Source organism: Acinonyx jubatus, chromosome B1 (genome assembly GCF_027475565.1).
Source record: "Acinonyx jubatus isolate Ajub_Pintada_27869175 chromosome B1, VMU_Ajub_asm_v1.0, whole genome shotgun sequence".
Taxonomy (NCBI): Eukaryota; Metazoa; Chordata; class Mammalia; order Carnivora; family Felidae; genus Acinonyx; species Acinonyx jubatus.
This window is the reverse complement of record NC_069382.1, coordinates 122,995,703-124,149,135: the sequence shown is the minus strand read 5'-3', so window position 1 is coordinate 124,149,135 and position 1,153,433 is coordinate 122,995,703. Positions and strand designations below refer to the sequence as shown.

General features: G+C 37.5%; 3 protein-coding genes and 1 long non-coding RNA gene across 27 annotated transcripts; 3 read left to right on the top strand and 1 right to left on the bottom strand.

Moving 5' to 3' along the window:
- The first annotated feature begins 23,610 nt into the window (after nucleotides 1-23,610).
- Nucleotides 23,611-245,114, top strand: PDLIM5 (PDZ and LIM domain 5). Of its 17 annotated transcripts, none has more exons than XM_053217127.1 (18): nucleotides 23,611-23,767; nucleotides 26,942-27,079; nucleotides 91,022-91,173; nucleotides 144,657-144,699; nucleotides 149,635-149,651; nucleotides 153,095-153,109; nucleotides 155,500-155,517; nucleotides 155,772-155,944; nucleotides 156,302-156,338; nucleotides 181,422-181,538; nucleotides 183,510-183,650; nucleotides 184,615-184,746; nucleotides 190,508-190,695; nucleotides 220,237-220,411; nucleotides 234,354-234,534; nucleotides 237,016-237,136; nucleotides 240,305-240,420; nucleotides 241,851-245,114. In XM_053217127.1, exons 2-18 carry the CDS (start codon nucleotides 26,984-26,986, stop codon nucleotides 241,938-241,940), a joined length of 1,812 nt encoding a protein of 603 aa, XP_053073102.1. In that variant the 5' UTR covers nucleotides 23,611-23,767; nucleotides 26,942-26,983; the 3' UTR covers nucleotides 241,941-245,114. The 17 variants fall into 17 exon arrangements, with proteins under 17 accessions (XP_053073102.1, XP_053073099.1, XP_053073095.1 ...); XM_053217124.1 differs by lacking the exon at nucleotides 149,635-149,651 and adding an exon at nucleotides 146,602-146,693; XM_053217120.1 differs by lacking the exon at nucleotides 149,635-149,651 and adding an exon at nucleotides 146,275-146,693 and having other exon boundaries at nucleotides 183,513-183,650.
- LOC128314508 (uncharacterized) lies at nucleotides 201,223-212,212 on the top strand. The gene is made up of 2 exons (XR_008296237.1): nucleotides 201,223-210,093; nucleotides 210,339-212,212. It is a non-coding gene; the product is annotated as an uncharacterized LOC128314508 (long non-coding RNA).
- An 82,316-nt stretch (nucleotides 245,115-327,430) lies between the features above and the next one.
- On the top strand, nucleotides 327,431-735,957 carry BMPR1B (bone morphogenetic protein receptor type 1B). 7 transcript variants are annotated; one of them, XM_027061045.2, is made up of 13 exons: nucleotides 327,431-327,963; nucleotides 558,650-558,806; nucleotides 577,571-577,665; nucleotides 688,090-688,249; nucleotides 697,501-697,603; nucleotides 698,382-698,484; nucleotides 708,126-708,222; nucleotides 709,317-709,455; nucleotides 713,787-713,979; nucleotides 714,800-715,097; nucleotides 726,496-726,671; nucleotides 730,102-730,232; nucleotides 732,047-735,957. In XM_027061045.2, the coding sequence occupies exons 4-13, from the start codon at nucleotides 688,107-688,109 to the stop codon at nucleotides 732,170-732,172; spliced, it is 1,509 nt and encodes a 502-aa protein (XP_026916846.1). In that variant the 5' UTR covers nucleotides 327,431-327,963; nucleotides 558,650-558,806; nucleotides 577,571-577,665; nucleotides 688,090-688,106; the 3' UTR covers nucleotides 732,173-735,957. The 7 variants fall into 7 exon arrangements, with proteins under 7 accessions (XP_026916846.1, XP_026916835.1, XP_053073091.1 ...); XM_027061034.2 differs by lacking the exon at nucleotides 558,650-558,806; XM_053217116.1 differs by lacking the exons at nucleotides 327,431-327,963; nucleotides 558,650-558,806 and adding an exon at nucleotides 328,060-328,082.
- Nucleotides 735,958-739,462: 3,505 nt separating this feature from the next.
- Nucleotides 739,463-1,096,225, bottom strand: UNC5C (unc-5 netrin receptor C). Of its 2 annotated transcripts, XM_027061127.2 has the most exons (17): nucleotides 1,095,252-1,096,225; nucleotides 894,761-894,982; nucleotides 865,212-865,355; nucleotides 842,362-842,465; nucleotides 815,419-815,599; nucleotides 811,656-811,823; nucleotides 808,696-808,860; nucleotides 790,788-790,844; nucleotides 788,579-788,770; nucleotides 787,503-787,847; nucleotides 784,530-784,617; nucleotides 774,275-774,443; nucleotides 770,343-770,576; nucleotides 755,655-755,804; nucleotides 753,259-753,423; nucleotides 746,885-747,063; nucleotides 739,463-746,112 (listed from the first exon to the last, which is right to left on the bottom strand). In XM_027061127.2, the coding sequence occupies exons 1-17, from the start codon at nucleotides 1,095,373-1,095,375 to the stop codon at nucleotides 745,947-745,949; spliced, it is 2,853 nt and encodes a 950-aa protein (XP_026916928.1). In that variant the 5' UTR covers nucleotides 1,095,376-1,096,225; the 3' UTR covers nucleotides 739,463-745,946. The 2 variants fall into 2 exon arrangements, with proteins under 2 accessions (XP_026916928.1, XP_026916935.1); XM_027061134.2 differs by lacking the exon at nucleotides 790,788-790,844 and having other exon boundaries at nucleotides 1,095,252-1,096,224.
- Nucleotides 1,096,226-1,153,433: the final 57,208 nt, after the last annotated feature.

The window sequence follows — 1,153,433 nt, the reverse complement described above, 5'->3', positions numbered from 1 at the left end:
CTACAATTTTACCCTGCACAGCCTTACCATATTCAATGTTCTCAACATCAGTCTTAGAAAGAGAAAATCAATAACAGAAAAAACTCAAACCTTTGTGCTTTTTGAAATATATCTCATTTGTTTGTGAGTGGCTGGAAAAGAATGAGATGTTGTGGAACAGAAAAACAATTCATTAAGCAAGCACTGGCCTAAGTAACAGACACATGCCCCTAAATCAGTGGCTTTAACCTAAGTGTTTTTGTTTTTATTTATTTATTTTTATTTTTGTAAGTTTATGTATTTTGAGAGAGAGAGAGAGAGCATGGGAGGGGCAGGGAGAGAGGACAAGAGACAATCCCAAGCAGTCTTTGTGCTGTCAGCGTGGAGCCCAAAGTGGGGCTCGATCCCACAGACTGTGAGATCACGACCCAAGTCAAAATCAAGAGTCAGACGTTCAGCCAGCTGAGCCATTCAGGTGGCCCTGTTTTTGTCTTCTTGTTCACATGAACTCAAAACAGGGATTCCTGGTAAACAGACATTTTTCCTACAAGTGATAATTTAGTTCCTTCTTTCTCATGGCTTTGCCATTTTTGCCATCCCTTTTCAGGGATGACTTTTCAGCATAGTGGGCTGTAAACTAGAGGTTTGTATAGTCCAGGTTTGGTAGTAGCATTTATCTCTTCTGCTCATTTTCCACAAGCAAAAATTCAGTCACATTGGTACACATAACTCCAAGGCAGGCTGAGAAATGGACTAGGCATGTGATCAGAAAAGAAAGAGGCCACATTTGGTTCTAAGGCTTGGTGTTGGGGACTTAAGCACTACAGAAGGATGAGCAGCAGTTTGGCAGTGGTAAAGAACAAGTATTGGCCACGTGTACAGTTAAGCCACCATTACCTTTAATTCCCTTGTTTCCACTTGTTCTTGTTAATGCATCCCTTTTAGGTTTGAGACGGAGCCCCGAACAGCAACTTGAAAATAACAGAAACCAACCTGCCAAACTGGGATTGATACTCAGTGAAAATCTCTCTTAAAAATGAAGGTGAGGGGCATCTGAGTGGCTCAGTCTATTGAGTGTCCGACTTCTGCTCAGGTCATGATCTCATGGCCTATGAGTTCAAACCCCTCATCCAGCTCTGTGCTGACAGCTCAGAGCCTGGAGCCTGCTTCAGATTCTGTGTCTCCCTTTCTCTTTGCCCCTCTCCCACTCCCACTCTGCCTCTCTCCCTCTCAAAAATAAATAAACATTTTTAAAAAATGAAGGTGAAATGGGGCGCTTGAGTGACTCATTCGGTTAAGCGTCTGACTTTGGCTCAGGTAATGATCTCATGGTTCGTGAGTTTGAGCCCCACATTAGGCTTTATGTGCACAGCTCAGAGCCTGGAGCCTACTTTGAATTCCATGTCTCCCTCTCTCTCTGCCCTTCCCCACTCATGCTCTGTTTCTCTCTCTCTCTCTCAAAAATAAACAAACATTAAAAAATTAAAAAAAAAATGAAGATGAAATAAATACACGTTCAGGCAAGTAAAAACTGAAAAGTCATTATCAGCAGACCAATACTATAAAAAACATTATAGGCAAAACAATAGGAAATTGATAACCAGATGGAAATTTGGATCCACACAAAAGGCAAGGATCCTCAGAAATGGTTAAAAGATGGGGGAAATTATAAGTCATTTTTCTCCTATTTTAAATTCTTTTAAAAGGTTTTGACAAGTTAAAGGAAAAAGAATAATAGTGCACTACAGAGTGTATAACGTATGTAAAAGTAAGGTATACAACAAAAATAGCACAAAAGGGGAGGAGAAATGGAAGAATACTCTTGTAAGTTTCTTGCGTGTAAACTGGTGTACTATTATGTGAATCAACACTGTGATAAGTTTAAACACATGTATGTTATAGATCTCGTGAGAAACCATGAACAAGTAAAAGAGTTAAAGCTAATAAACCAATAGTGGAGACAAAATGGCAAGCTAAAAATAATTAATCCAAACAAATGCAGCAAAAGAGTGGGGAAAAAAAGAGCACGAAACAAAAGGAACCAATAGAAAACACATAGTAAGGTGGTAGATTTAAAGCCAACTCGGCAAACTTTTTCATATTTACTCAAATGAAATAAAACATATGTCCACACAAAAACTGGTAAGCAAGTTTGCAAATTTTGTAATAAGTTTACATAAGTTATAAATGTCTCAAATATCCATCAACTGGGAAATCGATGAATAAAATGCAGTATATTCATAAAATAAAATAGTTTATAGCATTAAAGAACAAACTACTTGTACATGCACAGACATGGATGAATCTCATAAATAATATGCTAAGAGGAAGAAGCCATCCACAAAAAAGTACATGCTGTGTGATTCCATTTATATGAAGTTCTAGAAAAAGCAAAAGAACAGCAACAGAAACCAGGTCAGTGGTTGTCAGAAGCTGGAGGGGCAGGAAGAGGATTGATTACAAAGAAGTAATAAAGGAGCTTTTTGGGGGTGATGGAAAGATTCTCTATTTTGAGTTACAAAACTGGGTACGTTTGTCAAGACTCATTGAATTGTACATTTAAAATTGCCCCTCATAAAGCTGACATTAAAATGAATTAATAATTGGATGGGGCACCTGGGTGGCTCAGTTGGTTAAGCATCCGACTAAAGATCTGGGCTCAGGTCATGATCTCGTGGTTTATGGGATCAAGCCCACATTGGGCTCTGTGCTGACAGTGCGGAGCCTGCTTGGGATTCTCTATCTCCCTCTCTCTCTGGCCCTCCCCGGCTCATTCTCTCTCTCTCTCTCTCTCTCTCTCTCTCTCTCTCCCTCTCTCCCTCTCTTTCTCTCTCAAAATAAAAATAAATAAACATTATAGAATAATAAAAAATAAAATAGAATGAATGAACAATTTGATAATCATATCTTTAAAAATAGCAAGTTGACATAAGTGTGCTATCGAACACCCGTGAAATAAGACCCCAGTGTGGGGAGAAGGGTAATTCATTGGAAGAATGTGAGGGGAGAAGATCAGTAGAATAACCCATGTTCCAGGAATCCTGGGACTGAGCACATTAATAGAGACCCTAACTCCTTCTCTATAGGAGTCTGTTAAAATGTCCCTAAGAGTTTTGGCTACTCTCTTACCTAAACAGAAAAAGTGACTTCATGACAGCTAGTGCACCAACTGATTTCATGTTGAAGGCATCAGGTAATATGGCAAGTTGGAATACGCTTGTGTTTGCTACCTAGCTCCAAAGAGCAAACAAACAGGCCTCATTTAGCTAATTGAGGCCAACTGGTTTTGGTCTTAAGCAGTCCTGGATTAGAACAGATGACAAATGCTTTTGAGATAGATGTGTATAAACCATTTTAGAGCCTGAGGCAGAGCATATCATACTACAAGTGGAGCAGCATAAGACATAGCCGGGGAAAGAAAGCAAACTTTAAACTAAGGGACAAGTTGATGTTAATGCCAAATGTAAAGTTAGAAGAGGGGGCTGAAGATGCACCTGTCCTCTTCTAAGACTCATTAAAGGGTGTAGAAGCTGGATAGTTTTACATCCTCTCTAAGCAGGTAAATGCAGTTGATTTTTCATTTTGTCTGCTTACTGTATAATCTCACATTTAATGGCTTGACTTTTATTAATGTATTATTGGCGTATTGAAATTTTTAAAAAATAACTGATATATGAACAAGATTTATAAGAAGACTGAACAAGCACAGAAATGTATAAAAAAGAAAATTTAAAAAATCTCTTCCCAATGCCGATGCCAATTGCCTTCTAGAAACATAATTAATGGTAAAGTGTCTTGATTTTTGTATAAATGTGATCTTTATGTTGTAGCACCTAAGATTTTGAGATTTATTTCTAATCCTCATACATATTTATATTATCCAGCATCACTCCCATTATTTTCTTTAAAATCTTTGCTCTCCCATTTGCCTTGACCACTCTCCATATCTCAGTAAGTCGTACTCCATTCATTTGTATGCTCAAGGCAAAATGTTGGGACCGTTCTTGATTCTTTCTTTCTTTCTTTCTTTCTTTCTTTCTTTCTTTCTTTCTTTTTTTTTCAAATTACACTCCACAAGCCATCGGCAAATATCTTCAGATCCATTTCCAAAATATTTGCTGCTTCTTATCACATCTACTACAATCACACCTGGAGTGAAGCTATCATCTCTTTCCTAACTGATCTCCTTGATTCCACTTCTACCTTTTAAAATCTGTGTTCGTGGAATTATGTCCTACCCCTGCTAAAATCCCTCCAATGACTTTCTGGACCCTGGAATGAAATCCAGACTTCTTCACGCCCTACAAAGCCCGACACTTTGCCTTTTGGCTGCTTCTCTGACCTCTCCCTCTAGTTCATTTTACTTCAACAAAACGTGCCTCCTTGCTATTCTGAAAATAAATTCAATATATTTCTTTCTGAAGATCTTTTTTGTTTGTTTTTTGCTTCTTTATTCTATCTAAAATGCTATTTCTCAGATATTTGTGTGGCTCACTCTTTTATATCACCCGGCTGTCTGCTTAAATCTCATTTCCTCCTGCTCTAAAATATCACCCCATCCCATCATAACATGAATCCCTTTATCCTACTCATTGGTCTTTCTAGCATTTACCACCACTTGAAAATCATGTGCATCCCTATTTTTTGCCTATCAGACACACAAACATTAACTCCCTGAGGGCACAGACTTAGTTTATTAGTTATAATACTTCCATTCCTAGAAGAGTGCCTGCCATAGAATAATCATTAAATAAATGTTTTTTGGATGAATGAATGAATTTTTCAGCTTCTCTAGCTATTTAGGTAGTTTAGTTTAGTGCTTTCTACTTCACTGAACTGTTATCACTACTGTTATCACCAAGTACAGATCAACTGGCGATACCTGCTGTTTTTCTCTTTGAGAATTGTGAAGAGCTAACCAAAAATAAGTGAACAAAGTCCAGTACTGGTTTTTGATATATGATCAATAACATAACACACTAGACTGAGTGATTATATGTTAGGATCTTTACCTCAAAGTAGATAAAGAAAAAAAATAAGGAAAACAGTCTTGGTGTTAGTGTATTTCAGAGACTATTTATTCTATTCTTTTTAGATATACAATTTCCTTTCTCAGGAAATCTTGACAAATATCTCGCTGCGGAAGGTTAGGTCCATCAGTGTTAGTCACACGTTAATTTGCTCCAGACACTATACTGGCTTTCACAACTCTTTAGGGCTGCAGTGTTCTATATTAAGCTGGATCACCCTGAGCCAGCTGATTTTGGAACACTGCCAAAGCTATGGACATCTTCAAAGGCCTTTATACAGGGTGGAGCTGTGTTTTGAGATTTTGTTTCTCTTCTTCATGATATAGATGATGATCTTTCTAAACTTTGGACAATTAATAGGCAGTTTCAATCTATTTGTATCAACAAGAATACATGATATAACTAAGAAAGTAAATTTTTAATCATTTTTTACATTTCCCAATGTAAACAAATGAGATACAATTCAAAAGCATCCCCAAGATATCCTTCCTCTCTCTCAGGCTATGTAAGAGTTTAATCCATTTCTCTGGTCCAGTCATTAACTTGGCAAGATGATATCTAGTAATCAAGGAAAACAGCCAATTAACGGAAAAGTTTTACTCCGTTCATGGTTGCTAGTGAAATAGAGGCGATTTTAAAGTGAATTTAGGACTTCAGTCCAAAATATCTCCAAGGCTGCAATTAATGGAAACATGTCTGCATTGGATGTTGCTTGCAGGTTTCACACACTCAAGTGGTCCTCACAATATAAATCTCAAATATGCTAGTAATTTAATCTAGTAATTAGATATTGACATATAATATTTTGACACCCTTGGATATGAAGGGACTAGGACCGGAAGAATGGACTTATTAAAAGCTGGGTTATAAACTTTTGTCTTGCATGTGCAGTGTAATGAAATCTGTCCAAAGTGGTCATGGTGATGGTACAGGTGGAAAGCAAGGGTGATGCAGTAGAGAATCTATTGGGGATTGCTCATCATAGGCTCAAAAGCCCATTTTTTTTTTTTGAAAAAAGAATTATTTTCTGGATATAGTTGTATTTGTGGAATTGTCAACTGAGTCACATAAAAATCATGTAATACTGTCTTCCTAAAGCTAAATTTGATTCTACTTATTCACTCCTCTCATTTGGTGTGAGGTCAGCTCAGATGTCTTCTCAAACCCATCTTTCTCATAGTATGGCCTATGTAGACAGCTCTTCACATTGGGATGTGTTCTGAAGTGTTGATAAAACTGTGTAGGAAAACTAGGGACCCGCCCCTGTGTGCCCCTTTTGGACACACAGTAGGCACTCAATCAATCCCATTTTCCTTCATCTTATTTACCCTGTTGTCTAATTTCTGAAATGAGGCTTGTATTCAAGTTTGGATTCTATATCATATTGCCTCATAGTTGCTAGAAAGAGTCATGAAATAAACAGGACATGCAGAAAAACTTTTATTCTTGAGCATCTCTGTTACTACATGTATAGTTTTTATTAAGAACTTTTTTGTGGAGGGCCTGAGAGCCTGACTGGCTCCAACAGTAGAGCATGTGACTCTTGATCTCAGGGTCATGAGTATGAGCTCCACATTGGGTGTAGAGCTTACTTTAAAAAAGAACTTGTTTGTAACTTTCAAAGGAAATTAAAAAAAAAAAATACTGGGGCACCTGGGTGGCTTAGTCAGTTAAGTGTCCAACTTCGGCTCAGGTCATGATCTTGTGGTTCATGAGTTTGAGCCCCATGTTAGGCTCTGTGCTGACAGCTCAGAGCCTGGCCTGCTTCGGATTCAGTGTTTCCCTCTCTCTCTGCCCCTTGCCCACTCGCACTCCCTCTCTCTCAAAAATAAATAAACATTAAAAAAAATTTTTTTTAATTACTCAGTGAGTAGTGGAATGGTAGAATTACAATGAAAACATTCTTAGCAATGTTATTTTGAAGAATGGAAATAGTTCCATACTAAAATCCCCTCAAATTTGGCCAAATAGCTACTTTCCACCATATAGCATATTACCTCTCTTTCAACAATATTCTATTGTTCTTCTCATCTCACAGTTCATAGGGATCAAGTACTCAAGTACACTTGAAATTCTAAGGTAGGCCTCAAAAGAAAGAATTAGCCTGAAAGAAAAAGAAAAGTTTGGGTTAGGTGATCCATAATTGTTTTTTGTTTTGTTTTGTTTTGTTTTGTTTTTTGTTTTTTTGCTGTTTATTTAAGGACATATGGGAAATATGAAAATGACTTCTCTATGTGAGTAAATGTAATTACACTATATATTAATTTTATAAACCAATCACCATTGAGCTTTGAAAACAATTCATCACTTTAAATTGTGATTCAATATAGAAATTTTCATTTTTTTTTAAATTTTTTTTAACGTTTATTTATTTTTGAGACAGAGAGAGACAGAGCATGAACAAGGGAGGGGCAGAGAGAGAGGGAGACACAGAATCCGAAACAGGCTCCAGGCTCTGAGCTGTCAGCACAGAGCCCGATGCGGGGCTCGAACTCACAGATCGTGAGATCATGACCTGAGCCGAAGTCAGACGCTTAACCGACTGAGCCACCCAGGCGCCCCAATATAGAGATTTTTAAATTTGAGCACCTACTATGTGGCAATATCCTTCCAGGCAAGAACAACAAAAAAAAAGATCTTGTCCTTGTAGAGATTACATTCTCACGGGAAGAAGATTTATTTGGAGCCCAACTCAACAGGGTTTAATTACTCAGTTATCTAAATAATTTCTATAAGAATGTGATGGGGCACCTCGGTGGCTCAGTCGGTTAAACCTCCGACTTTGCTCAGTACATGCTCTCATGGTCCGCGAGTTCGAGCCCCACGTGGGGCTCTGGGCTGACAGCTCAGAACCTGGAGCCTGCTTCAGATTCTGTGTCTCCCTCTCTCTCCACCCCTCCCCATTTGCACTCTGTCTCTGTCTCTCTCTCTCTCTCTCTCAAAAATAAATAAACACTTTAAAAAAAAGAAGAATCTGAGGTGCTGGGATGGCTCAGCCGATTAAGCAGCTGACTCTTGATCTTGGCTCAGGTTGCAGTCTCAAGATCAAGCCCCACATCTGGCTCTGTGCTAACAGTGCAGAGCCGGCTTGGGATTCTCTCAGTATCTCCCTGTCTTTTGCCCCTCCCCCCACCTCAAAATAAGTAAACATGAAAAAAAATTTTAAATAATCTCTAAAAGAATCTCATCAACGAAACTTGCTTTCTGGTAGAGAGTCTGAAAAATGTGAGATTTCTATACAAGGTACAGATGTAGCAAATAACTAAATTGAGTCAATGATATGATACCTTGTTTAATAGTATTAACCCCTTAAAACAGATTCCAGGAGCAAAAATGCTGAATGGATATGGAAGCACAGATCTTATCACAGACTGTGATAATAAAAGATCAAGGATATGAGACACCCCTCTCTGCAAATGGATTATTCATAAGAGTAACTTCATAAAAACAAAGTTTAGCCTCTCAGCCTATAAAATCCTTATGGAAGATCCCTAGGCTCTTAATCAAACTGATTTCAAATTGAACAGAAAAATATTTTCAAAACTGTTTATAAAAATGATGATACAGGAATCATCTTCCTGGGGGAAATGTTGATGTTCCAAATAAAAGCGGAAATGATAGATCTTGGTACATTTTCGTATATTACTGTTTAAAAGTACACAACACTTTCCTTGGTGCCTAACGCCTTCTTGACTCTTTGACTTCATTCCCTGTTATTACTTCCTTCCCTGTTTTTCTTTGCTCTCAGAAAAAACAAACAACAGCAAAAATATAATTTATTTATCTCTTTGAACCTGTAGAAATTCAGATACATGGACATAGGAAAGAAAAATTTGAAATCTTTTCATTTAACCCACACACATAAAAGCCAAAATGCTACAATCAGGATCTGTTAACAGGAAATCAAAGTTGCAGAATCGACACTGAAAGATTATTAGGAAAGGTGGGGGTTTCCCTTTCCCTCCTCTTCTCAGTGTTGGCATAACGTTAATTAATGAAGAAACAGATTGGGAGATTACTCTTTGAAAACAAAAGGTATGATATTTCCCTTGCATTTTCTATTTCCTAAATTCCTAGCTCAGCCAAACTTGAACCACTAGCTGGGTAACCTTGAACAATTTACTTAATCTTTCTAAACACCAGTGTCTTCTTCTGTAAGTGTGATTAAACACTGTAGCTACCAGGGCACCTGAGTGGCTCAGTTGGTTAAGTGTCCCACTCTTGAGTTCAGCTCAGGTCATGATCTCAAGGTCATGAGATGGAGCCTAGTATCAGGCTGCCCACTGGGACGTGGGGCCTACTTAAGATTCTCTCCCTCTTTCCCTCTCTCTTCTCCTATCCCTTTGTCCCTCCGTCACGGCACACCCTCTCTCTTTCAAAAAACAAACAAACAAACAAAAAAAAACTGTAGTTATTTCATAGGATTATTATGAGAATATGCCTCTGAAACACCTAACGTAGTGCATTGCACACAGCATGTACACAATAAAGGGGGCTATTATTATTAGCAATTCTTCTTAAATGCCTTAAAACAGATTCCAGAAACAAAAAGGGACGAATGGCAGGAAAGCCTTATGTCTTATTGCAGACTGTGATAACAAAAGATCCCTTTAAGCCAGATATGCAAAAACTTATCCACTATGTGTTATCCACTAAGAAACACATTCACTCTCTTTTTAAATATTTAATGAACACTTACAATGTGCTAATCACTGTATAGGTGCTGGGGATATATTAGTGAAAAAGACAAACAAATTCTGCCCTGGTGCTTATGGTCTGGAAGGCAACAGTGATGTTAAACAATAATCACTCACTTGCTCTATAATTAGTATCATAACAAGAGCTATGAAGGAAAAGTGCAGGTGCTATAAAAGTATAAATACAGGGTGGGGAAGGATAACTTAGTCTGAACAGTCAGAGAAGGCAGCCCCAGGGAAAAGATATTTAACCTGAGATCTAGAGTCAACAAGACAGATTCGTAGAGGTGGCATTGATAGAACATAGTAAAGTAATTCAAATGTATCAATAAAACCACAAAAAAGATCTCATTTCAGCCATAGACGTATTTATTTTAAAATAATAGAATACTTTCTAAGGGTCTTTATAATTGGAAACTATTACTATAGGGTATTATTAGATTATTAATCTCAATACAAAAATAAAGAATATTTTATTTAACAAAATACACTTAAATGGATCCATTTGTTACAAATTCAGGTGCTGTATGTATAAAAAGGCAGAATTACAAAATCAATCTTCATAAACTCCAGGCTTCCAAGATATAAGGTAAGCAGAAATGGATAAGGTTTTATTTGCTTTGGGACGTTTTTTTATTTGTTTGTATTTTTAGGCATCGTTAAGTGGAAAGAACATTGAATCTGACGTCAGAAGGTCTGAGTTCCATTTCTATTCACTCACAGGGGAGCCATAGGCAAGGCCTTTAAACTTATGCAGCTTCCTTTTTCTGAAAGGGGGTGTTGCTTACAAAAGCCCTGCATTACAGAAGCTTAGCAGAGGGGCTCTGTTAGCTCAGGAGATGGCCTGATGGTATGGATTGGGGTCAGAGGTGTCTCATTACCTTGAGACTGAAAGAGAAAGAGAGAAAAGAAAAGATCAGCAGCTTTCGGTAACAGTAATGGAACAGATAACTGATAGGAGCAAAAGTTAACTAAGAATAAAGAGGGCAGTATGGGAATCAAATATTTATCACCCCACTTACGTGATAAAGTACTTATCTTCTGGGTGGTGCTTGGGGTTCTGTTGCTAGAAATAATGACACTACTGTGAGCACCAAATTCTCTCAGAATTTCTCCTTCTGCATCTTGCTCTTCTTCCTAAGCAACTTTCTGCCTTCTCCCAGTCCATTCTCCTTTTTTTTTTTTTTTATTTCGGCTTCTTTGTCTCTTCTCCTCTGCTTTCCCTGCCTTTTCTCCTGCTACTCTTTTTCTCTGCTCCTTTCAGTTTCCCTTCCTTTTGCTCCATCCCTCAAGGACACAATCATTAATTAAAACCTTTAATATCAGCATGGAGCCAGCTACAAATACTCTGCCCCCTCCCCCTCAAAAATAAATAAAAACATAAAAAAAAACCTTAATAACTAAAGCAAAAATATATCTTAAGGGGGCACCGGGCTGTCTCAGTTGATGGAACATGTGACTCCTGATCTCAGGGTTGTAAGATCAAGCCCACATTGGGTGTACAGATTCGTTAAACATCTTCAAACAATGTATTTTAATAAAAGCCGTAAAAATTATAATCAGTTGTTATAACTACATACAATACAAAGAAAATTTGTCAACAAATAATATGCAAAGGTCACTGCTCATGTCACCCAGTACCAACTGCAAGATTTCCATTTGTATGGATTAGTATCGTACCACTCCCACGGTGATACTTACAAGTTTTTTAAGGAAAAAAATGTGAAGAATGGGAAGCATTGTATTTACGCTCAGTGTGTATGCCACTGAACTAAATATATCATGCTCTGATATTGTCAGATAATTTTATTGTCATTTGCAGGTGGGCTCTTCAAAGATATTACTTGTCAATCCCTAGTAGTTATACATATATAGACAAGAAAATAAACACAGGTAAATAAATCGGGGGGGGGGGGACAAAAGTTTGCCTTAGATTTTGTGTAACTAACCAAGGAATTTTTTAACTTGAAAACTAAAAAGCAAATTGTTTTTGGTGAAATTATTTATACCCTACTTTATCTTATATTTGTATAGAAGATAACCAAATGTCATCATTTCTGAGATGACTGATACCTAAATGCTATGGCAAGGAAATTCCCCAGCATCACCACTATTTTGTCTTTACACAGTCTACTAGCCAATCATCTTGGAACAGACCAGCAGAGGAGGAAACTGCTCTTAGCAAACACCAGAATCAGAATGTGTTAGCACTTCATGAAGGTACAGTGAAATGCTCTCCAATTTTATTCTTTTGGTTGGAATTGATTTTTACGAATTCATGTCACTAGCAGGCTGGTTGATCAAGTGAAGTTATCATGGACTTGGTTGGGTTAGAGAGGAAGTCACTTAGGGGTGCTTGGTGACTCAGTTAAGGGGCCGACTCTTGATTTCGGCTCAGGTCATGATCTTATGGTTTGTGGGCTGGCGCCCTGCGTCTCTCTCTCCCTCTCTCTGCCCCTTCTCCTCTTGTACTCTCTCTCAAAATAAATAAATCAACTTGGAAAAAAAAAAAAGAAAGGAAGTCACTTAGAACAATGAAATCATGTAACTTCTGTCCCTGTTGACTAATGCTTATTACTCTTTTGTTACTTCATACAGGAGAGAGCTAATGAAAAGAAATTCTAATCATATAATCTGAGAACTCTTGAAATTGTTTCACTTCTTAATTCCTTAAAAAAGAAAAGATAATACAGCAATCCATTGGTAGCCTGTGCACACACAAAGGAGAATGAATTCATTTTGTTAAGTTTATAAAAAATAATAGAATCAACAAGCTGGGAAAAAAGGAAGAAAAATTTCTTTTCTGGTGTTCAAGTTGGAAATCTAAGTAAGAACTTTGATTCTTTGGGAAGGTATGCTGTAGAGTTTGGTTAACAGGCTAGTCTTTCTTTTAACAATCCCAGAAAAAAACAAGAGTCCTTTCTCTGAAATCTGGAAAAACAGGAAAAATTTGTATTCTCTGTTTTGCCAGGATTCCAATCTAAAGGACCTGAGGGATGGTAGATACCATACCCAGGAGCCCATGGTTTCCAGCAGATTACTTCCTAAACATCAGGGAAGGGCCTGGGAGTTTCCCTCAAAACAGAAGACATTATTTTAAACGTTACTTAGGGGGGCGCCTGGGTGGCTCAGTCGGTTAAGCGTCTGACTTGGGCACAGGTCATGATCTCACGGTTCGTGGGTTCAAGCCCCGCGTGGGGCTCTGTGCTGACAGCTCAGAGCCTGGAGCCTGCTTCCAATTCTGTGTCTCTCTCTCTCTCTGCCCCTCCCCCTACTCACGCTCTGTCCCTGTCTCAAAAATAAATAAACATAAAAAAAATTCTTTAAAATAAAAAAAAAAAAAAAAAAAAACATTACTTAGGGAGGTAAACCACAATCTTAGAAACTGGATATCTTCATAGTGAAGGGTTTTAATAATGGGGGAAAAAAGGAAATTTGGAACTTTAACAAGGAAGAGTTTGAAACTAAGCTCTTGCTAGTGTCCTCCAACCGTGGCCTGGAAACGGTGCGTTATGAGCATCCTACATTAATTACTGAAGTGGCTACGCAACAATGATCCGGTTATCTGGACTGGATGAGGTTCTCCTTCATTTCTTCCACCTCTTTTTACTCAGATTCTACTCTGGATAAGCAAACTTCTAACCTAAATTTTATTTATTATTTGTTTATGTATTCATTCATTCATTCATTCATTTGTAACTAGGCTCCATGCTGGCTGTGGAGCCTAATGCAGGGCTTAAACTCAGACCTCTGAGTTCAAGACCTAAACTGAGATCAAGAGTTGGTCACTCAACTGACTGTGCCACTCAGGAGCCCCTAAATTTTATTTTTCATTTGGATTTCCCTGAGAGTAAAGTGACCTGAATATTCTAGATTGTTTCATAAGTAATCTTTTTAAAATTTGCAATAAACTTCTAGGTTTCTCATTAACTCCTAGTGAACGTTATTTTTAGCATGAATGAGTCCCTCAGAGTCTGTCTATTCTGTAGTTGTACCAATAAAAATGAATTTCTGAATATGCCTGGTTTTAACTGATAGAGACTTCATAAAGATTTGCCTTGAGAATTTCAAACTGGAAAAGACCTGCGTAGCGTTCTCTTTTTAACCAACTCTTCAAGTGCAACTAAAAACCACAGTCCTTCATTTAAACTGAGCAACCGTTTGTGAAATCTTGTCATGTATAAATTTTATCTTTGTTTAAAACTATGCATGGGGCGCCTGGGTGGCTCAGTCGGTTAAGCGGCCAACTTCGGCTCAGGTCATGATGTCGCGGTCTGTGAGTTCGAGCCCCGCGTCGGGCTCTGTGCTGACAGCTCAGAACCTGGAGCCTGCTTCAGATTTTGTGTCTCCCTCTCTCTGATCCTCCCCCATTCATGCTCTGTCTCTCTCTGTCTCAAAAATAAATAAGCGTTAAAACAAATTAAAAAAAAAAACTATGCATAAAACTTTAAGATCATATATCGATGATGGTGATTGTTGAGGCTTGACAATGGATCCCTTGAAAGTTCATCACATTATTCTTTCTGTCATAAAAAGTATGTGTTAGAAATTTCTTCATAAAATGTAACGTGAAAAAAGTATCAGGAGATTTCAAATCCATCTTCAAAGAATGTTCTAAAATTAAGGTAATGTGATTTGTTCTCTGCCTGGATTTTCAGTGTTGTCTCCACAACAAGCAAACCTTCAGCTCAAGTTACCCAGGCAATGCTATCAGGTGTCCACCAGCTCTGCCTCTTGCTGAGCACTGTTTCTTTGCCAGGAGGCACTATATTTGGATCCATGTGTAACAGTTGATACTTTGGCTCAAGTTGTAAGAACCAACGCATTTCTTTTCTAGGAGGGGTTGATACTTGTTTGTCCCTGCGGAAAGAGATAGGATTTTGATTTTTGAAGGGTATTTCTGCTCTCTTGATAAAAAAACCTAACAGTTCTCCTGCTCCTAGACCTCTGTCCCCTCTGCACAATAGGCTCTCTTGCTCAAAATTTTTATATGCTCTTGTCTTTGGGTCAGAAACACTTTTTTTTTTCATTAAAAAATTTGTTTAATGCTTATTTATTTTTGAGAGAGAAAAAGAGTGTGACTAGGGAGGGGCAGAGAGAGAGGCAGACCCAGAATCTGAGCAGGCTTCAGGCTCTGAGCTGTCAGCACAGAGCCCGACGCACGGCTCAAACTTATGAACTGTGAGATCATAACCTGAGCTGAAGTTGGAGATTTATCTGACTGAGCCACCCAAGCGCCCCGGGGTCAGAACCTCGTTAGTGTTACAGAGGCAAAGTTCTGAAATGACAACACATTGATTTAACTGTTATATAAACATAAGTATATATTTAATAATGTAAAATTCATAATATTATAGATTTTAAAACAATATTAATTTACATGTTATATAAAATGTTATTAAATATAAAATAAAATAAAATAATTTTGTCCAGATAGATATAAAGAAAACTAGAAATGTCTTCATATTTTTTTCTCCTAAGGATTGAATCCTAGATAGAAAGATTTATCAAAATTATCTTTTGACATTTAATATAGCTCTGATTAAGACCACTCTATTAAGATTGATTAAGGTGTATCTATATCAAGTACCTGGGTTAAATAAAAAAATAAGATAAAATCTAGGACAACTTTGAATACTGTAATTTTCAGATTTAATTTAAATGTTTGACTTTGTATTGATGGAATAACCATATATATGTTCTCGAATTTTCCTTCTTAGAAGAAATTCGTAGAAAAACCAACTATTCCATGGAGATCATAATATGGTTTTTTCACATACTGAAAAATACGTTACTATTATCAACAAGTTTTGTTCTGTATGCAAGGCTATATATCTTAATAGGAATAATGGTTTTAGCTTAAGATATTTGAAGAAAATATTCTTTACTTTCAGGTTTGGAGATTTATCTCTTAATCCTGAAATGACTTTTATTATGATCAATCTTTTTTACTCTATTGTACTTATTCTCCTAATATTCCCTGTCAGTTATGCAAAAACATAAAAATTGTCAAGGAAGTTTGCATCTTGATTAGAACCACATTGGGCTGAATCAGACTTGCATGAAAAGAAAATTTCAGAGATATAAAGTTCCATAATATATTCTGCAAAAGCAGCCACATTTCAGTTATGTACATGGACACTACAGTCAGATTGGTAGGGTTCAAAACCTAGTTCTACCTATACTAACCAGCTGTACAAATATAAGTTACATGAACTCTGTTCTTTCATTTCCTTATCTGAAAATAATAGTACCTAGCTCCTATGGTTACTGTGAGGATGAAATAAGTCAACACATATAAAGGATTCAGAAGAATATCTAGCTAGTGATGGTTATTGTTCAAAATTTCAGTTTGTTCCAAAGATCTTTGTTATGTGCCTATGGAAGTTTATATAACAATATATGTGTGAATGACAGTGTTACTTGCATTAGCATGTGCTAAAAATGATACTCCTAAATTTCACTTCATTATAAAACTAAAATGTTTTCACAGAAAATTTGGAAAATACAAAAAGCAAATAGAAGCATAATAGAATTATCCCACGCTTCACCATCCAGAGGCAACCATTGATAATGTTTAAATCTAGACTTTTTCCATGCATTTTTAAATGTAAGCTTTAGTGTCTAAAGTAATAATATTTAAGTAGAAATGGGTGGATTTATTACTTATAGATAGCATACTGCAGTTACTTTGTTAAAGCTTTTAAATTTTGAGAAGAAGCAGGCATCAAACTTTTGGCTAAAGTATGGTTTAAAAATAGTTTGTCATGTGAAATAATCAGATTATGAAAATATTGAAAGATTCCAGTTTCATATCTCATAGATTTAAGAAAATGTCTCACTTACTTTCTTCATCAGTTAACCTTTACACAGCTGGCAGAAAGTAGCCTTGAGGCATTTCCCAAAATTAATTTTATTCTGAAAGTAAACCAATAGCTATGTGCATATTACACAGATTGGCAAAATTTGATAAGATGTGTAAACTGGATATTGTTGGAATTCAGTGTAGTTCTGGTATATGTTATTGATCCATATTCATTCCTTCATATTATTCCTTATCTTAAAACAATTCCATGCTTTAATTAGATTTTTGATGAGTTGATTCATCATTGTTAGTACCACATCCTTTTACGTTGTGGCTAGGAATAGCATGCTTTACTGCATTCCACTGCAACTACACATGTGGATATCCTCCAATGAAAATACAAGTTTCCTTGCTTTTCCCAGAGTATGTAAACGGATTTTAAAAACACTTTGTAGAGGTACTGTCTTTTGGGTGGAGAGATTTTACTGTAAATAAAGCATGTTAAGATTAGATTTCCCCAAGGGTCTTTCCAATCCAAAATACCACTTCTTTAAATGCCCTTATTTGTACACCAGCGTTGTTAATAATTATGTCTTCATAGCTCCACCATTGCTGGAGAGATACACGGAAAAGCATGAGACATTCTAAATGCAGACAATGTGAAATACTACTTAAAGGATCAGAAGAGATGATATCAGTAGTTTAGGGCAAAATCATAACTTAAAGAAATTGAGATTTAAAAACCAATTAATTTAACATTAATTTTGGGCTATTAAAACTTTATATTATCATGATGAAGTTAGTCAATTCATGTAGTGTTTAAAAACAAAGTCTGTGTTGTTTCATTCTCATTACAGGTATAATAAATATTTTTTTTACAGTTTGAAATATTGAAAATTATAAGGTAAAAAATTAACAGTTTCACAATCCCACCTTCCAAAGATAACTCTGGTTAATTGTTTACCCTGTATACACAGACAAGATCCAGATTTAAGAAGTACTTTTTTGGGGGCGCCTGGGTGGCTTAGTCAGTTAAGTATCCGACTTCAGCTCAGGTCATGATCTTGTAGACTGAGTTCAACAGCTCAGAGCCCAGAACCTACTTCAGATTCTATGTCTCCCTCTCTCTCTGCCCCTTCCCTACTCACTCTCTCTCTCTCTCTCTCTCTCTCTCTCTCAAAAATAAATAAACATTATTTTTTTTAAAAGAAGTACTATTAAAAAAATTTTGTTTAAAGTTTATTTATTTATTTTGAGAGAGAGAGAGAGGAAGAGAGAGAGAGAGTACACGCAGAGGAGGGCCAGAGAGAAAAGGAGAAAGAGAAACTCTCAAGCAGGTTCCCTACTGTCAGCACAGAGCCTATGGGCTCCAACTCACCAACCATGAGATCATAACCTGAGCCCAAATCAAGAGTCAGAGGCTTGACTGACTGAGCCACCCAGGCACCCCTAGAAGTATTTTATTTGTGGGGTGCTTGGGATTTTCTCTCTCTCACTCACTTTCTCTGCCATTCTCCCAGTCATGCTGTCTCTGTCTCTCTCAAAATAAATAAATAAATAAACAAACGTTTAAAAAAAAAAAAAGAAGTATCTCGTGATTCAGAATAATCACCTTTGCTACTAGCTCCTTTAAAAATTGGTTAAAAGTTGACAATGTGGAAAGAAAGCACTTATTTCCAGATTCTAAGTGTTGGTTAGTCACATCACACTGTATTATAATGGAAATGCTTCATCCTAAAATGACTAGTTTATTCATATATTTTTAAATGTTTATTTATTTTTGAGAGAGAGAGACAGAGGCAGAGTGTGAGTGGGGGAGGGGAAGAGAGAGAGGGAGACACAGAATCCAAAGCAGGCTCCAGGCTGTCAGCACAGAGCACTCATGAACCATGAGATCATGACCTGAGCCGAAGTCAGACGCTTAACTGACTGAGCCACCCAGGCATCCCCTAAAATGACTAATTTAAGAAGTCATTAACTTTAAAAGATCTCAAAAGCAAAAATAGTAATATTTTTACAAAAAGTGAATTTGCTTTTAAAATCACATGTCAACAGATTTTAGGGCATGATGGATGATCAATAAGTGTGTATAACATCTTAATGTTTTATGCGAAGGTATTGATGATCAAAAGAATCACCAATAATGTATCAGTCAGGGCTCTGAGAGGAAACAGATGTTACAGCCAAAGGAGTGTAATTGAAAATAATTTTTTATTGAGGTATAATTGACATACAATAGCCTATGAGTATCGGGTATACATCAGAGAGACCAACACTGACAATGTTTTAATAAAGGAACACTGCACAGAGGTGTGGGCAGATCTTTCTAATGAGCTCTCATGGTATACATCTAGATCTGCTCTCTGCACATTTTCCTTATTTTATTTAGTTCAAATGTGCAAGACATCCTGATCGTCCTGGTTGAAAGCTTGCGGCTTTTGTCATTTGTCTGTTCTTGGTTTCCTAACCCACGGCTTCTCAACTCTTTACAGCAAGGCAAACTTAGAACTTGAGGAAAATGGGTAAGCCTTCTTCCCAGCCAGGATAGCCTCCCGGGCTGAGAAGATTAATTCCTTGGCACAACCAAGTAATTGGGAATTTGTGCCCCAGGCCCATTTCTCACTTTCTGGACTTTCTTCAAGTAACATTTTTCTTCATACACAAAGCTTTTCTCGTTACTGACCTACATGTTTTGTTTCTATCTCCTTTCCAGAATCACATATTCTCTATTCTTTCGACCACCACCAACCAGATGCCTCAAGGAAATGACTTTATCTGAGTAAAACATCAGTTGGCTAACCCTTGATCTTATCATGAGGAAAATTCCTCCCCTTTTGAAATCTCAAACTTGGAGCTCCTGGTACTTTTTTCAATGCCCTTACTATCTACCTTTTTAATAATACCTCTCACTTGCTAAATGGGGGGGGGGGGGGGGGAGGAGGTTGTTTTGTTTTGTTTTTTGCTTACTGGAAGCTGCCAGCGAAATGCACTGTCCCTCCAAAAACTGCTCCTCTTTCTTCAATACTAGTTATTAATACCACTCCCAAAACCCAGACTTGAAATCTTGAAGCTAGTTTTTTTTTTTTAATATTTATTTATTTTTGAGAGAAAGCATGAGTGGGGGAGGGGCAGAGAGAAGGGGAGGCAGAAGACCCAAAGCAGGCTCCGTGCTGATAGCAGAGAACCCCATGCGGGGCTTGAACCCACAAACCGTGAGACTATGACCGGAGCCAAAGTCAGACACCCAACTGACTAAGCCACTGAGGTGCTCCTTGAAGCTAGTTTTAAAAAGTTTAAACTTCTTAACTTTTTCCTCACACATTTCCTCAATTATGTAGGCTTCATGGATCTGCCCCGAGAGCCTTTCTCATCCATTTACTTCTTTCCTCTCTCTCTGTGCTTCTTTAGTGCATGCCTCTCTTCCCAGCATCCTCTGCATTTTAGATTTTAAACACTAAACACTCATACCTGTGAGTAGTCTGTTTGCCTTTCAGGATTAGGTCTTAGAAGATAAATTGACTTAGAGTAATGTAGGAACTTTTTAAAGACTGGCACTTTATAGTTTATTGGGTGCAACTGTAAAAACTTGTCACAGCAATGCCATCTTGTAATTAAAAGTTTCTGTTATTTTTGAAACACCGCAAGAGGATTCTGAGTCATACACTGGATAATAAAATGTGAGAGCAAACATTTATTCACTTGGGTAAATACTGTGTTTAGATGGAAAATTCTTAAAAACTCTTCCTGCTAAATTAGTTAATCTTTTGATCCAGTTTTTTTTCCCCCTTTAGCACTGGCGATGACAAAGTGAAGCTTTTAATATGGTTTCCTTTGTGGTGAGTTCCTCATTGCTTAGCCTGTAGAGTTTACAAGGCTAAGGACACTGGTCTGCTTTCCCAATGGATCAGTTGTCATCCTGCTGCTAGTCTGTAGTCACAGACTGTCCTTCAAATCATGGCCAACCATTTCATAAATGTTAGTCATGAACAAGACAGAGAAGGGGAGTAAGAATGGTTTGGTGGCAATTCGTTCAAAAACGAGTTAAGGCACAGGCTCTACCAGAAATGGCTTAGGAGTTTCGTCCTTTTTCATACACAAGTAACATATATACTCATAGTAACATGCAAGTATTTGATTTCCATAATTTGTTGCAAGTTGCATCTCTATGGCCCTCAACAGTGTTAGCTGCTATCCTTTTGCATCTTCTTTCTCTGGTCTTCAGGCTAGATGGCTTATTGAATTTACCAAGAAGTAGTGGGTTGAGATGAAAAGGACATGGTTTTTAGAGTCAGATCCTGTGATCTACTTCTGTCACTCATTAGTTATGTGTCCTTGGTTAAGTTTCTTAATCTCCATGTTTCTGTTTCTTCTTCTGAAAAAATACCTACTTTGCTTGGTTGTAAGAGTTTAAAAAGATAATGTACATAAGTCACCGAGAACACTGTACATACTGAATGCTCAAGTTCTCTACTTGTCTTTTGGGGTATGTAAATAAATCTAATCAATTGTTTGGAAAGTTTCATAGGGCTACCGTTTATTTAACATCTACTTGGTGTCAAGCATGCTGCCAGGTGCTTTATATATATTATCTCTACTCACAAAAACCTCAAAAGGTTATTTATAATTATTTCCTTAAGGATGAGGGAACCAAGATGTCACTGCTGTCTGGGATGAATGGTTCTCACCTAAGCACATTATACAGTAAATTGGGGGTATAGGAATATTTCTAGGGAGGAGGTTTGTAAGCACTGTAGCTTAATAATTACCTGGATTGGGGGAGGGAGTGGTTTTTCAAAAGGCAGTTTACTGGGGTCTACCTGCAAGGATCCTGGGTCTGGGTGGGGCCCAGGAAAACGCAATTTTTAAAAGTTGTCTCTGTTATTTTGACGCAGCTGGTTCTTTGGAGGACACTTGGATAAATGTTTCTGCATCATACCTTGTTTTTTTGTTTTTGTTTTTGTTTTTTTTTACTTTCTTACAGCAGGCTTTAAACTGTGAGAGGAGGAAGCAGGCTAGCACCTGTAGGCTGAAATTTAAATTTGCCTAAGTAAGCAACACTCCTCTTATTGCTAACTTTTTCTCATCACTTCAAGGTACTTACCCCCTGGTGAAATCTCTACATACTACTTACAGTTCTTGATATCTTTATCAACCTTGTTGATCTAGGTTCAATTGAACTGTATCTATCAGCAGCAAACATGAAGAGGAGTAGAGATGCATCCCTTACAGGGTAACTCTAGCCATTGCCCTGTGGCACTGTCACAAACTTATGTCTTGCAATCTCAATTTTCTTAACTGGAAGTGGGGATGGCATTCGTTTTGTAAAGTTTTGGTAAGGATTGCCATACTGTCTGGCACATGGTATGTATTTGTAAAAGGCACTATTATTATTTATTTATTTTTGAGGTGAGGTATCAAACATGATAACATATATTAAAGTACTCCATAAACCAGCTTTCACACTAGGAAACTTTTCCTCCCAACATAACCTTTTGGAGAATGTGATGAATGCTTTGGAGCAGCACCACCCAATGAAATATAGTGCTAATCACACAGGTAATTAAAAAAAATTTTTTTTTTACGTTTATTTATTTTTGAGACAGGGAGAGACAGAGCATGAACGGGGGAGGGTCAGAGAGAGGGAGACACAGAGTCTGAAACAGGCTCCGGGCTCTGAGCTGTCAGCCCAGAGCCCGACGCGGGGCTTGAATTCACGGACCGTGAGATCATGACCTGAGCCGAAGTCGGCCGCTTAACCGACTGAGCCACCCAGGCGCCCCTAAAATATCTTAGTTTCCACTCAAAAAGAAAAAAAAAAAAACAGGTAAAATTTTAATAATATATTTTATTCAATCAAGTATAAAAACCTTATTATTCCAACATGTTATCAACATAAAATTATTAATGAGGTATTTTGCATTAAAATTTTCATACTAAGACTGAAATCCAGTATGCTTTTTTTTTTTTTACTTCTATCATATCTCAATTTGGGTGCTAAATTTTCTTTTTTTTTTAAGTTTATTTATTTTGAGAGAGAGAGAGAGAGTGGGAGGGAGATAGAGAATCCTAAGCAGAGGCCAGAGCCAGATGGGGGTTCTGTCCCACCAAACATGAGATCATGACCTGAGCCAAAATCAAGAGCTGGATGCTTAACCCACTGAGCCAACCAGACGCCCCCCACTGGGTACTACATTTTCAATGGTGAAGTGAAATGTATTCCCACCCAAACAATAAAGTTGTGTTTCACAGAAATGCTACCCTGCTTCAGTTTTTAAATGTCAATTAAAATTATGTAACACAAGAAATTCAGTGCCCTAGTCCCAGTAGCCATTTTTCGAATGTTCAATAGCCCACATGGTTAAGTGTCTACGGTTTTGATCAGAAGAGCATTCGCCCTTCTCCTCTAGAAGGCTGTGTACTTCTAGGGGATTCATGGACCTTATGAAGTTCATTCTTGCTTTACATCTCCCTTGGTTAAAAATTGTCCTTTTCATTTCTTATAACCCATTCACAGTTTTAAACAGTCAACATGTTACTTTCCATATGTTCACTGAACATTATTTACGTTTGCTTATTAATAAATTCCGTGGTGGTCTAAATCCAGCAACTTTACTGAAACTGCCAAGTGGGCTATTGATTTGGACACAGGAAATAATGAGGATAGAGTGGTTGAAACGCTTTTGGCCGTTTCTTTCTATCAATGTCTCTTCTGGTACGATCACGGAATTTAACTTCTACATATCAGGATTACCAATTTTTACCTTCCTGACATGCAAACTTCAGGGGCTGCACTTCTTAGGGCACATAAAGCTCTCTCAAAAAATCAGGCAGTAGCCGCTGAACTTGCATAGCTAGGGATTTATCCAAAGCTCCCTTCTATTTTTAGCCAGAACAACTGCTTGCCAATTCAAAGTTTCTGGAGAGAGCAATACATCCCATTACAAAACAGACACGCGGAGCATACCTTTGCCAGGTACTGCTCGAAATCCCCTGACTACTCCCACCGAAACTCGGTAACTCAATTGTCTCCCTGCGCTGGCTTCAGCTCGCCTCTGCAAGCCCGCACGCCTGACTCTTTCGCACACCACTCCGCCCGCGCTGGGCTGCCCGGCCCGTCGGGGGCGTGTCCCAGCCTGGGGGCGGGGCCGGGAGCGCGAGGAGGCGGAAGTTCCCGCGGGCGGTGGGGACGGCGCACGCACCCGGAGTCACTTGTCAGCGCTCGTCTGAAGCGGAGGCAGCGCCACGCCGGACTCGAGGTGAGCGGCTGCTGGGCGGGGATGTGCGGCTGTGATATCCCGCGGTGCGGGCTGGGAGAGGCGCTGGTTCTGCGCCCTGTGCGTGGAGGGAAGCTCAGCTGAGGAGGAGGGGGCGCGCCCTGCCCGATTCTGCTCCTCAGGTGCTTTCTGGGGCGGCGGAGTTGAGAGAGCCGCGTGGGAAGAGGAGCGCTGGGGAAAGGGCGGCGCGGGAGTGGGCGCGACGCCAGAGGACGAGCCCTGCAAGTTCCCGGAGCCGGGGCCGGCCGGGGCGAGCGCGGCTGAGGCGGGGACGTAGGGCTCCCGGGCACCCCTGCAGCGACCCGCCGGCCAGGCAGCTTGCCGGGAGTCACCGGACACCTACCTCGGCGTGTGGATACAGCCCTGCGTGCACCTCTTTGGGGTGTAGGGAGCTGCACTACGCGGGAAAAGCGTGTTATTTTTGGTTTGCTTTCGCGCTACTGAGAAGTGTTTATTTCCCCCCGCCGATATTTACAGTTGTGTAACCTGTTGGGGAAACATCCGCGCGACCAGAAATAAAGCTGTTTTTTTTTTTTAAATCTATCATAATCGCCAGATTTATCATACTTGTGGGGCTTTCGTAAGACTGTGACTTCAGTGCATTTGACAATAAGTGGAAAAAGGAAGGGCGTTTGGACAGGGCAGAGCCAGGAGAATATTCGTGGCTGCGTCGGGCAGGGCAGGTCTAGGGTGTGATCGCCAGATCCTATCCCGAGTCCGCCTTCCTGACCGTGAGGACGTCGGACCTGCCTACCACGGAAACAGCCCGCTCGGGAGCCTTATTTGGCAAACAGGACTAGGCGTGAACCTCTGCTGGAAAACTGTCTTGTCTGCTTTCGGCCAGTGCCTGTGGCTTTAGTTCGCAGGCTCTACCCCCCTTACGTCTCGATTTGGGGAAAAAGAGAATCTCAGGATATACTGTTCTTTAATTTCAGACCTTTCTTGTTGTCATTCTGAATTCTCCTTTCCTCCTTCCCACTTACCGGAGAAGCCGGGATAGAAGTGTGGGAAATACGAAGCTTCCTTCCCAAGTACTAGGGCGAGGGTATTGTTTAGACTTTCCCTAAAAGAAAATCCCAAACTATACAGAAGTTCCAACATTTTCATCGTGTTTGAAAGCAGAATAGACTGCTCATTATTTGTTGCCTGCTAAGTATTTTAGTAAGAGTTTGGGCACTAGTAACCAGATGCAGGAGACCTTGGAAAAGGCCAATAATAATACTACCATTGCTTAGGGATCGGAACGGTTAAGGCAAATGAAGCTAACAGAGGGAGAATACCAGAAATCAAATGACACTAGTTGTATAGTGGGGCCAGTGCTAGAAATTTTAATAAATGGGAGAAGTCAGGAAGGGAACTGCCAAGTAAAGGGAAGTTGCGTGCACATAGTTTGATATATAACATACATACGTTGTATGTACATACATTTTCTTGTAGGGAACAATGGGGCCAGAGGAAATTGTACCTAACTTTCCCATTCTTCTCTTGATACAAGTTAAAGATTAAAAAAGGAGGGGGCAGGCTGCCTTTGAAATACCAGTTGGCTTCTCATACTTCTGATTTGTATCATATACCAGTGTCAAAACGGTCTTTCTCTACGAGTTCTATGAAAATCTTTTATAATAGCCGGAAAGCGATTAAACTATGCGTGACGCTTTATTATCTTTCTATTTGTTGTTCATGTGTATCTAACAGTTTGACTTCTGGCATGACTGTTGGGTCTTTTTAGTGCTCTGTGTTTATTGCATCAGTGTTGAATGTGTACTACCATGCTAGTGGAAAAGGTCATTTCATTTATGAGGTAGATACAGTGCAGATTTTCAGTGGTTTGATTTTTTTTTTTTTTAAGAACCGGGCTTAACTTGAAAGTTTTCCCTCATTTTCCCATTATAAGAAGATGTAATCTGTTTGCTTTTAATATACCCAATGGTTTAAATACCTACATCTGCCAATATTAATATTAATCACAGTGTTGAATGGGTTAAAAAAATGGAAAATTATTTAGACAGGTAATATAAAGTGGTGATTAAATCAAACAGCACAGATTTTTCCAAGGAAGTGTGTCTTAAACAGCTTTTTTTAAAATGTGGTTTTAAAATTTTAAATTCTACATTTGTTACATTTTTAATATTTTTAAAGAGGGAAGTAATAGGTTTCCTAGATTACATTTTAGAAAATGTCCATTCCTCCCAGTTTCTCCCACCCACATATGACCATCATAACAACCAATACCAAACTCGAGGTCACACTTTTTTTTATCATATAAAAGTACAACCATTCGAGTCCTTATAAGCACACTTACAGCAAAACAAGACTGCACGAAGTGCTGCTTCTTTTCTGAAGCTCTACTTCCCTTTCATGCATTAAGATTAACCTATATTCCCCCTCATTTAGTCAGTCTTATTCACTGTGTGCTTAATGCTCACTCTCTCCTTTGCCTAATACGGTGTGTATGAAACAAAAAACATTTCTCACCGAAATATCATTGTGCTGGAGTATTACCTATCATTGCCTGTCTAAAAGAAAAGTAAATATTACTCTAAGCGTGAGAAACACTATGTGCCTGTAAGAGGCAATGCAAGTTGTAGTTTATGATTGGAGAGAAGAGTTTTGTGCATTAAAAAACAACTTATTTTAAAGAATGTTGTGTGTGGAAGGCATGAATGAGAGTCTACAGATTTCCAGTACTTTTCATATGTGAAAGTAGCTTAGAATTTAAGGACTTTTGCCAACTGCAGGCAAAAGAATGTATGAGGTAGAGGGAAGCGGAAAATCATTTTGAATTAAACCTGAAATAAATTCTTGTTCTTTCTCCTATATATAATGATGTGTTGTAAAATACTTTCAGTTAAAGTTTGTATGCGAGAAGCCACAAATTGTACTATAGCAGTTTGTAGAACTGATCACGTCTAGAGGTGTATCCTGATACGGAATTTTTAGACTATGGAAATTGGCATCAGTTTGGAAATTGTATGTTAGCTCATAGATTCCTTTCCTTAGGAAAGGAACTTAATATAGACTTATGCTTCACAGCTTCTCATCCCCCCCAAGACAAAATACTGAACATAATTTAGTTGAGTTTATATTAAGTACACTTAAATATGTAATAGGGCTTCAAATAATCTTTTTTGTTAACCACCTAATTTTCTTTCACAGTTTCTTTCATTTTCTGGGATTGAACTTTGAGCTGTTAGAGCCATGAGCAACTACAGTGTGTCCTTGGTTGGCCCAGCTCCTTGGGGTTTCCGGCTGCAAGGTGGCAAGGATTTCAACATGCCTCTGACAATCTCTAATGTAAGCAAACTTCACAGATTTTATTACAGATGTTCATTCGGTGCTTAGTCCTGGAAACCTCAGGGCTGAGTTGTTGAGTTCTCTGGATAACCTGTACTCATCACAATTGCTTACGGGATTTGATCTTCTCAAACTTAGTTATGTATAATCAAGGATGCGGTGGGGAGGGAATTTAGCAAGGATAATTGATTTCACTTAAGCTTATTTTCAGTTTCACTTAAGCTTATTTTCAGTTTCCTCCATCTATTAATAAGGATAATGGAAAGCATTTAACTAGGGGGCAGACTTCAAATCTTTGAACTGTCACTAATTTGGAGAATTCTCTGGACCTTCGTTTCCTCATATGTAATATTAGAAGGTTGCACTATGGGATTTTCATGGTCTCTTTTAGTTCCAAAAGCTAATTAAAAACTGTTGATCAGTACCGAATAAAATGACTGTTTTTGGTGTTATTTCCTCAGCTCACTTTCTGGTGAAGATGATAGCCAACAGTAAAAGTGCCAAAAGCTACTTACCTTTGAAGAGGAATTGAAGGGCTTGGATCTCCTATTTAGATAGTCACCTTGTACATAATTGAGATTTGGTTGCTTCATTATGAATTTAGTTTGAATATATTCTGTGTATCCAATTTGAGGATATATTTTGATGATGATGATGATGATGATGATGTTTTTTGAGGCCTGACTGTGTGTCAGGCACTGTTTGACTTTTATCACCAGTGGATAATTATTGGTATTAATTACTTCTACAGCATTCCAGAGGGCTTTTTTTTCATAGTCAAATAAATATGAATATCCACTCCCCGTTTACTTATATGATAGTATAGTATACATGCTGTTACGTGTCTTTTTTCTAATTTACCATGGAGAATTTTCCCTAGTTTTTTTTTTTTTAAACATCTATATAGAATTCTCTTGTAGAGAAGTAGCATTTATATGACCAGTCCTTATTGAAAGGCATTTATATGATTTCCAGTATTGCTGTTATATACAGTGCTATAGTGGATACCATATATACATAATTTTTTATGTATATGCATATACACACAGTTGACCCTTGAACAACACAGATTTGAACCGTGTGGGTCCACTTACATGGGAATTTTGAAAAAATAAATATATATACCATCTAGTAAATATATTTTGTCTTCCCTATGATTTTTGTAATATTTTCTTCTTTAGTTTACTGTGTTGTAAGAATACAGTATACATAACATACAACATGTTAATTGACTTCATGTTATTGGTAAGGCTTTCAGTGAACAGTTGGCTATTAGTATAGTGAAGTTTTGGGGGAGTCACAAGTTTTACATGGATTTTCGACTGCATGGGGAAAATCAGTGCCCCAGTCCCCATGTTATTCAAGGGTTAACTATATATATACATATATGTGTGTGTGTATATACACACGTATATAATTTTGATTGTTGTGCCAATTTACAATTTTGTGCAATGCATGAAAATACTTACTCCCCCGAACCACTGCCCCCCCCCCCCCCCAGCAGCCTTGCTAGCAAACCTGGATTTTTGCCAGGTGCTTTACGTGCATCATCTCATTTAATTCTCATGTAAACCTGCAAGGTAGTGGTATTATTACCGTTGTACAAAACTGTGCTATGAACTTACATGGATGGTGTGGAAGAGCTGGCTTTCAAGCAGTTATGCTATGCGACTTCCCTAGTAATAAATTTTATCTATAGATTGTTCTTTCTTTCTTTCTTTCTTTCTTTCTTTCTTTCTTTCTTTCTTTCTTTCTTTCTTTCTTTCTTTCTTTCTTTCTTTCATGTTTATTTTTGAGAGAGAGAGACAGAGCACAAGTGGGGAGGGACAGAGAGCAAGGAAGACACAGAATCCGAAGCAGGCCCCAGGCTGTGAGCTGTCAGCACAGTACCTGACATGGAGCTGGAACTCATGAGCCATGAGATCATGACCTGAGCCAAAGTTGGATGCTTAACCAACTGAGCCATCCAGGCATCCCTTCTTTTTTTTTTTAAGTTTATTTATTTACTTTGAGAGAGAGAGAGAGCTGAGGAGGGGCAGAGAGACAGAGGGAGAGAAAGAATGCCAAGCAACATACACCAAGTGTGGAGCCCGACACAGGGCCGGAACTCACGAACCTTGAGATCATGACCTGAACTGAAATCTAGAGTCAGGCACTTAACCGACTGAGCCACCCCTAATTAGGCGCCCCTAATAGATGGTTTCTTTAATCAGATTGTTTCTCTAACATTTAGGAATTTATTGTTTTAATTATAGATGTATATATGTATAAATATATATATATACACACACATATTGCTTCCAACAATATATATATGTACAAGTTGATGTTGAAAAGTTAACAATAAGTTTGCAACACTTAAAAACCTCTCTAGAGTATACAGATTACTAATGGAGTTTTCCTTGTTTCTTGGCTGTGAATTTTTTTAAACAGTTAACTTTCTTTTTTTTTAAACAGTTTAATTTACCACCAATTTCTGTCTTGATTCCAGTTAATCAGAGTTTACAAGGAAATACATATATGTAATCCAGTCTCTAAGTTTTAAGATTTTATGGTTGGATGAAATTTTAAATGGAAAGCATCCATATGAAAATGTGTCTTGTTATTTATTCCTGTTTGAGCAAAGCAAGTTTTTTTTCTCTTATTGAAGATCTCCTTTGAGGAGAGGAATGATATTTGAATATTGTCTTGTTTTTATGTTCTGTTAACATTATTTATATTAAATTTGAATATCCTGCTTTATAGATATCAGACTAATGAAAGTTACTGTTTAGTTTCAAATGCATGTGTTTTTGTTGGGAAAAGAGTCCAGAAACAAATTGACACCTAATGAAACAGACTAAATCATCATTTTGTTGTTTGGTAATAGAAATGCAAATGGAATGTGTATATTTTATAGTATCATGCCTTTAAAAGAATTTTCTGTGCTTCGGTTCCCTGGCAGACAATTTGAGGCCTAGCTCCATGTTGTGATGCTGATACAACAGAACACTGTGTACATACATATGTGCCCTCCTCTGGCACAGAAGAAATGCTTTCCTTGTGTAGACAGAGTGCTAATTAAAGGATTTTGAACATACTGATTAAAAGAGACCACGGTAACAAAGCTGCTGAGTTATTTCTGTTCTCTTACAAAAGTCTCTGCCATCTCCTGTGACCTTTTTGGGCCTTGTGCAGTGGGGCATGCAATTCATTCTGGACTGGAGAGGATGGGAAGGGGAGGGGAGGAGGGAAGGGAATTTTGGCTCAACTGTGCTGCTAGGCTGTTGGCCTTCATTGTAGTTATTTTTAACCCCTTGTGTGGTTCAGTTTAAACTTGCCTAGTAGTACTGCCTAATAAAGATGTGTGCCTAATAACTAATTTATATTGTAGTGAGATTAGTAATGTTATACCTCATCTTACTTAGTTCTCTGGTTGTATTCTGTTTTAATTATGTCAAATTATTGGGATATATTTCTGTGGTCACTGGGTTGTTTAATGAATAGTATCAAGAAGTAATTAAAACTTGAAAGCATGCCTTGAAACATATAATTTAATGATTCTCTTATTTTAATAGTATATATGAAATTCTTAGCAAGGTCTGGCACGTAGTACTCTTTCAGTTGTTACTTTCTACAATAATATCATAAAATTAAAAGAAAAAATTGTTAGAGTCTTGAAATATCAAATCCCCCATAATTGTGGGTAATGTAGGAGTTATGTATATATGTTTTACTTAGAGTTTATTAGAATTTGAAAAGAAAAAAAAATCACAAGTGTGTGCTTAGCTAGGAACCTGCATGTTTATGTTTAGAGTTCAAAAGTAGACAGTTTTCCTCTGGTTAGGTGTTGGCTATGTTGAACTCCACAAGGCTGTTTATGGTCCCCTATAACATTGGGGCTCTGTGACAGCAGATGTATTTGTGACAAATAGGCCATTGGCTGGGACTTCAACATTCTGTTTTGAGATTTTGTTGTTACTAGCATATGAATATGCTGAATATGACTTTGTGTATTAAAGTGTGCACATTATATAATTTTAACATTTCACACAAATTTGCCCATTATCCATATTGTATGATTTTTGCATTCTTTTTTAGTAGGTGGTTTTCTAAGACAAGATTGGTAATTCCTGCAGACTTTTAAAAAGATCTTCAGATTGCTGTAACTGTATAATCATATGTCATTGTCTTCAGTTTCCTATTTTTAAAATGGAGTGCTGGCTACAGGACTTTTTATGACCCTGTATTTATGAAATTGCCTTCAAGCCACGGAATGTGGGGACGGGTTTCATTGTAGCGGTGTGGGTTATTGGTCTTTGCCAGTATATTTTATAAGAAGAAATAGGAGACTTCTTGCACAATTCAAGGCCGTATCTTGGCAAATTGATGTTCGTCATGATGGAATTACAGGAAGGATGATATATTTTAAGTATGGCATCCTGAAGTTGCAGTACTCTGCTGTGTGTTGCTTTCTGATTTATGATGGTAGAGTTTTTTCCTTAAGTGTCAGTATTTGGATTTCCTGAAGATGATCTCCCAGTTCTCCATAAACACATCTACATTGTTTCATTAGCAGGTAAGAACGAGGTCAGATAATTTAATACAGATAATAATAATGATTTTGATTCTCAAGAGTTAGGGGAAGATTAGTTGTTACCAGCTCAGATACGATTTTAGTTGGATTTGAAAAGCAGAGGAAATTTACTATTTTCTGGAGTGTGGACCTCTGCTTGGGAGTATAAGACAGAACAGAAAAAAAAGCTGTGAAATATTTTGCTAAGAATTCATCCATTCAGCAGTTCCTGGAAGCCTTTTAAGAAGATGCAAAGTGTTGGGCATTACAGTGGTTGGGGAGAAAAGAAATAAGTACAGTACTAGACATGGTCATAAGACCTTCACAAAAGGATAATTGATAGTTACGAAGATACAGATAAGTGTTTCTCAGTTTCAGTAGGTGTGGATCTTTTGTATTTGTGGGGTCACCTTCCTACAGGAGAAATTAATTGAAATGATCCTTGAAGGATGAAATTTGAACATCTCAAAGTCAACATTTCTCTGTGTTGGTTTTCAGTGCAAAGTGAAGACGAAGACTTTTCTTGGCCATTGCTTGACCCTGAGCAAAGCTGTGAATATAGTTGAGTGATTCTCCAGACAGACCAGCTGCAGAGTTTCCCTCCTAGAGGGGGACAGAAAGAGACTTTCAGTCCTCTCAGGCTGAAATGGGAGAACCATCCTACCTTGAATAAATGGGCCCATTGTTAATTTTAAGCTGTTGGGTATTTTCTTTTACATTCCCTTCCAACTACCCTGTCGTTATGCCAAGTTGGAAAGTTAATGATTTAGTATGTATAACTGCATAATGTATATTTCACATGTATGGTCACCTTCTGCTTTAAAAGTATTAATTACCTTATGTGTGAGGCACAGAGACCTATTTTTTCTGTGTGGTAATTTTCTGTCATTGTCGTGACAAGGGTAAAGAATCTCCAGATAATTCTGAAGATGTTTTTCTGGGTTATTATTTGTAAAGAAATGAAAAATCTTATCACTATCTTTTGTTGTAAATAAGTAGTTTTAGAAAAGTGGAGCTTGATTTTTTTAGTTTTAATGAATGTTAGGCATTTTGGAAGGTTCTTTGTTAAAGTAAGAGAAATTTTACTGGTCTGTAGGCTATCTGTGTCTGATGGAGGAAACAATATTGTAGAGAGTAGACGAAGTAAGAACGCTAAACCTAAGTAAAGGAGATTTGTAGATAACTTGTTCACCTACTCATCGATCAGATATAATATCTACTTAAACTGAGAATATTGAAGACTGTGGACTTATTTTCAGTTATTTTTGAGAACTTTCAAGGCAAACAATGTTTCTTTATGATAGTTGTTGGTCAGGTTGCAGTGTGAATTCATAGTTAACTGGTTGTCTTCATCCAAAATATCCTTTCTGCAGTAGTTCTTACCCAGATTCTCATATACCATGAGACTCGTGGCCCCCAGTTACAACTGCATGGAGGAAAAACTCTGGTATCAGTTAGGTAATCTAGAAGCAGACATCGCTCTGGACAAAAAAGGGGTTGTTTCTTTGGTGTCTTGTAAGGGATAATTACGTTCAGTTTTAGTAGGTGAGACTCTAAGCCTTTATTTAAATTTCTGAGATATAGAAGTATTGGCTGTATAATACTATATAATATAAAACATGACAGAACGAGATCCTAGCATGTGAAATATCAATTTTTGTATGCATTTGTAAATAAATGACATAAGGAAATGAAAAGAGAAAAAATTGAAACAGTTAATGTAGTGACCTTGGTGACTCTTAACTTAGGTATTCTATGTGCACAGCCACTCAGTAGCCCTGTTGGGAATGCAGGTTTGGTTGTTAAATTACAAAAGTGGGAAAGTAACTTTTCTAGCACAGGTACTCTGTTTTAATGAAGATTTTTCTTTTTTTTTTTGGTAATAAACTATTTATGAATATACAAAGCGGACAGTATTGAATGAGTGTTTAAAGTTCGGTTTGGAGGGCTCCTGGGTGACTCAGTTAAGCATCTGAATTCAGCTCATATCATGTCTCACAGTTCTTTGAGTTTGAGAGCCCTGCATTGGTTTCTCTGCTCTCAGCTGGGAGCCAGCTTCGGATCCTCTGTTTGTGTCTCTCTTTGCCCCTCCCCCCAACTCACTGTCTCCCTCTCTCAAAAATAAATAAACATTAAAGGAAAAGTTAGTTTTGGAAGAATTTTTATAATATTAATGAAACCATATATTCACTTCACTATCTTTCCCCACCTCATTTTTTTCTTGTTTTACATGAGTGGTGTTATCTACCCTTGTGTAAGTAAGCATTTCTTTGACAGCTGTTGATGTTGCCCATTTTATGTGATGATTAATGGAACAAAGTCTATCAACCTCTTTGGCGTTTAGTACTCCCAGCAGAACTAGATAGTTACAGCCCATGTCCATGATAGGCCTACATGAAAGAGCAAAATGGACTGGGAAAGTTAACAGGAGGAAATGGAAAAGAGCCACATAAGGTGGAGAAAAGAGACAATTTAAAAAAGGCCACAGTGGAGCACTTATTTACTGGGTAACATTTGGTACTCAGGCAATCTTCTTAACCCTTCACCCCTTCCTGCCTTTAAAATTTGGTTAATTTATGCTTCTTTTTAGGTAATATATTCATAGGGTTTGAAGTTCCAAAGATACAATAGCATGTAAAGGGGAGTCTCATTTTTCCCGCCATTCATTTCCTCTTCTGGAAGCAACCAGTGCTAACATTTTCTTGTGTATACTTTCAGAAATGATCTATATAGATGCATGTATATACATATATATCCTTTCCACCCTCCTTTTCAACACAAATTGTATCCTTAAAAACTATATATTTTTTGGCATTTTTTTCCACTCAACCCCAAATTAATAAATATATCTTTATTCTTTTTATATAAAGCTGCATTGTTTGGATTGGTCATGATTTATTTAACTGTTTCCTATTGACAAGTTGTTTCTTGTGTTTTACTGACACTGCAGTGTAATTTTTGCATTTATATACTTTGCATATATGTGAACGTATCTATCAGATAAATTCCTAGAAATGGAATTGCTGAGTCAAAGGGCTATGTATATTAATGATTTTGATTGATAGTGCCAAATATCTCTATGGAGGCACTCCTGCCCACAATATGAGAATGCTGGTTTCCTCATACTTTCGCTAGCCCATGTTTCAACAGCCTTTGATCTTTTCTAATCAGATGGGCCTATTTCCACTTTTCTCTTTTTTATAGGACTTAATCACAAGTATTCTACTGAGGATTTTGTTTTTAAGTGGTTCATTATTTCCCATTTTGCATGAACATATGAAATAAAAAATGTGCTGCTCTTCTGTAAATGATACCATTAATTTCTAGGGGTGATAGTCTGAGTTTTGTCATGCAGTTTTGATTAATAGTTACCTTTATCATTTATTTCCTGTTTTTTAAAAAATTTATTTCCTATTTCCAAATGGATTTCCTCTCGTTAACATATTACTTCCAATTACATGGTGAAATATTTTGCTTGTTTTTTCTTGAACGGTTTTTGGCATATTGCCCTGCCGTAGACTTTCTGGAAAGTTTAAGCAGATCACATTTAATAGATTCAAGGTTGTTACTTCTAGAGTTTCTCCTGGAGCCTGATATATTGTGGGATTTCAAATCCTGCTCTTCTCTAGCTCCCTTTAAATGATGTAACAAGGAGACTGGCCATTATGAGCTGTTCAGTATGGCCCTCAGACACAGTAAAATTCACCCCTAGCAGACTCACTGTGTTTTCATTATCAACCTTTATTGGCCAGTAGAGCTTAACTGAAGTGTTAAGTGTTCCATAGCATAGTGAGTCAGGCATTGTGAAGGCATACTAACAATAGATTTCTTCATTTTACCTTGGTTTAAACAGCAGACTGTGTGTGTTGGTAACCTTGGTGACAAAAAAGAGTAAGGATGCCAGGGATGTTTGTATTTTATGTGGTTAAAGGAGGGATGTGGAATTTCCCTTTAGTGTGTTGCTATACATTTTTAAATATGATGAGAAGAGGGCCACCTGGCTGGCTCAGTCGGTGGAGCGTGCAACTCTTCATCTCAGGGTCGTAGGTTCAAGTCCCACGTTGGGCACAGAGAGTACTTAAAAATAAAATCTTTGAAAAATATATGATGAGAAGAATTTGGAACTAGATAAGAATTTGTACCATTGGTTATTTGAATTCTATGACTTGTTAAACATTTTTTTCCAGAATCCAAAAATTGATTTAACAGTGGCCATTGTTCTTCTTGATGATTGTCTTGGGTAAATTTTGATTTACTAAAATTTTATTTTAATGACATTAACAACTGAATGCCATTTACCATTAGTTCTGTCAGGGACTTAAGTGTTGTGATTTGGTTCTGTTGAGGATCCCAGTTATTAGCTCAGGATTTCACAAATGATTTCTGAGATTTTAATTTTTATAGGTGGCAAAATTAAAAAAAATTTAGTAAGATTGTATAATGTTGGCTGGAGGTGGTTGTGGGTATGTTCTGAAGGTATTTTTCTTCTTGGGAAAAGGTAGTGGAGGACAAATGTCCTTTAGAAAACAAATGCTTTATCCCTTAAATTGGAACCCTTAGAGATGTTCTAGAGAAAGAAGTTTATACAAAGATAAAAGCATTATTATGCATGTCATTGTCATGATTTTGAACATTCTCTTGAAGTATCTCTATGCTACTTAACTTATAAATATTCTACAAATAATTCTTCTGGTCTTTTTATAGTAGGCATTTCTTTTTGTATGTAACTGTCCATTCTGGAAGATTCTAGTTATTGGTATCCAATTCTCAGAGTGATATTCAATATTTTAGTAGACACATGTTTCCAAACTTCATCAGTGGTTTATGCTCTTGTAGTTTGGTTCTTCATATTCAGACTGGCAAGTTGCCCAACCAGGAATTCTGAAATCCTGCATTCAATGCATTATTGTCCTATTTAAAAACTGTTAACAGGGGCACCTGGGTGGCTCAGTCGGTTGAGCATCTGACTTCGGCTCAGGTTATTATCTTATGGTTCGTGAGTTCGAGCCCTGCGTCGGGCTCTGTGCTGATAGCTCAGGGCTTGGGGCCTGCTTTGGATTCTGTGTTCCCTCTCTCTCTGCTTCTCCCCTGTTCACACTCTGTGTCTCTTTCAAAAAAAATAAATAAAGATTTAAAAAAAATAAATAAAAATAAAAACTGTTAAGAGCTTCCTGTTATCTGTTGAGTTATTGCTATATTCCTCTGCCTGGCATTCAGGCTGCATATAAATGGGCCCACTTAATACAGCTGAGTTTATGGTCCAAAATGCCCATTTTTAACCTTAATTTTTTTGGTCTCTTAATGTTTTGTGCTTACTACCTTTGTTTTCTTCTTACCTCTAAAGTTCTACCTATCTTTCAAGGCACATTCATATACCAGGTGCTCTTCCAAATTTTTGACTACTCCAACTTGCTTGGGTCTCCTTTCTTTTCTATATTAAATAGTAATAACAATAGCAATGTAAATATGCTGACATTTATTGAGCCCGTGTTATTGTCTAGGCCCTGCTGTAAGTGTTTTCCTCATGTTCCAGTATTTAATCCTCATAATGACCCACTGAGGAAGTATGATTTTAAATCTCTGATTTATAGATGAAGAAACTGAGGGAGGAAGAAGTTAAATAACATGCCCAGGGTTACACAGATGGTAATTGATTAGGCTTAGGATTTGAAATCAAACGGAGTAGTAATAATGCTTTTTTTAACCAGGTTCTCTCTTTTCTGGGAATAGATGACAGTTTTAACTACTGACGGCCAAGTTCGTGAATGTGTTGTTTCTTCTTCTTCTTCTTCTTCTTCTTCTTCTTCTTCTTCTTCTTCTTCTCCTTCTCCTCCTCCTCCGCCTCCGCCTCCGCCTCCTCCTCCTCCTTCTTCTCCTTCTCTCTCCCATGTGTGTATTTCTTAAAGAGACAATACATGCTGGAGAATCAAAGATTTGTATAAATGGGAATAACTGAGATTATTAAAAAAAAAATGACTGCTTTCCAAACTGATTATCAAAGCCAATCTAAGAAATTTTACAAATGTAGATTTCAGGCCCTAGACTTTGAATTCAGGATGTTTAAGGATTCTTACATGCTGTCTGGATATTTCTCATCTACCTTTTGCGTTCCATTTTGTACACTAATATTTGGGAACCATGTATGGTATTGCTTTTTTAGAAAACATTTTTACTGTAGACCTTTTGTTAGGTCATTTCAGCAAAAAGGCTGAGGCTAAGTTACATTGGAACTGTCCTTGACTAAACAACGTGGTAGATCGACTTTTCTTCAACCATCAGTCTTTTCTCAGTTTTCAGAGTTCAATCACCATAGGTCAAATTATTTTTGTAAATAAATGACAATCAGAGTTTAGTTCTGTTTACAATGTTTTATTAGTTTTTTTTTTTGAAGCTTTTCTATTTATTTTGAGAGAGAGAGAGAGCACAATGCCCTGAGCAGGGGAGGGGCAAAGAGAGAGGGAGAGAGAGAATCCCACGTGGGGTCCACGTGGAGCCAGACGCATGGGGCTTGATCTCATGAACTGTGAGATCATGACCTGAGCGGAAATCAAGAGTTGAATACTCAACCGAATGAGCTACCCAGGCACCCCTGTTTACAATGTTTAAGTATCTTTGTGACAAAGAGTTAGAGGATTTAAGTTGACATACTAATTATAATATTTTAATACTGTCAAAGTTAATAATGTTAAATTTACCAAAGACTTTTTTAGCAATTTTTGACTATACTTGGTTTTATTTTATACCTCATTGCTAAATCAAAGTGGTAACATGTCAAAAAGAACTAGTTACAGTTTTTTTAATCCCATGAACCAGAGAATACTACAGACTTTTGGTCTTCATATTAGGTTTCACAGCAGTATAGTGTAAGTACATATAAATAGGTCATATACTTTGTTAAATTGTAAACTCTCTTACCAGGAAAAAAACCCCTTACACTGTGAGTCTTATTTACTCAAGATCATGCTGGAATTCCCAATTTGTGTTCATTAGCTGTTGACTGATGATCATAATGATAATAGAGGACAGATGGGAAGCCGGGTTGCAATCTCAATCAAGTTTCCTATATATTTGTCTGTTAATGTACATAATTGATAGAATTAACTGATGAAGCATTTTGGTGTTCCTTGTTTTTTTGTTTGTTTGTTTTTTTAACGTTTTTTATTTATTTTTGAGACAGAGAGACAGAGCATGAACGGGGGAGGGGCAGAGAGAGGGAGACACAGAATCGGAAGCAGGCTCCAGGCTCTGAGCCATCAGCCCAGAGCCCGACGCGGGGCTCGAACTCACGGACCGCGAGATCATGACCTGAGCCGAAGTCGGACGCTTACCCGACTGAGCCACCCAGGCGCCCCTGGTGTTCCTTGTTTTTAGTTCTAGTTAGGCTTTGACTTTCTAGGAAATGTCCCAGAGGTTACATCATGTGATAACCCCCTGCCTCCCAAGGTACAGTCTTTCTCTGTGCCAGTCAGAATTTGTTTTCTGTAACTTTGACCCGATGATTCTGCTTCTCTCCTTTAGTGCTATGCACAACAAAGGATAACAGCCTTTCAAATAGTGACCGAGTTGTATTTCCCTTGGAGTCTTGTGGATATTCTGTAGGAAGCCATTTCTTCAAATGTTTCTCTCATGGCACTTTGCCTCTGTCTTCACACCCTTGGGCACATGCTTTTAGAAGTTTTTAAATGTCTCCTTATGTGTGACTCTCAGAACTGATCTATTAAGACCAATGCAAAAGTATCATTATTAAGTCAGGAAGCTTATTTTTGTATGACTGGATAGTGTGGGGTTTAGAAGCTGCTCTGAGCAGTGGGCTTAATGGAACCATCAGTGTTTTCTCTGTATGCTTTTGTACTGTTTGAAAATTTTAAACAAAAGAGAAAGAGAAAGAAAACTAAAACTGGCTTATGCTTTGTACGTGTGTAAATTGAGGCTTGTCTGGACATACGTGGAGGTTAGCAGAGCCGAAGAGGGCAGGGGTGTGTGTATGGGTGTGTGCTGCTTGTGTGAAAGATCAAGGAACCTCATGGCAAGGAATTTAGGAAACAGATAATTGAGTGTATTCAAGCATAGTCTCTGGAGATTTTTGTTATTTTTGTTATCTTTTATGAGAGATGGGTAAATTCATGGTATAGCAGGGTATATCCTCTTGGTATCATCTTCTAGCACTGCCTCTCTCCTGAGTGATTTGTGCCAGAGTCCAGAGATGGCAAGGAGTGATTCATCACCTATTTATTGATTCTTACTGTGTACTAGGCTTTGGGTACAGAGGGTGGTTCTCTATTTTCTAACATAAAGGCACACAGAACGTGATATGAAATATGTGAAGGAGCTTAGGCATAGGAGAGGACTTACATGTAATCAGATCAGGAAGAGAACACAATAATGTGTGTTGACCATGTAACCCGTGTTAGGATAGCAGGGAACTTCTAGAGGAGGATCTGTAGAATCCATGGAGGAGACACAAGAAGAGGCAGTGGCAGGCAGAATTTGCCATACCAACATCTGGACTTGGAGTTGTTTTTTCGTTATCATTATTGAGCATCTGCCCTGTGCTCAACTGGCCTAGATACTGAAAATACAGTGATAAGCAAAACGAAGTCCTTTGTGTTGTGGACCTCATATTCTAGTAAATGGGACTGGTAATTCAAAATATATAAATAAGCAATGTAAATTAATAAGGTGATATGCTAGGGAATAATTGGGGAAAAAGGTTGAGTGTCTGGGGTGGTAAGGGTTTTACTTTATTTTTAAATGTTTATTTTGAGAGTGGGGGTGGGCAGAGAGACAGGGGGACAGAGGATTCAAAGTGGGCTCTGTGCTGACCGCAGCGAGTCTGATGGAGGGCTAGAATTCACCAACCATGAGATCATGACCTGAGCTGAAGTCAGACACTTAACTGACTGAGCCACCCAGGTGCCCCAAGGGTTTTACTTTAAATTGGGGGTCAAGAAAGGTCCTTCTGACTGAGGAGGTGACATTGACTTAAGAATGAGAAGCCAGTCACGGGAAGAGCCAGGAGGACAGTATTGCGGACAGAGAATGGGAAGTGCAAAAACCTTGAGACAGGAAAGAGCTTGGTGTGTTCAGGGGATAAAAAAGAGGCTAGTGTGGCCACAGTGCAGTGAGCAAGAAGGAAAGTGGAGTGAGATGAGGTGCATCTAGTGTCAGAATGAGAGACGAGGAGGTTCAGGGTGCTTGAGGAGGATAACATTGGAAGCAATCATAGGACCACTCTTGGGGATTTTAGAGGATCCTGATTCCTTTGGATTAGAGCTGAGCTAGAGAGAGTGGGTTACTAACTATTGTGACCTTACCATATCTACAAAGTGATATGTTTTATTCATTTATTTAAAAATATTTTTATTTATTTTTGAGAGAGCGAGAGAGCGAGCACACGTGCGTGTGAGTGTGGGGACAGAGAGAGAGAGTGAGACACAGAATCCAAAGCAGGCTCCAGGCTCTGAGCTGTCAGCACAGAGCCCAATGTGCTTAACTGACAGAGCCACCCAGGCACCCCAAATTGGTGTGTTTTATAAATTGGTTTTGGTAAAAAAAAAAAAAAAAAAAAAAAAAAGGAATAACTGTACACCCTGCCAAAGTGACTCTTCTGAAGTAAAATACTCAATATGTTTGTTTTGAAAAGTTATTTATTGTTACAGCATATACATTATTATTTTTTCATTGTTATTTACTCACTGATTACATTTTTTCTCTTTTGTGTTCTTTTAATTTTTTTATCACTGTAAGAAGCAGCTTGTTGCCCAGATGGCTTCTGTTTTCATTTCCTTGTGATGTTATGACCTCTTCTATTTTAATAAAGAAATGTTGCATACACACTGAAGAGTTGTTTACAAATTATGTTGATTAACACTTTTGTTAGAGTATGCCTCAGAGATAAAGTGAGTGTTAGGATGTTTATTCTAGGTCCCATATGTTGAGCTGAAAAAGGTTTTAAAATGTATCTATTTTTAAAAAGAATGCTTTAGCTGTTGGTTGGTTGAAGCACCCAAGGTCAAAAGTTACATTTTGTGACCTTTAATTATCTTAAGTCGAGGGAGTTTATAAGATTTAATGTTTTTCATTTCTGAATCTTTCAGAGAGGTTACTTGGGTAGGGTTAACATCTAATAAGAGCAGTTGCCCGTTGATAATTTAGTAGACACATTGGTAATGGATAAACTGAGAGTGTCATCGCTATCATATAAATGTAAGTCTGCAGTAATAAATGACAGTGCCTTCGTAAATGATGTAACTTCATACTTCATACTTAGATTAGTTTTTTATAAATTCAAGACAAGAATGAGCTTTCCTGTGAGTTTTGGGTTATATTTACAAAATCATGCTTTACAACCAACTTATGAATTATCCGTAGTACATTAAATATGATAAAAGAATGCACTAGTATAAAATTTTACATACAGTTTTCTTGATGATATTATCTTAACATTTAAGTAACCTGGGGCGCCTGGGTGACTCAGTCGTCTGGGCATCCAACTTCTGCTCGGGTCATGATCTCGCAGTTCACAAGTTCGAGTCCAACATCAGGCTCTGTGCTGACAGCTCAGAGCCTGGAGCCTGCTTCAGATTCTCTGTCTCCCTCTTTCTCTGCCCCTCCCCCACTCATGCTCTGTCTTTGTCTATCTCTCCAAAATAAATAAACATTAAAAAAATTAAATAAAGTAACCTAATAATAATTAATTTTTAGCCTTAAAGAACACTTTAGGCAATTACGATCATATAGTAATGAATGGTCAAACATCTATGAATATTTTATTACCAAAGCTAATATACTAGCATTGTATTTTTTATTGACTGTTTTTTACAGTGATTTTTTTTTGTAGGGTTCATATTTTCTCCTAACATAACATTTTAAGATTATAATTTTAGTGAACAGTGTTTAACATGCTGTTTAGTGTAGTTACTAAGTGCAAGCTCTTAGTGTGTGCATGTGAATCCTAGCTCTGAAATTAACAGATATATATATTTGTTCAAATATAGATATATTTGAATAACAGATATATATATTTGTTCAAATATATATATTTGAAATTAACAGATATATATTGTACCCAGGTTCTTCAACTGTCAAATGGATGTAAAATATTTACATCATAGCGCTGTTGAATTAAATAAAGTAATACATGTAATGTACCTGGCTCATAGTAAGAACTTTGTGAAAGTTCTCTAATAATAATAAAAGTTACCTTATCATGGGGTACCTGGCTGGCTCAGTTGGTGGAGCATGTGACTCTTGTTCTTGGGATTGTAAATTCAAGCCCCATGTCAGGTGTAGCGATTACTTAAAAATAGTAAAATCTTTAAAGAGAGGGAGGCAAACCATAAAAGAGACTCCTTTTTTTTTTTTAAGTTTATTTATTTATTTTGAGAGAGACAGAGACCTCGCAAGTTGGGGAGGGGCAGAAAGAGAGGGAGAGATAGAGAATCCCAAGCAGCCTCCCTGCTGTTAGCACAGAGCCTGATGTAGGGCTCAAACTCAGAACCATGAGAACTGTGAGAACTGACCTGAGCTGAAGCAAGAGTCAGGCGCTTAATGTACTGAGCCACCCAGGCTCCCGGAGACTCTTAACTATAGAGAAAAAACTGAAGGTTGCTGGAGGGGAGGTGGGTAGGGGGATGGGCTAAATGAGTGATGGGTATTAAGAAGGGCACTTGATGTGATGAGCATTGGGTGTTATACGTAAGTGATGAATCACTAAATTTTGCTTCTGAAACGAATGTTATGCTATATGTTAACTAACAAGAATTTAAATAAAAAACTAGAAACAAAGAATAAAAATAAATGAAATGGAAAAAACAAAACAACAAAAAACGAAATCTTAAAAAAGTTACCTGATGGTAATAAATACTTACTGTTAATATCTAGTTGAAGCAGTTTTGACTCTATTTTTGAAATAATTCTAGATCAATCACTTCTTTGATAACATCATCTTCAAAATTCAGTTGTGCCTTTCTTTTGTGAAGAAGTTTTATATTTTGGGGTTTTTATATAGGATTTTTTAGAAGCACCATCCTACACAACACACACAAACACATCCCCTGTGGTTTGAATTATTTCTTGAAGTTATCTTATAGAACGTGGATAATAAATATTTGTTGAATGAGTGGGCCATTTCCTTCTTCCATCTGTCAGATCTCGCATAAACTCTCAAAGAGTTTTAAAAAGAGAATGGATACTAGTGATACCTCCAATTAGATATTCATTCTAGAGTGATTACTATTCACTAGAGATTTTCTTTTTCTTTTTTTAAAAATTCTTTTAAAGTGACATGATAAGCTATATTGCTGGTGAAGGCAGTTGCTATAGGGGAGAATTTCTTTTTTTTTTTTTCTCTCCAGTGAAGGATAAGTATGATTATAAGAGAATATGCACGTGAAATGTAGACTACACAAGCTAAGAAATGTGTGTGCCATTTGTACTGTCTCTTTTCAGGAGTTTTTGCAGTTCAGCAGCCTTTGTGTGTAGAGCTCTGTCCTCACTGTGCCATCTTAGTTTTCTGGTTGTAGAGAACTGGACATGGCATGGGTGCCTGATCTAAATGTAGCCGTCTGTAGACAAAGTTAGGAGATCTGTATGCTGTCATACTATTTTTTTTATTTACAAGCTCTATGCATTTTATGAAATGTAAGATCTAACCACTCTGAACTTCAGCTGTACAAATGAATATAAATCCTTGTTGCTCATTCATTAGTTTATTTACTTACTCCATAAATACTTATCAAACATCACTTACATGCCGGGCACTGTCCTAGGCCCTGAGAATACAGCCGTGTGAGTAAAATAAAGTCTGCTCTCTCAGACCTGTATTTTAGGGGAGTGAAAAAGAGACAATAGGCAAATAAAAAATAGTTGGTGTTAAATAATTCAGGGGCAAAACACAGGAGTGTAGGGAAAGGGAGTGGCGGTTGATTGGGAATTACTAATTTATAGGAAGTGAACAAATAAGGCTTCTTGAGCAGATACTTGGATGACGTTGGGGAAGAGCATTTTGGGCAAAGAGTAAAGACCCCCAGAGGAGTGTTTACTTAGTATGTTTGAGGAACTTACAGGTAAGCTTTCAGTGGCTGGAGTGGACTGAAAGGATAGTGGTAGAAGATGATTTTAGAGAATTGAGGGTAGTTATTTCCCAACATAGATTGTATTAAAATCTACAGCAGTTTAGTTGATAGGAAAGAAGCATTTTGCCTTTAGATTAAAATAAGACCATGTCAGTATAGCGAGAGTTTTTGGTTTTTTTGTAGCATAGTACACACTACTCTGGTACACAGCAGATGTTTTCTCTGAAGTCTGAAGAGTCTGCTGATTGCAGTGTTATTTTATTCAGGACTGATGTTAAGTTTCAATAGTATTTGAGGTTTAAAAGGTTGCAAACGTTGGTATTTGTATATGCTTAGTATTTTTGTTTATATGTAGCAGGTAACTGATTATAACTGAGTTATAACTGATCATAACTGAGTAACATTATAAATGAGAAGTGAGGTCAGATTACATACATGTATATAGTTCAGTGATAATAACTTTTATGGAGTGATGACTATTGCCGTCACCCTTACAATTAATATTCACCTTGAAAGGTAAGGTGAAACAAAAAAAGTTATTTTTGTCTTTACTCCAAGATTTTGTCTTTATCCTTGTTTTTCAGCTTCGTAATGGAGATAGAGGAATTTTAGTATCTTTGGGTAATCATTAAAGTAACATGCAGATTATTAGAGGCATATGAATATGGAAAATGATTTAGTCTGTTTTGGGAATTTTCAAAAAAATATTTGAAATTGGCTTTTTAAGTTTTATTTTCAGAAACATTTCCTGGTCTTGTTACAGTAGATGATCATGAGGGGCGCCTGGCAGGTGTGTGACTCTTGATCTCAGGGATGTGAGTTCAAGGTCCACATTGGGTATGGAGCCTACTTAAAAAGAAACAAACAGAAAAAAGAGTGGATGATCATGAAAATGTTTCAGTTATATCTGGCAGGAGTAACCTTTTAAAGTCCTCTAACTTATCAGTTGAACTGGTAACCATAGACCAATTGTCTTGGCTTTTGTTCTAGTCATTAGATTGGAATTTTAAATAAAAATAGCTTATTGAATAGTTTCTTCAGGAAGGGCAGTTTTCCCAAAGAGTTTTCAGTTTATTATCATCATTAAACCTTCATTCTTTTTAAGATTTAAGTTTTTATCATCACTAGACAGTTTCCCAATTAAACGTTTCATAATCAACTGTATGACATTTTGCATCAGTGAAACCCCACCGTTTTTATTTGTCTGAAGAAGGGGCAAGAAACATTAGAAACAAATTTTCTCATCAGAGGAGACTTGTTTTTTTTTAAATGTGTATTTTTGAGAGCAAGAGAGACAGAGTGTGTGAGTGAGAGAGGGGCAGAGAGAGAGGGAGACAACAAAATCTGAAGCAGGCTCCATGCTTTGAGCTGTCAGCACAGGGCCTGATGTGGGGCTCATATTCACGAACTGTGAGATCATGACCTGAGCCATCCAGGCGCCCCAAAGGAGACTGTTATGTAAAGGAAAGATTTATTCTAATGGAGAACTACTTTATTAATTCAATCTAATTAATGGTAAAGCTCCAAATATAACACAGATGAGTTACTCCTCTAGGTTGATAACAATTTTAAACTTATTTTTCAAAGATTTTGTGAAGTAAGTATTTTCTTCAACAAAATTTGGAAGTTGATTTATTAGGCTGTTTAAATAAGGTCTTGTGCTTGTTTCATTTTTGATGATGTAGGTTTTTGTAGATGGCATTATACTTGAGTTTCATGGTCAATTTTGGTTTCCACCGGAAATGATGATTATTATTTGCTTTGGGTTTGATTTTTTTTTTTTTTTAATCTTATAAAGTCATGGTCTTTAAAAAGGAAGATTTTTAAAAAATAAAAACCAGTGGTGACCAGGGTTGGGAAGAAAGGGAAATGGGGAATTGTTTAACAGGTTATAACATTTCAGTTTTGCAATTTGAAAGAATTCTGGAGCTCTGTTGCACAATAATGTGAATGTATTTACCACTATGGAACTATTCACTTAAAAATGGTTAAGATGGTTTAAGAAAAAAGAAAAAATAACAGTATATTGAACTGCTGGACTTTTTAAAAAATTCATCTCATAAATAGCACATACAGGACGGTAGAAGTTGTTGTGACTTTTATTTGATCAACAGAAAATGATTGTTTATAAGACCTTATTTCTTATAAATATTACAGATACGCATTTTTTAAAAAGATTTTTTTTCCTTGAAGTTCTCAGAGAAAAATAAATTTTTTAAAAATTTATTGTCAAGTTAGCTATCATACAGTGTATACAGTGTGCTCTTGGTTTTGGGGACCAGAGGAATTTTAATAGCATTTGGACAGGAATGAGTAGACAGCAGATTATTACAGACTTTTACTTGACATTATGAAAACTAAAATTTAACTTTAGGGATTGAGGTGGTTATGGTAATGTGATTTCTTAACTAAACTGGAAGATTTACCAGGGAATAGCTTCTGTATTTAAAGATAGTGGAAAGTTTGTCAGAATTGGCAAACTACCTCCTAGTTCAGTAATTCTAAGGCATTCTAATCTGCCTTCTCTTTAAACACACATACATCCCACAAAAACTTGATATATGTTGCTCCTAGGTCTTTTAAGCTGTTAGGTAATTCATAAAGTTGTATTTAATATATAAACTAAAACCAAAATGTCATAAATATGCCTACATATTTCTTGGTAGGAAGTATGGATGCACTTGCCAGTGTCATATGAAATGGTTAACACTCTGAAGCCTGATTTTTCACATATTGGTGGTCAAAGTGCCTACATAGCATACATCTGCATGAGGAAGCCAGTGCTGTGTTTTACTTCTGACTATCTGGAATTAGCTACCTTGTTTCCTTACAGTTTTCTAACACATTATTTCTGATTGGATGTTATTTGCAATCCCAATATTTAAATGTTTTACCTTGGATGGGTAAGAGTGTCACTGTTGTAGATAGCCCAAACCTCTGTTCCCACTTTTTCTTACTACAAGTAAAGTGAATTTTGGCCTGTAGTCTAGCCTGGAGATGCGCTCTGTAACCTTACTGAACATTTTCTTGATTTCTTTGTTTAAGCATCTTAAAGCATTAAAAGTGGCCTGTGTTATTTGAGACACACTTCCTTTTTTGTAATTGGCCTTTTTGACTTTTTCATGTTTATAGGTTTTGTTTTGTTTTGTTTTGTTTTGTTTTTTTAAGTTGAAATTTGAGGGAAGAGAGTGAAACTATGACTTTTAGTTTTTCATTTTAAAGTGGTTTGTATAAGTGACCTAGAGGGGCGCTTGGCTCAGTGGGTTAAGAATCTGACTTCGGCTCAGGTCATCATTTCACAGTTTATGGGTTCGAGCCCTGTGTTGGGCTCTGTACTGACAGCTCAGAGCCTGGAGCCTACTTTGATTTCTGTCTCTCTCTCTCTCTCTGCCCTTCTCCTGCTCACACTGTCTCTCAAAAAATCAACATTAAAAAAAGGTGACCTGGAATAGATAAAATGTAGTGAAACAAAAAATTTAAGAAAATTTGGCTTATGGTTACATATGTTTGCAAAATTTTACTTTAGTATAGGTTTTTATGAACCTCCTTAAAATCAATGAAAAGTTACTAATCAAATGAATCTATCTTGTTATGGCTTCATTTTTGTGGTTAAGTATACAGCACTTCACTTTTGATAGTAGGTTAGGCAAAAAAGAAATTAAAGAAGGTTACTGTACCCAGTAGAATATGGTTTAATGTAGTATTACACCTATACCAGGTCTTAGTGAACTCAGTCTGGCTGGAAGTGTTAGGCTATGAGCAGAAACTTGAGGCAAGTGGTTGAAATTTATAATATCAGTGATTTCTAGAAACAGTGGTGTCTTTGATTTTGCAAAACACACACAAACTACTATTCCAGTATACTTTTTTTTTTTTTTACATTTTTCTTAGTCCATTTCTTTCCCATTATTGGTTAGTCAGAATGACCCTTTAAGGAAGTTTGATGGGAGATGGTGGAGGATCTTTGTATATTGGGTTGTTTTCAAGGCAATTCATAATGAGATGCTATACCATTCTTAAATTATTCCACCTTATATTAAGATATGGGTAACTTATAGATAAATTATTCTATCCTATCGTGATGTTTTTCTCATGTAACCTTTTTATCTGTTCTCATTCACATTGTCATCATTTTATGATATTTGTCTTTGCTTTGATTCAGAGTTTTTAACCTTGGCAGAAACATTCTGGCAAAACTTGTAAGAAGCTAATTTTTAAGCTTCTGAATAAAACTTTCCATTGCCTTTCAGCAGCTTTTGAATTTTTCTTGTTTCTGGAGAAAATGCTAGTAGGAGGAGGGAGAAGAAGGGAAAAAGTTAGGAGTTTCCCAGGAAGCTAGACCTTAAACCTCATTTAATAGTGGATTACTAAGTCAGCAGCCATGGTTTTTATTAAGTTCTTTAAAAACTTTTTATTTACTGATATATTTATGTATTTATTTACTTATACATACTTTTTAAGGTACTACTTTTTTTCTTTTTTTACTTACCATGATGACTTTTTAGATAAATGTGGTCCCTAGAGAATATACATTAGTGTTAAGTGATTCCACATCATGGGTAATTCACGTATCTTAATTTTTTGTGTTTTGTTCCCCTCTTCTGCCCCCACCCAGGTTCAATAAACATTGCTTTGAATTACTAACTTCTGTGAAATCTCTCATTAACTCCTTGCTTTGAGGAACTAAATGAATCAGGGCCCAGGTAGGAAAATGAAAACACATTAGGTGTTTTAAATAGGAAATATTAATACAAGGAATTCGTAAACACATTTTAGTTGAGAAAAGAAACTCAGCAGGGTATGGCAAGGTAGTCTACAAATGAGCAGCAGTAGGAAACCGTTGCCATCTTTAGGACCAAGAGAGACAATGGGAAGATGTGATGTTACCAGAGGTGGGGCATGGGGGCTGTGTGGCTAAAACCACAGAGAGGGACCAGAGTGGGACCATGAAGCCAGGGGCTGACTAACTAGAGGTAGAACCACAGAAAAGATGTAGAAAGGGGAGAAATATCAGGGCTTCTCTCCTATCCCCCAGGGCTCAGCTATTGCCTCTCTTATTGGTGGGACCTATCCAAAAGCCAGAGCAAGGGAGCCTGGGGAATGTAGTTCCTTGACATAGAAAGAGAGAAGCAAAGAAGGGCAGGGTATTGATCTGAGAGCAAAGAGACAAATGTGACCATTATAGATAATACAAAAATAATGGTTTTTTTCCCCTTGGAAACTGGTAATATTCATGCTTTCATATTCTAAGACACTCCTCCCATGGCTCAGGAAACTTGTAGAAGATGGAAATAATTACGATGTATATGGTTTCAGTTTTCAGGAACCCTTTATTATTAGTACTATTTAACTGTTACTACATTTGCTGCATATATTTCTGCCAGTTCATTTTTATTGTTTATATATTTTTGACAACAAGAGTTTATCATTTTCATTTAGTATTTTTTTGTTCATTTATTTATTTTTAATGTCTTCAAAGATTAGAAAGTCAGTTCCCTTGAGATACTTAATAAATATTCTGTCCTGTCATTTGCTTTTTCTAAGTTGTCAACATTTTTAAACTCTGTAATCCACCTAGAATTATTTTTGGTATGGGGTGATGCATTATTTTAATGCCAATTAAGATAGTTTACGTCTTTTTAAATAAAGAATATCTATGCTTTGAGAATCTTGATCTTTTCTTTTTAAATTGCCCTATGTCGGATTTCTTTAAATTTGGTAGATATTGACCTATAGTTACATTACAAATTTTATTTGAAGTGCCATCCTTGCTAATTCCTTAATTTATTGGCTAAAATGTGCTTCTGTTTGTTTCTTTAAGTTTATTTATTTATTTTGAGAGAGAGACAGAGATAGTGCAGTTGGGGGAGGGGCAGAGAGATAGGGAGAGAGAGAGAATCCCAAGCAGGCTCTGCACTGCCAGTGCTGAGCCCAGTTTGAGGTCAAACCCACGAAGCTGTGAGATCATGACCCAAGCCAAAACTGAGTCGGATGCTTACCCGACTGAGCCACCCAGGCGCCCCCGTACTTCTATTTTTAAAAACGTGTGAAGTGGTTACCCGACGACATTTCACCTCCATTTATTTGCTTATTTATTTATTTTCGATTTTATGTTTAAATAATCTCTGTATCCAGTGTGGGGTTCGAACTTTGAACCCTGAGATTAAAGTTCATTTGCTCTACTGACTGAGCCAGCAGGTGCCCCTTACCTACTTTTTTTTTTTTTTTTTTTAATTAAAAAGTCTCAGATGTCATATTGTGATTTAGGTTAATTTTAAGACCGTTTTATACTAACAAACAAATAGCTATAAGTTCAATATTGATGCATAGCATCTCTGTTAATTACTTTTTATGTGCGCGTTCACAAACAACTGTTGTGATTTTTATTTTTTATTAATTGTTGGAGAATAGAGTGCCTGTGTTGAGTAATCAGTGTCTAATGTGTTTTGAACGTGGCCTTTTAAAATCAATTGCTGTAATTATATTAATCTGCTAATTGTGGTGTGGAACATTGTCTAAATTTAGTAGGGAAGTAAAAGGCAGAATGTCAGAAGAAAGGAAAGGTTGTTTACTTAATAATTAACTCCTTAGCTTTTCTCATGATGCTTATTGACTTGAAAGTGTTGAAACTCTGAAAATAAGTAGAGAGGGCATCACTTTTTATTTTATTTGCTTATGAAATGTATATTATTAAGACATTTGTAGAGTAACAATAGTTAAGTCAGCATTTTTTTAAAAAAGTGGATTGTAAGGGAAGGTGGGAGAGATGAATTTAAAGTGCATTATTTATCAGAAAAGATTCTGAAAAACTAGCCCTTCATTTTTAGTTCAAGTATGAGATTTGTTTTCACTTCCTCTCTAGTCACAATTTTAAATTTTGGTGTAACTGGTAATAACTTAAAGCATTAATACAAATTTAAACTTTTTGACATAGAAATTTCAACATTATAGAAGTAGAATAATATAATGAGCCCAGTGTATCCATCACTGAGGTTCAACTCAGTATGTAAATTAATTTCATTTTATCTATATTTTCATTGACTTCTACCCTCACTTCTGGCGTTCTTTTGAAGCAAATTCTAGCTATCATATTATTTCATCCAAATATTCCAGTATGTGGCTCAAAGAGTAAGCATTCTTGTTGTTGTTGTTTTTTAAGAGTTTTACTTTATTTTTTTAGAGTAATAGCTGCACCCAACATGGGGCTTGAATCCATGACCCCGAGATCAAGAGTTGCATGCTTAGCTGACTGAGCCAGCCAGGCACCCCAGTAAAAATTCTTTTTAAAAACATAATTGTAGTGCCTTTATCACCCCTGAAAAGTTGACAACAGTTTTCCAATATCAGCTCTTCAAAGTTCTCATTTTCCTGATTGTCAGCCATAAGCATATACAGTAAAACTTTGCAAGTAACTTGGTCTGCAATTGTTCTATAAGATGAGCAAACATTTCTAATAAATTTTAACTGATAAACTAGCGATGTCTTGCAATACAAGTAGTACAAGGCACTGAATGTCACATGATCACAACTGAGCCAATGGTTCTTGAAATTCGCTTTGACATGCAAGTGCTTTGGGTTACAAGCATGTTTCTGGAATGAATTATGCTCACAAACCAAGGTTTTACTATATTTGTGTTATAAGAGTAATTATTTTTTTAACAATCTGTTTGAATCAAGATCTGGATAAGGTCCATCTTTTAGGATTAGGATTCGTTTATAAATTTCTTTAATCCATTTTAATCTATAACTTCTTTGATAGTTTGTTTTTTCTTACAATTTTTTGCTAAAGTAAGTGGGCCATTTGTATTATATAAAACATTTTTTTGAGGGATAACTTTATTATTGTAGAAATATAGTGCTGGGTCAGTATGAGTGCTTTTCAGATTTGTCTTTTGTTTACTGTGTTCATGATTTTTGTCATATTCTCAATTTATTATTTGCTTACTATTTTCATGACTCTTGCCCTGTTTTAACAAAATTCATTCTTCTCATTCTAGTCATTCACATTTATGGGATAATAGTTTTGATGTCTTATTATATTTTAAAATACCTGTTAAGATGAATATATATTAGGATAAAACTCTTCATCCGTGTATCATCTAAAATCATCTTGAGCGGGCACCTGGGTGGTTCAGTCAGTTAAGCATCTGACTTCAGCTCGGGTCATGGATCTACCAGTTTGTGAGTTTGAGCCCCTCCCCCGGTCGGGCTCTGTGCTGACAACTCGGAGCCGGGAGCCTGCTTCAGATTCTGTGTCTCCCTTTCTCTCTGCCCCTCCCCTGTTTACGCTCTTTTTCTCTGTCTCTCTCAAAAATAAATAAACATTAAAAACAAATTAAATTCATCTCGAGTACCACACATTAGGAAACACTGCTTTAATATTAATTCCTCTTTGCCTTATTCCCTCTACTCACCTCCTGTGTTGAAATCTAATCAGTGACCCCATGAGGGACCGATTTGGAACCTTAGATATATTATCTGCATGTCTCCCAAAACAAGGTACATTCTGTGCGAAGTACAGTTTTACTAGCACACTGCTAGTGAGGTGTGTTACCAATCTGAGATTATGGTCTAGCCATCTCAGCATTTCTATCTTTCAGGCTCAAATTCCATTACGTGTGACCTGTAATTTTACAGAGGAAGGAAAAACATTAAGAAGCCGCTTCTGGGTTGTCCTGAAATCCTTCATTTTTTGTTGATAAATGGAGTTAAGGGATGACTGAAAACATTTTTCTTTTTGTTGAATAAGATTTAACTTTTAGGGAAAGTTAAATTTTAAGAGTATAAATTAAGAAGAAAGCACAGTGATAGGGTGGCCAGCTAAGAGATTGGCCTTTGTAGAGTTATTGCAGTGCAGTCTAAGGATGGTTGCTAGGTTGTATTTCTGTTTCCCTGAGTCAGGTGCCTCTATTCCCTATTGATTTACTTCTTCTCCTTGTCAGGAAACTGAACAAAATGCTTGGACTTTCTACCATTTGTGACTATTAAAAAGTAGGTGAAATTTACGTATGTGGGTGGCTGAGGAGAAAGAACGAAAGAACCTGGGGCAGTGATGTTGTTGTGGAACTGCCTTGGACTGCCCACCTTAACCCTTCTCTTTACATGAAGAAAATAATTTATTTTTTATTAAAAGCACCCTAGAAAGATTTTCTGGTATGTGCAGCTGATTATAATCCTAACTTCACTGCATAAGAAACATTTTATCTCACACCAGAGCCTTTGTTACTAAAAGCTGTTAGTATCTCCCAGATGGACATTTTGTCCTTGAACTCAAGTCATTGTAGAACTTGACCAGCTGGGATGGAGAGGTTATGAGAAAACAGCGTATTTTCAGTATAATTTGAATATAATTTGAATATAATACATCATCAAGAATCATTTGGTTCCCTTCCTGAACAGTAAGTTGAAGAAAACTTTGGATCCAGATAACTTCTTGCAGTTTGGTTTCTGCACGTTTTTCGCAGCTTTCTTAACCTCTTGCAGCCTGGCCATTCGTTTCTTAAGATGCAGCCACTAAGAAATATGGCACATGGCACATATCCAGAAAGTCTGTTTCTGCTTGCTGATTTTAGCCTGCCTGTGCTCCCTTAAAATATTCATTAGGAATGGAGACTCCTTTATGTTTATTAGACCCATGCTGCAAATGTTCAGGAATTGCTTTATTGACTATGCCTAACATGGGAGTCATTCCTACCATGGGGTGGGAGTATTCAGGCTTTCCTTTGGTTACTTCGCAAATGGACTGTGTGTGCTTTGCTAAGAAACTTCATGTGGTGTAGGGGAGTCCCTGGAACAGTATTTATTGGCCTACATGTGTCAGAATTAACTGGAGCTCTTAATAAAAATACACATTCCTGTGCCTCACTCAAGACTTACTGAGTTAGAATCCCTGCAGTAGAAACTGGGAATCTGTGTTTTTAACAAGCAACATAAGTGATTCAAGGACACAGATACTTGAAATACAATTTTTGAGCCTTCCTAGGCTTCCTGGCCTTCCAGCCTTCTACACAAGTCCATCCAGTTGCTGAATTAACCTGTTCCTTTTGGTGAGTGCATCCTTCATTATAGGCATTTGTTGTTGATGCGGGTACATTGTAGCTTACTGAATGGTGGTTCTGTGTGTGAAATCAACTTTTGATGTTTGATTGTTTGGTTAAAGTACAGTACTTTGTCTTGGAGTAATTGACATTGTTTGATGTTTGATTAAAGTACAGTACTTTGTCTTGGAGTAATTGACATTATTCTTGAAACATTTTTTTTTTTTTTTTAACCTGCAAATAGGGAGCTGTTTTTCCTTTAATGGTGCTTATCTGACTTGCGAGATTTATATTCATTCAGGTTTTTCAGAAATTCATATTACCTTCATTTTATTGGGGAAAACTTTTTTCCTTTCATAGATGTTGATTTTTTAGGCATCCTTTCCCAAAGTCCTTTAGAAATAGAAATAATCCCCCCCCCCCCCCCACTTAGAGGAAGAGATGTTATTTTGTCCTTTAAGGACTGGAAATACAATTTTTAAAATAGAAAAAAAATCAGTGCTATCCTTAAAATAATTTGCTTTTACCTTTGAATAGTTTTTAAAACTGTGGTGTCACTTCTAAGTCCTATCTTTGCCATTAACTGCCTATTATCAGCAGCCTTAAAAGAAACATCTCATTATTTATTTGGTACAAAAATTTCACTTCTAAGTGAAATACACAAGCAAACCTTTTTATAACCCTGAATCCATACATCTTTAAAATAGAACACTTACACATTTTAAGTGTTCTTACTTTTTGAGTCAGTTTTTCAGCAATGTCAATTTCAGTTTAGTTAGGAGATGTCTTTGAGGCCTTCTGGTTGGGCATGTGTTTTGCATTCCCCTCACCACTTCCTTTATTGGGCTGTTTTAGGTGTCATAAAATGCTTTGCCCTTTACTATTGCCTTAAGGGCATTATCTCTCCATGAGTTAAGGTGGAGTAAGAGTACTAAGGAAGTGAAGTAAACAGTGAGTACAGCTCATCTCCTTTTATGGAAGAGTAATTTTGCAGGAAGAATTACTTTGTATACCACCCATTGAGAGAGCATTACAGAAGACGTCCCTTTTGGAATGTTGTAAAGGTGTGTTTTCTTCTGTTGATGAAATACACGTAGCCCTAACAAATTTGGCAGTCCTTCAGGCTCCGTATGTGGGCTGTTTTTAGTCATGAGGGAATAGAATGGATTGAGACAAGTAGATATCCTAGTAACAGTGAACCAGGCACAAGTCAGTCTGGGACACTCTGTCCCTGGTTCTAGAACTTTACAGTCTGATTGGGAATATTTGATCATCCTAAATTATACAACATGCACTTCCTATGAATGCATATGCATATATGTTTTACATATTTCACATAGACACTTGTATATGAATGATAAAATATCATGTAAATGAGGAACTCAGTCTACGAGTTTGACTATCAGTTAAAATTTATTTTATGATTTTGGTTATAATATCCTTATTAATGAGATGTAGAATATCAAGAATATTGACTAGCATCTGATAACACCTTTTAAACCAAATACATATTTTATCTAAAAATTAAAGTTTAATACCTATAAAATATTCAAATAATATAGAAGTCTATACAATTTAAAGTAAAATTTCCTTAGCCTTGTCTAGGCTCCTTCTGAGGTATAATCTTTCCAGCATTTTACTCATCATTTCTGTGCTCTGATACATACCAGTGTCCCCCACAAATATGTTGTTCTCAACTTTCCTTTTCTTCTTTAGATAAATACATCATGGTTATCTTTTGAGGTCAGTATATATAGGCATTTATCATCAATATATGTAATTTATGACTTTGTAAGTTATTGACTTTGTAATTATTCTTTACATCCAGAGGGTTTGAAAAAAATTAATGCTTATTTATTTTTTTGACCAATGTTTATGTGGCTGTTAATAACAGAAAAAATCAGATGTAAAGTGTGGGTAATCTTATTAATGACTGTTATGATGACTTACTTGCAAATTTATTTAAAACTAATAAACAATTTGAAAATTACCTAAACATCTGTTAACAGTGACTAAAATATTATACTCTTTATGAATATGTTTCTACATACTTGATTCTGTGTAAAATAATATTCAGATGATTTTAGATTGTATTTTAAATCTTTGAAACCTTGACATCTGCAAAAATACTTTCCACTCAGTTTTTCTCAAAATTAAAAATATTTAATACAATCTTATGTCAATTAACCTCAATAAAAATGTTTATTTGAAGATTTATAGGTAAAATAGCTACAATTATAATCCCATATACTACATTTATTTATTCATAGTACTTGTAATTCTTGATCACATCCTGCCATACAACTATGGATGAAGAACTGGTGAGATAACTCAAAGGAGTAGAAGGTCAAATTTATTTGGAGTATTGCATGTATTTCTAAAATTTCTCTTTAGTTTGATATTTATATTTTATGCAGGATGATATTAAAATAATCTGATGATTCTAATAATTGCGCAAATAATTGTGCCAGGAGAGAAACTAATTTAGGATTTAAGAAATGTGGCTAGTCAGCTAATCAGGATTCAATAAAGTAAATGATTCTTTAGACTACTGTTTTAATAAATAGCAATGTTGCAGTGTTAAGTAATTCAATAAATTAATTTGGGGTCTACCCAGAAGAAGGTAGGAGTAGAGTCTTAATATGCCTTTCAGTTCCGTGACTGATTCTTTTTGTACTATATGTGAATATGAATTTTTTGCTCTAATATTAAATGACTGTATGCCATTGCTTTTTATATAACTTTGTCAAAAGTTTATTCTTCATCTCTGTTACAAAGCATCATTGATCTGTTCCCAGTGGGAATTTTTATGTGCCATTATGAACCTTGTTTGTGTTCACCAACACTGTGTTCACTAAATCATATATTGATTTAAGGGTGTGGCCACTTTCTCATTGTGGAAAAAATGCAATGATCATCACCTTATTCAGAACAAAAGCCAGAAATTGATTCTGGCTGCTGACAGGATTGATTTAACCAGCCTCTAGCATTTGTACTTGAGACTAGAAACTTTACCCTCTTCCAAGGTCTTGAGCTGGTGTTTGATTAAATAATTTTCCTTGCATAATTCTGAACTCCTGACTGATTACTTTTATCTGGTATTTTATTTTATTTATTTATTTAAATTTTTAAATGTTTATTTTTTTGAGAGAGAGAGAGAGAGCGTGTGTGCACAAGCAGGGGAGGGACAGAGAGAAAGGGAAACACAGAATCTGAAACAGGCTCCGGGCTCTGAGCTGTCAGCACAGAGCCCGATGCGGGGCTTGAACCTATGAACTGTGAGATCATGACCTGAGATGAAGTCGGACGCTTAATTGATTGAGCCACCTAGGCGCCCCAACTGGTATTTTAGAGTTAATATTATCATATTATGGAAACTTTTACTATTGCTAGCTCACATTTAAATCTTGGAACAATTTCCCTTTTTTTTTGGACTGAGAACAAATTGGATATTGAATAATCCCGTTGGAATGTATCTTCAGTGTCTGGCTAACTTGCAGAATACATCACTTGCATATTATATTGCTTGTTCTTTATGTCTTCGGAAGTTTTCGGTGACAACTAAGGTTCATGACCCTTACAACTGCGATGTGGAAACTGTGCCTTATTTTTCATAGCATCAGTAAGATGAATTGTCCGTTTCATCATCTCCATCTCATTTAAGTTAGAGTTTTCTTGTGCTGGAATCAGATAAAGGAAGGAATGTTGTTTTTATAATAAGATAGAGATCTTCAATTTATTTTTAAAAATGGTCCTTTTGAAATAATTACATAATTGTCAATATTGATATTCTTTTTTTCAGCTAAGATTCTGAACTAATTCCAGAAGAACCTCTTAGATTTAAGAATTACTTTTTCTCATTTTACATTAAGAGACAATAGAGACAAATCAAATTTATGAAGCAAAATCTTGTATATATATTTTCTAGCTTGAAAGAAGACTATAGATTTCTATTATAATATAGTGTGTTGGAATTAAGTGATTTTCTTGTGTGAATTTGGTTTCTTACCTAGCAGAAGTTTAATTCATTTTTGATGAATTACAAACAGTATTCAAATACATTTTTCAGTTTCCGTGATGAAAATCAAACGAAAAAAATCTTATAATCCTAGTAGGAATTATTAAATACTACGAAAAAGTATATTTTCTGTATGTACAAATGTTTATTTTTAAAATACAGAAATGGAATCATTTATATATTTTATAGCCCAAATATTTAGCTTCTCTGATGTATAACTGGCATACAGTACACTCCTCATATTTGAAATGTACACTTTGATAACTTTGGGTATATCTGTATACCCACGAAATTATCACCACAATCAAGAGAGCAGACATATATCCATCACCCCCCACAATTTCCTGGGAGCTCTTTGTAACCCCTTCCTACTACTTTTCTTCCTTTCTTCATCCCAGGCAACCATTGATCTGTTTTCTGACACTATAGATTAGTTTTCATGTTTTAGAATATTATATAAATGGAACCATAACAACATGTACTCAGTTTTTTGTGGGTTTTTTGGTCTGAATTTTTTTCACTCAACATAATTGTTTCAGGATTCATACATGTTGTAGCTAACAATAGTCCCTTCTCCCTTTTTTTTTTTTTAATGTTTATTTTTGAGAGAGAGAGAGTGCACACATGTGCACATAAGCAGAGGAGCGGCTGAGAGAGATGGACAGAGGATCCAAAGCAGGCTCTGTGCTGACAGCATGAGTGCCCGATGCGGGACTCGAACTCACAAACCTGCTCCATCATGACCTGAGTGGCAGTAGGACACCTAACTGATTGAGCCATCCTGGTGCCCCAGTCCATTCCCTTTTATTACTGAGTAGTATTCCTTTGTATAGATACAGCACATTTATTTATTCATTTGTTAATGGACATTTGAGTTGTTTCCCATTTTTGGCTGTTAACAAAGAAAGCTTCAGTGAGTTCATACATAAGTCTTTGTAGGGACATGGGCTTTCATTTCTCTGGGTTAAAAACCTAGGAGTGAAATTGTTGAGTTACACAGAAGGTATACGTTTAACCTTTTAAGACATTGCCAGTTTTCCAAAGTAGTTGTAAAACTTTACATTTCCATTAGCACTGTATAAGAGTGCCAGTTCCTAGACACCTTCATCAACACTTGGTGTGGTCAGTATTTTTAATTTTAGTCATTCTATATAGGTATGCAGGGTACCTTTTAATAAAATCAAGATCCTTAGGGTTTTCAGCATGGTGGATACACTGATCAGTTTTTTTTTTTTAATTCAAAATTGTGTGAAATTCACACAACAAAATTAACCATTTTAAAGTCAACAATTCAGTGGCATTTTAGTACACTCACAGCGTTGTATAACCAGCATCTCTTTTCAGAACATTTCATGACACCCAGAGGAAACCCCATTAAGCAGTTAGTCCCCATTGCCCTTTGCCTCCAGCCCTTGGCAACTAACAGTCTGCTTTCTGTCTCTTGCATTTACCTGTTCTGAATATTTCATATGAATGAAATCATACAATGTGTCACCTTTTTTGTCTGGTTTCTTGAACTTACAGTGTTTTTGAGGTTCGTCCATGTTGTGACAGATATCAGTACTTCATTCCATTTTATTGCAGAACAATATTCTGTTATGGATATATCACATGTTATTTATCCATTCATTAGCTGATGGACATTTAGGTTGTTTCTATAATTTGGCTTATTGTGAATCTTGTTGCTATGAACTTTCATGTACAGATTTTTGTATGCAAGTATGTTTTCATTGCTTTGGGTAAATACCTATGAGTAGAATAATTACTGGGTCATATGGTAATTTTTCGTTAAACATTTGAGGAACTATGAGACTGTTTTTCAGAGTGACTGTACCATTTTAATTCCCATCAGCAGTGTTATGAGGTTCCCACTCTTCTCCACATTTTTGCCAACACTTGTTATTGTTTGTGGTTATCTTAGTGGATATGGAGTGGTATCATTCTTGTTTTGCTTTGCATTTTCCTGATGACTACTGATATTGAGCATCATTTTATGTGCTTATTGGATATTTGTGTGTCTTTAGAGAAATGTCTATTTAGATACTTTACTCATTTAAAAAGTGGGATATTTGTCTTTTTATTGCTAATGAGATTTTTTTTTTTTAAACATGTATTCCAGAGACAAGTCCCTTATCACATACATGATTTGCAAATATTTTCTCCCATTCGGTGGGTGAAATTTTTTTTCACTTATTCTTTGAACCACAAAAGTTTTTAATTTTGATGAAGTTCAGTTCTGTTTTGTTTTTTTTTTTCCTTTTTTGCTTGTGCTTTAGGTGTCATATCTAAAAAGGTTTTGCCAAACTCAAAGTCTTGAAGACTTACTCCTACATTTTCTTGTAAGAGCTTTATAGTTGTAGCTAATATATTTAAATTAATTCATTGATTCATTGATAAATTGATTCATTTAAATTAATTTTCATGCATGGTGTAAGGAAGAGGTCCATTTTCATTCTTTTGCATGTCGATATCCAGTTGTAGAAAACCACCTTTTGCTTTTAATTTCCCTAATGCCCAATGATGTTGAGCATCTCTTTTTCTTTTTTAGTTAAACATTTTTTTCCAGCTTTACTGAGAAATAATTGACATATAACATTGAATAAGATACGCAATATATATTAGGTATACATGTATATATTGTGAAAGGGTCACTAACTAAAGTTAGTTAACATCACTCACGTAATATTTGTGTGTGTGTGGTGAAAACATTTAAGATCTACTTTCTTAGCATCTTTCAAGTATATAATATCATATTGTTAACTATAGTCATTATGGTATGTTTGGATCCCTATAACCTATTCATCTTATAACTGGATTGAGCATATTTCACTTGCCTTTTTGCCACCTGTGTATTTTCTTTACTGATGTGTCTTCTCCTACTTTTTCACTTAATATTCCATGGACTCAAATTTGACTGTATAGATCATATATTTATTGACATAGAAAGAGATCTCATTTCATGGTCCTTTCATCACTGAATAGTATTTAATTTCATGATGTATTATAATTTTTACACTCCATACCATAAAGATAATCATTTCCTGCTAAACACACTGCTGTTCTAAACATCCTGTACTCTTATTTGGTTAAGAGTGAGGACTTAGAGGTCTATTAACTGGAACCAAGAGTTTATGTAATTTTAAGGTTTTGATAATTACAGCCAAATTGTCCTCAAGAAAGATTATTCTCCAATAGTGGGAGCATTTGAAAGGGTCAGAAAAACCTTTAGAAGTATGCATTGTTCGTAGAATATTGTAATCTGCCTTCTCATTCTACACAGGATCTTGACTGGGTCACATTATTTTTTGACTAACTTTCATGTCTCCAGGTCTTTGTAGCTTTTTTCTCCCTCTGATACATGTTTCTTATGTATTGTTAAGGCTTTTATAGCAACATTTCCTTGTGCTTTTCTGCTCTGTATACCTGGAAATTCCCATACATCTTCTAAGACTGAATCCAGTGTGATTTTCTTCATGTGAAATCTTTCTCAGTTTCAGCCGTGGCATATGAGTTCATCCTAAGGATGTACTATAATTTATATATTTGTTTTTGAATTCTAGGACCTACCACTATGCCTGGCACTGTGCCTGATTTTCCTCAATACTGACTAGTTAAATTATGCTTGGATCAAATCAGGTTTCTTGTCTGTATTATAGTCTATAGTATATCTTTAATGTTAATTCTGTATTCAACTTGAAAAGCTTATTGATATGACATATCCCTAACTGTTAGCATTACTCTAAAGATACTGTTTTTTTTAATGTTTATTTATTTTTTTGAGAGAGAGAGACAGAGTTTGAGTGGGGTAGGGGCAGAGAGAGACACACACCCAGAATCCGAAGCTCTGAGCTGTCAGCACAGAGCCTAACGTGGGGCTTGAACTCACGAACTGTGAGATCATGACCTGAGCCGAAGTCAGACGCTTAAATGACTAAGTCACCCAGGCGCCTGATACTACTTATTTTTGAAATGTCGATAAATAACATCAACACATATATTAACATAATTTTTTCTTTATTTCAGCATTTTGTTATCTCAAATGACATAATTGTACAAGCATGGTCTTGTTTTACTGTATAGGTTTACAGAGTAAAATAGTGAAACTTTAGCTGAAGATTTTTCTTAAGATTTTCTATTAAGTCATAGTAACCTATAAATATGATTTAATTAAGATTGTCTTATAAATCGACCTCAACAAGATATTCTATTAGGGAGCATGGCAAAAATTAAAATGGAGCCTAATTATTTTTTTTTTTAAAGTCTTAGCATTATACGTATTTGTCCATCTTTTTCTGGACTTACAAATTTGTCCATCAGGCAGTGAAAACAATTTCCATGTAACCAACTGTCTAGGAAATTTAAAAAACTTAGAAACTTTTGAATATTAAATTTAACTACTAAGTAAATGTGTTATGTGCCTCGTAGGTAAAAACGGGAATGACAGTTCTATTGCCAGTAATTGAATTCTTATGGAAGTGTTATTGAATTGATGAATATGTAAGAGGACATTTTTATGGAGATCAGTACAAGCTGTTTTCCAAATAAAGTCTGGGGAAATGTTTTATTTTTGCAACTTGAACAGCATTAATGCAGCAAGTTGAATTATTTCGGGCCTGCTTTGCCAGCACACTGATAACCAGAACATGTCTGGACTGATAGTTTGCCAGATGCACATTTGACCTAATGAAGAAGAGACCAACCTGCCACTCATTGCCAATTTCAGGTTCCATTTGACTTAATCCTAAAAACTAGAGCAAAAATAGATATCAGCCTAAAAATTCAGTTAATTCTAGAAAAATCAGATTTATCTAAAATTATATGTCTCATTTTAATGTAGTTCCTCAGTATATTTCCATTATGGTAGTAAATAAAAAGGCATTAAGTTCGCGTCTTTCTGATTTCAGAAGACTTATGTCCAGCAGGTGTGTCACCTTCAAGCTCACAACAAGTGAGTGAATTGTGACTTAAGAATTGTTTAAGACTATACTCTGGTGTAGGTTTTTTTTTTTTTAAGACTTTTATTTACGATCATTGTCATATGTAATATTTCTCTCAAAAGAAGTCACTGTTGATGGATTAAATGAATTAACACTTTTCTGGGTGTTTTTGTATTCCTAGTGATCCTGCTGAGGATTATGAGGGCATGTCTTAACAATAATATATTTACTGTCAATAAAATCTTTCTGCTTAGTATTTTAAAATTGAGAAGATAGGGGCGCCTGGGTGGCTCAGTCGGTTAAGTGGCCGACTTCGGCTCAGGTCATGATCTCGCGGTCCGTGAGTTCGAGCCCCGCATGGGGTTCTGTGCTGACAGCTCAGAGCCTGGAGCCTGTTTCAGATTCTGTGTCTCCCTCTCTCTGCCCCTCCCCCGTTCATGCTCTGTCTCTCTCTGTCTCAAAAATAAATAAACGTTAAAAAAAAAATTTGAGAAGATAATTGATTTTTTTAATCCTATTAGTAATCCTACTAGTAATGACTACTTTTTATTTAAAGAAGTGAAAATAATAATGCAGACACATAATATCAGTATTGTTATAGAGGTAAAAAAAGGAAAAAAACAGGAACAACTTACACCTAGTGGACCCTATACACCATGATATGTTGATGATAGAAATGTGGTTACCGGTTGTATGAAGCAAAATTCATATTGGAAAGATAAAATTGACTGTGATCATCTCTCATGTTCCTATCTGAAAGATAAAGTGGGAATTATTAGTGAATTGTCTTAGTGAATAATTCTGGAGTTCAGACTTAAAGCTTGTTTGTAGTGCAGCTCGTGTGTGCATATCATCACAAAGATTTATGTAGAGATCATGAAAGAGCTTAATTTAATAAGATGGGAATCTGTTTTGTGTTAACTGCTGCAACGCAGAAGAATGTGTATCCAGTGTGCCACTCTCCAGTTTGAAATCAGAAGGTTTTGGGCCACTGTTAGCCACCAGAGCTTTTACTCTGGGAGACTGCCAGACTGCAGTGTAGCTTCATGCTCTGAGGGAGATACAATCCTAAAGGAAAAACTACATTGTTATATCTGTTATTAGAGAATCCTTCTTGGAAAACTAAAAGAATTGTTTAGCTACTGCTTAGCTAAATAAACATGGGATGTTCAGCCAGTAATTCAAATGAAGAGTGATCAGGGCTTTGAGGTCAGGGCTGAGCCTTGAGAAACCAAATGTGTGTGCTTTAAAAAGAGGATTCATTTGGACTGTACCTGCAGAAAGATTTTGGTGTTAACATTTCTTACTCAAAATCAGTGGCTAAATTTAAAATTTGGGCACCCCCAGGAGTCTTTTGCTCATGTTGAAAAATGAAAATTAAATACATATAACAGTTACTTTTGTGTTTTCATACATATGCATTTTTCGCTATTGTAATGATGTATCTCCAGCTTAGCATCTTCACACGTACTGATTTTTTTGCCATTTTTTTCTACTTGGCTAATGCTTGGACTTTCTGAGTCTCCCAGTTGACCTATAGACTGGATTAGATACTCATATTTTTTTCACATTATACCTTGCATTAAAGAAAGGTAGTACAGGGGCGCCTGGGTGGCTTGGTTGGTTAAGTGTCCGACTTCGGCTCAGGTCATGATCTCACGGTTCGTGAGTTCGAGCCCCGCGTCGGGCTCTGTGCTGACCGCTCAGGGCTTGGAGCCTGTTTCAGATTCTGTGTCTCCCTCTCTCTCTGCCCCTCCCCTGTTCATGCTCTGTCTCTCTCTGTCTCAAAAATAAATAAATGTTAAAAAAATTAAAAAAAAAAGGTAGTACATTTATGAGAATTGTATCTGAGTGCTGTAATTTTGCTAATGATTTAGTCCGTCAGATTCCTATACTAATTTCACAAAAGCAGAGCCTCCATTTTTCTTGTTCACCGTGTATTGCCTGTTTCTCGGTGCCTTCTTGGTGAGTAATAAATAGATAGGTACAGAATGAATGAGTGTATGGATGTGTAAGAAAAGGAATGGGAAGGAAACTGAGGTAGGAGGAAGGATATCTGAATAATATGAGAAATTTTGAAGGTTTTTTTCCTCTTTGGCCATGTTTGGAAATAGATTTTTCAATCGGTAATGTGTGACTCTTCACAAAGTAATTATGTTTTTGATTAAAGCTGTCTTCGCTTTATTATGTGACTTTGTAATTTAAGTGTCTGATATTTTGTTCTTCTTTAGCAGACAGCTCAAATGATAGGTGTAAGCTGTTAATGGTATAAATACAGGGAGAAGAAGCTTTCCCCATAGGTTTAAAAAAAAAAAAAAGAATATATTTAAACTTAAAAAAAAAAAAAAAGAAAACAGCTTACCCATTTCTCCAGGCCCCCCACCCCCACCTCTGGCAATCACCAAACAATTCTCTGTGTCTATGAGCTTGTTTGTTTTTTGTGTTTTTTTGTTTTTGGATTCCACACATAAGAAAGATCTCATATGGTATTTCTTTTTCTCTTTCTGACTTATTTTTATTTCACTTAACATAATGCCTTGAGGTCCATCTTGCTGTTGCAAATGGCGAGATTTCATTCTTTATTATAGCTCAGTAATATTACATTATATAATTGACCCTTGAACAAGGTAGCTTTGAAGTACATAGATCCATTTATTATGCATAGATTTTTTGCAGTACTGTAAATGTATTTTCCTTATGATTTTCTTAATCGTGTTTTATTTTCTCTAGCTTACTTTATTGTAAGAATACAGTATGTAACATATGAAATATGTGTTAATGGACTGAGCGCCTGTGCGTTCAAGCAGGGGAGGAGCAGAGGGAGAGAATCTTAAGCAGGCTCCACACACGGTACAGAGTGGGGCTCATTCTCACGACTGTGAGATCATGACCTGAGCGGAAATCAAGAGTTAGATGCTTAACCTACTGAGCCACCCAAACACCCCACTAACAGATAAGGTTTTGAGGAGTCAAAAGTTAGATGCAGATTTGCAACTGTGCGAGGGGTCAACGTCCCTAACCCTGGTATTACTTAAGGGTCAACTGTAAATATATTTGTATACATGTACATATAAAATTTCTTGTTCATTCACTCATTGATTAACACTTAGGTTGTTTCTGTATCTTGGCTTTTGCAAATAATGCAGTGAACATGGGGGTGCATACATCTTTTTGAGTTAGTGTTTTTGTTTGTTTGGGATAAATACTCAGAAGTGGAATTTCTGCATCATGTGGTAGTTCTATTTTTAATTTTTTGAAGAACCTCCATACTGTTTTCCACAGTGGCTACACCAGTTTACATTCCCATTAACAGTGCATGAAGTTTCCTTTTTCTTCACATCCTTGCCAACACTAAACTTCTTGTCTTTTTGATAATAGGTATTCTAACACATGTGAGATGATCTCTCATTGTAGTTTTGATTTGTATTTCCCTATGATTCATCATGTTGAACATCTTTTCCTGTAACTGCTTGCCATCTGTATGTATTCTTTGGTAAAATGTCTATTCAGATCATCTGCCATGATTTTAATTGCTTTTTTTTTTTGCTATTCAGTTATATGAGGGTTTTTTTTTATTTATTAGCACCTTATCATATACATGATTTGCAAATATTTTCTCCCATTTAGTAGGCTATTTTTTCATTTTGTTGATGGTCTACTTTGTTGTGCAGAAGCTCTTTGGTGTGATGCAGTCCCAGTTGTTTACCTTTGCTTCTGTTGATTTTGCTTTTGGTGTTAGGTTTTTGTTTTTGTCTTTGTTTAATGCAAGCGGGGGAGGGGCAGAGAGAGGGAGACACAGAATCCAAAGGAGGCTCCGCGCTGTCAGCACAGAGTCCAACTTGGGGCCCGAACTCAAGGAACTACAAGATTGTGACCTGAGCCGAAGTCAGATGCTTAACTATTGAGTCACCCAGGTACTCTTAGTGTTATATTTTAAAACAAAGTTATCACCAAGGCTTATATCAAGGAGCTTAGTGCCTATGTTTTTGTATAGGAGTTTTGTGGTTTCAAGTCTTATATTCAAGTCTTTAATTAATTTTGAGTTAATTTTTGTGTATGCTATAAGATAGTGGTCAAGTTTTATTATTTTGTATATGGCTGTCCAGTTTTCTCAATACTGTTTATTGAAGAGACTGTCTTGTCCCCATTGTATATTCTTGGCTCCTTTGTCATAAATTAATTGACCATATATGTGTGGGTTTATTTCTGGACTCTCTGTTCTCTTGATTTGTGTGTCTGTTCTTAATGCTGGTAACCATACTGTTTAAATTACTGTAGCTGTGTAATATAGTTTGAAATCAGAGCATGTGATGCCTCCAGTTTGTTCTTCTGTCTCAAGATTGCTTTGGCTATTTGGGTTTTTTTGTGGTTCCATACAAATTTTAGGATTAGCTGGGGCGCCTGGGTGGCGGAGTCGGTTAAGCGTCCGACTTCAGCCAGGTCACGATCTCGCGGTCCGTGTGTTCGAGCCCCGCGTCGGGCTCTGGGCTGATGGCTCAGAGCCTGGAGCCTGTTTCCGATTCTGTGTCTCCCTCTCTCTCTGCCCCTTGCCCGTTCATGCTCTGTCTCTCTCTGTCCCAAAAATAAATAAACGTTGAAAAAAAAAATTTCAAATTTTAGGATTAGTTGTTTTAGGATTATTTCTTTAAAAACTGTCCTTAAAATTTTGATAGGGACTGCATTAAATTATTACCTGTATTTATTTGTTTTTCAATTTATTTGTTTTTCAATTTCTTTAATCAGTGTCTTGTCATTTTCAATATACAGGTCTTTACCAATACTTGGTTAAATTTATTCCTAGGTATTTTATTCTTTGTGAGTAATTGTAAAGGATTGTTTTCTTCTCTCTGTGGTTCACTATTTGTGTATAGAAATACATCAGATGTTTTGCATTGATTTTGTATCCTGCAACTTTACAGAATTCTTTTACTAGTTATAAGACTTTTTTGATGATACCTTTCGTGTTTTCTATATATAAATCATGTGATCTGCCAGTAGTGACAGGTTTTTAAAATATTTATTTAACTTTGAGATAGATAGAATATGAGTATGTGCATGCATGTGAGTGGGGCAGGGGCACAGAGAGAAGGAAAGAGAAAACCCCCAGCAGGCTCCACACTGTCAGCACAGAGCCCACTGTGAACTCATGACCTGAGCTAAAATCAGGAGTCTGATGTTCAACTGGCTGAGCCACCCAGGCATCCCTGAATAGTGATAGTTTTATTTTTTTATTCCCAATTTGGATACCTTTTATTTATTTATTTTTTCTTGCCTAATTGCTTTGGTTAGGACTTCCAATACTCTTTTGAATAAAAGTGGTGAGAATGGGCATCCTTACATTGTTTCTCATTTTAGAGGAAAAGTTTTCAGCTTTTTACTTTTGAGTACACCGTTAGCTGTAGGCTGGTCGTAGATGGCTTTTATTATGTTGAGGTATGTTCCCTCTATACTCACTTTGTTGAGAGTCACCATAAATGGATGTTCGTTTTTGTCAAATGCCTGTTCTGCATCTATTGTGATGATCATATGATTTTTATTATTCATTTTGTTAATGTAGTATATCACATTGATTTATATATGTTGAACCATCCTTGCATCCCTGGAATAAATTCTTACTTGATCATGGTGTATGATCCTTTTAATGTATTGATTTTGATTTACTAATATTTTGTTGAGGATTTTTACACACTGTGTGTTTTCTTGTGGCATCCTTGTCTGGTTTGGGTATCCAGGTAATGCTGGTCTCATGAAATAAGTTTGGGAGCATTCCCTCCTCTTCTGTTTTTTGGAGTAGTTTGAGAAAAATTGGTATCAATTTTTTCTTGAATGTTTGGTAGATTTTTACCAGTGAAGCTGTCTGGTTTTGGAAATTTGTTAGTTGGGTGTTTTTGATTATTGATTCAGTCTCCTTACTAGTAATTGGTCTGTTCAGATTTTGTTTCATCATGATTCACTCTTGGTAGGTTGTATGCTTTTTAGGAATTTATCCATTTCTTCTTGTTTGTTAAACTTGTTGGCATGTAATTGTTCGTAGTAGTCTCTTATGATCCTTTGTTATTTCTGTGGTATCAGTTGTAATGCCTCCTTTTTCATTTCTGATTTTATTTGAGCCCATAGGTTTTCATTGCAAATTATTTTATGGAATTCTTTTTTTGAAAAATTTTTAAATGTTTATTTAATTTTGACGGGGGGGGGGGGGGGGGAGGGAAGGAGGGAGGGAGCAGGGAAAGAACAGAGAGAGGGAGACACAGAATCCAAAGCAGGCTCCAGGCTCTGAGTTGTCAGCACAGAGCCCAATGTGGGGCTTAAACTCATGAACTATGAGATCATGACCTGAGTCAAAGTTGGACACTTAATTGACTGAGCCACCCAGGCGCCCCTATTTTATGGAATTCTTTAGGGCTGGGCATTGTTTCCTACTTTTAGTAGATAAAAGGAGTTCTCTGCTCATATGAATGAAAGCTCGAACACTTTAAAAATAATTTGAAATATGATTGACTAAGTCAAATTTTGCCAAGATATCCCTCATGTTAATAGATATTTCTGGAAGAAGTGAGTCCTTCTCTGTAGAAGACATTATGGTCAGGAGGCATGTAAATAATTCTCTTTTTTTCCTGGTATGACCACAGCTCTTTATTCAGTTACAGGAGTTGAAATATAAGATGGAAGAAAAAAAGTGTATTTTCTCTTTCCCTTTCTTGAGAGTAAACTTAAACTTTAATTCATTTATTTTATTTATCTAGTGAATAAGTCATACATTTCAAGTCCTAAGGTTCAGGTAAGAAACTGTAACAAACATGTAGAGTAAGTAATCTCTATGTTACTTGGTATGCTGTGTGTTCAGTTTCAAATGAGTAACCTTTTACCTGTTTCTTCTATGTGCCCAGCCTCTGTATCAGTGACCATGGTTAATAATTATTTGAGTATCCTTTTTATGCATGTAGAGAGACAGCTGTGAATTTGTGTTTATTTTTCCCCTTTTCCTATACAAATCGCAGCATTTTGTGCCTACTCTTCTCTGCCTTGCTTGTTTTTGGTAACTTAATCTGTGCTTATCTATAGATCTTGCCTTGTCATTACTTAGAAGCTTGTTTATTGTTTTCAGCTTTATTGAGGTATAATTGACAGATAATTCCTGGGTTTTTGTTTGTTTGTTTGTTTTATAATTACAGAGAATTTCACTGTTTAGATCTCTCATAACTTACTTTTACCAACAGTGCTACATACAGTCAGTTCTGTTATTATGTTTGTTCTGAATACGTGAATTTGTTCCAACACTGTTAATAATGTCAGGGAACAATTTGAACATAATGTGAATTCTGCATTTGCTTATGTGTGATTTAGTCTGGGAGAAAAACCAGGAGAACATAGAAAACAGGACCCAGCTGAAGTGAGCTGCTTAGGAATATGCAAAACACACATACTGTAAACATTTTCTTAATTCATTGAATGTGTTATGAGCTACCTCCATCCACATCTGGTGTTATAACTTAATTTTCGATTTCAGATAACCCTTTCTCTCATGTCTCAATAACCAACTCATAGGGCTATAGCCCATTTCTAGCAAACTTCTGATCTCTTTCAAGGTAAAATCCTAGAGTGCTGTGCCCTTAATCCTGTTTCTCCCTTAATCCATATTTTCTCCATAAACCATATTTTTTTTTTCATGAGGTTCTTATGGCATGATTTTGCATAGCACAGAGTTTTTTTGGAGCACATGTTATACTGTACCAGAACCGCTTGTACATGATTTTACTCATGTGTGAAGATACTTGTAGGACAATTTCCAGAGGTGGACTTGCTGCATCAAAAAGCATATATACATTTGTAATTTTTTAAAAAATATAATTTATTGTCAGATTGGTTTCCATACAACACCCAGTGCTCATCCCAACAGGTGCCTTCCTCAATGCCCATCACCCACTTTCCCCTCCCCCACCCCCATCAACCCTCAGTTTGTTCTCAGTATTTAAGAGTCTCTTATGATTTGCCTCCTTCCCTCTTTTTTTTTTTTTCCCCTTCCTCTCCCCCATGGTCTTCTGTTAAGTTTCTCAAGATCCACATATGAGTGAAAACATATGGTATCTGTCTTTCTCTGCCTGACTTAATTTCACTCGGCATAATACCCTCCAGTTCATCCACTGCTGCAAATGGCAGGATTTCATTCATTCTCATTGCCGAGTAGTAGTCCATAGAATACAGTGAGACACATTTGTAATTTTAATATACATTGCCAGATTGCCCGCCAGTAATGTATGAAAGCGCCTATCTCCCGACATTCTTGCAGCAAAAGTTATCACATTTATAGTTTAGTTCTTTGATAGGTGAAAAATAATGTTTATATGCTTTTCATAACTGTATGTATTTTCTTTGTGGGGCAAACTCTTTTAATATAAAAGCTTTGTACGTGGCAGGGGATTTTTAAAAAATGATTATTACTTTGACAGTGGTGACTGTTCATACCTAAATAACTCAAAGTTAAATTTTTTTTCTGAAAAAGTCACTATGCCTATCAGCAAAAGCAGCTTCTTTCAGAGCATCTAAACCTTCTAATAGTATTAGAAAAGTTGTGAATTTTATTAACATCCTTGAATTCTGACATCAATTTTTAGCCAAAGGGACATGTGTAAACACAGTAAGCATTTTGATATATACCCATAATATCCATCTTCAGGAAATTTTACATTAGTTGTGCATACATTTTTTATTTTTTACACTGGGGAATTGAAAGCTGTGTAAAGAAAGGAAGGAGAATATAAGAAAGTGTAAAAAAAAGGCAGAAAAGATGTTTTTGAGTATTCATGCATTTATATATCATAAGTTACAGCAATTGAAATGATAAATATTTTTTAAATTCATCCTACTAATTAAAAAAAATTAACACTTATTCACTTTTTGAGAGACAGAGAGTGTGAGCAGGGCAGGGGCAGAGAGAGAGGGAGACACAGAATCTGAAGCAAGCTCCAGGCTCTGAGCTGTCAGCACAGAGCCCGATTCAGGGCTTGAACTCACGAACCGTGAGATCATGATCTGAGCCAAAGTCGGACACTTACCTGACTGGGCCACGCAGGTGCCCCCCATTCTACTAATTTTTAAAATACAGAGTATAAGAAGGAAATTTTAAAAGTCGTCCGTAATCACTTTGTCCTATCCCTTCTGGTAATCCCTGTTGACACTTAGAAAAAAAAATATTTTTTCTAAGTTTCTAAAAGCTTTTGTAGCTCTTTCAAGTATATTTAGGACACAGAAAGTGGTGTTTGATGTTCTAATAACAGCGTTTTTCAAAGTGTTGTCCATAGAGCCGTCAGTTTGTGATAGTGTAAGTTAGAAATGGAAAGTGTTTAGAGGTTCTTAACATCAGTTCGACCCAGTAATTTCCAGTCTGTTGAATGTAATAATAAAAATTGTTGGCTTGGGGTGCCTGGGTAGCTCAGTAGGTTGATCGTCCGACTTAGGCCCAGGTCATGATCTCACTGTTTGTGAGTTGAAGCCCTGTATCAGGCTCTGCGCTGCAGCATGGAGCCTGCTTCGGATCTTCTGTCCCCCTGTCTCTCTGCCTCTCCCCTTCTTTCTCTCTCTCTCTCTCTCTCTCATAAATAAATATTAAAAAAAAATTGTTGCTGGGGCACCTGGGTGGCGCAGTCGGTTAAGTGTCCGACTTCAGCTCAGGTCACGATCTCGCGGTCCATGAGTTCGAGCCCCGCGTCAGGCTCTGGGCTGATGGCTCAGAGCCTGGAGCCTGTTTCCGATTCTGTGTCTTCCTCTCTCTCTGCCCCTCCCCCGTTCATGCTCTGTCTCTCTCTGTCCCAAAAATAAATAAACGTTAAAAAAAAATTAAAAAAAATTGTTGCTTATATTTTATATAGTTTTAGAATTAATTTTCTGATAATTTTTTTGATGTATTTTTGTTAAAAGTGTTACCCTGAAACAGATTGGAGATTTAAAGAGCAGGTCTTCACAGGTCTTTGAGCAGCTGTGCTCTTGGTTATTTCATTGATCAGTCCTATTTGAACTGGTCTTTTTCTTCTCTCAGTAGTCTCCCCAGAGAGGGGCTTCCATACCTCATTCATCAGGGATGTGCCAGGGAAGATCCTCCCACCAAAGTAAAAATGTTGGGAGGAAAGAGGGTAAAATATCTGATCTTGGAAGGTAGAAACTGTGGAGGGTGACCTCTTTTCTCCCCAGAGGAGCCTAGGAGTTGGATTTTGGATAAAACTAATTCAGTAGGAGAACTGTAGGGATTTTAAAATGAAGAAAGGAGATGTGAGGGGGTTCTGTCTTGTGCCACTTTCCCTTCCTTCCTTCAATTCCTTTTCCCTTTTTCTCTTTCCTCCTCCCTCTTCTCCCTCTGCTTTCTCTCTCTTTTTCTTTTTCGTCTGGATGGTTAGAAAGTTTGAGGATTTTTTTTTTTTTTTTAATTAATGTGATACTTGGATATGTGTGTTTCTCCTGGAAGGTGGATGAGGCTTAGTGAGAGTTAATTAGGGCGACGATTTAGAGTTAAGTTTTCAAGGCGAGTGATTTCCTTCCTGCTTTAGCCAGCCTTGTTTATCTAAGTAGGAGGAAAGATAGATGAAATTTAGGGAGTAAACTGTTCAAGAATAAAACATGTGCATTTGGCTGGAGAGTGAAATGTATTATCTCTGGAGGGAGAGTGGCAGAGACGTGCGGTGGGAGGGCAGCTCAGCTGGTGGTCACAAGATGGACTTTGGAATCACACTAACTGTGTTCCAGTCTCAGTGCTGTGACCTCCTAGGTTTTTGACCTTAGACTAGTAGCTGAAGCGGCCTGTGCCTTACTTTCCTCACTGATAAATTAGCAATGCTAGTACTTACCCTGCAGCATTTCGTGAGGTTAAATGAGTTAATACATGTAAAACATCTAACTCTCCAATGTTATTTGTCCTTTCTTCCTCTTTACTATTAGCAGCAAGCCTGCACCGGGTAGTGGGCTGAAATAGATATTTATGGATGTTGCCACTGGTGTAGGTACTAACCAGATATTTCATAGGATGGGCACATGATGAGGTTTCTTCCTTTCTAGTTTGCCATTTTGAAAGTGTTGTTGTTGTTTTTTAAATCAGCAAACAAGTTTGTAATAATGACTGATTGGAAATGGTAGATGTTACGTGTTTCTTAAATGATTTCCCATATCTCCATGGAACCATTAGTCACAAAAGGGGCATGGAAAGATTAATGCTATAGTGGCAAGACACCTTGGATTATATAGTCCAAACTGCTTCCCCACCCCGCCACTTTTTTCCCTTAAACAGCTTGTAGGAGCTCAGGACAGATGAGTTCAGTGATGGATGTAATTAGTTTTGCAAATAACTTTCTTCCGTGTTAATTCTGTATTTAAATTATTACTACAAAAATTCCTTATTGCAAAAGATTCCTTAACCTCTCTTAAGCCAGTGGAAGTTTAAATTGAGTAATATGGGTATTTTTCGCCCACCTCTCCCAAAATAATAGTTTTATAATAGCTTATCATCACTTAGGAGGAAGCTGTTTTTTGATGCTGCACCTTCACGTTGGTACAAGAATAGCTCTAACATTGTCCAGGTCATATGTGAATTTATTTTAGAGTTATGCCGGCTTTTTCCTCCTAGCTGTTTGTATCTGTCACTTGGCCACCAGAAGGAATTCTTTGGCTACCAGTTAAACCACCAATGTTCGATGTAGTCCTGTTTCAAAAGGCCCAAACATCTGATTATGTGTACCACCTTTGATACCTGAGACTGGCTTTTTATCTTTCAAACACTCAAGAGAAGTCATTTGAGCATCTAACTCCGGATCACTTGGAATTCTACACTTTTATATTCTCACTCTATTTTGCTTGTTTCTGTTACTATTAAACAGCAGGTTGTGATAACTTGATAAAACATTAAATTATTTAACCTGGAAGTTTTATATAGTAAATGCAGAATGATAGGGAAATTGACTGTGTTTAGTTAGCTCACACAGTATTTTTTTATTCCTGTTTGGAGTGATTACTGTTACATTTTTATGGGAAAATTTAAATATCCCTATGTGGAGGTGATTTACAGTACCCTGAATAAGAATTCTATCTGGCCTAAGAGTCCTCCTTCTGTCTTATTTCTTCCATTTACCAGTATCATCACAGTTTAACAGAAAGTTTAGTGTGTTTATTATTTATTAATGATAAAATAATAAAAATCTAGGTTCTCTGAACTCTAGCTAGATTGAAACTCGTATTTCATTTTATGGCATTTACCTAAGTAAAGCAAAAATATTTGTAGTCTGATTGAACTAACTATGATATGTAATGAAAATCAGAACTTCATGGTATTATTTTCATGGAGAAAGACCATTTACTATGTGTAACTAAAATTGTGTAATGAATGATACTCTTGTGTCTGATTGTTTACTCACCAATAATTTATTGAATACTCTTTTTCATTTTCAGATTCATATATCCTATATAGTGCCCATGGCACATGGCTGCCTGCCTTCTGCTTAGACATACCCAGAAATAGGAATCTCATTACTTTGCAAGGAAAACATTTTGTTTCTGGAATGTTCTGAATGTTTTCAAGTTCTTAACTGTTCTGAGAAAAGAAATCTTTCTTTCTTGAACTTGTACCCAAGGGCCCTAGTTCCTGCTCAGAGGATTATTAGATTCCTGTGGGTCCTCACTAAGCTTTCTAAATCAGAATCTCTTGTAATGAGTCTCCATAGTCTGTACTTACATAAAAAGTTCCCCGCAAGATTTTGATCAGCCAAGTGTGGGAATCACTGCTTTGTAAAACACAGTAATTATATACTGTCTTTTCAACACCATCTATTTTTAATTAGTAATTCCTTGTATGATGTACCTTTTGGGTCTTTCACTGTTCTAATTGTGGTTGTTTTTCTGGTACTGAATTACACCTAATATTCCTGATATGACCTAAACATATAGAATACAGCGGAACTAACACTTTTCCTAATGTGAATAGTGCTTTTTTTGTTTGTTTTGTTTTGTTTTAAGTGCAGCCTAAGACTGTAGTGCTACTTAAAAATAATTTAAGGGGGTGCCTGGGTGGCTCAGTCGGTTGAGCATTTGAATTTGGCTCAGGACATGATCTAACTGTTGTGAGTTCAAGCACTGCATTGGGCTCACTGGCGTAGAGCCCACTTCAGATTCTCTGTCCCCCCTCTCTCAGACTCTTCCCCCCTCATGCTTTCTCTCCCCAAAATGAATAAACATTTATTAAAAAAAGATAATTAAAAAACCCAACAGACTCTCACACTATTGACTTATAAGGATGACATGGCCTTCTAAAATCTCCTTGGTTTTATTTTTTTAATTTAATTAGTTTTAAAATGTTTTTATTTATTTTTGAGAGAGAGAGAGAGAGAGACAGAGTGTGAGCAGGGGAGGGGCAGAGAGAGAGTGAGACACAGAATCTGAAGCAGGCTCCAGGCTCTGAGCTGTCAGCACAGAGCCCAACATGGGACTCGAACTCATGAACTGCAAGATCATGACCTGAGCCAAAGTCAGACACTTAACTGATTGAGCCACCTAGGCGCCCCAGTTTAATTTTTTAATTTAGTTTTTAAGTTTTGTTTATTTAAGTAATCTCTACACCCAACGTAGAGCTTGAGCTCATGAGCCTGACATCCAAAGTTGCATGTTCCTCTGACTGAGCCAGCTAGGCGCACTACTCTGATTTTGTTTTTGTGGGCTCCTTGTCAAGCCGAAAGATTTTATTCAATTTGAATTTCTCTTTGTTTGTTTGTTTGTTTTGCTTCTGAATCTGAATACTGGGTTGTAGATTTATCAGAGTATATTTTATGTATCTTCAAGTTAATAAAGAGCTTTTAAATCCTTTTTCCACAGCCCAGCATAGTCCTCTCTTTTATACCCTGTTTTTTCGCATTTAAAAATTGATATACATACCTCATAAGTCTGTAAAAAGGTGCCAGATGAACATATAGGAAGGGGGGTGGGGAAGGGGAAAGAGGAGAGAAGGAAACAAACCACCAGAGACTCTTAATGCTAGAGGACAGACTGAGGGTTGATGGAGGTAGGGGGATCGAAGATGGGCTAGATGGGTGATGGGTTACCAAGGAGGGAGCTTGCTGTGATGAGCACTGGGTGTTGTATGTAAGTGATGAATCACTGAAGTCTACTCCTGAAACCAATACTGCACAGTATGTTAACTAAAATTTAAATTACAAAAAAATGTTGCTTGAAACAGATATTGAATCAACTTCAAAAAATAGAGCTTGTGTTAATGGTTTTTTATGATTGTGTAGTAATTATCAAGTGAAAATTAAGAAAGGAGATTTCATGAAATATGGTTTTACTTATTTACTTAAAAATTGTTTTAATGTTTATTTTTTGAGAGAGAGGCAGAAACAGAGCATGAGCCGGGGGGGGGGGGGGGGGGAAGGCGGCAGAGAGAAAGGGAGACACAAAATCCAAAGCAGGCTCCAGGCTCTGAGTTGTCAGCACAGAGCCCGATGCGGGCTTGAACTCATGAATCGTGAGATCATGACCTGAGCTCAAGTAGGACGCTCAACCGACGGAGCCACCCAGGCACCCCTCATGAAATATAGTTCTAGATTTGGGAGTGAAGAGAATAAATATACTAAAAAATCCATTTTAATTAAAGGTGGGTAATATCTGCCAGTTTTTTGTTTTTTATTTTTTGCATTGCTTCAAGGAGTTTTTGGTTTGCATATCACTTAGGGAGAGCAAAATGCCTACTGTCCCTTCTTCCTCTATCCAAACAAAATAAAATGCAACAAAACAAAAATAACATTTATTTGAAAAAAATCTTTAGACCTGAAACTTGCTATAACTCTTCAGAGAATTCTCAGTAAAAATGTATGTTTCTATTCCATTGGTTTTGTGCCAGAACAATGTTTAGTCCATGGAGTGTGCCTGTGATTAAAGAATCTGTTGCAAGGAATATGTTTCTTACCTCAGTGTTTCTGACCTGTAGATATTACATCTGAGCATGTTGGTCTCTAGGTTATGTTTGTGTTGAACAGAGTAGCTGGAGAACTCATGGACTAGTTAGAGGCTTTTGTTCCTGGAATAAAAGTTTTCTAACTGAAATGATATTCTAATATTGCTTGGAAGTTGAAGAAATGGCTTATAATGATTGCGAGCACAGAATAATAACTAAGCTAGCCAGGTGGTTGATAGATTTTCCTGGAAATGTATTCTTAATGTTTAACCTTTGAATAGACGTTGTGTGTATGGAAGTGATGGTAAAAGGCAAAATGTTAACCTGTGAGAAGAGCAAATACAACATTTGTTGTTATCTGATCTTTTGTCATTTTACATATAGAAATGGAAGATTTTGTAAAGAGACGGTAGTTAGTGTTGTAAATGTTATCTGTTAATTTAACACACTTTTAACAATTAAAAAGTATAACTGTGTGTTCCCTCCCTTTTCCTACCCTACCACACACACACACACACACACACACACACACACACACACACACACACACACGTACAGCGTTCCTAATGCACTGGTGTATTTTATGTACTCATTAACGGTTTGCTGAAGGAATGGAACCCATGTCAACTACTCTAACATAACCAAAGACTTTTAAGTACATTAATCTCTCATTCAATAATGACCAACATTTGGTAGTGATGTATACAAAAAAAGCATTGCATAGATCCTACTAGATTTACGTGTAACTTCTGTTAATAAATTTTTGTTTTCTTTAACAACATGGCTTTAATGTGATCCCTGGGCCCTTACTCTGAGGAAAGAGGTGGTTTGTTTTATTAAAGTGGGAAACAGGGTGAAGATGAAACAGCAGACAGTATGCTTCAGGCATATTCTATCAGGCAAACCAAAATCTTACCCCCTCCATTCCCTCACTCCCACCCCCGAGTAGACTTTACACAACTGTGAGCAGTGACATTGCTTAATGAACTTTCCTTAACTGCTATCAGCAGCCTGTCCCTTGCCAAATCCAGTGTCACCCAAAGCTCAGAAACATATGGTGCACCAACTGCACCGGAACAAGAGTCATTCAGTGTTGCTCCAGTCTGTTTTACTCTTAGTTTAAAAAAGGAAAAAAAAATAGTGGCATTGACCTAAGAACATTTCCTTTCCATTTCTAGCTGTACTTTATGGTTGTGTGTTTGCTTTCTGTGGAGGAGGTGAAACATTTAAAGTAAATCGATGTTTTGTGACTAGAGACCAGAGTGCTAGAAGTGATCTACCAACATTTGGTGCTATCTTGATAAAAGCCAACTGTGCAGGCAAGTTTATTGGGTTAGAAAAATAAACATGGAACGGCAAGAGAAGGCACAGGAGACCTACTAGGGGGTACTGGTGGTAGTTCTGACCTATACAAAAAGAACTGGAAGGAAAAATATCCTTAGGATTTTTTTTCTCAACAAATTGTAAGCAGAATGAATAAAATAGTCCCATAAAAGGAAACGTTAACTCCTTTCATCTAAGTGTTGACGGGTCTTGGTTCTGGAGGGCTACAGATATACAAAGGAAGCTGAGACCACACTTCCTGAGACAGGAATGGAATGAAGACGTGCCCATCTTCACAGGATGAGGGACAAGTGCACAATCAAGAAGCACTGAAAGGAACAAGGAGTTGACAAGCGTGGATTTCTTAGAAACAGTATGGCATCTGGGAGTGATAGTTGCATACGTATGCAGTCCTTTCTGAGCAGTGGCATTTTTAAGGAGACCACACTAGTTGATGTGGAAGCAGCTTGTAAATTTAGATTCTTGGTGCCTGGGTAGTGGAGTTGGTAGAGCATCTGACTCTTGATTTCTGCTCAGGTCATGGTCTCACAGTCTTGGAATCGAGCCCCATGTCAGGCTCTGTGCCTCTCTGTTTCTCTTAAGATTCTCTCTGTTTCTCTCCCTCTGCCCCATCCTCCCAACCCCCCACTCTGTCTTTCTCTCTCAAAAACAAAACAACAACAAAAAAAAAAACACCAAAAAAACAAACAAAAAAAAACCCTGCAAGAGGTAAATTCACATTCTTCATAAGTTATTTACTGTCGTATACTGTGCCCATTATTGTATGGCTTTTGGCAGCCTAGCCAGCCTGGGCTCTTAGTTTCCGTGTCACTTTCTCCCTAGAATGTAGACACCCTTAACTACTTGCCATACCTTGGAAATGGTAGTACTTTTGATATCATCATGTGTTTCACATGCTTTTTATTTTTGCCCAGAACACATAACACCGCTCCCATTTTATTTCTGCAAATTCCAACTTCTATTTTAACATTCAGGACAATTGTCAATATCCCTGACAAACCTTCTTCATGTCATTTAGGTATATTAGTCATTCCAGTATTTATGTTGATAACTTTTATACATGTATTACTCTCTAGTGTCCCAGAGTATCCTTTACTTTTACTTGTCTTGCTGCCTAGAGTGCATTCCCTCTAGATCTATTCATGGCGCTTTCTCTTCATTCTGGTTTCTGTTCAGATGTCACCACCCCAGGAAGTCTCCTCTGACTACTTTACCATAAAAGAGCGTCTCCTGATGCTTTTTGTCCTCTTTCTCTTCTTTATTTTTCTTCTTTAATACTTACTTTTGATATTTTATTTATCTTCATGTTTATTTGTTGATTGTCTCTTTCCCCCTGGCTGAATGTAAGCTCCATGAAGGCAAGGACCTCATTCTGTTCGTTGTTGTATCACTATCCCTAGAACAACTGGGCACATAATAGACACTTGACAAGTATTTCTTAAATGATGGAATAAATGAATATTTGCTTTCCCCATTAGCCTAATAATTCATTCTTGTAGTCATTAGCATCTGGTCCATATGTAATCATTTAGTGAATGTATATGAACAAATGAATGCATAATTCAGCATTACATGCCAGAAAGCTCAGCTACTACCAGTAGGAAGATTCTTGTCCCTTAGAATTAAATATATAATGGAATTAATATTCATCCTAGAAGAAAAAAATCATTTGGGATCTGAAAATGAAGATAAGCTAGATTCTCTTCTCTCCTAGTTAGCTCTGAAACTTAGCCTTTTGGATTTCTAATGTTGATACAGTTTTAAGTTTTTGAAAAGTAGTCAGGTTTGTCATTTTAATGTTTTATAATAGAGAAATAAAAATAATATATATAAAGTTATTAGTGAAGAGTACAAAAGTTATTTTAATGCCAGAGTGAGTAATGGATACTAATTATAATGACTTTTTAGACTAATGAGAGATGGTAGTCTGTATAAATATTTATTATGGTTTAGAGTTAAAAGGGACCCTAGAACATTTGGTCCAGCTCTCTTATAGAGCTGGGCAGAATGAGGCCAGACATGTGAATGATTTGCCCAAGGTCATAGGATTTGTTAGTGTTAGAGTTAGAATTACCGTCAAGTTTCTTTTGTAATACTGAGTTGCAAGAGTGTGGGATAACACTTTTCATGCATGGTTTGTAGAATTATAAATGGCTGCAAATATTCTTGCTGGCATTCTAGTATCATAGATCAAAAAATTAAATGTGCATATCTTTTTAAAAACAGTTCCTGAAGAAAATATCAGTTGAGTATGCCATAATAAATGTATAATACTTTCATCACTTTATGTTAAACATAAGAACAAAGGAAATTGGAAATCAGTTAACTTACTAAACAATAGCCTGTTTTGGTAATTCATTAAATGTTTATTGTGTGTTTTTTTTTTAATTAATTTTGAGAGAGAGAGAGCACACACACATGCACATGCACGCATGCCCTGCGAGAGGGGGAGGGACAGAGAGAGAGAGGAGAGAGAGAATCCCAAGTGGGTTCCATGCTGACAGTATGGGGCTTGAACCCATGTACAGTGAGATCATGACCTGAGCTGAAACCAAGAGTCGTACGCTTAACTAACTGAGCGACCCAGTTGCCCCTAGTCTGTCTTAATTTTAAGTCCATGTACGATAGACCTCTAGAGACATAAAAGGCATAGTCATTGCTTAGAAGAAACATCCTTCTGGTCTGCAGCCCAGCAAACTGTTGGTTAGAGTTTGAGATGAAATAAGGACAGAAATGAATCGGTATCTAGAAACTTTTGTAGTTTGACAGAGTAATTCTATGTCTGTTGAATCTGATGATAAGAAATTTGGTCTTATATTTTATATATTTTTTAAATTTTGTTTTCCAGTAATTTGTCTTTATTAAAGATTACAGAAGAATTGGTATAAGGCAGATGGGGGAGAAACTTTCTTCACAGTGTCTTTCACCGCAGATAGTTTGAGGAGCATTGCTTTATGGAGAGTTACATACACATGTGAAAGTTAAATAGTAGATAAGGGAGAGGACGATATCAGTTCTTTATATCGTTTTTCTGAATTCAGTATCAAATGTAGTGTCTTACTGGAATAGGCCCTTATTAAATGTTAGTGATTTTAACAGTTACCTTCCATTAGCATGTGAAATCATGATTTTGTACCACATTAAATAAATATTAACGCTGCTTTGAGTTCTTAAATTTTCTTGATGCTAACGGATTTCTTGTTTTGAAACATTTTTGGGGCGCCTGGGTGGCTCAGTCGGTTAAGCGTCTGACTCTGATTTCGACTCAGGTTATGATCTCACGGTTTATGAGAGTTGACAACACGGAGCCTGCTTGGGATTCTCTCTCTCCCTCTCTCTGTGCCTGTGTCCTGCTCTCATGCGCACTCTCTCTCTTTCTCTCTCTTTCTCTCTCTCTCTGTCTCAAAATAAATAAACTTTTTTTTTTTAAAAAGAACTTTAGATTGTGATTTTCAAAGGACTAGTGAATTTTTTCCTTGTGTCATAAAAGTATGCTGCTACTGGTAGTTTAGGAACCACACTTTGAGAAACACTGTTCTAAGGTTTCATTAAATCATTCATTCTTAACATTTTTTTGGTCATAGATGGCTTTGAGAATTTGGGGAAAGCTATGGACTGACTCAATGGAAAATGCATGCATACTTGCACATAATTTGCACACAGTTGCAGGGGATTCATCTCATCTTTGACCAGAACCTGATAAGGAGGGAGGGTTGAAACTGTGTGTATTACAGTGTTAATCTGTTCTTAGGTAAACTAGAGTTGACCAATTCATTTTTAAATTTTATAGTTATCTGCAACATTTATTATCATTTTCCTTATCATTATAAAGTGGACTACATAAAAACACAAATATCTGTAATTAACAAATTTGTTTGATTTAGAGATGTTTGTATATGCATTCTTTTTTTATAAACCGCCATGCTTTTCACATTCTGGTAGAATTATATTCACACATTAAGTACAGAGTACCTTAAGTCTTTGGATGTAAACCTCTATGGATTAACTATAAAATGAAAGTGTTATGTGGTGTGTTAATAGTGATTTACAGTATACGAAGGCATGTTTCGGGGCGTTTGGGTGGCTCATTTGGTTGAGCATCTGACTTCGGCTCAGGTCATCGTTTTGCAGTTCGTGAGTTTGAGCCCCGTGTCGGGCTCTGTGCTGACAGCTCAGAACCTGGAGCCTGCTTTGGATTCTGTGTCTCCCTCTCTTTCTCTCACCCTCCCCTGCTCATTTTCTGTCTCTCTCTGTCTCTCAAAAATAAGTAAATGTTAAAAAATAAAAAAATAAAAAAACAGAGAAGGCATGTTTCTATTTTATTAGGATGCTGGTCAAGAAGAATAAAGATGTTACTTTAATAAAGAAGGATTCATTATGGAAAAGAGATTTAGACTACTAGAACAAACAGTCTTAACAGAAGCCCTGTGTTTGAACTAGGTAGCTCAGTGACTACATAAAGAAAGAGCTCAGTGACTACATAATCACTCTCTGATTTCCCTTTGGTTTTGTGAGGCACAATGACACACACTTTAAGGTATTTGCTTTATTGCTACCATATAAGGTGTATTCTCAGACTTTTGGGTAAAACTGGTGACAGTTTGACTTATAAGCCAGAAAATAAGGCCCATAGTTAGAGTAACCACCACTCACATGGGTCAGGCAGGAGTTCACAAATTTACTCAGAGAGAGACCTCAGTGATTGTTTTATCTCATCATTCTAACATACAAAAAGCGAAATCATTTTATTTCACAGAAGAGAGTATTAAAATGAATCCAGAGTAGCCTCAAATAGTGAAGGGGCATGTTCACATTCGACATCCAGGTCAGAGATTATCTTTTTCTCTGTAGTTGAGTAACATATACAGGCTGGTTGAGGTGCCACCACTATAGAAGCAATAGATAGATCATGCAAGACAGCACAGCTTTCAGCGCTGAGCATAGTATTGTAAGGTGGATTAGTTAAGTACTAGAGTGACAGGAAATACGTTGGGATTTAAAAAGTGGCTTGAAGGATATGTTTGAAAAGCAGATTCAGCACTTCTCAAATATTCTTTACTTCTCACTTTAATGGCTAAAAACTCCCACCATTTCTGTTTATTTGTGATATTTGGTGACGATTGGGTGGCACTCATTGTTCAGCAGGAAAACAAGTTCTGTGAGTTCTCTGTGTTTTGGTGTAATGCTCATACATTCTTATGTGTTTCTTGGGGGGGAGGGGTGGGAGGAGGGTGGCAGTGCAGAAAGTCACATCCATGGTATTCTGGGAAATATGTGGGAGATAAACACCTACAGACTTTGAACCAGAGGCTTATATGTCTGGATTCAAATTTTTTATCTTACGGTAGGTACTAGAAAATACACTTTAATTGCCCATTACCTAAGTGTTTTTTCAAAATAAGGCTTTCCTCTGTGCTTTCCTCTGCCTCAAGAAAATCCTGTTGGTTAGATTGATATAATTTTATTTGTATATTCAAATTTTGGTAACAGCACTGTTAGAAAAATAACATCTTTTATTTTCCCATGGTTTAGTTCCCATGGTTTTTGGACATGGGAAATTTCTGGTAGTGTTTCTTTCTATAACTGTCATATTTATGTATTCCTTTTTTACATTTAATAAATCTGAGGGCATTCTTGTCATACCCATGGTGTTAGGGTCATATATTTCCAAGCATTCCATATTTGTTGAAAGTAGGCAGAGGTTGAAAACTTGCATGTTGGTTGTGGCTCATCATATAGGTACCTGTCTCCTGCTTGTTACCCATAGAATATAATAGGATAATTACCAAAGTAATTTTCTGAACCAGCATAAATTGTTCTTAGTAAACATCTGACTATTAAATGGTGTTATCTATATTATAAAATGATTTCTGTAATATAGTTAGGCATATATATTTCAGTAAGTTATTTCTATTGCTGACATCTGTTTTCTGAGGTTTTTAACTGCTGGCTTATTTCCAAGGGAAAGCATGCAGAGGTTTTGTGTGCATCAATTCCCTATGATTTGGAAGGAGTTTCTCTCAATAGAGAATTTTAAGACAGTGTTGAAGTTATTGCTATGGCTAAACATTTTGCTCTTTATGAAGAAGCTTAGGGCAATATAGCAGCTCTATTAAATACTCATTTTAAAGAGAAATCTTAGACAGTTAAGTTTATTGAAATGATACCTACCATATTGGATTTTAACTTTTGAAAATGAGAGGTCTATAATGTTTACATTGATTTTGTTTTTTGCTACAAATTTTCTATGATTGTTTTATTTCTGTGATGTGCTTGCTCTCAAGAGATAAGAACTACAGTGAAGGGTTAGTCTAACTGGTGTATCTCTAACTCCTTATGAATCCCAAATAGCATACTTCTTTTTGGATAAATGTTCTACTTGGTGCAGTTTTGAGATTTTTGTTTGAGTGGCATGTTCTCTTGAGATACTAGTTTATTTTTAATGCAATTTTATAAAGATGCAGTACTACTTTTCTCTTTTGTTAAAACGTTTTAAGAAGAAATGCTGCTGGAACCACAGATTTGCATGGAGGCTAAGAATTTGGGGAGGTTTAGTCATAAATTTTATTTGAGTACAGTAAAGTTAACGACACGTTTAATGACACATTAGTATTACTGTGAGTTAATTGGCTCCAAATCATACTTATTACTAACAGTCATTTAGGTTTTTTTAGTTATTCAAATCAAAGTGTAAAATCTTCTATGATTAGTTATTATTTTGATGTTATGTTCAATTTAAATATTATTTTACACATGTGCACTTGGGTGTACAGCACACCCAGAGGCAAGGCCTGGATCTAGTTGATCAAACCTAGGATACCTCGTGACCTTTCTTCTTTCATAGTCTTGGTTCCCTGTTCTACCCTCTGTACCGGCACCTTCCTTTGTTCCTCTTGCAGTGTGTTCTCTTGTCTTCTTTCCTTCCTGTCCTTTCTTGACCCCCATTTCAAGGCTTATTCACCACTGTTATCTTCTTAATTCTTATTCTTTGGCCTCTTGGTATGGTGGCAACCCCTAACTGACCTGGGAAATAGAGATATGAGGTCATCATCCTATGAGAATGGAGTTTGGAAAAGTCAGAATTGGATAGTGGTAAGCAGAGAAAGGACATGGTGAGCTGGTTCTGATCCTATGGCATATCGTGTTCTGTTGCTGAATAAAGGAAAACTTTAGGCTTAGAGAAGCAGAAAGAAGAGAGTGGGTGAAGAAGCGATATTTGGTCTTTATTGATGGAGGGATGGGGAAGCCAGAAGGTCTGACTGGTCAGTTTGCAAAGCTGTCTTCTCTACACTGTAGGTCCTTGAACCAGGTGTCCAGCCTATGTGAATTGGTGGCATAGTATAATAATAATAATAATAATAATAATAATAATAATAATGTAAATTGTTGGCATAGTATAATAATAATAATAATAATATAATATAATATAATATAATAATAATAGTAGTAGTAGTAAGCATTTATTTTGCATTGTGAGGTATGTGCTATGCTGGGGTTTTATTTAATCTGCTCAAGAGCTCTGTGAGGCAGGTGAAATTGTAGTCCCCATTTCAAGGAGAGATAGATGAAGCTTAGAGAGGCCTAGTAAATTCATGTTACACAATCAAGAAATGGCAGAGCATGAATATGACCTCATGTTTGCCTCACTTCAAAGCCTCTGTACTGTTTTCTTACTTATTGTATGGACACAGGCAAGTAATTTAATCCCTTTGAAGCTCTCATTTTCCATCTATAATATAGACTAAACTACCTGCTAATGGCAAAAAAGGTACAGGGTCTCTTAAAGTTGCTTACTTATTGTTGGTGCTCAGTAAATAGTCCTAATTACTTTTTCTGGATCATTTCTTTCTCAGGACAGAAAAACACTATGTGAGAAGAGCTACTCTTTTTTTTTTTTTAATGTTTTATTTGTTTTCTGAGAGAGAGAGAGAGCAGGGGAAGGGCAGAGAGAGAGAGGGGGAGGGAGACACAGAATCCAGAGCAGGCTCCACGGCCTGGAGCCTGATGTGGGGCTCAAACTCAGGAACCATGAGATCATGACCTGATCTATGTAGTCAGACATTAACTGACTGAGCCACCCAGGAGCCCCGAAGAGCTACTCTTCTAAAATGACTGAAGAAAATTTATCTCTGGGTATTTCCTGGTGCCTTTTTCCCTTACACACACACACACACACACACACACACACACACACACACACACTCTCTCTCTCTCTCTCTCTCTCTCTCTCTCTCTCTCTCCCCATTTGTTTACTAAAGACTGGACTTCCTTCTCAAGAGAAAACGTCATCCTAATTGCAGATAAAGATTAAAATGCATCCCTAGGGGTTTTAGACCAAGTGTAGGTGATCAATATTAGAGCCTTTCTTATCTAGGTTAATGGGGAGGCTCAATAATGATACCATTCTCTTGAAGAGCTTATAGTTGTCCTAGTTTACCTTCATTTCTGTGTCAGTAAACAGAAGCCCAGAGGTAGTTCCAACATGTGCAGCCATGTATGCTTGCAATTTAAGTGAGGCCACAAAGCACTGTTTTTAAAGAAGCATACAGCCTCAATTAAGTTTATGGAAAATTATGCAACAGTAATGAAAAATGCATCTCAGGATCAAAGGAGAAGCATTTGCTTATGATTAGTTTGATTTATGCTGAGCTTGACCCAGGAGCCTCCCACTACTGCTTCCTTCCTACACATTATACATTTATGAAATACACATATACTTATGGCTGTCATATAATATGTACAAGATTTACTGATGACAGAATGTTATTACTGTTTCAAACAAATGCAAGCTATTCAGCCTTGCAAAAACAAAAAATGAACTATACAAATAATGAATGACCTTGTAGTTTTTCCTTAGCTGCTAACAATTCATTATAGTACTATATTCTACTCAATTAAGAAAGAAAAAAAAGATTTATCTTTCTAATGAATGGATGGTCTGAGGAAGTGGTTTTGGGGATAAATGGAGCTCATAGGAGTATTCAGTCAGGTGTTGTCTTTAATAAGACTTAAATTTGTTTCTATGTGCTGGGCCTTTCCCACTAAATACAGCATTAGTTCAGGCTCTTCATGATCTTTAGTTTAAATTGTGTGATGAGAAGACCTGAGCAATGAATAATAAACATGGTTAGAGATTTAGAAAAGATGCTTATGTCAAAAATCCAAGATGACTAATATTACTGGCCCCCCAAAACTGTAGACAAAAAGGAATTTATTTGACAATTTAAATAATATGTGAGTTTGATAGGAGTTAAATTTTGATCTGTTTTGTTACTCTGGAAATTTTATTTCTTTAGTGTTAAACATAGTATAAATTTTTCTTACCCTTAAATATCTCAGCAGCTGTGAAAGGATTACTTTTGTTAGTGTAAAGAGGAAAACAAAATCATGATATACTGGGTATGTGATAGAGAACATTCCCTTTGAAGGGTTTAAAATCTTTTTTTTACTTTGTGAGATTTCATATATCTTTGCTCAAATAGGTATTTTTTCTTAATAATTTCAAGAACTATTTTGGTCACTTGATAGTTGTATTTTAAAATGAAATAAATTTCTAATTATGTAAAATTTTAGTTTTTCCTAATTTCACAGTGTAAACAAACCATCGCCAGTGTTAAGTAATAAATCTGTGGCATCCATTCATTCAGTATGTATTTTGTGAAGGCCTGTAGTGTGCCAGGCACCTGAGGAAACACAGACATGGGCCCTTCCTTAATGGATCTAACCTTCACTACTGTTTTCTTGATTTTAGATCCAGACATTTGTTCTCATGCACTAAGATTGGTCTGCCTTGATCATTATTTTTAAGGAAAGAGTTTGACAACTGATAGTAATCAAAACCTAGCCTAACTGAACATACAAATATCCATTGTATTTATTTCTTTGTTTCCAAATTGTGAATTGTAGCACTCAATTCATGTTTTGTTTGTTGAGGTATATAGTTTTTAAAAAGAAGTAATTTTAGCAAAATGTTCTCTAAAATATTTAGTTGTGTTTTTTTTTTAGTTTTTTAAAACTTGTGGTAATCATAACAGTAAACCATTTTTAAGTGTACAATTTATTTCATTAAGTGCAGTTACACTGTTGTACAACCATCACCACTATCCATTTCCAGAATTTGTTCATTATTCCAAATAGAAACTGTATAAAATCTTTTAGTTTTAAGTATCTAGAGAATATTTCTTTATTTGTGCCAAGTCTCACCTGTCTTCCAACAACCCAGTATTCATTATGATCTACTTGTACTTAATGAATTCTGAGCTTGCCATTTGAATTAAAATGGTTACTTTTGATTTGTATTTGTTCCATGTTTCTAGGTAGTTATTAAAATTGCATCATCTTTCATTTTACTGTAATTTTATATTTGTTTGGTTTTTTGGAACAATGAAATATATATGAACTTGGAAGGAGATCAAACTGAGTAATGTGAACATGGAAAATTTAATAGAGAAGGGAAGAAAAACTGGGGATTAAAGACTGTGGTACACAAAAAAGTCTGATAGTCTCAGACACAACTGGTTTCCTTCCCCTCCTACTAAATGCCTGGAGCAGGAAGCATATCTAGTGTAAAAGATATTTGGGTCTGATCTAAAAGAATTCAGTACCCCAGACACTGGATATGAATTGGACTCAACAAGAAGGATTGTTCGGTTAAATCTGCTGTCTGTGTTACTCTTTGTGCTCAAAAATACAGCTGTTTAAAGAGTTCTAAACATTATTTTTGAAAGAATTTAAATACCCTATTCACATTACAGATGCTAAAATGTCATTTGCTTGGCTACTTCTCTTCCTCATTCGTAACAATCACATGGTACTGTTACACAATAAAGAAATGGAGAAATTATCAGGGAACCTTTTTCAGAAAATTTAGCAAGTAAGAATTTAAGAAAATAGGAAAGTTATTTGTTGCCTGTTAATCAAGATAACTTTTTATTAATTTGTCTACAAGTATATAAATCTACTTTTCTTTTGATATAAGCAAAAGTATAATTTTCATCTGCATTTATTCTCTGTTTTTTAAGGAGTGACACTCCTAATGAAATCTATTCATTACAGCTAAAAGATGGAGGCAAAGCATCCCAGGCAAATGTAAGAATAGGCGATGTGGTTCTCACCATTGATGGAATAAGTGCACATGGAATGACTCATCTTGAAGCCCAGAACAAGATTAAGGGTTGTACAGGCTCTTTGAATATGACTCTGCAAAGGTAATTTGCATTTTTTTTTTTTTAACCTCAGAGAGAGAACAATACTGAGGAATGTGTTTTTTGTGTATCTGATTCATGGTATTAACTCAAGTTTCTACTACCACTGTTTCAAGTAGATAAATTAAAAAATGTAAAGGCTTTTAAATGGAATAATTGAACAGTATGAAAAATTGGTGAAAGCTTTGGATTATTTCCCCATAAAAAGACATGTATTCATGTATTCATAAAAATTGTATATTCAGTTTTAGAAAATCTAAGATTTCCTAAAATTTCTCAGTAAAGTACAGGCTAAAAATTCTTATTATAGGGTAAAACTCTTGGCCTTAATATTCTGGGCAGTATATTAGAGGGTATTATTTCAAGATCTAGTTTGGCTTTTTCTTACTATGTCTTTTGCCCTTTTTTTCCTGGGTAGAAAAATAATTTTTTTATATACTCATTTGAAATGCAAATTTTCTGAACTTACTGTTTTGTTTTTTAAAGTTACTCTGGCTTTAGTTATAGCATAGCTAATCATCTCATTGATTATAATATATCAGGCATTTTGAGCATTTCAACATTTGACCTGCTGCCTTGAAATCATGTGGATTGCTTGCTAAAATTACAAAATCAGAACATCAGAAAGGACCAAGAATTATATTTTAATAAGCTGCCTATGATTATTATGAATTATAACATTAGGCTGAGGGGAAGGAAGGTGAAGGGGAGTGGGGAGAAGGTGACTAGACTGACTGACTGATGGCTCTGAACCTTTAGGCTTATGGGGAAGGTGGGTATGGAGGGTTTTAAATAAGTCTCGTGTTTGATGATTACAGACATATTCTCTATTTCTGTAAAATTTGGAAGGCACCATTTTCTTCCTTGAAACATCTCAGGCTTCCATAAATTATTGTGTATATTATAAATTTTTAAGAGGGGAATAACATGTGGTACCAAACATATTTGGCTATGGAACCGTTTTTCCTTGGAGTCTCTCCTGGGACTATTTAAAGGCTAGACACAGGCTAAATTTTATGTACTTGTCTGGAAGAGTATCAGTTTGGTCTTAAAACTGAATAGGAGAAATTTTTGTGAACTTAGACTTACAGATTTACTTTGATGTAACCATTCCTCCCCTCGCCCCTCCCCCCCTTTTTTTTGGTGGGAGAAATTCATTTCAGTGGGACTATTTGGTCAAAGGTTATTCGTATTTAAATATCAATAGCTATTAGGTATATATTTTAATGCATATAAAGGAGTCAATGAGAAAAAATAACCTTGCTAAAAAGTTCTATTTCTGTAGTGTCCTTTCTGTTCTAGGTACTGAGACATATAACACAAAACTATTGTTACTAATTATATGAAAAGTAGCCATTTTTGTTTATAGTCATTTTTACTAAGTATGAATTTTGAAAGGATACCATGAAGCCAAGAAGATTAAATTGTCTGAGATATTAACTAAATAAAATAAATAGAGATGGTGATGGGTGTTTCTCAAATTCTAAAGTTGAAAGTTTAGTAGAGTGTAAGTTCTTTTCCTGGGCTGTGTATCCCTTCTTTCATATCAGCCTAATTATTTTCACATTACACTCCTTCTTATTTAATGACCCAGGACCCAGTGTCTTATTTTCTGTTGAAAATACTTCTGGGTCCCCTAAGAATAGATGAAAACCAGATGTTACCTTGTTTGGATGCATTTCCAATGTAAGTAATCTGTTACTGACCTTTAATAAAGATTCTCTTAAGCTACTTCACTATGAATTTAACGAGTTGTTATAAACATTTGGAGATGTGGCATAATCTTTATATTTGTGAGTATGGATATTCAGGGACCCAAAACATGAGAGAGAATTTTAGAGTTCTATTGTTATTTGTTGTAATTCTCAAGTTTTTGAATACTTCTTGTGTTAGGCAGTGTCAACCTGAAAAGAGATTTACATTTAAGAGAATTTATGGTTTAACATTGACATACTACTGAAGAAATATTTTTTTGCCTTTCAAGGAAAAAATAAAACTTTGAAGAGTTAGTTTCAATTCTTCCCTATACATACACCAGTCCCTTCTTAAGTTCTTGCTTCTCTCAAAGCAAATAGTTTTCCTTCCACTTATTTCTGAATCTGACAACAACATCCTTTTTATTATTTATTTATTTTTGAGAGACAGAGCACAGGCAGGGGCAGAGAGAGAGGGAGACACAGAATCCAAAGCAGGCTCCAGGCTCCGAGCTGTCAGCACAGAGCCTGATGCTGGGCTTGAACCCACTAACTGTGAGATCATGACCTGAACCGAAGTTAGATGCTTAACCTACTGAGCCACCTAAAAAAGTTTTTTTATTTATTTTGAGACAGAGAGAGAGAGAGCACGCACACAAGTGAGGGAGGGGCAGAGAGAGGGAAAGAGAATCCCAAGTAGGCCCTGTGCTGTCGGTGCAGAGCCCGATGCGGGGCTTGATCTCACGCAAGAGAGAGATCTTGGTGAGATCTTGACCTGAGCTGAAATTCAGAGTCAGATGCTTAACCAACTGAGCCATTTAGGCACACTGACATGAGCATCCTTAATTGGCCTCCAGTCACCTTACTTTCTTTATTCTATCACCAACCAGACTGCTTTGTATTCTCCTTCCAAACTGAATGACCTACAACAGTATTTGTCCTGTGTAACTCTTTTCTTCATAAACATGGACTTTGCTTTGTGAGTATGTAGTACTTCCCTTTATAGACTTTTCTTAATCCAGTTTTCCTTGAAGCAGAACCTGAGGTGGAATTCCTGTACAAGTAATATATCAAGAAAGGTTTTTGAAATGTTACAACAGAGTGAGTAAAGCAGAATTGGGAAGAAGAGGAAACTGAGATGAGCAAATAATGTGGTTTCAGGGGTTATCTAGCCTTAGCTTGATCCGGGAGGGAGCTGGGGGACAAAATCGTACTATAGAGGATGTCTTGCCCTGAGGCAAGGGAATTGGGCTTTTGTCTCCCTTCCCTTGCATTTGTTAGACATTGGCCACCAGTTGTTGAGGAAATGTGTATGTGTGTGGATGTGTGTGCAAAGTGCATGCAGGGGAGGGGTAGGAAGTAGTTTCTCTTGTTTGCACAGAAAGTGGCTGGTGTGAACCATTAGCATTTCCTTAGTTGCTGTACCAAGTTGGTAGAAGAGTCCCAGAGGACCCAGTCTGGATACAGCACTTGCTATGAGATTCCTTCTAGACTTGAGTCCTCTTGCTCAGAGGATTAGGCTCTCTATGATCTAGACTCAGATTGTCCTCCCCAGATCATCACAACTCATCAGTGAATGCCATCATTTTATTTAGTTCCTTACTGTCCTTCACCTCCCTGGCTGCCCTCTCATGAAATTCACTTTATCAGGGATGCCTACCGACCTACATGCCAGCTCATGTCTCTGCATCCACAAAGCCCACATCAGACTTCATCTACCCATAGTCTTTTCTTTGCAACTCATTCATTTTTTTTTTCCTGTCTGAATGCCGATGACCAGTTTCTACCATTTGATTCAGCATTTAATTATATACTAGGTATAACCAGGATTAACAAGGCACATTCCATGAGTCATACAAATAAATCTAATTAGTTAATAGTTGTACCTAATACTGTCTATATAATTAACTAATTACTCCATGTATATATTAGTTCTGCTTCTCCAGCTAGACTCCTTGAAAGCAAAGACCATGGTTTTTGCACTATTTGTGTTTAACAGAATCTTGAATAGTTTTGTGTTCTTAATCTCTAATTAATATTTGATGGATACCAGCATTAACTCCCAAACTGGGAATCGTTTGCTTATTCCACAAATAGTTTTGAGCTTTTACTATGTGCCAAGCATTGTTATAGATGCCGGGGACATGCAGTGAACGAAACAGACAAAAATCTCTGCTCTTACAGTGCTGACCTTTGAGTGAGCAGATAGACAATAAACAAGTAAGTAAAAGCATGTATTATATTACATGGTGATAAGTGTTATGGGGACAAACAGAGCACGTAAGGGAGATAGGGAATGCAGGGGTAAGGAATTGCAAGTTAAAATAGAGTGGTTAGGAAAGCTTCGGTGAGGTTATTGGATATTTGGGTCATGAGTGTCCCAGGCAGAGGAAAGAGGTGGTGCAATGGCCCTGCCTGGGAGGCCAGATTGCCTGGAGCACAGTGAGTGAAGAAGGTAGACTGGTAAGAGGTAACATCAGAGAGGCAGCAGGAAGTGGCTTGAGATGGGACAGAACTCGTAGAGCCTTGTGGGTCACTGTAAGGTTTGTAATCAAATTTAAGTTTTCCTGGACCTAAAAAAAAATTGTGAGAAAGCCCTGTAGAGTTTTGGTGCTTGGCCAGACCTACCAGCAAGGTTTGGGAAATGACTTCATTATTGGAAGCAGGGGCTAGACAGAGGAGAGAGCAAGCTTCTCCCCAAGTCCCCTCAGTGGCTGTGCTGCCTTTTCCTTCTAGCGCTGGAAACACTGGATGGTTGCCACTTCTGTGGAGTTCTGCTCACCTCCACCCAAGAATCCCCAGGGGGAGAATATAAGAGAAAAGCCATTTTTGTTTTTGAAATTAAAGTTACCAGGAATCTTGTTTTGTGAAATTTTTTTGCATGAAGTACTAATATGTATCTATTTATTAAATAAATATATAGTATATATATTTGATTTATCTTTTCTTTATGCCCAACCTCAGTATCCTAAAATAGGATTTAGATAAGAAAAAGTAAGATAAAGATACTTGTTTATGATTAAGGTTATTTTGTAACTGTTTTCTCTATCTAGTCTAATTTTGGAATATTTAATAAGGCAAATATATTATCTTTTTGATATCCTAAAAAAATAAGTCTTGATTCACTGTGTTCTGTGTATCTAATGCATATAGAGGTGTGGAAGATTTCATTTTAATTTGTCTTTTATCTTTGGAATAGGAGTAGAAGTTTCTTTTTCTTTTTGTTCCCCCTGCAGCTGGAACTAATTCTAAGAGTACTACAACCGGACAGTGAAAAATTCTATTTGAAATTATTTTTCCTCTTGGGGAAATTAGGCAAATAGTAGTGTCCTTATATCAATTGCATTTGGCCTATACTTTTATCCAAGTCCAAGTGGATTACTTTTAAAATACATTTCTGCTAACAAAAGAAGAAAATTACTTTCTAAAGCTTTGATGTCCGATAACTATTAAGTAACTAAATTAGAGTTGGATTCTATGAATAATGTTTTTAACTGTTTCATTTTATTTCAATAATTCTTTGCATAACTTAGATAAACTTGCTACTAACTTACTGTATGAATTAGGGGAAGTCACTAAACTTCTGATACTTAATTTTCTTGACTATAAAATGAGGTCATGGGTGATTTCTAAGTTCCTTTAAATTCTGGTTCTTGTTCTGATTTTTCAGCTGTAAATGGATAAGTTCCCTAGAGCTTGCTATTAGATCAAACTAACTTAAGTTTGCTTATTTTGGCTGAGTGAATCAGGAAATTGGACTTTCTTTATTGGAGTTATCTTAAACTGTGCCAGGTTAGCAAAGTGACTTGTACTATTCTGCTGACTTTAAGGTGAAAGGTAGGTCAGATGGATATTCAAACAGCATTTAATCATAAAAAAATATTTTCTATATTTGTTCTTATTTTATGTTTTTAAATTAATCCTCTCAGAATCACAGAGAACATATATTATTTTTTAAGTCTTCCTTGTTTCTCACAATACTGGTAGTGACAGGTCTGTGGTTTTTTTTTGTTGCTTAGACTTTATTTTGTGTATAACTTATTATGATTGGAAGTGAAAGATCTAGAAGGATTAAATTTTGAAAAATATTGATGTACTCTCTTTTCTCCTCCCCTTTTCCTCATCCTTCAAACAACAACAAAAAATTGTCAGAGGTCCAGTAACTACTACTAATGAATGACAGATTGGAATAATTTAATAGGCTCACTGAGTTACAAGAAAAAAGAAAAAAGTAGCTGTTGTACCAGACTGAAACTGTTAGCCTTCTTTTGTTTCATTTTAATGGATTGCCTAACGTTTTATTACTGTTAGCTTTATGGGTTCCACTTTGCTCTTTCAATAATAGCATAGAGGCAAGAGTTTAGCAAGTATTTTTTTTAAATCAAGGTTTTCAGTTCTCTATTTGGGATATTTGAATTCGTGTGAATTAGAAAATATTTAGTTGGATTATCTTTTCATTGGAATTGCACGTTGATATTTCACATGCTTTTCTAATTTATATTCTGCAGTTTAGGTTTTACTGTTTTTTTGTTTGCTTGTGTTGGTTTTAGTTTTGTTTTTTAAATCTCAAGTGGGAGGATGACTCTTTCTCAGAAGGGCTAAGTCTGATCACGTCACCCCCAGCCCCATCACTAAAATTAGCAGTGCACCTTAGAAAAAGGGAAGAAGACAAGCATGCATTGACGTCTCTTTTGTGCAGTACTTTTAAAAAAATATAATTTAATCCTCATATGAATCCATCAAGGAAGGAATTAACTTTCCATTTTTCAGATGAGTACATTATGGCTTCAAGAGTTTATGTGATTTACGTATCAAACACAGGTCAGTTCAAAATCTATGCCCTTCCCACTTTCTTTGTTGTAGCAATGGACTTAATGACTCCACTATCCTAATACAATTTGATAAGACAGATTAGTAACACAGGAGGGTAGCTTTTTGACTCTCACTGGTAAGCAATAGCAGTTGTATCCAAAACGGTACTTTTCATTTTCACTCTCACCTGTGGATCGGTATTCTAAAAGTGATATATATATATATATATATATATATACATATATATATATGTGTATATATGTGTATATGAACTGAAATCAGACAATTAACTGAGCCATCCAGGCACCCCATCTGTAAGTAATATTTTACTTATTTTCTAGGTGTTTCATAGACCCTATATATTAGAATGAAAGGAAAATTTTAAAAAGGAGGCTAAATAGTTTAGTGGGCCACTAGACAGGAGTATTCATTTGGATGCTGACTTGTGTGTATGGTTGCCTATCCTAAATCAGAATGTGATCTTTTAATTTTCCCTCCTAAGTTTATAGCTCTGTTGACTATATTTGCTAATTTATTTCTGTCTTAAAGTTTGAAGTCTTGGTTCTTCAGCAGGCTTCTATCTGTTTATTCCATGGGTAACTAAGGATTCAGGAATTTTGAAAAATGTATTTTAGGCTTTCTGCTCTTTGGAAAAGAAATGATAACTGTCAATTATCAAGTAAGTCAGAAGGCAGAGAAGAGAGGTATTTATCTTGTATCCCCTTTCCTTCATTTCAGTAGGGATAAAGATTGTTGAAAATGAACTTGAAGGCTCAAGTTAATTTTTTTTGAGAGTCTGTGGCAATTTGACAACAAATTTGTTAGCTATTGTTTGATCAGAGTATATTTTGCATTTTGAAATTCTTCCCCTTGAGCTTTATATCGTGAAAGTGTCTGGTTCTTTTTTTTTTTTTTTTTTTTTTTTGAGAGAGAGAGAGGGAGTGAGCAGGGGAGGGGGAGAGAGAGAGAGAGAGAGAGAGAGAGAGAGAGAGAGAGAGAGGGAGAATCTTAAGGCTGCACACTCAGCGTCAAGCCCAACATGGGGTTCCATCTCACAACCCTAGGATCATGACCTGAGCCAAAATCAAGAGTCGGATGCTCAACTGACTGAGCCACCCAGGTGCCCCGGAAGTGTGTGGTTAGTTCTTAACAATAAAACTCTTATTTATTCCTGTGAAGGAAAAATTATTTCAACCTGTAATCCTTTGGGAAAACAGTCCTAGGAAATAATACATCTAAAGACCTGTTATTTTATCAAAAAGCTTTATTGAAAAATTTTAATATGTAGAATTGTTTGCGCAGAATTTTTTTAAAAGGCCATGAAACAGAGCTAGAAAGAAGGGGAATAGTAATAATGCTGGCTTTGAAATTAGGCAAACTTGGGGCAAACCTTGGTTCCACCACTTTCTAGCTGTGTAATCTTAGGCAAGTTATGTAACTGAGTTTCAGTTAGCCATTTGTTATTGGGCATAGTAATAATTGCCTTCTAGGGCTCTTATAAAGTTTAAATGAATTAGCATGTGTAAAGAACCAAGGGCATAATAGAGATAAGTTTTTTCTCCTTTGTCCCTCCTCCTTTCCTCATGGTCAGTATTATCATAGTATCTATTGTAATGATGGTTCTTGGAGATCATCGTTATTTTGTTTCTTAGCAACCAAATGGGTGTGACTGAAGGGAAACCGAGAAAATGCGAGGGCAGTCTGGTAGGTAGTTATGTGAGAAAGTCAGAAAGATAATCGTACAAGAGTTAGAAAAACATTGTTTAGTCCAAGGAGTGATTTTTTAAAAGTATTCGCTTATTTTTGAGAGAGAGAGAGAGAGAGAGAGAGAGAGAATCCTAAGCAGGTTCTGCACTGTCCGCGCTGAGCCTGACCCTGGGCTTGAACTCATGAACCCTGAGGTCATGACCTGAGCCAAAGTCAGATAGATGCTCAACGGACCGAGCCACCCAGGCGCCCCTGCTGAGTGATTTTTTGATTGTGCACTTGCATTAAAGCTTTGTACAGCAGTGCAGTGGATACAAACAGGCTTCCCGCCAGCTAACTAGTGCTTTGGTTCACAGTGATCGGCTGAACCAATAATTTATGGCAGCGGAGAGAAACCAGTACACACCTAGTCATGTTTATTCTGCTAATTCCTCTTGTTCTGCTTGGTGTAGGGATCGTTATTCTCTTCAGAGTGGGTTAAGTCAGACAAACAAAAAAATGAGATTTGTTTTCTCTCTCCCCCATCCAAATTCATGTGTACTTCCTTTAATGTCCTGAGTAACATATTAAAGTAAAGTTAAATTACTCACTTTTGGACTGTGTTTTTATGATACTCTTAGAAGTCATTTTTTATAAACTTTTGTCCGCACAAACATTAATTACTTAAGTTTGGTTGAAAATCTCGTAATGTTCCAAGTTTTTAAAAACTGGACTTTTCCTCCAGGTTTACATTCTGACTGGCAGCCATAAGGGGTAGATATAAAGAGAGTGGTTTATGATTTCTGGTGTTAAGGAATTTTTATCCATCCATTGGGAGAAGAAGAGACAGGAAGTGCTACTGCAGGGATCCCATTCAGATGGAAGGCTTTCCTGGGGTGCTGAAACTTGGGCCAGGCTTTCAGGATGAGGAGGGTGTCTCAGATGGAGGAACAAATGCCCTCTGAGGTGGTGCAGAGGTGGCCAGTCCCCAGGCATGTGTTGGGATGAACATGTTGACCAATTGGAAACAGAGCTGGGGATAAAAGGAAAGGTAGATTAGAATAGTGCTTTGCAGGGCTTTAGACACTGAGGTATTTATTAATTATCTGAGAAGCGACTATAGTGAAACTACTTGGAAGAAGGTGGAGAGACACACAGAGGCAGGGAGACCGGTCAGGCAAGTATTTCAGTAACTTTACTACCTGAGGGCTTGAAATGAAAACAGGACAAATGAGAGAAAATAGAACTTGAAGAGTAATTCTAAAAGTCACTGTAGTGGTGTGAAATGGGGAAAGAGGAAAGAGACAGCTATGGTCCTGATTGTTAGCCTGCTGGACCACACTCCATTCTCCTTTCACCGCCCTCCCCCCGCCCCCACCTTGCTGTTCTGCTTACTGTGGCCTCGCTTCGGCTTCCGTCCGTGTCACTGAAACTGCTTCACCTGTGGAGGTCCCACAGATTTCCTCAGCCTTTTTAACTTGTTCAAAACTGAGCTCTATACCTTGTCTCACCGTTTGCATCCCCTGCTGCACTGATCTTGGTGAATGGCTCACCTCTACCCCATCACCCAGATTCAAAAGACTCATTCCTTGCCAGAACCTTTCTTCTCTAAGTACCTGTTAAGTTGCATTTGTGTATATCTTGAGACCTTGAATAGATTGGAATAAATTAGCATGGCCCCGGGGTATGATGGTGGGAGAGACACAGCTCCCAGTCATAATGCCTAGGTCTTAAAGGGAAATGTTTAAGATCCATTTGTTTAGCATATACTAATGGAAAACTTCCTGTGCTGATCACTGAAGATAAAAAGCAAGTCCTCACATCTGCCTTCCAGGAGCTCACTGTATGGAGCACTGGTTTCTAAACTTAAATAAGGACCTTCCCCCCCACCCCCCTTTTAATTGTCAAATATTTTATGGGTAACCCTTCCCCCATCACATTAAGATAATAATTGTATTTTTAGTAACCACAGATTTCATAAATATTGTATTAAGGTAGTAATTGTATTTTTAGTAATTGCAGATTTTATATTGTATTGCAATTTTAAGTGAAGAGGAAGATTTTTACATTTATGTACAAGAATCTACATTTAAAATTGAAATATATGCATGATTTAAGCAGATTTTCAGCTTAGTGCTTAGGACACAGATGAATTTATGACTCACTTGTGAAAACTTAAAACTGTGTGCCAGTTACCTCCAGCTGTTTCCAATTGTGATTCAAAGATTGGGAACTACTGGCCAAAAAAATTTCAAGCCATCTGAAAGTAGAGAGACCAAGTCATAAGCAGAGCATCCGGGGAAGGCAAGTCTGATGAGAGAGAGCATGAGAGTGGGGAGAGAAAGAGACAGACAAACATAGTAGGACAGTTGAAGGAGCAGAGAAGCTTGCGAAGATTTTCCTGGTCACATCTGCTTATTAGCAGATAGGGTGGACCACAATTCTTCCACATTGTATTCTACCAAATTGAGCTTCATTATCATTTTAAGAAAGAAATAAGCTTAATTTCAGAGTTTTAAATGTTTTTACTTTTTAAAAAATATTTTTAAATTTATTTTTGAGAGAGAGAGAGAGCGCGCGCGCGCGCGTGCACAAGTAGGGGAGGGGCAGAGAGAGGGGGAGACACAGAATCCGTGGCAGGCTCCAGGCTCTGAGCTGTCAGCCGAGAGCACTATGCAGGGCTTGAACTCACGAACGGTGAGATCATGACCTGAGCCGAAGTCAGATGCTTAACTGACTGAACCATCCAGAGCGGCTTGGACTTAGAAGATACTTCAAAAAATATTGATTGCCTTTCGTTGTAGAGAATGCTGCCTTTAAGTTATAGTAATTTGTGCTACTTTTGCCAGATAAATGTAGAAACAATTCGTAAGTTAATAGTGAGATAGAGTGACAATCTGGTCATTCTTGTGTATTTAATGGCAGCAGTCTCCTTGGGGTTCCAAATAAACATTTTTGTCCATAGCATCAAGAACTTTTGAAACAGTTGAAATTCAAGTCATTTCCAACTGTTTCCAGTGGCTGTTGTTGCTATTAATGGTCTCAAAGATTGAAATAGCTTAGGCTTTATGTGGGGTGAAAAGTAAACTGGACTGATTGTGCAAAACACATATGTGGCAGATTACTTATACTGTCCAACTTTGTGGCTTACTTTTTCTTTAATGTATTTTAAAGCCTGCATTTTCACAGTAAACCAGCTTTATACACAGGTTTCTAAATGTTACTAGTCCTAATTTTTTTTTTTTTTTTTACCAACCGTGTTCCCTTATTAACAGTTTAAATGCATAACAATAGTCCTTCATTCATCTATTTTTGGGTATGGATTTTAATTTTTTGAATAATACAGCAAGAGTTTATTTCTGAATTATGGTAAAAACTCCATAGATGATAATTCTGAATTCAGTGACCTCTCAAGTTTATAGCACTGTTTTCCTGTGTAATTCATCCTGTTACAATGAATATGAGGGACTTTCCATGTTCTTTTGTTTTACTGGAATTATGTTATATAGACTCTGCTTTGAAATAGTGGATTATTTATTATTTTAGAATATTTTTGTTATCCTGAGAATATGTTTGGTTACCAAATTATTCTTAAAACTAAGAAAAGTATTTTTGTATTTGAAATATAAACTTGTTAATTGCCTCTTTCAAAATAGGATTTTAATCTCTTTGACACACTGAAATGTACAATATCTCTTTCCCATATTTCATAGATTCTGTAATGTTCATGTAGATTTAATTTTCTGGTAAGAAGCCTATTTGCTATTAGTGAGCCAAAGAATTATCTCCAAAGGATCAATGCAAATTGCTCCTTTATTGCAACTTAGCTGTGCTGTTTTTTATTATTTGCATGTAGTTTCTGTTGCTATATAATATTTACAGTTGAAATTATTTTGGTATTATGCAGAAAATAGTTTATTTTTTATCTATTCCTTTAAAGAGGCTTAATAGGTTATAACAATATTCATGTTTCTAAGAACTTTAGTTAATAGTTTTTCTTCTGAGATGTCTGATATACAAACTGTTAAAGTTGCTAGGGAAGTTGAAAGATTCAGTCTTGTTTCTTAGCACACAGTAGGGATTGGGTAAGTGAAGGATATTAAAAAAAAAAAGCTAACATTTTATTTTTTTATTTTTATTTTTTCCCCCAAATTGTCATTTAAAATTCTGGTTAACATATAGTGTAATACTGGTTTCAGGAGTAGAATTTAGTGATTCATCACTGACATATAACATCCAGTACTCATCCCAACAAGTACCCTCCTTAATGCCCATCACCCATCTAGCCCATCTCCCCACCCACCTCCCTCCACCAACCTCAGTTTGTTCTCTATCATTAAGCGTCTCTTAATGGTGAGGCGCCTGGGTGGCTCAGTCGGTTAAGTGTCCAACTTTTGTTCAGGTTGTGATCTCATGATTTGTGAGTTTGAGCACCGCGTCGGGCTCTGTGCTGACAGCTCAGAGCCTGGAGCCTACTTCATATTCTGTCTCCTTCTCTCTCTGCTCCTCCCCTACTTGTGCTCTGTCTCTCTCTCAAAAATAAATAAATGTAAAAAAATTTTTTTTAAATTCTCTTAATGGTTTGCTTCCCTTTCTCTTGTTTTCTTTCTTCCCATATGTTCATCTGTTTTGTTTGCGAAATTCCAATTATGAGTTAAATCATACATTATTTGACTTTCTCTGACTGACTTATTTCACTTAGCATAATACACTGTAACTCCATCCATGTTGCAAATGGCAAGATTACATTCTTTTTTATGGCTGAGTAATATACCATTGTGTATGTATGTGTGTGTGTGTGTATATATATTTATATATATATATTTATATATATATATTTATATTATATATATATATTTATATATATATACACACACACACATACACACACACATATATATATGTAAATAACCTCTTCTTCATCAATTCATCAGTCAGTGGACATTTGGGCTGTTTCCACAGTTTGGCTCTTGTTGGTAATGCTGCTATAAACATCAGGTACACATAGCCCTTCAAATCTGTATTTTGTAAATGCTTTGGGTAAATGCTGAGTAGTGGAATTGTTGCATTGTAGGGTAGTTCTATTTTTAACTTTTTGAGGAACGTCCATACTGTTTTCTAGAGTTGTTGCACCAGTTTGCATTCCCACCAACAATGTAAGAGAATTCTCCTTTCTCTGCATCTTTACCAACATCTGTTGTTTCCTGAGTTGTTAATTTTAGCCATTCTGACTGGTGTAAGATGGTATCTCATTGTAGTTTTGATTTGTATTTCCCTGATGATTAGTAATGTTGAGCATCTTTTCATGTATCTGTTAGCCATCTGGATATCTTCTTTGGAAAAGTGTCTATTCGTGACTTCTGCCCATTTCTTAACTGGATTATTGCATATTAGATTTTGTAAGTTCTTTATAGATTCTGGATACTAACCCTTTATCAGTATGTCATTTGCAGATATCTTCTCCCATTCAGTAGGCTACCTTTCATTTTCTTGATTATTTCCTTAGCTGTGCAGAAGTTTTTTATCTTGATGAAGTCCCAATAGTTCATGCTTGCTTTTGTTTCCCTTGCTCCCGGTGACTTGTGTAGTAAGAAGTTGCTGCGCCTGAGGTCAAAGAGGTTGCTGCCTATGTTCTCCTATAGGATTTTGATGATTTCCTGTCTCACATTTAGGTCTTTCATCCATTTTGAATTTATTTTTGTGTGTAGTGTAGGAAAGTGGTCCAGTTTCATTCTTCTGCATGTTGTTGTCCAGTTTTCCCATCACTCTTTGCAGAAGAGACTGTCTTTTTTCCGTTGGATGTTCTTTCCTGCTTCTCAAAGATGAGTTGACCATTTAGTTGTGGGTCCATTTCTGACTTTTCTATTCTGTTCCATTGATCTATGTGTCTGTGTTTGTGCTAGCCTCCAGATTTGCTTTTCGTTTTCAGGGTTGCTTTGTCTATTTGGGGTCTTAAGTGGTTTCATACAAATTTTAGGATTGTTCTAGCTCTGTGAAAAATGCTGGTGTATTTTGATAGGGATTGCATTAAATGTGTAGACTGCTTTGGGCAGTATAGACATTTTAACAATGTTTGTTCTTCTAGTCCATGAGCATGGAATGTTTTTCCATTTCTTTGTGTCCTCTAGTTTCTTTCGTAAGTGTTCTATAATTTTCAGAGTACAGATCTTTTACCTCTTTGGTTAGGTTTATTCCTAGGTACCTTATGGTTTTTGATACAATTATCAGTGGGATCAATTCCTTGTTTTCTTTTTCTGCTACTTTGTTATTGGCGTATAGAAATGCAACAGACTTCTGTACATTGATTTTATATCCTTTGACTTTGCTGACTTCATGTATTAGTTCTGGCTATTTTTTTTCGAAACTAGCATTTTAAATTCTTAATCTTAACAAGTTATTGGGCTTGGAACTTCATACACTTTAGTCATTTAGTCTTCATAGCAATTATTGTGACAGATATTATCACCCCACTTTACAAAGAGGGTGAATAAATACTGTACTTCAAACTCACACAGCTTGTATGTAAATAAGCCAGAATTCAAGCTCAGGTCTGTTTACCTCTAATATAATGATCATTCTACAACATCACACTGTCTTTTTAAATAAAGGAATTAAGAAAATATTCTTACTGTGTAGTCATCATAATGCCTGTTGTCTAAATGTTCATTTTACTATTCCAAATATACCACAATAAGAGTTTTTGGCATAAAATTTGTTCCATAGGAGGCAGAGAAAGAGGTACTTACGGAGACATTTGTTTGATATTCCAGTAATTCCAAATTCCATGGAAAATATTAGTAAGAAGTCAGTGTTCTTTGAAAAATCTGTGTTTTCAGGAGCTGTCACTGTATTCTGGCAGTAATATTACCTCGTTCATTCCTTTAGCAGCTCCAACATATGCATTCTCCGGATTTATTAAAGCAGCTTTAATAATATCTTCATCTGCGAAACAGTTTTTCAGTTGAATTACAATGCATGGCTGAGTTCAAGGACAGAGAATTCATAGCATTTTAGAGGAAGCAGCTCTAGCTGTCAGCCAGTAGTACTCTTAGTCTCCTTTCACCATTTGCCTCTATTTATGCTTCAGAGTTTCTTTTTTATCTGTTTTAAAAAATACTTACCAAAAAAAAAAAAAGCCTACAGTGACAACTCTGTGACAGGGGTGCCACTGGGATTGGAGTTGTGCAGCATAGGAGAAAAGGAAGAGCAGGCAAGCGTTAGCCCATGAATTCAGCTTGCTCAGCCAGTGTGCCTCCTCACTGTGCTGTACTCTGTTCTTCATTTGGTGCTCTGACTACAGTGTTCTTTTAGGTATCTTATCTGTATCTTATACTGAGGGGAGGAAATATGCTGGATTTAGTGGCAAGTTGGTTTTTACCAAATATCATTACTCCGAAAGTAGCCAACATGTTTTCCGTTTTCTCTAACCTTTTCTCCTACTTTAAGTTCATCTTCCTGCATTTCTTTCTTTCTTTAAAGCCTTAAAATCCCTCCACTTGTCTCTAAGGTGTCAAACTGTCCTGTGCTAATTACACATGTCTGAAGCTTGAATAAACCATATGCACTTGAACTACAGAAATAGGAAAAAAGTGTATGTTAGTTTCAGTGGACATAGAGACCTTAAAAATACTGAGGTATAGATTTCACTGCCCCTGCCACCCGCGCCCCCCCCCCCCCAATGAATGAATGATAATGGTAGGAAAAAACAGCATTTTTCAGTCACCTGAAGTTTGAAGTTCTGAAAAGGAAGCATTTTTTAGACTAAGGGCACTAAGAAAGTTTTCCATGATCTTAGAAAAGAGATCTTTGTTGAGAGTGATTCCATGACTATAATATAGAGCAATTTATGATTTAGTGCCAAAAGTACTCAGTTTTCCCAGGAATTGGATGAGATGAGCTGGGGTGGAGGTTGGGATCAAGCTTGAATTAAGAAGCTTGAAAGGATTGTAAAAACCTTAGCAAAATGCGAATGAGTGGTGAGATGAACTAAGTTTTCTGTGACTCAAACTTAATGCACATGTGTCTGTATATAATTCATACCTCCTACTTCCTTTGTAGTGTAGAGCTGTGTATGTGCTGCCGACTGAATTTGTTGGCTAAAGAAAAGGACTTACGAACAATGGAGAAATGTAGGGGAAGATTGGGGCTGCTGAGGCCATGATGTACCAAAGAGAAGGCACCCTTTTTTCCTCCCTCTCTTCTGCAAGCATGTATTTAATTACAGTGGTGTGCCAGTGACTGTGCTAGGGTCAGGGAATAGGTGGAGAAATTAATGTATGTCTTAGTTCAGGAAAGCCCTAATGGGGTGAAACAGACATTTTTATAATTCAGGTTGATGGTTGTCAGAATGTGGATATATACAAGAAGCATCTGGAACATGGAGAAAGAGTCTGAAAGAGGCAGAGAAAATGTCCTAACAGTGCATGAGCTGAAGCTAGAGTATAGAATAGGGGCTTACCCGTGGTCAGTAATGGGAGAAAAGAAGGCATTCTAGGCAGAGAGGACAGCTTGAGCAAAGCCGCTCCTTTCTGAGAACTTGTCAGCAGTTCACTATGGCTGAAATGTAGTTTTTGAGAGAACAGGAAGAATAGGAGATAATTAGAAGGTGAAAGGGTTCAGATTATAAAAGATCACAGCTGCCATAAGTAAACTTTTGAATTTTGATTCTTAGTTAATGGGAAACTATTGAAGAGTGGTTTTGAAATACAATAATAAATGTAATAATAATAGTGTTTATTGAGCAGGTGCTTTAAATTAGGCATTCTTTTAAATGCTTTACATATAACTCATTTAATCCTTTCATGAACTTTGTGAGGTGTCTGATCCTTCATGAGTTTGAGCCCTGCATTGGGCTCTGCGCTGACAACAGAGAGCCTGCTTGGGATTCTCTGTCTCCCTTTCTCTCTGTCCCTCCCTGGCTGGCTGGCTGGCTGGCTCTCTGTCTGTCTGTCTGTCTCTCTCTCTCTCTCTCAAATAAATAAACTTTAAGAACTTTGTGAGGTATGGATGCTATTATTATTCTCCTATTAAGATAAGGAAATGGAGGAAAACAATGCCTAAGGTCATTCTCCAGGATCACAAGCCCAGCTATTCTGGCTGTGTGTAAATGTGTAGGGCAAGGAAGGAAGGAGACCAGTTGGGTGGGAAGGAATAGAGGCCTGAGTGAGGAGAGAGTTGTGGGGAGGAAGCCCTGATGGTGAGAGCTGGAAGTTCCAAACTGGTTGAGGAACTTTCTGAGGAGCAGCTGTCTTGATCCATGCCTCACTGTCTCTTTTCTGTTATTTATCTCCCATTTTAAACTCGGTTCTGTTTCTTTTGCTTAGTTTTTCTCTCTGCTTCTTTCCACTTAGTAACACTGATTTACTCATTCCCTTAATGACTATTTGTCAGGTTTTTAGTTGGGATTAAAATTCATTAATTCCCGTACAGTTACAAAAAAACAAAACAAAACAACAACAACAACAACAAAAAAACACAAAAAACCCTCATCCCTGCCATAAAAGGACTGTTTGATGTAGTGTGAATACTACAGCTAAATACAGTACTTGTAATTCAAGTTAGTGTGAGCAGAATGATAAAGACTTCTGAGAGAGCCATGTTCATTTGACCGTGTACTTCATTTTCCATTTGTGTTTCTAAAGCCATTGAGATACATTTATTTGAGCTGGTAAGGTCTGCAGCTTCCTGGTTTCCTTAAATATAAGAGCTGGGCCCCTCATAGAGCCATGGCATATTCTAGATTTAGGGGTATAGAAAACTTAGTGTCCCCTAACACATACACACATTCACCTCTTCCAGATTTCCCAATATTTGGTTTTAAGAGGCAAAAAAAAATCTCATTAGTGAATGTAAAACCTCATTCACATCTGCTACTGGATTGTAAGTTCCTAAGGGCAAAGGCCATGCCTGTCTTGTTTACAGTAGTATGTACTGACCTTTCCCACAGACTTGCTCATGGTTTGTGCTGAAGTGTTTGTTGAACTGAATACAGCATATGAGGGTGAACATTTCCTAAAAATACTTTTATTAAGAATTAAGAAATGAAAGCAAACAATGTACAGAAGCAATGAGTGAGACTAATGTGCACAAGTTTGTGATGCTAAATAAAACTATACTAAATTGTAGCACAGAATGGCAAGAACAGTTTTGTGTGGCAGCTCCACATGGTCTATCCCTCCCTCGGGAGCTATAACTTTAATGTCTGCATTTTTAGATCTTGATTATAAACCCATCCCCTTCTTTTGTCCAACCAACTATCACCAGCTAGGGAGTGAGGTAATTCATTCTCCTTTCTACTGCCTCTGCCCATGGTGAGAACAGAACTTCCATAGGCATCTTTTCTGCCTAACTGGAAGGGGCTCACGAAGGACACACCTTCTGTCCCTCCAGCTCAGCTTCTCTCCTGGGAGTTAGAGTCAGTGTCTCGTTGCTTCTAACTTGATACTCATTGGGCCACTTTACCATTGAGTGGCATACACTGTGCCATAACAGGGTCATAGTCTCCAAGTTCTACTTCTTCACCTTTTGTTCTCATGTGTGGCAGGTGCCCTGGTTAGGGGAGAGGACTGCAGTTCTCTCTTACTTCTTGTTCCCTTTTGATCTACTGGTTTTTTGTTGAATGTTGCAAAGACCACAAAGGACCAGAGACATCACTACAAACATGAAACCTACAGATAACACAATGATCCTAAATCCATATCTTTCAATAATAACAATGGATGTAAATGGACTAAATGCCCCAATCAAAAGACGGTGGAATGAATAAAATCAGAATGGATAAAAAAACAAGACCCATCTATTTGCTGTCTATAAGAGACTCATTTGAAAAGAAATTTTTTTAATGTTTATTTATTCTTGAGAGAGAGACAGACAGAGACAGAGTGTGAGTGGGGGAAGGTCAAAGAGAGAGGGAGACACAGAATCTGAAGCAGGCTCCAGGCTCTGAGCTGTCATCACAGAGCCTGATGTGGGGCTTGCACTCACAAACTGTGAGATCATGACCTGAGCTGAAGTCAGACGCTTAACCGACTGAGCCACCCAGGTGCCCCTACAAGAGACTCATTTTAGACCTGAGGACACCTTCAGTTTGAAAGTGAGGGGATGGAGAACCAACTGCCATGCTACTGGCAGTCAGAAGAAAGCTGGAGTAGCCATACTTACATCAGACAAACTAGATTTTAAACTAAAGGCTGTAACAAGGGCATATATCATATAATCCATAATCATATGGATAGAAGGGTCTATCCATCAAGAAGAGCTAACAATTATAAATGTTTATGCACCCAATTCGGAAGCACCCAGATACCTAAAACAATTAATCACAAACATAAGCAATCTTATTGATAAAAATGTGATAATTGCAAGGGACTGTAATACTCCACTTACAACAGTGCACAGATCATCAAGGCAGAAAATCAATAAAGAAACAATGACCCTGAATGATACACTGGACCAGATGGACGTCACAGATATATTCAGAACTTTTCATCCAAAAGCAGCAGAATATACATTTGTCTCGAGTGCACATGGAACATTCTCCAAGATAGAGCACATACTGGGGCACAAAACAACCCTCAATAAATATAAAAAGAATTGAGATCATACCATGCACATTTTCAGATCACAATGCTATGAAACTTGAAATCAACCACAGGAAAAAGTTTGGAAAATCTCCAAATGCATGGAAGTTAAAGAACATCCTACTAAAGAATGAATGGGTGTCAACCAGGCAATTAAAGAAGAAATCAAAAAATATATGGAAACAAATGAAAATGAAAACACAACAATCACAACCCTTTGGGATTCAGCAAAGGCAGTCCTAAGAGGATAATCTACTGTTTTGCTTTTTTTTTTTTTAATGTTTATTTATTTATTAGAGAGAGAGCACGTGTGTGCAAGCCAGGGAGGAGCAGAGAGAGAGAGAATCCCAGGTCACTAAGACAGTGAAGCTCAATCCCACTAACCGTGAAATCACCAGGACCTGAGCTGAAATCAGGAGTCGGATGCTCAACAGACTGAGCCAACCAGGGGCCCCTTATCTACTGTTTTGATAACTGAATGGAGTCAGAGATGGAATTTAAAATGAGAGTGTTCTCTTTGCCTGAACACAAATCAGAAATCCTGCATTTTGGACCTTAAAGTTGATTTGTATTTAGAAAGGGTTTACATTTACTTCTCATTTGCCTACCAGTTTTTGGTAGGCAGTAGCTCTGCAGAGAACCAGGAAGGAGGTTTCAGTGATCTTACCTTCTGAGTAAGAGAAGGTTTTGAGGGCCACCTGCTCAGTACACTTCATGGTCTCCTTAAGTGTCTAATTCTTTGAGTTAGAAGAAGAAATCATTGTGCTTCATAACTATACCCTCACTGAAGTAATATTTGGTCAATGGATCTTTTTCCTTTTTTTGTTAAACCATTTACCCTGTTTTTATAATTCAGACTATTTCCAATGATCTCAAATATCTTTTATTTAATCTATATAAATAAGTTAGGAGTGGATGGTCCTTTTTCCAAGGCTTCTGATAAAGTTAGCTTTAGTCTAAAAGAATGAAATAAATGAGAAAATCATTTGCCTTTTCTAGAAACAAAGCTTAACGTTTACAACTGCTAATTTTTAAGATATTTTTAGTAGGGTACCAAATACATTTTAGTAATTCATTTTATAGTAAGGAAAGAAATGTGTATATTTTATACTCTGGAAAAATGCAAAAGCAGATGTTGCATGTAGAATGACTGCCCCTCATATATTAATTCATTAATAGTAATTGTTAATATTTATTGTGTACTTATAGATCAAGGGTGCTTTGAATACACTGTCTTATCAAAGTTTTTCAACACTTTTTTGGTACTGTATTAGTATCCTGCAGCTGATGGAACAGATTACCACAATTGGGGTGCTTAAAACAACAGCTATTTACTCTTTCCTAGTTTTAGAGGCCAGAAGTCAGAAATCAAGATGGTGGAAGGGTTGTACTCCTTTTGGAAGCTCTACAAAGACTCTTTCCTTGTCTCTTTTCAGCTTCAGGTGGTTGTTGGCATTCCTGATGGCTACCTTACTCCAGTCTCTGCCTTCGTGATCACTTTACCTCCTTCTCTTTGTGTGTGTCTTCTCCAGTTCTGTCTCTTATGAGGCCATTTGTCATTGGATTTAGGGTCTGTTCGGTAATCTAAGATGATCTCTCAAGATCTTTAACTTAATTATTTCTGCAAGACTGCTTTTCCAAATAGGTAACATTCACATGGACATACCATTCACCCAATTACAGATACAGACTTTTAGCATCGCCATTTCTCAGGAAGATTATTTGACCAAGTAGTGAATTTATGACTATGAGCTGTCCTCTCCACCATCACACTGTGACTCCATGCTGCTGTATTCTGCTTGATTTGTAGATGATCTGTTTTGAGGCATTGCCTGTATGATATCTAGTCTTTTATTAATTAGTTGTGACTTTACACCTGGCTAAGTTTTGTTGTTGTTGTTGTTGCTTAGTGTCTGTTTTTGTAAGTAGGGTGTATAAGACTCATTGAGGAATTTTCTGAATGCAAAAACTGGAGTTACTTGCCATGGTTAACGCCATCAGGAGAAAAGGCATCTCATTACTTTGACAGCAGCATAGACTTGTTTTTCTTGTTTAGTGAGACCAATCAGAAACATCAGAGTTCTAATCCTGACTTCATCACTTACTAGCTCTAAGGCTATGAGCAAATTACATTAATTCTTAGAACTTCAAAAAAAAAAAAAAAAAAAGAAAAAGAACTTCAGTTTATTTACCCATAAATAAGAATCTAATGATTAGATTAGTTGAAAAAGTCAAACCTGAGCATTTAATAAGTAGTTTGCCTAAATTAAGCAAAGAAATATTTTAGAAAATATAATTCCAATGTCTATGAATGTCTTCTGAATTATTTAGGTCTCTTTAACTAGTAATAAAAGTTATACTTTTTAAACAGTTGTTTATATCATAAGTGATGAGGCTGCTCCTTCAAAAAAATACGTAAGCATCTTTTATTATCCATGTACATATATGGTATCTTTTTAAAAACTCAAATAATATTTACTTTGCCTGTTTGTGGTATTTTCCTCAGCACGCTTTGGTTTTGTTGTTTGTATAATTTTTTTAAAGGATCATTCCTCTTACCCAGTGTCTGACACACATACCAAAAAGGGAAAAATTGTAAGAAAGAATGTTGCTCAGATCACATCATCCGATTATTGTACTTTCAGCATTTTGTAAGTGATAGCTCTTTCCTAAGCAGACATTCTTGTTAAGCTTGGAGGTCATTGTTTCTTTTTAAGAGCACTGTGTTCCAATTCTGAATATTTTTTAGATAGGAAGCATGGCCATCTTTCATTTTAAGTACTTTTTAGTAGATGTTTGTTGAGAATACTGGTTACTGGATAAGACAGACTGCCTCAGTCGTGCTTACTTATTCTTGTTTGTTTTTCCGCAGTGGCATAAGCCTGTTTGATAAGGTCATGGTGGTTGAATATATTTTTCATCTATTTTCTGATGAAAGGACTGATTTTGTTTTCAATATTCTCTTTTCCACCTGCATTCCTGACGAGTCAGACATTTTCAGAAATGTATGTTTCAAGAAGAGTGTTTAATCATAGAACTGAATGTAGTGATGGATTTTTAAAAATATTTTGACCCAAATGATACTGTGTTACCAATGCTGCCCCTGCTATCAATTTCCTCCTAACGTAGAAAATGGTTTGTTTCTATCATAACCATCTTAACACCCACCTCCATACACATCCATGTGCACATACCATTTCTATTCAAAGCAGACTTATTTCAAATTGGAAGTAACCGTGTAGATAAAGAAGATAGACTTCACCTAGAGAAGTATATGTAAGTAGTAGTTTTCATCCTTGCATTTACTTTTTAAATTGATAATCATACAAAAGCTATTTGGAAATGTTTGGGGTTTACTCTGAAGAGATTCTAGACATGTTCAAGTTTGCTGATTCTCTTACTTTTTAGGGAAACACATTAAGGTGTTTAATTATTCTGATTTTAAATATAAATGAAATTTTCTGTTATCAATAGAAGATGTTTTGAAACATATGTAGGTATTGCTGATTTTTATAGTATCCCATCTATAATTTGAAGTAGCTTTTAAAATATAAAGCTACATTTAATCTTTAAGAGGCATTGAAGACAAGGTAATGCTTTAGTATATATTGTAATTTTTACTTAATATATTCAGTGCTAGCATTACTTTTGGCAACTGGCCATTCCTTTTTCAAATCTAAATATTTAATGGGTTTAAGGTATTAGAAATTGCATCTGGTTTATGTTGTGGTTATTATCTAAATTAGCATCATAACGTCTAGATTTACAGTTAACTGATAGTGATTTTAGGCTTAAAGGAAAAAAAAAACATTTATCTGAAGTTAGTGGTAAAATTTCAGTTATCCCCAAAACCTCAGGGCCTGTCTAATTTTGAATAACTTGATTTTCTAGATAAATTGACATTAAATATCTCAATTCTTTAAAATGTTTCAACATTTTCATAGAAGTCTTTCAAAATGTATTTCTTTGTGTAATAGTTTCCTATTGCTATGTAACAAATTACCACAAACTTAGTGGCAGAAGTCCCCACAGATTTATTGTTTTACAGTTCTAGAGATCAGAAGTCCAAAGAGGCTCTCACTGAGCTAAAATTAAGGTGTTGGCAGACTTTCGTTCTGGAAGCTCAAGGGCAGAATCTGTTCTTTCGCCTTTTCCAGCTTCTAGAGGCTGCCTGCTTTCTTTGGCTCCCATTCTTTCCATCTTCAGAGGTGGCAAAGGCTATGGAGTCTCTCACGTGATGGACTCTTTGGCTTCCCTCTTCTTCCATGTTTAAAGACCCTTGTCATTACATTGGGCCTACTGGATCTAAGATCATCTTCCTATTTTAAAGTCATATGATTAGCAGGTTTTTGTTTTTTTTTTTTAATTTTTAAAATGTTTTTGAGAAAGAGAGAGAGAGAGAGAATGAGAATGAATAGGGGAAGGGCAGAGAGAATCTGAAGAAGGCTCCAGACTCTGAGCTGTCAGCACAGACCCTAATATGGGGCTCGAACTTATGAACTACGAGATCATGACCTGAGCTGACAGGTCATGACACTTAACCAACTGAGCCACCCAGGCGCCCCTGATTAGCAGTTTAAATTCCAATTTAAGGAAACTTTAATTCTCCCCTCCCCATGTTATTTAAAAGTATTTATAAGTTCTTGAGATTAAGACAGAGAGACGTTGTTGGGAGGCCATTATTCTGCCTACCATTTTGCCTTCTTAGAGTGTTGAATTATGTGTACTGAATTGACTGTGAGGATTGCATGAGATAGGAAGTCTGAATGATTTATTTTATCATCCTTTATTGCTCAGAAGTGAAATTAAAATCTCTTCCAGGCTTCACTCCAGCTTGGTGGGAGGGTCTTCCTTGTGGCTCACTAGTACTTACTGTAGGTGACTACACTTGTACAAACAGAAAAAATTTCTGTATCAGAGTCATTAAGGACCACTGTTGGAAGGATATAAATCGGTATTTGACATTCCTTCTCACTCCTGGGCAGTACAGTGCTATTCAATAACCTTTTAGTTGTCTATTCTCTTTATTATCAAAAAAGGGCCTGTACCCATCTTTATCATTATGTCTCTCACCATTATCACATTTGGTGTGTCTTAACTTCTGGCCACTTAGACTGCCAGTTTTTTGACATGTCTGATCTTTGTCAGATTCTAGTTGTGCCCTGGTCTTTTTTGTTATCTGCTGTACCATTTGTTTTTTTGCATTTTGTGTGTGTGTGTGTGTGTGTGTGTGTGTGTGTGTGTGTGTATACACGAGTTCCTTCTTCCTTTCTTTTTCTTTCTTTTTCTTTCTTTCTAAGATGAAGAAATGGAAGTTGAGTAACTTGCACAAGCGTGAGCCATCAGTGGCTGATTGAGCATTCAAACCCAGGTTATGTGTTCCAGGAGAGCCCGTGTTACCACTTGACTGAGTGGCTATCCAGCATTTATCCCAAGTCCTGAACCTTTTCTTTTGAAATCCATTTGTCATGAAATTTTACTGAAAGAGATCTTGGCAACTAGAAGGGAGAACTTTACATTGAATATCAATTTATTTACTACCAGGAAGGTAAGAGTAAGGCTGAGGGATACTTCCACTCTGCCTTACCCTTTGGAGATAAAAACAGGGAATCTGAGGGATAATGCCTATGTTTTAGTAGATTCAGTAGGAAGGATCCATATACACCCAATTTTCAACTTAGGAGGAGTAAGGAATTGGGCTGTTTTTGTGACATTCTTTTAAGGGAAGATAAGAAAGGAAAGGAAGGGGTGAACAGAAAGACATCAGATATAAAGTGCCTGTTTACTCTTTGTGAGTCACTCACATTATTCTGCTTTAAAAACATGTTAGGAATTCATCTAATCTTCCTCAGGCACACCCACTTCCCTCTAAGCCTAGTATAGTTCACAGATAAATTGGTCTTTCTCAGCTCACTGCTTTTGCTATGCAGTCTACCTTGCCAGGGGTGAATTGATGTCCTGTGGCGGGCCAGACTCTTCCTATTCTGTCTCACTTTCTTCCTTATGTAAAGGAGTACCTGACTAACCGATATTTTACCTACTTCTGAACTTTTCCTTGCCTTGGCATTGTTTCTTGGGTTGAAAAAGACGTGTAAGTCACTAAGTACATAACAATGGTCACGTGGTTCTTTAATTCATGTTCTGCTTTAATTGTCTACTCTGCTTAGTGCTTCCCTACATTCTTGGTTTCCACAAATGATTATTTGTACAAAAGATCCATTTTATATATAGTTGCTCTCTGACCTAAAATTTAGGACTTGGATACAAATATATGCCATTGACCTTCACTTGCATGGTAGTACTTTGGGACAGTGTAATGCCTGCAAGCTTTATATTCTTTAGTATACTGAGGAGATCTTACACAGAACAAATGATTAGTAGCTAAATGGCTTTTGTATTCTTTTATCTCCATTTTAATATACGCATTCTCATTCTCCGGAGATTGAGACTGTCTGTAAGCATTTCCAGAAAAGGCCATGGATACACATCAGTCTTGACAATAGGAACTGACATCTTAATGTAATTTACATTTCTTTACTTTCAAATTTTTCTTTTTGTGGAGAAGAATGCATAAAAATATTCTCTAAACTAGAAAGTACTAGAAATCAGGATTCATAATTGGAGACTGTTCTAGACACAAGGATTCACACTCTTTATCTCTCTTGTCAACATTTTCATTAAAGATCTAGAAATCTTTTCTGCCTCATTGATTAAGCCTTAGAAGTGACTGAAGTTATGGAAAGAGATTTAGCATGTCTAAATAGTATAAAATATTTAAGTGAAGGCACAGTGTTTTGAAAATATATGTATATATGTTATAATTTGGAGCTGGGGAAATACAGTTAAAACCTGAGAAAATTCTTGGCTATAGCGAATGATTACTGTCGAATCTCCTGGATAAATGAATTATTCTCTTTATTTATTTTTATTTATTTATTTATTTTTTTAAATTTTTTTTTCAACATTTATTTAGTTTTGCGACAGAGAGAGACAGAGCATGAACGGGGGAGGGGCAGAGAGAGAGGGAGACACAGAATCGGAAACAGGCTCCAGGCTCTGAGCCATCAGCCCAGAGCCTGACGCGGGGTTCAAACTCCCGGACCGCGAGATCGTGACCTGGCTGAAGTCGGACGCTTAACCGACTGCGCCACCCAGGCGCCCCTGAATTATTCTCTTTAGCTAAAGGAGACTACCTGGTATGATGGAAAGAACATGGGCTTCAGTGTCACACAGAGCTGACTTTATATCCTGGTAATATTTACCTTATTTCTGTATTAGAATGTGCATGATGTAACATTTCTGACAGTTCAGAATCTCTTTTTTTTTTTTGTAAGTAACATTTATTATAAGGTGTCAAAGATGCACTTGTAGGTGGCAGCATATAATGAAATTTTTTTGAAAAAGTTTTTGAAAATTAAAAACTTTTTGATTTGGATGTTAGGCCAATATTTAGGTGTCTGTTCTACTCATTAGCCATTTACTAGCCATAGGAATGTTAGGAAATTTTTCTTTTTTTTAAATAATTTTTTAAATGTTTATTATTTTTGAGAAAGAGGGAGGGAGAGAGAGAGAGTGCGAGTGTGCGCACGCGAGCGGGGGAGGGGCAGAGAGAGAGGGAGACACAGATCAGAGTCAGGCTCCAGGCTCTGAGCTGTCAGCATAGAGCCCGACGTGGGGCTTGAACCCACGAACTGTGAGATCATGACCTGAGCCAAAGTCGGACACTTAACCGACTGAGCCACCCAGGTGCCCCTCTTTTTTTTTTTTAATAAAATTTTGTTAATTGATTTTTTTCAATGAGTAATATATTAATATTGCTCAAAATCTAAAGCTTTTGCAATGAAAATTCTTTCTCCTCCCTCCTCTCAGTCACCCAAACTCTCTTCCATATATTGAAACATTTTGCATATATATATATGTGTGTATATATATATATATATACACACATATTTTTTTTTATAGTTTTTATTCATTTACTTTGAGAGAGAGAGAGTGAGCACAAGTGGCAGAGGGGCAGAGGGAGGAGAGAAAGACTCTCATTAGCACAGAGTCCAGTGTGGGGCTCAGTTTCACGAATTGTGAGATCCATGACCTGAGCTGAAATCCAGAGTCGGATGCTTAACGGACTAAGCTACTCAGGCGCCCCTGCACCTGTATTTTTCACAGAGGTATTTTATGCATGGAAGAGCAAGACATATGTACATTTCATCTCTTTTCCTACAAATGGTAGATACTGTGCATATTGTCAGCTTTAGATTATCATGGGGATCCTTCTGTATCAATAATAAGAACTTGGCTCATATTAAAAATAGGTACATAATGTTCCATTTTATGAATATACAAAATATGTTTAACCTATTCCCTATGGATGGTCATTTAGTGTACTCTTAACAATGCTATAGTGGTTTACTTCAAATATGCTTCATTCTATACATATGTGAGTATATCTGTGGGTAAATTTCTAGAATTGGAATTGGTAGGTCAGAGGGTGTATCCATTTTTCATCGTTACAAGGGAGAAGACCCTACAGATGTCAGAGGGCTGTTCGAATGAAGTGTTGTGTATACTCAATTAATGTTGCTTCTCTTTTGTCCCTCCTGTAGGACATATGAATATTTAAGGGCATGGGTCAGCTGAATGCAACTAGAGTCCAACTTTTGAGATGTCATGAATGTCAGCATTGTTGTTTTTAATTTGCCTGGGCCCATAAAGATAGGATGAGCTCTGTGGTAATTGTTACTTGGCTACCCTTCCCCAGAAGTAGTTTGTGTTTTAGAAATAGAAGCAAACATGTCTAAGATATCTTTCTTTTACTTCAAACATCTACTTCCTAAGTTACTTTATATCTTTGATGTGTCATCATGTCATGCCACGATTGAAACCGGTATCTTTGGTATTTTGTTTTTTTTTTTTAAATGACTAGCAGAGTGGAAAGCAGACACTTTCTTGTCACTCTACTCTTCTTTCTCACAAGTGTGAGTTTTCATGGAGTGTGAGAGATAGTCCTTTATGAGCACAAGAATTTAAGCTGACATTTATTTTCCTTGGGCTTCAGTCATCTTATGTTTTTTACATATGACCATGTCATCAATATCTTGGGAGTTTTTACATTTAGAATTTTTTTTTTTAATGTTTACTCAATTTTGAGAGGGAGACCAAGTGTGAGCGGGGGAGGGACAGAGAGAGAGGGAGACACAGAATCCGAAGCAGACTCCAGGCTCTGAGCTACCTGCACAGAGCCCAATGTGGGGCTCAACTCACAAATCTTGAGATCATGACCTGAGCCGAAGTCGGACGCTTAACTGACTGAGCCACCCAGGCACCCCTACTTTTAGAATTTTTTTAGTTTGAACTGAATTTTGGGCATTAGGCACACTGACATTCTTAATAGTCTTGAGAGTTTTTTATTTTACATGTGTGAGACATCCGTCTTGAATAAACATTTTTTTTTAAGTTTATTTTATTTTGAAAGGGGTAGGAAGGGCAGAGAGAGAGGGAGAATCTGAAGCAGGCTCTGTGCTGTCAACACAGAGCCCAATGTGGGGCTTGAACTCACAAAACCATGAGATCATGACCTGAGCCGAAATCAAGAGTCAGAGGTTTAACTGACTGAGCCACCCAGTCGCCCTTTGAGTAAACTTTTCTAATAACCTCTATTGTCTAAGGTAAACTTTGCCACTGGGTCCATGGGAAGATGATGAAAATGAGGACAAGAGCCATGTACTAGAGCACCTGTCGCATAATTAATAGCTAAATCATTGTTCTGATTTAGATGTATTAACTCCTATAATGCTTATAGCATCTTCCCTGTGAAGTAACTGATACTGTTGTTAGTCACCACTTACAGAGCAAAGTAAAACATAGAAAGATTAGGTAACTTGTCTGAGGTCACCCTTTTAGTAAATTGTAAAATGTGCTCTGAACCTGGCCTGACTCTAGAGTCCATACTCTCTTTCTATAGTACAGTATCCTTAGTTTTACACATGTCTCTTTAGTATGATCTTTTGATGTCCTTGGGAATACTGAAATCTAGATGACTGTCATCTTTGCTCCCTTCTACTGCCTATGTCTTCCTGACCCTTTCCTTACACCATGCAAATATACACACATACCCTGCATAAATGCCCTATGGTCAAACTGCTGTTGTAGTAGTAAGTTCAGACTGTATTTTGACTCAGTTTTCTATTTTCTGGTTCTTTTCTCTGAAGTCAGTGCCTGGTTTTTTTTTTTCCTTTGGGTTTTTTTTTTTTTTTTTTGTCACCTTGCCCTCTTTTGTCACTGCCCAGTTGGGCTTATTACCCGCCAGTATCGTTCGACCTCATTTTGAAATCTTTTTCATCCTTGTCACCTGTTACTTATCCATGTTGCAAAGAGGCTGTAAACCTCTCAGAGCACCCGTATTCTTTGACACAGTGAAGTGAGTAGTTACTTTTCTCAGCTATGTTTATTTGCTCTGGTTGTTAGAGGTGCCTTGTTTATTATTGGAGAAGGGCTTTTCTTTTGCCAGATACTTTACTCATTTATTTGTAAATGTCTATTAAGCATCCCTGAGCCAAGTTCTATACAACTCCTAGGAAAACTGACATTGGTATATTGTAGGATGATCAGAAGGCTTGGAGTCTGCAGAGGTCTTATACATAGCTTGATTCTAAAACTTTTCAGTAAATCTTCAGGAACAGACATCTTCAGTGAAATGATAATTTGTACAAGGGTTTGCAAATATAAAGCTCCTATTTATATGCTTCCTTGCTGAAGTTGGTGGTAAAATATCCAACATACATACAATGCACACATATTAATTATGTGAAAATTATATAATGTAATATTATATAATTGTATAATGATTCAATAGAATTGTTACCTGAATACAGTTCCTTAGTTTGCTTATTTTAGAAGGTTTGATTCAAGACATCTCTGTCATCTTAAATTCCATTCTTGTCCTAAGCTATGATTGCATATGAATTATTTTTCTATATAAGATACATTTTATTTTCATGTTTTAGATTCAAAGTTAAGATATTTCAGGAAGATTTATGCATTATCTATTAGAAACCTTTCATTTATTTTCTAATATGTAACAACTTCGAATCACAGAAGATGAGGAATTTAAAAGACGTTAGCAAGACTTTAACATGTGCTATTGTCCTTGCAAATTTATTTTAAGCTCTATCTGCTGTCACACACTGAAAGATGCAAGGAAACAATGTGGCTTTGGCTGGAGGTTATCACTTCTCAGAATAACTTCGGTGTATTATCTTTAGTGGCATTTTAGCTTAGTTGGCCCACTTCAAAATACCCATCACAGAGATAACCACAGACTGACTTAAACTCCGATGACTTGTTCCATAATTGTCTGATTTTGGAACTCTAAAAGTTTGGCATCCAAAAACTCTAATTTCGAAATTCTACAGTGTCCAGTAGCAGTTCTCTATACTGGAGGGGCAAAAGGGAATAATTCTGATATTGGTAATTAGTAATGTCTTTTATTTCTCTTACTGAAAATTGTTCATCATAATAGGTAGGCATCTTATTTGCACAAACATTACCAGAAAGAAATCTATGAAAATATGTGTAGCCTTTCCTGGAAATAAACTCGACCTGTGCTATGAGGTGGAAGCCCTTGTCAGAATAAAATTAAATGGGTACAAAAAGAACTAAGAGAATGCGAAATGCCAAAAAACAAATAAGAATAATAAAAGGTTGAACTTATCATGCCAATTTAAAAATTCAAATGAGGGGCACCTGGGTGGCTCAGTTGGTTAAGCCTCCGACTTCAGTTCATGTCATAATCTTGTGGTTTGTGAGTTCAAGCCCCGCGTCGGGCCTTGTGCTGACAGCTCAGAGCCTGGAGCCTGCTTCAGATTCTGTGTCTCCCTCTCTCTCTGCCCCTCTCTACTTCTTACTCTCTGTCTCTCAAAAAAATAAACATTAAAGTTCAAATGAACGAGTAAACGCTCAAGAAAAGGTAGAAAATTTTGAAGACTAAAGCAAGTGTATTACCCTGCTATGTATCACAATGTAAAGCTAAAGGCAGTGTGGAATGGGTGGTTGGAAGTTGCAAAAACATTTTAATGCTTCTGCTGGAAAAAGTCATTCTCATCTCAAAGTGTTCTAGCTGGTCTGTCTCCAGCTCAGTTTAATCCAGTTTTTTTTTTTTTTTTTCCAGTGAAGCTATTTAATGTATTAATTAACATTTATTTAGTAAGCTTATTGTGTGTCTGTTTTATACCAATTATTCTGCCAAATGCTAGGGACAGAAAGTTTAGTAATCTGAATGAAGACTGATGAATTTACTGTTTGCACAGAGCCTCGTAAACAACTTGTGCCTGTGGTGGACCCTAATCAATTTATGAGTGTGCAGTAAATCAAAGGGTGGCATCCCTTAGATTTTCAGAAATCAAGGCCCAGACACTTTACTGAACTTAACAAGCTTGAAGCAGATTTCAGGTTCCATCCCCAGAGATTTTGACTTTAAAGTCAAGTCTTTCTCATTTCCATAGCCCATGTTTAACCACTAGCCCTTAGTTTCTGTTTACTTCATCTCCCCAGATAAATGTTAAGAAATCTGATTCAGCCACGTGCTGTCTCCTACAATACTCAGGGAAGAGTCTTACCACACAAGTGATGCTAAAATATGTCTAAACATGAGGAGTCAAATCCAGGCAACATTAACGGTTATCAAACTCGCCATGATGTCTAGTACATGACCCATAAAGGAACAAGTGATAACAACTGATGTCAGCTCAGAAAGAAAAGTTCCTGTGTTGTTTAGTATAAATTGCTCTCTAAGAGGAAATTGGAGGAGTAGAAGTTTCCTTTCTTTTTGCTTTAGGAAATATGTCATTCATTTTCTAAAGAAGGACTGATTGCCTTTTTTCCATTATATGCACTGATTATTTCTTACATGTCAAATAGGCAAAGGTATTACATAATAAAATTTGCTTAGTTAGGGTGAGATTTTGACTCTGCCTAATGATTGTAAAGCTAGCTTATTCACCGTTCTTAATCATATACCTAATACCCAATAAGAATGTGCTTCTCTAGTTGAGGTGACCTGTGGATATGGACATGTTTTATTAAAATGATAAAACAGACACTTCGATGATTATTGTTTATGTATCATTACGGTTAACTGTTTTCAGAATCTGAGGAGCCTAATCTCCTTTAGAAGTCGTATATTTCATTTAGTGACAACGGTTTCTTGACAGTGTAATACATACTCTCGTGTGCATTTTAAAATGTCCACAAGTTGTCAGGTTGAGTGGCTGAGAGATTTGTTTAAAGAAATGTGGGCAGCATTCTTGTGGTTGGACCAAAAAGGGAGAAAATGAAAGTATTGTATAAAAGATGTCTTAAAAGCTTATGTTATGAAATGGATTATATCTGAGACTTAGAGTCTGTTTTTAAAATAAAAATAAGAACAGACTAAGTTCTATATCTTTAAATATTGTCTAAGTAGGAGTGCCTTGAAGAGACAGTATTAAAATTAACTTACGGTTATTAAGCTTTCTGTGACTTTAGTAGAGCATTTGTAGACTAATTGAATGAAAATAGATATAAAAATCTCTTAACTATAGGAAAGTTTACTCCAGGTAAAATCTCATTTTAATGTACAATATTATATAAATATGTCAGAATACAAAAACCGAGCAGTTCCTCTTTTGCCCTTCCCTTCCCTGGTCTCTTTCATCAGAAGCAACAAATATTTCTCATGGTATTTACTTTCATATTTCTAAATAATAATCATCTGCTAACTCTTGAATATTTAGTCTTAATTATATTCACTGACTTCTTATGATGGTATGTGAGAATTTGCCCTTGCAGCTCCACTGCTTTTTCCATCTTGTCAGTATTGGAAAGATTTAATTTAACAATAAATTAAAAAAAATTTTTTTAACGTTTATTTATTATTGAAAGACAGAGAAAGTCAGAGCGTGAGCAGGGGAGGGGCAGAGGGAGAGGGAGACACAGAATCTGAAGCAGGCTCCAGGCTCTGAGCTGTCAGCACAGAGCCTGACACGGGGCTCAAATTCACAAACCGCGAGATCCTGACCTGAACCACCCAACTAAGCTTAACCGACTGAGCCACCCAGGCACCCCTTAACAATAAATTTTTTAAATCCATTTTCATTTTCCATTTTTGAAAGGTATAGTTTAGCAATTTTTTTAAATCCAGTCTTTTTATTCTTGTAGCAATATAAATATTCTGTGCTGAGCCACAGTTTGGGAGAATTCTGTGTATTGGAATTCAGGAAGAGAGTCAACAGTGCCCCACAGAGAGCACTTGCAGGAAGAGTGGGCTCACAGAGACTGTGTGAGCCACTGCCCCTCTCTCTGCATGGATTCGCTTAGTACTCTGCACCAGAGACCCTGGAGCCCCTCTCCTCGCCACGCTGCACAGCTCTCCATGTGTTGTGTTTGTATCTGCATGTTTGAAATCTGGTTCTTTTATATAAAAGGAAGTTCACCATTTCCAAGAGTATATGTAGACATAGCATTGGAAGGTGAATAGCCTGAGGAGGTTTGTGGGAAATGTGAAAATATTTTCTGAAAATACATTTTGTAAAACAAAACAAAACAAATCTCTTCTTTCACATTCTTCATATATTTATTTACATTGCTCTACAGCACAGTGTTATCTGCACAGATAGTGTTTTGTAATCACTTGGTCATTAAAGTCATCTTCCCTTTTGTTATTGCCCTTATTATCTATCATCTTTATAACAATTTTTGTTTTAGTATTTAAAACCAATTAATTGTTTTTCTTTGTGTTCCTTTTCATGAGTACATGCTGTAATTTCTTTCAGAGGCCATCTTCCTTGGAGAGATTACAAACTCCTTTGAATTTAAGTGGCTTTCAAGTTAATGCTGTTGTTTTCCTCTATCTCTGTTATCTTTTGTTCCAGGCATTTTTCTTCCTAAGAAAATATTCAGTGGCTACTGTCTGTTTGTAAAACAATTACACATATATTGAAGAACATTTGGAAGATACAGAAAGTAAGAAACTCATGCCATCTAGAGAAAACAAACATTCTAGTATATGCTCTTCTGGTCTGACTGTATATATACAGATTATGTATTCTTTCAACATATAGTTCAGGACACAGAGTTGAATCAGGTAGCCGTATGGTACCTGCTGTCATGAAATGCTGTGCTAGTAATAAAGGAGACAGTTGACATAATAACATAATTATTTAATTATAATTTTGACAAGTGTGTATGGTATAAGAACATAGTTTTCTTTAAAAAAATTTTTTTTTAAACGTCCATTTATTTTTTTGAGACAGAGAGCATGAACGGGGGAGGGTCAGAGAGAGAGGGAGACATAGAATCTGGAACAGGCTCCAGGCTCCGAGCTGTCGGCACAGAGCCCAACGCGGGGCTCAAACTCGCAGACCACGAGATCATGTCCTGACCCAAAGTCGGACGCTTAACCGACTGAGCCACCCAGGCGCCCCTAAGAACATAGTTTTAAGGAAGGGAGTAGCATTATCAAATTTGTGAGCAGGATTCATCAGTTTAAAGAAAACATATTGACATAATATATAATAAAATGCCTCTGTAATATGCTATGTGTGTATAAAAACTTGGCCTCCAATGTGTATAAGTTTGCCAGATGTTATTTCTCTTTCTATGATATTATAGAATTGTGGCCTAGTAGAATTAAATACTAATGGGAAGAGTCATTCTGCTTTTAACTTTATCATTAGTACGTCAACTTTTTCATTTGAATCTTTTACTTCAGTTGCTACTGAAGTACCAGATAAGTGAAGTAAACTGCTCATAATGAATTTGCCCATGACAGTACCATATGATGATTACAGTGTTAAGTACATTCATTTTATAAATATATGGAAATGCTGTACAGATTTGAGGCTATTTTATTTATCGACACAAGTCTTAGGTACAGTGCTGGATAATTTATATATATTACATCATTTAATCCACAGAATAACCCAGTGAGAGAGGTGGTAAGCTCTTTTACAGATGAAGAAGTTAATTCAGAGAAGTTATTTAACTTGTACTGACTTATGTTGTGAAGATAGTATTGAGATATGAGTCTTGCTTGGTTCCAAATAAATTCATGCAATTTTAATTTTCTTGATATTATGCACTCTCCTTGTAATGGAGGTAGGTGAGTAGGAAATATACCCATTTCTCAAATGAGAAAACTGAGGCATAGGAAAGGCCAAGATTTCAAGTACAATAGAAAGGACAATGAACTAGTAGTCAACCTTTTCCTTCTTTCCTGTTTGTATATAAAGAAGATTCATCTATATCAGATTCTATACCGAAGTGTCCTATGGTGGTGATACCAGGAGGCTAGTGGAGTGCATTCTGAGTTTTCTGCCTATCTTGTACTTAAGCCAGAAAAGCTGTACTTTTATTTGGTTATATATATTGGGCTTTGGAATACATTCAAGTGTAACCAAGGGTTATAATAACTAACCTACTTTGGTAACAAAAATTTGGGCTTTCAGGGTTGGTTTGCTGCTTTACTTTTATTCTAGGTGAGATCATAAATCACTGCTCTATTATATTTTTCTATAAAATGAAGTGTCAGCGTCTCTTTTTTTTTTTTTTGGTAGTAAAAATGTAATGAGAATTAAGTTATGGCAGTGTATACTGATCTTGAAGAGTGTTTTTAATAAAACCATGTGTTCGGTTTCTGCAAGTAGTTATGATGAAATTTTTTGTCTAAAGCATTTCAGCTGTAGTAATAGTTGAGTCCATGTGTAGATATTTATGCTCTGTATTTTAAAAAGTTTAGTTATTTTTGAGAGAATGTGCATGGTCGTGCACAACATGCGAGAAGCAGGGCAGGAGCAGAGAGAGAGAGAGAGAGGGAGAGACTGAGAATCCAAAGCAGACTTGAGTTGTCATTGCAGAGCCCAATGCGGGGCTCGAACTCACAAACAGTGAGAACCTGAGCTGAAGTCAGATACTTAACCAACTGAGCTATCCAGGTGCCCCTATGCTCCGTATTTTTGATAAACTAAAGAAAATAAATTTAAATGATAGAATGAGGGATTTTGTTAGACTAGTAGGAAATTGTGATAGTTTGACATAGACCAAGTTATTATTTGTCTAACAAGAAAACTTAAAAATAAAAAAGATTTTACTAATGATTTAAAAAATGTTGATGTTACATAAAGTCTGTCTAGATGACCTGTAAGATCTGTGTAATTCTTTGATTTCTCAAGACTTTCATATCCAGTTTTATCATACATATACTACAGCACATATTCAGATTGCAGCAAATATTTTTGGTGGCTTGAAATGGAAAATTGTAATTATCTGAGGTGGATCTTTTATCTAGGGCTATTTTTACAAGGCTGCACCACCTCTACAGATGTTCCTTCCAAATAACTGGTTCCTTACAGCCGTACTCCTCGATATTCTAGCACATTTTAACTGCTGGTCTTTTTCTTCAGTACTCACAGAAGACACATAATTCAACAAGAAAAGCAGCGAGTCATGCCACATCTTGTTTTTGTAAGAACACCAAAACATAAGCATATGTCAGTGTTTGCTTTGGGGTAGGTTTCCCTAGAAAACAGGAGATCAGTGAGATGCTGAATTGCAATTTTATGTGACAAGACAGCTGAAAATAAGGCCGTGTGTGAAAGAAGCCAAACTCTTAGATGTTACGCTTGTCAAAATGGGAGCAAAAATTATAATGCAAGTTTAATTTCCTTAAATATGGATCTCAACATGAATTGAGGTATGTAGCTCACCCACAGCCTTGGGTGTGGCCTATGAACATAGCTGTTAACTCTGATCTATAATTTTTATATTTTATTGCCATGTGTGACTGGGTTTTTGGATTGCAACATTGATGCAAATGAGAGAGAAGGAAACATGTCAGATATACCTTAGCATACATGTTTTTGGCTTTGGCTATTTGCATCATCATAACTTTTTTTTGTTGTTTATAGAACTTCAGTAAGTTGGCTACACTGCTAGAGAAAGTTTTAATATGCTAGATTTCTTCATGGGGATTGGGAACTGAGCATGTTCTCTGGCCAGTCTGTGATAGTTTCTTATCTGTGTTGATTGTGATGGTTTCAGAGGCATCCGAGGCCCACACTATCCCCCAATGTTACCTCTGAGGGCAAAGACACATAATTGCATGCCGTGGTGAGCCTAGGTGTTGTTCTTGTACCTTGGATTCAGTAAAGTCGGTGAGTGGAATTTAGAAAAGGAGAGTCATTGACTTCACCTTGGTAATTCAATACTTTCTCCTTCATCTGACTTCTCAGAAACACACGTAGGCATCACCAGGCATAGGATTGTTGCTAGCTGAAAGAACTGTTTATAGGACAAGTAGGCTTTAGTTCCACTCTGGGGATAGAGGAGTGATTCTGAATATTGTGACTGATTTAGAATGGGATTATCTCTTTCATTTCCCATTATCCCCAAACTCCCCCATTCTTATGGTAGCCAAGAACTGACATTTTCTGTAATTAGACTAGGTGGCTTTCACAAACTATCGTATTTAATGTCAGATTCTTCTCTCATAAAGCTCTGGAGCCTGGAAGATGATTATAGTTGTCATTTATGTCCAGTTTTCATGTCAAGAAGGATGATAAATATCATAGTTGACACTATCATTCTATTTATGCTTACTATTGTAAGCCCCTTACAGACATTTTTTTTCATTTAGTTTTCACAATAACCGTATAAGATAGATAAGTATTATTACTATTCTTACTTGACAAGTGAAGAGATAGTAAATGGAGGGGCTAGGTTAGAATCTGGACAATCAGCTCTTAACTCTGTGAGGTACTGGACATTCTAGATGTTTGCGTTTCCCTAAGCTTGAAGGGACCTTCTGGGCCAGTTGGTCTATAGCCATCTTCTAGGAAAGAACTCTGAAACAGTGATACAGCTCCTGTGTGCACATTACCACCAGGCAGCCCATTCCAGTTAGACAACTCTAATTTAAAGTTATAGTCCTTTCAATTAAAAATTTCACTGTTGGTATTTATTCAGCAAGAACATTTTATAAAAGCAGCCAAATGAGTTGAGTATCAGAATAGTTATGAAAAAAAAAATCATTGTTATCTTGAAAAGAATCAGGAATTTTGATGCCGAAGCTACATAAATACTTTTGTGTTTATTGTAAATTGTTTTGTTTTGTATTTTTTTAAAGATCACAGTGTGGAGCACATTGTATGTTTTTCTATGGACTGGTGCCGATTCTTTGTGAAGTTTCAGGTCCTTCTGTGAATCTCATAAAGCGAGGTAGATATGACAGGAATCACCTGTTCCTGTTCTTTAGCGATCTTTTAGAGGATACTTAGCATCAGTATAAGGGAGACATCAGATTAGAGGATGTGTTTTTTCTCGCACTAAAGAATCTAATATATTTCAGGTTATTTGTCTTCAGAGTTAGGTAGGTATTAGTGTTTGGCTTTTCTAAATTTTTACAAATTATCAAATAGGGAGAATCTCTACCATCTCGTTCAAATTATAGGCCTTGCTAAAGGATGTCATGGTTGGAAGAATACATATAGTAACCTATGGTCAGCACCTCTGTTCTTCTCAGTGACTGTAATTCTGCCAGAAACAAATTTAGTGAGGTTGAACTTTATAGACATGCCCTAGTCAAAACACTGTGTTAACTATTGTTGTTGTTAGGTCTGTTTATTTTGTTCTTTTGAGGATATTATTAATGCGGTATTTTTCAAAAATTAAAACTAGTTTGGGGTTCCTGGGTGGCTCAGTTGGTTAAGCGTCCGACTTCACCTCAGGTCAAGGTCTTGCGGGGCACTAGTTCCAGCCCTGCGTTGAGCTCTCTGCTGACAGCTCAGAGCCTGGAGCCTGCTTTGGATTCTGTGTCTCCCTCTCTTTCTGCTCCTCTCCCACTTGCACTCTGTTTCCCTCTCTCTCTCTCTCAAAAAAAAAAAAAAAAAAAAAAGAAATAATAAACAAACATTGAAAAAATTAAAAATTAAAACTAGTTTAATAGTGTTTAATGAATGGGCTGGTTCAGTTCAGGGAGCTCCTATTTGTGTGACTACTGTTATCTAGCCATCATGTTCATTATATGACCTGTCAAGTTTCCAGAACCTTCTGTGTATTCTGCCTTTGAGTCAAGATTAATGTTTATCAAAATGAGGCTTGTTATGCATTTAGTTCCTTGAGTCGGGACCAGCATCCCCCTTGCCTCCCTTTTCTGTTTTGTAAATGAAACAGACTAGAACAGACTATGTTTTAATGAATTGCACATGAGAATATGTTTTGTTGATGCATATTTGTACTAGGTAGGTCATGATATAAAATATATTTCTGACTGTATATTATGATTAAAAAGTTTGACAACAGTGGTCTACACCACTGCTACTCACTTGGCAGTCCTTGGACACTGGTGCCAGTGTTCACTCTTCGTTCCCGGTCTGCAGCAAGAGAGGTATTGAAATTGAGAATAAGCCTTTAGAAATTTTTGAAGCAGTTTGACATTTGATCAGTGGGTTTGTCCCATGGAAAGGTGTAGACCAGCTTCGGGGTTACTGAACCTGTATAATAGTCAGCATACACTGTGAGTTGTGTACTGTTATGAAGCAATATTCGAGGGTCATTTTCTAATGTATTAGATTCAAACAGTGGAGGAGGGAATTCCCTCAGGATAAGAAGCTTACTTTTTGGTAAAATAGGTAGAATGTGTTGCTACTTTCCTATAGTTCCAGATTTTCTTCCTTTGATCAAGCCCCACATTGTTGACAGTGTGGAGCCTGCTTGGGATTCTCTCTCTCCCTGTTTCTCTGCCCCTCTCCCTCTCACCTCTCAAAAATGAATAAGTAAACTTAAAAAAAATAATAATACTTTGTTAACAGTGGGAAGCTTTGGAATTCTAATTTAGCCTGTTTTTACAACAAAATCCATTAAATTAATCAGAAATTTAAGCAATACTATTTTATTTTACAAACAAAATTCAGTGTCTATAAACAAAATAGTTTCTCAATAAATAAAGATTGAATACATTTCAGTCCTTTCAATATGATAGTATAAATGTGAAGTTAATCACAAATACTATAAGAACTTTAAAGAAATGAACAAATATTTTAATGTTTGCTGGCTTTAAATTTTCCTTTTTTAGATTTAGATATTATTATTATATTGAATACTTTGAACTAATTTAATGAGATTCAGTGATGAGGATGTTGGACAAGATTCTACTACTGAACTGATAAATGTGAAATTAGGGTATCATTTTAAAGTAAACAAGGGTAGACCTGATTTATCTATGGCTAAAATAGCCACAGTTGATCATTAATTTTTAAATTCCTGGACTCTGAGTAACTACGTCCAGATTTTTGAAAGACCTAAACACACCCCAAATTATTTTTTGAGAGTTAAACAAATGGAAAAACCTAAGTTGAGACACTAAAGAATGAAAAGTTTTCATTCCTGTGCTTTCCACAAGACAGCCGACTGACTTTGTTTTCCTAATAAGGCTATGCTAAATACTGGAATGCTTGTCCTCTTGAATTTTATTGAAATACCTAAAAATACCCACTTTACAAAAAAGGTTGCAATCTAGTGTGTTTAGCCTAGACAAAAATAGAAAAAGAGATGTATCTGGAAAAAGTTAGTGGCAAAATTGTGCCTCCAATATTCATTCGTATAGGACAGAGCGCATACAAATGTGAACTTCAAAGAGCATTCATTATGTCACACTTTGGGTGTATGAAGAACAAATTAGCTATTTTGCTGTTTTCCATTTGTACTTGGTTTGTCTTGGTAGATTTAAGATTTGGGGCAAGATTTAGTCCCCCTCTCTTCCCTTCTTCTGTAGTTAGTAAGTAGGCTTATACAGGCTAATTTTTTGCTTAACACTGTATTTAGATTTAATCTTTAATTTCAGATTTGGATTAGACTTTCTTACAAAATAAAGTGCTATGTTTAGGAATCCTTTTCCATCTCACTTAGAGGAGTAGAAGACTAGGTCCTTATATTGGCATAAAGTAGCCTATGTGCTCTGGTTCCCAGTTCTCTCTCTCTCTGGCTGTGCCTCTACTGCCCTCCCTGCTGTTCTAGCCCCATTCTAGCCTCACTGGCACATTCCTGCTTATGAGACATTATGCTTGCTATTTGCTTGGTCTGGAGTTCTCTACTTCAGGTCTCTGCTCAGATTTCATCTTATTGTAGAGTCCTTCTCTGCCGTCTCTATATAAAATGACATATCCCTGTCTCTGTCTTGCTTTACTAGACTCCATTGCACTCATAACTGTGTGACATACTTGTTTCATTTTATTCTGCCTCTCCCAAGTAGAAAGTAAGCTCCCTTGCAGTAGATAGTTTGTTTTATTCGTTACTGTTTCCCCACCTCCCACAATAGTCGCCTGTGTTACAAGCTCAATGAATATTTGTGGAATTAATTAATAAGTTAATGAAATAAATTAAGGAAATTATAACACAGGTACTGCCCTTGAACTTGAAGTGACATTGAGTATAAGACATATTGGTCAGGAATAAGAAGGTGCTTAAAATAATTTATGATGGGGCGCCTGGGTGGCTCAGTCGGTTAAGCGTCCAACTTCAGCTCAGGTCATGATCTCATACTTCGTGAGTTCGAGCCCCGCGTCGGGCTCTGTGCTGGCAGCTCAGAGCCTGGAGCCTGCTTCAGATTCTGTGTCTCCCTCTCTCTCTGCCCCTCCCCTGCTTGTGCTCTGTCTCTCTCTGTCTCAAAAAAAAATAAAAAATAAAATAAAATAAATAATAATTTATGGTAATATAGAAGCCCATACTAAAAACTAATGTGGTTGTTAATGGGAAATAGATTCTGACCATAACATAAAGGGGTGTGTGTGTGTGTGTGTGTGTGTGTGTGTGTTTATTAAAAAATAGCAGCTGATTCAAACAGAATTGAACACTATCAAAAATGTATTATTCAGTGACTAGTTATATTTGTAGGTATATTTATGTATGTAGATATATATTCAGTAACTAGGTATATATGATATATAGCCAAAACCTAATTGAACCATCATGGTTATTTTTGTAATCTTACATGCTCACTATAACCACTGTATATCAAAGGCATACATCAGATCTGTAGTCTGATTCATTATTGGTAGCATATCACCATTGATAGTTGTAATGGGGACCATGATGCCTGTTCCTTTATTTTCTTAAGATGGGTGAAGAAGAGCAGATAGAAACACGCGGTTCTTGACATACCCACAGGAAGATCTTGTGATGTGGTATCTCGGGATCTACATGGCCACTAACTTCAGAAGCTGGTTGCAATTTTGAGCAGAACACCCAGTTTAGCACCATAGATAATGTTCATTAATGAGCCTCCAGCTCCATCCTGCTGGAAAATGAGGTTATTAGAAAATTTATTTTGCTATGGGGAAAAATACTTCTCTTCTCTGGAAAAATATGGAAGAATTGTTTGAAGGCTCCATAATATTCTTAAAAGGCAGAGGATTGGAGTTGCTTTTAAAGCATATGGAGAACTTGGGTTCAAATCTTGGTTCTGCCATTTTGAAATTTAAATTGTGGCCAAATTATTTAACTCCTTTGAGCTTCTGTTTCCTATATTTAAAGTGAGAACAATATTAGTCTCTCAGGAAGAGTAGGTGAGATAATTCAATAGGCCAAATGAAATTGTTGGCATTTGTTGGTACTCAACAAGTGGTACTTTTTCATGCATCTAGTTTGTTGTTGTTTTCTCTTGAAACTTATCCTGGTAGATAATTCGGTTTGAGTATAACAGTATGTAATAAGAAACAATAATTTCCAAAGCTGTAGGATCAAATCTTCTATATAAGGAGTAGAAAAGTACTACGTGTCACTGCTGAGTTTGTGTGAATCACAGAGGTGTGTTATAGTCATGACCTCATTTTATCCTCAAAACAGTTCCTCAGCAGAAGGAACAAAGAAACTGTAGAGTAGCTAATTTATTTTTTGGTAGACTTGCAACCTTCATTTAGCTATTTCTCTGTTTCTAAAAGAATTCCTCTATCAATGAAGAGCTTGATGAGAGAAAGACTGAATGTGAAAAGCAGGCTCTCTCTGTCTTTTTAGGGCTCTAAGCTTTTCTAAATGGAAGAAGAAAGTAAGTAAACACATTAGGTTTATGAATTGTGCCTGCTTTTATACTACTTTTATTCTATTCTCTAGTATCTGATACTTATCAGGGTTTTCGTGAAGCAGTTAGTTTTCTATGTATTTTGAGAAGTCTTTGAAAATCCAGTTATGCATATATTTTGTTACTGATGCCTATTTTCCTAATATAAATGTTAACTGCATTTGTTATTCAAAGATATTTTAATAGTGTCATTGAAAGAGCCAGAAAAATGTGGGTGTATAAATGGAACTCCTAAATTTTCAAAGGCAGATTATTTACTTTGCAAATCCTATTATTTTTATATTAGCAGTAAAATACTGTGTTGATAAAAATACATTTTTTCCTCCTGATTGGAGCTGGATGAGAAGATATTTTAAATACAAGTGATTAACATTATGCCGAAAGAAAGATATAACATTGTAGGTTTTCAGAGAATGCAACTCTGTTATCAATTGGTTGTTTACATCAGTCTGGAAAGTATTACCATCCATGCCTGATATCAGAAAGAAAGTATAGAGTTTTGTGGACAAGAGTGAGAAAGAAAGAAATTGACTTTTCAGCTTCTCTTACAGAATGCATGGTGTATCCTTTTTCCTTGCTGTTTTAGAATTTTTTAAAAATTGTATTACTAATAGTTTCATTTAGTAGAATATGTAGAAGAAGATGAGAGAGGTTTTTTTTTAATTTTTTTATTAAAAATTTTTTTTAATGTTTATTTTTGAGAGAGAGAAGAGAGAGAAGACAACAGTGCAAGCAGGGGAGGGGAAGACAGAGAGGGAGATGTAGAATCTGAAGCAGGCTCCAGGCTCAGTTGTCAGCACAGAGCCCAGTGCGGGCTTGAACTCACCAACGGTGAGATCATGACCTGAAAACCAAGGTAAGATGCTTAACTGACTGAGCCACTTGGGCGCCCTTGTTTTGTTTTTTAAAGTAGGCTCCATGTTGGGGCGCCTGTTCGGCTCAGTTAGAGCCCCGCGTCGTGCTGTGTGCTGACAGCTCAGAGCCTGGAGCCTGCTTCACATTCTGTGTCTCCCTCTCTCTGCCCCTTCCCCGCTCATGCTCATGCTCTGTCTCTCAAAAATGAATAAACGTTGAAAAAAAAAATTAAAGTAGGCTCTATGCCCAATGTGGGGCTTGAACTCACAACACTGAAATCAAGAGTTGCATGTTGTACTGACTGAGTCAGACAGGTATCCTGAGATAGGTTTTTAGTAGCCTTTATCATGTATTCGCAAATGAATTGAGGGTGCTGAGTAGTGGAGTTGAAAATAGTGCTTAAAATGTCATCTTTAATCAAACAGCATTAACCCTGTCCCTTCACCAAGCTTCAGTATCAGTGCCAGCCATGTGGTGTGAATTGTATTTGAACCGGGTGATTTGGAAGTTGAGATGGGTCATTCGATTACAAGTATTACGAAAGTTTGAGGTAGAGGGGTTACAAGGAATTGACAAGTAGCAACCACAGAAAGACTAATGAGAAGCTAAACTCATTTCTTATACCTGTCAGTGTCTGAACAAATTGTGATTAGGATTATTTTTTTTTAAGGCAGCATGATTGTGACGCTCAGAGTCCAAAAGAGCTGTGGTCATGTAGGATTATTTCCTAGAAAGTTTGTTATAATCAAAACCATCGAAGTGATCTAAACCGGAGGTTGGCCAAATTTAGCCCCTTGCCCATGCCTGTTTATATGAATAAAATTTTATTGGCACACAGGCACGTTCATTCAATTATATTTGCATCATCCTTCTTGCTCTGATAACAGAGCTATGTAGTTAAATTTAGTATCAACCATCTAGCACTTTACAGTAAAGTTCGCCATTTCTTAATGGGCAATATAAAATAGATTCTTTTTTTAAATTTTTTTTTTAAAGTTTGTTTATTTTTGAGACAGAGAGAGACAGAGCATGAACGGGGGAGGGGAAGAGAGAGAGGGAGACACAGAATCGGAAGCAGGCTCCAGGCTCTGAGCCATCAGCCCAGAGCCCGACGCGGGGCTCGAACTCACAGACCGCGAGATCGTGACCTGAGCTGAAGTTGGACGCTTAACCGACTGAGCCACCCAGGCGCCCCTAAAATAGATTCTTTATTTAAAACTTCTGTTGAAATAGGGGTGCCTGGGTGGCTCAGTCGGTTGAGCGTCTGACTTTGGCTCAGGTCAGGATCTCACAGTTTGTGAGTTCAAGCCCTGCGTCGGGCTCTGTGCTGACAGCTCAGAGCCTGGAGCCTGCCTCAGATTCTGTTTCTCCCTCTCTCTCTGCCCCATCCCCACTCATGCTCTCTCTCTGTCTGTCTTAAAAAAAATAAATAAAAACATTAAAAAAAATGTTTAAACTTCTGTTGAAATAGTATTTACACTATAAAAGAATTTTACCTATAATAAGAACATACTATCCCGAACTTTGAAAATTCCTTTTATTTAAACTCGAATGTGTGTCAGGGCACCTGGGTAGCTCAGACGGTTAAGCATCCGACTTCTGCCCAGGACATGATCTCATAGTTTGTGAGTTTGAGCTCCATGTCAGGCTCTGTGCTGATAGTTCAGAGCCTGGAGACTGCTTCAGATTCTGTGTCTCTGTGTCTGTCTCTCTCCCTCTCTCTCCCCTTCCCCTGCTTGCACTCTTTCTCTCTCTCAAAAAACAAACATTAAAATAAAAATCTCTCATTAAAAAATAAATACATAAACTCAAAACACATCTAAAATGTTACACAGTCTTTAACAGTCTTTTTGGTAGAAGTTATTTTATAAATACTAGTTAGAAAAATGCAGTTTTTAAAAAATGATTCTGAGGTTATTTTGAGTGTGGAAATGAGGTACAATGGACAGACAAAACTTTCCCTGTTAAAAATGTTCTTGTGGAAATAAATGTTGAGTAAAAAAATAAATTTCTTCCATCTAGAATCAAGTAGAATAATGTGAAATTTTGCATTTGTCACTATATGAAACTATCTTGCTATCTGCGTCCTTCATTAGAATGTAGATTCCAGGCAGGGACCTTCTTTGACTTGTTTATCACTATATTCCCAACAACTGGAACAGTGCCTATAGCTTCATAAATATTGATGACTGGACAGATGAACGTATGGTCTCAAGTGCAAGATGTCAATCAAGTAACATACAAAACTGTCACCAAAACTAGTTATTCAAATTGATCAGTATTCAGTTTGCATTTATGAAGATCTTAATAACATTGAATTTGTGAACTTCAACCATAAAAAATAAAGCAGCATACTGTGAGAAGAAGAAATATTTGTTAATTCGTTGGCTCCTTCTGGGTGAGATGGATATAATAGAGGAAGGAAAATGTGGACATTGGCATTAATCTTGGCATTAGCAGTCTAAATTATTTAACACTTCTGGACTTTATTTCTGAAACTTAATGTACTATATGTAAGGCCTTTAATTCAGTATTGAGCTCCTAGTAAGGTCCCAGTAAATGTTAACGTAATGTAATGCTTGCTGATGCTGTCATTATTTGTATAGTGGGAAATACTTTATCATTTTAAGTTTAGCCTAGTGCTCTCTCCTTTACTGTGTCTTCCAGACTGCAGCCCCGCCCTGCTCCCAAATAGTGTAACCATGTGGGTCCTTTACTACCTCGCTCCCTCACTCTGTCTTTCTCTGGCTTGGTTTAGAATTGGTTGATGAAAATTTCTTCTCAAACCCCATCTATGACCATCTCAGAAGGATTTTACAACAAAAACCTCATCCTTCCATATGGAAGTAATTATCAAGTGGCAATTGCTTGTTCTGGATTTATCAGAGCCATACCCAGTTTCAAGCCAAACCCGAGCAGAGGGGCTCTAAAGCAATTCCCTTACTTCTGTCTTCCTACCTTCTGCCTCTCACTGTTTAGAATCCGTCCAGCTTTGGGTTCTTTCTTCCTTGCTAGGGGAAGACATGTACTCTGTTAGTTCCCATGGTAAGATAGAGAAGATGCAGGGTGAGAGAGAAATTGGAAGTGAGACTGTGTATATGAGTGCATGTGAGCACAATCTTTTATATAAGCTAAAAGATATTATGGTATACTGATACCTAACTTTTTTGTACTTTTATTTATAGAAAATTTAATCTCTATGTATTCCCACATCCTTTAGAGAAAAGCACTGATACATTGCCATAAGTGATTTAAATGTTTAAGGTTTGAGTATGCAATAGAATAGACTGGAAGTACACAATAAAATATGGGGAAATTGTTTAAGGAGTCATCTCTCTGCACACTTGAGTGCTCACTTTTTTCCCTCTGGAGTTGCTTTGTTATTGCAAATTGACAACTTTGCAATTAAAGTGATTAATGATGTACCCTAGTGTTTATGGGTCTTGAGGTCAGTGAGCCCAAAGATGGCCATGCTGTGGGAAACTTAGATAGAGCTCATCTCACAGAAGAGGAACTAAAAATCCTCCTGTTTTCGGTATGATTGTTTATGAGTTAAGTATATTAGATATGGTTGAAGGAGTCACCAAGACATAATGAGTAATGTGAATAATCTTTTATCAGTTTAGTTCTGTTGCTTAATTCCTCATTCTTAAATAGCAGTGTGAACATTCATTGGCGACTTCATTAACTCAAAGCACATTATTTTGTAAAGCAATATCAGAACAATGCATTAAATCATTAAAAATTAATTAAATATAACACTATTCATTGGGTGTACATAAGATGCAGTTTTATTTGATGGAAGTAATTATCAAGTGGCAGTTGTTTGTTTCGGATTTATCAGAGCCGCACCCAGTTTCCACACCTTTGAATCTAATCCTTGATAGAGCTATTGCTTCTTTATGGCTTTATTTTTCCTATACATTATTGTAACCAGGGCATCACACAATTCTAGTTTCTAACACAATTCATTATGTCATAGAATTCCTTTCAACTGTTTGGCCAGAAGTTCTGAAACTGTTTGCAGTGCATCAGAGATTTTTTATTTTGGATACTGCTCTTAAAAAATCAGTCAACTTTCAAAATAGATTGTTATAGCCACACTGATGGCTTTGTTCTCTGAATTCCTTGAGCTGAGGGATAGTACTGGGCCAAGGCACTAGTCTCTCACCATCATGGCTTACTCCTGTACAGTGGCTTTGCACTAACAGAAGAGAGAACAATAAGCCTATTGTTGAGCCCATGGCACTGAGCCATTGCCAGAATCTCTGCTGGATTGAAGCACACACTCCACCGAAGGCACTTGTGATGATCACTGTGGTTGAAAGGGAGATATATCATCTCACTGCATATTTCCTAGGGCTTGAAGAGAAAAAAATGTAGGAATGCTTTTTAATAATTATACCTCAGTTTTAAAAACTGCTTATGTATTTTATTTAAAAGTCTGTTTAAAATGATTGACTTTTTAAGTAATGTGTGACATTTCTAAAGTAAAACAGATGCTCAGTCTAACGTGTATTTTATTTTTAAGATAGATAACTAAAAATCTTAGTTTTGAGATATAGTTTTACTTATCATATATGAGGAGTTTCTCAGGGAATATAGGAAATACATATTTCAGCTTGGTGAAGGAGATGGGATTTTCCTCCCTTAAACACTGATTTAAATTATGCTCATAATCTCTGGGTGTCTTATTAATAAAGTTGAAGATAAAGAAGATACTCTGTATCACAAGAGATTTTGGGGATTGTATGGATTATAATGTTTCTTTTTCTTCATTGGCTGCTTCTAGGAGACTTAAATAAACATTTCAGACTTACAGAGATTTACTTTCTTTACTGTTTCTTTAAAACAGCATTTCCTAGAGGGTTTTTCCACTAACTCCAGTCTTGAGAAAGTTTTCCTAAATAAATGAGTATTCTAAATAGATTAGTATGCCATGGTTCAAAGGGATAGATGAACAACAATCTGCAATGTTTTCTTTTTTAGGTATTTAAATGCTCTGAAGGGGCGCCTTGGTGGCTCAGTCGGTTAAGCGTCTGACTTCAGCTCAGGTCGTGAATCTCACGGTCTGTGAGTTTGAGCCCCGCATCAGGCTCTGTGCTGACAGATCAGAGCCTGGAGCCTGCTTCAGATTCTCTCTCTCTCTCTGTCTCTGTCTCTCTCTCTCTGTCTCTGTCTCTCTCTCTCTCTCTCTCTCTGTCTCTCTCTCTGTCTCTCTCTTTCTCTGCCTGTCCCCAACTCATACCCTCTCTCTCAAATTTTTTTAAAGGCTCTGAGAAGTTCTGTGGCTAACACAATTATGTAACTTTAAGTTTTCCAGATATCTTTAGTAACAGAAACTCTTCCTTGTTCTGTGTTTTGAAAAGTACCTTTCTGTGAAACATACTTTGAGAAATAGTCTTACTTGTCATAGAATGTATGACACGTACAAAACACTATACAAAACACACACGAGAGAAAAAAACAAATAGAGCCGCTACTAAAATGTTAAGTCTGTTTCCATCTACTTTTTTTCCATGCACTGACCATTCTAGATATGTTCTTTTATATCTTCCTTTTATCACTTAACATCATGAAATTAGCATGTTATCATGCAATTCAGGATTCTTTCAAAGAATGATTTTAATCATTGCATGTTTCATCATATGGTTATATTGCAGTTAACTATTTCCTCGTTGTTTATTTAATCAGTTGTTTCCAATTTTTCATTATTATAAGTTATCCTGTAGGGAATTAATATCTTTATACATAAAATCTTTTACATACTTCAAATTATTTCCTTATGATAGATTCCCAGAAATTGACTATTATTGTTTCAAAGGGCATGAGTGGTCTTCAAGGCTTTTTATAAATAAACACCAAATTATTTTTCAAGAGAGCTTTAATAGTGTATAGTTCTCCCAGCAACATGTATTCTCACAAACATTATGTATTAACATTTAAAAAAAAAATCTCAGCACGTCTGAGAGCAAAAGATGGTATATGTTTATTTTTTTATTTTGTAATAATTTGTAAAGTTTGATTTTTTAAAGTAGTACTAATGCTGTTCATTAATTTTGCAGATTTCATTTGTCGTGTATTCTAATTTCTCACACCACAATAGTTTTAGTGTCACGAATATGTAATTACACTTAAATACATTAAAAATACATTTATATATAAATTAAAAATATATAAAATTGTATAAAATTTGTCATGTGATTGAGTAACTTTAAGGAAATATACAGTTTCAATGATTTTATGACTCATTTGAGGTTATTTATATATATAAAAACCCATGAAGCTAATTTCTATTGGATCTAGTATCAACTATTTGACATTTCATTATGAGGAAGTCTGTTTTTTATTTACAAAATTATATTTGTGCTTTTAATGTGTAATGGACTCAATTTCAGAATTTTGAGGGTGTGTTGTTCATTTTTTTTCTGACTGCTTGTCTTAGTTTGGGTCATTGCACTTGTGAGACTTTATCAGAAAGCAAGCAGGGCAAACATTCAAGTTTCAGATTTTAAGCTCTATTGTGAATACAAGATTTCAAGCAGTATTTATTTATTTATCTATCTATCTATTTATTTATTTATTTAAAAAAAATTTTTTTTTAACGTTTATTTATTTTTGAGACAGAGAGAGACAGAGCATGAACGGGGGAGGGTAAGAGAGAGAGGGAGACACAGAATCTGAAATAGGCTCCAGGCTCTGAGCAGTCAGCACAGAGCCCGACGCGGGCTTGAACTCACATACCGCGAGATCGTGACCTGAGCCGAAGTCGGACGCTTAACCGACTGAGCCACCCAGGTGCCCCTCAAGCAGTATTTTTTTAGAACCTTCAGTCCACTAAGTATTTTAGGACTCATTATTATTCTGTGCTTTCTCAACAAAAAAGAGGTTGGACTCCAAAATTAATGAAAACTAGCCATTCTGAGATTCTTGTTGTTATTGCTAACATTGGTTAAGAAGTAACACCTAGAAAAGACTGAGAGGTTTGTTTTCATAGACACAGGATATATGCATTTTATTCTGTTTGGAAACTTGGTGACTGTTAAACATCATGTTCTTTTCTATAAATTGTTATTAGATTGCTAATAGTTTCATGCACCTTTAAGTGTCCAGATGAAAAAGGAAACCATCCAATTAATGGCAAGCTTCCAATAATATCTTGGGTGGTTTTAATAAGTAGATCCTTTGTGATTACATCTTATTGTGAAATTTCAATGAAAGGAAGATTCCACTGTTCTGTACTTGAACTTGTTTCCTTTGCTTATTATAACAGCCCTATAAGCTAAAAGAAATTTGAGAGTCTATTTGAGAGTACACATGGAAAGTTATGCAACTTCACAGAGTATAATTCTATATTGTAGTAATTGAGTGTTAGCATCCATTGTAGCCTCATTAGGTTAGCCAATTTTTCAGTCAGTGCTTGCCCTAACTAATCAAATTAGTTGTTGTTGGAAAATTCAGTTGCTGCTAAAAAATGCTGGTTGGAGTTCATTATTAGGTTATAGTCATAGAGATCAAATATCCTATGCTAGCTTCTTTTATCAGTTATCTGTTATCTCTGTAAGTAAAACAGCCTCATGGTTTGTAGCTTAAAATTGTTGTCACTTATTTACTTACTATGGTTACATTTCTTGAATTTTGTATTTGATATCTTATCTATAGTCTTGTATTATAAGAAGAGTCACATTGCTTCTGGCATTATTAAACATAATATGTACTTTAAGACTGGGTAAATAGCCTTTAAGTTATTAGCTTTCCTGATCATTTAGTTATCCTTGACTACAACTTGTATATTGCAATATATAATAAGTATATATAAGTTCTACCCTATATAATTTACTTACTGTAAACTTTGAAGTACCTCATCTGAAAAATGGGGATGATGATAGTTGCTACTTTGGTTAATTTGTCATGATTATATGAGATAATTGTTCTAAGTCAATTATTGTTACTGTTAGTCCATGCTAATCAAAATGACAATAATAATACAAAAAAGCATATATCGAAAATAGTTAATTTGAATTTTGAAATAGGTTCTATGCATGAATTTTTGTCCTTCTTTCCTTGTTCTCTCCTTTTCACACTCATTACTGATAACCTGTTACATGCCAGGCACAGTGCTGATATAGACACACAAATGGGACATGGTCATTTCTTCACTGAAATTATAGCCTAATGGAAGAACTTACAGTTTAGTTTTAGTGTATCAAATATTAACTTGCATAAACACATAAGAATATAAATGCAAAATAAATACTCGTTTAGTGACCGAGTTCAACCAGAATTTATTCAGTATCTTCGTAGAGACCCGATATCCTGTGGACGTATTCATGGATGTTAGGTAGGAGAAAAGGCAGGTACTATTGGAGACACAGGTTCAGATAAGGTATTTTCAACTTCCCAGGGATGAGAAAGTCATGTTTAGTATACTTTTCCCTTTTGGGTGGGGAATAACCTTACTTGAAAGCTTAAACACGGGTGCATTAGGAAACATGATTGGTGTTTGTCTTCCCTCATTTGAGTAAGTAGAGAACTAATGAATACTTAGTGTTTAAGGATGTTAGTACTTGCAGCATTTTGAGTTACATGAGTTAATTAATTAGTAGATTACGAATAGTCAAGATTATGAATTATGAAGCTATAAATTCTGATGATATATTAAGGTATATACTAATAAAAATTCCATTAACTAGATGTTTGCAAAAATTTATGTGTTTTTTTTTTTTCCCCTTTTTCTTTCTTTTTTTTTCTCTTCAGGGCCTCTGCTACACCCAAGCCTGAGCCAGTCCCCGTTCAAAAGGTATGTTTCTCATCTAGTATCGCTAGGTACCACTTGATAGTCCTTCCTGGATCACTGTTCTTTCCATTTCCTGTCTTAGGCCATAGTGACAATTTATAGTTTCAGTATAATTTTCCTCACAGTTCTTTTCCTTTAAAGATTTGGGGGCGGAGGGATGGAAATCAATACATAATTAGAATCTGTAATTGTACCTATATTATTAGAGCATGATTTCCAGGGCCATATATTATCAATAACTTATGTCCATATTTCTTACATCCACGTTCACTTTTAATTTGCCTATCTTAAGTCACATAATTTAAAGAAAGTAAAATGTATACTGAAAATGAGTATCACAACTCTTTAATAACATTTTGTTAGTAATATTAATAGATTTTTAATTGCATTTTTAGAGTATTTTGGATTAGGTTATTGACAGGTACCTTTTTTCTCTCATATATATCCTCAAAATGTCCCAAACCATTATTCGCATACAGCTGGTATATACTTTTGGGGGGTTTTCCCCTTTATTTCACTTGTCCTTTTTATTGAATTCTTTATGTTGATGTGCTGAGACATTAAGTTACTTTCCCCCCTCAATTAGCTTTATTATTTCTATAAGATTAATTTAGATTATTACTTATTTTTTTTAAATATAATAGAGCCACATTGTAAGTTTTTTAAAAAATTGATTGTTTTTCTTTTGGGATGGTAGGATGAGTAGGTATTTATTTATGAATGTCATAGGAACTTGTTTTTTTTTTTTTTTTTTAACTTTACACTTTCTTTGGAATAGGGATTTGCAAATACAAATTAACATTTTGGGCAGAATTGACCTTTCTTAGTAGTTAATTTTTCTTTGAGAAACGGCAATGAAGAAACATCTAAGATCATTTTTTTCCTCATGTAACTATTAACTATTTATTTTGGAAAAGGGAAAGAATTTTATTCTATCTCCAAATAATATCTCAAAACATTCCAGAGAGAGAAACAGGTGGATTGTTGACATTTTTCTTTTAAGTAATATATTCATTCACAATGATTCATCAGAATGTGCACATTTCTGAGTTAGATGAAAATGGTCTTTGTTCTTCCATTTTAGCATACTAAAAAAATTGAACACTTAAAAATGTGCTGCTGCTTCCTCATGAGTCAAAATTCTATACTCTGGAGAGTAAACATTTTTAAAAGATGAAATTATAATTAAGACTCTGGATATTTTAAATGTTTCCATTGGCAATATTTTGTTTATTGTGGGGTATTTAAATTTTTTCCTTTTGGAAAATTTAAAGTGTATATTGACACGTATGATGACGTGTTTAGTCTTTTTGATAGTGTCCTGCTCTGAGTTCCTAAATATTTTGAAACTTATTTCATTTTTATAAAAAATATACTCATTGTGTGCATCGTGTTATGCATGTTGGGACCAGTTGGCATGCATGTTATGCTCATTGTTTTATCTAGAAACATGTAAAGTTTGGGCTGCTAACACGATTGTGTTTGTCTTTTTAAAAACCAGCTGTGTGTTCTTTTCAGTGAATCTATCTTGCATGTATATGGTGTGTTTTTGTGTGTGTTTATTTTTATTTCACATAGGGAGAACCTAAAGAAGTAGTTAAACCTGTGCCCATTCCATCTCCTGCTGTGTCCAAAGTCACTTCCACAACCAACACGGCCTACAATAAGGCACCACGACCCTTTGGTTCTGTGTCTTCACCAAAAGTCACATCCATCCCGTCACCATCGTCCGCCTTCACCCCACCCCATGCGACCACTTCATCACACGCTTCCCCTCCACCCGTGGCTGCTGTCACTCCTCCCTCATTCGCTGCATCTGGACTGCATGCTAATGCCAATCTTAGTGCTGACCAGCATTCGTCTGCACTGAGCGCTGGTAAACCTGCAGTTAATGTCCCACGGCAGCCCACAGTCACCAGCGTGTGTTCCGAGACTGCTCAGGAGCTAGCAGAGGGGCAGAGAAGAGGATCCCAGGGTGACAGTAAACAGCAAAATGGGTAGGTGGCCAAGGGTGCTTTCTGCTCTTATCCAAACTCTTCTTTCAGGCAGTTTCCAGGAAATAATCTATATCCCCCCGCCCCCAATCAGCTGTTCTTTGAAGGAACGGAGATGAAGTTTCATTTGCTTCATTAACATGTAGCTTTATATATGTACAGCACTTTCTGCAAGGCAATTATAGGTTAACCAAAACCTAAATATGCATTTTGATATGTTATGAACCATGTAACATGCTCTGTAACTCTTTCTCCAAGTCCTGGCATAACAAGGAGCAGCTGGCACTTATAATGCAAGGCAGAGCTTGAATCTTTCTTTCTCAATTTTTCCATCCTTTTATTAGTCACCAAAAGTTTAAACAGACTGGTTAAAGTTGTGTCAGCTTATGTATCTCACCCTAAGGAGAGAGGAAGTGAGGAGTTTGAAAAGCTTTTTTTTCTTGGGAAGTAGTCTTAAGACAGAAAACAAATTTAGTTTTGACTCATGTCTATGTATGATGCATTAGCTTAGGTCGGATAGCCAGCAACATTCTTTTCAGATAAGCTTAGGCTAGAATTTAGTCTGTAAAAGCAAACAGTAATGGTAGAACAATAACATCAAAGGATGCATCACAAACATCAGAAGCAAAGTAGGGAATATTTTCATTGTAAAGGTTTTTCTAAAATGAATGGATTTACAGAAACGGGTACTAAATACATAATGTCAGTGGAAGTTTTAAAAATTCCATTCCTTGTGATTTTTCCCTTTTTGAGGTATTTTTTTAAAAGATTGAAGTCCATTTTCAGCAGCCTCCATTCCTAGATGGTCATTTTAGTCTTTTTGGAATTCAGTGACCATACTTGAAGCCAAAGTCATTTGTGTAAAATCATTTTGATCAGATTTATTGTGACAAAAACGTGCTTTAAAAGGGAAATCATCTGCATGCATGATGGTTTTTAACCAATGCCAGTTCCCAGGGAAGTATAATTAAAATAATTGCGTGGATAGGTCCTTTCTGAGGTAATCCCTTCCGAATGTTAATTCGTGTAATGAAGGGGCTGTGCTGTCTGTAGCACTGCTGCCATGGCAACCTTGGGGCTTTGAAATGGAAGGTGGCAGATCTCCAAGGCTGCTGCTGAGAGAAAGAGCAGGAGGTCTGGAAGAACAGCTACTGGTCCCAACATACGGTTTTGTGGTTGTGGGTGGCTTTTTAAAGTTTTGACATACATATGAGTAAAACTAGGGTCCTTCAAAGCAAGTTATTTCTTCTTTTATTTGAGGAAAAGAAATAGTACGTAGTGTTGGGTTGTATTTTTTTTTTTTTTTGTATGTTTCTTTTCAGACAGCAGATTTTAATCAGAGTAGATATTCTGGAAAGAAAGATGCAGCCTGTCAAATTGTTGGCCCCATAGAAAACTCAGGGCAGAAGTTTGCTATGTTGATGAAATTCCAGTTTCAGTATATAAAAGTCCCCTGGAAGAAGTGTCTGAACAAACATATTTTCTCCTTACTAACATATCTTGAAATTTTATAAGATAGTCTTCTGAATGGAAACTTGTAGAGGTAAAAGTAAATTGAGGTTATGGAAGTGGCTACTTCATTTAAAACGTGGAACTATGAATATGAAGCTTAAAGTTTTGTTTTATAACTACAGCTTGAATGATTAAACTTAAAATGATTTACAGCTTATTATTTTCAAAATGAAACTGTAGGCAGTGGTGTAGTCGTAGGGCCTCGGGGATGGCTTTTTAATCAATGGACATGTGATTGCCGAGCCTGTGCCTGTGTCTAGGTCTGTGCAAGATTCAGGAGAAAAGGGGTTATCGCATATTTGGCATCATTAGCAAGCAAGTTACAGCTTTGCGTTTGCAAACTGGGTATATTTTAAAACAGCTCGATTTCAAATGTCCAGATGTTGGACAGTGAAAACTGGATCACCTGAAAACAGAGTGCCTGTGGTGTCTGTGAAATTCTACGACACATTTGCCGTGCCATTTCTCTCACTACATTTAGATTAGAGAAATCAAAAAAAATAGATCAGACACTTTACTAGTCAGTGATGAGTCATTTTGAAGAGGTGCGTTGACGAGTGTGTTTCCTTCATCAGGAATCAAACTGTTTTTCTGAAATCATTGTCAGACTATTTAGTAATTATGTGATTAGTAATTTTTTCATGTTTTTATAATATTACAAAAGGTATGCAAAAAACCCCTTTCAAAGTTGAGAGTTGTTACTTTTTTATTAATTACTTTTTATTTTAAAAATAATACATTACAGGAACCAACAATTTAAAGAGTTCAGAAGGGTATAAAGCTAAATTTGTAAGTTGTCTTTTTCCTCAAAGCAGAAAGATTATTAGTCCTTAAGTGATTTAAAGTAACTGGCTCATATGCCAATTTGATAGGCATCTCACCCAAATTTATATAGGATTAGTAAACATAAGACACAAAAAGAGTATGTCTTCATTATGCATTATTACTGAGAAATAGTTATTCATTGTAAAGTATGAGGTCTATAATTATGCTGATAGTTTTAGAATATTTCTTAACAATACTATGTAAGTGTTCTTGTTCCTTCTTATAGATAATAATGAACAGGGCCCTTTAGGAAATTTTTAATCTTTCTTCTATGTAAACAAATTACTGGTCTTGCTATTTTCCTAACTCCTTTCCCCACTTACTCTACTTAGAGCAAAATGGGACTTTATATTCCAAAGCAGAAGGAAAGCTATTTTGCATCAAGTAGTTTAAGTAATTTACCTTTTCGCTTTCCATGTGCCCTTGCATTATAATGTGCCACTGCTTTAAAGAGGTAAGTCTTTCATGTATCCTTTATTAATTTCAATTTTGTTGGACTGCAATTTCTTCTAACAGTTCCAATGTGTTATTTTGAAGAACTTGGCCTTGGAAGATGCAAAATATAATGGTACGGTAGTAATATTTTTAAATGCTTTTCTCTTTACAGAAAACACAAGTGACAAAGTTAGTATCCACATTACTGGAGAGGAAATATGGTGATTTATATATGAGTAAATAGCATGAATGTGTCCGATTTTTGCAAAATTGAGTTGCATTTTGCAAAATAGCTGTCATTTAGAAGAACCATATTTAGTGTTTTCAATAAGTTTGGTTTGCATCGCTATGTTGTAGTGAATTGCTTTATGGCAAAAAATAGTCGTGTTTAACTTTTGTCATAAAATATATGTGGGGTTTGCTGTGTAGTGGTTTACAAGAGATAATGCTTGGGGAATGTAATTTGTGTGGGTTGAGACTATTAGAAGATAAAGAGAAAGATACAAGAGAAATCATAAACAGATGTACCACCAGTGAATAGCATATATAAAACTGAGTTGGTTTCCAAATTCATATAACAAACCAGTGTTTCCCAGGTAAAGTCTCTAAGAACCGTTTTTATTTTTTAAACAACGTGCTGACAGTTTTAGACATTTCTGTGTACTGTTGTGTGTCACTGCATAATAGAAAGTTTATGCATACCTTTGAAATTGGGTAAGAGAGATAGTTACTGACTTATTAAATGTCACAGGTAGTTGACATAGACATTGGGCATCACAGTGGTATACTTTAAAACCATGCTTTTGTGTCTGTTGGTATTGATGGTAAACTGGCTGGGGATTAATAGCCTTAAAATAGATAAAAATCACATTAGATAAGGACTTAAATTAATTTCGTGTTACGATTATTCTGAGCATGTGCTGAAATTTATCTACATTGTAGATTAGAATGGGAAATACGGAATATTTAACCATCTTAGACACATTCAAGAGAATTAACAAATTACTAGAACCTTTGTTCCAGTGTGGCTGTGGTCCCACTAATTGAATAATTAGTTCCGTGTTATATACACATAGGAATATAGTGTATCAGCATACTAGTGAAACATCTCAAACCCTAATTTATTATTTAAATTCTTACACACAAAGATTTTGACTAGTTACTAAATTCCAGTGTAACAAACAATTTGATTTGTAAAGGGCAAAAACTGGGCCTTGGAGAAATAAATTTAAGTATTTAGGTTAAATATGTAAATTCGTTAATTTATTAGGGATTGCTGTGCACTGTTCTAGGTGTTTCTCAATTCACTACGTGATTTAGTTCAATTTAATTGAATACTGACAGGTTACTTAATTTTCTCATGTCATGTGGCTTGTAAGTAATTTAAGATTCAAGCCTAGGGTTTTTGAAGCCAGTTTGCTGTGCCTTCCTGTGCATCATCTGACTGTGACCCTGGCTTATTTGTTACTTTGAACTGGTGTTTGTTTTTAAATGGGTTGGGACAGTATGGATGAATAATATGCCTAAACTACAGTACTTTTTTTTTAAACAAGCAATTAGGGGGTCTACCCCGACAACAAATCTGTTTGTATGGTTTGCAGAGTGCCTTCAAATATGTTAAACATATGCCTATAGAAGAAGTCTGAAAGAATGGGAAATTGTAGTCCATTCCACTGTGGAGGAAAGAGGCTTCTGTAGATTGCACATTGTTCAGGGCACAGGGGAGGTGGGCAGCTTAGCCAGGGTGAGAAGCCTGGTCTTCTCATGGTCACATTGGCACAAAAGCTGTTGCAGTATATGATGGGCCGTTCCTCTTGGGCACATTATCTGAAATATGTGAAAATATTTATTCGACATATACAAATTGGCATCTTTAGGTTGAAACAGTCAAGTCTATACCTGCCGCAACTCACTACACCATAGAATGTTTCTCTCCCAACTTCATGTTAATATAAAACTTTTCCCCTAAACTTTAAAAGGTTTAAATATATGTCTAAAATTCAGTTCAGGGGAGGTTATTTTGAAAAACTACTTACCTGCTATTTAAAATAGTAACGCAGAGGAAAGAATGCTTTGCGTTGTGGCTAGAGAAGAGTAAGTATCTGTAAATATTGAGATCAGCTTACCTCTGGCATCCCACCCCTATTCAGTGAAACTCAGCCCTCTGTTGAGTTTATGAAGCTGACTTTGATATATCTGTAGCAAATACAGCTAACTGCCAGTGTTGGTATTAAAACTGGTAGGCAGTTTTTGTCACTATGTTCAAAATGAATTACTAGTTACTCTGACTAAACTTCATGGCAGAAGGATTGATTCAACAGTGTTTTCGAAAACTATGTAGAGTTTATACTTCAGTCTTCATAATAGAATAGAAATATACTTGTTTTTAATGATTGTATGGTTAATAGGCTGTGTGAATGAATTATGTTTTGAGGTTTTTCTTCTTCAGATGTTATTAATGTAGTGCCTTTACTATATCATATCAGACATGCCTTTCTGAGCAATAGGTAGGTAACTGATAATACAAAAGTATGGGTTCCTACAAATCTGTTCTGAACTTACTGGGATTTGCTTGTCAGTAAGAGTGGTGGTAATGACAGAGGAGATTATGAAAATTGGGTGATCCAGTATGCTGCCTATATTTTCTATTATAATCACATTTTTATTAAAAAAATTTTTTTAATGTTTATATATTTGAGAGAGAGAGAGGGAGAGAGAGAGCATGGGCAAGGAAGGGGCAGAGAGAGAGGGAGACAGAGAATCTGAAGGAGGCTCCAGGCTCTGAGCTGTCAGCATAGAGCCTGATGCGGGGCTCAATTTCACGAACAGGGAGACCATGACCTAAGCTGAAGTCAGATGATTAACTGACTGAGCTACCCAGGTGCCCCTATAATCACATTTTTAAAAAATAAGAGAAAACATCAAATAGGCTAGCATATTATTTCTTTATAATACACGATTCAGGATAACTCTTTGGCTTTTAGGTTTTTATTTTAATTCCAGTTAGTTAACATACAGTGTTATGTTAGTTTCAGGTATAAAATATAGTGATTCTTTTCCTTTTCTTTCTTTCTTTTTTTTTGGCTTTTTGAGTTTTTATTTTAATGATTTGGGATAATTTTCGTTAGAAGGTTGTATTTGCTATTAATATATACTTCATATATTATGTGAGTGAAAGACTTTCTCTTATTCTGCTCTGATTTTAAGTGATTCTAAAATGTTCTGTTTCTACATATGACATCTAATAATTATTTTATTCTCTGCCTTTTAGGAACATAATAGGAACATAATAGGAATTCGGATTCCTGCTAAAAAGAATTTATATAAACCTAGAGATATTTTTAAACAGTGGATCTTTCTCTGTTAACAGTATAACAGAATTTTGACTAACATGTGTTCATTTTTGTCTGTGTTTACATGTTTATTTTGAAGCATGATGTTTGTGTAATATCTTCATGTAAATTAATTGTTTTAAATTTCATTATTTCCTTTTTGTTTTCTTCTCATTTATTTTCTTTTCTCTTTCTTTTTTTTTTCTTTGCTTCATCTGTGTCTATTTTCCTATATCCTGGGAACATCAATGTCTTATCTACTCTGTCACATCTTTTTTGTATGTATTACTCCTCCTTCAGTAACCCTGGCACCGTGTAAGTACCTAATCAGTGGTTCCTTTTTGTAATTTTCATCATTGTCTCTCTGTAACTTTCCATCCTGCTTTAGTTTAATACTACCAGCAAACTTTATTAGTGTCTTTTTGCAAGAATTTTCACATATGTTATAAGGAGCATAGGAAACATGTTTCTCCTGCTAGAGAACTTCATATAAATCAGTGGGTGTGTTTTCCACTTCTTCAGTGGAAAAAACTTAGTAAGCCAAACCTTCAGGGAAATAAGTATTGTAGACCGTGTATGCTGGAGTTAGTGACCTCGTTTGGGCTTTCCTCATTAATTTATTTATTTATTTTTAATTTGAATGTAAACTTGCTAATTGTGAATATCTACATTTTGAAATAAATTATTTGCTCTTGATAGTTAAATTTATGTTCTATCCCAACTATATTTTAAAAAATAAAATCGAGATTACTCTCTCCTTTAATCATAGTCATCAGAGTGTAGAGTTTAGAAACTTCGTATCACTTAACACAAGGCCTTAAGCCATGGTGAATATCAGAGTCTAAGGTGTACCATGCTTCCTGCAAGTATGTCATGGCTAAGAAGTGTTCTTAAGTGGTGTCATTTTATTACTCTTAGTGTACTTATTCTTAGCTTGACACTATTGTTTTGTATTTTTATAGACCAGATCTTTTGTAGAAAATAAAAGAGTTTTATACTGGAAACTGACACCACTTAAGAGTAAACTACATTCACTAACTAATTATAGAGAAGTTTAAACTGTAAGTTTCATAGCTAAACAAAATTTTTCATGTAATTGCATGAGATAAATTGTTGTCTGTTTAGGAAATTATATCTTCCAAATACAGTGTGTTTATGAAGTGCTCTTTGCCTATTCTAATTTTTTAAAATTCTGTTTTAAAAAGGATTAGGTTTTGTTTAAAACAAAGTAAACGTAAATTAGTAATTAGTAAAATATTAGATATTTCACTTACAGAATCTTAGAATTCCACCATAAACTATAAATGTTACTGATTTTATGTGTAAATATTATTGATTCTGTTTTTTTATGTAAGCGGATGACCCATAATCTTAGAATATGCATTGCAAATGATGTTTTTACTAATCATGAAAGAAAACACATTATGTGATCGTTCCTATGCATTAGGTACTTTGGAAAGCACTTGACATACACTGTCTACTTATTCATTCCTCAAAACAACTCTATAAGGATACAATCCCCCTTTCTCAGATGAGTAAAATTGAGATTTAGAGAAGTTAAATGACTTGCACAAAACACACACTAAGTGAAGAATGTAGTGCTTGAAACTATTATCTGTTTCTAAAGCCATTGTTCATATTAATCTTATCATGTTCTTCACCGGGCAGAAATTCTTTCAGTGTACTGAGACAGTTTTGATAGTGTGACTATTCAAATAACAACAGTCAAGTGTCATTCTGACAGTACTGTGATTTTCGAGCAGTGACTTACACCCAGCAGATGTTGCCACCCACATCTGACACTCTGAGCCCTTTCTCTTCTCAAATCTTAGTCTGCTAGTCGAGACTTGGGCTCCTTTTTCTCTCCTGAAATGATACTCATAGACTCCAAAGGTTTGCATTTGTCATATTTGGGGGCGGGGGGTGGGTAGAGGAAGAGAACATAGTGTTCATTACCTTCAGTAGATCTTAGGTTAGGATGTTAATATATATTATAAATTCCTTAATATTTATGCTTTGTTCATAGAAAAATGAATGTTCTTAACAAACTCAAAGTTCTTGAGCTCTGTAGTGTACAAAATCCCTTTCACATTTATTATTTCATTTAATGCTCAGAACAGTGCTACTCTGTATGTGATATTCTTATCTGATAAAGGAAAAAAAATAAGCTCAGTGAGATTCACTTGTCCAGAATCACATATCTAAAAAAGTCACAGAGCCAAGATTTACATCTTGGTGTATTGATAAATATTTCATTGGTTTCTGATATACTACACTTCTTATTCTCTGCGCTGACCCCACACACAACTTTATTCAGGATGAGGGTTATCTATACACAGGAATGAGAAAACTGTAGAAAGTAACCGTTCTGACCCTTTTCAAAATTGGAAATTTTGGAATTGCTGTCTTAGCCTGTACTAAACCATTCTTAGTTCCTGGGCCTGGTGAAGATTTTTCATTTAATTTTGTAAAAACCAATACATTTTGGCAACCTATTGATATTTAACGGTGGTTGTGAATGAATACAGTCCATATCTGTGTTTTGTTAGGCATAAGATAGATATAAGAACAATACAAGTAATTTCAAAAAAATTTTTAACTACTGTGGACTATTCAGTTCTCATTATTTTCCTTATTTTCTTATTCTTTTCCTTTTCTTTATGCATGGAATCTCTCTTCTGCTGCCTTCTTCTGTCAATTAAAAGGAAAACTCCACCTAAACGGTAACCCTTCTCTTGAATATTATGTTAACATGTGAATACCTTTTTTTTTTTACTAGTTAAAGATAAAGCAGGTCTACTCTAGTTTAGAAGGATGCTTTTTTAAGAAAATTGAGGCTGAGTGCCTTTGGAAAAGCATAAGATATAAAAAAGAACATTGATATTGAATGTATTAATTACAAATTATTTGGCAGAGGATATTTTATCCTTAACATAATTTAAAAGTGTTTAATTCTTTCTTTCCTTCTTAACCTTAGTCCACCAAGAAAACACATCGTGGAGCGCAATACGGAGTTTTATCACATACCGACTCACAGTGATGCCAGCAAGAAGAGACTGATGGAGGACACTGAAGACTGGCGTCCGAGGACTGGAACAACTCAGTCTCGCTCTTTCCGAATCCTCGCCCAAATCACTGGGACTGAACATCGTAAGTGAATACCTAGGGATTCTGATAGGTGAATGGTCTCTGCCATAGAGAATAGCATTTAGACAGATGGGCAATTATTGGAAAACAGTAATTTTCCTGAGGCAGTTTACACTTAAACTATGCCATGCATAATATGGGAGATGTAAATAAGAAGCCAGCCCAGGAAGGTCACGGTGAAAAGTGTTGCAGTAGTAGCAGCAATGACTATAGTATAGCCGGTGACAGCATGATTGCGAATGTTTTTTAGTGGCTCTGTGCAACTTGACCATTTGGTATTGATGGGTACAGGTAATTGCTTAAATGATTTTTCAAGTTAAAAAAGTAAATTAATATTGGATGTTGCTTGTTATATTTCAGTGAAAGAATCGGAAACTGAAAATACAAAGAAGGCAAAGTAAGTTGTCCCGTTTTTTTGGTAAATTGAATGCTTTCCTTTCCTGAATGGTCTCAATTTGTTTTTTCATAGTTTCAAGTGTAATGGTATGGCGTTTTGTGTTTGCAGCTAGAAGCTAAGCATTTAACTTGGGTGTCTTGTATGGGACTTAAATGTGGGACTTAGAAAACTTACGGATTTTTAAATTAGTAGATATTTCTGGATTTCATGTGTAAGGATAATTTCCTTTAGTATAGAAATAAGTGGGCAGAGGAGTATATTTGGGGATGCTTTGCTAACACTACAGATCTCTGTGAATGAGTTTTATGTGTTGTCTTGTAGTAATTTCATTTTGGGCATAAAAATGGATGTTTCCAGGAGGGCTCTATAGATTAATGTCTGCATTTATAAAAATGTTCTACTCTTAAAATCTTTGCTATTAAATAAAACAGCTATATGAAATTAAGCTTTTATAAAGCATGTTTTCTGCATGATGATCTAAGTGCAGAAACTTTTTCTTTCTCTTTCTTATGACTGTTCTATCACTTCTCTTCTTTTCTTTTCTTCTTTTATTTCCACAGGGAAAAGATACCCCTTCACGTCTTTAGTCCCAAATACACAAAATTACGTGACTGGCACCATGAAGTTTCAGCACGTGCTCTTAACGTACAGTGATTTATGAGTCTTGCCCCCTGCCCCAAGCAGCCAGCACATACCTTTTCATTCAGTTTTTCTTTTTTTCCAACCTCATAGCAAAATCTGTATTAAATTTGCCTTACAAAAAAAAAAAAATAGAAACCTTTTCTATACTTTTCTAACCATTTCTTGCTGTTGTGAAAAAGAGGAAGATGAATTTGTTTTGTGCTAATCAGTAGCTCACAAATGTTAAACCAAGAGAGCAAATTAAGGGACGGGATCTGTTTGGTGGATTTCCATGGGTGTCCATTGTTACTAGGGTAGTGACCTTGGAAAAGGAATTCTTTCTGTAAGTTGAATTTGGTTGGTTGTGTGAAGCAGAGACAGATGAGCAAATAATGTCCTTGTCTAATTTGGAAAATACTTCCTTTATGTTACTACATTTCCTAAGATTACTTTTAAATTCATTATTACATAATGTTCAATGTGGGTTGTAAATTACTCCTAAGCAAATGTGAGGAGGTAAGAGAAAACAGAGAAGACTGTATTAGAATAGTTTGTTGTAGATTTGGGTATTTTTTTTTAAAGCAGGTACTCAGGATGGCTCCGAAGAGGAGGAGGCCCAAATTTGGCTCCTATTACAGGAAAGCAGAGAATTCTGCCCCTACTTGCAATGGGGAAATAGAGTGTTCTTTTGGTTTGGTTAGTTTCAAAAATCCTCCTTGTTACCAAAGGAAATATTTCTAAACTGGTGGATGTTTTTAGGGTATAAACAACTTCCAGGCATTAACTAGTAAGAAATAGAAAAGATAATTTTGCTTTGTTTTTAAATGAACATAAAATAAGTTATAAATGATTCTTTATGTGACATCAGAGAAGTATTTTACTGAGTGATAAATAAACAATTGTGTGTTCCTGCTGTTCCTAGGAAACTATGTTTTGGGCAATACATGCAAGCTAACATCTGACCAGAAATGCTTTCTGTTTTGTAATATAATGTATTATATATTAGTTATACATTCAATAATAAATGCATTTTGAAGTTTGGAAAAGTACTGTAATAAAGTTGCCTTTAACTTAGCTTTGTAATTGTTTTCTGTTTCCCTGAAGCTAGTAATCGTGTCATCTAAGACTTGTTACACTACCACTTACATAAAATAAATAATTCTCTTGACATTTCATTAGGAAGACATTTTTAATTTTGCGAGGCTGCTAAAATGAGTGTGGAATATGGTAAAGCCCTGTATTTTTTTTTTTTTTTATCTGAATTGTCATGTTACTTAACATAATGTCTTACGTGAGTAACAAGAAGATTAGTTATAAGTAAGCTCTATACCCAATGCGGGACTTGAACTCAACAACCCTGAGATCAAGAGTTGCATGCTGTATACCCATGGAGCCAGGCAGGCACCCCCATTCAGGGCGTTTTTGTTTTTCCAGGTTTTTGTTTTTTTGTTTTGCTTTGATATCATCATAGACTAGGTCAACTGCCTGATAATTTGGAGAAATCAACATTAATTTCAGTTAGTGATTACTGTTTAAAATTTAGCACACCAAGTGTACTTAAAAATAATTCTAAGATTTGCCTGTGCTCATTTCCACTGTACTTCATAATATGCTAAGGTGGCTTTCTTTTACTCTAGCAGTTCTTCTTCAGATACTGCTTGTGATTTTACGGTCCTGACATCAATCCATTGTTACTATGTCTCTGGCCTCTGTACGGAAATAGACCTTCTTAGACCAGGCTTTCTTATACCTAATACTTCTCATTCATCTCAAAAGATGATATTTGAAAGTAGGTGGAATCAAATTCTCATGAAAATAAATGGTGGAATAAACAAGGTATTTCCCACCAGGAGCCAAATTTCCAACTACAGAGTTGAGAGAGAGTGCAACTAGATGAGAGTTTTAAGTAAATAAAAGAATTTCTTCCTAATAAAGGCAGGAGAGCATGTATAGAACTTTATACCTTGAAATAAGTACAGGTGGAAATAAGAATTTAATACCTTCCTAATTAAAAAAAAAGTATTTAATGTCTCATTGAAAGCATACACTTAGATAAGTGAAGGATCTGTATTTGAGTGTGAGTGTGAATGTTCAGTCAGGATCACAGAAGACATTCCATTTGACCCCATCAGAGGTTGAAATCCTGTGTTCAGTTAATCTTCTGGGACATCTTATATTCCTAGCTTAAAAGCTAGCCAAATATTGTAAAAGCTCCTTGCAAAAATATTATTGTAAGTCTGGTGACCTAATTTATAGCTTGTTTTTGTTTGTCTCTCTGATACAGAGTTTCTTTATCATAGGCTTGTTTTTAATGTACAATTTGAAAGTTAAGAATTTTCAACGTTTTTACAAGGTTTTACCAATTACAAGATGGAATGTTACCCACAGAGTGAATATTTTTGTTCCCTTGAAAAATATATTGTTTGTGGAAACGGAAATATACTCATTTTGCACATCATTATGCCCTTTTGGAAGACTGAGATAAAAATATTGTAGAGAGCTTATTTAATAAAAATTATGATATTAAGATAGAGAGTAGCCATCCCATCTTTTATTCAGATTTATTCAGAAATTTGGGTGAATTGATTTCCCCAAATGAAAAAGTTCATAATTGTCGCACTTCCGATGTGTATTTAAAATCATATAAATCACAAATATTCATTTATTGCCTGAGTTATTCTTTCACACAAATAATTACTGAATACTTAAATGCCAGGCACTGATATGAACTAGGGATTAAATAATGAGTAACAGATAAATATATAAATAAAGTGATCTGAGATAATTGTGTTACTAAGATAAATTAGTGTAAAGGAAATTTGGCTTAGGGAGGGATTCCTTGGGTTGTGTGGATCTCTGAGGAGATGACGTTAATGCCATCACCTGAGAGAGGAAAAAGAGTCAGCCATGTGATGACTTGGGGTCACCGTTCAAGGCAGACGAAACGAGTGTGGAAACCCTGAGGCGAGCAGGAGTGTGGCAATTACACAGAACGGAAAGGACAGTGTAGCCAAAATGTGGTATGTGACCGGAAGCATGATATAAAAATGTCATACATATGCGTATAATTTACATTCTCCATACTGTCCACAGCATATGGAATGGGAGGTTGTCTTCTGTCTAACTACTTTCAAGACAGATTTAAAAATAAAGAACCAAGGTGGTATGTCAAAGGTTTGTCAAAGCTAAATAAAGTACATTCACTTATTCGTGCTGCTCTCAGCATAGGTATCAATTTAATGCTTTTCCCATTAGACCCACTGAAAACTTACGAAAAGGAGGCATTATTATAGTATATGTTGGTAACATATTTGTAGGGAACAGCTATAAAACATACATAAAGGCACTAAAAAACAAAACTTCCAAGATACAGAAATTAGACATATATCGGGGCACCTGGGTGGCTCAGTCAGTTAAGTGTCCAACTCTTGGTTTCAGCTCAAGTCATGATCTTGGAGTTTGTGAGATTGAGCTCCGCATCAGGCTCTGTGCTGTTAGCACAGATTGGGATTTTCTCTCTGTCTGTCTGCCCCTCCCCTGCTTGCTTGTGCGCACGCTCTCTCTCTCTCAAAAATAACCTTTAAAAAAAAAAAAAAAGAAATTAGACATGTAATACTTTATTCATAGTTTAGTGACAGATTTGACAGTTTAGTTCTGTCTATAAAACTTACCAAGAATTGTTTGAACTCATTCCTTTTTGTTTACCCATTCAAGAAAATTACTTAAACCAAGTAATTCCTTGCTCATTCTTTCCAAAATAGACGTCAGTACTCCAGGATAGTAGGAAGCAAGGAATGATAAATTCTGAATCTGAGACTCCCGATTTGTAACTCACTAGTTTCTACCCCTGAGTTTCCACTTCAAAATAGGAAGTTCGAGTCAGTGGTGGACTCTATGAAGCCCTTCCAGATACTGCTTCAGTAGAGGACTTGATAACCGCTGCTGCTGCTGCTGCTGCTGCTGCTGCTGCTGCTGCTGCTGCTGCTGTGTGTGTGTCCGTGTGTGTGTGTGTAGGGGGCAGATAGCCTTCATTCATCAGCCCCTTCACATGTCACCTCAGCTGCAGATGCCCCTTCGTCCAAAGCCACAGCTTCATGAGCTGCATACATGCAGTGAGTTGCCTGGAAGGAATGGGGGGAGTGAAAAGCCTGGTCGTTTCAGCCCAGGTAGGGACAACCTGGAAGGGTCATTCTAGATTGTAAATCCCAATTTGGACCCAACTTGCATGGGTTCTTCTCACTTCTTATTCCCATCTTCCCTTCATTCTTTCTGTCTTTGTTGCTTCTAATCCCTTGAATTTTCAACCCGGATCACAAACAGCATTTAGGGAAATCATTAAAGTGAAAGATCAGGTTAGGGCAGCCTGCAAGGTGTATGGAAATCAAAAAGAGATACATTGGGGCGACTGGGTGGCTCAGTCGGTTAAGTGTCTGACTCGATTTCAGCTCAAGTCATGATCTCAGGGTTCATGGAATCGAGGCCCACATCGGGCTCTCTGCACTGACAACACGAAGCCTGCTTGGGACTCTCTCTCTCTCTCTGCCTCTCCCCCAGCTTGTGCATGCTCTCTCTCAAAATAAATAAACAACAACAAAAAAAACCAGGGTAAAGTTCTTTGCCTTGAGTGAAGGATGTTTATTTGGTGATTACATCAGAAGCATTCTGGAAATAATGAATAGGTGAGGCTGTTTAGAAGTCAAATATAGTCAAGGCTATATGAATCAATGAAAAGCTTCAAAGTAGAAAGTTAGGATGAACTCTGAGTAAATGTAATAAACTCTTGTAACTGGCAAGCAACACTTAATAAAATAACAATTTTGTATGTTATAATTTTCCATGTGTAACATTTTAGAATAAAATATATTAGCCATTTAATAATCAGTTACTTAATACGTTTTATTTGAATACCTCTGCTCTTTTCTTCACACCCTTAAAAGTTTACCTTCTGTTTTCTCCTGAGGGAGATATTCCTGCTGAGTTGCCTTTGGGAACGTGTAGGGGGATAGTACAGATCTTCCAAGACCAGGAGGATGCTAGTGGGGGACTGTGTAATGCTCTGAATAATTTCACTGAATGAAGTGTGGTCCTTCCCCAAATGCCTGTGGTGTGCCAGTGAGAATGACCGGGCTGAGGGCAATTCCTCTCTCTCCCAAGATTTTCTTATTCCTTCCTATAATTCCAGCCACACAAACTCACCCACAGTGTACCACCTCCACTCTCCGTAGTGACAGTAATCTTCTTTCTGAAGTAATATACTCTTTAATTTCTACCACTCCGTTCCTAATTTGTATTACGGGTATTTGTCTGTGTGTCATAAATCTTCAGCTAGACTACGAGCTCTTTGAAGACAAGAGTCTTAGTATAATAATAAAAATTGGAAGGAAAAGTCATTCCGGTAGGCATGGTATATCTTTCTGGATGTAACGGTGACTGTGTAAGTAAGATCTATACATTCAATATATAAATAGATATTTAACATAAATGTATATATAAATATAAATATATAAGTATACAAATACAGAAAATATGCATATGCAATTTGAAAGTAGGTGTTAGGATTGTAAGATTCCTGTCTGGCAAATTAATTCTTAAGTTAGAAATATACTGGATTAGCTCAGGCTGCCACTACAAGGTAGCACAGAGTAGGTAACTTAAATGACAGAAATTTATTTTCTAACAATTTTAGAAATTAGAAGTCCAAGACGAAGGTGCCACCAGGGTAGATTTCTGGTGAGGCTCTTCTATCTGGCTTGCAGGTGACCACCTTCTCACTGTGTCCTCACATGGCCTTTTTTCTGTGGACACACAGACAGCGAGCTCTGGTGTCTCCTCTTCTATAACGATACTAGTCTTCTCGGATTAGGACCCCACTGTGAAGACCTCCTTTAACCTTAAGTACCTTCTTAAAGGCCCTGTATCAAACTACTGTCACAATGGAGGGTTAGGGCTTCAACATACGAATTTGGGAGGGGGGGAACAATTCAGTCCATAATACATACCAGCTGCATTTCTATACTAATACTGATTTGACAGATTAGCATCTTAAAAAAAAAGGTTATTCTTAAGTAGGGTCACTGACTTGGATGTGGTTTGAAGGATTGTTGTTATCTCTGTTGTAGTGTCTCTTTTTCTGTTTTGGGTAACAGCTGTTTGTCTCCATGCCCTGTATACCTAACTGGAATATAAGCTCTTTGAACGCAAGAGTTATAGTGTCCCCACCATATTTGGCACAAGTTAGCACTAACGAATGGTTCCTAACATAAATGCATATTCTCCAATTTCCTAATTCTTGAATTTTAGGGAAATCATTAAGAGCGTGGTGTACATAACTTTTAACTGAATATAAATCAGATTTTTATTAAAAAATCAAGACATTAATATCTGTATTGTAGGTAAAGTGGAATCAAAACTAAATTGCTTGAAAGAATTCTACCTTGGGCAGTCTGATTGGCAAGAGTTGATGCTTTCCCCTGGCGTTATCTGTTTGATAAATGTTGTGGAAGGTACTTTTTAAAATTAAATGAACATTTGTTTCTTAATCCCTCTTCCTTTGTGTTTTTGATCTGTTTCAGCATGAACAGTTCAGTGACTCCTGTGATAAGACAATACATGACTCATTTTAGAAACGCATATATGAAATGCTTAGTCATATGACTGGAAAAACCAATAGACAGAATTTTATCATTCCTAAGGAAATGAAGAAGTTTGAAGTTGAGAGTCTAGTCTACAACATCAACTGAAAAGAAGCAGCAGCTCTATTATTAGCAACATATTAATAAATGGAAAACTCTTAATAATATGTGGCTTACCATAGTAGAGAATTATGGGAGGCCATAGAAAATTTCATTGGAAGATAACTTTAAAAAAACATATATACCTAAAATACATCATTGTGTCAGGCACCATACAGTTTATCTTAAGTTAAAGGGTGATTTTCTTGATCTCCCCATTTTTTTGGTTTCTACTATATAGTAAAATATTTATCTAATAAGTAGTTTTAAGATGTTCATGCTTATATAGGTCTATAAAAAGAAATAAAAAATAGCATTTTAGTTAGCAGAAAGATGTATAAAATTATCATGATCAACACATACTTGTACCATTCTTTTATCTCCCTTGCTTAAGTGATGGTAGGTTCTGATTTTTCATATATTATGGTTAAGAATAATGTGTGATATAGATACCTAATTTTCAGAGACTCAGAAGGAGGGAGGAGTAACTGCCTCTCTCTTTGGAAGGAAAATAGTCCAAACTCCAGTCACTGGTTACATTTCACAAAGCTGAAACAGTACTAAGGGGGAGAATCCTGTTATGTATAAGCTGTCCCATAGCACTAAGTCATATCCATATGCTTTCTAGCTAAAGGTCATCAGAACAGATATTAAGTTACTTCTTGGATAGAAACCTATCTTTGTACATTCATTGAAAATATAGCAAAAAAATTCATAATTATTTCCAAACATACTCTTTTTATAGCAGGTTTTTAAAAAATTTTAATTTGTGCACAGATGTTCCTATAACCCACATAAACTAGATTAGTAAAGAAACACAGTTTGCTGACCTGAGCCTTGTCTTCCTTCAGTTGCTCTTTCACAAATATACTGGACTCCTGTAACATATCCTCCCCCCCGCCCCCAAGGTTTATTCATTTTTGAGAGAGAGAGAGTGCGAGCAGAGGAGGGGCAGAGTGAGAGGGAGAGAGAGAGAATCCCAGGCATGTTCCTCACTGTCATCATAGAGGCTCATGCAGGGCTCCAACCCACAAACCCTGACATCATGACCTGAGCTGAAAGAAACCAAGGGTCAGATGCTTAACTGACTGAACCACCCAGGCACCTCTGTTACATATCCTTTTTAAGACACATGTCATTTCAGTAAATTATCTAATACTATTATTCTTCATAACCTATGCAAAGAAATCAGGAATCATTCCCTAGTTCTCATATTCCCACATATTTTTATGAAGTGTAAGAATTAACAGATTTGCTCAAAAATACACAACGCAAAGGCTTCCACAACAGAGTCTAATTTTAGAAAATAAAAATAATAACAGCCAGATAAAATCTTTTAGCTGAGACCATCATATACATTACTGCAAAGTATGTTCATCAACCTAGAAAATAGTCCATAGGTTTAAAAAAATGAGTATATAACCAAACACTAATTTTTGTCTATTGCAAAATATGGAACATTTGTAATTTCTCTCTTCATTTTCTACTGGTGGATTATACTGTCCTATGCAAATGCTGGTTTGGTGACTGCTGTATAATGTAAAGGTCGCCACCTGTTGAATATAAGTAATTACTACACTTCAGTTCCTTGTGAGACTGGTACTTTAAGATCACTGAAGCAAGAAACAATAGTTTCTGTCTACTCTATGTATTTTCACACACAAATTGTTCATTTCTCTGTTTAATTATGGAAATACTTATGTACGTTTTCCAAAAATAATTTGGGAAGACTACCACTTATAAAGTTTTTAAAGAAATAAAAATCAGTATTTGTAATACACAAAAATTCTTTCATAGTCCATATGTTCGTTGTTGAAAGATATAAACGAGCAAACAAAAATCATCCAAATCCAGAGGTAAATACTGAAAAAGTTGTGGTTTATTTACATTCTGGATAGAATTGAATGCATTAAGTTCCTTAGAAGTTTTACCAGCCCACCAGTACTTCTCTAACAATGCTATTTGGATAAATCTTTCTGCTTCACTTTTAGAGAGGGAGATTATACAACAAAATTATTTTATTGAATTAAACTCGAAAGTAAAAGGAACGTAACTTCTTGACTAAAAGTCAGTACTATTGAAGGCTCCTCCTGCAGTTTACTTTTTAATTTCAAAAAATGTCACAACTTAAATTAATTTGATACTTTGATAATAGGCTATCTTCATCCATGATGGAAGGCTTAATTGTCTTTCCTTGGTCGTTATTCAGTTTTACATATTTTAGTCATGTTGAAAGATCCACAAGACCACATTTTTCTATCCTTATGTGAAGTTGTATTTTTTATGATAGTATGATTTTATAAAAGAAAATTGAAATAATGTATAACATAATGTATAAAACGTAGGTATGGATATTTAGACGTCTTAATTTTCCATTTCTTAGTCAAATTAAAGAACTCTGATTTCAAATTAAATCTTAAAAGCAGTCTTAACTATGTCTCTCCTTTCATTTTTCTCTATGACCACGAACAGGTGTATGTTGAATCCTGCTGCTTGGCCAACTTTGTGATAGGTATTCATCTTCCAGTCACACCTAATTAATTACTCATGAAGAGTCTGCATTTATTTCTTTGAATAGAGTGTGTTAAAACTAGGATGAAATCTGTGCAATTTTTTGAGTTGGAAGTACATATTTATTTTGTCTTTTCATGTACTTTATTCTTTTTTCCCAATATCCTAGTAATTCATAAGAAAAAACTGTTGACGGGGGTGCTTGGATGGTTCAGTCAGTTAAGCGTCTGACTTCGGCTCAGGTCATGATCTTGTGGTTCACGAGTTCGAGCTCCTCATTGGGCTCTGTGCTGACAGCTCAGAACCTGGAGCCTGTGTTCATATTCTGTATCTCCCTCTCTCACTGCCCTTCCCCCACTCACGTTCTGTCTCTGTCTCTCTCAAAAATAAATGAACATTAAAAAATTTTTTAAAACATTAAAAACATTTAGAACATTAAACAATTTTTTGAGAATGAGTTTCTGAAATATTAATGAGAAGTAAAGCTTTTATTTTTTTATTAAATGTTTTTATTTATTTACTTTGAGATAGATAGAAAATAAGTGGGGCAGAGGCAGAGAGAGAGAGAGAGAGGGAATCCCAAGCATGCCTGTGGTGTCAGCTGGCACAGAACCTGACGAGGGGCTCAATTTCATGAACCATGAAACCAAGACTTGAGCCTCAAGAGCCAGACACTCAACTGACTGAACTACCCAGGTGCCCTGAGAAGTAACGCTTTTAAACAGACTTGCCAAGAAGTTATCCTTTGTTTACCGCAATGGAATCTAAGGTTTCTTATGAAAATCGGTAAATCTATTAGCAGAGATAGTGAAACAGTACCTCATGCATGTTAAGAAAATGTACATTCACACACACAAATAACATTTAAATATAAATACAGTATAAATAGAAGTAGAAATAAATTATTTAAATATAAATTTAAAACAGCCAGACATTAATTCAAGAGATAAAAAAGTGATGTTTTCTAGGGTTTCTGTAAATTAACAAATGCCCATTGTCAAAAGATACAAACAAGCAAACAAAAATCAAAGATAAATACTGAAAAAAAGTTTAGGTTTATTTACATTCTGGAGGGAATTAAAGTTTCAGGTAGGAAGGGATTCTAGAGGCATATGGGTAGTTCAGTTGGTTGAGCGTCCAACTCTTGATTTCTGCTCAGGTCGTGATCTTACAGTTCGTGAGTTCGAGCCCCATGTTGGGCTCTGCACTGACAGCACGGAGCCTGCTTGGAATTCACTCTCTCTTGTCTCTCCCCCTCCCCTACTCTCTCTTTCTGTCTCTCAAAATAAATAACTTTAAAAAAAAAAGAAAGGGATTCTAGGTGAGCTCTTGGTAGTCTTGTTTTTCTCAATGATTTATCACTCAAGTATTGAGACAACTTACAGATGAGATTTGCTGAGTAATGCTATATGCATAAAAATAAGTCCTGGAGAGTAGGAAAGAAAATAGAAGACTTGAACAGGTAAATGTAGTACTGATTTTCAAAAAAGAAAAAAACTTCGGAACTATAAACTAGTTTGAACTTGAGGTCACGTGGAAAAAAATCTGGGAGGCTTTTTTTTTTTAGATTCTCAAGATTCCTCACTTACGTACAATACCCAGTGCTTATCCCAACAAGTACCCTTCTCAATGCCCATCATCCCTATTCCCCACCCCCATCAACCTCTGTTCTTGTTTTTAAGAGTCTCTTATGGTTTGTCTCCCTCTCTGTTGGTACCTTATTTTTCCTTCCCTTCCCCTGTGGTCATTTGTTAAAATGACCCAAATCCCATATGCGTGAAATCATAGGGTATCTGTCTTTCCCTGACTGACTTACTTCACTTAGCATAATAACCACGTTGTTGCAAATGGCAAGATTTCATTCTTTTTCATTGCTGAGTAGCTTTCCATTGTGTATATATACCACCTCATCTTTATCCATTAATCAGTGGATAGATATTTGGACCTTTGCATAATTTGGCTATTGTTGATAGCGCTGCTGTAAACATTGAGGTGCATGTGCCACTTTGGATCAGTAGAACTCCAGTGTCCTTTGGATAAATTCCTAGTAGTGCAATTGCCTGGTCATAGGGTAAATTCTATTTTTAATTTTTTGAGGAAACTCCATACTGTTTTTCCAGAGTGGCTGCACCAGTTTGCATTTCCACCAACAGTGCAAGAGGGTTCCTCTTTCTTCACATCCTTACCAACATCTGTTGTTTCCTGAGTTGTTAATTTTAGGCACTATGACCACTGTGAGGTGGTATCTCAATGTGGTTTTGATTTGTATTTCCCTGATGATGAAGATGTTGAGCATCTTTTCATGTGTCTGTCTGGCAGCTGGATGTTGTCTTTGGAAAAGTGTCTATTCACGTCCTCTGCCCATTTCTTCACTGGATTATTTGTTTTTTGTGTGTTGAGTTTGTTCTTTATAGATTTTTAATACTAACCCTTTATCCGATATATCGTTTGCAAATATCTTCTCCCATTCTGTCGGTTCCCTTTTAGTTTTGTTAATTGTTTCCTTTGCTGTGCAGAAGTTTTTTATTTCAATGAGGTCCCAATAGTTCTTTTTTTTTTTTTTTTAATGTTAATTTATTTTTGAGAGAGACAGAGAGAGTGAGTGGGGGAGGGACAGAGAGAGAGGGAGACACAGAATCTTAAGCAGGCTCCAGGCTCTGAGCTGTCAGCACAGAGCCCAACACAGGGCTTGAACCCATGAACTGTGAGATCATGACCTGAGCTGAAGTCAGACACTCAACCAACTGAGCCACCCAGATGTTCCCCAGTAGTTCATTTTTGCTTTTGTTTCCCTTGCCTTCAGATTTGTGTTGAGTTACAAGCTGCTGCAGCCGAGGTCAGAGAGGTTGCTGCCTTTTTCTCCTGTAGGATTTTGATGGTTTCCTGTCTCACAGTTAGTCTTTCATCCATTTTGAATTTATTTTTGTGTATGCTGTAAGAAAAGTGGTCAGTTTCATTCTTCTGCCTGTTGCTGTCCAGTTCTCCCAGGACCATTTGCAAAAGAGACTTTTTTCCCATCGGATGTTCTTTTCTGCTTTGTCAGAGATTAGTTTGCCATATATTTTTGGGTCCATTTCTGGGTTCTCTGTCCTATTCCATTGGTCTATGTGTCTGTTTTTGTGCCAGTACCATACTGCCTTGATGATTGTAGCTTTGTGATACAGGCTAAAGTCCGGGATTGTGATGCCTCCAGCTTTGATTTTCTTTTTCAACATACTTTGGCCATTCAGGGTCTTTTCTTCTAGCTCTGGGAAGAATGCTGGTGCTATTTTGATTAGGATTGCATTGAATGTGTAGATTGCTTTGGGTAGTATCAACATTTTAACATTATTTGTTCCTCTGATCCATGAGCATGGAATGTTTTTCCATTTCTTTGTGTCTTCTTCAATTTCTTTCATAAGCTTTCTATAGTTTTCAGCGTTTAGATCTTTTACCTCTTTGGTTAGGTTTATTCCTAGGTATTTTATGGTTCTTGATGCAATTGTAAATGGGATTGATTCCTTGATACCTCTTTCTGCTGCTTCATTATTTGGTGTATAGAAATGCAACCAATTTCTGTGCATTGATTTTTTTTGTCCTGCGACTTTGCTAAATTCATGTATCCACTCAGGCAGTTTTTTGGTGGAGTCTTTCAGGTTTTCCATGTACAGTATCATGTCCTCTGTGAAGACTGAAAGTTTGACTTCTTCTTTGCTAATTTGGATGCCTTTTATTTTGTTTTGTTGTCTAATTGCTGAGGCTAGGACTTCCAATAGTATGTTAAACAGCAGTGGTGAGAGTGGAGATCCCTGTAGTGTTCCTGATCTGAGGGAGAAAGCTCTCAGTTTTTCCCCATTGAGGGTGATTATTAGTTGTGTTCTTTCATATATGGCTTTTATGACGTTAACATATGTTCCTTCTATCCCGACTTTCTTTAGAGTTTTTATTAAGAAAGGATGCTGTATTTTGTCAAATGCTTTTTCTGCATCTATTGACAGGATCATATGGTTCTTATCCTTTCTTCTATTAGTGTGATGTATCACCTTGATTGATTTGCAAATAATGAGCCAGCCCTATAGCTCAGCAATGAATTCCACTTGATCATGGTGAATAATTCTTTTAATATACTGTTGAATTCAATTTGCTAGTATCTTCTTGAGAATTTTACATCCGTGTTCACCAGGAATAATGGCCTGTAATTCTCCTTTTTAGTGGGGTCTTTGTCTGGTTTGGGAATCAAGGTAATGCTGGCTTTATAGAATGAGTCTGGAAGCTTTCCTTCTGTTTCTGTTTTTGGAACCGGAGAAGAATAGGTATTAACTATTAAATGTCTGGTAGAATTCCCCTGGGAAGGCATCTGGCCCAGGACTCTTATTTGCCAGGAGATATTTGATAACCAATTCAATTTCTTCACTGGTTATATGTCTGTTCAAATTTTCTATTTCTTCCTGTTAGAGTTTTGGTAGTGTGTCTAGGAATTTGTCCATTTCTTCCAGATTGTCCAGTTTGTTGACATATAATTTTTCATAGTATTCTCAAATAATTGTATTTCTGTAGTGTTTGTTGTGATCTCTCCTCTTTCATTCTTGATACCTATTTGGGTTCTCTCTCTTTTCTTTTTGAGCAGTCTGGCTAGGGGGTTATGAATTTTGTTTATTCTTTAAAAAAACCAGCTCTTAGATTCATTAATGTGTTCTTTTTTTTTTTTTATTCTATATTATTTATTTCTGCTCTAGTCTGTATTCTCTTTTTCTGCTGGATTTGGGCTTTCTTTGCTGCTGCCTTTATAGCTCCTTTAGGTGCAAGATTAGGATGTGTATTTGGGACCTTTCTTGCTTCTTGAGATAGAGCTGAATTGCAATGTGTTTTCCTCTTAGGACTTCCTTTGCTGCATCCCAAATGGTTTGGACTGTCGTGTATTCATTTTCATTTGCTTCTATATATTTTTTAATTTCTTCTTTAATTTTCTCGTTGACCCGTTCATTCTTTAGTAGGATGTTCTTTTACCTCCATGTATTTGGGGGCTTTCCAAATTTTTTCTTGTGGTTGATTTCAAGTTCCGTAGCATTGTGATCTGAAAATATGCATGGTATGATCTCGATCTCTTGTACTTGTTGAAGGCTGATTTGTGACCCAGTATGTGATCTATTTTGGAGAATGTTCCATGTGTACTCGAGAAGAATGTGTATTCTGCTGCTTTTGGATGAAAAGTTCTGGATGTATCTGTTAAGTCCATCTGGTCCAATAGGTCTTTCAGAGCCATTGTTTCCTTCCTGATTTTCTACCTAGAGGATCTGTCCATTGCTATAAGTAGAATATTAAAGTCCCCTACAATCATGGTACAATTATCTGTACATTCGTTTATGTTTGTTATTAACTGATTTATATATTTGGGTGTTACATGTTGTGGGTGTAAACATTTACAATTGTTAGCGCTTCTTTTTTTTTTAATGTTTTATTTATTTCTGAGAGCAAGAACGACAGAGTATGAGTGGGGGAGGGGCAGAGAGAGAGGGAGACACAGAATCCAAAACAGGCTCCAGGCTCTGAGCTGTCAGTGCAGAGCCTGACATGGGACTCAAACTCACAGACTGTGGGATCATGACCTGAGCCGAAGTCAGATGCTTAACCAAATGAGCTAGCCAGGTGCCCCAATTGTTAGCTCTTCTTGATGCATAGATCTCTCAATCATGATATAATGCCTTTCTTCATCTTTTGTTACAGTCTTTGTTTTAAAATCTAATTTGTCTGATACAAGTATGGCTACTGTGGCTTTCTTTTGCCATCCGGTAGCATGATAGATGGTTCCCCATCCCCTCACTTTCAATCTGCAGGTGTCCTCAGGTATAAAATGAGTCTCTTGTAGGCAGCATATAGATGGATCTTGTTTTTTTATCCATTCTGATACCCTATGTCTGTTGAGTGGAGCATTTAGTCCATTTACATTCAGAGTGATTATTCGAAGATATGGATTTAGTGTCATTGTGTTGTCTGTAGGTTTTGTTCTTGTGTTAGTCTCTGGTCCTTTGTAGTCTTTGAAGCATTCCACACACAGAGACCCCCTTAGGATATCTTGCAGGGCTGGTTTAGTGGTCATGAACTGTGTTAGTTTTTGTTGGCCTGAGAAAGTCTTTATCTCTCCTTATATTCTGAACGACAGCCTTGCTGCATATTTTTCCTGTTCAGCACATTGAATATTTCCTGCCATTCCCTTCTGGCCTGCCAAGTTTCAGGAAAAGTGTCTGCTACTACCTTTATATGTCTACCCTTGTAGGTTAAGGGCTGTTTGTCCCAACTGCTTTCAGAATTCTCTGTCTATCTTTGTAGTGTGCCAGTTTCACTATGATATGTTGTGGTGTTGACCTGTTTTTGTTGATTTTGAAGGGAATTCTCTGTGCCTCTTGGACTTGGACACCTGGTTCCTTCCCCAGATTAGGGAAGTTCTCAGCTATAATTTTTTCAAATAAACCTTCTGCCCCTTTCTCTCTCTTCTTCTTCTAGAACTCCTATGATATGGATATTGTTTTGTTTTATTGTATCACTTAGGTCCATAATGCTCCCCTTGTGATCCAGTAATTTCCTTTCGCTCTTTTTTTCAGCTTCATCATTTCCCATAATCTTATCTTCTGTTTCACCTATTTCGCTTCTCTGGTTCTTTCATCCTTGCTGTCACTGCATCTAGTTTATTTTGCATCTCATTTATAGCATTTCTTAATTCGTCGTGACTATTTCTTAGGTCTTTATCTCTGCAGCAACAGATCCTCTGTTGTCTTCTGTGCTTTTTTCAAGCCCAGCTATTAGTTTTATGACTGTTATTCCGAAGTCTTGTTCAGATATATTGTGTGTCTCTTTTGAGCAATTCTCTGGCTGTCATTTTTTTCCTGGAATTTCTTTTGAGGAGAATTCTTCCATTTCATCATTTTGGCTGGGTTTCTGTCTTTTACATGTTTTAATAGCTTGTTATGTGTCCTGCACCTAAGAACACTCCTATATTAAAGAGGGCCTGGGACTTCAGGAAGCGTTTTTGGAGTATGTTGTGTGCACTCTGTTGTTGTGTATATGACTGCTCTATCCCACTGGTCATTCTTGTACAGAGCTTCTCCTTACTCGTAGTGGTGGATTGTTTATGCCTTCCACACCAGGTGTGCTTTGATTTGTTTGTTGAAGTAACCCAGGAAAAAAGGAAAAGGCAGGGGACCTGATCCCCTGCAAAGAGAGAAATGAAAGGGACAAAAACAAAAACAAAAAGACTAAACAGAGGATCAAAGGAACTATGTGTCTTAATCCAGAGAGAGAGAAAGGAAAATAAAGAAGAAAGAGATATAGAAAAGGTGTAAAAATAATAGAGTGAAAACGCCGGGTTAAACAAAGAAACAAAGCAGAGATAGAATGAACATAAATACTCACATATAATTAGAATTGACCAAAACTCAAATCAGAAACTATGAGCCTGATTCCAAAGGAAAAAATGAAGAGGGTAGAAAGAAAAAGAGGAGAAAAGAGAAGGAAAGAAAGGAAAACAAAAGAACAGCAGACTAACATACAAAACTGCAGGACAGCTGTCTGTTGGTGCCTGGAACTGTGCTGGTCTGGAAGAGAGGCCTTTGGGTCACTCAGTGTCAATCCCGCTCCAGTAGATAAGCAGTTACGGGGCACGGAGGGGTGGGGTTGGTGTAATCAGGTCCCGCCTCCACTGGGGGCTGCTGTCCTGTTCCTTGAAGTGCCTCCATGTTGGTGATGGGGGGAAAAATGGCAACACTCCCGTCTCTCCTCCCCAGACCAGGTGTCTCAAACCACACTCTTCCGGCAGCCCTCACAGAGCAGCACAGGCAGCTGGCTTGCCCTGCTTCACAGTCTCCCCCGCATCTTCTAGGCACTCGGCTGGGATTCAAACAACAATGTCTTAAAGAATCGCATACCACCGGGACCCAGTTCTGGAGTAGCACCATTCCACCCTGCTGATATCACTGGTGCCTGCAGGGTCTTCTGCCCTTGGTGTGGGCAATAAACCCTCTTCCCACAGTACTTGAGGGAGGGGACTGTTCTCTCCCAGTGCTCCCCTGAGATCACTACAGCACCCCAGGGGCTGGCTTCCAGGTGCTGGCTCCCCTCCCCCACAGGCACACGCACATGGCAGTCAGGCGCTTTTGAAAACTCCCCTTCTTTGGCTCCTAAGGCTGTTTGCAAAGTAGAGACTGCAACTCTCTGTATTTCTCATTCCCCATTCCATGGTCTGGAGAAGTTCTTCCCTTGGCCTAACTCAATACCATGACCCACAGCTTCTCTTTCCCTCCCTTTTGTCTCTCCACAGAAGAGGATCCCTCCCCTCTGTGCCTGTGCCGTTTTATCTCCCCAATTCGCATACATGCACCTCTGTGCCACCAAGCCATCTCCCTCCACAGATAGATTTCCTGGGGTTCCAAGCTGACCTCAATACAGCCAGGTTTGAGGGACTAGGGAAATCCCATTCCCCATACCTCTTCACCATCTTAACTCCTCCTGTCCTAGGAGACATTTGTAAAGCCTTGCTAGTGAGCACTCAGAAAAGGACAGAATTGCCAACACCCAGAATTAAGTCCTCAAGAAACAAATCACAGCCAACTTAACACATTTTCAATAAATTGCGGGAAATGTTAATTTTAACAAGTCATGAAAGCAAGGCTTTTAAGGTACCACTGAATTTAATGAGGTTAATGATTATCAAATTTTTAGATTCATCATAGTTGAATTGAATCAAAGGATATTGTTTTAAAGCACGAGGACTTGAATGAGGACTTCTATAGCTTGCTACCTAAATTTGTGGGTATCATGAGGTCAAGAGGTATGGCTCACTTATACCTTAACCAGAAAATGGACCAAACGTAGTAGAAAAAAGAACAAGAAACTTAATATGGTTATGTGCAGTTTAGACGAAATAATTTTGCTCTCCTGGTAGAGAATTTGTGATAGGGGATGGATAAGGTTAGCAAAAACAAATATAAAAATATTAGGGATTTTAGAAGAAAATAAACCCTATAAAAGTTAGTCATGTCATATGGTTCTTAAAATTATAAAGCAAGCCGTAGTTTGATTCTACACTTGTAAAATCTCACCATCTCACCTGTCATATCATATTTAATCCTTGGGATTAATGTCTGACAATTATGTAGGTAATCCCAAGAAAGTCAGTTGAAAAATCCTGGGACAATTAAGCTGTCCAGATATGAGGCAGATATGAGTGATTGATTTCACCTGATAATATGGACTTTTCCTTAACTTAAATCTACAGCTGTGTCTTCTTCTTTCCCAAACATTCTCACTTAGTCTCAGGCTTTAGTGATCCCAGCTAATTGTTTATTACATACACATATAATAAATAAATCCAGCAAGTGTTTGTAAAGCACTTATTGTGTGCCACTCCCTATTATAGATGCTTGGTTTATAACAGAGGCAAGGGTCTGTCATGGACTTACAGTCTAATGGAGCAGACATGCAATAAAAAAGCAAATAAACAATAAAGTTTTATGTTATGATGTTATTCTATAAAGAAATAATATAGGACAATATGACGAGTATAATGAGGGAAAGAGAGGAGTGAAGTCATTACACACTAGTTAGGGAAAAAGAAGGCGTTTGAGTTGAAACATGAATGACCTGAAGGCGTTAGCCATGCAAATATGGAGAAGATAGGCTCTGTAGGCAGAGGGAATAGCAAGTGCAAAGGCCCTGAGACAGGATTCAGCATGGTATGTTTAAGGAACTGAAAGAGACCCACTGTGACTAGGGCATTTTGTTTGTTTTGTTTTAATGTTAATTTTGAGAGAGACACACACAGAGCACAAGTGGGGGAGGGACAGAGAGAGAGAGATACAGAATCTGAAGCAGGCTCCAGTCTCTGAGTTGTCAGCACAGAGCCCAACACGGGCTCGAACTCACAAACAGTGAGATCGTGACCTGAGCCAAAGTTGGAAGCCCAACCAACTGAGCCACCCAGGCGCCCCGGGGCATTGTTAATAAAGGAGAGAGAGATGAGAGATTGAGTGAAGTAGTCAGAAACTAGATCATTTTTTGCCTTGTAAGTTGTGTTAAGGGATTTAGATTCTTATCCCAGTTAATCAGAAAGCCCAATATAGGATTTTAATCATAAAGAGATCACTCTGAATACTATGTAAAATTGATTGTGAGGGAGAAATAATGAACATAGCAGACTAGTTATGTGAATTCCCTTAGTTCAGGCAAGAGATGATAGGAGCTTAGGCCAAGGAGGTATTAATGGAGAGTGAGAGAGTTGGATGGGTGTATATTTTAGAGGAAGTGCTGACAAGAGTGTAGAAATACACTCTTGTGTTTTGGGGTTGATGGATAGAGAAATGCTGCTAAGATTGTGTGAATTTGGTAAAGATTAATTTAGTTGGTAAGAGTCCGTGGTAAATGTCAGTTCAGTATAGTAAAGAAGCTAATAGACTCAAGATGTAGAGGAGTAAGTTACAAAACAAAGAGGTGCTTAAAATCCAGATTTTAGGTGTATTATTCTTTTTGATGAAAAATAGAGGCTATGAATTCTGGAGTGCATGGCTGAGATATTCCAGGCCTAAGATTTAGCCTTAGAAGAATTATCAATGAAGTGAAGAAGCCAAAGAATTTAGCCGTCAGGTTATTCAGTGATTCAACGTGACAGCACTAAAGTCAAGAAAGATTGTTGGGATGAGGTAAGAGGAAGAGTGAGTCGGGCTTCTAGGAATAGCCAGCAAAATAGTACTAAAGACAGGCAAGTGTGTACGATTGAGGTACAGAAGACAGGAGAAGAGAAGGAGTGGTCAGCTGGGTTTCATACCAAGACTAAGTAAAATGAGGAATGTACTCAAAAAGACAAAACTGTACGATTCTACCTATATGAGGTATTAAAGACGATTCACAGAACAGAAAGTAGAGTGGTGGTCGCCAGGGGGCTGGGGGGGGGGGGAGGAGTTGTTCAATGGCTATAGTTTAAGATTTGCAAGATAAAAATGTTCTAAAGGTCTATTTCACAATGAATATACTTACGACTAATGAACTGCATGTACGCTTAAAAATGGTTAAGAAGGTAGTTTTATGTTGTGTTTTTTACCACAATAAAAAGAAAACGAGGAACACAAACTGTCAACTGAATTTAGCCACAGAGAGATCATTAGTTACCTTGACAAAAATACGGTTTTATAAAGCTCTCAGGATGAGGCCCACTTGAGGTGGTTAAAGAGTGACAGGCAGGTGAGGAAATGGAGACAGAGTTGCTGGAGTGAAACTATCATTCAGCTTGACTTTTAATAGGAATAGGAAAATGGAAGGGAAAGGTAGTTTTGTTGTTCAGGTGTTTTATTATTATTTTTTTAGGAGAAATTATTTTATAATTGGGCTTTTGGTGTTTTGTTTCCTTTGCAAAAAGGCGATTTTATTAAAGTACAGGGACAGGATCCATGGGCAGAAAGAGTTGCACTGGGATTTATACTACAGTGTTTTGTTTTTGTTACTGTGTTTAATTAATGTTTATTTGTTTTTGAGAGAGAGAGACACACACACACACACACACAGAGCATAAGCAGGTAAGGGGCAGAGAGAGAGGGAGACACAGAATCTGAAACAGGCTCCAGCCCAGAGCCTGACACGGGGCTCAAACTCACGAACCAGGAGATCATGACCTAAGCTGAAGTCAGACTCTTACTGAGCCACCCAGGCGCCCCTGTACTATCGTGGTTTTGAATGGGGACTCAAAGCATGCAGTGGAGAGGGAGATGGAAAATGCAAAGGAAATATATCAATTGAAGCCCCTGAGAAAAAGGGAGGAGGTGGAATACACAGCATAGGATCTTGCGTTTGGGTAGTTGTCAGAACTGGGGCAAAGAAAGAGAGGTCCATTCCCTGGTCCTGCAGAATGGTAAATTAGTAAGATGAGCAGCCTCACACCTGGACAAATTGTTAGCATGGGTCCCCATTAGAAAGCATGGAAAGAGACAATGTCGAAACTATGCAAAGAAAGACAATTGATGAGAAAGATAATGCACAAATGGCTCTTTGTTCAGTTTTCCTAAGAAAAGCAGACTAAAAGGCTGCAAGCCCAACTCTTCAGACATACCTGGGAATGATTTAAGTCTTCATACCTCTCTCTGGTAAGAAATGAAAACTCAAGTAACAGACAAAGCAGGAAGTTTGGCTGCTGCAGAGGTGACATGAATTAGAACTTCCTCCCAATCCTAAAAGGAATAAATATTAGGGGATGGCAGAATTAAAGTAGATACTGATGTCTGTTCCATATTAAATGAGGTAGTTCAAGATTTTCTTAAGTCTAGTAGTTTTAGAGGTTGGCTAAGCAAAGAAATAGGTGTGCATAACTCATGGGAAACCTGCCAAGTGCATTTGTTTGGCAACTTGGAAATCTGGCTTTAGAAGATATTTCATGAATTATGTGAAGTTTATTCTCAATTGGCACTCATTTTTCCGATCAGCACATTTCATGGAGGTATTGGAAGACCGAACTCCACCTTATCCCTTTTCTTACCTGTCCTCATTAATATAGTCATATGTAGACATTGATAATTCTTTATGTTTTCTCTTTTTCTTCTAGACTGCTGATAGTTCTTTATGTTGTAAAGGGCGTTTTTAAAGATACTTTTAGAGGTCTAGTAATTTCTTGTAAAGGGCATTTTTAAAGATACTTTTAGAGGTCTAGTAATTTCTTAGATGATGTGACCCTTCCTGCTTAGGCAGTATTATAGTACCTGTTTAACCTGATTGCTATATAGTCTTTAGAAGGTACAAGTATTTTCTAAGAAATATATGTATATTGTAAGTGACTTCTGTATTTGAAAACAGTAAGTTTCATTCATGCATTTATTCAACAAATATTTATTGTTTACATTGTGGTAAGCACTTCACTTATACCAGTAAACATAATGGTCCCTAACCTCAGGGAGCTTCTAATTTAATGAGGGAATCCAGATTTAAACAAATAACCCCACAGACTATATGATTTCATTAGTAACAAGTTCTGTGAAGAAAAAGTACAAGGTATTTTGAAAGCATAGGACCTGGGCAACCTAAGGTGATTTGGGGAATTATTGAGACCTCCCTGAGAAGGTGACATTTAAACTGAGGCCAGAAGCACGCTTAGGAATTAGCCCAGTGAAGGTATGGTAGAGAGGTAGGTATAGAAAGTGAGTGGTAGCAGACTGTGCAGAGTCCTAGAGGTGGGGAGAAACTTGGCCTTTCTCAGGAAGAAAGGAAAAAGCAGTTGGATTGGAGCAGGGCAGAAAGGAAGAGCTCTTACTGGAGAATAGGGAGCCCAAAACCACAAGTGTCTTTAGAGCAGTGCTGCTCAGCGACAGACAGGGTCAGATTTGTGTTGTTAAAAGTTTACTCTGGTAGCTGTGTAGAGATGTTATCTCTAGGACAGGGGTCAGCAAACTGTTTTTGTAAAGATCCAGATAGATAGTAAATATGTTAGGTTTTGTGAGCCACCTGGCCTGTCACAGCTGCTAACCTGTGTGTGTAGTGTAAAAGCCCTAGACATATGTAAATGAGAGAACCTGGCTGCTTTCCATAAAGCTTTATTTAAAGTTCATTAAAACTGTCTGAGAGCTGAAGTTTGAATTTCATGTAATTTTCATGTATCATGGAATGTTATTATTCTTTTCAGTTTTTTGAAATGTTCTTAATGTTCATGATTTTGAGAGAGACAGAGTGCTAGTGGGGAGGGGCAGAGAGAGAGGGAGACACAGAATCTGAAGCAGGCTCCAGGCTCTGGGCTGTCAGCACAGAGACCCACGTGGGGCTCAAACACGTGAACTGTGAGATCATGCATGACCTGAGCCGAAGTTGGATGCTTAACTGACTGAGCCACCCAGGCGCTCCTTTTTTTCATTAAAATAAGAAAAACCATTTAGGGGCTCCTGGGTGGCTCAGGTAGTTGAGCATTTTGATTTTGGCTCAGGTCATGATCTCACAGTTCAGGAGTTTAGCCCCACATCAGGGTCTGTGCTGACAGTGCGGAGCCTGCTTGGGATTTTTTTCTCTCTGCCTCTCCCCGACTTGTGTGCTCTCTCTCTTTCTCAAAATAAATAATAAATTTTTAAAAAATTATAAAAAGCATTTTAAAATATGAAAACCACTCTTAATTTATTTGGTCCGATAGTCATGGTTTGCTGACGCCTGATATAGGATTTACAGTTCTTATTGTTTAACATTTCTACTCTGTCTCTTAAATGATACCTAAATTCTACCATGACATTTTTCTTTAGTTATCTACCTTGTTTTTCAACACTCTGGTAAAGGTATGACCAATGCTAAATAAAAAGTGGGAATATAACTTCTCTCCCTTTCTATTTCTGTCTTAGTGTTCCATTTTCTATTCTGAAAATCCATGTAACACGACTGACCTATTTTTTTATTCACAGGCTCTTTTTTTTTTTTTAAACAATGGGAAATTTTGTATTTCTCCTATTTATTTTTTCTTCCCAAAGTGTTACACATTGTGTTTTCTTCTTTCAAGCCTCACACTGAATTTTTCATTTTTTTTTAACCTGGTGATAGTTCTTCTAAAATTTAATTCTGGCATTCAGAAGAAAAAATGGTATGGACAGGAGAAAAACAAAGTAAAAAATAAAGCAACACAATTGCATGCAAGCATTTGTTGTGTGACTGGATAAAATACTTTGTTTCCATGGAGATAAACATCTGTGTAATTCCAGATCTGCAAGCACAGCATTCTGACTTGATAGGATGTTTTTAGTTGCTTTCTTGCAGTGCCCTACTCAGACAGCCACCCCACAAGATGCTGGAAAGAATTATGTAGTGGAAATAGTACAGACAGACCTGGTTCAAATTCCACCTGACCCTTACTAGGTATATGATATTGGGCAACTGAATTAATTTTGTGGAGCCTAACTTCCCTGAAGCATGCAAAGTACATCGTCTTTTGTACTTTGTATTGGATACCTACATAGTACATAATACACAGTGTTGGGACTAGGTGTGTGGGAATTCCCATCCACCTTTCTCCCACACAGAGGTAGCCATGTTAAAAAAAAATGGGGGATGGGGACAGCCTCTGTTTGGTGATGGTGAGGGTGTTGGTTTTGGTTTTAACTTTTTGCAGATATGAAGTTAAAGAACAAAAGCTGGAGTTTTTCCCAAATGGAACCAGTGTACTTAAAAGGTGGATAGATGATAAGTGTCTGTACTTTTCCTTAATATTTCCTTTGCCTTGCTTATTTTGCTTCTGAAAACTTAGGTTTGACAGTTCTTGGGAAGACCTACGTAGGAGTGGACCTCCCCGACCTGCAGCACCTCAGGTTTTACATATTGGTAGCCAAGTAGCCACACTCTCCAAAGTGACTACATATTCTAGGTAGTTTTTTTTTCCTTTTTGGTATGTCTAAATTTTAATGCTGATGGTGCAATTAAATACTAAAATGGACTAAAAGGGAACAAGTGATCGTAGATTACAGAACTGACATCATTAATATATAGACAAGAAAGCTTGGCGTTCAGCTGTGGAACACCGCTTTACATTGATTTTATGTTTCTCTCTCTTTTTCTCTCTCTCTTTTGTTCAGATTCAAACATAAATATAGAGTTAGGGTCTATGCCTTCTATTTATTCGTTGTGATTTGGAAAGTCAGCTCCCTTGAGTTTGTTATAAGTCTACTGAATTAGAGCATCACTAGAGCATCACTAGAGCATCTCTAGAGCACTAGAGATCTTATGTTCTGGGTGCCCACACGTATTCTAAAGATATTGAGGTTACTTGTAAGATTGTACAGGACTGCACTCATGCTAAGTCCTTTTATATGAATATTTATGATACAATGCCATGAAAGAAATTCATTACAGTTTCCTTTTCTTTTTTAAATAGACTTAAGTTTCTTATTATTCTCCATTACTTCCCCCCAATAGTACCCATTGCCTGAAAGATGCAGAGTAATCGAGAAATTCACAATTGAGGCATTTGGTAACTTGATTCATCCACATTGCATGACACTCATGTTACCCTACTCTGACACTAATAGCATCTTTCTTTTCTCTTTTCTCGCCCCATTCTTTCTTTCCTAGCCATTCATGACAGTTGCTAAAACATAGCGCTACAGTTCAGTTAAATTATAGGCTTGGGAAAACATTATACTCAAACAACTCTGTATAATTTTTAAAAATGGCTTGCCACTGCTCTTTAATTTGCTTTCTAACGGTTTGTAAAGTTATAGCCAGTGGAACTAGGAATAATGGATTATCAAATCCTTCCGACAAGGAGAAAAGACCGTTTCAGACACCTGAGCTCTCATTTAAATTAACCTGAGTTGAGTTTGGCACATACTTGCTTTGTGTTGGAGGTGGCCACTGTCACCATTTGTGAAAAAAGTGGTCATAGAATGGTGAGAATGTTTATTAATAACTTGCACGCATAAAGGAGGAGGAGAGACCATAGGTTTCATGCTGTGCATTTTAGATTTTCTTTTTACTTAATAAAAAAGAAATTCTCAATTTCAAGTTGATAACCAACTTGAAAAATATCACAGCCCTAATGATGGAATGTTAATTCCTGTCCAGGTGTTTGACCTTTTCTAAAAGACCAAAGGAAAATATTATTATTTTAATCATAAGAGTTCTGGAAATAAAATTTTGTACCAGCATTTTTGAGTCTTGACAGAGCTAACTGAAAATAGGAGTATAGAACATTAGGGAGAGTGGTGTTTTAGTCATATTCACTTAAACTGTGCTGTTTATTTTACAGGGGTGCTTTTCTTCCCCAAAGAGGTTCATTCTCAATATTTTAAAGTTATTTCTTATTCCTTTTAATATGTATTGCTGCTTCTGAATAGGCAGCTGGTTGTACCTGCTTCTCTTGAAAGCACAGTCTCATTAAAATGTCAGGCTCTGGGTGTATATCATCTCTAAGGTAAAGCTCTTTACGTAGAGGCTTTTTAGAGAAATTGACATAACCTTCCTTTCTCTGCTTACAGAAATTCAAAACATCATGTTTAGATTTATTTTCTACTTAGATGCTGACAAATCAATCCTCACATGTGTGATGTATGATATTGATTTAACTTTAAATAGGATTAGAGTCAGAAGTTAAATACATTCAAAAGCATTTGTATCTCAAAAATCAGTTTTATGGAGGATTATATATCAAATTTTAATTTCCATGAGAAATCATAACAGTAAATAAATGACCTGACCTTCTGTTACACTTCTGTATTGTACCTTTATAATGTCTATTAATGTAGAATGTTTACTATCTGACCTTTATTATGCTACCTCTTCTCACTTTCCCTTTTTGTTCCTCTCCTCTTTTTTTCCCTTCCCTACCTATCAATTTAAGCAGCAACATAAGCAGTGTGGCAACAAGTTCTTTGGAAGGTTTTCGAAACTTTTCTACCTTCTCTTCTCCTGCTAGATACAGTGCTGCGGCTCTGAGCAGCGCAGCTGCTACTGTGTCTGCTGTTCTTGCTGCAAAAACCAGGTAGAGCTTTATGTGCAGGGTGTGTCTTGTGTGATTTCCAACACTTTTCACAGCCTTACAGGTCCCCTCAAAGAAGACATAGCCATTTGAAACAGTCACAGCTCTGTGTGAGACCTTGATTGTGTTGTGAACGTTTTACCCGGGTCATAGACCTCTCCCACAGTGTTTCTTACTGGTTTTTCTTTTTTTAAGTTTATTTTTTTTATTTTGAGAGAGACAGAGACAGCACAAGTGGGGGGAGGGGCAGAGAAAGAGGGAGAGAGAATCCTAGGCAGGCTCTGCACTGTCAGCACGGAGCCCAAGGCAGGGCTTGAACCCATGATACCGTGAGATCATGACCTGAGCCGAAACCAAGAGTCGGACGCTTAACTGACTGAGCCACACAGGCACCCCTGTTTTTTCTTTAAATCTGGTTTTTCTTTAAATCACCTGTTCATCTCTTTCCATTACTGCCATTTGTCTAGGATACTTCTCAGTTGCATGTTGTGGGGTTTGTATAATTTTTAGTTTTTCATAATCTGAAACAGAATGAACTATCAGTAGATATTTTAAGTTTCTATTGGTATTCTCTTCTCCCACAAACTGATTGTATTTGAGGGTGATCTAGTCAAACTATTCTAACACCCCTCCTCCCCCAAAAAGAATAGTAACTTTTTATTTTTGTGAGATTCTGTTTTTACATAATGTCTAGTAGTCTTTATAGCTTTACATGCTTTCTAAAAGATTGTCTCAATCTAAACTTTGGTGAAAATCTAGTCATTTCCATATGAATGAGTCAAATAATAGAATACTCTTTGCCCTTCTTTTTATCCTCTTTCTACTGCTTTGTTTTTTCTGCCTGTCTGTAAAATGCTTCTGTCTGTAGCTCTTTCTGAAAATGTTTCCAATCATAGACTGTAAAAACTACTTTTTGCTATTGGTCCTGTGATGTTTTGTCTTAAACCTCTTTCTGAATGCTCACCAGGCTCTCCAGTCCTGATAAATATCACACACTCTTGGATGCACTTAGCATCAGCCCTGTTTCCAAGCCTTTAGCTTTTTCGTACCTCCAGGCCTCCAGGAAGTCAACTGGCTCTATCCATGTTAAGGAAGCAAGGTACTGTGGCAGCGCATATCACAGTGGTGGTTTGCTGTGAAATATACTGCTTTCTCTCTAACACTTAACCACTATATTAATAAGCCAGATGAGAAAGTCCTAGAGCGGATTTGTGTTCAGTTTTAAATTAACTGTAAATTCAGTGCAATGCTTATTGCATAAGCATGTTATTTTGTATGGTCATTAACTTTCCTTTTAACCCCTTGTGACATTTTTTAATAGCACATTTGATGTTGGTATGAAATTATTAGTAGTTTTGCAAGTATTTAAATTATAGTGGAACCCTTTTATTGCGTGCATGTAGCTCTACTAGAATAATCAAATGTTTAGTAAGATATACCTTTATACCTTTTGCAGAAATGAAAAAGAATAATAAAACAATTCATTTTGATTGGCTACTACTTATAGTACTTAATACGAAGTTTTTACTGGGGCAAACAACAATTTCACCATATCTGGGAAATTCTGAAACACAAAATTAATTTTTTTACTAAACTTAACCATGATGCCAAAAATTATTAGGCATAATATAAAAAATAAAAATATCCCAAGTGTTCACTAAAGGTGTAATCTTAATGAAATAACTGTATAAAATCATTTCTGATGGAACATAAAATTAATGATGGGGTATACAACAAGACTATAATTAGTAAAAACCTGATATGATTTGGGCCATCCACTGATTATGTGTTTAGAGCCTATCCACTGCTATGGAGGTTTTCAATATACTTAATTATGACTTTTTAGGAGGATGTTTAAATAGAGGGAGAGAGATCATTGTCCATTTTTCTCTAAGGAAAAAAAACCTCCCCAAATAATTTTATATTTGTGGAATTGTGAGTGTTAATTGAGCAGAAATCTTTCATCATCAGAGCTAACTCTGTACAGAGACAGGCTACTGACCACACTGAGAATAAAAAGTCCCTTAGAGAACTTAATGGAATGTTCTAGATATTCTCTCCAGAAAAGTACCTATTGCATTTTTAAAAAACTAAGTGACCAATGATATGTTTTGATTGATATCAAGTGGAGATGGGATGGGGAAAACGGAAATAAGATGGAGAAAAATACTAGTTATGAGACAATATTCCCTTCATTAGTGCCATGCTCAGTCAGCCCTTATCTTCATATTCCAGTAAGTTATTTTGCACTCACTATTTAATATAAAAGAATAACATTAAAATTCTTGCAACCCTTGCTTGATGAGAGAATTTTAATGTTTGTTTTCATTTACCATTGCAAAAACAAGGACAGTTTTGACATTTTCATACATAGCTTTTACATGCAGTCTGTCTTTAAGTAGAGATAGATTATTCTGAAATAAGTGAATCCTAGATAGTTTTCCCTTCAAGTAAAACATTTTGTTGTTTAAATAAACTTCTTGTTTAAAAAACAAAAAAGATGTGCATGCAGTAATGGGCTGACTGACACTATCCATGCAATAGGCACAAACTAAACATATTTCGGTATTTGGGAAGGGAAATGATTTTCAACAAGATAAGTGAGTTGGCATTCTACAACAGCAGGAACATTTGGTTCTCTGAGGAGACCTTAGTGAACTTAAGTGAGAAAAAAAAGCAGTTGGGACAGTCACATGTCTTATCTCTTATTTTTCCTTTTCTAAGAGAATAATCTCTAAAATTATAATAAAGTATAGTATACCACCAAACTTGTTTCTTTCTATTGTAGTATATTCAGCATTTTGAATTTTGATACAAAAAAGTCTTAAGGTAAAAAATTTTGCTTAGGAAAAAATTTCTTGCAAACACAGTTCAGGAAGGAAGGAGGCTCATGGCTTCTCTCTTTGTCTAGGTCGTTTTTTAGAGTTTTGACAGAAGAATGCTTATAATGATGATGATCCTTCCAGAAATATTCCTTTCCTACTACTTCAGAGTCTACTAGTATATTAATTTTTTGGTAACACTTTAGCCAAAAACTGTTTAGTTTAAACATTGATAATTAAACCTGTGATGTATGGTTGGGTTTTTTTAAAAAATTAAATATATAATTAGAATAAAATTTACCTCAGGAGTATTTTTTGAACAGTTTTTCCGTTGAAAATAAACAAAATTTCCAACTGTTGTCAATCTGCAGCCGAAATTTATTTGTTGTAATAGTTAAACAAATGTGGGAAAGGAATGTAAACTCAAAATAAATCAGGTTCCAGACACTGAAAGTTCACTTTTCTTCCTTTTTCTTTTTTCTCAACAGGTCAGTTTTGTAAAGAAACCTTTGCTCTGTTAGTGTGTTTTTCTGTGTTGAGTTTTTGTAATATGAAACAAACACTTTGGTATTCTTGAGATGGAAGTCATTTCCATTTAATATTTCAGTGCTTATTTATTTGACAGACTAGTAAAAATGACTATATTTGATCCTTAGCTTTTGTGGAATTAGCTAAAGGTATTTATGGATTTATTCTGGTTTGCTTATTAGAATCCTTTAGAAGGCATTTTAATTTTGTTTAGAATATAGGTATATCTTCAACAACTTAAATTTAGAAAAAATATATATGAGTCATAATTCCAGAAATAAGATACTAATCTAAGTAATCATGCCACTGTATTAATAAATTAGTCATTAATTAAAAATATTTTTCTGTTAGTGATTATTATAACATTTTATTCCCAAATATAAAATAATATAGCCAGTGGCTTTATTAACTCTTTAATCTTCAGTACAGCGATACCTATTGTTTATGTATTTTCTCTAAGTAGTAGCTAATACTAAAAATTAGGAAAAAAGAAGTTAGCTTTTTTACGGACCTAAGCATTATTTATTCAGATATATGATTGTCTCAATAAAACCTAATATTCTTTCATTACTACATTAAATTTTTTAAGTAGAGATCTATTTCCCCTGGGAATGTTGAGCTCTGCTGACAGTCCTGAATTTAAACGTAAATGGAACAGCTTTCTTTCTTATAATTTAGAACTTTTTAAAAAGTTTATTTATTTATTTTTGAGAGAGAGTGAGAGTGAGCAGGGGAGGGACAGAGAGAGGGAGAGAGAGAGAATCTCAAGCAGCCTCTGAACTGTCAGCACAGAGCCTGGAACTCATGAACCATCAGATCATGACCTAAGCCAAAATCATGAGTTGGATGCTTAACTGACTGAGCCACCCAGGTGCCCCTAGAATTTTATAAGGTCTGTCTTTATAATTTCCTGCTCACACTTTGTATCTAAAGAGTATTGTTTAAGATTTAAACATCTTAGGGGCACGTGGGTGGCTCAGTCGGTTGAGCCTCCAACTTCGGCTCAGGTCATTATTTCAACGGTTCGTGATTTTGAGCACCGCGTTGGACTCTGTGCTGACAGCGCGTAGCCTGGAACCTGCCTCAGATTCTGTGTTTCCCTCTCTCTGCCCCTCCCCCACTCAATTCTGTCTCTCTCTCAAAAATAAACATTAAAAATTTTTTTAAAAAATAAAGAAGGTGATGGCTCTGTTACACTTGAATTTGAGAGAACAATAATAGGGAATGATATTTCAAGAAAGTTAAACTAGCTCTAGTATGATTTTTCAAAACTGTTTAGTGTCAGAGGCACCCCAGGACCACCCCCAGGTTTGATGATTCACTAGAGGACTTACAGAACTGGGTATATAGTTGTACTTATGACTAAGATTTATTATGGTACAAGAACACAAAGCAAAATCAGCAAGGGGAAAGGGTACATGGGATCAAGTCCAGAAGAAAAGACACTCAAGTTTCCAAAAGTCCTTTCTCAGTGAGGTCACACAGGATGTGTTCCTTCCTATAGCAGTGAGCTGTGACAAAACGTGCACAATGTTGTTTACTGGAAAAGCTCATTAGCAACTGAGTACGTAAGACAAACTTTTTTTTTTTAACTTTTTTTTTGATGTTTATTTTTGAGAGAGGAAGACAGGGAGAGACAGAATGTGGGCAAGCAGGGCAGGGGCAGAGAGAGAGAGACACAGAATCTGAAGCAGGCTTCAGGCTCTGAGCCATCAGCACAGACCCCAACTTAGGTCTGGAACCCATGAACCATGAGATCATGACCTGAAGTCAGACGCGAGCTGAAGTCAGACGCTCAACTGACTGAGCCACCCAGGCGCCCAAGACAAACTTTTATTGGGGCTCCTTATTTTGTCACCCTGTGCCTAGTTTATACCGTGAGTCCAGACTCTCAGAAGGAAAGCAGGTGTTCAGCATAAACCATGTTGTTTATACAGTTTAGGCACAGTGAGCTACTCTTATCTTTTAGAAAAAAAGTTTTATATGATTGTAGGAAACTGTTTACCGGCCAAGTTCTCAAATGCCAGTTAGAGGCCAACCTTACAAGTGGCCTTCCTAAGACTAGGCAGTTTCAGGTCTGCTTTGTTAGTTTTCATCCCAGATTCAAGAGCGTTGGAAAAATTAGGTATTCTTTTTTTTTTTTTTCCTAAGTTTACTCATTTTTTTTGAGAGAAAAGGAGAGAGAGAGAGAGAGAGAGATTGAGGAAGAGAGAGAGAGAGAGAAAGGGGCAGAGAGAAAGAGGGAGAGAGGATCCTAAGCAGGCTATAGGGCTCAATCTCATGAACCTTGTGATCTTGACCTGAGCTGAAATGAAGAGTTGGATGCTCAATCGACTGAAGTCACCCACACCACCCCAGGTGCCCAGGAGCCCCTAGAATGGTAGTAGAGTGGTCATGATTGAATTTGAAATTTCTTTTCATTGAAATAATCTCAACCGAAGCAGTATAATTAAGGGCACTTATTTCACTGGTCATTAATTAGTATCCTATCTTTATTGATCTATTCCTCCAGCTGTTTGTTTCAATTATGGAAGGACTTGAGTTTCTGTGCATGGAATTATTTAAGCAACCAGTACCTTGATTTTTGTTCAGAAGTTAGTATAATGTATTCTTATTGTTGTTACAATAATTATTATTGTGATACTTCACTTGAGAGGAACTGCTATAGTATTATATCATTCCAAAGTACATATTTTATAATTTGAGCTACTTAAAATGAATTTTTTTGAAATGACAATATGTAATTATAAATAACAAATGACAGGGTAATAAAAAGCCATATGGTCTTCTAAGTCAAACTGGAACCAGCACAGATGAGGCCTCCTGTTATGCAAGTAAATAACTTTGAGTGAGGACAGTGGCGGTTTTGTCTTGTTTATCTGTGTTATGAACATACAACATTGTATGTTCTATTAAGCAGGGGATGTTATCTCTTGTTTACCACTCTGTGGCCAGTGCTGAGCACAATGTCTGGCATGTAATAGGTGCTTAAATGTTTATTCAATGAATGAATAAGTGAGTAAGTATGTGAGTGAAAAGAGTGACTGTTAAGATGTCAGGAAAACTTAGTTCATAAAACTCCAGAAGAATGTGAGAAGGAGGGGGAAGAGATATCTATGCCATTTCATAGAGATTATCAGGGATTCTTTACTAATTGTTTTAATCCAGGTGACTCTTCTGAAATGTTGAAATAAGAATAGGAAGAGAGAAATAGCTTCTTTTTTGAAGGGATTGGGTGTAACAATGTTTTAATAGCCTAATTTCTCCTGGTAGACCTTTTAAAGAGAATTTGCAAAGTAGTGAACAAATGTAATCTGATTCCTTTCCTCCTTTCCTGTTTTGTTTTGTTTGTTTCAAAGAAAGATAGTCCCTCAGTCACGGTTTTCTTTTTTAAAATATCCATTAATATTTTTATTTTCCTTAGAGATTTAATAGATTGAGAAAAGAAAGGCTTATTGCTAAGTCAGACTGCTATCACTTCACCAAAGCGTTTCCTTGTTTCCTTTCTAGCAACACCCAGGAGACTCCTCAGCAATTGGTCCCATCAGTAGCTTCAGCTCGGAGCATGCCTGAGAGACAGGAGAGCCCAGCGGCCACTAGACCAGGGGTGGCTGGTCTCACAACTGCTGCTGCCTTCAAACCTCCAGGATCCACCAACGTTATCAAATCTCCAAGCTGGCAACAGCCAAACCAAGCAGGTGGGCCAAAGAAATCCCTTGCTTTTTGTTTTTCTTAAGTGTAATTATGAAAATATCTTCTAGGACGTATGATAGAATTCACTGGCGAAACCCATTCTTGACCATCTCAGCTTTAAAAAGGACTGCATAGACTAGCTATAGCTAGTTTCCTCTGAGGTGTCTCATAAACGTTCTGTGTGTGTGTTCGATAGAGTTGCCATTTGCTACTCATAATTATAGCAATTTCTTTGTTTCCCAGATTACTCAAGAAACATGTGTGAATTGTAAACTTGGGGTCTTACTAACGAACTGTATTGATGGAAGTTTAGCCTTGGAAATACAGCATTTTAGTTTTGATGATATATACAAAATAACAACAACAGAAGCATTTATTGTCATCAACCACTGAAGAAGGAATCTTTGCCTTCTTGTCATCTGAAGATTTATGAGGCAGAATTGCAAGAAGGTTACAGTACCAAAAAGAGCACATATTTTATTTTATTTTAATTCTATTTAATTTTAATTTATTTAAGTACAGTTGACATATAACGTTATGTATTTTCAGCTGTACCACATAGTGTTTTGACAGTTCTATACATTATGCTGTACTCACCACAATAAATGTAGTTACTGTTTGTCACCATATAACATATTATTGACCATAGATACCCTATGCTGTACTTTTTATCCCTGTGACTTATTTTATAACTGGAAATTTGTACTTGTTAGTCCCTTTCACCTATTTCACCCAGCCCCTCAGTGCCCTTACCCTCTGGCAACCACCATTTAGTTCTCTGTATTATGATTCTGTGTTTATTTATCTGTTTATTCATTTTTTTTTTTAATTCCACACATAAGTGAAATCCTATGGTATTTGTCTTTCTCTGACTTATTTACCCTCCAGGTCCATCCATGGTGTTACCAAAAGGCAGGATCTCATTCTTTTTTATGGCTGAGTTCTATTATATATATATATATATACACACCACGTCTTTTTTATCCGTTCATCTGTTGATGGACACCTGGGCTGCTTTCACATGTTGGTTATTATAAATAATGCTACAGTAAACAAAGGGATTGCATATATTTTTTTGAAATAATATTTCTGTTTTCTTTGGGTAAATACCCAGTAGTGGAATTACTAGATCATATGATATTTCTATTTTTAGGTTTTTGAGGAATGTCCATACTCTTTTCCACCGTGGTTGAACCAAATTGCATTCCCACCAGTAGTGCACAAGAGTTCCCTATTCTCCATATCCTTGCCAACACTTGTTATGTCTTGTCTTTTTGATTTTAGCCATTCTGACAGGTGGAAGGTGAGATGTCATTGTGGTTTTGATTTGCATTTGCCTGGTGATTAGTGATGTTGAGCATCTTTTCATGTGTCTCTTGGCATCCGTATGTCTTCTTGGAAAAATTTTTATTGAAGTCCTCTGCCCATTTTTTATCGGATTATTTGTTTTTTGGTGTTGACTTGTTTAAATTCTTTATATATCTTAGATATTAACACCTTATTAGATAGATCATTTGCAAATATCCTCTCCCATTCAGTAGGTTGCCTTTTCATTTTATTAATGATTTCCTTCCTTGATTTTGGTGTAGTCCCAATAGTTTATTTTGGCTTTTGTTTTCCTTGCCAGAGAAGATGTAACTAGAAAAATGTTGTGAAGCCTGATGTCAAAGAGATTACTGCCTGTGTTTTTTAAGGAGTTTTAGGGTTTCAGGTCTCACAGATCTTTTTCTTTTTTTTTTCTTTTTTTTAACATTTTTTTTATTTTTTGAGAGACAGAGCATGAGCAGGGGGAGGGGCAGAGAGAGAGAGGGAAACAGAATCTGAAGCAGACTCCAGGCTCTAAGCTGTCAGCACAGAGTCTGACATGGAGCTCAAATCCATGAACCTGAAATCATGACCTGAGCTGAGCTGAAGTCACCCAGGTGCCCCACAGGTCTCACAGATCTTTAATCTGTTTTGAGTTACTTTTCTGTATGGTATAAGAAAGTGGTCCCCTTTCATTCTTTTGCATTTAATTGTCCAGTTTTCCCAGGAATATTTATTGAAGAGATTAAACTATCTTTCCCCCTATTGTGTGTTCTTGACTCCTTTGTTGTAGATTAATTGATCGTATAAGCATGGGTTTCATTCTGGGATCTGTATCTATTATTCCATTGATCTGTGTGTCTGTGTTTTTGCCAGCCAGTACCATACTGTTTTGACTACTATAGCTTTGTGGTATACTTTAAAATCTGGGGCTATGGGGCACGTGGATGGCTCAATCAGTTCAGCCATTGACTCTTGATTTCAGCTCAGGTCATGATCTCATGGTTCATGGGATCGAGCCCCACATTGGTCTCTGCACTGACAGTTCAGAGCCTGCTTGGGATTCTCTCTTTCCCTCTCTCTTTGCCCCTCCCCTGCTCTGAAAAATAAATAAATAAACTTAAAAAAAATTGGGACTGTGATACCTACAGCTTTGCTCCTTTTTCTCAACATTGCTTTGTCTATTCAGGGTCTTCTCTTTTTCTATACAAATTTTAGAATTGTTTGGTCTAGTTTTGTGAAAAATACTATTTGGATTTTGATAGGGATTGTATTGAATCTGTAGATTGTTTGAGTAGTATGGATATTTTTAACAATAGTAACTCTCCCAGTTCATGAATATAGAATACCTTCCCATTTGTTTGTATAATCTTCAGTTTCTTTCATCAGCGTTTATAGTTTTCAGAGTTCACAGTTCTTTTACCTTCTTGGTTAAGTTTATTTCTAGGTATTTTATTATTTTTGGTGCAGTTGCAAATGGGATTATTTTCTTTATTTCTCTTTCTGGTAGTTCATTAGTGTATAGAAATGCAACAGATTTTTGTGCATTAATTTTGTATCCTGCAACTTTACTAAATTTTTTTATTAGTTCTGAGAGTTATTTGGTGGAGTTTTTAGGCTTTTCTATACATACTATCATGTCATCTGCAAATAGTGACAGTTTTACTTCCTCCTTCCCAGTTTGGATGCCTTTTATCTCTTGTCTGATTGCTGTGACGAGGACTATGATATGTACTATGTAGAATCAAAATGGGGAGAGTGGACATTCTTGTCTTGTTCTTGATCTTTGAAGAAAAGCTGTTAGCTTTTCACCATTGAATATGATGTTAGCATTGGGTTTGTCATAAACAGCCTTTATTATGTGAAGGTATATTCCCTATAATTCTACTTTGTGGAGAGTTTTTATCATGAACAGATGTTGAACTTTGTCAAATACTTTTTTCTGCATCTAATGAGATGATCATGTGGTTTTTATCCCTCATTTTATTATAGAGAGAGAGCATTCGAATAATAAGAGGGAACAACCTGGGCTTTATCTGGAAACCTGAATTTTCAATCACTTCTACCAATAGCTTTAAGTAAAGTCACTTAACTTCTTTGACCCTCTGTTTTCTGATCTGTAAAATCAAGGCAGACTAAATAATCCCGTTTCTCCTAAAATGAATAAAAGTGATAGTTACAGGACTAAAGGACTCCTCTTAACAAGAATATGGGATCATATACTTAAGTGCCTCTAGTTCCAAACCCTCAGCCTTCATCTCTTCTCACTCTTTACACTCCCTGGATGATCTGTCATCCAGATTCCTTTTACAACCTAGCCACTGATAATTTAGGGTCCTCTCAGTCCTGAACTCCATATCCTCAAATTTGTTGACCTACTTGCTGTTTCCATGTGGCACCTTAAATGCAGCATGTCCAGAAATATTATTACCTAACCCTGGGAATGGTACATCCACTAGTCACCAAAGCTCCAGTGTAATCTTGAGACCTCCCACCTCTTACACCCACGTTTTCACAGTAACTAACACCTAATGATTTTACGTCTTAGTATTTCTCAAGTTTCTTCTCTCCTCTCTGTGGTGAGAGCCATTGCCTTGGTCCGAGCTTTTGTCATTGCAAACAGCTTGTAAGTAGTTTCCCTGTCTTCTTCTCACCCCATCAGTCTGTCCTCCATACTGCAGCAGATACCTTTGTAGAACTCTGATTTGCCCATGTTCCTCTCCTGTTGCAGATGCTTTACTGTGTTTCTCCATCCCTTAACTTACCACGGAAGTCCACTTTCACTTTGGCTCCTGCTAACTTCTCAGTGTCGTCTCCCACTGCTTCCAATTTGTAATCTGTGCCGTAGCCTTACTAAAGCATCTCAAGTTACTGACCCATGCCATGCTACCTTGCCTTAGAATGCTCTAGTCCTTCTTTAGAGAATGTGCTTTTTACTTAGACTGCTACTGAATTCTAGCCTTTCCTCATCAGTGTTGGGAAAAGTATTGATTGAATATATAGAAGGGTCTGCTTTTAAATATATATATGTATATTTTAAGAATTGCTTTAATGATTGATCATTTATTATTATTTAAGACTCATTTTACAGTTGTAAGAGTGATTTTTTAGTTAATTTAGGAATTCTATCTTTTGATTTGTAATTTTCCAGTGTTTAAACATATCAGACACTAACTTTGTTTATTATTAATAAATTATCTTTAGACAAATACTAATTATTTATATTAAAATTTATTTCATAGTGTCATTTTGAATGGTTTTGAATTATTATGTGTTACTAATTTTGCAAGGATAAGCTAAAATTTTTTGTCAGAGGGGAAACAACAAATAGGCCATTGCTTATGGTCTGGACTATTTTAAAGAAATGACTGTCGTCTTACTTTCAAAAACTTAAAATATTCAGGGGCACCTGGGTGGCTCAGTCGGTTAAGCGTCCGACTTCAGCTCAGGTCACGATCTCGCGGTCCGTGAGTTCAAGCCTGCGTCGGGCTGTGGGCTGATGGCTCAGAGCCTGGAGCCTGCTTCTGGTTCTGTGTCTCCCTCTCTCTCTGCCCCTCCCCCATTCATGCTCTGTCTCTCTCTCTGTCTCAAAAATAAATAAACGTTAAAAAAAAAAACATTTAAAAAAAAAACAAAAATAAAAAACTTAAAATATTCAGTCTGATATCATTAGCTTCTGAAATTTCTAGAACTGTTAATTGATTTAGCAAAACCTGTTCTCTTGGGGGAAAATGCCGACATCTCAACCCCATAGTTTGTTGTTGTTGTTTTTTAATTTTTTAATGTCTTTTTTGTTTTTTAATTTTTGAAAGAGCACAAGTGGGGGTGGAGGTGGGCAGAGAGAGAGGGAAAGAGGATTCGAAGCGGGCTCTGCACTGACAGGCTGACAGCAGCCAGCCCGATGTGGGGCTTGAACTCCAGAACCGCGAGATCATGACCTGAGCCAAAGTCAGATGCTCAACCGACTGAGCCACCGAGGCGCCTCCAGCCCATACATTTTTAATTATTTACCACTTACTTGAAGTTTATCTATGACTGGATATTTGCTGCAATTATTTTGTATGTGCATTAGAATATAGAGAGTAATTTTAAGAAAAATCTCTTTGGTGTAGTAATTGGAAGGGAACAGGAGAATGTTTCTTAAAAGTGAGGGAAAAACTATATGAGTTAGAAACTAACATTAACTTTGTGCACTGCAGAGGGCAGAAAATATATGTACTGCTTTTGGAAATTCAGAAACTGTGGTTAAAATAACCACTCTTTTAAAGTGAAAAGAAAAAATCCCAATTGAGGTGGAACTCCTGGAGAATACACTACAGCAAAATTACCACAAGAGGGCAACAGAATCCTGTCTTCTCTGAGTGTAATTTGCAGTTAATCAAAGCAGTCAAATAACACAACTATAATCATGATTCATATGGTTAGTATTTAAAATACTGTACTTCTTACAGAAAATACAAGTGAATTTAATTTGAGCAAAACTATAGCAGTATAAAATACTACACATTATATAATGTTAGAAAGCATTAATATTACAAAAAGAAAACACGTTTTGCCATTGTGAATCATAGTTGAATTATGTCGTGATGCTTAGCTCAAATTAGAAAATATTTGCAGAACTCTTGCTGTTTATCTTGCTCTAGGTGCTGCAAACTGGCATTTAATGTGTACTATGCAATGTAAAAGTTACTTATTTTACACTATTTTGTAAAAATTGTAAAACAAATGTAAAATGCCCAGCCATGCAAATTGTTGTATTCCACTCTACCTAATAGTATACCATGAAAAACAAAACAAAAAGACCTCAGCATCTATTCTTACTCTTTGATAAGTTTAAGAGCATTCTAATGCAAATGAAAAGGTTATTTGATTTACAAGGGGAGAGCTGTCTCATTGGGGGTTCTCATGTTCTTCATGGTTCACCTGTGAAAACTACATTGTGAAAACTACACATTGTGTAGTTTCACATTGTGAAAACTACAATGAAGGGGAGGCAAAAGCTGGAGAGGCCAGTTGCTGGCGGGTGGACTCAGAATAAAACATTGGTTTCTCTCACACAGAATTTCAGGCTTCTTTCTCTTGATAGTTTATAGCTGTGCTCTAATGTGGGGGATAAAGATCCCCCCCAAATCATTCAAATAGTGACTCTTATCAATGATGTCGTTTTAGCATAATTCCTAAAGTTGTGTGAGAAGGATGAGATAAAAATTACTAAATTGCAGTCTATAACTGGCTTGGTTGATCATGAAATCAGTTTAATGGATTATAGCCAGTATTTTCATTAAAAAATAAAATAAAATAGGGGTGCCTGGGTGGCTTAGTCAGTTGAGCATCCAAACTCTTGATTTTGGCTCGGGTGATGATCCCAGGGTCGTGGGATCGAGCCCCGCTTTCCAGCTCTGCGCTGAGTGTGGTCTGCCTGAGATTCTCTCTCCCTCTACCCTTCTCCCTGGCTTGTGTGCATGTGCACACACACTCACTCTCTCTCTCTCTCTCAAAAATAATTTAAAATAAATGAAATAAAATAGAAGATATAAGAATATTTTAATGTATTAAGTATTTTACGTAGTAAGGGTAGGTATCATGTTAGGAAAATGTGGTTTTAGTTTATACATGCATGGAAGTAAGTATACAAACATGTATTTTGGGTCACAGTGTTTCTTACTATGTTTTAGTAGTTAAAACACTTGGAAGCCATTTATTTAAATAAGTATTAGACATACTTTTGTATATCAGATGAGTAATGTAGTTTGGAAATGATAGCCCTCCCCAAACTGCATTGAAAGGGCTGATTGAATTTTTAACACCTACTAGTGTGTTCTGAATCTGTCATAGGATTCCATTACTTCCCCTGAAGTTCTGACTTTGAATCTTAGATCCTTTCATTTGTGATGTTATATAGCTTGTGTTACCCAAGAACTTAGTAATGCTATACCAGTTGATAAAGAGTAACTAGGTGTATTTGTAACAGCATTATAGTTTGATCGGATCATCTTCTTTTTCTCAGGCATGTATTTTAACATACACCACCACACATATACAGACTTGTCCGTGACTGGCAAAGACCTGACTATTTTAGGATGCAGGGCGTTCAGGAGTTCATAGTCTGCATGAAAGTGTTAAGACACAAAAGAAGTAAGAATCCAAGCTTGAGTTTTATGTAAGCTGGCAAATACTGCTTCCTACTTGCCCTGTGCCTTTAATACTTTCATAATTCAGATATAGTAGTCCCTTTGGAAATATTAACTTGATCTAGGAAGATACATAAAAGGTGACATTCTTCTTGTTGGTTTTCAGAATTGGGGATTTATACTTTTTTAAACTTACATTTTAATTCACTATATTTGTATGTCTAATAGATTTTGTAATGCTTGAAATCTTCACATTGAATATAATTAATAAGTGGTTAGATAGGTATTTTCAAGCCTTCATAAGTTTTATGGTTTAACTTACAAATATGTTCCCGTGTTTATGTAGGTGATCTAATTTGCTGTGTAATGTTTTCCCTAGACTCTCTGTAGGTTATGGATTCCATATTGGGTAAGTTTAGTTCATTTGATGCAAATATAAAATACTACTGTCTTACCAAATATAGTCAGATATTCTTCACAAATCCAGTCTTAAAGTCATGAGGAGCCATTAGATTTTGGAAGCACATCAGTTTTCTAACTTTAGTTTAATTATACAGAAAATGAGAATGTCTAATTCATTAAGATTAGGGCTGTTGTTCCTCGAACCCACTTTGCTGACAGGGAGTGGCTCTGAAAAATAGGAGTGCCTCCCCTGTGGGGCATGAAATTCAGAAGGCCAGGGGTGTTCCCTAAATGGAGCATTTGAGCCTTCAGTTTCTTTATCTGTTACAATAAGAGGCTAAAAGAGTCCCCCATAACATTGTTGTTATGTACGTATACATATATACACAAACGATATAACACATATTGAAGTTTGTGGTACATAGACGGGTACTCAAGAAAGATTAAGTTTTTACCCCTCTCTTCCTGGTAGTGACAGCATTAATAACTTACACTGTTACCATCTAGCAGAACAGTTCTGCTCCTGTGACTTCTCTGCTTGAAAATGTTTTGGGCTCTCTGCTTCCCACACATTAAATGTTTGGCTTCTTAACAGAGCTTATGGTCCCTTTATTGCCTTGTGCCAACCTTCTTCTCCAGCCTATTTTGTAATACAGTTCTTCACGTTCTCTGCAGTCGTGTCACACAGTTCAAGAGTTCATACCATTCCTTGGGCACACACCTCTGTCCTTGGTAAAGCTGCTCCTTTTATTTAAATGCTTTTCCACTCTTCTACCCCTGAAAAATTTCTCTTCACTCTTTGAGACCAGATGTTATCTCCTTTGTGAACCTTTCCTGAGCCCTCTGAATAATTGGCTATTCTTTCTCTCTGTCCCTACAAAATGTTGATGATGGCTTTATTATAGCATCCATCATATTCATTGTAATTGTTTACATATGTGTCTTTTACCACTGTTTTTAGATCCCCTTAAGGACAGGGACCAAGTCTTACTACTCTTTGTTGTACAGTACCTAAACAATACCCAGCACAGTTCCTAGGCCTTTGGTAAATGTCAGTGGCTGAGTAGGTAAGTGGGTGGATAGGTCGGTTTGTCTTATTTTGAACATCTTCTTCGTATATTTTGAGGAATTCACAGGACGTTGTTCTTTCCTCCTACCAGACTTGAAATTCCCACTAGTCATTGAGCAAAGGTGGACGTGCTGTCTGCCAAAGGCTGCCATTAAAAACTACACATATGCCCAGGGAGCAGAGGACTCCACTCTCTTTGAAGCATTAAACTGCCATTAAGACTTTAGAGTTGTGTGTGTACAGTACTATAACTAGTACTGTATTATTTATTTCCAGTAACTAAAAAATTAGTAATAGATCTGAAGCCCTGTTTTCTTTTTTTTTTTTAATTTTTTTTTTTTTAACGTTTATTTATTTTTGAGACAGAGAGAGACAGAGCATGAACAGGGGAGGGGCAGAGAGAGAGGGAGAGACAGAATCTGAAACAGGATCCAGGCTCTGAGCGGTCAGCACAGAGCCCGACGCGGGGCTCGAACTCACAGACCGTGAGATCATGACCTGAGCCGAAGTCGGACGCTTAACCGACCAAGCCACCCAGGCGCCCCTGAAGCCCTGTTTTCTTAAAAAATATGGGAATATATGGCCTATAAGGAACCAAGCAGTGGAATGCAGAGGAAATATTAGGCATAGTTGTTCATTTTATCAAGGTGGACAAATTAACTTGGATGCAAAGCACCAGTAAATAATAGAAATTAGCAAAAAAAGGAGCAAAGAGTTGTCAGATTACAAGTTCCAGATCAGACAAGGAGGTCTTAATGGAGACTGAAGAAAGATACCAGTAAAGTTCCAATGATACAATCTTGATATACAATATTTGTTTATATTAGTTTATAGTGGAGTCATATTTTATGCAAGAATAAGGTGTTCATGTTTATGCCTAAAGCAAAATCGTATCACATAGCAGTGCCCCTTGAATATTTTTAGGAAGAGGCCAAGTTGGAGAGGGAGCAACGTATGCAGAAGCTCTCGGAGAACTTGGCTCAAGTCATTCAGTCTAGATAGTGGCCAGAAAGAAAGTTGGATGGGCTAGTGGGGGTCTGGTCAGAAAAGGGCTTTGAAAGTAAGACTGGGGATTGATGCCGAAAGGAAGCCCTTAAAAGATTTGTAAACTTGAAAGTGACCATCAGATTTGCAATCATTAAAAGATCATTAATAGTGTTAATGGGTTTAAAAGCTCATTATGACCTCAGTGTAGAGATTAAGATTGGAGTCCTGGTGACTAAAGAGGTTGTTGAGATAATCCAGGGTAGAGATGCTGATAATGAATATTACCCTGGGCAGTGGGAATGGGAATGGAGAGAATTCCAAGGGCAAGAGAATGCAGTTTAACACTTTAACCTGATGGGAGGCAAGTTCTAACCATTGCTCTTCAGGGAGCTTTATTCCCTTTAGAGCATTTATCCTGTATTAAAACACTGGTAGGAAGGTGCCTGTGTGGCTCAATCAGTTAAGCATCCGACTCTTGATTTCGACTCAGGTCATCGTCTGACAGCTTGTGTGGGGCTCCATGCTGACGGCACAGAGACTGCTTAGAATTCTGTCTGTCTGTCTCTGCCCTACCCTCCCTCCCTCCCTCCCTCTCTCTCTCTCTCTCTCAAAAATAAATAAATAAATATTTGAAAAAACTTTGAAACACTGGTAGGGATTGTATTTGGCTTAGAGAAACTATACTTGGCTTTGAGTAAGTCAGATTATGGCACAGAAAATTGATTGAATATGTCTCTAGTTTTTGGGTTTTTTTTTTTAATGTGTCTAGTTACAAAATATAAATCTGGGTTGTATCTTGTACTTGAGAAATAAGTTAAACATAACTAGTCTATTTTTGCAGCATTTCCTTAGGCAAGTACATTGATTTCCCCATCATTTTCTAAATGTTGACTCTCTTTCAATTCTTTATAGTTGCAATCATGAGGTTGGTAGCTTTGGCATTGCACTGCTTGCCTTTCTGGAAGGACTTGTGCTATGTGTGTTGTCATGGAAATAAACATTATGAGATGGAAAAGGTTTTCTTACAAGACAAAAGAAGAAGAATCCTATAGAGCCCTACCAGTCAAAAATTAAGTACTCATGTTGTTATTTGTATGTACTTCAGAAAGCTTTAAGTCCATAGATATGCTTAAATTTTTTTCCCACTTATTACAGGGTTTTTTCTTCTTTTCCACTTCCAAAACATATAACTTTTTTTTTTTAAAAAAATGTTTATTTTTGAGAAAGAGAGAGTGAGAATGAGCTGGGGAGGGGCAGAGAGAGGGAAGGATAGAGGGTCTGAAGCAAGCTCTGCACTTACAGCAGCGAGCCAGATGCGGGACTCGAACTCACGAACCGTGAAATCATGACCTGAGCCGAAGTCAGACGCTCAACTGACTGAGCCACCCAGGCGCCCCAAAATATGTAGCTTTTAAGAGCGTTTGTGATGGTACTTCAATGTATTAACACTATTGTAAGTATTTAATAAATAACATAATTTCTTATTCAGAAAATCATTTAGCTATACAATATTGGCTAATACTATAATCACTGTTTTCTGTAGGAAACTGTGGCCTTATTTCATAAAGCCAATGAAAATAAAAAGCTTTGTTGTGTTTTCTTTTACAGTAGTTAGTATCGTCTAGATGTGCTGAAATTTTTCCTTTTGCTGTTTTCATTAGTGCTTGAAGCTTGCTGGAATACCATCTCAGTGCTGTCTTTTTGTATGTACACACAACTCCCTGTTTATTCTTATGTTCCCTGATGTTGGCAAGAAATTACTGGATTTCTTTTTTTACTTTTATTGTTAAATGTGTCCATGGAGGCAGACATTCTATAGAACTGAGGAAAGGAAAGGCATTTAGTTGATGGTGACATACTCCATACACTAGTAGTATTCTATCATTTAATATTAGACATTTGGAATCTCTGATTCTCCTTATTGAACAAATGTTATCAGATTATATGTATCTAAGCCTTTTACTAGTGGATTGCTTTTTTTCTTTTTGAAACAGTTTTAATATATGTGGCAAAAAGCAAGGGCTTTTAACTTACGATGAAATTTATCAAAATTGGTGATTTCTTTTTGAAAACATGAATTATGTTTTGAAGAAGCATAGTGCAAGTAAGCTGTAAATAGAAAAGTTAGGATCATTTGAAGGTCTTTTAGGGACACAGTCAATTTCTTTTGGTCAAATGCAAAAGGGAAAAAGACACAAACGTACTTTTCAAAATGAATATTTAGTTAATTTTAGCTTCTGTTACATCCTTTCATGGGAATACTCACCATCTCCATTCGGGCAATTGGAACTCAGGAATATAATAGTCATGAAGGGAGCAAAAAAAACCTTGCTTAACAGAAAAATTGTGCATATCATTGATTAGTAGCAATAATTATTTTCTATAATACTTTCAGTTAAGTATCTTTTCACTCAGAGTGTGCAATAAGATAATGTCATTAAAATTTTAAATGGGCATCATTTTACCAATGAGGTAAGAGAGTCTGAAAGAAGTCAAAGGAATTGTTCAGAGTCCCATAGTGATTTGGACCTAGTTATTTTGACTAAATAGTGTATTTTCTTGTTATCACAAGATAGTATCAATGACTATATTTAAGGAAGACTAATTCTCTATGGGATAGTGCAGAAAGGAGTATTGTTTGCATTGGGAGGATAAACCAGGTGATTAGCAACTTCTAAGGACTGTTTCAAGTAGCATTTTCTTTGTTTCTAAACTTCATTTTCAAAATTTATCTAAGATTCTAGTTAAATGACCCTTTATCATACCCTCCCTCTGTTGTGTGCTACATTTTAGCAATAAAGAAAAGCTTATTTATTCATTATGGACAGAGCTTTGGAGAGAGCTGATGTATTCTTTTTTTTTTTTTTCAAGGAAGACTCAGATATATTTATGAGATCTGATTAGATCACAGATTGAATGATGTGCATCTCAGTTATAAGTGGATATAAATTCTATCTTTTATTTGAAGTCTAAAGAAGATAGGGGTGAGAAAGGAAATTACTGTTTCTACAACCATCCCAAATTTCATTGTAGGCTTTACGTTACAGTAATAAATCGAGATAACTAGATTTGCTTAGCTAAGATGGATAGATTTATTGGTTCCATTTTAAAATTTTTATATGAATAAGTAAACTGCTACCAGTTGCATATGTTTCATCTCTTCTAATAATGTTTTACTGCCATCTGCTCCCCTGCATTTCGACATCATTAAGCTAAACAGTCCACTTGCCATAAAGGCCTGACTGGAGCTGTCCATTGTCAAAGCTGCTGTGTGAAGCATGTAAAATATGCTTTGTCTTTTTATATAACGTGTAGATTTTGGTTTAGAATCGCGATTCTCAGGAAAAAATAAAAGTAACAACCATTAACTGCCTTTTTCCCCCCATAAACTGGAATTTATTTCTGTGTTGGAAGCTTTCCTGTGCTGACGCAAGAGCACAGTTGTGAAAGCTCTTCTTTCTACCCATTTTTCCTTCATCCTGAGATTAAAATATTAAATCTTTTCTAAGGGAAGACACCTGGACTTATTCATATATGATTTTCATTAAGAATTATTCCTCGGTTAAGCGTAGGACTTCGGCTCGGGTCATGATCTCACAGTTTGTGGGTTCGAGCCCCGCGTCGGGCTCTGTGCTAACAGCTCGGAGCCTGGAGCCTTCTTTGGATTCTGTGTCTCCCTCGTTCTCTGCCCCTCCCCCACTCATGCTGTCTGTCTGTCTCTCTCTCTTTCAAAAATAAATAAACATTAAAAAAAATTTTTAAGAAGAATTATTATTCCTCATTAATTGATGCATGCAGTTTAAACCAGAGGTTGGCAAACTATGACCTTGGTCACCTCTGGCCTACCACCTGTTTTTATAATAAAGTTTTATTGGAGCACTGCCAGGCTCATTTGTTTACATTTGTTACATGATGTCTGTGGCTCCTTCCCTGCTGCAATGGCATAATTGAGTAGCTGCCAAATAAACCTTACATCCCACAAAACCTAAAATATTTACTCTCTGGCCAGTTACAGAAAAAAATTGCCAAACCTAGGGTTAAACCATAGGAATAAGAAAAATTATGCTTGATGATTCTGTACAATAGATGCAAACTTTTCTCAGAGTCGTGAGCACCCTTGACAACTCTAATCCGAAGGCACTCTGTTGCCTGTTTGTGAACATCACCTGAGAGAAGATAAAACTCTTTGGGGCAAGCATCTTATTCTTGGGTGTATCTTCCATACCCAAAGAGTTCCTAGATCTAAAACATTGTGTGTGGTCTCTTAGTAGTTTTTGAATGAGTTGATACCTTATTTTTTAAAACAGGTTAAGATCTGGGGCGCCTGGGTGGCTCAGTCGGTTGGGCGTCCGACTTCAGCTCAGGTCACGATCTCGCGATCTCGCGGTCCATGAGTTCGAGCCCCGCGTTGGGCTCTGGGCTGATGGCTCAGAGCCTGGAGCCTGCTTCCGATTCTGTGTCTCCCTCTCTCTGCTCCTCCCCCGTTCATGCTCTGTCTCTCTGTCTCAAAAATAAATAAATGTTAAAAAAAAAAAATTAAAAAAAACAGGTAAGATCTTATGTCAGAGTGTAATTGATATTTGTGAAGCATTTCTTACACATTCAAGAAAATTAAGTAAACATTTTACTTACACCATCACATTCAAGCCTGTCACATTTTGAGGTAGTTGCTGTTTTACAGGTGAGGAAACTTAACACATTTCTGTGTTTATGGAGCTAGAAATTAGCAGAACAAGGAGCCCGAGTATATCTTAACATTATGCCAGATGTATGGCTTCCTCCAGCATAAAATAGCTTTTAAAAGCTTTTAAAAGATGTGAAATTCAAACATAACTTTGGATAATGATAATACAGTTTCACTTATTTCAGAGATTTAATGGCTTTAATTGAGAGAGCTGTCTTAGAGAATTAGTAGTAGTAAAAGAAATGTAAGAAGTATCCCAAGTTTTCAATTTTCCAGTAACTTGTATTCATCATGAGAGACATTGTTGATATTTGACATGAGGAATGCTCGTTAACTTTTAGTCCCCTTTCTGCTTCAGGTTTTGTTTTTGTTGTTGTTGTTGTTGTTGTTTGTTTTTTTGTGGGGTTTTTTGCCTACATTAGAAGAATTCTATTTATATGAGCAACTCAAACCTGAGCTACCTTTCTCCTTTATTTCTGACTGAGACTAGGCTACTTTCTCACTTGTATAAATAGGTGACAGTTGGTGGGAAAATGGTAAAAGCCAAGCCTGTTTGGGTTTCATGTTACTTTGGAAATAAGATATGTCAAAACTCTGGGTATAATATAAGTAATTTTTAAATATATGTCCTTTATAGTTTTCTCATTCAAATATAAGCAAAATTTTAAAAATTTAATATTTGAAATAAATTCTTAGCTTAGATTCTGTATGAGTTCACCTCATGCAGAGGTGATCCTCTTGAGTATTTCTGAGGTTGTGAATGATACCTCAGATTTGTTTTTTGTTTTTGTTTTTGTCTTTAATAATTTATCTGAGTTTTTCTTTTCTGTTTCTTTTTATTCTCCTCCCCCTCCCTCCCACTCCCCTGCCTCTTTTTTACTGTGAAACACATTGACCACCCACAGTTAGAGCAGATTTAGCTTCCCATTGTAAAATTAAAAATTTTAACAGTGATACTGAAATTATTTAGAAAATTCTCTGTATGACCGATAAATGAAATGTTGATTTTTAATTGAATGGTGGCAAACCAGATATTTTAAGATCTCATATCTTTATCTGTGAGGTACACACTGGGTTTCTTTTACTTGTCACTCTGAACAAATGGAAGTTTTCTGTGTAAGGTCAGCTAGTTGGGAGAAAAAGGCAAGTTGAATATATCCCAAATTTTAATGATGTGTGATGCAACAAATTAAGAAAGAAGAGAACTGAACCTAATCCAGTCCCCACACTCACTTTAATTAAGACACTCTAGATCCAGTTTAATCTGGGTTCTTAGAGTTGAAAGGCCTGTTGCTAATGGAAGAAACTAACCTCCTGAAGTTGCGGAAATATTTGATACTTGGCCTTGGGCGCACCTGTTCCAATTCTTTATGGCAGCATAAAGAATACATACCAGCATTCTCCACTGCTTAGAGAAACGATAATAGTTTAATCTGTCAACTTTGCTTTTAATCATTGAATAAAAAAACCCTTGATTCCGTTTAATAAAATTTGCACAGGCCTCTCTAAAATGTACTTTGCTCTGATCCTAGATCTTGGCTTAATTTTAAACCTTTTCTATTTCTACTGGATATGATTTCATGCCTGGGTAATGAAGAGTAGTAGTAGACTGTTGCTTATACTTCCAACATAAGGAGCTTGACAGATGAAATGCACGGATTCTCTGCTTCTCTTGGCCGCCATCTGTTTGAGATGGATGGGGGAGGGGCAGAGAAGAAAGCACTTGCTGTGCACGGTCATATGCAAGCGTGTTGCCATCATTGCTACCCGATTTAGTATGTGTAAAATTTCTACCATACCTTTGTGAACAAATTCTCGGAGATGTTGAATTACAATACTTTATCTCCCCAGGAGTGTCAGAATGTCACTTTGATGTGGCCCAGTTATTTATATGAGTACAGCATTAGCCTCAGTGTTTATAACTGGAATACCCTTTGCATTCGAGCCAGTTGTTTTTCACACCATAAAACCTCACATATGACTTCTGTGTCTTTGGGGCTGTAAACATTTGTCTTTTTTCTTTGGGGAGGGAACATTAGTATTCTTGATAGCAGCCTTATTTCAAACTCAATAACAATGAAATATTACAAGATTTAAAAAATATTTTTTTCTGGTTATTCCTAGATTTATTGCCATGACATTCTCTGCTGCTTTATCTTAATTCAAATGTAGTAGGTGAAATATTCACACCAATTTAGAGTTCGTACAACAAAAAATGAATTTAACATTCAGTTGCTTCAAGCCTGTTTCTCTTTAGCAAATGTACTAGATCTATAATTTTATTTTTCCTTTCTGAAGCAGTTAAATAAATCTTCTTCAATGTTTCTCAGAACATGAAGAATCTAGCCTTTTATTTCAAGATTTTCTAGGTTTTATTTCAAGAACTTTGCGGCCACTAATTACAATGGCTGAAAAGCATGGGCAGCTAGGTTTAGGGAAAATAAGTTAGATCTCTGTTGGAAACTCATTTTTTATAGAATACATGAATAGCTTAAAAGTGGTAATCTAAGCTGTTAGGCATACTGGGGCAAATAAAAAACAATGCTTTCGTACATTATTCCTAAATTTATTCTGGCAGGCTCATTAAGGAAATTAAAGTAGCAGAAGTTAATCATCTCAGTTATCACTATCCCCTCCTTCTAAAGTGCTCCAGAAATGAGAACGTCCAGGTTTAGACCACATTTGAGGAGATCTGCCTTCATATTTTTCATAGGTCAAGGCAGTAACTGGCAAAGAATTTGACACTGTAGGCACATAATAAATATTTGATGAATGAATCTATAGGGTACATAGGTTTTGGAGTCAGACAAAAATGGTTTTAGATCCCAAATGGTCCACTTTCCTCATTTGGCTTGTGTGATGCAGTCTCCTGGTTTTTCGCCTACCTTCCGCTGTGTTCCCAGAGTACATATGTTATTTGCCTTACCCTTAGGAGCTCTTCTGTTTTCACGCTCACTTTCCCTGAACAATCTCATTAACTCCCACAGCCTCAAATATCATCAATATGCTAATGACTCTTGAATCAATTCTTCTAGCTCAGATCTTTTTCCTGAGTTCATATATTCAATAGACTGTCAGTACTGAGATGAAACACAGGCACCTCCAGCTAAAAAAAAAAAAAAAAAGAAAGAAAGAAAAAAGAAAAAGCTATGAGCTCCTTGAGGCCTAGGATTATTCATGTTTTGTCCCCTCCTGTGTACCCATGCATAACACAGTGCCTGCCACGTTCTCAGTATACACTTGACTAAATGAAGATCTATAATTACATTCATTATCTTTCCATCATTCTAGCACTTATCCCACTATAACAATTGACTGTTTACTGGTCTGTAACCTTCTTTAAACTTCATGAGGGCAGAAATTATGTCTGTCTCACTCATGTTGGTAAAGCCTAGCAAATTACTTGGTACGTAGTAGTTGTTAAAAAAACATTTCCCTCCTTTTATTGCCCTATATGTCCTTAGGTAAGCCACTTATCCTTTCTGACCTTTATATTCTTGGCCTGTTAAAAAGTAATACCAAGGGGCGCCTGGGTGGCTCAGTCGGTTAAGTGTCCAATTTTGGCTCAGGTCATGATCTCAGGGTTCATGAGTTCGAGCCCCACATCAGGCTCTGTGCTGACAGCTCGGATCCTGGAGCCTGCTTTGGATTCTGTGTCTCCCTCTCTCTCTGTCTTCCCCTGCTTGCACTCTGTCTCTGTCTCTCAAAAATGAATAAACGTTAAAAAATGTTTTTTAATGTAATAATAATACCTCATAATGTAAAAATGAAATCATTCAGTTTAGTATGTGTAAAATCTTTAAGTTTTTACTATAGAAAGAAAAGTTCAGTACACACACACACACACACACATATATATATGTATATATATGTATATAACTAGAGATGTGGTTTCTTCTACATGTATATTGAAAGGGATGAGACAATGAAAGGGATTATAGATTAAAAGCAATTTAAAAGACAAACCAAATAAGCAGACCTTATTTGGATCCTGGTTAATACTGTGTTGGGGTGTGCGTTGTAGGCAAAATAATGCTCCCCACCTCCCACCCCCAAATGTCGAAAGATGACCATGTCCTTAATACCCAGAACCTATGAATCTGTTATATTGCGTATCATAGGTGAACTAGGGATGCAGAAGGGCTTACAGTCACTATCAGCTGACCTTCAAATAGGGCTACTATCCTGCATTATCCTGGGGAGCCCAGTGCAATCACAAGGGTCTTTAAAACTGGAAGAGGAAAGCAGAAGAGAGGGGGATAAACTAATGCAAGGCTTGTTGCTGGCTTTGAGGTGGCAGAAGAGGGCCATGAAGCCCTGGATTTGGGCAGCCTCTAGACGCTTGAAAAGGCAAAAAAATGAATTTTCTCTAGAACCTCCAGAAGGAAACATCCCTGACAACACTTTTTTTTTTTTAATGTTTATTTATTTTTGAGAGACAGAGACAGAGAGTGGATGTGTGGGGGCAGAGAGAGAAGGAGACACAGAATCTGAAGGAGGCTCCAGGTTCTGAGCTGTCAGCACAGAGCCTGACGCAGGGCTTAAACTCACAGACCGCAGGATCGTGACCTGAGCCGAAGTCAGGTGCTCAACCGACTGAGCCACCCAGGCGCCCCTGGAAACAGCCCTAACAACACTTTGATTTGCTCAGTAACATCCATGTGGGAAAACTATAAAGCAATATACTTGTGTTGTTTTTTAGCCAACAAGCTGTTATATATAATAAGCAAGAGACAACTAATACAGGGATTAACAGGAGAAATTAAAAATTGGTTATTTGATGATAAAATTTTTATTTTAGGTGTGATAATTGAATTATGGTTAGGTTTTTATTTTTTTTTTAATTTTTTTTTTAACGTTTATTTATTTTTGAGGCAGAGAGAGACAGAGCATGAACGGGGGAGGGCCACGGAGAGAGGGAGACACAGAATCCGAAACAGGCTCCAGGCTCTGAGCTCTCAGCACAGAGCCCGATGCGGGGCTCAAACCCTCAGACCGTGAGATCATGACCTGAGCCGAAGTCGGACGCTTAACCGACCAAGCCACCCAGGCGCCCCTAATTATGGTTAGGTTTTTAAAAAGAGTGTTCTTTTAGGGATGATATTGAAATATTATCAATGACGTGATAGATGTTGCATTTGCTTCAGAATGGTTCAGAAATGGCAGGGGAATGAATGGCATATAAATGAAATGTATCAGTTACAGACTGATAAATTGTTAACGTTTGGTTCTTTTTCTTTATTAAATTTTACTGTTTTTTAAAGTAATTGTTTCCTTAGCATCCTCTAAAGATGATTAATGCTATTTTTTTTCTAATTTCAGAAATCATTGTGAGCTCATGGGGTTAAACATATTTGAAGTATTGTAGTCCATGGTTATTATCTTTATTAAGGCTCAAACTGTCTCATCTACTTCTTTGAAGTCCCTTTGATACCACTCTGGTAGTCTTTGATAGCTTCCTTCCTTGCTAATATGAGAAGATATTCTAGACTTCCCTTGTTTATTTTCTGCCCCAATTCTGTAATTAGCAGTTTTTTTTTTTAAGGAGTCTGGTTCCTTTTAGCGGGAAGATGATAATTTTGGTTACTGGAGTCATTGATTCTCTAAACAAAGATATATTAAGCAATATGCCAGGGACTGTTCTAGATGCTAGAGGTGTTTCAATGAATAAAATAGTGTCCCTGGCCTTAAGGTCTGAAGAGACAGAAAATAAGAAAACAATAAAAAGAATATAAAATATGTTAAATGGGGATAAACACTATGGAGAAAGATAAACCAGTTAGTGAGTATAGGGAATGCTGGATTGTGGGTAGCAGGTTGCCCCTTCATATAGGATAGTGAGAGAGAGCCACATTGATAAAATGGCCTTTGAGTAGAAAACCGGCAGGAAGTGAGGAGCAAGTCATGCAAACAGCTGGAAAATATTTCCAGAAGGAGAGAAGAGAAAGTACAAAGGCCCTGAATCAGAGAAGAATGCTGGCCATTTAGAGAAACCATAAGGAAGCCAGCGTGCCTTGTACGTAATGGGCAAAGGGAGAGTGGCAATTCAGAGAGGGAGCAGGAATCTGATTCTGTATGACCATTGATTAGAAGGGAGCTCAAATTGGAGAGTTTTGAGCAAAGGAGTAGCATGGTCTGGCTTAGTTTTTTTCTGGCCTCTGTATTGTTATCAAGAGTCGAAGCTACGTCTCCATAACCAGTGACTACAGTTAAGCCAAGCAAGAGATGTTGGTGGCTTGGACCAAGGATATACTATGGAGGTGGTAAGAAATCATCAGGTTATGTTTTTCTCATACTTTGATGAGCAGTTCATCTCCTAACACCAAACTTGCTCTTCTAATGAATGATATTTTCAGCAATTCAAATCACAACATCTAGTAAGAGTAACCTACCTTAGAAGACATTAAATACCTCTGTTGTTTATTTTTTGAGATTTTTTGAGTTTTATTTATTTTTTTTTTGAGATATCATCCCCCTAGCCCCCACTGACTTATGTTAAGTTTCCAAGTAAGGTTTGACATAATACAGTATTTTTTCACCTATCGCATGTCAGTAATAAGAATATTTTACTATTAGTTGAATAATTTGACTTGAACCAAAAGAGTCAACTGATGAGTTTCATTCCTATTTGAGTACAGTCTGGCCAGGTGTTTAATGTATACATTATAATCTTCACTACTATTTTTTAAAAATGGATTGGTGTAGGGACCCCTGGGTGGCTCAGCTCAGTTGAGCGTCGGACTTCGGCTCAGGTCATGATCTCGCAGTCCATGGGTTAGAGCTCCACATAGGGCTCGATGTTGTCAGTGCAGAGCCTGCTTCAGATCCTGTGTCCCCTTCTTGTCTCTGTACCTCCCCCACTTGTGCCCTCTGTCTCAAACGTAAAAAAATAAAACATTAAAAAATGTATTGGTTTAGAGTTAACAGCCTTTTTTGAGCAGGAGTAGAAAGCAAAAATATCAAATACCCTACTTTTTTATACAGTTAGGTAACATCTGATTTCAGAGAATTCATACATTGTACTACCATGGGTTCTTTTGCTCTTAATCTCTGCTTTTTCTCCAAAAGCTATTTATATAAACAGGTGTCTTTTAGTGAGGTCAGCTACTTTTGAAGCACACAGTAAATAATTATAGTATAGTACAATACTATATACTATAGTATACTATAATATAGTATTTTATATTATATATTTATATAATTATTTTAATATTACATATAACCAACATTATGTATATTCTATTATAATTATATAAGATTGCTTAAAACTTACGTTAACTAATTTGCTAAATAATACAAACCTGAATCACCTGCTTGGGAAATAATGTGATTAAGGTCTTTCTAGAGTGGAGAATTAAAAAAAAAAATTTTAACATTTAATTTTGAGAGAGAAAGAGCACGATTGGGGGAGGGGCAGAGAGAGAGGGAGACACAGAATCCAAAGCAGGCTCCAGGCTCTGAGCTGTCAGCACAGAGCCAGACACGGGGCTCAAACTCACAAACCGTGAGATCATGACCTGAAACCGAAGTCAGACACTTAACTGACTGAGCCACCCAGGCGCCCCTCGAGTGGAGAATTTTTACTTTATGTTTTCAAATGGTATATCACATGGGGCACCTGGGTGGCTCAGTCGGTTGAGCATCCGACTTCAGCTCAGGTCACGATCTCACAGTCTGTGAGTTCGAGCCCCGCGTTGGTCTCTGTGCTCACAGCTCAGAGCCTGGAGCCTGCTTCAGATTCTGTGTCTCCCTCTCTCTCTGCCCCTCCCCTGCTCATGCTCTGTCTCTCTCTCTCTGTCAAAAATAAATAAACATTTAAAAAAAAATTCAAATGGTATATCACAAAGATTTCCCTAACAACAGGAGGTAAGTGTCCTACCTAAATTAATGAATATTGTGTGGTTCCATTTTTTAAAATTCTTTATCTGCAGTTTATAGTCTGCAGTCCAAAAGAGATGACTTTAAATTTCATGTTTAGTAAGTCAGGGATCTGTTTGCTTTTTAAAAATGTATTGCCTCTTAGAATACTTCAATATATGACAAATATGACAAATATTTGAAACACTAGCAATTCAGCAAATAAGTATGAAGGTATGTTGTTCTAAACCTTCAGATGACTCATCAATAATCATTCTAAAGTTAATAAGATACACTGTTCGTTTGGAGAGTAGCTAGTGGCTTTAAATTTCTACATGAGTTTTGTGGTGCTGAAATGTACTTTATATAAAAGAATAAAAATTAATTTTCCAACATGTCCCCAATAGGGTAGAGATTAGCCACAAAGAAGCCAAATTTTATGGAAGTTGCTCAAGATTAAAGTTAAAAAGGAAAACTTGAGTCAAGAACTAACTTCTTTCTAATGTTCTCAGGATGACACTTTATTGACTCATTCATTATTCAGTTTAAGTCACATTTTTTGTGACTTAGATTCATAGATTATGAAATGGGGCTAATCTAATGGTCCTATTTAATAGCTCTATTAAAACTTAAAAGAAATAGTTGTTTTTATTACAAATCAGTAGATTGTCATCTTTAAACTACTATCTCTAAAGAGATGTATATTTTTTTCTACATAAACATGATTTTCACGACAGGTTCAATAAATGTGAAGTGTTTTTGTCTCTGTACCACCCATGGAAGATCGTTTTTCCCTGCATAGTAGTGCAGTTCTCTGCAGAATTATTAAGGAAACAAGGCTCATTTCATGGTGCCTTCCCTGTTGGAAGACCTCACCTTCTTACACCTCCCTCTCCCCATTAAGCCAAGTGAGCAGAGGCCAGGGGCTTGGCACTTGATGGCACGAAAGTTGCCCATTACTGTGCTAAAGTAGTGAGAAATTCAGTCTGAAGAAGTGAAACATCACTTTATTCATACGGGAAATAACTATGCCTTGGAAGTGTTCGCGGCTTGGTAATTAACAGGGCTTGTGTAGCTTTGTGTGCGGGCCAGTGTGCTAGCAACACAGCAACAAAACGGAGGTGTGAGAATTTCTGTCTTATCCAAAGTGGTTAAAATGGGGCAGTAACAGAAAACAAGGCTTTTCTTCCCAAGCAAGGAAGAAGTGAGCTTAGGGCTTATTACATGTGTTGAAGACACAGTCACATGTTTCATGTTTAAGAATGGCTTCTCATGTTAAATAAGCTAGTTTCCCATGTACCTTCTCCTTGAGGCATGGGCCAGGTGGATTATGTCCCATTTTACAATGACTGATGGACGGAGAATTACTACACTCTTTTATTGCTAAAAATGTCCCAGTGACTCAGTACTGTAGGGCTTATGCATAGATAATGTGATAAAATAAAGGCATATGGTAGATGAAAGGGTTTCACTCTCTTTGAGGTCTGATTTTCAGATTTTTCAATTGGTAACTTTCCCACTGTTTGAAATCCTGACCCTGATCCGCATTTTAAAAATATCCGTCTCAATATTGCTCTTTAAAAAGGCAAAATGAAAGTGATTTGGAACCTTCCCTTTTTTCTTTTGCATGATTAAATGTTAATTTTTTTTTTTTTTTTTTTGCCTTCTCTTTGTGAGGCTGTTTTCTGATAGCGGGTAGACAGAATTACATAGTTTGTCCTCTTTGTTTAAAAGTTTATCACTATAGGGGGGGCCCCCTGGGTGGCTCAGTCGGTTGAGCCTTGACTTTGTCTCAGGTCATGATCTCGCAGTTCGTGGGTTTGAGCCCATGTGGAGCTCTGTGCTGACAGCTCGGAGCCTGGAGCCTGCTTCAGATTCTGTGTCTCCGTGTCTTTTTGTCCCTCCCCTGCTCGCACTCTGTCTCACTCTCTCTGTCTCTCTCCCAAAAATAAATAAACATTAAAAAAAAGTTTATCATTGCCTTAGGAAGGTTGTAAGGATATAAGATGTTGATAAACAAATTATGCAGGCAGGGGTCTTGTGAATGTTAAGAGGAGCAAGAAGGGTGCCTGGGTGGCTCAGTTGGTTAAGTGTCTGACTCTTGATTTTGGCTCAGGTCATGGTCTTATGGTTGTAGGTTCAAGCTCTGCATCAGGTTCTGCGTTCAGGATGGAGCCTGCTTGGGATTCTTTCTCGCTGTCTCTCTCTCTGCCCCTCTTCTGCTCATACTCTCTCTGTCTCTCTCTCAAAAAAAAAAAAAAAAAAAAAAACAAGGACACTGCTAGCTGGGATCTTCAGGGCAGATGGGGTGGTGGCAGGGAGCTCAGGGAATGGAACTTCCATGAGCCTTGTAGAAGGAGAAAAGTATGAGTGGTACTGGAGAAAGGGACATTTCATTGGCTAATGGTCATAGAGGCAGGGCCTAACCTGACATGTTCAAGGGACAGTGAGTAAACTATAGCATAGTGGTTAAGAACACAGACTCTGGAGCCAAACCGCCTAGGTTCAGGATTGCCTTTTATTTGCTGTGTGGCCTTGGACCAGTCTCTTACCATTCTTTGCCTCAGAATAAAAAAAAGTGGTGCTAATCTTGCCTGAATCACAGAGCTGTTATAAGGATTTGACAAGAGTGCCTTCAAATAGTGATGGCACAAGTTAAATATTAAGTAACTATAATAGAGTAGGGTGATGGCAGGGATGTGAGTGAGCATAAAAGACAAGGTCATAAAGAAGACCGGAGGGAGCTCCTTGAGGGACTGGGCTGTCAAGACTGAATAAGCAAGAAACCATGATGAGAGTAGTGTATTTGGGAAAATAATCCAGCAGAAAAGGTTGGAAAGAAATTGGCAGCAGAGAGAATGGTTAGGAGACTTGCAGTTGTCCAGACTTTAGAGATTCAAGACCAGGACTCAAATGACAGATCATGGGTTGGATTAAAAAGAAGGGACAGACCTTGGAAACATTTACAGCAGAACAGTTGTTAGGGTCTGCGGACTATCAGGCACATAGGAGACGGAGCGCCGTGCCTCACTAAGTGGCAGAATTCAGACATACAGGAAGGAGTTCTGAGGTAATGTGTGCAAAAAGATGAAATCCATTTTTCATATCTTGAATTTAAAGACAAGAACAGGAATTGGCATTGAAAATGCTTATCTGTTGCTCTAAGAGAAATCAGGTCTGGATACAGAAATGGAAGACGCACAGAGGAGCATGTTGTACTGTGCAAGTAAATGCGGTAACAAGGAAGAAGAATGTACACAGTAATATTCTTTCCCATTTCTATACGAGGAAGCGTGAATCTAAGGGAGTGAAAACATTTTCCTAGCCCAGTTGAGTCACTTGAAACAAGGGCAATGGTAAAGCTCACTGGTCTGTAAAATGCCATTTCACGGCTCAAGTGCCAGGCAGAGAGCCCTGTAGATGTGCTATGTGTTTATAAAAGCTGGGTTTCTGAATCTGTAATTGCCCATCATTGCAAACAGGCTTTATTCTGGTAAGGGAGAGTTATTCTTTCAATTAGCCCAATTAATCTTACCAATTAAAACCACAGCTGTAAAATGAATCCTGTCAATACACACACATGCAGTAAATTTATATTATTATTTGTTTATTATAAGTAAGAGTTAGTCCTTTTAAATGTTTTTTGAATATATGTCTTTTCCACTACTACATCGTAATTGCCTGTGGGTAAGGAGCAGCCCTCCTGTTGGTTTCAGGTTGTCACAGTTTTTACATTCGTTTATGTTTTTTAAATGTTTATTTATTTTGAGAGAGAGAGCATGTGTGCACGAGTCAGGGAGGGACAGAGAGAGGGAGACAGAGGATCCAAAGCAGGCTCTGCGTTAACAGCAGAAAGCCCAATGTGGGGCTTAAACTCATGAACCGTGAGATCATGACCTGAGCCAAAGTTGGATGCTCAACTGACCGAGCCACCCAGGCACCCCATTCAGTTATGTATTGATTCCAGTTCATTCATCGATTCATTTGTTCATTCATTCCAGACACCGTATTAGCTCCTAGGCTGAGAAATAAGGCATAGTTCCTGCCCTCAGGGAGCTTGCTTTTTAGTTGGGGAGGAAGAGGCACAGATATATGAAGTAGAAACAGTAATAAAGTTATTCACGGAAAATTATGGGAATGTGAAAGAGAAACATTTAATTTGGATTATGTGGCATGGGCAGTGGGGAGAGGTACTTCAGGGAAGATTTTTAGAGCAGTTGACTTCTGGGTTGAATCTTAAATGCTATGTAGTGGTTACTAGGTAAATAGAGAGAAGGGGAGAGAAAGGACAGTGAAGACAGCCTGTGCATAGATGGACTTACAAGAAAACTTGAGGCATTGGGCGTTGCTGCAGCATGAAGACTGAGGCAGAGGTTGGTGAGCAGTGAGACTGTGGGGCAGGCAGAGAGCACTTGGAGGGCCCTGAATGCAGTGCTTAGAAGCATGGACTACATTCAGTGGTCAGAGAAGAAGGAGATTCTTGAAGTGGTGTATCAGAGTTGTGACCTGATAAGATTTCTTTCGGTCCTTGGTGGCAGTTGGGAGGATGCATTTAAGGATAAGACATTTTGGCGACCAGCAAGGTGGGAGAGATTTAGGACCTAAACCAGGACAGTATTGTCGGAATGGGTGATGACGGGCAAAATCAAGAAGTACTTGTGATGTAAAATCAGCAGGACCCATTATTACCACAGATGAAAGAGAGGAAGGTCCTAGAATGGTTCTTAATATGACTGGATGACCGATTTTACAGTCTACTTAGAGAATCCAGGAAGAGAGGTAATACATTGAGTTCATTTTTATTTTTATTATCTTGTAACACATTGAGATATTTAACGTGCCTCTGATGTACTTGGAGTTAAATCTATCTGATGATTAGCAGAGATGTCTAGATGAGTAGAAGTATCTTGCTGTCAATGCTCAGCTTAACTGCATCTCCTCTTGGAAGCAGAGGCAACTCTGCTTTTCTTATAACACATTATATATATTTATTTTTATATTTATATTTGTATGTATTTATATATATAGGTATAATGCACGCGCGCACACACACACACACACACACACACACACACACACACATTTCTTAGAATCCCTTGTAATGAAAAGTAACTCCAGACTTAATAAAGCTAAATATACCAATTTTCTAGGTTATTCATTCCTGTCAAAACTAAGAAAAAAAAAAAAAAAACCAAACATTTAATGTGGCCTTTCAGACAGTAATAAAATTTTAAGACTCTTTCACTGTGTTGTAATCCTTGATTTTCTTTTCTGTTTATTTCTGTAGTCACAGTCCAGTGTTTGATACATAGTGTCTCCATAAATGTGAGTGAGTGAATAAGCAAATGAATAGGTTTTTTTTATATAATTCTGCGTTTGCTTTAATATTTAATACAGTATTACAGATGTGATTGAAGCCCCTTTGCAATCTTACTCACTTCCTTTGTGTCTTTCCCAAAGCTAACCCGTTATCTTGAAATGTGTGTGTCTTCCTGCCTGAAAATAATTATTATTTTAAAAGTTTTTATCAAGTATAGTTGACATACAATGTTATATTAGTTGTATAACATAGTGGTGTATAACATAGTGGTTTTTGACCATTCTATACATTATACCATGCTTACCATAGTAAATGTAGTTACCGTCTGTTACCATACAAATGTTATTACAGTACTTTTAACTATATTCCCTATGCTGTATTTCTCATCCCCGTGACTTATTTATTTTATAACTGGAATTTTATATCTCTTAATCCCCTCCACCCATTTCTCCCATCCCCCCCAACCTCCTGCCTTATTTGACTTAGCATAATACACTTTAGGTCCATCTGTGTTGTTGCAAATGGCAAGATTTAATTCCTTTTTAATAATAATAGTAATAGTATATAATAGCTGAGTAATAGTAATAATAGCTGAGTAATAGTCCATTATATATCTTTACCACATCTTCCTTATCTGTTGATGGATACATTATGTTGCTTCCATATTTTGACTGTTGTATATAATGCAACAGAAAACGTAGGGTTGCATATATATTTTCGAATTACTGTTTTTGTTTTCTTTGGGTTAATACCCCATAGTGGAATTACTGGATCATATGGTATTTCTGTTTTTAAAATAGCTTTTTTAACATTTATTTATTTTCAAGAGACAGAGAAAGACAGAGTGCGAGTGGGGGAGGGGCAGAGAGAGAGGGAGATACAGAACCAGAGCAGACTCCAGGCTCTGAGCTGTCAGCGCAGAGCCCGACATGGGGCTTGAACCTACCAACAATGAGATCATGACCTGAGCTAAAGTTGGACGCTTAACTGACTGAGCCACCCAGGCACCCCTGGTATTTCTATTTTTAATTTTTTGAGGTTATGTTGGCCTCATAGAATGAGTTGGAAAATTTTCCTTCCATTTCTATTTTTTGGGACAGTTTGAGAAAAATAGGAATTAACTTCTCTTTAAAGGTTTGGTTGATTTTCCCTGGGAAACCATCTGGCCCTGGACTTGTTTCTTGGGAGATTTTTTACTGCGAATTCAATTTCTTTGCTGGTTATCAGTCTGTTCAAATGTCCTATTTCTTCCTATTTCAGTTTTGATAGTTTATGTTTCTAGGAATTTATCTATTTCTTCCAGGTTGCCCAGTTTGTTGGCATATAATTTTTCATAATATTCTCTTATAATTGTTTGCATTTCTGTGGTGTTGATTATGATCTCTCCTCTCTCATTCATGATTTTTATTATTTGGGTCCTTTCTCTTTTTTTTGATAAGCGTGGCTAGGGGGTTATCAGTTTTATGAATTCCTTCAAAGAACCAGCTCTGAGTTTTATTGATCTATTCTACTAGGTTTTTGTTTTGTTTTGTTTCTGTATCATTTATTTCTGCTCTAATCTTTATTATTTCCTTTCTTCTGCTGGCTTTAGGCTTCCTTTGCTGTTCTTTTTCTAGCTCCTTTAGGTGTAAGGTTATGTTGTGTATTTGAGATTTTTCTTGCTTCTTGAGGTAGGCCCGTGTTGCTATATATGAATAGATGATTTTACAAAGTAATATTATTATTTGAATATTAGAAAAACTTTATATTTGGCTTATTCTCATTCTGATTCTTCTGTGTCTTAATTCCTAGCACTTTCCAGTGGAAGAATCTCAAACAGTGCGGCCTCATCAGGAGCAGTAGCACCAGCCAACTCAGCCAGGGGACAGCCCCAGTCACATGACCAAGGCACTTTAGTGCAAAGAGCTGAGCACATTCCTGCAGGGAAACGAACTCCAATGTGTGCCCACTGTAACCAGGTCATCAGGTGGGTTATTCGTTTTTGGAATTTTCTTGAAAGTACTTAATACCAATGTTAATTTCTTTTTTATTATTATTTTGAATGATTTCAGATTTTATTAGTGAAAATATTCTTGCTATATTTTTATGTAGTCACTGAAGTGATAAATAAAAATATATATATTTCTTAGAATCTCTTGTAATGAAAAGTAATTCTGGACTCTGTAAATAAAGCTAAAAATACCACTTTTCTCAGTTATTAATTCCTGTCAAAACTAAGAAAAAATAATGATTAATATGGCCTTTCAGAGAGTAATAAAATTTTAAGACTCAAAGGGACCCTGAAGATTATTTCTCTGAACTTCATTCTTTTACAGATTGTAAAAGTGAGGACTTTTCATTTAGATGAAAAATAACTAGTGACAAAAGTAAAGAACTTTGAGCCCTAGAGAAAAAAAGATTGGATTTTTGAATACCTAAGTACTGAAAGATATAATTACCTTTGGATCTATTCATAAATGCTTTCAATTTTAGATTAGGTCATAACCTGCTTCTTTAAAATACTTTCGTATCCAAATCTGTTTTATTGTCTCTTAAATTCCATAAGGGAAAAAAGGCCCAGAGATCTTATGTGAGTGCACTATATTGCCACTTAGTAAACCTCTGAGCATTTCTTAAGTGATTTCTAAAATGTTAGAAGGTGTAGATATGAATGTTGATGGCAGGGATCCCACCAGCAGGACCTTGTTGCTTCTGTGAGTCGCCTTGTTGGCAGTAATAAATAATAGGTTGAAATGACTCTTCAAGCTCACTCCTCATTTTTAATTTATCCTGTTTTGAAATAGTTGAAACAGTGGCTTGTCTAAAGCTGAATAACGTTAAGGCTTGCTTGCATTTTCCCCTACTCTATTATATAATTATTGCTATTTAAGAACCAAATATAAATATTCTTTTCATTGACCCACTATTAAATAATAAATATGTCAAGGACACAGTACACAGTACATGATTAAAAATAAAGTCGATTTTGGGGCGCCTGGGTGGCTCAGTCGGTTGGGCGTCCGTCCGACTTAGGCTCCGGTCATGATCTCACAGTCCGTGAGTTTGAGCCCCGCATCGGGCTCTGTGCTGACAGCTCGGAGCCTGGAGCCTGCTTCGGATTCTGTGTCTCCCTCTCTCTCTCTGACCCTCCCTGACTCATGCTCTGTCTCTCTCTGTCTCAAAAATAAATAAATTTTTTAAAAAATATTAAAAAAAAATAAAGTAGGTTTTTCATCTTAAATGTTCATTGTACGTTTCAAAAATAATAAAACAGAAAGCAAAAATAAAAGTTCATACGTAATTCTACCTTCCAAGATAACCACTACTAGTATTTGAACTCTCATTTTTAAAACACACATCTGTAAGGACACTTGTGATTTTACAGAAATAGAATTATAATACAATATTTTGTAAGCTGTTTTTTTTTTTTTCCACTTAAATGTGTTTTCCATCTTGAGTTCCTGCTTAATAAGAATGAGCCAGTAGCAGTGGGAGTAGTTATAATAGTTATGGGGAAAAGGAGGAAAAAAATCAAAGTCTAGACAATAACCAACACACAGAAAGCATTTGTGGATATTTTACCCGAACAGATCATGCGTGACTCTAGACCCACTTGTTCAAGCCATAATATCAATTTGGGTAGAGTCAGTTTCCCAAAAGTAGTACTATAGGGACTGCCTTAAAGAAATATCTAAATTAATAGACTCTAGCATGGTACTGCTTTGTTCCAATAAATAAAACTATATTTTTAATTACCAACTGTATTTAGTTGTTACATTTTTAGGATTAATATTAATCAAATAAAAAACAAGGTCTGACTTGTAACATTTGTTTTTAGAAGTTATGGTACTTTGGTTACCTAGAGTGGTGGTTAGGGATACTATATTCTGAATAAAAATACCCTTTATGGAGATTGGAGTCACTGCTATTTGTATGCTGTTGTAAGCAAGTAATTACTAGATGGGTTAACAAACTGTCAAACCCTATCAGTTGTTGATTCATATTGTCTGATTATCAAATTCTGTGACATCCTATAATCATCAGTACCAACACGTGAAAAACTTACTGTGGAGAAAATATGAACATCTAAATAGGAATTACATTCCCACCCCTCCCTACCTATCTTGGTTTCAGTTTTAACGCTAGGCCAGGATGTAATTTTAATACACAGTCTTTCTGCCATGTGAAATAAATATGTATTATATTAATAAGATGAATGGCCATTACTTATTGCTCCCTCATCTGTTAAATTTGTATTGCTCTGGATTATCCCAGCACTTTGTTATCAGTTAAGCATTAAAGCTTCATTTACTAGGGAAGTTAATAGGAACAGGGATTAATTCATGTCAAGATCACATGACGGTAATTAACATAAGCATATTTGCTTGGTGTTCAAATGCTAAAGTAGCTTGAATAGACTGTGGTCAGTTCAGAGACCTAGTCAAAGCATAATTCTTATTCTTGGCCTCAGTGTCAGTATCACTTACCAAAGCAAGGACACGTTAGATCAAGTGACATTCTCTTGGACACGTGTTTTAAAAACAAGCTGCGGTTGCAGGCTTGAGACTTCAGTAGGGAATATTGTAACCTGCAAACTCTGGGAAGTTTAGGATTATTTTATAATTTATATCTCTTATTTTCCACAGAGTAATTTACATTATTTGTTTATAATTTGTATTGTTTTATTATGTATTTTCTTTTTTTTTTTTAACGTTTATTTATTTTTGAGACAGAGAGAGACAGAGCATGGATGGGGGAGAGTCAGAGAGAGGGAGACACAGAATCTGAAACAGGCTCCAGGCTCTGAGCTGTCAGCACAGAGCCCGACGTGGGGCTTGAACTCATGGACCGCGAGATCAATACCTGAGCCGAAGTCGGCCGCTTAACCAACTGAGCTACCCAGGCACCCCTATTATGTATTTTCTAATTCCCGCATTTTCAAAAAGTATTTAAATAAAAGCAAACTAAGGCAAATTTTGTTTTATTTTAATTTCTTTAGCAAAGTTGATGGCCTCAGAAAACTTAATTATTGAATGTTAGCATTGAGCCTGTTATCTCTTATAGAACATATTTATCCAAAATCTCCATAAAATATTTTATTTGGATGTAATTTAATGCCTGACATTTTTTTGGTTTGTTTGAACCTTGAAAAGAGTTATGAATGTTGCACCTAAATAGACATTACTTTGATTAGTTAGTGGCCTTTTATAGATGGATAAGAAATTCTTTTGATGCTTTGATTAAGTTTGTTATGGAACGTGGGCACCTGGGTGGCTGTCAGTTGAGCGTCCGACTTCAGCTCAGGTCATGATCTTGCGGTTTGTGAGTTTGAGCTCCACATCGAGCTCTGTGCTGACATCTCAGAGCCTGGAACCTGCTTCGGATTCTGTGTCTCCCTCTCTCTCTGCCCCTCCCCGCTTGTGCTCGCTCTCTCTCTCTCTCTCTCTCTCTCTCTGTCTCTCTCAAAAATAAATAAACATTAAATTAAAAAAGAGAAGTTTGCTATGGAACATTTCCAATCCATTTATGATAGAAGTACCATTTCTTTGATTCTTACACTTATGACTTGATTGACAGTTGAGTGCTGGTATAATAGGGAAGCAGAAAATCAGGTTAACCACATTTTATTTTTCCTAATAGGATAGGTTTATGAAAAGTCTAGCTTATTTCTTTACTGATCTACCCAGTGGCATTAAAATCTGTTCACTGCTTGTATTACATACAGGGAGTTAACTAAACCATTCACTTTAAGCTTAGTATCTTTGTGAAAGAATACAGGATTTATAGGGCTTGAATTTCTTCCTAGCTGTGGAATGCTTAAAAGAAATAGCCACAGTGCTATTGTTCTGTGTTTGCCTGCGGCACAGCACCAGAACAATCACATTCTGGCAACCCATTGTTTATTCCAGTGAGAGAGAGGACTTTAACATTTGTTTCTTGCTCAGTGATTTTCAAACTTTCCTCATGCTGAGCCATCTCAGCTACCCCAGGGAGAGGTTTTTGCTTGTTTCACCAAGCATTTCAGTTTCTCAGCATTCCCTTATTAATAGATTTTATTTATTCTTCCTTTCTGTTAAAACTTCACTTGAAAATAAAAAAGTTTGGTGTAATATGTTAGCTCTTGAGTTTAAGGGAACAACCAAAGACATTAGGCCAAGATTTATGAGCAAGACATATAGACCAAGATTTCAGATTTATTGTAGTGGAAAGTTTGAAAAAACACAAATGTTCAGCATCTAATATTATGGTGCCATTAAGATCCCCTTTTTGGATAATAATAATAATTGTTTAATGTGTTCTTGGCATATGTCAAATGTTGTGCTAAGAATTTTACCTGAATTCTCCTTCTTTATAAACTTGCGAGACAATTAGTAAAATTGCCTCAGTTCATAGATGAGAAAACCTAGACACAGAGAAGATACATACTTGCCTGAAGTCACACAGATAGTAAGTAAATGGTAGAATCTGAATTTGAGCCCAGATCTAACTTTAAATTTTATTCATGTTTTAACTACTACTTAGGAATATGTTTAGGTGCACCTGGGTGGCTCAGTTGGTTAGGTATCCAGTTCTTGATTTTGGCTCAGGTCATGATCTCATGGTTGTGGGATCGAAGCCCTGCATGGGGCTTCGTGTTGTGTGGAGCCTGCTTATGATTCTCTCTCTCCCTGTCTCCTTGTCCCTGTCCTGCTCGTGCATGCACATGTGTTCTCTCAAAATAAATACATAAACATTAAAAAAATGCGTTAAAGAAAGGAAAATGTTTATAGTATCATATTAAGATTAAAACATAAATCTATTTTTGATTTTAAGTATGATGCTAATTTTGTGTAAAGAAAATATACATCAAGATATATCAAGATATATATACATAGTCATCTTTGTTACTGTATGTAATCAGGAGAAAAACATCTTAAGCAGACCTGCAATAACTTGAGTGCTTTTCTTCATAATGTGTGAGTATATAAGTGAGAAAGAAGGGAGTAAATAATAGATTGAATAATTAGAAGTTCCTACCTCCCCACCAAAATGACTTTGTACTATATACATGCATTCTTAGACTCCTATAGATGACCCAGGGTTCACTTTTCTGGTTTCTCATCTAATGTAGAAATGTAGTCATTCTATAAGCAACACTCATTAAATATTTTGTGTGCTACCCCATTTAGGCACCAGTGATACAGAAATCAAAGACATATTCCCTTCCCTTAAGGAAGTGACTATTACATACTGAATTGTGCCCCCTAAATTCATATGTTGAAGCCCTAACCTCCAGTACCTCAGAATGTGACTATATTTGAAGATAGGGTCTTTAAAGAGGTAAAATGAGGTCATTAGGGTGGGCCCTAATCCATTATGATTGGGGTTCTTGTAAGAAGATTTGGACATACATGGAAGGAAGACCATGTGAAGACACATGGAGAAGATGGCCATCCATAAGCCAAAGAGAGAGGCCTTAGAAGAGAGTAACCCAGCCAACATCTTGATTGTGTATCTAACATTAGTTAGATCTGGACTCAAATTTAGGTTTTACCATTTATTATCTATGTGACTTCCAACCTCCCAAATTGTGAAAAAATAAATTCCTGCTGTTTAAGTCACCCAATCTGTGGTACTGTGTTAAGGCAGCCCTAGCAAAATAATCCAGTTATACTTTAGTAAAAAATACAAACCAGCAAATCAACAACCATATCAGTTGTTGGTAAGTTTAATAGAGATACATCCAGAATCCTACTTGTGCAAAAGAAGTGAGAATTCTCTAGTTTCAACAAACCAATTTCTTTTATTTGAAAGGAATGGCAAACAGTAAGGCTCAATAGCCTACTTATAAAATCAGTAGTTTTATACAACAAATATCCACTGAAAACTTTCAAAGTGTTGGCTGTTGTTAGAGTGGTAATCATATTACAATGTATAAACATGCCAAACCAAAACACTGTACATCATAAACTTACACATTGTATGCAATTATATCTTAATTTTAAAAAATAAATAAGTTAAAAAGAAAACGTGCGCTAGTTGCCATACTGGCACTATAGTATATAAAGGTTAAGAGACACTTCCTGTTTTGATACATTTTATCATCTGATAGAGAAGCCAAAACCCTGGCACAGATAACCATAATGTAATAATGTAAGCATTAGGAGAGGTACATCGTACCCTTATAGTAATACAAGAAATATATATGTACTGCCCTAATATCCATAGCAAGGAGTTCTGAATCATAGTACTTAGGAAAATCGTGAGATATCCAAAAGGTTCTAAATTGTCACAGTTGTAAAATTGAAAATTAATCTTGCCTCATGAAAATATATTAATAATGGAAATCCATGTTGGTGATTTCATTATCTGTATGATCCTTCTAATATTGAGGTCTGTCAATTCTCTGACATCTTCTACTTCAGTGATTCCTCTAGTTAACTTCAGCCACCAGTTTTCAGTCATATCCTCTACCATTAACTACATTTCCTCCATAATCTCATTTCTAAGCACCTCATTCAAGAACAGCAGCCTATATTTCCACTCTCCCCCCATTACCTCAATTCTAGCAATCCTTTGACCACTCCCTGCCTCCCAGCAACTTCTGATCCATTGTTTCAAATACCTTCTCACTGTTCCCTTGGGTCCCAATATCCTCACTGCCCTTCTTATCCAGTCTGAATTCTGTAGGCACTCATTAGTCAGTATCCCTTGCATACATCCTCAGTTCCTTTGCCCATCTCTCACTTCATCATATTCAATTAACTGAAACCACTAGGCTGGAAAAACCAAGCCTTGGTTTACTCTGTGCCCACACTTGAAGGTGGATGTGGCTGGAAGGAAACCCATTCTAACCATACTAACCAGTGACACTTTAAATTCATGGCTATTAATTTCAGGTGTGGGTTTTTTTTTTTTTTAATTTTATTTTAGAGAGAGAGCATGGGGGGGGGGGAGAGGGAGAGAGAGAAAGAGAGAGAGAGAGACAGAGAGAGAGAAAATCTCAAGCAGGCTCCATGCTCAGAGTAGAGCTCCATGAGGGGCTTGATCCTGCCACCCTGGGATCATGACCTGAGCCAAAATCAAGAGTCGGATGCTCAACTGACTCAGCCATCTAGGTGTCACTCAGATATGTTCTTAATAGTTACAAAAATCTGCTGTATTTCTCTAGTATGTTTACTTTTCCATCTCCCAGAAAGCCAGTTTTATGTTTTCTTTTTTCTCCTTAGACCTGTAATAACTTATTTCCCATTCTCACTGTCAGCTGATGAGCTTAATTCCTCTTTCCCTCTTTTATATAGGAAAGGCAACAGAGATGTAGGACTACCTAGGAAAAAAAAAAAAAACAAAATGGTGCTCGTATTCCTAACTGACCAGAAATTACACATTAAATGTAAATAGACTAAGCACTCTAATTAAAAGAATTATAGAATAGATAAAATCATGGTCTGGTTACATGCTGCCTATAGCAGACACGCTTTGCACTAAAAGATACCAAGAGATTGAAAATAAAAGTGTACAAGTGTACAAAAAGATACATCATGCAAACTTTATAACCAAAAGACGGCTGGAGTGACATTATATACTAATATTAAATAAAACAGCCATTAAGAAAAAAGGTGTTGAAAGAGAAAAGAAGGACATTTTATAATGATAAAAAATTAAATCCATCAAGAAGATACAACAATTATAAATATATATTCACCTAATAACAGAGCCCAAAAATACACGAAACAAAAACTGGCAGAATAGATGGGAGCAATATAGACAATTCAACAATAATAATTGGAAACTTCAGTACCCTAGTTTCAATAATGGGCATAACACTGCACAGAAAGTTGACAAGAAGCCTTGGACAACACTATGACTAAACTTAACAGACATCTATAGAACATCCTGTCTAATAACAGGAGAGTACAAATTCTGAAGCACACATGGAACGTTTTCCAGGATAGACCACATGTGTTAAACTATAAAACACGTTTCAATACATGTAAAAGGACTGATGGTCATACAAAGTATGTTGTCTGAGCAGAATGGAGTGAAATGAGAAATACCTAACCAACAATTTTGGGAAATTCACAAATATGTGGAAATTAACACACTCCTAAACAATCTCTGATGAACTCCATGTCAACTCATTAGGGAACTCACATGACACCTGCATAATCCTTTTCGCCAGGTAAAATAAACTGGTCACAGGAGTGATGTTCCATCATATTCGCAGGTTCCACCCACACTCTAGACTAGAGGATCATACAGGCCATGTACACCAGAAGACTGGTGTCTTGGGGGCCATATTGGAATACTGCCTACCATGCTCTCTCTCCCAGTTTTGCTCTTCTTAGTGGTAGCTCTGTTTGCTCAGTTGCCCAGATCTCACGTGATCTATCAGCACATCCTTTTAACTCTTAACTTTTAAATAGACCCAGAATCTGAACCTTTCTCACTGTTTGTACTACTACTAATACCCTGATCCAAGCCATGGTTATTTCTCACCTGGGTTAATGAAGTTGTTTTCCAACTAGTATCTTTCTGCTTTTGCCCTTGCCCTTTACCTGTCTGTTCTCAACACAGTAGCTAGAGTAATCCTGATAAAATGTAGATCAGATCATGTCACTTTTTTGCTGGAAACCCCATAATGGTTGGTAGAAGCCAGAATCCTTACAGTGGCCTAAAGGCCCTACACAGTCACTCCCATCCCACCGCCACCTCATTATCTCTCTGTCCTTATTACCTGGCAATTTCCCCCTTGTTTCCTCTACTGCAGGCACATTGGCCTTCTTGCTGTTTCTCAGACTCCCCAGGCCTCTTCATCAGGCCCGTGCACTTGGCGTTACCTTTGCCTGGATTCTCTTTCCCTGGATATTTGCATGGCTCACTTTTGCCTCCGTCAGATCTTTACTAAAACAGGTGTCCCTGGCCACCTGTTTAATCCCCCCCCCCCAATATACCAATTTTTACAGTCTCCCTATCTTCCCTCCCTGCTTCATTGTCCTCCTCTTGTTAAAATCTAACTTTTTTTTTTTAACAGTATTTGGTTTTTTTGTCCCCATGCTAGTAAGTAAGTTCCGTGTGAGCAGGGCGTTTCCTGGCTTTGTTTCCTGCCATATTTTCTGCTGTTCAGTTAATGACTGAACTTTTAAAAAGTATTTGGAGGAATGTATGATAACAGTTTCTCCAAGTTGAATTTATACCTCACTTGTCTTAATATATAGAATCACATTTTCCTGCTTCGTGGATTTTATAATAACCAATATAAATAATTGAGTATAATTGTCTCCAATAGACTTAAAGAATTATCAGTTAATATTACCTTTTTTAGAACTTGTCCTTTTTATTCACTGTTATGTTCAGGCTCATTTTACCTGTGCATATATTTTTGGGCAGTGAGTCATTTATGCCTTTAAAATAAAAAGCTACAGTTGGCCTCATAACCTTTTAAAAGCAGTATTTTAATGGGCTTACAAATTAAAGATGATACTCAGTAAAAATAGAAATATATTATTTAATGCTCCAAATTGGAAAGTTTGGGCACAGTTTACTGGAAATGCCGCACGTCTAATTTTAGGAAGGATTGTTACTGTTGCTAATTGTGAGTATTGTAAGTATTGAAAGGGAGTGTGTTTCACTGTCATGTTCAAGTGTATTTCATTCTCTTTTACTCTCCCTCCATATGTCTTTGTATTTGTGAATGTATGTGTGTGGTTTTTTCCAGTGATCTTTTCTGTTTCAGAAAACTCTTCCTGTGGTTCCATTGTTCTTGGACACCTTGCTCATGCCAAGCCCTTTCCAAAATTTGATCGTATTAATAATATAAAATTGGTGAATACATTTTTATTATATCTAATTAAATAGAATATCAGATGCCATTTTTGTCTTTGAGCACAAGTTGTTTTTTCATGTAGCTTTGTTTTTACCTTTTGTTGATTAACTTCTTTTGATTTTCTTAGCTTTTTAAAATTTTTAACTTCTATTGATGCAGTAACTTTGGGTCAGATATAATTTCTAATCTCCAGTAGCTAGGCCTTAGAATGCCAGCTTTACAGTTATCATCCACATGATCTTAGGAATGTTAGGTAGCTTCTGATATTTTCTTCATCTATTTATAGAGCTAATTTCTATCACTGAGAGTTATTGTTCAAGTTAAATTACAAAGGGAGGCAAGAAGGGAGCATTTGATTTTGAAGCTGAATCCCTGTTAGGTTATGCCTGTTGAAATTTGCAACCCCTTTCACCCTCTCACCATGTAAGCTTTTCTTTTTCTGTTACTTTTGACATCTTTCCCCACCTTTCCTTTCTCTCTCTCTCTCTCTCTCTCTCTCTCTCTCTCTCTCTCTCTCTCTGTCTGTCTCTCTTTTCTTTTTGGTATAAGTCTCACAGAAGATCAAGAGGGTAAAAAGTTTCATGAGCTAGGTTAACTCTTTGTCAGCCAGTCAGTGTTTTAACTCTTTCCTGTCTCTTCCTTTGTCAGTCAAGGAGTACTTGGGAAAGACAGTGGCGTGGAGGACTGGAAGAGAGGTAGCTGCATACTTAATTCCACTTTGCTGTTACCCAAGCCTGTCTGTCCAGGTCACAGATGGAAACCCAATCTACTTGGAACAAGAAGAACTTCTTCAGTGTTAATCCTGTGTTAATGAATTTGTTAAATTAGTCTCTGCCAACACAGAAAAGAGTACTTTGTTATATATAAGAGATTTTATTGTTTCATCTATACATAACTTCAAGAACATGATGGGAAAGGTGCTCTTTCAGCTGGGCCAGGGAATACCCAGTTGGGGCAGTAGTACACTGAGCATGTTTAAGAAAGGAGCTCTGGCAGGAACAAAAGTTATATTCAGCTCAGTTTTTAAGGGTGCAGAGGGTGTTTCTTTACTGTTGTTAAGACATTTCACTATTTAGATTTGATAAGAAAGTAAGGAGGTATCTTAACATTATTCTTTCAATGATAGGTTTTTTTTTTAATTTTTTTTAATGTTTATTTTTGAGAAGAGAGAGAGAGAACAGGGAAGGGGCAGAGAGAGAGGGAGACACAGAATCCAAAGCAGGCACAGAGCCCGACGCAGGGCTTCAACTCACAAGCCATGAAATCATGACCTGAGCCAAAGTCGGACGTTCAGCTGACTGAGCCACCCAGGTGTCCCTCAACTGATGATAGTTTTAATCAATTTAATTAATTTATTTGTACTAGGCACTATTCTATAAACCTTTTAAAAACAGTTTTAAGAATACATGAAATATAAGAAAATCTTCTAAATTATAAAAGGAAGCAAAAGAATAATGAAAATCATGAATGGGACCATTAAAAATGAAGACTGGTCAAAAATGTGCTCATTGAGACTTGACAAAACCTATAATAATGACCTTACATACTTGCCTAGGGTTTGACTAAATTTGGCTTTAAGCCTTCTAGTGGTCAACAAAGAAAGTTAATTTTTAAATTTACTGTACGATGAGTAAAAACCCTATTGCTCAGAAGAAGCAAAACTGTTCTTACTACAAAAACCTGAAGGACTTTCTCCAGAGAGTCCACATGGAAATGACACTGTATGATCTCTAACAGATAACACTCTCGATAGCAACTTAGAGGAGGAGCAAGGGTGACTGTCACAGGGCTGTTTCCTAGGACATGTGTCAGTGTAGACTGATGGTGTCAGGCTGAGCACCAGTCATTAAAGGAATCATTCTGTGGAATGAATCAGGTCCAATATGCCATGAATCGCAGAACGTCCTTCTCTGCTGGTCTGACTTGGTTTCAACACATATTTTAGGAAATCTAAAAATGGAGTGTGTACTCCTCAATCAGTTGTTCTTTTCTCAGATGAATTTTGTTAAATATTTGCTGGCACTGACAGCCATGTTTGTGGAGAAAGCTCTCAAGTGCATCCATACGGAATGTGGAGTTTGATTAGATTGACTTTTGCAAACTGGAAAGCTGAATACAGATACAGGCCTTCAGGGGCCATCCAGCCTATGGAGGAGCTGGAAGATGTGCCCTCATAAAAAAAAATTCAGTCTAACAAATTCTTTGAAATCTGCCTTTAGTGTCCAAGCAAATGTTAGCACAGTTCTACCAGACTCTATGTTAAGGTCACAGTAAATTGAACCTGGCAGCCTTTTCAAGCTTGTATAACCAGATACCCACTTGGTGGAAAAGCTCAGTGGACTCATGAAACTTTGTCTAGCTTTGAGCATTGTGACTCCTTGGTTTATCTTTGAATATATACTGAGAAAATGAGAAGAAGGAGCTTGTTGAGTAGAACTGTTATTTATTATCCAATTAAAAATTGAGGGACAACCTACCCAAAGTAACATATTTGGTTACAGAATAAGTGATCTATAGCCCTTTCTTTCTCTGGCAGGAATTAGTTAACAAAGGCACTCCTTGTTAGTGATAACAAAACTATGGTGCCCTAAAGCTTAAAAACATAATAATAAAGTATTTGTCTCAAATGCTCAGGAGAACTGTATGCACCAGCTGATAAAAGTGGCATCATGTTATTAATAAAAACCAAGTTAACAAAAAATGAGGCTAGAAAATACCCTCTTATACCTCAAAGAACACATTTTTATCATTCATCAAGAACTTTTTTACTTTTTTGACTCTTGGAGGATTAGGTGCTGGTTCTGAGTAAACATCACTGTATTTGCAAAGAATTTCCCAGTGGGAAATAGTTACTGAATACTAAGGTTTATGTTATCATTAAAGGCTAAAAAATGCTTCGATTTTGTGATGCTCATTACTATGACTTTTCCTATAATCTGCCTAGAAGTCAGGTATCCGTGCTCACTGACAATTAACTGTGTGGTCACTCAGTGATGATAATTGATGGTAATGAGATGAAAAGCAGAACATTCAGTTGACTACACCAGTTTGCTACAAATCAGGAAATTCAGCTTCTGGCCTTCACTCAGTCAGTGATTTTATGATATTTGTCAATCTTTTGAACATTCTGTATCTCAGCTTCTCCATCTGTTAAACTGAGTTTGTAATAACTGCCCTGGTCTATCTCACAGGAATGTTGTATGGACAAATTGGATAAGTGTAAAAGTGCCTTGGAGGTAAAGCCACTCTGTGAATAAAAATTAGTGGGATGGAGCTACTGAAAAGTACGTTGCAGAGGCTAGAATGGTTCATCTCTGCAGGCTTCATGACTAGATAAGGGTTCATAATGGATTCCTGTCAAGGAAACCAAACCCGTCTTATCAGTTCATGACTATATAGTATTTAATGGAAAAAAATCTCTTTACAAACATTTGTTACCTTGAAACAAATGTGCATTAAAAATCAGTCATGTTTTAATTAAATAAAACCTTTCTAAGTAGCTTCAAAACAGTCTCTAATATCCAGTTGACAGTTTCCATAGTCTATTTGGAGGGGTCATAAACATTTGATATGTTTAATAGAGTTGAGAAATAAGTATATGAAACAATGTGTGGGGAAGAGAAATTGACTGCAGTGTTTTCTCAGGTAATAATTATTACTGTTTTTAAGACTCCTGACATTACCAAATTGAGATTTCTCTTTTGTCTATTTTATAGAAATGTCAACTTCTCATCTCTGTCTAAACCATGTATTTTTTTTCCTGGTTATTTCATTTTATGTCAGAGTTAACATCCTCATTCTCATTCATAATCATGATGCAGACAGACCCACTCATTGCAACTCAAAAAATATAACCACCAAATCTGTTGAAGATGAAAAAAAGTGGGGGAAATGGCCTTTCTGGAAGGAATCCCTTAAGTGCTTTTTACTCCTCCCCTTTATTCTCTTCACATAAATGCTCAGAGAGTTCCTATGTAAATTTACTGCGCCTATGTTTTCAGCCCTTGAGAAGGATAATTGAGCAAGTATTTAATTGTTTGGCCATTGCATAAAAGAGGTTCTGTCCAACCTAACTTTAGAAACTTTTATTCCCAAGCCAACTCGATCTCTTTTCTTCTGGCAGGGGACCATTCCTAGTGGCACTGGGGAAATCTTGGCACCCAGAAGAGTTTAACTGTGCTCACTGCAAAAATACAATGGCCTACATTGGATTTGTAGAGGAAAAGGGATCCCTGTATTGTGAGCTGTGCTATGAGAAATTCTTCGCTCCTGAATGTGGTCGATGCCAAAGGAAGATCCTTGGAGTAAGTATCAGAAACCTGTTTATTCTGAATGAGCTTTAAAGCACAATAATTTTTTTGTTTTGAAACCCTTACATCAGTTTTCCTTTTTATTTTCTTCTTGCTTGATCCCCTCTCTGTTTTCATCACTGTTTATTATTGTAAAGCAAAACTAAATAGACCTCTCTAGAAGTATATCGGACTCGTGGGGTTAAGTTGTCTTTGGGTTTGTCTTACTGAGTGCTCGCTTGTCTGGGGAAAGTCTAGCCACTGTGGGGAAAAAAATAATTTACTGTGGGTGTGCTACCTCAACAGGACCCTGTTTGCTCAGGAATGAAGAGGTCGCACAGGACCACACACATCAGAGTTCTCAGAACTGACACCTTCACTGTTTTAAATTAAATTCCATAGCTTTTATAAGACCAGCATTTCCCCATTTGTCAGGGTTCAAGCACAGGGCACAGATCTCATGAAATATATAAGACATGAAGCTTATAAATGATATATTTTTCTTAAATGCATATAATGTTTAAAAATATAACCTATTTTATGAGAGTAGACATGTAATAGAAAAGTAATCTAACCACCGTTTTTTTTTTTTTTCCCTTTTCGAAAAGGAAGTAATGTAGGAGTCAGATACATAATGAATAATGATGAATGAATGAATTTCCTGCTCTGGAATACTCAGTTTGCAATTTGCAAAGAAAGGGTCAGTCATTTCCTGTGGGTGACCGGGAGTTGGAATTTTATTTTGGAAGTGGCCAAGGTGCCTGGTCCCATACGAAACTCCTAAAGCTAATACAGAAGATGGAGGTGGCATTGCTGAATTCTGCCATTCTCTCTATAAAAATGTAATAATGAAAGTTTAATTTGTGTCAGTTGAGAGAAAAGTTAGTATAAATGATTGAGTAGTGTTAATTTCATGTTACATCTTTAAGTGGGTCTAAAACTTTGAGGACACTTAAATTATAAATATTCTTCATGAAATATTTCTGTATTATTAATTTGTACAATATGTTGGGAACAAAAAAGTAGCAACATATGGGCTATACCTTCCCAAGTGACAAATAATAAGTTGAATATATGTTAATACTGTATATAAATACAGTCTATGGAATTCTAGAATCATTAATAACACAAAGTCAGGTTAACAGTCTTAGAACCAAATGAGGTTGTAGGAAATGGAAATTTTATCCTCATTGCCTTAGAGATGGGCCAGAACTTCACTACAGGGACAGATCCTCTGGGTTGTGTTTCAGTTGTTCAATTGCCTGTTCTAAGGGATAGGAATCAGTCTCAAGGATAGAAAGGGAAGTAAATGCTAAGAGCCATGAGAAATGATTTGGTTCAGTGTGTATTTGTTGTACATTTTCATGGTGATCTTTTTGGATCTAAATAACTGCCACGTCTTCCCATTATCCATCACTAGGCAACTGTTGCATTTTCTATGGCTAATAACTTACTCTGTATCATTGTATTTTGACAGTTTTTTATTATAAAAATATTTCACTCTAAATAATTAGAAAATACCAAAAAGATGTAAAGAAGAATATTAAAATGGCCTATATATTTACAGTCCCAGATAATTCTTGTTAAGCTTAGGATGTATTTTCTTCCAATTTGCTCTTTGTAATTCATTTACAAAATTGTAACCATACTTTATGTGTAGCATCCTCTTTTTTTGTGATAAAAGAGTAAATCCCATGTTATTAACTCATCTTCAAAAAATAATGTTTAATGGCTCCATCTCTGTCAATCCAAAGAAATGATTCCTTGCAAAACCAGCTTCTTAATAAGACTTCTTTTACTAATTAAACTCTGGCCCAAGTCTTTGATACTTGCTGTTTTGTTTTGTTTTGTTTTGTTTTGTTTTGTTTTGTTTTGATACTTGGTATTTTTAACCATTGGGTCATTGTTGACTAGAATCCATACTTTGTGGTTCAAATTTTAGATGCTCATTTGAGTGTGTGCTTAGTGTAGTCACAGCTGATTTCCAGAACTGTAAACATGTGTTAAGCTGATTGGATTACACTGATTATGTTATTACTCCCATAATACACCAAAGCATAGGTTTGTTTTAATTTTTGAACATTTTGCCCTTCCTCCATGACATTTCCTTTTCTTTTTTTTTCCCTCCATGACATTTTCAAGATAATACTATGAAACCTATGTAATATTCCCTGACACCCTTTTGAGAGAAAGCAGAATGTATTACAGCAAGTACTTATGAAATGCTTACTTCATTCTCTCCATATATAATGTTTAAGTAACACAACAGTCGTTATTTAAATAAGTTTACTGATGGGTATTTGTGGAAAACACACGTATTATATAGGGTATCAGTTTAGACCATTTGTGAGTGTGTCTTTAGAGGAAAAGCTGATGGTAACGACAAAGCGTGTGCCTGCGTTGGGTCAGTTTAAAAGGGCTGTGTTGGTACAACTAATAGAGTAAGCATCTGTGTATGATCATCTTTCTTTATATCCAATTGCCTTTCTGTAACAGGAGGTCATCAATGCTTTGAAACAAACTTGGCACGTTTCCTGTTTTGTGTGTGTGGCCTGTGGAAAACCCATTCGTAATAATGTTTTTCATTTGGAGGATGGTGAACCATACTGTGAGACTGGTAAGATCCTGAAGCCATTAGTTTCTTAAATTTTGAATAAACTTAACCCTTAATGTTACTACCAAGTTGAAAGGCAGTAGGGGACAAAGTGGATTTCCAAATTGTTTTGGGGGCATTTAATGTCACTCTAAATATATAGCAAAAAACTATGTAAAACTTTTATGTGTTTTCGTCAAAACAGATATTCCCAGTTTCCTGAAGAGAAATGAGCATGTATGTATGCATTATCTAGTAGGAAAATATTTTACTTGAATCCCTAATAGTTTATGGATATGAATTCCACCACATTGTGTAGCTGAAAGCTACCTTTAACGGTGAATTTTGAGTGGTTACAAACATGAGAAGTATTCAGCTATTGAACATGATATTGATTTGCTGTTTAAGGCAACCTCCTTGAAAATAAATTGGAAGTCCTTTGTTACTCTTACTGAATGGAAGGGTAACCTTGGCTTGGATTGCTCCCTTAGTAAAATTATTTTTAATAAATTGGACTCTAAGGACCAATCTACTACATTTGTCTTACTACGTGAGCTCTGAATACTTCCTTTTCTTTCCCAAAGGCTGTAAGTGAACTTTTATAACACTTATTTGTTATTATTCCTCTTAGATATTAGTACCACACATATGTTTCAAAAAATAAAATATTTTCCTTCATCATGCCTGCATTCATTACCGCTGCATTTCTACTTTAGAGTTGTTGATCTACCTTGAAATGCAAAGTGTGGTGCTGGAGGAAAGGAAATGTTGTACACTATTGAGTTAAGGAAGCAGTCAGCTTCTAATTTGAGGCTGGTAGCATCACGTGACATTTTATTGCTCACTCATTCCTTCCAGCTGAGTTAGGAGCAGCGTGGATCTATGCCAGACTATCCGCCAGGAAGCTCTATGGAGACGCCAGTGAACTATCTCGTCGGGGGGCTGTTTGGGGACAGGATGGCTACAAGCTGCTACCCTGACCTAATCAGAATATTTCACATTTTGTGATTTCACTTAATTCTTCTGAAGAAAGAGGTGTTTGTTTGTTTGTTTTAAAATTAAGTTTTGCAAGACATTTTGACTAACTGGCAGATAGTCCCTGTCCAGCTACATACCTATACAGCTATCTAGCCTTAATATCATATTCATGTAGTCTAAGAAGGAAAATTTTTAAAACCCCAAAATGGCTTACAGAAAAGGAAACATATTTTTGAAGATTTATTTAAATGTCACTTCTAGGGGCGCCTGGGTGGCTCAGTCGGTTAAGCGTCCGACTTCAGCTCAGGTCATGATCTCACGGTCTGTGAGTTCCAGCCCCACGTCGGCCTCTGTGCTGACAGCTCAGAACCTGGAGCCTGGTTCAGATTCTGTGTCTCCCTCCCTCTTCTCTGACCCTCCCCCGTTCATGCTGTGTCTCTCTCTGTCTCAAAAATAAATAAACATTACAAAAAATTTTTTTAAAAACAAAAAATAAATGTCACTTCTAATCAACATGATCTACTCTTGTATTTTTTTAACCTCCAACACTTGTTATTAGCTCAGCCTTTCCCATTTCAATAAATGCCCCACTGTCCACTATCCCAAAATCTAAGATTCTATTCTTTCCCTTACTCTCCTCATATCCAGTATAATTAGTAAATTCTAGCAGTACCCTCAGTGTATATAAATTCATTCTTTTCTCTTCACCTCAGTGGTCACAACTAAATCCAACTCACCCTTTGCCTGGATGCTCTGATCACCAACTAAGATGGTCTGTCTTCTTTCCCCAACCTTTAAATAGAAGTTATTCAATGTGAATGTTTCAATGTGAATTAGATTATGCTTGATACCTTTGTTGGCTTCCACTTGAGTAAACATACATTCCTTACTAGACATGTTTTGCCACCCTTTTCTTCGACTACCTTACCCTCTGTCAGGCATATATCATCACCCCTTTGCTTTTCTGAACATGCTGAGATTCTTCCTGCCTCAGGGTCTTTGTATTTGCAGTTTCTTCTAACCGATATGTTCTTCCACAGCTTTTCTGTGGTGAGTTCTCCTTTTTTTTGTTAAGCCTCAGCCCAACTGTTACCTCTTTAGAGAAGCCTTTCATAACCCACCTATTAATGGAGTGTTACACACTTCCCTTAACTATTCTGTATCACAGGATTCTTTTCTTCATGGTCCTTTTCACAATGTGAAATTATTTATTATCATTTGTTTGAAAAATACAATAAACAACAACATCCTGCTCCCAATGAGGATATAATCACCGTAAAGAGAGCAGCCACATCTGTCTTTTTCACCACTGTGCCACCCTTTAGTGCCTAGAACAGTGCCTGGCACATAGTAGGACTCAGTGGATAGGTGTTGAGCAAATGGTGCTAAGGAATACTGAAGATTGTTAAGGAAGGTAAATCAAGTTGGAAATGATAGTCTACTTTCCGCTCCAGCCCAGGTTGGAGTAAACACAAGTAGTGAGAATGGCTGCATAAAAGAAAATTGCCAGTAAGTTCTAATTTAGTAATAATAAAGAAACATCTCATCAAAACTGCTTTCTTTAGAAGGAAATCCTATTGGTATTTTATAACTACTCTGTGTCAAGTTAATGGTGTTCTCTGGCTAAGGATTTTCAGCACAAAGTCTTACAATTGAAAGGAAATTGCAGCAAAAGAATTAGTGGCTGATACTGTTAGGATACAGTCCAGCTAGAACCTCCGTCAAGGCACTTATTCATGGAAGTTTCTTGTGACTTTTTTTTCTTTCCTACCAAGTTAGATACTCTATGAAATGTTCTGGGTTATCAGATATTTCTTCTTGATTTATGTTCTTTAGTCTTACTGTTGCTAGTTTTGGGAAGTTCTGTTGTCTTTTGTTAAAAGTCATGTCTGTTGATAGCTTATCAGAGAACAGAGTCGTTCTTCATACGTTGTTGGACATTTAAGTAGCTGGAGATAAGTGAGAAGTATTACACAGAAAAACAGAATAAAGGACGTTAAGTTATGTAAATAAATAGCATTTACCCCACAGGTAACCTGAACCACACTACACATGTATCTCAAGCCAAAACATACCCTCTGAAAATTTTCCAGTTACTAGTAACTTCATCTTCTCATTTAATTCCAATTTTGTTGCTGCTTTCTAGGAATTATTATTCTAAAGCTTTGTCATGTTTAAATTATGTCTCCCTACCCCCACCCCACCCCAATACAGATTATTATGCCCTTTTTGGTACCATATGCCGTGGATGTGAATTTCCCATAGAGGCTGGCGACATGTTCCTGGAGGCCCTGGGCTTTACCTGGCATGACACCTGCTTTGTATGCTCAGTAAGTAAACTCTTATTTCCAAGTGAGAGGAGCAAGTATGGCCAGTTTTCACCTAAGCACTAAATAGAAATAGCAGATTTTGTATCTTTCAGACCTTCACACCTAGAAGTATTTTTACAGTGATCTTCAAAGTTGTTCATTAAATTTTTTGTCATTATGTTGAATTACTTGGCACAGAATAAGATGCTTACCCCTTTAGAAAAGGTCCTATTTTTAATTTATGTTTATAAGGAGAAGCTATATATTTCTTAAAACAGTAAGAGACCTTGACATTTTTTTAAAACTCTGTTTTATTAGAGTGTTCTTAGTAATTTTTGGAAACATGAGTACTTGAAATAGAAACACAATTCTAAAAAAATCTATTGTTGAATTAAGCATGGAAGCAAACTATATGTTTATTTGCCTCCTTCCTTAGCAATAGTCCATGAATAATTTTTTTTCTTTTTGAGACTATAATAAACCTATAGTTTACCTATTGTATTTGATATTTTCACATTTTTGGTTTTATTTTTAATGGCAGAGATAGATTGAGAGATTTACATTACCCTTAGACTTTTATTTTTAATTTAGAAAGTAAATATCCAATAGAGATATTCTGTTCAGATATTTGCTTTTTTTTAATTGGGTTTAATATATCTTATAATTCTCAATACCCGTTGTATGAAGGGAAAAAGTTATGTTAATAGGAATCAAAGGATTTCCCCAAACATGACCATTGACCTTGTTCACCTCCTCCATCTCTTAGACTTCAGGGTATCTATAAAATGTAACAACTGGTAGCAGATTTGTTTGCTCCTGTTCTCTGGTAGAGATGCTCATGACCATTACACTTACCAAAGGCAATAGGAAAGACAAGAGGACATAAATGCAGATAGACAACAGATAGATACCAAAGGCAATAGGAAAGACAAGAGGACATAAATGCAGACTGTATCATCATCCAGTAGCCAGATGTTGACCAGGGTTTTTACTATAAGGAACAAAGAAATGAATTAAAAAGAATTCTCAGGCAGTCTACGTCTGTGTGTCTGGGGCCTTCGGAATATCTGGCAAAGCAGTTGTATTTGTTTTTGTTTTGAATGCTCTGGTTCCCTACAACAGGAGGCATTGATTAGAATTTGGGAAGAGAACTTATATTTAATGTGACCTCTTTATGTCTTAATTTTTTCATCAGAGCCAAGTGCTTCACTTATCATAAAGAAAAATAGTGATCACTGATTTAAATAAATCAGAATGCATTCCAGAAAAAAGTCATTCTTCATTGCTTTTGAAAGATTGCATGAGATATCATAGTAATGGTTAAATATCAGAATGTCCAATACAACCAACTGACGTACTTTGTCTTATCCAGTGGGTGAAAAAATCATTTCCCCTTCTTAGGCATATTTGATAAAATAATGATATTCTTTTAAATAATGCTTCTTTTTCAGGTATGTTGTGAAAGTTTGGAAGGTCAGACCTTTTTCTCCAAGAAGGACAAGCCACTTTGCAAGAAACATGCTCATTCTGTGAATTTTTGAAAGTCAACAGCTCAGGGGAGGAGAAGAAATTTGAAGAGAAAGAGAAGAATTAGAATTACCGATTAGTTTTTAGATTTAATATTTGTAGGAGTTTTGAAAAATAATAGTGACCCTGAAGGGATAAATTCCAGCTTTAAAAACCCAAGTCTATGAGGAAATATTTGGCTTCGTAAAGTAGAGAGACAGTTTGGCATTTATGATTACTTTTTCCTCTATTTTCTGCCCATAAAATAACTTTTATAAAAGCCAATTTCCTGGTTGACTATTAAATTCATCATAGAATAAATTAGTGAAGAATTAAACTTTAGAATAAAAACCTCTAACATTTAGGCTGAGGTGATTATACTTTCTTTCCTTGTTAAGTAGTTCTGAGTAAATCTGTAAAAGGCAATGAAAATTGCCTTGCATCGTCAGTAGGTAAAATGTATTTTTTCAAAAATAGTGCTTATCTTTAAAACAGGAAATAGTTTAAACAGAATTTTATCAGTAGTAGGTATCAGTTTTTTAAAAAACCGTATGTACTTTTTTGTCTTCTAGCTGATCATTCCAGTGGGGAAGACCATTGAGATTTTTTATCAAAATGTGTCCTGCCAATAGGAGGTGTGATATTTCTCTCATCTACCCCCCTCCAAAAAGCCACCATGTAGTTTCTAAATGTCAAATTTTTTGCCTTTTATTAAAATATGGCCATTTCTATTTATGTATTCATTGTTTTATCACCTATATTAGTCAAACTCCATTTTTCCCCCTTCCCTCATGCTGAGGTTAAGAGAGTAAGTAGAAAAGAGTGTGGTTAAGAATTATGGTAAATCAGAGGATTGTATCCAAAATTTTTAAAAATCTCCCCCTTTTGGACAATAAGTCCATTAGATAAGTTTCAGATCTGTACTACTGACTGATAAAGGTTCGAGAACTCTCTTTGCAGAATAATTTTTTCTTTGATTCTGCATTAGAAAAGTAAAAGATTGGCTTGGGGATGTGATAAAATCTAGGATTTTTGTTTGTTTGTTTTCTTTCAGTAGCTCTCTCAATAATAAATGAACCACTTCCAAATGTGATCATGAAGTTTGGAAAACGTTTACTCCCAGAGGTTGGTAGTATAGGAGGGAAACATGATCAGTCGCCCAGACTGGCTCGTTATTTGTTTTCTGTATTTGGGCGGGCGGGGGGGGGGGGGGAATTATGTAGATAACACATGAAGACAGAGCAACCATTGTGGTGAAATTGTGAATTGTATTGATATTTGCCCAGTGAGAAAACAGATTATGACATTGAATAGTTTTTCCCTTTGTTTCTAGAATGGATGCAAGCCCATGATCCCACTAAGGTATAATATCAATTTGTCTGGGGCAAGGTGCTTTTAAAGTTGAGACAGAACCCCAAGCCCTCCCTGCCCCATAACTCACTAACGACTTCACTTCCATTGTGTGTGTGTGTGTGTGTTTGTTATAGAGGGAGGTTTTAGGCTCTAATATTTGTTTAACCTCCCTAAGAACTTTGCAAGGCATCTGTCCTGAAAGCTGTTAATTTATGGCCTAGCAGATTTATATTATATACAGATAATAATTAACTGGGAATAAAAGAATGAACAGGGTGACATGAAGTGGCTTCACCAGTAGCAACCCCCAACTACCTCCTCGCCCTGCATCTGTAGGGAGGCAGGAAGTTTTATTTTCGAAACAGAGTGCTGGGACTGAATTGTGCGTTATTTCTCATTGCTGCTGAAACCACCTGTAGAGTTCGTGCTGGCTAATGTGCGTGGTCACATATCTTAATGTCAGTCTCTTTCTTTACGTGATATAAATTGGTGGTTTTGTTTTGATGTAGTAGAGATTTTTTTTTTTTTTTGGTTGTTTAGTTTTGCCTTTATAGATTCTGTGCCAAGATAGTATTTGAAAAGTCAGTGGCATTTAGGTATTTCCTTTAAAGAATTTTATTTGACCTGGATTTCTTATTAAGTTACCTTACACTAAGGATCTCATTTTTATTCGATTTTTCTTCATACACACTATTCATGGAGCGTAATTTTGCATTCCTCTAAATTTTGTCCCTAAAAGGATAACATTACTTCTTCCTAATTTATCATTTTGTCTTTGTGCTTTGTCCTCTTTTGTGGCAAAGCTTTATATCTGTTCCTAAAACAGTTAATCCTGTGAAATAAATATTGATTATAACCCAGAAGAATCTCTGTATTTTCCAGTGGGGAATGCCATATTTAATATACCAGCATTAATCTTTTAATAACTGGCAGAGCACTTTATTCTTCTGGCGAGCTCCCTGAATATTTATTTTTCTGATTATAAATATTCCAGATCAGTAGCATTTTTTTTTTAATTATTACCTCTTTACTGTAGAGCATTTACTTGTAGTCTTTCTTGATGTATATTTTGGAATGCTGTACTTAGTATAATACAGATTAAAATTACAGTATATGACTCTAAAGCATCCCCCACTTGTATTTCCCAAATTCGAAAATGCTAGTGACAGGTTCCAATTTATAACATTTTGTAGACTTCCAAGGGCTGAATGTTGCCCACTGGAGTGGCGGCCGAGAGAGGATCCCCACTGTTTATGTTCATAGCAGCATACTATTTCTTACGGATTCGGGCTCCATTTACAGCCGAACACTACAGTCTCGTCATTTGGTCACAGTGTTAAGACCGATAAGAGTTGCAGTCTTCCAACTGTCAGTTGAAACCTTATGGTTAAAAGTCATCTACAACAAAAATGTTTTCATGGTGCCATTTTCACAGGGTAGTGTACTAGGACCACTTTCATAGAAAATAATTCCTTCCTCTCCCTTGTTCAAGTAGGAATCTAGTGTTGTATTAACATTTTTGTAACGTTTAGAGTTTTTTAATCATCCCTGTTGAAAGGCGAGGCCTTTCAGACATAAGAGAGGGGGAAACACTGAATAATTTTACACGGATCTAATGTGGCATCACTGTCATCCCTAATCCTCCGCATGTTTTAAGATACTGGCTTTGGATTTTCAAAATATCATTTGCCTTTCTGTTAATCTGTATTTTCTGTTGCTTTACATTTTTCGGTTTGTATATGTCTGTACTGTTTTGCTTTTGGCTATATTTTCGAATAAACACCACATGAGAAATATAATCAGCATAGTTACACCTTAATGTGCACATAATAAATAAATGGCCGCAGTGATGTAAACAGGCTCTCCTGGTTTTTCTTTTTGTGGGTGGCACGTGGGTCCCATCAAAGTGATCGTGGGGATAACAGGGTTTGCAGGATCGGAAGAGAAATGACAATTCCCAGGAGAATCCCTCTTTTATGACATTTGCCTATCAAAATGTCCCAGAAACAAAACATTTGAAAAGTGTCACATTTATTCTGCTTTGATCCATGTTTATGCTGTGCATGTAGCAAGTACACAATGCATGGTTGTAAATTAACAAATAAGTTCCATTGTTTTAAAAAAATACTCATTGCTGAAACCATTTATTGGAATAACCTGTCCTATCAAGCACTATTTGTATCACATATCCTATTTAAACAACGTAAGTGGTCGTCTACATTTTCACACTTTAATCAAACGGTACGTTCAGGGTTAACTCATCCCAATCTCATTAGTTAACTTTTCTATAACTAGATAGGCTCATCTATTCCTCATTTGTTTATTGATTTGAGTCAGATTTTTTTTTCCAAGTGTATAAAGTTAAGAGGAATGTTTCTGTTGCAGGCTGTATATTGGAAATAAAAGGCAAATTCAAGTCTATTTGCTCACAGTATATTAAACTCCAGAAGCCAAACTTATAAGGGCATCAAGTCTGCATTTGACATTTTAATAGCTGCTGTTTGGTTTCTATCAATCACGTCATTGCACATTAAAATGCACCAACAAAATAAGAGATCTGTCATTCCTTCGTTAAGAAACAGTAATCCAGTACAAGATTTATAGGCTTAAGACTCAACAGTGTGTGTTCACAATAAATCCCCATTCAGTGCTCAAACCAGAAACAAGCCTCCCTGTCGTTCGGTGTTTTCTGTTCAAAATGTCCCCAATATAAGATTATCAAAGGTTTTCTTCCAGAACTACGTATAAAATCCTTTTTGCCAGCAAAAGCTTAATTTAGGTTGGCGGCTTCCCTTTTTGAGTATTCTCAGACAAGATCTTGGTTATATCAGAAACACATAGGTACTGATGTATTATTAGCGGGCCTGGTGTTAATTAGGGAGAATTACCAGAAATAGTTTGCTTCGTGGGAATTTATTACAGAATCACACTTGACTGATGGTAGAATAGGAGTTGCTGAGAGAGAGCAGCTCCCACTCGTAACCACTAATTAATAGGGTGCCAAAATTCCGCAGAGGGGGTCTCATCCCAAGGGTGGGAGCCTCCCGGGGAAAACGGTTCCTTTGCAGTATTTAAAATTTAAAAGAGGAAAGGGGCTAGGACACATGGCTACCCAACAGAAATCTCAGACTGATACAGTTTTGTGTCGTACTTATGAATGAGAGCATTTAACTCAGGAAGCGCCAAGCCCAAAAGTTTGTCAAAGACTCCTTTCCCCTCCAAAAGTCAGAAGTAGCCTGTGTTTCTTCTCCTAAGGAGATATGCAAAGGTATTTTTAGTGTGGCAAGCATCTGATTACTCAACTGTTTGCTTTATGAGGAAAATCTGGAACAAACCATTTGTCTACGGTATTATATTACCGAACATTTACTCTTTATTCCATGATTTAGAGGCTGAGTAGGTGGCAAGATTACATCAATGATTAATAAGAAAGGCGTGGCTTCCACACCTTGAACCCAGAGTTGAGGAGAAACAAGGTGTGTTTAGTGATCGGCACTAAGGGCAGAGCACTGGGGGAGCCCTGGTAAATGAAAGTTGGCCAAGAAGGCAATTCTGTTCCCTGTGCTTGTAACTGCGTGTAATCACATACAATAAAGCTTGGAGCCATTGCTTGGTGTAGAAGAATAAAGCATTTCCATGTCAGAAAACCTGATCACTGACCTCAGGGAGAAAAATAAACAATTTGTAATTCACAGAGTATAGTTTTCAATTTCTCTTCAGGCAGTATAGTTCCCAGGGAAAATGACTTCTGTGCCGGGTCCATGGATTGATTGACATGGTCTCTAATGCATCTGTGTTTCAGAGGAAAAAGTTTCTGGTTAATAATTGGGTTTCAAATTAGTTTTTCATGTTCTAATTGTCACATTCGCTTTCTAGTTCAAATATACTTAGGTTTATTTTTTCTCCCCCCACCCTCTGTTTTTTCTCTGCTTGTACAGCACACACAGCTGGTTCCATTCTAAGCACTTACTAAAAAATACCATTGTTTGTTTAAAGAATTTTAGTAGACTATAATATCTTCAGAGGTGTCTTTTGATTACCCCCCCCACCCCCACCCCGGTGTATCACTGATAAGCCAAACTTCCCTTGGTAAATAGGAAAGTAAGTAACTTGAACTCTGGTGACCCATCATACCAATATTAGTTTTTGTGTAAATAGAAGTCTTTGCTTGGATGACCATTATTGATGTCATCTGATCCCGGAAGTTGTCTCTTATTCCTGTCTGCTTGAGAATCCTTACAATCTCAAGCCTCCTTAGTTGAATGAAGTGGAGAGCAGACAAACCCATGGAGCTTTCCAAGTATGAACTTTGAAATATAAGTTAAAGTAATTCTAGCTTTATCAACTGAAACCTATCATTTATCCTGCCCTGTTAAGTTATTACACTCCTGCTTAATAGTTCTCTGGTACCATAATAAATGCTTTAGATAAAAATGAGCTCCACAAGCAAGTTGAGAGGCACCAAAGTAAACCCAGGACTTCTGCCCCAAGGAAAGATATAAATCAATGATGTGACTCTATGAGTTTGCTTGTGCTTCAATATCCAAGGAGGTTCTGGATGATCTTTAACAATATCAACAAAGTATACATTGTGGAGAGTATAAGTTCATGCTTGAGGGGAAAGTGTGTTGATTACACCTGGTGGATCAGACTGGGTCCAATCAGAAGACTGAAATCACACCTAACTTAGCAGGAGAGAGAACTCCAAGGGTATCCCAACATAGAGAGGACCCGAGGAAGAACAGATTTCCAATGAGCACCCTTCCCCATGGCTGGACATCGGATTTTTGTTGAAGAAAGTGTGGTCGCAGCCCACTGAATGGCAGATAACTTCTCTGGTTGCTGAAGCCAACCAATGCTGTTCCTAGGTTGCCAGGAGCAAGAAAAAATCCTCCAGAATGCAGGAAAGCCAAGGTGAGCTTTCCACGGTTTAGTGCGTGGGTGTGCGCAGAGAGCTGAGGGCTGCGATGGCCTAGAATACACAGTACCCAAATCAAGAGGGTGGCAGCAAGGCGGTCGCTGGGCCCGGGCCAGGGATGTGAAGTCACCGAAAGACTGTGCATTCTGGAGGCACAGCCGGGGCAGAGCTCCAGCAGATGTCCCCACACACACGCACCGTGGATGAAGCTTGCAGCTGGAGCAAGGAAAAGCAACACCCAGCACTTGGAACCAGAGAGACAAGCCCCTGGCTTCTGCAATATTCCTGTAGTTTCCTTGGCTGACAGTTGACAAAGCTTAACACTGTTCACCGTGAAGGAACAATGCTTAAAGAGTCCAGTTCACTGTCAGAACGGGATCTGAAAGCTGAATTTGGAACTGAAAACAAATTGATAATAGGCACATCTGGGTACAAAATTAAAACTTTATGTTCTTCACTAAACCCAAACCTCCATTATCCAGAACCTGAATTGTATATTCTTGCTGAACTGGAAACCTAAACAACAAACTCTTCATCCCTGATTGTCAAAAATCTTATAAGAATTAAATATGCAAAGTAAATATAATGTAGCATTGATTGTGTTTTTCAAAGCCAACCCCTAAACATCCAATGTAATGGACGCTCTGAATATTTAAGAGATTTGTTGGATGTATACTAAGATATAACCAAGGGATTTTTTTTGTTTCCTACAGTTAAAAGTGACTAAAACATTCTTTTTAAAAAATGTTTATTTTATTGTTAACAGAGACTGAAAGAGCTGAGTGGGAGAGAGAGAGAGAGAGAGAGAGAGAGAGAGAGAGAATCCAAAGCAGGCTCCATGCTGTCAGCACAGAACCTGGTGCATGGCTTGATCTCACAAACAGTAAGATCAGGACCTGAGCTGAAACCAAGAGTCAGATGCTTAACCAACCGAACCATATAATTTTTGTACTTTGTACCTGTTATACTGGGTTACACTAATTCACTCCAAGATTCTAATAACTGGAGAAACTGAGAGTCAAGTCGTTTTAACCCAAGTACTGGAGAAGGGAAAATGAACACTCAGAGAAATAATTCTCTAAAAATAAGCAGTTACTAAGTGGCAAATCTCACACTTAGACTTTCGACTAGGTTAGAGAGAACATTTACTATTTCATCCACATTGTCTTAGAGTCCCTCTTATCAATAAGGGGCAATTCTCATATATACAGTTGGTAAAAGGTGGGTTTAAGGGTTATTTAACTTAGATAGAATATGTAAAACTTAAAAGCCACATCTGTCTGACTTGTACACTTGCCTGCCACACAGATGCCAATATTTGGGAGGTTTCCGATTGGACCATCTGCTTTTCAAAGGTATTTGGGCTATGGCAGCCCTCTCTGCAATGGGCCTTTTGCTGTTCTTTGTGCTTTGGCTACGTTTCCAAGAAGCACAAGAATAATGAAAGTGGGTCTGAGGTGTAGGTAACACCCAACGTGGTACCAAACAAATGAGAAGGCTGTCGGGAATGCAGTTCAGATGGCTTCGACACACAAAGGTCGACAATACCTATTTATAAGATGTTGGAAAGCGAGTCAGGATGGCTGGCACCCAGTTCTCTGTGTGACAAAGTTAGTTCCAGGCTGTGAGTGTGGAGCGTGAAGAGTGGAAAAGGTGAGACCTCGGTGAGCAACTGTACATATGTCCAATTATGCTGACAAGGTTGCCTAAGATTCTTTTTTTTTTTGGCTCAATTGAAATAAAATCTCTCTGCTCTTTGGTAATGGCAGGCACCACTGCTAAGTCCACTAAAGCATAGCTGAAAAATCCAACTGCCCTCACATCTGTTTTGCATGACCTTTCAATCATCAGCAAATACTTGTGCCACTAGGAGTGGAAGTCTGGGTAGGATATGGCTCTGTGACTTTCTAGGCTATCACTATGGAAAACATATTGAAACAAAATTCACGCATGCCATGCGCCGTGCCCAGAAATTATAGACTTGTCTGGGTGGTGTTAAGGTTTTGACCTATCAAGAGTGCTCACACCTGCTTCTTACATTCAAGTTGTTAATCCTTTGTTCAGAAAATGAGACATATTATGAAATATGTGAATGGACTTTTATGGTTTAAGACTTAAGCGTTTAGGCTCTTAAACTGGTTCAAACTAAAATAACGTTGATGAAATAGCGTCTTTTAGACTTGTAATGATTACATTTATTACACAGCAGAAACCTGTGTGACTTAACTTTCAGATTCTTTGGGAAGTATAACTTGGTTACAGGGCTCACTTGAGTTCCAGGTTGCAACAAAGTGTTGTGAAAGCAAACAAGAGTGGGGGAAGTTACTAAAGCATCTTGAAAGGATTGTAATAAAATTCACTCTCACACAAATTACGATGGGAAGCCAATGGGAACTGTGTGAGTTCAGTTCATCTCAAGACCAACGTGAGCAAAGTATACGTGTCAAGTGCTTAAAGACAGAAGACTGCTTAGGTGGTGCACAGGCACTGGCATTGACAGACCTATGTGAGTGTCAATATCAATACCCTCAGGTTGAACTTGCAATAGGTTTATATAGGCAGGCTAGTCATTTGGGTCACCTCCAAATCAGTGGTGTTGCATTTTTTTTAGTTTATTTATTTATTTTGAGAGACAGAGGGGCGAGGGGAAAGAGAGAGACAGAGAGCAGGGAAGGGGCAGAGAAAGAGGGGGAGAGAGAATCCCAAGCAAGCTCCTGGCTGGCTGTCAGCACAGAACCCGATGCAGGGCTCAAACTCAGGAACCATGAGATCATGACCTGAGCCAATATCCAGAGTTGGATACTTGACCAACTGAGATACCCAGGCTTCCCATTTTTTGTTATTTTTATTCAACATTTAATGCAGAGGGAAGGCTGAGCATTTTGGCAGGAAAGGAAGAGGTGTAGAATCCTTGGAAGCAGACCCATTTAAATGCTCTGACCCATTTAGCTCTCGCTCATACTCATCCATCCCACTCAGCAAAGAAGTCCTGAGCCTGGAGTCAGCTGGTGTTACTCCAGAATCTCCCTTAGAAGTCTCCATCCCTGACTCTAAGCTGGGTAGCAAAGTATCCCATCAATCCCCATGAAGTCCTGTCCTCAAGAATTGCCCTAGTAAATTATCACTTTCTCTCATAATGTTTCCTACAATGTTTTAGAGCTTCTCGTGGATTGGCAGCACCCAGGGCAATTGACCAGTAGACCAACTTCTTTGACTGGTGTTCCCTCACTTAAGAACCTTCTAATCTTAGAGAAGCGACAGAACTCGTTGGAGCCTGTGTTGTTTTTTCATCAGTGTGCCCTTTCACCCTCTAGGATAGTTCTCCAATGTCTTAGAGAATTGTCACAATGCTTAAATGAGATTGTGTATGCGAACATCCAGCCCTACGAACAGCCTATCCAGCCTCTTCTCTAGGAGACAGTAAGAAATATTACTCAAAAAACGGATTCAAATTGTTAATCCTTGGTTCAGAAAATGAGACCTATTATCAACATGTGAATGAGTGATTAGCTTAAATTTTCAGCCGTCCAAAATAAATTTGAGGATCTCTATGAACTGTCTCAGAAATTTGCGATGCACATTTAAGCTGAGTAGTCTTGCCATGAAAAACAAAAACAATTAAGTTTTAACTATGTACTTCCTAAATATGTCTGACCCTTTTATTTAAAGAAAAATCTATTCTTTAAACCTTATTCTACAGAATACAATTGGGGAAATACTGGTTTACCCTTTGTCTCTTTTTTTTTTAGAGTAAATGTCCTGAGTTGTGCGTGTCTTCGCATTTTAGCCCGTTGGCTTTCAAACTTTACTGAGCATCAGAATCTTCTGGAGGGCTGTTGAAACTAGATTGTTGAGCCCAGACCCACAGTTTCCGATTTAGTTGGTCTGGAGCAGGGGCAAAAAATCTGCATTTCGACCAAGTTCCTAGGTGAAGCTGATCCTGCTGGTCTGGAGACCACCTTGGGGGAAGCACCTTTTCTGGTTCTAGATCAGTGCTTCTGACCTTAATCTGCAAGTGACCTGAGGATCTTGAGATTATGATTTGGTAGGACTGAAATGGAGCCAATGAACGTGCAGTTTTGATAAGCTTCCGGTGGATGCCACTGACGCCGTTGGTCCCCAGACCAACATACTTCGGAGGAGGGGTGGTGAGGCTTCAGAGACTACTGGTAGAAACCAACATTTTTCTCACTTCTTCTTGGGTCTGAAATCAGAGACTCATGCTTCAGTTTCTGAAAATTAGATGCATGAAAATATATCTACGTGGGGAGTTTTGCTGATTTCTTTCATCCTTCTTCCTCCCCAGGATTGGTCTGGCGCTCGTGGAAAGCTGAGCAGACACAGTGTCCCACACAGATGTGGCTGGTGCCTGAGCTGGAGCACCGAATGCCGGCACTGGCTGGGCACGTTTACAAACGGAGTGAGTAAATCTCAAATGGTAAGTTCATGTTTTTTTCCCCATCATTCCAGATTAGGAGTGTTAATTTTCCTGAACTTTCAAAATAAACTCCAATGTGGGGTGGCGGGTGTGTGGCGGGAGTAAGTTGGAGATTTGCTGCCCTGAGTCAGGAGTAAGGGATTTGGGTGTTTAGCCAGGTTGATTACTAATTATTTCTCTGACCCTGGAAATGGCACTTAACCAATCCTAACCAGACCTTCCTTCTCTATAAAAATTAACTGGATCAGTGTTTGTACACTTTATTTGTTTTGGTAACTCTCTTTTGAAACATCTTCAGAACCTCACACATAAAACAGGCAAGAGGCGAGCACTGGGCACTTGAACTTAATTTTTTAGCAGAAATACTTCTAATTTGCAAAACCATCCGAGAGACTCTGGATTCCTCGGGTTTTCAAGAGCGAGATTTGTAAATCATTTAACTGGAAGGCCGCCTAAATTTCTTCCAGTCTGACATGAAACCACCTGTGGGGATTGTAGGTCTGTGCTGATGGATATACATCCATTCACACCCCCTGCAATGACTTCGGCCTCTCCTAAACAATAGTCTGGTTTTTGTTTTTGTGTTTAATCATAATTCATTCCTTCAATGCTTTCCACTCTGAAAGTAAGGAGCAAGTTTGTTTGTTCCCCACCCCCACCCACCGTTTCAAACTATTGAAAACTACTTCAGTCTGGGAGGGGGAAGGTAAGGGGAAAGGTTGTCTGCAGCCACACAGGGAGGTCTGGGAGTTGCTTTGTTTTCTTAGCTGCGCTGTGCAAATGAACTGAAGGTTTAACACTTAGGTGTTGTTTGAAGATATAATACAACAGAGCCCAGAGTAGGGAGTCCAGGAACCCATGGCCCGGCCTTGCCCAAGGCCCCTCGGTACAGCTGTTCTGAGAGCTGCAAAGCTAAAATTTGTTGCCATGGCTTAGACCCAAACAAACCCATGCCTGTTCTGGTATGTAGATTACGTTCTCCGAGGACAGCCCTGCTCGCTCATTTTGTGTCCATCGGTGGGCCGTACAGGTTTCCACATTTCTCTGCCGGCTGCCATACTAACTCTGCAGTTTGGTATATGATATGGTGCCTTTTCACATAACAGACACCTTGGTGTTGGAATCGGCCTGTTCCTATAGCTTTTCCCTGGCTATACTGGAACCTCTATCCTCAGGGACTTTGCTGTGGGACCACCTTGCAGGCGTTAATACTTTTCCCACTAAACCTGCTTGGATAGAGGCCAACGTGAATGCTGCTCTCAACAGACTAATGGAGATTCCAGGATACCTTTGGGTTGGTTTGGAGGCAGGGTGGCACAGTATTCCCCCTCTCCTATCAGGGTCGTCCTTCACCTTCAGCTTCCCATCTCCCCTTGCCCCATTCCCCCAGTGTTCTGGGAGACGACTCTCCTTTTGGTTTATTCTAGTACAATGGTATTTGAACTCTTTTAGAGTTCCGTCCATTTCAGAGGACTCAGAAACAATTTTAAGGACCAGGAGGTCTCCCAGGAGACAGTAAAATAACATCACTTCTAACTCCATGCAACATAATAAGGAGTTAGAAAATACATACACACGCTTGTGTCAGTAGAAAATAGAATTAGCAAGTGAAAATGGGAAAGTTTACTTTTGTAAACAGATTATTTTATTTTATGTTTAACTTTTTAAAAACATTTATTTATTTGAGAGAGCCAGAGCATGAGGGTGGGGGGGGGGGAAAAAGGGAGACACAGAATCTGAAGCAGGCTCCAGGCTCTGAGCTGTCAGCACACAGCCCGACGCGGGGCTCGAACTCACAAACCATGATATCATGACCTGAGCCGAAGCTGGACACTCAACCGACTGAGCCACCCAGGCACCCCTACTGATGACACTTTAAAAAAAAAAATTTTATGTTTATTTACTTTTTGAGAGAGTGGGGGGTGGGGGGGGCGGACAGACAGAGAGGGAGGCACAGAATCTGAAGCAGGCTCCAGGCTCTGAGCTGTCAGCACAGAGCCCAATGCGGGGCTCGAGCTCATGGACCGTGAAAGCAAATCATTTTAATTAGAACAGCCTCCTGCGCGTGTGCACGCACGTACACACACAGTCTTCCTATGTAACAACAATGATATCAAGTTATTTTCCTGGAAGCTAAGGGAAAGGGACTGTGGGGTCTGCATGTAAGTTTTAAAAGATGCAAATAAGTGTCACTGTGGAAGAGCCTCCTGGCCCTGGATTCTTGAAGGAATTTATTGTGTTGATGCTTGTGTGAAAGACCTTGGGTAACAAAATGGCCCATGTTTTTAAACTCTGAACAGGTGGGGAAGACTGTCATTTGTATAAAGTCATGTTTTATATAAGTTCTTCCTAAAACATCAAATCTCAGGACTCCTGGGTGGCTCAGTTGGTTAAGCATCTGACTCTTGTTTTCAACTCAGGTCATGATCCCACAGTTTGTGAGATAGAGCCCTGAGCCAGCTGTCAGCACTGAGCCTGCTTGAGGTTCTCTCTCTCTTTCCCTCTCTCTCTGAATTTTGCCCACTTATGCTCTCTCTCTCTCAAAATAAAAAAACTTCAAAAATAAAATAGAATTAAGATAAAATAAAATAAAATAAATAAAATAAAATAAAATAAAATATCAAACCTCATCACAGAAGACATTTCTGCACGGGTGTTGAATGAACATGGTCCACATATGTTGGGGTCCCATCCACTCTTTCATACCTTTATTTACTAAGCAAATATGTACTGGAGTGCCTAGAATTTACCATGCACCATTTTAGTCACCGGAGATTTAGCGCAAGTCTCTACCCTCGGAAAGCTTACATTGTAGTCAGGAGAGACACAATGAATAAGGTAGGAATTGAATATAGAGACTACCAGATGGAAAGTGGAGTGCAATACAGAGGGTGAGGAAAAGGGAATGTAGGTGTGGGTGAAATCCAGACAGGAAGGGCTGGGGCGAAGGAGCCAGGTGGATATTCAGGAGAAGGCTGTTCCAGGGAAAGGAAAAAAGCCTGGCACGTTCAAAGAATAGCCAAGAGTGTGGCTGGAGTAAGTGAGAGAGAGAAAGTAGGGAGCACGAAAGGAGGGGATAGGCCAGGCCCCAGAGGTCCTGGTAGGTCTTTTGAAGGACTTTGGCTTTTACTTTAATGACAAATATTAACAAGTTCTTCAGGTTGGTGTATATAATTCTCTCCCCCCACCCGCCTCTCTCTCAATCCCCACTCCAGAGGCAGGTCTCCGAAAACTGGTGGACTACATTGCCATGTGTGAATGAAGGAAGGAAGGCTTGAGTGTGTCAGTAGCGTTACTAACCACCTTTGGCTTTTACTGTGATTTGCCCACAGGGCAGGGCTTCCTTAACACTCTATTTTCAGCTTATAAGGGAAATTATATAGTTCTCATCTTGATGAAATTTCACCACTGGACTCCTCTAATTTCCGTAAGACAAAATTGAGTAGTCTCCAATTTTCCTTTCCTTGTTTCTTTCTTATAGTTTCTGGGCCCAGAGGAAGCTCATTCTCACAGGACCAGCCATACTATGAGATAAGCCCTTCACAACCCTATCCCCAAATCAGCTATGAGGCACTGGGAGAGGCTTCTCTCAAGAAGAATTCTCAAGGGCCAGAATGAATGGGCAGTAGGTGAAATGACCAGACGTTCGGTTGCTGAAGGCACAGGTTAAGTAGAGGTGTCTACAGCCACAGGTGACTGGAATAACCCCTGCCTCCTTCCTATAAGCCCCTGAAAAAAAAAGTGTGGCATTTCACTTGAAACTTTAAATCTGAGACTCTTGTATTTTATTTGTTTCACTGATCGACTTAAAGTGATTCTGACCACTATTCTAGAGACCTGCAAAACTTTGGGGAAATCATATTTTAAAGCCCACCCCAAACCTTTTTGTCCTGGAAAAATAACTACAAGGAGCAGTTTAGAAGTAACAGGGAGTCTCTAAAACCTATGGTGGAATGTGTGTTGTCAAATGTGCGTGGCTCAGACAGTTAAGTGTCTGATTGTTGGTTTCAGCTCAGGTCATGATCTCACGGTTTGTGAGTTTCAGTCCTACATCGGGTTCCACACTAAATCTTCGTGGGATTCTCTCTCTCTCTCTCTCTCTCTGCCCTTTTCCACTGGTGCTCTCCTTCTTTCAAAATAAATGAATAAACTTTTTAAAGTTTTTAAAAGTTAAGAAAAAAAGGGTGTAGGGATTCAAAGACTTTGTCCTGGTGTTGGGGAGTTCGTTGCTGGTAGTGGGGGGTGTGAACTGACAGTGTGGCGAGAGCCCTCAGACCTAGTCTAGTAGCGTCAATAAAATGACTTCCTTGGCTGCCCTCCTCCATCCAGCCCTTTGCTTGTCTTCTTAAGTTACAGTCCAGCAGGACAACATTCACTTTGCTCTTCAAACTTTTTTTCTGGCCGCATAACCAAGTTTTCAAAGTTTTACAGACAGTTCCCTCTAAGCACACACAAGAACGTTTTATTCTCATGACAGTATTTGTTCCTTCTGGACTCAGGGCACATCATGTGCGTGTATGGCCGGTTCTGATGGCTGCAGAAGCCATATGAATAATTAACAGCCGATCATTTATCCCAAATAAGAAAGGCTCACTGCTTTTGTGTCCTCTATTCCCACTGGCCCTGACCAATTAGTCATCGAAATAATCCCCCAAACACTTCTCTGTTTCCAGATCACTGCCTCTATGTGACATCATGGGAGCTTAGCGCAAATAAATCTCCAGAGAAACCTGTACTGGACAGATATTGAAATGGATTGTTGCAGGAGGGCATTACTTATCTCCTTAGAGGGCAAGCTTTATCACTGAAGCAAGGCTTTGACAAAAAACACTCCTGGGGCTTCCTCGTACCTTGGTGTATCTACTGCATTTCACCATCAAGTTTGGACACAGCCCAGAGCAAAATTAGAGCAAGATCTTATTAGCAATTCAGAACTAGGGCCATGTTTTGGGGTACAAGAGGAAGCAGCCGTGACAATACATTCTAGCTATTATTATTGATGTTATTGTTGTTATTTAACCATCAGGGTAGAAGAAAACGAGGTTCCTGGTTGTGGCTATTAAAATCGTTCCATGTTGGTATTAAAAAAGCCATCATTGAAAACATACCTGTCTTCCTTTTTTTTTTCAAGGTAGGCTTCACACCCAGAGCAGGGCCCAACATGGGGCTTGAACTCACAACCCTAAGATCAAGACCTGAACTGAGATCAAGAGTCAGATGATTAACCAACTGAGCCACCCAGGTGCTCCCAAAATACACCTTTTTTCCAAGATTGACTTCTCCTGTGTGTAACTTTTGTATCCTGCAGGGGGACTCTATAGCTCCATCCATGCCATGATGCTTAAAACGGATCAAAATTTGAACCCTGTATAATTTCTGAGCATGGTCTCTTTTCAAAAAAATTTCACTCTTTCTAGTTGAGGTTAGAATTGGAAAATGGGAGTTGATCATTTTTAATACCTTCTCTGAAATCCAGAATGAGATAAGGAACAAGAGAGAAAGAGAGAGGGAGAGAGAGAGAGAAAGAAAGAGAAGAAAGAAAAAGAAGATAAAGAAAGAAAGCAAGAAAGCAAGAAAAAGAAAGATGAAAGAAAGAAAGAAAGAAAGAAAGAAAGAAAGAAAGAAAGAAAGAAAGAAAGGAAGGAAGGAAGGAAAGAGAAAAGAAAAAAGATTCCTGTTGAAAGCAAAAACAAATCCTTACAGAGGGTAAGGCAGAGAGGTCCCTTCACACTGAACTGGTCTGGAAGGGGGGCATCAGAGAGTTAGAAGTCAGACCTTGAAGTTTCTGCAGAATCCAGGAGAGTGGCCTGCAGAGAAAGAGACACTGGTGGAACACAAAGATGTGCCCAAAGATACCCTCCACCTGGAAGGAATAGGGGAAAGGAGGGGAATCAACCCTTTAACAACTGGAAGGTAGGAACTAGTGACTTTATTTTAAAGCTAGGGGAACTGAGGTACAAAATAGTTAAGTAACTTTTACAAGGTAGCAAGTGACGGGATCAGAACTTGCATCAAGATCTGTCTTTCTTCAAAGCCTGTGTTCTTATGCCCTCATCTTGAAATCAAGAGTGTTGGACTCAGCTGCTGATTCCAAGAACATGACGAAAAGAAAAATGTGTTTGGGGACCCTGAAATAAGTCAGAGCTATGTGACAGAATCTTGACTATCAGAACTTTTATCCAGCGGCCTGCCTGTCAGCTGGAATAGTTGTATGGTCATCAAGTTGTCAAAATTTCAAGTGTTGCCAACTATAAAAATTCTAGGGGCGCCTGAGCACGTGACTTAAGCTCAGGTCATGATCTCATGGTTTGTGAGTTCGAGTCCCACATCAGGTTCACGGCTGTCAGCACACAGCCTGCTTCAGCTCCTCTGTCTCCCTCTCTCTCTTCCTTCTCCCACTCTCTCTTTCTCTCTCTCTCAAAAATAAACATAAAAATTTATTTGAAACATTCTAGAGATTATACACTCAAAAAGTCAGAATTCTGTCTTGTCTCAAAGATTTCCCAGTGTGGCCCTTCTGGTTAGCTCTAAGGTACCGGAGCTGAGTGGCCCCATCCTCTTTTCACGGGCACAGACTTACTCTTGAGCACAGCAGGCCTGTCCCTCCTCTTCATCAACTGCTGGCCCAGCAAACGCTCTGGTGACACGTCCCTGATTGAATAATGAAGAGCGACAGTGGGTTCTTAGTAGGAGAATAGGATTAAATAAGAATGTTAAGAAGCAAGAAAAAGGACACAGTGATACATGAACGTAGATCTTTAAACTGGCCACATACGGCACTTTTTGCAATTGTTAATAACCCTTGCTGTTCCCTCACCTCCATTCAAACCTTCCCATCAAGCAAGCTATTCCAGGGAGTGGAGTAGTATTTGACAGCTGAAGTAGCGAGTGAGTGTGTAATATTACTGTTGGGAGGGACTTTAGCAATTGAGTCCAAACCTTGTCTTACAGTTGAGGACAGAAAGGCCCTTCTAGGAAAAGCAATTTTATCCAGGGTTGTGAGGCATAGAGCTGTTCCCTGTTGAATACATGTGAGAAAGTTCGTTTGTTGGTAATGGTACAAAATAATGTAAAAGTGTCAGGTTTTGAGCGAAGGTCCTAATGGAACTATATACTGCATAGGTGAGCTTGATTTTTTAAAAATTCTTTTTCCTCCTTCTAAAATTTTTTTTGAATTTATTTTTTAATGTTTATTTTTGAGAGAGAGAGACAGAGCGCAAGCAGGGGAGGGACAGAGAGAGAGGGAGACACAGAATCTGAAACAGGCTCCAGGCTCTGAGCTGTCAGCACAGAACCCAATGTGGGGCTCAAACCCACGAACAGTGAGATCATGACCTGAGCCGAAGTTGAACGCTTAGCCGACTGAGCCACCCAGGCACCCCTAAATTATTTTCCCTCTTTATTTTCCATTCAAGAAACATGAAAATCTCATAATCCCTCCTCAGTGGATTTCTACATGGTGGGCTCTCCACGCAAACCTGTTTGCCTTGAGGTTGTGTCTGAGAGTTTGTAGAAGGTTTCAGCACCACCCTCCCACCCCTACCCCTGCCATTCTTTGACGGAGGGTAAGTTAGCTTAGTCTATATGAGAGCAAACCAGTGGTCTAGAAAATAGAAAATACAGTCAGTCTTTTGGTTCTGAGGCTTTTGGATTTTCTGTAGCATTAACATTTCCAAAAAAAGCAAAATTTAGAGGCTGCCAATTTTTAAACTTTCCACAGATTGACAACTATCATTTGCTATGGAAATCATTACATAAAGAAAGAACACTTTAACATCAAAGAAGTTGAAAGGACACAATCTCAAAATAACTGACAATTTTTCCTGAGTAAAGATGGTTGCCAATGTAGCTCTGACATAAATATATGCATTTGTTTTTATATATATAAATGTTACATATATACATTTGTCTGATCCCGCTCCGAACAAATGAACATTTTAACGTTGTCTGGTATCTGGGAACATTTGTTCTAAACGGCACCCAACTACAAACTGAAATACTTTTATCGCCACTGTGACTGAATTTTGATTATTGCTTTGTTTTCACGTTAAACCATCTGCCAAGGTTTTTCATCTGAAAGAGGCCACGAAAGCCATTCTCACAGCATATTTCTTTGCTTGTAGAAATCAACTTACAGATATTTATAGTCTGAGCTTTGCCCCTTTTGAATACATTCCCAAAACCTTAGAGTCAAGTTGCTGTCTGCCCTGGGTTCTCGAATTCACAGTTCTGTCTGTGGCTGTAGTTTGATTCCTTTTAATATAAGCTGTGCAGTGGAGGTGAATTCTGCTGGCTGGTGGTCACGGGTAAGGCAATTACGAAGTCTGACATTATTCTTGGAATGATTTTAAGCAAAATATCATAGTTCGTCAAAACCTGTCTGCAAAACGCCAACAAGTTAATAGTCATTTATGTACAGAAGGAAAAAATTATGGCTGCCAGACCACCTTCATGTGGGAGATTTGGCCATAAATTTTAAATATCCATTGTGAGAATTATATTATGTGTAAGGAAATCAGCATCCTGCAGTTTTACAAGTGAGCCTAGAAGGGAATAATACACAAAGAGAGATTTAACAAGAAATGTAAGCAGAATAGGCAAATTAGAAGGCATCTCTGGAGCTTCTGGAACCTCCTACCCGGTTTGAGGAAAGGGCACATTTCCTGAAGAGATTTTTTGTTGTTGTTTTTTAAGACAAAATGGTGGCAGAAGATCCTGAATGTTTCAAACACTTAACACTGCTACCAGTTTTGAACACTTTCTCTGTGCTTAAGTGTCTTATGCGGATTATCTGACACAGGCTTCCGAGGAGCCCCATGAGGTGTAGATACTGATAAAGCTGATGTTTATTGAGAGATTGGTAACGTGCCCAAGATCTCAGCCTGGCAAGGTAGCCTGTATCTGGCCCTTGTATCAAATCCAGAAAAGGCACTAAGGGTAGACAAATTACAGAAATGGGCCCCACTGGGCAAAGGAGTTATAAAAAGATACGTGCCCCTCTGTGTCCATATAGCCCCCAGGGGAGCTCGGCCACCAGGGCCTCTTAGAGTATAGATTTCATCTTTGTCAAGAAAGTGGTGCCTCTTCTTCAGAGCAGGAAGAGCCCTATGCCAAGCATAAGGTTTGATGAGCAGTGGGACGAGTTTTAAGTCCAGTTCTAGCTTAGCTGCCCCCCCCTCCCCACCCCGTGGCCTTGATGCATGACAAGAGCTGCCCTGGGTTGGTCATGTGGCACAAAGAGCCTGGGAGTCAAACCCGGGCACGGTGACTCTAGAAGCACAGGTCTGGTGTGATTCTCACTCATCTTTCATACCCAGGGCAGCCCAATGGGCAGGTATCTCTAGCATCTGTGCCAAGGAGCACAGCCTTGCTTCCTCCTCCTTCCCACCACCATTCTGTCTAGCTGAGCCACATATGCATTTATATCCCCATGTATGCATACATACCCTGAACCCTGCCTTCCTAGAAGTCACGTTCTGAAGACATCACACGTTCGCAAGCAATTACATAAGCAGTTGATGCCCACAGTAAGTGCTCGTAGAGGGAACATAAAAGAAACCACAAGCACACAGGGCAGGGCACTGGACCCAGACTCAGTATCTGAGAAGACTTCAAGGGCGGCCATGGCTAAACTGGTAACTGGAAGAAGAAGGAGCTAACAGAGAGAAGGGTGTGAGTGGGAGGGTATGATGGAGATGGCAGAGGGGGCCATGGGGGGAAGCAGGGTGCAGATCTAGATGGTGAAGGACGCTGTGGGTTCCATCAAAAACAATTGGACATTATCTTAGGGCTAAGAGAGACCACTGAATGAATGTTTTGGTTGTTGTTTTGTTTTAATTTTAGAAAGAGACAGAGAATAAGTGGGGGATTGAGGCAGAGGGAGAGAGGGAGATTCTTAAGTAGGCTTCATGCTCACCATGGAGCCTGACATGGGGCTTGATCCCATGACCCTGGGATCATGACCTGAGCTGAAATCAAGAGTCAGACACTCAACCGACTGAGCCACCCAGGCTCCCCATTGAATGGTTTTGAGCGAAAACATGGTTCTCTCTCAGGTTTGCCTTTTGGAAAACTTATCCTCTAAAACAACAATCCTGTATGTTCATGTAGTCATGTTTTCATGATTTTAGAACTTTGCCTTTGCTTTGCAGTCATATTGTATAAGATCTTACCTGGCTTTTAATAATTTCAAGTCATTTTCAAAAACAAGTTCTAACCTTCCACTAACACTTAAGCGACTTACTCTGGGTGTCCAGACTCAATTTGACCCACCACTCTTCTTCTTCACAGTGTTTTGCACAATTCCATTTGTGACATATTTATTTCTGTGATGTTTTATTTTCTGGCTCCACACTCTGAATGTAAGCTCTGTATAGACAGGGCATTGCCTTGTTCACTCACATAGTAAATATTTAATAAATATTTGTTGAATGAATGAATGTCTCTGGCTAATGGCCATGCTACTCCCTGATATCTAGCAGCTTCCCAGCAGATAGTCCTTGAAAGCTTGAAACGAAGGCATGAACTGTGAAATCCATGCCACCGAATGAGAGTTCACACCAGGCTTTCCGGATGTACAGTTAAAACGATTTAATGTAGCCTTCCCAGAGACTGTTATTGTAGTTCCTTTTACAGAGTCTCTATCCATTCACAGCCTCACTATGAACAAAGTAGACATTATTAGAGATACTCATCAACCACTGAAAACTAGGGCTTTGGCAGAGGGGTGCCCCACATCCTAAGTTTGGGTGGACCCTGGAACTGGGGCTCTCACAACCCAGAATATCTTAGCATCGCTTTACATCTTCTGTTTTAGGTTTCATACCAGATTACACATTGGACCTTGTCGATTCAACAAACACTTGCTCAGAACATGTATTTCCAGACATTGAATCAGGTTCTGAATTAATCAGGAGCAGATAGTCAATCTCTAAAAGTTTATCTTTATTTTATCTAAAATTATTTTATCTAATTTTATCTAAAATTTTCTTTAAAGATTTTTCTTTAAGATTTTTGTTAGCCTGAAATTTTATAATTTTCATAAAAGGAAATTATAAACTGCTTAATAAAAGTAAATTTATAAATAGTATCTGAGAGCACACACATTTCCAAACATATCTTTTAATTCCAACAGAATTTAATTTAACTTAGGGACTGGGTGTGTCCTTGGAAATACTTAAAAAGTACATTGCTCCAATTTCAGTGAGTTCGAGGATCCCATCAGCCTCGGGTGCTTGTGGTTTTTATCCGAATCTACTTTCTTCTCCCTTTGAGCCTTGGCAGAAATTGCTTTGGGACTCTTACTAGTAATCATCATGATATATTTAGGGCTCGCATTGTAAATGAGACTGCACACACCCTATTCTCCCCTCTACAACTAAATTCCCATAGAATAAGACTCATTTCCTGCTGCTTCTTTCCCAACTGACTTTTGAATAATCAATTTCCCATAAATTCAAAATGAGATGCCAATTTGCCATAAAAATTTTTAAAAGATCCTTCACAGCTGCCTGAACTTGCCTTAAGGCTAGGTTCTATTACAGCCTTTCATTTCCTTTCTTCTCCTTATTGGAGAAGTCTGCCTCCTGCAGTAAGAGCTCTGTTGCTGACAACCAGCACTGAGTGTCTCAACACAAAACACTTAGGTCTATGTGCATATTTTGAAAAACTTGAATAGGAAAAAAATTTGAGAATGATAAATGCAACTTAACCTAACCCTCATCCTCACCCCTTAGCACACCTGTTCACACACTCTCTGTGTCTGTTTCTGTCTCTGTCTCTCTCTCTCTCTCTCTCTCTCTCTCTCTCACACACACACACACACACACACACACACACACACATACACACAAATATATGAAGAATTCCTTGAAGCTCAGTGCAGAAGTGAAATGCCAGGACACAAGGATTAATGCCTTTGGGGGCATTCATTCCTAGAAGCTCTGAGCTTTGGATAAGCTCTCACACCTTTGCCACAAGAACTACAAACATAAAGTACACTTGAGTAATGAAGTTGTTGTGAACAAACATGCCAGAAATTCTACATCCAATGATGGTCGATCATCCATTCATTCACTGCACGTATAGGTATTGAGTTCAATAGATATTGTTACATGACCAAAGTTTTCACCCATGGGAAGTAAATGTTAAACACTATAACCACACAGTAACGTAGCTTACTGATTTTACAGAATAAATGGTTCCTGAAATAAGACATGAGTTAGATTTTTTTACAGTTAAGTTGTTAATGCCCTACAGGATTTAATCATTTAATTCTCCTTGCAGTAAATCTTTTTGTATAACCAGGATGTTCTAAAATGGAAGTATTGACACAAGGATACACAACAGATCAATGGAAACAAACAGAAGGTCCAGATTCAAGTCCAAGAACACATGAAAATTTGATCTATATCAAAGTGGCTTTGCTGATCAGCTGGAGAAAATCATCTTTTCAGTACATGGCACTGCTATTATTGGTTGCCTATATAGGGGGGAAATTAGATTTGTATTTCATACACAAAAATTTATTTCAAGTGTATAAAGATGTAAATGTGAAAAGTACACCTTCAAAAACACTAGTATAAAATATAGGAAGAGTTTTTTTTATTACTCTAAGGTAAACCATGAGTGGTTTAAAACATCACACAAAAAATATTGATATATGTTTTTATTAAAATTAAATAAAAACTAGGTTTATCAGAGAACATTTTTAAAAGTAAAAAGATAAGCCATAATCTAGGAGAAAATGCTTGCAAAGCATAAGTCAACAAATCAACTAGAAAAAATATTATATTTTATACATAGTAGGTATGTAATGGGAAAGAAACATGCATATTATACTATAAAAATACAATTTTAGGGGCTAAATATTTTTCAAAGAGGTTATAGGTATTAAAGTTCTTTTTAAATTGACTTATATATGAATTAAATGAGATATAAATCTTGTTGATCCATTACACATGAAATAATATTTTCGGGGTGCCTGGGTGGCTCAGTAGGTTGAGCGATTGACTTCGGCTCAGGTAATGATCTCACACTTGTGGGTTCGAGCCCCGCCTTGGGCTCTGCGCTGATAACTAAGAGCCTGGAGTCTGCTTCAGATTCTGTCTCCTGCCCCACTTGCACTCTGTCTCTCTCTTTCTCTCTCTCCCAAAATAAAGAAACATAATATTTAAAAAAAAAAAGAATATTTTCTATTGTGGTTGTGAGAAGCAATTTATAATAAAGATTTAATTTAAATTTACTAGATAGAAAAATCAAAAATTCATTCTAATAGTTGCTACTACCTCTCACTGTTTTGTCCATGTAAGCTTAAATTATTTCTACTGCTGACACAGGGCTTCCTCTTTTCCTTCCTACAGATTTCTGAGTGCTAGATTGAACAAAGCTGATTCAGGATTCTCAAAACCCCAATTTTACCATAAAGAGCTATAAAAACTATTTTTAATCACTTTCTATGTGCTTAGCACTGTGCTAAGCATTTCGTATGGATTATCCCTTTTATTTCTTGCAAACCTAGGAGATTGTCACTATTTTTAACAACCCCACTTTACTGATGGAAAAACTGAAACTCAGAAACTAAATAATTTGCTTGCAATTAGATGTCTAGTAAGTTTTATTTTTTAAACAAGTTTAGTCTTGGAGAGTATAAACTCCCATCATTGCATTCTCTGATAGCTTAAAGTGAAGGAAGCAAGAACAGCAGCTAACTGTTGCCTCCTCAGATACATTCGTTTGCTCGATTTGATTTAGTGTCTTTGCAAAACTGCTGATCGGCCATGAGACACATTGAATTTCTGGTTTACAACTTTGTTTTACTTAATTTTTTAAAAAGTAATGCTTTCTAATTTCAAATTACTAATAATGAACCGATGAGCTCCTACAGAAATTTCGTGTCGACTACAAAAAAGGGCAAAGGATAATGGCTTGTTCTGCTCTTCCCTGACTTCCTCAGGTGGGCAATCAAATTGACCTCTTTTAACACTGGGAAGTTCACAAAGGAAAAGAGGCTCATTTAATGAGGCGTACTAGATGCAGAAGAATGAGGTGCCATGTGCTTCCCATTTTCCATGTGTTCTCTCCTGAAGTGAGGCTTAGCTCATATACTACTCCGAGTGGTGGCACCTGTTCCTAAGTTACTGAGACTAGTTCATACTGGTTGGGAAATAATCACTGCCCTAAGGCCCGTTGCCCCTTCAGCCCAGTGCCCTCTGTTACCCAGAAGCCTAACCCCACCTGTGTGGGCCCCCTGAACCTTTCTACTAAAAGCAGCCTAAAGGTTGAGGACTGGCACAGCAAGGTATGTATACTGAATCCTTGATCCTGAGATACCATCAGCATCTATTCCCATCACTTGGTGCCCATGAATTGTTAAATATATATGTTGATCAGCCCCCCTGCCTCTCCCATTCTTGATCTTAAATCCCCTACATTTGGTGATTGATTCAAAGGAGCTAACTGCAGGTTTGAAGTAGAAATTAATGACTATATAAAGAAATAAATGTGGCGTTCTCATACATTGCTACCGCACAGTCACCAAGACTTCCTTCATAGTTAAGATTCCTGTTTCCCACTCGTGCATCTCCATTGACTAAGGCAATTCAGAAGTGGGGCTCCTTTCATTGCCCTATTTCTTCCTATGACCCATTCAGAAGCAGGATCTTTATTGTTAGCTCAACTGATTTATCTTACTTGGAAAGACACGATTTGCTAGTATACAAAGTTATACCTCTGTGCTGTACCCAGACAATAATTCTTTTATTTATTTATTTATTTATTTATTTATTTAATTTATTAATATAATTTATTGTCAAATTGGTTTCCATACAACACCCAGTGCTCATCCCAACAGGTGCCTTCCTCAATGCCCATCACCTACTTTCCCCTCTCCCCCACCCCCCACCAACCCTCAGTTTGTTCTCAGTATTTAAGAGTCTCTTATGGTTTGCCTCCCTTCCTGTCTGTAACTTTTTTTCCCCCTTTCCCTCCCCCATGGTCTTCTGTTAAGTTTCTCAAGATCCATAGATGAGTGAAAACATATGGTACCTATCTGTCTCTAACTGACTTATTTCACTTAGCATAACACTCTCCAGTTCCATCCACGTTGCTGCAAAAGGCAGGATTTCATTCTTCCTCATTGCCAAGTAGTATTCCATTGTATGTATAAACCACATCTTCTTTATTCATTCATCAGCTGATGGGCATTTAGGTTCTTTCCATAATTTGGCTATTTTTGAAAGTGCTGCCATAAACATTGGGATACAAGTGCCCCTATGCATCAGCACTCCTGTATCCCTTGGGGAGATTCCTAGCAGTGCTAGTGCTGGGTCATAGGGTAGGTCTATTTTTAATTTTTTGAGGAATCTCCGCACTGTTTTCCAGAGAGGCTGCACCAGTTTGCATTCCCACCAACAATGCAAGAGGGTTCCCGTTTCTCCACATCCTCTCCAGCATCTATAGTCTCCTGATTTGTTCATTTTAGCCACTCTGTGAAGTGGTATCTCGATGTGGTTTTGATTTGTATTTTCCTGATGATGAGTGATGTTGAGCATCGTTTCATGTGCCGAGACAATAATTCTCTCACTACTTTTGTAAGATGATCATAGACCGTGTTGTTATGGAAATTCCTCAGTTTCCTGTCTTCACCTCTTATGGTGTAATCATCTTTTTTTTTTTAAGTAAGGCATCTCTGCAATAAAACAGAAATGAATCAGCTCTAACAGAAGAAGGAGTGGTATTCTAGGATGACAGGGGCCACCTATTGCAGACAAAACTACTGAATGAAAGTTCTAATAGGTTCTAATGGTCCCCAGTCTCACAAGTGAATGAAAACACTCATTTACTGTGTTATGTAATTTTATGTGGCAATTTGGCTAGGCCCCAAATAACAGTCCAGATATTGTTGTGAAGGTATGTTTTAGATGTGATTAACAGTTAAATCAGCAGACTTTGAGTGTGTCACCTCCATGTTGTGGAAATACCTCACCCAATCAGTTGAAGGCCTTAAAAGAAAAGTCTGGGTCCCCTGCAGAGGAAGGAATTCTGCATCTAGTTTGCCTTCTGACTCAAGGCTGCATCAACTGTAGCCAGAATTTCCAGCCTATTAACCTGCCTTGCAGATTGGAGATTGGACCCCACCCCCCCACAATTGAGTGAGCCAGTTCCTTAAAATAGATTTCTCTCTCTCTCTCCAATATATCCTATTGGTTCTATTTTTCTGGAGAACACTGACTACTAAGATCCACAGAAAATTTTTTTATTCAAGAAAGAGGATTACCTTTTAAAAAGTAGTGTCAATTTTTTTAAAGTGTGAAGAATATAATTTCAAGAATATCCAGCAGATTTTAGGTTTTTTTTTAAGTTTTATTTTGAGAGAGAGAGAGAGAGAACAAATGGGAGAAAGGCAGAGAGAGAAAGAGAGCGAGAATCCCAAGCAGGATCTGTGCTGCCAGCACAGAGCCAAACTTGGGGCTCCATCCCAATAACCATGAGATCACGACCTGAGCTGAAATCAAGAGTCAGATGCTCAACCCACTGAGCCACCCAGGCGTCCCAGATTTTAGTTCTTATTATGATGTCAGATGACTTTCCCTACCTCAAGTGGCCAGGACTAAACTTATTTAACAGTGCAATAAAGCTTAAGTTTTCTGGACAGCCTACCAGCACTGGATTCCATGAACTCTCTTTAAGCAGCAAGAGAGTTGTTCCTGTATATGTTCCTGGTAGCAATTGTGTGGATTCAGTCCCTCCCTCCTGCACTGGTTCCCAGATACAAATCACCTCAGAATATCAAAGCCTCTCTAGACTCCCAGTTTTCAGTTCCCAAATACTCCTGGGGCTATTGGTAAGATATTCTGCTTGAGCTCCAAGGATTAAGTTTCTCTCCTGGACTTAATGGGTCTGAGAGTGGTATATGGAGGCCAACGACTTACACTGCTGTGTATTTCTCATCACTTACCATCTCAGGTTCATATTACTGTGCTTCATCAGTACGCAAGTCAATACAAACCAATCTATGATCATAGTATACTTCTCCAATTATTTAGGCCTCTTTAAAAGTCTTTTAGTAGTTTTATAGATTTCCACATAAAATCCCTATATAGCTTGTGTTATATACACATTTACAGACCTTAATATGTTTACCATTATTTTATAGGATGTCTTTAAAATTACATTTTCTTACTATTTTGGGGCTTTTGTTTTGTTTTGTTTTTACTAGTGAAAAAGGATAAAATGATTAGAGTGTTATTCTTTTTCTGTTGGAATATAGGGTGATTTCTTTATTAAATGTTTGGTAGGTGTTTCTGGTTAAGCTAGCTGGACCTAGGGGTTTTCCTTTTTTTTCTTATCTTTGGGAAAGAATTTTTGATAATTCGATTTCTTAGCATTATAGAATATGTCAGGTAACTTTTTTTCTCCTGAGTAAATTTTGGTGGGCTACATTTTTCCATAAATGCATTCATTTCATATGTAGTTTTAGGTTCTTGTCATAAAGGGTTTGTTTGTTTTTGTTTTTGTTTTTTTGCTTTTTTTTAGAGAGAGAGTGAGAGACAATTCAATCAGAAGATAGGGGCAGAGGGAGAGAGAGAGAGAGAGTCTTAAGGAGGGTCCATATTCAGTACAGAGCCCAACATGGAGCTCAATCCCATAACCGTAGGATCATGGCCTGAGCCAAAATCAAGAGTTGGACGCTCAACCAACTGGACCACCCAGGCACCCCATAAAGTTGTTTTTAATATTCTTTCATTTGTTTTTGTTTGCAGATTAGGTGGTAATATCCCATTTTGATTCCTCATAGTCTGTAAGTTGTGTCTTCTCTCACTTTCGTTGATCAATATCTCACCAGTTGTATCACTACCATGGTTTTTAAAGAACAAGCTTTTGTCTTTGTTGAATCTATTATATACTTTTCTATTTAATTGGTTTTTGCTTTTGCTTTTCTCTCTGTGACTTCTTTTGGATTTATTTAGCTACTTGTTTTCTAACTTCCGGAGATGCATATTTATCTTATTAATTTTTAGTTCGTATTTTTTTCTAATATATATATATGTGTGTGTATATATATATATATACACACACATATATATATATTTGAAGTCCCATATTTCCTTGTTTTATCTATCTATATCTGTCTTCAAAATCTGAGTGTCTTAATGATTTTCCCATTCAAAATACCTTTTTTTCCCTGTAAATGTGGTTTTTTGTTTTGTTTTTGTTTTTTAGATTCCACATATAAGTGACATCATATACTCAAAGAGTATTTGTCTTTTTCTGACTTATTTCACTTAGTGTAATACCCTCAAGTTCTGTTCATGTTGTCACAAATGGCAGGATTTCCTTGATGGCTAAATATTTTATTATATATACATTTATAATATATTACACATTATATAAAATATATTTTTATTATATATAATTTTATTAAATATATTATATGTTACATGTATATATATATACATACTATTTATTATCCATTCATTCATAGTGGGCCCTTAGCTTGTTTCCATGCCTTTGCTACTGTGTAAATAATACTGTCATAAGCATGGGATGCAGATATCTTTTCAAGTTAGTGTTTTTGTACCCATATTCGTACACAGAAGTAGAGTTGCTAGCTCATAGTTCTATTTTTAATTTTTTGGAGGAATCTCCAAAGTTTTCCATAGAGGTGGCCACCATCAATCCACAAGTGTTCCCTTTTCTCCACATCCTTGTTATTATTTTGCCTTTTTGATGATAACTCATACTAACAGGGTGAGGTAATATCCCATTGTGATTTTTGATTTGCATTTACTTGATTAGTGATGTTGAGCACTTTTTCATCTATCCATCAGTCATCTATATTTCTTCTTTGGAAAAGTCTCTATTCTGTTCCTCTGCTCATATTTATTGATTTATTTATGTTTATTTATTTATTTTGAGAGAGAGAGAGAGAGAAAGCATGAGTAGGGAAGGGCAGAGAGAGAGAGGGAGAGAGTGAGAATCCTAAGCAGGCTCCAAACTGTGAGCCTGCTGCAGGGCTCAAACCCACAAACTGTAAGATCATGACCTGAGCCCAGGTCAGATGCTTAACTGACTAAGCCACCCAGGTGCCCTATCTTCTGCCCATTATTAAATTGGATTTTTGTTGTTGTTGTTGTTATTGAATTATGGGTTCTCTATATATTTTGGATCTTCACTCCTTATCAGATATGATTTGTAAATATTTTCTTCCATTTGGTGAGTTGCGTGTTCATTATGCTGATGGTTTCTTTGCTGTGCAGCAGATTTTTTTAGTGTCATGTGGCTCCACTTGCTTGCTTTGCTTTTCTTGCCTTTGCTTTTCGTGTTAATCCAAAAACTCATTGCCACGACGGATGTTGAAGAGTTTATTGTATATGCTTTCTTCTAAGAGTTTTGTGGTTTCAAGTCTTATGTTCAGGTTTTTAATTCATTTTGAGTTGATTTTTGTGTATCATGTAAGACAGTGGGTCCAAGTCCAGTTTCATTCTTTTCAAGTAGCTATGCAGTTTTCCCAATACCACTTATTGCAGAGCCTGTTCTTTTTCCACTGTAGGTTTTTGACTCCTTTATTGTAAATTGATTGGCCATATATGCACAGGTTTACTTCTGGGCTCTCTATTCTGTTCCATTGATCTATGTGTCTGTTTTCTGCCAGTGCCATATTGTTTGGATTACTTTGGATAGTTTTGTGATATAATTTGAAATCAGGAAGTGTGATGCTCCCAGCTTTGTTGTTATTTTTCAAGATAGCTTTTGCTATTTGGGGTCTATTGTGGTCCTGTACAAATTTTAGGATTGTTCTATTTATGTAAAAAATTTCACCAGAATTTTGATAGGGATTGCACTGAATCTGTAGATTGCTTTGGGTTGTATGAACCTTTTAACAACACTTTCCAATCCACAAGCACGGAATCTTTCCATTTGTGTCATCTTCAGTTTATTTTATCAATGTCTTATAGTTTTCACAGATCTGTCATGTCTTTGGTTAAATTTATTCCTACTTACTCTTTTTATTATTATTCTTTTTATTATTATTATTGTTAGAGAGAGAGAGAGTGAGTGGGTGAGAGGGGCAGAGGGAGAGAGAGAGAATCTTAAGCAGGCTCCCCTCCAAATGGGGCTTGATCCCATGACCCTGGGATCATGACCTGAGCCAAAATCAAGAGTTGGGTGCTCAACTGAGGGAGCCACCCAGATGCTCCTTTTCCTAGTTATTCTTAATGCTATTGCAAATGCAATTAATTTCTTTTTCTGCTAGTTTATTGTTAGTATATAGAAATGCAATTGATCTTTGCTTATTGATTTTTGTATCCTGCAACTTTACTGAATTTACTTACTCTAACAGGTTCTTGGTGGAGTCTTTAGGGTTTTCGGTATATAGTATCATGTCAGTTTTACTTCTTCCTTTCTGATTTGGAAGTTTTTATTTTTTTGCCTAATTGCTCTGATTAGGACTTCAAATACTTTGTGGAATAAGTGTGGTAAGAGTAGGCATCCTTGTCTTAACCCTGATCTTACAGGGAAGAGCTTTCAGCTTTTCAGTGTTGAGTATGATAGTAGCTGTGGGCATTCAAGATACTCCCTAGTTTGATTTATTCTTTGACTCTTCAAGAAATTTGCTTCTAAATGATCTATTTTCAAACACTGTAGAATTCAAATTATCTTTGTGCTATTTATTTCTAGCTTAATTGCTAGAATTTATGGTTTGAGAACCTATTCTGTATGATTTCAATTCATTGAAATTTGTTGAGACTTGTCTTATGGCCAAGATATACTTAACATTTGTAAATGTGCCATGTATCATTGAAAAAGATATATTTTCTACAACTTCTTACAGTGTGTGTGTGTATACATATATATGTATATGTATATGATGTGTGATATGATATACATATGATATGTGATCTCTACTAGGTCAAATTTGTTAATTGGGTTGTATAATCTCTTAATCTTCAGTTTTTATTCATTTATTCTGTCAAATTACTCATAAAACTGTCATTTTTACTTTATTTCCCCTTTTAATTCTGTCATTTTGCTTTATGTATATTGAGGCTATATTATGTGGTACCTATAAATGAAAACTTAATTTTCCAGGGGAATTAAATATTTTATCTTTATGAAATGATTATCTTTACTTCTAGTACTTCTTTCTTTCTTTCTTTCTTTCTTTGTTTCTTTCTTTCTTTTTCTTTCTTTCTTTCTTTCCTTCTTTCTTTCTTTCCCTTCCCCTTCCCTTTCTCCTTTCCTTTCCCCTTCCCCTCCCCCCCTTCTTCCGCCTCCTCCCCTTCCTCCGTAGTACAGTTACACCATCCTGGGTACACTGCAAATACAGAGCCACCTTAATTTCCCTATATAACCTAGGTGGTGTGAATTTGGACTGCAAATCCATACAAGTGTTGGTTTACCTGTTGTTCAATTTATCCTGAAGATGTTGCCCATTTGCTCCCCAGCTTGTTGTGGGGAGGATTTCCTATGAATGATTCTTTACCCTGTGTGGACCCAGCTCTCTGATTTGTTCCCTTTGTCTGGCAAGGCCACTAAAGAAACATTGGCAGACATGAAACTCTTAAAGGAAGAGGCATTAGCCATATTCCCAAAACTATACAGATGTTGAAGTGCTTTTTAGTATTCTATGCTATTTAAGTAAGTTGAGACATTCATTTGAAAGTAGTTGGAAGAGTAACTGACACAACAATGGAGTAGCTGACCAAACCAATGAGTATAAGTGCTAGGTTTCCTAATTACAGCTACACAATATTTTAATAAAAATATTTTATATCACTAGCATGTGGTGAGCTCCGGATTCAAATTCAGAGAGCCTGACTCTAGAGCTTAGGTAAGTTGGATGGATACAAAGGAAAGTTAATCAAAGTAAGACGTCCCCCTCCTGATGGTAGAACATGGTTCTATTTCTAAATAGCATGTGCCCCTCTGAGAACACCGGTTAGAAAGCCAAGATTCTACATCCATCCTAACAAGAAAGCCCTCCTTAGTTGAATTCTCTTTTTTGAAATTCAAGCCTGATTAAAACAACTCACAAATATTAGAGAAATATTTCATATTGTCAGTAAATATTTGAACAAATGAGGCGTTCTCTTTAACATTACATAAATATGTCACAAATTAACATTATTTGATTCACCAAGTATATTCATATTCTATGCAACATGCTGTATTTGAAAGTGATTTCATTTTCTCTGCCTCATTAAGGGCACAATATGTGTTCCCTTTCTAACTTTGTTCAAAGCAAATAAACTGTGCATCATAATTTTAGGCTTCTGTATTCTTAGGTTTCTGCTAAGGAATATGAAGGTTTTTTTTTTCCCAATTGTTAATTTCATCCTGAATTAAAACATCCTATCTTCAACCCTCATCTTCTCGCAACATTTATTTTGCTTATAACGCACACCAGTGCAGATAGGTATCATGTTTGGAATTTAAATACGTTTATTTTCTGATCCATAACTGAGCCATTTTTATAATTTTTCAATAAGTCTGTCCTTTAGAATTTTCTTGTTTTAATTTTGGGAACTTTGGTACTATTGACTCCTGATCTAATGCTTACAAGGGAATATTTAATGGGTTGGTGGCAGTTTTATTGCCCCTTAAACATTTAATAGGTTTGCCGCATAATTTCTCAATTTCTTATTTGTTTACTTTTTTATATTTTTGGTATAAAATTGAAAACTTATGCTATTGAATTTTATGACATTGGCACAATTTTCCTCCACAGTTGCAGTATATAGTTCTACTATACTCTTATGTCTAGGGGCTAAAATATGAACTTAACAGGACAACATGGCCTTGATCCATAAAGTTTATATTTAGATCACGATTACAAATTAAACTTTTTTTTTTATTAAACTAATAAGATTGTAGGTTCCTTTTACTTGTCAAATATATTGTCAAATATATATTACAAATGCACTGGCAAAATCTGAAACTGCATTTTATTGTAAGATTTTAAAGTCCAACACCGGTTTGATCAACTTTGTTTTACTTGCCTAAGTATGTCCTAATGGAAATGGCACCAGGGAGGAAGTCAGGAAATTCAGGTTCTAGTCATAACACTGCCTTTCGTTTAGATGCTCTGTGATCGTAAGCCTCAGTTTAGACGAGGTCAGAGATTTCCAAATTTCTTAAGGCGAACACTCTGTTTACACAAAATCTTACAATATGAAAATCAGAACACACCATCTGGAAAAGGGTGGAATACATGATTTTTATTTAGTTAATTTACAATTTTAGGATACACAGTGTTCTTGATGAAGCAAGTAAATCCTCATGAAACTGGAGAGAGACTTTTCAATTGTTTGAGATAACTAGTTTGCATTTCATGACTATTTAATTTACAAGCACAGAAATCACGAGCTTAGGAAGTAACTTTAATTCCGCAGATAGATTTGTGAAAGCTTTCAATGGGTCTGGGTAACCATTGTCATTTCTATTGATATTTATGTTAATAGTTTAGTGAACGTTCTGAAACGGGCAGTGTTCAAAAGTTCATACTTTAAATGAGAATAATCCTGAGTGGTGATACTGTAAAAGGGCTTTTAATCTGGCATTTAGACTTTGTGAGCAAACACGAATATTTTTCTTAAATTCTGTACATGAGAAAGTTCATTTCCATTTCTTCTTTTGGTCCTTTGGGAAACGCTTGGGAGGAACCTGACTGCATATCACAGTTGACTTCAGACAAGCCGTTTCATGCATAATTCAGAACCTACTTTTAAGAGACAGAATGACATTCTGTTATGTTACAGAAAAGCAGAGTGTGAATGTCCACTTTATCTTTTTGTTCTCACTCTCTGCAGTGCAGTTGTGACCAGCACTCACTTATGTCACTGGGTACTTCCTTTTTGGCAACCTAGCCCCAGCCTCCACCTGCCTGAAGCCACTCCCAGCAGGAGGCCCTGGGGCTGCCCTCTCTCAGGGAACAGCTCCCTCAACCAAGTGCAGGTTGCCTGGGAGATCTATTCAGGATTTCACTCACAAACCTCTGTACTCCCCTCTCCAGTTCTCTATTTTGAGCACAATTTTTAAGTTTTTGGTACCTACTCTTTTGCGCTGGACATTTCAGGCCTACTCTTGTTCCTTGCTTTGTTTTGAGTGATGCTCCACAGGCCCCAGCTTTGGCCCAGCCTAGACTTGCTCAGGCCTCCTGACCATTGTATTGCCCTTGACCTGACCCTGGGAGAAACAGCTCCATGCCCCTGCCAGCATCCTATACAGGAAAGGAGTCCCTATGGAAGTCCAGCGTCCCACTGAATCAGCACCACTATAATTATGACATTTTTTTTTCAAGTTCAATGAATTATAAATGAGAAATCAGTTTGTATTTTAAAGTCATTTTATATTGGTTTAGGCAAGAATCCTTTTCGTCTAAAGAAGAACAGAAGAAACCCCCTTAAGATTATTTTCTTTTTTTCCCTGCTGGTCTCCAAATCCACTAAAATACTATAAAAGCTTGCTTTTCCATGATCATTTGGATGAATCTGACCAAGCTTAGGTAACAGTTTTGGAACTTGTTTTGTGTATATACTGAATTCATTAGTACTTAAAATTTTTATTCTTGATGCCTTAATTCGTACAATTGTAAGATGAAAGGATTCATGTAGGTGGGCAAACATCTGAACATATTGGAATAACTATGCCTTAATCTGTTCTTTCATTGTTTGATGAAACATATAAGGCATTTATGCTCGATAGAATTCCATAAGGGGAAAGTTTGTAATCTAATGAATAGCTCAAAATAATATAGGTTCATACAAATATGTATTTTTCCCCCTTTATGCAGTTATTATATATGCTTATATTTGTATTCTTGCAGTAAGGACAAAATTCCTTTTAAATATGTTGTTTTCACTAAATTGTGAAAAGTGTTTTATGGTGTAATTCCACATAAAAGCTTCAGTTCTTACACTGTAAAATATGGTATTATACCTTAAATCCTAAACATTCTTGCTTGTGAGCTGAAAATTAAGAATCAGGATCCAGTCAAGTCCTTTCAATTGCTTTTGGAACAGGTGCTGGGGCAAAGCTGTGAAAACAGAAAGTTGAGCGCCAAGAATTCCCATGGCCTTCAAGAATGGAACAGACAAAACCAAAGGGTGGTCCAACATTCATTGCCAAATGACATAGCTCACTCTAATCACTGTATATTTTGAAAGCAAATGCACTGCAATAACGAAACTTTTTTCCTTTATTTTTATATTTTGAAAAATAGGAACTAAGACAGTTGTGGAAATTCTCTGTGTTGGAAAGAGAAATTTGGGGGAGGGCTCTGAAGCTGCGCCTTTTCATTAGGAAAGCAAAAGAAAGACACAGGTCCCTGTTCCTCATGGTCCTGAGGCTCCCAGGCCTCTGTAGCCCGAGGGTCCTAGCAGCCAGGTAGAATTCTGGGAGAACATGGAGAGGCATCTTGCTGGGCTCCTACACAGCATTCCCCATGTGTGCATTACACTGGGGACTCTGGCCCCTCAAGTGCCCCCATCTTCTAGGAACTGACCTCCTCCTTCCATGCTACTGGAACCCTTGGAGTCTGAAAACTGCAGGGCTCAGTGGTCAGGAGCCTCCAACCTTTATTTGCTCCTTTGACCAGTCAGTTGGGGTCTTTGGGACTCAATTTCTTTATCTGAACACAGAGCAAATCACAGGGCATGATCAAAGAATGTATACAAATGTACTTTTAAAAGCAAAAATTTTCTGGGCATCTGGGTGGCTCGGTTGGTTAAGCAACCGACTTTGGCTTAGGTCATGATCTCAGGTTGGGTGGGTTCGAGCCCCTTGTGGGGCTCTGTGCTGACAGCTCAGAGTCTGGAGCCTGCTTCAGATTCTGTGTCTCCCTCTTTCTCTGTCCCTCCCCTGCTCATGCTCTCTCTCTCTCTCTCTCTCTCTCAAAAATAAACATTAAAAAAAAATTTTAAATACACCTCTGACAATCTTGAAAAATAATTTATTGGAAAGATATTGAACAACTCACAAAGATTTAAGAAAAAACAAGGATCATACTTGGGTTGCAGGAATGACTGAAGAGTCTCTTCAGGGCACCCATTGAGGTGGTTGAAGTGCAGGGAATGGGCCCAGTGCAAGCTTTTATTTTTTCCTGCCTGGAATAAATGGAAAAGAAGAAGAGATCTTCTTGTTGGAATGTCATTGTTTCTTTTAACTTTATTTTGAAATAATTTAGACTGACAGAAAAGTTGCTCAGTTAGTACAGAGGGTATCCATGTAGCCTTCACTCAGCCTCCCCTCGTATAACCATCTTCTATAGCTCAAGTGCAATTTTCAAAAGCAAGAATCTGACACTAGTGCAATGCTGTCAACCAAACTTCAGACCTTCTTTGGGTTTCACTAGTTTTCTCACTAATGTGTTTTTTCCTCGTCTACAATACACACATGGTCATGTCTCCTCAGTCTCTGTCAATCTGCCATGTTTCCTCAGTTCATCCTTGTCTTTTGTGACCTTGACACTTTTAAAGAATAATGGTCAATGATTTTGTGGAATGTTTCCCAATTTGGGCTTGTCTGACACTTTTTGGGATTAGCTTGAGGTTATGCTTTTTTGGCAAAGACACCACGGAAGTGATGTACTTTCTAGGTGCATGGTGTCCATTTACATAACGTCAGTTTATCTTCTTACTAGTGATGCTAATTTTGCTCATTTGATTAATGTGGATTCTCCACTATAAAGTTACTGTTTTTCTCCTTGTTATTAAAAATCTATCTTGTGAAGATATACTTTCAGACAATGCAAATATGTTGTTTCTCATTGTGCATTTGCTCACTAAATTGGATATCCGTTGATGGTTCTTGCCTTAGGACAATGTTTGCCTGGTGGTGATTTTCTATTTGTCTTATTCCGTCTCCATTTATTAAGAAGTCCGTAATTTCTCAATCAATACTTGACCTAGGAGTGATAATGATACCATGTTCAGGAAAATATTTTTACTAAAAACAAGAATTTGGTTATGGAAATTCAGGCTGAATTACTGAGGCTTCCTACAGTTAATTGCCCCCCAATTAGTGTCTAATGTACTAATTTACTGAATGCATCCAACTGTTTTAGCCTTATGAAATTTCATTTAAAAATCATACAGAAGCTGGAAAAATTGGAAAACTGTTTTATGACAGTTAAAAGACTTGCATGGCTAGTGTAATTGGGTATGATGAGATAAAAACTACAGAATTAGAAAACTGTTATAAGTGAGAGAATCTTGACTGAATCAGATGATGCTTGTTTAAGTCAGTTAATTGTTCAGGTTGGTTGACATGGTGTTGGAAAAAAGAATTAAATGCATGTAAAAAAATAGGGTCCCTTTAAGAAACCAGAGTGCCAAATGTAGGAATTGTTCCAGAAGAAGTGGCTTTCAGTGGGCATGGGGGGAGCCTTATGAAATGATTTGCCACCATTTTGATAAAAGCGGAAAGTGCACAGAGGCTCTGAGCTCTAGCCTCTAAGTAAGGAACAGCCCTGGGGGAGAAAAATTAAGAGCCTAGAGTAACCAGAAGGTGTTAAGGAGGCAATAAAACCTTTTCCTCTACATGGCAGCCAGCAACTGGCTGAAGGAGAAGGTGCCAGGGGCCATGAAAAGGTCCAATAACTTGAACCTATGGCATTATTTCAGATCACAAAGTTTAGTTGGTATGACTGATAAACACTGTACATAAAATGAAGAAAATATTCCTAATTTATAGGGTCATGGGGAAAATGAAATAAAATAAAACCCACTTAGTGATGGCTGGTATCCAGTAAACAGTGAATAAATAGTATTCATTTTCACAACAAACATCCATTGAGTCTTCATGTAGTTTTACACTTAACCATTTTGGGCCTCAGTTTTTTATACTCATAAAAGCAATTATACTAATGACTTCTGAAGTGCCTTTTAACTGAAATGCTGTGACTACATTGCCACAGGCGGGGAATTTAAAAAAAAAAAAAAAAACCCTGCACATTGGATTTTTATAAAGGCTGACCCAGCTGCCTTCATTTATTTATTAAACACTGGCTATGTAGCAGGCTAGAAACTATGCTAGAGGCTAAAAAAAAAATTTAAGATTTTATTTATTTATTTATTATTTATTTATTTTTGAGAGAGAGAGAGAGAGAAAAAGCATGAGTGGGGGAGGGGCAGAGGGAGAGAAAGAGAGCGAGAATCCTAAGTAGGCTCACACTGTCAGCTCGAAGCCCAATGCAAGACTTGAACCCATGAACCATGAGGTCATGACCTGAGCCAAAGTCAAATGCTTAGCTGACTGAGCCACCCAAGTTCCCCTAATGATTTTATTCTTAAGTAACCTCTACACCCAATGTGATGCTTGAACTCACAACCCTGAGATCAAGAGTAACACACTCCACCCCAACTGAGCCAGCCAGGCACCCTAAGGCTAGAATTTTTTTTTTTCCCTAAGTAGGCTTCATGACCAGCATGAACCCAATGCAAGGCTTGAACTCACAAGCCTGAGGTCAAGACCTGAGTCAAGACCAAGAATTAGATGCTTAACCAACTGAGCCACCCAGGGGCCCCAAAGGCTAGGTATTTTTAAACTAAATATCCAGCACTCACCACTGACGTACGTCAGCCTTATATTCTGTTTTGACAGATGACCATGTAAACAAACTATGAATATGTGATAAGGTAGGATAGTTCAAGAGAGGGGTAGTTTTCTCTGCGTGAGTAAAGGCTGGCCTCAGAGAACTGAAGATATGAGACCTGGTCCAAGAAGAGTGAGAAGAAACTTACTGAGCAGGGAATAGTACACTGCAGGTAGAAGAGTTGGTTTGAACAAAGGCATGAAGGTATAGAAGTGTGTGGTGGTTTCGGGGTGAGCATTATGCTTTGGTGTGTGAAGAGCAAAGTGGTTGAATACAAGTCAAGTTGGAACAAGACTAGAGTTTAACCTCTGTGGGCAACAGGGAGCCATTGAACATTTTTAAGTAAAACAGTCACATGATGGGCCAAAGTTTTACAAAGTATTTGTTAGCTAAGTAGAAAATGAAATGAATGGGGAATGATTGGTGGCTGAGAAAACAGTATAAAAGACACTTAAGTGATGCAGGGGAGAAGCAGTGATTTCAACTAGGGCAGGGTCCATAGGAATGGAGAGAAATGAAGGGATTCTATACATAGTCTGGAACTATGGTAGCCTCTAGGAGTTCCACATCCATACGATGGCTATCATAGTATTTATACTAACCTTCTCACTGGAAAGAACTACAAAATGTTGTGCATGTGTCTGTGTTTCTTTAAGAATCAAAATATTGAAAAAAATGGTAAGGAAATATCAGGCCAAAATCTACCTAGAAGGCAGTAACCAGGAAGGTAAGCAGAGTTGTTATGCTGAACCTAGCTAATTTATCAAGACTTTGTGCAGGGTGAAGGGCAGAAGACAGAGCCTTTCTAATATAAAGCCAGGCACTCTAACAAGTAAATTCCCAATATACTTGGGCTCTCAAAGGATCATGCCAAATGTATAAGGATGTATGAGGCAACTAATAGCAAGCTCACTCTGCTCCTTCCATTTCCCCAACCTCAGGAGATTGTAAGAATTGCATAGAAAGTCATTGAGCAAAGCAGGATATGGGGAAAAATAATAAGGCAATCCCTGAGATGTTGCGACCACAGCCTTGTTCTAAAAGAATTTATAGGCAAAATTCACATCTTATGGGAGGCCCCCAAGAGTTCAAGCCTTGATTTTAACCTGAAGTGTTCCAGGACCGGCAGCACCCTATATACCTGGCAGAAGTAGATGCAGGTTCCCTATGAGCAACCCCCCTACATCCTAGGCTTCACAGATTTCCCACATAGAATCTTTCAAGGGGGGAAAAAAGAGGTAGTTCACAGTCAAAGATAATCAGGTTCACAGGAAACAAGTTACCATGGGCAGAAATGCGAAACAACAGGCAGCAAAAACACCCTTCAAATGTTGATATGAGATGCATATTTTAGTGTAAATATGAGTACAAATTTATGTTTAAAACAAATCCAATTTGAGGAAAGAAAAGACAAACTTGAAAATGCCTGCAGGGAACAAAACTATGTTTTAAATGTCTTAGCAGATTTTACAATGAACCAAACAGAACTAGACAAATTATAGTTGGAACTACAAGCTCAATAGAGAGCTTTAACTGCATCCACAGTTGATGACAGGATTAGTGAAGTTAGGGGTCAAGGAGGGCCTTAGTAAGAGCCAGAGTTTGCAAAGATCTAGGACAAGGGTATTTCAGGCAGAGGGAATAGAATAGAAGAGCAAGGAACCAAGAAGGGAATATGCTTTCGTGTTAGAGGACAGAAAGAAGACCAGGGGTTTGGAGCATAGTGAAGGGGAGAGAGAAAGTGGGAGAAGCCAAAGCCAGAGAAGGAGGTAGAGCCCAGAATACATAAGACTTTGGGTGTCCAGACAAAATCCTGCTCTATGGAGATGGATATTATAAACAACGTGATGGGAACCACTGGAGAAGAGACTTATGACAGAATCTGAATTACATTTTAAGAATAGCTTTCTACTATACTGTGTGTAGATTGGATTATAAGGGGACGATAGTGGAAACAGGAAGACCATTTACGATTCTATTGCAATAGAGTCAGTGAGAGAGGAGGGTAGTAGTGATCAGTGTAGAAGATAAATACTTGAATATGTGATTTATGGTCGGGTATTGGAACACACTTCTCTACAGGTGTCTCGTATTTCTGCATGTCTTGTAAGAAGGGTCACTGATAGTTTTTGTTTTGGACTATCTTTTCTAGACTATTACCCCTCTGAATAGGGAACAATCTTGGAAAACAGAGGTAGTGTCTTCCTCTGGAGCAAAGGGCAGGCATGCTGATTGGCCATTATAGAAGATTTGAGTTCTCCAAGTTCAAGTTTCTTTCCTGGAAAGGAACCCACTATGTATGCAAGTGTTACCTGGCCTTCACTGTATTGCTCTATAGGAATTATAGCTTGACGTGTTGGTATAAGATAGTGCTAATATTCTAGCTATAGTTATTGAGCAATAAACTCCTTGGTCTCCAACTCAAAGTTCTCTTGTCTTCTACTAGCATCCACAAAATGGAGGCAGGCTAACTTGGTAGCTTGCAACTAGGGCAAAACATCAGACCTTTCACAGTTCTTGACAAGAGGTCTATACTTACTGATGAACTGTGCAGTGAGTAGAGATCTAATAAGAAATGAAATATTGTAAGAGGTGAATTCCTGGTAACACTGACTCAAGATAAGGGATTCTTGGAAGTTTATATAAGAAAGGGCCAACCATACGAAGGAGAAATCAGACCCTGGTCAGGGCTATAAGGACAGAATTTTGTATTTGGGAAGATGATTGATAAGATCAAGATAGGACCTCAGTACTAGGAATGTACTGAAATACTACATAGGGTGTCAGAAATTAATTACAGAGAGACCATGAGAAAACCCCAGTTACATAGACTAAGGCATGCAGAGGAAGGAAAAATCACACAAGGGAGAAAAATAAATGAGGCTGAACAATGTGGTAAAATACTAGACAAAGGAGTTAATTTTTTCTTTTTTGTAACTTGATTTGGCAAAGAGTAAACGTGGAGAGTCAAAGGAACACAATGATCACACTGAGGGAAGAATGTGGCACAGAGCTCTGACCCAGGGACACTGGCCCTGCTTCAGGTGAAAAAAGGGAAAGCACCTCAATATTAAGCTTCATCAAAGGGGGAGGCAGAAGCTGGCTAAGGCTGTTTAAGTACTTGCTGTCTGCTTCAAATCTGGATTGATCTTCGAATTAAGGGTGTGAACTGGGCAGATTATTTGGGGAAGGTGGCTAAGAAAGCCACGGGTATTGGAGGTCACACAAGAATCAGAAAAGTCCTGCTTTGGTGATCCCATTCTCTTATATAAATGCCTTCATGTTTCTTAGCATTGCATTCCACAGATCTTCCAAATTTGCTTCTCATTCCTACCTTTCACATGCTATAAACACTTGATAGATACAAAGACTATGTCCTAAGCCCTTTTTGACTGTTTCCAAGACCTCTTTCCCTTATAAAAATTATTAATTGGTTTTGTTAGGAATCTTGCAACAGGAAGTAACAGAGTACCCAGCTAGCTATGGCTTAAGCAGTAAAGACATTTGATTATTTCACACAACAGGAAAAGTGACAGTGGGAAGTTGCAATTTCTATGATAATGTGGCTATATCATCAAAGACCCTGGTTCTTCCTCCCTTTCTGTTCTACCGTCTTCTATCCTGGCAACAATTTGGCTGTCACTGTTCCTCATTCAGCTGGTTCAAAGCAGGATAAGACGGTGGCTATAGAAGGCCTTTGTTTCATGAGGCTCAGTCTTTTCACCTGAGAAGAAAACCTGCTTTCCAGAAGCAATGAGCTACCTCTAACATCCCTTTGGCTAGAACTGGGTCCATTTACATTAGCCAAAGCTGGGCCACATGCCTATGCCAGACTACTCTCTAGGAAAAGGAAAGGGGTTACCATTACCATGACTGACCCAGACCAACATGTCTCCAATTTCACCACACCTTGAAATTACCCTGGGAGACTTAAATACTGATGCCTGAGTCTCCCCTCCAGAGATGCTGATGAATTGTTCTGGGGTATGGCCCAGTCATCAAATTTAAGTTTCCCAGGTGATTCTAATGCACAGCCAAGGTTGACAACTATTACCTAAAACAATAATCATGATCCCTTAAGAAAGAGCCTAACTTCACAAGTTCAAGGGGTCCTAGCTGCCAACTGAATGAAACTGAGGTAGATAGATGGTGGCTGGTGGCCTCAGATTCATAATTCTTTTCTTTTCTTTTCTTTTCTTTTCTTTTCTTTTCTTTTCTTTTCTTTTCTTTTCTTTTCTCTTTTCTTTTCTTTTTTTAGAGAGAGAGAGAGCAGGGGAGAGGGGCAGAAGGAGAGAGAGAGAGAGAGAGAGAGAATCTCGAGCAACCTCCAGGCTCAGTGAGGAACCCATCGTGGGGCTCCATCTCACGAACCTGGGATCATGACTTGAGCTGAAATCAAGAGTTGGACGCCCAACTGACTGAGCCACCCAGGTGCCCCTCATAATTATTTTCAACCTAGCCAACCCAATGGAAAAAAGTTCTCTTTGCCAATATTTCCAGTAAAAGCCCCATGGACCTGTCTTTGGGTCTGTGACATCCTTGAGCCAATCATGATGGCCAAAGGGATAGAAAATACTAACAGACCAATCTTGGGTAATGTGCCAGGAAAGGAAATATGCCAATGGAACCAAGTAGACAAGAGGAAAGAGATTGTTCCCTAAAGGAACATATAGCTGCTGTTATTAGAAAAGGCAGAGAGGAAAAAAAGAAAAAAAAAAACTAGAGATGTACTAGTCCTCAATATATATTTATTGAACGAATGAAAGAATATTTACTACTCTTTTCCACTCAGTGAGAAGAGGGAAAAATTTGCATATGTCGCTCATTCAATAGGAGTCCGTTCTTCACAGGGCCTCTTTTGATTCTCAGGACATGTATCTTTGAAATATAATATAGTTTCTCTTCATTTGTTAGATAATTATTTCTAGTCTCAGGCAGTGAACTAACTTCCACTAACTGGATAATGAGGACAGTTGTAGATAGAAGGTAAGAACATTTAGTAGCAAATAAAATGGAGTGTTTTGTCCAAGTTCAACCTTCTAATCATGACTGTTTTTAACAGTGCATCTGCAATTGTTAAATATTTAGCGTCAGAGAATAGCATACTGCCCGATAATCAATTTTTAGTAAGCGAAAGTATTCTCACTGAAAAGTATTTTCGACCAAACCAAAGTATGACTTTGTTACTGACATGTTTAAAAAAAAAACAAGCAGGTCTTGTTGTGGTTCATTATTCTGCCTTTGTAGTCCCACTGAGCACAGTGTAGCATGGAGTTACAGCCTCTGCAAGTGCTATAGGAATATCACAGGACACATGATGAATAGTCTGAAAGAAAAAAATGTTAGGAGACCGGAAGTGGTTCACTCAATCTATATCTTGACTCTGTGACTCTCCACTTAAGGATGAACTGTTAGCTTTAGGGTAATTGCCCTGCCTGCTGAGTTGTCTCGAGAGTTTCCCAACAGATATTAAAATAACTGTGTTGATAGCAGCACCTTACATGAGGGGGCAATGATATGCATCTTACAAATCTCCAGGAAGGGAGAATGGAGGAAAAAAATCTGGTCTCAAACACCACTTGTGACTTTCAACCCCAGCCAGACTGGGGAAAGAGAAATGTTGATGAGCTCGGTGTTTTTGTTACTTTTTTGATTTATTTATGTGTCTGATTTTTTTTTTCCTTTTTTCAATTTTATTTTTTTTATTTACATCCAAATTAGTTAGCATACAGTGCAACAATGATTTCGGGAGTATATTCCTTAATGTCCCTTACCCATTTAGCCCATATGTGTCTGATTTTAGTGTAATAGAATATATTCTTGCCGTTTGCATTGGTCAATTGACTCAGAGACAACAGCAAAGGAATCGAGGGTTTCAAGGTTTTGTTTCATTCCAAGTACCTTGAAAGGAAGGATTCTGTAGGGTCAAAGTTTTAGTACTTTCTAGGGGTATTTGTGGAGGGCATGGAGCCATGATGGGTGGTAGGAGAAGAGGCAGTTGTGTGGGGATGATTGAATAACAATATGTAAAAGCATCGGGATTGAATTAGGTCTTCAGTCCCTGACATTCTAAAATTGAATCAGTTAATTCCAACCAAGTAAGTATTACACATAATCCTTTGATTTTATGTGTAGGTGAGAGAACCTCAGTTTTACTTATGGTTCTGCTTCCCTCTTTTACTTTTTATTGGTAATTTAAGAAAGATAAAAGCACACAAGAATATATCGTTTCACATTTCTTTATCCAGGATTAACAAATCCTCACATATTTTCTTCTTTCTTTCATCCCAGTTTTTCTTTCTTTATCTTCATTATTCCTGTTTCATAAAACTGATTTACAATTCATTATAAGGAACTCAAACGGCATGAAAAAGTACACAAGTGAAAGTAAAAAAATCCAACCCCACACACCCAGAAACATCCATTATTAACGTTAGTTGAACATTAGTTGCCATATATCCCTATGCATGTGGGTATGTAGAAATCCTTTTATAAAACTGGAATCATCCCAAAGATGCTGTTAGTAACATAAAAGCAGTTAATTTTACTTGAATGTAAAATAAGAAAGAAAAGCTGAAATGGAAGGGAATGAACCATTCAATGCACGCACACACAGTATACACACACACACACACACACCTCAGGAGATCTTATTTTGTAAACTATGCTAAGTCTAAAAAATAATTTGCAAATAACTTTCTAAAAGTTGACATGGTCATGATTTTTTAAAAATCTTTTTTAGGAGTACCTGGGTGGCTCAGTTGTTTGAGTGTCTGACTTCAGCTCAGGTCATGATCTCACGGTTTGTGGGTTCAAGTCCCACATCAGGCTCTCTGCTGTCAGCACAGAGTCCGCTTCAGATTCTCTGTTCCCCTCTCTGTCTCTATCCCTCCCCTGTTCACATTCTCTCTCCCTGTCAAAAATAAATAAACATTAAAAAAATTCGAAAAGAATGATTTAAAAAAAATCCTTTTTAAATAGTAGGAACTGATCCTTGGTTACAAAAGATGGAACATGAGCGCCCCCACAGGACCTCTTTTTCCCTCTTCACATCCTGATTTTTATTATTTATTTTATTATTTTTACATTGCCTGGGTTTCTGATGTCAACATTCTGTGCTGTAGAACACATGCCTATTATTTTTGTTTTTAACACATGCCTATTCTTACCTATTCTGGATTTACATTTACTTAGTGCTATCTTATCACAACTTTCTTATCTCTATATTCTGTATTTTGAGTTAACTCTTAAAAGGCTAATTTCATTGTCAAGTAATCTTTTTCAGAAGGGCACATATGGCTGTATTCTTAAGTTGAAGGTCTTGACTGCCTGTAATAATTATGTCATGCCTTCCTTTTCCTCAGAACTTGGCAAACATTGCTTCGTTGACTTGTAACATTGAATTTTGCTGTAAATTAGACGGAATCTAGCTGGATTTTCTGAAATTTGTGTGTTTTTTGGGGAGAGAGGTGGTCTGTAACCTGAGGCTCTATAATGTAACTGGGGTGTGGATCAGGCTTAAGATTTCTGTGTCGGGGCGCCTGGGTGGCTTGGTTGGTTAAGCGTCTGACTTCGGCTCAGGTCATGATCTCATGATCCGTGAGTTCGAGCCCCGCGTCGGCCTCTGTGCTGACGGCTCAGAGCCTGGAGCCTGTTTCAGATTCTGTGTCTCCCTCTCTCTCTGCCCCTCCCCTGTTCATGCCCTGTCTCTCTCTGTCTCAAAAATAAATAAACGTTAAAAAAAAAATTAAAAAAAAAAAGATTTCTGTGTCAAACTTTCCCGAAATTCAGTCTGTATCCTGCAAATATCATTTTTCCTTTATTTTAGAGAAATTTTCTTGTATTATATTACATTGAGGAGATCTTCTATTCTTTTTGTGGGTACCGTTTCAGAGACCTCAATCATCCTTATTCTGAAATTGGCTTCATTTTCCCAAGATATTAATTTTGTCTCATTTGTAGCTGCCATGTTTCTTTTATCTCACTTTGTTGTACAATCACATCCTTGAGCTCTTTTTAATTGTTAGTTTGATATTCTTATTAAGGTAGACAATATAAAGCACTTAGGAGGATTTTTTTTTGGTGTGTTTTTGAATTTTGTATTTTGAAAAATTGTTTTTCTGGCTGAGTGTTTTTTTGTTTGTTTCGTGTGTGGGTGTGTGTGTGTGGGTGTGTGTGTGTGTGTGTTTTAATTTGGGAGAGAGCATGAGCGGGGGAGGGGGCAGAGAGAGAATCCTAAGCAGGATCCAGGTGCAATGTGGAGCCCAGCCCAAGGCGGGGCTGGATCCCACGGCCCTAGGATCATGGCCTGAGCTGAAATCAAGAGTCTGCCGCTCAACAGACTGAACCACCCCTCATTTTGTTTTTCTCTTTTGGGTGGTTTGTTCCTTTCCTTTTCCTTCATTTTGTTGATGTTTGGCTTTCTTCCATTTTAATGTCTGTATGTTGCAGAGTTACTGTGCTGTTTCTTTTTGTATTGTTCATGCTTCAGTGATGCTCTCCACTCTATTTGCTCTGATAATATATGAGGGATTTCTTACCTGTTTTGTTTTTTTTTTTCCACATCCCACCTACAGGTTGAGGTTCTCTATGTTCTCACCCTTTTCTTCTGTAACCTAAAGGGATGGTGGGAAATGGGAGACATGTGCGGGCTGGATTAGATGACCTGAGGTCCTAAGATTTTTCTTACATATCCTGTACAGAAGAGTTCACTCCAACTAATCAGGACTCAGTACCATTTGCATTGGGGAGTACTCCTGGGCTTTGATTTGTTTTCTGTTTCACCCTTTCCTCCTTTTCAGGCCCTTTTCTACTCTTCCTGGGTCAGAAGAGGAATCAGATAATAAAACCAACTCGATTTCCTTTCTTCCATATTTGGAAGTTTTTGTGGGAATTCTCAGATGTTTGTGAACCTACCATCATGGTCTCTGGAAAGCTGACGGCTGGATTCTGAGCCAAACTATGTCTTTTCTCATCGCCTCATTCCAAAATCAGCTGTTTCTTATTGCAAAAGATTATACCTCTTTCCTTATTTGGTGGCTTGATGAGTTTTTCTTTCTGTTGACTGTTTCCATTTGTCTTAAAGTATGAAGGCAAGCTTGAGTCAAATGGATAAAGGCATGAACTCCTGAGCTACAGTGCCTGGCTTCAAGTGCCTGCCACTTGCTTGCTCTGAGACTTGGGGTCAGATGTTTGCTTCAGTGGTGTTGGCTTCCCAATGTGTCAAGTGCCTTTCTAAAAGGGTTGTTATTCACTTTAATCAGTTAATGCATGTAAAGCTTGTAGAACAGTCTCTGGCATGTGCTGAACACATAATGAATGTCAGGTAATCTGTTTATTTCTTTATGGCTAACTGTATTGAGTACTCAGCAGTGGAAAATTCTTTTCAATCTCCATCTTCGACCAGCAGTTTTTGATCCTATACTTTAGGTCATCATTTCCTAATCTTTTTAAGTCTCTGACACACCTATAGCCTGACCGAATCGCTCAGTGGGGTGACTCGGAGATCCTATCAACTGGCCTACAGTTTTTAGGTACCAACTCAAATCATATGCCCATTTTTTATTTTGTCTTGTCCTTTTCTCAAAAATTTTGTCAAGTGTTAAGAGTGAAGAAATCTCTGTCTTTTAGGAGTTTATGAAGCACTTAACAGTAACTGGGTTATAGCGGGAACCAATCCGTGTTTAATGAATAAAGGTATCTAAGAATTACCTCACACTGGGCTGTTTTATGCTCCTCTAAGTGTCATTCGAGGCTCCTTGCTATTTTTTTTATGTATTGTGCATGCTGAAAGAACCAGTTTAACTAGTCATCTAGACATCGTCTTTTATTGTGGCATAAGTTAACACAATATATTTTAAAATAGTTATTTTGGCTCTATATTTCAAAATACCTCCCCTCTGCCAATGATTCCTAAATAGTAGACCCTGCCAGTGTGCCACAACCGGTTTCCACAGAGGCGGTGATATGGATGCCTCCTAGCGGCAGGGCCAGGTCCAGAAAGCTAAAACGGCCTGCTCTCTGGCCTTCTCTGCTTCGCCCTGCAACAATTACCATTTTTTGTGTTCGCCATGGTATCGAGTAAGTTGGAGAGGGTGAATCTATGCAGTCAGAGGGGGTAAATTATGGTGAAAAGTAGGAAACGCTAGATGGACCCATGCACCGTCAGCCCAGAAGACAAATGATGGGTTTTAAAAGGCCCACCAAACCTCAGAAATTGTGTGCAGAGTTGGTGAGTGTGTATTTGAGGCTAGGCTCTGTAACTTTTACAAAAGTCTCAAAAACAATGTTTTCTAAAGTGTAATTTGAGATTCAGAATCACCTGACAAGAGTATTATTAGAAGTGTAGATTCCCTGGACCCCTCTTACTGAATATTAATTCCTTTAAAATAACTAATGTAAAATTCTTTCCTTGTGTACAAAATATTTGAAATTGTTTTCTGGACACATGTCAGTTATTTTTAAGGTGAGCTTAAGGGAAGTGCTTGTGGAAAAATTGAAAAAACGTCATGGTTTGTGTTTGACAGTAAGCTCTGACTGCAATGATAATGTAGAGTTGACCAGAAGTTAATAAGGTCTCATGCTTCTCTAAGTGCATATGTAGAATGAGCGATATAAATTTCCTTTCATTCTTCACAAATTATATCAGGCAGAGGCATATGTTCCCTCTCAGAAACCTTGAATGGAAGTTACAGAAAAACTAATTTCAGATCATATAAAGAATAACTTTCTCTCAAATCTGCTTAATGATGGAATGGGTCATTTTGGAGAAGGGTTTGCATCTCATGAGAGGGGTTGAACATAAGGGGCCGACTCACTTTCCAGGAAGACTGTAGAGGGAATCCAAACATCAGGAGTATCAGGATTCTGCCGTTATAATAATTTAACTTGCCCTTCCACCCCAATTTTAAAAAATGTTTTTATTTGACAAAAGTCACACAGACTTATTGCAGAACATTTGAAAAATATAGATCAGCAGGCAGAAAAAAGGATGAAACAACTTTAACTCTATGCCATTCATAGATTATTGCCTCTAACATTCTATTTGAGTCTTCCAATCTTTCTTATAGACATATAAATATATAGATTTTTTTCACAAAATTTGTGAAATTTGCCTAATAGTTTATAAATTGCCTTTTCACCTAATATTAATAAAAATATTCAATGTTAGTAAATCTTACTTAGAATATAATTTCAATGTCCACCTCTTATTTCATCTTATGGGTAGTCATATGAGAGGAGCCTAATTATTCTCTGATAGTAAATGTTTAACTTTTTTCATATTCTTTGTTATTACAGACAATATCACATAGTTGAAGCTTTGTATATATATTTTTTCTTAATTTAAATCCAAGTTAGGTAACATATAGTGTAATAATGATTTCAGGAATAGAATTTAGTGATTCATCATCACTTACATATGACACCCAGTGCTCATCCCAACAAGTGCCCTCCTTACTGCCCATCACCCAGTTAGCTCATCCCCCGACCCAACACCCCTCCAGCAACCTTCAGTTTATTCTCTGTATTTAAGAGTCTCTTATGGTTTGTCTCCCTTGTGTTTTTATCTTATTTTTGCTTCCCTTCCCCTATGTTTATCTGTTTTGTATCTTAAATTCCACATATGAGTGAAGTCGTATGATATTTGTCTTTCTCTGGCTAAATTATTTTGCTTAGCATAATAAATTCTAGTTTCATCCACGTTGTTGTAAATGGCAAGATTTCATTCTTTTTGATCACCTGTTGCTTCCTTATTGGTGTATGGAAATGCAACCGATTTCTGTACATTAATTATATATCCTGCAACTTTGCTGAATTCATGAATCAGTTCTGGCTGTTTTTTTTGGTAGAGTCTTTTGGGTTTTCCACATAGAGTATCATGTCTATAAAGAGTGAAAGTTTGACTTCCTCCTTGCCGATTTGGATGCCTTTTATTTCTTTTTGTTTGATTGCTGAGGCTAGGACTTCCAACACTGTGTTGAATAACAGTGGTGAGAGTGGACATCCCTGTTGTGTTCCTGACCTTGGGGGGAAAGCTGTCAGTTTTTCCCCATTGAGGATGATATTAGCTGTGGGTCTTTCATATATGGCCTTTATGATCTTGAGGTATGTTCCTTCTGTCCCTACTTTCTTGAGGGTTTTTATCAAGAAAGGATGCCGTATTTTGTCAAATGCTTTCTCTGCGTCTCTTGAAAGGATCATGTGGTTCTTATCCTTTCTTTTATTAATGTGATGTATCACATTGATTGTTTTATGGATCTTGAACCAGCCCTGCATCCCAGGAACAAATCCCACTTGATTGTGGTGAATAATTCTGTTAATGTATTGTTGGATCCAGTTTGCTAGTATCTTGTTGAGAATTTTTTCATCCATGTTCATCAGGGAAATTGGTCTGTAGTTCTCCTTTTTGGTGAGGTCTTTGTCTGGTTTTGGAATCAGGATAATGCTGGCCTCATAGAATGAGTTTGGAAGTTTTCTTTCCATTTCCATTTTTTGGAAGAGCTTCAAAAGAATAGCTGTTAACTCTTCTTTAAATGTTTGGTAGAATTTCCTTGGAAAGTCATCTGGCCCTGGACTCCAGTTTGTTGGGAGGTTTTTTTTATATATATAATTTATTGCCAAGTTGGCTAACATACAGTGTAAACAGTATACTCTTGGTTTTGGAGGTAGATTCCCATGATTCATTGCTTACATACAACATCCAGTGCTCATCCCAACAAGTGCCCTCCTCAAAGCCCACCACCCATTTTCCCCTCTCCCCTGCACCTACCCTCTTCAACCCTCAGTTTGTTCTCTGTATTTAAGAGTCTCTTATGGTTTGCCTCCCTCCCTCTCTGTTTGTAACTATTTTTTTTTCTCATTCCCTTCCCCCATGGTCTTCTGTTAAGTTTCTCAACTTCTACATATGAGTGAAAACATATGATATCTGTCTTTCTCTGACTGACTGGTTTCACTTAGCATCATACCCTCCAGTTCCATCCACATTGCTGCAAATGGCAGGATTTCATTCTTTCTCATTGCCAAGTAGTATTCCATTGTATATATAAATCACATCTTCTTTATCCATTCATCAGTTGATGGATATCTGTGCTCTTTCCATAATTTGGCTATTTTTGAAAGCACTGGTATAAACATTGGAGGACATGTGCCCCTATGAATCAGCACTCCTGTATCCTTTGGATAAATTCCCAGTAGTGCTATTGCTGGGTCATAGGGTAGTTCTATTTTTAATTTTCTGAGGAACCTCCACACTGTTTTCCAGAGCAGCTGCACCAGTTTGCATTCCAACAACAGTGCAAGAGCGTTCCTGTTGGGAGACTTTTGATAACTGATTCAATTTCTTAACTGGTTATAGCATGTTCAAATTTTCTATTTCTTCCTGTTTCAGTTTGAGTAGTTTATATGTTTCTAGGAATTTGTCCATTTCTTCCAGACTGCCCAATGTGTTGGTGTATAATTGCTCATAATATAATTTTGCTGGTTTGGGCTTTATTTGCTGTTTTTTTTCCAGCTCCCTTAGATGTAAGGTTAGGTTGTGTATTTGAGACATTTCTTCCTTCTTTAAGAAGACTGGGATTGCTATATACTTCCCTTTTATGACTGCTTTTGCTGCATCCCAGAGGTTTTGGATTGCTGTGTTTTCATTTTCATTGGCTTCTATGTACTTTTTAATTTTCTCTTTAATTTTTGGTTAACCCATTCATTCTTTAGTAGGATGTTTTTTAATCTCCAAGTTTTCATGGTCTTTCCAAATTTTTCCTTGTGGTTCCTTCCAATTTCATAGTGTTGTGGTCTGAAAATATGGAAGGTATGCTCTTGTTCTTTTTGTGCTTGTTGAAAGCTGATCTGTGATCCAGTATTCATCTATTCTGGAGAATATTCCATGTGCACTCGAGAAGAATGTGTATTCTGCTGCTTTAGGGTGAAATGTTCTGAATATATCTATTAAGTCCATGCACTCCAGTGTGTCATTCAGAGCCATTATTTCCTCGTTGGTTTTCTGCTTAGATGATCTGTCCATTGTTGTAAGTGGGATGTTGAAATCCCCTACTATTATGGTATTATTATGAATGAGTTTCTTTATGTTTGTGTTTAATTGATTTGTATATTTGGGATCCCTTAAGTTGAGGGCATAAATATTTACAATTGTTAGATCTTCTTGGTGGATAGACCCCTTAACTATGATATAATGCCCTTCTTCATCTCTTGTTACAGTTTTTATCTTAAAATCTGGTTTGTCTGATATAAGTATGGCTACTCCAGCTTTCTTTTGATGACCATTGAAGCTTTGTATATATCTGTATTGTCTATTGCTGCATTAACAAATTATCCGACACTTAGTGACTTTAAATAACAATAAATACTTACTAATCCTCACATTTTCTGTGAGATTTTAGAGGCATGGCTGGATGGCTCTGGCTTGGGGTCTTACATAGGTAGCAGGCAAGATGTCAGCCAGGAAGGGGTACCTATGTGTCTCAGTCAATTAAGTGTCCAATTTCTGTTCAGGTCATGATCTCAAAGTTTGTGAGTTTGAGCTCTGGGTCAGGCTCTGTGCTAACAGCTCAGAGCCTGGAGCCTGCTTCAGATTTTGTGTCTCCCTCTCTCTTTGCCCTCCCCTGCTTGTGCTCTGTCTCTCTCTCTCTCTCTCAAAAATAAACATTAAAAAAAGATGTCTTTTACTGTATTATATATATATGTATTATATATGTATATGTATTACTGTATTATATATTATATTAATATATAATATACATTATATACAATATATAATATATAATAATAAATATCATATATTAATATAATATAATATTTATATAAATATATAATAAAATATTACCTATAATCACTATGCTATACATTAGGTCTCCAGAACTTATTCATCTTATAACCAGAAGTGTGTACTCTTTGATAAATATCTCCTCATTTCCCTCACACCTCTCATCCCTGGCAACCACCATTTTAGTCTGAGTTTGGCATTTTATTTTTTTATTTATCTATTTTTTTTAACGTTTATTTATTTTTGAGACAGAGAGAGACAGAGCATGAAGGGGGGGAGGGGCAGAGAGAGAGGGAGACACAGAATCTGAAGCAGGCTCCAGGCTCTGAGCTGTCAGCACAGAGCCCGACGCGGGGCTCAAACTCACAGACCGTGAGATCATGACCTGAGCTGAAGTCGGACGCTTAACCGACTGCGCCACCCAGGTGCCCCATAGTCTGGCCTTTTTAGATTCCACATATAAGTGAGATCATATGGTATTTGTCTTTCTCTATCTGACTTCACTCAGCATAATGTCCTCAAGGTCTCTCCATGCTATCACAAATGGCAAAATGTCCATCTTTCTCATGGTTAAATAATATTCCATTGTGAATGTACATACATTTTCTTTACTTAGTGATCCACTGACAGACACTTAAGTTTCTTCTATCTTGATTCAATAAACATGGAAAGGCAGATGTATCTCTTTGTGAACCTTTGGATATTTACCCAGAAGTGGGACTTCTGGATCATATGGTAGCTCTGTTTTTAACTTTTTGAGGAAACTCTGTACTGACTTCCATAGGGGCCGTACCAGATATATTCCCATCAAAAGTGCACAAGCATTGTATTTTCTCTACATGCTCACCAACACTTACTGCTCTCTTTTGATGATAGCCATCCTAATAGGTGTGAGGCGATATCTCATTATGGTTTTGATTTTGATTTGCATTTCCCTGATGATTAGTAATGTCGAACACTTTATTATGTAGCCATTGGCCATTTTTGTGTCTCCTTTAGAAAAACATCTATTCAGATTCTCTGCCCATTTTTAAATTAGAGTATTTGTTTTTGCTATCGAGGTATATGAGTTCTTTATATGTTTTGGATATTAACTCCTTATCAGATATATGCCTGACAAATATTTTCTGTCATTTGGTAGGTTATTTTGTTGACCATTTACTTTGTGCTGAAGCTTTTTAGTTTAATATAGTCCCACTTAGTTATTTTTCCTTTTGTTGCCTTTGCTCTGGGTGTCAGTCCACAAAATCATCACCATGAGTAACGTCAAGGAGCTTACCCACTATGTTTTCTTCTAGGTTTATGGTTTCAGTTCTTATGTTCAGGTCTTTAACTCATTTTGACTTGACTGTTGTGTGTGGTGTCAGATAGAGGTCCAGTTACTTTTTTTTTTTTTTTGCATGTGGCTTTCCAGTTTCCCCAACACCATTTATTGAAGAGTCATCTGAAGTCTTGTCAGAGGCTGAAGGCTTGATTTCAATGGCTGACTCTCATGGCTGGCAAATTTTAGTGTTGGAATATGGCAGTAGGCCTCAGTCCCTCCTCACATGGGCCCCTCTACAGGCTGCTTGAGTGTTCTTACAAAATGGCACCTGGCTTTCATCCCAGAGTGATGGAGAGAAGTGAGACTTTCTAAAGTCAGATAGATAGAGAAAGAAGCTGTTCTTCTTATGGTTTAGCCTTAGAATTCACATAGCGGTTCTCTTGACATGCTGTGTCTGCTGGAAGTGAATCCTCACTACATCTGGTTCACATTCAAGGCAAGGAATTAGGCTTCATCTTTTGAAGGGTGGAGTGTTACAAGGTTCTGTGGATGCATTTTAAAAGCCACCACAACTAACCTTAGGATAAATTCCCAAAGATGGGACTTGAAGGGCGATGGAACATGTTCAGGTTTACACATATTCCTGAATTTCCCTTTTAGGCAACTTGCACTAATTTTATTCCTATAGCAGTATATGTGATTTTTTTCTTCCCGAGCACTACAAAACATTTAGCATTTTCTTTAAAACAGGCCCTCTGTTTGTCCAAAGGTTGCCATTGTCAAAATTAGAAAAAAGTGCCCCTTCTTTGAGCAGGCACTGACCCCTACCAGTGTAAAACAGCTAGGCAAGAAGAGTGCAGCTAGACTTGAGCTCTCCCTGGCCTTCTGGGCTGGTAGACCTTGTGCAAGCCACAAGCTTTACCGTTTTTCACCTCCAAAATTTAGGTACAATATTATCATATTCAGTTCCTCATTAAATCTGTACTTGGTGGCAGGTATTAAGAAGCAAGAAGAGGGGTGCCTGGATGGCTCAATCAGTTAAATGTCCAACTTAACTCAGGTCATGATCTCATGGTTCGTGAGTTCAAGCCTGTGCTGACAGCTCAGAGCCTGGAACCTGCTTCGGATTCTGTGTCTCCCTCTCTTTCTCTCTGGCCCTCCCCAGCTCGCACTCTGTCTCTTTCTCTGAAAAATAAACATTTAAAACAATTTAAAAAAAAAAAGAAGAAGAAGAAGCCTTCAGCTCAGATTTAGTGCCACGGGAGTCATGGAAAGTATAATTGAAATATTACTTGAAATGGAATTGCTTTTCCATCAGAAAATTTAAAACTGAGGGTCTACTTTTCCAGGTATCAAATATGCATTGAATTTTAAAAAGAGGTGGCAAAGTCACTGACATATAAACTATATCTTTATATCAGACAAATAAAAATGATTTCCACTATCTCAGAAGTGGAAAAGCCAGCTCACTCATAAAAATATATGGTTAGCTCCAATAGATATTTGAATTAAGTAATTTTCATGAAGGGAATAACTTCTAATACGACTAAAACAGAAAGCTTACTAATGGCTTAGAATCCATTCTGAAATAGTCCCCTGTGATCATTAGATTAAGCGAATCTATTTTAATTTTAGTGGAAGTCTCAATTCTCATGATCATCGTTATTATATTGTAAGAAGTATTTCTGACTCTAAGATGTGCCTGTCCTCAGTTGTAAACCTGGACTTTACATCAGGAGAGAGAACAGTATGAGAAAAAGCTTTAAGTGGGCCAAGAGTTTTGCTGAAATCAATTTCTGGTAAAGTGCTTTCTCATTTATCACCTCTGAAAGGACATTTAACAAAGGGCCTCTGATGTAACTTTTGTCAGAATACCAGGTAAACTGCTCCTTAAGCATTTAGCTGAGTCTAAAGACCCAGCCTTGGGGAGGGAGGGGCGGTCTTCAAACTTTAATCTGTATGAGGAAGTGAATTTATTTTGTTTAAAGTAGCGAGCTGCGTTTTCTTAAATAAAAGTCTGTCACTTAGAGCTTAACAGTCTCAGGTCCAGAGTGAGAACTACAGTGTGAGGCATGATCCAAGGGATTAAGATATTTAAAGGTTAAAAAAAAAAAATCAATGAGCAGAACACTGGAAATAGCCTTTCCAATGCAATAGTATGAAAGGTTTCATGTGTACTGTGAACCTGGAATATTTGGATCTTGTGGGGGAAAGTTGACTTTGCTGGCAGAGTTTCCTGGGTTTTCTTTTTCTTGCTGTTTTTAGGTTGTCTTGGTTTGTAGCACTGAAACTGAACATCAACGTGAAGTGGAGATTTTATATAAGTGGAGAGGAAATCATTTCTATGAGGCATTTTCACAGGTTTTATTATATTCGTATAAGAGATCAGCGTCCAAGGGCAAAACAAGAATATTTTAAGGGGAGATGACACTTTATTAAATGATCTTAATATTTAGAGTGAAGTTATTTTGAGGGCAAAATGTATCTGAGGCAGTTCTTCCATTCTCAACATCACCTTTCTGGCAGTAACATCCTGTGGGTAGACCAAATTAGAGATAGGCAATAAACTGGAACACAAAAGGAAAGATCATGCCTCTACCAAACCTGGCCATACAACCAATGTTTATGGGAGCTTTTTTCTTTTTTTTAATACCACTCGGGATTTGGAAGGGAAAAGAGACAATCTTTTCTGTTTAATGACTTAATGCTGAATGTAGTCAGGAACAAAGAGAGCACCCATGGGGATTTTAGTATTTGTGTTTAAATTAAAATATGAATAGAGCAAGAAAAACCTGAATGTATATCACTCTGTGTGTGAACAATGCCCTCAACCCTCTAGAAGTGGAGGTTTTACAGAATGAGGTAAGCACAGGACAGGATGCTGTATAGAGGGTACGTTTGTCTATGATTACAAAGCTCCAGGGTGAATTGCATTGACTTTTTGTCTTTGGAGTGATCTCCAGAAGTTTGAGAGGAACATCTTATTTGAGTAGGTCTCTCACAGTCTCTACTCCAGCCCCCTTCTTGATTTCTGCTGATTAGAAACTGCTTGAGGGGCTCAAAATGACAACGCTCATAATTTTGCTGAACTGTAGTCTACTGACCTTCTGAACATGGCTGCCGGTAGGTCCATGGAGGACCATATAGGCGATGCCTGGCACCGCGTGAGGGAGCACTATCTTCATGACTCCAATGTGAATGGCTCTTGCTGGAATTGTGCTTCAAGGTGGGCTTTGCTTACACATCTCTTGGATATGAACAAATGGTGCTGTATTCCCTGAGTCTATCATGTGCTGATGGCAAGTATTTTTATGCAGAAATGGGCAAAGTGCTCTTTCCTCTGTGCCCTGACTCACTGGGACACCTAACCACTGAGTAGTACTGCTTGCATCCTGTCCTTTCCGAAAACAGCAGCTTCAGCTTCTGCATACAGACTCTCCAGGCACAAGGCCCAAACAGGTGCAGTGGGACTAAGATGTGAGAAGGGTGGACTGCTGACCTCTTTTCCTAGTTCTAACCCCGTGTTCCCATGAAAAACTTTCATGCAACTCTTAAGGACCCTAGCACATCAATTTATTAGGCAAGTTTGGCACGCTCAATTTCTTCTTTGAGACCAAGCTTGGACACTTGCTAGAATTCAAGTAAATGAAAAAATGAGTGAGGGACTGGGTTTTGGGGTCTATCTTTTCCTATATATATTTCTATTTATTTATTAAAATTAGTTTGTGATGGAAAAATAATAAAGCCTGTATGTGGTGTTAGTTGCTACAGCGGAGTTTGAACCTGCGATCTCCTATTAATGTCTGTTGGAAAGATAAGTTAGTTATTCCTGTGTTTTCTATTTATTTAGACCTTCTCTATATGATTGAATGGAAAAAGCTTTGAGTTTGATATAGAATTCTCACAAGTTGCTAACAGATAGGCCATTAAAAGGACAACAGAAGACAACTAAACATACTCTCTAGAGGAATTCTAATAATTTTGGTGTTCTGTTTGGCTTGCTTTAAATGATGGTTACCTAATGGTTTTTAAGGCATCTTTAACATAAAATTAAAATTAGTTTTATTTTTAAAACAAAACCTTGGTTATCTTTAAACTACAGGGAGAACTGTGGTATTGTTTTATTTTTTAAGATTTTATTTTTTATTTTTAATTTATTTTTATTTTTTTGAGACAGAGTGAGTGAGTGTGAGCAGGGAAGGGTGGAGGAAGAGGGAGGGCAGGGAGGGAGACAGAATCCGAAGCAGGCTCTAGGCTCTGAGCTGTTAGCACAGAGCCTGATGAGGGGCTCAAACCCACAAACTGTGAGATCATGACCCGAGCCGAAGTTGGATGCTTGACCAACTGAGCTACCCAGGCTCCCCAAGACTTCATTTTTAAGTAATCTCTACACCCAACATGGGACTGGAACTTACTACCCCAAGATCAAGAGTCACAAACTCCACTGACTGAAGCAGCCATCTCCCCACACCCCAGTGTTGTTTTGTTTTGTTTTGTTTTGTTTTTACTCAAGGGTGAATTAACAGTTCAAAACAACTTGTTTCCAGAAGCTATAACTCCCTGATGGGAAGTATCAGAGCCTCAAGCCAGAATGCAGTGATCTATATATATGCACACACCTACTGAGCCTAAGGTCTTGCATCCAGAAAGTCTGTAGACGCAGGTTATGGAGGATCTGAAGGGATTTTGCTCTCTCATGTAGTCTCTCTTTTAAGCATAGTGGTTCTAACCAGTCTACCATTTCTTTAATGTCTCCCAGTTTACTGTGGGGTACACCAGTGGAGCTGATTGAAAGCTTTTGAAAAGTACTATTGCTGACAAGTCTAAACTCCTTAACCTGTTAACAAGGCCTTAACAATGTGGCCCCAACCTACCATTGCCACTGTTTTCTAACCTCTCTGGCTGTATAGCCTATGCCCCGGCCAACATTAAACTTAACATTATTGCTCATATACTGCATACAGCACACTTCTGTGACCTCATGCTTGCCATTCCTTCTAGAACCTTCTGCCATCTAGAACCTTCTAGAACCTTCTGCCATCTAGAACCTTCTAGAACCTTCTGCCATCTAGAACCATCTGCTTTCTCTTCTCCATGTAACATAATCTCATTCATTCTTAGTAATTGACAATCTTTAGGGCTGTTTACAGATGTCCCTTTCTCCTGCTTCCAGGGAAACACGTGGTAGGATTGGTCATCCCATTTTAGATGAGGTCATGTGACTTGCCTTTTCTAATGCATGTGAGCACATGTGCTATGTATCAGCAGAAATTCCCTGGCAGAGATATTGAAAGGGAAGAGAGTTCCTGTGTTCCCTCCCCTGCTGCATCTATCAGGAAGGCATGAATTGAGATGCAGTCTCTCATCTGATTACCTAGTGACTATGCTCAGCACCAGTTCTCTGCTAGCCAGAACTAGGTGTATAATGCGCGAAAGATACAAACTGTTGTGTCGGTGCCAAATTGACAGAAATTTCAGGGGACTTTGCTACCATGGCTTACCCTCTCTGACTGTAAACGAATGTTTGAAGTGGGTTCAGTATCTAGAACCTGTTCCACACGTCTCCTGCAAAGACAGATTAATCACAACAATGCTAGTGCTTCCATAATGCTTTGTACGTGATTGTTACACCAGCCACAGTGCAGGTAGTTTTGTTTACGTGACTCTTTTCTCTGTCATACTTTGAACACCCCAAAGGAAAGACTGTATCCTAGTCCCCATTATTATCTTCTCCTGCCTTCCACACTTTCCCATTTTCTGGCATATTGCTTGGCATATGGTTGATATTTAACGAGTTTTTTAAATGACATAATGGATAGCAGGAAACCCACTTGCCTCTTATGATTAAGGAGGTGTTTTTGTTTGTTTGTTTTTAATGGCTCCTTTGTTCAGAGAAAATAAACTCTTTAACTTATCAGGCCATGCATTTTTTTTTTTTTTTTTTTGCCCATTTAAAGCCAAGAACATATTAAATTTGTTTAAATGTCCATTTTGTCCAAGAAAAAAATCCAAAGGATAAAACTCAGTCATTTTGTTAATAATTTTGAAATATCAGTACCAAAATCTGCATCTGATCGAGTTATCTTATTTCACTCACATTAAGTTAATCATTAATATTAATCAGTTAATATTGTGGTTGCATATGAATATTTTATTCCTCAGCAAATATGTATTGACTGTGCTGTGTCTAGCACTGTGCTAAACACTGGGGAACACAGACGTAAATAAATGGCAATCCCTAACACCAGGGATCTTATAGCCCAGTCAAACAGAGGTATAAACAGGTAATTGAAACACAGTGTAGTATAGGCCATGATTGAGGTACATGCAGGGCATTATTCATGAACACAAAAGCATTAGATCAACTTGAAGAGTATAAATCAGGAGAATGGAATGTCACATTCACAATCCAGCTTTTTCACTCTGGTTGTAAGATGGCTGTTTTTGTACAATGAGGGCCTGACCTTGTGCAATGGTCGTAGAATAGAAAGGAGGTAAAATCGGAAGGTCTAAGTGATTGGATGGTTGTGGGAGGAAGGGAAGGGAAGAGTCAGAGATGACACCCATATGCTAGTTTGTGTGATTGAATATATGATAGTGCCACAGATTGAGACCACAGGAAGAGCAAAACGTTTAGATGAAAGGTGACAGAATGATTTGGATATGTTGAATTTGAGACATGGGTAGGATATCCAGGGGTGTATAGAGATATAGGTGGGATATCCTGGGATATCTGTATCCTGCAGAAAGTTAAAGATACAAGTCTGAGCCTAAGAGAGATCTATGTCGGAGATATGGATTTGGAGTTGCCAGCATGTAAAGAGTGGCAGAGGATATTGGAGAAATTCAAGTATACAGTAGACCATGGTTCCCATCAAGGGTGAAGGGAGATACTGCCTCAAAGCAGGATGTTTTTAGTCATCACAGTAATTGGAAATCCTGTAGGCATTTAGTGTCCTACAATGAAAGGACAGTTCTACACAATAAAGAATTACATTCCATATGACTTTTGACTATCCTGCTGGACACTGATGCATGTAAAAGCTTGTTCTATGTCCAGAACCTGACTCCATTTTAAACAGAAGGTTTTGTTTTCATGGTTTCAATATACATTGACCTTTTCTCCCCAAAATAGAACTGCCTGATAAATAATTGCACTGTCTTATGTTTGAAACTTTATCAAGAGTTGCTTGCTACTTTAGAAAATCATACATTCGGGGCACCTGGGGGGCTCGCTTGGTTGAGTGTCTAACTCTTGATTTTGGCTCAGGTCCTAATCTAGGGTCATGGGATTGAGCTCTATGTCAGGCTCATGCTGAGTGTGGAGCCTGCTTGAGATTCTCTCTCTCTCTCTTTCTCTCCCTCTGCCCCTCTCCCCTGCACATGCTTTCTCTCTCTAAAATAAAATAAAATATAATAAAATAAAATAATAAAAATAAAATTATACTGTTGATGACAACATCATGATATTTGAGTTACATAATTAGTATCAATTTACATTGTAATCATCACATTGGTAGTTAGAAATAGGGGTTCAAGAATCTGATTACTGAATGTTGTCTATTTAAAATTTTTTTTGAACATTTATTTATTTTTGAGAGACTGAGAGAGACAGAGCGTGAGCAGGGGAGGGGCAGAGAGCAAGAGAGACACAAAATCCAAAGCAGCCTCCAGGCTCTGAGCTGTCAGCACAGAGCCTGATGCAGGGCTCAAACTCACGAACTGTGAGATCATGACCTGAGCCGAAGTCGGACGCTTATCTGACTGAGCCACCCAGGCGCCCACGTTGTCTTTTAGTGTAGTTGAATACAAATATTTAAAGTGAAATATGTACTAACTATAAATTATCCTCTTCTCATACTAGAATATTTTACTGAATATTTTGAACACATTTGTTGTATAGATACATTACCAATTAACTTCAGGCTCATAAATGGGACATCAGATGATATATGTTATAACAAGGGGCACTGGGACTGAGAGATTTAGTAAGCTGTCTCCACATTTCAAAAAGGCCCACAAAGCCTCGTGCTTCTTTCTCAATGGCGGCAGATAAATGCAACAATTTGTCCTTTATTTTTTAGTAGATTTCCCTGCATGCTTTAAAAAAAAAAAAAATGTCCCTGATGTTGCGGACTCCTGGAGCTTCATAGGGATTGTCTCCTACCCTCTGAAGTATATGCATCTTGCACAGCAGAGACTTCTGTGTCATCTTTAAGTAAGGTTAGGAGTACAGCAGAATCTGAGATTTCCAAGGTTCACTGACTGAGATGTTCCTAATGGGCCTTGCCTCTCAGGGCCCTAAAATCAAGCTGACTTGTCATATTTGAGGATACAAACTTCTGGACTTCACTCTCTAAGTTTAAAGCCTGATCCTCAGCTTTTTCTGCCCTCTGGCTGCAGGAGCTGAACCTCTTTCTTTACATTCTGCCAAGGATGGTCTCTAACTTTTATTTTATTTTATTTTATTTTATTTATTATTTTATTTTTAACGTTTATTTTTGAGAGAGACCCCCCCCCCCCCACACACACACAGCATGAGTGGGGGAGACACAGAGAGAGAGGGAGACACAGAATCCAAAGCAGGCTCCAGACTCTGAGCCGTCAGCACAGAGCCCAATGTGGGGTTTGAACTCACGAACTGTGAGATCATGACCTGAGCCAAAACTTGACATTCAAGCAACTGAGCCACCACCCAGGTGCCCGACAATGGATATTTTTGATAGTTCCTGAAGATATTCTATAACATGATTGTGATAGTTGTTACATTGCTCTATATATTTGTCAAAACTTACTGCATTCTGTATTTAAATAGGTAAATTTTATTGTATGTGAATTCTTCAATAAAGTTGATTAAAAACTAGTTTCCACTCTTAGAGAAATGGAAAAGAAGCTCCCTATAATACATTTTAATCACAATGGGATACTGAGATGACTTTTCTACCACTAGAAAGGGAATCTGGTAGTACAATTAGGTCCTCCATTGCAGAAAGATTAAGTTTCTGGTTCGAGCAAAATATAACAACTTGGGATCAATGTTTCTTTAATTGATTTACTATTTCCTCTCTGCTCCTTTTGATTAATTTTTAATATTAATTTTAAACATGACTTACAAAATTTCTAGGAAAATGAACTTCAATAGCACTGAACATGGATATGGTCCATATCCATAAAGTACAAGGGAGTAGAAACAGTGTATTGTATTACAGTCCCAAATAATGACACACGGCCATTTCAATCAGCCATGTTAACACGGGAAGAAATTCCGCATTAATGATATGAAGTCTGGAGTAAGAAGACTCCTTCAGATGTGATTGTCTTTTATCTTCGGAGGGTTGGAGCGAGAGTGATTTCAATAAGCAAATTTGTATATTTATTTTCTTAAGTTGTCAAACCCTAAATATTAACTTTATATTATGGCTACAGATAATATCACTTAAAAATCATGTCAGTTGGTTTGGAAATACAAAGAGGTATGTAGGGAAAATAATCAACTATGGGAATAGATCTTGAAAGCTTTTAATATACAAGAGCAACTTAATTGGTTTTCTAGAGTATTAGTTAATCCGGTATTTGAAATTCTGCTAATAATAAGATAAAATGCTTTATTGGGTCTTTCCAAAAATTTATAGTAATAAGATTTTAGATATAACGTTGCTGAAGTAATGTAGGACCATGAATGACGTATCATGTGCTAAGTTACTGGTTCGTTGGAATCTCCCGTGTTTATTTTTTAAGCAACAGAACTATATATCTTACGTATTTGTCTTCCTAGCCTTATTAGAGTGCTAGCTATCAATTAATGCGTGTACACTGACTACAGGTGAACAAAATACTCTGTTGGATGTTATTTCAAGACTGGTCATTAGGCACAGTGAGGGCAGCTCTTCCAAATGGAGGTAAGAGTTATTGCCAGGAGAGGCTCTAGATCTGCTCAACAAGAACACTTAATAGAAAATGGAACTGAGGTCCAGAGAGGTTGTGATTTGTTCAAAGTTATCTAGCCAACCAGATCTAGAATTTAGGACTCCTGCATTCTAGTTCATTTCACTTTCTAATACCTAATACTGGTCCCATGGATTTTGAAATCATCTGATGAGCATTCACTTGTTCAACAGTAAGTAAATATTTAATGCACTCCTATTGTATGTCAGGAACTCTCCTAAACACTGGGGATAAAGTAGTGAATGGCAAATGTACCCTACTTTAATGAAACTTGGAGTAGAAGCCAATATAGATATGTAAATGGAACAATTACTAAATTTTACTTTATTATAAAATTATTATAGGAAACATTTTTTATTACCCATTCAGTTAATTACTGCACATTCCAGGCACTTTGCTGCCATTCATACAACCTCATTATGTCTTCACCAAAACTCCCTAAGTAGTTACTGTTACCCTCATTTTTTTGTTTCAAGTTTTTATTTAAATTCTAATTAGTCAACATACAGTGCAATACTGGTTTCAGGAGCAGAATTCAGTGATTCATCACTTACATACAACACCCAGAGCTCATCCCAACAAGTGCCCTCCTTAATACCCATCCCCCATCTAGCCCATCTCCTACCCACCTCCCTCCATCAACACTCAGTTTGTTTTCTATCTTTAAGAATCTTTCATGGTTTGCCTTCCTTTCTTTTTTCCCCCTTTTCCCTATGTTCATCTGTTTTGTTTCTTAAATCCCACATATGAGTGAAATCATATGGTATTTGTCTTTCTCTGACTGACTTGTTTTGAGCAAAACACAATACACTTTAGCTCCATCCACACTCATTGCAAACGACAAGATTTTTAAGGGTGGGGGAGGGATCTTCTGGAGGACAGGTAAATAGCCAAGGGCACTCAGCTCCTTCAATGTCCTTCCCAGAGGGTTCAATCTTCAGGTCAGCACTAGGCACCTGAGTAGTGAAGAGAGCCGGTGGTCTCTGCCTCCTGAGTGTGAACATTCACGTAAGCCACCAGTTGTCCTCCCTTCATCCAGAGATCCTGTGTTTTTGTCCTTTCCACAGAGCAAATTACCATTTTTGTTTTTAGTTTAGTTTTTTATTTGGTTTTGCAAGGTGAGGAAAGAACAGTTGCCTAAATAAGTGGGTAGGGGAGGGAAACTGGGAGTCAGACTGTTCCTTTTATTTATCTATTTTTTAAGTTCATTTATTTTGAGAAAGGAAGAAAGAGTGGGGGAGGGTAGAAAGAGAGGGTGAGAGAGAATCCCAAGCAGGCTCTGCTATGTCAACTCGGAGACTGATTCGGGGCTCAATTCCACAAATGTGAGATCATGACTGAGCTGAAATCAAGAGTCAGGTGCTTAACAGATTGAGCCACTCAGGTGCCCCAGTCAGACTGCTCCTTAAGCGGACTTTCTTTTTTTTTTTTTTTTTTAATTAAATTTTTTTTTCAACGTTTATTTATTTTGGGGACAGAGAGAGACAGAACATGAACAGGGGAGGGGCAGAGAGAGAGGGAGACACAGAATCGGAAACAGGCTCCAGGCTCTGAGCCATCAGCCCAGAGCCCGACGCGGGGCTCGAACTCACGGACCGCGAGATCGTGACCTGGCTGAAGTCGGACGCCTAACCGACTGCGCCACCCAGGCGCCCCCTTAAGCGGACTTTCAACCAGTCTTCACTGAGGCTGTGGTCCTTCACACCTGATACCCCAGATAACAGTGTGTGTGTGTGCCCACGATTGTGGTCACTGCAGGTAAACATTGGGTATGTCTAGTTTTTTACAACCAGAAATTAAGAACATATTATTTTATTTTATTTTGTTTTGTTTTATTTTACTTTATTTTATTTTATTTTATAGAATTGGTGTGCTAGAAGGGCATGAAAATTTTCAAGATTATTGTTACGGTTTGCACTTTCTATGTTTTCTTAAAGATATCACTACCAATCATGGGATCCTGAAAATATGCTCCGTGTCTTTTCTTCACTTTTAATCTTTAATCTGTGTGTATTTTTGTAACTAAGCCTATTTTTTTCCTTCTTTCCTCTACCTCCCTGCTCACCATCCCCCCCTTTCTTTTCATATGGATAATCTATGGTTTTACCAGCACTTATTGTAAAGTCCATCTTTTCCCCACTGTTTTCAATGCAAGTTCTATTAGAAATCAGGTTTCCACAAATATACAGGTTTATTTATGGATTTTTTCGTTATGTTCCACAGGTTAGTTGGTCTACATTTTCATCACTACCAGACAATACTAGTTAGTGTAACTCTATTAATACTACTTGGTGGACTACCCCCACACCCCCACTCTCACTTGTTCTTTCTTCTTTATAGTGACTTGGCCTTTTTCACATTCATATACATTTAGAAATGGCATGTCAAGTTCTATGGACCCTATAATATTTTAAGTCTTGATTAGATTTGTATTTAATCTATAGATCATCTTGGGAGAAATCAACATTTTTATGATACTGAAGCAATCCATGATAATGGTTTATTTTTAAATCTTTTCTTTTTGAAACTTTATAGTCTACGTTGTAAAGATTATTTCAGCATTTATTTCTAGATACTTTATATTTTTCTGATGGTATTATAATTGGCTTCTTTAAAAAATTACATTTCTAAGGGCACCTGGGTGGCTCAGTCAGTTAAGTGTCTGACTTCGGCTCAGGTCACAATCTTATAGTTGGTGGGTTCCAGCCCTGCATCAGGCTCTGTGCTGGCAGCTCAGAGCCTGGAGCCTGCTTCTGATTCAGTGTCTCCCTCTCTCTCTGCCCCTCCCCTGCTTGTGTTTTCTTTCTCTCTCTTTCAAAAATAAATAAACACTTTAAAAAATTACATTTCTAGGGGCGCCTGGCTGACTCAGTCGGTTAAGCTTTGGACTTAGGCTCAGGTCATGATCTCATGGTTCATGAGTTCAAGTCCCACGTTGGGCTCTCTGTACTACTGGCAGTGTGGAGCCTACTTGGAATTCTCTCTCTTTCCCTCTCTCTCTGCTCCTCCCCTGCTCATGCTTTCTCTCTCTCTCAAAATAAATAAATAAAAACTTTATAAATATCATATTTCTATTTGTTGCTGGCATATAGAAATATAATAATTGACTTTTACATATTTACTTTGTATCCATGTATCCACCAGCCTTACTAATCTAAAACTTCTAATTACTAATCTGAAGATTATTTTGCATTTTTTAAAGTAGGTAATCATAGCATCTGTGAATCACTATGTTTTTCTTTCTTTTCAATTCTCATTCTTTTAATCTTTTCTCTTGCTTTATTCTACTGTCGTAGACCTCTTAGCAGTGTGCATTTTTTTAACTTTAAAAATTAAAAAAAAATTACTTTTCCTATAAATACCTAAAATTTAGGGTATGATTAACACAAACTCACTGAACCATGATTTCTGATTTCAGAATCTGATTGATTCAGAATTATCCTATTAATTTGGAGGTCCCTATCTAAAGAGACAATGGTAAATCAAATCAGATATAGCTCAAAAAACCCACATAAACTCTTATCTTTTGAGAATGTAGGAAAGTTGACATAATTTAAAACTCATTTCTAATGAAATTCACTTGACTAAAATATGTCTTTAATATATTTTGAAAAAGCAATATGCTCCTTGAATTCTTCTGTTGTTCCATATTTCTGGAATTTTCAATTGCTTTTCCTCTAAGAGGACTCTTCTCCCTTGCTTCCCATTATTGCTGCTTATCACCTCTTCATTTAGAACTTTTATGTATCCCAGAGGTAGGTATCTGCTTTACCATCACTTCATATGAGAAACCTTCACTGGTCTCCAGATTATATGCAGTCATGGAAATCTGTTCTCCAGAGTTGACGCAAATCTTTATTGCTGACTCAAATCTTTATTGAGGAATTACTGTGTGCTGTTCTAGCACATATGTTTGGGAAGTAAATACCTAATTGTGTAATTCTTTAATTGTTGGCTTTCCTAACAAACCTTAAGCTCCTTGAGTGGTAGGGTCTAGCATATATATCTGACACATAATAAACATCTAATAAGTATTCATTAAGTGGATAAAGTAATGCATGCAAGAAGTCATTTCGAAGTTGACAATTACAACTTTAGGCTTAGTGACCTCTGTTAATGCCATAGATTTATTTCACCCTGATTGTTTTTATCCATGCCACTCAAAATGAAGTCCCTGAGTCAACAGTATCACTATCATCTTGGAGCTTGTAGAAATGCAGACTCTCAAGAACTCAGAACTACTGAATTTGCATTTTATCAAGACTCCTCAGGTGATGTGAGTGCACATTCCTGTGGGAAGACTTGCTCTCCACGATGCCTGAGGGGTTACCTGATTTAGGATCCTTTCAGAAGTTTAAGACTTCTTAGGCTCTGCCTGATTCTAAAAGACTTGAAAATCCTGCTGCATTCAATTGCTCAGCTATTGCTAATACATGCTGAATGTCCTGGGAGTTAGGTAAATCTTTTGTTTTCCTGCTCAAAGGACAAGGATTTCCTTCAGGAGCACAGTCAATCCAGGATGTAGATGATCTTTTTAGAGAGGCCTGAAAATTTTCCTTCCTTTTTTTCACCAAGAAAATGCTGGAAATATTTGGCAGACAGTGAGTTCAAGCTCAGCACGGTCTGTGTGATACTAGTCTTTTGAAATGAATTAATGTTTGCATTAAGTGGTAGAACGTTGGCAATCTTTGCTGTGTGCTTGCAAATAATGTATATGCTACATTTGTTGAGTGCAAAGTTCCATATATGTTTATCAGATCATGCTTTCAGGTGGTCATGTATTCCAGGCAGTAGGAAGGAAGGAAGTAAAAAAAGGGTTTCTCCAAATTCAGCTCTCTCTAGCCTCACACAACACTTCTGCTTCTATCTACCCCAGTGGCCAGGAATCAGTCCCATCTTATGGGAACCTGGAAGATACAGGCTTTCTCTGGGTGGTGCGGTATGCTCAGGTAGGAATTGGAATTTTGTTTCTGAGGAAGAAAGAGAGGTTAGATATTTGTATGTAACTACTAGCACTTGTGACATGTGCTAAATTCCCTTTCCTCATTAACATGACATTTATGTCTTTCTTGTTTTGTTTTGTTTTTTTGAGAGAGAGGACTGGGGAGAGGAGCAGAGGAGAGAGAGAATATCAAGCAGGCTCCATGCTCAACACAGAGCCTGACGCAGGGCTCGATCCCACGACCCTGGGATCGTGATTCCAGCCGAAATCAAGAGGCAGATACTCTGCCGAGCCACCCATCGCCCCAATGTTTCTATTACTTGTTAGCTGAAACTTGGCTCTTCTAAAAGACACTGCTTCCCCAACAATATTCTCACATAAATGCTGGCTTTCTGTCCCAAAGACCACCCACTGAGGTAGTTCAGGAGGTGTGACCTGAACTGCTCTGATTTCCCAGAACTATTTCAAGACCAGTCATTAATTCTCCCTTTTCTTCTAACACACGTTGTCCACTTAGCCATGCACTATTCAATTACATTATACTTCCTCTCAGAAACTGTCAGCTGCCAAACTCCTAATCCCTGTGCTCAAGTCACTAAAGACTTGAGTTTCTGAGTCTTCCTCTCCACTCGCATCCTGAGCACGGTATCTTCTAACTTAATGTGCACAACAAAGCGTGGTTTTCAAAGTGCGGTCCAGTGTTCCTGAGGTTCTCAGGGACTTAACTTTTCCAGGGGGTCCATGAAGTCAAAAGTACTTTTGTAATAAATCTAAGATGTTATTTTTCCTTTTCACTGTCACTCACTCACACGTATGCGGTAGAGTTTTCGAGAGGCTACGGGATGTGTGATATTGCAACAGATTGAATGCAGAAACAGATGAGAATCCAGCTGTCTCCTATCAAGCAGCCTTTAGAGGTTCATAATAGGTAAATGGTGGTACTTTTATTTCTAATTTTGTTTTAGAGAAGATATTCTTTCATAAGGATATGTTCTTTATGTTAACATGTAATGGTTTATTATTTTGAAATGAATTAATATATATCTTGTAACTTAAAATTTCTGAATTTATATTTCTCACACAGTGGATATATATGAACAAAAATCTTTTTTAGGGACTTCAGCGTTTAAGAGTGGAAAGGTCTCCTGGGACCAAACAGCTTTAGAAATGCTGAGGGAAACAAAAACAAAAATACGATATCTCAGCCTCTAGTTCCTTGCCTTTATTTTTATCATATTTTTAAAGGTTTATTTATTTTTGAGAGAGTAGGGAGGGGCAGAAAGAGAGAGGGACAGAGGATTCAAATCTGGCTCCGTGCTGACAGCAACGAGCCCGATGTGGGGCTTGAACTCATGAACCACAAGATCTGACCTGAGCTGAAGTCGGATGCTTAACCAACTGAGCCACCCAGGTGCCCCTTCCTTGCCTTTATTGAAGGCATCTTTGCCCTGTAAGAATAGTGGAGGAACAAGGGGCAACAGTTCATGTCTGATCTCCACGTTCAACTCTCCAGCATGCTTATGCTTATGCTTATTTCCTCATTTTTTTCTGTTTATATATGTAGATTTTAAAGATTGAATGTACATTAGTTTCAGACGTATGACGTAATAATTCAACAACTCTACACACTATGCTATGCTTCCTGCAAGTGTAGCTACCAAGGTACAGCACAGGCAATATAGTTAATGGTATCGTAATAGCGTTGTATGGTGACAGATGGTAGCAACTTCCTCCTTCATATTTCCAATTAGATGTGTCATGGGCCCTTTAGGCTTATCATGTCAAAGCAAAATCTCACCACTTCCTCATCAAACAAGTTCTTCCTCCACTTTTACTGCTTCGCAAAAATGGTATCATGATCCACCCAATGTCTTAAGCTGAAAGCTTGAAAGTAATCCTTGCCTTTCTTTCCTCTGTTCCCATATTAACAATTTACCAGGTTTTGTCATTTGATGCATTTGTCATGTATCTTGCTTTTTGGTGTTCATTTTTTAATTAAAAATTTTTATTGTAACTTAAATTTATTTTTGATACATAATGCTGTGTAAGTTTAAGGTATAAGGCAGGTTGATTTGTTTGATTTATATACAGGACTGCAATGTGATTGCCCTTGTACCATTAGCTAAAAACTCATTTCACATCATTAGCATTTCTTTCTTTATGTTGGGAATAATTAAGATCTAGGCTCTTAGCAAGTTTGATGTTTAGAATATTGTTGTCTATAATCACTGTACTGTACTATACATGAGATCTCTAGGACTTATCTACTAGTTGCAAATTTGTATCCTAAAATAGCATCTCTCCTATCCCAGTCCCCGCACCTCAGCTCCTGGTAACCACCATTTTATTGTTTTTATGGGTTCGTTGTTTTTTTTTTTTTTTTTTTAATTCCACATATAAGTGATGTCATATACTAGAAATCTTGCCATTTGTGACAACATGGATGGAGCTTGGGGATATTATGCTGGTGAATAAGCCAAAGAGGAATATGGCTAATTTCTTAGTGGTTCTGGAATCTGTCTACTGATCTCCAGCCCCAGTGTCACTACCTTAATTAAGAATACCAACATCTCAGACTCTGATTTGAGTGTCTTCCAAGTGTCTCTTTGCTCCTCTCAAATCTGTATTACAAATCTCACTTGGATTGAATGTTCTGAAACAAGTCTGGTCATGACACTTCCTCACTAAAACTCTTTTATTGACTTCTCACTTAACTCAAAGTAAAGTATAAACTCCCTGAGATAATTATAATTTTGTGAACATACATTATTTCCATAAAGCAGATACTATTAGAACCAAATCATCTTTTTTAAAGATAAACCAAGGTGTAGAGAGGTTATATAACATGTCCAATGTATTAGGGAAACAGAACCAGTGTGAATTACAGGATAAGGGATTTATTATAATATTAGTATATATATGTAGTATTGTGAGATATGGGAAAGGAAGGTCATAAATGAGAAACCAGAAGATTAGAAGAATCACCAGCGAGTCAGTAAGAAAAGCCAAGCAGGTCCAGCTACGCAAGTGGGACTGTGAGAGTGACTGTTAGCTAAGTTTCTGGGGGGTATTGTCTCTGTGAATCTGAAGTCAAGACATCCAGTGATGGTCCAGGGCTGCTTTAGGTCAGAAGAGCCAAAGTTGAGGAGAAGAAAAGGACAACCTGATTCCCTCCAGGCAGCTCTGGGTCTTTCCATCACTTTCGACCACGGTCACCTTGAGAGGGTAATGGCTGCTGCTTTACTTCCACCTACTAAATCTTGCACAATTTCCTTATCTGGCCAATGCCAACAGAACAATCCAGGGAAGAGGGTATGAAATATGCTTCTCAAGATAACCAAGGTGCTAATGGAATGATTCAGCACACCTAAAGTCATCAAGACACAGCTTGTAAGTGCAAACAGGATTTTGCCTCTGGTTCTATAATGGTTTACCTTATTATGCCTTCATGATTTGGCTCCTGATTCCTTTGCTCACCTCTGCCTTCTTGATTTCTGTGCTGCATCCTCTCTCTCTACTAAACCACCGCTAGGGCTCTGACTATGAGGTGGCCTCTCTGACTTTTGTGCAAGTGCACTGGAACCCTGCCTTTCCTCATTCTTTGTCTGGCTGACTGTTATTTACCTTTTTGGTCTCAACTAAGCTGTTACTGCCTCCAGAATGACTTTCTTATCCCCTAAAGACTGGTTTAAGCGCTTCTGTGTGATAGGATCTGATGTTTGATGCTATCTTAGGACTCAACACCCACCCTCTATCTGGGCAGAAGCCTGCTGCTCTTGCTCACTGTTGTATAACCAACACCTCACACGGTGGCTAATAAATCATAAATAACCACAATGTTTAGTAAGTTGTTTAACTCCCTCTTGGGACTATAAACTCAGTTGAGACAAGGAGTTTTGTCTTACCTAATACATCCTCCGTCTATAACATAATGTCGATTTATAGAAGATATGCTGAATTAATGAGGCCAAAAATATTGAGAAAAGCTTAACATTTAGATAATCAATTGAATGTGTTCTTTACCTGGTAAATAAGGTAGACAAAGACCTTGTCAGAATTAACTCGGGAAAGAATATTCTTCAGCTCAGTTCATGAGCCTTGTTAATCACTCTTCTCTGTTCATCTCTTCAGGCACAATTACTAAAGTAAATTTATTTCATGAAATTCTAGGTTATTCTTTCTGGTTTTAGTGACACCACAGTAAAACTGCAACTTCTTTAAAAGATTCAGAGGTTAAGCCAATAATAAAGGATGTGAATAAATTATCATTATTAGAGAATGAGAAAAACACTCTGACTTCCTTTAAAAATTCTTGCTTTTTATGCTGTTAGGCTTGATTACTGGGAGAGCTGCATTTAACAGTTCTGCTTGCTCATGAATTCTGATAAAGTCCAGGGAATGAAGTAATTATGGTCCTCGTTCAGAAGGAGGCTGCAATCCAGATGTAGTACATAGCAAGGTAGAGTTACTAATGTGTTTTCTATGAAAATACACTGGTTTCAATAGGAAAACCAAAGTGAAAGAATATGCTGTACATTAAAGTGAATCCTAAATCTTATAAATCCCTTTGAGGAAAAAAACATGGAGGAGAAAATGACATGAACTAGAGTACGATCTAGGAAAAGACATGTACTGTGTATTAATGGCTATATTGGCATGCCACAGGAGAGGGATAAGAACATTTTTTAAAGATAAAATCAATAGTATCAGCCACTTCAGCTAAACGTGAGAAGATAATCCTTTAAGAGATAAAGGAGAAAGTTTTAGATGATTAGCACGTCCAAAGTTTTACCTATTTTAACAAAAATGTTAGTTGATAAATGCAGCCAAAAGTGTTAATTAGCAAGTTAATGAATAAAGGTTTGTTTACATTCTTTTAGGATGAATTATTATTTGTTAGTAGAAGACTTTATTTCTCTAAGAGTGTCAACACATTCAAGTGTTGGCAGAGCCTGGATGAAAGACTAGATGTTTATAATAAGCACACAATTGTAGAGGTTCAAATGCAGGACTTTTTGTTTAAACAAATGATTATGGCTAAAGTAGAAGTGTAAACAGGGCCATAACTCATGACACATCAATTCTTTTTCCTGCTGCAGCCATTAGTTTTACACCTTCCCAGTAACACCCATATGACTGCAACAAAATAGACCTTAACTAAAGGATTTGGTAAGACTATGCTTTACAAGAAAACAAAAACAGATACAACATTACGGAAGTCCTGTGAATTGCTGTTTCATGAGTTTCCTACACTCATGGAGCTACACTACACTATGGGGACGTCTGCTATCTGAATCTTCTTTTGCTTCCAAATCTGTTATATTTATATTGACATATTCTGCTTCTGGATTACATAAACTAGTCAAAGGACCTAAATAATATCGGAGTTAATTTTATTTTATTTATTTATATTTATTTTTTTTTTATGTTTATTTATTTTGGAAGGAGAGAGAGACAGAGTGTAAGGCAGGAGGGGCAGAGACAGAGGGAGACACAGAATCCGAAGCAGGCTCCAGGCTCTGAGCTGTCAGCACACAGCCCGATGCGGGGCTCGAACCTGTAAACCAGGAGATCGTGACCTGAGTGGAAGTCGGAGTCTCAACTGACTGAGCCACCCAGGTGCCCCGATCAGAGTTAATTTTAAAGAAATGGAGATCTTGGTATCAGGCCTTTCCATCTGCTACTGTATCATGACCTAGATTATATGTATGGAACATACTTGAATAGAACCTGGTCATGGTTATATAGAAGTGAATGCTGCTTTTTAATGACATAGCAAAACTTGGGAGTCTTCAATTCAGAGCTCTATTCACTCATGAGTATGCCAAGATAAAGTCTTCAAACGGCTATTCATTAATCGGGAAGTAAAGTGGTAATAGCATGGCAAGGAATTCTGAGGTTAATGGCATCTTGGTGTAATTGAGAGTAAAGCTGGCTCACTAACTTTGCCAGCTCCCTGTGAGCATCATACACACACATCATTCTATCCTCTCCTAAGCGGACGTCATCCTGGAGTGTGAAGGTCATTAAAACAATGGCAGCAGCCACAAAAACAGTATCTTGGTTAATACCTTGGACACCTCTATGTTAATTTCATATATATTACACACTTCTCTGTTTTCACAAGTATTGCGTTCTAAATGCAACATTGTCAGGTTGCTAAGTGTAAAGGTACAATTATCAGTAATTTTGAATTTGAGTTGCAGATACAGTGATAATTCATGTGAAATGTTCTATTGAATGATTTGAAAATCACTAAAAGCCCTCACAGTCATTAACTTTTTGGTCAGTTGTCTCAATTTCTTTCCCCTCAAAAGAGTACAATGATGTGGGCAGCCTAAGGCAGCAACCTCATTAATGAGTGTTCAAACATGAAAGTTGAAAGTTGCCTTTCTCCAAGTCGATTTCTCACTGCCCAGATATTTATTCTTCATGCCTTTTTTAAAAGTTTATTTGTTTATTTATTTATTAAAGTTTATTCATTTTTGAGAGAGGGGAGGGGCACAAGTGGGTGAAGGGGAGAGAGAGGAGGAGACACAGAATCCGAAACAGTCTCCAGGCTCTGAGCAGTCAGTCTGACATGGGGTTGGAACCCATGAACTGTGAGATCATGACCTGAGCCGAAGCCAGACACTTAGCCAACTGAGCCACCCCGGGGGGGGGGGGGGGGGGGGCCCTTAAGTTTTTTTTTTTTTTTTTTTTAATTTATTTTGAGACAGAGAGAGTGTGAATAGGGAGGGGCAGAGAAAGAGGGAGAGAGAGAATCCCAAGCAGACTGCTTACTGTCAGCACAGAGCTCAAGGTGGGGGTCGAATTCACAAACTGAGATCATGACCTGAAATGAAATCAGGAGTCAGATGCTTAACTGACTGAGCCACCCAGATACCCCCAGATAATATTCTTCATGCTTGATCAGTGTCTTGTGGCTTGTTAGCACCATTCAAAATGCTGCCACTGGTTTCTGTATAACATACACAGTAGACTATAGTCACCAATGTACCAGGCTTCTTGTTAGCTTTGAGACCTCTCTCTTTTAACAGGGCTGGAATCTGAAGGATGATCTGCCCCTATTTCAGGAATCACGTTAGAGTATCAGCGTAGTTTAATTTCATGTATTCCTTAATTCTGATATCTATCTATCTCTAATACGTACAGGTCAGAAAACATAGTATGAACTAAAATGGGATTCAAATCACATGATTTATCTATCTGTTAAACATGTATGAATGTCAATTAATATGCTACAGAGTGTGCTGAATGCTGGGGAAACAAAAACGCAAGTATGTAGTTTCAACCTAAAGAAGATTAGCAACAAGGAGAAGAGAAAGATTAAATAAAAACTTAAAATTCAATATAATTTCAGTGCTTTAAAACCTTCAACAGAAGGAAAGGAGGATGCTAATTAAAATATTTCCTCACTCCCTGTTGATGTTGCAATTTCAATCAGACACAAAAATTTTATCTTTAATATCAAATGATATTGAAAGTCCTCTGTGGTATCTGCGTGATGGCTTTGTCATTAACATTTCAGTCTGGGGCATCGTTACATCCATAGCAATGAAGTAACTTTAAGACAGTGAAACAAATGGTGAAGTATTTTTAATCACTAATTGTATATCTTTTTTTTGTTTCACAAAAGAACAATCTTATAAGGTAAGTTCATGGTTCTAGAAAGATCTATTACTAACAGTGACAAGAACAAATTGATAAATTCAGCTAGAAGTATGTAAGTGAATTCATGCATTAGATTGCACTTTTAACTATAGATAAACATATGGTAGTATTCAGAAGATCTAGGGGGATGGTCTGGTTAAGAATGTGAGCTAATATCCTGGGTTTAAATATCCACTTCATCATGTACTTACTAGCTCTGTACCTTACCAAGTTACTTAATATCTCAAAACCTCATTTTTTTTGCATCTGTAAAATGATGGTATTAATAGTATCTGTGATTAAATTAGATAACAAAGTGAATGCTATAGTACCTGGTACATAATAAGCAATGAACAATTAACAGTCATGATTTCTAGGATATTATTGTTCTTGTTATTTCAGTTCACCCTAAATTTTATTTAATCTGATCTATAATAGGAGTGTGTGTGAGAAAAATCAGTCTGTCCTTATTCTGTTTTAAGAACACTTGGTGGGTGAAACAGTAATGTTATGAAATTGATACAGAGTCATGTTAAACATTATTCATTCATTCCTCATAGATTTATCAAATTCTTAGTAAGCGCCAGGTGCCAGTTATTAATTTTGTGTTTTTGTTCTCAAGAAGCTTTCATTTGCATCAGAAAACATCTTGAAATACTCAGTATTCAGATATGGATGGCCTGAAAATCTGACCAGTAATCTTAGCAGTATATAATTGACGATCATTTTCTATCATTTAGAGATGATAGTTGTTGTGGACTGGATGTTTGTGTCCAACACCCCACCTCTCAAATCCAGACATTGAAATCTTAACCCCTCATGTGATAGTACTAAACAGTTGGGCCTTTGGGAGATAATTAGGTCATGAATGGGATCAGTGCCCTTATAAGGGGATGAAGTAATCAGAGCTTGCTTTTTCTGCCATATGAGGATACAAGAAGAATTCAGTCATCTGCAACCTGGAAAAGGGTCCTCACCAGAACTGGATCATGCTGGCATCTGGATCCCTGACTCCCAGTCTCTAGAAGTATGAGAAATAAATGTATTGTTTAAGGTATCCACTCTATTGTATTTGTGTTAGAGCAGCCGCATGGACTATGACAATAGCCTTTGGAATTCCTGAGTTGTTGCAAAGCAATTTTACCCCCCCCCCCCCCCCCCCCCGAGCCAGTAACTCCCAGTACCTGACCACAATTCCATCATCTGGGCCCTTCCCATCGCATACCCAACCCAAATTACTACTCAGGTTGGTCTGGCCATTTTGTGCTAGACTCTTGCTTGCCCTGATAGTAAATAAACTTGCGTGGCTTTTTTCTTCATTAAGGGTTGGTTTTTTTTTCTGTTTAAAAAGGTTTTTTTTGTTGTTGTTTCTGTAAATTTTCAACAAACCTCCATGTCTCCTGCTGCCTATACATCCTATTTATAGAATGTTAATTGTTGTTTCAAGAGATCTTTTTTTTGAGTGGTCATTTCAGTTGAGAATTTAAAGATGGTTCTAAAATTGGCCTCATTATTCTAACAGCAAAGATATTTAGAGCACCTATTATGTGCTGGGCATTGTGTTATGTGTTAAGAATATTAAAAATTACAAAATAGGAGAGTGGTAATGCAGAAGTGTGGGAAGGAGTGACTAATATGCCTGGAGAAATGAAATGTTTTATGAAAGGAAAGACCTTTGACCAGGGTCTAGAAGGTGAATGTCAGATGATGAAGGGATATTGGTCAGGGGGCCAGATGGTAAAGTAGCCAGGAGAAGTTGTCAAGATGTTTGGCAAGCAGTCTGTCAGTCTGGAGTGCTTGGCAGATTGGCTGGAAAGGGATGTTGAGGCCAGACTATCATGGGCCCCTAAGGTCCCACTGGGATACATGGATTTATTCTGTAGGCAAACGAGAACCCTACAATTTTTTTTAAGCAGATGAGTTGTAATTGCATCTTCAGTATTTCGTGTATTCTGACTTACTATATAAATAGCCAGCTCAATTTAATGAATAGTGTTACTTAACAAAATCGCAAATCTGATCCGTGTTAAACAATTCTGCTACCAGAGAGAAAAAAATACATTTTCGAATATAATTTCCTTAAATTTCCTCCTTGATCTTTTGCTTCCTCGTTCCTGCTATTTTTTGGTACTTGGTGGACTTGTTTTCTCTTTTGGTTCTTTCCTCTTGAGATTTCAATTCTGTCCTTTCCTTTCCACTAATAGTAGCGTGAAATTTGCAGGATTTGTTCAATAGTGCCAAGGAAGGCTGTGGCTTTATTCTGCAGCATGCCCCAGAGATCATCAATTAAGCTATTTTTGTAGTATGGAAATCTATATAGTTTCAATGTTCCAGTATGAATATTTTCACAATATATTGTTTCAATACCTATGATATTTTTATAATTAGAAATGTCAACAGGGAATTCTAAAATATCTTCTTTTAACGTAGTTATAGTCAATATTATTTCTAACATTAACAGTGTTAAATCTCTGTAATTTATAAAAGGCACAATCTCTGAATTCATGAAACAGAAGTTAAATTACTTTTCCCCACGAGCATAAAACAATTCTATAATTTAAGAACATATGATGGAAAGAATAGGCAATTAATAAGAGCCAAAACCCATTTTTTTTCCAGGTAGTTTCATTGGAGACTTGTTCTTCATGTGTTTTTGCTCTTTAACTTTTCTGTTCTTTTTTCTAGTACAGAAGGAAATAGTTGCTGTATATTTCTTCCTGAGGCACACACTGTAAATATACTGTGAGTCAGGAAAACACAGAAAAGTTCCAAGGTTGGCAAATCATTTTAGAAGGAAAAAGTCATCAGGAACATGAGACTCCAAAGAAACAGATGTAAGAATTACTTTTTATAAGTTGTGTTGCAGAATTTTTTCCTAATCTCCCAGTTTTAGAAAATATGTACGTGTATGGATCAGGATGGTTCAGAAAAAAAGATACTTGGACTTTAGAAATTTAGAAAAAAATTTAAATATTGAAACAACATTGCCTTCCAATTTCAACGGGATTAATTTATATCAGGCCCTGGATAATTTGGCAACATATAAATAGGTGGATATTAATATCTGCTTAATATCTGTTTTATTAAGAAAAACTGAATAATGTTGACAGCAAAAGAAAGCAAAATCATTTCAGCATTTTTAGTTCAGGTTTTTTTCATGACTGTTCCCATTTCAGTTGAGGAATTCTGTTTCTCTTGAGCTTACATAGTGAACAAAATTGATTTGTTATTGAATTAGAATCTGTGTTATTTTTTCCTGTATATAATTACAGTTGTTTTGTATAAAATCAAATAGAAGACACCAGAAAACAGAGGAGAAGTTTTAGGCCATGAGTTTGGGAGTAATTTGATGCGTATTTTAATTGTGAGATTATGACTGACATGTATCAGAGTGAATGGATAGAAATATGTTCACATTTATTTGTTGAATTTATTTAATTATACATACTAATATCTATATTTAAATGAATTATATTAATGTTGATATTTGTGTTAATATTTTGAATTATTCACATTAACTATTTAAATATAGGTGCGGAGAGTAGTAAGGGGTCTTAGAGATTTTTTAGTCTGTCTGCTCACCCACTGTAGAAACACCTTCTGTAATAGTCAACATTTACCTCTGGATACTTGTGATGAGAATCTCACTTCTTTATGATGCAATCCACTATACAACATGAAAAAATATGATTTTTGAGCTAAACTCACTCATTCCAATTTAGTAAAAGTGGTTGTGTTAAAAAAAAAAAGTGGCTGGGGGAGTAGTAAAAGACAGGGAAAAGATCCTCAGGAAGTTCACAACTTGGCAGAGGGCTAGCCAAGGGCATTAAATGCTGACCAGAGAGGGACATTTTAAAAGCCACAAACCCTATTGCTTCCCATGTTCCTGGCATGGCCAGGTCTTCCCCCAGCTGCTACCTTTCCAAGGAGCTCAGGAAACATGAAAAAAAAAATATAAAGGACACAAGTATTTTGTCTTTTCACACTTTCTAGGATCAGGCTCATGTATTATCTTAGATTAAAAATCTTCAGGTATTTTTGTCTAGTATCTGTTTACTGGGTACTTAAAAAATGTTCTCACTGGTATAGAGTAGTTTAGTGCACTGAATAAGACTGAGGTCTTGCCTAAGGTTCATATCCTGCCTCTTCTACTTCATAGTATGGCTTTGAACATGTTATCTAACTTCTCTGTTCCTTGGTTTCCTCATCTGTAAAATGGGAATGAAATAGTACCTTCTTTATTATGAGACCTCAGTACATTAATATGTGTGAAGTGTTCAGCAGCATGCCTAACACATGGTGATCCCTCAATATGGCTTTTATTATAGAAGCTACATATTTCACCAATACTTATACCTTCTTATATTAACAAGTGAGGATTTAAATATTCCAGTTGTTGAGAGATTTAATCTCTTATTTTGTGTCTGCAGAGTCAACGCATTAGCAGTGGGTTAAAAGGCAGCCACAGCTGTGTGAATTGTAGGGAAAGAAAGATTTCTTGCTTCTGCTGAAATATTTCTTTAATCTGATTCCCAAAATACCTCAAAAAAGAGACAAGTTTTTATTCCACATTTAGAGAGAAGCAATTTAAAAGCACATGCTCTAGAATGTTACTTAACATAGTATACATTAATTTAGGATAATATATTAATGGTTGTCAGTCCTTTATAGTTTTGAAAGAGGGGAGGTGCAAAAGGGAAAGATGTGGGAGTAAGGATACCAATGAAGAGGAAACAGTTGGAGAAGGGGAGTGGAAAGCCCAGAAGCACGCTCACTGTATTACTTTGTTCCTCAGGCCTGTCCTATTTAGCTGCATGTAAATTCCCCAAGTAGTTTGTGGGCAAATGTCTACCTTAATGGGAAATAAGCCTGTGAATTCTTTGAGAGTCCTCACCTTTGCTGACTTGGTATTCTCTCCTGAGATATCTGGAACTTTTACAGGATTTATTTTTACAATTGGATGAAAAAAAAAAGACATTGTGTTTTTGTTCAAATTTTGTCATTCCACCAAACGGAAACCCTCTCTCCTCTTCTTTTCAATAGCTTCCCCTACCCTGTCGTCCCTCGTGCCTTTACAAGCACCACCATCCCAGGCTGCAAAGCAGGGAAGCAGCGTCTACAACTCTACCTGAAGTGTCTTTCAAGTCTGCTATTGATCTTGGTAGCCATGTCACTATGGTGGTTCAGATCTTCACTCTACACGATAGAGTCCTAACTGGTTCTGTGCTTCCATTTCTCCCTCTCTAGGTACCTCTAAATGACCTTTTGAAAACTCCATTCCAGCACTTAACTCTTTGTTTTAAAAATCACTAATGCTTCCCTATCGCCTAACAAGGAAATATCTACGTCGTTAGCATATCTGACAAGGTCATTCCTGAACCTTGCTGAGCCTGAGATTCAATCTGCTGCACCTTCTCCTCCTAACTTGGGTAGCAGCACTGAGCTACCAGCTGTTCCCTGGATGCACTCTGCTGTTTTCCATATTGTTCCCCTCTGCTTAAAATGCTTATTCTGTTTGCAGCTGCCCTTTCATCTCTAAAGACCCTTCAGGACCCTGATGTGACCACTCTGTCATTCCCAGGCAGAATAGCTGCTTTTTCTGTGCTCTAGTAGTTGTGTGTGCATGTATTGATCACTGTGCTTCTCACAGAATGTTCTAAAAAAAAAAAAAAAATAATATATATATATATATATATATATAATTTGTTTTTTGTCTCTTCTATAAGTTTCAAAAAGGAATCAACAGGGTTTGAATCTCAAACACCAGTGTGTGGCATGCCATAGGTACTCAATAAATGTTGATTGTTGAATGGCTTATACCTCAGATTCCCCATCCCTGCTAATTTCAATGCTACCTTCTCAGGTCCACTTCACAGTTTCCTATGCTCTGATTCTCTCCCATGCAGAGTGCTTTTTTTCCTTTCATGAAAAACTATACAAATTTCTTTATTCCTGTTGGAGAGTTTTTTTTATACCTTATCATTAAAAATATCTCCTTATTTATAAGTTAGCTGAAATAGAATTGTGTCCAGAGATGCCTGTATTCCCTGGATCTGTGTCTTATGTCCAGCAGATGCTTAGGATATTTGCTGAATAGAGTTAAGCCAAGAAAAGCCAATCCTTAGCACATCTTCTGAAAAGATATGCATGACCCGAACACTGCTCCACAATGTCTGGTTTCATTGTGGTTTCTGAGGACAGAAATTCTAAGAGAAAAAAATACGTTTGCCAAATAAAAGTTATCAGTATTTCACACAGTACAGGGGATACATTCATTTAGATTTCTTTTCTTTTTAAACCTAGTTAATATCAGGATGGAAATGATACGAAATTCGACCGAAGACCAGCAAAGTAATTTAGGAGCACAGAGGACTTAAAGCGAGGGTGAATTGAATGGTTTCTATTTTAGGATTCTTGGGTACCAAGGACTAGATTATGAAGGTTGAATCAGGAAGGCAAGATGATGTCAATGGCAAACACTACCTGTTCTGAAAATTTTCTAGTGTTATACTAAACAGACCTTTCTTCTTCCAGTCCAGTATCAGGCACCAGAATTCAGTTTAGTCCTGATAATAATATGTATGGTTCAGGTACGTTAGGGGGCAAACATACTTTCACGGGGATCCTAAAATTTCTTTGGGGGAAATGTGTGTGTATTTCACAAACTCATCAGTAAATGCCTGGAGTACCACCTGTTCCTAACTTGGGAGCTGTATAAAATAAATTTATATACAATTGAGTTATTGATGAGTTAAAAAGATACTTAATGTCTAACAACAACAACAAAAACCAATGGGAATAATTTTAGAAAAGGGAGGAGTTGAAAGAAAAAGGTTTGCCAAGAGAGGGTAATAAATAGGCAATAGAGACAGATGAAGAAAATTGGAAAAAAGCTAGGTCATGATGAAATGTCATTAAGTCATTGAAATCACACATTTGGTGATGAAGGAGGAATTATCGGTATATTTACAAGATAGAAAAGTTTTTCAAAAAAAGGAAATTAATTCTGAGGATAGGCAGCTGAAAAGGCCTTGGGAGTTAAAAAAAATTATAAGTCACAAGATATCTCCCTGGGAGACAGAACTGGAAAACCGCTGATTTAAAAAAGTTAACTCTTCTCCCCAAGTCTCCCGAAAGACTGTGGACTAGCTTAATTTATATTTACTTCCGTAGAAAATGTTTCAACACAAAGTTTTCGCAAGGAGACCACAAAGTAAAGCGGTTACATACTTTTCCAAAATAAACACTACTAATTATAAAATTTCAAATATAAATGGAGAGCGTTTTCTTTTTCTTTCTTTCTTTCCTTCCTTCCTTCCTTCCTTCCTTCCTTCCTTCCTTCCTTCCTTCCTTCCTTCCTTCCTTTCTTTCTTTCTTTCTTTCTCTCCCTCCCTCTCTCTCTCTCCCTCTTTCTTTCACCAGTTTCAAAATATTTGAGGAAAGGAAATAATTCATTTCCCTAGGAGGTCCAACTGTGTGTTTCAGAGTTCCTACACCCTGGCCCAGAAAAGCAGACATAATCGGATGTGTGTGCGTATTTTCTGCGAGGTGCGTCAGCATTTTATCAACTTCTCAAAAGTGTCAGTGGCCCTGAGAAGTTCAAATTCCCGGCACTAGATTGTCTTTGGGAGTCCCTTTCAGCTCTCAATGTACCGTAATCCCACCAATCTTTGTTCTTGTAACCTAGCCTGTTTTGAAACCCCTTCTTCCACACATCTAGGACTGCCATCCAAGTGATGCTCTGCGAAGCGGGCTAAGCTGTGGAAGTTCCCTCTGGACCCGGGGCTGGGGAAGGGCATGAACAGCGCAGCTCCCCGAGTCCGCTCACCACTCCTTACACAGGCAGCGGAGCTGGGGCAGCTCCAAGTGCGCCGAGAAGTGTAATCCCTCCGCTAAGTACTTGGCTCTCAGTCTCCAATCACTAGTGGGAGCTGGAGAGGGCAAGTGAAAAAAAAAAAAAAAAAAAAATCCAGAGGCAGCCGAGGAGCGAGAGGAAAAAAAAAAAAAGTCCCGCGGCGGCGGCAGAGCGGCCGCGGCGGCCAGAAGTTGACGGTGCGGCGGGGCGCGGGGCGCGGAGTTGGCGTGGGGCCTGCGCGGGGCGCCCGGACAGTTGGGGGGCCGCGGGGACAGCGGCGCTCAAGGACGCCGGTGCCGGGAGCTCAGCGGCGGGTAAGGCGCGGGGGGGTGGGGGTGGGGGCTTGCGCGCGGGGCTCGTCCCTGCAAGCGAGCGGGAGGCAGCGGAGCCGGCGTGGGCAGGGGGGCGGCGCGGAGCCGGTGGCGGCGCTGCGGTAAGGAGCCAGCGCGCAGGGGGAGAGGAGGAGAACGTGCAGCGCGGCCGTGGGGCGGCGCGGCGGCGGGCAGCGGGTCACAAGGTGGCCGCCCGGGCTTTGTGCGCGGGCGGCGCTGCCGGGACCCCGAAACCTCGTGCCGGCGCTGGCGGGGAGTTGGGGGCAGAGGCAGCTGCGGGCGGGACACGTGCTCCGGACCGGGGGAAGGAGGGACGCGCCGAGGCGGGGAGTCGGGACCTGCGCACCCAGGGATGGGGCGGGAGGGCGAGCGGAGGGCAGCCCGGGAACGGGGGAAACGGGCGCGAGGCCGGCAGCCTGGGAGGCAGGACCCGCAGACACCCAGCTCGGCCGAGCCACCTGCCTCGGAAGCCTCCCGGGACTGCGCTCTGCGGCGGGAGAAAGTGCGCAGCGGGCTGGTCTGGAGTCGCGGACTCGGCTCTCGGTGTCTGCCGCTGTTGCCTCTTTCCCTCCGTCTCTTTCCCTCTGTCTCTTACTGTGTCTGTTGCGTTCTCAAATGTTTCTCTCTCTCCCGTTCTCTATCTCTGCCTCTCGCCCTCTCCCCACCTCCTCTCTCTGTCTCTCCCTGGGCCTGTTTGTGTGTGTCTCCCTCTCCCCACCCCCTTTTCAGTCTCTGTGTCCCTCCCTCTCTGTCTCCTTATCTTCTTCCCTTTCTGTCTCCTACACTCTTTTCAGTCTCTCTCGTTTGCAGGCTTTCTGCGGCTTGTCTGTCTCTACTTCTGACTCTTCGCTCTCAGCGCTCATCAATCCACTCGTGACCGTGTCTGTCAGGGCCCCATATTTCTGTCTGTCCCTTGCGGGGTTAGGGTTTCAGACATTAGAGAGGATCCTCCGGAAGTTGTCCAGTGTCTTATTCCTTTTGAGCTGCACCACTTCAGCTGGGTCCTGGGTCCTTCGCATTTGTTCTCCATAGAATGGGAACTCTGTAGTTTCCGTGAGTTATTAGGAATTGCTCTTTTCTTAGTCACCTTTCCACCAAGGTGAGGTCAGTGACTGAGCAGCCACAGAGGTGCCAGTGAAAGAAAACAGAAGAAGAGAGCCGCTTAATTGCCTCCAACATATAAAGAGAATGTACCAAACGTATCTGCAGTGAAGCAGAACCACCTGAGAAACGTTTCTGAATTGTGGAAAGAAACACAAAGCCTCCAATCATGAGAGGAGTCAGCTAAAAAGTATTTGAAAATAATTTGAAAAGTATTTATGGAAATGTCTTGCTGTACTAAACTGATGCCAACGAATTATCTGTGTTTCTTGCATATATTTTTAGGATCCTAGTGACAACTCTCCTAATTATTGTTTTGGGAAAATTATGAGAAATGTCCTGTGTCGACTGGGACATTTGTTTTTGAGAAAATACTCCGTCTTTGTACTCTTATACCTCTTTACACTCCAGTGATCAAGAAGAATTATTTTTAACTGCAAAGAAAATAGGAAAGGATTTGTCAGTAATTTTAAAACATGAGACCTTCCAGAGATCAATAATTTCTTTGGAAAACTCTCACTGTAAGGACGTTTTGAAGGATATTACATCTTAGTGAAATATGCAGGTTATTACACACTTAGATCATTGTGTGATGCAAAACCAGGTTGTGTGCTGTAAGCAAATCATAGTAGTGATGGTTTTTTATGGGAAACATAGCTGGGAAATTAATTGCTCTGATTTTCACTGTTTTCTTTAGTCATGCATAATGTACCTTTGTTTTTAGCAAAATATGGCCGAGGGCTACAAAACTTGATACAGTGTGTTATTTGTCCAATCTGAATTACCATTTAGAAAACCACCTTTTCCTTTTGCTCACGAGATAGAAGTTGATATGATCTCATTACTCATGTGCTAGGGTCTCCTGATGAGTTTTAATGGCACTGATTTGTGATTTTAAATCAAAATGTTAGCTTTTGGTGAGTTAAAATCCTGATTTATGTCACGTTAGTGAATCATCACTATTTATAGGGGCTTTGCCACCTTGTCTGCCAGGTGCTGCGTGGTGTTTAGCCCAGGCAGGGTTGTCTGAATTCCCTGTTAGATTATTGTCCCTCAGTGACGTGCTGCCTCTACTTGGGGTGTGTTCACATATGTCCCTCAGAATGTTCCAGTCATTAAATAATATTTATTAAGAGGAAATTGACTTAATTTTTTCCTCGTAAACTTTGAAAACTGTGTGAGATGGCCTGATAAAACATTTTTATACAGTAAATACTGATTTTATTATTTAACAGTGTAAGATAATTTAAAATGTGATCTCTTTTGGTGCATATAGCAGCCTCCAGCAGTCAACTCGTGTTTATCATCCAAATCTAAAGTCAATTGTCACCCACTCCAACCTGGCAAATCCCTTCCTAATTTTCCTAAGCCTCTTCATCTCTGCTGCTCCTTTTCTGGGCACACCTCTCATTGTTTCCCTCTCCGCCCCTCTGGTTCCTTGCTGGGCTCTTCCTCACTGGGCTGTCTTTTCATTGAAATAAAATAGTGTGTCTTTTCTTTCCTTCCCTGAATTTCAGATGCCCAGTGAAGTACCTGCCCTACGATAGTCAAAAAATCCTTGAAGGGTGATTTGTCTTTAACTTGTGATGCTAATTCTCTGTAGGTGCAGTAGCTCAAAGGAAATGCTATAGTATGGTGTAATAGATCACAGACGGAGGGATGAGACAGTCTTAGAAAGCATCTCCTCACACACATTAATATTAAAGATGAAGAGGATGAGGCCTAAACAATTTGAAAACCTTGTTCAACAATAGACAATGAAGCCACAGTCCTTTCCCCTGGACTCCTGCTTGCCTTCATTCGCTAGAAGTAAATCCATTACCAGGAGCTAACATTTACTATCTAACCTCTGAAGATTTCTTCTCATGCTGACCAGTGACAGTCATGCGTGAAACTGACCATCTTGCAACAACTGATAATCATTGGTTATACATAATCATGGAGGTAATAGTTGTCTTTCGAACATTGACTTCTAAGTGCATTTATGCGAAGCGTTGTGCTGTGTCATCTTGGGCAGACTACTTACTTCTACCTGAATAGAAGATTCACATTCTCTGGATTAAATTTTCTCCTCTGTAAATTTCTGTGCATGTGTTGAGTGGGGGTAGGGAAGAAAGAAAGGAAGTTTGGACCAGATTAGGAGCACTTTTTGAAGTTTTTCTTCAGAGACCACCGGTTTAACTCCCAGAACAACTACATATTCATCTGTTTTACATATCAGACTTCCCTGTGAACTTTTGTTTGAAAAAAGACTAACACAGTTTAAAGAAAGCTTCAAGACCACTTACTTTTCCAATCTCTCTTGTGATTCTTGAATTTCATAATCAAGGTAATTCCTAGCTTTTAAATCTGGGTATTTGGAGGATGGTTGATAAAGTTATTAGGATAGAAGGAGAAGCTGATTTTAAAAAAAAAGTTTATTTTTGAGAAAGAGAGAGAGGGAGCATGAGTGGGGGTGGGGCAGAGAGAGAGGGGAAAGAGGATCCAAAGCAGGCTCTAGTGGGCAGCAGAGAGCCCGGTGCAAGACTGGAACTCAGGAGCCATGACATCATGACCTGAGCCGGTCAGACTCTCAACTGGCTGAGCCACCCAGACGCCCCAGGAGGAGCTGATTTTGCCTGAGAGATACTAATTTCAAATTCTCATACGCTGAATTTGATGTGATGGTAGAAATTTGAGTGGAAATGTCGGACTATATAGAGGCACCCAGTATTCCCAGGAGGGAGGGGATAGAGCTAGAAATACGCACTCACACTGAATTTATAATTAAAATTGAAGAAAACTAAAACTTATTAGAGATAGATAAATAAATGAAGGTTTGGGAGTGGACAAGAGGGGCATTTTGTTACTTCTGAGTATTTATTAAGGTCTATAGTATTGAGACAAAAGTAGGGTATTATATAATAATGTACATCAGACAATAAACTGTTTTCACGATTTTTAGAGTATCTACTTTACATCCTGGTAGTCTTAATTACATTCATTTTACTTAAATGTTTGAGTAAGGGGCCTCCTCTCTGCCTGGTGTTGTTATACACCTCAGGGATACTGTAGCCCTAAGAGACCCCAGGCTTCTGCTGTCGTTGAACTTGCATTCTAGAAAGAGAAAACAACCAGGAGCAAGCACATGAGTAAGAACCATTTCCAGGAGTGAAGATTGACATTCGGAAAATAAGACAGGGAGGTATGACAGCACGTGACTGGGGCTATTCTTTATATGGGGTAGCCATGGAAGTCCTTTCTGAGGGTGTCCCTGAATACCAAGAAAGCCAGCACAGTGGAAATCCAGGAGAACTTCCTGGAAGAGGGAATATCAAAGCTGTCTCTAAAGCAGCAGCAAGTTGGGCACACGCTTGTCAGTGTGGTTGGACTCAGGCAATTAAAGGAAATGGTAAGAATGAGGTCAGAGAGATAGCCAGGCCCATGTTATGGAGTATTTTATTGAACCACCCTGGAAGATTTTATACAGAGGAGTCAATAAGTATGACTTAGCATGTCTGTAGTGTGAGCAGGAATGTCTGAAGTAAGATGATGAGGGAGGCTATGAGAAGGATCTCGCTGATAGTTCGGTGGTTTGGCCAAGGGTGGAACCCAGAGAAATTGATCAGATGTTGTTCTTATTACTGAATAAGAGTCACTGAGTTGAATCATTTCCCCCATCTTGATCAACATTGCAGCAATCCACTGGCTCAATACTTGCTTTTACTCTTACATCCACACTTCATTTCCCACATGTCACCTCCTTACCTTCCTTCAAATATCTCCTGGGCTATAAGCGCCTTGACTCAGAGGGTGCAGTATATCCTGGCAAGGTTCTTCAGGGCAGACTCTGGACTATGCAGGGATGCTTGACAGTTTCAACTAACTAACATCACTTCATTTTACATACAATTTGTGTTCTGGTTACAGAGGAAAGGAACCAAGTAAGTTAGAATTCCTTTAATCAGGCTTCAGTGGCATTTTTCTCTAGCTCTCAGCTTTGAAAACAGCAATGCTTCTGTAAGAACTTCACGGCGAAGTCCGCGTTGTTAGATGCGGATCTCACCCATCCTTGTATCTCAGCCCTTTGCAAAGAACCAGTACATAGGAGGCATTCAGTACATATTTGTGGAATGCTGCTGAATGCAGTCTTCTAGAGGACCTATAGTTTTCACTCAGCTCACTTCAGTTCTCTTGTCTTTCAGCAAGTATATGGCTGCATGTGCCTGCAGCTTTAGAAGGTACTAAGTGGCAAGTTTGGAAATGATTTTTCTGAAGGTTGTATTTCCTTATTGGCTAAAGGAAGAAAGATACAATCCAGGGTATCTCTTCATAACCTTTTCTTGCCTGGCTCTCTTGAGATAAATATTTTAGTCATTTTTATAGCAGTTGCATAGACAGGGACTTAAACAAGTACAGACACATCTGTCACTAGTTAATTTGTTGATTTGTGAACCTAAAATGACTCCCAAGGAAGTCTGTAATGATGGTGCCTTTTTCTAAATTAATCTATCAATAGAAATCAGTGACTTTTATCTAACTAATATATTTTACAGCCATCTTAAAAGATACGAAATTATCAGTTCTGTTGTCCAATAGACATTGAGCCATAATAGTACATATAATGAGGGATTATCTCCAAATCCTTCGTCTTATTACTGAATGTAGTGCTCTATTCCCCATTGCAAATGGGGTTGCAAACGACTTGGAATCACCTTATTGTATCTAGCAGTTCTTTTCACTGTTTTAATCCTTTTCCGTTAGTCAAGAGGCCACATCTTCTTTTCCTTAACTCTGTTTCCTTACCTCTATTTTGTTAATAAAACCTCCTGCAGTATCCCATTGCCTTCTGTGTCAGGAGTGTTCTGTTTGCCTCTCCAGATCCACTCTGAACCCTTCTCCCTTATGCTCTCTGCCTAGGACAATATCTGGGTGAGCTTTTCTGATTTCCAGATGGCTTAGGTCATTGGGGAACCCCAGCAGGAGATTAAGGGGAGAGTGGAGAAGAGGCTCTTAATTTTCTTGGCTCCTTCTCTGCTAGATCAACTTGGGCTGCCTGGGTCCCTGCACTGAAAGGCACTACTTTTCTTAAGGTAGGCTTCCTTCCAGTAATCTCAGAATCTCTGCTTTTACTATCCTGCTTTACTGTACTATCCTTCAGGGTTCTTCTAAACTCCTGTCTGTACCTTAGATAAATCCTCTTATCAACTTATCAGAAGTTGTAACAGTTACGGTGTCATTTTCTGTTGATTCAGCTTCTGAAAGCCTCCTTTTTGGAGGCTTCTTGGATTGATAAGAACAGTTGGCCACCCTTACCTGTATTGGACATCTGCTTTTCACCCCGATTTTTATTCTTCTATTCATGCAACAGTGGCATAGAAAACCTAAGTTGTTGTTTAATAAATCTGTCAACAAATTTATTGGTTTAAACACTTTAATTGACAGTCATCTGTTTACCTCCTCTATATGTAATTTGATTGTTTCATTCACTCTTACTCATTCATTAGTACAGTACATATTTACAGAGTCAGTATTTAGGGCCAGGCAGTATGCAAGGCATTGTGGATACCAAAAGGCAGATGTTTACCCTTATGTGGCATGAGGATTGGAAGGAGCAGGAAAAAAACAAAAAACAAAAAAAATCCCTAAACAATATTTAGAAATGAAGTTGTGATTAAGGCTGTGAAGGAAATTAGAAGGGTGTAGTGGGAGAGAGTAGTAGGAAGGACTCTCACTTTGCTTGAGATCACAAGCAATGGTCAGGGGCTTTTGCTGATCTGCGTCTGTTATCCAGGCTCTTTATGTATGAATTTTAGAAGATTTTCCTAAAGACACAAATAATAAATCTTGGTAGGATAAGTAGAAATTGTAGGTAAGCCTACAGTTGCTTCATACCATTACTTAAACTTAGTATTATGGTCTACATCTGTATCCTCTTTAAGAATTTTTTTTGTGCATTTTTATGTATTTTTAAATAAAACCAAGGTCACAATGATTATCTTGTTACTTGCATTTTTCACTTAACCAGACATTGACAATACGTTTGTACATCAATCTATTCATTTTAAAACATAACATTTAATGTATAACCTGATAGTTAATGATCACTGTTGGTTATATTTATTAGGATTTTTAAAAAGTTAGATAAGCATGAAGAAAATGAAAATGACTAATAATCCTACCACAAAAATAGTCTCTCGAAATTAGGAGTCTCTTGGTACTTGAGGGTATAGAAATGGCTTCAGTCAGGGGTGACTGGGTGGCTCAGTGGGTTAAGCATCTGCCTTCAACTGAGATTATGATATCACGGTTAATGGGTTTGAACCCCACATTGGGCTCTGTGCTGACAGTGTGGAGCCTGCTTGGGATTCTCTCTCTCTCCCTCTCCCTCTGCGCCTTTCCGACTTGTGCTTTCTCTCTCTCTCTCTCTCTCAAAATAAATAAATAAACTTAAAAAGAAATGGCTTAAGTTATACAGATTTTTATTTCATCAAAACTCCTTTGAATTATGTCTGATAAAACCAAATGACAACAGAGAGGGAAAACAATGTAATCAAACGTCTTTTGTCTAGTAATTATATTCCAGAAATTTTTAGGCCTAACACCCTTGCTAGTTATCTCTATCTTATCACATATTAAATGAAAAATTGGAGTTTGAAGAAGTGTAGGCTATATGACTAATTCAGGAAAGCAATTTACGTATAACAGTAGGTGTTACTTTATTTCATTTCTTTCCTCGATGTATCCCATGGAACCATGGTTTTGTGAATGTCAGGTGTTTAACTCAAGACGGATCCCACGGGTGGCAGCGTCCCATTGCTAACTGTGGGGACTCTGGAGTTTGACTGGCTTTGAATCTTGGCTCTATTGCTTATTAGCTGTCTGACTTTGGGCAAATTACTGAACCTTGTTTGTCTCTGCATGATCTGTAAAATGGGGATGACAATAACAGTGATTACTTCATAGGTTTGTTTGAGGTTTAGAATAGTGAATATTTGTAAAGGGTTTAGAACAATGCCAGGCAGGTAGTAAACACCACAGAAGCGTTTGATAAGTAAACAAATGATCAAAGAAATGAGGGAATTGCTATTTTCCAACTGCAGTACTTCTGTGAACCTGTATTATGCTCCTGTGCCTTGTGGCAGTCCCCCAGGGGGTATTTGACCACGGGACTTGTATTTTTCCTTGCATATATTCAATGCTAGTATTGAATTAGTATTCCTTAGAACATGCTTTGGGAAAAATTGATATAAATAATTTACTAAACATTTCACCAGTCTATTTATTGTCTCCTGAAAGAAAGGAACCATTCTTGTTGCCGGGATATTTTTCCTCTATCTGTCACACACATCATTCTTGGGTTTTTTTCTTTTTAAAAGTAAAATGAATATTTTTTTTTACCCAGAGAAAGAATTTTTGCCAGTATAGTTGTGAGTATACTCTGGACCTCTGGGACTTACTGAGCCCAAAGTTTACAGTCTATAATATTTTCTAGAAAGCTACTTATTGTTATTTTTTTTCTAACAGCAGAGAATATGTATTCATTGATGTGAACTTGGGGAATGCAGGAAACTAACAAAATAAAAATCACTCAGGCTTCTACTACACGGAAATAGCCACTCTTGACATTTTGGGTCTTTTTTTTTTTTTTTTCTTTATAAAGTTCGGAGCATAATATAATAGAGTTTTGTGTCTTGCCTTTCTTTTTCACTTGACTTTATGTAATATTCTTAATCCAAGAAACTTGGTGATTTCTGGCTTTCAGATGATTGGTAATCTACATTTCAAAAGAGCTTCCTTCCTTTCTCCCCAAATTCTGTGGCCAGAGACAATATGAAAATAAAATGGTGTATCTAGAATGAGTTTCTCTCTCATTCGGAAATTGGAACCACCTGGTAAGCAGTTGGCAATTCTTTTTAAAAGACCTGGAGTAGGTGACCTCAGGTTGCTTCATTTTTATGAGTCATTCCAGTGTTCCAGCCAGCAGCCAGATGGATGCAGAAGAGTCCGTGACCAGACTGCTTCGGAGGCATTACTTACTCATCCCAAGTGGACTGTGAGTGAACTTATATAATCTTGAGGTTAACTAGGAAATGTTATCCAGGGAAACCTGAGTTATCCAAAACAAATTTATTTAATTTTAAGATGATAACTCTGTTTCTTTCATTTCATGTTGGAGGTAGGGCTCTCATAATATACTAATACAGAGGACAGTGTCTCTCAGTATTTTTCTTGTCTTACAATTTTGAGTGGGAAATAATGTTGTATGTATATGGCAGTGTATAAAGACTTGAACAGTTCTAACCATTGTAAGTTTTACTCGGTGTACTTCGTAAATGACGGATTTATGCTGTAGTGATTAAAGTGTATCTTTACTCACTAAGTCCTTTTTCATTCAGAAGTCCTTCCACAATTTTGAATCCTCATCTGACTCAAGATTAAATCAGTCACTCTTTAAAACACTTATCTTTAATATCTTTAGCAAATGAAAACATTTAAACTCTTTTTTAAAGAGGAAAACCATGCTACACTGTTTAATTGAATTAAATTAGCTTTTCATGGAAATTTACCTAGGAGCTGTTTCTGGAACCAATTTGGAAAATGATCTTTGTATTCTGTGGCATTTATGTCTGATTATGTTTTTCTTAGTAATTCTCAGTGGACCTGATTCACTCCTTGCTTCAGTCATCAAACCCTTGTGAGTCTTGTAGGCAAATTAGGCATTTCCTACCCAATAATTATGCATATTTATGGAATAATGTGTGCTTCTTCTTTAGATACAGATGGTGTAAGAAATTGTTAATTCTAGAACTTAAACTTATTTAAATTTTGTCATTTTAGCATTCTGTAGAGTATGTTAAGGCTAAGATAAGTCATATATAAACTTCTCCTGAAAAATGTTTCATAGCATGTAAGTTTTGACCCCTTTACTGATAAAAGCAGGTGCTGTTGTTTTGTAAAAATGGCAGATGATCCAAAAGTTCTTAAAAAATCTGTTTCCTTGAAACCTTGTGTACTTCAGGCACATCAGAGATTTTGTATACTACATTTTCTGCTTTCTCTTAATGTTGTAATCTGTTGTTTTCCAAAGCCATGTAGAAATTGAAAACTCCTTAGAAAAACTCAGTGTTCAAGTGTTTTAGTTGTAAAATTTATCCTTTGTGATCAGCATTATGGGGACATGTTTTATATACTTTGGTACGAGGACTGTAACTTAATGCCTTTATTGCTTGATACTTCATATATATAGCACTTTAGAAGTATTAAAAACATATTTAGCTTTTCAAAAAACTTTTGCTGAATCTGCCACAGTCTGGATGTGAGACTTGCAGTTATTTTGTGCATACACGAATGCTCATTTGTGTTCTGTATACTGTCTGTACCATCCTACTTTCCCTCCCTCTCCCCTTCTGTTTTTTCTCTCAGTTTTGCTCTTATTTTGAAAGCATCATTTCTTCGGATTACTTTTTCTGAGCCAGAGAGGTTAAAACTTGCTCATTTCTAGGATTCTGAACCTGTAGAGTATTCCCAAGGTCCTTACTAGCTTCACATTCTCTGACTGATTGGAGTTTTGACTAAGTTAGCATAATTGACATGATGATTTGATATTCTTCAGACCTAATCTTAAAATACTTTAATATCATAGACTGATAATAGCAGCAAGATAAATTTCTATTTTGTTATGAAGTCACTTATTTAACTATAATTCCACTCGGTGTTTTTATGAAATATCCATGTTTTAAACATTTTAAAAAGTTCATTCTTACAGCTAAAACTAAACATGGCATGGACATATTATACAAAATATATTTTAGGTGTTCTTATATCTAGACAGTTTTTATTCCTTTATACAATCTCTTTGATATACAAAAATCTGTAATTGCATTATATAGACTTTCTCCAGATACTCTCTAGCTTATATATTTTTTGAAATTACACATATTTATAATTGTGATTTGAAAGTTATTGTTATATATTAAACATTTTTCTTACAACTCAACTAGTATGCAGCTTGACTTACCATGAGACTGTAAATTCCTTTTTTGGCTCATCTCTCCTAAACCTGGAAGGTATAATGCAGTTTAACAATAATATTTTTTTTCTTCAGTTTGTGAATAATGTCTTTCTTACAGCTGGAATTATTAAATGTTTATGCAGTGTGAAAGAACTTGATGCAGTATGTGTCAAAGAGATAATTGAGTCTTGCTCTGAGGGGAAAGATGTTTAAAATTACAGATGATACATTACCACAAAATAAATGCTGAGCACAAATAGACAGAGTATGGGAAAGACAAAATGAGAAGTTGATGAGAACATCTATGAAGTGCCATGTTGACTCAGTCTCTTATTCTGTCTTTAGATGATGCCATCAGGGGGTGTGTTTTGGGAAGGCTGGGTTGGTGTTCCATGATTTCAGGCTTAAAATTCAGACTTCTATCCTTCAAATACCTTAGTTTTTCTCAATTAAATTACCCTCTTTTTGAAAATGCTTAGAATTTTTTAGTTTAACTTCCTGGATTATATTTATATTTCATTTCTCAACCAGATTATGAATTCTCGTTGAAGTGTGGCAGCAGTTCCTTAGCTCCATTTTTGCCATGTTCCTACTTTCCGTCATTGTAGCGAGCCTTGACATTGTAGAGAGCCTTGACATCTGTAATGCTCCCTTGTAGTCTTCACCTTTGTTGGCTGACAGAATGCTGATCTTCCTTGTTTTTTTTTTGACTCTCCTGTGGTCAACTTGATCATTTATTTTTATTTGCTTGGATTTTCCTTAGCTTCTAAATATTTTTTTCCCTTCTCTTTTTGGTGAAATTAGAGTTATAATTTCATTCAGCAACTGATTTTTTGGAGTGCTAGGCTGTAGTAGACTAGAACTGCTTGTGGTATTTCAAGTAAAGATGAGCTGTAGTTTTAAATGGGATGAGTACCATGAGTTTTGTTCTTGAGTGATACTGGTGCCATTGTTAGCTTTGTTGGCCATGGGAACACATTCATGCAGTCTTTTAAGCTCCTTTTTATGATAACTAAGGCCCATTATCCTGAGAAGTATGGTCTGTTACTTCTTCCCCTACATGCCTAACCCTATAGTTTTCCACTTTGACTTTTATTTGATGTTTTCCCCCTAGTAACTCATAAAGTTTTGGAAATCTTGTAGGTTATCCCACTGACTTGGCATTTCATGTACTGGAAAAAGTTAGTGTCTTTTGCAGACCTGGAAAATTTAATCTACATTTCCTCTTTTACATCATTTATAAAGATGTTAAATAAGACCACTTCCAGCACCTTCCCTATTTATAGCTTTCCAGCCAAAGCAATGCCTTTTTTTTTTTTTTTTTTCACTTTCTTTGTTTCTCCAGCAGAAGTTCATGAAATCCTCCGGGGAAACTTTTTTTTTTTTTTTTTTTTAAATAACTTTTGTGGTAGTATCTTGTCAAGGGATTCTAAAAAAAATACATGGATTGTATCCACTGGTTTTTCCCTTGAGGCTGCACACATCTTTTAATTTGCTAAGACATAATTACTGTTGAAAAAATTCAGAGCTAGCGCCCCCCCCCATCGTTTGCTGAATTCTTCAGTGAAGAATGCTTTAGCATATGTAGACCTCACAACATTGCCAAATTACCAAGAAATAATTATAACACTAGTTTAGAGAAATTTGAAAGACGGTGGATAAAAGAGATGAAACTTAGCGTTAATAGGGATGGTTGAAATGCAATTATATATAAACAAAAAATTATATATAAGCAAAAAAGGGGTTACTAGGGTGCCTGGGTGGCTCAGTCAGTTAAGTGTTAAGCTCTTGGTTTCGGCTTAGGTAATGATCTCATGGTTGGTGGGATCGAGCCTGAGTTGGGCTCTGTGCTGGCAGTGGGGATCCTGCTTGAGCTTCTCTCTCTCTGTCTCTTTGCCCCTCCTCCCCTGCTTGGGTTGTCTCTGTCTCAAAAATAAATAATTAATTAAAAAAGGTGGGGGGTTATTGTGTCTGAGTCTTTCTTAAGTTCTAGACCATGTTCTAAATAAGTCCATCCTGTTTAAGATAGTAGTGATTGTCATCTCCATGTTACAGGTGAAGGAATTTAAGGCACAGTGAAGTTCAGGTGTAGGACTTAATCTAGATCCTAATCTATACCTAGCATAGGACCATCTGATTCTAAATCCTTGCTTAAATGTTGAAAACCTCTTAGAGCCGGACGTTGTGTTTTTATTGATACTACAAAATTACCGTCACTCCGTCCTGGTGGTCTTGGAAAGAGCCTTGGAGAACTTGGAAAGACTCCTGAGGAAGGAAGAAGCCTATGCATAAAAACTCTTTGAGATGGTAATTGTCTGTGGTAGGTGCTGTGAGAGCATAGGAAAAGGCTGATTGTTAAGGAGTTTTCAAGATAGAGACTTGGGTTCTTGATCACGTTTTGAGAAGAGAGATTGATAAAGAGAAAATTTTGAAAATCTTTGGGAAAACATTTTGAACCTTAAATGGTATAATCTCCTTTTTTTCTCCTTTAAGTTATGGAACATTTCTATACAGAGAGTATGGACACTGCTTTTTAGAGCAAAGTTACCACCTCTTTAGTAAAATTGACTTTGATTTGATCCACACATATTTGTGTATATGTGTGTGTGTGAGAGAGAGAAATAGATGAGGGGCATGTAACATGGGTTAAATACAGTGACATATTAGTGAATTTGGGAAATCAAATACCTCAAGTAATTTGCTGAGACTATAGAGATGCAAATGATGAAAAATCATTTAAAAATCACCAGTTTATCTGAAATGATTGGTTAGATTCAAAACCTGATTTTGAAGGAGGCACCATAACGTATACCTAATAGTAAACTAGACTGTGGGGTTTGGCAAAAGTTCAGTTGTTGCGAGGGAACAGAAGGTATATACTAAAAACACAATAAAAATCTTCAAGGGGGGGGGGTGTGCCTGGGTGGCTTAGTCCGTTAAACATCGACTCTTGATTTCGGCTCAGGTCAAGATCCCAGGGTCATGGGATTGAGCCCTGCATGGATTCTGCACTGTGTGTGAAGCCTGGTTAAGACTCTCTTTCTCCCTCTGTCTCTGTTCCTCCCTCTCTCTCAAAAACAAAACCAAAAACCTTCAAGGAGAGTTTGGTATTGAAACTCAAGTATATCATTTTTTAAAATATTGAAATGGAATCTAGATCATCATCTATAAAGAGATATCACCTATATTTTATCACTTCTATTTTGATCTGTCAGAATGCACTAGAGTGAAATGAAATTCCTACAGTGTTTCTCCAGACTGGTTTGCAACCTGCCAGAATGGACGTTATGTGACATGCTTGCTTTCTATCTTCACACACATCTTTTCTAGAAAGAATCATAAAACCTTCCTTATTTGTAGCATAATAGTGTGTGTTTTACGGCAAAATGCAACGGGGTCTCTTGGCTGTGTCCCTGGAGTTTAGCTAAGATAGTTTTTAAAGTAAAAAAGAAATCTTTAGTTTCCAAAATAAACCAGATCGAACATGTATTTTACATGAAGACAGTGCTATGAGGAAAGCAAAATTTAAAATTGATTAAGAGGCATTATAAGTAATCATAAGTAAAATTAAATTTAAAAATTTATTATTATAAGTACTATATATGTGTTAAATGAATACATTTTTGCTAGTCAGTAATCACCATTTGATTTTTCTAAGGAGTATGGAGTATAAATAACACAAAAACATAGTAAGCTATAGTATGATTTATAACAAACATACTAAGCTATAGTATGATTTGTAACAAATAGAAATCTTCCTTAGTGACTCCTTATATTCTAAAATACAATTTTCCCATTATGGAAAATTATATTTATGTTGAACATAAATAATCAGATATTTGCTTCCCTAATGATCCAGATTATTTTAAAATCATGTTACTGGATTTAACGACATGACCTCTGTTCTGTGACCTTGTGTATTTCTGGAGGCTTGTTGTACATGTCAAGGGTATTTCCTTTTATTTGTTTTAATTTTACCTGCCATTTAAATTATTGAATGACCCTTCATAATTTTATTATGAAGCCATATAATAAGGAAGGACCAGTTGATTATTTTTTGCTTTAACTTTCATAATCTCATATAATTCCAGTCTTCTTTGTGTTCTCATTTCTCAGGTCAAATAATTCTTGTTTTGCAATTTCTCATCACAGTAATGGATGGGATACACTAATATGTTTCAGTGCATTTATTGTTCTCATTTTAGCATTTTACATCTGTTCTCTCTTCTAGGGGAGGAAAACAAGTAGTATGTCGAAAAGAGCACACGACTGGGAGGCAGGAAAGGCCATAATTAGTTTTGGAACCTTAGACTAATCACTTGAATAAAAGGCTGGTCAAACTCCGTACGGTCTTTCTGGCTCTGAAATGCTGTGATTCTGTAACCTAAATGAGCAAATCTTATCATACTTAATAAAGGTAGTATGGCATTAGTTTCTTTAGAGCAGGGCACCATAACTGTGGCGTGTTTGTATTCCCCCCTGCCCCAGGTGGTATTTGGAATTTCAGAGACAAAAGAGAATGTTCACAGAGTAAGTCCTTTCCAAATGTTATCATGTCTGAGATTTTATAGTTCTTTGCATGAGAGACTGATATTTAAAACTCATATGATTATACTGTGCACCATTTTACATGCTTCTATAATTCCTTTCCTCAGGGGTTCCATATAATTTTGGTGAGTAGGAAGTAACTCTACCATCAATATCTTACTCCTTCTTTTGAATTATTTTCTAAGAACTTTAAGTCATTTGTTGAAAAGGTTTTGTTCAGAAGTCAGATTCAGTTTCATGTTTTGACTGTGTTGGATTATAATGGCTAATTTTACTAGAGATAAAATATGCAGAGCATGCCAGCAATGTAAGTTCGTTTTTGTGATTGTAACTTCACTAATCAATGAGATGATCTGTGTGCTTTATTGGTTACCCTTGTTTCTGTGACTCCCTGTACTAAGTATTGTCTTTTGAAATGATTTTTAATAGAAACAGAGACTGAATAGGTTGAGGTGTTCTACAGTTATGCTGGTTGTGTGAGAATTTAGTGCCCATTCTATTCCTATAATACTCTTTTTTTATACTGTTCTAGGATTGATTTAATGTTCACATTCCTTTAGAACATTTAAGCAACTTGATAGAGTGTTATTTTCAAGTTGATTAGTAATTTCCTTTTAAAAACTGTATTTTCATCAGCAATCAACTCTATTATTTTTATATGTGTTAAGGTTTCTGTGGTATTTTCTGTATTATCCATATCAAATTTTTAATCCCAACATGCCTCTCTGAAACCTTTCCCTATAGGATGTCAGTATGTATTGAAAGACCCTGTAGTAACAGGTTCATTACACTTATCAAGCTAAGTAAAATAAAATTGAGAAAACAAAGAGAGACACTGGAAATTCATCTTGGAGCATTTGCTGTTAATCTAAAGCAGGAAGCCTCCACTGAAAACTATAGTTGATTGTTTTACATGAATTATTGGTTCTTAAGGGAAACAAGATAAAGAAAAAATTGAATTCTTAAGAAGTGCTGAAAATGTTCATAGTGAATGAACATTGTGAAATGAGTGAGGGTTCACGATCCTAAAACTTTTAAATCAGAAGTGAGAATGAATATGAAACAGAGTAACACAAATCCCCCTTGTATGGACTCTTTTCTTAGAAGTTGGTTTGAAAAAAAAATCTAACTACCTTTACACCCTACATGGATCACTTATAAATTTCTCATACTGATACTACTCTTGTGCTGTTCCCTTCTTTTGAAACCTGATTCAGAGTTTTTACAAGAGACTGTATTTATCCCATTCAACTGGACTTATTTTCTTCCTTCTCTCTGCTTGCACCCTGTTGCTAATTAACTAATTTCGTGAATTGTTAGTGTAAGTGGCATCATTTTTACTGTACTGATTGCCAAAAAGTGTGTTCTGTTCCTCTCTTTCCTCCATATTTCTCAAATATGGAGTTGCTTGTTTAGTGTTGAGTGACTGATTGAATTCTCTGTTTTTATATGGTTCTAATCTTTATTTCTTTGTAATTGTGGAAAATTTCACTTTGAGAATACGTGAGAAGCTTGGGATTTTTAAAAAATGTCATTTGTTTTAAAAACACATTCTGGGACATGAAATAGGAAAAAAATTCTCTTCTCTATTTTAATTAAAGCCAGTGTAGATGTTCGACGCTGAATTTTGGAAGTAGATACCTGGGTTTGTAGGCTGGCTCTCCCACTCAGCATCCTCATCTGTAAAATGGGGATAGTAAGAGTACCTACTAAATAAGGATGCTGGGGGAAGTAAACGGAGAACCTAGAAATCTGCCTGGCATACAATAGTTGTTAGCAAGTGTTCATTCTTCTTTATTTTAGAGGTCTTTAAGTGGCATTGGCACAGTAGCTTACTTTATATAAGATTGTTCCGCTAAAAATAGAATGAGGAAAATTTACAAAGTCAATTGATCAATATTTAAGAGAAAGCTTTCTTACAAAATGTTTTCAAATGCAAAATTTTAAGGTCACAGATATTCATATTAAAATATGTGTCTAGTTAGAAACAAGAAGCTCTCAGAAACAAAGTTATTTCCTTCCCTTTTTATTCAATTTGGGATTCTTCCATTTCTATTTCAAATGCTTGCTTCTAACAAGGAGTTCATATAATGAAATAAGAGGATGAATTGTGTGTTTTTATTAATTTGAATGATATTTTCCCTTGGATGAATTATGAAAAGTCTGGTTAAGTTTAGTATTAGTGGAACTTGAAGAGATGTTAATATTGGGCACGTGTTTAGTTGCATGACATGATCAGTTTACCCTGATCCAGAACCTTAATTAAAGTTTTATTAAACTGTGTAAACCATGATCCAGTTTGGATTTGAAAGTAGATAGACATCTGTTTCAAATATTATTACTACAGTTAGAAATTAATAGCTTTTTTCTCTGAAAGTCTGAATGTTTCCCTTTTGAAACTTGTTTCTGTCTCACTATTCCCTCTATGTTAACATATTTTCGAGATGTTAAGGTTTTTTTAAAAATCACATTCATAGTCTTTGTAATATCTGTACTAAGGAAAAGCAGGAAAGTGTTTAGAAGTATTTCATCTAAGAACAATAAAACAAGACTCCTCTTTGTTTTATGTTGAAAGCAGATTTCTATAGTGATGCATCAGAAGCACTTACGAGGGCTTTCTTGATTGAGGACCTTTGTGCTCTGTCCCTCCCTCTCTTGCTTTTGTTCTTTATGAAGTGAGAGCTAATTCTCGGTAAATTTTGGTGTCGTTTTGCTCAGGATAAAGAGCCATCATTTTCTTCTTTCCTTTCTTTGCCTCAATGACAGAAAATACTTCACCAATTGCATATCTTCAGCTAATTATTGTATATGTGTTTTACCCTCAGTTCTGGAAAGAAATCTTGAAATCATATTTCACTCAGATAACACTTAATGCTATTTAGAGAAAGAACAGCAGAATTTAATTTCCTATTAAACCATGCTCACCAAAATGGGAGGAAACAAAGCTTGTGATATCCCAAAGTTCAGAATCCATTCATTTACTATATTGCTATATTGCTATGTCAGTCAGCAAGAACTGATAATTACATGAACACTTTTGATGGAAACTTTGTAAAATAAAATAGGAAGAGTTCAAAAAGGAAATTGTATTACTTGGAGTCCATTTGTTGCCTTTTTAATATATTTTCTTTGTTCTTATGCATTTTTAGATTTTAAAGAAATCGGGAAATTACCATCTTAATTTTGTATTTTATTTTTGCTTAAAATTATGCTGTGGAGTTCTTCTCATGTTATTAAGTATGCTTCCAAGTATTCTAATGACTAGAAAATAATTCATTTGTTTATTTTTTAATTTCTCATCATAAATAATGCTGCAATGAGTATCTTTGTGAATAGATTTTTAAATATATGAATATTATGAATGTTATGTGTAACACCAAATTGCTTTCCAATGAAGTCATTCTAATTTATAATCCTACCAGCAGGGTATTTAATTTTACCCACAGATTTAGATGTGTTAATACATATTTCAGTTATATCTGTGAAATCTCCATAACACTCAGAAAAAGTCAAAACAAAATGTGAAAGACCCAAACAATAAGGTAGTTGGGATATGTGGGAACATGCTTCTTCTTATTTTTATTAAAAAAAGAAAAAGCACAAGTTTTTACTAATACCAATACTGACCATTACTTTTGATACATAATTTCATAAAATTTATTTAAAAAATGTAAATTAACTCCAATTATTATTATTATTATGTTTGAGCATTAGTTTGTAACCATAGGAATGATTTAAGGAAAAGGCTATTAATTCGTACACAGATCCCTGAAGTCAAAGGCAGCAGTTACCTCAGGAAAAAAATTTAACCCAAATTCTTAATTGATATGCAAAATATAAGATGGTTTTGTGCTTTGTGGAAGTGCTTTCATATTATAGCAGAGCTACAGAAACTAAGTTGTCTGAGCCCTGCTCTTTTCTTGCTTGAAAAAAATGTATGTTTTTATTTACTTATTTTTTTTAATGATTATCTATTTTTGAGAGAGAAAGAACATAAGTGGGGGAGGTGCAGAGAAACAGTGAGACAGGATCTGAAAGCAGGCTCCCCGCTGACAGTACTGAGATCACTGTGGGCTCGAAGTCACCAACAACAAGAACATGACCTGAGCCAAAGTCTGGTGCTTAACCGAGCCACCCAGGGGCCCCCAAAATGTATGTTTTTAAATGAAACATTTCTTCCATATTAAAGGCCATAAACCTATATGTACATTTTAAGGAATAAGAATGAATGCTTTTACATCTGCTAGTCAGCTTTTGAAAGAAAATAATTCTTTTAAGCCTCCTATGTACTCCTCAGTCACATTTCGCTCCTTTCCTTCCCATTTGAGTAAACACCACCCTAAGCCTTGTGTTTATTGTTCATTTTTTTAGAGTTTATTTTTTGAGAGAGAGAAAGTGGGAGCAGGGGCAGAAGACAAAGAGAGAGAACCCCAAGCAGGTTCTGCGCTGTCAGCACAGAGCCTGATGTAGGGCTCCATCCCACCAATCATGAGAGCATGACCTGAGCTGAAATTCAGAGTTGGACGCTTAACCCCTGGGTTACCCAGGCACCCTATTCGTTTATTTTTCAAAATAATTTTTCCATACGCATGTGTATTTCTAAACTGAATTTTTGAGGTTTGTAAGAGGATCATTCTGTAATTAGTGTTCTGTGTGTTTACTCCCCCTCCCCCCACTCTCAAATTTATGTTTCTAAGATACATCCATGTTGCCTGAAGCTGCATTTCACTTACTTTTATTATGTTGTATTATTCTGAGGTGAATAGACCACAACTTAGTTTCTCATTTGCTTTTTGATGGGTTGTTTCTGGATTTTTGCTATTATAAGGAATGATGTTATGAGTTTCTTGTGTTGTGGTGCACAGCTATAAGATACTTGGTGATTGCTTGGTCACAGAAAAGGCGCATTGCACAGTTATGAGATCCTGCCATATTGTTTTCATCCTTCCCCCTAGCAGCATATGCTATTTCCTGTTGTGGTACCTCCTAACCTATTCTTGAAGTTATCAGTTTATTAATATTTACTGATCCATATATAACATGATATAAAGATCATAATTGATATTTTCTTAATTGATAATGACGAACATATTTTCATGCGTTTTCTTTGTCCATTTGTTCTCTTCCCCTCATGCCACTGCCAACAGTGTGAAATGCCTGTTGCGTATGCACACGCAAGTATATATGTATATCTTCATTTCTGAACCTTAAAATTTTGTTCCATTGCTCTGTTTTTCTTGTGACAATACTACACTTAGTTATGAAAGTTTATTGTGTGTCTTGATACCTGTTTGGGTGTGTCCCTTCCTCTTTTTCTTCTTTATGAGAATCTTGGCCCTGTGCTTTGCTCTTCTGTATAAACTTTATAATTCCGCAAGTTTTTGATTGAAATTACAGTTAATTTAAATATGAATTTGGGGAGATGTCATCTTTATGATAGTCTTTTTACTAAGAGATATGGCACATTTCACTATTTTTTAGATAGCTTTTTTATAGCATCTCATTTAGGATATGATACATTCTTTATTGAGATCTGGCACATATTTTGTTAGGTTTGTTCCTAGGTACCTTATTTATTTATTCTTTTTTTGCTACTGTAAATAGTATTAATTATTAATTATGTTTTTTAATTTTTTGTTGAATATATTCCTTGTTGAAATTATATTCCTTATGAATTATTACAGTTTTGATTCCTGCTTTCCAGTCTTAGATATTTGATTTCTTTTTCTTGTCTTAGTGTACTGGCTGAGAACTAGAATATAATATAGAATAGTAGTGATAGTGATTGTACTTTTCTTTTTCTTATAGGGCCTAAGTTTGTCACTGTTACTAGTTAATCTAGGTTTTATATGTATACTTAGCACATTAAATTCTCTTACATTTCTGATATGCTGAGTATTTTATTTTTGTGTATTCATTATAAGTCAGTATTAAATTTTATCAGATTATTTTTTCTGCATCCTTGAAACTGTGAGCTTTCCTCCCTTCCTTTAGTCTCTTTATATGATGAACTACATTCATTTACTTTATAATGTAAAACTGTTCTTACCTTCTTAGGATAGACTAATTTCATTGTGATATATAATTACTGTCTTAATAAACTGCTAGATAATCCCATTTAGGATTTTTGCATATGTGTTCATAGTAAGATTAGTAAGATTAGTTTTTTTCTCCTATCATCTTTTTTATTCCCAAGCAGCCACTAATCTAATTTCTAGCTCTTTGGTTTTTTCTTTTAGGCAGTCTGTATAAATGCAGTTATGCAATATGTGATCTTTTGTGACTGGCTTCTTTTATTTAGCATAATGTTTTCAGGGTTCATCCATATTGTGGCATTTATCAATACTTAGTTTCTTTTTATAGCTAGATAATATTCCATTGTATGGATATACCCCATTCAGTAGTTGATGGGCATTTGGGTTATTTGCACTTTTAGGCTAATATTTGTAATACTGCTATTAACATGCATGTCCAGGGTCTTGTGTGGGTATGTATTTTCATTTTTCTTGGGTATATACATAGGAGCGGAGTTGCTGGGTCATAGGTAATGCAGTGTTTAACATTTTGAGGAACTTCCAGAAGTTCCTCAAGGTGATCTCAGCATTTTATATATGAGAGTTCTAGTGTATGAGAGTTCTAGTTTCTGCACCTCTTCATCAACATTTATTATCTTTTTGGGTATAGCCATCCTCATGGGTGTGAAGTGGTATCTCATTGTGGTTTTGTTTTGCATCTTCTTGATGGCTACTGATTTCAAGAATCTTCTCATGCACTTATCTGCCATTTGTGCATCTTATTTGCAGAAATGCCTATGCAGATCGTTGGCCTCTTTTTTAAATTGGGTTATTTACTTAGTGATAAGTGCTCTTTGTATGTTCTAGGTACATACTGCTTCTGTGATTTGCAAATATTTTCTCCCAGTCTCTGGGTTGTTATTTTCACTTTCTTGATGATGTCCTTAGAAGCAGAAATGCTTTACATTTCAATGTCCAGTTTGTCTATTTTTTCTTTTGTTGTTTGTGCTTTTTGGCGTCATATTAAGAGACCACTGCCTAATCCAAGATCATAAGTATTTCCATCTATGTTTTCTTAAAAGAGTTTCACCCTTGTATTTGAAAGATGGCTTTGGTGGATATAAGATTAATAATTGACATTTTTTTTTTTTTGAGAGAGAGAGAGAGATTGTGCATGTGTGTGCATGTGCATGTGAGCTGGGGAGGGGCAGAAGGAGAGGGAGAAAGGGAACGTTAAATAGGCTACACGCCCAGTGCAGAGTCGGACAGTGGGGCTTGCCAGTGGGGCTTGATCACATGACCTGAGCTGAAATCAAGAGTCAGATGCTTAACTGACTGGCCACCCAGGTGCCTCTTGGTTGACATTTTTAAAAAGCATGTGAATATTATCATTCCAGTGCCTTTGGCTTCCATTGTCTCTGATGAGAAGTTAATCTGATTGCAGTTCTCTTGTGCATGCTAGGTCATTCTTGTTTATTTGCTTTCAGAATAGTCTAATTATTTTTACTATGATGTATCTGGGTGTAGACCTCTTTATGTTTATTCTACTTGGAATTTGAAGTTCTTTTTATTTTTTTAAAGTTTTTTTAACGTTTATTCATTTTTGATAGAGACAGAGTGCAAGTGGGGGGGTGGGGAGGGACAGAGAGAGAAGGAGACACAGAATCTGAAGCAGGCTCCTGGCCCTGAGCTGTCAGCAGAGACCCTGATGTGGGGCTCGAACTCACGAACAGTGAGATCATGACCTGAGCTGAGGTCGGATGCTTAACTGACTGAGCCACCCAACTGCCTGGAATTTGAGTTTTTTTGATTATTGGTTTTAGGTAGATTGAATAGTGTCCCACATTTCTCTAAAGCTCTACTTAATTTTCATTTTTTAAATGTGTTTTTCAGGTTGTGTCATCTTTGCTGTGTCTTAGTTTGCTTACCTTTTCTTCTGCCAGTTTGAGTCTATTAAGCCCCTCTATTCAGTTTTCCATAACAGTAACTGTACTGATTATCTCCATAACTTCCATTAAAAAAGTTATTTTACAGGAGTGCCTGGGTGGCCCTGGGCCTTGGGATTACAGTGGTTTGGGCAGGTCTTTCTTTACTGTCTCTTTCTTAGATTAATTTGTGTGCCTCTGTTATCACACCTAGCTGTTAGGCTCTACTAATTTTTGAATGATAATTCTGTTGTTTATGATGATGGTGCTCTGGAGCATACATTTCTTCACAGGTTGGTGTAATACATTTCAAACTACTTTTTAGCTTTTTAGTTTTTGAGGCCAGTGATTGATATTTTTTCTGCCTCTGGAAGGGCTCTTTGCTCTTTCCCTAGTTCTCTTTGGTAAACTAGCTGGCTAGTAGTTTAGCTTATATCTCTCATGGAGCTACCAGCCTCCTCTTAATTGCTTACTACCAGAATGTTTTTTGTTTCTTTCTAGAGCATCGCTTGGACTTTCCTACTACACTCTATGGTTTCAGCTAAACTTAGTGTGTGTGGTAAGAGTTTTGAAGCTCTGTTTTTATGGACTGCTTTATGGATTGGCAAAATCTCTGAGCTACTAATGTGGGGTGTGGGAGGGGACGATGGTCTGCTTCTCTTGGTGTGATACCACTATTTTGCAAGCATGGTGCTGGGCTGAGGTGGTAACCTCTGTTCTTCACATCTTGCCTTTCCTGGTATGGAACCATTGCACCGTGAGTGAGCTGGTGTGAGGGCCTTCGGAGCCCCAAGATCCTCTACCTGCCATGCTCAGTGTAGAGCCTTCACCCTGTGAGTGGGGGTTGGTGGAGGAAGGAAGCACCAATCTCTTAGCTACTTACATAAGGAATTCAGCTATTGCAACTGAGAGCTGGGGGGATGACAAATGCTGGTCGCCTCTCCCTTCCAGTGAGATAGAATGCCTTGAGTGAGGGCTGAGGGGAAGGGGATCCCTATTTTCTTGGCCATATCCACATGGAGTGGATCTTCCCTCAAATTGAGCTGGAGGTGGAGAGAGAGGGGGCAGATTGTGGCTCAGGTGCCACAGGCTGTCAGTGTTCTTACCAAGACTTGGTATGTTTTTTTGAATGAATGTTTCCTGAATGCATTGTACCCTTTTGACAATTTCCAGAGACTTTAAATGGTTTTTAAAAATTTTTGATTTTTAAGTAATTTTCACCAGTTATGGTTTTGACAGGGAAGTAGGTTTGCAGAGATCCTCATGTTACTGTTCTGGAAGTGGATTATTGTGAAATTGTTTTTAATTTTTTTTACTTTTATTTTCCATGAGAAATTTTGGTATCAAAGGTATATTAGCCTGTTGGGTGAGGCGGAAAATGGAACTTATTTTTCTGTTCTTTGGATGAACTTACTGTTATGGAATGAATGTGTCCCCTTGAAATTCATATGTTGAAACCTTACCCCCTGGTGTGATGGTATTAGTAGGGTGGGAGGGTGGGGCCTTTGGGCAGTGACCCGGATTAGATGAGAGCATGAGGGAAGAGCCCTTGAGAATGAGATTGGTGCCATTAGAAACCTCAAAGAGAGCTTGCTTCCTCTCTCTGCCCGGTGGGACTATAATGAAGTTGATAGCAGCCTGAAGGAGGGCTCTTACCAGAACTCAACAGTGCTGGAAATCCAGCCTCCAGGACCCCGAGATGAATTTCTGTTGCTTCTAAGCCACCTAGTCTATGGTACTTTGTTACACTAGCCCGAACTGAGACACTTGTATAAGATTAGAATCTTATGTTCCTTGACAGTTTTATAGAACTGTATGAATCATCTGAACCTATGGGATTAGTTTCAAACTACTGATTATATATGTGGTAGGATTTTTCTCCTACCAAACTACTCTCCAAACTACTGATTATATATGTAGTAGGAGGTCTTCTATTTTGTCTTGAGTTAGTTTTTCAAACTTAGAATTTTTTTTTTTTAGGAATTTGCTCTTTTGTCTAAATTTGAATATATATTGGCATAAACTTTTTACAGGCATACCTTGGAGATATTGTAGGTTCTTTTCCAGACCACTGCAGTGAAGCAAGTCAGATGAAAAGTTTGGTTTCCCATTGCATATAAAAGTTATACTATACTGTAGTCTATTAAGTGTATAACAGCATTAAGTCTAAAACATCAGTGCATATACCTTAATTAAAAATGTTACTGCTAAAAAAATGCTAACCAGAATCTGAGCTTTCAGAGTCATAATTATGGATCACAGATACCTATAACAAATATAATAATAATGAGAAAATTTGAAATATTGTGAGAATTACCAAAGTGTGACACAGATATGAAGTGAGGAAATACTGTTGGAAAAATGATGCTGATGCATTTGCTTAATGCAGGATTACCACAAGACTTCAATTTGTAAAAAAAAAAAACACACACACACACAAAAAAAACCCAAAAAATCCCACATCTGTGAAGTGCTGTAAAGACAGGTATGCCTGTATTGGCTCTAGTTTGTGTCTTCCTAGATTCATTTGGTTCCATGAACCCCTTGGACCTCAGCTGTTTGCCTTACTTTGAATAGCAGCTCACACTATTCCCATGATTGTAAAGCTCTGGCCGTTTTCATCATAACCTCATCTTTGATGCCATAGATCATCTTAACCTCCTCTTCTGTGCTTTGGAGTAGACTCTGTATAACCTTTGGGGTGGGAGCCACAGCAAATTCAAGACTAGGTCTATGTGTACTAGGTCAGCCTTCCCTAGGTAGCTGCTTAGGAGGGGCCACATAACATAGCCTGGACACATGGGAATTACCATGCAGTATAAGAGACGCTGACTAATGAGTGATGGGAGATAGGAAGAAGATGGGAGATAAAATGCTTCCATTTTATCTGGAGATGTTTGAAGTGACATTCAGCCAACTGTGATTTCTTAGAAAGCTTTGGCTAGTTTGTTAATGTTATTTTCCTTTGTGTCCTGTATCATTTTCTTTACCCTCCCTCTTCCTTTCCTCTACTCACTAGAAAAAATAATTGGCATGTAAGCTTGGTCTTAAACTCTGACTTCTAAGGAACAGAAGTAGAAGTAGGTACTTGGAAGGGGTTTACAGTTTGCTTACTTCTTGGGGGGCTATAACGACTGCTGGTTGTCAGGAAGCCAGCAGAGACCCCCAGCATGCAGTAGCATCACAGGGACTTCAGGTTTCAGCTGTGACTATTTGGTGTGAGGTGTGTGTGAAAGGAAAAATATGTGGCTGTTGCACTTGACACATGGGCATGGATAACTATAAGGATTTTGATGTTTGGGCAGCATTAGAGCCCTTGAAAAAGAAAAGGATATGCCCAGGGCACCTGAAAGGGAACTTAAGGCTCACCATGAGAGCCAGAGGGCCTCTTTAGTTGGTTTAAGAGACTCATTTAGGGACACCGGGGTGTCTCAGTTGGTTAATAAGCATCTGACTCTTGGTTTTGGGTTAGGTCATGATCTGAGATCAAGCCCCATGTCGGGCTTTGCACTGACAGCATGGCGCCTGCTTGGGATTCTCTCTCCCTCTCTTTCTCTCTGTCCCTCCCCTGCTCTCTCTGTTTCTCTCTCAAAATAAATAAATACACTTAAAAAAATTAAAAAAAAATTAAAAAAAAAGATTCATTTCTATATGCACAGACTATACTGTGTTGAAAACCAGGCTCAGGATATAATTATAAGGGTAGTAGGGCTATTAAGTAGACTAAGTGTATATTTTGACTGGCCCCCTGTGTCAAATTCAGGACTTTGGTAGAGACATAGTAGGACTCTGTGACAGACCAGGAATGAAGACGTTGGGTAGATGTGTCTGACAGTATTGAACCCTCAAATTTCCCTATATTTCTTAGGGGAAAGTAGCCCTCCCTTTGGAGTCTGTGCAATTCTTACCGGAAGTGTGTACTTTCAGGGATTATGTGAACATCTGTGGGAATAGATCTTGAAGATGTTAAAAAATGGTAGGACGTGGAATGTAGAGCACTAATGAGTGAGAATTCATTATTTTATAGGCACTTAACTGTGACTTGGGAGGAAGTATTCTGACCAGGACATGTGGAAATGTCAGAATTTCCTGGCATGTGATTGAGGAATGGGTCAAAAGTCTTAGTGGGCAGGAATATTAGAAAAGATTTGCTCTGTAAGACTTAAGAAGTCACCATTTATATTCTTTGGGACGTTCCTTTCACCAGGACAGCAAGGAATGCATTGTTGAACTTTCTATTGAATGCCCATCCAACTCTAAGTAGAGTTAGTCCTGAGCTCTTGAAATGGCACTATCCAGACAACCATTGGTGGCAGATGGATTATCATGGACAGCTTTGAAATTGGAAAGGGTAGCAAATTGTTCTTCACGGAATTTATTTATACACACACACACACACACACACACACACACACACACACCAGATAGAGGTTTTTTTAATTCCTCTGCCTTCAGAGACCTGGCCAGTATCACCATCTGAGTGTTGAATCCACTGGCTGAATGCCTGTTAAGTTAGCATGGTACCTCTTGCTACATTTCCTTGAACTAGGGGACCTGTTTTATACTTGAGCTCATGTTCACAGGATTCACTGGTCTTACCAAGTTTTCCAACACCGCAAAGCATCTGGATAGAAGGATGGAGTAGCCTGTGAAATGGAGGAAAGGTTCAGTGAGGGCAACAGGTTGTGGACAGCTCTGGGGTTGGATGTACTGTGTATATGGTGCTGATTTGATAGTGCTGAGTTGGTAACAGATGAAGATAAGTGAAGGAGTGGAAGTTAGATGTTCCTTTTACTCTCAGTCACAATGACCTACGTGCAGACTTGGGGTCTTCTGTATCTGCAGTCTTAGGCTCTGCTACTGGGTAACAGGGTCTGATTCCTGGAGGGTGGGATGAGGAACACTTTAGACAGAGGACACAACTGACAGGAAGCTGCGGCTGCCATCTGTTAACTTTGGGCTTATGACAGTGCACCAGTGGACATAAAAGAATTATCGGGTGGACCAATTTTGAACACAAGGAGAAATTAAGATTACTACCATCTAGTGGGTACAAGGAGGGAACCCTAGACTTAGGGAATGTTCTGAGTCATCTTCTACTGTTTCCATGTCCTGTGGTAGCTGTAAATGGACAGTTTAAACAACCACAGCCCCAAAAGGTAAGGCAATTAGAGGCCCAAGCCCCTTGGGAATAAACACATGGGTCACCCCATAAACCCAAACCCCAGACTACCCTGAGCACTGGTCAGGGGTGAAGGAAAACTAAAATGGGAGGTGGAGGAGAGATGATAAAATATAAACATACAGAACCAGCTACAAATGGCATAGACTATAACTCAGTTTATTAAAAACACCTTTTCAGTTATTGGCAAGTCACTACATGAAGAATTGGACTTGCACATCTTCTGTTGAAGAAGAGGTAATGGCAGCCTTCTTCTCATATGCATCTGTGTATCTTAGGAGAGTGCAAGTCGCCTTAGTGGCACAAAGGGAGGACTGTATTAAATCCAATTTATGTGCCTTCAGGTCTTCTGGGTGCCTCCTGCCCACGTCTCAGCAGCTTGCTCTTCTACCTCTGCAGTGCAGCCCCAAGATCTCTCTTGTCGCAACTGTGGTGGCCTGTCTCTGCCATCACCTCATCTTTATCACTTCTTGTCTTAGCCTCCTCTGAGGAGATGAGGGCCCCCATATGCCTACCTCCATCAGTCCCAATGGGGCAGGAGTGTCAGTAGCTCCAGCGCTGAGGTGCCACCTGAACACAGAGGCCGTGGCTGCCTGGAAAGCTGCCCACAGGCACCAGGAAGCACATCCTGGAAGCATGACAGAGATAACACCCTGGGGTGGCAAACTTTGCCTAGTGAGAGCTGGGAGATGGGTAGGAGACAGTTGTTCATCTTTCTTTCCTTCAACAGATGGTTCTAAGATGCAGTGGTCCCATCAGACTTTCTGTGCTGTGAAGGATGAAGCTGAATTCAGCAGGTAACTGAGGCGGGAGGAGAGATACCTGCTCTTCCAAACAGAGGGCAGGAGACTCTGTGGCGTTATTAAGATGGGAAAGGGCATCCCGTAATTGACCAACTGAAATAGGGCCTTAATCTGAAGCCAAGAGAGTCTATCATGAGTAAAGTATCTAAATCTCATATTTATCATCTGATATCTCTGTTAACTGGTTAGTGGTGGTGTTTGCTTTTTAGTCTAGGCTATGTTAGTTGAATTTTCTTCCTTTCTTTTTTTTTTATTTTTTAATGTTTATTTATTTTTGAGAGAGAGAGAGAGAGACACGGAGCACAACCAGGGGAGGGGCAGAGAGAGAGGGAGACCCAGAATCCAAAGCAGGCTCCAGGTTCCAAGCTGTCAGCACAAATCCTGATGTGGGACTTGAACTCACGGACTGCAAGATCATGACCTGAGCGGAAGTTGGATGCTTAATCAACTGAGCCACCCAGGCGCCCTGTTAGTTGAATTTTCTAATTAAACATAACTACTTGAGATACTACTGTAAAAATACAGCTTTTAGATAGTTACATATAAATTTTGAAGCAAAATTGGTTATGGAAGCATATGCAAGAATATACAACTGTCTACAAGTCAATTCTGCATTTACCTTTTAGAAAATCACTGTCTAAAAGCAATGACATTGTTTAGAGAGTCACAAAAAAGGGAAAACATGATATAACTAATTTCTGATGGAAAGATAGAAACCTTATTGAGACATTAAAAAAACCAATTTGCATCTCAATTAACATTTAAAAGAAGTAAAAAAAGGTATACCACATCTGAGTGCACTAAAACATTTGGGGACTTAGATGACAATGAGCAGAACTATAAAACATTTTAGACTCAAATTGTGCTATTTGAATTTTATGTTTAGGAAATTCATGTTGCATTTGTGCAAGTAGTGATATTACTTCACGTATTTGGAGGTGGTCAGTAAATTGCTAGGCTAAGTTTACATGAGCTTTTAAAAATGTGCTCTTTTGTCGACATGGTATGTAGTGAATAGTACGTAGGTGAAGTCATGTTTGTAACAGTAGGTCTGACCCTAATTCTACTGAACAGTAAGTTTGGTAAAATTGGAGACTTGTGACTGATGTTTGTGGCATCATCATGTTTCTGAATATACTGAACAACTAGAATTAATATATGTTAAAGAAATCCATGTTCTGAACTTTTCTCAGGTTGTATACAAATAGGAAATAATTCAAGCCTTTCAGAAGAGGTTTTAGAAGATGTTTGTTTTAGGTTGACTGAAGATTAGGACTGAATGAATGGAATAAGGGATGTTATTTAAACATCCCTTTAATTGCTCTTTAATCTTATTAAAGACAGGCTTTAAGGTAACAGAAATTTTCCCCAAATAGGGTACCTTTCTGTGGTTTTGGTTCTTATGTGGTCCATGTGTCTTTATTAGGTTTCCTTGAGTTTCTAGTGATTACATAGTTACAATAATTATTTTCCAGTGCTTCTTGAAATTGTGATGTGTGCTGTGAAAAGTAATAACAAAAAATAGCCTCCAAAGTAATTTTTGCTTCTCATTTATCTTAAACCTTGTAATTGCAATCAGTTTAATAAGATTTGCCTGTTTTTTAAATATTAAATGTAGTGTGAAACTGTATAAAGTATAGTTTGTTCTTTGTCGGAGTACTTAGAGTTCAAGATATATGTATATAATATATATGTAACATATATATATGTATTTTATTTTTGTAAGAAGTAAATATAATTTAGTTGGAGCCATTATTTCTCTATTTCTAGAATATTTACTTTAAAAGTGCTGAGAATTTTCAGAAACATATTTCTGAAAGTATTTATTTTTTTTTAACGTTTAAAAAAATTTTTTTTAATGTTTATTTTTGAGAGGGAGAGAGAGACAGAGCGCAAGCAGGGGAGGGGCAGAGGGAGAGGGAGACACAGAATCCGAAGCAGGCTCCAGGCTCCGGGCTGTCAGCACAGAGCCCGACGCGGGACTTGAACTCGTGGACTGCGGGATAATGGCCTGAGCCGAAGTCAGACGCTAAACTGACTGAGCCACCCAAGTGCCCCTGAAAGTATTTATTTTGTCAGCTGAAGTGGTGTGACTGTAAAATGTGTTATACAGAAGAAATGATACAACAATATTAAATATGAATTCAAAAGTTGTTGGAAATAATTGAAGCAAAAATTGTGACCAACTTTGGGCTTGGTGATGAACAGTGAGGTGGATTCAGTTCGGTCTGGGGTGGACTATGTAGTATTTCCCAAATTTGCTTAATAGCCAGTCTTTCCTGAGTGCTGGAGGGAGGATGTGTGTACCTTAAAACACATTTCCGGGTCCTTTCTGAACAGATCCAGAGATCCTGATTGAGTAGGGTTGGGATGGAGTCCATGAGTTTGTGTTCTTAACAAGTACCCTAGATGGTTCTTTCTCACCAAGTATGTTTGGCAAATCCTCACAGGAGTTAAAGAGTTAAACTGGCAGGTAGTGTGTGTTGAGTTGCAGCTGCCACACACAGAGCAGTAGTAATTCTACTGTTTGAGGACTGTTTGCCATGTTAGTGGGTGAATTTATAATATTGATGGTGAGAAACAACTCTAGCCGTATACCTGCATTGTTCCTTCATCATAGTAACTAGTACTTTTTTAGTATTTAAGATACGGCAGGCATTGTTTGTTTATCACATACAGCGTTTGTGGTTATTATTTGATATATCTCATCTAATTTTATCTCCTTTCTGAGATGAGGAATCTGAGAGCTGTGACTTGACTAGGGTCCGATTGAGTGGGCATGGTATGATTTAAACTCAGGCAGTCCAGTTGCCAGAGTTGGTAATCTTTTTTTTTTAAGCTTATTTATTTATTTTGAGAGAGAGAGAGAGGAAGGGGCAGAGAGGTTGAGAGAGAATCCCAAGCAGGCTCTGTGTGGTTAGCACAGAGCCTGACGCAGGGCTCAGTCTCAGGAACCTGAGGTCATGACCTGAGCTGAGATCAAGAGTCTGACGCTTGACCGACTGAGCCACCCAGGCGCCCCAGAGTTAGTATTCTGGACCAAAGATTAGGTGCATTGTATGCTTTGATTCCCTTTTCTTTGATAAGAGTTTACAGTTCTGAGATCCTTAACCCCAGCATCCCTGTAATAAGAAAGCAGTTCTGGGGCGCCTGGGTGGCTCAGTCGGTTAAGCGTCCGACTTCAGCTCAGGTCACCATCTCGCGGTCCGTGAGTTCGAGCCCCGCATCGGGCTCTGGGCTGACGGCTCAGAGCCTGGAGCCTGCTTCGGATTCTGTGTCTCCCTCTCTTTCTGCCCCTCCCCCATTCATGCTCTGTCTCTCTCTGTCTCAAAAATAAACGTTAAAAAAAAAAACTTTAAAAAAAAGAAAGCAGTTCTGGTAAGAATCAGTGTTAACTATTGGGAGTTTTGTGAAGGGACTATTGCTCTTCCCAGTGAAATGTGCCCTATAGCTCTCAAGGAAGGCTTTAGTACAGAGAGAGTTGCAAGTAGCCTGACATGGTCCTAGAGCATCCCCCATTCTTATAAGTTTCCAAATAACAGCTTAGAGTTGCACATAAAACCAACACACCGCCATTACCCCCCAAAAGAATCTCCTATCAGGGGTCCCATGCATTTTCTCAAGGATAGGCAGCTGAATCCTTGACAAGTGTTTTTACTTACTGACAGACCTTTGGCAGGTTAGGTGCCTCAGTCCTAAGTGATAACTTAGGTGACATCTGCCTGTCAGAGTTGCAGAGTGGGGAGTTCAATCAGGGTGCTGATAATCTGAGGTGTTGACTGTGGGGGAGGGTGAGAGTTGCAGAGTGTAGGTTACCCTTTGAGTCCTTAGGATTATAACTACTGAAGGTTCCTCTTCCCTCATCTACCCCCTCCATGTTTGAAACCAGCATAATGTAAACTTCTGGAATCATTATGCTGTATGCCTGAAACTAATGTAACATTGTGTGTCAGCTGTACTCAGAAAAACAAACAAGCAAACAAAAAAACCCACCAGATTGATTCACCTTAGTTATGAGAATCTGTTCACTCATGTTGCATCCAGGCAGGAAGAGAGAAGCTAGGCAGTATCTTCAGTAAGGTATTTGGCTGATGTGAGTCACTGCGGTTTTCATATAAAATTTCCCATCAAGTAACCCAGGCATGTTTTAATGTAGCTTCTCAGACAACTCCTAATAAAGCTTTTCTCCAATCCAGTTTGAAACAAAAGAGGAACAATGGCTAGCGCTCATAATATATTTCTAGATCACACTTTTTCAATGCAGCCTCCCCGCATTCATACCAGGTGAGAACTTGTTCTTGGTTGTTCTTTTCACAGCTGAAAAGAACTTATCTTTGAGATGCCATGCTGGCTAGTATTCACACTGGCTACTTTGGATAATCAATCTGACCCATCCTTTTGCCTCCAAGGAGAGATGACTTTGGGGTATTTGTTTAGACTTTTTAGACAAAGGGGAAATGAGAGCCAAGTTTAAAAAAAAAAGAATCTCACTTTTGTGTGATTTAAAATGACTGTATGGGGGGGGAAGGAAAAAAAAGTGGGAGAGAGCCAAAGCATAAGAGACTCTTAAAAACTGAGAACAAACTGAGGGTTGATGGGGGGTGGGAGGGAGGGGAGGGTAGGTGATGGGTATTGAGGAGGGCACCTTTTGGGATGAGCACTGGGTGTTGTATGGAAACCAATTTGACAATAAACTTCATATATTGGGAAATAAATAAATAAATAAATTCACCTACAAACTTGAAAAAAAATAAAATGACTGTATGTTTTTAAATTTATGATTTCTTTGCATCTGCTGTTTTGAGTCCATTTGATTCAGTGGGTGTCACTTTTTCTAAGTGGAATTCAGTAGAATAGTGTAGTATTTATGATTGGAATAAGTCTTTTCTGTTTTGGTACAACTGGAGGATGATCCCAGATTTCTCTTGTCATTTGCCTTTTGGTCATCTTCAGCAAAAGACATTGTTTCATTGCTGTGTCTACAGAAAGAAATTCCAGACTATTTTCAGTACCTCATTGGCTATGTTAAGTCAGGAATCGTTCTATTACCAAGGTTTACACATTTATAATCACAGATACTCTTTGTGTAGGAAGAGTTTTTGGATCCAGATGTGAGATTTTATAGTAGTTAGAGTTTATATTTGAAGAGTATTGTGGGAGATGATTTATTATATGCCATTACAGGGATTAGGAAATAGTCCAAGCATAAAACTTTAAGGATTATTTAGGCATTTTCTTGTGGTGGGAAACAAAACTGTTTTAAGGTCTCTTAGTTGTTTTACTATTTCCTTTGGTCAGCAAATGGCCTTTTAGTAAAACAAGACAGGAACTATTAAGCATCTAATAGGAACCCAACACTTTGTTAGCATATATACAGGGAGCCGTGAAGGAGTGAAGTCAGCGTGCCTGGGTAGTTGGGTTGGCCCTGCCACTTATTATCTCTGTGACCTCAGGCCAGTCCTCAGCTATAAGATACAACTATCATATCGTGGACACAATTTGCCTCCTAACTGGGTTGTTTTCAGGATCAAGAGAAGCTGTTTTATTTTATTTATTTATTTAAAAAAAATTTTTTTTTAACGTTTATTTATTTTTGAGACAGAGAGAAACAGAGCATGAACGGGGAGGGTCAGAGAGAGAGGGAGACACAGAATCTGAAACAGGCTCCAGGCTCTGAGCGGTCAGCACAGAGCCTGACATGGGCCCAAACTCATGGACCGCGAGATCATGACCTGAGCCGAAGTCGGATGCTTAACTGACTGAGCCACCCAGGCGCCCCGAAGCTGTTTTATTTTAAACTATAAAGAAATGACTTAAAATTAATTGGTAGTATTAATTACTCTTGTGTTTTGATACATCAAAATATATTTGATATCTCAGTTCCATGTCCTTGAGGAACTTACAGTTTGTACGAATAGCATTTGTATAAAACAGATAAAAAAGAGGATAGTGTAAAATAGGATATAACCACATGCAGTTCTTCTTTAGCAGTTCTGTGTTTATAAGGAGATCAGGAAAAGGAGAGATGCGTGGAGGCAGATAAGTCAGAGGAGGTTTGCAGCAGAAGGTGGGGTTTGATCCGGATGTTTAAGTGTGGATAGGGCAGAGTGTGATCATGTTGGAAGGAAGGAAGTAGGGAAGCTTATCAACGTGATTTCATTCAGGTTCTGTGGAATTGGAAATTGTCTGCCTTCATATGTCGTCCAAAGCTCTACATAGTGGATCCCCATGGTATCTGGGACTCAGCTTACTACTTTGCACATAATAGTTCCTCTTCATGGAATTCTTTCTTCACCCTCCAATCCAGTGTTTTGTATCTCCTGACTGATGAAGTATCACCATTCTGGTTCCCCTGCTGCATAGGTAAGCTTGCTCTCCTCTGCCTTCCTAGTGCCTTCTGGAGGACTCCATTACTTATGACACTTAGCATTAGCTAGTGTTAGATATGGTGCCATGTGGTTTAAATGTATCATTTCATTTTGTCATTATAACAGCTCTGCAAGTTAGGTATTACTATTATTATCCCCATTTTATAAATAATAATAAAAATCCGTGAGTCTCTGGAAATCCAAATAATTTGTCCAAGGACCTCAAGTTAACAAGTAAGACTATGTACCTCTTGAACTAAGCCTATGTACCTCTTCTTCACAGTGATGGAAAATAGATATCATTTAAAAAAATTTTTTAAGTTTATTTATTTTGAGAGAGAGAGAGAGAGAGAGCGAGCTTGCAAGTAGGGGAGGGGCAGAGAGAAAGAGAGATGGAATCCCAAGCAGGCTCCAAGTCATTAGTGCAGATGCCTAATGCAGGGCTCGAACTCATGAACGATGAGGTGGTGACCTGAGCTGAAATCAAGAGCTGGATGCTTAACCAACTACACCATCCAGGAGCCCTGAAAGATAATTTTTAAATACTCGATTTTAACAAGTTTTTGCATGTAGAGAAAACATGAGACAAAAATTGAATTTGGAAACTTTCCCTATTATTTTTTTCCCTACTGGATTTTGCTGGTAAAATGAACTTGATGATTAAATGAATAGAGATAAATGATGTGTTGAGATCATTAAAAGTTAATTATAACTGACTTGGGTTTTCAAGTGTTTTCTCTTTTCACCATGTGAAATTTTATATTATGTAAGCCCAAAGAATTCTTTATTCTGCTTATAGGATTCTGTTATTTCATGTAATTTATGAATGAATTAATATATACCAAGGCAGGTAGATTAATTGTTTCAAAGTGATTGTGTTTATTTCTGGCTGCGAGGAACACTTTCCCTGGGGGCAAGGAATGTTTTGTGTTTGGTTGTAGCATTGTAGTCTCCTGCTGTAATTGTGTTGAGAGACAGGTGCCGTAGTCATTGCTTTTACTGGGTTTTTCACTTTCTCCCTTTCTGTGTTGTTGTTCTGGCTGAACCCCATGTATTTGTGTTGAGGTTGGTCTGGCCTAGAGCTCTGACGGAAGAACTGTTTCCCTTGGCAGCACAGCTTATGAGAGGCCGGGGGGCTCCAGGAGCCAGGTGAGCTGTGTCACTTTAGGAAGCTCCTCAGTATTGTTTTGCTATCTGTCTATCTGTCTGTCTGTCTGTCTATGTCTCTTTTTGAGAGAGAGTGTGAGAGCGTGCAAGTGGGGGAGGGGCAAGGAGACGGGGACAGAGGATCCAAAGACGGCTCTACACAGACAACAGAGAGCTCCATGTGGGGCTCGAACTCATGAACTGTGAGATCACGTCCTCAGCCGAAGTTGAATGCTCAACCGAATGAGTCACTCAGGTGCCCCTGTGTTTTGTTTTTTAAAGAGATCTTTGTCATCCCAGGAGTTCAGTCATCTAGCCTAAAATTATCTTTGCCCATGGAGGTCAGTGAAGAGAGAGATCAATGAGGTAAAAATAAAAGACTTTGTGGCAAATGCGGAATTTGAGCTGCACTTTGTGGGATGGTAGGATTTACTTAGGTTGTGTTGCACAGAGCGCGTGAGTGTATACCTAGAACTGGCACCGTATCGAGGGTCTTAGTGGAAGTTTTGATAGGAGTAGAGGAGAATGTTCATGGGGTCATAAAATTCACTTCTGTTGCAATAGAGTGTGTGTGTAGATGTATAGAGATATATGTACTTCTTGTATACTTGATCTGTACTGTCTGGTTTGGCTCATTGACTCATTGCTTAAGGGGGGGATAAACTATGAAGCTAATCTAGATTAAAAGGTGTTTGAGGCTATAATTTATTTATTTATTTTTTTCAACTTTTTAAATTTATTTTTGGGACAGCGAGAGACAGAGCATGAATGGGGGAGGGGCAGAGAGAGAGGGAGACACAGAATCGGAAACAGGCTCCAGGCTCCAAACCATCAGCCCAGAGCCCGACGCGGGGCTCGAACTCACGGACTGCGAGATCGTGACCTGGCTGAAGTCGGACGCTTAACCGGCTGCGCCACCCAGGCGCCCCTGAGTCTATAATTTAAACAGTCTCCTTGGGTAATATTATTTCTCTCTAGCAAACATTGCTCATCTCTCAGATCTCTCACCCTTTTTCTTAGTGCTTTTCCAAGATGTGACGAGATGTATGAGATGTACAGGATAGCAGATAGGGCGGAGTTCTTGACCTTCTGTCCGTTGTCCACTGCCTTTGTCTCTGGGGCCACATCTCTGCTTCCCTGGTTGCTCAGTGCCCTAATGACCTCCAGTGCTCATACTTGTGAGTCATGAACTCATGGTCCATTCATTTTCATTTTTCTTATTGAGTACTCCCTGGCTAACTCCAAACTTCTGCTTGACTTCTGCTGGACCATGAAATCCTTAGAGGGCTGGCTGTGACATCCATTTGGTCATGTCCTGAGCAGTCCACACTGTAGACCTTGTTCCAGAGCTACCTCAGTCTGTGGCAGTGATCCTCCTCTGAGAAGCTTCTTGGCCAGACCCTTAGCTAGTGTGGGTCTGGTCTACACCACACAATAATCTGGCATGTTCAGGAGTGCTGAACATCAGTGACTCCCCTGCCTGCCCGTGAACTATAGATGATTTTGATGTGGCTCCACCCCAAGTAGAGTATCCTAAGGAGCTTGTGATCAGAGTGGACCTGTGAGAAGTTAAGCAGAATTGACATGTATCTACTCCTCTCTGTTTCTTGCTTCTCTCCTGTTTTTTTTTTCTTTCTTTTCTATTCTTCTTCCCAGTCTCAGAAATAGGCAGAATTCCACCTTCCTTTTCCTTTTGGATTTTCTTTATATAGGATTCTGTGGTTTAGCTCAGCAAAGATGGCAAAGGAAAGATAAGGGCCTTATGAAATCTTCTCTCAAGATAATTTAATTTACAAAACTCTTGTCTTGATACAAATTTGTATTATCTGAATGTTAGTGTATTTCTTCTGTTTTGATCCTTGCATTTGCAGTTCTTCTGTGATAAATCTTAATCTCTCCAAGATGGAAGTTTGGGGCAGATACGGGAAAAGGTCATGTGCTCAAAAGTCTATAAAGGTAAAAAAACGACATTAACACTTCAGAGTGTGTTTGACGGAAGTGCAAAAAAGTGGCTCAGAAAATTGACCTAGGCTTTTTAAATCAGATTTTCCAAACTGTGTACCATAGAGTCGATTAATAGCATGTTTAAAATGATTCCTTCCAAAAGGGATGCATGGATAATGCATCTTGGAGATTCACAACAAATATTAGCTTATTAAAGGTTCTGAAAAGTCCTGCATAAAAAAAAAAATCTTAAGGTGAAGGGAATTAAGAGTACATATATTGTGGTGAGCAGTGAACAATGTATTGAATTGTTGAATCACTGTGTTGTACATCTGAAATTAATATAACCCTGCATATTAATTATATTGGAATTAGGTAAATTAAAAAAAGAAAAAAGTATCTTAAAATTTGACTATGAGGCCTAAAAATGTTAAATACCTACCAATTCTTAGTGGAAAACAGTTTTTAACCACGGCTGACCTAAATACAGGGCAGGATCATAGCCGTGCCAGTTAGAGCCGAAAAGCAAAGAGAAATCAAAGATCTGAATGGCTGTTCATATAGCTTGCTTTGTAATGAATGATTGATTGATTGATTGATTTTGCCAAGGACCATTACTAAGAGAGCTTCTAATGAAGGCATTTTTCAAGGTAAACATATAGTTCAGACCTTTTCATCTAGTATTTACTTTGAATTGAACTCCAGGTAGAAATCATTTTCTTTGGAGCTCTTTTTTGGTTAAGTAGTTTATATGATGTGGAAATGATTTTGTAACACATATGCCCAAGCGGTAAGTCTTTTGTTAGATCCAGCTAGTTTTCTCTTCCCATTCAGTGTGACTCTGAAATGTCGTTTCACTTGGCTGTAGGCAAACAGATTCACTTGGGATCTCGTCTATGTCAACTTTCTGCAGAAGAAGAGTATAATGCTAACAATATTTCTGTTTTATAAAGTTCTACAATTCACATAGACAGAAATAGCCAGGATGTATACTTGTATGAGGCAATATGCCAACTAATAGTTCTTATTTAGGCATTTTCTGTAATCTACAAAATGAAATAAACATGTGCCTGTTAAAGGAATAGGTTGACTTAGAATTATAGAATTAAAGATATGCAGAACTTTGGAGCCCCAAGAAACTAAGTAGAGAAATGAGGCCCAGAGAAGTTAAATAATGATTTTAAGATTCTGTAGTGTCCACTAAAATATAATATTACCTTTGTTTGGTAAGGTGAACAATCATTTAACATTTAAGAGGTAACTTTATTTTCAGGTAAAATATTACACTTTAAACTCAAGGAATCTGATTCCTTTTAAGATCTTAAAACCAAATGCACATTATGGATGTTAAGTCTCCCAATGTCTTTATCTATTTGATTTCCTACAAGGAAGTGTATTTGCAAAACTTCATAAATATGTGAAAGAAACAGCCTTGGGTGTTAATTTATTTTGAAAATGGGAGTGTTTTGTTCAGGGTAAATGAAAGCTGAACTTTGTTGCAGAAGATTTTTATTCTTCAGTTGGGATGGTTTGTAACGAGCTACAATGGAACATGTTTATAATGTAGTTAGAAATCATAGTTATGCTGTTAGGAATCCTTTTTTTTTTTTCCTTCTTTTAAATATTTACTTAGAGTGTGAGTGGGGAGGGGCAGACAGCGAGGGTGAGAGAAAGAATCCTAAGTAGGCTCTGCACAGTCAGCACAGAACCTAATGTGGGGCTCAAACTCGTGAACCGTGAGATCATGACTTGAGCTAAAATCAAGAGTCCAGATGCTTAACCGACTGAGCCATCCAGGCACCCCTGGAAAAACATGGCTTTTAAGCTAAAATGCCCTGAGAATGAATAAATCTGTTATATTTTGTCTTAAAATTTATTTTTTATTTTTGAATTTCCATGTCCTAATACATAGTAGCAACTGAAAAGTTACACATAGAATGAATGAAAAAAAATGAATGAACAAAAAATAGAGCTGGAAAATAATAGCCGATAATAGTGTAATAGAAATTTTCCATACAATTAAGACACTCTCATTTTCTTACAGTAACATTTATGTAAAATTTTCATTGTCTAGATATAGTGGTAATATATATTGGAATTCACTGCAAGTCAACAAATATTTTTCCACATCTTTTCCACTTTTATAACATTTGAAATACTGAAAAAAGTTTAACTCCAGTATAGTTAACTTACAGTGTTACAGTAGTTTCAGGTGTGTAATATAGTGATTCAACAATTCCCTTCCTTACTCCTTGCTCATCATGATAAATGAACTCTTAATCCCCTTCACCTATTTCCCATCTCCCTATGCATCTCCCCCGTGGCAACCATCATTTTGTTCTCTATAGTTAAGAGTCTGTTCCTTTTGTTAAAAAAGAGTCTCTTTTTTTACTTTGTTCATTTGTTTCTTAAATTCCACATATGAGTGAAATCATATAGTATTTGTCTTTCTCTGACTGACTGATTTCACTTAGCATTATACCCCTAGATCCATTGGTGTTGTTGCAAATGGCAAGATTTCATTCATTTTTATGGCCAACTGAAAGTCCACTGAATACACACACACACACACACACACACACACACACAGTACATTTTCTTTATCCATTTATCTATTAGTGGACACTTGTGTTGCTTCCATAGTTTGGCTATTGTAAATAATGCTGCAATAAACATAGAGGTGCATATATCTCTTCAAATTAGTGTTTTTGTATTCCTTGGGTAAATACCCAATAATGGAATTACTAGATCATATGGTAATTACATTTTTACTTTTCTAAGGAACCTCCATTCTGCTTTCCACAGTGGCTGCACCAGTGTGCATTCCCATCAACAGTAAGTGAGGGTTCCTTCTTCATGGGTTTATTTTTGGGCTCTTTGTTCTACTTGGTCATCTATGTGTCTGTTTTTGTGCCAGTACCGTAGTGTTTTGATTACTGCAGCTTTGTAATGTATCTTGATATCTGGGATTGTGATGCCTCCAGTTTTATTCTTCCTTTTCAGGATTGCTTTGGCTATTCTGGGTCTTTTGTGGTTCCATACAGATTTTAGGATTATTTTTTCTAGTTCTGTGAAAAATGCTGTTGGTATTTTGAAAGGGATTGCATTAAATTAGTAGATTGCTTTGGGTAATATGGCTATTTTAGCAATATTTGTTCTTCTAGTCCATGAGCATGGAATATCTTTCCATTTGTTTGTGTCGTCTTCAATTTCTTTCATCAGTGTTTTATGGTTTTCGGAGCACAAGCCTTTTGTTTTCTTGGTTATGTTTATTCCAAGGTATTTTATATTTTTGGTGCAGTTGTAAATGAGATTGTTTTCTTAATTTGTCTTTCTGCTGTTTCATTACTGATGTGTATAGACATGCACTGGATTTCTGTTTATTTTGTATTCTGTAACCTTACTGAATTCGTTTATCAGTTCTAATAGTTTTTTGGTGGAGTCTTTAGGGTTTTCTGTATATAGTATCATGTCATCTGCAGATAGAGACAGTTTTACTTCTTCCTTACCAATTTGGATGCTTTTTATTTCTTTTCCTTGTCTGGTTTCTGCGTCTAAGAGTTTTAATACAATGTTGAATAAATGTATTGGAAGTGGACATCCTTGTCTCATTCCTGATCTTAGGGGAAAAGCTCTCTGTTTTTCGCCAGTGAGTATGATGTTAACTGTGGGTTTTTCATACATGGCCTTTATTATGTTGAGGTATGTTCCCTCTTAACCTACTTTGTTGAGGGTTTTTATATGAATGGATGTTGTATTTTTTGGTGAATGCTTTTTCTGCATCTGTTGAGATGACCATGTGTTTTTTATCCTTTCTCTTATTTGCTGTCTCTTATGTTGATTGTTTCGCAAATGTTCAAGCACCCTTGCATTCCAGGAATAAATCTTACTTGATCACAGTGAATGATTTTTTTAAAATGTATTGTTGGGTTTAATTTGCTAGTATTTTTTGAGGTTTTTTGCATCTGTATTCATCAGAGGTATTGGCCTGTAGCTCTCTTTTTTTGGAGTCTTTGGGTTTGGTATCAGGGGAATGCTGGCCTCAGTGAATTTGTAAGCTTTCCTTCCTCTTCTATTTTTGCAAGAAATACATTTTTTGAGGTGACTTGTGAATGCAATTCAATTTAGCTTTATTCAAGAAAACCAGTCTCTTATTACATAGATGAAACTTTCTCTTTATTGTGTCGAGTTGATCTTAAGAGAGTGTGTGTAAAATGTAAACTCATGCTGAGTTACAGCACTTTTTTTTTTTTTTAGCAATATTCAGTGAATTCAGTCAGTGTTGACAGTGAGTTTATATGTCAGGTCCAGAGTTAACATTCCCTTTTTTTAAATTTTTATTTTTTATCCTAACTGGGAGGCTGAACAGAATTAATTAGTTGGCTCAGTCATTTACTTTGACTATGTACTCCGTTGTTTGTAACATTCTGTTAGTTGCAGAACTTTAAACTAGTTAAGCTTAGGGGGGTGGGAGGGAGGGGAGGGTGGGTGATGGGTATTGAGGAGGGCACCTTTGGGGATGAGCACTGGGTGTTGTATGGAAACCAATTTGACAATAAACTTCATAAAAAATAAAAAAAATAAAATAAAAAAAAAGAATAGGTAAAAAAAAAAAACAAACTAGTTAAGCTTATAGAGATTCTTTCCTCAATAGTAAAATGAGCTTAATACCTGTCTCACAGGGTTTTGATAAGGATGAAATGGATCATTTGATATGTTACCTGCCTAGCACAGTTTATGAGGAAGTTACTGGACCAGTAACTAGTCATTTCTTCCTCATTTACCTTCTTTTCTATTATGTTACTACATTGTAGGACAAAATGGAAACAATTGAGTTGGTTGTTTCCAGTGCTTTTAATATGCCCTTTATTACTTCTAGAGTTGCCAGATAATGTATAGGACAACTAGTTAAACTTGTATCTCTAATAAACAATGAATAATTTTTTAATATAAATAGCTTATCTCAAATAGTACATGGGACGTATTTGCACTAAAAATTATTTGTATTTACCTGAAATTCGGATTTAACTGAGTATCTTGTATTTTTATTTGCTATATCTGGCAACTTGATTACTACATGTTGAATTTTGCTTTATTAGCAATTGATACTCCTTTTCCTTGTTACATTAAGGACATTACTATTAAGTAACTTTGTAATGAATAGTAAATGTGGAGTTGCTAGTTATTTGTGCATTACAATGTTATATAAGTCATGTATATTAAAATAATCAGATTTGATATAAAAATTTGGTATGCACTTTATTATAAATGCCTGTGTCTTAAGGTGAGACTCCAAATAGAAATCGTGAATGTACTTTTGTTCATAATTAAGTAATGAAACAAATCACACTTAGATAATTAAGAATAATTTAATTTGACTTCAAGGAGTGAAATGTGGTAATAGCAAATCCCTGGAACATGGTAACCATACCTGGGACATTGTGACTGGAGAGAATAACATATGATGTTTTGTAATATGTGGAGAATAGAAAGTAAATTCACTCTATAGCTACCATTATGTTCAATGGATTTTTGTATATTACTTCAGCATTTGAATAGTAAATAATACAGAAAACTTAAATTCTTTCATTGCAATCTTGTACTAATAACATTTGTTATTTTCTATTTTGTGGTAATTCGTGATTGTTGCTTTGTAGCATTTCTAAAGTTAAGTGAACCTCATACTCATTCCCAGTGCTATTTTAAAAGTTTTTGCATTTTGTTTCCTATACAAACATTATATATAATCAATATTAAAAACTTGGAATTCAAAGAAAATTAGACTCCTTACCCAAAGAAAACTATTGGCATCTTTTTGGTATTTTAGTCTTCACCTTTTTCTGTATATATATTCTAGATGAGTCATGATTATTATATTATTTTCTAATATGGCAACAGTACATAATTATAATTAAAATTTTTTATAACATTTATTTATTTTTGAGAGACAGAGAGAGACAGTGAGCAGGGGAGGGGCAGAGGGAGGGGAAGGCACAGAATCTGAAGCAGGCTCCAGGCTCTGAGCTGTCAGCACAGAGCCTGATGTGGGTCTTGAACCCACATAATTATAATTTTAGTGGCAACTTAATGTTATATCCTGTTGGTGTGCCGCAGTTTACTCAGCCAGTCTGGTACTTTGAGACATTTACTTTAATCGCAACTTTTAATTAGAAGTAACGTCGAGATGAGCAGTTTTGGCATATGGCTTTTTATATAGTCATTTTGCTTTGGGCTTTTTACTAAAGGTAGAATTTCAATAATCCAAAGGAATACATACACTATACATTATAAGATCCTAGGTAGATATTTTCAAAATTACTGTCTGAAAGGGTTGTGCTTACTTTTGTCGACACTGGCACTGAGAGTTCCTGTTTTGTTCCACCATTTCAGAAGTTTTTGCTTATTTGATAATTTAAAAAATGTGAAGTTTTACATTTCTTTGGTTACTACTCTGGTTGAAACTTTATAAATGCATTTGGCCACTGACTTCTTTTGTTCATTTTACGTTTTATCACATTTTTAAATAAAATTTTAGAGTAGCAGTCTGCTGTCGGCTCGTGAGAAGAGCTTAATAGATGCTTGTTGCTTGAGCATATAGGTAGAACATCATATAAAACTGTCCTTGTTAAACACTTTCCGGTTTCCCCTTTGCACCATTATAATTTTTAAAAACCCTACAAGTTCGTGTGTAATGAGGTTACTATTACCCTGTGAAGTGTACGGCCCATCAGTTCTTTCATAATGTATAAGCTTCAAGTGATCTCCCTTTCACGTCTCCAAGGATCGTGCTAACTGTAGTCCGAGTGCAGACAACAAATACCCAATACAACTGTTCTCTTCTCTGGTACTAAATATTCTCAAGTGCTTTTCCCCATTCGTGTATTTCCTTCTCTTTTGTGTACACACTGCACAGTTCCTCTCTGCCAAAATGTAGAAAAGGGAAACAGTATTTTGCCTGAATAATTTTATCCTTCTCTCTCTGAAACAAATTTGTTTTACTCTTCAGAAACCTGGCCACAAATCTGAAGGACTCAAGAACACCAGTGGAAATGAGTTTATGCATAATGCTAAATACCCATCTGGTCCCTGCCAATGGCCAAGATTTGAGGCAAAAGTATAGCTAACGTTTGTTTACCCATAAAGACAGGGAGAGACTCAGGTAGCAGTTGTTTATTTTACTCTAGAACCTGAATTCTTGAACTTTGTGTGTCTGTGTCACCTCTCAGTTCTCTTGCAGTTGTGTAAAACCACACAGGAGCAGGTGAATTTGTAGCTGCTTTGACCTTGGAACAGATTGGCAGTGGACTAAGATCCCAATGGACAGTCTTTTCTGTCTTCTGTGCCTTTAAAATAAAACTCTCAAGGAATAAAGAGAGAGAATTATGTAGGCTGTTGCTATCTATTGACTCTCAAGAAATAGAGCTTTTTGAGCCGTGTCCTCTTGTCATTCTACATGTTGGCATTTATTTGATTCTAAGCCAAAGTATTTTTACTGCTTTGTGTTAAAGAACTGCTATAATTTTTTCAACAGTTGTTGGGCACATACTGTCTTTAATGAGGACCATATTAACTTGATTATATTCAGAATGCTAAGCAATACATGGAAATTTGAAAAACATGTTAACTTACAACACTATATATAGGTATATAACCAAATACTGCCAGTAGTTGAAGAAGTCATTTTGTTCCTGTCTCTTGGAGTAAAGTAGTATCTGGTTCCGAGATTAGCACATGAGCATAAGGGGAGGAAGTATAAATTTGGTGTGTGAATGGGAACTAGCAGTAAATTGTGTTGTGTTATTGTCCCAAGGTCAGGAATACAGCAAGATTGGGACGCAAACCTACATCACACATTTCATCACAGGGACAAAGCAAATGCAATTTGATTTGTATTTTATATGAGATGTAGAGCCAAATTAAAAAAAAAAAGCCTATTCTCAAAATGTATATAGTGTACTTCACAACTAAATCTCTTCTATAAAGATAGAACCTAAACTGTGTGTCTTGAAACTGTTGATGGCATATTTCTTCTCTGGTTTTACTTGCAAAATATGCAATCCTACCGAGGGGGCATTGTGTCCTTTTTACCCTTGTGTGTTGGGTGGCTACCTCAGTGCCAGGCACATAGTAGGGTAGTTAACTGCTGCTAATTGAATTAGTTTGGCATGATTCTTTCAAGCAGGGGTCAAATTATATTTATTAGCATACAGTTATGTTTCTTTTATAAATTGTATATAAACTGTGTTTTATAGGCTTTATATATTTTTATATGCTTTACGTATTTATATATAAAGCAGGGATCAAATATCTTACGTATAAAAATTATGTATATAATGTATATGTGAAATCCTTTTGGAGTGCATAATATAGTGTTAGGAAAATTGGGTTGATTATAGTTACAAGGAAAAATCAGATGTTTATATGATTATGAAATGAGAAAAAGAGATCATAATAGAGATGGTTGAATACTTATTAAAGTTCTCAATTTGTTAATTTTCAGGCTCAGTGAGGGTAGTTAGATATGATAATGCTAACTTTGCATAACAATGTTCTCTCCAAATGGATAGTGCTTAACCATTAGAAGAGATGTAAGTTTTTCTTACTCACATAAAGTCCCAGACAGGTTTGGTGACCAGCGGATGCCTCTGTAATTAGTGTTTCAACAACCCATGCTGATCTCATTGCATGGCTCCATCATTTGTCATGTATAGCTTTCGTGGTGCTTATGTGTGCCAAGCCAGCGGAAGGGAGAGAGCAGGGGGATTGCAGCACGTTGGAGGATCTCATGGGTCAGGCCTGGAGGTGCTGCTCTTACTTCTGTTCACAGCCCATTGGCTGGGACTTGTGCCTAGGTCCTCACCTACCTGCAAGGGTTGAGGATACTCTGTAGTCTGTGCCAGACTACAGATAATTACCTACACACACCCTCGTTTTCTTAAATCACTGTTTGTTTTCGTTTGTGAATAAAATGACTTTAATATGATTATGGTACTTATTATTCCAGGCTGATTATTAAAAGAATTGATGGCTTTTTAGAAGATAAGACTTTTACTGAATATTGGAGTACAGAATTCCTAAATTCAAGAACTGCTTAGCTTTGATACCTTGGTCACGACAACTTTCTCCAGTGCCAAGGAGGGAACCTTTGAATCCAAATATTTTTTCTGTATAAAAGGCCCACCCACAATAGCATTCATTTGCAGAAGGAAATGATTTATTGCTCCCTGTGAATGAGTGCCAAAAAAAGTTTTCGACTGAAATACGGTGCCAGTGTTTCCATATAAACACAATTTTACCATATTCAGAGATGTGGAAATTTATTTTTTTCCATAGAATTTATAGGTTTTGAGAGGTAAAGGGTCCTCATAAAGTTCTTGTACAGTTTGAAATCTTGGAAGTTATTTAATTTTTAAAGTTCAAAAATTAATGTAGAAATGATAGAAACATTATCTAGAGGACATTTAAAGCTCTTTTCTTCCAGGTATGTGGTAATAATCAAAATATTTGCTTGCTGGAGGATATTGTTTTATACTATCATTCATTAAACATTTAATGGGCACCAACTGTGTGCTGTGTGATGGGCACACACTGAGTCCCTAGTCCTTAAGAATTTAAAGTCAGTGAGGGGAGAGAAGCTGTGACTCCATAAACTCTAACATGTGATCCATTCTGTTAGAGAGGAATTGGTGAAGGAGCAGGAGACTCATGTTTTTGACGAGAGTTTGTAAAGTTTTCACAGAGAAGATACCATCTTGGCTTTGGGTAATCAATTGGTATTTGCGTAGAATGGAAAGGAACTAGAGTATTTCAGGCAAAGAATGGCATGGCCAAAATGATGAAAGTTTTGAAGATTCATGATATGCTTAGGATGCTGGGATTAGTTCCAAAATGCTAGAAATTGGGCAGTTTGGGGAGGGATTGTGGGTGTGTGCCTTTCCCAGTAGGTTTGACTGGTATTACAGATCATACTGAGGCTTCTGCTTTTCTTTCAGTGGTATTGGGTCGGTATGCAAGTTTTAATTTGGGCAATAATATAATCAGATGTCTATTTTAGACAGATAGCTCTGTTGGCTCTGCAAATGATGTGTTAACGTTAAGAAGACCAGAGGCAGTGGAGAGAGAATGAGGGCAGTCATTGGGAGTGGAGAGGCCAGCACAGCAAGGAGAGATGGTCCACAGGTAGAATTGCCAGAAGCTTGTCATCAGGTAGTTTTTGAAAGTGGTGGTTTGGCTGGTCATGAAAAATGGCAAAGATAATGATAGGTAGAACTGAGTGGCATATTCAACCCAAACTTTAATAAATTTCTTGCAAATGCAGTTTATAGACTTTGTGTCGTATGTCACATCCAGGGAAACAAAAGTAAACAAAAAGTTGAAGACAACCTTTATTGCTTCTTATTGGGACAATATCTGATGATTTATTCTAAGGCTTCCTCCCTTGCTTCATCTCACATAAGGATTTAAAAAAAAATTTTTTTAACGTTTATTTTTGAGACAGAGAGAGACAGAGCATGAACGGGGGAGGGTCAGAGAGAGGGAGACACAGAATATGAAACAGGATCCAGGTTCTGAGCTGTCAGCACAGAGCCCGACGCGGGGCTCGAACTCACGGACCGCGAGATTATGACCTGAGCTGAACTTGGCCGCTTAACCGACTGAGCCACGCAGGTGCCCCAAGGATTTTAACCATCATTCTAATTTTATTAACTGATTTGTTAATTACACACATATTTAGGGAGCACCTACATGTGCTCAGAGATGATCTTGGTTGTGAAGATAAATTATAGAACTCCTGCCTATGTGAGATTTAAATTCTGTTAAGGGAGACAGATAATATGTTAAATAAACAAGAAAATATGTACAATGACATGTGATCATAATAGCTGTTGAGAAAAAATAAAGCAGGAGAAGGGATGTGGTAGCAGTTGAAGGGTCTCTTATTTACCGGGGGTAGTCAAGGAGGGCCGCTCAGAGAAGGTAACACGAGGAAGCAAGCTATCTGGATTCCCAGGGGGAAGATTTCCAAGTAGTGGGAGCAGCCAGTGCTAAGACTGAGCTGAAAACCCACCAGGCCTACAGCTGGGAAACACTGGGCTTGGCAGTGTGGCTGGAGGAGTTTGACACGGGGAAAGAGATGAGGTCTGAGAGGGAGGCGGACGCCAGATCCCTGGAAACTTGTAGGCTCTTGTTGGGATTTTGCCATTTTCTCAGAATTAAACAGGATGGAGAATTTTGAGTAGAGATGTGGCATCATCTGCCTCAAGTTTTAAAGGGATAGTGTATCGGGTGTTTTGTTGAGAGTAGACTGTAGTGAGGCAAGGTGGGGGACAGTGAGGAGATAGTTCCGTGGTATGGTGAAGACAGAAGCAGTGGCTTAGACTAGGGGTGGAGGAGGTGGAAGTGAGAAGTCACATGCAAAGCATGCATGCTGACAGATTGTATGTGTGGGATGAGAGAGAGGAGTCAAGGGGGATGCCAGAGTTTTTGGCCTTTACAACGGGAAGAATGGAGTTGGTGACGCCAAGATGAGGAAAGCAACAATGTGGGGTGTAAATATGAGGAGTTTAATTTGGGAGATTTGTAAGTGCTGTGTCTGTATATATACATGCAGGTGGAAATGCCAAAAAGGGAATTGCCAAGTATAGATTACCGTGGACGTCTGAGGGTCAGGGTAGAAGTAAGGGTAGAATATATTGTGATTATATCTGGAGCAGAAATAGTTCATTTGAAACTGGTTGCAGATAGGGGCGCCTGGGTAGCTCAGTTGGTTAAGTGTCTGACTTTGGCTCAGGTCATGATCTTGTGGTCTGTGAGCTCGAGCCATGCTTTGGGCTTTGTGCTGACAGCTCAGAGCCTGGAGCCTGCTTCAGATTCTGTGTCTCCCTTTCTGTCTGCCCCTCCCCCACTCATGCTCTGTCCTCTGTCTCTTTTTCTCAAGAATAAATAAATATTAAAAAAAATAAAACTGCAAATAATCCAAATACCTGTTCGTAAATATTTAAAAAGAGTATAGCATTAAAAAATGAATAAATATGTTCTGAGAAGAAAAAATAGATTGTTTTTATGAGAATGTATTTCTCGGTGACCTTTTTCTGTTTTATTCATAGTATCTTAAAATTATTTTTTAACAGATTTTCACGTTTATAAGTCCACAATTTGTAAAAGAGAACTTAAGAGATGGTTTACCTTTAATTTGGGTTCAGAAAGTAAGGTTTCCTAAATCCACAGCGTGTTACTGCCATACATAAACATTATGCTTACAAATTGTTTACCTATGTCCTTATTCTGCTTTCCAGTAATAAGAGTTTTTGACAGGATCACACAGTGAGTGCCAAAGAGCAGAATTGCTTCGTTGTTAAGAGCATGGGCTCTGGAACACATTTTGGCTCTGCACTTTATTAGCTGGCTGGGCTTAGGCAAATTACTTACTACCCCTCTGCCTTGTTTTCCTTATTAGTAAACGGGAGATAACACAAGTAAAGGATTATTATGAGGATTAAAGATGTTAATACATATAAAGTCCTTGGAACAGTTTGAGGTATATAGTAAGTGCATAATGCTGGCTGTTATTATCTGCTATTAATTAAATGATTACTATAAGCTAGTATTTATACGGGGCATTCCATATATTGTATATATTTAAACTCTATTTTCTGCATGGGTTGTATTTACTGAACGAAATAATAGCATTAGTGGGAAACTAAATTAAAACAATTCATGTGAACTCTGCCACCTCAAATTAATGAGGTGTCTTCATTTCTGTTTTACTTCTTTTCAATCTGTCACCTTGCATACCTACCATACCCTCTTGTCATTTTTCCATGTTGTAATATGTGGTCATAATGATTATACATTTTGATGTAACAGAAGTACTTGGTTATACCTCTTATTGATGGATATTTGACTGTTATAATCATAAATACTCTTATAATATGAATTCTGCATATTTTCCAGCAAATACTTCTCCTTTATTTGACTTATTTCACTTAATTTTACATATTTCCTGAGGTTATATTCCTAAAACTGGGAATTACTAGGAAAAGGAACATATGCTTTCTGGTTTAGAAACATGTTGCTAAATTTCTTTCAATACTGTACATCCTATCCTATTAATGATGCATAGTCAATATTGCTAATATAATTTTTAATTAAAAAAAGTGTTTTTAATATTTATTTATTTTTGAGAGAGAGACAGACAGACTGAGTGTGAGCGGGGGAGGGGCAGAGAGAAAGGGAGACACAGAAGCTGAAGCAGCCTCCAGGCTCCGAGATGTCAGCACAGATCCCAACGCAGGGTCTGAACCTACAAACCGTAAGGTCATGACCTGAACCAAAGTCGGATGCTTAACTGACTGAGCCACCCAGGTGCCCCTTGCAAATATTTTTTATTTTTCTAATTTGGTGGTTATTGGTACTTTTGGCGATATGATTTTTCACTCTGCTAATTTGAGGGAACCTTGTGGTAAAGAACATGGGTGCTGCAAATAGTTCATATCCTGGAATCACACTTGACTAGATGTGCGAGCTTGGAAAAGTTACTTATTCTAAGCATCAGTGTACTGGTCTGCAAAGTGTGAAAAATGCCTGCTTAATGTGGTTATTGTAAAGAATAAGTTACAATGGATAAAAAGATGATGTGGATAAAAAGAGCATCGTGCCTGATATTTTATAAGGTTATTAATATTACACTGAATTTTCTTCTTGCAGTACTTTTGACTGCTGGCATGATCAGTTATGTTAAAAAGTTTTTTTTTTTTTTAAACTTTCTTTTGGTGGGGGGGGTGCCTGGGTGGCTCAGTCGGTTAAGCGTCCGACTTCGGCTCAGGTCATGATCTCGCGGTCCGTGAGTTCGAGCCCCGCGTCGGGCTCTCTGCTGACAGCTCGGAGCCTGGAGCCTGTTTCAGATTCTGTGTCTCCCTCTCTCTCTGACCCTCCCCCGTTCATGCTCTGTCTCTCTCTGTCTCAAAAATAAAAATAAATATTTAAAAAAATTAAAAGAACTTTTTAAAAAAACTTTATTTTTGAGAGACAGAGAAAGAGATAGCACAGAGCCCAACGCAGGGCTTGAACCCATGAACTGCAAGATCATGACCTGAGCCAAAGTTGTATGTTCAACCAACTGAGCCACCCAGACGCCCCATGTTAAGCAGTTTTAATGTTTATTTACGTGTGTGTGCATGCACACTTGCACATGTGTATTGTCTTTTCAGAGGCCTTAGCCTGTTTTATCCTAAACCATTAGTATGTTTTTCATAGAGTGTAGTATATGTGTTGTCATATTTTCTGTTCTTTTGGCATTGTATAGTTTTCTTTGGTGTATTGGTTTTCCTTTCTTTTACTTACATATTATTTAACAATAAATATGTCATTGCAGCTTCTCATATATCTGATAAATAGTTCCAGTTGATGATGGTATTTATATAATTTGAACTGTATTATAGAACTCTTCTGTTTGGACCTTGGTATAAAATGTGAAATATGGATCTAAATTAATATTCCTAAATTTTGGATCATTATTCTTCACTCTGTCATCATTTTTCAATAGCTCAATCTATTTTCTGTGGAAATAAAAAAAAGATAATTTGAAGTGCCTCTTTTTAAAAAAAAAATTTTTTTTAATGTTTATTTATTTTTGAGACAGAGAGAGACAGAGCATGAATGGGGGAGGGGCAGAGAGAGAGGGAGACACAGAATCGGAAGCAGGCTCCAGGCTCTGAGCCATCAGCCCAGAGCCTGACGCGGGGCTCGAACTCACAAACCGTGATGTCGGACGCTCAACCGACTGAGCCACCCAGGCGCCCCTGAAGTGCCTCTTAATAAAAATAGTTATCGCATTGCTTGCTGTATAGTTAATCTTCTAAAAGGTGAATTTTGTGGAAGTTAACAGTTATGTAGCTTTGAAGACTCTGTTTTTAAGGAAAACAAAGTAGTTCAGGCTCATTCCGTTCTTAAAGTCTTTAGTTTGAAAAGAGAAAAAAGTGGAGGTAATTTTCTTTCTCCGTGTGTGTGTGTGTCTGTGTAAAGATAGCACTTTCACACTTGTAAAGCCTTTTCGAGTGACTGGCTGATAGGGAAGAAAACAATTTAATTCTGAGAAGAATGTACCACAAAATCCCCAGAAAATTTGTTTTCAGATACTGAACTTTTCAAATATCACGTGTCACTTTCATTCACTGTTTCAGAAATTTCCTCTTTTCGTTCTTTGATGAGTTCAGATTCTGACTCCACCGTTTGTTAGGTTTGTGGCCTTTGAGATATTGGCCTTAACGCCTCAGGTTCTGTTCCTGGTCTGCAGAATGGGAATAGGAATGTCTGCCTTGTAGGTAGGGCTGTTAATTAGCCATAAACTTTTGCTGCATTCAGCTGGTCTTCATTCTGATTGATCAATGCCTACTTGGTTGCCAACATTTGAAAAACCTTCCAGTTTCTAGGGTTACTGTGAGGATGAGAGATTGTGTCTGCTGTATGTTCCCGGGTCAGGGGGATGGTGATGGGAGATAGATGCCCCTCAAGAGAAGGTATCAGGTTCATACAGAAAAACTTCTCGGATGGATCCACCTGTTTCCCTCTTCTAACTCCTTCCACTGGGGAGCTTCTCCTACTGATGGAATGTGTTATATGCCTCAAATGCATTGAGATGGAAAAGACTGAAGCCATAATTCTAGGTAGGTGGTTCTTTTTAAATTTTTTTTCTTTAATGTTTATTTTTTTTTGAGAGAGAGAGTGTGAGCTGTGAGCAGGGTAGGGGCAGGACGGAGGGAGACACAGTATCTGAAGCAGGCTCCAGGCTCTGAGCTGTCAGTATGGAGCCTGATGCGGGGCTCGAACTCAGGAACCATGATATCATGCCCTGAGCTGAAGCTGGAGGCTTAACTGACTGAGCCACCCAGGTGCCCCTAGGTAGGTGGTTCTTAACTCTTCTCAGGATCACTTGAGAAACTTTAAAAATTAAATCAGAAACTGAAATGGGTCCTAGGCATTAGCTTTTTCAATATTAAAAAAAAAAATTTTTTTTTAATGTTTATTTTTGAGAGGGACAGAGAGAGTGAGCAAGCAGGGGAGAGGCAGAGAGAGAGAGAGACATAGAATCAATCCAAAGCACGTTCCAGCTCTGGACTGTCAGCACAGAGCCTGATGTGGGGCTCAAACTCACAAACCGCGAGATCATGACCCGAATTGAAACCAAGAGTCAGACGCTTGACTGACTGAGCCACCCAGGCATCCCCAGGCATTAACTTTTTCAAAAGCTCCGCTGATGATTCTATTGTTAACCTAGGTTTGAAGACAAATACTCTGGATTATTTCTCTGTAATAAAACCAGTACTGTTCTTTGTATTCATAGTCTTTTCTGTTTATAAGGACTTTTATGTCTATCCCTGTGGTTGCTTCATTGAAGTACCTTTGTCGGGTTTTTTTTATTTATACTCTTAAGTTTTTAGGTTAGTCTTCTAGGCCTCCTCATTTATTCAACAAATAACAATATCTAATAGTTAATATACTGCTGACCTGTGCCAGGCACTGCTCTAAGTCCTTTATGTATGTAACTCATTTGATTACTATGACAACTACTGGGATAGGTATGGTTATCACCCCCATTTTACACATGAGGAACTGGAGGCACAGAGATGCTAAATAGTTTTCCCAGCACTATATGGCTAGTTAGAGGAAGAGCTTGATTTCATTGATGGAGTCTAAGCTTTTGGCTTCTAGGCCATTGTGTCTCTGTAGTTTAACACTTGTTACATACCAGAGACTTGCTATGACTAAAGCAGTGAACAGAACAGATAGAAATCTTATTCTTGGTGGAACATACATTGAGGTGGAAATTCATAAGTGTGCTCTTAACTTTAGTCAGGGTCATGTTTTAGGAAATGCTTTACCACGAAGCTGTTTCCCTCATCTTATATAATTACTGATAACTGTATAGTTGTTGAAATAATTGAAATACATAGTTGGAATACATAGCATAATTGAAAATACATAGTATCCTTACTTCAAGAAATGTTTTATTAATCTTGACTGATCTGAATAAGTGGACGTTTATTGAAGAAAAATATCATGCCCATTCTCTAGCCTTTCTTAGGTCTATTTAATTTTTTCTAGTTTTCTCTTAAATCGAGTTGGCCTTGGGCCAGAGGGTAAAATCTTACAGGTTGAGCTCTCTGAGTTCTCTCAGAGTAAGGGGTCCTTATATATTTTTGCCTCTTTTCCCCCTCATTAGAAAATCTCCAGTATCCAGAATGTTATTAGCATTCCTTCACCTTTACGACTTCTCATTGTGGCCATCTCATTCTGTCTGAGCCCTGTGAAATGATACAAGTGGCTGAAGAACGAAGCTAATTTGAGCTAAAATACTGCCGACTAGTAATAGCCAAGGAGCTGCCCGTTTTGATACCAGCTGCATTTGGCAGGAGTTTCCGTGTGAGCTCCACAGAAGGAACGATGTGGGAATCCCGGGCTCCGTGGCACAGCCACTGCGAGTATTTTTAGCCCGGGGGCCCTTTCATCACCCCCTCCAGTCATGCCACTTAAACAGCTGCTTACTCCATGTGTGTGTAAACAAGTTCTTCTCCCTCCTCCCCAAGGACCTTGATTTGAGACCCTTATTCAGTCCTTCACAAATATAGCATCGGTTGTGACCTTTTACTCTAATCTGGATGCTCTTGAGATTCTCAAGTACATGCTGACAGAGATTTTATGGGAATATATCAGTATCTGGTTCATGGTGAGAATCAAACCTTTTAACAAGGAGGTCACCCAGTACTGTTCCTTTGGACACAGTTGGTAGTACCCTAACAGTGGAAGAGAATTCACCTCATAAAATTGTGTTTTTTGAAAGGTTGTCTTGAAAACATTTCATTCAGTTGTAGTTAGAGGGGCGCTTTTCTGCCAAAAGGAACAGTTCCTGAAAGAGTCTGGCATTCTGACCTTTTACTCTTTCCTGCTCATTCTCCTAGTTCTCATTCATGAGTAGTGGGTAGTTAAATCTAAATTGCCTAGATTTATTATCGGTCTTTACTACAAAACTGTAAGATCCTTGCAGCCAGGGAAGCCCACCCTGTTCAGTGTATTTTTCCATACCTGCCACAGTGAGTCCATCCAGACCCTCATTATATACCTGTGGAAAGGTAAGAGAAGCCAGAAAGGATTTTCCTGGGGTGTTGTTAGACCTTGCCCGTGTGGAACAGGAATTTTAACCCAGGTGGTTCTATTCAAAGTTTATAGTTCAACTTTATCAAAAAATCAAAATGTTTATAATGATTCAGTAATTGTATACATAACTCAGTGCTCATTGTGATAAGTGTACTCTGAATCCCCTTCACCTGTTTCACTCATCCCCCCTCCAACCTCCCCTCTGGTAACCATCTGTTTTTTCTCTACACTTAAGAGTCTGTTTTTTGGTTTGTCTACTTTTTTCCTTTTGTTTTCTTAAATTCCACATGAATAATGATATATGGTGTTTGTCTTTCTCTGACTTATACCCCCTAGATCCCTACATGTTGCAAATGGCAATATTTCATTTTTTTTATGGCCAAGTAATATTCCATTGTGTGTGTATGTGTATCACACATCTTTTTCACCAAAAACTCAGTTATTAAATGAATTAAAAGCCACTGGAATAAATACCACCCACAAAAACCCTTTGTTTTCTTAGGGAGCATTATAGAGCTTATGACCTGTGAGTGACTGACGAGTTTCTGTAACCTGATTGCTGTCTTTCCAGTGGGACTGTAAGCTTCCCAGGGGCAGGGAGAGGTGCTTTGTTTATTCATTGTCAGGACTATGCAGAGTGTTCCATGAACAGATGTTTTAAATCACTTAATGCCTTATGATTAAAACATTTTTTCTTATAAAGGTATAGTAATGATTTGCATCAACAACAGAAGCCTTTTCTCTCAGTACTTGAAAGGAGGTCCAAACCTTTTGAAAGGATACTAACTTACTCTTAAGGAGCAGTGGTACATAGGATTCTTAACTCATGTTGTAGAATACAAATAAGAGAGTCACAAATCTAGTAGATGTATTTTCAGTTCTTATAGGTGTTGACAAAATCACAGAGATACCTAATCCAAGTTATACTCAGAAATTTTATGAATTAAAAGAGTTACATGTGAACAGACTAGAAAAAGGAACCTGATTGATTGTACTTTTAGCACTAACTTCAACCAAGTTACATATGCTGCTAAAATTGGAGTGTTAAAAAAATGTGGTATTCACAATAATTAGAATAATGGATTCTAAGAGACATCATTAGAGCTCACAATGTGCTTTAACTCTTACCAGCTGTGACAGGGCAGGCCCTTGCTATTCCTCAGATTTTGCCTAGCAGCTTTAAAAGAATCTGTTTATAAACTGGAACCAATACTTAAGTGTCACTGGATTAACACTTCAGAATTTCATGTTTACACATATATTTCACAACTCTCTTTAATATGCTTTAAAGCTGTCTGAGACTTATTTATGTGTTACACAGCTATAGTGGGTTCCATAATCTATAGCTACTTTCTTTTGAAATTAAATTTATTGCCACAGAAAATTGTGGCGAAAATAAAGCCAAAAGGTGTTGCAATCTTCTAATTGAAAACATGTATTCTGTAACTAGTAAGCATTAGTAAGCACTAAAGAGGTAGGCATTATTTAGCATTTTTGAAGTTTAATACAAAAGTGATTTAAAAATATTATTGGCAAGTTTTCTCAGAATAATTTTATTTAGAATATATACGTATATAACAATTTTTTAAACTTAAAACAAATCTAAGTTCTAATCTCAAACAGAACTCATGCGAAAGAGTGAAGGTATGGTTTCAGATAATGTTGGATGGGGTTGCTTCCTGTAAGGATCTTAAAACAGTCAAAATTAATGAGAATTCAGTAAAATAGTAGTATACATAAGCTGTTGAAGTCAATTATGTAAAACATTCGAGTACTTACTATGTGCTAGGCATTGTGCGAGGCTGGGCATTATGGATATAGGAATGACTAAGACATATGTGCTAAATTGTACAAATTTAGTTAGAAGTGTAATAAGGACAAGGCTTATAAATGTTTTCTTCTTGTGGCCTGGGTGGAACTGTGTATCAGCAGCTAGTTAAAAACAAAACCAAACCCAAAAACCCATCTGGGTTGCTTTTGGTAGACTCATGTCACACGCATCTATTTAGGTGTTAGGTAAGTGGATCTTCAACCCTCTCTCCTCCCCCTCTCCAACTGATGAGCTACTCCTTTCTGCGTGCTGGTGCGGAGCTCTGTGGTAGCACCTATTTGACTGTGTGGTGATTGCTTATCTGTCTACATTTTTTACTGGACTGTGAGCTCCAAGAGAGCAGAGACCACTTTTATATTTCCAGTTTAGAACTCCCCACCACATTGAGCATATTCAACTGTGTTTGGATACATGGGTAAATTTATAAGTTGGAAGGAAAGGGGGAAATGAGAGAAGAGACAGGAAAGAGTAAGGAGGAAAATGGATACGGTAGAAGAGAATGAGAAGAGGAAATGTAAGAGAGAATAGGAGATGGCTGGCCACCTCTCTCCAGTCCTCCTCAGATGAGACTAGCTGGAGTCACAGGCAGTGACACATCTGTCCCTGGGGCAGAGGGGAGGGCATGATGGCAGTGGCATTAGAGCCTGCTTTGGGCTGAGGTGAGTTTCTAAGACTTACAGAAATGTCACTTACTGTAGATTCGTACCTAGATGACTAGTGTGGGTGCATTTCAGGAATGGACTTCAAGGTAGGCAGGTAGGGGACCTGTTTTTCCTTTACTTAATGTCCTGAACAGCAGCGTTACCTCATCAGCTACTGAGCCAGTGTGAAGGATACTAATACTTTCTAGACCAGTGTTCTTTCCACAATGCCATGATGACTTCCCTCTCAGCTCAGCTTTGGATGATGATTGCCTTTGGATGGGAAATGATATTCCTAAGATGCGTGCTTTAGATGAAATTATATTTTTGCCTCCTAGTTAAAAAGCATTTGTGTCAAAAAAAAAATGTTTTCCAGTTAATTTCTGGTATCAACGTTGGCAAACTTTTCCACAGGCAGCCCCTGTTTATGCCAAACCGCAGGCTTTCCTGTTAACCAGGAACTGTTTGAAATGCTTAGTTCAAATATTTGGAAGTTATATGGTTATTGAGGTTGTGGTGCCCTTTCTCACTCAGCTCGCATCCTAAATTCGCCTCACTGAAGAGCAACATAAGGCCTTAAAGAATTCGGAGACAAAGCTACTTTTCAAAATTTGGTTAGAACTGGAGTGGAGTGGGCAAAGGGAAGGGGTCCCTTCCTGCTGACGGGCTGATGGGAGAACTGACATAATGGAAAATCAGCTTTGGTTCCCTTCACGTCCGTGCTTCTCTGCTGAAGGGCTGCCGGGTTCTGGGGTGGATGTATGTGAGCTGTGGGGAAAAGTTGGGGGCTGGTTTTTAGACCTGTGCTTTGGGGAGCCAGTGGCCGGAAAGTGATTCGTAGAGCAGCTAGGAGAGGAGAAAGAAATGGCGGTCACAGATGATGAAGGAAAAAATAAAAAGACCTGAGGCTACATACCAAGAGCCCTTTACTGCGTGCACACCGCCCCACTTCTCCTTATGGCAGAGTACTGGCCCTACGTTTATTTCCTGCAGTTGGTTTCTGCCTCAGATATGGAACAGAGAAAAGGTTAGATTTGCATATCTGAGCAGCCTGTAGATTGAAGGACAGTGTATCTTAATGTCCTTTTAGTTTTTAAAGTCTCATGTGGTGTTTAAATTTCTTTCAGAATTATAGTGAAGTAAAATCAAATGTATAATTGAGCTCTGAATTCAAGGGTTTAACAGTTTAAACCATTTTTGTTTGGACTTTGATGCATTAATTTAGCACGTACTTAGCCTGATCCTCGCCAGCGTTTTGCCCTGCCTCTGTTCAGGAGGAAACTAAGGAAACCTTCCTCACTACCATTTTTTCCGTCCTCATGAACTTCTCAGTGAGGTTCCTCCCTCCTCTGTGCTGGTATACTGCTCTGGAGTAGCACTTACTTTATTATGTGCAATGCTAAATTACTCTCCAGTTTCCGTTTTCTACAAAATTTTAGTCATTGAATGTTGTAGGTAGGAGTCCTTGAGTCAGCTAAACTAATGTAAATTGACATTTTATTTCATTGGCTTATCAGAGTAATTTTGCATACAAATGGAAAATTCCAGTTCAAACTGACTTGAACAAGAAATGAGTTTATAATCTCTCTCTCTCTCTCTCTCTCTCTCTCTCTTTTATCAGCAAAAATGAGTTTATTCGAGAATTGTAGAAACTTACAAGGCAGGATAAGCAGGCTACGGCAAAATCCTAGGCCAGTCTTGGGCATACAATCTCTGAGGTGGATGTCTAGGTAGGGTGGTGTCAAAGCTGACTGATTCAGACTAGAGGCTCAGTGTCATCACAGAGTTTTTGTTTGTTTGTTTTTGTTTTTTGTTTGCTGTTGTTTGTCTGCAGTGTCTGACATTCTGTGTTGGCCTCATCCTCTGACTCTTAGCACCACACTCCACCTTCAGATATGAGAACATTTCCAGAAGAATAGATACCGTCTTTTATTATGTCTCTTTCCTAGTATGGAAGGAAGAAACCTTCTCCAGAGGCCCCGCAGCAGTCTTGCCTTGTCTTCTCATTGGCAAGAATTAGGCCACTTGCCTGTTCCTAAACCACCGTTGACAAGGGAAATGGACGATAATGACTGGTTTAGACTTATTTGTGTTGAAATCAGAGCTGCTACCATAATACATAAATCTGTGTACAAATGTCAGAGTGCTTTGCTGAATATGGAAGCAAAATGGATTTCGTTGCATGTGAATGAAAATAGTTCTGTGGGAAAATAAAAAAAAAACAATGGTCAAAAAGACACATTACATTTGTGGAGAATTCAAAAAGAAATACCACAACAAAGGAATTTTTTTCTGGTTTTCTAAACTTCGAAGCCAGGCATGTGATAACATTTCTTATTTGTTTCAGGCCTTTGCATTACGGATATTATTTTTTCCCATGCCATTGGTTACTGGGACAGGATTTAAAAGTTTATTTTTAGTTGTGTAAAAATGAGTTTTAAAATTAGTTACATGAAAAAAAATGAAATCATATTTTATTTCTTATTTTCTTTGATAAATGAATTGACAGGAAGGAGTACTGAATGTAGAACTTAGGTTTTTGAAGGTACGTTGTGAGGCATAAATGCAATGTCAGTTAAGTAGTTGTGGACTAACTAGAAGTCTTACATTGGATTTTTGGCTGCAGTCTGTTGGTGGTGTAGTTCATAGTTCGGGAGGAATGTTAAGGTTAACTAAGGGTTGAAGGAATATTGCAGATGTTACTCCTCTCAGTCAAGGGCAATCATTTGCACACCTGCGGCACTGGGCTCTTCTTTCAACATGCATAAAAACTCACTAGGGGCCAGACTGCTTCCAGATTTACTTCCTGCTTACTTTGTTCTCTTTCCCACTGTGCTTTTCTGCCGTGTCCTTGCTCTCATTTGTTTAAACCTTTTTTGGAGGGAAAGTTGGTCTTGTGGATTTCAGATTTTCTTGTTATATAAAAATTATGGAATCATAGAGATTCCTATGAACATATTTTTTCTTTTTCTATTCAATTGCTGTTACCATTAGTAAGGTGATTATAAAGGGAACCTAGTAAATGTATTCTTCGGGGACTTACCAATGGAGAAACATCTGGAAAGTTCTGTACAATAATAAAAATGGAAACAGATGCATAATTGCTACCCTGACTTCTGTCAGAAGTCTCTGTTATTAGTAATTTAGGAAAAATTTTATTCTACCTACCCCCAAGGAAAGGTAAATATATACTCATAATATTGTTGAAACTGAAATGAATAATTTTATTTAGTCTTAAGAGATTTCAGTGAAAGATGTTATATTTCCAAGAGTAACAATTTTGCCAATAAAATAGAGGAATTAAAATACAGTAACTTTGATACGACTTGCCAAACAGATGTAAATTCTTTAACTAAAATAATTTATGGGATTAAAATGTAGCATATTACTGTTTTGAAAATGATATAATTATAAAAATAAGCCCAAAATATTGAATTCTAAAGAAATCTGTGAGTTTTTTAGGAAGTTATTTTTCTGGCATGAAATATGATCTAGTTTAGCTCATTAAATGAGTACTATTCCTCAAATGGCATTCTGTGTAATAGGTGTTCTCTTTACCCTATCCGCAGTCTCCTGCTGTGTGTCTCCGAGTAGCAAAAGCATCTCCTTTGGTAGGGAAAGTTTTAAGTGGTAGAACCTCTGTTCTTGATATAACACATTATGATTATGTTATATAAGGTTTATATTACCCTTTGGAAATATTGGTGATCCTTTTAAATTAAAGTTTGTATAAAGGATTAAACTCTTTTATTGTTAAAAAATATTGTTTAATGTTTGTTTTTTGAGAGAGAGAGAGAGAGCACGCACGCAGGGCAGAGAGAGAAGGAGACACAGAATCCGAAGCAGGTTCCAGCCTCTGAGCTGTCAGCCCAGAGCCCGACACGGGGCTCAAACTCACCGACTGTGAGATCATGACCTGAGCCAAGGTCCTGAATGAGCCACCCAGGTGCCCCAAGGATTGAACTCTTTTAAACATACTGTTTGTTTCTGTGCTGTTTTCAAATTGCTGCCTCTCAGTCGCTGATCCACTAGTTCAGTAAATACACGTGGAACACCTACGCGGTGCCAATTACTGGGTTAGGTACCAGAACTGCCAAAAATCTTTTTCCTGATGGCCCTTAAATTCTTTAAATCCTATTAAACATTCACTGATATGTTCATTTAGAATGTACTCTTTTCTTTCATTTTATTTTTCTAGTAATTCATTTTATCAGTTCTCATGGCAGCCAGCAGTGCTTGGCTTCTAACATAGCAGTATTTGAATGTACCCATCTGTACTATAACGTGGAAGATTTAAAATATGTATTTCCCATGCAATTTTTGGGATGAAAAGGAGAAAGAGAAAAGTTCCTCCCTAAAGTGAACAGGATGAGTATGAAAGTTACAGCAAGGCGGTGCAGTGTAATGAGAGACGACTGGAACGTTAGTCAAAAGACATGTCATCACCCAGTTCCACGAATCGGTGACTCACTTTGCTGCTCCTTTTCTCAGTAAGACAACAGGGTAAGAGTGAAATGCCTCCCGTATCAGCTCCACTCAAGGTGTTTCTAAACACCAGATAAGATCGTGTGTGAGAGGATATTTTGACCTGAACATACTTAAAGTCTTTTATTCCATTGTTTTAAGCATTTTATTAGTAAATGTGAACAGATAAGTTGCATTTGTGGCTTTCAGTAATTCAGATTCAGAATGATGTTAAATTATGCATTATATGTAGTTAATTGGATTAATGGTTGAAGCATGGTGTGATCTTGATATTTACTTCACACCAAGAGCTACAAAAGTAGTACGGCCAGAAATGGTGCACGTGATTGGTTGAACTGCCTGATCTGAGATTGAGAGACTGTTTTATTTGGATAGGGATCCTTAGTAAGAAGTTGGATTATTTCCAAGGGCAAAATTATTTTCTGCTAAAATATATTTTAAGGAAACAGCTAAAAAGAGTCAAATGAAGATTTTTTTCAGTGTATTCTACAGAGTATAGTGAGATGTTAATGATTTCTCTCTGATTAAAAGATTCCAGGTTTAAATAGTTTTTTTGTTAAAGTAAAAACAGTTAATTTATTGCAGAACTTTTCAGAGATTTTAATATGCTAATGTGTATAGTGAAATCTTTTAAAAAATGTATTAATTTGAGAGAGAGAGGGAGAAAGAAAGAAAGAGAGAGAATCTCAGGCAGGCTCCATGCTGACGCAGGGCTCCATCCTGTGACCCTGGGATCATGACCTGAACCAAAATCAAGAGTTGGATGCTCAACCAACTAAGCCACCCAAGTGCCCTGGTATAGTGAGATCTTAAGAGGTATACAGAATGTGTAGCATTTTCCAACAGTATTTGAGAATGGATATTTCCCCTCATGAAACATCTCTTCACAGCACACTAGGGCGTTAGATGTTGTGTGGTCCCAAGATCAGCAGCATCACCATCACCCGGGCCCCACCCCAAACCTTTTGAAAAAATCAGATTCACTGATGGTGGGGCCCAGCAGTCTGTAGTTTAACAAGCCTTCCAGGTGATTTTGATGCATGTTAGAATGGCTGAACTGAGTTCCTGGAACATACTCTGGGAAGTAAAAGCTAATGAACTTAAAATACTCATGCTTTTTCAAGAAAGTCACTATTCTTTTCTGAGTAGTGATGTTTAGGTCTCAGGTTGTCATGCAAGGGTGTGTGTGTGTGTGTGTATGTGAAAGAATTCATCAAAGAAAAAAAAAGTAAGTGCATTCTTGCCAAGTAGAATAGGTGTGGTAGAATGTAAAAGGTGTTGAAAGTTAATGATTCAGGATTTAGTAAAAGTGGAGTTGGATTAGCTTTAGATTATGTATCTGACTTTATATACCACACCCTGACTGCTTCAGATTTATGCTTCTGTAAGTTGAAGAAGTGCATACTTGCACATCGTGGATTAGAAAGTACAGTTCCTCAGGATTTTCATTTTCATGAGGTGCTATGCCTTTATTATTATTTTTTTTTTAATAAAGCATCATCATGTTTCTCTCAGTTTATTCTAGCAGGTCGTTATGTTGCTTTTGATTTCCTTATGATTCTGCTCTTAGGAAATTACCTCGACAGTTACTTCTTGGCTGGATAGTAGGGGCTTGGTAGGCACTGTGCTAAGTGCCGAACTTACATAGGTACATGCAGTGCTGATCATCACAGAGCTTCTAATGTATGGGAAGGTAGAGGCAAGGAAGTAAGTACTGCCTAAAGAGTGAAGTGCTCTGGTAAGGAAGTTCAAGATGCTGAGGAAAAGGAGGGGCACACATTCTGGGCCTTGGGAATTAAGGAAAGTTTTTCAGAGGAAATGTAGAATAAAACATTGTGATGTGATAGATGCAGTTTATTATACTGCATGGTGATTAACTTGAAAAATAGTGCAGGAATATTCTATGAATATATTTCTTAAAATGTTTATTTTTGAGAGAGTGCAAGTAGGGGAGGGGCAGAGAGAGAGAGCGACAGAGGATCTGAAGTGGGCTCTGAGCTGTCAGCACAGAGCCCAACACGGGACTCGAGCTCACAAACTGTGAGATCATGACCTGAGCCGAGGTCAAGTGTCAGGTGCTTAACCCACTGAGCCACCCAGGCACCTCTGTTTTTAAATATTTCTAAATTTTGGAGGAGAAAACAGTACTCAGTTTGGAAGCATCTCTTTAAGCTGTAGGCAGTTCATCATGTAGCGTAAAATTCAGTGCATTTATCTTTTGTGCATTGAGTTGTAGAAAAAAACAAAGACTGTAATTATCCTGAATTTTAAAATGCTAAGAAGTGAAACTTAATTAAATATGTATGTCATGATGGACTTGTCCAGTCCTGTTCTGATAAATAATATGTTTAGACTATCATAAGAAAATATTTCTATTAAATAAATTTGCATATTTTTGAGTTACCGTGAATTTCCTTAGAAACCAATAATAAATTATTTGAACATCTTTAAAAGGGAAAATTCCAAATTTAAAGAAAATAGTATTACACATATTTATGACTTCAAACCCTTTTCAGAAATGTTAGTGTGTAAAAACCATGTGTGACTCTACAATTCTATCCATATATGTGCTTACATCTATGTGCTTCAGTACATTTTGTATTTGTGAATATAATTATGTCTCTTCAGATGAATAAGCTATTCATACTGTGTCAAAAAAGCTAGACTTGATTTTAAAATTCTAATGTTTAAAATATTTTTGAGTCACTATTAATTACCTATTAATTATCAGCATCATAGGTAGGATTTGATTCTGTATAGTTTATAATTTTAGATTCTTCTTCCTTTCCTTTTAAAAACTTTTTCAGGTACTGTTATTACTGGGGCTTCCTTTTGGAGAATTTACCTCTATATAGAGATTGCCATAGTGTCTAAAATAATAGAGGTGGATATTAATGATGTCAATAGAAGTGTGAATTACTTTTTTTTTTTTTTTTATTTACTACTGGAGGTAAATGATCATCTACTCCAGGCACTATTATTATTCCAATTAACTTGAGTCCCTTGAGTCAATAGAGGAAGGTTTATCTGCACCATGGAGCAGAGGACTTATTTATTTGATTAGGTTGGTCTCAAAAATAAAGGAAGTATAAAAGTCATACTGTATGGGTCACATCCTACTCTGCACTTACACTGAGCCCATCATTTAACTTTTCTTTGTGTTAATAGCGGTTTGTCATCTTTAAATGTAGGTACCAGTAGCACCTGCTTCATAGTTTTTTATGAGGATTAAAAAAATTAATACGAAGTCCTTGGGATAGTTCCTAACACATAGCAGATGATCAGTAAATACTAGTAATTATCATGCTTCATTTGACTGTCAGTAACCTTTCTCAGGATATAGAAAATATCCTTAACAAGGTCCATAAAATAGTCTTGTTACCTGGCCGCTATCCATTCTCCACGCTTTTGGCCCCTACACTTTCCAAGCTCCTTATCAAATTTAGGGGATTTTGTACCTGCTTGTTATTTGCTCTCCTAGAATGCTTTCTTCGTCATCTTCCCTTGGCCAACTGATTGTTTTCTCATGCTTCCAGTTTGAATTCAAAAGGCACATCCTTAGCCTAACCTTTGCTGATATTCCCACCAGCCCTCCACACCCCAGGTTACCTGCTGTCCCCTGTTACTAGCTATGTTCCGTATAGAATTTTACACTTTATAATGATATATCTGGGTTATTTGTTGTCTATTCTGTAGCATGTTATGGACCCAGAAGTGTTCTTTAGGCACAGAAAAAATATGGGGAGTGTGCATGTGAGGGAGTGAGTGAATTATGAATGAATACATTGCCCTGTATACACTTGGGAACTAAGCATATTTGGGTATTATAAACACAGGCACCACATAATCCTGATCCATGAGATTAGACATCTGTCATTGTTCTTGAAAGTTGAGAAAGTAAATGCTTCACTGTATGCAAGTGTACTTGAGAACTTCCCGTACAGAGTATAATGTTTGGTTTTGGGATGTAAATCTCACCGGCTAGCTGCTTATGGGGCTGCAAGAGGCACAGTTGTGTCCCTGGCTGTGCATCTGCAGGTGAGCACCCCGAGGCAGTTGCTTGCAGGAAGTCATTGAGAATCAGAACAGGTTGGACTCCAAGGCTCCCGCATGAGTCTTACAAGTACAGATTTGTTTCAGGGGACAGACCAGTTCCTTAGGTTGTAATCAAGGTCTGTGTGGCTCTTCCTTTTCTCCTGTCGCTGTTTTTCCTTATACTTGTCCTACTGTCTCCCTGCTCTTAGTATGTTTCTCCTTTCTTTTTCCCGCCTTCCTGCAGCTTCCCTGCAACATTGCACACTGGAAAACCTTTCTTTTTTCTCCCCTTTACCTCCTCTTTGAAAAGCTGAGGGTAACCAACCACCTACCTTTGCAGCTCCCAAGATTTTGTGTGAATCTCTGAAGGCCTCTACAGTGAAGGCCTTGGCGGTGAAAACCTGATCAAAATTAAACCCATTTAAAGACGTTAAACTTCTGTTTCACCTGGAGCTTAAGGTTTAGTGTAGGACGTGAAATTCTATCATGTAGAACCTTATGAACCAGAACCAATAAAATGGCTCACCAGAATGGGTGTGTTTTATACTTTCCAGATCACTGATTATCCAGTACAGAGCGTTCAGCATCACCAGCAGTTTGCAGCCCTTCCACATCTTAACTCAGAAGGGGAAGGGGCAGTGCCTACTTCAGATAGTTTGATGGTAAGGGGAGCTCGTCTTCCCACCTGACTGAACCCAACATTTCTTAAGAATGAGGCTGTCATTAAAATCACAGAGGACTCTGTGCTGTTTGTTAGGGTTTTTTGTTTGTTTTGTTTTTTGTTTTTTGAAAATGGGATATAGGGAATAGGGAATAGCTTTTTCTCACCTTGATGAGGCATTGTCTATTTGACAGGCATTCACTTTTGCAGTTTCCCGGCCTGTTTTGGAAGACATGTGGATTTTATTGGTTGTCTGAGTCCCCTTTGATTATGTAGATACTTGCAAAGATCTTTTTGTAGAGCATTTTAATGTTCCATAGAACAGTGGGAGTTATCTTTACAGCAGTTTTTAAAATGTAAGACATACTTTGTTGACATTTTTTTTCGCAGCAGTATGCACACAAGATGTTCAACTACAAAGTTATTCCCTATGCATGCTGACACTTTGCCTGAAATTATTTTCTAAAAGAAATGACTTTTAAAAGTGGAATGATCTTCTAGTGATGTTAAGAAGTTTTCAGAATTGCAGTAAATTACATCAGTTGGCAAAATATTTTACATTGTCATAGTGATAATGTCTTTGGTGATTACGGTCAGAAAGATGCAGTAACCTTCTTTTAGATGCCAAGTTATATTGAAGATATTCAAGTATAACTTTTGTAAAACTGTACTATTTCAAGATTTTATCTCCTAATACCTACTAATTATTTAAAAAGCAAGACTACCAACCACTTAAAAGCTATCATGGTTCCTATTGTTGGTAGTTAATTGGGTGGTGATGGAACTAACTATACATGAAGTCATTTTCATTAATGTTTCTTGGTATACGTTCTGATCTTTGTGGAAATCTTCCGTAATGAGTCACTTAAAGGAGATGACCGCTGGAAAAATTGAAGGAGATTATCACCTACATGTGGTCCTTGAGCATGGATAGATGCTTTTTTAGGGGCTTAGTACAACAGAATATAAAAAATATTTAGCAACTTGATTTAAAATAAAACGATTTAATTTACTGGGTGAATAGGATTTTTAGGTTTTTGTACTTGGTGCAAAACTGAAAAGCTGCGAAACTAAGCTTTCTCCTTGTTCCTGTCTCCCAACCACTCAGGTGCCCTTCCCAGAGACAATTGCTGTGACCAGATTCTTGTTCTTCTTCCAGAGTGTATGTGTATTTATGTATATTATATATGTGCATGCATATACACATATCCGTGTATATGTGTATACACAGTGTATATACACATATACAGTGTATAGAGCATACATACCACATGTAACATACGTGTCTTTTAAATACAACTTAGAGTAGCTGTATACACTTTGCTTTCAGTTGACAGTAAGTGTTGTCGGGTATTTCATATTAATACATACAAAGCTGCATAATTCCTTTATTTATTTTTTCTATTAAAAATATTTTTTGAGTGTTCATTTTTTGAAAGAGAGAGAGAGAGACAGAGTGCGAGTCGGGGAGGGGTAGAGAAGGAGACACAGAATCCGAAGCAGGCTCCAGGCTCTGAGCTGTCAGCACAGAGCCCAACACGGGGCTGGAACCCACGAACCGTGAGATCATGACCCGAGCCGAAGTCAGATGCTTAAGCCACCCAGGTGCCCTGATTTTTTAATATTTATTTATTTTTGAGGGGGGGGGAGGGAGAGAGAGAGAGAGAGAGAGAGAGAGAAAGAGAGAGAAAGAAAGAAAGAATGAGCAGGGGAGGGGCAGAGAGAGAGGAAGACAGAAGATCTCTAGCAGGCTCTGAGCTGTCAGCACAGAGCCTGCTGCGGGGCCCAAACTCACGAACTGCCAGATCGTGACCTGAGCCCCTGAGCTGAAGTGGGATGCTTAACAGACTGAGCCACCTTGGCACCCCTGCATAATTCCTTTAAATGCTGCATATAGTTCTTTTAAGTGCACTGTATGGATATAAAGTGTTTGGGTTTTCCGGTAATTTTTATTTACAGACGACATGTGCATAGAACGGCGGGAACGTCTTGTGGGGCATGGAGACTTTGTACGCCACAGGGCTTGTGCTGATTTCCACGCTCAGTACAGCATGTGGTCACGTCTGTGTCCATAGATGCCACCGGTGGCTGTCTCAGCAAGCTCTTAGACTTTTACAAAGCTGGCAAAGAAAAGATTCTGTCTCTCTGATGTTTGTTTTGTATTTTTCTTAGGAGAGTTCGGTATCTTTTCATATAGAAACTATTTATGTTTGATTTGATTTGATTTTTATTTTTTGGTCAAATCTTCATTTGTGTTGACTGTGACTAGTTTTCATCAGTTGTTCGTCTTTGCTCTTGTTTAATTTTTAGGAGCTTATTATATATTGGGGGAAAATAGCCACCTGTGAGGATTTGAGAATACTTACCAAATTTGTATTTTAATTTGATATATGAGGTTTTTCTTTTGACATAGAAGCATAGGTAACTTTTTCTTTCTTTTTTTTTTTGCCATTTACTCTGTGCCAAGCACTCTTTAAAACCCTTTAATTTGTTCTCATTAATTTATTTAATCCTCAAAAATTAAAAGTAAAAACCATGAGGACTTAAGTGCTCAAAATCTCATAGCTAAGTTGAGCTTAGGTAGTCTGAACCGAAGCCCACGTTCTAAACAATTATACTGCTAAAATCTGTTTTTCTTAAAGGCCAAAAATGTAATGTTTGTGATAACTTTTCAAAAAATTCTAACTTACACGATTTCTTCTTTTTGAAATGGGACACTGATGATTAGTAGGTATCAATTTTAATTATAGTTTTTTTCCCAAATAGAAATACTGATTTAATACTGTAAAGTAAAATCAACAATTATATGTTCTTACGGTTAGAAAAACATTGTATACTTCAGTTTATATATTTGATGAAAGGAATATTAGGCATGAAAGAAAATGATACTGGGTCACTTGGCTAGCTCGGTCAGAAAAGCATGCAACTCTTGATCTCAGGGTTGTGAGTTTGAGCCTCATGTTGGGTATAAATATTACTAAAAAATAATAAATAAAAACTTAAAAAAAGAAACTGATATCCGAAAGGTGATGTTTACAAACAGTACATTTTGATTTATCTTTTTCTGTCTGAAAAAAATAGGAATACTTATTGTGATTGGATTTTAGGTGAGGTGTAAATGGACTATTAGGAATATTTTTGGCATAGCAGAACCCTACAGCAGAATGCAACATACAGATGTGGAATCATGTTTTTATGGGGTTCCCAACTTCAGAAAGATGGGCAAGAAGGCCACAGGCTATTAAATACCTTAGATCTCTATTATTTTTTTCTGGATAAGCCTATTATTATTATTGTTATTATTATTGTTATTTTAATGTTTATTTATTTTGAGAGAGAGAGAATGTTGGCGAGGGGAGGGGCAGAGAGAGAGGGAGACACAGAATCCGAAGCAGGCTCCATGCTCTGAGCTGTCAGCACAGAGCCCAACGCGGGGCTTGAACCCATGAACCGTGAGATCATGACGTGAGCCGAAGTTGGACGCTTAACCGACTGAGCCGCCCAGGTGCCCTGGGATAATCTTGTTATTGACCAAAAGACCTTTTGTGAACAGTTAGTTGTTTTCTGTCTTAAATGTAAAAAAAACATGTTTAAAAAAAAAACACCTGCTTTTTTTTTTAACATGCTTGCACTTAAAAAATTTTTTGCTGTCTCAAAAACAGTATCATTTGCTGTAGGCAAGTTTTCTACTGCGATAGAAATCAGGAAATTGTGTGGGGAGTCACAGAGGCAGGTGGGAAAAGGCTTTGTGGATGAAACGGTACCTGTGCTAAATCTTGAAAGACGAGGAGGAAGCGGCATGACACAAATAAGGAGACACACACAGAAGCTATGCATGATGTGTCTGAGAGGCTGTGCTGGGGTTTGGTGTGGCCAAAGGGCAGAGAAACACAAGTAAGAGGTGAAATTGGTTGCCTTGGAACAAGGTCGTGAAATAGAAACATAATGTGAGCGGTGTATATGATTTCAAACTTTTAGTGGAATATTACAAAAGGTTAAAAAAAAGACACAAAGTTAATTTTATTTTATACAGAAAAGAAAAATTAGATGGGCTTTGGGGCAGAGGTTGTATGATGTGGTTTTATGTATTTATTTTTGATTTGGGAAAGAAGAGACTTAAAAATGCTTTAAGCTATAAGGAAAGATACGGAAGAACAAAATAATTCAAAATGTAGCAGACCAACTGGGGGAGTGTAGAGAGAGAGATTGGTCTTGATGGGCAGAAAGGAGAACATTTCCTACGAAACTAGCAGGAGGAGGAGGAGAAGGGCAGATAAAGATCTGTGTCTTGTTGAAAGTTTGGAAGTGTAGGAAGATTAACAACGCATTTTCAAGTATACCTTTTCAGTAACAAAAATGAAACTTTATGTATGAATGGATACCTCTATTCACTTTCCCCCATTTATAATAATAATTAGTTTTTCATACTGAAGAAATGGGCTAGGGTTCTCAGGTTCATAGTATATAGATGTCAAAAATGGCCTGAAAGAAACCAGTGCAGATTCATTTAAATTTTGGTTTGATGATTCAGGACTGACTGCCATAGACAGGGGCTTGGAAGTTTAAGCGAATTCATAAAGAAAGGGATAGACACAGATTGATGGAAATTCTTAACGTCAAGTACAAAGGAATAGTGAGGGAGAGGAGAAAGAATAGTATGTGGGGTGAGACAGAGGCATTGACTTGAGTAATAGAAAAGATCAATGGGTAATAAAATCTCTGCTCTTTTTTTCTCAATGTTTTTTCAACTTTTACACAAAAAAATACTATGTTATAGAAAGTGCATCTCAGACTCTCTTAAACAGTGGAAGAAATGTACTGGCTCACAAAATAAAAAAAGGTTCAGGGATATCAGCTTCAGGCAAGGTTTGATCCAGAGGCTCAGGATGTCATTGAGATCCAACTTTGTTTCCTAAAATACTCTGGCCTCTGCCCTGCTCCACATTTGTACCATCCCCAGGTGGGATGTCCTCATTGCTTCACATCTTCATTCCGTGTTGTCCAGAGTTACAGCCATGTGCATTTACTCCAGAAATTCTAGTGAGAATGCTAAGACTTGCTCTGATTAGACTGCAGCTAGATTGCAAATTCCATCCCTGGTCCCGCGATTACATGTAGCCCCGTTGGAAACTAGCCCTTACTGGGAAGTAAGAAAACAGACTGATGATACAGTCAGGAGTTCCCACTGGCTAATGGGAAGGGAGAGCAAACACACACCCCTGGGGCCTTGGACAAGTAGCCTGAAGCACAACTTTTAATGTCTCCTGTTTTATATTAAATATTAATTATAAGTTTACATTGTCTTCCATAACATGCTTTAGTAGAAATCAAAAATTTTCTTAAAATCCTTGAGTAAAATGAATGATTCTAAGCTATTGTTTGACCTGTGTTCAAACCTCCTTTGGTATCAGTAGGTATTTGTAAACAAGTCTTACATAATCCTAAGCTAACAGTCTTCAATGTAAACACACATTTGATGTGGAAAGAGAACACTGAAAGATATTAAATACCGTATTCTAGATCTATTTTAAGCCGTGAAAATATTGTCCATTTTAAGGATAAGTTTTCCACAATTCATCTTTATGTACAACTACATATAATCACTGGAATTAACTCCTTCTTAGGTATTAATGACCATAGTAAAAATATGAGGATACTTATTTTAAAAACATGCTTTGTCCTCTGGGTCATTAAGCTTAGTCTCTGAATGTGTTTTGTAGCTATAATTGTGCTGTAGGACATTTTAAAAACCAGAATTGAACTCTTCACCCCAGTTTTCTCTGAGGTAATTATAGGATGAAAAATAACTAAGAAAAAAAAATCTATTTATCATCATTAATGAAAGTGTCTCACGGTACTGTTCAATACCTTTTAAATTTAATGATACTTGCATTTTACGCACACACACATACACAAACATAAATACACACTTGTGCTGATCTATTTTTAGGAAATAGAGTTATCCATTTACTCTGATACCTGGATCTTGTATGAGACTTGGATAGTAAAGAAAAACTCTTAATTATTTTCAGGCAGGAATAGGACTTACTATGTGCCAGCCACCGTTTTAATGTTTAAAATATAACCACATTTACTGCTTACATTAACCCTGAGAAAGTCAAGTTCTAGGGTGATTAAATAACTTGCCCAGCCTTATGCATGCAGCTAGTAAAGAGTCAAGCAGGAGAACCCAGGGAACTAGATTCTAGGGATCATGATCTTTACAGTGTTGAATTCTAGTTTTTTTAAATTAATTAAAAAGGAAACTTTTCCAGTTGAATCTAGGGAAGTTTACTGTGAAAGCAGTTTGTGGTGATACCATTCAGAATCTTTCGTAGTTTGAAAGTGAAGGCCAACCCTGTGTTTGAGTTCTGGCCTCAGAGTGGGCTGTTTCCTGGAAGTTCACATCTGTGCAATACCTTTTGAAGTCATGCTTCACTGGGTCTTTGATGTGTTTCTTCTTCCAGGTTGCTTTCAGGTGTCTAACTTCAAATGAATGGTTAATGGGGCCATTCTTTACCAATAAAATAGGACTAGGGTTCTTTTATCCTTGTTGTTATGTGGGTCATAATATGGTGTATTGTTAGAGAAGTTTATTTTAACTAATCAGAATATGGAATTATAAGGTTCATCTTTTGGTTATTATTTTATGTGCCTGTCCGTTCAGTGATAAATTGGAAACTTCCAAAAAATGTTTTTGGAAACACCAGCTGCTGTTCAAAAGAAGTGTGGTGAATGAGTTTCATTTTTGTGTTGGTAATCAACAACTGGGTGAAAGCTTTAAGAATTATTTTCTCTCTCAGCCTCATTGAGATGCATGCAACTTACCTTCACCCTTTTTATTTTGGGGACTTACTTTATGTTTCTGTCAGTTCCATGATGGATTTCCAGTCTTGTTGGGATAGTGAAGAAGGAGCTGGGATCGTAACCCTAAGACCAGAAACTTTGAAGAAATATTAAATATAAACATACCTTTCCATTTTGAATCATTAGTATGATTTGAATAATCACAAATTATTTGAATAATTTCATTGTGGATTGTTTAATTCCACTCATCTTCCTTTGTGGCTTTTTCTTGCCCTGTCCCATGTCACCCCAGCCCAGCCACCTGTGCTACAGTTATAGGAAACATAAGCTAATCGTAAGGAAAATAGGCTTAGTGAGAGGATTTGGGGGTGGTCCAAAGAAAGAATTGAACAGCAAGGCTTTAGAGTTGGAGCCACTTGCCAGTTGACCTATGTCTAGACATACTTCAAGTGGATGACTTCTCTCTGGCCACATTCTCTGTTCACAATTACAGTGTCTGGGAGAAAGTGTGGGAGAGGACCCAAGTTAGTTCCCCACCTGACCCATCTCTGGGACAGAGGGATGGGGTGTACTGTATAGAAGAGCTTGCCTCAAAAGACTGTGGGGATGGGGGTGTTGGCCAGGTCTCTCCCTCTCTGCTGTCCCCTGTCTCTCTCCCTCTGGATTCTCTGCACACTCGCAGACATAGGCAGTCTAATTTGATACAGGATTTTGCTCTAGGGAAGAAGGATGTGCTGAAAAAAGGAAGAAGTAATGGCTCTGGATTCCAAATCAATTTCATATTGATCGCTGGATAATTCTCAGTGAGACATGTTTTTCAGTAATCAGGAGTGCAAATTGATAAGATTAATGCCTGTGGCTGAGATAATAGTGGGCCAGAATTTAGAAGGCACGTACTTCACCTATGCCCTTCTTTAGAGAAGATCAAGAGAGGAAGAAAGAGGAAGAATTAGATTAGTAATTGTACTATTCTTTTGGTTTAGCTTCTTGCAAGACTTCTCTGCTGTCACCAATTAAAATATAGCAAAATAGAATGTTAGCACTAAGGGATGAGAGAGAGAAAATCATTGCAGAATGTTGATAATTAGAAATTTTATAAAATAATTTATCACAAATGGCAAATTTTTTTAGGGGATTTAACTACATAATTTAAGGAGTAAATGGGTAGAAAGTTATGGGGGAATATTTTTTCTAGGCTCGTTCGCTCTTTCTTTCTCTCTCTCTCTACTTTTTTTTCTTCTTCCCTGAGTGGTTACATGGATTAACTGATATAGTTCATGTCTCCTGCCCTACTCAGTGCTTGGCACATGATAGTTTGAGACAAATATTTGGTCCCTTTCATTTCCTTTTAATTCCTGGCTAGATTATAAAATCTTGGAGGGCAGAAAATTGCCTCACTTAACTTTATATCCTGTTCAGAATCTGGAGGTAATTAAGTACCTTGTGAATACTTACAAGTAGTTGTTTATTGATTTTTATTGAAGTATAATTAACATACAGTGTTATATTAGTTTCAGGTGTACAATATAATGATTCAGTTATTCTATACGTTACTCAGTGCTCATCATGGTAATTGTACTCTTAACCCCTTTCTCTGTTTCCCCCCACCCACCCTCCCTCTGGCAGCCATCAGTTTGTTCTCTGTATTTAAGAGTCTGTTTTTTGTTTGCTCATTTGTTTTGTTTCTTGCATCGGCATATGACTGAAGTCATAGGGTATTTGTTTTTCTCTGACTTACTTCACTTAGCGTTATACCCTCTAGTTCCATTCATGTTATTGCAAATGACAAGATCTCATGTTTTTTATGGCTCAGTAATATTTCATGTATATGTGCCTCCTCTTTACTCATTCATCTACTAATGGACCCTTGAATTATCTCCATGTCTTGGCTATTTAATATATTTAAACTTACATCTTTTAATAATTTCACTTCAGTCTCAGAAAGTTGTTGAATTTTAAGGCAGTTCATCATAAATTGTTAAGTTAGAAAAGGTGAGACTGAAAATAAGTAGGAAGTTCTTATTTTAGGAAAGGCTATTTCAAAACTTAGAGGCAGACTCTTATTTGTTTCAATAACAGTCTAAAGTTTCTACTTTATATCCTCTGTTTAAGCTTTGTAAAACCAATTTCTTAAAGTTTATTTGTTTTGAGGGGGAGAGAGAGGTGCAGAGAGAGAGAGAGAGGGAGAGAGAGAGAGAGAGAGAGGGAGAGAGAATCCCAAGCACGCTCTGCACTAATGGTGTGGAGCCCCGAACCCACGAACTGTGCGATCATGACCTGAGCTGACATCAAGAGTCAAACACTTAACTGACTGAGCCACCCAGATGCCTCTATAAAAACAATTTTTAATAAAATTCTACTTAGGTATAAGCAAAAAGTTGGGATCTAGTCCATTTACATGAAATTGTAAGAAGAAATACTGAGTGTTATTATCTGGATTTAATAGAAGCCCAGGATATAGGCAAGGGATTTGGAAGAATTATTTCCCTCTAGGAATCTGTGCTTAAATATTGGTTACTTTATGAAGTATATTAGAAAGTGTCTTGCAAATTGCAGGGGAAATAAGAATAAAAATATTTAATATAGTTGAAGTAAAAAATATATATATATAGGTGAAGTATTTGGTAAATAAATACACTTCTAGTCTATCTGTCCAAACCTTTCAGGAATTCAAAGAAATGTGAAGATAAATTTCAGTTAAACTCTTTCAGCGAGTCTATGAAAGCCATTTTATTATTTTTTATTTAAAAAAAATTTAATGTTTATTTATTTTTGACAGAGAGAGACAGAGACAGAGCATGAGCGGGGGAGGGGCAGAGAGAGAGGGAAACACAGAATCTGAAGCAGGCTCCAGGCTCCGAGCTGTCTGCACGGAGCCTGATGCCGGGGCTCGAACTCACAGACCGCGAGATCATGACCTGAGCCGAAGTTGGATGCTCAACCGACTGAGCCACCCAGGCTCCCCTGAAAGCCATTTTAAAGGGGGAATTAAAATTAATTGAACTTCTGTATATAACAATTCTTCATGATTAATTCCCCAAAGGTACCCAATGGGGACAGTTTTCAGTAATGGAAGTACAAAAAAGGGGGAAGATGTTATTTTAAAGAAATAATCACTGAAGTGATTTTCATATATTAAGAGTGAGGTACGTTTTATTTTATTTTGGGAGAAGACAGTCCTGACAGAGTGAAGAACAAAGGGCAGATAACTCAAGGCAGCAATGTGACCAGTGTGCTTGAAGACCAGTGAGGAAGCCAGTGAGCCTGGAGTGGACTGATCCAAAGGGAGGGTCCTAAGTGGGTATTCAGAGAGGTGTAACAGATCATGTTCGGGCTTGCAGGCATTCGTAAGGACTTTAGCTTGTATTTTTAGTGATATGGAAAGTCATTGGAATGTTTTAATCAAGTAAGTAACATGAGTTGTCATTGGCTTTAAAAAGATCGTTCTGGCTGCTGCATGGAGAGTAATGTTAGGACAAAAGATAGGACAAGACAGAGACTTGTGGAGTCTATTACAGCAACCCCAGGTGAGCCAGGGTGGCAGTGGTGGAACTGATGAGAAAAAGTAAAATTCAGAATGTATAATAAAGGGAGAAGTGGAAGAATTTGAATTATGTGTGGGAGATAAATAGACATCAAGAGAAAGTACAAGGATTTTCCCAGATTAAAAGGATGAAGTTCCCATTTATGGGGCCGAGGGAGACTGACATGTGAAAGTGTGGGTGAAACCAGAAGTTCATCTTTGGACATGTTGAGATTTCGATTAAAATGGGTATGTGAGGTGGGGGAGCTCGGGAAGGGACCTGGCTGGAGATAGAAATTTTGGGTTTCATTAACATAGAGGTTTTGCCTAAAACCAATAGACAGAACGAGACATTTAGAGATTGAGTGTGCATAGAAAAGAAACTTGAAGACTGATCCTAGAGCACTCTGACGTTTAGAAGTTGGGGATGTGAAGAGAGGAACCAGCAAAAGGAGGATTGGGAAATAGTGAGGTAGAAGGGCATTCAGGAGATTATGTGTACCAGGCAGCCATGTGATGAAAATATTTCAAGGAGAAGGAGTTGATAACCTTATTAAATCCTGTTTAAAGTTCAGCAACATATGGGGTGGTCAAGTGATGACCTTGACAGAAGCAGGCGGGAGTTGATGGAAAGCCTGAAGGGTTGGAATTGGAGGTAGCAAGTGTAGACAGTTCTCTTGAGGAAAAAACGAGCTGAGAAATGAATGGTATTTGAAGTAGGAAATGAGTCCAGGAGAAGTTCTTGCTTTTGATTTTTTTTTTTTTTTTAATGAAAGTAATTCAAGCCTGGGAGTGCTTTAGTGGAGAGATACAAGGCAGGGGATGGGGTGGGGTGAGGTGGGGAATGGCTGTAGTGCTCTTACTGAGTTAGCCACACAAGATGGGATCTGGTGCCAAGATGGGACTGTGGGGCAGGGAGATGGGTGCTTACGTGAGTGCACAGACTGTTTATTCAGATTGGAGGAAAGGCGGTGGAGCATTGGGGCACAGATGGAGTGGGCAGTTAGGTGTGGTGGTGCATAATAAAGTTTTTAGTTATTTAGTTTCTGTGGGCTATGCTAGATAAAAGATTGAAAGGTATAGGAATGAGAAGTGAGGAAGGGATGGAGAGAGAAAGCAGTCCTAGAAACATAGTAAAAGGTCTTCGGTCACTGGAGTTTTACAGCAGCTGTTGCCTGTCTCAGGGTATATTGTGTTTGTTCTCTTTGTGTTTGTTCTAACCCTTCAGTCAAAACCTATAGTACATAGAGGATTGTCCCCTGGGTTGCTGCTTTTCCTTCCTCTTAGTTCTTGATAACCGTTCCTTCAGGGTCGCCCAGCATCATGAACACAAGGGCTCTTCTGTGCTGCAGACTTTGACCAAAGAGTTGAGGCAATGGAAGGAAATGACAACATAATTCGTCCCATCTTTATTTTGTCTCTTATGCTTCAGAGTGGTTGCTCTTCCTTTTCTGGGCCGTGGATCTCTTTGGTTAATGAGATAGTTTTCAAAATATAAAAAACACTTCTGATATTACATGTGAGTGTTTATTGTGCATGAAATAAGCTCCAGTGGGAGGTCATGTGACTACCTTAATTTCAAAGTAGTTAGTAATGTAAACAGCATTTTTACAGATGTCTGTAATAACTGAGATATGATATGAAAATGTTTGTGATTTCCACTGGTGACAAGGTTACCGATATTGGCACTGTGATTTGTTGCCTACCTTCATAATGAAAGGAAATGCTAAATATCCTTTTGCTAGAGGTTTATAGACACAGAGATGAAATCTCTTCCCCATCCAAGTTGTAGCCTGCATTCTGTGTGTTCACCCTCCATGGGTCTGAGGAAGGGTGCAGGAAGTAGTGCTTCTCTTCTGTCTAAGGCTGACCCCACCATCCACAATCTAGCCTTTTACCCCCATTTTCTCTGAGACTTACTCCAAACAGATATCCCAGATTGCTTTTATATCCTCATCTCTTTTTCTGCTCATGGGTGTTTCCCTTTTTTCTTGGAATATACTTGCCTTTCCTCTTTCATTTCCTGTGAGAGTAATAGATAGACTTACCTTCCTGGGTGTGGCCAACCCAGTGACTAGCATACTCTCTTTATTTTTTATTTTATTTTTTTTAATGTTTATTTATTTATTTTGAGGGGAGAGAGAGAGAGAGAGAGAGAGAGAGAAAGAGAGAAAGAGAGAGAGAAGCAGAGAGAGAGAAGGAGACAGAATCCCAAGCCAACTCTGCGCTCAGCACAGAGCCCGACGTGGGCCTTGAACCCATGAACTGGGACATCATGACCTGAGCTGAAATGAAGATTCAGACACTTAACCAACTGAGCCACCCAGGCGCCCCTAGGACACTCTCTTTAAATATTAACTGCTGTAGCACTCTCAACAATAGCCAAATTATGGAAAGAGCCTAAATGTCCATCAACTGATGAATGGATAAAGAAATTGTGGTTTACATACACAATGTGTGTTTATATACACAATGGAGTACTACATGGCAATGAGAAGGAATGAAATATGGCCCTTGGTAGCAACGTGGATGGAACTGGAGAGTGTTATGCTAAGTGAAATAAGCCATACAGAGAAAGACAGATACCATGTGTGTTCACTCTTATGTGGATCCTGAGAAACTTAACAGGATCCCATGGGGGAGGGGAAGGAAAAAAGAAAAAAAAGGTTAGAGTGGGAGAGAGCCAAAGCATAAGAGACTCTTAAAAACTGAGAACAAACTGAGGGCTGATGGGGGGTGGGAGGGAGGGGAGGGTGGGTGATGGGTATTGAGGAGGGCACCTGTTGGGATGAGCACTGGGTGTTGTATGGAAACCAATTTGACAATAAATTTCCTATATTTAAAAAAAAAATAAAAACAATTTTGAGGATAATATTAAAAAATATTAACTGCTGTAGAAGGTGATCACTAAAAGTTTGTTAAATAAATAGATGCTTCTGTTTGGAAATTCACAGACTTTTGTATTAGCAAATATTACAGCTGTCTCTGGCTGGTGAAAGGATGATCCTCATAGGACTAATGAACATAGCGCAAACCCCATTGGTAAACTGGTAGAGTAAAAAAATTCATCTGGCAGTCCATGCAAAAGTTAACATCCTCATAGAGGGATATGCTAGGTTTCCATATTTAGATAATTTTGATAAGGACGGTTCAGATTGGCACTTGGTCAAACAAGTTCATTGGTTTCCATGAAGTCTGATAAGGATGATAATTTAAAATGATTTATAGGGGTGTCTGAGTGGCTCAGTTAAGCATCCAACTCTTGATTTTGGCTCAGGTCATGATCTCACTGTTGGTGAGTTTGAGCCCCGAGTTGGGCTCTGCGTTGATAGCTCAGAGCCTGCTTGGGAGTCTCTCTCTCTCCCCCTCTCTCTGCCCCTTTCCCACTTGTGCTCATGTGCATCCTCTCTCTCAAAAATAAATAAATCTTAAAAAGAAATGATTTATAATTTGCTGAACTTTACTATTTAGTAATATGGTTAACATAAATTCTTTAAGTTGCATGTTTAAAAATACACTTCTGGTTTGAATTTTGCATTAGATTAACATGGACACACAGTATTTTAGATTAAAAGGATAGAATTGAGTGACAATAGAATTTAGTTTTGGGGAAGTATTCAATATTAGTATTAGAACATATTTCTTATATTTAATCTGAATTTACTTTTATTCTGTCATTTCCTGAATTAATTTATTTTCCTCATGCAGTAACTGATATTCTTTGGACACATAACTCTAATTTATATAGCTGTTCATCATATTTTATCTTTTAATGTTTATTCTTTTGTTATTTTTTTCATTAATGAATGGTTACTTGAATTTTTATGTGTGTGTTTATGCAGATACTGAGCCAATTGAGGTAACCTAAAGCTGTCACATTAGTGCTTGGCATATAATAAGCACTCTACAATAAAAGAAGGAGCCACAAACATACATAAACACAAACATTTATTTTCTCCAACTAGATTATAAACTTTGTGTTAATAACTCTGTGAACATGGGATCTTGTTTGTCTTGTACATCTTCTCCCCAGTGCCTAGCACAGCGTCTGGCCTATAGTAGGTTATTAATAAAAATTTGTTGCAGTGGGTCATATAGATTGGGGACAAAGATGAAGAAAGTAGAGATTATTTCACTAACTTGTGCTAAGAGTGAACGCATTTCCCCCCTCTTACCTATTTATGCACGGTGACATTAGCATTTCTTACAAATACCAAGGGAGTATGGTTCTTACAGGTAGATCAAGTGTAGGGAGGTACAGAATTTAGTCCAGATGCACTGGCATGGCTGTCTTGGTTCTTTTTGGCCATTTTCCATTCTTCCTGGGTATGTGCAGGCCACATCAGTTGGACAGTGTTTTAAATATCATCTGTGGTCTTCAGTGAGTGTCTGGAAGAAAAGTAATTCAAATTAAGCTGTATAGACAAAAATATGTACACACACAGATATATATATATATATATATATATATATATATATATATATATATGAACATTACTATGTCTAATTTTAAGCAATGATGGAAATTTTAGCATATATTCAATATAAACCATTCACATGTTGAAGAACTTACATAAATCAGTAAGCTATGTTTTAACATTACTAAAAATAAGATATCTTAACATTTAAGATGTTGCTTTTTCTAGTTTCAAATGATAGGTGTGGTAATGAAAGTACATTATTTGGCTTTATGATATTTATGCACTTGCAAGTTTAGTTGGTAATTCAAATATTTTACAGGGTCATGAAAATCAGTAGTATTTTCCTCTTGTAATGACAGGCACCATATTAAAATTATCACGTTCCACATGCCTTATTTTTTTGATCATTGTTGTATTTGTCCTCCTTAAAAGAAAGGGCATAGCAGCTACTACACTATATAAAGGTAATTTTATACTTGCCAATTGATCTTCCCTTGGGGGCTACTGTACTTTTTATAAATAGCTTGCTGACTTCGAAGAAACATACTTCTGTTCTTAGGAACTCATCTGGAAAGGGCATTTCTTTGGGGATATGGAGACCATGTGTGGAATTTCAGCTACAGGGAAAATTCTGGGTTTTAGACAAAGAAATATTGGGTGGTTTAAAATTGAGAGTCCATTTGTGAAAAATCGGTTTGCTTTTAATAGTTCTATTTTGTTTTTAGAGCTTAATACATTATAGACTCATGGTCCCCAGTCTGGAGTTTTCAGACTCCTAGGGACCTGCAACGCAGATTGGTACCAACAGTCATATTACCCTGGTCATAAGTACTGATTTAAAGTAGTGTATGATTGATTTATTAAAAACGAGCAAATGTTTGTTACCTAAAAAGGGTAATTTGTTTACTTTACCAAACTTGGAATTCATGGAGTAAAAGTAACAGAAAGTCCCCTTCGGAGAGATTCATGCCAGCTTGAAGCCTCACTGATACAACTGTCACATATGTGAGATTGTTAACTCCAGAGATTTTTATTGATTGAATTAATAAATTCAGTTGTAAATCTAAGAATTCAAAATACTTAATAGCTGAATTTTACCTTATGGTGAATATTAAAGTTTGGTAAACTACTTTTCATCCCACATTACATTTTTGGATGAAAGGTGCAAGTGGTTTTATGATACTTCTGTGAGGAGAATATTTGTGGGGGCTGGTGTAGCTTACATATATATGGATGTGTGATGCTGAATCCGTATTTCTTAAAGTAACTTTCATTGTATTTAGATTAAGAGGTACGCAAAATAAGCTTTGCTGTTTTCAGTGCCAGTGTTATTTTTTTCTTTTTTTCCTGTTTTTCTCCCCGACTTTGGATGGTGTGGGGAGGAGAGGTCATGGTTAGACTAGCAGCACAGGCCGCCATCAGACTTGAAACATTCTGAACAGATAGCACACCCTGCCCACCATTTGTTTCACATCGCTGTAAACGCTCCCAAGTTGTTACTTGAAGACTGAATTTTGTACAAGTTCATTTTGAAACATTTTGAACCATTAAAGTATTAAATGAATTACTATAGAATTGCCACAGTTTATGGTACAACTTAGTTTTTAACAAAGCTTTTGTTTATCACATTCTTAAATGGCTGAAGTATGCTGATAAGAAATTTCTCAGTCATTGTGGCAATTTACAGCCCTTTTTTGCGGGATGGTGTTTAAAATACCTAACCTAAATTTTTCTTAATGCAAGTTCAAGTTACTCTTTCTTATTCATTGTGTACTTGAAGGAAAGTAACTGCGTTACTTCCGTTTCCTCTGGGCTGCATTCATATGTTTGAGGTCATGTGTGAAGTTCTTTTCCTGCTAGTGCTGTCTTCCTTCAAACCCCATGCTGCCTCGTCTATAACAGTCCTTGAGTATCCTGAAATGATTAAAAAAAAAATTATGTTACCCTACTGTAAGTCTCTTATGAAGGAGAAATTATATGAAAGTTTTTTATGAAAGACTTTAACAACTACATTTTCAAAAATAACAATTTCAATATGGAAATGCTTAGGCATGACTGTACCAGGAATAATGAAATGGTAGATTCTTGTACAGACATGTGGCATCACTAGGAAGACCACAGCTACAAATACAAGTTAAAAATATTTGTATTAGCAATTCAAAAACAAGTGCTTTTAAGATAATGCGTGTGACTGTTTTAAAAAAGTTCTTATTTATCTATTTAAGAGAGATAGCAGGGGGAAGGGCAGAGAGAGATGAAGAGAATCTCAAGTAGGCTCCATGCTGTCAGCGTGGGGCTTGACGTGGGGCCCGATGTGGAGCTCGAACTCATGAACTGCGAGATCATAGCTTGAGCTGAAACCAAGAGTCAGACGCTTAACCAACTGAACCACTCATGTACCCTATGTGTCTTAACATGTTAATTGCTTTTGACAAAGCTTTGTTTTGCTTGGAGCTTTGTCAGAAGCAATCAACATGTTAACATAGTTGTGTGTTCTTGAAGAATTCATTGCATATTAAATTTTTTCCTAAAATGGTATGTACTTATGTAAAATGGAGTAAGGTTCTAGACTCATATAATTATAAATGTGTACTTCACCCTCATGAGTCTCTAGTCATTCATTCAAAAGGTGTGAGGGACCCAGGGAAATGCTTTGTTTGGAACTCTCCTTTGTGTTGCAGTTGACATAAGTTTCTCAGCCCATAAAAAGCATGTGCAAGCCAAAAATGTGATCACTTATTTTGAAAAGGAGGACAGTCCTAGGTGCTTTTCTTGAGAACCTTTGCTCCAAGCTAAGCTTTTTTTTTTTTTAACGTTTATTCATTTTTTGAGACAGAGAGAGACAGAGTATGAATGGGGGAAGGTCAGAGAGAGAGGGAGACACAGAATCCGAAACAGGCTCCAGGCTCTGAGCTGTCAGCACAGAGCCTGACACGGGGCTCGAACTCACAGACCGCGAGATCATGACCTGAGCCAAAGTCAGATGCCCAACCGACTGAGCCACCCAGGTGCCCCTAAGCTAAGCTTTTAAATATAGGGCCTGTTTTCTGATGAATCAGTAGTTTTTGTGTGTGTGGTTTTTTTTTGTTTGTTTGCTTTGTTTTTGTTGTTGTTTTTTTCCTCTGTCTATTCAGTTTTTCTTATACTTTAATGTAATTGATAAGGACAAGCGATTCAGTTGTTTCTCAGAATCCATCTAAGGTATCTTGAATGGTGCAAGCTAAAATAATGTCAGTGCAAAAATAAATCTAAGCAAATTATCCATTGCTAGCAAATCATTGTGGGTGACTACCAAAGACATCCTTTCTTCATCTTCTTTAAGTGGAATCCCATATCATGTAAAGATTGTGTTATTTTAGAATACATGGCGGGGGGGGGGGGGCGGTGATCATGCCAAACATTTATAGAGCACTTATCTAGCAGTTATGTTACTTGCCTTATCTTTTATTTTTAAGTCTTTTAACCATCTGAGGAAGCACACATTATTCATACCTTTATTTTACAAAACAGAAATCAGAGCCATAGAGAGGTTAATTACCTTGCTTACGGTCACACAACGATTAGGTAGTAGAGCCCGGATTTTATATCAGGTTTCTTTGACTTTACAGCAATTGCTGTTAAGTTTCACTGGTGTTCACATGAATCTTTTCAAAGGTGGATTATAACCATTAAAATGTGTCCAGGACAGACCTTCAGAGAAGCTCTCCCTATCTCTTTTCTAATAACATATTTATCTGCATTTCCTCTTTATTTTCCATTCTTTAGAGTTAGCTAGATGTGTGGGATGTGAAAGTGAGCCATATGTAGAATCTCTACTTGGTGTTATTTAAATGTCAACATGGTAATGAGATATTGATGGGGCCAAGTACTTCAGACTTGCCAGTATCATGATGTTCATCAGTAATAAGCAAATGAGCGTGGTTAGCCTGTGTGCTCTAGAATGATAGAAAATACAAAAACACTGTCATGTACTTAGCAAAAACTATATGAGTAATAACACCCAGAAAGTAGAGGATAATGCTAATTATTTTGGTAACCACCTTCAACTTCAACTAACAGGAAAGTCTACTTTTATTCTTCGGGTGCCAGTTACCAGTGAAGAAGAGGAATTTGCATTTCTGCATTGGTGATACTTGTGACTTTGAGAGCAACATTGCCTTCTGGTCTCCTGTGTGTTGTTCTTTTCAGCATTAATAAATTTATTTAAAATAAAGTTATGTTAATGGACCAAATGAGTTCTTGTGCTTGGCAGTGAAATAATCAGATTCGAACTTATATTTAAAATTTAGAGAGGCTTCCCATTAAAAATAGCATTTGGTTGCATTTGCTGACATAGCCTCTTCTAATTTTCTGCTAAGAGATTAATGAAGACCTAGAAACAAACTCAGTAATGGGGGGGAAAAAGACTGATACTCAATTGCTAGAAATTTTGATGCATTTCCCCCATCTACAAGGAACTAGACTAGGAAAAACAGGATTATCTAATGAAACTAATCAGTATAAAGTAGGAAATGTAGTTTGCTTCTTTTGTAACATCATCTGCTTGCTCAGACACCCACGATCTTGAAACATCGAGGAAATGGGGCAGCTCTCCATCTGCTGCAAGGGCGGCTGTTTTTCTGAGGAAGCTATAATATTACCATCATTTATGCTTCTGTTCTCATAGTTTTTCTGTCTGTCCAGCAGCTTTAAGAACAAAGAAAACAGCAAGGACATTCAAGATTAGGTTAGTTGGAGCTGCAGACCACTGCATCCTGAAAGGAAGATGTCTCCCAGGTAATGGACTCAAAGTGGGAGTGGAGAACCGAACGGTAGGCCTTTTAGATTTCAGGTGATCCTTTTTCAGATCGGCAATCTGTTAGGAGAAGGTTCCTTTGCCATCCAGGAGACAAGCCTTACATTAATGCCCGATGGCCACTGAGAATTGGACTTTTGACTCTTCCTATGAATCTGTATCTCTGCTACAGCACTGTGAAGGGATTTCTATAACCATCCAAGAGCACAGTGAGCCAGGCCAAGCCTTCTTTGGATGGTGGATGTTGTCACCAGCACAGGAAAAGGCAACAGAAAACCTGAGCACCATTTGATTTGTTAACCGATACTGTACTTCAGGGTAAGGGCCTACCTTTCTGAAAATGCACGAGAAAAGCACATTTTAGGGAGTATTTACAAAACTAGAACATTTAGAAAACAGTTTAACATAACATAAGGTAGTAGGTAGGGTATCTGTGAACCTGCTGCAGACAGCTGCAAGGAGAGAACTAACTCCTATTTCAGGCAAGATTGCAGGAAACAAAAAAACTGGGAAAGTGGGATTCAACTCTGCAGAGGAGGCAAGAAGGAAGAATTCATGTTTTGAAGAACTAAATCAATGATGTGAAGAACCAGCTTCAGGAACTTAGATTTCAAAGAAAGATCAAGAATAAAAAACAGATAAAAGATAATAAATATGGGGAAGGAGAACTGAAGTCCAGTCTAGGAAAGATAAATACAAGTGGCTGATAAAAATAAGAAAAAAAAATCAGCCTGTTTTGCAAAGAAACGGAAATAAAAATGAGTTTTCACTTTATGCCAATCAAATTAACTAACATATATTAAACAAGTGACCCCCCCCTTTTTTTTAAGTTTACTTAATTGATTTTGAGAGAGAGAAAGAGGGCACATGTGAGCAGCAGACAGAGAGGGAGAGAGAGAATCAATCCCAAGCAGGCTCCACACTCAGTACGGAGTGCAACATGGGTCTTGATCCCACAACTGTGAGATCATGACCTAAGCCAAAATCAAGAGCTGGACGTTCAACTGACTGAGCCACCCAGGCATGCCCAAAATACCCTTTTGATAGAAGCTCAGTGGAAAAGTCCTGTTTGAAATGTATACTCATTTCGATAGTTTGGTAACATTTTCTTAAAAACGTTAGTGCTTTATCTAAAGGTTACAATCATGGATATGTGATAAGATTTGCTTATAAGGATAACAAATGGGAAAAATTTTGATAAACTGTGAGACAGTTAGTGATAATTTATAGCCCTAAAATCATGGTTTTGAAACTAATGGTATGGAAATATCCTTCCAATATAATGTAGTTTCAGTGTATCCCAAGCTGAGAGCTAATAATGAAGAAGGAAGATGTATTTCGTGGGAAGTAAATGTGGAAATATGTTTGCTCTCCAGATGACTTACTTCCCAAGTCATTTCTTATGAGTTAAGTCCTAGTAAACGTTAGTACCTTATAGGTCTGAGAAAGCTGCCATAGATTTCTGCTAACATTGCCTAAACCTTTTTATACTGTTTTAAATACCACAGAACATTGCTTTTAGTGGAACAGATATTAACATTATATTATCATCTACCAGAAAAATGTTATTTCAATACCAGTTTGGGAAACAACATGTTAAATAAAAAAAAATATGTGAAATTGAAGTAAATACACCAGATAATTTAAAATGATCTCTGAATGGTGAAATTGTTATATACTTACATGTCACTCCTAAATTTTTCTTCAACAGGAATTTCTTTAATAAGAATGCAATACCTTTTTTTTAATAGAACGTACAGCAAATGTATTTAAAAAGGAGAAATTTGAAGAATTCTGCCTATAAAATTCAATAGTCATTAGAGGGCATAAAATAGAGTCATTGTAATGGAATTCATGTCGTGATTGTATGCTGTTACAGGATTTTAGAATAGACATTTATTTTTATGTATGTATATATTTTAATGTTTATTTATATTTGAGAGAGTACGAGTGTGGGAGAGGCATAGAGAGAGGAGGGAGGACACAGGATCTGAAAGCAGGCTCCAGGTTCTGAGCTGTCAGCACAGAGCCCTATGCAGCACTCGAACCCATGAACTGCAAGATCACAGTCTGAGCTGAAGTTGGACGTCTAACTGACTGAGCCACCCAGGCACCCCGGCATTTAGTTTTTAAGGTGTAAGGAGATATTTTGACCAAGTATTCCATCTTGCACAGAATTAGTTCCTCCTTTATTGTGAATGAGTTCCAGTAGACCAAAAAAAACTAAGTTATCCTGAACCAAAGTAGAGTGAAAATAGTTGTTTCTTTATTTTGTTTTAATCAAAGAACTGAATACAACCCTTATCTTACTTGTCATTAACCCCAACCAAGTGAAAAATGGGACAGGGAGGTTAGTCCCTGTGATGGTTGAAAGTGTGTGTGTGTGCGAGCCTGTATGCATGCACACACATGTATGTGTGTTTAATCTTTCTTCCTCCTCATTTTCTTCATTTTTTAATACATCAAAGTAAAAGACACTGTAATCCTATCTCTTCAGAATCTTTCTTCCACCTCTCCCAAATCAACCTAAATTCTTCTAATTATTCACAGATGAGATTAAGTCCAAAAGAATTTTTGTTCATTGTTGTTCTGTTTCTCTTCTTTGTTTTTCTTATAGAGATGACTACCTTTCTTTTTGTGGCTATGTTAATAGATAAGCATGTTCACATAGTTGGCTATTGCCATAATCATATTATTTTATTAATGCAAGAATTTTAGACTAACAGAAGCAAATCTGGAAGTGATTTAGTTCATGGCCTTTTTGAAGAATTTGAATTGTGCCCCCATCAGACTGTCTAGAGCAAGTTACATTGGGAGGTGTGAGAAGTAAGCATCAAGAGGCTATACTTTGTTGGAATGGGTAGTATTCACTGTAAGTTGTAAAGTTGAAAGAAATGCATGTTCTGGTTAATCTTTTTATAAAAAAAAAACGGCTTTTATATTTCTCAAATATTCAGGTTCACTGTTTTGATTTAAACTGAAGACCATAGCACACCCTGTTAATGCCCTTCCCATGAGGGATGCTTTTATACTGACAAGTCCATAAAGCAGCCTTATTTTATGGGCTGTCGTGTGTTTAAGGGCACCCCCACATTAATTTGCTAGGTGAGACATAATTTCAGAATACCTTGTACACGTTTATTTGTGGAACATTCAAAGATAGAAAGTACTGGAATACTCATATGGTCAACTCCTGCATTCTTGATTTGGTGAACACTTTGATCAGTGTAGTGTGGCAGTTTTGCAGACGCATCTCAAACCAGGTGGCATAAAGATGATATACCTTAAAACAACTGGGTTCAGTATACATTTTTTTTTAGAGTTGATATGCAGCAATACTCAGTACTAATACTTAAGATATCTGTGAAAATAACAAAACATTTTTTACTTATTTTGGCCCAGTCTGTGAGCAGATTATTTAATAAGGGTGTTGTGGTTAGGATTTCAAAAGCAAATCATTTCCATTTTATCATGAAAAATCCTTCTCTTTCTGGGTTTCCAGGCTCTTGGTTAATGATTTGTATTGTGATCAGGGTGGTTTTGGGGATTTTCATCTGTAACTAATTAGAATTTGGTTTTTTGATTTGAAATTCCACCTCCTTGGTTAAACTTCCTAATTGGGCTAAGAGAAGCACGTTTTTTTTTTTGTTTTGCCCCTTTTCTCCCTTTACAAATGATTCCCTAACACTTCCTAAACTAGGTGGAAGTACTTCTGATGAAGGTAGAAACTGAAGGTTGAAAGAATTTAATTAACGAGGCAGTTATTTCATTTTGTATGTGGATGTTTTTCACCACGGGGAAATCTTTGGTTTCTTTTGGGTACAGAGGAAATAAAGTACGGTCTGAGAATTAGCTGATAAATGCTACAAACTTGAAGAGCCAAAGCTGTATATTTAGAAGCATTTGGAGATCCAGAAATATTCAGATGATGAGCAAATATTATTTCCAAAATAGTCATCAGATATTATAGAATGAGATATACATAATCTCAGGGCAGTTCTTGAGGGCAAGGGCCATTTCTTATTTATTGTTTTAATTCCTAGCTTTTGAATATCAGGTTCACATAATAGGTTTGCTTTAATATAGATCAAGAAAATTTAAAAACTGAGGCATAAGTATTGATTTGATTAATTGAATTGTTTATATCTATCAGTCTCAGTGTAACCAGGCATATGCCTTTTTTTTTTTTAATTTAAGAAGTCTGCTACTTATCGATCTTACTTTCTTTTTTTAATTTTCAGAGGAGTTTGCTCTTCTTCCTGTTAAGCATTTAGGTTACAGCAAATTTGGTTTTATAATAGTATAATAGTTCAAACCAACTTTGGAATTTGACAGACCTGGATCTTCTTGATTCTAGGCATTTCTGGTGCCATTCCATGCAACAAGAAGTTCTTGGACCAAGTCTACCTAAAGTCCAAGTTCATACGTCTGTTTCATAGATCCCATTCTGTTTCATTCCATTCTGTTCTTTCTTCCTTCACATAAGTGTTTGTTTTTCACTTCTGGCTTGAGAGTTATAGATAGTATGGTGCAGTGATTATGGGAAAAGGTGCTGCAAATAAAGTGGGTTCAAATCCTGGTTCTGCTCTTTACTAGCTGGATGATCTAGGGTTAAGTTGTTTAATACCTCTGTGTCTCAGTTTCCTGATGTGTAAAGTTGGGATAACAGAATAACTTACCTCTCAGAGCCGTTAGACGATTAAATGTGATAACACATACGAGGTGCTTAAACCAGTGTGTGGTGCGTAACTGGATTCTTTGTCTATCTTTGAAGGCTGATTTGAACTTGATATTACCTGCTTCACCCCAGAGTATTTTCTGACCCAATTTGGTGTTCGTATTTCACTTCAACCAAGGTTGAACTTCTCCTGTGGTATGCCTCACCTGCGCCCTTTGAAGTCTTGGGCACTCTCCACACAACTACCTGAATTCTGTCTACCTTGTCTATTACCAAGGTTCTACCTTTTTCTTATTACCAAAGTAAAGACATGGTGCTTGAACTCACAAAACACATATCACCAACCTAGATTGCAAACTTTGTGACTATAGACAAATAATGATTTTTGATATTCCATAAGTATTCTTTGTTACTGCACAGAGCAAAAAAGTTAACCCGGTAAACCCATGCCACTTATAAAATTGCAGCTAATCTGTTTTCTGAATGAGAAATTTAGAAATGATCTAAATTGATATAAGTGAGCAGACTTCAGCGATTTACAGTTTCATTCGTGTATTAGGAGTAATCCAAGGTCGTTTCACATCGTATATTCCCTGAACCTGTTGTTTGAATAAAATAGGATTATCTTAAGCCAAGTGTCAGGCAGGTAGGTAAACAGTTTGTGTTTACTGCTTGTTAGACTTTAGTTATGAGGAAACTATATATTTCAGTGGAGATAGTAATAGTGGTAACTGTGTAGTGCCTGTGTCCACGTAGTACCTGTCGACCAGTACCTCATCATGGCTGAAAAAGGCTTAAAAAAAAAAAAAAAAAAAAAAAAGAGGACTTAGAAAATTGCAAATTTCAGACACATTTTTTTAATGCAAGATTTTAGTGTAGAAATGGTGCTTCTAGATAGTTGACCGACTCTCTCAGGCTCTGGAGGATATTATTTGGTGGTGGTGACCACAAGAAGTGAAGCGGGACAGTGAAGGACCCTGTTCTTGGCAACATGGAATGGTGAATAACAGTATTAGGATTTTCTTTTCCACAAACATTCTAGGATGTTCAGGCTATTCACAGTGAAAGGTGAAGAAAATAGTAGTACTCAGAATTTACTTTGCAGTTGCTATTTGGTTTCTAGTTTAGGTTGTGTATTCTCCTTTAATGTTTCATTTTGACATAATATATTTTAACATGGACTTTTCTTGCAGATAAACATTTTATGATATAATTTTTCTCAAGTTCTAGGAGACAATGTGGCTGTGTTTTATTTACTCGGATCATTTGTGATGAGAACCAGACTCAAACTTATTTCAGAAATATTGTTAATTATACAAATAAAAGGGGCAGATATCTTTTTGATTCATCTACACATTTCAGAGTTGCTCCATATTACATTCATGAAACCATTTCTAAATAATCATACAGCATCTTCTAACATTGGTATGTATTTCATACTTGCCCATTAGAAGTTGTATTTAATTACACGACTACACAGTAATGGGTGGTTGTCAGGCAGAATGAGATTTCAGTGCATGGTAATGAGGTTAAAGGTAATGGAAGGTAGATTCAAATATACATGATGAATTGTATATTTGAATTGTTTCTTTACATATTATAGATTTTAGTTAATATCCTATTGGTATTTATAAAACAAAGAAAAGTAAAAAAAGATAGTAGGTAAGGTTATGTTTTTAGTTTTCAACATTTTTAATGGGCAAAATTCAAGGAATATGTGTTGCAGTAGCAATACTGCAAAGAAACAATTGTCTGTGGTTCAGGTACCTACCACTGTAATTACTGGAATCCAATTTTCAGAAGACCTTCTCCCATTTTGCATCTCCTTATGGCAGATTGAGAATAAATGGTGGCAGGTGGGAGGATGTCAGAATAAAAATCAGAATTAAGGAAGATTGCAATTATTTAAAAAAAAGTCAACAGCAAGGTACCCTTTAAAGGATTTGAGGTGTGGGGAAGAATAGAGGTAGAGGGAGGATTGGGAAATCATTTTGGATATTAAGGTGACCTGAATCCCATAGGAAGGAAGTGCTTATTAGCTACTGTTTCTGAGCCATTTTAGTTTTGTTTTGTGTGTTTTTTAGAAATGGATCCTTTATTAAGAGTCAGAGTCTTATTAAAGGACTTAAATTGCACTTATGCAGATAATTTCTTAGAATTTCTTCAAGGTATATTAGGGACTTGACTTCTCTATTATTGCATTTGACAAAAGAGGTATAAGCTCAAGGTGCCTTTTTGTTATGAAAATATTAGGGCAAGAGGATAAATGTCAACAAAAACTCAAACTTGCCTGATTCCCTTTTAGCCAGTTTACTTAAATCATGCTTAAAATTATAAATAAGGTCAACATGTAAGAAATCAACTTACTACTTTTTTCTATTTAAATACATATTTTTACATTATACATGAGAAAATAGTTTAGTGGTATTTGAGGTTTGTTTTATGATTTACAAACAGTACATTTGAATACAATGTGGAGTTTTATTTTTTAAAATTTTTTTTAATGTTCATTTTTGAGAGAGACAGAGTGTGAGTGGGGGAGGGGCAGAGAGAGGGGGAGTCACAGAATCTGAAGCAAGCTCCAGGTTCTGAGGTCCGCACAGAGCCCATCACGGGGCTTGAACCCGCAACTGTGAGATCGTGACCTGAGCTGAAGTCGGACGCTTAACCGACTGAGCAACCCAGGCACCCCCTACAGTGGGGAATTTTAAAGAATGATCAGGTTTTATGGGTATATTCTCTATCAATTCAGAAAAATGTAGATTTTTATTTGTTAAAGCTAGTATAAACATGCAGCATATAGTTCAACACATGAATCTGCTCATGCTGTTTTCTTAAAATCTTTCAATGGTTCCCATTGTCTTCAAGATGACATCCAGTATCTGTCTTCGAAGCCTCATCTTCATTCATTTACAGAGCTTGTGTTTTCCCCTTGTCTGCTCCCTCTCCCATTTCTAATAAGGATTACGTCACTCTATCAACTCAAGCTCTCTACATCTGAATATCCTTGTAGCTTTTCAAAGGCTGACCATTTCTTTTCTTCAACTGCATGAATACAGGTCATGGGCCACCAGCTTTCTGCTTCATATTAACATCCACCTATATTCCCATATACTCATATTGCCTTCCCTTCTTTCTGAGTATAAGCCTCCTCTCCAAATTGAAATAATATTCAATGATTTTCTACTTTCACTCTCCCTTTCCCTCTTTCTCTGCTAATTCCTTTTTTTTTTTTTATAAACTCTTTTAGCAAAACCCTTCTTTGACCCATTGTCAGCTTCTAACTGCTGCTCTAACACTCCTTCTGGAAAGAACTTGTGTGTGTTCCTGACCACCCATTCATTGTTTATTTCACTGTCTGAAGCTGGAATTGCTTTCACCAAATCAGTAATGACTACTGATTTGCCAGATTCCCCAAACACTTGTTTCAGGTGCTGGCATATTCCCTGTATCCAATGAAAATGACAGTTTTTATTAATATTATCCTCTCCTCATTTATTTATATGGCTTCCCCTTTGCTAGGTTCTTTTCCTGGCTCTTCCACATGCCTTGTAAATGTGTTCACTGAGGTTCAGAGAAACTGCTTTATCTCTTACTCCAGCATGATTTACTCTTTGGACTGATGCCCCATTCACAAGCACGCCTCAAAACACAGAACAGGTCTCCCACCTTAAGTCTTGACCCTCATTAAAGGCTTCAGTCTTTTTGTTTATTTCATAATACCTCCCAGACTCACTATGCCCAATTTGAACTCATGATCAGTTCCGTAAAATTTAGTCTTTTTTTGTTGTTGTTGTTCTTTGTTACCTATAAGTGACATCCCTACACAGGACATTACCAGATATACAAACACTGAAACCAGGAATCTGGGAACAAATCTCTAATTCTTGCTGCCTGTAGTATCTTAATCTTGAGTCTTCTCTTTATTCCTACATTTTATGTCTTGCTTAAATATCGTCTCAGTTTTCACCAAGAATGGCCTTAGTGTAGCCTCCCTGCCTGCCTCTCGGGCTTTGGCTATCTATATTTTGTTATTTTTTTGTTTTGTTTTGGGGCAAATGGAAAATACTTGTTTATGAACCCTTTGGAACACAAAATTTTTCATAACTTTCAGAAAGTGATTGACACATTGCTCAATACATGTTTATGGTTTAGGTATAGTTATTGTAGTTTTGACGACTAGTTCTAGTTGCATATTGAGACCATAATTTAACAGGATCATGATCTAACAGGATCATGTTTCCTTGGAAGGGACCAAGAAGTATTCTTTGTTTTCAGTGTTGAAGGATAAGCATGACTTTAACAGTTGTACTTGAGAGAAAGACCATTCTAGGCAGAGGGAAGACCAAAAACAAAAACAGAAACAAAAACAAAAACAAAAAACCCAACAACAATAACCGAAAAAACCCCACAAAAACCCAAAAAACAAACAACAACAAAAAACCCACAATGCTTAATGCCATGATAGTAAGCAGGGTAAAAATATTCTTGGAGCATGAGAATCAGTGTTTGAATTTATGAGAATACATTTGACTTATTATTAACCAAAAGTATTGGATAAGAAGGTATTTATGTTCAACTAGTGACTTTATAATTTATTCAGACAAATATTTCATTTTAGGGATTCCTGATTTGGCAGACTAGACATGATGGATTGAATGCTGGACTTGAATTTCTTCTGTAACTTCTAATTTCTTGTTCTGCTTGTTTACATAGTGGTATGATTTGCCATGGAGTGATTATTTAAAAGTTAAATGTTAGAGCACTCTGAGGAGTATGCTAAAAATCAGAGACTGTATCTTAAATTTCTCTAGAACCTCTTTTAATTAAAAAAGCTGTAATTTGTCTAAGTTAATTTCTTACTATCTTAGAAACTGGGAATGATAATTTGTGAATTTAATTTTATTTTTTCCATAATGTAAAAGATAAAACCTCCACAGCTTTTCTTTTAAAGTCTGGATTCATTATTCATATATTGTATGAAAACAATTTTACACTTTTTTTTCTTCAAACCTTTTTCCTTTATATAACTAAGCACCAGAAGAAAGTCAAACTTTTCCTGTGATGCTAAAATTTCTTCCAGATCACATGTTGAAGTACCCTTTCCTTTTTTCTCTGAGGCCTTTCTTAAGTGATCAGATGTAGACTTTTAAGTATATATGGCCAGCTCTTTAATCTGAACTACTTTGTCTAAATCTGTGCTGTTCAGATAGCATGTATCTTCAGTGTTCAGCTTTGCATCTGGGCTATACTTCAACCAGGTAGTATCTACTTTTCTTCCTCTTTTAGATTTGACTGAAATTAGAAGCGTGTTCCACATATATTGTGTGGGTTCAAAAGGCCCATTTGATTTTGAAATACTCACTTTTACTCATTATAAAATAAATTGTGACTGTTTTTCTAAGTACAAAACCTTTCCCTAACAAGTAACATTTTAATTTGTTATTTTCCTTGACCTCATGTAAGCATTTCTTTTAAAAGTTTAGTTTTTAGGGGTGCCTGGGTGGCTCAGTGAGTTGAGCATTCGACTCTTGATTTTGACTCAGGTCATGATCTCACACTTCATGGGTTCGAGCCCTGGGTTGGACTCTGTGTGCTGACAGTGCAGAGCCTGATTGCCTGCTTGGGATTCTCTCTCTCCCTCTCTCTCTGCCCCTCCCCTGCTTTCACTCTCTCTGATTCTCTAAATAACTTAAAAAAAAAAAAGTTTAGTTTTTATAGAATGGTACATGTTTTATATATTGTCAGCCTTTATTTTTTCTAAAGGTGCAAAGCCAAATGAGTGATTGTAAAGAATAGTAGCACCTCTTTCTCTTTGAGTTCTGATCAGTATTTGTGTAAAGCAGAATATCTTTCAGATTGAATAAATTATTAGTAGTACTTTAAGTGATATTTAGCAAGCCTTGTGAGTCATAGGGTTGCAAACATGCATCGTGTGTTTCAAAAGTTACGTTACTTATAGAAGCTACAGAGAAATTTAGATTTTAAGGAAAATAAATTTATCTTATTGTCCTTAATAGCCTTTTAAAATTCTATTTTTATAAACTATGACCAGTCTTAACTAAATTTTTCTTTTAAACCTTTGGATAAAAATTCATGTTATGTGGATTCCTGCAGCATGAACTTAGTGCCGTATTTGGGCTTGTTTTTGTGATTTTCTTCCACTAAACTTGGAATGCTGTCTTGAGGAATAGGTTTTTGGCTTTCAAGGGCCATCATAGTCAAACACTAGTTCTTAATCACTGTGTCTGTGTAGTGTCTTGCTGATGTTGCTCTCAGTGTATCGACTTCCTTTTCTCTCTGTTTCCAGCCAAGATGTTTTGAAATGTTTCAACCAAACAAAAAACTACAGTGTTACCATTTTGTGATAGAGAACATCTTTACTTGGTTATGCTATTTGCTGCTTGATGATTATGGAATTATTGTTATAATAGGAACCGTTAACTTTAAGCTTGTGCATGTTTTGGATTAATAGCATCCTTAGTATTTTTTTCTCTTCTCAGTGCCTTGGCTTGTCTTGTTAGGGAAGGGAAAGAAATGATTTAATGTTTTATCATTTAATTAAACTTTTCTTGAGTATGTGAGAGTAAATTTAAGTTTTTGTTACAATGAGACTTGTGTTACCTTTGCATTTGATATTCTTCCGGCAAACATTATCCTCTGTTAGCACAGCAAGTTGATAATTGTTCTACCATACTTAAAGGTCTTGCATTGGATTCTGACCTTACTCTGGGAACTTTTTCTTCTGAAACTGAGATGATGCAAAGAAGGGTAACATGACTCAGTTTGGGATTTCCCATGTCAGCGCTGGAAGGTGTCCTGTGGTAGGCTCTTGAAGAGCAGTTAGGGACAGTGGAAATAGCCTTAGATGAGGGGATGGATAGCCACAGTCCTCAAGGAGACTCTAGTTTACAAGGAGTTTCAGACGCTTATCTGTAACTAGTGATGATCTGTGTGTGTGTGACAGAGGTATTCTGTTATCTATTTATTACAGTACATATGAGCTAGGTATTATTATCCCCATTTTACAAATGAGGAAACCAAGGCTTGGAGAAGTAAGCACCTTGCCCAAGATCATAAGGTCAGTAAATACAGAGCTGGCATTCATACCTGGGGACTCTTTTGACTACAAGACTTGGTTCTTCACTGGCCTGCACTGTGTTCCATGTAAAGGACCATGTGCTTATTGTGAAGATTAAATAAATTAATGTGTATGTCTTTGTAAAGCTGTTATCCCTATCAGGAATAACAGACATATTATATTAAAATATATTAAATTTAATATATATATTAAATATATATATAAATATATATAAATTTATAAATACATAAAAATTATATTTATTATATATTATTATATATATAAATATAAATTATATATATTATAAATATATATAAATATATAAATTTATATATAAATATAAATATATTTAATAAAATATATTAAATTTAATATATATATTAAAATATATATTAAAAATATATATTTTTAAATATATATAAATATATATACTTATATATATATTTTTATATATTTAAAAATTAAAAAAATTTTAATGTTTATTTTTATTTTTGAGAGAGAGAGACAGAGAATAAGCAGGACAGGGGCAGAGAGAGAGGGAGACACAGAATCAGAATATATATATATATATATATATATATATATATATATATATGGAACTTGGAACTGTTGGTCTTTTCTGCTATTTCAAGGATTGGCATTGACTTCATAATTTTATATGTAAATATTTTCATCTTCAAGATTATTAATATTTGTCAGTGTTCTGCTTGTTGATTTATGATGTATATATATTATTCATATATGTAAACATATACAAATATATATGTATACACACACACACGCACTTCTAAAAAGGGAAGAGAATCTATGTTTTTACCTTTGTGCTCTGTGGATTTGTTTTTTTCTGAAAAAAAAAAAGTTTTACCTCAGAGTCTTCTTTTTAGGATTTTCTGGACTTCAGGATTTAATAATTTATTATATTACTCACTTATAATTGCATGCTGGAGAATAGGATCTTTAACACTCCACTGTTTTAAAAAAAATAGTACAAGGTAAACACATATAAAAAAAGATTGATTGCTTTAGTAAGGACACTGAATAGTCAAAACCTTTTCAAACAACTTGGTTTACTGTATACACACGCTATTTTGAGTGTTGTGAATTACTGAAATACTTTAAGACCTTCTCTAGTTTGTATGCATTACTGAAATACCCAAAGGTTTGATTCTGGAATACTTGAAAAACTTTAAATTGCAAGGAGAAAACCAATGAGTACTTACTCATGTTGTAACACTTTTCTGTAATTTCCCTCAATTTCTGAGGTTGTCCTCTGGTACCTTTTATTCACGTTAGGGATAGATTTTAAGTACTCTTGATTCCAAGTAATTTGTTTAATTGTCTTAATGCTGTCTTTATAATGATTTTAAGCTGTGGCACTCTGTGAGCGAGTGCCCAGGGGCTGGATAATTGACATTCAGGCAGTGAGGTCTGCTTTCTCTTACTGGCCTCTTGGCAGCCTCTGTGACCTCACAAGGGCATTTAAAAAAATCTTTTAACCTCTAGTAGCTTTGAAGGCAAAGCTGTAGGTTATGGTTTGGGAATTCAAAACTGATAATTTAAGTAAAACTGAATGTAAATATTTGTAGACAAAGCCTTCAGGTCTAAGCTAGTTGAAATATCTTCTAAAAGTATCAAGAGTTTTTTCAAAATTATTATTTACAACTAACATCAGTATAGTATGAAAAGTCTCTGTCAATATCACACATTTAGTAATGGTTATAAGTGTTTGTTTGAAATATAAGTTTTGAAATTCTATTTTTTGATTAAAGTTGAAGTATGTCACAGTATTAACCTTACTTTTCAGATGGGAAATACAGAAATTTCTCCTTTGTCTTTCATAATTAGTATGAATTTATGAATCTGCTTTTTTATCATATTTAAGATTTATCTTGTATTAACAGTTAAGTGTTTCGCATAGCCTCATGTAAATATTCAGCAATAAATGATGATTATTGGTTGCCTAGATAATAACTTATATATGCTTTCTGTGAGCAAAAAACTGAACTTTGGAGGAAGGATGTAAGAGATAATTTTCTTTAAAAATTTTTTTTAATGTTTATTTTTATTTTTGAGAGAGAGAGACAGAGAATAAGCAGGACAGGGGCAAAGAGAGAGGGAGACACAGAATCAGAAGCAGGCTCCAGGATCTGAGCGGTCAGCACAGAGCCTGACACGGGGCTTGAACTCACAAACTGGGAGATCATGACCTGGGCCAAAGTCAGACACTCAACTGACTGAACCACCCAGGAGTCCCAAGAGATAATTTCTAATTTCTCTTCCTAAAACATTTGGAGTGAAAAAATTTTTCCTTGATACAATTCAAAGGTAATGTAAGTCCATACTGGCCTTTCTAGGTTATATCTTCATTTTCTAGGTTTTCTAGGTCAAAGGTTTTCTAGGATATGTCTTCATTTATGGGAACCTCAACTGATTAGGTCGCCCATGGGCTCCCTTTGACCCACCTCACGTGTGCCTAGACTGTGTCTAGAAATACTCTATGTGCATTTTATTTGCTTTAAGCCAGACTTCTGTGGTTAGCATTGAGCAGTCTTGTAACAGTTGTTCCTGATGATATCCTGTCACCTCTGGTCAGTCCAGCCAGAGCTTTATTCTGTTACCAGAGACTTGTCCTTGAGTTCTGACCACCTTACCAAATGATCCTCAATCTACCTTTCTAGTTTCATCTGGGCCACTCTACCCTTCTTTGCCTTTTCACCTGAGTATTTTCTATTCTCCAAACACCTTTGAATAGGTTGGATCTTCTACCTGACCTTTCTTCTCTTTTGCTTTTCTGAATCTGATCTGTACTTCATGACTATGAATTCTGACTTCATAACCTCATGTATGTCACTTATTGTCTATGCCTTATTGCCTTAAAAATTGTAATAGAAAACACAACATAAAATTTACCATTGTAACCATTTTTAAGTGTACCGTTCAGTAGTGTTAAGTATATTTACGTTGTTTTGCAGCAGATCGTCACAACTTTGTCATGTTGCACAACTGACACTGTACTTACTAAACAGCGCCCATCTCTGCCCTGCCGCGCGCTAACAACCACCGTTCGATTTTATGCGTTTGACTACTTTAAATAACTCATCTAAGTGGAACCATACAGGATTTGTCTTTTTGTGACTGGCTTATGTCACTTTGTATAATATCTTTGAGGTTCACCCATGTTGTAGCACGTGACAGCATTTCCTTCTTTTTTAAGGCTGAAAATATTCCATTGTCGGTATATACCAAATTTCATTTATCCCTTCATTTTTCTGTGGGCATTTGGGTTGCTTTCACTTACATGGCTATTGTGGAAAATGCTGCTATTGTGAACATGCATTTGCAGATAATTCTTTGAGATCCTGCTTTCAGTTCTTTTGAATATACACCCAGAAGTAAGATTGCTGCTCATATGGCAGTTCTGTTCTATTTTAATTTTTAATGTTTTATTTATTTATTTTGAGGCAGAGAAAGAGAGACAGAGAGGAGGGGGAGAGAGAATCCCAAGTAGGCTCTACAACTGTCAGCTTAGAGCCTGATGGCGGGACTTGATCTCATGAATCATGAGATCAAAACCTAAGGCAAAATCAAGAGGTTGGATGCTCAATTGGGGCACCTGCATGGTTCAGTCAGTTAAGTGGCCAGCCAGCTCAGGTCATGATCTCACAGTTCATGAGTTCGAGTCCTGTGTCAGGCCCTGTGCTGACATCTTAGAGCCTGGAGCCTGCTTTGGATTCTGTGTCTCCCTCTCTCTCTGCCCCTCCCCAGCTGGCCCTCTGTCTCTGTCTCTCTCAAAAATAAATAAACATTAAAAAAGAAAAAAAAAGACTTGGACATTTAACCGACTGAACCACCCAGGCACCCCTGGTAACTCAATATTAAATTTTGGGGGGACCTGCCATATTGTTTTCTATAGTGGCTGGACTATTTTGTATCAGGTGTTCAAATTTCTCCACATCCTCTCTAACATTTGGTTTTTGTTTTTTTTTAATTGAAGTATAATTGACATATTACATTATATTAGTTTCAGGTGTACAGTGATGATTTGATATTTGTATATGCTATGAAATGATGACAAGAAGCCTAGTTACTATCCATCACCATACAAAGTTACACAAGTTTTTTTTTTTTTCCCCCTAGTGATGAGAACCTTTAAGATTTACTCTTTTGGCAACTTTCAGAAATACACTATGACATTATTGACTAGAGTCACCATGCTGTATATTACGTCCCCATGACTTACTTATTTTATACCTGGAAGTTTGTACCTTTTCGCCTCTTCATCCATTTCATCCATCTCCCCCATTCGCCCTTCCTGCTGGCAACCACCATTCTATCACCTCTATCTATAAGGTTTTTTTTAATGTTTATTTTTTATTTTTGAGAAAGGGAGCATGAGTGGGGGAGAGGCAGAGAGAGAGGGAGACAGAGGATCTGAAGTGGGCTCTACACTGAGAGCAGAGAGCCAGACATGGGGCTCCAACTCACAAACCATGAGATCATGACCTGAGCTGAAGTCAAATGCTTAACTGACTGAGCCACTCAGATGCCCATGTTTTGTTTGTTTTTTTTTAAAATTCTACATATAGGTTAAATCATATGGTCTTTGACTTGCTCTGTCTTATTTCACTTAGCATAATATCCTCAAGGTTCATACATATTGCTGCAAATGGGAAGATTTCATTCATTTTTTAAGGCTGAATAGTATTTCACTGTGTGTGTGTGTGTGTGTGTGTATGTGTGTGTGTGACATGGGTGTGTATGATATATAATGTATATTATGTAATGTACATTGCATCTTCTTTGTCCATTTATCTGTAGATGAATACTTAGGTTGCTTCCATATCTTGGCTGTTGTAGATAATGCTGCAGGGAACAAAGGGGTACATATATGTTTTATAAGTAGTGTTTTTGTTTTTTTGTTTTGTTTTTTTAATTTTTTTAATATTTATTTTTGAGATTAGAGAAAGAGAGAGAGACAGTGTGTGAGCATGGGAGGGGCAAGAGAGAGGGAGACACAGAATCCAAAGCAGGCTTCAGCCTCGAGCTGTCAGCACAGAGTCCAACACGGGGCTTGAACTCATGAACCATGAGATCATGACCTGAGTCATAGTCAGAGGTTCAACCAACTGAGCCACCCAGGTGTCCCATGTTTTCTTTGTATAACTCAAGAGTGGAATTTGCCGGGTCATATAATAGTTCTATTTTTAATTCTTCAGGAACCCCTATGCTGTTTGACATAATGGCTATATCAATTTACATTCTACTTTTTGGTGGAGTCTTTAGGGTTTTCTATATATGAAACCATGTTGTTCACAAACAGTGATAGATTTACTTCTTTTTGATTTTGGTGCCTTTTATTTCTTTTTCTTGCCTAATTGTTTTGGCCAGGACTTCTGATTCTATATTGAACAGTAGTGGTGAGAGTGGGCATCCTTGGCTCGTTTCTGATCTTAGAGGAAAGACTTATCTTGTTGAATATGATGTTAGCTGTGGGCTTATTAGATGGCTTTTATTATGTTGAGGTATGTACCCTCTATACCCACTGTGATGAGAGTTTTTGTCATAAATGGATGTTCGGTTTTGTCAGTGCTTTTTCTGCATTTGTTGATATGATCATGTGATTTTTATCCTTTATTTTGTTAATGTAGTATATCACTTAGTGTAGTATGTATAGTTAATGTATTAATAGATTTGCAGATGTTGAACCATCCTTGTGTCCCTGAATGAATCCCACTGGATTATCGTGTATTGTTGAATCTTCTTTAATGTATTGTGGAGTTTGGTTTGCTAATATTTTGTTAGGAATTTTTTACATCTGTGTTCATCAGGTATATTGGCTTGTGTTTTTGTTGTTGTTGTTGTTGTTGTTGTTGTTGTTGTGTGTGTGTGTGTGTGTGTGTTTTGGTGGGGGGTGTCCTTGTCTGGTTTGGGTCCTAGGGTAATGCTAGTCTTATAACATGAGTTTGGAAGCATTCCCTCCTCTTCTGTTTTTGGAAGAGTTTGAGAAGGATAGATATTACATTTTCTTTGAATGTTCAGTAGACTTCATCAGGGAATTGTCTGGTTCTGGACTTCTGTATGTTGGGAGGTTGGGAGGTTTTTGATTTACTGATTCAGTCTCCTGGATAGTCTCTATTCCACTTAGTTTCACTCTGATCTTTGTTATTTCCTATCTTTTACTAACTTTTGATTTCATTTGTTGTTTTTATAGTTTCTTTAGTGGAAAGTTAGATTGTTTATTTGAGATGTTTGTTTCTTGATATAGGCTTGTATTGCTATGAACTTCCCTCTCAGAACTATTTTTACTGCTTTCCATAGAGTTTGGTATGTTGTATTTCCATTTTCATTCATCTCAAGGTATTTTTTAATTTCTCCTTTTGATTTCTTTATTGACTCATTTGTTGTTCAGGAGTATGTTGTTTAACCTCCACATATTTGTGACTTCTCATTTTTCCTATCGTAATTGATTTCTAGTTTCACAACATTGTGGTTGGAAAACATGCTTGATATAAGTTCAGTCTTAAATTTATTGAGACTTGTTTTGTGGCCTAACATATGATCTGTCTTGGAAATTATTCCACATGTACTTGAGACGAATGTTTATTCTGTTGCTTTTGGTTGGAACATGCTGTACATATTAAGTTTATCTGGTATCGTGTTGTTTAAGGCCAATTTTTCCTTATTGATTTTCTGTCTGGGTGATTTATTCAATGATTTAAGTGGGTATTAATTCCCTTACTATTGTATGGCTGTCAATTTCTTTCTCTAGGTCTGTTAATATTTGCTATATATGTTTAGGTACTCCTATGTTGGGTGCATAAGTATTTATAAATATTATATCCTTTTGTGGGGTTGGGCACTTCATCATTAACTAATACCCTTCTTTGTCTTTCATTGTAGTTTTTTTTTTTTTTTTTTTAAATAGACTTCACGCCTAGCATGGAGCCCAATGTGGGGCTTGAACTCATGACTGTGAGATCAAGACCTGAGCTGAGATTAAGAGTCGGAACCTTAACTGACTAAACCACTGAGGTGCTCCCACAGTCTTTATTTTAAAGCCTATTTTTTCTGTTATAAGTAAGATACCTCAGCTTTCTTCTGGTTTCTATTTGCATTAAATTTTTTTTCTATTACTTTGCTTTCAGTCTGTATGTGTCCTTATCTCTGAAGTGAGTCTCTTATAGTTCATTTATCTTTAATGTGATTATTGATAGGTATGCACTTATAGCCATTTTGGGAATAGTTTTCTTGTTTTGTAGGTCTTCTCTGTTCCTTTCTTTTCCCCTTGCTCTCTTTCCTTGTAATTTGGTGACTCTTTAGTGTTACGTTTAGATTCCTTTCTCATTATCTTTTGTACTATCTACTATAAGTTTTTGCTTAGTGGTTACCATGCAGCTCACATATAACAGCTATTTATATAGTCGTCTATTTTAAGTTGATAGCAACTTAAGTTTGAATTCATTCTGAAACTCTGCATTTTTACTCCTCCTTCCACCACATTTTATGTTTTTGTGTCACATTTTACAGTTTTTGATTTTGTGTAACCCTTAACTTCGTATAGGTATTTTTACCACTTTTCATCTTTTAACTTTCATACTGGCTTTATAAGTGATTAATCTACTACTTTTGCTAGTGAGGTTTATACTTTCATGTTTTCTGGTTACTAATTAATGCCTTTTTCCTATCTTAAAGACGTCCCTTTAACATCTCTTATAAGGCCAGTTTAGTGGTGATAAACTCTTTTATCTTTTGCTTATCTGGAAAACTCTTTTATCTGTCCTTTAAACCTGAATGATAACCTTGTCAGGTAGAGTATTATTGTTTGGGAGTTTTTTCCTTTTAGTACTTTGAATATATCGTGCCACTTCCTTCTGGACTGTAAAGTTTCTGCTTAAAAATCTGTTGATGATTTTACGGGGGTTCCCTTATCTATAACAAGTTGTTTTTCTCTAGCTGCTTTTAGGATTCTCTCTTTAACTTTTGACATTTTAATTATAATGTATGTTGGTGTGGATCTGTTTGGATTCATCTCTTTTGGAACTTTATGAGATTCTTGGATCTGGATGTCTGTTTCCATCCTCAGGATAGGGAAGTTTTCAGCCATTATTTATTCAAATAAGTTTTCTGTTCTTTCTCCATTCTCCTTCTTGGACCCCTGTAATGTGAATGTTATTCTGCTTAATGTCTCATAGGTCCCTTAGGATAGTTTCACTTTTGAAGTTACCTTTCCTTTTGTTGCCCTGTTTGGGTGAGTTCTACTGCCCTGTCTTCTAGGTCTCTGATCCTTTTCTGTGCTTCATCTGGTCTGTTGTTGAACCCCTCTAGTTTATTTTTCATTTCAGTTATTGTATTCTTCAGTCTATGATTTTTGTCTGGTACTTTCTTATATTTTCTATCTCTTTAAGTTCTCACTGTGTTAATCTATTCTTCTCTCCAGTTTGGTGAGCATTTTTATGATCATTGTTTTGAACTTTTTATCAGGTAAATTGCTTATGTCTGTTTTGTTAAGATTTTCTTCTGAGGTTTTTATCTTGTTCTTTTGTTTGGAACATATTTCTCTGTTGCCTCATTTTGCTTGACGCTCTGTGTTTGCTTCTATGTATTCAGTGAAATAGCTACCTCCCCCAGTGTTGAAGGGGTTGCCTTGTGTAGATTAACATTGTCATTCAACTTTGCCCTGACTTGGTGATTGTCACAGCAGCCAGATTTATTCTTGATAGGTCCCAGTTGTTGAGTGACCTGTCAGTTTTCCAAAGTTCAGGATCTCAGTCACTTTTAAGCTGATTAGAAGCCAGACCCCCTCAGCTAGCAGCTTTTAAAGTGTTCAAATACATAAAGTCCTGTGGGGCCACAGTTGCGAACCCTACTGTCTTCCAGACCAGGTGATGTGGAGATGTCTGCTGAGCAACAGTTGGAAAAATCAGGGCATCGGATGAGTGTGTAAGCTCCTTTCTGGGAGATACTGATGACATATAGTGAAACTAAGGGAAAACACAGACAGTGTCTCCTGGCCTACTTTTCCTGAGAGCATCTTCATAGTCTCTAGATGTCTGGCAAAACTGAGGCCTGCTCCTTAGGCTGAAATTCCAGGATGAGTAAGTAGTCCTTTTTCACAGATACACTGGGGATGTGTGTCAGTCTGCCATCTGTGCACTGCCCTGGGGGTGGAAGCCTGCAAAGAACTGTCTCTATGATTGTTACAGTCCCAGGGAATCCAGCCCTCCTGGCCACTAGAGCCAGGTGATCAGAGTGTCCCTCGTACGGGCTATGTGTGCCCTGCTGGCTTTAGCAAGGCAGAGGAAGAACACTAGATTAGAATGTGCCTGCTGGCTTTAACAGGGCAATGGAAGGGTGCAGGGACTGTGTGTGCCCCCAGCACTAACAAGGTAGATGGAGAGAGCAGAAATGGCACCCACCAGTGCTTCTGGCATATGCTTTAAGATTAGCAAATGAATTTCCTTCACATATGGTCCAGGTGATTTTCAAACTGCTGCCTTTATCCTGGGCCCTACGGCAAGTGAGTCTGTGTGTGAGCTCTTTAAGAGCAGGATCTTAGTTCGCTATAGTCTTCTGGGCATAAGCCTTGTTGATTTTCAGAGAGAGTCATTTTGAGGGCTGATGTCCCCAGTGAAGGTCCCAAGGGTTGGGGTTCCTGATGTAGAGCACAAACCCCTCACTCCATAGGGAGAAACTCTGGATATGTGAGATCCTTCTCAATTGTGGGTTGCTCTGCTGGTGTTGGGGTTTTTGTGAGACTGCATCTCTGCTTCTCCTACCTTTCTCAGTGTAGCCCTTTTATTGTTTTTTGTGAAGGAGCTGTAGCTAGTTTTCAGGTGTTTTTCAGAGGGAATTTTTCCACATATAGATATAGATTCAGTGTATCTGTAGGAGGAGGTAAATTCAGGATCTTCCTATGCCTCCATCTTGGGACACCTCTCTTTCCCCCACCCCTGCTTTGTTTTAATAGCAACCATCCCAATGAGTGTGAGGTGATCTATCAATGTGGTTTCAACTTGCATTTCCCTAATGATTAGTGATGTTGAACATCTTTTCATGTGCTTGTTGGCCAAGTCTTACTATCTTTGGGGAAATGGCTATTCAAGTCTTCTGCCCATCTTTTAATTGTTTTTTTTATTTTTTATTGCTGACATGTAGGAATTTTTTTTAATATTCTGAATATTAAACCCTTGTCAGATAAATAATTTGCAAATATTTCCTCCCATTTCAGTGTCTTTCCACAATGTTGATTGTGTTATATCTTGTGCAAAGGATTTATAATTTTGGTATGGTTCGATTTGTCTATGCTTTTGTTGCCTGTGCTTTTGGTATCATATCAAAAAATTCATTGCCAAATCTAGTATCATGAAGCTTTGCCCCTATATTTTTTCCAGGATTTCTTGTTTTTCTTACATTTAGGCCTTTAATCCATTTTGAGTTAATTTTTGTGTAAAGTAAAGGTCCCACTTCATTCTTTCACGTGCACATACCCAGTTTCCTCAGCACCATTTGAAGAGACTGTCTTTTCCTTACTGAGTAGTGTTGGATCCTTTGTTGAAGATCGTTTGACTATATATGTGAAGGTTTATTTCTGAGCTCTTTATTCTTTTTTTTTTTTTTTAATTTTACTTATTTTGTGAGAGAGAGCAAGCAAGTGTGAACATGAGTGGGGTGGGGCAGACAGAGGAAGAGAGAAAGAGAATCCCAAGCAGGCTTAGTGCTCTGCTCTGCACAGAGCCTGATGCTGGGCTCAATCTTACGATGAGATCATGACCTGCTGAGCTCTTCATTCTGTTCCATTAGTTGATATGTCTGTCTGTGTACATTTGTAGTATTGTATTGTGTTTATTAAAAAAAAATTCACATGTACGTGGACCCGCACAGTTCAAACTTGTGTTGTTCAGAGACCAACTGTACTTACTATCAAGAGGCTCAGCTGGCTGATATTCTGGGATAGTTGAATCCTACAAAATCTATATTCTGTCTGTGTTGGAATTAAAGGAATATAGCTGAATAGTGAAAATGAATTTTCACTACCAAATAAGCAAGTGAAGAAAACTAATTCAAGCAAGTCAGAAAACTTGTCATAATAAAAATACAAAATAAAAATTCTTAGAGATTTTTCTCTAAGAATATAAATAAAGATTCCTTAAAGAGGATAAGACCTATTCAGATATGGTATGAATTAAGATGTTTAACCAATTTCACACAAGCTTTTCTTTGATGAATTTTTAAAAAAAATTAGTGATCTAGATTCTAAAATGTAAGAACATAGCATATTTTTAAGGCCTTACTCAGTAAAAGATGTGTTTTTCAACATTTCTGAAAACCCTGCTGAATGGAAGGAAATACGAATATTTTGTTTTGGCTGTCCATGAATTCAGTTCTCTAAGCAAGGGGACTATTTCATGTTTTAAATCATTTCAAGGTAAATAGGTAAGTTAATGAATGAATGGTTGACATTCACTTTCTTCAAATTGCATACCTGTAGTGCTCCTTGTCATTGTTTGTCAATTCTAGATCATTGGTGTTGTATAGTGGTTTAAAATTCCTGAAATTGACATTGGTTGCTATTAGATATATTCTTATAATATAGTCACAGACATTTCCATCTGGAGACTTGGTTTTTGTTCTCGTGTCCGTCACTGGGTCATGAGCATTCTGTTCCTAGAGAGTCAGGGCAGATTACCATTTGGGACTAAGGCATGGAGTTTCTCTGAAGACTCAGTGTTGATGGTGGGAGCTGTCACTCCATCACATTACTAAAACTGAAAAGTTCCTGGAATCAAGCATGCAGTCTTTAGCCTAACAGTTTTGTTTGATCAGAACTGCTATTCTTTTGATTTACTGTTACTGTTTAGCCTCCATGCTTTGATGAGGTTTAGGTTTATATGAAAATGGCTGGGGGTACCTGGGTGGCTCAGTTGGTTAATTGTCCCCCTCTTGGTTTCTGCTCAGGTCATGATCTCAAGGTTTGTGGGTTCGAGCCCTGCATCTGGCTCTGTGCTGGCAGGGTGGAGCCTGCTTGAGATTCTCAATCTCTCTTTCTCTCTCTGCCCCTCCCCACCCTCTCAAAAATAAATAAATAAACATTAAAAAAAAAAAAGGGAAAATGTCTGAAAGACACTGGGCACTCTAATCTAAGCCGTGTTCTCTTCCTTTCAATTTCAGGGAAGGTAACTAGTTTTTCACAGTCAAAAATGATTTTTTCCTGGATTCTCTTTTTAGGGGGAGAGAGAAAAAAAAAAAGCATCTTATGATTTGGATATTTGTGCTTGATTTTAAGGCTTTGAAAAATTAAATATACTACTTGTATTCTTTCACAGACACAAGGGACAGTGTGCTTTTTAGAAAAAGGGATTATTGTGGGAAGATACAAATGAAAGGAAATAATAATTTGCTTTTTGGAAGTTGTAAGATTGGGTAATCCACTCCAAATCAAAATTCCTGGCATATAGTAGGCACTCAGTATTTGTTTGTACAACAAATACATTTTAAATGTAAATTAGACCTTGAGAATTATCTAATCTGCTTCATTAATCACACTGAGGCTAACATTCATCATTGAGTATTAGGCATTTTTGAAACACTCTGACTTTTTACAAGTGAGGGGCTTGAAGTGCAGAGGAAATTACGTAAGTCATCTAAGGCCAGGATGAAACCTGTTTATCAGTTCATCAGTTACCAGTTACTTACAAAGTTTACTGTGTACTAAAAATATGTTTCTAGGTGAACTGGTCTCACGTAGGCATTTCAGGCAAGACTGCCTACTGTATGTCAGCGTTTCAATTTGATGTTCTTTCTGGAGTCATGTGATTTATGTTGATTGTGCCATTTATTAATGAGTTTCTTATGTGATTTGAGTGTTCTTAAACTTGCGGTAACTTTAAAACACAGGGTTAGTAGAAAGTAAATCAGCTAATTTTGTATATGGCATCATCATCTCATATGATTTTGTTTTCAAACTATTAAAATGTACTATTTTGTGAATGTAAATCAAGGTCTCATGATTTTGACTTAAACATAGTTGTATTCTAATAAAATTGTATGGTAACTTTATGTATGAAATGGGTTTTATTTTGCTTTGGGATTATGGGAATCTGGTACTAATTCTGGCGGTCAAGTCACTTTGTTAATTTAATTTATATATTAATTTGTTTGCCTACATAATCTGATAACATTAGAATGGAAGATACTGTTATCTTATTTTTGACCTTATTGGACCACGCAAACATTTTGCTTCTAGTCATCTTTCTTGTTCTGTGTCTCTCTTGTTTATGTGGTTTAGCTGAAAAAACATGTTTCATACATAACTAGTCTAATTGTAGTTTATACAGTTTTTCCTAGAATGGTATATTGGTAATATAAATACTCACAAAAGACTATGAAAATCTGGCTGTTTTTTAGAAAATGAACTTGGTTAGAAAAATGTTATGGTTCGTGCAGCTTTTATATTTACTCTTAGAAATCTGTGGCTACCCTTTTATTTAAGTAAAATTTTTGCTTTAAATAATATCCCCAAACTATAAGCTGACTGAGAGTTAATCGTTGCTTCTTTTTGGAAAGATGTCAGACATACTTCATATGCTGTCTGTAATTCTGTTACATATAGTACTATATTTTCTCCTGTTTATAAACTAAGAGCTCCAAAGTTAGGGTTTTGAGATGTTATAGTACAAATACACTCTACCCCTCCCAATTTTGTTATGTGTTATCATTGACTCTGCATTGAATTGGTAAAAGATCACTCACACTTTTCTCACTTTTCTCAAGCCAGTAGATTAAAACAAAGAGCAAGTCAGTTTTTTCCCCTTTGTTGGCAGGGTGGAATTGAGCTAACTCTTTCTTAGATGTGAAAGCAAGGGAAGGTCATTTCATGCTTTGTTGATAAAAGTAAGGTCATAGTAATTATTAAGGAGTTTGGATGTTTGTTAGGGATCATTTTTACTTTTTGACATTCTGACTTTGTGGTATGCTGAAGTTAACAGAAAGATAATACATTTTATACGATGAATGGAATGTGCAATTGTTCCTTTAATTATCAGTAAAAACACATAAGATAAGGAAACTGGTATAAATCAACATGACAGAGTGGATGTGGATTTGTTATATAATGAGAAAGTAACTTGTGCCTTTCCTTTGAAATGTTGGCTGACACTCTTAGTCTTTTCATCAAACATTTACACATTTGGTAATAACCTTTCCCCAAATATTGCTGATATCATCATGATAACATTTTTCAGGTTAATACAAACTAGATTACAAAATTATGCTGTTTTCCAGCAAATCCAATCCATTATACTTTTGGGCTGATAGTTCTAGTTGGCTTCACTCATTTGAGAGGACAAATGGGAAACAGGTGGTGTGGACTTCAGAGGCCTCAACCCTGAGTAGATTGCCACAGACCTTGGTGACTGTTCACTTGGAAACCCTTTTCTAACCGGTTTGTCCCGTATGCATAGCTACTTCATATAATGTGCTACGGTGTTCAAGCCATGTCACAAATGCTTCGTATATATTTAGTTTATTCTTTAACATGATTCTTTGAGGACTGCTCTGTGAATATTCCCGTTTTATAGATGATAAAACTGAGCACTAGGAGGTTAAGAAAGCTGCCCAAGATTATGTGGCTAGTAGACGGTAGGGCTGCGATTAAATCATGACCCCGTGCTCTTAATCGCTATCCTGTACTGAAGACATACAACACTATTTGGACATTACTCTTTGGCAGTCCCTTGGTTATCACACATCAACTCAGAGCTCTAGCTATAGATTCACATTTGTGGCCAAATCCTACCTTTATGTAAAATTCTGTATTTCACACATATCCCACGATTCTTGACAACCTTTTCAGTCAAAAACAAATACATAAAAATTATGTCTGTGGAAATATCAGTGTAATGACTCTTCTCCAATTTAATGTCCGCAGTTCCGTTCATGTTTGTAGAGATTTAAATTGTTGTAATGAAAGGTAAAGATAATATCCAATAAGAGAATATAATTTTAACCTTTTGATTAATGATTGATCATAGTTCCTTGTTTCCTTTTAAAAAATTGTTCTGGAGAATATTTGTGTCATTACTTCATATTTCCTAGAATATTTGCTCAGTAATATAAGATTAATGGTGAATTCAATGAGGGGAAATCACTGCATATTTCTTTGAAAGTGAAATATTTAGGAACATGAATTAGATACTTGTTGGAGTGATAAAGCTCGTTTTCACAACATGGCTTCTTATACAGGCAGGAAATGTTGGTCCTAAATCTTCTGAATGGAGAATATAGGAGGCCACAGAGCTCTGAAAACCTGCATGTAAGGGCTTTGTAATTTTCAAGATTGCTTTATATTATGCTTCTATTTAAAGGCTCAGGGATGCCAGTAATTGTTTAATTGTTATGTTTTTATAGTTTTCTGTAAAATTATACTCTACTAAAGGTAAGCTCCCTTCTGTCTGCTCTTTCTGTTTCCAAAGATGGCACCATCTATTTGGTGGCAATTAACTGAATGATAGACTGAGTACAGGGAGGAAATAAGGCTCTAAAAGCTTTCAGACCTCTCACCAATTACACCCAAAGTGAAGAAACACCTCTCTAATGTGAGACAAAGTGTTAGATGAGGAAAAAGGACAGTTTAAAATGAATTAACAACTCTTAAGGATCTGGATGTCAGAGAATTTGCAAGGCAGTGTAGAGAAAGTGATATCTTAATGCAACTTGAAAAGAGGAAAATAATTTTTTACTGTGTGCCATAGTGAGATTGAGCCAGTTTATTTTCCGTGTGAAGAAAATAACACCTTAGATCAGAGAGGGTTGTGAACATTGCAAGATAAACTGCTTGATAATAACAATTGAAAGATATACAGTATTTTTCTTAAATCTTTTTACATAACAAATGAGTTGATAGAGTAAAAGTTACACTTTCTAATATGTTTGACTTTAATTTACTTTATCAAACTTTTTAATTCTTTAAATCATTACTAAATATGTTAGTAATGTTTTCAGAAACTTATTTCATATTTGTGAGATTGCATTGCTTGCTTGAAAATGATCATTTTAAAAGACAACATAATTTTAAGTAAGAACGCAGAAACAATGCAGTAGGAGAAGTATTATTATCACTGTTTTTTGTCCTATCGATACAACTTAAGTTTTTCTCCTGGGTTCAGTGTTTTAAGGTTAAATTTGCAACATGGTAAAGTCTAGAACCATACATGATGTCCTGGTACTTCACAACCTTCATTGACTTGGATATCTGAATCATGGGATTTTCCTCATGGGGAGAAATGGTGGGGGAGGAAGTCAGAAACCTGGTCTCGATCTGGTGACTGTCTCTTTCCAGAGGTTAGTATCAGGGGCTTGGGGTATGGTGTCACACATCTGCAGTACCGGAGTGAATAGTCTGGAAATGTTTCATCCATTTTTTGATTCATGCTCACAGTTGTTGACGGATTCAGATTTCAGACCCCAAAGGAGAGGGGTCTTTTACTAGGACTTGGGTTGAGATCAGAGAACTAATCAGATGGATTGACTTCCGGGTTGGAATTTCCTGCTAGTCACTGAAGCAGAATAAATCAGAAAAGCCGGGAGAACCCCACCCTGTGGACTAGGTTCCCATAATTCTGCTGACAGAGAGGGTGCCTATAGGCTTCTTGCCTTAGAAATGAAATATATGATTAATCTAGAACCCACCCCCAGTATGGAATGTTTTTAACTGTCTGGTTTTATCAAGATATGCCAGAACAATCAGAGTGGGTTAGTCTGTAAAAATTGAAGTTTTAACTTCATTCATAAAACTGTGATATCAAGAAAAGTAGAAACTGAAAGGCATACATCTATTTCCAGAGATACCCACTATCAAATGTATTGAATTTCACATATTTTCTAGAAATATAATATTTAATAGGACAAAGCAATATTTTATTAGTGAAAACAATCCATGATTATGGTAGAGTTAGCAGAAGGTAATTCTACCACCTCAATATTAGTATTTTTTTAATGTTTGTTTTATTTTTGAGAGAGAGAAAGAGAGAGCGAGCGAGCAGGGGAGGGGCAGAGAGAGAGGGGAACAGAGGATCTGAAGTGAGCTCTGTGCTGATGGCAGAGAGCCCAATGCAGGGCTTGAACCCAGAAACCAAGAGATGGTGACCTGAGCTGAAGTCGGATGCTTAACAGACTGAGCCACCCAGGTGCCCCTTAAACTATTTTTTTTCAAAGCATGCAAGATGCTGTTAAAGTATGTGTATTTGTCAGTTGCTAAAAAATAGAATTTTCCTAGAAGGAAAGCCTTTCTTTAAAACAGTTGAACCTTGTGTATAGGTGTGATAGGTTCTCATTCAGTAACTGGCAGAATTTCAGACACTACTTAAAAAAATTTTTTTGTAACATTTATTTACTTTTGAGAGACAGAGAGATGGAGCATGAGCAGGGGGGGTGGGTAAGAGAGGGAGACACAGAATCCAAAGCAGGCTCCAGGCTCCGAGCTGTTTATTAACATACAGCCTGATGTGGGGCTCGGACACATGAACTGCGAGACCATGACCCAAGCTAAAGTCGGACACTCAGCTGACTAAGCCACCCAGGCGCTCATCAGAGACTACTTTTTAAATCATGGTCATCTCTATTTAGGCACACCTCTTTTTATTGCATTTTGTGGATATTGTGTTTTTACAAATTGAAGGTTTGTGACAACCCTGTGTGGAGCAAGTCTATCAGTGACATTTTTCCAATAGCATTTGCTCACTTTGTGTCTGTGTCACATTTTGGTACTTGTAGAAGTATTTCCAACTTTTTGACTATTTGTTATGGTGACCTATGGACGGTGTTCTTTGTTATAACTACTGTAGTTGTATCAGGGCATCATGAACTACACCCATATAAGATGGTACAGTAATCTATAAACGTGTGTGTTCTCTCTGTTCCACCTATCGGCCATTTCCTGTCTCTCTTCCTTTCCATGGCCTTCCTATTCTGTGAGACAGAGCAATATAGAAATTAGGCTGCTAAATAACCCTGTAAAGCTTTCTAAGTGTTCAAGTGAAGGGAGGAGTCACAGGTCTCTCACTTTAAATCAAAAGCTAGAAATGATTCATCCTAGGAAGGCATGTCACAAGCCAAGATAGGCTAAAAACTAAGCCTCTTACACCAAAGTTAACCAAGCTGTGAATGCAGAGGTCAAGTTTTTTTTAAAAAAAATTTTTTTTTCAACGTTTATTTATTTTTGGGACAGAGAGGGACAGAGCATGAACGGGGGAGGGGCAGAGAGAGAGGGAGACACAGAATCGGAAACAGGCTCCAGGCTCTGAGCCATCAGCCCAGAGCCCGACGCGGGGCTCGAACTCACGGACCGCGAGATCGTGACCTGGCTGAAGTCGGACGCTTAACCAACTGCACCACCCAGGCGCCCCAGAGAGGTCAAGTTTTTGAAGGAAATTCAAAGTGCTACTCCAGTGAACGCAGTAGTGATACGAAAGCAAAACAGCCTTATTGCTGATACAGAGAAAGTTTTAGTGGTTTGGATAGAAAATCGAACCAGCCCCAACATTCCCTTAAAAACTGAGGCTTGATCCAGGGCAACATCCTAACTCCCTTCAATTCTCTGAAGACTGGAAGAGGTGAGGAAGCTTCAGAAGAAAAGTTGGAAGCTAGCAGAAGTTGGTTCATAAGGTTTAAGGAAAGAAGCTGTCCCTATAACATACAAGTGCACGATGAAGCATCAAGTGCTGATGTAGAAGCCGCAGCAAGTTATCCAGAAGATCTACCTCATTCAGGAATGTGGCTACACAAAAGAACAGATTTTCAGTGTAGACAAAACAGCCTTCATTGGAAGAAGGTGCCATCTAGGACTTTCATAGCTAGAGAGAAGTCAGTACTTGCTTTCAAAGTTTCAAAGACCAGGCTGGCCCTTGTTAGGGGCTAATGCAGCTGATGACCTTAAGGTGAAGCCAGTGTTCATTTACCATTATGAAAATTTTATGGCCCTGAAGAATTATATTAAATCTACTCTACTTGTGTTCTGTGAATGGAACAATAGAACCTGCACATTAGTTTGCAACATGATTTACTGAATATTTTAAGCCTACTGAGGCCTACTGCTCAGAGAAAGAGATTCCTTTCAAAATATTACTGCTTATTGATCATGTAACTGGTTCAAGTGCTCTGATGGAGATGTACAATGAGATGGATGTAGTTTTCATCCCTGGCTAACACAGCATCCGTTCTGTAGGCCATGGATCTAGGAGTCCTTTTGAATTTGGGTCTTAGTATTTAAGAAATACATTTCATAAGGTTATGATTGCCATAGATAGTGATTCCTTTGATGGATCTGAGCAGTGTCCACAGAGTGTTTCTTGAAGGGATTCACCGTTCTCCTAGGGGGGGCATCGGCCTGAGGGATGGCTCCATAGAGCTCATGGTGCACCAAAGGCTTCTGAAAGATGATGGACGATGGACATGGAGTGGGGGTGCTGCTGCTGGAGGAGGGGTTGGGGCTGTGGGTGCAAGGGTACCGCCACCTTGTGCCTCTGGACAAGGTCTAGACCATGGCCACTGGGCACTGGTTTCAGGCAGAGAAAGAGGTCCTGGCCCCACAGGTGGTGCTGGCCCCAGCTGCTGGCACCCCCTACCATCTGGAAGTTACCCCACACCAGCAGTTGTCAGGGCTGCACCGGGAGCTGCTTTCCTCCATATGTCTACTCACATTGGCACACTGGGACCAGAAAATATTGCTGCTTTGCTTAGAGCACCAGTTCTCTGTAGGGGAGGATTCCAGCAACCTGAACTCCTTGGTGACCTTGGATTGGAGGGACCTATTCTCCACCTTCACTGTCACCTATTTGCAGGAGACCATCCTGGCAGCCAACCGGCTCTAGGCCAGTGCCTCCAGGCTTAAGTGGACACCAAACATGGGCCCAGGCCCCACACCTCAGCCTTCTTCCTCTTGGCTGGACCCTCCTGCCATCACACTGGAGCCCATGGAAATCCACATCTTCCTGGTTTCAGTCCAATGGGAAGAGTGTGGCTAGACATGCTGTTGGCAGGCAAATTCTCCCCCTCCTCTTGCTGCTGCTGCCGCCAACAAAAGCTATTAAAATGCTACTACCAAGACTTGGGTCAAGGAAAAAGAAATGGGAGATGGGTAAAAATATCAACATTAAGGAGAATTTGGAAGAAGCTTATTCTAACCCTTATGAATGATTCTGGGGGGTTCAGTACTTGAGTGGAGGAAGTAACTGCCGATGTGGTAGAAATAGCAAGAGAACTAGAATTAGAAGTGGGGCTTGAAGATGGGACTGAATTGCTACAGTCTCATCATAAAGCTTTAATGGATGAGGATTTGCTTGTTACGGATGAGCAAAGAGTGGTTTCTTGAGATGGTACCTACTCCTGGTGAAGATTGTTGAAATGACAACAAAGGATTTAGTATGTTACGTAAACTTAGTTGATAAAGCAGCAGCAGGGTTTGAGAAGATGACTCCACTTTTGAAAGAAGTTTTACTGTGGGTAAGATAGTATCACGTGCTACAGAGAGATTTTTTGCGAAAGGAAGAGTCATTAGATGCAGCACACTTTGTTGTCATCATAAGAAACTGCCATAGCCGTTCCAGCCTTCAACAGCCACCACTCTGATCAGTCAGCTTCCATCAAATTGAGGCAAGATCCTCCACCAGAAAAAAGATTACAGCTCACTGAAAGCTCAGAGGATGGCTACCATATTTTAACAATATTTTTAATTAAGTTAGCACATTTTTAAGAAGTAATGCTGTTGCACACTTAACAGGCTGCAGTATTATGGACACATAGCTTTGATATGCACTGTGGAACCAACAGATTCATCTGGCTTGCTTTATTGTGGTGGTCTAGAGCTGAATCTGCAGTATCTCTGAGATGTGCCTGTAAATTCAAGGCAGAACAGCCAATTTGCTGTCAATACAATGAATCAAAATAATATTTTATTTTTAAATTTTTATTATTAGAGAGAGAGAGAGTGAGTGAGTTGGGGTGGGGAGGATGGGCAGAGGGGGAGAGGGAGAGAGAATCCCAACCAGGCTCTGTGCTCAGTGTGGAGCCCAGTGTGGGGCTCGATCCCACAACTCTGGGATCATGACTTGAGCCAGAGTCAAGAGTCAGGTGCTCAACCAACTGAGCCACCCAGGTGCCCCTCAAAATGATACTTTAATCAACTTTTGAAGATAGAAGACCACCCTTTTTTCTTTTACAGGCTTGTGGGTGAAAAAGATGCAACACAAGAATTTGGCTGTGAAAGGAGCTGGGTTCTAGTTACAAGCTAAGGCAAATATTTTAATCTCTCTAGGCCTCCTTTTCTTCGGCAGTAACATAAGTCATTTATTTCACCTCAGCAATGGCTGCGGTCCCTTCCAGCACTAAAATAATCTTTGTAAAATAGATTGAGATACCCTGAGTAGTTTGTAAGTGCAGTGAAGGACTCTTAAGGGTAAGAAAGTGTCTCAACCTTGGCTCTGCTCCTGACCAAATTTGTGAGGCTCTGAAAAATGCTCTTCTCTTTTCTAAAAGATTACAGTTCAGAACTCTGGATATTCCAGACTCAAAACTGTGTATTTTTATTTTGTTTTATTGTTTTAAGTTTGTTTTTTTTTATTTTGAGAGAGAGAGAGCACGAGAGAGAGAATGCATGCACATGGGGAAGGGGCAGAGAGAGAGAGGGAGAGAGAATCCCAAGCAGGCTTTGCACCATCATCACAGAGCCCAGTGCAGGGCTGGAACCCACCAACTATGAGATCATGACCTGAGCCAAAGTCGGCCGCTTAACCAACTGAGCCATCCAGGTGTCCATGGACTGTGTATTTTTTATTTAATATATATTTTATTTTTGAGAGAGAGAGCGAGGGACAGGGCATGAGCAGGGGAGGGGCAGAAAGAGAGGGAGACACAGAATCCAAAGCAGGCTGTGCTGATAGCACAGAACCCGATGTGGGGCTCAAACTCATGAACTGTGAGATCATTACCTGAGCTGAAGTCGGATGCCTAACTGACTGAGCCACCCAGGCACCCCTGGACTGTGTATTTTTAAAAAGTTGCTATATGAAGCCATTGGATAGGTTTGAACTGCTGTCATGAAAAGGGTCATGTGTTGCTGTCTCTCACTGTTCTTTCTCCTTTGAAGGATTGAGGAGGAGGACCTCTTTCCATGGAATGTTTAATTTAAAAAAAATTTGTTATAGAGGAAATTTTCTTAATAGCATGCAATGGGAAGTATGATAGTCTTTTCTAACAAGCAAGAACTATTCTATCATCAGATACATGTTTTCATATGGGAACACATATAGCTCTGCTTTATCTTGAAAATAAGTTTAGTTGTCTTCATCAGAGTTTAGTTTCAGGGTGGAGAATGGGAGTAGAGATGTACTAAGATTTAGCTGGAGCTTTGCCAATTTTCCTTTCCCCTTCATTGTTGTTGTTTGTCACAGTTTGCTTTCTACATGTTAGGTAGAACGCACTTAGCATACATTGTTTCATTTTATCTTGTCAACAACTCTTTACAGAAGAGTTGATGTATTTTTTTTAAATGTTTCTTTTTGAGAGAGAGATAGAAAAAGAGAGACAGAACATGAATAGGGGAGAGGCAGAGAGAGAGGGAGACAAAGAATCTGAAGCAGGCTCCAGGCTCCAAGCTGTTAGCACAGAGCCTGATGCAGGACTTGAACCTACAAGCCGTGAGCTAAAGTCGAACGCTTAACAGACTGAACCATCCAGGAGCCCCTGTAGAGTTGATATTTTAATTTGTTCCTTTTACAGATGGGGAAGATCAGAATCAGAGACTTTATTTACCTGTTCCAGGATAACTTTACTAGAATCAGAGTGGGGATATGAATTTAAGTCATTTTGACTTTGAATACTTTAAAAGATATAATGTCTGTGGTTTTCAAAAAGGGATTTTCAGACCACAAACTTCAAGGATTAGAAGTAAAATAAACTGGGGACACCTGGGTGGCTCAGTCAGTTAAGCGTCGGATTCTTGATTTCAGCTCAGGTCATGGTACCTGACCCGACATAAGATCAAGCCCCACATTGGTCTTTGAGCTCTTAGCATGGAACCTGCTTGGGATTCTCTTTCTCCCTCTCTCTCTGCTACTCCCCCACTCAAAATAAATGAACATTTCACAAAATAAACTGGTTTTTTTTAAACAGCACTTATCAGATATGGTAATTATAAATATAGGAATTCATACGTTTAAAAAGTTAACATTTTTGCTGTGATTTGGTTGGCAATGCAGTTTGAGTGTATAGATCCTCACCTTCAGATTTGCTTATAGGTAGAATCACAACTGGCACCAGGCAAAATTGTGAGACACAGTGGGCTCTTTCCTCCTTTTCTTTGACCTCCTTGCCCTTCCTGTCATCCCGCCTTCTTCCCTCCCTGCCCCCTCCCATCTTCTCTTCTTCATCTTTTCCCTCCTCTGTCCTCTTCTCCTCCTTTGTCTTTCTCTTTGCCTTCCTCTTTCCTCCTTTATCCTCCCCATTCTTCCAGTTCCCTTGGGTTTTTAGGCAGCACCCAGTTCCCAGTGCGGGATTCTGTCTTCTGGTCAGCCCTTCCTGGAAGTGTTGCATAGAGATGCTGAAAAACTTGGAAAAGAGACTTAGAAAAGTAAGTGTGTCCTAGTTCACCTCCCTTCTTCCACTGAAGAAGAAGGAACTGTGTCAGCTGGATTCCAGTCCAGAGCTCTTTATTTTATAAGGTGATTGTGAATCTGAGGTAGCTTTTTGGGAGACAGTGTCTGTGAATTCTGAAACTATATGCTCTGTCTGTATATATGTTTTCTGGTCCATAACTCATCAGAGTCTCTAGGGAGTCTGTGTCCAAAAAACAAGACAGAACAAAGTATTCACAAATTCCATCATGTTGACATTCTAGGTAGCCTTATCTCATACTTTCTATCTCTTGCACCTAATCAAATATTACTATGATAGCTCATTCCCCAGGGGTTTCTTGTTCATAGTGACACACATGCTCATTTATTTGTTTACAACTTTCTTCTGTTTTTACAAAGTATTTGGGATTGTTCATGTAAAACATTAACTTACTAGTAATTTTATTTCTATCCAAGTAGAATACACGTAATATGTATTTATGTATTTTCCTAATACATGTAATGTATTCCTTAATACACTTCATAAGAATTTCATTTAATATACTTAAAAATGATTTCCAGATGTAGGATTCTTCATTGCGGTCTAGTCAGTATATATAAAACCCAGAAAATTTAAGGTACAGAACATAGAATACCTATTTACACTGTATTTATTTTCTTTATAAGTTATTTTTGTGTCATTGTCATTACTGTGCCAAGTTTTAATTTGTTACCGTGTTTTGAATCCAGAGGTTAAAACTTTGAATGCCTTGAGGGTGGATGGGAATTGAGTGGGTTGAGGGTAGAACAACAGGAATTAGAAAAACTGTGACAAAACCGAGACTAATTGTACTGCCAAAATATTTGCATTCACATTGTAGGAAAAATTCTGATAAACAGGTATGGACAAGGATAGATATGTGTGACCCCTGTTCTACTCTCTTTGTAGGACTAAACATGTGTCAATAAATTGGATACATTTGCATTTAAACAATGGTAGCAAAAGGGCGCCTGGGTGGCTCAGTCTTTGACTTTGGCTCAGGTCATGATCTCGTGGTTCGTGAGTTCAAGCCCCGCGTCAGGCTCTGTGCTGACAGCTCAGAGCCTGGAGCCTGCTTCGGATTCTGTGTCTCCCTCTCTCTCTGCCCCTCCCCCCTCTCTTTCTCCTCAAAAAAAAAAAAAAAAATAAACATTAAACAAATGAAACTGTGGTAGGAAGAAGCAAATGATTTTTCAGTCATACTTTGAGGAGCATGTGCTTTTTGATCCTTATCTCTGTTCTTCATTGAGCTGAAAGTTCCATGAGTGGATGGGCTAGTGAGTCTCCGGAATCTGTCAGAATATTTTGCATATAGTAGGTGTGTTGAAAACATACTTAGCAGTATAGTCATGCTATAATTATTCCTTAAATCTGACTACTGCTATGTATCTCCACCATTGATACCCAGATGTAGGGCGCTGCCTTTCCTAAACCAGTGCTATAAATTATGACCTATTTTCTTTCTCTAGTCTTATCCATGTCCATCTGTTGTCCATAATGAAGCCAGTGATCCTTCCAAGGATTCAGAACTAGTGATATAACTCCCCCAGTTAAAATAGACTTCCAGTGCCCTTGAGTAGAGTCTTAACTAGCTGCTTACTCTTCTAGCCTCATATAAAAACTGACCTTAAACCAACTAAATAGAGGATCTCCTTAAAACAGATAAGAGTTGTGGCCACTCTAGGTAGGTGTCAGAATTTTACATAACCTTATTCAGGCATAACAGAATTTTTAGACGTTCATAAAATAACATCTCATGAAATATCAACTGCAGACTTAAGTTTTATATGTACAGATTGTGGCTTATTGATGACAAAAATGATCCCAGTCCCTCCCTTCTCCTTGTATCTATATCCTCTGCAATGTGATTTTTCAGTGTTTCCTTTTAAGTAGGTAGAGTCTTTCCCCACCTCTTGAACCTGGGCTGGCCTCGTGATTTGCCTCACCTAATAGAGTGTAGTAGAAATATGGGTGTGCCAATTCCCAGATTAAGTCTCAAGAGCCCTTGCTTGCTTTCTCTTCTCTTTTGGAACTCTGCCACTGCCATGACAGGAGGACCTGGAGTGGTGGAAGATGGACTGCCATGTGGAGCACAGCCAAATTGTTAAAAATTTGAGGCTAGCCCTTCTAGACTAGCCACCAACCAGCTGACCCTGACACATGTAGGGAGAGCCCTGGTAGGAGACAAGCAGAGCCACCTATCCATGTGCCTTGACATGCACTTGAGTGAGTGGTCCAGTGGAGACCTGAAGAATCTCCCAGCTGACCTGTAGACTCATGAGCAGTAATTAGTGTTTGGAGCTACTGAGTTTGAGGGTAGTTTATTTTTTTAGCAATAATGACAGACACACAGATACCAGTGCCTTTTCCATCCAGTCACTGACAAGAAGACTCAGTAAAAAGAATCAAATTGAAAACATTGCATGTTTTTTTTTTAAATTTTTTTTTTTCAACGTTTATTTATTTTTGGGACAGCGAGAGACAGAGCATGAACGGGGGAGGGGCAGAGAGAGAGGGAGACACAGAATCGGAAACAGGCTCCAGGTTCTGAGCTGTCAGCACAGAGCCCGACGCGGGGCTCGAACTCACGGACCGCGAGATCATGACCTGAGCCGAAGTCAGACGCTTAACCGACTGAGCCACCCAGGTGCCCCCACATCTACCTATTCTTAAGGATTTGCATAAAAAGATAGAGTTTGAATATTTTTCTTAAAATATTTTTTTTAAATGTTTATTTTTGAGAGAGACAGAGACAGAATGTGAGTGGGTTAGGACAGAGAGAGAGGGAGTCACAGAATCTGAAGCAGGCTCCAGGCTCCAAGCTGTCAGCACAGAGCCTGACGCGGGGCTCAATCTCATGAGCTGTGAGATCATGACCTGAGCCGAAGTCGGACGCTCAACTGACTGAGCCACCCAGGCGCCCCATGTTTGAATATTTTTCTATTCTGATATGTTTTTAAAACCATAAGGGAATACAAAGTATCTCTTTTTTAACTGGAGCTATTGGAGCTAACAAATTTATTACTGGAGAAGAATATTGTACAGAGAAAATTGCCAAAATGTCTGTTGTGTAGTTTTTGAAGGAAATGTTAAATTCATATAGAAAAGGGACACTTGACTTCCATTATGACAGAATAAATATTTTGAAAAATCAAGACATTTAAAATATATAAAAAGCATAAACTAATAGTAAATATAATTTTTAAATGCATTGCTAACCTGGCAAGATACAAAGGAAAATCTTTAGAGACCAAAAATAAGGAAAACATGAATCTGGAAAAATAACAGAGCTCTGGGTCTGACAGCCCTGGTGACCCAACGCTGTAAGAAGAAATAACACTCTAAGATGAAAAAGCATTACTACTCGTAAAACAAGGTCACTACATTTTGGTATGGGATTCAAATATCCTGAAACATACAGTAATTCTTCATTGTATGGATCTAAATGCATGGCTTCATTTTTTTGAAGCTAAAAAAATTAACTGAGCTGCAGGTAGAAGTTGGCAAATGCCAAAGTTGAGGAGATTTGAATGTAATGGTCTTTGGTATAGATGGACCAAATCAGAGCCCAAATCAGCGAGCATACAAGAGAGTGGAGCTACCCAAATACTACATTTGAATATAATGGCTCTGTGCTGTATACTGCACAGCAAAGCTGTTGAATACACATTTTTTTTTCCAAGTCAAGGAAAACGTTTTAAAAATGGCCATAGACCTTCCAGGTGGCTGAGCACAAGGGAGGGTGTTATGTAAATAACTTCCCCAGATCTCGTCACCGAATGATTTAAATTTACAACCATTAAACCTCTTTGCAGAAGTATACCCTCAATATTACTTGAAGGCAGGGGATGCTGAGATGGCAAAGTAATTGTGAGCCCGGAAGCCCGACACAGTGCTGTCCCTCTCGTCCTGCTCGTGTTGCAGGTTTGCAGCGTACAAATGCAGACTGAGTAAAGCCGTGGAGAGGAAGGAAAGGGGTACGGGCCTGGACCATAAGGAAACGTTGGAGAGACCACCACCTCAGAGATTAAATACAGCCCCAATCCAAGAACACTGAAAAAGAAACGGCAGATCAGAGCAAGACTGTAGGAAAAGGATTTCAGAGAATATTATTTGAAAGGTCAGACCAACAATTTGATGGAACAGGCTTCCGAATGTATAGTTTTTCAGGGAGAAAAAGTAAAAAGGAAAGAAGAGTCCTTTGGTAATTAGATGGTGTAGGAGAAAAGAAGGTTTGGGGCTCTTTTAGAAAGCAAAAGAAAACCATAATCTTGGGGGATTCCACACTTTCCCCTTACCACCAAATCAAATAAATAAATGATCCATGTAAAACAGCTAAGGTACCTGGACCTTGCCAGCCTGACAGAAAAGAGCATCAGAAAATATTCCAGTAACACAAAGTGAACAAAAGGGAACTAGCATCTATACAGATCTATTGAAGACAATCAGGAAATGAATTTTCATGGAAATCAACAACAAAATCCGGTAGTATTCCACCCCGTTCTGAAAAACCACCAGGAAGCAGAAAAAAAAAAAATCTACCTCTGCCCTCCCAACAGTTAAATATATTTAGCAAGTTAAATATATTTAGTTAAATATATACAGTTAAATAAATATATATACAGTTAAATATATTTAGCAAGTATTTAAGTATATGAAAACCCACCTTTAATCAGAAATTTAAGAACCAAAAGCAGAAATGAAAAAAAAACAAAGAAAAATGAAAAAGTATGTATGTATGGAACTCAAGAAATAAATGAGAGAAAAAGGCAAATTATGTAAAAAATAAAGATACATTGCAAAGCACCCAAGGGAAAACGGACTCAAATGGAAGTTAGTAAGAGGCATCAGGGAAATACAGGGGAAAATGCGAAGAGAATACAAATGACACAAAGCAGCAAAGTGGATCAGAGAGGAAATAGTGGAAGTGGAAGACAGGCAATGAAGGAAAAATACCTGCATTGTCTGCTGAAGAAGAAAAACAAAATAATGTACAAAACCAATATTTAAAACTGAAATCTAAGAAAATCTTTCACAGATAGGAAATGACATTGAAAATGCTTATTACATGGGAAAATTAGCCCCTAACAATTAGCTCTGAGATTTATCCTGTCTCAAAGATAATGATAAAATTCCCAAGGCCAGTAGGCAAAAAGAGCAAGGAATCTACAAAAGCAAAATAATTAGAAAGGCATTAGACTTTCAGAACCAACATATATAAAGAAATCAAGGCAGCCAAGGTACAGTTTTTATTACACTAAACTAACTGATAGAAAAAGTATGAAGCAAGAATTTTACAGCCAAACTATCCTTCAAATATCAAGGCTTTAGAAAAGCAGTCGGGGAATTTTGTACCCATAGGCTCTAACCTGAGGATGTCTACCAGAGGATGAACTGTATCGAACCAAATGATGAGCTAGAGGACTGGTAGTGATTATTTTAAAATAAGCAAATACACATGTAAGACTAAAAGGTAGAGGTGAGATATCACAGCTAAAAAAAAATTAGAGGAAAGGAAAAGATGATGCTAGGAAATTAAGCTCTTTGTCATGTGGGCAATAGCAATAGCTGGTATTAAAGGTAGTGAAACAACCCAGCATACTCTAAAAGGTTAAACAAAAAAACAAGACTTCAGGACATTAAAATTGTGCAAGTACAAAGGTAGCCACTCTAACAAAACTACAGTCCTTTGTAAATCTGTGCCCAAATGTTAAAAAAAATTTTTTTAACGTTTATTCATTTTTGAGAGACAGAGACAGAGCATGAGAGGGGAAGAGGCAGAGAGAGGGAGACACAGAATCTGAGGCAGGCTCCAGGCTCTGAGCTGTTAGCACAGAGCCCGACACAGGGCTCGAACTCACAGATCGTGAGATCATGATCTGAGCCAAAGTTGGACGCTCAACCGACTGAGCCATCCAGGTGCCCCTACCCCCAAAGTTTTAAAATAAAAGAACAAACAGCAAATAAAGTACACATAATTACACAAGAGTATGATACATTCAAGACCAAGTATATCAGCCATAATGATAGATGTGAGTGGGGTTAACTCACCGAGTGGAAGAAAAAAAATTTCATTTTGGCAAATAAAACAAAACCCGACTATAGACACACCTAAAAAAGTGTGATTCAGAAAGGTCAAAAATAAAGGATCGACGAAAGTACATTGAGAATAGAGACACAGAAAGAGAGCAGGCCTCCTGATAGGCGAAGCAGAGTCCCAGCCTCAAAGTATTAGGCATCACAGAAGACACATTCCAGTGCTAACAGACACAATCCACAATGAAGTATGTATTTTCCAAATAACTCAGTGGCAACAGCCTTTATGAAATAAAAATCACGAGAGATGCAAGAAGACAGAGTCCATTGCTAATGGGTGACTTCAAAACACTACACTCAGCACAAGACAGATCAAGTAGACAAAAGATTAGTAGGAGATAGGAGATAGACGATCTAAACAATATCAGTAGGGTGGGATTCATGGAGGGGTGTGTGTGTGTGTGTGTGTGTGTGTGTGTGTGTGTAAACTGTACACCGTGAGAATAGGGATGACACATTCTTCTCAAGTGGCCTGTGACACGTTCATAAAATTGATCACCCATCAGTGAGAAAGAAGACATCGGTTGCTTCCACAAAATAGAAAAATGGCAAATAGCATTTTCTGTTCACTATGCATTAAACCTAGAGTTTCTTAACAAAACCAAAAACACATGAGGAGCTGTGAAGGAAATAGAAATGTTGAACTTATAGAGAGGAGGCCAGGTGTGTATGCACGAAGTTTGTAGAATGATGCAGGGTGCATCTTCATGGCTTTTGAGACAATACAGTTGGGTTTAAGAGAAACCCTATCACTTAGAAGGAAAAAAAAATTAATTTACCACTCCAAATGCTAAATTCAACAAACTGATTTTCCATTTTTCCTCATATGTGCCAAATGCTAGCTCTTTGGAGGTGAAAAAGAAACTCTTTCTTGCCTTGGAGAAACTCCCAGTGGAGGTGGGTAGTTATGATCATTAGTATAGTGGCAGAATTGATGAAGTACTATGGGAAAATACTTGATGTCTGAATTAATATTTGTACAGATTTTTTGCTTGTGGAGGAGCTGGGTGTTCATAGTAGGCAGAAGGTCCCCAGACCCTGTGCTGTTTTTCTTCTACACCTTGTGTCTTGGATGATGCAAGTCTTGTTTTATAGACTACACAGTAGGCATTCAGTATAGTTAAAACCCGACTAATGATTTTCCTTGGTCTCTTTTTGTAGTTTATAAGTACTTTGTATCATTTTATTATTTATACTTTTTGCCCATCCTTTAAATAAAGAAGAGATTGGAACCCCACTTCATAGAGTTTTGTGAAGACCTTCGCCTGAACAGATCTTTTCTAAATGCCTCCTCATGGCGATCCCTTCTGTGACTCAATTTAGGCTAGCAGTGAGGTGGTCAGTTAAGTCTTGTTTTTGTTTATCATCGTAACTTCTACTTCTTTTAATTACACGAGTTAGATGTGTTTGTTTTAGACCACTTAGAAAGTATAAAATGCAAAAAGAAAATAAATATTTTCATTAATTCTGTCACACAGATGAGCCCTTTTCATACTTTGGTCTTATATTCTTCTTGTTCTTTCTCTCCTTCCCATCTTTCCAGCCCTCCTTAGCTCCTTTCTTGCCTCCTCATGTTTCATTTGCACCCTGTACATGTACGTAATTAAAAATATCTTGTGTATCTACTTTTACACATTGTGATGGTGGTACCAGAAGTGATGGTAAGTTATGGGTGGGAGGGTTGAGAATGGCCTTCTTGGAGATTCGACTTCTGAGCTAGGCCTGAGATGACTGGGGAGGATTTTAGATGGCAAAAACGGGGAAGAAGATGATGGCAGGGTAAAATCTCTTACTAATGACCCAGGAGCAGGAAAACATAGGCTGTGTTTGGCCAATGCAAGTGGTTGTGCCTATATGGTTGTTCATCCTCATAATTAGTGTAAATAATAACACTGATGATACTAAGTGCTTTCTATGGATCAGGCACTGTTCTAAGCACTTGTAAACGTTTACTTTTCCACATTGCGTTATGAATTATGTTACAGATAAGGAAACTAAAGCATAGATTAGTAGTAAGTTGGTCCCAAACAAGTAAGTGATAAAGCTGGGATCAAGACAGAGGAGGGCTGACTTGTGCTTGCGTCCCTAAGTAAAGTGACAGTGACCCAGTATTTCTAAGCTAGACCCAGTTTCAGATATTTTCTTGGCAGTTTATTTACATGAAACTGAATTGTTTTTTTTTGGATTTTATTATTAGAAAAGCTATCAATGACAGATCTTTAAGGAAACCGCTTACTCTAATTTTCTTATGCTGAAAACTTGACATTTTATCAGTATTAAAACCATCGAAATTTTATCATACACAGTACAAAATTGAAATAGGATTAGTTTTAAAAACATCAAAAATAGGCTTTAGGAGCCTTCTTTTTATTTTTCTTTGAAAAAACTTCTTTAAAAAAGTTTACTTATTTATTTTGAGAAAGGCAGAGAGAGAGAGAGAGAGAGAGGGAGGGAGGGAGGGAGGGAGGGAGAGAGAGAGAATCCCAAGCAGGCTCTGTGCTACTAGCATAGACCCTGATGTGGGGAACTCATAAACCATGAGACCATGACCCGAGCTGAAATCAAGAAGAGTTGGGTGCCAAACTGACTGAGCCACCCAGGCACTCCTCTTTTTTGAAAAAAATTTAAAAATCTTGTTTATTTTGAGAGAGAAAAAGACTGCACCCACAGGGGAGGCATGAGTGGGAGGGGGAGGGGCGTGGGGAGGCAGAGAGAGAGAATCCCAAGCAGGCCTTGTGCTGTCAGCGCAGAGCAGGGGAAGGACTTGATCTCATGAACCGGGAGATCATGACCTGAACCTAAATCAATAGTCAGACGCCTAATGGACTGAGCCACCCAGGCTCTCCAGAAGCCTCATTTTCCTTATTTCAAGTGTATATTGGAACCTCAGTGAATGAGAGAGAAATTTATAAGCAAGTCCTTTAATTATGTCAGTATCAGAAGTACTTGTGTGAGATCCAAGAGAGACCTCCCTCCTTATGAGTTTTTATTGTAAATAGTAAACAAGGCTGATATTCCAAATGTGTTATCCAAAAGGGAATTTAATAGAGTTTTAATAAAGATATTATATCTCTTGCCTTCCTATATAAATACATGTTTTTATTTATTTGAGAGAGAGAGAGAGAGCATACGAGCAGGGGAGAGGTACAGAGGGAGAGGGAAAGGGATAGAGAGAGAGAGAGAGAGAGAGAGAGAGAGAGAGAGAGAGAGAGAGAGAATCTTAAGCAGGCTCCAAGCTCAGTGCAGGAGCCCGACCCTGGGCTTCATCCCATGACCCTGGGATCATAACCGTAGCTAAAATCAAGAGTCTGATGCTCAACCGACTGAGCCACCCAGGTGCCCTACCTTCCTATATTTTTATCTAACTTTGTGATTAAATTTTTTAAAATAACATTATATATCTAGAATTTATAAATACCTTACACATGATAGTCATTTCTTATTTTTTTTAAATGTTTATTTTTGAGAGAGAGAGTGAAAGGCAGAGTGTGAGCAGGGGAGGAGCAGAGAGAGGGACACACAGAATCCGAAGCAGGCTCCAGGCTCTAGAGCTGTCAGCACAGAGCCTGACATGGGGCTTGAACTCACAAACTGTGAGGTCGTGGCCTGAGCTGAAGTTGGATGCTTAACCAACTGAGCCACCCAGGCACTCCATGTACTGACCCAAACATTCTAAGCCTTACCACAACTCGTCATGATCTCCGTTTTCCAGATGAGGAAATTGAGACTCAGGTTACTAAAATGAAAACAAGTTATGATTGAAATTCAGGTTGCAGCTCATCTGAAGCCCATGCATACATACTCTGCAGTGCCAACGTTCTGGTTCTTTCAGTGCAAAAAGTGGTTATTGGAAAACAAAAAGTTTTACTCTTTGTTCTGCTGGGAAGAGAGGATAGTCCTGAGCCTCCCCCAGTTTTCGTGTGATGCTGCTGTCCTGCAGAGAGCTCTCCCATACAGAACAACCATAACGTTCCACAGCCTTCATGTTCCAGAAGGGGAAACCTGAGTAGGAGCCACAGTCTTCTGTAAGCAACAGATGGTTACTGTTTAAATGAGGGTAAACTCTGGATCTCATCTGTGAAGTGACTTTAGGTTTTTGTGGGGTGGGTGGGTTTGGAGGGCTAGTCAAGGGAACAAGCTCATAACAAGATTTAGGAGGAGGAGGAGGAAGAAGTAAACAAACCCAGTTTGTCTGTAGCGTTTTTCACTCTTACATGCTCTTTAATCACAGTCCCATGGCAGGTTGTATTTTTCTGCCCCCTCCTCCACCCCAAACAGAGGGGGAGGAATGAGGGGAGGGCATGGCAGGCTGTTGAAATTTGTAGTGTGTTGGCATCCAGCAAGTGAGTTTTGCTGTGGGGTAAGTCCTGTGGCTTGTTTTCTGCCTTCGTGAATAGAGCCTTTCCATCTTTGCCAAGCCTGCAGTTAATGCGGTCAAGGGATTTATTATGAAATGTACTAAATCTTGGCATGGAGCTAATTGCATATAACAAGAAGCGTGCTAGAGGCTTGGACCTGAGAAGTGACACATGCAAAAAGCATTCTCTTTCTGATGCTGCTGAAAGAGGTTTTGTGTAGGGGAATGTCTGCATGTCTGCGCTTATTGCTAATGAGGTAACCCCTCACCCAAAGTGTATTTCTGAGTTACTTGTTAAAATAAATGCAGAGTTCCCTCCCTCCTTCTCTCTCTCTCTCTCTCTCAACAATTGGCAGTTGAAGAATGAATATTTATTAACCCTAACTCCACTTCTGAAACTCTTAATATATCATAAAAAACACATCAGTTAAAATAACCTGATTATGACCTAGAATCATTCTTATGTAAAGGTATAAAAGGCAGCCAGAGAAGTTGTATTAGCTCAGTGGGCCATACCAAGATGCCATAGAGTTGGTGGCTTAACCAACAGAAATTTATTTTCTCATAGTTCTGGAGGCTCAAAGTCTGAGATGAGGGTGCCAGAATGGTTAGTCTCGTGAGGGCTTTCTTTCTGGGTTGCAAATGGCTGTTTTTTTACTGTGTCCTAATTTTGGTGGTTGAGGTGGGCAGCAAGTTGGGCCAATGGAAGGAGAGGAGGTAGGAGAACTTTCTGGTACCTCTTTGTAAGAGTATTAATCCCATCATAAGGGCCCACTGGCTATGGCTTCATCTAAACATAAGTACCCCCCCAAAAGCTCCATCTCCAAATACTATCACATTGAGGGTTAGGGGTTCAACATATGAATTTGGGGGGGCACAATTAAGGCCATACCAGAAGCATTTAAAGGAATAGACAAATATTGCATCTTTTTAAGCTCAGTGCATGACTTTAAAGCATTATTTATTTTTAAATTTGGTTTAAAAGTAATACTTGAATAATTTAGAAGTTAACATTGAGTATCTTTTATCCTTTCTTATTTTCATGAAGTTTTGTTGTATGAATTTTTGTAAAGCTTTTGAGATACTTATTTTTATGCTGCTCACAGCACCCTAATGGATGCATTGTGCATAGTAGGTGCTTAATACTTGTTTGGTACATTAAAAAGATAAACGCTTTTACCATTTTTCCAATGTACATACCATCTACATCTTAATTTACTGACACGTATAGAAATAAGCCAATTAAGCCCTGTTCAATGAAACCATCAGACCCTTTCTTGAATAATATGAGAAACATTTTCCAGCAGATAATTCTCTTCCCTTTTGATAGCAAAAACCAGTTAACCAGGTACATTTAGAAAGTAAATGTAAAGTTTTATTCATATCTTCCTAGATTGTAGTAATTAAAAAAAATTTTTTTTAATATTTATTTTTGACACAGAGAGAGAGAGAGACAGAGCATGAGTGGGGAGGGGCAGACAAAGAATCGAAGCAGGCTCCAGGCTCTGAGCTGTCAGCACAGAGCCTGATGCGGGGCTCGAACTCACAGACTGCGAGATCATGACCTGAGCCGAAGTCAGACGCTTAACCGACTGAGCCACCCAGGCGCCCCAATTATAGTAATTTTTGTGTGCATGTCAAGGTAGGACCCTGATACTTGAAAAGTAAAGGGAATGATTGTATTATGGCTTCCATCACATGGCTAATGCTGATCTTTTAGGTTCTAGTGGGTTTTGAAGTGGCAGTAATCCCTAGTTTAAAACAAAACAGTAGTGGCCACCAATTTCAGTCCTGGTGCAGCAGTAAGGAAATTTGAAATGAAAGTGTTCGTAGCATGTAGGGGGGAGAAAAGTAACATTCAGAAATAGAACAGCAAAGAGATTATTTGTATGATGCCTGTAGTACTGCAAATTCATTAACGTCTAGGGCTTACCAGATCAGTTTGAATTTTTATCAAGTGCCAGAACTTGGCATTGATCAGGGTGATAAAAACCCGATGATTTACAGAAAAGGAGTGGTTTGTTTGCTTGTTCGTTCACTCATGCGGCATTGATTTACTGAGGCTCCCCTGTGTTTGAGGCACCATGCCAAGCACTGTGACAGAGGATAGACAGATCGCTGATAGCTTGTACCTTCAAGTACTTAATTTTGTATTTACTTAACTAATACGAAATTGAGTCTCTTCTACGTGTACAGCACTGTCCTGCCACTTGGGACTGAAAAAACACACATCATTAAGAATGGTCCTTTTCAAAAAAGCTTGTGTCTCATCTAGGGAAATGCACATAAACACATAATTGCTCTTAGTTATTAAGTTTAATAACTTGAGGTTTGGAGCCAGGTCTAAATAGAGGTTAACATTCAAGAGGAACATATGGCTTTCTAAACCATTCACCAAGGCTGGTGTGTGTTATCCCGGTAGTTAAGTAGTTGCTGCCCATAGGGTGGTCTGAGAAACAGCAGCGATGTCATTACCTGAGAGAGATTACTGGAAAGGCAGAATCTTAGGCCCCACTCCAGACCTGTTGAATCTGAGCATACATTTTAATAAGCTATCCACGTGATTCATGTACCTGTTGAAGTTTGGGAACCTTCAGTACAAGGTTTGACGCATACTCGTAGTTGTGTAACATCAAATTCTATCTGATCTCAAAGCTGAGCTCTTTTATTTGCCTGTGCGTTCTTTGAATGAGCATTTCATGAACACAAGGACTTATCGAACATGTACCAGGTACTGCATTGGTTGCTGAGGACAAAAAAAAAATGTAATTTTTAACCACAGCTAATAGTTAAATAAATTATATGACCTATTAAAGAAGTAATTACGTCAGTATAGAGAGTAAAGAAGCTTTAAATAACACATGATGTCTGAACTGGATCTTAAATGATACGCAAGGATTTGTCCCAGAGAAGAGGTAGATTCTTTTCTCAGATTTCATTTATCTGTCAACTTTGAGTAGGTGAATTACTAGAAATAGGTTATTGAAAGCTTAAAATTTTTTTTTTAATCTTTACTTTTGAGAGAGAGAGAGAGAGTATGAGCAGAGGGAGGAACAGAGAGAGAGGGAGACACAGAATCTGAAACAGGCTCCAGGCTCTGAGCTGTCAGCACAGAGCCCGACGCGGGGGTTGAACTCACGGACCCTGAGATCATGACCTGAGCGGAAGTCGGACGCTTAACCGACTGAGCCACCCAGGCGCCCCTGAGTGTACTCTTTCTTAAGGAGATACAATATAATGAGTATTGGAGTTCATTGTTGAGTAATTTTACACTATGAGCCTCAAGTTTTTCATCTGCCAAGTGGGAATGTTAGTTCTGCAAAGATTTTGATGAGGTTATGGGTACAAAAAATTTAGCACTTATGGAGTCTGATAGGTTGTAAGTATTAATGATGATAAGAATGGTTTATTTTTTCTTGACATGTTGCCAATTTATGTTACCAAAAGGAAAATACAGCAGTGTGATATGTATTTATATAAAATATATTTATATTTTATATACTTATATTTATTTATATATATAAATATATAATAAATATATATTTATTATAGAAAATTATAAAGTATATATATTATATATTTATATTTATTTTATATTTATATAAAATAAAAATATTCCTCTATAAGAAATAATAATCCTCTTTCTCATCTAAGACATGAAAAGATTAAGAAATGAGAAATAATGAGTCATAATGCTCAAAAAATGGAAAAAAAAATATTTTCACCTTGAAAAGGAAACTTGGAAACTTAACATTCTTCTTTGGCTTTAGACACTGCACTTTGGTGTTTATGATCAATTCGAGCATAGGATCCCTCTATCTGTAGTACTGGGCCGTTTCAGTCCTTAATGAAGCTTTACCCCAATGCTTTTTAAATACTTGAATAGTCCATTTGTGTGAATTAGACTCTTCATCATGTTATGAGTGGGCGTCCAAAGAAGAAATACATGCATATGTTCTTAGAGAAAAATATGACTTCTCTTCTTTTTCTTCTTCTTTTTTTTTTTTTTCACAAGTTTGGGAAACACATTGAAGTACCAAGCTAATAAAGAGCAGTTGAGACTTTCTCACATAAACAGAAGTTTAAAGTGGCTTTCTCTAATTGGCGAGGAAGAGATGTTCTTTATTTAGTGCTCAGGAACTTGGTTCACTTGCTGTTCCATAGCTGGAGTCTCACATGACTTCAGGCAAACATTTTTGGTGCCTTTCCATTCCTATAAAATGGCCATCTGAGAACCACCAGTAGAAGGCGAAATGTAAATGGAAGGTATTAATCTGAAGAAAGGTGAGAATGAGGGAGAGAGCCTACTGCTGTGTGGCATAGTCGGGAGTGGATAACAACCTAAAGTGGGCTGAGGTACAAAATTTGAGTCCCTCAGTGAAATGTGCTTCTCAAGGTAAACAGTCCATTTTTGTTGTCTTTGGCAGTTCTTGAGAACCTTGTCATGTTAATGTAGTTACTGAAATTGAATTTGGAAATTGTAATGTTACTCTCATATTTCACTTTAAAACAGTGCTGCTAACTCCCACCTTGAAAGGGCGCACATATATCTCATAAGCAGGGCATTGCCAATATTTTAGTAACCCCACAAGAAGGATAGTGAAATGAAATACTGGAAAAGCACAGCCGATCTGCATTTTCTTTTCCCAACCTGCTTGCGATGAGATGCATAATGTAAAAATAAGCCAGTACCAAGTTCTCTTTACAAATGTGCAAAAGGTGCTCCTTGTGTGTCAGGGATCACCCTGGGTCTCTGTGACCTTGGCGACATTTCAGGGATTACATTTTCACATGGGTCAACTGTACTTGAAAAGTTTCTCCAATGTATTGAGCACAGACCAGCTCTTCTGAAGCAATAAGCATTTATACCTCTTTTTCAACTCTTTTTCCTCACCAAACATAGCCACGATGGCCTTTATAAAAGTGAAAGGCATTGAGAGAGAGAGACAGATGGAGAGATAAATTCTATCATTTACACAGAAATTTCCATCTAGTCTCAGGGCAATGTTGTGGTACCTGATTTTGGTTCACATTTGTTCCTTTTTTTTATTTTAAAGGATTAACTCTTTAAGGATTTCCTTTTGAGAATAATTTATATTGCTTGGTGTCCCCAGTAAAATAGTGTAAAAGAGATTTATAAAACAAGATGTGTATTTTCTGTGACATATCTTTTTTATCATTTTTCTAATAGGGAAGAGTTGTTGTTTTGACTTTTGGTTATTTGGGAATTATTTGAAGAAAGTAAACTTGTCATATTTCTTCAAACTTGGTAATCTTCAGCACTGAATACTGAGAGATGATGCCAGGTCTTGTGTGCTTTTGTACTGAACATTTTATCATTTTTCTTAAAATGGCTGTATAAAAAAGGGAGTTTTGATCATTACTGAGTTTTAAAAATTTTGTTAAATCCATAATGAAACTACTGATTTCCTTCTCTTTGTTCTCTAAGGATTAGGCAGAACAGTTGTTTCATAAGTGCCATGATACAGAAGGGTAATAGTTGAAAATAGTTAATATTAATGTCATAAATCCTTTAATGTAACTTCTCATTGGAGAGATTTGGTAGTATCATGTCCAACTGTTAATGTAAACAAGCATCCTAAAATTCTTTTTTTTTTTCTCTTGGTTTTACCAGGTGTATAGTTGGTCCAAAATTGAAAATATGTTTGTTCTTGAAAGAAAAATATCCCTCTTAGCTTAGAGTAAGACTGCTTCAAGACCTGTTTATTCAAAGATGGCAGCAGAGACCTGATTAGGCCAAATGCTCTACATTAGAGATCATTGTGTCAGACACAACAGATGCAGCCAGTGGGTGCTTATGTAGTGCCTTCAGTTTTTCTTTGACTTGTAATCAATGAGAAAATTGAAATGTTTTGTCTCTGCTTTTCTTTTTTTTAAGCAAAAATAGAGTTTAGACAAATACTGTTAATTCTAAAAATCAATTCATGAAGAAGGCTCAGCCTGGTATATACTTCAGTTTCGATGTTAAATCACATATTCAGGTTCTTTCAAGCGGTGCTCCATGAGGTGGCTGGATCAAGGGAAATTATCTTGATTTTGGTATCTTAGAGGCAGTTTGCAGATATATACATATATATAATCCATTGGTTAAATTTGTAATAAGTAATCATTAAAAAATATCCTGGTATTTATGAGGTATATGACTTTTGTCTTTTTTCAAGGGTATCAAAAATATGCTCTATATAGCACTTAATTTTTAAATAAAGCAATCAGAATATTCCCCTAAACCTTTGTGTTTCTTTTGTGCTCAGTTACTAGAAATTATCATATGAACATTCTAAAATAGGCAAAAGTGGTTGCATTGTGTGCTTAATTACAAGCATACCAATCATAATACCAATTGCATTATATGCTTAATTAATTGTATGCTTAATTACAAGCATACCAATCATAAAAGGAAAGGAAATTAACTTACATGTGATTATCTGTAGGGTTTCTTGAGAACGCTTCTAGTTGGCCTGTGAGTTGAGTTCTATTGGTGACCTAAATGTATTTTTCATACATGTGTTTTGTGACCACTCTCACTAGTATAACTTTTTAGATGTAACTAGCAATCTTTTTTTATTAAAAAAATTTTTTGATGTTTATTTATTTATTTATAAATAAATATTTATTTATAAATAAATAAAATATTTATTATTTTAATGTTTATTTATTTATTTATTTATTATTTATTATTTTGAGAGAGAGAGACAGAGCATGAGTGGGGGAGGGACAGAGAGAGGGAGACACAGAATCTGAAGCAGGCACCAGGCTCTGAGCTGTTAGCACAGAGCCCAGTGCAGGGCTCCAACTTACTGACTGGGAGATCATGACCTGAGGCGAAGTCAGATGCTCAACCGACTGAGCCGCCCAGGCGCCCCTGTAACTAGCAATCTTTTAAGAAGGATAGCATTAGAGACTTTGAACTTGTAGAGATTTTCTTTTAATGTTTATTCATTTTTGAGAGAGACTGTGAGTGGGGGAGGGGCAGAAAGAGAGAGAGAGAGAGAGACAGACAGACAGACAGAGGATCCAAAGCAGGCTGTATGCTGACAGCAGTGAGCCCGATGTGGGGCTAGAACTCATGAACTGTGAAATCATGATCTGCGTCAAAGGTGGATGCTCAACCAACTGAACCACCCAGGCACCCCTCAACTTGTAGAGATTTTTATCTAGTCCTGGTTAAAAGCTCTTTGGGGATTTGTAAAAAAATGTATCTTCACTAATACTGAAGGAATAAAAATGAATATTTTGTCTATCTTTAGAGGTTTGAAAAAAATGTTTATCTTTTCCAAATTAGTGATATGTTTGTGTGTGTGTGTATATATATATATATATATATATATATATACACACACACACACACATGCCTATATATATATATGTAAATATACATATATACACACATATATAGGCATATGTATATATAGCCCATGAGTACAGTATTTTTGACAGTTAAATCTAGACTTGATAATCAAAACATCTGTTCTAGTTTGGGAGTGGAGCAGTTTTAATTGACATTTAATAGTTTTATGTGATTGACCTTTTGATGTTCTGAGTTTGCTGTATCCAAATCTGAAAGTTTAGAATTAGCTCTAATTTGAGCATGATGTTTTTTTTTCCTACCAGTTATGATTATCATTTATTTGACTATGTTCTATTTTAGGAATTTATCAAGCTCAAAACTGCTAAAAAAAAAATCTCTCTTGAGTGTATTTCCACATATAAAATGCCTATGAATTGATTCTACAATCTAGAAGAAAACCATAACTTTGTAACTACAGTACACTTTTTGGCCTACTTTAGGTTATATTGTTTTCAGAATTTTGCAGGAGTTATTTTTCCATTTGTCCCAATAAGTGAAATTATAGCTGTAAACAAATATTTGGCAAAAGTGTTGGCTTTTCGACTATTAGAATATACTGTGCAATGATTAAACACCAAAACCAAGATACTATTGTATGGAGATGCTTGGGCCAAGAAATTAATATAAATTATATACTGAGTCAAATACAAGTGAGATAAAGAGATGGTACCGACTTGAAAGATTGGGTGTCTCTTGCATATTTTGTGTTATGTGTAGTAGGCAATATATTTATAAAAGTTGGATTTATTTATACCTTGCTCATGAATCTGAAAAGGTTATAGGGAAAGCTGAGATATTTTACCTGATAGGATTTCCATACTTAAATCAGCCAGTCAGAAGGTTTTGAGGCCTCAGTCTTGTTTTTTAAAGCTTCCTGAAAAGAACTATCCACTCCCCATGGCTAGGCTTCACTCTGCTGCTGCAACATTGTCTGGAGGGGGGAGATTTAGCTCCCGTCTGAAATGGCACGATGTGGCTTTTGTCCCAGCTCTTCCTGCTTATGTAGGATGACCTTCAGTGGACTCAAAACTTTGCACTTCCAAGTGTAAATAAGCGATAGTAATATCTTTCCTAGCATGACTCACAGAGATTCAAAGTCATTGTAGATGATTGTGATACATTTGAAGGCATTTGGGAGTTTTGCCTGGTAAGGTATTATTCTTGTATCTTCTGAACATCCAGAAAACTGGAACATTTGTACCTGCCAACGACCCCTTTTTCAGCAGCCCCCACCTTCAAAGTGTCTTGTGTGTTTTAGTAAAACTGTTCAGCAAGATTGAAAGAAGGAAAAAGTCAGCTATAATCTTCTATGTTTTTTCTGGTCTTTTTTCTATGCATTTTAAATAAGAAGAGCAGTAATGTGTATAGTATTTTGCTTGTCGCTTTTTGCACATATTGTTGTAAGGTTTTTTCCAAATTCTTTTTTTTTAATGTTTGTTTATTTTTGAGAGAGCACAAGCAGAAGAATGGGAAGAGAGGGGAACAGAGGATCTGAAGCAGGCTCTGTGCTGACAGCAGTGAGCCCAATGTGGGGCTTGAGCTCATGAATGGCGAGATCATGACCTGAGCCTAACTCGGGCGCTCAACCAACTGAACCACCCAGGCGTCCCCCAAATTCTTAGTGATCATTATTTTGGATGGATGTATAAGATATCCAGCCAAGGTGATACAATGTGGTTTACTTACCTCTTCTTCTACATTTGGATGTTTAGGTTGTTTCTAGTTTTTTACATCATAGATAAGTGCTGTAAGGAACATCTGAATCTATAAGATTTGATCTGATTTTGTCATGTGTTCTTAATCCTCATTCTTAGCAGTGGGATTCCTGAATCTAGGGGTAAGAGTACTTTAACGCTCTTCAGAATTACTGAGAAATTACTTTCTTGGGAGACGTTAAATATAGTTTAAAGTTGCCTCCTTGGCTAGGCTTTCTCTTGGCTTTTTGCACTTGAAACACTCTTCCTTTCTCTAAGGCCTCGTCCTTTCAAAAACCCTTTCTCAGATTCCCCCCAGCACACTTGAAGAGGAACTCTCATTTTCCCCGAGTGGTGGGGGACCCCTCATCCCCGCTCTATTAATTTAATTTGAAAATTCAATATATTACCCTCTGAGATGATAGCAAACATAGTTTATAGTTTCCTGAGGCTGCTGCAGTAAATTACCATATTTTGGTGGCTTAAAACAACCAAAATTTATTTACCCACAGTTCTGGAGAGCAGAAATCCAAAATCAGTGTCCTAGGTTGAAATCAAGGACTCAGCAGGGCTGCATTTCCTCCAGATGTTCCCAGAGAGAATCCTTTCTTTGCTCTGCCGGCTTCCGGATCTGCTGGCATTCCTGGACTTGTGGCTGCCTCACTCTGATGTCTGCCTCGATGGTCAAATCTCCTCCTCCTTTTCTGTGTATGTGAAGTCTCCCTCTCCCTCTGTCTTATAAGGACACTTGTGGTGGCATTTAGGGTCTACCTGGGTAATCCAGGATAATCATTTCTTACCATGTAAAGTACTGTTCACAGGTTCTAGGTAATGAGACCTGATATCTTTTGTGGGGGGGCACCATTTAGGCCCCTCCGGTGATTTGTTCCTAAGACCGGTAAGGTTTTGGAATAGTTGTTTGGATTTTTCTTTAAATCTTCTGTATTATTTAGAACAAAGCAACTGATACTGCTGGGAAACGATATGGTTGAATATGGAGTGTAACTATGAATATAATGATGTGAAGAGAGCCCCAGTAGTGTTATCTCTCAGTAGTATTATGTGACCTACTAGCAAAGGTGGTATATTGGTATTTACTAAGATAAAATAAGACTTGATGTTTTGTGATGGGCATTTTGCAAACTTTTGATTTGAAATCAACATGAAATTTCCTAACTCAAATTTATGAAAAATTGAGAAAACTTACTGTGGTCACTATCAAAGTTAATAAAGGTGTTAAAACTTCTCCTTCTGACATGGGAATGTTTGTACTGGAATAATAGGGCATTTTTTCCTCCTATCAGTGCCTTTGATGTCAACTTAAGTTCCCCTGTTTATCTCCACCTGGTGCAGTTAAGGTTGCAGGTGTACATTTCTGACGATCTGTAGCAGGCACAGAGCTTTCTACTCAAATTGCTACTGTACAGTTCCAGAAAATAGCCGGTTGTCACTTGTAGACTCCCAGTATGAGAGAGAAGCTCAGGGAAAGTGGGAGAAAAAGCAAGGGTCAGAAATAACCTGCCAGTTCTAATCTTTAGAACCTTTGCATAAACAAGATTGGAATGAAAACTGTTTTTTAAAAAAATTTGGAAACCTGTAACATATCCAATCATAACATTCCATGCTGAGTCCATGTACACTTTTAGAAAGACACCACGCCGTAATGCACTAGGTCCCCAAATCTGCTTCAGTACTGGCTTTGTGTATAACTTAAACTTCAGACGTCAATTGGCTAGATGGTGTATTTTTATATTGCATCCAGTAACATGGAAAGAAAAGGTAAAATAGCCAGCAGAATATAGTCAGCATTGCAGTATTAAGTTTTAAGAACATTTTACATGTTAATCAGAATGTTAGGTCCTATATTTGTAATACAGAATCCTAAAAACACAATTCAAATTTTCACATGTATGTACGAATATTTAGATATTTTCATTGCTTAGTATCAGCTGAATATAACGGACATGTTGTTAAAAGCAAGAGTGGAGTTCTGAGAAAAAGAAAAGTTAACAAAAAAATTTAACTATCCTGATATCCTCAAGCTTACTATTTTGTTCAAGAATGCAAATGTCTGTATTCCTGTATTGAGGCGATAGTTGGGACAGCAAGGAAGCTGTTTGTATTATTCGAATAGTGAAAGTATTAAGTAATAAGTCGTTAGCTTCCTAGGGAATGGAAACAATTTTGTTACATTGTTAGGGTAAATCTTGGAATTCAGTTTAGAAAGTAGAGAATGCTTTTAGGCAATTCAAAAGATGCTCCTGGTCCACATCTCTGGTATCTGAAAGATAATTTATAAAGAAACAAACAAACAAAACAAAACAAATCAACAAAAGCCCAGAATAGCTAAAGTAGCCCTTAAATATATGTTCCAAGAGTGTCACATCCCCCCAAGATCTTGTCCAGGGCACATCCATATGAAAAGTATAATGAGATCTTACAACACCAAGGGTCCGAGAGCCTGGAATCCCTTGGGCCCAATGCCAGTTAGGTATACTTTTCTATCCGTGTCTGTGTGGAGTAGTTAGGTTCACTATAGCTTGAAACTCACAAGAGTATTCTCTTCTTCCTAGGTACATTGGCCTGGGAAAAGATATAATGTTTTTTAAATTGAATGTGTGGCCCATTGACGTGGCTATGACATCAATTTAATGGGTCTCAACTATCAATTAAAATAGAAAATATCAGGGGTGCCTGGGTGGCTCAGTTGGCTAAGTGCCTGACTCTGTTACCACTCAGGTCATGAACTCACAGTTCGTGGGATTGAGCCCCATGTCAGGCTCCACGCTGACAGCAAGGAGCCTGCCTGGGACTCCCTCCCCCCCCCCCCCCCAACTCACTGTCTGCCCCTCCCTTACTCACACACATGCTCTCTTTTCTCAAAATAAATAAGCTTTAAAAAATAGAAAATGTCAGTGCTTCACTTCCTCATAAGGATGAGCATTGTTTTGTGGCTTTTGTGTTTATATTCTGCAACATAATGTATAAATCTTCTGATAAACTGTTCTTAGATCTCTCTCATTGGTAGGGATGAAGTGTGTAACATACCGCCAGAGTTTTGTGTTCAGATATTGGGAGGGGTGGAGACTGTATGGCAGCTTATTGTTGCTCATAGATAAATGGGGTGGGAGCAGAAATACAGTGTATTTAATATGATGAGGAGATTTTTCCTAATATTCTTGACCAGTTTCACTCTCCTAAAATTTATGGACTCAGTCAACTCAAAAAAGTTGTGTATAATCTAGGAAGTAGAAACTAAAACAGCAACAGAATACAGCTGTATACCATCAGATTGACAAAAAATAACATCTGATATTTTTAACACTGGCCGGAGTGTGGCAAGAGAGGAATTATTTTCTATTATCTTGGGAAGCAATTTGACAAATCTTGGTAAAGTTGAAGATGTGTGTATCTTTGACCTTGCACCTGCCTGTGTGTCTACTCTAGAGGAAGGAACTTTCCTGCCTGTGCACAAGAACACTTGTGCCACGGTGTTCATCGCACCATTCAGATGGTTGGATGGATGGATGGATGGATGGATGGATGGATGGATGGATGGACATAGGCAGACTTTATTCTAAATCTAGCTATATACATATATATGAATATAATATAGAAATATGATCTCTGCTCTACTCTTGTTTCATTTCAACAATGGAATGGTTAAGAGGATAACCTGAAATTCTTTGATACTTTTTTTCTTGCTCATTCTCAGTTTACTGTCTGCAACTGTATGCGTGTGCATGCGTGTGTGTGTGTGTACAAAGAAAACAACCTGACATTCATTCCCCTGTTGAGAAACCAAAACCAAAATGAAGTATATTTATGCCGTATACACTGTATAGCATTTGGAGTGAATGAGTTAGATCTTTCTGTACCAATGAAATGCATCCAAAAAACAAGAATCCAAAAAAAAAAAAAAAAAAAAACCCAGGGAAGATAGAAACAAACTGCAAAGAATTTATATAGTTTAATGCTATTTATGTAAAACTTTGACCCACAAAATATGATAGTATCTATTATATCCAGGCATCCATACTCATTAAAAATAAGAAAACCTAAATGAAAATAATACTCTGAAGATTTATTTGCGAGAGAGAGAAAGAGAGAGAAGGGATGATACTTTGTGGTACTTGATGATGGTATTTTAGCTGTTATCTGTAGTGTTTTATCTGAAGAAAAAATAAAGATTCTGAAGCAAAATGTGCAAAATGTGAAAATTTGGTAAATGTGGCTGGTACACATATGGGTGTTACAGATTTTTTCAACTTTTCTCTTTGAAATATTAATTTAAATTGTCTATTTTATTTTTAAAAGGTGGAATCCTTTAATCTTTGAGTTGTAGATTAAGAAATTTGTGGTAATTCTGTATACATTCACATGTAATTTAACATTTTGAAGGAAACTAAGCTGTTTGTTTATCTCAGTGGTCTCATTTGGTCATCGTTGCTACCCTAGGATTCATTTCAGTGAAGGCATGGTTAGCAGTAACCTGAAAGGCTTTGACTTTTTCTTCTTGCTTATTCTGAATTCAGTCTCTGCAAACTGTTTAATTCATTCTTTGCTTTCTCATTGTATGTTCACTAGAATGGAAACTCTGTGAGGGCTGGGATTTTGGTCTCTGGCTCTCAAGCATCTATAATAGTTAATGTCTGGCACACAGTAGGGTTCAATAAGGTTTGGTCACGAATGAATAAAAGGATAAATGATGAATCTCCAGTTGTGAGTGCTTTTTCACAGCCTGTTAGTTTAAGCATGTAACATGACTGGGGCATGTTACGTGCCTAGTGAATTTACTAGAAGACACATTATGAGATGCTTCCATATTAATTCATTCTTTACTTGCCTCCTGGAACTTGTCAGTTTCTTTCTCAGGATCAGCTTGTCAGCTACCCGTCTGTGAAAGATAAGGACCCAGTTACTCCCACCTTTACCCCCTTATTATACCTCTTACCCCGTTTTATACCTGTATACCTTTTTTATGCCTTTCTGATAAATTCCTAGTTAAACTTACTGTCCATCTGGACATGGTAAGATGTTTGTTTATACATGTATCTCTACAGTGTCTTGTGATTTCCACTTTCTGTGTTTGCTTTTTTTTGTATAGTTGCTATTCTATTATCATGTTTCATATAGTCCTAACAGTATAAACTGCCTCAAAGTTTTTTTTAAAAAAATTAGGATGACATATTATTTCCATAGAAAATTAAATTTCTGTAAAGTTGTATTTTGCTCACTTTTTTTTTTAAATGTATTCATTAAAAACATACCTGGTGCCCAATGTTTTTAACAGAATTCAGTTGTGAATTTTATGAAGCAAATACTTATTTAGTGTTATGGGATGAATTGTATCCCCCCAAATTCCTATTTTCAAGTACTCCTATTACCTCAGAATGTGACTCTATTTGGAGATAAAGTCTTTAGAGGGCTGTTTAAGTTAAAATAAGGTCATAAATGTGATCCTTAATCCAACATGACTGCCTTTTTAAGAAGAGATTAAGACACACTACAGAAGGAACACTATGTGAAGACACAGGGAGATGGTGGCCATTTAAAAGCCAAGGAGAGAGGCCTCAGAAGAAATCAACCCTGGTGACACCTTGATCTTGGACTTCTAGCACCTAGATTGTGAGAAAATACATTTCTGTTGTTGAAGCCACTCAGTATGTAGTATTTCTCATGGCAGAAAACTTGAAAACTAATGCACTTGGATTATCGTTTATTTCGTAAACCTAAATTTTAATACATAATAACCTGTCATTTATATCTAATGGGAATATGGAATCCTTATAACGAAGAAATAAAAGGATGTCATATGTATATTCTGTACAATAATATTTTGTTTACCTGGTTCTTTATACTTTAAATACAATGTCATACATCTTCTCATTTGATAGTAATCTGCACTTAGTGACTTGCTTTAAAATACATTCCAGTGCCTGGCAACATTTCAGTATATACATGGCCATATGACTTATAGATACACTGTTGTAATTAGTGTCTATAATAGTGACATTGTAACTAGTACCCTCAGGCACTTTGGCTTCTCAGATTTAATGTTAATTTATTCTCATGTTCTAGGAAGTGGTGAAAATGTATCTTAATATGGTAGCAAACAGGAATTTAGAATATCAGATTAGTTCAAATATCTCATTCCTTGTTTCAGTTAACTGGTAAATACTATTTACCATTGGCTTTGTCGTGAGTAGTTGTGCTGGTTTTAGTTTAGCCACCCAAGTGATTTGTGAATTGGTAGTAAGAGAAATCAAAGATTATAACATTTTGATCAGTGGTGAGCATTCTTTTGCTTCTCACATGAATGATGTGATAATTAGTAATGCAGATGTTAATTTTCTTTCGTAGTAAGCACGGAGGTAAGTTCTATGATGTTTTAAGACAGATTACGAAACTTCAGTATGAAAAAGATTGGTTTTGAACCTACTCACTTTTTAGCATTGGTTTGCTTTTATTTTACAACATGGTAAATATCAAGAAGGGCCACCTGGGATTATTGCATTCCTGTGTTTTTTCTCCAATCATCCTTTAAAATTCTCTGTGTATACTTCAAATGCTACAAGAAAATAAAAGCAGTATCTTGTATAAAATAGTCTACCCTCGGTTTTGGGTACTCTGTTTTTATTAACTCAGCTTTAAAAGTTTTGGAATATTTAATCCCTATTTTCAGTAGACACTGTAAGAATTATTTTGGATAAATTATTTTAAAATAGACTTCTTTACTTAACTGGTGTACTATTTGTGAATTCCTTTACAAACATTGTCCAAAGATGGCGACATTATTTCCACTGATTAAGAGGTCATGGTTGTTAGAATGTCATGAATTTCTCATCTAACCTAATAGCATGAGTTAATTTAAATGAATTTTCTCGTTTTTATTCATTAAATAGCAAATTATATTTTTCATTGGACCGCTTTAAACAGACATAGCAAGTTTCCCGTTTTTAATCCTCTTTAGAATATATAGACTTTATTATACCATTTAGTATTACTTCTGTAGAGAGGGCACTGGATTGCTAATGCAGAGCAATTAAGACTTTAAAAACTGTAGCTCTTATAATAAGCTTATGGTTTAAAAACCATGCTCAGTAACTAAAAATATAGTTTACATAGGTTCATAAGTGAAAATGGAATATATTTTCTGTTGACTTGGATTTTATGAAAACCAGGTCTCTTCTAACTAATCAGATCTTATATTTACATAACCTTCCTTCAATTTTCCCCCTTTAATTGCCTCCTTTGTATATGTACCCAAAAGGTAGCTGATGTGATCATGTAGCTGCATTCCTTTACATTCCTGGCACTAGTGATGCCCAGGGCTACCTGCACAGACTGCCTACCTACCTCTGGCTGCTACAGCTCATTACCTAAGGGCTGAATTTTTTTTTAAATCACAGCCAGGTATAGGTGCATGGGCAGGGCAGCAATGTGTCTCTGATTTTCTTGGCATTTACTCACCTGTCATGATGGAAAGTTTGCAATTTTGGTATTTACTGAGAACGATGATATGTTTTGCAATTTAACTGGTAGAGTTCATTTATTTATTTAGTTTTAACTATTCACCCCTGCTTTGTCGCTAATAACAAATTTACTTCCCTTTGGGGAAGTATTGAGCTACAAAGGAATACTAATAGATAATAAAATTAACAAAGTAATTTTGGTGATTTCAGAGAAGTATTTCACAGTTAAGATTTGTTTTTGACATGGGGACTTAGTTTCTGTGAGGCCAAAATTTTTCTCTTCTGAATAGTGTTTGGATGTGATTCACTTTATCTTCAGTGACCCTGCTTTTTCCTGGCTGCTAAAGCTGGGTGACACTTTCAGATTGATATTTTCTTTCTATAGATATCCTGATAAATCAATCAGTTTCGAGGCAAGTGTGGTTGATTTGGGAACCCACATGGGTAAATGCCTTGAAAATGCCTCCACAGACCGAATTAAAATGGAAACTTTTTTTTTTTGGTTTTGCTTGATTTTTGTTATTTTTGTTATGTCAGAAAGCCCAGTTCAAATACCAGTGCATTTCAGACCAGACATTTGTGTTTTATATGGGCGAAAATCACATAAAATACTCACACTTGAGGGGCAACAGCCAAAAGCAAAAACATTTCATGACTCACTATTAGTCTTCCTGACTGTTCATCCAAGAAAGACAGATCCTTTCATTTTACATCTCTGGCCTGGATCTATTAAGGTTAAATTAAACACTTGAGGACAATCATATATCTTTTATTTGCAATTTTTAGAGGATAGCTCACTTTTTGGCTTCTAATACAAACAAGATCTTTTGTGTTGTAATTTAGTCAATTAATGGGTTTTATGGAACAACTTTTGAATTATAATCTCTGCCAGGATTATCCCAGCCATAAGAAGTAAGGTATCTCAGTGTTTCACCTGCTGCCACCTGTGAGTTCCTTTCTGCATAATGTTCATGCCATAGCCCTCAGTTTCCGATCAGTAACAATGGGATATGTGATAGAATCCTTCACCTGGGGAGGTTTTTCAGAATGAACAACCTAGATGTGTCCTACCTAGATGTACTGCTTTAGAATGTTGGTGGTTGCAGCTGGGCATGTGCAGTTTGGGAAACCTCTCGGTGTATTGTGATGCAGTCCTGTGATGAAGAGACATTGATTGGAACCCTGAAAGTGTGCCCCTGGCAGTACTCCAGGGAAGTTGCACCCATAAACCTTGAACCAGAGATATTTGTAGTGAACATTGCACTTTATAGACTGAATCGGAAGATTCGACAGTTTATTGGAATTCCTGAATTTTGTAAGGGTAAATCTAACATACTATTTGGTGTGTCTTGTATTTTAAATACTACATTTGAATTTGGCTTTTGGTCACTTGTTAATTCATGCAACAAGAATCATTTCAGTCTTTTTTGTAGAACATTAGTATCTCATGTCTTCTGGGATGCTCTTCTCTCCTGCTCATCTTTCTGCTCTTAGCTCCTCAGGCTGTCTTGCTTGCTTCTCATACTAAACCTCCTTAAGGTTTATTCAGATCAACTTCTCTCTCTCTCTCTCTCTCTCTCTCTCTCTCTCTCTCTCTCTCACACACACACACACACACACACACACACACACACACCATTATCTGTAATGATAGCACCCTTTCTCAAGGCTCTCTCTACCATCTGTTGTCAATGATCCCCAAATTTTATCTTCAGGTATAATCTTCTTATTGTAGGTAGTAATTCATTTCAGTAGCTCAGTCATGAGTAAAGGGTAGACTGATGGATATCTGCAGATGAAGACAGGACTTTTCATCAAATTTAATGGTGCCTTATTAATGCATTCATGTCAGATATCTTCTTTAAAAGAATTAAGAAAAACCTCTATTTGTTTTGTCAATTTCTCCATGTTTATAGTTCTTATCTTCTCATAATCTTACTCTTTGTATTGGTTTTCTACGGCTGCTTATAAGACATTACTGCTAAATTGGTGGCTTAAAGAGCAAAATTAATTTTCTCATAGTTCTGGATTCCAGAAGTCTGAAATCAAGATGTAGGTAGGGCCGTGCCTTCCTCTGAAGGTCTAGGAAAGAATCCTTTGTTGCCTTTTCCTGGCTTCTCCTGGCTCCTGGCCAACCTTGGCATCCTTTGGTTTATAGCTGTGGCACTCCAGGCTCTGTCTCCATCTACATATGGGCTTTTTCTCTGTGACTGTCTGGGTGTCCCCTCCTCTTCTTAGAAGGATACACACAATTGGATTTTGGCCCACCGTAATCCACTATGACCTAATCTTAATTCTTTTTGCAAAGGCCCTATTTCTAATGTTCTGAGGGGACATGAAGTTTTAGGGAAAAGCAAAAAAAAAAAAACCAAAAACAAAAACAAAACAAAAACAAAACCCACCCATCACTATAGGTTTATCCATACCAAATATCCAACATGAGAGGCAGCTGTCACATAGAGTGCAAAATCTGGAAAATGACCGCCAGACTCTCTGCCACTTAGGTGTGTGTGGCTTTGGGCAAGGTACTTAATTTCTGTGTGCCTCAGCCTCCGCATGTGTAAAGTGAGATAATAGTGTCTGTCTCATGAAACCGTTGTAATGATTAAAATAGTGTACCTAAGGTGCCTGGAGTAACGCCTAGCAGATTTGAGCAGTAACTGCTGTCAGGGTCTTCTTGCTTCATAGGCCTGTGAAGGTGCTTTCCAGAAAACTCCCTCCCAGCTGTATTCCTCCATCTCCCTCTGCCTGATCTTACATATTATCCAGTTGTTTGTCCTTCTCACTGTAACCATTTGTGAGGTGTTGCAAGAGGGATACGATAGAGCAGAGTGCCTTTGCACACCTTCAGGGTCACTGGTGGACCAGCGCACTCAGGACCCCCTGCACGGCTGAATGACTGGAGGTTGGGGGCCCCATTGTGCCTCCAGATGCCTGTGGTTGCGTGGGATCCCTGGAATGTTAATTAATTTTCATATTTCCCTTTAAGTTGCTTCTGTAGCTGGAACAAAGCATTTCTGAGCTGAGTCCCAAAGTGGCATTCTCATTCACTGACACCCTGAAAGGAGACTGTATTTGAAGCATTCTTGTCAGTTTTAAGAGCCTGTAAAAGGTATTCTAGGTTCACAAAGGTAGTTTAAAATCTGCTCCCAGGTCAAGCACTGGATCTTTGGTGACATATTCACACTAAAGATTCTGGGGTCACTTTAGCCATACAAGGCTGAGATACTTTCATGGCACCTAAGGGACCCTGAGGTAAGGGAAGGTACTCTTGTCTTGCCTCTGAGAACCTTCTGGCCTCAATAGAAGTGATTTCACTTCAAAGCATGCTTCTTTTTATATTATTCTCTGCAGTATTTTTTTTTCTCTTAAAATTAAACACACCAAGTATCTCAGGTGGTGGCAGTGGTCCAGGCTTACATTGGGACTCCAGATACATTCGTTGAGGTAAATTCAAGTCTTTTGAATTCTTTTCTGTCATTAGAGACCCAGTGGCAAAAACAAAATGAAACAAAAAAACATAATCCAGCCAAGTAATTTATATATGTAAGCTCAGGTTATTCAGTTTCGCTTGTAAATATATGTTTTTTAGATGTAATTGCTTATTTCTGTTATACGTTGAAGTTAAAATAGAATATTTCGAATTTCAGATAATTCACTTTAAAAATTTATTGTTGAAGAAGACCACCCACTACATTGACTAATCTAGTACTTAACAACAATCACATATACTGTCTCCTGACTTGTTTTTGGATATTTTATACATTCTCATTTATTAAAAATAGACTAGTTGCTTTGTACATTGGGAATCCGAGCTGAGAAAATTACTCATTCATCAGTGGTTATTTAAAGTGTAAATTTTTCACTGACTTGGTGCCAGCCTCTGAGACTCAAACTTTTGCATAGTGAATCTAGAAGAGAGAATGGATGTATAGACCATTAGATTAAAATATAGTGTGAAAAGGGCAAGAGATGGCAATGGTTAACTCGATCTAGGAACAAGGATGAGAAGGTTGCTAACAGGAGCTGTGTTTTGAAACATGAAGCTTGTTGGCTGATATGAACGAAGAATGTGCCATTCATTGTAAAATCTCATGGTATGTTTAAAAACTACAGGCAGTTTGGTTTTGCTAGAGTTTATGGTGCATGGTTCAGTTTCTAGTAGCTGTGGTCTTTGGTGTAGTTTGTAGAAGTTCAGAAAATTTTATTGACCTCATGATACCAAATCATTTGTTCAGATAACATAATATCAAATTATTTAATATTTGCAGAAGTGAATGGAGATTAAGACCTGATAACTGATATCCCAATATTAAAGATTTGAAAACTATCAGATAATGCTGCAGTCATGGTATTTTCATCTCCCTTTAGTCCTCCTGGTACATCTATGTAGTGACATATTACTATTAATAATGAATGGTGGCTCACTGGCAATAACTCTTGGTCTTGGGCAGTGGTAGGAGGGGATGTCCGCATAGAAGGGTAAATTTGCCAAGGTCAAATATAGCAAATAAATTTCCAAAGACAAATGGATTAACACTCTATTTTTTGTTTCTCACCTATGTAAAGTACAGAGTAAGAGTTTTTGACTGGTGGGGCACCTGGCTGGCTCAGTTGACAGGGTGTGTGACTCTTGATCTTGGGGTGGGGGTTCAAGCCCCATGTTGGGCATAGAGATTATAAATAAATAAAAGAAGCAGTTTTTGACTGGTAACAAGGTATTGGGTGGGAGGTTAGGTGAGAGGGAGTGGGCTTGGCTCCATATAGTTGCTCAGGGATCTAGGCTGATGAATGCTTGAATCTTTTCAGCTTGTGGTTTCCAAATTTGTCCTTGGTATCTCCAACCAAGTGCCATATGGGAGAAGTGACAATGTGGAGGAACTCTATCAGATTGATATCTATGTAAGCCCTGAAGTGGCATGCACAACCTCTGCTTATGTTCCCTTGGGGAGAAGTAGCCACAGGGCCCCACCTAAATGCACAGGATGGGGAGTGTAGTCACCTGCGGGACCACTGCTTCTCAGTCACTCAGTGCTATTGAAGATAACCACACGTCTTTGGTGGATAACCAGTGGTCTCTGTGGTCAGGATGTATTAAAATTTCTGGGGGCAGTAAGAGGGTTTGAGAAAAATATGCAGCTTGAGAAAGCCCTGCAGGTGATTCTGGTATGTCGTCTAAAGGCATTTTTCTCTTCTCACCTTATTCCAGTACCAGCCAAATGTCTTCCAATGCAGATAAGGCTCCTGAAATTCAGGGAAGATAAGTCTTAGTGTTAAATATTGAATTTTGATTTAGTATTTCATGCATGTCATTCTGATTTTGATTTTTCTTTTTCCTTTGATTTTTCATTATGTGCATGTTTATTTATTTGCTTTTCCTCCCAGTTTTCCTTAAAATTGTTCAGAATTTTCATGACTCTTAGGAAAAATCACTTTTAAATACACTCAGAAATATATATATATATATGGCTCTTGGGAGAGCTGCAAATTCTTGGATTCATGAGGATTTGATTCAATTTTTTATTTGAACATAATCTTAGTTGCAGTTAGTAAAGATTCCATTAAGTAATAATTTGCAAGTAGACAATATACATGTATCATTTAACTCATAAGCAGAGATTGAGTGTTCTTTCTGCTTCCTATCTTCATTTCAACAACAGATACTGTGATTTCCATTACTAACTTACAGATTTACATATCTAAGAGGTACTAATGACTCTTCAGATTAGTAACAACAGCAGTAACAAAAAACTCTTGGAAAGAGATGCAGAATTTCTGTCACTGCTGATAATTTTTTATTTGGAAAAACTCACTTCCTTTTGTTACTTTTACAAGGATCGGGGCCGCAGCAGTAAATGAGATTCGTGGTGCGACAGGTTTGAACCATGTTTCCAGTCCTCAGAGAATCATTTGATTTAAATGTGTAGACTTTGCTTTCTCCAGAGGCTCTGTTAAAGAGTGGTAAAGAGATGTGCAAACAATAGTCTTACCTTCATTCTCACTAATTGGTTCTGTGTGTGTGTGTGTGTGTGTGTGTGTGTGTTAATAGCTAACTATGTTTTAGGTCCTGTCATAGGTGGTGGATGGTGGGTACAAGTGCTCTCGTGGGGTTTACGTTATTACACTACGTTTTAGTGTAATACTGTTCAATAGAATTTTCTGTGACTTTGGGAGTGCATGTCTGTGCTGTTCAGTGTGGTAGCCACTAGGCACATGTGACCACTGAGCATTTGAAATGCAGTTAGTACAACTGAGGAACTGAGTTCTTTTATTTAATTATAATTAATTTAAATTTAAATAGCTACATGTGCTGTCTACTGGCTATCTTATTGGACAGTGCAAATTTAGAGGGAAGTATACATTATTTGAACAGTCACACCACAAAATGTAAAAATGCAATACTAATAAGTAGTGTGAAGGAGACATGTATGATGCTTTCAGACATATGGAGGTTTATTTGGCTTATAGAAGCAAGTCATTAAAGACTTAAGTTTTGCTGATAGAGGTGAAGAGAAGTGGAAAAATTTGAAGGATGAGTAGGGTATAAAATGGACAGGATCTGGTGGTTGGGAAAATGGGTAAAGGTAGGTGGTTTCAAAATTATTTCCAGATTTCTTGCTTATACAACGGAAGATATGGGTGTTATTCATTAAGAGAGAGAACACTGAGAAAGGACCAGGTTTGTAGGTAAAGCAAATGAGCTTGGTTTTGTAATATTGGGTTGAATATATAGGCCTGAAACACAGAATAGAGGTTTGGGCTGGACAAATACCTTTGGTGCTTGAAGTTATGAGCAGGAATGTGCTCACTTAGAAAGAAAGCATTAATTGAGATGATGAGAGGACACAGGACTGAAATGAGGAACTCCAGTGCTTAATGGTGGGGTAAGCATGTAAGGAAGAAGGATGATGGATTCAGAGAGAATTGAAGAGTCAATGAACTTGAGGTTCCAATGCAATCTAAGAATTATCTTTGTGGATATAGTTGCATAGTAGGCTTGGAGGAGAGAAGCTGATGGTTTAAGAGGTTTGAATAAGTGATTCTTAAGATAAAATTTGGGGAAGATGATAATAAACAAGAGAGAGGTGGTCATGGGAATTAAGGGAAAAAGAGACTATGCATATTAATTAAAGTGAAAACACATTTAATCTCATTTTGAGCAAAGAAGCTGTCTAAAACTCATTTAATTTCATTTTGAGTAAAAAAGCTGTCTGCCAGCCCACCAACACTCTCAGATGAATGTACCTCTTAATAAGACCTGTGGGAAGTTCTGAATCCCTGTAAGCCATGCCCAGACTATGGTTACCCAGAAGCACTGTCTTAGGCAGAGTTAACTGTCATCACCTTCTTCTAAGCTGAATAAATATTCCCATGTCATGTAGGTTATGGAGTTCAACTGATAGTTGGTCTTCTCTTAGGGCAATTGATTTCACTCTGTTATGCTATGAACTATAATAAGAAATAGATTTAGGGGCACCTGGGTGGCTCAATCGGTTAAGTGTCCAACTTTGGCTCAGGTCATGATCTCTCAGTTTCTGAGTTTGAGGCCTGCATCGGGCTCTGTGCGGACAGCTCAGAGCCTGGAGCCTGCTTCAGATTCTGTTTCTGTCTCTCTGCCCCTCCCATGCTCATGCTCACTCTCTCTCACTCTCTCAAATATAAATAAATATTAAAAAATAAAAAGGTCTTAAAAAAAGACATTTAAAACTAGAGTCCAGCACGGAAGCAAAAGTTCCACAAACCAGCACTTACCCTTGCTTTTTGATACAATTTCTTTTCTATATTATTCTAATAAAGTTTTTAAAATGCTACCTGTGATGTGGTTAATGGATTTGTAATCTAATATGTCTTCACTGACGTTTGGTAAACATTTTAGAGGACTGCAGCCTTCCCCAGGTTATGTCTGAGATGTGAGTCTCTAGGTAAGATAGTCTTTGGTTGCCTTATAGCTTACTGGGTGTTTTAACAGACACTTTTTTATTTGCTCACCACCATCTCCTTTGCCCCCTTCCAAAGGCTTAGGCCAGATAGTCGGATTTTATGGAGGTCACTTAAATAGTATCTTCTTGCTCACCATCTGTTTCCTTCCCATACTCTCCTGTGGCCAAAAGAGGCAGTGTCCTTCTTTCTGTATGTTGGGGACTTCCCCTTGTATCATAGGCTAAGGCATTCTATATTATTATTAAACTCTATGATATAGTCATTCAGCCCTTGATAATGGGAATGGAGATTACCAATAAAAATAGATTGTTTTACTTTTCTAAAACTGTGACCCCAAGACCATGATTAGGACCATGTTATTATACTAGGAGATACTTTGAGTCATTTTTTTTCTACAATGGAAAAAGCTGGTTTATAAAACTGGGATGATACTGTCATTTTGCTGTCAAATTCTTTAGGCTGTTCTTTGAGAGAATTGTCTTTCAATTGTTTATGAATATTGATAATTCTTTAAACTCTGCATTGGATTATTGTGCCACTAGTAGAAAAAGTGTGTTATTGCAAATTTTCCCTGTCTTTGGGTTCGGAATTTCCAGAAGACTCTTCAAACACAATTTTATATGAGGTTAAAAACATATGTGGTAGATTTATGTATCTTATAATTAGAAATTTGTGCCTTTTGACTCCCTTTGCTCACTACCAACTCCCTGCCTCTGGGAGTCATCAGTATATTTTTTGCATCTATGAGTTTGCTTTTTCTAAGTCCTGGGGGTGTAATGTTCAGAATAGTGACTATAGTTAACAATATTATGTAATTGCAGGCTTAAAAGAGAGTAGATCTTAAAAGTTATTATGACAAGAAAAAGAAGTTAGTAACTGTATATGGTGGTGGATATTAACTAAACTTAGTTGTGGTAGTCATTTTACAATGTATACATATATTAAATCCATAATTATATTGTCTGTCTAAAACTAATACATTGTATGTCCGTTATATCTCCATTAAAAAGCAGAATCATGAAATCAGATATGGTGGGTACAGTGAAAATAGAGGAAAAAAAGATGTTAATTGTGTTTTCTATATTAGTTAAAAGGCATTCTGACAAATTCTTTTAAATGTGACAATAAACCCCTCTTTCTAAAGAGCAGTTGTTACAACTTTTTTTTATAAATGTAAAATACAACCCAGAATTTTAAAGTTTTTTTTATTGCTTTTAGATTATTTTTATTGAAATGCTTATTGTCTCTTGTTAAATAACTACATTAATTATATAGGTAGGGCCTAGCTTCTCAACTTTTTCCAGAAGAAGCCCCCAGTTTCCACTAAAGGGTTTTATGGGGGCTCCCCACACGTCAAATTTCACATAGCCGGCTGTGTTGGCTTTTTATAAAGGACTTGGATGCAATGCCAAGGCCTCCCACTAATTGTTTTATGGGCCCTGTGTGGGATTTGCATCCCTGACTGGGGAAGCCCCTGTTAAAGGACTGTGGGAGTGAGGGGTTGTCAAACGTACCCAGAAAGAGCTCTGAAAAAACTCCTGGTTAGCTGTGCTGTTGTTGCCAAGGAGCATAAGCAGAGCACAAAACATGCCAAATGCTGACTGATTTTAAACAGTGACCCCTGTTTCAGAGAATACTCACTTCATTACATTTTTGGGAGAAAATCAAGTCACTAATAGCTCCATAATTAATTTGAGTGCTCATTTCAGTTTGGCACCAGTAAATTATTGTTTTCCAAGTGGTAAAAAGAAATACAACTAAATATTTTTATGTATTCTTTGAGGGGAGATAACTCATCATGGTTATCGGTGAACATTTAGTCTTGGAGTAATGTGTTCAGAGTTGTGTGCTTCGTTTTGTTTCCCTCTAAAAGGGTTAAGGTAGTATGTTTTACCCACTGTTAACCATTAATTTGCATATATCTACACTAAAAAAAAAAGCAACTTCTAAATTATAAAGGATTGTAGTGGCAGAGTTGAAATTCTTACTTCTTCACCAGGCCCTGACATTTTTTTTTTTGTCTCAAGCAATCTACTTGGCATTCTGAACCTGTCTTTCCTCTAGAGGCTGAAACAAGATATTTTTGAAGTACGGTATGACCTCAGAGAGTGCCGTTAGCTTGTTTAATGTTGACATGTGAACAGAGTTATTAGAGCCACACTTCAGTAGGCCTGGAATAGAAATACTGTATTCTGCAGGAAGATAAGTATTACCTGTCTCCTTGCAGGTTGACAGTGTTAAAATTAAATAGTATATTGAGATTTTTTTTTTGTAAATTTTGAATTTTCTTTTGGAAGTTGGTGAAGGAGAAAAATAAGTAGAGTTCCCTTTTAGTAACCAAAATACGCTCATCTTTTAAAAAAAGGTTCTTGTATTTCACATAAATAGTCTTAGATTAGCAATTCTTTATGAAAAACATTTATCATTTTCCTTTTATTATCATGTTTCTTATATGTATCTCCAACATGGATATTTCTTCTGTGTGTAAACCACAAGTAAACCATTATGTATAAAAGCAAAATTAGTTCATTTATGCAAACTACAAAAAGAATTTCAGTAGTCTGTTAATTGTCTTTTATTAATAAAACTGTTGTTGTTGTTGTTGTTGTTTTCAAAGCTGGTTACAAGATTGCAAATCTCAAGCACAGAGGGACCCCTTTGTGGAAATTTCCTCATCACTGTGACTCCAGGACATTTTTATCTCAACTTTAATACATGATTACCTTTCTATATAAAAATAATTTAGTCAGCCTGCTATTACTTTGTGGGAAACTATTCCTTAAAGCCAGATTTTATCTCTGGATGGCCCCTCGGTATGTCTTTATTTTGAGTAAGAATCAGTTTAATATTATGATCTATATAAAACTAACCTTACTACTATCTATTAAACATAATTGTTAAGCTACCCTTGCAACTTCCTCTCATGAGCTTAAGTTTGTCTTTGTTATTTAGACACCAAATTATATAATCTTTTAACCATTGCCAACATTTATTCTCTAGGTTGTACTAAACTTTTCCCTTTAGTTTGAGATCTGAAAGACCAGTTGCATAGAGTACTTGTCTCTGCTTCTGTGCTGCCATTATATTCTTACATTCCAATAGAACTCACATCAAAAGTGCTATTTCATTGACTCCTCCTCTAATGTGTCTCAACTACTTATAATCATGCAAGATGTCTTTATGTATAAACCCATCTTTATACAGCTTTTCTTCATCAGACATCTTAGGTTGTAATTATTCTCTTGAAGATCCTTTTCTGCATTTATTATAGATGTGGTGGTAAAACTTTAAAATGAAAAAAAACCCCAAAAAACAAAAACAATGCCAATTCACTATTTAGAATATAGAATACATAGTAGTGTTCTGAATTATTTTTTTAATGTTTATTTATTTTGAGAGAGAGAGAGAAAGGGGGAGTGAGAGAGAGAGAAGGATTGAATATGGGGTATGGGCAGAGAGAGAGGGAAAGAGAGAAGCCCAAGCAAGATGCATCCTGTCAGCACAGAGCCTGATGCAGGGCTCAATCCCATGAACCATGAGATGACCAGAGCCGAAATCAAGAGTTGGATGCCTGGTGCCCTGTGAGTTAATATTAGCAATTAGCATACATGGTGAAACCTTGGGTTGTGAGTAACTTGTTCTGCAAATGTGCTGCAAGACGAGCAAATATTTCTAATAAATTTTAACATAGTAAATGAGAGATGTCTTACAAGTAGTACGTGATGCCATATTTTACATGATCACAACTGAGCCAATGGTTCTTGAAATTCACTTTGATATGAGTGCTTTAGATTACAAGCATGCTTCCAGAACAAATTATGCTTGCAAACCGAGGTTTTACTGTATTTAATATTTTCTCAGTTCCACATGCATTTCATAGTTTTTACCTGACTCTTTTAGCATTAGCATTATTATTCCTGTTTCTAGATGATGATATCAAGTCTTGGGAGAGTTAAGAAACTATCGTATAGTTACTATCAATGAAATTGAATTAAGAATCAAAAAGCTTTCAGCAACCAAAAGTCTAGGACAGATGGCTTCACAGGTGAATTCTACCAAACATTTAAAGAAGAGTTAATACTTACTCTTCTCAAGCTATTCCAAAAAAAGAGAAGAAGAAGGAAAGCTTCCAAATTCATCCTATGAGGCCAGCATCACCCTGATACCAAAACCAGATAAACACACTAGAAAAAAGACAACTGTGAGCCAATATCTCTGATGAACATACATGTAAAAATCGTCAACAAAATATTAGCAAACCACATCTAACAATACATTATAAAAGTCATCAATCAAGTGGAATTTATTCTAGGGGTGCAAAGGTGGTTCATTATTTGTAAATCAATGTGATACATCGCGTTAACAAGAAAAAGGATAAAAAAAACATGATCATCTCAATAGATGCAGAAACAACATTTGACAAAGTAAAACATCCATTCCATGATAAAAACTCAATAAAGTAGGTTTAGAGGGAGCATACCTCAGTATAATATAGGCTGTATATGAAAAACCCACAGCTGACAATGATGAAGAACTGAGATCCTAGCTAAAGCAATCAGACAAGAAAAAGAAATTAAAGATACCCAAATTGGCAAAGAAGTAAAATTTTCACTATGTGCAGATGACATAATTCTCTATATGGAAAACCCTGAAGGGGTGCTTGGGTGGCTCAGTTGGTTAAGCATCCGACTTCAGCTCGGGTCATGATCTCGTGGTCCGTAAGTTCAAGCCCTGCATCAGTCTCTGTCCTGACAGCTCAGAGCCTGGAGCCTGTTTCGGATTCTGTGTCTTCTTCTCTGTCTCACCCTCCCCTGTTCATGCTCTGTCTCTCTCTGTCTCAAAAATAAACAAACATTAAAAAAAAAAAAAAAGAAAACCCTGAAAACTCCACAAAAAACTATAGAACTGATAAATGAGTTAAATTGCATGATACAAAATTAATAGAAAGAAATTTGTGCATTTTTATACACTAATAAGTAGCAGAAAGAGAAATTGAGAACAGTCCCATTCATAATTGAACCAAAAATAATAAAGTACCTAGGATTAAACTTAACCAAGGAGGTGAAAAACCTATACTCTGAAAACTGTAAATCACTGATGAAAAAAACTGAAGAGGACACAAACAACTGGCATCCATGTTCATGGATTGGAAGAAACAATATTGTTAAAAATGCCCATACTCCCTAAATCAATCTTCAGATTTAATGCAACGCCTGTTAAAATACCAGCAGAATAGGAACACATAATCCTTAATTTTGTGTGGAACCCACAAAAGACTCTGAGTAGCTAAAACAGTCTTGAGAAAAAAGAACGAACCTGGAATTATCACAATCTTAGATTTCAGGGTATACTACAAAGCTGTAGTAATCAAAACATTATGGCACTGGTACAAAAATAGTCCCATAGAAGAATGGAACAGAATAGAGAGCCCAGAAATAAACTTACGCATATATGGTCAATAAATATATGACAAAGGAAGTAAGAATATAGAATGGAGAAAAGAATATACAATGGAAAATACCATTCATTTGTTGAAATGGACAGCTACATGCCATGGGAAAAATGGACAGCTACATGCAAAAGATTGAAACTGGACCACTTTCTTACACCATACACAAACTCAAAATGGATTAAGGACCTAAATGTGAAATCTGAAATCATCAAACTCCTAGAAGAAAACACAGGCAGTAATTTCTTTGACATTAGCCATAGAAACATTTTTCTAGATATGTCTCCTCAGGCAAGGGAAACAAAGAAGCAAAATTAAACTATTGGGACTATACCAAGATAAACAGCTTTTGCAAAGCAAAAGAAACCATCAATAAATAAAAAAGGCAACCTACTAAATGGGAGAAGACTTTTTTTTCAAATGATATATCTGATAAGGAGTTCATATCCAAAATATATAAAGAACCTAGACAACACCAAAAAACGTCTGATTAAAAATGGGTAGAGGACCTAAATAGACATTTTTCGGAAGAAGACCTACTGATGACCAGAAGACACATGAAAAGATTCTCAACATTATTAATCATCAGGGAAATGTAAATCAAAACTACAGTGAGATACCATTTTCCACTTGTCAGAATGGCTAAAATCAAAAAGACAACAAGTGTTGGTGAGGATGTGGAGAAAAAGGAATCCTCATGTGCTATTGACGGGAATGCAAATTGGTACAGCCACTGTGGAAAACAGTATGGAGTTTCCTCAGAATATTAAAAATAGAAATACTGTAAGATCCAGTAATTTTACTACTGGGTATTTACCCAAAGGAAATGAAAACATTGATTTGAAAAGATACATACACTTCTCTGTTTATTGCAACATTATTTACAATAGCCAACATATGGAAGCAACCCAAGTGTCTGTCCATAGATGAATGCATAAAGAAGATCTGGTACTTATATACAATGGACTATTAGCCATAAAAAAGAATGAGACCCTGCCATTTGCAGCAATGTGGATGGACCTAGAAGTTTTAATGATAAGCAAAATAAGTCAGAGAAAGATACCATATAATTTTACTCATGTGTGGAATTTAAGAAACAAAACAAAAAAGACAAACATAAACTCTTAAGGGTGCTTGGGTGGCTCAGTCAGTTGGGTGTCTGACTTTGGCTCAGGTCATTGTCTTGTGGTCTATGGGTTCAGACCCCACATCGGGCTCTGTGCTGACAGCTCACAGAGCCTGGAGCCTGCTTTAGATTCTGTGTCTCCCTCTCTCTCTGTCTCCCCACTGCTCGTGCTCTGTCTGTCTCTCTCTCAAAAATAAATACACTTAAAAAAAACCAAAAAACAAAAAACAAAACTCAAGTACAGGGAACAAACTGGTGGTTGCCAGAGGGGAGGTGGGTAGGGGGATGGGTAAAATAGATAAAGGGGATTACTATTATACTTATCTTGATGAGTACCAGTGATGTACAGAATTGTTGGATCTTTATATTGTACACCTGAAACTAGTATAACACTGTGTGGTAATTATATTTTAATAAATAATTGGTTAGTATGGAGAAAAATAAAATATTAAAGGAATTATTCTGCAAGTAAGCAGGGTTGGGATATGCATGCAGTAGGCTTATGTACTCTGCAATTTTTATGTTTATGAAAGCAGTATTGAAATAAAAGGGATTGTTTAGATTTTCCAATTTACCTTTTGGTAATTGGCGTCTGGTTTGCAGATATTACCTTAGGTAACTACTGATAGTAGATGTATAGTAATTGTTGAATAAATTCCAAAGCCCTCAATTCAAGTTCTGGCATTTGAACTGGACGCTGATAAGTTATTGAAACTTCATGGACTTAAGCTTTTCAGATAGAAAAATAATGAATTTAGGTGTTGGGAAAACTGGATATTCACATGCAGAAGAATGAAATTGGACCCTTTATCTTATACCATACACAAAAATCAACTCAGATTGATTTGACTTACAACGCTGAAACTGTAAAACTCCTAGAAGAGAAGACACAAGGGAAAGGCTTCATGAAATTAATATTGACAGTGATTTCATGGACAGGACACAAAATGCACAGGCAGCAAAACCAAAAGTAAACAAGTGAGACTTCATCAAACCGAAAGGTTTCTGCATAGCAAAGGAAACAACAGAGGTAAAAGATAACCTGTGGATCAAGAGAAAATATGTGTAAACTATATATCTGATAAGAGTTAATCCCCAAAATATATAAAAACTTTTGCAGCTCAATATCAAAAAACCTAATAACCCAGTGAAAAAATGAGCTAAGTACTTGAATAGACATTACTCTAAAGAAGACATACACATGGCCCAAAAAATATATGAAAAAATGCTCCATGTCATTAGTCATGGAAAGGCAAATCAAAGCCACAATGAGCTGTCACCTCACACCAGTCAGGGTGAATATTACCAAAGTAAACCAGACACACACACACACACACACACACACACACACACACACACGGTGTTGGCAAGGATGTGGAGAAATTGGAAGGCTTGCATGTTGGTAAGAATGCAAAATGGTGCAGCTGCTATGGAAAACCATATGGAGGCTCCTCAAAAAATTAAAAAGAGAACTGCCATATGATCCAGCCATCTCACTTCTGAATTGCAAAGAGGATCTCAAAGAATTATTAGCATTTTCATGTTCATTGTGGGCACTACTCATAATTACCAAGGTGTGGGAACCACCTGAATATCCATCAACAGATGAAAGATACAGAAAATGTGGTATATACATACAATGGAATGTGGTATACACATACAATGGATTATATATACATACAATTCAGTCCTAAAAAAGGAAGGGCCCTCTGCAGCATGTGACAAGATGGATGAATCTTGAGGACATTATGCTTAGTGAAGTAAGCCACTCCCAGAAAGACTAATACTGCATTATTCCACTTACATACACAAAAATAAACTCTGAAATAGTCAAAAGCATAGGATCAAAGAATGGAATGGTGCCTACCAGGGCTGGAGTAAAGGAAATGGGGAGTTGCTAATCAGCAGGTATAAAGTTTCAGTTAAGCAAGGTGAATAAGCCCCAGAGATCAGTTTTACAATATTACCCCAGTAGTCAATAATACTGTGAAATACACTTAAAATTCAAGAGGGTAAATCTCACATGAAGTGTTTTTACCAAAATGACATGCATTAAAAAAAGAAAAAGAATAGGAACCTAGAGAAAAATAACATGTTTACATTAACTGTTCTTTCAGACACAGAGCCGTTTGTTCAAATGAAGTCTTTTCCAGAAGCTATTTTTATAGAATAGATAAAATCAGACATGTTCTTCTTGGAGATGTAACAGTGGAAGGAGGGAGTGGTGATAAAACTTCCTTGGCTCTGTTTGCCCCTACCCTTGGGCAGTTTGATAGCACTAGATTAGGTGATCTTTCAGCTCAGAGGTAATTTGGGTTCTAAATCTCTTTGACCACGATCTTCTCAAAGGTTTGGCTTACACTTGGACTGGGTCTTAAGAAAATAGTATGGAGCTAAAAAACATGAATAAACTACTCCCGAGGGGGGAGTTGCTGTCAGCACTCAGTTGTTTCCAATTATTGTAGGATCCACTTTAAAGATGTTATGTCTTTACTAGCATATGCCGTTTTGGGGACTCTTTAATTTTTGGGAGAAATTCCTCTTCCTTCTGAGAATGATTTTCCTTTTCTACTCTTCCCTTAGGCTTTTAAAGCATTTATTTGACACATCTGTATTACTCCTATTTGGAACAGTAGTTACTCACTTGTTACTTCTGGGACTAGTGAGGAAAGTTGAATTTTAAAATTGCTGAAATGACCCTCTCAGCTGAACTATGTCAGCTGATAATGTATGATGATTTCTTGTTCTTATGTTTCTAGGCAAAACATCTTGTACTCCTAAATTGGAGAAAAATTTTAGTTTTTTTGCTTTACATTTTGCTTTCTCAACATTATAAAATTTGGAGGAGGTGGGGAAAGTATAAGAGTTTATTGGGAGACCTGTGCCTCTACTACTTTAATTTGGAATAGGGGCACTTTGTGGCAGTTTGCTTCTTTTCATGGTAAATATATTCTTGTTTTGCATACCGTAATCTCTCAGAACATTGACTATAAAATAGGGGAGAGGCAAAAGTCTGAGATACAGAATCAGAATGTGTCCCAAACTTGGGTGGTGGGGTGGACTATTTGGCTGCCTCCTCAGCATTCATTTGCCACTTCTACCGACAGCCCGCAGTTTCCTTTTGAGTATCCATGAATTTCCAGGAGAGCTGACTTCATTTCCTGTATGTAGTTTCCATTAAGACAATCAATGCATTTCATCCTTCTGGCTGTAGTGATGTATACGGGTTGGGCATGTGACCTAAGCCAGTTCAATCAAAGTGAATCACAGGGCTGTGGTTCAGCATTTTACAACAACAGTGCTTTCTTTCTTGGTGATTTTGAGCAAGGCAGGTATTGTGCCTCCATAATTGCTGCCCGCTGTTTTGGAATAATGAGCTGAAGTGGTATAGTGGGGAAATGGGTCCTTGGTTATTTCATTGACCTATTGGATCAAGCCTAACCTGAAGCTTATACTACTTCTTAACTTTTCAGTTATGGAAGCCAGTAAGGCTCCTTTATGTGTAAGTTAGTTTGAATAAATCACTGTCAGTGAATGAGTTTTGCCTGATATATCAAAGCCTTTGGTACTTTTGCCTGGATCTTCCTAATTTCATTTACTTTCCTTAGAAGTAAAATCTCCTGCCTGTTTAGACCTTAGTTCCCTCACCTATTAAGTGAAGAGTTATATTGAACTATACAAAATATATAATTTTTTCTCTCTGCTTCTAAAAAGCATAACTCAAGTCTGTTGTATCAGAAATTTGTTGACTTTCCTCTTCCTATTTAGCAAAATTTATCCTGCTACCATCCAGACCTTAGAGTGTGGATCTTCTAATACCATGCATAGAATAGCATAAATGGCATACTTTTAATCAGTTTCACAATCTGATTACCTCTCTTCTTTTTTACCTCAGAAATAATTTTTTCACAGATGCAAATTTTGAGAAAGAGATGGAAATAGGACTGAGGAAGAGTGACTATTTTCCTGTTAGTCTATAATTGAGAAATAACACATGACTGTAGCAAAGCTAATAATTAATGATGCCAAAGATAAGTGGTCTGCCTCATTATAAATCAGTTAATTTTTCTGTTTTTATTTAAATAACATGCTGGCTTCCCAACTGTAGCCAACCATCAGTCGTCAGTAGTTAAAATAATTATTTGAGAATAGTTTCACAGATCAGTTCAAACCTTTGACCTAGCGGTAGAAAAACAACTCCAAGCAGTTGCCTTAAAGATATGCTAAGTTGATGTCAAATTGACATGTAAGGATAAGCACAGAAGTGCTTCAAGACATGGACAGGTTACTGGGGGGGATTTTAATAAGAGTTTGGATATTCATGATGACTTTAACCATCTATTCAAAAAGGTAAGCTAAGAATCATGTAGATTTTTAAAGCTGAATGGGTGCCGAAGGTGGTTGGTTGGGGGTATGGTGGTGGTGGGAAATAACTTTTATTGGATCGTGCCAAATGGTGACAGGAAGCAATCAGGGCTTTATAAGAATTCAGTGAATGGCAATTTGCAGCAATCTAGTTTCATGCAGCAAAGATTTCCTGCAAGGCACAAATTTAAATTTCTTTTTCTTTCTTTCTTTCTTTGTTTTGTTTTTTTTTTGAAAATGACAGCTTTGATATGTGTGACTCAATGATGAATGACTTCGTGAAATACTACTTATAAAAAATAAGCATGCTCCCCCAGATTGCACTGCAGGACATTTAATGTCTTTTCTTCTGAACAGATGTTTTACAGATTTTGCAAATTTTCTATCAAACTCTACTTGGTCTTCTCCATGAAGAAAAAAAAATATGTGATTATATTTAAGTCTTATATTGCTCTAATTTTTCCGTTTTGCTTGCTGGTGAGACTTTAGCAACAAGATTTCCTGCATTCTAAAGTATTAAAGATATCTAAATTTTATAATTTTTATTTAAGGCCAACCATAATATTAGCCTAGAGGAGTTTGCCCTGGGGTTCAGATGCATCTGCCATTTTGAATGGATGCTCCGGGGACCTGTCTTATTTTGTTTCTCTCAAGAACACCTTGTTAAATTTGGTGATCATGTCCAAAGTCAGCAATGCATGCTGAGTTTCGTGAGTTATTTGGCTATACATTGGGTTACATTTTTTTTTAAAGTTGTCACTATTTTCATTGACTCTTACAGTGTTATATTGATTTATAGTTTGTGTGTGTGTGTGTGTGTGTGTGTGTGTGTTGGCTACATTTGCTTTTTGCAGTTAAAAAAATAGCTTAAAATAGTACCTTTGAATGGTGTTCATCAGGTGAAAATTTAGTAGATAAAATTCAGAAAACAGATGACCTCAAATTAACTTAAGTATTGGCTTTTAAAAAACATGCTTAATTTAAAGCACTTCATTTTATTTTCAAACTTAAAGGGGTAATTTTCCCTGTAGTAGAATAATAGGAGTTATTTTTAAAAAGAAATTTTCTGTCTCAAAATTGACCTGGTATTTACTTTCTTTGCTTGAGAGTTATTTGCATATAATCCATTCATTTAAAGTTCTTAAGTTTCACTGACAATAACTGGTAAACTTGGATGATTTGCACCCAGCCAGCCCCAGTCACAGACTTGATACACTAGAAAAGGACAGTAAGAGCTCTAGTGGACAGATGAGTTTATTCATTCCTTGTGGATCACTGATGAATTAATTTGCTTTCAAATCTGCATCAGTGCATTAATATTTTCAATTAAATTCAGCAACTACTGACAGTGTTGTTACGGTCAGATCATTAGGTGCCTCTAGATGAGAAATAGTTGTGGAACATTTCTTGTTTGTCAAGGAGCCAACAGATTACTAATGACATAACACAGAAGGAAAAACAAACAACATTCAAGATGTATTTAGTAACTCTACAAGATATAGGCATTCTGTGAGGGCTCATGGAAGGGCTGGGTCAGAGGTGGGTGGGGAGAAATAAAATCATTATAAAGGATTTGATGTTTGAGATTATTCCTGAAGCATTAAGCAGCCTTTTTGGTGAGAGATGTGGTGAAAGGGGATTCAGTTGGCAGAAATGGCATGAGTAAAGATAGGGAGGTAAGGTAATAAATGTTGGAGAAGTGACATTTCAGAGTAGTAAGCTTTAAATAGGTTGTGCGTGAAGAAAACTGCCATGCAAGGGGTCTTAAATGCCAGCAGTTAGAATTCTACTTAGGAAGAACTAGCATGCAGTCCAGAAGTTGCACAGATAGTAAAGGGCTGAACTGCATCGTGGCAAAAGTAATGGAAAGACGCAAATTCTTGGCACATTTGACTATGTGGAATCTGTTGTATTTGGCAACTGTTTAGACAGAGAGGATGAGGGAGATTGGCATTAAGTATAATTCCAGCCAGCGTTTTGGGGCTGTGTGTCTCTGGAATTTTGGTGATTTTATTAACAGAGATTGGGAAGTCAGAAGGAGGAGCTGTTTATGGATGGAAAACATAGGAATTTGATAAAATGGACTTCACGTGTGCTTTGTTTCCATCGCCCCAGCAGAAAAAGTCTCATCTGATAATTAGATGTGGTGTGTGTGTATAGACATCTGCAAGTCAGTCATTGTGATTGGTACATGGAGTTCTTTTATAAATTTCTTAGAGTTCTATGCAGAAACCTGTAATATTGTACAAGATGCAAGACCAATTATATTTTATTTTATTTAGTAATTTATTTTTTAAGCTTATTTATTTTTGAGAGAGAGAGAGAGAGCGCCAGTACATGCTCACATAAGCAGGGGAGGGGCAGAGAAAGAGGGAGAAAATCCTGCACAGGTTCCGCACTGTCAGCAAGGAGCCAGACGTAGGGTTTGATCCCCACGAACTGTGAGATCACCACCTGAGCTGAAATCAAGAGTCAGACACTTAACCAAGATGCCCAGATGCCCCCAAGACCAATTATATTTTAATTTTGGCAAACTAAAAACAATTCAAAGAGTTGAGATAACAATCTAATTTCTGATTGATTCTTCTGAGACAACACTGCGTGGGTCTACCTCTTACTGTGTTGTCATGCAAATGAAGTGTAAAGCCTGAATTTTTTTCTAGAAGTCCTACTGAAAGACAAGAAGAAAATACTGTTTGGCTAGATGCTGTGTAAATAAACAACTGGCTGTTACTACGGCCTTTTTTGCCTTAGATGTTAAAACATGTCTGGAGGCTGTGTAAAACAGGTCTCTACTTTTGCTTTTTGTTCTTTGGTTCATACCAGTTATTTTATCTGCTTATGTCTTTTTTTTAGCATTCTTATGTACCAGTGTTCTTTGCAAATAATAACATGCAATTCATTAATTTTTATAATCTCTTAGATTTCATTAAAATATTTCACGGGCGAGGGGCACCTGGGCGGCTCAGACGGTTAAGCATCCAACTTCAGCTCAGGTCACGATCTCACAATTCATGGTTTCAAGCCCCACGTAGGGCTCTGTGCTGACAGCTCAGAGCCTGGAGCCTGCTTCGGATTCTGTGTCTCCCTCTCTCTCTCTGCCCCCCCCCCCCCCCCCCCCCCCCCCCGCCGCTTGTGCTCACTCATGTGCTCTCTCTCTCTTTCTCAACAAAATAAACATTAAAAAAATATTTAATGGGTGATACAAGGAGACAGGTGAACTCATAGTAAATATTTCCTGTACCGCAATTAATGTTCAGTGATAATCAGTGTATACTTACTAAGTCACACAAAATCTATGGTATAACCTAGTTTGATATTATGTTTGTATTTTATGAGATTTACACTTGATATATTTTCTAAATATTTTAGATAGGGATAAATATTTCCTTTAGATTCATTAAAATGCCACAATGATTTGTGACACAACTCAGTGAGTAGTTTTCATAACACATATACTTAAAACCAACCAAAACCAGTGCTGTCTACCAATTTCAAACTGAGAAACATGAAACTTGGCTAAGACAATGGTTTAACAGATTCCTAGATGCTTTACTACAATGAGTGTCCTGGAGTGCTTACCTTCCTTCCCATGAAGGTTTCAGTTGTAGTCCAAGCCATCATTAAACATTTATTTAGTACTGCTTTGGGGGTGCTGTGGCATATTTTAAAAACTTGGACAGGGTGATATTCAGTAGAGAAAAGTAAATTAGAAACATTTGGGACATTTAATAATATGTGCCAGCAGCTATGCAGAACTATTTTCTCTATTCTCACATCATATTTGCTCGTCAGTAACCTCTGTATCACTCTGTTATGGTCTCACTGCTGAAACTGTTTTTGCAAAGGTCTTTTTCACAAAATCTCTTGGCTTCTTTTTAGTACTTTTGCTGTATCTCAGGACCGTTTGACACTGAGGGGTTCTCTTCATTTTCCTAACCTACTTCTTGCCCCCTGTGCTGCTGCTTCTCAGTGTCTTTTGCAGGTTTCTCTGCTTCCTGTTTCTCTCTGTGGATGCTGTCAGTAGTTTAGTCTGGGGTTTCTTCTCCGGTCCTTTCAGCCTGGTTCATTCCATCCAATTTCATGACTTCATTGACCAGTACTGAAATACTGATTGTTCTCATAGCTTGTATCCCCAGAACAGGTCTCTCCTCACCATACCAGACCCTCTTGTGAGATTTCTGCTTGTCTCTACTTGGAAAGTAAACAGAAGCTCCGAGTTTGACATGCCCAGATCCTAAACCAAACACATCTTCCCTTCCCCCAACAGACTTGCTTCTCTTTCAGTGTCCTCTCTCTTAGTGAACTTCACCATTCTCCCTGTTGCCAAAACTAGAAACTGAGGAATTGTCCAGAATATCCTGACTACTGTCTGTTTTCTCAACTCAGTTTTTAAATCTTGCTGGTTCTGTCTTCTTAGTACTTCTCAAATATATTCTTTCTTTCTTTTCTTTTCTTTCCTTTCCTTTTCTTTTCTTTTCTTTTCTTTTCTTTTCTTTTCTTTTCTTTTCTTTTCTTTTCTTTTCTTTTCTTTTCTTTCTATGTTTATTTTTGAGAGAGAGAGAGAGCAGGGGAGGAGCAGAGATAGAGGGAAACACAGAATTTGAAATAGGCTCCAGGCTCTGAGCTGTCAGTACAGAGCCTGACGCAGGACTCAAACTCATGAACTGCGAGATCATGACCTGAACTGAAGTCGGATGCTTAATTGACTGAGCCACCCAGGCATCCACATCATTATTTTGATTACTGTAGCCTTAGTTTAGGACCTGAATCACTATACATTCTCTTAACCGGTCTCCCTGGTACCCATTTTGTTCCTTCCATTCTAGGCTCTGTCTTAAAGTCAAAGTGAGTTTTGCAAAAATTCATTTTTAAATGGTTCCTCAGATTAAAGTACAAAATCCTTAGTATGGCATATGAGGCTCTTGAATATATGGTTCTGCTTATATCCTCAGATCTTATATTTCATCACCTGTTGTGTGATTTTGATACCTAGCTGAAGCTTCCACTGAAGCTCGGATCTGTCCTGTTCCTTTCTCTTCCAGATGGGCTCTGTCACTTCTTGGTGCTCCTGTGGCACAGTCTGTTGAACTCTAAGGCAGTGCATTGCAATAATTTGTTTTCTTATTCTTTCTTATTGTTATTTTACTTTTAGTATTTAAGGATAAGAGACCATGACATTTTTCCATATATATTTTTACTTACGAGTATTTAGCGTATAGCTAGTATATATACAGTGGGAATGTTGAATTAATTAATGGGTAACCAGACTAAGATCAATAAACCCTACATTTTACTCTCAAGTAGGTCACTGTATAGGTGAGAAGATTTACAAGTACCAATAATTTTTTTAAAAAGCCATCAACAAAAAGATAGTGTGGTATGAGCTATTAAAATTCATGTTTTCAATTAGGAAATGATTAAATGATAATATCTCAAGAGACTGCTTTTGAGGATATATAATAGAATTACATAGAAAATTTCAGGCCATTTAATCGTGTTTCTTTTAAATGAGGTCTTATTGTAACACTTAAGGCATTCAGAGTACTTAGAAAACATTTTTATTGACTCTAAAACTTTACCCTGTCTTTTGTTTTGTCAATTTTATGGGGACTTAAAAAAAGTGAGGCAGGATGTGTTAAATTTCTGGACATCTGTTTGGCTAGCTAGGAAGCATGAGGATCATTGCATATTTTTCTTTTCCTTTCTGAAATTACTATAATTTCTATTATCTAATAAGATTTCACATGATTCTGGCCCCTGACTTTATGCTTTCTAATTATTCACTAATTACAAGAAATACACTGCTTTTTTCTCTGTCTAAAACAATTTAAGAGGGCTTAATACATTTTTTAAGGACTTGGACCTATTACTTTTATGAACTTTCCAATTTTAAAAAGCCATTGTGACATAATTTTCATCATCATAACGGAGCAAAATATTGTTGAAAAAAAATTAGTGACCCTTCTGACTTTTCAAGTTATAAATGACCGCATGTCAGAGACTTTATATTGCTTGGAAGAGTCAACATTGTGCATATTAACTCTGTGATTGCAAGGGCAGGCTCTGTTTCATTTGTGTTCGAATCACATCCCTCAGGGTTCTAGAATTGTGAAGGTTGTCTGAAGTGCTGTGTGGGGGCTCTAAGGAGCAGCTGGGCGGGCCGTTGGTGAAGCTCTGCAGCCCTTTCTTGCATTTTCCACACTCCTGTCATGTCAGCTGCTTTTATCTGTCACCTGTTGGTGTTTTTATTAACATAATATTTAAGGGTGGAAATATTTCTGAAATACCTTGAAAACCATTGGTTCACTTGAGGCAGCTATTCAAGGAAATCACCTTGTTGACACTTGAGAAAATCCATGAATGTAGAAAATGTGCAACATTTCTTTCACTAATACTGTTTCCATGTATCATCTACAGTGACATTCTCAAAGACACTGGGGGAAAACTGTACATTTAATTTTTTTTTAAGGTTTATTCATTTTTCAGAGACAGAGCGTGAGTGGGGGAGGGGCAGAGAGAGAGGAAGACACAGAATCCGAAACAGGCTTCAGGCCCTGATCTGTCAGCACAGAACCCAATGCGGGGCCTGAACTCTCGGACGGCGAGATCATGACCTGAGCTGAAGTCGGACGCTCAGCTGACTGAGCCACCCAGGCGCGCCTGTACATTTAAAAGTGCTAGACAAGCAGAGGGTTCTGTCTCATCTGTTTTCCATCAAAGACTTTCAGTCACCACATGGTATTTCCATTGTATAGTCGTTAGAACCTGTGAACCAGGGCCTGAATCGGTTTAAGGGGGAGTGTGAGGTGGAAATTTGAGGGATGGTGGGAAACAGAATTGTAATGCTTCATAAGAGCAGGGAAAGAGTTGCTGATGTTGCCAGTGTCATGGTGTTCACATCATAATGCTAAGTACTTTTGTGCCAGGAAACTGAAGGATCAGGTCAGAATTTTATAGATTTTGGCCAAAGTCTGTTCCAAGGGAAAAGTAAATGTTTAAAGGCGTTGACCATTGACCTAACTTATTCTTCACTCTTTTGGTCCCTCTTTCTCTCCCCTGCCCCAAATAGGGTTATCCTAGGTGCGAAATCCAGGTCACTACCATAGTAACCACACAAATAGAACACAAAGGAGTGCTGTTTGCTTTAGTTTTGTGGTGGGGGAAGGAAAACTACCCATGGAGATGCTTATAGGTGGCATAGACAGTGGTACAAAAGCATGTCTGTAAGAGATGGGTTGGAATGGACTTTGCCCATAAAATAATTTGTGTCGTAAAGAAGCAGAATCTAGGGAGTAACTGCATCTTTTTAAGCACTCTAAAAAGTTGGCAGTGTGGATTCAAAATGCTATTTAAAAACTTTCAAAATGACATTTTGGGGGAAACTACAACTGTCAATTTGAAGGATGGGATTCTTTTCAACAGAGCTTATAAAAATATCCATTGCCATATGTGAAGCAGGTTAGGGCAGTTTATCATAAATAGATGAGTTTGTCAAATATATACGTACACGCCCTGGTTTTGGCCCCAGAGGAGAAATTCCAGGGCCATTGATAAAGACATATTGTGCATTTTTACAACATGCTTTACAGATAAGTAGACATTTTATTAATACCCATATTAGTAGTTTAAGAGCAGACATTAATCATACCTTGAGCAAAAAGAGTATTGGAGGTTATCGTGATTTGCTGGACTTGGTAGGGTTGGGGGTCTTAGTAAGTGGTTGATGAGAACATCACTCATAAGGGTCTGCCTCACCCTTTCTTCTGCTAATGATTCTGCAAGGAGCATGGTCTTCCATAGTGGAAACTTCACTTGATTCAAACTATTGTAGTTGCTACAGTAGCTTCATTTCTAGTTATAAAAGTAGTATGTATTCATAATTAGAACTGTGTTTAGTTCTTCAACCCAGAGATAATCTCTCTGGACACTTTGGTGTATTTTTTGTGTGTGTGAGTATGCACATTATGTACAAAAGGTGTCTATATGATACCTTTTTTCAATAATGTGTGTGTGTATGTGTGTATATATATATATATATATATATATATATAGGAATCAAACTATACAAATGGTTTTGTAACTGCATTTTTATTTCATTCATTTAACAATTAATTGTGTGCCTGGCCTAATCTAGGGATTTTCTATCCTGTTAAATATTCCTTGAAAGCATGACATTTAGTAACTTCATATTCCATTATATCATAATTCATTTGACTATCTTTTTATTAGACATTTACATTGTTTCTGGTTTTTTGCTGTCATAAATAATATTAAGTCATTATCTTTTTACCTCTTTATTTTCCTGTTTCAGTATATCTGATTATTTCCTGAAGAAAAAGTCCAAGAAGTATAATTATATTTTAACAATCCTCAATTTAGCGGCACCATATTTGGGGAAAATTTGATGAACTTAAGCTTTTATAGAGCCCAAACGATAGGATATTCAGGAGAACCAGTAAGACAGAGTCTCTGTGATTGCCTTTTCAGTAATCCAGCATTCTGGATGGATTTTCAGTGGCCTGGACTTTAACGTCACTTTAGTGTAGGTATATCAAGGTTCTAACATGGTTCAGTTATCCAGTGTGTAACAGATGTTTGCTATGACAAATAATGTCATTGGAAATGAAGTTATTCATTTCTCATTACTATTTTCAGACATCTGAGACAATCTCAACACCCAGTACTTATGCATAAAACAGCTTTTACACACTTCTGGATCATTGATGCTATAAAAACATTCCACTGTGCCATGACCCTAATGAACAAAAAGGAAAGGAAAAATTTAAGAGAAAAGAAGACTTCTGGACAATGCATAGGTATTCTATTGTTCTGTACGGTCAACGGAGTTTGCTTTTATTGAATTTAAAACCATGTATGGTATTTGATCCTTTTAGATACACCTTGCAGTAGCTAATGTTATAAGGTGAAAAAAACAGTTTTCCCTCTCCTTCTCCCACCCCTGCCTTTTCCCCTCTACGTGTGTGTGTGCACATGCACATGCATACTTACACGTTTGATTTTTTTTTCAAATATGTGATTTGGTTCATTTAAGTTATTTGTAGCATCCACACATATTTAGTCAAGTGTTTAATCTTCCCATGAAATGCTTCAGAGATTCGTCATATGAAATCATTGGTTTCCCTTTAGTGCTAAGTCATAGCAAATTATCATCTTCGTAGGTTGATTTTGTAGAGTGTTAAATGCTATTTAAGTTTCCCTAGATATGAAGCCATTTATTTTTCTCCTAATCACTTAAAATAGCAAGAACTAATCAACTGGAGTTTTTCTCCTTTTTATGAATACGCCAATCTACTCCTGACTCACGTGCGTGTTTCTGCCTTTAGGTCAGTGGGAACTTTTCCCAGCATGTTTTCTTTTTCCCTTTCATTCCTAATTTCTCTCAGGAACAAATGGCCACATAGTTAGGCATTAGAAACTTGTTGCTGAAGGTGCTAACCTAAACATTAGTGCCAGGATACGACGGAGACTTAATAGACTAATTAATTTGTCTCCTGCACCCCTGACCTGGGAATTATGTACAATGGGCTATACTTACGGAATCAAGGGTCTGGGATCCAGAGTGGAGAAAATGGAAGTTTTGTGTGCTTTATACCTCAACATGCAATTAGTACAGGGTTCTCTTTAGAAAATAGATTTTGAAAATGGGACTTTATTCTGTCACATGTTTTGCAAATGCGATACTGCACGATTCTGTGTACCTTTTTGTTTCAGTTTTCTTCTCTTAACATTTTATAGTAGTCCTAAACAAAGCCCTCACAATGATTTGATCCACATATGTTGCTGACCTCCAGAGGAGCCCAGTTACATGGAACACCACAGTTTCTGTTTTATCTATTCCGATGTAGCTGTTCTCATAATGACCACAGTGACTCTTAGGAAAAAAAATCTGAACTTGAAGCTTCGATGACAGTTTAAAGAGTGTTTGCATTATGAATTCCTGACTATGGTAGTCATTCTCCTTTCAGTAAGAAGATTGGTTTTGTTGCCTTTTATATTCCTTTTCTTGCTGCTTGTTCATTTTAAAGGCAGTTTAAATATACTTCAAGAGCAGTTAACATTTGACTGTCACTGCATGAATGCGCTGGATAGAAGCTGAATTGCATCTGTTCATATTTGCTTGTCAGTGTAAGGCTTATGCATCTCTCTGGATCTTGTGAGCTCACCGAGGTACCAAATAAACTCTTTCCTATTAGGATTATGTTTAGAACAGAGTTTTGATAATTTGGTAGTTTGTGGATTTGGAAGCGTTTACTAGGCCACCAAATGTCAGTTGAGCACATGGCAGGTAATCTTCTGGGCACTGGTGATAAAGTGGGGAACAAGACTGATGGTTCCCGGATCAGTAAACACATAAAGTAAACATAAAGTAAACACAGAGAGTAATAATATAACTCAAGACAAGGGTCCTTCTTATGCACATAGTGGAAGAGGGTAAGAGGATAGAGAGTGACTGGAATGTGTGTGAGGTGCTATATTAGCCAGAGTATTTAGGGAATGACTTTCAGGGAGGCTGGATTACAGCTGAGCAGTACATGATGAGTCAGTAGCCTTTGGGTAGATGCTGTTATTGGCAGTCATTTCCTGAAGGAAGATGCAAGGTTTCATAGTCTTCTTGTATAGGCACAATGTGTGGACATAGTAGATCCTCAGAGGATATTGCCAGGATAAACAAAATAAATAGAGATTGGCACATGATTTAAGTGGAAAATGCTCTACCCTTCCAAAGTTATGTTGCCTCCAGTAGTGGAGCGAAAGATTTAGGTTCGGTGTGCTTTTTCTGTTGTTAAAATGTAACATGAGCCTCACATTGAATTTTTTTTTCTGGCAGTTATTTATTATTTCTCTTATTTTATAGGTTTCAAAGTGGTCAAGTGAGGGAATGTATCTGAAGTGGATGTACCATGTGTAAATCATCAAGCACATTGTATACTACAGATAGTAGCAGCATATTTAGTGGTTGATAGTCTAAAGCAAGTCAGATTTGCCATGATGGTATACCTCATAGAAATTAAATCATTGATATTAAGGGAAAAACCATAAAATTATTTTGTGTGTCAAGTTACATTGAGGCAATTCACCATATGTCGAACCAGGTCATATAAAGGTTAGTTAAAGTGTTAAAGCAGTAATTCGAATTCCTGGAGGGGGTGGAGGGGGCGGTACTAATGAAGGCATGAAGTCAAATGGCATAGGAGCCAAACAGAAAGAAGCAAATGTAGACGGTATTTAATACCTTTAAGTGAATTTTACTTGTACCCATTTTCAAAAGAAAACCTGATGAACAGGTATGTTTGCAGCCCCTTCACTTTGACAGGTTGGGGGTGGGCAGGGGAGATGGAATTCTGTTATCTCTGAACACATAGTGTTTGAAAGACATTCCAAGATGAGTAGGTAGATAAACATGGTTTCCAGTTTAGGCTTTAAAATATTAATCTTGACCTGTTTCTTCTTGCTTATACATTGAGAACTGCAGTTTTAAAGGTAGAAAAAATATTTAATTTATTCCTGAACTAAGAATGGATTTGACTTGCAGTAAAGATTCATGTCAAGTGTTAATTTTGCTCAGAGTTCTAACCTTGGTCCTTGTCTCTTCCCATTCAGTTTGTTTTCACCCATACCTGTGCTTCCAGGTGTCACGATTCCATTCCCTGTATCCCTTAGCTCACATCCTTATCATTTCTCAGTTATAATCGAAAACAGCTTCCTAACATCTGCCCATTTTTTCTTCTTTCCAGACTGTCTACCATTTCATTAGCAGAAGGGATATCTGATCCTACCATTCTATCTTCAGTGGCCCCTAGTACTTCCAGGATTATGTCTTGTGGCTTATTGGGTCCTTTAACGTCAAGTTCTTGCCTGCCACCTTGGCCTTGTCACTAATTGCTACCCTTTCTCTACCTATACTTATGGCCTATGAATTTTCTATAGCTCCTCAATTCATCAGTTTGCTCCTTCATTCATGATTCTGTTCCTTCACACTTGCTGTCCTCTCTTTCTTGAATGCCATCCCTACCTCTTCTCTTGTTTAATAGGCAAATTTTTATCTATCCTTTATGATTCTATTTAAAGGAAATATTTCTTTTTTTTGTGATACTTCCCCTGGAAGAGGTAGCTACTTCCTTTCTGTCCTTCCATAATGCTTTGACTACATCTCTGATTTGATTCTCAGTTTACACCTTAAAATGTTTTTTTGTGGCTCTCTCATAATGCCCTATAAACCTATCACAGACAGATACTGTCTTCTGATTTCCTTTTATCCCCAGCCCTCAGCACACTAACTAGGAGGGGTTGACTTGTCATGTGGTGAGTGAATAAATTGATACCTGCTCAGTATTTTGGCACTGTGCTACTTAGAGGTGAAAACAATTATAAAAATATGATTTAGGTCCTGTCCTCAGTGAAGTTTTGACTTTATTTGGTGGGCAATGTATAGTAAATACATTAAGTAATTAGGGAACACAAGATAAAGAATAGTATATAAATGAATTATTTATATTTTAAAGTCTAAATATTTATGCATATACATACACATGTACATTTACATACTGAGTGGGCAAAGGGCAAGTTATGGGATAGGCCTCACTGACTAGATAAGAGTTTCATGGGATAGTGAGCGAGCTGGGGTTGGAAATGGCAGCATGGTGCCACTCATGGGATCTGAGGCATGAACAGTGGTGTGGCTATTGGATTGGTGAGTCCTTTTCCTGCACATGTTTTGTTTAGCTTATTTTTAGTAAGTCTTAATTTATATAGGTTTAGTATAAAGGAAAAACTGTCATTTTTGTTTGCAAAGGGCCAAATATCAAATAAGAGAAAGGAGAGCAATGAATGAAAGCTGATGTGGGTACTGGGTATGTGTTGGAAAGTGATGAATCCATATGAAATGAGATCTGGAGTGAATAATGAAGTCTTAGTACAGATGTCTTGGTATAAAGTGGAATGATTGATGGTTAGAAGAATCATACTGTGAGAGTAAGAGAAGACTTCTCTTTGGCTGTGCTTGAAGCAGTAGTTGTAAACCGTATTTATTGGGATCAAAGATGTTATGGCTAGTACACTGTTCACCCTAGTGAGGAAAATGAAAAGAAAACCAGAAATAAAAACAAAACCAAGCAGACGAGATTCATTAGTTTTCAGATCAACGGTGAGAAAAGGTTTAAATTGAATAGCGCATGACTGTTTGATAGAAGAGAAAACCAGTGAGAATGTGCAGAAACACATGATTAGTATGTCTTCAGAGGCTGGGATCTATAGCCACGATATGCAACTCTACATTTCTCCCTTGCATATCAGTTCCCTGATGGCCCTGAAGTTAATGCTGACCCATCTAGGATATGTGAGGCAGAAAGAGAATGTGGGGAACTCACAGTCGTGTCACTCCTCTCAGTTCTGGAGGTCCCTCTCTGGTCAGCTTCTCTGCGCTTTCCATAGTCATTTTATGTGTGTTCTGTAGGTGATGTCCAGAGTTTTTAGTTCTATTGCCAGGAGAGATAGGAAGAAGTACTTACACTCCATCCTTGTCCAGAATCACTTCGATTTTTAAAAGTCCCCATCCGGTCCTTAGAAATTTAGGATAGGAGCATAGCTTTTTAAATTTGGAGAGATAGTAACTTCAACATGCTGTGGATTCTGAGACACCAAAGAAAATAATGATAATAATAACTACATTTTCAATATACCAAAACCTCTTTAAAAGTATATTATAATTTCAGTAATACTCTATTTCTTTTTTTTAATTTCTATTTTATTTATTTGTTTTTTTGAGAGAGAGAGAGAAGAGAGTAAGTGTGAACATGTGTGTGCATGAGCAGGGGGAGGAGACAAGGGGAAGAGGGAGAGAAAATCTTAACCAGGCTCCATGCCCAGAGTGGAGCCCATCATGCAGCCTGACATGGGCCTGACATGGGCCTGATAAGAGGCCGACGTGGGTGGGGCTTGATCTCACAATCCTGAGATCATGACCTGAGCTGAAATCAAAAGTTGGACGCTTCACCAAGTAAGCCACCGGGCGCCCCAGGAATACCCTATTTCTGTGACAGCCCTATGTAGCACGGAAACTAGGGCAAAGAGCGGTTTGTGAGCTTGGCCCAAGACTTGAGACAATCTGATACCATAATCCAAACTTTGAATCACTGTGTCCCTTCTACCACTTGACAAATACAGTTTTTCTTTAAGGCCTTGACATTGTACTTTGGGGATCACCAACTTTCAGCAAAGGATTAAGGAAATTGGTGATGGAACTAAATGTTTAAAGTGATAGATTCTTAAGAGAATTCTGGATGTGAGCCAAAAAGAACTATGACTAGAAATTTAAATTTTTCCCACATTGGTCTTTTCACTCTAGAATTAATTTTACAGCTTCTGTAATTACAGAGTAACCCAACACTATGAGTTAACACCAGGGTAATAACCAAACTCTTCAACGTAAATCTAATAGTTCTTGACATTGTGGTGGTCTGTGATGTTATTGGGTTGTCATGAAAACTTAAAAACTACAATTTGAAAGTGGGCTCGAGTGCCCATCGTACTTGCATATTTGGAAATGTTCCTAGACTAATGTGGTATGCGTTTGTGCTTGGTTTTGTCAGGTTTGTGAAATCCACAACTTTGGTACTTAAAGTTGGGTCCGAAGCAACCTGGTAACTAAAATTTGATATCTAGGTGTCGTTTTCTTATTTTTTCCTTAATTCCTTGATAGAAACAATTGTGTAGAAGTGGAATATCACTAATGCAATTTGGTAATATGTAGCAGAAAATCTCATTTGTTATTTTAGAGCTTTTAGGCGAGTGGTTATATTTTCTGATTTTTATGGTTTGATGTAACTTTTTCCAAATCTTAACCTCAAAATGTCTTGTTTTGGTTTGACACATTTTAAAGCCAAAGCCATTTTAGGATATCTTTGCCTTAGTTGAAGGAAGCCAACAATCATGAAAGTACCTGGCGAATTTCAACAGTATTCTTGTTAGTGCGGTCAGTGCTTTAACTTGAATTATTTGTTTTGAATCAGATACTATTACAAATTAATCTAATACTACCCTCCCCCCTTTTTTGGTCTAGGAAAAAGGCCAAGAATACTAATACATTTGTGTGTTATTATTATGGTGATATAAAAATCAAACATTTATGAAATAACAAGGCAAGAATTGTTCAAGATACAGTAAGACACTGGGTCTGGTTAATTTTTCCAATCTGACTCTTTATAAGTTCAGGCATTTGCAATATTGCTTAGGGGATTTTTTTTAACATGTCCTAGTCCCTGGGGATAAAAAATTCTGTGGTCTTACTAGAGCTTTAACTTTTTAAAGCCTTTTTTGTTTGTTTGTTTTTATCATGATTGTTGAACATGTGAAGAAATAATATTTACTGAGTAGTATAAAACATACAATCTGTCTTATGGGGTTGCTGGGTGGCTAGTTAATTTAGATTATTACTCACTTTAACATTTCGTTACATATTGTCAGCTGTGGACTCAGGCCACTGTGGCTGCACTGAATTTGTTCCTCCCTGTTATGCTGAATTGAACATATTACCAAACACTATGACTTCATCCTCTGTTGTCTCCACAATTCACCCCTAAAGTTCATTTTCACTTTTAGAACCCTCTTGAAGGCTTTGTTTTCATCCTTCAGTGACTGGGTTTGGGCACAGACTTTGAACTGATTTCTCTGCTTCAGGTTTTTTTCAACCCCCTGCAGAAAAGTTGCTCTGAATTTTGAGGTATGCAATAGTAGGTACAGTATAAGGATGTGGTAAATGCTTATGGGTTGGTTGGGAATGAATTCTCAGAGGTAGAAAGTCAGATAGCTTCATTTTAGTATTGGGACTTTTAATAATGAAACCCTATTTGTTTGGTGGAAAATCTTAGGAGATTTAACTAGGTTCTTTCTCCATGCACTTTCTGCATCTTAGTTTACAACTTGCACTGTGGCTTTCCTATAGGTGATAAAAGAAAGAAAAAAGGGCTCATTACTTACTTCGAGTGAGTACTACTTGGTAGTTCAAAATAGTAAAGCCAAAATTATTATTTTCTTTATAGATAGTTCCTATTTTTATTTATGAAATATATTTAGACATTTCAAAAGATAAAATGGTGAAAGTTAGCAGGTGGTGTGGACAACATAAACAGGAGAAAATTAGCATTTTATAGGACTTTTCACATTATCTGTGAGATAGTTGAAGTGGTAATGATTCATTGTGGGGGTCTTATTCAGTGGATTGCGCTGCATTTTCAAGAAGAAGAATAAAACGCAATCTAGTTCTAGCTGTTGCATTTTCATCAAAGTCTTTCAGTAAACTTACAGTTGTTGATGCAGAAGAGTGTGCAGTGAAAGTTATGTGAACAGAATATGCTTCTTTTGTTGTGTGTTCAAACATCACTCATCCATTTCCAACAGGTGTTCTGCCAGCTGGGCCCAGAATGTTTCAAGTGATTTAGAATCTATTTCCACACTTACCTTGTAGTGTGGCTGTTTACTGTAAAGTGGGTTCTCTGATTACACAGTTCCTAGGCACAAGCAGGAGGCCTGAAGACAGAAAAGCAAGTCTAATTTGAGGTCTACCTGCATGTGGTCGTTGCTTCAAAAGAAGCAAGAAGTGGAAGGACTGGGATTGTTTTATGTGTAGCACTGGTTCTGGTAAATGGGTTTTTCTTTTAGCCTCGTGTATTTTGGCATGTATATTTACATTGTGGCAAGAGAATTTAAATGGCATCAGAATATTTTTAATTTTATAGCTGTATGAAGATACAGTGAAAGAGCTTGAATTCCCAGAAATTTTAGGGCCATGTGGCCTTCTTAAATGGAGGAAAAGATATCTCTATTTTGCCCATTCAGTGAAGAAGTAAAGATATGTAAGGTCTTTTCTAGCTATAAAATTATCTGGTTAGTGATCGTAAATGACTTATTGGAAACATTTCAGACATTTCATGAATACTCACACTTTTATCAAGATATGAAACAAACTTAGAACTTCTGAATATTTATGTGCTTCATGCAACTGAGATTAAACTAGTTTTTGTTTACTTATTATTAATCAAATAAGTCTCAATAGGCAGTAAATTAAGCAAAGCCATTTCTCATGCTGGTTAAGGTTTGCTTTCAGCTGTAAATAATCATGGTTGAAATATCTTATTTCCAAACTTTAGTTATACGTAACTGATACCATGTTTAAATGTCATCTTATAGCTGATATCAAATCGAACTGTCACTGTCACTATGTGGTGTACTGTTCTTAGACTGAGTTCTGGCTTTAGAGCACAACGGAAGAAATAAGCAAATGCTAAGAAATGTCGCCTTAAAGTTTCACACATAGGATAGAGTATGTCCATGCACATAAAATGGTCTTATTGGTAATGTTGAGAACATATTTGCCTTCTGTGGGCAAAATGAAACAGATTACAAGCTGCGGAAATACCTAATACTTTGTTTGCATCCACACGGTCCTGTACTGTAGAATTGCTGTCATCTAAGGCCCTGGAGTATCATCCTCCGTCATCAAACCTTCCACTCCTGAATTCCGACTCGTCCCTTTTACTTGAAACTTGAAAACAACCATCTCCATCTCAAAGAATAGATGCCAATAGATGCAGTCTGGCACGGTGGTGGAAAGAGCTGGCCCTGGAGCCAATCAGCCTGGATGTGAATTCTTGTTCTTCATTCACTTCGTGTGTGACATTGGTCAAACTATTTGTCCGTTTCTCCATGTCTTCAACTCGAAGTGAGGATAGTAAGAGTACCTACTATCCAGGTTTGTTTAAAGGTTAAGTGAATTAATGTGTGTACGGTGCTTAGGACAGTGCCCTGCCTTGAGCCAGGGGGGCTTTGCTGTCATCCTTTGATGATTGGTTCTCCCATATCTGATGACTGTAGGTTGAGAAGTGCTGTTGTGGGAAAATGGAACTTCACATGTCATCTTGTCTCATGGTCCTCATTTTAAAGTTAAGGAAACGGAAATTGAATGTTGTTAAGTGACTTGTTCAAGATTAAACAACTACTTAATGGCAGATTTGGGACTAGAATTTAGGCCTTTTTCAGTGTCCTGCATCTGCTCTGTTTTAGTCTCAAGAGTATTCAAATAATTTCAGTAGCTGTAAATTATACATCTGATCTGACGTCCAGAATATCTCTCCTCTCTGATTCAGAATTTCACTCAAATAGTTAAAATGCTCCAAATGTATAGAGTAGAAACTATTTAATATTCATACACTAATAAAATCACTTTAAAAATTCTCACTTACAAAGTGGTTTGTATGTTTTGTTATAAAAAAAATACCAGGGGCACCTGGGTGGCTCAGTCGGTTGAGCGTCTGACTTCGGCTCAGGTCATGATCACACAGTTCGTGGGTTCGAGCCCCGCATCAGGCTGTGCTGACAGCTCAGAGTCTGGAGCCTGCTTTGGATTCTGTGTCTCCCTCTCTCTCTGCCCCTCCCCCACTCACGCTTTGTCTCACTCTGTTTCTCAAAAATAAATAAACGTAAGAAAAAGAAATTTTTTTTAAATACCAAAATAGGGAAACTAGACTCCTCTTCCATATCTGCTAGAGTGTGAAACACCTTCACATTTTGTGCCCTAACAAGTGATAGCAGTTTCTTAATACAGATAAGCTCTTAAAATTAATAATGCATTATTGCTTTGTATTTTACTGGGGACCAGGATTCAATTCATCATGCTAAGTAGATATGTATGATAACTGAAGAGAAATTGTTTTATTTGTTTAGATGACCTTGTGTAGTTTCCTTTGAGGGCCTAATGATTTATATTGTAATTTTTGCAGAGCTTTGTGGCTCACAATAGAGTATCAGACAGTGAGATGAGGATGTGCTTTTTCTGTAGTTACAGTAGTGTGATGCTTCCTGAAGGCAGAACTATAAAGAGCCCCTAATTACCTACCCTCAGTGATTGTTTTGTTTTAATGAACTTTTTGCCTTATCGTACCGCTACCATAATGTTTATGGTGCAACCCGTATACCTGCATTGACTGGAGAGATTGAATGGCCTGGCTGTCTGGACATGTAATAGATTCCAGCCTTTTTCCGTGACATCATTATTATAACAGACTTCTTTGAGAATATGAACAGCAGCTGTGCACTTTTGTGAGTTTTACATTATGAACCATAACAACCTTTTCAGCTCTATACAAGTGATAGGGCTGCTTGATGCTAACAAATGAAGCCAAACTCTGAGCTGTGAAACTGTTAACAGATCTAGTAATGACATGGCCCCGTGTGTGGAACGTTTCATAACACAACAGGGGAAAACGGGTGACTGTCATTTAGCACATCGGCTAAAAGGTTTTTCTTTACCTCTTGTTCAGTGTAACAACTGCGCAGAATCAGTACGGAATTGAAATTTGTGCCAGTAGATGTGGCATATCTTCAGTTGAATTTTATTTTGAAACTTTATCAGATTTTCCATCATACGAGTATTCCATTTTCCAGCCTTTAAATAGAAAAGCACGGATTCTTGGTCCTTGAAAATGAAAAATAAAAATGCTTATTCTTACCATAATGTTAAGAATCTAATGTAATGTGATGGGGAAAAAGATCTCTTGATTAAACATCTATGGTTTTTTTAAGTTTAGAAAAATACCTATATCTATTTCTAATCATTCTAAGTAAAGCAGAAATCATTTTAGCAGAGAAGTTTACTTATTTTTTTCTAATATAATTTATTGTCAAATTGGCTAACATACAGTGTATAAAGTGTGCTCTTGGTGTTAGGAGTAGATTCCCGTGGTTCATCGCTTCCATACAATACCCAGTGCTCATCCCAACAAGTGTCCTCCTCAGTGCCCATCACCCATTTCCCCTCTCACCCACCTGCCATCAACCCTCAGTTTGTTCTCTGTATTTAAGAGTCTCTTATGGTTAGTCTCCCTCCCTCTCTGTTTGTAACTATTTTTTCCCCTTCCCTTCCCCCATGGTCTTCTGTTAAGTTTCTCAGGATCCACATGAGTGAAAACATGTGATCTGTCTTTCTCCGACTGACTTCTTTCACTCAGCATAATACTTCCAGTTCAGAGAAGTTTACTGAAAGCCTACCCAAAAAGTACTTTATATGCTATACACCTCGTTAGACTTTTTCTTCTTTAATAATAATTTATTATGATGATTTGTAGTGACAAAGTTTATGCCTCCCATGTTTCTGTCTTCTGCAGTAAAACGATAGCTAATAACTTTGAAAGAATATCTTTTCCTGGGATATTGAAATTTCTGCAGAGTATTTTAAGTACGTGAGATAAAAATTCCTGAGATGGGGACATTTTTAGGAGGATATATTTTATAATTCCCTATTTCATTATAAATCTAGACTCAGAATAACATTGTCTCACAAGTATTCATGTACAATCCTTGCTAAACATAGTGCTGCCATGGAATATTAACGAGTATATCTGAGTTTTTGCTTAGAGCAGCAAACTCCAATTTCCTATATTGTTGTTGTCATGCCTACTTTTCTTTTGAGTGGGGATTAGTTGCTTCTTGTTCAGCAGTGTTAGACTATAAACTTTATTTTTTGGTGGGGAGGGGTTGCCTGGGTGGCTCAGTTGGTTAAGCATCTAGCTCGGGACTTTGGCTTGGGTCATGATCTCACTGTTCATGAGGTTGAGCCCTGCATCTGGCTCTGTGCTGACAGCGCTGAGCCTGCTTGGGATTCTGTCACCCTCTCTCCCAGCCCCTCCCCTGCTTGCTCTCTATATAAAATATTTATTTTTCTTTTTCAGATTGCTAGTGAAAACAAAGCCATTGTTTTCATATATCACTTTGTTTGAAGTGAGGGTTTTGTGGGTGAGGCATCTCATACACAGAGGGAAAAAAAAATGACTGTGAGGAAAGTTCCTGTTAATATAGCTTCTTACAGAAGGCACTAGAGCAAATTTGAAATAAGCTACATATAATTGATTTTTCAGTGGCAAGAATTGAACCTGTGGTATGTACTGTTAATAATAGGTCAAAATTATGAATTATACATGATTGATAAATTTATAGTTTTAGCTTCATTCATTAGATTACTTTATCCAGCCAAACAGAAAAACCAGCATGAAATAAATATGCCTTTCCCTTTCAAATTCTGTATTTGAAATTAGAATTCATAGTTTATGTCATCCTATTTTCAAAAGGGTAAATTCAAGAGGACCTGACTGACTTAGTAGGAAAGTTGTGGGGCCATAATACTTATGATAAACTTGAGATTGATTACCATCACTCAAAGATGAGAGATTTAATGGTATGTATATTGAATAAGTCTGGAAAGAAATTCTAAACACAGCCATTTTGTGAACTCCCTTAACAAGTGATATACTTATGTTAAGAAAGTTTTAGTTATCCCTCCTCAATTGGCTAAATACTACTTATGTGCTGATCTCGTAGTGAAGGTAGCTTTAACTGGAAAAGTGAAAGATTTGCCAGTGCAAGATTAGAAGTACTGATAAGGAGTAGGCCCATCTTAACAAAGAGTCACCGTTCTTTCCAGATGCCTGCTTCTCTGGGCTAATTAGTGGCTATCATTCATGTGTATTCATGTTTTTCCTGTTAGATTGTAAGGTCCTTGAGGGCTGGAGCATTTGTTTACTTGCAGCCCTCTGTGATCGGGAGCAGACTGGGTGTGTTTACTACAGATGTGTTAACTGAAGGAGTGTACTTGTTAGCCAACCAACCAAGGTTTTGGCATTAGGTCACCTCCCTTTGTGTGATAGGACCAACTGGATAAGTAGCCAAGGTGGTGTAGTAAGACTTTATCTTCTGGCCTCTATTGGCTCCTTCAGCCTCAGTCCTTCTTGCAGTTTCATTCTGTTCCTGGGAAAGAGGCCTCCTCTGACCTGCACCACTCTGGCTCTTCAGGGCCTTTGTCCTGAAACATACTTGCCCTTCCCAGGCTTCGCTTCCTTCTTCCAGTACTTAAAATTCAGATCTACTGTTGGAATTGTTACTACTGCTGGCTGCAGTTTATTCACTGCCCGTATGTATTAAGTCCTTTATCTGTATAAATTATTCAAGTCTCCCACTCCTATACGGATTTTATATTTGGGAAGAAGTGAGTATAGACACGATGTTCACCCATGGCTTTCGGATTCCACACTTCTGCTCTTGGCCTCTTTCTGCTCATAGCTTATTTCCCCCACCAAACCAGGCACTTGCACTCCTTCACTGTAGTTGTGCGCCTATAGTTCAAACCCTTCTAAAGTACCTTTGTCCACGTAAGGTAATTTCCACAGTGACAGCACCAGAATCATGCTGAAAGATCCTAGAAAACACGCATGTCGAGAAGCATAGACAAGACCTGAAATGAGGAACATGGAGGAAAGGCCAGAGCAATGCTAGAGAGAAGGCAAGAGGACACTCACCATGCCTTCGGTCTCTGCCCAGAAGTTCTCAGGTTTCTAAGTCAAATATTGTACTTAGGCACAAAACCAGTTTTTCTGTTGAAACTAAATGAGGAAATAGGGCTTTTGAGGTACCTGGTCCTTCTCACTTAGAAGCTAAAAACAAAAAGGAAAAGAATGAGGAGCATAAAGAAGAGATGTGGCTTTGTAGTTCCTTTCCTTGAGGAGCTCCTGGCCTTTGTTTTAAAAGTTCAAAGGTCCATATAACCTGACTTCTTTCTTAGCTAACTATGTAGTATTGGGCAACTCACAGAACACTAAGAGCTTAAATTCCATCATTTGTAAGTTGGAAAGTTACAGAATCCAGGCTGCACAATAGAATCTCCTGCTCTGCTTCTTTCTTTCTTTTCTTTCTTCTACAGGTGTCTGGGTTTCAGCCCAGATTTGCTAACTCACAGTCCCTGTTCAGGCTTGTGTAGAGATCGGGAGATGAGATGGGTGGGGAGGTAGGCAGTAGCAGACCTTGCTAAGGTTGCAGGCGTTGCTTTTAGTCAGTAGGGATACCGTGCAAGTTTTTAAGCAGTTTAGTAGTGTTCTTTGACAACAATGAATGAAAGGTAGGCAAAACGGATGCCGTCAAACAGGTGATTAAACCTGTTTTTATTTTTGGAATAGATTAAATGTATTTGTGAATGAATTGTATTCTGAAAAGAATAAAAGCTGAAGTCAGCTAAGAGACTAGCCTTTTTTTTCAAGGATAGATTTATATTTCTCATTTGTCTGCAAATGAAAGTTCATTCATTCAGGAATGTGAATTGTGTGCCAGGCAAAAATTATGTTACTTCCTCAGAGAAAATAATTTAATCTTGTGGAGGTGCTGCCTCTATGTAGAATAATTGAAACAGGTTATTTTGAATCAGGAAAAGGAGCCTAGCTAGGTTAGGATTTTTTATTTAAAAAAAATTTTTTTTAACGTTTATTTATTTTTGAGACAGAGAGAGACAGAGCGTGAATAGGGGAGGGGCAGAGAGAGAGGGATACACAGAATCTGAAACAGGCTCCAGTCTCTGAGCCGTCAGCTCAGAGCCCAACGCGGGGCTCGAACTCATGGACCGCGAGATCATGACCTGAGCCGAAGTCGGACGCTTAATTGCTGAGCCACCCAGGCACCCCAGGATTTTTAATTGATAGAAAAGAAATATGCATTAACTATCTCTGCCTCTCATTTATACATTCCTCATATATTGGCATTGAAATAGAACTGTAATTTTTATAAAAATAAAAATTATATTAACCTTTTGAAAGAGAAACATTTGGTTTCATTATCAAGGGCAGAAGAATGTGCCACACACTTCTTAATATCACTTTTGCAGTTTTTGGGTCTAGTCTCCCAATTCCTGCTGGGTAGGAATATTTGGAACAGGGTGCATTTCTTTTCCAGAAATCTTGTTATGGGGAACAAACAAGTCTCATGTAGACTGTGGTTTTAGTATTTGCCATTACATTCCTTTCCTCATTGCTAAAATATTAGTTGGGATTCCCATTATGGAACATATTTTTACACTAAGGTAGAGGCATCTGAAGCTAGTTCAGTTTTTACTAGCAGGTGATAGAAAAGAGTGCCTTCTGTGGACTTTCAGTTAATTGCCTTTCATAAAAATCCGAGGTCACCAGGGTAAGCCTCAGATTTATGAAATTTTTACTGAATTGATTGATATTTGCAGGCTTGAGACAGGGTGGTTTAGTGGGGGAGGGGGGGAAGCAGTTCTGGATTTGTTATCCTGTCTCCAAGAGGCTTACAGATTACTAGACTTTCACCTGAACAATTTACATAAGTAAATTTCTTAACCAAGACTCACTTTTCTCATCTATGAAAATTGATGTATTTATTCCTGTCTGATGGAATTACAGAGGAGAAAGTGACTTCTGATAGGTAAGTATCAGACTTAAAATATTGAATCTTAATAAATGTTATTTCCCCCCTAAGGTTTCCAGCCTCTGTATAGGAGCATGTGCCTATCATGAAGCCAAAAAGTTCTTCTAGGTTTTTGTTTGTTTGTTTGTTTGTTTTAAGAGCAGTTTTAGATTCACAGCCAAATTGAAGGAATAATACAGAGATGTCCTATATACACCTGCTCCCACACATGCAAAACACCCACTACCAAAAGAGTGGTACGTTTGTTACAACTGATGAATCTACATTGATATGTATAATCGCCAAAGTTCGTAGTTCACATTACAGTTAACTCCTGATGTTGCATATCCTGTGGGTTTGGGACAAATGTATAATGACATGTATAGTATTGTACTGAGTGTTTTCACTGCCCTAAAAATCCCCTGTGCTCTACCTATTCATCCCTTCCCCTCACTGTCACTGCCCCCCCCCCCCCCATGTCTGACAGTCACTAATCTTTTGACTGTCTCCATAGTTTTGCCTTTTCTAGGATACCACATAGTTGAAATCATAGTCTGTAACATTTTCAAATTGGTTTCTTTCACTTAATATGCACTTAATTTTCCTCCATGTCTTTTCATGTTTGAGAGTTCTTTTCTTTTTTAGCAGTGAGTAATACTCCATTGTCTGGATGTATCACAGTTTATTTATCTGTCTACCTGTTGAAGAACATCTTGATTACTTATAAAATGTTTTATATTCTTGATTCTTTTTTTCCTAGTTATTTGAGAGGGATTTAAATAGTACAAATGTAAAAGTGATTAGTACAACCAATTTTATTTTACTTAATAATTCATTGTTCCTTTGTTTTTCTAAATATTATTCAGGGAATTTACAATATTACAAATGCAAAAGTGAAACCACACTGTTTAAAATGGACTCCATGTGACCTAGAAAACTATAAGGCACTCTCATCCCACCCTTTATTCCATATTCCTTGCTTCCCCACAGTTATGGGCTCTAACATTTTGTGTTTGTAAGGGATTTTCTATTTACAGAGTACTTTTATATCTATTAATGAATTTCATCCTATTACAGTTCTATTTTAGGCATTTCTGCGTACAGTTTTGACCCCATCCATTTCTGATGTTGAACCTTCCATTGTTCTTCTCTTTGCTGCTTCTTTAATTTTTCTTTCCTGGAGAAGAGGCTCCCTTTTTCTTGTAATAAACTATTGGTGGGCTTGGCTCTTTGAAACTGTTCTATATGCTCTGGTTTTCAGGAATATCCAGTGGCTTCTTTTCCCATCCAGAGCATGGAATTAAATGGGAAATGAGCTAAGATGAACTAAGTTCCCTCATCCTTTCTCTTTCTTTTTTTCTCTTATCAGAACAAACTAGTTTACTCCTCGGATCTCAGGACAAATCTTGTTCGTTACCAGATCTTGACTTTTCTGATTCCATGTGTAAGTGAAAAGAGACTGTATTTCACATTTGACTATACAGACTGTGCACTTTGGGCTTAGTTATTAAACTTTCTACCCATATAGTACAGATCATATGGCTACCACATATCACTGCTCAGACTGTGCTCTGCACAACTCCGGGAACTGTAGTCACATACGTTACAGCATGTGAAATGTATGACTTCCTTTACAGGACTGCTATGAGAATTATATGATCTCATAAAGTGCATAGTTTAGGGGCACCTGGGTGACTCAGTTGGTTAGGCATCTGACTCTTGATTTCAGCTCAGGTCATGATCTCACAGTTTGTGGGTTTGAACCCTGCATCAGGCTCTGTGCTGACAGTGTGGAGCCTGCTTGTGATTCTCTCTTCCTCTGTCTCTGCCCTTCCTTCGCTAATGTGCACGTGTATGCCTGTGTGCTCTTTCAAAAATAAATACATAAACTTAAAAACAATAAAGAGTGTAGCTTAACATAATGATAAAGAGTATGGACTCAAGAGCCTAAGTTCCTGGAATTACAATTCAGCCCTTCTACTTATTAGCTGTATGATCCTGGGAAAGTCATTTAACTTTTACTAAGCCTCACTTTCCTTATCTTTAAAATAGAAACAACAGTGTTTGCCTTGCAAGGATATTTTGAAGATCAAGTATGTTAATATTTATAAAGCACTTAGAATAGTTCCCAGCATATAGTGAACGTCCAATATATGTTAGCTGTTTTTCTTACTGTGTGAAAATTATTTACTATGGTGTTGATGCTCTTTGGTAGTTTTTAATCATTATGTAAGGCTTATTCTTCACACTTGTGGTCTTTCTCCATTAGGCCTTTCCTAACCTCCTTCATCCTTATCTTTCCTTCTTTAGATTTTTATGCAGCAGGAATTATATTAGGTATGTGATTTAGCTTGGAACTTTATGCTACTTTATAGTATGTATCTTTCTCTTTCTAGTTTAAGTGGAAGGTACTTGAGGGCTGAGACCCTGATCTGTACCTTTAATGTGTTGTCAGCTTTTAGCACCTCTGCCTTGCCTGGGACTGGTGTCAGTTGAAGATCATCCATTGTCTACCCTTTTCCCCGAAGTGAGTCACTGTCCTCAGAGCTTGAGGCTTGAGAATTAGAAAGAACAACAGAACTAGTGGATTCATGGTCTCTCCTTTGATTATATAAGGCTGGCATAGACAACAGTGAACAACTGAAAATGTAATTAAATTCTAGGTTATATGTTCCAACTACTAGAAGGCAGCAGGAGTTGAGAAGAGAGCCATGTCTGTAAGAACTGGGTCAGGAAGAAGAAGGCTTTCTGTGGGGGGTGTAGCGTCAGTGGAGTTGTCTGTGAGTACATCAGGCTGGACTGGGCCTTCAGACAGTACTGATAATTTTGATGCTTGTGTTAATACTAAGAGCTAATACTAATATTAATCCTAAGAGCAGTCATTAACACAGCATGCTGTGCTTGGCATTGCTCTTGGTGCTCTACACGTGTTAACACGTTTAATTCTTACAGTGAATCTGTAAGACAGGAACTACTTTTATCCCCCTGTTAAAAATAAAGAATTTGATGTGCCAACAGATTTTATTTAATTGTGATCGTGATTACAACTTTTTTTCTTTATTTCACAGTAAGTGAAAGCTTTTACAGTTCCTCAAGATTCAATGTTTTGCAGTTATGTTCCATCATATTTTTTTTAATCTTGGCTTATAATCTTACTTCTTAAATAAAAGATACTTTTTATGATAGTCCCCTCCTCATAAAAACATAATTATCAACAACAACACAAACAGATAAAAGGCTTTTATGTTTTGGAATGTGGGGTAGCTTATTTTGTAATTTTATAACTAATGCTGTAATTTAGGTCAGGACATCAGATTTTAATGGTTTCTTATTTGTCTAATTAAAAACAACTGGTAAAGATCCTCATTTCCAGAGAGAAAAATAACAGAGTATTGAGTTTGCAAAATATTTATGGCGGTAGAGTTCTGGATTTAATTTCTAGCTACTTGGGTGCCAGTAACCTACTAGAATTTGTTTTTTAGCAACTTTGATAGAGTTACTGTGCTCTTGTCAAACTGTGTAACATAAGTGGTAGATCATTGACAGATCTCATCAGTAGTTTTTTGGAAGCCCTTTGATGGAAATAGACTTTGATTTTTATTGTGTTGTTTAAGGGAAAAAATAATTTAAATGAATCTATCATTTTTTTTCACTCATCAAAGGGACTCTTGCAGTTGGACTTGTTTGTAGCTAGCTCTTTTTCTTGTGAGATGTAGGCTGTATTCCTTGTGACATCAAAGAAAATTGTTCAGTTTCTAATAGAAATAGAAACTAAGAGATAGCTAAAGATGAACAGGCTTGATTGTGATAAAAAGTCTTCCAAATTGTGCATTACTGTGTCTACGCACACGTCATTCAATGATTACTTTTGGCTTATTCATTTGCCAAAATGACAGATAAGCCATCAGTAGGGCAAGTGTTGTTGAGTCCTCTAATTGGGGCTCTATTTCATGTGGGTATTTACCTATCTTTCTTCCTTCTCGTTCACAGATCTTGCTGTGGATTAGTGTTAACAATCCTATGTTTGAGCACGGCTGTGAAACTCGATGCCTCATGTAGGAGGCCTGCCTTCCATGGCGGTATATGAGGTGTGATTATAAAGTGTGAGACTGGTTTCCACTTTATGGACACACTGTGCACATACAGTCTGCCTCTGCTGGGTGTTTTTTTCCTTTTGCAATGTGTTGGTGGGAGAATGTGTATAGGAATTCTTTTTTGGCTCTTCTTTTTTTCCTTTTTCTTACAAGATGGCAGGATGTTTGAAATGAGCTCTTATACCTGCCCTGCTAAGCTTGCTGTTTCACTTGCTCTCCGCCTCTGACCCCTCCATTGTCAGCACTGAAACTTCAGATGAGAAATGTTTTTCTTTGGTCTGCCTTTCTTCTTTTTCTTTAGCTCATCACAGAGATGCTTCGTGGATGATCTTGTGATCATGTTATACTCAGGAGGTGATATATAACTTCCAGTTAGTGAATTAATTTCATCAACTCTAAGATATAAGGTATGTTGTTCTGATTTCAGAGATGTAAGTGTGAAAACGTGCCCGTAGTGATGGCAAAATGTTACTATCATAAGATACATTTTTTGCAAGGTTGCTGAAATGTAAAAACACAAACGGGTTTTTGCATCATTGAAATATTGGGTCCTGGCTACTGTGGGTTTATCACTCACATCTGATATGAAGTCAGAAGCATATCACGGATAGAGCCAAGACAAACATGGGTGCCAGAATCCATTCTTGGAGCATTTCTGGAAACAACTCTTTTAAATAGGCCATTATTAATTGTGGAACTTGATAACTACATGCGTTCTTAAAATACATATGAAAGGAAAGGAAAAAGAAAAAAAAAAGAAGCTTTCTATTTCTCAGTCCATCACTTCATCATCCGTCAGCATTCTACTGAAGAAGTAGGACTAGCAGTAATAATGTTATCTTTGGATCATTCACACATGGTCAGTCAAACATGGTGTTCAATATCAGGAGCCGTGGAGGAAAATGGGCCGTGGCTCAAGTTTGTGCTAGGGTCTGCTTTGAGACTCAGAGCTCATGACTTCATTTCTTTCAGTTTTGTCAGATAATGACCGCACTTTCCACATAAGTCTGTGTTGATGATTGAATTGTGAATATGAGGAAGACCCTATACACCATGTCTGGGCATATGGCGGGTATTAGTTTGCTGGGGCCGCCATAGCAACATAACAACACATTGGGTGCTTAGAAGCAGAAATTGATTTTCTCATAGTTTTGGAGGCTGAAAATCCAAGGTCACGGTGCTGGCAGGGACGGGTTTCTTGGAGGCCTCTTTTCCTGCACTCGCAGATGGCCTCCCTCTTGCTGCTTCTTCACGTGGTTATCCCTCTGTGGGTGTGCATCCTTGATGTGGCTCTCTCTGGTGTCCTAATCTCTTCTTGTAAAAACAGCAGTCATATTGGCTTAGGGACCACCCGGCAAGAGCCTTCTTTAAACTTAGTTACTTCTTTAAAGGCCTTATCTCCAAATACAGTCACATCCTGAAGCGCTTAGGGCTTAGACATATTAATTTGTGGGGGAATGAAATTCTGACCGTTATAGCAGGTCCACATGTTAATTGTTATTAAAAAATGTTTTTTGCTTATATAAGTATTCTCAGGTGGTGTCTGGTGTTCAAATGAGCCGCGCTAGTGGAGTGAAATAAAAGGACTTGGCTCAGTTTGTCGTGGTTAGGATAGGTCACATGAGAACGTTAGAGTTTTAACTAGATGGTGAGGATGGTAGTGTGGGTTTGTCACTTAAAATATGTTTTAGGGGCGCCTGGGTGGCTCAGTCAGTTTAGCATCTGTCTTCGGCTCAGGTCATGATCTCACGGTTTGTGGGTTCAGGCCCCGCGTCCGGCTCTGTGCTGACAGCTCAGAGCCGGGAGCCTGTTTCAGATTCTGTGTCTCTGTCTCCTCTGCCCCTCCCCCCCCCTTGCCCCTATCTCTCTCTCTCTCTCTCTCTCTTTCTCTTTCTCTCTCTCTCTCAAAAATAAATAAACATTAAAAAAAAAAAGATGTTTTAAACATTTAAATAATGTTTAAAATACTGATTTTGGAATGAGCATGGTATAGTTGGAAATATGTGAGGAAGCTGATTTGGCAGGAAAAGAGCTTCACATTTGGAAGGCATGAGAGGTTAAGTGCCTGCAAGATAAGGAGAGAATAGATTTTAGAGTTGCTTGAAAACCAGGCTGTGATTTTTTTTTTAAATCATATTAAATGTTATTGAACTGAAGGGGTGACATGCAAAAAACTTAGGATGGTCATAAACAGTTTTTTACACTATAAATTTCTGTATTTTTTAAAATTAAAAACCATTTTTTAATGTTTATCTTTTGAGAGAGCATAATTGGGGGAGGGGCAGAGAGACAGGGGACAGAAGATCCAAAGCTGGCTCACTGCTGACAGCAGTGAGCCCGATGTTGGACTTGAATTCATGAACTGTGAGATCATGACCTGAGCTCAAGTCGGATGCTCAACCAACTGAGCCACTCAGGCGTCCCAATTTCTGTATATTTTTAAAGTGAAAAGTCAGCATATATTCATGTATTACTCATGTACTTAAAACAAATCCCTTTGTAAAAGCATTTGTAATGATCTTGTTAGCAGTCCACGATAGTGGTTAAGACAGTTAGCCTTCCCATAATGCATGTGGAGCATCCCGAAACAGTGTGTTCAAGTGCTCTCCCCTCCCCCAGTCTCTGTGAGAACATTGTGAGGTATGAGGACCCTTCCGAGAACAATTAGGTTGGACTCATGGTAATCCTTGAGAGAGTCAATAAGCATTTTACAGAAACTCCTGAAAGTTGAATAGTGCTTTGGATTATTAAAATATTTCTTACTTCTCACATTTCTTTTAAATATTTTTACCATTATTATTGTCTGAGCCACATTGGCTATCTTTATAAGGATAGCATTCTTTCTTGGAATGTAATATAAAATTTCATTACAAAATATGTAGTTGGGTTCCATTTCATAAAGTTAATTTACTTCACAGAGCTTTGGAAATGCTTTGGCTAGTGAAGTTTTTGATCTTTGATTAAAATGTCAGGTAATAAAAATATTATGTGAGTTGAGATATATCTGAAAGAAAATCTAGGGTAGAGAGTATGACTTTATTTGCAACTTGGAAAGTTTTGTGCATTATTTATTGTTTTTGAAATCCCCTTAAGAGAAAAAATAAAAAGATCAATATGACAGATAATGTAAAAATTAGTTTTCATAGATTTAAATGTTAACTGAGTTGTTTGCATGTTTTCAGCATTGAAGTAGAAGCTTAACAGCTCTTGAATTATTGTTTAAATTGAGAGTTAGTGTCAACACATGTTGATTTACTGCATGATCCTAAGGACCAACCCCTCTGAACTTGTTAAAATTGTCTGGGAGGCTGAATTTTTATCTCTTTTTGCTAATATGAAGGGCCAGAAACTTAATGCACTTTTTTGGTTCATGATGGCAGTTTGAGTCATAAATATTAATCTTATAAGGAGAGTCAAATTATATCTTAACAAAAGGAAATATTATACCTATATTACCAGCTCTAAGTGAAATACCTCTTTATTATAGCAGTAGTAAGACTCTTGCTTACCTTGAACATAATTTCTACAGCATAAATGTCCCATATACTAGACTCTTTAAGAGATCTTTTTCCTCGGACGTTGTTTTTCCGACTCTTTATGTCCATGAACCATTTGCAGGGACACCGGAGTTAAGTGGGGTCAGTTTCTTCTATATTCATGTGTTTTTGGAATAGGTGAATAGGTTCTAATGTTAGAACACAACAAGAGAAAACTCTTTGGCATTCTAAGGCAAATTAGGTCTAAGGGTCTGCTTTAATTTTAAAAACAAAGCTCTACTGTTTCTGTCCAGAAAACCAAATATCTTGGAGTTAAACATGGAAAATGTTTATAGTGTTGTATAGTTTTATTACCTCAGACAGAAGGAAAACAGTTTATTGAGTAACTTTCAGCCAATAAGAAATTTTATACAGGCCAACAATCAAGAGATGAACAGAAAATATTTTCTGGTTTAGGGAGAATGAATGAAAAGGACTTAAGATACTTAGCCATTCACTTTGAAACAAGTGTGATCTCTGTTGGCTTTCATGTGATAGTGTAGAGCTAGCCAAGTAGAAAGGTTTTGTGGGTTACAGAATTGTCCTTAAAGTGAAGGGGCATGCCCTCTTTTACTCTTGGTCATTTGATGGCTGGAACTCTAGCAGATATCTTGAATCAAAGTCACATGTGGAGGATGGCGGAAAAATTATGTAGAAGGCTACTGGGTCTTTTAGGGGTGTGAAGTTGCCCTACGAAACCTCTCTGTTACTTGGGGATCTTGTTTGTGAGAGAGAAATAAACTTGTCTTGTTTAAGCTACTGTTATTTAAAAAAATTTTTTTTTTTACATTTTATTTATTTTTGAGAGAGAGAGAGAGAGAGAGACAGAGCACAAGTAGGGGAGGGCAGAGAGAGAGAGGGAGACACAGACTCCAAAGCAAGCTCCAGGCTCTGAGCGGTCAGCACAGAGTCCAACACGGGGCTTGAACCCACAAACCATGAGATCATGACCCTAGCTGAAGTTGTACCCTTAACTGACTGAGCCACCCAGGCATCCCTAAGCTACTGTTATTTTAGGCTGTCACTCATGGCTGAACATGCTCATGACTGATATACTCTCCCCAGCTGTATCCTGGAGTCAGTAAACTATGATCTGTAGGCCACATGGAGACCCACTACCTGTTATGTTACTAAGTTTTACTGGGACACAGACACACCCATTCACTTACATACAGTTTATGACAATGACAGGCAGTGGCTGCTTTTCTGCTACAGTGACAGGACTGGGTAGCTGTATTAGAGACCGTGTAGCCCACAAAGCCTAAAGTATTTATGACCTGACCCTTTTTAGAAAAAGAATGGCTCATCTCTTATCCAATCTATTAATCATTTGACTGCATTTATTTTTCTTTGAAAGTATCACTTTTATTTTTCTTCTTTACTGATTTGTATGGGTTCTTTACCAGGCTAGACACATTTTCACCTCCTACCTGAACTACTTTGGCTGTCTTATTGTAAGCTTCTTTAAACTGTAAAGTTGTTACTTAACCATTCCATCAGATACACCGTAACATGGTAATTATACTTTCTTAAACATAGTTCACATTATGTTGCTTCTCTAATCAAAAACTCTCAGTGACTTTCTGTTTCTTGTAGCATCAGGTCATAATATTTTTGCTGGTGTTTTATGATTCTTTATATTCTTGCCCTATGCTAGCATGCCAGTATTAGTTCCTATTCATTTGTTAATTCATTCTACATAACTTTTTAAATGCCACCATGTGCTGGGAAACCTAATACAAACCCACAGTTCTAGCTGTCTTTTGCTTGTAAAAATCGCAGCAGCTTCTGATTGGTCTTTTTGCCTCTAGTCTTCTCTATTCTGGTCTTTCTTCCACATTGCTTTCTGGGTGAGTTTTCTGGAATGCAGTTCTGATCATGTCACACTCCTGATTACAACTTCCAGTAACTCCCCATCACCTCCGTGGCCGGCTGTGCAGGTTAAATCTCCGTTTGTAGCATGGTATACAGGGCCTTGCCTGGTTTGGCCCTTGCATGGAGGTGCAACTCCCATTTCCTCTTTGTGACAGCCACCTTTTACTTTATCCTTCAGGAACACTTGCCATTTTTAAATTTCTTCCCAGTTTCGATTCCTTTTGCACACACGGTGTCTGTCTAAAGTATTCTTCTTTCCTCCCTTGTCCTGCAATAAAGGGTCCTTATTAACCCTTGCTAGGTGAAGCACACATGCCACTTTCACTGTGAGGTGTTCCTGCCCCCTCCTGCGGAGTTCATCACTGCCTTTTCTGTGGTACCTCGAGCCTTGTGCCTACTTTTTATTGACCACTTATATTTGCAGTAGTTGTTGGCTCACACCATCACTTCTGTACTAGACAGTGACTCCTTAGACGGAGGTTTCCTGGTCATATGTTCTTGCGTCTTACAACTTTTTGTCATGCCGGATATCATGGTTGTGTTTTGTATTCCTTTGGGTTGTTTGATTAATGTCCTAGTTCACCACCACCTGACATGAGGCCAGACTTGCTGCTTTTTGCTCACCATTGAATTTCTCGATGTATAGCTAAGTACCTGGCATACGACACGCACTCAGTACTTGATTGTTGAATGAGTACATTAATTTGTTGAGGGCAAAGCCTTTTTTTTTTCTTTATGTGTCTGTGTCATGCACAGAACTCAACAATGTCAACTAATCACTAATGAAGCCTTGAAGAGTGTTTTGTTTTTTTTTTAAACACAGAAAAGGCTCTTTTCTTCAAATGAATCTTACCGGAATTCCAATATATAAAAGAGATAAAAATAGAACTGCCATGTTTAAATACCCTTGCTCTAGTTCCCCGCTGGGCTCCTCAAGTAACTCCACAGAATCCCTGGGCATCGCCTCACCGTTAGACAATGGATGGGGAACCACTGTTGGAGTGGAAATAGCATTGGCTGTCATGGCAGGTGTGCAGTGTTTTTAATCGAGCCCTGGCTGTAGCTATGTGACTGGGCAGACCATTTAACTACTCTGGGACTTGGTTTTCTTCGAAAATGAAGGGTTTGTCCTAATGTCCTTGGTGTTTCTTTCCCACTGTGTGTTTGAAAGTTTCAGGTTTATTCTAGCCTTTGGTTCTCACTTAGATATATATTCACTAATTAGAGCACGGCTGTCCCTAATGCTAAATTTCTCAAGATCATGCCAACTTCTTTGGCTACTCCTTTGCTTACTGCACCTGCCACACTCACTGTCTACAGCACATAAACTAGAACTTAACATACAGAATTTTCCCAGTACAGAGTTTCCGTGCACAAGCATGTTTTAGCTAGTAGACTGGCAAGATATTTGCTTATCTTAAACCACCTAATATTTTCAGAATATCAAGGCATATTCTTTCCAGATGTAAGTTATTTACCTATTGATTGAAACACTTGTAGTGTGTTTTTATTAATCAGTCACTTCAGTTAGCTTTGTTTGCTTAATCTAAAGGACCTTATCTTACATTTCTATGTACCTCTTAACCACTTACTATCTGCTTATTGATGGATCATTTGAAAATGACATACTTGTTTAGTTGCTCAAGTTAAGAGAAATAGAGGAAAATGTGCTTTGGGCATTTATTTGGTCCCACTGTAATTCAGATGAGATTGTATTTACTTACACAAGGGGGAGAATTCATTAAGGTCTTCACTGAACATCCATTTCTTACTAGTTAACAGAGCAGAACGGAAGAGAAGACCTGCTCTGTATTCAGACAGATCTGAATTTGAATCAGAGATTTGCCCACCTTAAGTCAAATTAAAACCTACCTGACTTTAGATTCCTACTTTTAAATGGGGTAATGCTTACTTTCTCAAGGTTGTTGTGAAGACTGGTTGAGTAGACATTCCACTGAGGTTTAACTGTTTATGGGATTCCTTATCACTGGGGAAATCTGAGATAAGATCCCTATGCCCAAAGAAAAAAATCTGGGTATTCAAGAGAGTCCATGCAGTTCCATTTATTTTCTGGCCTGGTTATGTAAGGTATTTCGAATTGGAGTTACAAGGTGTTTTTGTTTTTTTTTTTTTCTTCAGGCTAATTTTCTCCCAGTTCAAAAATGCTGAAAGAAATTGGAGAAAATATAGAGAATTACTAACTTTGATTAAAGAATGTCCAAATTAAAGACTGACTTTTTTCCTTCTGAATTTATTTGGTGGTATACTGAAGAAGTGTTCTTGGTGAATATGTTTCGAAGAACATATTCAGTTTGATTCATACTGAAAGGGTTAATTGTGTTTGCGTTCTCGTATTTGCATATATGCCCAGGAGTATTGATATGATGAACCCATCTTTAGTCACTCAGCAGCTCTGAACAGTATTTAAAGCAATATTTAAAACAACAACCTTGTGATCCAACAAGGGAACATTTGTGGAATTGGAAAAGACAAAGAAACGTTGGAAAAGTAAGTTCACTGGCACACAGGGAAAGCATTAGCCAGCCAAACACTTAGAATGGACACATGGCCACACAGCTGTAGAAAAGAGATTTTGATTCTCTCAACACAAAGTCTTGGCTTTGGACTCCCTAAGTTTAAATATTGACATTTGAAGTGGGATGAAAGTTAATATATGCCATGTTGCAATATCTTTCTCACCACATGTTAAGTGGCAGTAACACAGCCTTGTTGGATAGCTAGTACTCTGTTGTTTCTGATTTACAGCCATGGTCATTTTTCTTGTTCTAGGAATACATTGCATGAGAACACATGTTGAAGCTAAAATTAGCTTCAAACCTACCTACATAAAAGTGAACTCTTCTCATATAACCAACTTATAAATATTTAGATTTTAAAATGGTGTTTAAATATATAGATTTAATTACTATTCTCAAAGAAATTATCAAAAGAATAAAAAATATAAGCAAAGAAACAAAAACAGCATCAGGAGTAATTACGATGAAAATAGTTCAGTTTAGAACACTTAAGTGTGCATGAGAAAAGCCTAGTGTGAGTTTTGCTGTATGAGAAACCACGTGTCTACTACTCAAAGGACAAAGAATATAATATACTATAAAGAAAAAATGTAAACTTTTGAAGTCACAATAGTTTTTTCCAATGAGCAATCCATTACATAGTGGATATTCCTTAAGTCAAGAACTCTTTTCACTGAGCTATATGGAAAATCTCTCAGTAACTGGGTATTCAAGAACCTTTTTGTGGCTCTGTATATATGGCAGAAATGTTCTCAAGAGAGTTCGACTTAATTGTCATGCCCAAGAAATTTTTTGCATCTTATTAGCTTTAACTTAAGGTACACATAGGAGTTGAAAACCTCAAGTTTGTTGCCTAAATTTATATTATATACCATCATTGACAAGTATTTTATATGGCAGGTTTATATTGGAAAGGTTTCATGAATACAACCACTGTATCCTAAGAGATGGTGTGAGGAAGTTAAGGAGGCAATTCCAGAAGTTCCATGAAGGGAATGAGGGCCCTTGGGGAAATGTTAGTCAGTCTGTAATGAAACAATTATTTATCTTGGGGGGTGATGCATAGAGGCAGAAAAACCAAGTATGTGAGGTATTCTTATATGAAACTATTAAGTAGGAAGGAGATAGGAATCCGTGACAAAATGTCTCGGAAGTGGAGATATATTCAAGCTTTGTAAGTTGACAGAAAAATAAGACCATAGATTTAAGGGATAGTTTCCTGATATTTTCGACTAAGACCAAACCATTTTAGACCTTTCATCCATCCACTCTTTGTCTATGTTAAGTAGACACATAAACACCTTTAACATCTTTCTCAGGCACAGTAGTTAATGGTATTTGAATTGAGAAGGCTGCCTAGAGTCAGAGCCATTCAGAAAGTAGGGACCATGATAAATTCAACCTTATTGTTACTGATTATGTACATCAATCACATTTACTGGAAAGTAATTGTCTGCAACTGCTTTCCATTTACTTTTTAACTTCTTTTATAGAATAGGTAACTTTTTTTTACCATTTTAATTTATTTTTTAAATTTACATCCAGTTAGTTAGCATATAGTGCAACAATGATTTCAGGAGTAGATTCTTTAGTGCCCCTTACCCATTTAGCCCATCCTCCTTCCCAAAACCCCTCCAGTAACCCTCTGTTCTCCGTATTTGAGAGTTTCTTATGTTTTGTCCCCCTCCCTGTTTTTATATTATTTTTGCTTCCCTTCCCTTATGTTCATCTGTTTTATATCTTAAAGTCCTCCTATCAGTGAAGTCATATGATATTTGTCTTTCTCTGACTAATTTTGCTTAGCATAATACCCTCTAGTTCCATCCACGTAGTTGCAAATGGCAAGATTTCATTCTTTTTGATTGCCAAGTATTCCTCCATTGTGTATATATACCACATCTTCTTTCTCCATTCATCCATTGATGGACATTTAGACTCTTTCCATACTTTGAATGTTGTTGATAGTGCTGCTATAAACATTGGAGTGCATGTGCCCCTTAGAAACAGTTGTATTCGTTGGATAAATACCTAGTAGTACAATTGATGGGTCGTAGGGTAGTTCTATTTTTAATTTTTTGAGGAATCTCCATACTGTTTTCCAGAGCGGCTGCACAGTTTGCATTCCCACCAGCAGTGCAAAAGGGATCCTCTTTCTCTGCATCTTTGCCAACATCTGTTGTTGCCTGATTTGTTAATGTTAGCCATTCTGACAGGTGTGAGGTGGTATCTCATTGTGGTTTTGATTTGTATTTCCCTGATGATGAGTGATGTTGAGCATTTTTTCATGTGTTGGATGGCTATCTGGATGTCTTCTTTGGAGAAGTGTCTATTCATGTCTTTTGCCCATTTTTTCACTGGATTGTTTTTTTGGGTGTTGAGTTTGATAAGTTCTTTATAGATTTGGATACCCTTTATCTGATATGTCATTTGCATATATCTTCTCCCATTCTGTCGGTTGCCTTTTAGTTTTGCTGACTGTTTCCTTCGCTGTGCAGAAGCTTTTTATTTTGATGAGGTCCTAGTGGTTCATTTTTGCTTTTGCTTCCCTTGCCTCTGGAGACATGTTGACTAAGAAGTTGCTGTGGCCAAGATCAAAGAGGTTTTTGCCTGCTTTCTCCTCAAGGATTTTGATGGCTTCCTGTCATACATTTAGATCTTTCATCCATTTTGAGTCAATTTTTGTGTATACTGTAAGAAAGTAGCCTAGGTTCGTCTTCCTGCATGTTGCTGATCAGTCCTCCTAGCACCACTTGCTGAAGAGATTGTTTTTATTCCGTTGGATATTCTTTCCTGCTTTGTCCAAGATTAGTTGGCCATACTTTTGTGGATCCATTTCTGGGTTCTCTATTCTGTTCCATTGATCTGAGTTAGATTTATTCCTAGGTATTTTATGGTTTTTGGTGCAATTGTAAATGGGATCGATTCCTTGATTTCTTTTTCTGTTGCCTCATTGTTGGCGTATAGGAATGCAACCAATTTCTGTGCATTGATTTTATATCCTGCAACTTTGCTGAATTCATGAATCAGTTCTAGCAGTTTTTTTGGTGGAGTCTTGGGTTTTCCATATAGAGTATCATGTCATCTGCAAAGAATGAAAGTTGACCTCCTCCTGGCTATTTGGATGCCATTTATTTCTTTATGTTGTCTTATTGCAGAGGCTAAGACTTCCAATACTATGTTGAATAACAGTGGCAAGAGTGGACATCCCTGTCTTGTGCCTGACCTTAGAGGGGAAAGCTCTCAGTTTTCCCCATTGAGGATGATATTAACGTTGGGTCTTTCATATATGGCTTTTATGATCTTGAAGGATCATCCTTCTATCCCTACTTTCTTGAGGGTTTTTATCAAGAAAGGATGCTGTGTTTTGTCAGATGCTTTCTCTGCCTCTGTTGAGAGGATCATATGGTTCTTGTCCTTTCTTTTATTGATGTGATGAATTACGTTGATTGTTTTGTGGATATTGAACCAACCCTGAATCCCAGATATAAATCCCACTTGGTAATGGTGAATAATTTTTTTTAATGTATTGTTGGATCCAGTTGGCTAATATCTTGATGAGGATTTTTGCATCCATGTTCATCAGGGAAATTGGTGTGTAGTTCTCTTTTTTGTGGGGTCTTTGTCTGGTTTTGGAATCAAGGTAATGCTGGCTTCATAGAAAGAGTTTGGAAGTTTTCCTTCCATTTCTATTTTTTGGAACAGCTTCAAGGGAATAGGTGTTAACTCTTTCTTAAATGTTTGGTAGGATTCCCCTGGAAAGCCATCTGGCCCTGGACTCTTGTTTTTTGGGAGATTTTTAATTACTAATGCAATTTCTTTACTGGTTATGGGTCTGTTCAAAATTTCTATTTCTCCTAGTTTCAGTTTTGGTAGTTTATATGTTTCTAGGAATTTGTCCATTTCTTCCAGATTGCTCATTTTATTGGCATATAATTGCTTATAATATTCTCTTATTATTGTTTTTATTTCTGTTGTGTTGGTTGAGATCTCTCCTCTTTCATTCTTGATTTTATTTATTTGGGTCCTTTCCTTTTTCTTTTTGATCAAACTAGCCAGTGGTTTGTCAATTTTGTTAATTCTTTCAAAGAACCAGCTTCTGGTTTCATTGATCTGTTCTACTGTGGTTTTTTTTTTGTTTTTGTTTTGTTTTGGTTTTGGTTTCAATAGCATTTATTTCTACTCTAATATTTATTATTTCCTGTCTTCTGTTGTTTTGGGGTTTTATTTGCTGTTCTTTTTCCAGCTTTTTAAGGTATAAGGTTAGGTTGTGTATCTAAGACCTTTCTTCCTTTTTTAGGAAGGCCTGGATTGCTATATACTTTCCTCTTATGATCGCCTTTGCATCCCAGAGGTTTTGGGCTGTGGTGTTACCATTTTCATTGGCTTCCATATACTTTTTAATTTCTTCTTTAATTTCTTGGTTACCCATCCATTCTTTAGTAGGATGTTCATTAGTCTCCAAGTATTTGTACCTTTCCAAATTTTTTCTTGTGGTTGATTTCGAGTTTCATAGTGTTGTGGTCTGAAAATATGCATGGTATGATCTCGATCTTTTTGTACTTGTTGAGGGATGATTTGTGTTCTAGTATGTGATCTTTTCTGGAGAATGTTCCATGTTCACTGGAGAAGAATGTATATTCCACTGATTTAGGATGAAATGTTCTGAATATATTTGTTAAGTCCATCTGGTCCAGTGTGTCATTCAAAGCCATTATTTCCTTGTTGATTTTCTGTTTAGATGATCTGCCCATTGTTGTAAGTGGGGTGTTGAAGTCCCCTACTATTATGGTATTATTATCAATGAGTTTCTTTACATTTGTGATCAATTGATTTCTGTATTTGGGTGTGCCACATTTGGAGCATAAATGTTTACAATTGTTAGGTCTTCTTGGTAGATAGACCCCTTAATTATGATATAATGCCCTTCTTCATCTCTTGTTACAGTCTTTATTTTAAAGTCTAGATTGTCTGATATAAGTATGGCTACTCTGGCTTTCTTTTGGCAACCATTAGCATGATAGATGGTTCTAAATCCCCCTACTTTCAATCTGAAGGTGTCTTTAGGTCTAAAGTGGGTCTCTTGTAAACAGCATATAGGTGGATCTTGTTTTCTTATCCATTGTGTTATCCTATGTCTTTTGATTGGAGCATTGAGTCCATTGACGTTTAGAGTGAGTACTGAAAGATATGAATTTATTGCCATTATGTTTCTTATAGAGTTGGAATTTCTGGTGGTGTTCTCTGGTCCGTTTTAGTCTTTCTTGCTTTTGGTCTTTTTTTGTTTTGTTTTGTTTTTCCTTCATCTTTTCTCCCCTCAGAGAGTCCCCCTTAAAATTTCTTGCAGGGCTGGTTTAGTGGTCATGAACTTTAATTTTCGTTTGTCTGGGAAACTTTTAATCTCTCCTACTATTTTGAATCACGGCCTTGCTGGATAAAGCATTTTTGGCTGCATATTTTTCTGATTCAATACACTGAATATGTCCTGCCACTCCTTTCTGGCTTGCCAAGTTTCTGTGGATAGGTCTGCTTGCAAACTTGATCTGTCTTCCCTTGTAGTTAAGGACTTTTTTCTTCCCTTGCTGCTTTCATGATTATTTCCTTGCCTGAGTATTTTGTTAATTTGACTATGATATGCCTTGTTCATGGTCAGTGGGTTGAATCTAATGGGAGTCCTCTGTGCTTCTGGGATTTTGATGTTTGTGTCTTTCTCCAGGTTAGGAAAGTTTTGCGCTATGATTTGCTCACATAACCCTTCTACCCCTTTTTCTCCCTCTTCATCTTCTGGGACCCCTTTGATTCTGATGTTGTTCCTTTTTAAATTTTTTTTTCAACTTTTTTTTTTTTATTTATTTTGGGACAGAGAGAGACAGAGCATGAACGGGGGAGGGGCAGAGAGAGAGGGAGACACAGAATCGGAAACAGGCTCCAGGCTCTGAGCCATCAGCCCAGAGCCTGAAGCGGGGCTCGGCTCGAACTCACGGAGTGCGAGATCGTGACCTGGCTGAAGTCGGACGCTTAACCGACTGCGCCACCCAGGCGCCCCTGTTGTTCCTTTTTAATGAGCCACTGATTTCTCTAATTCTTAAATTGTGCTCTTTTGCTTTAGTCTCCCTCTTTTTTTCTGATTCATTATTTTCCATAAGTTTGTCCTCTATATCACTGATCAGCTGCTCTGCCTATCCATCCTTGCTGCCGTGGCCTCCATTTGAGATTGCAGCTCAGTTATAGCATTTTTTAAATTTCATCCTGACTAGATTTTACTTCTTTTATCTCTGCATAGAGGGATTCTAATCTATTTTCGACTCCAGCTAGTATTCTTGTTATCGTGATTCTAAATTCTGGTTCAGACATTTTGCTTGTATCTGTGTTTGATTAGGTCCCTGGCTGTCGTTTCTTCCTGCTCTTTCTTTTGGGGTGAATTCCTTCATTTCGTCACTTTAAAGGAAGAAAAGGAATTAATAAGGTAAAAAAAATTAAAAAATTAAAAACAACACACACAAAAATGAAATAAATGATGCTAGATTCTAGGTCTTTTGGTCTGGGTGTTGAAAGAGCTTGACAGATTCAAGAAAAAAGGGGGGAAAAAAGAAAAAGAAAAAAAGAACACATTTGAAAATTTGAAAAAATGGATGCAATGAAATAGAATAAAATGATGAACGTAAAATAGAATTTGAAAAATTTACTGAGAACAAACTAAGGGTTGATGGGGGGTGGGAGGGAGGGGAGGGTGGGTGATGGGTATTGAGGAGGGCACCTTTTGGGATGGGCACTGGGTGTTGTATGGAAACCAATTTGACAATAAACTTCCTATATTGAAAAAAAAAAAATTTACAAAGTAAAAAATACAGTAGAAAAATTAAATATTTTTAATAAAAATTGAAAATAAAAATAAAGTTTTTCTCTTTCTGCATTCAAGAAAAAGAGAAGAAACAAAAAATTTTTGAATAGCTGTCCCAGTGAACAGACTGAAATAGGATTGAAATTACATCATTCTACCCTAGAAGTCAAACAATGAAGCACTTTATAGTCCATAAACTAAGTAGGCGAGAGACCTGTGGTGTTCCTGAAGAGTGAGGTTGGCTCGGTTGAGCGGGGCTTAGTGTAACGGCTCCATTCTCCACTAGATGGTGCTGCTTAGCTAACTGGGGTGGATTGTTGTGGGGCTTGTAGGTGTGTATGTGCATGCATGGGAGGAGCGAAAATGGAGTCACCCAGCTACCCAGTCTCTAGTATGGGAACTCTGTTCTCCCTGATTGGCAATTGCACCCCCATCCTTTGTCTCCAGCTTCCGTCCACTCCCCGCTTTTACACTGTCGGTGACCAAGCCATCACGTTGCTAAGCGACACCTCCCTCCTGAGTTTTATCTCAGGTGCAGCTGTCTTTCCCGACCCCTCATTTCTGAGGGACTGCAGCTTTGACCCGTTCTGACCCTCTATGGGAGGGTCTCACTGAACAATGGCTGGGTGCCAGCCACACCCAGGAATGTTAGCGGGACCTTGCTGTTGCCAATGCCCAGAGACTGTGGCTGGGTGCCAGCTGGCCCCAGAAAGGCTCACGCAGTCGTGTAGCAGCAGCGTTTCGGTGATTATGGCAAATCACAACTCACATCTGGCGCCAGGCTTCACCCTTAATGTCCTTGCTCCCAACCCAGTGGATATGGCCCTTCTCCGAGGTCTGCTGGGAACTTTGTCTGTGGGGAGGCTGTACCACCTCTACCAAATGTCCTCCCAGCCTGGGAACCGCCTCTTCCCACGTGGCCCGAGGACCCCCCCGGACTTTACTCTGCTCCTGAGGATTCGCCCTTCCCACCAGAGCACTTGCCATGTATCGAGCTGCGGATTTTCAGACTCTGCGCTACTGCTGTTTATAGAGTCTTATTGGAATTTAAACCCTTTCCTTTCTCTTTTCTCCCTTTTTAGTTCAGTCCCTGTAGCTGTTTCCACTTTCCACTTTCTCTCCAGCTTCTTTTGGGGGGGGTGCTTTTCCCATACTCTCTCCCCATCTGTGCCCTTTCTCCGCAAGCAAAAACAGCTCCCTGCCTTCTGTGGCTTCTTTCTCCCCCATTTACGTCTCCATGCCACGTACCTGCCGAGTTCTGTGGTTCAGGTTGTGCAGATTGTTGTGTTAATCCTCAAATCAGTTTTCTAGGTGTGCAAGATGGTTTAGTGTTGGTGTGGCTGTATGTCTTGGACACAAGATGCAAAAAAAACTTCCATGCTGTTCCGCAATCTTGGCTCCTCCCCTAGAAGAGATAACTTCTATTTGCAAGTGTTTTGTCTATGTCAAAGGGATTTTTGTTTAACTATTTAATAAAGTAATAAGAACATTCAAAATTCTGATTGTAGTAGTGTAAGAGCTCAAAATAAATCTGATCCAGAAATTATTAGAGAACTTGTGACATCACAGGTAATGCAATAATGACCATATTCTTCATCTTATTTGGGGAGAGTCTCTGTAAAGGTAGCGATAATAAAATTTTAGTAGTTTAATAAATTTTCCCATTAGCTCTATCAGTATTAGCTATGCTTGTTACTTCACATCCAAGGGAATCTTTTTTTTTTTCCCTTTTTGTCATCTTTGAACTTGCCTGGCAGCTCTCCAGACATCATTACTTGGTAATATCTGCATGGCTTATTATGCCTTGTTTAGAAAGGAAGAGGTACCTAGAGACCAGAGTGATTACACCTTGCTAGTAATGATGGCTCTTCATGTCTCACGTCTCCCTTATTTCTCATGACAAGATCTCTGCAACCGGGAGGAAGAACATTATAATGCTAATGCTAAGCTCTAGGATATGATGAGTAGTTAATAAGAGTCAGTTTTAAAAACTGTTTTTTTTTTATGAGTTGCACTGAAATGAAAAAGTGGAAATGCTCTATTGAGTTCTGAGCAAAATACATTTATTTAGAAATTAGATATCCTACTTTATCAGATAGAAGAATGTTACTGAGGAAATTTGCGCTGCCTGTTCAGACACTGAAATGCTAGCATGGGGGAATCTTTGAGGAGTGGCAGCCTCATGTAACTTTATATTCTTTTAGTTTCAACTTTAATGTTAAAATTTTATGCTAAAACTTGAAGGCAACTTACATTGTTGGGCAGGGGGCAGGCACAAGGCCGGTGGGCCTCTGGTGTTTAAGGTAGCTCTAGGATCCATCCTGTGTGCAGTCAGTGAGAATTCTAGATCTTTCCTGGTTAGTGAGTTTTACCTCTGGCACATTCTGTTCTTGTCCCTTTGTTCTGTGTTCCCAAGTAATTAGGCCTTTGCTGTATTTTTTGGGCCCCACCTCTACCCTGTACCCCAGTTTCTGCTGCCAAATTTCCCTGATGTTCTACATTTTTTCTCAGCTTCCCTCTGTTACTTGCTTCGTGGATTTTCCGGCAGTTGTTCCTGGCAGTCACGGTTCATCTGTACATCCCAGGTCTCCTTCTCCGGCCACATTCCATCAGTCCTTGAGACTAAGTTCTGACACTGAGAAGCTTGTTTAGAAGCCTACAGTTCCCAGGCTGCTAGACTAGGCTGTCCATTCTGTTCAAAGCCTGAAAGCCATTGTTTTAACATTGGGTGGTACTCTCAGAAAACTCATAGCCCATCATAAAGCCTATATTTTTTTCTATTTTATCCTGACAAAGTCCTGATTATTTTTAAAGCATCCTATTTGCTGTTTAGGGTTGGGAGGCTATGTTATTGCTGGAATAGCAGGATAAGCAGAGCAGAAATATTCCTTTTCTGCTTTAGTTCTCTCCTTTGCACTTATTACTAACATACGATATATTTCACTTTTGAATCTTGTTTATTATTTATTTTCTGTGCCAGAATGTGGGTGCCATCTGGGCAGGGAATTTTGTCTGCTTTGTTCCCCTCTGTATCTGCAGGTCTTATAACAGTGCCTGGCACCCAATGTATGCTCAATAAATATTCATAGACTAAAATTCTGACTTTGTCAAATAATTAAGTCTTCAAGTTTAGAAGTCAGCTACGGAATTAATGGTCACCGTGTTCTGGTTTCTTTGTGGTTTATATATATAAAGAGTTGTGATATTTAAGAGCTTTCATGAGTTTTTAAATATTTATTATACTTTTAAATGTTTCATTATTTACTTAAGAATTATAATTACAGATTAACTTTTTAGTTACTTGCAGACCAGGATTATGTTTTTGTTATATATGTTGTTTTATTTTTTATAGTACCTTAAATTCAGGTGTTTTGTTTTGTTTTATTTCAGTTTGTAAACCCGTTGAAATAAACCATACCTCATTAATTGATCTGAAGACATACTGTGTTAACATATTTTAGAATTACCTAATTTGGGATATATCATAGTGTCATTATATGACAATGACAGTATTTTTTTTCCTCAGTGCTACATAGAATGATGGTGTTGCACATCATATAAATGATGTTTTATATTTGATGAAATATTGTAGTTAGGTTTTGAAGTTTTGGATAATTTTGAGTATCACCGAAGTGTAATTGTTAGAGTAATTTGTTCCCGTTTGGACCACAAAGCTACTGAAAAACCTTCATAAAAACACTTTATAGTGTTCCTTCATATACTTCATATAACTCAGTTACCCTAACAAAGTAAGATTTTGGAGGGGCTTTGGTATTACTTAATATTGGCTTAAAGGTCATGATTAATCACCCAGCAGTGATTTCAAGGTGGTATTGCTGACTTCACATGTAACAGAAATTTTTCTATTTGCAATTTGACAATTGGAACCAGCTTAGTTGCAGAGATTCAGAGTTTTAGAACTCAACATGGCAGATTGCTGAAGAAATTGGTTCTCCAAGAGCTTCTGGATTAAGGGTCTCTGATGCTGAGAGTGTAGACAGACTTGAACATCGACCCAGGTGTTTCCTAATGCATGACCTGCTGTGTATGGTACATTTATCATCTTTTAAATAAAACGGAGGTGCCCTCTGGAGGCCTAGTCAGTTCTTGATAGCTGGTTAGAATCATATGTTAAGCAAGTATTTGTGGGGAATCTAGATATATCCCATAGGTAGGGAGGCAAGGGACTTGAAAACATTGTCAGAGAAACTGTGTAGAGTTGTGAGGTTTTGGAGAAACTATTTGGTGTTTCTGATCACTGATTGACTTTGTGGAAAGTCACCAAACCCCTTTGGGCCTTAGTTTGAGTACTTGTGAAGTGAAAGAACTGGGCCATGGAATATGATAAATAAAAATAACTGTTTTCCCTTTAGGAATGGATGTGTTTTATAGAAAGGTTGTTTGATGTAAGAAAAAAAATTATTTGAATGTCTGTTGGTCAAACTAGAATGATTACATTGGTGTTTTAACTCAACATGTAACCGAATTAGTCACTGCTAAAATCTAAATCTTACCAAGGTGGTTTGTTATTCTACTTGTCAATTTAGGGAAAAACAATTTATCCCTCCCCTCTATCCTCTGTGTCAGTTAACTGCAGTGTTAAGTTTCACACGACAAAACATGATGAATAAGCATGTACTATTCTAATTTAATTCAGAGATGCCTCAACTGCAGGCATCAGCTTCATATCTGTTGAGCTTTCTGGTCTCATTGAGACTGGCACCACAAAGATCAGATTTCGTTACCATTTTTCTCTTATTGCTTATTTATCAATAGACTTACTACTTTCAATATTTAATGTTATGGAATATTTTGGATTGTTTAATCCAACAAAAGTCAAGTTTTCAAGGCCTCTAATAACTTTTTATGTAAATTCTAATAATGAGACTAACATAAATTTTATTAGCAATAAAATATAATCTAATTAAAAGCACTTGCTGCGATAAAATTGTATGCCAGGATCCAATTAATCTCTTCTAAAACCCTATAGTTTTAAATTAATATAGGTAGGTTCTGTACTTAAAATAGTTCATGTCCTAGACAAATGTGCTATAAATAAAAGACATAGAATATGTTCTTATTTAAAAATAATAATTAAAAAAAAATAAGGTTCCTGAATGATTTTAATACCATTTGATTTTCTTTGACAGTATATTTTATTTGTAGTGATGGTTTGGTGATCATTAATTATAAATTTATCCTCAGAATTATTTAAGAAATTAAAAGAAGTATTCAAATGAGCACTGTCACTGTGAAATGTAATATAGTATGTATAGTGTTCTATTAACTCTTTAAAATTCTGCCTTTTTTCTCCTGCAGTAAGTTATGGATAGCGTGAAGTCTTTGAAGAAACTTTGAGTCCTCTTTACAACATATTTTGGGTAGAATTAGGTCCACTTAAAACATATGATTTGTATTTAATGTCTTTTTTCCTCTTGCTGTGACTTTAGATAAGTTGCTTGTTTACTTTTTCTTTAAAAAGGTAACTTTAGAGGCGTCTGGGTGGCTCAGTCAGTTGAACTTCCGACTTCGGCTCAGGTCATGATCTCACGGTCTGTGAGTTCGAGCCCCGCGTTGGGCTCTGCTGACAGCTCAGGGCCTGGAGCCTGTTTCAGATTCTGTGTCTCCCTCTCTCTGACCCTCCCCTGTTCATGCTCTGTTTCTCTCTGTCTCAAAAATAAATAAACGTTAAAAAAAATTTAAAAAAATAAAAAAATAAAAGGGTAACTTTATTATGATCTTTTTGAATAGAAAAATAATATCTGCACATTGTAAGAATATTTGGGAAATGTAGACAATTAAAAGAAGAAAATAGATCTATTCATTATCCATCACCTCACATGACCACGAATAACATATTGGTTCCATTTCCATTACTTATTCTACAGTTACACATACATGCATGTTCATAATAAGTATATTGCATAAATGTTTTCATTAACTTAGCTTTTTGGTAATATTCAAATGTACCTTGAGCATGTCTCAAGTTACTAAATTTTGTTTGAAAATATACTTTCTTTTTTTTATTAAAAAATGTTTATTTATTTTGAGAGAGATAATGTGAGCAGGGGAGGGACGGAGAGAGAGGGAGACACAGAATCTGAAGCAGGCTCCAGGCTCTGAGCTGTTAGCACAGAGCCCAACGTGGGGCTCAAACTCATGAGCCATGATATCACGACCTGAGCCAAAGTTGGATGCTCAACCAACTAAGCCACATAGGCTCCCCTGAAAATATACTTTCAATAATGCATGATGTTACATCACTGGTCACTTCGGTTTCTTTTGTTTCTTTGTAATAATAAATGTAATTATTTTTTAGTATAAAGACATAGTAGAGGGAGCCAAATTTTGGAGTTAGACATATGCAGATTTCAATTCTAGGTATAATTATTTTTGGATTTGTGACTTTACATTATTTAGTTTTACCATTTAGAAGATGGAGATCATGCTGACCTTGAAGTATTTAAATATTATAAGTAGTATAGTAAAAGCATTTTCATAAGACACAGTTCATAGTAACTGCTAAATAAATATCAGTGTTATAGTAATAACTGATAATTACTACTCTTTCAAGATTACTCAGAATTCGCTTACTGAATTAAATTCAGTCTTTGAATTTATGACTTTTCCTTATGATCAACTTCTAAAAATTCCTAGCAAAAAGTAAGCATTGACATTTTAAACTGCAGTCATATATCCAAGTTGCTTTCCAGAATGTTTGTATTAATTCATATTTAGAGATATCGGTGTACAAGTGTGCCTTTCTCTCCACATCCTTGCCAATATTGAATTTTATCAAAACTTATACTGATTGACTTAGCTGGAAACTCTTAGTGTTGTTTTAAATTTCATTTGTTTTATCACCAGTGAAGTTCAATTATTTTCATGGTTATGGTTCTCTTCTATGAGTTATCTCTATGTGATTTTGCCTATTATTTAGTGTTTTTCTAATCAAGTTGTGTGTACTCTAAAATATATTAGGGCTATTAAAACTTCATTATATTTCTATTTCTTTTAATGTTTATTTGAAAGAGCATGCATGAGTTGGGGAGGGTCAGAGAGAAAGGGAAAGAGAATCCTAAGCAGGCTCTGCATTGTTAGTGCAGAGCCTGATGTGAGACTCAATCTCACAAACCATGAGATCATGACCTGAACTGAATCAAGAGTAGGACGCTTAACCAACTTAGCCACCCAGGTACCTCCATTGTATTTCTAAAAAGATAACTATTCTTATTCTAATATTTATCCTTCATTTTATTTACTAAAAATTCTTAGCATGCAGTTTCTGTAGGTGGAATGATTTTTTTCCATTTGAATCTTTATTCAACAGCTTTTACCAACTTTATCTAGCCTTTTTTAGATTATTATTCAGGGCTCCCTATTGTCTGGTCTTCTCATGAATCCCTTCTCCCTTTTCCAACTCTGCCCCCAAATCCCTGATGCAGTCAGATAGACCCATTATCTGCCACTGCAGATTCCATTTATGTTCATATCATATCTTTGCTGTGTCTCTTTTGTTTTGTACCTCTTCTCTGAAGCCTAAGCTAGGCTCTTATGTCTAATATCATACCATAGTTTTGTGTTTTGTTATTTTATTTTATAAATTCTTTTCTTTGTTTCCTCCCTCACTCCCTCATCTCTCTCTCTCTTTCCCCTTCCTTCCTTCCTTCCTTCCTTCCTTCCTTCCTTCCTTCCTCCCTTCCCTTCCCTTCCCTTCCCTTCCCTTCCCCTTCCCCTTCCCCTTCCCCTTCCCCTTCCCCTTCCCCTTCCCTTCCTTCCTTCCTTCCTTCCTTCCTTCCTTCCTTCCTTCCTTCCTTCCTTCTCTTCCTTCCTTCCTTCCTCCCTTCCCTCCTTCCCTTCCTTCCTTCCCTAATGAGATCAGTATTCCTAGCTGCATTAAAACTTTCTTCAGAATAGGATTTGTGGTTTATACTTTTGTATGTCCCCAAATCTCCTAGCATAGGCAGGGAACACACTAAGCACTTAGCAAACACTTGCTAATTTATAGAACTGCAGACAATTGCCTTCTTCCTCTACCTCCTGCTTCCCCAAATATGCATTTATTTTTACCTATTGATAGAGAGCTAAGATAAATGAACTACAAACAGTTTGGGACAAATATTTTAGAGTTTGGTGCATTGTTTTCTCAGTTGTGCTCTCGTTCATAGAGATCCCATATATATCAAAAAATACTTCACTGACTCTGAAAAGCCAGCAGACTACACAGGGAGAAAGCTTCCAGATTGTCCTTTAAGGTGTTGTGAAGGGTATTGGGGTACTGCAGGCTCCAGGGTCTCCTTAGTATGTGGGCTCTGGCAAACAGCCAGGTTAGGAGTCAAATATGTCCTTGGCCAACATTGCAGATAGGACCCAGAATATTGCTTTGTTGTGAAAAAGTGCAGAGCTACTGTTGTCCAAGAATCATCCTCAAGGGTTCTCTGAGATTCAAGTCTTTGTTAGAGACTTAGGTAGTTTGATTACTGAATATGTGCATCTTTTAATTTGCCTTTGTTTATTTAATACCTTGAGGTTATCTCACCTCTTCAGTTCTGTTTAATGATTTCACCTAAAGATTGACAATGTCTATAAAAATGCTTTGTTTTATTCAAAGTATCTATTCCTGTTTTTAGCAACTGTAATGACACTACCCATGTATGACCAAAATAAGACACAATAATTTGTGGTTTTCATTATTATTACCTTTAGCCATATAATCATTCCCATCCATTGTGGCTTAAAACTATAACTATTATCCATCACAGTTTTTGTGGGTCAGGAATTTGTATATGGTATGGTTCTTTGCTCCTGGCTCAGGCTCTTTTCATGCATTTACAGTCAGATAAGGACTGGAGTTGGGACAGGGGGCGGCTGGAGCACCTGGGGGCTAGTCCAGCATCTCTTTCTTTTCATGTGCTTTTAAGGGCCTGTCTGTGTGGTCTGTCCACATAGGCTAATTCAGGCTTCTTCACAGCATGGTAGCTTCAAGGCAGTTACACTGCTATCATGGTGGCTGAATACTTCAAGAGAGTACTGCCAGAGAACACGCCAATGGTTGCCAGAAGCGAGGGGAGTGAGCAGAATGGGTGAAGGGGAGTGGGAGGTACAGACTTCCAGTTATGGAATGAATAAGTCACGGGATGAAAGACGCAGCATAGGGAATATAGTCAATGGTGTTGTAATGATGTTGTGTGGTATGGTGGCAGATGGCAGCTACCTTGTGATGAATGTAGCATAATGTATAAGCTTAGAGAATCACTGTGCTGTGTACCTGAAACCCATGTAACATTTTAGCTCTAGCTGATATAATTCTTAAAAATCTTTAGGTTTTCTTATGTGTCAGTTTATAATCCATTCTGTTAGAGGAGCTAAGATGGTGGAGTAGTAGGCTTGCCTGATCCGTCAAACTCACCTAGATAAATATCCAGTCATCCTGAATACCCAATAAATCGATCTGAGGACTGACAGAACAAACTGCACAATTACAGGGAGAGAAGAGGTCACCTCGTGGAAGGTAAGAGGTGCAGAGATGTTATTTGCAGGGAAGTAGATTGCGAGTGTCACTGAGGGGAGGGAGCCCTGGTCATTAAGAGAGGAGAGAGAGTACACAGGGGATCATACAGGGAAAGCACTTTCCCAAAGCTGTTGACTGGGAAAGTGAGAGAGGTTGATTTTCCTGAGTTTTTACAACCAAAGGGTTCAAATACTGGAGTTTTAGAGGTCCATGATGTGGCAGGTGTGGAGCCTGGTGGGTGCTGCAGTGCCGCTATGGAGGAAGAGGGCAGGTGGCCAAGGGGCAGAAGATCCTGGGCTGCACAGACAGAACTGGTTCCCCTTCTTGGGGCACATCTGAAAAGTGGCATTGCCTTTCCAGAGACAAAGGAGCTGGCAGGCACCATTTCTCTCCCCGACCCCTCAGCATAAACTAACCTCAGTAAGCAACACAGTGCCAACAGTGGCGATGTAAACTGCTTACACCAAGCCCCGCCCCCCTTGTGCTCTGCAGGTGCTGCTTTTCCCAGGCAAGTGTACCTGAGAACTAGAGCAGTGGGCCCGTCCCCAGAGGACCAGTACCCCCCTCCCCCACCACATACACCACATCTACTGAGCATAGAGTCTGCAAAGCTTCGGTTCTAGTGGAAATAGTGTACATCTCTTTTTTGTTTTTTTTGAAGTTTATTTATTTACTTTGAGAGACAGAGAGCGGGGGAGGGGCAGAGAAAAGGGGGAAGAGAGAGAGAATCCCAAGCAAGTTCCACACTGTCAACATGAAACCTGATGTGGGGCTCGAACTCATAAACCGTGAGATCATGACCTGAGCTGAAGTCAAGAGTTGGATGCTTAACTGACTGAGCCACCCAGGTGCTCCAGCATCATCAGTTCTCTCTTAACAAGAGCAGAGCACACCTAGTTAAAACTCACCATACCCTGGACAGGGTCAAAACACTCCCCACTGCAGACAGGGGGAAACTCTTCAGAGGACTGACCTGAGGAGGAAAGAGCATCCAAAACACAGTAGCAGAGTGCACAGAGCATACACCAGAGACACTTCCCAAAGTGCCAGGCCCTGAACAGTGTATGACCTCTTGTTTATAAAGCCATTACTCTCAGGATCAGGAAACATAGCAGGCTTTTATAACACACAGAAGAAGACAGATATGTAGACAAACTGCCAAATTAGAGGAATTCATCTCAAAAGGAAGAACAAGGAAAGGTCATGGCCAGGGATCTCATTGAAACAGGTATAAGTAATGTGCTTGATCAAGAATTTAAAGCAACAATCATTAGTATAGTAGCTGGCCCTTGAGAAAAACATAGAAGACCCCAGGGAGTCCCTTACCATGGAGATAAAAGACCTAAAAACCAGTCAGGCTGAAATTTAAAAAAATGCTATAACTGAGATACAAAACTGACTGGAGGTAATGGGCACAAGGATGGAAGAAGTGAAGGAATGAATAAGTTATATAGAAGCTAAAATTATGGAAAATAATGAAGCTGAAAGAAGAGGGAAATAAAAATATTGGATCATGAATGTAGACTTAGAGAACCCAGCAGCTCCATAAAGCATAATAGCATTCATATCATAGGAGTCACCAGAAGGAGAGGGGAAAAGGGGCAGAAGGTTTAATTGAGCAAATTATAGCTGAAAACTTCCCTAGTCTAGGGAAGGAAAAAAAAAATCCAAATCTAGGAGGCACAGAGAACTTGATCAACTTGTTGATCAAAATCAACAAAAGCAGGCCAACACCAAAACATATCATAGGTAAATTTACAAAATATATAGATAAAGAAAAAATACTAATAGGAGAAAGAAAAAAGAAATCCCTAACTTACAAGGACAAAGTTAGCAGCAGATATTGCCACAGAGACTTGACAGGACAGAAGGGAGTGGCATGATATATTCAACACGTTCTTTGCGAGTTCACATAGCACAATCTCCAGAATAGGTCACATACTGTGTCATAAGTCAGGCCTCAGTGAGTACAAAAAGATTGAGATCATACCATGCTGATTTTCTGACCACAACACTATAAAACTTGAAGTCAACCACAAGAAAAAAATTTGGAAAGGCCATAAATACATGGAGTTTAAAGAATATCCTACTAAAAAATGAAAAGGCAAACCAGGAAATTAAAGAAGAAGTTAAAAAATACATGGAACAAATCGTAATGAAAACACGTGTCCAAAACCTTTGGGATGCAGCCAAAGCAGTCATAAGAGGGAAGTATATAGCAATACAAGCATACCTCTAGAAGCAAGAAAAATCACGAATTCAAAACCTAACCTTACACCTAAAGGAGCTAGAAAAAGAAGAGCAAATGAAACTTAAAGCCAGCAGCAGAAGAAAAATAATAAAGATTAGAGCAGGGGCACTTGGGTGACTTGATTGAGCATCCGACTTCAGCTTAGGTCATGACCTCATAGTTCGTGGGTTTGAGCCTCACATCAGGCTTTGCACTGACAGTGCAGAACCTGCTTTAGATTCTCTATTTCCCTCTCTCTCTGCTGCTCACCTGCATGTACACTCTCTCTCTCCTGAAAAATAAATAAACATTAAAAAAATTAAAAACAAAGAGAGCAGAAATAAATGATATAGAAACAAACAAAATCCCACAGTGGGACAGATCAATGAGCTGGTTCTTTGAAAGAATTAATACAATTGATAACCAAACTTACCAAAAAGGAAGGAGAAAGGACCCAAATAAATAAAATCATGAATGAGAGAGGAGAGATCCAACCAACACCACAGAAATATAAACAATTCTAAGAGAGTATTATAAAAAATGATATGCCAACAAATTGGGCAATCTGGAAGAAATGGGTAAATGCCTAGAAACATATAAACTCCTAAAAGTGAATCAGGAAGGAACAGAAAATTTGAACAGACCAATAACCAGCAAAGGAATTGAATCAGTTATCAAAAATCTCCCAACAAACAAAGGTCTTAGACCAGATGCCTTCCCGGGAGAAATCTACCAAACGTTTAGAGAAGAGTTAATACCTGTTTCTCTCAAACTGTTTCAAGGAATAGAAATGGAATGAAAAACTTCCAAATTCATTCTCTGAGGCCAGCATAACCTTGATTTCAAAACCAGACAAAGACTGCACTACAAAGGACAATTACAGGCCAATATTCCTGATGAATATGGGTGCAGATATTCTCAGGTAGGTACTAGCAAATCAAATTCAAGAGTACATTGAAAGAATTATTTACCACACGATCAAGTGAGATTTTTTCCTGGGCTGCAAGGGTGGTTCAATATTCACAGTTCAGTCAGCATCTAACTACATTAAGAAAAGAAATGATAACAATCATATGATATGATCCTCTCAATAGATGCAGAAAAAGCATTTGACAAAGGACAGCACCCATTCTTGATAAAACCCCTTAACAAAGTAGGGATAGAGGGAACCTAACCTCAGAAAGACCATATATGAAAGACCCCCAGCTAATATAATCCTCAGTGGGGAAAAACTGTGAGCTTTTCCTATATGGTCAGGAACAAGTGAGGGATATCTACTCTTACCATTGTTTTTTAACACAGAACTAGAAATCCTAACCTCAGAAAATCAGACAACAAAAAGAAATAAAAGACATCCAAATCAGCAAAGAAGTTGAACATCTTTATAAAAAATATTTTTAAGTTTATTAATTTTTTGAGTGAGAGAGAGAGACAAAGCATGAGTGGGAGAGGGGCAGAGAGGGAGACAGAATCTGAACCAGGCTTCAGGCTCTGAGCTGTCAGCCCAGAGACCAGCCCAGGGATTGAACTCATGAACTGTGAGATCATGACCTGAGGTGAAATTGGGTGCTCAACCAACTGAGCCACCTAGGTGCTCCTCAAAGTTGAACTTTCAATATTCTCAGAAGACATGATACTCTATGTAGAAACCCAAAAGACTCCCCCGAAAATTGCTCAAGGTGATACATGAAATCAGTAAAGTTTCAGGATACAAAATAATTGTACAGGAATCTGTCGCATTTCTATATACCAATTATGAAGCAGCAGAAAGAGAAATTAAGGGATTGATCCCATTTTCAATTCCATCAAAGCCATAAGATACTTAGGATTAAAAGTAACCAAAGATGTAAAAGATCTGTATGCTGAAAGCTATAGAACTTATGAAAGAAATTGAATATGACACAAAGAAATGAAACATCCCATGGCTCATGGATTGGAAGAACAAATATTGTTAAAATGTCTACATTACTGAAGGCAGTCTGCACATTTAATGCAATCCCTATCAAAATAATACCAGCATATTTTACAGAGCTAGAACAAACAATCCTAAAATGTGTATAGAACCACAGAAGACTCTAAATAGCCAAAGCAGTCTTGAAAAAGAAAAGCAAAGCAGGAGGCATCACAATTCCAGACTCCAAGTTATATTACAAAGCTGTCATGATCAAGACAATATGGCATTAGCACAATATGACATCAGCGGAACAGAATAGAAAACCCAGAAATGAACTCACAACTATATGGTCAACTTCAAGAAAGCAGAAAAGATAATCCAATGGAAAAAAGACAGTCTTTTCAAATCATGGTGTTGGGAAAACTGGACAGAAACATGCAAAAGAATGAAACTGGGCCACTTTCTTACACCATACATAAAAACAAATTCAAAATAGATGAAAGATCTAAATGTGAGACAGTAAACCATCAAAATCCTGGAGGAGAACACAGGCAGCAACCTCTTTGATGTCAGCCATAGCAGCGTCTTATTAGATATGCCTCCAGAGGCAAGGGAGACAAAAGCAAAACTGAAGTATGGAGACTTCATCAAGGTAAAAGCTTCTGCACAGTGAAGGAAACAATCAACAAAACTAAAAGGCAGCCTACAGAATGGGAGAAGATATTTCCAAATGACAGAATCTGATAAAGAGTTAGTATCCAAAATCTATAAAAAAACGTATCAAGCTCAACACCCCAAAACCAAATAATCTAAGAAATGGGCAGAAGACATGAATAGACATTTTTCTGAAGACATACAGATGGCCAGCTGACACATGAAAAGATGCTCAACATCACTCATCATCAGAGAAGTACAAATTGAAACCATGAGGAGATAGTACCTCACACCTGTCAGAATGGCCAAAGTTAACAACACAGGAAAAAACAACTGTCGGTGAGGATGAGAAGGGGGAATACTCTTACACTGTTGGTGGGAATGTAAACTGGTGCAGCCACTCTGGAAAACAGTATGGAGGTTCCTCAAAAAGTTAAAAATAGAGCTACCCTATGATCCAGCAATTGCACTACTAGGTATTTACCCAAAGGACACAAAAATACTGATTCAAAGGGATGCATTCATCCCGGTGTGTGTATGTATGTATGTATGTATGTATGTATGTATGTATGTATGTATTTAACATTTACTTATTTTGAGAGAGAGAGAGAGAGAGAGAGAGAGAGAGAGAGTGAGAGAACAAGCAGGGGAGGGGCAGAGAGTGGGAGACAAAGAATCCCAACCAGGCTCTGGGACAAAGAATCCCAAGCAGGCTCTTATGGTGCAGACCATGAGCTCACAGACCATGAGCTCATGACCTGAACTGAAGTCAAGAGTTGGATGCTTAACGGACTGAGCCACCCAGGAGCCCCTGCACCCCTGCACATCCGACAATAGCCAAATTATGGAAAGAGACCGAATGTCCATTGACTTGTAAATGGATAAAGAAGTAGTACATACAGTGGAATAACATCCAGCCATAAAAGAATGAAATCTTGCCATTTGCAATGACGTGGATGGAGCTAGAGTATATTACGCTAAGTGAAATAAGTCAGAGAAAGACAAATACTATGTGATTTCACTCGTGAAATTTAAGAAATGAAACTGATGAACATGGGAAAAAAGAGGGAAACCATAAAACAGCTTCTTCTTAACTATAGAGAACAAAATGGGGGTTTCTGGAGGGGAGGTGAGTGGGGGGGGTGGGCTAGATGGGTATTAAGGAGGGCACTTGTGATGAGCACTGGGTGTTGTATGTAAGTGAAGAATCACAAAATTCTACTCCTGAAACCAATATTACACTATATGTTAATTAACTTTAATTTAAATAAAATCTTAAAAAAAGTAATCCACTGTTAGCAAAAGCCACACCCATAAAATTTTGCATATAATCTCTCCTTTTTCAGGGGTTCCCTATCAGGCTGCAGTTGGATAAACACCCTTAAGATTCCCTGTGTCCAGTTGTTCATCAAAGAAAGTTGGCTACATATGCCTAGAAGATCCTTATTAAGGCCTTTTTTTCTGTCTTACAGGACTTATAAGGCACCACCTTAATATTCCCGAGGTGTTAATAAAGAGTACTTTTAATCACACACTTACCTTTATTTGTGGACCAGATCTTTCTGACTACACCTGCATTTTGCCTTTCCTTGAGCCTTGCCATTACTTTGAGACTCTTTTGCTCTCTGAAGTGATAGGGAATGAAAAACAGTTTTGTTTTGGAAACCCAGCAAATCCTGTCTCTTTATAGACCCTCCAAATTTTGCTGAAAAGCAAAAAAATTTTTAACTCACTATTCTCTGTACATCTCTGTACATCTCATCCTAAGTAGCAAAAGGAAGGCAGGTGTTTCTTTCACTATTCTGCTTGAAAATCTCCTTAGCCAGATCTTTGGATATCATTAGGTGCTTTTTTTATTTTCCACATCACTGTGGGCAACAATATTGCTAAATGTACTGCAGCCATGTAACAAGAGTCTCCTTTTCTGCCTCTTCCAAAAACAAAACACTTATTTCTCTGGAACTCTCACAGTCCAACTCTTTGAGGCCTATCAGTCTTCCACTGATAGTCTCGTTCAGGTTCCATCTACGGTCTGGTCCAAAGACCAATACCGTATGTTTGGGTTTATTTAAAATTTTAAAAATGTTTGTTTATATATTGTTGAGACAGAGAGACAGAATGAGTGGGGGAGGGGCAGAGAGAGAAGGAGACAGAGAATCCCAGGCAGGCCCTGTGCTGCGGACCTCAAACTCACAGAATCGTGAGTTCGGGACCTGAGCCAAAACCAAGAGTCAGACTCTCAACCCACTGAGCTACCCAGGCATCTCTGGGTTTATCCAATTTTTTATTATCCCACTTCACACCTGATATTAAAGTGTGTTCCAGTTATGTGTTGCGTTTTGACAAAACTGTAGCTTTATAACTATATAACTTAGCAATTTAAAATAGCAAAAAACAGTGTTCTTACCTGTCTTGCCTGGTATGTGTGTGTCAGCATTTGGGCAGAGCTCCACTAGGTGGTTCTGGCACAGAGTGTTTCATGCCTTTGCAGTCAGATGGGGTCTGGAGCAGGAACAGCAGGGGACTGAAGCAGCTAGGAGCTGTCCATGCACGTCTGTGCTCACTCAGTCTGGAGGCCTCTCTGATTTCCCCACTATGGGGAACTTGGGTCTCTCTTTGACGGCACTGTGTCTGTCCTCTGTATGGTGAGACTGCAAAAATGGCAACTAAAGACTTCAAGAACACAGGTTCTTAGGAGTAAGGGGGGAGTCAAATCACATGTTATCACCTGGCCTTGAAGCACAGAGGTTCACTTTTAGCATAGTCATAAGCTTATCCAGAGTTAAGGAGAAAGAGTTTAGACTTCACCTCTCAAATGGATGTAAGAAGAGCATTTGCGGTGGGCGATATTGTTGTGGGCATTTTTGGAAAATAAAATCTACCACACTCCTTTGTACCCAGCCTTTAGAGGTGAATTCTAAAGTTATAGAATGTGGAAATAGATGTTGTTAGAGATGAAGATAAAACCTTTTGTGTTAAAAAAAAAAAGAACAAAAACACTTGAGCTGAACATCCTCGGGTTCATCTTCTAGTTTTACTAATTAAACATTCAGTGAATTTCCAGTGATAGCATGTAATGGGATTCTAAATTTGGTGTTTGTCTCTTGGCTAGGCCAAACTTATGATTGTGGGTGGTACATGTTTTAGGTTATATCAAGTTCTCAGACATGGAGAATTTATGAATGGTAATAGTTTTAACTGGCCAGCTATTGAAACCTTGTGTTTTTGTAGGAAAAGAGGAAAAATGTTCTGTAAAAGTGAAGAGAAATCCCATCTCTTCCTAAAATCTAACTCTGCATAAGTACTGACAGATTTTCCCAGTGATTCTTAAAACGGATCTTTTCAAATATCAAGAACCATATGGTTGAGTTTCACAACTGTGAAGAGCGAAGGCTTCATTAAAGGTGATGAGTGTGCAGCTACTGGCGTCTCCTTTCTTGTTGGCCACAGCAGTTCAGTTTGTCCTGTGCCACTAGACAAGTGAGCCATGTGCGCTTTGGAAAATCTTTTGACAGTTTCAGATATTTTGTCTGCCTGTGCTGGACCCCGTTCACTGCATCTTTTCACTTCGGTTTCTCCTCTGCTTTCAGCAACAACACTATCCAGCTGGTTTTTGTGGGAGAGCCAGGCACGCGGCAGCCTGTGAAAGCCAGAGACCAGAAAACCACTGCCTACGTGAAACACGACTGTATCTTCACAGGGCTATTGAGGACCAGGCTCCATTCAGCCCTCTTAAAAGGGTCAAAGGTGATATAAAATGAATGGATCGTCACAGTTGATTGCAATTACTGTATGTAGGGGAGTACATCACTTTTTAGCCATCAGCCTGGCCCACTGATGATGAAAATTCAGTCTTCACAAGATTGAAGGCAGTGTTACTTAGTGATTTATTAACCATACTTTGAATGATCTTTTAAAATACTTGCAAAGTGTAGCTATAATATAATGAGTTCCAACATAGGGTTGCTTAGTCCATGTCATAGTCATAATTTTGCCTCAACAGTTTGCCCTCAGGGAAATTTTTCTGCAATACAGTCCGATTTCCAGCACGCAGCCTAGTGAAATTGGCAGTAGGCTTGTTCATTTAATTATAACCTGATTTTAAGACTATTGAACTGTCTTTGGAACAAAGGAAGTTTCATCATAGGTACATGGCAAACCTATAAAAGTGGCAAATGATAAAATAATTGGAAAACTGGATCATAAAATAACAAAAGTAACATGAGGTGAGTAGATAATTGGAATGCCAGATTTTGATAAAAATATTTTCAGATTATCCCAGTTGACTTCGCATTTTAATTGTGCTGTGAAAGGTAGTAACAGTTTATTTAGCGTGTTTATTCATGACAGTTGTACTTGTTCACTTTATGAAGGATTTAAAATGTCCTATTTATTTATTTGTTTTTTATGCCTTTGTTCTGCCTCTTTCTGGAATGGATCCCCCTTTGCCTCTTATCCTAGAATAATTTCTACTCCCTCTATTAAGACTTAGTTCCACTATCAGGGTGCCTGGGTGGCTCAGTCAGTTAAGCATCTGACTTTGGCTCAGATATGATCCCATGGTTTGTGGGTTCGAGCCCCGTGTTGGGCTCTGTGCTGACAGCTCGGAGCTTGGAACCTGCTTCGGATTCTGTGTCTCTCTCTGTCCCTCTCCGCTCACACTCTCTTTCTCTGTCAAAAATAAATGAATAAACATTATAAAAAACAAACAAACAAATCTTAGTTCCAGTACCATCTTTCCTTCCCCATTGAATGAGGTACTTGTATTTCTTTATCACTTAGGCATAGCTCTTGTGTTGCTTTTATTACTGTGCATTATAGCATTTAACTGTGTGCTACCTGGAGGCATGAGTTGCGTTTCATTTACTTTTGTATGTTACAGGTGCCTGGAATATTTTAGGTATTCAAAATTGTTTGCGGAAGGAACAAGTGATTGAATGGATTTATGGTTCTATTTGATTTTTCATTTGAGTCTGCAGTCTTTAATCATCAAATCCTCTTCCTCATTGATCCACCCTTCTTGTTTGGAGCATAAGGGCACCTCTCATTTCACATTTTCACGTATTTTTTTACTTCTCTTTTAGTTTACCAAGGAGGGAGAGAATGGTAGTCAGGGCTTGGAAGTGGCGATGTATATTTGCAGGAGGTCATACCAGCACTGAGCTGTTCTGTCTTATCTTCAGCCTTGGGAGGTTGATAAGTTTTCATTATTCATTCCTTAATTAGATGTTTGCTTAACCCCACAAAGGTTGTGTGAATATGCAAAAATGCATAAAATATAGCTCCTGATTTCAGTTCAGATACTGTCTACAAGAAAAGGGAAACAAGTATGTAATGCAAGTTGGGATTGCTGTGGGTTTTCATAAAGGGAGAGAAAGAAAGCAAAGGCTGTTCTGAGATAGAGAGATTACCTTGGCTGGCTTTATCGGATAGAACTTTCCGAAGAAAAGTTTGAGTAGAAGTTGTCAACCCTTTTTACTTACTTTCTGTGAATTCCAGGACAAATAGACTGTGTAGAAAATTTGTCCTTTAGAGGAAAATTGGGGGTAGTATAATATTTACATATGCACTTTTTTTTTTTTTTTTTACATACGCAATTCTGATGAAGTTTTGTTTTGGGTAGATAAGTAAAGGAATATCCCAAGTTTACCTTCTGTGGAGTGGTTGGATTTTTAAGTAGAACTCCTTCAGCTGGTTAGCCTAAATTAATATGTTAATTGAAACTGGAGAAGATGCTGTATCAGTGGAAATCTTAGGACTGTAGCACCACATGATAGTTCAATCAGTTTTTAGCTGCTTGGTTTGCTCTCCTGGAATGTGACCGGGACTTCCTTGCTTTTGCTTTTCTTACAGTTTAATTTAGGTTCCTTAATTTAGGCACAGTTATTGTTAAAAAAAAAATAAGAATTTAAATTGACCCCAAGAGTTGGGAAATGAAACGTTTTACTACCATTAGGGGCTTTATTTTCTACTCAGTGCAGTACAACAAAAGGTATACGGGTGTGTTTATTTGAACAATAGAAATGTCATCTACATCTGATAAATGTATCTAAACATTTTAATGTGATGAGTTTCTCAGGTCGCAGCAGTGCTGGTGAATCAACTGCATTTCTCCTTAAAGATTATTTCTTAACTCAGCTCTAGTAGGTGAAGTCTTACAGAATTACGTGCCACAAAATGATGTACCATTTACAGCAGAGTGGATCATGTGCTCATGTGACCCACACTAGAGGAATCCCATGGTCAGTCTTACAGATCATCAAAAAGAATAATGTCAGCAAAATTCAGATACTGTTTCAAAGGTTTGTGTATTTGTTTTCCTCACAAGAGATAAGTCATTCACAAAATATAAGCAAATATATTCTAGAATTTACAGGGAGGTGTATAAAATGAATACATTAGGCATTTCCAAAATAACTAATTTTCAGCTAAATTTAATTTTTATTTAATTTTTACTTTTTAACATTTTTTAATGCTTACTTATTTTTGAAAGAGGGAGAGAGAGAAAACGAGTGAGGAAGAGGCGGGGGAGGGGGGGATCCAAAGCAGGCTCCAGGCTCTGAGCTGTCAGCACAGAGCCCGACGCAGGGCTTGAACTTGTGAGCCACGAGATCATGACCTGAGTCAAACTTAGATACCCAACTGACTGAGCCATCCAGGCGCCCCACATTTTTAAAGGGAAGTGTTTCAATAATTGCCTTCATTTTTGTTGTTCAAAAGAATTTGCTTCAGGAACTAACATGTCTAAGGTGTATTGCTACTTTTAACGAAATATCCAGGTTGAAATGAAACAGTCTAGGTACATGACAAATTTCAGTTGAAATTTTAATCTTTCAGTGGCTGTTTATGTAATTAGACTAAAATTTAAATTCTTCACCATGGCCTAAATTAGTGCTTCTCCACTGGGACTGCATATCAGAATCACATGGAGAGTCTTAAAGAATACTGATCTCTGCTCCTACTCCAGTTGATTCTGGTTTAATTGGTCTTGGATATTGCAGGATATCTGGATTTTTAAAAGCATCTCAGATAATTCCAGTGTGCAGCACAGTTTAGGAACCACTGATCTGAAACACTACATCGTCCAGCCATTGTCTAATTATTGGGCTTTTTTTTTTTTTTTTTGGTCAGTTGAATACCAAGGCTTCTTTTTATTCAAGTATCTTTTCATTAGCAATTCCTTCTGCCTGGAATACTCTTCCTTCAGATCTTTCTAGGCTGTCTCCTTCTCATCATTCAGGCTTCAGCTCAAAGGATTCTGCTTCGGGCAAGGCTTTTCTTAGTCCCCCTTGCCTAAACTTTCCCCCCCCCCAGTATTATCACATTATTCTGTTTCACTTTTATTATTGCCTTTTTTTTCTTATGAGATGATACCATATTTGTTTGTTAGGTCCCCCCACCCCCCCGCCACTAGAATGTAAAGTCTATAAGGGCATGTGTGGCATACCTGCTTCACCATCATATTCCTAGCACTTAAAGCCAAGCCTGTCATATAGTTCAATAATTATTATTGCTCCATAAATATTTTTTTAATGGCTGAAAACGCCGATAGAAAAATTCTTATGGGAATATACAAAATTATATCTTTTTTTCTCTTAAAAACCTCAAAACATGGGGTCACATTTTAAAAATTAGAATAAAGCCATAGGATGAAATGAGTTGAAAATGTCATCAGGCAGGAAAAAGGAAACCTAGCAATGTAGCAGCCCCCAGTACTGAGGACTGAAGGGCAGTGGTATTAGGACAGGAATATTACACCACTTGAGGCCTTCACTCCATGGCCATACCTTGGGTCTTACCGTCATCCCAAAGTGCCATATATTTGAAATCTTCCTGTATGTTCTGGTTAATTTCTTTTAAGAATTCAGATATCATTTCTTCCTCTAGATGCCTTCCCTGAGCTCAGTCTCCAGGAAGAGTTAGGTTTACTGTGCTTGGCTTGTTTATATCACGGTCATTGCCATTCACTAGTCTTCTCTCTACCGTCACCAGCTTCTAGCCTTTCTGAGAATAGGGATTGTGTCTATAGTGCCAAACCCATAACAGGTACTCAGCAACTGTTTTGCTGAATGAAAGCATAAATAAATATGAAATATTGCATAAGAACCATTAGAACTGCTAATGAAAATTATAAAATGGATTTGTCAGCAACATAAGTAAGTTGAAGTAGTCTTTCATAGAATAAAGCAATAAATAAGGGTACTCTAGGCCAACTGGGTGGTGTGATGTTATGCACACTTAGGAAATTAAGAAAACATTGTTGGTGCCAATAAGTCTGAGCACTGGCTTCCAACTGATATGTGGCTTGTCATCTGAACAAGGTTTTCATCACTCACTCGGGACTTTTTATACATTATTTACCCTTTTTGATAAACTTTTTTTCAATAGCTGCTATTCAGATGGATGCATTTTCCAGTAACACCTGATATCCATTTTAAAATGTAGCTTTTAATTGGTATTGATTGCCAGTAAGCCCAGTGATAACTTTCATTACTGTACTTTGTTGTTCTGCCCAAAAGAAAATGGCAGCAATCTTTTGGGCATATAAATATTTAAAATTCTCTGTGTAGAGGCCCTGTTATTTCCATGGATACTACTGTCATAATTTTAGCACTGAAATACTCCTTAGGATTGCTGTTTCAGGTAGTATCCTGCTTCAAATCTCTACATAACTACTATGCATAATTTACCTAAAGGCTAGATTAGTAGGTCTTTCAAAAGGTAAGTCATGTAGTTGAATGTATTTTCATTAATATTGTGGAATTATTTATTGCCTCATTTTCTGTCACAAAGGAGATAAAACAGAGAAAGAGGAGTGAATACTCAGGACATAAGTGCTTATCAGCTCCCCTCAGATCTTCCTGAAGTGCGCAGCGTATCACTGCTTTACTGGCTCGCAGCCTAGGAACTGGTATGCACTTTTCCCTTATAGTTTTAGCATTATCAAGTGCAAATTGCCAAGCAATTTGTCATCTTTCTAGGAAGGAAACACAACAAGCAAGGAGAGCAAGGAGTTAATACCAGAGTCACAGCATGCAATGAAATTTTCCTATTAAGTTGTTTTTTTTTTTTTTTTTTAAAGAGAGAGAATCTTAAGCAGGCTCTGTGCCCAGCACAGAGCCTGACACGGGGTTTGGTCTTAACGACTGTGAAATCATGACCTGAGCGGACATCAAGAGTAAGACGCTTAACCGACTGAGCCACCCAGGTGCCCCCCAATTTTCCTTTTAATCTGCGTTCCCGAATAGATCCAGTTCTTCACCAGTTTAAATGTTACTTCCTAGAGATAAAGATTTAGAGGTCATCCCAAGAAAAGACACAGAAGTGTGGAAGTACACACATAACATTTCCAGTGGGTGAGCATATGGTTTGGTGTATTAGGAGCGTGTAATACAGGATTTGTGTTGTGGGCAAAGGAGAAATGAAACCGAAAGGGTAATAAGGTCGGTTCGAGATGGCAGAGAGGACCGTATTCTGTGCAGAAAAGTTCAAACCCTCTGTTGTTGGCAAGAGTGCATGTTGACTTTTTCTTTTTTGTGGCAGTGCAGAAAGTTGTTGGAGGAGAAAGGAGAGTGTGACAGGACTAGATTTCAGTATTTAAGGTTATATAAAAGGTAAATCTGAATTTTGGTGGGAACAGAGGGAAGGGAAAAGACGGGAGATTTCAAAGATTTCAAAGTTCTTCATAGAGGAAGGGAAAAAAAAGGGAGGGAAGCAAACCATAAGAGACTTAACTACAGAGAACAAGCAGGGTTAATGGAAGGAGGTGGGCGGGGGTGGTGGTGAGCTAAATGGGTGATGGGTATTCAAGAGGGCACTTGTGATGAGCACTGGGTGTTGCATGTAAGTAATGAATTACTGAGTTCTAGTCCTGAAACTAATATTATACTATATGTTAACTGACTAGAACTTAAATGAAAATCTGAAAAACAAAAAAGCAAAAAACAAAGATATAGTCTTGAGTTTTAGTAACTAAACGGAATTGGGGGAGACCAGAAGTGGAATTTTGAAATTTTAAGTTTGGATGACTGTTATTACCGTGTATGTACTGTGTATGTGTGTGTTTGCCATTATCGTCAAAAACACATATGCCCCAAACAGGAAGACTTCAGTATTTCCTCTAGGAATTCATGTTTTTTCCACAGAAAAGTAATTTCCACTAGGATATGGCCCCTCTGGTATTATTGAAGAGTACAGTAGTAAGGGTCAAGGGTTAAATGTGAAAAGACCAAATTCAGTTTCTGTCTGCACTTCTTTCAAACTTTAACATGTTGGACTCTTCCTTTACCTGCTTTGCACTTAGCTTCCTTTTATGTAAAGTAGGGATACTTTCTAACTGGCTCATCTTAATGAACAAATGAGATAACATATGAAAACACGTTTTAAAAATCTGAAGTGCTGGGCACCAGGGTGGCATAGTTGGTTGAATGACCAACTCTTGATTTCAGCTCAGGTCAAGATCTCAAAGTCATGGGATCAAGCCCCATGTTGGGCTCCGTTGTAGGCATGGAGCCTGCTTAAGATTCTCTCTCTCCTTCTCTCTCTCTCTCTCTCTCTCTCTCTCTCTCTCTCTCTCTCTCTGTCTCTCCTTCCCTTCCTCCCTCCCTCTGAACCCTCCACTCTTGCACGTGCATGTGTGTATCTGTGCACACGTGCTCTCTCTCTAAAAGACAAAAAAATAATAAAAAGAAAAGTAAAAAACAAAAACAAAAACCTGAAGTGCTATATAAATATGAGTTGTTAGTTTTGTACGTACCATTAAGAGTTGGACAGTAAGAGGTTTTACTTCATCAGCAGGGATCCCTTCATCCCGAGGACATGCTTTGATGTTCTTTACTCTCCTTCATGTTCTCCACTGAGTTACTTAAGCATCAGGTGTTAGTAGCAGTTTGTATATGCTTTTCTAAGCACAGATATTTATACAAAGCCATTTTTTTGATTGCATGGTTCAGTACGATTATTTTCAAAATAAAAATATAAGCAAGTGGATTATTAAATTGATGTCTTATTAGTTAGCATTATTTCATCTCTTTATTGGATGATGAAAAGAAAACTATAAGGATATTCTTTATTCTTACCTTTCCTACTTTTACCATCCACCTATCCTCAGCTCAGTTCCAGCCCTGTTCTAGGTCAGCATAGGCCAAATACCCAGAAGGAAGCAAATTACAGGAAGGGGGAAAATCACCTCAAAGTGTTCTCCTGTACAGTATTTACCTGTTCCATGGTAGGTTAATGAAATGAAAGCTGACAAAAACTAGAAAGACTGCCTTAGTCCAGGTCAGTGTGTGATTTAATTCTCTCTCAGAAATAGGGGCTACTGGGTGGCTCAGTTGGTTAAGCATCTGACTCTTAAGCATCTGAGTTTCAGCTCAGGTCATGATCTCACAGTTTCATGAGTTTGACCCTACGTCAGGCTTTGTGCTGATGGTGCAGAGCCTGCTTGGGATTCTCTCTCTTCTCACTCTCTCTCTGCCCCTCCTCCCACTCACACTGTCTCTAAATAAATAAATACACAAAAAACTTAAAAAAAAAAAAGAATGTATATGACAATATTCAGATCCTTTCAAATTCAGAAGTAAAATTAGTATTTTTTTCATTTTTAGTCTTTTTTTTCCCTTAGTTATTTTTGATACCACTTTTCAAGGAAATTTCAGGTCCTGTCAAGCAGGATAGCCAACAGAAGGAACCACATTTTATATGACTCACACTAGAGTAGTAGATATCTCATTCATTTCTTGTTTAAAATTAGTTTGCTTTCGGGGCACCTGGGTGGCTCAGTCGGTTAAGTGTCTGACTTCGGCTCAGGTCATGATCTCTCTGTCTGTGGGTTTGAGCCCCGCATCGGGCTCTGTGCTGACAGCTCAGAGCCTGGAGCCTGCTTCGGATTCTGCGTCTCCCTCTCTCTCTGCCCCTCTTCTCCTTGCGCTGTGTCTCTGTCTCTCAATTATAAATAAACATTAAACAATTAAAAAAAAATAAAAATAAAAAAATAAAATTAGTTTGCTTTATTGTTTCCTTTTTATTTTCTCTCATTTTTTTGAAATATATTTTGACTAGAAAAAAATGTGGCCTTAACATGAATAATTATATTCCTTAGTTTCATAGTTTATATCTTCCATAAGAAAGCAGATTCATCATAGAGCAATAAAATAAACCAGTATTGTTTTTCTTTTCTTTTATGGATGATCAGACTTAATGTGACTGGCTATTTTCATTGCCTGTTAAATTTAATCATTCAGTGGTATTTTTATAGGCTATTGCCATATGATTAATGAATAATAAAAAAGGTCAGCTTAATTGTGGTTGACAGGTTGTTCCCTCTCCCATTGAGTGAGTTTTTTCTGAATCCTTCCTGGCTGGGGTTTTTCACTCTCTATCGTAAGGAATGTACGGCATTAGCTTGTTTTATGGAACCCTGACCCCAATCTGTCCTACTCTCTCCTTTCAGCTGACTGAAATCCCTCTGGTGTGGGTGATTTCAGGACCACCTTTATAACTGCTCCTTCCCTGCAGAGGACACTTACGGCTTTCTTGAGATTCCATTTCCACTGCCCAACAAAATATACTGTAATTTTTTCCAGAAATAAGTGTTCTTCTGTTACATTAATATCATGTTGATAATTATAGGTATCTGCATGAATGAAAAGGTCTCTGAACGGGTTGTCCTTGAAAAAAACTATGAATATCGAGAGATATCTACATCTTTATGATGAAAGAAAAACCGTTGTTTCAGATGTGGGACAATATCTGTCATTTGGATATTAGAGCAACTCAGAGATTAATGGAATTAAAAATTCTCATCATCATGAAGATTCTTATTGACATTCTTAAGTTTCCGTTTTGGAGTGATAGTAGAAAACTTTGAATTACTGTGAATTAGTTCTCTAGTTTTAGAAAATAAATATTAAAGATATGGTTTTAAGAACTGTACACATTTTAAAAGTAGAAAATTACTGAAATTATATTACAAATATTATGTTAAAAATCACATTTGAGATTTTCCTCAGTATTATAAAAAATATACATGTGGTTTTAAGAGAAAAACAGAAATACTGATACATAGTTATGAGCTAAGCTATTATGATTAAGCATGAAGAAACATTAATATGGTTTTAATATAGGTCCAATTAGCAACAATGATAGTATAAAAATTAGTTTATATCCCTGATGCTTTTCAGCTCTTCGTTATTACCTTATTTTATGAAATATAATTGAGCTTTATTATTTACTCTGGTTATATGCGTTCTATACACTATGAATTTCAAAACAATTTCTATTTATAAGTGATAAAATGTTTTAGTTTAGTTGGGCACTAGTTGGTGTGATACCAAATGAAAGTTAAAAAGGACATGCATTCTTTGCTGTGGTTTCCTTGTTTAGTTTGCTTCTTTGCAATTTATATACAACATTGTTCTAGTTGAAAAGAACAAATGATCTGTTTATTAATTGTGCAGTCAATACTTCTCAAAACTAATGATAGATAAGTACTTAAACTAGCAGCAGTAAAGGTTAGTAGACTTGGTTGTAGGGTTAGTAGGTTAGTAGGTTGTGTGACTTTCCTGTGGGCTCCTGGGGACCTAAAGCATTTATTACTTGGGAACAAAGAACCTTAGAGTTAAACGTACGTGACTCTGTGTGATGGGACTCACAGCAAGGCCTATAAAGGAGAAAACAGCCCATCCTTAGCTACGCACTGGGCACAATGTAGAGTCAATTTCCTTTCTCCAGACTCATTTACATTGAAAGGCACATATTCCCACAGGTCTTTTTGAAAAATGACAACAAGCTTGGATTACTAATATTTTCCTTGTAGACATTTGTCCCTGAGAAGTGTCTCATTCTTTATAGTGTTGGATATATTTGTAGTATTCATATTTGATTAAGCTTATCAACACATACTTTTAAGTCATTTGTTACTTAATCAATTTTTTGCTTTTTACCTCTGTCTTCGAAGAAGCATGAAATTAAAGCATTAATATGATTGGATTATAAGTCCAGTTTCTGATGGAGTACTTTATTATTGATCTGATGGAGTACATTATTATGACCAAACTAAAAATATTAATGTAGGTATTTATCATAATACTAAACAGAGGATTAGTACATTTGCTTTGTAATTGCATTTTTTTAAAAGTTGCTTTTCTTCACTGAAAATCCTATTAGACTGCATAGGAATTCAAACTAAGTTATTTGAAAATTGAAATGATATACCACTAAATCAAGTATTTTTAATTCCTAATCTTTCATTTGTTTATTACAATATTCATTTCTTTAGCTAATAAGTTACTTGTTATGCCTGTGCCAGGTACAACTTTGCTGAGCACTTGAAAATAAGTTTTAAGTTTTATTTGGTCCTAGTGTTTTCTGAAATTATATTTACTGGAAGTAAAGAGTAAATATCCAAAAAGCCAATAAGCACAAGAAAAGATACTCAATTAGTAGTCATTAGGGAAATACAAATTAAAATCACAATGAGATTCTGCTTTACATTTACAAGTATTACTGTAATAAAAAAAACAGATAATTGGAACCCTCACCATTGCTGTTGGGGATATAAAATGGTGTAACCACTTTGGAAAACAATTTGACAGTTCTTTAAAATGTTAGATATAAAATTACCACATTACTTAGAAATTTCACTTCTAGGTATTTATCCAAGGATAATGAAAACATATGTTTATGCGTAAGCTTATGCATGAAAGTTCATAGCATTATTCGTAATAACTCAAAAGTGGGAACAGTGCAAATGTTCACCAGCTGATTAATGGATAAGTAAAATGTGTATCTGTGCAATGAAATATTGTTCTGCGAGGCAGAGAAATGAAATACTGATATCCAGTCACACAAGTACTAATTTTAAACTCATTTTATTAATGAGGATACTAAAGTTGCATAACTTACAATGTAACTTGAGAAAGACGAAAATTCAAGTCAGCTTGACTTCAAAACACCCACTTTTATGCCGTAACGAGTTGTTTGTTTGTGGTGTTAAATCATCACCCTCATCTTTCTTTTCTTAATGGCCAGATTTTTGAAAGAGAGTTTCTATTTCATGTCTCACCTCCCTTGCTTACCTTCTGCCTCCAATGGAGATAGCTCAGCCACTAGTACTCTCTTTTTTTTTCATGCCTGCTTTGCTGAAATATAATTCATACACCATAAAATTCACCCTTTGAGGATGTACCATTCAGAGATCTTTAGTATCAGAGTACTTTCTGAATGTTGTGTGTAATAGGCTCTTTCAATCCCTTCGTATTTGATCTTCCCATGGCAGGTGACATTGTCAGCCACTCCCTCTCTACTACTTCATCCTCATCACCCTTTTTCTCATTTTCTCATTGTTCTATTTACATTCATCATTGTTTTACAAGCTTCACTGACTTCTCTTCCTTGATCTACCTTTTATTTATTTAAAAAAATTTTTTTGGTAATGTTTTTATTTATTTTTGAGAGACAGAGCATGACTTGGGAAGGGGCAGAGATAGAGGAAGACACAGAATCGGAAGCAGGCTCCAGGCTCTGAGCTGTCGGCACAGAGCCTGACGCGGGGCTCAAACTCATGAACCTTGAGATCGTGACCTGAGCTAAAGTTGGACACTTAACTGACTAAGCCGCCCAGGCACCCCTTGACCTGCCTTTTAAATGTTGGTTTGGGGTTACTTACTATTACTGACTTCAGGAGCCACTTATGTTGGTATATGTCTCACAGATTTATGTTTTATTTATTTATATAATGCCTATTTACTGTGCATTTATTCTGTGTGAGATTCATTTTAGGCACATGAAATCTATGTTATTGAACTTAAATTCTGTTGGGAAGAAACAGGCAGTGACAAATAATAAGGAAGTTTGCAGTGTTAAATAGTATGGTGGTAGTAGGCTTCACTGAGAGGGTGCCATTTGAAAAGAGATGTGAAGGAGGTGTTCGCCATGAAGCTGTTTGCAAGAACATACCAGGGTGGGAACAGCAAATAGGAGGACACCAAGGGCAAACTTGTCAGGTACATTTAAGGAATAATAGGGGAACAAGTGGCTGGAGCTGAGAAAATGAGGGGGGCTGTAGTCAGTGTTGTCAGAGACCGAATGAGAGGCTGATCAAGTAGGGATTTATGGATCATTATAAGAACTTGGACTTCTATTCTGTTTTCAATAGAAGACGAGTATTATCTGATTTAAAAAAAATTTTTTTTAATATTTATTTATTTTTGACAGCGAGAGAGAGAGAGACAGAGCATGAGTGGGGGAGGGGCAGAGAGAGAGGGAGACACAGAATCCGAAGCAGGCTCCAGGCTCCGAGCTGTCAGCACAGAGCCCAACACAGGGCTCGAACCCACAAACCACGAGATCATGACCTGAGCCGAAGTCGGATGCTCAACTGACTGGGCCACCCAGGCGCCTCTGATATCTTTAAGTGACTGTTTTGGCTTCTGTGTTGAGAATAGGTGAATGGTGAAAAAAAGTTTCAAGCAGGAAAACATGAATAGAAGGTTACTGAATTGCTGCAATCTTCATCTTTCCTATATTATAGATTAATATATTTAAGTGCTTACTGACTGTATTCACTTGGCTATAACACAGTTCATCATGTTCAAAGACTAAATGCATCTTCTTTTCTTAGCTCCCTGTTCCTTCTGTAACCTCTGCCTTGACAAAGACCCAACTCCCTGAGGGAGGAGCCACCTTTGACTTTTTCAGGACTTGGCTTTTTAATAGCAGAATAAGGTTCATTGCAAAATGGAAGGAACAGAGATTTTTCCATATACCCTCTGCCTCTGTGCATGTATAACTTTGCCCATTATCAAGTCCCCACCAGATTGGTCCTTTGTGAAACTGATGAATCTACATTGACATATCATAATTACCAAAGTCTGTAGTTTATAGTTCGGTCTTGGTGTTGGACTTGAACAACACATGTATAATGACATGTATCCACTAGTATAAAGTCATACAGAGGTTTTTTTTCCCTAAAAATCCTTTGCGCTTCACCTATTCATCCTTCCTCCACCCCACCTCCCCCCCCCCCCATGCAGATTTTTCTATCTCCATAGTTTGGCCTTCTCCAGAATGTCATATGGGTGGAAATATGTAGTAATACGCTTTTAAGGTTCCTTTTTGTCTTTACATGGCTTGATAGGTCACTTCTCTTTATCACTGAATAGTGTTCCTTTGTCTGGATATACCACAGTTTATTTACTTGTCTACTGAAGGACATCCTGATTTTTTCCAAGTTTTGGTAATTCTAAATCTCCAAAAACATCCTGTGAAGATTTTTGTGTGGACATTTTTAACTCTTGTGGGTGAATACCAATAAGTGGGATTGCTGGGTGTTGTGATAAGAGTATGTTTAGTTTTATAAGAAGCCACCAAACTGTCTGCCAAAGTGGCTTTGCCATTTTGCATTCTCACCAGCAATGAATGAAAGTTCCTTTTGTTCTGCATCCTCATTAGCATTTGGTGTTGTCAGTGTTCCAGATCTTGCAGCATTCTAATAGATGTATAGTGGTATCTGATTGTTGTTTTAATTTGCATCTTCTTGATGACATACAGCGTGGAACATCTTTTTTATGTGTTTTTTTGCAAACTGTGTGTCTTCTTCAGTGAGGTATCTGTTATGGTCTTTGGGCTATTTTAAAAAATGTGTTTATTTTCCTATTGCTGAATTTTGGAGTTTTTGTAAACTTTGGTTAGCAATCCTTTATTAGATGTGTGTTGAAAATATTTTCTCCTAGCCTATGGCTTATCTTCCATTGTCTTGACATTGTCTTCTGTAGAGTTATTAATTTTATTCAATTTTATTTATTAGAAAAAAATTTTTTAGTTTATTTATTTATTTTGAAAGAGACAGAGACAGCGTAATCAGGGGAGGGGCAGAAAGAGAGGGAGAGGGAGAATCCCATGCAGGCTCTGCACCCTCAACACAGAGCCTGATGCGGGGCCCAAACTCATGAAACTATGAGATCATGACCTGGGCCGAAACCAAGAGTCAGATGTTTAACCGACTGAGCCACTCAGGCACTCCAGAGAGTTGTTAATTTTAATGAAATCCAGTTTATGGGTTATTTTTTTCATGGACTGTTCTTCTGGTGTTATGTCTAAAAGTCACTGACATACCCAAAGTAATCTAGATTTTCTCCTATGTTATGTTCTATGAATTTTATAATTTTGCGTTAACATTTAGGTCTGAGGTAATTTTTGTGGTGGGTATAAGGCTTTTGTCTTGATTCTTTTTTTTTTTTTTTTTTTGGCACATGGATGTCCAATTGTTCTAGCGCTATTTGTTGAAATAAGTCATACAGAGAAAGACAGATACCATATGTTTTCACTCTTATGTGGATCCTGAGAAACGTAACAGAAGACCATGGGGGAGGGGAAGGAAAAAAAAAGGTTAGAGAGGGAGGGAGCCAAAACATAAGAGACTCTTAAAAACTGAGAACAAACTGAGGGTTGATGGAGGGTGAGAGGGAGGGGAAAGTGGGTGATGGGCATTGAGGAGGGCACCTGTTGGGATAAGCACTGGGTGTTGTATGGAAATCAATTTGACAATAAATTTCATATTAAAAAAAAAGAAAAGAAAAAAGTGTCTTTGCCACATTTATTGACTTTGTCCCTCTGTCAAAGATCAGTTGACTATATTTGTGTGAGTCTGTTTCTGGGTTTTCTGTTTTTTTCCATCGATCTGTTTGTCTGTTCTTTCTCTAACAGTACGTTGTCTTGATTACAGTTGCTTTATAGTAAGTCTTGATAGTGGGTAGTGTCAGCCCTCCAACTTTGTTCTCCTTCAGTGTTGGTGTTGACTATTCTGGGTTTTTTGCCTCTCCATATAAACTTTAATATTGGGTTGGCCATATCTACAAAATAATGTCCTGATTGGGGCTGCATTGAATCTGTAGAGTTGGGAAGAATACTTTGTCCGTATTGAGTCTTCTCATCCTTAATTCTTCATGTGTTCCTTACCCACCAAATTGAAGATAAAACCCTTTAAGTTCTTCTTAATAGCACATAACAGTTATTTTAATTTTCTCCATTGACTTCCACTGATTACTTTGTTAATCTCTTCTTTTTGCTACCCTATAATACTCAATATCTAGCAGTTCCTTGAGAGAAATGCAGCATACAATTCTTTCATTCCTTTCTGACTTTCTGAAGGTCCTGCTTAGTCCGCTTCCTTGCCTGACCTGGGCAGTGTCTACCCAGTTTTCAAGTGACTGATATAAAGGCAGTATGTGGTACTGGAGTCTGGTCAGACAGATTTGGGCTGAATCCCAGATCTATCTATTAGTTAGATGACTTCAGACCATCCACTTAATAACTCATGTTCTTTATCTTAAAAAAAAGGCAAAAGCATACTCATCTATTAGGGTTGTTTTTAAGTGTTAAAGTTAATATTTCTAAGCCCCCCTACTGATGGTAATTGCTTAATAAATAATAGTACTTTTTCTAGAACACGTGGCTTTCAGGAAGACAAGGGAAGAGATTTAAACTAAAGTCCACAGTTTTTATTAGGGCTTTGCCTTTGTGTTGTACAGTTTTATGGGTTTTGTCAAGTGCATAAGGCCATGCATCTACTGTTACATGTCGTCCGGAATGGTTTCACTGCCCCGAAATCTCCTGTGCTTCATTGACTCATCCTGCCACCCACCCCAAACTTCTGGTGACCACTGATCTTTGTATTGTCTCTGTAGTTTTTGCCTTGTCCAGAGTAGTGTCATATGGTTGGAATCACACAGTATATAGCCTTTTCAGACCGGTTTCCTTCACTTAACATTTTAATATATGGTTTTGATGGAGTCATTGTCCAGATTTTCAGCTTGTACATAAACTCTTTATTGATATTGATCTGGCTAAGAGCAGTGGTTTCTTCATAACAGTCTTTCTCTTAAAGTCACACTTTCATCTATCCCAACCCTTACTGTGATGCATTGCCCTGGCGTCATAGAAAACTTAACAATTTTAAAATTTCAATTAATGCCTTAAATTTTTCTCACAGAGAAGTATGATAGAGTAAACAATAAGACTTTTAATTATAAAATATATCGCATAAAAATTCTATGTGGTGGTGAATTGAAATGAAAGTAAAAACAATGAAACAGTAATGTAAAATTTTCAGCTGTTAGAAGATTTTATAAATTTATTATTTAAATGGATAATGGTTTCATTAAATTACTATGGATTTGTATTCTATTTAATATGCTTATAACTTTTACTTTAAAATGTCCGTATTTCACCAGAGTAGAAATTAAATTCTCTGCATGGACCTATATCAGCACAGATGAAAAATTGTTCATGTTAACTTGCTAATATGTGAGTAGTTCCATAGTTTAAAAGTCTTTTAAAGGTCTGTAAGCAAAAACAGTTGAAGACTGCTAGCACGAGGTATAAAACCCAAGGTTTTAAACCTGGTGTATAAAACTTTTCATTGCTCTTATCCTTCTCATCCTTTTAAAAAAAATTAACCATTTCCTGTTTCACCTTGTGTGCTCCAGCAAAAAAGACTACTTGAAGTTCTGGATCATGTTTTTTCCTGCCTCTTTGTCTTTATCGTGTTATTCTTTCTGTCTTTGCTTCGTTGCCTCCTACCCCTGCTATAATATGCAGAGACCTTGATTGTGAAACCCCCATTGAACCCCTCCCCCCCCCGTGGAGCTGACATCCGTCTGCCCAGGAGACGCCAACCAATGCCTCCTGCTCAGACAAAACTGTTGTTTCTCCTCTCTATACTCTCCTAGCCCCCATCCCTCCATGTATCCCACCACATTCCCCAGCCCAGACTGGAGACTGAAGGCTCTCTGAGGTCCCAGCTGGGCACAGGAAGAATGGTTTTTGAATGCATACATGGTTGGCTTAATAAACAAATGAATACATTTTCAATCTTCACATGGGATGAGGTGCGCGTGCTCCAGTACCCCTCACCACCTCTACTGGTCTTCATCGTCACAAACGCACTGTTTTGTCATTAGCTTGTTTTTCTCTGAACTTGGACTGTAAGGTCCTTGAGAGTAGGAACTGTGTTTTATCTTTGCCTCCCCAACAGCTAGCTATGTACCTCTCCTGAAAATAAGTTAATTTACTGGGCAAATACTAATTATTGGATGAAACAGAGGTGGATTTCAGTCATTACAAAGTTAATTCTTGCACATAACTTTTTGCGGGGAGTCAAATTGTAAAAGGTCATTTTTATTTCATGCTGGTTATTTTTCTGGCTTTAATATTTGCCCTTCCTGGTAAGGTTTTCAGTAAAACTTCACATGAAGATAGGATTTTGAACATAAAAATGAGTTTAACAGTCACTCTTGTAATAGAAGGAGCACAGCTTAGGAGCAGTAAGACAAGGATTCTGGTTTTGGCCCTGCGGCAAACTTGTCATGTGACCATGGATAAGTTAACCAGTGTGGGGGGTCGGTTTTCTCATCTGTAAGATGAGTCAGTGACCAGATTATTTCTAAAATTTTCTTTTCTCTTGATTTACTCAAGAAACAAACTTGCAGTAAAGCAAACATATAATTATTCTAGGCAAGAAGAATAGAAAATACGGACTTTAGTTTCTAATTGTTCATACTGTGGACATTATGTGTGATGTAGATAGATAATGCTGACCTCATTCATATCACCTGCAAACTATGTAGTGTCATGGCTTCGATTTTGTCCTTAATCTATAAAAATAAAGTAAAATAATTCAAGTTGTCATGATTGAACATTTAAGGGTAGTTAATATAATACGTTGAGTCATATAATTTTCAGATTATATTTCGCTTCTTTCACCAGATATATTATTCAATCTGATTAAAATGATGGTTTCCAGTGCATTTTTATCATTCTGGAAGTGAACTTACCTGTGTTGAAACATTTTTTTGTGACTAATTACTCCATCACAGCAGCCTTACTCAATGAGAAGCAATATTAAAAACAATTAAAAAATGCTTTCCTGTGTTTTGGTCGTTCATAGTATGTAGTAATTCAGTTTCATAAAGCTTGATTAAATGACATTTCGGTGTAAGTTTTATGAAGGGGTCGAGGTGATGTTGTTTGGCCACAACAAAGGCAGTATTTCCTTTCTTGTCTTTCGCTTCACCCAGCTCTCCCTCCCCGCTTTCTTCACCTGCTTGAGGAAAACTGTTTCTTCAGACGAACCTCATAATTGCCCTTCTGTGCCTGATTTGGGCCTCAGGAAAGGCCCATAGCATCTGTAAAGCTGGCAGCAAAATGGTATTTCCAGGCAGGCACAGGGTTGCCGGGTAGTGAGCCAATCCACAGCTTTGTCTGAGCAGCTGAGAACTTTGCCGGAGTATTACCACGGTGTTCAGTAACACAGACCTGTGCCATGAGCAGCTAGCGTACTGAGCAAGTGTCAGGGTCAATATTTATAGACCACTACGTAGTTGCCTTGCAGAGAGAGAAAGCGAGAGAGAAACACGCACACGGAGGGCAGGGGAAGAAAGACTACAGTGGGTGGTGGGAGGGGACATTCACTTCCAGTATTTTTTCCTAAAAGGATTCTTTTTAACTGTCAGGTTCAGACTTTTGCTGAATCACAACCCTTCACCGCTGAGCAATGACAAGAGAGGAAACAAAAAGTTAAAGGAGCAAGCCTGCCATAAGTGAGGAGGTAAGTAATTAGCCAGTTCAGTCTCGCTTTGACTCGTAAACTCCCTCTCCCTGTTGGCTGCCCTGCATCAGTAGGCAAAGGGCTGTGTGGCATGCTAAAGCCAGTAAGGAGGGGCTGCCAGCTGTTTAAGAATGTTCTCAGTGGTGGTGCAGTTTTGTGTATGGCCCTTAAGGAGGCTGTGGACGATCAGAATACACACAAGTACAGGGGTGGTGGGAAAGGTTCTCCACCGCTGATCTCATGTCGTGTCCTATCAGCAAGTTTCTGTTTCCTCGTTCTGCCAAACTTGAAGTCTTCTGATTGGTTAAGTCCTGTTTGCTTTTGTATCAGCATTAAAACAGGACTGTGAGTGAGTTTATAGTGATGAGTGGTCTAGAGATGGAATAGAGGAAAAACTCACGTGAACATGTGCAGAAGTAGACGTGTCAGTGTATCATCGGTGAATGTGAACGAACAACATGGGTCCTTTCTAAAAGCAAGCCCACGTCCGTATGACAGTGCAAAAAAGTGAATTGGGGACCACCTTTGGGAGCAGAGAGAACAGGGAATGATGAAAAGTTGAGAACAGTCTTCTTAATCCAAGATGCAAAAGACTCCGTGTTTGGCGGGGTTTATCTGTCCAGTCGACTTGTTAGTTGGTTCCTTACAAAAAAGTGATTTCCTATTAAAGTCATTAAATTAACATGTTTTGCTACACACTGGTAGTTTGTTTTCCTTTCAGCACGTTTAGCACTTTGACACGTTTCTCCGTGTGTTCAGAGTGCCGTGGGATGTTCATTTATTTGTCATTGTGTTGTGTATCCCAGATGAACATTAAGGGCAGTGGTGCTCAAGAGGACAGAAATAAATTGTTTTCTATTATTTTCTGATTTAGAACACCCATGCAATTTATAAACTTGTATGTTTTATGTCTACTACACAGGGCATGGAAAATAAATATGTTGCTTCACTGCAAGTATGGCATTAACTAGGGGAAGCTTATCTACTGACCTAGTGAAAGCTTCCCTGTCGTTGGTTTTTAAATTATGGGACTATAAGCATTAGCATGATATTTAAAATTTTTAGGTTAGGTTACAGATGCTGATTATAGCTCCAAAGGGTTTTCTGTGTTACATATTTAAGTTCAAAACAAAGATAAAACTAAATTTTCTTGCAGGGCTGAAACTATAGGCCAAACGAGATAGAAGGACAAACTAATACTCTGGCACAGATTTCGTGTTAGGGCTAATATTCAGGAACCAGCTAATTCTAACATAGAATAAACCACATCCAGAACAGCAGGTGGAAAAGGTCTAAATGTAAAGTAAATCTCTTTTAAGATGAGGCCAGTCATTGTGGAATATTACTTTTATTGAATCTCCTATAATTTCCAAAGTAATGCAGAATGTTTCAAAATCAGTTCTCTGAATTCAGAAATATTTTAAGGGTAATCTCATATCTAAATTTAAACTGTATTATAACATTCATTTAATGCTTGTTTTAGCCTCTGAATCAAGCTTTTCCTATGTCCTTTTCAAGTTCTGCCTTGATGGGTTTGATTAATGGGTTTGATTTCGGTTTGGACAACAGTATGTTTATTTTGAAAATGCAACCACTGTTGATCTAGAGTGGGCATTTCTCAATTAAAATTTTCTTTGCTACTGCCTTTGGGCAGTATCTTATGATCAAGATTATAATTTCAGTTCTTCAATATCTTTTATTTTTTCACTTTATATATTGTGTAAATACATGATATTACTTTCTTACAGTATTTTTTTACTGGTTTTATTTTAATTCCTTTTAGTATTTTGTTCTGAAGTACCCTGTAGAAACTTTGGGCAGAAAACAAGCCAAATAAAATTAGCACAATAAAAAGAAACCAAAGAAAATCGTCCTTTTAACCAAGAAAGCAAATAGAAAAATTGTGACATTGGTTGACAGTGTCTAAAATGGATTATATTTTGGTTGAAGCCTAATTGAGTACTTTAAGACTTGAAATACCTTCTCAATATTAATTTTGGCTTTAATGTCAATCCTGATACTGGTTATTTATCATATTTGTAAACAACATTTTAAATATAGGCATATTATAAAGAAAGACTGTAAGACCTTTCATATCATGTGTTAACTGTTGAAGTAAGATTAGTGAATTTATTTGAAAGATTACTATTAACCTCCTTTACTACCAGTCTATCTGCTACATTACCCTTAGAAGGATCAATCTCCCACCCCAGTGAACACTTTACTTCCTACTAAAGCCCTTTCATCCTTGGCTCTCTATTGCTCAATACAGTCTTCTTGGCACAAAGACTCTCTTCTTGATCTACCTACTACTTTTGTTCTGTATTGATCTTCTGCTATTCTTTCTGGGTTGTTTTTCGGACTCTCTTGCTCACCCATGAGTCTTCCCCTTCCCTCTGTTTCATGCTCCAGCAATATTGAACATTGTGTATTTCTCAAAACAATCTGTACTATTTTACTCCCTTCTGGAGCTGTTTATGTTGTTTCTATCTTGAAAACCTTCTTCTTGGTCTTTGCCTTTCAGCTCCAGGCACCTTGCTGGTGGTCCGCTGTCAGCTTCTTTGGTTTGGCCTCTTTAGTATAGACCTCTGTCACAGAACTTTGCAAAGCCTTATAGAATGTTTTGTGCTTCTTTTTTGCACATGAAGTTGTAAGCTACTCGTAGCCAAGTTTTAAACTTTATTCTTTTGTGTTCCTCTAAGACATAGCATTCAATAGACACTCAAGAACTTGAACCAAAGAAAACCTTTATTGTATTTATTTTAAGCCCACTTTTCTTCATAGACTTCTTATTTTAATGTATTTCACAACTTTGATGGACAGCATTGAAGAAAAACCCCTCAAGTAAATGATAAATGCTTTTTAAAGAGTAACAATATGTTAAAAGGTTATTTTGTTTCTCTAAGTGCACCATCACAATAATGTGTGTATGTGTGTTTATCCAGCAAGTAGATACCTGTTGGACCCATAGAGTTATATTTGAATAATAAAGTTCAAAATCATATTGGTTAGCACATACAAATTCAGGATATATAGCTCAAAGATACTGTTGAATTTGATGAAATCTGTCAACAAAATCAGCTAATTGCTGCTCTTACATGTGTGATAAGTTAAATTATGCCCTAGCAAACTGAAGGCAGTGTTATGCCTTCCAAAAGGCCCAGAGAGAATATTTGGAGAGGTTGGGTCCATCCTCATGTACCCTGGAAAATTACAGAGTGGAATGGCTCTCAGTATGACTGATAAAGGTACACTTCCCTACTTTTATCTTCTGTTGTAGAGATAGTTAGGGATTTAAGGAAATAACAGAAAATAGTGGCTTAAAAAGTTTCAAAACTGAAGGGTGATATTCCATTTCAGACAGAAGAATTTGCTCCTCAAAATAGAAATGTTGAAAGAAAAGGATGTCAATGTTTAAAAAAGTAGTAGAGAAATAGCAGCTGTTTCTTTTACTTTCGATACTCAACAGAAATAGAATTTATTTTGTCTTTGTATTTTACTTCTCCACCATAGATAGAAAACTTACTTTGTGTGTGAAATATTTTGTATTATTGAAACAAATACAGAGTTTTATGCACAATTTAGAGTAATTCACAACTTTTCTTATTTTGATTTTCACTTCTTAGTATACTCAACAGGCAGTTTTAAGTTTTCACTGCATTGAAATCTCACAAACCTCTTCCACACATCACATGGGACTCTTTTGTTTGTTTAACCTTGAATTGTATCTGTCTCAGGAATGAAAATAAGATTGATATTTTCATAGGAAAGGTTGGAAGCCTTTTAATTTGCTTGAAACGGACCGTAATTCAATGTGGAATTTCTTGTCAGATGTATTTTGCCCACACATGTATAGAGTAGTTAAATCGGTAGAGGAGGTGTCTCGGGAGTAATGGTTGTAAGTTATACGTCTCACTGGTATATCAAGTGATCTTCATATTGTAACACTGGAAGGGTGGGATTGTTTTTTATTTTCTTGTTTTGTTTTGTTTTGTTTTTTGGTCATAGACATAGAAATATATTTAGTGCCCATCAGACAGTGATGAGAGAAACCCAAGCTTGTCTCAGTATTATAAGATTATGGCAAAACAAACCAATAGAAGCAGAAAATACTCCCACCCCTCTAAGAGATTGAACAACTTTGAGGTTGGAGTGAGGCATAAAGGATTTTGCCAGTATGTTAAAGTCCTACTGTATTATTATTAGCAGCTTTACTTTCCAATCGGAGTTTTTCTGTAGGTACACATGGCATAGGATCCATAGAGCGTGAGAGCAGAAGAATAAATTAATCATGGAAGCTGAACCTTAAAGTTCTTCTACTTCACCTATTTCATTTTATAGATATGGGCAGTTGTGGTACAAAGAGGTCATGTGATTTGTCAAACATCACCTTTTAAAGTGGCTAGTTAAGATTTTTATTAAAAAGAAAAAAAGGAGGGGCACCTGGGTGGCTCAGTCGGTTAAACGTCTGACTCTTGATTTTGGCCCAGGTCATGATCTCACGGTTCATAAGATCAGTTTGTGAGATCAAACGCTGTGTTGGTCTCTGCACTAAGTGTGGAGGCTGCTTGGGATTCTTTCTCTCCCTCTCTCTCTGACCCTCCCCTACTGGCACAGGCATGCGCGCTCTCTCTCTCTCTCTCTCTCTCTCTCTCTCTCTCAAAATAAATAAATAAATAAATAAATAAATAAATAAATAAATAAATAAATAAATAAATATTTTATAAAAAGAAAAAAGAAATGCACACTTATAAGGCCAGTATTTTGTCACTGTGGCCTTCCAATCTGCTTATAATTGCTCTATTTTTATTTGTACATTGCATCTAAAGCCCAAGTTGTCATATCTCTGTGTTTTGTTTTGTATTGTATTGTGTTAGACTCCTTTGAATTATTGCATAAGTCCTTAAAGTTAAAGCTAATAACTATTGGTGGGATGTAGTACTTTTCCACTCATAACCATAGCATATAGGTGTCCTTTCTAGTTTTCCTGATTTTCCCTATTCTCTTTGGTTGTGCCACTAGATTTAAGCTCCATAACTCTTCTCCTTTTCAGTACAACATGGCAGACAATTCTGAGACAAAAGACAGAAACTGCAAAAACAAATTTTTATACTTTGATTGTATCTAAAAGGTTTCTAATAGGGAATATAGGGCTATATTTTGTTTTATAACTTTGTTTTTAAGTTGCTTATTCTAATTTAAAGATGGAAAAATCTTGATTAAAACAAAAGAACCAGGTGTGATTTTCCACATTACATTGACTTTTATCTGGGACTCTCTTAACAATGTAAACCCTATTAAAGGGACGGGCAAATAGGCTGTGTTGTACCTGTCGTCTTGCAGTAAGACTTGCTCCCCTGTTCTGTCCCCTGCACTTGCAGAGAAGTTGGGGCTTTTTGGGTCCTTTCCTTCTTATTCATATTAAGTTCCTTGGAAAAAATCACTAGTATATTTTAAGATGAAAGAGTTTGGGGGCAAATACCTAAAGGCTGTTCCCATCCTCAGCCTGTGGTTTCTCTTTCCACCTCCTTCATGGCAAAATCAATATTATCTCTCTTTTCAAACTGTTGCTTGCTAAGAGATTTATAGTTTTTAAGTCTTTTCTAAAATGAAAAAGCGATACTTTATATTTTTAATTACTAGTGAACTTGAAGCTGAAGGAATCATTAGTTATTAACATTTTATTCTTTATCATTAACCCATTTATATACTTATTCTTTTTTTTAAAGGCTGTATTTCTCTTACTGGTTTAGAAGAGGGTTTTTTTTGTATGGTTTTGTTTTTGTTTTTTTTATTTATTTTTTAAATCAAAGGATCTTGCTCTTTTAAAGTTGTTAGTTGTTACTGTTTTCACAAGCATTTGATTACCTTTTGATTTTCTTACGTTTTGAAATATATATTCAATCTAATGAATATTTTTCCATCTCCTTTGAAACTTAGAAAACTCTTTTTTATCTAGAAGTAGGAAAAGTATTTTTCTAGATATTTTGGTTTAATTTTTTTAACTGTTAATATTGTGATTCACGAGGAATTTACTAAACAAGTACTTCAGTATTTTTGTTGACTCATTATTCCCCTTTACCACTTTTTGTGAAGTCACCTTTATCTTACACTTTTGTGGTTCACATTTAAATCTTTGTATTACCTCTTAATTTATATTGAATAAAAGTTCATGTTTTTTTTTAAATTTTTGAGTATAGTTGACACATAGTGTTACATTACATTTCAGATGTGTAATGTAATGATTAAACTTCTCTATGCTTTATGCTGTGCTCACCACAAGTGTAGTTACCATTTGTCACCATTAACGCTCTTACAGTATCATTGACTATTGTTCCCTACGCTGTGCCTTTTATCTTTTATTCCTGTGACTTCTTCATTCGATAACTGGGAGCCTGTGTCCTCCACTCCCCTTCACCCATTTTGCCCATCCCTTAAACACTTTCCCTCTGGCAGCCGACAGTTTGTTCTCTGTATCTATAGGTCTGATTCTGCTTTTTGTCTGTTTGTTCATTTTGTTTTTTACATTCCACAGATGAGTAAAATCACATGATTTTGTGTTTCTCAGTCTGATATATCTCAGCATAATACCCTCTAGGTCCATCCATGTTGTTGTAAATGACAAGATTACATCCTTTAAAAAAATTTTTTTTAATGTTTATTTTTTGAGAGACAGAGACAGAGCTTGAGCAGGGAAGGGGCAGAGAGAGAGGGAGACACAGAATCTGATGCAGCTTCCAGGCTTTGAGCTGTCAGCACAGAGCCTGACACGGGGCTCAAACCCGTAAACCTGAGCTGAAGTCAGATGCTTAACTGACTGAGCCACCCAGGTGCACCTAGATCTCATGGCTGTGTAATATTCATGTGTGTGTGTGTGTGTGTGTGTGTGTGTGTGTGTAGACATATATTTTCTGTAGACAGACATTTTCCTTAAGCATTCATCTATCAATGAACATGTAGGTTATTTCCATATCTTGGCTATTTTATTTATTTATTTTAAATTTAGATTTTTATTTTTATTTTAGTATAGTTAGCATACAGTGTTATATTAGTTTCAGGTATACAATATAGTGATTCAGCAATTCTATATATTGCTCATTGCTCATCAAGATAAGTGTACTCTTAATCCTCTTCACCTATTTCACTCATTCCCGCCTCCCCTGCCCCCCCCAATCAACCTTCCCTCTGATAACCATGAGTTTGTTCTTGATAGTTAACAATCTGTTTTTTAGTTTGTCTCTTTTTTCTTTGTTTACTTGTTTTGTTTCTTAAATTCCATACATGAGTGAAATTATACGGTATTTGTCTTTCTCTGATTTATTTTGTTTAGCATTATACTCTCTAGATCTATCCATGTTATCACGAATGGCAAGATTTCATTCTTTTTTATGGCTGAGTAATATTCCATCATATGTACATATGTGCATATGTGTGTGTTCATCTGTCTATGGACACTTGTGTTACTTTCATAATTTAGCTATTGTAAATAATGCTGCAGTAAATGTACAGAAGAATGTTATCTTTTCAAATTAGTGTTTTTGTGTCCTTTGGGTAAATATGTAGTATTGGAATTATTGGGTCATTTGATATTTCTACTTTTAAATTTTGAGGAACCTCCATACTGTTTTCCACAGTGGCTGCACCAGTTTATATTCCCACCAACAGTGCATGAAGGTTCCTTTTGTTAAATGTGATTTAAGCATTAGAACATGTCAGAATGTTGTCGGATTTAAGTTGCATGCTCCCTGAAATTATTGTAGAAAAGAAGCTTTAAATATATTACTTATATTAAAGCAGATCTAATAAGTTATGATTCTATGTGAGGAGAAATTATGCATTAATAATATTTACCATTTATCAAGTGATATATATCTGGCATTCTACCAAGAATTTTAACTAATATGATTTCATTTAATCCTTTTAACACACCTTTGAATGACACATTCTCATCTCCTTTTCGGGGTAAAGAAACTGAGACCCCAAAGTGTAAAGTAGCTTGATACTCACCTAGCTAATAACTGATAGGGTCACAATCTGACTTTGGTCAGATCTGGCCAAAGTCCACCTTTCAAGAAAGCATTCTCAAATAGAGAAATTATGCTTTTTGCCATATATGGTAATAGATGTGAGTCTATAGGGGTCAGATAGCAAGAACCTTCCCAACTTGCATCCATTTTTTGAAAAATGAGCTTAGGAACAGTGATTTTCAAAGTATAGAGATAAGTCAATGAAATCAGTGATATGAGGAGCCTTTTATTATTTGGGATTAGCATTGAGGATACCAAAGTTGTAGGAAAGACAAATAATCTTATAGTTTTAAATCAGTTTGGAAGCAGCTAAAAAAGTCTTTTAACTTCTTCAAATGTTAGTATTTCTAATGGTTTTATTATTTTATTCCATCGCAAGCCAATTTATACTTCAGCTGTCCATCATATGCTGAAGACATAGCACTATTCCCTCCCTCACATACCTGCTCATGACCTTAGCAGGCAAAATGGCAAGGAGCCGCCAGTTCAGCAGGAAGCGACTGTTCCATCTGGGTTCCTGTTTCCTTAACTATAAGCTTCATTCAGGGGAGAAATGAGTCTACCTAACTGGCATCCTTTGCTATCATCTCTATTTTAAGTTGCTCAGTTAAGAGACTCACAGTTGTTGCTGTGGTATAAAGCTTTGGTATTTAAAGCAGGAAAGGAAATTCTAGATATTTTGGCATCATTAGAACTTTGTGCTTGTATACTAAATGATTACCTGGATTGATGTAAAAGAGTATAGTTTACTTTCCTATGGATGGACATACCTCATACATATGGTTTGTGTTTATAGATGTTTGTGTATGTCAATCCATACATAAAAGTTTATACAAAGACATCACTTGAAATCTTAATTGTTTATTATACATTTGGCAACCATGAAGTAATTTGTTTTGTTTTCCTCTTTAACCCAAGGCAAACAATTTTGCCTAACAATGATATAGGATTTTTTTTTTTTTTTTTTGCCTTGGATTACTCTGTCCTTTTGTTGATACATTGGTATGTCTGTGGTCAGATACACACTAAACTTCATTGGGATTCTGTTTATAGCCCTGTCTGGGAACAGTTGAAAGTAAATTAATTGTATTATTACTTGGAAAATTATGCATGAGTTAGTATTTGTATTAATAAATAGTGTTAAAAAATTTAAATAGGTCATTCATATTATCCCTCCTTTTTTCAATAATTTTTCTGCTTTTACTATAAAGATGGTTAGAACTGCACATTGTATAGTTGGAACATAATTCCATATATAATTTCATACTTTAATTCCCCAGATAAATATTTGCTCTTTTTGTATGTAAAATTGACTTCACTAGGAGTCTCTCTTTTACATTTCATTACTCTCTATGCCAGTTTCAACTTCACCAGTAAATTTGTCATCATTCACAGTGGTAGTTTAGCTTACTAACCTTGAAATTTATTTCTGTGTTTATTGTCAGAGGCTTGTTGGCAAATCGAACTCAACAATAATAGAGAAGGAAAGCATGATGACCTAGGACACACTGTTCTACTGAAATGATCTACGGTCCTTTGAATGTGTCAATTTTTTTTAATTTGTTTTAAACTAGCCAACATACAATGCATATAGCCTTTTGAGTTACTCATTAATACTCTACATGTAATATTTTAAAATTATTATTGGTGGAAATAGACAATTATTTAGAATGATTTTTTTTTGTACTGTTGTAGTCTAAAGCAGACTAGTACGGCTTCTAAAGCACAATGTGAGCTTAAAATAAGTCTGCTGAAACCGTGTATTCTTAAGTAAGGGAGCTGGTTTTGTGATCATTTTGAAGCTGTCCTTATACTATATGGTCCCTCTAGTATAAAATAAATTTGATGTTTATACTAATATGATTTCAATTTCTTAATAGTCCAAAGTGCATATGATCTGTCCAGAGGTTGAAAATCAATTTTTAAAATTTTGGTTACATTTTAATAACCAAACATTTAATAACCAAATATGTTTATATGTTAACATATGGTATATGTTTCTGTTTATTAACTATATATTATCAGTGGCATTAATTAATGCTTTTAGAGACATAGAATATAGCATCAAACATTTGTCTACAAACCCTATAAGGCATGTGGAACGCACAGATGGCCAATCGTCCTTTGTGCCTCTATCCCATACTTACTGAAAGGTTGATCATTTCTACATGAGGGGCAGTTCAAACAGGCTGACCTGGGATGACCTGGTGGCCAGCACAGAATCATCATACAGCCAGGAGTCAATCATGCAATCGGTCCCCTCTCTGCTTCCCTCCTTGTCCCTCCACCCAACCCTCCACCCTCACCCCTTGTTACCATTTTCCCACTCTTTTTTCTCCCCTCTCCTCTTCCTTTGTTTCCTCGTTATTTTTTATCTTGTTCATAAGTGTCTATTGCATCTCAGCCAGTTAGCCATCTATCTATACCAAGATGTTACTGTTTTTTCTTTAAACTTCAACAGTTTCTTCATCTGTGGTCTTTCATCTGTCACTCAATTATGTCAGAAAACTCCTTTTTTTGGTGCAATGTCAAGGAAATATTTTCTAGTCTTAACAGCAATATTAAATGCTGGGAAGTAAGAGAAACTTCCATCATAAAATGTCAAAGTGCAGTCAGTATGTTTCACAATTTCTGTAAAGTCTCATTCTCTCATTTTATAACTAATGGTAACTTGGTCAATATTGTACGTTGGATATTTGTACATATGATAACAGTCTTATTTAACCTTGTTATTAAACCTTATTTAACCATAACTCTGTGAGATGGTTTTTATTATCCTTGTTTTAACTATGAGGAAATGGAAATTCAGAGAAGTTAAATAAGCATGCCTAAGATTACACAGCTTGGAAAGTAGGAGATGTGTGACTGGAACCCAGCTCTTTCTGACTCTGAACATCTTATGATATAGTGTATGACTTTCTTTTAAAATAGGTAATTTCTGGGGCGCCTAGGTGACTTCGTCAATTAAGCATCTGATTCTTGATTTCAGCTCGGGTCATGATCTCACAGTTTGTGGGATCGAGTCCCACCATCAGGCTCTGCACTGAGCATGGAGTTAGCTTGGGATTCTCTCTCTTCCTCTCTCTCTGCCCCTCCTCTGTGCACATGCTCTCATTCTCTCTCTGTCAAAATAGGTAACTTCGGTTTTCTACTCCTACAGTTTTCTAGAAGTTGGAGAAGTAGCACAGCAGTACAAGCTGTTCCCCAATGTGACAGCAGTCCAGACCAGGCAAGGCTCTGTTGATATTTACAAACCAAAAGATTAAATCTTAATTTTAATATATTATTCTCATTTCCTTCACATGTCTCTTACTTTTGTAATTCTATCAAAGTTTCTTTCTTTTTTTTTTTAATTTTTTTTCAATGTTTTTTATTTATTTTTGGGACAGAGAGAGACAGAGCATGAACGGGGGAGGGCCAGAGAGAGAGGGAGACACAGAATCGGAAACAGGCTCCAGGCTCTGAGCCATCAGCCCAGAGCCCGACGCGGGGCTCGAACTCACGGACCGCGAGATCGTGACCTGGCTGAAGTCAGACCCTTAACCGACTGCGCCACCCAGGCGCCCCAAAGTTTCTTTCTGCAGAGACAACCAAACAACAAAACAAATACTTAGGAAAATACGTTCTTCCAAATAAATCCATGTTGTGCTCCAAAATGTTTTTGAGGCTGGTTACATCTTCAGCTGTAACCTGTACACTCTTTGATTTCAGTTTGACTCTAACAGACTTTCTCATTAGTTATAAATCACATTGGGATGGCATGAAGTTTTAGATCACACTCTTACAAAAATAGATATTTTCGTATTGTTTGGAGATGAGTTACTTGTAGAGTAACTTCTTACCTTTGTCTTGCCTGCTTGCTTCTCAGGAGCTTTCTTAGAAACTATGTGAGGCAGGAAATGGCACTTAAACAAATACATTTTATTTTTAGTCAAGTTAAGGATTCTGGTTTTTTTTTTTTTAAAGAAGAAATGGAAGAAATAAAAACTGTAGATCAAACTGACCTTTGGGAATTATCTGTTGATTTTTTCCATGACTCTCTTAGCCCCATATTTGTAAGATATAATTTAAGGTTATAATAAATTTTACATATTAAAAACATTTCCACACCCAGTGTTTCTTTTGACGTTTGCTCCCTCAGATGCTTTGAAGCAAGTATATGCATTTTATGAATGGAGACATTAATAATATGTGAGGGTGAGTTGAAGACCCAGACTGAAAAGGCGAGTATTTTGACCTTATCAGAGTAGTTATTAAACTTGATTAGCTTATAGCGTATGAAAATGTGAAGAAATAAACATAACATTATGTGATAACCCATCCCAGACATCAATGAGGAGCAGGTGCAGGTCATTTAAGGAAAAAAAAATTATGAGAGTGTTAATATTGAGAAAATGTTATCAAGTTAATTAAGTTGTTGCCAAGATTGAGAAAAGAATTTAATATGATTTTAGTGGCAGAGCACCTGTAGTGAGCTTGTGGTGTTACGTGGAATCTAGTTGAGAACCACTGAATTATCACACAAAAAAGTTCTCAATCAGTATAGAGTGTAATAGTAATATTTTCCTAAAGGTTTTCATAAGCTGTGTTGGTATGTCAATAAAGGGTTTATAAGGAACACAGACCAGTTTAAATAAACTACTGAATGTTGTCTCACACCGTATGGGGTAAAGTGATGACAGCATGACTATGGAGAGTTATGTAAACTATGAGAAAGTCATAAAAATTTGAGTGGAGTGAATTGATCAAATTGGTTTTATTTTCCCTGGACTCTCTCTGTTTCTTCCATCTCTCATCATCTGTAATGATAGACTGTAGGCTTCAGCTTCTTAATGCCTCCATACATGACACACACCACCAGCCATCGATCCTCTCTTCCTTTGAGTCTCAGTGAGCCATGAATCCTAGCTGCCAACATAATCTGCGATAAACTGTCCATATGGAAAATTAAAATTGATCCCTACTCCCCTCATTTCATAAACAGAAACAAATTCTGTGTGGAAGAAAGACTCAACTGTGAAAAACAATACTTTAAAATATTTGGAAACGGATATGTTTTTTATCTTACAGTAAGACGGGAATTTCTTTGACTTGGTATAAACAGAGCAAACCGTAGAGAAGATTAATAAATTCAACAGCATTAAACTCAAAAGAAGACGTGTTAATCAAAGGACACTGTAAAAGAGTAAGAAAGGCTGAAAATTGGTTTAGTGCATAGCATATATTAAAGATCTTGCGAATCAATAAGAGAAGTAAAATCAGCCAGTATAAACATGAACAGGAGTTAGAATCCAAATAAACATGAAAATTTGCTGAGCCTCCTTAATAATTAGGGAAATATAAGTTAAAGCTAGAGTAATATTTTATGGCCACCGTGTTGTTAAAAATATAGAAGTCTGAAATATCCTAAACATTGTGGATATGAAGCAACAGGAATGCTCATACATTGTAATGGGAATGTGAGTTGGTACAGTAAATTGGGAAGTTGGAATTGAACCAAGTACACTCTTTTGCTCAGCACCTACAAGTATGCCCTAGACAAAGTCTTGCTTGTATGCCTCGGGAAATAGGTACAAGACTTCGTACTGTAGCCTTGTAGAGAAAACAAACAAATAGCATAATAGCAAAAACATAGAAACAAATCTGGAAACAACCCAACAGAGAGCAGACTGGATAATTTAGGCATTATTTGTATATAGTAGAGTTACCATGATAATGAAAATGAGTGCATCTCACCCTACCTGCCTGAATCCCCAAATCATAATGTTGAACGAAAAAAAAAGCAAGTCACAAATTGCAAAGAGCATGATTTCAATTATGTAAACTTTGATCAGAGGCAAAACTAATATATTTTTGTGGAATCCTTATTTATGTTATCAAGCTATAGGAAAACCAAGGGGAAATATTTTTTTTAAGTTTATTTACTTTGAAAGAGCAAGAGTGAGAGTGAGCACGTGTGAGGGAGAGAGAGAGGGGGAGAGGGAGAGAGAGAGAGAGAGAGAGAGAGAGAGAGAGAGAGAGAGAGAGAGAATGAATACCAAGGCGGAAGATTAAAACAAAATTGAGGATGTTGAGTGTTTCTAGTTGGAGGGAAGGAGTTGGGTTCAGGAAGGAGCCCAGAGAGCTCGGGTGATATATAAGTGGATAAGTGGATGATCATTAAAAATATTAAAAGTATCATTATTAACAATTATGTATATTATTATTTTTCATTGCATACGCTGTACCTTCTATCCCTGTGACTTACTCATTCTATGAGTGGAAGCCTGTATTTCCCACTCCCCTTCACCAATTTGCCCATCCCCAGCTCCCCTCCCCTCTGGAAACTGTCAGTTCTCTGTGTTTATGGTTCTGTTTCTGCTATTTGTTCTGTTTTTCAGATTCCACATATAAGTGAAGTCATATGGTATTTGTCTTTCTCTTATTACATTTAAATAATACCTTCTAGGTCCATTTGTATTGTTGCAAATGGCAAGTTCTCTTTCTTTTTTATGGCTGAATAATGTGCCATTGTGTGTGTGTGTGTGTGTGTGTGTGTGTGTGTGTGTGTATGTACATATATGTATATATATATGTATATATATATCACATCTTCTTTATCTGTTCATCTATCTCTGGACACGTGTTGCTTTCATATCTTGGTTATTATAAATAATGCTGCAATAAGCATAGGAGTGCATATATATATTTTTGAATTAGTATTTTCATTTTGTTTGAGTAAACACCCAGTAGTGTCATTTCTGTATATTTTATTGTATGGTAGGTAGTGTGGTTTTTAATTTTTTGAGGAACCTCCATACGGTTTTCATAGTGGCTGTACCAATTTGCATTCCCACCGACAGTGCACGAAGGTTCTTTTTTCTTCACATCCTTGCCAACACTTGCTATTTCTTGTCTTTTTGATTCTAGCCATTCTGACAGATGTGAGGTGATAGCTCCTGGTTTTGATTTGCATTTCCCTGATGCTTAGTGATGTTGAATATCTTTTCATGTGTCTTTTGGCTATATGTACGTCTTCTTTAGAAAAATGTCTGTTCAGGTCCTCTGCCCAGTTTTTAGTCAGATTGTTTGGGGTATGTATGTATGCATGTATGTATGTATGTATGTATGTGTTGAGTTGTACAAGTTCTTACGTGTTGTGGCTGTTAACCCAGTTTTAGATATATTTTTGGCAAATATCGTCTCCCATTCAGTAGGTTGCCTTTTTGTTTTGTTGATGGTTTCCTTCACTGTGAAAAAGGTTTTTATTTTGGTGTAGTCCCCATAGTTTATTTTTGCTTTTGTCTCCCTTGCCTGAGGAGACATATCAGTGACAGGACTTTGAATCCCCCTCTCAGGTTTCTTTCTTCCCATAGTATTACTGGAATTCCACAGGGGTTCCCACATTTGTTTACACACAGAACAGGCTGCCTCTGTGAGCCAACACTCCGGCTTTCTCCATGGCTGCCTTTTCTGAATCCAGGCTGCCATTCTCTGGGACCACCATTATCTTTAGCGCCTTCCCACTCCCAGCTGACATAGGCCCCTTCAGTTGGAAGGTGTTACTCCCAATCATTGCTGTTTATCACTATGCCCCAGATATTTTTGTTCATTCATAAAGGTGATCTGTCCCTGACCTCTGGCATTTCCTCCTCTCCAGACTGATTGTCTGCTTGTTCTAGACCCACCAGTCCTCATTACTGCTGGGTCCCTGACAGTGTACTACACTCTTCTGCAAATCGAGAAGAGGGATAACTGCCTTCCTGCTGTTAATTGTTAATTGCTCGTGTTCTAAGGACATACAGCATGTCTGCTTGGGCCCTAAGGTATTACAGGTCTTAAGGAATCATGTTTTCCGGTTTTCCCTCTATGCTAGTGGCGTGCCCATGGATTACTAGGGGTTGCATTCACATGCATCCAGTTATAACCAGTTCTCCAAATCTCTGGTCTTCTTGCCAAGTCTAACTTGCCACCTCATTCTTTCCCTACCAATCCATTCTCTCTTAAAGGTCCTGAAAATTTGCTTTTAAAAAAAGTTCTGTTTTAGCTTCAGCCCTGAGATCAACCAATCAATTATTCTCATCTTTCCTTCTTCCCATCCCCCCTTCTCTTTCTCATACACAGATATCATACAACTGTAGATTTGCAGGCATTCAGACACACTTACACATAACAGGACTCTTTCTGTGGATTGGGTTTGTACTATTTCTGAGGTGGTTCCTCAGGCCCCAGGAAAGTCTGCTGGTGTACTGTATAGCTGGAGAGAATCGGTGGCCCTAACCTATGTGTACCCACATGTGTCAGCATCTAAACTGAACCCAGCCCGATCTTATTAAATAGCAACAGTAACTGCAGAAAGCCTCAGTAAGGGTAAATACAATGTATACATTATTGAATTTAAATTTCATTAAAGTCTATGAGGTAGGTTTTGCATCTCCATTGTATGGGTGATGAAACTGAGGCTCAGATTGCATAAATAACCAAAATACACATAGATGGTAACAAGTAGAGCTCTGCCACAAAATAGGGCCACCTTATTTGAAAGCCTGTGCTCTTATCACTAAATTAGATAGAATGTTTCATAACACAGATTAATTTCACTACCTTCTTTAAAATATGATTTCAGAAACAGCTTCTTATTCTGAATATATCACTGACATAATTATGTATTTTTTTGCAAAAATATAATTGGTTGAAAATAATGGCTTTGTGGTGTAATTTATTTTAATGAGAAATGTTCAATTTTTAAAAAATTTTTGTTAATGCTTATTTATTTTTGAGACAGAGAGAGACAGAGCATGAATGGGGGAGGGTCAGAGAGAGAGGGAGACACAGAATCTGAAACAGGCTCCAGGCTCTGAGCTGTCAGCACAGAGCCCGACACGGGGCTTGAACTCAACGGACTGCAAGATCATGACCTGAGCTGAAGTCGGATGCTTAACTGACTGAGCACCCAGGCGCCCCGAGAAATGTTTAATTTAATGATACTCTACTGAGTTTGATAGTACTATATACCAGAGAATCCATCCTGTAGAAATTGGATATCTTGTCTGCTAAACTGGAATCCTCAGAGGCTGAGGCTGTAGTCTTTCCCTGACCAGTAAAATCTCTTTAGTTAACGTTGAATTACTTTGTCATCAAGAAGAGTGTTAGGCTTTCGTGAAATATTGTGATTAAGTGCAATATTTCCATAATTTCTCCCCCTGAATTGTAAGTTGGATATGCTTCTGAATAATAAGTAGTCTTATTTTTTGAGTGTGGATTGTTTTGTAGATTGATTTGGGGAATAATGAGACTGTTCAGGATTCTATGAGAAGAAAGATGAATCTTTATTGTCACATTGTAATAGAAAAAAAAGAAATCACCTGGATGTTTATCCACAGTAGAATATATAAATAACTATATACATAAATAACTGAATAGTTATGCAGTGAAATGAATGTATTAAATGAACTTGAGCTGGGTTTATCAACATGGGTTAATCGTTAAAACATTGAACACAAGTTAGTGATGGACACACGAATATACAATATTTATAGAAAATGTGTAAAAATTCTATAAAATGGTATATGTGGCTTGTGGGGACACACACACACACACACACACACACACACACACACACACATTAAAGTATACCTGACAGTGATAAATAGCACATTTGGGGTAGTGATCATCTGTAAAAGTAGGAGCAGGGCAATTCTGTTGGGATTGGATGCATGGGAGTTGTATCAATAATGTTTGCTTCCTTAATCTTGATGATATCTATGTGGTGCTCATTACATGTTCTCTGTCCTTTTGGCATTACTGAAATATTTAATCATAAAAACCTGAGAAAGTAAAATTTTGACTTTGGGATAGTACAGAGAAATCAATGTGCTCCTCAGAAAAGGTGTTGATGGGGCACTTAGTTTTTTAAAAATAACTCTATTTTTTTATTTTGTGAAAAAAATGTAATAGAAGACAAAAGTAGGAAGAAGAGAAAAAATGTGGGTCACGTGCTTTTCCCTTTCTATTATATTCCATTATGCTGCTGCATACTCCACAAATGGCTTCTGAAATGTCATATTTTCTCAGTTCCCTGAAGCCAACGTCAGTGTATTATTAGCTTTTTGGAGAAGGAGAAGGAGAAGGAGAAATTCTACTATATTAAAAATACATATATGCATTACAATGATATATATGCATTTTAAGATTCCAGTAGATGTAATGCATTAATATTACATATGTGTATAAATATAAATTAACAGAGAATAAATTATCTTTTCCCAAACTCTTGCTGAAACAATTGCTACCTACCCAATAAAACTTGAATTTGCAACAAACCTTCATATCACAGTGGAACCAAGCTCATTTTGCTCGTCTTCATTAAGTTAGTATGGGTTTTTAAAAAAATCATTTGTCAGCTAGCATACTATTTGATTGAAAGCTGTCTAGACTGCTGTTTTAGTGAAGTATGTATTTAGTTATGTGTCAGATTTTTCCTCTGTGACCTAATTACTTGAATATTCCCAAACAGTCCAGCTTTTGTACAAGAACACATTGTTATACTTGTAGTTTTAGTTGCTATTGTTGACAACTGCATTTTCTTTCATTTTAAGGTGAATTTTCTTTCACATATTACTGTTTATTTTATAAAGCATATACGTATGTTTAATGAGGTAGAGTTTCTTCTTCCCAAAGGAGAGCGTATAGTAGATTGAAGTTGACTTCATGGAATTGAAAAAAATATGATACTTAAGAAGCATTCATAGAGTATGTGGCCGGTTCAAGCATCAGTTTCCAGGAGAATCCTGTTCTGTACTTAGATAATTTAATGAGGGAGGTTTAGTAGTTTGATAACGATGGGCTCTGAAGTTAGAGAGCCTGAGCTCTGAGCCTGTCTTCACCTCCAGGGAACTGTATGAACTGTAACAAATTTGTTAACCTTCTGGGTCTTCAATTTCCTCATTTTTCAAGTGGGATTTTTCACTTGTGAGGAGTCCCTCTCTCAGTATGGAGAATGGGTGAACTAGAGCTGAGCAGCCTAGTCACAGGGAAGGTGTAATATAGCTGACTGAGATCTGATGAGGATTGAGACCTAATGAACTTAAGACAGAGGCACAGGGCTGGGAAATGGGGGCAACTTTTTAACACTTAAAAAATGTAAATCAAACAGGTTTGAGGGGCAGAGAGAAGGAATGGTGATAGCTATTTTCATGTTGGCTTACCTGGCCAAATGGATGGATACTGGAACAGTTTATCAAAATAGAAAATGTAGGAAGACCGCTTTAGAGGAAGGATGGGTATGTTACATCTCCATGCATAAGTGTAGTCATGTCAGACCAAGAAATTCTCCTCAGCTTTCTTTTTTCTTTAAAAAAATTTTTTTTAACATTTATTTATTTTTGAGAGAGACACAGCATGAGCTGAGGAGGGCAGAGAGAGAGGGAGACACAGAATCTGAAGCAGGCTCCAGGCTCTGAGCTGTTAGCACAGAGAATTCAGCGTCGGCTTGAACCCCCGAACCAATAAGATCATCACCTTAGCTGAAGTCGGATGCTTAACCGACTGAACCACCTAGGCGTCCCTTTTTCCTTTTTTCTTTTTTCTAAACTCCTCAACTTTCTTAGAGCTACTGCTCTGTAGCTGTCTCTCCGGATCCATCACTACTGAAAACTGTTGACATACATTCCAGTGGATGTTTGTTCATTGGTATTTTTTCTGCTCCTGCTGGAGTAGGTCCTTGCTTGCCCTGAAGTGGTACCCATTCTGTTCCATCCTCAGTATCCAATATATTGAAACCAGTTCTGTTTAACAACTAACTCCATCAGCTAGGACCTGATTTTGATGATTTTCCCCTTTCTTTTTAGTGTCTTGGTGTCCTTTGCTCTCAGAATCATCCCAGTTTATGTAAAACAAATCCAATATCTTGAATTTCAAAGAGAATGGGCTTGGGGGGTCTCAGCTCCACAGAAACTGCTTGGTCATGTGAATAGTCTTTTGACTCCTTTCTTAGACCAGCTCTAATCTCCAGGAAATTGGGATAATCTAATTAGGCAACCAAGAGTTCTAGAACCATTTAATTCAGAGCAATGGTGTACCTTTACCTTAAATGTCTTATGGTAAGAAAACCACTCAATGTTCAGTGATAGCTTAAGGAAGATTTATTCCAGATGAGCTTTGGTGCCCACATAGATCAAAGCCATGTTACGTTTATTACATACTATGTGATAGAAGTGCTAGAGTCACCCTCATCAGGCATCAGGACATAGTATGTATGTTCAGTTTCTCATATCCTGGATATATGCTTTCTGTCTTCTAGGAATTACATTTGGATGCAAGTAACAGAAACTAGAATTAATGGCAGAAAAAGAGAAGTGTATGTATTTTTTTCATATAAAGAAGTGCAGAGGTAGGCAATCCAGGGAGGGCATAGCAGTTCCGTAGATATCAGGGTTCTAGTCTCTTTTTGATTTTCTGCCCCACTAACCTACATTGTGACTTCAAAGACACGTCATGGTTTTTGGTGGCTAGTATTGTTCTAGCTGTCACGTCCAATTTCTAGGCAGCAGGAGAAAGGGACAGATCATATGGACAAATCTCCTAGTCAGGTACCTTCTTGTAAGTAGCAATTGACGATATCTCATCTCTGGTTACATTTCACGACTAGCTTTTAATCAGATGACCACATCATGGTTTTTTAGCTGGATATATTGCTGCCCTGAGAAACCAGGATTCTGTTGCCACAAGAAGGGAAGATTGGATAATGGGTGATGACTAGCCTTCTTTGCCTCATGTACTACATAAGATGTTAAGATACTGATCGAAGTATTTCATAAATAAGTAGAACAATGAACATTACTCTTTAGTCAAAGATTTTTCGGTGCAGTTACCCCACTCTAAATGGCCCTGATGGAGACCTTTAATGTTTTCTAACCATTTAAAAATGAAAACAAAAACAAAAGCCCTGCCATTTTGTTATTCTCATAACAAATTAAGATGCATGGCTTCATGAGAAATTTAATAATTACTCCCAGGAATATGTTAGACAATTGAGGAACTTACGGATTTGACTAAAGGAGTCTGTGTCTGGATGTACAAATATATCTAGAACATTAGGTCTGTCAGAGGAAAGGTATATTTTAGACAAAAGGAGAAAGTGAGGCAGTAATTTGTCTAAGGTCACAAGTGAATAACCTGAATTATTTCAATAATTTACAGTATTATTAATTCAAAGGAAATGGATTCTCGATATATTTGAGTCATTCCTAGTCTTAAGCATAACTATTTGACAGAGCCTCTAGGTACTTTGATATGACTGTACCTATGCTGCTTCTAATTAGTATTGATTTTGAATTAATATTATCCCAGGACAGTTATTTTTGGTGCTTTTCCAGCTGTGTAAATACCCTTATTGCATAAACAGACTAAATTTAATCACAGAATTTACTGTGCTGGCAGTATTTACAACTTCATTGTGGACCCAATGTCTTAAACATCTGTCCTTCATTTACTATATCTTAAATATAAACTTTTATAACACACGCCAAATTATAAGTATTTACGCAAAGACACCATAGCATAATAGTGCTTGGAAGAAGGAGCAAATTTCTGAGAAAAGAGTTTAAAAATTAACACAGTTTGGGTTTGTTAATGGTGTCTGTCTCCCACAAAAACAAAGGGGAGCCCATCAGAAATAAGTAAGAAAGCATTTTTAAAAGACCTCCTGGAAGGTTAAACTTTATCATAATATCAAAAATGTTGAAATTAGTTTTTTTAAGGGGGAGATTTATGTTGTTTTTAAGTGCCTTTGTCTTGATTTAAAAATGATGCAACATTTTCATTAAATAACAAGTTCTTTAACTGGGAAAACATTGTGTGGTCTTTAAGGTAAATTAAGAGGATGTACAAAATAGAGAAACAGATTTAGTAAATCTATGACTTTCAAAAGTTATTTTTCCCACCAAACAGTATCTCTCCACCAAACTCTGTATCTCTCCAATTTGATTATGTAAAAGTCGTAGTATTTTTATAGTTAATTCTTTAGTTTGAGCCCTGCAAGGCTAGTTCCTCATGTATTTCCTCCAACTGATTTAATTTTGGATAAAATTATTTTTATCTGATTTTCCTTTGAGAAAATATGGATATTTGCTTCCTTGGCTGACTTACAGGTCCGGGGGTTGGGGGGGGAGGGTACTAAAGGACCCACGTGAATAGGCTTCCCAAGTAAGACAGCCGCCCCATGCAGAGATGCCTCCCAGGCTAGTATTTGTGTTCTGGAAGAGGCTGACTGGGAAAACAGGTATGGAGACTCCTCTGCTCCTTAGGATTTACAGATTGGTTTCCCCTATAATATACATGGGCGCGAACAGTGTTCTGAAAGACGAAGAAAATTTTTAAAAATGTAGACTTCTGGAACAGTACTGCTGACACATGAGGAGAAAAGAAAGTAGTGAGGGTAAAGAAGTGATGAACTACAAAAAACATTGTGCGAAGTTATGTCATCTGTTTTACCTGTTATTTGATTGTCTAAAACTAGCATTTTATTGTGCTGTTTATATATTTGCTTTATGTATGTATGTATTCTCTTTCCTAATGAGATTATAGTTGTTGGTTTTTTTTGTTTGTTTTTATGGAAACTACTATCCTTTACTCTTTTGGACTCTCCTATAGCATCTGGCATCATGTGAGACACTGTAAGCCTGAAGATATTTAACTGGATATGAGTGGCAAGTCTGATAAGTAGTGGTTCCTTCATGCAGTGTTTTGAGGATTATGAGGCTGTGTCTGTGTCAGGAGAAGAAAAACTAGAGTGATAAATTAGGCTGGGGTCTCTGTTTTATATATTGCTATATATCTGGAGCTTAGAATGGTGCTTGACAGGTTGGGAGTACTAAATAAATATTTTTTCAGTGAATGAGTAAATCATTCTGCAATACTTGAGAGAGCAAGTAAGAATGGAAGTGTATTTGCTATTCTGTTACTAAATTAACTCTAAAATCTCTTCTAATTCTAATCTGTGATTAGTATTAATATTTGTAAATTTAGCAGATATTATATCGGAATCTAAATTCAGAAGCTGCACTATCTTATAATTGTAGAATCTATGCAAGAGATGTACAGTCAAACCTGTTAATAATAATTAACTTAATAAAAATAGGGGTTCAACTACCCTGATTTAAGAAACAATGAAAAAAACCTCACCTATATTAACTTGACAAGTCTGTGTAAAGTTTAATATTATGCTAAACTCCTATTAATATTCAATTAGTTAATTGAGTGGCGTTCCTCTTCAATTTATATTTCAGTTTATATAGAGTGAAAGTTAATTAACCTGGCTCTGGAATAGGTGTGGGGATGATTGACTTCTGTTTTATGGTAAGGGTAAGATCATACTGGACCATTTATCTGATTATCTGATTTTATCATCATGACATCGAAATTCTAAAAGGGATTTTATACCTCTTTAAACTCAATCTTTCATATAAAATGGATTCCTGGAAAGTAAGTGATAAGAATTGTAGATTTTTACCACCAGGTTTAATCAATATTCAGATCTCCTGGTTTCATATTGATGCCTTTTTGAAATGTTAGTATTTCCCAGTGATTTTCCCCCTCAATATTAGTGAAAGAAGAGACTCTGCCAAGAACAAAATGATTCTGTACTACATGGAGTATCATCCAGAAGGGCATGGGGTGGAGTGGGAGTGGGAGGATGTTCGTTTGACCCAATGGGCTTCTTGATACATGAGGCGAAGGAGCAGGGAGAATAATGGTCCTCAAAGTATGCCCCAAGGACCCTTGGGAGGTCTCTAAGAAACTATTGGACATTTGCACATTCAAAACTGTTTTATAATAATACTAAGACATTATTTGTCTTTTTTGCTGTGCTGACATTTGCTTTAGTGGTTCAAAAGACAATAGTAGGGAAAACGGCTGGTACCTTAGCACCAACCAAAGGTGGTGGCAACAGGCATTTTACCATTGTGTTCTCCATTGTCACATTCTTGAAGTAAAAAAGAAAAGTGAACATTTAACTTAAAAATGTCCTTGATAAAAAGGTAAAAAAATCCATTTATTAAATCTCAACCCTTGTGTACATGCCTTTTCAATATTCTGTGTGATGAAATGGAAGTATGCTCTGTGCCTGCCATTGCGCACTGAAGGGCAGTGGTTTTACTCAGGAGTTGTTGCTAAATGAGTTCCTTTTTGTTGGATCAGCATCTTTAATTGAAAGAGTGACCAACAAACTATGACAATTCAGATTTGGACATTTGGTGGAAAATTTTTTTGAAAAGAAAGTGAGCCTGTTGAGGACAATAATGGACAGTATTTGAGCTGCTGATAAAATATGAACTTTTAAGTAAAAATTCAAATAAAAACTTAAATTTTGGAAACCTTGTGATTGCTGCCATGAGCCTTGAGAGTATCCAACTATTGAAAAGCTTTTTTCATGACACTGGTGTGGATATTAGCAGATGTGATTTTTTTTTTTGTCATTTCGTAAGGAAATGTGTTAACATTTCAAACTCTGTGGGGGTCCATGAACTGATATTTATATTTTCCAAATGATTAATGCATGATTTTATACAATTATATATGGATAAAAGATCTAGTCAAAGTAAAAGGTAGTAAAATGTATTTTAATGTAACAGAATACAAATATTTCATTGTTATGGTTCAGATTCTACATTGCAGCGAAACTTAAGAAACTACTACATGTTGGGGCGCCTGCGTGGCTCAGTCAGTTAGGTGTCCAACTTCCGTTCAAGTCAAGATCTTGTGTTTTGTGGGTTAGAGCCCCACATGGGGATCTCTGCTGTCAGCCCAGAGCCCTTATCCAATCATTTGCCTCCCTCTCTCTCTGCCCCTCCCCCATGTGCACCCATGGGTGAACTCTTAAAAAAACCTACTACATGTTGAGTTTTGGTGTAGTACTAAGGAAGACTTATATCCACGTTATCTGAAAAGGCTATTAAAGTATTTCCCCCTTTTCCTTTCTCTTTATCTGTGGGAGACAGGAATGCCTTCACATACTTCAAACGAAATAACATATAATATATTGAATGCAGAGGCAAAGTTGAGAATCTGATTTTCCTTTAAGCTAGATACTTACCACCAAATTATTTTTATTTGAAGAAACATGATTTTCATGAAAACTATTTTTGTGTTACAGTAACATATAGTGGATTTATTAATATTATTTTTAAATGAATATACATCTCATTTAAAATTTTTTTTTGAGAGAGCATGCTTGTGCTCAGGTGGGGAGGGGCAGACTGAGAGGGGGAAGGAGAGGGAGAATCCTAAGGAGACTCCACACACAGCACAGAGCCTGATGTGGGCTTGATCTCACCACAGTGAGTTCATGACCTGAGCAGAAACCATGAGTCGGACACTTAACTGAATGAACATCGCAGGTGTCCCTCATTTTAATTTTAATAAGGTAAATAAAAAAACAAAATAGATGTTAACAAAAATAAACAAAAGTTCTTTTGGGTCCTTAATATTTTTTAAGAATGTAAAGGAATGCTGAGACCAAAATGTTTAATGACACTTCTCTCAACTCTAGATTAGAACAGGTGCCTCTCTACCTATAGAGTGATATTCCTTAATATATTAGTATTGTCTCAGTACAGTCGTTACCATTTCATTTTTTCATTTGTTGATATATTCAACACATAATTACTGTGTACCTTCTGTCCTATTAGGTCATGGGAATTATTTCAAGAAAAGATTCTGTCCCCTGCTTATTTTTAAGCTTCTCTAAAGCCAGGTCTGAGTGCTATAGTCCTTTTTATTTCCCTAATCACGGTAAAGTTATTTAATATTGGTTTTCTCTTTCCTCTTTTCAACTTTATAGATATGGAAATGTGGCTTGGTATTTGTTTTCATGTTTTTGCCATTTGTTACTAGGACAGAATTTGGCTAATATTTAAACAAGTACACCATTTATCCACTTCCCTTTCTTTCTAGTGTGTTTGAAATCATGGAAGAGGTAAATACCTTTCAGCATTTTGTGTATATGCAATTTTATACAAATGGTAGGGATGAGAGACAAGAAGGGCATGGGTAAGAGAGAGAGAGATGAAAGTCTTTAACAAGGTGTCTGTAGAGTATTTTCCAGATCTATCCCTCACTTTTGTAGGGGCAAGGCAAGAGTACAGACAACTGCACAGCATATGTAATCTATTTAAAAGTTCTAAATTAGGCACATATGCTATTTGCTAATTGCTCTTGGCCATCCTTTGGACCTAGGATTGCACACTCTGGTTCTTTGGGAAAAGAGTTCTGAGGTCATGGTCACGTGAAAGGAGGGATGGTAAGGTCCAGAGAGGCCTGTCCTGTGTTACATTGGATTCCTTGTAGTGGTGAGGCATGCAGCCAAAAAGGGATTGGAGGGGATACCTTTAAAGTGCATACCTCAAGACTAGGACCTTGTTTGTCCATGTCTAAGGGCAAGGCTGGTATGGGCCATATATTACTTATATTAGAATCTCCAGCAGTGCTTCTTAAAAATGCAATTTTGTAGACCCCATCCCAGACCTGAATGAATAGAGAGCAATACGGCGCAAAGGTAGGTGTTATGAACGTCAATAGACATAGGTTATGTTTTGAGGGATTTTTTGGGGCAGACATATGAGTTTCTGCTTAGCATCAGTATTTCATTGTGGCTGTTAAAAATGTCTTTCTAAACATTTGATCTAATTTAATTCTCTTAGCAACTCTTTGAGGTTTTTATTCCCATGCTTCAGAGTGTATTCTGTAATGCCATTGGGGAATTTGAATCTCGAAATGGCCTTAGGATATTCCTTCTCTAATGCCAAGTTCCTACATATTTTTCACCAGTATGTGCAATTAATAATGTTATGGATTAAATATACTTATGTCTACATCAAAAAGGAAAATACTTTTTGTGAAATGTTAGGCGAATATTGAAGGCCTAGGAGGGGAAATCCCTTCTGAATTTTGAAGAAAATACTATCTTTTTAATAAAATGAATTCACATTAAGCAGAATGAATTTTATTATGCAAGTTAAACCTGAATATTTAATGATGACTTATAAAGTAGTTACTAAAAATGCATGTTAGTAACTTTGTGTGCATGTAACAATATCATCACATGTGCATTATAGTGTTGTTGATAATTTGCATTTGCAGTGCTTTTTCAAAAAATAATTTTCGGTTTCTAGAATAACAATATTGTCTACAGAGGTGCCTGAGTGGCTTAGTAGGTTGAGCATCCACTCTTGATTTAGGCTCAGGTCATGATTCCAGGGTCATGGGATGGAGCTCTGTGTCAGTCTCCATGCTGGGCAGGAAGCCTGTTTAAGACTCTTTCTCTCTCTCTCTTTCTCTTTCTTTCTCTCTCTCGCTCCCTCTCTCCAACTCTCTCTCCCTGTCTCCTTTTGCCCCTCCCCAGCTTGGGTATGTGTGCTCTCTCTCTCTCAAAAAATAATAATACTGTCTACAGAGAAGTTATGGATCAAGTTGGGAATTGTATAAAAACACCTATATTGTTTTTGGAAAGTATTGTTTAAAAGGAGTGAATGGTCAAATTTAGAAGTAACTAATAATAGTCCTGTGAAACCAATAATGAAGTCATTTACTAACTTAAAAAAAATTGTGGTCTCACGCCTAGAAAGTGCTATTTAGTAGCAGGGGTGAGAGGGTGGAGCTAGTTACTGCTAACCATACAGTACTCTAGTTGTTTCCCACAGTTAATATTAACTACTGCAGATTTGTAATTTATAATGTGAAAGCAGTTTAGTCCCTGGGATTACCTGGATTATTTAGTATTTTGCATCTCTGTGAAATACTGAATGGCCGCTTGTTCCTGGAATCGTATGAACTTTTTGGGCAGCTATTTTGGGAATTATTTCATACAACTGAAATGTCTTCCTAATGATACTGTTTCTCTTCTAAAAAGGAATAGCCTAGGATTCAGTTTTGGCTTGCATAGACAAATTAACATAGTGTGGTGAAGAAATGGGGCCCGGACTAGAAGAGTTAATCTTTAAGTTCAGCTTGAGCTGTGTGTGCTGATCCTTTTCTGCTTCTTGTTAATTGGCGCCTCAGACTCCCTACTAATTAATGGGAGAGCATGGGGCAGGTGGCGCCATTTTATTTTGATAATCCTTGTCATCAATGTCCACGTAATCTTGTTTAATTATAATGAATGTGCATTTGGGGTGCGTGAACTTTTAACAGCTTTTTTTCACTGGAAGTTCACTGGTCAAGGACAGTTTTGCAACTGTCAGATGCTACTACGTATTGCAAACAAAGACACTTGTTTTAGCTTTTTAGTTGTTAATTCACACAAGTGGCAGTCACTAAATGGAGGTGCTGTGTGCTTTTTAAAAACTAGACGGGAATAACTCTAGCCAGAGAAATTAAAGAAATCCGTGCTTCTTTTAATTGTGTGTGTGTGTGTGTGTGTGTGTGTGTGTGTGTGTGTGTGTGTGTTTGGAGTGAGGGTAAGAAATTTTGTTTAAATAGGGACATTTAATTTTAAGAGTACTTAATGGATAAAAATATTAGAGTAATGTTTTCTCTGGAAGGAAGAGCTGAGGCAGGAAGTCAAAATAAATGGAACTGATTTACTTAAGAATTTGCAAGTTTTAGCTGTGAAATGACCAGATAAATGATTCTCTTGGAGAGTGGATAGCTGTTAGAAAATGCATATTTTGCTCATTTCCATTTTAAAGAGACTGTTCTTGCTTTCAGGTATAAAGATGGGTTTAGCTAAAAATAAATTCAGAGTAGTTTTGAAGTTTGGGGACAAGTCTTAAAATTGTGTTCCAAGCAATGCATTATTTATTTGGGGGAAGTGGGAGAAAAGGAGGGAGGAAGAAGTCAAAAAACACCTCCTTGGCTGTTAATACCTTGAAACTTAGTGGAAAGGAAATAACACCCAATTTATACGAACTCCAATGTAAACAAACAGGAGCTATGATGGGAAATAGCACCAGGGCCAATTTATAAGACTTGGTCCATGTTCATTTTTCAGATAAAACTTCCTGTACTTACTCCTACCCATTATGGGCCAGACCAAAACCAAAATAAATCTTCCTCAAATGGTATAGGGAAACATTTTAATTGGGTGATATTTTTGGAAAATCAGAAATCGTTATTTCGCTATTGGTACCTTGATAAAATTTCATGTACTATTTCAAAGTGTAAATTTTTATGAACTTGGATGTTAATTATATACTTACAGTTTAATAATGATAACAGTGTTTTGGTATATAATATTTTTGTGTCTAATCAGAGAATCTTGACTTAATGTAAATTTACAGTTAAAATTAAAATCCAAATCTGTGGTCTTCACTTAAATAGGTGGTTCTCCACCTAGAGGCAGATTTCTTCCCTCTCCCCACCCAGGGACATATATCCATGTCTGGAGACGTGTTTGATTTTTACGACTGGGAGGAGGTGCTACTGGCATTTAATGAGAGAAAATGATGGATGCTGTTAAACATCCTAAAATGCACAGGACAGCCCCCCACAAAAAGAATTATCTGGCCCAAAATATTAATATTGCTGGGATTGAGAAACCTGCCCTACCTAAGTGATGCTTTCTACTGATGAAACACTACTGATTTGTAATCTGTGGATTGTGAAGATACTGGAAATTACCTGAAGAAATGCTACATTGAAGGAAACAATCATATGTAGGTATGTAAGTATTGGGTTGTATGGGATTAACTAATATATAACACCTTCCTAATTTTATTTTGTTCTCTCCCTTTCAAATGACAAATTTTTGTCCTGCAATAAGTGATTCACTATGAGGAGCGATGATTAGTAAACTAAACGGTTAACAAAATCATGGTAATCATTTTGCAATATGTACATACATCAGAAGTGTTATGTTGTACACCTTAAACTAGTACAATGCCGTATCAATTATAGCTCAGTGAAACGGGGAACAAAAGTGTCTTATGGGGGAAATAATCTGAAATCTCAGGGGAAAGAGAAGTTACACATGTGTTGTAGGTTTTTCTCTCAGTATTGACTATATATATTCAAGATAGAAGAAAGTGCAGTGCTTACTTGGCCTGAAAGGAATGCAGTGTGGCCAGGAATGATATATGCCAGATCGCATGCTGCTGTGCTTATAAAGCCTGCAACTTCCTTGGTGTGGAATAGCTGTTTGTTAGATGACTTCCTCCTCCTCCTCCTCCTCCTCCTCCTCCTCCTCCTCCTCCTCCTCCTCCTCCTCCTCCTTCTTCTCCTTCTTCTCCTTCTTCTTCACAGAGAGAGAGAGAGAGAGCACAAGGAGGGGAGAGGCAGAGAGAGAGAGAGAATCCCAGGTGGGCTTTGCACTGTCAGTGTGGAGACCGATGCAGGACTCAAACTTGCAAACCCCGAGATCAAGACCTGAGCTGAAATCAAGAGTCACATGCTCAACTGACTGAGCCACCCAGGCGCCCCTAGAAATTTTAAGAAAGATTTTAACCTAGCAGCTAAATTCAGCCTCAGTTCATCTGATTTGAAAAGTTTTTCCTCTTCTTTTATTCCTATGTGATTTTTGTCAACCTGTGATAAGTAGAGAAAGATTTAAACCAGGCATTTATTTATTATCAAAACAAGAGCTTGATTCCAAATTAAACAGTTTAAATTTTATTGGCTCATTATTATTTTTCTTTAATGATAAGAATGCAACTAAATATATGCTGAGTAGTATATACCAAGTGTCCTTTTTTGGTGTTCTGCTGTTCAAAAGTTGCTACATCAGTTCTTGCTGACTTCCTTATATCATAGGGAAGATATACAATGTAAAAAATTTAAAGTTATATAATACTTTATGTAATATATGTAAAGCATATGTAAATGATGGCGTGTAAAATGTTTCTGAACTCACCACTGTAGCTAAGAAATTTAACATTAACATTGTTAGTGCTGTTTGAACATTGGCTGAAATAGACATGTTTGCATTTTGAGCTGATCTGTTCTTAGGTATTATTGGCAAAGCATGTTGTATTTAAAGAGCTCAACAGAAAATTAATATATACTAAATATGTGAGAAGCAAGAAAGATTTCGGTTAACCTATATATTCCCCCAAAATAGCTTTCTAAAGAAATGAAAAGTAACTTGTTTGGCACATAATTTAGTAGTTTTTTTTTAATGTCTTATTCCCTGGGAGAGGAGAAATGGGACCAGCGCTGAGGCCCGCAGTGCTGTAGGGAACTTGTTGGATGGCAGGAGGCTTTGTCCACAGAAACATGAGGGCTCATTCAGCTTGGTGACTGCAGTATATTTTATAAGGAAACCTATGTCTAAAAATAGATGCTGAATGAAACTTCTTTTAGAGCACAGGGCCATATGGTTGTTAAAGGGCCACTTTGTTTTATTGGAAAGAAAATATGAAAACTCCCCATTTGGAAGCAAGTCTTAGTAGTGAGTGTTAGAAAATGTCTTTTTGTGCACTGTTAGTAGTAGGTAAGTATTTCAAAACAGATGTGTTTTCTAACCACATTGATTAAAAAACTACCTTAATTGACATTTCTCAGATTCTGTTACAGTGTACTTTTTTTTTCTTTTTTCTGAATGATAGTAGCAATCATATATAATCATTGAGCAGGGGTTTTTTTCCTCTGAATTTTGGCAGATGTTTAATATTTGAAACAAAATATAAAATTGAAGAAAACTGTACTAAAGTTCCAGATGAACTTTTATTTAGTCTTTAAAAAATCACGTGATATGCCCAGTCCAGAGTTTTAATGTTCTATTCTCTGACAGGAAAATATGTTTATTTCTGTGATGTTTATAAGCACGTGCCCCTATGTAGTCCATTTCTGAGGCAGCAATGCAATTTCTGAAATCTGAGTTTATAAAAATACTTTGAGAATTAAGTTCTAAATGTGACTTTATGAAACCGATACTAAAATAGTATATGTCATACAACTACCACTGTTAGTTTAAATGAATTACAAAGATGTAATACAAAGTCTGTTTTCAATATGATAGAGGGAAAGAAAACAACCTGATTTATTCCAGGAAGGACTGGGTTCTGGATCACCAATAATGTCTTGGAGCTCAGATTAAATATATATATATATATATATATATATATATATATATATATATATATATATATAGTGAGTGGAAACTACCCTGTTAACTGGTCATACTCTGAGGTTATAATTGAGGAAAACTTGAAATGCTTTCTTTCCTTCCATGAGCACAGTGTATCTTTATAGTAAAATTGCCACTAACTTCATTCTCCTTAATGTGAGAGTATTTCCCATTTCCAATGAAAAGCCCATAGGGCTCAAAATAAATGAAACCTACCATGTTTCCGTTTAAATACACACACACACCCAAAACTTTCCTCCATACTCTTTCTTCTCTCTCCTAAGAGACCTCTGCCTTCTCCTATACAGCATATGACTGCCAGCAAAACTTCTAGTATGGTAAAATGTTTTAAATTTATATGTTCTTTCCAGCTCTTATGTCAGAGACCCTTGAACTTAACTTCAGTTCTAGAAGCAGTGATGGCAACCTTCAACACTTACTTCTTTTAAAGTGTGTTTATATGCATTTGTGTAATACATTTTTGGGTTCCCTGGCTTTGAAACATAGGCCGTAAATGAAACAGACCTTTCCCACCAAATGTACTGTAATAGATGCATGTTTATACACATGAATGAGAAGTATATTTACAACAGGTTCTAATGTAAGGACTTTAATTTTGTGCAGTATCTTTCACATGTGATATGTCATTTATTCAGTGGGACAATATTGTGTGGCATAAGGGGATTTCCATTTTATGGCAAGAACCAATACAAGCAGGGTTAATCGCAGGAGGGGGGAAATCTGTGACCCTTAATCTGAGGCACTTTCCCTCAGACCATACTAAAAATTCTATTTTAAAATCCAGCAAAATGACACAACTTATTAATAGTACTGTTGAATTCAGAATTGCTGAAACTGTCTATAATTTAGCCCACGGGGCCAACACTCTTAGCTACTTGAATAATAATGATTCTTAGTAGCTAATATTTTAGAGTCCATATTTGCATACTGCATATTTTTTCTGTAATTAAGGAATATGTAACAATGTATCCGTCTTTTTTAAAATTTTATTTTTTACTTTTTAAAATTTACATCCAAATTAGTTAGCATATAGTGAAACAATGATTTCAGGAGTAGATTCCTTAATGCCCCTTACCCATTTAGCCCATCCCCCCTCCCACAACCCCTCCAGCAACCCTCAGTTCTCCGTATTTATGAGTGTCTTCTGTTTTGTCCCCCTCCCTGTTTTTATATTATTTTTGTTTCCCTTCCCTTATGTTCATCTATTTTGTCTCTTAAAGTCCTCACATGAGTGAAGTCATATGATTTTTGTCTTTCTCTGACTAATTTCACTCAGCATAATACCCTCCAGTTCCATCCATGTAGTTGTAAATGGCAAGATTTCATTCTTTTTGATTGCCAAGTAATACTCCATTGTGTGTGTGTGTGTGTGTGTGTGTGTGTGTGTGTGTGTGTGTGTATCACATCTTCTTTATCCATTCATCCATCGATGGACATGTGGGCTCTTTCCATACTTTGGCTATTGTGGATAGTGCTGCTATGTTTATTACATGGGAGTGCATGTGTCCCTTCAAAACAGCACACCTGTATCCCTTGGATAAATGCCTAGTAGTGCAATTGCTGGGTCTTAGGTAGTTCTATTTTCAGTTTTTTGGGGAACCTCCATACTGTTTTCCAGAGTGGCTGCACCAGCTTGCATTCCCACCAACAATGCAAAGAGATCCTCTTTCTCCACAACCTCGCCAACATCTGTTGTTGCCTGAGTTGTTAATGTTAGCCATTCTGACAGGTGTGAGGTGGTGTCTCATCGTGGTTTTGAGTTATATTTCCCTGATGATGAGTGATGTTGAGCATCTTTTCATGTGTCGGTTAGCCATCTGGATGTCTTCTTTGGAGAATTGTGTATTCATGTCTTTTGCCCATTTCCTCACTGGATTATTTGTTTTTTGGGGGTTGATTTTGATAAGTTCTTATAGATTCAGGATACTAATCCTTTATCTGATATGTCATTTGCAAATATCTTCTCCCATTCTGTCGGTTGCCTTTTAGTTTTGCTGATTGTTTTCTTCACTGTGCAGAAACTTTTTATTTTGATGAGGTCCCAGTAGTTCATTTTTGCTTTTGTTTCCCTTGCCTCTGGAGACATGTTGAGTAAGAAGTTGCTGCGGGCAAGATCAAAGAGGTTTTTGCCTGCTTTCTCCTCAAGGATTTTGATGGCTTCCTGTCTTACATTGAGGTCTTTCATCCATTTTGAGTTTATTTTTATGTATGGTGTAAGAAAGTGGTCCAGGTTCATTCTTCTGCATGTCGCTGTCCAGTTTTCCCAGCACCACTTGTTGAAGAGACTGTCTTTATTCCATTGGATATTCTTTTGTGCTTTGTCAAAGATTAGTTGGCCATACGTTTGTGGGTCCATTTCTGGGTTCTCTATTCTGTTCCATTGACCTGAGTGTCTGTTCCTGTGCCAATACCATACTGTGTTGATGATTACAGCTTTGTAGTATAGCTTGATGTCTGGGATTGTGATGCCTCCTGCTTTGGTTTTCTTTTTCAAGATTGCTTTGGTTATTCAGGGTCCAACTTATCCATCTTGCTTTTAGAAAACTTTCTTTTTCTTTTGATGATGAAAGATGATTGATCTTGACAATTAAAAATATTTTATACATTTCAGATGAAAATTTTATCTGCTGGGTGAATGTCTCAGCCTTTTGAGGTTTCTCCCACTCCTAGGATTCTACCAACCATCTCTTTCTCAGGTCAGTGTGAGGGAATGCTTAAGAAGCCTCATGGTAATGGGAGAGGGGTATCCCATTGGCCTCCTTCCTCTGTAACCCACTGTTTCTGCTGCTATGAAGGTTGCCTGCCTGGTTACTCAGTCTGTGGTCCAAGACATTCCAGAACACAAGGGTTTATTGTATCTGTGAATACAATATGAACACAGATAATCCAGCTTCCTTTGTTCATTCCATAAATGTCGACTGTGCCTCATGTGTTCTAGGCATAGTTATAGATGCTTTGGACATTGCAACTGAGCATAACAAAATATCTGCTTTCAAAGTATCCACATTCAAGAGGAGGTAGACAATAAATACATCAATATGTAGAGAAAGATTATCCAATTAGATAGAAAGAAATGATCTGAAGAAAAAATGAGTTAGAAAAGTTGGTGGTTACTTTTCTTAGAATGGTCATGATACTGAAATCTAAATAATGGGAATAAGATAGAGGAACAGGTATAAAGACTGTCAAAGGAAATTAGTGGTGTGTTTGAGGGATAGACAGAAAACCAGCATTCAGGGCACATTTTGGAAAAAGGGGAAAAAGATAAGGAAGTGAGGTCAAAAAAGAGGCAGAGGCCAAATTATGAAAGCCATAGTAATGAGTATGGTTTTGTTTATAACTGGAAGTTTTAAGCAGAGAAGTAATATGTGATTTACACCTCCGTAGATGTCACTTTGGTTGCTGATTGGAGAGCTCAGTTTGTGGCAGGACATAGTGGAATCAATGAGTTAAAGAGGAAACTGTTACACAGCTTTCTGCAAGATACGTGATGGCAACTGGGTCTAGAGTTTTTGCAATGGTAGTGGTGAGAGTGGTTCTATTTGGGATATATTTTGGATATGGTACTTCCAGGTCATGATATAATGAAATGGATATGAGACCTGAGAGAGAGAGAGAGAGAGGAATTAAGAAAGGCTTAATGATTTGGGAACAGAAAATATTTCTTGTAAGGATTAAAAATGGTTAATTGCTTGCCTTACTGACTGGCTTGGTTGCTTTCCTTCATTGATTCATTCATTCATTTTTGTGCAAGTGTGAGGTATCCTGATACGCTCTGCATTATGCATATTAATTGTTTCCAGAAGTTGCTTCTTCAGTGGGTTCAAATCCACTTAATCAGAGGAGAGGAAGTGGGATGAATTTCGGAATGGATTTTTAAATTTCAAAGTGATGTTCAGAAATGCCATCTTCATTAGGAATCACTTTTTAAATATCTGTTGTAGAACTATAATCAAAATCTCAGCTCACTGGAATGGTCTTTTAGTATCTTGGTTTACCATGGTTTATCAAGAGAAAGGAAACTGCTCAAATTTCTGCTGTGATTTTGAAGCAGTCTTAATAACCTGTTTTAAGATAACAGACACAATTGTTAAATATTTGTTTAGGTTTTATTATAACCAGCACAGATTTATGATTGCATTTTTATGTGCCTTGTATAGTCATTATGTATGGTATATCTTAGCTCATTTTATAGAACATAACTGTATGTATTATATGGAGGTAAATATATGAATCTTGTGTAACATTTTCGTCATATAGATGACCTGTTTGATTCTGTAATTTTAATCAGAAATTCAGACCTAAATTATTATATTAGGAACAACCCTAATATTACAGAAAAGTATGGACTTCAGAACACAGTTGTGAAACTGTACCTTTATCAAGTTACAAAGTAATTTTCTGTTCATACTGACTCTGTCTGCTTTAAGCATGATTTCTCACCATCTCTTACTCTAGGTATTTTATGTCTGATGTTCTCAGTATCGTTACGACGATTTTTTGTTTTCCTGAAAAAATTTCCCTTTAATGTTCATATAACCGTTAGATAACATTAGGAGTTTTCCCCAGAATGTCTGTATTATTTTAAAGAAAAATGGTAATTATCAGAATTATTCTGAATCTCATTTGTCTAAATCTAGTACAGTGTACCGTAGTTATAGATCTAAAAAAAGTCTGTACTTTTTAAATATGGATGTCAGATTTTTCTTAATACTTAAAGTTTTCCAGTAGTTCAGGTTCCTGCTTCTTTTTCTGTGGCCAATTAAAAAAAGAGCAGGACTTTTTTAAGGTCAGAAGATCAGCTTGATTTGTTTGTAAAATATAAAAAGAAATATTTGTTTCTAAGACCAGAAAAATCTGTTTTCTGGTTAACTTACTTTTTTATGTTTTGCTTTGTTAAAAAATCAAAAATAAAGTTAGAAGTAGAAATACCATTTGATTCATGGGTTAATTTATTGGAGTCCTAAGTGCTAATTTAGTTATCTGAAGTTATCGGATTAAAAACAGAGGAGGGAAAAAAAAACAAAAACAAAATTTCTCCATTTCTCATGACCAAATCTTACCTGCTTTTTCCTCAATATGTGATTCTGAGGGGGAAACCCAGCTTGCTTTAGTATTCATATTTCCTTTGAACTGAATGATAAATGCTGAACCATCATGTCAAGCCTATTCTGAAGATGTCTGGAATAACAATAAACCCTTTGTGATGAAACTAGCACAGGGTAGCTATTTACCAAGTTAAACATCATGAACTTACTTATCTTTATTCCAGTGTACTTTAACATCAGCGGTCATCAGCTTATATATTGGGAAAACCTGAGTTAAAATAATTACCATAAATAGAATGTACATATTTTCACTTTGTCTTGTACTTTCATTCCCAGACTGCTCATATAATTAAATTGGTAATGAGATGCCTGCTTTATGTGCACATACACATATATTGTCTAGTATGTTCTATGCTTTTTATTAGGGGTGCTAATAATTAATGATCTTTTATCTGTGTATTACTTTTTACTTCATGGTACTTTTTACTGTGTCAGAGATTGTCTTGCAGAGACAAACTTTCCACAGTTGGAGAGCCACCAGAGGAAAGGAAAGCACACTATTATTCAAATGAACTAACTTAATGAAGATCATTTCTTCACTGCAGAGGCAATAGGAAAGCAGGGCCAGAAGCATTTACCCCAGGAGGTTATATATAGGATGATTGGAGACATTCCCAAAGACAATGAGGCACTAGCATTTGTTTAAGAGAAAGGCTATTTCCCTCTGAGGGCTCATGCTGGAATTAACTGGTGTCATTTTGAAGGAGGGTTTTGCTAATTGGCATCTCCCAATTGTATATAATGCCAACACCTTTTTCTATTAATTATTTGCCATAAACATAGCTCAGTAAACCAAAACTCCCTGCAAACTGAAAAAGATTTAAGAGGAACTGTTGCAATTTAATTAGGTTCCAAAAGCCCTATGTGAACTATAACAGTTGGTTGGTATTATTTGTATAATGTTTTGTCGTTTGACGTTGGAGGCATTATGTTCATGTATTGTGGTGATGGCCTGCTGAGTAATTGCAAGGTTCATTATACCACCAAGACTGTCAAGGGCATTTATGGATATTCATGTGCAGTGAACCCTTGAACTTGAACTGGTCATTCTTGTCTCCCATGGCTGGAATTGTGTTTACTCTAAATGGCAGGAGAAACTTTAATTATGAAACCATAAAAGAAGCAAAATTACCTAAGTTTTAAAATGGTAAATGGGCTATTAAGAAATGTACCTGCCGTTTTTCCCCTTTGCTGTAAAAATGTTATCTGTACTCTCAAGGAAACTCATCATAATCCTAACCTTTAAAAAAAATTTGAAGACCTACTGCTTGGTAGTAAATCTGTGCTTCCAAATTGTGTTTTTATGTAAAAAGATACTAGATATCCATTATTTCTACTTTAGGAAATCCATTTATAGACCAAATATTAAGAAAAATTGAACTTATTAATACGAAGTTAAAAATATCCAAGCATTGTGCATTGATTTGAAAACTTTTGAAAATATGAAAGAAATTTAAGAAGCAGAATTGAAGAAGTATGCATGTAAAGTATACATATATATATTTATCAACATTCATACATATATACATTTATCAACATTTAACTATGTGTCAGTGCTAAAGTATATAACACTCTCTTTATGAGTGTCCTTCCCCTAGACTTTTACGTTCTTGATAATAGAAGCATTTTCTTAATGTATCTTGTCTCATAGTACTCAGCACATGGGTCTTGTTCAATGAGGTTTTATTGAACTGAAGAGAGCTGAGACAAAAGATGGCATATAAGAGGGTTGTAGTTGGAAGTGGAGAGTTATGCCTGGAACATGGAATGCATGGAGAATGGTGGCAAGAGATGGAATTCGAAAATTAGGAGGGGAAGATGCTTCTGTTCCCAGGTGCTTGGATCATACACAGAGGATGTTATGGGGCACTTGCAGGATTTTGAGCAGCTAATCACACTGAGAGCATGGGAGTGGATGGAAATGGGGCAGGAATAAGAAACCAACTCTGATTTGTCCATGCTGGGATATGTTATCCTTGAAGCCTGGTTTGCACAAAGGTCTTATTGTTTTTTAAGCAAAACACAATTCTTACAAGAAACTTTAATTGTGAGAAACTATACACAACACAAAACTTAATTGTTTTAATCATTTTTAAGTGTTACAGTTCAGTAGTTTTAAGTACATTCACATTGTTGGCCAGTTAATCTCTAGACCTCTTCGTCTTTGCAATTTGAAACTCATAGTCTGCTGAGACAGCTATAATAATACAGTAGACTGAGTGGCTTCAATAATGGCCATTTATTTTACAGAGTTCAGGAGACCAGAAAGTCCAAGATCTGGGTGCAGGAAGATTTAGTTTCTGGTGAGGGCTCTCTTCCTAACTGGTAGACAGCTGCCTTCTTACTATCCTTACATGGCAGATGAAAAAGAGAACATAAGAGAGCTCACTCTTCTCCTCTTTTTCTCTTCTTGTGAGGCCACTAATCCCATTTTGGAGACAGCACTTTATGGCCTCATGACTTCATCTAAACCTAATTATCTTCCAAAGGCCCCACTTCCAAATGTCATCACATTGGGGGTTATGGCTTCAACATAACAATATCACAACAATACTTATTTTTTTGTTACTGACTTAATTCATTTAGCATAATGTCTTTAAGATTCATCCATTTTATAGTATGTATCAGAATTTCCTTCCTATTCAAGGCTGACTAATATTTCATTGTATGTATATACCACATTTTGTTTATCCTTTCATCTTTTGAAGAACATTTGAGTTGCTCCCAGCTGTTGGCTATTGTGAATAATGTTGCTGTGCACATGAGAGTGTAAATATTTTTTTCAAAACCGTGCTTTCAATTCATTTGGACATACACCCAGAAGTAGAATTGCTAGATTACATGGTAATTCTATTTTTAATCTTTTGAGCAGACTTCCTACTGTTTTCCATAGCAGCTGTATCCTTTTACCTTCCCACCAACGGTGCACAAAGTTTCAATTTCTCCACAACCTCGCCAATACTTGATGTTGTTGTTGTTGTTTTGGTAGTAGTCGTCCAATTGGGTGTGAGATGATGTCTCGTGATTTTGATTTGTATTTCCCTAGTGGATAATTGACTTTGAGTGTCTTTTCATGTCTTATTGGCCTTTTGTATATGTTCTTTGAAGAAAGGTCTGTTCATGTCCTTTGTCTATTTCTTAATTGGGTTGTTTGTTTTTGTAGTTGTCTAGTTAAAGCTATTCTTTATATATTCTGGATAATCCCTTATTAGGTTTATGATTTGCAAATTTTCTCTCATTTCAGAGATTGCCTTTTCATGTTGTTGGTTGAATCCTTTGCATACAAGTTTTAAATTTTGATGTGACCCAATTTATCTCCTTGATTTATTGCCTGTACTTTTGGTGTCCTATCCAATAAATCACTACTAAATGCAATAACATAAAGCTTCTTTTCTGTGTGTGTTTGTTTGTAAGAGTTTTATGGTTTTAGTTCTTACATTTAGGTTTTTTATCCATTTTGAGTTCATTGTTGTATATATTGTAAAGTAAGGGTCCATTTTTTTTAAAAATGTGGATACCCGGTTTTCTTAACACCATTTGTTGAAATACTGTCCTTTCCCCATTGAATGGTCTTGTTAACCTTGGTGATGATCTATAGTGCTGCTGAAGCAAAGAAAAAGGGGGACCTTTCCACATAGAGATGAAGGAATGACCTAAAAGAATCTTGGGGAGACACTAGAGACCTTCTAAAAGTCATGGAGGAATAGAATGGTGGGACACTGTCAGATTAAGAGCAAAGAAAGAGGAATTTCACGCACATCCCTCAGCCAGAAAGAACATGCCTGCAATATTTTTGTTTGTTTTTGAAGGATAGCTGAAACGGACAAGAAAGCAAGTGTTAAAAGCATGGACAAAGATAAATGACAGGCACCTTACCTCAAGGAAATGTAACATGTAGTGGGGATGATAGCATGCATAAATAATTCAAATACAGGGGAAAGAGTAAATGTCATAGAAGTAATACTGATAAAATGCTGTGGACATTTAGAGGAGAAAATAGTTATTTCTTCTGAGAGGACCAGTTGGGTCTTGCTGGGTATAGTCATCCAGATTTCTCATTTGAAAGCAACAGAAACCAATTGTGATTCATTTACATAGAAAACACAGTTATTAAGGGGCTATTTGCTAGTTCATAGCAAATATCGCTCCGGGAAGATATGGGAACCAGGTCTTGAAGAGACACAGCCCAGAACAATAATTAAAATTTCATCTTAGGATTTATCCTGTAATAAGGACACCATTGCCACCACACTTTAGGGTAGTTGCTGACTTAGGCTGTTCCCATCAATGCTGGATCTGGATGTTGCCACTAGTACTGGCCGTGTGGCTGCCCCTGCTCCCATCACTGGTCACAGTGAATGCCCTGAGGTCCTTCGCTCCATGTAAAGTCTGGGACAGGTATAGCTATTGGGAGGGCTTCAATCACATACCCGTGTCCTTGCTACAGGATGGGCAAAGAAAGTGAAAATCTGAGTTTTTAAACTTCTGTTTTGGAGAATTCTGCCTCAAACAAATGGGAAGTGCCAATATACAGGAAGTGAGAAGGGGTTAAGGCTAGTTGGCTGCAAAGTATTGTAATATCTGCAGAGTTGAGAGAGGCAAGATTTGCACTGCTGTAGGACATAGTAATAGTTAAACAGGCAGTGGCAGTTGGAAATATGGGGTGGAGGTTCAGAAAAAGATTTAGCTTGGTAGTCAAAGTGGTATTAGCTGAAGCCCTGACATTATAAGGGAACATGTTTGAAGAAGAGATCTTTGGGGAAGAATCATCACCTATATTTGTGGGAACACAAGAGGAAGAAACTTGGATGTATAGGCCCTCATCATGAAAACCAAAAGAAAAGCTTCCAGTGAGTTCCTAGTAAATTGTATTTATTCAGTTTACTTCTAACTGAATGAGGCCCTTAAGAAGGGATTGGCTTCAGTGCTCAGTGTTGCTTAGGATGGAATGAATGAAGGCTAAGAACATTTCTTTGAATTTGTTGACCTTTGAAAGAAGAATTTTATTAGAATGCTGGGGGTAGAATCCAGAGGGCAGCTAGAGATTTACAAGGAAGATGTAACTGGGATGACAATAATTGGTGACATCAAGAGTCAGTTGCTTTCAGAAGAGAAAGATAGGACTTGTGAAAGGAACTACTTTCAAAAAAAGATTTATTGAACACCTACTACATAGTAACTGTTTTAAGTGCTTGGAGTATGGAAGTCAGCAAAATGGACAAAGGTCAGTGCCCTTGGGATCTTTATGTTCTGCAGGGAGGAGGGGCACCAGGTTGTTAATGAACATAGTAAATAAGTTAATTGTAAGTAGTTAGAAGGTGATAAGTGCTGTGGGGGGAAAAAGCAGAGTAAGAAAAATGGACTGGATTTATTAAACTTCGCAAGAAACAGCTCATTAGAATGGTGGGAAATGGATGTCCAGTCGGGTCAGGTAGGGTGGTTGTGGTGGTAAATGGAGCAGCAGGGTAGGCTTCACTGAGCTGAGACTTGAGACAGGTCTAAAAGGAGATGAAGGAGGATATGTAAGGGAAGAATATTTTAGGCAGACGAATAGGAGATACAAAGCTCTGACCTGGAACACGTGAGGCATGGTTGAGGAACAGGATGAGGACACGGGAGAATAGTAGGAGAACAGCCCAATGAGATAATTAGAAGCCAGTTCTTAAAGGAACACTAAGAATTATAAACTACTGTAAGGACTTTGTAAGGACATCATAAGCACCTACTCTAGGTTTGATAGCTCTTTGATATTTTCTATAGATGACTAAAATGAGGTAATCTACAGGTTCTTACACAGTTCAGAAAAACTTCAAGCTTACTTTGCACAAGCTATTTCTATTTGTATCAACTTCAGAAAGAGATAACGTAGAAGCTCACAAAAAGGGATAATGTTCTATAACCAGTGTAAAGTGAAGCAGGATTTTTTTTAATTCAAGGGGCAGAAGGTAAAGTATCATGAATAATTTTATAACTTTTTTTTGCCTAAATTCCTAGAGTGATGTAAACATTTGGTGTTGCCAATTTCTGATTATATATATATATATATATATATATATATATACACCATTTTAACAAAAAATTGAAAATCTTTTTTTTAAACAAGTGTTTCTAAAAGAGTACCTACTTCTTTTGAACTTCCTCTCTCTTCCTTTTTCCTACACATCTTTGGTAGAGGTGTTCATGAGATGTATTGAGGACTTTGAAGTGCTTCCACTATAAACTTTTGGGAGACCTCAGTGACTCTTTGAATCCGATTGGTCCTGTTTTTTTATTAAAATTAAAAAAAAATTATTTGAGAGAGAGAGAGAGTGCGAGTGAGCATGAATGGGGGAGGGGCAGAGACAGAGAGGGAGATATAGAATCTGAAACAGGCTCCAGGCTCTGAGCTGTCAGCACAGAGCCTGACATGGGGCTCGAACTCAGGAACAGTGAGATCGTGACCTGAGCCGAAGTCGGCTGCTCAACCAACTGAGCCACCCAGGTGCCCTGCTGATTGGTCCTCTTAATGAGCTTTAAGTCATCTGGATAAGCATAAGTTTTGTAATTTTGGTTAAGGTTGAATTTGAATGTTTCATTTGGCATAATCCTTAAGGTAACTCACAATTTGCTCAAATTTTTCACTTTTCAGGGTATTTGGTAGTTGCAGACCTAACCACTATAATAAGGGGTGACTATAATAAGACATGTAGAATGAGATGATCAGATGAAAGAATGCCTCTGTAACTAAGGCTTTTTATGTTACACAGGAAGAGTGTTACAATTTCATATATTTCCGTTGGACTAGTAGAGAATTGTTTCTGTGTCTAAATATGTCATTGGTTTTATCTTCTGTGATCACTAAAGCTCATCCTCTTTACTTCCATAATTTAAGCATCTTCTGTCATGTCATGCACATTTAGTATCCTCTGATTTTGCTGTAACACTCTAGATAGAGCACACAGAAGGAAAGGGTTTCAGTAAGAGTACAGTCTGATTTCGCTGTACTGTGACATTTGCTGATAAAACAGTGTCTATATGTGGAGTTTCATTGTATTTATTTATTTTTACAAACTAGTTGTGTGAACATTCACACCAACCCTTTGCCTTGTGAAAATTCTCCATGTATGAAGTCTGTTATAAAGGGCTTCCTGAGATTATCAAAAACTGCTGCTTCTCATAAAAAAATTAAAACACTAAGCAGCTGTGCTTTATATCTGGGGACAGGTGAAGGAAGAGAAGGGAAATACACACACACACACACACACACATATAAACACAGTATGTTTCAGGCATCCTTTCGGTATCAACCATCTGTCATTAGGAAAATATTTCAATATACACAGTTGACTTCTGGCTGGTAGAAGAGAGGAAAGGTTTAATGTGTCATGAATCTAAACTGAATATCATGGCATTATTTTTTCTTTTATTAAAAATACTTTCACATGCACATAGATTTTAGATGTCACATTAAGTAAGAAATTGGCTTTCTGTAATCTTTGTAGTTTTCCTAGCATCAACTTTTTAAAAATCAAGAGCAAAGTCTACTCAGTATGTAAATCCTATACTGGCAACACTATTGTTGAAGTTTTCTATGGAAAAGCTAGTATATGCTAAGTAAAAGCAAACTGTTTTTCTGTTATGAATGTCTTCTCTTTTACTTTAAGAAACTTTTTCTCATTTGATTCCTCCTATACATAGTTAAGTATTTTCCAAAGAGTGGAAAATAGATTTTCTAAGAGCTATCTTCATATGATGTATTCACTTATGCATAGACTATTCAAGTGTTTAAATAAGAGCTATACTTTAACTCTTTTTATATTTCTTTTAGGTGTATACTAATGTGTACCTTCCTCATTTCTAAAGTATATTCAGAGGGAGTTACGAGGAAACATACACACAAAAAATTATTGATGTTATCATTTCTATTTGAAATTTATTTTCCATTTACTTATTTAATATCACTTCAAGTTGGATTTGGATGAATTTAGGGTATAGTTGACTTTAGGATGAAATAAGAGTAATAGTAATCCTTTTTAAGAAATTGATTTTTTATAGTGGCTAGTATGAATTTCAAATAGTTATTAGAGATTTTGATTTTCCGCTCAGGAATGCTTTAGCTCTAGTTTGATAAAGAAGAAAATATCCTTCAAACACCTTTGGGATAGATCCTTGGGTAAGTCAGGTTGGTAGCTTCCGTGGTTCATGATTTTCATAGTGTGTGACTCTAATTCTGAGGAGTTCACGGTCACAGTCTTAATAATTACATTACTGGGGTGTATCTGTAGTTATTTAAACAGACAACAAAACTCCTGTCTCACATAGTTGCTTATAAATGGGGCAGAGTAGATCTTCTGGAACTGCCTTCTCATGGTGTGAAGAAAATAGCCTCTTTTGTGGAAACAGACTCAGACTCATCTGACAAGGAGAGGACCACATCATGTGGTTCTGGTGACTTCACACATCGACTTTTTCTTTCTGAGGCTGCACAGTTGCCTCACTCTTATCTCCTGAGGCACAGGGAGCTCAAGGGAAATAAAACGTCCTTCCTTAGTCCCAAGGCACCTCAAGTCATCTTCATAACATCACTTGTAAAATACGGTTGATAATACATGCGTTGAAGGGCTGCTGCAAGAGTTAAAAAGAATGCCTACAAGACAGTGCTTTAAATTGACGATAATATATCTGTTTTACTTAAGATTATCATTATTCTTATCAATAAAGAATATACATGTTCTAAAGGAGAGGTCCATCTCATTGGAACTGAAACTGCTGACCACTAAATACGTTGCTGTGGCTTCTAGACTGTCTGGTGTTCCTTCCTCTGAACCCACGGATTTGGGATTCAGGGTATCTGATCCTTCTTTTGCTCCAGTGCTCAGAATTTCTGGCAGTTATGTTCCCTGAGTGAATCTCATCAGCCACCCCCAGCCCCCCCCCCGAGCCTCTGAGGCCTCCATCTACTGAATGGACTATTTCTGCCCTAGTCATTTCTTTCAGAGCAAAAACATGTGGGTGCTAGCTAGTGAAGTACTGGTGTCTGATCCTATCAAGACTTAGCGAGTTTCAGACCTTTTTGGCTCAGGCACATGCAGTATATATTTATCTGTAAATGGGAACAATATCGCCTACCACGCAGGAAGGTAGTGAGGATTAAATGAGGTAATGTATGTTAGGCACATAGTGTAGTGTCTAACAAACTGTAAAAGCTCACCAAGTGGTATGTATTATCATCATCATTCCATATTCCCTCCAAAAATAACTATATTTGTCTTCCCTGAGTTTCTTGAATGCCAGCTCCTGCCAAGACATTTTCCTCCTGTTCAGTTTTAGTTCCTTGTCTGAGATAATCATATTTGATCAGGTGATGAATTACTCTGTAGTGATTCATGTAAAGAATAACCTCATATTCTATGTATCACCTGATTCCTTAATACCAGGGTACAATTTTGACCTTATTAGCCTTTAGTTGAATAATACTGAAACCAGATAATAAACTGGACAGAGTTATGCATATATGGGGTTTTGGAGTCCTGGGTGGTCTGGAAGTTTGTTTCATTTTGTTTTTATTTTAACTGTAGAAGTTAGCGTATTCACTGCGTTAGTTTTCATTGGTACTAACTGCGTTAGTTTTCATTGGTACTTTAATCATGCAAGTTGCCTTTAGTTCTCTTCTTATTCTTTAATGTTAATTGTTTTTTGAAATTGTGGTTTATATACACAATGGAATACTACTTGGCAATGAGAAGGAATGAAATACGGCCTTTTGTAGCAACGTGGATGGAACTGGAGAGTGTCATGCTAAGTGAAATAAATCATACAGAGAAAGACAGATACCATATGTTTTCACTCTTATGTGGATCCTGAGAAACTTAACAGAAGACCGTGGGGGAGGGGAAGGGAAAAAAAAGGGAGGGAGGCAAACCATAAGAGACTCTTAAAAACTGAGAACAAACTGAGGGTTGATGGGGGGTGGGAGGGAGGGGTAAGTGGGTGATGGGCATTAAGGAGGGCACCTGTTGGGATGAGCACTGGGTGTTGTATGGAATCCAATTTGACAATAAATTTCATATGAAAAAAATGTGAATTGCTTTTTGTGTCTAGTCTTCTTATTTTGTATGCAGGCTGTGCATATCCTCGTTATATTCATGGTCTGACATGAGCTTTTAAAAAGAACTCTGCAATCACTAAGTAAATGATATTGTCATAGATTTAAGATATCATTCTATTCTAAAATTCCACAAAGCATTTTGCTTTGATGGGTTTGGTTGTACTGATGGTCAAATTATACCCTTCAAGTACACAGTGTAACAGTGTTTTAGGAGAATCCAGTTGGGGACTTAGTTGTTCTTTTTCAAAAGCCATCTCAAATCCCCTTAATGAGCTGTTGGGAGTGGCAAGAATAAAAGACCATCAACTGAAAGCTCGTATCAGAAGATATTGTCATGTCTATCATGTAATATTGGGGCTCTAGCCTGTTAATAATCATATTTGTATTAGGTGAAAAATGGTTTGTGTTGTTGATTAGTGCTTAAATTATATTAAGATATGTTCAGAGTATTTTGTAGCAATGTGTTTCCTCTACTACCTTTATAAATGCCTCAAAAAGGTACTTTTTATGTATGATTGTCATAAAAATTTATATTTTTAATTTTTTAAATATATCCTTAATGAACAATTATTTCAGGAAAAAAAATAGCAGCTTGCTAAAGCCATTGAAACCTGGATTATAACAAAAGTTTTGAAATCTTAAAGCTGGAGGGAGATCTAGTTGTCTCCTTATACTTGTGTGTGAATTTTTTTGTTGCTAGTGGTAACTCTAGAGAATTTTTTTTCGAACAGCACCCTTTTAATAACAATGGTCTCCCCAAATATACTGTGGCATAGCTTTAAACTTTATTAAGTCTGTCTTGCAATCCCCTTCCTCTCCCTGAGTAAATGGAAGAAAAGTTTGGCAGGCTCCATGCTGTGCACTTGATTGATGTCCAGAACATCTGAAGGACTTTTGTGTCCTGCCTGCTCTCCATGAGTGCATAATGTGTGAATACTTAAAGAAGGTCAGCCCTTATCACATGTAATCTAGGCCTGAAAGCAGATCAACAGTGACAGTCATATCCCGTAAGTAAGAACACAAATCATCCTCTACATGCTTTAGACAAGTTGTGAGATATTTTCTCTCTCTTTTTACCCCTTCCCACTCACGGGGGACCTTGGCAGAGCAATGAAAGCAGAGAGAAGACGTGCTCAGAATAATGTGTCACTTGTTGGAGGGAGGAAGGGATTGTTTATTTGTAATGATGTGCTGGTCTTTCACTGTGCAGCTGAAAGGAGCTTCGGGTTGTTGATGACCAGTGATGTGGAATGTGCACAGGAGAACAGGGTGGGGAGGCAGGCAGCCTGAAAGCGGCCGAAGTTGTGGTCTTTATAAACCCTGGAGTCAGGAGAAATGTTTTTGTACACTTGGGTTCTATTGTCCACGTTTTCCCCCATAATGGAGTCACTTTTTATACCATTGTGTGAATGTATCACACAATGTGCGAATGTGCTGAAAATCAGAGTAGTAAGATGCTTTAGCCAGTACAGTTCTGAGTGTACTTTTCTCGTTTGGGTACAACTAGTACAAAAGTTTAAAACATGTTTTCAGGCAAAACTCACTGGAATGGTAGGGACCTAAATTGCTATAGCTTACAAAAGGAAGAAGGAAATAGCTTGTTTTTATGTGCCTGTGTGTTTGAACAGAAGTTTAATTAAAAAGTTAATGTCCTTCCAAACAGTATTAGCAGGGATATTCAAATAATAAAGAAAATAACACTCACCTTATTGTTCTCATCAGGAATAATGAGGATATTGTTACATTTTCTTAGATACAAAGGAATGTATTTTCATCGTATCATTGAAATCTTTACTCTTTTCTTTGGAAATGTAATCAGCCGCACGAAGCAGTTGTAGCCAGTACACATAATGGAAAAATAAACTGTGAAGATACCTCCTCCAGAAATGAAGGCATGGCTTCCCGTGTATACAGGACAGAAATCACAATATGAGATATGAGGCCCTTCCCATCTCTGCCATCTACTTTTCCATCCTAATGTCTCTGTTCTCCAGGCATTTCCAGGTTCCCACGTTCTCTGCAAACACTGCTCTTTTTCTTACTCGTGAGTCTCTGTACTGCCCTTCCTCTTTGCTTAGGATTCCTTTGCCCTCCCTTCGCTCAGTGAATTCCTACTTCTCTTTGAAGACCTCGTTCGAATGCCTCTCCCCCACAAGTTCAGTCCCCACCCCTGGTCAGAATTCATCTTTGTCCACTGTACTTTCCGTGTTCCTGCAGTTCCCCAGGTGGTTACTGTACTGCATTGTCATTATTTAATTGTATGTTTGTCCTCAACCTACAGGGTCAGTTGTGTCCTGAAGGCAGGTACTGTCTTTTAAGAAATGTGCTTATATCCCATTTACTAGATCCAATTCCCCAAATTCAGTTCAAAACTGTTTATATACATAAAAATCAGGAGGTTTGGGTAGTTTCTATGTAAAAATAAGTCACAAATTGAGACTGTTAGAACAGTAATCTCAAAATTTAAAGTGAATTCATATACCTCTGCTGCAATTATATGAATATTCAATGAATTAAGTAAAAGTAAATTGACTAAAAACTTGCCTTTGCAGATATAATTTGAATTTTTAAAACCAGATTTAACATAAGACATATTTTGTATTTTTGTTTTAAGGGAGCACAGTGTTTATGATGAGAACAGTTTGGCAAAATGTTACATTAAATAACGTTGTTAACAGGAATTTTTTTTTGGTCAGGAGGCAGGGGAGTGATTAGTGAGTTTTTTGGAAATTGACCACTTTCTGATATCCTCTTATGTTCTGGGCACCGTATTCAGTAACTAATATTCATTTACCTGTGTAATTTATATAACAGTCTTAAGTCAGGTAATGACCAAACTGTAGAAGAGAGTTTGCATGATTTGGCCACGGTTATACAGATTGCACAACTAGGCTGTCTGCATCACATGAATCTAGAATGGGTGGGTCTGTTTAAGAATTGTACAGTTGAGGGGCATCTGGGTGGCTCAGTTTAAGCGTCCAACTCTCGATTTCAGCTCAGGTCACGATCTCACGTTTGTGCCCTGTGTTGGGCTCTGTGCTGACAGTACATACACAGCCTGCTTGGGATTCTCTCTTTCCCTCTCTCTCTGCCTCTCCCCTGCTCACTCACTCTCTCAAAAATAAATAAATAAACTTAAACAAAAGAATTCTACAGTTGGCAGCAGTGCAAATTGTACTCATGTGGGTAGTCCTCCTTTTCTCTTTCCTTGGTCTTCTCTCGGGTATAGATCTTCAAATTGATACCTTTCTTTTAGCATTCTCTCAGAGAGCTTTCTTTGAAACCTCCTTGGGTGTATACTGTATGTGAGTGGGTTAAGTCATATGCAAGTCTCGGTGGTTTCCCTAAACCAGATTTCTGATCTACGTTATAAGAGTTTCATTAGATCTTTTGAGCCGGGTTGCCTGGAACCTAATTATGCATTTTATAAAACATGCAGCCAGCGTATATTAAACAATAAAGGCAAACTGGAGGGAATTAAGAGGGATACATTTTGAATTTCTTAATATTATCAATGGAAGGAAGAAATCTGTATTTCCACAAGGTTTGACTAAATAGAAACCTCTCCTCACACTTCTCATTTTCACTTCTCACAAAGTTGGAAATTCAGGTTCGGAGACTCATCCTATAGGCTGAAATTTTACACTTTTTTTTTTTTTACTTCATCAAGCCAGTCAGTGTTCAAAAAGGCTTTAGTTATTTATGTAATATATAGTCTAAACTCCATAATCTACGTTCAGAGTCCTGCACAGTCCGGTTCCACTCTGTCTAGGTTTCTCTCCAGCCATTTGCTAATAGGAACTGTCTGCGCCAGTAGGGTTTTTCTTCTCATGCTATTACACAAATGAAATATTTAATCCTACCTCTAATCCTTGCTCATATAATTTCTTCCTTTCCGTCTCCTCTGTTGCTATATAAATTCAATTCTTATTTCAGCGTCCAGCTCTCCCTTCAGTTTTTGGCCCAGTCTAATCCATGCCTTACCCTGATTTTCCATCTTTATTCCATTTGAGGACACTTCTTCTTAAAATATGCTACCTTTTTTACCGTTCTCTATTATATAGGTTGCTTTTTTTTTGTGGCATTGTAAACTTCCTGAGTACGTTTATTTCAGCGAGCACATACCATAGAGTAAGAAATGGTCGCTGATATGAATTGTTTGAACTGAATTCGGATTCTAAGGTGAGAGCTCTCTCTTTAGGCTTGGAACCATTTTTGGCCGCTCATATTGGGGAAATGGAGTGGCAGTGGGAGCTGTCCCACATTTCAGCCATTCGCCCGTCCTCCCAAAGCTCAAGGCTGGGTTCCAAGTTGGCGGTGGAACCATGTCGTGATGTGGCTTTGAGCTGAATAGCAAAGGTTTGAACAAGAGATTCTGTTGCTTGATTTTTGTCTTCTTTTCCCACATATTACTCTCTGCTCCTGATCACTCCTGTTCATTTTAGTATGCCTCAGTCTCCCTTCTTCGCTCCAAGGGATGTGGATAAATGATACTGAAAGACTACTACCCTCGACTTACAGTTTCCTGGCACGTAAGTTGCATGGTTTCTGTGAAATGCAGAATGTGTAGTTTCTTAAATTTAGGATATCCCAAGGTTACATATATGGTTAAAAGTACTATATTTCTGTTATGTTTTATTTCTCGAAAGTGTGCATTGAAGGTGTTGGATTGATAGTAGTATTTGTAAATTCATAAAAGAGCAGTTGTTGGTTTTCCGAACTAGAGAACAGATTTGAATGGCACCTAGAAAGCTAGTGCTGGGAGGTGCTCCTGTGTGTAGAGGGCTGGGGTGTCTCTTAAAAATGAGAAGATGGCAGAGATTTTTTTCTGAGAAAATAATTCTTAAAATACCAAGTAAACACATTCTGATGATATCTGAGATATAAGCATTGAAATATGTCTCTGTTGGGGTGCCTGGGTGGCTCAGTCCGTTAAGCTTCCGACTTCAGGTTGGGTCATGATCTCATGGTTCGTGAGTTCAAGCCCTGCATCGGGCTCTGTGCTGCCAGCTCAGAGCCTGGAGCCTGCTCCAGATTCTGTGTCTCCCTCTCTCTTTCTGCCCCTGCTCCGCTCACACTCTGTCTTTGTCTCTGTCTCTGTCTCTGTCTCTCTCTAAAAAATAAGTAAACATTAAAAAAATAAAAAAAGAAATGTGTCTGTTTTCATAATCATAAATTCTTTATCATGTAATGGGATAAATGGGATTTAATAACTACTTCTGTTTGTATCTATGGTGACATTGTATTTTCTGCACATACTGTCTATTCTATTTGTATTTCTTGCTGTTCTTTCAGTGTTGACAGTTCCCAGAGTCAGAGAAAACAAAATGGCCTTTAAAACAGTTTTAGTGTTAAAAAGGTCACTCAAAGTGTCATCGAAGGTGAAATTTTACAAACTGTTCATGGTTGACGATGAGACACAATTATAGTTAAAATCTTAAAACAAATAACTCACGTTAGTAAGATCGGTTAGGTTCACAGTACTTTTTTCCTACATAGGAAACGTCAAACTATAGTCATTTAAAAGTAGCTGATTAATGAATAGCTTAACTGAAGTATTTTAACTTGAAATATTCATTAAAGATACTCTTCACATGGGACCCTTTTTTCATACCTGTGCCCTCGATTCAAAGCCATCTGCTTCATCCTTTAAACAGCCAGGTGAGCAAACTGCCATACATGTGTTGCAATATCTGTATCATTTCACCAAAGAAAACATTTTTTCCCCCGTGTTTCTGCAATTCCCAGTTAACATTGTAAGCAAGACAAACAGCCTTGACACAAGAAATACGCTATTTCATGACAGCAAAGTCTAGATGTGTGTTGCTTTGCAGTCCCGTCCTAACTGCCTGCGAGACCTGGGGGCTCTGGTTCGGCCAGTGCAGAGCAGATCCCCCGCATGTGCGGGCAGCCGGGTGGGGCTCCTTTCTTAAGAAAACAATCCAGCTCAGGGTCCCTCACCGCCCTTTGTTGTCCTCCCCACGAGGTGATCAGTTGAAGTCTCTGTGGTGACAGAACCAGTTTGTAACAGGCTTGTCTTTCACGGTCCTGTCTCAGGCTTGCTGGCAGGCTTGCCGAAGCTCTGACAAGAGTGGCAGCAGAGAAGCCTCCGTGAAAGGAGCGAAGGCAAGAAACAGGAGGCTGAAACAGGCGGGTCACATTTACTGCTCTCCTGCTGCAGTGGGTTGGCTGGAAGAACTAAACTGGCAGCTTCACATTTTCTTGCTCATTCTTCTGTCTATGCACACGAGGGGTAAGAAGATCAGTGCCCCACGGTACAGTGCAGACAGGGGGCTGCGTTAATGTCAGGTTTTGTGGCTTTTATCACAGAAGGGAAAGTTTAGGGCAGAAGTGGCTAAACATTCCCAGTCCCCATCCTCCAACTGCTCTGTAATTTTAATACTTTTTCTGTCTGGGCAAAAGCTCTCTAGATAGTGTATTAGGAGGCTTTTAAAGGCACTCAAAGTTTCTGTTTTCTCTAGTAATTAAGAATGAAATCCAGTCCAGTTTGGAACTTTGAATATGAAGTTGATTGTCAACATACTGAGGCAGTTTATATGTGAAGAATTTAGGAAAATGATTCCAGTAAACTTTGTTTTGTTCATTTTAATTTGGATGCTGTTAGATTTTTATAGGTTTAGCTAATTAACTTTGAAGTTCATTACAACTTTTATGTAGAAGCATTGAGTAAATCTCTGGGTTTATAATAGCAATAGTTATAAATTGTGACTATGTCAGATGTTTATCCACATTGAAGAACGGGGGCTTGCTCAGTGATTATTTTGTGCAGAATTATTCCTGTATGAAGTTGACCAAAGGATGGCAATTTTTAAACGTTACTTAAAAGAATCGAAACAAAAGAGTGGTTATAAAAGTAGATGAACTGTTTTCAAGACAGAGGAAAGGTAACGTAATGAAACAACTGTCTGTGATAGTGATTTGCAATGAGGGAGTCATGAGGTGGGAAATGAGGAGAAAGTGGCTATCGAATATGAAGCCAGGCGACAAAGGGAATATGTATGAGATGGAAATGCATTTACAGTTCAACCTCACGTCCTTGTGAATGCATTTTATGGAGCCAGTTTGGCAATACTATTTATTGGAGAAGTATGTATTATCAATTGGCATGTGCTTTTGATTGGCGTTTATACGACTGGTGTTTTCATGGTCTCAAATATTCCATGGCACTATGAAAATATTATATGCTGTGTCGGCTCTATGAAAAAAAGCTTTTAATTTCTGGATAAGTGTAATCCAAAGGAGTTTTATGTATTGCTGTGAAGGAACAGTAGGTAGTTCACTTGCCAGATTTGTTAATTTATTTTCTGAAAATTGTTATAATATGGCACCTTCCAGAAAGGAATAGAAAAGCCCCAGGGACACTGTTTCTTAAGAATGTTCCAGGAAGCTCAAGGTATGATACTTGTGAGGTGAAATTCTTATTGCTTTATTCAATCTACTACTATCTCTTGATTGCCTGGGGGTAATTTTTCACTATCTTTTTGCATTTTCCTTGAAAAATGTGAATACCTTAATGCATTATTGGCTTATGTCAATAAAAAGCAGAGGCCATATGCTACAGTGTGAATTTTTGAATCATAAATACTAGGCTTAGAATACATCTTAAAATAATACTGTATAACTGTCTTACTTTTCTTGTGAGGAGATTGAAGCCCAGGGACATTCCTTGCCTTCCTCTAGGTAACAGAGTCTTTTAAATTCTCTATGCACAGCTCTTGTGTGTGTGTGTGTGTGTGTGTGTGTGTGTGTGTGTGTGTGCGCGCTTCTACTGATTTCTTCTACAGCACAGTGGTTAAGAATATTAACTCTGGACCCAGAATGTCTGTGTTTGTATCTTAGCTCTGCCACTCAAGTGAGGTATCTTATTAGTACCTCAGTTTTCTCAACTGTAAAATGGGGATAAGAGTAATACTTACCATAGGGTTGATTTGGTTACTAAATGAGTAAGTACATGTAAAGCACTTAGAACAGTGTCTGTAATACCTAATATTTTGGGAGTATCTGTTATTATTCATATTATAATAATAGTTTATGTAGGAATAGGGGACAACCAAGCTGGAAATGTAAATTGAGACATGATCTAAAAAGAATCTGATAACCCATCTTAGTGTAATTAACATACTAAACCCCAATTTGTATTCCCGCCTTTGTCACCAATGAACTTTTAATTTTTTTAAAAGGAATTTCTCTACCCGTAACATTTGATATCAGTTTTACAAACAATAAGCTTCATGGTTTTTATGATTTTGCTCCAATGAAGAAAGAATGTGCTACAGACAGGGACTATTAGTTCAACCAAGAGTAAGCAACTTTGACTATCCAAGTTAAATATTCATTGATGGCTTGTAATGCCTTATGATCGTTAATTGTGCATGTCCTTCAGTGGGAATGATGATCACAAAATTGGTAAACACGAAATACAGACAAATGAAGTGGTCATGATTCTTCAATGAATGACAAAGCCAAAGTTACTGTTCCGAGACCTTAAATCCTTGTTAAAAGTAAATGGATTTCAAAATGACAACTTGAGACGTTTGGAGAATGTGAGCTACTGGCTACTAAAAACATTTTGTTAATTAAACATATGGAAACGTGAAAGTTTTTTATGGAAGGAATATGTACAGTACTCCAGTTCTACCATAAATGGAACAAAGCTCTATAGAGTCACAGTAGGCGGAAAGGCGAATTCTTCTTACTGGACCAGAGTAGCTAGTGTAACTCATCAGCCGAAATCTTATCATTGCTTAAATCTTATCTGAATGTTTTAACTTGAGGAGACACAGGCTTGAGGAAAAGGGAAACAAAAGTACATCTTGGTAGAAGTTTTGAACTTTGTGTTTTTTATATTGGCATGTTGTGATTGCTTTAGGAATGGATTTTTTAAAGCTAGGATCATGGAATGTAGAATTGTCTTTTTTCTAAAAGTGCAGTTATCACCTGTAGTGGTAAAAATCAGCAGTGTTCACTTCTGGTTGAAATGTTTTATTTTGAGGATTGCACTGTCTATGCCAACCTGCCCCTTTATTTTCAAAACACAGGAGAAAATCACAGGCAATTGTAATGAACGCAGTGCAATGTGTCATTTTGGTCACTACTACTCTTTTTAAGTTCTGCCAAAGGAATTTAGTGAGGTTATAAACGTGATAAATTGACCTAAAAACTAAAGGACTCTTTCTGTTTATTGTTCTAACACATTGGTGGCAACAGTGTGCCTTTCCTGATGTGGATGGGTCTCATGTTCTGGCATTAAAAAAGGTGAGATTTTTATTTAGCTTCCTGTTATATATGTGAACATTTCTACGTGTCCCCCTCCCCCCTTCATAAAATCATGGTAATAGATTATTATAGCAGTTAGGTTAAAATCAAAATTGGCAGCCAACTTTTTGCTTTAGGAGTAATTCTACATCAATAATGAGTTACAGGAAAAAAAGGTGAGATAGGAAGGTAGTAATCAGTTGGTTTTGAATACGGGAAAATCCCCAAACCTAGTGCACAGAAATAAGTCCCAGTCTTCACGGCTCCTATGGCTTTATATAACCAGATTTTACATTCTGCCTTTTCATTGCCAAGTCATTTTCCATAGGTTTCCTATTATAATATTTACATTTGATCTGGTTGGCATTAACTTAAAATAAAAAAAAAATTATGTTATTAAGTATTTTAACCAAACTTAAGGCACATAGAGAATACAGTAATGGGAGGCTAACAAACATGGCTGTGAATGTGCGGTTTAAAAATTAGAATGGTAATATTACTGTAGGGCATCAATTTTTGGTAATATTTTTAAGTGAAAAATGATCCTTGTTACCATATGGCAAAATACAGTGAAAATCTGAACTGTTAGACCAACACAGCTGTTAAATGCATCAATGTGGGTCTGTGTTTAAAATGTTTTCTACTACAGCTATTATGCAGCACGTCCAACAATTAATCTCAGGCTATTAATCGGCAGTAACTGCAAGTGGTGAGCATCACAGATGTAAGAAATTTGATCTCTGTAACTTACCTGGAGAGAAGTGGCTAAACTATAGTTCTCAACTGAAATTCTGCAGAGTATATTGGATAATAGATATTCACACAGCTATTGAGTGTAAACTCAAATCCTTTGGCTTTACCTTTGTTATGGGAATTTATGCTCACCAGTGGTGGCAACCATATGCATAAGTAAGTCTCGGGTGTGTGTATATAATTTTAATTTTTAACTTGCAAATACATGAAGGCTTCTGGAAGAATAATAGTACTAGATCAGGGATCAGAGTAACTCAAATTAGGTGGGTTTTTTTTGTGTTTTTTTTTTTTTGTCTCTATAAGCCAGTTGACTCTGAAATGACACTTTTTTTTCTGAAATAACATTTTACAAATCTTTTATTATCTTAGAATAAATCTTTATTGTCTTATAATATGACATATATATATGACATATATATATAATGGGATATATATAACATATATGGGATATATAATATATATATATAATGGGATATATATAACATATATGGGATATATAATATATATATATGGGATATACATAATATATATATGACATATATATATATATAATGGGATATATATAACATATATATGGGATATATAATATATATATATGGGATATGTATAATATATATGGGATATATAAAATATATAGATATATATTTTTAAGTTTATTTATTTTGAGAGAGGGTGAGAGAGCACGCGTAAGTAGGGGAGGGGCAGAGAAGAAGAGAGAGAATCCCAAAGCAGGCTCCTTCATGTCAGAGCAGAGTTTGACATGGGGCTTAATCCCATGAACCCTGAGATGATGACCTGAGCGGAAATCAAGAGTCAGACACTTAACCAATTGAGCCATTCAGGTGTCCCATGAATGTGTTTTTTGTCCCCTAATTTTACAAATGCAGATCTAATTTTACAATCCATGCGGGACATTGGGCAAATCCTTAAATAAGAGAAAGTATATTGACAATTGAATTATAGGAAAATTATCCTTATCAGTTAAATTGCCTATCAAGCTTTCTTTTGCAACATTTTAGGTTCAGCCGAACTCTTAGGGTCTTGATTATTATACTTTTTTCCATTTGTAAGTAGTTAATTTTCCCATTTGGGTGGATTTTTTGTGGAAATGTTAACATTAAAATACCTAAAGGAAATTTTGTGACTGTGCACTCAGGATAACCTTAGTCTTGTTTTTAGATCCTGCCATTTTTCTTCTAATATTACAGAAGCTGTGGCTTTTGGATTAACTAATTTCTCTGCTTTATGTCATCTCTGTCACATTCCTTCAGTAATTAGTTAATTTTTCATATAAAATCATGTTATTAGCATTGATATTTGGGTCACAAAGAACGGAAACTTAAGTAGAGAAGTTGAGTGGAGATACAGAGAAAAGCTAAGGCAAACACAGGCCTCGTGGGACCCAGAGTCCATGAGGGTCTGAGCCTCTATTCATCTGTGACTGAGGTGGTCTCATGGACATTTACCTTCTTCTTTCCTCTGTGTGTCTCTTTGCTTCTTTCTGTTTAGAATTCTTCCATGGTGACCTCTTGTGTTTAGGGTGAAGACCAGATCTTTACATAGCTGGCAAGACTTGGTATCAGTGGGCCCCTGACTCCCGGCTCATCTCCCTAGTCATTGACCACCATCTTACACTGTCCCAAATCATCCAAACCTTTTATCTTTGCAGGTGTTTCACATTGAGTTTTTCCACAACCTGGAAAGTTCTTTGCTTCTCTGCTCTGCTTATCCATTCTCTTAAATGCCATGAAGTTTTCCTTAGCAATCCAAAATAGATGAGAGCTCCTTGATACAACCCCTCATTGTAAGTTTTATTTTTCCTTTACAGTACATATCATGACTTATTACATGTCACTCTCCTGCTGGAAGCTTCATTTCTGGGAGGAAAAAGCTATGCCCATTTTATTTGTTGCTGTGTTTCCAGTGCATAGCACAATGCTTAGCACATAGAGGGTACCGCTGTCCTAGGTATACTCATTGTTTTGCACATGACCCTAAATGGTGTCCTTGATATTCCAAGGCCTTTTTGTTGTTGTTGAGTTCTGTAGCGTTAACTAGCTGATCAATGTTTCACTGTCTCTTATTTCCAGTTTCTTTTTGGAGAGACCATTTGATTGGCAGCTGATCCTTGCAGTAATCAAATGTAACCCAGCTGGGGTGTGTGTAGCAATACCAAGATGGGCACCAGACAACAGACCCAGACCCAGACCCTGCTTCCAACAGAGCAGGAGAAGTTTTTCTAGAAGAAGTTTTAGATTAGTTTGACAATCAAAAACAGTTAATATAGCTGCTACTGTCATTTTTAATAGAATAGTGCTTTTTCGCTTATAAGGAATTCCTGTTGGCTACTAAATGAATTAGCTGTATGTTTAGAAAAATTATGAGAAACGCTGTATAGTGGGGCGCCTGGGTGGCTCAGTTGGGTAAGTGTCTGACTTCAGCTCAGGTCACAGTCTCACCATTGGTGAGTTCAAGTCCCTTGTCGGGCTCTGTGCTGACAGCTCGGAGCCTGGAGCCTGCTTCGGATTCTGTGTCTCCCTCTCTCCCTCCTCCTCCCCCACTCATACTCTGTCTCTCTCTCAAAAATAAATGAATATTAAAAAAAAGCATATTAAAAAAAAGAAACACCTTAGTATTTTCATATGAACTTTGGTATCCAGGAAATGGTACTACCAAAAATAATGATCATATATTTCTGTAGTTTTTACAGAATTATTTTAACAGTAAATGAAGGGGTATAACATTTTTATTTTTGCTCTTTAAAAAAAAGATGCCATAGAAAATTTAAGACACAGGTGGTGGCAAAAATAATATATAAAACAAGTAGTGTAATCACTTGGAAGACTAGTTCTGTCAGATTGTTATATATAATTTTCACTGCTTTATTGAAAAAGGTACTTGGTAAACCTTATGTCTCACAAAGAACCTCTTGTAAATTTTGCATAATGATCCCTAAACAGACCACAAGTTGTAGGCTAGTGGTATACATTTTTTTTTTGTTCAGATTCTGAGAATTTAGTGTCTGAAATTATGCTATTGATCCCATCTGGTGTCTAAAGGAAAATTGACATACATATCTAATTCACGAGGTTTTTCTAAACCTCACAAGTACATGCAGAAAACTGACTTTGGTTCATAGATTTTTGGTTCATAGTATCCTGTAGTACATAATGTCCTATATTTATGTTGGTATCTTCACAATTTTAACGGGGGGTTTACATATAAGGAAACAGTGACTTACGTCACTTGTTCTCATCTACGGATCTTCTGTGATGTGGGAACTTTATTGATGAGATACCAGTTGAGTGGGAGACAATTTAATATAACAAGGCATCTTACGTTCCTTCATTCCTTCAAATATAAGCTATGCCAAGGCCAATAGCAATGGAGCTTCAGAAAATCTGGGGCCAAGTTTGTTTTGCAAACTCGGCATGAAATTATCCTTCTGTTACTATGTTTGTAGAAATATTCATCATCAAACTATGTCTTTGCTGAAGTGTTTAGCTTTATTTTGCTTTCTCTCTAAAGAAAACTAAGACAATATTTTTCTCAACTATGAAAAAATAATGACTTGCCAATTGTAACTGCGTATCATTTTAACAATCATGCATTTTCTTATGGAGCTAAATCCCCACAGCATGTTTGTCTTGGTTAGAGTTAATAAGCTCAATTAAGTATTGTTTTCACATTCCGTTTGCAAAGTCTTTTTTATGTTTCTATTTTGAAAAAGAAAAAAAAGGTTAATGTTGTAAAAGTAATATGCTGTATTTACCCTTGAACCATTAGCCCACTTGAGTGAGGGCATGTGCAGCGGCTCATTGGAGGAATATTTGAGCGGCTCTCTGAGTTTAACTTCAGCTCTGACATCAGCCGAAGCTATTGAGACCTGTGCAGTGGCCTGGAAATCAACAACAACAAAGAGTTCCGTGTGACATGGTAACAGAGGAAGGGTGGGTGCCACTTAATTGAGGCTGCTCAACAAATTGCCTTTTTACTTCCACACACACACACACACACACACACACACACACGCACACACATATGTTTCTTATATGTATGTTTTCATAGGATTATTACAGTTTATTGAAATCAGAGAATATCACTAAATATTTCCTACTTAATTTCCTATGCCCTGAGTGAAAACGTGTTCAAACTGGGGAGTAGTGGGTCTAAAGGAAAAGGACCCTTGTGCTAAATCATGTGATTTCACAGACACATGACATTTTTCCAGTAGGCATTTCTGGAGATTGTTTTTGGCGTGGATTTTATGAACATAATACTAACAGTTTATTCATAACATGCATTTTAGTAGCTATTATGAATATTATTAATCTACCCTACTTAACCTCTTCCATTGAAAAATATAATTTTCTGTCTTTTATTGTTCCACGGACTTAATGACAAACATCTTGCAAATTAGATTTTCATATATTTCATCTCTTTCTTATGCTCAATTTAATCTATCAAAGCCACACATTGTAGAAGACATCTGGTATTGAGCTTAAGCAGCTGGGTTTCATTTGTAAAGGTTTTGAGCAAATTTTGGTGCTTGCCAACAATAATAGAGCAGTTGGCCAGTGTGTTTTCTTTGTGGCAGCTTGGTGCAGTATGGTAGAAGAGACCCCGAATTCAGGATCAGGTGATATTCTGCCTCTTTCTGGCTTAACTGGCGAGACTTGAGGGTTTATGCAGGTGTTTCAGGGAGCACTGGCTGAAGGCTTGCTCAGTGGCTGTTGAAGAGGAATCCGTGGGTGAGCGATATGCACTCATCCATTTGAGAAACAAGGAGTGTGCAGTTTTCTTGACAGCATGGTTCAGTGTGTTTCCTACATCAGAACCACTAAGTCACTTTTAAGATGCTGTTCCCTCTACCCCATCCCAAATCTGTTAACCCAGATATTTCAGAACTGAGCCCAGAAAGCTGCAATTGACTGAGCTACCCCAAGGGATTTGGAACAGACTGGATTGGAGTTAATAAACTTCAGTTCATTCTTCACCCTCAGGTAGAACCTCTACATTCGCTTTTCTGACCCAAAGACAAACCTATTTTATTAGAAGAACTCTTTTATTAATGTCCATTTAAAAGGCATTATCAGAATTTGTTTCAAAAGTGGCTTAACCACATGCCCAGTTTAGATGTTCTTTCATGAAATGCTGTATTACTGTGACCTATTGCTTAATAAAACAGTTATTCTAGCACTATTAAAATATTGCCCCTAATGATGAAGAAGGGCCAGCAAGACTTGATTTACTTGGAACAATGCAAGTATGAACTGAAGGATTTCTGGGAGAGGGAAGCAGACACGAGAATCCCAAATTTCCTATTTCTTTCTCAGATATGTTAATTAATCTCTGTCTCCAAAAAGTCACTGGACACCTGATAATTTCCCAGAAATCTTTTGAGTTTGGTTCTGTGAACTCCCGTCAGAAACCACCATAATGTTGTTTGGATGCTCTTGGAGCCTATACCCGCCTCCAATTACATTCACTATGTTATTCCCAATGAAAATAGTTTGTCTTTGTGGCCCATATAGTGGTTTGGGTGACTGTTTATTCTGAACATAAACTAAGTCATTACCCTCTTCTTTGCTTCTGCTAAAAAAAGTTCTCTGCCAGCATTCTTACGACCATAGTTCAGTATTCTTGTTTTGCTGGTTATTAGTTCAGAATTGAGTTTTCCAGACAAACACTTGTGAGTTCCAGGTTAATATGGAAACATAGCCAGGGAATGTGTGGTTGATGGGAGGATTGCCTCTTTGGAAGTTAATAGGTAGTGACGGTCTGTTGTTAAAATGTCGTTAACTGGAAATGTACTTTTTACCTTATCTTGCTTTGGAAATTAGCACTCAAGATAGTCACTTTAGAGAGCTCTGCCTTGTCTCAGGGACTTGATTTAAAATAAACACATACACACACACACACACACACACACACACACACACTCCCACTTGAGGTAGGCAAGCAACACCCTAGCAAATACAACATTAAAAGAGGGTAAGAGAAGTGGCAATCCAAATGCTTCAGATCGTCTCATTCCATGATCCCTGTCATGCATGGGCTACATCTGCAGCGTTTTAAAGTTTCTGCAGGAAGCTCAGTAATGCAGCTGTCTCTAATGTACTGTGAACCTTGAAAAGGAATTTCCTTTCAAGTAAGAACGGAAGTAGTTTGTGTGTGGGATGATGGAGCTGAAGGTTTCCTTTAACAGAAAATAAAGTGCCGTTATATAAACAAACATCTATACAACCTAAAGTAAACCCAGCAGAAATATGTGATGCAGGCACCTACATTTTAAAAAGACCCAGTTAATTTTAATGATCTACTTGTGTTTTCTCGTTTTTGCAAGTGAGGAAAATGAGGTGTATGGTTGTGAGACGACTTAGCTAAAGTCTCACTGTGACTTCTAGAGCCGGAACCAGAATTTAGGATTCCAGTTTTAGTTTGTGTTCTTTTAGGAATGTCATTTAAATCTGACTTTAGGATTGCTATTTAGGCTGAATGTTTAGAAAGTTGAAACAGAGTCTTTGCCACATGAACATTTTATTTAAGAAACAGGTTATGAAAACACACACCACCATCACCATGAATAAATATTTCAGTGTATGAATGAAACTCAGAACTGATAACTTCTGCTTTGGTTTTCCTATTTATTCTAATAGGAATGCTAGTATGTGAGAGGTACTCTGTATTCAACCACATTTAGGCTGTCCCAATTTAGTGCTTATGAAAATGCAAATTATACTCAGTTCTGAGCCACGGTACCTTACCATCTGAGGTGAGACGAAGACAAAGTTAGGAATATATTTGTGTTAGCTTTTAGAAAAAATTTGCATCCTGCATTGAAGAATGGAGCATCTTTTTTCCCCCTCTTCCTAAGATTTCCTACCAATGTTAAGCTAGAGATTACTTGTAAAATATCCTGAGTAGCTATTACTGCAAACAAGAAATGTGATCTCCAGCTTTACACCCTGAGAGTGAGTGCTGACACCTCTACAGATTTATTTCTTAAAGCTAAAATTACAAGGTTATTGTTCCTTTCCATTGTAGGATGTCATTTGTACTGGGATCCTTTAGATTTACACATTTGGTTTTATGGTTTTGTGCAGTCGCTATAGAATGTTTTAGAATAATTGATGAACTGTCTTTACCAGGTAAAATTTCTGTAGCGTTTATCCTAATTTTTCTACCTCTCCATTGGCTGTTTCTCCAGTAATTGTGAATCCAGACTGGGTTTTTGCAAACTGAATGGGAAGGTCTGATCATTTGTCCTGTGGCTTTGTTTTGATTCTTGTATTTGCTTCTTAAGGGATTTTAAAGATCTGCTGAGGATTTCATATCACCTTTTGTATTTCCAAGATACTTGAGCAAAATTACCCTTCAAAAGTTCTGTAATGTTTACTTCTTAGTCTGGATTCTTTGTTTCTTATTCCTGTGGCTTATCTACAAAATGAAAGTGTTTAGGGCTAAAGAAGAGAGTGGCATAGTTACCTTATAGTTACCTTATAGTTACCTTAAATACTAATCATCTAATAGACAATCACTAACATATTTCATTTGTGATTTTATAATTCACAAATCCAAGAATACAAATGTCAGCACTCTTATTTTTTAACTTGTGAATGTCTCCTTCTGTAGATGTTAAGCAAAGAGCAAGATAGAGATACTTGTTCCTCTAGATATGAAAACTTACTAAGGTTTTACAGTTTTAGGGCTGTAGTCATTACAGTGTGGTTATGGCCTAGGGTCGGCATAGCTGATGCAGCATAATAGAAAGACGTACATATAAGGAAACGATGTAGGTAAAGGGGCACGTGGGAAACCAGTGGGAAAAGGTATGAAAACCTCACCTGTACCACCTATAAAAATCATCCTAAGTGTGTCAGAAAGCTAAATGGAAAATTCAAAAATGGAAAATGTGTGGAAGAAAATAAGAATAGCTGTTCCAAGTATTGTTTGAAACACTTCACATATATTAACTCATTTGAAGTCCACACAATGGGAGATAGATACTGTCATTATCCTCATTCTATAAAGAAGGAAGCAGGTTCAGAGAAGTGAAATATTTTGTTTCAGATTACAAAGTTCATGCATGGGGGAGTCTAGATTCAAGTCAAGACAGCCTGGTTTTTTTGTGTCCGTTTCCATTAGCAGCTATATAATGCCACATCTCTTAGAAGAAAATGTTTGTATGATTTAAAGGAAGAAAAAAGATTGTAGTTCAACAAAGCAAATCACCAACAAACAAAAGGATCTCCCATACACTGGGAAAGCATGTTGCAAGATGTGTCACTGAGAAATACTTACTGTCAATTTTATGTAAAGAATGTCTTCAAAAATGAGAAAAATACGAAAAAAGTGGCAGAAGACATGAACAGGCCATCCACAAAGAAGAAGAGGGAAACATAAGAAAAGAAGCTAAGTAAATGGAGAAATTCAAGTTAAAATAGTATGCCAGGCTATAGTCAACCGGCAAAAGAATTGATACGTTGACATTATCAACCTTTGGCAAAGATGTGGAGAAATGGGAACCCGGCAAAATAATTGACGTGTTGAGATTATCAACCTTTGGCAAAGATGTGGAGAAACGGGAACCCTTATCACTATGTTGGAACATAGTTTTAATAATATTGAAGAATGAAATGTCACTTAATGATCTAGGTAGTAATTATATAGACATATTAATAAGATTAAGCAATAGTTTAAGATGTGACATCAAGAGCATAAGCAACAATAAAAAGATAATAAAATTGATCTCATCAATTAAATTTCGTGCTTCCTAGTATATCATCAACAAAGTGAAAAAAGAGCCCACAGAATGGGAGAATACATTTGCAAATTATGTATCTGATAATGGACTTGAGTCCAGATTATATAAAAATTCTTACAAATTAATGGTAAAAAGATCATTAGCTGCACTTAAAAATGGGCCAGGATCTGGACAGATATTTCATACACACACACACACACACACACACACACACACACACACACACACAAGAATATATACAAATGACCAATAATCCCATTAAATGATGCTAAATACAACTAGTTATCAGTGAAACTCAAATCAAAACCACAGGGGGTTGTACTTCCACTCAGATGGCTCTAAGCAAAAGATAATAACAAGTGTTGGTGAGGCTGTGGAGAAATTGGAACCCTCATACACTACTTCTGGGATGTAAAATGGTACAGCCATTTTGGAAAACAGTCTGGCATTTCCTCAAAGGGTTAAACATTTAGTTACCCTGAGACCCAGAAGTTTCACTCCTAGGTATATATCTTAAACAAAATGAGAACCTAGTGTCCACAAAAAAACTTGTATGTAGATGTTCATAATAGTATCATTAATAATAGACGGAAAGTGAAAATAACCCAACTGTCCGTCAGCTGGTGAGTAGGTAGAGTGTTGTTTATCTGTATAATAGAATATTATTACTCAGCAGTAAAACCAAATGAAGAACTGATACATGCTATGTGCTATAGTATGAATAAACTTTGAAAACATTATGCTAAATGAAAGAAGCCAGAAGCAAAGACCATATATATATTGTTTTATTTATATGAAAAGTCCAGAATAGGTAAAGCTATACAGATGGAAAGCAGGTTGGTAGCCATAATTTGTCTGGGGTGGGGGCTGGGGACAGGAATGGGGAGTGATTGTTTAATGGGTATGGTGCTTATTTTGGGGGTAATGAAAGTGTTCTAATACCAGCTTGTGATATGGTTGCACAACTTTGTACCTATACTAAAAAGCATTGAATTGAAGATGTTGCATGGGTGAATTTTTTGGCATGTGGATTATATTTCTATAAAGCTCCAAAGTATTCCTAGAAGTGAGAAGTAGCAAAATTAGGATAACGGGGAATAAAGGAAAAAAGGGATTGATACTCATGTGGCTTTCTTCCATAATATTTTATTCTTTAGTGATGAAATCCTTAAGATTTTATAAAAATCAGTTGTAAGAACATAGTATTCTCTAACTTTTTTTGTATATTTGTGGAATTTTATATAGCAAAAGAGATAACCAGAAACAAAATTAAGTACATATCCACTCCATCCCCTTGTAGCTAGAAAGCATAATGGGTTTTCCTTTTTCCCTAATAATTAAAGCCTTTGGCTCCAGAAAAGACTCTTTACAAATGAAATATTGAATTAGGGCTCCCATACTGATTATTGTTTGCTTTTTCTGGTATCAATTATAATCATATATTCTCTCTGAAATCCAAATTTTAGTGAGGCAGTTTAGTCATTTTATTAGTTGGTTTATGAGAAAATTCTTTGTGATTAAGAGGTACCATTCATTCTGGTTGAAATCAGATCATTTTTCCTTTACTAAAAACTTTGCAGGGTAGTCCACCTGCAACCTTGCTTGCTCAATTAAGGGGGAAAAGCTATCTTCTTGGGACAGCTGCTGTTCATAATCCTGAGTCTGGGCCTTCTGGGAATCTGCTGATTTGCTTCTGAACCTTTATCATGAACTTTCCCTGCGCAGATTACAAGATTGTCTTGGGGGAAAGAGAGCATGTCTATGATCCAGGAGGGCTCATGTCTGAATCAGAGGTGCCCATTACTTTTCTACTTGTTAATGTAGCAGAATCGCCTTTCCTGTCATGGGGTTAGAGTGGTTGGGAAATTGCCCGCAGTGACAAGCCCTTCTCAGATAGGAGGAGCTCATAGTCATAACAAAAACATTTTCCCAGAATATTGTTTCATGCTTCTCCCACTCGGGGCCATGACCATTGTTAAGGCGGGAAAACGACCTCAGGGCCTTGAGGTTTGTACATCAGAGTATTAATAACAAGTGATGCTAAAGCTGGACTATAGTTGGGACAGCATTCAAATACAGTTGAAATACAGTTGCCCTGGAGAGTACAGGTTAACTAAAAGTTCTGTCTTTTAACTTGAGAGCCCATATATATAAGAGCAACAGGAATAGTTTAAACAAAATCAAAGGATGGGAAGTTTGTGTAGGGGAATGGAAATTAGCATCCAAAAACTAGATTGTGACTGGGCAGTGGTTTTCACATTGTGGACCTGTATCAGCATTACATGGGAACCTATTGAAAGTAAATTTTGGTGTCCTACCCCAGATTTACTGAACAAAAAAACCTCAGGGGATCGGTCCAGAAATCTGTGTTCTGACAAGCCCTCCAGGTTATACTGACGTGGGGCTGAAGTTTGAGAACCACTGGACTGAATTATGTTGCTTTTTCAATGCCAGGTGAGTAAACTTGAACTTTATCCCATATGCAGTGGGAATTCATGGAAGATTTGTGAGCAGAGTTCCGGAATGATGAGTGTTTTAGTTAGATAGCAGAATCTTCTGCCTTACTCTTCTAGTAAAGGAATTTTAGGTCAGGAAAGTATAAAAATGCCAGTGTCTGGTGATCTGATTTGATCCACACGTCAGAAGAGTATATTAGTTTGTACTTTCTTGTGACTAAACATGAGAGTCGTTTAATCATTTAATAGGACTTTGGAAGTTTCAAACAAGTGGTTTTTATTCACTGAAAATTATAAAATGATGCTTTCTTTTGTATGCCATTTTAATCCCTAAACTTACAACATTTTGCAGATTTAATAGGACCTAGGTGTACTCTTAAATCCTGAAGATATTATCCACATAATTGTAGAAAATGGCTGAGGGCATTCCCCTGGTCACTTTACTGTGTAATTCTTTTCCCAACTATGTTTTGCATTTTAAGTGTTTTCATTTTTCCCCTTAATCTTGTTATGTATCAGTAACACATGATGTATTGGCATCTTCTGGAATAACACATTTGTTCCAAGTGAAAAGGACTAGGTTTAGAAAATCCAGTCGGCCAAGAAGTTTACCCGACAGAGACCTATATGGAATCTAAAACTAATGTGCTCATATTTTCCATCAGAAGTCAAATGAAATGAAGCCAAGAAAGTACTATGAGAAGTTTACTGGTCTCTTCCCTGTATCAATAGCATTAACTAAATACATCATTTAGTTTTATAGGTAATAGCCATGTTGAAAAAGATCTTTTACCTGTATGTCTGAGATGGGATGGGACCAACTACATAAAATCAGATTATATTATACCTCTCCTTAAGAGTCATTAAGATTTAAAATTCTCAAGGACAATTTTCTTTTACTTCTAGATGGTCTTATTTGTAAGTTTAAATGGAAAATTGGTATTAAAATGCCACAGGAATTTTTACTCTTTAGCAACCTAATCCTATAATATATCCTAGAGCTTATTAGGCTTATTGTCCAGGAGTTAGCTATCTGGGAAAAAGCAGTAGCCTTTTCTGATAGGAATCAGAAAAATTAAGTTTTAATTGTTGGCCTGCTACTAAATACTGATGTGACTTTACACGTAACTTTCAGTGTGTCAGAGGATGAGGTGGTGTATTAAAATATTGAAATAGTATGGAAAGATGGTTTGGGGCATGGATATTGTATCTCTAAAATAAACATATAGTGACTTGGAGAAGCCATTAATTTATTCCTTCATTTATCATACTTCTATTACACACCTAGTGTCTTCCAATATTGTAATGTGCCCTGTGAACGCAAGGAAAATATTCCCTGGTCGCATTCTGGAGGGGAGGCAGAAAAATACAAAGAATACTTTGGGAACAGATAGATATGTATCTGACTTAAAAGGAGGGATCAGCTGAGTTGGCAACTAAAAAGTTATCTGGGAAAGAAAAGAAGTAAACAGATTGTAGATGGAGGAACTAACATGACCAAAATCCCAGAGACACCTGAGAGAGTGTGGTGCGGCCAGAGGATTGCCAAGTTGAGCATAACTGCTGGGTTGGAAACTAGAGGTAGTGTGTGGCTAATTGGAGGTTGTAAGCAGGGGATGGAAGCTGAAGGTGTCTGTGGACCCAAGCTAGGAAGCACATACTCTTCCAGTGGATCATATGGCTCCATGACTGGCTTTTAAGGAGGAAGTAACATAATCCTATTTCCTGTGGTCTTCCCTTTCAGTTAATTGCGGTTCCATCCTTGTAGTTGATTAGGATAAAACCTGTGGCATTATTCTTAGCTTTTCTTTATCTCTCACATATACAGTCCATTTGGAGAATTATTTTCACACTGTCTATACTGTGCACCCCTGGGTACCACTTCAGAATCCTCTTGGAACCACCCCTTAGCACTGCCACAGTTGTAGCAACCAGTTCCATGGAGGCGTGGCCCTGCTTTCTGATGGTGGATTTTGATACTGTCTTACCTCTCAGCCTCTTGCCTTGCAGCCTCTCTGATGTAGCATGGGAGACTCTGGCAGGAGCCATTCTGCACAGCTTGCAAGGAAGGGGCAGCTAGCTACCATGGGCCAGACGTGACCGGTGGGCGGGATAGGAACTGAGAGATGAGCACTTCTTTGTTCCTCAGGACGGATACACTGAAACTCATGTCATAATACCTTTAGTGGGAGCGAACTAGATAACTCATCCTCAGATTGCCATTTTCCCCTTCCCTGTTTCATAGCCTTGGTCCTGCACTCCTGCTTCCTGGGATGACCTTCCCAAATAAACTACTTCTATGCACGCAGTTGTCTTAGGCTCTACCTTCCTGGGAACCTAAGGTTGTGACAGTACCTTCAAAATATATCTTCAGTTGGACCACTTCCCATCACCTCTACTACTACCAGCCATCAAACCTCCATCAATGCCTGCCTTAATTACCACAGCAATTTTCTAACTGGTTTGCTACTTGTTTTTAATGTTTATTTAGTTTTGAGAGAGAGACAGACAGACAGACAGAGCATAAGCAGGGGAGAGGCAGAGAGAAAGGGAGACACAGAATCTGAAGCGCGCTCCATCCAGGCTCTGAGCTGTCAGCACAGAGCCTGACGCAGGGCTCGAACTCATGAACCATGAGATCATGACCTGAGCGGATGTTGGATGCTTAGCCGACTGAGCCACCCAGGTGCCTCTGGCTAACTACTTTTATTTGTGCCCTATGTAGTCTGATCGTGGGATAGCAAGTGGAGTTAAAGTTTCATCCAACAAGAGGCTCTAGGATCTGACCCCACCTTCACTTCCTACTACTGTTCCTGGTGTTGGATAAGCTGGTACTCTCTGTTCCTCAAGGACTCCAGGGGCACTTTCACCTCAGGGCTCTTGCTTGTTCTTTGCTCTGTTTGGAGCACTCTTCCTTTCCATAGGTGACTCTCTTCACCTTTCCCTTCTCAAAAATTACTTCTGCACTGAGGTATTTCTGACCATCCATTTTAAAATAACAACCACCCCTAGCATATTCTCTCCCCCTTCCCTGCTGCATTTCTCTCCATGGCACCTAGCATAATTAAGATGCTTTCAGGTTTATTTTGATTCTCTCTCCTTTACTCCAGTAGCTATAAACATTGTCAGGGCAGAGGATTGTGTCTGTTTCTCTCCACTCTTCCATCGTTGGGCCCACAGAGCCTTGATACCTGGTAGGTGCCCAGTAAATAACTGCTGAGTTAAGCAAGTGAACGAATGTGTATTTTAGAAAATGTAATTCTGGCTATAGTGTAAAGGTGGTTGAAGGAAGGTGGGGCTAGAGAACAGAAATTAGGAGCTTAGTGTAGGCAACCAGGCAAAAAATGAAGAAGGCCACATTTGTCATCTTTTAACAGCATCAGTGGAGAGTTGAGGAAGGATTACAGAAGCTGTAGGAGAGTAAAATGATTGTGTTGTTGATGGATTGGGTATGATGGATCAGAGAGAGGGAGACCTGTAAGCAGAGTCTCAGGATTTTGGCTTTGGCAGCTGGGATTTCATGGTTATATTTGTCAGAGAGATGCCATAGATGGAACAGGTGTAGATGGGAAGGCGATACAGTGGAGAAACTTCAGGAAGGAGGAAGGACTTAGGATTTAAATATGTTTAGTTTGGTGTATCGGCAAGACCGCTTAGCAGGAAATGAGAGAGATCCAGGAGTCCATTGACTGTGCAGGACTACAGCTGAGAAAAGGGTACTTGGGGATCACTAGTGCCTTGTAAGGCAGTTGTGCCTTGAGGTAGTGACCTCACAAAAATCAAAACGGGAAAAACCATATATTACTCTGTGTTGCTATACAAGCATAGGAGTTCTTAACTGTTGTCACTATTTCTTTCCTTGACTATTTTAGAAAGACTTAGGAAGAGAAAACCTTGAAAAAAACAAAAGAAAAAAATATATCCTTGATTCATTTTTGTTGGCACATTTTGAAAGAATGAAAAAGGCATTTATCTTAGGATGAAGTGTCTGAGTACCTCTGGAGTACAAAGAATTTACCTTTAGCTTCTTCTGGCCAGCCTCAGACTCTGTGTTTTACTTTCACAGCCATCTTCTTTTATTGAAAACATGTTGAAGTACTTTTTTCCCCTCTTTATTCACCGGAAATGAGTAAGTTCTTTAGTAAAACATCCAGAATGCATGTAATAAAAAAAATGTCTAAATGTTTCAAGTAAGATTTCTGGCATATATTTATCTGTTTAGTAATATAAATTTTAAGTGGTTGTGCTCGTCACCAACATTTTTTCATGTATTTTGAAGCTTAGATTTTTGCCAATAGCTTTTATACCTCTGGTGATTTTTATTACCTTATTTAGTAGAGAGTTGAGTGTTTTGAACTGGTCTTCAACCTAGAAATTTATTAAACAATTTGATTTCCCAAGGGGCCAACACTGTTGGAAAAGATTACTATATACAAATCTCTAGGCCAGTAGAGGATAAGAGAGGGGAAAGATACTGCCCAAGGAAATTTATAGAAATGCAAACAAAATCATGTTGTCTGATCTGAGATCTTCTCATAGTTGGTGAGTGCACCTTAGCTTTGGAGGAAATCTTGTTATTTGAATTTAATCCTTGGTATTTAATCTCATGTTGACACTTTGCATTACACTAATAAGATGTTAATGATCTCATAGTCCTAGCTTGCATTGGATACTCACCAGGGTGCCCAGGGCTACACCGTCTGTAACTGTCAATAGAGCATGGGTTCTCACTACATGCATGAGATCTATCGCTGACAGTGAAATTATGATTCTTCATTAGCTGGAGGAAATTCTGAGAACCACAATTCAGGGGCCCAAGACACTTGGTATTTAATTAAAAGAACATTTGGGGCACCTGGATGACTCAGTCATTTGGTTAAATGTCTGACTCTTGCTTTCAGACCGGGTCATGATCTCAGTTTGTGAGTTCAAGCCCCAGGTAGAGCTCTACTCTACTCTCAGCGCAGAGCCTGCTTGGGATTCTGTTTCTCTGCCCTTCCCCTGCTTTCTGTCTCTCTCTCTCTACCTCACTCCCTCCCTCTCAAAGATAAATAAACTTTAAAAAAACACTTTATATTTACTTAAAAGAAGCCTGGGTATTTAAGGAAGCTTTGAAAACTAGAAATAGCTGTATTAGGGTTCTCTGGAAAAAGAGAGCCAAGCCCCAAGATCTGTATTCGGCAAGTTGGAGACCGAGTAGAGCCAGTGGTGTAGTTCCCATCTGAGCAACTGGGCAGGCTTGAGACCTGGAAAGAGCTGATGTTTCACTTGAGTTTGCATGCAGGAAAAACCTGATGTCTCAGCTTGAAGGCAGGGAGAATTCTCTGTTATCTGGGGAAGAGTCAGGGTTTTTTGTCCTATTGAGGTCTTCAGCTGATTGGGTGAGGCCCATTTGTATTAGAGAGGGCAATCTGCTTTACACAGTCTATCAGTGTAAATGTTAAGCTCATCACAAAACACCCCCCACCCATGGAAATACCAGAATAATGTTTGACCAAATATCTGGGTACCATATATAACTGTGTCATGTTGGCACATAAAATTAACCATCGCAAGAATTTATTTTAAATCTGTTCAAATTCATTTAATCAGTAAACATTTTAAACATGCTTTGTGGATTCAGCATAAGGTAAGACATTTTGGGTATCTAAAATAGAAGATAGGAGGCAGATAACCCCTAATAAGACCAAAATAAAGTATTATCAAATCAAGAAAAAAAAGCCAAGTTTTTTTGATGTTAACATCCACAAAGACATTTCTCATGTATAGTGAAGCAAACTATGTGAGACTACAATTGAGTTTCTTATTCTGAACTTTAAATTAGTAAGCAGAAATTAAGAGAAGCGTATACTTTCTTTTTATTTTTCTTTCCTTTTTAAAATTTATTTCACAATGTATATTCATCATGAAGGTGGTAGTATAATAATCATAAAGTCATGAACCAGTATAAACTTAATCTTTAAAACAGTCATTATCTGGTAGATAATCACAAAAAAATCTAGCATTTTTTGCCTCTGAGTTGCATTATTTTATTCTTCTATCATAATTGTAAGCCACTGTTTTGTGCTATGTGTTTCTGAATTCCAGCAATGTAAAATGTTTTTGTTTATTGGGCATGGTAGGTAAGCAAAATTTTGGTTTTTATTTGAAAAAGCACGAGTGTCCTTATAAACACAATTATTTAGCCACAAAGTGTAGCCTATTAAATAGTCCTTACAAGCATGTAAGGACTCTCTTTATCCCACCTATACCCAGTCCCACGCACATTTCAGCAAGTGAGAAGTACAAGGCAATTGGGGAAATGATTTTAAGAATTTAAAAGTGTAATTTGGATTATTTTGACATTTTAGAGTCAAGTACAAAACAAAAATTCTCTGGAGTGCCTGGGTGGCTCAGTCAGTTAAACATCTGACTCTTGGTTTCAGCTTAGATAATGATCTTGCAGCTTCATGGGTTTGAGCCCTGCCTCAGGCTCTGTGCTGGTAGTGCTGAGCCTGCTTGGGATTCTCTCTCTCTCTCCTCTCTCTCTGCCCCTTCCCCACTTGTGCTGCCTCTGTCTGTCTCAAGATAGAGAAATAAACTTAAAAAAAACATGAAATTTATCTGATTATTTATTAAAAATCATTTAAATGATTTAATAATTCTGAATTTGGCTCATATTGGAAATTATAGACTAGGGATCCTATTAAAAAGCATACCGATTTTCTCAACTTAATATTTATGTCCTACCTTCTCCAAATATGACTGATGTGTCTCTTATTTATGGTTGCCTGATAATGGCAAGGTAGTTACTTTCATAATTCCTAGACTTTGTGGGGATACCTTTATAGAAAACTGTATGTTTATCTTTTTTAGTTGAAGACATAAAAATACTAAGAGAAAAGGGGAAAAATTGTTGCTGTATATCTGCAAGTAGCAAATACATTTTTTCCTCTTTTCTAGGTGCATTTTTTAGCCTGATTCAGTGAATCAGCTGTGGTGGGTTTTGGAGAGATTTGTTCTCAGTGAGTTAATACTGGACTTGCCAGGCCATTTGTATTTCCTAAGATGACCCTGGGGACACTGGCATTGCCATGGTGTCTTATGGCCATCTCCCTGCTTTGGTACCTAGGAAACATTTAAGGCTATGGTTTCATCAGGAGAAATCTATCTGTGTGATAATATTCCCTGACTGCTGTATAGGATTGATGTAAAATATAACAGTTTGGCGAATGCATTCTTTGAAGACTCAAATCCAGTGTGAAACTTTTTTTTTTTTTAAATAAAGAAGGTTTATGGCACTTCCATAATAGCTGGACCTGCCGGGTTGATTTAGATCAAAATCATTTCCTCACATCATCATAGCCATTTTACTGTTCAGTGGTGCAGAAGGCATCGTGAAGAGTTGGTGAAATGCTTTGAATCATTCAGAATTGGATGAAGGATAAAAATGGAAATATCTCCAACCGAGGTGATACTATGGAGAACCTCTTATAAGAGCAAAAATAAAAGTATCTCCACACTAAGAATTTTTTTTTAAGTTTTTTAATGATGTGAACCATTCCGATAAATGTCTAACACAAAACTGAATACTTACAGTTCCACTTAATCTTTCTTCATGCTTATTCCATTATGGAGTCTTAACTATTTTCTTTTTGAGCTTTTAGGGAAAGGAAACACAACTTCTCTTGATGTTTAATGAATATTTATGAAGTCCTTTGACTATTAAGGGCTCATTAACATTCATTTTAAAGGAAAAGAGTTAAGAACACTTCTAAGGCCAAAGCAGAACATTGTGGCAAGTAGAAACTCACATTTCTGTTTCATTTTTGTGAACTGTCAAGTCAGAAATGCTCTGCAAATCAACTGAGATTTGGTCTTTAAAAAATGAATCTAGATAGTAGTTTGAATATAATAGACATGTTTGATTTTTTACATGATGACTTTACTTTTGTATGGACTATTGTCTTGGTGAGTGTTGTTTTGTTTTGTTTTCTGAAAATACTAGGAAACCTTGCTTTTATATGTCACCTAATGTGCAGATCAGATTTCAGAGTCAGATTTATTTAATTTAATTTAATTTTATTTTATTTTATTTTTATTTATTGTTTTAATGTTTACTTTTGAGAGAGAGAGAGCATGAGCAGGGGAGGGGAAGAGAGAGTGGGAGACACAGAATCTGAAGCAGGTTCCAGGCTCTGAGCTGTCGCACAGAACCCAATGCAGGACTGGAATTCATGGACCTTGAGATCATGACAGGAGCCAAAGTTGGGCATTTAACTGACTGAGCCACCCAGGCGCTCCCCGAGTCAGATTTTTTGTGTTTAAGTTTCAGTTTCAACTCTTTCTAGCTTTATGACCTTGAGCAAGTTCTCAGTGCCTCAGTTTCTGCATTGTAATTTAGGGGGAAATGGTGCTACATGACTCATAAGCTCGTTAGACAAATCACCTGAGTTAATACATGAAAAACACTTAGGATTGTGCCTGACACACTGGTTTTTTTGGCCTTGAGAATTTTTTCCTTTCACTTTACACTTCTTTGGCCCTTCGGAAAGGTCTTTGTTTCCCCCTGGCTGAGGTGGTGCAAAAGAATAGTTTGTGAATGAATCTTCACTTCTGATGGGTAGTTTTAGTTTCCTTTTTTTTTTTTCAATTTTTCTCCATTCTTTATTCCCAGCACCACAAGACCCTGTGTCCTGCCACTTCCAGGTTCCTTGGGCTGCAGTTGTTCTCTTGGTCCAAAGATGACCCACAGAATATAAGAATGCCTTCGATCACTTTCAAAAACATAGGCTTTTATGAATGAGAAATTGCTAAAGTCGAGCTTTTTGAAGCAAGAGCAATTATACCACTTTTGCTGTTACTCCATATAAATCGTTGTTATTTGGTAATGGAAATAAATATGTGGGCATAGAATCAAATAGTGGCCTAGACATGCCTGTTCATCGTTTTTAAAATTGTTTTTTAATGTTTATTTTTGAGAGAGAGAGAGAGAGAGAGAGAGAGAGAGCGAGCAGGAGAGGGGCAGAGAGAGAGAGGGAAACAGAATCCGAAGTAGGCTCCAGGCTCTGAGCTGTCAGCACAGAGCCCGATGCAGGGCTCAAACTCACAAACTGCAAGATCATGACCTGAGCCGAAGTCGGACGCTTAGCCAACTGAGCCACCCAGGCACCCCTAATCATTATTTTAAATATGAAATAGAAGTATGTGACCCTGAACATGCCAGATCTGGTCTGAAATAGAAGTATGTGTTGTGGTGAGCAGAGAAGTACTAAAGCATCAATTTGTGTATTTCTCTTTCTGTGGGCTTAACACTTGGCAGATATAAGCACTGACCTGGAAACCAAACCTTGGTAGTTCTGTTGATAAATATATTCCTCTAAAGAATATCCCCACTTATTCTTAAGTAATTTAGCATCCTACTTTACTCACTATGGATCGGTCATAAGATTACATTTGTCTTTGTGAAGTACTGAGTTGCTGTTGTTTAAGTCCAAAACTTATCTTTAAAACAGACGTCACACATTTAATAATAATTAGTCATTATTTCCACTGAAATTTTTACTGCTCTTCTCTCAGTGTATGCAAGGCGTTAGATCTGTTTCACAGCAACTGCATAAACTTTCACTTCTAATAATTATTCTCTGTTGGAGAAGTGATTGGTAGATTTATGATTTTTGAGAAGATGCTGATGAATCTTCTGTGACTTATTCTTCAGTGTTTCAGATGCATCATAGGGAGGCTTTATTTTCACTTGTTATGTGCGCGTGATACAGTATTAGTAACGACCCTGATATTATATTATAATCCTTTTACCATTTAATGGCTGTTGTATACATTGGGTATTTACCCCTAGTTTTGATTGATGTTAAATTTGCCTTTACAGTTCTTAGCAATCCAGTCCTCATTTGGGAGTGCAAAGTCTTTAGCTTAGAGAGCACGACTCATTATTTCTGTATTTTCCAGGTAGGCACTCAGCGCATGGGTACTGATGAGTCTGCTTCTTGGTGTATGCCATAATAAGGCTTCTGTCTCCCGGCTCAGTGTAGTCCATAGGTTGCTTCTCCCCGCTTCTGTCAGAACCCCGATGTCCATTTGCTTTCCAGTTGAAGACAGCAAGAGCCACAGCGTCCAAGTTGTTAAGTTGGGTAATGCAAAGAGAGAATGAAGAGCAGACACAGATGCTGAACTGTGAATGTTCTGTGACTGTAAAACAGGCTTAATTTGTGTGTGTGTGTGTGTGTGTGTGTGTGTGTGTGTGTGTGAATAGCAGAATGTTCAGAGAGCATGCAGAAAGGTTTCTTAAGTTGTATGAAGAAATGAAAATGTTCAGCGAATGGGCTTGTCTCTTCCCAAGAGTCCTACCTTAATTTATAACACTCATTTCATTGTATATGTAGTAAAATTTTGGGATGAACTGGTGCTTTGCATGGAGGGACTAGCTTATTTTGTGCTTTGCAGGAATCCAGTTTGACTTCATTAGTAGTGTACTCAAGAAGGTCTTACAGTTAGCTTGCCTTTTAGTCCATTATTATACTGGTTATATTTGCTCATATAAACTACTTTGAAAAGTTATAAAGTAATCTAGTTAAAAAAATTTTTTAATGTTTATTCACTTTTGAGAGAAAGTGAGAGACAGAGCATGAGCGGGGAAGGGGCAGAGAGAGAGGGAGACACAGAATCCAAAGCAGGCTCCAGGCTCTGAGCTGTCAGCACAGAGCCCGATGCAGGGCTCAAACTCACAAACTGGGAAATCATGACCTAAGCCGAAGTCAGATGCTTAACTGACTGAGCCACCCAGGTGCCCCTAGTTTTTTGTTTGTTTTTTTAAATATGATTTTATACTTGAAAACTTTCCTTCAAAGATTCACAAAAGCTGAAATCAGAGTTGGATGAATATATAGGCCAGTTCGGATCAAATAATGAAATTCTTTTTTTAAAAAAATTTTTAATGTTTTATTTATTTTGGAGAGACACAGAGAGAGACAGAACACCAGCGGGGGGTGGGCAGGGAAACAGAGGGAGACACAGAATCTGAAACAGGCTCCGGGCTCTGAGCTGTCAGAACAGAGCCCAATGTGGGGCTCGAACTTGGAAACAGTGAGATCATGACCCGAGCCAAAGTCAGACACCCAACCGACTGAGCCAACCAGGTGCCCCAGAAAATGAAATTCTTGGTCACAAATTTCAGCTAATAATAATCTAGAAATTGTTCACACTTATATGGGGCAAACTCTGCTAAAGGAACTGTTGTAACCATTTTATGTAGATGAATAAGCAAATACTGTTGTTATCCTCATTTTACTGATGAGGAAATGGAGATTCTTGGAGGTATATTGTGAGGTTACACAGCGACTCATATTTCTGTTTGGGCAATGTAACATAGATGGTGAAGGAGAGGGATGCTGTTACAGGCTGCAAGATTATTATGAACAAAGGCATGGGATTATGAATAACACGGTGAACATAATAAGAGTAAGGTATGGACAGGGAGCAGACCATGGGAGGAGAGAAAGCTGGGAAGATAGGTTGAATCAATTCATGAAGAACCTTGAATGCCTTCTTAAGAACTTTAGAACCATTAGAGTTTTTTGCTTAGCTTTTTGGTTTTGCAAGTTCATGCATGTGTGTTGTTATTTTTAGAAGGCAGCAGTGCAAATAACGGATCATAGAAGTGGGAGAGAGATCAGAGAGTACTGCAGTAGTACTGATTAGGGACAGGGATAAAGAGGATAGAAAGGAGGGACTCCAGCCAATAGCTCATATTTTGCCATAAGGGAACATGGCAGAAATAGGAAAACCTGTCCTTGCTATGGGGGGAAAAGAAACCAAAGCTACACACAGGTGCTGAGGGTGATGATGACTGATCCTTCTACTCCTCCTCCTCATTATTATTGAGTAGTATCATTATTATTGAGTGATTTGGTTTAAGCAGTTATGAGGAGGAGTGAAAAATCTCAGCTCCACCCGAAGACCTTAATTCCAAGCCTTAGGCATTTATAAACATGGGAATAACTGTACCTGCCTTGCTGGGCTGTGGTAAGAATTGTATGAAAACAGGTGAAAGCTCTTGGAACGTTGTTTCACCTCTGGTAAGTACTCTGTAAAGAATAGTTGTATTTCTTTCATTTGTTAATTATCTCAGCCATTATTTATTTGTGTGAAGCATACAAAGTACATTATTATTGCCTTTGCAGACAGGAAAGGGTTAATTGATAAGCCATTTTCTACAGTTTTCAGATTGTCTTCATACATTTTAAAGTGAGTGTCCATATTACATGTATATTCTTTTAACTCTATTCCTATTACAAAAGAGGAACTTAGAGTCCAGTGAAGTTATGTAACCAGCTTTGCATGATTCTCTATCAGTGGAAGGGCTAGATTAAATGTGGGCCAGTAGTAAAACTTCATTAACCCTTTACGTGGATGTCACTGAATGCATAGGTGTGTAATTTCTGGATCTGTTTAACACACACATATGCTCATGTGAGCGTCTGGCCAAGTTGAAGATGTTACGAAGATAGGAAATATCGTTAGAAAGTAGTAGCTATTGTTACTTAGCAGTTAGTAACAACATGTAAAGTGAACTGAATGTGGCATACGAGCCAGGCTGTTTTAAGGAGACGTTTATGGAAAGTTCTCTGAGGCAAAGTTGGTCTGACATACTGAACAACCCCAACTATGAGTAAGTAATATTGGTATTCTTCATGCGACGCATACTTTTCTGTAGGGTCATTCCTTTGAACGGTGCCATGTTTATCAGCACCAGCAGGAGCCATGCCATGGTAGTGCAATTTCCACATGTCTTTCCTTTTAAACAGTGAAATCCTTTTATAAAACAATTAGAGAGTGGCTAAAATTGACTCCAAATTGGAAGTATGAATTAGTACCTGTAGTTATTACCAGTAACGAATACCAGTAGCTCATTGATCATGCTCTGGAAAACAGACGTAGGTGTTTTATTTAAGACTATTTCTTAACTAGTGTATACCTTTAAATTGGTGGTGGGTTTTGGTAGTGGCTTTATACCTTATGTAATTGGAGTGAAAGGTGTATCCTTTTCTGTATTACAAACGTCGCAGTCTTTTCTGTCATGTTTCAAGCCTGGATTTCAATAAAATGAAGTGAACTAACACTTATTGGGCATTTACTTTGTCTCAGTCACTGGCTTTTTGTGCTAAGTGCTTTATAGAGTACTTCATTTAATCTGACCAACAGTCATGTGAGAAGTACACATTATTACTTCTGTTTTTAAGATGGAGACATGACGGTCTACAGGAACTAATGTATTTTCCCACAGACATAGAGCTACTTAGTTGAGCTGGGCGTGGTCTCAAGCCATGTGCTTCCTTCTGCAAATGCCCCCCCAGGTTACACTGGAATTAGAGACAGTGTTCAGAATCTTCCTCTCAAACCCAAGTCCCAATGTTATACTCCTCATTCACCCAAAATATAATGTAGTTGAATTGGCTCTGTCAAAGTGTGTATTTGAGTTTTAAAATTTTATGGATAGGGAGCAGAAGGAGTGTCAAAAATTCAGTCGAATTTTTACATTTTGTTTCCGATTTTACCAAATAGCAATCAGAGTAGCGCATACACACACACACACACACACACACACACACACACACACACCCCTGAGATAACATAGATAACATCGTAATTATAATTATATATGAGATAATTGTGTTTGTATGTTCTCTCATATTAGCTGATCCTTCAAACTTCTGTGATAGAGTAGTTTTTCTTCAGACCCAGCCAACAGAATTTATTGCATGTCTGGGAGGAGCTACACTCTATACTAGACGGTGAGGATATTGTGGTTAACCAATGAGATATAACTCCTACTCTTACGCAGTTTATATTCTGGATGGAATATTCTAAATATTTCACCTGAGTGTGAAACAATAGCACATTTCAGACCTGGTACTGAAAACATACTTTGAGACCGTCTCCATATAGTATTTGTAGGCAAGGGGGAAAAAGTTCTGCTAAATGTATCCCTTCTTTAAAATCTTTTTATGATATAAAATCTGACTTTTCTTAATTCAGAATTGGTTGTTTTCTGCAGAAGTAAAGGAAAACTGATCTATGTTTGGAAATCAGACTTAAACTGAGTTTAAATCAACACACAAACAGATGTAGTGAAAATTAGAGAAAAGCTGGTCTTCCTGTAGTCAACCTTTCAGTGTTCACCTATGAAAAAGACAAATAACACACACGGCAGAAACAGAAAAATACTGCCTGTGATGGCTTACAACCCCAAATCAAAGCAAACACACAAAAATAAACCAGGACTGATTAGTGCCACATTTGGAACACTCGTTTTCTCTTTTTGATTACTTTCCTGAGGATGTGAACTTTCTGTATGTGTTTGTTTTATACTCATATTAATGAATCATTTCTTCAGAAGAGTTTGTCAGCGTTTCATAACTGGAAGCATGTCAGTGGTGCTAAGTCAGTTAAGGTTCTGTACTCTGTGCCATTTAGAGACCAGTGAAGAGCATTAAAGCATAAATTGACAGTAATAATTTCTTTCACGGGTATTTGATGTACATAATACTTTTTGTGAGCAATCTAGTGTTTCCAAGTAAACATCTCTGTTTCGATCTCAAAAGAGTCCAGTGTTTATCCATGTTTTCGTAATTGTTTTTCTTTTAAAAATCATCTTATACCCCCTTCTCTTCCACCATCCTTAAAATCTCCTAACTTATCTTAAGATATATATAATTTTACATCTAATTCTGATGACCAGTAGTTGCTCATCCAGTGTGGCAGTTATCAAAGTATGATTTTCAAGCATAATAATAATGTGTATTATTAACATTTGCAATGATGATACAAAAGAAACGCTGGGCAGAGCTGCTGGTAGAATCTTAGCACAAATCAAGACAGGGCACCAAACTGTATTTTATATTCTTCACTGCCATGTACTCACAGTAAAAACAAGCCACCAAACTGTCCAGCCAATGAAACACCAAATCAGCCAACCAAATAAACAGCTATCCAACCAACCAAACACCAAACAGAAAACGCTAGCTTCATCTAATAATATCCTGAATTAAGTCATAAAAATTATTAATTTTATTAAATTCCAACCTCTGAGTAAATGTCTTTTTATATTCTGTGTGACCAAATGTGAGGTATACATAATGAAATGTTTCAGCATACTGAACATTAATGGTGACTTTGAGACTTTTTTCATGAAACACAATTTTTACTAGAAAGAATGACAAACTGTGGTTATTTAGTTATGAGTATTTACAGACATAGTCTCAGAAATGAAGGGAAATAAGGCTGTTACTTCAAGGAAAACAATGAACAGTATTTATTCCTAATGATAAAACTCAAACTTTCAAGAAAAAAAAAAGGACTTTGGAAAGCTTGTATCTGCAGAACTGATCTGCCTAGCTGAGTGAACCAGGATTTTTCTCCAATCAGTGTCCATGTTTTATATTCATACATGTGTAAAAAAATCCATTCAAAGTGCACAATAGAAAGTAGACTTTAATTTATCAGAATATGAAAATTTCATTCATAAGGTTTCAGATTCCACATTGCATCTAACTTTTAGAAGACTCCTACTTGTCCACTTTTTATGTAGTATCAAAGAATAACCACTATTATGCGAAAAGGCTATTAAAATATCCCTCCTTTTCCAGCTATGTGTTTCTGGCTATATAGTCTTCATATATTTCCGCCACAACAACATATTGTGACTGATTGAATGCAGAAGGCAGATATCCAACTTCTTCTATTAAGTTAAACATTCAAGAGATTTGAAAAACTGGAAAACAGTGCCACTTTTTGTCACTATTTAAAAATTATATATACATGTTAAGGGGTGCCTGGGTGGCTTAGTTGGTTGATACTAGCTCAGGTCATGATCCCAGGGTCATGTTGGGCTCTGCGCTGAGCATGGAGCCCGCTTAAGATTCTTTTGCTCCTTCCGCCCCTCTCCCTTGTTCGTTCTCTCTCTCTCTCTCTCTCTCTCTCTCTCTCAAAAATGTTAAAACAGATTCATTATTAAAACAATTTCTTTAATTGCAGTTGACACACAATGTTACACTAGTTTCAGGTGTACAACATAGTGATTCGACAGCCCAATATGTTATGCTGTGCTTACCACAAGTGTAGCTACCATCTGTCATCATACGACGCTATTACAATACCATTGACTATATTCCCTGTGCTGTGCCTTTCATCCATATGCTGTGACTTACTCATCCCATAACTGGAAGCCTATGTCTCCCACTCCCCTTCACCCGATTTCCCCGTCTCCTCACACCCTTCCTCTCTTGCAACCATAAGTGTGTTCTCCATATTTGTGGGTCTGTCTTCTACTTTTTTAAAACTTGTGCATTTATGTTTTAGATTCTACTTATAAGTGGAATCATGTGATATTTGTCTCTCTCTGTCTGACTTCTGTTACTTAGCAAAATACCATCTAGGTCCATCCATGTCACAAATAAGAAGTACTCATCCTTTTCTATGGCTGAGTAATATTCCATCATGTATCTTTTTAATCCATTCATCAACTGATGGACACTTAGGTTGTAAGCATCTTGACTGTTGTAAAATAAAATGAGTTCATTATTTTAAAATGAATTACATATATTTAAAAACTATTCAGTTTTAATTTCTAATATGGTAAATATTGAAAACTATAATTACATGAACAAAAAATTTGGTGTCTTCAATAATTTTTAATAACGAAAGGGGTCCTGATAACAAGACATTCGAGAACTGCCATCTGGAGGAGTCCTTCTTGCTCTTGGAGACCAGAGCTTCTCTCTCACATTGGCCTGTTTCTCACTTGTTTGTTTTCAGGCAGATCACCTCTCCCATCTCCAGGTCTCTTACTCATAAAATGAGCATTTTGAAGAATACATTGTATGAGATTTGTAAATAATGGGGTATAGATAAATGATTACATCTTATTTGATCCTCTCAAAACCTCCTTGAAGTGTAAATATTATTATTATGAAGTATTTGAGACCAATTTGCCTAAGAAATTTAAGAATTTTAAGAATTTTAAATTTAAGAATTTGCCTAAGGGCATAACTAATACATGGTGGAACAGGAATTCTTATATTTTATTAATATGATATTTAGTACCCTCTTTTCATGCTGTAGATATGAAGAAAGAATGAAGCAAAGTAGAAGTTACGTAGAACTAGAATGTGCTTGAAGAAGGGAGGTTAGAGAACGTATCATCCTACCGTCTTTTTTTTTTTTTAAGATTTTATTGAGTGATCTCTACAACCAGTGTGGGGCTCGAACTCACAACCCTGAGATCAAGAGGTTGCATGCTCTACTGATTGAGCCATCCAGGTACCCCTCTTCTTACCATCTTATTTTCCTGGTAAAGTAATTCAGGGTGTATCAAGTACAGTGTTGGGACCCCGAAATTGCTTTGAGCCTGGCAGCATTTTAACATAATTATTGTTGTTCTTACTTAGTCTTTTTTTATTCTTCTTTGTTTGGCCAGACCCAAAGAACTCAAGTATCTTTGGCAAGAATTATGCTTACCCATGTCACAAAGATGCTAATGAAAACAAAAACAAAAACAGATGAGAAAGACAGCTTATGGTAAATGACCATAACCCTCTATGACACTGGCTAATACTCATTACTTCTGTTGCAACAAAATTACCAATACATTTTTTTTTCAGGCTGGAGGAACTCCGTACATGTTAGAAATTTAGCAGAAGTGATTTAAAATGGGTATATGAGGGCAGACCTGATACTGTGTTAAAGCAAAAAGAACTGAAGGTGTTTGAAACAGGAAAGCGCTTATGATCAAGACCAGACAACCCATCTCCTCAGAGCAGACGAATAAGATTTCAGGATAACACTCCTGGTTTTGGTGATTCGTGGAGAGGAGGGTGTATGGTATTGTACTGTGCATGCTGACGCTTCTGCTTTTCACCTACAACCCAAAGATACCTTACGGAGGATGGAATTAAGGTTTGGTACCATCACTCTGTTATGTGTATTCCTTTTTGCTTTGCTTTACAGCCCCCGTTTTATTATTCCTAAGTAGAATTTAAAACAAACTTAATCGATTGAGTTAATAGGCTGTGTCAGAATAAAATTCAACGTTTATTTAAACAGAGTTTGTGTAAAATAAGCTCAAGAGAAATGGAAGTTGTTTCCAGACTACTCTGTTAGTTTAATTTTGGAAATTCATGACCGCTCTTCATTGTTGGCTGTTTGTCCCGTCATTCCGCCCCCACTCCCGCTGTCTCTAATACAGCATAGCCTCCTGTCAGTCTCTTCAGATCCCTGTGTCAGTAAACTCACTTTTTGCAGACTCACAAGCATAAATAACTTTATATGTATGTAATATTCTCTCAATATGTAAAAGTAAATGTCATCCTTAAAATCTGCCTGAAATCAGGTGGGTGAAGTCAGGAATATTCCTATTTACATCCATACCCCGATTCTGTGTGTGTGTGTGTGTGTGTGTGTGAATGGTTTCCTGTGTTTGTAGCCAGGCAACTTGGATTCATTTTTACTCTTCATGTCCATGACTAGTTACGATCTTAGGCAATGGGAGGTTATATGTCCTTTTCCCAAATTCTTTATTAGGTCGGGATAGAGGTGGAAGTAGTGAGACCTGTTATAGGGTCTGCGATATTTTGGTTACCAGAGCAACCACTGCTTCTTGCTGCATATGATTCTTTTCTTTAGAAACACCTGTCATCACTCTTTGTTACTCATCCGGGGAATGCAATTATGGGAAAAGCAGTCAGTGTGTGGCACTACCATATTATGGTGTTGACTCAGGGTCATTTCCTTCACACTAAATTTCTAATCTAGACAGGTATGTTTGGCTGAGTCTTTGCTAGTGATCTAGTTCATTCATCGGTCTTCCTTACACAAACATGTCCTGAGAACCTGTGTTTACTGCCGACGCCTTCTTGGTGAATCATCACTGTGCTGGTGTTTTAAATAAACCTCTCTGGACATTCTGGAGATTTCCAAGTCAGTAGCATAGCCCGGGCTAGAACTCATGATTCTTACACCTGTTTGGAGTCTAGTTATCCTGTTACACGTGTGACTTCGCCTATTGTAAGAGTTGGTGCTTGGTTACGTGTTTTGTATATAAGTTACTACATTTTGATTTAAAGGCACAAGATAAGCACATCAAGTTTTCCTTTCAGGGTTTTTTGCCCTTTCTTTCGTACACTCGTTTTCTCTTTGTCCCAAGACCTTTCTTCAGCTGGGCTGATCTAGACTGAGCAAATTACTCTTTGCTTATAACCCAGGCAGGCACGTATGATGGCAAACCATCCTCCGTGAGAGAGACTGTCATCCTGGCTGTGCATCTGGGGCTGTGAGAAGAGGTGAGGACCCAACAGACATGCTGGGGTGGCTCTCCTGGGATGACGAGCAAGGATGAAAGCTCACGAGCAGGGAGGGGGGTGTGTTGACTGGAGGGGGACAAACAGGGACATTTTACACCTGGTGTTTTTTATCTCACAGTGAGAGTGGGAAGGAAGAAAGGAGACATCTGGGTCTTTACGAATGTTGAAGTTTTTGAGAAGCCATTGGGGGTTGGGAGACCAAAAAAAATTGAGATAGGAAAACAGAAAAGGATCTCAGATCAAAAAGCATATTCTGGTTATGATGTGCACAGGTATTATATGCAAGTGATGAATCAGTGGATTCTACTTCTGAAACCAGTATTGCAGTACGTTGTACTGTAAGTGAATTTGAAAAGGAAAAAAAAAAAGCATATTCTGCACGTACACTCGAGTAGAGAGAACCCTGCTCCTGGTTTCCCCATGCATTGTAGAATATTGTTCATGAAGGCCTCTGAGTTTGCTGCTATTAAGAAGAAAAGTCAAGCCGAGAAACTTGACGTGTGTAGACATGAAATTTCTAAGTAAGTATATCAACCGCTGTCAACACTGTGGCAGAAGTTGAGGGTGCCATGGAGCATCCTGCTCTGAGCATTAGCTCTCGTTTGGGGCATCAGCATTTAGGCATTTGATGATGGTCTTGAGAAGGGGAAAAAGAAAAAAAATGTTTTAAATGTTTTGGTTTTTTGATCCTTAGCTGGGGGAGTTTATTCAGTAGTGAGACATTTTTGAGGTTTGGAAAATTCCAGGAACATTTGGCAGGAAGAGACAGGTTTTGTGGCAATAATTTGTTACTTGTGGATCCTCACTATGGACACGTGTGGGTTGTGTGTGTGAGAGAGAGGGAAGACGAAGGGTTATATAAATACTGAATCTTTTGAGTGACTGTTAAATATGACTGACAGTGAATTTTTAAGTCAAAATTGATGTGATTTTTCTGGGTCGTTAATAAACATAATCAGAAATCTGTGGCTGTTAGGTCATTTTACTGGGAGTAGAATTTTTCCAATCTTGATTGGAACCTAGTCATTTAATGGCAACAATATCCTTCTGGCCACTTCTTTTTGTAAGAAATTAAGAATGTGTCATGTTTAAGTTGCTGTTTGTCTGTAATAGAGGTTGTGAATCGCCAGGCACACGTTTTTTTTTAGCATAAGCACTGGTAATTTCAGATCTGAAACACTACTGCCATCTTTCTCTTTCCGTCTTGTTACATCCACAGTCAAAATATAGAATGGTTTTCCCAATGCAAAAATGGCCATTAATGTGAACCAGTTATTCGTAAGCATTTGTCACCGATATCCTAACATTCAATCAAGTTTTTTGTGGGTTGTCATAGTTATCATGATATGACATGAACTTACGTCTATTGATATTGAACATTTTATTGTTGTTGAACCTGTTTTATGGTCAGTGAGAGTGGAACGGAAGAAGCGATACTGGAGAAAACATTAAAGGTTTACGAAGAGGCGGTGGTGAGTTTGCTGTTACTAGCAGAGAAGCTTGTGAACAATACTGCTAAGGAATTGATCTAATGAGATTTGGGATGTTTTTAAAAATTAGTCAGCATTAGTGTAATATTCCTGCAGGGAGCATTTGTAATGCCCACAAGAATGTGTTGGTGGAGGGATCAGATTCCAGGCTAACCTTCGGTTGCTTTCAGTAGTTGACATAATGCACACCTGTGTGTTCTCTTCCCTGACCTCAGAACTGTTTTGAAAAGCTTCTGACATCTGGGAGTGTGAAAAAGAGCAGATTTTGATTTGTTTTCTGGCAAGTAGGAAAAGTAAGTTCTAAGTGTAGTGTTTTACCTGTGTATGGTACTTGCAGTGAGGGCCTTGATTTATCTTCTGTCCTTCTAGACAACTGAAGAATAAAACCTCCAAGGTCTGTGATGGATTTTTTTCTTAAAGCATTTTAATGTGCTGGAGGTAGATATATGTGTGTGTGTGTATATATTTACATAAGTGTAAGTAAATGTAAAATAGCACCCAGGTTGTATTCCTTTTTCTCAGAAGGAATCATTTAGAAATTATCTCTCCAAATAGTTAAATTGTTTGTGAGTAGGAATAGTGCTGACGAAGAAAACTCCTCTAATTCAACTTTACCCTTTATATAGTGATGGGTAAAGCTCCCCTTGATAAACATACATTTATTCAACATTAATATTACTATAAGTGTCACTTAAGGGAAAAGATCAGTTTATCAGTAAATTTACTTTGAACTTGAACCACACTGTGATAACTTTGGTAACTGAAGCAGTTGGCATTTTATAATACATTATGATATATATCTTTACTATTCAAGGTATAAAATAAAATGTTTAATGTTTTTTATGTCAGTGTCCCTGGGACCCTAGATTGATTTTTCTTAAAGTTCACAGCTTTTTCTTTTCAAAATTAAGGTCACTTGGTTTGGCATTAGCAGCTTATTCCTTGAAATCCATTTAATTAAGTAGCTTCTGCTGTTTATCCTAAAATGCAGATAAATGGCTTTCAGCACACTGTTTATAGTTTAATAGTTCCTGAAGTGAGTCAACATTATCTGCTAGCGTCTACATGTCATAACTAATGATCTGTCTGCTTAGACTTTCTTGCTAGTGAGGAGACACTGAACTCAACAAAGGCAAGAGCCTGGCAGAGCTGGGGGGTGGGGGGATTGTTTGGGATGGTGCCTATTGGATAAGCCTATTGGTGCTTATTGGTATGAAATTGGAAGAGAACTATGTTACCTTGACCACAATTTTAGCATGCATGAAAGCTGTCACAAAGTGCTGTGTTCTAAAGACTGGGGTGAAAATATTTCAGAAGTATCTGTTAGAGGGATTTGTTTTATTCCAGATCATCTATCTAATTAATAATTAGCACAAGTTGAATCCTATTCTGGTCAGGCTGTTTGACATGATAGAGAATGGGAGTCATCAGCAAATTTTCATATTACTACCAAGTAGCTACTGTGGTTTTAATGATTAAAGCAAATATTTTTTTGTCTGCCAAGGAAGATGGAAAGAAAATAAATAACTTTAATTATTAAGTAATCATTTATCATAAATGCAGCCTATTCATTCTGGAAGAACATCACGCTCTTTCCTTAGGGAAAAGAACAAAACAAAACAAAGAACTTCTATGAGACTTTGCTCCTAGTGAGGATCAACAGGACTGCTGGCCATACTAGTTCAAGTTGATAAATTTTACCAATCTCTAATTCATTAAACAATAATAATTCTTGCTAGAACTTCCATACTGACTTATTTTCTGGGTTTTTAGTTAGAGAATAGGGCATTGCATAGGTAAACATTGAGAATGGTTCCGTAATAGCTGAAATACCAACTCTTAAATTTTGGCGAAATATTTTGTTTGATCTCATATGTTCTTTGTGAATGTGGACAACTTTCTAACTAAACTAAGAGAGGGCCACTGTCCTTTGCTTCCATACTAGTATCACTAGTCTCTGGGAGCACTTTGGTAGTTTAAATAGAACATGAGTAAGTATATATTTCTTACCTCCTTAGTCTGATTCTGAACTTCAAGATCATATGCCCAATTTATCAAAATATTTCAGAGCAAAAAATATAATACACATAGATATGTCTCCCATGTTGTTGATGTAATTTATAATACTGAAACATCTGAAGAAAGAGTTTATGAGAGGTAATTATATTTCATCTAGCATCTGTGTATTCAGATTTTTTTGTTCTTTTTTTTTTGGTTGTGTATCATAAGATCTCATACTGATAACTATTTTAAAGAGGAGGAAGGAAACATTGTGGACTTAGAATATAATATGTGGGTACATACATTATTAGCATAAATGAGGAGATACAAATTGGATAAAGAAGGGCAAAGGAAGAAAATTTAAAGGTAAGATCAGTAAGCATTTTCAAAGTCTGGGCCACTGAGTCTACTAGGCTTTATACAATTAAAAAATAAAAGTAATAAAATTGCTCTTGGAGAATGTTTTGAAAACTTAAGCCATTTGTTTATCAAAAGAAGGACAGCTTGAGCAGTATCAGGCCAGAATGTTCCAATGTGTGCCATACTCAGATTTAAGATAACACAATCATTGTAATAACATAGCCTCAGTTCAGATCTTTCCTCAGTGTTTCTGCCCAAAAGTCAACAAGATTGTCCTTTGGCAACCTTATTCCTATAAATCAAAGCAAAGTGGATGGTGGTTCAAAATCTCAGCATTATTTTAATGGCCAATTAAGTGTAATTTCAGAAAAAAAAATTTTCCACCTTAAAATATCATCTGTATGTTGCTAGTCATGTACATACCCAGGACCCAATTGAACCATCTTATTTTATTTTTGATGCACAAACTGGATTATGGGAATAGTTTAGGAGGAGGTTAATAGAACATGTTGTGGCATACCTCCTAAATTTTGGTCCTCCTTCAGCTGGCCTCAGAGTGTTACTTGGAACTCTAAATGCACTAGTATCTCTAACACCACACTCTGAATATAAGTTCTATGACTTGTCAAATTATGATTAGAGGGAATGTTTTTATGGACACATGAATTTTTTTTTTTACTCTGCTGTTCCTAATATATATCATAGAGAGTTTGAAATATTTTTTTTTTGTAAACTGCTTGGCTTAGCAGGTAGTAAGTATTTAATCAATGAAAAAAAATAAAATATTAAACATTTTCTTTAATGCATATATTTAAATTTCATTTACATTTTAAAATTGATATATTTTCTTCATTTCATCTCTTCTCGTGTATATAAATGAATTTTTTGTTTTTATTTTTTAACCATCTGCTATTAGGAAAGGGTATCTGTTTTTTTGGATAAGGTTTTTAGATTATTTATTTAAAATGGCACAGATAGTAGCCTGGGGGCCAGATGGTTTTGTGTTTATATAAAGTTTAAAAGGAAATGGAGTGTGAGCGTTGGTGTGAGTGAATGGTCAGCAGCCCTTTTATGACTAAAGCACCAGAACAACAACAGAAAGTAACTTCCATTCCACTGTTTGCTACTAGATTTTATGGCTCCTGAGCATAGCGGCCATGTTTTTCTTCATCTCGGTGAAATCAAAGTGCCTTGCAGACAATACATGTCTCTTAAATCAATTTGGACTTACTAGTAATTTCATGCTGGTTAAAATAAATATTTTATGCTCATTTAGCCATAGACGATGAATAAGACAGTTGTGTCTCAAATGCAGATTTTATATCAAAAATTTTAATAAGCCAGATGATATGGTGGGCTTAATAAAAAGAAAAACTTAAGGGCATGCATTTGGATTTCAGTTTTCCCAACATTTTGAAAGGTTCCAAATTATAAGAGGAATTTGACTTCTAGGATTGGTAAACCTCTTTAAAGAAAGACTTAAAAATGTTTACATAGCTGATGAATCTGTGAAGCTGTGCTTATTTTAAAATAAATTTAAGGGTTGCACATTTAGGTACCATTCTGAGTGTCAGAAGGGTAGTATCAAAAATAGATTTCTAGATATTTAAATGTCCTATATTTTTCTGCCTTGCTTATAATCAGAGGCAGCTTTTAACCATCTGGAAATGATATATAATACACTGTGGTCAGTGGCTTTTTTTTTTCTTTTCTTTTTATTTATTTTTTTGATTCTAAGGTTTCCTTTCTCTTTTACCTTTCCACTGTCATATGCCATGTATCCTGAACATAGCTCAATGCCTGACTGGAATAATCTGTCTTGCCAGCTTATAATCAAAGGGAGGACTGAAAAAACAGCTGAGCTGTATTAGGCAGCCACAGTCTGGACTGCATTTCTTAACTGCTGAATAACACATCACAGGTGCAGGATTAGTGCTGCCTACGGTGCTGGTCTTTTTAGTGGAAACCCCTAGCAATTCTGTGCCTCCTCCTCATGTCTCATCCCAGGGAACCTGGCAACGATCTATCAAGCGTACAGAAATCAAAAGTGAGTAGTGGGAGAAGCTTTATATCTTGCAGAGCCTGTTTTTGCCCTCCAAAAAGTGTTAGCAAGACCAGTTAAGCCAATGCCGGCACACACAAAAAAATTAAAAAAATGATAGGACTTAATCTTTCTTGGCATAGACGGTGGAATAGAGCAGTTCAAGGGGTTCAAAAATTTTATGCACAAAAATCACATGTCAAGAAAATGCGGTTTGGCTTAGCCGTCCCAGCAGTGTATATAATTTAGGATACTTTTAAACTCCTAAAATTTTTACAAATATTTTGTGCAGTATATGTGTTGCAGTGGGGGTGTGTGTTTATCCTTCCACACTTTCCAACACTGTCATGGTTAAAATCCAGCGTTGTGGCTGTGTTACACCTTGTGGTGTAATTTAATTGTTCGTAGTTGCGACATCGGGAGTTCTGTTTGCTCCGACATGTAACTCTAAATTCATAGATTATAAAGGTCAAGATTGCTTTCTTCCAAGTTGGGTTTTTAGAAAATGCAAAACTGTGTTAAAAGTATGATTTAAGTATTAAAACAAATGAATGTTTCGAAACTGTAGTTACTAAATCACTTCCTTTTGATCAAGTAGGTTATGAATTATTTTAGCGAGGTAAATACGCACTCAGAAATGAGGGCAAATATGTTTTAGTATTCATGTCAGTTTTGGTATCTATCTTAGAAAACCTTTTTATGCAGCATAACACATACATGTGAACAAAGTCATGTAGATAGCACTGTAGATTTTGAACAATTGTTTCCTTACAGTTTTTGTCTGAAAACTATGATGGCTTTATAGTGCTCAGATTTTGTCTTAATACATTCTGTTGTTGGTTACCATTATTCCATATTGTTTCACCAGAGAGAAACCTTTAAAGTTATTGGTGATGATAGTAGTTGATAATAGTGAATTTTAAGTTAAGATTAAAAAAAATGTATATGTATAGTCTCTATGTTTCATGCCTCAAATATTTAAACATTTGAAATAGCAATATATTTGTATTTTTAGGTCAATATGAACCTTAATTAAGGTATCCTTAGCAGTTATCCAATTAGAGGTTATAGAAATGATTGGAAACAAAGAGATCCTAAATGCTTTCCAGGTTTTTTCCTTTGGGGAAAAAGAATAGCATGAACATGGTGCTTTGGTTTCTGATCTGTCTGCCTTTAAAACTTTAAAACTTACTCTGTCACTTGTCTCCTTTATAGGAGTCTGTTCAGAGTAGTTTTATACATCAAGCAGTCTTGGCCTTGATGAGGCTGCAGAATAAGTGTTGGTGGGGTGGCAAGTTGAACATCTACTTTGATAAGCTTCAGCATTTGCTATAGCAGAGCACGGAGAGGAGTCACTGAATAAAACTGTAACGCCTGGTGTGGAAATCTGCCAAGTCCACGTTGATTCTTTGACATTGTTGTCATGGGGGCTGTGGTTCGGTTTCTTTTCCAACAATCTGGTTTTGAACAGAGATAAAATACAGAGACGCTTTTAATTTTTACCTCATCCCATCAGCAGTGATTATGCTATTTTACGGATATAGATTGACGTTTAATTTGTAAACACTGGTCACTTGCTTGTCAAGTTCGTTATTTCTTATATTAATACTTTTATTAAGATACCTATAACTATGTTGTATTTTTTACTATTTTCAAAGATTTTTAATTTATGTGAACATTTGGTTGAGTGCCTCTAAATTCAAAAACATACTAAAAAACTGAGGGAAAGGTTAACTGTTGTTCAAAAAGTATACATGTGACGTCCAAAGAGGTATATTCTGTTACAATCAATTATTGTGTTTACTCAGGCTCATAACTCTGCATTAGTTACCTACAAAACACATAAATATAAATATGTATGTTGTCTGTTCACATTTATGTAATATTTAATCTTTTCGTGAGTTGCTCAAATCATAATCTAGCATCCATAAAATAAAATACTTATGTGATTGACGCTTTCACTTTTTATCCAGATGTTTTGGTATTTCTTGGTAGGGCTTTTATGATGTAAAATGTTGAAAACATGATTATCCTACAGAACCTGAGTGATGTGGTAATGTGAATGTGTGAGTATGGTGAAAACAGAAACAATTGCCAGTAAATGGAAACATGAAGAAATATTTTGTGATAAAAGCCCTAGTTCCTGTAGAGAACCAGCACATCGCTAACATTTTTAAACTAATATGTTTTCTTAACCTACTCAGCAGTGTCAACAATAAACCACTGAAACGAAAACCTGTCAGTATCCCTGGTTTTTGCGCTTATGTTTTCTGTAAGAGATATTGGTTCATTACTGCCACCCATAGTAATCTTCCCTCCTATGCACTCCTACCTAGGACTTACTTATATTTGACAATTATATGTGGCATTATGACATCTATTTGATTGTTTTCATATACTGTTTTATGGTTTTCCATATGTAGTTGATTTGTCTCACCATGTTCCACATGTAGTCGATTTGTCTCAGCAGCAAGATTGTCATTTTGTTGGGGGCTTTTCAAGGGTTCTGGGCCATTGTGTTATGATGGAATGGATTTAATGATTATTTGCTAAATAATTAACGCACAACAGGAAAAAGGAAAATTAATAATATAGTAGTTGGCTTTGCACAAATTCTTGATGTTTCTTGAACCCAACACTCTGTATTTTAAAGACTTTTTGCTCACAGGGATGAGTCTAAAAAGAAAGGGAAACTAAAAGTAAGTAAGATGAAGCAAAAGAGAGGAGAATTGAAGAGAAAGGGAAATGCAGGATGAGATAAAGAAGATAGGGAGAGAAGAAAAAGAAAGAAAAATAGAAAATAAAAATGTAGGAGATAAAGGAGTGGGGAAAAGGAACAAAAGGATTGAGGTAGAGAAAGAAGAAGGTGAAGAATGAACATAAAAATTGAAAAATAAGCTTACGCAGCACAGCAAATGACAGTGATGTACTATTATTCGCTCTTTCTACTTGCAAGGAACTATGGCAGGTCTTTCCTGGGAATATCTCATCCAGTCTTTATGGCAAACCAGTGAGTGCCACTGCTCCTCCATGAAGGCGAAGTGACTAGCAAAGGGCAGAGAGCGAGGGAATAGCGGATCTGGGTTTGAACTGTTTTGACTGTTTCATCCTCTGTCTTGGTCAAGGCTGGGCCCGCTGCCTGGTGACCATACCTGATACCGATTTCTCATCTGACATTTCATCCCCCTCTAGTATTCTCAGGAACTCACCACGGAATCTTACCTTGTCCCTCTCTCCTCTGACTTCTGAGACTCTTGAAGGAGAAAGGCTTCCATGTGCAGATAACATTACAGCTAATAAGAGAAAGTCTACTCTTCCCTTAAAATATATGATTTTGGTATTTTTGAATCAGAATTGTATTTGTATTTGATTGCTTTTAAGAGTTTAGGCACATATCCCTTTTATTGGTGACTGGGTTTCGTTTTGTTCCTATATATTTTTCCTAAGTCTTTGTTGCAGAAAACATAGAAAATTTATTTGAAAATGGCTTCGTACAATAAAAGAGGATTTGGCAATGAATATTGAGGTCGAGCCTTTGAACTGAATTAGCTTATTAGACAGTAAATTAAGTCACTGAACTGAGTTAAAGGATTCAAGGTTTAAATGAAGACAATAAAAATTAATAAAAATTAGTTATCTATTTAAACCTATTATTTGAGATCACTAAAGTTATTTTAAAGATTAATATTATTTGTAAGCTCTGATTCAAATTTTATCCCTGCTTATCATAAGCTTTTGTTTTTAACCAATGTATTTTTGTTTGAGAAAGGGAATGGACATTAGTTCACATTATTTATTATCATAACAACATGAAAGGAATAGAATAGATCATTCCCAAAGCAATACTGGCCAGTTCAGTGCTTTCAAATGTTTCTTCACTAATCTTTTCACCCAAGATACTTGAAGTGTAAACTTGTTTGATAGGAATTTCAGTTTCTCTTCTTGCTCCTGCCTGCCCTCTGGTGAAGATGGGGTATAACAGTGAAGACACTTAGAATTTTGTTAATTTTTGAGATATGCAGAAAGCTAAAAAAGAAAAAGAAATGAAGAAAGAAAAAAAATTACTAGTAGATTCTGTGGCACAAAATAATCAGATGTCATCTGACAGTGAATTTTGAAGAATCTAATCCAATTCTCAGTGCCTTGTGTTTTGCAACTTAAGTGTCCTTAATTATCTGTGTTGTTCATAAAGATTGTTCTATGGTTTAATGTGACAGTGGATTCTGATATTCTCTTCACTATGATGTATGAAACCATCTTTTATATCACAAACTTAAAACGGTTTTATTTATGATAATTTTGAAGTGATAAGAATGTTACTAAGAAAAAAATTAATATAATAAAATATACTTCAAAATATAATGGACGAATATGGAAGTTAAAATTTATCTCTTGGAAAGTTCTATTGTACATTCATTTTTTACATTTACTTTTATTTTTCTGTGTTTTCTGAGTTTTTGTGAAAATCTTGTTTCATTTTTCTATAAAAATCATGTGGAAGAGTACACAATAATATAAAATAATATAGAAATATTTTTAAATAATTGATTTGTTAAGCACATACATCAAAAATGAGTTATTTTATGGTGTTTATACCAAGCTACAAACTAATTGTCCACTGATTCCAAATAAGTACCTTAAAGAAACTCTTTATAACACTGCCTTATTTCCTAACTTATACAAGAAGAGATACCACAGAAAACTTGTATATAGCTATATATAAATCTATAAAGTAGCTGAAAACATATATATATAACTGTAATATGTTATATACCTATTATATATGTGTGTATATATATATATATATACATACATATATCAAGATACTCAAGAAAAATAACTTCCTATTTAAACTTTGTAATTCAATGGAAGTCACATTATTATATGATGATCATTAGGTTACTTCATGAAGTTTGATTAATTTGCAAGGCATTAATTTGCAAGGAATAAATCTCTCTTAGGTATGAAAATCGTAAGGATTATAAATGTAATTTAGTTGTAATTCATTAAGAACACACACACAAACATGTCTTGAACTGATCTTGTGGTTCATTTGCTCTCTAAAGATCTCGTGGTCCTCTGAAAAAATGAGAACTAATTTTAGATTGGTTTTTACAGCCCTACTTTTTATTACCATCATAATTTGGATAGTTAACTACCTTGTTAACTGTAATGTAACCAGCTATGTCAAGCAGACAACATCTGAAGTGTCTGGATTCATACTGTTAGGGCAAAGATTGGTATTAGAGAGACAGACACAGAGGAGAGGGGAGGGTAGGAGGGAGGAAGGAAAGTGAAAAATGGAATGAGCTTCTAAAGAGTAATTTATTCAGTGAGGTATTTACTTCTAAGAAATTTCTAGAAGTCAGGCTTTTCCATTTGCCCCCCTACCCCTACATTTTTCTGTCAGGTTTATTTATAATTCTGTTACTAACTATGAAAGCCATAATTGACTGGAAATCTACTGAGAAGAAATAATCACTTTTGTTGAAATTTTATTCAACGTAAGTAGAAGTCATTCACTATTTAGCTTTCCTTAGTAGAAAAAAATTTTTAATGGTTTCACCTGTTGATTTAGAAAATATGATGTACTAAATTGTACTTAATGTTTCTTTAATGATAATCTTTCAGTTGTTTTCATTGATTATCTTTTATGTAAAATTTAACACATAATCAAGTAAAATGAGGACCTAATTAATAAAGATCTTACATTATTTGAATTAGCTGACTAAATCAAACACTGTTGTCTCTTAAAGTCTGCCTTTCTCCTTTTTCAAGTGGAGAGATACTAAAAATATAATAAATATAATAAAATATGTAAAATAAAATTTGACAATTGTCTTAATCAGACATCTAATATTTGGGATAAATCTCCATTATTGCTATTCCTTTGTTCATCTAAATGCTCACATTTATCATATATATATATGTGTGTGTGTGTGTGTGTGTGTGTGTGTGTGTGTGTACACACACATATATCTTTGTGTTTTCTTCTAATTCTTATTTTAGCATTATTATTATCTGGCTAAATTCATGGTTTTATAAAATCATTGTTCTTTATATACATATAATTGTGCTTTTTATGCCTTAGTTGCTGCTTCAGATGTTTGAAAATGTCTGGCTTATGTTTGTGAGGCTGGTTTGATTTTGAGCAAATTTAGAATGGCTTTATATGAAAGTGATTTTTTAAATAATTTTTTTCATAATGAAAACAGTAGATAAAACAGTCCAGTTTCTTACTATCCCTTTTTCTCAAATCGGAACTTGCTATTAAGAAGATCTTAATCAGTAAATAAAAACCTCCCAACATACAAAAGTCCAAGACTAGATGACTTCATTAGTGAATTCTATCAGACAATTAAAGAAGAATTATTATCAATTCTTCTCAAATTCTTCCAAAAAAACAGAAGAGGAGGGAACACTTTCAAACTAATTTTATGAGGCCAGCAGTACCCTGATACTAAAACCAGACAAGGACACCACCAGAAAAGAAAATTATGAACCAATATCCCTGATGAACACAGATGCAAAAATCCTCAACAAAATACTTACAAACTAAATACAACAATACATTAAAAGGATAATTCACCGTGATTGAGTGGAATTTATTTCAGGGATACAAAGATGGCTCAACGTCCACAAGTCAATCAGTGTGGTACACCACATTAACAAAAGGAGGAATAAAGATCATATGATCAACTCAATAGATGCAGGAAAAGCACTTGACAAAAATCAACATCCATTTGTTGATTGCATCAACAAATGCATCAATAAAAAACCTCTTGGTAAAGAAGGTATAGAGAGAACTTACCTCAAATAATAAGGACCATATACAAGAAGCCCATAGCTAAAATTATATTCAGTAATTGAAAAGCTGATAGTTCTTCTTCTAAGATCAGGAATGAGACAAGGATGCCCACTCTCACCTCTTCTATTCAACATAGTATTGGAACTCCTAGCCAGAGTGGTTAGACAAGAAAAAGAAATAAAAGACATCCAAATTGGAAAGAAAGAAGTAAAGACGCCACAATTTGCAGATGATATTGTATGTAGAACACTCTAAGAGCTCAATTAAAAAACATTAGAACTAATAAATGAATTCCAGTAAAGTTGCAGGATATAAATTCAATATACAGAAATCTGGTGTATTTCTATACATTAGTAATGAAATACCAGAAAGAAAAATTAAGAAAACAGTCTCATTTACAATTTCATCAAAAGGAGTAAAATAACTAGGAATAAATTTAACCGAAGAGGTGAAAGATCTATATACTAAAAACTGTAAGACATTGGATGGAAGAATTGAAGACACAAACAAATGGAAAGATATTTCATGTTCATGGATTGGAACAATTGATATTGTAAAAATGTTCATGCTACCCAAATCAATTTACAGATTCATTGCAATCCTCATCAAAATTCCAATGGCATGTTTCATAGAAATAGAACATACAATTCTAAAGTATTTATGGAACCATGAAAGACTCGAAATAGCCAAAGCAGTCTTGAGAAAGAAGAACAAAGCTGGAGGTATCATGCTCCCTGATTTCAAACTACAGTTGGTCCTTGCACAATGTGGGGCTTAGGGGTGCTGACCCTCTCCCCACCTACCCCCCCGATAGAGCAAAAAATTCATGTATAACTTTTTACTCCACCCAAACTAATAGCCTACTGTTGATTAGAAGCCTTAGTGATAACATAAACAGTTGATTAACACGTATCTGTATTTTATATGTATTATATACTATATTCTTATAATAAAGTAAGCTAGAGAAAAGAAAATATTATTAAAATCATAAATAAGAGAAAATACATTTATAATACTGTGCTGTATTTATTGAAAAAATCTACATGTAAAATCTGCACAGTTCACACTAATGTTGTTCAAGGGCCAACCGTATATCACAAATTACAGTAATCAAAACAGTATGGTACTGGGCATAAAAACAGACACACAGATCAATAGAACAGAATAGAGAGCCTAGAAATAAACGCATGCATGCATACATGGTCAATTAACTTATGACAAGGGAACCAAGAATATACAATTGGGAAAGATGATTTCTTCAATTAATGCTGTTGGGGAAACTGGACAGCCACATGCAAAAGAATGAAAATGGACCATTGTCTTATATCATATGCAAAAATTAACTCAAAATGGATTGAAACCTTTAACTTAAGACCTATAACCATAAAACTCCTAGAAGAAAACCTAGGCATAGGCTCCTTGACTTTAGTCTTGGCAATGATTTTTTGGATCTGACCCCAAAAGCAAAGGCAGCTAAAGCCAAAAATAAACAAGTGGGACTATATCAAACTGAAAAGCTCCTGCACACAGAAGGAAATCATTGACAAAATAAAAAAAGGAAACATATTGGGGCACCTGACTGTTGGCTCAGTCAGTTAAGCTTCAGACTCTTGATTTAGGTTCAGGTCATGATCTCATGGTTTGTGAATTCAAGCCCGGCATTGGGCTCTGTGCTGACAGTGCAGAGCCTGCTTAGGATTCTCCTCTCTGCCCACCCTCCCTCAGTGAATAAATGAACATTAAAAAAAAGGCAACTTGCTGAGTGGGAGAGAATATTTGCAAATCATATATCTGATAAGGTGTTACTATTCAAAACATAATGAACTCATACAACTCAATAGTAAAAAACAAAAATCTGACTTGAAAATGAGCAGAAGATCTGAATAGATACTTTTCCAAAGAAGACATACAGGTGCCCAACAGGTACATGAAAAGATGTTCAACATTATTAGTCATCAGGGAAATGCAACTCGAAATGAGATTTAACCTCACACCTGTTAGACTGGTTGTTATGAAGCAAACAGATAAATGCTGGCGAGGATGTGGGGGAAAGGGAACCTTTGTGCCTGTTGTTAGGAATGTAAATTGGTACAGCCACTATGGAAAACAGTATGGAGCCCCCTCAAAAAATGTAATAAAGAACTACCACATGACCCTGCAATTTCACTTCTGGATATTTACCCAAAGAAAATGAAAATACTTAACTTGGAAGATATCTGCACCCCCATGTTGATAGCATTATTTACAATAGCCCAGATATGGAAACAACCTAAGTGTCCATCGATAGATGAATGGATAAAGAATATGTGGTAGACAAATACACACTGGAACAGTATTCAGCCATAAAAAAAGGAAATCTTGCCATTTGTGGCAGCACGGATGGATTTTTATGGGTCCATTATATTGAGTGAGGCCATTATATTAAGTGCAATAAGACAGAGAAAGACAAATAACAGATGATCTCATTTATATGTAAAAGCTTATAAAACAATACAAAATACAGCCAGACTCACTGATAACAGAATGGTGGTTGCTAGAGGCAGGGGGTGGGGGTGGGCAAAATGGGTGAGGGGAGTCGAAAGGCACAAACTTCCAGTTATAAAATAAATAAGTCCTGGGGATTTAATGTGCGGCATGGCAACGGTAATTAATATTTGAAAATTGCTAAGAGAGGAGATCCTAAACGTTTTCATCAGAAGAAAAACAAACTAACAAATGTATGGTGACAGATGTTAATTCAACTTACTGTGATGATCTTTTTGCAATATATACAAATATCGAATCATTAGGTTGTACACCTGGAACTTATATAATGTTGAATGTCAATTTTACCTCAAGAAAAAGATCTTATGATTGTTCTTTTTAACAATGTTCTTAGATTTTAAAATGAGTCTAATCAGATTTGATCATTCTGCTGCTGCTGCTGCTTCTCTACCCCCTTGTCTCCTATTAACCTGCAAATTATCACTCAATTATTTTAATTTTATCTCACAATTGGAAATTTTGTTAATTGTGTGATAATGAATTTCATTTCACAGGGAGTTAAACACACATAGATTAATTGACTCCTACGTAGCACTTGCATACTTTTACATAAATTCCTCCCTTGATTTGATTATTTTGGCAAAAGTAAGTGAAGAACTCTCCACTGGTCTCATTTGCATTTAACTATTAATTTATTTAATAATGCTAATTAAAGAAATCATTTTATCATCTTACAATTTTTACTTGTTCAGGTTACATTGTATGAATGCAACCATACATGCTTATTCAGGATCTTATCTATTAACTCACTTAAAAAAAAATCCATTTGAGAGAGAGAGAGAGAGAGAGAGAGAATGCAGGAGGGGCAGAGAGAGAGGGTGAGAGAGAGATCCCAAACAGGCTCTGCACTGTCAGGGCAGAACCCTATGCGGGGTTCAAACTCATGAACAGTGAGATCATGACCTGAGCCGAAATCAAGAGTTTGCTGCTTAACCAACTGAGCCACCCAGGCACCCCTGTTAACTCACTTTATAGAAATGGTAACTTTATTGTGAACTATCAATACTTCTTTTCTCCTTTTTTTTTTTTGTTTTTGTTCTTGTGGAATGTGTTTCTGGTAAAATGGCATATATTCTGACTAAATGTTAGTGTTAAATATTTTAGAAAGATTATGCAGCACTATTTCATTTTCACAATTTTTATAGAAAGTGTGTTTCTTAACTGATTTGTCCAGTGTTTGAGAGCCAGGATTTGACTATGAAACTTGCTTGGAGCTAGTGATTCAGGTATCCTTCCATATTCATAACTGAAGTAGTTAACTTAGAATGTTCTACAAAATACCTCAAAATGGATTGTTGATAGCTTGCAATAGAGAATGAGGCACACATGTGTATACAAACACATAAAATACGGTAAACCATAGTGGATTTAGTGTTACTACCAAGCCAATGTTCATAGGTCCAGTGGTATAGCCATTAATGAAATTTTTCTAGGGATATTTCTTGTTAGTGGATTTTTTTTTTTTTTTTGGTTTTGATTTTTTGGTTTTTCCTTGTTCACTGATTTCTTTATTCCACATCAGGAGAGAAGACTAATTACTTCCCTGTTTTGAACTGAGAATCAAATTGCAAATGCTTTTAAATAGCTCCAACTACTGGGGCGCCTGGGTAGTTCAGTCGGTTAAGTGTGTGACTCATATGAGATACATTATTTCAAAACCTGCTGTTTTTTTCTTTTAACATAAAGAGACTGCCTTCTTTTTCCTTGAAGCATCCTCCCAACTTCTGCTGTTTAGTAGGGACTACACCTATTCCTTTTTACATTTATTTCTTTTGGTATTTTTCTCATATCTCTAAATAAATCATTGTACTACTACCTCTTGATTATTCAATTTTAGGCATTACCTTTGACTTTCCACTTTGGAAGCTTTACCACTCTCTCCCCCATTACATACATATTTCCATCCCCTATGCTATATATATATAGGGGTTAAATGTTAGTTGTTTCTTTATATTCCTGTGTTTCCATCACAAATTCATTTCCAAATTCTCAGTTTAAATTTAAAATGCCTGAGTTACTCTGTTAATTGTAACTTTTTGGATCTCTGTCTCCCAGAATTTTTTGACCCGAGTTTAGTCAGACCTGGTTGTTCCTTCTATCCAGTCATAGATCTTTTCTTTTACTCTCCACCTTTACCTTTATTTTGAGAGTATGCTTCTCTGTTCTCTTGGGTGGGATCATCTCCTATAGCAGAAATTCTTTTTTTTTTCTGTTTTCTTGTTTCACACTTTAATTTGGGCAGAGCATCTCATCCAATAGCTTCTTGAGAAAGGTGGATGAGAGGTGGAATCTTTGAGACCTTGAAAAATCTTCCAATGCCATTTTCCTTTACTCATATTTGATTTATAATTTTCCCAGGTATTGATTTCTGAAACACTTTTCCCTCAGAATTTTGAAGACATCACCCTATTTTTTACCCTAGTTTCCAGTTTTGCTGTAGAAAGTTCAATGCCACACTTATTTTTCATCGCTTTTATTTTTACCTTTTGTATATATACAATATGTGATATACAAACCCTCCCTTTGTCTCTGGCATTATAAAATTTTATGATAACATACCTTGGTGTAGGTCTATATGTATGCTCTATGGTTCCTTTCAAACTAGAAAATCATGATTTTCAGTTAATGGGAACTGTACCTGACTTATTTATTTGATGATTTCCTCCCCTCTATTTTCTCAAGCCTCTCTTTCTAGATATATTCAGGTTTTGAATCTCCTGGATTGATGCTTTAATTTAGGGAGCTCTTCCATCTCTGTATTTTGCCTTATATTGCGGGAAATTTCCTGATCTTTATCTCAGCTCACCGACTGAGATTTTTATTTAGGCAATCATATTTTTAGAGTTCCTTGTTTGTTACTTCCTTTTTGTAGCAACACATTCTTGTTTCACTGATGCAATGTATTTTTTTTATAAAGATTACAGTATTAATAATAGGTTTTTAAAGTTTTTTTCTTCCACTGTATGTTTCTTCCAAGTGGCTTTCTTCTGTGTGTGTGTTTTCAATTTTTGATGTTTGAGGTTTTCTTCATATATCTGGTGACCCTGAATTAGTGGCATATGCATATGAGAATGGATCACTATAAATGCTGACTGCCAACTCTGTTCGTTGGGTAGATTTTGTCACCAGTGGACCTCACCATAAGACATATCCCTGTCTTTAGGTATTTTCTTGTTTTTGACCTGGCCAGATTCCTGAGTAAAGAAGAGATAAGCCAGGCTGCATCATGTTCTGGAAGCCGTGTAGAGGGAAAGGATGGGAGGAGTCCATAGCCAGTGTAAACGTTCACTGAATGTTTGCAGTAAAGTGGCACCCCTCCCCTCCCCTGTGCTTAGTCTTCTACAGTCCCTCACCTTTAAAAATTTTTTTTTGTTTTTAAATTTTCTAGTTTTTTAATTTACATCCAAGTTAGTTAACGTATAGTGCAATAATGATTTCAAGAGTAGAATCCAGTGAGTGATTCATCCTCTATGTATAACACCCAGTGCTCATCCCAACAAGTGTTCTCCTTAATGCTCTTTGCCCATTTAGCCCATCCCCCCACCCACAACCCCTCCAGCAACCCTGTTTGTTCTCTGTATTTAAGAGTCTCTTATGTTTTGTTCCCTTCCCTGTTTTTTTTAATTATTTTTGCTTCCCTTCCCCTATGTTCATCTCTTTTGTATCTTAAATTCCACATGAGTGAAGTCATATATTTGTCTTTCTCTGACTAATTATGCTTAGCATATACCCTCTAGTTCCATCCACGTTGCAAATGGCAAGATTTCATTCTTTTTGGTTGCTGAGTAACACTCCGTCATATATATATATATATATATATATATATATATATATATATATATATATATGGTGAACATATGGGCTCTTTCCATACTTACAGTTCCTCACCTTGATGATAAAACACAAAAATAAGGCATCTCGGTGATATGCATAATAGATTTACTCTTCCAGTCTTTGTTGGGGATGTGGGGGTGGGATGGGTGGAGATGTTACCAGCCTTTGGGAATTAGAGAGGGTAACTGAACTCTACTTCTTTCTTTCTTTCTTTTTGAATTTTTATTTATTTTTGAGAGAGAGAGAGAGAGAGAGGGAGAGAAAGACACAGAGTAAGAGCAGGGAAGGGGCAGAGAGAGAGGGATACACAGAATCTGAAACAGGCTCCAGGCTCTGAGCTGTCAGCAGAGAGCCTGATGCGGGACTCGAACTCATGGACTGTGAGATCATGACCTGAGCCAAAGTTGGACGCTTAACCAACTGAGCCACCCAGGTGCCCCAGCTGAACTCTACCTCTAAAAGCAACTGGTGGTACCACTCTTGAGCCTTTTTGAGCTTAAGTGGTAAAATTGTTTTGCTTCTTGGTTTTTCTCCACCTTAGGCTTAGGAATCAGCATTTTTGGCTTTGTCAGATCAGTTACTGCTTTCCTTCTGCTTACCAGACTTGTACTGGTCTCTTTTATATTGTAGGTTCGGTTTTTTAGCCTTTTTTCCTGTTATTCTAGTGGGATGTCATAATTAAAATACTCTGTGTGGGGCTCCTGGGTGGCTCAGTTGGTTAAGCGTCCAACTTCAGCTCAGGTCATGATCTCACGGTCCGTGAGTTCAAGGCCCGCGTCGGGGTCTGTGCTGACAGCTCAGAGCCTGGAGCCTGTTTCAGATTCTGTGTCTCCCTCTCTCTCTGACCCAACCCTCGTGCATTCTCTGTCTCTCTCTGTCTCAAATATAAATAAATGTTCAATTTTTTTAAATAAAATACTCTGTGTAATCTGCCCTTTCCAACAAAAGATAACATTTTAATATTTTTCTTGCTGATAAATATACTCCACATCAACATTTTAGTGACTCTCCTTTTAGAGATCTATCTTATCCCCTGTTTTAAATATGGGCTGTTATAAACAATATTGCAAAGAACCTCCTTCTAGCTAAAATTCATATCAGTCTTTAAATAAATTTAAAATGTGAGGAAATTCTGAATCCTTTCTTGAAAGGTTTCTTACTAAATGACATCTTATTGCCAGTAGTATGAAGATGTCTCCTTTTCTGATGAAGACCATTCAGTGTAAAGATTCCATTTAGCCACTTTTGCCACCAAATGGGAAATCCTGCCTATGTTTAGTTCACCCTGTATTCTCAGTCTGTGCCTGGATCAGGAAAGGCACCTGATACATACCTGCTAATTAGACATATGCATAATAAATTAATTTTAATTATTTTGTTTTATAACTTCAAGGAGAAGAGGTCTGGTATGAAGGCAGCAGGGTGTAATAAGTTTTAAATATCTTATGTTCATCACTTTTAGTTACTTTGTGGTTGCTCAGGTCATAAAGTAGGAAGATTGAGAGCCAGGTTTAAAAAGAAGGAAGCCAGCGTGGCAGGGTGATATATAGGCTTATCTGCACCCAGTGCACCTGGATTGCAAGCAGTGCTGAGGCATTTATGCAGGCGAACTTGTAACAAAGGACTTTAAATATAAGATACTAACATACAATATGTTTGATTTATTTTAGAATTTAAAGATAAGTGTCCTATTGTATAGAGAAAGTATACATCTCTTGCGATAAATTATATGGTTGGATTAAGTAAATATTATTTGCTTAATCTAGTCCCGGGTTTCTCAGAGTGGAGTCTGCACATGATCTGTCTCAGAATCACATGGGATCTTGAATATTCACTTCCCTTGGCTCACCTGAGACCTATGGAATGAGGATTTGGTATGTAACAAACTCCTCATATACACATGGCCATCTACAGGTCTTCTCTAGGCTAAAATATAAGAAACTGTTAGAGAAAGTTAGGTGCACATTTTATATAAATTTGAAGAATCTAATGAATTTAGAATTAATGACTGGAGGAAATGCTGGTAAATTGATTTAACATACTTTATTGCTTTCCCCTTCAATTTTCACTAAGAATTCAACTAATTAGCTTACCATGCAAAAATTATCCCATCTTCTTTTAAAACTCTCATTTTCTGATGGAACCAGTGGCTAGAGGCATTAGTTTGTGGTTTAAGAAATTAACACTTGCATATGTATGCATGTGTATTATTGCTAAACAGAATAGCGATAGTATGCTATTGAGTATATTGCATCTTTGGCCTAGAATTTCAGTGTTTTAACCCAGCATCTTTTAGATAATTTGTTCTAATTTGATTTGTTTTAATTATAAGCAAGCTCAATTTGTTGTGAGAGAGATTGTAAATCAAACATTGCTCAGGTTGACAATTTATGCAGTGATGTAGCATGTATGAGAGCTCCTGCCACAATGGCTGAAATATCATAGGTATCAGTTAATGCATGTCTCCTTTTGGAGCTTCATTACTTTTCAAAAGTGGTGGTAAAGAGGAAAAATATGAAAACCATCTTAGTCATAGGTCACCCTGTATTAATGAACCGTCTTACTATTTAAAAAGTAAAAAAAAAAAAGATCCTTCCAATAATATTAGCTAACAGTAATATGTTACTACGTGACATATACACTCTAAGCTGTTGACATATGAGGTAGGTGGTTGTAATAACCTCAACTTTAATGATAAGTGGAGCACAACGAGATTATTTATAAAGTTATCCAAGGTCAACCAACTGGTACAACTGGTAAATAGTAAAGCCTAATTTTGACCTCAGAAAATCTGTCTCTAGAGATCATGTCTACTATTATGTCTTCCATCAAAGATGTACAACCATTGCTACTCTAATAGGTAGACACTTTCCATGTAAAAGCTGATAGGGAAGAGGTATAATTTGATATATATTAGAGATAACTAAGTTTTCACCATCCTACCCAATTTTGAATGTTAAATATTTCTAATAATTTCTTTCAAAAATACATGATATACCTAAAGTAAAGAGATGGGTAGGAAGGCAGTTTTAGGGACCAGACAGTCTGGGTTTAAATGCTTACTTGATGATTTATTAGGTGTGTTCAGATCACTTAAAGTCTTAATTTTCTCCTCTGCAGATGGGAATGATAATATTTACCCATACTGTTACCATACGGAGTAGAGATAATATATATGCTAGTGTCTCATTGAGCTCCTTGCACTCAAAGACGACTATTCTAATTTAATGTGTAGGATGCTATCTTGAAAGGGTTATGAGAATTTCTGTATTTTATATGAGACATATATAATTGTAATAATTGTATGATTTCTAATGTCGAAATCATTAAAACATGTTTTATGTTTAAATCTGTAAGTATCATAAATAGTGAATATTTTGTTTAATCTCATTGTTCTTTGGATAGCAGACTTTGGTCTATCCCACAGATACTTAAACTCTTATTCTTTCTTCTTTTCAGCAAACTTACTTGATAACATGCTTTTGCGAAGTTCAGGAAAGTTAAATGTGGGCACCAAGAAAGAGGATGGTGAGAGTACAGCCCCCACCCCTCGTCCAAAGATCTTGCGTTGCAAATGTCACCACCATTGTCCAGAAGACTCAGTCAACAATATTTGCAGGTTGGTCATAGAAATTATTTAAATGTAGTTTTAACGGAGAGTCATACTTTCTAAACTACAGAATTGTAGGCTGGTGTTTTCTAAGAACACATTTTGAGGAATAGTGCCTGACTCCATTAACTTACAGGGCAGTGCCTGTGTTTAGAAAAAAATATTAAATTGCATCTTGACCCGAAATGGTGTTCTGGGATTCTTCTCCCTTGCTGCAAACATCACATATGCACATAAAAATAGAGCATAGATCCCAGGCTTGGGACAAGTGTCAAGCAGCAAAAACCAATTGTTTGCCTTCAAAAGACCTTGTCCCCCAAATAAATTCAATAGCAGAGGGTGTCAACTGTCTGATGATTTTTCTTTAACCATTCATCATGTCAGTGGTGGTTGGTCTTCTGGAAAGAACACCTGCATCATTAGGAATATTCACGGACTCTGGGAAGCAGTATAGTGATAGAGCTTACATGAGTCTACCAGATGTCAGGAAAGACATTGTCAGAGTATTGGAGAACTAAACTCTTTAGTGGATAATCATGTTTGTAACAAAACCTTATTTGGAACTGGACTCAAGCTTTGTCTTTCTTACGCATCCTTATGCAGCCACATCCATTTTTCCAGACACCATAGCCTGCATTTACACCCCTCGTGAGGACAACAGTGGGTGGAGAGGCATAGCCTAATGAGGCCAGAATGCCCAGGGAGATGTGGCAGAGTAACCAGACAAGTACCGATCTCAAGAGTTAAAATGCCAGAGAAGCAGAATATCCCTTGAGAAGGGTAATGGACCAAATGGGAAAATGGACTTCTAGGTTTGAAGTCCAGGCAGAATATCTAAGTAATCATTTGGGGCCTCATTACCCAGGAAAGAACATAAAGATGAGCTGGATGCTTTTTTTTTCTTCCTGAGGAAGAAAGTGTATCCTGAGATATGCAGCTCAAGAAGTATCTACTAACTGAATGACAGAGAGGAAAGTTGGGTATGCTCATAAATATATATCTCCTTTAATTATCAGAACAACTCAGCATGGTAGGGGATGCTTATTTCTTACCATTAGGTATAAAGAATTCAGGACCCAGGGAGGTCTGTTGACTTGGCTCTTACACGATAGAACAAACTTGGATTACCGAGTCTTGTGCCATGATAAAATGATTCCAGAGCTCAGACAGTATTTCCTGGGAAACACCACCTCTTTGTAGTAAGTGGAAAAAGTATCAGGAAAATGTCAGAGTTTTCTGAAGAAAAGAAAATTATTAGGAGAAAACATATTAGGGGGATACTTTACTATTTTGCCTGGGTCTGTAGTAATTAAGAGCAAATCTGTGTGTGTCATTGGAGATATAGTTCTGGTGATTATATGGGCAGGCTTTCCACAATTATCCCAACTTTAAATATTTTGTCCTATTTTCCTTATACATCAATGAAGTGTCCTAAGTTGATCTGGAAGAAAGTTCATTTGGAAGATTTCTTCCAGATTCTCTGTGTGGGAAGGAGCAACTTGGCATGTTCGAAGAAGACTGGTTTTCCTAAAGTGCAGGGAGCAGAAGGAGGTGTGGCAGTAGTTGAGTGTGGACCCTGGAGAGATTACCCATGGCCTGGTCGGCTCTATTAAGGATGTTCGTCTTATTCCTGGAAGCATTGGGAAGCCATTGAGGGGGATTTGTTTAAGCAGGTGTGGCAGTGGGTATTGATGTGGATTTAGGAAGGGCAGTTCATGTGAGAGAGAATGATCTTGGACTAGGTTGGTGCTGGTGCAAGAATGAGGTACATGTGTTGGGGAAATATTTAGAAGGAAAGTTTTATGTTGATGGATTGGATCTAGGAAGGGGCCCAGAGAGGCTTCACCAGTCTGGATGTACATTTAGATACACGGTGTAGGCTTTTAATGAAAGAGGACAGAGGGAAATAATCAAGTTCTAATCTGGACATGCTGAGTTTAAGGTTTTTGATAGCTACAAAATGGAGACATCAGAGAGTAGGCCATGGGATATGGATTTGGAGTGAAGATAGGGTTTGGGGAGAGTCTAGAGTGAGTGAGTAGAATGTGAGGCAGTTTTTGCTGTGAAATAAGTGAGCTCAGAATCATAGTAACTTACAACTAAAGACATTTGTCTTTTCATTCCTGGGTCTACAAATGGGCTGCAGCTGTGCTGGGACCTGCTGGGTTAGGTGGACTTGGCATTGGGCTGCTGCTTCAGTTCCTGCCTGCTCTACATGTTTGTTCATCCTTCTTGGACCAGAAGCTAACCAGAGCATATTCTTTTTCACCTGACTGTGAGGGAGCAACCTCTTAAAACTTCTGCTTGTCCTCTAATATTCCATTTACCAAATCAAGTGACACAGTCAAACTCAATGTCAGAGGGAAGCTATGGGTAGAGTGGAGCATGAAGAATTGAGTACGGTAGTAAAACAATCTGATCGAACAGAGTAGGACTGAGCCTTGAGATGTTTAATGGTTGGGTCAAGGAGGCTCTCCCCACAAGATCCAGAATGAACATGAAACAGTGAGTATGGTGTCATTGAAGCCAAGTTTACCGAGGGAGGAAGTAAGGTCAGCCATGTTAGAAGCTGTCAGAGGTCAAGAGGGTAAGAACTAAAACATGGAGGTCAGATTTATTGACCTTGATAACTGCAGTTTAGAAATACTCATTCCAAAGTCCTGAATTCTTGACCAGCAGCCAACCCCTGAACTGGATCTCAGAGGAGCGAATATTCACTCTTGGGCAAAATGCACATCCTTTTTGCTAACAGGATGTTAACTCCAGTTGAGTCTCCTGTGAACTGAGATCAATCATGTGAATCACAGGGGCTGCTTTTATTCCTGAGTCCTAAGACCTAGAATAAATTTGGGCCTCCATTCCTCCATTCCCACTATCTACTCTTTGACTTCCAAATCAGTACTTCTCACACTATCTCTGGTGAAAGATGCTCCCCACCCAACCCCATAAGTTGCACTGGTATTTTTCTAGAGTACAATAAAAATGAATTACTAGAAACATAAATATAAAAATATTTGCACATTGCATGCTCAATTTTTTCCTATTTTTCTGTTATTTAGATTCAAGAGAGCTAAATGTATTACTCTGCAAGTTTCCATTTCTGTATTAACCTCCTCACAGACCAGTAGCAAGCAGTTTGCTTACCTGGAAGGGAACATACTTGGGGTAATATTGCATTAAATCTTGCACTCCTAGGTAAAGGAGTTCTAAAGACAAGGATATGCTTTCTTGAGCTTAGATAAGGGCTTGTCAAAACTGTGTGGCCTGAGGTCTTATAGGCAGTTCTTAGTCAATTTGGGTATCCTAGGGAGGTCTCCTGTTCATTACCACTCCCATATTCCTGGACAGAATAATCTAAAAAGTGGCCCGGATCAGAAGTATATCATACTTAAAAGAGATTTGGAAATCCCACCTAATAATTCAGAAAATATGTGTTAAGTTTAGAGGGTTTTTAATCTCTCTGCGAGTAGCATCAATCACGTTACCCGCCAAACACTAAGGCCAGAGTCATTCTTGGCCTTGATTCCCATCATGTGTGGGTGTGTCTACTTCCAAAATCCATGCCCTTTCCATTGCTTCACAGCATACATATTAGAGGATGTTGTGCAAATAAACTAAATAAAGTATTAGAACCTTTTTTAGTATCCATAACTCAAGAAGTGAAGCTGTTATTTTATCTCCCTCAAGATAATACCTATCTTCTAAATATCTTTCCAGCTGTTATGGTACATTGTTAATCCTTCTCATTCCATTTCCAGATTTATTCCTGGGATCTTAGATAATCACTGTATGCCTTGAATGCTTCAAAGTCTCCTGGAATAACTCTTTTTTACATGGCTTTCACCCTGCAAAAGTTTTGTATCATTTTACAGCCTTGTTTGTCTGTTTTTTTCTCTATATAATCTGATCCCGCTTTACACATCCTTTCTTGTTTTACCTGTCTGCCTCTGATAGTCATTTTTGTTACTACTTACCACCTCTCTCAAGTTCATCCAGGTGCTCACACAAGTGTATCCATTTGTAAAAGTTGTTCTTCACTCTTTTTCAGAGATGATTTTAAATACTTCACCATAGTTAAATACTTACTTATTAGGTTTGACCGAGAATTCTGCCTGGACAGTTTTCAGGGTTTACAGGTGTAGTAAGTAATTGGATGTTTGCACAAAGGATGTGCAAATGACACCAGGCTGCCTAAATGAGGAATTAGATAAGACACCAGCTGTGCCTTGGGGAGTCACAAGGGGAAGAAGGGAAAGGTTAGGGGCTTGTGAGCCTTTTTATAAAGTTTGCATCAACCCAGGACTTTCAGACCTCTTGCTGAATGTGATGGTGTGAGTTTTCTGACAGGCGCCCCTGACCTAAGATCTCAGAGTGTTTAAAGTGCAAGTTGTTCTCGTTTGTTTATACATCTTCCATTGCATCCAGTTTATTCCACCATTGCTCAGGCCATCTGAATATTGAATTTTATGATCTTTAAAACAATTTTCAGTAGAAGATGTGAGTTAAAACCATCACACTTATGAGAATACGTTCTTCCTTAGAATTTATAATTTAGTTGGAAAAGGCAATGATTTCAGATGCACTTATGAAGATTTTTATAAGGAATAACTCTGCTTTTGTGCTTCTTAGTCATAAATGAGACTGTTAAATGGGCCCATGTGTTGTTGGAGTTAATGGAAAATGAATAGCTCAGAGCTCTTTAAACTTCTACATAGAGAACTGTTGATGATTTTAAAGCAGAGAAGGAAAATGTAAGATTTATCAGGAAGTGCTGTACAGAATTGTTTAGAGTCCAGAGGGAGGGAATGGGCAGGCCTGCTGGAAGGCAATCAGACAAATCTAAGTGAGAGACAAAGAACATCTGCACAGGTGAGAATATACAAATGCTCGATTCATACAAAACTAGAGGCAAATTCAGAAGATCTTGTACCTCCTAGAAGAAAATAAACAAAATGCCAAATCACTCAGTATGGCTGCTAGAGAAGGATGTAAGATTGTTACACATCCTTTTGTTTTTAAAATTTTTGTAAGTTTATTTATTTTCAGAGGGAGGGAGAAAGAGTGCATGTACCAGCGAGCAGGGGAGGGGCAGAGAGAAAAGGAGAGAGAGAATCCCAAGCAGGCTGTGCACAGTCAGCACAGAGCTTGATGCGGGGCTTGAACTCAAGAACTGTGAGATCATGACCTGAGCTGAAACTGAGTCGAACACTAACAGACTGAGCCACCCAGGTGCCCCGATAGTTACCCATTTCTGAAGATAAAGTAGAAGTCATTTCTCACATTGCAACTTTATCATTAATGCAACTTCACCTTCCTCCAGTTCAGTGACATCTCGGAGGAAAAATCATAGCAGGGGACCAGTAGTAGCCATATATATTTTACCTTTTAACCCTTACTACTATGGGAATCCATCTGTCTAAGGTGGTAAGGAAAAAACATATAAACTTCAGGATTCCATTACTTTGATAATTACCACCATTCAACATCCTTCTTTGCTTTTTTTCCCAATTCAGTAGGAAACACTTCTAGCTTTTGATTTCTGTCTTTACTGCTAGAATTTGAATCACTTGGCTTCTCCTAGGATTGTGGCATTCATAGACTATGAGCTCCTTCAAAGCAAAGGCTACATCTTCCTCACCCTGAGTTCTGGACATCTAACTCTGCCTGGATCATTGTACGCTCAATAAATGTTTGTCAAGTGAACTACTGTTAACAAAGTTGTAAGCAGCTTTCAGCTGTTCTAATTAACTAAAATTTGCATGATTTAAATAGCTGCTCTAAAATTTGTATGTATCTTTGAGTTTATCTGTGACAGAAAACTTTGAAAACTTCTCTTTATTCTCATGAATGTGAAATAGGTATTTTAGAAGATGGAATGTTCTCAAGGACTGATTTAAAATGGACTAAAACCAAACAGTCTTTATAATCGATTCTAACTGAAACTTAAAAGAAATTTAGGAATTCTAGTATTTCTCCCATACTGACATAAAATTGGCATAAATATTGGGGCACCTGCATGGCTCAGTCAGTTGAGCATCCCAACTCTTGATTTCGGCTCAGGTCATGATCCCCAGGGTCATGGAATCGAGTCCCACATTGAGCTCCATGCTGAGTGTGGAGCCTGTTTAAGATTCTCTCTCTCTCTCTCTCTCTCTCTCTCTCTCTCTCTCTCTCTCCCTCCCTCCCTCCCTCCCTCCCTCCCTCCCTCCCTTCCTCCCCCTGTCCCTCTCTTCCACTCATAATCTCTCTCTCTCTTTCACTCTCCCTCTACCTATCTCCCACTCGTGCTCTCTCTCTCCCTCAAATTAAAAAAAATGGCATAAATATGGAGAAGCAGTCAGTATTGACAACTGATCGCCTTTGTACGCAGCTGTTCTATTTTGTTCATTGCTCGTCTTTACCTATAACACAGAGGCAGCATTTTTAAAATATCACATCAATGGTCTTTTTTAAAAATTTTCTTTAATGTTTATTTATTTTTGAGAGGGATAGAATGTGAGCGGGGGAGGGGCAGAGAAACAGGGAGGCACAGAATGTGAAGCAGGCTCCAGGCTCTGAGCTGTCAGCACAGAACCTAATGTAAGGCTCGAACCCATGGACCACACGATCGTGAACTGAGCCGAAGTCGGAAGCTCAGTTGACTGAGCCACCCGGGAGCCTTTTTGTTAAATTCATAATCATTACTGTAACTAAATGATTCATCCTATATCCCTGTATACATCTCAGTACTTTCAGTTTTGTTTAAAATTATTCCTACTTTTGTTTTCTTCATGAGTCTTCATTTCTTCTTAAACACTGTGGGAATGATGAGATAATAATAATCAGTATACAACCTTTAAAAACTAAGCCTAAACATGGCAGCCAGGCAGCAGAATGTTCAAGTAAGCCCGTGGGAGGACTTAATTGCCTTTTGTGACATTCTGCAGCCCTCTCTCAGCAGAGGGAGTTGAACAGCTTTGACTCTGGAACATAGCTTTGTTTACGTTTGTGTTTGCTCAAGAATTGAAAGTTCTCAAGTGATTCTGAAGTTTCTGTAATTGTACTGCTCATTTCCAGTTAGTGTTCCTAACTAACTGGTAATGTCAATGAGAAGCTTATAAATTTTGCTTTGTTGCAGATAATTATGCACTTGAAATGGTTCTCTAACCTTTTTGCTTGTCTTCCAACTAAATATTTGATTTCTGTCTGAATTTATGACTTAGGGGACACTGACTTTTCTCCAGGGTTTCTCTCCTTCTCCACACCCTGTTTATATTTTTAGTTCTACTCTCTTGCAGACAAGGGAGTATATTTTTAAAGCTTGAATTTACTCTCCCTGATGTTTCTTTACATTTCCCAGGACATTGTAAGAATAACTTGCCAACAGCTTAACCAGCATTTCTTATTCTTTTTTTTTTTTTTTTTTTTTTTTTTTTTTTTATTCTGATGAGTGCCTTTCCATATATTCAGATTTTGAGTAAGGGGAAGTCATAAATAAGGAGAGGTTTTTTTTTTTGTTTAGATTTAACATCTTGTATCACTCTTTCTAGCCCTGTGAATTCCTAATGTCAGAAAATTAAGATGACTTTATTTCTGATAATTCCTGAATTTTACTTGTGATGAGAAAACTAAGTCACACATATGTTCTAAATGGGAAGGAAAGGAATAAAAAAATCATCTGGGTATTGTTTGCTCATATTGCTTACATTTCTAAGGGACAGCTCTTTTATTTATTGCCTTCAGTGATTACATGCTTTAGATTTTCATAGCAATTTCAGCAAATTGGCTAAAAAGCCCCAAAGAATTGAGAGCAAGGGTTGTTCAGAGGCAGAGTCTGTATTCCACAATAATTTTCATGCATTTGACCTCAGTCTAACAAAGAGATTTACCATCGGCCCTTCCTAGCCATTCATTACTATATTTGAACTTTGTTGTTCTAGTTCTTATAAACTGAAGTATTTTGGATCACGAGGGTTAGAAACCAAGTAAACAGTTCTAAGGGTGTTGATGATAACTGAAGGGCTAATGTACGGCAGAATGCTGCTACCACTAATTTAGAATAGACAAATCCACAAATCATGGCTAATGCTGTGCTCAGAGCATTCTTCCTGTGACCTTTCAGGACTACACTGCCATATCTGTCTTGGGCGCTGAGCAAGCATATGTATGAGAAAAAGATGGAGATATAGTTTAGTACTTCATTTCTTAACACACGCAATAGTGGTTGATGACATATATTAGGAGTCACCCTAACTTGTGAAGACAGTAAAGTCTGTTTGTAAATAGTTCTGTATATAATAGTTCTTGTTTTTCAGATTTGGTCCCAGGAGAGGATAGTGGAAAACGTGTGGGGATAAAGCAAGAGGTCCTTGATGCAAGGCCTGATTCTGTTACTGTTTGTTCTGCAACCTTGTACAAGTTTATTAAACTCTCTACCTTTAATTTCCTCGTCTGTAAATAGAAATAGTATTATTTTCCATTGCTGTTGAGAGGATTGCATGAGGTAGAATAAGTGAACGTTCTCTTTAATGTAGAAAACCACACAGAAATTTAGTTTTTGTTTCTTTGCTTTCCATGGTCTTGTTAACAGCCCTTCTTTCTGTTGTCTGCCCTCAACGTACCCCCGATGTAAGCCCCACCTGCTTACAACAAAGCCTGATGTTTCTCATGACAGATCAGTCCCAAAGCAGAGGGACCCAGTGGCACAGTCTTAATCACCTTGGTTATGTTGTGCTGATCCTAGCTTCTACCTGTCTTTCTTTTGGTGCCTTAGTGAGAGACAAGTTTGTTTCATTTGAAGCAAATAGAACGAGCATAAATGTTCACCTGCGTGGGGTCAAACCTCTGCCTTGCCTCTCACTGTCTGTAAGGCCTTTGAGAAATTGCTCAAGCTCTCTGAGCCTCAGTTCCTTTATATAGAAGGTGAGAAAAATAGTTGTGTTTTTGGATTTGTGGAGGCGATGGAGGACCAAAATGAGTGTGTAGTAATTGGGGTATATGGTTACTAATAGTGTATGTTACATGGCAAGTTTATTTCCTTCTTTCTGTCAAGTTTCTAGACAGGGAAGATATTACCTAATGTTTTATGACTATTAAATCCAGTTTCATAAAAGAAAGTTTTGGAATTTTCTTAACAGGTTGTAACTTGTAATGATCATTGACTTTCTCCTTGTGTGTAGTAAAACAAATGATTAACATGTTCCTTTCCTTTTCCCCTAGACACACACACACACACACACACACACACACACACACACTTACTTTGCCTGTTTGGTCTTCAGCACAGATGGATATTGTTTCACAATGATAGAAGAAGATGATTCTGGGATGCCTGTGGTCACTTCTGGATGCCTAGGACTAGAAGGCTCAGATTTTCAGTGCCGGGTAAGGAAGATCACATGCTTCTGCCTTGTAACTTTCATTGCTAGCTTTCAAACAGTTAGGTTTCAAGCTATATAAAAGAATTGTTTTTCTTGCCCACCCTGTTTTTAGTAAGTTGGAAAATAATCTGAAAATTGTCTCATTGGGCCAATCCTCCTTTCGTTGCAGAAGCAAGTATTATTTTTATTTTTGCTGTTAGCTTCTTGCTTAATGACTCTTTAGATCATCCCGCTCAGATTCCAGTTTAGTTAATTGCATTAATGCAAGCCATCTTCCTCAGTTTATAACTATGCACCCTGGTTATTACAAATGTAGTAGTAGTTTTGTTGAAATGCAAAAGCCGCAGTAAGATAATATATGGAAATTTGAGAGAAATTTTCTAATATAAAAAAACATTTTCAGAATGTTTCAGGAAAATTATCAGAATTTTAAGTGAATTCCCTGAATGGTGTTAGTATCTCAAGTTTTAGATTATGTGACTTTGAGGGGGTGCCTGGGTGGCTCAGTTGGTTAAGTTAAGCATCTGACTCTTGATTTCGGCTCAGGTCACGATCTCACAGTTTGTGGGTTCGAGCCCTGTTTCAGGCTCTGTGCTGACAGTGTGGAGCCTGCTTGGTATTCTCTGTCTTCCTCTCTCTGCCCCTCCCCTGCTCGAGCTGTCTGTCTCTGTCTGTCTGTCTCTCTTTCTCTCAAAATAAATAAATAAGCTAAAAAAATTTTAGATTATGTGACTTTGAAATTTAGGGGAACCCCACTCATAGCTGTTTGGGCTCAACTTTAGGACACCCCCATTCCTCATCAGAGAAGATCCATTGAGTGCTGCACAGAGCGGAACGAGTGTAACAAAGACCTGCACCCTACACTGCCTCCATTGAAGAGTAGAGGTAAGGAGAAGAAAGCTTTGGGGCTGGAAGAGCTTTAGCCACAAAGGAAATAAAGACGAGAATTACTCTGCCTTTCCTAAATTAATGTACCTGATCATTTTCCACTGCTGGGGCAGGGGACCAAGGCAAGATGATGTAATTCAAAGACATGGGCAAGTAGTTCTTGGAAAAGTAGTCGTATGGGGCTTCATGCTTGAGAATCTCGTTTCTTTCACTTGTCCCCACTTCCCTGTGAAATCTAGGGGTTCCAGAGCTTGCAGTGTGTTTTAGAAGCAAAGAGGAGGGAGACAGGGTTTTATGCTTACCTTGAAGTGTTAATCAGAAGTTATACTTCACTCGAAAACTGCCATTAGGCTAACATGCATTAAAAAAAAATAAAAGATTGAATTGGATTATTTGCTGGATAATTTCCTTTTATCTGTACTAGAGCAGCTAGTTTTTAGCCAAATCATATATCAATATATTGATAGAATGGAGGAGATATCTAGAAAATTTAATTTCAAAACTTCTACATTTAAGTGTCGCTCGTTGCAAAAGACAAATACTGCAACTGGAAGGGCTTTTTGTTAAAAACTGCTCCCATGTTTCCTTTCTCCTCTTTACTCTCACCGCAAAATAAGATAATTGGAATTGTCACCATGTCCTAAAGCCTAAGTCTTATATCAGTGGTTTAAAATGATTTCTCATGATTGATTTTACTTCTTGAGAAAATCTTCCTAACAAAATATACTGACATTTCATGGCCTTGATGATAACATTTTGTAACGCTTGTTTCTGCTAAAGCCTAGAAAGCTTTAAAGGATTATTCATAATCATTCGCATAAAACATTCACAGACAGATTTTTTATATAGATTGCCAGTCAACATGCTAGGTGTTAGGGATACAGAAATGGATGAAGAAAATTCTTGCTCTCAAGACGCGCCCACTGGCCTGTGAGAGAGAAATATGTAAATAATTAAATTGTATTCAGTCAGGAATGTTTTAGTGGAGTCAGATTGTACAGTGTGTTAAGGACGCAAACAAGTGAGTGGTTTACTGTGGGGTGGGAGGATGTCAAAAGACCTTCATAGAAGTGACACTTGAACAAGACTGTAAGGATGAATAGGAGATCACTGGATGGATAAGACAGGAATAAAAATTTAAAAAATATCATAATGGCTAACATGAGCCAGGCATGTTCAGTATCACATTATTTAACCCAGTTGAGTCCCACAACAATCCTATAAGGTACTTAGACTTACTCCTTGTGTAAAGATAAGCACATTGCAGCACAGAGGGGTCACCTAACTTTCCCAAGTTTGCACCGCCTGTTAGGAGCAGCGACTAAATAGAGGCAGTAGTAAACACAGAGTTTTGGTTTGTAATGCTTGAGAAGCATTTGCAAAATGCAGGCATAGCAAACAATGTGGCTGGTTGGAGAAAATCTCATAATTAAGTTTCCTAAAGCTTTGTTATTGAAAATAGGTCTGTAGATCAGCTCATCAGTGTCAGTCAGAACTCATTACGCGTGTGGAATCTCTGACCCCACCCCAGACTACAAAATGTATTTTTTAACAGTATTCCTCAAGTGGTTTGTATGCACATTAAAGTTTGGGTAATACTTTTGGTAGAAAAAGCACCGCTTGTGTCTCAGCATGCCTTTGACAACACCTTCAAAGAGAAGTCTGCTGATATCAAATTGTGGTCAAGTTCTAAATGTTTGCTTTCTGGTTTTTGTAGCTATTTCCTTGTGAACCAGTTGCAGAAAGTTGGCAGTCTATAGACAACATTTTGAATAGCCCTGGTATAGAGGCTTATGTACTGGCGACAAGGGAGGGAGGAGGGTGAGAAATGGCTGGAAATGAAGGCAGTGGTGCTAGATTTTAGAATCTCTTTCCCCAAGGAGAAAAGGCTCTTCACATGCAAGTGGAAGCAATGTGTCTTAGAACTTGCAATAGGTTTAGGAAAATTCCAACCCTTCTATTGCTGAAAGGGCTGCAGTGCATGTATCGTCCTGTAGATGGAGCCAGATTCTAGTTAGCACTAGGCAGATGAGGGAATTTTCTCTGAGGAGGCTGAGACTTTTAAAAATAGTGGAATAAATCTCTAGAGAACTGAGTGAAACGGCTTTGAGTAGAAAGGCAGCAGCATTGAGAAGACAAATCCTTGTTTTAGAGCAGAATGGGAAAGAGGATTCAGGAATGGTTGGTGCATAATACTGAAAATTATGTAAAGTGATAGGCTTGTGTGGAGTTTATTGCTTTGAAATTTGAGGATCCCCGTTAGTACCTAGGTGAGTTCTGGGCAGATTCCATCTTACCCTTCTGGTGCAGTCATTTTGGGGTCTAGTAAAAGTCACTGTAGGTAGTGGTCTGAGAGCACTAGCATTTGTAACATAGCTATGCCATAGAGCTGCTGCCTTTTTTTTTTTTTTTAACCTCCACCATACACTGGCCATGGCCAGTGGTTTAAAAGAAGAGTGGGATGGGACAGGTTCTGAGTGGACACATCCCCCGGGTCCTGGAGACTCATTGCTTAATGGGAAGGGTCATGGTTGGAGGGAGCCAGAGTAGGACCCTTGAAAGCTCAGAGCCCAGGCTGATTTTCTGGCCTAAGAGCCATGGAAATCATCCTCATGATTGTGATATTTGCTAATGAGAATGGAACACTTACTTTGGCTCTTTTCTAAGTACTTTACATATACATAACTACTGAATCCATATATAGTAGATTTATTATAAATCTTTATGTCAAATTGCTAGAAAGCAGAGGCTATGTTATCAAAAGACTAGAAGGCTAAAATATCGAGCTGACCATTTTCGTTGTTGTTGTTCTTGCTTCTTATATAACTGCTCTTCCAAAAAAGTTAAATGATTAACCTCATCACAAAAGACCTGTATTACTGGGTGCTACGTAATAACAAGCTTAGGCAAGGTTTTGTTATTAGAGATTAGAGAAGTACTGAGCATAGGGGTAAAAACCTACAAAGAAATTGTCCTTATTAAAAACAAACAAGAAAATCTTTCCTACCTATCCAGAGGTTTCTCGGGCTCTTTTTTTTTAAACTTAGATACACGCTCAGCAGGATATTAGAGATACACAATCCCATGCAATAATATTTATCAATGTTTATTTATGTCCTCGAAATTTTATTTGTCATCTTCTCTTTCAAAAAGGAAGATGAAGGACAGCCAGAATACAGCTAAATTCTTTAATGAATGCTGGGCTTCCTTTTGCTTTGTTTATTCCCTTTCAGCCCCAGAAAAGCAGAACACCCCAGGATAACATTCTTTCTCTGGAAGGAGGAAATACGGGAAGTAACTAGATCAAATGCAGCACCTGTATCATAAACACTAAAATATGATCTGGGAAGCCCAGTAACACTGCAGCTGGTGCTAAGGGTAGGAAGAGATGTCTGTTTTGATGGAGAGGCTTAAAGGGAGAGGTCGTGGTGCCCTGCTGTCTGGCTCCCTGTCTGCAGAATTGGTGATCAGGGCACCAGGATGCTGAGAGGAATGATGTGTGTCCAGACTCACAGCATCAGATGGTTTGACCAAGATATTGGGAGTAAAATGCTCTCTTGCAATTGTGTGAAGGCAGGAGAAATTGATGAGGTTTTTACCCTTACTCCAAACTACTTACTATAGTTACTTATTTTTTAATTCCTTTAAATGAGCACTTAAAGAAGTGAATGGTGTTGAAATGAGCAGAAGCTGTTCCTTTTTTAAATGGGATCCTTTAATTTTGCTTCTATAAAATCAAAGTTATATAATTTTTTGAAATAGATATGTTCATGTGTCTAAATATAGTAATTCCTCATATATACTACATGTATACTTCATAGAAAATGTCTCAGAAATAACATTCTGTTTTGACATATGGTAATCTCAATGTAGTTTAAGTCAAATTATACTACACAATTTTTAGAGTTAAAATTTATCATATTTCTTTTCTTAGTTAAAAAATATATTCTGAGAAGTTTACAGATTTGTTTTAAAATGCTATTGCTGGGGCACCTGGGTGGCTCAGTTTGTTAAGTGTCAGCTTCAACTTAAGTCATGATCTCATGGTTCCTGGGTCCTGCGTCAGGCTCTGTGCTGACAGCTCAGAACCTGGAACCTGCTTCAGATTCTGTGTCTTCCTCTCTCTCTGTCCTCCTCTACTTACACTCTGTCTCTCTCTCTCTCTCTCAAAAATAAATAAACATTGAAAAAAAAACTTAAAAAAAACTATTGCATAGGTTAGATACTGCCAATTACAAATCAAAGTCTGTAGGTAACAGATATTCAACCAATGGAACATCTCCTTTGTTCTCCACATCACAGATCGATTGAATATATAATAGTGTCAAGAATGCAAAGATGAGTTCCAGAATTTTCCTTCTAATACATATATTATGCCCATGGCAGTATGATCCAATGCATGAGTCTGAGCTAAATTTCTTGCTAGGGAGTAGCTCTAACATCTCTTGAAGTGTTCAGCTCCTAACTGTTTCTAGGTAGCTTTGTATATGAGACAGATGAAAGGAATTTAGAAATAATTAGTCCTTTTCTTTCTCATTGAACACAGTAATCTGGATATAAAAATGATGTCTTCAGAATCTAAAATACAGAGAATAAACTGGGGGTTGCTACAGGGGGAGGGAGTTGGGAGGGTGGGTAGAATAGCTGACCAAGATTAAGAGGCACAAACTTCCAGCTATGAAATACATAAGTCAGGGGCATGAAAAGTACAGCGTGGGAAATTTAGTCAATAATACTGTAATAATGTATGGTGTGCATGGTAATACACCTGTCCTCGTAAGCATAGCTTAATATATAGAGCTGCTGCATCACTATGTTGTACACCTGACACTACTGGAACATTGCATGTCAACTGTACTTAAATTAAAAAAAAATAATAATAAAATTACCATTAACAAAAATCTGTCTTAACCTGTTGTGCTACCAGGAAGTGTAATCGTAACTATTTTTATTCAGGAAAATAACTAGTAAATTATATCTTTGTTGTTATAGTCCATTTATTTCTAAATGTTACTATAAGAGAGAATCCCAATGTGAGATGTAAGTAAGATACTTTTGCAGTATCCCTTGTTGACCAAAATCCTCTGACAAAAATATACCTTTCAGGCGCTTTGTGCTCTATGAATAGAAAGCTGTCTTTAATTTATCCATGATTATAATTTTGAGAGCCCAGGCAGAGATATCTTTGGGCAGTCTTATTTCCAAGATCTTTCCTAGCGACCTGTTTTTTTTCTTCTATGTCTTATTGCAATTAGGAACAATCCTTTGGACTTAAAAAAAAAAAAAAAGGTCCTGCTGTTTTAAACAGTCGCAAACTGCTTACTTATCAGAGAAAAAACAAGCAGTGACAGAATGCTATTTTGTTAAGAAACCACTGGTGATTCTTACTTGCTTCTAAGAGTGAACCAGACTTCCCTGGAGGGTTCTCCGTTCTACTTCCTTGAGCAGTTGAAGTGACAGCACAGGTAAAACTCTGCTGCCCTAGAGAGAACTGTGTGCTCTGTTCCTTTCCTGATAGGAATCTGGAAGTGTTCGCTTTCCAAGACCCTGGCAGTGACTTGAATGTTTACATTGTTAATGCTCTGAGCACAGGTAATGGCAGATTAAAACATGACCAGCATGACCAACAGAAACAAAAGGTTTATTGATAAGGATCACCTGTTCGTGACAGAAGACAAGGAGGCTGCAGGGGATGGGGTTATTGGGGCAAAGAAAAGGAAAATGGGAGTAATGCTAGCCTTAGAAAAAAAGCACATGATGGTTAAGGAAAAAAATCCCTTAGATCCTTTCTAGTTTCATTGCTCTCATAAATCAGAAATCTAATAAGATAGTTAATAAATACAGTGTTCTTACAGTTCAGAGTATACTCTGCATTTGCATGGAAAGCAAAAGGCAGCGAGGCTGAGTTTCAGTACAATTAATCACTGGAATGAAAAAGTGTTCTGTGTGCATATACTGATAATACATTGTGCTTAAGTAGTTGGTTCTTCTCGTTTTAATTGAGTATCCAGCATTCTCTTGGTTTTCTGCAAACTCAGGCTTTTTGCTCTTGTTATCCGTAAAATTGGAAACACATTTTAAACTAAGTTTCCAGGGACAGTGTTTGCATGTATATGTACCATGGCATTTGTACCTCTGCGTATGTATAAACACAGTGAATTGTGCTCTCACTGGAGTAGTGTTGTGCTCACCTTGGGTTTATTGTTGACTTTGCCCGTAACCTGGTGGAGGGAAATTTGCTACTCAATTCATTGTGTAAAAACCTTGGCCTCTTTGATTTGAAGAGTCCTCAAGTTATTTTCAAGATTTCCTAAGCACCACTTGCCAGACAGTGCATGTGCTACTTTATATAATTTCTGCTGGTGTTAAAGCCTAAATGGCTTTTTGGACCTGTCCTGCAGTGTGGGTCAGGTTCCTGAACATCTTACTCTCTGGACCGTTGGCAGTGTCTCTGAAGTTGTAAATACAAAACTGCATTTCTTTAATGGTGTCTTATTTAGTCTTTTCAGATGCAGACTGCTTCCATTAATATTTTATAAGTAGTGTAGATCATGAATAATTGTTCAGCGTATTTTAGGCTGATGACAAGATTATCAGCCTAGTATGAAGACCTGTGGATTATAGTTTATAACAAAAATCCAAATATTTCAAAGTAAGATTTATTTTCAATTTCTGTATTCATGTTAATTTCCTCATTTTGATAATTTTATTACCATTTTGTAAGACCTTGTCCTTGTCCTTAGGAAGTGCATTCTGAAGTGTTTATGGGTAGGGCATTATGTCTGTAACTTCAGATGATCTTTACATTATACATACATATGAGTAAATAAGCATAAATATGAATACAAATATATATACATATTTATATATACATGTTATGTATATATATGCATATATATATATATATATATATATATATATATATATATATAAAGATGGCCACACAGACACCCGTACTGAGAGAGCAAGACAATTATAAAACAGGTATGGTAAAATTTTAAAAATGAGAAATCTCTGTGAAGGACATATTCGAGTTCTTTGTCCTTACAGGTTTTATATAAGACTGAAATTACTTCAAAATAATGAAAACATATGGTCACACTGATGGTGAAATATAAAGCTTTGTAATATTTTTTAAAGGACATTTTGACAATGTGTTTGGAAAGCCTTGAAATATATATTGGTTGAATTAATAACTCTACTTCTGGGAAACTAGATTAAAGAAATCACCATTGACATCTGTCATGATGTACTTGTAAGAGTGTTCACAGGGTTTTGTGTATTTCAGCAAAGGTGTATTAGAGCAAAATCTTTATGGTCTTCTAAATATACAGCATTAGAAGATTGACTTCGTCAAAAAATTTTTTTCTTTTAAGATTTTCTTAAAGTTTATTTATTTTTGAGACACACAGAGAGAGACAGAGCACAAACAGGGAGGGGAGGGCAGAGAGAGAGGGAGACAGAGAGTCTGAAGCAGGCTCCTGGCTGAGCTGTCAGCACAGAGCCCGACGCGGGGCTCGAACCCACGAGCTGTGAGATCATGACCTGAGCTAAAGTCGGACGCTTAACTGACTGAGCCACCCAGGTGCCCCAGAAGACCTGACTTTCTAATCAGGATGTGCCTGCATATATACCATGCAGTCTTTAAAACTTATGTGGAGAAAATTTTTATTGTTTTTGAAAATATTCACAGTATTATTAACGAAAGCAATCTAGTTCTGAAGCAACAGTGTTTTGGTTTTTTTTTTCCTCCAATTTTTCTCTATGGTAAAATACACCATAGAATTTACCATTGTAACTGCTTTTCAGTGTACAATCCAGTGGTACTAAATATTTTTGTAATGTTATACAACTATCAACCTCATCCATCTCCATAGCTCTGTTCATCTTGTAAAACTGAAACTCTGTTCGCATTAAACATCAGCTTCCCCCAGCTCCTGGCAACCACCACCATTCTACTCTTTCTCTTTATGATTTTGACTCCTCTAAGTATCTCGTAGAAGTGGAATCATACACAATGTTTGTCTTTAAGTTACTGGCTTATTTCACTTGGTATAATGTCCTTACGAGTCAGCAAGTTGTAGCATATATCGGAACACAATAAGGTCGAATAATATTCCGTGTATGTAAGCATGTACCACAGTTTGCTCATCTTTAACCTGTCAATGGACAGTTGGGTTTCTTCCACATTTTAGCTATTGTGAATAATGCTGCCACGGACAAGGGTGTATATAATGCCTTCTTGTGAAATAGTTTGCTCATAAGCTTTTTTTTCTATTCATTGAAATGATACTGCAAAAGCATGTGTTAAATGCTAATAGTAATTTTCCTAAGTAGTGAGATGATGGCAATTTTAGTTATTTCATTAGTTGGTGCTTTTTAGTTTTTATTCATGGACTATGTAATACTTTTAAGTGAAAAAAAAAAAATGTTACATTGGGTGAGATAGGGTCCCCAGGCAAAACATTTAGGTAGCCATACAGTTAAAAGTATAGAGTGCAGTTGGAAAACCTCTTGTTCATAGCAACCAAAGTCATAAATTACAATAATACCCTTAAAAATTAAATAAAAGTAATCACTCTCTCAAGGGAGTATGGTCCCCATAGTAAGAACACTGCTAATTCTGTTACTACATAAGTGCACCTGGTTTTAGGTCAGTTTTCTCAAAATATGTTTCAGAGACTACTTGCATATAAATCATCTGGGATGATTGTAAAAAAATAAAATACTTGGAACAAAAATCTCTGAGGTTACAGTCAGTAAATATGCATTTGTATAAAGCTTTCCAAGTTTAAGAAATCATGCTGTAAGTAAATCTGATTTGTCAAGAGCTGGAGTTAAAACAACATGAGTAATATTTAATAATTTGTTCTATAAAAGGATCACACAATAATTCTTTGAGTAGAACATACCCATTATTTTAAAATATGATGCAATTTATGGAAAATTTAGCAATGTAGTTTTGAAAGGCATCTTTGTTTGAAGTGGTGCACATCATATCTTCTGTATTTGGCAACTTTTGAGGAATCCTGTTCCTTTGTATCCATCATAAGATGACTGTGTGTTTCATGTACAAAGAATATAGACCAGTTTTTTAATCCAAATTCACGATATGGAACACTCCAGAAATCACACGAGAAAAGCCTGTAAACCCATCAGCTGGATCTGAAATAAAGATGAACTACCTACTTCTATTTTGGGGGTATTGATCCATGTACATTCATTCATACTCTATACTTCTATTCTGTGTCAAGCCTATTCCTTCCAGAGAGGAAGAAATTCACGCTCTTGAAATAAATGCCTAGGTGAACAATGATTCACAGTAGTTGAACTTATTTAATTTGGAATACATATATATATATATATATATATATATATGTATTTACTATACAATTATATATTTATATATATTAATAAATACAAATATACAAACATATATTAATACAAATACAGATATATATTAATACACACATATATATTTACTATACAATATACAGTATTCTTATCAATTGGCAGATTAAAAGGATCTTTTATATCTTGTATATGGGGCTTAGCAAACGCTTTTAGGAAAGAGTTGCTTCCTAACTTTTAAGTAAAAATATTCTCCATATTATGGCTCTCTTTCTTTTTAATTTCAGATTTTGTTGATGGACCTATACACCACAAGGCCTTACTTATATCTGTAACTGTCTGTAGTTTGCTATTGGTCCTTATTATTTTATTCTGTTACTTCAGGTAAGTTTCCGACATGTGGATGTAGAATTCTGAGTTTGAAATATGATCCTCATGCGACTGTTCCACCTGTTATTTTTCGCCGTAGCTTTCTTTGTCCGAATTAAATCTTAGATTTCCCTGATACTATCAGTTACTTTTGAAAATATTTGTCCTAATGAAGCTGTTAATAGATACCTTCTCATTTCTGTTTCAGACATCAAAGCCACCCAGATAAATTTCACCCTTAGGGAATTTAGGATAGGGAACTCAGGAGCTACTTGTTACTAAGGTTTGATCGTAAGTGAAGAAATGGCCATGTTGAACCTAGAATCATTCTAGTAATTCCTTATTTCCCAAGTTAACAATTTTCCCTTAATACTGAAAAATTTTAAGCCACATTTTTATTAGTGATTCAGCTAAAATAAGCTTAGTTATTAAAGTTAAGTGAGAGTTACTTTTTGTTCACTAAGAACTTATTTTCTACTTTGTGAGATATCAAGGACCTTTAAATTTTTATCATTTGCTTTTTGTAACACTCATTTATGATACTGTTCTGCAAATAGGAGTTGATTCAAGTAAATTCATTTCTAATTGGAGGCATAATTATTGACAAGATGTTTCTAAAGTTTAAATTTCTTTCATTTGTCTGTATTATTGCTTTATACATTATCTTAGATGAAGTAGTTTTCTGTTATGTCTTTTGTAAACCCCAAATTTTCAGCTTTAATTAGGGACCTTAAGGGGAGAAATTTTAGGCAATGAGTATTGGAACCATAGAAAAATATTATTGAACCCCTGCTGGGAAATAGGCAGTTGAATGGAGAAGAAGAATTATAGATGGTTGAGACCAAAAAACATGTAGCTTACTTAAAAAATAGGTTAGCAAAATAATTATGATTTATATTTTGGAAATCATAACTAAGGGTAATAAATAGTAAGCATGTATCTTGTATTGGTAAAGAAGTACTAGCATTTATCATGTAAGGATAATAAATACTAAAATTTATCTTCTCTTGTGCTAAAATGAAATCTGCTGTGATGACTGTTTTGTTTGCAGTGTTTTACCCATCATTGCAATTCAGTATCTTAAATTATCTTCCTCTGTGCATCTTTAGGTATAAAAGACAAGAAACCAGGCCTCGGTACAGCATTGGGTTAGAACAGGACGAAACGTACATTCCTCCTGGAGAATCCCTGAGAGACTTAATTGAGCAGTCTCAAAGCTCAGGAAGTGGATCAGGCCTCCCTCTGCTGGTATGAGAAGAACATATCCTGAATTTAAAGGAAATGTCTTCTGAGAGGAAATGTCAATAAGTACGGGGTTTCATTTTACTGAAACAGATAGGGTAGTGGACAAAGAGAAGCTCTACGCCATCAGTTAGACATCAGATCTCAGATGAAGGGCTTTCTGATAACATTTTGACATATTGGGGGTAAGGTGGTTATTTTTCAGTGTAAGTGTATGGTTACAATCCAGACCCTTAGACATTCTGATAAGGAGCAGATTAGAAAACATTTAAGTATGGAGCCATCTTCCCTCTGCTTTCAGTAAGGATAGTGTTACTGAACTTTGGCCTGGCTTTTGAAGGCAAAAGTATTACAACGAACTGGGATCTGAGTACTTCTCCAGGGGAAGAAGACTGCATTTCAGCTGGAGGGCTTATGTTTCAGGATGAAGTCCTGGCTTTTCCATTCATGAGAGGTATAATTTTCTGATAGTCAACATCGCCAAACTTGAAGAAAACATACAATGAATCCAAGGCATTTGTTTTAATGAGAAAACATTTGATTCCGTTATAGACCATGCAAAAAGATTGTTGGGATAGACAATAACAATTTTTTGTATATATATATATATATATATATATATATATATACACACACACACACACAAACTCTTAAGTTTATATGTATATATATATACAAACTCTTAAGATTGATTTACCTAATCTTTATTGTCTGGTTCTGACTTTGGATATCATATTTACTTGATTGTTTTCATGACCTCTTAGTGTAGTACTGAAAGTTTTTTTTTTTAATTTCAAGTCAAGAATTATAACTTGAGATATAAAAGTATATATACTTAATGTATAAAAGTATATATTTCATGTATACGATTTGAAGAGTTTGGGGATAAGTATACATCTGTGAAATCATAACTCTAATTTATTCCATGAGCCTATTCATCATCTCCAAAAGTTTCCTCCTGCCCTCTTGTTATTTTGTTCTTGTTATTTTGTCTTGTTTATTTGTTGTTATTTTTTTAAATGTAAGAACATATAATGTAAGAACTACTCTCTCAGCAAATTAAATTTTTTTTTAATGTTTATTTATTTTTGAGAAGAAAGAGTGCAAGCACAAGTAGAGGAAGAGAAGAGAGAGAGACACACACCTACTCCGAAGCAGGCTCCAGGCTCTGAGCTGTCTGCACAGAGCCCGATGCGGGGCTCGAACCCAAAAACCATGAGATCATGATCTGAGGCTAAGTCAGATGCTTAACTGACTGAGCCAGCCAGGCACCCTCTTAGCAAATTTTTAAGAATACAATACACTACTGTTAATTGTAGGCATTGTGCTGTGCAACAGATCTCCAGGGCTTACTTATTTTGCATAACTGAAACACTTTTCTCTTTGATTAATATGTCCTCTGCAGGTAATAGACCAGACAGAAGATAACTTGTGAGGTAGTCATTATGACCAAACTGATACTACTTAGGATATAAATATTTTTTTTACTGTAGAGGTTTTTATTATCAAATTTACTGTTTTTTTAATTGTTAGAATTTAATATGTAGCAGATATGGTTCTTATATTTTAAAATCTGTATATTATAATTTTTTAAAAGAAAAGTACAAATATGAAAATCCCCTTCAGTATTAATGAATCAGATGTTTATGCTCTTGGAACTGAAACCTATTTGTTTTCCAGTGTTTTCCTCCTTAGAAGTTATAATAAATCTCAAAACTAAAGTACATTTTAAATTTCTGAATATATTTAGTGACACTTTTTATCTTTGAGATAAGTTCCTATTCTTTCAAGCATTGCCAATTCCATTAGTACATTCATTAAATTACGAGAAGCTATATTATCGTTAGAAAAGAAGTGCATGCAAAACTGTTTATGTCAGAAAATGTTCTGTAGATTTCCATACACAGTGCTCTGTAACATCTGTAAATTAAATACAAAATTTCTGTAATAAATGTGGGAAGTTTCCTCCCTAGTCAGTAATTTAACTATTTGCGGATTTGTCTCTCAGCTGCTTGGTGCTCTTGGTGCCGCTGTTCCCCCATTTAGAAGTGGAAATACATTGAACATTTCCTTGAATAGCATGTTTGAACTCTTCTGGAGAGTTCCTTATTTACTTCAGGCTGAGTGGCTTAATTGCATGTCAGCAATGCTTTAATTTTTCAATCCTTCTTTTAGAAAACACCATTAAAAAACAGATTTTATCTTTTTTCCTAAAAGCTTCTAGTCTGATATGGGTGCTGTTAATGCCTCTGGCAATGGTTAGCATGACCTCTTGAATTAATAAAATCATCCATGATGCAAAAACAGAATGACCCTAGTTGGTAGACATCTCTGGTAGGCATAATGCCCCCCAAAATGTCCTAATCCCTGGGATCTGTTATTTTACCTGGGAAAAGGGACTTAAGGTTGCTAATCAGCTCACCTTGAGATGAGATTATTCTGGATTATCTGGGTGGACTCAGTTGTATTGGTCCTTAAAAGTGTAAACGTAAAAAGAAACACTTCAACTTTACTTGATTCAAAGCACATTTCTGCTAAGAATTCATTCCAGTTTTCTGGTCAGATCTTGTGAGAGTTTTGTGTTAGGTTCTTTATATATGCCTCCCAAATTATGTAAATTATCATCAATACTTAGCCATTTCAGTCATGGAGTTCTCAGACAATATTTTCATGTGAGTACAGATGGGCCGCAGATCATATGTAAAGAGACGTTTAACCCTTAGACCACTTTCCTCTCATATTTTCTTTCTCTTTGTTTCTACTGCTCTCTCTAGTTCTTTAGAGCTCTCTTCAAGCGTAACTTCCTCTCCAGATCTAACCTGCTCTTTTTCTTCTACCTGTCCATGTTACATTTTCGACTGTGACAATTAACGGTTCCACTTCAGAGTATAATTTTCAACAATTATTTGCTGCTTCCTTCTTTTTCATTTGTCTTCTGTTTCTTTATATATTTCATACAGTGTTCCGTGGCATTGTACGTCTGAAAATTCCTGTATCTGAAATCTGAAGGGGTTCAATCTACTTGGGTTGTTTTTCTTGACTCTTATTTATAGTGGCTGTTTCTTTTGGTTTTAAGGAATTTATTCTGTGGGATCTTCTTTTCCTGTCTCCCTTCCTTCTCCCCCTTCATTTTCTTTCTTCCCTACCCGCCTCGCCTTGGGAATTTCCTGTATTTCTTTGCGAGGCCAATAATTCATTTTAGTTTTTTATTTCTTACATCTTACCACGATCGAGTTGTATGGTGGCAAGTGTTCCTTCAAGGTATCTAATAGCTGGCTGTAGTGGTGGGATGAAAAATATTCTGCAAGTGATTTTCTCTGGAGAGGATTTCTGTTTGTTCTTGTTGGGAGCCATGGGGTGCTACCAACCTCAGGCAAATTTAGGGTCACTCAGTGGTCCCAGCTTAATGCCAAAGCCCTGGGTTCGGTTTCTCTACTTTTTCAACGTTTTTTTTTTTTTTTTAATTTTTATTTTTGGGACAGAGAGAGACAGAGCATGAACGGGGGAGGGCCAGAGAGAGAGGGAGACACAGAATCCGAAACAGGCTCCAGGCTCTGAGTCATCAGCCCAGAGCCCGATGCGGGGCTTGAACTCACGGACCGCGAGAGCGTGACCTGGCTGAAGTCGGACGCTTAACCGACTGCGCCACCCAGGCGCCCCTTAATTTTTTTTTCAACGTTTTTTTTTAATTTTTATTTTTGTAGTTTCTCTACTTTTAAAGGGGTCAGAGTTTAGATTCCAGATCGCAGTGCTCATGTTATTCTTCACCCAGACAGCAGCTTGGCTTTTGTGTGTGCTAATGGTTACTGTTCCCTGCTCTGGTCTCAGCTCTTCCCTCCCTCCCCCTCCCCACCCTCCTCCCTCTACCCTGACCTTCTTACTTGGAGATTTCCTTTATTTCTTTGTGTCCAACAATGCATTGCAATTGTGTTTCATTGTAATTTATCCAAGATCAAGTGTATGGTGGGTGAGTCCTTTCAGAGTGTCCAGTATCCCGCTACAGTAGTGGGAGTGAAAAGTGTTTTTATTCTGCCAGTGACGGTGAACCATTCAGGTTTTTTTCCTCTATGAGAATGATAATAGGTAGAATGAAATATTTAATAATGTAGAAGCAATAATTCAAAAATTCAGAATCCATAATCAATCTCAAATACATTTAAAAGGGGACAGTATAAAATAATAAATAAATATAAATAATGTGTCTATGTAAAGAAAAACTACTGGCTAAATATATTTTGCATGCAGTAATTGTTTCTTCTCTGGAGGAGGAAAAAAAAAAGATTAAACAAATCTGTAGTGCTGCGAATACACTAACAGTGTGTTTTGGGATTTAACAGGTCCAAAGGACTATAGCTAAGCAGATTCAGATGGTGAAACAGATTGGAAAAGGTCGCTATGGGGAAGTTTGGATGGGAAAGTGGCGTGGCGAAAAGGTAGCTGTGAAAGTGTTCTTCACCACGGAGGAGGCCAGCTGGTTCCGAGAGACAGAAATATATCAGACAGTGTTGATGAGGCATGAAAACATTTTGGGTGAGTCGGTACAGCGGTATTCAGGGTTTCCTAGATTTCCTCTATTTTCTGTTAACATCTGCCTATTAACTCATCTGTCTAGACCTGTGATGAAATATATAGACATTTTCTTCTTGGCCTGAGCCCAAGAACGTCATAAGTTTCTACTGGGAGACCTCACAGGAGGAATGACTAAGCCACTTCTGTGAATGAATAGTGGGCTGGAAATGGAATACTCTCCAATAATTTTTTCTTCAGGGACAGGAAATGCAAATGTAATACCAGAATTTCTTAGGGTTTCTTAGGGATTTGAAGGAGCACATGTTTAAATGTTGTGAAAAGTTAGAGAAGTTTTATCTGCAGGGTGTATGTGTGTGTGTGTGTGTGTGTGTGTGTGTGCGCGTGTGTGCGCGTATCCAGAGTTTATATTGAGAATTGATTTTTAAAACATTTTCTCAAGTTAGAAATAATGTACCTGCATCATCCAAGTTGGAAAGAGTATAAGCTAATATGGAGTGTAAGCCCTGACTCCAGACCTGTTTTGTAAACCGTGGCGTATGTATACTATTTACTGTAACATAATAACGTAAATATCAATGACTGACTAGAAAGGGCTCATGTTTTCAGGTACAAACGCTTAATGTTCCTCTACCTCTACTGTTTTGATGGCCTCTGGTTGGTATTCATAATTTAGTACTGTCATAGGCATAACCGTAAAGCTGAACGAAATACTAAACAAAGACACCTCTGTGACAAGGAATGATATTTGGGAATATGAATTATTCTTGATACTATTCAGAAAACACTTGGCTTCAAACCTTTTTGTCCTTCTTCCTTTTAGGGTTCATTGCTGCAGATATCAAAGGGACAGGGTCTTGGACCCAGTTGTACCTAATTACAGACTACCATGAAAACGGTTCCCTCTATGACTATCTGAAGTCCACCACTCTAGATACAAAATCAATGCTGAAGTTAGCCTATTCTGCTGTCAGTGGCTTATGTCATTTACATACTGAAATCTTTAGTACACAAGGCAAACCGGCAATCGCCCACCGAGATCTGAAAAGTAAGAACATCCTGGTGAAGAAAAACGGAACATGCTGTATAGCTGACCTGGGCCTGGCCGTCAAATTTATTAGGTTGGTATTAAAGTGAATGAATACACTTTTTATGATTCTCTTCTATCCCTTTTTTATAGATTGTACATTCTGGCATTTGGTGCTGCTAGGAAATTTAGAGGAGGAACCTTCTTAATTTTGATGTTTCTTTGGAGGGAAAAAGTAGAAACATTTATTTGAAGAAACACGTATTTGTGTCCTGTTGTTTCTGTGCTCCTCGGTGACCTGGCTTCTAGACAGTGTTTACATTAGGTTTGTAGCTGTCATGAAGCTCTTTAGAAAAGAGTACCTAATGTCTGGGATGATTTGGTGAGCATTCTGCATACGTTTGTAGGTAGGAAAAGGTTTTAGTAAAGATCTACATGTTATGTGGTGATAAAGGCCATGTTTTTTTTTTTTTTTATCTTATGGAAGAAAGATTGTTTGCATAGCTATTCCATGAGAAATGTTAGAAACTAACAAAGCACGGTCAGCGTGCAGCACTACTGTACCGTGACTTAAAGTGAATAACACATAAACCAACATGTGTCATAACACAGTGGTTTCAGACCGCTGGGGCTCCTTGGAGTGACAGCAGCAGCTTGTGCAGAGTGGGGAGGAAGAGTACCCAGTAAGTGGGGCTCTATTTTGCCCCTAATCAGTGCAGCCCCTTTTATCTTGCAGATGATTTAGTTAGAAGAACTGATTCCTTTGCTTTGAATACAAAACAGAATGGGTTTGCAAACTGCTGGCGTAGAGGGGTCATCATAGAACTAACTACCCTTTTAAAAACTCAATCTAGGCTTAGCCTTTATTAATTCGTTGGATCGTCTCATGGATTTTTTTTTCCCCCAAAGAAGACTTGATAGAATATGGAGAAGGGCACAGTGGAAAAGCCATGGAGATGATGAAATGTTTGGACAATAAAACTCATGAGAAAAGACTAATGGATTGGTATTTTTGTAAAGACTGAGGTGTGACTTAATAATAGGCCCCCAATACAGGAAGGTCTCCACCATTTAGAAGATGGTATTGAAGTTCTCACCTTTAAAATCAAAGCAGGAGGAAATTAAGAACCTCCTGACAACATGAAAAAAATCCCTTCTCTCTTCTGAATTCTTTTTTTCTAATCTACAGCCTTTTTAAAGTCTCCTCTACCAAATCAATCAATCAATCAATCAGTCAATCAATCAATCCTATGGTGCTTCTCAAATTACCAGCCTCTCTTCGGTCCTCCCCTGTTAAATTTCTTGAGTTCCATAGAGTAATCTGCTTGCAGAATCCAGTAATTCACAATGTCTTGTGTGATTTTGTGTCTTCTCCCTTCTCTCCTGAGCTCCTGTTTTAAGGGGTACCATTGATCTTTGTCACCAGAAGCCTTTCTTATTGTCATTCCACTGTCCACAGTGTGCAAACCTTTCTTCCTGCTATTTTCTTGATGTGCCTTTATTCCACGTTCATTTTCTTTGTCTGTGGGTTCTGTTCTTGGTCTGTCTCTTACATATTTCCCCACTGCTAGATTTCCTGCTGATACCTGCTTTCCTTTCTAGTTCTCAGTTGTGGTTGATCCATTCTAAAATGTGTGGTGTCTGACATTTCCTTTGTTCCTTCAGTTTTTGGTTTGCTCAGTTGAATGGATTCTCTCTCCATGATATTCCCACTAGGACTGAATCCCGTTTGGGTCCTCTACCATTTTTCTAGATTCTGGAGTGAAGCACTTTGTAGTTTTTGTAGTCTTTGTCTTTCTTACTTTCCATTTTTTTTCCCTACATGCTGCTGCCAGATTTATTTTCTTGAAACATAATTTTGGACAGCATAATAATTTCATGGTTTCCCATAGCTTTGGGTTCAACTGTAGTTTATATTCTGAATGCTTCATTCTTTCTCACACCTTCAGGTGTTTTTAACATGTTTTTATCTCTACCTGAGTGCCCAGCATCTCCTCTTCTGTTTGCATAACTACAACTTATCTTTGCAGTTTATTTCTTTGGGACACCTCTTATTATTCCCTTAAGTCTGACTTTTAGTTAGTCTTCTGCCCTCCTGTGTGACCCTGTGCATGCTGTCATGACATTTCTCATACTTGTGTGCAATATTCATGGACTACTTGTCTGTTATTCCCAGTGAAGACTAAGCTCCATGAAGGTAGATACCATGTTTTTTTTTTCTCACATTTACATCCCTACTGCCTTTCCTTGGTGCCCATTACACAGGTGTTGCTCCCAAATTTTGTATTAATGGACAGGTGCACAATACCTCGTGAACTACAGGTTGAAGAAAAAAAGCATCTGTTCTTAGCTCCAGAGGTCCTACACACTCTGGATTAAATCTACTTTCCTGGTTGGTGGTTTTCTTTTTTTTTAATGTTTAGTTATTTTTGAGAGAGAGAGAGAGAGAGAGAGAAATAGAATGGGGGAGGGGCAGAGGGAGAGGTGGGTAGAGGATCTGAAATGGGCTCTGGGCTATCAGTATGGAGCCTGATGGGGTCTTGAACTTATGAACCATGAGATCATAACCTGAGCCAAAGTCGGATGCTCAACCCAATGAGCCACCCAGGTGCCCCTACCTTCCTTGTTTTACGTCCTACAAACCCTCCAGTTTGTATGTGTGCTTTTGCAAAACTGATGTATTTGTTTTCTCCATATGTACTGCATGTTTACGGTGCCTTGCATAGTTTCCAGTCTGAAATGCCCCTGCTTCTTCGTGTACCTTAATCCGGTCTCAGAGCTGCCTTTAAGTCACTTTACCCATCCTCTAGCTAGGAATAATGACATCATCTTCTCTACTCCCTGGTAATTTCCCAGCCCTTGTCTGCCTGATAGTATAAGTATATTAGTACCTGCCTCATCTTGCCTACTTGTCACTGGGCATCTTGAGAGCAGGATCCGTGCCAGATTAATTAATGTATTTCCCATTTGACATGACATAGTGAATTACTCGTTATAGGTATTCCAACATTGTTTTGAAGCAATACATCTTGGCAATATCAGAGTAATTGAGGACTTTTCTTCTCTGCAGATCTTAAAATAGGCAAGAAAAGCGAGAGTTATATTTCTGAAACTCAGCTCTGCTAATATAAGGAGAATGAACTAAATGATCTTTAAAATTTCATGTGAACCCTGATTCCAGGAAGCAGAGGGGAGTGCTTTAAGGGGATAATTCAGAGCTCTGTTTGGCATATATTGACTTGTTCATCAAGAGAGGAAGGCTTGAGGACACTGGCTCAGCTGTGAAACCGTGGCTGTTGGAGGCACAAATCTCATGGCTAGAGCAGTTGTGGGACCATTTACTTTTCTGGACCTCAGTTTCCTTCCATTAAATGGAGGCTGCATTTGATAGTTTCAGAGGTCCTTTTCACATTTTATTTTCTGTGTTTCAAAGGAACTTTGCTCTTCTCAATTTTTGAGCTTTACTTTTAAACCTTGCTTTATATATTTCTTTGGTTTCTGCTCTTTTCCTGATTTTCCTATTTTGGGGGCACGTGCACACACAGAGATCGTTAAAGATCTTATTACAAGTGGGGTCAAAGGTAACCCAGTGTGGAATTCTCAGACTTCATAAGTGAACTTCCTGTGAGAATTTAATCTTTACCATGGTCTCTACATGGTAAGTGTTCTCTCAGGCTTTTAAGTAATTTCTGGGAGGTTCCCAGGGAAGTTGAGAGCCACAGAGAGAGTGGACTATGCTTCAGAGATTTCCTGCTCGTATAATTTTTTTTTTAGGCTGTCTTCATTTTTTTTTCATGCACTCTCTTGAAAATGATGTAAGTGCTGATGTATTTCTTGCCCAATAGAGACTTAATCCAGGTGATGCTGAAGCAGACATCATCGTAACCCCAAATCTCTCTTGGGAGGACAAAACAATGACATGTGAAATCCCTTAAAGGAACTTACCAATCTTTTCACTTTTTACTTTGGAGGGTCAAGCAACCCCACTTGGTCCTTCAGTGTCAGAATAATATATTTTCTTAGGGGGAAAAAAATCCTGGTTTAGAACTTCTCTGCTATTAAATTTTAATTTTTTTTCAACGTTTATTTATTTTTGGGACAGAGAGAGACAGAGCATGAACGGGGGAGGGGCAGAGAGAGAGGGAGACACAGAATCGGAAACAGGCTCCAGGCTCCGAGCCATCAGCCCAGAGCCTGACGCGGGGCTCGAACTCACGGTTCGCGAGATCGTGACCTGGCTGAAGTCGGACGCTTAACCGACTGCGCCACCCAGGCGCCCCTATTAAATTTTAAATAGAAAAACTACAATGGAGATTGGTCTGTAACGCGGATCTCCCAACTGATAATTGTCAACTTGTCCAAATGCAAAGGAGGTGGAGTGACCCAGCCCAGGAGGCACTGCATTTCCTCTGCGTCCTTCTGATGCCATTAGCACTAACCCTGCCTCTGGTTTGTGTACTTAGTGGTATATTTAAAAAGTGGCATGCCTAAATGACTCGCCGGAGTCCAAGAACTCCGCTGATTAGTGGCAGAATCCCCGCTCTCTGTCAGGGTTTTGCAGCCATGTCCACCCTCTTTTTGAAGGGTTTTTAGCTTGAAAGTTCTGTTGCTCAGAAATCCTGAGATGTCTCAGGATTTAATTGTAGAAGCATTGAGTCTTTTTGAAAGTGCAGCAGAAAACTCTCCTCATTGGTTAGCATCTGACTGGGCAGAGTTCAGCGTGGCCGGCCAGCACCACTGTTACCTACCAGATGCTGTAGGAAACACCCAGGGATGTGCACAGCCCCTTCCTCTGAAGGCTCAGGAGGGTCTTTCATGCGTTGGGAGGCTGCTTCTGTCTTCCTACCAGGAGGTTCTGGAGGCTCTACTATGTTTCCCGTGTGGTTAATTTCAGATGTCATTTGCAAGCCTCAAGCAAACCATTGGCTTCCCTTATATGTCTTATGCCTCCTGCCCTTCTTTCATTGTTCTTGCAAGTTCAGTTCTTCTTGTTTATTTATTGTTTCGGAGTAGTTTCTTTTTCTTTTTTCTTTTGAATTCAGATCCAAGTTAGTTAACATATAGTACAATAATGGTTTCAGGAGTAGCCTTAGGGATTCATCACTTACATGCAACACGCAGTGCTCATCCCCACAAGTGCCCTCCTTCATGCCCATCACCCATCTAGCCCATCTTCCCCCACCGCCCCCCAGCAACCCTCAGTTTGTTCTCTGTATTTAAGAGTATCTTATGGTTTGCCTCCCTCTCTGTTTTTATCTTATTTTTGCTTCCCTTCCCTTTTGTTCATCTGTTTTGTTTCCTGAATTCCACATATGAGTGAAGTCCTACGGTATTTATCTTTCTCTGGCTGACTTATTTCACTTAGCATAATACACTCTAGTTCCATCCATGTTTTGCAAATGGCAAGATTTCATTCTTTTTTGATCACTGAATTCTTATTTTTTAAACCCCTTTTTAGATTATTAAAGGTATGTGATGTTTGCTTCTCTTCCTTCTCTATTACCTTTTTATCTCCCTTCTCCCTCTCTCCTTCTTTCATCTCTCTGTTTTAGACACCAGCAACACCCAGCAGAAGACCGCCTGCGTGTGACCAAAGGCTTCATGAGCCACAGCCACCTGATTGGAGCTAACATCTTGACTCCCCAAGCTGGTTTCTCATGGCCACAGTGGGATCTTCATGTCTTTCGTGCACCTCTCCCTTCAGCCGATGGTACAGGGGGAATGTGCACTGTGCCGAACCTGTGGCTTTTTCCTTTACCCAACACTTCTTGCAAGAATTCCTGCTATGTGTTTATAATTGGGAGGTTTAATGAACCTGAAAAATAGTTAACCCAGAACAAGGTTAAGGCGAAGACTGTGTTTTAAAAAATCTGCTTTATCATACTCTGCCACCAAAATAAAAATCTTTTGCCTGCCCTTCCTCTGGTGCATCATGGCTGACAGTGTAAGTCGTGCCTTATTCCCCAGTCCCATGCTTTGCCCAGGCTCATCCTCTAGCTCTCTCTGACTCCTTGCTGGAGGCTCCACTTTGAGCCTCTCTGCATTCACAGAAGCTCCACGGTTCCCTCTGCTGGTTACTTTAAGAACTGCAGTGCGCACGTGCCACTCTGGGTACCAGGGCCAGACCCAGGGGGCCACATACGCAGTAGGGAGCGGCACTGTCCATAGACAATAAAACCGATTAAAATCGTCACCGTGCGCCCAAGGTTCTAAACCATGTCAGTAATGAAATCTGTCTCCCAGCAGGTCCTATTGCTTCTGCCATGTGCCTACTTCATCAGTCTTCCTTGTCACCTTGAGAAGAGGAAAATCTTAGTATTGTATCCTTTCATTGCCTTCTCTTCCCTTCTCTGGCTGCCATTGTCTCACACTGTCAGTGTGCCATGCTGCCCTCTCCCTGCCTAAAGCAGTTGCCTTGAGGAGCCTCGATCACTTTGTATCCCCGTTGGATGAGAAGGAGCCACCGAGAGTGTACGAATGCTGGAAGGTTTGGTCTCCTCTGTAGACCTCTTACACCACCATGCTGCCACTTTCTTTATCCTACCACTGTCATCCAAATGATTTTGGTCAGAAATAGGAAGTTTGTTTTCATGCCTCTTTATGTAGTCCTAGCTGAGGGCATCCTACATTTTGAGAATCAAATAAAATTACACTTCATCAGCCCTAATCCTACTTAATACAGTAGGGAACTCGGTTTCATTCACAGCGCATCTGGGGACCCTAAGGAACTGTTTTCCTCTCTGTCCTATCAGCCTTATATCTTTGATATATGTTCTATATATATATGTTTGCTATACCTCCACATAGTATAGTAGCTGATTCTTTTCTTTGCCAAACACCATCAACTCAAGGTTGAAGAGAGCTTTGCTGAGATACGTTGTAGGGCACTGTGTAAAATTTAGTCATGAAATTCATGCCACCAGAACATTTTCCTGATCTTTGTTTCCTACAGAAGCTTAACATCTTGTCATGACTCTAGGTCAGAGGAGAGAACCCTTTTTCTCCCTAATTGACTTGCCTCTTTACCCCCAACCTCCCAAATTACTGTTTATTTTTTATTCAGAAAATTTTAGGTGTTTTTATTTAATCCTGTCCCAGCCCACTGTCCCTAAAGTTCATAAAGAAAAATACCCAGTAATGTAAGATTCTAAAACAATTTTTTTGCCTGGAGAGGAAGTTGCCTGACAACCCTTAATTTATTTTGTTCAAAAAAGATATAAATATATATATTTATATATATTAAATAAATATATATATATATTTAGATATATTTTTTTAAGTTTATTTATTTTGAGAGAGAGAGAAGGAGAGAGACAGCGTGTGCACACGTAAGTGGGGGAGGGGCTGAGTGAGAGGGAGAGAAAGAAAGAATCCCAAACAGGCTCTGAGCTGTCAGTGCAGAGCCTGATGTGGGGCTCGATCCTATGAACTGTAAGATCATGACCTGAGCCAAAATCAAGAGTAGGATGCTTAACCCACTGAGCCACCCAGGTGCCTCATTCAAATTATAGTTTTATGTTTTTTCACATTCTACTTAAGCCTGTATCACACTGGTACATTAACAGGGATGAAAGTCAATGTTGGATCTAGTAGAAGGATTAATTATTAAAGTGTAAGTAAAAATATCTACCCCTGTAGTTCTCTAAACCCAATTTTTCAGTTATGAGCACTTTGTGCAAATCTTTCTAACTCTTCTCCATTGGAAGGCAGGAGAGATCATGTTTTCCTCTACAGTGAACGTGGCACCCATGTTTTTGATAGAATGTTTTTGGTTTTTCCTGGTAGAAACTCATCTTCTCTACTTGGGTCCACTTTTGCTCTTCAGAACCTTATGTTTCCAACCTATCCCTTAATCCTTGAAAGGTACGTTTTTCTTGTTCCTTACCCTGCTGAATTCTTTTCCTTTATAATATATTTAATTAAAATATATTTATATATACAGAAAAGTATAAAAAATAATAAGGCACTCATGTAACAATTGTTATAATGTTAACAAAGTTAACAAGTTGCCTTATTTTTATCTGGTCTTTTTTTTTTTTTTTTTTTTTTTTTTAATGCAATGTTGAAGATAGCCCTTTGCATTCTGCTCCCTATTTTATTCCCCTTTACCCGACCCGGAAGTAGCTAGTATCCTGAAGTTGGTATTTATCTTTGCTCTGAGTGATTTTATGATTTGACCACATGTACATGTGGCTGCTGCAGCACAGAGGATTCTTTTGTGCATTTAGAGTTCGTTTCTCCGACTCTGCCCTCCTTGTACAGTATCTGTCTTTTCTCATGAACTGCCCCTTCGTGGAAAAGGAAGCCAGGGAAAGCTGAAGGCGCCCTGACCTTTCCTGTTTCCTTCTTCCTCCTTGACCCCTTCCTTCAGTTACTTTATCCCCTATTCTTACATGCTCTGCATCATTGATCTCTACTTACGGCCTCTTTTTCTTCCTTTATTCTCGGTCCCCCAGTGTCAATATCCCTGGCTTCTATTTTTGGTCTTGAAGATGAACAAACTTACTTTTTCTCTTCCCTAATTTGGGAGCAGCTAAGATAACGTTACTGAAAACCTGAGAGAGAGCTGCAGTTTAATTACTTTCCAATATAAAAACACTCCTGAGCGAAGAGGGGCTGGAGCTATATATGTCTTGGAGGGTCTGCCCCTTTATGATGTTTGATATGAAGTACTTATAATTGGCGTGTTTGTCATTTAAGTGTAGTGCTGAAGGCATTTGCCATTAGGTTAACAGTAATCTTTTACAACGTTACTTTGCTTAACAAAATTTTATTTAACCTCTTAGATATTGGTAATGTCTCATTTTATGGTCTATATACAACAGAGATTTTTTCTTATATTTTTAATGTTTATTTTTGAGAGAAAGAGAGAGAGAGAGCATGAGCAGGGGAGGGCAGAGAGAGAGAGAGGAAGACCCACAATGTGAAGCAGGCTCCAGGCTCCGAGCTGTCAGAACAGAGCTCAATGCAGACTTGAACTCACGGTCCGTGAGATCATGACCTGAGCTGAAGTCGGACGCTCAACCAACTGAGCCACCCAGGTGCCACAGAGATTTTTTTATATTTCTCTTTAAAGTATCTATAGCAAAGTTTACTGTAGACTGGCCTTTTCTTTCTTTCAGTTAAAGTGTATTATTTACCAACCATGTGCACAGCCCATTGTGAATGGAGAGGGATCAGGACAATTCTCTTTAGGGCTATGAAATGATTATGGTAGATATTTAGGGCTCAAGGAGTTTACATTTTAGGTTGGAAGACAGATACTTATTCAGATATTCTGAGCGGGGTATCTATTCACATACTACTAGGGAAACACGAAGCGTGGGGAAAGGAAAGAAGAGAGGGGACAGTCGTGCCAAGCCTGCACATTTTTTGGAAATCTGACGGACCAACCAAATCCCTTATTGTATGTTTGTTCAGTGTTTGAGGGAATGAGAGTGTAGAGATGAACTCTGTGTAGTCTACCTATCAGAAATCTTAATTCTGTCATCAAGTGACTATTACCTTTCAGTTTACAATAGATTGTCTCCATGTCAGACATTCTGTTAGCCCTTCCTGACCTAGCAAATCCAAATAAAGCACAAGAAGCTAAGAGTAAGAATGGGAAGGAGTTGCCTAAAATCTTTATCAAGTGTGGTCACAGTATATCTTTGGCCCAGATACACTCTTGTGGGGCCCATGATAAGACTGGTCTTGATTTCGTCTCCCAGTCCATGTTCTGGAATATAATTTAGGCCCTTTACCAGTTTCTTTCCATCTGCCAACCCCCATGTTTGTTTCTTTGTATAGAAACCAGAATTCTCTACCCAGGCCCACCACTGTCTTCCTCTAATGATTCAAAATCATAAATTAGAACACATTAATGAAGTACCTACTACGTGCTCACAGAAGAGATGTCAGTATAATTAAAAGTGGAATTTTTGTGGCATCTTTGAAATCTGATATTTTTCATTTTATCATTAAGCTGCTTCTTGGCTCACTTTCTTCCAAGTCTATATTACAGACTAATATATATTATATAACATATATATATATATATATATATGCGTGTATATGTAAATTTATTTATTTTCATTTTTAAAAATTTACACTTTAACTTTTATTTTAAAAACAAACAGGCTTTCTCAGAGCAGTAGCTCCTAGAAGATCCTGAGGGGCCTAATGAGAATACTGGTGGCCCATCTGTTGCAATAGCTTTATATTAAGGCTTTTAGCTGGAAATGAATTTAAAATGGTTCTAAGGATGAAGCTTTATGCGTTTTAGTAAATGTTAACAGTTTGGAGATCTGCAGAGAGACATCTGCCACCCTTTAAATTTTCCCAGGTGACACTGCATAGTTTCTGTTGTAGACAATAAAGATGGAGGCAGGGAGATCAAAGCCACAGGTTCTTTCTGAAAGCCAGTAGTGTTTGGGCAAGTTTGGCGTTATTGCCTGTGACCCAGCCTGATAAATGTGATATTTGCTCTGTGTAACTTCCTCATGGAGGAGAAATAACACGTAGCTGCTAGAGAGTCAGTGGAGTGTGATGAAAAGGAGCACATGTTCCCTAGGGATTAGGAGATAGCCGGGTTTAGCCACGATCCCCCGCAAACGGCAGTTTTAACAATGACTTTTTGTGTCTTTTCTGTTTAATAGTTTCTTCACCAAAACTGGGGTTTATTGCTCTTCGTAGCTCCACTAGTGTCTGCTGAGAAAATACTAGTTAACCTCTGATACATGCTTCGGACTGTGCTGGTCGCGATTTTACACACCTCGTCTTGGTTAGTTTGTCAGCCTATCGAGCAATGGTAGTTTGACTTTACACATCTCCATTCAGAACTCCGGCTGCAGCTCGCAGCACTGAGGCAGTGGTTCCCAAGTGCCATTCTACAGATTGGTGTCCACCCATCGTGAATTTTCTCCCAGTCTATGGGACATCAGGATGAATGGGTCGCGTCCTGAAATTTTCATTCACCTACTGATACTATGTTCAGTTATTCCTTTCCTCCTTTTATTAAGAAGTACATGTTGTAGATCCTGCTTATCAGAGTAAAACATTTTCAGGTCTTTGTTGGTTCTCTTCCTCCCTCATTTTTTAACTTGTTTGCACCTCTAAAAACCTCGCAACACTTGGTTTTAAAAATACTGTCTCAAACGAACCACCTTGGCATGTGCTCATGCCAATTTTCAGAGCAAAACTATTAAAATATGAAGGGGAAGAAGATATTTTTAGGCATTTTTAATAGATATATAGCAGTTATTCCGAGTGTATATTTGATCCAGTGGCAATGCAACCTTGTATGTCGTAGCTTCACTCTGCCATCTTCGTTGGGTTTTTACGTGTGAATATATAATACAACTCCTGGCAAAACATATGCTTCAGGGAAACGTTATTCTGTGAAAGGCTATCCCTTCCCACCTTTCGCTAAAACCCTGTTCAGGAATCCCTTCAACTTGTCATTTGTTGGTCCCGCTCAGTGCTGATAGGGCTTTGCTTTCCTTTTTCCTCAGTGATACCAATGAAGTTGACATACCACCCAACACCCGAGTTGGCACCAAACGCTATATGCCCCCAGAAGTGTTGGACGAGAGCTTAAATAGAAATCACTTTCAGTCTTACATTATGGCCGACATGTACAGTTTTGGACTCATCCTCTGGGAGGTTGCTAGGAGATGTGTATCAGGAGGTAAGTAACAGTGATGCTGTTGGATCTACTACAAATCCTTTCTGATCAGAGATCGGAGTTAGCATATTGTCCACGATTGCCTTTTATTTTCCACCTTGTTTCGGTTGATACAGTCACAGTCCCCCCAGTAAGTGATATCTGACGTCTTAGAATCATCTTGGACTGCCTCCTTCCAGCTTCTTGTCACCAACCTGCTGGGCCCCATCCCCAACTCCAATACCCCATTCCTTGTGGCTTCCTCTACGCAGGTTAAGTAAGGTACAGACAGAAATGTGGGGTGGGACACCCATTCTTAACCTCCCCCCCACACTTGACTTTCTATAGTTCTTCTTCATAAAGCAGTTGGAAAACATCAGTTTTTATCAAAAGGAAATGAAAGCATAAGAGTATTACTACTGGTCATGATAAGTTTCCTACAAACAAGGATTCCCTAGTAAGACAACGCAAGACATTACTAAATATTCAGAGGCATTATTATTGCGTGTAGTATCTCGCTTACTGCTGCATCATCTGTCTTTAAATAGATTCCAACACTTTTTAGGTGAGAAGCTGAATCTTAGGCTCTTCATTATCAAGTACCCTGTTTATGGTTACTCTCATGGCTGTGCTTGGTAAGAGACCGTGCTGCTGCTCATCACGGCCAATTTAAACTCACTTTTGTGAAACCCTGAGTTTGCCCATGCTTCTGAAAGTGTGGCGAACACTTCACTGGGGCTGGGGTTCATTCTCAAACCTGCTGTTTACTATCTGTGAACCTTTGGCAAGTTACTCGGCTTGATTCCAGTTCTCTCTTCTTAAGAAGGAGGTGAATTAAAGAGAATTAAAACTTCCTGGTACATCAATAGCTTTCAATACATGTTAGCTCTTATTTAAAATTTTCATTTTGGTTGGTAGGGGCTTAACTTATATTTGGATTCATATTTAAATATAGAGGAGAAACAGTTAATCAGCAGGCATTTAGATTTTGGTAGAAAGATCACAATGCAATGCCTTCTCGTTGCTCTGGGAATTCCGAGCCTAGTAGAAGCTTAATTTAAAATCGAACACGTTCCCTCTAAAGTGAGAGAACTGCAAAAAGGAAAGTTGACACAGGAAATGTTTCCTAACCAGATAGTGAATAAATCTCCCATTATATACGAAGAAGAAAAGAGCAAACCGAAATAGAAGTTAACTAACTGTGCCTTGGTTCATGATGTATAAAGAGTAGATGAGCCTATTTTTGAATACTGTGCTTACACTTACGACAGGTTTGTCGAAGTTGAAGGAGTAGTAAGTAGACTACAAGACTACTTCTCTAATTACGTTTTCCTGAACATCTAAAGCAAATAAGTCCACAGGAAACCTGTATTTGGAAGCCTGTGAGCTGGAACACAGGAGAAATGATTCTCAGCTTAAAAACAAGGTAGCCTTATAAAAGCAGCACGGTATTAATTGCTTTACTAGGTCTGTCTTTGCCTATGGAGATTTGAGAGGTACTAAAATGTTGCCTTTTCTCTTTATGAGATTGGCATATGTTTGCCAGAGACATTCCAGTCCCAGCTCTGCCCCATACCGACTGTATGGCCTTGGGCAAGGTACTGAATCCCTCAAAACCAACTTTTCTCATCTGGATAATGTGGGTAATAATGCTACCTCACAAACATGTTTATAAAAATTTAATAAGTTGTACAGCATGCTTAGCTACATGCCTGGTATCTAGTGGGCTCCTAATAAGTGAGTTTGTTTTCTCTTTCCAGAAAGGCAAACACACACACAACTCTGTTCTCCAACACTTTCCTTTATGAAGATGGTGGAAGTTTTGGTCTTGTCTTCCTAGTCTAGGGACTATTGGGTGACCTAGATACATCTGGATGTAGGTCTACTAAACCTGGGAAGAAAAAGAATTTTTGAGGTTTCAGACACCATTAAATGGCAGCTAATATGGAAGTTTTGATAACTTAATTGCATATAAGGAGAAAGAAGGAAGGCCTATAGTTCAAAGATAGACTTTGACTAATTCATAATTTTATGTGGTTGGCTCTGAGTTTGTTGTGGTACATATACTTGCTTACCACCATGTTGATAACGACACCAACATTAGGCATTGAGGAAAATATGAGATGAATAAGACAGACGTGGCCCTTGCCCTCAAGGTGTTGCCAGAGCCATTGTCTTAAGAATTAGAAAAAGAGGAAGAACTCAAATGAAGTGTGAGCATCCCCTATGCTTTAGACCCGGGGCTTTTAGTATCTCCTATGGAGATGAAACACAATGGAAGGAACTGTTAATGTAGACGACACACGCAGTCATGCTCTGTGCTCTCAGCGAGGAACAAGCCAGTGAGCTGGAATGGTCTGAGGAAACTGCTGAACCTTCTCGTCCTTTAGGTTTATATATGGGTTTGAGTTTGCAAGAAAGGGCCTAACACAGACTCCTGCTTTTGTCAGAGTAAACCGCAGCGAATTTAATGATGCACTGGATAACCTGCCAACCTGGCGGTATCATCTTGTTCAGATAAAAGCAATTACGCTTCTGTAATAGATGATTCAGGATGGGGAGGAAAGGTGCTCCACATAGAGTGTTCAGAGCAGTATCCTCTAAGGACAGAGGCTGCTGGTAATTATTGTGAGGAGTTAATCAGATAGGACTGAAAAGAAGATATAAGTAGCCTGCTTTTCTAAAGGACAAAAGGAATAAGGTAGAAAGTAGATACTAGGAAAAATGAAACGGAATTTCTCACGCTAAGTGCCATTTTCCTAAGATGACGTAGATTTGTATCTTAACCCTCCTTTATGCAATACCTCTTTTTTTCTCAAAGTAATGCATTTCTTAGAGAAAGTTGGGTGAAACACAGAAAATTTAAAGGAGAAAATAATTAAAAATCAGACAGCTCTTGCACCTAAAAAATCATGGCTGGTATTTTTAGGTGTGTATAATTTTTTGAATTTTAAGTGCGGAAAAGTGCATTCTTATGATTAAGCAGAAAAATGTAAATCTCCCGTTTTGTTCGAGTAGGACACACTGCCAAATGTATTATGAGATTCATAATCTCATATTGCAATAATAGAAACAGTCCCATATTATGCGGTATGAGTTTGGGAGGTGCCTGCCAAGTTTGCATTGAGATTTAATATAGATTCTTTTTTTAATTTGGCACACAAGACCCTTTATGAAATTGGAAATAAATTTGAGATGCTTGTTTTACTTAGCTTTGGGAAATTAGAAAAAACCTGTAATAATATGTTTCATTAGATTTTCTATTTATGTTTTTAATTAGATTAAGTGTCATTGGGGCACATGTAGTTTTTCAAGACTCATTTTGCAGTTTTTCAGCCTACGCTTGTCTTTAGTACTGACAGAACTTTTTGAGAACGGTTTGTATGTTGGCCGTTTACGTCTACCTCATAGAAAGTGACGATAATAATAGTTCAAAAACAACTCATATTTTCAGGTATAGTGGAAGAATACCAGCTTCCCTATCACGATCTGGTGCCCAGTGACCCCTCTTACGAGGACATGAGAGAGATCGTGTGCATCAAGAAGCTACGTCCCTCATTCCCCAACCGGTGGAGCAGTGATGAGGTAAGGCTTGAGGTAAACAGGTGGCTATGACCAACTTCTAAATAGACTCTTCTCTTTTTGCTGAAATTCCGTATATTCACTACAGGAATCCTCCTTCTTTGTTTTGATGGTGACAGTAATGGTGCTTCACTGCAGTCATTTATGTGGAGCTAAGTGTAGTATGTTAAATTATCTGTTTCTTTTTTCCAATTTGCTTTTGCTACTTCTAAACTATATTGAGCGGGTTAACACTTAGCCTGCACAGTGGGTACACATTATTTCACTTGTTTGTGATGTCCTGACATTTACATAAAGGATGTTCTTTCTGTGTGTGTGTGTGTGTGTGTGTGTGTGTGTGTGTGTGTGTCTTTAAAGCATCATGATTTTCTCCATGACAAACCAGCCTGCAACAGTCTCTCATCTTGAGGAGAGAAAAGATAGGCATCTGCAGAATCTAGTTTTCTTTACACTGAAGGGATACTAGTTGACTTAGTTGAGCTGCCCAACTGTGCCACGGACCTTTGTTAACAGGCAATGATATGATGCAGTCTGAACAAACCCATATTCAGCCTGGCTCTGAGAACACAGTGATGAGACCTGAGCAGGTCTGGAAGGCAGCTCTTCAGAAGGAGGAAGCGAGTTAGGTGGCCTTGCATTTCCTGACTCATCTCCTCCTCCGCTTCCTCTGCATCCACGCTCCAAGCTTGTAAACTCACCAAGTCCTGGAGTGCTCGGGCAGGCTGGAACATTCAGAGAGGAGTTTGAAGCATCCCCAGGGGGAAAAAAAAGCAACCCCCCCCCAAAACCCACCCCACCAAACATGTACCAAAGCCAATGCCAACAAATGGAAAGAGCACTGTATATAAACTAATTCTTCAATGTTAAATGCATTTAAAAATAATCCTTGGTTCATTGTTTTTGTGTCTCGTTACTGAAATGCTAAATAATGCAGATGTTTTCCAATGAGCTATGCAGAAAACTTTATGAGATCCTGGAGTTCTGTTATTTTGAAGGTGGTTACAGGCATTGGTATTATTCAGAATCCCTTCACTGAAGATTTCTAATGAAGTGAAATTGTGCTTTTCAACAGGAAGACCAATAATTGATGTGGCACAGGAGAACACAGGAGAAAGTTTTAGCGAGGCTGTGCACAGGTCATTAATCTTGTTAAATGGTACAGTGCGATGCTCTTATTGTAGCAGACAGCTGTGATTTAGGAATAACCATGTTTGTTTGAATAGTATGGAATTAGATAAAAGATTTAAGCTCATCGAGTGTTATAAACAATGTAGGAGTGTGGAGTGGAACACAGACTCCCTGGGTATTTTTGTATTTGTTTAATACGGACTTCAAAGACACTCTTCTACAATCAGCAAAACCACCTGCTTGCTACTGTCATAAGGAATACATGAAAATGTGTTTTAGTCATTTAGAATTTGTATGAAAAAAGAATTTTTTATGGAATTTTGTCTACATGCTTTTAGGAGTATCTTTTGAAACTATATTTACAGGGTGCCTGGGTGGCTCAGTTGGTTAAGCACCTGAATTTGGCTCAGGTCATGATCTCAGGGTTCGTGGGTCCAAGCCCCGAGTTGGGCTCTGTGCTGACAGTTCAGAACCTGGAGCCTGCCTCGGATTCTGTGTCTCCCTCTCTCTCTGCCCCTGCCCCCTTGCGCTCGCTCTCTCTCTCTTTTTCTCAAAAATAAACATTAAAAAAATGAAAAATATATATTCAAACTTCTGAAGCCTCAGACCAAAAGCCAGATATCAAATGGCCACCTTGCTGATAATCCCTGTGTCTCGTGTTACTCCAGCTTTCCTTTCCCTTCCCACAGTGTCTGAGGCAGATGGGAAAGCTCATGATGGAATGCTGGGCTCACAATCCTGCATCACGACTGACCGCCCTGCGCGTCAAGAAAACACTAGCCAAAATGTCAGAGTCCCAGGACATTAAACTCTGATTTGAGGGGAAAAAACAAGCACCTCTTGAGAAAGCCAGTAGATACTCTTCTGTTTGTGGGCAGAGCAAAAGATGTTCCAGAAGCATCCACAGTACAAGCCTTGAACACCATCCTGCTTCCCAGTGGGTTCAGCCTCACCTCTCAGGGAGCAGCCTGGACAAAGAGAAGTTCCCAGAAACACGTTCTTACCGTGTCTGTTTGTAGGAGGGAGAAACCGCTTGGGTAACTTGTTCAAGATATGACGCATGTTGCTTTCTAAGAAAGCCCTGTATTTTGGGATTGCCCTTTTTTTTTTTCTTCAAAAGATGCTTTAATTTTGCCAAAATAGAACAAATCATGTAGATGTTTTAAGGTTTTTACTATTATAGTTTAATAACAACAAAAGGTCTTCCCAGAAATTCTGCCGGAAGGCAAGTTTTAAAATACCTTTTTCCATTAGTATAATTTTGTTGCACTCTTCAAACCAAGAGACAGTCTGTGAAGTTGGAGAACACAGAGTGGAACTCCTCTGAAAATCTCCCCGGTTCTGCCTCCTCAGACCACTTTGGCCAGCCCTGAATTTAGGGGCCGCCACAGCAATGTGAATGCACCTGGGTACAGATGCCACCTGTCTGGGACCTCGTTTGGGGGTTCCTGCAGGTGACCCTTCGTAGCTTCAGACAATATGGAACAAATGAAGGTTTCATGTGACTCTGTGAGAAGTAGTAAGTGTTGATGCTTTTCTTTAGAACCACTTTGTGTTTCTGATTCTTTTAAGGCGTTTCTGTCACGGTAAAATCTTTTCCTTCTCATTAAACACAAACAGAGCTGTTTTTAGGTGCAGAGAACTGACCCATGCATGTTTTTGATCTCTCAAACGAAAGGATCGATATTACATAAAATTGCCATCAGTTTTGTTATAAACAAGCCTCTTTAAAATAGAGCTAATTTTGCTCCTGTGTTGTAAGAAAAATATGTCAGTAAGGTAGAAGATGAGGCTTGGGGGTGCAAATGGCTTGTCTCTTATCTGTGCAGGAAAGCCCGCCTTAGAAGCACAAGGGAAAGTATGCCTGTCTTATTTTGTATATAGATAATGACAGTTTCTTTTTGTTATTGTCTGTCTCTTTTGTGTCTGAGTGAAGGGAAGGAGAGAAAGCATGTCATATTAATTTAACTAAATTTTAATTTAAAAGTAGAAATATAACCTCCAGAGGGGACAGCAGAAGAGAGCAAGTGGAGGGCACAAAATATTATGGCTGCTGTGATTTATTATTCTAAGATAGATATGGATCGAGCATACTCACCCTAAATGATAATTTCACGTCTTAAGAGTGCTGACTCAGTTTATTTTATTTTCATGACGTTCAGTTCACTTGTTAATTAATTTATTTATTTTTCTTCTCTGTGGCACTTGTGCAAAGCATCTCCTCACCTACTCGGCTCTGTGGGGTTTGAACTTTTGAGGAACGTGAGTCAGATCATTGACAGGGCCAATATTCCTCAGCAACAGGAACATAAAGCTTAAAATTGTGCACACCCCTCTCGCCTGTATCCGTCTAGGTGTCCTTACTGTGGTTTTCTTTTGTTTCTTAGAGATTCTGCAGTGTTTAGTAAAGAATTGGGGAAGTACTTCTTGGTCTTTTTAAACACGACGTTCCTTCCAGAATACTCCAGGGGGCAGTGTTTTATAACACATTTTCACCAGTTGGTGCCTGAGGATGGAGGGTGTTTGAAAATGTGACAGCTGCATGAAAAATGAGAAAATATTCTCCTCACTTCTGGAGTAGGCCTGCAGCTGGTGACTTGCTCAACCTGAAAACGTCTTAGAGCACAGAGTGGTTGTGAGCTGTGCTTACAGTTTGGGAGAACATCAGGAGAAAGAGTGTTCTGTAGTCAGCATTCTCTTCCCAGTGCTTTAGAGCCGCGTTTTGTGTGTAACGAAGATTTTCTTAACCCTTGAATAGGAACAATGTTTGTTTCTCCCAGATTAAAAACACTCGTTTCCAAATAGAATTGTAATCAGACGGCTGCTTTTAGTGAGATTAAAATCACCTGAATCGCAACCCAAAGGTTCCTTTCCCTTGGGTCGCATTGTATCCCCTGTGATAGCTTGGAAGGAATGTGTGCGTACAATGAAGTGTGATAATCATCTGAGCCTTGGAGAGAAACTTCAGTGCCTCTAAATTAGATAATCTACAAACAAATAAGCAAACATTGATGCCCGTTGAGTGGGGAACGCAGTTGTGTTTCTTGATTTTCCCTAAATTTAAGCGAGGTTGGGCTTACCTCTTAGATAAAAATGTGTGTTATTTTTGGTAAATTTTTATACATAGGTAACTTCAATCAAAATACTTTGTGGGGAGGTGATGATTTGAAAGTAAACTAGATTTGTAGGGGGGACTTGGTTTCAATGAAGAATGGGAAGAAATTAAAACAGTATCCAAATTTCTTCTATATTATTTGTTTAGTTGTTTTGGAAAAATCTATAGCTTGCTTTCTAATCCTCAACCTGATTTACTCACTATGAACATTTAAAAATTATTCTTGATATATTTAAAAAGACCCATTTAGTTGTTAGTGTCTTTCAATGAGATAGGCATTTATTTATGAGTAGACTTTTCTTCGTATCTTACCCAAACCCACCTTATTTAGGGAATACTAAATTGTTCTTAAAGGGACTACCTACTCACTTCCAAATCATACTTTTTGATTTTTAAATTTTTAGTAGCTCAGAAGTGAATTTTGTTTTTTTTTTTTTGTTTTGTCTTTCAATAGAATAAGTGGGAACCTGAAAATTACTGTAGTCAGTTGTTTCCTTTCAAGACTATTTCAAAGACTAAGATTTTCTTCTAATCACTCCCTCCCCTCCGAGGGAATCCTAAAATATTAGTTGCTAGCTAATGTGAGTTTTGTATGCTAAGATGTTCAGGTTTATAGTTTATGTATGTGTGTATATATTATATAAATATATATGTATATATAAATATTATGTTCAGTTTGGAGTCTGGCACAACTCCATTATGTGGATTAGAGAGTAAAATATTATGGATGATAAAGTACTAAATGAAACATAATATTTATTTATGAAAGCATGTAGTTGGTTAAGTCACAAGTGACAGTGCTATGAACGTCGTGTATGAGGAGACAGGGCTTGGCCTTGCCAGACAGCACCGCTCACAGGCCACTAGTGACTGTTCTGTTTATTCTTCAAACATAAAGCTTCTTAGAAAACATGCCAAGATTTTGTTTCCAGGGAATTCCTTGACACATTTCGATTGTTGTGTACTCAGGTACAGGAAATACTGAATAACGACAGAATTTCGTGTTCCTAGAGTCATGCGTAGTCATTAGACGTTACGGAGGTTTACGCCGTTGGTCTGTTCTGGTTCTTCTTTGTTTGTGAGCGGGAAGGCACTGAAAGCAATTTTTTTTTTAAACTTGAATAGTTCTGCAGTTCTATCTCTTTAGAAAACTCGGTCGCATAGCAGTGGAAATGAAAGCAGTGGCATCAGAAGTGATTTAATTTAGCAATTATGATTCCTCTTGTAAAACAAAACAAAGAACAATGCCATATTTTTTGGAGAAAAGTTGGCAATATATAAGGGGTTTTGTTGTCTGTTTCAAAAGAAGATTCATTTGTGTTCTTTTGGGGAACCAGTGCCTTATTGAATTTGTATATACTGTAATTATTCAGGATAGGGAACAAACAATTGTATTTGTTACAAATTGTATATGGCTTTGTTTTAACATTCCCCCCTCCCCCCGCCCCCCCCACTGAAATAAAATGGATTCTTTATCCCCTTGGAAAGAACATGTCTGTTATCTTATAGTTGTGCCTTTTTTCCATCTTTGAAAATGTCATATTGTAACAGGCGGGAAGGCAGCCGTGGAAGAAAATGATGCAGGTAAGCTTATGTGTTTGGTGGCGGGAGAGCGAGATAAATGGTCTGATGGCTTCTGTTTTCTGTGTAATTAGGAGGCACAGTCATCTGTTGAGAGCGAGAGTCAAGGTAGGGAAGTGAGGGGTTTGGGACAAGTGAGTTTAAAATTGCGCCGTGGAAAATTGCAGCCAGATGGTTACAGGCAGCGCTGAGGGCCCGGTTCGCGCATGGGACCGACCGTGTGGCGTAGCGGCCGAGAGGGTGGGCTGTGGATTGCCAGGCGGCCTGTGTGGAGCCTCTCGTACCCTCAGTTGTGTGACAACAGACCTGTGTGCACCTCACAGAGACTCCTTTTCTGTCCCTTGAGGTTGAGAATAATATTACCTAATGTGTGACGCCGTCCTGAAGACGAAGCCCTCCACGCATCTGGCATGAAGTCAGCGCTCAGCCATTGCTGAATATTAGCTGGCGGTACAAAGTCATGGTGCCACTTTCCTGCATGGTTTCTGTCAGCTCCCGAAGCGTAGGCCTGGGGCCTGCAACAAACATTCACTCAGGGTTGAAGGTTTTCGGGCACATGCAGTCATGGATCATGCAAAACGCGGATCACCACCATCCAGGGAGATGGCTGACGTGGCCCAGAGAAGGGATTGAAGAGGAGGCGGCTGGCGGGTGGAGGGAAACTAGGTCCAAGGACAGAGAACCCTTCCGGGGTTGGGGTGGTGTACCAGCAGTGACAGGGGCTGCAGTCCACATGACACTTCAGAGAGAGAGCAGCGAGGCTAAGGACGGGCAGGAGGGTGTGATCACAGGAGTGCAGGGATTTAGCTAGTGGACAAGATTATCGGTACCAAAAGAAGAACCCAACAGTAAGGCTTTTGGATAGGTCTTCATGGATCCTGGGGCCCCTGAGGATGGTAGCAGTCTAAGGAAAGGAAGGCTGTGAGGCTGAGTTCTCCAGGGCCACAGGAAAATGGGGGATGGTCTGTGAGGGCAGTGAGTCGGGACAGAGGCCGGTCGGGCCTGGTAGGCTGAAGCACAAAGCAGTGGGTTCCATGCAAGGGCCACAAATGACAAAGACCCCATCTTTCCTCCCAGCCGTGACACGTGGGGTATGGAAGAAGGAGGCTATTGCCTTTGCCCCAGAAACGGCGTCCCCTTGGACCAGAGAAAGCCCTCTGCAAAGGGAGTGGGAAAGGATTGGGTTATTTCTGCTTGGATTGTGAATCTCGGCAGGTAGGGTAGAAAGTTTAGTTTTGAGGGGATCCGTTGGAGACTGGGTCAGGAGAGAAGCCCGGGATCGTTTGGGCACAGGCAGTGTAAGAATACTCCCTTAGTTACCAGGGACCCCAAAGTGTTCATGTGACTGGCTGCATTTAGCCAGCTGCACTTGGGCCAAGGGAATTCATCCCAGCACTGGGATTCAGATCGACTTGGCTCACGTTCCGTGGTTTTCACTTTCTCACTTCTGTGGAAGTATAGAATCTGAGCACCGTTTTCTCCCCTGTATATGGGATAAAAATACCCATCTGCTTAGGGCTCTCATGAGAAGCACATGAGACGAATTTGTGAAGTACGTGAAGGCCCCACCCAGCACGTAGCAGAAGCTTTTCCTCACCGACGTGAGTTCAACAGGATATAAGCTAGCGATGTTTAAAGAAGTCACAATTCACTGTGGGCACACCCTTCGCCCCTCTCTGTGCCCCACTTCTATATGCTATGGCCGTTCGTGGGACTTGAAGGGAGATGGGTAGTAAATCCCAGCTCAGGAGAACAGAACCTTCTCTTGGCACAAGTCATTTGTTACAACCCCACTCTTAGAAGGACTTTTGGTTCTGGAAAGTAATGTCTACCCTAGGTTCTGAGCTGCAGGACCTCTGGGACAGAAGAAGGTTCTTTGCCTGGTGCCTGTGTGCTGGCCCAGAAGGACAGATACAGCGGGAGGCCAGGCCTTAGAGAGCTCCGTAGTGTCCCCAGCCCAGGTCGCATGTCAGCGCCCTCACAGACTCATTTGGTAGCTCTCGTAGGTTCAGCTTTCCCAACAGGGATCCCAGCTACCAACACTCCAGAGTAGGGGTCAGTGGACGGCATGGGGGAGTCTTACCACCCCGTGCGTTTCTTTGAGAAGTACCGTTTGATTCTTTAATTGTATTTTCATCTTTATTTTTTAAGTGTCTGTTTATTTTTGAGGAAGTGCAAGCGGGGGAGGGGCACAGAGAGGGGGAACAGAGGATCCGAAGCGGGCTCTGCGCTGACAGCAGCGAGCCCGATGCGGGGCTCGAACTCATGAACCTGAGCTGAAGTCAGACGCTCAATCGACTGAGCCACCCGGGTGCCCCTGTATTTTCATCTTTTTGGATGGAGTTGAAATCTCTAGTCCAGCCATAGAACCCACTTCTGCCTTTTCTTTTCCCGAGGTTCCAGTTCTATACACAGTCACTACTTCCTTAGTCCCGACAAACATTTGAGTTTGTGACCCCAGCTTTAAATCTGTCTGAAGTCACTGTCTCCCAGGCCTCAGGAGGGGGCATTTTCTCAGCATTGGTACAATTGTCATCCACTCCTGTGATCCCACCTGAGCAGGGGTGGGCAGATTGCGGTCCGTCCAAGGACACGGCTCCAAGTAGTTCTCTCACTAAGGGAGGAGCCGCCTTTGATTCCACTGGTTTCATGGCCATCACCCACCGCACGCTTGGAGCCTTCTGCTGGCTCGCTCTAAAGGGGTGACCGGGTGTCCTGTACCGGTGGCATTTGCCATAGCTCTGGGCATCCTGTGTTACCGGGCTCATCTTTCATGCCCTACCGATTAGCGTAGTTGTTTGCAAACAACTGATTTCATTTAAAATCAGGTCTCTGGGGGTAGAGCCCCATATTCTTTTTATCCACAAGGTCCCCAGGACCTTCTGATGCTGCGCTAAGACTGGTTCTCCCCATTTACTGCTCACCGCTATCACCTGGGGGCCATGAAAAAGTTCTCAACAACCAGGCCACACCCTAGACTATAAAATCAGAACCTCTAGGGTCGGGAGTCAGGTACTAGTGGTGTGTTTATTTTGAGAGCGAGCTTGAGACGGGGAGGAGAAGAGAGAGGGAGAGAGCGAGAGAGAGGGAATATAAATCTTAAGCAGGCTCCACACTCAGCGCGGAGCCCAACACGGGGCTTGGTCCCATGACTGTGGTTTCATGACCTGAGCTGAAATCAAGAGTATGGCACTTAATCAACTGAGCCACCCAGGCACCTCCAGGCACTAGTGGTTTTTAAAGCTACTCAGGTGATTATAATGTGCAGAGAGGCCTGAGGAACACTGATTCCAGAACCTTCATCCTGTCCCCAGGGGAGGCTGTGATTACCATCCTTGCGGACTCCAAGGGCTTTTCTGTCCGAAAGAAATGCAGGGTGACCCTTCACGCAGGAGTGTTTTGTTATGAAGAAACAAAGGAGGTAGCACTCTGTTGCTTATAAATATAATTTATTACCTGTTTAAAAATTCTTTCTTACATTTTGTACATGTTGGCTGACAGAATAAATGCAGGCAATTTACAAACCAAGGGACTGCAGGAAAAACGGGGAGAGGCAGCAGGGAGAGAGAAGAGGCACACCCAGAGCTGGCATCCCTCACCTTCACCACACAGCGGCATGGTGGACGGGATGCCCAGAGAGCACTCCTCCACCAGGGGTTTTCTAGAAAAGGAATTGCATAGAAGATACAGCAAGAGGGAACTCCACAACAACAAAAGAAGTGTTCCGTATCTGAAAAGCCAAAGTTGTGTTGTCGTGTTTCCAAAAGAAAAATGACAAAGCACAAAATCTCAATCCGACACTTCTGCAGTTGAACTGTTCCGAAGGGAACAGCAGGTGGATGACACAGGCTCTTCAACACAGACTGCTGGGGATTTCTCTCTGACAAACACTGCCTGTCTTCTTTAGAAAGAGCGAAGCGGAAGGTCACCAACTTGCTACAGCTCAACGTTAAACTCGGTGAACATGTACAACACTGACACCCAACACACACACAGTGATGATATTCCCTGCAATTGGCTGAATGCATTCTGTCTGGAGGGCGAGGGATTCGGTACCAATAGCAGATCGAGGGAAGAGTGAGGGGGAGAACGCAAACCACTCAGCTTGTTCTGATTGCTGTCCTCTTTCTTTCCCAAGGCCTGGAGGGGTACGCACTTGAACTTAAGCCCCTAGGATTACAGGTGTCATATGAGACTTTAAGAGTATAAAAAGGCAAAGGCATTTTCCACTGGCTGTAGATTTCTTGCTCTTTTAAGCTGTTCTAAAACAGGTTTGTTTTAGCATGGAGAAGATAGCTCACGTCACGATTCTTGGATATTGCCTCACCATCGTGCCGAGGTGCAGAGGTCAATGGCTCATCAACTCCTAGGCTACCGCTCAGAGATACCGGCCTATGATTCACATTCTGAACTCCAGAAATGAGGGTTACTGCACCCTGGGTCAGCGCCATCAGGCTCAACAGCGGCTCTGATAGCCCCAATTCCAACAGATCTTTGGAATTGAAGGATGACACATAGAATTTGAGAATATTTATAATGGGCCCTGAAGGGTGATGGCCTTCGGCAATTTACAATATTGCCGAGGCACAAATCTCAAATGGCATGTTAAGAGGCTGGTATACAGTACCAAATACTTTGGCTGGTGGGCAGCTGACTGTGTCTCAGGGCAGCTTCCTCGTTGTCTTCTGAACAACTGGTGTACCGGCCACAACTCTTGTGACATTCTGCAGAGATTCCCAACTTTGGATTCTGGAAGATCTCTTCAATCCCCGAGAGTCTAAGTGTACAGCTGGCTGGGAAACAGCCTCTTACCAACAGTGAGTTCTTTACGGTTGCTGGGGTTTGTGTACCAGCACATTTGTGGAGTTCCTGGTGGTTTGTCTTGGTGATGCCTCCCTCAGCCATTCTAAAATCGGTCGAGGAGCATATGTTACATTTGGTTGAATGAGCTCATTAGTATCCCACCACAAATCAATAGGAGGAGGGGACAAGCCTACCGGGAAAGCTGGGAGCCCTGAACTCTCCTGAAGACAGATTTTTTTTTTTAAGTAGGATTTCTGAAAATGGGGGCAAGCACAAGGCCAGTAAGCCTGAAGGATCAGAAAGTTGTTAGTCTTAGTTCACAGGGAAAACCTACCCAGTGACATACCTTGCCATTCCCCCCTCCCCCCACCCCTGCCTTTCCAAAATAGCAGGTTTTAGGCATGAATTCTGGAAATACTTATGACTCCATTTGGCTAACTTGACCTGTATGGACACAGGTTTAAATTAACATTGGTTGCAATATATTTATTCCCCTTATGACTTATTCCATTGAAAAAAATCATTAGAGAATGCAAGGGAAATCTTTGAAAGTGATCATTACAGCCAGAGATTATACAAATATATTTCTTAGGGTAGAGAAACAGCACTTCATTGCACAGAGTCAAAGTTGTAAGGATTTCATTCAACATTAGTTCAACAAGGGTAAAAAAAACCACACAAAAACAAAAAACCGAAAGTGTAATAGTTGGTCCTATGAGGCACTCGGAAGGTAAAAAAAATGTCTTATTACCTTGAGATAATAATAAAAATATTTTCCTTATTGGATCTATAAAATCTAATGCTCATTGACCACTATCATCTTTACAAATAATTGGCTTTAAGCAACAACATTCTGATTCACAAAAGCTCCTCTATTCTCAAAGAAGATGGATAAAACCCAGTTTCATTTCAGCTGTTTCCATGGTCATCCTTTCCCTCATTGGCCTTGGACTTGCACTGAGGTCTCTATGTGAAACAGATAACTTGTCCAGAGCAACTGCTCAGCAAAAGCTAAAGAAAACTCACATTCAACTTCAAGACTGAAAATTCAACATGTAAACTTCTTCTACATTCTTTACACTCTCTTGCAGGTCCTTATATAGTTTTTATTTGCTTGACCCCATGGGGGCAGACCATATACTGGCAAAGGCTTGTGAATTCTAGGAAGTTAGTGATCACCTTACTGGCTCCCTTCCTCATACGTGGATGACAGAAGTGGACCGAAAGCATATCCGCTGTGTTCCTGACAGTCATACACATGGGGATACAAAGGACGAGAGCCTCGTTTGCTTCTCTCCAGAAGTAAAATGTCTTGATTCCACCATCTGAATGCTTACTTTGAAGGTATCTAACTTACATGAGAAATAAATATCTTAAAAAAAATTACAGAGTACCTAATTTCCAGAGTGTCCTAAACTCAGTCTCCATGACTTCTTCCTAAAGAATGGCTCTACTGTTTGAAAGTTAAGAGAGTAATATCTCTAAAATAATAGTACATATGAAAATGGGTAATGGTTTTACAGTTGAGTATTGGACACCTCACCCAAAATATTGCCCTGCCTTTGAAGAAGTCATCTGAGGATGGGGATTTTTTCCTTGTAGCAGAGGTGAGTGTCCACACTGGTGTCCACACAGTTTGTGAAAAGGCTGTTCTCTGTTACATGTTTGTCATCACCCTGTGTCCAGTTACCAGTACTGAATCCAGTTTCTATTCCTCCCAGATCACTCTAAGGAAATCTGAATGAATGTGGTGAGAATAAAATGAAAATGGGATGAGACCTCTGCCTTTAGACACCCACATTCAGCAGAAAGGAATCTTCCTTCCAGTCCTGGTTACCAATCACAAATCTCCCTTCCTTAGACACAGTTCTGTCATTTGCATATATAAAACTTATTTGTAAGCGGATTCTTCTTACATTTCCAAAAATAAATATTAGAAAACTAAATGTAAGAGATTTAAAACATCCAAATCTCAATAAAAAATGTAAATGTTAAACATGACAACTCTTCAAAAACTGTTTTATACAGAGATTTATGTATTTCTATCATTCCTATTACCCCAAACCAACTTGAGACATACTGTGTGTGAAAGAGTTGGTGTACTAGCCTCATAATGACATGGAATTTTTATGGGTGATTTAAGTAAAGAAGTGTGACAATAAGAAAACTATAGATTTGAAGTGAAAATTTGCCCACGTGTGTCCTAAAGATCCTGACTGTTTAGCTATTAATTCCCTTTGTCAAACAACTTTACGTGAATTTTTGTGACAGTAAGATAGATTGCGTTGTGCACCACTAGATGGCACTATGCACAAATGATAGGTTTCTTTTCCCCATCCCAAAGAAGTAATAAGCGCGTCCTTCCTCACAAGCTATATAGAAACCCTAGGAATCAAAGGCAGGACATGTCACATAGAATGATGGAGTGGCTCTCTATGAAATGAACTGTTGAATCTGGACCTTCTAAGTTTGAGAGCAACCTAACTGCTATTATTTTACTCCAAAGGAAAAGGAAATCAGAATTCGTAGGGAAAATTATTGGACATGAATGGTGTGTTGTACGTAAGGGAGTTGCCATTCACTTGATGGGGAACATAACAGGTTCTATGACAGATGAGTACCTCACTTACAAGGAATCAACCACTCTTTCCTTTCCACTAGGCATGGAAGTTCCTTTGAACATCCTTCAGATTTCTAATTCTTGATTTCCACAGATGACAGCTCCCCAAACCAGTATTGATGAGCAATCTTGAGAAGTTATTTCAAACTGAAGTAATGGACAATAGCAATCTTTTGTCCTCCTCTTTGTAAAAAAATATCTATTTAAAAATCTTTTTATGTAGCATACAGTGTTACTATCTTTTGGTCAAATACGCATTGGTACAAACATTATCCACTGAACTTATTACTGCAATCCCTTCCTTTCACGATAAGTGTAACATGTTTTTATCTATGGTGCAGGGGTGGCCTGAGAGAGACAGGTTATGGAAAATATGCCCCAAACAGAAGATAAGAAACAAAAACGGTGAGAGAAGAGGCTCCATAACAAGGTATCAGTAGTTCCTCAATGATGAGGATGCCTTGAGGAATCTTGGGCATACTAAGAAGTCACCAAAATAGAAGAGGAAATATATGGGTAAAGAAGGAGGAAAATATCTAAAATGATTTCTAGTTCAATGCCAGTCAGTAACCTCTATACCTCTAGCCCAAAAGTGAACCACGGCCATGTTTTGAAGGTTCTGATTCATACGCTTGTTGTTCAATCGTGGCTTGGCTTCTGGGCTATTGACCCTTTATTTCCCACCTGTTGAATGAATGGAGTCCCTGGGTTAAAACCAAGGGCCTGTGATAATTCTCAGGAAATACCATAGTTTACACAAAGTAGTCACTTGACTACTTTTTGGTTAATTTTTTTTTTTAATTTTAAAAATGTTTGATTAAGACAATAATAGAACATAACTTGCAACTAGTCAGGAAGGCAAGTGGTCCCCAAAGAGGAAAGAAAATGATAATAAAGGGATGCCACCTCTTGGTGAGCAGCACAAAGACAAGGCTGGGAAGCATGACAAATAGGTTACAGGTAAGGATCATCCTCTTCAAAGCTGGAACTATTTGGAAGGCATACTGTAGCCTGGGCAAGAGACTAGCTGGCTCTTTATTGATCCAGGTCAGCATCCAGTGTGGGCCTCAGACTGATGAATGAGACTGGAGACATCACAGGAGAAGTCTAGCATTTTAGAACCTTGAGAATATCTAATACTTCCACCCTTTCATTGGACACGTGAGGAAACTGAGGTCCAGGGAGGTTCAATGACTTTCCCAAGGTAGCACAGCTAGACAATGACAAAGCCAGAATGTGAACTGGTTTTCCGATTGCCAGTTCGGAGGCTGTTCCTCTATGCACACTGCCTCTAAAGTAGACAGAGTACCCTGGGGGAGTCAGTGTGTAATCACATAACTACAATATTCAGTGAACTTTAATAGAGAACGCTTCTCCCAACAAGACTCGGAGGAGAAAGACCTTGCCTGAGCAAGCTGAAAGAAGAGACTGACAAAGCCAGTGAGCACTGACTATCTTTCTGGTGCAGAAGGATGCAAGAAAGATAAAAGGTCAAGGAAGCAAAGCCTTTTAATTAAACTGGTGGCCACGCCCACCTTATGTCAGAAGAGTGAAGCAGGTCTAGTCAATATCTAAATACTAACAGTACTGCTAACAAAAACAGAAGCTAAAAGAAAATCCTTTTACTAGAATACCTGTAAATACTCATTAATAATAATAATGATAATAATAATGATACCTTTAAAAAAACACCTCAAATTGCGTATTACAAACACACGTGGTGAAGAAATGCTTGTTTGTGTGGCTGAACATGAATCACTGTCTTCCCTGCATTGCTACAGCTTGGTTCCCAGAGGGCACCAGATGGGTGCCCTCAAGGAATAAAGAGTCTTAGTTATTTCTCCTTTACACTTAGATTCTCCACCTCCCTGATACAAACAGTAACACTGGTTCTACAAGTTCTAGAAACGGAACACCAATGGAAGGATTATCTGAGACACTTGATGCACACAGTTTGTAGCAAAAGTCTGTGATTTCTCTGTAAATTACTAATCTGAAATAGACACAACAAACCGTCCACAGCTTCAACTTCAAATGATTTAAACAAAAATAGAACGAGCCATGGACAGTGTCCGCATCCCTGTCCAATTTGATGTAAACAACGTTTGTAGAAATTGGGTTTGTTAAGAAAGTTTATCCATATACCTGGATAGCAATAAAAAGCGTTTCCTAGGAAACTGTAAGATCCTGTACCACACAGCATACAGCCCAACTAAGAGGAAAATTAGGTCGATTTCTAAATTCAAGGTACAAATTTACACAATTGTTCTTAACTCCTGTGATGATGTCCGAGTAAAGTGGGCACGTGTATCAGCAGTTGTGTTATGTTTTCCTTCTCTCTCCTGCTTGCAGTCTTGCCTTTGAAACTCATCGGTCTGGTCCATTCTGGATTTCCTTCTCAACTGTGATGCCCTGGACGGCCACAGACTCCCTGTGCATTGCCGTCCTTCATTTCCAGTCCCAGCACGAGTCAGTACTGCCCTTCCGCTGCTAAAGACACCACTGTCTCATGCCTTCCCATTTCTTCCAGGACAGCCGCCAGCATGCTCAAATTTCCATCTGGGAAGTTCTGTGCTTCCCAGAGATCCAGGATTACGCCAGTCGGGCTCGATTTGGTAGCAAAGTAATTCAAGTACCTGTAATTGGGCATGGGAGAGTGTGCTGAAAGGTGAGATTTACAGATCTATTTTCTCTGTACTAAACCCTTCCGTCTCTCCATTTGTCTTTTAAGTATCCGGGTCCCACTGGAGAAGCTGTGGTTTACAGGGAGCCATCCTAAATACCTAGCACATGCTTAATTAGATCAGCCCCAGACAGGAGATGTGATGTTTAACTTTGTTAACCTCAACTCTGAGTAAGGTAATTTAAGAGGCGAGATGTCTACGGGTCATATCCTAAACAGGAAATCAAGACACTTATGTTTTCTTTCCAACCCAGGCTCTGATCATCTTTGACAGATCATGCCATGTCTTGTGCTTGGTGGTGATGGCAACACTCCACGAAGAAGGGCTCCTGAGGTCTCTTTATAACTCGGTATCAATGCGGTGATTAGCATGTTAATTAACCATCAAGCATCAGCTCTTGTTCAACCGGAGTTGAGGAACAATTACTTTAAGTGAGTGGATATATTATTTAGGGCCATTTAGCCCATCAGCTTTGCAAAGTGGATCACAAAACCTGATCCTTATCTTGTCAGATAAGCCCAGGATATCTCTCAACAAGGTGTCTGCGAGACCAAGATGGAAGATGCAAAGAAGCCACTTAATAAGGGTTTGCAGAATGACAAAAAGTAAATAGGTAAAAATAAAAGTAAACAGGTGTATGGGTAGAAAACAACAAATGTTGCCCTAAGTCTCATGGGCATCAGCCCCGGTGCTCTAACAGAAACAGGAGCCCAGCCATACCCACCTGTCCAGGTTCAGCTTATGGGCCAGCATCCGCCAGTCATGACCTCTCGTCTGCGGGGCATCCAGGCTGCTACAGAGCTTCTGTCTGATAGGTGGAGGGATGCTGAAAGCACTGGGTCCCGTCACAGTGGTGATGGTGCTCGCTGGGTCCAGCAGAGGCAGATCGATGCCAGTAGGCTCCTGTAGTTCAGGCACAGGAACAACACAGCATTATTTCCAAAGACAAAAGCAATCTCTATTGAACCAATCGACATAATGCCTTGCTTTGCGCAATAAGAAGAGAATGGCCTCTTCCTGGCCGAAAGCCGGGACCTGACCTGGCGGAGAAGAAGAGGTACCTTCTGTGCTGACTTTGCATAGCCTTGAATGTATAGGTTTTCGCTCTGGGCTGGGCTTGGTGGAAGTTCTGGTGGGATTCGATAACAGCCTTTCTCTCATCCTGTTCAGGATGAAAGAGGAGAGAGGACTATCAATCCTCCTAAAGGTTTAGATTTCAAGAGGGGAGAAATGTTCGAAAGGGCAGTTCTTTGTGAATGAACAGATCTGAGATTAGGAGGCTGGGAGTTCAGAGCTTCTAGAAACTGTCTTGACCCTGAGGGGAATGCCCTGGGCAAATGCCCAAGTAAATTCTCTCTCTAACCTCTGCAGAAGAGGAGTCAGTTTTGCTTTTGTTGAATGAAATGGAACACAGCTCTCCTCCAAATGATATCAAATTAAGACTAATTTTTTACAGAAAATGGTGAACACAGTAGATTGCCTTAGGGCAAGCTGCTAATGGCATCCTCCAATTGCTGTACACCCTTATTTTTGTTCAATCTAATTTTAGGAGAGAAAATCATAAATTGGCTCTTAAAATAGTTTCAGCTCATAAAACAGCACAAATGCAAAATCTGAATTTCATCTGCAGGAGAAACTCTAATCATTTTCTGATCACTTCTGCTGGTTAGGAAAGCAAAAGCAAATGTTGCCTGGGAACTATTAAAGCAATAAAAGAAAATCCACTTAATCTACTTTAAATGTCATCTCTCCCTCTCTCTCTCTCTCTCTCAGAGCAGGTAACTCCTTGGTGTACATAATTAGTTGCTGGAGGATAAACTAGACACAGTTTCAGTCATCATGAAGTCTCTGGTGTCTTGCAGAGTGCTTGGCTCAGGGGGTCAGTGCCACCACTGTCCAGAGCCCCCAAACTGTTCCTGCCCGGTGGGGATCACCGCTGTCTGTGTCCCAGTGTTCAGTGACAGTACGTTCTGTATTCTGGGGCCAACTGCCAAGGCTCACGGCTCGGCTTGTGCAATCCCACTGCTGCACAGGGTCCATCCAGGGGCCGGGAGGGCACATGAGAGCAAAACTTTTTTTTTTTTTTTTTTTGCCATAATACACACGATAGGGTTGGCCGCCATCACAGTATTTGGCCTCAAAACCCCAAAACTGACAAACGGAGACTGAGGATTCCATTTGCTCCTCTGTGCTCATTCCAGCACATACCAGTTAAAAGACTGGTATGAATGAAACACATTAGCAACAAATGGGATCTGGGGTCCCCCAGTGAAGACACGACTTGTAGATCTTTCCCCACATCTGACAGAGTTCCTTCCAAGGGACCCTGAAGACAGAGGAATCCTGACCTCAAGGGCACAGGACTTAAACAAAGGAGAGCAGAAGAATGACCCAGGGGGAGGTGATGGTGTTTATCAATGCATTTGTGTTGGGGATTTCTGAACCAAAGGACTTCAACACTCGTATTAGGCAAAAATGATGTATGTATGGGTTGGGAGGTGGAGGGGAAGAGAAATCACGTGGTATTTCCACAGCTTAGTGCCATCACCCGTGCTGAGATCCTGCTTGCTTCCTATCTGGACAGTAACCACAGAGCCTAGAAGGAAATGCCGCATATCCCCAGGTATGACTATCCCTTGCTGGCAGCGAAGATTAAATTTGCGCCTGAAGCAACAAGGAGTATGCTCTGTGTAGCTCAGACTTGCTTCCCCAGAGAGTATGCTTGCTGTTGGCCACATCTCCTTACTGATTACCTGTGGTCTATGCCAGACTAATCTTCCCAAAGTGCCATGCTGATGTTTCTCCCTTTTCTCTCTTATTAAAAAGCCTTAAATGCTCCTCCTACCACATGGAGTCCCACAGTGAGGGATATCTGTGCCACCTGCCCCCTTGGGTGGTATGAGGCCTGAGGGGCGATGCCTGCATAGTACGGGTCTAGGCCTGACATGCAGTAGGGGCCCCATCCTCCCGTTCCCCCACCACTTCACAGTCCGACCCAGGTTGCCTGGACAGAACTCAAACTCTCCTCAGACTGGACCACTCACTCTTCCTGGTGCCTTTTTAAAGGATGGACCTCTGCTAGTTCTGCCCTTTCCCTTACTCTTTGCTGGGCAAACCCCTCAAAGCCTGGACCCAAACACATGTTGGGGTGCTTCCCCTGAGCAAACCCACCGAAAGTCACCAACCTGGGACCTCTTGCAGCACTTTTCCCGGTCCACACATCTGCTCTGGGCACGTTGGCCATATTTATGTGTTATTTCTTTTGATTCCTTAAATTTCTTGGAGATGAGGGTATTTTTGTCATCCTCAGAATCCCCCTGGTACTCAGCACAGTGCCCTGCACACAGATGCTCCTCAATTCAAATTTGGTGAAATGAGAGAAAACATCCTTCCTCGTACAGAAAGGGGATAAAGGCCCATCCCACAGAGATCCCCACAGAGGCCCAACCCACAGAGTAGTGTGTTATGCATCCTTCCAGGTAAATGTGGCTAATAATATGGCTCTTCTCACCGTTAAATCCTGAAGTAAAGGCCAGGTAAAGGCAGGCATGCCTCTCGGGAGGGTTTGTTCCTGTATTCTTGTTGTCAACCTTTTCCTGATGAGTAAAAACCGTTACCACTTCATGTGCGCCTTCCAAGTCTGAGTCACCAGCCCTGTCTGCTGTGCCTATTTATTTCTGCATGGATGAAATTAGTCCAATAGGGCACAATTTTTTTGTGTCTCTTACCAGATGGCTGACACCAGCCTTGGAGGTAAAAGAAAAATATACATCTATACTTCCATTTCCATTTCTTCTAGTAACTTCAGTTGTTATTAGTTCTTCCTTTACTTCCAGGTAAGAGTAGAGTTTACTCTTATGGAATGCTTATTACAATAATCGTTTATGATATTGGTACCATCTGTCTCTGATGTTATGATTCCCTTAGTTAGACATACGATTTTTCAACATTAGCCAAACAGCTGCTGTGGGTGACGGCACACATTTTCAGTACTGGGCGGTGGAAATAACGTTCCACTCCCATACTCTGACTCTTCTTCCTAAAGCCACTTAAAAAAAGAAAAAAAAAAAAAAGATTTTCCTGGGGTGCCTGGCTGGCTCAGTCAGTTGAGTATCCGACTCTTGATTTCAGCCCAGGTCACAATCCCAGGGGTGTGGGATTGAGCCCCGTGTCGGGCTCCACACTGTGCATGGAGCCTGCTTGACATACTGTCTCTCCCTCTGCCCCCTCCCCCATTTGTGCCCTCACTTTCTTAAAACAAAACAAAACAAAACAACAGCAACTAGATTTTCCTAATGATTGTTTAAACGGGTTCTAGAACACTGAAGAGTAAGTGCATGAGATGAGTACAGCAGATGTACACAAAGATTATTCTAGCAAATGTAGGAAATTATAACTGTTACTATTATCTGGAAATCTGTTAGTAAAACAATTGACTAATACTGCCTCCTCAAGTTCCACCTTTTTCAGGGTTGAAAGCTATGAACTAAAGCAAGGTATGAAAAACCAGCCTGGGAACATAAGCTATCTCCTTTACCCTGAGAACTAATATTTATTTATTTACTTATTGAGATTTATTTTCCATTCATTTCTTTTTACAGTGGCTGGCAGAGGTTTTATTTTATTATTTTGATAAAAAGGGAATCTAAAGTTTAATTTGATGACAGATGCCACAGCTTGCAAAGGCAGAGTTTACTCAAGAATTCAGTGATCCTAATAGCATCGGTGGGAGCAGTAATGGTGAACATCAACTGAACATGTGCTGTAAGCCAAGTTCTGTGCAGTGCACTTACTACCATTCACTCGTTCCATTCTCACAACAGACCCAAAACTTTATGCTATTATTATATCAATTTACATAGGAGGAAACTGAGGCAAAGTAATGGCCCATATCCCCATGGAACTGTCCATTTGGGAATTTCCTACTAGAGGTCTTTGCGTACAGCTACAACTAAATGGAAGGTCTGAAGAGGCTTTAAGTTTCCCTCTCTTCTCTACACTACTTTTTCCTCTGGTGTTGATGGATAGCTTCCCTGTTCTTACTCTGCCCATATCCCTCTTTAAAAAAAAAGAAAAAAAAGTAAAACCTTTAATTACTTACATTTGGGCATGCATTCATGTCCATACTTTTACTCTTTCAGACATTTTCATTATTAAACCCATCTCTGTGAGACTAAAGGCTTTGTCTCTCCTTCAGGAATCTCTGGCCAAAGCACCCAGTGAAGAACAACTGTCTGGCTCTTGACATCACCATGGTCTATGTCAAGCACAGCCTGGTCTCCCTGGGGGGGCAACAGGTCCTTCCTGACTAGACAGGCCAAGGGCTATGGCTTTATAAATGACTGCTGGTGACTGCTTTGAGTGGTGGGTGGCTGGGGGGCAGGGGCAGCACATTCCTGGCAAGTCAGCTCATTCTTGGAAGATAGCACTTTGGAACTACAACCCCAGCCCACCTGCCAGCTAGCCGTGTGACCCTAGGAAGGAGCCCTGTGCGGGAGAAAGGCACCACAAATGGCGCCTTTTCTCTGTTTGGTTACGGTTTGTCAGTCACAGTGTACCCCTACTTGGAGCTTTTGATGAGGATAGGGGGCTCAGGGCTCTCCAGATCAATTGTTCAGAGCCGAGCCTTGCTCCTCAACATCAGTACCCAGCCCCACGCGTCTGTCCCCCTCTGTGGGCCGCATGCACCCGCATTCAAATGCTAACCACGGCGGTGGGACTCAGTGACCCAGAAGTAAAAGCAGCAGAGTGCCCCATAATACCCAAAGTCATCTGACTCCAGTCATTTCTGACCCTCCCTTGGTTAAATGCGCTTGTGCGTCACGCGCGGGCAAAGGCCTCCGAAACCACAGAAGGGATGGCCTCTCTGAGCTGACCGCCACCAAGTTGCAAGAAATCACCTTTCCTCTACGTTGGCACGACAAGGAAAGTCCTTAAGTTGGGCTTACACTATGCAAAACTCTTTTCCCAGAGTGGGGCTGGCGGCCCTGGGGGAGGGGCGCGCCAACAGCTCTCTTTCACTGGCGGCCGTGCCTCGTCCAGCTTTTCATCAGGCCGCGAACGTTGGCACTGAACTGAAAGCAGGCATCAAAGGAGCAGACCTCCTCGCCCCCCTCCCAAATTCCGCGGCCTTTGTTGTCCCTGGAGCTGGGCGGTTATTGAACTCTGCAGACCCGCTGGGCCCGGAAAGTGAAAACACCCTCCGGAGCCAGCAGGGGTGGTGCTGTGTGCCTGGGAGATCGGGCCTGCGCACCGGAGGGCCGGGCGGTTGCCATGGCGCCCTGACACCGAGATCATTCCTTATGAATGTCACCGGGGTCTGTGACTAAAGTTGTTTATGAGTCAAAAGTCTCCCGAAACTACAGCAGGAAGTGATGGCCGAGGCCGGGCAGGCTGTGGGAAAGGAGGCTGGAGCATCCCGGAGCGGACGGGCTCCCCCCTCCTCGGTTTGCTATGGAAGACAGCCCTCAAATGCAACATGGAGCGCGCCACACGGCTCAGGGCCACATTTCATTCGTCACCGCGCGTGACACCGCGAGGGAGAAGCCGTCTTTTAAATCACAGGCCGTCCCGCTGTAGTCTTAAAAATACGACAGTCCTGCGCTTTGTGGTTCAGCAAGCAGCGCGGAGCTGGGCTCCTGGAGGCCCCAGGAAATGTTGCCTTCTGACCATTTGCCTGATTCCTTTTCCTTTGTTCCTCCAGGGTGCAGGGTTTCTACTGTTCAAAAGGAGGACGGGGAGAGTATGGCGCTCCGAGGGACGCTCTGGGAAAAGTTACTCCGTGTACACGCTGCTTAAATTAAACCTTACACTTGAAATTCAGATCTGTTGTAAAAAGTTAGAACACGATCCTTAAATGCATGTCACTCAATATAAAAGCCTTCTTTCTCCAAAAGGATTTCCTATTATATTCTTTTATATCTCTGGCTCCCTGTGTTCATTAAAAATAGTATTCTATTAATAAATAGGACCTACAGGAAGCTTCTCAGGACTTCCCACATGGCCTATGCTGAGATACCTTTATCCTCCACACCCCCTCTCCCTCCCAAGGTCGTTCTTTCCCCTGATTTCAGAGGCAGCCAAGAAAGAGCTTCTTACCTCTGACACGGTGCAGTTTAGCTGGAAGATCTGCCCTTCTCCTTCCACCTGTCGCACGCAGAGTTTGCAAACCAGTTCCACTGTGTTCAGGCTGAATCTTTCCAAGGTGAAAGTGCAGTGGAGGTTTCTTTGAGACCCACTCCATATATGATAAAAAGGAATTTCCTAAAGGGTATACAAACGTTAACCACCAGTGAGGGGCTAATACCAAAAGCGACTCTCAGACACTGCACGGCCAAGTCCTTTTCTCAGGATTACAAGTGACCTTATTTCACCCTCACAACAGGCTTAGGGGTAGGGACACTCCAACCCGCTTTTCAGATGAAAAAACTGAGGCCCAGAGATGTTAAATCTGCCACCCTCCAATCCCACAGCTAGTAAGTGGCAGAGTTGAGATATGAACCCAGGGGGTCAGCCTCCAGAATCCATTTACCTAACCAGTCTGCACTTCTCTGTCATTTACAAAAGAAGCCATTGTAAGTGATTTTTCAAAAGTTTAGCAATTCCCAAAATAAAACCTACACACTCCAGTCATTGCTCATTAAAAGGAATCCCTGCCGTGGTATTCTGGAGAAAAGCAAAGGAAGTCTAAAGGGTAAAGCACTGATCTGGTTCGCTTTCATGCCTATATGCCCCCTCTGCACAGGACAGGGGGGAAAGTCAGAACTCACTGCAAGTGGGAAACTGTGGGCTGCCGATTAGCTGCCACAGAAAATCCTTGGCCTAAAAAGTGGCAAGCCTCTAACAGACATAAAATTTCTAAAATTCTAGACCACCTTAAAGAGCCCATCCTAGAATCTTGCTCCCATAAAGGAAAGAAAAGGTTGATATGTTTAAAAAAAAAAAAAAAAGGTGGGGTGAAGTGGGGTGGGGGGAGAACAATGGTGGTTAAGAACTAAGGCTCTGGAGCCAAATTCAGTACAAATGCGAACACTCTCCCCTTGCCTATTTGGTGACGTGGGGTAAGATAATCTTTCCGTGCCTCAGTTTCCTTATCTGTGAAAAGGTAAGCGAAAGAGTAGCCTAATCATAGACCTACTGGGGTTGAATGAGATAAACCAAAGCGCAGGAGTGTCTGGAAGATGTTACAAATTCAGCCAGTTCAAGGCTTAGCTTGAACTAATAGCAGATTATCATTATAATTAAAATAGCATTTTCCATTATGATTGCACAAAGGATACAGTTCATAAAAGGGAAATATTTCTGGGGTTTTATGGCCGTTGCAAAATAAGAGAGAGAAGAAAGCAAAGGAAGATATTTAGTGAGAAAGTCAAAAGCCTGATCCCTCTACCAAGTGCTGAGTTACACAGAAGGGTCTGGTATGCACCCCTTATGAAAGCCTCAGACTGTTAGCAAGCTAAGAAGTTTGTTTCCCACAGTTTATATTTAAGTACTAGATATATGAGACTAAGAATGAACTAGAAACCTTCCCTTCACTCTTAGTATGTTCACTGACTTGTATCAGTAAGTCGCACCCAGCTTAGCTGCAGTGCTGGGGTGTGGGATTGGATTTGCATGCATGTCGACGCGGATTCACAGATTATCGAAGTGTGCCTGCATCTCCTGGGACTGGGTATGAGGCTAGAGATTGCGTTGCACAGCCTCCTGGGAGCTCGGGCTCAGAGATGCGGGGGTAGGGGGGCAGTGAACAACCCTTGGAGAGGCCTCTGCTTTCCCCATGTATCCATGCAGTGAGATTTTGGACCAGTATTTTTATGCTATTATTTAATAAAATCCTGACCACATTTTATTTTCAGGTGCTATTTCCACTTCCAAATTGGTGTTCCTTCCAAGTTTTCAATGTAAATGTATTTTCCTAGCAAGGCTGAGGCTTAATTTGTGTCACATGTGATAACACGGTTCTTCTGTTTTTCCTTATGAAGGCATTTTTGAGGCTGTTCTGGTCAATTCGATGTTAGCATTTATTCTGAAAATGAATTGAAATGATGGACTTGGAAGTCCTTTTTACTAAAAATAAAACAATAACAGTACAATTATTTGAAGGAGAAATAGGAAAAAAATTCTTTCAAATATTCTATAATATTTTTCAAAAATCCTAAACTCTAAACCATTTTAGAGAAACAACTACCGATGCAGGATTGATTTCAAGGAGAGGAATATCTGATTTCTAAATAACTTCAGACCTTTTTCCTTTTTTAAAAATGTTTACTTATGTATTTTTGAGAGATAGAGGGAGAGAGAGAGAGATCGAGAACGAACCCCAAGCAGGCTCAGCACTGTCAGCACTGAGCCCAATGCGGGCTTGAACTCATGAACCATGAGGTCATGACCTGAACCGAAACCAAGAGTCAGACAACCAACTGAGCCATCTAGGCACCCCTAGACTTCTTTCTTGGAGCTGTCTCCAGTCCTTTGGTTCAGCCTGGGAACCTTACCTGATATTTTGCCAGCAATTTGCTTTTCCAGAGGGAATGGGTGATATCGTGAATTGACAGGCGCAGGTTGTGGGTGCTGCCTTTAAAATGAAGAGCCTTAGGTTCTTCTAGGAGCTGTCCTCCCATCTGTCTCTCAAGCTGCAATACCTCCTACAATGACATGCCCAAAGTCAAAAGCAAATTACTGAATCGTATGCCTTCTGCTGGCCGGCCGTCTCATCAAATGCGTAGTTTCCTCACCGGGCCGCCCCCACACCACAACCAACTGGTACACACTCCCTCTTCTGCAGCCTGGAGACCCTCCAATTGAAGCCCCTGCCAGTTTGTATGTTACTGGATCCACCTGACCATCAACAATCTACATCATATGCTGTGAAGCAAATTCAGTACAGGCTGCATTTCCCAATGGACGAGTGGAAGATTTAATCAAATCCTGGAAAACAACAATCAGAGCCCCAAATGGGAAGAACTCCAAATGAAAGAAAAAAAGAGGTAGGAATATAGATAAACAGTTGAAGTAAGTGGATTTTCAATGAACTTTTAGGGCAAAGGGCAACCCCCTAGAAAACAAACCCATGTCTTGGACCTGGTAAAACCAGCCAACAAGTAAAGACCTGGAATTCATTTTGGGCATTTTTTCGATTTTTTATAGTTTCTTTACGTACAGAAATAATAACATTTTTTGCTTAAAATTATCCATCGCACACTTCTTGATCATCAAAAATATATATACTCATTATATGTCCTAATAGAGGAAAATATACTAATACAAATTAGGAAAGTCTGTCAGCACCGAATATTGAACTAAAGAGTTACTCAAAGTTGAAAAACAATGACCTCATCTTTCAAGAACCGCGGCTGATCAAAAAATTTGCTATGTAACTTTACTTATGCTATAAAGATGTAACATGAAGACAAATTCTAAATCTACTTCCATTCCTCAAACAAGCTAATGGGAGTTAACGAAGCATTTCCAAGTACAGCTGCAATTATCCAAACAGCAGCAAACCATAAGTTACCAATGAACAAAATATCCCGAGTCTCTGTGGTTGGAACCATCCTGTGTACTTTGCTTCTCTCACGCTTTAAAAGTTTTAGTGACACACATATGTAGGCAATTTGTGATCTTTCTTTCTTCCTTCCTTTCTTTCAGGGTTCAGGAAAATAAGGGATTTTATAAAAATATAAATGCAAACCACTAACTTATTTTTTTTGGTGACATTTCAGTTGAAAGCATGGGGTTCAAGAACACAGGCGCTCATTCAGGTCCTTCTACACACACCTATCAGGCACCTACCGGGGTACCGAGCACAGATGGGTCACAGTGGAAAATTGTGAGGATGGGAACCAGATTGCCCGGAAATACATCCACGTTGCATTTGTTGAATGAATTCTAACCCATGCACATGGAGCCCCATAAGTGCAGAGCTTACCAACATCATTGATTAGCTGTAAATAGCTCATTTCTAGCTGCTTCTTAGTGGTTCTTAGCATCCATCATCTTTGAGCCAGGCCACTATTCTGAACAATGCAAGCTGCTGAAAGGTCCTCTAAGATGTAGGAAATACTAGGATCATGTGGAAAATGGTCTCAGACATGGGTTCCTCTAATTAGTGTTTAATGGAAGAGAAGAGGCAACAGCATGTTGACAGAGAGACGAGCATGGTCCAGCTGCTTCAGAATATTTACATTTAGAGTATTCCACCTTGCTGACTGATGAGTAGCTATTACTTGTGACAGGAGTCTGAGCAGTCGGCCAACTCTCAACCGGTCAAACTTCTACCAGGACACATATGTTGTGCCCTGGCTCTGCTGCATCCACAGCTCGGCAGGCTCCGAGGGTCCCCACTGAGCCACACCAACCTACCCAACCCAGCACTGCACACACGTTCCTCGTGGAACACTTCACCCTCCATTCCTCCACAAGAATCTGGCCATGTGGAAATGAAGACGAATGAGAAAAGTGAGGGTTAATTGCAGTTTCTTCTGCTTCGGCAGCAAGGCATAATGAGCTTATGTTGATCATGTTCGGTGTCTAGTTAGCATAATAGGGAAAGCTGATGTTCCCAGTGAACCTGGCACCTGACAAATTCTAAAGCTAAAATGATGTTTGTTTATAAGCCGTTAGAAGAAAAGAAACATAATTAGAAATCTTTGAGATTACAGTCATGCCAATCAATCAGTTCTAGCTTCTTTCCAGTACACCCTAATTACCTCATCAAGACGTCTAAAGAGCAATCGATAGTAATTATCTGATTACTATAGATCTTCATTATGTCCAAATTATCTCCCTGGGATGTCTAAAAGAAGATGCATTGTATTCTGGGAGGAAATTGTACCCAACAATGTATAATCCACACCCCATTCCTACAATCAACATAGATTGCCAGAGGATATGGAGAACATTATCAGTTTTCTTGGCGGGGAGGACCATTGAAAAAAACCTCAACTGCCTATTGGCCATGACCTTGGAGTCAAGAAACCTAATACCATATTTGAATGCAAAGTCTGGGTTGGAGTCAGCCCAAGAATAATGCTCAGTCCTTGGTTTCTTTGGCCTTGACCTCAAAAGTCATGTTTAGCGTTCTCACTAGTGGGAAAAGACTGGGCTGGCTTGAGCCTTTCCCCCTCCTCCTCCTTCCTCTTCTTCTTCTTCTTCTTTTTTGAGAGAAAGTACCAAGTAAAATGCCATTTTAAAGATAACAGAGCCAAAGAACACATCTCTACATTCTTAAGCTCTCTGATACAAACAAAGCTGCTGACCTCTCTGGGAGGAACCTAACTTTTTTGTCCTCTTTGATTACGCATGAACCCTGGTGAAAGATAAACTACCCATCGCAATGTACTCATGCTTAAAGCAGAGGCCTCTCTGACAAGAGACCGCTGGCTCTTCACTGCTACCTCTGGGAGAAATTGGCCCTGGAATAAATGATTCAGTAAGGAATATCCTTACCAACCTTAAATTTAATGTTCCCTGAAACGTAGCAACTGATATCACACTCAGCATGTTTGACTTCAAGGAAACATAACAAAATAAAGGAGAAGACAAGAACCAAAGCACAAATTGAAAATATTAAAATGTGAATTAAAGATATTGTATTCAATAAATAAAACAAGTCTTTGGAAACTAAAATCATCTACAACTACATGAGTCAGAGATGACTTAACACATAGAGCAAATCCCATATACAGCTGACCTTTGAGCAACACAGATTTGAACTTCAGGTGTTCTCTTACCGATTTTTGGGGGGACAAATGATGAACACTACTGTAAATGTATTTTCTCTTATGATTTTCTTAATAACATTTTCTTTTCTCTAGCTCACTTTATTGTAAGAATACAGTATGGAAAGCACATAACATACAAAATATGTGTTAATCGCCATTCATGTTACTTGTAAGGCTTCCAGTCAACAGTAGTTAACTTTTGGGGGAGTCAAAAGTTATATGCAGATTTTCAGTTGCACGGGGGTTGTTGCCCATTGCTCTCATATTGTTCAAGGGTCAACTACAAAAATTTTGTATCAGAGGGAGAAGAAGCAAGCCCACTTGATACAATGGTCAGGCTTGTGTTCCTATTGTTAAGGTCTTAAGTGTTATAATTTCAGATGTATGACATAGCAGATCGCAGTTAAAAATATGCTGTAACTTGTATTTCAAAAAGCTTGATTTTCTGCATTCCTTCTGCATGAAATCATTTTGTTATATATATGATACACATAAGTAAGATGACATAAAAATAACAAATGTACGAATCAATAAGATATAGTTTTAGAGTTAAATGCTTTCCTCTCCTTAATCTTCCTGAGAGCATTCATTCAACATCAGTCAAACACACATGCCCTGCCGGGAAGCATGTCAGGCTCTGGGGCACACAGATGAGCCAGTCCCCGACCCTGCCTTATACCACTCACGGCGGGGAGACTGCTATGTAATTGCTATGTAACAGCTAACGGCTGTTGCTTAGCTCTAAGACAGCTTCCAGACTGGATCACAGGTTAGGGTATTTGGATCATAGGTTGCCTTTGGATCACAGGTTAGGGTATTTCACCCACCTTAAAAGAGAGCAAGAACAAAATATATTTAAGGTCAAAAGATTTAGTTAGACTTAAGAAAAATACAGTGACCTTGGAAAGAAATGCCATACTAGGAACTAGGATCATCTAGGCTCTTTGCTCTCAAAGATCTAAATGTCATCCTCTTTTGCAAAGGTCGTCCCCCGCTCTTAGCAGCACCCCACCTCGGGGCCTTATTTTGGCCCTGGGTGACCACCTGTTGCTTTAATGAGCTTGCTCTGCTTCTAAGAGAAGAGGTCACTTTCTGACTTCTTTGTCACTTCTGTCTCCACCCTGCAACTTGAAAAGACTCTCTCAGGAGTCAGTTATTGGCAGAGGTGTCTCCAGCCCATCTCTCTGCAGGAACACACGCAAGACCCCAGTCGTAAAGGCACCAGGAGCAGGCCCCTGTGCGTGTGAGTCCGTGCCCACCAGGATCTGAGCAGTCCTGCAGGATGGCTGCTTCCTCAGCTCTGTGGCTGCCCAGCGCAGGCTCTTCAGTGGCCCTGAGTGAGGGCTCTATTGATTCAGGGGGCCCGTGAGGGATCGCTCGAAAGGCAGGGACATGAGATTCCACAGTAGAAACAGCGGCTTGCACAATAACCAATTAAACCAAGACATTATCCATGCCAAGCTATTAGCCTGGGCCACTTAAGAGCCACAATAAATCTAAGCTGTTTTAAAGGCCTGTACGTACATACAAAGGGAGCACCTCTGGCCTGTACCCAGAGCTCTCCCAGGCTCTTAGCCTGGAGGATCGGCTCTCATTAAGGCCTCACTGGGCAAGGGGAGTGGAAGGAGCCTTACAGCTCCCACACTCTGGTTTTCCTAACCCCAGAATTTTTTGTGCGGCATTATTGCTGGGGTTAGACCACATCTGCCTCCAGGCCACTTGAGTGTCAGTCTCTCAAGGAGCTCACAGGAGAGCCCCCAGGTGACAGAGCTGCTGGCATTGGAGATACTTGAAGCACTTGTTTAAGAATGTGAGAAGTCTCTGCCCGAGGGGACTTTTTGCCAGGAACTGTGTGCAGTGCTGGGGCCCTGGCTCTGCTCCCCACACTCTGTGCTCACCCTCCTCTCACTCAGAAACCTGCCTCTTCTCTCCCCAAGGCTCCCAACAATCCATACCCCCTCCTTTGTTGGAGACACTTGTTTTAGCTTCCAGTTCCTCAAGAAGTGCCATTAGCCATTAGCTCCCCCACCCCTCTCTGTTTTCCCACCTTGCCCTCCTGGACCTCCTTTCCTTTTCTTATTAGAAATCTTATCAGCTAGAGAAAGGAGGAAGCAAGTGATTAAACTCGAAGCTCCTATAACGCATTAACATTTCTTCTGGAAGAAAGAAGGTTGGAAGGAGGTTAAATCAAGGCTTTGTTTTATGTTGTCTGGCTTTGTTCTCTGTATTGTGGGGCTGTGATTTGTCTGTGCACTCTTTACTCTTGGAAACAGAAAGCCTTGAATTGGCTGTGGTTAGTGCTGCTGAGGAAGCCCGGGGACTGCGGCGCTGGGAACCCGAGCACGTGAGCCTTCTACTCCCCAGGTTTTCAGCCCCGGTTGGCCGTGCTACTCTGCAGACAGGGACCCGCACTCCACGTTCTGTCCCCAGCACCCGACCAAGCACTGGAGACTGTGTTGTGCAGTTCAAGACCCGTGCCCCACCTTCACCACGTTTGCACCGCGTGGGCCAGGGGTCTCAAGGCCCAAACCCAGCAGACCTGCAGCCTGCCCATGCGCTAAACCTCAGAAGACCAACCCTCAAGGGTCGTGCTGGCTTGTGTTTGAGAAAAAAATCACATCTCCGTTCAGACTTCGTGGAACCTGCCTTGCTCCTGTTAATTCTTGAATTCCTTGTGAAGACCTGCCCTTGTCATCGGGGATGAGAAATTCCTCTTTCTGCTACTGAGGCTTTCTCCACGGTCGCCCCCACAGCTGTGGGCCTGCGTGCTTCCCAGGCAGAGGCCACAGAGAGCGGCTGTCCTCTGCTGTGCCCTGCCAGCTTTTCGGCCAAGCTGCTCTCTGTTCCCACGTGCTGACTGCTCCTCTGGCCTTCGGGCCTCTGGCTGCGGAGCCCAGTGGGGCACATCCAAGTGTCGGCCACCTCTCCCACCTGCTCGGGTCACCACCGCCTCACTTTGCCACCTATTCTTCCTGCGCTCACACCAGGGTGCTGCGCTCCCCCCACTGAGTTTGTCTGCCGTACTTCATCCCTCATAATAACGAGGCTGGACTCCCATGACCATGTGCAAACATTTCCCGTCAAGTCACTTGGTTTCCAGGGCTCTGCTTGCTGCTCCCCCAGCTGCCACTGCCATGAATGCTTGGTCTGAGCTGCCACTTCCAGCCTGCCCAGTCAGGGCACCTTGTGACACTTTTAAAGCAAAACGTCAGAGTGTGGCACTCGAGGAAGTGATGGTGTCCCTTGTCCACCTCTGGGCGTACTTCTAAGGAAAAGGTGATCTCTCACATCTCCGTAATTAGCAATAGAACTTTTTAGGTTGTTCTAGAGCCTCTGAAGTCATCTTGTATTCCTTTGCACCACCGAACATGTTATTCTTTGATTTCTACATTAGTTCCTATTTTTGCAGTAAGAAATTACCATAAACCCAAATGACTCTAAACAACACACATTTATTACTTTACAGTTGTGTAGATCCAAAGTCTGACCACCAGACCCACTGAGCTAAAAAGTCAAGGTGTTGGTAAGGCTGTCTTCCTTTTTGGAAGCTCTAGGGGAGAATTTGCTTTTTTGTCTTTTCTACCTTCCAGAGATTGACTACATTCTTTGGCTCAGGATCCTCTTCCTCCATCTTCAAAGTCACCACTGGCACATTTCTCTGGTCTCTCCTTCATGGTTATAGCTCCCTTCAACTGTAGCTGAGAGAAGTTTTCCACTTAAAAAAAAAATTTTTTTTTTTAAATATTTTATTTATTGGAGCACCTGGGTGTCTCAGTCGGTTAAGCATCTTACTTGGGCTCAGGTCATGATCTCACGGTTGGTGGGTCCAAGTCCCATGTCAAGCTCTGTGCTGACAACTCAGAACTTGGAGCCTGCTTCACATTCTGTGTGAATTCTGTGTGAATTCTGCCCCTCCCTTGTTCATGCTCCGTCTCTCTCTCTCTCTCTCTCAATAATAAATAAACCATTTAAAAAATTTTAATGGTTTATTATTTTTTGAGGGAGAGAGAGCACGAGTGGGGGAGGGGCAGAGAGACGGAAACAGAAGATCCTAAGCAGGCTCTGTGCTGACAGCGGCAAGCCCAGCGGGGCTCAAACTCACAAACCTAACTCACAAATCTTGAGATCATGACCTGAGTCGAAGTCGGACACTCAACTGACTGAGCCATTCATTCAGGTGCCCCCTAAAGTTCCCCACTTTTAAGCACCATGTAATTAGATTAGACCCACCCAGAAAATCCAGGATAATCTCTTCATCTTGAAGTTCATACCCTTAATCATATTTGTGAAGTCCCTCTAGCCATGTAAAGTAACATATTTATAGGTTCTGAATATTGTGTACAGGTATCTTTGGGGGCCTTTATACTGCCTATAATGACTTTTATCTTCTCTCTCTTTTCTTTCTCTTTCTCAAAAAATAAATTCAATGTGGCAGGTCATTTCCAAAATATATGATAGGGCCAGGGCCCAGTCTCATGAGAAGGTAATTAAGATTCAGTAAATTTAGATTCACCCAAAAGATCCCTGTCCCTAATGGCTGACCAAATAGCTTGATGACAAACCTGAAACTCACCCCACAATTACATCATGATTAGATTTAATATCTTCACTGAGCCATTATCTTTAAAATACCGTTATATCCAGATGCCCATCTAGGGATAATGAACATCATCAAATATCTGTTTTGTGCTAAGAAATTTAATAACTTTGATCTCCTTGAATCTTGTAAAGGTGCCTGATGTACAGCAAATGACTGTTAAAGAGGTCAAGTTCAATGACCAGAGCCACAGACCTGAGGAAGGGCAGAACCAAGAGGCTTAGCCAGCCTCACCCAAGTTTCCCTACCACACAACATTTCCTTCCATACACTTAGCAGAAAGCAAAAAAAAAAAAAAAGGAAAAAGGAAAAACACATTTGTAACCTTATTACATTTTCTGGTATTATCTAATACTTGTGTTACATGTACAAATATATTAATTTAATTGCATAGGCCAGCATCCTGAAAGTATAAACATGGGTCATGTTAGTTTTGAGGTTGTTTGAGGGAACCGAAAGAAAAGAGAAGGCTAATGGGGCCAATTCAACAGAGGGCCAGCCTTCATAAGCCCAGAAGAGACAGGCTTGAGGTGTTCTGGGTTGTGCGGGGTCACAGCTGCAGTGGAGGGGGCGTCAGAAGGACAGTGGAAGGCACCAGGTTCCAGGATGAAAGCAAAAGCTTTTCCAGGACAGTGTCTCCAACTGCAGCCCAAGATACTGAGTATCGCATAGCCCTCGACTAGATTTCCTACTTCTTTTCATTTTCAGTATTTCTTTCATTTTCTCTTCTTTTCCACATAATATGAGAGTTCACAGAGTTTCTATACTAAACCGCAGCCTGAATTGGGGTATGTGAAAGCTGAAGAAATCCCAAGAGTCTATGCCCAATGACTACATGAAGCGAGCGGCTTATGTTAATTTACATATTTGGTCAGAAATTCATTTGTCAAATACATTTGTCAGAAATTCCAGAAGCATCATATGTGGCCCATAATGTATACAAATAACTCTTCTTTTAGGTTCCGAATCTCAGGGTTTAGTATAAATCTCTCAGAAATTGTATTTTCAGAATTGTAATTCAGGACAGTGGGACAGAAATGACTTATTTCCACATAGTTGTGGACTTCTCCGTGTTTTAAAACTTACCCAAAAATCATCTTGTTCTCTATTATTTTCTGGTCTTTTAAGAAAAAAATTTTAATGTTTATTTACATTTGAGAAAGAGAGAGAGTACAAATGGGGGAGGGGCAGAAAGAGAGGGAGACACAGAATCTGAAGCAGCTCTAGGCTCTGAGCTGTCAGCACAGAGCCTGACATGGGGCTCGAACCCACAAACCGTGAGATCATGACCTGAGCCAGAGTCAGATGCTTAACAGACTAAGCCACCCAGGTCTTTCTGGTCTTTTGATATGAGGATTTAAGTCTTTGTAAATAATGGGAGGAAAACACCAATATCATTACTTTAATCACATGAAGAGGAGGGAAACAGAAAAACTGATCTGTGGCCCAACTCAATCTTTACAATAGACGGGACCTCTCTGTGTGGGCACAGAATTGCCTCTAAGCCATTTTCACAGTTCATAGCATCTTTGTCTCTCTACATGAATTCAACCTGCACATTGCTCTCCCTGTTCCTTTGAGCACTTGCACGGGAGAAAAATCCACCTGAAAGGTACATGAAAGAACCCCCTGTCTCCCAGCAACCTTGACTTTTACTCTGGCACTCACCTCTAGCATCCTGATTCTCAGCAATGCTTCTGAATTGTTAAACACAGCTTTTAAGCTTCAGGTGACCATTTCTGCTGTGGGCTTAACAAAACTCAGGGAAATTGTCACCAAGGCTACCGAACTCAAAGAGCTAGGTGGGGACATGAAAGGATGCATCAGGGTTGCTTGAGACTGACTGATGTGGTGGTCTCCTTTTTTTTTTTTTTTTTTTGCTCCCCATCCATATAGACAGTATAAGCACATATGATAAGAGAGTGGGAACTAATATTCTAGATATGTTCACTTCCAGACATCCAGCTACAGTTTTCTCTAATAGCTCTCCAGACTGTAGAGTTCTGAACCCCTGAGAATGTCCTCCGCTGAGCTCCCTCTCTGACCCAGTCCAACATTCTGGGAGGGCTTCTGCCGTTCAGGAGAAATCCCCAGCACACAGTGGTAGCTATAAGAAAATATCAAGTCTGGGGAGACCCACTTTCGGGCACCATTTGCTGCGCTGGAGATGGACGGGGGTAGAGGAGTTGGATTAAAGCACAAACAAGGAAGCAGAGCTCCTTTTCATCAGAACCCAGATGGGATAAAGAGAGGCTGAAATAAAAGGTTTGAAGAGGAAAGGACAGGAGCTAAGGGAGTGTCCCTTGAGTGGTGCAGTAGGAGTCGGGTCACTGCAAAGGACGGAGGGGTTGCCATATAATCAGGGACTTGGAGAGAGCAGGGAAGACTTGGAAGAAGTGCTATGTGAAAAGTGGTGAGTCAAGAAGGGATAAATGAAAGGAGTGTGGACAAGAAAGGGAAAGCTTAGGGCAGCCATCTTGAGAGTAGCAAAGACTCAAGCAGAAATCTATCATTTTCAGAGCAACTCAACAACCTGGAGGGAGAACGGGAGGGCTTGTTCAGGGGCAGTCATCTTTAGCTGTGGAATCAGAAAAATCTACTGTAGCTCCAGTTGGCAAGAGATTTAGAGTGGAGGTGACTTCCCTGGAGATCTGGGTAAGAACAGAGGAGGGTCTGTGAACCAGGCCACCAGAGGAGTTTGAGGGAGGTCTTCCTTAAGAATCAAAGGTGGCCTGCATGCCCTTTGTGTTCGAGAGATGGAAGGTCAGATATCGTGGTCAGAAACATGGAGCTTCGCAGGTGGGGATCTTGGCAGGTGGAGATGTTAATGAGGGTGAAATCCACAGCATGCCTAAACTGGTGGACAGATAATGTGGGATGATGTCAAGGTTACCAGAATAACTTTGGGCAAAAAACTGTGATTAGTGGTGACTTTGAATCTGAGAGATTGATAGGAATAAAATGAGTGGGAAGAAAGACCATGAGGCAGGTACTGCTAGGCTGGAGATAGGTACCAGGAGATTGGGGGCTAAGGAACTGAAATAGGTCATGAGTAACAGAGTAACAGAATGAGAATAGCAGTAGAAAAAGTCAACCCTGCGAGCAGAACAATGCCCCAGAAGTGATCATGGGGTAGGAGAAGTACTGGAACTCTTCCTTCATGCCTTGTGGTTACTTAGAGGGTGTGGTCTTCACCATGGAGAGAGATTATGAGGGATGCCATGTGACGGGGAAGATCCAGTTGCCCTGAATGTGAGTAGGTGAAGGAAGAGTGGAGAGGATGATTCAAAGGGTGTAGGAGAGTTTGTTCTTAAGAGGATTAAAGTTCCAAAAAGATCCATGGAAGTGTTTAGGATAATAGTTCTTAATCTTGGCCGCACAACAGAATAACCCAGGGAGTGTTGAAAGAAAAACCCCAATACCCAGACCAATTAGATCAGAGCCTTTGGGTTGGGACCCCAGAGCGAGTCTTGTTTTTTTTTTTTTTTTAAGTTTATTTATTTCGAGATAGAGAGCGAGCACTGGAGGGGCAGAGAGAGAGGGAGAGAGAGTATCCCAAGCAGGCTCCGCGCTGCCAGGATGGAGCCTGATGTGGGGCTCACAAATCATGAGATCATAACCTGAGCTTAAATCAAGAGTCGGACGCTTAGCCAACTGAACCAACAGGCACCCCCAGAGCAAGTCTTTTTTTAAAGCTCCCCAACGGATTCCTATATATGTGGGATGCAGAACTACTGACTTAGGAAGGGTGTGAGTGGGGAGCGGGTGGGCCAGCAGCAGGAGGAGGTGTTTGGAAAGGGCGATGCAGAAGAGAGTATTTATGGGCAACGATGGTTACAGAATCAGGGAGAGGGCAGAGACTGCTGGGGAACGCCAGCAGGCAGGGTGCCAAGAAGGCAGAATTCAGGTAACAAAGGGCCTTTCTGAAAATGAGCCCCAAGGTTCCAATTCAAGCGTGGGTGTTAGGCAGTGTTGCTGGACTGAACTAATTGTCTCTTCAGTATGTTGGATAGACCCTTTACCTATAACTAGGATTTTGGTATTTCTGCATTATTAAAAGGCCATGAGGTGCAAGAAAGCCTTATCCATTATTCATATTTGTTTCAGGCTAAGTGCTGGATCCCCAGCTACTGAGAATTCATAAATGTCTATTTGGAAAGCACTGACCATGATTCAAACTGCTCTTGGGTTGTTTTTACTGCTTAATCCTGTTTGTCAATCTTTCTCAGTGTTGACCATTTGCATCTCTTTCCACTAATTAAAACAATTAAAATAGTTTTACTGAATTATTACTTTTTTGGCATGGATTTGCATGTTTCTGTTGGGAAGAAAGGTCAAGAAAGGTCCTAAGTATAAGAACTATGTGTATGAATATAAAATATGTGTATCAAACATTTCAAATATGATGTAGATCTTCTATAGTATGCTTTTTACAATGGTTTTTCCGAGAATTGTTACAAGACGTGCCTTAATCAGATCCCATGGCTTCCTACAAATACAGTTTTCCCTGTGAAAGAATTTAAGCCTAGGATGATTTCCACCCTGACAGTGCGTCAGAAGTATCACATCTGCAAGGAATATAAAAGAACCACAAGTTTCACACTACAGCTGCATGTTCACATCATTTATTCAGCATCAGAAACTCCTACAAGGTCAGCCATCAAAAACATATCCTGTGTCTCATCCCCTCCATGGACCCAACCTGCAACACTCAGGTTTCATGACCCAGAACTACTTTCTGGATGGAAACTCCAGAAGGAAATACTTTGAAATTTCAACAACAACAAAAATTCTTCCCCTGTTTTTTTTTTTCCTTGACACATTTTCTCCCTCTTCTCCTTTTCCTCCCCTGGGTGCTCATCCTTCAATAGCTCCTCTGCTGGCTTCCCTTCCTCACCCCCGGCAATGGCAGGGCTCCCCTTGGTCTCTGTTTTCTAGGGTGTGGCTCCTCCAACAACCCACATTAGGGGCGAAGTCTAGACTGCAGCCCCCTGCTCAGGTGTGAAGCCTGCTCTCTCCACTCAACAGCTGTGTGACCTAGAGCAAATCGCTTAATTTTTCTGTGCCCTCAATTGAACATCTGAAAAAATGGGGTTAATGGTATCATACAGGGTTGTTGTGAAGATTAAATGAGTTAATAAACATTTACAACCATGCCCAGCACATAGGAAGTTGTCAGTAATGCGTGTTCTTTTTAACAATGTCGTTTAACGTATCTCTCTGCTCTCCCTTGATAGTCTCCCTGATCACAGGGATGACAAATATGAGTATTGTAGAGTCGGTTCCCGAGTCTCTACTTCAGGATCTGCTCTCTGTCCAGAGAGTCACACACACATTTCTAACTGTCCCTTGGGCATCTTTGTCCTGATGTCTAATTCATACCTCTAACTCAATATTCCAAAAGTAAAGTCACCAGAGCCACACCCGAAAGCTACCTGCCCCCTAGGTGTGTTACTATTACTGAGAGGCAGACTGGATCTTCTGCTCCATTCATTGCTGGTCACCAGGTCTGACAGGAGTTTCTTGAACAGGACCTTCCACACCTATTCCCCTCTCCTCACTCTTCTGCTATCAGCCCAGATCTACCACGCTTTTCTTCTTGACTCTACCTTTCTGCTGATGTCAGACTGATATTTCTTTTTCTTTTTAAGTTTTATTTATCTATTTTGAGAGAGAGAGTGAGAGAGGGACAGTGGGGGAAGGAAGGGGAGAGACAGAGAATCGCTAGTAGGCTCCACACTGTCATCACAGAGCCTGACTTGGGGCTTGATCTCATGGTTGGTGAGATCATGACCAGAGTGGAAATCAAGAGTTAGATGCTAAATGGACTGAGCCGTCCAGGTGACCCTTCGCACTAATATTTCTAACATATATTTCCGATCATGTCTTTTGTTGGTTTCAATCTCTCCACTTCCTCTCCAATAACTCAGGACACTGAATCGCAACTCCTCTCTCTGGAAGTTGAAGTCCATCTCAATAAAACTCTTACCTGTCATTTGAGGCTTACTGGAAATAATATGCTAGTATGGAATCTGTATTTACTGTCCTGTGTTTCTTCATGCTGTTCCCTTCACCTAGAAAGTTTGTATTTTTTCCCACTATGCTGGTGAAACCCTACCTTTCATTTGGGCCCAATTCAAATGTTAGCTCCTTGTCAGATCTCCTCAAAATAATATAATCCCCTCCCCCCTCCTGAACTCCCACAGAACCTGCATTCATCTATAGCATTTATCAGACTCAGACTTGTCTCCCAGTCCTTGGCAGACTTCTTTTATGCCTCCTTCCAGATCATAACTTCTTCAAAGGCACTTACGATATCCTTTAAAGCTTCAAATGGGATAAAATGAATTGCAATAATAGCACCAGGAATTAAGCTCATTTATTCTGCAAAGCAGCAGCCTGTTGTCAAATGCTAACCCTCTTTCTCACAGTCCTCATAAAAAGAATGGGAAAGCATATAAATGAAGTGGCACACAAGAGGAACATACAGTGTGAGCAATTACGCCAATTCCTTTTATAGGAAGCACACAGCTGAGATAAACATGGAAGCAGATTATTTACCATCCATGTCTCGTTGCCAAATTCTCCTACTTCTTCTAAATTTTTCATTAAAGGAAATCAAGGAAGGTAAACAAAAGTAGCCCTTGGGAGGAATCAGCACAATGGAAAACCACTCATTTGTCAGCATGGCCTCAGAGAAATGTTTATTATTTTTTTTAAACTGCATCTTTTGGGGCCGGATACTTGTGTCTGCGCACTGAGGTGCACAAACACGTACACATGGTCTCTGGGTGGGCGCTGCCACACCAAACCTTGGCTTCAGTGCGAGGGGAAAGAAGGAGGGTCATTCAGGAGCTATTTACCTTCAGGGCATCCTGGGTATCATCCAGACAGTAGACTCGAACACTGTACTCCAGAGACGAGCAGCAGAGTGGTCCAAAGATGGCCAGCTTCAGGCGCTTTGCGGCAGCTTTGGTGGTGGACTGCCCCACCAGGGCATAGGTGCTTAGGTTCTCTGTGAGGAGGTGGCAAGCCTCTGCATCCAGCTGAATGTAGCAGGGGGTAGTGAAGTTTTCCTCTCCAACCACAACCACATCCTGCAGGACAAGAAGGAAGGAGCTGTGGTTGAGCTACTGTGGGTTCTGCTGGCCGCCATGATGGTGGCCAGTATGGCAGATAGAACAGGACCTCTTCTGCTAAGGTTTGCTCATCCTTTTCTTGTTTTTTTTTTTTTTTTTTTTTTTTTGGGGGGGGGGCTTGTTTTTGTCACTCTCAGGCTTTAATGTAGCTCTTTTTCCATTCTTAATCATTCTCTCCCTTACGTCCCCTTGCCTTCATACTGCCAATATTCTTTATTTTGATGGCCCTCTAGTTAGCATTTTTGATCTGAGAATCTACCTCACTGGAATCAACATAAAATTCCAAAAGAAATCCATTAGTTATCCTCCTAATTTCAGTGTACCTGAGTTTATTACTTATGTCTGAGAATTTAATGTTTTATTTATTTATTTATTTATTGAGAATGTAATGTTTTAATCTCTAAGTTTCTTATTGTTTCCAAAAGTACTGTTTTATTTCAATGTCATTATAGTGTAATAGGTTTTCCCCCCAAAATCTAGGGGTTTGAAAAGATTTAGAGAGATTAAAGAATTACACATTACCATTCTACTGTGTTCTTCCAAACTCACCCACCAATTACTTTTCAAAAAGATACACTGCTTTTCCTCAATAACCTGGGCTACTGGACTCCACGGAAAGTACAACGTAGTAAACTCGATGCCTTTAAGACACATCTCTCTGGTTAAAGAGCCTATCCTTTTAGTTTTTGAAAATATTTAGCAAGAAGTAAAAATAAATACAAGTGATGAATATTGTTAAAACAGTTACTAACTCAACCAAGTTTTGATTTATCCGAATGACTCAGGCCACGGAAGAAATCATCTGAAAAACCAAGTGTAGGACTCATAACCTAAGGGTCACAATTCCGCATGCCTCCCAGGGCAGCCAGGTATTAGGAATAAGTGCGGAAGGTAAGGCAGAAGACAATAGGGAGTGGAGGAGATTCTGGTAAAGCAGAGCACAAGTCTGTCTAAAGAGCTCAGTTGCCACTTGTTTCAGCTCATCACAGCTATGCAGGAATGTAGGCCCAGTGAGAAAACAGCCTGGAATCTTTCAAGAGACTCTGGAAGTTCAAAGTTTTATGTGAAATTTTCCAACTTTTAATTAATTCAAATTTAAAAGAAAACTTCATATGAGTGAGATAAAATACATATGTGGGCATGATTCTGCCTCTGCACTAGACTACTTAATCTTCACAGAGGCAGGAACTGTATCTGCTTTGATTCCCACTATAGCTCAGTGGGCCTGGCTCATGGTGAGCAAATGGGTTTTTGTCCAAAAAATGAATGGCTGTGTCATCATAAATTGAGTCTCAACGATATGAAAGAAGTAGCCGCCTGGGGTGGTTGTTTATTAGTTAGATCTTACAACATCAACTGAGCTATATAGTAGGAGTTGGGTTGAATACCATTCATGAAATTATTTCTTCAACTGAACCTGTACTCCAAGATGAAACTTACACTGAACTGGCAAAGAGAGAAATTCAGCACCGTCAGGTTTATTTTAGCCCCGAAAGGACACATGGAAAGAAGTGCTTCCCCCCACCGCCCAGCAAGGTGAGGGTAAGCCTCAAATATCACCCAATGAGCATGTTACAGAAAGCCTCCAGTAAGATACAGTCAGGAATAAAGATGCTCCATGTCCCTGCCACAGGTATAAGAGTGTATTCTTTTTTTTTAAACATAATTTATTGTCAAATTGGTTTCCACACAACACCCAGTGCTCATCCCAACAAGTGCCCTCCTCCCTGCCCATCATCCACTTTCCCCTCTCCCCCACCCCCCCCCCCATCTACCCTTGGTTTGTTTTTAGTCCTTAAGAGTCTCTTATGGTTTGCCTCCCTCCGTCTCTGTAACTTTTTTCTCCCTTCCCTTCCCCCTCCCCCATGGTCTTCTGTTACGTTTCTCAAGATCCACATATGAGTGAAAACATATGGTATCTGTCTTGCTCTGCCTGGCTTATTTCACTTAGCATAATACTCTCCAGTTCCATCCACATTGCTACAAAAGGCCAGATTTTATTCTTTCTCATTGCCAAGTAGTATTCCATTGTGTATATAAACCACAATTTCTTTATCCATTCATCAGTTGATGGACATTTAGGCTCTTTCCATAATTTGGCTATTGTTGAAAGTGCTTCCATAAACATTGGGGTACATGTGCCCCTATGCATCAGCACTCTTGTATCCCTTGGGGAGATTCATAGCAGTGCTATTGCTGGGTCATAGGGTAGTTCTATTTTTAATTTTTTGAGGAGCCTACACACTGTTTTCCAGAGCGGCTGCACCAGTTTGCATTCCCACCAAGAGTGCAAGAGGGTTCCTGTTTCTCCACAACCTCACCAGTGTAAGAGTGTATTCTTAAGCATTGCCCTCTTTTACTCTTCTTGTCTCTTTATTTCAGTTTATTGTTCTTGCTACTGTTATCATTACTCAAGTCCATAAATAGACATCGTATTAGGGCATTAAACAGAGAATTGTGCACACAGTTTAGGATCACTTGAGATTAAGACGTTGGGATGTTTTTGAGATAAATCATTTCAAGCTTAAATGGAATTGAGGTTAAATCTGGTTAAGTCTGGTCATAACTCAACATAAAGTTTACCCCTAGACTTCAGTCCTGGACTTTCAGTCCTCTGGCAAGGAGTGATCCCATCATGTGGCCAAGGGAACATGTCCACAGAAAGGAAATTAGAATAATCCCTGGGATACCCTTCTAACTCAAACACTACTTTTCCCTAAAATACTGAAGGCTTGAATCTGAATCTTCGCATACATTTTTTTCTGAAAATTTTTTTCCTAAAAGAAAAATACCATAAGTCATCACAATGTATCTAATACTTATGGATTGGATATTTTGTAATGGTGACACAAAATACAGTGGTAGCTTTCAAAACTATTAGACATTTTTTGATATATTCCTGAAATATGCTTTCTCAAGAATACTCTAAAATGTGATTTTTAATATGGCTATTTTGCATTTAAACAACAGGTACTGTCTTTCCAAGGGATAATAATGAAAACATGCAAGCTTTTTTTTTTAAGGTATTAGGTATAAAGTGGTCATGGTAAATATAACAAATTCATTTGCATGTAACTTCAAGTGCTGATGGAAGGGTTCTGCTGAAAAGAACAGGATCTGTTTAAGGCACTGTCCTTAACAGGTTATGATGGCAACAGACACACATAGCCAAGATGTCACGGGTGTTCTTCATTCTAGTGGAGCTTCAGGAATGCATTGTTTTTCTGTTTCCCCAAGTTAAGTTCAGAAGAACTATATTCTGGGTATATGTCTACAGTGCCTACCATTTTCTGACCCAGTTGCAATGTTTCTTTACCTGCAAATTTAAAAAAAATATATATATGTTTCCCTTCCCAATACACTGTATGTATGTTCCAAGGGGGACTTGTGCAAGACTCTCAAGTGTACTTTCCTTAGAAGTTAGCCAGTGCTTGACCATCATTTTCACTGTGCCTACCCATCAGTAGCTAAAGCATTCAAGAACTAGTCTTCCCTTCTTCCTTCCTTCTCACACTCTCTGCCTCTTTCTGTCTTTTTGAGTATAAGCTAAAATTCCATTCATGTTCTGCTTTAAAAACAAAAACTTTCCCATAATTACTCCAGTTTATCTAAATGAATTGCTCTTGTGTTCCATCTTTATCCCAACAGAAGCTCACCTCCCACTGCCCCTGTGCTGCCTGGTTCTTGAGCTGTATCTTCCAGTCCTCAGTATTGGGATCTGCACAGTGATGCATAGTGAGGATGACGGGGCGGGTCAGCAGGGCTCCCGGAGGCCCACAGCTCACCACAGGGGTCAAGAGTGTCTGAGTGTCTTCCATGGGTGGCCTAGAAGAAGAGCAGAGATTGGCATGAGTGACATTTCCATAGCATGTGTGTACTATGTATTCATTGAGATTTTAGATCTGAAGTTGTGCAAATTGTTTCTTCTTGGGATTTTTGCGGGGGTGGGGGAGGGTGCAGGGGCAGAATTATATGGGAAGACATGTCCTTTATACCAATACTTTCATCTTCAAGACTGGAGAAATTTATGATAACAGTGAATTTGCCAGTGTCTCTTTGATCCCCTTCCCCCAGACACAGACAGACCTGCCTTTGGTAATTTTCTTTGAATTCATGTGCAGATACTTTCAGGATGGAACAGGAAGGAATAGAGTCCTTATGAGGTTACACAACCATCCTTTCTTTTTTTTTTTTTAATTAAAAAATTTATTTATTTATTTGAGAGAGAGAAGGAGCGAGAGAAAGAGAGGCAGGGCCAGAGAGAAAGGGAGAGAGAGAAGCCCAAGCAGGCTCTGTGCTGTCAGCTCAAAGTCCAATGTGGGGCTCAATACCATGAACTGTGAGATCATGACATGAGCTGAAATCAAGAGTCAGATGCTCAACTGACTGAGCCAGCCTGATGACCCCACAACCATCTTTTCTGATAATACTTGTCATTACTCTCACAGGGTTTTAAATACTTTTAATTTATTTTTAGGACCTAACTTGAAAAATACTTCAAAAAAAAAAATCACTTCAGAGTAAGGACACCCTAGAGCTAAATTTCTTCCAGATGACTTTCAGGGATAATTCAGGCTAGTAAAGCAGATTCATTCTTTCACATATGACCAGGCAGAATACAGAACTGTGTTTTATAGTTCTAGAATTTAAAATGAAATATTTCTACTTGTATACTTCATACTCAGAGAATCGGGGTGGAAAGAACCTCAAAGATCTAATTTTTTTTAATGTTTATTTATTTTTGAGAAAGAGACAGAGTGAGAGCAGCGGAGGGGCAGAGAGAGGGAGACACAGAATCTGAAGCAGGCTCCAGGCTCTGAGCTGTCAGCACAGAGCTCGACGCGGGGCTCGAGCTCACAGACTGAGATCATGACCTGAGCTGAAGTTCAACTCTTAACTGACTGAGCCACCCAGGTGCCCCAAAGATCCAAATTCTTTACTTCCACATTTTTTTTTAACTTTCTTCAGTCATTTCCCTAACAAGATTGTAATCAACAAATAAATGGATAAATTAACCCAAAGCTGATATGTGAGCAAGTAGTCCCAAAGCATGGGGCAGACTGCCCAAAGTCTTAAAACTAACAAGTGCTAGCATGGGGACTAACGCCAATGCCTTCTCAACACAATACTCAAAACTACTCTGTCAGAATAGTGTGGATAAGAGATCATGAGCTGAGTGTTTCAGAGGAGGCAGGACCCCTGGGGTCAACAAGCACCACCTTCCATACAAAGTAGGAGCCTCTCTACAATATGCTGGCTTGTGGCTGGTGCTGTAGACACATCCAAAATGGTACTCCACTACTATTGAGGGTCACCTCATATATTATCGATTCAAACCTACAAAACATTCTTAGGAGAAATACAATTTGCCTTCCTGATCCTTCTTTCCACATATCTTTGGCCTGATTTCTCTCCACTTCAGCATGAGAGCCTTTCAAATATTTAGAGATTGCTATGATGCCTCTAGAAAGTCTTCTTTATTTTAGACCAAACATTCTCAGTTTTTTAACTTTAACTAGAAAAGCATGGTTTCCAGATATCTCCCTATATTTCTACCTTCATCGTTATATAGATGTCCATTGGTGTTCCTATGTCTTCACTAAAGCATCTGGAAGTGAATATTATACTCAAGTAGGCAGCATAGCGGGGCTCCTATTTTCCTTGATTTGGAATACATAGTTATATCAATGCCTAACAAAATTGTTGCCTTAGGTTGTTTTCAATCAAATAATTATTTATAAGTGTTATTGCAGGCTTGAGTTACAGAGGAAGATGGAGATAATATAAAGCATTTCCTTTATAAAATGAGGCAATGAAGCCCCAAGGAGGTTAAGTTATTTGTTAAAGCTAACTACTCTGTGTATTCATAACATGAAAGGCTCTTAGGCTAAGTCTCTACAGTTTTGTGGTTGCAGCAATGGCTTTTGAACATATGTACAGAAATTTACATTTGGTTATTTAATTTCACCTTAACAGTTTCAGAGAAAATTTCAGGGTATGTATTTCTTAACACTGTCTTTTCTCCAAGTATAGGCGATCTCTTCTAGTCTTTCATCCTCTGCAGAGCTGATTTGCCTGCCACTTATCTTCTCGTTCCAATCACTGTTGACATTGTAGTACAAGAATAGGGCAAAGATAAAGACCTTTTTAAACATACTACTTGAAACCTCTTTCTAGTCTGACATCAATAATTTGAATTTTCTGGTTTAGCCAAATATAAACCAATTAAAATATACATTGTCCAGTTCACATCTTTCCATTCATTCACGTGGATATTATAAGGGACATATCAAATTCCTGTATAATTGTGATGGCCACTTGAGAAGGATTTTCCTTTAGGATTTTTTTCCTCATCTATGGTTAATCTATGAATATACTACACAATCTAGAAGTTAGCTTAAATCTATGGCCTACCCTAATTTAACACTCAATGAATGACAACAGCTGTTTGATATTTTTATATGTAAATATATATACATCTTTAATTTATAATATACATATTTTATATACTGTTGGAAGACAGTTCTCCATGGATCTTTCATGTTCCTGCATGTCTCTTCAAGGCAATTGCATAGCAATCACCTTGGAAGGCAACGATAGTGCTGGTCTCTGGAGTACAAGGCAACCACAACCACTTCCCATTATAAAAAAAACCCATGTTCTCCAAGCTCAGAGGTCCTTCCTGGAAGGCACCCACTGAGTGTGTGCAGATCATCTGACCCTCTCTGCATCTCCCTTCTGGCACTGGGGTTTTGTGAACTGGCACCAAAACGACAAAACTCTGGACAGTGTTATTGCTGTAACTAACTGTCCTTTGTCTCTGGCCCAGAAGTACTGTGTCATCTATCAACATCCACCAGACTGTGGCAGCCAAGGTAACGTCAAATCTTAGAGTCCTTAGCTCCTGACAAGTATTATCCTCAGTTCTAAGAACTCAATTATAGTTTGACATATTTTCTCCTTAATAAAACTGGGCTATCCCTCCCTCCTCTCATTCTAAAATGTCATTAGGATCTCATCAACTTAAGGATTTTCTTTCTTCCTACTTAGAAAGTAAAACCAACTTTTATCTCCTTTGTCTTTTAACATCATCTCCATCCTCACTGAATAACAGCACCTTTTTATTGAATCTAAAGTTATCCAAGTACTTGGAAATGTACTTTTGGGAATAATAAGGTTATTGGCAGCTTGAGAAGTCTTTATCATCCGCTTCATCCCTTAGTTTTCATTTCCTCTTAACCCAGTTTTTCTTCCTTCATTCCAGTCTGAAATTCATTTTCTTAGTACATGAGTGACGTTTTGGTTTCATTGTGGCATAGCTGATATTATACTATCGGTCCTAAGCGATAACCTTACGCTTGCTAATTCTACTTTTCCTACCATGGCAACAAAATAACACAACCAAAACAAAAAACGGTGACTACATTTTCGTAAGCACAACTCTTACCTTTTGGTCACAAGTATACCTTGAGAAGTGGGCATTAAACTTTTAAGGAAGGAGACTTAAGTGGAATCCATTTCAAGTGGTCCTTGCTATATAGTTGGAGATTGGAAACATCTGCCCCTCAGTCTGCTGTTAGCAGCCGGTGCTTGAGGCAGAAAGAGGAGGGGTTCTTCTCATCACTGAGTTGGAACAGAAGGGAGAAGCCTCCCTGCTGGGTTGGGGAGCTGTCAGACCTGTACTCTCCAAGCACACCCCTGGCATGCAATATTGATGGGCACCATTCTTGAGGGAGGGATAGCAAGGGAAGGAAGGGGCAGTAGGTGTCAAAAGAATTTATTAACCCAGTGAGGTGCAAGAATGTAATGAATAGGGAAGTGGTGAAGCGGAATCCATAACAGGGAATGGAAAACAAAGAAGAAATAATGATAAGAATCTTTTCGTTTTCAAGATGAAAGAAGTGGTGTTGAAATTGGAAACATTTCCAAGCCTATATGGAAGGAGTGATTGAGGGAAGATTAAGATTTAACTCTGTGGAGTGATTGAGGGAAGATTAAGATTTAACTCTGTGAAACCAAAGGTCAGAGTGTTTAAATCCACATTAAGCACAAATATTACAATACATAAAACAAAGCTAGTAGAAATTAAATATAAATACGCCTGATCCATGTTTTTTTGCAACGGGCTTCACTCCTATATGTCTCATGAGTTATCTGAGATATTTAGTAAACATTCTATAAATATTAACGGCAGATGACATGGAAATGAGCACAAAGCAAAAATTAGCTGCAGAAGCAGCAATTAAGTAGAAATTTAGTAATGAACAATAATTAAAGTTTCAAAGGCTTTTCAAAGTCCAGTGACGATACTATCATAGGAAATGCTGGATGGGTTCTGAAGCCTCTAGGACAAAGCCCTCAGAGAAGTGTTTTAGTTTCCTGTCAGATTTTCTCATCCTTTGCTTGCTGTTATCCGTGAGAACTTCTCCTACACAGAAGTGCACAATTTAGAAAACTTTCATAAAAGCAATTGCATTTGCTGCTCATGGCACACCTGCAAGGGAATCAGGATAAGTTTGTGTATTACTTCTTTTTCCACAAGAGAAAAATTGAAATCTGGAGACATTCACACACTTGCCTACGGCCTCAAAACTAGTAACAGGCAAAGCTAGATTTCAAACACAAGTAATTTGGTTTCTTTCACACAGTGGTATATTTTGGGTTACTATCAGGGTTCAGGGCCTTGAGACTTTTTTTGGTCTATTTGCAAGAGCAAGCCTAAAATTACTTCTTGAAGAGAATCTGTCTCCATCCACCTCTGTGTGGAGACAAGATGCTTTCTAGTAACATACATGTCTTTTGTCAGGTCCCTCAGGATGACAATCCCACTGCCACCCTCCCCCCCCCCCCCCGAGGCTCAGCTGCCTTTTGAAGCACACGGTTTCACATATAACTGGCAACTTGAAATATTTGCACTCTAGGTATCTGACAGGGAATATCTAACTCACTTGCAATCAAAAGCTCAATTGAGCAAAAAAAAATATTTATGGAAGCCACTCTGAAGGGCGTGCCACCATTTCCCCAGACAAGCCAGAATCTATCCCTGGATTAAGCCACAACAGCTAAGTATCGTGCTCTGACTGAATTGATGAGTCCTTGAGGAATTATTTTACTGAATTTATACTTGGGCCTTATACCATCTACTTACATTGAGGGACACTACCAGGAGTCCTATGAAAACTCATTGCTATTTCAATTTAAGGATGTTGTTAATTGTATTAACAAAAAATGTCTTCTTTATGTGGAATGAAGGAAGAAATAATTGAGCTTCTCTTGGGCATATTTTTTCCTCATGGACACATGGATTTTATCACTTACCACATTCCCCTCTTGAAAGGTTTGGAATAGTAAATTCATGACCTATTACCAGGAAATATGCTGGGAATTGCACCAAATGTTTTATACTTTAACTGCTTACCTGACTTTGTTATCTTTTCAAATCTTAATTTTTCTCATTTTCTCAATCTACTTATTTACAAGTTTTTTTTCCCTCCCACTGAAAAGACTGTGTTTTCATAAATCACCTGAAATCATTTCTTTATAAGTAAGATTGCAGTATATGAACACCGTGGAGAGCAGTGAGGAAATAAGATTTACATATGCCTGCACTCCACTCTCTTCCCCCTATACCTGTAGCCTTTTATACGGCTGTATGCTCAAATAAGGACTTGAAGACTCAAAAGAGGAATGTCATTGAGTTTCACTGAGAAATAATAATGTCAAATACTGTTTTACCAACTTCCAAAAACATGTTAAAATAAATCAAAACTTTCTGCTGTATGGTTACTTACATAAGAGAATTTTGGCCCGCTATCCTAACATACTACTTTATTATTTATATTCAGTACCTATATATGATAGATAGTTTACATTGCCTCACCACTAACTCACACCTTGAACTCTTCTTACGCCAACGTCCTGCAGTTGACAAATCCAATGATTTCCTCTTCTTTTTTTTTTTTAATTTTTTGTTTGTTTATTTATTTATTTATGAGAAAGAGAGAGAGCAAGCTGGGGAGGGGCAGGGAGAGAGAGCGAGAGAGAAATCCCAAGGAGGCTCCACACTTTCAGGGCAGAACCTGATGTGGGGCTTGAACCTACGAACTGAACTGTGAGATCATGACCTGAGCTGAAACCAAGAGTCAGACGCTTAACTGACTGAACCACCCAGGTGCCCCAATGATTTCTTTTCTTCTTCTTTTTCTGTACATTTTAATTTTACGTATACCTATGTCAACCATTTCTTTCATCTTGAACATCTCTTCACATTTGATTGTTCTATACTTCCAGTCATTCATTCTTTCATTGAAAAATATTCATTGCATCGTCACTCAGTAGAAGCACCACACCAGATGTAAACTCTGTGTTGATCTGCCTTTTCCTTCCACGTTCTATTTCATTTTGCTCATCACATCCAAACTTTAATAGGAATATTTCCTGAAGCTCTTTCCCCTGGTCTCTACTTTCTGCCTCTGCATTTTTAACCCTCAGAGGATCCACCCACTGGTGACTCCCCATCCGCATCTCCGGCGTGAATCCCATATCCCTACCCGCGCACACTGCCCACATTTAGCTCAGAATTTGTCCTTCCTCCTTGAACCACTTGCGCTCACAATTTTCCCAGTGCCCAAGGCTTGGTTCCTACACCTATCCTTTGTGTTTCATTACTCTTTTGTGACACTTCTAACCGGTGGTGAAATCTTCTTTCTGAAATATATTTCACTTTCCATCCTCCAGACTCAGGCCTGGTTCTTCCCTTCCCCCTTCCCCCTTCACACCTAGCTTATTGCCATAGCCCAACCAGGCAGCCGGCCTTCAGGGAGTCTTCCTGTTCCCTCCACCAACTAACTCATCCAGCCTACCTCACCAGATCAATCTTTAAAATGCACTGTTATTCTCTTATTGCTTGGCTGCTCAGAGACCTTCCATGGCTCCCCACGGTTTCCCAAAAAAGTTCTTTTTACCTTCATATGTGGAATGTCTAAGTTGACTTTCTGGCCTTTTGAGAGTATTGCTAAGCAAGGGCAGAATACAGAGAAAAGGGCAATTAACATTGATATTTTTAATTCCAATTATTTTTCAATAAGAAATGACAAAGAGCAAAATTTCAGTCTGAGTCAGACTCATTTTTTTTTTTTAACTACTACTGGAAACAAGGCAAAAAGGTCCACGTTAGTGCCATTAATCATGGAAATTGTATCCACAGGGGAAACAGACGCTTTGTGGCGTCTTCCGAGATGTGTAAAGCAGGAGAGGTAGAAATCATGAGCACGCCCTTACAGCTTTGCTCCCTTGTCAGAGACAGCATGTCCCATCGCTGCAGCTCATTTGGGCTGCTCATCTGCCATTCAGGGTTTTCTCTTAGAGCACATTCAGTAATGATAAGGCCCCCTTGTCATATCCACTCTGCCACACGTAATTAAGTTCACGCCTCCCTTTAGACAGTTCACATCAGCAGATGACCAGCTGGAAAACATCCAGCTGGAAAAATCCCCAGTTTGGGATGCAATAAAGGGAAATCAGGGAGAAAGAAAATGGAGAAAAATGATCAAACTTGTCCTATAAATGACTTGAAGGAACATTCATAGCTTCTGATGCCCTCCCAATGTCTTCCCTGTTAGAAGTTCTGTCTCCGATCGCGTGAGGATAGAAAGGGTCTTCAGGGAGCAGGAGAAAGAAACTGTGTGCGAGACTGTACCACAGTAAGAAGCAGAGGCTTGGTGCAGTGTCTTGGTCTATATGTAAAAGAGGGACGGCATGGGACAGAGCAGAAAAGCTTCGCGGTGAGATCACCTGCCTGAGAATTCGGCCGTCCCTCAGCTTTTGACTGGGAAAAAATTGGCTCTGTGACTTGATTTCCCCGAGCCCTAGTTTTTCGATCTTTAAATTGGAACTCATCACAGGGTTGCAGTGCGGAAATAAATGAAAGTTAAAGTATGGTGAATAAATGGTACCATGTATTCTATTATTAATATATCCTAAACGACGGAAAATAAGTGACGAGAAGAACTGCTCATTATTTGACACAGTCGTCTTCTTGTGTTTGTTCCTTGTTTCATGGTCTCTCGTGCATGTTTTCTTTTGAGATCTTGAGGTTTCTCTAGCTTCATTTATATAAACAGAACTTCTCTGATGCACACCAAGTTGAACAGAGTAATTCTCTCTGCACCTGACTTCAGGCAGTATGGGTGGCAAGAAGTGATTTATAGTTTTTCCTTTTCTTTTGAGTCGAAGGAAAAGGAAAACTCAAAGCAGAAGTGTCTAGCTTTATCAATTTTTTGTTTTCTCTTTCTTTCATCTCATATGCACAATTATTCTTGCCAGGGTGCTGGCCACACCATGGGAAGGAAAACCACACCAGTCACACAATGCACACATCTTTCAGCCTCAGCGCGTCCCTGTAGCACCCCTTAAGGCCTGATTTGCAGCTGAAGATAGTGGTGATTACATGGACAATAAGAGACCCAGACACCTCACTGCTTCGGAGGATAAAGCACAAGCCATCCCTCATTTCTGTTTAAACAAAATGTCCATGTTGGCAAAGGCCTTGAGTGATGGATGTACTTAGTGCAAACCTTGACTTAGGACAAGAGAAAGAAGAAAAAAGTACATAAAGGGATCTTAGAGTTTGCTGATCTTTATTTCTCCTGTTGCAACAGAAGGGCACTCTCAGGGTCTGTGAATGTTACTTTGCATGGAGAATGAAAAAAAATGAATATTTGATGTGAGTAAATACAAGCCTTTTAGTAATTTTCTGTTGCTCAAATTTAAGGCATGAATAATGCTCAAGGAACTTTATCATTTTCTTAGGTTAGTGCTTGTGTAGGTGAAAGGACACCACCCAAGGAAAAAAAATGTTCGGGGTCCTCCGGATTATAAATGCCAGTATCTCTACCTGACAGCATGATAAAAGAGCTTTTCGGCTTTTGAAGAACAAGACTAAAAATGGGTGTTTTTCTGAGGATGAGAGAGGGAAGACAAAAGGTATAATGTGTTATAATGATAACCTAGTTCGACATTTATCACTCATGCTTTGTATCTGGAGCTCAGGGCTGGAGAGCCGATGCCTTTCCCCTTGGGAAAAACAATGATAATCACATGTAAGGATCTTCATTTCAACAAAGTCTTATTTTAAGATCTCAGTGTACTTCAGAAGCATTAATCAGTCAGACCTTAAAGCACTATTTAATACATACGTTTTATGTGGGAACTAACCAAGAGAGACCACTCTTAGATTTGTTAGAGGCCCAGACTGAAAATTGAATTTAGGACATTTAAAGTCTTCTTGTTATTTTTTACTTAAAGTAACTTCATCTTTATGACTATGATACATTCAAAACAAAGCCTTTTGACTCAATCTAATTTCTATCAATCCTAGATGCATTTAGAAAGGCTCAATATGGAGTTTATAAGGCTAAACCTAAAAAGGAGGCTGATAAGGCTTAAGTTAAGGAGAGTTACAAAAAGAAGAACCCGCAGGTTAGAATAAAATGCTAGACTGACGTGGGGGTGACAGGCCAGAGGTTAAGGGACTTTCTAATCTTTGTGACCTTTAACCTTGTAATGGGGATGGGGTGGATTCCTGAGCCAGGCCACATGAAGCTGATTCTCTGTGTCTATCCACACATCTCTCCAGACAATCTAAGGATCACATTTCTGGCCATTTTTCCAGCTATAATGGCCACATGTCCACTTGAGAAAAGATCTCTGGCCTTCGGCCCATACTCAAGATCTGCACAAGTGTCTGAAGCTTCAAAGATAAAAAGAAGCCGACGTTTTATAGGTCTAGGGAAAAAAGGGTATGCTAGAAGCAGGGCACTCGAGACATGTTGGGTTTATTCTTTCTATTGCACAATTCTCCTCCAGGTCAGACATTGATAAAGTCAAGCGCACCAGAAAAAGCATATTTACCTCATATTTTCTTTCCTGTGTACAGTCACATACATTTCGTAGACTCTCCCTTGGGGAATGGCCCCAGCGGGAATCAGCAAGCTTACTCCTGAATAGCAAAAGAGAAAAGCAGTCACATAAGACCTATGAATCAAAAGGAAACTTCACAGAATGCCTTTGAAGCAAGTGAAAGGGAATGAGGAGATTTTGTGGCCATGCAGCTACAAGCCTGCTTTTTCTCTAAAGACATGTAAATATTCATAGCTGCCCTGCTTTCCGTCCTTATTGGTCTTATTTGTTACCACAGCTCCCTCTGAACTGTTCTGGAATTACTCAAAGGAATGATGTAATTTTTTAAACTCTTGTTTTATTTAAGGAATAGACAGATGGTTCCACTGTTGTTTTCCTTGTAAAATGAGGGGAAAACCAACAACCGCTCTTAAAATTTCAAACAGCTGTAATGATGCATCATTTCTAATTTAAGAAAAAAAAATCCCCACGAAATTCAAAGTCAGGGAAATGCTAACCTCAATAATATCAAAAAACACTTATTTCGGAAATATCTGGCCAGCATCAGTGTTTTTCCGTAACAGAATAATAATTGGTGGAGAACTTCTTTCATCACACATAACTCTAGAAAACGAACAGACAACAAACTATGACTAGTTTTTAGTCAATGCAGGTCAGGAGGGTGTTTACTCAGTTGCTAATGGACACCATTTTGTAGGACTAGGGGATCACGCTTTGTTCTAAATTCACTGGGCCTATCGCACTTCTTTCCCATTTGAGCTTGTATCAGAATCACTTGCAGTGCTTGCTAAAACACAGATTACTGGATCCTGGCGTTTTTGACTTATCGGGCCTACCAAAGTTGTACTTCTAGAAAGCTGTAGGGTGATGCCAATGACATGATGCCTGTGGACACACTGTAAGCTGCCCGTGGACACACAGAGGTGCCCGTGGACACACTGTAAGAACCACCGGCCGGCATCACTGCGGGATCATCACAAAGAATAATTCTGGGTGGGCAACAACCTGTAGACACCCGTCTTTGTGATTTTATTCCAATAAATGCAGTTTACTTTCAGCTCACTAAAAACTGACAGAGCATCGCTGTGAGTATGGTGTTTGGCAGTACTGTGAATGACACGAAGTAAAAGACAGTGTTCCTGTCTTTGAGTAATTTATACTTGAATTAGCAAGGGAATGGAATATGCCGAATGAGCACAGGGCAGTAAGGAAACTTGCCCGACCATGTTGGAAAGTCTCAAGAATGAAGAATGGAGACTTAAGGAGGAATCGTTACTCAGAGGCGTTTGTGTAACCGGTTGGAAATGTTGAGTCACGGCCTTCCGGAGAAGGAAAGTCACATAAAAGCTCAGTGCTGTGGGAAGCGCAATGTCACAATAGGGGACAGGATGGTTTGCTGAAGCACACAGTGGAAGCAGGAGGGCCACATGTGAGGCTACCAGCCCTTGGTAGTTTTTTATTTTTCCTAATGGGAGCAATAAAATGTACCTTTATGTTACAGGGATGAAATAAAGCTATGAATGTAAAGTGATAAGAATAATGCCTGATGCATGTTAGGTAGCTTGTTATAAAGTAATGTATGTAAATCACCAATGCTTAGGACATAGAAAGTATTTAATACATGCAACCTCCTTCCTTTCCACTTAAGAAGCCTTTATAATAATTCATATATGAAAAAGTCACAGGTGTGAAAGTGGGAAGGAAAGGTAGAATCCAACAAATATCATGAAAAAAAAAAACTGCCTTGAGAATATATAATGTTTAAACAATAAAAATCAATAGAGCATATTTTGATCTATCCATCTGATAGACTTTTAGAAATATATTTTAAATCATGATTTTAAAGAGTATACAATAGCATGAGAATTAAAGAGAAAAAGGCAAAAAATATATATATAATGTATAATCTCAGCTATGTAAAATGCATAGATAAAAGGAAAAATGAGATTCCCTTAAGTATTTTAATTTATTAAAATATACTTTTAAATGTATGGTGTGACAAACTGGCAAGGCATTGAAATAAGGGACTGAATAAGAGAAAGAATCAAAGACAAGTTCATATTCAGATCTGCAGACCAATCGGTTCTGTATATTATTTGGCTGTATGGCTATTTTTACACTATATTATTTTCTTATGCCACATGAGGACTTCAGGTCAATCAAATTGTTTCTTATTGCTGTATTGTCAAAAGAGCTAAGGTAGAGTCACAGAGGAATCCCTTAACCCTCTTATGGCCAATAGATAAAAACCCATCGTTAATACCGATAAATGAATAACAAACATTAATCAAACATTATCAGTCACTAACTTAAATTTACCATTGAAGTCCTTTATGGCACTTATACTGTAGAAGCAGGTAACTAAATAATAAGCTGAAAACTCAATTATACTACAGATATACACTACACATAATGAGGCTGTGATTCCAGAGAGATTGATCAGAAGAGGGAGCGAGTACCTTACAAATACCTTGAGGTGGAAGATCGTATAATAAAGAGTTAAGTTAATAAATGAAGATTTGATGTCTACTATGATGTTCTCTGATCTCAAAATTAGTATTCTGAAGTATTGCTTCCTACAGTAAATTGGAAGTGAACCAACTAATATGTTTTCTAATTAATTTGTCCTTTTAAAGTGTGATGACAACGGCGAGCACTTCTGGCTTGCCGTTGCCTTCTGAAGCTCTATTAAAAAGAAGGTCAATGACAGTTCCAAATTAAATCTTGGCAGAAAGTTGTGAGTATAATATTTCTAGAGGAAGTGTTTTCCGAGTTGGCTGGAGGAAGATGAATGGTTTGGCTGACTTTGTCTGAAGTAATGTTGATCTACATCGAAAGTAGATTTGGGTTAGATTAGGCTCCAACTAACTTTTCAGGCCTAATGAAAACAAACAGATAAAAAAAAAGATTTGGGTACAAACATACGTTCTCAAGATCTACGTGATTTCAACCTCTAGGAATTACCTGAATTGGGAACAATCAGGTGACCCCCGAGAGAGTTGAAGGTGCCAAATGCAGTACAGGATGGATCCGTCTGCCTTGCTAGACTCTGATTCTTCACGTTGAGCGCCTCGTTCTCCAACAAAGATTGGGTCATCTGAGGAGACAGCTTTGATGCAAACTCAGACAGGTCATCTTGAGGGGTGACAGCACCGGAAGTGTTGTACACTTTGATTTTCAGGTTGGGCAGTGGATCCAGAATTGGAGAGTTGGTCATTGGGATTTTGTCTGAGACATCATGCAAGGCATAGACAGGTCCTCTGTACATGGCGGCAGCTGATGTGAGGTCTGGGGGTACCACCAGGAGATCTGAGTCAGAAAGAGAAAGGAAGTCCATTTGCATTCTCCATTCAGGTAACTTCTACTAGTCAAGCTCACCTTGGTACTTTCTGAGCCAAACACAAATGAACAAATGAATATTCGAGATGTTTAGACTCTAAGGTTCTGTTGAAAACAGGGCAATGAGATAACTACAATCCATTTTATTGTTGGCTACAAATTAGGAGACGAGTTCATTCTGTATTTTGCCTTGAAGTCTACTCATTGTTCCTAAGGTATTTAGCTATTTCAACAGATTGAATTCGAAGATAGTGATCTGCATTCAATGACTTAGGTAATAGTTTTCCTTGTCTATACTGGATTTGAGGTCATCTGTAGACCACTATATTCATAGCTATGCAAGCTGTATTGTCAAAAGGCAAAAAAAAAAAAAAAAGGACGGGGATGTAGGAAATCAGTCAACCAATCTGTGTATTCTTTTAAAGCAAAAGTTTAAAAGTATGACATAGAAACCTGTTAAGACAAAAAAAAATGATTTGTGCATCTTGTCACCTCTAGTTTGTTATATGAATGAAGTCAACAGAGTAATGACCCTGATTTTGTCTGAAGTAATGTTGACCCAAATCAACAATGACCCAAATGTCTTCATGGAGCTAGTGCTCTGGCTAAACTACATGACTTGAAAGTCCCCGATTTTGGCACCACACAGGGATGCTGGTCACATGCATACATCACAGGTGTGGAGTGCAACGTTAACTGACCTTGTCTCGCTGCCTTGATGTTCACAGGCTGAAAGCCTCCATTGAGCGCCGAAGAGTCAATAATATCAGACTCAAAGTCACGATGATTCTTGCGATACACAAATAGGGCCACAACTACAGAAATGGCCAGGCAAACTATCACAGCTATCACAATGCCAACATACAGAGCGACATCATCTGAATCGGGAGCAGCTGGAGAGGACAAGGAAACATTGGACCAACTGCTTAGAGAAATTTCCCACAGATCACATACATATTGTCGGTAATTTTTTTCCGACATTTATTGCCTTTTTTATAGGTTAATTTCAAATCTATTTCAAAAGCTATATAAAACGACTGTGGCCTTTCAGTGGAAAATTATCTCTGATTTCTTTTCCTTTCTCACTCTGCATCTACCCACCCACTAATCTATCTTAAATTGGGCAGCATAACAGACCATTTATTAGAAGGCATAAAAAGAAACTGGAACTAAAACCATCCCAACCCATAGGGGAAAAAAAGTTCACTACTAATTTCAGGTGGAAAAGTTTGGAAGGCTGCTTTGAATTCACTGATAGTTCTCTAAAAAAATAAACATCAATATCCTGTTAGAAATATCTGGCATGTTCTGAATCTGTATATTTATTGAATCAGAATATGTTTTTAAGTATTATTCAAGTCAAAAGGTTACTTCCCACAAATAACATTCTTCTCACTTTCCCCTAAATCAGTGAACAGATGGGTGAGAACGGTATATGTAACTAAGCAAAACAAATACTAGGAGCAAACACATTGGATTTTAAAGATGTGCTTTCAGAAGATTTGGAGAGCAGAGGTCATTGTTGATAACACTAGACTTTTGATACAGATTCAGTATTACCTCTGAGAACTATGAGGGTCTCATGGTCTCTGGTCAGCGATTTACACTTAGCCACTTGTTACCAAATCAAAATGTCTGTATGGTGCAGAGTAAGATAAAGGCCTGGTTCAGTGATCATAAAGGTCAGACTACCCTAGAAGGCAATTGAGCATTTGACCAACACAGTGTGCAATCGGTCGGGAGATCTGTTTCTGGGTAAAGCAAGAGGACAATTCCTGTAAATGTTCATCTTGCCTTGGGGGCATAGAACATACTTGGCTTCAACTGCAAAAGGTGATAGAAGCTGATAATTGAAACAAAACGAACAAGATTAAACCTTTCCAGAACCCCGCAGACACCTTTAAGTCTCTGTTTTTAGTATTTTGTGACCCACAAAAATTTTCAGCAGAGGTAACCAAAGCTTCTCCACTCACTATAAAAGAGGTGATTTTACACTGGTATTGCAAATAGTCAAGAACAACCTTTTTATGCTCAATTTTATATACACGTGCAGTTTGGAGGAAGGGAGTTTTCAGATATGTGAGTCCCATGGCCTCCTAAAAGCTGAAGAGCCCCTATTCTGTCCACTACGACTCACAGCCACATAGTTTATGTAGGGGAAATGACTCATCATTTAGATTGCCAGTGGCTCACCCAAACTCTTGTGTCACAGTTTCTTTGACACGTTGACAGTTTAAAGGGATTCCCTGTTAGAAACTGCTCTCTTTCAGCATTTTGTGTTTAAATATACTGTATGTGAGAGACATTTCTTTTTTAACTATTATCTTTCCCAAAGTTTCCAGAATATCAACTTTCCCATCAACTAAGTCAATATTGACAGATCTTTCCAGAATACTAGTGACAGCCCAAACACTCTTGGTTGTATGAGCACTGCTTTCCAAGGGCTGACCGGACGTTGCTGCTGGGTAATATCTGAAGTCCTGCAGCAGTATTCTGAACTCCAGCCAGAACATTACATCTAAATCCTTGGGGATTTACTTTATCAGGCTGTAATTACTTACCCAACATTCATGCTTCCTAACTCAACAGATCTGCATTTTCTCAACCCTTTACTTTTTAGCATTTGAACCTGGCCCTTTATTAGATCAGCACATTTCATGATATGGTTTGTCAGCTATTGGGACTGAAGCTTTGAGTGGTAGACTGATAGATTTTAAAGCTGGCAGAGGCTTGAAATGACCCTTCTTTCTTCTCCTCGGTGGTGAAAATCTAATTTGTTTTTCATGTTAGAATATATTAGGCGCCTATTTCCTGTGTGCACATCTGTGATCTAAAGAAAGGTAAACTTGAACTGGGGGCAATAATGTTAAATGATTATTCAGCAACATAAAAACTAAACATCAAACTTACAAGAAAATCCATATTCATTCTGGGTTCGCTGTTCAGTTGAGATAGGATAAAGGAAACCTTGAAAAGAACAAAAAAATGAAACAAAAATGGGAACAAAATCAAATTAATGAGGGAAACAAAATAAGAAGCATGAAAAATGGTTTAATTAAAAGAAAAGGAAAAGAAACCTGTGGTCCTTTAAAATACTGGTTCAGTACAGAATTATGATTTTGCATCTCCTGTCTGCTCTGGAGCCTTACCAAGAATTAATAAGTAGGCAGATTGAATTTCAGAGCAAAACTGGTCTCGAGTCACTAACTTTGGAGTGCTTAAAGTCTTTCTTTTATTGAGCATAAACTCTAATGGATCTAATTTATTTCAGACATCAAGGGTCATTAGCATAAGGAAAATCTTTTTTCCTTATCCCTGCCATATGCTTTAATTCCCAGGACATATTCAGTAAGGCTCTAAGCAGTTTTTTTCTTTTTTTCTTTTTTATTTAATCATAACAGCTTGCTCTTGGTCTAATAGAACTAAAGAAGACCTGTCATCATTGGTCAAAGGTTAAATACCCATTTGCTGAGCTGAGCTGAGCTGAGCTGAGCTGAGACCACCCTTCCTCCCTCCATCTCAAATCCACCTTTTGGATTTTTGGTTGTTTCTTGTTCCTCCATTTAATAGGAATCCAATAGGTTTTGCCCAGGGACTGAGCAGTTTCTCAATGCAACGGAAACTGGATGCTTTTTATTTGAAATCACTCAAAAATCAATAGGGCCTAGAGGTTATAAGGTTATTTATTTCAGGGCTTCAGAGGAATAGTGTAAATTGGGAAAAATAAAAACCTCATCTCAACAATAAATGCACAGGTAACACTAGCCTTTTTTATTTTTCTTTCTTTTGAGTATATTCTAAGATATGAAGGAAGATGATGATGATGATGATGATGATAAAAATAATGTCAAGAAGAAGGCGGGGGGAAACATTTTAAAAACGTGGAATACAAATCTAAAACTTTTAATATGTAAAAATTTAAAGGTATAACTTATAACTGGTACCTCCAGTTTCCTAATATTTAATATTCTATAACATATGAATTGATCAAATGATACAGCGCCATTTGGATTAATCAAATGAAGATGACACGAATTAAACTTTCCTAGTAATGCTCAAGGGCAAAAACTGTAGAGAGTCTGTAAGAATCACAATTAATTTGCTCAAAATTAAAGGTCTGTAATGCTCTAATACCAAAGGTAACTCTAAATCATGCCTTAGGTAGATCTTCTGTAGTTTGCAGAACACTCAGCTTTTATAAGCTATTTACCTATTTGGGGAAGTAATTCAGGAGAAACATGCCGTGCTACCTTAATGAAAGAGAGGTTTGCTGTAGCACAGACAAGTTTGCTCTGAATTAATTTTTAATGCTTTATTTTAGAGCAATGATTGCAACCTCCTACTCAGTTTTATAAATATTATATTTCTTATTCCAGTTGTCTGAGTCCATGTATTAGGTTTGATTTTCATTTTTAAACACTTCTGTCTGGTAATAACCTTTTTCCATTTGTATTCTGTGAACTCAATAAAAGGACATCTGGGACATATACAGGCACTAGAAGAAAGGTTATTTATTTTGAAACCTAAAGATGTAAGACAATATGAGTTCACTGCTAGCAGAGGAGAGGAGGTAACTGATGTCATCATTCTGGTAGGGAAGGTATTAAGGAGAGGGGTGTCAAAATATTCATTTCTTGCAGATTAGAAGGCCTGGCAACAACTGTAAAATAGGATATCTGGGGATGGTCCGTTGTTCATCTTGAAAATTTTTATCACAATCAGCATGGGCCTGCTGGAGTACGCAGAAGAATTGTATCTGAGAGAGGGAGAACACAGATATAACATGGTCTGAAATTTCTCCCTGTGAGGCAGTTCTGGGTTTGCCTTGGCTTTTACCTCTACTTCCCAACAGAACGCCTGTTTTTGAAAGCAGACCAAGGAATAGTAAATAAGGAACTTTATAATTTTGCTTTTAATCTCAACTTTCCCATGTTTATGTAGAGCTGGACAACTCAAAAATATTTTGGTAATTTATGGCATTCATCTGGGACTATATTTCATTCTAGGCACAGAATTGGAACTCATTCATTCATTCATTCACCTAACAAATACTCTTGAAGCCTATTGTATACTGGGTTCTATTCTAGGCACGGGGTACAAGGACAAACAAAAATGGGAAATGTCCCTGCTTGTGTTCTAGTTTAACAGAAAATAAGTAAAAATAATAAATAAGATCAACTCAAATGCTGGAAAATTTATTTTAAGAGATAGAAAAAAAGAATGTCATGTGATTGGAGATAAAGGGATGACCACCTTAGGATTTCAGGGAGCAATTTTTTGTTGAAATGGGATTTGAGCTGAAACTTGAACATGAGAAAGAATCAGCCAAGTTGAAATCATGAGGGACTGATGCTCCTCAAAGAACAGCCGTGAATGCAGAAGTCCTGACATAAAAATGGAGGGGTGCCTGGGTGGCTCAGTCAGTTGACCATCAGATTCTTGATTTCAGTTCAGGTCATGTTCTCACAGTTTGTGGGATCGAGTCCCATGTTGGGATCTGTGCTGACAGTGCACAGCCTGCTTGGGATCCTCTCTCTCCCTCTCTCTCTGTTCCTCTCTCTCTCAAAATAAAATAAGTAAACATTAAAAAAATGGAGTGGGTGGAGGGAAGCGATTGAAAGGAAAAGGGAGGAGGCAGGCTCAGAGGGGTGAGGGGTAGCCAGGTCCTGTAGGCCTGGTGGGCCAGGATGAGGCATTTTGATTTTATCCTAAATGAAATACAAATCCCATGATCGAATGTAATTTTGAAAAGATTGTTTTGATTTTCCTATAGGTAATGGAGAGCAAAGGGAGCAAAGTGACAGGGCTTTATGGATGATTTCTATGACACGTGGCTTGGGAGATGTCTATCAATAGGTGTATCAATGTAGTTGATAAAGTGTTTGCTTGGAGGTTGTTCCAAAATAAAATAGAAATTAAAAAAAAAAAATGGAAGTCTCACTACTAGTTATTCCTCATAGCCATTTAGGGCCAATCTAGCCAAACTGTTATTTTCCTACATGGGGAAATTTAAAACAGACCAGAGTATTAAGTATACTCACTAATGGTTCAACACCCCAATTTACTCTGTTATGGAAACACTGATAAAGAGTTTTTGGAAGGCAACTCTATAAAAGTTTTTCCATCCTTTTCAGAACACTTCTGCAGCTACAGAACTAAAACATCACTTAGGAGGCTGGAAATCAGAAAAGAAGGGGATTACTGTTCCATCCCCTAAACGAGGGGAACACAGAATCACTTTCTAGAGTTTGTTTTTATGCTTCTCCATCTGATCCGTCTCTCACGGAGCAACAGGGGACATTTTCCTCGGCTAATGAGGTGACCCTGCTGAGAGCGGTCCTAGCAATAATGAAAAATAACATCTCTGGCAGAACACAGTGCAAAATAATTGTTTTTCGTGTCCCAATCAACAGCCTGGTTCATAAGTTAGGGATTTCAGTTAACTTTCCTATTACTTGAAAGTAAGGCCATCGGAAAAGGCACCGGAGTTGCTGGCCAAGGCAGTGAAATGGAGCTTTTCATTCTCATGGACTTCAGATTACATCCTCGCTCTGCCGTTTCCTTAGCTGTGAGAGCTTGGTCAAACTGTTTCACTTCTCTACGTATCAGTGTTCTAATCCATGGAAGAGGACACGGATCCTTACTCCCACAGAACTGTGGAAAGGAGAAATGAGACTTGTAAAGGGCTGATAACACTGCAAGCAATTGATAAATGACAGCTCTATCAATGTCATTAGGATGTACACTGTAGGAACACTAAGACTCTAGGTTCTTTTTTTAAGAAAGATTTTTAAAAATTTTTTATTTATTTTTGAGAGAGCAGGAGACAGAGAGCAAGTAAGCACATACACACACGCACGCACAAATGGGGGAGGGGCAGAGAGAGGGAGACACAGAATCTGAAGCAGGGTCCAGGCTCTGAGCTGTCAGCACAGAGTCCGACATGGGGCTCGAACCCACGAACTGTGAGATCATGACCTGAGCCAAAGTTGGATGCTTAACTGACTGAGCCACCCAGGCGCCCCAAGACTCTAGGTTCTTAAAGGGATTCTATATGTAGAGTCAGCTCAGCCCATTATTTAATGAGTGATGTTAGCGAATGTGTTTGAATTGCAGGTTCCCTAGTTATTCCAGAGACAAAGAGCCCAGTTTTTGTGAGAAACCATAAGCAATGCACTTTTTTAAGTACTGTATAGTCTTTCATGCTCTCCTATGAAAGAGGTTTATGGCCTTTGTGGCTTCTGGCATCCATGCAGTGGCATGTTTCAGAGGCAAATTTCCAGGGCCAGAGTGCAACTTGATGCTAAAACAATTTCTCAACCAGAGGTGGTGCCACTTCTAAAGTGGGGGGGAGGGCGGTGTTTGGAAATGGGGCAGGGCTGGGATGTTTTGGTTGTCATAATGATTAGGGTGTTGTTTATGGTATTTAGTGAGTAAGGGCCAAGGATACCGAATGTCCTGCAATGGGAGGAACAGCCTAAAGAAGAACTGTCTGGAACAAAACTCACCTCCATCAGTAACAACTTCCAAAACCTTCTGTCTTGGACTGAAAGATGGAGCAGAGGCCCCGGGCTCAGGGGAGGATGCAGGACTTGCCCCACTGGTTGTGGGAGCCCGAGTAACTGCACCTAGGGGAAGCCACCCCCACAGCAGTGCTTCTGCCATGGGAGATGCTCGTGATCTACGACCTTCTTTTTGTTAAACGTAATTTTAAAGAACATATATCGTTCAATGGAGAGATTTTCCTGATCTGGGAGAAAAGAGATTAGAAGAAGTCTGATTGTGGAGAGAAACTTTAAGTGAATTCTGAAACTTGAAGCAAGTTGGAAACAGTTTGAAAACCGAAGCAAGAGTAGGATGCCTTTTTTTTTTTATTTTTTAAATTTTTATTTGTTTTTGTTAGAGAGAGAGAGAGCGTGAATGGGGAGGGGCAGAGAGAAAGGAGACACAGAATCCGAAGCAGGCTCCAGGCTCTGGGCTGTCAGCACAGAGCCCGATGCAAAGCTCGAACCCACAAGCTGTGAGATCATGACCTAAGCCGAAGTCAGGACGCTTAACCGTCTGAGCCACCCAAGCGTCCCAATAGTTAGATGTCTTGAAGAGTTAGTGAAATGCTCCATATGCTAGTAAACATCTTGTAACTGCTCAAGACACCATTTTAGGGGTTATCCAGTCCAACCTTTTTCAGATTAGGAAACTGAGTCCCAAAGGTGAGAAGTGATATTTTAAAGTAAGCAGAAGTGTTGAGATTAAAATTTGGCTTCCACTCAGTCATCAATTATGTGGACAGTGTGCAAGTTATGCATTGTAAGACTCTCCGTGGCTCCATTCATAGCTGTGTGGGCTGTAGATATGGATTGTTAATATAATGGTTTTCCAGCTGATGGTGGTAAAGTGACTTGGGGAAGGAGTGACTTTTTCTAATTCTCACAAGCTCATCCTCTAGACTAGAGGTGGGGTTGCCCATATTTTTCAGCTGATGTCCAACTATTATAAAAGATGAGAACCCATGCCCAAGTATCTTAAAAAAGGAAGTGAACTTTCCTTGGTTTTATACTGTAGGAAGTAACATCAAGTACTTATCCTTAAGTACATGGCTCATAATCATGTAATAATATGTCTGAACATAGCCTATTTGGTGTGTTTATATTTGGGAAATTTCAAAAACAAAGCCAGAAACTATACATAAATCTTCATTTCTCAAATAAACAGCAACAGCTTTGATTTTTCTAGTCTTTTAAAAAATTTTCTTTTCATGTGATCGAGATAATAGACAAGAGCCAAAATGATGATGAATTTATGATTAGTTTTTTTTAAGAAAGATAATATAAACTGTTTTTATAAGTAGTATCCTAAGAGAAAAATTATCAAGCAAATATGCTGATGTGAGAAATGTCAGGACCTCTGAGCATCACTGGACAGATTTAAATTCATCAAAATCAAGTCTATGCCCTTTTTTTTTTAAATTTTTTTTAACGTTTATTCATTTTTGAGAGACAGAGAGAGACAGATCATGAGCGGGGAAGGGGCAGAGAGAGAGGGAGACACAGAGTTGAAGCAGGCTCCAGGCTCTGAGCCTACAGCACAGAGCCCGACGCGGGGCTCGAACCCACAAACCGTGAGATCATGACCTGAGCCTAAGTTGGACGCTCAACTGACTGAGCCACCCAGGCACCCCAAGTCTATGCCCTTTCTAACTCCCAGGAGTTAAAACAGATCATTGATTAGAATTTCCTATCCTAACCCCTCTCTATCTGCATACTAAGGAGCCAGAGCATCAAGTGGTGAAGGGACTTGCCTAACATCACAAGTCTGGTGAACCAGAAAAGCAAGGGGCAGATCCCAGTTCTCCGGCAATAGCCTCAACAGTCTATGTAAGTACTGTCCAGGTATTAATTAGTAAATTCAAATGACAAGAGACAAGGATGTAATAGAAAAGGGCTTGATATGTTCATGGATTAATTTGCAATTCAGTGGTTGAATGAGGTAATGCTAATTATTTAAACTCTAAAACACCTCTTCATTGGAAACATTATCATTGATATTCATGAGAAAGGCTAAAATAAGATTTTCATGCCTAAATGAAGCAACTTCCAGGCTACACCTTTTGTTTCAAGAGTGGGGCAAGCTAAGAGGCACGCTGAACTTGGGAGTTTCGACTCTGATGTAGTTGGAGAACCATGCTAGAATGATGGAGCTGTTAATGTATGATAATCACGTTGTATTTGGCACAAAAGGTTACAATAAGTAAATATTTAAAGAAGAAACATCATTCCCTGCAAAAAGATGCCAACAAGAAAAAGGAATAAACACCAATAATTGCAGGGACACTACACATCAGAAGAAAATCATGTTTTAAAACAACAAAAGCTGACAGCCACTTGCTTCCAGCATCCAAGAGCCCACGTGAAAAAAATTCAATTCTATGCCTCTATTTCTTCTGTTGCAAAATAGAGTTCTTATTAGAGGATTAGCAAAGGTTTGTAAGGTTATTTGTAAGGTTATTATTTGTAAGGTTATTATTGTAAGGTTTTTATTATTTGTAAGGTTATTGTTATTTTTAAAATATTTTTATGTTAAGTTTAATTAAATTGAAACAAGTCATTTTGCTTTAGGTTGGTCAGCAGATCCAGTAGCTTGGAATCAGAAGCAACTTATGCCAGGGCTTAAAGTCAGTACATTAGATGGAAAGTGAATAAAATTAAAATTAACTCTGAAATTTCTTGAAGTTAAAATATATATGATGCAGTAATTTTTTTAATGGTTCAGTCATTTTTATGCCTTCCAAAGTTTGAGAACCCCTGAGCCGGATTTAAGGGACACTCTAAAAGGAAAGCCTAGATGTAAATGTCTGGGAATTAAAACTCTGTCTTCAGATTTGCTATCAAATCTCTAGCCAAAAAGGCGATAGATGGAGTTTTGTAATGTGTTCCTGCTTGCCCTCAAGATTTTTTCAATATATTTCAGTATGGAGCTGCTTCTATGACCTTAATGCATGTAAATAGATTTTATGACACCACCAGGATTAACTAGAATGGAGGATTAATTAATATCTTACAGGGGGGCTATTATGAAAGTTATAAATATGATACAACTCAATTGTAGTTTATAATATCATTAAGTGTGCTCTATAAAAGTACATGTTTTTAAATCATCAAGTTTCCGGTTAGTTTTAGCATATTTATGTATCTGAAGTATACCAAACCATTTCATAAGGTCTGTCCTCAGTTTTACGATCCTAGCATTGGAAAAATCTTTTTTCCCCATGGGTTCTTCCCTCTCCTTGACCTGGCTGCTTGGTCTTTATTTTTGCCAGTGGCTTTACACACAGCCAAGATATGTGATTTTTCTCACATTTCTTCTGATGCGAATGTTCATATTAAAAACCTCAAGGGCCATTCAAAACAAACATGTCCAGATTTTGTTTTTTTTCCCTTTTAGGTTGGTTCTTATCTAGCAAGCCCATCAGGACTGCACTAATGATGTCAGAGGTCAGGTCTGTCAAAGACACTCATGGTCATTTATTATAATTTACCACTCTTCTGAGGGTTTATTTATTGACAGGGGCTTAAGGAACTCCAAATAAATGAATACATAAATCCTAGGACATGACAACAAAAATTGAAAAGAACATTTGCTTATCACTGATGTCAGTTATCTAAATTGCCATGGTAATTCCCTCCCTCAGACTTACAGGACAGTGCCTCAAGAAACTCATCTGCAGTCCTGTTCCTATGGTAACAACCACGCCCTCCTGAAATTGAACAGCAGGGAATTAACATCTCAGGATGTAAAAGCCTTATCTCATGACTCACAGTAGTTGAAGAAGAAACGTCTGAAATTTCACCCAGCAGTTGAGTAAAATCAAACCCACAGATCAGCTGCCTAAGTGTTTTTAACGCAATAGACCCTATGCTCATCAATGCTTCTGAAGAAGAATAAATTATCAAATTCAAAGGCGATGATGCTGTCTGTAATCTATGGTAGGGGAGACACATCTGACAGAAAAAGTAAAACGAGGAAGAGTCCTGAAGCAAAGAGGCTGATCTGTAGTATACATCACTCTATCTGCTGGATTTTTAGGCAAAAGGAAAACGTAAGCAAAAGCCCTGGCTCTGGACCTTCGTGACCTTGAAGGAATCTACACTTTGCTGTGGTCGTGAAACGTGGCACCCTTCTTGATTCCTTTGGAGTTTCCTTTCCATCCTAGAAGCTGAAGACCTTGCACTTGTCCTCTTCCACTGATTTGTTTGGGTCCCTACAGGTATTCAGCAGGTTTCTGTGGGCTGAACTTTCTAACCACATCCCTGCTTTCAAAAACAGGAAAATGTTTTACCAGAAAGGAAAAACACTAAAGCAAACCGCACTCATGACACCGGAGACTGCAGAGCACTGTGCTGGGCAGCTAGTCCACGTACAGAATATTTATTTGCCAGCTGGGACGCCACGCGTATCAAGGATTATACAAGCACAGCTATGACATCAACCGCTTCCAAACTGTAGATAAAAGCACTCACTGTCTGACACTCACATTATGCTTTCCTATCAAATTGCTGTGTTGACAAGAATCTCACTGAAAACTGACTAGCACCTTCTCAAATGCCTGCCGTGGCGGTTATAAACACATCATTCTAAAGTCAAAAAGAGACTATTTGTAAGGTAAATTATTTCCCCACAATAAATGCACCTAGGATTCTGGAGGTCCTGGTATGCAGTGTGTCCACACCACAATTAACAGAGTTCTGCCACTTTGTCTGTATGTGAGAACTAATGGAAGAGCTGTGTTACATGCAAATTTTTTAATGAGTAGAAAGTGCTAAATTTGCAGACTGCATAACATTTTAATTTCCCAAAGTCAGGGAGTTCACTGATGCAGACACAATTCTAGGCAGTTCTTATTTGTAAATTGCTATTTTAAATTTGTCTACTGTGCCATAAGCTCTCGTCAGAAAGAAGAAGTAATTCTAAATTCAGATTTGAACTGTTACACATCCGATGTGGGACTCCAAGCTTCATATGGATTAAAAACTAAAGTCCATAGCTCCTGTCATGTAATTATCGGAGTATGTTCATAAATATAGATATATAAAACACTACTTCTGGACCAAGCTGCATATATAGTTTTGGATTGCTGTTTTCTTTTCTTTTCTAAAATGTTTATTTATGTATTTTTGAGAGAGAGAGAGTGAATAATTGTGGGAGGGGCAAAGAAAGAGAGGGAGACACAGAATGTAAAAGCAGGCTCTCTAGGCTCTGGGCTGTCAGCACAGAGCCTGATGTGGGGCTCTAACCCACGAACCATGAGTTCATGATCTGAGAGAAGTCAGAGGCTCAGCCGACTGAGCCACCCAGGTGCCCCTGGAGTGCTGTTTTCTAAAGGAAGAGGTAAGCATGGATTAAAGCATTATATGCCAACCATGACAATGTAGATCTTACTACAAATTTATTATAGAGATTATAAAAGTTAAGAGTAATTGTATTTCAACTTAAAAGGTAAATATTGTCATTGGCTTATCATTTTTGGAGATTTTCAAGTGCTTTTTTCTTCTTCTGTATTTCTTTTTCTTTCTCTTTGTCCAGTGTTCTCTCAATCTCTCTGTCTCTGTCTCTCTTTCTGTGTCTGAAACCATTTTATATGAATCCCATTTCAAAAATGTATTGCAGAACCAGGGGCTGCTTTTATATAATTTTAGAAATGGTATAAAGAAACCTATATTTGCAGACAGCACAACGGACCTTCCAATACTGCCTTATGAATAACATACAGTATTCTATACCATTACTAAGTAAAATCAGTGTAATCTGTTAAATTTCTCATATGGAGCATGTGTGTTTAGTTTTTTTCAATGGTGAAAAACACACCAAGTCTACCCTTTCTTGTTTGATATGATCCATTACCATTTAGCATACCTAAGGTCTCCAGTTTTTCTTTTTTTTAAAAATTTTTATCTATTTTTAATGAACAATGTGCTTATAAGCCAAAAAGGTCCAACTTCTTTCTGGAATAATTGATTCTGATGTCTTCCTTAATAATTTATTCCAGTGAAGTAACACAATTTTTGGAAGTTCTTAATTTGAATGTAGGGTCTCCAGGATAGGAACTACTTTTTCATCCCAATGAATGTATAACCAGTGTAACATATACATGATATACGTTACACTTCAGTATCAACTAATGTGTATGGATGGCCTAAAAAATTGAGTGGGGCTTCTGAAATTGCTTAAAGACCATGACCTTGTTTCACAAATGAAATTACACAGCATCACATAATGAATCCAATTCATCAAACAGTTTAAGAATAAGTGTGCTTGCAAGGACAGAGTGATATGTACATAATAGGCAACTGGGAAATAATGCAAAACTATAATTCAGTTCCAAATCCCCATGTCTTTGAAATCCTTTTATTTATGCAATTGATTTACTGGCTATAAGTAATTCTTGCCACCCAGGGTTTTATACAACTAGGGTTTTATGTGAGTGTTTTATGCAAATACTATTTTGGTAATCAAATTTGAATTGAATCTAATTTGAAGCAAGGGGACCAATTTTCCAGGACAAGTCAGTGATATTGCTACATCTCAAATCCCAAGATTCCTGCTTCCAGGATCATGCAGTTGGTCTAACCAATCCTCAACACCTCTTTTTTTTTTTAAGTAATTTATAATTATAAACATAATGAAAAGCCAAGTATAAAGCAAATGGTGAGTAAAAAGCATATTGAAAGAGAAAAAAATTACCTGTAATCTCACTGGCTAAATATAAATGCATACATTGTATTCATCTTTTTCCTGAGCTAACTTTTACATAGTCATGACCACATGCATGTATAAATCCATATTCTGCTTTTCCATGTTAAGCCATCATGAACATTTTAGTGGCTGTATGATATTCCATGTTATGTAAGTGCTCTAATACTGGATTTTCAGGTTTTGCATTTTTTTTTTTTACAATAAATTACAAGGAATTTGTAATATATTTGATATATTTGGCGTATATCTTCTTAGGTTTTCATATTAATTGCTTAAAATTTATTCATTAAAGTAGGATTACTGGAACAAAGGGTATAAACAATTTAAAATTTTTTTTAATATTTATTTTATTATTTTATTTTATTAAAAAATTTTTTTTTGTTTAACATTTATTCTCTTTTGAGAGTGAGAGAGACAGATCATGAGTGGGGGAGGGGCAGAGAGAGAGGGAGACACAGAATCAGAAGCAGACTCCAGGCTCTGAGCTGTCAGCCCAGAGCCCAACGTGGGGCTCGAACTCACGGACTGTGAGATCATGACCTGAGCCAAAGTCGGACACTCAACCACTGAGCCACCCAGGCACCCTTATTTTATTTTTGAGAGAGAGAGAGACAGAGCCTGAACAGGAGAGGAGAAGAGAGAGAGGGAAACATGGAATCTGAAGCAGGCTCCAGGCTCTGAGCTGTCAGCACAGAGCCTGATGCAGGGCTCGAACCCACAGAAATGTGAGAAATTATGACCTGAGCCTGAAGTCCGATGCTTAACTGACTGAGCCACCCAGGCCCCCCTAGGGTATAAACAGCTCTTAACCCATATTGTCAAGTGGCTTCCCCAAATACTTATAAGAATTTATATTCCCATTTAACAAAATACAAGAGACTCCACTTCACACATTTGTTAACATTTAGCATTGTTGCACCTTTAAAATACTCAATAATCTTATAAGAAACCTCAAAGACTTTGATTAAAAATTTCGTTTGGCATTGGGGAAACATGTATTTTCTAAAGTGTCTTAAACACAAAACTAGGAATGTGAGAAACAATTTAGAAAACTTGTGATTAATTATTCAATAGAAAATTAAACATTCTAAAAACTATAGAGTCTAAGAAAAACAAAAACCTAAATTAAAACTATGAGTAAAACCAATCTCTGATATGTATTATTTAGGAATAATGGGAGATGGAAGTGAATCAACAATAGCCCAATTAAATAGTCAAAGCTATTGACTGAACATTCTATTTATCTATATATTTTTAATGTTGATTTATTTTCAGAGAGAAAGAGAGAGAGGGCAAGCAGGGTAGGTGCAGAGAGAGAAGACAGAGAATCCCAAGCAGGCTCCACACCAGGAGGAATTGATGCGGGCCTCGAACCCACGAACTTTGAGACCATGATCTGAGCTGAAACCAAGAGTGGGATGTTAACTGACTGAGCCGTCCAGGCGCCCCTAACTGAACATTTTAAAATAAAGTTTGAACTATATCTAAGTTCTACTTATTATCTTTCATATCTTTATGAAATTAAGTATAATCCAGTATAAAACCAGATTTTCTACTACAATTTTGAACTTCCATTAACAAGTAAATTTTTTTTACTTTGTTTTAATGTTCGTTTGTTTGTTTATTTATTTATTTTTGAGAGAGAGAGAGAGAGAGTGCAAGTGGGGGAGGGCCAGAGAAAGAGACACAGAATCCGAAGCAGGCTCCAGGCTCTGAGCTGTCAGCACAGAGCCCAAGGCAGGGCTCAAAGTCACAAACCACAAGATCATGACCTGAGCCAAAGTTGGACGCTTAACCAACTAAGCCAGCCAGATGCCTCCTTAACAGGTAAATTTAATTCATTTACATTACTACCCTTGATATATGATGATCCTTGGTATATACCGTCTCTTTTTAAATTTTTTAAAAAAATCTTTATTTATTTTTGAGAGAGAGACAGAGTGTGAGCAGGGGAGGAGCTGAGGGGAGGGAGACACAGAATCATAAGCAGGCTACAGGCCCCGAGCTGTCAGCACAGAGCCCGATGTGGGGTTGGAACTCACAGAACCGCGAGATCATGACCTGAGCCAAAGTTGGACGCTTAACCAACTGAGCCACCCAGGCGCCCTGATACCATCTTAATTATTGTTTTCATTTACCGTATTTTTTCTTTTTTCTTGTTCATTTCCTGCCCTTAAAAATCTTATTTTGAATTTACGAATTCACCTTTTATCTGTCAGTATTAATATTTTAACTGGTAAACTTGAATCTAACTATATGGAAATTAGAAACATTTAACTTTGATCACACTTTCCCATATGCTGTGTTAATGTTGTCTATAACTTAGTTTCTTATTTTCATTTTATTTTCTGCCCCTTAATTGGTCTATCTCTTGTTTTTGAAAAATCAATTTCTGTTTTATAATATTTTTAGTAGTCTACTCAGTGAGAGTTTGTGAGTAGTAAGCCTTCTCTGTCTTGATTGTCTGAAAAGCTTTTTAATTTTGTTTTCTTCAGCAATTTGGATTTTCTCATTCTATTTTACATGTGTTTTTACTTCCCTTTTATAAAATCACTTACTTTATCTTCCCTGTATTCTGAGATGTTTCATAAGCTCTTCATTCCAGTTTACTAATTTTCCCTTCAGCTTTATCTAAAGTTGCCTCTGATCCGATTTTTAACCTCCCCCTGAGTTTTAACTTTCAATTATGTTTACCTTTCTAGGCATTCCCTTTGATTTTCCCCCTAATCTGTTTACCCTTTTTTACATATTCTATTCTTGCATTTGTGCTTATATTCCTTTTAAAAATACAGTTTGTGTTTTTCCTTTTATTTACTTCATAATCTCATTCAGATTGCTCTGTGTCCATGTTATGAGAACACTAACTCACTTAATTCTGATGCATGCTCTCTCTTGCAGCAGACTGTTCCCTTGGGTGCTGTGAAACTGTGTATTGTAATCTCATTTTCAGGCTTGGGATACTTTTGTCATAGACCAATGCACTTGGGTTGTGGGAAAAACTCAACAGAATGGCTTGTTGTTTGCTTCTGCTGGTACCCTAGAAATTTCACCAATTATGTTAATTACTTATCTTTTGTTTTTTAGTCCTTTAGTACTATTGTATCTTAGATTCCGTGGCAGATCTGGGTGTAGGATTGTGGTTGTACCATGGGTTTAATTTACGTGAAGTCTTAATTTTTATTTTCTCTGCCATGAATTTTCCTGTGGCTTCCCTGGGCTGGTGGGTAAAAAAAAATCTAGTTATTTTTCATGGTGGGAGCAGTCATTTATGCGACCCAGCTTTATTTAGGGCTCTAGCTTTCAACTCTTGGCCTCTGGCTTTTGCAAACCCAGGGCCTCTGCCTCTGTGCCAAAGCTAAGACTCTAGCTCCCAATCCTTAGGATCCACACCCCTGTCCAATGTCCTTCTGGATTATTCTGGTATCCACTCATGCAGTTACCCCTCTCATTTTGAGTTCCTACTTTATTTTGAGGATTTCTCTTTCTTTTGAACTTGACTCATTCTCTCTCACACACATATACAGACACTCCATATGTGTGTATATGTATGTCCTTTAAGTTTTAATATTTTACCTAATATTTCTACATATTTTGAGTCAAAGGTACTTGTATTGATGGAGATGATTAAGGAAGAAATGTGACTGAATATGACTATTTTGAACACATTTCTGAATAAACATTGAGAGTAATATATTGTATATATGCCACATTGTTCTTAAGTATCAATTTGGTTTTTAAAATAAATTACCCTATATTATCTAGGCTTCTGAATTCTACTGATCTCTATTATGCACTCTGAATTTCTCCCACCTAGCTGTGTATGTCTACATATATATCAGAATCATCTGTATACAACTTCAACTAGGAATACAATTTCAGAGGTTGTATTGTATACTTTGTTGAGTGGTAACTAGCTTTATTTTGAGATAATATTGCAATATTGTTGAAAGGCTATTAATGCATTGAAGACACTAATTCTCCTAAAGTAAATAAATGCAAAATTATAATTCTTAATTGTCAAGTACAACTTTTTGGCTATCTTTTCTACTTCCAGTCTATCTCTTTCTTTCTTTTTAAGTTTATTTATTTTGAGAGAGAGAGAGAGAAAGTGTGCATGTGCGAACTGGGGACGACCAGAGAGAGAGAGAGAGAGAGAGGGAGAAAGAGAATCTCAAGCAGGGCTCTGCACTGTCAGCACAGAGCCCCATGCGGGGCTCAATCTCACGAACCAGGAGATCATGACCTGAGTTAAAATCAAGAGTTGGACACTTAACCAACTGAGCCATCCGGGCTCCCCATCCTATTTCTTAATTATAGACCATGTCTCTCTCGCAAGCTTGGTACTTTCACTATTAGAAAACCTTTCTTTTTCAAAATGAGTGCCAAGAGCAGTATTATTTCTTTGCAAGATTTTGGTGCAATGTTATGCCAGAAACACCCAGTTTACTGGTAAGTAGAAACTGTAAGTTTCACTCTAGAATACTATAATTACACAGTGTAGCACTATCTTTGTGGTTTTTATCACTGAGGAAATCAATAGTACAGACTGCAATTTTCTGTTGCACTAGAGTAGACAGATATAGGAGAGCAGATGAGTTTGACTTAGTAGGGGCTGTTACTATAGTAAATCAGAATTGTAAAAGGAAATAAACAGGTTTTTTTTAATCTGATTTTAACCCAAACACTCAAATGTTTCACTCTAACAAGGGATCTGATAAAATTAAAAACAAAAAAACAAAAAAAAAAAAAAACAACAAAACTCCTCATGTAGCCTTGTTCTTGTTCCTGATTTACATAATCACTTCACCGCCATCATTACTGGCAAATACCCAATCATTAAACAAAAGGTTCTATAAATGCCATAGGAAACAAGCTAGATGCTAAAGGGATGCTATGTCATGAAAGTCTTAATTTGAATGTTTCATGTTTGTATTTGACAAATGTCATAATTTCATACGTGTCATTTTGTGTAACCAATTAAAGGCCCCAAGTTCCATCTTTAAGCATTGTATTTCTGGTTAAATAGGTTGCTTTGGGAATTTAAAAATATGCACAATAGAAGCAGCAGGTGTTAAATCACCCAAAGTGGAAATATAGAATTGAGAGAGGGAGAAAAGGAAAGAGATGAGAGAGAGACACACATGGAGAGAGAGTTCAAATATTGCCACCTTTTGATCACACGAATCAATTTGTTCACCACTAAAGGAAGAATATTAAATTATAAAAATATTTAAAAAAGAATGACGTGGTGTGTGCTATGTTTTTATTTTAATCCTCAACTCAAAGTCACGCCTAGAGGAACAAACCCTGTATCTCTGGATAAATGGTTAGGAAAACAGCTATATTCTTTTCATTCTTGTATTTCTAACACAAACTTGGTGAGATGCACGGTAGCAGTCTGCAAATCATAACCAGAAGCTGTGCTTTATACTCAGCAGCAGCCAGTCCTCAAAGGATGCGACATACTGTGGACAGAAAAATAAGAAGCCTGTTGGATTTTTATTCTGTGTCAGCAACATAATTACTTATTTGTATTTTAAGTAAGGTTTCTTTTTAAAGGTCCTTGTGTGTATAGACCCTGGAAGGTAAACACAATTTCATAAATGTGGCGAAAGTGAAATATTTTATTCTTAAACGACAAACACAAATACATCTACACAAATATATTTGGTTGCCTGTATTCTGCAAGCAATTTGTAATGTGTTATAAGAAATGTCAACATCTGGCCGCTATTAGTTAAGATCCAAGGATAGCACATTGTTTGATCCATTCAGCCGCATAGGCGTGAGATCAGAACAATTCTTAATACCTTACTTCATGGTCATGTAAGATGGTAAATTTTGCACATCTAAGGGCTCCTCCATTAAAGGGGTAAGAGTTTGCAAGTATGGACATCAAACTATCAACTCATTAAGAAAATCTAAGAAACAAAGCCATGAAAACTGGGGGATATTTCTCCTATAGCACCCATTATATTCCTGGGCCAATCTTCTACACCTGGTTTTAAAATTTTTGTTTTATTAACATTATTTTCTTTGAACGAACATTAACACAAACCTCAAATTTTCAAGGGCTTGTGGACATGTTCCCACCAAGCATTTGTTGTAAATTGGTAAATTGCAGGACCATTTCCTGTCCTTTAGATATATTTTACATTCATGGACACTGGTTCAGTAATGGCCATGAATTAGGAATAAATAGCTTACTTTTTTGAAGTCATGTGATTCTACTATGAGTTGCTTAGGGTGCCCTTTTATGCATTCTAATAACGCTGAGTAATGGCTCCCAGGTCTGGAAAGAATGATAGTTCCCCCATAGAAATGACTAACTCACTCTTTGCTCATGAGAAAGCAATATTGTGTATGTCATTTGTTAACCGGACAGTTATTATTCATTCAAGTTCCTGGGAGATTAGTTCTTTGAATTCTGAGACAGAGCTACTATATTGGTATATTACTGCATTGTTTTTGTTGTTGTTCAGAATTCTTAATTTCTAATATTTCCCTCCGAGAATTTCAAATGGTTAAATACCAGGCCTCCCAACTGCTGTTTGCTCAAATAGACTTACTCTGCATGCACAGCCCATCAGTGCAGTTCTTGGATTGCAAGACGAGGCCATCACAGTCCTTGCCTCCGTTCTTGGGGGCTGGTGCCGTGCACTCCCTCCTGCGCCAGTGTGTGCACTCGGTCCCACAAGTAGACCACTTGCTCCATGAAGTCCACCTGCCATCCACTGTCACACACACACACACACACACACACACACACACACACACACAAAAACCAGCATAAGGTCAGAGGGAGAAGCAGCTGCTTGGGGGAAGAAGGGAGTAGAACTCAAGTATATAAAACGAAACAAAACAGAACAAAACAAAACAACAAAACAGAAAACTGAAGAAAATGTCCCATCAAGGAGTCCTGCATTCATGTCACCTGCTGGCAAGTAAGCACGCTCTACATGCATTGTCAGGGTTCTGAGAACTTTTCTTACTGGGTGTGTGACTGTTTCCTTACTGACCAAGCAAAGGAATGCTTAAAGGGACACACAGAAAGCAAAGTTGTCACCAGGAGCTGGTGAGGACTAGGAAGTACATAAAGGTAGATCATGATGGTGCCCTTTTCTCTATTAAAAGGGAAGCTTTTGGATTTTATATTGAAACTTAGGGGACGTCTTTTTGAACCCAAGATTTCTTTGCACATAGTGTCATGTGGTCAGTGCAAGTAAACCTGTGTAAGGATATGGAGAAGAGGTTGGTACAATGGGGAAGAAATCTATATATCCACCCAATGACCAACCCATCCATCCATCCATCCATATCTATCTATCTATCTATCTATCCATTCTCTATCCATGCCTTACTTTTTTTTTTTTAATTTTTTCATCCAGGCAGCTTGATGCTGTTCTGCAATGCTTTGCTGAAATGACTATATTATTTTCCACTTATTATTTGATGATTCCATTCCATTATTGATGATATATATATTTCTATTTCTATTTTACAAATAATATTTATACAGGTTCCTAATTTTTTTGCTGTGACTCAGTCATTTATAACTGACTAACTTTCTTTCTAATTTTTGTGTCTGACTTGTCAGTAATTTCAATGATACTAAGCTATCTCTTTTAAAAATATACAACTTAGGGGCGCCTGGGTGGCTCAGTCGGTTCAGCGTCCGACTTCGGCTCAGGTCATGATCTCACGGTCTGTGAGTTCAAGCCCCGCGTCAGTCTCTGTGCTGACAGCTCAGAGCCTGGAGCCTGTTTCGGATTCTGTGTCTCCCTCTCTCTCTGCCCCTCCCCTGTTCATGCTCTGTCTCTCTGTCTCAAAAATAAATAAACGTTAAAAAAAAATTAAAAAAAAATATACAACTTAAATCCTAAGTTGAAAAAATACATAGTAAGTCTCACTAAAGTCACACTTACAATTCATTCTTAAGAAATTCTTAAATAGGATAACAATATTGAAAAGTGGTTAAATAAAAAGTTTTCCTGAAATACATAAGTAATTATGATTATCTAGAATTCAATATAAAACAATGCCAAAAATCATTTATTGAACATCTAATATACATAATATCTTACACTTACATATTCATAGAAATTACATTAATTTTAATAGCCTACACAGTTTGGAAAATCTAGATGATTTCATATTCAAAGTACTGTGTAAATATATTATATATAATGCGTATGGAGATATAAACATGCCCATAAGAAAAAAAAATGATGAAAGCATCAATATTTCAATTATACAGAGTTGGCTGTATAAGCAACTCCCAGCTATTTGGAGAAAATACATTTGCTTTGACCTAAACCAGCCCAAAGTTCACACACACACACACACACACACACACACACTTCTATCTCAACTGAAAATACTCAGTGCATTTTTAATTGTGGAAGTCAATATCTAGATAAAATATAAGAGACTACAAGGTAAATATTGAAATTTTAAACCTAGCTAAGTGTCAAGATTTGTTACATTAATAAAATCTCTCAAAGGATTCAGTATGGGATACTGTTTGGATATTTGAGAGTGGACACTTGGGAGTATAAAATATAGATTATATTTTTCTACAGTTCATTTCTACAACCCATCTCTGAGAAAGTTTCTTTAAGGGATGAATAAGACAAAAGGTAGGCAAAATAAAGGGACGTAAGGAGATTGTTTCTAAATCATGAAGGCACAAAAAAAAAAATAAAATAAAAGACAAATAAATAATGAAATTGAAATATAACAGCTACCTAAGGAATGCACTAAATTTACGGATTATTTCAAAATACTTTTAGCTTAAATTTTCAATATATCATATAATTAAACATTTTAGTTGATTTTGGTTTTGATTTTGGCAATATTAACTTTAATTTGCCTAAGGATAAGAGCTGGTGACAACATGAGACAGCATCAGAAGATGGTCAGAACCAGAGGGATGCAATCTTGCTATAGTTGCCACTGCAAATAACTCACAGAAATGCACAACCAACATGTACAGATAATAAAGAGCTGACTGCATTGTATTTTCAAAACCCATTAGCCCAGGTGTCACAAAGCTTTGTCTTCCTTTTAATTCATTCCAAATGTTTTATTTGCCCTTGCCCAGAAACTGACACCAAATATCAAATATCTCAGAATAAAACATATTCTAAATTTTCATTCCAATAATTTCCATGGCTGTCTAAAGATCAAGAGTTGTTATTCCTAAAATGTGTGGCTTTCAGGGTTCTCCAAATCCCTTGAATTATAGAATCTATAATCTTGGCTCTAGCAGTTTTGTCCAGTAATAGAGAGGGATTATGTCCGTAAGTGTTTAATCTCATGTTTTATTCTATTTTGCATGTTTGGCTAATAAAGTTAAATACTGTTTGGGAGAAAAATACTTGATTTCTCAGCAGTGTAAGCATTCAATGGTATGATGGATATAAATAACATTTATCACATATTCAGGTGAATAAGGCTTTGTTTATATCTCCTAAAACAATCCGAAAATGGGAGGATACATTTGGAACGCGAGCACTGTCTTATTTACCTGGGCATAAGGTGGTACAGGCTATTTTCTGCACACTCTGCCCTTCACAGAAGGCACCACCATTGAGTGGTGCTGGGTTGGTGCAGGTCCTTGTGCGTTTCTGATACCCTCGTCCACAGCGGCTATTACACACAGACCACTCTGTCCAGGTGGACCAGCCACCATTTACTGGAAGAAGGTAAATATAAAATTGAATCATATGTGTGTTCATGCACACAGACACACAAACCATGCACAACACATAGACAAAAAGTCATCTGCTAAGTGACCATAAAGCAATCTAAAATTTCAAAGATAGAAGAGACCTTGGGCATCATTTCATTCAGTTTTACTGCATAGCTGAGGAATCTAAGCATAGAGATAAATAAAATGAATTACCAAAATGTACTCACCTACTCAGAATTGTATATAGAACCGTGTTCTATTTTTCTTGGATACTGTTCTTAAAAAAATACATTCCTCTTACCTAGTCAAGCTTTAAAAATTATTTTTGACAGCTTATCTCAAATAATAAATGTTTACATCCTTATGCCAAGGTTGCAGGTGGATCTGAAGCATGAGAGCTGAATAAAATCATGTAGTTTTTTCTTAATAGATGATTGATTATTTTTCTTTAGCACATGTAAACTTTACAGCCTTTTAAGGACTTTTGGTCAGTTTCATTAACGCGGTGAACCTCGTTAAAAAATAAAGTCTTATATTGCTAGATTTTAAACTAATTGAGTAGCCATTTGATTGAATTGGCATTTAGTTTATGTAATTGAAATGAACACCTATTCTGTGTGTAAAAGTCAATTATGGTGTTTGATGGAGAGTTCAGTGTATGATTATAAAACCTACATTCTACTGCTATGTTCACTATTTACCGCCGGAGATAGCCCTGTAGAAAATACTCTAATATATTTTAGGACTTCCATTATGTGAGTTTAGAGTACATTATTGTAATTAGCATTTTCTAACAAAAATTATTTGCTGGTAGTTAAAACCTGACGTAACTAGTAGAAGTTAGAACCTGACATAACTAGAACTCCTGATCATAAAGAGAGTGCTAGACACTCAGGCAGCACACAGTTTATATGTGCATATCACACGCCCGACATCTTCTCTGCTAGAAACCTATGCAAGGCAATGGGAAAAATTATGAATCTGTTATACATACATACACAGACAAAAGAATTTTCATGGCAGAGTTATTTTTCTATAAAGATAAATAATTGTAAACAACTGTAATGTTCAACAATAGGAAACGGGTAAATGTATGTTCATGTGACTGACATCTAGGCAGCCATTAAAACATGGTGCTCTAGAAGTCTATTTAATAATACATGAATATTTGAACATCACGTTTTAAGTAAAAAATATATTTATATCCCTTACTTAAAAAATCTTATCTATGCATAAAAATACCAGTAGCATGCATATCAATCTTTTTAAAAGCTATTTCTGGATGACAAGATGACAGGATTATTGGCATTTTCTTCTCTGACCTTTTCTGTGTTTCCTAAATTTTCTATAACAGATATATATTTGCCATCTCAAAATGATACTAACAAAAATAAATATATACAACACACTCAAAAATGAAATACTCGTTAGATGTATACGTTTTGCTATAAACTTCTGGTGAGCCTAATCTATGAGCCTTGGACGACTTACTTTATAAGGCCATGAAAAGGACAAGCAGATGGCTGATAGGCTGTGTTTCAGTTAGTGTTCCAAAAAGCAACTTAACCTGCTCAGCTTTACAAAACCCAGTGTCATGGAATTGTCAGTGTAAACTGCTTACTAGCATACTGGCAAGCCAATATTTGGGGTTATAGTCTCCATATACTGCTCTGGTAGGATTTTAATGAGAAACAAATAATGATAAGCTTCTAGAGAAAGAAAAAAAAAGGAATGTGAAAGCCCTAGACTTATACCCTCATTTTACAGACAAGGACATGAGGGTTCCTAGCATCCTGGCCAAGTGGCCAACTGAAGGTCAGTTACTAGAACTAGTCCTATAGCACAAGTCTCCTGACCCCTAGGGTCCAATGATGTTTTTTGAACTCAAAGTGCCTAAGTTCCATCTGTTTGATTCTTTCTAAAAACCATGTTCCGCTTGCATTTGTAGATATTGAAAGCATGTTATATATAGGGGAAGAGATCTGCATGTATATTAAACATCTATATAACACATAGAGAGACAGTCCATCATCATTAGTTATCTATGATTGCTACGTGCTGTGATGTGCTCCATTATCTTTTGCACTTTAAATACTGTTAATCAAGTTGTTCAGCCAGTTTAGAAAAAGACAAAAAGTAGGAATCCTTTCACTGTGACTGAAGAGAGGCAACTACCTACAATTTAACATAGCCATTATCTTGACGAGGAAATTAAATCTCAGAGTATCCAGAGGATTAAAAAATTGTATGTTATCTGTCTTGGAATAAAAAGGAAAGATTTAAAGTGTCACAATATACAGCCTCTGGAGCCTCACGTGGTTTCTGTTTCTCCTAACTCCCCACAGCATGAGGACATCCATCCAAATGGCAGTATCTACACTAAGTACCACGAGCCAGATACCTGCCAAGGGCTGCCCCTCCTTTGCAGTCACTCAGACACGAAGGTCCCTAGAATGTCCTTTCATACTGATGCAGCCCTGAAAAGCTTCCTTAAGTTCCAAGTGGTGGTGAGACACAGGCATCTCATTTAAGAGGGGGCATACCCTCAAAATACTTCCCAGGGTTGTTTGGTTTCCTCTGACACAATAAATCACCCAGAATGTGAGGACCTACTGTCTGCCCAACACTGTGAGAAATACATAAATACACAGAGCAGTCTCTTGGTCTATAGTGGAGCTTAATACACAGCTGGGGAGATGAAACTCCTCATAAAATGACTGGAAGACAACTGAGTGCTATACCGCAAAGAGATAAAAGCATCAGACGCTACAGCAAAATTGGGTGTGAAACTGTTGAGTATTTCTGGAGAAATATTAGGTCAGATTGGATATGAGCTGGACTAGAAAGGGCCAGAGAGCGGCAGGGAGGCTTCCCGAAGAAATCATTATGTTGAACTTGCTGTGTGGTTAGGATTAGGGCCACCGCATAGCAGTGCTCACCTTCACTCTAACTACCTGCCCCCCCACCCCCACCCCCCCCCCCCGCCCAGTGTGTAAAGCAAGTTCCAGGAAGTCAACGTTGTTCTCTGATGTATCTGGGGAACAGGTCAGCCACAATTTACCTGACTAAGCCAAAGCCCACAGAATTGTCAGCGGGCTGACTTAACCATCTTCATCTCCAAACTCACTCTAGATCTGGGTGGTCCAGGGTATGGAGGAGGGGGGCACGCTTAGATGGGTGAGCATCTTCTGGCTCTGGTGCAGGCACTCAGGTGGATTTCCTTCACTTTTCCATAAGCTGACTGACCAAGGGCTAGGAATTTCCAAGTTTGGTCTTTCTATGCCTATCAGGGAAGCAGTTAAACCTCACTGCTGAAGCTGCAAGCTGGCAATAGGGATTGAAAATGGGTGATGGGAACTGAGGAGGGCACTTGTTGGGATGAGCACTGGGTGTAGTATGTAAGCAATGAATCACCGGAATCTGCTCCCGAAGTCAAGAGCACACTGTATACACCGTATGTTAGCTAACTTGACAATAAATTATGTTAAAAAAAAAAAAAGAAAAGAAAAGAGAAAGGGCCTCTCGCTTGATAGTTCAAATTAAAACGAGAAACTGTAGTTTGACATGGACTAGATTGAGACTCCACCAGCTCACTCACCGTAGACTATGACAGTTGCAGTCGTGCTTTTCCTCTTGGCAACAATGTTTTTGGCAACACAAGTATAGTTTGCAGTATCTGAGAGGCGGGCCTGCTTTATGATGAGGTTGTGATCAATAGTAATATAAAAATTCCGATCTTCAACGGGGTCAATTATGTCTTCATTTTTCAACCATTCCACCTAAAGATGCACAAGAGAAATAGGTAAGTACCCAGTACGGATCCCTCGATGGCTGTCTGTCCTAACCTGTGTTTTATAATTTGTATGACATTGCTCTGTGCTATGAACTTCAGCAATCCGGGAGGAAGTAACTTTCTGAGGTCATGTGAGGTATCACTCACCTGCCAAACACGCTGATTCTGTCTGTACTACATTATTCTCAAATGTCAATGAACCAGTTGGGAAATACAATGTTCAAATTGTTTTCACTTTGCCCCGCAGGCAAGAACAGGGAATGTGCACTGCCAAGTTCAGAACCCAATCAAAAATAATAGGCTAAGCATTTCAAATGGAACTCAAACCTTTTGCTATTTGATTTGTTTACTCTTGGCAACTAACTTGCTGCTTTTCACAAAAGAATGTAAAGACTATTAAAAAAGCTCAAAAGGCATCTTCGACATCATGTAGCTCTAATAAACCAACATTTGGATGATTTACGTGTAACCTTGCTGAAACATATGGACTGAATTTCCCCGAAAATGCACTTACTTTAAAATGGAGCAAACACATATTTGGAGATGCATTTAAGCCAAAATACTTGAGGAAGAAAAGGTTTTGTACCAACCTTCAATATAATCCAAAGAGCATATACTTCATACTCAAAGCTCTCCTTTTCTGTATCACTAACATCAAATCTTTGACTCATGGTTTGCTTCTGGGGAACCTGAACATGACTGTTCAGAACTACTGGACTATTTTTTCCATGAAAATCACATCAGTTTAGCAAAAGCAATATTATGCTTACAGAATGAAAGAAGGGAGATATATCTGTATAAACTGTCCTTATTATGGAGGATGAACTATTTCTTGTTCTATAAATTGCTGCTGCTGCTGTTTTTGTTTTTTTCTATGCACAGGGTTTTCCATAAAGCAAAACGACACTGATATTTGCCACCCTTAAACATTTCTTTTGCATCCTTGTGGATATGGATACAAGTAATCTTTAGTGGTAGAGTCAATAGTGTTGCCATTTTCAAAATCTTAAAGAGTATCTCCAGCACCACAAGAGGTCTGGAAATTAATCTCTAAATCTGTCAGTGGGCTTGACTTTGCACAGCTCTAAATTACATCCAACAGAGGGACTCTAAAATAATGCTCCTCTAATCCTTAGGAAAGAGACCACAATTTAAAGGGAAAAACGTTTAAAAACCAACAACAATCCTGAAATAAACATTTGAGGATGTAGATAAGAGCAACTATTTGTGGTGATATAAATTTTGAAAGGGCAAAACCCTCTTGGTATTTATACTATGGTAGTGAGAAATAGAATCAAATCCATCTAAAACAGTGGAGTTTTAAAACATGCATTTTGTTTTCACATACAGAGACCACATTCAGTCAGGGCCATGCTTGGATATATCTGATCTGAAACTCACACTCTTCTTGACTCGGATTTTCTCAACATCTGGCCCTATGTGTGTGGTAGTTTGAGCTCACTAGAAGCGCAAGAGGGAAGGTAGCAAAATTCATATAATTATTAATTATCATTGATCATTGAAAGCAGACATTAACTTTCTAATCTAATCTATATCTATGCCATTCTAGAGAAAGCTTTCCACTTATAGAAGGCAATGTTGGGATCCCCTGAGTTGGTCTTGGATCCCTCCTGAGAGAGAGAGAGAGAGAGAGAGAGAGAGAGAGAGCATGCTCTTCATGCTTTTCTTCCAAGGACCCATAATTGCTCTTTCTTTGAAAGATGGCTCTGACATTCGTGGACTCTGAAAGTGCCTAGGGGTTCACAGCACCCCCCTCCCCCGCCCTGTCCCACAACCTCCACCTTAGCCATTGTCTCACAGATGTGGAAATATGCTTTGTGTCCAATTGGGGTCAGAATCTGAGCTGCTACCTTCCAGAGTTCCCCTGTAAAATTAGGCTGAAGCTGTCCCCTTGAGATGTCGCCTGCCATCTCTATACACACTTACTGGGCTTCATTTTCTCTCCTGGTGGCTCCACCCAGCTATAAGGTTCTCTCTTCTATGAATGCCCCATTAAAAAAAAAAACAAAACCCTCTTCATTCAAATCTTGGTCTCATGGTTTGCTTCTGAAGATTCCAACTATTCTCACAGGAGAACCCATGACTGTTCAAAACTATGGTTTCTTCTGTTTAAATCACATCAGTTGACGACAGTGAGGTTACCCTGATCATAAGTAACATAAAGAGATCCCAAGGGACATTGCAAACTACTTGTATTTTTGAAAGTTTATTACATGGAAGAAAAAGAGCAATCTGCACAGTTGACAAGATCTAAGAAGACTTCTGTGATTACTGGGTAAACCATCTTTACCTGCAAATATATCACTCTGCATTTTTCTCAAGTCTCTTGCCAGTGCTGGAACAGTGAGTATGACCTGGGTTTTGATGACCCCTGAGGAACCCCAGACATACTGGAGAGGCCCCCAGGGCCCTGTGGAGGTTACTGCCTTCCTCCCCAACTCTGGATTTAACCAGAGAAGCTCTGCTTTGATCTGTTTTACTGTTTTCCATACTGGGCTCACTTGTAATGCCTAGTTTAAAGAAACAGAGAGGTCACTCCTGCTAGAAAATAGCTGTAGAAATGGAAAGGTGAGCCATGGGCTCCTCCGGCTTCCGGTAACTTGCCTACCCTCCTGTTCCCTACATTCCAGTACTCGCAGCTGCCACAATGTCCTGCTTTGAGACCACATCTCTACAGGAAGCTCAGGTCATCACCTCCGGCACTGGAATCCTCATGCTGCCTTGCACATCCCCATCTCCCACCCTGAAAAAATATCGACCCCCTATCACGCTGCTTTGCAATGCAGAAGCAAAATTCTCCAAAATTTCAAACTCTGTTTAGATTATTTTCTCTACTTTTCTCTAACTAAAACTTAGCTCTTTATGATGCTTCTGTTTTGCTTTTTTTTTTTTTTTTTTTTTTTTTTCCTGGAGTTCTCTCAAGTGGTGGATGTTTGATTTCCTAAACCCAACACACACTGGGCCTGGGAATCAGAAAGTGCCCTCCTTGTTCTGCACTGTCTTTTCTAGACCATTCTCTCCAAACACCATTGCTTTGAATTTCATGCCATCAGATTATGTCACCCACCTTCTATATTTTTTGTGGTCATTTAAAGACCTCTGGGCTCACAGTCATTTTATGCAGCACAATTTTTCTGTCACAATTTCTAATGATTTTAATAACCACAAACACTTTCAACATTTTGGCCTCTCAATTACATGACCCTCCTTCCTGCCACAGTCTTGGTCTCTAAGACACCCACACTTATAGGCCAGAGACTTTCAATCCTGGTTTCACTGTAGAGTAATTTGGACATTCATAATATATCAATTTTACATCCAATCCAGAGAAATTAAATCTGACCCAGAGAAACTCTGATTCACTGGTCAAGACTGGTCTAGCATCTGTATTTTTGAGACTCCTCAAGGGGCTGTGATTTCCTGCTAGGGTTGAGGAATACCACTCTAGAAGATTGTCTTTCAGATGAAATCCCTGGACAAGAAGCACTCAGGTCACCTGTGAGGCTGACAGAAATGCAGAATCTCAGGTCTGCCTACCCAGACTTACTGAGTCAAAATGTGCATGTGAATAAGAAATTCAAGGATTTATATGCACATTAAAGTCAGAGAACCACTGGCCAGCTCTTGTCCTTACCAGTGATTATTAACTGCAAGCCTTCTAAAACTCCAATGCAGTTTCTTTTACCATATTCTCCATCTTTCTGACTTATTCCCTCTCAGACTCCTGTTTTGACAAACTTTCACTGGGCCCTACAACCTATCTTGGCTGTCATCCCTCTCACGTTCCCTCCTCTCTCTTCACCACTTTGAAATCGAACTGTTTACCTTATCAACAATCCCTTGCATTAGGAGCTCAGCTCCCCCACCCCTCTCCTTTTCTAAGGTGTTCACTTGGCCGCTCTTCCCGACACCACGTTCACAGACTTGCAGAGGAATATGGCCGCGCACAGCCACATTGAGTGGGCTCATCTGAAATTCATGATAACAGAACTCAAATGGGCCCTTAATTCTGCCAAAAAATCGTACTATATTTTCATCATCTGTTCACTGTCCCATCCTCCTAGACAGCTATTTCACACCTTCTCCACTCTCTTTAAACACCACCTCCCTCTCTATCCTCACTTTCAGCTGATGACCACGATTTCTACTTCACTGAAAAAAGTGACAAGCACGAGACAGCTTCCACAGCTCCCACTACTCACCACCCCACCCCTGTTCTGCATCCTCTCTCTTGTTACTGGGTCAGCTCTCTGTGTCCCACCTGTCACCTCTCATTTGTACTGTGCCTTCCATTCCCTCGTGCCTGGTCAAGGGCAGGCCCCAGCAATTCTCTTCTCTGTCTCTTAAATCATTAATATTCCCTCTACAGGAGCCATCTCCATCAGCATACAGACATACACTTAGAACCCTCCCCACTCGTTTCTGCCTGGAGTCACCCCATGTCTTTGCTCACCTTACAAAACGCCTTGGAATACTTGCTTATAATCACTCTCTTCATTTCCTGTCCTCTTCATCTCTGCTGTATCTATTCTAATGCGCTTTCGCCTCTACCATTTTGCAGGTACTACTCTTTTCAAAGTCACCAATTACTTTCATTTTGTTAGATATACGGGTGAGGTGACTCAGCAGCAGGTTTGACCCAACTGGTTTCTCCCTCTTCCTCACTTGCTTTCTTGGCCAGGGCACTTTTCCTGGTTTTTGTCTTATCTCACTCCATCCCTCAGAGCTTCCTGGAGCGAAGGTCTGTTCCCTTGTGGAGGCTCTGTCCTTGGGCCCCTTCTTTTTTTCTGTCTTCTATCTATATTCACTTCCTTGGTGAGCTCATCCAGTCTCATGCAGAGGTCTTCTAAATTTATCTCCAGTCTAGACCCTGGCCTTGAACTCCAGACTCATATATCCAAATGACTTCTTTCAACTGCACTGGGTTGTCTAATAACAACCTCCCGAACTGCACTTCCAACCCTGCTCCTCCCACAGCCTTGCCCATCTTAGTTCATGCCAACTCTATCCTTCCAGTTACCTAAACAAAGCCTCAGCCTTGGCCTTGACTCCTCTCTACCTCTCTCTTTGCCCACTGGAAGTCAGGGCAGTGTATCGGGATCTGACCACTTTTTGTCCCCTCACCACCACCCTCTTCCAGTTCAAGCCTTCATCATTTCCTTCTTGGATTACTGCAACAATTTCCTGTCTTATCTTTGCTTTCCTTCTTGGCCATCAACATTCAATATTCAACACAATAGAGTGAATGAGCCTGAAACCTTAAGTGGATCGTGCTACACCTCATCTCCAACCCTCCAAAGGCTCCTATCTTGCTTGCTGTCAAAACCAAAGTTCTTATAAAGACCCACTAGGCCCAGCATCACCAGGACCCCTGACCCCTCTGAGATCACCTTGTGCACTTTCTCTCTCTCTCATCTCTGTAGCACGCTGGCTCCTCTGCTTGTCCTCATGCACATCAGTGGTACTCCTGCTTTGGGAATTTTGAGTCTGCTTGTCAATCTGCTTGAGATCACCTTTCCCTTCCCCAGGTATCTGCATAATATGTTCCCTTCTCTTATTTAGTTCTTCAGATGTCACCCTCTCAGTGAGTCATTTCCTGATCAACATTTTTAAAAAAAATTTTAATGTTTATTTTTGAGAGAGAGAGAGAAAGAGAGACCGAGAGATACCACAGAGAGAGATATAGTGTGAGTAGGGGTGGGGGGGAGAGGGACAGAGAGAGAAGGAGACACAGAACTTGAAGCAGGTTCCAGGCTCTGAGCTGTCAGCACAGAGCCTGATGCAGGGCTTGAACTCAGACTGTGAGATCATGACCTGAGCCAAAGTTGGACACTTAACCGATGGAGCCACCCAGGTCCCTCTCCTGATCAACTTTTAAAACTGCAACATCTCTCTCTGTCTATACTCCCAATCTCTTACCCTCTTTTCTTTATTTTCTCCATGGCACTTCTCACCATTTCATACAGTCTCTATTTCATGTAGCAGTTGTCTCCTCCACCAGAACTTAAGTTCCACAAATTTTGATCTGATTTTTGATCACTGTTACATTCCTGTGGCCTTAAATGATATATAGTGGGTGCTTAGTTGCTATTTGCTGAATGTATGAACAACACTAACACATGTAGTGGGATCAAGTCTGTTGTATACAGTTTTAGATCTCTATAGAGTGGAGAAACTAATCTTAAATATATTCAATGAGTGCCATTAAATTTTTTAAGTTTATTTATTTTTATTTATTTATTTAGAGAGAGAGTGTGAGTGAGAAGGGGAGGGGCAGAGGGAGAGGGAGAGAGAGAATTCCAAGCAAGCTCCACACCGTTAGTGCAGAGCCTGAAGTGGGGCTTGAACTCATGAACCATGAGATCACAGCCTGGGCCAAAATCAAGAGTTGGACACTCAACTGACTGAGCCACCCAGACACCCATAAATGAGTGTTATTTTAAACATCCCTTCTAAGTAAGTTCTGTAGGGATTAAGAACACACGTTTCTCTTTCCTAAGGTGAAATCCTACAGAGCTGTGCTGGCCTCCAAGCGAACTCACTGGAGAAGTCCTAAGATAGAAGAAGACCTCTAGAATTATGCTAGGAGACCCCCGATGTCTCACTGTCGTTTATGAGTCTGGAAGTGTCCGGTGGCCAGTATGTTTTAACTAAAGTATCTTTGAAAGTAGCATGCTCCTCTAATCCACATTACACCTGTATGTCTGTCGCAGAATTAAAAGAGGGTGTTTGAGGAATTATTGCATACCTTCATCTAGGTGATCATAGTAAACCCGAGCCTAAAATACAACTTCCCAAGAACTTTAATTTTCAATGAACAAAAGGTAGTAGGCACCTTGTTTTTTCTCAAATGCATTCCACAAACACTGAGTACCGATGTACTAGGCATGGTGGCAAGTGCTGGGGGATAAAAGGACAAGTCAGATAAGTGTTTGCAATGTCTGAGAATAATTCTGTTTATTATGAAAGAGGCTGTCTGAGTCAGGAAGATACATCAATTAAATCTTTATAAATATACCTTTATATTAGCAAAATATATCCTTCTCATGAAGTGTCTCCAGAAGCCACCACCGCCAGATGAAGTGACAGTCTTCATCTGCAGTGATTTCACAGTGAGCCTCCTTACATAAACTGTATGTGAAATCCCAAGAAACAGTACAGAATCTCTGGTTGTGCTGAATTTTATTGTACTGAATAGTAATTAATTATATTGTTGCAATGCTATTTATTTGTAAGCTAATCTTGGTTAATTGGGAGTCAGTACTTGGGTCTGGCCTCTGAATTCTGTTCCTGTCTTGCTCATTTCAATGTTTCTTGTTGATTTCACTCTGCGATGTGGCTTCCTCCCACCCCCCCCCCCCATTTAGCAAACCATCTGATTTATACATGGGAGAAGTCTTTCTGAGTTAGAAGTTATTTTTAGCTATGTATAAAACATTCAAGAAGAGAGAAAAATAGGTTGTAGTTCAGAAAACAATAAAAGGCTTTGCCCATAAACCATAACTTGTCTTCAGGGCTGCAGTGAGGCAAAGTAGTGTTTCTGTCCTTGTGATTCAGTAACTGCAGTCTTTTCAATAATTTGGGGCACATTTGAAGTCATCGACTCAAGGGTTTACAAAGAAATGGGAATTTATTAACAGGTAATAAAAATAGTTACAAGGCAATGTTAGGATGTCCTATTTGCATATTCTGTTGTTATGTTTCGTGTTGATTAATGCCATTGTGTGCGATTGAAAATCTTACTTTAAGAAGCAGTTTCTAAAGTACCAGCTGAGAGGGTTGCTCTCAAACCAGACTGTGTGGGTTCAAAATTGAACTGTCACTTCGTGTCTCTCTTAAGTTTCTTACCTTAGATGTGCCTCAGGGTCCTCATTTACAAGATGAGGATAATCCTTGAATGCATTCCACAAGGTTTATAAAGATCAAATGAGTTAATAGGGGCACCTGGGTGGCTCAGTTGGTTAGGCGTTCCACTCTGGATTTCAGCCCAGGTCATGATCCCATGGTTTGCGAGATCCAGCCCATGTCAGGCTCTGTGCTGACAACACAGGGAGCCTGCTTGGAATTATCTCTCTCCCCCTCTCTACCCCTCCCCTGCTCGCGTGCCCGCACATGCTCGCTCACTTTCTCTCAAAGTAAATAAATAAACTTAAAAAATGAGTTAATTACACAAATTACCTAGTGTCTGACGTACAGTAAATTCTTAAATTATTATTAATATCAATTAAGGATATACTTAAAGGAGATAGGAAAAAACTCAAACTTCTCTAAAATAACAGCAGAGAAATGGTGTAAATTTAAAAACAAAAAAGAAAATATCTTTATGTCTGAATTCCTTTAGCTTTTTCTGACATTTTCTTTTTTATTGAGACAAAGTCAACTTACCATTAGATTACATCTCTTTAAGACTGTACTAGAAATATATAAATGATTAAGTATTAAATTGGCCAATCTAGTTTGTACGCTAAACCTAAATACATATTTCCATTTAAACCTTGTGAATCCATAACTCTAGAGATGTCATTAGCATGCATGTGCTTTAGAGAAAGTATAACATGGCATTTTAATCAGTCTGTGCAACTAGTATTTTCTAATTCTTTTAGATTAAAAGCAAATCATCACACTACATTAATGTTTTAAAGGTATAACAAGAACAGATTTTTGATAAAAGAAATTTTACCAAGATTAATTTGAGAAATACTCATTACTGTACTTAGTAATAAGGTATAAATCACAGGCAATTTATATATTACTTTTACCTAGACCCAGACCATCCACATGTTTATAGTTTTGGTTTTTCCTTTAAGTTTCCCAGTGCTATTTCCCTGCTACTTCAAGTTAGTCATCATCACTCATTCTTTTTTTTTTAACATTCAAAATGTATGTCATTTGTTTTCAAGCCACAGTAACAGCTCAATATAGTACACGATATACAGAGAAAAGACAAAGAATAGTTTAACATCGGCTTTATGAAATTAAGTGGCTCCAGATAGTCAACTAGGTTGGTTTCAAGTTTTTGTCTTAAATATTAATATTCTAAAAAAGTAAACTGATTCTTACAGAGTCTAAGGAAATAAATGATTTTTTAGGCAAATGTTTATTTTATATGAACAATTTGGCCCTCGCAACGTGAAAAGAATTTCACACATGTCGACTTAATGAAATAGGCTTTTTTGGCAACACTCTTATTTTTTCTCAGTACCCCATGATATTCATTCTATCCTCTCTTTTTAGTGATAGGATACGTTCTTGTTTTTGCTATCTGGACCTGTAAAGCCCCCAAATTTGAGTATGCGCTGAGAAATTCCAAGGTACCTATTTGTGTGTGTGTGTGTCTGTGTGTGTGAGACATGATGAACGGAAACACCCGAGTTACTCCAGGATCTGGGCCCGGGTTGGCCTCTCACTGGTGCTCTACAGGGAAAGAGTGTGATCACAGAAAAGAGCCATCAGACCTAACCTCTCTATCATCGCTACCCTGCTCACTCTTCTGGGACCAAACACAGGTTCACTTTCAAAGCTAACACTGGGACTGGATGTAGTTTGATTTCAGGGGCATCAGGAAAGCATCCTTGCTCTCACCCAAACTTTTGGCAGTGTCTTGAAATGTCTTTAGGAAAGCTAGTTTGTAATCCCACCATTAGAAGGTTCTTTTTACATGCAAATGACCTGAGAAATAACACGTTGATCTAAACCATATAAAGTATTACAAAACTTGGCATATAAACCAAGAGAAAACTCTTTTCAGTTCAGATAAAGAAGAGTTTGAAGGCACGTGGATTTCAAACTGGAATTCAAGTAACCAGCAATATGCAAAATTTTCTATGGGGGTACACAAACAAAAACATGTTTAAGGGGATCTGTGTTTGTATCTTTTTTAAAAAAAGTTTATTTGAGAGAGAGGGCAGGGGAGAGGGAGAGGGGGGAGAGGGGCAGAGAAAAGGGAGAGAGAGAGAGGGAATCCCAAGCAGGCTCTGCACTGTCAGTGCAGAGCTCAATGTGGGGCTGGAACTCATGGACTATGAGATCATCACCTGAGCAGAAACCAAGAGTTGGACATTTAACCAACTCGGCCACCCAAGCGGCCCTGTATTTGTATCTTTAACTTCCATATGCATTCCGTCCTGATACTCATAGTGCTGAAAACTTGTCTCCTGCTTTTCAAACCGAAGTCATCTCTTGCATCCCAATCTTACCATGATACATTGTTAGGGGTGTAAAAGCCTCCAGGGTGGCACAAGTTAGGTGCAAACTAGTTGGGAACATTAGTGTGGTATTTGAGAGAGTAAGGGACTAAAATCACAGGGTAACAAATCCATTTGCAAATCAGGTAATCACTCACGATTCTTGGCATTCATCAAAATTGAAGGAAGGAGGACCTAATATGCCAGCTAATGGGTCACTGAACCTAATAGCTGATAATAGAACACTATCTGATTTAGTGTCTTTACTAGTTTAAAAGACTTTTGCAAATTAAGATTCAAGTTTAATAAACAAAAGGAACACCTGGTACAAAATGAAAGATCCTTTAAAATATTTTTAACGTGCACATTTTTACCCAACTGCATTCCATCAAATTCCATCCTTTTTTTTTTTTTTAATTTTTTTTTTTTCAACGTTTATTTATTTTTGGGACAGAGAGAGACAGAGCATGAACGGGGGAGGGGCAGAGAGAGAGGGAGACACAGAATCGGAAACAGGCTCCAGGCTCTGAGCCATCAGCCCAGAGCCTGACGCGGGGCTCGAACTCCTGGACCGCGAGATCGTGACCTGGCTGAAGTCGGACGCTTAACCGACTGCGCCACCCAGGCGCCCCTCAAATTCCATCCTAATGACACATTCTATGTGCACGCATCCATATGCCATGACTCACCTGTGTTAAACCTAACTGAACACGCTGGGGTTTATTATTTTTTTAGGCAACATGGTCTGTGGCAAGGATGTTGAACAAAGTGAGATAGTTCTGTAAAGAGCAATCTTCATATTGTGAGATCTTGTTCAACATTCAACCAAGAAAAGAGAAACAAAAATAAGGTCATCTTACTCTAGGGAAAAATGTTGGCAAACAGGAAAACATGCAAGTTTCCCAGAAGGTGTTTGTATCACTTGCAAGACTATTCCCAACTCTGCCTTGCTGAATCCTGTGCTCAGAAGTGGCACTCACTGGTCACTTTTTCCACCTCTTTGACTTTTTGAGGCCCTAGGTCATCAACATGTTACTCAATATTTTTGTGATCTTCCTTAATTTAAGCAGATGTCTTCCTTCCTTCCTTCCTTCCTTCCTTCCTTCCTTCCTTCCTTCCTTCCTTCCTTCCTTCCTTTTTTAATAGGCCAAATAGACCCAAAGATAGAAACTCCTCTCAAAGCTCTTCCTTTTTCCTATCAGGTCACCCACAAACATGCACATGTCTTCAGTCCATCCTGAAAACAAGCCAACAATGAAATTACTCTAGGACATACCTGCTTTTCCCATCTATTCTTCCACATTTTCTTTCCCTTTGTGGCTAAACTGTCTTCAGATCTTCATCTGCCCACCGACCCTTCACTTTAGTGCTGTCTGGATTCACGCTTAGCGCCCCAACTGCATTTTCAGAGGCAACCAGCAGCCCCCCTAACTTCCCAGTCCGACAGCACTTTTTCCCTCTGCTACTTTCATGCTACGTAATTATCTGTTCTTTCCCAAACCTCTTTCCCGGGTCCCTTTATTTCATCCACTATGTTTCACATAGTCCTCCGCAGGGTTCTCTCTTTCATTTTCCTCCTTTTAATTTTATGGTAGTGGTTCTCAGCTTTGTGCATCAGAATCACCCAGGGAGGTTTTAAGATCTGCTTGTATCTGGGCCCCACCTGCAGAGATTCTGACTGAACTGGGCTTATGAGGGGCCCAGGCATTGGTGTTTCTCCGAGCTCCTCAGGTGATGTTAATGTGCAGCCAGTTTGTAAACAACTGGCCTATATATACACTGGTGATCTCATTCATTCTCATGGCTGTTCACTCAAAAATCAATCCCTTCATTCCCAGTTTTTGGTAAGCTCCATTCATGTTTTCAATGGCTTTCTTGATAACTCCATCTGAATGCTCAACAAATATGAAAAACAAAACATGTGCTGAATTGATCTCAGTATCACCTCACATCATCTATAAACTTGGTCCTCCTGTTTTCTTTTCAAATATGGAGCCATTATCCTCTCAATCCCAAACTCGAAGCTTACAGTAATCCTCATAGCTTTCTTCAAAACCATTCTATGAAGTTATGGACGTTACCTAAAATGGCTTTCAAACCTGGCCCCTCTTCTATGTCCCTAAACATAAGTACTGTGATGTTATTTTAATTCCAACAATTTTTACTAAAAAGTTAATCTTAAAAATAATAGCTTCAATTAAAATGTTCTCCACTGTGTCATTGTTTCCAGGTTAAAATCCAAACTTGATATGAAATCTTTTACAAGCTGTCCTCAATTACTGCTCTAGCTTCACCTTCATCACTTAGTACCACTCTGTAGTCATACTGAACTTCCTAAAGGTTCCTTAGCATGTGAGCGTCATTAACGTGGCCACTCACTGTATTTTCTGTCACTCTACCCAGAATGCTTTTCTCCTCCTTTTCTGCTGAGAGAACTTTACTCATTCTTCAATATTCACCTCAGAAGACACTTTCATTCTGAAGCTCTTTTTGTCTGTCTTCCTTTAGTGTGCACCTGTAGCAATCTTTTCAAACCATCTATCATACTGTACTGTAATAATCTGTGTAAAGTTTGTGCCTGGGAGTTCTTGAGAGCACGATTACTCATGTGTATATGATATCTCCAATACTGATCAATACTGATACATTTTGAACACCTCTGAATATATATGTTTACTTTTGTGTTCAGAGTATCTATTATAGTACCCTGGCAGAGATGCTCAAAATGTATTTATTGTTTATCCAGTGAATATTTGTTGAGTATCTACTATGTGACCTCACTATTTCTGATACCTGGGATGCATCAATAAACCAAAAAGACAAAGTCTGCCCTCCATGTGATTCCCAAGAAAGAATACAATATATAAACAAATAAATACACTGGATAGTTTCAGTGGTCCTTAGGGCTAGGGAAAAAAAAAAAAAGAAAAGAGTGCTATACAGTGCTTTAGATTAAGAGTCAGAAAACATTTTCTGTGAAGGGACATGTACTAAGTATTTTAGGCTCTGTGGGCCAAGGTCTCTAAACTGTTGGCATAGACAATATGTAAATGAGCATGTAAATAAAACCTTTATTTACAAAAACAGATGGTGGGCTGTATTTGGCCTGCAGGCTATAGTTTGCTGACTCTTTCATTTTAGATGATAGGGAAGGCTTCTTGGTAGAGCCAACTCAGCATTAGAACATGCATTTCTAGAAACAGCCAGTCATCCTGAGCCAGAGTGTTCCAGGTATACAGAAAAGCAATTATAAAAGTCATTGTTTGTGAAGCAGAAATAAAGCCTTCATGACTGAAGTGTGGTGAAAAAAAGAAAGAATGAATACATGAACAGAGGCAAGAATGTGTGCCCATATAGAAAGTAAAATTACTACTGTCAGTGGCAAATTTTTGTAAGGAAGAAGTCCCTTAATTGAGTTATGTAGCCACATTCAGAGAGATGTAACAAAGACATGACTGCACAGGAAAATAAAAGTCAGTAGGATCTACTGAAAATTACCTATTCATTGAGTATCCATCGAATAGCAACAATGCACTGAGGACTATTGCAGGTGCTAGAAATTAGACAAAATGTGGAATAATTATGACTATTAAAGTTTAAGATGATCACGGTGTTGGATTCTATTGATTCTTAGCAATGCATATACATATTTGATTTCTAGAAGCATAAATATGACTTTGAAGTACTGAGAAGTACTGCTTGTAACAGAACTGAGAGCAGTGCTTTGACAAACAAACAAACAAAAAAGTGACCTGAGAACATATATATAGAGAGAAGATACCAATTAATTCTACTTTAGGAAAATATTTTGGAAGAAAATTTTGGAAAAAAATTCTGTCACCAAATGAAATATGTTTAAAAATCACTGAGATATTCTAACAAAATGGACCAGAAGTTTGTTCAATTTCTCTTTTACATTCTAAAATTTTCATTTTTTTGTGAAGTGTGTGTAGATAATAATAACAAATAGCACAAATCAACATGCTTATTCTACCTCTGGAAAATTGACGAGAATGATGTAACACTTTTTAAATAAATGACTTTTCCCCAAAAGACATCTTTGGATATTTTGGATATTTTGGACATCTTTTGGATATTTGGATATTTTGAGATTAGCTCATGAAAATCAATAGAATAGGCCTACACATAATTTATGTCATTTTAATGAACTAAATTTCCAAAACATAGCCAATAAAACTTGTTTTTGTTACAGGAAAAGATACAGACTCGGGAATTGCCAGACTTGGTTCTGTAGCCGGGCCCTCCCACTTGCCAAGCTTGCAGCCTTGTGAGGCTGGAAGCTCCCAGAAGCACGATCCTCACATGTACAGAGGGAAGGACCTTCCTCCCAGGGCTGTGGGAGGACTTAATGAGATATGGAAGGGAAAGCACCTGGAATTGGGAGGTAGTCATAAATTTAATTTAATTGCTTCTTCACTGAGTTTACCCCAAACAGAACTATATCTCTATAAATTTTTTTTATATGTTGATGATTCAGCATTCAATTCTCTATTAAGAAGGACATATCTTTAGGGGCATCCGGGCGGCTCAATTGGTTAAGTGTCCAACTTTGGCTCAGGTCATGATCTTGCAGTTTGTGGGTTTAAGCCACACATCGGGCTCTGTGCTGACAGCTCAGAGCCTGGAGTCTGCTTTGGATTCTGTGTCTCCTTCTCTGTCTGCCTCTCCTCTGCTCAGGCTCTGTCTCTCTCTCTGTCTCTCAGAAATAAATAAACATTATTTTTTTTAAAAGGAGGACATATCTTCATATTCATAATACTAATCAGAAAAAAAAAAAAACAAACCAAGAGAAATCTTTCAATCTTCCACTGCATAGGGCTATTGGTATTGGTTTATGAGTCTTCATTACTGAAACTCTCCCAGTGAGGAAAGTTTCCCCTTATTTACAGCCTCAATCCTGCCTAGTGTATGTACCAGAAGAGAGGCCATATTTCTAGCCCTCCTATATGAGAACTGGTTCCCAGCTCTTCTAGAGAGGATAAAATGTTTAGAAATCCCTCCAACAGTTAGATCTTTCAGTTCTATTGATGCCTTCGGTCTGGCAGAGAGTTCTCAAAACCCTGACATGATTTTATTAATGAATATGAGGGATTCCCAATTTGATTATAAGTTTCAGGACTGGAGCATATTGACCCCATATTGTGTGTTCCCAGAAAAGATGTATAAAACTGTCATCCCTTCCTGTGTGTGGTGTGATTTAAGAATCAACTTTTTTTTATGGCTCCTAGATGCACGGTTTTATAGCTTTACTGTTACTGATGTTTTATAAAATTCAGAACTATTGGCTATATAAGTGCTGTGAGGGGGTTAAAAAAAAGGTTTTGCAGCAAAACATGGGGATCATTTTTCAATGGCTCAGGCTTCTACAACCTTTTTTGAACAGCCATTTAAGCATTCAACAACCTCATGTTTCAAATCTCCCCCCTAAAAACTTTATTCTTCAGTTTAAATTTAAGTTTTGATTTATCATCAGCAAAGACAGAGAAAAGTGGATTAACATTCCCAACAGATTATCCATTGATAACTCATAATTAAATATGGGATAAATTATAATCTCTAGTTTAATCTGGACTCCCCATACTCATTTCCCCACCTTTATTTACTCCCCTTATTTATCTTTCTAAATAAGCAACATAAAAGCTAAGCTACCCAAGACAGGTCCCCAAACTTCTAATGTTAAGAGTATACAAAGTGGGGGAGTCACTTACATAAAATAATTATTTTCCAAACATTATTTATCTTTGGTAATTTTTTTTCATGGTTTACTACTAAAACTGTGTAAAATGTAACCACATTCATATTTTACTATTAAAAAATAAAACACAAATATTTGGGCAAAATGATGTAATAAAAACAAATCAACAGCCGTGTCCTCCTCCCTGTTGCCTTGTCCCTTCCACACCCCTGGGCAAAGAGAACGTATCCCAGGATGATGCACACATCAGGGGCTTTTTAGGAAGGCCTGGCACTAACTAGTATTAGCAATCGCAACGATTTCCAAATAGATTAAATGTTTTCTTTTAGTGGTTCCTGTGTTTTGTTTAAGCAAATCAGTGCCACAGTAAGAAAAAAAAAATTACAATCTAAATTCCATTCTTAGTTTCCAACCATTTTTAAAAGAACAATCGTGACAACATATTTGAAACCACAGTAGTAGAGACCTTATCACAACTATGTTGATGTTTTACCTTTAGATAATAAAAGTACACAGTTCGATATTATTAAACGTTAGGAATGTGAGCCATTTTCGCTAGAGCGTATACACTTTACATTCTGAACTAAACAAAAGGCTTTATGTAAAAGCATACCTAGAATATGCTTTGACTACCTTCAGGAAGACTAATGGATTGGTTTCATATGTCTCTTCTTCATACTGCCAGAATCAACACAAGGGTAGAGGCATTGTTTGCAATAGAAATAATTTGGCTACAACTCCATCTCTGTAAAACCATGCCAAGTATGGAGCCCAAATGCCAGTGGAACAACAATAGAAGCAAAGGAAATTTTTCCATTCATCAGAAAGCTGCAAAGTTAAGGTACATGGAGACAAATAAGCAGAAATTATAACAAATCATAAATCTGATGATTTACATATCTTTACAACAGCTTCAGCATAATCCTATAGGCTGAGTTTTGTGATTTCTTTCAGTGTGAGCTTTTATATCAATAAAGCTAAATCCTTTCTGAGAGTTTTAAGTACTTCTACTTAAGAATTTGTTTCTTTTTGTACTTCAGGGTAAATGACATACCTGAATGTTACCAAATAGGGCAATGAAATCAAAGAAAAAGAAAAAGGAAGGATCACTTAAATTGTTTACAGAGTTCTTTTTGGAGATAGCAATTTTCTGATCAAAATTAAACTAACAATGAGAGGTGCTCAGCTTTTCCCCCAGAAGCTACTGGAGCCCTTTGCCCTTTAGGTACATGAACTTGTTAACAGTGTGATTGGCTAAAGAATTGTCTAATCATATATGTCAATAATAAAGAACAAAGCACCTTGCAGGTTTCTCTCCTATTCTACTCCCCTGTGAAAGACAGATGTGTTGTGTCTAATTATTCACTGATTGGTATCGGGAGAAACATTAACATAATTGGCACATTTGTTCTAATTAACAGAGAGAAACTGCCACATGCCACCCAACATGAAAAGTGACTCCAGCAACTATTAGCTAGAAAAACCCTCATCTATCAGAAAGGTTACTCCGTTGAACTCAAACTGGGGCCCCTCGAGTCAGAACACGGAGACTGGAAATGACACAACAGAGTTGTGAAGAGTGTATACCTGAGAGGATGGCGATTCAGCCTGGAGTCACTAGATGCAGGTACATTAATCAAACAAATGGGAAAAGCAATTATGGGGTGATTATCAAATGCACACTGAGCCAAGCCAAGCTTCTAGAAAGAGCATCAGCTAGAAGCTGAGAGTCTGCCAAGTTTCACTGACTGGTTTAGAAGTGACAAGTTTGATGGTTTTCCTGCATTTGTTTGTTTTAACCTTGCTCTTTAGACCAGTGGTTCTCCAACTTTGTTGGGTTGCAGAATCACGTGGGGAGCTATTAAAAATCTTGATAGCCAGACTGTACCATGTACCAATTCCCAGGTGACCCCAAAGTGCATCCTCGTTTGAGAACCAGTACTGCAGACTGGTTCTAACGTTCTTGCTAAAAATGCAGGTTCGAAGTAAGTAGCGTGGGGTGGGGCCTGAAATTCTGCTTTTCTATGAAGTTCCAAGGTCACGTCAACACAGATAATCTATGCATCACACTTTGAGTAGTAGTAAGACCTAGAAAATTCTAAAGGATGACTATAGGTAATACCCTGCCGGAGACTTCTACCACCTAGAGTTTGGCTCCAATTGCTCCAGAGTTTGCAATCCCAGAATTATTTTCTTCTGATTTCTTACCCTGGCAACACCTTCTCACCATCTCTTGTAGGTACTTCTTATGACTAAAAACATCTTCATTATACATATACATATACATATACATATACATATACATATACATATACCTCATTATATATCTTCATTATGTTCTTTACCCATAAAAGTTGTGCATAAAAAGTGCCTTAAAATACAAGAAGCAAGAAGCCATTAAAAAAAAAAAAGTGTGTAAAAGGACGAGAGCTTTCTTCCTCCATCCTACATCTCCCCCACAGCTATTGTGGAGACATTGTTCTAGATGTTCTCTCTGATCAAGAATAGAAGGCTACTTTGTTTAGGCATTCATTGGCTTGTCAGATTTGCAATAAAATAAGATAATTATTCACTTCTGGGTTGACTACTGTCCAAAATACTCTGTACCTTTCAATAGGTTTGTGAAAATATGTGTGTTTTTATGCTTTAAAGTGTTGGTCTTTCAAGCATGTTGAAATTATCCTTAGACAATTGTTCAAAAAAAAAGCCAAAGAATAAAAAAAAACAAGTGGAAAATGTAGTGACATTTTGCTCAGTTGTAACTTCTGCAAAGGGAAAGAATTTGCTAAGAAAGGAATTTGTTTTCCTATTGAGGAAACACTCCCTTAATTGCACATATGTCTGGCTTATTGCTTTTGAGAGCTGAATGTACACAGACCATACTGCAGAGGCAAACTTGTCTTGAAGTCTGAAAACTTCCATTCCTAAAGCCTAAGTTCAACTATGAGAAGATAAAAGCACACTGACCTAATGAACTATTAAATTAACTAATAGCGACAACCACTCAAAATGCCCAGAGTAGAATGACTATACCTAATAATATCTTCCAAGGGAGCAAAATGGCCCCGAAATGTCCTTAAAATGCTATTTTTTTTTCAGGGCAAAGCAACTATACATTGACTGGCCTATAGATAGTTCCTAACGAGTCTTTACTACAAACTTGCCTTTCAGGATAAGGAATTATCAGCATTTCTTATTTACCACATAAGAGTGGGACTCTTACTAAGTCTGGCCACCTTTAGAAGTACTGGCTTTCAGGGCGCACCTGGGTGGCTCAGTTGGTTAAGTGTCTAACTTCAGCTCAGGTCATGATCTCATGGTTTGTGGGTTCCAGCCCTGTGTCGAGCTCTGTGCTGACAGCTCAGAGCCTGGAGCCTGCTTTGGATTCTGTGTCTCCCTCCTTCTCTGTCCCTCCCCCCACTTGTGCTCTGTCTCTCTCTCTCTCAAAAATAAATAAAAAAACACTTTAAAAATTAAAAAAAAAGAAAGTATGGGATTTCTACACTTTCTGGTCACTAGGTTGCCATTTCTCACCCCCAGTGAATTTACCCCCAGTAAATAGTGCCTATAGACCTACCGAGAGAATCACTGAAAGAAGTTTCCAAGCAAGAGAACTTACTGAAGAAACAGATACACTTTTCCTAAGAAATAAGGGTAACAGAAATGAAAGATCATTGTGCCTTGTGATTAAAGATACATTCTAGGTCATTGTCTGTTGCCACTAAGAGAGAGACTGTGTTTGAAAACAGCTGCACTTTAGCATGGAAGATTTTACTTTCTCCTGAAAACATTTTCTAGATCTTATTCATTTCGTAAGAGCAAATTTAAAAATCATGTTCAGAAATTTTTATTCCCCCCCAAAAGAATTTTGTATTCTGGCAGAAATTAAAATATGTCCTTTATTTCACCATCTCTCTCCATCTCTTTTACTCCCACCTTAAGACAAGCAACCATTTTCTCTTGCTTTAGGTTCAGGCAAGATCCCCTAAATGGGTCCCTGTTTCTATTCTTACACTATTGAAGTCTGTTTTCCATGCAGCAGCAGGAATGATCTTTGAAAGACATATATCTATATCTATATCTATATCTATATCTATATCTATATCTATATATCTATATCTATATCTATATATAGATATATCTATATATATCACAACATGACAATTCCTTACTTAAAATCTCCCGGGGGTTTTCATGCATTCAGAGATCAGTCTAAACTACTCACCTTGTCTGTAAGCCCACAAACTCATCCTCCTATAAGTCCACAAAGCCCTCCTCAAGGCTTCACTGTGTCTCTGAAACATTGGCCTCTTTTCTTTTTTTAATTTAGTGTTGTTAATGTTTATTTATTTTTGAGAGAGAGAGACAGTGTGAGCAGGGGGAGGAGCAGAGAGAGAGGGAGACACAGAATCCGAAGTAGTCTCCAAGCTCTGAGGTGTCAGCACAGAGCCCGGATGCAGGGCTTGAACTCAGGAACCATGAGATCATGACCCAAACTGAAGTGGGACCCTTAACCAATTGTGCCACCCAGGCGCCCCTACCCCTACAATGGCCTCTTTTTAAATCTAAAGCCACATCAACTCTTTCTCAGGGTATTTTGCTCCCCCTGCATGGAACTTGCTGACCCAAACATTTTTAAAACTGGTTCTTTCCTGTCATTCAGACCTCAGCTCATAGACTGCCTCCACAGAGATTCTCCTTGGACTCTGAAGTGACTTCCAATCCCCAATAACCATCAACCTCTGAAATATGACCTTGTCTTACTTCTTTTAACTTGCAACTATCTGGCAATTCCTTGGTCATTTATTTCTATTCTTGTGTAGTCATTTTTTGTTTTGTTTTAACCCATTAGGGACTTTGGCTGACTTGTATCTCCTGAAACTAGAAGGGTACCCAGCACAGAGGGAAGAGACAATAAATATTTCTTGAATGAATGAATGATTAAAAAACAAAAGCTGCATGCTGTGCTAGAGCTCAAAGGAACCACTATGTATGAGCACGGAGTGAAGCCACAGTCTATTATAAGTCCAAAAAAGGTTTATAATTTCTTACTGTTTTTTTTTTAATGGATGTTGGCATCGTTTAATGTTATTATTTTAAACTTGGTTTACGTGGTTATCTGGGCTTATGGTCAGCTCTGCATATAACTATTAGAGGCAGGTATTGGAAGAAAAACTTAAGGGGTAACCATAATAAAGAGGTGATGCTGGCAACTGTAGACTGAACCAATACAAAGCTTGCAAGCTGCCTAGTAGTCAGGAAGCCTAATACTTGCGCAAAACTTTTTGCAAGGCTGATAATCAGCTCGCAAAAAAAAAAAAAAAAAAAAAAAAATCAGCAGCTTGTTGCTACACACGTGCTAGGGGAAAACTCCAACAGAGATCACTGAGCGCTGAAAGCAGTCTCTCTCTCCAAATTTGTATTCAAGCCCTTCTTTTCTCTCTTTCGCCTACAAAGGACAGAAAGCACGGCTTGGAAGACAATGCACCTGCATGGAAATGCAGCCACATGAAGTCCCCATTATGAGGGAATGGCAGTGAAACATGCATGCCTCTCATGAAACAAAATGTTCAGCAGCCATATTAATAATCAATTAGATGGCATAGCACCTGATGCTGCACATTTGGCATAGCCTCCAGCTGCCAGCAGCTTTTTGCCCTGGCAGTATTAGCTTTAAAAAAAAAATCTGTTCCCTGTTTATCAAGACTAAACCCAGCAAAATAAGCTATTCTTTTGCACTTCGACCCATATTTTCCCACTTGCTAATTAGAGATGCAAATGTTGATAAATAAGAGGACGGCTTCTAAGCACAACTGGGTCAATAAGTTGAACATTGCGCCCTGTGCCTCCAATTAAATTCCTATGAGAAATGGCTCAATTATAATTAGAGAAGCAATTATCCCCTTGTTAAAGGTGATACAAATCACAGGTTTTAGTGAAAAATTCAGTTTTGCTCCTTCCGCCATGCCAACAAATCTTGTATGCATTGATGTTTTGATCCCAGTACTCTCCAAAAGAGATAATCTGATGAAATAAAGTATCTCTGAGTATATTTCTGGCTCACCATGTGACACAACATTTTGTAGGCATAAACTAAGATGAGCAAAGAGGGATTCACTTTACAGAGTGCTGCTATGATACACTGGGACACCCAGCACCCATTCATCAGTGTATAAATTTTCTGGCTTGTTTAGTGAAATGGGGAGGCTTGTCTATTGAAAGGGAGGCAAATTAGCTTCCCAGAAATGTAACAACAACATTGTACTTTTGGTGTGGTCCTGGCACAGACCACTAAAATAGTGGGCAATACCATTTTAGAGTGTTTCTGGTGGTTGTTTTCCTTTCTCCCATGTGGTCTACTCTTAATTTTAATATGATTATTATTAACCTGCCCTATACTCCTTGAACTAAAGTAGCTCCCAATTGCCCCCCCCCCCTTTTTTTCCTTCTGGTCCTAGTGGGTTGGAACTTCACTCTCAGGCTTCAGACTAATGAAACCTCTCACCCCACACTGAGTTCTCTCAATACGGTTGCAACTTCAGGAGTGACAAACGTCCTTTCTGTGGAAAGTTCCATCTCCGTTTCCTGAAATGTAGCCATATCCAACAGGGACTCTTTCCTTCATTTAATGAGATATAGTTAGAGAATCTACTAAATAGGTTCAGTCTGTGGGTATTAGAGATAAAACATGAGCAAAACCCGTTTGCTCCTTATTTCTTCACAGTTTAGTCAGGCAGGCAGAGGAGTAAACAGATACATTTCAATGCAAGTAGTAGTTGGAGCTATAAAACATCATTGTATATAGGAGCCGATCACATTGGTTCATCCATACCAGGTGTTATGGTATGGCTGAAACGACTCTGTATGTGCTGCTAAAGAACTGAGCGCCCCCCTTCTCCTTCCCAGCACTGGATGGCTCCCTGGACCACCCTATGATTCATCAGCTGAAGGGTTTATGCCTGATACAGCACAAGGCCTTCAGACTCTGCCTCAGGGCTAAGGAAGTCATACAGTTGTTAAATATCTTAAATAAAATAGATATAAAGAAAGGATGTGGCAAGGAGACCAGAGGAGGGAGAGCCAAGATTAGAGCTCTGGAACCCATATGCTTTATCCTGGGGTGCCCACAACATAATTTTTCTTACCCAAAGCGTCACCATTTGGAGAGATGTGGTATAAGAAATCTGGATTGGCCTCTTCCTCCTCTGAAACTTTGTCACTCTCCTTCCTTTATCCCTGAAAAGGAGAACTACCAAAAGTAGCCTCAGCCCAAATGTCCTCTTTGAAATAAAATATGCAGGCTGATCCAATGTCTTGGGATCATGAGGGCCAAATGGACACCAGTACCTTCAAGAATTAGATCAAGGACAGCAGCCATGTCACGACTTGCTGTAGGTATTTACATTAACAAGTCATTTGTGAAGTAGATATTTACAATAAATAAGGGCTTTTCCTTGTTTGAAGCTTACAATGTGATCTTCATTTGTAGTATTTATGGACTCTAACCAAAGCCCTGGCTGGAGAACACAAGAGGGCATATTGGTGATTTTTCACAGGACAGAAGCTTCACAGCCCCACAGCACCCAGCAGAGGTACAATGTGCTTAGTGGCTATTCTGAATTCCAGAGCTTGAATTTTGTCTTCTGTAAATCAGTAAGTGATCATATAATAATAGTACTAAAAATGGCTGATGTTTCTTGAGCTTTCTACATGGTCCAAGTGATTTACATGTATCATCTCATCTGAACTCCAAAACTACCTTCTGGATAGATACTATTATTGTTATCTCCATTTTATAATTCAGAAAACATATATACAGAGAATTGAAACACCTTGCCCAAAGTCAAGAAGTTAAAAATCGTTTACACCGAGAGTTCTATGAGGAAATTAGTTTAACATTCTATAATAGAGACCAGAGCCAAAATAGGGGATGATATTAAATGTTATTTATGACCTCAGAAATGCCTATGTTATCTACATCAAAAGTGATACCACTGTAATTTAAGATTGGTAGAGTTCTCGGGGTGCCTGGGTGGCTCAGTCAGTTAAGCGTCCAACTTTGGCTCAGGTCATGATCTCAAGTTCGTGGGTTTGAACCCTACATCGGGCTCTGTGCTGAGAGCTCAGAGCCTGGAGCCTGCTTTGGCTTCTGTCTCCGTCTCTCTCTCTCTCTGCCTCCTTCCCTGTTCATGCTCTGTCTCTCTCTCTCAAATATAAATAAAAACATTAAATTTTTTTTAACTGGTAGAGTTCTTTAGAAATTTATTGACTTGTATGGGAAGGAAGAAAGTTGTTTCCTCATATTCTGCAAAGAATGTACCTGACTACTTGCTCATTGGAGCTAGACACATATAAAACAAACATCAACTGAATTGATCAAACCATGTATCCATTGAGCATTTACCATCTGAGTTTTTCAGAATCACTTGCCTTGGACACAAAAGCAGCAGAAATCCTTGCCAGTATACCTTCATGATTGATTTTATTTATGGTAAAATGCAAGAGTTTGATCTTTAAGATCAGCATTTCACTCTAAGCTATATTTATGCTTTTAGATTCTTCAAAAAATTTAAATATTAAATAATGAATGCATTTATCATACAATCAAAATAATTTAATAACACTTTAATTCACCAGGTTACATTTCATTCCTTTCTTTTTTTCATTTATCTGCTCCTCTTAAGCAAATGACTATTGTAATGTGTCCCATTAGGGTATTTATTAGCTTTCTGATCTTGGTGATTCTAAGGGTGTTGGAAAATATCTACCTAGGAGTTTATTAGCCTGCTCTTGAGCAAGACTGTTTGATGTCTCTTCTGACTTCAGAAAAAAAAAAAAGGAAAAAATGCATTAAATATAGTTCTTTGAATGTCAAATGGGTATATGATTTTTGAGCTTGCCAAGTGTTAATTGGTCTCTTCCCCACTGATGATACAAATAAAATTCACAGCCAATTAGTTTTCAGTCATGAATCTTTACTCCTTGACAAAGTGAACCACTTTGTTGGAGAGACTAAAAAAAATGAAAAAATTACTAGGATCTCCTCGCTGAAAGTCTTTGCAGGGATCAGCAATCTGTAGGAAATGCTGGGTAAAAATGAGGCTGTGGACACGCATGTTACTCAGGACATGTTTTGGTCTTTAAGGTAGTTTAGTGGAGGCCTTCATTTAGAATTTTAAAAATACAATTAAGGAGACAGATGAACTATTGTAATAAGTGAAATAAAATACTGAATAGGGAAGAGTTGCCTCCTTTCATCACACTAAATCATATTATATATCAGTGTTGGAAGATAAGGTTTTGATGAACTCAGATAAAACAGATATAATCATGTAAAGTCTCTGATGCACTGTTAGAAAGTACCACGGAATGCCAGTAACAGGGCAAAAAATAGTTCCCTTCTTGCAAAATAAAACAAGAAGTTTCCTTAAGAACACTACTTTGAGTCTTTGCATTGACACATGGAGAGATATAAATGGCTGTGAGAGAAAAAATGGAGCTGTTTTCTAAGAGCTTTGCCTAGATTTCTTAATTTACTACTTATAATAATTTGCAAAGAGCAATCAGATGTTTAATCTTGTGGTGGTGAGATCAGCTAACTGAGCCGGCTCCCACCTTTGCTTCAACCTTCAAAAGACTGAAAAACTAAGAGAAAGCTAATAGTAAGTACACTATTAACTATGAAACATTTTTTGAACTATATTGTGTCAATATATTATTTTGCAATTTCATACATAAAGGAGAATTCAAGGCTTATTTTTACAAAAAACCTAAAAACAAAAAACAAATCAGCTGGCTCATATTCAGGCCCCAATTGCAACAACTAAAAAACGCCTCTTTCCACACATGCAATAAAAGAGTGAGAATTCCAAAGGACTCAAGGTAGTTTGGAGGTTAACAAGGACCAACAGGTTAGCACCTATGTATGTCACCTGTCAAACTGAATGTGTTTCTGGGCCCACAGAATACCCAATTAGCTAGGGCAATAGTGTTTGATGTCCATTAGGATGTCTCCTAATAGTCATAAAAGGTAACATTTTTGAGAGCTTAGAGTTATTCGTTAACAAATTAAAATACAATATTAGACAATTTTCCTCAACAAGTATACTCTATGATGGTGAGTGTCTCAAGGAGGGCATGGCACTCCCTTGGGGCCATGTAGGCCTAACCCCCATAGACAGGCATTTTCAAAGGGCACCATATGATTTGGGGCTAATGAAAAACATGGTATGTATCTGATTCGTAATGCTTTATTAATAGTCAATAGGCTTTGTTTTAGCCAAAAAAAAAAAAAAAAAAAAAAAGAAGAGCTTGATGGAAGAAAGCTCATGGTGGGAAACTAATTGACACTTGTTATTTCTCAGACATGTTTTTATTCATGGTATGTAGATCTGGCCTTTGGATTACATCACAGAACAGGAAATATATATGTGGGGTGCATAGGCTCACAGACACACACACACTCTTCTTACACTTTTTGCATATTACCAAGAACAATAATAAAACCGATGGTACTTTATTAAGTCTTATCACCTCTCCATATGATAAGTGCCAGATAAAATAAAGCAATGTTTCTGGTTTCTTGAAAGAGAATGACAAAATTAAACTGAGCTGCCTGTGGCTTTGTCCAGTGGGGCATTCTAATTGACTCCCGAGTCATTAATCAGTTCCCAATCAATCTATTTTGCCAGCAGCAGGCAGTTAGGACTCCATTACCAGACATTCATCATGCCATACCCTAATTCACTGCACCATTAGCCATGGATTAGGCCTCTGTTAGAATAACTAAATGCCACTTGCTAAATGCAAAGAATTTTTGTTACTCACCTCAGCCACTGGGATCCCTTCAGGTGGTCGACACTGGAGCAAGACTTCCTGTTCCAAGGATACCTCCTTTCCCAGGGGTTCCTGCTCAAATGTCTTCCGTAGATCTGGAAAGCACAGGTAGTAAAATACATGACAAAACTAATAATAATTAACATTTATTCATTTATGGAAAACACTATAAAAATGTTCCAGTTTAGCATTTTAGGTGTCTTTGTATTTTTTTTTAACCACACCACATGTTGTCAGTACTACACCATAGTTGGGGTTATTATATTCTGTGTGGTGGAAAACATAAATTCAGAGGCTATTAACTGCTTCTACTTTAATGGAATGCTTTGGAGAACCTAATTTTCAAAATAAGTGAAACTGATTAATTGCATTTCCCTAGTATTGCTTGGTAACCAAATATGGTGATCACATTTTTTATCAAAAGAATCCCATTGTCATGATTCTTACACACACACAGTCTGTTATGTACATACATATTTTTCTCTTCATAATAGATACTATTAAAGTTGTAATAACTCTGAGATCTTTTCATCAATAACTCAAAAGGAAGTTTTTTGTTTCAGAGGGGAAAACAGAATGCTGGAATCCTGAAAGAATGAACATAGCTTCTTGACATGTCTCAAACACAAGGCAAGGAAAAGAGTAACTATGGGGATGAGTCTAGAATATGTAATTATGTAGCCATATGTAATTGTACATATGTAATATGTAATTATGTAGCCATCCTTCAATTAGAAGATTAAATAGTCATTTCTCCCCAAATATACCAACTGTCTAATTACACATTTATATAGTTACAGTTGCTAAAATATGCATTAGACTTTTAAAAATTGTTATAGGTGGAATAAACATGTTAGAAATCAGTTTATCATTTTAGAGCACCTGGGTACCTCAGTCGGTTAAACATCTGACTCTGGATTTTGGCTTAGGTCATGATCTCACAGTTTGTGAGATCACTGAGCCCCACATCGGGCTCTGTGCTGACAGCGTGGAGCCCACTTGGGATTCTCCCTCACCCTCTCTCTCTCTCTCTCTCTCTCTCTCTCTCTGCCCCTCCCCCACATGCACATATGTGCATGCTCTCTCAAAATAAATAAACATTAAAAATAACAAACTATTGATTAAAAAAATCGGTTTATTATTTTAAATGCCAAAGTTAAAAAATAAATGATTCTGCCACAGAGCTTTGAAGCAACATTTATATAAACAAAAAAATATATTAAACATTTTATTTCATACACATACAGTTTCAGCTCCTTCCAATGAAAAGTTATTGGAATTTTGTCCAGTTGATTTTGATTATAAATTAATGCTTCTATCCTTCCATGTCACATCTTTGATAAAGACTTAAGAATCTAAAAGTACCATTTAAGCCTATTGAACTGTGGGTGAAAACCCAAAGACTCTGGAGGTATATTCCTAATGTCTTTCAAGGAGCTATCAGAAAGCACGATCTGGAAGGAAGCACGGACAGAAAAAAAAAATCCATTGTTACAAACTTGCCATTTGTTGAATTTCTCGGCATAAGAAAACCTTCAAAAGTTTAGGGGTTGTGAGAAAATTATGGATATATGTGATCTGAGGTAAGACAAGAGACTCGCCAAACAGTGACAAAATTTCTGTCAGAAGGCCACTTCTGATTTGATTATCAAGAAATTGAGTATATTGCAAAAGTAAACACTTAAAATCCACAGTTATTAGGACTTACAAGTTATCGAAATCATGTCTTTATTTTACATGTAAGAAACATATATATCAAATTACCGAAAGCCTTACAGCAAAATAACCAATGCTACATTAGAACCTTCTGAGACTTGATTTGTACATATTTTGCTATTACAGACATCCCTTTCATCAGACATCTTTTGGTTAATCTGTGTCCTTCCAACACAAACATTAAAAACTTGTTACTCTCTTCTTCTTTTCTTCTCTTTTTTAACTCTTTCTTTTCTTATGTAGTTTCTCTTTGTTTTGGATCTGCATCAAGATAAAAATTTTGGCAAAATGCCAAGTACTAATAAGAATAATAGCAGCGGTGGACAATTTTTATGGGACAAAATGTTCTTGACCAGATATATATTGTTTCTAAAAAAAAATCATTCTGAAAAACTTCCATCTGATGTGGGGTAGGGTGAAAAAATAATGACTGGAATTAGTTCTCAAATTTAAGAACCTATCGACTCTCTTGGTTAAATTAATAAGCATATCACAAAATGAGGGCTTAGAATAAGAATGAGGTACGTATGCATCCAATTAGCTAAAACAAATTATTTTCATATTTAGTATTATATTCTTTGGTACACACTTGCTTAAGTGCTTAAGATGATGATGTGTAAGATAAAAAGACTCAAGACTAAAAAGGTAAGCTGAGATCTACTTGTGAGAGCCTTTCTGCCATGCTAAGCAATGGCAAGCCCTCAAAAGCTTTTAAGCAAAGGAAGGGGATCAGATATCATACTCCCCTCATTGTGACAGACGTGACAGAGGTGGTGGTAAAGAGACAGAAGGTAGTTAGGAACCCATCTGAGTAGAGTAGGAGGAATGACGGGGTCTTGAACTCGGCTAGTGATAGTGCGGAGGAGGAAGAGGAGAAGGAAGAAGCAGATTCTGGAAATAAAAAGATCATACATTTCAGAGACCCAAGTATTTGGAGAGTGCCATGAGGCAAGAATAATAGTATATTCTTAGCTATTGCAATTGTTAAGATGGCACCATCACTAGATGATATAGTACAGAATTAGAAAGGAAAGTGAAGAGAAAGATAGCAATGTACTTGGTACAGGTTCAGTTTGGTGTGTACAGGATATTCAAATGGAAAGTGCAATAAATCCAGATCATGTGTTCTCAGGCTCAGTACTACTGACATTTGGGACTGGATAATTCTCTGTTGTCAGGTTGTCCTGTGCATAGCAAGATACTTAGCAGCATCCTTGGACGTCACCTATTAAAAGCAAGGAGCACCTCTTCCAGCTGTGGTAAAATAAATGCCCACAGACGGATGCCTAATGTCCCCAGTAGGCAAAATCCATCCCAAGTTGAGAAACACTAGAACTTACAAAAAACCTCCTTGTAAGCAATTTGTGCTTTGTTGTCTAGGAGACGACTGAAGCATGGGAAACAGATTACATCACCAGGAGAAAGACTGAGTGCTCAACATACAGGACACCAACATTCAAAAGAAAAGGCTGCCAGCAAAATGACATGGCATGAACAAAGAGGCAAGAGAGAAACCAAACAGTCATGTGTCAGAGGAGCCAAGAGGAGAATAACGTTTTAACAAGATGAGAGGCCAACAGGACAAATGCAGGGAAGGATTCAGAAGGGTGAAGAAGCCACTGGTTTGGGACATTTAGGCGTGAATGGCAAGTGAAAGCCAAGCTGGGTTGAGGGGTGCACGGGAACTGGCAATATGACCATCATGAGAACCTACTGCTCTTTTGCAAAAATTTTATGATGACAGAAGTCAGCAGCACCATTAAGAGGAAATGGGTTTGAATGCAGCATGCTGTAATTCTTAGGATATGGTGTAGTTTTTGGCATGGTTTTCAAATTCCTGCCATATGAAGGCACTTCTTAGGAGGATCCCTGTTTCTTAACTGAGAATGGTGACCACACATCAGAGGCACATCCTTCGAGAGACAGGTTTAACTGAGCCATCATTGAATACCTTGTAATTATTTCATTTTAATGGTTTGGCTTTAAACTCCATATAAATTTTATGTAATTTCTAAAATGATCTCTCATTTAACCCCCCACGAGGCAATACTTCTTCCTGCAAAATCCTTTTAATTTCTGCCATAAACCCTCTTTTCTAGCTCTCAGGTTGTGTAATGAGCATAGAATATATTGTGGTTGTCCAGGAATGCAGCTGCTCACTTCTGGATGCCTCTGCAAGGGGAGGGTGGGTAACGTTTTAAGCATATCCTTTATCATTTGCAGAGATGTGATAGAAGGCAGGCTGGATGCCTTGCAGGCAGAGAGAACACAAGGGTGACGAATGAATAAGCATGAAAAACGGACATTTGTCAGCCAGGAATTAGATGTAAAACAGAACAGTTCAGAATAATGTGGGTATTCCTGTCAGGAAAAGAGATGAATTTCTGCCCTTGGAAGACCTTTAGGATTCTACATTTCTGTTTTCTTTCCATTAGTTCTGCTGATAGTAAAATAAGTATAAAGTCCTTTCATTATAATCTAGATTACTTTTGCAAAGTCAACTTGGCCTACCTCCGATTTAGTCGTCGATTCCAGCGATTAAAAGAAAAACCAGCTTTGTCATATGCATGCATTCTGAGAGATGTTTACTTAAGAGCATGAATATTGGCTTACTAAATCCATACAGCAAAATCCAATTAGCAGATGTAGAATCAGACTTGAAACTATATGGATTTCTATTTACCATTTACACAGTAATCAAAGAAAGCCTTTCAGAACCCCTACATGCATGGGCACATACGACGTCTCATTTTCTATTGTAGAATCTTGACGCTTTCAATGATTTTTTTTCTTTTGCAAAATAATACTACTGTGGTTACGAATTATTTATGAAGTGGAATACACTAATTAATGGCATTCTACAAATATGAACTCTGCTTTTTGGCAATGTGGTGAACAGAAATGAAGACTAACTGGGAGTTCGAAGACTGGGCCTTTCCCTTTCCTCATTTCTAAAATAAAAATAAATGTATGGATGCTTCTGAAGGTCTCTTTTGCTATATAAAAAGGCCAATGATTGATTAGATTAACATTTTAAATATGTGTTTGAGGGGAAAAAGGTTTTCCTGTGTTGAATAAAATACTTCTTGGTTGTGATGGATTTTTAAGGAGCTATACCAATGACTAGTATCTAAAAGAAACAATAGGAGAAATCATTTTTAAATAATAGAGGAGTTGGCGAATCTTTGAAGACAACAGCTTATAATTTTCCCTCAGAACAATTTTCATGGAATTTTTGGATACTTGGATCTATAGGTATAGCTAAGAGAAAACAGGGAAAATGATAGGTTCCAGATGATTCAGTATTAAAAATACCAGAAAGTTCTTTATACACATCCAAGGAAGCAATCATAAAAGCCAACTAAAATTAAAACTTGGATGATTGTAAATGCATTGAGAATAACTTTGACAAAAGTAATTTTCTGTCTCCATGGAGAGATGGGGAGGGGAATGCCTACCCAAAATAGCATGTAAGAAAGCCCCATCATGTCAATGTGCATATTTATGGAAGGGGCAGAAAATCACATCTCCATCCCTTGAGCATCTCTGCCTGACACTCCAAAAAGGGGGAGTAATGCCTACGACTGAAAAGTCAAGGTTGCACAGGCCATTTTTGAGTATAATGCATCACACTACCATCTAAACACCTGTGAGCCCCACTGATTTTGAAAGGAAACCGAAAGAAAATATCAGCAAGAGATGTTCCTATAGTGTCTGAGTAGGCAGGTTGCTGATACTGTTTTTTTTTTTTTAAAGATGACTATGTCCTTACTCTAAGTTTTTTTTAATTGTTGATATTTCTTAAAAAATATTTATTTCCTCAGCAATATTACTTCATTGTACAGAAAGATTCATTAGAATAAAATATTTTTAATTTATTTTTTATTTATTTTTTGAATAAAATATTTTTTAAAAGACAGATCTTGGCAATGTGGTAGACTGACACTATGAAGTCAAGAGTTCTCCATAATTTGGCTATTGTGGATAGATAGCACAGGGGACATGTGCCCCTATGAATCAGCACTCCTGTATCCTTTGGATAAATTTTTAGTACTACTAAGTCGTAGGGTAATTCTATTTTTAATTTTTTGAGGAAGCTCCGTACTGTTTTCCAGAGTGGCTGCACCAGTTTGCATTCCCACCAACAGTGCAAGAGGGGTCTCCTTTCTCTACATCCTCGCCAACACCTGTTGCTTCCTGAATTGTTAATTTTAGTCACTCTGGTGTAGGTGGTATCTCAATGTGGTTTTGATTTGTATTTCCCTGATGATGAGTGATGTTGAGTATCTTTTCATGTGTCTCTTAGCCATCTGGATGTCTTCTTTGGAAAAGTGTCTATTCGTATTTTCTTCCCATATCTTCACTGGATTATTTGTTTTTCGGGTGTTGAGTTTGGTAAGTTCTTTATAGATTTTTGATACTAACCCTTTATCTGATATGTCATTTGCAAATATCTTCTTCCATTCCATTGGTTGCCTTTTAGTTTTGTTGTTTGTTTCCTTTGCTGTGCAGAAGCTTTTTATATTGATGAGGTCCCAATAGTTCATTTTTGCTTTTATTTTCCTTGCCTTCAGAGACATGTCAAGTAAGAAGTTGCTGCGGCTGAGGTCAAAGAGGTTGTTGCCTGTTTTCTCCTGTAGGATTTTGATGATTTCCTGTCTCACATTTAGCTCTTTCATTCATTTTGAATTTATTTTTGTATAAGGTGTGGTGTAAGAAAGTGGTCCAGGTTCATTCTTCTGTATGTTGCTGTCCAGTTCTCTCAACACCATTTGCTAAAGAGACTGTCTTTTTTCCATTGGATATTCTTTCCTGCTTTGTCAAAGATTAGTTGGCCATACATTTGAGGGTCCATTTCTGGGTTCTCCATTCTATTCCATTGGTCTATGTGTCTGTTTTTGTGCCAATATCATACTGTGTTGATGATTACAGCTATAGTACAAGCTTTGTAGTCTGGCATTGTGATGCCTCCAGCTTTGGCTTTCGTTTTCAATATTACTTTGGCTATTGGGGGTCTTTTGTGGTTCCATGAAAATTTTAGGGTTGTTTGTTCTACCTCTGTGAAAGATGCTGGTGCTATTTTTATTGGGATAGCATTGAATGTATAGATTGCTCTGGGCGGCACTGACATTTCAACAATATTTGTTCTTTCAATCCATGAGCATGGAATGACTTTCCATTTCTTTGTGTCTTCAATTTCTTTCATAAGCTTTCTACAGTTTTCAGCATACAGATCTTTTACCTCTTTGGTTAGATTTATTCCTAGGTATTTTATGGTTCTTGGTGCAACTGTAAATGGGATTGATTCCTTGATATTTCTTTCCGTTGCTTCATTATTGGTGTATAAAATGCAACTGATTGCTGTACATTGATTTTACATCCTGTGACTTGGCTGACTTCATGCATCAAGTTCTAGTGGTTTTTTTGGTGGAGTCTTTCAGATTTTCCATGTAGAGTATCATGTCATCTGCGAAAAGTGCAAGTTTGACTTCTTTACCAATTTGGATACATTTTATTTCACTTTGTTGTCTGATTGCTGAGGCTAGGACTTCAAACACTATGTTAAACTATATTGGTGAGGGTGGACATCCCTGTCATATTCCTAATCTCAGGGAGAAAGTTCTCAGTTTTTCCCCATTGAGGATGATATTAGCTGTGGACCTTCCATATATGGCTTTATGATGTTAAGGTATGTTCCTTCTATCCCGACTTTCTTGAGGATTTTTATTAAGAAAGGATGCTATATTTTGTCAAGTTCTTTTTCTGTATCTATTAACAGGATCATCTAGTTCTTACCCTTTCTTCCATTAATGTGATGAAACGTCCATCAACTGATGGATGGATAAAGAAGATGTGGAAGATACATATCTATATATCTGTATCTATATCTATATCTATCTATCCATATACATACAATAGAATACTACTTGGCAATGAAAAAGAATGAAATCTTGCCATTTTCAACAATGTGGATGAAACTGGAGGGTATTATGCTAAATGAAAAGTCAGAAAAAGACAGGTATCATATGTTTTCACTCACATGTGGAATTTGAGAAACTTAACAGAAGACCATAGGGGAAAGTAAGGAAAAATAAATTACAAACAAAGGAGGCAAAACATAAGAGACTCTTAAATATAGAGAACTAAGGGTTGATGGAGGTGGGGGTTAGGGGAGGTGGGGAAAATGGGAGATGGGCATTGAGGAGGACACTTGTTGGGATGAGCACTGGGTGTTGTGTTTAAATGATGAATTACGGGAATCTACTCCCGAAGCCAAGACTACACTGTATACACTCTATGTTAGCTAACTTGACAATAAGTTATTTAAAAAAGAAATACATATCTTCTGCTTTTTTAAAACACCATGCATTCCTAATTTATATTAGGAAAACTAATGACTGATTTTCCAATAACAAAGCATCCGTTACCTAAAAAAAAAAAAAAGAGAATTCTCCAATGGGTAAACTTCAATAGTCTATTCTGGTGGGAATGAAAATCCTTAAATTCCACAGAATAATAATAAGATAAATGAAATATTGCATTATTACTGTTGGTTGTTTCATTTCTTTTATACCTCATAGAGTTTTGTGAATATTAAAAGACATATTGAATGTGAGAAGTTTTCGAAAGATTATAAAGCACAGAACATGTAATAAATTATAACAATTTCTATTATTAATACTCAGAGAGGTCTGAAATGAAAGATTATTACTCATATGAGTAAATTTTCAGCATGTCGTTTTCTTGCATACTTTAGCCATATTGTCTATAAACTACAGTATCTAATATTCCTTATTGTCTTTTGGAATTTAAGGTTTATTGCTATGTTTTTCAAACTTATGTGTCATGTCCCCTTAAAGAGTTATGAGATCAATTTAGCGGATTGAAAAACAACATTAAAGATATGAAACCGAATGAACAGAAAATACCAAGATGTATCATACATAGTATTATGTGTGTATATATGTATATACATATACATATACCCACACACAAACACACATATATATCTGTGTGTATTTCTATGTGTAAGAAGACCATGATATAAATATATTTTTTATGGTAGGTCACTGTGAAAATCTGAAAGTTCTGGGAGGCAAGATAACACTGTAGCTAAGAGCAGAGTCTGCGTAGAGAAAACTGGGTTCAGAGCCAGCTGTGTGACCTTGAGCACACTGTTTAACCTTTCCTTGCCTTAGTTTCTTTAGCCGAAAAATGGGCATAATAATTACTATATTATAGGTTATATAGGAAGACCTATAAAATCTTAACATCGTGTGTGCCTGGGATATATGTGCCCAAAAGATAATATTCCCCCACCCCACCTTTCCCCACTGTATTAGCAAATTTATTACACTACACAGGTATTAGGTATTATCATTACTAGTCAAAATAAATATAATCAAGTGAGACAAAAAATTGATGAGTGTGACGGGCTAATTATTGAAGATGATATTTCACAAAGAGAAATCCAAGGACTGCCATTCTGTGCTTGATAACAGTGCAGATTTCATCTCAGGTTGGGCCTTGGAAATCTACACTTTTAAATGGTCCCACAGGTGTGTTTTATACACAGCACTTAAATATGTGAACCACTTAATGACTGACTGTTGATTATTTATGGAGCACCCATGATACGTATGGTGCTGGGCTAGATCTTGTAGGCAGCAGGAGGGAGGCTTTGGGAGGTTGTGGAAACCAAGCAAACTTGCTTCTGCAGTGTGGTTCTTACCACCTGGTTCTTAATGGTCCCTCTGCTGGTATTTCCAGAGTGTCAGCAGCAGAAAGCTTTTGTATAGGCTGATCAGCTTTTGAAATTTCACATGTATCTAGGGACCACGCAGGTGACAATAAATGATAGAAAGTGAGGCACAGAATTTTTTTTTTCTTGAAACATGATGCCTACCCGGGCTATCTTTCATTTCTAAATTTTAATAGTGACAAGAATACAAAACCAATCCACTTTACTTTTTGCTCTTGCTACTCAAGCAGTAAGTTGCATGTTGCCATAAAGGAATGCAGACTCGGGCCCACAGGCCCCATATTTCATTGGTAACAGAAGCTGGTAATGCCAGTCATTATGTGAGCTTTTTTCCTAATCCTATAGGTTGTTAACTACTTAAAATTTATCAAGAATTCTTGCGTGGCCGAACTGAGTATTTTGAGGGCCGAACCGAGAAGTTGGTAAGCTATATTGGGCCTATGAACTGCCACTTTGAGACGTTGGTCTAGCAAATTCAGTGGTGAGTGTGTCAAAGTTAACTTAATGTTTCTTGCGGCTTCTTTCTTACCTCAGAGACAATCCTCTGGATTTCTCCCCATAGCTCTTCTTCCTTCTGACTCTCAGATGCTTAACCAAGAAACAGACCTTGGTGGGCAGAGCTGTTTCTGTTAGTAGGATTCCATATATAACATTTTCCGAATTCACATTGTATAATTATTAATTTATGTTCCCTTGTGTACTTTCAGAAATAATGTTAGGCAATAAATGTTAGGATTTCAGAATATTAAATAAATGAAAACGATTCCATTTTAAATAAATGGAAACTATTAGCACATGAGTCAGGAGAAGCAAGAGGTTTCTTGATGGCTGGAAAGACACTTTGTAATTATTTCTGTAATTTTTGATGACTACATAGGATAAATATGTTCCCACATTCTTTTCTGAACCAGTGTCTTCATTGTTATGGTTGCTATGTAAACAAAACCCTGAATCTCTTTCAGGTAAGTAGGAACGTGTCCAGAGTGGTTATGATTTCTTCTCAGCTCTTGTTCTTTAGAGTAGAAATAGCAAACGTTCGGCACCAGTGCCTTCCATGACAGTGTAAGTCATTATATTCTTTTCTCTGGAGTCTGGATTTAGCCTCACTTAGCTTCCCCAGCACAGAAACCTGGGAGGTTACAACTAAGCAGGAGTTACCATTCAAGATATGTTGCAATTTGCATTCCCAACTGAGAGTTCACTACACAAAACTTTCTGATATGGGGTGTGTCTGCATAGTTATAGCCATCTTTCTAGCAGATATTACATCACTGTTAAATTTCACTTTATTTTTTTATTTAGTAAAAAAAAGGTCTTTTTAATGTTTGCTTGTTTATTTATTCATTTATTTAGAGAGGGAGAGAGACAGAACTCGAGTGGGGGAGGGGCAGAGAGAGAAGGAGACACAGAATCTGAAGCAAGCTCCAGGCTCTGAGCTGTCAGCACAGAGCCTGACGTGGGGCTTGAACTCACGAACCATGAGATCTGACCTGAGCCGGAGTCAGTCACTTAGCTAACTGAGCCACCCAGACCCCCTCACTTTATTTTTTTTAATATTTATTTATTGATTTTGAGAGAGGGAGAAAGAGAGAGCACATGAATGGGGGAGGAGCAGTGAGTACAGAACCTGATCCGGGGCTCAATCTCACAAACCTTAAGATCATGACCTGAGCCGAAATCAAGAGCCAGAGGCCTAACCTACTGAGCCACCCAGGTGCCCCAAGTTTCACTTTAAGAAGATAAAGTAAATAATCCCAGCCAATTAAATGCTATTTTATTTTTTCATTTTAAAAATTCTTTAGGGTCAAATATATCTCGGTGCTTGGTGCTTAGTACATAGGAGATCCTTAAAAAATGTTGAATTAAAATCAATTTCCAAAATAATCTGGTAAACCCGTTTACTGAAGATCTGGAAACAATTTCTCTTATGGTAACTATACAAACTCTTCGAAGTTACACAGTTCAACCCCCTTACTTTATAGATAATACATCTAAAACCCTCAGAGGTTAACTTCCTTGTTCAAGTTCAGCAGCTATTTATAAGCAGGCTACCCCATTATGTAGGTCTGTTGAAGGAGGAGTACTACATAATGCTTGCATTTATTTCTTACAGAAATGACCACAAATTTACTGGCTTAAAATACCCAAAATTTATTTTCCCATAGTCTGGAGGCCAGCAATGTGAAATCAGTTTCACTGGGCCACAATGAAGGAGACAGTAAAGCTGTACTCCCTCCAAAAGTTCTCTGGGAGACTCCAAAGCTTGCCTCTTCCAGATTCCGTGGCTGCCAGCATTCTTGGTTTGTAGCAGCATCGCTCCAGTCTCTGCTTCTGCAATCCCATGGCCCCTCCTCTTCTATCTGTGTCAAATATTTCTCTATCTTTCTCTTATAGGGACCTCTGTGATGGCAGTTAGGGCCCACCTGGATAATCCTGGATAACCTCTCCCTTTCAGGATGCTTAAGCACATCTGCAAAGAGTCCTTTTCCATGTAAGGTAAGGTTTACAGGTTCCAGGGACTAGGACCCTGATGCCTTTGGGACCATTATCCAGCCTACCACAGGGGTTATGAGTGTGCAGCTTGGATCCACCTGCCTGACTTTAATCCTGGTCCTGTGTGTTCAGAGATTTATGTGCTTTTGTTTATTCACCCCTAGAATGAGAATAACTACAGTACTTATCTCACAGGGTTATTGTGAAGATCAAATAAAGTAATACACGTAAAAACCCTTAAGAGGACACTGCTATTACCTAAAAGCCCTCTACAAATGTCCTCACTCAGATATCCATTCCATCCAGCCCCAGCTGTCAAACTTTGATAGAGTTCCTGCTTATACTGATATTTAATTAAATAAATAATAATTTGTTTATTTACGTATTTATTTATTTCTACCAAGAAGCCATACTCCAAGTATCAGAATTAAACTTCTTGCCTCGCAGACTGAGCAAGTCTTGACAAAGCAGCTCTCGATCTAGAGAAACTCTGTGCTTAGAAGAGGTCCATGTTGCAGATACCTGTTATACTTTCTGACCATCTTTTGTACCTTCTGACACAGGTCTGTCTTCGCATCAAGCAAATATAGCTGATTTACTATGATTCACATTTTCATACAATTAATTCTTTTACATGTTGGAAGAACAGAGAGGTGCTGAACCTTTTTTTTTTTTTTTTTTTTTACTTTTGAAAAATTTGTTTTAATGTACTTTCAAAGTGCTCCTCTAGTGAATAAGATAATTCTGTGGTCACATATAGTCATAATACTTATGCTCTTAGAAGGAAAAGAAGTATCTTTCTTCCAATAATGATAAAAGGCACTAATTATGTTGTCATAGTAGAGTACCACTTATGCTTAAATCACCAACTCTGGCTGTTAATGGGAAGTAAGTGCTGTGAACTGACCAGTACAGCATATTTTGAGAGAACTAGATCAGTCTTCTGAGCTTTGGACACTTATTAAAAGTAACAAATGCCAACCTTAAGGCCATACAGCCCTAAAAAGTTTGCCATGGTTTTCTTTTTCAGGAGTAGATTATCTTATCTTGGCTAGAATTTTTAAAAAATCATGATTTTTTTTTATACATATATTTAGCAACTCTTACCATGATTTTTAAATGTAAGGGACACAATGTCTACAAAATATGAGATGAAGTTCTCTTTCCCACTTGCCTTTTCTTCTCAAATATTGTAAAAGATAAAACAAAACAAACAAAAACCAACAAACCAACATAAACTATATGAAGTTTCATCTATAATTAGGTTGAAAAGTCAAGCATTGTCACAAGTGTGTTTAAAATTCAGATTCACCATTTCCTAAATAAGTGACTTGGTCAAGTGAGCTAAGGCTTCCTACTCATAGGACTACTGGGGGCTTATATCAGAGTTTTATTTTGTAACCTATTTTTTAAAAAAGTAATGTTTTTGACAACCTTTAGGAATTGACCGCGAACACTTTCATAATACTTCAATCCAGGGACAGAGGTTGGAATGATCTTTAAGGAAATCAGCAGAAGGATTATCTTGGCAATGTCTTTAGTTTTACCCAGGGATGGCTATCCCTTACTGCACTGAGGTCATTTAAACAGAGAAATCCTAAGTGCACAAATTCCCTGCAGAAGGGAAACATAATTTCAGCCATTCTTCTTTATTTCTTGGCTTTGGGGCATTTATAGAATAAACATATTGGTATTCAGTTTTGCTAAAGCGTTTTTTAAAAAATAAATATTTTAGAGCTAGAGCTCCAAATGACATCCATTACAGAGAAGAGGAAGGGAAAAACCCATACAAGCCACTCTTTTATATTCACACTGCATCTTTAGTTTTAGAAAAAAAATGATTATATGCCATCACAATATTTTTTAAGGTATGTCTTAGGGATAAATAATAAGAAACATGCCAACTTTATGGATGAGGAACCAGACATATCAAAAAGTTAAGGCTCTTTTCTCAGAGTACAAAGAAATGAATGCAATGATTGCAGACAAGCTTTTCTTGCAAATAAGCAGTTTAGCCGTAAACTTCCCTTTTCATACAGCATAAAACATTACTTTAATGGCACATTTTAGTCCAGTGGGTTGCCAGCCCTGCCTATAACACATAGATAGCTAATTTCTCCCAAAATGTAACTTATGAGACAGTGTTCTATCAACTGGTCGTCTACCTCTCAGAATAAACATGAGCCTTGAATGTCTATGGGTTTGTGGGGCCTCTACGAATCTTGGGAATTTCTGTCCAAATACAATAGAAAGTATGCCTGGAAAAACATAGACTGATGAAATCAGGTATGTGTTACAGTTTTTAATCTTCACATGGGGACCACGTGATGAACTATTTAATAAAACAGTTGAGATTTATATGGAACAAGAAGAAATTTATTGTTAAAGATTTCCCTCTCACTATCTAAAAAAATCTAAATTGTGCAGTTAATCTTCTCTAATTCAAAGTCTGGCCTCTGTGACTTATCATTGGCTCATTAGGGTGCTTAAATGATTGCACAATGGATCATATCAAACCACAGTTCAGAACTGAATGTTAGGAAACAAGCTATTTATTTTGGTGTGCAGGCAAACCTGCTGGGCTATATTAAGATGCTTGGTGTTAGGCTACCAGATTCTGTCATGGTATAACCTAAATCTTTCAGAACACCTGGTTCAAGACATGTGTTATTTGGCTAAATAACTATAATTTAGTATAATTTAGTTTTGTTTTCTGCCGAGGAGACAGGTTGGAAATGGAAAAGTAACATATAAGGACACAAGCAATGGCTTCTGTGTATATAAACCAACGCAATAATTCACAAGAGTACATATATTTAATTAAAGATACTGCTCCCCCACACCATAGAAATTTTAATTAATGAATTCCCTTAAGAGACATATTGAATTCCTACCCTGTGCCAAGCATCACTGTAGGCATTTTGAATTCCTCAGTGAATAAACCCAACAAAAATCTTTGCCTGTGTGAATCTCACTTCCTAAGGGGGTGAGGGAGATAGACCACAACCCGCTAACATAATAAATAAGCAAGTATATAGTAGATGAGAATTCAGTAAGTGCTACGAAGAAAATAAGTAAGTACAAAAATGTGATGGAGGCTTGCAGGGGGAGCACAGAGGCAATCACTTCAGTCTATCGGATGTCCTTGGATTACTTGGGTGAGAAAACATTTTTACTAAAAGAACATATCATTAGCATTGAACAACATCATCACTTTGTCGCATCTTATGCTTTCAGTGTAATTCAGTTTCATTCCATTTATTTATGTCTTCAGTTACTTAGCACCAACCATTTGCAAAGCACTATTTTTAGGCATTGGGGCCACAGTGATAAAGAAAATAAAGTGCCTGATATTGTGCAGCTTATATTCTGGTGGTGGTGACAGTCAACATAAAAGCAAACAAATACTGATGAAGAGAAACACCCTCAAGAAAAAGAAAGCAGGTTTGGGACAGAGTTGGAGTCCGTGGATTTTAGGTAAGTTGGTCAGCGTTGACCCCAGTGAAGAGAAATCTGAATGAAAGAAGAAAGTGGGCCCCATTTGAGAGTTGAGGAAGACTCTTCCAGGTGGTAAGGAACAGATATTACAAATAGCTTATATTTGAAATGAGTGTATTGCACTCAGGAAACAAGGAGACTGGTGTGGTTGGAGTAGACCAAGCAATGGAGAGAGAGAGGGGAACCGAGGCCTTATTACACTTCTGCACTAAATAATAGCGAGCTTCTGACATTATGCCTATGGAAAAAAAGACAGTTTTGTGAACTACTACCTGACATAAACATTATTGTCCTCCCCTCTCCTATTTGTACCCAGGGTGTTCATTAAAGCCTGGACTCTGTCCAGCTGGTCAGACCAACTTCTCCATATACCAGCTGTGAACTCAGGCAGGACTTTATAATCTCCCTTTGTTGTCAGTTTTCTCATCTGTAAAATAGTGATTAGTATACCTGTCACATAGGATTGTTCCAAGGACTGAATGAGCTAGTCCATGTGAGTGTTGGTCAAAAGGTATAGACTTTCGGTTACAAATGAATACGTTCTAGGGATATTTTTCTGCAGCATGGTGACTACAGTTAATCACATTGTATTATGTATTTGAAATTTGCTGAGAGAATTGACTTTAAGTACTTTCACTAAAAAAAAAAAAAAAAAAAAAGATAACCATGTAAGGAGAAAAATAAGATGATTGAAACAGTGCCACCATTTTTATCGTTATTCTATAGTACTTCTGTCCAGTACCGGTTGCATGGGGCTATCAAGCAATTGATGTGGGGCTAGTCTTAATGCAGAAGTTCTATAATTGTGAACACATCCGATCTCAAAGATCCTTGGACAATGCTGTTCTGTATAGCATGCTAGACACTACAGACTCATAAATATGAACAAGGCTTGGTCCAAACCCACAGGTGGTCACAAGGTGGCTCTGATCTCAGAGAAAAGGACAAGGGAGCTATGAGAGACAGCAGAGAGGGCCAACCTAATCCTCCTTAATTCTTCCCAGGAACTATCAAATTCCAATCTGTAGCCAGTGGCCTTTGTGATTTATTGGTTTGCACACAGAATAAAGAAGACATTCTTAGGAACCATCCTGCCACTCCCAGGAAGACGGATTCTCTGTGCACATAAATCCACTGTAACTCCTGAATTGTAGGGGAAGGGTGACCATATGGAGTGTCCCTCCATCCTCAGGCAAGGGGGAAAATTACAATCTAACTGTATGTGAATTGGCAGGGAATTTCGTCCTCTAGGATTGAGAACCAAGGCCTGAGACACGACGTTGTAAACCAAGAAGATACTGTTTAGTTTTTAATGTTAACTTAGTATTGGTAAGTTTCAAAATGCACAAATAAAGTTCAAATCATTATGTCTGTTGTTATGAACACCTATTATCATTCACTGAGCATTTGTTTTGTGTCTGGCACTATTCCAGATGCTTTACAAGTTTATCTAATTTAATCTTGAAATAACCCTATCATTTGCATTTCACGGTTGATGAAACTAAGGCTCAGAGAGGTTAAGTCATGTGACCAAGGTCATATTAGTAAGTGATGGAACTAGGATTTGAACGTAAGTCAGCCTGGGTCCAAAACCTGTGCTCTAACTAGTCCACTGTGCTACTGACACTATTATCCCTCCCCACTAACAACAACAACAACAAACACATCCCCAACAATCACCACAGCAAAACAGCAGCCTTAGTGAAATCAAGACCTATCCCAAAGAATGACAGTGTTTGTTAACATTTTGCCTGAATTACGGTCCTGCCTTAATACTAGGAATTTTCCCATTGGCTTTATAAAAAGAGGCTGGAAGAAACGACCTAATGAAACTGGTAGCTATCTTACCATAAAGGCTCCTTGGATAGTTACTACAGTGTCCGTTTGAGGTCTCTCAGAAGAAAGTCCTCTCTTTGCAATGGAAGCCACAGCTCCCACATAAGACCTCAGCCCTCCAGTAAATGTGCACGATTCTAGAGCAAGCATGTCATGTTCTCAGCTCATGCCTGGCTAAATTCTAACTCTTAGGTTTCCTTTTTTTGCCCCTCTGTCTTAATTGTGTCACAAATCAGCTTTATATTTTATATAGTTTGAATAAATAAAATATTATAAGCAGATAAACAGAGCCAATATTCATTCCTGCTTTAGAAACTTCTGAAAATAGAGCTTTTTAATGAAAGAATGATGAGCCTCTCCATCGTATACGTGAGTATACTTCTAATTAGGTGAGAGGTAACTGCATTTATTTAACCTTAGCATCACAGTTATCTCTGTCGGAGATAAATTTAAGCTTTAATTGCAGTTTATGTGATGGCCATCTGTCAAATACTACTGGGCAAAGCCCCACAGCTCATTTGAAACAGGGCAAACTAGAAAATTTGCAAGTTTGTGCAACCATTAGCACAAACTCACATTGTAGGAATCAGCCCTGACAGAGATCACCGAAATTTAACCCCTCCTTTTTTAGTATCATAAAAAAATCTACATGAATAAATCTTTACATGTTGGATGGTCGTCCTCGGTCACACACATATGAATTCAGTAAAATATGGAAGTACAGGCAAACCGCTCTTCAGTCTTATTGCATGAAGATGAAAAGGTGTTATGGGCAAATTAACCTCTTACTAGAACAGTTTGTTTGGTTATTATTTGAAAATGTCAAATTATATTTAGTGAAGTTTGTATAATATGTTGCAAAGAAAGATGGGGTTCTTACAGATATTTAATATTTATGTGGAGAATAGGGACATACATATAGAGTGTGTGTGTGTAATAATATATATATACATACGACATATACATATATCGTGTACTATGACATGACGTATATATATTTGTACATACATATGAAATTGGCACAAGATATTCATCACTTGGAACTATGCAGTCCTTAAACTTCAGCTTCTAGCCAAGCCAATTTAATATGGAATATAAATTGGCAATTTTAAATATTTATTGTAACTGATATTAATGAACACATACCAATGAAAGATAAAGATACAGTCATATCATTGTGTTGCTTTTGATTGTAATTATAAGCTAACTTTGTTGGGTTTCTTTTATATATATTTATTTATTTTGGGGAAAGTGCAAGTGGGGTTGGGCAGAGAGATGGGGATCTGAAGAGGGCTCTGTGCTGACAAGCTGACAGCAGTGAGCCTGATGTAGGGCTTGAACTCACGAACTACAAGATCAGGACCTGAGCCAAAGTGGGACACTCAACCGACTGAGTCACCCAGCTGTCCCTAGAAGCTAACTTTGAATTCATTTAAATATTTGACCAAAACAATTAGTTTCTTATTTCCTTTAAAAATGTTTGAAACTACCTTTTTTCTTCATGATTAATAAAGTATTCAAGATTTGTGGCAGATGATTGCAGTGGATATGGGGTATGCCACTGAGACCCCTTTTTAGGACTGATCCCACCCATTGGGAGTGTTGCCCTCAGCTGCTGAAAGCTGACTTGACCCAGGACACACAAGCGGGTAGGGGCCCACATCCATGGACTAGTCTATGTGGAGGAATAAAGCCCCACTAACCCCCTATATCTCACGGTGGGGCAACTCTAAAGGGCCATTTGAGCTCCAGAGCTCCCTATGGGGCCATCCTTTGTCCCGAAGTTCAAGTCCCCCTTCTGCTCAATCCTACTGCCCACATATCTCCACCAGTATTGTCCCGAAGAGTACTCTTTAACACCCTCTCTGTGTGCATGTCCCTATCCCAGAATCTACTTCACAGAGAATCCACAAAAGACAGAGGAAAATCTCCATAGATATGCTCAGAGAGGAAAGATTAATGTATAGCATTTTAATAAACTTCACCGGGAGATTTTTATTAACAGTTTTAATTCAACAAAATTTATTAAACATCTATGATGTTCTAGGCGTTAGGCTAAGCACAAAAGATATAAAGTCAAGCAAAACTGAATTAAGCAGAATTTATCTCAAAGAACTTGCTGGCATGAAACACAGACATTCCAACCAGTGAATATAATTTAATTGAGACAAGCCTTGTGTTAAGAGAATGGGCAAAGTGTTCTGAAGGTATAAGAGAAAGGGATGCCTGTCTCTCTGGAGACCCAGGAGACAGGAAAGAGTTCATGAGGACGTCTGAAACAAACTCTTCAAACATCTCTTGAATCATTCTTTCCTCTCTTTCTCTCACATCTCACATCCAACGTTTCAACAAAAGCTATTACCTCTGCCTTTAAATGTAAAATAGTCCTCCCTGTCCACCATTCTGCTTTCTGAGGTTTAAGTTACCCACCGTCAACTGCAGTCGAGGAGCGGTTGTTCCCTTTTCTGACTTATCAAGAGAAGGCTGACAGTAGACTAATACCACATCACGACACCTGTGCTGTTCATCTCCTGACGCAGGCATTTTATCACCTCGCATCGTCACAAGAAGGAGAAGGACAGCACAATGAGATATTTTGAGAGACAGTGCATGCTCATAACTTTTCTCATAGTATATTGTTATCATTTTTCTTTTTTAAAAAATGTTCATTTCTTTTGAGAGAGACAGTGTGAGTGGAGGAGGGGCATAGAGAGAGGGAAAGAGAGTATCCCAAGCAGGTTCCATACTGTCAGTACAGAATCCAGCGTGGGGCTTGAACTCATGAACTGTGAGATAATGACTTGAGCCCAAATCAAGAGTCGGACGCTTAACCAACTGAGCCACCCAGGCACCCTTATAATTTTTCTCTTTTTTCTTTACTTATTGTTGTTAATCTCTTACTATGCGTAGTTTATAAATTAAACTTTCTCATAGGTATATATAGAAAAAACATAGCATGTATAGGGTTTGGTACTATCTGCGGTTTCAGGTATGTACTGAGGTTCTTGGAACACATCTCTCCCCCTCCCCCCTCCCCCCACCCTGGGAAAGGGAGACTATTGTATCTAGGATCCAGGTTATGCCACTTTCACTGCTGCTTATCTATGCAAGCTTACCGTCCCTCATAGACACAGCCTCATAACTGGTCTTTGTGCTTCTACTCTTCATCTATTCTAAGCACAAGCCATGACTCTGCTGACATGGAAGTCAAATCATGAATTCCTCTGCTGAAAACATTCTAAAGTTCTCTTCTCAAAATAAGAACCAAAGATGTTACACCTACAGTGTCCTGGGCCATCTGCCTAGGATAGCCAGCACACTCCTGCCCCAGGGTATTTGTATTTGTGACACTTGCGGCTCCCTCTGCCTAACTCCCCTTCCCCTCCTCCTTCAGGTTTCTTCGACTGTCAGCTTCTTCCCGAGGAATTCCCTGACTACCCTCCCTGAGCACAATATACCCCCCTTTCCTGCTTTACTATTTAAAACAATTTTTTTAATATTTATTTATTTTTGAGATATAGAGCATATGGTGGGGGAGGAACAGAGTCAGGAAGACACAGAATCCGAAGCAGGCTCCAGACTCTGAGCTGTCAGCACAGAGCCTGACACGGGGCTCAAACCCACAAACTGCAAGATCATGACCTTAACTGAAGTCAGGTGCTTAACCCACCCAGGCGCCCCTACTTTTCTCTGTAGCACTTACCATCTGCTCTGTGCCTGATTAGTAGTTGCTTTATTTAGAGTTCGCCCTTGTTTACCTGAAAGTAAAACTCCATGAGGGCAGGGATCATTACATGTTTGCTTTTGGCTCCATACCCAATAGGTACAACTGTCCCAAGAACAGAGTAAAAGCTAACTAAATATTGTTAAATAAATGAATGTTTACAAAAATGAAGGGAAGTAAGAGAAGGATGAAACCCTTCACTGTGAACAGTAGCTGGAAAGCATGGAAATCAAAGTATTTCAAATGTACTGTGACTAAAATGGAAACATTCTTTGTGGTTGACACTGAAAATACAGGTTGCATATATAAACCATGAAATATAGTTGTCAGGGGCCGAACTGTTCACATGTTGACGTCCTAACCCTCAGGACTCCAGAATGTGACTTTATTTGCAGATAAGGCCTTTAAAGAGGTGATGAAGTTACAATGAGGCCTTTAGGGTAGCTTTAATCCAATATGACTCCTGTCTTTATAGGAAGAGAAATGCGGGCCAGGACAGTTGCAGAGGGAAGACAGTGCAAACATGTGGAGACAAGCATCCACGAGCCCAGGAGAGGAGCTTTCGGAGGAGACAGCATTGCTGGCACCTTGATCTCAGACCTGTAGCTTCCAGAACTGTGAGAAGAAGATTTCGGCTGGTTAAGGCACCCAGGCTGTGGTACTTTGTATGCCAGCCCTAGCAGACTCGGACGACGGCATATGGCATTAATGGTAAGGAATTTTTCCTTTATCTCCAAGCTACTGTAACATTTTAGCAGGGAGGGAAGTGATCTGGGCAGAGACCTGAGTTTCAGGAAGACTGCACTGTGGTAATATGGAGGATGGTCTAGAAAAGGGAAATAAGTGGAGCCATTGAGACTGGCTGGGGCGTGTTTGCAATGGTTGGGATCTAGATCAAGTAGGAGGGAAGGGAAGAGGCAGGTACGGAACTGGGAGAACCCTCAGAGCCAAGACTATTGGGACTCAGTGACGTGTTGGGGGGTGATACTGACATCCACCACAAAACAGAATTTAGTCAAATGCAGACATTCAAAAGAGTTCAGATCATATAATTGACATGGATTTCAGTGGTCTCATACTTGAGAAAATTTCTCAGTATGGAACCTTAAGACAGGTTAAAGCAGCATTCATTGCTGCTCAAGATGTGAATAGCACTCCTTGAGAAAAGGGGCCTGCGAAAAACAGCTGCAGGCTACATCTTTTTCTTAGGGATAATATGTATTAGCATATTTAAAAATCCGAGAATTTTGCAATGAATAAACCTATTTAACTTGGCCCCCCAAAAACTATTTTCCACATTTATTTGATTATGGACCGCTTTTTTGTGAGGCACTTCCCAACCTCTGCCTAAACATGAATACTCTAGAATTTAACACAGTTTGGAAAACAGTGCTGTGTTTTGATGCACTAGAATGGCTCCAAAAATGAACAGAGAAGCTTTGTATGGGTCATTTCTATTTCCAATAACAAAACTAATCAACATTGTCTTAACACACTGGCAGAATAAACTTATTAAAGGAATACAGTTTGGTTTTCCTGTAGCCTAATTATTACCAGATTCAAAAAGAAAATTCAGAATCTTTTGAAAGTACCACTAATTCTTTCACATCCCTAAAGACAAACTAAAAGCGTCTTGAAACAACAACAACCACAACAAAATGGTATCCTGGGGACTTAAGGGGAAAGTGTAGCTCAAATGCAGAAATCTGGGAGTTTTGACTACGGTTCTTTGAATTTAGAGCAGTTACGGTCTACATTTTTCCACCTTCCACCGGTTTCTGAAACCCATGTGGCCCGTGTGCCATGACTCACATGCGATGCGCACATAGGCCTTCCTGCTCTTTGTGGTGCCCGCCGAGCTCCAGGCCACACACTGGCACCAGTAATCTTCCGGCCCAAAGAGTTCTTCCACTTGCTGGCGGGAAATTTCAATGCTCACTTCCCGGACAATGAGACCTGCCAAGAGAAAGGAAGATTGAAGTCAGGAAAAGACTGGTACTAACAACACTCAAACCATCACACCGTGTATTTCCCCCGAGTGATCCGTCTTGATGCCATAGATCAACACACCAGGTACCGTCACTGTCCACCTGTGATTTTTCCTCTGGCCCCAGTTATTGGACTCTCAACTTTTTCATTTTCTTATTTGCTATTTCAAATCTGCTTTCATCAGAAGATGAAAGTCGAACAGATCTATCACTCCACAAAATTACACCTTTTCTCAAATAGCCTGACAAACATTCACCCTCCACTGAGTTATCTTCCTTGGTTTATTCAAACATGAACTTGAATTTCACATCTCCTAAGGATGGTAACCAAATTATATAGGTTGTGGAAAGATATCTGTGTGCTGTACATAACCTTACAATAACTAAATCTTCCTAACTCTTCACATGAAATGACAGAGAATAACCTAAAACTATAATCATAAGTATATAAGTCACAAATATATATAAACACATACCACATTTTATTATAATATTGTCTGGTACCAAAAAGCTATATACAGTTTTACAACACCTTGTATAGTTTTACAGTAACTAAATCTTCCCCTAACTCTTCACATGACATGAGAATGACCTAAAACTATAATCATAAATGTATATATAAAAATATATATGCCAGGTTTTATTATAATATAAGCAATACTTTATAAATATGTGGCGATTATTTAAAACTAAGTTATTTTAATAGTTGCATTTTAGCTATTAAGGCACACTGTTTTCTTTAAAAAATACCAGCCTTAAGTTAACAAATCCCTGCTATTTTATCCAAAGAATGTGTGACTTTAAAGTTTTCATGCAAAATATTTTGAAAGCCCAAATGTTTCTCTATAATTGTAATGTAACCAAAATCCTCTGAAAGTGTCTTCCAGCTAAAATGCTCAAATAATTGGATTTTATTTTACAGCATTATGTCATCCTAAATAACAAAAAATGAGCTAAGAATCTGAGATTATCATTTTAGGAGTATTTATCTTAATGTACCTAAGCCTATTTCTTAGAGTCATTCTGCAATGTGCTTCTTTGCACTGAGCAAGAAGGATCATCTGATCAATGCACGTGGACAATTGCCAGTTTGCCTGCACACACTTTCCGTATGAGGTACCTATGGAGAGTATGGGCAGGGGCATCCTGAGGGACTAGAAGAATTTGACTGGGTTAAGTACAAGCACAGTAAGAAAGATTAAATATATTTCTTTGTACTTTCTATTCATGCATTCATTCATTCATTGCACAAATATTTAATATCAATTATAGAAAAGGTATTGCCCTAGGCACTTGTGAATCTCTGATGAGTAAGATAGTCCTTACCCTCAATGAACCTATATTATTGTGCAGAGGGTACATATTAACTACAGATTATACAATTTATTATTTAATTACAACTGTGTTCAATGCTGCAACCAAGAAGTATAGTGAAAATGAGAGTGAATAACAAGTGAACTCAACTTAGTACGAAGGATCCAACGTGAGTTAACTTGGTTAAATTATCTAAGGAGAGGGTCGGAAGATATGGGAAAACGCAGGAAAGAGAATGAGGAGATTGAGAACCCAGGAGAAGACAACTGAGCACCAGACACAGAGATGGTGGCATGAGATGAAGCTAGGGAGAAGAAAAAGATCGGTTAATATATATTCTTGTAGACCGGTGGTTCTCAAAGTGTAGCCCCGGAACAGTTTCATCAGCATCACCTGGGAACTTGTTGGAAGTCAAATTCTTGGGTCCCACTCCAGACTCAAATTGAGTACGAAACTTTGAGAGTTGAGCCCAGCAATTTTGGTTTAACAAGCACTCCAAGAATTCTGATGCATGCTACAGTTTGAGAACCACAGCTGCACTCCATGTTCAGAATTTGGGATTTCTTTCTGAAAGTCATGGACAGCATCAAAGTGTGTTAAGCATGCAGATGATGTAATCAGATGAGAATGTAAATATAAATATATATGCACACATATATATGTGTATATTTGTGTATATATAAACACATCCACATATATATGACTATGTTATGAATATGAAAAATATGAATATTAGGAATTTTTAGTTTCTAAAAGTTATGATTTATTAAACTATTTGCATGACTTCTTAGTATAGGTGACATGAATAGTACAAGAGTATTCCAGAACTTGTCCTAAAACCGAGACCATGCTCAAATGGGTCAAAGCCCTCAGGAAAAATAAGGAACACTCAATATAAATGGATGCTGTTCCACTAGGGAAATAAGCAATATTTTCTATCAGGAACTGCAGGGACTTGAGTCATAGAAACAACTAAGTCCTTAGATCCACTCAAGAGCCCCTGAACTGAAATGAAGCCCAGGAAAGTGAATTTTATAAGCCAAGGCAGGGCAAGATCCTGAAGTGGCAACTCTGTGGCCAAAAATGTATTAAATATATTTAAAGTTATTGTTTAAAGTCTTGGAAATTAGTATCCTTTATGCTTATACAGTGATCAGTTTAAAAAAAATTTTTAATGTTTATTCATTTTTTGAGAGAGAGAGAGAGAGAGAGAGCGCGCATCAGTGGGTGAGAGGCAGAGAGAAGGAGACACAGGATCTGAAGCAGGCTCCAGGCTCTGAGCTGTCAGCACAGAGCCTGACATGGGGCTTGAATTCACAAATCGTGAGATCATGACCTGGCCGAAGTCGAACGCTTAACTGACTGAGCCACCCAGGCACCCCCACAGTGGTCAGTTTAAAAAGAATTTTCAAGAAACTGGCATATCTAAGTCCCTCGCTCCTCTATGAAAAGATCGGTATGTTATTTTAGTCAATGTCTAAATAATAGAACAATCTCCACAGCATAAATCCCAACTTATTAACGAATAATGCTACTTCCCTTCTTCTTTCCTAGTCTCTGCTTAGGCCCTCTCATTTCCTGTCTTACTGCAATTATTATTCTCATTTTCTGATATCTAGGAGTTCATGGAAGGATGATGGCACACAGCTTTCCCCCTCACCCCTGCCCCACCCTCCTTTTTTATTCCACTCTCTGGCATTTAATACTTTTGCCTGTTTTACTTGTTTATACCTTCTCTCTTCATGCAGAAATTCAGTTACTGGAAAGAAAACTCTTCCTTTAAAAGCTGTTGCAGTAAATTTACAGTCACCAAAGGGCTGGTAAACCTGTAGTGTGTATTTCCTCAGAACTATAACGGCTCTTTCCAAAATGCAGGGCAGCAACAAATGGGCTCAGGATATTAAAACCACATACAAATATTTTGTGTCCCAAGATGATAACATCAGGCTTTATTCCCCCTCCTTTTACTTAAAGCAATTACAGGAAACCTAATTAAATGCTAGGGGAACTTCACTAGGGCCACTGTATCCTTCAGCCCAAATAGGCTCATGGATGTTTCTGCTGACCACAAATCTGAGGCCTTTTAAGAAGCCACAGACCGACCCTCCTGCTACAGGGATTATTCATAGTATGAATGTTCTGAATTGTGTGGCTCAGGCTCCCTGTGGGTGCAGGAGTCAAACACACACCGATTTTTGTCTTCAGCTTGATAGACGCCCCATTCAGGAGGAGCTGGATTAATTTGTTGGGTATACTTGTCCTGCCACATGCCCAGAGTTTACATTCTAACTTTTGGTCAACCACACTAGAACAAGAACTGAAGCAGGAAGCCTCTAAACACTTCCAGCTTAGAATTCCCTACAATCAACTGCATTATTCAAGTTCTGAGTTACTTGGTAATGTACCATCTTTCATTACCATAGGTAAGTTCTTTACCTACGACATTCTGCTCGTCGGCCCAGAGGCTAGTGGTTTGGCTAAAAAGTAGGTAATATCCTTTCTCTTTGAAAGTAAAATTTGAAATCTGCTTGAAGTCTTGAGATGGAAAAAGCAAGCTGCCTTGAAATTTGTAATGCCATCAGCATCACTTCCAAGGCGGGTTGCTTTGAAGAGCATTTGGGAACTTGAAATTGGTTTCAGGTTACTTAAGGATGGGGGTGGAATGCTTCCTTCTACAGATTTACTCAAATACAAATGTGTATTTTCCATCACGTCTGATAAGATCAAAGATTTTCCATCAGCATTCTTCCTTTAATAGTGGCATCTCAAGGATGCATGCTGTTTGAAGTTTGCAGTGATCTGCTTTTATAAGAGGATTTATTGTGGCGTGGGAGCTAGAGTGCAGGCAAGTAATTAGCATGCTATATCAAGAAGTCTTATAATGAATATGAATATGCACTTGCTAATAGGGAATTTCAAATGATTTTAGAAATCCAGATGCAAATGCAACCCTCTTATTGGATCTTTGTGAGGCTATACATGCATATGCAATAAAATCTGGTAAATTATATGTATCCTTTATCTTTAGCATAATTTTAATTTTATAATAGTGGTCAAGCAGCACAAAGTGTTTTTCTAGAGATTATTATAAAGTGAGCACAAATGCATGACAAATCCTGTTGTATAATTATTTAAAACAGTATCTATATTCCCCCAGAAGTATAATCTGTAGTACTGTCAACAAACATTAAAAGTCCACTGTTGTCAAGAAGTATGTTATTTAATACTTTTTTTTATCTCCAGTATCTCCAGCATCCTGCTGTTCATTTATCTCATTTATTAGGTGATACTCCAAAATCATGCATCATCTCAAAAGATTTTTTAAGATGTGGTCATCACAATCTGATCAGTTCCTCTCAAACTATTTCTATTCAGATGTCCCCTCACCTACCCAGACAGGATTTTCCTTTGAAGATGATTCCAAGCCACTTATGCCCAAGTTTCCCCACACCCTACCTGCAGTGGGCCCCTGTAGTTCATAGGGGTTTTCCCTGGTGTGTATCTCATGGTCCCTATATTCCCTGGAGTCAGTGGCCCAGTTCTTCCCAGAGAAATGGGCCCCATCCCACCCACAGCTGAGGCCTCAATAAACTGACTTGGGCTTTCTCTTCCTCATGGATATGGACTGGACAGACCATCTGACTCTCCCAAAACAGACTGACCTTGTTAACAGAAGCCTTTGTGATCCCTGCTTGGACTTCTTTTTGGCCATTGCTGTTACTAATAATGGCATGGATGAACAGTCTCATCCATTTTTGTTGACTATAAGAGGCCTCTTCCTTTTATCTCTGGAGGTGACCAACCATTATTCCTGCCTCCCCACTCCTTATCCTCTTTGTCTTTTTGTAAACATAAAATTGAAATAAAGAAGTTGTTTCACACAAAACAAACAAACCAACAAATAAAATAAAATGTGGTCATCAAATCCTTGCCTTCTGATACCTCATGTATGTTTCACTTAAAAAGCATCCTAACCCCACATTAGACTTAGGTGTTATGTATACCCGAGTTGTATTTCTCATTCTTTTCAATTACTTTTTCTTTCATACAGCAAAGGGAAGGTTTGAGACATCATGTTGCATAGACCTGGCAATTCGGCTTCCTCCACACTCTCCCTGTTGGGGAAGAGCTGCAGAGGTCACTCTACCAAATCTCATTATAGTACATTCACAGGACAGAGAGTGGTGGGAAACGCATGAAGTTACAGGTAGGGATGATCTGGGATATATTACAACACTTTATTGAATTAGTGTGGTCTCTTTTTCATGCTTTCTCCCAGAGCTTAATCCTATTAGTTTTCACTAATATGATCTAAACTAAGATACATATCTGTTCTAGATGTCTTAATACAAATTAAATCACACAAAATACCAGCATTATTTAAAAGGATGTCACACCAAAAAAAAAAAAAAAACAAAACAAAAACAGAAACAAAAAAACAAACACAACAACAAAAAACCCTGAAAATTATTTCATCAGCTTGTAATTCTCACTAAAATAATCAAAATATAATAACTTGAAAGGCAGACCTTTACTACCAGGACATAGTTTTATGCTACATGAAGTCATCTGACAGTCTTTAAACTTCATCAGGAAAAGAAGACACTGTAAACACATAATTCATCAATTTTTCTCTGAAATGTGTTCCTTGGATTTTTTAATATAATATTTAATATATAAACAGTCCATCTAATTAACTAAAATTACTTTGTATAAATGGAAATTACAACTTACTGGTATATTAGATTTATTATAATTTTGTTAAAGTTACATTTATTATCTTTGTGGTCAAGATGAATTTACAAGTCAAAGAATAACATGACTGGGACTGAATGGTTCAAGGGATTTGTTTGGAAGCATTTCATACCTAGGTCATTGACTTGACTTCCTTTTTACATGATAATTTCTAGTTACTTGGTTCTGTTTGGCATTCCGTGTCCAGAGGACCTGTGTTTTGTTTTGCTATGTTTTGGTTTTGTCTAGAACTGAGAAGAAAATATTTATTGGATGGTGTGTCTGGAGTGGGGAGATTTACGGTGCTTTTAGAAAGCTATGTGACAACCATGGATAAATGCAGCTTACCTTAAAACTTGAGATGTTAACTGCAAGGTGATATTAAAATAGTTATAAATGGTACTTCCTCTGACAACATTAGCACTGCTTTCCCTTTCCTTTGCCGAAGTGTCAGGTTTTAGATGTTACAGGAGAAGCAGTCCTCCTATTTTTGATTGGACTTTCCAACCACCATCAAACTTAGAGCTGTGAGTATTAATGGTAATTGGAGTGGGGGTATGCAAAATGCTCTTTCTTACATACAGAGTGGTAATAAATTGATAGATTAATTCTACTAGCTCTGCCCGATCATTTAATTACTATTCTTAACTTTGGTGATAAAAAAAACCTGTTGAATGTCTCTTCCCAGAAGTCTTTCTGAGACCAAAATGGGAGCTGAAAAGTTTTCTCTTTTTTTTCTTAATTTTAATTTTTTTTTTTACATTTATTTATTTTTGAGAGACAGAGAGAGACAGAGCACAAGTAGGGGAGGGGCACAGAGAGAGGGAGATACAGAATCTGAAGCAGTCTCCAGGCTCTGAGCTGTCAGCACAGAGCCTGACGTGGGGCTCGAACCCACAAACCATGAGATCATGACTTGAGCTGAAGTCAGATGCTCAAACAACTGAACCACCCTGACGCCCCTAAAATTTAACTTCTACCTTGTATGTCAATGTTCTTTAGAGTACAAAGAATCAATTTTGTAAAAATATGACAGCAATTTAATTTGGGAGAACACAGAGCACGTTCCATTGAGATAGCAGATACATTACTCTTCTAAATATTTTTTGTGAAACATGAAACTTATTACATATGTATTTGAATGTATATTCCAACATTTTTCTTTAAGGTATAATTCTTAATAATTAAATCATAACTACATGCATTACTTTTTATTTTTATTTCATGCAAAACATTAGTAATTTCTTTTTTTCTCAACTAAAAACAGTTTTTTAAGTTTATTTATTTTGAGAGGAGGGTAGAGAGAGAGAGAGGGAGAGACTGCAAGCAGTGGAAGGGCAGAGAGAGAAGGAGAGAGAGAGAATCCCAACAGGCTCCACACTGTCAGAGCCCCACACAGGGCTTGAACTCACAAACTGTGAGATTATAATTTGAGCCAAAACCAAGAGTTGGACATTTAACTGAGTGAGCCACCCAGGCACACCTAGTAATTTCAATGGAAGTAATTTTACCACAATTAAAAAAAAATCTTGTCCATAAGGGTGGGGAAGAGTGCTGCGTGCATTCTGCGTGCTGCGGACACAGTGGTAAAGAAGGCAGATATGGTCTCTGTCCTTCACAATTCATTGTGGACACAGTTCTTGAGCCCCTATTTTATGCACTGTCATTTCCAACATAGCCATCGAGATGAACTCTTTATGGATCCTTTCTGATTAGTTTACTGTCTAATGCAGGAAACAAATGGGAGTTCACTGAATACAGTGACCCTGTCATATGCATTGCATATGGATCCGCACATTAACTGGCACACATATTTGTCCAGTTAATGTACGTTAAATGAATAAATGTCTTATACATAAATCACATGTAAATTTAATTGTAACTCAGAAAAGTAAAAGTAGCTAAAATTTATTGGGCATCTACCATGTGTCTTGGTTAATCTGCATAATAATCCTTGGGAATGGGTATTATTATAATACAGGTAAAGAGCAGAGGTCAGAATTTAAACAATTTTTCATGCAGCCAATGATTACCAAAATCAAGATTTAGATCCATTATTTATCTGAATCCAATGTTCCTGTTCCTTGCACTATACCAACATTCCCCAAATTGTGTCTCAAAAAAGGGTTCTTTGGTCAAATAAGTTTGGGGATTTCTGTTTACTATGTCTTCCTCTTAGAAACTCAAAATGCTAATCAGCATATTACAGGCATTGGTCAGAAGTTCTGCCATAAAAAAAGTATGTTTAATTTGGACTGCCACCACTTCCTCCAACCCTACAGTCAACATAAACACAGAGCCCCATATCATCATGTCTTTCAACATAGTTTGGCACTTTCCATATATTTATTTATTGAATAAAAGTAATCTACTATTTGGAAAATTCTGAAAACCCCCTAAATAAAGCTATAGTGAAATAGTTTCACATGGAGAGATCAGGGTAAACATGGGGAAGTGGAATATTTGAGTTTGATGCTGAAGCATGGATTGGGTTTAAAGACTTAGAGAAAAATCAAAGACACTTCAGGAGGATAGAATAGCACAAAGCCAAAGGGCACAGATGAAAAAGCATGGAGCACTACAGGGGAGAAGAGTTTACAGAAACTAACTAAAGAAGGCCATGGAATAGATAGAAGAGAAATTCATGGAGAGCCTTGATTGGCAGCTGGAGAAGTTTATTCTATGGAGTGGGGAACCTGTAAAAATGGTAAATTGGTAAAATGATGTTTATTCAAGTGACATATGCTTTAAGGAAAAATAATCTGTCTCGACTAGTAAACAAGACTAATCTGATTTACTTTTAATGGCATTTTAATCATTTTAATTTTAATTATGATTACAAAAATTGTTCTTAGATCTGTGATATTACATCAAGTCCTTAATCTTAAGAGCTTAAAAGGAATATTCTTGGTGAGCCTCTGAAAACACTGTCTGACGATGGAAACTAGCACATATGTCCAAAATAATAATTACTCACACTGTTGGGCTTTCATTTTGTACTTATCTCATGTGATTTAGAAGCAAACATTGAGATCAATCACCTCTGGATAGATTGCCACTTATAACAGTTCACACACAGTATACTGAGGACAGCTGTTCACTTGTCTTAAAAGCAATATATTTCATACTCTTTAAAAAAATTTTTTAACGTTTATTTTTGAGAGACAGAGAAAGAGAGACAGAGCATGAGTGGGAGAGGTGCAGAGAGAGGCAGAGACACGGAATCTGAAGTAGGCTCCCGGCTCTGAACTGTCAGCACAGTGCCTGATGCAGGGCTCTAAATCATGAGCTGTGAGACCACGACCTAAGCCGAAGTTGGACACTTAACCGACTGAGTCACCCAGGCACCCTGATATATTTCATGTTCTTAAGGAAACCTTTAAACCAAACTAGAAAGGATCATTAAAAAAAAATTCAACTCATCCAGGATAATTAATGTTACAACCGGGAGATTAGACAAATATTCACCTAACATACAACAACCTAGTAATTCACTTGGATTAAGAAAATAAATTCTTGTTCAATATTTACTATTTGACTTTTGGAAAGTCCTAAATTCATCAGGCCTTGGTTTCTCAACTTATAAAACAAGATAACTTTTTTGTCTTGTTGGCTTGTTGAGAAAAGAAATGGAATAACAGCTATAAAAGTAATTCAAATCTGTTAAATTATATACATGTAGTATAAAAATAACAATTATTTTGACACTATATTTTATTCACAAAATTACCATTGGAGGTACTAACATAGATTCAGGGAGGGGAGGAGTACTATGATGGGAAATTATATTAGGCACACACCCAAATGAGAAAGACATGGCTAGTTTTGGAACTTTTCAGCAGATTTGGGACAGTCAGGTCTAGGTGGGGACACCAATCACCCAGGGCAATACAGATCTGGCTCTGATATTTAGAAATGAAGTTTGAACAGCAGGAAGGAATTCTGGCGATTTGCTTTTAAGTTTCTTGTCTTTTAGCCAAGTACCCCAGGATTTTACCAATCCTCTAGGCTTCCCACTATATTAAAGTGTAGATAAAGTAAAGTTATCCTGGTAAGATGAGTGGAAAAGTCTACTTATTTCGGTAACCAGAATGCTTGCTTGGCTCATCTGTTAGAAATTCCTTATATCCATAGTGCATTATGCAAGTGAGACAGGGACATTAAGCAACTGAATGGAAATTACCAGGTAGGTTAGCACGAACTAATTTGGGGCAGAATAAGCAAACTTTTACATTTTAGTGAAGATTTAAAATTGATGAGTGCAATCACACCTTCTAGGTCTTTCTTCACTTACCAACCAGAACATGAGTTCTATCAGAGTAGAGATTTGTGTCTGTTACATGCTGTCCCTGTGGCATAGAATAATATTCAGCCTCACATTGTGAGCATACAATGAGTATTTACTGAATAAACAAAAGAAGATTTTCCCTAGGACACTATTACATACTTATTTAAAAGATATATGATTATATCAAAATATTTTTTTTTTAATTTTTTCATTTATTTTTGAGGGGAGGGAGGGGCAGAGAGAGAGGGACACACAGAATCTGAAGCAGGCTCCAGGCTCTGAGATATCAGCACAGAGTCCAATGTAGGGCTCTAACTCACAGACCATGAAATCATGACCTGAGACGAAGTCGGATGCTTAACTGACAGAGCCACCCAGGCACCTCTCCAAATATATTTTAGAGAAAAGGAACTTTCAGTCATGATGGCACTTGTACCTCCTTCCCTAGCCGGAAAGACATCATCAGACACAACTTTGAATTAAACTTTGAACTGGGTTGGCAGTCACACTGAGAATGGAGTGGGAGGAGCAGAGTTTTCACAATGGCTTTTAGGTTCTTCAAAATTATTTACAATAACTGAGTAAACACAGGTCAAGTACCAGTGAAAATATTTCTTCTTTGTCTTTTAAAGAACTCAAATATGCAAGAGTGACTCATTAATGTACAACAAGAAAGTTTAACTTGTGAAATTCCAAGTAGAAATGAAAAATATTAGCATTTCATATTTTCAAGTCAGGAGTAGGTATTTGAATGAACTGCCACTGAAATACCAATTTTCAATTTTAACTTTATATAAGAACTAAGAAATAACTGTGTTCTAATATTTTCAAAATATTTCTATATATTCTGAGATCCTTTTTCAAATCATTCTATTATCATTCCAAAAGGAGACATGATTTAATAAAAACAATGAAACCAAGTATAATACACTTAATTTTTTTTCCTTTTTTTTAAAACACAGAATGTCTCCTTGTTTTTTTTGTTGAGTCCAAGTTACATATGCTTAGTTTTTGATAAGCTTATAGGTAGAATTCCAGAAAACAATATTGATCCAGATTTGACAATAAAAGCTTATTTGTTTATTTTTAATGTTTATTTGATTTTGAGAGAGAGATACAGAGTGTGAACAGGGGAGGAGCAGATAGAGAGGGAGGCACAGAATCCAAAGCAGGCTTCAGGCTCTGAGCTGTCAGCAGAGAGCCTGACGAGGAGCTCAAACCCATGAACCATGAGATCATGACCTGAGCCAAAGTCAGACGCTTAACTAACTGAGCCACTCAGGTGCCTCCCCTCAAAGCTTATTTTTAATTAATCCTTGGCAATTAAGTTAAGTGAGAGATAACCTTTAGAGAAAGATATGGTTCAAATTCTGTTTTCTCAAGTAACTAGATGTATGACCTTGGGAAAATTCTTTTACCTCACTAAATGTCATTTTCCTCAACAGGAAAAAGGAATTAAAATTCCTAATTCAATGGGTTCTGATAAGGATTAAATGAGGTGATACATGTGAAGCTCTTTGCAGAGTTTACCCTTAATGCGAGCTAACTAACAAGATTTCCGAAGCTAGAATAATTTATGCTACGCTTTGTACTAAATAACTCTCCTCATGTCAGAGGCTTTACAAAATAAGTCCACTTTTCCATCACAACAGCCTCCAGGGCTGCTCTCCTACATGAACTTTTCTTAATGATCCAGCCTGCACCTATGTTGAATCTATATCCTCTCAACCATGGCTACTGAGCCACGAGAATAGAGCACAGAGAACACCCACCTGCACTTAAATACCTTGGCTCAGCAGGGGTAACATAACTTTCCCTCATAGACCATTGGCCAGAAGTAATCACGTGGCCCTGCGGACCCGCAAGGATGCTAGGACTTGTAGTGTTCCCCTATGTCCAGGAAGGACAGGAGAACGGGATGGTAGTATTAGAAGTCTCACTACATTATAATTGACAAAGCTACTTCAATAGGAAAAACAAGGTGCTGAGTTTTTAGGAAATCACAATCACACTGAAATATCAGTAATTATCAAGTCAAGTGAAATTTAAAAAATTGTTTTCTGTGGTATGAAAGTCTGTACTGACAGAGGGAGCTCAATGTAGAAAAAAATAGATTAGACCAAAAGGAAGAAAAACAGTTTTGAGGCCTGGTGTGGCTACCGTTATGAGTAACTTTGGGTAGGGCATTAAATTTCTCATTTTCTTAAACTTTAAAGTCTTAGAAGGGGCCACAAAAGCAATTCTGGTCAATGGAATGTGAGTGGAAGATACATGTACCTTTTCTTGGCCAAACTGGTGAAGAAGCTTGTGGGTCTCCTCCCTGCTGGCTTTCCCTCCCTGCTGGCTGGTTACTGAAGAACATGAGGCCAGAGAGCACAACAGAACCACAAGAGGAGAGGAGTCTGGGTCCAGAACTGACCAAAGGGAACAGAGCTGCCCTACAAGCAAGGATACCTTCCTGGTAGGTAAACAAATGTGCCATTCTGTTGCTTTTGAACTATTCTATCTTTGGTGGGGTCTGTTACTGCAGCTTACATGATACAGCCTTAAATGATACAGACTATGAATAATATGCTTGGCACACAGCGGGTTTTTCTTTTTTTTTTTTTTAATTAAAAATTTTTTTAATGTTTGTTTTTGAGACAGAGAGAGACAGAGCATGAGCGGGGGAGGGGCAGAGAGTGAGGGAGACACAGAATCCGAAGCAGGCTCCAGGCTCCAAGCTGTCAGCAGAGAGTCCGACGCGGGGCTTGAACTCATGGACCGTGAGATCATGACCTGAGCCAAAGTCAGATGCTTAACCGACTGAGCCACCCAGACACCCCACAGTGGGTTTTTCTAAATGACTACTAGATAAATGGATGCCAAAAATACTAATCCCACAATGCTTTGGGTCTTTTTTTTTTTTTAAACCAAGATTCAGTGCTTAGCTCCAAATTATTAAAAAAATTTTTTTTTAATTTGGCAACATCTTGTTGGATATACAGAGAAGAACTTCTATTAATTCTGAGAGTTTTCAAATATCTGAATGTGTGATTTTAATATTATGCTCAAAATGCTATAAACCAGAGCAATTTGCTTAGCATGTAACAAAAATATTATTTTCAGGATGGCACGCTTGCAATCGTTTTCAAAATATCACTTCCAACATAATGTTGAACAAATTGGTGTGAAATACTAGGTTATAATGTTTAATTACCAGTATCATTTCTTTACAGGCAATCTTATTTTGATGTTTTCATAAGAGATAGAAAAACTTAAACAGGAGAGTGGCACCTGATTCTGAATGTTGTGTGTAACTTGTAATGTATTCATGTCCATTCTGTACCAGCATCACAGAGAAAAAGGAAGAAGAAAAAATAATTGTTTCCTACCATGAGCTCCAATTCACTGAGATATTTACGTAACTGCATTAACACTGCCAACTGAACAAAGAACTTCAGTCATGTATCTTTTCATATCTTCAGGCAAAGTTTAATTCCCCTTCCCTTCTTTTATAAATGATTTCCTTAAAAGGATACACACCCTAGTGGAAAAACAATCTTCACGGGAGAACATGAAATTTAGCTATTTAATATGTACAGTTCAGTGTCGTGAGGTGTGGAATCATAGTAAATAATGTTTTGTGATGACACTAACACTAATAAAGATGATGACATTTTCATGATTAGTCATGTTTTTAGTAAAGGGAAATTAATAGATAGGACTGTCCACTCTGAAAGATACATACAACATGCTGACAAACAAAACTGGGTTTCAGCATAAAATGCATATGTTATATAGATAGTATACGCATACACCTAAATTCACTGTGCATGTTTATATGCATATCTTTCATCTAGTATTTTCTTTTCACCTACAAGTTAGAATGCTTTTACTTCATACTCTATTATAAGCCCATTTAGTCACATTTCTGTCAGATCCCACTTGCATATTCAGTGTTGAATAAATCAGTGGCTAATAAATGTCCTTGAAAATGTGTTTAGAAATAAATAATGAATTGCTGTATCTGATCATAAATGCACATTTTTTTTTGCTCTCAGAATCCTACAAAGAATAGCCTGACCTATTACATAAATATATGGAAAAAGAGAAATAATTATAGGCAATCATGTAAAAGGAGCCTGGTTAACTCTTACTAAATGGATCCACTACAGACCAAAAAAATGTTGTCATAACTGTTCAAAAAATTCCACTGCAAAGGAAATACCAAATGAGGATAGGGAGTCAACCTTTTCATTGTAAGTGCTTTTTATCACATCTCCATGGGCTTGGGACGCAGGCCCAGCCCCACAGTGTGCAGAACGGCGGGCTGCTCAGAGTTCCAGCTCTACAAGTGTCATCCCCTTGAAGGTACCTCTCCAGGTGACCACAGGCACGCTTTCAATTTACGGCAAGATGGTATGACAGGCAGCATGGGAGGCAGCAGCGATGGAAATACAGATCAAGTACAGATAAAAAATATGTCCACCTTGACAAATACAAACAAGACTTTTCAGTAACAATGTATGGGGAAATATCTCTTGACAAATGCGAAGAATACAATCGCTTCTTTCTCATTAATACTTTTCACAATCCCCTTCGGATTCCATCCCAACCTCTCTCCACAATCCAGCATGTCTACACATCCTACATCTATACTTACTCAAATAATACAGATTTATGTCCCCTGCACATACCTTATAAATGTCAACCCATCCTTCCTCAAAGCATCTTGCTATTCAGCAGGTTTCAAATTTGTTTTTAAAATCTATTATGTGGGTGATCCTTCAGCAATACTTTGAAGTGCCTTCCCTATTAAAAGTGAAGAGAGATCTGGTGTCTTAAGAAGAGAAATAATGATAGCTTATGGCTATGATCTCACATCTTCCTGACTATGAAATAATTGTCTCTCCTTGAAAAAAAATAGAACACATATGCCCAAGTAAAGAAAAAAAAAGCAAAAACAAAATTTAGGAGGAAAAAGGGACCACATAAAATCTTGCCAAAGGTTCATGCTTTACATAAAGCTGCAGTTGGGACTTTACAAAGGAAATCTCTGCACTTTTTATTTCTGGTTCAGAGGATTTACATGCTCTTTCTAATGATCTGGGCCTTCAGCACTGGGTAATGTCTCCCAGTCCCCAGCTTAGCACTCATGCAAAATTGAAGCACTTTGGAAGCAGTTTAGTAGCTGCAGATGAATCTCAATGTGCAGGAAAAGGCATAATGGCTGTTTAGCACCAGCTAGGAGAAGCTGAGGAAATCAGGGGGAAAAATCTATTGAACTTAAGCCATCTGGGAAGCCAACTGAGAGCGACTGCATTAACAACATGTTTACATCCCCATTGTGTTGCTAGGCCAAGCAAAAGTGTGTGTGTGTGTGTGTGCGCGCGCGCGCGCACAGAGGAAATGATCAGGTGAAATTCTTGTGATTGTATTGTCTATTTTCATGTGGTTTTGGCAACTGTGCAGGGAAAAGAATTTTCATGAAAAATGTGGTGATGAGAATGTTCAGGTCTCCACGAGACAGGGTGAACTGTTGGAGTGCAGGGGTTGGAAGGATGCTACGGCATGAGGAAAAGGAGTGAAAAGCAGGAGCCTAGCTGTGCGCTGCGTTTCCTGTATCTGGCCCGCAGTACAACACAACAGATTGGGGGAAGCTGCAGAAATCCGGGAAAGAACAACCAGGGAATGCTTCTGTTGCCTGTTACATTTCTAGTTAACTCAGAAATACTGGCCAAACAAGGGGAAACAGCCAGGTAAATGTCATCACTTTCAGCTCCCATCACCCCCATTTGCTGTCTCTATCATCACGACCCTTTTCTTTTCATGGTATTTAATCAACTATTTTTAGAACAGTTTTAGGTTCCTAGGAAAAGTGAGAAGAAGGTGCATATTTCTCCTATACAATCTGCTTCCATACAAGCATAGCCTCCTTTGTTAGTAACATCCTCCAGCAGGGTGGTACATAACTGATGAGCCTCCACTGACATGCGATTGTCACCCCAAATCCGTAGTTTACATTCAGGTTCACTCTTGATATTGTACATTCTATGGATTTGGACAAAGGTAATGATGTATCCACCTTGATAGTGCTATCCAGAGTAGTTTCACTATCCTACAAATCCTCTACTATCCATCTACTCGTCCCTGTCTCCCCCTACCTGGGAGGCAACCACTGATCTTTTTACCACCTTCATAGTTCTGCCTTTTCCATAATGTCATATAGTTGGAACCATACAGTATATAGCCTTTCAGATTGGCTTCTTTCACTTAGTAATATGCACTTTAACTTTCCTCCATAGTTTTTCATGCCATGATAGCTCATTTCTTTAAAGTACTGAATCATATTCCATTGTCTGGATGTACCAGTTTGCTTACCCACTCACCTACTAAAGGACATCTTGGACTGCTATAAATATCTGTGTTTTTGTGTGGACATAGGTTTTCAACTTTTCTGGGTAAATATCAAGCTCTGATGGCTGTATCATGCGGAAAGAGTATGTTTAGTTTTGATTTAAAAATGCCAAAATGTCTTCCAAGTGGCTGTATTATTTTCTATTCTGACTGACAATGAATGAGAGTTCCTGTTGCTCCACATCCTTGTCAACGTTTGCTGTTGTCATTGTTCTGGATTTGACCCTCCTAATAGGGGCAGAGTGGTGTCTCATATATGTCCCTAATGACATATGCTTATTTGCAGTTCTTGGTGAGATGTCTGTTAAGCTTCATTGTGCTTTTGAACTGTAGCCCCACCTCCTGCCAAAAGATATGCCCACATCTGAATCCCTAGCAAAGGTGAATATTACCTTACTAGGCTAAGAGTCTTTGCAGATGCAATTAAATTAAGGATCTCGAGATCCTAAATTACCCCAGGTGGGTCCCAGTTCCAGTAATAAGTGGACACACAGAGAAGAGAGACACAGAATGGGAGGTGATGTGAGGAAGGAGGCAGAGACTGGAGTGATGCTGCCACAAGCCCAGGAACGCCTGGCAGCCACCAGAAGCTGGAAGAGACAAAGAACAGACCTTTCTCTAGTGACCAGAGGGGGCGCTGCTCTGCAGCATTTCAGACTTCTAGCCTCCAAAACTGAGAGAATAAATTTCTGTTGTTTTAAGCCCCAAATTTTGTGCTAATTTATTGTGGCAGCCCTAGGAAACTAACACAGTGACTAAGGGCATTTACTGTCTACATTCAGAGAATGAACTCAAGATCAGACGGAGCAAAAAAGGTGAGGAAAAGCTGTCTGCCATGCAGTGTTTTTCTGGTTTCACAAATGCCCCACAGAGCGGGTGTGGGGAGGTAGCCTTTTAGTCACTAACGTCACTTCATACAGAGGGCATCATTGTCTAGGATCATCAAGACTGTAGCTATAAAAAGAGGCATGCCATTCATTCCCTGCCATTCCTGGAATTGCCTTGTACAGAACATTCCCCTGGGTTTTTCCAGCTAAATTTTAATTCACTCAAGCCTAGAGTTCCCCCCCTCTTCCCTCAGGAGGCTGCAATCCCTCAGTCTGAGAAGTTTAATAGGCAGAGACAGGCGAAAGGATATTGCAGAAAGCAGGGGCTCTCTACCGTGTAACTCTATACCATGGAACTACCAAGGGGTTTCATGAATTTATTCTTGTGATGAGAGGAGAACCCCAGCAAATGGTAAAGCATACTCTTTATTCTCTTTTTCCTCATCCCTTTTGCCCCTTTGTGACTGTGATCTCTTCAAGTGCATCAGGTCTTAGTTGTGTCTCTACTCACAGCACCAAGAAAAGTATCTGGGGCATGGATTTTGAACAAAACATGTGTCTCTATACCTCCTCTATGCTGTGCGTTCACAGTAGTGTCTCCTCTTGCCCCATTTCAACCAGGATGTACATTAGCATTTCTACAGAGCTTAAAATTACTGAACAAAGAATAAGCTATGCCCTGCTCCCAATTAAATCGTTCTCTGGGAGGTGGGGCCAGGACATACATGTTTTCAAAAATCCCCCCTGGAGATTGTCAAATGCACCCAGCGTCCACAACTAGCATCCTAATTTTTCCTTGTTGCGCTTGCCTTCATGTTCTTGGAGATTTCTCCCAAAGCGGATTTTTAAAATCAGGTTAAACCCTTGATGAAATTAGCAACTAGTCCAAGGCTTCCCTAACCTGAATTGTTTTTCATTGCTAGATATTATACTTCCTACGGGCTGTGTTTGCTTTTTTGCCAGACCCTGATATTTTGCTAATTGTAGCTTTCATGCTATACATGCTGATTTTGTATCTCCAAATGGTGCTTTTTGGAGGAACTGGAAAGAGTATTTCAACAGGGATAACTCTGGATTGATGACACCTGGGAGAGAAGACTAAAGGGTTCATAGTGAGGAAAGCCCTCTCCCCTCAAGTTTTAGCATTCGAGTCTTCCTTGGTTGTGGCATTTTTTAATTAAAAAGTTTTCTCTTGTGTCTTTGAAGATGCCAAAAAAATATGCTGGGGTGAGGAGAGAAAAAAAACAGTATCAGAATTTTGAGCTAATTTTGGAGCTAAGATTAGATAGTAAGATTTAATGATACAGAGATTCAAATACAAGAGATTACAATGTGTGACATCACAGAATAAAAAGGACAACAACCTGGGTCATTATCCCATAATTATCAGCGAGGTTTATTTATATTAGCGCAGTAGGTACCAACACCAAAAAAGTGTATTTTAATTTTGAGCAAAAGCCATGCTTTTTAAAAGCTAACCCTTTCTTCTAAGCTGAAATTGTTCCTTAAACTTCCTTAAACAGGATGCCTAATTCATTTCATGTAACAATCCAATACTCTGTTCAGTAAGTTTCTTCCTATAAAAATAAAGCATAAGAGACTCTCCTTAAACACCTCACATATTATAGCCAAAGGTGAGATTAAAAATATACTTCAGGTTTAAACACTTGTGCTCTTCTCACTTTGAAGTGAGCATATGAAAACTCAAAGCCACAGCGCATGCATTGTTGCTGGGCACATGGCAAAATTGCTATAGCAACAGAATCACTACTTTTACTCCTGAAATGCCCTGATTGGGTAGCAAGTAATCTAGATGAAGAATGGTCCTTGGACTCCTGCTTCTTATTGTAGCCTCTTTGTGGGCTTGGAGATGGGTAGCATTTGATTTAGTTTTTTTTCTAAAGTGGGGTAAATACACAGACACAAACACACACATAAATACATATGTATATACATGCATGTCTACATGTATACACACACACACACACACACACACACACACACATTCTTCATTAAATTGTATTAATCAACGCTTTCATTTCAGCTGTGGGAGGACAAAGGAGTAATGCATCACAAGTAACCTTGCCCTAAGCATTAACTGGCTTAGGAGAGGAGAATTCTTTTGTGTTCGTTGCTTTAAAAACTCTTGCTGTATATGATTTTAGAAAATTTCTGTTTCCCTCTAATGAAATGATAGCTCACTAAAACTGCACTGAAAGACGTAATGTGCTCTTGCCTCTTACTTTGCAATCATGTTTGGGGCCATATGTGTTCAATAAATACATGCTATTAAAATTTTGTATACAGTATGTAACTCAAATAAGAAAAATGTTCCCTGCGGGACAGAATTAAATTAAAATTACATAGTTCCGCATGAAGCCAGGGTGTCTGAAGTATGTGAAGGGTCTACAATATCAATACATGCAAATATTGGAATTGGCTAAAATGAACAAACATTAAGAACTTCACAAAAACAGTAGATGAGACACAAAAGGAACCTAAATAGGTAGTCTGAAATTTTTCAAGCCCTCTCTTCTGTTTGTAAGTTAGGAAAAGAATGGAAACAAAACCCAGGTTTCTCTACAGTGAGAGAGCCTGAATCATTCAGGCAGCCGAGACTCATCCTCATGCTAGAATGGAGTGGAAGCAACAACTAGAATCTATATTCTGGAACTCTGACCCAAGCATGTATTTGTAATTGCAGCTGGGATTATGTGGGCCATGTTAATTCAGGTGTTTAAAGACTTAAAGTCAATGTGAAATAAGGATGAATCAACTGTGAGCACTAACAAATGAAGAGTAAGGAAAAATATATATTTCAGGATGATTGAGGTCTCTTGCCAGGGTATCAGACTGACTCCGTGGAAAAGCCTTTGTGTACTACATGGATCCTTACCAATTTTCTATTTTTATTTTGAGGCCAGCCTAACAATGGAAAAAAAAAAGTTGCTAGTTTCCGGTACTGAAATGAGTACCTCTGGGAAGGAAATCAAATAAATAATTGGTTTATTTTCCAGAATCATTTATCTTCATTGGCAGACAAATATATTACAGATATAAGGCTCTATTCTTGCTAAGGCAGTACTCCCACTGACTTAATAGAAAATTATGGAATGAAGTTCAAGTAGAGCTTCCAAATTTTATTCACCATTTACTAAAATTTAAACAAAGGCCATGTAACTTCATTTTGAAAATGTTCACTCTGTTAATGAGTTATTTTACATAGAGAAAAATAATTGGTATGGTGTGTATACTTAATATGTAAAATAACTCTCCTTACAGAAGATTATGCTATCTTATCAATTCCCCAAATCACCTATTCATGAAATTTCTCAAATAAAAACATTATCAGTATGTCTCACTAAATTTCAGGTACTCAAATTTCATAGGATGAATACCTATAATTCCACAAAACAAACTTTTATTATCTCCTGTGCTTAGTGCCTTGTGTTATAAAATTCAGAACAGACAGAACTTTACAAAACAGAGGCCATACCATATCATTCCAATCTAACTGAAGAGACAGACATAGATATATATGCACAACTACACAGTTACATATGTATATTATGTACATATGTATTACTACATGTGTTTTTATACATACATCACTATATGTGTATATGAAATACATGTTTATATCTTATATATATAACTCTTTAATAAGTAACATAGCATTGTATTATAAGAAATGGACATTTTTTACCTCAAAAATGATTGAATATTGATAATCTCTAATGGTTTAACCTACTACACATACACAACTCACACTTATGAGTATAATAAAAACAAGTACAAATAAAAGAAACGTAGACATGTTACATATGACATGGGCTTTACATAAGGATTCATCACAATATTGCATTTGGGATACTTCTTTAAGCATGAGTAGGATTTTGACAGAAGTAGGATAGGGGAGAGGATGGGGTAAAGGTCATTAATTCATACACACATACTTACTGATCACCTACTAAGTACCAATGCCAAGTTAAGGATGGAAGTAGAATAACGAAAAAGATGGACATAATCCTTGATTTCATGGAGCTTACTCTTGGGCTCATAATGTTCAGATGGAAGAGGAGAGTTAACTTGAGAAAGGGAAACATAACTGTCCCTTTCAAGTATCTTACATTATTACTAAGAAGCCAGAAAGTGACCAGACGTGTTTCTAAAGTTCCACATAACTTAAGTAGGACCACTGAGTCAAGATTAACAGAAAATTGATTATAGTCAATTTAATAAAGAGCAAGCCAATAATGGCTTTGGGTTTAAATGGCTGCCATAGTCTCACAACTTAAAGTTTCTATGACTCTAAGACATCAAAATGTAAAGGAAAGAGTGTTTACATTCATTTAATACAACTTAAACCCCATCCTGTTTCCCTCTGAAAATGTAAGAGCAGCATGTCCTAAATCAAGTCCTGGTATGATATTAAGGGCTCATGATATTTTAACAGAGGTTCTGTGAAAAGCAGTTCAGTTGCCAAATATGATGAGGTTAAAAAAAGTTTGCCACTGTAGAGCTTTCCTGGGACTTTTATAGGAAAATACACTTTATACTTTTCTCCAAAAAGGGGATATAATTACTGTAGTGTTTCCTAACGTATTTGACCACCTAGTTTTTGTTGGGTGTTGTGGTGGTTGTTGTTTATTTGTTTTTGTTTTCCGAAATAGCACTTATAAGACACTGGTGGCTCACTGAACATAGCTTAAGAGGAAAAGTCAAATTTTCCCAATGTCTAGGACATGTGGTAGAAGAGAAACTATTAGAAGAAGGCTAGAGAGTTTGATTGGGGACCGATTATACTGAACTTTTTGAATAGAAGACCAAAGAAGATGAGCTTCAATCCACGGACATAGGAAAACCATCATATATTTTAAGAAATGGTATGGTATAATCACTTGGATCTGTGCTTTAGGCCTGTGACAAACTGAAGAATGGTTTGCTGAGGAAAAAGGCTGACACCAAACAGGTGTTGGAAGTTACCTAAATACTAAGAGGTATATGATAAAGGTCTATATATACTGGGAGAGTTAACAGTGAGAATTAAAAACAGAAGGATGTTTTGTGGGAGAATTCTGAGAAGGAACTGGCAGTAGCTAATGATCACTTTGGCTGCTGGAGTAAGGGATAAAGCTGACATTTCTATTTTTGGCGACAGGATGGAGAGAAGAGGCATCTGAAATAAGAATACAAGAGGAGAAAAAAAATTCAATTGTGCCACTTTTGCAACAGATGGGGACCTGAGTGAGCAGTGCATATTTGTAAAAGCTCCTTTTGGAGTAAAGACAAATTCACTTAAATTAGTGCCCCGTTATAGCTTCTCTTCATCAGTTTCTTTTTTTTCTGTTAAGTCTCTCCTTTTTGCTAACTGGCAAAATATTGAAGACCTTCAAGAATAAAAAGAATCAAATCCTAAGCACTGGTTCAAGTTATTCCATTAAAGAATGAGAAAGGTCTTAGATACAGAAAATCTGACATGGGCAAGGAAGGCAGGAGAAAGCATGGAAGATAAATGTCTAGCGGACCATCTGTACTGGATTTTCTTTTCTGAAGAAAATGGAAACATGTATTCACAGATGTTTTTTAGACAAACTGTTCTGTGTTTGGTAGTTATGGCAGAATTTAGGGAGACGCTACTGGGTACAAGGACAAGAGCAAAGGTTTGGAATCAGACAGCCCTGGGTTTATATCCTTACTCTGCCATCTCCTAGCTATGTGATTTGGGGCTCATTAGTTTCTTTATCTTGCGGAACCTCAGTATTCCCATTTACAAAAGAAGCCAACAAATGATCTCAGAAGGTTATTGTGATATCTAAATAACGTAATACATGTAAGGTGTTCAATATAAAGCTTGGAAATTTTTATCATTGTTGTGTTGGTCCTGCTGATAATACTGTGCTAATGTGGAATATAATTGAAGAGGAAAAGGGAAAATCTTGGGAATTATTAAAATTTCAAACCAACCAAGGTTTTCTAAACTCCCCTGCTTTTTTGTAGAGGAGAAATATTTGCTTTTCGATGGTATATCTTAGGTACCATGGAAACAAGGGTTGAAAAGACTTCAAGTAAATAGAAAGCATCCAAGCCTGGTTTTTTCTTAAAAATGTAACCATACAATTTTGAGCAGATCAAAATTTCTAAGAAATTCTGATAGAACAGATACTTATTACTAATCAAGAGCTTCTATTGAAATTTTCTAAACCACCTAATATATACTGCTTTCCACTTTTCTGTTTCTTATATTACATATTTGCAAGAAATGCAAATGTGGTTTAAGTGAAGGAAGGGAAACATTAACCATAATAAATGATCTTTAATCAGTACATTTTATCATCAGTGGGGTAGCCTTGCTCAGTGAGTACAAACAATTGTTTGCTTCATGTTTCAGAACTGGAGAGTCTATTTATGCCTTCATAATTTAAAAGGAAGAATATTGTAAGTTGGAGAAGAAATTTTGTTCTTTTTTTCAGGATTATTGTTTTGTAGTTTCTCAATGTGAAGTTACCTGTGATGGGGATTTTATTGAATGTGGTTGATTTTTCTTAGTTGGAAGGCAATGTATCTGATTCCACTAAACATGCTTCCAAATATTATTATTCTAAGGCAGAGTTATCTATAAAAACAAACTCATTTGCAGTGACTTCTCTCCCTCTTATATCATCTGAGAACCAATTTGATCTTTTAAATGCCAAGACATTTCTCTGATTTGTAATATATTTCAAGACTTGATGTATTCTAACATTTCTTGCTATTAAGCACCACTAACCCCTCCATAAGAGTGTAGTCAGACTACATTAAGTAAAGACTTGAGAACCAAAGTTGCAGGTAAATCCAACTTCAGGGAAAAAAGTCCCCCAAACTAAGCATTTCAATTTCAATTCCATTTATAATGCTTCTGATCTCACAGAAAAGCAAAGAGCTCTAATATAAGAAGCCTACAAATATTCCCACAGTACTTGTACAGATTGGAGATTTATGATAACAGGCAAAGAGATGCAATAAAATGGTTTGCAGTTTTTTTTTCAGGTTTCATTATTTATTATGAAAATAACACATTCATGGGATTGAAGAAAACAAACTATAAAAGAAATCTCCTATCACCCCAGATTTTGAGCTGTCAACTGCTTATTATATATTTCTCCAAAACATGCCAATGCATAGACAAATATATGTGCATCCTTTACATAATGAGGACATATTACATACAGTGTTCTGTACTCTGGTTTTCACTTCAAATTTTATGTGAGAGATTTTTCTACAGCTTCACGTATGGAGAAAGCTCATTATTAAAAAAAAAAAAAAAACATCATAGTAGTCCATGTAGGGATGAACAGTTCTCAGTATGCCTCTGCAATAGGGGTGCAATGAACAACCTTGCATTTCAGTCTTTGTGCTCATTTGGAATTTTATTTTTAAATCCTAAATTTGTAATTACCAAGTAAAAGGGTATATACATTTAAATATTGGTAGGTATCTTCAAATTGGCCTGGTAAAATCCAAAAGACTGTACCAATTTGCAACCTCATTAATAAAGGATGAAATATTCCCTATCCCATTCCTTTATCAACACTCGATACTGTTTTGATCTTGACACCATCTTAGATGCTTATTTACCAACTTGCATTTCCTTTACTATATACTCCTGTTCAACCTCTCCCCAATTTTCCATTTGGGTTGCTGATATTTTTCTTAAATATACTTTAAGAACCAGTAACATGTTAGTTAAATTAGCTCTTTGATTAATATATGTCCACAGACAGGGCGCCTGGGTGGCTCAGTCGGTTAAGCGTCCGACTTCAGCTCAGGTCACAATCTCGCGGTCCGTGAGTTCGAGCCCTGCGTGGGGCTCTGGGCTGATGGCTCAGAGCCTGCAGCCTGCTTCCGATTCTGTGTCTCCCTCTCTCTCTGCCCCTCCCCCGTTCATGCTCTGTCTGTCTCTGTCTCGAGAATAAATAAACGTTAAAAAAATATATATATATATCTATCCACAGATATAATCAAGTGTGTGTGCTTGTCCCTCAGCTTTGTGGTTTTCTTGCTTTGGATATTCAAAATAAGAAAGCTTTCTTATATGATTTCTTAATTTTGCCTTTATTAAAAAGACTTTTGCCCACTACTGAAACCAACCAACCAACCAACCAACCATCCAAACAAATGCCAAAATTTTCTCCTAATGATGTTAATGACGATGATGGTGGTGGTGGTGATGATGATGATAACATTAAGCCCTAACATCAAGAACTTATTGTATTCTAATTAATGAGATAAAATCCAAGATTCATTCATTCATGCATGCATGCATTCATTCATTCATTCATTCAGTTTCCAGTTGCCCACCTTGTGTTACATGTTAACACATTGTAAAATGCCTTAACTGAGAATTTCCTGGTCTCTATTTTAATCTATTAATCTGTAGGTCTTATTTTCTGTTCAGCTCAAACTCTTAATTTCTTTAGTTTTATATTTGCAAAGAGTTGGAGTTCCCTCATTATAATACTATTTCAGAACTCTTCCAGTTATTTTTACAAATTACTTTTCATACAACGTTGGTCATCTTATGATTCATTTATAAATAGCAAACATTCAAAAAATATTGCTTTTCTATCCAAGAACAAGACATGTCTTTCCATTTATTTAATCATGGTATTTTTCCTACTCTGAGTTGAATTCAAAGGCTTTCTTTCTAAAACTCTGCAAATTTTTGTTAGCTTTATACACACATATTTTCTTTTATGTTGTTATTGTAAATGTTATCTTTTATTCCATTATAATTTGAACTGGCCAGATGTACTAAGAAAAGTTGAAGGGTTATATGAATCTTTTATCAGCTGCTTTTCTGTATTCTCTTGATGTTTTTTTCAATTTTTTATTTAAAAATGCATGTTTTCCAGATATACAAAACCAGATGATCTGTCAAAAAATGATTATTTTCCCACTTTCTCTACAATTTTTATATTTTTCCATCATTTGTCTTGTCTATTTGCACAGGTTCGTATGTTAAGGGCATGCCAAATAATACGGTGTCCGAGGGCATTTTTGTCTTTTTCCTAACTTTAAAGGTAATCCACTGTCTCAATGCTGGATTTCTTGTAAAGTTCTGGATGAACATGAAAGACAGCAAGGTCTATGGCATTTCATTCCAACTATCAATCTGAGAGATGTGTAAGTCTAGCAGCTGCCATTTTTAAAAAAAAATTTATTCTAATGTTTATTTTTTTCTAAGCACGTGAGAGAGACTGCGCGCACACAGGGGAGGGACAGAGAGGGAGGGAGACACAGAATCCGAAGCAGCTTCAGGCTCCAAGCTGTCAGCACAGAGCCCGACCTGGGGCTCGAACCCACGAACCGTGAGATCATGACCTGAGCTGATGTCAGAGGCTTAACCGACTGAGCCACCCAGGCACCCCTCACAGCTGCCATTTCTGCCTTTAGCTCTCATCTGTCCCGTCCTGAATTCGAATGAAAACATGCCACACATTTCCATTTATAAACTGCTTTAGAAGATATTTTTAATAACTGGTATATGCAATACTAATTACTTTTATGTGGAAATAATAACAAATACAATGTTTTAAGAAGGGAAACGTCTTACTAAAATATATACACCCACACAACGCACACATATGTATCACCATCACCCCACGAAGCTGGCACAAGAGCTCAATATCAGAGCAGTTTTGGTTTTATTCCTACTCTTCCTATAGAGGCATTTTCATTAATTTAGTAAAGACAAGCCTAAACAGGTTTGTGACTTTCATCTCAGCTTTTGTGATGTCTTTCTTTTTCCTCTTACCATTCAAACTTGTGTGTTTGAAATCTTTACAAGTAAATGAGCTGAAACAAATAAAACTAATTCACTTGAGATTTTGTAGACATCTGGTGGAGTTATTTTCTGAGTAATTAGAATGAGAGGCGGGACAATTCCCTGAAGTAAAGCCACCATACAGTTGGATACCCAGTTATTTCTACAGCCATCTGATGGCATGCGGCGAGCATATTGATTCACAAATTGACAAACAGTTATGTAAAGCTGCCACCTGATTTTCTAAGACCGTTTATGTTATATCAATATATGCACAACCTGCTTTTCTAAAAGATGCCTTTTCTCTGTCTTCTCACAGTCTGCTCCATGTCTTTATGTCCTATCACCTCACTATCCCTTCATGTTGTTAGAGATAGGGAACACAGTTGTCTCTCAAGGGCTGGTATCTGCTCGCCCTTGGTTAATCTGACATCTGTACACAAATATGAATCAATTACAATTCGGATTTTGAAAACATGTATCTATTTTGGTAAGTAGAGTTATTTATGAAAGAAAGTAAAGATATGTAAATGGTTTCACTTTTGTAATATTTATTGCTATTTGGCTTGGAAATGTTGATCAGTGAATTCTTAATATTTCAAATGCATGTCTTAATATTATAAGATCATAGATCTAGGGGGGGCCTGGGTGGCTCAGTCGGTTGGGCGTCTGACTTCGGCTCAGGTCACGATCTCATGGTCCGTGAGTTCGAGCCCTGCGTCGGGCTCTGGGCTGATGGCCCAGAGCCTGGAGCCTGCTTCCGATTCTGTGTCTCCCTCTCTCTCTGCCCCTCCCCCGTTCATGCTCTGTCTCTCTCTGTCTCAAAAATAAATAAATGTTAAAAAAAAAATTTAAAAAAAATCATAGATCTAGAATGGATCTGAAAGTTCAAATTGTTATTCTCACTGCTAGGGAACAAAAGCACTTAAACCACTGTACAAAGATATACATCTTTCCAATTTAAAATGACTCTAGGAGATTCTGCAACTATCTTAAGTCACCCATGGTGGAGTAAAAAATTGCTATCAAGAAAAAAAAATTGCTATCAAGAAAGTTTCCCTTTTAGCCAATCTAAATCCCACAGGTTATTAAAAATCTCCTTTATTGTGTCTATGCCTTTAGTATTTTACTGTTAGGGATAACATTTATAGAGCAACAAAGTCAGGTGTTTTCACCATGCCAAGAACAAAGGTATTTTAATCAAGACTCACCCAGATGGTGGCTATCCTTACCACTTCACTTCTTCCTGGATCCCACACTATTACTATTCTCAATCACTCTCAATTTAACTTTACCCAAGAGTTAGATAATTAGGATTTATTTCTATGTATGTATGTATTTTAGAGACAGAGAGAGTGCACGCGCAAGCATGAGTAGGGGAGAGGGGCAGAGGGAAAGAGAATCTTAAGCAGGTTTCACACTAAGCACTGAGCCCAGGGCAGGGCTCGATCCCACGACACTGGAATCATGACCTGAACCAAAATCAAGAATCGGATGCTTAACTGACTGAGGATTTATTTTTAGATGTAAGTTAAGGATACAGGATACTTCAAAGGTGCAACGTTTGCAAGTTGTTTAAAAATATAAAGGGAAATTATGTATGTGAATTAAGACTTGATAGTCATGTAAACAAATATTACAAACTTATCCTTAGTTGAACATATTCCCCAATCCCGGGATATTTAGACATGACACCAGAATTGACACACAAGTAAAACTCATGTTTTGCTAGGGCATTTGCATCCATCAGGTCTACTTGTTTTCCTCATTTATCTTTTTAATCATGAACTATGTCCATTACGCATCAAGTCAAGATGTATCCATACCCTTTTGTTTTGCAGTGCATGGAACAAGACCACCAAATCCCACCCAAACTGATTCAAAACTTTTGCCAAAGGATAGTAACTCCATTTTCATTCTCACAAGTGAAAGCACAGTATGACAACATGCCCAAGTAGTTAGTAAGTACATCCTGAATGGTGGTTCAAATGCAGTGGAAAACTCACCAGAGGTTTCGTCTACTCTCTCATCTACTATGTGGTCCTTCTGATGAACCCATTCACTATTGCACTTGAAGTAGATCTGGGTGGCGGGGCTGGCTTTACAATACAGGTTCACAGGCTTATTCTTCACAATATAAGCTTCTTCGGGCTCAATAAGAAAATGTGGTAGAGGCTCTGGTGGATCGGATGGAAAGGTTTCTGGGAGTTCATGAAAAAAGTCATCATCTGGTAAAACAAGAAGAAAGTGGAAAACATTCAAATCATTGTAGTCACTTGCCAGTTACTTGCTATTCATTTAAAAATAGTGACTCATAAATGACTTAATTAGGTACCCGAGCGCCTGCTATGCATCAGGCAGTATGTTAGGTCTATAGACTTGTTGCTCAGTTAATGATTTACATTATTATTCTAATTTTTGCACATGAAAAAACTCAACATCAGGAAGGGTAAATATAATGCCTTGAGCATGCAGGTAGTTTGTAAATAGCAGAACTGGGATCAGAACTCAGGTTTGTCTCACTCAGAAAATGTGATCCTCCCAATGTAGTACTACACCTCCCATCACACGGTGTTCCTTCTCCTTGAGAGCTGATAAAAGCAGAAGCAATTGCATTAGAAAAATTCATTTGGGATGCCTGGGTGGCTCAGTCAGTTAAGCCTCCGACTTCGGCTCAGGTCATGATCTCATGGCTCATGAGTTCTAGCCCCGTGTCGGGCTCTGTGCTGACAGGTTGGAACCTGGAGCCTGCTTCAGATTCAGTCTCCCTCACTCTCTGCCCCTCCCCTGCTTGTGCTCTGTCTCTCTCTCTCTCTCTCTCTCTCTTAAATATAAATAAACATTAAAAAAATAAAAAAAAGAAACATTTGTTTCTTTTGAAACATTGAAAAATATAAGGCTCCTAGGCAAACCTTAAAACTCTTTGCAAGGAGCTGAGAAGGAATACTAGGAACCTGAATTAGTGATCTTTAAGTTCAGATTCAAAGGTGCCACTGCATGACATAGTCTTTCAAATGAATTCATTCATTCAACCAAAACTATTTGTTGAACTCAGGATTATTCTCAGCTCCGGAAAGCAGCCAATAGGCTGACAGAGTGGAGCCCAGTCAATAGAGTAGAGCCCAGAGTCTAGCAATTCTGTTTGGTCTTATTTAGAAACTATACCTCCGGTATCAGATATATTAAATGACTAGCTAAACCTGTCCTCATTAGAATATTACTGAGTTACTATCGTGAAGAACAATAGTCAATGGTCTCATTTTTTTTTATAGCACAGAAAATTGTTAAATATATTGCTCCCACCCTGCTATTTCAACACCACTGAAGAAACAAAACCCCCAAACCACTTAAGATATTTACCCACTTTGAGGTATGTTTTTCATAATTTGGGTTCTGTATGATTCCAAATAAAAATAGAAAAAAAAAAGTGCCATTAAAAACCCTATTATCATATTTCACAAAAGTCAAGGTAAAAAGAGTCTTTCCAATACACTGAAAATAAGTCAGACCTGATATTTTTCTTCCTGTGACAGATAGTGGAGAGCAAAACTATTATTAATTCCTTAAGTTGATTAAGCACCCTAGGATAATATGTCGGGTTAACACTGTGAGGTCAAAATTAAAAGTTTTTACAATTTTTTTCTTTTAATATTTATCTTTTTGAGAGGGTGGGGGGAGGGAGAGAGAGAGAGAGAGAGAGAGAGAGAGAGAGAGAGAGAGAGAGAGAATGAGTGGGGGAGGGGCAGAGAAAGAGGGAGACCCAGAATCCGAAGCAGGCTCCAGGCTCTGAGCTGTCAGCACAGAGCCCAACATGGGGATCAAACTCATGACTGTGAGATCATGGCCTGAGCTGAAGTGAAGTTGGATGCTCAACTGACTGAGCCACCCAGGTGCCCCTCAAAATTAAAAGGTTTTGAAAGTACATATATCCAATGGTTGTTCATATGTCACCTTGAAACTCATTTTATAACTCATTCTGGTGTTGCCCTATTTTGCATGAAGGCCATTAGTAAAATGGGCATTTGTCTGTTACGAAACCTGGCCTGGAGCTTTTCTCATCTAGGTCATGGGTAGCTGTCAAATAGTAACCATGTTTGATCTCTGCCAAGATGTTGTGCAATGAAAACTGGCTTTGCTTACATCACAGACACAACTAGCTTTCAAAGCTCTTCACAATTTTAAATTTCTGACACTGGTATGTAAATGATGCATCCTATAGCTAGCTTTCTTTCTCACTTTACTGCCTTCATTTGCTTTCTTCTGGCAGGGCATCATTTCTGGTTTTTCCATTGTTGAACATCAAGGACACAAACTGTCAGTTAACTAAAGAATAACCTTGTTTCCATCAATTTCAGCTTCTGTAGTCAATATGCAAGAACACTCAAGACTGCTTAAATAAACACAGTTCAGAAAGGCAAAGGAATAGGGAACTGAGGTATTGACAGATTCATCAACATAAAGCTGATATCTTGAAGGCCTTATTCTCTTATTTCATTTTTCCCCCAATGATCTTATTGTTATATGTGATGATGGACAGTTCTGATTATCAACAGAATGCCACAAAATATCAAAATATCAAACTCAAATTCTGTAAAATGTTAGCTGTTGTTTTTAATTATTATTCATGAAGGCAGAGGATCAATTCATTTTCTTTTTTTACTATTGATGAATACAAAAAGTGTATACACCAATAGTAAAAACTAATTGTGTACACATACAAACAGTAAAAAAACTGTATACACATGCAAAAATGTATATGTATTTTATAGAAATATTTTTATTTAGGTTTGCAAAATACAAAAAGGTTTTCATTCAGTTATTGTTTCAGAAAGTGAGATTGTTCCTTTAGAAGGAATGATGATTGTGAAATATCAGATGACTGTTTACTACCTTACCTTATTCAATCATGTAGCAAAGTACTTATGTATTCACATCCTACAGAAAGATAGGCACTAAAAATTGATTACCCTTCCTTGCCAAAAGCGTGTATTTCTTCCTTCTGATTATTTTATTGTAAACTACTGGGAAGACTAATGGAAGTTGAGAAAGTCACACATATGTTTTCAACTCAAAAGGGGCTCTGTGAAATGCTGGAAAAAATAGTAATCATGTATTTAAAAAATGTATGGACAACCTAATTTTGTATTTGCTTAATTCTTTGTTTTAAGACAAGAGGATCACTACTAACAAAGTGAAATAATCCTATGACTTGGTTTGAAGTTTCATAAAGTGTTGATTTTTTTAAGGTGTTTGTCACATAACACTTATTGTATTTTATAACAATAGGAAAGATTTCCATCATTTGAAACATTTTCATTATGTGTTAAATTCAGTGTTTCTTTTACATATCATTGTACTTACTACATAAACCCTATCTCTTAAATTTGACCTAGGGAGATGCCTTAACCAGCAATATCATATAAGGTTGTTACTATTTCTTATAATACACATACGGTGTTTAAGTCCATGCCTAGATAAATTCACATCAGGCAATATAGTACATTACTCCTAGTGCTTAATTCTGGAGATGGGAATGGCATTTCTAAAGATACTTTTCAAGACTCTGAGCCAGTAAGATATATATAATGGGGTAGATTTGACAAAATGGGAATGGACTGATTATCTGTGGGTTCACAAGCTGCTGGGAAATTCTCCTCTTCTGCATTTGCAGCAAGTGGCCTGAATACCATGCCCAACCATGGAAATTGGTCCAGATAACAACCTCTCTGGCATTGGGTTGAGAATGCTAAGACAATACTTTCTTTGGTCCAGGCAAAAAATGGTAAGTATGAGGATTAATTTCAGAAATTGTCTTTTTATGAAATCTCTTTTTAGATATTTTTTCTAGACTAAGTTTTGAAAATCAAACAAGTGAGCCAATTTTCTTCAACCAAAATTATAAAAGAAAACTTGAGTATTTAAATATCCGGCATGGTTACATCTATATGTATTTAACAAGGAAAAAATAAATGACCATCTTCAAATGCCATGTGTATTTTACAAGGAAAAAAGTAATCATTTCCAAATATCATGTGTATTTAATAAGGAAAAAATGACCATCTTCAAATACCATGTGTATTTTACAAGGAAAAAGTGACCATCTCCAAATACCATGTGTATTTTACAAGGGAAAAATGATCGTTGGTAAATGACCATCTACAAATACCTCTTCGTGAAAACTTAGCTCCTCTGGATCATGTATGCATTTGCCTTGCACACATATGGAGAAACCTACTTTTCAGTTTTGGCCACCAGTTTTATGCAATTATTACCAATTTTCAAAGCCAGAAATATATAACAAATGCTTAACACTACAATGAGAGCTCCTCTGAAGGCAGGAGTTATTGTCATTTTCATTTTTTATTTTCCATTAAGTCTAACATAATGCCAGGCACATTGTAGGAGGTCAATAAAAATCTTATAAAAGCATAAATATTGTATAAATGGCACCTGCGATCATTCAGAAAAGATTCACAAGGCATTTTTTTTATTGTTTTATTTATTTTTGAGACAGAGAGGGAGACAGAGTGCAAGACGGGGAAGAGCAGAGAGAGAGGAGACACAGAATCCAAAGCAGGCTGCAGGCTCTGAGCTGTCAGCACAGAGCCTAACGCGGGTCTATAACTCAGGAACCATGAGATCATGACCTGAGCCAAAGTCAGACACTTAACCAACTGAGCCACCCAGGTGCCCCAGATTCACAAAGTATTTTAGAGTTTATAGTGTCTCAAATTAATTAACAATACAAGAGGTTGTAACAATAGTAAGATCTACAAATGGGACTGGCTACAAAATTTGTGTGGCCTGGTGCAGAGTGGAAAGAAATTTGGGGATCCTCATTAAAAATATATTAAGAATTCTGAAACAATGGCAGATAAGCATCCAACCAAGAGTCCTGTGTGACAGCACAGGTCACATACCCACAAAGTTGGTCTTGTCTACAAATGTCAGTTAACCGAGCATTCCACCTCATGGAAAATCTGAGAATTAAGACTTTGTCTTTATTAATGGATATTTGTTTTAGAACTCATTTGCTACTTTCCAGCTTCTTATTGTGATTAGATGTTTTCTAGAAGAATCATGGCTTTCCAGAGACAGAAACTCAGTCTCCAAAGAAGTCTGCGAGCAAATGTGTTTGCAGTGGAGCACAAGGGAAAGCATGCGACTGTATTTGCTCATGGCTTTCCCTTTGGATTACTCCAGTGCCCATTCATAGGCCTGACCCAAAACAAGTCAAATCTCTGCCACACTGAAGCTAAATCTTCCAGGGCACTAGAAGACTGTTTAATACAAGGGAAAAATAAGGTTTGAGATTTTAAAATTTAATACATGGGGATAACAAGGTTTGAGATTCTACCTTGAGTTGGTAGACTGTTTACTGAGATCAGTTGCTGACATGCAATTCATTTTACTATACAAATAAACTAGCTTTCTGATACTATTAAGGTCATGCTACAAAACTGGAAGCTATAAAAGAACAGTTTGTCTTTTCAGCAGGGAGATCAGTGAGTGCATCCTATTACTACTTTTTTTTTTTTTAATATAAATATCCAAAGAGCCCTGAAGTCTTCAGGGAGATAATGGGAACTCAATTTGTGAATAGCAACTTCAGACAATGAACTTATTTCTGGCAACATGCCACAGTTATCCCAAATTATTATAGGTTGTATAAAGGCACACCTCAGTTGCTGGTATTGATGGCATTATGAAATTTGGGCCATATGACTTGATTAATAAAATTGCTAAACAAGTTTTCTGCATGTAGTTTATTCAAATTAACAAAATAAAATTTCCACAGTTGTTTTTATTCTGTACATTGAATTCACTATTAACTTAAAGCTATAATTGCCATTTCGATTTAGATGTAAGGTTATTATTCATTTTAACCTTCTCTAATTCTCCACTCTCTCATTACTCAATAATGATATCGCCATTTTTATCTTGATATCAGGTAAATCTCAATATTTCCTTTTCTGTTATCTCATATAGCCTTTGTTTTTTCATTTATACACAAGAAGAGAAAGCTTTGTACCATGTATTATTTTTATAGACTTTCATTCCACCTAAATCTTGACAGGAAAATATTATGCTATGAACATCAATCTAGGAAGCTTAGGTTGCTGGTTTTATTGCTATGTATCAAGCCTTAATTTTCATCAACTTAATACATAAGTTTCTATATTTCTGAATCATAAGACTTAAACTATTATTGCTTATATCATAAAATATAGGACTATTATCTCTTTGTCTGAGACCTGAAGCGTATTCTTCTGAAATGGAATTTACTTCCAAATGATTCAAGAGCAATTTAAAATGAATGACTGCAAAGCTAATTTTATCTGCATTTGGCTGCCCATCCATCAGAGAGATAATTCATGATATATTACAACAAAAGGCAGCTGAAATTAACTATCTGAATGAGACTCCAGCTTATTTTTAATATTTTGATTAAAATATCCTTTGGAAGACAAAGACTACGGTCTATACTTTATGCAACATATTGATGGATTCATCATTTAAATTTAAGTAGCTGAATATATAATGCCTTAAATGTATTACACAATTTGGAGGTACTGCACGATTCTAACTCCAAAAGAAAAAAAAAACTTTCCTTTTTCTTCTTTTAAAGAAATACTTGCAAAATCATGCTGATATATGATTAACGGTGACATGAAGTCAACATGATATTGGCGACACACTTACCTGTGAAACAGAGGCACCTCCTTCTGCCCCAGTTTAAGTCTTTATAATCTCTCAATTTTACTAATATAAAATCCTTCCAAGTGTTTTCCTGCCTACAGTTTTTACATCTGCCATGTAGTCTATACCATGCTCGTAGAAATTTTTTTCAAAAATACCTTTACTCCCCTTTTCAAATAATTTAATAATAATAATTTAATAATTAAATTCAAATAATTTAAGACAACATAAAACCAGGTGGTAAGTTTATTTTTGCTTATCAGATTAGCTAAAAAACAGTGAATGACTGATGAGGAGTTGAGGAAATGTGCATTTGCATATACCGGCTATAGTGTAAATTTGCACCATGGTAGAGAAAAATTGACAATATAAATAAAAATTTAATCTTTGCACACATCCAAATAGGTTATCCCATTTCTTGGAACTTTACATTTTACAGGCATAATGGCATATATGTATGTATGTATGTGTGTGTGTGTGTGTGTGTGTGTGTATGGATATATGCATATATATATAATACACACATACACAAAGATGTTCACTGCAGCACTGTTTATTAAAAAATACATGACAGGCACCTGGATGGCTCAGTCAGTTAAGCATGTGCCTGAGGCTCAGGTCATGATCTTGCAGTTCGTGGGTTTGAGCCCCATGTTGGGCTCTGTGCTGGCAGCTCAGAGCCTAGAGCTTGCTTTGGATTCTGTGTCTCCCTCTCTCTCTGTCTCTCCCCCATTCACGCTCTGTCTCTCAAAAATGAATAAATTTTTAAAAGATTTTTTAAAAAATACATGATATATTTCAACAAAAGCAGCTGGAATTAACTATTCGATGAGAATTATTTGAATGAGAACAACTAACAATCAACTGAGGAATGGTTAAATAATTATTTATGATATATCCTTCTAAGAGAAAACTGTTTTTCCAATTAAAATAAGAAGCATATTTGTCTGTATTAAATTAGAAGGGCATCCATTAGTTAGTTAAGCAAGTAAAGCAAGTTTTTGGCCAATCTGCATAGAATGATGCCACTTTTGGGAACGGATGGAAGGAAGGAAAGAAGGTAGGAAGGAAGGGCACGCAATGCCTAGGTGAGTGCTTGACTGAATAACCAGGGACCACAGCTTTTCCAAGTTGACACATCAAACTGGCCATCACACTTCCCACAACATTGCCATGGTTTCATACCTCTTGCTCATTCTTCAGACATCAGACATCCCTTCTTCCGAAGGCCCTCTCACCTCCAAATCCTGGACCTCAGCCTCTGATATCATCTCCCATTGCTCTCTACTTTTCTTGTTTATTATTTCTTCCCCACTAGAAAGCAAGTTCAGAGCTTTAGGAAAGTGCTTATCTTAATTCGTTTCTGCATAACTGATACCTAGTCCAGTGCCTGGCATGGACAACAGGATTTTAGGTTGTCATTTCCTTTCCATTTGAATTGTCCTGTAAGAAGTTCCTATATGAAAATATAGAAGAATATAGAAATTACTCTATCAACAGAAATAATGGGAAGAAGTCCTTACACAAAATACAACAGAAATACATGTATTTGAAAGGTGGTCCCTTGGCATTCATAAGTACAGATCCACTCCCCATATTAAAAAAAAATTAGATCTACCTTCTATGCAAGTATTTATGTCATATATCATGAGGTGCAACAGCCTTGGGCTAAATATATTCCCTCACTAAATTATCAAAGTTGAATCTAAAACATTTTGTGTGTGGAAAATGATATATTTAATTATTGTGCCTCTTCAACTTCCTGGCCTCATTTGGTGCTTGACTTCATTACACAACTCCCTCCTTTTTGAAATTTTCTCCTCTCTTGGGGACTGCACATTAGCACTAGATTGCTTCCCATCCTACCTCTTTGGCCTTTCTCCTTCTGCTTTGCTGTTTGAGTGCAGTCAGAAACTTACCAAGTTTCTCTCCTTTAGTCTCTCCCTTGGGCATCTCATCCACAACTCTGACTTCAATTATCAGATCATGTCACACACACAATCTTCCACTCCACCCCCTTGCTTCTTAAAATCCTTTGATGCCTTTGTATTGACCAAGAATGAAATCAGACTCTTTGCCAAGGCCAATGAGGACCCACCCAAACTGATTGCTGGTGGCTTCTCTGTCTCATTTCTTGTCCTCATGTCCTTTCCTCACCATTCTTGAGACAGACAGACTGGTATTTGTATCTCTGAACACACCAAACTCAGTCCTACCCTAGAGCATTTGCACAAGCTCTTCATTTAGAAAAGCTCTCTCTCCTTCTTGCCATTTAGGTTTTGTCTCAGTATTTTCTGCCAAAGAGATTCTTGACTACCCAATCTCTCAAACTCTTGATGTGTCTCTTCAAGAACACATCATTCTATTTGATTTCTTCTTACCATCCATCGCTCTCAAATTAGCTTGTTTACTCAGTTAGTTGCCTCTTTTCTTTTCCCCCACTACAAAAGTCAAAGCTTTATGGGATTAGAAATTTTATCTGTTTTGTTCAACACTCTACCCTCAGCATCAACATCAGATAAACATCTTCCCTCTAAAACCAGCTTCTCTTTTTGACTCAACTCCTGATTTCTGACTACCATATCATTCTAACAGTCAGAAGCTTGGCGTCCTGTCTCCCCATCAGGTCCAATTCATCTACATGTACAATGAATATCAGCTCTATATTGTCTCTCTTACCATCAATCCTTATTCTCCTTTTCACTATCACTGCTCAAATTTAAGTCCTTACTATATTTATATGAATTATTACAAGAGTAATGTTACTGACTTGCCTTGCTCTGGACTTGCTCCTGACCTTCCTCTCTCAATTCCAGCTATACCACATCTAAATGGAAGGTGGAATCATAATAGCTTCTGCTGGAAACATCGTGTTCAACAGAAAAAGGCCAAAACTTCACTCAGTTTTCAGCTTATTTACCACCATTCCCCCACAGCTAAAATTGGTGATTCTATATTCCACACTAAGTAAGGTAGATTTTTAAATTTTTTCCCCACGTGCACGTATTGCTGTGCACATGATGTCTTATTCCCTGCTGACTCTTCAATGCCTATCTCAATACCACTGAAAGATCTATTCTTAGTCCTTCCAGAGATAGCCATTCCTCAGTGTTCAATTGTACAAATCCTTTAACGCGATTTGTGAGTGCCAGTAATTTCTGTATTCCTTATTATAGCCCAGCTCCACCATATATCTAGTAGGCTCTAAAATTTTACTCAGTTGAAGTGAACACACCTAAAATTGATTCCTTGCTCTGAGAACTATGAAAAATATTAATTACTTCTCCATAGTAAAGTATTATGATAATTCAAATTATCTAAATGTAATCTGTCTATATCTATACGCTTATCAAAAAATCTATATATGTTTTTTTAACTATGATGGATATTTTCAAGTATATGAAAAATGATAGAGCAAAGAACCTAAACACCCATAACTCAACTTCCAGAAATTTAACAAGTGTACTCATTTTGTTTCATACACACAAAAATATTTTGTAAGCATTCAGAATTCACATGTAAGGGAAACTAAACATATCAGAGTGTCAGGCTGAGATAGCAAAGAAGACAAATGTCACCAAATTAAGAATAAGAATTAAACAGGAGTGCCTTGGTGGCTCAGTTGGTTAAGCCTCCAACCCCTGATTTCGGCTCAGGTCACGATCTCACGGTTTGTGAGATGGAATCCCCCATCTGGCTCTGCACTGACAGCGTGGAGTGTGCTTAGGATTCTCTCTCCTTTTCTCTCTGTCCCTCCCCTGTTCGCACACATACTCTCTCGCAAATAAACTTGAGAAAAAAAAAGAATAAGAATTAAATTCAAAATATTGGAAACTATGAAAATAAAATCTATGGCAATATGCATACATTGTTCAGCCATAAAATTAAGACCTAAAATAAAAATTATCGCTGGTAAGAACACATACTTTATATTTTTAAAACATAACCATTAAAAATCTATATTTCTCATGCAAATTAGAAATTCTTTTTAGTGACTTTGGAATAAAGAACATATCCCTTAAATTTAGTGAAATAATTAATAATACACCAAATATACACAGTACTCTGTACATCCATAATGAAGTTCATGAATATAGGAAGCTTCAAAGTTAGGAAATCTCGGGGCACCTGGGTGGCTCATTCGGTTAAGCATGCAACTTTGTCTCAGGTCATGATCTAATGATTCGTGAGTTTGAGCCCCACATCAGGCTCTGTGCTGACAGCTCAGAGCCTGCAGCCTGCTTCAGAGTCTGTCTCCCTTTCTCTCTGCCCCTCCCTTGGTCATGCTCTGTCTCTGTCTCTCTCTCAAAAATACATAAACATTTTAAAAAATGTTAGGAAATCTCTATCTTTCCTAGGATTTCCCCAAGCTACAAAACTAAGAATTGTCTTTGACTCTTTCTCTTTCTCACTGCCAACATAAAAACGATCAACGAGTCCTACTGATTTTATGGCCTACATGTTTCTTTCATCTGTCTCTTTTTCTATTTCTGATTCCACTGCCATCACCATTTCTTGCTAGAACATTTCAAAGTCTCATAGTTGGTATCCTTGGCCTACCACTGAAAGGCAAGATCTAAGTCACTTCTCTGTTTCCTCTAAGACAAATCCGAGCTCATGAACATGGTATACAAGCTCCTCCATGATCTAATGTGTGCCCACCATTCCACCTTCCTTTCTCAATACTCCATCCCTTGCCCTCTACATTACAAAAACACAGACCATCTACTGTCATCTGGACACAACATGCGGTTTCTACACCTTCTGCTTCAGTGACTCCCCTCTCTTATTTTACCTGCTCTTCCTCAGCCTCTAAGCTCTACTCAACCATAATTTCTTCCAGGAAGTTTTCTGTGTCTTTCCTACTTCTGCCAGCTTAGAACATACCTCTCCCATAACCCTACCATCAACTTTATTGGGGAGAAATATTTATTTCTAACACTGCATTTTAAATTAACTTTGGGACTACTAACTGGATGTTATTCATCATTGTACATGGTGCTTATTACACTCTTGGGAACTGAATATATAATTTTTGAATAAATGGGTGCAGGGCTTTCTGTATCCAGGGAAAAACACATGGACTTTGGGTTATCATAATTATGAATTGGGTAATTGCTATGGAAATAGACTTTGGGACCCCATAGATTTGGATTTGAATCTCAGCACCACTTTTTACTAGGTGTATGATTTTTGGCATTTTACCTAATCTCAGTTTCTGTGTCTATAAAATGGATATAGGCAAAGAGATGTGGTGATAGTGTGTGGGGTACATGAAATAAGGCAATAGGAATGACTTTGCATAGAGCTGACCACATATAAGATCTTCACATATGGTAACTATTTGTATTATTTTCTTGTTGTATTATTGTTGTGGATACTAAGCTTGTCTAATTTTCCTCAACACCCTTGAGCACTAGTCACTCTCTGATCTGTCTTCCTGAAGTGTCTTTTCTTTCCTGTGCCTAGTAAACATTAGTTTTTCTTAGTTCACCTTAAGCTTTATCCTCTCCAGGATGCCATTCTAGACCCTTTCAGTATGGGCTTGTTGCCTTCTCCCTGGGTTAACACTGCACAATATGCATTGCCATAGCATTGCATTTAATACACAGTGATAGATCACACTGACCTTTTCTGTGCCCCATTACACAGAGCATTATTTAAATACAATTATGTGTAATTCTTTCATGAATCTGTAGCACCCAGTCATATTTGGTACATAGCAGGACTAAAAGACAGTATTTGTTGAGTAAACTGATGAAAAGGTACAGAAGTTCCTAAAACTGTAAGTTTCTAGATTTTTTTCACACATATAAGTGTAGAAGTGAACACTCTTCTATTTCCTGCTTTGTTAAAAAAAAAAAAAGTTTAGAATTTGTACCAGTGTCCCCTTAAGAGTCTGCATTCTTTCTTGTGGGTAGAGAAAATGGTTTTGTCTCACTGTAGTTTTCCTCTTTTAAAACTGGACAGAATTTATAAATGCAATTTCCGAATTTGCTTTCTCATCCGTAATCTCCCTACATAAAAATACCAGTTACTTTATCACTTCTCAAAACACGTTCACTTTCAGGCCCTGAGTTGGAAGAGCCATCGGGAGGTGGTGAAAGGAACACCAGGTCGGGAACCAGGTGTTGGTCCTTGTCACTTTACCGATGATTTATTGTTTTTTGTAAGTGTGGGTAGGTAGGTAGGTTGATAGGTAGGTCTGTACAGTGTGAACAAAAATCCAAGGTGTGAGTACACCATACACATAAACAGCAGGGCTTTGAGAGTGAGAGCACTCTAGACGTCTTCTAGGCGAGAAGTCTATGCTTCCATCATGACTGTGTTCAGGACTGTGGGAGGGAGGCCAGGGGTACAAAGGTGGGGGAAAATGCAGAGAGAATTCATTTCTTTGTGCCCTGTCTCGCTGGCTGGGTGGCTCTACCAGAACCAGGGGGTGGGGAAAACATGGGTGAGTATTGCTTGTGGCTATAGAGAAGTAATTTGCCACATAATTAAATATCCACATACAGTTTTGGTTCAAGTGTCTCATTTTACAGAAGAGGAAACTGAGGCCCAGACAATTTGAGCAATTTGTCTAAGACTGCATGACTATTAATTGGCAGGAGTAGACATCCCAGGCCAATATCAAGATTTCATGGCTCTGGTATATATTTTCTGATTATGTAAGCTCTGTAGCACCATTCCAATACCTCCTTCTAATTCACCTGATAACTTATTTTATCTTCTTATTTTTGAGCTACTGTTTTATTAAAAATTACGTATTTAAAATTTTATTTATTCCAATTGCTAAAATTCTATAATAGAGAAACGTAAAAAAACTGGAAATTCACTCCTCAAGCTCCTTCCCACTCCCCAATTCTAGCAACTGTTGACACTAGTGTGTTTTGTTCTGGACCTTTCTCCATGCAGTTATTTATGTATGTGCAAATGTGTGTGGATATATATATTAAAAATATATGTGGACTCATGCTCCATGTCTTTTGTGTTGACTGCGGCTTTTTATAGTAAATTCTCTGCCTTACCAAAGTTGGGGCTATCATATGCCAACTATGCTCAAACTACTGACCTATAATGTTTAGGCTAAGTTAACATCCAATGTTAAAAATAAAAACAACAACAACAACTAAAAACCACTGCACATTTATGGTTCTGGTAATGTCTGCATGACACCAACATTTCTGCACTTGTTTTAAAACAGAAACAAGCATCACAGACTTTAGTACTATCATTGTTATCTTTAGCTCAGATAATTGAATTCTGGATCTGTGTGTCTGTGCACGCGTGCGTGCGGGTGTGCGTCCTTTATAAAAATTATAGTTTCCAAATGGCACGTGATATCATTTCACATTTCATCACTTCACCAGGAAAGGATTAATTCACTTCTTGTGTGAGGGTACTGATTATGAACCAATATCCCTACTTTTTATCCCTTTTGATGGAGCAAATGACATTCTTCCAAAATTTACTGTTTGGAAAGCTATTATACCCAGTACACTGAAGAAGAGAGTACGGGTATGAATCACCTCCATCAAGGTACAGGGTTGGTTAATGTTTCCCTTTTTCACCTCCCCTGCCACTGGAAATCACAACACTTGACACTGGGTCACAAAATTATTAAACCTTAAAGTAGCAACACTTCCTTCTCCATGTGAGACCTCACTTCTCCTTGACACTTTACTCCTAAAATCCCTTTAGGCTCCTGGCCTTTTCTCTCTGCCTTTAACCCCCATAACTAATTAAATCTGGACAAGTCTTTGGTGAAAATAGTTTTCCTTCAAAGTTATTCATTCAAAGTTCCCCTGAAGGCATTCTTTGTCATTTTAGCCTAGCCTGCCATCTTTACATGAAGTTGAAAGAGGTAAGCTATTTTTATAAAATAAAAACTCTTTCAAGACCTAAATCTACCTTGATGTTTCAGATAAAGACTAGATTTTGAAATATGACAAATGCTTCAAAACTTTTAGAAGTTTACCAGTATACAAAAGTTCCTAAGACTCTGGTCTCATTTAAAGAGAGTTAAGCTTAAAAAAAAATGTACTACTTTATTTGGAAGTACTTTTATTTGGGGTCTATAACTAAATTCTTCAACAAAAGAGGAAAAGGATTAACTCACCAGTATGGTTGAACTTACTCCCAATAAGTTTGTTTTGGGAATCCTACTGGACCTCAAAATTAAGCAGCACTGTTAATATTGTTATGTATTTAGACGAAAACAAAAGTGAAGATCAAAGGAATGAAGGAGATAAGACTGGAAATACAGCACTGCTAAAGTATTTTCTCCACTAAGATCAAGTTAAAACTTGCCAAGTAGTGAATTACTTTAAACCTTCTTATACATTTTGCAAGTAAACAAAACATATTACTTTTATTTTGTTTAAAAATATCAAGATCAGACACATACCATTTGTTGTTGATCCAGGGCACTCAGCTCTAGGGCAAAGGACTGAATGAGATTTAATGATGGGCTCCACCATCACTTGCTTAAAGCCAGACACTGTGTCTAAGATGGAAAGGCAGTTTCCTTTATGGAACTATTTTTTAAGTGATTTAATGATCTCATTTTTTAGCTACCCTACAGGATATAACTTTTATAATAAGCTCCTTATGTTTCTCATAGACAAAACATGGATTTTGAAAGTTTGAGTGGGTTTCCCAAGACCATCCATCTGTAAATGGGAGAGCTGGGACAAGAATCCAGGTACTTCGGGTTTTGTAAGCCTGAGTGCCTTTTAAGTGATGTGGCCTCTCACAATGTGAAAACTTTGACTCGTGAAATCACTGTCCGTGATTCCCTTATGGCGTTCTTGTTAGTAACAACATCAAAACAACTATAAAAATAACAAATTCTTATAAGGCACTTACAAAGGCCAGGTACCCCAGTAAGTACATTAGACTTAGTCCCTCATGTAAGTCTCCCAACACCATGGATAATATCGTTGTCTCCATTGTAAAGATGAAAAAGCAGAGGCACAAAGAAGTCAACTAGCTAGCCCAGGTCTACACAGCTCAGAAGTAGCAGAAATTTCCTTTGCCTAACATTCAACACACACTTAGAGAATCACCTGATGAATAATCAGCTCTGTGCAGCTTCTCAAGGAGGCACCAACATCTATTTATTAGTTACAGGTCAAAATGAGAAATAAACAAATGCTACTTTTTCAATATAATTGTATACATACTGTATCTGTTAGTCTCTTCATATATCACAATGATATGTTCTTTTTAAAAAAATTTTTTTTTTACATTTATTTATTTTTGAGAGACAGAGAGACAGAGTGCGAGTAGGGGAGGGGCAGAGAGAGAGGGAGATACAGAATCCGAAGCAGGCTCCAGGCTTTGAGCCGTGAGCACAGAGCCCAGCGCGGGGCTTGAACCCACAAACCATGAGATCATGACCCGAGCCGAAGTCGGACGCTTGACCAACTGAGCCACACAGGCGCCCCCACAATGATATGTTCTTAATGCTCTTTTAATTGGTTTACTTTCTAGTTTAGTCAATGAACATATGTAACTGCTTTAAGTCACCTGTAAAAACTATTATCTATGTTAAAGGAAACAGACTTAGCAAATCATTGTCCGCTACATGGAGAGGAATAATAAAACACAATAGGCACAGAATATGTGTAAGCAACCTGAAAATTGTTAACTGCTACAGAATAAGGTATTAGCACTGTTAAATTTATTGTCAAATAGTAGTAACAAGCTAAGACAATTTGTAAAAATATGTAAGAAAAATACTTTAAGATATGTACTGCAACTTGGCTGCAAAATTTAGCTTCTAGCTGTTATTCTCAAGTCAGAAATATCTTAACTTGCATTTTACCCACCTATAAAGTGCTTCTTCAGAATATCATATGAATAATGATCATGAACTAATGTAAACTGAGGCAAAGGAGGGTGATTTGTAGGAAGATAGAGGCTCTGAGGAGGCAGCTCTGGCCTCTTTTGTTACAGGAGGTAGATTCTTTGAACAGTATCCATTTTCCTTTGTTCAAGGCCTCTGTTCTATCAGACCTCAGAAAAAGAAATAAGAGTTGACAATCTTTACAAATATAAAGGAGGCAAATGATTTGCAGAAAGGAAGAATAACAAGGTTTCCTCATGTTAAGGAGGTGTTTTATCAGCAATGCACTCATGCCTGGAAAATCTAAGTCTTTGAGCACATGTGGTTATTCTCAGGAAGGCATATCCTCTCTGTGTTCCACTTCAGTAAACTCAGGGAGTGAAAAACCATTCTGTGAATGCAGCTAGTTCATTGACATTAGCAGCATATCATTTTCCCAAAGTTTGAGAGAGCAATGGATTGATTTCAGGGTTCACAGTGGGGCAGGGCAAGACATCACGGCTCACATAGCTTTCGGAAACAATATAAATTCATAGAGCTATTTCAGCGCTTCATGAAGATGTGATAAACTACTGGATTGGGTTACACGTTTCCTCCTGCAGGGACTATTTTATCCATTCCTCTTAGATAAGTCAGGCTGATTTGTTGTTTTCATGCTCTGTTTTTCTTTAAATCTACTTAAATAAGCAGGTTGATTTCAAGGCAGACCCCTAACTCCCTCTTCCTCTGTATGGGTTCAACTCAAGTTCTTGAGAAATCGTTATCCTTTTCATACCTTCCAGGCTGACTGGTATAAAAAGTGAATCAAAAAGTAAACAAAACTAAACTCACATAAATGTGGTCATCAATGACATGCTGTTTTGTGCAGATGTGGATGCAGAATCATTCAGTATTTATGAAAATGGCTCCAAGGCAGTGTGGGCTGTGGTCGGATCCAATGCCTGCGATTCTCTAGAACACATACACATCCCTCAGGCCAAAGTGCCACTTCACTCTCACCAAAACCAGAACCACATCCATATCAAAGCAAACAAATCCTTTCAACAGTCAGGAGAACAGAGAAATGAAGCTATCCGCACTTGATTGTTTCTATTGAAATCACTGCCAGTACTTTAGGGAAAACTTCCACTTGCATGATCTGTCGGGAAAATCAAGCTGCCTTTCTTCATAAATTGGGAAATCATGTTGAATCCAACTGAACTAAAGACTCAAGAAAATATTCTCATGACTCTTATTTTCAATTTACCCATTTGTTGCTTCCAGTGCTTCTGTCTTCTCAAATTCCTATGCTACAGGTCTAAAAACAAAATCCTTATTGTTGATTACCTACCAACCTGATACGTTACAGGAATGACTGCAGAACTGAAAGATCATATGCAAAACATACCGGATTCAGTACCAGTAGACTCACATGGTCAAGACAATATCCTCTCGGAATCTTAGTTTCATCACCTGTTAAATGGAGGACAATGTGGTGGAAACATTTCTTTGCTCATTATCCACTTCTTCTTGTTTGGTGACAGAAACGTTTCCTACACTCCCAGGCCTTATGGTTCAGCTTCCCATTCACTTCCCATCCAGCACATCAGAGATCCCAATCCTGGGACCACAGCTACTGGTCCCAGGTAAGCAAGCCCCCGACTTGAGGCTTGTCATCAAGATGGAATCTTGGATTTTGCTGTACAGAAAGAAAAGGATTGCTTAAAGGACCGTTTGCTAGTATGGCGTTGTTAGTGGTGACCTTGATGTGGGATGGAAAAAGCAAGCTTGAATGAAACCAACACGGAGAAAGGCAGAACTGAGAGATGCAGCGAAAATCCCTTAAGGTCATCTTTAGGGTCAGTGGATCTGGTGGCAACTGAAGTCAGATGCATCTAACTCTGGGATTTCTGCTACGTGAACCACTAAATTCAGTTTTTTCTTTCAACCTTAAACATGTTTGATTTGGTCTTCTTTCACTCGTCTCCTGATGAGTCCTCACTACATTACAGGGTGATGTCTGAGCTGACATACCAATATGAATCATACTTGTAAAAAGTTCTTTTTTGTTTAAATAGACAAGCAAAAATTCTTGGCTTTACAAAATATATTTTCACTTTCATTCAATTAAATGACTAAGCTTAAAAAAAAACCGTTTCCTATGCCATGGGCACTCTGCCACAGTTGGGCAATATGAAAAATAAGAAAATAAAACTAGCTCTGTAGGAGCTGACAGGCAAGTAAGGACACAAACATATGTTAAACAAGAATAGGTTACTGTAAAAAAGGTGAAAACTGTGGACTATATAAAATGCAGAGCGACCATATCACACAACTCTAGGGGGCGCCATCCACACCATGGCTTATGAAAATGTCATCCCCCTGAGTAATACATAGAAACCCTAGCTCAACCATACACCCCTGTCAGCTGGTAGAGAGGGCCAGCCAAACACTTGCACCAACAGGTATTTTCAGTCTTCCTAATAGCTCTTGGCTGGTGCATTTTGTAATGAACTGATTATTGGCCACCATATTTGAGTTTTTAAGGAGAGTCTGTGACAGACTGCCGGCACCACAGGTTTACCATTCCACAAGCCACATGCAAATCTCACTGGTCTTCCTTGGCTGTGCTACCATTTGTTAGCGGTCAGCTGGCAGAGGCACCACTAAATCAAGCATCTGTAAACATAAAATGTTGCGTCTCAGGATTACAAAGGTCTCTGGGCAGTGGGAGATTCATTGAACATCAGATTCATTATTTGGCAAAACAAGTGGAGCTTTTGGGACTCAAAGGTCGTTGACAACAACGTACTTTCACACTGTTGCCTCAGCGATAATACTTCATTTTAAGTGGTAAAATCAAACTATAAGTAAATTAGTATCCAAATTAAGCCGACAGCTGCATGTTTTGATGGTGATTAATATGCACTGGACAAAAGAGGTTTTGCTTCTCTCTTGTTCTCAGTTATAAAAGAGAGAGAGAAAAAAAACTAGTTCTTTGATATAATGCCCCTTCTGAAGCAGTGCCAAGGTAACTTAGTTCATTGTTCAGTTACAACTACACACACCACCACCAACAAATGTGAGATCTTCAGGGAGATGCTGCTTTTCTTTTCTGGTGAAATAACAGCCACAGCTCCCCCTGCCACTCTAAGTGAGCCCGGAGGCAAACTCAGACCGGGCCACCTCTCCTTCACAGGACAAGAGAGCTTCAGCCCCGGGCTTGGGCTGATTGCTCTACTTTATTAGATGTGAAACCTCGCTCGGTTGAAAGAAGCAACCTGTAACCTGGCATTTGAATCATGCTGGCCAAACTCTTGCAATAAAGCATTGGGATGACAAGTCCATATACATCCACATCCGTATTTATCAACTTACTAAGACTGCCACTAGCTTGCTGCATGTTCGAAATTACCCGTCTCTGTTGTTCCCAGTCCGACCTGCTGCTGCAGTCCTAACCCACGACGTGAAACTTTCTTAAATACCCTCTGGCCTGCATGTCGCAAAATGCCCAATGTCTGGAGGCTGAAAGATTTAGCTCTCAGTTGAGCTGGCCAAGTACAATCATGCTTACCTGGCTCTGACTAATGTGCTGACGTTCAGAGGTGTGGATACATTCAAGAGTTACACTGCATTATTGGAATAAGGGCATTATTTAAGTCTCAGTATGATTCAGTATACGGTACAGTGAGGTAGTTTCAAGTATGTCTACCAAGTATTCCATTTCTTAATTCCCCGGGATGACTGATATTTTTAACCAATAGTCACTATGACTGTATTTGCAGCCTCGGCTTAGATGCTGAAAGGCTTAGAACCAAATCTGCAGTACCTGTAAAAACGAAGTCAATCCACATGCTGGTTTTATGGAGAAGGTTAATGGAGCTCAGCGACCGGGAGTGTAGGGGCAGGTTTCCAACAGGGGTTTAGCACTGTGACTTGGGACATGTATCTTAGTGCTTTCTCTTCATCTGTAAGCTGTTCTAACTACTAAGGTTACTATGAGGATTAACTGAGCTTCTAAATGGAAAGTGCTTACAACAGATCCTGGCATTGAGTACCCACTGAATAAACATGCCATCATTATCATAAATTCATTATCATCATTGCCTTGATGATTTTCCTGCCCTCCTAACTTCCTCAGTGATTTATCTTATCCATTGTGGCTTATGTATTTTTCTAAGCATTGCCAAATTCTTTATCGAGCACAGCGCAGTATAAACAAAACAAAGAATATAAATAATTTATTCTTCTAATTTTCTAGCAGAACTAGTGGCCCACTTTGCTTTTATAAGCACATCCTCATTGAAAATATTATTCCGTAATACTGTTTAAAGATTTCAGTCCACAATGCTACTTCTAATGGCTCATACCACATTTAAAAGTGTTCTTCTCAATGCTCAAATATGCGCTGGAATGTCAAATGATCTTTCCAAACAGATCAATCTCTAACATACACAGAATTAAAACTGCACATGCCTAAATATCAATGCACATGAAAAGTTACTGAGAATAAACAGCATAAAAGGCAAGCAGGATAATGAGACTGGGCGGTCTGGGATAAGGTCATTTCTAGAGATCTGAGCCTCAGGGCTCATCTACAGAGCAGTATCTTCTTTCTTATCTGGGGTTTAACTTTTCTCCAAGTAGCTTCCCCCTTGGAATTTCTCCACTCTAAAGAATTTCCTGAGAAGTAATTTTTTTTTATATATATATCCTAACTATAAGTGATAACATTTTCTTTTTCCATTTGAGGAGAAATAAAATTTGGCTCTACAGAATATCGTGGAGCAAATGTGCTACAAAACCACTATCCGGCCCTATCACAAAACAGACCTGGAATTACCTACTTTTCAAAAAAGAAAAGTATGAGTTTATAATTTTTAAGAAATGAAGTCAAAGTAAGCATTGTTTTATACTGAGAAAATATACGTGATGTTGAAAACACCAACCAACATTCAAATTACATCTGACCTAAAATTTATTGTAAGAGATGAATCACTATATCCTTTTATCTTAAACCTCTTGAAGAATCTAAACTATCTTAGCATCCAACAACAACAAAGACAACATTTTCCCCCCTGGGTTCTTTTAAGTCTTGCAAAATTGCTTCATAGTCTAAAATCTCCCATTTAAATAAAAAATAAACTACTGAACTACTCATACAATTCATTGTAAAATGTAACAAGGAGCTATTACTGGTAGGGCCTTTGTTAATATAAAATGCTAGCCAGAAACCTTATTGTAAAATAATTTGCAAAGTAGTTCCATATTAAAACCCTCTGTGATCGTCTTAAATCCAGTTAAAATTGTGTATTTTTTAATTGTTAAACTTACTTTTGTTATATTAAACAGCAGAAATAAGCATTGAGTTTGTTATTTAAATTTTTTTAAATATATATTTATTTTTGAGAAAGAGAGAGAGCCTGCACTAGGGGAGGGGCAGAGACAGAGGGAGACACAGAATCCGAAGCAGGCTCCAGGTTTTGAGCTGTCACCACAGAGCCCCAGGCAGGGCTTGAACCCACGTCATGAGATCATGACCTGAACTGAAGTCAGATGCTTAACCGACTGAGCCACCCAGGCTCCCTGAGTTTGTTATTTTTAAATAATAATAACTTTTCTTTGTGAGGCAGTTTATGCCAACACATTTCTATTTACATGCAAGTATAATTTGCAATGATATCAGTCTATAAGGGCCTGTAGAAAGCAGAGAAACACTACAAGCCTTCAAAGGAATTTTAAGTTTAGGAAGTTAAGTTCCTATTAATGTCATGCATTTGACCAGCCATTTAAAGTTCAGAAAACCCTTCACAAACTTACTAATCTATCTTCACTATGACTTTGGTGATCAGGCAGGGAAGGGTTTATTCATCCCCATTTTGTATACAATAATACTGAGGCTCAGAAATCTGAATAACATATCCTCGAATTATACCTTTGGCCAATGGTATGTCAGAACTAGAACCCAGGTCTTCTCACTTCTCCTGTCCTTTTTAACACTGCCTTGTGCCACTTTCTTTGAGTTTAGATGTTTGATTTTCTAAACATTCTACATGTTAAATATCTATACTTAATCCTCTACAATTTTGATCTCCTCTCCTCACAAACCTTATTGGTTCTTCCTGGTATGAATATATATATATATATATATATATATATATATATATATACACACACACACACACACACATATACATATATATATATACATATATACATACATATATATACACATTATATATATAGTATATATATGTACTGTATATATATACACATTATATATATTGCATATATATGTATTGTTATATGTACACATTATATATATTGTATATATATATGTATTGTATATATATACACATACACATTATATATATAGTATATATATGTATTGTATATGTATATATATATACATTATATATTATATATATATATTCACACATTTTATTTTATTTTATTTTATTTTATTTTATTTTATTTTATTTTATTTTATTTTTTTGAGAGACAGAGACAGAGAGTGAGTCAGGGACGGACAGAGAGACAGGAAGACACAGAATCTGAACCAGGCCCCAAGCTCTAAGCTGTGAGCACAGAGCCCGGTGTGGGGCTGGAACTCATATACCAGCAGATCATGACCTCAGCTGAAGTTGGATGCTCAACCGACTAAGCCACCCAGGTGCCCCATGGGATATATTAAGATTAATTATGTCTTCCTGATTATATCCAGACATTTGAACAATATTATTTATTATACTAATTTATCTTTCTTCTGATGTTTACACTTTCTACATAGGTCAATATGAATGACTCACAGATTTTAGTTGTTTCAGGAAAATGGATTACATGGCCTATCATATTTAGCCCATAGTAGGTATTTCAGAAATTCTTTTTGAATTGATCAGCTTCTGCCTATGGAGAACTTTACAGACTGTGTCAGCAATGGAATACAAATAGTATATTCAGAAAATTATTTTACATTATCTTCTCTAGAAATGGCTGACAGATTCATTCTGATGAAAGACAGATACAGTACAGTGAATAGATGCTTTCACAGAAGCATTAGGGCCCGTGAAAATAACCCAGACACAGTCTAAATTAGCCTTTGGTGTGCTGACAGCCTGTTCAACATAGTATATGAATACCCCTTTCATGATTTAAAAACATTTTGACGTCTAAAATAACATTAAATCTAGTTACCTGCCATGTATGAAATTATAATATATCATAACTGAGTAGTTCAATTGAATACTGCGGTATTTGGAAAGCAAATTCAATAAGATAATAAGTCTATGTTTATTCCCCTAGACCCACGGAATCTAAGTAAAACAACTTATGTTTTTATAGTATCTTTTTTTAAACTGTCAATTTCAAAACTGTTTACAAATTATAGACTTACTACTACATTTCAGGTCACTTTATGGCATTGGTGAGAGTTACGAATTGATTTAAAAATATAAGTGCATGAAATTAAGAAGAAAAACAGAAACAAAACAGGCAAAACCATTTCACAGAGAAATATGTTGAAAAGTAGGCCAGCTCTGATGGCTGCCAATGTTTATTTATGATGCACTTCATTAAACCCTTTGACTTTTCCAAGGGCCACCTGTAAACTGGCTATGATTTGTAGGTTTTAGGAATGTGTTCAACTCTCAGCCATTATTCTCCAGACCAGGTGTCTGAGGCATTCCCAAAGCCTGGATAAGTATAAAGACCTAAGCCAGAACTACCCAATACAAATACAATGCAAACCACATAGGCAATTTAAAATTTTCTAGTAGCCACATTACAAAAAGTAAAAATAAACAAATGGGATTAATTTTAATAACATCTTTTATTTAACCCAATATATGAAAAATATTGTCACCATAACATATAGCCAAGATAAAAATTTGCTGATATTTCACATTATTTTTTTGTACTAAGCCTATGAAATCCAGTGTATGTTTTACTTATAATTTAGCAATCTCAATTTGAGAGCTAAATTTTCACTGAAATTACTTGATTTGAATTTGGTATTTATAAAATGTATATAGTTCAGTAACTATGGTAAGATCAAGCGTTCAAAGCATTCCAAACATACCTAAACATTTTCTAATAACTGAATCTAATACCAGTTTTAAATTTAAATTAATTAAAATTAAATAAAATGAAGAATTCAATTCCTCAGTCATACTAGCAATATTTCAAGTCCTTGGTCATTCAACATAGCTAGAGTTATGTATTAAACAGCACAAATCTAGCAGTGGCTGGGTGGCTCAGTCGGTTGAGTATCCCACTCTTGATTTCAGCTCAGGTCATGATCTTATGGGTCCATGATTCCCTGGGGCTCCATCCCATGGGATGGGCCCTATGTCAAGCCCCTTGTCAAGCCCCGCATTGGGAAAGTGGAGGGACCTGCTTGGGATTCTCTCTCTCTCTCTCTCTCTCTCTCAATAAATAAACTTAAAAAATAGCACAAATCTAAACACATAAAAAAAAAAAACAACAAAGCTTCAACTGGAACAGTAGGTATAATAAGAGGAAATGAGGATGGCATTCTAGAGGAAGAAAACGAGTAGAATGGTAAGCACGGATAAGGCTGCCTTTTGTAAGCCTAATTAAAGAAAAAAAATTAGTCCAAGGTTATTCTATTGTTTTTCTGGTTTTCAGAATAGTCCTGAGATTTGTTTATTTGCTGTCCACAAGAGGATACAGGGTACAGTTTTAAGGTTAGAATGGAGCAATGAGCATCTGTTTCAAAAGCTTTTTATCAGTAAGAAAAGTTTAGTCTATAGTTGAACTATCCAATGCATTGGCCACTGGCCACATGTGGCTACTGGGCACTTAAAACACGGCTAGTCCAAACTGAGAAGTGATGTAAGTGAAAAATCCATATTGGATTTTAAAGACTTAGTACACATAAAGGTAAAATGTCTTATTAAAATGCTTCAAGATTGAATGCATATTACAATGATTCTACTTTGGATGTATTTGATTATAAAATTATTAAAGTTACTTTTGCTTATTTCTTTTTATTTTTTAATATAGCTACTCAAAATTTAAAATTTCATACGTGGTCACATTATTTTTTTATTGGACAGCACTCTCTAGAAAGAGAGTTTGCATTTGCCTGCTCACAGAGTTGACCCCTGAGGCTGCATTGCTTGGTTTTTGGTTGACTCTGAGCATGTGATTTCTGATTCTCATAGTTGCTCTTTACCAATATTCTACCAAGAGAAAGCTGCATATTCTTGGCCACACTGGGGCCTTGTGACCTGGTTTCCTGTCGCTAGCTTTTGCAAGCAAGTTAGGGTGGACTCCAGGGCCTCCAGGAAAAGGAGGGTTTATCTGTTCTCATATTCAGCTAATTGCTGATTTGTTCTGTTAACCTTCGTTTGCTCACTTATGTTTGGCAGCTTGATTTGTGCTTTTCATTCCTCAGGAGTTGCAAAAGTAGCAAACTACACCACCCATTTTGGGCGACTGCATGCAAATACTGCGTGCAGTTTTACTTTTTATCACAGTAGGACAAAGGCATTAGAAGAAAAGCACTACATGAATAATTGTATGAATAAAATAATCCCCAGGTTGTTCAAAAGAGTATGTAATTCAAAAGAACATAAAGTTCAAAGTGGGCATTCATTTTATTAATAGGCAGGCAGCGTGTGGAAGGAAAACTGTAGTTTTATTTGTTTTAGTCTTTACATGGTCTACCTGATCATCATACACGCGGTGTGGCCCTGAGGCTTTCGGGGCAGTTGAAAAGATGTTGGACTTCTGCAGCTGCCAGCCATGCTACCCTCTCAGTGGCAAGAAGGACAGAAAAATAGTCTCCGTAGTGTTACACCAAGAGATGCTAAGTGAGTGCGAGAACCTGTGTTGCTTAGGTTGTTTGTACACACACTGTAGTGGCACCTGGAAACTTCAGTTTGGAAAACCTATAAAGTGGAATTATCCTATCAGGTTTCTCGGGAAACTCAACCATGTCTGGCCTCAGCACTTTGTCTTAGAGCTTGGCACTGTCCCCAATTCCTCAATGCAAAGTGACACAGAGGGTGCTTGTTCAATCTGCTGAGGAGGAGACACCACATCGGATTCCCACTGTCCTTTGTGATTTTTCTGACACCCTCATGGATGCAGAAAGTCTACTTCTGCACCACAAATGCTCTGTTTGGTCCCTGAAAACCATTCAGCCTGTAACTCTCGGGCTCCAATGCAACACGCTCTCGTGTGGCTCATAGAAGGAGGAGCAGACTTTTGTCCTGCCTTGTAACACTGTAGTAATGTAATGTGCCTCTAAGGATCCCACAAAGAAGGCCCTTCAAATATGAAATAGTCAAACCCTATTAAAACACACCATTTAATAATACCATTTATAAGCACAGACTTCCAACAGGAAACATGAAAGGACTGAGTTCTAGGGAATGATTGCCTTGTGGAGATCCATCAACTTCAGCACTTCCTTTTAAAGAGTTAATAAGGTTGCTCATATGACTGAAAATGGAAAAATAGCTAATGTAATGCACCTTTTTAAAAAATGTTAATCTTGCTGATAGACTGAGAAGTGGACCAGCAGTTTATGTAAACATTGACTTTAGCACCCCATGTGGGTATCCATGTGTATTTCAAATGCATACAACAACACATTGTCTAGTTTTAAAAAATAATTGGTTTTCTAATTACTAATTCCACTGAATTTCTGGAAGAGTTAATTTAGGATATTAATTGCATAGTATCTGCCTTTTTCTCTCAGAATTATTTACCTGAAATCGTAATTATAAATAGAAGAGGCATATTCTTGGGAACAGAATACCAAAGGCTTTGATAGACTTGTTTTTCTAATAAAAAAATAGCAAGTGTGGTAGACCTGGGCAGGAAAAGAAGGAATACACTCAAGGGACTATGCCTACCATATGTCAATTAACTCATGACTTCAATAATATAGAGCTGCCATTATTACATATTTGATATTCATTCTTTGCTGCTATGGCTAATATCTTTCATTCATTTAGCTGTCACTCCCCTCTCAGAAAGAATTTCCAAAACTCTGAATTACATAGTGTTACATTTGTTGAGAGCCTACTGTGTTCAGGTCCAGTACTTGGCACTTAACCAACATGGCCTTCTTCACGCTTAAATAGTAAACCACTCAAGTATGAGCTTCATGTATAGACAAGGAAACCAAGGGTAAGTGAGGGCAGGTTCCCCAAGGTCACGTGACTTGTATGTGGCTGTACAGAAAACTGAATTCTGTTCTGCTTGACAACAGAGCCTGAGCTCTTTCCACTAAGCTACACCCCCACTACCATGAAAGGAATTATGCAATGATAAATATGAAATTTTAGAGATATGTTACTACTCATTACCAGTGGACAGAGTATTAATCTAGGAATTCTGCCTGCAGAAGCCCTCAGGCAATTGTTGCCTGGTGACAGAAAATAATGTCAAATCTCTCTGGTGATAGACAAAAGTATATTTCTCATACTTCCTTTCCAGAATTTATAAGATGAAGAATCACAGACATTGATCTAAGCTTTTAATGTCCTAACTTCTATCACTAAACTTACCATTACTCATTTCTATCACTCATTTGTACTGAGCTAACAGACAGACTGTCTTTAGCTGAAAAAGATGTTCCTGAGTTAAAGTTGGGTGCCTGTTACCGACTAGCATTATCCGTAAGCGACCACTGAGGTTGGATTTTCAAACTTGGTGATACTATATTTTTTTTAAATTGCTTGAGAGAGTACGCTCATTAAACTTAGGATTGATATTAGTGAGCTGAAATTTTAGATTGAATAAGTTTACAGTAACTGTTTATCAACAAATAACTGAAAGTCTTTAATCTCTAAGTCCTTGGCATTACCCTTTGCTTAACTAATGTTCTAAATATAGATGGATAAGAAAAGAACCAATAAAGAAACCACCACACGTTTTCAGTTATACAGAGCACAACAGTTCTATATTTTAGTAACATTTAATAAAGCAACAAAATTGTTATTCATAACTCACCCTCCAACTGTTAACACTAATTTTAAGCAATTTGCAAATAGGTTATCCTAATTATGCAACAGAACAATCTTTAAATCAGTCAGGCAAGAAACGGCATATGGCTGACATTAACTGTGCTATCTCTTCAGTCTGATAACAAACTAAAACACTATTCAGTGAGTAGCCATCTATCTAAATGTTGAATTCTCCATTTATAGAACTCTAAAGGATATTCTTCCAGTAATTCATAATTCATATGCCTCTCTATATATGTGAGTGTATATATTTCTTCTATTATAATAATATTTTATACATATATATTACACTCTTCAAGTAAAATGAGAGGACATTATAAGGAAAAAAGTAAGTTTTGTTTAAGATAATTAAGTTAAGATAAAGAAAAGAGTGAACTTTTGTAGTTATCTCTGTCTCAATTATTGATTTGAACAGATAATGGATGAGCTTGAAAAGAAGAAATTAAAAAAAAAAGTTTCAAAGTGAAAGGATGTTAAATGCTCAGAACTGTGAGAGGGATCCTAGGTGGATAACTTACTACTTCATCAATGTTTGATACCACAATATAGACTGTATGTTACAGGCTATCAAGGAAAATTACTGATAAGGTTGGAAAAGCAATGCTATCTCTTTAATCAAATCGAAGACTTGAAATTTGAATTAACATTTCAATTTTTGTGATTGTTTGACTTAGGACAGTTGACTTCCTTTTCTTTCCCTGCATAATCTTATTCTCTTCTCTGATCTTAGTTCCATGACTCATAAATCTGTACCTCTAGACCTCAAGTACGAGTTGCCATCGTGCTAGACGCCCTCACATAAATATGCAAGTTGCATTTCTAAATTCAACATGTCCAAGGTGGCATTTTTATGTCTTTACCATGAGCAAGGTAATTGATATTCATTCAAGTTTGATCTGATAACCATCAGTCTGACTGTCCTGTGTTTCTTAGCTCAGATATAGAAAATTAAGTATAAATTTTTTTTTCTTAAGTCAACAAAGTTAGAAACTTAGGAATCAAGTTTAATTCTCCCCTCTGCCTTACTTCTCACAATTACTTCATTTTCAAGTCATTCAGTTGTACCTCGGACATGTTTACGAATCCCATCCCATTTTCCTTTCCCATCAGCTTTCAGTTGGCTCCTCATCAACCTCACTCAGACCACCTATCTGTTCTTGCCTGGAACAAAACACCATACTACCTGCATTTGTTTATTTATTTGTTTTTCTGAAATGCAATCTAGTCATATTACCAACTTTCTCCCAAAGCCTTTCATGTTTCCCCTTTATCCCTGGCATTAAAGTCAATTATCTTTTATCTGCATTCAAAGTCCTTTATAATATAGCTCTGGTCCACTTTTCCAGCCTCATCTGACACCTCTCCCCCTACTCTGGTCCTATAGGACTTTTATTCTTGGCCTTAATCCTTAATCCTTGGCCTCTCATTCTTATCTTTAATCTTCATTGAATTTATAAGGGCAACCTTCCCTCTCCTATTCCACACTTCCAGTTCCTCTGACTTGCTCCACATTTCCTCCCTACAACATCTCTCTCTTCCAACATTTACTCATTTCTGTTTTTATTGTTAATTTCTAACTCCCTGGAATTCAGGCCCTGGCAGAACGAGGACTTTTGTCTGTTTTGCTCATCTATGTATTTGTCATTGAAAATGACTAGAACGGTTTCTAAACTTAGTAAGTATTCAGTAAATATCTGCTGAATGAATGAATAAATTCCCTGAAAGAAACTGTTCCTTATTTTGTTTCCAAGGCACCCATGTCCCTCGCCTAACTGTTCCTCATTTAGCTGGCAAAAATCTCACCTATCCATAAACTCATGGGCCTGATATTGCCTTCTTTTTGATGGTTTTGATTCCTTAAGGTATATTAATCAGTGCCCATTCCATGACTCCACAGCACTCAATCCAGCCTAACTTGGGTTATGGTTTACTATCTCTGTGTTATCACTCTGAGAACCATGTATCTTCTTATCCATCTTGCCTTGCAAACAGTAAAAGCTTAATACATGTTCAGTAACCTGATTGCTTAAACAAAGCTGTAGATGAGACATAAACTGAGTAAATAAAACATGGGTTTATCAGCTGGAGTTATGGCAAGGCTATTGTTTTAGGAACATAGGGAAAGGAACAAGGAAAACATAAAGACAAAAGGAGACAAGGTGCTATTGCTTAAACCTGTATTGATTCTTTAGGCAGAAAGAACTAGGAGAGATTGAATGACCTGTATTAAGCCAATAACAGGAACTTTAGAGACTCATTTTAATCGAATACCTTTAGAACAGCTGACATTAATTTTGGATAGACCTAAAAAAAACATGCCATCTATGTAAGCAAGACTTCTAGAGTATTAAAATAGTCCTTCGTGTTTTTTTCCAACTCCCTCCGTCTATCACAGCTTAGCCTGAAAGATCTAACAAAATCACAGCAGAGGAATTTGCTTCAGGCCACTAGCGAATTCTGTGTGCTTGAAGACACTACATGGTATGTCAAATGTTAATTAGACAATGAAATAAACCAGAGTTGGCATGAGAAAATAGGCAAGCATTGATTTTCTTTTCACTTTTTATTTATTAAAATGGTATAGAGGAAACAGATAAACCTTCTTGGCTCGATGTTTATAACCAATTTCCTTGTTTTAACAGGGAAATGTGAGTATCGTCAAAGGTGAACTGAAAGTCTGTCTGTTTTCAGTAATGCGTTGGTTAAGCAGCTTTTTCCTGGGTACAATACGTTCCTCACCATAATGTCATTTGGTAAATTTTGTGCATGGGTTATATCTTGACAGAAATAGTGTCATAAAGTAATGAAGAAATGGAAAAAAATGAGAAAATCCAGACTACTTAAAAATAGGCGAACACTTTGCATAAGACAGACTTGTCATTGTGCTTCAACATTTGCCGAACCTATAGTTAAAAGAAAGAAAGAAAAATACTTAAGATTTGTGTGTGTGTGAGTGTGTAAAATCGAATGGGATTGGTATTAGAGTCGGGGAAAATCAAGTCCTTTGGTTACTCTAAATAAGGAGGCTGTACCATACTCTGTAGGTTAACAGCCATGTGTCTACATCCAGATTGCCCAACTTCACTATTTAATGTCTGTGTAAATCGGGGCAGGTCACTTAACTTCCCTGTTCCTCTCTTTCTTCATTTGAGAATTGGGGATAATCTTACTGCCAATTTCAAAGCATTGTGATGTAGGTTAAGTGATTTAATATGTATAAAGCACTGGGAACACAAGAGCTATATAGTGTTTGTTAAATACAATAGCTTTTCATAGAAGGAAGCAAGCTCAAAACCTCACGGCATAGAGCATACAGACACTTGAGAAGCAATAAATCAAATGGGTATTTAATTCAGATTTTCACCCAGCATAACATCTGTTCTCTTCCAAATAAAACATTAAAATGCAATAACCCTTACTAACCTTTGGCAATTTAGTTCTAAACGCTATGTTCCGCATTTCTTGGGAAAGGTTCTCAAGGTATGCATCTTTCTAGTTTCTAGCTTACAATGCAACGAGCGTTAGAGCCTGGACAATCACACTGTTTTTAATCAATTACTACTTCAATGCAATGCCTCCCGAACCATTTCCTAAAACATGTAACAACCGTATCACATAATTGTGTAAAACCGAAGATACCCATGCCTGTTGTTTAATGCTAATTTCCTTGAGCTTTCTAAGAAGAATTGCTATTGACTACTTTCATTAGGAAACTATTGACCCTCCTCCAGTGGAGCATCCTGAGAAGAAATTCACTAAATATGCCTCATATTTCATCTTGTGAATATCAAGGTGCAACGGGCACACTGAAAGATATGGCTTATTTAATCCAAAATTAAAATTTCATAGGCTACATTACCTAAAGTAAATTGCTTAATACATTTAGAAGTACAGCTGCTTTCTAAGCGTTTGGCATCCTGTACTTGAGGCCTAAATTAGGTGAACCCACAGACACAAGTGCAGACATAATGGTCTCCATGATATTTCAGATATTGAATCTGGTCCTCCCTCTGCAACCACATACACAAAAACAATTTTTAAACAGGAAGGATGTGCTCTGTCAGGTACCTTTGATTCCAAAGAGATTTCTTCATCTTTCCTCTCCCTTTGTCTACAAAATTGAGAAACACTCAGAAATATTTTACGAGATTGAACGGCCGGCTATTCAAGTTTTTCACCCTTGTTTGGGTACTACTACACTTTTATTTAAAGGACTCATGCTATATTTAGGAACAGATCCAAGGCACCTTACAGTAAAAATGGATATAAAACACAGCCCTTCAAATAAAGCTGGGCCTAATGTGTGGCTGGCGGTTCGTGAATACGAGGGAGACTTCCTCACTTGGCTTCTAAGCAAAGTATCCAGAAATCAACCTATGATGCTCAGAGGATACAAATATAATAAAAGAGCACCATCTAGATTTCTGTACAGTTGAGTGGAAGATATGGCACCAGCCTCTAGGCCCTGAGGAAGCTACACCAGCACGTGAGAGGGCAGGGAAAGAGAAAAGGGTAGCAGGATTATGCCAGCACTCCTGTTAGCTAAGAGTTGCTAAGAGCCGATTTCTGTAAAACCAGATCAACTCCAATTCAACTGTTTCCTGTGGCATCCTCTGTTACCAATAAAGTACGAGTCGCCATTACTTTTGTCTAGTCCTACCATAATATCCTCCTTAAAGCTCTCCCTTCTTTGACTTGAAACTTCTGAACATGATCATCCTCCAACACCAGAGTGATGTTTTTAAAATATAAATGGACACATGCAACAATAGCATTTACAACCCCCAGTTGGCTTTTGCCATGGCCTAGAATGCCCTATATCTACACAACTTGACACTAGCTTCCCATCCTTCCTAACACACTTTCCCTTTTCACTCTGTTTCAGCTACTCAGGCTTATTTGGTATTCCTCTGACACCTTCCAACAATCTCTTGCTTTAGGATCATTTGTGGTTCCAGCAGATGGGACATTTCTCCTTCCAATCTGCACTCTCAACTCATCCAGGACCCCTCTCTACTGTCACTTACCCCAGAAGCCAGCTATCTCCATTCTGTGTCTCCTTATTTACTCCTTCATTCTTTGCAGCCTTTATCTTCACCCAATAATATGGCATATGTTGATCTGTTATGATTTTTATCTAATTCCTCCTTCCAACTATCATAAAAGTGTGTGTTTCCCTGCTGTGTCCTCAGCACCAGCACAGTGACAGGCACATAGTAGGTACTCAATAAACGACTACTAAATATTTTTTTTTTTCAACGTTTATTTATTTTTGGGACAGAGAGAGACAGAGCATGAACGGGGGAGGGGCAGAGAGAGAGGGAGACACAGAATCGGAAACAGGCTCCAGGCTCTGAGCCATCAGCCCAGAGCCTGACGCGGGGCTCGAACTCACGGACCGCGAGATCGTGACCTGGCTGAAGTCGGACGCTTAACCCACTGCGCCACCCAGGCGCCCCTAAACGACTACTAAATAAATGAATGGACGTCTAGTTTCTGGGAAATAAATGGTTTAGCTGTTTAGTCTATGGTCTAGGAAATGAATGACCCTGTTTTTACAAATGTGAAAAAAGGGTGGAATCCTTCCATTAATTCCTCTTTGGCTGTTAAACTGTCAGGCCTCAAAATAAGAAAGCAAGGGTAAATACATTGCTTCCTCTTGGTTTGTGAAGCAATTCTAAATATAAGGAAGTTGTTTTGAATACAATCTCTAATCAAATCACCATAGATAAGACCTGATCTCTAGCTTGTCTCCAACTGTCATTGTTCGGTAAATCCGTAGAATGGGTTTAAATTAGCCCATCAATTATATTATAAGCAGGTTTACATACCAACACAAACTTGAGAAGTGTGCACTCTAAATTTAAGATGAAAGAAAGGCACCTCTGTGGCTCAGTCAGTTCAAGGTCAGACTCTTGATTTCAGCTCTAGTTGGGATCCCAGGGTTGTGGAATGGAGCCCCGCACTGGGATCTGCGCTGAGCACAGAGCCTGTATAAGATTCTCTCTTTCTCTTTCTCTCTCTCTCTCTTCCTCTGTCTTTCTTCCCCTCTTTCTCAAAAAATAAAATAAAATAAAATAAAGTAATAAAATAAAAGTCAGAGAAAGAGAATGCCAAAGCAGCATGCCTCAAGAACTCATCTCAATGAATTAGGAAACTAAGCCAAGAAAACAAAGGAAAATAATATTTCAACACAGACCTTCCCCTAACATTTGCGGGACTCAGAAAGAGAGTGCAAATGGAGGCCCACATACCACATGTCTAAATATTTCAAGGTTATAAATCAAACTAACAAACTATTAAATAAAATATTCGTTATCCTCTAATCTTGATAAATACACCTTCCAGGGATTTACTGTATGGCTAAATTCTACCATTATCATTCTTTAAGTGCTCTGAGTTCCGTGCTGAGGTCCACAGGGGCCTGGAAGGAGCAGATGTGTTCTGTTTCCACCCCCGGATCCCTTCGTTGCAATGAGCAGCCTTGCAGGCACTCACGTGGCCATCCCTATACACTTACAGAAGTCTGTCCACAACCCTCACCGACAGTTGCCACTTGGCCACCCCTTAGAACTAGGAATTTACACACTGACCGCAAGGTTTGCCTTTTGAGAGGACAGACCCAGGGAGAGGGTATATGGGAGGCCTTAGAATCAAGCCAGAGCCATTTGAGCAGAGAATACTGAAGTCCTAGGTACCCTCAGTACAACCTTGACTGGCAGGTGGGTGAGGAGGGGCATAGCTAGGGAAGGGCCAGAGTGGGGACCGTCTAGAGTGCAAGGCCCAGAACAGCAAGCCTCTAGAGCAGGCCTGTTGGAGGTATGGTCAGTACCAGTCAGAGTCTTTCTATTTTTTTTTTAATATGAAATTTATTGTCAAATTGGTTTCCATACAACACCCAGTGCTCCTCCCAACAGGTGTCCTCCTCAATGCCCATCACCCACCTCCCCCTCCCTCCCACTCCCCATCAACCTTCAGTTTATTCTCAGTTTTTAAGAGCCTCTTATGATTTGGCTCTCTCCCTCATGAAACAGGAAAAGAAGGAAGTAGAAAAGTATGGAAATCAAACAGAATATGTGGGTCATATGAAGCAAATACAGAGTTCAGAAAAAAAAATCACATTATTAATTCTCGGGTAGTTAAAAATATCTTGAGAGCTAAATTATAATAATATAATAGATTGAATTATAGTTCTAAATATTTAAATCAGCACTTAGAGCATTAAAGAGTAGAAATGACATGGCAAATAACATAGTTCGGAGTAACATACATGGAAAATACTTAATAGAGAAAGAAGTGAACAGTTCATCCTATTTGTCTTTCCTTCACCCACCTTGCCTAGTGGCTTGTCACATAGTTGACCCTCAATTAACATTTGGGTAAGAAGTGGATGAACAAATACAAAACTAAATTAAAGACATGTGAGAGAAGATGACAGACATAGAAAGTAAATAATCGGGGTTCTGAATCAACATAAAAATAAATTAGAATTGGTTATTAAGGACATAATTGAATAAAACTTTTTAAAACTTAGTTAAAATTAATATGAAGAAACCATAATCACAGTACTTTCTCTTAAGATTCTTTAATTTCAGAGAAAAATGAATTTTCTACACCACCACATAGGGTGAAAAAAACAACAATGGATTATTTTAAATAAAACCATTGTCAAGAAATATACAGATAATCTTTCTGCAATGAAGAAGAAACACAACGATACAATAGTAGGAATGCAAAGGTGATTGTTATAAAGAAAATATGTCAATACAATGTGCTTATCTGAACAAAAATCAAACATAATTAATTCAAGCCAAAAGATATTTGATAACTTTTAATATTCACTCCTAATAAAACCAATAAAACCACTGAAAATAAGATTAGGAGGACAATTTTCTAATAGTAGAGTACCTATTTTACAATGAAAAGCAATTCTCATTGTTCAATTCTCATTGAACAATTTGACAGTGTTCTCAATGTCAAAATTCTCAAGAAAGTCCCTTTAAATCCAGAAACAAAATAAGAGTGCTCACTATTTAATATTATTTTATATTATATAGTGTATAATAATTACATTGCTTCATATTTCTTTTATAAAAATATTTTAAAATAAAAGGAATAAACATAAAAGATAGTCGATTCATTAAGTCATTTTTATTAATGCCCTTGAGATTTAAATATATCTTTTTAAAAAATTTGCCTTTGAGATATAGATATAAGTCATAAACATGTGCACACACACACACACACACACACTTTTTCAGAGAGAGATGTTTACTCCGCGTCTTGTATTGTTGACCTTTAAGGTGATTCATAGTATCTACTGCAAGAAACAGGTTATCTGATACTAGAGAATAAAAGGAAATAGATTGGTTATAAATTCTGAAATTGTTCCTGTGTTCTACAGGAAAAAGTGAATATGCTGGTGTACCAATATTTATGTCAGTTTAAAACAGGGACAGCTTGAAAACCAGTCATCTATTTATATTTTGAGAAGTTTCCTATTTTAAGAATAAAATAGAGTTTTTATATTTTTATTATGATAACTAAGTTATGAATATATCATTGTGAATCAAATTACAGTTTCTGACATTAGATTAAACTTAATGTGAAATAAGTGTAGGCTGCAATTATACAGGGTTTTCCTTGATGAATTATTTTCCGATTTCTTTTCAAATAAATTAATGTTACTGTCTATAATACACCATACATCCATTATTTTATTGCTAGAAATTCAAATTTAATAATTTAAGCAAGCATTTTTCTTGAAAGGGCAGTTTTTTTTTTACAAATGAAAGGAAGAGTCATCATAGCCAGAGGGTACCCGTAGTGTCCCTAGGCCACAGTTTCGGTTGCCTATCTCTTCTAGGGTGTCTTAGGCTAAACCCAATGAAGTCCTAATCATTCTCTACTCAGGCCTCAACTCTGCACAATTGTTTTACATTATACAGAATTTGTATAAGCAAAGCACTGAATCGTAATATTCAGGGAACTTAATCATTTGCTTGATTATATTCTGGAATGTAATAGCACCCAAGAAAAGGTCAATCAAACAGCTATGATAAAAAGTAGGTAAGGCTTGTTGTGGCGGGAAGGCTGTCTTTAATGTTCTTATTTTAAAATCACACTTTTCAATTTTCTGCTTTATAATGAACTGCAGCCAATTACTTCCCATCAACACTGATAAAAAGAGCTGTCCAACTGTTCAACATTTGCTCTACTAATTGAATGATCAATTATTCAAATAAATGATTCTTCCTATCAAACTCCAAGAAAAGTCTTGGACATTGTTCCAGCCCCAGATAAAACACAGTGCGGAGCAACAAAGAGACCAAATCTAGATAGAATTCGAATTGTTTGAGAAAATCCCTCCAATGGGGCTAAACTTCGGCATCTCACGGATTCTGATCTTTTCTGAGACTGTTAATCTCACCTCCTCACAATCTGTTTTGCTGATTAATTCTTTGGCAAGTATCACTGTGTTCCTTAAGAACATGCACTTTGTTAGGTAATGGATTTTAATGATTGGTCTAAATGCACTCCTTCCTTGCCAGCAAAGAGAGACTTCTCCAAGTTATGTCAGCCCCAAGAGGGCTCTGCAGGGAGTGGGGGTCAGGCAGTGGCAGGGGAATTCTCAGCTGACAGATGGCAGATGTGTTCTGCATTCATGCCCTACATTTAGATGGATTAATAGTAGCTGAAGGTCATTCTGTGGATTTGCTCTTTTAAAGACAAAATAACTTTTAAAAGACTCAGACTGCCTGTGTAAGCAGATACTATCTATAGTGTTCACAGTACTCAGAGATATTCAGAAGGATTCCTTCTCAATAAGTGACAAGCTGTAAAGATACAGATATGCATCCACGCAAGAAGTGCTCACACCAATGGGAACAAATTTCCTCCTCACCCCATAATTACTTTCACACACAGAGTCACACACTATTTTCAGTCATGTCTAAATCCACCTCGTTCACAGAAACACGCGATTTAGTAGTTTGTAGAGACAGTGGCCTAACTTTCATTGGCAGGTCTCACTGTTCCCGAAATTAAGAATATGCTGATGGGAATGAAAATTATATGTTTTTTCTTCTTCAGTTCTATTGAGCTATAATTGACATACAGCATGATATATATTTAAGGTGTACAGCATAATGACTTGAGAAGAAATATAGCTTTTAGAATTCAAATTCGTTTGCAACTGCATCATCTATGTCAAAAGTATATGGTAAATGCAAACTATAACCCACTTGCAGTTAGGGACTGAGAATCAGATTCCCAGAGATGTAATCTACTAATGGGAGGCACATCTACTAAGCGGGGCAGAATTTTATCTCAAATCAGGCTACATTAAAGTACTGATAAAAGCCCATGTAGCTGCAACAATTTTCGTGATATCCTAAGGCTGTTATGGCTGATGACCACTTCAGGAGCTAAAAAAAGTCAAACACTTTGCATGAACAAACAAACATGGTTTATGTAAATTCCAGTTAGTAATAGCTTCCTGCAGAGAGCTTAAGAGGGATCACTGGAATATAAGCATTAGAATCAGGACTTTGTCTCAATGCCTGTCAATGACTGGCACACCAATAGGTCTCTGATAGTATTTATCGAATGAATGAATGAATGAATGAATGACTCCAGGTAGCTATAACTACTTCAAGCTTCATTTAATTGTTCTTCCATAGCTTGAGAGCAAGCATGTGATTTTAAAATCTTACTTAGATTAAAAACCAGAATTTGTAAAAATTTTGCATTAGTGACTTCCTATAGATACTAAGCATGACAATTTAGGGTCATCTAAGGTAACTTAGAAATAGGCGACTTACTGACTTTGTATCGTATTTCTAGAGAAACCCTAAATTTTCTTCATAAAACTTAGAATGGTCACCTAATATCTTATTAGTATTTTAAGACTTACCCTGATTGGCCACACGATCATGTTCCTGGTATAAGAACTTGAAAATTATTACTTGTTTTGAAAGTAGGAATAAATATTCATACTGAGGGGAATTTATTGGTTCTGAGACACATAATTTAGAAACTATTTGTGAACAAGGGGGAAAAAGGTAACTGAGGCAAGGAATAGAGAGACAATAAAGAAATAGTCTGATCAATAATAAATAGGATACAAAGAAACACCCCAGAGACTCCATGCCTCCAAGTTCACTTAAGTCTTAACGTACTTTACATTTCAAATCATATCTCACAGAACAAGTGATAGGATTACACTGCTAAATCCATAAGCATTGATTTTTGTCTCAGTCACAGATGCGTGCTGTGCACTATTGGAAAATTTCCTAAATTAGGTTTGTGCTATATGGTGACTACCGTGCAGCAAGCACTATTTCTATAAACTTGCTGAAGTCTTTAATAAGCAGTTATCAAAGCTTTAGAAAACATAAACCACATTAAATTATAAAGAATCCTCTCTGAACCTGCTCATGGATCTTTCTCCATTCTATCATTTTTCATTGTGGTGGAGGCCTTCCTATTTCCCAAGAGGAGTATCCTGCTTTCTAAAAATCACAGCACACATGTGTGAGCTTTCAAAGTGTTTTTAGGAAGTATCCCCAGTGGACTCTGGAGAGCTTGCCTTCCGGTCAGAGAAAGAAGAAGCGCTCAAATGGGCTATTATTTTCACTGATAGGTTGACCCCATTCCTTGTGGAATTTTGGATTCAGTTTCACATGATTTCGTTTCACATGGTGGTAGATCAGTGCTCAGTAGCCGTCAGAATCACAACCCCTTGACACTTCTGAGGCAGGATAAGGAAACTTGGGAGAGCACAGAGCCTAAGATAAGGAGGCGATAAGGAGGCGACAAGACTGCAGTGCTGTCTCATGCCTTTGTTGGTTTTGTCAACTATGCCTACAGCAGGGCTGTAAGATGGGGCTAGGAGAGGAATAGGAGCCAGGAATAGTCCCTGGAAGGCTGGTGGCTAGATGATGTAAAGGCACGAGGTATTGTAGCATTGGTCGCTTTATCACTTTGCTTATTCTCCATTAGAAAGCTTTATGAAACATCCTCTTTAGAGCTTCTGTTTTGAAATTTTTCTTTGTTCTTTACTCTATTTTCACGCCCTCTATGTTGACTTAACTCTTTTTGATGGAAAGCAATCATATTTTGTCCCGTTTTCTCATGCCTTAATTGTTGTTTTAGCTACATTCTCGTACCTAGCTTCTTGCCATGTACTTTCAGTGTATCTTAAAAATTATTTTGATTTTAGTGTTTAAAATAACAATGTTGAAATTTATTTAAAAATAAAAATCAAGGTTGTCAATTTGGATTTTCTGTCTCATGAACATGGCTATATTTGTATGGAATATAAATAATACATTATAAAGAACACAAGATTACTAATATAATTATAAATACAAATTACTAAGACTTCTTTATTCCTTATGTGACCATCTCTAACATAACTTCTTAAAATTAGTCATAAATTTAAAAAATAAACCTTCACAAACAAAATCGTCAGCTTTGCTGTGACGCTATTTTTCTCATCTTTTTTTCTATGGTGACAAACAGCTCCCTTTTGTGAATATCCTGGAGTAAAACCACACTATTTATTCAGAATTCATTAAATGATCATCTCTAATTTCTATGATTAAGCATTTAGCTTCAAATTTTGCATGTAGCTAATAGCACTGAGCCCACTTTAATTAATTTAACCTCATTAAAGAAAGGCTCTCTCTCCCGGGGACCACGTGACAAGTGAAATGTGAAAGTTCGTATTTTGTTCAATTTTCCCATACCCATTTAAAGCCTTCATTGTAATGAATATTTGTTAAGTATGCAATGTATGCTAAAGAGGATTTTATTCGGTATACCGGAAAAGGAAAGAAGATACTAATAACTTAAATAGATTTAAATTCTAATACCTAATATTATTACTGTCATAAATAGATTCTTACTGAGCATTTTATTTTAGGGTCCTGTGTTTTTGAAAAATTTTACTCCACTACCATCAAACCACAGGAAACGACGTGAATTTCTCATGGGCACAGAATGAGACATATGCTTTGCTTCTGAGTGTGAAACACTCATCATTACTGAACATCCATAGTGATTCTAAGAGAGCCACTTTGAAGATCTACATCATGGAGCTGGATGTGTTGATTGTATATTTCTGTGAAATTATTCATGAAGGTGCTTGAAGTTCATAGCAGATCTGCTGTGAAAGGAAAATACGTGTCTGTGTGTGGGTGCCATGACACTAAAAGAAAATGGAAATGGAAGGAGTTTAAAAAAAACTATTCCTATTCTTCTATCTTCTTATTTCCTCTTTTTAAATAAACATGCCTTTTCTAGCCTTCCCCAAAAAGAAACCACCACCACCACCATAAATGCCTATCTACGACACACTAACTTTGAGTAGTATTAACTCTAACAAAAATTATTAAATTTTGAACATGTCTAAAGTTCAGATATTAGAATGTCAAATTAAATTGTACAACTTAATTATTTGATACTTTACATCTAAAGTTTGAGTGTTTTATCAATAATGGGGATTTGGAAATACTGCACAAAATGTTACATACACACTTACCAATGACCTAAATGACAACATAAGTGACTAGACATTAAAAAACAAACCCTGCGGGGCGCCTGGGTGGCTCAGTTGGTTAAGCGTCCGACTTCGGCTCAGGTCGTGATCTCGCGGTCCGTGAGTTCGAGCCCCGCGTCAGGCTCTGTGCTGACTGCTCAGAGCCTGGAGCCTGTTTCGGATTCTGTGTCTCCCTCTCTCTCTGACCCTCCGTCAGAGGGCAAGGATGCTCTGTCTCTCTCTGTCTCAAAAATAAATAAACGTTAAAAAAAAAAACCCTGCTAAAACATTAAATGAAAATCATAAATTTAAAAGGCCATTAAGATATTCAGGCATTGGGGGTTTCTCATAGTGTACGATTATCAGTTTGACAGCGACTGGCTCTTGACCACAATGCTGAATGTAGGTGTGAGTGTATGTGTGCATGAGAGTCAGCTATTCAGGAGCAGCTGTTACTAGAAGAAAAGAGCAAAGCCCAAATGCTAGGGTACTAAAACAGCCACCCGCAAACTCAGGGGCCCCAGATGAAACTGAGTGAGAATCAGGTGCCGGTGTTTCCCAGCCACACCGTAACTGACACCAGTGAGTTGATTCAGGTCACAGGTGGCCTGTTTCAAAGTCCACTGGGTGCACTTGGCAAACATAAAGTCCTCTTTACCAGCATTATCATCCCTGACCTGCAGGAATATGTTCTATGTCCAGGTGTTGTCGCACCTGAAGCTTAAAGAATTTGGGAGGCCATGTTAAAAGGAACCATCCAAACATGTATAAAAACCTAGATGCAAAGTGAGCATTTTATTTAAAATGAGAAGTCATAACAAATTAAAAATCTGAAAATATGACAAATATTACAAACATCAGAAAATTTAAAAAAAGTAACACTTTTTCTTCTTAACTGCTTGCTTTTTAATCTTTTAACACTTTCTGGCCCACTGTACAAAACAAACTTCCATACAGAAACATAATGTATGTGTTCTTCAAAGATCTTTTTTCTTTGAAGTCATGAACACCATCTTTCATATTTGATTACTTCTAGTATGCTGTATGAGAGAAAATTTACAACTATCTTTTGTCACTTTATATAAATCAGTCTTTTGTGAACACATTATACCTTAGCTTTTAATCATGCTTATTAATATATGAGCAAACTGACACTCAAAGGCAATTCATAAAGCATAGGTGACCCATCCCCTACTGTGGGTAAATACATAGTATGGAGTCCCCAGGTAGAGTAATCTCCTTTCTGTCCATGCCCCTTTTGGCAGTTAGATAAACATCCTTGCCATCATCTGATTCTAAACTGATTCTCCTACTTAGCCACTGCTTTATCAATGCTTGGCTGAATGTAAAGCTGGAAGTGAGCAACTTCCTCAGGGTGCACTGCTTTTGATGGGTTAGCTGTCAAATGCTCCATTGTCCAAATTACACTTCTACTGTAGATTTCCTGCTAAGAAACAATTTACTGTAGCATTGGGCTATCAGTCTTGTGGGCTGTGTTAGTTTTGGAGGATCAAAATCTGATTAACTTATTGCAGATACACAGCAATTCCTACTGTTGCTTTCCCCAAATTTCCATTTACTTTATTGTTAGCAGGATATGATAATAGAGGCCCTACACAGAAGCATTCCTAGAATAAACAGTAAGCAATACTATCAAAGCTGCATGCAATATCAAAGCTGAAGATAAGCGTGAAAATAAGAAATAAAAAAAGAGAAGAGGATGAAGAAAAAGAAGCTAAATTGTCAACATGTTCTCATATTTTTCTTCTTCCAAAAAAGGACATGCAAATTATCTGAGATACATTATCTAACATAATATAATATATTAGAAGTATATTGAAAGTAAAAGTATATTAGAATATATTAAAAATTATACAATGTGTGTGTGTGTATATATATATACACACACACACATATATATATACAATATATACTTTTAGCCAGACTTCTTTTCCAAACTGATAAACAGTTATATATGGATAAGCACTCCCTATATGTGCATGCATTTTCTTTATTGTTGTTGTTAAATACATAAAAATAATGGGATGTTACCAATAAATCTCCTTCAGTGATTTAATGTTTTTTCCTTTTGAAAAACTATTCCCATAATAGTCATCCTCAAGATTTCTGTTTGGGAATGTTAAGACTCAATTATTGCTTTACTGATTCCGTACAACTTAATGATGAGTCTGTTTACCTTTTCTACCAGCTTATTTATATAAATACCAAACAATAGCATACCAAGGAGATTTCTATGATAAGGAAAATGCCAGGCTACTTCCTCCTTATTCAATAGAAGGGAGTTGAATACGAGACTTAATTTAATCATTGCATTCAAGACAGGACCAAACATCAGTTCTAATATTGCATTTGTGATGATATTGACATCCATATTTGCTAACTTAATTGAAGCACAACTAGCTTTAATATAAACTTCCCAGTTTTTAATAAGCTGAGACACAGACATTCTCATTACTCTGGAAAATAACTGTACATGTAACCTTTTCATCTTCTCAATAAAACCCACTCATTTCCTCTTCACATCATGATACTCAAATTTTTCTCTGTCATCTTTCACTTAAAAAGAGGTCCAGGGGCATCTGGGTGGCTCAGTCAGTTGAGTTTCTGACTCTTGATTTCAGCTCAGGCCGTTGTCTCGCAGTTTGTGAGATTGAGCCCTGAGCAGGGCTCTGGGTTGACAGCACAAAGTCTGCTTGGGAGTCTCTCTCCCTCTTTTTGTTTTTCTCCCCAACACCCTCCCTTTTATTCATTTATTTTTTTAAAGAGGAATAGATTCTTTCAAAGTATTATTTTACTTTAGTACACTAAACGCTTTTGCAAATAGCATTAACTAATTTACTTCATGAAGCGTAATTTATTGGGGTGCCTGGGTGGCTCACTAGGTTAGGCGTCCAACTTTGGCTTAGATCATGATCTCACAGTTCGTGGGTTTGAGCCTGGTGTCAGGCTCTGTGCTGACAGCTCAGAGCCTGGAACCTGCTTCAGATTCTGTGTCTCCCTCTCTCTCTGCCCCTCCCCAGCTCACACTCTGTCTCTCTCTCTCTCTCTCAAAAATAAATAAACATTAAAAAAATTTAAAAAAATAAAGTGTCATTTATTAAATTAGGAGCAGGGTGTGAAAAATGATTTACTCTAAATAAAGTAACTAGAACAGTCTGTTTCAAATTCAAATATTTTATAATAACTAATTAGATATAGCTAAAATATAAATGTAACACATATATGTACATGTAGAAATATATGTATGTATACATTTTTCAACAGACTTTATATGAAAATGTGTCAATGGTAGGGTTAATAAGAGAACTGATTGTTGCCCTAACTTTAAGCCCATCTCTGCCTACTTTTCAACTTCATCCAGGAATTATTTCTTGAGTTAACTATTATGTACTAGGTTCTGTGCTTGGTCTTACAAATACAATGTAGATTCTCTTTCCTTAAAGATTGCACAGTATAACAGAGAGACAAATTGAAAAAGAATCACAAATATAGGAATAATAGACAGAAGTAGAAAGCAAAGAGAACAAATTGTGTCTGCAAGGGAAGAGGTCAGAGGAGATATATTTTAGCAGAATCTTGAAAGACCACCTGGTTAGGTGGGCAAGTGGGTAACACACTTGCCATGTTACAGAGGTAGGGCCCTCACAGAGTCATTGTGAGGAAGCACAAGAAGTTGGGTAGAGCTGGAACACAGGCCGGGTGTACCTGAGTGTGGATGAAGTCTGGAGAGATGGTAAGGGCCTGCCAGGTAGAAACAAGAAACTTGAATGAATCCTGGCAAGAAGCCACTAAAAAAATTTTTTTAAGAAAGAGTAACAAGTCCTAATTTCCATTTAAAAATAGTTACTCCAATAGCTGTGTGGAAAAGAAATTAGAAGAGGTGGAAGACAGAAAAGAGGATGAGTAGGTAGGAGAATATTGCAAATCTGGTGACATTGTGGAGCCTGTACCAAAAGTGTAGTTTGGGTAAAAATGAGAAAGAAAATTTAAAAGGATCCTTCAAGGTTGAACTGAGAAGATGAGGTCTTTGGTTGGACATGGGTACTGGAGGAGAGGGATAAGTTAAGAATGAAGTTTTTGGCATGGGCTGACTGGTGCAACCAATAAATTAGAGAATGTAAGAAAAGGACAGAGTTTAAAAAGGGGGATAATGGAGATGGGTTCCCTTATGTTACATCTGTGCCCAGATGGAGGACTGGAGCCCTTTAGGAATTGGCAATGGGAGATCTCCTAGAGTGAGGCAAAATGTCTTCAACCATTGGAACAATTATGGATTGCTTGTTTATATCATCTATTCCCTTCGTGCCCCTTAGTGCTTTGTAATTAAAGAAAAAAAAATCTTTCATACTCATAAAGGCTTCATTTTATTTCAAATATGCTCTGAAAATACATACAACTGTGCTATTCATGAATTTTCCCCTATTGAATAGATACGTTGAATTGTTCATACTATAAAAAATCATAGATTACAATTTGCAAAAATGATAGAACATAATGTTGTACTGCTCAATTTCATTTTATTCCTACAAAAAATTATATTTTCATTAAAATTCATTTTTATCATCACTAAATAAGTATGAACTAAAGCCAAATGGCTTTCAATGATGTTTCATAGAACTATAAAACATACAAGGTTTTTAATAGCACAGTGTATTATTCTAGGGTTCTACAATTAAAAGTGTAGGAAGTTTCCATTTTTATTGATATCAATGAATTGAGTTGATGATTCTCACATTAAAATGAGGAAACAAAAATGTCCTTATTAACTTGTAAATCTTCATATTACAGCAAAATTATTATTTTTGTGGATGGCATCCACACTTTACCTCCAATGCTGGCCAATGGCTGAAGTTCCAATCCCATGATGATAACTTCTAATAGGCAATTTATGTGGATGTCTTCTTGGAACCTCAAATTACACATGTTAAGAAATGCACCTTCCCAGTTTTGTTTTCTGTCTATCTTTTTGAGCTCTGGTATATCCAGAATTCTTTTATTTGGCTATATTTTAATAATGAGCTGAGAAAAAAAATCAGGCTCTAGTAGGATGACAATTGTTGCATAAGCCAAAACCTAAAAGTTGCTCAGGGGCTGAACCACATTTATACAAAGTTGAAACATCAAAAAACCTCAGTCCTCTCCAACAACAGCTAACATTCTCTCTACATAAAGCATCTGATAATGGTGCCATTGTTCCTGCTGGTATCCATTCTGAAATTTGTCTTGACTCATTTCTAATCATCCATCATAAACTGCAGTGTCTCCTCCTGTAGTTTCTCTAATGTTTCTTCCAGGTAACTTTTCATCCCCTACCTCCCCACCCTTGCACCCTTGTATTATTATAACCAATTTTTAGCTGGTCTCTTTGACGCCACTATTATGCCCAGATACAGTTTCTGCATATACTGTTGGCTAAGCATTCACATGTCCACGTTTTGTCAGTCTTACCTTCTTCTTTACCACAACACTGATCTTTCAAATATTTCTTTCTTCTGAGCACACTTAGCGCTGTTGCATAGTTTGAACATCAATGCCTTTGATTTTTCTGAAGTCCTCTGTTCTTTTCTAATGCCTGCTTATCCTTTGACATGCAGATGATTTCTCAGTCTCTCTGATGGTGATGTTCTTCCTAACAAATACAAACAAACTTCTGCAGAGCTGTGATTTGCTAATCTATCTTGAGGACAAGAATGTTGACAGCAGGAGACACCATGACCTCATCCTTGCCTTACTGGGAAGGACAGATGCTGGACCTGTTCTCTCTTCCCACCAAAAAGACCCTTGTCTTGTGTTCCTCTTATGCTTAATTTAATATGGCAAGGTATTTTTTTTTCCTCTATGAGGATCTTCTTGTAGATCTTAATAGATATTCATATGGGTTATAATCCAAGACAAGAAATCTGTACAAAATGTCAACAAAATACAGGGTATATGTATTATCAATGCTTGGGCATGTATGGCAATACTTAAACTAATATAAACTCTAGTCTTCTACATACACTTCTCTTTCACTCCTCATATAAGTAAAATATGAGATTTCAAGAATTAAATCCGAATCTGAAAGAAAAAATATATATTCTAACTCATAAAGACTATTTTAAAATGCATTTATGTTCTATATGATACTGTGTCCTATTTGTTTGAAATCTATGTCTTTAAGAATAAACAGTCATACCTCAAATTAAATATCCTGGCATTTTAAATTTTGTGCCAATTTCTGACCTAGTTCTACTTTTAAAATGTAAAAATATAAGTGCTCTGAAATTCCATCCAAACACAGAGCTAACAGCTCAATATTAATGGTTTTAAAAATAATGTCAAATACATTCTAAAACCCTGTGTTTCTGCCATGGCTGACCCAACTAAGAACTTCTGTAACTAGCTTTGTTAAAGAACAAAGTAAGATTTTCTTTTGCCTGTAATAATGCATCTTAAACATCAGTTCCATGTAGGTTTTTACTACATGGAGACCCCCTTCCTGAAATATTTTTACTTGTATTAACCTGATTATCTCACGGAGTTCGCTGATTAGTGGAAATTGCCTAAATGATCGACTGCTTCTCAAAAGTATGGTAAAGATTCCCAAGTCATATTTCCAAGGCAGTTAGGTAGATAAGTAAAGAACTCTGTTCAAGAGATGAATAGTTCTCCATTTGTTCCAGAGGGTTATTTGTCATATTCAATGAGTAAGCACATTTGCTTTAATACTGAAAATTACCTACCAGAGATGATCTATTTTTATGCAAACACTATAAACATTACATATGCCACATTAATAACAATAATACAGAAAAGGGCTCTGAGAAATAGGAGCCCAGGAACATGAAGAATAATGTAAATTTAAAAGCAACCAACAACAACAATAACAGGACGGCGAAAAAAATACCGTAATTTACTAATCTGGCAGTACATAAATTAGTGAATGTACTTTATGATGTTTATCTTTGCTACAATTTTCAGAACATAAAACCATACCTTGATTAAAAGTCTGATCTATTATTCACAGAATCATTTTAGAGAATTTGTTTATAAAGTCCTGTTTCAAAACAGATGCAAATGAGTTATCTTGGAACAGGTAGGAAAAGCACAATTCTTACAAAACTGATGAACAATTCCTTTTGCTTCATGACAGAAAGATCTTGCCCACAGGGGTTAAAACAGTGGTGACTTGATGGCTCAGTCAGAAGACCATGTGACTCTTAATCTCAGGGTCATGAGTTCTAACCCCATGTTGGGTGTAAAGCTTACTAAAAAAATAAACTTAAAAAAAAGAAACAAACAATAAACAAAAAATTGAAATGGGGAATGAAGACTGTGACTCTCCACAGTCTAGTATTTACACACTCTGACTATACCTCACCACAGTCACGTATAGCATTTGCTATTCTTCTTAACCTTTGCAGATGGCTTTAAAGTGTGACAATGCAGTTCTATAGTTCTAGCAGTCTTGTATAGGAATAATTCATATTCTGAGCACTTACTCTGTGTCAGGCATAGGGCTGAGGATATATTCTCATTTGATTCTTTAATATCCTTTTAAGTAAGTCCTCTTCCTATCTCCATTCTACAAGGAGGAAACTAAGATTCGAAAAGGCGAAGTAGCTTTGCATAAATTCCCATAATTTATAAGTGGTGAAATCATGATATAAATACAACCGATCTGACTCCTGAACCATGCTTTCGATTTCTTTGGTATATTATTTCTCTCTATGGCCCCAAGACATTTTTTTTTTCTAAAAAAAAAATAATAATGGTAACAAATAGACATATATGTTATATAAATAAGTATTTTCTAGAATCTTCCAGTTAAGAATCCATTGTGCAGTTGAACATTTTTTTTTTTTTCTAAAAATTTGTTGTCAGGTAAAGGAAACGTGGAAAAAAGCTGCCCTAAGCATATTCCATGGATCTCCCAGTTGGCAGTTTGATAGCCCTGTTATTATTCAAAAACACCTGTCCTTAACCATACTAGAGCAATCAAGTGAAACAAAGCAGGTTACACTGAAAGTACTTATAAAGCTGGGGACAGGGTTAGACAAACGCACAAAGCACTCAAAGCTGCTGGAAAGGAAATCTGGCCAATTCAAATACTAACATCACAGTTAAGGCAATTTAACTTATCTTATAAGGGATGTTTTACTGTTCGATTTGAAAAGGAAAATCTAAGTATTTATAACAGAACATATGTGGAAGATGTTTGCATAACAAAATAAAGCATTAGTCAATGAAATGAGATAAAAAAGATTTTTAGATGGATTTTTGCCCCCTTTTACTCCCACATACATGGGCTAAAACATGAGCACTGCACAGTCTTCTAGAACTTTGCTATCCTCTATGATAGCCACTGGCCACATGTGGCTATTAGGCACTTGAAATGGCTAAACAATGATTAAGTGAATTTTAAATTTGTATTTACATTAATGAATTTAAATTTAAAACTGATTGATATTCAATTCAGTTACTGGAAACTTTTAGGTATCTTTGGTGCAACTCAGGTAGGTAAATTTACTTTTTCAAATGCAAATTCTATGAAATCAAATACAGATCATGTATTTCCAATGAAAATTTAGCATCTGAGTTGAGATGTGCTGTGAGTATAAATACGCACTGGATTTCAAAGACACTTAAAAAGAGAATGTTAAATATCTCATTAATAGTTTTTAAATAGTTTAAAAATGATATTTTAGGGGTGCCTGGGTGGCTTAGTAGGTTAAGCCATCAACTCTTGATTTCAGTTCAGGTCATGATCTTATGGTTTGTGGGTTCAAGTCCCATGTCAGGTTCTGCACTGACAGTGCAGCATCTGCTTGGGATTATCTCTCTCTCTGTCCCTCTCCTGCTCTCTCCCTCTCTCTCAAAATAAATAAATAAATAGAAAACTTTAAAAAATGATACTTTAGGTATACTGAGTTAAAAATGTTAAGATTAATTTTACCTGAGGGGTCCCTGGGTGGCTCAGTTGGTTAAGCGTCTGACTTTGCCTTAGGTCATGATCTCACGGTTTGTGAGTTCGAGCCTGGTGTCAGGCTCTGTGCTGACAGCTCAGAGTGTGGACCCTGCTTCGGATTCTGTGTCTCCCTCTGCCCCTCCCCTGCTCATGCTCTGACTCTCTCTGCCTTTCAATAATAAATAAACGTTAAAAAATTTTTTTTTAAAGATTAATTTTACCTGATTCTTCTTACTTTTTAAAAGTGTGATTATAAGAAAATTTATAATTACATATGCAGGGCACACTATAGTTCTATTGGATATTATTCTAGATAGTTCTATTGTTTTAGAATTTGCAGGTTTACTGCTTATCTTGAAAATACTTTAAAAGTGTTCCCCAAAACTTATGAAAATACATTATTTCCTTTTTAAAAAAATTTTTTTAATGTTTATTTATTTTTGAGAGACAGCGAGTGACAAAGTGCAAGCAGGGTAGGGGCAGAGAGAGGGAGACGTAGAATCTCAAGCAGGCTCCAGGTTCAGAGCTGTCATCACAGAGCCCAATGAGGAGCTTGAACTCACAGACCATGAGATCATGACCTGGGCCGAAGCTGGACGCTTAACCGACTGAGCCACCCAGGCACCTCAAAAAATACATTATTTCTTAATCATAATCTCAATTCCAGTTGTTGAACAGTAGGAAGTATCATTCTTTTTTTTTTTAATGTTTATTTATTTTGACAGAGAGGGAGTGAACGCAAGCAGAAGTGGGGTCATAGAGAGAGAGGGAGAGTAGGCCCCACACTCAGCATGGAGACTGACAAGGAGCTAGATCTCATGACCATGACGAGATTGTGACCTGAGCTGAAATCAAAGTTGGATGCTTAACCAACTGAGCCACCCAGGCACCCCATTAAGAAGTACCATTTTGATTCTTTATTAAGTAGACTCAGCAAAAGATAAATCACCTCAAATAAAAAGAAAACTGAGAGATTCTTTGGGGTGTCTAACTCATTTTTTTTTTCTCCGGACACCACTAGTGGTTAAAACCAGGATTGGTAAATTGACTAGCTGAAAACTAGCCAGGCAACTTATGCAAGGTACATTTCTAACATGTCTCCAAACAGGCAAACTCCCTAGAACTTTTAATCAGGGGAGTTCGCAACTACAGAAATCTACAGTATTCTCATTCTTGGCTTCTACATTTTCAAAAGAGATAAAGTTACAGCCCTATACTTCTTAATGATCCCAACGGTGTTTATCCTTTGGACTATACTCTAAAGGTAAATATAACCAAACCAAACAAACATACAAGTAAGATGGCTCAGTGTGTCCAGAGATCTGAATAGAGGATCAGGTCCTGTGTGACATAAAGCAAAGGTCACTACCTCCTTGGGCCTGTTCCTTTATTTCCCCAATGGAAATGGGGTGATTCATGATCTCCAATGGCTTCTTCTAGCTCTAAAGGTTGGTGGTTCTAAATGGATTCTAAGAAGCTAACTGTTACAGAAGGCTTTCCATTTTCCATAGCACCTTCCATATTTAATTCACAACAACCTGGTGACAGGCTTCCTAGCCCCCTTTAGCCAAGGAGAAATCTGAGGTGCAAAGAAGCTAAATGACCTCCAAATCTACACAGTTTTAGAAGCTTGGTAGCCGGGGACTACAATTAATCTAAATCATTAGTCCATATATTATACTGATTGTCATTTTCTGACAATTGCAGAGATTATGCTGAACAATTTTCAGATATTAAATCATTTACAAAAGATGACCTAGACAGATAACTGTCATTTCTTTCTCTCTAATATATCTTTCACTCTTTCTATGTCTTTCACTGTCAACAGCACCTATTTTATATGTAAACTCTTAAAACTCAGTGAGAATATCTATTAAAGATAGACAAAATGTATTTACTAGATAGTGTCATAACTATTTTAATGATGACCAATCTCTTAACTTTTTTCAACTACCACGTTGTACAAATTATGAAATGAGCCATGCTATTTTTGTGGGAAAAAAAAGTATTTTTGATAGGTACTGATCATATGTTTACATAGGTTGAAAAATAAATTAAGATTTTTTTACAGAAATATATCTTTGAGGCCTAAAAGAACTAATTAGCTTAAAAATTTATTCAATTTTCATCCAATGACCCTCTCCCCCCAAAACTTGGTTCATTATTGAGTAATTAATAGTTATTTCTAACATCATCTGCGAGTCAGTAGAAAACAATTATACAACATAACATTTCTAGGCTAAGAGAAAGCATTCATTCCAGTTAAAATGATTAGCCATTAATTAGTCTAAAAATGTTACACTTTTTTGGCATTGTTTAAAAAATTGGCAGAGCAATTTTTAAGAGTTTGAATTATCTAAACACTTTACTAATAGACTATTCTACTATAGAAATCTTATCATTGTAAAGTGATTTAAAGTGTCACAAGATGGAAAATAAGGGAATTTTAATTTATCACATGTTTTATAAACCAATTCAGCTAAACATATATTACTGGTTCAGAAGGACAGGACTGAGGCCATATTGATTTAACTGTGACTATCTAAAAGTAAAAATCTCCCAGGAGACTATAAATAAGATATATACATTATACATCCCCTCAGGGAAATTCCTTCAGATAAGCATGCACAGTATTAGATGGCCACACATGCACCCTCTAACCTGGAAGCGAAAGAGGAAAGAAACAGAAGGGTTTTTCTACCCTTGGGGGAAAACATGATAGCCATTGGTTGCGATTTATTGTATACTGCTCTGTTATGTGTCACTCCATGATACAGTGCAAGGTAGGAGTAGGACAGATGGAGGAGTTAGATGGTTCAGGGGGAATCTCAAAGTCATGTCTGTGACTGTGGACCATGTCTGTGGACCACAGTGTTACCCTCCCCACCAACATATTAGGAGTTACTATTTTCAAGAGGTCAAAGGATAACAGAGAGAATTTTGAATGAAGGTGAATAATGTGAATTTTCCAAGATGGCACTTTTGGGACCAGATCATACTAGCGGGCTGTTGAGCACTGTTGGAGGAATCAACGAGTAAATATTAAGAAAGTAGGTAAGCGACTCTTCCTGTAAAATGCTCACAGCACACACACTATGTGGGCTGGACTGTTAACCCACAGGACATTTACTGTATCTTAAGGTTCTCCTGGAATATTTTCCAAATTAGAATCATTCCAACCGGTACTCTAGACTTCATTAGGAAGTCTTATTGAGTACCATTAACATTTCCAAATATTTAATTTATTTTCTTCTTAATATTGAAAGAGGATATTATTTCTGTGGTCTAATTACCAACCTCCTACCTCTGAAATATGGATATGGGTGTAATTTTACCAAGTTTATGGGAAGACTATTTAGCATGCTGGTGTTTCCTCTCTGTGATCATTTACTCATTTGAAATGAAAAACCTAAAATGGTAATTTTTCTGATATTTTATTAAAGCCAGCTATTCCATAAACTTCAGAGGTGCTTGTTTTTTTAAAAACAGAATTTAAAAAGCAATTTCTATACAACTGCTTTTTTCAAGAGAGCTTACTATATGTCTCTCCTCTAGGCATCAACCCTGCAGGACAGTTTTGAATGTAAATGAGATTAAAGTTATAATGGTACTCAGTTTTTAAAACCTATTCCCTGATAGTTTTATTAAGAAATAGAAAAAAAACAGGGGCGCCTGGGTGGCTCATTCGGTTAAGCGTCCGACTTCGGCTCAGGTCATGATCTCCCGGGGTTGGAGCCCCGTGTCAGGCTCTGGGCTGACAGCTCGGAGCCTGGAGCCTGCTTTAGACTCTGTGTCTCCCTCTCTCTCTGCTCCTCCCTCACTCTCTCTCTCTCTCTCTCTCTCTCTCTCTCAAAAATAAATAAACATTAAAAAAAAAGAAATAGAAATAGAAAAAATGCAGATGTCTGGCTGAGTAGCTAAAGACCTCTGATCTGCAAACCTCTACCGATACTTCTAATGCATTGCCCTTAGTGGTGTGGTGCTTCTGATGTACAGAAGCTCACGCTGATCCTGTGAAATAAATCTACTATTTTCTGCAGTATTGCGACTCCATTGGTGTCATTTTAACAGTTAGCTAAGCTTGACTTCTGTACCCAGCTGCTTTCTAGCTATCTGAGACTCCTTTCCACTCCCGAAGCTTCATGAATAATTTGTGAAGGCAACTTCAATCCTACTAAAGCAATTTTTGAAAGGCAGTAATGAAATCCCACAAACTGGGGAAGCTAACTGTGCCATTCACCCCTCCTTGTACTATGAATAAAAGTCTAGTTGGAAAGATCCTTGTGGTAGAACCAGGATTGAGCTTTACCTACCCTGACTGCTGAAGGAGGACAACGGTAACTTACAAGAACTAAATAGATAATATAATTAAACAGAGTTCATTTTAGCAGCAAAAACAATAAAGTGATATATATTTTTTCTGATATCCAGAGATAGGTGATGAATTAGGCCTGAAAAGTTCAATGGTGAGAGAGGTACCTCCCAATAGATGTCTTTATATAATTAGAGGGGAGGACAAAATATATAGTCATCATTCTGAACAGATATTTGCTATACACATTTTTTTTCTCATCTGTCATTATCTGGGATTATTTTTATCCTTTGTTAGTGTTATCCGACTATTTGCCAGAAAGTACGTTCTGCGTCAAATGCTGGTTTCAGAGCAATTCAGCAGCACAAGCAGCACTAGAAGAATTGATGAAAAAATGGAATAAGAACTGAAAAAAAAAAAAAAAAACCTCACTCTTCTATTACTGACACCTAAAACAACAGGCTGTGAAAATGGTTTCATTAAAAAATAACAAGCTCATGCTCACCGGGGGATAGATCGGGGCAAACTGAATCAAAAATTCCTCAATCGTTGCTCAAGTAGGTCAACTAGAATTAATTCAAAGGGCAAAGATTCACAGCGAGCCCCCTATTTCCCACCAGTCTGCTTCTTCAGCCCTCCTCCCTGGCCAGGAGGTAAATGGTTTGGAGGAGCCCTCCACGGAGGGCAGGTCTTTTGGTCGGGCCTTTCTTTGTATCAGTATAAAAGTGGCCCTGTGACTCTTAACTGTAGAGAATAAACAGATGGTTGCCAGAGGGTGGGGGAGGGTGTGGGTGAAACAGCCGATGGGAATTAAGAGTACAATTACCTTGATGAGCACTGAGTGATATACAGAATTGTTGCATCCTTATGTTGTACACCTGAAACTAACGTAACACTGTATGCTAACTATACTAGAATTAAAAAAAAAAAAGTGGCTTCTAGCCCTGTAGACTACTATAGTGTGAGCTCTACAAGTTGTCTACATTGAAATGCTGACTGCTAATTAGATTCAAAGTTATCTACCTTTTAGCAATATACTTCTGTGATTTTTTTTTTTTTATGTTTTTACCTTACTTTTCCAATAAAGCCATTAATTCGGTTGGATGGTTAAATGCTGGTCTTCGTCATGGTAAAGCTATTTGACTTTTGCACAGATTCAAATAAAGTATGATTAACTTTAGTCTTATATATAAAGCTATGTTCTTTATTTAAAAAAAAAAAATTAGAACAAAGTTCCTTTAAACAGAGCTCAAGAAGAATTAGTCCAGGTTAAACCTACAGACTTCTAAGTCTTAGTGTCCTCGAAGACCTAAGGATACAGCTAGCCCAGAGCTGGTCTTTTCTCTTTTGCTGGCATAGCAAAGCTGAAGAGCTTCTTCTTAAATAAAAGGCAGCATGCGGTTCTAAAGAAAATACAATTCTCATCTATAGTACTGATGGAGGGTTTCACAGTCCTGAGTTTTGCTATTAAAACCATCTCACCAGGGCACCTGGGTGACTCAGCTGGGCAAGCACCTGACTCTTGATTTTGGCTAGGGTCATGATCTCACAATTCCCGTGGGATTGAGCCCCATGTGGGGCTCTGTGCTGACAATCCGGAGCATGCCTGGGATTCTCTCTCTCCCTGGCTCTCTGCCCCTCTCCCACTTGCAGGCACACATGCACACCCTCTTTCTCTTTTAAAAGTAAAGAAATCAACTTAGAAAACAAAACAAATCTCACTTCCTGCCACTCAAAGCAGATCAGAAGTTTCCTGAGGCCCAGGGATTTAGCACAAAGGTGAAAAACTGCAGCTGTGGAGGAATGATGAGATAATCTGTAAAGCCAAGAGATCATAAAACGTGGCATTCCTTGTTCAAAAAATATTGAAAATTTCAAGACAGCAGCGGCAGAGCCTCAAACTAAGCATGGGACCTCCTAAGGGTGGCAAGGAATCCTGGTGCACACCTGTGAACCCATCTCTGCTTCTCACTGAGCTGGAATGAACCTGGGGGTAACTTTCCTTTCCAAGCAGGAGTTTCTCTGACTTCATCATCAAGCAACTGCTATATTTTTCATAATGAGCCACTGTGGCAGGAGACATAGGAAATAACATGCAGACTACTATAGACTGACAACTGATACCTAGGCAAGGAGTTTCAACTTAGAATAAACTCACAGGATATTCACCTTGGGGTCTGTGCCTTTAGGACCTTGGGAAGAGCCAGGAGAGATTCTACTGCATAGAATACACGTCCTGATCCCAGTTACCAGAACACTTGGATTCAGGATCTAGTGCTTGTTAACTGGCTATGTGATCTTGTGTAAGATATTCCAACTCTCTGCATCCCCTTTTTCTCAACTGTAAAGCAAAGGTGTTGGATAAAGGATCCTGAGGATCCCTGGAACACTTACTATGTGTATGAGATGAGAAAAAAGAGAGATGTTCTCTTTATTTATATTCTGTCTATATTTTCTCTATATTCTCTCTATATTTTCTTTTTTTCAAAGAGGGAAACATCTCTACTTTTGATGGGCATTTAATTTTATGTGTTTATTTTTTTTTATTTTTGAGAGAGTGAGAGAGAGAGCGCACGAGCAGGGGAGGGACAGAGAGAGAGGAAGAGAAAAAAGCGAGAATCCAAAGCAGGCTCCACACTGTCAGCCCAGAGCCCAATGAGGGCTCGAACTCATGAACCACGAGATTGTGACCTGAGCTGAAGTCAGACGTTTAACACACTGAGCCACCCAGGCGCCCCATGGGCATTTAATTTTATAGAAGGATGATGATGATGATGATGATGATGATGATGGTATTATGTGCCTAGCTCTAAGTGCTTTATGTATTACATTCAACTAATTTAGTTTACATTTAGCTCATCTGATCTTCATAAACGCTTTATGAGGTAGGTACTATAATTATGCCTATTATACAGGTAAGGGAGTTGAGGCCAAAGGGCTTAAAGACACTGATATTTACTAAGCTTCTACCCTGTGCTAGGATCTATGGCAGAGCCCATGGGGTCAATGCATTCAGACTCAAGGAAGCCAGGAGGCTGAGTGCCAGAGGACGGGCGAGAGAAAAGAGAAAGGCACAAAGTCTTGTGGGTGTTGTCTGGGTGCTCCAAGAAGGAAATGAGTACAGAAGGAAAAAGTAGGGGTTGGACACATGGAAAGTAAGAAGAATTATCTTGAATATAAAATAGGTTCCGTTCATGTTTCCGAGAAATGCAAGTGCTTTACACAAAGTGAGAAAGTCTAACCAATGCCAAGGTTAATCAAATGATATATTTAAACCTTTGCCAATCTGTTATGTTTTCAACTAAACAAGTATGGATATGAGAATTCACACTTGTTTTTCTGTTAATCTCATCCCACCAAATAATGTTTAAATAGTAACATTTGAGAAAAGTTAATAAGAAAACACTTAGGCACCTATAGGATTTAGTTAATTATGCCCTAGACAAGGAACCTATTTCTTTATATCCCTAATTTTTTTTATTAGATAGTACAGTAACAATTAGTTTCAAATGAATACCAAATATATTCTTCCCAAGCAGAAAAAAAAGTACATTGGTCAGGATATACAACAAATAAAAACTTAAGTAGCTCTTTTGATATATTTTGTCTGTGTTATCATATGCCTAGGACACAAATGTACCCAATAGGGCCAGTATCCTTAAAACTCAGTTCCTTGGACAAATGTCCACATAGGGAAGAACTAATGTATGAATTTTTACTGGCCTTCAGAATTTGAGACATAGACCTTAGGGAATAAAGCACATTTAAATTAGCTGTGCAAAGCAGAACAGAGATCATCTCATCATACAACACCGAGACAACTATCAAAAACATTTCTTTAAAACTCTCATCTATATTTTAAAGCAGCAGTATTATTAATTGTCTGCATTCTGTTCCATCTTCATAATTCAATGTGTCCACTTCTACATCTGTTTCATAAAATTGGCATCTTTATTGTACCCTTGGGACACAATTTCCCAATAAGAACTAGCCAAATGTAACTTTTTTTTTTTTTTTTTTTTTGCTTCCTATGTAAAATGCTACAGTGGATAACATACATCCTTGCTCTCAAAGGGCAGGAAGAAATTTATATCGCTAACCATATGCAAATTGAAACAAAGAATTTCATGACTATAATCAAAACCATTTACCTGGGTCATCAAAATGACTTGGCTAATCAGAAGAAATTATTTCCCCGGAATTTTAATGAAAGGTATCCTGCACTTGTGAGTAATTGGATCTATCCTTCATTTTATCCAAGTTGCAACGAAGAAACCATCATCCCCAGTAGTGATACCAGTCCTGCCCAATTCTGGTGGCCATCCTCTGCAAACTGTCTACCAAATTAGCGAGAATAATAGCAATTCAGAAGTCTAACTTAATTTAATCACTCATTATTCATTCATTCAGCAATTATCTGAGTGTCAGCTAAGCACCAGGCAATAAGTAACGTTCTACCACAGCAGAGAATTCTCCCTATTGAATGTTTGTATTACCCTATTGTTGACTTGCTAGAACTGTCCATCTGAAAATAAAAGCTTGCATTTTAATTAGTAGTTGAGACAAAGCAATAAATACACACCTCCTGTTTCTTGTTTTTGTTGCACAGTACATATTTCTAGAAGACAATAGGGTATTGATTTGCAACCACGAGTAAACAAGGCATCTGGACTTTGTCTTAATGAGATAAAGTTTAGTATGTGCTTTCTCAGTGGGATGGTTTTTGCTATTTAATTGGTAGCAAAAAACTTCAGCAGTGTGTCCTTTTTCTGCCAACAGTGAATTCTATGCGGGAATGAGGTTGCTGCAGAAGGCGCTCAGATATAAATGCAGCTTTAGAACTAATTAGATAAAAATCACAGGAAAAGGACTGTTTATTACGTGAGCGAAAACTGAAAACATTAGTGTGCTCCATGAATTCCGTGAATAACAAAGGGAAAAATATAGCAATTCACTGAAATCTTCCAAAATAAGGTCAATTTACTTTTAACATGGCATTTATATCACAGGCCTTTCTAATATTGTAGACAAAATTAGGATAACAAATATGAAAGGAAGTATGTCACCTGCGATGTTCCTAAAATAAAAATATAATCACTAAAAAGAAAAAAGAAAAGAAAAAGCAACGCAAGACACAGAGATTACCATGCCAAAAACAATATTCTGAAAATGTTAACTGAGACATGATTAAGTACCATCTACTTTGATTTAAACAGGGCCTTCCCCAGAGACTATCAACGAAACCTTATGAATGACTTCACAAAAAAGTACTGTACTGCATACAGCAGGCAAGAACTCTTTTAAGTTACTGAGGATAAGAAAGAAAAGAGGCAAAATATTGTTTCTCCATTAGTGTTTTCAAAGGGAATCATGACACTTCCCTGCTGAAAACCCTTCAATGGATTCCCACTGCATTTAGGTTAAATGTAAAATCCTCACTATGGCCCAAAGCTCCTTTCTACCTCTCCATGTTCATCTACCCATGCTGCCTTTCTTACAGGTACACCAGTCTAGTCTTCTTCCACTGTCTCATGTAGGCTTAGTTTTTCCTGCCACAGGGCCTTTGAACTTGCATTCTTCCTATCTGAAGTTCCCTTTCTTCCCTCTTGGATAGTTACTAGGCATTGTCTAGTGGTCAAATGACATTTCTTTAGGGCAGCATGCCATGATCATCAAATCTAGAGTACATTTTTATTGTTATCTTTTCTAACACCCAAGTGGCTTCCCTCATTAATCTTTTTTTCTTAACCCTGCTCCTTCATAGTTTTTATCAGGAACTAAAATTATGTATAGGAGCAGGATTTTTATTTGTCTTTAATGTATTGGCTTTCCCCATTACAGTATATGTTCCTCAACTATAGGGACTGTGCCTCCATTGTTTATCCCTAGCATGATGTCTCCATATAGTCATATACATTTTCTAAAACAAAAGTTAACTTTTCAGTCATTGATTTTGGTTCCTAACAGATGAAAGTAACCAGTCTTTTACATATAAATAAACTGTACAAGACAAAACTGTTACAGTAGACATACCCTAAACTGATCCCACTGAGTTACACCCTTGTGTAATCTCCTTTCCTTGAGTACAGAAGAAACCTGTGACTTGCTTCTAACTAGCAGCATATGGTAAAGGGGATGGAATGTCACTCCCACGATTACATTACGTTATGTAAGACTCTGTCTTAGCAGATAGAGGCTCCCCATGTTGGCTTTGATGAAGGAGGCTGCCATGGTCAGAGGGAGGCGTATGGCAAATAGCTGTGGGGAGACTATAGGAGCTGAAGGCAGACCTCACAAAGAGCATCAAGAAAACGTGGCCCTCAGTGCTACAGCCATAAGGAAATGAATGATTCCAACAACCTGAGGGAGCCAAGAAGTGGCTATTCCCCACCCCCCCCCCCCCCCCCCGCCCCCTGCCCCACTGACCCCGTCAAGCCTTTGATGAGAACACACACCTGTACTGCAGCCTGGTGAGACCCTGAGCAGAAAATCCAGGTAAACTGTGCTTTGACTCCTTACCTGCAGAAACTGTGAGATAATCAATGCCTTCTTTTTTTTTTCTTGTTTTAAGAGATGATCTTCTCACTAAATAAAATACTTCCCCGCCGCCCTTGAGCTAGAATCGTAGACGTATTTATATTTCTTTTCTTTTCAACATACCTAATGAATTTTAATTTGTTCCTAAACTAAGTGCCAACCATGTATACTACAGGATGCGTAAGTTGGAGAACTCTTTTTGGGGGGCATATTGAAGCTACTGTATAAAATATAAAGTCCAGTAACCCAATACAGACCAGATAATAATACAAAGAACTCAATATCTACATTTAGTGCCTCTTCATGAGATTTTTATTCTAGCCTTCAACGCTGAGAGGCTGGGTGGAACTGCTGGCTGGTATCGGGGACAGGACAAGCAGGCAAGGGCCCAAGAAAAGTGAGGTTGTTGAATGGATCTGGGCATTGACAGTGTCTGATAGACTTCCCTCTCAGGCCAGGAACAATATTTTGTTCACCTGTGTATGCCCTAGATGCATAGCTGACATTCTTTTTTTTTTTTTTAATTTTTTTAATGTTTTTTTAATTTATTTTTGAGACAGAGACAGAGCATGAATGGAGGAGGGTCAGAGAGAGAGGAAGACACAGAATCCAAAGCAGACTCCAGGCTCTGAGCTGTCAGCACAGAGCCAGACACGGGGCTCGAACTCACGACTGTGAGATCATGACCTGAGCCGAAGTCGGACGCTCAACCGACTGAGCCACCCAGGAACCCCCATAGCTGACATTCAAGAAATAATGATTTTTTTTTTAACGTTTATTTATTTTTGAGACAGAGAGAGACAGAGCATGATCAGGGGAGGGTCACAGAGAGAGGGAGACACAGAATCTGAAACAGGCTCCAGGCTCTGAGCTGTCAGCACAGAGCCCGACGCGGGGCTCGCGGACCGTGAGATCATGACCTGAACCGAAGTCGGACGCTTAACCGACCGAGCCACCCAGGCGCCCCAAGAAATACTGATTTTTAACTGAAAGCCCAAAAGCTATCAGAATATGATAGTGTATGTCAAGGACAGCTTTTTGAAAGTGTTGTCTTATGTTGGTTCTTCAAGATGTAGACAGCAGTTATGAGCAGAGAACCAGAGAAATAGTTTTTCTTCAGTCTTTCTGCAATTTCAGGTGCCAGTTACCTAGTTTTTTTCCCCCCTAAAAGCTGTTTCTAAAAATCTATCATTTGTATTTTTATTCATTTTGTGACGTCATGCTACTAATGCAACATCTTCATTTAATTTAATTTCTACATACTTACATATTTTTTTTCCAGAATGCTTTCTAATCAATACTATTATGCCACTTAAAGACATCATCTATGTTTCACTAAGCTGGTTATGATTTTTTAAATGACTCCTACCCCCTGTATAACATCCCTCAGATGTACATTTCCAGGTTTCTCTCTTCTGCCTGGTCCTGCGGTCCTGGCGTGCTAGAGGCTTTGACATGGAAGAAACAGCTCTGGGCATGGACAAAGAAGACTTATGTTTAAGTCTGAGCCCTGTGATCAAGCACACTTCTCTCAGGGACTTATTTTGTATAATAGGCATAATCATTCTCCATTTGTTTATTTCTTGAAGAGCTGCTTAGCCTTGAGGGGAATAAAAATGCATGCAAATAGTTCCTCCTGTTTCTGATCACACAAGACCAATAGGGGAGAGGAATAAACAGATAATCTAGAAGGCCTTAAAGGGTTATAACACCTAAGTGTCGCAGGTATTTTTACGGATAAAAATAACATGTACAGAATGATTTGCAAGCTGTAAAAACCCTCTGTCACAATAAAGAGTATAACAAACATTTACTACCTATTTTGTGATCCCATCCTGTATTTTCCTCCTCTCCACTTCAGTTAGGCTGCCTCTCTAGCTTATTATCTCCACTTAGCTAAATATTTCTAAACCTATTTGAAATTCTGGCTCCTTGGCAGCAATTTCTCCAGAATTCCTAAGACTAAAGACATTGCTCTTCTTTTCTGAAGTTAAAAAAGAATCTAGAGTCTCTGAGACATTTCTTCTGTGGTCCTAACACTGCTCTAGATTTGGGGTTATTCAATTTTTTTACGTATTAGATAAAAATTCTTTAACTTTTAACTTTTTAATTTTCAATTCTTCAACTTTTCAATTTGGTAAGTATGAATTACTTCTACGCACAGGAGGATGTCAAGAACTGTACAGTCTTGGAGGCAGAAAGAGGGAGTTTTATACAGTGAGCCAATCATTACTAAGTGGAAGAAGAGTAAACGCAGTGGGTATTAAAGACAAAAGAAGAGCAAAGGTGGCTTCTGGTTGAGGGAATCACATAAGGATTCTCGGAGTAAAGCCTTGAAAGATGCCTGCCAATATTAACAACATTTCCAAAGAGTCACCTGGGAAGGGGACATCTGAGGAAACAACCTAAGCAAAAATGTGTTCATTGAGCAACAGTGAGCATGTTCTCGAACATGTCAGCTTAGCTGAAACACAGCCCTGGTGCAGGAACTGGGATTCACACTTGGGGAGAAGCTCAGTGTGGAGATGAAGAGAAGCCATTTAATTTGACAGACAGTGGGAAGCCACTGAAAGCTTCTGCGTGGCAAAGTCAATAGTGCTTAATAAATATTTACTAAGATTCTTAAAATTACTACCTTGCGAAGTCCTGTTTCCCTTCAGGAGCCATGGTAAATATTTTAGACATAATACTTTTATTGTGGAAACAAAATAAATATATGCTTTCCATATGCATAACAGGCTACAGACCAATCACTATTTCCCAAGTTCCTTTCTTCTGGCCCAAGTCCATCCCGCTGCATTTCTCTCAATCTCTGTGTGTCACCATTATGTTCTTCTGTTCTTTGCTGCTCTATGGATCCCTGATTTCAATGATTTGCTTTAGGTCATAATTAAAGAGGAAACACTGGTGTTTTTCCTCAGTAGTGTTTCTTGAGTCAGCTTTTAAAGTTCTTTCTTGTAATCAATAGGAGGATAGTTCCAAAGAAGCCAGCGTGGCTCACAGATAGATCGCTTTCCAGGCATAGAAAGCTACCTTGGGGGAAGGAAACTACTTAGCCTCCTGTGTGGCAAGTACATTAGACATATATAACACAATAATTAAATTGATGAACAGTCAATAGACTCTAAAGGACTGGGAGGAAAAAACAAAAAAGCAGCACATAAACATTCCTCTCCTCCATTTTTAAGAATAGTTTTATTTTGCATCACCAACTAGGAAAACAAATTAATAATGCAACTGTTTACAATTCTGAAGTAGTTTATAATGTCTGCTAATCTCTATAATGCTTCCCCTGGAAGGGGTCTGGTTATACCCCATATTTCATTTAGATCTAACCACTACAGGGAAAAATACATATTTTTGGACAGAACTACCCAGACTATGTCAGAAAAAAATTAGTAGCCTTGAGTTATTCTTATTAGCTGCTGGTATTGATGAAGCAACTCACGTGATTCTTCAAGTGACCACTTGGCTAAGCCTTGTTTCATTTCTGACTGTGCTAAATGTAAGAAATTACAGCATCCACGTATGACCTTCACTTCTTACATGCACAAGTTTGAGAAAATCATATCACAAGACCATAATGATATCATATGAAGAGGACCAAAGCGGATCCGAGGTTCTAGTCCAATGTCCAGGGATCCAAGGAGTTACGTGCCTCTAACTGCTCAGCCATATGATAATGAGCCTCCTAAGTTGTCTGGGACACTTTAGTTTTCTCATTTATTAAAAGAAGGTTTAGCAGGGGGAATTTGTCTTTATGTTTACTAAGGGTACTCCCAGCTCTAAAATTCTGTGAAACAAAGTTAGTCTATTCTTCCGGAATTCGTCTGTTCTTTACTGGGATGCTATTGATGATTACCATTAGCTGCTTCCTAAGTTTTCAGTCCTCCCAATTACATTGCATATATATATCAAATGCCAGAAAAAAATCCTTGCAATCACAAAATTTAAGAAATATGAGGGGTTTAATAATAACATACCTGGCCTAGATCCTCATTTTAGGTGGAGAAGTTAGATGACTTGCCTGTGTCATACATTTGCTGTGGATAGAAACAAAGTCCATACCTCCAGTGTCCTTGCCCTGTGCCAACGTTTGCTAAACCTCATTTGCATGTGCCCCATGTTCACAAGTTGATATGTGTTCACTATTTATTATTTGATTTTTTTTTACTGAAATCAATTTATGTTTTTACCTAAGTATATTTATTACAAGGAAAATCTGTCCATCATCACAGTAAATGGAAACCAGTATCAACTGCCATGGATAGAAGGCTACTGTAATGTGTAAAATGAATGCAAAGCAATGTTTCATCATTAGTTCGATGTTTTTGATTGTCATAGACCTGGGGCCTAAGGCAGACTCTCTTTGCTAAAAATGTGGATTGGCAAATGTTATGATATGCTAGTCAACTAGCAAAAAACTGATTCTCATCTTAATATAGTGAGGTCTGAAAAACAAAAACAGCCCTACTTTCATGCTAGATCAAGGTATGATTCTAAGATTACCTGTCTTCCCAATATCTTGACTTCTAACTCTACTCCTACGTGAACAATTTGCTAGTTCTACTTCCCATTTCTCTGCATTCCAACACTCTGCTGCCTACCAGTAGGGATACATCATGCATATCAATGTTAAGCTGGACAACAAGTTTGCCTGCCTCCAGTTAAACTGCTGCATTAACTAGCATGAGCTTCTTGGAGACAATGCCATGAGGCCCAGAACTGTGGCAGGCTTTTCAAAGACCTTGAAATCATCTGAAAAGTCATTGTTTGATTCCATTAGGGCAGCCCTGATCTCATTTCTCTAAAGTGAAACCTGACAACTCTAGTTTAGGCATGGTTTATACGTGATGCAAATAGAGCACACTTGATTCATAGTCCACATTTATCAGAACGTGGCAAAAAAAAAAAATAGGTTATGTAACCGAAAAAATAGGTCACAACTGCTGACTTTGTTTATTCATAGTCTTTTAAGCCACCTACTTCATTAACAAAGTTTATTCATTCCTTATTTCCATGCTTAAATTTCTGAGTATAATGTATAGAGCAGCTCAAACACTGAGAGATACAGTGATATGCTCCTGAACAATGAAAGTAAAATTCAAACTATAATGCTTAACATGTTAAGTAAAAGTAATTTACATATGGTTCAAAAGCTGGTTAACCCCAAACTATGTTTTCAGCAATTTCATTATTTAAAAAATATACCCATTCAAAAAAGTAAACATTTGCTTTTATTTATTTAAATTTTTTTTAATGTTTATTTATTTTTGAAGGCGAGAGACAGAGTGCAAGTGGGAGAGGGGCAGAGAGAGAGGGAGACACAGAATCCGAAGCAGGCTTCAGGCTCTGAGCTGTCAGCACAGAGCCCGACGTGGGGCTCAAACCCATAAACTGTGAGATCATGACCTGAGCCGAAGTCTGACACTCAGCCAACTGAGCCACCAAGGTGCCCCATAAACATTTGCTTTTAAAATGAAAATAACTCAATGATTATAGATGGCAAATTTAACAAAAATGATGTTAAATGGGCATATTTGAGGGGTTTCATTGTTTATACGTGAATGACTGTAACTTGCTCCTGAAACTCCTCATTCCAGTAAAGAAAAAGTTACAAACACACAAGAACAAAGAGAATGGGAGAGTAGACAATAGAAGATGAAGGTTGTAAAAAACGAAATGAAATATGGAAATAAGATGATGAATTATTAAAAGCTAAGGTTTTAGATAATAAACTTCTTATCTGGAATTCTATATGCAACACAGTATAAGTTGACTATTTGAAGAGAAAAGATATTTTTAGATATAACAAAGGGCACCCAAATTGTCTCCTTCACACCTGTATTCTTAGGAAGACACTGAAGGGTGTGTTTCACCAACACTAGGGGTAAACCATACGAGAGGATGGGAGGCATTTCAAGAGGCAGAGTACTCAGCGAAAGTGACAAGCAGAGCGATTCCCAGGGCATTGGGCAAGGAAATCTTAGGTAGACAGTTGGGCGGCAGGCCCAGCATGGCACCAAGAAAGTTGGAGCTGGGGCAGAGGACAGAGGCTCCAAAGCAATTGGGTCCAAGGGACAATAGATAGATTACGTGAGTGTTTGGCTCTGCTGGAAGGAATTCTAGAATCTGATGGAATCACTTGGGGACACATCCATGTTAGTAGTTAGAAATCTAAGGAGACAGAGAAACAAAAACAGGGAGACAGAGAGAGCTGCCGAGAGGCAATGATTAATTTCAATAAAAACAGAAAATTGTGCAAGAAAATAAATCTATTCATATGATGATATTTACAAACCACAAGGCTGTAAACAATATTAATTTGACCCAAAACTGTTGCATTCCTCTACTGGAGACACAGAGAAAGGGAGCATCTGAGGTGGAAAAGGAGTTATAATAGAGCTAAATTGCAGTTGGCAATTGTTGTAAGTCAATCATAGATAGCTAAAGATGTTAAGAAATAATAGAACAAATGGTTTAGGAATAATTTATGTAAAAACCAAAAGAAGCAATTAAAAGAGTCAAAAGTGGTTGGCTCAAGGGTTTGAGAGAAATGGATAAGGAATTATTTAACTTTTAAAAATGTCACATTTGACTACTATGAAAATGCATCGCATATTTAATTAATCTGCAAATTAAAATAAATGCCTCTACATTGTTAAATGAATTGTTGAATGTGTTTATTGTTAAATGAATTGTTAATTTCTGTAAATATCTCAAAGCAGATACTTCATATCTGAATGCAAAATTGCAGCAAGAATATTTCAGTCATAGAATATTCATATTCTTTTAAATATGCATATTTTCTAATCTTGTTTTTAATGGTTTAAGGTGTTTCTGAGACTTCTGAAGAATAAAAATGTTTCCTGTTGTCTGGATAATGTTCTGTATACAAGATACGAAGGATTTTCACTTGTAATCTTCTTTCTCTGTTCTTTATCACACAAATGTATTCAGCCTGTTGTCATTAATGTTTTCCCTTGGAGTGATTCACTCTCAATTGAAAATATTAAAGACAGGATAAACTGTAAAAACTTTTTCGAACTGCTGATCTTCTGCATGTTAGAATTCTACAGGAAATCTTGCCTCTCTCTATATCAAACCATTTGTTATCAAACATAAAAAGAAGCCAAGTATTTGAAGCACATTATTTGAAATACACTAATTTAACACTGAACTATTTAATAAAAAGCAGAATCAGGCTTGGCTATTTAACAGTGAAACCTGAGTGTTTAGCATATTAAGATATTTCTTATATAAAAAAATTGTCTGGGGGCGCCTGGGTAGCTCAGTTGGTTAAGCATCCGACTTCAGCTCAAGTCATGTTTCTTGAGTTTGAGCCCTCCATCCTCGGATCCTCTATGCCCCCTCTCTCTCTGCCCCTCCTCTGCTTACCCTATTTCTCTGTCTCTATCTCTCCAAAATAAATAAACATTACAAAACAATTGTCCGGAAATGTCTCTCTGAGATTCTATCACATATAAGGATTTACATAGAAGGAAAAGAAAAAAGAAAACGGGACATTTCTAGCTACTTCAAATATGAGAAAGGGACAATCTTCTTTTATAATGTTTAAGTAGGCTACATGGTATAACCTCCCTAAAGATTAGAGGGTTGAGGGTAATAATCCTTATTCTTTTTTGGGTACATGACTTGACCCACATTCACATCATTTGGAGAAATGGACACAGGCTAAAGCAGCTGATGCCAGCAGAGTTTCTCAGGACATTAATCCTGGAAAAAGCAGGTGAAGTGGGTAGTTTGACAAATTATTTTTTGAAACGACTGAACTGTATTGAAGATTATTAGAATTCCTTATTTCAAGCCATTGCTAATACTAGTGTCTTTACATAGTTCAAAATGCTTTGCAAGAACTTTCTTGTCAGATTAGTTCAACCTCACACAATCATTAAAGGGTTAAATGACACAAGTTATTACCCTCATTCCAATAATGAGGAAATAGACTCAAAAAAAAAAAAAGTAGCTTCTTTGCTCTTTGTTTAGTTTTTGAAAAAGGAAAAAATAGGGCTCAGGTCTCCTATCTTTTCCACTAATTTTTTTTTCCCCCACTTCATCAGTGATTCCTAAACTGCTGGTCTCAAAATACCTAAGGGACTCAGAATAATTTTAAAGTGTCTAAATCCTTGGGTCTAAATGCAAACCTGGCAGTATCTTCAGAAGAATCAATAACATATACTACACATCTGTATACTTCTATTTTTCAAATGTGCATTGGTGTCACTCCAGTAAAGAAAACATACATCTGTGTAAAAGCTCTTTACTGAATTCACAATAGCCTTTTATCTTTGTGTAGTCTTAAATCATAATGTAAATTAAAAGTACAACTACTTATTCCGTGGAGTGGGTCAAACCTGTCGGAATAGAGTTGGAAAGCCCCCTGGCTCTCATCCTGCTCTCAGAGAGATCCTCCTTGCTCAGCCAAACTAAACTAGGTGCCCACTTCCCCCACTGTTCTCTATCTCGGCCCCCTTTGCTTTCCATCACAAGCATCCCCTTTATCTTTTGACTTGTGCTGGAGTCAGCTCTGATCCATCCCTCACTTGCCACAGGAAGTTGTGGTCCCTGGGGAGTGAGTCAGTGTCCCTTTTATTTACTGTGGTGTGCACCTAGCATTGGCCTGGAACCAAAGAGGGGCCCCATCCAGCTCTGGGGACTTCCTATGGAAGGGATGTTGCTACACCCAGCTGGCTTGTGGCTCTAACCTCTGAGAGCAGATGATCACAGCGTAAGTTAAAAAACAAAACAAACAAACAAAAAACCAAAAACACCCATGCCAGTGAAAATGGTGACCGCCATTGATGGGTTTGGGGTATTTTTAGCATGTCATGTCAGTTTCTTCCATATGTTTCATATTTGCTTCCTCATCTGCAGGATGGGTATTGTTCCCCCTACTTTGCAGATGGCACAACTGATTCTCAGAGGAGGCAGTCACTAGACCCTGGGCTACACCAACACGTGCTAATGCACCTCTTAATGATATATGCATGTTCATAAACACAGCTCTAAGCCACTGGGTTGTACTGTCCCTGTTATCACTCCAAATGCCTGACAGCCCATACTAGGTCACAGTCTCATTGATAAAAAAGAGATTCCATCCAAGGGGTTACCTGTGTTCTCTTACTTTTGTGCAATCATGAAAAGCTCTACTGCTTCTTTAGGATTCAATAGATGTTTCAGGGTTAACTAACCCCCCACCCCCATTATATTTTCAACTCCTAGAGAAGGGGAAAGAAGAGGGAAGAGAGGCAAGATGTTCACAAAGGGAAGTCTGTGATGCTGAATCAGCCTCAGCTGAAGCGCAGGCAGAACGATGCTGCTACAGCCCAGAGCACATGAAAGAGCCACTTTGTTAGTAATGGGGGACAGTGTTAGGGGACACGACTGCGTTTAGCTAGAAGAAAGTCAAGCCTCAGGCAGAAATCAGGGCAATTATTGAACAAATCTGGGGGCATCACATTCACTCTGAGCACTAAAGAGATGATGGCCTTCTGCTCAGAGGCAAATGACAGCATTCAAATGTGTGTCCCACCCTAATTCAGCCCCCACCTCCTTTATCCAGTGTAAAGAATCAAAGGGAGTTCTCAGTTCAGCCTGGCTCTGCCTCGGGGTTGACAAATGTGAGATCCACCCCTCCTCATCACCACCTGGTTCCCTCTGGACCAGCTAATGGTTCAGAGGGCAGAGGAATAATGCAATTTGTCAGGAAAGCGACAAATGCGGCAATAACAATGTCCACGTAAACCGAGCAAATGCTTGGTTTAATTGTCTCTACAAGTCAACCTTGCAGGAGTTCAGCTGGGAAAACTGATGATCCAAAAGAAATTATTTTCTTATCTTTTATTGAAAATTTCAAGGAAAACACATGCCACGGCCCCTCGGGATAAGCCAGAGAATTGCTGGACAGGGAAGATGGATGTCTTCCAATGTCCTGACACATCTAACTTTAAGATATTGAGGATGCTATCATAACTTTCTGCCTTAAATGTCTTTATTAGAGAAACAAGATTTATGCTTTTGGTCTAGGGGGCAAAAGAAACTTGGATGTCCATAAAGGGTCCTGTGTCAGTCATTCAGCCTATCTGATTAGGGGCACATAGGGCAGAATTTTAAAGAGAAAGTTATCTTCCTTTGGGTGGCCAGGTTTCTCTTCCTTGCAATTCACTTTTATACATTCCCTTGAGTTTTCTGGCACATTAATTTTTTGTTGTTGTTTGTTTCTGTTCAAAGTTCTTGCAAGGAATAGTAACGCTCTAGTTTCCTTATTGTCAAAAATTCATCACACACGTTTAACTTTAGCTTCCCTCATATACACCCATAAATCTAGCACACAAGATGAAAAATACATATATTTTAGATAATTCACATAACGTACATGAACTTGTATTACACTGAAGGAAATTAGGCAAATGAAAAAGTCACCATTAAATCAGATCTCAATCTCTTCTCTTTATTCAGAAGTTGTAAATCCTCCTAGCTGGCCAAATGATGTCTAGCAGAATACAGCTGGTTATTGAGTTAGACCTTTTCTGATGGCTTTCAGCAGAGCAATCATGGATCCTACACAGTCATTATTTTCCTTCCGACTGGTCCCCTCCTGCCTGTATTCACTGTTACTGCCTTCATTAAGGCCCTTACCATTTCAGGCTTTACAATTGCAAGACCTTCCTTGGCTTTCCCTGGCCTCTTGTCCCCAGTCCCTTCCATCAGTTCTCCATAATGCTGTGGAATGTTCTTCTCTAAGCCACAATTCTAATCTGGTCTTAACTGTTTACTCATTGCCTTCAGGATGCAGATGTCAACTGCATAGCTTGGCATAGGGTCCCGCATGAGCTTCTTCAGTCTCATCTCTTATTACCCTTCCCTCTCCCAACATCTCATGTTTAAGTCATGCCCAGTGGCTTGCAATTCTTCACCTGTATTGTGCTGTTTTAAGTCTCTTTATATTCATACATATGTTTCCCTCTTCTAAAAACTGCCCTTCTCTTCACCAGGTTAATATCACTTTATACACTATTTGACTCAGCTGGCCCATCAACCGTTCCTAATGGGATCTGCTTTGCTTTTCTCACACTTTAGTGTAATCTTTTGTTAGCTTTTTCTCCATTTTCTGGACTGTACACTTCTTGAAGGAGCTGACCTTTATCTTCTGGTTGTTTTTCAAGTACCAAGAGTTGTGCCTGGCATGCATTAGCAGACACTTAACAAATATCTGTTGGATACATGAATAGAATAAGAGTATACTGAGCTGAAAGTCACCATATTTGGTATAATATGAGAAATAGTGGGAAATCACACATCGCCAAAAAAACAAAAAACAAAACACCAAACTACTGAAGCCTGAAAATCTACCATTCATGATTTATTTCGTAAATGATTTATTGCCTTATTCTTGGGAGATTATTCAAATGTAAATACTCATGTGACAGTTAGCACACGATTCACCAACTCCTGACCTTGACTAGGTGTTTAGGTACCCACTGTCACCAGATAGACCTGAGAGCATAAGACTGCAAAATATGGGTGGTAAGAGAATAGGCAATAGCAAGAGGGTGAGGCCAGGTTGTACAGGCAGCAGAGGAGGAAGAACAAAAGTATGTTTATCCACTTCATAATTTTCCTTGGCACTGACTCTTGCCTCCATCTGCACAGCCAGGATTCTCCCTATTTCTTTCACTTACGGGAACTGAACAAAAGCGAGCAGAACATTTTCCTATCATGAGTACAACAAATCTTGGTACAGAATGGAAGAATCCCATGTGACCCTCTCATAAACCCACCTTCCTTCACCATACTCAGTCCCCCACACTGATATCCAAATGCCCTTTGCAACACTGTAGCTTCCTGGTCTTACACTTCCTTGGTTTGGGGGAGTTATTACTTACTTTGATACACCTGAGGAATATCCTGCTCAGTGTTCTTTTTTTGTATGGCCTCTCCTCTGTTTCTAATATCTCTCATAACACCACTTATGCAACTTAACTGGCTTTTGCTTGTGCCCTTTATTTCTCTGCCTACCTCGTCAGTCCTGCTTTCTCAAGGGCCACCCATGGTGGAGTTTGGCCTCCAACCATTTTCCCACAGAGGGCTCCACTCCTTCCCAGAATTGCTATTCATCAACCTCATCATTCAGATTGGATCTAACATCTAATTATTCTGATTATACCACATTTGTGTGGAGGGTCTTATTACCTTTATTGAAGACAATGAGATGCAGAATAATCACAACTGAATTCATTCTCCCATTGGTGGGGACTAAGGTTTTAAAGCTACAAAATTTGGGGAAAGTGTCTTCTAGCACTGTCAAACACCCCATTTTTGCTCTTATAACAATAATAATTTCTGCATTCAAAACATGTTTCCTCTGAAAAGTAGCAAACTTTTCCTCATAGCTTATGTATGAGTCTATGCAGCATCCAAGGAAGCAGAAAATCAGAAATTTCCTGTCCCTGAGTCATTCTACTGCACAGCTCCCCATTGCAAATCCTGAAAACGTACAGGTGTTCAATTAACCGCAGAGTGGCTCCCCATCTCCCTGGTTGTCTTTTTAATCCAAGAGACACAGCGTGCAAGTGGGAAAGATGAGTCCTCACCTTCAGAGGAAAGCTGTTTTCTAATTTGTACTCAGACCCAAATGCATTGTCAAATTTCTCTGTACCTTATTAAATGGTGGAGGCACATTAGACAATGCAATTCTTTTTGATCAGATCTACGCATCACCTCAAACAGCACACCAAGTTAACTTACTGAAGAGCTCATATGGTTGGTAAGAATTCTGAAATTAAGGAAAGATTTTTTCATCATTTCTTTAGAATCCCCTCAAATTTCCTTATTTCAGTTTGCACCTTTTCTTTTTTCCAGAATATAGTCTTTTTTAAAGAGGCAGAGTTAAAAAAAGGGGGGGGGCACATAAGATGTAAAGACAGAGGGTCATACAAAGAAATTAGGCCAGTATCCAAAGATCTAACCTGCCTACAAAGTCAGCTCTATGTCCCCAACACCTCCATGACTGCTTGTGAGTTTCCCATTACACAAGCTGAGTACGGAACTTGTCTTCCTGTGAACACCATCAGCAGTGATGTGAGTTCTGTGAGGCAAAGGAAGGTATTCCTTGAATTTACTGGCAGATGATGACAAAAAGCAGAGTATAAAAAAAATACCTAGCAACTAAGGTGCTTAGATCCAACTATTTTGTATTAAACACGAATGTAGTTCTTATTAGTGTGTGACCACGTGACTGCAAACACTTTTGAGATGTCAGTTTTTCTAACCCCGAGTCTGCATTCTATTCTAATAAAATAAATATATGATAACATGCAAAAGATAATTTAATACTTCTCCATATGAGAATATGAATGCTTATGACCTTATCTACATGATGTACATGGGCAGGCGGAAATTCTTGACCTAATATTTTAAGGTAATTATTTTCAGATGCAGTAAAATGCCTTTGAACTGAAACACATTTTCTTCTAGGTGGTTATATAGTGCAGTGATGAAGAAAAAATGATCTGGATAATTATACTGAAAATATAAAGAAAAGAATTTTGGAGATTATTGTGACCTTTCTTTTGCAAGTGGGAAATAAAATAAAGCCCAAATCTTCAGTACAATAATATTTACTCATCATATTAAATTCATATAACCTTAAGCCTCTCCCTTGATTATAAATCCATTTGAGCCCTGGCCACCACAGCTAAGAATTTCTCTTTTTTTCTTATCTTTCTGTTACTTTATCCTGATTTATGACAGATCCCATTAACTCTTAGAGGTTGTGCCAGAAGCATGAATATAAAGAAACCCAGTAAATAATTGTTTTAAAATACTAGGAATGCAAAAGTTTAATTAGCCATTAATATTTGTCTCAGGCTGGTCTACCTGTCCTTATACCCTACCTCCTTCTTTGAGTCACAGCTTCAGAGTTCCCAAATACATTAGAACACTGATTCTCAAATTACTTGGCAAAAAAAATCACCAGAATTGCTAAACTTGAAGCCACTGGTCTTAACCTGACTCTTAGAAGCCAAATCTCAGATGGGGCTGAGAGCACAAATGATTTATAACAAACACCCTGACTTTCTCCCAAAACAGATTTCTAAGAAAACCAAATATGCAAAAAAAAAAAAAAAAAAGCAAGTCAGTGAAAAACAAAATAAATATGCCAAACTGATTATTCATTGATTGAGTTGATATTTATTGAGGGTCTCTTATGTGCGGGTCACTTTTCTAGTCCCTGGGTATTATTTACACGTTATGCATAAGGTCAATTTCCTGACTTTAATAGGTTCATTTTTCTTAAGGCAAAGCAGATTATTTTTTAAAATAAGGCTTTTTACATGTATCATAACTTATTTCCAAAACAAACTTGATGATTAACAACTCTGACCAGTGTCCATTATGAGTAATCAGAAAATATGGGATAAAAATGTTGGGTTTATTGCCTGAATTCTGGAAGTACAGGTGCTCAAAGGCAACCCTAAGTGTGACCTTATCATTCTGAAAAGGGACACTTCGAGACCACTTTCCAAATGCTTCAAAAATCACTTTAAAATTGTTGGTTTTTTTCTCCAGCAGTATCTGAAAGATAATAATGTCACTTTCCCCCCAGCCTCAAATTCAACTTCATCAGATTATGTAAATTAAGATTAAAATAGGATAAATCAAGTGAGAGAAAAGGGGTATTTGGAATAAATTTGTTTGCAAATGCCCAGAGGGCAGAAATAGAATGGAAGTTGGAAAGATTTCATTCAATGTAAGGAAAAACCTCTAAGCACTTACTTTGTGGAATGGACCAGCTCATCAGCAGACACAAGAGAAGTATCTGTCAGTGTTTCTGTGGGTGGCACTCAGACTAAGGGGTTTGAAAGATTAGAGGCTAAGGAGGACTTTTTAGAGTGAGGAAGCACTTGAAATGGTGGTATGCGCTGTAATTTCCCTAAAGAAATAGAAAGTCTAATTATTTTTAAAATATTTATTTATTTATTTATTTATTTATTTATTTATTTATTTGAGAGAGACAGAAGGAGCAGGGGAGGGGCAGAGAGAGAGGGAGAGAGAGAATCCCAAGCAGGCTCTGCACTGTCAGCCCAGAGCCCCATGGGGGCTTGAACTCAGGAACCATGAGATCATGACTTGAGCCGAAATCAAGAATCAGACGCTTAACCAACTGAGTCACCCAGGTGCCCCTAGAAAGTTTAATTTAAGGGAAATCCATCATCAGTCCATCCTTGAACGGTGTATAAGAACCAAGTGGAGCACCAAATAATTAGAGACTATCTTGGGGACAGTGATTTAAACAAACAAAAAATGAGTGGAGAAGGATGCAGCTATGATGCAAATCTGTATAAGTGCTATTAAATTCTCTGGCTCTAGGGGATAGAAAGAAAAGGCATGAAAATTAAAAAGAGATATAATGTGATTCAGGATAAATGGGATTTTTCTGACAATAGGAACAGTAAGGTCCAGTATGCTTCAATATGCTTATATTAGCATTTCAAAAATAGACTTTCACTTTCAAAACTTCCTTGACATTATTATCAAAATTTCCACAGGCCATATCCACATCACAGGGCAACAGAGCACAATATTTGACATAATTAAATAGCTTTCGCACCTTGAAAAAGAGCTCCTTAAATTTATGCAATGTAAAGCTGTTTGAAAGGACCTAGCACCTAGTGGAACGCCTCTTCTATCACAAAGTAGACACTCAATAAAGTTGTATGGAACACACTTATTACAACTACATGAGTGCTTATGATAGCTCAAACTCCTGTAACAGGAATGTAAGAAGCATTTAATCTATTGTTTCATTTATTTCTGAGAAGAGCCCTACGAGGTAGATGCTAGGACACCTCTCTTACTGGTGACAAACTGAGGCCAAGCAACCTGCCCAAAGTAAGTACTAGAAACACGAATTAAACCCGAGTCTGTTTAATGCCAGAAACCACATGCTTACTCACTGAGCTGAGTGATCTCCACACACTTCTGCTCTAGCATATTGTTCTTTATACGCTTCACAATGAGCCCCATCAAGACCTCTCCAGTATGAAGAAACTATAGCTCTAACGGCACACGGGAAGAGAAATTGTATATGGAAATGACTTGCCAGGTGGGGATTTAATACATCTTTTTACATAAATTAGCACTGTAAGTCCTGAATGTGCATAAAGTTTAATCATTTGTTTTAAATGTGTCTCCCCCACACGTAGCTCTTTGACCTATATTCTGCTATTTTCATTATTAATAAACTCCCAATGTTTGACATCCTGCACTTGTTGCATAATGATTTTCACATTTAGTGAGCAGGAAAAATCATCCTCTTGATGACCATTTTGTAATTCTCCCTCAAAATGCTTCCTTGGGATGTTGTTCAGATTGATTAAAACTAATTTAGAGGAAAAAGAAGGTAAGCATCCTCAGTTCCTAAGCTAATTAGCACCCTATGAAGTCTCTATAATTGATATAACATTTCTTAGTTGTATTTCATCATTCATATGATGATTATTCGAGAAGTAGAGCCAAGGCAGGAAGGTACTGGGGACAGCACAAAGAGAAGGAACAGGTGAACATGCATACATAGGACTCAGTCTTTGCTTCTGGCATTATGCCAAGTCCTCCCCCCCAACTCCCCCTAAAAGATATCTGTAATTTTGTCCTAGCTACACCAGTTATTTCCTCTTCTGTGACTTGTTATCAAGCACAATAAAAATGACTAAATATGAACACAGGAAATGCAAAGCGAATGTGACAGAGTGCCCTTAAAAATCCAAGCATGCTCTAACAATGTCATGGAAAGAATTCTGTACACAGTGAACACGTCAGAATAAGCAATACCTGTTTTGTCTTCCATAACATCAACTGCAACAGATTAGAGATATACATTAAAACATACTCTAAATAAATAGTTATGGTTTATCTATGATCTTAGCTAAATGCTTTGTGAATCTGTATGTTTAGCTTTAGCTCCTCAAGAATTATATAATCTTCTATTTAACCCAGTATTTCACTTAAACGCATCTCTCTCTCCTCCAAACTTCTTAGAATGTATCCATGCTCTAAAATTTCACAACATGGACTTACATTCTTGCCATGGGGTTAATTCTTGGGTACAGTTAAAGCAGCTGACATCTGTCTTCCTTTGCTTCCTTGCCTGCAACTGCACTCCTCCTTCTAGGCTGCCTCTGCCTCCAAGCACCAGATACTCTCTGGGGGCTTCTTCCCCCAAAGAAAATGACTTAACTGATATTTAATGACCATGCAAAGTGATTAGAGGCGTTATTATTACTCCTTCTTCAGTGTGGAGATGTGGTAATTTAGGAAAGAGCAAGAAGTCAACATAGGACACCTGGGTGGTTCAGTCAGTTGAGTGTCTGATTCTTGATTTCAGCTCAGGTCATGATCCTAGGGTTGTGGGATCAAGCTCCACATTGGGATCTGCACTGAGTGTGGACCTTGTTTGAGATTCTCTCTCTCCCCACCTCTCTTTCCCTCTGCCCCTCCCCCACTTGCACGCTCTCTCGCACCTGCTCTCTCTCTCTCTCAAATTAAAAAAATAAAAAAGAAGAAGAAGAAGACGATGACGATGAAGAAGTCAGCAGAGAACTATGTACTGAATGGTCTGCATCCTCCAAAATCATCTGATAGCCAGTTTCTCCAGTTAGGTGAAGGAGCAGTGAGGACCCAACCCACCTGCCCATGATTGTAGACATGGTCTTATAGCTTCAGTCTTGCTGTAGTGAATGATTTACATGCTTCAAAAACAACTGGGTCTTCCCCTGAAATATCAGTCTGGGGGTTACTGTTCTCTCTCAGAATTCAACTCTAGAACTATACAAGTTTGACTAGAAATGTCACAACAGGAGGTTTTCACTTTGATTTGTTGATAGTTTTTGAAATGAGGAGTTTTATGTGATCTTTTAAGCAATTTTTAGAATAAACCTGGTTGGGAATTTCAAGAAACACAAAATGAAGAAAGAAAAAAAAATGCATTACAAATAATCACTCTGTGACTCAAAATGTGTACCTGAATAAGGCTAGCAGGCTGCTGCATGGAAGTGTGCACAGTAACCCGAGGCCTGTCTTCTATTACAACATGAATATCTGTTACTGAACAAGCACCAGCTGCCCATGGCTCTGACTCTTGACTCTTTATACAAAGAAAATGTGGTATCAAATAATGCCAGCATTATGGAGCCATAGTAGTTCAGTGTTAACAGGAGGAAATCTTTCTTTTTTAAATGTTTATTTATGTATGTATGTATGTATTTATTTATTTATTTATTTTTTTAATTTTATTTGTGAGAGAGACAGAGTGGGAGCAGGGGAGGTGCAGAGACAGAGGAGGACAGAGCATCCCAAGTGGCTCTGCACTGACAGCAGAGAACCCAATATGGGGCTCAAATTCACAAACCACAAAATCATGACCAGAACCAAAGTAGGACCCTCAAAAGACTGAGCCACCCAGGCGCCCCAGGAAATGTAAAGTTCTTTAGAAAAAGGGGCAATGATTATAAGACAGTCTCCACGCATCACAATTGTAGGCCAACACCAGGAGAATATCTGAGACTGACTCTACCCTTCCCCTCTCCCCTCTCCCCCAGCCCTATCCCTGTCTCCCATGACTTGAGAATGTTTTATGACTGCTCACTTTCTGTATCACTGCCTTTAGTTTGTTTTGGGAGGATCCATCTCATTGGGTGAGACAAAATAATCTCGATATTTTGGACGTCCTCTATTTTTTTCTCATAAAGAGCTATTTGGGATTGAGATAATATAAACAAAAATCTAGACTTCCTCAAAGTCAATATTCTGACAGCTGAAATATTAAGATATCAAATTTGTGAAAAATGATTGATGGTGATAGAGTAAACTATATGCCTGTGGTTTATTGGTCGGTTTCTAAATACCCCTCAAGCTCACCCAGTTTTATATCAGGGAAATTCAGATGACAAAGCAACCTTGCCATTATATAAACAGCTAAAGAGAAAGTAATTCTTAATTTCTTATGATGATGAAAACCACTAAGAACTCAAATAATTACCTAAAAATCTAGTATTTTACTCCATTTGCCTTGTTGCCCACAGATTCCTTATGATAATACGAATTTCTTTTCTATTAAACCATTTTATCAGCGATCCGAATGAAACCATAATTGATCTTACAGCTCGAGTCTTCTCTTTGACAAAGGCGGATACTAAAAAGAGGAGCTTGTATTCCCTCCAACTCCAGGGAGAATATGCTACGGTTCTCTGCAGCCTAATGCAGCTGGCTGCCAGCAAAGGATTTCTGGTAAATGCTATTTATGCCCACTCAATTAAAGTAAACTGATATTTATTGAGCGCCACTGCACATAAGACAGAGTGTTGCAGTAATGTAGTAATGCAGGCACACCTTACTCTGCAGACCCTCAAACTTTCCTTGTTCAGAGCTCTGCCCCTAGGGAATTCATTCCTAGAATGGTGCTTTTCTAACACATGTTGAACATTTATGAAATACTGACTACTCTGGATGCTTCACTGGATATACTGCAGAATATAAAAAGCCCAAAACAAGAACTCTTGTCCTTAGACCTTAATTTCTAAAATATAAGCTCAGAATAGCCTAATAGTTCTTATAGAAATTGTTATGTATGGATCATGTCTACAAGAGGTTAAAAGGACTTGGGGCGTCTGGGTGGCTCAGTCAGGTAAGCATCCAACTTCAGCTCAGGTCATGATCTCATCGTTCAGGAGTTCCAACCCACATTGGGCTCTCTGCTGTCAGCACAGGGCCTGCTTTGGATCCTTTGTCCCCCACCCCCACCCCTCTCTGCCCCTCCCCTGCTTGTTTTCTTTCTCTCTCTCTCTCTCTCTCTCTCTCAATAAATAAACTTTAAAAAAAGGACTTGATATGCAACACAGTATTTCCATAATATTTGGTCGTCTTTTTATGACTAAATGGCATTTTCGACATTTCTGCTTGAGAGGTTCTGAGAATAATTATAAATAATCAAACATAAAAACAAAGCATTAGCAAGCATTAAAAATTTGTTCACTTATTACGCAGTTACTGTGTGTCTGAAAAAAATATGGATTAGTTTAAATGACAAGTCTTACTTGAACAATATTATAAATCTATACCCTCCAGAATATGATGAAAACTCACTAAAACAAGTACCAAGACTGTATCTACAGGCTCCAATTCCAGTTATTCTTTGTTGTTACATAGATTGGAGATGTCTGATATCAAATCCAAGCTGATTTAGTCTATTTTGTAAGCAGTTTCACTGAGAATGTCAGATATATTTGTGTCAGAGGGGACAAATAAAAACAACAAAAAAATCAATATTTTCATAAGTCTAGAGAGTCAACACATGTATTTGTCCTAGCTACCAGTACTTGCCAACTTTCATCTTTTAAAAGAGGATTGATAAATATTTCCCAATAAAACTTTATGCAACTATATTTTACTGATTAGTTTCCAGACTTTCAAGTTGATTTAAGCTCATTTACTCGTTCCTTTTGTTTTCCTTTTTTAAAATAAGAGTCTCTTTTAGATTTTATTACAATGAGCTATGATACTAAAAAATCTCAAGAAACATTGGCTTCCACACAAAGGTCCTATAAACATAGTAGAGAACATTCTAATCTTTCACGGAGGCATCTATATACCATCATTATGAGAAACATTGAGAGGGTTCAGGAGAGCCAAAGAAGGACTAGAAAAGGAAAGTTTAAATAATTCAGGCCATGTTTTTAAAAGAGTTTAAATGAATAAAATTCTCCACTGGAGAAGAACAAAAGCTACTCTGATGAACTTCTACAAAATTCTACGATTAACACTTGGTATTAGCAAGCCAAATCCCAGGACTTCACTCCAGGTCTACCACCTATGAGATGGTCAGATTTGGGGCCAATTCTCTGAAAGATCTAATTCTCCTCAATCTCTGTAATGTCTCTTTTTACTCTACGTGGGCAAATGTAAGCAACCCTTTTCCCTCTCCAAGTTATCAGGCATGTATTTCCCAAATCACTCCACATCCCCCAAACTTCCCCAGGATCTTTCTGGGACAGACTTCCTGACTCCCAATTACTCTAAAAAAGTCTCTTTCCTATCAAATGCCACTTTATAACTGTAATGTATTCTTCATAAAAGTAGCGAAAGACCTAATAAACTGTGAAAGATAATGTCCGAATCAACAACAGCACTGCAGACAGACAGAATGAGACAACAGTGGGGTCCTCAACAAGCCCACCTTTCTCTGTTACTCATCTCCCTCCTCCATTTCTGAGATTCACCTGTTTTTCAACAAGCTTAGGAAATATATTAAATTCAACATATTGATTGGACATCTATTTGAATGCTTAGTATCATCTCAGGTACTATGGTAGTTTTAACAAAAAAGATGTTCTTTGGGTTTCTGCTCTTATGTAATATATCTATTATTTGATATTTGACTCAACACAAGAATCAGAAAGTTAAAACTGAAATTGCTTCACACTCACTTCTACCACATACCTTCTTTTTCACACACACACACACACACACACACACACACGCAATGTTAATCGTTAACATAATAGTTTTCATTGGAATATGAAATATAATGGTGTCTGGCAAACAAATGTTTATGAATAATTTAATGTAACTATTTCAGGCCCCGAAGTAACACTCTTTTTATCGTGTTTTCTAAACTGTCATTAAGCTTGTTATGCTTCATGTAAGAGTCCCTATCATATCCCCTGTTATGGACTTTATAGTTCCTTTTACTGAAATCCTTCTTCCCTTCTTTATTATGTAGGATTTGGCTGCCTTTTCCTTCACTACCAAGACAGGAAATCAAGTTGATTATGTCCTATGGATCATAACAAGTTCATCTCTTTGCACTAGTAGAAGATCTGTGGTAACAGCAAGGGCCAACTGAGCACAACATGTCAGATGTGCTGACTGGTCCCAAGACAGCAGGCAACATGCAACAAAAAAGAGAAGTTCAAGACCTCACTGACGACAACAAGCCACAGCAACAGCTTCCCAGCTGAGTGACACGAAGCCCATAATGGAAACATTACTCGTTTAGGTAGCACACATGAAAGATTAATTTCCTGGATTGTCTGCATTTGCATAGTAATAATAAGTTCATCTTCTTGGCTTGTTCTGGCCTCAATTAGCAATTCTATTGTCATACCTGAGATTTGGGGAAGGGAGGAAAAGAGAAGGCTGTGGAAAATGTCCCTCTGGAAACAGCAACATTAATGGAGCTTATCACTACCATCATTAATTTAATCAAAAACCTTGAGGCAGAGGGCTAGAGCAATCTGTTAAGAAAACATTTTCTAAAATGAGAGTGCTTCCCATTTCAATTAGGGGCTTGCTCTTTTTTTTTCTTTCTCTCTGAGACATTCTTTTTCTCTATCTTTCCTCCCCCCATCCCAGCCCCATTCCCGCCACTGATTAGATCTGCAACTGGGGCTGTATTTGTACTAAGGAATATCTTCTTGCAAATGACAATTCTGCAACAACACCCCTCTCCCTTAACCTTCTTAACTGACTTCTTTTGTTTTAATGACATCTCAATTAGTTGAGACCCACTGTGCCAAAGATAAAGTTCTTGTATCTCGATGAGAGAATACTCTAGAGAAAATGGAGTTTGCTTTACCGTGTGCATGTTACTATGCTATTCCCTTTAATTAGTTTTGCAGATAATGGCTGCGGGTGAATAATCTGCTGTACTCATATGTGTGTTTAACACGTGTGTGGTTAGGTGTGTTTTCTTTCCCAGATACAAAAATGAGAACAACACAAACAAACAAAAACAATGAGGGAGTCACTGAAAATAGGATTCTTGAAAATCAAATCCCTAAGATGATTATAGGCATCATGCATATAATGCAGAAATATCAGTCTGCAATTTCAGAATTTTAAATGTGTTGATTTTCAAACCTCAGGAACATTATTACGAAATATATACATAAAGTGGTGGTGGTCTCAGCTCAGTGAGTCTTCCTCCTACCCTCCAGGGAGTAAAATTTACAAATGCAGACAAAATCCTTGGACAAGCCCCACAGGAATGATGAAACTTTCTATATGGAAGAATTACAGTTTCTGCTAGAATTTCCTGAGCTGCAAATCATGCAGCTATCTCAATAGAAATATCTCCCTTGGAGTTGGGAGAAAACAAAACTGCATTTTGCACGTCTGCGACACTGAAGACAGAGTCCACGGGCATCACCTCCACCCGTGTTCACTGGCAGCTTATTCCAACGGGTGTTTTTATATGGCAAAAGGAACCAAGGTGCCTGCTCCTGGCTCACCTTTCCCAACATAGTTATATTTGAAAAATTTAAATAGCTATAAGTAACACGGAATCATGAGGTCACAAAATTGCATGTAAGAGATTCCGTCTATGGACCACTAGAAGATCTGAAAACGCTTTCGCAATAAAATACATTCACAAGACATAAAAGTCTGTTTTATGTTGTTCTTTTCCATTCAAACAATACAGTTGAATTTTTTTCTGTCTTAGTTTTCAATATGTAAAATATGTTTGGAAATTGGGGAAGATAAATGACAAAATACATTTTACAAAGCAGATATATTCCAAAAATATTTTAGGGAGAAATGCCCTTTCAAATGGAGAGGAGACATTCAAAGGCATAAGTAATCTCAATCTTTTTCTTTAAAAAGTGAAAACTCCTGCCCTCATCAGGGACAGGAGCTGGGACAGCTGCCATACATCTTCAGGGAACCAGGGAAGGTCCCAGTAGGCAGAGGGAGGCACAGGGAGACCTGTCCCAACCATGCGTGATCTCAATGGTGTAAGTTGTTAGTATGTGGTCAGTGCAGTACCTCAACATACTGCACACTTGTAAAAACTTCCACCATGTAAAGAATGTGTGTAAATTAAAGTTTTATGTAATGAAAAAACAAAAGTGAAAACTGTGCCCATTCCTGTATGCCTAAGAAAGATGTAATTTGTACATGTGAGCATTTGTATCGGTACGATTAAGAGCCAGGATCCAGTAATTTTAAAGTAAACATTCCCTGACACCTCTAAATCTTCTAAAGTTGAAAACACAAACAACAGTGAAGCAAGCATTTCTGTATAGTTATTGTAGAACAAATAGAATTATGTTCATGGTCTAAGCTAGAAGGTTAACTATACAACAAAATCAATCAGCTTTAAAAACATTAAATGCTAAATAAAAAGGCCAGCATTAATTCAGATGTTAAACATCTGAATTAATGCTGGCCTTTTTATTTAGCATTTAATGTCATCCCTTACATGAAGGAAGAATTCTAAAGGGCTTTACTTTCTTCTCTTTCTGATTCATGAAATTCTTAATAAATCATATTGGGTGATAAGAAACCTGGCAGGTGACTTCTGAAGGTACTAACATAGTATTAAAATAAATCAATAAATACCCTGGAATAGCCCTTACCATACCTCTCCTGCACCCACCCCATATATACATGCCTATCCATAGAAGCCAAAATTGAAATACCCAAACTATTATATAAATATATATATATTTTTAATGTATGAAGACTAGGTAATACCAATTTTTCACATATGTCAGGACTTCTGCTTACTGCTTTATTTTATATTAAAGTGCTCAGTCTTCTCTGCAACTTAAGGATAACAACCCTTCTACATATGATGAAACTGAGGCAATGAAAAGTACAGAAACTAGAAGGGATCGAACTGGCATCCAAAGCCACACACTTTCAACCAGGAACTATTATATCTCTACGGGAGGGAAGAAGTGGAATATTGTTCAGAAAACTTTACTCAGCTGCATTCTTGTCCAATGACCCTCTGAATCCTATTTTTTCATTAAAAAAAAAAAAAGTCTAAATAACCTGAAGTCTCAGATTTCTATGTCACTTTTCAGCTCCAATCTACATAATCCTTCAAATGAAACCCCTCCTCCCCACTCCCAAGGGAAGTTTAGTGTTGAAAGGGCATCTGAAATCCCCAAATCCAGCCTCCCTCCTCCAATTAAGGAAATCCATTCTATGATATCTCTGATTTACAGTGATTTTTCTTCATAACGTCTTCCAATGAAGGGCATGGCCCATAGGTCATGAGATATTCTTAAATGTTTAACTGTTAGAAATATCTTTTTGTCAACATTATCTACCCATAATGTCTAAATATTCACTCACTTCTTTTCTTTTTTGTACCCTTTGCTTTTTATAGAACTTTCCACAAACATAAAACAGGAGAAATTTTTAAAGTTTTAAAAAATATAGGAATATGACAAATAAATTTAAAAAACCTATAATTCACCCACCACAAAAATCCACTGAAAAGGATTTCTTAGCAGTTATTTTTGTTTTCAAATTTATTTATTTTGAGAGACAGAGAGAGAGAGTATGTGTGAGTGGGGGAGGGGCACAGAGAGAAGGAGAGAGAGAATCCCGACCAAGCTCTGCGAGGAGCTTGAACCTAGGAACCATGATATCATGACCTGAGCAGAAATCAAGAGTTGGATACTTAACCGACTGAGCCACCCAGATGCACCTAATAGTTATTTTAATACATATTTCAACTTTAAAAATTAAACTTTGATATAGTGATTTTTTTTTTAAAGTAAGCTGTAGGCCCAATGTGGGGCTGGAACTCATCACCCCAAGTTCAAGAGTCACATGCTCTACCGACTCAGCCAGCCAGGCACCCCAATTTAATGATCTTTTACTCAGCATTATAATGTGAACATTTACCCATGCCATTAACTATTCTTGGTGAATATAATTTTTAAAATTTCTTCAGCTTCTTTATATTTTTAATTTTTTATTATAACTTTAAAGAAGCTTTGAATAATTTAGATAGTCCTTCTCATAACTACCAATATTTCCTTTATGTTTCTTCATTTGGCATCATTCATTTCTATACCAAAAGAGGTTAAATATTTGCTTCTATTTTTGTGTGTAAATTTTATTTTATTTTTTTAATATTTCTGTCATCTCTTTAAGCCATCTGCCATTTTTTATTCTGGCATATATTTATATGGTTTGAGGAACCTCACAAATGATATTCTTCTACATAATAGGCCCTAGATGTTTGAAATCTGCGATCATGCCTATCATTTCCTTTCCATACTAATAACAGGTCTTTTCTATGTTGAATGTGATCAACTTCTTTTTTGAAAGGGGTTTGAGTAGTAGTCTACTCTGAATGTTCTCAAATTTGCCAATTTTGTTTGGAAGTGTGATGTTCACAACTGGGCACTTTTTTTTTTTTTTTTTTTTTTTTTTTTTTAATGTGCAATCAGTATCCATGCATCTTAGGGCAGGGAATTATAATTCCATAAACGCAGCTAAGATTAAATGGGGTTGTTGGCTACCACATCATAACCTTGGCATGTATTCAACTGGTACTTAACAAAAATCTCCCAGATCTTTTTCACATGAACCACTACTGCCAAGCCCTATTTTCTAAAAATGCTGGCCATTAATCTACAAGGCTTTCATCTACATAGCAGCATATATGCATTTGATATACATTGTGCTTTCAAATGGTGATTGTGCTTCTGATTTAAATGCAATTACCCAGAAACAGAAGGGGAACTCAATGATTGCCTTTGATAAGAGTAATAATGTGGAGCATAGGGTCCCTATTCAGCAATTCTTCCTCATGGACACACTCCCATCTTGCTGCTGCATTGGGAACTCGATGGCCATATAGTGAGCAATGCCTTCATTTAAAACACATACCTATGGTATGATAATAGAGATTTCAAGGAATCCCTTTAAGGATACCAAGAAACAAACTTAAAACTCTCCAGAATAAAAGAGGAGTTTCAGGCACCAAAAGAACTGAACAGACCACTTTTTTTGCAAAGCCCTTTGTGATCTTCTTAAGCCTATCTATTGAGAGTAAAGGTCAAGTGGGCAAACCCAGCGATTCTATTTTCCCACAAAGCTGCTACAGTTTTCTGTCCCCTGACAGCCCCGTCACTAGGAGTCTATTATCTTCCATTCTGCTTCCAGCACCACCCAGATCCTTAACTGGAAACCCACTAAACAGCTCCTTTCTTTCAGGGGTTGACTTTCAGCTTCTTGTAATGGTTCATGTTATACATCTAAAAGCTTTCTTCCCTTGCTTTGTTTGTTTAAGGAAGGCAATTTGAAAAAGCAGAGCCCACCCTAAACAAGCCTTTCACTACTCCTAGACCAAATGCAAGTAAATTTGCTAATGAAGGCCTCTTCTAGTTCATTAGGGGGCATTTTAAAAATAGCATTTAGATGACATGTCTGAAACTGTCTTTAAATATTGTCTTAAGAATTTGATTTCTATTTGAAGGAGCACTTTGCATTTTCTTTTAAATAATAATGATCAAAAACAAACAAACAAAACCTAACTGGAGTTTACTGTCTTTTATCACACAGTCTTGAGGTTATGTCTGCATTTTATCAAGTACTCAGGAAGCAAAAGATTTTTCGTGCCCCAGTACTTGTTAAGGTTGGTAGCTGTTTTCTTGTTCAAGTTTTAATCCAGAACAAAAAAATCAAACACGAGGAAATAAAATCTCATTGCTCTGTGTTGACAGCTACTTGGCAGATCAAAACATCAAATCCTCCCATTTTCAAAATTCAGTGGAGAAAAAGGAAAGGGGAAAAATGCATCCTGGCAGGCTCTAAGCTTTCCATTTAAAGGTGTTTTAGTTTGTACACTGATGTGATCAGAGAGGGGCCAAAGAAGTCATATTCACAGCAGCGAAGTCGTCGTATCAGGTTTAAGCTCAAATTAGCTGTTTTCTTACATTTCAGCACATATTTTCGTGGCATTTCTTGACTGGCAACTTTTGACACACAAGCACACATTTAAACAAACACATATACTTAACCATGAAGAGAAAATAAGTGTGAGTCACCTAATGGAAAACTAATGGTCAAAAGACATGAATATGGGATTTCTTCAGCCTGAAGATCTATGTGTATCTTAGCATTAATTTGTAGAGCAGGACGGTGATATTTACTTATTTATTTAAATTTCATGATACAATGAGTCTGAGCCTGGGTGGCTCAGTCAGTTGAGTGACTGACACTTGATTTACACTCAGGTGGTGATCTTGCAGTCCTGGGATTGAGCCCCACATGGGGCTCTGTGCTGACAGCTCAGACCCTGCATGGGATCTACTCTCTCCCCTCTCTCTCTGCCCCTGCCCTGCTCATTCTCTCTTGTTGTCTCTCAAAATAAATAAACATAAATAAATACATACATACATACATAAATACATAAATAAGTAGTTTTCATGGCAAAATGTATTCAAAATGAATGATTAAAAAGTGCTTGGTTTACTTTCAGTTACCAAGTAGAAAAGAAATGTGTATAAAAAATACAGGCTACAGGACCCAAATGGCAGAAGTTTAGACCAGATTTTTCCTTTTATCTTTGTCATATGGCATTCTGTTTTTTTTTTTAAATCTTTATTTATTTTTGAGATAAAGAGAGAGAGACAGAGTGCGAGTGGGGGAGGAACAGAGCGCAAGGGAGACACAAAATCCAAAGCAGGCTTCAGGCTCTGAGCTGTCAGCGGAGAGCCTAGTGTGGGCCTCAAACTCATGAACCGTGAGTTCATGACTTGAGCCGAAGTCGGACGCTTAACCGATTGAGCCACCCAGATGCCCCGTCACATGGCATTATTTTAACCACCATGTGACTGTTCTCTTCCTAAGATTTATGAGACAAAGCCAATGAAGAGAGCAGTTTGAATTATTAGGCATCAGTTACAATCAAATAAGATATATTCAAAAAGCCATTCTTTGTGCATGTTACATTAAGATCTGTTATTTCTGCAGGGTTTCCACCCTTGGAAGTTGTAGTGGAAATGGTAATTGCATTGAAAGCAGCTGTCTTCTTAGGATAACGACAGATGAAAGATTATACAGAGCTCAAGACATGAAAGAACACAGAAATGGTGCTAAGGACACACAACTTACAGGAGTTCTACCGGTGGCTTACAGGATGTTGCCCCAAATCCTTGACTTGGCTACAAGGACTCTATACTCTAATCTCAACCCCCTTCTCCAGCCACACCTTTATATCATGACTTCTCAACCACTCACACATCATTCTACATACAGAAAGATCCATTTGTGGACCTTGGAAAACACCATTTCCCCCCTAGTCCCCACATCTTTGCATTTGAATTTACTTCTACCTACAATGTCCTCATTCTCCCATTCCCATTAATCCCAACTTCCTGACAAGGTAACTCCCACTCAACCTTCAGTACTCAGTTCGAATCCCAGTGCTGCCACCTTGTTAACTTACGTTCCTTTCCTGTGCGGTTTCGTATCACTTGATCACCTCTGTAACACTCTGCAGCGGTAGTGCAGAGCACAAATTTTTAGAACATGTCCAAAGTTCACATACATTGGAAACTCTTCGGAGAATTGTCAAAACTTAGATTTCTGGGTCCACTCATGGTCCTACTGTATCAAAATCTCTGCTAATGAAGTTGAGAAACATTTAAATAAGTTTCACAGGCAATTCCTACCCCTCTTAGCTTCAGAACCACGAGAGGGAAATATATTATTCAGAAAGTGAAAACAGAGATTGAGGTTACTTTTGCTTTTTAAAAAGTTTCAAGAGAATAAGGAGTCAAACGTAATATTTTTTAAATGGGACATAGCCTTTGCATGGTGGTAGAACCATCTGCATGTCTGAAAGTCACAATATTTTAGGTGATGTGTTTTCCTTTTCTAGTCTAGAAAAAATGAAATTGTATCTTAATACACGTCAATTCCATTCCTTCCTGAAAGACATAGAAAAATGACTCCTTTTAAAAATACAGGAGCAGAAATGTGTGTGTGTGTGTGTGTGTGTGTGTGTGTGTGTGTATTCAAGAGAAGTACTTTTAAAAGAGACATTTTAATTAACCCCAATTTAGTAGACAATGCTGAAACACAGGGGACGTAAGACATTCCTGACCTATAGCTTTTTAGTGATAATGATGATGATAAATGAGGCTACATTCTCCAGTCTAGAAATACTTGCCACAGGCATGATTTCTGAACAACTTGCTTCCCTCACTTCTCACTGCCCCGTATCAGGTAATAATGATATTAAGCATAAGAACAGAAAACTTAGGGAACCAAACGAAAGATATGTAAAAGGAAATGAATATAAATGAGGTTCTGCAGCTCTGCAGACGTTTTTTTAAAACTCACATTCCAATGAAGATAGTTTAGAAATTGGAATGAACCTCAAGGTTGGTTTTGCAATGAGTATCCGTGTTTCCTGAACAATTTTAGTGTTGTTTCTCAGGTTTTAATTAGCAATGGTGCCACCCTAAGAGGATTCTCAGCAATTTCTTGTAGACTCCAGGCCATTTACTCTCATTATGAAAGGCTGCTTTCCTCGTTTCTGCCTTATCATTGACCTTAGCACAGTCACTAATGCCGACAATCATCTAATTATTTTCTATGTAACACAGAGAATAAAAATAAGTTCCTCTGTAAAAACCTACAATGTATTTTATTTTTTAATGTCTGATGGCTTTTCAGAAAAAGGGAAATAACCATAGTTTTCTAAATGCTAAACTATTTCTTTATGTGAGTCAAAAACATTGATTTTGGCATGTTGCCTACACCAAGAAAATCACTGCTTTGAAGGCAATGAGTGAGTGACTACTTACACAGAGCTTGTTATAATCCCTCACCCCCTACCTTCTTGGAAAAGCAGAATTCACAGTGGTTGGTCAGAGCCCTGTTTGGGGCTGGGATAGGCCAAGACCACTCAGAAGTTTCTAGAGCCAATTAAATACTCCTGATTTACTGATTTAATAAAGAAACTCTGTCTTCTGACCTCAAAGGGTCAATAAGAACAAACATCAATAAAAGGGAAATGTTTTCATTGAAAACATAGGGAGATCAAGCACAAGGTTTCTAATGTGATTCTGTGATGCACTAATTTATCAGTGAACTGCTCATGGTGGGTAACAACTCATCAAGGAAAAGAGATCTCTGTTCCACAGCCTTCAGACTATGCTACTTAAATTTTTACAATCAGGTTAGATGCCAAACCCCTGAGTAGACCGAGACTCCTGGGCACATTTAACTAACTTTCAGAGAAACAATAGTTCTCTCTTTTATGTTATTTAAGTCAACCACGAACCTGAAAAAAAAAAATTAAGTAGCATCTTTTGCTGAGAGCTGATCATGCTAACAGACCTGAGTGTGCTGATTTCCTTTCTGCTACACTGATAGGTGCTGGTGGGCAGTTGAGGATGGATGAGTTCTCGTCTCACAGATTCGTCTTTGTACTTATTTAAAGAAGTATCTCATCAGAAGATTTGATAGTTTAAGTCCAAATGCAAATAATCTGCAATGTTTTTAAAGCTATGGGATATGCCTACTATCATGAAAGCAGGTACTGTTTCCATTACAATAAAAATTCATAGACAAAGAATCAAATGTAATGTGGTAGAACAATCCTTCCTTTTGGTTGTGGCATTTTGCATGATTATTAAATCTTTCCTTGTTAACAGTTTTTGAGGATTTACTTATTTTTTTCCAAAATTTTGTTATGAATATTAATACAAACATACAGCAAAGTTGAAGGAATTTTATAGGGAGTATCTATGTATCTGTCACCTACATTTATTAGTAACTTCACTTGTTTTATAGTATTTCTGTACATCTATCCATTTTTGTATCAATCAATCACTTTTTGGATGCACTCCAAAGTAAATTACAGACCCTAGTACACTTTCCCCTAAGTATTTAAATATGAATATCATTCACCAGGGTTTACTATTTGTTTAATTTTTTTAACATGATATTTACACAAATTAGAATTCATAAACATGAAGTCCAAATTCACAAAATTTGGACAAACATACACAACTTCATTCTGACTGAAATCTAAACCCTCTACTGATCATGGTCTGGTTCCAGTCTATTTCTCTAATGGCAACTCCAGTTCCCCAGGCCCAGCTCACTCGTTTCCAGTTGAACAAGCCGTCTTTCCTGCTCAACAACTGAGCCTCTGTTGCCTTCACAGCCCAAGCACAGGTTAATTCTTCTATTTCTGTCCCTCCCCATTCTTCAATTGCCACTTTTAAATATCACCTCCTTGGAAATGCCCTTACTGCTTGCCTTGTGGATTATATCTTCCCAGTTATGCTCTGTATTCGTTCTTATCAAACCTTGAGTTAAACTTTTGCTCAAAGTTTCTTTTTTTTTTTAATTTTTTGAAATGTTTATTTATTTTTGAGAGAGAGAGAAACAGAGAAGGAGCAGGGGAGGGGCAGAGAGAGAGGGAGACACGGAATCTGAAGCAGGCTCCAGGCTCTGAGCTGTCAGCAAAAGACCGACGCGTGGCTTGAACTCATGAACCGTGAGATCATAACCTGAGCCGAAGTCGGACGCTTAACCAACTGAGTCACCCAGGCACCTCCTGTTCATAGTTTATGTAATGTCTGTGTACTTCACTAGACCCTTGAGCTCCTGATGGCAGGGACTCTAATTTCTAATGCACTATTTCTCTAACACAGCGAAATATAGCAGGTATATAGCAGGTAACGATTAACTGAATGAAGTACAATCACTTTGTGTCCTTCTTTCTTAGATACCACTTGCTCATTCTACCATAGCGTGCCATATTATTTCTTAACCAATTTGTATGTTTATCTTCTATCTCTTCCTATAGACAATAAGCTTTTGAGTTTTAATTCTTATTCATTCATTCCTATATGTTAATTAAGCACCTACTCTATACTAGACCTAACTAAACATTGGGGCATTTAATAGGGAATGAGACCAGAAACGTTTCTGTCCTCACCTCACAACAGGAAACAGAAAACAGAATGCAAGAAGAGACACCAAACTTGGATCAGAAGAGTAGGGAAGACTTACCATTGAAAGTAGCCTCCAAGTTGACACCTGGAGTAGATCTTAGCCTTACTATACTTCTTTTTCACACTAAATTCAAGACCACCTTCTCTCTTATGTGCGAACTCTCTTCACTTTTATCAACATGGACTGTGGAGCACTTTTCCCTACTCGGAGAAAGAACTAGTAATAATAAGGTGTCAGAGTGACTCTCACTTGGTTTCTGGCAAGTAAAATCCAGGACAAGTTCAAAGCTATGACTATATTATCTTTCTCCCCAATGGTCTCCTTCTTGAATATCCCACAGTGACTATGAAGTTTCAGCTCAAAGGACTTATTATTTTTCTACTCTGTGCACTGGAGTCTAGCTCCAGAATATGAAAGCACATTGCAAGGGCCACAGAAGCACTGAAGTCTGTCAAAGCCCGTTCCCTTCCAATATTCGTTAACTTTTCTCAGAGCACAGGAACACATCACAGGAGGTTTTTGTCTTGCAGAAAAACACAACAGGCAATAGGATAGGTTGAATACATTTTGTATGTCCCACATTTTCACTTACTCCTTTAAATTCATTCATTCATTAAATGAATAGAGAATCATGTGTTTGTTTGTACTGACTGGTTTGGTAAGCACAGATTCCAGAGATAGAAAATAAGAGAGCAGACAAACGAGAGTTTTAAATGTTACATGAATACTCAGTTGTCTTCCTGATTCTGATATCCCTTCCAGGTAAGATGTTATTTCCCAATGCAAAGCAAATTCTAATGAAGGAATCAAGTTGGACAGAGAGGTCGAAGTTTATTCTTGCAAGACAGTAGATGGAAAAATCAAAATGTTGCATATTGATTGCACGGCTGATAGTGACAAAATTGAACAGTCACCTCTTTTCACCATGAGGCTCTTGTCTTCAATGAAAAAGTCAGTGTGCTCAACTTTCAAGGGCACAGTCAGTTCCACTATAGCTCTTGTTTTGAAAATGCAAATCCCCAACACGGAGTAATTTGAGCATGACATCATTTCCCACTTGATTATGCACTATTTTGCATGTAAGAAACAAGAGATGAACACAAAGAACTGTACCTCACTGAACCGAGCCACCTAGGAATACACAAAATCCATGTGCACGTGCACACACACACACACACTCTTCAGACATTTACCAGCTACTTCAGTTTACCCCATGTGTTAGGATCTACACCTGGTGCTGTGGCTTCCTGTCCTTAAGAGTTTCAACTCTTCCATAAATAAACTGCTAGTCGTTTTCAAGATAAAGTCCCTATTTATTGTAGCATTTCTTTCTTTCTTCCTTTTTTCTTTCTTTCTTTCCTTTTCTTTTCTTTCTTTCTTTCTTTCTTTCTTTCTTTCTTTCTTTCTTTCTTTCTTTCTTTCTTTCTTTTAGTAAAATACACACAACGAAATTATAGTTTTAACCATTTTAAGTATACAATTCAACCATTTACATGTTTAAAACTATGCTATCATTATTAGGTTTCCATGTTTATCTGTGTTCATGCCTAATTCAAATTTTGAGTGTTATGCCTCAACCTCATTTTTCCCAGGAGTACTTCTGATGTTTTGTTTTGCTTTGCTTTTAAGTAGGCTTCACGCCCCGTGCAGAGCCCAGTGCAGGGCCTGAACTCCTGACCCTGAGATCAAGACCTGAGCTGAGATCAAGAGTTGGACACTTAACTAACAGAACCACCAAGGTACCCTAAGGACTTGTGATTTTTATTTCATGGTTTTGCACAGGGGAGTGAATTTTAGGATTACATCTATTGTATCACAGCAGAACCTATTGTACAGTTTCCCCTTGCTATGTGTGATTTTGATGAAGTACCTCTCCACAATTTAAAAGGGCCTGTAGGACATTAAATGCAAATTTAACTTAAAATAATTTTTATTCTAATAATTTCTTGTGATTATCCATTTACAGGATTGATAAAAACTAGGGATATAAGCATTATCATTTCTTTAATGAAAAAAATATCCAATGAGAAAACTAACTGGAGCTATCATTAACTACTAGATTAAAAATAAATACCCACAGTTTGTTTCTCTGAAATGGAGAAAATGCTCCTCGATTACATAATAGTATCTTCAAAAAGTCCCTGAATTATGTTCTTGGAGGTAGACTCTTAAACTTTTTTGAAGCTAGAAAAGGTTCCTCAATATAAGAGGGTGGGGAAAAAACACAATTATGAAATTAAAGGTGGACTGGAACCACACTGATTATTCAGCTGTAACACTGAATAGTGCAAAGATACACAACTAAGTACAGAAACAGCTTGGGTGACTGGTCTAGCTCTTCTTCTAGCATTTCGAGTCAGCCATCTTACTAAAAATGTACAAACGGGTTACTCATGACAAAAGGCCCTAGGCTGTTTCTGTTAATCAACTCTAGAAATAACTCAAGAGTTAAAAGAACACTACTGGTATAACAGAATATTTTACCAATGTATTCTCGAATAGTGCTAACTGCTCCATAACCAATGGAACTATAGAAAGAATTAGCAAACCAGTTAAAGAAGGGTGTGGGGCTGGTGTCCCCATGACATTATGTTCTATTTTTCCAGAACACAGTCCATACTATGATCTTGGAAATAATGATCTTTAATGCAATTTCATGGTTTATGTATTTTCTAGTGTCTATTTTCTATGACAGACGTATCATGGGATTTTCATAATGGTTTGGTGAAGGCAGGAAACATTTTTTTGAAGTGCTCATAAACTCTGAATAAACTGCCTTTAATCAGACTTACGATTTTTGCTTGCCTTTTTCTTTCTTATAAAAAAAATAGAGACTTAATGTAAAACAGCAGGTCTTAACTTTCTCACTAAGGAAATAAAGGGGAAAAAAACCTGACAGAGCAAATCCAAACCAATTAAGCAGAGCAGAAACCATTTTAAAATGAACAAAAGTATAGCTGAACATCAAATATAGGTCTAAGATGGATGTGAATAAATTATGCAACTCTAATTGTGAAATTTACATAAGTGTATCATGTCAATTCTAATACATTCATTATATTTTACTAAAATATTATCTAAACTTCATATTTAGGGGGTTTAGAATACTGGAACAAGTGGTTTTGCATTATCTTAGTCTTTTGGTATAATCTAAAATTCTCAAGGACTCAAAAATGCAAGACAGTTTAAATTATTAAGGTCAGTATTTTTATTTATTGAAAATTCACAAATCACATTATATAAATTAGGAAATCAAAGCCTGTCTGTATTCTGCAGCATACTGTATTAGGAACCCACAGCATAAAAGAATAAAAAATCTAGAATTTTCTAAGAAATGCTAAATAACTTGTAATAAAGGACATAACTCTTTTCTCAAATATAGGTTATGATAAAACAAAAAAAAACTATAAAGTAAACTACTGAAAAATTTGAATTGGCACAGATCACCATATTTTGTAGTGGGTAGAGTAGATAATAAGGACCAGTCTAAAGTAAAACTATAATTAGCTTTCCTGCAACCCTGCGATTTAGCAAAGATGTTACTGTATTCAATCACTAGTATGATAACAGCATCAATGACAAGGTCTCACGTGATGCCATATGATTCTGTAATAAAAGCAAAAGCCCAACTAAGAAAACTTTGTAAATTGTTTTGCAGTGTCAAAAGAAATATTATAGAAGGGCAGGATCCTTATCAGAGCCCAGGCCTTCAGTGTGATTAATTTCACAATTTAGCTGTCGTTTATTTGGGCGAAAAGATAAAGGCAGAGCTGGGAGTAAACTTTGCACATTCATGCTTCTAAATTCATTAATAATCTGTATGGATTTACTTTTTTATCACTGTAACAAAATTCATAGTAAAAGAAACTTTGCAGCAAAGGAACTCCATTTACAGACACTGGCACTGTTCTAGTAGATCAGAGTTTTGGAGAAGTCTATCAACATAACTAAAATATCAAATTTGTACTGCTAAAGATCACTATTTTTCACAAGACATTTCTCATAAAGATAGTCCTGGACCTGAACTTGGAGATTCTACAACCACTTCTAGTAATATAAGTGAAAATCAAAAACCATAGCTCCTCTTCTATTAAAACAAAGCTCCGAAAGAACCATGTACCACAATTTAACCGTGCAGGTTAGAAAAATGAATTCCATGGCTTTGGAGTCAAGATAATTGTCTGGGAACAGGTATCCTCTTAATAATTCAACCATGTAAAATCTCTTTTTAAAAATATCTGTAAATGAAATGATAAAAAATATACTAAAAAGTATTGTATGGAGCAAAAATACATTCCTCAAAACAAAAGATAATTTGTGAAAAGTGCTTTTTATATTTTCCCTGATAAGTAATGATAGCAGAAATGCAGTTACCCTCAAACATCCTTAAAAAGATAGATGTATTCTTATGATCTGCATTTTGCATCTGAGGAACCTAAGCACACATTATCTGAGATGTGTGGGAACAGAAAATGCTTACCATGTGGATAGCTTCCTAATGAGCTGCTGTTATTGACGGATTTATTTTAAAATTTACGAACAGTAGCACTGGTTTCTGAAGATACTTAGTTTTCTAGGAATGAGCTACAGATACCTTCTCCTTTTCATGTTATCTATGAACCGTGAAGTAAATCAGCAGTAAACTGGGGGCCTGTAGTACTGGGGTCATCTCTAAATGCTGTGTCCTTTCTTCTCCTTATATGAGGATGATACAAGGTAGCTATGTTTTTTATCCTCAAAATCTAAATCCTCAGAAACTCAGATTTCAGTCTCCTTCTGCCCTGTCATGTAGCAAGAAAACTTACACTTCTGGTGCATATTCAAGTTCACAGGCCACAATCAGCTTATGTTTCTTTTACGGGCCCTTGCAATAAGCAGTCCATTATAAATAGTCTTCTTCATCAAAGCTGGCCCCAACAAATACAGATAAATAATGAAACATCCTAAGCTTCTAGAATGTTAAAGATTTATAAGCATGGCTGGCAAGAGTGACGTAAAGAAGGGTTCAGAGGCCACTAGAACCATAAACTCAAGAGGAAAAATCCAAATCATTTAGCAAAAAGAAAACTGCTATGTGAGCTTTTGTTATTCTTTTTTCCTCTTCTCCTTTCTGTTTTAAGAAAAAAGTTTATTTAACACAACACAGAAAACCCCTTAGTTATCTGATATGCTTGGGGTCATACATATTCTTCTGATAGATGAAATACTTTCAGAAACAAAGTCATTTTTATTTGAACTATTTTTGAAGGAAAACCTGGAAAAGCACTATCATATGTTTCCTTGTTAATGTGGTATGCTGAAAATGCAATTAAACCTTTAAAAAATTTTTAGAGCATCATTCCTTAAAATGCGTTCTATGGAACACTGGTTTTTATAAGTGGGATGTTAACAGTATTTCAGAAAAAAAAAGTCTTCTGAGGTCAAATAAATTTAGGAGATGCTGATGTCTATGAATTTTCCTAAAACAATGAACATTCTAATTTTCACTGGCTAATTGGGTGGGAAACATAAACCCATATGTTAGAGTGTGCAGTGACCCCACAAGTACCAAGGAATGGAATGTCAATCTTTCTCTTATATCTCATGGCAATACTCCTTCACCAACTCCCCACCAGTAAAGGCTGGAATGTTACCAAGGGGGAGAAAAGAGGATAGTGTGCAGGAAGAGAGGACAAGCCAGGAGTGTACATTTCCATAATATTGACTGTTTTCTCTTATTCAGATTTCTCTCCTGTCTTCCAGCTCTCTATGGTCACAAATTTGGCCATCTGTTGCTGCTTGTTTTCCATTGGTAGTTCTGCCACTTTGATTCTTTGTCTGGCAAGGTAGCTAGCTACCCTCATCTACTTTTGTTGGTATTACTATACACACATTTTAAAATCACAGATAGTCTCACTGTTGTTCTACATGGATAAAGATGCCAGAAAGATATGTAATGGGATAAAAGGAGGCATCAAATTATTTCCAGTGGGAAATGACTTATCTGTGTACTTACTGGCTTTAAAAATTTTTCCCCTACAAAATTGTACTAGAGAAAGGAATGGAAACGAAGAAGAGATAGCCCAGAAGAATTTAGTCACAATGAAAAAAGTACTTCGGTCTCTAAGTGTGAGAAATTAAAACAAAACAGCTCAAATTTTTATAATCTTCATCAACAGTCAGTCAGTAGGGATAATTCATATCATTTACCATGAAGGGAGGATATTAGATTTTCCCTATTCAATACTCTCATAACTATTTCAACTATTGCTATGTTCATTTTAATTGATAAATAACTCGTTAAGTAAGTAAATATGAGTAGAACGCTCTACTTATTTCTTTACAATAAAAAGGCAATAGTGCATATATAATGACTCTCACTTGTATGCAATTTAAGGTGATATATATATATATATATATATATATATATATATATATATTTCTAAATGGTAGTAATGGTGATGGTTAAGAAGAGAAAATTAGAATTCCTAACACCTGACACTAAAAAAGATTAAAAAAAAAAAGAAGAAGAAGGAAGGGAAAGATTCCTGCAGTGCTTGAATAACATTTCACCATGCCTCAGTGAACTTCTGAAAGGAGTTCAGTGAAATGAAATTTTAAGAGTGCTCATCAGCAAACAGCTCTAACGTGGTTTTCTTTAATAAACTACACTTAGTGCTTATATCACAATTTTCATCTTCAAGGTACTTTACAAACATTCAGTAGTTTTTAGCACTCTTGAGAATTAGGTTGCATTTATATAGAATCACTCATTTTGAAGAACTTAGAAGAATTTCACAAGTTTAAGCCATACTCAGTTGATTAGAAGAGGAAGAAAAACCCTAAGAAAAACTTGTGAGGCCATTGGAAATACACTTGATATAACATTAGAATTTAGAATTCCTGATATCTGAATTTGATTTTAGACCACACACACACACACACACACATACACACACACACACACAAAGGCATTCTTTCATGAAGACAGTTTAAATTCCAGAGTGTTTGAGAAACTGGTTAAAAAATGGATACAAATGGGTTAATTTCAATTTAAAGCCACTAGACTTCATTTCTGTGTTTCATTCTTATGCACTTCCTGAACAAATATGGCCATCTCATCATTATTCTGCTTAATGAAAGGAAGCAACAGCACTGCTAAATCAAGACATAATATAAAAATCATTCATAATGGACTTCAAATGAATTTATTACTCTTTGTAGTAAATTTAACTTTTAAAACTGTATGTTTCAAAGATAATACTGAAATTGTTTTACATTTAATTAATAGTGCAGCAGGAGAACTCCTTGGTTAGTGGTTAAGAAATCTGTCCAAGGTGTTTTTTTCTTAAATCAATATTTAACTAATAAGGGTATTTCTAAATTACCTTGGCTGGGTGGTATTTGTTAATATGTTATTACTCATTTTTGTTTATCTTCAATAACTGTGAGCCAGTGTTCTAAAGATCTTTGAAAATAAGTATAATTACCGTTTTTTATAAATATATATATATGTTTTATATATATATATTTGTGTATATATATATATTTGTGCATATATATATTATTTTATTTAATGATCTCAGAAAAAATAAGTATTGATATCACAGTGTTATGGATGAATTAAATGATGCACAGTTATGTAACTTACCCAACTAGAATGATATATCTAGATCTAGTAATGGTATTGTTAGCATTCAAAGCAGACAATCTGCTTTAGGAGAGTGGACTCTCCAACACTGTTTCAGAATAAAACACTTACATGAAGCCAAGTAGTATAGGTAACCACCTAGACCAACAGATGCCAAGTAGATAAATGGATATTTATCTACTTGGTAGATAAATGGATAATCCAGCACAGAGAAGAGAGGCAGCCTGGGTAAGTCCCTTGAAAAGCTCAGTTTGGAGAAAGGCTTGTACAGTTTACCAGACATGTGACCCTGTGTGCTGTGTCACCTTTTTGGGTCTCATTTACCTTAACTGTACCACTGTACTTTCCCGAAAAGAGAGGGAATTAGAAAGTCTTGAAAGTCCCTACTGTTTTTAACAATGCATATATATTTTCTTCTGCCTCTGTCATTGGCACTTGGAAAAATGTTGCTTAGGTAAAATAATAGCAAGCTTACAAAGAATAATTAACAATGTATTCTAAATCATCTGCTAAGTAATGGTCAGTTTGCTAAATAATAAACATATGTGGGGGTGTTCTTTATTTTTCTCTTAGGAGTCCCAGGCATGAGTATGTACACGCATACACACACACTCACACACAAAAATATATATGTATAGCTTCTTCTGGTACATTATACTGGTAAGTCTGACAAGTGTTTCCTAGGCTTAGAAAACATAAGGATGAACATGACAGTCCTTGCTCTCAAGGAGCTTACACTCCAGTGGAGGGAACGTGTAAAGAAATATGTGAATTGAAGATAGAGTGAGTAGGAAGCTGGTAATATTTCGGTGGGACTGGTTAGGAAAGAACTACCTGTTAAGAATAAGGAAACATTCTGTCAGGGGAATTTTACAAGGAGTGGGAGCAAAAGACTTGAGCTGAGAATCAGCTTGGATAAGCCAAGAGGTAACAAGGAGGCCAGTGTGACACAGGCCAAGAAGAGTTTGGTACATGACCAGATGAGAGGGGCCACTGAGAGATTAGGGAGGGCTTCAGAGTCCTTCGTTTTTGTTGTTATTTTTCAAGCTCAATTAGAAGCTAATTACAGGGTAATAAACTACTTATTTTTACTGCTCACAGTATGAATTAGTGTTTTAAGTACTACTTCCAAAGACTTCTTAACTCTCAAGAGATTCCTTTGGATGACCTAATGATATCTACCTGCTAGCCTAAATACATTTAGGTTTTAACAGGAACAATCAAAGCAATTGGCCAGTCACCTTTCTCCCTCGGGCCTCTGTAAAACCCATAATCTTTGAGAATTTAATAAATTTCTCCTTTTGGAACTCACTGAAAACTTGATATTCAATAATATTTCCCTTTTGTTATTTTATTCCTTTATTTTCAGTTTATGCTTTAGAGATACAACATGGAAACTGATGTTTCTATATAGAATTCTACCAACTTTTTTTTTAATGTTTATTTATTTTTGAGAGAGAGAGGGAGACAGAGTGAGAGCAGGGGAGGGGCAGGAGAGAAGGAGACATGGAATCCGAAGCAGGCTCCAGGCTCTAAGCTGTCAGCACAGGGCCCGACGTGGGGCTTGTACTTGTGAACAGCGAAATCATGACTTGAGCTGAAGTCTGATGCTCAACCCACTGAGCCACCCAGTTGCCCCGAGAATTCTACCAACTTAAAAAAAAGTGTAGCAAAGTTTATGTAGCCTGTTTATTTATTGTCTCAATTTAATATTGTTCTTTATGCCATTTCTGTGGGATCATAGAATTTTAAGTCTAAGTGATGTTAACATTTAGTCTATTCCTTACTGTATGATACAAATACTCTTTCACTAAAGATTAAATCAAGCTAACTTTAGAAAAATTTTAATTAATTCATAAATATTTTATTTCCTATATAATTGTATTTTAATCCATTAAGACTTGATCACCCTTTCCAAATACTGACCAAATGAAGTCTTTAGTCTTCAATCATGGTGCTGCCTATTAAAGCAGTACATCTCCATATATGCTGAAAATTTACTAAAAGTTTGATAGAACAAAACTTTCTCCATATATTATATTGGAAATGGAGAGACAAGCAACCAAATTAAGGTCAACCTTGTTAACATGGAGTTCCACAGTGAAACCAGCACTGGTTAGATAGAGACCTACTTCTGATTAACCTCCTTTCCCTTTATTTACTATATGTTCTTGGGAAGTCCACTGTGGGCCTCAGCAACACCATTTACACAATGGGGATACCTGCCTGTCTGAAACAGGTAGTTGTAATGGACTGCCCAATGAAGTCCTTTAGGAACCAGTACAATTACCCAAGAGCACATTAAATGTACCACAGGTTTAAGGAGAATGGTCCTCAGAACTGGAGCAGTGGAATAATAGTTCTTTCCTCCACTGACTGCTGGAACTCGGAGAACAGCTCTGCTCATGTGTCTTAGGGGGATTATCACCACTCTGCAAATCCAAGATTTCACTTCCATTAAAAAATTAACTGAAATATTATATTGAAGCAGTCTTCAATTATATTTAGAAATGTACAGAGAAGCATATAAATAGGCACTGTTGGTAGATTTGTTTTAATGGAACCTTCACTGCAGGATTTAATAACGTTGGAGGAAACTAAACTGACAGCTGTGGAGGCAGAGCCTTGGGTGCGTCACTCCAGAAGGGAAGGAGAGAGTGAATCCAATTTAAAACATGACAAAGCTGTCACCTCACTCAACTTATTTTCATTATTAGTTGCCTTTTGCTCTTCTATTTTTGCAAAGGAGAAGGTTTAGAGACAATTCATGTATCATGTGTATCTCAACTTTCAGGGGATGCTTTGCAAACGAAATTACTAAGGGTTATGCTTTCCCTCCTCACTTACAAATATATACCACTTTCATCCTTACTTTTATCTACTTAATTCCATACGTCCCTCACCTTATTTTCTTAGGTAAACTGATTATAGGGATGGAGTGCCAAAGTGGCTCAGTGGGGTAAGCATCCAACTCTTGATTTCGGCTCAGGTCATGATCTCATGGTCGTGGGATTGCACCTTGTGTCAGGCTCTGTGCTGGGTGTGGAGTCTGCTTAGGATTCTCTCTCTGCCTCTCTCTCTCTCTATCCCTCCTCTGCTGACTCGCTCTCTCTCCCTTTCTCCCTCTCTCTCAAAAGAAATAAATAAACTTAAAAAAATTATAGGGATGAATCTTTTTTTTTCTCTTTTAGGTGATTAAATAACAGTGAAAAAGGGAGGGGGAACAGCTGAATGAAATTTAGGTTTCTGTTTTACTCCATCTGGAATCAAATAGGGCTTTTCTCTATCATCCTGTGGTAGCAACAGTCAGAATGTAAGGTTTTGTGTTGTTGTTCATAGTACCCTGTGGAAGACTCAGAACATCAAGTATGCAAATTCAGTAAGATGATACTCTTAGTAATGCTGCTTTATACCATCTAATCAAGCAATCAATCTGTAAATATTTATTGATTTGGCAATTATATGTCTAATACAAAGGGAACCACCTCAGGGCAAAAGGTGTCAAGTTCTTGACAATTTTGTTGCTAAGATAAGCCTAAAATCATTATAAAGCAAAAAGTGTATAATAAAGCAATAGATGACTCTTCTGAGCAATCTGAGTTAGAGACAAGAATACATTCTCGAAGAGGTAGGAAATAAGTCTTAAGTTACCTAGTACAGGACAGGCGTTCACTGCTGGAGTGGAGGATAGGGCACATTTGGGAGTTGAATCCATTTTACCATTAAGATAATACCACACAAATCACTCATCAGGAATATCAAATTTCTGGAAGATAACAAAAGAACCTGCAAAAAACGGGTTGGGTTTTAGGAAAGTAGATTTTATAAAGTATCTAGAATGAAGGAAGGATACACTTATGAAAGTGCCTAAAACAGATGCTCTCATTCAGAGCCTATCTGTCCTTAAGTAAATAGCAATTGAACTAACAAGTTATTTACGTTAACTCGGTATGGTACAATAGATAAAACATAGTAAATAAGAAGACTAGAGTGCAGGAAGACGTACCCAGGGGGTAAACTGGAAGGTTGTAAAGACAGAAGGAAAAATAAATCTACAAAATGGTAAATTACAATCCCCAAATCATTGTCTGAATCCATTTAGGGAAAAATAGCACCCCATATGGTGATACACCCTGAAGGACTACATAGTATAATAATACAAATGCTTATATAAGTAGTTACTCATTACTTAATAAGCTATGCTCAAAATGATGCCTATTTAAGAAAATCTTACATGATGCTTCATATGAGAAGTCAGAATAAATCCAGAATTACTAAATTAAAAAAATCAGTAGGACATGACTTTCATTGTATTTTGTAAAATACACTAACCAGTAAGTTCATAGCATTTACCATATGACCCAGCAATCCACTCTTAGATATTACCAAGAGAAATGAAAATTTATATTCATACAAAAACCTGTACATAAATACTTGTAGTGATTTTATTCATAATTACTGAAAACTGTAGGCAGCCTTATCCACTGGTGGGTGGATAAACAAACCATGGTACATCCATGCAATGGAATACTACTCAGGAATGAAATGACACATACTAACCCATGGCTGAATCTCAATAATTAGGCTAAATGAAAAGAAACCAGAAAAAGAAGCTACACATGATTATGATTATACTTATATGACATTGTGGAAAAGTAAACACTATAGGGACAGAAAACAGCCAAGTGTTGCCGGAAGCTGGGAGCAAGGAAAGTAACTGACAAAAAGTGGACGTGAAAACATATTTTTGGATGCTGGCTGAGAGTGGCAGATACAGGTTTAAATTTAGGCCTGCCTAATTCCAGATTCACTGACAATGATAAATGTTCTATATCTTGACTGTGCTGGCTACACAACTGTGGTGGTTATGTAATTGAATGGATTTTTCAAAATTCATAGAACTGTAACCTAAATGGGGAGCCTGGGTGGCTCAGGCAGTTAAGCGTCTGTCTCTTGATTTTGGATCAGGTCATGATCTCACTGAGACTCGTGAGTTTGAGACTCGTGTTGGGCTATGCGCTGACAGTGCAGAGACTGCTTGGGATTCTCTCTCTCCCTCTCTCTCTGGTCCTCCCTCATTTGTGCTCTCTCTCTCTTGAAAATAAATAAATAAAATAAAAGAATTATAAACTAAACAGGGTAATTTTCATTCTATGTAAATTATACCACAATTTTTTTTTAATCAGTTCATTTTCTGGTGTACAAATGGTGAAGCATTAAATATGTCTATTGACTGAATAAGCCTTGGGTGCCACTGTTATTTCTTGGCTAACCCATTTTCACTGGATGGTCCTCACTGCATTTCTCTATTATGTCCAATGTACAAAGTTAAGAAGACTGGGAGAAGTTTACCATCATCTGTGCTTATTTCTCTGTTTGACCTAGTCAAGAATGGACTCTACATAAAAATTGTTTTTTAAAGATATTTATAGTACCCTGAATCACAGAAGCAAGATTAAAAAAAAACAACAACTTAGTTCCTCTCTAGCTTGTTGAAAATGTTATATTTTATCTAGAAACATTTGCTTAGATTACTCTGAATCTAGTTTATCCAATAATAGCTGAATAATTAGAGATTAGGTATAGATAGATGATAGATAGATATTCATATAAAATTCAACTACCATGCCAGATTCTTTGAAATATGGATATCTGAATTAAACTCTAGTAAGACACCAAGGCCAAAAATAATAAGTTACTATTTATTCAGCATTTCCTGTGTGTTGCACATTTTACAGAGCTACTTACATATTTTAAGCTTGAAAACTCCCCTTTGAGGTAGGTGACCTAATTTGTAGACAAAGAAAGTTATACTAGAAAACGTAACCACTTGCCCAATGACACACAACTAGCTATAGGTTATTATGAGATTAGAATTCACGTATGCCTAACTCTAGGTTCATTAAGACACAACGGTAGAAAACTAAAGGCTACCACAAGGCAAACTGCAAAGAATGTTGTAATAGAGGTAAAGGAATATTCAGAAAAAATGATCTTCTTCCAGGAAGAAGGGACTTGGAGTTAGCCCCTTCTAGGGTGGACACAACTTTGATAAATTAAGGTGAAGAAGGACTTTGCCAGGAGAGGAAGCAACCACTTATGTGAGCACTCTTCCAGCTAATGCAGAATTGCGAGTGTGATTTCTCCTATCGTCAGGATTTTCTCTAACTCAAAAAAGAGACCTAAACTGGATTTCTGAACACTGTATTATAACTTGTGTGGAAAGAACACAGAGTTGGGGCTGTAGCTCCTCATGCAATGCTTGAAAATCTCGTCACCAAGGACAAATCATACGACCTAGTTGAGCCTTAGCTCCCTCATCTGTGAAAGAGGTATAATAACAATATTATCTGTCCTATCTACCTCTTGAGATTGTTTGAGGAACACATTAAATTGTATATAGGAAATACATTTCGAATTCTAATAATAGTATATAATGAAACTATTTAAGGGAAGACTGTCAAAAATGCCATAGCCTGTTCTCCTGGCCTGGCTGGACCAGAAACATAGTGCAAGAAACACTCAAACTCAGTGTGGAGCTGACAGAAAGTGGTGGCAACAGATGCAGACATGTTACAAGAGTGCATAATGTTCAACAGGGTGAGCAAGTGTGCAGCAACAGAATTTTCTACGTATTTCCTTTGATAGATTACAGCTACCAAGAATTCTTATAGATTTTTAACATAGAACTATGAGACGTAATAACGCCTGGGAAATAACACTTTTACAAAGAAAAGCTGTGGAGATGAACATTTGTTCATTTTATGATTTATATTATTTAAAAAGAAAAAGACATTTTCAACACTGACACTTTAGACCCGGCAGGGCCCAGAGGGAGCAACTGTATGTGGTAACAAGAGGGAAAACCACTGTGACCTGGCCTACCCCTAATGAGCAAATCAACCAAGCCCCCACCTTGATGAAGTTTTCATATTTGGAATTCTATTTATTTACAATGTAGGTACCCAAAAACAAAGAAAGCAGCATTGCCCTTTCACCAGAATGGTTATGAAGCCATCCCTTAAAATGTCTATGTAGCTATTTTCATTACCATATTTAGAACTAAAGTCTTTTTTTCATTCAACAAACATTTATTGAGTTCCTATTAGTTTCCAGGAGGTGGATTAGATCTGGGGCTAACAGCGACTAAGATAAGCATATTTTTCTTCATAAACTTGGCAGGCCCCCAAAACAAATGCAGTGTAAAGAATATATGTAAAAGTGCCTACAATTCTGCTTGACACATAATACTTAATAAATTTGTAGTGATGAAACTTAATGATATTAACTAATAGTGACTGAATACAATATAAAGACTATATTTGTATCATAAAAGTATGAGAAACTTATAATCCAAGCAGTTAGTTAGGCATCTCTGACAGGGTGTTTGTAGCATTTAGAATTCTCCTTCAATCTCAGTCTGGAAATCTTGCGACTTTGGTGTTACCAGTGGCAACTGAATCAAATGACACATCTAAGTAAATGGATCTACAGAGACCTTATTCAAAATGGCAGGTGTTGCTGATTTCAATGAGGGTTGAAATCCACCATGGCAATTTGAAACTTCCCCTACCTACCTACAGTTGAGTAAAGTGATGGTCATTTCCAGAAGAGGAGCGCTGACAGAAACAATGTTACTTCTGAAAAGCAACTGAAACAAACAAACAAACCCACCAGGTTTATCCCATCCTCTCCAAATCCCCCAAAATGCAAAACTGAGACACACTGATGATAAGGCAATAATGGTACACTAATATCACTAATGTACATTATTGGTAGAATAGAGGAATTAGACATTCTTGATAATCATAAATCTACATCAAGAAAATACACACAGGACTTAAGTTTCAGTAATATTTGTTTTTTTAATGTTAAGAAAACATCTTAGCACTTTTGTCTGAAATAAGATCGATGACAAGTAATAAAATACTTATAAAAAGGGTACTGCATTATTTCTCATCTTAGTCGAGCCAGAGAGTAACTACATTTTTCAAGAAAGGATTCTTTCAACAAGGATCTCGTTAGTGCTATGATAAGCATTGTAATACACTGAGGTAAATGTGAAATATAACTAGTTCAGAAGCTGTATTTATTTTCCATCTTATATGTCTTGAATACTTAAAAATTCTGACAGAATTTCTGTTTTCAACACCAATGTGACATTGATAGCTCTTGAAACATTATTCTCAGTTGTAAGTCAGGAAAAAAATGTGTTGAGGGGAAAATAAGAAAAAGCAACTCCACAATTTGGCAATGATACCTTTAGGCAAATATCTGTGATTCCTTAGACATGGTACACCAGTGAAGACAAAGTGGTAATGTATGTGGTGCATCATTTTATAACTGTCAGTTCTAAAACTGTGCTTCAATGTTGGATATAATTTGTTTCCATATTTTAATTGTCACCCAGAAGTATCTTTTCCCTCTAAACCTCTAATGAGAAGTTGGTTAACACAAAATGAATGCGCTGTAAATACCTTCTTTGAAACCCTGCAGTCAACTCTTTGCATAAAACTTTCTAATAGAAAAAAAAAATCCCACATTCTTCATTTTCCTTAAAGAGCAGCATGAGATTTCCAATCCTTTGCTTGAACACATAAAATATTAAGAGCCAATTTTCAGCTGCACCTCTGTCACTTCCATTATCATTCTACACGTCCAGAGGTGATAATGGACTCTGTAAATTGCAGTCTTTCTCCATCCCAGACAACTGAGGGTTTCACCAGGGGACGGTTCCACACAAAGGGTGGCCCAGATGTATGTTAATGGCACTGAGCAGTGAGCCGCAGACACCCCCATACAAGATAATGTGATGTGTTACCCAGAGGAAATTCAAAATGAGCAGAAAACAATTTCCTTAGGAATTCAGTAAAATCAACATTGACCTGTTCTTGCCCACAAATCAAACGTGTAGCACTATCTTCACAGAACCTTGGAAACAGAAGATTAAAATACTCTCCTAATACACCACCTGTAAGGGAACTGTCTGTCTAAACCAACACAGAATGAAGTCTCATGGACACTGACATTTAAATAATTATGGAAAAGGCTGTTATTTCCCATTGACTTTTTTCAGACATATCATACAGATCTGCCAGTACAAGAAGAATTATCTCCCAACATGAAGTGAAAAAAAGGGTGAGATAAAGGAAAATACTTATCTTATTCATTGCTGAAACAATACCCACCCCTCACTATGGTAGGCAATTTGTCTATTAGAAGAAGCAAGCTGTCTTGTATGAAACCGAATGGGGTTAACATTGAGTTTTTAAATGATATTGTTTCCCACTATAGAACACAAAATAAAAACCGTATTTTAGGGAAAATATACAGGAGGAAGTTATTTGGATACAGTTTTGCTCCCCTTTCCATAAGGCACCTATTCTTTTTATTTTGAGAGAGAGAGGAAGAGAGAGAGAGGTAGGGACGGGCACAGAGAGAGGGAGACAGAATCCTAAGCAGGCTTTGCACCATCAGCGCAGAGCGTGATGCGGGGCTCGAACCCACAAACTGTGAGATCATGACCTGAGCCAAAATCAAGAGTCGGATGCTTAACCAACTAAGCCACCCAGGTGCCCCTAGGGCACCTATTCTAATGCTAGATCTTACTCGAGTACTGGGTGAATATTCATTGACTGAACCCACTCAATTGAGTACTGATGCTCTGGGCAAGGAAGTGGGGCTAAGGGTGGAAGACAGAGGTTGTATGTACCAAGAAGAAAAGAATGCCTCACAAAGAAAAGAGACAAAATAATATCAGATTGCTTTGTCCAGATAATTAAATGTAACTCTTTTTCATATTAGACAATAATACACACATATATAGACAATAATACATATGTAATAGGATACATATAACATATATGTATGTGTATGTGTGTATATATATGTGTGTATATATATACACACATATACATATCATCACTGCATATATGCTAATAAAGCTAAATGTTGGATAAATTAAGGTAAGGTCAATTTTAATTCTATAAACACACTTTGGCGCCAATTTTTTATTTTTCAAAGTTCAGAAAAGGCATACCTCAAAAACAACACACACACACACACACACACACACACACAAGGGGGGAAAATCAAAAAGAAGAAAAAAAGGACAAAAAGGAATCTGGTATAATTATTTCCTCCTTATTATTTTAGGTAAAATATTACCAGTGAGCTATATGTCTTCTCTTCTCCCTTCAACAAGCAGCAAACACTCAAATATTATGAAGATACTGTGCTAAGCACTAGGCTATAGTGATTACAAGCCTCTTAAGGCTGTAATCACTTCAGAAGACAAGCAAGCAAGCATATCACACAATACTTGCTGTGGGAGAGGTACCAAAAGACTTCTTCTGATGACACTTTTCGATCTTGTCAGTTTCCAGGACTTCTTAGGATTGTACATCCTTCCCCTCCAAATTTCTTTACTCAAGAAAAACGGGGTATAAAATCAATGCATACACAGAATTTTAAATTTATAGATATTTATAATTAAAAGCACTGAAATCCAGGATAAGCAAAACCAGAGGTACAGGAAACATATTAGTGGCTCAGGGGAGTGGGGAGAAGGAGAGAATGGAGAGCTATTTATTGGATACAGAGACTTCTAGGGAGATGAAAAGTTTTGAGTGAGAGACACATTACGAATGCACTAAAAGCCACCAAATTATACAGTTTAAAATGGTTAGGGGCGCCTGGGTGGCTCAGTTGGTTGGGCATCCAACTTCGGCTCAGGTCATGATCTCATGGTCCCTGAGTTCCAGCCCCGTGTCGGGCTTTGTGCTGACAGCTCAGAGCCTGGAGCCTGTTTCGGATTCTGTGTCTCCCTCTCTCTCTGCCCCTCCCCCACTCAAGCTCTGTCTCTGTGTCTCTCAAAAATAAATAAACATTAAAACATTTTTTATAAATGGTTAATTGTATACTCTGAGAACTTCACCTCAGTTACAAAAAAACAATTGGAATATTTCATTTGAAAAATTGTGGGACAATTCGAAATAGTCATTGTGAGATATCACAAAAAATTAAAGCATCACTCTGTCTCTTCTCTCTGTTTTTCTCTTTCTTACTCTCTATATACAGATTCTCTGAAAAAAATCAGAAAATTTTGATATAACTGGGTAACCATAGCAAAGTTAATGTCTTTGAGATCCTTTTTCAAGTTCATAAGATTGTAATAATATAGTAGCATAACAGAAGGTACTATGATTACATATGCCAATCTTCTCAAAATCTTTCTTTTCTATGAATTTTTAATGATGCAAGTAATTTTTCAAGGTCATTAAGAGAGCAAGCAGTTATTCAGACATTAAATTTGTTCACAGTTTCTTGGCAGCTTTGTAAGAAAACAAGCAAGTGGGATTTGTGGAGGAGGGAAAATCATGCACTGAAGAAGAGGTGAATTAGAAGCACTATGTAATTAGCTGCAGGTATACTTGACTGACGTTTTAACCTGGCAAAATATATCTTGGTGCTCTTGAACATAGAATTTGACTTAGAATTAATCATTTCCTGGTTGTAATTCTCATTAATAACGTATACATATATCTTTAAATGTCCATATCTAAAAATTTCATTTCCTAATGATTTCAACATACCAGTATCCAAATATCTGTTAAACATCTATATATAATTTTATAATTAAATCTATGGGAAGGACATTAAGAAATATACATACCAATATTTGCAGTCCAGAATGACATATTCCTTAAAAAACTGAAAATAACAAGAAATTATATTGCCTTCTTAACGTTAAACTATAAAATGGAAATGCAGTAGAACAAGAAAGGGGTAGCAAAATGCATATATGTATTAAAAATAGTGTCTCAATCCCTGGAGAAGGTAAAGGACCATTAATCATTCAGGGATCACATTAAAAGGGGAGTCACAGAGGTCAATATTCAAAATATCTTTCAAACATTGTTCAGGAGAGTATGAACTTTGGGCAATAAACTTCAAGAATTTCTTCCCATTGGCAAAGTCATGTCCAGGCAGGAGACAGATGCAGGAGCTTATATTGTTCCTTTTCCATTAGTAAAACCTTTTCAACTGCATTTGGTGTCTACGTGTAATGGCCTAAAGCCATATGATTTGTATAATTCTCCTTGTCCTGATTCCAAACAACATGTTATTACTTCTTTTTCCATGCACATTTGCTACAAAGAGAAAATGCTTTTGTCATACTGACCTTGATATTCTTGTCCTTGAGATATTAGTTCTTACTGTACATGCATAACTTGGCATTCCACATGATTTGATTTCCCATCCATCTAGACTATAGGGTCCATGGAAGTATTCTACTCCATGGAATGATTATGCTTTTCATTTTAAATTGGAATTTGGGTTTGATATCCCAGTATACCCATGAGAGATAACTGAACCCACTGGTATCTGACATCACAAGTGTGAGAGCCAGGCTCTAGACGTTAGTTTATTTGCTAAGAGAATGACCGCTGCTCCATGAGGCTTGTGGGTGACAGTTGTGGGTTTTATCCCAGGGGGACAACATACAGCCCCCTATATTATTGAGTGATTGCACACAGAGGTACCCTTACCCTCAACTTTAGTTGTTGTGTGTATGATGGCAATGATTATAACAAGGCAATTAAGCATGAATTTCAAATATAATATTAACAAATGGGGCAGACCACCAACTATCTAAGCGAGATAAAAATCACAAAATTAAAGTGAAAATCTGCTCAAGTTAACCAAAATTACAAGGTAAATTAGTTTTACATTTAAATTCTCAAGGTAAGAAAAAGGTGTGTAAGTAGGATCAGAGGATTGCAGGAAAGTCAGTTGTAGGCATAGAGAGCTCACTGAGTTGAAGGAACTTAACCAAAGCAATGTAGAAACAGACTAATAGGTAAACTCAACTGTCATTAAGTCTGTGCGTTATCAGTGACTTTCTTAATTTTTGCATGCAAAAGATAAATTTGGTTCTAGTGTCCAATGCAACCCCTTAAAATGAAGTAAATGGCTCTCCTTAGACTTGATTTTTAGATAAAAGATACTGCCTAATTTAAAAAAATCTTAGAGCCAAAATGTATTAAGGAAGTTACAAATATTCAAAGACTTACCCAAATGTGGACATTAGAAATTTCATGTAATTTGAAAAAGGTGAAGTTATGTACCTATGTATAAGGAGGAAGGTTTCATTTTTAAAAATATAATTGCATGTTCTGTTACATTTAATGGGTGTAACACATTGATAAGATATTTATATTGATAAGATATTTAAACAAATACTATTAAAAGATTATATTTCTTGTACAAATATGGGATAGGGATTTATTTTTTTTAGAAAATTAAAAGCAAATGAGAGTATTTTCTAAGTCCGTAAGTATTTAAAATCAAAAATATTTAGTATGGGTAAACATAAGCCATAAGATATTATATTCATCTCTAACATCAGTGTGCCAAGAAAATACTCTGCATTTTATATACATGATACTATTGAATGAATTACAAATCACTCAACATAATTTAAAAGTGTCTTCACTTACATTTGAAAGTAATCTAAGTAATCTAAGTCATGCTTCTTGACACCGTTTTCCGAGTTTATTCAACTTGAATTCAGAAGCACTAGGAGCACACTCATTTTGTTATTTCCCTTCTTCAGACCTTTTATGCACATGGATTGCATAAGTAGAGAAAGGAACCACTTTGTATATAGAGCACACGTTTGTGACACACTCTTTGAAAAAATGTTTCTTCAATAAACAAACATGAACAAGTGAACTTTGTCTTATCCTTATTATGCATCTGCCAAATTTTGCTGTCAAAGAACAGTGGTGACCATATCAAGCATTCTTACTACTTGAGTCCTTTTCATTTGTCTGGAAAAGGCACAAGAAATAATACTCTAAGGAACCAAGAAGACAATAGCACACAGCTTAAAGGTTTCTGTTCTGCACGGACATTTTCTATGTGTGCATTTAATGCTGTTAATATTTTAGCACATGTGCTAATAGGTCATACTGATATTTTTATCTATTTATTTCTGAATCTTCAGTCACAAACTTTGGAGAGAGAGAGGTTGCAATTCACAGTGAGACAGAGACAGAAAGAGATTCACTCTGTAAGAACTGACAGCCCACAAGAAATGGGGACATCAGTCCTACAACTGAAGGAATTGAATTTACCCAACAACCAAAAACCTTAGACCTAGGTTTGAGCCCCGGATGGGATTGCGGCACAGACTAACTCCTTCATTTCAGCCTGAGGAGACTCTGAACAGAGAAACTTGCTAACCCATTTCTGGAGTTCTCTCCTACAGAACTCAGAAATATGAACAGCTTTCTTTGTGGTGCTAACGTAGGGGAATTTATCCCTAGTAGTGAGTCCAAAATCTGCAATCTAGGATCAATTTGTTTCATAAGGAATAGGAGGGGCGCCTGGGTGGCTCAGTCGGTTAAGCGTCCAACTTCGGCTCAGGTCATGATCTCGCGGTTCGTGAGTTCAAGCCCCGCATCAGGCTCTGTGCTGATGGCTCAGAGCCTGGAGACTGTTTCAGATTCTGTGTCTCCCTCTCTTTCTGACCCTCCCCCATTCATGCTCTGTCTCTCTCTGTCTCAAAAATAAACATTAAAAAAAATTAAAAAAAAAAAACTAAAAAAAAAAAAGGAATAGGAAGAAAAAAGTAGATAGCATATATGATATAGCATCTGGTGTCTAAGAATAGTTACTCATGATAAAGATATCTTTGTGTTTTCATCTATATTTTCTTTATGTTTGTTTCTGCTTGAACATGTGGGGTGTGTCCGCATTTTACCCCTCACTTATAACTTTTTAATGACATTGTTTCAATACAACTTACAAGAAAATGAGGCTCCAAATGTTCATTATTAACCTAGGCCAGATTTTGGTTTTAAAGGCTTAGTTGTTTCAAACTAACAAAAAATGGAACCTAGGATACAAATGAACAGGCCTGCCTCATAATATTACATTTGAAAATAGTACCACAATATTTGTTACATTAAAGATTACATTTCTGCATCTGTTTTGGGCATGAAATAGAGGCCACTGAAATAAAAAGATGGTGTAGAGGATGTCTACATCACAACTTTCTACCAGTAAAGAGCATTTTTTGTTGGATGTGATTTTTCAATCAGGTGAAAAATAAACATGACATAGAATTTTCCATTATGTCCTTTACATATCAGTTTCTCTTTTCACAGAAGCTAACACAGAGTTTTAGTCTGCTTTTTCCATTTCTTCCTTTTTCTTTCTAAAATTACAAAGTTTGTCACTCATTGTTTCCCTCTCAACCTCAAGATATACAGCCACTTACCAGAGCTAACTGAAGACAGGAAAAACTTTAGGGAGATTGCTTCTAAGGCCTTTCAAAGTTAAAACTCTCATTTTCTCAGGGTAGGTTGATTATAAAAAATATACCTTGTCTGTCACACAGATAATTTTGATTTAAATGAATAAAGGAATAATTACAATTTTGTATTTTTTTTTTTAAGTAGGTTCCACATCCAGCATGGAGCCCAAACACAGGGCTTGAACTCACAATCCTGAGATCAAGACCTAAGCTGACATCCAGAGTCAGACGTTTAACCAACCAAGCCACATAGGTGCCCCTATAATGATTTGGTTTTTATTGCATTCTTGCTATATAGTCATACACATGTTAATTCCTCTAATCCTCATAATGATTCAATCAGTGCTATGATTACTATTATTTAATAGAATACTTACTGAAGTTCACAGTGGCCCCAAATGTAAATGATATAGCAGGAATGTATAACCATCAGTTTAACTTTTATCCCAAGATTTTTCTACTAATATATAAATGAATGAATTCTAAAATTACAATTTCCTTTGGCTAGCTCTAAAAAGATTTCTGACCTCTCTTATCTTGCAGTTCCAGAAAAGTTATGTGGACATTCCTAGCACCTTTTTACTCAGACTCCAATGAGCCATGTAGGAATTTTCCTGGGTTGTCTACTCACTACACCTATTTTAATAAAAAAAAAACATAAAAGGAATTTATGGGTCGTATTTGAAAGTTTGTCTTCTATTAAAGGCAAAAGTACTACATTGGTTCACTGTTTTTCTTGTCCCTCTCAACTCCTGAATTTCAAATCCCTAGTCTTTTCCTATATTTAATATAGTAAAATGCACCTGGAATTCAATTCAAGTCCTTCCACAGGCATTGTAATTGTTAATTTATTTTAAGAACTGACTTTGGCTTGTACCTAAATATTAAAAAAAAATGAAAACATACAGTAATTCAGTAGACTGACACTGTATCATTCCAGTATCAGTGTATTAAAAGCCCTTAAAGGCCCATTAGGGTATCAGACTATATTGGCTCCAAACCTGCCATTGTCTACTTTCATTCAATAATGATTATGCACATGTAATTGACTGAGAATATTTGAGATCCGTAAGTCACGATGTAAATGGACAAAATACAATAAATGTATACAAATAGACTCTAATTACAAGTCGCTTCAATGCAATGGATTTGACAAACTTCTTTGTAAACTATAAATATGCTAACAACCATGTGAATGGTTCTGCCCACGGTTTTATCAATGATAATAAAATTGGAGACAGAGCAGTTAATGTGGGCTCCAACTCCTTCTGAAGTAAATGAGGGACTTGAATGTGGCATTAATTCATATTATATTGCAATGATGGTGGACCATGTGATCCCAGGATGTCCTAAAAGAATTTCCTTAAAGGACTCACTATAGAATAGCAATCATTTATTGTGGCAGTATTTATTGCAATACAATGTGGCGAACACATTCATTTCTTTAAAGAGTGCAGTTCTCAATTTTGCATGCAATTAGCACTCTTTCAAATATCTAAGTATTTTTCAATAATTTTCTGTGGATGTAACATATTTATTACTTATTTATGGATTTGGAATTTGTGAGATACAATTCATATAACATGAAGTACCTTGCCAATCATTTTAAATAGCAACTCAAGTTACTTTTCACAATAGCCAATGAGTCAAAATATATTAAGGTAGATACTAAATTAAAATTTCATTGTTTCTTGTGAAAATGAATTTTTCTTTGGTTCAAATGTAAGAAAACTGTATTTTTAAAAAGGAGAAAGAGTAACAGGTTACCAGAGAGCCTCTTATCCAGACTGTCCATAGGTAACTACACCTTACAAGTCTGCTTCTAAAACTGCCTGTGTATCAAAATTCAAACTATTTTTGTAAAGTATGAAGTGCATTTGTCATATTTCCATGTGATAAACTTGCTTTTTAAAGAGTTCTACTTATACATATGGATATGTAAATATTAAATTCGAAGTAATTACAGTTCTATATTATAATAGTAAACATATCTAGAATATATATTTATAAACATGTAATATATAAACACTTATAATAATAACTTTTCTCTGTGGAGTAAGTTAAATAGCAAACGTGATTGTCTCTCTTTTGGCCAATTCACTGTCAACAGTTTATGGATCTTAATTAGAGCTGCAAAATCTCTTTTGCCAAATAATGTAATAATGATGGCAGTTATATCCCATCCTATCCATGGGCCCACCCACACTCAATGGGAAAGGATTCTTCAGGGTGTTCACACCAGAAGGAAGTATTCCTGTGGGCCACCTTAGACTTCTACTTTCCTTACATGTAGACAACTTGTTATTCACAAAAATTATGAACAGCACAATATTTTCTACGTAGGCACAATGGATGGCTTTAATATTTCAGATATTTTCTGACATTCTGCTATATCATATTCTGAAAAGTCACATTTTATTATTACAGAAAATATTCATAAATCTTAACGTTAAATTATTGACAGTGGCTAACTATTCTACCTAGTTAAGTACCCTCTGATGACCTAAACAGGTCCTCTGTTTATTCTTTCAGAAAGACTTAAAGGGAAGATTTCTTAATGTAAAACATCTCTTCCTCCAAGAATAGCATAGGCATGAATTTATAATAACTCACATACTGTCAGACTCATTCTTCCCATAAAGTTAATATGTGGTACAGTCCTTTTCCAATATAGAGCTAAAGGCAAGAATGAGGTGAACTGATGTCAAAAGAGGAAAAATCAGACAAAAAAATCATTGCCTTCTTTGTGATTAAAATATATATTATAAATACAGTATCATCAAATGCAGGTATAAAAATATTCTCCTAAGCAAAATTATAAATTGTTGGCTCATCCAAAACAATTAAGAACAGAGAATGCAGTATTTACATTAACTTAAATACCACTTCAGTTTTACCTTCGAAACATTATCTCAAGGTGCTAAATGGGATTCACGGTAGTGTTAAAAACGATACATTCTCACTATTTTCTGCTCAGGTGAATTGTTTCCCGTCACATTATCCTTAGCCTTTTTCTACAAAAAAGAAATCACTAACAACAACTCTGGGTCTTTAATTGGGCAGGTCAACCTTCCGAACGCCATGGCACAGCTCAAACCCGGTGTTTTTCTAATCCGTTGTATGACCCTGCTCTGCCACACAGGGGGATGTCAATCAGAGCTGACGCAGGGGGATAATACTGACCATGCCTGTAATGCTGCTGGTAAAATCAAACTGCTTCCCCAGCTAGCCCCAGATGCCCTTTCATATGAGGAAACTTAGCCAAATAAGACGAAACATTTCTTCACTTCTTTTGATTTTCTCATTTTTATCTTGTGGTTATATGATTGGCAGTTGGAACTATTTGTTGCCTTTGTACTTGTTTACTGATTCCCACAATCCTCTCCTCAATCAACTTGATAGAACCTTGGGGTTTTTTAGGTGAGGGAATTAGAGAAAAAAATATGATATGCTGTAATACCATAAGATAGAACCACAATCAAAAATAGCTATTGCTCTTATTTTAACTGTTATTGGATGGGCAAAGTATTTCCTCAATAGTGGCTCATTTCCCCTCCACGTCTACATAAATACCTTCTGTTTGACATATGTATGTGTACACTTATTACACCACAGTGGATGCACAGTAAATAATTATAAATTTAGACAACAAAAAATGGAAACATGGGACATTCCAACCAGCCACAGAACAAAATGGCACAATGCCCACTATGGATTTATTTATAGATTCAAGAAATATCTATTGAGTGATAAATATGTTCCAGGTACTATATTAGGCACTAGCGATGAAATCATAAGCAAGACCCATTCCCTGCCTATAAAGGCCCTTATCAGCCTAAAAGCATCATAGTGGAGAACACAGTCAACTCAACTTTGAATACAAAACTGAAACCCTCAGGAGTAAGTCCTAGTTCAACGGTAAGTTTCTGTAATCTAGAAACACACGGGAGGCAATTCTGTCTTAAAGGAAAGCCAAGGAAAGCTTTCTGGATGAAATGAGGAGAATTAACATCTGTAATATTTTAAATCCTCCCCAGAAAAAAAATTACAATTATTATCACCATGTGTCCTGGGTTTGTGTGGCAAATTTAAAAACAACTCATGCGGATGATTTTCTTCCAATGTATTCAAATAATTAATGAATGGCCCACCTCTTGTTGATGAGTATATTCAGGAAACTTAAGTGTATATGTAAGTGTACTCTTTGATTTTCCCTATTACTTGATTAAGGTGGATAGTCAAATCACACACCACGAAGTCACCACACTCAGGCACTTGAACGTGAAATAACACACAGTTGATAAACTGTGTTAGGGGTCATGAAGGGGTGAAGGGCTCGAGGCTGCTCTGCTAGTCTTCAACTCTTTGAGGGTGGCACCGTCTTTGATCTGTCTGCCTTTTAAACAAGGAAACCCGGAAATATCTCCGATGATCATTTGATGTGTTTCTGGTGAGGCACGGAGTCCTCCAGCCGCCACCCTCAAATGTGCCGTGCTCTCCCACTGGCTAAACTCTGGGCTTTTATGTTGGAGAAAAACCAGGCTTCCATTCACACAGAGGCTAAAGACAGGGCTGATGAAACAGGTCAGTGATTGGATTGGCAACCAGGCTGCAGGATCAAACTGCAACCTTTGCAAGGAACAAGTGGTCCCGGGGACTATGGAGAAGCTAAATGTGTAGAAGCATCGTTAACAAGTGAGAACAAGCGGCTGCTGTTGCCAGGAGGAATGGTGCTCAGGAAGATGGAGGGGCAGGAGAGGTCTCGGCTTAGGAAGACACCGGGCTCTCCTAACTTAAAAGGCAAGAAGCCCACCCATGGTGAACACAGAATAAGGCACCAGAAGAGGCTGAAGCTCAGACAACAAACCATGAGGTGGAAGGATGGACACACTCATTCTAAGCAGGAAAGTGAAGCACAGAGCAGAGGGCAGAGCTGGAAGCCTAAGAAGTCACAGTACTGGAAAACCCTCCAAGTAAAAACCATGAGTAACCTGCATTATGTACATGGCTTGGGAGGCAGAGAGGGTACAGGGGTTTACGAAAATGTGGGCTATGGTAACACTCAGGTTACTGCAAATGCAAATCTCCGCCTATGCCTTATAGCAACATTTCCACGCATTTAACTTATAATTCATTTACTCAGCAGACCTATGTTGATTCTTCATTTTTTTCAAATATTTATTTATTTGATATATAGAGAGAGACAGAGAGACAGAGAGAGAGAGACAGAGAGACAGAGAGAGAGGCAGAGAGAGAGAGAGGGAGACAGAAGATCCCAAGCAGGCTTTGCACTGTCAGCACAGAGCTCGATGTGGGACTTGAACTCGAGAATTGCAAGAACATGACCTGAGCTGAAGTCAGAAGCTTAACCGACTGAGCCACCCAGTACCCCCAACTCTTCATTTTCAAACTACATTGTTGGGTTCTCCATACACAGAGATGAATAAGAAGCAAGTCCTACCCACTGGGGACAGTCTAGGGAGGGAAAAAGATATGTGAACGAAATGGAGGTTTCTATCCTAAGTATTTTTAAACTCTATGACTATATTATTAAATTATTAATATCCAGTTAATAATAGATTAAGGAGCATTTTAACAAAATGATTGCTAATCCTTACTGTAAACAAGCTTTCTCAAGAAGTACAAGATGAAATATATTAATGTAAGTACCCTTAAATAAGCTGAAAATACGAGCTTATGTAGAGAGCAATACAAGTTAAGTTAGTATTCATAAGGTACCATTTTTATCAAATTGCCCAATATGCCAAATTCGATACCAAATATCAAAAAGTGTTAGATATGTGGATGACAAGAAGCTTCTCATTTTCGTGACCCAGTCATATCTAGTTGGAAAGTATTTATACTGAACTACAACATCAGGCTCATCTGAAAAGCTTTCAAGCTCTGTGTTGGTTTACTTGTAAGGGAAAATATTTGGTGAAGGCGAGGTCAGCCTGCTGAGAGGAGCCACAACAAGGGGTAGCAGTGGCAGACCGCGTAATAACGAATTGGTTCCTATGGAAATGAAATTGTTACTGTTTCGTTTTTGTCACTTACAATTGATTCATGTGCTGCATCTGGCATTTTAATCTTAGCATTTGAGAGCCATTCCATCTTCCTTTAAGACATGAGAATTAGTCAAAGACAGGTAAAAAGGACAAGGATTGAGCACAGCATCATTAAGAAGAGTCTGATTAGAGAAGTTTCTTCCCGAACCTTAGGAATTGTTATTTGACAGTGATCTGCATGGTATGTGAAAGCCTTTTATAAGTTAGGAAAGGAAGAGAATCTAAAATAGTGCTATTTTAAAATCTTAACTTACGAACGTAATCACCTGTGCTCACACGTTCCACTAGAAGGTATAATTAAACATAAGGTAACATTTCACTAATAATACTACCAAAGTCAAAGACGCACTTCTTAATTATAAATAATTCATCATCATTTTGTAATTGAAATAATTTATGGGAATTATTTGTTTGAATTTCTTTTTTTTATTTAAAAAAATTTTTTTTTCTTAATGTTTTTATTTATTTTTGAGACAGAGAGAGACAGAGCATGAGCAGGGAAGGGGCAGAGAGAGAGGGAGACACAGAATTGGAAGCAGGCTCCAGGCTCTGAGCCATCAGCACAGAGCCCGATATGGGGCTCGAACTCACAGACTGTGAGTGAGATCATGACCTGAGCCGAAGTCGGACGCTCAACCGACTGAGCCACCCAGGCGCCCCTGAATTTCTCTTTATACATTACTGTCTTATTTTCTTACCATGAGCATGAAAAAATTTCCAAATAGTTTTTTGTTTCAGCCTGGGTCTATTGAGGGTTTCTTACTACTAATCTCTTGTAGAAGTTGTGAAACTAAAAAAAAAAAAAAAAAATTAAAAATAAATAAATAAAAGAATCATTTTCAGAACTTAGAAAATTGAGTACTTTCCTGAATGAGGTTAAGTGCTACATTTCAACCTTGGGCAAAGTAAGTGAACCTGAAGAGTTCTACTGTTCAAATGAAATACCATAATTGGGTATTAAATAATGAAAAGGAAATTCTTTCAGAGCTTTTCACAGAGAGATAATCCAGGCTGAGCGTCCGTCCCCAGCGATAGTGAGAACCATGTGATGGCCTGACATCCTACTATGAAGACACATAGTTCCAAAGGAAGATGGTACGGGTCACCAGCAGGCTATGTTAAGTAAACAATAAAAAATTTAAAACGAACAGCCACAAAGACTTAGGAATACTCATGAGTGGAAATGGATAAGTTATTTTGAAGTCAGTCCCTACATCAACCATTTCTGTCAGGGGATAGCTTCTCATGCCACACTGAAGCCCAAAACTTCCATCTCCCAAAAAATGAAGGAAGAGGCTGAACTGAAAACTGTCTATCAACACGCTTTAATGTAGATAATTACCCAAATTCTCTGGCGCAGTAACAGGAGATTAGAATACCTGGTCTCTGAAGCACCTCTGAACTCTATATGAATCAGGGCGCCTGGGTGGCTCAGTCCGTGAAGCACCCAACTCTCGGTTTCAGCTCGGGTCATGATGTCACAGTTCATGAGTTCAAACCCCATGTTGGGCTCCATGCTGATAGTGCAGAGCCTGCTTGGGATTCTCTCTCTCTTTCTCTCTCTCTGCCCCTCCCCTGCTTGTTCTCTCTCTCTCTCTCTCTCTCTCTCTCTCTCTCTCTCTCTCACACACACACACACACACTAAATAAATAAATAAATTTTAAAAAATAAAAATAAAAAAATAAAAGTATATGAATCATTGTGGTACATCATGCCATCATGTGGATTTCACAAAAAATGTTCTAGCTCCACCATATATACTGCCTTTTCTTCCATGTAAAAAGGAAGGCAAACAGTCTTTCTCTTACACCTATCCTTTCTGAACATATTTAGTGGTTCTTTAAGGTAGATCTGCACTATCATTTTGGGTAACATGTGGGATGGATAAAAATGAATAAAGAATATTCAGTAGTGTATTTTAGGATCTACAGCAATTTATATCCTAGAAATTAGAAAACCTAATGGTGACAAATATATATAAATGGACCCAAAGTACCTAGGATTAAAAAAAAAAGCAATGGTTTGGATTTGCACGTTTTATTTCCTTTCTAATTTCAGGACCAGAGCTACAAATGAGTGATTTCTCCCATGTTTCAGGGCATGTACCAATCTTCCTCTACTTGGTGCCTCTTCACAAGTACTCAGGGCTTCTCTTTACCATATTTTGACTATAATATTGGACTTCCCCAAATCTCACCCTACCTTTTCTTAGGTGCCAAGAAAATAATCAAGTAAACTGGGTTATTCCCAATGGGTCTGTATCAGGGCAACGGCTATAAGTGTGTGTTTCAAAAATAAATTTTTACTTATAAACTGAAAACTTCAGCTGAGAGACAAGGAAAGGTATTTTGAAGATTTCCAAATAAGTATAACTGTGTCTAAACTAAATCTTTGCAAATGAGAAGTTAAGGTTTTGACATCCTTAGCTCAGTGAATATTTTAATTAATTCATTTAATAAACATCTATAGAGTGCCTATGCTATGCTGAACAACAGCCTAGTGCTGGCGACACTGCCTTGAACAAAACAGGCAAAAATCTTGGCTTTTATGGAGCTCAAAATCTAGTAAAGGTAATAGACAATAAATAAGATATATAAGAATAATCTACATATAATATACTACACAGAAACTACACATAAGTTGGACAGGAATTAGGAGAAAAATTGGGACACTTAAAACATTTAGAGATAATGTTTAAAATTAAAGGGAATAGGAGTGCCTGGCGGCTCAGTCAGTTAAGTGGCTGACTCTTCATGATCTCACGGTTCATGAGTTTGAGCCCTGCATCCAGGTCCGCACTAACAATGAGAAGCCTGTTGGGGATTCTCTCTCTCCCTCTCTCACTACCCTTCCCCCGCTTGCATGTGTTCTCTCTCCCAAAATAAATAAATTTAAAAAAATAAATAATAAATAAAAATAAAAGGAATAAACCTATTTAATTCTATTTTCCTTTAGGTAACATTACTGAAAACAGAGCAAGAAGAATAAAATATTGGCAGTAAAACTTTAAATGTTTAGAAAATGTATTCCAAACTTTGGAGACATTGATTAATTAATTCTATAGATTTTCAGCACCTACTAGTACCTGCCAGAATCTATGTTTGGGTTGAGCTATGGATACAAGGGTAAATAAGATAAAAAAAAAAATCTCAATGCTCAAAGGAAACTCATACTATTTATACGTTTAAAAGCCATTAATAAATCTCATTATAGTGTTAATTTCAGTGACTAGAGATATTTTTCTGTCTTAATAAACAAATGGTTTTAAGATATGTTCCTTGGTGCTCCTCCCTAACTGCATTTTAATTGAGTGTGGACTGGATGTAGTGACTCACTTCTAATGAACAGAATAAGGTGGATAGGAAGGTGTAGATCTTTACAGAGTGGGTTGTAAAAGGGAGTGTGGTTCCCTGCTTGCCCTCATGCTCCCTGTGAGATCACTTGCTCTGTGGAAACCAGTTGTCATGTTAGGATACTCAAGTCATGATAAGCGAGTACACAAAACAAAGGAAGGCAATTTCATAATAGGTTTTGAGATGGTTCAGATAGTTATCAAATTTTATGCTTAATAAACATTTATTACTACAGTAGGAAAATAAACAACATTCTGGTTTGCTAAATATTTTAAGAAGATGATAAAGAAAACTTATTTCCACCAAGTGCAAATTACGCTACAGTCTATTTGCTTAGCAAGGCAGAAATTACTAATTATTCTTTCTAAATTGCAAGGACATGCACTCTTAAAAAAAAGAAAAAACAAGTATGAAATATTTAATCTCTCAACAAGATAGATTAATAGTGCTGAAAAAGTTCTAGCTATCTATTGTGAGTGTCGGGAAGCACTATAATATTTTTATTCTTATCAAAGAAGAGATATAAAGATGGAAACCATTATCTAAGTAAAATAAAGCCAAACTAGAAAATTTAAAAATATCCATCATACAACTTCTTAAATTTAAATACAGGAAAAAGGACTGAAACTTAAAACTGATTATTTTAATGAAGGCCAAGAGAAGGAGAGGGACGCACAGTAAGCCAGTAGTGAGAAGGCTGAAAATAAAGGCAGAAAAAAAGACTTTCCTTGGAAATGGTGATTTTGGTTTAAATTTGGATGAATAAAAATAATAGAAGTATATTATAACTATAAATAAATAAAGGCCTCAAGTGTCTGTTAAATCTAAAAAAATCTAACTCTGCAGAAAATAGGAACCACAGAGCATATTCTGCATATTTTCTATTTATTTCTTTAAGAATAAGTGTACATCTCATTATTTATAAACCTATTCAAACTTTCCAAAGCCCTTGGAATTTGAAAGCCTGCACACATATCAAAATATCTGCTGAAGGAATATCAAACAAGACTTAATAAAAAGACCAAAATGGAAAATATTTCGTAGCTTCCACTTACTGGCTTTGCTGTAACGGTCTGTCATAGATGCGTTATTAAAGAAAAAAAATATTTTCCATGCTAACGTACTTTAATTAATCTGCAAAAGTGTAAATTAAATTCCTATGATGAAGGAGTGAAAATCCTTTCATTTCACATTTCCATCATGAGTTCTACTTTTCTAATTAACGTTTCCAAAATACTCTTATATGAAGTAAGTTCTAAAGTATTTACCTGCCTTTTTTTTTTTTTTTGCCAAGATCCCTCAGATATGCGGATAGTGAGGGATAAACGACTATTCATGTTTCCACTATATTACTTTTAAGCTACGGATGCAATGCCAAGTTGTGTTTTTTAGGTGATAGCTTTGTCTTTGTATTCTCCATATATTTAAATATCGTATGTGTCTGAGTGAGGACATGGAGACTAAAGAATGGAAATCCAAAATGAATGGCTCATTTTATCCTTTGGAGCATCATTTCACTGCAGCCTGTTCCTTGTGCTGAGCCCCATGATACACATATAAATTCACCTTTCAATCATTTGTGTGGGTTAATGACACTGAGTAATAGCACATTAGCAAAGTGCCATTCCAGACACCAGCCAGGCATGCCAAACAGATAATCTGACAATCGTTTCAGATTCATTTTCCACGAACAGAAACACTGTTCAGGCTTATTAACTAGCAAATCTGCATAAGGCAGTGCGTAGAGCACAGAGCCTCCATTAAAAGTAGCAATCTATCTCATTAATGTAATTTACAAGGGATATTTGGCCCATTCTATTGTTGTAAAATTAAAAAAAAATACGTTCCTGTTCAACAAAGCTGTCGTTTATCTGTAGCAAATTCTGATCATGTCCTTTATGCTTTACTGAAATAAAAAGATCATAAATTGTTTAATAAGAAAACCGTTACTCAAATATCATATATTTTGCTGCCATCAGAACAGAGCATTTGGAATTTAACTTCTAATATGTTCCTCGAAATATAAACTGATGATAGGCTCACCTGATGGTAATTAGTTCCAAATCTTCTATTTTTTGTGTTTTGACTTTCTATTCACCTTAAAACTTCATTTGCCTTAAAACTTCCCCTTGGAACAAGCGATCAGAGACCTGCTGTACTGCAAATATCTGCAACCTGATCTTAATAAAGATACACTTGCCTAAGATTTCTGCCTTATCTCCATCTGTGGTAACCGGGGATTCTGTTTTACTTTTACATCTGTGAATGGGAAGTTCATCTGTGAATACTGAAGTCTTCATTATACAGCTGAGCACTATATTTCCTTTTGGACTCTTGAGAGCTTGTTTCTTCTTTATGCTTTATGAACAATGTGTTGTATCCTTCTCTCTTTTTACTGGGAAATTTCCCTGCATTTATCTTCAGATTTTGCGATAAGAGCAAATTCCATTTAGAATTCATCTGTCTTTAACAAAGGTTTAATTTTCTTTCATGGTCTCCTGATACAGGTGTAACTTTACATCAAATTGAGGTGACCCATTGTTAAGTATTCATTGTCAAAAAAGCTATCAAAAGATGAAGTCTTATTAAGATGGTCACATACAGGCAGATTTTCAAAGGCAGTGACCTATGCCGAAATTACTCAAGAAATATTAAATCTCTGCTCCTCTATGGCATATTCCAAGTCTAATATCATTTGTATTGAAAACTTTCACGGGGGGAAGACAGTAGCCATGACAGACTTAATTATGAGAGAGTAAGGTCAGCATGGAGTCTCAGAATGGCAGAATTCTGGAAGGGAAATGTTTGTTAGGATAATAGTTCCCACCTAACAATCTGTTTCTTTTCAAGGTCCAACTCCTTTACATAGATCACAGGGTTTTTCAACCCTGGTAGGCTACAATCACACAACACATTTTTCCTCTGCCTTCAATTTTCTCTGTGTTGAAGACAGTGATATTTCATATAATCAAATTCCTTGCTTATATCACCTAAGTCGTCAATGATAAATTCTTCCTTCAATGTTTCTGGACTTGATGTTTTCCTTTCATTCAGAAACCATTAGTGTTATTATTTTTTCCCACTTTGTTTATATCGCACAAAAATGTGCTTGCATTCTGCAGCGTTGATTTGCCTTCTGTGACTGGCCCTCTGCCACAAAGTTGAGATGCAATCAAACAGGGCTTCACGCACACGCACACACACACACACACACACACACGCTCACATGCGTGCACACACATGCCCACACACACTTTGTTCATATAGTTAAAAAAAAAAAAAGACATGGAAGGACTGGAAAGAAACTGAAACCTTAAAGACCAGAAATGTACAAAAAGAAATACCTGGTATGTAAACAAAAGTATAAAATAAAAATAATGTATAATAAAAAATCCTGGGGAAATACATGGATTATAACATGGAGCTCAATAAATTTCACAAATTGACCCCATCTGCCTATCCAGCACCAGATTAAGAAAGGGAAGCTTACGGGAATCACAGCAGCTCCCTTGTGCTGTTTTCTAAGCACCACATACCAGCCCCAAGGGTAGCTAGTATTCTGACTTCTTCCACCACAGATTAGCTCTTCCTGGTTTGTAACATTTTATGTTTGCTTTACAATGCCTTGATATTTAATGCATGTTCCTACACCTATATCACCAAACACATTTCTGATGAAGGAGTTTCCACCTTTTTGTCTTTCCCACAGCCTGCTTTGCACTTTAACACACAGCTCCATCTGGGAGTCATCTTGGGTTTCTACCTCCTGCCCTGTATACTTGCAGCTTAGGGGAAATGTCTCTGCTTTCCTGAAGATGAAGGCGTAATCTAATTTTAAATTAAGAAGTGTCTTTATATTCTCCTCTGGAAACGGACTTAAAGATGATGACAAACTCCAGGGACCCCTTGAAGGATCCACAATCACAGGCAACATGTGGGAACATAGACTCTGAATCAGAGACGTACTTGGGGTCTTGCTTTAGTGATTCTCCCATCTGCACTCCAATCTCCCAATCTATAAAGAGGAAGTGATACTGACACCCAGTTTGAAGGGCTGCTCAGAGAACTAAGTGATAGCATGTAGGAAATACATAAGGGGCGTTGATGAACCTTCCTTTACTTGCTAGGTCCTTTCTTTTTACTTCCGTGACATTCAGAATACTAAACAAACAAACAAACAAAAAAACAAGAAAACATACAGCATGTCTTGCTCCTAGCTAATCTGCATGGTCAGTATTTTTTATGTGACTAAGTTATCTTTTTGTTTTAATTTTCTCTACATCCCATTTGTTTTGTTTGCCTTTTCATTTTCAGTGATATCAAAATATTTCAAAAAATATGGCTTTTGCCATGAATAAAAGCTTTGCATGATCAAGGCAACTAAGTTTACTGTCCTTTAAACTCACAAAAGAATTTTAAAAATCAGTTCTCCCGCACTAAAACAAACCCATCCAGAGACCTGAAAACTTATGGTTAGCCATCATGTGTCAGCTTTTCCTGTCTTTTAGCAAAACAAGTTTTTACAAAATTTATCTTTCTTTCTTAACCCTGAAACAAAATTATTACCAGCTTCTTCGTTCTCTGTTTGGCAGCAAGCTCTCTAAGGATAACAAGAAAGGCCCCAGTACATTCCTCAGAGGAATAAAAAGTGCTTTTAAACATTCACATAATTATACCAGCTACATATCGTTTCCCTGCATTACTACGCACTATCAAGTACCGGCCAACTTTCCTAGTCAGGTAAGCAAATACGTCTGAATGAAGAACATGTAAGGCACTGTAATAACTTTAATATTCAGTAACTTGAGTCAGTGTGTCCAACTATTTACTTCAAATATATCATTCTATCTAACTCCATTTCTTGGCCTTGCCCTTTAAACACATCTTTTCTAGAATTAGAGACCTTCCCTCTGGGCTCATGGCAGATTGCTCCAGTAATGAGCCCTATTTTCAGCTGTTAGTCATGCTCTCTTTCTTCAGATCTCTGATACATGGATTAGCTCCTCAGTAAATATTTCTGTTTGAAAGCTGCTGGTCTCCACTCTTTGTAAAGTCTTAAAAGGCCTGGCATCTACCAACCCCACAGGGTACTTTGCAGTTGTAAAAAGGAATGTCACAGGTTGGGGATGACAGACAGTGAGCTATTTTCTTTTCCCCTGAAGATGATGGTAGAGGGCAACGACACATTACACAAATTACATTAAATCTAACATAACCAAGTGAAATATAACTTTTTAGACCTGGGGTGTCCATTAGTTTTGTCAGAGAATATTTTCTTCATCTCCATTGCCTTTTCTAAATTAAAAAACAAATTCATATATTGATATAGTTTCTAAAATGCTACAATATCTTCATATGCTGTTAGGAATTGTATATCTCACGTTAACCAAAATAAAAAAAATCATATGAAATCAAAATTGCACAAGCTGAAAGGAGCTAATATGAAGAGAAGGACCAAGTTTTAGGACAAGGACATTTCTCGCTGTGGGAACTTGGGCAACTTTCTCACATCCTTGTTCATAAAATAAGAACAGTAAGACGTAAACTTCAATTTGTCATGAAGATTCAGCAATGGCTTATTTATCCTTTGCTTTAATTATATAAATATTATTTGTTACTAAATTCGGAGCTTAAAACTCTCATACATGTGCCATTTAAATTATTGATTTTAAATATTCTATCCCAATATCTTCCTATGTACACTCTTTCTTGCCATATGTCTCCATTTTTGGTTAAAAACCTAAGATCACTGTTCCTGTGTGGGCTTATATGACATGGAATTTTAGACCACTGGAAAGATCCTTTAGTGTGTTATTAAAGATGATGCCACAAGCAAGAGATATGTTTTGTATATTTACATATGGGAAAGACAGGCAGTTACCCTTAAAATGAATGACTGCAAAGCCCTATAATCAAGGCATAAGACAAAGAAATTAATGTTTTGCAGAGATACTCCTCAGGCTTGTTTTCCTAATGCAACTCCATAAGGTCGGAGAAAATTCCTTTAAACAAACTGTCTTCTGCTTCCTGAAGTTGTCACGCAAGACTAGAGTTTTAATTAGCTTTCAACAAGCCCAATCTGAACTCAGAGGTGATACATTTAGAGGACCCCTGAGTTGTCTAACCATCGCAGCCTAGGGAGTGTTTAGGAAACAGTCAACCACTGACAGACTTTGCGAAACAATGGTAGAGGTAGGAAACTTAGAAGTTACCCCAGAGGAGCAGCTAAGAGACCCAGAAATTGGCATTTACTTGACAAAGGGCAGACACTACAATCTAAGGAGGTAGATGGGGCCTCTGGACAATATCGGGCAGCACAGGACACTTCCTATGCAAAAGGCAGCTCAACGGTGATTTATGGAATCAGGGGTTTTCAATCCTGGCTGCCCGTTAGAATCACCTGGGGGGCTTTCACCAAACACAGATGCCAGGCTCACCTCAGTGAATCCGGATTCAATCATTCTGGCTGGCAGACCTAGGATAAGTATGTTTGAAAGCTCTCCTGGCTGATACTAATGTCTTGTCAGGATTGAGATCTCATAGTGTAAACCACAGCAAAGGTTAGAAACTGTGTTATCATTTGTGCAAACAGTTTCTTCCCCCTCAGTTACCTACATGTGTATTTAAAACAATATAGAGGTTCAGAACATAACTACAATACCCAGTGGAAGGTCTGAAATGCTAAACGAAGTATCTTTCAAAGACATAAAAGTCCTCATATTCATATAGGTTAACTTAGTTTATAAGGGACCCAAGAATGTAAATGAATTTTTCATCTAGAAGCCCACCACTCCAAAAAAGTAATTTAATGGGTATGAAGGTTAATTTTATGTATCAACTGGATTGGGCCAAGGAGTGCCATTATTTGGTTAAATATTATGCTGGATTTGTTTTCAAGGGTGTTTCTGGTTGAGATTAACATTTGAATGTTAAACTGGTTAGCCTTCCCCAGTGTCAGAGGGCCTCATCCACTCTTGTGAAGGCCTGAATAGAACAAAAAGGCTGAATAAGGGAGAATTCACCCATTCTGCCCATCTTGGAGCTGGGACATCAGGCTATTCAGGCTTGGACTGGAACTTGTATCGCTGACTTTCTCGCTTTTCAAACCTTCAGATTCAGACTGGAATATTACTATCAGCTCTTCTGGGTGTCCAGCTGACTGACTGCAGATCTGCGGACTTCTCAGCCTTTATAATCACATGAGCCAATTCTTTATAATAAATCTCTTTTTACATATATTGGTTCTGTTTCCCTGGAGAACTCTGATATACAGTGGGGTTTCAGTTGATTATTTTTGAAATACTTATTACTGTAGGAAACACTTGCCTAAAAACACTGGTTTCCACATGCTCAGAAATGAACGCTAAATGTTATCATTTGCATGCACGTACGATGGAAGCTCGCTGGGAATTTTCTCAAAGACCACCCCCTGTCATTTTTCTGCCATTGCACACATACTGCTTGATGTGCCTCAGATGAAAAAAAGGGGCGAGGGCGATGTTAAGATGACCACAATGGAACTCACTGAACAGCAGCAGGGAGTTCTAGCAGTTCCCACAAACGAGCCCATCACTGCCGTATTTTCAAGACCTCCCGCTAATAGTAGATTCCTGGGTTTTGGTTCTGGTATATTAGACTGTCCACTGGCAAAGAACTCAAGTTCCATTCAGGCATAATAAATCATCAGTCTCACACGAGCAAATAATTCACCCAGACTCTGTTCTGTCTTCCCTTCTTTGACAGTTCATCTCCTGTCAAGTGAACTAGAAAGGATATTAATATTCTTCTTTTTGCAACTATTAATGTCAGATCACCACTTTTCCCATTATGTTATTAACTTTTTCTCTTTATTTTATAAATACCCACTCTTTAACTCTACCAATACAAACGTGCCTATTGTAGGTGTATTTTTCTTTGCTTGTCGTGCTGCCCACTAGAAATCTTAAACATAATTATAATTTTAAGTTGCTAGAATCTGACTTTAGTATAAAAAATAAGCTTTTCTCAATTCAAATATCAGATATGGTCCTATTCCAAGAATGAATAAAATGAAAGGAAGAAAGAGACCCATGTATGGTATTATATTCTATTTTTTAGTTCAATGTGACTCAGAAGTCACCCTGACCATCACCCCAAACCAGGCCTCTGCTGACCTGCAGGTTCCTTCTCCTTGACACGATCTCTGAATAAAGCAACTATAAACCAGGGTTGGCTGAAATCTCTCATTTTGACTATTTCCAACCTGGACCTCATTAAACATGGGGCAAGTCCTTGTCTGACTAATTTTAGCGAAACCTCAGAAACAAGGTAAAAAAGAAAGGAAAATAAAAAGAGAACATGGTTCTTGAAGAATAATACATGACGAACACGTTAACTATAGAGAGGAATGAGAATCTTAATACAGTTCTTAGGAGTGAAGTTCATTCCTTCATTCATGTTCTAACATGTCAGGCACCATTTCAGGCATTGGGGTTAAAATGATAGAGTAAACACTACTTGCCATTTTGTAGTTTACATTTTAGTATGAAGAGACAATAAATTGACAAAATCAACAGTATATTTACCAGTATATTAAAGAATGGTAGGGGCGTCTGGGTGGTTCATTCAGTTAAGTATCTGACTTTGGCTTGGGTCATGATCTCGCAGTTCGTGAGTTCGAGCCCCGCATTCGGCTCTGTGCTAACAGCTAGGAGCCCGGAGACAGCTTTGGATTCTGTGAGTCCCTCTCTCTGTCCCTCCCCTGCTCACTCTCTCTCTCTCTCTCTCTCTCTCTCTCTCGCTCTCTCTCTTTCAAAAACAAATAAAACATTAAAAAAATTTTTTTAAATAATGGTTAAGTGCTATGGAGAATAATAAAACAGGGTGATGAAGAGGGGTCTCTCTGGTAAAGAGGCATACAGGAGGGCATATACACAGGCAGGTATATGTTTGGGTTTGTGATTCATAGTAAGGACATTGGTTTTTCCTCTGAATGAAATAGGGAACCATTCACTGATTTCCAGAAGAGAAGGAACATGATCAGAGACATCACAACGATCATTTCTGCTGCTCTGTTGAGACTGTCTTGTAGCAATGAGGGGTGTGAATCTTCTAAACTTGTGTGAAAGATACCATGAGTGCGCAGCAGTTTCTGCTTCCCCTTCTTCTGCCTGGACTTACAAAGGGGTACATTTCCCAGCCCCTCTGCGGTCAGGTGGGGCCACAGGCCTGGTGTTGGATGAAGAAACGTGAGCAGTACTGACACATGTGTCACTGCCATGCTGAGGCTTCAGGATTCTCCAGTCTCTCTCTTCCTCTACTTTTCAGCTAGCAACATTGTGAATGGCACAGCAGCTGGCAGCCTGGATCTGAGTGACTACAAGAAGCTTCCCCCAGACCCTTTAATCTCGCCAGCATAAAGTAGACATGTGTGAACAAGATATGTCAAGTTTTTTGGTATTAAGCCCCTGAGGTTTGAAGAACTGAGAGCTACCACTCAAAAGCCTACTCTGTTCTGATGAAATCAGCTACTTAGGAGGCTATTATAGTAACTCAGTCCAGGGATGACAGTAGCTTGGACTAAGGTGAAAGGACAGGAGGTGAGATTTTGGATAAAATTTGACAGTAAAAACCAAACCATTTGACAAATTCCTGGTATCTTTATAACAAATTACTTTTAAACCTCAAAACACTTTCCAAGTTTTTGTCCTTGGTTATAAATTGTTTAACAAATGACAAATATAACCACTTAAGCATATATAATCTCTTTGGGCTGATATTACATGTAACATAATGACTTTAAAATGGTCTCAAAATGAATGCAATGTGAAGATATGACATTTATATTCTGCCTTGCTATCTTTAGTATGATCCTATATTTTGAGAAAATATGTAAATTTCTGTAATGGAACATGGTATTTTATTAATTACATGTTTTGCCAACAATTTCCAATAAAAAGATGTATGATTTGAAAAAAAGCTCATGCACTATGAACTGCATTGGAAATTCCTAGGAATTATGCTAAGATGGAATATGACAATGTCTATTACAGTGACACTAAATGAGGTAGGCTTAAAATTGTATCTCAAGTTAAAGATATGCATGGGGCACCTGGGTGGCTTAGCAGGTTGAGTGTCTGACTCTTGGTTTTGCCTCAGGTCATAATCTCACAGTTCTTGAGTAAGCCCTGCATTGGGCTCTATGCTGACAATGAGGAGCCTGCTTGGGAGTCTCTCTTTCCATCTCTCTCTCTGACCCTCCCCCACTTGTGCTTCTTCTCTCTCAAAGTAAATAAATAAACATTTAAAAAAATAATTATATGCATAAAATTAAATATATAAACTATTTATTAACACACATGTAGTAAGAAAACAAAGATGTATGAGAACCTGTCTAGGCACTTGTGTCATGATAAATTAAAATGATTATTGATTTTTCTAAGATCAATGCCTATTTTCCCAAGTAATCCATTCTGTAGTGTTTTTAAAAATACCATGTATAAGGACCCTCATATGGTCCCAAGATAAATTAACAGAGTCGTATTATATAATATAGACTCCCTCCTCACAAATTAGTAAAATACTTCATATTTGCTTTGTGTATTTCACAACGCAGTACTTGAAAACTGAATGATTATCATATTGATGACTGTAATGTGGTCCTAAATGAATACTGGTCGGATATATGATAAATCTTGATTTTTAGTTATTCTTACAGGGGAAAGGAAAAGAAGATAGTATTTTGATCAAAACTGGTCATTTTCTCCTACAATTTTTTGTGACATTAAATCTCAGCTATGATTTTAAAAGGGTCCAGGTTATCAGGTAGGGTTCTGTAAACTATATTTCTGCTGCATCCAGATGGTCACTTTTATGAGTAATACTAGTAACAGAATAATCACAGGTTCAATGATTCATTTAATCATACCATCCTCCAATATCTTTTCCATTAAGAATATTGTGATAGTTCAGAGAATGTTAGATAACATCATTTTATAAATTTATTTTTAAAATGAATTAAAGCATCTTTCTGATAAACATCAGGTTATTTAAGGGCAACTTTTGCTGAAAATTTTTACTGATTTAATCAACTTTGATTTAAAAAAAATCAGGCTTACCTTTCCAGTTTCTGACTTGTTCAAGTTCAATATGTCAAATATGCATAAAAAATAAAATGTGTAATTTCAGAATTTATAGCCATTACAGAAGTTTTTATAACTTTAACTTTAATGTACAAAATGTTCCTGAAAATACTGCATACTCACCACTGACAATATCCCCTTTGTCTAAGTTTTAGACTATATGTAAATATCATTTTCTAGGCTATCATTTCCTAACCTATAAAATACAAACATTCATCATCCACAGTCCGTTTCTTTCCCCTCTAACATTCTTTGACTCCAAATCATTGTCACGTCAACACTCTTTGACATGCCTTCTTCACATTCCTACTGCCACTGCCTCCACTCAGGCTCTCATCATCCTACACCTGAATAACGCAGTGGCTCCCAAGTATACGGTGTTCTTAGCTCCAGTCTAGATTCATCCCCACCAGCTTCCACGTTGCTATCAGAGTTATCATTCTCAAATGCAAATCTGATGATATGAGTTACTCCTTGGCTTAAAAAGAGTTTAAATATTGCTTCTTCCAGGTCTTGGAAGAATCCAGATGGTCCTGGATCCCACCATCTGATTTGGATGCTCCTCCACCATGACCTTGGCCCCAAAGCATTTCTTTTTTATAGAATTTATTGCAGTATACTATGATGATTGATTTATTGCCCTATTTCCCATTAGGCTCCTTAAAAGTAAGTAAAACATTTGATTTGGGATCCTTTGTGTTTAGTACATTGCTTTATTCTTAATAGTGAACAGTATGTGCTTGCTGAATAAACAAAGGAGTGAATGAATAGGCATCTCTAATATCTGAATGCAAGGTTTTATTAAAGGACTGAGGTAGCATATTCTCTAAGACTCTATAAATATTTATTCCCATTTGAAAATATGCCCATAAATCTCTAGCACATATTTTGCCACGAGAGATACAAAAGGGAAATGGTATATAAACACTAAACTTTGTAGTACACTTTTTAATATTCACACGTAAAATCACTCAAAGTAAAACGTTGCCATTTGCCTAATTCATTCTATTTAGACAAAGAAACCAGACTGGTTAGATTTATGATACGGTTAAACGTGCTATGTATTGATTTACACTATTACAAATACTTACGTTCCACCAAAGTTTTTGGTTTTAAGAAAGAAACTACAAATGTTAAGTGATATATTAGAGAACTCCCGCCTACCACATCTTAGTTATTTTAAATGGAATCTAAATTTGGGGTCCAAATTAAGAGAATATATATAAGTTCCACACAGCATAATTTAGAACAGGAAGTTTCCCTGGTAACCACATATAAGTTGGCAAGCAGCAAAAGAAACTATAGCCTTAGGTTCCTTGTTAAAAAAAAAAAAAAAAAAAAAAAAAGGAAGTATACTTTATGACCCTGAATTCGTTATTGGTTAACTCCTTCCTCCTGGGCTGTGGTATAATTTTAGGTTTGTCTTTTTCATTTAAGTCAACTGCTTACAAGTAGGTTGAAGACAATTTCAGTAAATCCCATCCCATTTTCTTCAAAACTTTTCAGATGTTTTATATTAGGACTAACCGTGGTGGTAACCTTTCTTTTTTCTTTGGTGAATACACTGGTCCAATCAATAAAGCAATCTTTAGCCTCCTTCAGTCAAACTACAATGAGCCCAATTGACTTTTCTACTCTATTCTAGAAATGCTCTGGATATAACCATTAAGTCAATGGCAGGAATACTGATGCTAAATTTACTTCTTAAATGTATTTCTGTAAACATAAATAGAGAAGTCTGAAAACAATGCTGTGTTGAATGCAATATACTACCACTATTATTCATAACATTATTTATAATAACAATTAAACAGGAAAAATATTCTAAAGAGAATTTTGCATTAGTTTACTTGATATAAATATAAGAAAAGAAACAGACAGATGGATTACACTTTATATGCTCCCTAACGACACTAATCTAGGTCTTCCTACCATGTTTTAGCAGATTTTTAAAGAAATTTTTCTTAAGATCAAACAGTGCACTGCATTCATAGCGTCTGAAAGTTAGTTCTTTGTTAAGAGGCACTCCTAACATGCTTTTAAGTACTTTAATGTCAGTTCTTTGGTATCTGTGATTCATAGCAACCAATACTCTAATTATTATATATGATTTAGGGAGAAAAATGCATGTACAGGCAAATTCTACCATTTACAACAGGAACTCATAACACAAATTAATGGTAGCACATGCCCCTTAGTGGTTAATATAACATTTACAAAAGCTTTTTGTTAACTGTAGCAATACTCTGAAACTTTGGGGCCATCTGGAAATAATTCTATTCACAGTCTCAGGAGAAGGCAAGAGTTGTTAGCACAGAGTATTTCAAATATTTAGATAACTTTAGATAACGATAACGTTAGAGAAAGTAGTAGCTCGTTGTCACATGGGCATGCCTGCTCTCCAGCTTTCCAAGGTATCCTCTGAAAGGGAAGGATCAGTTAGAGCAATGAGAATTTGACCAAACCATGCTGGTTGGCAGATGCTTATTTCTTCTCTGCAATGTTAAAAACTGACTTATGCACAAAGGGGATAAAGGTATAACAATGTAATAGAAAGGAAAGAAGTCAGGGAAAAAAGGAAGGGTGGGAGGGAGAGGAAGAAATAATAAGACATAGACTTTTCAAGACCTAAGAAGTTATAATAGAGTGATATAATACAGATGCCTGTTAAGAAAGCATAGTCACTGAATTTCCGGTGACAGGACATTTCAAGTAGAAGAATCCAAAGCTCTAAGGTGGACAGTGCACTGGCATTCTGAAGGGACAGAATGAATGCAAGCAGAGCTCCATAGGAGATGGTGACGTACACGGTCAGAAAATGAGAAGTGCAAGGGCGTCTGGGTGGCTCAGTTCGTTGGGCAACTGACTTCGGCCCAGGTTGTGATCTCCCGCTTTGTGGGTTCACGCCCCACATCTGGCTCTGTGCTGACAGCTTGGAGCCTGCTTCAGATTCTGTGTCTCCCTCTCTCTCTGCCCCTCCCCTGCTCACACTCTCTCTGTCTCCCAAAAATAAATAAATATTAAAAAAAAAAAAGAAAGGAAAATGAGAAGTGGGGATAGGATGCACAGGGTGAAGAAAGGAGGAGGAAAATATGATTTCACATCAGTCAAAGAAATATTTTGAGAAGATAAAAAGGGTTCCTTGCTCCAATTCATATAGAGCAAGTTACTGATGGTTCTTACAGAAGTAACTAAAAGGAAAAAGGCATTAAAAACATGACAATGCTAAATATTTTGAACTTTTTAAGACATTCCTGACAATAAACTTCCTAAAGTTCATACCAAAATAAGCATTCGACCACATTTTATTGCTTATCTGAAATGCTGATCCCACTGTGAACTTTTAATTAATTTATAAAAGGAGCCCCTACATTAATTTATTCTAATCATTATAAAATAATTAACATTTTGACTATGACTCAGATTCTTCATGTCTATATCTATGAAATAAAACATAACTAACACTTATATTGGATTCATCATCTGTGTTTTAGTGAGTGACCTTACTGCTTCAATAAAACCTTACTGAAATGTCAGCATAACCACAAATATAAACGGAAAAGAAAATTACCATTCAGTGGTTATCTCTCCATAATCATAATACTGAAAGAAAAAAATTCGTTTCTGAAAATATTTAACCTTTTGTCATATTAAAAGAATATCTAAGAAATAATTCATTAAGTCTCTGAAGTTTTTAATTTGTTCTAAAGGGTAAATAACAAAACACTTTACAAGGTAAAATTTTCTGCAAATACAAAGTGCTTTAAATTGAACACCTACTGACTTAGTATATACTCAGGCATGTCTCATTTCACTGTAGTAGATCAAGCTTGTAATTTTTATATGTTTTCTGTTTTTCTCGCTAGATGAAAGGGTCTTCATGGCAGGGACTAGGTTTACTTTAATTCTCCAACGCTTAGCTCATGAAATAAAGTTGAAACCTAAGTAGAAACCCTGGTAAATGAACAAATGAAATGGCAGGTAGTAGCACAAAAGTGAGATAAAAGGAATACACAAATTCCCTCCTTTCTAAGTTTCTAATATTGGCAAATAAAACATTTTCAAGGACTGGTCCAAAAGTGTATGTATAGTATATATGTATATGTGTATGTACATATGTATGTGGGGGGGGGTGTAGGTGGGGGGGGTGCAGGTGAGTGTATTAGTCCTGTGTATGAAACATGGAAGGAAATGTAAACATGTTCATTATTTAATTGGAGACTGACAGAATAATCACAGGCACAAATGGCGATCTCTTCAGCCAGTACTGCATTGCCATTTTAAAGACAGAAAAGGGACAGGGTTCTGTAGAAGTGATTATATGCACTGACTAATAAAGCATGCAGAATTTAGGATAAGAAACTGAGTTAGGCAAAGCGGCCAATTATTTGTTATTTTAATGAACATTTTAAAGATCTACATATAGAAAGCTGCCTACCTGTAAATGGACAAGTCAGCAAAATAGTCGTTCTATTTCTGGGACAATTCATTCTGTTTACTGTAAAGCTACGATAGAGAAGACCACTGGCCAGGTACAAAGAATGTATACACAAACGCTGATTCATTCACTCATTGTGAACCCCTTTACCAAACTGTAGGGTTAGAAATGATAATCATTACTACATAAGATAGATCCCAAGATCAAATGAGGTTTTTTTTTCATTTGAAAGCTCCATAAATCATAAATATTGAAACTTGTTAATGTTGTGTTCCAAATAAGATGATTTTATTTCTGCATTTTGTTTTCTTCCGTTTTTTTACTAAAACATTCCTGAGACATTTACTGCTTTGTTCTACTCTCAAACAGAAATTGCCATTTCAATCTCAAACAGAAATTGCCATTTGAATATCAATATGTGTCCAAACACTAAAATGGGATTGTCACTGGCACTGATTAGCAAACATCAAGATTAGCCAGAAAATTTTGGCTTATCTCAAAATGTACCTTTAAGATGAAGAAAATATACCAAAACCCTTAAAATTAGTATATTAGTGTTCTAGTTACTATTTATTGTGCAAAATTTTATAGGATTCTGTGGTTGTGTCTGTGTGTGTGAGGGGGAGTGTGTAATTGTGAGGAAGAGAAAGGATATGGATGACAGAAATAAATAATGTAACATGGGATAGATTTCCTATTTCAACAGACTGTTGAAATAAGAATGCATAGGGTTTTTTGGATGAATTATACTTTTATTTTATGCTTAGCCACACTATTTTAATAAAGTACTCTTTTCTTGCACTATCTGAATAGCCAAGATGATGATAGTTCAAGACTCTATGTTGGTTTCTATCATGTTTCTCCCATTTATTGCAATTAAAAAAAATCAAACTAACACTTTACACCACTTTGTTGTACAATTTAAAAAGCTGTTTCTACTTCCTGTTAGGTTTAATGTGTAATCAATTTAGCAGAAACCATCCATGGTTACTGAGCTATCCTCTTCCAGCATTACAAACCTGAACTATCTGCCCTTTATTTTTATGATAATCTCTCTCAGGATATATATCAGATAGCTTAAAGGTTTTGCCTTTATGTCTCCTTGCACATTAAACACTTTTAACCCTGTTAAGATTAAACAATGTATTTTATTCCATGTAGAAAAAAATCTAAAATTTGATCATGTATCTCTGTTTCACACACACACAAAATTTCAACTTCACCTTTAATGGAGATTAGGCTAGTGGAGTGGCTTGTGGTGAAGGCTACTATTGTTCTAACATAAATTCATTACCTGATGAGATAAACAGAGTAAATTCTTACAAATGCAATGTTCAGCTTAATAGGATGGACTTTTCAACTAATTGAGGTGAGATTTTTAGGTTTAACTCCTCATCTATGTATTAAAGCAGTTGTCTAAGGTCCCCTATTGGATAACATTTGGCTAGTGAGGCACACTTATTGGTAGTGTGCATTTCTTTTAAATTACATTGCTTTTAAATTAATAAATAACCCCGATTTTTAATCAGTTCAGACAACTCATGTCAATTAGAGAATAGCTCAAATATCATTATTAAACTTTTATTTTATGTTTAGATATATGTCATAGAGAAATTATAGTGCATTTCACATATTGGGGGACAGCTCTAAATTAACCAACATGATTACAAAGTAATACAAGCTTAATCGCAAATCAGAATAAAAATAATAATTGCAATATAAATTCAAGTAAATGTGAAACGATCATAGGCTGGAGTTGTTAGGGGTGAGATGTGTCCAGAACTAAAAGCTCAGACTATAACAGAGTTAAAAAGAAGGTGGAAGGAGTTCCACACCAAGAGTAAGGATATGTCTTCAAAGGAGGAAATCACAAGACCTCTTTGGAAAACTGTGAATACACCAATCTAATTGTAATGCAATATTCATGGCTGGAAACATGGTAGAAAATATGTTAGAAACAGACTGAATTTCAAACTAAGGTGTTACCATGTACATTATTTTTAAAGAGGCTTTTCTCAAATCTTTATCCAGCAATGCATTTTTTAGTCAGTAAGTGGAAACAATAGATAGTGAACTTTATTAAACCTTAACAATTTTTTTAATCTGGGGGAAAATCAATAGTAGTACAAGGTGAAAAATAAATACATTGCCTGTTTTTCAATAAATCTTTCTTTAAAATTTTTAAATTGTGCTTAGCTATTCATTTGTAACTATGTGCTATTGGACAAAAGTTGTCTAGGTTTTTTAGGCATCCAGTAACTGGGTCAAGAATTTTTAAAATGTTGACGTAAGTTTGCTCCACATTTCTGCTTATTTTAGAGAACTTTGTAAATTATCGATTTGTTAACCCAAAGTTAAGATGGCTGGCTAATCAACACTATTCCAACCCAAAGGCCAATCCTAGTATTAATAAACAATCTCAAGGGAAATAATAGATAGTAAATCTCCATTACTATTCCCAGTTAATATTTTATTTCAATTACAATGTCATTTCTTTAGGTTTTAAAAATTGAATCTACCAAAAATGTCAAATATGTAGCACATTTTATAATTAAAAAAATTTTTTTTAACATTTATTTATTTTTGAGACGGGGAGAGACAGAGCATGAGCAGGGGAGGGTCAGAGAGAGAGGGAGACACAGAATCTGAAACAGGCTCCAGGCTCTGAGCTGTCAGCCCAGAGCCTGATGCGGGGCTCGAACTCATGGACCGCGAGATCATGACCTGAGCTGAAGTCGGATGCCCAACTGACGGAGCCACCCAGGCGCCCCAGCACATTTTATAATTAAATAAAAACTATGATATGAAAATTCAATACAGAGATATAAAACTGTAGGAGTCAGTTATTTCAACTCACTCTACAGTTCTTAAAAATATTCCCCAGATTAAAAAGGGCAAGAAAGAAAAATTAGTTATGTGATCAGTGAGTAACAACAACAACAAAAAGATTGGCTGACTATATCGTTAAATCATTGGCTTAAGGAGTGGTTCTATTTGGTGAATGCACAAGCACAAATCAAATGATTTGAAACCATTTACATTTTAAAAACAGCAAAACATTTATAATTTAATGACAATGTCAAGGGGAGTCTGTATGTTAAGATATTCAACCAGTATAAGAAGAATGGCATCTCGTGACTGATTCAAAGATTTCAGAAACTGTAAAAACATTACTTACCGATGAGGTTTTTCAGCTGTTAAAAATTAAACCAAAGAAATCCCATAATTTGCTTAGGGCTTTAGAGATTTTTTTTTTTTTTTCAGATCTCATTGCCACCCTCCCTTAAGTATAGCTAACAGAATTCAATGCTTTTATCAAAGAAAGTGTATGGAATGCCCCTCAAAGGGTACATCTGTTTAGAACACCTTCCTACATTTAATGAAATTCTCAAAACTGGAGATGTAAAATTTAGATACATAAAAGCAAATTCGGTGGAGGAAGGAGGGTGTTTTCTGTTTCTAAGAGGTAATGTTAAGTTAAAACTTATTAAACTAAATTTTAGCTAAAATTAAAACTTACTTATTTTAAAATCCAATTTAAAATGAAGATGTTCATATAATGTATTTATACGCTCAAAATGTAGAACTGATGCAATTTTTTAAAGTCAGAACCTATTATGAATGTCTTCATTAATTTTAGCACCTGGAAGTAATTTCATTAGTATCTGTCTTTAAATTTGATTGGAAAAATTAATTGGGGAAAACTTGACTTCATTATAAATTTGAATATTTAATATTTATATAGAGATATTTGGAAATTGGATTTATACAGGATGTTTGCCCAAATGTAATGAAAGTGACTTAGTAATATATACTTGTGCATATCACTTATGTAGGCATTTCTAATTATTTTTAATGGAAGTCATCTAGTCATTAAGCTGGAAAGAGTTTTTCTATTTTCCCCCTATGTGTCATATCCATTTTCATTTTCCTTGTTTCAGAAAAGCTACTGCTCTCAATTCTTTTTCTGCATAAAACCTTATTCTCTCAGCCTAACTGAAAAGAAGACAATAACACATTTCCCACTCCCCTCTCTAAGGGATGTTCTTAACAGTAGGATATTCTTTTTATCATCTGTAACCTTTGCCAGATTTAAGACAGACAGTGTAAAGATCAGGTTCTGTTGTCTATAAAGGCTGCCCTGAAATTGACAAAACTGTTGTCTTTAATGCCAGAAGGGAAGAGTTTGTCAATTTCAAGATGAAATTAAGCACTGATCTTTTTCTGGCATTGGTAAAACCTTTGAGGAAAAGGGTGGATATTATATGGAGTTGAGTTGAGATCCACATATTTATAATAAAGAGATACTAATTGATATGTACTTATAAAGATCCTGCTAGCTTTACATATATTACTTCTCTGGACCTTCACAACAATCTCAGTAAATCAGGATACAGGTTATAATCTGTATTTTATGGACAAGGAGCTGAGATTCCAGCACATTAAACGGCTACCCAAGTTTAAGCAGCTGTTAATGGCACACTTAGGATTTAAAATCCAGAATTTTGACTCTAAAACTCCTATTCTTTCACTGGCCAAATCAGTCTCTTCATTTATAAATTATGAATTTAATGGAAATCTCTTTGTTGACCACAGTAACAAAAACAACATAAAAGGCCAAAAAGGAGGAGGAGCTTTAATGTAAAGATTAACCAAACTTCAAACACATGAAAAGGGTCCAGATTCCTGGCAATGCTCTATTCATATGAAGAAATCAGAAATTCAGGAACATAATAGTAATAGTAACACTTTTCATTTGTACAGGACTTTGCACTTTTGAAGGCATTTTACATACATTATCCTGTTTATATTGCACATAAGAGCAATTCAATAAATGCTAAAGAATTTTTTCTTTCTTTCTTTCTTTCTTTCTTTCTTTCTTTCTTTCTTTTTTTTTTTTTTTGAGAGTGTGGGCACAAGTTGGGGGAAGGGCAGAGGGAGAGGGAGAGAAAGAATCTTAAGCAGACTCCACACCCAGCCCTGAGCCTGATATGGGGCTCAAACTCATGAACTGTGAAATTATGCCCTGATCGACATCAGGAGTCAAACACCTAACCCACTGAGCCCCAGGCACCCTCGTTAAATAGTTTTTTTAATGGGAATGATTACAAGTAGAGAACTGAAAATCCAAGTACTAGAAGATGATACTATTCCGGAGAAAAACAGTATTGGCCATTCAACACAATTTATTTGCATAAATATTTACTTATCTATTTAGCAGCAGAGTGACATTCATGTGGCATTAAGTGCTACATCTAGAGTTTAGTTCTTTCCTGATTTTTCAAAGGAGATATTTAGGGCACCTCAGAAATCAGGATTTAAGAGCACTTTCAAACTACTGAATAATCCAGATTGGCTAAGAAGAGATATTTTAGTATCTGGTAAGAAATCAGAAGTATTGACTGTATTTCAAATTGTACCATACCTGAATATTGTGATGTTAAGTACCTGAAAAATACTGAATGAGAAATAGTTATAGGTTGTTTTAATTTTATTAGGGAATTATTAACTGCCCATCCTCAGTCCATTTGTAAGCCTTAACCTAAAATATTTTAAAGTGTGCTACTAACAAAAGAATTATCTTTAGATCTAGTTTTAAAATAGAGATATTTTTCATATCCAGGAAAACCCTAATCTGATCAAGTGACATAAATATTGGGCACTAAAGGACAACAGGCATTGAGAACAAGTACAAGGAATAATATTTAAAATTATATGTTAAGATATAAATGCATATTGACATATTCATGTAGGCATTTATTAGAAATTATATTCATTAGTTCTAGGTTCATTCCATAAACTGTGTATTTAATGGGCTTTAAGAAAGACCCGTATTTATTCAACAATCATTCACTGGGATTTATTTAGTGAACACTATGGGACAATCACTGTGCTTGATCCGGGAGACCATACTCATGTGGAAATCACTAATGGTTTCCAAGGGCTGTAAACAAATTGTAAGACTTAATGTAATAAGTATAAACTCATAGCACAAAAGGCATACATGTGACACAAATAATAATATTCTCCACACTCATTTATCACGCAACCATTGGATTCATTTATTATTTAAAAATAATACTTATGAGTAATATAATTATAATGGTATTGAGGAAAGTTTAGAAAGAATAGCAAAGGGAAAAAACATAATATGAAAACTATTTTCATCTTCCATGTTTTTCTTTTAAAATATATGTATTTTACTTTTAAAATATATGTATTTTACTGTGTACTACATTTTTATTTACTCCCTCATAAGCATTTTTGTATAGTCCCACATAATTTTATGATAAGCTTTTAAGTTGTTACATAATATTCTATTTTGTGAGCAGATATTATATCATAATCATGGCATGCATAATGCAAAGACCACAATCTTGCAAATCTCGCGAATCTGGGCTAAGATTTAGATAATTGTTCCAGTACCATTTCACTAGTCTGTTTTCTTATCTGTGACATACGAATGATAACATGTACCTTTTAGGCTTTCCAACCATCAGAGAGACTATTAACGTAGAAAGCACCTATAGCAGATGCTACAACTCAGTAGAGAAGAAATGGCAGCTGTTGTTTATTATTTCCTGAATGTTGTAGAATTATATGACAATGTTTTGAATAATTACTTCTTTTAGATTGTTTCCTCAGTTCCACCCACAACTTTGCCTATCACTTACAATGATCCCTGAATTTCTTATTTTCTAACCTCAAATCACGAATCTTTATAGTAGTTATTTTGGCAAATGGAAAAATGTTTCAAGGAGCCTTAAGCAAAGAAGAGAAAGACTAGCATATTTTTAAGTTCAGCTATGACAAGTATTACATAAAAAGAGAAGCATTCTACTCTAAAAATAACAAATGAGATACTATTTGTCAAAGTGCTATAAAAGTTTCAATGTATACACAAATGTGAGCTAATACTATCATTTACTTATAGTATTTTTTATTCACTGATTGGTTGTAGCTCAAACTTTGAGCCAATCTCTTCCATGTGTAGGAAAAAAAAAGGTAGAAAATCCCTTCTGTGATATCATTTTATTCCACCCAAAATGTTTTCAAATCAGGAAATATATTTTTTGAAGGTCATGTATTGTTGTAACTGAGTTCAGATTTTACCTTTAAATACTTTATTTTGGAGTTGATTTATATGAAATGTAACGTAGAACTTCATGAAGTCTCTAGGGTGGGGAAAAACATAATTACGTAACTGCTGATACTTTGCTATCTTTTGCTACAGAGTATCTATTGTCCCATTCAAATAAAAATGCATTTCTTCATGATTAGAGATGAAAAAAGTGCAAGTTTACAACATTCTATATGCATAGAGTGTTTTGATAATGAAACCTCTTTCCCCTCATGGAAATCAAGAAAAGGAAAGTTTATCAAGAACCAGGTGAAATACACTCAGGCGAGAAAAATATTCTCAGGCATTCAGCTTTCAAATATACTTCTTGGGGCACCTGAGTGGCTTAATGGGTCAGGCATCCAACTCTTGATTTCGGCTCAGGTCATGATCTCATGGTTCATGTGTCGGCCCTGTGTCAGGCTCCGTGCTAACAGTACAGTGGTATTAGCCCAGAGCCTACTAGGGATTCCCTGTCTCTCTCTGCCCCTCCCCTGCTCGCGCACGCTCTCTCTCAAAATAAATACATAAACTTTAAAAAATAAAATAAAATACGCTTTTTCTAGATCCCATTTATGTTATTTCCAACATGAAAAAAAATTCCAGTGATTTTCAGAGTTCAAAGTGGGAGGAATATTATGGATACAATAGGTGGAGGTTGAAAAGTCGGCTTCATACCCGTGGGCAACTGGGGACCAGGCCGCTGTCCCCATTGGGAATGGTTTGAAGGCCAACAAACCGCTCAACCACTGTCTTCTCTTTATAAATAATTCCCACAGACTCTGGACGAAGGGTGGATGTGACTTTCAGCTTCATTATGGTTTCTTGAGAGTGTTCTCAGGTCCTGCTTCTGCACCAGTGGCCTATGTCTCTGTGGGAAATCCTAGTGATCTCTGGGAGTGCTTACAAGAACAGGCAGCATGGGGGTTTTCTTCCCTGGAAACCTTACTCCTGCGTACTTTTCATGCAATCAATCAGGAAGGAAAGGTCAACAGACAGCTTTCAAATAACTGATTCACTTAACTTCTGCCAGTGATTTGGGACAGAGAAGTGAAGTTGTGGAGAGATAAAGGCAGGAGAACCCCACTCAATCACAGGAAAACCTAAACTCCTTTAAATCTTATGAGGAGACTAGACACATTCCAGTGAGCTCCCTCCCCTCAGCTACAGACATTTGCCAAAGCCATTAAGGTAAGTCTACACTGATGTCTAGTTAGAGGTTGGTGGTATGTGTGTGCACATATGGAAGGTGGGAGCACTGAGGAGGAAAAAACAGGAGTAAAAGGACAGCCGTTCACTGTGATTAACAGGACAAGACAGGGCCATGTTTCAGAAAGGTTAACTGGCTACATCCTAGGCCATTAAGTGCAGACCTGGATTTCAGAAACCAGAAGGCACATGAGCATGACTCCCCCTATCCTCTGAACACTTAATACACCTTTTGTGTCTGACTCATTAATTGCTGAAGCACTCTGATGGCAGTCTGGAAAACCAGCGAACATGGAGACTCACTACAAACGATATAAACACTGGAGATTTATTTTGTTTCTGGAGCAATCCTTTCAAAGCTGGTTCATGGAAGCGCAGTAAAATTTTCTTTTTAATAGAAAATAAATTTAATTTCCATTTTGGTTCCATTCTTAGCACCTTATCTTTCCACGAAGAGTATTTGTGAAGGGTTCTCCAGTTGCAAAAGAGTTAGGAGTTTCTACAAGTCCCATCCTACCCATTTAGTTTCCTCCCAGATAATAAATTTCATGATGACAAGGACGATGAGTGCTTCATCATCAGGTCTACTATGGTGGACCTGGGGCTTATAGCCCAATGACTGGCCCATATGAAGTCCTAAATAAAGAAGCTGGCTAATGAATGGATGCCACATTAAAGCTTTTTTTTTCTAAACTCTATGCTTATTTCGTTGGTCATGTTTCTATGGGTTACTTTTGATTTGGCATAGAAATAATGTAATGAGTACCCTTGATCCAAGGTATCTCAGCTGGATAAACAACAACTTGCTCTTATTTTGATTAAGGAGAGCCATTACATGTTTTTCCTCAAGCTATTAGTCTACTAGGAACATGCTGTAATTTATAAGCCCTATCAAAACTTTCTCTTTAATGAAATGAATAGGAAATTAATGCAGTCAGGCAGAAAGCTCTTTTAGCTAATAGTGTTTAGCACTTTCTTCTTTGAAATACTAGAGAGCAATTTTCATTTACTGGTTATTTAAGGAGGGAAAATTCAGTCCCACGGATATCACCTAGATTGGGTTTATGTACAAGCGTGGTATACCTTCCCCTGGGCAAGCCATGTGCTAAAACATGGAAAAATAAATGTTCCAGCTTTTTAACACTAACAGCTATTATAAATGGTATTACATGACCACTAGCAAATAAACTCTTAGAATAACACTATTTCCAATGTGTCAATAAATATTTGTAGAATTTAGGTACCATACTCATAGGCATTAAAAAAAAGACGTGATTCTATTTTTTGCCTTTGACACAGAGGTACAAATTAATGTACTTATTTTAGTTCTTAGAAAGCATTTTGTGTTTGAAATATTGAAATAGATGACAGTACAATTAGATTTAATTTTTTTAATGTTTATTTATATTTGTGTGAGAGAGAGAGAAAGAGAAGAGAGTGCGAGCAGGGGAGGGGCAGAGAGAGAGGGGGACAGAGGATCTGAAGCGGGCTCTGTGCTGACAGCAGAGAGCCTGATGAGTAAGCCGAAGTCAGATGCTTAACTGACTGAGCCACCAAGGTGCCACAGATTTTAATTTTTAAAGATAAATAGGCAATTTCCTCTGTTCTGTGTGGGCCTCTCTTTAAAAGAAGGACTAGCTGGAGGCATATTTCACTGGCTCAGAACTCTGAGAATCAGACCAGTATTTAGAACTTTTATTGTCAGAAACTAGTATCAGTCAGTCCATAAATAGAGTATTTACATACAATTTTACTATTTACTTAAGAAAAGTTGAAAGGAGTTCGCTAAGAAGGCTAAGCGTCCCCATTTGCAATGTACTTTTTATTACTAATTGGTTTAAACCGTTTCATATCTGAAAGTCATTTCTGGCCTATCAACTATTAGTATTATTACACACTACAGAGTATAGAAAGCTTAATTATTGTTATGGAATTAATAAATTCCTTGATACATAGATAGCTGAAATAAAATAATTTTGAAGTAAAATAGCTTTCCAAATAATAAGCTATCACTTGTATAAATATTAAAAAAGTAAATCAGAATCCTAAGAACATGCATAGGATCAAGGATCCTTTTGTCCATTATAAGCCCTTTTGCAGAATTCAGCTTTGAGGCAGTTTTGAATTTCACATCTGATTCTACCTTTGAAAATATTCTCACAGTGATGAATGACCTTTTCCATGTAAAACGGGTTTTGAAATAGACGTACAGTTACCAAAGCTGTTTTCCTCTTATGTTGGAAATGTTTATTTCTTTATTGGAAGCCTGTGGTGATGCAGCCACAGAAAAATGCTACCGTAAAAATAGAAAGATTTATTGTCCCTCAATTTATAAAAAATGTCAAGTAAAAACTACAAATGAATCCAGCTCTTACATGGATTAATCAGGTTTCTGAGAAGTAGCCTTTTTTTTTAACTCAAAAAATGTGGTTCATTAGTTTGAATATTCATTTTGAAATTCTAACCATGGTGTTGTAGTCATGCTACGTTACTAGTTTTGACACAAATTAATGAGCATTTACACCTGATATTTTACTGACGAAAATAGTACTTTTCCTAGTTTGGTTGGTTGTTTTATGACATTGGATTTCCATCAGCCCTGATCACCTTGTGAAAACTTTGGATTAGAACTTTGTTAGAAACGTAACAAAAATAATTCTCATATAAGCATTTCTAACACTTACACATAATTATAGTCACATGGCATAATTACAGAACCGTTATACGACAAAGCCTAATGTTCAGCCCAGGCTTGACATAGTATGGACAGCACTCGGTAGATGTCAGTCACCATTTTTATCATTATTAAATGGAAGTGGACATTTACAGAGTGTGAAGTTCTTAATAAAGTTGTTCCCTATAACTTCTTTTTAGGGCAAAGCATAGACTTTAGTGCAGTTATTTTGAATATTTGGGGCTAGAAAATATTAACAGAACCTTTATTATCTCTGCCCTGCCAAGACTCCCACACATCTCCTGTCTCAGATTTGCAAAAGATGTTTTCCTAGATTATGACTAGCTTTACATTCCCTCTTCCTTAAAAAAAAAATCTTTGACTTTTATTAACATTCCCCCAATATATGCCATATCTTAACTTCCTACTGAGGAAAAAAGTTTAATTCATATGTCTTTAATTATCTTCAAATTTGTAATTATTGAATAATATATCTAATTTTTCCCTTTCTTAACATTAATAAGTTGACAGTCATTCTGATACTTACTCTAATTTACTGTCTACTAGAGTCATTTGACATAATTCTTCTAATGTAATGAATTCAATTTCTTTTTTCTAATATTGTTTGGCTGCTATTAGGACACAAACCTTCTGAAAGTTATTGAAGTATAGAAGCCAAATGAAATAAAAATGTCAGCAAATTTATTAAGAGACACTAAAATAATAGAATAGTAGCCCTATGATTTATGTACTTCTTATTTCTGCTCTTTTTACTTGCAGAATATGCAAAACCATCTAACCAACTGCTTTAAAAAAGCATAAAATAGCCCCCCCCCCTTACCCCCCACCACTCCTCTAAATTCTTTACTGTCGCTAGACATTTAACACTGCTTCTATCCTCTCCCATTTCATTTTGCTTATACTCGGTGGAAATTTTTCACTGGTATCCTCAGTGTAACAAAGACACTTCAGTTTCAGAGACCTGTGGCATTTTCTTCTCTTTCACCTCAGTCCCTGATTATCACTTCATATCAACCCAAGAGGAACTTCAAATTAATGTCATTAATCAATCACCACTATCCAATACCGCTAAAAACCCTGAAAATTTACTTCCTACAGTTTTTACAATGTGTGATTTTATCTTAACTCTGATCACATTATACAGTAAAACAAGACTTCTGTTCTTGAAGCCCCACTGACATTTTCTATGAAATAATGAACATTCAATGGATAGTAATACAAGATGGCACTTCCTGGTTCTCAGCTCCTGAGAAAGGTTCTCCTTTTTTCTCTGCCTTAATGCACTTGGGCTTAGTCCCCTTTCTTACTGCAAACAGCATTCCTCTCTGAGCAAATTTCCCTACCACTCAGTTCCAAATATAGCACAAAATAAACTGTAAACTTTTAGCATTTCTTTAGCCTCCTGTCTTCAAATCCCCAGTTGTCCATTTGGGGCACCTATCATTTCCTCTTGACCCTAAGACTGTGGCAAATATATATAAAGAATGCACACACTTCTTACACAAATCACATCTTTGTGAATCATATCTTACTTCTTAGTAGTACTCTTGAAAAAAATTAGCATGAATTATAATCATGGCCATGAAATTGAATAGCATAGGGAGTAGTTCATTACTGATTCCGTCTATTATTTAAAGGTGAATAGAAATTTTTTTAAATGGGAGAAAAACATACATTGCTTGAAGTCTACAAACATAGTAACAAAACTGAGCTGTGGTTTCAAAAAAGATGCTGACACATTAGAACAGGGAGTGAAAAATCAAACCTTGTGCCAAAATCAAATTAAATGTTTTTTTGTGTGAAGATATTATATGTGAGCATATGTGTACAATACCCACACTTATATGAATCACTGACTTATGATATTATACATTCCCGTTTAAATTTCAGGGTGGTTTCTTCATGATCTTAAGATATCTCATCCTCACTTGTTTATGAATCCTTCCAATAATTTCTATATTACTTGAATTACTCAAATTCAACCAGTCTAAAACTCAGAGGATTAGCCTATTTATCCAAATATTCCTGTTATTCTCTTAAAAAATAAAAATAACAATGTTAGATATGACAGGAAATCAAAGACAAAAATCAAATATTCACTTCTCAATTTCAGGGTTTTGCTTTCTCCTTCAATTGGTCCACTGTCAGAATTTTATTTTAATTATTCATTAACAGAGAACAATTTATCGATTAAGAACAGTAGCAAATGAACAACTTAAGGCCCCCAAAGTGTTACCACCCTAGTACAGGTCAATAGAACTAGGCAAACAAGAGGCCAATTCAAGAGCTCCTGCCCAATTTCCTTCCACAGCCGGGTCTTTATGAGCAAGCAGTCATGGAAAAGATCCTAGAAAAATAAACTGTGGAAACATTTCAGCAACTTAATTGAGATTTTGCAAGGCTCTCAAAGCCTGCATTGTTATAGCCCACTCTCATCAAAGACCATGATTCAGCTTTAGAAATGGTGCTATTCAAACCCTGCCGTATTAGCCATATATCTTAGGAATTTACTTCCTAATTATGCAGTATGCCTTATAAACACTTTTTTTTTTGTTCTGTCATTGGGTGACATAATATTTTAAACAAGTAAAGCAAATTAGTTTGATCATTATTATGAAAAGTTCTTCCTCAACACGTGTCAAATTTAGGTTATGGGAGCACGTTGCATTTTTGTTCTAGAAACTTCAGTGATCTCCAGATGAATTTATCACTTACTATGCTGTTGGGGGTGGGAATATGTGCACGCATAACCTTATATCTAAAAGCAAAACTTCTGGCCTTCAATCTGAAATACAAGGGATGTCAAAAAGGCAATACCATAGCTTCTGCAAAGAGTGAGAGACTACGCCTTCTGAAAAGAGAAAACACTAAGGTCTCAGCTCTGATTTGGTCTCTGCCTCTGAGGAAGTCCAAGAGTGGATTCAAAGAACATAAGACTAAATTCATTTCAAGGGTGAAGGAAGAGTAAGTCTGAAGTGCCATTTTCAGGTGAGTGCTGCCAGAAGATGAAGGTTTGTGCTGATACGTGTCCTTTCTCCTAATATCTGACAAAAAGAAAAGGATAAAGAGTATGTTTCACTTACTGACTTCACCTAATTTTTATCCTCATTATAAATTCATCCTGATTTTAACAAGAGGCTAAATTTATTTTTTTGACCTTCCCAGGAAATGTACTCAAAGTCGTCAAGACTCTGTTCTATGAAAATAATACAAAATAATTTGGAAGGAAAATCACGAGGTAGTTGCAGGATATTCAACTCTGGGACAATAAGTTCAGAGCCATGGTGCTCTGAGAGTATTTGTATTTAGGATGCTGTTTTTATCTGCCTCAGATGAGTAATTATCCTAAATTACTACATTTGACTGAGGCCCAATAGTACAGCACATTCCAGTCAAAATATGTCACCAAACCACCAACATTGCATGATGGTTTTTGCCCCTAGGTGATAGTGATGTTAACCATAATACTCAGTAGTAATTTATCCTGTCACTCACACACTTTAAAGTTGCTATTTTGAATGGTATTCAATGTAATAACATATTACGTGTTACTTTACATTTTTTTTTAATCCAGCATGTCGAGTAAGGCTAATTGCTACAGAGGGAAAGAAGACCTAACAAAATGACCATGTAGTCAGCCTAGACAGATGGTAAATCTAGGAAAAATTAATCAAAAACCACATCACCAAACTGAGTTTTTAAAATAGCTGCAGCATATTAATAAGAAGAATGAAATGGAATAAAATGTTTGCTTATGAATATGGCAATAATAGTATACAACATATATCTGGCTTTCTTCCATGATTATTGTCTTCTAATGCCTTCACTCTTTGATTCTGAAGGCAAGTATACCATTAAGTGTAATACAAGTAAGGTATAATATGAGTGACCTAAAAAATGAATGGTCTATGTATATACAAAATACATATACACTAGATGATTAGAAACTGCATTCTAAGCAGATTGAAAATCATAATTTTATTTCGAAGTCCAGGGTAGAAACTTAATAAATATTTGACAACTTAATAAATGTGATGCATTTTTAAGGTTTTACTCTCATGAATTTGAGATTATCAAACATACCAAAAAATACTGGAGAATAATCATTTTCCTTTCTTCTTGTCATACAGAACACATTGATTGACAGATACAAAGGAAAGTGATTATCTATTTAAGCTGACTAAAGAAAATGAGCTAATGATACACCAACAGATAATGAGGATAGATAAAGGACAGCTGGTAACTCTGGAATGACTGAGATCTTTCTAATGACAGCCAAACAAGAGCAGCCCAATGAAATGACTTAACCCTTCCTCCCTCATTCTGGCTCTCTCTTTCTCTCTCTCTCTTTTGTCCTCTTTAACAGTGTTGAGGGTCCTCACTTCAAATGTCTTTTTCTATTTAGCTTCTGTAACATTAGGGTTTCCGTTTTCTAAAAATTCTTAATTTCCTTCTCTGATTTCTCTTCTTTCACGGACATGTAACAGTGAACATATCTAAAGACCCCTTTCTCTAACCTCAGCATTTCTTATCTCATACTTGGCCTTCAAAACTCATACCATCTCCTAGTCTCAACCCTCCCCATGGTGCTAATTACTCCAGCTCCCTGTGTACAGCATTTCTACCTCTTTTTGTAAACATGATTATTTTTTCTTTTCTCTCTCCTAATATGCAATCACATAATTCTAGGATGCTGACATCATTCCCAACTAAAAGTCTTTACAATTCAGGCTCATCATTTTCCCCTATGACTGTTCCTTCTGTATGAGTTTCTCAGTTTTGTCAATGGTACCACAGTCTCTTCTCATCTTCCCATTGTGTTCAAAATGCTGCAATCAGCTGTAACTGACACAGGTACCCTCGCTTCCCGGGATCAATGTAAAGTCATCAATTAAATCAAAATGTTTACCATTAATGTTCTTTCTTAGAATCTTTAAATTTCACCCCTTCTTGTCCATTACCATTACCATCACATTAGTTAAAGATGTTAGGTTTACTGCAAGAACCTCCTGACCAATTTTTCTTCCAGTCTCCTACTTGGATCCATCCTCCATATGATTCCAATTTCCCTATACAATGCTGCCTTTTACCATAGGAAAGGGTTTAAAGGCAAAGATTCTGGAATCATACAGGGAATGCAATCACAGTTGGGAATTAATGCACACCAGCTCCAACTTTCACCAGGTTACTATTCGTGTGAAAGCTACTTAACATTTTGTTGCCTTACATCTTCCTACAACATAGGGTTGTTGAGAGACATAAATCGGTTCATATGAGTAAAGCACTTAGAGAAGTTTCCAAGACACGAGCTCAATAAATGATGGCCTCTGTTTTTTGTCTTTTTGGATTTTATTTTTTGCCATTATCACCTTCCTCATTAAAAACTTTTAAAAGTTTCCTATACACTATATGAAAAAGCCCAAATCTCTTAATTTAGCAGTTAGGTTCTATGTAGTCTGGCCCTAGGTTAATGGGCCAGATTAAATGGACAGTATTTGCCAATATGAATTCTCTGGTCCAGTCAAGTTGAACGAAGAAAACATACTTCGAAATTATGTTTCCATTCTTACTATGACTCATGGTGTTCCTCTCTTCCCTTATTGTGTTTCCTTGTCTCTCCACCTTTACCATGTTACTCATTCTTCAATGTCTTACTCAAGTCTTGTTTGCTCCCAAAGAGGATAGACCAGATAGAATTTCTTGCAGCCCAAAGTTTCTAAAAAAAAGGGTTCCTCACACAGAGGAATGTTATAACGTTACTAATGCACAGTAATGTTTAATTGGCTCTGAAAAGTCCTAGGAGAAACAACTATTTTTAACTGCTCCCAATTTATTTGAAGATGAAATTACTTTCCTTCTAGAAACTATTAGAAATCTGGACATGAATATTCCAGAGTCAGGAACAGAATTGACAATCTTTTTATTTTAATTTTAACTTTTTATTTATTATTTTTTTAATGTTTCTTCATCTTTGAGAGAAAGAGAGTATGAGGGAGCGAGGGGCAGAGAGAGAGGGAGTCACATATTTTTTTTAAATTTTTTAAATGTTTATTTATTTTTGAGGGAGAAAGAGATAGACAGAAGGAGACAGAGCATGAGCCAGGGGAGGGGCAGAGAAGGAGACACAGAATCTGAAGCAGCTCCAGGCTCTGAGCTGTCAGCACAGAGCCTGATGCAGGGCTCGAACTCACAAACCATGAGATCATGACCTGAGCCAAAGTCAGATGCTCAACCAACTGAGCCATCCAGCTGCCCCAAAATCTCTTAATTTTTAAACTGTGTTATATCCCCAATATCTTACTATTATTCTAAATTTCAAAAGTGAATTCAAGTAAATCCTAGAGAACTGAGAGTGTAGAAACTTAATTTTCAATCAGGTCAAAGAATCCACATATTATACCCCTGGAATAACAATAATAAAAAATGTTTAATAACACCAAATTAAGTTTACATTTGACTTAATGACACTATTATCAATTAAAAACTTTGGAAGCCCAGAGACAGATTTTTTAAAAGGCTTTTTTTTTTAGCAATCATAAAAAGACCCATATTTTTGATGTAATTATAACGTTGTATCTGATGGCAGTTAGTCAAAGAAGTATAATCCAATGCTGATTAAAGTTTTATTTTAAGCTTCCTTATTCGTGGATTGATTTCTTACAGACTCTTAGTCTATAATTCTGTGTTTTCTTGCAGACATTTCAGCCTCCAACTTCTAATTTGTGGGCCCTGCCTTGTAGCCAGAGAAAGTTAATCTTTTTTTCATTACATAAACTATAAACTGAAGCAAAGAAAGGAAAGAAGATGCTGATACAAATAAAAGGAAGAGGTTTAATAAGAAGTTGAGGATTAGCATCCAATATTTTAAATATCTGATTCAGGGGCCCCTGGTGGCTCAGTCAGTTGAGTGGCCACCTCTTGATTTTAGCTCAGGTCATGATCCTAGGGTTGTGGCATGGAGCACCATGTCAGGCTGAGCTTGGAGACTGCTTAAGATTTTCTTTCTTTCTCTGGGCACCTGAGTAGCTCAGTCAGTTAAGTGTCTGACTCCGGCTCAGGTCATGATCTCACGGTTCGTGGTTCGAACGCCACATCAGGCTCTGTGCTCACAGCTCAGAGCCTGGGGCTGCTTCAGATTCTGTGTCTCCCTCTCTTTCTCTCTGCCCCTCCCCCGCTCTCTCTCTCTCTCTCTCTCTCTCTTGCTCTCTCAAAAAAATACACATTAAAAAAATTAAATAAAAAAGAAATTATTAGAAAAAAAACTAAGTATATATTTATCATCTACATGAGTATCAAAATTGTCCACAGCTTTTTAAGTAGTTATAATCAGAATATTACAAAAGAAGAGTGCTTTTGCATTTAATGTCTATAATTACTATGCTCTGTTAGATAGATTTGTTTTTCCATCTGTGAAATATTTAATTCTTGCAAGACCATTTAAACTCTGTATTTTATGTAAGGTACAATAAATTGGAAGTGTACCTAAAATTTAATAATATCAGGTTTAAGATACCAATGTCTCACATAAAATATATGCATCTTTCCAAAGGGTAAAGTTCTATTATTTCTGGTTTCCCAAATTCTCCCTGACATGTTTCACTGCAAAAGTTCTAACACGGACAGAAGAAAACTCCATTGGACATACATTTACAAAAAACAAAAATCCCCCTAGCATTCACTTATCGTACTTTATATTATCAAGCAAATGTTCATCTTTTAAAAGCTAGGCTGAGGCTTTATTTTCCGATTTCACTGAAACAGACCACTAGAGGGCAAGCAACACTCTGATCTCAGTTATAAAAGAGGAAATGGATATAGCTCCTTAAAGTAACTAGTATATAACTAATTTTTATACTTTTACTCTTCCCTTCAGCAACTATTTTTTCCAGTGCCTACTGCGTGCCAGACACTGAGAATCCAGAATTAAAGCAATCAAATATGGCTCTCTCTCTCTACCCTTGAGTCTCTCTTTCTCCCTTTACACATATGCATATATATTTGAAAAATCATTTGTATGAATTCCTTCAGTGTTTCTTTCCTTCTTAATTTCTTACCTTTAAAATTGTATTATAAATACAGTGTACTATAGCAAAATCAGATACTGAGACTTCACCAGACAAGCTCTTAGCAGAGTCATTTATACATCTCTAATAGCGAAAATCAAATCAAGGAGCAGCTTTGGATATAAAGTACACTAATAAATAAAATCTATAGCTCATAGAATGTTCTACAACCCTGTCCAAAATTTGACTCAGCATTTTCCTAACTCAGTTTTTCCCTTCTTTTATTAGATGGCCCAGCATTGTTACACAAAGAGAAAAGTGGTGGGGCAGTTGTCAGAGACAATTAAAGTCTTCTCCAGGTCCCCATTAGCCAGTGCCCTGAGAAACAGGCTGAATGATTTCATAATTTCTGTTGAATATAAAAGGACACTGATACCCTGGGGATATTGATCCAGAAAGACAGAAAGAATAGCTGGGAAGCTCTTTCAGCGATAGAGAAGTTAATGATTTTGTGATTCACCCAAGAGAAAATCCTTACAACCTTTGATAATTGCAAGACAGAGCGTGCCACTGCTGACCCCGTCAAATTAGCAGGAGCTAAGAGTTCCATGGCAGAAGCCAAACCCAAATGCCACAGAAGAGACTTTAGCCATACTCACATAGTTTTAATTGTGTTTGTAGGTGTGTGTTTTCTGCAACAGGATACTGCTTTTCATCACGGTTAATCTCAGGGTCAAAATGTTTTCTAACCTTAACACTTTCATGGCAAGCTAGATACACCAGGTATGCTCTGCCAGCCAAATGACTAAGGGAAACGGAAGACGCTTCTCTTCCATGGGCCACAAATAAGGCACACAGAACTAATGTTACGAGTGTTAAATGTTCAACTAATTAAACCACATAGGAGGAAAAAAAAGCCCATGATATAGAAATTGGTAGAGAGATGTTTAACCAACTGGCAATAGTCTGTATCTGTCTCACTAGCGGTTTCTTCACGTAATATTTATACTGATTCGTACCTTCAGAAGATAATTACAGAGCTCCTATTCAGGTTCCTCGGGTACAGCAGGAACTAGACCTGTCTACATTCTAGAAAGAGAAACTCCACTGTCCCTTGTAGATACAAAGACACAAAGTTGATTCATGCAATAGGAAAATTGATAAAAATAGAAAATATAGGCCATGACTGGGGAAGTGAAGAGAGGGAAGTTTTCTTCTTAAGAGTTGGGAGCAGGGGTAACATCCTGGGCACTGTCTGGAAGAAGATCGCTTTGTCACAATCACCTTGTTTGGGAAGAAACTCGAGGGATGAATGAGGAATATCTGTTAGACAAGTGGAGAGCAGCACGCCAGGCACCGGGCACACAAACGGAGCATGGAAATAAAAATGAGGCTAGACAAATTTTCAAATCAGAGCCAAAAGAATGTCCACCAAGTGTGACGATAAGAATTGTAAGATTTTCAGAACTGAAAGGGACCTTAGAGACCATTTAGTCCAACCCTGGCACCAGATATTAGTTATAGCCTTCTCAGGTACTTGCTAAATGAATGAATCCCTTCTCTTTGCAAACAGGGAAACTGAGACCCAAGAATGTATGGATCCTGTAATTTCCGACAGAGTGTTCACTGAATTTGTGAATTGTGACTTCTCGATTTGTCCTTCCTACTGGACCAGATGGCCCAGCGCATGGTTTTACTTTAGTCCTCTATCAGCCTCTGGGAGGTTTTGAGGTTCAGACGAGGAGGTTGCATGTTTTTATTTGGAAGGACCAGGTGCTGCTGGAGTTTTCCTTGGCGCTCTGAATGTTTGATATCTGCTGTGCACTTTTTTCCTTTGCAAAAGGCAAATAATTATTTAATGTCAAAAAGGAGGGGGAAAGGAGGCAGGACCCAAATGTGAAGGGCCCAACATGCCCCATGCCAACAGGAACTGTGACATAATAAAGCTGGTGATAAGGGACCATTTAAAGATTTTAAGCACACAAGCTTGAACGCGAGAAGGGAACATGTGAAAAAAATTAAAAATATATATGAAAAAATCATTATTTTTGGATTTCACTTGCAAAAACAACAACAACAACAACAACAACAACAACAACAACAACAACCACAACAATAAACAAACACCAAAACCCAAAAAGAACTCTGATGAAGGGATGACGAATGGATTTTGGAGTCACGCAGTTGCTTCTCCATTTATAGATCAGGATATAAACAGAGAAACAGAATAAACTATTTTCAAACAAGCATGGAGAATTTCTCATTCACAGATAGCAACTGGCTTACTCTCTTTCCCCCAAAACTAGTAAGGGAAACTAAGCATCATTCTAAAATGAGTTTATGTATTAAATAAAGCAGTGACAGAACTTCAACTTACATGCACAAAATCCTTGGTCATTCAAGCCACCCAGGGAGAAAACTTTCACAGACATAACTGAATGATTTAAGCACATTTAAATCGATACCTGCTTACCTATAACAATAAAATCTAAAATTGACCGTTTTTCACATTTCACAAAATTTCACATTTTTCACATTTTACATTTTTCACATTTCACATTTTCAAAGATTCTCTACCTGAATTATATTTGTTTAGTTAATGACTATGATAAATTAGATTTTCAAATCTTTCGTGTCAGGTTCATGCAAACAAGCTCAGGTATTTGCTACTATTATTTAAAAGTAATTTTTGGGCTCCACAGCACTGGTCTTGTAAAAATAATTTTTAAAAAAAAAATTAGGTTAACTGGAAAATCAAAACAGAAATGCCATTTTTTAGGTAATAAAAATCATTTCTCAGAAGTGCTGACCCAGTAATATAGTCAACATTTTTAAGGACATAAAAATCCTTGACAAATTAATTAATTTACCTGATAGATGGTGTATATATGTTCTTCACTCTCAGCAAACATGTGCCTCTGGGGGGAAAAATACTATTTTCTTGATAGAGGTTAGCATCATGCCTCCACAAGTGGTTTGACAAACCTAGTTCTTGTCATGGTGCTAAATATGTAAATCACTCTGAATGACCGAGGCTAAAAGCAAAGTGACAGTTGACTCTGAGGCCATTAACCATGGATCACATCCCGGCATGTAATGCAATTATATGGCAGGAAACAACTAATGTGGGCTGCCTCTGGTGGGAGAAAGGCAAAAATATTGAATTTTTCTTTGTAATCTATTTACATCTTGCAATGGGGGCATTAGTCAGATTGAGGTTCAGAATGCCAGTCACACACAGGTCCAGTGTGCTAAGTGGTGCCTCCATTCATAACGTGATAAGAAGGCAACGGTTACAGCAACACATACATGATGATCCCACTGAGTCAGCGGGCAGTATTCTCTGATAAACTTCCCTTTCTGTTACATCATCTCAGGATATAGACATCGTTTAGATATTGAAAGATCTGCCAGCGCTAAGTATCGACACTAGTTTTCCTTTTCCCTCAAGTAGACAAATTATGTTGAATTTTAATAGCAATTCATGTTCATTTCTCACCAAGTTCAAACTTAATATATTATCAAGACACATGAACCAAAAGTATGAAAATGTACATCTCCTAAAATACTTTATTTTTATAGCTGAATATATTAGATCACACTAAATTTAAGACAGGAACAGGCAGTGTTGGGTGGGGGTACTAAGGCAACAGCTTCAGAACAGCTTAGCAAATCCCTTTGGAATATTCCAGGAGTTAGAAAATTCAAGCCTAATATGTTTTTCTTGGATACTCAAGTATTGCCAATCATCATGACAAACCACTTAACTTGTTCCTCCCCGTTTCCCAAAGGAGTTTTCTGAGAGTAACAGTATTGCCAGTCTCAGTACCCTTTTCTTCATTTTTCCATGGTCTCTTTTACTAGATAGTATTTATATAATTGTTCAAAAATTATAGATACTGTATAATAACTCAAGATCAAATCTGTTACAGATAAGCTTGATTAACTAAGAAGTAACTCAACTAGCAAAATAGGAATTTGTATCTCACAGGAATTTGTATTAAGGGAAGAAGAAAAAAATTTTGTATTCCAAATTAAGTACAAACACAAATCCAGACACTTAAAAAAAATATGCGTGCCTCCCACTCTCTCTGTCCCTCTCCTGCTTGCACTCTGTCTCTCTCCCTCTCAAAAATAAATAAACATCAAAAACAATTTTTGAAAAAAAAGGGGGGGTGCCTGGGTGGCTCAGTCAGTTAAGTGTCCGACTTTGGCAAAGGTCATGATCTCTCGGTTCATGGGTTCGAGCCCTGCATCAGGTTCTCTGTGCTGACAGCTCAGAGCCTGGAGCCCACTTCAGATTCTGTGTCTCCCTCTCTCTCTGTACCTCTCCAGCTTGCACTCTGTCTCTCTCCCTCTCAAAAATAAACATTAAAAACAATTTTTGAAAAAAAATATGCATGGCCTTAGTATGCTTTGACTAATTTCCAAATGTTTTAGTTCTATTGGCCTTTGCAGTGGATGGGAATTCTTTTTATGCTGGGTTAATTCTTAGAGTCTTCTAAGTGTCAAATAACCTCCCCTAAGAAGCCTTCCTTGACAACCTCTACAAGCTCTCATACATTTCTCTAATTAACTGTATCTTTCCTTCAAGGTGCTTACCACAATTACAATTAAATAATTTTCTATATCATTCTTCTCTCTTACACTAGCCTAGATGTTCTATGAGGGCAAGAACCACACATCAGTTTTATTTACACTAAATCTTTAGATATAAGAAAGGTGCAGGCAAACAAACAGTAAAAATTCAATAAACATTTATAGAACGAATAAACATATGAATGGTGATTTATTCCTTGTTATTTCCCCTTTTAATAATATACTATCTTAAATGTATCTAATTTCTTGTTTCTGAAGCAAGCAATTGGTACATGTAAACTATATGGTTCTACAGCTTCTTGAGGTATTCCTTTGATTTGCATAGAAGACTAAAAGATAACTTATAATATATAGATGATAAGAAAATAGTCCGTTGCTTTACATAAGTAAAATGGAAAGCTAACAATGATTTAAAAGCAGCATCGAAAATATCTCACTTCTTAAGCAATATATATTTTAATATACATGCAATTAATTTACTAACTGCAATTCAATCCCTAATCATAGTGCATTCACAGAACACGTTTCTTCCACATACATCATCTCAGTAAATTATCACAAGGCTCTTAGGGTGAGGAGTTATTACCTTTGTTTTACAGACACACAAACTGAGTTTCAGAATGTTAAGGATCCTGCCTAAATTTTAACAGCTGGTAGGTGATACTGGCAGGATGGAATCTGCACAGTCTTACATTCTTTTTTTTTTTTTTCAGTTTATTTACTTATTTTGTGAGAGACAGAGAAAGAGAGAGAGAGAGGGAGAGAGAGTACATGTGTGCGCCTGGCGGTGGGGCAGAGAGGGAGCGAGAACCCCAAGCAGGCTCCGCACTATCAGCTCAGAGCCCCATGCGGGGCTCAAACTCACAATGTGAATCATGACCTGAGCTGAAGTCCAATGCTCAACCCACTGAGCCACCCAGGCACCCCAAGCACAGACTTATATTCTGAATAAAATCCCAATGACAGAATTATTTGTTTGTTTGTTTGTTTGTTTAATTTTAATCCAGGTTAGTGAACATATAGTGTAATAACGGTTTCAGGAACAGAATTTAGTGATCCATCACTTACATATAACACCCAGTGCTCATATTAACAAATGCCCTCCTTAATGCCCATCCAATGATAGGGTTCTAAGAGTATTCCACAGCTTGGCCCTTAAAGTAAGATATCTGTGCTTCGGATCTTAGGTTCCCCTTGGTGAGCTGAAGTGTTTGTTAGCCAAATAAAAGGGATAATTGAAACCTTCTAAAATTTTCCTTTATGATAGAGAAATAAATGAATGTTAAGCATGAATAATGCAGTTAAGTAGCTTTAATCATCTACTATGCATAGCCAATAGTCAACAGATGTTCAACACAGATCTAATGGGGAAAAAAAAAATAAAACACTTAACACATATAATAGGATTTTTTTTAAATAATGCACCTTAAAGTGAAGGTCGATTTTCACTCAAAAAAATCAATTTCAGCAATTCTTACTTTTAGAGATCACATTTTCCTATTCTAGAGCTATATGGTGACTTCAGCCAAGTGAAACTTGGCAGTCTAAACAGTATGTATAGATGTTGCAAAATTTTTATAAACATTAACCAAACAATCTGTAATTGATGTGGTTTTTTGCATGTTTACATATTAATTTTGAGTACATGTATATATGCACATGTTACATTTCATATTACAATTTGTAAACTGTGTCCACATAGGACTGTTCAAGTAAAAAATTAAGTAACTGTAACTGTACATATGCTTTTGCTGGATCACCCATGCAGAAACATCTTCCTTATTTTTTTTTCAGTACTATAGTAGAAACATTTATAGTTTCAAACCTAATCTTTAAAAAGAATTCTTTTATAGTCATTTAATTTGAATTAAAATAAAATTAAAAATGAGACATATTTGATACTCGACTAAAACATGACATCTTGAATTGTTCCCAAAATATAGCTCCTTACAGAAAATTCTTGAATGTGAATCTTAGACTGGATGTTCTGGATGTGAAGCAAATGAAAACAGTACTGATAGGATTAGAATATTCTATAGTTTGGAATATCCTTCATTCATTCAACTTTGGTTGAGTACTGAGTTGGGTACTGAGCACTGAGTATGTGATGAAGAGTAAAAACACACATGGCCCTTAGTTTTAGTAAAACTGCTGAAACTTGGGCCAATATTTCAGATTATAGGGTCCAGTGTCTTTTTTCCAAGACCTCTGGTTGGTAGACAGAATGTGTATGGAGACAAATGTGTATGAATACCCAGTGGTGGTCAGCTACCCTGTCCAGAGCAGGCACATGGCCCCTTGGAGTGAAGAGAGGGATGGATTTGCAGAATCTCTCTCTGCTCCCAAAGCCTTCCCAAGTACTGCCTCTAAGTCCTGTGCCCCTGTAATCAAAGTAGCATGCTCATCAGTCTGGATAATCGTTGTTACTTCAATGTCTGCATCTGGTGTTTATTATCTTGGAGAGCCAAGCAACAGAAGGCTTCATTTCAACCATGCATTTCAAAAACCTCTTCTTGGAATGACACTTTCTGTGTGCCCTAAAGGACCTACAGTGCATGCCAAGTGACTGTGTTCCCCATGGTACATACACATGGAGAGCACTACGAAAAGAGAACTGAAGGTGTCCAGGATAGAGGTGTAGAGGCAGCATGAGGTAATGAAAGAATGTAAGAAGGGGAAGGATGTATTCACGGCTCAGTCACTGCCGATCAGTTTTGTCCTCTGCAAATTGGGGGATAATATCCTTTTCTCCTTACTCAAAGACTAAATATGAAGGTTAAATGCAATAACACATAAATGTCTTTATAAACTGGAGAGCTAGATACAAACAACTATTAATAATGCAAATACGAAAGTATATAATGAAAATACAATAATGCAAGACACTATTTATTATCTTCTTCCTTATAACTCACTCAGAAAATTCTTGCTTCTTCCAAATGTAATGCTTTCTTCTTTGAAGGCTCTTGTTCATTTATGCTTTGTCCTGTGAATTAGGGGTTTCTAAGCCTCTATGACCTTCCGTTGGAGTCACACTGACTACATATGAATATTTGATTACCTGAGGTGGGGTGGCTAGAATGCACTATAAAAAGGACAAAGAAGGTGTTTCAGCCATATCTCTCTCTCTCTCTCTCTCTCACACACACACACGCACGCACACACACACACGCACACACATGCACACACACATCTAAAACACTGAAACAACACAGGCACTTGAAACAAAACAAAAAAAAAAGGATAGCCATGATACAGTGCTCCTAAAAATATGATAAAGACAACAATTTTGACAATGAAACTACTAATTCAGTACCACAAGGATACACTCTTCCAGGTTGGGATTATTCTATTTCTATTCCTGTAAAGGACAAGGGAAATATTTTATGGTCCTGAGAAGCTGGAATTGAGGCACAGTATACAAAAAGGGATACCATTAAGAAGAGACATCTGGTCATTTTGGCATGATCATATTTCTGCTACGGAGGGCAAATACATTCTTTATGAGAATGTGCCATTGATTACATACTCTGCATTTTAGCACTGTTTCTAAACATACTGTAAATCATGTTAAGTAACTCATTGAGTCTCTGATTTAGCTTTTTTTTCCTCCAGCAGAAAGATAATGTTTGCTCCAAAAAAGAATAAACCAGTAGGCAAATCACATTTATAAACTCTGCAAGTGACATGAGTGACGTTAAAACATCTGGGAGATGTTAGAGACTGCATTAACTCTAATCGTGGATCACATTATGGCAGAATGTTTTTTCCCCTAATGAGGAGAAAAGACTGAGATAGTGTATGTGTTACTCAACATAACCCTGGAGTCCTTGTCCCAGAACTGATAAAGCACCAGAGAGAAGGCCTTGCCCCACCAGATTTCCAGAACTAAGGCTACACAATCTCCTTTATGTTTGGCTTACGTGTCACTGGTGACAGTGTCTAAAAAAACAAGGCCCATTTTCTCACTCCAAATAAATCACAGACTATCCAGCCCCTAATATTTATACTGAACAAGAAGGGGATCCTTTCCTCTTTCTTCCAGCCACACTCCATTTATCTGTTAATTGACTAACCTAAGAAGAGGTCGCTGCAGACAAGACTCCTTATACAAAGATAAGATTTAAACTCTGCAAACTATAACATACATGGGAAAACCTGATTTAGTACTTATGCTACAAAATATAATTAAAATATTTAAAAAATATTTTGACTTTAAATATGCATGTTTGTAGAGAAAATTATATGAAGATCCCACATCAGGTATATAAATATGGAGGAAAGCCTAGGAAATTAACTCCAACGACAGTAGTTAACTTTGGAAGAGCTTTGTTTGTTGTGTTCAATAGGCAGGACAATCATTTCACTTTAAAATGTCTTTTTAGCCACTTAGTCTTTAACAATTCTATTTCTGTTTCATTTGTTTCAAGCAATCAAATACCTATTTCGTGTAGGGTTTACTTGCTAACTGAGTCAAAGAATGAGTAAAGTATGACTCTCCCTTTGATAAAGAGGTTGCCTTCCTAAGCTATAAGTTCTTAAAACTAAACTCATGTAATTTTTTAAAGGAGGTATGAATGAGGAGTTAGGGAGAAATGTAATTTAATATTTAAAAATATATTTGCAACACAAAAAACACTGACTTGGGTCGCTTAGTGCAAGAGGATTAGAGAGATTGGTTCATGGTATTATTTCCAAAAGTTCCTTATTTGAAATTCATCTTGAAGCTGAGAGAGAGAAAGAGAGAGACAGAGAATTTGATTAGAGAAACAGTTCCTATTTTCTAGGGGATCACACTTTGGGAAACATGGCTTCAAAGTTAAATCAACATTTGGGAAATGTTGCTTCAGGACGCAGAGGAAAAGGAGTTAAAGAAAATTTGATGATGGTGCTTGGGTTCATTGTTAAGCTGCAAGCAGCTGGTTAAGGAAAAAAAAATCTGGGAGAGTGGTAACTGACACCTGAACCCACTCAGCAGTGGGCTTGGGTGTGTGGATTCAGAGCAGGACAGCATGGGTCTGAATCCCCGAGAGAAATAAGCATCCATTTGGAGGGAGAAATCAGAGATCTCCCTTCAGGCCATCACACCACCCTATCATTCCAGAGTGATTAAATGATTCCCTCTCCCATTATAGGCCATAGTACTTAAAGTATACTTTAAGAGTATTTCAACATCACTAGCATTACCATTACTTAAAAACCCAGTAACCCAAAATATTGTTGCACTTACTAATTCAGGAAACCTCAACAGAAAAGCAAACATGAATACATACACGCCCACCCACACTTCCTTTTGGGGGGGGGGAGGAGGGCTTAAGTGTTGACAGAGGCAGTATTTTGACTGGAACTCACAGTAGTGAAGTACAATCAACTTACCTACCCAACTGCCTCACACCGAATGGTTGCCTATGTCAATACAAGTGATAGAATTAATTGTGGGAGCATTCATTAAATGTTTTAATTGTTCAGAAAGCATAAGGGAACAAAAAGAGGAGACTTTCTGTGAATTCTCATTTATTCCATGTCTGCCCTACTTACCTTCAAAACTAAATTGCAAACATAGCTGAAGGTATTTTTGTCGTGCATAACTGTGAATGCCTGCATCTTTAATAGAAATGATTTATAAAGAGGTTTTGGAACATGCTGACTTTATAATGAAGCTCTACTCCCAGAGGAGTCATTAACCCAGACATTACTAGTGCCCACATCACTGGGAATCATTCAAAACTGTTCTTTGAGCAATGCCAGGATGGATTCTTAGCCTTTCAAACAAGCTGAAGTATACAGGAATCTCTATCAATCCCCCAAAACATTGAGAGGGATGAAGAAACTGAGGCTCAAAAAGGTAAAATGACTTTCCCAAAGTCACAGAGCTTCTCAGGTCTCAAGATAACCCAAACTAGAAAGACATCTTTAGATCTCTTTTCAGATAACACCACCACCACATATAAAATGAGACACATATTTGTAGGGGCTCCTGGGTGGCTCATTAGTTGGTTAAGCATCTGACTTTGGCTCAGGTCATGATCTCAAGGTTCGCTGTCCCCTTCTCTCTGCCCCTCCCCCACTACCTCTCTCTGTCTCTCTCTCTGTCTCTCTCTCTCTCTCTCTCTTTATCTCTCTCTCTCTTTCTCTCTCTCTCTCTCAAAAATAAGCATTTTTAAAAACTTAAAAATATATATATTTGTGGATGTATCACTGTTTTCTTCTGTCACTCCTCAGATATTCCTATTAATACAGGACAAAAAGAAAGGAGTTATCTCAAGTAAGATCTAGACTTAAATCAAGAGAAAAATTCAAGCCTTATCTTTTTCATTCTTTATGATTGATTGACTCACTATTTGTGGAGGTTATATTAGTTACTATAACAAACTCCCAAATCCACAATGGTGAAAATATGGTAGCAGTTTATACCTCAACTCTGATATAAATACTTTGATCTGAAGAGATTTTCACTATCTCTTTGGATAAGTGACTAAAAATGAAACAAGAAACAGATTTCTGGACTCACTGTGGAAGCTGCACTTAAAACACTTTTTTAGAAAAATTTTGAAGTATATGCTCCTTTTTGATAATTTAGGTACTTTGTGCAACTACATAGCCTTATTACATAATGATTCTCCCCGCAGTCTTTGTACCACTGGTAGAAACATCGGTGGGAAAAATGTGAAGAAAGGTACTGAGATCATCAATTTTCCAAAATACCTGACAAAAAACATAGGCTCTAGAAAGAAATATACACATATTTTTTAAAGTTCCTATCCATTTTTATATATCACAGAGTAAAAGGCAAACAAAATGAATTAAAATTATGAAAAAGCAAACATAATTTTCTATTTAATTCTATCATTCAATTTGGTCTTGGCATGGTGAATGAGAAAACTGGCAGTTACAAATTGTGTAATTCAACTTAATGAATATCAAACTGAAAATAAATGTCAAAAAATGTGCATTTTTTTTCTGAAGAAAAAAATGACCAAATTCCTTCCAGTAATTTATTTCTGGATTGATTTAATAGTATATACTAAATCATACTCAATTTTCCCAGATCATCTACAATTATGTCCCTAGCTGAGCAGCTACATGTAAAAAAGAGATATTGTTTAAGCATTTTATAAAGGTATATTTTTCATATTTGATTTCCAAATATTAAGTTGTATGTAAAATAATGTTTGGAAAACACCTTCTCTATAGAAGAATTAAAACAAATGAACAAACAAAAACAACTCTAAACTGTTATACATTGGTACCCTACAAATAGCCAGGGGCTTTAAATAATCATTTTTAAAGTAAATGTTAATATTTCTTTCAATAAAAATAGATAAGGCTGGATAAAACCCATTCTCAAAGAAGATGAGAGAGACAGAGACAGAGAGCAAAAACATCCCCATGTGTATGGGGGAAGGAGTGGGAGAGGGTGAGACCAAGTAAGCCTAGAAAAGAGGGAAAAGAAAGGGTGAAGAGAGAAAGAGAGGCTTTATTAAAATTATAACAATTTAACCTTTATGAAGAAGTCATTAACATGAAAAACCACCAACTAAAAAAATAATTTTTTTAGCCCATGGTGAACAGAAAGTGTCCTGAGTTTTCAATTAGTTTCTTAAAGTTCAGAGTTGAGAGTCAACCTCCAAAACCTCAGTGGATCCTGTCATCAACGTTAACCTTCAATACAAAGGGCTATTGCAATCCCCAGCAGGGTTCTTAAAATCACTACAGTATTTTCATCTTAACCTCTTCTTTCTTTTTCTCCTAACCGTGAATTCGTGTCTACATTGGAGACTGCTGGTGAGAATATCCTGTATTCTTAGCCATATGTTCTCATAATTGTTCTATTTAAAGACTCCAAAGTCTTCTATAGTTTCTAGTTTTGGAAAACCCACAGGGACCAGAGCAAACAGTGAGAAATTAAAAGGGCCCTGACTTGTAGGCACATTTTCTAGCAAATTGCAATGTAGTCCAACAACACTGCCGGGTACTTCAACATCTATCTTTGCCTGGATTATCCTATGCAAGTGAGAGAAGCAGACTAGGGTAGAGGAGGAGCTAGGCAAAAATCTGCTCTCAGTTATTGTCAGGACTCAGCCTCTTGGAAGGGGAACAGAAGCTGCCCCACGGTTTTGTTCCCACCTTGAGGAAACCTACCAGGCAAGGCAGCTCCTGGTTCAGCCAAAGGTAATTCTTTGGAAAAAGGGAAAGCTGTGAGCATTTAACTGCCAATACCACAGCAGCTGGGGGAGGCACACACTGGGCCAGCGAAGGAGATCAAGAGAGAGAACCAAGAGTATCCAGGGCAGTGGCCCTTCTTTAGAGATCTCCTATCACCTCTCATTTGACATAAGTGATCATCTCTGTATGTAGCAGAAACAGACGTTAGGACAGATGAAACGTTATGATTATAATTGGAATCAAATATGGCTGTGCAATGGATTGGGGTATACCTGTGAAAGAATGCATGGTTACACTGTAGAGAGAGAGTGACACAGAGAATAATGATAAGAATATTAGAAATTAATTCTCAGGGGTGCCTGGGTGGCTCAGTCGGTTCAGCGTCCAATTCTTCATTTCAGCTCAGGTCATGATCTTGTGCTTCTGTGAGATCGAGCCCTGCATGAGACTCTGCGCTGAGAGTGAGGAGAGCTTGCTTGGGATTCTCTCCAACACTCTCTGCCCCTCCCCCACTTGCACACAAGCACGCGTGCTCTCTCTCTCTCTCAAAATAAATACACTTAAAAAAAAGAAATTACTTTTCAAAAGTTATCCCACTAGTTTCACTAAACTGAAAAAGATCCTCCTGTATTCAAATTTGAAGGAACAAAATAGTAACAATTCATTTTAATAATTGCATATAAAAGGATTACTATTAAAAAATCAAATTACTATTAAAAAAGAGTCAATTAGAGTTCCAATTCCAAATACATACTATATCAAATTGAAACAATGTTCCCTTTAGGAATAAAAGTCAAAGGTATCAGTGTCCTAATAAAGTTTTTTAAAGCCTTAGTTTAATCTCTATTGCAAGTATACAAATAATTAATTCATTTTTTCCAGAAGAAAAATAACAAGAAATATATGTCAACCCAACTAGGAGCCAAACAAATAAGCAGTTGAAAATTCATTATACCACAGATCTGACTTAAAGTCTCGAAATTATCACACTCCATCGTTTAAAATGATTATTAGTTTGGAGGCACCTGGGTGGCTCACTCGGTTAAGCATCCAACTTTGGCTCACATCATGATCTCACAGTCCGTGAGTTGGAGCCTTGAGTTGGGCTCTGTGCTGACAGCTCAGAGCCTGAAGCCTGCTTCAGATTCTGTGTCTCCCTCTCTGTCTCTCTGCCCCTTCCCTGCTCATGCTCGCTTTCTCTCTCTCTCTCAAAAATAAACGTTAAAAAAGTAATTAAAAAATAAAGAAAAATAAAATAATCATTGGTTTATATAGCTGACCTTATCATGCTTTATTCAAATACTACTGTTCACCTCCCGAGTACATACACAGTGCTTTTTATGTAGCGGTAATTCAAGAAGCCTTTGAAAGCTGAACTGCAATGGACTTTGGAAAACTGAAAGGTTCACCAGTAGCTTTAATTCAAACGGTGATGGGGCTGGACCATCATAGAGGCTTAAGAGAGTGAGGGTGTTTAGGCTTCAATCCTTAGCTCTGCATTTAGCTGCTGGGCTTTTGGTTAATGATTTCCAACAAGTAGAGCCTCAGTTTCCTCATCTTCAGCACTTCTCCGGGCTGTTGAGAGGCTTAAAAGAGGTAATGCACAAACACTGCCTTGCATGCGGTAAGCAACAGGGCCTAGGGCTATTGCTGCACTTCGGGATTGGAGACAGGACTGCAACTGCAGTGGAGGTTGCACTCCGGCCGGCAGCTGGCAAATGTCCACCTGCATTCAAGTTTTCTTTGGCCTGCCCTGCCTGGGAAATTTCCAATAAAAACTGAGATTTCTGGCTTTTCTTGACACATTGGAAGCTCTTACCATATCAGGCCCATCCTCCTGCAGTAGGGACCTGGAGCCTTCTATGTCAGGCAGGACACTGACTCTTGGTTTGCCATAGTCCCCAGCAGTATCTGTCACCCTCCACTCAGCCCACATACGCACATAAACTCACTGGTCCCAGTAGGCATTGGAGCTGGTGGCGGTTGGGCTTGCCAAGGAAGAGTAAGACTCAGAGGCATGAAAAATAAATCTGCATGGGGGCAGCTGAAGATGCAGTGCTGCGTGGTGGAAAGCAGCTGGATCCGGGAGCCAGGGGACATGAGTTGTAGTCCCAGTTCTGCAGTAACACCTGTGTGAACTCTGGGCTCTATAGGGGTCTGTTTCCTCATCTGTAAAATATATGTTCTGGGTAGGTCAAGTTTCTGAACACAAGGCAAGTCAGTTCCCCATCTGGGTTTCAGCTTCTCATGTGTTCCTTTTTTAAAAAATGATGCCAAATTAGTGGGTCACTGAAGCCTGGCTGAATTAGAGAAAGCCCTCCCTCCACATGCCCCTGTCAAAAAAAGAAACATTGCACACAGAGTTGATGGAATACATTTGGAAGCTCAAATGCCAAAAGGAAGTATAATATACATAATAGTAGCAATTTTGAGAATGCCCTCCCCTGTGTTGCTGGCCTTATGCATTAGTTCTGACTGAGTAAATACAACTAATTGTTTCCCCAAGTTTATTCTTGCTAAAATATACATGCAGGTTCAAGTACTGCAGTAAATTAGATCTGCTTTCTTCTTCTTCTTAAGCAAAATTCCAACCTTATCCTCTTACAATTGTAAAACTGCATTTTGAAACTCAATGACTATGGGCATTTGATCATTATTTATTCTTTTTGTGTTTTTCATTATGGAAAATTTTAATAAAATGACCTCTGTAAATTCCCCAAGATAAAAACTTGTGAAATATATGTAGCTCAAAAAGGTATCACCAAAATTCTCATCCAAAACAAGCACTTAAAAAAAAAAAAAACCTTATGTAAATTTCCTATCGGTGAGCTAAAACCATTTATAAAAACAAACACACATATAGCAAATATATCTTGCCAATGTCCAAAATACTTGTTTGGAAATATTACTTCTTTTCAGTCCAAGATTACATTTTCAGTCCTCTCAGCTGAATTTCTATATGCTCTGAAGTAGAAACCAACTAAGACAAGTAAATCAACTTACAGAAGGTTACTCTCAAGATTTTCTGTGTTTTGTGTTCTGTTGTTGAGTAGCTAAGGGCTGCCCATAATGAACATGTTGATAGAGCCTCCCAGAGGGGATGACCATTTGGTGACAATTCCCAGTAGTAAAATGACAACTAATAAGAATGGCAGAAAACCGGGTAAGATCAACCCTGGCAAAATATATTCTAGGATTAAAAAAAAAAAATCTTGACTTCCACTACCTTCACAAATAATTAATCTTTTATTGGAAGCAAACTGTTTCACTTCCTACAATACCTTGCAAACAGGCTTCAGGAAAGAATGTAAGCATGAGGCACGAGAATTTGACAGGGCAACAAAGTAGCTGTTCGGGTTACTCAGCTGTTCTCTTCAACCTAGCACCAAAGGATAATAACTTTTAAAAGACATCAAGTAAACTATATTTAATCTTAAAACCACTGCGAATACAAACTCACTTTTTTTCCTAGTGATTTAAAAGGTACTGCAGGATCTCAGAGTCCTTTTCCTAAGGTGATTATTCATCCCATTTACTTAGGACAAACCCAGTTTATGACTGTCATCCAGGAATACTTCTTAATAGCTTTCCCATTCACTCACAAAAATGACCTAATTTAGGCAATAATTATGTGGCCTCCCTATCTCTGGGTCACTATAATGCATCCAATCTTCTGTTCAACACACTGCAGATAAATGGAGAAGTTGGTTCAATGATAAGATTGAATCTGATGAAGAAATGCTCTAAAAAAAGAGTTTATAATACTAAATATAAATGAATATACTTCTACATAAATTTTAGTGAAGATACATTCTAAATTTGGGTTTGTTAATCAATGAAAAAATTAATGAAGAATGGTCATAAATAGGTTAAGATAACTAAACTAATCAGTGATACTAGCACAAATGTGTTACTTAAAATACCTATGAAGTTTTAAATTTGTGTGTTAAAATCATAATTAAAGCCCGACGTAAATAATCACCGCTAATGAACAAAATCCCAAATGTTGTATAATGGAGTAATTCAAGTTAAAAAAAAAAGTGGACTTTGAGCCCCAAATGGACCTCTCATTCTCCAAAGTAGAATATTCTCACAATATGTCATTTTTGCACTGTTAGACTCTCTGAAACTACATATATGGGTTGGAAAATGATCCTAAGATAGTTATGTTACCAACATTACAAACTAACAATAAAAAAGAAAAGAATAATTATTTGTATTAATTCCCTCATAAACAGAAATAGCTGAGAGTTCATTTGTAGTTTTTTTTTTTTTTTTAAAGAATATGTAGTACTAAAAAAACCAAGAATAGGAACCAAAACATATCTTTAATACAGGCATGATATCATAGCTTTTGAGAATAAAGTTTCAAATCAAATAACATTTAAAAATCAATTAAAACTCTACAAATTCAAATAAATAAAATCAAATGACAAAAATTGACTAACCTCAAGTCTAGCAATGTGATCAATTTCAACTCCAAGTATTTTAATAACTAATGATAAAAACACATCACACTCACATAAATATACAAAATAGAGCAGTATTTTTGAAATTTTATACCACTTAGGACTTAACATATTTTTCTTGTCTTTGACATTGTTTTATTCTAACTACATAACTTGTATTTATTGAGAAATAATAAGTTAACTAACTTCTATTTATAAAGTTTATTTTGGGGGGGGGTACACGCATGCGAATGCAAGGGAGGGCCAGAGAGAGGGAGAATCTTAAGCAGGCTCTGCATTGTCAGCACAGAGCTCCACACAGGGCTCAAACCCATGAACTCTGAGATCAAGACTTCAGCGAAATCAAGAATCAGATGCTTCACCGACTGAGCCACCCAGGCGACCCTTATGTTGTGACTTTTAATCACCAAGATATATAATTGCACATAGGGCTTCTGATCAGTGTTACCAAATTAAGTTAATAAATTTAAATTAAAGAAAGACCCCTTAGTCTTATTTCTTAAGGTGTAAGACCTTGGGATTTTTTAAATATTGGAGTAGCTCTCACTCGCCAAATCTTTCTTCATGATCTTCGAGTTGGCACACACAGAGATATTAATTACAATATATTTTATGTATATACATTTAACATAGTAAAGCATATATATTATTATATTAAACATATAACATAATTGTCATATACTTTAGGAAAAAGGAATTGTCTATTTTCATAGACTTAAATTAGTGGGTCAAACAAGAAGAATAGCATTTGCTAAAAGATATGAAGAGTTCATCTGAGAGAATATGGAGTGATTTTCCTAGCAATCTAAAATATGAAGTTTCCTTATATGTATTTTTTTAAAGTTTATTTATTTATTTTTGAGAGAGAGAGAACACAAGCTGGGGGGGGGGGGGGCGGGTGGGAGAGACAATAGAGAGGGAGGGAGATACAGCATCCAAAGCAGGCTCCAGGCTCTGAGCTATCAGCACAGAGCTGGATGCGGGGCTTGAACTCACAAACTATGAGATCATGACCTGAGCCCAAGTTGGACGCTTAACAGACTGAGCCACACACATGCCCCTCCTTATATGTATTTTTAATCCAATCATTTCAGAAACCTAAATAAGATCCTACCACATGCATGGCTGCAATACTATCCTGCAAAATCACTTTGCACTCTTCTCGCATTCTTCCCACCTTTCTGTTTTCACATTTCTAAAACTGGAAAATACCAGAGCTTCAGAAATATTCACTGGCATCATATACACTGTTTACCCTAGGAATCCTGTTCATCTCTCCAAATGACAAAAGGCATGAGAAAAAGTTAAAAAGCCTTTACTAAAGGGAGAACTACAAAGTAAGAACATTATAGCTCCAAAATTTATGACACTATCAAATCTTGAATCCATATCTCTCAATTATCTAATTGTCTATAGTTTCACATTTATTTGTGAAAGACGTAAAGCAAAACATTTTTATGTTTTTAGTTTAAAATCTAACTTTCATTATTGTTCATAAAAATCCCTCTGGTCCTTCCAATTTGGAGGTACATGATGAAGTTTAGATACTTTTAGAAATGTCTACAATTGTCTTTGAAGTAGTTGTACAGGTGGGCTTATGCTTAATTCTATCCATTATCTCACCCAGAGGGATTCCTGCGAGAGGTCCCCCTCCCCTTCATGTATCCTTTACAGAGAAGGGGAAATATCTAACATAGCAATCCTCTACCTTCAAGCACTGACATCATTTCATAAACATCAGAACGCCAAGGAGACCATTACTCAATATCCAAACAAGTTGTGAAACATGTAAAACTGTATTTAAAAGGAGACAACAAACCTGCCCGACTTGACAAACTCAAACTCTTGCTGAGAGATGCGGTAATGTCTGGCCTAAAGTAGCTTAGCTACAGAGTATGTAATAAAACTGCTAAATTTGGATTGGAGGGTCATTTTGCACTGTGAAATGTAATGTAGCCCTGAGAGAGAAAAGGCAAAGAGGGACTCAAGAAATCAGAGACCAGGTCTCTGTAACTCCTCACTTCAAGGCAAAGACAAGTGCTGTTCATAGGAGAAGCCAGAGGGAAGAACTCTCAAAATTGAAAGGGAAAGAAAATGGGAAAAAGGGAAGAGAGAATAGAATCTTGTACAGCAATAACAAAACATCTTCAGTGGCCTCGAAGTTAAGTGAGAGTAGCACTTTAAAGGGAATGAGAGACATTGATTTATTCTTTTCTCAAAATTAGCTAAGTTTATCCCAGCAGAAAGTTACAGCACCAAATCACATGTATCTCCTTTTATCTCTTTCAAAATATTTTTATTTAGTTTGTTATGTCAATTTTCCAACTTTTCCTGCAGTATTTTATCTTCCTAACAAGATTTTAAGTTTCTTAAAGACAGGTACCATATGTCTGTGGCGCCTGGGTGGCTCAGTCGGTTAAGAGTCTGACTTCGGTTCAGGTCATGATCTCTGGGTTCATGAGTTCCATCCCCACATAGGGCTCTGTGCTGACAGCTCAGAGACTGGAACCTGCTTCGGATTCTGTGTCTCCCTCTCTCTCTGCCCCTCCCCAGTTCATGCTTGCTCTCTCTCTCTCTCTCCTTCAAAAATAAATAAACATTAAAAATAATAATAGTAAAATAAAAGACAGGTACCGTATATTATCTATTCCATTTACCTCTGTGGGGATAGAGTAATGAATACTTCCTAACTGAAGACTTATTCTCAGATGTGCTACACTTTTTTCTCCACAGAAATGCTAACCTGAACCATGATTTGAGAGAATACACTACATGTTAAAATAGAAATATATTCTAACTTCCGCCTCTACCAGTTCTTGTCACATCTTTCTCTTCATGTAAATTTTAAATTTCACTAGTGGGAATGCGGGCAACCATTTGGATGCATTATTCCACCTACATCAACTGCAGACCCTTACATCAGGCTTAGTTTAATCTACCTGATAATCTGAAGAAAACCCCAAATCAGTCACCGTATGAAGATAAATTACAGATCATAAGAATAGTGTCCCTCTCTTTTTTTTATTCATCTGTTTTTCAATAATTCTTGAATCTCTCTTCCATACTTGGTGTCCACTCTGAATAAGAACGGAGACCCTCTACAACTCGCATATATATTTTTAGATGGAGTTATCTTAAGTATAATGCATCCAATGTGACTTAAATTTATTTCAATTTAGCTACAGAGATCTTTTCCTTCACATTTTTGAGGGCTGGTCTGTCTTGGTAAATTTCCAGAATAAATCTTATGTCTTCCTTTTAAGTAGGGCAAGATCCTGACATACAACAACTGTGGAAAGCTGAAGGCATTTCTGGCAAGGGCAGTGAATGACTGACTTATCCATTTGTTTTTATAGTTATAAATATATGGTTACATTGGGCAGGAAAACAAATATTCCCCAAAATACGTGGTAAGCACATGAGAGAATGAATGGGCTCATAAGATATGTCATGATTTTCTCTCTCCATTAGAAGATGTTTAGTTCCATGAAGTTCATTTACTCCAATTACAACAACAACAAAACAAAAAACAAACAAAACAAAACAAAAAAACAAAAAAAGAAAAATGACAACAACAACAAAACCACACACACAGCCAAAGTGTATGCTTACTTGGAAAAGAAAGAAAAAGAAAATTCTCCACAAATGTAAACCACCATGCTGGCATTATGTTTTGTTGGGTTTCTTAGTCTATCTATGCCTCCCAAAATAGAATTTCTTGTAAGTTAATATAAACCATAGTTTAAGACGAAAGAAAATATTGAAATAATAGAACATTATCAAAACATCTTTGTTACATGCATTTCTTAAAAGGGAGCTGGCATTAAAAATCTATACTTAATGTTTCTTTTATAACTTGATTACACTTTTTTTAAAGATTTATTTTTATTTATTTTGTTGGGGAGACAGAGAGAGAGAAGAGAGAGAATCCCAAGCAGACTCCACGCTGTCAGTGCAGAGCCCGAGGGAGGGCTTGATCCCACAAACCATGAGATCATGACCTGAGCTAAAATTAAGAGTTGGCCACTTAATCGACTGAGCCACCCAGGCCTCCCACTCTTGATTACTAGCTTTTATTGTCTATATTATATTGTATGGGCCATTATTCTAAGTACCACTTAGAATGGATGATATTTTATTTCTTTTAGAAACAGGTGATAATAAAAAATGTTAACAGTGAAAGATGAAATTTGTATCAATTTACAAATGTATAATAAATTAATATACCGTGGACTAGTAAAACATTAAGTGTATTGAAAGTTTGGGATTCCATTAAGCACAGAGTTTCCTCGGTTTTTATTCCTTAACTTACAAGTGACAATGGAGAAAACTGTTAGCTTATGTAATTGAAATAAAATTTTTTGGTTATATAGCTTCATGAAATTAATGATTTGATGTCCCTTTGAGGCCATGAAATGTGTTTTAAAAAGAAACTAATTTTTCATTCATTAATCATGTGATAAATTATAATAAGTATGTGCTAATAGAGAGCAAGAGCAAAGCTTTTGTTTACAACTTAAATATACCTTTTAATAATAAAAAAAAGTCTAATGTTAAATCATCCCTTTTCTGAAAATTGAATCAAATCTTATTTAGACTTCATATCTTTAGGCATATGAAAGAGGCTAATTTGCATAAAAGGAATTTATTTCATTTTCTATTGTTTACAAAATAATATTCTTTTAATACTGCTTTTGAGTCCGTTTTTATTTAGATGTCATTTGGTCTAAATTGACAGTCCTGAAGTCTTTCCTAAAGTCATATTGCCCTTTAAACATCTCTGTGGCATTCCATTATGGGCACCTGCTGCTGATAATTACATGTCTGTCTCCTAACCACTTCCTCTGCTTTATGTCAAGGCAAGATTCAGGCTGCTTGATTACAAACAACTACCAGTTAAAGACCACTGAACAGCTCTCTGCGGTAATTATTCAGGACAAGTTGGGTCTGTGTTTACCAAAGTCTGAACGAAAAAGCAGCAGTTACTTGTTATAATTTCCTCTTTGCTGGCAATGTAGCATAATCCATAACATGTTTTGGTCACCTTTAAAAGTGCCTACGAGAATATCTGATTCAATAATGCTATACATAATGATACATTTCACTATACTATTTTCTAGTCTAAAAACCAAAATATCCTGGCCAAAGATAATAGGCTGTGGTCCCACCAAGAGAACTGTGAGATAATAGTCAATTACAGGGAAAAAGCTAGACTGAATATGCACTCCAAAACAGACTTATTTTTGTTGAATCTGGGCCACTCTACCCCCACCCCCCATCACAAAGTCCTCCCCACCACCTCATATTCATACTATTATACTGCTTTGTCTGGATGTTTGCATCTCCCGCCTCAAACTCTTATATTGAAATCCTAACTCCCAAAGATGATGGTATTCCGGGTGAGGGCCTTTGAGAGATACTTTGGTTATGAGAGTGGAGTGTTCATGAATGGGATTAGTGTTCTTAAACAAGAGATCCCTCACAGATCCCTCACCCTTTCCACCACGTGAGGACACAGAGAGAAGATAGCCAACTGTGAACCAGCAGGTAGATTCTTACCCATGTGACCATCATGGTGCCTTGATCTTAGATTCCCGGCCTCCAGAAACTGTGAGAAATAAATTTATATTGCGTATAAGTCATGCAGTCTGTGTGGTATTTTGCTTTAGCAGCCTGAACAGACTAAGACGCATACAAGAGGCTTGTTCACTTTATAATGAAAAGAACAAAAAATACCACCCTATAGGGCAATTTTCCACACAACAATAATCCTAACATAAAACAACTGCATCACGTGATAGCACAATCAATTTATTTAGCAGTATTCCCTATGCCAGAATTCTACAATTAAATCATCAGAAAGGTTCTCAGGGGGTTCTCAGGTGCTATTTTGCTCGTAGACCTTTGTAACTCCTCACTCCGGGTTTAGGTAACTTGATGCGACCAAGTAGTCAGACTGCTTACCCATCAACTGACTGAGGTTTATTTCCTTCAACCATAAGAGAATCCAAGTTCTTCGCTACTTAATAGCCCCAAATTATAGGGCGGACAATATGAAGGTAGGAATGGACTTCTGAAGATAGGTAAGGAGTGTGGCCTCTCAGGTAGCATCTAAGAGATGGTGAACTTTCACTCCCAAGACTTTTCTCACTTTCCACCTATCAACTTCAGATTCAGCTCACTGTCCGGTAGTTCTTAGAAGTGGATGATGAAGAGAACCCGGAAAGTCCCCCACTAACTCCATCACCATGAGGCGTCACCAAAAGCCGCTGTAAGATGTGTTATTTATGCATGGACAAAATATGTCTTCATCCAACATCATCCAAAAGATCTCGATCACATGTTGGAGATTCCATGAGGAACACAGTTCCTGTCCTCCTCATGCCGTCATGCTAGCTGGGGATGCAGGAAAAAGAAACGAGTGCTACAATGGGATGTGAAGGGGAGCTTCATGAGGGAATAAAGATCTAAACCGAGATGAAGATGGAACCAAGACCAGCCAGGGGAAGGAATGGAACATAAGGAATGAGCACTTGTTGACAGCAAAGGAAAGAACCACGATGCTCACTCACTGCCAGCTTGCTAACAAACCCTGAAGGATGTTCCCTCATCTAGCTGCACTGCAACATCTGTGCCAGATTTGGGGAAGGTGCACAGCCTGAGGAGACTATAACCATGGAGGCATTTCAGTAACGAAGGCAGAGGCGTAAGAACAAATATGTCTGTCAGCATGTTAAAAACTTCAGATTGGGCTCTAGGCACACTGAAAAGCCACCAAAGGTTTTTAAGACAAAGAGCTCTACTGATGACATTTGTTAGGATTTGCCTGGCACCTATGTGGGGGACAGCTGAGAGTGGGGTAGGACAAGAAGCAGGGAGAACCTACCTCAGTGATCTAGTTGGAGAAATGGACACATTTGAAATATATTTAGGTAACATATGTCATCTTTTATACTACAACATCATTAAAGGGTTGACATGTTAAAGTGTTTGCAAATATCTAAATATAGGAGACTCTATGAAATAAGTTAAGTTTTGTTAAATAATAATTTGTTATAACAACTTGGCTTTCTGAATTGCTCCCATCCCTACCACCCCTCAATAAAACAGTAGCAAGGAAACACGAATCCTGGCACAAAATATTTTTCATATAAACTTAAAAAAAAAACCCTCATTACTCACACAACAGAACTTCCTAAGATAGTTTAATGTTCAGAAAATTACAGTTTTGAAGATCAGTTTGTGTTTATTAAAACACAAAACAAAACAAAAAAACAGATATAGCCTAGAAGAAGGAGTTATAAATACAGTCTCACCTTTTCTTGTGATTGCAATTTTTCCCCCTGGAAATCTTTAAAGAAAACTACTACAAACCAAATGCTACATACATCAAAACAAAACAAAAACAAATAAGCAGGTTAATCAATCATTAAAAACATTCTAGGTTGCTTCTGCTGGGTTCTTTAAATGGAATAAGATCCTATAAATATAAAAGGTTTTTATAATTATGCAGGGACTAAACCACATTGTTGATTCTAGAATTCTTGTTATTTTTCCCTTTATAAAGTTGGATGTTTTCCTACAGCACTGCACTTGGGAAAGTGAGGGAGGATGGTTAGTGTTAAAAAATAAAAGTATTAAACTTTGCTTTTCGGTCAAAGAAAATTACAAAGGAATCAGTGTTCTACTGGGTCTATCTAAAGTGTTTACTGTGTGTGTATCATTTTGGTGTGGTGAATGAGTTATTCTTGTTTGTTTAGTTAATGCATGTATTACATTCTATTTGTTAAAGGTCCACAATTGAATTATTTTGGGTTGTTTGGGTTATGTTCTTCCTGTCAAATTTGACACATTTTTATGAAAAAAAAAGGGGGTTTTATGTTTTGTCTTATTTTAGTTTAACAATGAAGCATTTTAAAGAATATAAAACACAATTGGAGTTTCTGGGTGGCTCAGGTAGCCAGACTCTTGATCTAAGCTCAGTTCATGTCATGATTTGTGACTTCGAGCCCAGGCTTGGGCTCTGTGTCTGCTTGGGATTCTGTCTCTCCCTCACTGCTCCCCCACCACTTGCTCTCTCTTTCTCCCTCCCTCTCTCTCTCTCTCTCTCAAAATAAACTAAAAAAAGAGAGACTATAAAGCACAAGAACAATTGTTTTTGTTCCTCTAGAAAGAATTTAAATGTTAGCCAAAAGTAAAGAATTTGCTTTTGTTTTTTTCTGGTTTTTAACCTATATTTGTCTTTACAAGTAAAGTCAATTATAGTGGAAAAAAGTATAAACTGTTTTTTCATTGAGGTTTACTCAGTCCTAGTTTTAATGGAATATATTCTAAATTCAGAATTTTGCGTAGGAAAAAAGATACCATATTAACTTGATTGTCCATAAAACTGAAACAAATGTGCTGACTTCCCAAAAAGTTTTCATGTAAAATTAAAATTTCATAACTGAGTATAAAAGTCTCATTTCAAAATCTACCGATTTCTTTCTTTCTTTTTTTTTTTTTTTTTTTAACAGAGCACAAGTGGGGCAGGGGCAGAGAGAGAGGGAGACACAGAATCTGAAGCAGGCTCCAGGCTCCCAGCTGTCAGCACAGAGCCCGAAGTGGGGCTCGAACTCACAAAATGGGAGATCACGACCTGAGCCGAAGTCGAACGCTTAACCGCTTGAGCCACCCAGGTGTCCCTCAAAATCTACCAATTTCTTATAAGAATTTTACCTGTGACATTTTTTCTGTGGCTTCACCTGGCATTTTTCCTCCTGATGGTACTCCCTACTGAGTGCAATCCTCTCATTCTTGTGATACATTTAATTATTTTCATAGTAGTGCCAGATGAAAGTTGTTGGATAGCATAGGCTTACATAACGAAAATGCAAGAGGTCCCAGGCACTGTTCTCAGTTCTTTGCTTTTGATAACTGTTAATCCTCACAATTCTATGGTGCAAATAAGATTATTATTCTGATATTCTACGTGCAAATGTGGAGTGAAACTAAGAGGTTTTTAACTTGGATGCAATTTTCAAGCTTAAGAGTTTAGCAGTTCATTCCTCTTTACCACAAGATTTACATAAGAGCTTCCATTAGTATTTCCCTAGCACAGTTACCACAGGAATAGTCTTGGTTGTAGACATTAATATTTTTTTGATGGATGTTGATTAATTTCCTATGTCAGGTGATTACTGAGTCCACACATAGGCATACATCTAACATGGTTTTAATTCTCTGACACTCAGGGCGCCTGGGTGGCTCAGTCGGTTGAGCGTCCGACTTCAGCTCAGGTCATGATCTTCTCATGGTTCATGGGTTCGAGTCCCACGTCAGGCTCTGTGTTGACAGCTCAGAGCCTGGAGCCTGCTTCTGATTCTGTGTCTCCCTCTCTCTCTCTCTGCCCCTCCTCTGCTTGAGCTCTGTCTCTCTATTTCTCAAAAATAAATAAACATTCCAAAATAGAAAACAAAAAATGCTTATATGAAAATCTGTGAATAAAAAAGAGATCTCTGCCACCCCGTTGTGATTAAACAGTAGTCCTCTTTTTTTTCATATTTCTTTTCTTTTCATTGTCAAGCAATGTAGGTTGATGTGAGATTTTTTTTAAATCATATAGAGAAAAATTGACCATTTTTAAAAAAATAAATGAACAAATGATGCGATGCCTCAGGTTTGACTAAAGTTTATAAATAAATGTCTCAGTGTAGACTTAAATAAACTTATAAATAATTCTCAAATTTATAAACAAATTGGTGAATAATGCTGAGTACTAAGAGTCTGATGAGAACCCAAATGACCATGTGAAAATATACATAAAGCTTATGCCCAAGTGATTGAAGTTATAAGCTTAATCAGGGCTCTCCATTGTTGCCTGCACAGTGTTTCACTAATGGTCCGATAATGGGGGTTCGGCATGGAGGTTCTTGTAATACTTTATAGTTGTGTGAGCATGACAGCCACTGATAATCACTGCCCTGTTCTCCACTCACACACTAGATTACTGAGCAACCCTCACGCTTCGTCTCCACAATGGGCTCACAGTTACAGAACACGGTCTTTGAAAATTCTCTTAAGATGACTTGCGAAAGATTCTTGGATTCTAATATAATTTGCAGTAAAACATCTTGTCTTTCAGATGCTTAAATGGAGATCAGAAGATATCCCAAAGATGGAAACAATGGGGGAGGGGGTGTATAAAATGGACATTTTAACTTTTGATTTCATTGCAGGCAACATCACATTGCTTTTAAAAATAGTACCATAATCATTACCTTAAAATATTACCACATAGGAAATTATACCTCTGGTTTCACTTTTTCCCTTGTTTTCTTCCCTCAATCACCTTGTGTCTTCCCCAGCTCCATTTATACACATAACAGTGCCTCAGGGAGGGGGCTTCCTGTAGTTTCAAAGTACACTGAAAAACTAAACACTGAGGTTAACAGTTTAAAAAAAAAAATCACTTCACTTAAAATGAATATCTCAAAGTAGTGCACATTAATATGTGCTTCTAAGGAAACAACTCTTTCTGGGTGTCAGCTTAAGCTTCTCCATATGAATTTTCTCAGACTTCCTTTTAAAACCATCCCAACCATTTATTATCTTCTTGTTATATAGACTGTTACTTTTGTTTCATCACAAATCTTTGCCTGTTTATTAGCAGCCCTGCCACTGCTATCGGATGACATTTGTTTTACTTAATGTATGTAGTTTTAGGGGAAAAAAATATAGAACTGCTATTACTGCATTATATGAAAAAATTCCCATGTACATTTAGCTGACAGTGCATCAGCTGCTATTTAAACTGGGCTTAGCTAATGGACTTTTAATGTCAGAGGGGTTACGTGCAGTTACTGGCTATTAGCAGAAATGGCTCCTTTCTATAAAAATCACTTTTCCTCAAGTGTGTTGTTTGAGCATTCCTTTCCCTAATTTAGTGACTGTCACTGAACGCAAAACAAACTCAAGGACTCTGGAATCTGCTGTTATCTTTAAGACCCTCTTTTTAACCTGGCAATTCAGCATTAAACAGGCAACCACCCTCATTAGCATTTAGACTTGTAATCACAAAACTTTGTGAGGCCTTCTTATTTATTTTGCCATTCTTAGCAGAATACTACATATTTCGCTATGAGAACCCCACATCATCCAAGAATGTATGATACGTATGACAGAGGTCGTACAAAAAATATTCTGAACCCTAGCATTTATTTATATTTTTAAAACTCTAGTTCAGAAACACCAAGTGATGTGAACATGTATGGCACAAATTATTACATATTCACATGTTGATGCGTCATATAAATATTTATGTATCAATCTGCATTTAATACAATACTGAATATAAGCAAGGAAGCATAACTACCACTCTATCTGGAGTGAAATTCTGTATATTCTTTCAGTAGTAACAACCCTTCCCCCCCTCAACTAACTTTATCTTAGTTCATTTGAATAACTTTCTTTTTTTAAAAAATATAATTTATTGTCAGATTGGCTTCCATACAACACCCAGTGCTCATCCCAACAGGTGCCTTCCTCAATGCCCATCTCCCACTTTCCCCTCTCCCCCACCCCCCATCAACCTTCAGTTTGTTCTCTGTATTTAAGAGTCTCTTATGGTTTGCCTCCCTCCCTCTGTTTTTTCCCCCTTCCTTTCCCCAAGGACTTCTGTTAAGTTTCTCAACATTCACATATGAGTGAAAACATACGATATCTGCTTTCTCTGACTGACTTATTTCACTTAGCGTAATACCCTCCAGTTCCACCTATGTTGCTGCAAATGGCATGATTTTATTTTTTCTCATTGCCAAGTAGTATTCCATTGTATATGTAAACCACATCTTCTTTATCCATTCGTCAGTTAATTTGAATAACTTTCAATGGATATAATGGAGATACCTGGAAATAAAGTCACCTGTACAGCTTTGAAGAGAACCCAAGAAAATCAAATATTCTGCAGCCTAGAAACATAACTCCATATTTGATTAAGAAGTTGAAACAAATCATCACTGAATTCAGAGAAGGGCCACGTAACTGACCTCTCCTTCAACCAGTCCACAAAAGAGGTCACCCGAGGCAAGGTGCTTACCACGGAAATGATGTCACTTCTAAAGAGTACCCAGAGAGGGACTCGTGCGTGCAGATGAAGGATTTTACCCACGTATGCATAGACGTTATTGTCCTCCCTTGGTCAACAAATTATAGTCTGCTGAGTAAGAAACAAGGGGAATTTCTCAACACGTTGAAATAAGCCAGTGAAAGTGGGGAAGACAGGAGACAACTTGTCTCTATGGATAAGCCACTGAGCAAATGAGAGCCACCTCTAGTGGACACTGTGCAAATGACTTAGCACCTGGCAGAGAGGAAGGAACTTGTTGCAGATAAGTAGAGTATAATTTTTTTCAGTTATAAAGCAGTGATTACATTTGATTCCCTAGTCAATGACTACATTTATGAATTTGTTTTATAAGCAAAATAAGTTTTGTTTACATTGTTTGATAGGTTCTGTTTCCTCTCTAAAGATATTGCCAAGCCTATTCGAAAACACTCACATAAGACAAAAACAGTTATACACACACACACACACACACACACACACACACACACACACAATTTGTGCCAGCATATATATATGCTCACAGGGAATTACTGAACTATATCTGTCTATTCCTTGTAACTCTTCATTTCGCTAAGAGTCTGCCTGGAAATAACCTCCTAGGAAATAATTTTAGAGTTATATAATTCAATAAAAAGGGACGTGTGTCTTTCATATTATCGTCATTTCGAATAAATCCAACAAACTGATTACCCCCACCCCTACTGGGAAAACACATCTATTGCTAACACTTTTCCTAGTACTCCTCTTTATTTTTTTAGTTCTGTTATAGTCAGTAAGCTATAACTTTCTTCACTGTGATCCTTCTGAGTCTACATAAATGTATGCATGTACATGTAAATCTAAACAAATATAATACCTACGTTCACCAATAAATAAAGAAATATACTGGCAATACCTTTTAAATGTACCATCATGATATTAAAGATAAAATTCCAATTAAGCAAATTCTTCTGTGGAAGAGCGGTCCTTAAGAATGCCTATAAAATTCTAAAAAGGCTTGTGTACCTGAGATTTAAAACAAAATGTTGGTATTCTTATTAATGGTAATATTTAACAGAAAGTTTCAGGAAATGAGAGCACATTGTATATAATGACCACTAAAGGATTAATTATATATTTGACTGTCAGTAGAATATACTGCCAGACGCCATGTATCAGTATATCACTAATTAAGTCTAGATTTCTCAAGCAAGCACATCCCGCTCAAAGAGGTCCAAAGGAAATCTAAACATAACTTTTTTCAAGAACACACCTTTTAAGTACTTTCCAAGTTCTTCCGCTACGTTAACTGAAATGGGTGTGGACCAAGACGCTTATTTAGATAAAAGTTGCAAGTCAGAGGGACTATTGAATAATATTACGATGAAATACTGATCTGAGGTCTCTATTCCAGACAGCAAAAATAATAAATCATTTGAACCTGCCTGTTTTCCCTCAGCTTCTGAGAGTGGTTACTGAAACGGGCTTCTGTTTTCCACCAAGCTGCAAGCTCTGTGGTGATGGCTGTGGTAGTCTGGCAGGGAAACGTCTTAGGCTCTTTCAATCCTCGAGTTTGATCCCTAATACATTTTAAAGCTTATATCCTGTCAACATCTTATGGACATCCAGAAGGAAGAAGGAAAGTTGCTAAAGAAAACGACAGGCGTAATTACCGTTTTATTTAGAATGACTTCAAGATTGCTGCTTGCTCAACTTGAGCACTTCCACTGGGTGGCCACGATGTTTGTCACTGGTAAACTCTTTATTCAGTGGAAGACAGAATATATCATTTTCCCTTTATCAAAAGCTAAATTAAAATGTCAACATATTTCATACAGACATAATCCTCAAAGTGAAATGACCATTATTTACTATATCTTCCCAATCATAAAGTTTTTGTTGTGGTAGCAATTTGGTTATTTACTTGGTTTGGATCAGATATGATACAGGACTCTGAAAATCACACAGAACTCAATAGCAGTGCTTTTGTCACTGACTAGGGTTTCTACTTTCCTGCAAAAGTTAGAGGATACCATTTGTTAAAGAGTACTCTTTGATCTAGTTCTAGAAAGGATTTTTTTTAGGTTCCTGAAATTCCAAAAAGTTAAGAGAGAAGATTTAAAATATTCAATTTGATTACAAGTAATACACTTGTAATTCAGCAATTGGAATTATCTAAAATTATTCCCTTTAGCTTTAATTTTATACATGAATATAATTCACTATGCCTATAGTTATAAGTGGATATTCTTATACCACACACCCTATCATGTTGCACTAAACTTCCATGGTCTAAGAGAATATACATTATGAATTAGTTAAAAACGATGGCATTTCTATGCAAATGGCATACTTCTGTACTACTCTTTTATACTACTATACACACGAATTTTCTTGAATTTTGAAAAACACTTTCATTTCCATTCATGGACATATTTGCCCTTATAACTGGGCAGCAGATATATTTTAATATGCCAGCACTAATCTGTTTTTTATTGGAAAGGAATGCTCATATATAAGGTTTTTTGTCTGAACAGAAAAAACAAAAAAAATATATAGTTGTGTTCAGGCAGTTCATGATTAAATAATCAATTAAGACATTGACTAAAACTGAGAAATGTTAGCATTCATCAATAAATGTGTTAAATGTGCTGAGGGACTTTCTGTTGTTTAACAACCTTAGAGGAAAACATAATACGTGTTTATCTACATGAGGCATTTTTATGGCTTTCATAATTGCTGAGAAATGAAACTAGCCACAGGATCCAAATGACAATGATTAATGAAGGTAACACTCCTATCTTCACAGCATTTTAAAATAAATAAGACTGGTGAGTCTGGAGTTAAATCTGATTAATCAATATCATCTGTTAACATGATTATTTTGGGCCTTCATGTTTAGAATGAGAGAACTCTATTTAGGATGAGAGAACACCTGGTTCCCCTCACTCTCACATTCCCCTACCACACTGCAAGGAGATATGGTTTGTCATTTAATTAAAAGAGGGCATTCTCCAAACATTGGAATTTTCAGATATTAGACATCACTTTTGCCACACAAAGCACTTTTGCTCACTGCTAATAAAAGGTATACTGACATTAAGGGTAAAGAGCTGAATATTTGGCACTTGTAAAGCTATAGTTCACTTTCTAAATTGTAACTTCGATTAAATGAACATTGCCATAACTTTAACACTATGAACTCCGTGTAGAAGGTTAGACATGTTTTAAGTACCTCTAACATCTGGAGACATTCTGTGTATTTCAAAACTTCATTATATAATCCTAAGGTAGCAACTTTTGTGGCAGCAGGAATGCCCCAAATGAAAAACCACATTACACCTTCAACCAAAAACTCCTTTTAAAGATCTGAAATTATGGCACAATGTTTTCTAACATTTTGTTTATAAAGAATCAAAATACTGTCAACATAATCGATGTATTAGGTTTTCAAGAAAAGGCAAAAATTCTCCTGAGAGCTCTAATCAGGTAGAGAGGATAAAAAAAAGTTTACTATCTCCTGATCCTGTTAGCTTATAAAATTATTACCAAAAATGTTTTTTATTACAATCTCCATAAATGTGGGGATGACAAATATTTAAAATAAGAAAAACTATGAATTATTCAAATATTAATTTTCTTTTTAAGACCTAGAAAAAAGGAAAGAGTAGTGTTTTAATATTACTCAAGACAAACTTACTCCACTTCAAAGTAAGTCACATAAAAATAGCACTGAGTTTCTGTGGGTTTCTGTTCTAGTGCAAATATCCCTGAACTATGCAATACTGGGACAATACCTGAGGTGTAGGTTTCACCTAGCCCTCTTCCACAAATACATAAAGCAATACCAAATCCAGATAAAATATGAAATCAAAGAAGAGTCCATACATAACTTTAAGAAGTTAGGATAACAAAGACAGCAAGTGAGAAATCTGTAAGTGTAGAATAGGCAATCAAAAATTAAAAGCACCATGAAAATACTATAGGAGAAAGATCTGTTTTAACTCTAACACAAAATTCCCTACAAATCTCTAGTGTTATCATAAAAGTTTGTCAGAAAACAACATTTCCACTAAACATGAAAAAATAGCAATAACCATTAAATAATGAGAAGTAATTAAATGTAAAAGTTTCAAAATATGTTATCTAGATTATCCAGGTTGTTCTAAATTATGATACTAAAACTTTCTATGCAAATACAATTCGAACATATGAAAAGTCCTGGTGAATGTGCTTTGCCTTCAAGTCAACCTATTTTTCTATATGTTTCTTTGTGTTGTTTCAATATGCATTCAATTATGTTCTTTAGACTATTCACCTTCGCCTATTTTTTTTAAAGAAAAAAACTACTGACATTTGCATAAAGGGTTGATTTTCTCTAAACCCTTATCTGAAAACCTGGGACTTGGCATGTTTTCTTTTTCCCCACAAAAGTACTCATGGATTTACAAAAAGTTATCTTTCCATATTCATTGTAAAGATAGAAAGTCAGGGGTAGAGCTTGCAGCCAGGACTTAACAGGCGGTGACTCAACATGTCATTTTTAGAACTGGCATTAGGTTAATTTTCCCAGAGAGAGCAGAAAGGAAGAAATGGGGTTATGAAGGGAGAGAGCTTCCCCCAGACTGTTCAAGGAACCATGCACGTCACTGTCCAGGAGTTTGCAGTGATCTATTTTGGAACATCACCTCAGACAGCTTCATTTGTTGCTTTTGGGGAAGCAGTGTCTGCAGCAATCCCCAGTCTGAGTTCAGAATCATTGGCCTTGAGTTTCTTTAACTTCTAGATTTCTTTGCCAGTGGTTTACAGAGTTAAAAGCCAAAGAATAATATTTACTTTCTGTGGGCCAGGCATGGCTCTAAACAAGTCACATGTATTGGCTCATTCAATCATAATAGGACTTATAGTATGTATTATCTTCACTTTACATCTGTGGAAACTGAGGCACAGATGAAGGGAATTAACTCACCCATGGCCACACAACTAGGGGGTGGGAGAAGCAGGATTAGGAGACATTGATCAGCTAACCCGAAGAATGGGCACATAGCACTAATAGCCCCTTAGCTTGTGCCTCCCCAAAACCAGACCAAACGTACATTAAATCTAAGTAAGATTTAATATCAATAAACAACTGCAATGCACATTTTGCATAAGAACATCCCACTTGAAACCGAACTGCCATCCTTAAGCTCTTCTGGATAGAATTTTTGGAAACTCCACTACCACTGCCCCTAGAACTCTAGCCTGACTTATGTTTGCAATCGTTGATACTTGGTTCCAAAAAGTACTATACCTATGCTCACTGTTACTTTTCAGACAGTGAGTTATAATTATATGCTTATAAGTCTGTCTTCCTTATACTGAAACGGTATCTCTTGACTCTGTTTCCCTAACAAATAGCACTGTCTGAAGCATAATATGGACACAAGGACCGTTTGTTAAGAACTGCACTCTCTCATGCACTCTCCAAATGAGCTAATAGCTTTCTAATTTGTGGGGAAATGTGAACAGGTTTGTTTTTAACTGCCACAAATACAAAAGTCAAACTGAAAAAAAAAAGCAGGTTAAAATTGCAGGCATGGAGGCTATGGCTCAATCCCCACCCCTACTGTCTTCCCCATTATCTTCTTGAAGTGGTTGCAGCCTGTAATTTTAATGTTTCTTCTGAGAGTGACTCCCTCTGCTGCTCCAGCAAAGCCATGACCTAAATCAGAAAAGTGCTAAATGCAGTTAAGGCCTAATAGAGCACACTCTGGCTGTTAGCACTAATTGGAGAAGGTAGCATACATTAGAGAACAGTTATTTTTAAGTCTCAACAATAATTTTAAATAAGCTAGGAGGGTTTGCCTCTATAGAACTCATGCCTCCTTTATGTTTTTAGAGGGTCTGCTTTAAGAAGATCAGTATGAATTTTGATCAGGACACCGGGCTCCCAGACTAAAACGGGAGATATTCCAGGAACTTGTCTTGTTGAACCCTGAATCCCCAGGATCCAGAATACAGAAGGAAAAGAAATTAATGAATGTTAACAATCTAATAGATCTTCATTCTTTGCAAGTACTTGAAAAGTTTGTCCTCTGAAGCGTTTTAAGCATTCCTTAAGGTAGAATGCCCAAAATCGTTTTTTTTCTAAACAAAAGTAAACTAGCCTACTCTTCCTTTTTGAAAATTCCAAATGTGATTTTATGTATTTACTCTGCTCCTGTACATGGAGAAAATACATTTTTTAACTGTAATGAAATTCAGTTATCCTTCATGCCAATTGTCTAGCTCCCCAAAGCCAATATGCATAAATGCATGAAGGTAATTTCTACCCTTTTGTAGGAAGAAGTATAGTATTTGCTTTAAAAAAACATTATAAAGTAACTGACAGTAATATCAAATATTCCTAATATGATTAGAGTCTTCACTGATTTTCTGTTCTGAGTTTGGTGATGTTAACACTCATAACACTAGTTGGTGCTAGATAAGCAGAATATCGATGCTATGTAATCCAGAAATAAATGCATTTCTATAACAGGAAGGCACTAACTCTGAGGTACGCTGATCAAATACGTACCACACATCACACACACACTCACACACACTTACACACTTTTCCTAGTAAAATCTTTCATTCTTGGAAGTCAGAAATGACACAAATTCCCTGGAGCTAAGAGTTTCCGGCAATCCTGAATGAAACAATTAAGGCATAGCCAGAAAGGAGAAAGTTGTGGCCTAAAGCCTGGAGAATCTCCCAAGGACCTAAATAAAATGTCAGTTGTCTTTATGCAAACCACAGTTACAAAACACAGGACACTTGCAAATAATACCTATTATGCGTTTTTGTTTTAAATCTTAAACATCTGTTGTTTTTTTGGCAATTTGTGAAGACATACATATTTTCTAAAACTTCTCATTTTTCTAGTACTTCTCTAACAGAATAAATCTCATCCACACTGTCAAGTACTTAAATTAACTCTCTCATCTTAATTGCATATGTACTTCCATTCATAAAAAAATAGTTCATTTCCATCTTCAAGTGTTCAACACATGAAAATCAGACCTTGAGGAAGCAACATTGTCTTAGGTTTCCCTGGTGTTCTAGTCCAAAGACACAGGCGAAAGAAGAAATTAGAAGGAAAAGGAAGTCTGACTGCTAGACCAATATAAAAGTATGCTTCTGAGAAGAAAGTGTAATAGTAGTTCAACAGTAAACACGCCGGGGAAATGGATTAGAATGATGGTGATTGCAGCTGATAGAGTTTGGTGCTTTCTACATTTTAATACCTAACCAACAACACAGGAAGAGCTGGTGTCTTGAAACATGGAGGATGACAAAGATAAAAGTAGTCTATAGCGTCTTTCTAGACCACAAGATTCAAACATAAGCATGTCCACCAGGCACGGAAAGAACTAAACTAAATGGAGAACACCACTGAAATGCACATACCCACGAGGATACATTTTATTTTCCCATTTAAGATTAGAGGAGTAGGTTCAGTCTTGGATTGCCTGATCTATCAGAAAAGTGCAAGTGCCACATGCTCGCTCAGCCTGTCTTGAGCATCTTTTTCTTTTAATCTCTCTCCCTTCTTTCAATATTAATCCACTTACAATCTCCTGTGTGATGATCTTTATTGATCTTTTTTTTCCGAGCCAGTCTTTTTAATTTGGCTGTAGTAAGCTCTCGGCAAGAATCCTAGATCTCCTGTTTGGCATCTTGGGGGTCTTTAACTTGTCCTTTTCCCAAACAGGTCTCCCATCGTCCAGTCCCCCCCATCGCCCCTTGAGCCCCACCCTGTGGCTGGGTCCTTTGTGCACCCAATAACAGTAGTCGAATCCCACAAGGGCGTCTCGGTGTTGATTCCACGACTATTCATCAGGTTGTTCACTTAAACTTCCAAACACCCCTCTCTAAACACCCTTGGCTGCTACCCAGAGAACTTCCTACCAATTTCAAGAAACCTACAACAAGTTCCTATGATTCTCCAGAAGACTCCCTTGTAAAATGGACAGATGGGCTCTGGGAGTTTGCATAAGAAAACCAGGACAGAACCTCGGAGATGGGAGGCATCTGGTAAGAAGGGAAGGAAGGATTTATGAGCGTGGCTACTTAGCTAGGCAAGGGCAAAATTTACTCCCCAAGTAGCAATCGCTAATTCACAAAGCCTCGCTAATCACTTACCTCCTCGCGCGGACCACACTCGCTAACGCTCAGCGCTCCCCTCCACCTCCAACGCCCTCTCCCCCAGTGCCTTCGCAGATCAGAGGGCATGCAGTCGGGAACCTCCAGAGTGTCAGAGCCACAGAGCAACGCCGGGGGAGTTGAGGCGAACGCCGCACCTCCTCTGCTCTCCAAATTTGGAAAGGAGTGTAACCGAGAGGATGGGATCCCTGAATCACCTCCGAATGCTGCAAACGCTTCCTCCACCCCCACCCTACCGAAAAACAGCTGCCTCCCCTGAGCCAGCGACCACCAGAGAACTGGTCGAAAAGACCGAGGTGGGCGCTCGGCTGGGCCAGAAGGTTGGGGGCCCAGGTGACCCGAAACACACCCCAGAGGGGGCAACGTTGGCTCTTTCCTCTCCGTCTCCCTTCCAGTCCGCTTCCTGGGCTCGGAAGGCTTGAAGCTGCCGCTACCACTTCAAACCCGGGGGACACGAAGGGAGCTTGGCAATCAGCCCCCGCGCCTCCCCTCCTTCTTCATCCACCCTCAACTCCTGACCGCTCCTCTCCCCACCCCTGTTTTGCCCAAGGCCCCGGACACTTATTTTAAAGCTCAGACGCGTTAAATTAAAATGTCAGAGTTATAAACTGGCCCGCTTCCCCGGGGGAGTTTCGTATTTGGTTTGAACAACCAGTCCGTTTCCCCCAGAGCTCTTGGGTTTTAAGTTTCTCCATAGCTTACTGGGAGGGAGACACGGAAAGGGTAAGAGTGTGGAGGCGTGCACGGCCCGGGGTCTGCCGCAGGCTGGGTGGCGGGTCCGGGTTGCGCTGTGCATGTCCACAGCGCCCCAAGCAGCAGCAGAGTGGCACCGGCGCTGGTGGGTCCTCGGCGGTAATGGACACATTTCCTTAGCTGAACGCCCTTCGGCGTCTAGCGTGCTCAGAGACTCCCTGAAGATCCCGCAACCCCAGATGTGGCTCAGGGCGGGGAGCCTCTGCGCATCGCGGTGCACCCATGGCATACCACACAGCCACCCGCACCAAGAGTCTCTCCAAACCTCCGTGTGTACAATATGCCACAACGTGTGAATGTGGAGCGGAAAGTGCGAAAGATACGCAAGGCGCCCACATGCCCAGAGTCTGATGCGTGTCCACACCCCGAGCGTCCCTGGTCCATCCGTGCCCATCTTGGAAGATGGATTAAAAATAATGAAGCTTCTTGACTAGTTGGGAAAGTGGAATGTAAGCTGATTTCCAGTTGAGAGCAAGGAGGCGATTTAAGGAAGCCAGGAGAACTGGGGAGGAGGAGAGGAAGGAGGGGAAGAAGAAGCGAAGGGAGGTGGCCGCAGAGCTTGGCGGACCCTCTTACCTTGAGCGGCCGAGCCGGTACCGCTGGCACTGAGCAGGGCCAGGGCAGGTAGCACGAGCATTTGCAGCACGTATCCCAGTCCCAGTCCGCAGCGGGCCGCTGTCGCCGGGAGACCTTTCCTCATCGTCGACAGAGGTGTGCCGGGCGGAACCACACGGAGAGACGCGCCAACAGCGGAAAACCCCACTGGGAAGCAGGAGAATCCGTGCACCGCGAAGCAGTCCGAAGAAATAATGATAACCAAGAGCCACACTCCACTTTCTCCAAGGGCAGGAGCCAAAAGGGGGTGGAGAGGAGACGCTGAGGAGGAGTTTGGCGGTCCCTCTTTCCCTGTGCCTTCTAACTGGCGGCTCCGCGAGCGGCTGCTCTGCCCCCACTTGGGAAGTCCGGGGAGGAGCAAGGCGGCCACCTCGCCGCTGCCCCCAGCAGCAGGAGCAGCCGCAGCTCCGCCGCGCGCCGAGCCTGGACTGCTCTCCGGGTCCCCTCTTCAGTGCCGAACACACACAGGCAAGGGGGTGGGGGGAGGCGGCGGAGGGAGAGGAAGCGAGAAGTGGGAGGAGGTGGGAGCTGAGGGAGGGAGTTGGGCACAGTGAAGCTCTCTGGTCTCCAATCTCAGTTAGCTCACGCCGGCGGAGAGACGTCCAGGCTGCCGCTGCTGGGTGGCCAAGGAGAGTCACTTCCTAGCGTGGGGCGCACGGGCGCGCAGAGGCGCTCGCCACGGAGGTGTGGACGGCGCAGCCCAACTCCGCTGGGGGGTAAGCGGCGGCGGGAGCGCGCCCGCCCGCGTTATGTAAGCAAGGATTGGAGGGAGATGCGCGCCCAGCGCCGGAGGTGGAGACCGGCTGTTGGTTCACCCGCGGAAGCCGGGGCGAGAGAAACCTGAGGGCAGAGGCGGCTGCGGAGAGTGGGAGCGCGCCTGCCTCCCGCGGTGCGCCAGACTCGGACTCCAAGAGCGCAGCGGGCGCGCCCCGAGCCTCTTGGCTGTGTCCACTGGAGCTCAGCCTGCCGCCTGCCAGCTTCTCCACGGTGCCGGCAAAGCCTGAGCCAGACTCCCCAGGACTGGACTCGCTCTACAACTTGGGGTCTTGTGATTGATTAAGCTGGGTGCGGGCTCAAGTTGAAGTGCTGCGTGGTGGGAAGAAGGCACAAGATTTGCAGCGTCCAAACCCGCTGCAATCCTGGGGTTGTCAGCGCCACTCAGACTGCTTTATGTTCTGGGTGCCCATGACTTCTCCGTAGTGGAACAGAAACTAAAAGCTAAAGGAAAACTCATTCTTCAATAGAGCTTTATTTGCGTGCATCCTGGTGGCTGGCAATGTTGAGTATGTAAAGGGTGGTGAGACGATGCCTGATACTGAAACTCCCAGAAACGATGCACAACAAAATTTGTAGGTACTCACTTAAACTGATGGTGGAACCTATGACATATTTTCCAAATTCCTAACGGTGTAAGAACTCAAACTGATGCTATGCATTTTTATACTTTCCCCCCTATTTATTTATTTATTTATTTATTTATTTATTTATTTATTTATTTGGAAAGACTAGCCTGGGTAGTTAGGTTTTGGATCCCTGTTGCAATGATGACGGAAGAATGTAAGAATGGGTGGAAAAAATGACAGGCTAGACAAAAGGAAAAGTGAATGAATTAAAAGGTCGATACACATTGGCAAGTCCAACATTCTGGGGAGAACGAATCCTCTTCCTAAGATTAGTACACTCCTAAACTAATAATAAATAATATATCATGGAAATTTTAAGCTCTTGGTGCCAAGGGGGTAATGTGTAAACACACACACAGGCAGGAAGCTTGAGATCTCACTTTGTTATCCTGGACAGGTCAGGTAAACTGCATGTCTCAGTTTTTTCATCTATGAAATATTTCATTACATGGCTTTAAAGTTCTTTTCAGTGCTGGCATTCCATGATTCTGCCTGCCAACCTCCATCTAAACCTTTAGCCAGTAAGACCTGTCTTGGATGAGTCTGATAGATCTTGAAAAGGTCATACTTGGCAAAGACATTGACAAATCTGGCCATTTTTCCCCCTGTGGAGGTGCTGCCCATCATGCTAAAATCTCTCCTTTACCCTCCTCACTTTCCCTTACCCATACCAGATACCAGGATCTTTGGGTAAGAGGGTAGGTTCTGACTCCAGACTGTCTGGATTCAATTCTTCGCATTTCTTATGATTAGCTGACAGATATTGAACAATAAAACTAGGTGCTTTGGTTTCTATATCTATAAGATAGGTCTAGTACCAGTAACTCTCTTATAGGGCTTTGTGAGAAATCAAGGAGTTCAAGATCTGTGAAGCACCTGACACGAAATTGTTAGCTACTATTCTTGCCATTGATGAAAGAGCTTCATCAGCTGCATGCTATCTAGATAAGTGCTGTCCAACAGAACTTTCTGCAGTGAGGAACATGTTCATATTTATGCTCTCCAAAATGATAGTCATTAGACACATGTGGCTATTGAGCACTTGCAATGTGGCTAGTACAAATCTGGTATTTTAATGTAATTTATTAATTTAATTTTAATAGGCACATGGCTAGTGGCAACTATGATGGACAGTGCAACTAGGCAGCTTATGCCCATTATTTATTTTGAGGATTATATCACCAGAAGGAGCTGTGATTATATTTCATATCTGTCTTTACAATTTTTCCAGGAAGGACAGCAGCTTAGGTACTAAGAAATCCTCACATATACTCACTATCATTGTAGTAACATCTGAAAGTTTTTTTGCTTACTCATTTACAATTTTATTGCTTATCTTTTCTAGCTAGGATTTAACTCTTGTAAGGCAGAGACTTTGCCTTGTTCATCATTTCATCCCTGGCTCCTAACACAGAGCCCAATATATAGTTGGTGCTCAATCAATATTGATTGATTGATTGATTGTCATAAAGTTTCAATAGGGAAGAATCCTCAAAGTCTAGTTAGTTAAATAGAATTAAATTGTTATGCAATCCTGTTTGGGACACTGAAGTGCTCAAAGATACTGCATGAAATTAATTCTTTGAAAGAAAGAGGAAGAGACAAGAAGGAAAAAGTAGTTCAATACTGAAATTCAGCCTAAAGAGGGCAGGAGAATGGTTTGAGACGTGGCATGTAGAAATGAGATGGAAAGCAGAGTGGGGAGTAAGAGCATAAGAACAAGGACAGGAAAAGTACCAGCAGATGCATCAGCCTTATTAAGCAGGTGAGTTTTCTACAATCTATGGTTGCAGATGAAGTTCCCTTGTGTATCAACATTCTGCTTGTTTTTTTTTTTTTTCTTTATGAAATAGATAATGCAGTGTTTCATAGGCTTCTGAGCATTGGATTATTAACTTACTTCACTTAGATCTGGGCTCAAATGTCACTGCTTAGAGACCTTCTCTGACCAACAACCTAAAATAGCATATATCTTTTAACACTCAATTGAATTCACTTGCTTTGATTTTCTACATAGCAGTCCTTCTATATAAACATATATATGTCCATGTATATATGTCTTCATAAATATATGTGTATGTGTCTATGTGTGTCTATGTGTATACATATGTGTGTATACACATATGTCTGTGTGTATGCCTATGTTTTTGTGTATATGTATGTATGCATACTCCCCAACAGAATGGAGGATCCTGAAGGGGAGGAATTATTTTCCTAGTACTTTAACCACTCTATATTCAGAACCTAGAAAACTGCCTGGCACATAATAGGTGGTCAATACATGTTTATTGAATATTGAATGGAATAATGAGAGCCAATCAATTTTAAAACCAACCTAAGTCCTTGATTAAAACTTCTTTTTTCCTCCAAGAAAAAATTTCAGATTATGAACAGGCTTTTCTAATTGTTGAATAAAATCAAGTTAGGGCCAATTTTTACCAAAAATGAATTTAAATATGACTTTTTCCGGGTTGGACTACTGCAGGTGTTTGAGGAACAAACATGAAATTCATCACATTTTGAAAAATAAAAAGCTTCATTTAAATCCATGTACAAGGGCTTCCTTTTTCTTGGCTGCAGTGAGTGGAGAATTAACTCTGGGATAATAAATCCCAGTGACAGGTGCTAATGGGAATTAAACATGCAAATCCCTTGCATATCCCTCCAGAAATCTACACCAAGAAAGTATGCTATTTAGCATGTAGACTGCTTAGTTATAATATTATTTTCTGTAAACTAGTATGTGAATGTTTACAGCCTAAGGCTTAGGGACATTGAAAACAATAGAAAATATATTTTAATTATAGAAATATTTTCTTTCATTTTATTCACTCATGTGTAATTCCCCACTTTTTGTATTTTTATGTGTATTTAAAAACAAATAATCATACCAGAGATATTATTAACTGGCAACATAGAAGAAGGAGGATTTTAGTGAATATAAATAAGACGGTGATGAGAAAACTTTTCTTAACTAGGAGTTGGAAAAATACTCAGGTAAAATTACTGATGACATCAACTAAAAGGAGCCAGATGGCCCAGATTCAGTTGAGCCAATCCTCCTTCTCTGCCTCAGCCCACAGAAAGGAAGTTGGCCTGCCATAAGCCTATACACTCTGGGACCTTATGCTTTATGGTAATTGTATTAGATAAGACCCTTTTGGTTGCAAGTGGTAGAAACCCAACTTAAACCAGCTTAAGCAAAAGGGAGAAGTCATTGCCTTTCATAATTCAAAAGCCATGGATACAAATGTCTATATTAGTAATGACTAACACTTACTGATCACTTAGCGTGTCAGATTCAATTCTGAGCTCTTTTATGTGTGCTATCTCATTTGACCCTCATACCTCAGAGATATTGTGAGTTCAGTTCTAGACAACTGCAAGAAAGCAAATATAGAAATAAAGTGAGTGGAATGAATTTTTTGGTTGCCCAGTGCATATAAAAGTTATGTTTACATTATACTATAGTCTATTATATGTGCAAAAGCATTATGTCTAAAAACAACAATGTATATACCATAATTTTAAAAATCCTTTATTGCTAAGAAATGCTAACCATCATCTGAGCTTTTAGTCATACTCACTGATCATAGATCACCTTTAACAAGTATAATAATACTGAAAATTTTGAAATATTGCAAGAATTACCAAAATGTGACACAGAGACATGAAATGAGCAAATGCTGTTGGAAAAATGGAGCCAATAGTTTTGCTTACCACAGTATTGCCATAAATCTTCAGTTAAGAAAAAAAAAGACCCACAATACCTGCAAAGCACAATAAAGTGAAGCACAATAATATGTATTGTACTTGTATTATTATCTCCATTTTATACATGAGGAAACAGAATGGCTAGTCAATGGCTAGTCAATTTTGCCCAGAAGACTATTCTTTAGTCCACTGGAGTGTATTTACTGAGCTTTGAGACGTGTATAGTACTGAAATAGTATCTTTCCCTCAAGGAGTTTATAGTTGGGGTATAGAGATAACATTGACAAGAGACAAACAAACGAAAAAAGAAACAAAAAAATGAAGAAAGATAACATGAAAGACTAAGAAGGGAGAAAGGAAAGAGAGAAAAGAAAGAATAAGAATACAAGGAACAAAAGTAGGAAGGCAAAAAGAAAAGAAAGGGAACCGAAGAATAAATGAAGAGAAGGAAATAAAATCCCGTATGATTTCTGCATTTGTGTCCCGTACTTTAATTGCTCTAAGGAAGAGAAAACGATGAATGGCTCAAAGTTAGAAGGAAAATAATATGATATGTAACTCAGAAGATTACTAGGGATAGGTATAATAATTGCTTATTAGAGCTTTCAAATACCGCACTTTATTTTAAATTTATCTACCAAATTGGACTCTGATGGTTTCTCTTGTGTTATAGATTGAAGACATAAGATACTTTATGGAATGGTGGGAAGATTCTGAATCAGGAAACATGGATTTAAGTTTCTATTTATCTAATATATTTGCTCACATAGTCTTGTAACTTCTTTATACTTTAATTTTTTAGTTATACAAAATGGGAAAAATATGAACACATAAAGTTGTCCTGAAGACGAAATGTGTATAAAAGTGCTTTGTAATGTGTCTATGCTTAGGACATTATTGTGATAGGATATGTTCAATATTGTCTATTGTACTTAATTTGCATAATCATCTAAAGAATAGCACTAGTGGTATGGCTCTCTATACATGAATTATACCACCCTAGTGTAAACTTGGAGCTGTTCTCAGTATGTTCCTCCCTTCTGCCCACATTACTTATTCAATTACTAAATCCATCCCATTATACTACTTGAAGGTCTCGAGGACCTACTCCATTATCTCCAGCCCCACAGACACACAATATTTTGGCAAGTTCCCCAATGGTCTCTTGTAATTACTTCCTTGGTAGCTAGTCTGCCCTCACATTCCAATCCATGCTCTCTGCACACCCTAAAATGACCTTCTAAAATGCAAATATTATCATTTTAAGGTCCTAAAAACCTGTTTATTAATTCCTCATTGCCTTAGGCCCTCTTTCCCAAAGTCCATTATGGGGAACTTCTGTCCTTAAAAAACAGAGTTCTGGAGTAAACATAGTTGCTGGGATTGCATTGTTCTGATTCTTTGCTCCTTTTCTGTTAAGAGAATTGACGTTTGCCTTTGCTGTCTCGCTCTCCATAGGTGGGATGGATTTACCTGCTTCACCAATGGTAGCTTAGCCATGAGACTGGCTTTTGCCAGCGAATGTGGGCAGAAACTAAAGTGTGCCAATTCTTTTCATTGTTTACTTCTACTTGTTTTCATGTGCTCCTGTCACTAGTCATTAGAATAACATTTCCTAGGTAACCATCAGTCCAAGGTGGATGAGAGACACATGGAGAGATGTGGAGCCTGGAGCCTGGTGCCTGCTTAATGGAGTTGCAGTAGACCCAATGACACATGAGAAAGAAGAAAAAAAAATGCATGTTTCTTCAGCTACTGAGATTTGGGGTGATTTTTAATGCAGCGTTATCACAGCAAGAAGTGTCTGATATGCATGGTGTAAGAAATCATGTCCTCAGATGAAGTTCAAGATAAATCAGATGATAATCTCCCCTGTAGTGCTAATAAGCTAGTAGAGTAAGACAGACTAGAGACCTACATAGAGTGATTCTGAGAAGTGCAGCGGGAGAGGTATGCCTACATGGCTGATGGAGATAAGAGGAAAGGGCACTTACTTCAAACTGAAATGACCAGCAGAGTCTTAAATGATACTGCATTAGGCCTGAACCTTGAAGGGTAAATAGAATTTGCGTTAGCTAAGTTGCAGAGGATGGCATTCTAGATGGAAGAAACAACTGGGGCAAAAGAAGGAAAGAAGAGTGGAACATGTATGTCAAGTACTGAGTGACTTATTTTGGAGCACAGACAGCAGTATAGCATTATATTTAAAGCTACTACAAATTATAATTACCAAAAATTCAGTTAACAATTTTGAACACTCATTGGGTAGATAGATAGATAGATAGATAGATAGATAGATAGATATAGATGATATAGATATAGACATTCATTTAATACACACAATAGTATACATGAAGTAGGTATTATTACTATCTTCATTTTAAGCACAAGTGAGGAAATCAATGCTTAGTAGAGTTGAGTGACTTCCCTAGCTGTAATAGTGTCAGATTTAGATTTGAATTCAAGTTTGTCTAGATGCAGGCAAATACCACAAGGTAAATTTGGAAAGGAAGATAGAACTAATTTTTGGAAGGCTTTTCATGGTTTGCTATGTGGACTAGCCTACAGTATGGGGATACCAGAAAGCTACCAAAGGGTTTTAGGCAATGAGATGCTACCATGACAATGTCTTGCATCAATGTGTAAAACTGACTGAAGGGGGGAGAAAAATCACAAAATTTATTCCCCAAATCAAGATGAGAAGCACTAAGACTGGAAACATAACTAGTAGTAGACAGATAGCAAGTGAAGAGGACATATACACAACATTCAAGTGGGATGGTGGTTACTAATTCTAGAACACAGGATGAAAAATTTATAGTATTAAATATTCATGATATAATTAAAAATAAACTATGTAACCCTGAAAAGCTACTTGTAATAGTAAACTACCTTCAACTTAATTAAAGGCATTAATGAATTAGAAATAAGATTTAAAGGGTGAGGAGGACACATTAATTTCTTAGGACTACTTGTGTTCACTGGAACTTGAAATGGTTTGTTCAAGCAATATTGTAATGATGCAGCAATATTTTGCTTATATAACCATATTTATTTTTTCCATAGTCCCTAACATTGTGTCTGGCACAGAAAAGGTAATCAACAAACATGTTAAAAAACAAATACATAAGAAATTCTTATAATATATAACCTAAAATAGTTCTTACAGATTAGAAATCTTTTATTTTCCATTTTTTTCTGAATTTAGTTGCAAGTTCATTGTTAGAAATGTGTAGCGCTTTATTTTATAGAAATATGCCATAATTAGGGTCTAGAATTCAGCCTACAAAATCCTACTAAACATGTGTAAGGAAAACAATATTACAGAATATATAATTCAGTCAAACAATTTATAATTAAACAAAACGTGGTATTTATACTTATTGTATAAATTACGGAGAGAGAGGAAGAAAATGTAAAATGTTAGTGAGATTTCTGTTACTCTCATACTTCCAACAACTGTCAATAATGAAACCGTTCCTTCTACTTCATGTCTAATTTCAACTGGAAACAGGGAGACTTTATTTTCCTTAACATAGATGTTACATTAGTACTAACTAGCCTTATCTTAATCATGATTGTTTTTTTCTTTGGTTTGTTTTAGTAATATATTGAACAAAGAAGAGATAAAAGGAAATACATTTTTTGTCTTATAGAATTGAGGAAAATAAATAAAAAAATATAGGGCAAGAAAGAGTAAAACAATTTGAGAGTATTCCACAAGTATTTTAAATAGAACCCTGTGAAACAAAAGTTAAGAAGAATGAGATGAAGTTAATAGTGAGGAAGCAACAATGGTTCAGATTATCACCCATATGGTCTACCAGCCTGGTATTACAGAGTAAGATCAGTGGGCAACAAAGCATTACGATTTATGAGAAAATTACAAGTTAGGTACTCTTAAGAATAAAGCCTTTAAAATTACTTTCTTGCTTGTTGACATATGTTGCTTGTCTAGACTTTGAGCTTCTCCGAAGGATTTTACTCTACTGTAGTATTTGAATCATCAACACTACCTACTCCAATGCCTAACTCTTAGAGGACCCTGGCTGCATAATGAAAAAAATAAATAAACAAACAAATGAGTAAATGATACAATAAATGTATGTGTATTTTAATTTAATAAATGGCATTTTTATTGTCTTTTGCTGTTTTATATTTTTGTGAAACCAGGAAAATCTCTTGATGATTATGAGTTTCAAAGGTAAATTTTACCTTGCATTTCTGACACCAGTGAGGTCAAAGAGGACCTCATCCTTCATCTATCTTCTTTGTTTGTTTGCTTGTTCATTTTTGTTTTGTTTTGGTTTTGTCTGCTGACATGTTGCTTTTTAAAAATACAATGAGACCATTTACAGGCAATGGTTTACTTTTCATTTTGCTAACTACTTCATCCAAAGACTACACACAGCAGTGGTTATAGATTAGGAAGAATCTATTGAAGAAATTTGTGATTGTAGGAGATAGAGCCAACTAACTTGAAGAAAATGTATTTGAATACCTGAGAAGGCTGAAATCTCCCAAGAATATTTAAAATAAGTTATCTGAGGAGAGGTGTTGATATCTAGAGACAGGTACTGGACCTCACATGCCCTTGGCATGGTCAACTTCCGTTCTCCCAAGAATTAAATCTATCTCCCTTCCTCCCTCCCTCCTTCCCTCCTTCCCTCCCTCTGTCCCTCCTTTCCTTCCTTCCTTCCTTCCTTCCTTCCTTCCTTCCTTCCTTCCTTCCTTCCTCTTTCTTCTTTCTTTCTTTCTTTCTTTCTTTCTTTCTTTCTTTCTTTCTTTCTGAGAGAGTGAGGGAGGGGCAAAGGGAGAAGAAGAGAGAGAATGTTAAACAGGCTCCATACTCAGCACAGAGCCTGACATGGGGCTAGATGCAGGGCTTGATCTCAAGACAGTGAGATTGTGACCTGAGCAGATCAAGAGTTGGACGCCTATCTGACTGAGACATCCAAGTGCCCCAAGAATTAAATCTTTTGTCTGGTCACAGCCTATTACCTGGGAAATTGATATCTTCAAGTCTCTTTGCATTGCTCATTATCTTTACTCTACCTGAAATATCCTTTCTTACAAGTAGACTAACCATTCTTTAAAGTCCAGTTCAAATGCTCATCCCGGTATAAAGTTTTGCCTGAGTCCTACAGCTGGAAGTAGTTAGCCCTTCTCTGATGCCTGCATACTTTTATATCACCCTCTATCAGTATCTCTATAAATATATGGCTTATTTCTATTTATAGAAATTTATATGGCATGTATGACTTGAGTTTGGTTCTGAGACACTTTGGATTCTTTAACAATAGCTAATTTGGTCAACATATAGTAAGAGGATAATATTTTTAAATGTGTTAATGAGCTCTTCTCTTTTGCCTTTCAATGAACAGAATAGACTTCCTATTCATTTAACAAGGGAAGAAGGGAAAGATGAAGGTGGTGGGCACATCTATGGTTTGGGCAGAAAGTACATAAGAAAAAGAACTCATATTTAGTTTTTGATTTCCAAGATAGAATTTCCATGTCTGTGGACAATGAGTTTAAAAAGTACATTATGTAGTGTAGAAAAGATGCCACTTCTAATTAAGATGGAGGTCATTAAACTCGATGATTTAGAGGTTATAATACACAGAAGTGAAAAGCCCAGAAGACCAACTCTCATTATGTATTTCTCCAGGTATTATGGCAAAAAGCAGAAATAGAAAGGAAGAGGAAGGAAGTCAAGCAATTTTTTTTTCTTTCATTTTCCATGAGATCTACTTATGAGGGAAGAGAGTATAGAAATCCTATGGGATAAGAGGAGGATATAGCACAATCATCTTACATCAACGTAATATGCCTTAGTGGAAAAAAATTTAAAAAGAGAAACTTCATTCTGAAGGCAATTTTGTGTGCGAGAAGCATTCAGGATGCCCTTAATGAAAACAAAAACAAAACAAAACAAAACAAAAAACACATAATAGCACTGATTTGAAAGATATGGTAAATTCAATGATACTCATTCTGGGAGGCTATGGGCCATGGTGGGAATCATTTGTGTTCTGAAGAGCCAACAGGACTCAACATGAGGATGAGCCACAGAGCATCAGTGGACTTTGACAGTCAAGTGTTTCAGAACCCTCACCCTTTAGTGAAAGTGCCTGGGTTCTAGGTTCCTGCTGTGCTGCTCACTAACTTTGTGACCTTAGAAAATTCCCTAAGGGGGTACCTGGGTGGCTCAGTTGGTTAAACATCTGACTTTGGCTCAGGTCATGATCTCACGGCTCATGAGTTCCAGCCCCGTGTCGGGCTCTGTGCTGACAGCTCAGAGCCTGGAGCCTGCTTTGGATTCTGTCTCCCTCTCTCTCTGCCCCTCCCCAGCTCACATTCTGTCTGTCCATCTGTCTCTCTTTCTCAAAAGTAGATAAACATTAAAAAAAATTTTTTTTAAAGAAAATTCCCTAAGTATTGCATCAGCATTCTTATCTATAATTGGGATAGTAATAGTAACTGTCTTATAATGTTATAAGAGGTGAACAAATTAATTCACATAAAGCACTAATAACCATGTGTGGGTTTGAGTAAACATTAATGTTAGCTCTATTAAAATTATTATTATTATATTTCAGTAAATAAGCATCTACTGTCAAAGAAGTTTCAGAAATCTTTCAGTCATTTCACAGATATAAATATTTGTGTATTAAATACCTTTGTAATATTTAGAATATTTTCATTCCATAAATACCATAATGTGTTATTTCCATGCATATTTTTCTTTAAAAAAATGAAACATTGTAATTTACGAATATTTAGTTAAAAAAACTCAACAGTATTCCATAACTCAAAAATGCGGCAAGAGCATACTAGAATAAAATGTTTCAATTATGTTATTATAAAAACTTGAGCAGCGTATGTGTTTATGTTTGTACCTTATGTTCACAAACTCAAGATAACGCTTGCAGCAAAGGAGTCCTCAAAGGTCAGTTCTGTGGAGAATAGAACAATATCTACAAATTTTCACAATGTTTTTTAAAGGGAAAAAATACACTCGAGGGAATGTGACACAGTTGTCATAGGAATTTAAGGAATGGGAAACGTGTGTATCATATAAATGGCTTTTAGTGCTCCTTGTGATACCAAGTTAGTGTTACCCACCATGCTATTCTAATAGTGGTAGTTGATTTGAGCTGAGTCGGCCACACCCTTTTACTTCTACAAATGCTCGCACCTGTGAAAATCTCACTGGATGAAGCTTACATTTATGAAAAACCCTCAGAATGAAACTAACTGACCTATATGAGTATTTAAAGTAGCAATTTTCATCTCATTAGTACAAGGGGCTAACTGAGTGAATATATCACACAGGAAATATAGACATTCATTTTTTAACATGTCAGCATTCAGTTGAAAGATTGTCATTGATGTATGTTTCAGGGTCCCTGCCGTCCCCTTCCCCCCCCCTTTTCTATACGTGTTAGAGGCTCATGTGTAAAAACCTGCCCTTTTGGAGATAAAAATGCCTATTTGTAAGTGAACAGATGGTGTTGCTCAAGTTCAGAGACACATCTTAGGCAGAATCTCAGGGGGAGGAGGGGCTGCGGGGAGAGGAGGGCTAGTGTAGTTTGAAAAGGCTTCCTGGGTGATTCTGATAGCCTCCCACCTCGCCCCCACTGTGCAGCACTGATTTAAAGCTTAAAGATACATAAATGTCATGTTAACGCTGATTTGAGCTGCAGAGTGAAAAATGAACTCTTTTCATTTTCTGGTAGAAACTTGTCTGATTGCATTTCTTTGCATTTTATATCATAATTTTCAAAGCCTGAAGCTCCCAACAATATCTTAAAATTGACTCATTTTAAAACTTGTGATTAGTGCAAATACTACATTATTTCCGTTTGTATGATGGTACTAAATAGCAGGTCCCACGTGGTCATTCAAAGAGCATTTCTATTTTGGGTAAGTTTCCATATATAAAGGTCACAATAAAAACAGATCACACATATGTGGCATTATAATGTAAGCAACGACATTCACAAGTATTATTAGTGGAACCGTTGAAGTAAAGTTTGAGATTTAGAATAATTAAAATAATTCCAGCTAAAACTACCTTTGAAGAAGCCTTAAGTCAATCATGAAGAATACTATATATTTTATGTATATGAATTTGCTCAGTAATTCTTACACGTGCTAAAATTCAAGATTTTCTTGTTAAACTCTTAAGGGAAAGGAGGCAAAAGTCTGTTTGCAGATGTCTGAGCATTGAAATCATTATGACCTTCAGGTGGTTATTGAATGCAAAGAAGTGATGGATGCTGAGGAGAAGTGCCAGAAAGTTGCCTTGATCTCCCTCAGGGGTAAAAACCTTTGCTACACCCAAAGGAGTTGCTTGTGTGCCCCCGGAGGCACTGAAGTTTCCCATTCACGGGAGGGTGGAAGGATAACTCCATTTGCTTTGTTTAGATAATGTCGGAATCAGATGAATTTGGAAGACCTAAGGAGAAGAAATTGTCAGCATTGGATGAGTAGGCTCCTGGAAAAGTTGTGTTAGGAGTTGGGGTTTGATGAGACAATGGATACCAGAGCCCTTCTCGCCCATTTCTAAGCTCACCTATTTCCTGCACAGGGACCGTACGTGTAAAGAGAGAAAAAGATGAAGTGTGAACCATGCCAGAATCCATGAGAATCCTGGGGCATAGAAAATCTAGCTCATCTTTGAGGGCAGGCCTGCAGAGAGGCCCAATGCCACTTGTCTAGCAATGATCTCTGCATTTTGTGTTTGCCTTGTGAGGCAACTTGCCCTGATTTTCAAGGTTACTAGGCAGTGTGCAGTGGTGATGGTGGTGAATTGTTTGTGTGTATGTGTAGAGGGTGTGTCAGCCAGCTCATTCTTCTGGGATTCAGGCCAAATGCTTCTCTGTCACTAGCTTCCTAGTAGGTCACATACACAAATGCATGCGTGAACACACACACACACACACACACACACACACACACACACACAACCCGACAGACTCCCAATTTCCTTCTCACATTTTTAATCTCTTATACTGGGTCCTTCTACTGCCCGTTTTTCTTACTAGTTCAGTCTTTTTCTTTCTACATTTCCCTCCTTTTCAGCTGTCTTTTTAAAGAGCCAAAGCATGACTGAGTTTTCTATCATGATTAGAACTATACTCTAGGGAGTATAATTTTGCAAATAAGGAAACTGAGCTCCAGAATGTCAAATTAACCTGTCCGAATCAAGACAGTTTAATGATGGACTCAATACCAATAACCATGTCTTCTAATTTCTGGCCATATTGGAAAAAATTGTGCAATAGGAAATAAATGATTAATAAGTTCCACTTTTGATATTTACTAGCTATATGATTTTGGGCCACTTACCTAACCTGACAAAGAAAACTTTGCTTTACTTATCTTTAGCTAGGGAATGATGAAACCTGAATAAATAGAGTTGTAATGAAGCATCCTTATATGCATGGCTATAAAATGACCTGTATAATGCACAGAATATGCTAAGCGCACCATAAATTCGATTTTCCCACCAAGTCCAATGCTTTTTTTTTATGTCATATGATCTTGCCATATCCCTTTCAGTTCACTCTTATCTCTTCTGCAAAATTACTCTTATTTATTTATTTATTATTTTGTATTGTTTCACTGGCTTTTGTCCCATTCAAGTGTCTATACTCAGAATTCCAAAGCTAGAGAAAACTTTTCCAAATCAGCTAGCTGCAGCTTCCTTCCTATCTGCCCCGGCTTGTCTGAAGATTGGCCGATGGAATGTCCTGTACCGTCAGGCCTTACTGGGGTCTTCTGCACATCTGAAAGCTGAGGTGACATAGCTGCGGCAGCTCCCCTCCTGCAAGTGTTGGGAGTCTCTGAACCCCAGGCAGGACTTGACATTTGCCTGTAGCATCATCATAGGAGTTCTGCTGTTCCCTGGCCACTGGCAGAAAGCACAGAGCTTAGCAGGTAGCCAGGGAATATTTATAAAATATATAAAGGCATACGTGATTGTATGAATATACAAGTCCTCACATCCCTGTCTAAGCAGGGTGGAGAACAAGCGTTTCTGCACAGAAATCAGTGTCTCGCGTCTGGTGCTCTACTTCCGGGCCCTTCTGCATAGAATTTTGGAACAACAGGCTCTCTGAATACCTTGAACCAGCTACCTCCCTAGCCCCTCCTCATTCTGTTTACCTCATAAAAGGCCAAGATACTAAGATGTAGTCGGTCCTTTATAAGGACTCTGTCAGATTTAAGGGTAGAGGAGAGGGTGACATTTTCAGGACATTTCTGACCACTTTCTCCTGAGTCTTCCCCTCCCTGCTCCCAGCCTCCACATGAGACCACTTCATCCTGGAGTTTTTTCTCAGGCTGCCATCTATATCCTCTCATAGGTTTAACATTTTGACCTACGCATAGACAACGGCCTATTTCCCTCAAAACAGTTGAGACCGTATGACATTTTGAAAGCAGCTTTGCTTACTTTATAAGGAAGTACAAAATATAATACAAAGGGCAGATAAAGAGTCGTGTTTCAAAATTGTAGGTTTTTATCCCTTCTGGATGGTGCTGCTTTGACTTTGTAAGCATCTTGTTTAACTTCATGCCCTCCTGGGTCCCTGATGGTTTCATCAGATACCATCTTTTCTCCTGACGCATGTGGGGACACCCAGACATCTCTTTTCATTCAAGTTCACATATAGAAAACTGCACCCTGACTTCTTTATACCATCTAACTCTGTACAAACCTCCAGTCCCCAAACTATGACTTCTATAGTTAATGGCCAGACTGTGGGGTGTGAAGCAATGTATGATCTCATTCTCCTTCTTCAGAAGATCTGTTTAGCCTACCTTGCATGCATTTCTGATTTACTTAAGATAACTTTTTGTCTCACATGAGCAGAAGAAAGCTTGTTAATGTCCAATTGTTTCCTGTTAAATTATTATTCATCTGCTAAATCAGCTTAGTTATTATGTCTGAAATAATCACAGTCCTGAGAGAGAGAGAGAGAGGGAGAGAGGAAAGGAGGGAGGGAGGGAGAGAGAGAGAGAGAGAGAGAGAATCACTCCTTCCCTGGGCATATTATTTACTTGCAAATCTATGCCCACTTCATTAGTGTCAAGACACTGAGGATAGCTTTCATGATTCTGAGCTGTGTATGCTCAGATGCTAGCCCAATTCCTGCCGGAGTGGGATCCCCCAAAATACTACAGTCCTTGATTTATACAATAGCCTACATATATACCAATCCTGACATCCACCCATTTGAGACCTGCACACGTTTAATAACAGAAGGATCACATGCTCCAATTCATCCTATCTAATTATGTATTTCTGCTTTTTTAGATCACCTGGGTCTGGTGTTAACTCTGGCCTTTTGACTCTCATGCACCCTTCCCATAAAAACGGCATCTCTGGTATCAGACCCCTTCCTTGACCATGGAGATTTTTCATATCGGACATACTAGTCAATGCTATCTGTATGTTATCAGTTCTAATTTTGGCCAGACTTCCAATTTATATAATCTTCCAAGATAAATCTTGAGTTAGGAGACTGTATTCCTCCATTAACTCAGGGATAAAGATGAGGATCTGGCAAACAGATAACACGGAAGGACATTAAGAAGAAATGGTTTGCCTCTTCTTTAAAAAGAGCAGAGCAAGACAATTTGTAAAATTAGACCAAGTCAATTAAAAGGATAACAACCTGTAGATCAAAGATATTTCAAGCTCGGCAGGGATCTTTCATTTTCACTACAACTTCTTGCCCCCAAAGTCTCAGACCTCCTCCATCATCAACTACCTGAAGAGGGCGCCCACCTCCATTTCCACTGTGGATCACATTTTCTTGTTTATTTCATCACACTCCCCACCACAAGACTTCTCTATCTTCTCTAAATGAAAACTCCATGAAAGCAGGGATCTTTCTGTCTTATTCTCCACTGATTCGATAGTGCCTCTCACAGTGCCCGACACATGACACATAAGAGACACCCAGTAACTACTTAAATGACCAAATGAAAAATTGTTACCTTTTAAGAATCTGCAATTTAAAATTCCCAATTTACTCTTAGTGTATCCTGAGTTATTAAATGTTTATAACTATTAAATATCAGGATATTGGCAATAATTTGACATTTCCTTTTGATACAAAATATATTAAATAGCAGCTTACCTTTGTGAATGCTATTTTTTAAAAAATCTCATTTAAAAAAGAATATTTTAGGATGTGGCTGAGTTTTGATAACATCTCAAATAGAGATAAAGAAGAAAAAAAATCCTACAGTAATTGTTGTGATAAGGACCATATTAGAGTGAGAACTGCCCTCAGGGAAATTATGTACTTGGGCAATAACAGCCTCAGTGAATACATTTAGCAGAATACATACCAGTGGCTTAAATGCCGATATAAATGGAGTGTTGCACTCCACACATTAATCATCCATGCTTGGGTGTCTGCTTAAGTGGATGATGCCCCATATTTAAAATGCCATATTCAAATGTATTATTGTTCAAATTGAAGAAAATAAAAAAGTTCTAATATTGGAATTAGTACTGAGATGCAAGGCATTCTAATTTCCTTAATAAAATTAATATCTTGCTTCCTCGTTTTCTGTAATAAAGACATTTTCAAAGCAGAGAGAATAGAAAAGTGTACATTTTTAAAAGAAATTAAAATCAAGACAGATGATAAATCATCTAGATGCCTTACATTAGCACTGTCTATGTGAAGACAAATTAAATCCTAAAGCAGGGAAGAATGCATATACATATATAGATATATAAACTCTTGTGATAGTTGGTGAATCCATATAAGTGGTAGAGATGGCATAAAGCTGGAAGGCTGATACAATACTTTCCAAACAAGAAAAAAGATAAATTCCACGTTTCATTGTGGTAAGCTTATATCAATCCAGGGAAAAATTCCAGGTCAGATAATCTGTGAGCTTTTTTATAAGGTAAGGTTTACTAGTGGCTAGTATGCGTCTTCAAGAAAACATTGCATTTAGGGTGTTTGGGCAGCTAAGTTGGTTAAGCATCTGGCTTCGGCTCAGGTCAAGATCTCACGGTTAATGAGTTCGAGCTCCCTTTTGGGCTCTATGCTGACAGCTCAGGCCTGGAGCCTGCTTCAGGTTGTCTGTCTCTGTCTCTGTCTCTGTCTCTGTCTCTCTCTCCGCCCTTCCCCCCGCTCACACTCTCTCTCTCTCTCTCTCTTTAAAATAAATAAACATTAAATAAAAAAAAAACTTTACATTTTTTTAAATGTTTACTTATTTATTTATTTTTTTGAGAGAGAGTGCGAGTGGGGGAGAGGCAGAGAGAAAGGGAGACACAGACTCAGAAGTGGGCTTCAGGTCTGAGCTGTCAGCACAGAGCCCGATGCGGGGCTCAAACTCATGGACAGAGAGATCATGACCTGAGCTGAAGTTGGACACCTAACCAACTGAGCCACCCAGGCACACCAGAAAATTTTACATTTAATCAACACCTTTTTCTTTTTGGACAGCTGTGTTACAGATTAGTTTAAGGGAATGCCATAGATATAATGTTTCTTTTTCTCTGATATGGATTTGGACAAGATGTTACGATGTGACGTGTATAATAAGTAAATAGAACAATTATGATTAGCGTTATTAATAAAAACAAAATCAATTCAACCAATGTTGTTAGTTTCCAGTGATTGCAGAATTGTATCCTCCTGACACGGAATGGTAAGGGTCTGTGTTTAGGTATGGGAGGAGTGAAGTTTTGCCTTAAAAATATAGACTACTTCTCCAGAATGTTAGTTCTGGTTAAAATCATTTGAGACAGAGGGGTGCCTGGGTGGGTCAGTTAGTTTAGCATCAGACTTTTGTTCTAGGCTCACGGTTCATGAGATCGAGCCCCCAATCTGGCTTTGCACTGCCTAATTGGGATTCTCTCTCTCCTTCTCTCTCTGCCCCTCCCCTGCTCACTCTATCTCTTCCTCTCTCTCAAAATAAATAAATAAACATTTAAAAAAAATGAGTAAAATAAAATCATTTGAGGCAGAGTCCTCAAGATGGTATGGCACACGTTACCATTGTGCTTAGTTACACCGCTCTCCAGAATCTCTTTCTCCACAACCCTGCCTCTTCTCTACTATGAGAGTATCCTGGACATTAAACCCTTGATTGAAGAGTGTCTCAGACATGGAAGACATTAACAGCAATAGCTATTAATATTTCTCAAGATTGTTTTAGAATGGATTGTTTTGCTAATGGAATTCTGGACTATACCAAGGTCTTCAAACTTTCATAAGTACCAAAAACAGAGATTAACTTGAGTAAGCATATCTGTATCTAATCTGGTTTCTTTTGCCATTCCCTTCTTTACAAATGTCCTTCTCTCACTTCAGAAACAAAAGTTATACTTCTACTCCATTCTGCGTTGCTGCAGCCTCTGTTGAATTGTCTTCGTGTAGAAGCCCCACTCACAGCACTAAATAAGATGACATTGACAAATTCTGGTGTTTGTACAGAGGAAGTAAATGAATCTAATAACAGTACCAAATCCATTTGCAAACCATATGGTTTCTAATTCTTTGCTTTCAACAAAATTGAAAGAGTACCTAATTGATTTGCTATTTGATGATAGATCAAATAGATTAGAATTGATAGTGAACCCTATCTTATTCTGGCAATAAATAATGTTCATCCCTGGATACACAAATTAATTAGGGAATAAAACTTCATTCATCTCATTAAGAGATGCAGTTCTAATAGAAATTTGCTCTCTATGTATAATAATTATTACAAAACGTGTAATATATTCCTGTGGTATTACTCATGTTTGTACTACAAATAATTGTAACTCAATCTAAAACAAATTTTTCAACACTTGAAAGCCTTGTAGTCACAGAGAATATTTTTAAATTTAATTTTAATTTGCATAAATATTTTATTCTAGAGAATTATAATGTGGGATCAATAAAAAACAAAACCTAATGATTTATTACACTTTAGTAAAATTTTCTGGGTGGATGGAATGGATATATGAATTCAAGAGAAAAGTCATGATGTTTTTAATTGGTTACAAGTTTTCATATATTTTTTAAGTGTGATTAAAAAAGCAAGGGTAAATCTGCGATGATATTTGGATTCCCTTTGTACATTTTAGCATGGCAAAAACTTCTTTAATTTCAATAATTACAACATGCTAGAAAATTGCAACAATTTAAGTTTTTAGGAAGGAATTAAACATCAGATAAAAATTATGTGAAGGAGTGTATCAGCTTTCAGAATTCCTGGTACTTAAATATTGAAGCAAAAGTTTGAATGCTGTTGGACCAGTTCCGATATATTTACAGGATGCTTCTGATCCACAATAAAAGGAAAATGTATTCAACTAATAAAAATTACAACCCAGAAATGAAGATTAATATAAATGGATGGAGCCTCAAGTGATCATCCGGTTCAGTTTTTAGGTGACTGTGCAGATGGTATGCTTTTTCTTGAATTTTATGAGCTGAGACTTATTTATTGTACAAATTAATAATTGTTCTACCACATGGACGTGTTATGTGGAGAGAACCTGCTGTGAATATGAATCTGAATTTAATTACATTCAGTATTTATCTATTGAAAAACTAATAACTGTCCAGCCTATCATAAAATGAATAAATATAATTACCAGTTCAAAAAATATATGCACCTATGAAAATGTACATATATTATATACTTATATATAGTATTTTTATATTATTACATATTATTATGATGTTGCATGTATATTATTAAACATTGCTCTTTGTTAAATTATATGATACATATATACAATAGATGTTAAATTGCTTGTTAGGATAATATATTATTTATGTGGAGTAGGTACTGAGTAAAAATTGTCAATGTAAAATAAATGTTCGTTTTATGATAAATAATGATGTATATTTTCCCTATGCAGGCTTCTGTGTTTATTCCTATCAGTTCCTTTAAAAAATTCATGCAAGTTCTATGTGTGTATTATTAGAAGATCCAAGAAGATCTTGATGCAAAGTAATACATTTCAAAATTAAAAATTTCTTAACATTTCCTCAAATTATATTTATTATGCCAGTGTTAATATTTGTAACAGTAATTATAATTTAGTAGTAGATATTATAGATTATAATGGATTCTGATTCGGTTAGATTTCATAATTAACAGCCTACTCAATTATCCCATAGCAATTAGACTCTAGTACATCTGATATAATGGCTAGAACAAATTATTTATATCTGGGTTGAAAAACTACAAACAGATGAAAATGGCAGCTGCCCTTAATAATTGGATATGATTTTGTTTTATGTTTTAAATACATTGTTAGATTTCTACTGAAGTGCTCATTAAACGAGACAAAATAGCCATCCTAGTGTGGTTTGTATTATTATCCTAATTAAAATTGACAAAGTTCTCAATTTCAAATTATTTTTCAGAAAACAGATGTGCATTCTTTGGATGGGTCATATTTTATATAAAGAGGACTTGATTTACAATTACAACATTATCTATACTTCTATATGAAAATCAGACTAGAAGTATTTGAGTTTAAATTAAGTGCTTTGAGATCCTGCCTGGAAATTAGAAACTTATAATTGCTGGTTTTTATCAGTGGAAGTATAATGTGGCAAATATCATATATTTTTCTGATCATGTTTTCACCATGAAAATCTTGAGGTTCATATTGGGGCTGGACACAGTCCTGTAGATAGAAGCATGAGTTGCGAATGAGGAGATCCCAATTTAGACATGTCACTGATCCCAGTCAGTTTTAGTTTTTTTTTACGTGTTCAAAGATGATGCTCGGATCATGGGAAACAACAAACCCATTGCACACAACTGTAGTCAAATCACAACTGTAGTAATACATTGACTCCTTGCCTGATACATTAAAAAAAAATAGTATGTTTGTGTACCTATGCAGTCTGGTGCTTCCCAAACGGAGGTATATATGTGAGGAGAATTGGCAAGGTGGGATGCGTCCAGGAGAAGGCATTAGGATTGGAAAAGTCTAGAAAGCATGTCATGTGGAAGCAACTGAATACTCGACAGTAGACCCAACAGAGCTATCTTTAAATATTTAAACAACTTTGAAATAATAAAGGGGTTATATATTTTTCCCCTATATTGCTCCAGAAATCAGAATTAGGATCAATAGTGGAAAGGAAAAGAATATAGAGTTTCATCTTGTCATGGAATTACTTTTAAAGCCTTCTGTGGCAATGGAATAAATTGCCTCAAATGATAGTGGGTTACTCATGGTGGAGTTTCCTAAAGCTGATCATCTTGTAGAAACTTTGTAACAGATTAAACCCTAACATATCTATATACTTAAGGTTTGTACAGTACTCTGAAGTTTCTTTTAAAAATTAAAAAAAAATGGGGTGCCTGAATGGCTCAGTAGGTTGGCCATCTGACTCTTGGTTTCTGCTTAGGTCATGATCCCTGGGTCATGGGAATGAGCCCTGCCTCATGCTCCGTGCTGAGCGTGGAGCCTGCTTAAGATTCTCTCACTCTCTGTCTCTGTCTCTCTCTCTGTCTTCCTCTGCCTCTCTCCCACTCTTGCAGGCTCTCTCCCTCTCTCTAAAAATAAAAAAAAAATAAAAAAATGGGAAAAATAAATAAAAATAATAAAAATAAATAAAGTTTTAAAAGTTTAAAATTCAGTGTTTCACACATGGATTATTTAGCAAATCTCTCTTTACTTTTATGAGGTGACAAGATAGTTTTAATTTTGAACGCACTTTTGTTCATGCAATTAACAAATGCTTATAAAGTGTTACTTTGTGCCAGGTGTGGTGTTAAGTCCTGGGGTAGAGTGGAGAGCCAAACTAGACACAGTGTCAGCCTCACAGAGGTCAAGAGATTAGTGGGGGGGGGGGGGGGGGCGGGGCAGACATTACTCAATAGTCATATAAACACATGGCAATTGGAAACTTTGATAAGTGGTATGGAGAAAGTGGATATTACTTTGTGACCTTATATACAAGTTATAAGCTTCTTTCCATTTCACCATTACCATCTAGGGCAGTCCATGTAATTTCTTACCTGGAGTACCACAGACTACTGACTGAATCCCCTGCTACCAGTCATGATACCCTCTAAACCTTTCTTAGTCCATAAATATAATTTCCTCAAAATGCATATCAGATCATGACTCCACCCTGCCTGAATCCCTGCAATCCTTCTGATTTCTCTAAAGATAAGTAATACTATTCTTTTTTTTTTAAGAGTATTTATTTTTGAGAGAGAGTACAGTGGGGTAGGGGCAGAGAGAGAGAGAGGAAGACAGGAGACAGAGAATCCCAAGCAAGTTCCACGCTGTCAGCACAAAGCCCAACAAGGGGCTTGAACTCACAAGCCATTAGATTATGACCTGAGCCTAAATCAAGAGTCAAACACTTAACTGACTGACTCACCCAGGTTCCCCTAAATACTACCATCTTTAACTTGGTCTGAAAAAAATTTTATACTATAGCCTATTTCTACCTCCAAGGTATCTGTAATTATTTTCCCCACTTTCTATATTCCAGCCGCTCTGAGGATTTTCAGAACATTACTCATTATCTTCTGCCACAGGACCTTGGTACACGCTGTTCTCTCTCCTTGCTAAACTCTTCATCCCTTTTCCTTCACCTAGATAAATTCATCAAATATAAACTCACATGTGGCCTTCTTATACACAATCATAGGTCATTCATTCATTTGCTCAGCAAATATTAAGCCCTTATTATGCACCAAGTATTATTCTAGGTGTTTGGATTATACAAGCTAAGAAAACAGAGAGACTTGCCCTTGAAGGAGAATAAACAATGATTGTTGCTAGTTTATACCCAACTTAAAAAATTGAGCCATTATCTACAGGCTTAGATAACATCATTATTTCACTTGGTATATAACTGTATTCTTACAGATTTTTCAATGTTAAGGTTTTTTTCTAATAACTCCTAGAAATGTAAGGTTAGATAGAAAATTACATCAAAAAATGGTTGTTTGTACATATAATACTCTATATTTATAATATATAGAGGTCTTGGTTCATTTCATGTCCTATGGTCTCATAGCTTAGTTCATAATATACTAGTATATGTATATATTTATACATGTATATTTTATGCATATGTATTATGTATGTTATATATGGAAACACAAGTAGACTATATACTATCCTCCTTGGAAGGATGCAAACTAATATTTTATCTTAAAAGTATTAATGGCTTTGTTCTAAATTAGTTTTAATATTTTAGAAATCAAACTTAAGATCTTATAGAAAACAATGATAAAATTTACTTCTTTCAAAGCAGTGGTCATTCATTAACCAATTGGTAATCTCAGAAAGCCTTTATTTCATCACATTTTATTTAGTGTCAGGCATGAAAGGAGGTTTTCACCAACCTCTTCACTGGTCTGAGGAATTCATCGTCCACCTAGAGAGACAACATAAATGAAACAATATAAAGCAGTATATCCACAAAGTACAACAAAGTATAGTAAAAATTGAACATAAAAAAAAAACACAGAAACTTTTCCTCACCCCAATTATTTTCAATATATTTCCTTATTCAGCAAGATATAAGCAATACAGCCATGAATTTATGTTACATCAGATAAAATTCACTAGCTAGACTGTGATTTCTGGTAAGAAATAACTGCTAACTAGTGTTTTGTATTAAACAAACTGTAGAAGTAGAGACCTGGAAATCCTTAGGAAACTTCTGGGGGCACTGGATTGTGATTATATTCTCTTACGATCAGGATATCTTGGCTTGAAGGCACTCCAAGTTATGGATCTTAGGGGAAAAATAACAGCTCAGTGCGAGTTTCTCCTTTGTAGCTCACCGAGATTAGGAAAAAGGGCAAAGGCAGCTGAATGCATTTATAGCTGCTTGGAAAGTAGCTGTGTCAGTGGAGGCAAGTGCCAGATAGGATCTCACAGTGGTAATTGTAACTTTGCTTTCTTCTGTCTCCCGATTGTGGCGAGAGCTGAGAATTTAGAGCAATGGATTGGGAAAATACCATGAAATGAAAGGACCATTGGTCTGGATAAAACTACAGTCAGTAAAAATGGAAAATAAACTTCCATGTATTTGGCCTTTAGCGGCCTCAGAGACTTCAAATAACATTTTACCAAATTGCTTTTGAGTCCTTCATAGTTGTAATGCTTTTTCTTTGGGTCACTTGATAGTTTAAAATCTGTCATCAGGTGTGAGGATAAAAGGGTATAGGATCTATCTATCTATCTATCTATCTATCTATCTATCTATCTATAGATATAGATATATGGGTTTTTTTTCCCCTTAAATGCCACTTAATCCAATAAAATTTAGGCCAAGGGGAAACATTAATTTAAAAAGTTATTGTCAATTTCCACTGCGGATGATACGGATAATTTTTGTAGTCTAAAAAGTTTTTTATTTGGTTCAGGGTTGGCCAAAGCAACCTTGTTTTCACTGGTCTATATATTGTTTTCATAGGGCCCAATCCTATTAGTCAAAGAAGTTAACATTACTCCAGGTTTCAGGTATTATTTATGCCAGATGGCTTTGTACGTAGGGCACACAGTTTAAAAGGGTGCACTCTGTAATATTAAATGATATGAAAAATGAATGCTGAGAACAGAATTTAAATTTGAAAAAACTAACATGCTGACAATTGACAAATAGCCCAATTAACATTACAGACATTTTACCAAGTTGAAAAATGAAAAGCAAAGAAACAAAAATTTATTTGTAATAAAAGTAAAGCTTAGAAATTTATAAAAACCAGGGATTTTTTTTCTTTTTTATGAAAGTGGCAGGATTATTTTTCTAAATTGCTCACTTATGGTTCTTTAAGGAGAGTACAGTATATGTGATTAACTGCCTAATGATTTAGGCGAGTTATTGAAAAGATTTCATATAAACTGAATATTTATGTCTTGAATCACTCTGTGCCATCTGATCAGTCTCTTAAGTCTCTGGGAGCAGAGGCTCATTGCTAAAGTCTCAGGGGCTGGACAAGTGTGAACACACAACAGACACATAGACCCTCAAGACGGTTTTGTTGGATGTGTGGATAAAGGTCCCAACAAGAAAATGAACACAGAAACGCAAAATGTGACTCTGAATATGGAAACATTCTGGATAGAACTCAGTGAAATTGAGTTCAGGATGCTGAAAGCAAAGTTTTGCTAAACTGATCATATAACACGAATAGAAGATGTTAGAATTCTCCCAAATAGTTTCCACCATCATCTCTATAGGAAAACAAGAAACAATTTTTAAAAAATCTTGAAAGATGAACTTAAAATCACTTTCATATCCTCAATGATAAGATTATATAAAGGAAAATATTTTTAAAATAGAAGGAGCACACCACTGCTGTTTATTATTTTGCTTTGTTTTGTTTTGGAAAATTACCCCTTGGTTTAAAAAGTGAGCAAAAGACAGAAGTGAAAAGGTAGTGAATACACAGCAAAACCACCATATAACATAGTTGGGGTTTTTAATTTTTTCATCAAAATTTCTTGCTAAAGAATAATTTGTTCATTTCCTTCCTCCCTCTCTCCCTCCCTCCTTCCCTTCTTCCCTCCTTCCCTCCTTCCTCTTTCCTTCTTTCCCTTTCTTTTCTCCTTCCCACCTCTCTCCCTTCTTTCATCTTCTTCCCCCTTTCCTTCCTTTCTGTCAAACCTTAGGCAAGTGGAAGCTATATACAAGGACTCAAACATCTGTTTTGAGATTTGAACAGGCTTAAGGGACTTTTGAGGGGAACTACTCACTTTAACAGATGCTAAGGATATGGGCCAAGAAAATATAGGGATTTTGAAATAAAGGAGACCCTGAAAGATCCCATCCCCCCTGTCTTTCTTCACTTGCTCATTCCTTTCAAAGTATCTTTCCTATCACACTTTTACACTATTCCTGAAGCGTCTACCATGCATGTTATATACCTTCCTTGATTTTCCACATTTTCATGGTCTTTCAGCTACTTTCACTGAATAGAGAATACATTAATTGTTTCAATAAGTTTATCTAAATCTCTAAAAAGTGTATCATAAAAAATGTAATATTAATAAGTCTAATGTTAAGTTATGAAATATTGCTTCTTGTTTGTCACATGTCTCAGAGCCATGTGCCTCAGTAATTCTTTAATTCACAAGTAACACTTTCTTCTAGAGAATAATACCAGACATTGTAGAAAACATCAGATTGTGTCTCCACTTGTTGGCATTGGCTAGCTTTCCTAGAAGTGCAGCCCTTGAGAGCCTGATTCCTTGAAATGACCTTACAGCATGGGAAGACAAGGATCAATTCTCCTTCCATCACTAAGAGTCTGCTAAGGATTATACCTGACTATGGTGGTGCCAACTCTTTTAAAAAACTAAAAGGTTACTGCAGTTAAATGATATTAGACCTGGGTGCCAGATTCTTCAAAGCAGATTCATCTGCAAAATCAATATGGACACAAGACATTTATTGCATTATTTCATTATACATCCATACGTCAAACATTTAACATGTTGTCAGGAATAATACTTTGAGCTCTTTTAATTTTTTTTAATGTTTATTTATTTTTGAGACAGCATGAGCAGGGGAGGGGCAGTGAGAGAGGCAGACATAGAACATGAAACAGGCTCCAGGCTCTGAGCTGTCAGCACAGAGCCCAACATGGGGCTTGAACTCATGAGCCATGAGATCATGACCTGAGCAAAGTTGGATGCTTAACCAACTGAGCCACCCAGGCACCCCAAGGAATAATACTTTGAGCTCTTAAACCTTAACCAATGTAAAAGCAGGAACCCACAGAAAATTAAATCTCCAGTGAACCAATAAGTCAAGTTGTATTATTTTTGTCCTTGGTTATTCCAATGACTCCATGAAAAGAAAAGAAGCTAATAAAAATATTACTTAAAATGCAAATTAAATTTCAAAAAAATGCACTACCAAATAATACAAGTACTTTAGAAAAATCACTGACGATACAAAAACTTCAATTATGTGGGATATCCTGGTTGGTTTAACCAAAAAAAAAAAAAAAAGTGAATGGAGAGTATAAGACTTCTAGAAGGAGACTTTAGGAAATATATTGATTTGAGGTAGTTCATTCCTGACAATTTCCAGCCTTTTGTGAAATAGGTCATAGATCAATTATATGGTAATGAGGTTGTATTAATAAAGGAGGTTTGAAGGTTAAAAGGGTAGTGTGAGTAGTGAAGTCTGACTAGTACAAATATTGTCTTATAGGGGTTAAGATAGGTGAGATACTAACGAGCAATAATCTGTGAGGCACAACCATAGACTGGATAAATGTGTATTTTGTTTTGCCTTGCCCATTAAATTCATGGTTAAATAATCCCAAATGCCTAAATAAAGGATAAAATATCTATCACCTGAATATTAAACTTTATAAAGCATCTCTATTCACAACAGATGATTTTCTGGATTACCAATGTTTATCTAGTATGGGCATGAATTTGGTTAGCAAGTCATGGAAAAATAAAAGCAACAATCCCCACATGTATTGCATCGTGCTTTATATAAAAATATTCACTAGGCTATATTCAATTACTTAAACTTTATTCCATAGGTTTGTCTAAATATTTGAGTTGCATAAAACTTTTCCCCCCAATATTTCTTACTTAAATAATATTGAAAAATATGTCCTGTCAATCAGGTAGAATTTTTAGGATCTGTTTAATGATCCAATTTAGTTGTATTATGAAATATTTTTATTATATAAAAACATTACTAATGCCCCTCCCCACATTCTAAAAATCCAAATTCAGTGATTTAGAATTACTAAGCCACTCCTATATGTCAGTTACTATACTAATATATATAAATATATTATATTTGTCAAATATATACATAGATATATACATGTGAATAAATTCAATGAAAATATACTCAATTAAAAAAACAAAGAAAATATACTCAATAGATCAGATTTTTATCTATGTTGATTTTTCAGGAGAATACACAGAAAAATAAATAGATCTTAGAAAATTAGATTTTTGCACCCTATTTTAATAATAATATTTATTAAATTTTATTAAATAATAATAATGATGATAACAATATTTCTAGTATAAGATCCAGGGTCAATATATATTCAGCAAATTTCCTCAACTTTTATTTATATTTATTAATTTGTTTGTTTATTTATTTAATTTTTAAAGTGTACTTATTTTAGGAAAGAGAGAGAGTGGGAGAGGGAGAGAGAGAGAATCCCAATTATGCTCCACACTGCCAGTGCATAACCCGAGGTGGGGCTTGAACTCAGGAACCATGAGATCATGACCTGAACCAAAACTGAGTCGGATACTCAACTCACTGAGACACCCAGGCACCCCTGTACTTATATATTTTAATTCAATTTGATGCCTGCACTAAACTTTTAGAATATTCAAATCTATCAAAGTATCCTTTTCCTGAATATTACAACAAAGAGAGAGAAATTATCTTCCTATAAGTCTTATCCCCACGAAAAAAATATATTGTAAGCTAATGAAAAGAGATAAGAATATTTTTAAGAATAGCAGTGTTGCTACTGTGGGTTGAAAACGAGCAAAAAGGAACTTCCCTTTTGTGGGCAATAAAGCCCATGTTTGTATGGTGAAACAGTACTAATATTTGCTTTGATAAAAGCCAGATTTACTATGTAATTTTAGATGACCAACAACTTGTATTAAACATGCTTTTATGAGCAGCATATTACATCCACCAAAAGTAACTTCTTTTTCTATTTGGAGGTGCTCGGGACTCTTGCAAAAGTGAAGATGCATAAACCAAATGACTCAACTCTGTGAGGCCCGAGCTCTATATTGTGAAAGCTAACTAAGTAATAATCTTGCTCTTGATTGAATTAAATATGTTTAAAGTTATCTGTAGCAGTCTGTTTATTGTGGCCTTCATTCAAACGTGAAATACTTTGTGTGGCAACCACGCGGAAGTTGACTTGCCTAATTGCACGGGAAGGCACTGGAATGCTGCAGTCTTTGCGTAATCAAATCATGTCATCCCTCTCCAGTGTATATTGCACAGAGAAACAATTAAGAAACAGAATGTGAGTCTGGCAGGGAAAGATCATGAGATTACGTGATTATGAAATTTGTTTTCCAGTATTCTACCACATCGGTGACTCACAGAACGAATTCAGTAAGAAACACGTCATGGGAGGATATCCAGAAGTAAGTTTATAATTGCTCAGAAGCTTGAATGTCTTTGCTTCCTCATGACTTTAAATTTGTTATTTTGGTCTCCCTTCTTTACTGAGACCCATTGTATTGAAATCAAGGCTCAATCAATATGTACTTTCAGGAAGTGAAAGGAGATCTATTGGTGTGGGTTGTAAAGCTGGTTGTCCCCTAGAGATAATAAGCACAGTGATCCGTGAATACTGAGAGGAAGAACATATAAGCAAGATAAACCAAACCAAACATTTCTTTGACAACTCTACAGAACCAAAATTATATAATGAATCATTAGGTTTCCTTGAGAATTTCTAAAATGCTAGGTCATGTTAATTTTTTTTTTTTTTTAATACAGAAGTAAAAATGAATTTTTGAGGTAGGGGCTTCATTTTGTTAAATTCTCCCACATCACAAATTCTCTACTCACCCTTCCACACCCAAACCTACCCCCCCCAGACCCTACTCCTGTGCCCCTTCAAATGCTTATTATTTTTATTATTCATTTCAAACATCAATTCACCTTTAGAACTTTCATGGAATTTTTTTTCCACACATGCTTTGAGCCCTCTTTAAGAACCAAGCACGATGCTACATGCTTTATAAAAGTTAATCTATTTACTCCCTAGAAAACACTCTGAGGTTGATAATATCCTGTTTCATGAATGAGGAAACTGGGACTTAGGGAGATTAGATTGCCCAAGCCCATGCACCAGAAATTGTTGAAGTCAGGAATTGACCTCAAGTGAGCCAGACTCTAAAACTTATACACTTACTGAAGTAGGAAAACTAAAGGGATGCCATTTTAGAAAGGCTTCATCTCTGCTGTTTTTTTGGTGAGGCCTCATTTACTCATGTTCTGTATTTTGGCTCTTAATAAACCAAAGAAGCTACTTTCCCATTTCGAGGGGGAAGCCAGAAAGTTAATCATTCTCTGACTTTTGTTTTAAGCCCCAAACATCTGCCAACACCTAAGAAGAGCCAGATCCTTAACATGTTCTAGGACATTAGCTTCAAACAAACCTCAGCCGATAATGGCATCAATACCACCTACCTTCCATAATTTTTGGCATAACACCTACTGTTCACTGGACACTCACCTTTGATTGAACCCTACCATGGATTCCTGAAGAAACATGTACCCTAGACTCTTTTCCAATATACACCCCCAGCCCCAAGCAAGGAGAAGATTCATTCTCCTTTCCTTTCCGAGTCTCCCAGACACTCCTTCTGTTATTCTCTGTCACCCTATTCAATAAAATCTGTTTTCGTTTTCTCCAGCTCACATGTGGTTTCTATCCTGCCGAGCCCAACCTTCTCGGCTGGTCCTGTGGGACTCTCCCCTGGGTTCTCAGACTCAGGCTGCCTGCATCACTACCCGTACATACACTTCTACAATTTAATTCTCCAGGCTTCGTCCAAGAGAAATTCACGTTACTTCATGGCAGCATTCAGATGAGTCACTTGTGTAGCCTGGAAGTGCTTTCTAAGTGCGCTGAATGAACTCTCTGTAGGAGATGAGATGATTACGGGCATGGAAATCTCAGGTTTAAGTCCTGCTTGTGCACTTTACTTAAGTCTCTGTGTTTCCGTTTTCTCATCAATATGGGGATAATTATATTCACCTCAGGGGCCATCGTGAAGATTGTGTGATATCCCATGTGATGGTATCCAACACATATAAGGACAAGTTTTTAAAATGGATGCTTATGCTATTATGAGGAACAGAGTCCTGCACTAAATAGGAAAGAAAAGTGGATAGAGTTTAAAATCTAATTGAGGAGACAAAAAGACCGATATAAAAATGATTTTGGGACAGTTGTAATGCATGTTACAAATTATGCAATGAAATGTATACATACTCCTAAATGACTAAGAATAAAGCAATAAGAGGAAGATTAGGCATGTACGGAAAGATTTCTGGGAGCAGGTGTGTTGCAATATGTCAAAGTGCAGTAGTACTTGAGAGAGCATGAGAGGAAAAGGAGAGGCATGGGGGGCACTAAGGCGGAACTGAAGGTTCAACCGAAATATAATGTTGAGGTGTTTCTGTTTCATCTATCCTCCAAATAAAATAATTGCTAATGTTTGTTCAGTGCTTGCTAGATTCCAGACTCGGTTATAAAAACTTTGTGCTTACTCAGTCCTCACAGCAACTATATGAGGGAGGTGCTACTCTTGGTTCCTTTTCACAGATGAGGAAACTGAGGCACTGTGATGCTGATTGCCTCACCCAGCATCATACATCTAGTGAGCAGCAGATCCAGAATGCCAAATCCAGGATTTCCAACGCAGCCACGCTGGTTCCAGAGCCTAAGGAGCTTCTAAAGAGGCGTTCGGCATGTGCCTGGATATAATCATTAGAAGGGTGTGCTGAGGAACATGGCTTAACATTAAAAAGAAGAAAGCATTATGACTTGTTATGTCAGTTGAGGGTCAGGCTCCAATGTTTCCTGTTTAATTCTTAAGAATCAGAGGATCTGAAACATACCTTTGAGATGTAAACTATGCAAGGATTGACTAGGAGTTTTGCTGCAGAAAGGGATAAGCATATTGGATTTAAAGACTAACTCTCACCTCAGAAACAAGCAGTCCTATAGAACAGTGCAGACATAAGGAGGTGAGCAGGAGGTGCAAATCTCATTACACAAGTCCAAATTGACAGGAGTCAGGATAAAACTTGGGAAGGAATTCAGAGGGCAGAAAGACTTCCCCCAAGATTTAGTAAGGAGATACAGCTGGAAGTTTTCGGGAAATAGCAAAGAAGGGAGGATACAGAAGCAAGGCACCATCTTGAAAACCCCAAAGTTTTCAATTTGAGTAGCAGCTGAAATAGAAATGCAATCATGGGGCACCTGGGTGGCTCAGTCTGTAAGCATCCAACTTCAGCTCAGCTCATGATCTCACGGTTCATGAGTTTGAGCCTCACATCGGGCTCTGTGCTGACAGCTCGGAGCCTGGAGCCTGCTTCGGATTCTGTGTCTCCTTCTCTCTCTGCTCCTCCCCCACTCATACTCTGTCTATCTCTCAAAAATAAATAAACATTAAAAAAAATAAAAAAAGAAATACAATCAGTATTAATCAAAATTAAGAAGGTGCAAAAATTAAGGTGAAATGGAGGTTTATTTTTCATAACATTGAGGTAGAATATGGCATTCACCTATGACATGCATTGTCTCTCTGAACAATTTTTATATCAGTGTTAAGCGTTTCCAAATGCAAACTTTAATGAATTACTTGTTGATAAAATAGGAGTCATAAAAATGCTTCAAAGAGCATAAGAAGGAGACACTGACTTTATTTAAAGTGAAAAAAATAAGGCTCATGAGTAACAACAATGATCATACTAAGCTGTGCACGTATTTTATGTATATATATATTATGTTATATAAAACTATGTATACATTATATATAATATGGTGACCAGCTTATCATCTCCAATGAAAGACAAGATCTGGATGTTATAAAAAGTTGCTTCTTTATATGTATATCATTGGAAATGGAATTTATATCTGGCTGAAATATTTTAATACATGTCAAGGGGACTGATTTGTCATATTCTTTTTGTTAAATTTTGCAGGTCTGGTTCCACTGACTTTCCTCTTGTCACCACCTCATAGCTACAGTATAAAGCAACTGCCCCACAAGGCTTGAGCTTGGAGAACCCAGAGGCCTCCTAAGTTCATGTCAATGAATTATCTAAGCCTTTGACCTTAGAGAAGTCTCAGTCTCTCTATCTCCACTGCTTAGTGGCCTTGCTTGGCAGAAGGTAGACAAGTGGTAAGGAGATGCTGAAGCTCACAGAATCCAGAAATCTTCATGGAATCTTCATGGAATGACTTCTTTGGGTTCACACTTGTGATCAGGGCCTGATTCCTACTTGAGAATCAAAAGGTTGTCATAAAATTCATGTTTTGTTGCCTCCTTTTTTTTTTTTTATGTAATGCAATCCCCACATGGTATTGAAGTTTAGGGATGATGAGGGGTTCATGAAGGCTGTAGCCAACGGCCAAGAAAGAATTCTTGAAGACATCTTTGGTGCAAAAAGGTGATTTTATTAAAGCCTAGGGGACAGTGCCCATGGGCAGTAAGAGCTGCACTGGGATCGTGATGGGTAACTCATAAACCCTTAGGTTGGGAGGGGGTCGGAGATAGAATAAGTCTCTAAACAATTTTGGAAGCAAGGTTTCCAGGACCTTGAGAGACTAGCTGTTGCTAGGGAAACTGCCATTTATTACTGTTTAATAAAACCACAATCATGAGACCCTTCAGATGTATATCGGAAGGCCATAAGCTTAGAGTATGATTGCCAGCATATATCTTGGGGCAGTTGAGATAAAGGAAGTGGATTTACAGGATCCTCAAAGTTGGGATAATGTTAAGGTAAGAATCCATTTACCCCCAGCACAGTGTTATCATGGAGGCAGCTGAGTTCTTAGAGGAGGACACGCTGCCGGTTTCAAAAACTTGTCAGTGGGCTGTAGGCAGTGAGGGAATTTAATTTTTCACTTGCCTTAGTTTCCCACATCACCATGGCAAGCACTTAAACCCCTTTACTTTGTTCTTGGGTAGCCAGGAGTGTCCCAGGAATATCACACATATTCCACTGTGGTGGGGTGGGGGAGTGCTGTGCCAGCCTGTATTTTGCCCTCAGCTTGCCCATGCTCCCTCATCAGTATTATCACGTCCCACCCATGCTTTCAGTAGAACCAACTCAAAGGACAGCTAAGAGAGTACCTCAGGTCCTCTCTGTCCAATCAACAACCTCAAATTGATTTGGTTTGAATTTTGTTTGGTTTTATTATTTTTTTAACCTTTATTTATTTTTTAAGAGACAGAGACAGACAGACCATGAGTGGGGGAGGAGCAGAGAGAGAGGAAGACACAGAATCCGAAGCAGGCTCCAGGCTCTGAGCTATCATCACAGAGCCCAACACATGGCTCAAACTCAGGAATCATGAGATCATGACCTGAGCCGAAGTTGAATGCTGAACCAAGTGAGCCACTGAGGCACCCCGTGGTTTTTATTTAGTTTTTTAGTGTGTGATCTAGTTTGTATTTTGGATGTAAGATTGAATTTCCTCCTTCGATTGTCTTTTCATACACATAATGTTACGTGAACTGATTTTTTTTTTAAGTTTCTTTTTTTTTCTTTTTTTAATTTAGTTTTTTTTTTTTTTTAAATTTACATCCAAATTAGTTAGCATATAGTAAAACAATGATTTCAGGAGTAGATTCCTTAGTGCCCCTTACCCATTTAGCCCACAACCCCTCCAGTAACCCTCTGCTTGTTCTCCATATTTGTGAGTCTCTTTTGTTTTGTCCCCCTCCCTGTTTTTATATTATTTTTGTTTCCTTTCCCTATGTTCATCTGTTTTGGATATTAAAGTCCTCATATGAGTGAAGTCATATGATTTTTGTCTTTCTCTGACTAATTTCACTTAGCATAATACCCTCCAGTTCCACCCATGTAGTTGCAAATGGCAAGATTTCATTCTTTTTGATTGCCGAGTGATACTCCATTGTATATATATACACCACTTCTTCTTTATCCATTCATCCATCTAGGGACATTTGGGCTCTTTCCATACTTTGGCTATTGTTGATAGTGCTGCTATAAACATGGGGGTGCATGTGTCCCTTTGCAGCAGCACACCTGTATCCTGTGGATAAATGCCTAGTAGTGAAATTGCTGGGTAATAGGGTAGTTCTATTTTTAGTTTTTTGAGGAAACTCCATACTGTTTTCCAGAGTGGCTGCACCAACTTGCATTCCCACCAACAATGCAAAAGAGATCCTCTTTCTCCACAACCTCGCCAACATCTGTTGTTGCCTGAGTTGTTAATGTTAGCCATTCTGACAGGTGTAAGGTGGTATGTCATTGTGGTTTTGATTTGTATTTCCCTGATGATGAGTGACGTGGAGCATTTTTTCATGTGTCGGTTTGCCATCTGGATGTCTGCTTTGGAGAAGTGTCTATTCATGTCTTTTGCCCATTTCTTCACTGGATTATTTGTTCTTTGGGTGTTGAGTTTGATAAGTTCTTTATAGATTTTGGATACTAACCCTTTATCTGATATGTCTTTTTGCAAATATCTGCTCCCATTCTGTTGGTTGCCTTTTAGTTTTGTTGATTGTTTCCTTCGCTGTGCAGAAGCTTTTTATTTTGATGAGGTTCCAGTAGTTCATTTTTGCTTTTGTTTCCCTTGCCTCCGGAGACGTGTTGAGTAAGAAGTTGCTGCAGCCAAGATCAAAGAGGTTTTTGCTTGCTTTCTCCTAGAGGATTTTGATGGCTTCCTGTCTTACATTGATGTCTTCAATCCATTTTGAGTTTATTTTTGTGTATGGTGTAAGAAAGTGGTCCAGGTTCATTCTTCTGCATGTCGCTGTCCAGTTTTCCCAGCACCACTTGCTGAAGAGACTGTCTTTATTCCATTGGATATTCTTTCCTGCTTGTCAAAGATTAGTTGGCCATAAGTTTGTGGGTCCATTTCTAGGTTCTCTATTCTGTTCCATTGATCTGAGTGTCTTTTCTTGTGCCAGTACCATACTGTCTTGTGATTACAGCTTTGTAGTACAGCTTGAAGTCTGGGATTGTGATGCCTTCTGCTTTGGTTTTCTTTTGCAAGATCGCTTTGGCTACTCGGGGTCTTTTCTGGTTCCATAGAAATTTTAGGATTATTTGCTCTAGCTCTTGAAGAATGCTGGTGTTATTTTGATAGTGATTGCATTGAATATGTAGATTGCTTTGGGTAGTATTGACATTTTAACAATATTTGTTCTTCCTATCCAGGAGCATGGAATCTTTTTCCATTTTGTTGTGTCTTCCTCAATTTCTTTCATAAGCTTTCTATAGTTTTCAGTGTGCAGATTTTTCACCTCTTTGGTTAGATTTATTCCTAGGTATTTTATGTTTTTTGTGCAACTGTAAATGGGATCGATTCCTTGATTTCTCTTTCTGTCGCTTCGTTGTTGGTGTATAGGAATGCCACTGATTTCTGTGCATTGATTTTATATCCTGCAACTTTGCTGAATTCATGAATCAATTCTAGCAGTTTTTTGGTGGAATCTTTAGGGTTTTCCATATAGAGTATCATGTCATCCTCTTGTTGAGGATTTTTGTCTCCATGTTCATCAGGGAAATTTGTCTATAGTTCTCCTTTTTAGTAGGGTCTTTGTCTGGTTTTGGAATCAAGGTAGTGCTGGCTTCATAGAAAGAGTTTGGAAGTTTTCCTTCCTTTTCTATTTTTGGGAACAGCTAAAAGAGAATAGGTGTTAACTCTTCCTTAAATGTTTGGTAGAATTCCCCTGGAAAGCCATCTGGCCCTGGACTCTTGTTTTTTGGCAGATTTTTTGATTACTAATTCGATTTCCTTACTTGTTATGGGTCTGTTCAAATTTTCTATTTCTTCCTGTTTCAGTTTTGGTAGTGTATATGTTTCTAGGAATTTGTCCATTTCTTCCAGATTGCCCATTTTATTGGCATATAATTGCTCATAACATTCTTTTATTATTGTTTTTACTTCTGCTGTGTTGGTTGTGATCTCTCCTCTTTCATTCTTGATTTTATTTATTTGGGTCCTTTCCTTTTTCTTTTTGATCAAACTGGATAGTGGTTTCTCAATTTGGTTAATTCTTTCAAAGAACCATCTTCTAGTTTCATTGATCTGTTCTGTTTTTTTTGTTTTTGTTTGTTTTTTTTTTTTTTGGTTTCAATAGTATTAATTTCTGCTCTAATCTCTGTTATGTCCTGTCTTCTGCTGTTTTGGGGTTTTATTTGCTGTTCTTTTTCCAGCTTTCTAAGGTGTAAGGTTAGGTTGTGTATCTAAGATCTTTCTTCCTTTTTTAGGAAGGCCTGTATTGCTATATACTTTCCTCTTATGACTGCCTTTGCTGCGTCCCAGAGATTTGGGGTTGTGGTGTTATCATTTTCATTGACTTCCTATACTTTTTAATTTCCTCTTTAACTGCTTGTTTAGCCCATTCATTCTTTAGTAGGATGGTCTTTAGTCTCCAAGTATTTGTTACCTTTCCAAATTTTTTCTTGTGGTTGATGTTGAGTTTCATAGTGTTGTGGACTGAAAATATGCACAGTATGATCTTGATCTTTTTGTACTTACTTAGGGCTGATTTGTGTCTCAGTATATGGTCTTTTCTGGGGAATGTTCCATGTGCACTGGAGAAGAATGTATATTCTGCTGCTTTAGGATGAAATGTTCTGAATATATCTGTTAAGTCCATCTGGTCCAGTGTGTCATTCAAAGCCATTGTTTCCTAGTTGATTCTTTGATTACATGATCTGTCCTTTACTGTGAGTGGGGTGTTGAAGTCTCCTACTATTATGGTATTACTATCAATGAGTTTCTTTATGTTTGTGATTCATCGATTTATATATTTGGGTTCCTCCACATTTGGCACATAAATGTTTACAATTGTTAGTTCTTCTTGGTGGATAGACCCCTTAATTATGATATAACGCCCTTCTGCATCTTTTGATACAGTCTTTATTTTAAAGTCTAGATTGTCTGTTATAAGTATGGCAACTCCGGCTTTCTTTTGTTGACCATTAGCATGATAGATGGTTCTGCATCCCCTTATTTTCAATCTGAAGGTGTCTTTAGGTCTAAAGTGGGTCTCTTGTAAACAGCATATAGATGGATCTTGTTTTCTTATCCATTCTGTTACCCTATGTGTTTTGATTGGAGCATTAAGTCCATTGACATTTAGAGTGAGTACTGAAAGATATGAATTTATTGCCATTATGTTGCTTGTGGAGTCGGAGTTTCTGGTGATGTTCTCTGGTCCTTCCTAATCTTTGTTGCTTTTGGTATTTTTATTTATTTATCTATCTATCTATCTATCTATCTATTTATTTATTTATATTTCATCTTTTCTCCCCTCAGAGAGTCCCCTTTAAAATTTCTTGCAGGGCTGGTTTAGTGGTCACAAACTCCTTTAATTTTTGTTTGGGAAACTTTTTATCTCATTCAATTTTGAATGACAGCCTTGCTGGATAAAGAATTCTTGGTTGCATATTTTTCTGATTCAGCACATTGAATATACCTGCCACTCCTTTCTGGCCTGCCAAGTTTCTGTGGATGGGTCTGCTGCAAACCTGATCTGTCTTCCCTTGTAGGTTAGGGACTTCTTTTCCCTTGCTGCTTTCATGATTCTCTCCTTGCCTGAGTATTTTGTGAATTTGACTATGATACACCTTGTTGATGGTCGTTTTTTGTTGAGTCTAATGTGCTTCCTGGATTTTGATGTCTGTCTTTCCCCACGTTAGGAAAATTTTCCACTATGATTTGCTCACATAACCCTTGTACCCCTATTTTTCTCTCTTCCTCTTCTGGGACCCCTATGATTCTGATGTTGTTCCTTTTTAATGAGTCACTGATTTCTCTGATTCTTAAATCATGCTCTTTTACCTTCATCTCCCTATTTTTTTCTGCTTCATTATTCTCTATATCGCTGATTCTCTGTTCTGCCTTATCCATCCTTGCTGCCGCTGCATCCATCTGTGAATGCAGCTTAATTATAGCATTTTTTAATTTCATTCTATTTTTTACTTCTTTTATCTCTGCAGAAGGGGATTCTAATCTATTTTCAACTCCAGCTAGTATTCTTATTATCATGATTCTAAATTCTGGTTCAGATATCTTGCTTGTATCTCTGTTAGTTAAATCCCTGGCTGTCGTTTCTTCATGCTCTTTCTTTTTGGGTGAATTCCTTCATTTTGTCATTTTGAAGGGAGAAAAGGAACTAATAAGGTACAAAAATTAAAATTAAAAAAAATTAAAATGAAAAAAATATTAAAATTAAAAAAGTAAACACACACACACGAATCAAATAATGATGCTAGATTCTAGGTGTGTTTTGGTCTGGGTGTTAAAAGTGGTTTGACAGATTAGAGAAAAAAGGGGGGGGAGAAAAAAGGGAAATCGTTTGAGAATTTGAAAAATGAATACACTGAAGTAGACTAAAATGAGATGATGGGAATAAAATGGAATTTGAAAAAATATACACAAAAGTAAAGAATAAAGTAGAAAAAAATTAAAGAAAATTAATAAAAATTAAAAATAAATTTGCGTTTTTCCTTTTTTTGTATTCAAGAGAAGAAATGAAAAAGAGAAAAAAAGATTAAAAAAAAGAAAGAAAAAAAGGAAATCGTTTGGAAATTTGAAAAAGTGAATATACTGTTGTAGACTAAAAATAAAATGATGGAAGTAAACAGAATTTGAAAAAATTTACATAAAAGCAAAAAATATAGTAAAAAATTAAAGAAAAATATTTTTAATAGAAATTGGAAGTAAAAATGCAGTGTTTCTCTTTCTGCATTCAAGAAAAAGAAAATAAATGAAAAAGAGAAAAAAAGAAAAAGAAAAAAGAAAAAAAAGGAAAATAGTTTGAAAATTCGAAAAGGTGAATACACTGAAGTAGACTAAAATAAAATGATGGAAGTAAAATAGAATTTGAAAAAAATTACACAAAAGTAAAAAAAGATAGTAATAAAATTAAAGAAAAATATTTTTAATAAAAATTGAAAATAAAAATGAATTTTTTCTCTTTCTTTATTCAAGAAATAGAAGTGTAAAATAGGGGAAAAAAAGAAAGAAAATTGAATAGATGGAACCTGCTAACAGGTTGAAGTAGGACTGAAATTACTTTGTTTTCCCCTAGAAGTCAGTCTATGTAGCGCTTTATAGTCCATAAACTAAGCCAGCGGTGAGACTTATGTTCTTGAGAGTGAAGTAGGCCCAGCTGGGCGGGGCTCAGTGTAATGGCTCCGTTCTCCACTAGATGGCGTTGCTAGCCTACTGGGGTGGATTGTTGCTGCGCTTGTCAGGTGCATATGCGCATCCGCAGGAGCGGTGAAAATGCCACCAGCTCAGCTACCCAGTCTGTTCTTGATCAGCAATCGTGCACCCGTTCTCTGTCTTCAGCTCTCGTCCTCTCCCTGCTTTTTCACTCTCCGGGACCAGGCCTCAGGCAGTACGTCTCTCACGAATTTTGTCTCAGATGCGGCTGTTTTCCCCGGCCCCTTACTTGCGAAGGACTGCGGTTTTGACCCGCTCCGCCCCTCTGCGGGAGGGTCTCACCGAGCAATGGCCGAGTGAGCAATGGCCGAATGTCTGATGCACCCAGGAACGCTTTCTGGACCCTGCTGCTGCCGGTGCCCCGAGACCGCGGCCAGGTGCCAGCCCGCCCCAGAAAAAGTTCGCAAGATAGTGTAGCAGCAGCGTTTCAGGGATCATGGAAAATCAGAACACACACCTGGCACCAGGCTTCACCCTTAACGACCTTGCCCCAGCACCAGTGAATGTAGCCGCCTGCTGGGGTCTGCTGGGACCAGGTGGCTTCAACAGTCTCTACCAAATGTCCTTCCAGCAGTGGAACCGCTTTTCCCTGTGTGGTCTGAGAACTTCCCAGACTCACTCTGTTCCTGGGGATTCGCCCTTCCCACCAGAGCACCACCAGGTATTGAGCCGTGGAGTTGCAGCCTTTGCGCTCCCCTTGTTTACAGTCTTAATGGAATTTAAACCCTCTTCTTTCTCCTTTCTCCCTTTTTAGTTTAGTCCCTGCAGCTGTTTCCAATTTTCCACTTTCTCTCCAGCTGCATTTGGGGTGGGGTGCATTTCCTGTATCTCCCCCCCCCCTCAGTCTCCATCCTCTCTCTGCTCACAAAAGCACCTCCCTCCCTGCACCTTTTTGCTCTTCAAGTTCACATCTCCGCACCGTGTACCTGCTGAATTCTGTGGTTCAGGTTGTGCAGATTGTTGTGTTAATCCTCCAGTCAGTTTTCTAGGTGTGTAGGATGGTTTAGTGTTGGTCTGGCTGTATTTCATGGACACAAGACACACAAAAAACTTCCATGCTGTTCCGGTATCTTGGCTCCTCTCCTAAGTTTATTTTTGTTTATTTTAAGATAAATATAGAAAGCAAGCAGGGGAGAGGCAAAGGGAGAGAGAAAATACCAAGCAGGCTCTGTGCTGTCAGAGCAAAACCCAACACGGGGCCTGAACTCACCAGTCGTGCGATTATGACCTGAGCTGAAATCAAGAGTTGGATGCTTAATCGACTAAGTCACCCAAGGACCCCAAGTGAACTGATTTTAAAGGGTGACAGTTGTGGGTAGGTTGGTAGAGAACCGTTCAGGGTATTGGAGGTCCGCTTGTGCATAGAGCCAGCATCAACTGTACAAACCCTCAGCTTTCCGATCAGCTCTGCGGGGGCCAAACTCGTAGCTTAAGAGACTTGGATATTGCCAGTGATCTGCAAGTTATCACTGCTTAGAACCATGCTGAACTGTATGAGACTGAAGTTAAGTGGTGTCAATATTAAATGATCCTCATGCATCCTAGTATTTATTCACTATGTTCCCAACTTAAAATGAATAAACTATATTATAACTGTATGAGTTTTAAAGGCACTTCTTAATTTTATTTCTCTTCTTTTACTTACCAGTCTTAATTTGGAGGATAAGTCTTGACCAATCTGGAGAGTAAAATGCATAATGAAATGTTAGCACGATAAGGGCAGGGATATTATGTCTGCTTGTATACTGTTGTACTGCCGGTTGAACATTGCCTGGCATTTAGCAGAAAAGCAATAAAACTTATTTTATAAATGAAGACTTTGTTTTGATTAAAATACAAACTTTTGAATAAAAACATTGAGAATTATGTATATACCAGAAAATCCATATATGTGTGTGTGTGTGTGTATGCACATCACTTCTGGTAGACTCAATATATTCCTAAACACTACAATAATGATTATGTAACAATTTCTATTTATTATAGATTTATGACTACTGTGTTGTTATTTTAACTCCCAGTATGTCACTGTCTTGCCAGGGGAGTTAGAGTAGCCCCGATTCATGTTTTGTTTTTTTTTTTTTAATTTAAAAAAATTTTTTTTCTGCATATGTCTGAGAGCAATTAGAATTCTCTGCTCTTTTCTAGCTTTTTACTGCCTCCAAATCTGATTTCAAAAACCCTCCTGGAAGACCTGGTTAATTTTAATAGAGGATAGTGCAGGGAAGAAAGATCAGGGTATAGGTGAAACAAAATCTAGCTAGCTAGGGATAGCTGGCCTCTTGAGAAATAACATATTGGTGATTGAGATCACACGGAACTCTTTGACTGTATTGGTAGACAGGGAAGAAGAGAAACAAAAATCCCTTAATGTGAAGAACTTGAATTAATGTTTATAAATTATCTGCACAAAGCTCTGTACTTTCTGGTTTATTATTGCTTCAATATGTTTGATGGAGTAAGGCATTCTACATGTATACATTTTTTTTAACGCTTATTCATTTTTTGAGAGACAGAGACAGAGTGTGAGTGGGGGAGGGGCAGAGAGAGAGGGAGACACAGAATCCGATGCAGGCTCCAGGCTCTGAACTGACAGCACAGAGCCCGACATGGGTCTCGAACTCATGGACTGTGAGATCTTGACCTGAGCCTTTCCCTTTCCCTTTCCTTTTCCCTTTCCCTTTCCTTTCTTTCTCCCTCCTTCCCCCACCCCTGTTTCCTTCCCTCCCTCCCATCTTTCCTAGATGTTCAGAGCAAATTGTATGACAGGCATTGAATATTTTAGTGAGAGCATCCAGCTTTTCTTTTTCATGTAGTATAAAAGCCACATTACTACCTGGGACTCTGTGTTCAATGTTAGTTACATGGTACCACAGAGCAGAATCACATTCTCACTCAGAAAAGTTTACCTCAGATGGAATCATCAGCAAGAAACTCTGAACTAAGAAGTGATATGTTTTTCTGTTCTTTATGCTATATACCTTTGCAAAGTTTAAGAATATAATAAATTCTAAAAATTATATTTGGCCTTCTCTAAAAGAGGAAAATTGATGTTCCTTTTCGCTTTTCTTTCAGAGTAAGAGATAATGTCTTCAGGGAGAAAAATCCAAAGGCAAAGATCTTTCACCTAATAACTCATTGAAGGTACATGGCCTTTTTAATATACTTGGCTTTTTTATCTGTGGTTGACATCCACCTCACTGGGTCACTAGGGCCTGCTTTTGATGCTAAGAGCCTTCTTCCATGAAACAGAAATGGAAATTACTCCTCAAAAGCAAAAAGAATGCCCCGTCCCCCAAATAATACAAGGAAAATTTTTTACTGACATGTGAAAAGGGTTACTTTTCTCCACTATTCACAAAAGGGAACAGATGCACTAATATAAAAAACAAATATTCACCCAGACAGAAAATGATACTTTAAGTAGGAAAAAAGCATGTGACTTAAACAGTTTAATTATGCAAAGATTAGATATTTCTCCGGCAAATCTGAACACCAAGCTTCCTCAAAAGTTGTGTCGTTTTTAATAGCATTTGGAAGATTTCATTGTTGAATATATACCCTGGGTTGTTGAAAAGGGAGAAATGGAGAACAAACATGGCTGAGCACTCAGCGGGCCAGCCAGATCACGTAATTGTTACAAACTACAAGTGCATAGGACAAGGACTTCCATAAATTTAGCAATGGAACTCTGTTTCCAAAAAAAAGCTTCTTTTTGTTGTTGTTGTTCTGGTTAACTCTGCAGTTTCTGAACACTGACTGATGTCCTTAATACTTTTTAAAGCAAACCATGGAGTCTCTAAATAAGAGTTTATTTTATCCTGAAAAAACAGCTTTTATAAAAGAGATTAAATGCATGCAATTTCATAAAACATGATTTAAGAAAAAAAAAATTAAACTTAGAATGGATGTAGGTATCTGGATGTGAGATATAGGTATAGGAATGAAGCCAGGAAGCCCAGGTATCTGTTTTTCCCTCCAGTGAATTTTGTCCTCAGGAGACAAATTCTATGGCCCTGTGGGTCAAAAACTCCCTGATGTCTACTAAGGTCTGATAGGGCGATGATCCCATTCTGCTCAACTCTATTGAGCTGTGACTGTTATTTGAAAAGTGTCCTGAACTAGAGCTCCTCAGACTAAACTTCATCAAAATAGTCATACCTATAAGGATGTAATGTTCCTTCTTTCATTTTTCTTTCTCACATTTCTTATTAATTTAAAATTTTAATTATCTCCATCAATTACTGGAGAATTCTACTAGGGACTTTTCTGAGTTTTTCCCAACCCTGGCCTTGGGCCTTTGCTGGGCCAAATGAGTTTGCTTCCTGGTGGGATTCCTGGAAAAGGACAAGCATCAGCCATTTCATTTGTATGTGCTGGTTTCAGTGCTTGTAATAAACTGAAAGCTGTGGGAAAGATCCATGCCCTTAAATCAGACTCAATGGCCTGCGTGTCTTGTACTTGGTCCAATGGCATTGGCCCACCACCTGCTCCCTGAACTACAAAAGAGTGGGGTGAGTGAGATGTAGAAGGTCCGGGGTTCTAGCAAATGTGTGTAATTATTTTCCAGTGCTATCTGAGGATTCTTGGGGATGCTTCTGTAGTTCCCTCAACCTTGGCAAGCACAAATTCAAAATGACGAAATTGATAACAAATGTAGGGCTGTTTTTGAAACAATCGCTGGAAGTCAGTAAAATCCCAAAGACAACTGAATTTTACTTATTATTGTTCATTACTAGGTAGTCTTTTATTAGGTTGGCAAAGTCTGGACAAGCAATAGATTCATGTAAAGTTCATATATTTTATATATTTATTCCAAAAAAATTTATTTTCTTGCCTTTATCTTAATAACATTTAAAGTAAAATAATCAAGTTTAAATTAGTTTTTGTAACTTATTGCTACTACAATTAATATTAGTAGTAGTTCATATTAAATAATTGCATGTAGCTCAAATTAAAAAATTTCCTTTCTACCGGAAAATATGATTTGATCTTGATTTGAGATCATCAGTATATTTCCTTTACTCTGCTAATAAATTTTATCTTTGTTAAATTGTTTCTAATGGTAGTAATAAAATTTAGTGAGCATTCCCTAATGTGTCTGAGAGTCATTGTGAGATCAGATAAAATACATGTTTCATCAGGTTCTGCCACCTTTGGGTAGATCTGGAAAATATATAATCTTGAATTGTTCAAAACATGATTGATGCTATTGTCATAATTACACCCATGTTTCCTTGTGACAATTTCAAACCATAAGCCATGTTTGGCATAGAGACAAAACTATTCTGGTTTATAGGTCCTTTCTTTTGATCCATTGTGCAATTATCTTTAAAATCAAAGCCTAAAACTGAAAGCTGTTTTCTCAGTTTATTTCATTCAAAACATATACTTTTTCATTATTTAGAAAACCAGTGTGAATCTCTTTAACTTTTACTTCTATATTTTTATCTGGTAGTTTCATAGTTTATATGGTAAATACTGGTTGTTCAAAATGATTTTTTTTTTCTTTACCAACTAGTTGAATTATGTACTATTCCTTTTCTACTTTAGGTATGGCTGATTCTCTCACTTTCATGTCCTTTTCATTAATAATAGCATTTTGAATTATTTCTTCTAGATAGTTATCATTTGTTTTAATAATTTTATCTGTCTTCATATTTGGTCATTCTACTATCATATTTCTTAATAATTTCTATTGAAACTAGTCATTTTCCAAAAATACTGTACCACTCTCACCACAAAAGCACTATGGTGCTCAGCTAAATTTTGAATAAGTATTATGCATCTTTTAAGAACAACATTGCCATGTTCTATATCGGCAATTACTTGTCTGAGTTGAATGCTATTGATTTCTTACTGGTTAGTCATTTTTTTTCCCCCCTGGTTCTGGTAATTGCTTGTATTTGTGTATTTCTGTGCAAGTGAGATTTCCTGTTTTATTCTTTTGTCAGTTTAAATGTTTACAGTCATAGATGTATCCCAAAGTTGATCTTCCAAATGGTTTGAAAAGGTAGTAGTGGGAACAAAATATTTTGCTTTTGAATTTAGAATAGGAAAACCTAGTTCTCTGGAAGGAGAAAGGAATGGGGAACTATGGTTTAATAGGTACAGAACTTCAGTCTGGAGTGATGAAAAGGTTTTGGAGATGGATGGTTATGATGGGTGTACAATATTGTGAATGCATTTAATGTCCCTGAGCCATCCACTTCAAAATGCATAAAATGGTAAATATGTGTATTTTACCCCAATTTCTCAAAAGCTGATTTCTACAGTTTATTTCTTCATTTGAAATAATTTTGGCATAAATTTAAATATAAATACTCTACCAAGATAATAGGAAGGAAAATTTTGATAATAAATTTAATAGGACTATGTTTTGTTAGAAATATTATCATGTTCTCAGAATGCATATGATTGCCATTTTCCAGAATTATCATTCAATAAACATATCAAATGACAAAAACTTTTGTTTTTTCTTGCCCAATTTACCAACTTCATTAATATAAGTTTTTTGCATATATACTGACAGGCAATCCAGAGTTGCATTTGTTGGTTCTGAGTGGTAAATTAGGTACGAGTAATTCTCTTTTTCTTTCTCATTGTTTTGATCATTAATTACATCATCCAGTAAATAATACAATATTTCTGATTTCATTTGACCTATTCAAGTTGAAAATTAGAAGGTAAATAATAAATTTTTATAGTTGTGTAATGCTTAGTTTTATTATTTTGATTAATAACTAAATCATCATTAAACATTTAGTAATATTCCAAATGTGGATTTTATATATCGTATTTGACAGAAGTATATTCATTTTTATTGTTAGCATTAAAAAAAATTTAAGCAGAACAATTCTTTGTACATTTCCTATTTTTCTCCTGTTCACATTTTTAAATTTTTGAGTTCTGTTTATATACCTTCTATTCCTTTTTTTTAACATTATTTTATTTTTGTTTTTAATTTATTTTTGAGAGAGACAGAGAAAGAGTGTGAGCTGGAGAGGGGCAGAGAGATAGGGAGACAGAGAATCCGAAGCAGGCTCCAGGCTCTGAGCTGTCAGCACAGGGCCCCACATAGGACGTGAACTCATGAACTGGGAGATCATGACCCAAGCTGAGGTCAGCCGCTCAACTGACTGAGCCACCCAGGCGCCCCATATATACCTTCTATTTCTATCATGATCCTGACTTGTAATCAAATCACAATGATCTAAAGGTTTAAAAAATATAGCATAATTGCATTTAAAGAGTTCAAAATTGAATATATTTTGTCAGAAATGTAAACATTAAATTTCAAAAAGTTAAAATTATATCCCATATATTTGTTGGTTACTTTGTCAATAATATTTGATTGTAGCAATTGGGAGACAGTACCCTGAAACAGTAGAGTTCTATCCTAGAGGGAGTAGGCTGTACTTGAACCTATTTACTCTGCCAGTCAGAATAATTAGTCTTGGAATCAAAGGTTCATATGGAAATGCCTCTTCTCATTATTAAATCTTACAACCCACTCACAGAATTTCTTTTTTTTTTTTTTAATTTTTTTTTCAACGTTTATTTATTTTTGGGACAGAGAGAGACAGAGCATGAACGGGGGAGGGGCAGAGAGAGAGGGAGACACAGAATCGGAAACAGGCTCCAGGCTCTGAGCCATCAGCCCAGAGCCTGACGCGGGGCTCGAACTCCCGGACCGCGAGATCGTGACCTGGCTGAAGTCAGACGCTTAACCAACTGCGCTACCCAGGTGCCCCTCACAGAATTTCTTTACTTTCATTCCATGCAACTTGGAGTTATGTTGGTTCGGAGCTTTTAGTTTCCAAAAGAGGGTGCCTCCCACCAGACACCATGACAAGAGGTCCATTGAATTGGGCTATTATGTAGCCATTATGGACTTTTCATGGCTTTAAATCAATAGAAGAAGAAGATGTGGGTGAATGTCACTCTAATGGATGTGTGATAATGATCAAGAAGAAATTGGTATTCTCCTTTATAATGAGAGCATAGTGGACTAGATCAGGAACCCTGTGAATTCCCTGAGATGCCTTTTATTATTCCCATGTCAAATAGTAAAAGTAAATGAAAAACTACACCAAAGGAAAAAAAGAGATAGGAACACTGAATATTCAAATTCAAAGAACCCCAACAAGTCAAGGTTTTGGCGGGGAGCAAAGGTGATATATAATGGATAGTGAAAAAAGGATAACTGTGGCCTTATGGCTAATTATTGAAATGAAGGATTTAAACTCTAAGCATATCATTCCATGATTTTTATGTGTGTATGTCACCTTATTGTTTTATATAAGGCTGGTTGGTGTTGTTTAATTTTTCAGTTTAGTCTTTAAATTACAGACTATTCAGGTAGAAATGTGACTGTTTTTTAAGGAGGTATTAATAATTCCCAGAGATGGATACTGTAATTGTCACACAGTCTCCCACAGTACATACATAGAGAAACAATGACTGTTTACATGTCTCACCTTTTAGAGTAAAGTGATGGTTTTGTTTAAGGAAGAGATGTAGTTTGTAGGCAAAAAAAAAAAAAAAAAAAAGGTTGTTATTGTTACATGGGAGTTCAAACCTATGCAGAAGATAGATGTTGAGTAGTCAAGGGGCATGAATTATGGAAGTTACTAAGTTTTTGATTCTCCGCTTCAAAAACACCCTTGTCTACGTTATAGTGTTATACTGAGACTAGGCCTTGGAAAACTACATTTCTTCATTGCCAGTTGGCTCCCTGTTACTCTCTTCCAATTGGGGGAACTAGAGGAAGCCTGGAAAGCAAGAGGAAGGAGAAGGGTTAGACTCCCTTATGGTATTACTTCCTCTTCCTGTCACAGTCTCTCTGGCAATGGTTTTGCACCCTGGCAGGGGCTGTTGATTTCACTAACCTTACAGGAATGTGCAGCTCTTCTAAAAAAATCAGCAGAGGACACAAGCCAATCCCTAAATGGCAAGTCTGTTCAAGCCATCTTTGAACATCTTTATTTTCCTGACTTAGTTCCTGTGATCTAAATAAGAAAAAAAAAAAGACCACTAGGCAACCAGTTAGAAAAAGAAAAGCCAAATAACTTCCATATTTATCTCATAAAAAATCTCTTAGGCTGTCAGCAACTCAGAACTCATTGCTTCCATAGTGTTGAGTTACCCAGCTTGCAGGTGATAGACTTACAATAAGCTCATAATTCTGCTTTGTTTTATTAAGTATGCAGTGTTTACCTGTGACCCAAAGACATTATAGATCATCTGTAGTATAATGAGATACTACAATGTATACTAGGTTTTATTTTTAAGACCTCATCATCTTTTTTGGTCTTTTCTTGACCTTTATTTAATCATTTCTCCTTTATTTGCTAAGCATCATTTCTCTTTCCCAAACTCTTCTTTACTTTTTGATTTTACTCTTTCTCTCTCCCAGAAGGTTTTATTTTTGCAAATTTCCATGACATAACCAGTACAAGGTACCTTTCATGAGAAGTCCCCTTCATTCTTGTCAAGCAGTCCTCTCTTGTTGACCCATTTTTCAAAGGAGTATATGACTTATTTGCAGTTTTCACAGTTCCAAAGATCACTTTACAATACACTCAGTATGTATTCACTGGGATTGATTTCTTCCTCAAAGGACTGTATTTCAAAGATCAGTTTTCTCCATGAGTCACAGCCTTTGAAAATCTCAAGTACAATTAATTATACTGTTTTTGGTACTGGTCTTAAGTAGAGCAGATAATTTTGAGGATTCACTAGGGGCCCCCAAGGTCCTTTCCACTGTGCAAAAGAGTTAAAAGTCTACTCCTAAAGTGATGACAACTTGAGGTTACAGCTGTTGTCACATCATAGTTACTTGCTTCCCACCCCATGGATCTGGCCTCCTCAGTTTGAGCGTGCTATGCAGTGTGGCCTCTGAATAGAAAGCAAATACAGAAGTCTTCCATTCTCTTTATTACCACGTCATGGAGGCCTCTTGCAACAAAAAGAAAACAGGATTCCCTGATTCCCAGATATCCAGTGTAAAAAAAGTCGCCAAAAAATTGAATTTTTCCTCATAACTGAGTCTTTTCTCCATTTCTCAGACAAAACATCCTGGCAGGGAGTATGTCCTGATTACCAAAATCTTGTCATCTTTCTGTCTTGGGCATGGCCAGGTATTTATTGTGATGTAGTACTTCGTGTCAGAGCTCTCTGGCCTAGAGTTAGCCTAGAGATAATATTTAATTTTCATAAAAATATTTATCTTATTTGTTTGTTTATTCATGTATTTATTGAGAGAGAGAGAGAGAGAGAGAGAGAGAGAGAGAGAGAGAACACCTGAGCAGGAGAGAGGGGCAGAGGGAGAGGGAGAGAGATAATATCAAGCAAGCTCCACGTCCAGTGCTGAGCCCAATGCGGGGATCGATTTCACAACCCTGGGATCATGATCTGAGTTGCAATCGAGAGTTGGCCTCTTAACTGACTGACTGATCTACCCAGGTGCCCCCCAAATTTTATCATATTAAAATATTTCTATAATGTAGTATAATTTCTATTTTCAAACTTCAAAATCTTATCCTCTTTTTCATTGTATACTAACTCCAAAATTAATACCTATTCATCATTAATCCTCTGATATGTCTACATTTCATATTCTAGGCTAATCAAATAGAATTAAAATGCATTAATTAATGCGAAGACCATACTAGGTTAAATATATTAGGAAACAATAATATAAAATTGAGCACACATATTAGACTAGAGCAAACACACATACTTTCCAGGCATTTTACCAAAGTCATTTTTTTTCCAGTATAATATAGAACTTAATGGAATGTAGTCCAAAGGAAATCTTACCATCTTTATTTATGCAAATAAGCCACTGAAATAGAGTATACCAACATCCTCCATCAGAGTCGTTATTTAAAAAAAAACAATATCGAACTTCTGCTTCCTTTTAACTTTTGTGTAGTCATATATTTTCTGTACCATTTGATTATGTCAGAATGGTTAAATATGTCTGATGATTCTGAAGCCATCTTAAAATCTTCATAGAAAAATTGCAAAGTACAATTTTTAAGATTTTGTTGATAAAACACTATTCACATGTGGAAAAGTCTATAATATATCACTTTATTCTCAAGGTGGATGCAGCAGTCAAGTTTCCTGTGGAGAAACTTATGGGACATGGAACATATATTATCTGAAAATATAATTTCCCTTTTCACCAGTATCCCCAATACAGTTGAAAATCACTGATGTTGTTGTCATTTGGTTGGTGTATCTCACATTTATTTTTAAAATCAACAATTGGAAATGCCTTTAAAGTCTCATGCATTTAAATAAAAGTTGTCTGAGTTTGGACTCGATATTTGGGCATATGACAGGGATAATAATGACCCTACCTTAGAAATAACAGGCATCATATTCTCACACTGATAGTAATAAACCCTAAGGAGAAGCCAACTATTCTATCCAAATCACCTATACATCAAAAAGTATGCTTTCATGGCTCAAAATCAGACATATTTTTTTATAAATGTGTTTTACAAATTCTGTCACATAAGCCAAGGCTTTGCTTGATGCTGGTGACATTGATGCGATGTTTCCAGCTCATCTTGGAAGCCCATAATCTGTTCTTTGTCGATTTTCTCTTGCTCTAACTCATGACACAACTTTGAGGATAATAATTGAACTACAACTTAAAATTAATCAATTTAAGCCCCCAACTGAAGCATTCATTTCTTCCAGACATTGGAGATATGAATAGGACTGAAGTTTAGGAAGTTTATCGTTAAAAAAGACATGTAGAATTAAACATTTAGGAAGTTTACTCATTTGTATCAGGAAATGGATACAGGCAGTAGTCTCTTTGAGACCTAAATTATTCACTTAAAGACAGGTAGACAGAAGACAAGTTAAAACTTTCAGGTTCTAGAGTAATAGTTCCTATATTGTTGTTATGTACTTTCAACTACATGCATGTCATGTATTCTTAAAGAAATTAGGTAACTTTTCTCACACCCTTTTAAGTTGTAGTAAGGCCTTTGGCATTGAATTTTAGCAGGCAATATATTAAAGTGTTTAAAATTTTGTTTTTTAATGCAATGTAAACATGGGTTTTAGAACAGCATCTTTACCAATTACTAATTTTATAATCTTGGGTAAGTAAAAATTTTTCTATTTTGCCATTTCCTCACTTACAACTTCAGGTACCAATACCAGCATCACAGAGTTGGTTGAGTATTAAAGAAGATAATGAGAGTGGAGACGCTGGCTCAGAGTAATGACTCAATAAGTGGTAGTTATTATCGTTGTAATTATTTTTGTTAGCCCTACAGAGTTTTTCTAGAGAGGAAAATTATAGAAAAGCAAGCAAACAGCACCAACAGAATGTCAGTTGTACTTGAAAATGTACTGAACCTGGGGTGCCTGGGTGACTCAGTCGGTTAAGTGTCTGACTTCAGCTCAGGTCATGATCTGGCGGTTTGTGAGTTCAAGCCCCGTGTTGGGCTCTGTGCTGACAGCTCGGAGCCTGGAGCCTGCTTCGGATTCCGTGTCTCCCTCTCTCTCTGCCTCTCCCCTGCTCACACTCTGTCTCTCTCTATCTCTCACGAGAATAAATAGGCACTAAAAAAATTTTTAAAAAAAGTACTTAACTAAAGTCAGAAGACATGAGTGCCAGTTTGGACTCCAACAAGAATTTACAGATTCAGTCAATGACTCTAAAAATCAATTAAAGCGGAACTTTATTTTGCTTCCTTATTTGTAGAATGAAATGATATTTGAATTCCCAACTCAGTTAGTTGTAAAAATAAGCAGCTAACGTACATTACAAAGTATCAATGGCCATCATATTTCATCTCAAGTAGAAAAATTATTGTAATTGATATGAAATCAGTTATATTACCAGTGTTTTAAAATTATAAAGTAGCAGCATCTGGATGGGTTAGTCGGTTGAGTGTCTGACTTGATTTTGGCTCAGGTCATCATCGCATGGTTTGTGAGTTTGATTGTGCAAACATGAGGTGCCTGGGTGCTCAGTCAGTTGGGTGTCTGACTTCGGTTCAGGTCATGATATCACGGTTTGTGGGTTTGAGCCCCGTGTCAGGCTCTCTGCTGTCAGCACAGAGCCTGCTTTGGATCCTCTGTCTCCCTCTCTTTCTGCCCCTCCCCCACTCACAATCTCCCTCTATCTCTCAAAAATAAATGAACATTAAAAAAAAAAAAAAGAATTGTTCAAGCATCAGAACAATCTAATTTCACAACATTTTAATCAGTCTCCAAGAAAACCCTGTACCCATAAGCAGGTACTCCCTGTACCTCCTCAGAACCCCAGCCCTAGGCGATCACTAGTCTATATTCTTTATGACTTGCTTTTTACTTATCACTGTGCTTCTGAAATTTATATATTTTGATGTAAGTAATATTACTTTATTTTCATTGTTGATTTTCTTTTTGTTTGCTTAATCTATCAGCCACTGGACGAGATATATTTAAATCTCTACCTATAATGGTTGATTTTTAATTTTGAAACCATGTTATTAAAGGCATACACATTTAGGATTATTAGATTCCTAGTGATTTGAAAGTTTTATTTTCATATAGTGATCAATATCTCCTGAAGTACTCTTTATCTTAAACCCTCCTTTATTTGATATTAATAGGGTTGTATCAACTTTTTTTCTGACTAGTGTTTGCATGTATATCTTTTCCTATACTTTTACTTATGACCTGGGTGTGCCTCTTATAAAGAATATATTGGCTGGTATTTGTCAGATTTTGAAAAAGAGATATTTTTCTCTTTTAGAGAACTTAAGAATAGAGATTTAATCAATTTATAGGTGTATACAAATGGTTGTGTGTGTATTTACGTATATTTATCTTCAGTTTTCTAGTCTGGCCTGTGTTAGCTTAAGTGGTCAATAGACAACATAATAAAAAGGATTTATTCTTTTCGGTGTTCTTTATTCTTTATTCTTTGGGGTTGATGTACTAGCCTTTGCTGAACATACTTTTATATCTCAGCAAAGCAGGTGTCTAATCAAGGAAGCCCTAATGGTATTAGTTTAGTTGATCCACTTCCCAATTTAATCTCGAAATGGAAGTCCTGAATATAAACGTTTCATAAACTGGAAGCAACACCATTTCTAGTACTTTCCTGTAAACTCTGGAACAGTACAATGAAACAAATTTAAGCTGTCTATGCAGCTTTTTAGAGGCAAAATGTGGGAGAGCTAGAAGCCAAGTGTAAGTATTAATAATACAAACATTTATGTTTGACTATAAATGCTATTTTAAGCTACTGTTTCCAGACTTCTGAGTAAAACTCAGATTGTGTAAACAAAAATGGAAGTTTCAGATGCAAGCTGGAATACACACTCTTAAATACACATAATTAAAACTCATTTTCCAAGGAATTTGAATCCAAATAGATTCATTGAAGAACAATTTCTACAGGTAAATAGGTGTCCTGGAGTCAGACAGATCTGAGTTAGAGCCTAGAGACATCCTTTATGACTCTTTGGGCATTGTTGCCTTCTTTTCCATGTCTGTAAAATGGGGAGTGTAATGATATTTATCTCATGAGTTCAGTATTTTTATTTTTTTGAAAAAAACTACTCATTATGTCTTATTTTACTAAAAGTTTATTGAATATCAACTGAGTACCAAACATTCCACTAAATGCTTGTCTTGAGTTATGGATTTAACCTCATACAAATGTATAGGTATGTGCCATTATTATCTCTGTTATCAGGAAACAGCTGGGACTGGAACCTTAGTATCTCTAATTTCTTCAGTGTTATGCAATGTTATCTCATAATATGAGGGTATAATCTTGTTTTCTTCCTGCTCCCAGAAACTCTTCAAATAGCTTTTCTTTTACTGCTAATTATAGGCATTTCCTAAAATCCCTGCCCTTAATCCTTTTATTCCTTGTCTTACCATCTCATCTACATCTATGTTTTCAGGTTCATCTTTACTGATTCTTAAATTTCTATCTCCAGTCTTGAGGGCCCTCATTGTAATTTGAATTTTATTTTATTTTCAACTGCCTACTGAAGAGAATTGCCTTGATGTCTTCACACCTCAAACTCATTATGTCAAAACGTAAACTCCTCATCTTTCCTTTCAAAACTTATTCCTTCCTCTGGCTGGAATATTATTATTTTCCAAATAAGTTGAAATTCAAACCTAAGATTTTTTTTTTTTTTTTTTTACCTGTTATTCTTTGAGACTACTATTTAGCCAGTTATACGCCCGCCTTTGTAGCCTCCTCTGGTGTGTTTCCTACTTCTCCTCTGCTTTTAGTCGTTCTGTCTATTCTGGCTTATAACATTATTACCTGGGCTAACCTCAGCAGCTCTTGACTGATCTCCCTCACCTACTGGCTTCTCTCCTTCTGATCCCATCTATATAAAACCTCCAAGTGGATTTTCCTAGAGCCAATCTCTAATCATTCAGATAAAATTACAAAACAACAAAAGCAACCCACTGAAACTATGGAGTTCTATTACCTGGTAACTTTATATCACTATTTTAAGAGGCCTCTTCTAAACTATTGATATCATTCATAATTTGATGCATGCTACTCTTTTCCTTTTCAGGCTAGTCGTCCACAGTGTCTGTTTCTTCATTTTCTGTTTTTTGTTTTTTCTGAAGTATACTGCTCTGCGGATAAGCTAGACTATTTCCATTTCTTAAACATGTTTTTGAAAAATGTCACGTGATTTCTAATTCTGCTCTTTGTCTCTCCACCTTTCTCCATTACCTAGTCCCACTCAAGTACAATATTTGACACTACCCCCTCCCTTTTAAGAGAAGGTGTATGTCTTTTATGAAATATCATACAGTCTACTTCATTTGTTTTGTGTGGACATGTCCTATCTCACCTATTAAACTCTATTCAAACTCTGCTCCATTAAATTGTGATAGAGACTAGAACTAACACTTAATGGGACTCCTATGGAGCAGGCAAGGCACCTTCTCAAGAGCAATGCGAAATGGCACTCACTTCAATTATAGATAAGGGGGCCAAGAAAGATCTAATAACCACTGGTGTCTTGAATTCCATTTTGATAAAATTCTAGTAAATTTTTATCTCAAGGCCAAGTTTCCATGTATTAAAAGAAGAATGATTCCTTAGGTCTTGACATGACACATTTGTTTCCTTTTTGACTTTTTACAACAGAGACATTTGCAGTGGTGAGATTGGACTATGACTGAAAATTTACCTATTTGACTTTGTTCTAATTTTTCTCAGGACTACTATGGAGTGACTTTTTGCCCTTACATATAACAGTTCTAAATTCAATGAGGAAGATATTTACAGTTCTGTAAATATCACTTTGGCATTTTACATTTTGTATGAGAGAGATTTTTACATTGCAGTTCATAGCACAGTTTGAGGTTTTTAAATGCCAGCTAGACACATTGAAAACACCAAGTTTTAAATTCAACATTGAGAAATTTGCAGAACTTTTAGGGGTTGCTGTGGGGAGTGAAGATGGCATTTGACAAAAGAACACAGGACTCCAGCTTATTTATGTATTGGTTCACAGGAGAATGGATGGGATAACATTTGAATAAGAGAAGGAGGGGTGGCTCTGTACTTTAGTTCCTTTATATTCTACTTGCATGATCACATGGAACATTGGACAATGGATAGGAATCAAAATAGAGACCCCCGTGGAAATGACAATTCCTATATATCTTCATAAATTGTGAAGAATGGTGGTATTCATTGCAGATGTAAACATTTTGAAGGTGGATCATACCAGTCCATTTCCTAATCTAGAAAGAACAACAAATTCAGAAAAAAATAAGTTTTTATGACAGACGTTTGGACGCTCAGCATGGCTTAAGACTTTTCTCAAATTTTGGTTGCAATATAATCACTCTTGTTGACATATTAGTGATAAGCACATGATACAAATAGCTTTTATCTATCACATAGAGATCGTTTCTATGTTATTTTTGGAATTTAAATGTCAATAGTATGGCAGCTCTAAGCAGGCATGGGCTGTTGATGTTGACATGGAAAGGTTGATAATTCAAGTCTCCTCATATTAGCAGTTTTATCGTTCCTACCGTC

What these genes read in the sequence shown, in the direction of transcription:
- PDLIM5 (XM_053217118.1), top strand. Translation starts at nt 26,984, where the DNA reads ATGAGCAACTACAGTGTGTCCTTGGTTGGCCCAGCTCCTTGGGGTTTC. An exon ending in AATCACTGGGACTGAACATC is followed by an intron (nt 155,945 to 156,301) that starts GTAAGTGAATAC and finishes GTTATATTTCAG; the next exon opens with TGAAAGAATCGGAAACTGAA. An exon ending in GTTCTTGCTGCAAAAACCAG is followed by an intron (nt 183,651 to 184,614) that starts GTAGAGCTTTAT and finishes AATGCTCACCAG; the next exon opens with GCTCTCCAGTCCTGATAAAT.
- BMPR1B (XM_027061025.2), top strand. Translation starts at nt 629,426, where the DNA reads ATGTGGATAAATGATACTGAAAGACTACTACCCTCGACTTACAGTTTC. An exon ending in ATTTTATTCTGTTACTTCAG is followed by an intron (nt 708,223 to 709,316) that starts GTAAGTTTCCGA and finishes GTGCATCTTTAG; the next exon opens with GTATAAAAGACAAGAAACCA. An exon ending in GAGGCATGAAAACATTTTGG is followed by an intron (nt 713,980 to 714,799) that starts GTGAGTCGGTAC and finishes TCTTCCTTTTAG; the next exon opens with GGTTCATTGCTGCAGATATC.
- UNC5C (XM_027061127.2), bottom strand. Translation starts at nt 1,095,375, where the DNA reads ATGAGGAAAGGTCTCCCGGCGACAGCGGCCCGCTGCGGACTGGGACTG. An exon ending in CATCAAGGCAGCGAGACAAG is followed by an intron (nt 787,848 to 788,578) that starts GTCAGTTAACGT and finishes TTTCTGACTCAG; the next exon opens with ATCTCCTGGTGGTACCCCCA. An exon ending in CACAGGAAAGAAAATATGAG is followed by an intron (nt 774,444 to 784,529) that starts GTAAATATGCTT and finishes CTCTTCTTCTAG; the next exon opens with GCCACCCATGGAAGACACTC.